General features: G+C 39.5%; 7 protein-coding genes and 3 pseudogenes across 12 annotated transcripts; 4 read left to right on the top strand and 6 right to left on the bottom strand.

The window, feature by feature from the left end:
* Positions 1 to 43,551: 43,551 nt before the first annotated feature.
* Positions 43,552 to 64,354, top strand: VSIG1 (V-set and immunoglobulin domain containing 1). Its single transcript, XM_081115355.1, has 6 exons — positions 43,552 to 43,579; positions 49,089 to 49,287; positions 57,738 to 57,893; positions 58,252 to 58,371; positions 62,816 to 62,963; positions 63,789 to 64,354. The coding sequence occupies exons 2-6, from the start codon at positions 49,191 to 49,193 to the stop codon at positions 64,054 to 64,056; spliced, it is 789 nt and encodes a 262-aa protein (XP_080971481.1). The 5' UTR covers positions 43,552 to 43,579; positions 49,089 to 49,190; the 3' UTR covers positions 64,057 to 64,354.
* A 7,045-nt stretch (positions 64,355 to 71,399) lies between these two features.
* Positions 71,400 to 80,681, bottom strand: PSMD10 (proteasome 26S subunit, non-ATPase 10). 2 transcript variants are annotated; one of them, XM_081115358.1, is made up of 5 exons: positions 80,508 to 80,681; positions 77,708 to 77,806; positions 74,787 to 74,933; positions 74,605 to 74,692; positions 71,400 to 72,343 (listed from the first exon to the last, which is right to left on the bottom strand). In XM_081115358.1, the coding sequence occupies exons 1-5, from the start codon at positions 80,619 to 80,621 to the stop codon at positions 72,336 to 72,338; spliced, it is 456 nt and encodes a 151-aa protein (XP_080971484.1). In that variant the 5' UTR covers positions 80,622 to 80,681; the 3' UTR covers positions 71,400 to 72,335. The 2 variants fall into 2 exon arrangements, with proteins under 2 accessions (XP_080971484.1, XP_080971483.1); XM_081115357.1 differs by having other exon boundaries at positions 74,526 to 74,692.
* Positions 80,641 to 143,856, top strand: ATG4A (autophagy related 4A cysteine peptidase). The gene is made up of 13 exons (XM_081115356.1): positions 80,641 to 80,922; positions 111,511 to 111,621; positions 114,275 to 114,346; positions 116,818 to 116,916; positions 119,853 to 119,954; positions 120,128 to 120,200; positions 132,748 to 132,827; positions 133,626 to 133,813; positions 133,935 to 134,013; positions 139,113 to 139,258; positions 140,491 to 140,547; positions 142,217 to 142,325; positions 142,837 to 143,856. Exons 1-13 carry the CDS (start codon positions 80,913 to 80,915, stop codon positions 142,905 to 142,907), a joined length of 1,197 nt encoding a protein of 398 aa, XP_080971482.1. The 5' UTR covers positions 80,641 to 80,912; the 3' UTR covers positions 142,908 to 143,856.
* A 2,239-nt stretch (positions 143,857 to 146,095) lies between these two features.
* Positions 146,096 to 541,341, bottom strand: COL4A6 (collagen type IV alpha 6 chain; the record flags this gene model as incomplete). Its single annotated transcript, XM_081081672.1, has 46 exons — positions 146,096 to 146,356; positions 148,560 to 148,846; positions 149,548 to 149,739; positions 151,165 to 151,281; positions 151,979 to 152,125; positions 153,628 to 153,726; positions 153,918 to 154,079; positions 154,399 to 154,515; positions 158,347 to 158,472; positions 158,792 to 158,863; positions 159,648 to 159,755; positions 159,849 to 159,956; positions 160,460 to 160,534; positions 161,137 to 161,200; positions 163,041 to 163,222; positions 163,697 to 163,822; positions 164,269 to 164,412; positions 165,132 to 165,302; positions 166,918 to 167,079; positions 167,477 to 167,698; positions 169,192 to 169,299; positions 169,615 to 169,686; positions 172,399 to 172,452; positions 175,107 to 175,290; positions 175,816 to 175,995; positions 176,737 to 176,897; positions 186,295 to 186,393; positions 187,291 to 187,440; positions 188,579 to 188,686; positions 189,743 to 189,812; positions 191,020 to 191,073; positions 192,441 to 192,485; positions 193,830 to 193,889; positions 204,122 to 204,175; positions 205,248 to 205,340; positions 206,350 to 206,391; positions 206,576 to 206,611; positions 207,593 to 207,655; positions 211,179 to 211,214; positions 212,873 to 212,941; positions 247,616 to 247,732; positions 253,093 to 253,137; positions 254,358 to 254,492; positions 364,563 to 364,646; positions 541,080 to 541,131; positions 541,331 to 541,341. 46 exons carry the CDS (start codon positions 541,339 to 541,341, stop codon positions 146,096 to 146,098), a joined length of 5,124 nt encoding a protein of 1,707 aa, XP_080937798.1.
* On the bottom strand, positions 328,716 to 329,746 carry LOC308510973 (sorting nexin-15-like; annotated as a pseudogene). Its single transcript has one exon. The product of its transcript is annotated as a sorting nexin-15-like (transcript).
* A 2,001-nt stretch (positions 541,342 to 543,342) lies between the features above and the next one.
* Positions 543,343 to 874,669, top strand: COL4A5 (collagen type IV alpha 5 chain; the record flags this gene model as incomplete). 2 transcript variants are annotated; one of them, XM_081115359.1, is made up of 51 exons in its annotated part: positions 543,343 to 543,423; positions 688,741 to 688,800; positions 706,872 to 706,961; positions 721,108 to 721,152; positions 726,154 to 726,198; positions 727,322 to 727,384; positions 729,286 to 729,339; positions 729,819 to 729,845; positions 733,702 to 733,782; positions 736,167 to 736,229; positions 741,407 to 741,442; positions 741,530 to 741,571; positions 741,727 to 741,819; positions 742,329 to 742,382; positions 742,479 to 742,535; positions 742,824 to 742,868; positions 745,659 to 745,712; positions 747,727 to 747,768; positions 750,363 to 750,495; positions 771,917 to 772,090; positions 772,425 to 772,508; positions 775,293 to 775,385; positions 777,032 to 777,102; positions 778,587 to 778,778; positions 779,566 to 779,734; positions 782,505 to 782,597; positions 782,692 to 782,796; positions 783,788 to 783,885; positions 786,196 to 786,346; positions 796,064 to 796,177; positions 802,133 to 802,300; positions 803,198 to 803,287; positions 803,748 to 803,897; positions 805,689 to 805,787; positions 807,128 to 807,217; positions 807,626 to 807,765; positions 820,813 to 820,939; positions 824,498 to 824,578; positions 825,384 to 825,482; positions 825,978 to 826,028; positions 827,257 to 827,446; positions 836,734 to 836,881; positions 840,242 to 840,314; positions 840,450 to 840,521; positions 841,351 to 841,479; positions 860,985 to 861,083; positions 862,543 to 862,755; positions 869,817 to 869,994; positions 872,608 to 872,722; positions 873,063 to 873,235; positions 874,588 to 874,669. In XM_081115359.1, the coding sequence occupies 51 exons, from the start codon at positions 543,343 to 543,345 to the stop codon at positions 874,667 to 874,669; spliced, it is 5,076 nt and encodes a 1,691-aa protein (XP_080971485.1). The 2 variants fall into 2 exon arrangements, with proteins under 2 accessions (XP_080971485.1, XP_080971486.1); XM_081115360.1 differs by having other exon boundaries at positions 827,257 to 827,442; positions 836,748 to 836,881.
* Positions 874,670 to 906,581: 31,912 nt separating this feature from the next.
* Positions 906,582 to 907,260, top strand: LOC308512151 (eukaryotic translation initiation factor 3 subunit K-like; the record flags this gene model as incomplete). Its single annotated transcript, XM_081081973.1, has 1 exon — positions 906,582 to 907,260. The coding sequence occupies one exon, from the start codon at positions 906,582 to 906,584 to the stop codon at positions 907,236 to 907,238; it is 657 nt and encodes a 218-aa protein (XP_080938099.1). The 3' UTR covers positions 907,239 to 907,260.
* Positions 907,261 to 917,352: 10,092 nt separating this feature from the next.
* On the bottom strand, positions 917,353 to 921,120 carry IRS4 (insulin receptor substrate 4; the record flags this gene model as incomplete). Its single annotated transcript, XM_081114987.1, has 1 exon — positions 917,353 to 921,120. The coding sequence occupies one exon, from the start codon at positions 921,118 to 921,120 to the stop codon at positions 917,353 to 917,355; it is 3,768 nt and encodes a 1,255-aa protein (XP_080971113.1).
* A 50,905-nt stretch (positions 921,121 to 972,025) lies between these two features.
* LOC308511773 (mitotic spindle assembly checkpoint protein MAD2A-like) lies at positions 972,026 to 972,972 on the bottom strand (annotated as a pseudogene). The gene is made up of 2 exons: positions 972,355 to 972,972; positions 972,026 to 972,212 (listed from the first exon to the last, which is right to left on the bottom strand). The product of its transcript is annotated as a mitotic spindle assembly checkpoint protein MAD2A-like (transcript).
* A 144,215-nt stretch (positions 972,973 to 1,117,187) lies between these two features.
* LOC308535970 (KATNB1-like protein 1) lies at positions 1,117,188 to 1,118,300 on the bottom strand (annotated as a pseudogene). The gene is made up of 2 exons: positions 1,118,100 to 1,118,300; positions 1,117,188 to 1,117,878 (listed from the first exon to the last, which is right to left on the bottom strand). The product of its transcript is annotated as a KATNB1-like protein 1 (transcript).
* Between the last annotated feature and the right edge of the window lie 35,133 nt (positions 1,118,301 to 1,153,433).

The following is a 1,153,433-nucleotide window of genomic DNA, read 5'->3' on the forward strand; positions in this document are numbered from 1 at the left end:
GGCCACCAGGTTTCAGTTAACATCAAGGAATGAAGAGTCTAAGGATATAGGAGAATTTGCTGAGTATGGTAAGGCAGTTACATAATTACAGAGGAAAATTTCTCTACTTACACAAATTTCTGTAAGAAGACGAGTGGAATAGTCAACAGCCAATATGTAGGAAAGAGTGGAATGCTGAATCAGGGTAAGGAAGTGCATAACATTATGGGGATGGTGGTAGAATAGATACCAGGGGAGGAGTAATGATGAAAACCAGGATGAGAGCCTTGTGGGTTTAGTCTCAACAAATATTAGAGGAAAGTAGAAACTAGGCCTAATAGCCAGAGTTCCTTCAGCCTTGCATCTACAGGGTGGGGCAAAAGTAGGTTTGCAGTTGTTCGTATGGAAAATAATAATATAAGAATAAACTCTCTTTCACATAATCACAACTGTAAACCTGCTTTTGCCGCACCCTGTTTAGTATGTGCCTATATGGATTAACATAGTGACAAACTCAGAGGTTATAGTTTCTTTACTGGCATGGCATGGACTGGCATTGGTCCAGAAGGGCTGGCTTCAGTCTCAATCCTTGTGCCTGGAGTTGTGACATCCCTGGTGGCTAGAGTTCCACTTCTCTTACTAAAACCTTGTGTCTCTCTCTAGTCTTTGTCTGTATTGTTATTACAGTTATTTTTCTAATTCATTTAATCCTCTATTTATTTATTCCCTCTATTATTTCCCATGTAATCGAGCAGCTATCCTTCATTTCCACCGCAGACAACTTTCTCACTAATATTTTCAAACTGCCTTGCAGCTGGCCCATCCATTGTACTTGCATAGTAGCAGAACCCCACACCTAGACCAACCTTAAATGTGTTCCTCCTATGCCTGGGCATTGGCTTCAGTCTCAACATGGTTTTGCACGCTGCCATGTATCCTTTGTGTACTCTTTCTCAATATTCTCTCTCATTCACCTAAGAAGCCAGTTCAGCTCTTCACCAATTTTCTTAAGCCCCCTTCCCCCTGTGTCTCAGCACATATCCAAGACTCTCACTTTATCATAAATACAGAAGCCAGAAATAGCCTCTTCTTCCTGCCATTCAACCTGATATACCCCTCACAGATTTATAGGCGCCTGTCTGAGATTAATCATGGTATCCTCTCTCTTTCCTAGAACCTTGATTCATTGACATCACTCCTTCTAGTTCCCCAGTATCTTCAACCATTCCCTCTCCACTAGTCTTCTCTCTCTCTCTCTCTCTCTCTCTCTCTCTCTCTCTCTCTCTCTCTGTCTCTCACAGCTAGGTATAAAAATGCTCAAGTATCATTCAGCTTAAAATAAATTCCATTTTTAAACAAGTATTTCTCTGATATTTTATTCAATGTTAAGTCTATTTTGACTGAATTAATTATACTTCTACTACACAATAGATTGTGGGGGGTGGGAGAGGAAAGATAATGGGAGATAATGGAAGAGAAGGGAAGGGTAGGGGAGAGGAAAGGAGAAGAGAGAGAAGAGAGAAGAGAAGAGAAAGGGGAGGAGAGGAGAGGAGAGGAGAGGAGAGGAGAGGAGAGGAGAGGAGAGGAGAGGAGAAGAAGATGGATGCTGACAGTGAAAGAAATTGTTTCAATATGGCCTGTAGGAATATCAGAAGCTATTGAAATGATGCTTCATTGCACATTTATTATCATGGCAAAGTGTTAGCAATGTATTTCAATTGAAAAACAAGTAATAAAATAATATAAATGGCTTGATACATTTTTGGTAAAAAATGCATGCATGTGTGTATAGAACAGTGATGGGCCAGAAAGACAAATGCCAAAATGTTACACTTGATTAATTCTGGTTTGTGGTATAACTTTTGATTCACCAATATCTTATAAATCTTCTACATTAAATACAACTTTTGTAATAAGAAAAAACACACAACTTCTCCAGAAACCAGATTATCCCCTTCCTGTTATTACCACTTTATCCATCTTCTTTCCTTTAACTCAGTGGTTCTCAACCTCTGGCCCTTTAAATACAGTTCCTCATGTTGTGACCCAACCATAAAATTATTTTCGTTGCTACTTCATAACTGTAATGTTGCTACTGTTATGAATCGTAATGTAAATATATGATATTCAGGATGGTCTTAGGCGACCCCTGTGAAAGGGTTGTTTGACCGCCAAAGGGGTCGCAACCCACAGGCTGAGAACCACTGCTTTAACTCAAACTTCTGAATAGTCTCCATTCACTGTTTATACTTTTTCTCCCCCAGTCCCTCCTCAATTGTCTGCATTCTGGCCTGAGTTCCCACCACCTACTAAAACCATTCTCACCAAGGTCGCCCATGACATCCTTGTTGCTAATCTACTGGACATTTTCTGTACTTATCTGGCCTGCCCTAGTTGTTGAACTGGATTTGATACTATATTATGGATCATTCTGTTCCTTCTTATACTCCTTTGTTTCTTGGGTCCCATGACCACACTCTTTCCTATGATTGCTAGCAGCAAGGGGATAACTGAAAAGGCAGGCAACTATGGGTTTGAATCCTAGCTCTCCCACTAACTACCAGCATAAACTTGGGCAGTCTACCTTAATGTCTCTGAGCCTCAATTGCCTTCTCAGGAAAATGGGAATGATAATGATTACTTCATAAAGTTTTGTTCAGGATGAAATGAGATGATGCTCGTGAAGCACTTAGCACAGGCATTGGCACATGGCAAGTGGTAGTAAATGATAGTAGTATCATTAGTAGAATTATTATTTCTACTTCTCTGAATTGTCTTCTTAGGTACCCCTTTAAATGCCAGTGATCTCTAGGATTCTGTCCTGAGACTTGCTCTCTTTTGATTCTATATGCCCTGTCCCTGGGTGATCTCATCCACGCTCATGGTGTCCAGTGGCTTCTGTACTTTAGTGATCTGGAAACCTTGCCCTGAAAACCAGTCCTGGCCCTGAGGCAGTGGCAGCCCTACTCATTCCCACCCTGTGCTCTGATGGGTGCTGTAGTCTCCCTGGGACCTGACTGCAGTTGCAGCTAACTTACTCTTGGCCTACCCTGGCCAGGCTGCCAAGGATGTGGCTGTTTTGGGTGGTGAGCTTGGTGGGGAAAGAAGAAGGGTGGCAGGCCAAATGCTAGGAGGTCCTTGAAGAGGCTTAAGGGCCTGAACTGGGCCACTTTAGTTTCAGAACATGGACCCACGCGGGTCTGGGGATCTGGTGTGACCACTGTTTCCAAGGTGGATGAGATGCTTACCGAGCCCTGGAAATACTGGACAAAGGCCTTGAAAGACCAGGTGCATTGATAGAATCCTGAAAGAATATAAGTGGAGGAGTCAACAGCCAATTGGTGGTCTTCATTCTACCAGACCTTGATAATGGAAGAAGAAAGGGTAAACTAACATGCCGCATTTGGTCAATTGGAAGTGTACCTTACATTTTCAGAAGATTTTCTGTCCCTTTTGAGAAGTCTGTATATAATTGAAAAGTTGCTCTTAACTTTCCCCACAATATTTTAAATGAAAACTTATTTTGTTACATCTACATATGCCTTTTAGGTGTAAAGACTCGTAAATGCCTCATTTTTTATTTATAAAATTAGATTATTTTTTGATATAAATTTCACTATTTCAGCCATTTTAAAGTAGACAAATCAGTGGTTTTTAGAATATTCACAATATTGTGCAAACACCACCACAATCTAATTCCAAACATTTTTATTACCCCAAAGATAAATGCCATATCCATTAAACGGGTGCTCCCAACTCCCATCAGCAATCACTAATCTGCTGTCTGTCTCTATGGATTTGCCTATTCTAGCCATTTCATATAAATGAAACCATATAATATGTGTTCTTTTGTGTCTGCTTCTTTAATTTAGCATATGGTTTTCAAGGGCCAGCTATATTGTAGCTGCACTTAATTTCTTTATATGGCTGGTTAATATTCCATCATAGATATACCACTTTTATGTATCCAATTATCAGTTTATAGATAGTTGGCTAGTATCCACTTTTTGAAAAATGACTAGTTATTATGAATAATTCTTATATAAAAATTTGTGCATAGATTATTTGAGCATAGGTTTTTAATTCTCTTAAGTATATATATTGGAGTGGAATTCCTGGGTCCTATGTTAACTCTATGTTTAACTCTTTGAGTAACTGCTAAACTAAAGGTAGTATAAGCATACAATGGAATATTATGTAGCAATAAAAGTAATGAAATACTGATGCATGCTACAACATGAATGACTTTAAAACATACTAAGTGAAAGAAACCAGACACAAAAGGCAACATATTGTATTATTCTATTGACATAAAAGTCCAGAACATGCAAACCTATAGAAATAAAAGGTATATTAAGGTTTGACCATGGCTGGAAGAGGGAAGAGGGACTCGGAGGTGACTGCTAATGGGTGCAGCTTTGCTTTTTGGGATGTTGAAAATCTTTGGGAATTAGATAGTAGTTGCACAGTTCTGTGAATGTATTAAAAACCACTGAATTGTACACTATAAAAGCATAAATTTTATGGGGAATTATATCTCAGTTAAAAAAAAAGAGTGTGATTCCTGTAGATGGTAATATGAGCTGGGGAGAGAAACAGCATTTTATAGGGAATAAGTTTTAATGCAAAGAAATGTTGGGTGCAATCATATGGTACTTACCTTTTTCTGACTGGCTTATTTCACTTAGAATAATACTCTCCAGGTCCATCCATGCTATAGCAGAAAGTAAAATTTCCTTCTTTTTTATGGTTGAGTAGTATTCCATTGTGTAAATGTACCAGAGCTTCTTTATCCACTCATCTACTATAGACACAGACAACAGTATGGTGATTACCAGAGGGAAGGGGGGTGGGGAGGGATAATGGCAGATGCAAGGAGACTTGACTTGGGGTGGTAAACACACAATACAATATATAGATTATGTATTGTAGAATTGTATACCTGAAACCTATATAATTTTATTAACCAATGTCATCCCAATAAATTAAAAATAAAAAAGTGTTTGTAAGCAAAGAAAAAGAAAGAAATGTTGGGTGCTTTTGTTGAAAAAGTTTTAATTGTATGAAGTACCATTAGGTCAGTGGTTCTCAACCTTGGCTGCACATTAGAATCACCAGGGAATGTTTTTAAAATCCTGATTTCTGGGTCTCGTCCTCCGGAAATTGTTTCTTTCTTATGGAATGGGGCCACAACATTAGTAACAAAGAAACAGAATTTCCGGAGGATGAGGCCCAGAAATCAGGAATTTAAAAAGATTCCCAGGTGATTCTAATGTGCAGCCAAGGTTGAGAACCACTGCATTAGGTGGAAAGGTGACCCCTACATTAAATGCAGCTGTAGCTACTCCTCTTATACAAGAGGGATATGTTTAGCTACTTGGTAGAGAGAGTGATTGTAATACCCAATGAGTCTCTGATTTCCATTATGTTTATGAGATAAAACTCCAAGAACTTGACCATTCCCTTTTATGTATAAACAGGGAGAAAAAGCTTAGTATAATTTGGAGGTGACCCAGAATGGTAGGGCTGTGGATAATAACCTTGAGTTGGTCAAAGGCTAACTCTGTAGTGACCTCTGAAGGCAAAGGTTCAGGAATGCCATTTTTAGATATATCATAAAAGGTGACAGCAGAAAAGGTGTGAATCCGCCCTCTCAATCCACTAAGTTATCTTTGGTAATAGGTAAAAGACAATTTTGAATAACTATTTCTATCTGCTTAGGGGGTTTTGCCGTCTTAGGATACATTATAGCTTAGATTGTAAACCTGAGTCTAACAAATTATAATTTACTAGAGGCCCGGTGCATGAATTTGTGCATGGGTGAGGTCTGGGCAGCCTGCCCCGATGGGGGCCAATCAGGCCATGCCGGCTGGGGTGAGGGGCTGCAGATGGTTGGCCGGCTGGCCCCACCCACGATACAGCCAGGGCAGGCCACGGGGAGGTGTTGCCCCTCAATTGGGCCTGTTAGCTGGCCACAGTGTGCTTCATAGCAACTGGTCATTCTGGTTGTTCCGGTTGCTTGGCCTTTAGTAGTATATACTATATAGATCTTTATAAACTGCTTGTATTTTATAGCTAAAGTTCCTAAGAGATAAATAAAGCCTTCTTGAGAAGAGGTTAAATCAGGTAAATATAAGAGAAACTTACCTGCATAATAGGTCAAGATAGAGGAAAAAAGAAATTTTAAGTCTTGGAGTTTATGACTGAAAATCTGAGGTAAGTATGAAGGGGCGTGCGTGAGGCCTTGTTGCATCCCAGTCCAGGGGTACTGTTTATTTTCCCATGTTGAAGTAAAAAGGTGTTGGAAATGAAGATGTAAGGAAATATTAAAGAAGGTTGTACAGCAAACATGTCAAACTCGCGGCCCATGGGCCGCATGTGGCCCACAACTAATATTTTTGTGGCCCAGCCAATATAACAGTATGTAAGAAACATTTTAATAAAAATTTCATAACTTAATTTTTACAATAAACTGTTATACATAACTAGAGACCTGATGCACGAAATTCATGCAAAGGGCTCGGCCTTCGCAGCTCTGGCTTCGTCTGCAAGGTCATCCGGAAGGACATCCAGAAGGTTGTTTGGCTGTCCGGTCTAATTAGCATATTATGCCTTTATTATTATAGATTATTCATAATGAACTACAATGTTCTCTAATGACTGATTACTATAATTGTGTTGCATTCATTTCCCTTATGTGCTATACGCGTAGGTGCACCATTTCTCTCCACTAATACTTGCAGTGAATATTTTAGCAGCTGATTGCCATGTCATTAGTCTTGGACTGACTTGTTTGGTGTGCGCAACAGGAAATATTTTGCTTTTAGAGAACAAGAAAAATAGGTTTATTTGCATTACGCTTATTTGTGCAGTTATTCAGTGTCTGGTAAGTTGATGTTCTAGAAAAATATTAACTTTTATTAAAATGTTCTATTATTTTATGTTAACGATTACTCATTTATTTCAGCCCTTTGTATTCAGCATGTCTCTATCAAAATAAACCTACATTTCTCTGAAAATTAAAGCTTTTGTTTTTTTGCAGCCCACATAAACTTAAACCTTGTTTATTTGGCCCGTGTTAGCCTTTGAGTTTGACATACTTGCTGTACACATATCTACTACTGTGAAGTGAGTTAAATGTGGAGGTATAGAAACCAGGATAATGTTTGGGTAGAGGACCACAGGAAATGTGAGTATACTATATGATTTTATAACCCTTATATCTTATAAAAGTAGTACCTATGCCCATTAGGATGTTTTTGCTGAATAGATAGGAGTGTTGCAGGCACTAGCACAAGGAATGATTAAGCCTTTAACTATGAAATGTGCTTCAGGTTTTAGGGAATACTGACCAATTTAGGCAGAGTAATTGGCGGGGGGGAGGGGGTCAATATTGACTTGTAAAGGGTTCTATGTCTTTTATTTTTCCCATGCCTGTAGATGAGGAGGCCCAGAGAACATTGGGTACTGAAGAAATTAAGTCAGAAAAATAAGGGAATTTTAAGGGGGAAGTGACTGGACGACTCAGGAGTATTTCTAAGGGGTATTACTCAAGTAGTTAAAGGAAATCACCATAATATGGCATACTGGGTTATCAGAGTCTAAAAGATCAAGAAAAAGTCATTTGGGTATACATCTAATAGTAGTTTCCCATTGCGCTGAAAGGTCCCATCTGAATAGGTTAGGGAGCGTGGAAGGACTGAAGAGAAAGATATGTTGAGAAGTTTAAGGATCCACAAAGTATTAGAAGAAAAGGAGAGGATGTGTTTATTCACTTGCTAAGTTCCACCAATGTGATTTTTTTTAGATTCCTGAGGGAGGGTGGTAGGAAACTAGAAGGAATTAATGGTAGATAGTGTGACTCTGGTGTCTACTAAAAATGAGATTAGATGAGCACTTATGAATAAACTAGAGGCCCAGTGCAGGAATTTATGCACCTTTGGGGGTGTGGCCTGCGGGGATTGGCCTGCTGTGGGAATGCCGCTCATCCTGGTCAGCCGAGCGGCACTCCCACTGTGGAAGCGCACTGACCATGCGAGGGAAGCTCCTGTGTTGAGCATCTGCCCCCTGGTGGTCAGAGTGCATCATAGTGACTGGTTGACCAGTCGTTCTGATTGTTCCACCATTTGGTCACTGGGTATATATATATATATATATATATATATATATATATATATATTTCTCTCCTTGTTGATCCAAAGATAATTGGGAATATTGTAGGATGCATTTTTTTGGAAGAAGGGAATAATTTTGTTTCTGATTGAGCAACTTGTTTAGCATTGTCAGATAAAAATACAGGAAGTTCAGTTACATGTCAATGTTAAATAAGCAATGAATGATATTTCAATGTGTGACCCACATATTTTATGAACTATACTATGCCTTGGCCTTACTTGTTGTTTATCTAAATTCAAAATTTTTATTTTTACAAAATTTATATTTTAAAATATGTTTTTATTTGCTAAATCTGGCAACCTTAGTTGAGTGTTGTTGCCTGGCCAAAGCAGGACAGTTGCAGACTCAATATCATGTTCTCTGCAGTAGCTGCCAGTATCCATATCTTTTTGTGTTGTATTTGTGGAGGGTCTCATATTTCCTTCAAGCTGTTTAAATTGTAACAACAAATGTGTGGTGTATGCTTTTCTCTTGTTTACTATGCTCTCCACAAAATGCTAGACTAAAAAGTCTTGACTCCAAATGTTGTAACTCATGAAAGGATATGATCTGCCAACCTATTTTATCCTTCAGAATAGCACCTGATGTTTCAGGCTAAGGCCATTAACAAAAAATATACAGATTGTTTTGGGGGTATAAACATTAATGGCCAACACTGAGTACTACTTTAAAGTGGTTTCTAATCAGTCCCTAAATTTAGAGACAGGTTCATCATGCTCTTGTTAACAGGTTTGGATTATTCCTCAGTCAGTGGAAGAGGAAAAACCCTTCAGGGATTCCTTTGAAGAGACTTTCTCCTATCTCTATGGCTGTGCATCCAGAGACAGATGAAGGTAGGAATCTAAAGCTGAGAGGGAACTAAGAAAGGGGAAAATAAGGAGAAAGAGGACATAGCAGAGGACAGAGAACAGGAGAGGAAGAAGGCCAGGACTGAATCTAATGGTAAGGGGCAGACACAGTTAGAAAGGATGAGGTTGTTTTAAGAGAGGACTCAATAGATTGAAATCTTTTTGAAATCTTTCTTTTCTCAGCTTCTCCATACCAGTTAAAGTTGTCCACTGTTAGGTAGCCATCTTATTTCCTTTTTGTTCTAAGGCATATGTCTTGACATGTCCCAAGAGTCTCAAATGGACCACTGCAATTCAAAATTGTCTTCCTCAAATGATTTGGAGAACCAAGATAACGGCGTAGGTAAATGCAGTATTCACTGCCTCCCACAATCACATCAAAATTACAACTAAAATACAGAACAACCATCATTCAGAACACCTGAAATGTGCCTGAAAGTAAGTCCTACACCTAAAGAAGTAAAGAACAAAGTACATTGAGACTGGTAGGAGGGGTGGACGCACTGAACAGGCTTGTCTGACATCCACGTATGTCACTTTTTTTAAATTGGGAGGGATAGCTCCACTGCAGAGGCTCACTGAGAAGCAAGGCATCTGAGCCACACAACAGACTCCTTAACCTGCTGGGGTCCAACCCCAGCAGGTCCAGGGGTCCCAAAGGTGTGGACGGAGTCGGCGAAGACTATCCACCCTCTTCCTACAGTGGAGTCCTATCCGTCCCGAGTGCGGGGCGCTTACCTAGGGGTCCCTGTTCGGGTGCCAGATGCTGGGGTCCAGCCCCAGCAGGTCCAGGGGTCCCGAAAGGTGTGGACGGAGTCGGCGAAGAAGGAATGACATGGAGACAGCGTTCAGTTGATCAACAGCCTAGCCAGGATCTCTAGCCAAGTTCTGGTCAGGATCTCCAGCGAAGTTCTGGTTAGGATCTCCAGCCAGGTTCTGTGTCCATGTTCTCTTGCTAGGTTCTCCAGCCAGGTTCTCCAGGTTCTCCAGCCAGGTTCTGTAGCCATGTTCCCTTGCTAGGTTCTGTCCAGGTTCTCCAGCCAGGTTCAGTCATCAGGTTCTAGTCAGGTTCTCTTGCCATGTTCTATCCAGGTTCTGTAGCCAGGTTCTGTCTCTAGGTTCTTCAGCCAGGTTCTCTCGCTAGGTTCTGTGTCCTGTTGTCTTGTTACATCTGTATTTATACCAGTTGATTACAATCCTATCAATCTCTATTCCAAAGGTTAGGGCATTTCTTATCTCCATTCCAGGGAGTAAAGATTATGTAGCTTAAGTGTGATTGTTCGTAGTTAAAGTGATTAACTACCTGCCTGGCAGTTAGTTAAGGGGTTTTATTCCCTCCCTAACTTCAGGGGAAAATCCCTACCTGGGGAAACAACCTTTCTCAGAGAGGTGACCTTGGTTAAAACACATAGCGCCAAGAAGGTGAGCAAACATATTAAGAACAGTATGCAATATATGCCAGGTCCCTTGAAACATATGCTGTGCAGATGTTCCTTCCCTGCAGCGACTGTGTCAAGCAGCAAGGGTGGACCGGCTCCCAGCATTGACCCAGGGTTCCAGTGTTGGGAAAAGAAGTCCCTGTATCTTTGGGCTATAAAAACCAGTGGGGATTGTGGCTGAGTGACACTGAGGCTGCTGGAGTTGCAGTCAGTTACTCTTAAAGTACTGATGCATGAACTTACACGGGCTCACTCCCTCTGAGCTCCAACACTGGGCAGCAGCATTGGATATACAGGGAGGAACTGATTGTCTGGCATTTGGGCAGGAACACAGGGGCAGCTTTCTCCAAGATGGGGATACTCTCAGGGGTCATGGTTCCTGTGCTGGGACCTCCCCTATTGCAGAGCTGATTGGCAGCCACATCTGAGTTTCTATTAGCCTGGCTCCCACGGTTCGCTCCACCCTGGTGATTCCCTGAGAGCCTGCCCCATCCAATTTGCAGACCCACCCAAGCTGTTTGCATCAGTTTGCCCATATGAATGGCCTGTCCTGGTTTAGGCTTCAGACTTTCCTAAAATCTTTCAAACAAGCAGCAGCTGGCATCAGTGTGCCCCACACCTATCATTAAGAGGCCCAAGACCTGTCACTAGCACCAGCTGGTCCTCACACCCAATTGACCTGGAGGTCAACTCCTCCCATTGACACCAACAGCAATCAAGGCTCAACTACAATACTGTGCACACAGCCCACACAGGGGCACATCTAGAGTGCCGAGTTCAGGTGACAGGGGAAATAGGGGGAATAAAAGGGGACATCTGTAATACACTCCACAGTAAAGATTTTTTAAAAAGCAAAATTGCCTTCCTCGAAATCACTCTGCTTAGCCCATAATAGCCCATAATATAAGAAATCCAGCATAGAGGAAGGGAGACAGGACTCCATTTACCTTAGAATTATCATCTCATTCTCTGCTCTCAGAGAACCTGAAAGGTCAGAGAACCCCAAAAGACAAAAAGGAAATAGAGGCAATGATTTCAATCTGACAAAAGATTTAACCCTTTTAAAGAAGCAAAGCCTGCAACTTGTGTGCTTCAACAAAGAGCTGGAGCACATTCAGAGTTACTACTTGATCAAATAGGAGCCTCCAAGAAGGGAGGAAGTGGCTTCTGGACTTGCTCTGTCCTTATCTGAAACCTTAGTAAGCTAGAGGGCTTCTCCAGACCCAGTCTGAGTCATAGTGCCAGATTGTCAAAGACAGAAACAGTTAAAGTAATTCAAATAGAGGTTACAGGCTTTATTCAGGTGACGTGCATCTGGGAGCACATCAATATGCAACTCCCTGAGCCGAAGCAGAACTGGGTCTTTTATAAAACAAAGAAGAGAGGGGTACAGGACTATGGCCTTGTCTCAATTGCAGTTTTCTTAATTTGTAAATGCTGCACAACTTGCAGTCAGAATTGTTTCAGCTTATCACAACTCTCTCAGGATTGTTGCTGCAATCTCATTTTGGCTGCTCTCAGAATAGCTCTTCTGAAAGCTATCTCTATAAGCCTGTGGGTTGTCTGTTAACTGTTTAATGCCAGTTAAGGTAGAGGGGATAGAGCTGGAAAAGGAGGAAAACAATAAGAGGAAATAAAAAGAAGACAATATTCCAACCAAGGAAAAACTGGTGTCTACTTAATTATTTTACAGTTGTTCTCAGCTTCTACCATTTAAGCACTCTTCATTCAGGTACACAAATTCTCAAGTTCAAATCTTGGAGTTTTCCCTCTACCTGCAGCCCATTTCTAATTATTCTAGTGCTTCCCCCAATGCTCCTCTGCACCCCAATTTTGTTGCCTTCATATCTGTGGGAAGCTGATATAGGGTTAAGCCTCAGACCTGTGGGCAAAGTCACAAACAATTCCCAGCTTAGAGGGCACAGTCCTCTTAGCATAATTAGGCTTGACCTTATAACACTCCCTAGATCTTATCTGGGAAGCTAAGGGGCTGAGGAAGTGCAGGAAGTGTAACCATGGTGTAAACAAGTGAAACTCACAAGAACAAAAACAAGTGAAACTCACAAGAACAAAAACAAGTGAAACTCACAAGAACCGTGTAAACAAGTGAAACTCACAAAAACAGTGTAACTTTGGTAACCACTACCTTGTTTACCGCTCACTATAAAAAGCTTGGTGAGGCCTGAGCACAGTGGAAGTCCTTCCTCTTGAGTTGGACTTGCTGCCTGGTCCCCCAATATTCCCAAATTATCTCGTGTCTTTTCTTGTTCATTTGTTGTGCAGCTCCTCTCCCAGACTCGAACCCTGAACCACGCAGGACGTGGAGGGAAACACGACACATATCCTTCGCCCCATAGCCACAGGAGAGATCATATCTGTTGGATGCAGAGCATAAAACCAGAGAAGGCTTCATGGAGGAGGCTGTATCTGAGCTAGGCCTTGATAAATTGGACAGGATCTGCCTGGGCAGAAAAAGAAGGAAAGACCTTCGAGTAGGAGACAATAGTATTGAATTTGTTCATTTTTCAAATAAAGTGTTATGAAGGGCCTTATTTGTGCCAAACATTGTCAGGCACTGACTGGATAAGAGTGTGGGTTTTGAGAACAAAGACTCAAACTCCAAGCCTTGCCACTTCCTGGCCATACTTGGGGGTGGGGATCAGACATAACATAATCAATGAAACAGTCAGAGTGGAGACTAATGGATTGGAGAGCAAAAGCCCTGTTTAAGGGAAACAACTCGTGCTCAGATACTGGTAGTCATAGCCTTGTGGGCTAGTCAGGTGTGATATTCTGATGTTTCAAGAAAAGCTAAAATTCTGGATTTTATGTGAAGTGTTTTAATTTTTAAAATATTATCCACTACATTTCAAAGAATAAGTTTATAGGTCAAATTATACACATCTGGTGGCTGGTTCTCTCTGCACTTGACATGTTTGTCCCCTCTGGCTTACTGTCTTAACTCTGTACTTATTACAGTAGTCAAGGCCCTCCAGCTAGCACCTTTGCTTCATCACCAGCCTTATTTCTCCCTATGTCTCTCCTTCCCTGCCACTTTTTGGCCCAACACTATAAAATTGTTGCCCAGATGAGCCTTTATGTTTGTAAACATGTTATTCAAGTGCACATCCTCAATTCAATTATCTTCTCCTGACTAGCATCTCCTATTCTTTAAGAGCCATCTCTTTTGAGAAGCCTTCACTAAATTCTTCTCTGTGCTTCCAAACCCCTGGGTAATACTATACTGTATTGTCATTCCTTGTCTACTTTTCCACTAGTTGGAATATGCTATGCCTGGGACATAAGGGCATGTAAAAAAGATTTGTTTGGTAAATGAATAAACAGAATGAATATATGTTTACACTGTCATTTGCTATATTGAAATATGCACCAATAAAAACATAGAAGTCCCCTTCTCTATCCACTCATCCATTTATCCAGCAAATATTTGTTCAGCACCTATTATGTATCAGGAGCTCTTCTGAGTGATGGAGATAAAAGAATAAACATGCCAGACAAAGTTCTTGTCTTCAAGTATCTCATATTTTAGTATAAGAAGACCATAAAGATATGTAATATAATGTAGGATGGTGACAAATGCTATGAGGAGAAAATAAAAGTAGGGTAGGGGCTTATAGAATGACAAGTGTATTTTCAGAGTATATTTGGGGAAGGTGACATTTGAGCAAAGATTTGTGGAAAGGAGAAAGCAAACAATACAGATACCCGGAGAAGAGCATAGCAGGAACAGTAATTGTAAAGGTCCTTGGGGGGAGCATAATGGGCATGTTTGAAGAATAGCAGGGAGGCCAGAATAGTTACAGAGGAATGAGCAAAGGGAAAGTGGTGAGAGATGAGATCAGAGAAATAATGGAGGGTTAGACCATGTTATCATCACCCCCCTCAACCACCCATTGAATGCAAAGCCTAGTTGAATAATGGAGTAAGAAATTTCAGCCCTACTAAGATGTGTGATGGCAGTGCCAGGAAGATATGTATAGGTCAAAACAGCTTTCCCCACATATATATGCTTCTTTTAGTGCTCTCTCTATCCAGAGTTGTTACCACAATGCTCTCAGATGCAGGTCCTACTGGAGAACAGGCACTGTTTGCCTTGGGAGGGTCATGAACTGGTGGAGATTGGCCAAACTTATTTCCTGCTGGTTGGGGCTGGGACCAGGCTGCATACCTCCACCCAGTTGCAAAGAACTCTGGAGCTGTTATTCATCAGATACACTGCTATTTAGAACTAGTCTTGAGTTGACTACCTCTACACCTTTTCCTGTCCTAGTAAGTCATACCAAAAGAGGCAGGTGAACTGTGCTCTACTCTCTAAAATGAGTTGTGAGACCCAGGACAAATTCGGTGCTCTGAAAATGAAGAATTTGGACTTGATGTTTTAGCGCTGTCATACCATGCCTGTCTTGACTTTTTCTGTGTGATGAACCTCCTGCTTTCTAAATGTGAAGTGGGACTTTTATGGCTCTCTTCACATAGCTGCACCCAGGTGTGAGTATAACTATGAATATGTATGGTGGTTATTCAGAACAGTGACCAGGGTAGGTTTTGACTGGAACCCCATGGTCTCTTCTCCCAATGTCTCCACCCCCCACAGCTTCTCCTTTACCTGCTATTCCATTAATCACTCCTCACAAGCAAAGGTGAAAGGCTGTCACCAAGGGTGACATCTAGGAGCCAGCAGGCCCACACACCCACCGCACCCAAGCAGGACTTCATCGTCCACCTGGAAAATAGAAAGAATATCTCCTCTGAGAGACATACAAACAGGTTCTGAGACTGTCAGAAAACTGCCAGGGGAGATTCAGGCAGGCTCACTACTGAGTGGCCCTGAGCAGCTCCAGAGCACAAAGACCCAGGGGCAATTAGGAAGCTCAGTGCCTGGGAATGTTGTAATGGATGGTGGCTCTTAAGAGAAACTTAGTCATTCTCACAGCTTGGTTTTGGGCTAACTGCTGTGCAAATTCTCCCTCAGCTGTGGAGTTTTTAGATCTCAAGGCATTGTTTAATCTTCTAAATGCGCAGGAAGAGGAGGACACAATTTTCAAGGCCTGAAAACTCAGGGAAAGCCTGCACATTCCTGTTTTGCTGATCTCAGTTCTGTGCTTCCCCCAGAGCTATTGCTGCAGAGGTTTATGGGAGCCCTAAGGCCTCTTTCCCATCAGAAGTAGTGAACTGGACAGGACGACTTGAGGGAGTGGAGGATGCTTTGGGGATAATGAGTCTAGGTGCAGCCCAGTGACCCAGCACCTAGAACCAAAGAGGGACTCCGAGTGAGGGAAGTGGACAAATACTTGCCTTAGACTCTAAAGCTTAGTGCATGCTGTGACCTCAGTCAGGTCTGGCTTCCAAGCCCAAATTGCTTTTTTATGAGTTTTCTTTGTAAATATAAGGGCATGTTAGGAACCAGGAGGTACTTTTCACTTTAAACTAGTAGTCACAAGATTAAGTTAAATGAGCCAGTAGTAAGCAGCAAGGGGTGGTGGGGACTGTGGCAGCAAGAAGGTACACACCCCATTTGAAGGCAACAGCCCCTCCTCAGCTCTCCTCAATTCCTGCCATGCTGCAATCTGCCTGGATGGCCCCATCCACCAGTTGGTTTTGTTTGTTTGTTTTTTTTAAACCTTACCTGATGGTATTTTTCCATTGATTTTTAGAGAGAGTGAAAGAGAGTGGGACATGCAGAGAGAAATATCGATTGGTTGCCTCCTGCACAAGCCAGGGCTAGGGCCTGGCTGGGAAGGAGCCTGCAACTGCAGTACATGCCCTTGACCAGAATTGAACCCGGGACCCTTTGGTCTGCAGGCCAATGCACTATCCACTGAGCCAAACTGGCTAGGGCACCACCAGTTATTTTTTAAGAGAAAGATCTTTACACAATGATTTTAGAAATTTCCCATGTTTTAATGTTGATGATGAATTACATTTCTATTTATACAACAAGCACATGTATTGTGCTTACTAAATGAAGGCACTACTCTGAGCACTTTGCTGCTGGGGTCCAACCCCAGCAGGTCCAGGGGTCCCCAAAGGTGTGGACGGAGTCGGCGAAGAAGGAATGATATGGAGACAGCATTCAGATGATCATCATAGCGAGGTTCTCTAGGCAGGTTCTAGCCAGGTTCTCCAGCCAGGTTCTGTGTCTGGGTTCTTCAGTCAGGTTCTGCAGGTTCTTCAGCCAGGTTCGGTCGCCAGATTCTGTAGCCAGGTTCTTCAGTCAGGTTCTGTCTAGGTTCTCCAGCCAAGTTCTGTAGCCAGGTTCTGTCCAGGATCTTTTGCCATGTTCTCTCGCTAGGTTCTGTCTCTAGGTTCTGTGTTCTGTTGTCTTGTTACATCTGTATTTATACCAGTTGATTCCAATCCTATCAATCTGTATTCCAAAGGTTAGGGCGTTTCTTATCTCCATTCCAGGGAGTAAAGATTATGTAGCTTAAGTGTGATTGTTCGTAGTTAAAGTGATTAACTACCCGCCTGGCACTTAGTTAAGGGGTTTTATCCCCTCCCTAACTTCGGGGGAAAATCCCTACCTGGGGAAACAACCTTTCTCAGAGAGGTGACCTTGGTTAAAACACATAGCGCTAAGGCAGGGGTGGGCAAACTTTTTGACTCCAGGGCCACAATGGGTTCTTAAACTGGACCGGAGGGCCGGAACAAAAGCATGAATGGAGTGTTTGTGTGAACTAATATAAATTCAAAGTAAACAACATTACATAAAAGGGTACGGCCTTTTTTTGTTTGTTTGTTTGTTTTCATTTCAAACGTGCCGGATCCGGCCCGCGGGCCATAGTTTGCCCACGGCTGTGCTAAGGGGAGCAAACATATTAAGAACAGTATGCTATATACGCCAGGTCCCTTGAAACATATGCTGTGCAGATGTTTCTTTCCTGCAGCGACTGTGTCAAGCAGCAAGGATGGACCCGGCTTCCAGCACTTTGCAAATAATTAACTTACCTAATTCTTTTAAAAATATATTTTTATTGATTTCAGACAGGAAGGGATAGGGAGAGAGAGATAGAAACATCAATGATGAGAGAGAATCACTGATTGGCTGCCTCCAGCACACTCCCCGCTGGGGATCAAGCGGGCAACCTGGTCATGTGCCCTGACCCGCAATCTAACCATGACCTCCTGGTTTATAGAGCCAGGCTTACCGATTGTAGTCAATGATCTTTGTCAGTATGCTGTGCTGCTTCATTAAAACTAGTTAATGAGCTCAGCCAGCATGGCTCAGTGGTTGAGTGTTGACCCATGCACCAAGAGGAAGGCTGGTTTGATTCCTGGTCAGGGCACATGCTGGGGTTGAAGGCTGATCCCCAGTAGGGGTCGTGCAGGAGGCAGCAGATCAATGTTTCTCTTTCATCAATGTTTCTATCTCTCTCTCCCTCTTCCTTCCTTCTCTCTAAAATACTTTTAAAAAAAACCTAGTTAATGAGCAAACAAAAAACAGCAAAAGCAAAGCACACATAAAACCAAGCACTGGACAAAAACCAAGCAGACAAGTAAACATAAAACAGGTCTTTTGCATGCTTCCCCTGTTTTAAACCAAAATTCAACAGGATTTTCCACCTTTGACATTTTCTCCTGATTTGTTGGGGACAAACTCCTTCAAACCTGGCCCCCATTTTAACAATGCTCTTTTGTAGATATTCCCAACACTGATTTCCTTCCAGCGCTTCTATAAAGCAACCTGGATGCTTTGCCTTGTGTCATTCTTGCCCTCTGAAATACTACCTCTCTCTTTTCATTGTCCATTCTAGAGTTTTACCTTAAAAAAATTCTGTCCCAATCCTCCCAGAACCCCTCTCTTCTGCCATTTGGAACCCATGAAAGAAACTCATTCTGCAATGAGGATTTGGGGGCTCATAGCCATGCCTTGCAATGGCCCACATTCCCCTTTATGTATATGTATTTGTTTTCTGTGTTGCATAAGGCAGCCTTTTATAATCACATATTTCTTAATATTAATCCCTGATTTGTGTGTATTTGTCTTGTCTTCACAGCAAGAGTGTCAGCCAGGAAAGCTGGGGCTGTGTTGACTATGCATTCTACTGTCCTTTGTTCAGTGCCAATCTGCAAGGGCATGGGCTTTGAAGCAGTCACATTTGGGCCCAAGCCCTGCCTCCACCACTTACAAACTGTGTGACCAATAAAAACTAATTTTAATTCTTTGAAATTCATTTTCTTCATATGTAAAATGAGGAATATAACTAATACCTCCTTAATGGGATTATTATGAGACATAATGCATATAAAATGCTTAACCTCGGGCCTGTCATTTAGTGAACCTTCAGCATTTGGCAGCTTTTATTACTATGTCACAGGTACCATCAATCAGCTCAATAGCTGAGAAACTCTTCAATCTCTTGGATCCAAAAGGATCTCTGGTTTTTATGGTTAATTTCACTCAGGAGGCAGCAGATCAATTTTAGACATGTCAAATAGGACTGGCTAAAAAAAAAAAAATGCAGAGCCTTGCAAGTATACAATTAGAATGTGATTGTTCCCCCTTCAAATCAAGCTTGGCTTCTCCCTATTAGAAGAAATTAGAGGGTCTAGAACAGGGGTGGGCAAACTTTTTGACTCGAGGGCCACAGTGGGTTCTTAAACTGGACCGGAGGGCCAGAACAAAAGCATGGATGGAGTGTTTGTGTGAACTAATATAAATTCAAAGTAAACATCATTACATAAAAGGGTACGGTCTTTTTTTTCAATAGTTTTATTCATTTCAAACGGGCCGTAGTTTGCCCAAGGCTGGTCTAGAACCTCTTCAGGTGAAACAGGTATGTACGTGTGTGTGTGTGCATGTGGGCATGCACATGTACATATGCACATGCTTGTGCCTTCACATATGTGTTTTTTCAAAGCAGAATCTATGACATGTGTTTATACAGTGTGTCAACACAAATTGCCTAGGGGTAGGCTTCCTCAAACATTTTAATGTACACAGTAGGTTGAGTCACACTATCAGTTAACATAGAGTTCCTGGTACTAACCCTTTCCAGTCTCCCTACTATCGCTAGGTAAGCAATCCCAGGCTACTTAACACAAGCTGACTCATACTTAATGTTAAAACACGACTTCTCAAAAGAGACTTTCTGCATGATTCTTCCTTCTAGGACAGGAAACAAACATTTCCGAAATTCAAGAGGACAGAAACCTCCATGACTCTATCCAAATATACTTCTGAAGTGTCTTTGCTTCACAGCCTTACTGGAGGCCACTTCCGGCAGTTCTCTGGAAGATTCTGGAGGAATACCAGTAAGGTGTCCAGCACATTTAGGGACTTTGTGTTCACACCACGTTAGTGGCCAGGAAAAATTCCAGCTCTTACACATGGGGATGAGAGGGAGAAGGGGGAGTTTTTCACTGCACAAGCCTATCACAAAGTTCAGTTGAGAGTTTCCTATTCTAGAATCCCTAGTCTGGAAGTCCTGGCCTTTTGGCTTGCAGTGATGGCGAACCTATGACATGCGTGTCAGAGGTGACACGCAAACTCATTTTTTTGGTTGATTTTTCTTTGTTAAGTGGCATTTAAATATATAAAATAAATATCAAAAATATACATCTTTGTTTTACTATGGTTGCAAATATCAAAAAATTTCTATATGTGATACGGCACCAGAGTTAAGTTAGGGTTTTTCAAAATGCTGACACGCTGAGCTCAAAAGGTTCGCCATCACTGGCTTAGAGAATTGTAGAATTATGTGCCACTTTTTTTCTTAAAATATATTTTTATTGATTTCAGAGAGGAAGGTAGATGGAGAGAGAGAGATAGAAACATCAATGATGAGAGAGAATCATTGATTGGCTGCCTCCTGCATGCTGTGCCCCCAACCCGGGCATGTGCCCTGACCTGGAACTGAACCATGACCTCCTGGTTCATAGGTTGATGCACAACTACTGAGCAACACCAGCCAGGCTGTGCCACTTCTTTTTATTACTTCCAAGGCAACTCAGGTATAACCAGGTATAAGGAAATTTATTGTTGATGATGATAATGCTATTGTAGGTTTGTTTTTCAATAGATATACCAGGTAATGCATATTCAAATAAGAGATATCCTTTCAAATAGTCACTTTGCTATACCATGAACTTGAAAAAGTGAATTCACCAACCATTACTAGGCTGTGTCCTTAAAGTCACAGTATACCATAAATTAAGTGCACGTGTCCTGGTTACCAGCTGACTTGGGCTGAGGTCCTGTTTCTGCCATTTATGTGATCTTCCAAAAAAGTCTCTCTGAGCCTAATTTTTAGCCATAAGGTGGTTACCAGGGACTGAGGCTTTGATCAGCAAGAGCCTTACTTGTGAAAAAGATCACTGGCAGGCATTTCACAATAAGAAAATGGTAAAGCAAAATAAAAATGGCTGCTCACTAAATGTGGCAATCAAGGACAGGGACAGGGAGCTGGAGCCAACAGGTACTGCCCACTAAAGAAAACTGAAAACTACCTAATTGTGCATGTGAAATAGGATGTGGTTTATACAACAGAAATATTTGAAGTTAGCTGTGAGAGGTGAGAATATGAGTCCTGAGTCTACTATTGCTATATATGAGATTTATGCAAATTGCTTACTTTCCCTGTGCTTCTATTTCTTCACCTATAAAATGGGAATAATAATACTACCTACCTCATCAGGCTGTGAAGAGGATTAAGTCAGTCTCTCTCTCTCTCTCTCTCTCTCTCTCTCTCTCTCTCTCTCTCTCTCAAATCACCTAAACATAGTGCTTATTCTCCTTAAGAGCTTGCATTCTTTGAGGCATGAAGAGGACAAGTATATGAATAGGTATGTTATCCTTTAAATGCTGTGAAAAAGGTGTCTGTAACTGAAGCTGTAAAGGTGAAATCATATCATGTGAGAATTAGGAGATAATATATGAAGGATTTAGTTTTGTGACAAGGCTCCCACAATGAGTAGATTTTGAACAATTAGACTTGGTGGGGTTGGCAATCTAGGAGGGGATAGCCTTGTAAAAGCACAGGGGTGAAAAGGTGAGGCATATGTTCAGGGAACAGGGAATATTCAGTTTTGTTTTGCTGACCACTTGTAAAACTTCAGCCAGCTCTGGCATTCTTTGGTGTTACAAATAGCAAAAAATAGACAGGAAAGGTAGGTTGGTTGCTTATTGACTGCCAGATAAAAATGCTTATGTGTAAGCCAAAAGTGATGGAGTCATTGAAGCATTTTGAGTATGAGAATGACACAATTAAATTGAACTTTAGGAAAATGTATATGGCAGGATTCTAAACAGACTGAGGGAGAGGGCTATTGAGGCCAGGAGGGAGACTAGGATGCTGCTGAAACCATCTAAATAGGGACTGAAGAGAAGCTTTCAGTGGGATTTTATGCTAGTGGCATGGCAGGGTGAATAAAAGCGGGAGTCAAGAATACCCCAGTGAAGAATTATGACAGGGACATGAGCAACAGAGGTTGGAAGCACAGGTTTAGAGAAGGAGATATAAGTGAATATGTCAGGCAGGCAGTTGGGAAAAGCAATGAACCTCGAATGGTTCTGTGATTGTACAGGGAACTTTTGAAATGCCTTCTTTGGAACCATTCCAACAGAAATTAATTAAAATCTTTAGGCTCTAAGTACTGACTAGATTTCACCTTTCTATATGTAATTCAAAAATTTAAAGATCATACAAATATGTATAAAGAATTCTAATAAATTCTGATTTTCCATGAGGGCTACTTCAGTGATCAAAAACTGCATATGAAAAGCTTTACTCCCAGATCTCTGTGTCTGTCTTTATCTCTGTCTGTCTTTCTGTCTCTCTCTCTCTGATTCTGTTGCCATAAGAATAGCCTTGGCCTGTCTCTTGGAAACCCAAGACTGCCTTCTCAACCAGCTCCCAAGCCACACAAAGGCAGCAGGCTCATTACTTTATAATTATGCCTCATTTATTTCTTGACCACAAAAGAACATTAGTTAACTTAATCACCCACCTTCTTCATTAGAATGAGCCATGAATGACCTAGTTATTTCCAAAGAGCATATTCCCTCAATGGGTAATAATTTGCTCCTATTTAGGACATTAGAACATTAAAAAACACTTCACCTTATCTCATACAATACAAAAAATAAATTCCAACTAAATCAATTCCAGATTCATAAGTTGATTCACTTAACAACTATTTATTAAGCACCTGCTATGTGAAAGGCACTATTTTATGCCCTTAGAATGAACTGAGAACAAAACAAACAAATATCTGCCCCCTGAAACTTCATTCTAGTGAAAAACTAAACAGTGAGTAAACTGTATATGTTATAAGGTAATACGTGCTATGGAAAATGAAAAAGGTAGGGCTGGAGTAAGGAAAGCTGTTTTAAAATGTGTGAACAAGGGAGGTGTTGTTGAAAACTAACATTTAAGCAAAGACTTGAGGAAGATGAGGGAGTTGGCCCTATTGATATCTGGGGTTAAAGTGTCACAAACAGAGGCAACTGACAGAGCAAATGCACTAAAAAGTGGGAGCATGCCTGGTTAGTTCAAGGATCAACAAGAATAGTGTGGCTGTAGCAGAGTGAGAAGGGGAAGAATGGTAGGAAGTGAGGATGGAGAGGTGGTGGAGTGGGTGAGGCAGATTATTTTCAGGTCTTCTAAGATATTTTAAATACTTTGTGGCTTTTACTCTGAGAGGAATTGGGAACTATTGGAGGATCTTGAGCAAAAGTGAGTTGTGATCTAACTTACATATAAAAGGATCATTCTGGCTGCTGTAATAATAGACTGTAAGGGAAGATGGAGGAAGCACAGAGGTCAGTTAGGAAGCTATTTCAGTGATCTAGGCAACTGATGCTGGTGGCTCAAACCAGGGTGGCAGCAGTGAAGTGAGAAAGTAGTCAGAGTCTGGATATATTTTGAACACAAACCCCAAAAGAATTTGCTGATAAATTAATTAGATGTGGTACATGAGAGAAGGAGAAGAGTCAAGGATAACACAAAGACTTTTGGCCTGAGCAATGGAAGGACAAAGTTGCCATAACTGAAAGTCAGGGCAAAATTATAGAAGCATTAGAAAGAATATAATGATATGATAATATATAATGGTACTTCTATAGCCTTGGATTGGGAAAGGCTTTCTTAGGCAAGATATGAAACTCCGAAGCTACAAAATAAAAAAAAAGTTGCTAGATTTAATTACAACAAATGCAAAATTCTTTATGGTAAAAACATACTTTTTAAATTTATTTTTATTGAATTTATTGGGGTGATATTGATTAATGAAATTATATAGGTTTAAGATGTACTATAGTATGTCATCTATATATTGTATTGTGTGTTCATTACCCCAAGTCATGTCTCTTTACATCATTATTTAACCCCCCTTTACCCTCTTCTACCTCTCCCTACCCCCATTTCCCTCTGGTAAGGAGATAATTTTTTTAAAGTGATGGAATGAAAGAAAGTATTTATGCTGTATATACCAAATTCATATTAAGATTCATAAACTATAAACGTCTACAATATTAAAAGATAACTCAATGGAAAAATGCTCTAAGGCCACAAACAGGCAATTCACAGGTAAACGAACACCAATTAGGCCAGTATACCTATGAAAAAAGGTTGACTTCATTAGAGAGATACAGATTAAAACAACAGTTTTCACCTATGATACTAATAACAATAAAACACTGATAATTTTTATTGTTGACAAGGCAGTGAAGAAACAGGTATGCTTATATACTCTTAATGGAAGTGTAGATTTGTAAATAATTTCTGGTGGACAATTTTTCATAATCTACCAAAAATTAAAATGTTCACACCCTTTGATCCAGCAATTTTATTTCTATATACCTAATGTACAGAAATAATCATACAAAGTGGGCAGAGATATAGGCAAAAGGATGTTCACTTCACCAATGTTTATAATGGTGAAAAACGAAATGACCTACGAATTTATCAATAGGAGAATGGTTAAATAAGTTGTGGTACATTCATACTATGAAATACCATGCAACCTTAAAATGAATAAGGTAGATCTATAGATGTAGTTGTACGTGGTGATGTAAAAGAGATAATAAAAATGCTTTTCCAAGGTTAAAAAGCAAATTATAGAACAATATGTGTATTATGATTACCTTTATGTGAAAAAAACCACCATGTGTGTATGTGTCTGTGTGTGTGTGTCTGTGTAAATTTATAGAAGTCTGAGAAAAATATGGAACTCCCATCGCTTGTGAGCATGGCATGACGTTACACATATTGTTGAGAGAATGCAGATGTTCTCTTTATTCTCTGTTTACTTCTTTGTTCTTTTTAATTTTTTTTATTTTTCAAGGACAGTTTACATACATTATTCTGTATTAGTTTCAGGTGTGCAGCACAGTGGTTAGACAATCATATGCTTACAAAGTGTTCCTTCTGATGTTTCCAGTGCTCACCTGGCACCATAGCTATGTACATAGCTATTACTATACTATTTTCCCTATGCTGTACTTTACATCCCCATGACTACTTCTTTGTTCTTTAAAATCTCTTTAGAATAAAAATATTACTTTTGTAATTTTTAAGTTAAAAAATGAGGGACAAGTCAGATACAGCAAATTTCTGAACGTTCCCAAAGAAGAAATGTGGAGGCAGTAGAACATTTGTTACATTACATTTACACTGTGCCACTGTGCTGTGTGATGGGAGGGACAGCATCTATTGCGTACTATGTGGCCTTGGGAGAGACACAACGTTTCTGAACCTCCATTTTCTCATATAAAGAATGTAGATAATACCTGACCTATTTATTTCATTGTCAGTTGTGAGGATAAAATGGAAAAACAGTTTAAAAATTATAAATCCCTGTAAAAATGTGAGAGATTTAATATTTCATATGCCAATTAGTGACCCACTTCTTTTGAGCAATAGTGTAAAACATCAAAATTCAGTCTGAAGCAGAAAATCTAAATTGTCTCTGAGAGTTTATTTTAACAGAATTCTACCTGTCTGAGTTAGGTCCCACATAATACAAGTGTTGGCATTTTACCTAAATATTCTAGAGCAGTGGTTCTCAACCTCTGGGTCGTGACCCCTTTGGCAGGCAAACAACCCTTTCACAGGGGTCGCCTAAGACCATCCTGCATATCAGATATTCACATTACAATTCATAACAGTAGCAAAATTACAGTTATGAAGTAGCAACAAAAATAATTTTATGGTTGGGGCCACAACATGAGGAACTGTATTTAAAGGGTCAGAAGGTTGAGAACCACTGTTCTATAGTGTCTGAGACATTCTGGTACAGGTGTATTTTGGCAATAGCCTTGAATCATATCCTCTACCCTAGCTATCCCAGGGCCAACTGTAGGATATTAGCTCTATGTACAATGTGAATTTATCCAAGGGGAAGCCCTGAGAGGGGTATTATGAAATTTTCACATAGGACAGTGTGACTGATCTGTACTAAGAATATGTTTAGATAGTAATAGGAAGGAGAAAATTCTAAGTAATAATGGAAGTTACCTGGAGCCAAGGTTTGGCATCAAATATGAGCATGACCAAGGAAGGCTGTGAGAATAAATCAGGCCTGATGGAAGCAAAATGGCTTTCTGAGAAGCAGTAGGAAATTGACTTGGCTAATGTGAAATTGGGGGGGGGGTAAAACATCTCCCATAAATTATAGTTCATAAATCATATCTCTGAAACTTGTACATATTTCATGTGACTGAATACTTTGAGGTAATAAATCTTGACAGCATTTTTCAGGTGGATAATTTGACGTGTCTAAAGTTTAGAAGAGGTGAGGACCAGATTTGGGAAGTCTGGGAATCCAGATTAAGGACTTTGGACTTGATAAAATAGTCCATAATATTGTCATTGAAGGTGTTTTATCAAGGTTGGAACATTAGCATGTAGTTGGTACACAGGATGAAGGAGGAAGAAATCAGGGATACACTTAGGAAGCTGCTATAATAGGCCAGGGATTGAGGATCTGGACTTGGACCATGATGAAAACTGCAGATTAGAGAAAGGAGAGATCTGAGAGCCACTGTAAAGATGGAAACAGCAAGACTTTGAGACCTCAGGGGAAGAGCCAGCAGAGGTGCTTATGTATCTGAGGGTAACTTAAGCACAAGAGGAACTCTGTTAGAAGCTCATGTTCATATGAAGTCTTCTCACCTGTGCAGCCTGCCATTCCCTCTTAGTGAACCCCCTTTCCAAGGAAGCCCTGTAGCACCTATTCAGTTACCTATTTCCGCAAACATTCAGACTCATCCAATGGAAGTCTTAAAGCATTTATTCACTCATCCAATTTTGCAAATTTAGGTGAGTGAATAAATGCTGTAAGGTTTCTATCCCGGAAGACAAGCATGGAATTCATTTTACTGCCAGTTTTGATGGAGGGTAATGAGAACTGCCAACGCTTCAAAAAAGTGTGACATATCCAGAGTTAGTTCACATGGAAATTAATGCTTCATAACCCCTGTGCCCTTCTTGTGAACTCCATCTCTTGAGTAAATCTTAGAGCACCAATTTATGGTCCTAATTTGTAGAGGGATGTTAGTGAATCAATGCTTTTAGACCTTTATGGAAATATTTGAAATTAATTAGCCTTGCCAACTTTTATTTGCATAGGCTCTCTTCCAACTATATCCCCTCCTCAAGTATAACTTTTATTAAGATTGGTTTTAAACAATAAAACTGAGAGAATCTGTGTACAAAGAACTTGAAGAATTTAAATACGTGGGTTTATTATTAACACAGTAGCAAATATATCAAGGAAACACGCCCCATGAAAAGTGTTTCAAAGAAACAGAAATCTGCTCTGTGAAAGGTCTGTACCCAACAAGTCAGCCCGAAAAAGCTTGTTTGTTCGGTGATGCCTGCAGATAAGACTGCCAAACCTCGTTGTGATTGAATAAGCCAGTTTGAGACTCAGCCTAGCCCAGGCAAGCTGCTGGTCCCCAGCTGCGCTCCACGAGCTTCGACACCATGGTGTTCGCATTTTGGAAGGTCTTTCTGATCCTGAACTGCCTTGTAGGTAAGGAAAGAGTCTCCAAACCACTAAAGAAAATTAGGAATGGAGTTTTTCATTTTGAACTGAAATTGTACATTTTTACATAGAATGTTCCCCTCTTGTACTGGAAAGGACATACGATTAGTATGCTGAGTAAAATAAATTTTAGAAATCTTGCTTAGCAAATACGTGCCATGCTGATTTGGGAGGGAAGCCTGTAAAAAGAATTGTTTTATGTAGCTTCTGAATTCAAAACATTTTAAAAGAAAAATCAGTTTCTTCTCTCTCTCTCTCTCTCTCTCTCTCTCTCTCTCTCTCTCTCTCTCTTTCTTTCTTTTTGCATATATATATATATATATATATATATATATATATATATATATATTTTACTTTGGAAGTTGAACAGATGAACTTAGAAGCTCAAGCCTGTGCTAAAGATATTTTTTCTATTTTACTTGAGTTTTATTTCCTTTAAGCTCCCTGTGAGGGACCTGATTTGCTACAGCAGGCAGAGACTGGCTGGGAGGGCCTGCCATGCTTTACTAACTAACATTTCTTATGAACTTGTACTTTTCTGAGGCTAAGCCTGTATTTTGGAAAATATGTGAGTGATTTATTGTTGTGCACAATATGGGTATTTTCAGGGACTTGAGCAGAACAAAATAATTTTTAGAGTAAAAAATCCTGATGTTGGTTAGATACATAAGAGATCAATAAGTCAGAAAAATCCTTGGCTAGTTTTTTTCAAATACCAGATATATTTTGCATCTGTTCTTATGATAATTTAGGTCCATGGTAGATACAATAATATTCCTTCTCCCAAAATGGTATCTTTAAGCCATCAGTAATATTAGGCAGTCATTTGAATGGGTTTATCAAGTACATTTAATGATATAAGAAAATGCTCAGAAAAAATATTAAGTGAAAAAGCAGGATACAGACACATGCCTAGAATAAATTTCCAGAAGGTTATATACTAAACTGCTGCTCATAGTGATTAACTCTGGGTGATGAAGTCGTAGATTATTTTAATTTTATTCCCCAATTTTTCCATATTTTCCAGGGTTTCTAAAAAAATATACTATTTTTATAACCAGAATAAATGTATTACTTTTTAAAACGATATGCTTTTTAGTAATAGTTATTTAAATGTCCATTATGAAATGCTTAAACCAACATGTTCTATGGAGTCACCAGAAGGGAATACTGCATTTATCCAGTGATCTAACAAGGACTTGGAGCTGGAAAAAGCCACCTTCTCAATTTCCATCTTGCAGAAAACAGATGTTATTATTTTTCCTTTCCCTCAGGAATATTCATTTTAAACCTTAACTTTACACAGTGAAAGTCTTTGTTTCTTTTAAAGAGCTTGTAGTCATTAGCTAGTTGGGTCGCTGCTGGGCCTCTGGCACTAGCTCTCTAAAATCACACCTGTAGTCAACATCTATTTTTCTATGTGAGGCCTTCATATGGCCTATAATAGACAGCAGTTTTGGAACAGTTGTAAGAGTGTGTTGCTTTTTTTTTTTTTTTTTACTGTAACTAATATATATATATATATATATATATATATATATATATAATGTTTATAACTGATTATAAATGTAATGTGTGGTCATTGTAGAAAATTTGGAAAATATAGAAGTATATAAATAAGAAAATAAAAATCACCAGCAATTGTTACCACAAATTTAGGTAAATTTCTTTTTTTTCCCTTTGCAAGTGTATATATTACATTAAAAAATTGGGTTTATAACTTGCATATTGTGTATACTGTGTATCTATACATACACAGCCTAGCTGGCCCCAACCAAAATATGGTAGTGACAATCTAGCAGATGGAATGGAAATGTGGTATAATACAGTATATTGTTAATTGCCATGCTTACCTATATATAGAAGTCAGAGAAAGATTTCAATAGTCTACACCTTACATTAGTAGTGTCCATCAGTTGGTCCAGATATGGCTGTGAGGCAACTGGCAATGTTTCCATAGATGTGTAATTTGATGGGCTAGTTGAACTTGTTTCCTAGTCAGGAAAAATGTCATGTTTTTGGTATCAAGCTTGGTTCCAGGCACATAGTGGGCACAAAGGAAATATTTATTGAAAGAATGAATTACCTTCCGAAATCCTGCCATTTGTAATATAGATGGACCCTGAAAGCATTATGCTAAATGAAATGTCAGATAAAGACAATACTGTATGATTGAACTTATATGTGGAATCTAAAAAACCTGAATTCATAAAAACAGAGAGTAGAGTGATGGTTATCAGGGTGGGTGGGTGGGGAAAACAAGGAGATGTTGGGCAAAGGGTACCAACTTCCACTTATAAGATAAATATGTTCTGGGGATATAATGTAAAACATGGTGACTATAGTTAACAATTCTATATTACATACCTAAAAGTTGCTAAGAGAGTCGATTTTTTTTTCAAACCCAAAAAAATCAATTATAATTATGTGATGTGATGGAAGTGTTAATTAACCCTATGGTGGTAATCATTTTGCAATATATATGTGTCTCAAATCAACATTTTGTACATGTTAAATTTATGCAATGTTATATGTCAATGAAGCTGGAAAATGAATTACTTTCCCAAACTCTAAACAATCAGAAATGATTTTATTATTTTTTTTGCAAGGCAAATATCTTTATTCCTGCAGGAGGGTGCGCATGCACATGGTCTGGAAGCACGAGCACGCAGATGGTCCACTCGGCTTTTTAATTCTTATGCTTGTGACCTGTCCCTTACTCTTGATTGGAGCTCAGGCTCCCAGTCCTTTGTGATTGGCTAATTCAAAGGAAGGGGTTGACCTTTGCCATTTCAAGATGGCAGCCCCCAGGGGAGCTGCAAGTCATGCAGGCCAAAATGGTGGCTGCCAAATTACACAGTCCAAAATGGCGGCTGCCTAAACGGTTCTTTGACAGAAAAATTACTTGTTTATTCTCACAATTTTCCCTTCTTTTTTCTTTAAAGTCTTTTCTTCAAACTCGTCTAACATTCATTGACTTTCATGCTCTACAGCAGTGGTTCTCAACCTTCCTAATGCCGCGACCCTTTAGTACAGTTCCTCATGTTGTGGTGACCACCAATTTCATTGTTACAAATTGAACATAATTAAAGCATAGTGGTTAATCACAAAAACAATATGTAATTGTATATGTGTTTTCCGATGGTTTTAGGCGACCCCTGTGAAAGGGCTGTTGGACCCCCAAAGGGGTCACGACTCACAGGTTGAGAACCGCTGCTCTACAGTGTCTAGGAGAAGATTAGTTTGCTATTTAGTCAATGCAATTTCAATTAACCTTTGGATAATACAAGGGATGATGTAACATCCCATCACTGTAATTTCTAATCAAAGAGGTGAATATGGATACCATCACTCCCTTCCACTTTCCAAACCATTGCTCTAGTGAATCAGAGAAAGGATCCTCAATCCCAGGGTTCTTGCTAACTCATGAGCTAAAGATGTCAATCCCTGTAGGGCCTTTGTGATGGTTCTAGAAATGATTTTCACAACATATTTAAAAACAATTTTCTGTACAACTAAGCAAGGCAGATTTCATTTTAATCAAAATCTTTCTGATGACTCCTTAGGAAGTCTTAGGCTAAATTCTATTTTAGAAAAATAATTTCAATCAAAGATGTCTGGCAAAAAGTTTGTGCATATCATGTTAGGTGCTTGTAATATATATTAGTGACCTGTTGGAAATGTATGTTGATGTTTTATCCAGTAATATATTTGAACTTTAGTTTTGTAGTCAAGTCAAAAAAGTGAGTGATCATTTGGTTATCTTCTAATTAAAAAATGATGCCATTATACATGAAGTTGCTGGAAATTAAATCACTTTAAATGTGTCAGGTTAACTATGGCTATTTAGGGGATATTTTTGTTGTGGTATAATAGGAGAATAACCCCCCATAAGCAAAGTGCCTGCCACAATGCAGGGGTTAAATAAATAAATGAACAATCACTACCAAAACACAAATATTTAAAATCTTTTTAGAATGTTAATTAGTGTATGCACCTTGGATTATTTTCCTTTAATAATAGGCACGGTTTTTTTAAAAGCAGTCACACATATTTTAACTATATGCATTTTTTGATATTTTGTGTAATTCAATCAGGTCAGGAGTGAAATTGAAATCCTAAATTTTGTTTAAATCAGATACTAATCTTTTTAATTAAAAAAATGTAATGTTAACATAATTTCAGGTGTAACCCTTTTCCCTGCCCTTTGCCCACCTCCACCTCCCTCCCCCTCCCCCTCCCTTGGCCTTCACCAAACTATTGTCCATGGGGTATATATATATGTTCTTTAACTAACACCTACATCTTCTTTATCCAGTCACCCCACCTCCCTCTCCTCAGGTACTTATCTTTATTTTGCTATTTATTCACAGTTTTGTTAATGTAGAAAATTTTCTGCCTTTTTTCAATTTTTAAACCATTTCTCAATTTAGAGAAAATTAATCCAAAGGAAGGAGAATTTTTTCCCTTGACACTCACAGAATCACCTCTAATTTAAGATTAAATTTGTACTGTTCACTATCTACATGTGGCTAAGTTTAATAAATTCAAATTAAATAAAATTTAAAAATTCAATTCCTCAGTCACACAACCTCATTTCAGGTGCTCCATAACTACATATGGGCAATGGCTACTGAATTGGACAGTGCAGAGATATAATATTTCCATCATCAAAAACTTATATGCACAGTGCTGGGTTAGAGGATGAACTCAGAGGTTTAGTTGAATGATGTAACATTTTTTTAAAGTTCATCTGGAAAAATATAGCTCTTAGCTCTGAATTATACTGTCACTATTTTAGGGATGGGCAATTTCTGAAAACCATCTTTTCTTCAGAATTTAAGAATTGATTATGGTCCTGAGTTTTGGGAATCTGGGCATTAAAATTGTCTGGGCATATTGTCTTGACAATTGTTGCTTATTTATAGGACAAAGCACATATTCTTAAAAATATATTGTCTTGCAGTAGATTTGAAGGTTACCATCTTTATTCTAAGGTGATATTGTTGGGCTTTTACAGATCTCAAATTATTTATTTAATTATATGTTGTCAATTTTAAAATGTTGAAAATGTTTAAATCAGATTTATAGTTCCCAAATCCTTCATTTTCAAGTGCCTCCATTCTGTTCTGTGTTATAAATGGCTTCCTACTGCATTGAAATGGCAGGCAGAGATTGTGTCTGTCTTGTTTGTGGCAGAAAAAGGTGCTCAACAGGTATTTGTTGATAAGCACCACGGCCTCTTCCATGGCTTGCCTTATGTGAGAACTGTGCTTACTCTGCCTTCAGACTCGTTGAGAACAGCCTTTAAAGGTTTTTTGTTTTGTTTTGTTTTTTGTTTGTTTTTGGCCTTACCTGGTCCTAAGTTCCCACCATTACTCAATTCCATAGCAGATATTGGGACCCAAACTAGAGAACAAAAATGATGGCCAAATAGTATCTTCAAAATCTCTATTTTTAGGGGAAAGTTTCTGGGAACTTTAATGGCCATCAAATTCCCATTTTATCTATTTTATTTTGAACATTTTGAAGACATTTTGAAGTAATCATTTAGGCATAGCCAGAGATGAATATGGCAAACTTCCAAGAGAAATGAGATGGGCTTTTTGAGGGCAGTAGAGTGCCACTTAGCTTTCTCAAATTAGTTTCCACCAGAAAAAGTAGCTGCTTTCTGCAGACCAATTTTGTTTTTTGAGGAGCCATTATTGGAACCACGAAAACATGGAAAGGAGAACATTGGGAAGAGAGAAACTTCATGGAATTAGAAGGTGTTGCATTGGCATGTGCCCTAAAGTACTTCTCTCAATTCATCAAGATATGGGTTGCCATGTAAGCAGCCAACTCTGGCAGAGAAGCAGCTGGACCAGTGGCCTGGCTGTGAAAGAGAACACAGCTATTGCATCCAGGAAACAAGGGTAATCAGTACAATGGTTTGCTTTTTTAAAAAATGTTTCAAAGTGTTTGTCACTTCCCTGAGTTCCTTTTGCCTAATTGCTGCCATTAAGGAAAACTAAATTAAAAAACTCTTTGGGTGTGCAAAATTGGGAAGGGTGCCAGGAATTTGTCTTTCTGTATGATTTTCTCTGATCTTCCTACAATCTCTGAATCCTTATCCCACCCCTACATCTCATTCCAGTCCCCCTGTAGCATAGAGAACATCTCTTAAACTTGACTTTTTCTTCTAACACCTACCTGACAATCTTATGTTCCATCCTGGAGAACTTCTGTACTCTCTGATTTTGCAATAGATAATAACCAATTATTTGGGCTAGCTAAAGCCTCTATAGTGTTACCCAAATCATCCCCTATAATAGGCCTTTTGGAAAATAGAACTGCGTATATAGTACAGAAAATTTCAAGTACAGTGGTAGGCTGCATTTGGGGGTAGGGAGCGCTTCAGTATTTGTCAGAATCATATAAGCAGCTCACCCTTTTGTAAGACCACCAGTTCTCAAATTTGTGGTTTCAGGCCCAATGCACGAATTTGTGTACCAGTGGGGTCCATCAGCCTGGCCTGTGGGATCGGGCTGAAACTGGCTCTCTTGACATCCCCCAAGGGGTCCTGGATTGCGAGAGGGCACAGGCCAGGCTGAGGGGCCCCACCAGTACACAATCAGGGCTGGGGAGGGATGTGGGAGGTTGGTCAGCCAGGGAGGGACCACAGGAGGGCTCCAGGGCATGTCCTGTCTGTCTCACTCCTGTCCCGATCAGCTGGACCCCAGCAGCAAGCTAACCTACCGGTTAGAGCATCTGCCCCCTGGTGGTCAGTGCATGTCATAATGAGCGGTTGAGTGGCCTTAGCATATCATTAGCATATTGTGCTTTGATTGGTTGAACAGATGACTGCACGACTGGACACTTAGCATATTAGGCTTTTATTATATAGGTTTATTTTCACTGTCCTAAAAATCCTCTGTCCCCACCACTGTCATCCTCTCTCTATCACCTTACAACCACTGTCTCCATAGTTTTGCCTCTTCCAGAAAGTCATAGAAGTGGAATCACATGTCTGTAGACTCTGAATTGGCTTTTTCCACTTAAGAATATTCATTTAATGTTCCTCCATACCTTTATAGCTCATTTATTTTTAGCACTGAATAATATTCCATTGTCTGGACATACCATGGTTAATTAATTCATTCAACTACAGAAGGACATCTTGGTTGCCCAAATTTGGATAATTATGAATAAAGCTGCTCTAAACATCTGTGCAAATTTTTGTGTGGACATAAATTTTCAATTTCTTTGGGTAAATATCAAGAAGTGCTATTGCTGGATAGTATGGTAAGATTATGTTTAATTTTGTAAGAAATCACTAAACTGTCTTCTGAAGTCATTTTGCATTCCAACCAGCAATGAATGAAAGTTTCTGTTGCTCCACATATTTGCCAGTATTCAGTGTTGTCATTGTTTTTTATTTTGGCCATTCTAATGGGTGTGTAGTGGTATCTTATTGTTATTTTAATTTGCATTCCATTGATGACATATGATGTGGAGTATATTTTTATATGCTTATTTGCCATACATCTATCATCTTTGGTGAGATGTCTGTTAAGGCCCTTGGTCCATTTTTTAATCTGGTTGCTTGTTTACCTCTTATTGAGCTTTAAGAGTTTTTTGTATATTTTGGATAACAGTTCTTTATTACATATGTCTTTTACAAATAGTTTAACCCAGTCTGTGGCTTATCTTTTCATTCTCTTGGTAATATCTTTCTCAGAGCAGAAGTTTTAAATTTTAATAAAGTTCAGCTTATCAATTATTTTCTTTCATGTATTGTACCTTTGGTTTTGTACCTAAAGTCATCATCAAACCCAAGGTCATCTAGATTTTCTTGTACACTATCTTCTAGCAGTTTTATAGGGTTTTTTTTTACACTTAGATCTGTAACCCATTTTGAGATAATTTATGTGAAAGGTGTAAGATCTGTGTCTAGATTCCGGCCCTCCCCACACACACATTGACATCAAGTTGTTCCAGGAGCATTTGTTGAAAAGATAATCTTTGCTCCATTGTATTGCCTTTGCTCCTTTGTCAAAGATCAGTTGACTATATTTATTTGGTTCTATCTCTGGGCTCTCTGTTATGTTCCATTGATGTATTTGTCTATTTTTCAACAATACTACACAGTCTTTTTTAAAAAAATATATTTTATTGATTTTTTACAGAGAGGAAGGAAGAGAGATAGAGAGTTAGAAACATCGATGAGAGAGAAACATCGATCAGCTGCCTCTTGCACATCTCCTACTGGGGATGTGCCCGCAACCCAAGTACATGCCCTTGACCGGAATCAAACCCGGGACCTTTCAGTCCACAAGCCGACGCTCTATCCAATGAGCCAAACCGGTTTCGGCAATACTACACAGTCTTGATTATCATATCATAGCTTTATAGGAAGTCTTGAAGTTGGATAGTGTCAGTCCTCCAACTTTGTTCTTCTCCTTCAATATTGTGTTGGCTTTCCATAAAAACTTTAGAATAAATTTGTCAATATTCACAAAATAACTTCTGGAATTTTAATTGGGGTTACATTAAGTTTATAGATCAAGTTTGAAAGAACTGTCATCTTGACAATATTGAGTCCTCCAATCTATAAAATCGAATAGCTCTCCATTTACTTAGTTTTTTATTCAATTTCTTTCATCAGAGTGTTTAGTTTTACTCATACAGATATTATACAGATCTTGTTAGATTTATACTTAAGAATTTCATTTTGGAGTGTGATGATGTAAATTGTATTGTGTTTTTAATTTCAAAGTCCACTTGTTCATTGTTGGTATATAGGAAAACAATACTCTTTTGTGTATTAACCTTATATCCTGAAATCTTGCTATAATCACTTATTAGTTCCAGGAGGTTTTTTTTGTTTTGTTATTGATTCTTTTGGCTTTTCTATATAGGCAATTATATTATTAGAAATTTCTTTCACAATCTGTTTATCTTTTCTTTTCTTTTCATGTTTTACTGCAGTAGCTAAGACTTCCACTGTGAGATAGATAAGGAGTGGTGGGGATGACATCCTTGCCTTCTTCCTGATCTTAGTTAAGAAAGCTTCTAGTTTTTCATCATTAAGTACAATGTTGGCTGTAGGTATTTTATAGATGTTCTTTAACAAATTGAGGACGTTTTCCTCTATTTTTATTCATAGTTTGCTGAGAGTTTTTAAAATCAAAAATGGGTGTTAGATTTTTGTCAAATTTTCTGCATCTATTGATATGATCATGTGATTTTTTTAGCCTGTTGTGATGGGTTACATTAATTGATTTTCAAATGTTGAACCAGACTTGCATACCCAGGATAAATTCCACTTAGTAATGGGGTAGAATTATTTTTATACATTGTTGAATTTATTGAGGATTTTTTCATCTATGTTTATGAGATGTATTAGATTTCTTTTTTTGTATTGTCTTTGTCTAGTTGTAGTATTAGGGTGATGTGGCCATAATAGGATGAGTGAGGAAGTATTACTGCTGTTCTATCTTTTGAAAGAGATTGTAGATAACTCATATAATTTCTTCCTTAAATATTTGGTAGATTTCACCAATGAACCCATCTGGGTCTGGTGCTTTCCCTTTTGGAAGGTTATTTATTATTGATTCGATTTCTTTAATAGATATAGGTTAGATATAGGCCTGTTCAAATTGTTTACTTCTTCTTGTGTAAGTTTTGGAATATGATGTCTTTCAGGAAATCAATCATTTCATCTAGATTACTGAATTTGTGGGCATAGAACTGTTCCTGTATTTCTATGCTTTTAATGTCCATAGAATCTGCAGTTATGGTCCTTTTTCATTTCTGATATTAGTAATTTGTGTCCTCTGTACATTTTTTCTTAGTTAGCTTAGCTAGAGTCTTATCAATATTATTGATTTTTGTGATTAACCCATTTTAGTTTTCTCTATTGATTTCTTATTTTTCAATTTCATTGATTTCTGCTCTAGTTTTTATTATTTTCATTATTTCTTTTTTTCCTGCTTACTTTGATTTAATCTTTTTTTTTTTTTAGTGTCCTAAGCTTTATTGATTTTAGATCTTTCTTCTTCTCAATTATATGTATTCAATTATATAAATTTCCCTCTAAGGACTACTTTTGACACATACTATAAATTTTGATAAATGGTGTTTTTATTTTAGTTCAAAATATTTTTAAAATTTCTATTGAGGTTTTTTCTTGACCCATTTTTTTAAATTTAGAAGTATGTTATTTAATCACCATGTATTTTGGGTACTTCCAGTAGTTTCTTTGTTATTGATTTCTCCTGTAATTTCATTGTGGTCTGACAGCAACCTTGTATGACTTCTATTCATTTAAATTCATTAAAGTCTGTTTTATGGCCCATAACTTGGTTTATCTTGGTGAGTATTCATAATGTTTTAAAGTATATCTCTTTTTATAGAACACTTCACTCCATAACAGCAGAATACACTTTCTCCCTCCCCACAAGGACCCACAGAACATTTACCAAGATAGACCATGTAGTTGGCTATAAAATAGACATCAAATTTTTTAAAAAAATTAAAATCCTACAGGGTTTGTCTCTGAGCACAACTATCAAACTAGAAATCAAGAACAGAAATAAGTCTTTAAACACTTAAAAATTATACAACACACTTCTAAAAAATCTATGGATCAAAGGTGCAGTTTCAAAGAAAAATTTAAAAATATACATAAACTGAATAAAAATAAAAATATGTAATATGCAGCTAAAGCATTGCTGAGAGAGAAATTTATAATACTAAACACATTTGAAATGAAGAAATGTCTTAAGTCAGTAATTGAAGTTTCTACACCAAGGATCTAGAAAAAGGACAAAACAATCCCAAAGCAAGCAGAAAGAAGGAAATAATTAAGAGCTGAAGTCAGTGGAATTAAAATAAGAAAACTATAGAGAAATTTAAATGAAATAAAAATTTGGTTCTTTGGAAAAAATCAATAGACAAAAATGACAAACCTCTGTCAAGACTGGTAAAAACAAAAACAGGTAAGATATAAATCACAAATATAAGTAATAAAATATGGGATATCACTATAGATTTTGTAGTCATTAAACATTTTTTAAGAAGACAGAGATCCCATGTACACTTTAGACAATCTCACTCCCATGGTAACATTTTGTAAAACTATAGTATAATATCACAACCAGGACACTGACATTAATACAATCCACCTATCTTATTTATATTTCTCCATTTTTACTTGTACTTGTGTGTATGTATATGCATTTAATTCTATACAATTTTCAACGAAAATTATTGGGGACCCCAAATGCTTTTTCTCTGTGGGTTATTTCAATCTACATTTAATGTATTAGCAAACAAAACAAAAAAGGTAAACACAAAAATACTCAAGCACACATTCCATTAATTACCAGAGCAATGGCATCATTATCTATCATGTAGCTTCTAGAACACTTCAATGTACACTCATGAGAGGGTGAGACTGAAAAATAACATCTTATTATTATTATGAATATAATTTTGATCTTTTAGCCTAACAAAATGGTCTAGGACAACAAACTCATCCTGGTTTTCCTGGGACTTTTCTGGTTTAAGCACTGAACCAGTATTTTTTACTTGGTTTTGAAATGGAAAGTCCCATTTATTTTTCTTACTTGGTTTTGAAATGGAAAGTCCCATATACAAGGGACCCCGCAGATCTGGGAAAACTGGATTGGTTGTTCTCCACACTCAAGGACCTTTGTGGATCCCCAGACAACATTTTAAGAATGTCTGTTCGAGGCCATCCTTACACAGAAAAAATTCCCAGTTCAGAGCTATCACCTCACCATCACATAGGATTTGAGTATCTTCACATAGTAATTTGTTAAAAATTATCCTACCCCATGCCAATTACTTGCTCAGCTTTCCTATATGGTTTCTTCTGCCTTCTCCTCTTCACCTTGGATTCCTCAAATAAGATGTCATTTCAGGTGCTTTGTGATTAATAAGTATCATCAGAATATGAGTGTGTACCATTACCTTTTGATGATTATCTTTTCAGGTCAAGTTAATGTGGTGCAAGTGACCATCCCAAACCGTGTCGTGAATGTGACTATTGGATATAATGTCACTCTCATCTGCACCTACACCAGCACTGTGGCCTCCAGGGACAATCTTTCCATCCAGTGGTCACTCTCCAATAAGAAGGAGTCACGGCCAATTACTGTAAGAACTTTATTCCTAAACTATTCCCCTTTGGTAGTTCTAGCATAAACTGTTGAAGTCAGTGTGTCAAGGAACAGGAAACCAGTAACAACAGTGATAGAACACCAGATACAAAGAATTTGAAATTATCTGTTTAGGGAATACCATCATGTAAGTGGCTTGGCCTTTGTCCCCTCTTCATATTCAGTTATAGCTTGTTATCATGATTCAGTTTAAGTCGACATCGAGTATATCAGGTATTCTAGAGTAGATAGGCATGGCCCTTCTCAGTGGTGAAATAAACAGTTCTGAAAGGGTTTTCTTCCACCCACCAAAATCATCCTCACTGTTACTTCCAGAAGACTCTAGTTCAAATTCACGTCCTAATTGATCTGTAGATCTCTGTCAAACTTAATATCTGGGATCTGCCTGTCAAGTGAGCTAGCTCATCGAGCCAGACTGAGTCCTGGTAGAATGAGAATCCCAGATGGGTGGAAAGGGGCCAAGGTAGTGAAGAACTCTGGTAATCAAAGGCAGCATGACGCTAGAGAATAGGGGTGGTAGGTTAGAGTCTGCGGGAAGAGGTTGCCAGAAGAAGGTGTACTATATGAAAATCAAATGAGAATGATTCTACCAGCAAGCTGCCTATTCCAAGGTTTTCTCCATCTGATCTAAAGGTTAATTGCATGTTTAAATTAACCCAAGTATTAAAATTGTATACTTAAAGTGTGTGCATGTGTGTGTGTGTGTGTGTGCGCGCGCACGCGCGTGCGTGCGCATTAGTGTGCAAGCACTTATGCCGACACATATTCCTTGAGAGACAAGGTCCATAGCTTTCATCAGATTTTTAAAAATAATTTATAATTCGAAACAAGGAATTTAGAGAAGAAATAAACCAATGTGGTTTGGAATAACTGGATGTAGTTGAGTTGGGCCTTGAAGGAAAGGAAGGGTTTTGATTAGTAGAAATATAGAGGGGGCTGAGTGGGCTGCAGGAGGCCCAGGGCAGAGATGAAGAAGAAGCTATACCTGGACCAGAGTTGCTTCAGCCATTACTAGTCTTTTGGAGGTGCTGAATTATCTCTTTACCAGAGGTCCTGAATACTTGTTTAGCAAAAAATATCATTCAAGAGGAGATTTCATCAATTTCATCCTCTAGTCAAAGTTCAACAATTTTGCTCAGTGCTGGTTACCTTAGACATATATCTGAATCACTGTGCCTTGCTGAAAATATGGTAGAATGGTAATAGTTGTCTACAGGTTGCATGAGGAATCAACTGACATAATGTATGTAAAATACTTGAAAATAATATAAATTCTGTAAATTTTCACCCTTGTAAACACTGTTATCAACATTAGCAGCAGCAGCAACAGTAAGTCCACCAGTTTCCATCATCCAAAATGTCCTGACCTAAGACCTCACATGTTGCAGTCAACTAAGAGAGAAGGGTACTCTCTTAATTATAGGTGACAATAATCACACAATGTTTTTTCCTTTTTAAAATTTACATTCCTAACTAGCCTTTTCAGTATATTCTTTCTTTATAGGTATAAAGTCCTTCTCATTTTGCCAATAGGGACTGAATTTAGAGAGGCCTTGCCAATACATTTTGAAATGTCTCTTTTTTTATGTTTGGTCCTCAAATAAAGATGTACTCAATTGTCTGAATGTCAGGCCATACCAGTCTGATTTTAAAAACACAAATTCTCCTGTATGCCTCTTCTGACACTAGAATTTACAAGGTCACCTCTTGGTTAAATTATATGGCTGGTGAGGAGCTTGGAGATGCAGGGTCAAAGGATCTTGTGACCAACAATGAGTTTTTTCTAGACCTAGAAATGCAGACGAAGAAGGTATAGGTATTGAACTGAGTGTGACTTGAGCTTAAGGACATCTCTTAGAGCAGTGGTTCTCAACCTTGGCTGCACATTAGAATCACCTGGGAATCTTTTTAAAATCCTGATTTCTGGGCCTCATCCTCCAGAAATTCTGCTTCTTTGTTACTAATCTTGTGGCCCCACCCCATAACAAAGAAACAGAATTTCCAGAGGATGAGGCCCAGAAATTAGGATTTTAAAAAGATTCCCAGGTGATTCTAATGTGCAGCCAAGGTTGAAAACCACTGTCTTAGAGCAACTTTAGAAAGAAAATCTATTAACAAATAAGTATTTATAAGTAGCTTATTTACTTGCTGTTTACCTCAGTCTTCAAAATGTCTGGTACAGGCAGAGCAAGTAATTTAAATAATCTACTCTTTTAGGATGTCCAAATCAAAGGAATTCTTCTGCACTGAACCACTTGATCAATGAGCATATGCTGCCTGATCATAAAACATTTTAAGTATTTCTTGAAGAGCATGAGACCTGTCCTATTTTTGTGCCTTGGCCACATGGAAGACAGGGTAGAGTAAGGCCAGCTCTTGGCTTGTAGACAGTGAAAATCACCCCCTAAAAGGCAGGTTTTCTTTTCCGCCTCCTCGCCCCAGCAAGAGCCCCTTTATAAATATTCTTAGGTTTCTACATCCAGAGAACTTGAGTTCTTCCCTATTTTCCTCCATACACTGCAGGCATATTCTTCTCTCTGCTTTTCCAGATGAGTAGTTTTGGAGCCCCAGTGGAAACCTCCTAATGGATGTTAGTTCTACTCATTGTTCTACTTACTTGCTGGCTGGATGACCTTAGACAAGTCACTTGACCTTTCAGAGGTTCAGTTTTCCTATCTGTAAAATGAGGTTACTTACCTACCTCATAGGTTTACTGTGAAGATGTTTTTTAATGCTTACGTTTTTATTAAATTTATTGGTGTGACATTGGTTAATAAGATCATGTAGTTTTCAGGTGTAGATTTCTATGATACAAGATCTGTATTTTGCACTGTGTGCCCACCACCCAAAGTCAAATCATTTTCCATCACTATATATTAGGTGCCCTTAACCCCCACACCCCTACCCCCTTCCCTCTGGCAACCACCACACTGCTGTTTATGTCCACCATTTTCAGTTTTATATCCAATATATGAGTGAAATAATATGGTTCTTAGCTTTTTATGACTTATTTCACTTAGCATAATATTCTCATAGTCTATTCATGTTGTAGCAAATGGCAGTATTTAGTCTTTTCTTTTAGTTGAGTAGTACTCCATTGTGCTTATGTACCACATCTTCTTTAGCCATTCCTCTATCACAGGACACTGGTTGTCTCCATGTGCTGGCCACTGTGAATAATGCTGCTGCAAGATTTAATGAGATAATGTTTGTGAAGCACTAGGAAGCTTTCCACATAGTAACCATTAAGTGAATGTAAATTATTATCAAGAGCACTACTCACAAAATGGTGATTTTGCAAAATCCCTATTCCATCCATATCCCTGGGTCATAGGCACTAGAAAACGCAGCCCAACAGATACACTTAGTATAGCTGGACAGCTGGGGCAGAACTCTTGGGGGTATCCTGGCCCAGAATTGGTTTCCAGTTTTGCTGTCTTCCAGGTGCCTGTGGCTAAAGAGAGGGGTTAGGCCCCTTCTCTGCCTGCTCCTTATCCTTGAACAGAGACCTACTCAACAAAGAGGTTGCAGATATCTTCCTTTGAGATGTATTTTTCCAAAATAAAATTTGGTTTCTATTTCCAATGTTTCCTCTTTGAGCACTTCCATGCATTCAGAATTCTGTACAGCATGTTGTATGTTAATATAGGAATGGCTGGTAGGACTTTTGGGGGGGGTGATAAAAGGAGACTGATATGCTATTAGACAATTCTGTGATTTATGAGAGTAAGATGTTGCCAGACTGACCACTGAGTGATTCAATTCAACTCCTGGGTTGATGTACCTATATACCATTCGGCTCTCAGATCCACCCATTTCTGCTCAAACACAGCACAGCCCGTGCCTCAATACTGAGGGTATGGAGGAAAAGGCAGTCAGTCAGTGTCTAAAAATGGCGCATGCAAGAGACGCTCGGGGAAGATGTAGCTGGACCTCTCAGGTAAGAATACCTATTGGTGTACTACTGGACCGCTTCATTGTTTGGAGTCTCCAAAGCAATGGTACTGGCTTTCAGGAGTGAGAAGGGAGGGTCTGAGTTTGGTAACAATCCAGATCAGCACAAACCCCTGGGCAAAACTGAGACAGCCTTGAGTTTGCCTCTCATACCAATGCCTGGAGTTCTTTTCAGCCTCCTCCAAAATGTCAGGGCCTTATTGCTGCCCTATTGAGCATGGCAGTGGCCAACTCTTGCCAAAGGCTCATATTCTCCCACCACCAAGATCATTGTGTTTTAAAGGCCTAGTGTTTCTCAATACCCAGGGGAGGATGTTATCTCTTACTATCTCCTCTAAGGGGTTCCTTTGCTGAATAGGGTCTACAGAAGTATCCCACAAGTCTTCTGACCAGGGAGGCCAGGATATTCATTAGTATGGCCCTCCTCTTAGAAAATCCCTCTTCTTGGAAGACATGGACAGCTTCAGTTGATCACTTCCTCAGTAGGAACTCTTACCCGAAGACTCTAGGTCCTGGTGCAGGCAGACTAACATGGGAATTTCAGGTGGTCTGGTGCCCCTCTAATCACAACAGTGGCCTCCTCTTCCATCCAACCAGTCACTGGTAAATTTCAGAGACCTCAACTGCCTATGAACAGAACAGGCTTTGATCCTACTTAGCATGGGTCTCTCAGACAGTACTTACTTTTCTAAAATATCCATAGTGGAAGAAACCCTTTGCCATCCTCATCTCCCCAACACACATAGAGTGTTGACAATTTCTTTCCAGAACCTAGTGTCTTCATATTCTCTGGCTGCTAGATTCTCCCAACCTACCCTGTCCTCTACAGATAGGATTATATAAAATGTTTTCCAAATATTGGCAGAGTAGAGGTGTCCCACCTCCTCAGGGACATTTTAAAATGAGGGGGAAGGATGTTGGTTTAATTGTTATAAATGAGAGCCAATACTGGCATTTGGTGGTTGGTGGCCAGAGATGCTAAATGTCTTGCAATACATAGAATAGACTCACATGAAAGAGTTGTCTGTCCAAAATGCCAGTATAACACTCATTGAGAAGTGTTCTAAGTTCTTCCCTTCCCACTGCCCTCTCCCATCAAAGGTTACCTATTCTGTGTCCCATACCGTCAGGTGTCTATTCTTGCTAAGTTTGATAAATTAATCGAATGTTAAGGTGTTATGGACTGGTAGCAATTTATTTTGCTATTTTCCAAAGAAAATAATTTAAGCAGTCTCCACTCCCCAAAAGCTATTTAAATACTAGGTATTTCAGGTAAATTGCAGGCTGGGAAGGGAAAGGTGTGGGAAAGAAAGTCTTCCTTTTGGTGTTTCATTTCTTCTATGTGCAATCCCAGTTCCCCTAGTACAGTCCAGAGAAAATTATGGGCTTGAGACCATTGCTACCCAATAGTCACCCCCCGTCTGTGGCTCACCCTTTTATGAACAGTGCACGAAAGCAAGAGGCTGGAAGGGAATGAATCGATGGTTTGCTGTGGACTTCTAATGCTTCCACATTTCCAAAAAGAATCCACAAAATCAGCTCTGGAGGCTAAACACATTTATTAACTGCAGCTTAGACTCAAACAGAAAGTAGACTGAATTCTTTCAACCCTCTTGTTTATATTCCGACCCCTAGTTAGAGAGCAGCATCACAAAGCTGAGAAAAGAATCTCTTTTTTTGGACAAATCTGGCTCCTAGCTGTGTGGCTTCATGTGAATAGGAACTTGGCATAGCAGAAGGGGAAAGGTAGTTATTGCAGCTGGCAGACGTTGAAGGCAATGTGTGGTGAACCTACTGAGCTTGGGAAGAAGCATCATGCCAATAAATAGCGTCAATTGGCAGAAGAAAAGTCAGGTTGGAGTAGGAGATGGAATGGCCCCAAAAGGAGAAGGTTGCCTGTAAATCATCTTCCTGGCCTAAGTCAGGACTTTAAGTTCCATTTCAATACGTTCAGTGAGAATTGGGAGGTCTGAATTCCATGTCTGACTATAAATTGTGTGACCTTGGGAAAATTACTTCCTTGAGGGGTTTCAGTGTCCTTTTCGGTAATATAGGAGAATGAATCAGAGGTTGCAAACTGGAGGACTTGGGGCCTGATTTGGCCAGTGGATGCATATTGGATGGCCAGCCCAGTATTTTGTTTGTTTCCACACTTTGAAAGCATTGTTTGTATTGGATCCCCACTTCACCACAGGCCCCACTATTCTCTCTGATCTTACCACCATCCATCAGCCCCTCCCAGACATTTACCATATTTCTTATATCCATCTGGCTCCTTACAGTTCCTCAACCTTAGAAGCCATGATTAAGAGATCTCTCAGGGGTCATATAAATATGACCAAACAAATATGCTATTATGATTCCACATTCAGCCTCTAGCATCACCAATGGACAGGCAGAGAGGACCCTGAGGGAAAGTAGGAAAGTCTGCCATAAACACAACCACAAAGGGCAAGTGGGCATAAAATTAACAAGCACCACTTAAGGAGCCACCCCTTCCCACCAAGGATGTAGCTTATTGAACATCCATGGCTTTTCCTGGACCTCAATTGCTTTGATCTCTAAATTGACCATATATTTTCTTTGAAAAGTGTATAAGCCTCACAGGGTCATGGCCAGGCCTTGATCATTGTTCAGCTTTGATTTGTAAAAGAATTATTCTTTTGTGGAAAATGGTATGAAGTTTCAGTCCTTCCTGCATAATTAGATAAGCAGGGTTAGGAAAACATTTTATTTTATTTTTCTTTATAAGGACAGTGTGACAGTGTGGACTTCCCCTAACAGAAAGTCCATCTATCTATGTGTCTGGCCACTTGCTAGCCCTGGGCACGTTCCTTTTTTCACAGCATCCCGAGACCAAGTCCTTTCCCTTTTAGGTCTCCATTATTTTCTCTACTTACCCCATCCTGTCCATGACACCCTTTAGTATTATTATTATTTTTTCCTTTAGTATTATTTGTGAGAGGGCAAAAATATAAGCTACAGTGTGAGGAGCTGGGGTAGAAGGGTTGGTGAAAGTCCTTTTCATAGGGAAGTTACAAGTTCAGGGCCTCATGATTAGTTGATCATTTCACATTCACTCATGCCCAACTGTGAGAATTTTACAGTGACTTACTTTCATGTCCTAGTCTTGGCATAAAACACACCCTCTTCGCCCCCTGATCTCTGCAGAAACAAAGCTCTTTCACCTAGATCCTCTGAGACTTACTGTGGGTCACAGGCAAAACTGATGTCATATCTCGTTGTGGTGTCTTCAAACCTCAATATAAAACAGGCTGTCCTACCCACAGTCTTCCTGGGAGCAGGGGAATAGGCCAGATGTTGAAGTTGTAATGGGCTTCCTTGATGGACTGCAGGCTGTGTCCCAGGTAAGAATCCACAGGATCTCAAATTGTTAATTGGAAAGTAAATAAGCCCAATGCTAGCTAGTGAAATGAAAAGCTAGATATATTGGGTGTCAACACAAATGAAGGGAATAGACATTTGAGGAGTTGAACTTCCTCTTGGCCCACTTGAATACCTTAACACTGGCTTTCTGGTTTGTCAGTAAAACAGAACTCCTCTGGGGCAAAAGTTAGTACTTTCAGTAGGTATGAATGGATGAATTGAATTATAAGTGACTCATTTAGGGCAGGAAAAGAAAGCTAGGTGATATTAGAGAACCAGAGGAGAGAGACAAGTTGTTATCTTTTTAAATATGCTTTTTCCTTTGAATTTTTCCTCAAAAGCTACATTTCTGCCTTAGTTTAAAAATATATTGGCTTTCTGCTTGAGGGACAGTGCTTTTGAATTTATCTAGACAAAATCTTTCAGCTCGCTGATCACCTTCCCGCTCTCATTAGCCTATTAAGGTAGGAGCATTGCACAAGAAATTAGAAAAACTGGGTTCTAGAACTGTCGAAACTATAAACTTCTCTGTGCTTCAGTTTCTACTATAAAGCGAGGAGAGTGAATTAAATAAACCATAAAGCTCTTCAAATAGATTTTATGAAAATATTAATTAGTTCCACTGGACTAGGGCAGTATCCATTTATTGAATAATATATATTTCAATTACACACATTTGTATGAAACTAACAAAGAATGTACATAGACTGTGTGTATTATGAAAACCCAGGGATCAGTGATTCCAAAGTTTCAGTCAGTCATGTCTTGTCGTTATGATTTTTGTCATATTTGGGTGCACAAGCAGTATTTAATGTTTTCTATACTAACTTGGTTTCTTAAAATATTAAAAATATCTGTCTTAGATTCATCCCTAAGCAATAATATTCATGAACTCACAGATTTAATGTGCTATATATGTCTCTTTCTAATAAATTTTCATTTATATAATACCTAAAATCAACTTATGTGCCTATACTTGGGGAATACATATCACACTTAGGAGAATATTGCTCTGGTTCCTCATTCAGATGTGGAAACTAAAGGTTGGAAAGATTAAATAATTTTTTTACTTATCACAAAGGAGGTTTCCATGGAGACATGACCAGAGGCCACCTCCCCTGATATTGTCACAGTTAGTCAGAAGCAGAGATGTAGCTAAAATCCAGGCTTCTTTCCACCTCACCATGCTGCTCCACACTTGCCATTATGATCTAAATATCCATGTTCTTAAATAAAGATGGGACTAGAATCCAGATCTTTCTTAAGTATTCTAAATTATAATAATAGAAATCCTGTGGCTTTAGATGAGTTATTTAATTTCTCTGGATTTGAATGTCCTTATTGAAATGATAATTCCAGTTCTGCTTCCTGACACATGGGGAGAAAGGTAGTAGCTCCATTGACTAAGCACTTTCTAGACCCTTTTCTGGGTTACATTGTTCCACCCCCATACCACCATTATGAGGAAATGGGACCAGATGATTTCTCAAAGCCTTTCTCCTCTGAAATGTTATTCTAACATGGTGAACCCAAGTTTGTTTATCCAAAGGAGTGTGTGTGTTTGAAAGGAGCATGAATATTCTAACTTTCAGGGAAACCAGATATTCCAGATAGTCCCACTGAGTAATATAAACTCAATTTTTAAAAACCTTATAAAGTGTGTGTGTATATGAGAGGGGTGTGTGTGTGTATATGCGAGGGGTGTGTGTGCTGGTTTTGGATTTCCCCTGATGCATTTGTGTCCTATAAAATGAGTTTCATCCAAGTAGACTCATCAGATGAGTATCTTGATCTCTTAACTTAAGCTTAAGAGTTGAATCCCATTAGCTCCAGCTGACTACTGTATGTAAGACCATCATACCTTGCTGCTATGATGATATCACAAAGTTGCTTTGAGCACAAATGAAGTAATGGCTTTTGAAAAACTGTGAGGAAGCTGACATATTCCACTGAGTTGAAAAACCTTTGCCATAGGGACCTGTTCCCTGATGGGGGTAAAATGCTGCTGTATATTAAAGAAGATAACCTTGGATAGAAGGAGCTCCCAGGTAGTTTATCCTAGCCCTGGACATTCTTCAGTTCTCATTTTTCTCATTTTTTTGTCCTAGGTTTACTATTATGAAGGTGGACAAGCTGCATCCATCGGGCAATTTAAAGATCGAATTGTTGCGTCCAAGGAGCCAGATAATGCATCCATCACTATTTTGCATATGCAACCAGAAGATAGTGGCATCTACACCTGCGATGTTAACAACCCCCCAGATTTTAGTGGCAGCAATCAAGGCATTCTCACAGTCAATGTGTTAGGTATGGACAAATTTTTATGGGTTTTCTTGGAGAAACTTAGGACTTCAATAAGCCAGGGCATGGATTATAGTGCCAATTAAGTCCCAAGGAGAAATGTCCTCCCTCCTCCTTTGATTATCAGGGAACTAGAGACACATCCCTTAATCCAACCTGTATAGAAACAGTGAGAAATCACTCATAAAACATGTTGAAACAATTTCCAAACCAAAAGGAATGCCAAAATGACAGACAGCAGTAGATGATCCAACCTCCAAGGATTCCTATTTCTGAAGGATAAAATGAGGACAGATGGGACAATGCATAGTCCCACTAAATGATCATTAGCAGCTCTTTAATTGGGGACCTCCAATTATAGCCAGTCCTACCTGGGGGAGACAGCTGCCAATTTATTATCTCTCCTATTAACCAGCCACAATTCCCACCATTAAACCATTCTATATAATAAAAGGCTAATATGCAAACCGACCGAATGGCGGAATGACCGGCAGAACAACTGGTCGCTATGATGCACACTGACCACCAGGAGGCAGATGCTCAATGCAGGAGATGCCCCCAGCCCACAGGCCCCAGGCTGGCCAAGGGAGGTGTCAGTGGGGGCCCCCCCAATCGCCCCACCAGTGGCCCCACAGATTGGCCCTGATCGCTAACCCAGGCCTAGGGACCCTACCTGTGCACCAATTTCATGCACCAGGCCTCTAGTTATCCTACCTAATAAAATAGTAATATGCAAATTAACTTTCACTTTGTGACAAAGATGGCGGCGCCCATAGCCACAAAGATGGTGGCGCCAGCCAGAGCCATGGAGCCGGTGGACACACAAGCCCCCAGGGGGGTCCGGACCCCAGCCCCAACCCCAGCCCTGTGGAGGCTGCGACGCTGGGCTGCTGGGGCTGGAGCCAGTGGACACACCCTGCATCCCTAATTCCCCTCCTCTTATTTCCAGGAAATAAAATGTCCACTGTGCGTCCACCTTTTGGCACAGCCCCTACCTGTTGCAGGTGCCCCCTCCCCCAGCAGGCAGCACTATGCAGCTCCTGGGCACCCGTCTTCCCATACTGTACATGGACAAATGCGTGCAGGCAAAGTCAGGAATTCAGGCCCCTGACGTCAGCTTCCAGCTCTCAGGGAACCGTGTGGGAGACTGAGGGGAGAGGGTGGGGATGGTGGGAAGGAAGGAGGGGGAAAGGCACCAACCAGGAGTTGCTCTAGCCCTGTCAAAGTTTCACTTTTTGTCTGCGGGTTCAATCCCTGGCACTGCACAAGCTTTCCTGGGATAAGTAGCTTTAGCAAGCAGGAGGACAGCTGGGTGCTGCAAGGTAAGGGCTGGTTGCACGGTCCGGGGCACGGGACATGCTGCCGGGCACAAGGCTGGGCCTGTATGGGGCTGGGGACAATGGGAGGGGGAGTGCCTGGGCACCTCCTCCTATGCCTTAGCCTTCGCCTCCAGCTGCTGCCGCCACTGCTGCTGCCCCAGCTGCCTCCTCCCAGAGGTATTGTTGCAAATCCTCCTTCCTTTCTTACCCCCCACCCTCCACCCATAGGTGCCTCGGGAACCCCCAGACTCCCCAGGCATGAGCACCTCTGGGATGGCAGCAGCATGGGCGCAGGGTGTAGAGTGTGTGCCCTGCCTGGGCGGAAGGGCCCATGGTACAGAAGTGCCAGCTGCAGTGCAATCACGGGGTACACTCCATTGAAGGGAGACTGAGTTTTTCAGACTGAGTTTTTCAGGGCTTTAACCCCAACAAGGTCTGGGTGGGGTTAAAGCCCTTCCCTGTGTGACCCCAACCTGGGCCTTTCTGGGTGCCCAGGGGGCAGGCCACACCCAGCTGCTTAGAGCTTTCACAGGATTCCAGTTGTCATTGTGAAAGGGGCCTAGGAATCCAGTTATCCAAGTCCCCATTTTACAGTTGGGGTAACTGAGGTCCAGAGAGAAGGAGGGCCTCCCCAGAAGTCAGTCACTAAAGGCCGAACTGTAATGAAAATAAATGGCTCCCAATTCCTAATTTCTGTTCTCCAGCATTTCTCCAGCACCCATAGGCTGACAGGGGAGGGGCAGTTGGGGGCAATCAGGCTGGCAGTTGGGGGCGATCAGGCTGGCAGGTAGAGTGGTTAGGGGCGATCAGGCAGGCAGGCAGGTGAGCAGTTAGGAGCCAGCAGTCCCAAATTGCGAGAGGGATGTCTGACTGCTGGTGCGGGATCGGGCCTAAACCAGCAGTCTGACATCTCCCGAAGGGCCAGATTGGAGAGGGTGCAGGCCAGGCTGAGGGATGATGCCCTGCCCCCATGCATGAATTTCATGCACCAGGCCACTAGTTTTAAATAAAGGCAGGAGGTTCCCTTTTAAAATATGTTAACACTATTTGGATTGTTTTTCTAGATTCCACATATAAGTGAAATCATATGGTATTTGACTCTCTCTGTCTGACTTATTCCACTTAGCATAGGTCAGTGGTTCTCAGCCTTCTGGCCCTTTAAATACAGTTCCTCATGTTGTGACCCAACCGTAAAATTATTTTCGTTGCTACTTCATAACTGTAATGTTGCTACTGTTATGAATCGTAGTGCAAATATCTGATATGCAGGATGGTCTTGGGCGACCCCTGTGAAAGTGTTGTTTGACCGCCAAAGGGGTCGTGACCCACAGGTTGAGAACCACTGCTCTAGGTCCATCCATGTTGTTGCAAATGGCAAGATTTCATTCTTTTTTATTGCTGAGTAATATTCCACAGTGTATATAAATACCACATCTTCTTTAATTCATCTATTGATGGACCAAAATGAGAATAGACCCATAGGTACAGAGAAACTCTTGTTTGCCAGAGAGGAGGGTGTGTGTGTGAAAAAGGTGAATGGGGAATAAGAGGTACAAAATTCCAGTATTAAAATGAAGAAACCATGGATATGTAGTGTACAGCACAGGGAATATAGTCAATAATCCTATATAATAAAACCATAATATGCAAATCAACCGAAGAGTGGAACGACAGGCAGAACTACAGGTTGCTGTGACCCACACTGTCCACCAGGGGGCAGACACTCAATGCAGGAGCTGCCCCTGGTCAGGAGGTGACCTGTGGCAGCGATTGGGGGACAGGGATGGAAAGTGGGCGGCACCAGGCTGCCAGCCAAAGCGGGTGCCAGCAGGGGCTCCCCGATCACCCCACCTGCCTGTTGCCCCACAGATCGGCCCTGACCACCAGCCAGGCCTAGGGACCCTACCCTATATATTGGGAACAGTCTCTTAGCTTTAAAAATTAAAACCTGGCAAGGCTACTCTAACACTGAAAAAGCAGGATGATGCAGCGATGACATGCATGGGCTCTGGCTTGCACATATTGTGGTCAGCCCTGATTCTGACACTTATAACTGTGTGACAAAGCCAATTACTTAACTTCCCTCTGCTTTAGTTTGTCCACCCATAAGATGGGGAAAATGGTACTACTGCCTCAGAAGGATCATGCTATGTACTACTTTTTATAATGAAGGCAAAAAATGTAGCTGCCCATACAACAGCAAGATGACTTTCACCTGTATGAAAAGTTTGGTCACTGGTGCATGCAGCATCCCGGATTGTGAGAGGGATGTCCGACTGCTGGTTTAGGTCCGATCCGTGTGGAAATCCCCCTAGGGTGCAGGCCAGGCTGAGGGCCCCTTCTCCCCCCATGTATGAATTTCATGCACCAGGCCTCTAGTATTGTAATAACTTGGCATGGTGACAGTTGGTTACAACACTAAGTGTAGTGATCACATCATAAGGTATATACATATCAAATCATTTTTATATACCTGAAACTAATATACTATTCTATGCTAACTATACTTTAACAAAAATTTTAAATGTTAACACCATTTAGAAAAAGAGCCACATGTTAAGCTAGAGTTGAGAATGACTTTATTTATATATACAAATATGCATTATGTGACACTGGACAAGTCATATCCATTCTTCAAATGAATTTGGAGTGATTCATTTATGCAGTATTTATTGAGTGCTTGCTTTGTGCTAGGAGCAATAAGGTTTACAGCATTGGAGGCATGGTTATTGCTTTTGGGAAATTCATAACTTTAGAGATTTCTAGGGCTCCTTTCAACTTCTGTTTGAGAAGACAATGGGAGTTTTGCTCCTGTCTTTCAGCCTAGCAGGTCTTGTGTGCAGACCTTCAGATGTATTGAAGGGAGGGATGAAAGGGCTGTAAACCCTGACCAACTAACAAGTTTAACTAAGGGCTTTCCCACTTCTAAGTAACCCCAATTAGAGCTGATCTAGTTATTGTTCTTTTCAAGCTGAGTACATCCATTACAGGAAAGGAAGAGCTAGATCAAACCAGTGACTTGATAATTGAGTAGCTTGAAAAAGCAGCAATCAGTAACAAGGTGAACACCTAGGGGAAATGTCCAGAATTTTCTGAGCTTGCCATTCAAGTGATGCTAGAAATGCACCATGTACTTACTGTGAGGTTTGCTACTGCATCTACACACCTGGTAATCAAGCACTGATTTTTAAGAGTGGTGTACCTCAATCATGTTTTTATTTTGCTGAGCCCTGTTCTAGGCATTGGGGTACAAGAAAAGACAAGATAAGTATACACAATCCCTTTCCTGGTAAAGTTGATGCTCTAGTTTGGAAGATTAGTCATTTACATGGAAACTAAATGGTCTGATATAGATGATAGCACCTCAGGCTCTGAGTCAGAAGACCTAGGTTCTAGCTCTTACTTGGCTACTCTGTGGCATCAAGCAGGTCAGTCCACCTTGCTCTGGCCATTTTGATATGGAGTTATGACTCCTACCCTGTCTTTACAAGTTTACTATTAGGATTAAATTATATACTGTCCATATTCAATGAATTTGATGGATTAGTCCTCTAATGGGTTTCTGTTGCTCCCTGGCTCTGGGTTGTCCTTCTGACCAAGAACAGACGAAGAAGCCAAACATTTTTATCACTGATCTTGGAAATAGTCCTGAGATAGTTATGCAGAAAGGTTAATATTCTTAAATTTAAAGTTCAGAGAATCCCTAATCAACTTCCATAAGAAGCTGAGGGTCATTTTCTCTCTGAGTTGTTCTTTCCCATGAGTATTTGGGTTAGTTGTTCCTGCAATGACTGTGTCATGACTTTTCCTTAAGCATCTGGGATCCAGAAAACTTAAGAGGCAAAGGGTCTGTGGATTTCTTTGTTTATTTGGGAACTCTCAAAAATTATATTTTTATTAATTGGGCTCAAAACAAAAGCATTCTACAAGTTAATGCTTTTGAAAATTTGAAATTGATAATTTTTTCTAAAAATTGAAGCAGCTCTTTACAGTTCCCAGATTCCATTGTATATGAGTGCCTGTTCTGCTTATCCTGACTGAGGGGCGGGGCATGGTAGGGGCAGTCCAATGGTGGAAAGAAGTGCCAATATTTTCTTAAAGATCAATCTTCCCAGCAATGCATCTTTTAGAGTCATTTTACTACCCAGTGATGGACATTGATTGATCCCATGAATTTACTTGTTCATGCATAAATTCATTCAATAAACCCTGAGCACATGTCCAGTTACTGTGCTAGGCAATGGTGATGGAAAGATGCAAAAGATAGGGTCTGAGCCCTCCAAAAGCTCAGAATCTAGTCAGGGAGGCAGATATATAACTTAAAAACAGTGAAGGTAGGAGAGGAGATCTGGGAGACAGAGGGGAAAGGACTAAAAGCTGTCTGGGGAAATGAAGGTTTCCTGGAGAAGGTGACTTTTGCACTGAATATTGAAGGATGTGTAAGAGTGTGTAAGGTAGAAAAGGGGCTGAGGTAGCAGGACACAGTTTAGGTGAAGAAAACAGCAATGAGCAAAGGCCCAGGTGGTTTGGACACCATTCATTTAGGAGAGCTCCATTAGGTATGATAGCCTTGAAAAATGAATCACTGAAAAATATCCAGCGGAAGTTTGAATAATTATTTTGTATGCATTTAGAATGAGAATCATCTTCCTTATGCAATTTGGCATATAAAAGAAAATGATATATTTAGAGAAGGTTTGAGACATTGCTGAAGCATTTTCTTTTGTTTTCTGAGGTGAGCCTCTTCCTCCCACCCCAATTCTGTTGAAAGCAATAAAGTTAAATGGTAGGTCAATGGCTTTGGCAGTAAACTGTGGGCTTTAACTGATGAAGTGCCAATTCAATAGTGATGCAGTAGTTTTAGAAAATATATAGGTTTGGGACATGGTTCAAAATGATTCACTAAGTGTTTTATTAATAAAAAATTAAAGGAGAACATGTGTCCAGCAAAATATAAATACAATGCCTATCTAGATTTGATTCTGGACTCAAGAAATGAATAAAAGTCATTGAGGTTTTTGTCCATCATTTAATGCAAGGCCTGGTACCTGACTGTGATAAAATACCCCATTTAATTTTCTTTTCAAATTGCTGTATTCTGCTGTAAAGGCTATTAAATCTCCATGTTAAAAAAAAATTCAGTATCTAAATCTAATGATAGTTGCAATGGACTTCTGGTTAAATAGTCTTGTTTAGGGTAGGCATAGCCAATGAATTGTCCCCATCTGAGAAAATCAGTGGAAAGGAAGAGAGAATGGAGAGGTAAAGAGAAAAAAAATACTTCTCTTAGTTAAAAAGACAACTGTTTAAAGATAGGGATGGTGAAGTGTTTCAAAGGGCTACAAGTATATCTATCTGTTTACTTGCTCATGTGTACAGTAGGTTAGAATCTAAGATTGGAAGATTAACTTCAGTAGCAAGCTATAAAGTGCAGCTGCGGGAATTAGTTATGCTCGTGGCCAACAGAAATTCTGTGTGCAAGGCTCTATAAACATGGCTTCATTAATATAAATACAATATATTTGGATTAGCCTGGGCTCAGATAATCACCTGTTCACATTTTGCAGATGAGTCAACTAAGGTTTGGCTATGTTAGGTTACTTGCCTAAACACATCTAGGGTAAAGTTGCAGAGCCAGTATTCTGTGTCGATCCAGAGCTCTGTTCTTAACTGCTACCTATCAAGCAAGAGCAGAAATCTGGGAGGTCTGGAGTATTAAGGTCTGACTAGCCTAAGTTAGAGAACCTACGTCTTTGGAGGACTTTAAATCCAACTTAAGATAAGGAAGATGAGTTGGAAAGTTTCCACATTCAGGCACTTAACTTTCTGTCAGACTAAGGTTAGAAAAAGCTGTGAGCTGTAAGATGAGGAGATTCAGTTTTTCAATTTCCCACAGGACTTCTCCATTGAGGTGTTTTATAAGCAGCTAAAATTCAGTATGTCCCAAACTGACCTCATTCTCACTCCTCCCTCCTTCCCACTCTTTGCCTGAAAACTTGTGCCTCCTCCTGTATTCTTTATCTCAGGGGATGATGGCAAGCTCATGTACCCAGATGTTCAAATCAGAAATCTGGGAGACATCACTGACCCCACCTTCTTCCTCATGCCCCATATCCACTTGGTCACCAAATCCTGTTGACTTGTAGTACCTCTTGAATTTGTCTCCTCCTCTCCCTTGGTTCAGGCACCCAAGAGTAAGAGTGATTCAGGTAAAATTTTAAAATGACCATCATCCCTCCCCTACTTAAATTCCTCCTGTGGTCCTCCTGCTCTCAGTACAGAATACATGAAATACAAAGCCCTCTTTCACTACTCTCCCCACCCCACTTCAGAACTGTGTCAGATGGCCCTCAAGTACAGTGGTGCCTTGACTTACGAGTGTCCCGACTAACGAGTTTTTTGAGATACCAGCTGTCTCTCAGCTGACTTTTTGCATTGAGTTGATAGAGTAATTTGAGGTAACGAGCTCCTTAACGAGCTCGGTCTCAGAACGAATTAAACTCGTAAGTCAAGGCCCCACTGTATTTGCTTGTGGAGTGAAAAATGAATAAAGATTTCAACACTCTGTAGCACCACCACCCCCCAAAATGGGCTTCCCCTACCAATGAGTGACACAGGCAAATTCAAACCCTCCAACCATTTTGTGCACCCCGGAAAAATAAGTTCCAAAAGTAACTCATAAGTAAAAGGAAAAATAAAAATATGGCATTAATATAATAATTTTTAAAAGAAAAATAATAGGTTATCTCAAAGTATTTAAGGGTTATATTTTCCTTTGCAACTGTGCTTCAAGAGTATAAACTATACTCCTAGTTGTTCAGGGTTTGCTTACATTTGGTTGTTTTAATAAAGCCATATTTTTACACACAAAGTGGAAATTCCTGGTTATAGATCTGGGAAAGAGGCAGAGAGAAGATTTGCTATTAGAATCTTAATGGCCTGGTGACTGAAAGGTTCTTGCATCTGAGGTGCTCTACTCCCACCTGGTGGTACAAATAGAAAACTGTCAAAATAAGTTTTAAAGATTAAAAAAAAAAGCAGTGGACATTTCACAAAATGAAAATGAGGAAGTGACTGTAATTGTTATAGACTGTCATTCATTCAACAGGATTTTTACTCTTTGTCATTATTTTACAGTCAAACCTTCTAAGCCCTTTTGCAGCATTCAAGGAATAGCAGAAACCGGCCGACCAATCTCTCTTTCTTGCCATTCGGTGCTTGGAACTCCTTCCCCTGTGTACCACTGGTATAAACTTGAAGGAAAAGACATCATCCCAGTGAAAGAAAGCTTCAGTAAGTATATACCTCAGAAGCCCCTGGCAAGGTATGGTGTGTGTAGTAGCTGATAGCTTGTGTGTGTGGCTGACTGTTCATCTTCCAGATCAATCTTCTATTTTTCTGGGAGGGGTGTGTGAAAAGAGATGATTGTGATCTGGTCTTATCCCCAACTTCTATAAGCCAAACCTGGTTTTGGCTCAGAGGTGGTGGTATGGGGCTACCTTTGGAATAGTCTTAAGGGGTCTAGTTGGACCCTGCACACCTCAAGAAAGGGAAATTAATGTGAGGGCGTGGGTTGGCATTGAATGATCTGCTACATTGCCATCTCTACCCACATAAGAGATTTCAAAAGTCTATTTCCTGGTTTTGACAGACCCAGCCATCGGGACTTTGGTTATTGGAAATCTGACCAATTTTGAACAAGGTCATTACAAGTGCACTGCAATCAACAACCTTGGCAATAGCTCCTGTGAAATCGATCTAACTATTTCACGTGAGTTGATCATACAATAGTTTCTCCTTAAGTCAAGTATCCTGGGGCTGCCAATCAAGTAAATTAATTAGTCCTGGTTAGTCCTTCCTGTTTCTCTGGAGATTTGTTGCTTTAAAGGTTAATATGATGCATTATCATCCTAATATGTATCTATTGTTTACACAATACTTAATATGTGCCACACACTGCCCTAAAATGTTTATAAAAATAAATTTGTTTAACCTTCACAAAATCTCTAGAAAGTAGGAATTACTATTTAATAAATAAAACAACAGTCTCATTGCTGGTACTAGGCTAAATTTTCTTTGTTGCGCTGTTGGTAAATCAAGGTGAAACTGTAGCAATCTATGTCAAACATGGAGCTCACAGACTTTCCAGTTCTTAACTAATTTGTCAAGATATGCCCCTGATAATAATAGTAATAAGAACACTCATACGTACAGTCACAGTAGCTAATATTTGTGGAGCACAAATTATGTGCCAGACACTCAGCCAGGTACTGTGAGCATTACTTCTCTCAGTCTTCCAAATACCCTATCTAGGAGGCAGGATATGTTACTCTCATTTTACTGAAAGAACTGGAGTTCATGTAGGTAAGTTATATGCCCAAGGTAATCCAGTTAGTAACTCGCAGTGTCTGGATGCCTCTAAACCTCAACCTTCCAGTTCAAAAGTGCTTAGTTACTAATCATAGATTTGAGGGCTTGGAATTTTCAAATTGGACCAGTCAATGGCAAGCCTCCATAAAGGATATCTTGCTATACCTCTCAAAGATCACTTAACACTTAGGATCATGTCATCTATTCCTTTTTTCTAACTTACTTTGAATGTATGATTTTAATACATACAATATACAGGTGGCCAGTTTCATTGCTTTCCTATGAAGCTGAGCTTTCTTCCTTTTATTTGCCCTGATCCAAACATTTTTCCAAATCCAGGATACACCTTCATCCTTATATCACTTTCAGCTCTTTTTATTCAAAGTGAAGAAGTTTCATCTGTTTGATCTGTCCTTTCTGTGGTCCCGTTCTACCCCCAGTCCTTTGATCCATTTCTGCTGTTTTTCTCTGGATCTTCCACAATCCCATTTTACCTTTCCAGAGGTACAGTCATACAGCAGATGTAGAGATTCCTAGGATTTATACTTGAACCTCTCTTCCTTTTGAATCCTCTTTCCAGTGATGTTGACACTTGGCTTCCTCTATTCCTTCCTTCCTTCCTTCCTTCCTTCCTTCCTTCCTTCCTTCCTTCCTTCCTTCCTCCCTCCCTCCCTCCCTCCCTCCCTCCCTTCCTTCTGTCCTGCCTCCCTGCCTCTCGATTAATAAGGTATGTGTCTTACAATCAAGGACCTCACAGTTTAGCTAGAGCAGTGGTTCTCAACCTTGGTTGCACATTAGAATCACCTGGGAATCTTTTTAAAATCCTGATTTCTGGGCCTCACCCTCTGGAAATTCTGTTTCTTTGTTATGGGGTGAGGCCACAACATTAGTAACAAAGAAACAGAATTTCCAGAGGATGAGGCCCAGAAATCAGGATTTTAAAAAGATTCCCAGGTGATTCTAATGTGCAACCAAGGTTGAGAACCACTGAGCTAGAGAGATGAACAGACATTAAAATTGTGTGAAATGCTATAATAAAGGTCTGCAAGGGTCTATTAGTATAGGACATTAAAGAAGAAATAATTAATTATGCTTATACAACCAAGGCCAGCTTTACCAATAAAGTGCTATTTGAGCTGTATCATGAAGGAACTTTCTTTATCTATAAAATAGGGATAAAGGTGAAAAGAGGGTGAAGGATGACAATAGAGCAGGAAAATAGTCAGTCCATGCTGAGGGAGGAGGATGGAGGATTCCAGCAAGGATGTCTCTGAAGAAAATAAAACAACAACATAAGAAACCTATAGATTATTCTACGTGTTAGAATCTATTGAAGGAGTTCAATAGTTTTACTGGAAATTTGGGGGATTAGCAATAATACATTTTTTAAAATCACCAAATGAGGCAATTATTAACCTCAGAAAAATTTAAAATGTATAAGAGAGAAACATGCTAATACTATGTTATGCAGCTGTGGAAATATTTACATAGTCATAATATTGCAAACTTGGATTTACCTACAACTTGTGCTATCCTATCTAATAAAAGAGGTAATATGCAAATGGACCATCACACACAAGATGGCTGCCCCCATGTGGACACAGGATGGCGGACACAGGATGGCTGCCACAAGATGGCTGGCAGAGGAGGGCAGTTGTGGGTGATCAGGCCAGTGAAGGGCAGTTGGGAGGGATGAGGCCTGAAAGGGAGGGCAGTTAGGGGCGACTGGGCTGGCAGGAGAGGACAGTTAGGGGCAACCAGGCCTGCAGGGGAGGGCAGTAGGGAGTGAGCAGGCCTGCAGGGGAGGGCAGTTGGGGGTGACCAGGCCTGCAGGTGAGGGCAGTTGGGCGGGACCAGGCCTGCAAGGGAGGACAGTTGGGAGCAATAGGGCTGGCAGGGGAGCAGTTAGGCATCGATCAGGCTGGCAGAGGAGTGGTTAGGAGGTGATCAGGCTGGCAGGCAGAGTGGTTAGGGGCAATCAGGCAGGCAGGCAGGTGAGCAGTTGGGAGCTAGCAGTCCTGGATTGTGAGAGGGATGACCGACTGCCCATTTAGGACTGATCCCACTGGGGTCCCAGATTGGAGAGGGTGCAGGCTGGGCTGAGGGACACCCCCCCACCCCCGTGCATGAATTTCATGCACCGGGCCTCTAGTCTATACTAATAAAAGGGTAATATGCTAATTAGACTGGAAGACCTTCCGGACAAAGCCATGGTGGTGGGGCTGAGGCAGAGGTGTTAGGGGCGATCAGGCCAGGAGGGTAGGGCAGTTAGGGGTGATCAGGCCAGCGGGGGGGGGGGGCAGTTGGGGTGAGCAGGCTGGCAGGGGGGGCAGTTGGGGGCAAGCAGGCTGGCGGAGGGGGGGCAGTTGGGGGTGAGCAAGCCAGCAGGCAGAGTGAGTGGTTAGGGGTGATCAGGCAGGCAGGCAGGTGAGTGGTTAGGAGCCAGTGATCCTGGATTGTGAGAGGGATGTCTGACTACTGGTTTAGGCCCAATCCCCGGGATCGGGCCTAAACTGGCAGTTGGACATCCCCCGAGGTATCCCAGATTGGAGAGGGTGCAGGCCAGGCTGAGGGACACCCGCCCCCCCCCCCCCCCGTGCATGAATTTCATGTACCGGGCCACTAGTAAATATATAAGGAGAATGTGGTAGGGTATGAGGGGAATGGCATAAGAGAGTTAAAACTTCAACTTCCAGAATAGGAAGTCAATAGAAAATAACCAAAATTGGAAAACATAGAGAACATATTAGAACAAGCATAATAGAAACATGGGGGCACATTTTAGAAGATTACAAAGTAGTCAAAAGTGATTGTCTCTAGTGAATGGGACTGAGAGATGGAGAACTGGTGATTTTTGTTTTGGTTTGTTTTTGTTAGATGCCTAGTGGAACTGTTTGACTTTCTAAATTATGCACATGTATTCCTTTAATCATAAAATGTTGAAGGAATAATTCCGCAATTCAACTAGGTTTTAGTTTCAAAATATAAGATGTCCATTCTTATTTGAAGGGAGGTGGATGGGGATGAGCCTTCCTGGAACACATACATGGCCTCTTGGGGACAATAAAGTCTCATGCTCAGCTGAATCATCTCACACAATAAATTTCACTATAGACTGATCTAATAAATCAGTTTATGAAATGGGCATATCCCTTTCCAGTGGCCAGAATATATGAGACACCATAGTGAGCATGGAAACTATGAGAGAGAATGTAGGGACCCACTTGACCTATTCTCTTGGAAAACCTGCTAAAATGTCCATGCCTGTAACAGAGGTCATTTCTCTGGTCACCAGAGTGCAGCTCCATGGTGTTTCTTTCACTCACCAAGCAAATGCACACTGAAGTCTCCTCGAAGCTTAATTTTTTTTAAATATAAAGTTTTTAAAAATATGTTTTTATTGATTTTAGAGAGAGGAAGGGAGAGGGAAAGAGAGAGATTGAAACATTAATGAGAGAAAATTTGATTGGCTGCCTCCTGCATGCCTCCTACTGAGGATTGAGCCTGCAACCAGGGCATATGCTTTGACCAGGAATCAAACTAGCAACCTCTTGGTGCATAGGATGATGCCCCTTTTTGAAAGTGATTCCACCTCCCCCAAGTTGGCATTTTTTTTATTTATGTGTGTAAATGTGAATGAGTAAGCTACATAGTTGACCTAGCCATCATGCTTCCCCCCTGAGTCCAACTGGCAGAGTTCTAGGGGTTTCCATACTCCCAGCCTATGCAATTCCAATATTTTCCACTCTATGAATGCCCCAAATATTTCCCCCTGTCACAAAAGTACATGTATGAGGCAGAGACAATATATTCCACTTTACTAACCAGTTGCTTGTATACTCCAGATCCGGAAGTTGGAATCATTGTTGGGGCCTTGGTGGGTGCCCTAGTAGGTGCTGCCATTATCACCTTTGCGGTGTGCTACGCAAGGAGCAAGGCAAAGGCAAAGGGGAATGAAAGGAAGAGATCTTCTAAAACCACCACAGAACTCGAGTAAGACCTTAATTTGTTGTCTTTACTTGAATATAGTCATTTCTTTGGCATATCTCTTTCAGTCAGCTCTTCCTAAGCACTCCTTTTAGCATAAAATATCAGGGGTATCTTTCTGTTCATTCTCACTACTTTTATAAAAGAATCATGTTGGGTACTGTTTACTGAGTGCTGTGTTTCAGACTGTTCTAAGCACTTTATATCAACTTATTTAACCACAATAACCATTTTAGGTCTAAGAAAATGATTTAGCATATTAGTAAACACTTTCTTTCCACCAACCGGTCATAAAATATAATTTTCAATATTTTTTTTTTTGGAACAAGGTTCCCACAAAGGCAAAAGTGCCTAAGGTCTACAGAAGTCAGAACATGACTGGGCCCACAGCCTATGCTCTTGTTCACTCTGCCATTTCTTCGTGAATGTATATCACACTTGTTCATTTGTTCATCTTGCCATTTCTATGCTTCCACAACTGTGGATTGGGCACCAACCAGATGCCAAGTATTGTGCTAGATGAAGTGTGAGCTAGAGATAACACCCGAGTCATGGATTTGGGCCTCAAAGACCTTACTAGATGAATAGATCCTTTCACCTTGATATGTTTTCCCACATTTGGAACACTGGTTTTTCTCTCTTGAACTCTAATGATATTGTTGAGACACAACTTTTCTGCACCCAAAATAGAGACACGTGGTCTAACAGTGAACCAGAATATCAGAAATCACAGAGGTCTTGAACAGATTGGGACCTATGGTCACTGAAACCTATGGCTCCTCGTGAAATGTCAAACCCTAACTTGGTCTTCTCTGGGCCTTCTTCCTGCAGACCAATGACAAACAGAGTTACAGAGTTCGAGACAATGCCAGCTGAAGATGTTATTCAACTAGAAGCAACACCAACTTCCTTCCATGAGATTGAACCTGATACCATCCTGGGGGCAGATCATGGGCCTATCACCATTTTTGAGTCTTCCCTGGAGCCTGCCCCAGGACCTGAGCCTGCCCCAGTGCCTGAGCTTGAGATCCAGCTGGAGCCCAAGCCAGAGCCCGGGATTGCAATGAAAGCCTTGGGTGATAAGGAAAAACCAGAATAAGTCATAGGCTGGTAGCCTAACTGCAGTGTTTATCACTAAGGAACCCATTACTGGCACTTAGAATTCAGTTGACCTAACCAATCACCCACTACCTCCCTCCATTTTGACCAACCCTCTTTTAACAAGGTGCTCCTACCATCAATCCAAAATAAACAGGTCAAGATAACTACTAAATAAATGCAAGGGTTCCTGCCTTACCAATAAAATGTACTTACAATTTTACTAACACATAAGCATAACTAATTATAAAAGCAAGTGATTTCTAATTCAGTTGAATAAACTGCACCTATTTCAAGTATACAGTTTGATGTGTTATGTTTTGACATCTGTATATACAACTAACACTTGTGTAGTATTTCAGAAAATCTTATTTCTGTATTTTTAGCTACTCTTTGTTACATTCCATATGCACACATGACAAGGTGGCTTTAATTGGATTCAATATTATTTCTATGATTAGTTCAATGCTTCCCATTTTCATATTAACCACTAAGAAAAGAATTCACCATTACCATATCCCAGATTAGAAAAAAATCTTAAAAAATTCCAGAGAAGATTATTTAAAGGGTTCATATTGGTTGGTACATAGCATTTAAAACTAGGTCTTAAAATTAATGCTTCATTTATCATATTAGATTTCCGAAGGAACCACCCTGTTATTCACTATCTGAGCTTAGCAATTTTTTTTAAATAACCCAATTTTTAAATGCAAAGTAATATACAGGCAAACAATTCCTAATACAATGTTCCTTTAGTGAATACAAAATGTTGATATCACGGTTGATGTACCATGTAGCTTTAAATGAGCTATTGTGCTATCACTATGTCTCATACTATCTACTTTGGAAAGGCCAGTTTAGGAAACTGTTCTAAATTGACACTCAAAATCAATTTTAGATAATCTGAACTAATTATTTAAATTGTTTTACTGTTGGGGTATTCCACATTAATAGAGATATCATTCTTGTATGTTAAATAGTAACTAAAATGCATTGATATCACCTCCTCACCAGTTAAAAAGCCCTTCCATTGATTATATTTCACCTACATCCCACCTTGAAGAAATTCACAGGTAGACTTTTTCATTTACATAATGAATCAGATTTTAAAGCTTATTTTAAGGTTCAATAAATAATATTCAATAACATCTTATTTTAATGATCCTAAGGTAAATCTTCTATAAGAAACTACTGAAATTTACTTTATGTAGAATAAACTGCACCTGTTTGATATGTTGATGTGTTTGACATATGTATATACCCAGAAAACCACTACAACCATCTAGACCAGCCGTGGGCAAACTACGGCCCGCGGGCCAGATCTGGCCCGTTTGAAATGAATAAAACTATTGAAAAAAAAGACCGTACCCTTTTATGTAATGATGTTTACTTTGAATTTATATTAGTTCACACAAACACTCCATCCATGCTTTTGTTCTGGCCCTCCGGTCCAGTTTAAGAACCCATTGTGGCCCTCGAGTCAAAAAGTTTGCCCACCCCTGATCTAGAGCATTTCCATCATCCCAAAACATTTCCTATACCCCTTTGTGCAATCCCACCAACATCCTGGACCTAGACTACCAGTAATTTGTTTTCCATCATTTAGAGATTAACTTTGCCTTTTCTTGAACTTCATATAAATGGGATCATTCAGTAAGGAATTTTTTGTGTCTGACTTCCTTCCAAGTTGAGTCCTTTTTTAAAAAAAATAATTATATTTATTGTTGAAAGTATTACAGACATCCCTTCCTCTCCCACCCCTCATTGACCCTCTCCACCCCTTTTCTGCCTTCATCTCACTATTATCTGTGTCCATGTGTTATGGATGTATGCATACAAGTTCATTGGTTGATCTCTTCCTATCCACCCTCCCTGCCTTCCCTTTGAAGGTCAACAGTCTGTTCATGCTTCTGGTTCTCTGGAACTATTTTTGTTTATCAGTTTATTTGATTCATTAGATTCTACATATGAGTGAGATCATGTGATACTTATCTTTCTCTGACTGGCTTATTTCACTTAGCATAATACTCTCCAGGTCCCTCTATGCTGTCTCAAAGGGTAAGAGATCCTTCTCTTTTATAGCTGCATAGAATTCCATTGTGTAAATATACCACATCTTTTTTATCCACTCATCTACTGATGGGCACTTGGGCTGTTTCCAGATCTTAGCTATTGTAAATAACACTTATATGAACATAGAGGTGCATATATTCTTTCTGATTGGTGTTTCAGGCTTCTTAGGATATACTCTTAGAAGTGGGATCAGTGGGTCAAATGGCAGTTCCATTTTTAGTTTTTTTGAGGAAATGCCATACTGTTTTCCATAGTGGCTGCACCAATCTGCATTCTCATCAGCAGTGCATGAGGGTTCCCTTTTGAATCCTTTTTAAGTAAAGTAATGAAGATCTACTAGTCATATCCAGATTTTCATGTAGAGGATTTTCTTAAACTGTGGAGCCCTTTCTATATATATTCTAACTGTACAATAACTGAGACCCTAGGTTTTAAGATAGGTTGGCATTTAATTCACATTATACTTGTTCAGAGCCATGTAGAAAACAGATAGCAAGCTGTAACTTACGTATTTTCTTTGATGTGTGTTAATTTTAGCTAATCACATGGTTTTTTGAAGTAGCTATAATTACATTCAGGCTAAATATATTATGATATATGGCGTCTGATGTGTATAGGAATCAAAATGATGGTCTTAAGAATGACCTTATATTAAGAGATTAAAAACTAAATATCAGCAGTATGAAAATTTCAACAATCAGAATGCCAAAGTAGGTGGAATTCACTTTTCCCTTCCACTTTTATGACAAAGGCAAATCACAAGAGACTGACATGTAATAGTCAACCACTACACCTCAACATTTCTGGTGGATCAGTGCCAAACAAGATGAAAGGCACTCTTGGTGATCTTACAGAACTCTGTCTTAGTAGCACTGTTCTGTTCAAAATATTGAATAGTTGGATCAGTGGTTTTTAACCTTTTTTGAGGTCATGGATCACCTTGAGAACCTGCTAAAAACTCTGGACCCCTCTCTATAGAGAAATTCTTATACACAAAAAAAATGTTATGTACAGTTTTAGATAAATTATAGACAGCCTGAACCCAAGATTAAGAACTAATGACTTCGATAAAAATGTGGAAGGCACGCAATAAATCTATAGATGCTCTGCCCCTAGAGGGAATGACTATGCTGTATGAATCATGACAAAAATGATCTTGATAGTCAGGAAGCTGAGCTAAAAATAGCATAATCAATTGAACAAGACTGGAAGGAGAGGTCTGCATTTAAAAATAGAGTATATGTTGTTCATGCAGAAACCCTACCTGGGCAAGGTTGGAAGTAGGTAATGTTAATCTGAAGTAGTATTTTTGGATCTCTCCTTTCAGTGCCCTTCCTGGCTTTACGGTGTCTTATTTTCCAGGATTCTCATATGTCTTTTAGCTCAGTGACACACTCAGTTCTGCATTCCTCAGACAGGATTCTTTGCTCAGGACCCTTGCCACCCTTTCAAAAGGTAGCCATTTTGTAACCTGTTTTTGTCCAGTGAACATGATCTTTCATCATCCAGTGATGTCATTCAGGTTGATAAGGGCTTAGCTCTCTTAGGTGTATTTACCTTTAAACAGGGAACTCTGGAACACAGACAATTCTTTAATCCAGAGTCTAAACAGTGGTATTTCAAGAATTGGAAAAATCCACAGGGGAGTTATTTTTGGGAAAAGGAGACTTCTCAGTCCCTCCCAAGTCAAGCCACATGGGTTACAATCTACTTTACCATAAGGCCACCCTGGGTCAGTGTGACTTTTATCCCAGTCTCCTTAGCTTTCTGTTAGTATATCCATAATATACATATATTTATGTTTGCAATGAGTCCTGAGACCCTATTATATATATATATATATATATATATATATATATATATATATATATATAAAATGGTAACATTTTCACTAAATCTTAACTTGGAAAGAAAATGGACTCATATGTTAAAAGAGCCTTACAATAAGTGAACATTTTTCTGCTTATCAGTGGCTAAGAAAATAAGTAATGGAATAGGTCATTACTTAAATATTCTGATTAAACTTTAACCAAATTATTTTGGCATCATTCTTATTCAGAAAAGGTACTACCTGATTTATTTCGCCATAGGTAGTTAAAGTTTAAGTGAGCAGTCCCAATCAAATTAAAAACCAGCCTTGGGGTTCTTAATCATTCACTTCTTACCACCCAAAAATATTTCGCCAAACTTCTCACCTCTCTCTGTTTCTGCATTTAGCAAATAGGATATGCTAAAGTCAACAGAAAAGCTTTTAGGCTATAGGTCCCTATTCTCCCTAAATTCATCTTTTTATTTAGTCACCCATGGGATATTTATTGAATGGCTACTATGAACCAGGTATTATGGCTGGTGATGCAATGGTGAGCAAATTCAGAGCTAGCTCTAGTACATATAAGGCTTTGCTATGTTGCCTAGCTGGCATGGCTCAGTGGTTGAGCATCGACCTATGAACCAGAAGGTCAGGATTCAATTCCTGGTCAGGGCATATGCCTGGGGTGTGGACTCAATCCCCAGGGAGGGGGGTGCAGGAGGCAGCTGATGGATGATTCTCTCTTATCATTGATATTTCTATCTCTCTCTCCCTCTCCCTTTCTCTCTGAAATCAATAAAATATATACTTTTTTTTAAAAAGGCTTTGCTATATAACAAGTTCTTGCATATTATCAACAGTGGTGTGTTGACTCTAGGGGAGGAAGGCTGGATTTACACTGCAAATCATAGTGATCTGTAATGAAAAAGGACTAAACCATAGTAATGCTCGGCCTATAGCTAAGAAACAATGTACATGTGTGGGCAAAAGTAGGTTTATAGTTGTGAGTAAATGAAACAGAATATATTCTTGTATCATTATTATTGCATTATTTTCTATATGAACAGCTGTAAACTTACTTTTGCCCACCCCTGTATATTTGATAGCTCCTATGTCCTTTTAGAGTACCAGGTGACCTTTCCTCTCAATATAAGGTGAGAAGTTAAAATTTGCAGTTCTTAAACAGGCCTGTGTGTAACTCAAGTTTGATGAACTTTCAGTAAAAAGAGCTAAATGAGTTGGGAGGGAGATTTGATATAGTACTCAACCGTTTCCAAACCCAGAGCACCTCAGGGTGATAACATACACAATGGCTCACTCCTGAAAATGATGGAGTGGAGGCAGGAGATAATGCAGAATTACATTGTTGGTGGGGGTGACAGGAAGGGGTAAATGTAGTTTTAAAAAGCTAGGTCATGATTATATACACCCAGCCAATCCCCAGAGGAGAATCTCTGAGTGAAGAGAGATAAAATAATCTGCCTGAGATTATGTAAAGTCAAGACTAGACTCCAAATTCTGATTCCCAGTGTACTGTTCTTTCAACTGCACCAAACTACTAATTCCAATAAAACAAACCCAACTTTTAGTAATAAATAGTTGTTTTACAATGTCTATGTGCTGGAAAACAGGTCTTATAAAAGGTTCAAACCAATCAATACTCAAAAATCCCACTTGTCTTTGAGGCTTTGTTTTAAAAACAAAGAATTCAGAGATGATAATGAAGGCAATCTGACCAATATTCAAGGCCATCAATATTATTAGTTTATACATACCAGTGATTTACATATTGTTAACAAGCCAGTTCATTTAAAATGGCAATAGCCTACAAATTGTCTGAGGCTTAGTTCCAGCTGTATTGCTTATTAAAGAACTAGGATGAGTTTTCTTTTTCTGCAGACAATGAACTTAATACAGTGGAACCTCAGTTCTCAAACTTAGTTTGTTCTGGAATGCTGTTCGAGAAGCGATTTGTTTGAAAATCCAAACATTTTTTCTCATTAGAAATAATGTAAATTGAAGTAATCTGTTCCAGACCCCCAAATGACTCTGTTTTTACCTTTCTTATATACAGTACATGTGTAATGCACTGTTTAACCTATAAACATTTTAAAAACAAAAAGGACATGAAATGTAAATGAAAATTTAACAAAAAGGAAATGAAATGTATAGTAAATCACTTTCAGCACTCATTCCAGGGTGTCTTTTAGGTCAGATGCAGCACCTTCACTTTTACACATATCATTGCCTCTGAAATGCTATCACCAGCTAACTGCTTTTCGTTAATCCAAATCAACAGCTTTCTACCTCTTCAATTGCCTGTGATTGTTGTTTTGTGAGCACTTTCACACCCTTAGCAATCAGCACTCTTGATGGCCTCTTTGTTTTAAAATTTTGCTAATTGTGCATTTTGTCATGCCATACTTGGTAGCCAGATCAGACACATGAACATCTCTATTATACTTGGCAATTATTTTTTTTCTAAGCTCTACATTCTCACTTTTTTCACTTTGCTGCTATCATTAACCCATGATGACCTACTGTATGTGTTTAATAATAATAAACAACAAAAGTAAAAACACAAAAATATTTACAGCACAAGTTCCTGAGATGTTAAATGAACAATGTGAGGTTTAGCAATAAATTGATACTCATGCATTCTCTCTTTTGCCGCCTGAGGGATGTGTGACTGTTCATACGGGTATCAGCATGAAAGGGTTGTAGGGTCAATAGCTGAAGTTTTGTTCGACAACTGAGACATTTTTTTCCCTTGAACAAATTAGTCCAGAAACAAATTGTTCAAGATGGGAGACATTTGAGAACCAGGGTTTGACTATATTTATGAAGAGTAACTTCCTTCAGTCCTAACAGGCTGTATTAGGTACAACTTTAATCATGCTAAATAATATTGGAAAGAAATTACTTCCCCTATTATCAATTCTATCCCTGGTATTCAATAAACAAAGTTTACTTCCATTAAGAATATGCTTCTCTGATTAATATTTGTAAAGATCAGCACTCAAAAAACTTATGTAAAAAGGGTTTGCAAATTAACAACAGTTTGTGTTTACAAAAGTCATTTTAGCTACTGGTCATTAAGTCTATGACCCCAAATTAATGGAAGTTTGTGGGCTCACTTACTTTAAGCAATAGTTGAAGCACAAAGTTCAAAATTAAAAAAATAATTTGAAGAGTCACTTGGAGGTCATTAGATTTTATGACTAGTAATCATTTAAGAGCATTTCCCTAAATTGAGATCAAGTTTACACTTAATAATTTCCTTTGGCTCCACATTTAATTAGCAATTCAGAAAATTACTGTTTCTTTAAAGATTTTAAAATGCCTCAGTTCAAGCTTCACTAATTTTATTAACTTTAGAGCTACCAAAAACTGAGAAATGTTTTTATGAAGGACTTTAAGGTTTTAGTGGGTATTTAACTGATTTGAAAGAAAAACTGCGAGACTGTCTCAACATTTTATTTTTTTAGTTTCTGAAATACAAATCAAAGTACATTTTTTTGTAACAAAGCATGTTAACAAGCTTTACATTCTTTTCAATACAGGATGAGTTAATCTAGGTACTTAAAAACTTCCTCGTTAAAAACAGCATATTTTATAGAGGGAAACAGCGTATTAAAGATACATGAGTACAGGCTATCATTTTTTATTATCTTAGTGTTTCTGAATACCAAAGTTGGAATAACAGGCCCTTCAACTGAAAATTTGGTCCTCTAAAATATGTAAGTATTCCTCCCATAACAAAAATAAATTAAATGTACTGCTGGAAAAACAGCAATTTTTGGTATAAGCCTCTGAGTGAGCTTGCAAAACAAGTTAGGATGTGTTTCAACTCGACAGAAGGAACATTCTAGAATCCACCTTAAAACATTTGGCAGAACAACTGGCCTGAGGCTACTGAGGTTGTTTTGCCTCAGAGGGGGACAGAGAGTGCACAGGAGAGTGCTAAAGTCTCACAACAGTCACAGAATCACTTACTCAAAATTAACCAAAATTCTATATAGATTATACAACAACAGTAGAACAATTTCAACAGTTATTACATGCCTGGAAAGCAAATTGTAAACTCAGAACAAATATCTCAGCAGGAACAATATTCAAAATGTTTATAAGACTTTGAAGATGAAAAAAACTTCATCATTCATAGATGATGTCTTATGCACCAAGTACATTTGTTTCCAGGACACTGGGGACAACTACAAAACATACAAAGTAAAAATAAATCCAAGCTGTTTAACCTTCCACCATTCCCTTGAGTATTAAACCCAGACCACCTTTGGCCACTTGCAGGGGTGTCTTTTCTTCTTTATTCTCAATGTAAATACTTGCTCCATGGGACACCAGCAGTTTTGCTTCTTCCACTCTCTCCTCATCACAGGCTAAGTGTCTGAAATTGAGATCACAAAGACTGATAAATCACTACTACTTCTACATAATGCTAGGACTTGCTGATGGGTATTCCATAGCGCATATTATTAGATAGTGTGATATTGGAAATCTATTTAATCAGGAAAGCAAAATCAACTTGCATGGGGAAGAGTGTTTATAAGTTAAAATTTAGTGAAATAGCCTTGCAATACCAGATCATAAATCATAATTCTGGTCCTAAGGCAATAAAAGAAGGGATCTAAATGCTAGCTTAAGAAACAACTTCCTTATTCTACTGAGATTATAAGTAATTTTCACCAAACACATGCAATCACATTCATGGTTGGAATTTAGAAAAGTCCCCATTCATAACCTGCTAAAAAGATTTTATATGGTTTATATTTTGGAAAAGCATTTTGAAAGAGTTTATCTCATTTGATCCTTATAACTACCTTGGTATTACTATTAACATTTTACAGTTGAACTTGTGATAGTAGTTAAAGTCCTTGCTTATGATGACATGACTGAGGAGTAATTGAAATAACTCTGTTGGGCATTTATAGTTTGCCAGGCAGGGTATTAGACACTTTACATGTTACTTTATTTAAACCTCACAACAATCTACTGAGGAAGGAATTATTATCCTCATAGATGAGGAAGTTAAGGCTCAGGAAGGTTAAGCAGCTACTCAAAGTTACTTAATGTAAGTATTTAATATAATTGGTAAGTGGCTGAGTTTGTAAATCCTAGGCTGTTCCCAGACCCTATATTGCCTGACTTCTAGATTTCTCCAGGCCACTGTGCCTTTCCTGTTATGGAGAAAAGAGCTATATGCAAGTCTTTCTAAATGGAATCACTCAGAACTACAGAAAAGATTTTTAAAACTAAGAGTTAAGAAAACATTATTTTTTATAAGTTAGTTTAAAGTCAAATTAGAAAAGGTTGAGTCTCACTTTGGACTAAAAAGAAGACAACATTTCTGGTTCAAAAAAAGTCACCATTCAATAAGGAAGAAGAAAAATGGACAAGAATGCAGAAAAAAATATCAAGGTAGATGATGGCTTCAGGCCATAAACATAAATCAGTTCCAAATGGGTTTGAGTTAAATGAAAAACAGTAACAATAAATCTCAGCTACAAACTATGGTACGATAAAATACAGGTGAATATTTAACTAATTTCAGGGTGAGGAAAGACTCTCTAGTCATGAGGGAAGATTAATAGTTTTGAATACATAGTGACTTCTGTTATTTTAAAAAAATCATGAACAACATGAAAAGAAAAACTGGAAAAATATTTTCAACTAACATGGCAGAAGGCATATTTTTACTATATCAAGTCAAAGGTACTTAAAAAACTCAGTAAATAAAAAAAAATTAATTCCCCAAAAGGAAATAAAAAGGGACACAAAGTTATAATTTATAAAATAAATGACATTAGTTGTAGGCATTAAAAAAATGTTTCTATTCACTGATATTAAAAATGTATTTAATATAACTGGTAAGTGGCTGAATTTGTAAACTATGAAACACCATTTTTCATACAAAAAAGGATATTTTCAGTGTTGGTAAGTGGGTAATGGGCACTTTCAAATTGCTTTTGGGAAGGTACAATGATACTCCTCTGGAAGCAATTTAGCAATATAAAGCAATAATCTTAAAATGTGTGTATTTGTTGACCCAGAAATTCTACTTCTAGGAGTGTATACTAAGGCAATAATCAGCAATATAGCCAAAAACTTTTATATATAGTTGGTCAATGTAGCATTATTTATAATAGTGGAAAACTCAAAAAACTTTAAATATACAGTAATATAGGAATGATTAAGTTATGAACATCCATAAAATTGAACTGTATATAGCCATTCAAACATGTTTTAAAAATACTTAATAACATTAGGTGAAAAGAACAATATATAAAATTACATGCACAGTATGATCTCAATGAAAAAAAAAAGTAAAATATGCAGTTGCATATAGAAGACTGGGTAGAAATACATAAAAATGTTAGTGGTTGATTCTGGGTGGCAAGATGATAGGCATTTTAAAATTTTATCTTTATATTTTTGTGTACTTTCAAATGTTTTTGCCATAACATGCATTACATTTACAAGCACAATAAAAAAAAGGAAACGATATGTAAGAATTAGTGCAAGAGGGCTAATTTCAGGTAGAATACAAATGACTGCTACTTGTCACTTACAGAGGAGTGTTACCCTCAGTGTCTTGGATGTTTGTGGATGCTTTGTAGTACAGAAGGATATGAATCATCTTCAAGTTACCCTTGGCTGCCGCCCGGTGCATTGCTGTAGCCTCATAATGGTCCTTAGCATCTGGATTAGCCCCGCCTTCCAGTAACATGACGGCGATCTGGAAAGAAGGAGAAGAAAACTATGCAGAGATATATTTTTGTCTGCATAGAAGTTTAGAACTCAAAAGAAGTTGCCTAGGAATAAAACCCTACCTCGTGCCTGTTTTTGGAAGCTGCATAATGTAAGGGAGTACAGCCATTTTGATTGACAGCATTCACTTGAGCACCTCTTCCCAGAAGGGCTTTTACAATCTCATCCCGGCCAGCAGAAGCGGCAATATGAAGAGGAGACCAACCAGCCTGTAAAAGAGGTGGGCCATACAAAACCAGGGGAGAAAGGAACAGGGATTAACACTAACATTTAGGCAGGGTTTACAAAGAGCTGTGTGTGAATGGTTTAAAACAGTAACATTCTTCCTTTTCCCCTCATTAAGCACTGTAGAAAATTTGGAAAGCAGATGTACACAAAAGAAAAGAAAAACCACCCATAATCCCATACTATAGAGGTGATTATACTTAAGACTAATTCTAATATATTTTCAAATTGGGATCATAGAATATCAAGTTCTGTGAGTTGCATTTTCTGTAATTTCCACTTATCATTTTGTTGTGAGAATTTTTCTGTCATTCTTTAGAATCATAACTTTATTGGTTACATATTATTTTATCATATAGACATACCTACAGCACCCAACTGTTCCTCTAGTAAATTGTTCTTATTTCTTTGCTAATATAAGTATTACTTCAGTTAGCATCCTTGAAAAGGAATCTCTGCCTACAAAAAAGTTTGCATCCTTATTATTCACAAATCTTATCCTAATACTAGAGGCCTGGTGCACGAATTTGTGCATGGGTGGAATCTGGCCAGTCGACCCCAATTGGGCTGGCTGGCCAGGGGGAGGGGTTGCTGGAGATTGGCTGGCCGGCCTCACCCCAGGGGGGTGGGAGGCGGCAATGGTGGGCGGGGCTGGCCAGGGGGAGGGGCCGAGGGAGGTTGTATGGTTGCAGTGCACATCATAGCGACCAGTCATTCCGGTGTTCCAGTTGTTTGGCTTTTATATATACTAGAGGCCCGGACACAAAAATTTGTGCACTTGGGGGGAAGGGGAGGTCCCTCAGCCCGGCCTGTGCCCTCTCGCAGTCTGGGACCCCTCGGGAGATAACGACCTGCTGGCTTAGGCCTGCTCCTGGGTGGCAGAGGGCAGGCCCAATCCCTAGGTGCAGCCCCTGGTCGGGCTCAGAGCAGGGCTGATTGGGGAGTTGGGGCGCCACCCCCTGTCATGCACAGAGCAGGGCGGATTGGGAGGTTGTGATGCCACCCTCAGTCACGCTCAGGGTAGGGCCGATTGGGGGGTTGGGGCACCGCCCCCTGTCACACTCAAGGCAGGGTTGATGGGGAGGTTGCGGCGCCACCCCCTGTCACGCACAGAGCAGGGCCCATCAGGGGGTTGGGGAGCTCCCCCCTGTCACTCACAGAGTAGGGCTGATATGAGAGTTGGGGCACCGCCCCCTGTCACACACAGAGCAGGGCAGATCAGGGGGTTGGGGCGCCGCACCCTGCCACACTCAGGGCAGGGCTGATGGGGAGGTTATGGATCTACCCCGTCACACACAGCGCAGGGCCCGTGGGGGGCGGTTGGGAAGCCACCCTCTATCACCGACAGAGCAGGGCCGATCAGGGGGTTGGGGCGCCGCCACTGTCACACTCAGGGCAGGGCTGATGGGGAGGTTATGGCTCTACCCCGTCACACACAGAGCAGGGCCCGTGGGGGGGGGGCCGGGTTGGGGCGCCGCACCCTGTCACACACAGAGCCGCAGGGCAATCAGGGGGTTGGGGAGCTCCCCCCTATCAGGCACAGAGCAGGGCTGATCAGGGGGTTGGGGTGCCTTCACCTGTCACGATCAGAGCAGGGCGGATAGGGAGGTTGTGGCCCCGCCCCCTGTCACACACAGAGCTGCAGGGCGATCAGGGGGTTTGGGCGCTGCCCCGTCATGCTGATTCCGGTGCTGGGAGGCCTCGCGGCTCTGCTGATCCCGGTGATGGGAGGCATATTACCCTTTTACTATATAGGATAGAGGCCTGGGTTGGGGCTGGCTGGTTTGCCCTGAAGGGTGTCCCGGATCAGGGTGGGGGTCCCCACTGGGGTGCCTGGCCAGCCTGGATGAGGGGATGATGGCTGTTTGCAGCTGGTCACACACCCTTCAGGGTGGGGGTCCCTACTGGGGTGCCTGGCCAGTCTGGGTGTGGGGCTGAGGGCTGTTTTCAGGCTGGCGGGTGACTGAAGCTCCCAACCGCTCCTTTTTTTCTTTTCTTTTTTTTATTCTGGGCCAGCTTTAGCTCTGAGGCTTGGCTCCAGGTCTGAGGCCTTGGTTGCTGAAAGCAGGTATCTGGTTTGTTTGGGTCCTATAATCTAAACACTGTTTCAACTCCAGCTCTGAGATCCTGGCTGGCTGAAAGCAGGTTTCTGGAGTTTGTTTAGATTCTATATTTATAACAATGTTTCAAACTGCAAGCTCAGAGGCCGGCAGCAGCAAGCGAGGAACCTTGGCTTCCTCCGTCACTGAAGCAAGCAAGCCTCATGTTCGCTTCAAGCTGCCTGGCTGCCGGCCGCCATCTTGGCTGTCAGTTAATTTGCATATCACCCTGATTAGCCAATGGGAAGGGTAGCAGAGGTATGGCTAATAACCATGTTTCTCTTTTATTATATAAGATAGATAACCAAAACCATTACATAAATATCTACATAACAAAAAAGATATCTAGGTCCTCATAATTTAGGCACTATTTACCCCCCAGAAATTTCCAACATAATAAAAATGGTCTGGAGTCTATTAGAGGTCACCGTAATAAGCCTTGATCTGCATGTTTATCTTAAATTACAGGGTATTAGTAGCAAAACTAATAATTTAAAATAATGCAACCACTAGTCCTGTGCTTGGTCAACAGGGCCATACTATAATTTCCTAGTAATAAAGGTTAAAATTTTGTTTGTAAGCTTAACACTCAGGCTTCAGTAAACACAGTCTGGAGACTACAGATAACTGGGAATTTATCAACTCTGTTTAGTACTCACATCATCTTTATCATTCACTGGCACTCCAAGCTGCAGCAAGAATTCAACAATTTCTGTATGTCCCGCTGAGCATGCCCAATGCAATGCAGTTCTGCTATCCTACATGGGAAAGAGAGAAGCAATAAGATCAACATTCTTGAAGAGAAATAGAAGAACTAAGATAAGAAAGCAGAAAAAGGTAAGATTGGGCCCAGCAAATTTGTAGTTTGGAAACAAGAAGTGGAGATCACTGAATCCTCAGGAAGGTAACCTTAAACCATATTATTACTAATAAAAGAGAGACCAAGGTTTTAGTAACATGGGGAGAAACTGATTTGAATGCTTGTGGCAGAAATAGAGCTTTTTTTTTTTTAAATATATTTTATTGATTTTTTACAGAGAGGAAGGGAGAGAGATAGAGAGTTAGAAGCATCGATGAGAGAGAAACATCGATCAGCTGCCTCCTGCACATCTCCTACTGGGGATATGCCCGCAACCCAGGTACATGCCCTTGACCGGAATCGAACTTGGGACCTTTCAGTCCGCAGGCCAACGCTCTATCCACTGAGCCAAACCGGTTTCGGCAGAAATAGAGCTTTAGCTGTTTACTATTTAATTATTTATGTACATTTTCACGTCAGACACTTTGCTAGATGTACATATGTCTCATTTAATCTTCAAGATCCTGTACAGTGGATATTATCCCCATTTTACAGATGAAGAAACTAAGATTCCTCAGGGTAAGCAACTTATCCAAGGTCACACAGATAGTAAATGGTGAAGGTGGGACACAAATTGCTGTCTGTCTGACTCCGAAATTTCTAGATTCTCTAGAAAGAGAAATGTTAGTAATTGAGATTATCTGCATATCCATCTAAAAACACACACCACACACAGAATTGGAGAACATTACTTTTCAAAAAAAAAAATAATAAGCTGGGAGTTAGTCATATTTCTCTAAGAGAATCCCTTTTTGCATTGACTGCTATATTTTTAGCCTTATGTAAAAGAAAATGGTATTTTAAACTTTTAGCAAGAAGTTCCAACACATAAAAATAGAGGGAATATAATAGCAACCCATATGCCTATCACCTAGATTTAATATTTTGCCAATTTGCTTCATCAAATGTTTTCCTTGCTGGTTCTTTTAAAACAAATCCTAAATATCATAACTTTTCATCCCTAAGAACTTCAATATCTAAAAAACAAAGATACTTTCCTACATAGCTCTGAGACCGTTATTATACCTATTAAAATTAGCACTAACTCTAAAAAATTAACACTAACTCCTTTATAACATGTAATACCCAGTCTGTATTCAATTGTCCCCAAAATGTCTTTTTTGGTTGTTGTTGTTAATTCTCACTCGAGGATATTTTTCCATTGATTTTTACAGAAAGTGGAAGAGAGAGGGAAAGACAGAGAAATATCAATGTGAGAGAAACACATCAACTGGTTGCCTCCTGCATGTGCCCTGACCAGGGCCAGGCCAGGGAGGAGCCTGCAACAGAGATATGTACCCTTGACCAGAATCCCAGGACCCTTTGGTCTGCATGCCAATGCTCTTATCTACTGAGCCAAACCGGCTAGGGCTCCCAGATGTCTTTTCAAAGTTGGCTTGTTTCAATCAATCAGGATTCATACAAGGTCCACAAGTTGCATTTGGCTATGTTTCTTATGTCTCTTGATCGTGTATAGCTTCTCCCTTTTTATACCGCTGACTTGAAAATGGTTGGAAGTATTATTTGACCTTAAATTAAGTTTAAGTATTAAATATTGCCAGACCATATGAAGATAAATTAGGCAAAGGTAAAGCCATTTTCATGTTAAGCAATAAAGTAAAGTTCTAGGAAAAAAGGTCTCCTGACTTCTAATTCTCTTCCCAAAGACACAAAAAGGAGATCTCTAAATATGTGACACTGTCTCACTAGTGCTTAGAGTGGTGCCTGTTAAATAGGAGGCAATCTATAAATACTGTTGGCTTACTAAGGGCACTGTGAATCTTGCTTGGAAACTGGGACTTGTAGTTTTGTGCTGCTAGGGGCAGAGTTGATAAGAGCGGCAAAGGCGCTAATGCATGAGGGTTAATGCATGAGGGTTCTTTGAGCAGGAGGGCAGAATGAAACACTTCCCAAAGTCCATTCACTTTTGTTCTGACTCTGCCTAGAATGCCCATTTCATCCTCCAAGGAAATCCCGCTCATCCTGCAAGGCCTCACAACCTTTGCAAAGCCTTTTCAATGCCAACATTCGGCTTTGCTAAGGGAGATTAAAGCAGGTTCTCCCATTACATGTTCTGAAAGTTCTACGTAAACTTCTCTCTCGAGTTTTTAACTTCAATTTGTAATCGGACATTTGATTTGGGAGTACTTTATGCATGTCCGCCTCTTCCACTCCACTGTCTCCCCAACTCCAAGCAAACTGTCTAGCACTGCAGAGGCGTTCAGTTACTCGTGTTTCGTTGAATAAAATCACTTGTAAAGTAAAGGCACCCATATCTTTTTTTTTAAAGCTTTCCTCCTCAGGGACTTCTCAAAAGATTGGGCCTTTCTGAGAAACACAGTAAACGTTCTAGAAATATCCAAAATTCAAGGAGCTTAGGACTGGGCTAAAAATAAAATAAAATAAAATAAATCTGAGCATTGCGGGACTAGTTCCAACCGCCTGATTCTGAGTCCTGAGGTGACCCAGGGTGAGGATGGGGCGACAGGGGCGGGGATCTGGCCCTCAGGAAATCTGCCTCCGCTTGGGCCGCGCCAGGCAGCCACGTTGGTCTCTACGTCATCGCTGCCGCCTGCGAAAAGGCCCCAGCGCTGCTTTACCTGGTCAGTTCTAGTAGCCAGGGATTTATCGGCCAGGATCTCCTCCTTCAACTCCTGCAGCTTTCCGCTGTAGGCCAGATTGCAGACGGTTAGGTTAGACACAAACCCCTCCATTTCGTTTTCCCAGGATCTCAGCGCAGCAGGACCTCACGTAGCCGCTTCCTCGTGCCAATCAAAAGGACTGACAGAGCTCCACCAATCACCGACCTTCCTCGTTCCGTCGCTCCTTTCCCCATCGCAGGGCGCCTCTGGGAGTTGCAGTTTGAACTCAGTTCCAGGCTGGGAGGCGCCTTTGCCGCTCTTATCAACTCTGCCCCTAGCAGCACAAAACTACAAGTCCCAGGGTCCCTCGCGGCCACCGTAGTCAAGTGGCCAGTGGAATTGGCCCAGGATGACAGCTGGAGAATGGAGTCAGGTACTGGGACCCGCTTCGTGGGGAACCGGGGTGGGTGGTCGCTGTGGGGCATTGAATTGGTTGCGCGGAACGGGTGCAGAATCGTGGCAAGAGAGTAATGGGAGCCTAGAGGTCCTGTCGGACGGGGAGCCTGACCTGCAGTGGCAGGCGGAAGGGACAACAGTAGGAGCTGAGTAGTATCTCCTGAGCTCTTACTGGTGGCTTTGGCCACCCTCCCCCTCCCTGCCGCTAGCACAGGACTGGAAAGAAGTTAGGATTAATTATTTTGACACCTCGGCGGAGAGACATCAGGACAGAATTCTGTCACAGCAGTGATAGCATTTGGCACCACAGTAAGGTGATGAGCCAGGGTGATGCCAGAGGCAGGGTGTGATGCCATAGGAGCCCTCAGTGAGTTCATGGCCTGGTAACATCACAATTTGATGAGGGTCATCTTGAAACAGTGGTATGGTGTTGGCCCTTTAATATTGTGGTTATAACGATGACATCGAGGTTTTGCCAGAACTATGCTAATAGTGTTTCTGTTCATGGAAATCCCAAATAATGCCATATCAGAAGAGACACAAGGCTTATCCTTTATAGGGCATATCCAGAAGGGCAGGTATGTCAAAACTAATTAATGATAAGAATACACTCAAGAAAGAGAATGAGCCGTAACCGGTTTGGCTCAGTGGATAGAGCATCGGCCTGCGGACCAAAAGGTCCCAGGTTCGATTCCAGTCAAGGGCATGTACCTTGGTTGCGGGCACATCCCCAGTAGGAGGTGTGCAGGAGGCGGCTGGTCGATGTTTCTCTCTCATGGATGTTTCTAACTCTCTATCTCTCTCCCTTCCACTCTGTAAAAAAAGAAAGAAAGAAAGAAAGAAAGAGAATGATTATATTTATCTTGTTATGGTGTAGAACACGGCTTGGCAAACTTTCTGTAAATAGCCAGATAGTAAATATTTTAGGCTTTGCGGGCCAAAGGCAAAATCCTGGATAATTTGTAGGAACTTATATAACCAGAGAAAACAAATTTTAACAAATTTATATTTAGGAATTTCAAAATATAATAATAACAATAGAGTACTTTTTGTAATACAGGACTACTAGTGTGAATAATGGAGTTGGGGGGGCTAAAATTTGTTTAATCGGGGCTCACAGTGTTCTCTATTATCAAAATTGTTCCAAATGTTCTGTTAATACTGATCGATGATGATATTTTACCCATTTCATTTTGTAAATGTCTTTTCAAATAGATAGGGACTTCCAAATACTGATATCAACCCAGAAACATATTCTTGTTAACTTTTAAATACATTTTTATTTCAGAATAACTTTAGATTTGTAGAAAAGTTGCAAAGATGGTAGAGTTCCTGTGTACCCCTCACCCATTTTTCCCTATTGTTCTTTTCCTATTTTTTGTGATATATTTTACATATCATAAAATTAATCCATTTCAAGTGTATAATTAAATTATTTTTAGTAACTTTACTGAATGGTTCAGCCATCAGTATAATCAGTTTTAGAACATTTTCACTCCTCCAGTAATATCCCTCATGCTCATTTATAGTTAATCCTTATTCCCACTCCCTGCCCCAGGTAACTAGTAATCTTCTTTCTGGCTCTATAAATTTGCCTATTCTGGACATTTCATCTAAATGAAATCATACAATATGGGGTCTTTTTGCTTGACTTCCTTCACTTAGCATAATATTTTTGAGGTTCATCCATATTATAGCATGTATTTGTACTTTATTGCTTTTTATTGCCAAACAGTATTCCATTTTATGGATATAATACATTTTGCCTGTTTAATCACTAGTTGATAGATATGCAGGTTGTTTCCAGTTTTTGGCTATTGTGAATAATGCTGCTAAGTGCATTTGTGTGCAAGTCTTCATGTGGACATATGTTTTCATTTCTCTTTGATATATGCTGGAATGTACATGAATTACATGTACATTCCAGGCTGGAATTACTGGATCATATGGCAAATTTATGCTTAACTTTTCAAGAAACTGCAAAACTGTTTTCCAAAGCAGCACCACTGTTTTGTATTTCCAACAGCAATGTATGAGGGTGTCTATTTCTACACCTCCTCACCAACATTTCTTATCATCTGTCTTTTTATTATAGCCATGTTAAATGTGTGTGAAATGATATCTCAGTGTGGTTTTAACTTGCACTTCTTTAATGACTAATAATAATGAGCATCTTTTTGTGTGCTTATTAGTCATTCATATATCCTCTTCAGTGAAGTATATGTTTATATATTTTTCCATTTTTTAAAAAAATATATTTTATTGATTTTTTACAGAGAGGAAGGGAGAGGGATAGAGAGTTAGAAACATCGATGAGAGAGAAACATCGATCAGCTGCCTCCTGCACACTCCCCACTGGGGATGTGCCCACAACTGAGGTACATGCCCTTGACCGGAATCGAACCTGGGACCCTTGAGTCTGCAGGCCGATGCTCTATCCACTGAGCCAAACCGGTCAGGGCCCATTTTTTAGTTGAGTTGTCTTTATTCTCTTTTTATTGTTGAGTTGTAAGAAGTATTTATGTATTCTGGATATAAGTTCCTGTCAGATATATGAAATGTAGATATTTTCTCCCAGTCTGTTGCTTGTCTTTTTATTTTTTTAATGTTGCCTTTTGAAGCGCAAAAGGTTTGAATTTTGATGGGGTTCAATTTATCATTTTTTCTTTTATGGACCATGCTTCTTGTTATACACTTTTTACAAGTGTGCAATTTAATAACTACTAGTATATTTTAGAGCTGTGTTATCATCACCATAATCTTATTTAAAACATTTCCATCACCCCAGAAGGAAACCTCATGCCCATTTTCAGTCACTTCCTATTTCCACTCTCAGCCCTAGGCAACCACTCATCTATTTTTTCTCTATGGATTTTCATTTTCTTGGCTTCAATATAAATAGAATGATACAATATGTGATCTTTTGTTTCTGGCTTCTTTCACTTAGTGTATTGTTTTTGGAGTTTATCCAAATTTTATTTTTATTTATTTATTCATTTTTATTTCCTTTTATTGATTTTTAGAGAGAGGAGGAGAGAGATAAAGAGAGAAAAAGAAACATCAATTGATTGCCTCCCACATGCACCCTTACCAGGGATTGAACCCGCAACCTGGGTACGTGCCCTGACTGGGAATCGAACCTCCTACCTTTTGGTGTATGGGATGATGCTTCAAGTGAGCCACACAGGCCAGGGCAATTTTATGCAAATTTTACAATGTATCAGTAGTTTGTTCCTTTTTATGGCTGAATACTATTCCATTGTATAGCTATACCATATTTGATTTACCCATTCATCAGTTGATGGGCATTTGGGTGGTTTTTACCTTTTATTTATTATGAACTAGAGGCCCGTTGCACAAAGAGATTCATGCAATAGGCCTTCCCTTTCCCTGGCTGCCAGCACCGGTTTTCCTCTGGCACCGGGGACCCAGGCCTTCACTCCGGACGGAGCCTTCAGTCTTCACAGCTCTGGATGGAGCCTTCAGTCTTTGCTCTGCCGCTTTGCCCCTACATTGGGAAATTAACCGCCATCTTTGTTGGGTTAATTTGCATATTCTCCTGATTGGCTGGTGAGTGTAGTGGAGGGACAGTTAATGTACATGTTTGTCTATTATTAGGTAAGATAATGCTGCTGTAAACATTCATGTACAAGTTTCTGTGCAGACATGTTTTCATTTCTTTTAGTACATATCTAGGAGTAGAATTGCTGGGCCACATGGTAAGTCTATGTTTTACTTTGTGAGGAATTGGCAGATTCCTTACCAAAGTGTACTATTTTCCCCTCCCACTAGCAATGTATGAGGGTTTGAATTTCTCCACATATCTACCAATAATTGTTAATGCAAAAAGCCACATAAACGAATTACATCTGTGCACAGTAAAATGTCAATTGCAAAAGGTCTTTGGGCCAGTTTCTCAAACTTTAGTTGGAGAATATATTCTCCAGTGAAACAAATGTGAGGACACAGGGCATATGGAAATCAATGACCTGTATGACAGTTATAGGAATAGGTTCTGGGTTTTTCAGAATGAAACTTCTCCATTCCCATCACTTCCCCATAGCACAATTTCTCCCCATCTTTTTTTATTATAGCCATTCTAGTGAGTATGAAGTGATATCTCATTGTGACTTTGTTGCTTTGACTTTTGACAACTATAGGAATTGTAGAAAGCATGTTGTAATAATTTGTGATTCAATGTTATTTGTCGAAATTACTTTCCTACAGTATAAGTTTCACATATAAGTGCTGTTTTGCTTTGTAATTCTAGGTTGAATGAATTAGAAAACATTATAAAGTCTGCAGCAAAAGCTACTTATTAGAGGCATTCAGTGTTTGATAATAGTGGTTGAGGGCTCTTCTAACAGTTTAAAAATGTAAAAGTCATTCCTACCTTACTTACCATATGAAAAACACAAAATGGACTTAATTTGACCTGCCAGATGTAGTTTGCTGATGACTGATATAGAACAAAAGTGTCATGTATATAGTAGGTGTTCAATAAATATTTATCCAGTTGATTACAGAGGTACAACAGGCCTATTGTGTGGTATTCACAAAAGATTGGGTATAGTAATATTTCACCATAATAGCACTTCAAGGAATTGGATTTGATAGAAACAGCTGGAAAAACAACTCCAAGTGCCTCACCTACTGAGTGACTTGTTTGGGTAATCTTGTTTTATAGACGGAGTGTTGTGCTTTTATTTTATTTGATATGACACGGTAGTTAACTTTCAATTCTGAGTTCCTTAAGTTCAAGGGTGAAGTACCCCTTGATTTTTAGAAAGCTACAAGACAAAAGGATCTCTAAGGGAGAATTCTGGCCACTTCTTTTTGTCTGTAGCCCCAAGTCTTGGAGGAATAGCAATCCCATATTTTATTTATCTATCGAGAGTCAATACAATTGAGTGTTCCCTGTTGCCTTTTCTATTGGTCAGCTACATTTGAAATGGTAGTTCAAATGAATCCAAGTTCATTTTTGTGGCTTACTGAATAATTCTAAGAATAGTTAACATTTATAGATCACATATTCAGATATTGGGCTTATCTCGTTTAATCCTTCACTACAATCCTGTGAGGTAAGTATTATTATCCTGCAGGCCCAACTTTTTAAAAATGAGAATAAAGGTACAAAGAAGTGAAGGAACATGGCTAAGTTCACACGATTTAGTAAAAGTTAGAGCTAAACTGGAAATGCAGGACTATTCTATCCCAAAGTCCTAGCATTTAACTACTACAATGTACTGCTCAATTTTGCCAAAGACGAAATTATGTATAAATGCAAACCTCAAATAATACAACACTAGTTCCTGTAAGAGCTCTTTGGGCTGTAATTCTGCCTGTGATTGTGGGGAAATGACATGTTTTTCATATTCTAAAACAATGTTGTCCAATAGAACTCTGTGTGATGATGGAAAAGTTCTATATCTATGCTGTTCTAGTATGGTAGCCACTAGTCACACTGTGCACTTGAAATGTGTCTAGGAACTAAAATTCTAGTTGCATTTAATTTCAATTATTTTAAATTTAAATAGCTTAATGTGGTTAGTGGTCATTATTTTGGACAGTGCAGAGAGAGGCAATTTCTCCCCATTTGCTCCTTTCTAATTATTACTAAATATTTTATCCAGTGAAAATATTTCCCCCCACCCCCCAGCACAACTGGAAATGAATATAGTCTCCAGTGAAACAAATGTGAGGACACAGGGCATATGGAAATCAATGACCTGTATGACAGTTATAAGAATAGGTTCTGGTTTTTCCAGAATGAAACTTCTCCATTCCCACTACTTACTAAAGTTTGAGCAACTGGCCCAAAAACCTGTAACAATTGACATTTTATTGTGCACAGATGTAATTCGTTTATGTGGCTTTTTGCCAGCACTCCACAATTGCCAGTTGCCTAGTTTAAGATGAGCTGTTTTAATCAGTGGCTCTAATATTTTAAGCACAGGTTTGATGCTACAAATTAATGTACTTGGTATTGTATGTCACTGGCTTATACAAACCTTCCCTATTTGAAAGCTATCCTACATAATAAAAGGCTAATATGCAAATTGTCCCCACGGGTGGGAGTTCAACTGACCAGGAATTAGATGTGTGCTGACCACCAGAGAGCAGCATGGAACATGGTGAGCATCCGCAATGCAGTGCTGGCAGCAGGTGGGAGTGGAGGCACTGCCAGCCCCGATGGGCCCTGCCTGACGAGAGCAGGACCACAGTGGGATGGTGGAGCAGGTGAGTGGGCGGTACCAGGCCAAGGCAGGTGAGAAGGAAGGCCCGGGCCTGCGCTGCTAGAGACCCTACCCATGCACAAATATGTGCACTGGGCCTCTAGTCCTTTCATAAAAATTCCATATTTTTATAGGCAATTATAATAAAACATTGTATTTACTTCTTGGGTTTTAGTTTCCATGCTCTTATTTCTGAGCCATTTGCTTTATAAGTGTTTTATTTTTTAAAAAATTTTAATCCTCACCTGAGGATTTGTTTCCACTGATTTTAGAGAGAGAGGAAGGGAGAGAGTGAGAGAGAGAGAAAAAAAACATCAAAGTGAAAGAGAAACATCGATCAGTTGCCTCCCACACATGCCCCAACCAGGGATGAAACCCAAAACCTGGGTATGTGCCCTGACCAGGAATTCAACCTGCCACCTTTTGGTGTTCAGAATGGTGCTCCAACCAACTGGGTCATCCGACCAGGGCTCTTTTTAAACTTTTTATTTAGAATAAACTATTTACAAGAAATTGCAAAAATAGTACTGAAAGGCTCCATATACTCTTCATCTGGTTTACCCCAAACATTACATTTCACATAATTATGATATGATATGGGAGCCAGGAAATTGACATTGGAATTATGTGTGTGCACTTCTATGTTATTTTATAAGATATATAGATTTGTGTAATCATCACTGTGGTCAAGATACAGAAATATTTCATCACTAGAAAGCTACCCTTTTATAGCCATGCCACCACTCACTCCACCATCTATAAATACTGATTTGCTCTCTATAATTTTGTAATTTTATATGCATTGAATCATAAAGTATATTACTTTCTCCAATATTTTTCACTTAGCATAATGATCTTGACATCCATCCAACTTGATATGAATATCAATAGTCTGGTCTTTTTTATCACTGAGAAATATTGCATGCTATGGATATACTATGATTTGTTTAACCATTCACCTATTGAGGGACGTTTGGGTTATTTCCAGTTTTGGATTATTACAAATAACACTGTTATGAATATTTGAGTATAGGTATTTTGTATAGCTGTAAATTTTCATTTCTCTGATGTAAATGCCCAGGAGACTGATTGCTAGGTCATATGGTAAGTGTATCTTTAAATTTTATAGAAACTGACAGACTATTTTTCCAGAATAGGTATACCATTTTACATTCCCATCAGCAACGTATGAGAGATCCAGTTTCTCTGCATCCTCACCATCATTGTCATTGTTTTTTTATTTTAGCTGTTCTAATAGGTGCATAGTGATAGCTTATTGTGATTTTGTTTTCATTTCTCTAATGGCTAATGATGGTCAACATCTTTTCATGTATTTACTTGCCATCCCTATATCTTCTTCGGTGATACTTCATGTCTTTCAATGTGTATATTACTCTGATTGATTTTCAAATATCAAACCAGCCTTGCATTCCTGGAATAAACCCACTTGGTCATAGTATATAAATTTGTTTATAGATTACTGAATTGTAATTTTGCAAAGCTATTATGTTGTTATGGATTTCTGTACCTCTAATTGTTAATGATATTGGCTTATTATTTATTTTTGGTACTGTGTTTGTCTGATTTGGGTATCAATGAAATATTGGCCTTATAGTATGAATTGGAAAGTATTATCTTCTCTTTTATTTTCTGGAAGAGATTAATATTGCTGTTGTAATCAAACCTGCAACCTGGGTATGTGCCCTGAATGGGAATAAAACCAACGACCTTTTAGTGCACAGACAATGCTCAACCAACTGAGCCACATCAGCTGTGTAATATTGCTGTTGATTCTCTTTTTTTATTTTTTTATTGCTTAAAGTATTACAAAGGGTATTACATATGATTCTCCTTTAAGTGGCTGAAAAATTTTTCTGTGTAACTGTTTGGGCCTGGAAATTTTTTTTTGGGGGGGGGGCGGAGTTTTAAAAGTACAGAGTCATTCAGTGGGTATTCTTTTCATTTTGTTGATGGCTTCCTTTGCTGTGCAAAAACTTTTTAGTTTGATGTGGACGCATTTGTTTATTTTTTTTCCCTTTGGTTTTCCTTGTCTGAGGAGATATAACAGAAAAAAAATATTGCTATGAGAAATTTCTGAGATTTTACTGCCTATGTTTACTTCTAGGATTTTTATGGTTTCAAGTCTTACATTTAATCAATTTCGAGTTTATTGTAATATATGGTATTAGAAGGTGGTCTAGTTGCATTTTTTGCACATATCTGTACAATTTTCCCAATGCCACTTATTGAATAGACTACCTTTACCCCATTGTATGTTTTTGCCTACTTTGTCAAATATTAATTGACCATAATGGTGTCGATTTATTTCTGGGCTCTCTATTCTGTTCTATTGAGCTACATGTCTTTTTTTATGCCAGTAGCATGCTGTTTTTTTTAATTTTATTTTTCATTTAATTTATTAGGGTGACGTTGTTTAATAAAATTATATACATTTTTAGGTGTACAATTCTATTGTGTTGTGTGTTCACCACTCCAAGTCAAGTCTCCTTGCATCACCATTTATCCCCTTTATAACCTCCTTCATGGCCTTGTAATATACTTTGATATTAAATAGCATGATGCCTCTAACTTTGTTCTTTTTCAAGATTGCTGTGACTATTCTGGGTCTTTTGTAATTCCATATAAACTTTTGGAATATTTGTGCTAGTTCTGTGAAATACATCATTGGTATCTTGATAGGAACTGTGGTGAATCTGTAGACTGCTTTGGATAGTATGGACATCTTAATGATGCTAATTCTTCCTATCCATGAACACAATGTATGCTTACATTTATTTGTATTGTCTTCAATTTCTTTTTTCCATGTCTTATAATTTTCTGAGTGTAGGTCTTTTATATTCTTGGTTAAATTTATTCCTTTGTATTTAATTTTTGAAAAAGCAATTATGAATGAGATTATTTTCTTAGTTTCCCTTTCAGATAGTTCAAATTGATGTATAAAAATGCAACTGAGCCTTGGCTGTTGTGGCTCAGTTGGTTGAGCATTGTCTGTGCACTGAAAGGTGGTCGGTTCGATTCCAGGTCAGGGCACATACCCAAGTTGCAGGTTTGATCCCAATGCCTAAGCAACCACTCCATGTTTCTCCTCTCCACTCCTCTCCGCTCCGCTCTTGCTCTTGCTCTCTCTTCGACCCTTCTTGCCCCTCTTCTTCTCCATTCCTCTCTCTCTCTCTCTCTGAAAAAAAAAAATACATTTTTAAAGATGCCATTGATTTCTGGATATTTACTTTGTATCCTGCTACTTTACTGAATTTATCTGTTCTAGTAGTTTTTTGGTGGAATCTTTAGGGTTCTTTATATACAGTATCATGTCATTTGCAAATGACAGTTTTACTTCTTCCTTTCCAATTTGGTTACTGAAAAGGCATTGAACTTTGTCCAATGCTTTTTCTGCATTTATTGAGATGATTATGTCATTTCCCCCCTTCTTTCTGTTAATGTGGTATGTGGTATATCACATTGTTTGATTTACATATGTTGAGTCATCATTGCTTCCCAGGGATACATCTCACTTGGTCATGGTGTGTGATCTTTTTAATGTTCTGTTGAATTTGGTTTGCTAGTATTTTGTTGAAGATTTTTGCATCTATATTTATAAGGGATATGGGCCTGTCTTTTCCTTTTCTTGTGTTTTTTTTTTCTGGTTTTGTATCAGGGTAGTGTTGGCTTCACAAGATGAGTTTGGAAGTGTTCCCTCCTTTCCAGTTTTTTGTAAGGGTTTGAGAAGGATTGGCTTCTAAACTTTTTCAGAAAGAATAAAGTTAATTTTTTAAAAGAAGTTATTTAAATATTTGATAGAATTCACCAATGAATTTACTTGGCCTTGAGCTTTTCTTTGTTGGTAGATTTTTGATTACTGGTTACATCTCCTTAGTAGGTATAGTTATCTTCAGATTTTCTGTTCCTTCATGATTCAGTCTTGGTAAGTTGTATATTTCTAGCAATTTATCTATTTCTTCTAGATTATCCAATTTTTTGACATATAATCAATTGTTCATGTTTGTCTTTTATAATTCTTTTAATTTCTATGGCATAAGTTATAATATCTCCTCTTTAGTTTCTGATTTTATTTATCTGAGTATTCTCTTCTTTAGCTAATATAGATAGCTAAAGCTTTGTCAATTTTTTTATTAAAAACAAATTAGTATTGTTTAAAACAATTTTTTTATATTCTCTATTTTGTTTATTTCTGCTCTAATCTTAATTATTTCCTTCCTTTGGCTAACTTTGGACTAAGTGTGTTCTTTTTTTCTGGTTCCTTAAGGTATGATGTTATTTATTTGAGAACTTTCTTCTCTTTAAATGTAAGCATTTATCAGTACATGCTTCCCTCTCAGTACTGCTATTGCTGCATTCTATAAGTTTTGAATTGTGGTGCTTTCATTTTCCTTTGTCTTGAGATATTTTCTAATTTCCCTTTTGAATTCATCTGTGACTGGTTGTTCAAGAATATGTTTTTTAATTTCCACATATTTGTGAATTTTCCAGTTTTACTTCTGCCGTTAATTTCTAGTTTCATGCCATCATGGTTGGAAAATATTGCTGGTATGATATCAATCTTTTAAAAATTATTAAGAATTGTTTTGTGACCTAATGTGATCTTTCCTGTAGACTGTTCTGTGTTCACTTGAGATGAATATGTATTCTGTTGCTGTTGGGTGGAATGTTTTATATATGTCTGTTAGGCTCATTTGACCTATAGTGTTGCTCAAGTATTTTCTTTCCATATTGATCTTCTGTCTGAATATTCTATCCATTTTTGAAAGTGAGGTGTTGAAATCCTCTACTATGATTGTGTTGCTGTCTCAGGGGCCACTAGGCATCCAATGTATGCCAGCTCCCCGTCAGCACCCAATTCGTGTGAGACAGATACCAGTCCTTCAGGCAGCCCTCCAAAAAATCAGAACGTTGGATACACATTCTACTCCTCTTCTTCCCTCTTGAGGGGTAAGTTTCAAGTTGTGCTCCTTCTGATTGCACTGAGCCATGTGAGCCCCAGTAAACTGCCCTCTGCTTTTCATTTTCAATGGTTCCCAGGCATCCAAGCTATGTCAGTTCCATTAGTTCTCTGAGGGAGGTGAGACAGATACCATTTCCTTGGGAAGCTCTCTGAAAAGCCAGAATGTTGGAGCCATGCTCCCCTCTTTACTTTCTTCCTGGAGTTGTGGGCTGGGACATTCTCTTCTGGCATTGAGCTGTACCAGCTTGGGGGAGGGCTGATGTGAGTAAAATTAACTTGCTCTTACCTGTTCCAACGCGGCTGTTCTCAGCTTTTTGCTCATCTTGGGTTCTGTAACTTCCTAACTAGATTCTGGAAATCTTATACAAGTGCTTTGGTCCATATATTGTTGTTAAATTGGTATTTCTGTGGTGGGAAATAAGGGCTAAGATATGCTATTCTGTCATCTTACTTGCATGCAGCATATTTTGATATATTGTATTTTTGTTTTCCTTCAGTGCAATGTATTTTTTTTTTTACTTCCTTTGAGACCTCCTCTTTGACCAATGGGTTATTTAGAGCTGTGTTGTTTAATTTCCAAGCCAAACTGTCTTCTTCTCTCTTTCAAAGATATATATATATCAGTGTTTTTAGCTGTACTTATTGGGAAGAATAAAAAAGGTGTATCTATTCTATCTTTTCTTAGAACCAGAAGTTGTATAAGTGGTTCCTTAAGGAAAACATGGGTGATGTGTTAGCTATTGCCTTTCTCCCTGTAAAACTCTAGTTAAGAATGGGTGAAATCAGCCGAAACTGGTTTGGCTCAGTGGATGGAGCGTCGGCCTGCGGACTGAGGGGTCCCGGGTTTGATTCCGGTCAAGGGCGTGTATCTGGGTTGCGGGCACATCCCCAGTGGGGGATGTGCAGGAGGCAGCTGATCGATGTTTCTCTCTCATCGATGTTTCTGACTCTCTGTCTCTCTCCCTTCCTCTCTGTAAAAAATCAATAAAATATATTTAAAAAAAAAAAAGAATGGGTGAAATCAGCCTGGCCGGTGTTGCTCAGTGATTGAGTGTTGACCTATGAACCAGAAGATTACAGTTCCCGGTCAGAGCGTATGCCAGGTTGCAGGTTCACTCTCAACGGGGAATGTGCAGGAGGCAGCCATTGATATCTCTCTCTCTCTCTGTCTCCCCTCTCTTTTCCTCTTTGCAATCAATAAAAATGTATTTAAAAATGGGAATATCACTCTGACCCCCTAAAATATATGCATACTTATATTTTATGCTTTTTAACTGTTTTTGTAAACACATAAAAATATTACCACCCTAACTAATATTAAGTGGCCAGTTCAGTGGTGTCATGAAATAGACCTCCAGAACTTTTTCATCTTGCAAATCTAAAACTCTATGACCGTTAAACAACAACTTACCTATTCCCTAGTCCCTGGTAGCCACCATTCTGCTTTCTGTCTCTGAATTTTTACTAGTTTAGATATCTCATATAAGTAGAATCACATAGCATTTGCCATTCTATGATTGCCTTATTTTACTTAGCATAATGTCCTGAAGTTTCATCCATGTTGTAGCATATAACAGGATTTCCTTCCTTTTTAAGGCTAAATAATATTCCATTATACATATATACCACATTTTGTTTATTAATTCATCCATTGATGGAATTTGGATTGTTTCTACCTTTTAGCTACTGAGTATCATGCTGCTATGAACATGGTTTTCAAGTATCTCTTTGAGACCTTGATTTTAATTATTTTGGATATATACCCAGAAGTGAAATTGCTGGACCATATGATAATTCTTTTAGTTTTTTGAGGTACCGCCATACTGCTTTCCATAGTATTTACACCATTTTACAATTTTAGCAACAGTGCAGAAGGTTTCCAGTTACTCCATAGCCTTAATAACACTTGTTAGTTCCTATAGCCATCCTAATGGATATGAGGTAGTAGCTCATTGAAGTGCCGATATACATTTCCCTGATGATTAGAGATGTAGAGCATCCTATTATATGCTTGCTGGCCATTTGTATATCATCTTTGGAGAACTGTCTATTTAAGTCCTTTGTCAATTTTTAAAAATCAAGTTATTTGATTTTTTGTTTTTGAGTTATAGGAGTTCATTATATATTCTAGATATTAACTCCTTATCATATATTATTTACAAATATTTTCTCCTATTCCATCAGTTGCCTTTTCACTACATTGATTGTGTTATTTAATATAGAAAAATTTTAAAGTTTGATGCTGTCCGTTTGCCTTTTTTTCCTGTTGTTACTTGCCCTTTTGGTATCATATCCAAGAAACATTGCAACGTCCAGTGTCATGAAGTTTTTTCCCTTTGTTTTGTTTCTAGGCATTTTATAGTTTTAGGCTTTATGTTTAGGCCTTTAATCCATTTTTAGTTAATTTTTGTATATGGTCTATGGTAAGGTTCCAACTTCATTCTTTCCCATGTGGATATCCAGTTTTCTAGAACCATTTGTTGAAGAGACTATCCTTTTCCCATTAAGTGGTCTTGGCACCCTTGCAAACAACCATTTGACCATATACACAAGGGTTTATTTCTGAGTTCTTCATTTTATTTAGTTGTTCTATTTATCTGTTTTTACACCAGTACCACAATGGTTTGATAACCATAGCTTTGAAATACATTTTGAAATCAGAAAATATGAGTCCTTCAACTTTGTTCTTCTCTTTCTTTTTTTTTTTTTTTTTTTTTTTGGTGGGGAGAGTATCTAGGGTCCCTTGAGATTCCTTATGAATTTTAGAATGGATTTATCTATTTTTGCAATAAAATGCCATTGGGATTTTGAGGTATGGCATTGAATATGTAGGTCACTTGATAGTGTGGACATTTTAATATTAAGTCTTTCAATACATGAACACAGATGTCTTCCCATTTATTTTGTGTCCTCCAATTTCTTTCAATAATGTTTTGTGACTTCCCATTGGTATACTTCTATATACTACATTAAAAACTGACAATCAAGTAAAAATTCTTTGTTAAACCTTGCTTTTCCAGTAATTTAAGAGTGCAGAGCTATGGATGGGGTACCATTCATTGTTCCTACAAATTTTTTGCTGATTATGACAGTGGTTGCCCATATGAAAGTCTTTGCTTTTTCAGGCATTGAAGCTTTAGCTAGCTCCTTTATGGCTCCTTTATGGGGCTAGGGTCTGCATCCTGTCCTTCCCTTTATTCACTATAATTAAATTTACCTTAAGACTAGTCCTCTTTAGTGATTCTGAACCTGAGGCCCTGGTAGGACTGCTTAAGGGTAGAAGTCAGGAAAGGCAGAACCAGGTTTTGGATGGAGAGAGACACTTCCATGGAAAGCAATCTGGAGCTCTGCCTCTTCCATGATGCCTTCTCTGACCATGCTATCGTCTTTTTCAGAATTCCTATAACACTTTTGTCTACTGTTACATCTCAACATTCAACTTGTCTTACCAAGTAGAATAAACCTCAGTTACCTGACTCTTTTTTAAAATAATGCATTTTTAATAATGAGGGTTTCCAAATGGCTCATGATTTCCTCTATTTAAGCACCATAAGCTTTTAGTATTTTATCCATCCTGAATGGAATTTTTCAAAAAAAATTAAATAAAGAAAAATCTACTCCTCTAACATCTTATATAGCATTTATGGACATAAATTTTTTTTTATTAAGAATCATGATTGCCCTGGCTGGTTTGGGTCAGTGATTAGAGCGTTGGCCCATGGACTGAAGAGTCATGGGTTCAGTTCCAATCAAGGACAGATACCTCAGTTGCAGGCTTGATCTCTGGCCCCTGTCAGGGCACTATGGGAGGCAACCAATTGATGTGTCTCTCTCACATTGATGTTTCTTTCTCTGTCTCTCCCCCTTCCTTCCACTCTCTCTAAAAGTCAATTGGAAAAAATATCCCTGGGTGAGGATTAACAGTAATAAGAAAAAGGATCATGATTATGACTATCTGTTGTTATATTATGGCATAATACAGTGGTAGTCTATTGAAATGTGATTTACTATTTGTCCCTGCACTAAATGGTTCCAGAGCATTTATTCTCTCTTCTCTCTTCTCTCTCTCTCTCTCCTTTCTTATCTCCTACATTAGGTTTTCATGATTTTCTGGTCAGTTGTTCCATCTTTCTGCTGTCAGTCTACTTTTGTAAAATCAAGCCCCATTCCCTGTCTCAGTAGGCTCAACAAATACTTTTTAACTGGGACTTGATGCCTGAATGTAATGTTTCTCAAGGCTCTTGAGTGGTTAAGGATTTATTTTCTCTAGTCTATTTTGTTGGTTTATCTGCAGGCTTGCTCTAATTTGGAGAGTTTCTCTGTGGGAGTAAGAACAAAATATCCAGGAAGAGAAACCACTGGGGCTCTTGAAATCAAATTACTCTAATTTTTCTTTCTGTTAATCTCTTCTTACACTGCATGGCTCTCAGTCAGGGCTTTCCTGTTGTGCCTTCTGGAAAGAATAGTTGGTGACAGGAAGCATTTTGAGGCAACTCTGGCATATACTAGTATCACTTCATCTCATCAGAGAAATGAACTTCAAAAGTTGACACAAGAAAAGGCATCCTCCATTTGGGACTCTCTGATGGAGTATTCAGGGCTCTGAGAAGGAGTTCAGAGTCAGGAGCATTTTAAAATTTTGCTATAGTTGTCATGATAGATGGCAGAGGATAAAAATGGGAGCAGCTTTCAGGGGTAGTTACTGTGAAATTCATAATGGAGAGGGAAAACTATTGTTACTGAAGAGGTCCAAAGTTCTAGAAGTGTGAACTGAATATAATGGAAATTACATAGCTAGAGATATGTCTAAATGTCATAATTGTGAAAAGCAAGGAAGGCAGTTATTAATTATATTTCCCTGTGTACAGCTATTTTGAATATTTACCATATTGGAATTATTTCAACTTCTCAGAAGTCATAGGATTTGAGTGTACTTGTTGATACTGACTCTCTGGTGAAATATAAGATACTAGGGGCCTGGTGCATGAAATTAGTGCACTGGGAGGGGGGGTGGTCCCTCAGCCCAGCCTGCCCCCTCTCACATACTGGGAGTCCTCAGGCGATGTCCTACTGACGGCTTAGGCCTGCTCCCTGCTCTCCTTGTGGAGCGGGCCTAAGCCACAGTCTGGCCTCCCTTTGTGGGAGGCAACCAGGCTGGTCAGGGGAAGGCACCACCCCCCATCACCCTGCTGCTGCAGCCACTGCCAGTCACCGCAGCCACCAAGGTGTTTTCATCAACACGGACTCCAGTCCCTTCACCATGAAAAAATGACAACTTTCTTTAGGCATTTTCAAGATGTGTCTTTCTAGGATATGACATTGCTTTCTTTCTTTTTTTTTTATCCTCACCTGAGGATATGTTTCCATTGATTTTTAGCGAATGTGGAAGAGAAAGGGAAAGACAGGGAGAAATATCAAAGTGAGAGGAACACTTTGATTGGTTGCCTCCTGCATGAGCCCTGACCTGGGCCCTGGCCAGGGAGGAGCCTGCAACCTAGGTACATGCCCTTGGTCAGAATTGAACCCAGACCCTGCAGTGGGCAGGCCAAGGCATTATCCACTGAGCTAAACCAGCTAGGGCAGGATATGACATTTCTTAGCCCTCCAGCAGCAAACCTTCGTTTTTTTCTCCAGGAGTGTGGTGGAAAAACCCTAGGTCACCTTTTTGGATTCTTATTACCCAAGTTACTAAGAATATTACCAGTGGCATACAGGGAGCATAGCCAATTAGCGGTCAGAAAAGGTGTTTCCTCTGTAGTTCACACCGGTCACTGGCTCGGCCCCTGCCCAGGCCTAAAGCCTCTGTCCAAGGCTTTAGGCCTGGGCAGGGGACCCCCAGCTCCCTCAGATCACTGGCTCTGCCCCTGCCCAGGCCAAAAGCCTCAGGGCCTAGGAAGGGCCCCCCCTCCGTCTCCCTCCGATCGCTGGCTTCACCCCTGCCCAGGTCTAAAACCTCTGGCCCAGGCTTTAGGCCTGGGCAAGGGACCCCAGCTCCCTCCGATTGCCGGCTCCACCCCTAACCAGGCCTAAAGCCTCAGGACCTGGGAAGGTGCCCCACATCTCCCTCTGATCGCTGGCTCCACCCCTGGCCAGGCCTAAAGCCTCTGGCCCAGCGTTTAGGCCTGGGCAGGGGACCCCCAGCTCCCTCCAATCACCGGCTCTGCCCCTGCCCAGGCCTAAAGCAAAGGCTTTAGGCCTGGGCAGGGGCCCCCTTGGCTCCGATTGCAGGCTTGGCCCTGCCTGGGAGCCCCCTGGCTCAGGCCCTTCCTGGGCTTTTCAGGGCCTACATGGGGCCTACCTCGGAGTGACCTGGGTGCTGATGATGTTCCTGGGACCCAGGCCACTGGGCGGCTATGTATGCAAATTAACCGCTATCTTTGTTGGGTTAATTTGCATACTCATCTGATTGGTTGGTGGGCGTAGCAGAGTGACACCAATTTGCATGTTTCTCTTTTATTAGTGTAGATAATTGAAACTTTCTAGCCCTGAGTGTAGCCCAGGGCTGGCCAGGGCAGGCGGGAAGCTTGGCTTCCTCCATCGCTGGGGGCAACCCAAGCCTCCTGCTCGCTCCAGCTCCGTGGCTGCTGCCCATCTTATTTGGGTTAATTTGCATACTCCCTCCTTTTTGGCTTGTGGGCATGGCTTGAGCGTAGAGGCGGGATGGTTAATTTGCATGTTTCTCTTATATTATATAGGATGTGAAACTAAAGTACAAGCTTTGAAATTTAAGTATATTTCCTGTTGGCCACACCCAAGCACAAATTCTAATTAAACACTTAGCTTTGGGGTTATTAACACTTCTTTAAAGTTTACAAAGCACGTTCACATCCATTCTCTCATGTGATCTCACTATAGCCCTGTGCGGAAGGTATATATCCATTTTGTGGATAATGAAAGGGAATCTTAGCTTAGTAAAAGACTGGCCCAAGGCGACTTGCTTAGTAAAAGGCAGAACATAAATAGAAGCCAGCTCTTCCATTTCATAAGCCAGTGTTCTCTTCAGCATAGTATGCTTTCTTTCATTATATTAGGGCAGTGGTCAGCAAACTGTGGCTCATGAGCCACATGCAGCTCTTTGGCCCCTTGAGTGTGGCTCTTCCACAAAATACCATGTGCGGGCATGCACATATAGTGTGATTGAAACTTCATGGCCCATGCACAGAAGTCGGTATTTTGTGGAAGAGCCACACTCAAGGGGCCAAAGAGCCACATGTGGCTCATGAGCCGGAGTTTGCCGACCACTGTATTAGGGGAACAAATTCAATATATTTCTCTGATGAAGACCAACTAATGCTATAGTAGTAAAGAAGAATTAATAAATTTGTGAATTTATAATCAAAATGAGCCTATAAAAATAGATAACATTTTAGAATGCTATAAGTTGAAAAATCCAATAAATTGGCATTAAATCCAAGTAATATTTGAATCTACAAACTACTTGCACTGGGATTTGAAGTGTGTGTATTCAGAGAGGTGGAATAAATTCAGAAATATATCTCTCCTCCTGATAACAAAAGAATTTTTGTTGTTAGCATAATTTGACCTGTATTGGCAATCTGTATCAGAAATAAATCCAATATGGAGACTTACCTTTTTTTCTTAAATTGAGGTATTCCTTATAGACATTAAAGTATAGAAACCTTGAATTTACAGCTCAATGAAATTTTATGCATATGTAACCTCTACCCAAATCAAGATATGGAAATATTCCTGGCCACCCAGAAGGTTTCCTCTTGCATCCTCGCAGTCGACACATCCTCCCAAAGGTTACAGCTATTCTGACCACTATCATCATAGATTAGTTTTACCTGATATCAAACTTTATATAAATACAATCATACCTTAATGTAATAATTTGTCTGTCTTCTTTTGGTTAACATATCCATGAGATTAATCCCTGTTTTTTGTATAGTATTAGTTTTTGTTGTTACTATGTATCATCTCATGTATGATTCCCCACAGTTTATTTATCCATTGACCTGTCTTAGTTCAAGTTGCTGTGACAAAATTTCATAGACCATATGGCTTAAACAACAAACATTTATTTCTCACAGTTCTGTAGTCTGGGAGGCTCAAGATCATGGTACTGTGAGATTCAATATCTGGTGAGGTTCCTCTTTCTGATTTTTAGACAGCCACCTTCTTACTGTGTCCTCACATGTTGGAGAAAGTTCATCAATCTTGTGTCTCTTATTAGGGCACTAATCCCATTTATGAGGGCTCTACCCTCATGACCTAATTACCTCCCAAAGGCCCCACCTCCTAATATCATTACATTGGAGATTAGGACTTCAACATAAGAATTTTGGGACGGTACAAACATTCAGTCCATAGCACCTCTGTTCATAGACATTTGAGTTGTTTATAGGTTTGGATATCATGAATAAAGCTGCTATAAACATTCATTTGTTGGACATAAGCACTCATTTTTATTAGATATAAACATAGGAGTGAAATCTTTAGAGTAGGTGGAATAGCAAGACATTTTAAACTGAGAATTACTTTAACTTAGGGTAATTTAACTTAGCATTAATGAAAGAACTGATGGCCAAGTTTCTTATAAGAATACCCACTTTATGAAGAGCCATACTTGGAGATGAATGTGAATCTCAGCTTTGTTTAGCAGGTCAAGATTCTTTGCTTGCCAGATATTAGAGAACATTTTTGCTATGGTTGTTGGGTTGGGTCTTTCATGCTTGTGGGTAGATAGATATATATTTTTCTGGTGTCTGGTACATTGAGTGCTCATCAGGGATGAGGAGCTATTATATTGCAAACTGTATCATTTTTTGGATGGAGTCAATTTGTCTTTTCTTGGACAGTTTGGCTCAAGGGATCATAAAATAACATAGGAAAATGAAGTTCACTTTACAGAAATTTGCCTTAGGATTAACTTGGAATAGATCTTTTGTTTTGAAAGTGAAGATACACATGTAATTTTATGTTATCCCAAAACTTAACTCTAGCAGTATAATTTACGTTACATCAAAGGTAAAGAATTTTTAAACATCATATGTCTGCTGGCAACATTTACTAATGAAGTGTGATATTGAAAGGATATGGGTAAAATTCCTGTGGTCTAGGAGGCGGGTGAGGTGGTTGTAAACAGAGGAGAAAACTGGGAAAGTGCTTCAATGAAGAATAAAGTTTCCGTGAAAGACTCAGAATTTTTCCTGTTCTACTATACTACTGAGTGTGCCAAAATACAGAGACTCACCTTAACCCCTTCCTTGATAAAGATGCTTACTTCAGGTTGTTTTTTAAAATAAAATTTAATTTGATAATGAATATAAAAAATACCCTAGGTTTTCATTACAGGCAATTAATTGTTGCATCACTTCTGTTCTGTAAATAGTGGAATACCTAGCCTTCCTCTTGGTGCTTTTGAAACTCTTTGGGGTCTACATGAAGCCTGGGGTAAGCCCAGAGTCCTTACCAAGGCTTCTAAGACCAGCATCTACTATCTCTTCCTTCCTCTTTAGCCTTAGCCCTTGACAGTCTCCATGTGGCATCACTATTCCGTAGTCTCTCAGCCCTTGGTATTTTGTTACAAGCTTCTACTCTGCCTGGAATGTCCTTCCCTTGCCCAATTTACTTAACTCTCATACTTTAAGGCTAAGCCCTGCCATCATCTTTCTTCCCAAAGCCTTCTCTGTACCCCAGACTGGCTTATATGAATGACCCTCTTCTGTGCTCCCTTATCCCCCTGTACATATAGGTACTGACTATACTATATCAAAAAGCACTTCCTTTCTCCCTCTCTTCCCATTAGACTTGAAATTGCTTAAGATATGTTGCTATCCTCAGGGCCTAGTATAGTGCCGGTCATAGGATAGGCACTCGGTAAAGGATTGTTAAATTGATGTTTGTATGGACATATAAACCAGCTTTTAGACCTTTGTTAGTATGCCTATTCATTTCATAAACATTTGATAGGCATTAAAGGATGATTAATGTTAAGCACTGTGATCAGAGCTGTAAAGGATACAGAGATGAACACTACATGGACTGAGATGGGAGTTTATTGCAAGAGCAGACAGATTACATGCCCCCAAATAATAATAATCTGAAGCGCAAAGTGCCCAATGCCATAAAGGAGATATAAATAAAGGACTATAGTGGCTTAGAAGAAGGAGCAAGTACTAAATTGAGGAAGAAGTGTTCATAGAGAAAGTGGCATTTGAGGTAGGATAGGTGCAAGTAGGACATGAATGAGCAAAGAGCCTCCAGAATATCATGTGATTTATTTTGTCTGAAAAGAGTAGATTTTATGAAGGTATAATGAGCAGTGGGGAACAACTAGGAATGTAGGAAGTGGCCATATTGGAGAGGACCTTAAATGCCAGGCTGATGAGTTTGTATTTGATTCTTATAAGTTGGAGCGATCTCAGAAGCCCATGGAAGTTTTTGACATGGGTGGAGAGATCCTTTAAGAGTCTGATAATGGTGTATTTTAGTATTTTCTTAGTAAATCATTAACTAATTAATTGCTAAGCTTATAATTACTTTTACTATAAACAATGTGGAAAAACTCCAAGGTCTGTGGCTCCTTGACCTTTTTGCACTAGTCTTTTCTCACTGGAAATCTAGATGAGGTAAAAAAAAAAATCATATGACCCATTAGTTCTGCGAAATGAAAATTGAAATTGACAGAGGAAAGAAACATTAGCAAGACATAAATGGCCCATAAAAATGCATAGACATATAAAGTGTTTGCTTAGGAACCGTGTCCAAAATGTTGCCTTCAGCTGTCTGGAAAAATCCGGACACAGTATATGAATTATATTGTTAACATTTATTCCTTTGGGGTAGTTTAGATCACTTCCAGCTAAAAATAACTATACTGTTCTAACCTCAGACTGTCTACTCTTACTCTCCCCTTTAAACAATGGGCACCGCATTGTCAGTTTGTTTTATAGTATGTTATATAACCAGAGCATCTGGTTTCTTGCTGCCTTAGGCCAGGCCTTCACCATTTCATGCCTGGATTTTTACAACTTTTTCATTATTCTCTCTGTCTCCAGTGCCTCAAATCTAGCTATACGACCTTGGGCAAGTCATGTAACCTTTCTGATATTCTGTTCTCTTAACTCTAAAATGCAAGTAATGATTCTTGCCCTCTATCTCAAGGAGCTGTCTTGGGGATCATGTGAAAGCACTTGAAAACTGTCAGTGGCTTTACTAAGACTTGGACTCTACAGATTGGTTTTATACCCTGTACAATCTAGTCCCGAGCCACCTCTCTAATCTCATTTCTCAACATTCTCTAGGATCTACTCCTCCTCTTAGACACACACAAACTTATGGTGTTATCCTCATCTGTAATATTCTCCCTCTTATCTCTGCTCATCCAAATCTAAGCAATAATTTAAGGGCCAGTTCAAATTCTACATCCTCTTTGAAATCTTCCCTGATGACTCCAATGCTCATCGGTTTCCACCTTTGCTGAATTTTGACAACATTTAGTTATTATCAGTGTTTGCTTATTTGTTGCTTTTTATTATAAGCTCTTTATTCACCCAAGGCTCATTTCTTTACCCATGTTATGATTTTATGATGCTTTAGTTTGTTCATTTAACATTTAGTGAATGTTTGAGGATGTTTCCTCTATTCCTCATAGGACCAAGTGTAGAACTTAGAAATAATAGTTGGCTCATTTATTTAGACATTTATATACACACTCTCTTAAGAGAGAGACAAGAGAACCCATCTTCTCTTCCTAGTGCTTGGAGTACCCCTCTTAACAATTTCCACCTCCTACAGAACCATAGGAAGGCCTTTAAGATGGGACTGTCAATAGAAGTTTCTGTGATTATAGATCTCTTTTATAGCTGTGCTATCTAATATACTAGTAGTAGTCATTAGTCACATATGGCGATTCAGTACTTGAAATGTGGCTAGTGCAACTGAGTAACTGAATTTTTATTTAATTTTAATGTAAATAGCTGCCTGTGGCTAGTGACAACTGCATTGGACAGTGTGGGTCTAGATCAGTGGCTTTCCAACTTTTTTGATCTAACAATATAATGAGAAATACATTTTATATTGCAACCCAGTTTATATATACACAAATTTCATGAAATAATACTCATACTATTATGTATTAAATATACTATTATATTTTCTGTTCTATTTAATTTCATTTAAAAATTCTGTTTGCAAACCACTATAGATTTCATAGACCATTGATGAATTATGGTTTTCTCATTGAAAAACATACTGCACATTTTATAAGTGGAGAATCTGAGGCCCAAAGAAGTACAGTAGGTTCTGCAAGGTCACATAGTTTTAGAATGGAACTAAAAATTAGGGTTCATAGGCTAGAGATATTTCTAAGAGGGGTGAAGAGTGATTCTTCCTTCTGTTAGCCATGCCCCCAAATTTTATTTTGATGTTGGACAAAAATCATTTGACACACTCTTTATTTTGACTAAATACTATCATAGTGTCTTGCTTCCTGCATGAATCATGAGCTCTGTATTTGAGTATTGGTGCATTTGGGTTTGAAAAATGCCCAAAATCAAAGTTACAATATAATGGAGGCTTACTTTGGACCCACTACATGACTTGGCAGGGACACTAATATGAAACTACCTCCTGGGGAATAAAACCAGGCTTTCCACTAGCAGGTTGATTCTTAAGGACAACAAAACCTATTGATTAAGAATCAAGGTGATTCTCATCTCTGTACAATAGTTGCCTTGAGTCTTGAATTGTAAAACCAAGCAAGTAATTTTTTCTCCATTTGCCCATTCAATATGCTACCTTATTTGTATGCCTTATAAACAAAGAGAACCTTTACAGAAGTGGTATCTTTTAATTCTTCTGAAAAATGCATTACTCCAAAAAGAGCAGTTACCCTATCCAAAGAAAAAGAGGCAGCAATTTAGAATACAGTGGTCTTCATGTTAGGTGCATTCCTGATCAGTTTGTGAATGGAATCCCTTTTCCTTATGGATATATCCAAATGCATTTCAGTCAGCAGATAGGAGGCAATAACTTGTCCTTAAATGAAAATAACAAAAATATATGCTAAGATCTGGAAACAGCCAAAGTGCCCATCAGTAGATGGATGGATTAAAAAACTCTGTGGTACATTTACACAATGGAATACTATGCAGGTGTAAAAAAGAAGGATCTATTATACTTTGAGACTGCATGGAGGGACCTGGAGATTATTATGCTAAGTGAAATAAGCCAATCATACAAAGACAAATGTCGTATGATCTCACTTATATGTGGAATCTAATGAACATAATAAACTGATTAATAAAATAGAACCAGAGGCATAGAAACATGGAACAGACTGATGAATTTCAGAGGGAAGGGGAGAGGGGGCTGGGAAGAGATTAACCAAAGAACTTATATGCATATATTTAATGCCCATGAACTCAGACAATAGGGTGGTGAAGGCCTGGGGTGGAGCGAGAACCGGGTGTTGGGGATCAAAGGGGAAAAAAGACATCTGTAATACGCTCAACAATAAGTATTTTTTAAAAGGCAATAAACTTTTCAAAAGCATCATTTTAAGGGAAAATTTAAAAAGTCCAATTTTGTATTACATTTGATTCTTACCACCATGGTCAGTAGCATGAATTGACTGAAGTCTCTAAGAAATGTTGTATTTTGTGGTGTCAAGTTGAAAACCAAAGGGCCTTATCACTTACTAATTGTTGCTTGACAAAAGGACTGGTTATCCCTTTGCTGAATTGCCCGGCAATTTGTCAGGTGCATGCAGCCTCCTGTGCTCCACCACCACCAGTACTAGACAGTTAACTAGAATCTCATAAAGTCTAGTTGAAAGCTAACTCTTTGATTAAGACTTTCAGGTAAGTCAGAAAATGATAATGTTCTCTTAGGATATCAGAGTATATACTGGTCTACAGAGAAATCATTCATGTATTTTGCATTATATGACAACTTGGCATTGTTAAAGTGTGACTTGCTAAATACATTCAAGAAAATGTGCAGTTTTGAACATGATAATCCTCCTTGGAAAGCTAAGAATTGTTGTCCCATCTCTCTTTTTTAAGTTCTTGGTTTTCAGAAAAGCATGGCACTGGTAGGAAGAGACATGAAGATGGACAGGGCCTGTGCGCAGGCGAGCAGAGGCTGGGAAGACCAGGACACTAAGTGGACCCAGGAGTAAGGGGGTGAAGTCACATTTTAGGCTGAACTTTGTTCTTCTGGATTCCTCTTGCCTTTTTAGCCTCTACTAATCAACCTACCATCTACCATGCCCCTCTTCACAATCCCTGTGCTGGTTGACTTCTTCACATTTTTTTTAAACCTCTCCTTCCTTTGTTGACCATGTCCAGGAGTCCAACACGTTCTGGGTAGACCTAGCTTATTATCTCCCTACCCCACACTATTTTTCTGCTACCATCTCATCACCCACACTTGAAAACTTCAAGTCATTTTTGACTCTCATTCTCCTTGGCCCCACCCCACACTCAGTTGCTTGCCAAATCTTTTTGGTGTTTCCTCAACCAGGAATTTCCTCCCTTCCCCCTTCCCACCTTTGACTTATTTTCATTAAGGCTCAGCTCTGATGTCACCTTTTCTAGGTTATAGAACAAATGATTCATCCCCAGTTGGAATGAATCATTTGTTGCCTTCTACTAGTATATCTCTTAAAAAAATATTACTTACGTTACCGAATACAAGGGGCTTGTCTCTTGGTGATCATAACCTAATGAATCAAGACCAAGACAGAATATGAGTAAGGAAAATTTATTTGCAACAGGTAAGGAGAGCACTGGGGATGATTCCCAGAGCTGTGTCTCCAAATACACAAGAGTAATTGTTTTTATTGGGACTAGTTATGCTATATTCATTAAAAAGAGACAGGTCATTATATGCAGAGGCTAGGTCATTCTAACATAGGTGCAGTAAGGGAGCATGCTTTATCTTTTATCACATGCATCGAAAATGGTAGGTAAGTTCTGCTTGGGGAGGGGAATTTAGTATTATGATTAAGCAGGATCAGTATTCCTTTTAGGCATCCTTATCTGGTTTCAATAGGAAAAGGGTGTTATTGTTTTGTGGTCAGTCAGGGAACATCCTTTTCCTGCAAGACAGCTCAGCAAAGATTGTTAGTTTCACAATTGAGCAACCCTTTTAACCCCATTCTGCTTACATTTATTTGTTTATTAGAGAAGAATGAAAAATACAAACTATAGTGACCTTCTTGCTGGCGTGAGAGGGGCTGAAGATTAAGAGAAAAATTCTTTGACTACCATTTTGGTCAGAGCATCTCAAAGGAAGCAGCACAGTTCTCACAGGCTTTAAGGGGTAGTATTAATTTGACAAGATGGCTGGGTAGTGAGTCATTGAGACAGGGTTGGTGATAGAGAAATACTTTTATTTTTTCAGCCAGTACTAAAAAAAGACCCAAGGCTTATATGCATAAATGTTGTACATTCATCCAATGCCACCCTTCCTCACTCCAACCAGGGGAATGCCAGAGAGGCTGCCTCTTTCTCACACTCCTCTCAAGCTACTTCTTTTCTGATTTTCTTTCTCTTTCTAAGCTATACTGGGCATTCACTTTAACCTGATTTCTCCTGCCTGTGAAGGGTAGAGAGTAGGGTGGGAAGGTACATAGTGTGATTTTATGCCACCTCAGTCCACCACCTCCTGGGGATGGTCTGACCTGGGTGATCATTTTTAGCCTGGTATTTCTTGGACATGGCCCAGGGGCTAAGGCCAGTGACAGAAAGGCTAAGATAGCACTGGCTCTCTGGCAGATTCAGCAGTGATGAGTTTACACTGGTGAACAAAATGGTTTTCTCATTTCTAACTTCTTCAGGTTTGAAATTCTGCCAAGACTATACCCTTTATAATTAAAACATCTTGAGGAGAAAGGCTGCTTAAATCCCTGAAAAATTGGATTTCTGTAATATGTTTCAAGAAAGGTAGTATCCCTGGGTAGGTGTGTTTCTAAAGTTGTAATTTCAGTTTATACCTTCAACTTGTACAAATTATTTAAAAATGTAACTTCAACATCCAACTAAGTGTTTTGAGCAGGTGAACCTGTTTTCATGACCAGATATGACTCATTTATTTTTGGAACATTTATTTCTATGAAAGCAGTATGCTCCTGCCTTAGAAAACAAAGCCAAACAAAACAAAACAAAACAATTTGTTCTTTCAAGTGAGTTAAGCATATCTGACAATGCCATTTTTACAGGAACCCATTCACATGAGGCTTTTAGGGACTGCTTTGGGAGAGACCCTGCAGCTACTTGTAGCTGCACAGAAGGACCCCCACCTTCTCTGAGCTCCTCTTTCTTAGGGGATGGGGAGACTCCAAGAATTGAGAGGAGAAGGTATGTGCTGGGTGTCTTAGCATTGAAGTTGATGTATTGTTCTCATAGAAATAACCATACACTATAAAATATACTATCAATTTGATTTTTCTGGTTATAGTTTAAAATAGGTTTTTTGGGGGCTGGCTTGGAAACCTATTTACTGTCTGCAATATTATTTCCCTCAGAAAATTTACTTAAAGAGAACTTTTAAAATTCTTTATTGTTTAAATTATTACATGTAGTATTACATATGTCTCCTTTTCCCCCCACTGACCTCTCCCCGGCCACTCCACCCCCCAGGACATGCCTTCATCCCCCTAGTGTCTGAGTCCATTGGTTATGCTTATATGCATGCATACAAGTCCTTTGGTTGATCTCTTACCGCCCCCCAGCCCCCGCTGCCTTCCCTCTGAGGTTTGACAGTCTGTTCGACGTGTCTCTGTCTATGGATCTATTTTTGTTCATCAGTTTATGTTGTTCATTCTATTCCACAAATAAGTGAGATCATGTGATATTTATCTTTCTCTGACTGGCTTATTTCGCTTAGCATAATGTTCTCCATGTCCATTTATGCTGTTGTGAATGGTAAGAGTTCTTTTTTTTATAGCAGCATAGTATTCCATTGTGTAGATGTACAGCCATTTTTTAATCCACTCAGCTGCTGATGGGCACTTAGGCTGTTTCCAGATCTTAGCTATTGTAAATTGTGCTGCTATGAACATAGGGGTGCATTTGTCCTTTCTGATTGGTGTTTCTGGTTTCTTGTGATATATTCCTAGAAGTAAGATTACTGGGTCAAATGGGAATTTCATTTTTAATTTTTTGAGGAAACTCCATACTGTTTTCCACAGTGGCTGCACCAGTCTGCATTCCCACCAGCAGTGCACAAGGGTTCCTTTTTCTCCACAACCTCACCAGCACTTGTTGTTTGTTGATGATAGCCATTCTGACAGTTGTGAGAAGGTACCTCATTGTCATTTTGATTTGCATCTCTCAGATAATTAGTGACTTTGAGCATGTTTTCATATGTCTCTGGGCCTTCTGTATGTCCACTTTCATAAAGTGTCTAAGTCCTTTGCCATTTTTTATTGGATTATTTATCTTCCTTTTGTTAAAATGTATGAGTTCCCTATAAATTTTGGAGATTAGGCACTTATCGGATATAACATTGGCAAATATGTTCTCCCATGCATTGGGCTTTCTTGTTTTGTTGATAATTTTCTTTTGCTGTGCAGAAGCTTTTTATTTTGATGAAGTTGCATTTGTTTATTTTCTCCTTAGTTTCCATTGCTGTAGGAGCTGTATTGGTAAAGATATTGCTACGACATGTGTCTGCTATTTTGGTGCCTACGGCTTCTTCTAAGATTTTTATGGTTTCCCATCTTATGTTTAAGTCCTTTATCCATTTTGTTTCTCTTTCTGTGAGTTCATTATCTATATATAATAGCCCAGCGACCTGAATGGCGGAATGACCAGAATGACCAGAACGACCATTGGCTGTGACATATACTGTGGCAGCCAACCAGCCTGATCTGGGCCCCGATTGGCCACCCTCCCGGCTGGCCTGGCCCCTGATCAGCCCCCAACATCCCAATCGGGGGCAGGGCCAGCTGGCCAACTGCTGGTGGCCCCTCTCCCCTGCCAGCTCAGCCCGATGGACCCCCATCAGGGCGGGCCAGCCAGGCCAAACCCATGCGTGAATTTGTGCACCAGGCCTGTAGTTGGTGTATAAAAAGGCCATAGATTTCTGAGTGTTAATTTTGTATCCTACTACATTGTTGAATTCACTTATTAAATCTAGTAGTTTTTTGATGGAGTCTTTAGGGTTTTCTGTGTCCAAAATCATGTCATCTGCGAATAATGACAGTTTTACTTCTTTCCCAATTTGTATGCTTTTTATTTCTTCTTCTTGTCTGATTGCTATGGCTGGCACTTCCAATACTATGTTGAACAGGAGTGGTGAGAGTGCGCATCCCTGTCTTGTTCCTGTACCTAGGGGAAATGGTTTTAGTTTTTGCCCATTGGGTATGATGCTGGCTGTAGGTTTGTCATATAAGGCTTTTATTATGTTGAGGTATGATCCCTCTATTCCCACTTTGCTGAGAGTTTTTTAAAGAGAACTTTTGAGATAAAACCCCTTTATAGTTCAGTCTTGACTCTTTTGGCAGACACCAATGGTACAAAAGTGAATTTTAACCCCTCCTACATTACATGGTCATAAATTCTGAGATTCTGGCCTATGATCTTACAAGGTTTAATTATATTTTATTCTGTTACTTTATTTTGAGAGAGAACCATAGTCATTTGTGAATTCCAAGAACAAGTTATACAGAATAGGGCAAAAGTAGGTTTGCAGTTGTTCATATTATTTTGTAAAATAATACAAAAATTAATAAATAACAATGCAAGAATAAATTCTATGTTTTGCATACTCACAACTGTAAACTTATTTTTGCCTCACCCTGTATTTATCATCAGCTATGAGATCCTACTTTGCAGAAGTCATATGTGAATAAAATAACAAATCAAAGTACCATTAAAACATTCAGTCTTCCAGCTAAAATATTACATTTTCACAGTTGTATAAACTTTCAGACTTGTCATAGCCCCTTCCAAGTCATTGGCCACTAGAAACCGTACAATATTCCCTGTGATGTGGGTAGGAGTTAGGTATTAAGGTATTATTGTATTATCCTGATAAACTAATTTTAGGAGAAGCTAGATAAGTGACTGTTTACTAAGAAGACCCCATGAAAGAAAAGGTTTTGAGTTAACTGTAGCCAAATAATTATTAAGATGGGGTGCCAAATAGAGCCTTAAAGGGGAAGGTCAAAAAAGGTGGTCAAGAGGAAATCCCTTAACTAAAATATTTTGTGGCCTGTGAGTGTTTCTTTTCCTCAAAGAAAAGGATTTGCTTCTATTACTTTGGAGCCCAACTCATGACCTTTCACCTAGGATAAAGGTAATAATCATTAGACCACAGAAGCAAGCCCCCTTTGTTAAATTTTGCCTGAGTTTCTTCCCTTTAATTTCAGTTTTATCCAAGTATGAGAACCAAATTACTATTTTTGCTGACTACCTAGAAGAATTTCCAGATACAGATGACCTGGTATGGATCTTGGGGAAACAGCATCTCCTTAAAACAGGTAAGGTTTGGTAGCATTTGTCTGTGAGAACCCAAATAAAGTGGGTGCTTGAGGTCAAGGTCCTATACAGTTTTCCTCCTTGGGTTGGCAGAACATGACCTTGATAACTGTTAATCCTACTCTCTAGCTGATTTACCTGGCAGCCATAGAAGTTTAAGCCTCAGGCCCTTCCCTTGCAGAGGCCCCTTCCAAGACCTTAAGAGGCCCTTGCAGCATGTTTATATGGTCGTAAGTGTTTGTACAATTTGAAAAGGTCATATATTCGTATTCTTTCCCCTAAAGGAGAATCCCTGAATTCTATAAGACTCGGGTTTCAAAAAGCATGGACCCACTCCTGGTATCAGTAACCAGTATCAAGTCTTTGATGACTGGGCTACATACTTTTCATTCCTCACATGTCCTTTTCTGTCTAGGTTAAAGCACTGGGGACTTCTAAACAGCCCATGGCTGTCAGAAATAATATCAGATACTGAGAAGTCTTGTAGTTTGAGATATTTTGCTGATTATAGCTCTGTTTTACTTTATTCTGATTGTGTATAGAACATACAGCTAGATAGATGGAAAGGAAGCTTGAATTTGTCTTTTTGTTGTTGTTGTTAACCCTCAGCCAAGGATATTTTTTCTATTGCTTTTGAGGGAGGGAGGGAGGGAGGGAGGGAGGGAGAGAGAGAGAGAGAGAGAGAGAGAGAGAGAGAGAGAGAGAGAGAGAGAGAGAGAGAGAGAGAGACATTGATATAAGGGAGACACATTGATTGGACACTTTGATTGGTTGCCTCCTGCACAGGAACCAACTGTGGCCAGGGATTGAACCTATAACCCAGGTATGTGCCCTTGACTTGGAATCACACCCAAAACCCTCCAGTGCACAGGCCAATCCTCTAACCACTGAGATACACTGGCTAGGGCTGAATTTGTCTTTCTTACTCTTACATTCTCATAGATTAGGAAAGATCTTTAAACCTAAAACTGCTAATGGCCCTGTACACAGAAAATTCCTGAGCTTGGAGTGAGGCAGCTCTGATTTTGTATCTGTCTGAGGAGAGGCCCCAGCATGGAGGGAATAACAGGAAGAAGCTCATCAAAAAGCAGGAAAGGAAGTTAGGCATTTTGTAGCTCCTCCTGAGTCTGGCTTCATAATTTTGATAGGACAAGACTGAACAGTGGAAAACAGCCAGGGCTAGCCATTAGGAGAATTTTTCTATTCAGACTCTTCTACTACCTTAGATAAGTCATTTTCTCTTTTGGAGCTTAACTCCCTTCACTAGCACATAAAATGAGGGGACTGGAGCTCATCTCTTCTAGTTCTGCATTCCTTGACAACAGAAATCACTAGGTTGTCAAATATACCCATATTCAAATGTTAAATTGCAAAATGACTTTCAAAGTGAAATTGTTAAAATGTCCATACAACTTCCCCAGACTTCCTAGCATATAGGGAAGGTGAGAGGTATAGAAAATATCAGAGGAAGGAAGGAGTGACTGGTCTTTACATTTTGAGAGGAGGCATATATAATAGCAGCTAACATTTATGCAGGCTTACTACATACTTTAGCATCTAAGCACTTTCATGTATTATCTTGTGGAATGCTCACAACTCTATGAAGTAGGTGCTCTCCCCATCTTATAGATGATGAGAATGAATCTCAGTGACAGGGCTACACAGTTGGTAAGTAGAATAGTCAGGGTTCAAACCCAGGGAGAGTTTGACTCCAGGAATCTTACTCTTAACCATTATACATCTGCTTCCCAAAATGTGCCAGACACTGTGGACATGAAGGGGAAGGAAAATCCAGACAGTAATTTTCTGATTAGTTAAAAGGAAAGGCAAGGGAGAAAATAGAAACTATAGACTGATACTGAATTTCCTTTTTTTTTTTCCTCGTAAAATGCAATGGCTATAAGTACTATACTATACAGAATACAAACATGAGGATATGTTGTTGAAAAAGGGGAGAGAGAAGACTAAGAAAGATAGAACCACATCTAAATATTGATGGGAACATGGAAGCCGTATTTGTGGCCATCGAAATAAATTTGTCATAAAATACAAAAAAGCATACTTTCAAAATAGACACAAAAACATTTATGATGTTATACATCTATTTAGATTACAAATACCAGTTGCACTAGGTGGTATTAATACATTGCTTACATAATTAATTTGCTTAACAGAGCACTTTCATTTTAGTTAAACATGCCCACATGTGTACACCCCACCACACACACACACCCATACCCAGTTTTAGATAACAGAAAGTGAGTACTGATGACAGATTCAGTCAAATGTCACCAATTAGGCAGGGCTGATTGCCTTGTTAGTTGGTTACCTAGGATCCTTGCTTTTCCTATTCTTTGTCTTATGGCCATGACCCCAGTGTTAGTACCTGCCAAGACCATGGAGCTCAGTGGAAAAGAGACAGGAGCCACCCAGCAGCATTTTACTAGCCAGTGGCTCTTGTCAAAACATAGGTAGGGGGAAATGTTGAAATTATTTGGTTAAAATGAGATTGGGTTTCTTATGAATTTCCCTAGCCCCATAATAATGAAATTATGTGGTTATTTGAAAATTAGTTTGCCGCTGGATTGGAAATCAAAAGCAGATATCTTTAGATGGGATATGGTGATTTAATTTGAATTTCACATTTAATTACAGAAAAATCTAAGCTGTTGTCTGATATAAGTGCTCGTCTATGGTTTACATACAGAAGGAAATTTTCACCAATTGGTAGGTATATGATTTGTTATACTGTGCTTTCTTCCTTGTATATAGCTTGCCTGAAGTTTTCAGCGAGTTCACAGAAATCTCCAAATTAGAAGCTCACTATGATTAAGAATTTGATTTAGGGGAGTATTTAAGTCTTACACTTCATGCAAAAATTTTATTGCCAAGGAACCTCATCATGTATGGCTCCATACTGTTAATGTGTAATACCAAGATACTTTTGAGCCCACCTCCAAGTGTTCAGGCTCTGGATTGTATTATTTATTTTACTTCTGAGAGTAAGGAAAAAGTCAGACTTTTCATTTGGGCAGTATTTATTAAATTATAATCTACTGCTTTGTGTAGATTATAATTTAATCAAGTAGCTACTTGATTATTAAAGACAATTGTACCTGAAGAAAAGAAAGTAATTCTTTTGATTGTTTTCCCCTATGAAATGAGAACACCTTACCACTGGGAGATGAAGATAGATTTCCTTGGACCTAATTCTAGGTTTAGAGTACCAGCTACTGTTTAGGGAAAAAAAAAAAAAAAAAAAAAAAAAAAAAGGCAATTCAATAAGCTAAGTGAACAGGCTCCCTCTAGAGAAAATTTCTAAAATGTTTGCAAGTAGGGTGACCTATTTCTGGTATCATGGCCTTGTGGGAAAAGATTACCAAACCCAATGGTGGAAGCTATTCTCCTAACAGGAAACCTGTCTGACCAATTTTGATACAGGACTGGACCTATTAATTGGCTTCAGATCAAGTTTTCTGATAAAGTGCCAAAAATGAAGTCCACACAGACATTTTTTTCCCTCTGCAGGAAGTACCTGAGTAGTAAAACAAACAAAATAACTATTTTCAGTACCCAGTGATTCTAAACTGTTAACTGTCTCCAGTGAAGAGGTCTTTGCAAAGCTTGAAGACATTTGCAATTCAACTCTGACAATGTTTTGGCATTCGATGCTCTCTTCTTTATGTGAGCTTCACTGAATCTTTTCCATACTAATCTGGCCGGTAATCCCAATATGAGCAAGAGCCCAGGGCTCCTCTTCCAGCTCTCAAGTTGGCTCAACCCTTCTCTTGTTACTGTAGCAACTCTCCTTCAATCCCCACAACAAAAGGAAAGGGGCAGCCACCTTGGCTCACTTGTCTTATAAGGTTAATGGCCCCCTTTAACGTTACTTTTGTGAGATCATGCTCATAGTATACTTGTTCACTTCCATATTGGGATATGAAAGCAATAAAAGCAGAATGTCTCCTCTGCCATCCAAGTTATCTGATTTCATTGGTACCATGAAAAAGGATAGTGAGCTCATCCTGACCACATTTGTGGGATTTTTGTTACATCAAGTGTTCTTAAAATGGAACTCTTTGTCTTATTTCATTTATTAGCTGGTTTTGTGCCTTTTAAAGATATAGTACATTTCTAATTTATTAATAGTATTCTTTTAATATATATATTATATAATGTATTATATATAATATATTTATTGTCAAAACATAGATGGGGGAAATGTTGAAATTATTTGGTTAAAATGAGATTGGGTTTCTTATGAATTTCAGAGAGAGGAAGGGAGAGGGAAAGAGAGATAGAAGCTGCCTCCTGCACGCCCTACACTAGCGGGTGGAGCCTGCAACCTGGGCATGTGCCCTGATCAGGAATTGAACCATGACCTCCTGGTCATAGGTAGATGTTCAACCACTGAACAACACTGGCTGGGCTATTAATAGTATTCTTAATTATGACCTTACTCATAACACCAAATATTTCCATTATCCTGAGTGGGTTGTAGAACACTTTCCCAGATACTCTCTCACTTGATTCTTATAATCCCCACTGATAGTAGCCAGGGTATATGCTATTATCCCCAGTCTACAGATGAGATTTAGATTTAGGTATTTAGAGACTGGTCTTCTGATGCCCAATTTAAGATTCTTTCCTCTATTTCACATTGCCCTTCTTGCTGTTCAGATCTTTATAATGTACATTTAGAACAGTCAAAAGTCTTCCAGGTATCTTTGACCATTTTGATGATTGCCTTTCGTAGCATTTATTTCTTAAGTAAGGTAAGATGGGTTTCTCTGAAAGGTGAGCTGTGCAAAGCCAGGTTTGGTCAAACAGATAATTATATGGCATAGACTAAGTGTTGGTAGTCATACATTGCACTGGTCTACCAAAATTGCATGCATACCTAGAAGTCTCCAAGCAGAAAACATAAGGGACAGGTTCTGTTCATTTGTTTATTTATTTATTTTTTTTGGCCATAGAACCCATTTTGGTTAACTCAGCATTAACTTTGCAAGTTCCACCCTGTAACAAACCCTGTTTGATATCTGGCTATATCTCTTACCTCTTTTCAGTGTGTGTGTGTGTGTGTGTGTGTGTGTGTGTGTGTGTATCTTGTATGATTCCCAGACATGACATGCTGATTGTTTGGGGAAAGGGCAATTTCAGGAACTCATATTTATTGCCATCCATTTTGCCAACAGGAGGAACGGGCCCTTCATCAGATGCTGGCTGGGGATGTATGCTACGCTGTGGACAGATGATGCTGGCTCAAGCCCTTATCTGCAGACACTTGGGAAGGGGTGAGTTAAATTTGTTCTCCAAACTCCCTTAGAGACCTCTTCAGTAGGGCTTACTGCTGGTGGTTTCATATTTGTGGTGAACTTGAGGAGTACTCACTAACTGAGCTACAGGTCCTAAAAGTGCTCCATGTAAGCTCAAGTGGTGTGGTTGACAAGTTGACAAAGTCTCCCATGAGAAGGAAAGAGGTGACATTTCCTTGTGAATCACCAAGCCAGAGGGACAAAATTGAACCTTGAGGCAGGTGTGTCATTTAGTTTCCATCTTCGTCATTGTGTGACTGAGTCCTTAAATGGGTCACATAACAAAGGGAGCAGAAGGAAGGGTGTGGTGGTAGGTCTGTTTCTTGACCTCATTTAAAATATCTGCCTGGCAAAGGATGTAAATGACATAAAGGAAATGCCTAATGAGGGAGCTGGTGCTATTTTGGTTTTGGTTCGCTGAAGATGTCCATTTGATGATTAAGGGATCCTTAAATTACCTTCCTCAAAAAACTACTTTATTAAAATCATTTCAGTAATCATTGTTGGAACTCTTGAGTCTTCCTTTCTTTTTAAAAAAATCTATCTTTATTGATTTCAGAGAGGAAGGGAGAGGGAGAGAGAGATAGAAATATCAATGATGAGAGAGAATCATTGATCGGCTACCTCCTTCACGCCCCCACACTGGGGATTGAGCCCGCAACCCAGGCAAATGCCGTGACCAGGAATCAAACCATGATCTCCTGGTTCATAGGCCAATGCTCAACCACTGAGCCACGCTGGCTGGCAATTCTTGCTTTCTTAAGATGTGTGCTTCCCTGTGAGCATCTGTAGGGTGACCCTGACTGGATGCCAGTTTTGGCAATTGAGTGAAAGTTCAGTTCAACTTGAGGATGAAGGAGTGAAAGGATACCTTAACTGAGATTTTCTGTTGAAATCATTGAGATTCAAAGAATGGAAACATTATTATTCCTTTTCTCCATTGTGCAACCTCACACACCCTGCTGCCATTATCACAAATGATTGTGGAAGGACCTGGGGAGATTTGAGGGCCTGATTCCTTCTTTTTGGGGTTTGTGATATCTTGTGCCTGCTTTCTGTTTATCAGATGAAGAAACTGAGGTTCAGGAAGTAAGGTGACTTTCCCAGGGTCAAACAGCTAGAAAACATAGATTTGGGAATATAATGTAGGACTTCTGACTCCTTGTTCAGAGATGTCTCTATGGTACACTTCTTGGAGAAGATTCATTCTTACTATTTAACTTTTTCTCACTTATAATATGTTTTTATTGATTTCAGAGAGAGGAAGGGAGAGGGAGAGAGAGATAGAAACATCACTGATGAGAGAGAATCATGGATCAGCTGCCTCCTGCACGCCCCACTCTGGGGATTGAGCCCACAACCTAGGCATATGCCCTGACCAGGAATTGAACTGTGACTTCCTGGTTCATAGGTTGATGCTCAACCACTGAGCTTACTGGCTGGATGACTTTTTTTCATTTATAAATGAGAATATGTTTTTTTCTGGGGGCTGGGGAATAAGAGATCAACCAAAGAACATGTATGCATATAAGCATAACCAATGGACATAGACAATGTGGGGGGTGAAGGTCAGGACTGAGGGGTAGGTGCAGGCTGAGAGAGGACAATGGGGGGAACAAGGGACATATGTAATACTTTCAACAATAAAGAATTTTAAAAAAGATGTTTCTTCTGCAAGTGAATTTTGTGAAAAGCAAACGGAAAAAAATCCCAGTAAGCAGTCTCAATTATTTTAATGTAAAAGCAAATAGCAGGAAGGATTTGGGAATAGATCTTATAGCAAAGATGAATTAGAAGATGTAATTTTGTGAAGAAGTGTTCTGTTGTGTTTCCTATTTAGTTATTGAGGTGGATTCACTTATCACCGTCATCAGAAACTATTTAGTGATACTTACTAGTAGCAGCCAGCTAATCAGGATTTCCTCAGACTTGGACAATTTGTTAGCTGATGAAAAACAGTTGGATACAGATAACCCTCTGAAGTCTGTGCTGAATATGAAGTTTAAAACTTTGGTTTCAGAAATACTCAAAGCAAAGAGAATGGAAGACTCTGGAGATAATGGCCTTTGGCTTCAAGTAAAATTAAACTATGAATTCAAACCCTTTCTAAAACCTCAGGAGATAAATTTATGCCTTGGAAGCAAAGCAAGCCTCAGAATTCTGTCCCATTAGACAGAGTTCCTGCAGTGGAGGGATGGGAGCAGTGCATCCTGTCCACAGCAGTGATTATGGCAAGTTTTTGCAGTTGTCGTCAGTAGCATTGGAGGGTTGTGCCTAAGTCATGGATGGGATCCCTACAGATGTAATTATTTTGGTTTTGGTCATAAGGAAACCTTGAATACTGATAGAAAAGGTATTTGATTTTGCAAAGCTCAGTGTGGACTTTTTAAATGTGTAAAATTGGCAGCATGCAATTTTTTAAGGCTTCCTTAACTCTGAATTGTGTATATTCCCCTGTGAAATGTTGTGTGTCAGAATAGTACTACCCCCATGAGACTCTTTTGGTAATACTGCCAAAATATAAGGACAAAGCCGTTGCTGTCTGTGTGGTGATGAGACACTGGATATGTTGCTGGGTTTTGTGTGACCCCTGGTCATTGAGTAGCTGACCAGAAAGGCCTTTATGAGACTGTTTTCATATAATATTTACTCACTTCTAGCCCTGGGGCTAAGTCAATTCCTTGGTCAACTTCTTGTTATGCTTTTACTTTACACCTATCAAGTCTTTGAAAGTAATCAGTTTCCAGATGCCTTTGTCATCAAAATTAAAGATATTTAGGAATGTTCTAAGTTGGTCATTCCTGCCATTAAGATAAAACTTCTTTGTAGTCCTTCTAACCTCATGGTTATAATAAGAGTTCAGAGAAGTAATAAGAAATTATAAAAATAACTTAACTCCTTTTTTTCCCTAAAAGACTGGAACTGGGAGAAACAAAAAGAACAACCCAAAGAATACCAGCGGATCCTACAGTGCTTCTTAGATAGAAAAGACTGTTGCTACTCTATCCATCAAATGGGTAAGGTCACATCAGTGGTTTAAAAACAATGCCTGTACCTGCTCTTCTTGTCCTCTACCTTGTATGTGGCTCCACTAAGTTGTCCACCTGTTTATTTATGCAGAAAGTTGGGATTTTGTGGCATGCTGGAAGACCTTTTGCTAACATGTTTATTTTTTTCCACATAAAAACAGCGCAAATGGGTGTAGGAGAAGGAAAGTCAATTGGCGAATGGTTTGGACCAAATACAGTTGCACAGGTGTTAAAGTAAGTAAGAGTCTGGCATTCACTTTATTATACTATCTCTTATGCCTTCCTCCCCCGCCAATTCAATGTGCCATCAACCTAACTATTCTTGCCATTCCACTAAGAAAGCCATTCCACTAAACCAGCAAACATCTGTACCATTTTTCTCAGACAGTTTTTTGAAATGTGTAACTGGGCATAGCTGTCTTGGTATATCAGAGGTATAGTCATTGGTACCAGTATATGTAGAGGTACCTCAGGACTCATTTGGTATCCCCACAGATTGGTGCTCACGTGCCATCAGCATGAGGGTCACTTTGAAGCCAAAGTATTCATACTAAGTGGGGGAGACTGAGCCAGCCTAGGCAAGACATGGACTCCCACCCTATATAGTATTATAAAAAACCCACTTATTCATTTATTTATTCATTCAAAATTTACTGGGTGTCTTTACTGTGCTAAGTGCATGGTATACAGAAATTAACTAGACACACTCCTTGCCTCAAGGAACTCATGACTTATTGGAGGAGGCAAACCCAAAGGAGTCTTGGAATCTGTCTGTGATCTCTTAGCAGACTTCACATGCCCAGCTTAGTAATTTTGCACTTGTTCTGTTAAATTCCAAAATTCACCTCCCATAGTAAGAGGCAAGGTGGAGAAGCTTGGACCAGTGTTTAGGAAGTGAATGAACTGAGTGGCATCAGGACCTACACCTGCAGGTCACCTTGCCTGTTATCACTCTCCTTCCTGACAACATATCACCAAATGAAAACTCCATGAGGGCAAAGCTTGTATTTGTATTTGCTCACTGCTGGAACACTAGCACATAATACTGCCTGGCACACTTAAGTGCTCAATACATTTTTGATGAATGAATGAAAATGGTAGCCAGAATCTGGGTTTGGATTTAGCATCAGAGGACTGAAATCATTGGGCCTTCTTAGATGTAGCCTGTTTCAATTCTGGGTTCTCTGGAGCATGATGGAGGTACCTGATCCATGCAAAGTACAGATGGGGTACTGATTTAATAATTAGTCAGTCTTCAATGAACTAGAACACATTGTAAATGTGCTTGTGATGGGAGTAGTCTGGATTTCCTGGGGACCCAAGTGAAACCTATATCTTGGTTTTACTTTTCGCTAACAGTGTAGTATGTCTGAGACTACTTTCTTACCTTAGTCTGTAGTGCCTTTTGGAGCATCATTGACTCTGCAGAGTGATGTTTTGGCAGTATTTCAGGAGCCACTGTAGGAACCCAGAGTAGAAAGTGTAGAAGATTAGAATGGCTATGCTGAGTCCAAAACCCAGCTTGAAATGGTTGGTTTTTAAGTGATATCCCTCAGAATTTGCTTCTTTATTCTCAAGTATAGGCATGGTGCATGAATTCGTGCATGGGTGGGGTCCCTCGTCCTGGCCAGAGATCAGGGCTGATTAGGGCCATCTTGCCCAGTCTGGGGGAGGGACTGCGGGAGGTTGGCCGGCCAGGGAGAAGGACCATGGGAGGTTGACTGTGGGAGCTCACTGACAACCAAGGAGCAGCTCCTGTGTTGAGTGTCTGCCCCCTGGCGGTCAGTGTGCGTCATAGCGACCAGTTGTTCAGTCGACTGGTTGCTTAGGCTTATATATATATAGACTAGAGGCCTGGTGCACAAAAATTTGTGCACTCGGGGGGAAGGGGGGGGTCCCTCAGCCTGGCCTGTGCCCGCTCGCAGTCTGGGACCCCTTGGGAGATAACGCCCTGCTGGCTTAGGCCTGCTCCTGGGTGGCAGAGGGCAGGCCCAATCCCTAGGTGCAGCCCCTGGAGGGCTCAGAGCAGGGCCGATTGGGGTGTTGGGGCGCCGCCCCCTGTCATGCACAGAGCAGGGCGGATCGGGAGGTTGTGATGCCACCCCAGTCACGCTCAGGGTAGGGCCAATTGGGGGGTTGGGGCACCGCCCCCTGTCACACTCAAGGCAGGGTCGATGGAGAGGTTGCGGCGCCACCCCCTGTAACACACAGAGCAGGGCCCATCAGGGGGTTGGGGAGCTCCCCCCTGTCACGCACAGAGCAGGGCCCATCAGGGAGTTGAGGAGCTCCCCCCTGTCACTCAGAGAGTAGGGCCGATAGGGGAGTTGGGGCGCCGCCCCCTGTCACACACAGAGCAGGGCGGATCATGGGGTTGGGACCCCGCCACTGTCACATTCAGGTCAGGGCCGATGGGGAGGTTATGGCTCTACCCCATCACACACAGAGCAGGGCCCGTGGGGGGGGGGTTGTGGCGGCACCCTCTATCACCCACAGAGCAGGGCCGATCAGGGGGTTGGGGCGCCGCCACTCTCACACTCAGGGCAGGGCCTATGGGGAGGTTATGGCTCTACCCTGTCACACACAGAGCAGGGCCCGTGGGGGGTTGGGCGGGTTGGGGCGCCGCACCCTGTCACACACAGAGCCGCAGGGCGATCAGAGGTTGGGGAGCTCCCCCGTATCAGGCACAGAGCAGGGCTGATCAGGAGGTTGGGGCGCCTTCCCCTGTCACAAACAGAGCAGGGTGGATAGGGAGATTGTGGCCCCGCCCCCTGTCACACACAGCTGCAGGGCGATCAGGGGGTTTGGGCGCTGCCCCCTGTCATGCTGATCCCGGTTCCGGGAGGCCTCTCGGCTCCACTGATCCCGGTGCTGGGAGGCATATTACCCTTTTACTATATAGGGTAGAGGCCTGGTGCATGGGTGGGGCTGGCTGGTTTGCCCTGAAGGGTGTCCTGGATCAGGGTAGGGGTCCCCACTGGGGTGCCTGGCCAGCCTGGGTGAGGGGCTGAGGGCTGTTTGCAGCTGGTCACACACCTTTCAGGGTTGGGGTCCCCACTGGGGTGCCTGGCCAGTCTGGGTGAGGGGCTGAGGGCTGTTTTCAGGCTAGCGCGTGACAGAATCTCCCAATCACTCCTTTTTTTCTTTTTAATTCTGGGCCAGCTTTAGCTCTGAGGCTCCAGCTCTTAGGCCTCCGCTGCTGAAAGTGGGTATCTGGTTTGTTTCGGTTTGAAACAATGTATAACTCCAGCTCTGACTCCAGCTCTGAGATCCCAGCTCGCTGAAAGCTGGTTTCTGGTTTTTTTTTTAGCTTCTATATTTGTTAAAATGTTTCAAACTGCAGGCTCAGGGGCCTGCAAGGCAGGCGGGGAACGTTGGTTTCCTCCATCACTGAAGCAAGCAAGCCTCATGTTAGTTTCAAGCTGCCTGGCTGCCGGCCGCCATCTTGGCTGACAGTTAAATTGCATATCGCCCTGATTAGCCAATGGGAAGGGTAGTGGTCGTAGGCCAATTACCATGTTTCTCTTTTATTAGATAGGATTTTGAAGTTCCCAACAACAAATGGAAACAAATTTTTAGAAATATTTAACTAGGTTCAGATACATGATTGTTATCATTAACAGCAGTGTATAGTATCATTATTATTATTTTTTAAAAATTCTTTATTGTTTAAAATATTACATACCAATAGAGTATTACATGTTTCCTTTTCCCTCCATTGACCACTCCCAGGCCACCCCCATCCCCCAGCACATGCCCTCACCTCCTCCTAGTGTCTGTGTCTATTGGTTATGCTTGTATGCATGCATTCCAGTTTTTTGGTTGATCTCTTACCCCCCTCCCCTGCCTTCCCTCTGAAGTTTGATGGTCTGTTTGATGCTTCTCTGTCCATGCATCTATTTTTGTTTGTCAGTTTATGTTTTTCATTATATTCCACAAATGAGTGAGATGTGATATTTATCTTTCTCTGACTGGCCTATTTTGCTTAGCATAATGGTCTTCATGTCCATACATGCTGTTGCGAATGGTAAGAGTTCTTTCTTTTTTATAGCAGTGTAGTATTCCATTGCCGTTTTTTAATCCACTCATCTGCTGATGGGCACTTAGGCTGTTTCCAGATCTTATCTATTGTAAATTGTGCTGCTATGAACATAGGGGTGCATTTGTCTTTTCTGATCGGTGTTTCTGGTTTCTTGTGATGTATTCCTAGAAGTAGGATTACTGGGTCAAATGGGAGCTCCATTTATAATTTTTTGAGGAAATGCCATACTGTTTTCCACAGTGGCTGCACCATTCTGCATTCCAGCCAGCAGTGCAAAAGGGTTCCTTTTTTCTCTACATCCATGCCAACGCTTGTTTGTTGATTTGTTGATGCTAGCCATTCTGACAAGTGTGAGATAGTATCTCATTGTTGTTTGGATTTGCATCTCTTGAATGCTTAGTGACATTGAGCATGTTGTCATCTGTCTCTTGGCCTTATATATGTCCACTTTCAAAAAGTGTCTATTTAAGTCCTTTGCCCATTTTTTGATTAGATTGTTTATCTTCTTTTTGGTAGGATGTATGAGTTTCCTATAAATTTTGGATATTAGACCGTTTTCGGATATAACATTGGCAAATATGTTCTCCCATGCAGTGGGCTTTCTTGTTGTTTTGTTGATAGTTTCTTTTGCTGTGCAGAAGATTTTATTTTGATGTAGTCCCATTTGTTTATTTTCTCCTTAATTTCCATTGCCCTAGGAGCTACTAATATATCGATAAAGATATTGCTATGACATATGTCTGTTATTTTGCTGCCTTGGATTCTTCTAAAATTTTTATGGTTTCCCATCTTACGTTTAAGTCCTTTATCCATTTTGAATTTATTTCTGTGTATGGTGTAAGTTGGCGGTCTAGTTTCATTTTTTTTCATGTATCTGTCCAATTTTCCCAACACCATTTATTGAAGAGACTATCTTGACTCTATTGTATGCTCTTGAGTATACAATTTGTATGCTCTTGAGTATACATTAATTGAGTATAATGGCTTGGGTCAATTTCTGGGTTCTCTGTTCTGTTCCAGTGGTCTGTATGCCTGTTCTTGTGCCAGTACCAGGTAGTTTTAAGAACAGTGGCTTTGTAATATAGCTTGATATCTGATATTGTGATCCCTCTAACTTTGTTCTTCTTTCTCAAGATTGCTGGGGCTATTTGGGGTAATTTTTTATTCCAGATGAATTTTTAGAGTGTTTGTTCTAGGTCTGTTAAATATGCTGTTGATATTTTAATGGGGATTGCATTAAATCTATAGATTGCTTTGGGTAGTATGGACATTTTAATGACATTGATTCTACCACTCCATGAACATGGTATATTCTTCCATTTGTTTATGTCTTCATCTATCTCTTTTTTTCAATGTGCTATTGTTTTCTGATTGCAGGTATTTTACCTCTTTAGTTAAGTTTATTTCTAGGTATCTTAATTTTTTTTGGTGCAATGGTAAGTGGGATTTTTTGTTTGCTTGTATGTCTTTCTGTGAGTTCATTAATGGTGTATAGAAAAGCCATAAATTTTGGGGTATTAATTTTGTATCCTGCTATGTTGCTGAATTTATTTATTAAATATACTTGTTTTTTTGATGGAGTCTTTAGGGTTTTCTATGTACAATACCATGTTATCTGTGAATAATGACAGTTTTACTTCTTTTCCCATTTGGATACCTTTTATTTTTTCTTCTTGTCTGATGACTATGGCTAGCACTTTCAGTACTGTGTCAAACAGAAGTGGTGAAAGTGGGCATCCTTATCTTGTTCCTGTTCTTAGGGGAAATGGTTTTAGATTTTGCCCATTGGGTATGACATTGACTGTAGGTTTGTCATATAAAGCTTTTATTATGTTGAGGTATGATCCCTCTATTCCCACTTTGCTGAGAGTTTTTATTAAGAAAGGGTGTTGGATTTTGTCAAATGCTTTTTCTGCATCAGTTGGTATGATTATGTGATTTTTGTCTCTGAATTTGTTTATGTGATGTATTACATTTATTGATTTGGGGATATTGTACCATCCTTACATCCTCGGAATAAATCCCACCTGGTCATGGTGTATGATCTTTCTAATGTAATGCTGGATCTGATTTGCTAGGATTTTGTTGAGGATTTTAGCGTCTATGTTCATCAGGGATATTGGCCTATAATTCTCTTTTTTTCGTGGTGTCTTCATCTGGTTTTGGGATTAGGGTAATGCTGGCTTCATAGAAAGAGCTTGGAAGTGTACCTTCCTCTTGAATTTTTTGTAATAGTCTGGAATTTTTTGGAATAGGTTTTAGTTCTTCTTTGAATGTTTGGTAGAACTCCCCTGTGAAGCCTTCTGGCCCAGGGCTTTTGTCTGCTGGAAGGTGTTTGATTACTGCTTCAATTTCCTCCATAGTTATCAGTGTATTCAGATTATTTTATTCTTCCTGATTTTTTCAAGGTCTTATTTTTGTAGAAATATGTCCATTTATTCTAGGCTGACAGGAATAGAGTTCATATTATTTTTTTACAATCCTTTGGAATAGAGTTCATATTATTTTTTACAATCCTTTGTATTTCTGTGGGGTCTGTTGTTATTTCATCTCTTTCATTTCTGATTTTGTTTATTTTGTTCCTTTCTCTTTCCTTCATGAGGAACCTGGCTGGAGGTTCATCAATCTTGTTTATCTTTTCAAAGAACCAGCTCCTGGTTTCATTGATCGTTTGTATTTTTTTTTTTTTGTCTCTATGTCATTTATTTCCACTCTGATTTTTATTGTGTCCTTCCTTCTGCTCACTCTGGCCTTTTCTTGTTGCTTTCTTTCTAATTACTTAAGTTTTAGAGTTAGATAATTTATTAATTTATTACCAGTTTATCTTTTTTTTTTTTTTTTTTTGAGGTAGTCCTGTAATGCTATGAACATCCCTCTCAGGACTGCTTTCACTGTGTCCCATAGATTTCAGATTGTTGTGTTTTCTTGTCCTTTGTTTCCAGGATGTTTTTTATTTCTTCTTTGATCACGTTGGTAACTCAATCATCCTATATAATCAAAGGCTAATATGCAAATCAACTGAATGGCGGAATGACCGGCTGCTGTGATGTGCACTGACCACCAAGGGGCAGACACTCAACGCAAGAGCTGTCCCTCAGTGGTCAGTGAGCTCCTATAGGTGGAGCGCTGCTCAGCCAGAAGCCAGGCTCACGGCTGGTGAGCACAGTGGTGGTGGCAGGTGCCACTCCCACCTCAGCAGTAGCACTAAGGATGTCCGACTGACATCTCCTAGATTGTGAGAGGGCACAGGCTGGGCTGAGGGACCCCCCCCCCCCCAGTGCACGGATTTTGTGCACTAGGCCTCTAGTTGTTTAATAACATGCTATTTAGCGTCCAAGTGTTTGAAATTTTTTTGTTTATATTGTAGTTGATTTCTAATATGCATTGTGATCTGAGAAGATGCTTGAATTGATTTCAATCTTTTTGAATTTGAAGAGTGTTTGCCTGTGTCCCAGTATGTGGTCTATCTTTGAAAATGTCTCATGTGCATTTGTGAAGAACGTATATTCTGTACCTTCGAGGTGAAATATTCTGAAGGTGTCAATTAAGTCCTGATCTAGTGAGTCATTTACAATTGCTGTTTCTATGCTGATTTTTTGCCTATGATTTATCCAGTGATGTCAATGGGGTATTAAAATCCCCTACTATGATTGTATTGCTGCCGATCTCTCCCTTGATATCTTTCAGAAATTTTATTTTATTTTATTTTTGTATTTGGGTGGCCCTGCATTGGGTGCATATGTGTTTACCGGAGTTATATCCTCTTGTTGTAGTCAACCCCTTTAGTATTATGAATTGGCCTTCCTTATCTCTTGTTAACTTAGAGGTCTATTTTGTCAGATATAAGTATTGCTACTCCAGCTTTTTTTTTTCATTTCCATTTGCGTGAATAATATTTTTCCATGTCTTCACTTTCAGTCTGTGTGAATCCCTTGTTCTGAGGTGGGTCTCTTGTAGACAGCATATATATGGGTCATGTTTTCTTATCCATTCAGCCACTCAATGTCTTTTGATTGGAGCATTTATTCTATTTATGTTTAAGGTTATTATTGATAGGTACTTGTTTGTAGCCATTTTTATTCTTTATGCCTGTGTTTCTTCTTCCCTTTCTATTTCTTGTTTTTACAACAGTCCCTTTAGCATTTCTTGCATTTCTGGCTTGGTAGTTATAACCCCCCTTATCCTTTTTTTTTTTGTTTGCGAAGCTCCTGATTTCCCCTTCAATTTTGAATGATAGCCTTGCTGCATAGAGTATTCTTAGATTAAGTCCCTTGCTTTGCATTACTTTGTATACTTCATTGCATTCTCTCTGGTCTGATGTGTTTCTGTTGAGAAATCATTTGATAATATAGTGAGAGATACCTTGTAGGTAACTCTCTGTCTCTATCTTGTAGCCTTTAAGATTCTCTCTTTGTCATTAACATTTGCCATTGTAATTATGACATTTCTCAGTGTGGGTCTTTTTGGGTTCATCTTGTTTTGGACTCTCTGTGATTCTTTTCTTTCTCAAATCAGGGAAGTTTTCTGTCATTTCTTCAAATAGGTTTTGTAAGCCTTACTCCTCTTCTTGTACCTCTGACACCCCTATTATATGGACGTTACTTCTTTACATGTTCCTCAAAGCTCCCTTAGGCTCTCATTCGAGGCTTTGTAATATTTTTCTCCAATTGCTGTTCAGATTGTGTGGGTTTTTTTTTTCTGCCCTGCCTTCTAACTCACTAATTCAGTCCTCTACTTCTAGTCTACTGTTGAAACCTTACATTGTGTTTTTTGTTTTAGCTATAATATTTTTATTTCCTCTTGATTCTTACATAAGCTGTTGATTTTCTCATCTGTTCCAGTTTATGAACTGTATAACCTTTACTGTAAATTCTTTTTCTGAAATACTGCATGTCTCCATTTCATTTAGTTCCTTTTCTCGTGATTCAGCCTTTTCTTTCCTTGGGGGGTTCTTTGTCTCCCCATTTTTTGCTGTCTCTTTCTGGCCCTGGGTACCCTGCTTAGAGTTTGAGAGGTTGAAGACCCTATCAGGGCAATGGTCCTGAAATCTTTAGCTCAGAGGCTGGGTCTGCCTTGAGTCTCATACCTTTATTGTGTAGGCTCTGAGTTGTATCCCCTTCTCCCTCAGATCTGGACCCTCAGTTGTCTGCTTCAGATGTTTGGGATGGTGGGAGCACGTGCACAGTTTCTCTGGTGTGTGATTCCCAGTGAGGACCCAGAGCCCTCTGACATGCAATTCACTGTGTGGCCCTGGAACTCATGGCAGGGTGGCACTGTAGGTCCCTCTGGCAGCGCTCTTGCAGCATGGTCCTCTGGCGCCTGGCTGGGCACACCAGCTTGCTCTGGGTCACCCCGGCAGCACTGTTCTGTAGTCTGGAGTGAGGCGTGTGCTGGGTTCCTCCAGATATCCCCTACAGGACTGTCCCAGGGGCCGGGAGAAAGTGGGTGTGGGTTGCTCTGGGTCCCACAATCAGAGCTCCCCTGTGGACCTAAGTGAGGCATGCACTGGGTTGCTGTGGGTCACCCCTCCTAAGCTGAGGTGAAGCAGGCATGCATTGCTCTGGGTCACCTCATCAGGGCTGTCCAGGGAGCTGGGATAATGCCAGCAGTGGTTGCTCTTGGTCACACATGTTGCTCTGGGTTACATAGTCCCCACTCTCCTGTGGTCTGGAGTGGGGTATGCTCTGGGTTGGTCTGGGTTGCACCAGCAGCAGGTCCTGGGGCTTGGGGTTGAGCAGGTGCTGGGTACCTCTGGGTCAGGCTAACAGCATGGATTTGGTGTCCGGGGCACGGGTGGGGCACAGGGATCCCCTGGCTTGCACTTACTGTGAAGTCTTGGAGCTGGATCTTAGGATGCTGGGACCCTGCAGGCTGGTGAGGAGGCTTGGTGTGTGAGCTCACTCTGGCAGTGCGCTCTCCCTGCGGACCTCTGGCAGCCTGCTAGTAGGTACTGCACCACTCACTGCCAGGGCACAGTGGTGGTTCCACACAGATTATGGCTGGTAGGTGGCGTTCTCTAGGCATCTCTGTCCTTCCTTATTGAAAATTGTCCCCTCAGCTATATCTAATTTGTTAACTCAGGGTGGATGTTCTCTGATGTAGTTCCTTTTCCAGCCTGGCCCTACAGTGGTTCTCAACCTGTGGGTCGTGAACAATGAAAATACATCCTGCATATCAGATATTTACATTATGATTTATAACAGTAGCAAAATTACAGTTATAAAGTAGCGACGAAAATAATTTTATGGTTGGGGGTCACCACAACATGAGGAACTGTATTAAAGGGTCGCAGCATTAGGAAGATTGAGAACCACTGCAAGGAGGAGGTGGACAACACTGCTGCCTATTCGGCCACCATTTTCTATTCTCCTCATTATTATTTTTGAGAAAGATAATATGTTAGAACTAGTAAAATAAAAGTATAATAGTAATTAACCTCTTTCTGATAGCTACCATGGTTTGGGAGAGAATGTTTTTTCTTTTGTCGAGTGAGACTGGACTTTACCCAGGAATCTGAGTAGCCAGGTTAAACTTGTTTTCTTTCAAACTGGCAGGAAGAGAAGATAAAGGAGGAATAATCATGGTACTTTGCTTAGACTTCAGATATGCTCTCAAAGGGGTTTTCTTCCTAATCTCTGGGGTCATGCAACTCAACATGTTCTCTTTCTTCAGCTAAGCACCCAAAGCCAAAGCCATTTGCAGCACAAATGTTCTTAAACAGCATTCTTACAGCACCTGGGGATGGATATGAGCAACCTGTTTCTCTGTCTCTCTCTGTCTCTCTTTCTCTCTGTCTCTCTTTCTCTCTGTCTCTCTGGATTTTCCTGGGTTGTATTCTCTGTATTATCTATCCTCCCAAAGAATATATATATATATATATATATATATATATATATATATATATATATATTATATATATATATAATATATATATATATTCTATCTATCTATCTATCTATCTATCTATCTCTATATATGTTCTATCTATCTATCTATCTATATATTCTATATATATATATCCTATCTAATAAAACAGAAACATGGTAATTGGCGTACAACTGCTACCCTTCCCATTGGCTAATCAGCGAGATATGCAAATTAACTGACAGCCAAGATGGCGGCCGGCAGCCAGGCAGTTGGAAACTAACATGAGGCTTGCTTGCTTTAGTGATGGAGGAAGCCAAAGCTTCCCCGCATGCCTTGCCGGCCTCTCAGCTGCACTCTAAGCAACTATGTTGCAAAAATAGAAGCTAAACAAAACCCCGGGCTTCAGCCAGCAGGACCGCAACATTGTTTCAAATACAGAAGGGTAAACAAAGGCCAGAAACCTGCTTTCAGCAGTTGAAGTCTCATAGCTGGAGCCGAGCCTCAGAGCTAAAGCTGGCCCAGAATGAAAAAAAAAGGAAAAAAGGACAGGTTGGGAGCTTCAGTCACCCGTCAGCCTGAAAACGGCCCTCAGCCCCTCACCCAGGCTGGCCAAGCACCCCAGTGGGGACCCCCACCCTGAAGGGTGTGTGACCAGCTGCAAACAGCCATCATCCCCTCACCCAGGCTAGCCAGGCACCCCAGTGGGGACCCCCACCCTGATCCAGGACACCCTTCAGGGCAAACCAGCCGGCCCCCACCCGTGCACCAGGCTTCTATCCTATATAGTAAAAGGGTAATATGCCTCCCAGCACTGGGATCAGCGGAGCTGTGAGGCTCCCAGCACCGGGATCAGCGGTGCAGCGAGGCCTCCTGGCACCAGGATCAGCGTGACAGGGGGCAGCCACCAAACCCCCCTGATCGGCCCTGCTCTGTGTGTGACAAGGTGCGGCGCCCCAACCCCCCCTACCCCCCCACGGACCCTGCTCTGTGTGTGACGGGGTAGAGCCATAACCTCCCCATCAGCCCTGCCCTGAGTGTGACAGTGGCAGTGCCCCAACCCCCTGATCTGCCCTGCTCTGTGTGTGACAGGGGGCGGTGCCCCAACTCCCCTATCGGCCCTACTCTCTGAGTGACGGGGGGAGCTCCTCAACCCCCTGATCAGCCTTGCTCTGTGCGTGACAGGGGGGAGCTCCCCAACCCACTGATCGACCCTGCTCTGTGCGTGATAGGGGGCGGCGCCCCAACTCCCCAATCGGCCCTGCTCTGAGCCCGACCAGGGGCTGCACCTAGGGATTGGGCCTGCCCTCTGACACCCGGGAGCGGGCCTAAGCCAGCAGGGCGTTATCTCCCGAGGGGTCCCAGACTGCGAGAGGGCACAGGCCGGGCTGAGGGACCCCCCTCCCCCCCCCAGTGCACAAATTTTTGTGCACCGGGCCTCTAGTATATATATATATAATGCTTCAGCTCAAACCAAACTGATGTATATGACAGTTTCCATTTACCAAATAAAGCAATAAATCAGAATATCTTTTATTTAAGGAAAGGAAACAAAACAAAACTTATTGGGAACAGTTGCATTGGTAACTCTTCTCTTTCACCCAAGAGGAGTAAGATCATCTTGTGAGGTAGACTTTTCCATTTTGTAAAGAAGGGCCTCCTTTTCAAGGTTCAGAAACTGTGACTTTGTGGCATACTCAAGGTTCCTAAACATGGAATGTTCCAGTGCTCACTTGAAGGAGCTAGAGCTAACCTGAACCCCAATCTCTCTGAGGCTCAGTGTTCAGTGACTTCAGGAACACTGGGCACGGATTGTATTGTTTCCTGCTGATATTTTCATCTTCCACAATTGTGACTTCCTTGTATGTTGCTTTGCAGAAAACTTGCTTTATTTGACGAATGGAATTCCTTGGCTGTTTATGTTTCAATGGATAACACAGTGGTCATTGAAGATATCAGTGAGTCCACAGTCTGTTTACCTTTCTGGGTTGTGGGTGTGAGGTCCTTCCTCACCATTCAGAAATCAGGAGTGAGGGATAGATATATAGATAGATATACAGGCAGAGAGAGGCATAGACAGAGGCAGATAGACAGACAGACAGACAGACATGGCTGGATCTTAGGATGCTGGGTCCCCTGCAGACTGGGACACACACACACACACACACACACACACACACACGTACATTGGCTCTGACCTGCCCCATCAGGGCAATGGAGCTTAGGGGATCACAGAACCCTGGTTAATCATCCCCTGCATCCCTTTTTTCTCTTTCCTTTCGGTTTTATGAAAGGAAGAAAACAATAGGAGGATTTTTCTGTTCCTCGGTGCATTACCAGACCTTTTCCCTGCAGGACACCCAAGTGTGGATAATCAGTTAAACCACCAACATGTCTTCTGTGGAGACTGTCCCCTAGTCTAGCCCTGTGCTCCCCACCATGGGGTTAGAGAAACCAAAAGACACGGTCCCTCTCCCAAAGACCCTTGCAGACTAGTTGAGAAATGAGATTCTCTCAATGAGCCCATGATATCTGACAGGAGGTAAGGGAGTGCTCAATTGCAAGAAGGAAGAGAAGTAAGGGCTGGAAGAGTGGCCTGGGCTTCCTGTGGGAAGTGGGACGAGCTAGGTTCTGGTGGCAGAGACAATGGCCTTCTAGGCAGGGGGTGTCATGTGAGGTCTCCCTTAGTTTTGACTTTGGCATATCTGTCAGGGCTGGATACCTAATTTACCAGCTTTCTTGTCTTCTGTTTCTAGAAAAAATGTGCCGTGTCCTTCCCTTGAGTACTGATACAGACGGTGAGAGTCCCCCTGATTCTCTGAATGCTTCGAACCACAGTAAGGCCACCTCTGCCTGCTGCCCAGCCTGGAAATCCCTGCTGCTCATTGTGCCCCTCCGCCTGGGCATAAACCAAATCAATCCTGTCTATGTTGATGCATTCAAAGTAAGTCACTCCTTTTTCCGAGCCCATTGTTGCCTGCCCATCACATCGCCATGTGAGCACAGAGATCCGTGAGCAGCAGTCCACAAGTGAATTGAGAATCTTACATTCTCTTTCCCTCTAGGAGTGTTTTAAGATGCCACAGTCTTTAGGGGCATTAGGAGGAAAACCAAATAACGCCTATTATTTCATAGGATTCTTAGGTAAGAAAAGAGGAATCACAAGTAAGTCATTATGGGCTAAGGGAGGGCGGGCAGAAAGTTTGCATGGGAGACCAGGCAATTCCAATTAACGGGCCTAGTCCAGCCTGGAGATGCTGTGGTCTCTGGTCAGCTCCTTCTGTCTCTGGCCTGATCTGTGGAGAGTAATACTTCTGTGTGCCTGACATAGAGCAGATCCCCCTTGAATGTCTCCACTTCCTTGACTCTTTATAAGATGATTTCACACTGCTTTCCTACAGGACCACCTCAAGGTCACAGCATTGCTTCAGCTCATCTCTCTTTTTCCTGTGGAGCCCAGGGTGGTAGAGTGTCACTCTTTTGGCCTTGTTGATCTCTGTCTTACTGGGGCTCAGGCATTTAGTCCAGGGGCCATCCTCTTCCTTCCCAGCTCCATGCAGCTGGGCCTGCAGGCTCATTGTTCAGAGCCATGACTCAGTGGGAATTAGAAGAGGCAAAGACAGATATCCCTTTTCTGATAAAACCACTAATCTAATATGGACCCTAACAAGTAGCCTGACATTCCCTGCCTAGTTTGACACCTCTGGAAACCCAACCACCTTATCCACTAGCTGTGACCAGAGACACTTAAGGCACTTGGCACACAAGGTGAGCTAGTCCAGTGATTCTCAAATTTTAATATGCACAAGAATCACCTTGAGAGTTTTTTAAAATACATGTTTGGTAGGTCTTGGGTAGTCCCTGAGATTCTGAATTTCTAGCTAGGTAGTGCTGGTGCTGCTGGTACACACACTATACTTTGAGTACCAAGGACCTAGACACCTGGTTAGTGCTGAAGAGCACCAGGAAAGGAATGATGTTGTTAGGGAAATTTGGTACAGGACACCTCTCACAAGAGTGGAGTGGTCAGATACTGGACCTTGAAGAAGATTGCAAGGGACAGCCTTATATTATCAAGGGAGAACCAGAGCAGGTATGGGGGATGATATGAGGGATATACAGAGGACAGGGTGAGGCATCTGACAGGAGGTAAGGGAGTGCTCCTTATCTCCTCCACCATCTCCTTGGAGATTCAGGGAGGTGATGTGGAGTGAAAACAAACATACTTGGTGGTGTATGCTAGTCTCCCAGTTGCTAGCTGTGTGACCACCAGAAAAGAACAACTCTCAATCTCAGGTTCCTCTTAATGGAAAATGGGGCTAACACCTCACTCACCATGTTGTCACATCAGAGTAGAGCATTCAGTAAAGAGTTAGGCATGTAGTATATACTCAATAAAAGGTGGCTCCACCCTGCCTGACCTCAACATCTCTTTCCTTTTTCTCTCTTTAAGCCTGGTGTTTCTGTACAGTTGCCTCAGCTCTCTCTAATGCTGCCATCTATTGGCCAAGCCTAAGAACTACAGCTTGATGGAAAATTGGGGGGCTAATATTTTTCTAAGTACAAAAACATAGTTATATAAATTTCAATATCTTCTGTTTCTAAGTTTTTGGGTTACTGTCAAATAAATGTTGCAAAAATCTATTTCTTATTATTTGTGTTTGAGGACAATGTTGACACAGATTGGAAAATAATTTTGGAAGGATCTCAGTGAATAGGGTATGCCACTCCTGGGCTTCCTGGCCTCCCTTATCCCAACTTCTCCAGAAAGAATTTTCCAAGATCAAGAAGCTCTTCTGTTTCCTGAGGCCACTGGGGTGATTTTGTGTAGTTTGACTATTCATTAAAGAGGTGTGGACAATCCTCAGTGCCAAAGATAGAGGTTTACATAGTGCCCACTAACTCTCAAAAATCTTTTTGTTTAACCTTCACTCCACAGTCCCCTCAGCTTCCCTTTTCTGGCTTACCTCCTAGTGTATTAGGTTGGGGGGTTCATATTGGTAGAATGTCTGAAGGGAGGGAATGGATGAGAACTGCCATTTTCTAAACAGCTGTTTTATGCCAGAGACTCTGCAAAGTGTTCTCTCTCTCTCTGTCTCTCTCTCTCTCTGTCTCTCTCTCTCTCTCTCTCTCTCTCTCTCTCTCTCTCTCTCTCTCATCTCTATCTCTATCTCTTTCAGTAGATAGATATGGATATAGATATGGATATAGACATAGACATAGACATAGACATAGACGTAGATATAGATAGTTATATATAATGTATAAAAATAGGTAGATAATTATATATAGACCAGAGGCCCTGTGCACGAAATTCATGCACTGGGGACGTGTCCCTCAGCCCAGCCTGCACCCTCTCCAATCTGGGACCCCTTCGGGGGATGTCCGACTGCTGGTTTAGGCCCTGCGGGATTGGGCCTAAACCAGCAGTTGGACAGTCCTCTCACATTCCGGGACTGCTGGCTCCTAACCACTTGCCTGCCTGCCTTCCTGATTGCCCCTAACCACTTCTGCCTGCCAGCCTGATCACCCCCTAACCGCTCCCCTGCCAGCCTGATTGACGCCTAACTGCTCCCCTGCCAGCCTGATCACCTCCAACTGCCCTCCCCTGCAGGCCTGGTTGCCCCCAACTGCCCTCCCCTGCTGGCCTGGTCACCCACAACTGCCCTCCCCTGCCAGCCATCTTGTGGTGGCCATCTTGTGATGATGTGGGGGCGGCCATCTTGTGACAACATAGTTATAGTTAGCATAATACCCCTGTAAGATAAAGATTTTTATTTCCATTTATACCTGAAGAAACTAATAGAGGGGATGTGTTCTTAAGAACACCCAACTTGAAAGTAGTGAAGCTGGGATTTGATCCCAGTTTGGTCATCCTTGTCTACCATACCACATTGCTTCCCTGATACTCTCTTTCCTGAAGGGAAGCTGGGAGAAGCTCTTGCTGTGAGAAACTCTGGCCAAGGTGAGACTCTGACTGTCAGATTTGTCCTGCATAGAGGGGAGATATTTGTCTCCTGTGCTTTAGTAGGGGTTGCCACCTGGAGATCTATAGTGTGAACCCTGTGTTTGCAGTTGGTTGAATAGCCTGCCTCTTCTGTTCAGGCCTTGTGAGAGACTTTAGTTTAGTTCCCACATCGTTTCTAGGACTTTTTAGATTTTCTTTTCTTTATTTATTTTTTAATCCTCACCTGAGGAAATTTTTCCATTGATTTTTAGAGAGAGTAAAGAGAAAATATCCATGTGAGAAAAACACATTGATTGGTTGCCTCTTGCAGTGCCCTAATCAGGGCCATGGCCGGGGAGGAGCCTGCAGCTGAGATATGTGCCCTGGACTGGAATGGAACCCGAGACCCTTGGGTCTGCAGGCCAATGCTCTTTCCACTGAGCAAAACTGGCTAGGGCTAGATTTTTTCTCTCTCTCTCTCTCCCTCTCTCTCTCTCTCTTAAAAATAGTCTTTAAATTTTTTTTTAATTTCAGAGAGGAAAGGAGATGGAGAGAGAGACAGAGACATCAATGATGAGAGAGAATCATTGATCAGCTGCTTCCTGCATACCCCCCAACTGGGGATTGAGCCTGCAACCCGGGCATGTGCCCTTGACTGGAATTAAACCCAGGACTCTTCAATCCGCAGGCCGACACTCTATCCACTGAGCCAAACCAGCTAGGGCTACTATATCTCTTTTAAGCACTCTTGGAAACAGGGTACACAGGCAGATAGGATGCTGCTATTATTCCCAGCACCTTAATTAGAAACATTCTGGAAGAACGATGCTTAATTATAACCCTGCTTTGGATTCGTATTTTCTTGTGCACAACTTCCTTCTCCTCTTGCCTCTTAGGCTTCCCTCTAAACATCCTGGTTATTACTCTTCATTGTAACTTGAAGCCTTTTTGATATAACTGATGTCACCCACCTGTGGTCTGGGGGAATATGTACCTTGACTTTCATAAAATAAATTATATGGAAGCATTGAGTTTCATATACTCTCCAACATTAATTTGTAGAGAAATACTTTTGGATCTAAGCAAGATTCTTCTATGACTTACTTGTATTTGTATTGTGTTTTAGGCATTTTACAGAGGTGAATTCTTCTTGTTCTTATAATACCCTATGAGGTAACTGGAACAGGTCCAATGACACCAGTTTACAAACAGAAAAATTAAGACAATGATTTAATAGGCTTGTCCTAGGTCTGTGATAGAGACAAGTTGAGTTTTCATCAGACATAAACATATTCTTTTCCAACAGAAGCACTTATATGTGCCCAATACACTCCTGGATGCCATTCCAGGAAAGGTCTTTAGGGCATCCCTTCCCAGCCCATCCTCCTGCTACAGGTAGGTATTTCTTTGGTTGTCTAACTCAGTCTAAAACACAGAAGCCTAGATGGCCCTCAGGCCTGGATAATGAGGTTAGGGTGTTCCCTTAGACACTTTTGCCTACTCAGTATGCCGCTGGTGAGCATTAGGGAAACTCTCAGCCCTTTGAAAAGTAGAGATTTTATTATCCTAAACCCCTCCCAGGTAATTATTGGGCTAGACTTTTTCAATTTAATGAAGCATGGTTTTTCTTTTATTTGTAAACATTGATAATCTCAAAGTGAGTTTTCTGAGCAAGGTATATCTGTAAAGAAGTTAATGTGACCAAGGCAGTGCTTTCCAACAGGGATTACTAACTTGCTAACAAGGACTAACTTGCTAGCTAATCAATACCAGAAGTCAGCTTCCTGGTATCTCATCCATAGCAAATCCAGCATTCCCATTTCTTTTGGAGGCCAAGGCCTTTCTCCTTACCTGATGTACTCTCTGACAGTAGCTCTGAGAACCAATGTTCTGGAACTAGATGCTTTCCAATGTTGAAAGAGGCAGGAAACCCCCATTGGCACCTGAACTCATGGCCTGGTGATACTACCTACCACCTCTTTGCTACTGCTGCTCACAGAGCTTGCCATGTCATCTGTAATCTCTCATCCCCACCTTTTCCCAAACCTGCTGCTTTCCATTTTTGGAGTTGGACTTCGAGGAGATGTGAATGCTAGGGCAAGTCTTCTCATTGAATGTTTAGATTTGAGTGTGGGTGGCTTCCTTAGGTATGCTCACCTTAACTTGGGCTTTCTATCATCTCATTTTCATTGTCACCAAGGGAGGGGTTAGGGAAACCAGAGCGCCTCCTCCCAAGGACAACAGTGGAGCCAGGGCAGGTGGTTTTTTGAAGGTTAAACATGCCTCATTCCAACAGGTGATGAGCTCATTTTCCTGGACCCTCACACAACCCAGACCTTTGTTGACACTGAAGAGGATGGAACCGTTGATGATCAGACTTTCCATTGTCTGCAGTCGCCACAACGAATGAATATTCTGAACTTGGATCCTTCCGTGGCATTGGTGGGTGTCTGAAGATTGGGTGGGCCGTGAGATACACTGCCGCCCTATTACAGATTTGTTTCCTGGGTATTTTCCAAGTATATAGGTAGGGTGGCCAGATTATATTAACTTACCACCCCCATCAGAGGTAGTGTAGAATAGTGGGGAATGAGTGGACCCTGAAACCAAATTGCTCAAGTTGGAATTCAGGCCCTGCCACTTACTAGTAATGGACTTAGGGGGAGTCCCTTTACCTTTCTGAGTCCTTTGTAGAGGAGGTATGCTGTACATTGTGAATATTCTATAAATGTTAGTTATTATTAGCATTATCATCTTTCACACTTTTTCTTCTCACCCTCTAATTATTGCCACACAGGCCAAGGGAATAATGTAGGGTATCAGTAGGGAGGGAGAAGGGGGCAAGATCCACTGGGTAGGCAGTGCCAATTCTCTGGGCACACAATCCAGGAAGTTTCAGCCCCTCCTGCCCCCAAGTAATATGGCTGCTGTCTACACACATTGAAGGTGCAGCTGCTGTGAAGTAGCCAGTGGTTCTGAGGCCTGTCTGCATCCTTTCTTCTAATTCAAGGCACCAGTATCCAAAGAATCCTTTTTCCTTAGACCATTCTTTTACTACTGGATGATAGCTCTGAGGATGGAGAACAAGGCTGATGGTTCTTTTTATTCTAATAATTTCATCAAAGTAAAACCACCGTATTAAATATTGCCTCTAGCTAAAAGTACTATTTGGATTTTGTCTACTAGTTTAATTGACTCTTCTTTATAGATGTGTATATTTTTACACTAAATGTAATGGAATTAACCCCACACTGGAGATTGGGCTTTAAGTTACTATATCTCACAATATGAGGGGAGAGTATATCTCACAGTATGAGGGGAGAGGGATATGGAGGAAAAGGGACAAGGAGAAAATGAAAGGGTCAGAATAAGAGAGAGAAGCATAGATACAGGAGAAACAGTGGGAGGGGGAGATGGAGAGACCGAAGGAGAGAGAAACAGAAAGAGGGATGGGAGAGAGAGAATGAGGGGGAAGGAAGAATGAACGAGCAAATGCTTGTGTCCAACTGAGGCAATGTCTAGAACATTTCCCAATGTTCCTCCTAATTGTTGGGAAATCACATCCAAGGAGAGTGGCCCACATCCCACATAGTGGCTGCATCTTATAGTACAGGGAGGGCCTTCCTTGCTGCCCCTGACCAGTTCTAAGTTATGTTCTTTTGCTTTCCCCCAAGGGATTTTTCTGCAAAGAAGAAAAAGACTTTGATAACTGGTGTAGCCTTGTTCAAAAGGTAAAGGTATACGTTTTTCTTAATCTTAAAAACAAAAGTTATTCAGCGTGATACATTTTCAAGACTTTTTCATAGTAACATAAACCTAGCCTGACATGACTCTACTGCAAGAGAAAGAAACTAAGATGTGGTAAATTGCATATAACTTTGGGGAACCAAAGAAAATCTTTTGTTAGAAATATGCTTAGTAAGTCAAGTAAGCGATATTTTTAGCTTCTTAAAGTTTTATCTCATTAAGCCTACAAGTCATGAAATATTTAACTAATATTCTACCATTTAACCTAAAAATGCCAATTTCATATAGCTCAGCCTAAGTTTTTTTAATCTGTTCAGAACACTGAGATGATTGAAGAAACTGATTTACTTTGCTATTTTTTTTAGGTTAATGTACTGTATTCCATTTACAGTTTAATGTACTGTATTATTATGGTTTAGGGGACTTGCCTTTCTATTCACTGTCTTATTTATATAAAATATAGGCATGCTGCTACTTAAAGGAAAGCCAATTTGGAGAAATCTGTGTAAATACTAAAACAAGCTATTATTTTTTTATATTTTGTGTAAAAGAGTAGTTATTGTTTTGCTGGATCACCAATCTTTGTATGTGTCTCCCTCATTCTGAGCTTCTAACACATGCCAAATATGTGAAAGACATTGATAAAAGCTTATTGAAAAAAATGAAGGGAGATCATAGGCCAGTGATGGTGAACCTATGACACGCGTGTCAGAGGTGACATGCGAACTCATTTTTTTGGTTGATTTTTCTTTCTTAAATGGCATTTAAGTATATAAAATAAATATCAAGAATATAAGTCTTTGTTTTACTATGGTTGCAAATATCAAAACATTTCTATATGTGACACAGCACCAGAGTTAAGTTAGGGTTTTTCAAAATGCTGACACGCGGAGCTCAAAAGGTTCACTATCACTGTCATAGGGAGTAGTTTAAAGGGCCCTGGATGGGATAGCAGGAGACACAATGTTCTCCTATTTGCAAAACAAAGAGATTGGAGCCCAGAGTCTCTTGTAGGTGTAAGGGGGGAAGATTTTTCTTCACAAGTAAACAATTAATACAAATGTCCCTAGCTGAATCTAAAACCCCAGTTAATAGTTAGTTGAAACATAATGGATACTTATTGTCTAAAAGCAATACTTATATTTCAGGATGCAGCAAAACTATATTTATATCAAATTTAAAATTAGAAGAAAAATTTTCTGATAAGACTGTGCCATTTAAATTAGGACATACACTGTAAGTGTTGGACTATATGGAAACCATGCCAATATGTACCAGTATTTCTCTTGGGGCAGATTTTATTTGATTAACCAACATTTCTTTGGAGCCAACACTTCAGGAACATCTCGCCCCTAATTTGAGTTGAGTCCATGCAACTGGCATATGACCTGAACCTCATGATGGAGTTTGGGCAGTGAGTACTGGCCTTCTATCAGATACTCCCTCCATTGGCCTTCCCTCCTGGCCAACAGTTTTAGAATTGAAGAGGGCTGGGTCTTTAGATGGGTCAAATAGAGGATGGGAATATTTGCTAGGACTTTGCTTTCACCTTTCAACAATCAGGCTACTCTCTTGGGGCTTGGGGTCATAGACTGCCAATTGGACAGAAATATAGTGACTTCAGTGTTTATAACTGCTTCTATGTCTCCTCAGGAAATTCTAAAGGAAAACTTAAGGATGTTTGAATTAGTTCAGAAACATCCATCGCACTGGCCTCCCTTTGTACCTCCAGCCAAACCAGAGGTAACAACCACTGGGGCAGGTAAGTGGTTGTTCAGGGGCCCTTCAGCCAGCAGACCCACGTGTAGCAATTGGTTTATGAGATAAAAGCAATCATCTGGACCAATCAAGGAATAGTGCTTCTGATTATTAAAATCCTCTGATGAACTGATACTGATGTCAAAGAATGATAATAGCAGAAAATGAGCTTAGTGCAAAAGTTCCATATAAAATCAAAATGACTAGACATTTTTTTTTTCATAGTCTGGTTCAGAATAACAAATCATAGGCCATGGGTGAGTCAAAAGATGCCTCCAAGTTCTTACAGAACTTCCTCATCACGTGACTAGTACTATGTAATAAGTCTGGTTATTTTTATTCTTTAGAGAGAATTTCTAATAGTTGGCAGTGGTCCTATCTGTAAGTCTCCTCCACAAAAGCTTTTCTTTAGAAAAACAATTTAAAAATGCATAGTCTTCTCTACTGAGTAATGTATTGACTGTTTTAACTAAAGCATCAAGCTTTTCTTCTTTCTCATTTTTGTATTCTCACAGAATTCATTGACTCTACTGAACAACTAGAGGAGTTTGACTTGGAGGAAGATTTCGAGATTCTGAGTGTATAAAATAGTAGGAACGCAACCTTAAGATTTGTCTTCCATCTGGCACCAGAAGAACATGAACTCATTACATAAAACTTTTGTAGTCAGCAAGTGCCTGTTATGCCAACAGCATACAAACTTGATAGCAATCAATCATGACTGAGCCAATCATCGCTTCTCAGAAAAAACGTTTAACAATCCTCTCCCAGAAAGAACTAAAACAATCATGGGATATAGGAGCAGAAAGATTAGGAGCCATTCTTTGCTTCTCAGCTTGTCTTACTTGGCCATAGTGACTCTGCCACTACTGAAATGAGGAGGTGGACTTCTGGAAGATAGACAGTAACTCCCACCTTGCTTCAAGCACCAGCAGATGAGAAATGGTTACCCGTGCTTCCGCACCCTTTTAGGTGTGACCTCTTTTGGGCTAAATACTAAGAAGCAGTCTGTTCTTTTGCTCTAATAATAAAGTGATTACACCAGGGAGAAAAAGCTCTTGTTAAATTATTTGAATATGTATTTTAATTAATTATAATTAATATCAAAAAGTTTGTCTAAGAAATTATGTCAGATGTGGACTTATTGATCTCCTGACTCTTTGGGGGAACATTACTAGTTAATGGGTCACTGTTCCCTTCTTTACTGATACTTTTGTCAGATATCACCCTGTCCTTAAATGAAATCATGATCACTTAGGTCAAGGGTCAGCAAACTTTTTCTGTAAAGGCCAGATAGTAAATGTTCCAGGCTTTGTAGGCCATGTCGCCTCTGTCTCAGCTACTTACTAGTAACTGTGCTGTTGGAAGTACAAAAGTAGCCATAGACAATCTGAGCCTGGCTGTAAACCAATAAAACTATATTTAGAAAAATAGGTGGATGGCAAATTTAACCTACAGTCTGTAGTTTGCCAATCACTGACTTAAAATGTTGATTTTTGTTTGGGAAATTAAAAATCGTGTTTGAATTAGACTCCATTTTGTTTGACAGCCTTATTAGAAAGAATTATTCATGTGGTCACCTTTAATCTGTGTATCATATACAATTCCAAACCTTTTAAGGACTAGCAACATACTAAATTTTAAAGCACATTTTCCTATTGTCTTTGCCACCAACTCTCCTTTGTGGTTGCACCTCAAGTCCCAGCGGTGTCTTCCCCGTTTCTTCTTGCCTTCTTAACCTGTATGCATTTCACTTGCATCTCAACCAAGTTGTGAGGAAGGCCAGAAACTGGGGTTTGAAAGCTAGCATCAAGCCAAGGTGTGTTTCTTGTATATTTAGAAATATTATAACACTTGTTTCCTTAGATTCCAAATTTTCCTCTTTTTCTTTCCCCAGTAGGTAATATATTCCAGTGGTTCAAAATTCAAAATATTCAAAATGGTATTCAGTGAAATGTCTCTTCTTCCCAAGTATTAGTTCCGTTCCCTGATGCTCCTGTTGTTATTAATTTTTATCTTTCCAATGGATATATTTTATACTATACAAACATATGCATATATATCTTAGATTTGATTTTAACAACTTTAGCATTTCTCTACTGTTGATTTATTTGAAAATGATCCTGAGGTGCCAGAAGTATGTGAACTCCTTTCTTGAACTCTAGCATGGGACTAAAAGCAGTTATAGGCTTATTTGAAACAGGTTTTGGGTTTATTGCCTGTTAGAGGACTCTTTCTGTTCTTTGACTTTAATTGTATTTTTTTCCTGTCTCAATGTTTTGTTATAAAGCTCAATTTGTAGTAACAGGAGCCCCCATGGCTCCAAGGGAGACTCATTAATTGTAGTGAGATGGATTTAGAAAAGTTTTCATCAGAGAACATCAAGAGTCAATTGTTTATGCTAAATTCCTTTTATTTGCGATGTACAGAGCTGACAACCATGTTTTTTACTCAGAGAGGAGGTGAAGATAACAATAATTCAGATTATACCGATTATGTTTTATTTAAGTTGGCACAGTTTACATAATATTTAAGGAAACAGAATCATCTGGAAGGAATTGCCTCATGTCAACATATCTAAGTGTTCTGGGAAACTGATAAAATGGTTAAAACAAATCCCCCAAACAGAACACAATACACTTTATAGTTGACTCAGGCTTGCTTTAGGTCTGCTAACTGCTAAAGAGAGGGGTGTGTTAGATTTTTATGAGGTTTTAAAAATATTAAAATAGCTTAACAGGCTACCTGTAAAAAGAGTAATTGGAAGGGCATTTTAATGGAAAGTCTCTTACAGTCTCAAAATGCAAAGGAATCAATAAACAGCAGCTTCAGTTTGCCACATTACACACATCTGGATAGCATTTGGATGAAACCGGGACTTCTGAGAAATTGGGACAAGGGATTTACCTTTTTGCTCCTGGAGTCAAAAGTAAAATTCACACCTCCTTACCCACCCACACTTCTACCCATGGCCTGGGAGAAAGGGCTGTCTGTGGTTCTCATTTCCCTTTATGGACCTGGCCACATTTGGTGCATCCTCCACTCTACTCTGGACCCGGCCAAGTAATACTGGTAGGTCTCTGCCTAGAGAGGGAGTTGGCAAGAAGGATGTGATTTGTCTAGGACTATATGAAGTTGATGAGCCCTTCTTGGCTTCTGGCCTTCAAACCTCCCTAAGCAATATGGGGTCCAGTCGTGCTTACTCTAGAAGGAGTCAAAGCTCATCCTAGACTACTGGCTGGCACCTCATTCCATCTCTGCTGCCTGCCTAGACACAGTGGGTTTTCTTGAAGGGTGAAGGCTTGCTCTATGCAGGCCTGAGTCATCCATGAATACTTAGCCAGGTATATATTTTTTTTCATGTGGAAACACTCGGTTCTGGTTTAAGCCAAATAATGTGTGGTGACCTCTGGACATAAAGAAATGACTTATCAGTTATTATAGAACCACTTTGTGATCAAAATGTTGAGGAAAGCTAGCAACTTTCTAAGAAACTGGAAGCCCAGCAGGTCTTTCTGAGGTCACACAAATATCCAAATCAAACAGTAGTGCCAGGTTGAAATGGGACAGCAGATCTCAGCAGGGTGGGCTCACCCATTAGGCCTGAGGGTTGGGGTGACCAGTATCCAGTAGTCCAGCCCAAATGAGACTCCAATGTAGAACTTTTCAGATAGGAAAATGGGCTTAGGCCTTTCTTCTTCAGATGGTTTGGGTTTGTGAGGTGACTGTTCTGTGGAGGAAGGGACAGCAAGGGGCAGAATGGCAGGAGCCACCCTACAGGCTTTTCATACACACCTGGCAGCGGCTGACTCGTGTGTGGAGCTGCCCAGCTTTCAATGTTTCTGGTACAGGTTCCTCCCCAAACTGCTGCTTCTCCTCCACTGTTGTCAGCCAGAAACTGTACTTGTTGGCAAAGTAGTGGCAGGTACCCCGGGCACCACTGCACTCAATGAAAGGAGTGGCTCGAAAATCCTCTAAGCAGGAGCCAGGTGAGACCAGGGACTGGCCTCCACCCTCGGCGCCAGCGGCAGTGTGCTGAAACAGACAGGGGTGAAGTGTGAGCTGGGCCCATGGGAGATGATGGACACTCTGCTGCTCCAGGAGGAACATGTGCTTCCTTCTTAAACTCAGGCCCCTTGGCTCATCCCTAATGTCTAGCCAGCAGACCAAAGGCTGTATTTCTGGACCTAGGCTGTTTGTCCTCCTCTGTAGTAGTCTCAGGGCGAGTAGATCCTTCCAAGATTCCTGGTGCCCACCCAACCCGCTGCGCATGGGCTGCGGCCACATCTCAGCCAGTTTCCCAAACTGCTGCTGCCCCACAGAGTTCTGAGGTGTGCTCAGTGTGTCCCCCCTCCCCCAATTCCATGAGCAAATAAGTGTTAGGCTGAATTAAGAAAAAAATCAATAGGTTTTAGAATGCAGTTCTTCTCAGAGCCCGTCTACTTCAAGCCCCAGGTGGTGTACACCAAGAAGGATAAAAGCATGCAATACTTCACAAAGTGTTTAAACCATTGGTCCCTCCCCCAACATATCTATTAATAGCTCTGAATTTACCTTCATTAGAACTTACATTTTCAAACTGTACCATAACCTTTAGAGCGAGATATTGTGTTTGTTACCTGCTATGTACATGTAGGCCTTAGATTAACCTAATATCCTGGCCCTCACTTCAGGAAGCTCCTGCAGCACCCAGTTCCAGGATTTCCTCATCAGTGTTACTCATGAGGCAATAATCTTTGGTCACAATATCCATAGACAAAAGACCCTCTCTCTGTCACTTTAGCTGGGTTATTATCTGGACCACATGAGGTGGGGAGGCCTCACACACACCCAGGTCAGGAAATGGCCAATGGGACAGATGCCCAGGTTGGACACACAGTTGCACCTTACTTTGCAGAACTTTGGGGAAGTGTGTCTCCATAAAAATGACCTTTCCTAATAAATGAAGTATCAAAGTGTTCCTCATTTTGATCATCAGGTAAGGCTTTCTAGCATGAATGACACATTACCCTGCCTTACTGAACAGAAGACACTGTATTTTACATTTTACAGATGACCCAGGCTTGTTGCTATGAATGTTAGTTTTTGCTTTGGAGGATAATGCAGGGACCCTGTACCAAGAGACGCAAATTGTAGACTTTTTGGGTGGCCTTTGAATTGTTTTCTCCCTCTTTTTTCCCTTTTAGTAGGCATGTCTCATTGCTTCCAGATGCCTTAATAGGCAGTCCAAATCCCCATCCTTACATGTTTTCAGAAAAATATAATATTCTAGTATGTTAGAATTATGTTTACAGTAAGAGTAAAGAGATTCTGAATAAGGGCTTAAGAGCACCTCCATGAGCAAAGCACATGATACTTCATACATAACTTTTCTACCATTCCTTGTGGAAGCTCAGTGGACAGGACTAAGATTGATAGGTAAGTAATTCTGTATTACACTGGGACAAACTGCCCAATTCACAAAGACTGCAGTTTGGTAATTCTTTGAAGATACTCTCTCACCACCTCACCCCTGGTGATTTAGCAAAGAAGCTCTGGTGAAGCAGGTACTTCAGGGGATTCACACTGATTTGCTCTGGGAGTTTTCCTGTCCCTAAACCTGACCTATAACTCATTTAATGTGCCAACTTATTCATGGAATGTCATGTGAAGGACTTGATGTTGTCTTGGACTTACAGATGTTCTCAGCTCTTTCTTACCAAGATTCAGCGTGGCTGGCCATTGCCTTCCCATCAAAATGGCAAGGCAGCAGAAATCCCAGCAAGGACATGGAAATACAACATGGCCTCATCTGAGCTTTTTTGGAGGAGGTGGCTAGAGGGAGTGTGGGCACAAGAATGGGAGTGGCATGCCTACACTGACCAGTGAGAATGTGTCCCAGCCCTAAGTAGGGACAGCCTATCCCTCACTGTCCATCCAAATTGTGTGGTTCCTCCTCCTTCCCTTGCTTATGGCATAACTGAAGCAGGCATAAAGATGTCAGGGCTTGTGCTGGTGATTCATAGGCATTCTCACCCTGAACCACTGGGTGCAAACTGTTCCTTTATGCTCACACCTGTAATTACCTGTCATTCATGCAAAAGTGGGCTCTCTAGTCTTTAGCCAAACCCAGGTCAAGCATTTCCCTTCCTTTCAAACTCTGTGGTTTCTACTCTGTCCCTTAAAACTGGAAATCAGTCTGAGGGACTCTCCCAGAGATCCCTGCCCTCTGCTTCTACAACAGAGACAGAGGCCTTACCATGAGAAAGGAGTACCCCATCCAGAGGCTGTGCCAGCCAAGGGGGCACTGCGGGATGGTGATATCCTGGCTGTGCACAGCAATGGCTTGCGAGGGTGCCTCACACACAGAGCAGCGGCTGATATACTGGAGGATCTTAGTCTGGCCGATGGGCATCATGGGGATGGGGGCAGTGGTTGAGAGCCAGTAGGACTTATCATTGCGCCTGGCATAGTGACACACTTCATTGATGTTGCAGTAAATGAAAGGCATGGTGCTGAAGCGGGGCAGACAAGAGCCAGCAAACCCTGGAAGGAGAGAAGGTGGACAGGAGCAAGGCTAGGATTATGTCCAGGGCTACTAGGACTTGGCTAGATGGTGGTTTGGGTTTACATCCAACTGCTTGTGCCAGAACAGGGACACCTCTCCTTACCATCCTGGAACACTGTACACACACTAAAATCTGTTGATCAAATCCTATTTTCAATGCACCAGGGAAGTTTAATAATGAAAATAATATTTTTATAAACTGAATAATTATTCCCTAATTAATCTGCTTTATAAAACCAGCATTAATAGAGTAAGTCTACTTTTCAGAGTTAGCATACCTGTAGACAATACAAGTAATTCTTGGGTAATCATCCTTGCCCCACAGGTCATCTTATTATTACTACTATTAATCACTAACATTTCTGAATATTTACTATGCACCAAGCATTGTTCTAAACATTTTACATTGGGTGATTCATGTAATCCTTACACCACCTTATGAGATAGGTACTAGAATGAGCCTTGTTCCATTCAGGAGGGAACAGAAGCTTACAGAGGTTGAATAACTTGTCCCCGGGTACATAGCTAGTGTTAGAACCCAGACCTGCCTGAATCCAGAGCTGGTGCTTGTAACCCACTACCCAACAGTGGCCTATCAAGGGCTGGGGGTAGTGAGGAGCATGGCTCTTGGTTTTTGTGGGGCAGATGGCCAGGTCTGGCTGTCAGAGTCAGTACCTACCCAAGTCCTGGTTGTGGGCTTTCTCCTGCCCCTCCACAAATAGCAAGCTGTAACCCACCCACAGCTGGGTCATCTTAGCAGGGCACAGGGGCACCTGCTTCGACTGGCTGTGTTTCACCAAGGTGTAACCCACTCTCGCGTTCTGTCCAGGCAATCCAGCCCTTCCAAAGGGGCCCTGTTTTCCTGGAGGACCTGAGAGACAAAGAGTGGAAAAGAGTGAGCCAGGTGCAGCCAATAATAACAGCAGCTAGTCACTTTGTGCTGAATGTTGAGCAGGGCACAATTTCATCACCTCAATTTGTAGATGAGTAAATTGAGGCTCAGAAGTCTTACAACTAACAAGTGGTGGAGCTAGAACATCAACTCAGATGTACAGTAGTCCCCCCTTATCTGGGATTTTGCTTTCTGCAGTTTCAGTTACCCATGGTCAGCCACAGTCCGAAAATATTAAATGGAAAATTTGAGAAATAAGCACTTCATAAGTTTTAAGTGGCTGTGCACCATTATGAGTAGTAGCATGATAAGGTCTTGTACCATCCAGCTCTGTCATGCCCAAGATATGAAGCATCCCTGTGTACAGCATCTCCACACTGTATATTCCTTGCCCATATTCACTTAGTCCTCTCAGTTATCTGGTCAACTATCAAGGTATTGCAATGTCTGTGTTCAAGTAACCTCTATTTTGCTTAATCATGACCCCAAAGCCATTCACATAACTTTTATTACAGTATATTGTTATAATTGTTCTATTTTATTATTAATGTTGTTAATCTCTTACTGTGTCTAATTTATAAGTTCAACTTTGTTCGTTGGCATGCATATAGAAAAAACCCCAGTATATGTAGAATTCAGTACTCTCTGCAGTTTCAGGCATCCACCGGGGGTCTCAGAATGTATTACCCACAGATAACGGGGGACTACTGTATCCAGTTACAGAATCCCCATTTTAAAAAGCATACTGTCCAGCTTCCCTCCCATAGTCACCTGGCTTTGGTTCTCTAAGAGGGGGCAAGGGAAGATACTTCTTGGGCCAGCCTTGTAGACTCTCATAGTAGGTAACTAAGTGCCTTTACCTGATGAATCAGAGGCAGCAAAAGCAGACTTGGGATTGGGGGAGGGGGGTGCAAATTGCACCCTCTTCTCCTGCCTGAGGCAAATGATGATACCACTTTCCCACTGAGCCTCAGAACTGTTCTCTACTCAGGACAACTGATTTGCTATCTCTGATATAAAGATGGGAAGTAAGCAGCAAAACAACCATACCTGGTCTCAAATTTTCTTATCTCTTATTCCACCCCCCTCCCATCCACATCACAATCCTTAGGTAGAAAAGGGGAGATGCGGGACAGGAAGCCATGCTGTACAATAGAGTCAGGAGTCTTAAGAGCTGGAAGACAATCCAGAAAAGTATTTGGAACATACCTTTCTCTTTAGGAATATAGGGCTTTAATCCTTCACAGGCTCAGAGGGAATGCATTAGAGCCAAGTTTTCCAGTCTCTGGGTAGTGTCAAGCTTTACCACCAAGTTTCCTAGTTCTCATATTTGAGATTTCAACTCACCACCAAGCCTTAAACCCTCACAAAAGCCCTCTGTCCCTAGTTCTGACATTGCCAGACCTTCAAATCCTGGAGGTCCTTGCAGTCCAGGGAGACCGGGATCACCAAGAGCCCCAGGTGGGCCAGGGAGCCCACTCAGGCCATCTTTGCCAGGGATGCCAGGTAAACCTTTGGAGCCTACAAAGAGAGAAGGCCCACAGAGGGTTACTCAATATGGAGGGTCTGGAAGAGGGGACTCATATGTCATGCCCAGGACTCACCAGGAAAGAGTGCGCCGTCCATTAGGTTGGCGCTCACATTGAGCTCAGGGCTGAACTTCCCGGGCTAGTCCTTAGTTCATGTTGGGGCATCTAGGCGCTGGGACTGCACTCTAAACTTAGCCCTTCTGAGCTGCTTTGCCTCTATTTCCTCCTTCCTTCCTCTTATACTCCCAACAGTGCTGGGAAGAATGCAGGGCCATTGCTGGCATCCCATGCCAGAAATGAGGACATTGAGGCCCAGAGAGACTGCTAACTTACTCCAGTCAAGGGGAAAACTGGGATTAGAAGTCAGGTTTCCTGTCCCCCAGCCCTGGACTTTCTCCATTGCTTTTCATGCCCCTGCAGACTCCCTCCTCTCAGCAGCACGTTAGTAAGGGGCAAGCTCTCTGGAGTAGCTGTTATGCTCTGCCCACACAGTCTCTAAAACCAAGTACAACTCCTGGTTCTGCTGGTCTTTCCTCCTGGCAAGAAGTTTGGCAACTCTTTGACGAGCAGAGGAAATGCTTGAGGAAGGTGCCCCCTTGGAGCTGGGCTTTTCAGCCAATTTGTTCAGCCTCTCAGCCAAGACTGTCTCAGCTACCAGAGAAGTCATCTTTCTCTTGAACTGTCCTTACCTTGTAGGCCTATAGGGCCTTGAACGCCAGGATCCCCTGTGAGACCAGGGATGCCATTGATGCCCGGGAGACCCATGGGTCCAGGAGGAGCCTGGATGGCTTCTGCAATTGGCGTTTGGCCTGGAGCACCTTGGGGGCCGGAAAAGCCTATGGGCAGGTGGGAGGAATGGAAATGTCAGGTGAAGGCTGAGGAGACAGCCTTCCTTCTGCCTCAAAATCACCAGCTTTCTGCCCTTCCTCTTTGTCCCCACAATCTCTACTGAATGCCACCAGAATGGCTCTCACCACACTTTACATAATGTCCTATTTACCCATCGACCTTCCCAGTGGATTGGTAGCTCCTTGATGACAGGGGCTAAATTGTATTTATCTTGCCTTCTCAGGGCTCAGCACAGGGCCTGGTACATGTTGTAAATATGGTAGTCTGAGGCTTGGCTTGGGACTGGGGTAGTTAGTTCACTCACTCACTGGTCAGAACACAGTGCCAAGGAGGCTGAGGGGATGCCTCTAATTCCCAAAGTTCAGTTGGCATCACAGCCTAGGGCCCCAAATGCAGGCAGCTGGCTTACTATTAAAGCCAAACAAGCCAATTTGCTTACTAATTGATTGAACAAGTATTTCTTGAGTGCCTACTGAGTAAATCAGGGAATAGAGTGGTGAATAAGACAGATGTTTATGGAGGTTATGGTCTGGTGACAAAGATGAAAATTATATAACCTGACAAATGCCATTAATCTTACTGCAAATTGTGAGAAGTGCTACAAAGGAAAGGAACAGTGCAGTGACAATGGGAGGGAGGGAGGGGGCTATTAAGTAGAGAACCTGATTTAGAGAGAGTGATGTGTCATCTAATAAGCATTGACATTTAAACTGAGACCACTGAAGCATTAGAAAGAGCTGTGTTGGGGGGCAAAAGTATTCCAGGAAGTAGAAATAGCATGTACAAAGGCCAGGTATTTTTGGATAACTGAGAGGCTAGTGTGGCCAGAGCACAGTGAGCTGCAAAGGGAAAGGGCTGGTGATGAGAATAAGGAGGGAGGCATCACATAAGGCTTTGTGGTCATAGCTAATTTATTTATATGCCATAGAAGTCAGTGGATGATTTGTTTTTATAAGATCTCTCACCAGTGTGTGGAGAAATGATCACTAGTGGAGGTGCACAGTGGAAATAGGGGGACCAATGAACAGGTCACTGCAGTGATTCATGTGGGAAATGTTGATGGCTTGGACCTGGGTGGTAGGGATGGAGGTGATAAGAGGTGAGTGGATGCAAGGCACATTTAGGTGACACAATCTTCGGGGCTTGCTATGTGTATGAGTGACAGAGGTGGTGGTAAAGGATGGGAAAGAGGTTCTTCATTTCTGGATTGAGCAAATGGGTGGGTGGTAATGTGAATACAAACCCAATACCCACTAATGTAGAATGAGGAGACCAGTGGCAGGATCTATGGTGGCAGAGCAGCAGTGACTTTTAGTCCTGGCAGCTGATGGAGGCAAAAATATTGCCAACCTGCCCACTGGAGGAGCTTGATCCAGCTGTTTCAAGCATCCAGGCTTTCTTGGCGTGGTGTGTAGTGACTCCTGAAGGAATAATACCCCAGACCCCTCCCTTCAGCTTATGATCAGCCTAGCACATACTCTCAACTCACCTCTTCGGCCTGCCTTTCCCTTCATTCCGGGAAATCCTGGGTCTCCAGGTGGCCCAACCTTGCCTGGCATCCCCATGAAGCCAGGCTCACCTCTCATGCCTGGCAAAGTCCAAAGGAAAGCAAGTCAGAGCTTGGCATGATGGTGCTGGTTGCGGGGAGTAGGGACTAGGCAGAGATGAGGGTGGTAAGAGCATTATCAGCTGGCTTCTCTTTACAGGGCTATAGGAAGGAGCCACATCTGACTTTAGAGTGGAAAAGGGCCCAACAACCAGCCAAGCAAGCAATCATACCTTTCTGTCCTAGCTCTCCAGGGAGGCCAGAGAAACCTGGAATTCCTTCGTCTCCCTTTGGCCCTTTAGGACCAGGAATTCCAGGGAAGCCAGGGTCTCCAGGGTCACCTTGATTTGAAGATGGCCCAGGGAGACCTGGGGGGCCTGGGAGGCCTGGGTGGCCTAAAAATGAGACGGGAAGAGGGACAAGTAAGGGCAGGTGAGCAGGAAGTGACCATTGCTGAAAACCTTGGAACTGATATGAAGTCAAAGCCTATCCCCAGGGCAGAGAATGTTCTCTGGCGTCTGTGGGGTCCCAGTGCCCAGACCTTCCCAAACCCTTTTAGCAAAAAGTAGCCTGTTGCAGTCCTTGATCTTCCTGCTAAGGGAGGGCAGTGAGGCTGAGCAGCCCATGCATGTCCAGCCATAGAGATGGGGCTGGATTGTATATGGGACCACCCCAAACTCCAGACAAGCCCTCTTTTGGGCTTCCTGTCTTTACCTCGTTCTCCATCTAGGCCTGGTTGCCCAGGGTCTCCAGGCTGTCCTGCTATGACTGATGGCAAGGAGAGGCCTGGGGCACCAGGGGGACCAGCAGGGCCTTGAGGACCTGGGAAACCTGCAAAGAACAAATAAAAGGAGCTGCATGGACTTTGTGTGCCCAGGAGAGGGCCAGGCCCTCTCAGAGAAAATGGATATTTGCACAGAAATTGGGAGACCTTAGGTAGTTGCCAGACGAACAGATGCCAGCAGAGGGCTCTTCTCCCTTCATTTTACTTTGGCAGTCAGCAGATGAAGTAGCTGACAGGGCTCAGAGACTCCCCTCTCCCCTTCCAGAGCTTTGGAAATTTCTAGCTCCCCAACCTCACTGGTAATGGAAATATTTTAGATTTCCCCCAAATCAGGGAATAAAATGCATGACTGCAACACATGGAATTGATGTTTCCCAAAGTGTTTTTGAATCTACTCTTTCTGTAGCACATTTCATTAAGTTAGTCAGTTATGTCTGATGTTGTTCAGAAAAGCCTATAGATGGAGGCACAGTCCCCAGCCAGTCAGAATAGACACCTGCTGGGTCAGAATGGAGGCGCCCAGGTGCTGTGCTTCCTGATGTCTTCTAGAGCTAACTTCTAGAGCTTCTAGGCAAATGGAAAAACACTTTTATAGGTAATTCATATTAACTGAATACTTGCTTAATTGAGCTTAGAGAACAAATTTCTCTACTAAATCCCTTTTTCCTTTTTTGGCCAAAGAGAATAGTTATTTATTAGAGTAAATACAGAATACTTGTTTGCTAAATTTTAATACTGCCTTACAAGTTTTGTTTGTGGAATGATCTCTATTATAATATGTTCAAAATGAAAAAGTTTAACTGATGACAGATTTATTTAATATGAACACATTGAATATTTAGATGGTACTCTTGATGGAAAAACACATCAAAGTCATACATACAAATGTCGAAGTTCACATACTTTTAGCATAAAGAAATGTGCTTATTACTTTGGTGTATTCTAGAAGGTATTCAAATGAAGAGAAGTAGATTTAAACTGGTTGATAAGCTATCCTTGTGGTTGAGATTATTTTTTGCTTATGACAAGAAAATTCAAAAATATTAGTTGCATTTTAATTTTTGACAAGCTGACTATATTTATTAATGCTGAATTTCTCTTATTTAGGTAAGGAATAGTAAAAGTACACCCATAAAAACTTGTAAAGAAATATAGCAGGCTGGTTAATTCAGGTGTTTTTAATAAGTTCATTAATTAATTGAATGCTGAGGAAATATAGAGAAAGAAAAATAAATTTCAAGAAAAGTCTCCAATTATTATAGGTCTGAAAAAGAAACAAAATAAAAATACAAAGAACAACTAGTTGCATAGCCACATGGTACTACTTTTAATATTGTCAACTGTTTCTTGATAAACATTTGAAGTTATTTTCATTTTCACAAAAGTAAACATCTGAAAAGGAAGAAATATTGTTTTTTTTCCTGAAAAAATTGCTGAAATTGTGCAAAACTAGTAAATGAGACAACATATATAGTAGACTAAGTGTGGGCAGCACACTGATTATAAAAATTCCCATTTCAGTTTTTGAAGCCATCTCCTCTTTTTACCTGTTTCTTTATTTTATAATTATATTAATTTACCATTAAATCTGAAATAAAATACTATTGACCTCAAGGAGTAGAAAAAACAACCACTTAAATGAGCATATGAAAACACAAGATGGCATATTTTCCCAAGTCGTTCCAGTGTCAGAGCATTAAAAAAAAAACCCTAAATATACAAATTCAACTTCTAAACATTTAATACAAATATAAAAATGAATGATGTAATTTTAAGTTATTTATATTATTATAGGGTCCAGGGTTGCTTTAACAAGTTTCCTTAGGGGTAAACCCTCGTTTTACATGGATTTCTATGATTAAATCAGAGATAAGTTCCTATGGATGAGGGAATTATAATATTTGCTTTTAAAACAAATTGTTTTAATTAGATATTGAGAAAAGCAGAAGAAAATTTAGAAATAATATGTAAAAAGTAATCCAGATACAATGAACATCTGTTCCACCCCCCCCCTCAATTATTTAAGAAAAAGAAGATAGCATTACTTTTCCTTCAAAGATCCCACCAACTTCCCTCCCAATCAGAGGCACCCACTCCTGAATTTTGTGTTCATTGTTCCTTTTTCATCACTGTTGGACCATTCTTATTTGTATCCTAAACAATATTTTGGTTGGTTTTGCTTAGTTATGAACATTTAGCAATGGAATTATACCAAGTGCTTTCCTCTGGTACTTTCTCCCCCCCACCCCAACATTATGTTCCTGAAATGTATCCATCTTGTCATGTGCTGTTTACTGTATTTGTAATTGTGATTTTATTGCCTCAGATAGCTAAAGGAAATTAATAAATTAATGACCAGGCATTCATAATCCAGATTTGAAAACTGAAAAGGCAATACCCCTGTGCTTCTATTCAGGTTCCCACTTCTCTATCTCCTGGGAAAGAAGTCAGACGATCTCCTTATAGGCTCAGACCATGTTTGAGCCCTCATTTTGGAGAACCTGCTGGCTTTTAGAAAAGAACAGGTTGGTCTAGACCTGTGGTCAGCAAACTGCGGCTCACGAGCCACATGCGGCTCTTTGGCCCCTTGAGTGCGGCTCTTCCTAAGTCTTAGGAGTACCCTAATTAAGTTAATAACAATGTACCTACCTATATAGTTTAAGTTTAAAAAATGTGGCTCTCAAAAGAAATTTCAATCATTGTACTGTTGATATTTGGCTCTGTTGACTAATGAGTTTGCCGACCACTGGTCTAGACCAAAGAAAGAATAAATAGGAACAGCAAATGCACCAATATAAAATACAACAGGAAATGAATTAATGTATGAATGAATATAGATCCTGGAAAACATATACACATTATACAAACATGCACATAAGTAAGTAAAATATGGGACCTCAGATCCCAGAACTATGAAGAACAGAACATTTTGCAAATATTTTCCCCCCAGTTAACATGTAATGATATAATAGCCAACATTTCTTGAGCAACTACTATGTGCCTGACGCTGTGCTAAGTGCTTTTGTATACATTGCCTTACTCCTCATTGATTCCTCATCAAACCTCTGATGTAGATTCTCTTATTATGTTCATTTTATAGACAAGGAAAACTGGGGGTCCATTTGGAACCAAGGGGCAAGTAACTTCCTTGTTCAAGTTTATATAGCTAGTAAGAGGTAAGCTGGAATTTTAATTCATCGTTGTGACATCAGAGCCAATACTCTTAGCCATTTCTGTTTTCTACTGAGTGGGATATATATGGGTCTTCAGAACATTCCTAAAGAGAGTACAATAATTAAAATTCACTCTCACTATTTAAGAGGTGAGGAAAGGGAGGCTCAGAATGGAACTTCAGACAGTGTGTGAGTCAGGGGCTGAGATTAGGGCAAAATCTGCTTTTTAGTAAACCCAACAAATCCTAATTGTGTGCCTGTTGTGTGCTTGTCATAGGGAGACATTTATCCTCTTAGTCTTGGACTCCTTCCAGCAGCCAAACAGTCTTCCTAGGGCCCTGGGATTGCCACCCACACTGGACACAGGAATTTCTGGCAAACCACTAAGTGGACAACTCTGTCCCTCAGGACCATTAAATCCAGGCCCTGGGCCAAGTGTGCAAGAGAGGCCCTTAGTTTAAATAAGGGAGGTATCTGGAGGCTAGAGAGCACACTATCAACTCCTTCCTCAAACCACTTCCCAGGAAAGCCCTAGGCATGCCTACCTTGTTTTCCTCAGCAGTCTGTTCTACTGGGTTCTGAGATTCGCAGAGATGTGAAGACATGCACAGGTCAACCCCGTGAGCTGCATGGCCCTGACAAAGCCCAACCCTAGCTCCCCAACCAGGCCTTAGCTTTTACAAGGCCTGATTTGGGGTCACTTACCTTGGCCACCTTTTTGTCCTTTCATGCCTGGCTTGCCTGAGGCTCCAGTGCCAATTCCTGGAGAACCTTTTTCTCCTTTGGGACCAGGCAAGCCAGCTGGACCTGGCACACCAGTTATACTAGGTCCTAGGAGGAGAGGAGAACAGAACTCAGTGTGTGTGTGTGTGTGTGTGTGTGTGTGTGTGTGTGTGTGTATGAGGCCCTCATGCATAGCTCAATTATTAGAGGCCTGTCTGAAATAAGAGGAAGGAGAGCTCATTCAAGTAGAGGGACAAACCCTATCCTCTTTCCTTCACATATCAAAGTAGTCCAAATTGGGGACTAGCAAAAAGATCTAGGAGTCCAAGCATATGGGATACACCACAGTCAAGAACTCATGGCCAGCCCCTATCAGGCTTCTATTAGAGCTGATGCTCTCTTTCTTGCCGTTGAAGGTCTTCCTTACCTGGAGTTCCATGAGTACCCTTGGTTCCTGGAAGCCCATTTAGTCCATGTAAACCAAGAATTCCAGGATAACCTAAGGGGAAAGAATATCAGAAATGGCTTTAGCAACTCTAAATCATGAAGGGCCAGCAAAAGGTCTTGTCCCCATGGGCATTGCAAAGTCCTCATTTTAAAAATAAGTGTGAGAGGGAAAGAGACAGAAAGATGGATGAGAGAGAAACATTGATTGGCTGCCTTCTGTACAACTCCTTCTGGGGGTCAAGCCTGCAACCCGGGCATGTGCCCTGACCAGGAATCAAACCTGCGACCTCCTGGTGCATGGGACAACACTTAACCAACTCAGCCACACCAGCCAGGCTGCAAAGTCCTCATTTTAAAGGTCATGTTCTTTCTTGAGGCATTACTTAATGCCCTAAGTGAGACTAGACTGCTCTTAATCTATACACTCCACCCTAAGTTTTCCTGACTCTTATTAAACACCTGTATAGCTTTAAGAATAGGATGATAATTAGGTTTCTTAAAGAAAAATTCAGAGTAGCAATGCCAATACCTTGAATTGCCAACTCCCAGAGACTCACTGCCCAATCTCTAAGTCAGGGAAAGACTTTTATATGCCATGGCATTGACCTTCCTGATAATTCTTCTCTCCATGAATTCTATGTTCTTATGTTACCATTTATACTTGTCCTTTTTTTTTTCCTCTTCATCTTCCTTTCCTATTATCCCTCACGTGGCTCAGTAAATGGCTCTCCTGAACATGGCTTAACCTGAGCTAGTGTCTCCTAATAAAAAGTAGTTGCTGTCCTTTTTTGAGGGAAAGACCCCTTATACCACTGGCTTCTCCAAAATACTCATACCTTTAGTTCCTATTAGGCCAGGTGGTCCCAGGGGCCCAGGTGAACCTGGGTGACCTGGAGAACCTGGAAGCCCTGGATCTCCTTTTATGCCTGCAATCCCAGGGATCCCTAAAAGTGAAACCAAGGCAGAAGTTCAGAATGGGTCATGCCTTGAAGGTAATCCTATTTTTTTCATAATAAAGTTGTCATGTGGCATGGTACCTGGGGAGCCAGGAAGGCCAACATCTCCAGGAATACCAACTTTCCCAACTTCACCTTTAATTCCAGGAACACCCAAGTCACCAACTAGCCCAGATTTTCCTTTCATACCTACAAATCAAGAAAAACACTGAGTGATCAGGTCAAATTTTATGCAGTGCATTCCTCCTTTACAGAGGGAGAGTAGGAAGTTGAAGCCACTTGAACTGTCAAGGTTGCTAGATCCAAAGAAGGAACTCTGAAAAGGATCATAGCAGCTGTTTTCACATTTGAAAAGTGCGGCCCAATTGAAAAGTAAGTAAACTTGTTCTGAATGCCCCCAGAAGTAAGATCAATGGGTGGAAATGTTTGAGAAGCAGTTTAGATAACTATAAACTAAAGGGGCGATACCATTATTCCACAGATCTTAACCCATATAAGGCTACAAATCTTGAAAAAAAAGAGTAGGCTGGTTTGCTTGGGGAAAACTGTGTGCTGCCTGTGAGTGGACATATGACAGATAGGAATTTTTCTGCGCTGGATAGAAGTTGTAGAACTTGGGGTTGACCTCCAAAATTCCTTTCAATCCTCAGTTTTTAGGAGTCACAAGTGAGACAAAAGTACAGGAACCTTACCTTTCAAGCCGGGTTCCCCAGGTTCTCCCTTAGGTCCTGGGCTACCAGGAAGTCCAAGTGTCTGGCCTTGATCTCCTGGGGATATCAAAACATTGTTCAAATGTTCAGGAGAAGCTATAGCTCATTTTGCCAAAAGGAGAACTTTTTAAGGCAAAAATCTTTCCAGATTCAGTATAGCCAGAAGAGCTCCTTAACAAAATTACCCATTGGGTTAAAAGTGACCAATCATCAACAAAGGGCTGAAGTGCTACCAGGCTATTGGCATGAAATGATGCTACAGACAGCATATCTCCATTGGAAAAATACATCACCCAGTTTGGGCAGAGAAGGTAATGGAAAGGGCCCTAAAACATCACCAAAATGGAACAGTGATGACAGAAAGAATGGGAATTTTTCCTGCTCGGTGAATTGGGTTAAGTAGGGGAAGAGACACTTTATAGCCTAGGTTCCCCTCTGCTGCTGAGTCTGGAAGGCAGGAGGGTTGAATGCACTATTTTTCACATGTCTTTGAGGAACAAAGACTGCAAAGGGGTGTTGGCCAAAGGGAGAATGTAAATCAACTCACTTTCTCCTAAATACAGAATCTTAACCTGCCCCCAACCAGGAGAGCCCTAGGCCTATTAGAAATTCACCTTGATCTGGAATAAAAACACATTAAAAGAGAAAGTACTCCTTACCTTTTGAACCTGGGAGGCCAGATGCTCCTGGGAGCCCAGGAGCTCCTCTGAGACCCTGCAAACCCTTCAAAGCAATATGGGGATCATTATTTCTGCCCATAACTCAGGGCCTTCCATTCTTACACCCCCTCCCCTCCCTGAGCCACTGCCAGAGGTGTCTATCATGTACTCTGTGGCAGTAGTGGACTGGTGGAAGAGGGGTGTGACATCCTGCAGAGGGGAAGATGATGAGCAATCAATGGAAGTGCATCCTTGGGGTATTTTTTTAGGGGAGGGATTTGATCTGTGATTAATCCTGGTCTTGTCATTCATAACTTCCTAATGCCTATTAAAGTTGGAATCTTGGCAATTTGAGGTGTTCCAGTAAGTCTCTTAGAAAATACAGAACGTGACAGTCAGGCCAGGCACTAGGTGTGCTATGCAGACAGTTGGCTACCACTGCCCATGACAAACCTCTGGAGCCATTATGCCAAGAAAAAGTATTGCTTCACTATGCGAGGCTAGCCATCTGTCACAGGTTCAGCAGGGGACACAATGTCTTTCTGTCACCAAGTAACAGACTGTATGTGTGCAGGTTCATAGGAAAAACTGCTTCATTAGCTAATGTCCAACACACTCTCTGAATCTGGGAAGTGGTCATGTCAGCTGCCACCAATACAATCCTTCTCCTGGTATCTGGCATAGTTTTGATTCATTTTGAGATGTACCCAGTAAAGACATGTGCTACCTAGTGCCTTGGGTGGAGTCTGAGTTCTGTACTGGGTCACTGTGGTCACCAAACTACTGCTTAGGACATCCCCTCCATTTGCTTGGCTTTTTCCTGCACATTGCATGTCTACTAATTCTAGCCTTCACTTACACTCTGACTCCTTCCAGAATGCTTTCCACTTTGATTTCATCCCTCCCAGTGTGTGAGTAGTCGGGACCACCTAGTTGAGAACTATTTGTTTCAAAATTGCTGTGTGTGTGTGTGTGTGTGTGTGTGTGTGTGTGTGTGTGTGTTCTCTATACCAGATGGACTGACACTTTCAAAGGACAATAACTTTGCCTGCATGGAGCATGGGTGTTCTGTGATTCAGTTCATTTAGTCCCTTCAATACCACTCTTATTATTGCTACTATTTATTTAGAGTCTGCCATGCAACAGATGCAATACTAAGTGCTTTACGTGTACCATCTCACTTGATCGTCATTTCTGTCTGCAGGAGGTATGATTATTCCCATTTCTTACAGATGAGAAAAGTGAGGCTTGGGCAAGTTAAGCAATATGCAAAAAATCACAGAGCTAATGAATGACGGAACTAAGATTTAAACCCAAGTCTCATTGTTAAGCCTACTCTACCACTCTGCCTTTTAAGAACCCCAAGAAACTGGATTTGGTTATTTGCCAGTTGTTGTCTCCTGTGGAGGCAACAAAGACCTTTCTGAAATCAAAACATCATGAAGTCTGTACCAAATTCTTATGATGTGCCAAACTCAATGGATGAGGGCAGTGAGGTACAGACTAAAAAGCACGTGAGGCAGTTCTTGTTCTCAAGTCCCAACAATCTCAGATAAAATCAGACCCACACAGGACCAATAAGTAATGAGAAGGATAGCGGGCCAGCATGGTGGAAGCCCAGGGACTTCTGGAGGAGTGGACACCTGGGATGGGGCCTGAAGGATGGGCAGGTATTAGGCAATTGCAGAGGAGGAAGTCGGCCATGTGGGGGTGATAGCATGAACAAAGGCCCAAAGGAGGGGGTGTTCAGGAAAGGATGGAAAGACCTATGAGACTCAAAGAGAGGGCTTTGTCTAGGGTGACCTGGGAAAGGGGTCAGGATCAAAATGGTAGGCAAAACGGACATATCATCTTGCTATAGAGGGCCTTTCCTGGTGGGGAGACAAAAATCTGTACACACATACACTTTCTCCTGGCATTCCTGGGAAGCCCGAGATTCCAGGTGAGCCCTTCTGGCCGGGCAATCCCCGCAGTCCTGTGGATCCAGGGGAGCCTGGTCTCCCAATAAGTCCTTTGATGGTATTGGGGAATCCAGGAGCTCCAGGAAAGCCTGGTGGCCCATGGAGACCAGCCTTTCCTTTCTCACCTGGGAAAGAAGCAAATGGCTTGGAATGAGACTCTGGGCAAGAGAAAGCTGCTCCCCAAGGTGCAGGTGCCCTGGGTTGCAGACAGACAAAGTACAGTTTGGGGACAGTTCGAATGGAGGTAGAGGTGGGGGTGGGGTGGTGTCTTCAGCTTTATGAAGCACCAGTAAGGTCCAGCCCTGCTCCAGTACTGGGAAAGCTGTTCAGTGCCCATTCCCTACCATCTGCCAGGCTCCTCCAGGGGTACAACAGTCTGTGGTTCAAAAACTCAGTTAAACATTGACAGTGAAAACTGGCAGTCTCAAAATCCAGGTGCTTCTCTGTCTCATGGGAAGGTATCCTCTTAGAATCCCCTGCCACCACCCACACTGACACTCTGGGGTCTTGTAGTGCAGGGCCTTTTCTCAGGAAGGGATTTGAGTTTGGTTCTAAAACCTTCCTGGGGCATTTCTCCTGCCCAATCCCTGCCCCAGCACCTCTGGGTCCAGAAAATCCATCCAATCCAGCTGAGCCCTGAGAGCCTTTGTCTCCTTTGAATTGAAGGTTCAGCATTGGAGGTCTTAGACTGGGAATTCCAACTGGCCCCGGATCGCCTCTGTCTCCTGCAGGGATGGAGATCATGAGATCCTCATGAGAGGAAGCTGAGACATGGGGTTAGGCAAGAGTTGACCTTTCATATCAGCTCTCCCCCCCCACCACACCCAGGCACCCTTTCTGGGCCCTTACAGCTTCTTTTGTGCCCCTGTTTTCCCAACTTTGCATTTATGTGCATGCTCTATCCTTCAATAAGCCCAAACTCCACAAACAACTTTAGACTGTACTCAAAACCATCCTCTATTGAGCATCAGGGAATGTATGACAAGGCCTCTAACATGCAGTGGTAACAGAAGAAATTAGGTCTTTTAGTTTAAAAGGATTTCATTCAGAAGCCTTAAATCTTATTATCTAAGACAGGATTGGTAAAAGCCACACGGATGACAAAGTTGACAAAAAAAATGTACCTTCGGAAGCATGAATGGAAATTCCAGAATTCAATTCCCCAGCTCACCTTTTTCACCAGGGCTACCAGCTCTTCCAGATGGTCCCATTTTTCCAGCCAACCCAGGAATTCCCTTTAATCCATTTGCACCAGAAATACCGGGGAGACCTGGCATCCCTGGAAAACCTATCAGTCCAACAGACCCCTTCTCACCTGTTAAGAAACAAGAACTTCTATTATTATCCCTGTTTTACATACAAGGAAATGGAATCTCAGAGAGGTTAACTTACCTAAAGTCACACAGCTAGGAAGTTGCAGAAAAGAGATTCAAACCCAGGTTTCTTTAACTTCAAAGCCCCAACTCTTAGTCATTACACATTATACAATTTCCCTGTACAGGGACATGACACTAAGCAACAAAATGGAAAGATGAGGTGGACACTTGTTTTATGATTTGTCAAAATAAAGCTCATGTGTGGCACATACACAAAAAAGCCCAGGGCCAGGAGGCAGGGAGATTAGTTCTAGTCTGGCACTGTTTACTAACCAGTTGTGTGACATTAGACCACTCACTTCCCCCTGTATAAAATGGACACCCAACCTCTGATGTCTCGCAGGATATGAGAACAGAAAATGAAAACTACCAGGCTTTGCAGTAAGGGTGAACCTACCACAGATGAGTAAGCAATGGGTAAACCCAATGGGGCTGTGACTGTCTTGGGCTTTGCTGACTATGCTATTCAGCCCAGTGCTCCACCCAGCAGGCAGTGAGTGTGACTCTTAGCACTAGCCTTGTCCAACTATCTTGTCACTAAAAGCCCTGCCCACCTCCCTCCTCATCCCCCTTTCCTAGGCAGAGGGGAAGGGCAACCTGGGCAGCATGGATGCTCCTTTGTGGCACCGACGAGTGCCTTTCTGATCACTTCACTTACCCTTTGGACCTGGCAGGCCTGGCAATCCAGTGTCCCCTGGCAACCCTGAGTTCCCCAGGAAGCCAATTAACCCTGGGGATCCAGGAAGGCCTTTCAGCCCAGGCAGACCTCTCTTTCCAGTTGATGCAGGGGGACCTGTTTCACCTTTTGGACCTTTCTTTCCAGGATGTCCTGAATCACACAGGAGAGAACACAGGACAGCTGTGAAGTAAGACTCTGTTCAGATCTGGATCACTGCCTATTCTCATGGCTTCTGATTGTTTTTAGTAAATGACCCTTTAACAATGGCTTATGTAGGTTGCTAACAGGCAGAGGTCTCAGTTGGCTGAAGCATTAGCACCTACCACCCAGAGTGTCACACCAATGGCTATTAGTTCCAGCATGGCACTGTAGCTGGCAGGGCACACAGACCCCTTTTGATTATAACTTCTTCACCTTTATGAATGAGGTTTAAACTTTAGCCTCTGAATGGAGCTCTCTAAAGCCAGGGTGTCAAATGGACTCTAATTTCCTGGAACTTCCTGTCTGAACCACTCCACAATGGCTGTTTCCTGAGCCAATTGGTGAAGTAGAGGTTAAAGCTGAGCCATTGTTTTAGCTTCCCAGGGAGCCATGGATCCAGGGATGCCCTTTTAATCCCTCATGCAAGCAGTTAAATCAACCAGTTACTTGGCATTAAAGTTGAAAGACCTCCTAGTGCCAAGTACTGTAGAAATCCCCAAGGCCCATTTGGTCTCCTAGGTATTCTGAGACTTCTTTCACCATGCATTACGTTGGCCAATGGGATTAACCTCCTGAGCCTTTGCCAAAGTGGAGTGTTCAGGTACAAAGCAAGGAAATTAAAAAACCAAAGGATTAAATCAGTGTCGACAGAGGTATTTGGACCTCTGAGGACCTAAATGAATGGCTGACTTGGCTTTCTATGGATTGAAAAGCATCAAGTTGCTGAAAGCCCCAAGATTCTAATGGGAGGCTGTGAAGCAGATTCCACAACAAGAGAAGGAAATTCAATGGGGTCCAATCCCACAGCATGAATTTAGGGACCCCTGGCTTTGCCAGGTTATAATGTATACTAAGATAATTCCTTGAGTGCAAAGCAAAGTCGGTGGGGATGAGCTTAAGTGTCATTTTCTCACCTGGACAGCCTATGTGAAGACACCAGAAACCAGAAGTAAAAGGGGATAAAAAGCATATTAGTGGTGCTGTAATTCAACTTCATTCACTTGGCCAGGAGTAAGGAGAGATGATATAGTCACTGAGGCAGGGTGTGGAGGGTGGTGCAAGAAGAAGACAAGCTGCAAACACTAGGCTGGAAACAGCGGTATCAGGTCCTACTGCCCAGTGAAAGACACTGTGGCCATGGACCTCAGAGACATTCTCCCCTGAGAGGGAGGCCGCCGTGCAGTCACACTCTGCTTGAGCTTCTCCCTCAACCCAAAGACTTCCTAGGGCCCCAGTAAAGGCAATGGAGATGGCTAGACACCCCTCCACAGCAAGGGTGGCTTCCCTAAGGGAAGGCAGGAGGGAGGCTGAAGCATGATTAGGGGGTGGGAGGTCATGTGGGAGGGCCAGGGTGGGATTTGTGGCAATATTTTGGAACCTAAACTGCAGAAATCTGTTCTGCTTGGCATTTGAGGGCAACTTGAGATTTGAAACTTGAGAGGTTAGGAAAGTGGTCTCCTTCTCAGCTCTGTCCATGTCACACTGCTGCTATTGACCATCAGAGCACCAGGGCCCAGGGCCTAGCTTGTCTGGCAAGCTGGGTTTTCATCTCCAAAGGACCTACCTGAAGTGCCTGGAAAGCCTGGTGCTCCTGGTAGCCCAGATTTGCCCTTGACGCTGGGTAAACCAACAGTCCCTGGGACACCTGGTTGTCCCACGTGGCCTGGTGTTCCAGAGCTGCCCTGCTCACCTTTGGGACCTAGCAATCCTGACTTTCCAGGCAAACCTAATGAAAGGAAGGGATAGATGAGCATAGCCTGTTTCAATGATGGCAGGGCCACATTACCAAACCAACTGCCACTGGAAAAGCTGGTCCCAGATGTATCCCAGGTGCCACTGTAGTCTCAATTCCAGCATTGTTGCTATTCCCAGCAGTTAATAAGAGGCTTTTCAAGAGACCTGACTATTTATTATGGTTACTTCTGGAATTACTAAGACAGGAGAATAAATTCAGTCAATTTAATAAAAAATATTCTCCAAAGAGAGGGACAGAATAAAGTGACTTTTCATTTTAATCCCCTTATTAACCCATCGCCCCAGATTCATGCAAATGTTCATGCAAGTATACTGGTTACAGAAAGGCTTTCTGTTAATTGTTAAATAAGTGAGGCAATAAGAGTCACCCTTGGGTCCTGGAAGGCCAGAGTCTCCAGGAAATCCTCTGTCCCCTGGCAATCCCTGTAGGCCTTGCTCCCCCGGAGCACCAATTTCAGCACCAAAGATGTCACCAGGGACTCCCTTTGAACCTGGTAAACCTGGATTGCCAACTTTGCCAGGCAAGCCATCTTTTCCAGGGAGCCCAGGAAACCCAGGCAAGCCCTTATCCCCACGAGGTCCAGTAAATCCTAAATGTAAAGAGGCAAAAATAAAAGGCCATGTAGATTTAGAAGCCATATATCTGGGTAGAGGTATCTGAAACAGATTTTTTTCTATTATGAAAGTGAAAATATCAATAATGTGTGTCATGATTCTAAAAAAACAAAACCAACAAATAAATCAAGTTAAAACAAACAAGAAGCCCCAAGCTTATAGATACAGAGATCAGATTGGTGGTTGCCAGAAATACGGGGTAAGGGATATGGGAAATGGGTGAAGGGGGTCAAAAGGTACAAACTTTCAGTTATAAAATAAGGCATGGGGGTGTAATGGATAGCATGGTGACAATAGTTAATAATACTGTATTGCATGTTTGAAAGTTGTTTAGAGTAAATATTAAAGGTTTCATCAAAACAAAAAAATTATGTAAGTAGGTATGGTGAAGGATAGTAATTAGTCTTATTATGGTGATCATTTCATAACATATATAAATACTGAATTATTATGTTATACACTTGAAATTAATATAATGCTATATGTCAATTATACCTTAATAATAAAAAAGAAACATATTTAAAAATAATAATAGTGTGTCACATATTTCTCTTGAATATCAGGAGTCTCTGGTCCTGGGAGGACTTGCCTAGAGGCAGGGACTGCATCATATGACCTGGAGGAGGTTCTAACTCATTGAGGCCAGGCCTTGGGCCGAACCCAGCAACTCTGGAGCTCCTACAGTAGCTGAAGAGATGAATTACACCCATGACCTCATATAAAAGGCCCAGTCTCTACTGGAGTTGTCAAACTCCTGCTGTCATGCTTCCCTCTTTCTGGGTCATGGAAAGAACTGAGGCACCAATAAACCCCAGGCCACATAGCCCAAGATGATCTCTGTGCTGTAGAACAGAAGTGGGTCTTAAACTAAGTCCCCTGGGGCATGGTTACTTGGTAAAACTCAGATTGCTGGGCCCATCCCAGAGCTTCTGATCAGTAGCTCTGCCAAGAGGCCAAGAATCTGCATTACTAACAAGTTTCCAGGTAATGCTGGCTGCTGCTGGCCCAGGTTTGAGAACCACTGGTGCAGTATAGAACAATGACACTCAGGTTGAAATATCAGCGTGTGAGTGAAGGGATAGAAATGGAAAACTTCTCTGTGACTCATCTGAATTTCTCTGACCTTTAAGGAGTTGATCCAGGAAACTGCCATAGGTCTGGTAGCCAGACAAACTGATGGAGTCCTAGCTCTGTCACTAATGGCTTTGTAATCACAGGCAATTCACTTTTCACTTGCTCCCCAATGTCCTCATCTGAAAGTGAAGAGGTTGTCCTAGCTGATCTCAAATGGCCCTTATTGCCCTCATATGCTGTCATGTTGTAGCTCTAACCTAACTCCCTGCAACTGGTAGATGGCTACCACACCAGAGTACAAACCTAACTTCCTGCAACTGGTATATGGCTACTACAATCCAAATGCACACACTCACACAAAAGGACAAGCACGGAGGAGAGCTTATTTACTTACCTGGCAATTCAGGGAGGTGAAGTGATCCTGGATTTCCAGGCTCTCCTTTATTTCCCTGCGATCCAGGCTGGCCTGGAGTCCCAGGGAGGCCACGGGCCCCTTTAGGGCCTGAAAACCCAAATGGTGAGGGAAAAGGTGAGTTAGTGTGGATAGGTAGGATTTGTGGTGTTCAGTCAAGAATCCTAGTGTCTTGGAGGGCTTCTCTTTTTATATATTTTTAAATTGAATTTTAGAGAGAGAAGAAGGGAGAGGGATAGAAACATTGATGAGAGACTCTCCAGCAGCCATTCTATTTTCTCAATCTTCAAGGCTGCCCTTTCAGGAGAAATGTGTACCCCCAAATGCTACTGGGCTACACTCTGCTTCCTTTGGCTCATGACCCTGGCAAGTATGCTCATGGCTTTCTCTAGTCTCATTCCATACCTGGGAATCCGGGAGCTCCTGGGAATCCTGACGGACCATATGGCCCAGGAATAATACAAGGCGAGGTGATACCTGTAAATGGTAACAGGTAAACATCTGGTGATCCCACTGAGTCAGGAATCATTTCCCCCCCAGCATGCTCTTTTACTTCCATTCCATCAAATGGGACAACCAAGTTTTTCCCACCCAGAAGCTGGAGGCCATGCAGAAGAATCCTGACATCAGAAGCTCTTGGGAGTTAACCCTAATGCAATTGCTTTCAGATAAGAATGCCCCTAGTGTCCAGGTACCAGGATGTCACTTCCAAAACCATCAGTGTCCAGTGCCAGGCAGTCATCTCTGTAGCAGATGTTACCTATGAAGATTTCCTAGCAGTGACCTGTACAGGAACAGCAACAAATGGCAATGGCCTGCTCACCCTGCCCTCAGATGGAGCCTCTCCCTAGGATAGAAGCTTGGGGTTAATCCTAAGGGTCCATTATGCCCACATTACAAGGGTTTGAAGCCAAGACCCTCAAGTTCACATGTCTTCCCAATTTTTGGAGTGAGTTCTTTCGACACACCTCATTTGGAATCTATTGAAGTCTATTGACTGTTCTTGGTCAGATATACCTATAAATTTGTACCAGCCAAACACTGAAGGCCATTCTCTTGTCCACAACAGACAAACATTGACCCTTCCCTCAGCTCCACGTTTACTAAAACTGCCAACTCTGCCACAGAAGGAGAAGGGGCAGTCAATATTAATATTCAAGACATTAAAATTGGCATGCATAGCCCTTCTTCTAGCAAATTCTTCATTGGTCATTCATAATGCAAATATAAAGAGTCTATAAGATCATGGAGGGGAGGTTTAATAAAATATTGGTGAACAAATTAAGTGTTGGTTCCCTCAAGTTCCATTTACAAACAATTGCTATGCTAATTAAAATTAGTCTTGCTTATTCATTAAAAAAAATCCCTCAAGGTCTGCTTTAAGCCATGGAGCTAACAGTTCCAATAAACTTCTACATCTTTTTCCTGTACTTAAAATCAGTCTTAAACTTCATTTCTTAAAAGATATGTATACAACCTATGATTCAGACTGCTTACTCAACTGGATGACATTTCTCCTCCAATCCCACTTCTATTTTCTACTATGAAGATTTGATGGCATTTTTAGCCTACTTGTTCTATTACTAAATCAAAATTGAAAATTGAACAATATAATGTATTGGCTTAAGATGTGGGCTCTGAAGCCGGACAGACCTGTTTGTATCCTAGTTGCGCTACTAACTAGTTGTATGGGCAAGATACTTAACCTCTCTAAGCATCCTGTAAATGAGAGCTACTTGTCTCATATGGTGTTTGTGAGGATTATATGCAAAATGCTAACAGTGCCTAGAATCCTGGTATGTGCCTAATGAATAATAGTTTTTTATTATCCTACTTAAGAAAAAGTACTTAGAACAACTCCTGCAAGGTCATCCCTGGTTTCTACCCTCAGTCAGGTTAGTGACACTACTTTCTAGCCTGGGCAGCAACTTTCTGTCTTCTAGACCTCAGGTTCCTATAGTCATATTTCCATAGGTGGAGAGATGGCCATAGGCCTGATCTTCCTCCATAGGTGGCCACACTCATCGTGATCCTGCCAGACACTGAGATGATGGACCTATTTCTGAGGGTTATTTCCACTATGGAAATACGCTCCATGGGCAAGCACCTCAGGATGACATGCCAATCCTATTCTTTCCTCCAGCCCAAGTCCTTTGGACTAGACTGAAAAACTGCCTCCTAGATGGTATCATGAGAGGGATCCTGCAGAAGACTTTCTTGCCCCAATAATTTCAATAGGCTTCAATGTGTCAAACACTGCAATTTTGTTGCTTTATGTCTTAAGAAACAAACTGGGTAAAATACAGTTATCTCTGGATTGACTCCAAACATAAATCCATTCATCCTTAATTTATCAGATCAGTTGCATAGATTTTTTCCACGTGTGACAGCCAGGTAAAGACAAAACCTTTAGAGGATGGGGCAGAGGACAGACATCTGAATAGGAAAAATAATGATAAAAGGGAAGATAAATAGAAACCAGAAGAAATTAAGGACATGCTTCACTTTTTCCTCAGGCCAGTCCTGTACACCACACACCATATGTATTAAAGCAGAGGGTCAACATCATGAGAACGTAAGGACTTTAAGTCATACTGGTACCTGGTTCTTTTACTTTATGTCCCTGTCTTCTACTTTACATTCCTGATTTCAGAGCCTTCTCTCCAACAAAGCAAAACTTGGTTTTACCCATATGCTGTTTTATAAATGTAACAAATGACCTAATTATTCAGACTTTTCCCAATTAATGCCAAAATTCTCAGAATAAAAAGCACCTCTGGTTTCTAACATCTTAATTTACTCTGGGCCCAATGAATAAATTTCAGACATACATGGGTCCTTTGAGGTACCTCTCAAGGCAAGTTATAGCCCCAGCTAAGTTCAGAAAATGAAGGTGCTCAAGGTAGAGAACAGCAAGCCATCAGCATGCATGGTGAAGGAAATCAGCCCCTCTAGAGACTGCATGCCTGCTTAACCCTGTACTCCCTCCCAGAAGGTATGTGCCAAGGAGCCTCTGAAGCAATTTCATGTTAGCCTTTGCACCCCAGCCTTAGGATCACCCTTCCCCAACCAGGGGCTGCTCAGTGTAGTGCCCAAGCCATTGTGAGTGTGTGAGGTAAAGGTGAACAAAAATGAATTTTTCCCCCTAACATTGGTGTTTGAGAACCTCCTGACCTAGCTAGCTCTCACCTCCCTCAGTGTCTAAGTCTCCTTTACCATCCTTCCCTCTGCAGCAGCAGTCACCTAGACCAATCAAGTAAAGAAGAAAATTAAATCAGGACAGAAGTTCCTTGAGGCCCAAGGGAAGTCTTATCTGCAGCCCAGGTATACCCACCAATCAAATTCCCTATCTGGATTGAATGGAGAGAGCTGGCACCCTTACAGAATCAAGGGCACTGCTTCAGTAATAATGAAGGTGATGTATTAGTATGAGCATCTGGATCAGAACTTCTTTGGAAACAGCCCATTTTTTTGTTAGGTTTTGTAATAATTCACACTACAAAGTTGAAAGGCTTCTGGTGACTACATCCCCTTTCCTGGCAAGGCAGTTGTCCTAGCCTGGGCCACCACTGGTTGAAGTGAGTAGATTTAGGAACAATATATTCATTTTTTCATGGCAATAGCTACAATGCAAATGTCTGGGGTCTACAGGTTATATGTTGGTAAAATAGTGTGGAAAGAAAGCTAATGCTCTCAATTGAAGTAATTTGGTAGCGGGGGGGGGGGAGGGGGAGGGAGGGGAGGAGGGGAGTCTTGGTACTGCAACAAGAACATTTTCTGTATAAGGTATCTCATAGACTATAATTACTATATCACTATATTCCTAAGAACTTTCTGTGTCCAGTGACTAGTGAAGTTTGGGATAGAAATGGTCCCATGGGCTTCCTTCTGTTGACTCAGTTAGAATGTTGAGAATATCTAAATTTGGGTGTGTGTAATTTTATAACTAGACCAATCAACTAAAGAAGAAAATTAAACCAGGACAGAACAGAAGTTCCTTGAGACCCAAGGAAAGTCTTATCTGCAGCCCGGGATACCCACATGTTATTATAATTCAGTTTAAAACTTAGTTGCCTGCAAAATGTGTTGACTTAGAATCAAGATCCAATTGTTGGAGGGGTAGTGAAATGACTATGAATAATGTCCCTGAGAACAGAGTTGGAAGCAAAGCTATAGATAACACCAAAATGTCCAAAGGGAAGAATGATTTATAAAAGTTCTCACAGCTTTCATAGGAATGTGTGAACTAAAATAACGATTTGATTTTTAATCATCTTGAATCATCAATTTTTAACCTGTACTATTATTGTTATACAAATTCACAAAATTAGATTTTAAAACAAATAAAATTTTTCCAGACCTGGTGCCTTTCTCCCTTTTTAGGTATTTCTTCAATGTGACAAGGTGGAAAGAGGAGAAACAGGTCTAAGAAATAACCCTTTGGTTATTGAGAAGGCCCTTTCTTTTGCAAATATATATTAGTCTCCTATAGAACAATTTTACTATAAGAGGGAGGTTGAAAAATGCTAAAAAGTATTACTCACCTTCCCTAGTATCCAGAGACTTATAATTCAGTTGGAAAAAGTGAAAGTATTAATGGAAATAATTATATAATTTAAGTGGCAATGACATCTGTGGGGGTCAAGGGAAGGCTTAGTAGAAGAAGTAGGGCTTATATTGAACCCTGGTAAATGGGTAGGATATGACCATGTAGAGAAAAGAGGAAGGGTATTCCAGAAAAAGGCAACATGGACAAAATCTTGGAGTTAGAATTGAACATGTGTTTAGGGATAGTGAAAAATACTGTTGTTCTAAGTGGTGTTTTATTTTAAATCATGAAGACTGTGAGATAAGGTAAGGCTACAAAGGAATTCAGACATTATTAAGTAGGGATCACTTGTGGCTTTGAACTAGGGGGTAAAATGATATCAGTACTTTATAGATATTAAATTGGCAGCAGTGTTCATAGTAGTATTGAGTGGGAAAAGTCTGGATGTAGGAGATAAGAAACTACTTAGCAAGTTGTCATGAGTCTCCTAACTATCCACCCACTTGTTCATCCATCCATCCTTCCACCTGTCCTTTCAACCATATATTTATTCCAACAAGCATATAGGTGTTTAATAAGTGAGGCATGAAATAATGACATTGTAATAGCAAGAAGAGGAAGGGAAGAATATAAAAACATTCCAAATGAATAAGAGATAAATGTTAATTTTTCAAACTTCAGATGACTATAAGGAGTGTGATACCGCTAATGCAAACACAAAGATTGTGGAAACATAAAAGTTGGGACAAAGCTGTTCTGGCTGTATGGAAGATGGCACGATATTAACATAGCACCTTTAAAATCCATAAGCAGGACTGTCACTCATTATATTTCCTGAAATTCTAGTAGAAAAATAACTTACATAAATGGAGGAATTTAAGATATAAAATGGAGATTACATGAGATACAACTATGTTTTGTTCTCAATCTGAGATCTCATGAATCAAGGAAAGATTTTTCCCTGCTGATGATATTACCACACAATGTATAGGACACCTTGTCTAGTATCCCACTCATTACTACAATGACATTCATAATAAATGGTCATTCAGCTTCTGCTTGAAAATTTTCAGGGATTATGAGGTCATAACTTCCCAAGGCAGCTCTGTTACATTTTTAGACTGCTCTGTTAGGAAGTTTTTCAGTAAGTAGAGCTGAAATCCATATTGTTCTGCGTAAGCATACCACAATACAATTACAATACTTTTTCCACATGAAAACACTTAGAGGACTAAAAGTATTGATTATAACCAAGTCTCTTCTGACACATTTCATGCAGCTGGGTTATTTGTATACTTCACAAAGGGTTAGTTTCCCAAGTCCAAAGCTATCCAATTCCCTGACTCACCTGGAGGCCCAGGGAGGCCCGTTTTCCCTGGTAATCCATCTATTCCTTGATCTCCAGAAAGTCCACGAGGTCCAGGAGATCCTGGTAGCCCAATTCCTGGGGGTCCAGGAGAACCACTATGACCTTTTTCTCCAGGAAGCCCTGGGAATCCCTTTTCACCTGGGAATCCCTGTCCAGCATCACCCTAGAATAAAAGCCCAATTTAGAGACCTATCTGGAGAGTCTTCTAACAATAAGAAAGAGGTAACTAGTGTGACTAATACTTTTTGGGGGGTTAAAGTTCTCTATCACTCTATCAAGTCCTCTGAGTTTAGGTAGTGGGGATGATGAAGCTTGTCAATCCTGGGTGATCTGATAATGCAAAATTATCTAGGTCAGTGGGGTCAGGGGCAGAAAACAAGAGCAGGATAACAATCCATAGGGTCACAAAAAGCAGCTAGATTACTTGCAATGGAAAGCTACTGAGAAGCTGAAGCTTTTTAAGCGATATGGTCAATTGTTACTGGCATTTATCAAATGAAACAATGACCAATACTTAGAAAAAAAGATTTCCATGTTAAAGGAAAGAAAAACACAGAGCAAAAATTGTCCGTGGCAGAGGAAGAGATGTTTTACCCTGTCTCATGGTCTAGTGTCAATCAGAATCACCCTTTCCCCAAGTCAGGTGTGAGGATTTATAGAGCTAATCACCCAGAAACAATCAACTTACCGGAAAGCCTGGCAGACCTAGTAAACCTGGTAATCCATCCTTGCCTGGTATTCCTGTCTCTCCAGGGAGCCCCTGAGGGCCAGGATCACCCTGCTCCCCTGGCTTCCCTGATCTTGTACTGAGGGTTGATTCTCCTTTCTCTCCTTTGGGACCTGTAGGACCTTGAGGCCCAAATAAGCCCTGACAAAGAGACAAAAGGGAATTATCAAGAGACAAAAGGGAATGAGCATGCTTCATAGAATTCTGGCTCCTAACATTAGTCTTACCTAAAGCAGGTCCTTAGGTACATTTTTTTTAATATATATATTTTATTGATTTTTTACAGAGAGGAAGGGAGAGAGATAGAGAGTTAGAAACATCGATGAGAGAGAAACATCGATCAGCTGCCTCCTGCACATCTCCCACCGGGGATGTGCCCGCAACCCAGATACATGCCCTTGACTGGAATCAAACCCGGGATCCTTCAGTCCGCAGGCCGACGCTCTATCCACTGAGCCAAACTGGTTTCGGCCTTAGGTACATTTTAATACTGTTCTGGGCACTTGGTTATGTTGTTATTTTGTATTATAATTGACTTTATTTTCTATCCTTTCTAAATTTTGAAATCTTTGAGGATGGTAACCTTGTCTTAATTCCATTTTTATCTTCCGGGCCCAGCACAGTGCTAGGCAAATGCAAATGATTTTGTGGAAGGAAGGGAGCTAATTAAGAGAGGGAGGAAGGGAAGGAATATAGGTAGGTTAAAGCAGAAAGGAATTTTAGAGATCATCTACCCAAATATTTCACACTATAGATAAAAAACCTGCAGCTTTGTTATATCCCCATTTTTTTTAATGTGTTTTAGAAAAGTGATTGGTGAGGAGTGAGGGGCACTTGAGAGCTCTCATTATGCCCTTGGGGCCAAAGTTTGGCCAGACTTACTGGAGACCCTGATGGGCCTTGTGTGCCTTTAGAGCCTGGATCTCCTCTGGCTCCTTTAAGGCCTGGAAGGCCTATATGACCTGGTGGCCCAGGTGGGCCTGGCTCTCCGGGTGGTCCACTGTCGGAGATAGCACCATCACAAGCACAAAATCCCAAGTCCCCTGGGAGAAAATAAAAGACAATATTAAACAAGTGAGCTTTCTTTCCAAAAAAAGAGAGGAAGACCTGACCGTGGTAATTTGTGATTTAAGTCCATAGAGACAATAAAAAGGCCTGTGAACAGATTTAAATAAACTAAGTTTCCTCTTTATCAAAGTACATCTGTGCTAGTGATTTGGATTTAATTAGTCTGGAACTAATTAAACATCAGTGTGTCTAATGTGTAGCAGAGTTGGGAACCACTGACCCACACTAACCAGCTAACAGTCTGGAATCCAGGCCACTTAAAGATTCTCTTTAGAAAAATGTCTTTCCCCCCTGTCTTTTGTACACAGAGACAAATGTCAAATAAATTAACAATAGAGATGGCAGCAAAGCACCTTTGAAGAGGTACCAAGAAGTCACTAACCCTACAGCCTAACCACCTATACTTTCCATGCTTAAAGTCAGGAAAATAAGAATCTGGGACAACATGGGTAACTTTTGAGTTCCTTTAAGTTCCTAAAGGGTCAAAGACATAGGGTAGCTGAGTGGATAAGAAAACATGACCCATATATCTTCTGTTTATAGTAGACCCACCTCAGAACAAAGGACTCACACAGACTGATGGTGAAGGGATGGAAAAAGGTTTTTTAGGCAAATGGAAATGAAAAAAAAAAAGCTGGTGCTTGAGGCTAAGTACAGTAGTTAGCATAATAAAATCGAGAACTTCATCAGAAGGATGATGGACACCTTCAGCAGGATTGAACATCTGCATATTATTGCCTACTGCCAGACAGCTGAGGGCAGTTCCCCCAACCTGATGGTCCTTTATTGTTTACCAAACCTTACATTTGATGTGTATATCTGCTTTGCTAAAGGGCAAAATATGTTAATAAAGCCCTGGGTCCAGAGATTTGGGGAGCCACTTCACTAGAGAGCTGGTTTCCTCCTGGTTTCCCATGTCTCCCAAATGTATATTTCTTGTCTAGTCTCTCAATCCATTTATGAACAGACCTTCTCAAGATTCCTGAACCCTAGCTGTGGAAAAGACTGCAGTAAGCTGGGGTAGCAATACTTATATCTGACAAATTAGACCTCAAAGTGAAAGCCATAACAAGAGATAAGGAAGGCCACTTCATAATAATAAAGGGAGCAATTCAAAAACAAGATATAACTCTGGTAAACATATATGCACCCAATAGAGGAGCAGGCAAATACATTAAAAAAAACCCCCAAACTTCTGGAGGATATCAAGGGAGAGATTGACAGCAATACAGCCATAGTAGGCGACTTTAATACCCAATAACATCACTGGAAAATTTTTCTAAACAAAAAATCAGCAAAGAAACATCAATCCTAAATGACTCACTAGATCAGATGGAATTAATTGACATCTTCAGAACATTTCACCCCAAAGCCACAGAACATACATTCTTCTCTAGTGCATGTGGGTCATTTTCAAAGAATGACCACATATTAGGACACAGGCAAAGTCTCTTCAAATTCAAGAAGATAGAATTCATATCAAGCATCTTCTCATATCACAATGGCATAAAATTAGAAATCAGCTACAATAAAAACAGTAAAAAAATCAAACACCTGGAGGCGAAATAGTATGTTATTAAACAATGATTGAGTTACCAAAGAGATCAAAGAAGAAATAAAAAGCATCATGGCAACAAATGACAATGAAAACACAACAATCCAAAATCTATGGGGCACAGTGAAAACAGTCTTGAGAGGGAAGTTCATAACTCTACACACCTGTTTTTCAAAAAACAGAAAAAAAGGTAATAAATTATCTAACCCTACATCTCAAATAGTTAGAAAGAGAACAACAAGAAAAGCCCAGTATAAGCAGAAGGAAGGAAATAATAAAGATCAGAGTGGAAATAAATGACATAGAGACCAAAAACAAACAAACAAACAAAGCAAAGCAAACAATACAAAAGATCAGCAAAACCAAGAGCTGGTTCTTTGAAAGGATAAACAAGATTGATGAACCTCTAGCCAGTCTCACCAAGAAGCAAAGAGAGAGGACCCAAATAAACAAAATCAGAAATGAAAGAAGCGAAATAACAACAGACCCCACAGAAATATGAAGAATCACAACTCTGGTATTCAAACAAACTTGTCAACCTTGAAGAAATGAACATATTCCTAGAAAAATATCACCTTCCAAAACTTAACCAAGAAGAATAAAAAAATGTGAATAGGCTGACAAGTATGGAAGAAATTAAAGCAGTGATCAAAAAACTTCCAACAAACAAAATCCCTGGACCAGATGGCTTCACAGGGGCGTTCTACCAAGCATTCAAAGAAGAACTAAAACCTATCCTACTCGGACTATTCCAAAAATTTCAACAGGAAGGCACACTTCCAAGCTCATTGTATGAAACCAGCATTATCCTAATCCCAAAACCAGATAAAGACACCACGAAAAAAGAGAACTATAGGCCAATATTCTTGATGAACATAGATGCTAAAATCCTCAACAAAATTCTAGCAAATCGCGTTCAGCATTACATTAGAAAGATCACACACCATTGACCAAGTGGGATTTATTTCGGGGATGCAAGGATGATACAATATCCACAAATAAATAAATATGATACATCACATAAACAATCTGAGAGTCAAAAATCACATAATCATATCAATCAATGCAGAAAAAGCATTTGACAAAATCCAACACCGTTTCTTGATAAAAACTCTCAGCAAAGTGGGAATAGAGGGATCATACCTCAACATAATAAAAGCCTTATATGACAAACAAATACCTAACATCATACTCAATGGGCAACAACTAAACTCATTTTCCCTAAGAACAGGAATAAGACAGGGATGCCCACTTTCAACCCTCCTGTTTGACATACTACTGGAAGTGCTAGCCATAGCGATCAGACAAGAAGAAGAAATAAAAGGCATCCAAATTAGAAAATAAGTAAATCTGTCCTTATTCTTAGATGACGTGATAGTATACATAGAAAACCCCAAAGACTCCATCAAAAAACTACTAGACCTAATAAATGAACTTGGCAATGTAGCAGGATACAAAATTAACACCCAGAAATCTATGGTCTTTCTATACACCCATCATGAACTCACAGAAAGAGAAATGAAAAAAATAATCCCAATTACTATGGCACAAAAAACCCCCACTAAGATACGTAGGAATAAACTAAGGACATAAAAAGGCCTGTACTCGGAAAACTACAGAACATTGAAAAAAGAGTGATAGAGGAAGACATAAACAAATGGAAGAACATACCATGTTCATGGATTGGTAAAATGAACATCATTAAAATGTCCATACTACCCAAAGGAATCTACAGATTCAATGCAATCCCCATTAAAATACCAAGGACATACCTCAAAGACCTAGAACAAACTATCCAAAAATTCATCTGGAATGAAAAAAGACCCCACATAGCCACAGCAATCTTGAGAAAGAAGAACAAAGTTGGAGGGATCACAATACCAGATATCAAGCTATATTACCAAGCTATGGTTCTCAAAACTGCATGATACTGGCATAAGAACAGACCTATAGACCAATAGAACAGAAGAGAGAACCCAGAAATTGACCCAAGCTATTATGCTCAATTAATATTTGGCAAAGGAGGCAAGGGCATACAATGGAGTCAAGACAGTCTCTCCCATAAATGGTTCTGGGAAATTTGGTCAGATACATGCAAAATAAATAAAACTAGATCACGAACTTATACCATACAAAAAACAAACTCAAAATGACTAAAGGACATAAATGTAAGACGGGAAACCATAAAAATCCTACAAGAGTTCATAGGCAGCAAAATAGCAGACATGTCGTAGCAATATTTTTAAGACACAGCTCCTAGGGGAATGGAGACTAAGAAGAAAATAAACAAATGGGACTATATCAAAATAAAAAGCTTCTGCACAGCAAAAGAAACTATCAACAAAACAACAAGAAAGCCCACTGCATGGGAGAACATATTTACCAATGATATTTCTGATAGGGTTTAATCTCCAAAATTTACAGAGAAATCATACAACTTAACAAAAGGAAGATATATGATCCAATCATCCAATCAAAAAATGAGGAAAGGACCTAAATAGACACTTTTCAAAAGAGGACATACAGAAGGCCAAGAGACATATGAAAACATGCTCAAAGTCACTAATAATCTTAGAGATGCAAATCAAAACAACAATGAGACACCATCTCACACCTGTCAGAATGGCTATCATCAACAAATCAACAAATGACAAATACTGGAGGGGATGTGGAGAAAAAGGAACCCTCGTGCACTGCTGGTGGGAATGCAGACTGGTGCAGCCACTGTAGAAGACAGTATGGAGTTTCCTCAAAAAGTTAAAAATGGAACTCCCACTTGACTCAGTAATCCCACTTCTAGGGCTATATCCCAAGAAACCAGAAACATCAATCAGAAAGGATATAAGCACCCCTATGTTCATAGCAGCACAATTTACCATAGCTAAGATTTGGTAACAGCCTAAGTGCCCACCAGCAGGTGAATGGATTAAAAACCTTTGGTACATCTACACAATGGAATACTATGCTGCTATAAAAAGAAGGAACTTTTATTATTTGCAACAGCATGGGTGGAACTAGAGAGCATTATGCTAAGTGAAATAATCCAGTTGGAGAAAGATAAATATCACATGTTCTCACTCATATGTGGGATATAATGATAAACATAATTTGATGAACAAGAATATATCCAGAGACAAATGGTAGGGGAGGGGGCAGTTAGAGAGCAACCAAAGGATTTCTATGCATGCATATTAGCATAACAAATGGACACAGACACTGGTGTGGTAGGGACTTGACCAGGATGAGAATGGCTCAAGGTGAGGGTGGTCAATTGGGGAAAAAGGAGACATATGTAAAGCTTTATAAAATAAAGTTTCTAATACAGTTTAGAAAAAAAAAAGTATATATATATATATATATATATATATATATATATATATACTATCTAATAATAGAGAAACATGGTAATTAGCCATACATCCGCTACCCTTCCCATTGGCTAATCAGGGCGATATGCAAATTAACTGCCAGCCAAGATGGTGGCCGGCAGCCAGGCCACTGAAAGCGAACAGGAGGCTTGCTTGCTTCAGTGATGGAGGACTCCAACGTTCCCCGCCTGCCGCTGCCAGCCTCTGAGCTTGCAGTTTAAAACATTGTTACAAATATAGAAGCTAAAGAAAACCCCAGAAACCTGCTTTCAGCCAGCCGGGCTTCAGCCAGCAGGACCGCAACATTGTTTCAATTATAGAACAAACGCAGATCCCTGCTTTCAGCCAGCCAGGATCTCAGAGCTGGAGTGAGCAGGACCGCAACAGTGTTACAATTATAGAACACAAAAAAACTGATACCTGCTTTCAGCAGCCCAAGCCTCAGAGCTGGAGCCAAGCCTCAGAGCTAAAGCTGGCCCAGAATTAAAAAAAAAGAAATAAAGGACAGGTTGGGAGCTTCCGTCACCCGCCAGCCTGAAAACAGCCCTCAGCCCCTTACCCAGACTGGCCACGCACCCCAGTGGGGACCACCCCCCCAAAGGGTGTGTGACCAGCTGCAAACAGCCATCATCCTCTCATACAGGCTGGCCAGGCACCCCAGTGGGGACCCCCACCCCGATCCAGGACACCCTTCAGGGCAAACCAGCCGGCCCCCACCCATGCACCAGGCCTCTATCCTATATAGTAAAAGGGTAATATGCCTCCCAGCACCAGGATCAGCAGAGCCGTGAGGCCTCCAGGCACCTGGATCAGCGTGACAGGGGGAAGCGCCCAAACCCCCTGATCGCCCTGCGGCTCTGTGTGTGACAGCAGGCAGGGCAACAACCTCCCTATCTGCCCTGTTCTGTTCATGACAGGGGAAGGCGCCCCAACCCCCTGATCAGCCCTGCTCTGTGCTTGATAGGGGGGAGCTCCCCAACCCCCTGATTGCCCTGTGGCTCTGTGTGTGACAGGGTGTGGCGCCCCAACAACCCCCCGACGGGCCCTGCTCTGTGTGTGACGGTGTATAGCCATATCCTCCCCATCAGCCCTGCCCTGAGTGTGACAGTGGCAGAGCCCCAACTCCCTGATTCGCCTTTCTCTGTGTGTGACAGGGGATGGTGCCCCAACTCCCCTATCTGCCCTACTCTGTGAGTGACAGCAGGGAGCTCTCCAACCCCCTGGTGAGCCCTGCTCTGTGCATGATTGGGGGGTTCTCAACTAGCTGATGGGCCCCGCTGTGTGCGTGACAGGCAGCAGTGCCCCAACCCCCTGATCGGCCCTGCTCTGTGCGTGACAGCGGGTGGCGACACAACCTCCCTATCGACCCTGCCTTGAGTGTGACAGGGGGAGGTGACCCAACCCCCAATCAGCCCTACCCTGTGACTAGGGGTGGCATTGCAACCTCCCGATCCACCCTGCTCGGTGCATGACAGGGGGCAGTGCCCCAACTCCCCAATCGGCCCTGCTCTGAGCCCGACCAGGGGCTGCACCTAGGGATTGGGCCTGCCCTCTGCCACCCGGGAGCAGGCCTAAGCCAGCAGGTCATTATCGCCCGAGGGGTCCCAGACTGTGGGAGGGCACAGGCCGGGCTGAGGGACGCCCTCTCCCCGCCGAGTGCACAAATTTTTGTGCACCGGGCCTCCAGTCTTATATAATAAAAGAGAAACATGGTAATTAGCTGTACATCCACTACCCTTCCCATTGGTTAATCAGGGCGATATGCAAATTAACTGCCAGCCAAGATGGTGGCCAGCAGCCAGGCAGCTGAAAACGAACATGAGGCTTGCTTGCTTCAATGATGGAGGACTCCAACATTCCCCGCCTGCCACTGCCGGCCTCTGAACTTGCAGTTTGAAACATTGTTACAAATATAGAAGCTAAACAAAACCCCAGAAACCTGCTTTCAGCCAGCCAGGATCTCAGAGCTGGAGTTGAAACAGTGTTTCAATTATAGAACCCAAACAAACCAGATACCTGCTTTCAGCAGCTGAGGCCTAAGAGCTGGAGCTAAGCCTCAGAGCTAAGGCTGGCCCAAAATGAAAAAAAGGAAATAAAAAAAGGAGCATTGGGAGCTTCAGTCACCTGCCATCCTGAAAACAGCCTTCAGCCCCTCACCCAGACTGGCCACGCACCCCAGTGGGGACCCCCACCCTGAAGGGTGTGTGACCAGCTGCAAACAGCCATCATCCCCTCATACAGGCTGGCCAGGCACCCCAGTGGGGACCCCCATCCTGATCCAGGACACCCTTCAGGACAAACCAGCCAGTCCCCACCCATGCAGCAGGCCTCTATCCTATATAGTAAAAGGGTAATATGCCTCCCAGCACTGGGATCAGTGGAGCCGCGAGGCCTCCCGGCACCGGGATCAGTGTGACAGGGGGCAGCGCCCAAACCCCCTGATCGCCCTGCGGCTCTGTGTGTGACAGGGGCCGGGGACACAACCTCCCTATCCACTCTGCTCTGTTCGTGACAGGGGAAGGCATCCTAACCCCCTGATCAGCCCTGCTCTGTGCCTGATAAGTTGGAGCTCCCCAACCCCCTGATTGCACGGTGGCTCTGTGCATGACAGGGTGCGGCGCCCCAACCCCCTGATCAGCCCTGCTCTGTGTGTGACAGGGTGCAGCGCCCCAACTCCCCCCCCCCCACAGGCCCTGCTTTGTGTGTGATGGGGTAGAGCCATAACCTCCCCATCGGCCCTGCCCTGAGTGTGACAGGGTGTGGTGCCCCAACCCCCTGATCTGCCCTGCTCTGTTTGTGACAGGGGGCAGCGCCCCAACCCCCTGATTGGCCCTGCTGTGTGCATGACAGGGTACAGAGCCCCAACCCCCCTGAAGGGCTCTGGTCTGTGAGTGACAGGGGTGGCACCGCAACCTCCCCATTGACCCTGCCTTGAGTGTGACAGGGGACGGTGCCCCAACCCCCCAATCGGCCCTACCCTGAGCGTGACTGAGGGTGGCATCACAACCTCCCAATCTGCCCTGCTCTGTGCATGACAGGGGGCGGCGCCCCCACTCCCCAATCAGCCCTGCTCTGAGTCCAACCAGGGGCTGTACCTAGGGATTGGGCCTGCCCTCTGCCACAGGTGAGCAGGCCTAAGCCAGCAGGTCATTATATCCGGAGGGGTCCCATACTGTGAGAGGGCACAGGTGGGGCTGAGGGACCCCCCTCCCCCCCGAGTGGACAAATTTTTGTGCACCGGGCCTCTAATATATATATATATATATTTTTTTTTTTTTAAAAAAAGATCCTAAAGGGTCTTTTCTTACATTTAGAAAAGTGATAATTCCTGAAACTCTGAGAGAACAAACTTCTCCAAATTTACATTTTTCAAGTATGATTTATGGACTTTCTGCCTGAGCCACCTGTGATTTTTGTTTATAAGGCAATTTGCTGGGCCTCACCCTATATCTAGTTAACCAGACCCTCAGGTAGTCCGACAAAGAATGTAATTTTTAGTAATTTCCCCTAGGTGATTTTCATGTACAATGAAGGTTGAGACTCACTATCACTGTTAGAGAAATCCTTCTGAACCCATGGGAATATAGAAAGGGAAGCATTAGAGTTGTCCCTCTTTTAGGAGGGAGAATGGTATCAAGAAGTACACTGGCTCTATAGTGAGTTAGGGTAGGGCCAAAGTTAATATCCTAAATCAAGTCTTGCAATTTAATATCCTTGTTCCCAAATAACAGGGCAATAAGAAAAGAGAGGAGTAAACTGGAACCTCTCTGAGCTTGAGGAAAGCTGTGAATTACTTGAGAGGAGAAGAACCATTTTAGATACCTGAAACCAGTAGGCCATCCCCAAACCTCTCTTGAGCCAGTTGTTTCACCTCTTCCTCCATCTCTTCCTCTACCTTGGCCTGGACTGGAACTATAATGAATTGATTCAATTAAGCTTTAGCATCTCCCCTCAGAGTATGAAACAAAGGAATAACCCAAACGCATCAAGAAGATGAAGAGAGGCGTGCAGCTGAATCAATCAGTCCTTCAATATCAGTGGAGGCTGAAGTTGTTTTTATGGAGCCTGTTGGCTTTTTCAGAGTGACAGGTCTTGACCTGTTCAGAGTTTTTTCATTCAGGCTGAAGGTAATACATTACTTCTAGCTTTGGCCTTGCAAACTGAGAAAGGTTGCATCATGTGCTAGTTAACACCCTGGGCTCCTAGCATAGTTTCTGCAGGTGGACGGGTAGGAGTAGCCTCTGAACCACTTTTTCTTGTGTGATCTCAATTGCCAACCTCAGTCTTATAAGCCCAAATATAGCACTCCTAATAATCTTATACTCAAATCCCCAATCAAGATCCAAAATTGCTTCTGTTCAGATATTTAAGGCTGTAGGTTTGCTCATTCCCTGGAAAGCCTTTTCCAGGTAGTTTGAGGAACAAATAAACCCAAGGGGACAGAATCACCTTTTACTCCTTTGAGACCTTGGTTTCCTTTTGGACCTCGTTCTCCCCGGAGACCAGGAAATCCCGGCTCTGTGCTTTGTAGGGTTCCAGGCTCAAATGCTGGACCTTCAGAAAAAAAAAAGAAACATAAAATATTGGCACCTTACATGAGCCTGGGCTCATTTGACTCATCACAACAGCTCAGTCACCAATGCTTGGGTTCTCAAGACTCAAAAAATGAGATTAAAAAAAAATCCAAGACAGGGACCTAAAGTCTACAGTAAGTCCATCTTCTGTTGGCTTGATTAACTCTACTACTAATTATAAAATGTCTACCAAGTTCTAGGCACTGGACCACATGCTAGGAATACGAAATTGTACAAGGCAGTTTCAGTAACTCAGCAGTCCCAATGTCTATTCCAGAGAGGGCTCTTAGGACAAAAGAGGAAATGGGTGCAAGCTGCAGTGGTCATGGGCTTTAGGTCTCAAAGAAACATGCTGGGCATATTTCCATCCTTTCTCTTAGAATCTAGAATCCCATACTCAAGTATAAGACCTACAGAGAATAAGCCCTATGGAGGCTTTTAGCAGCCTCCTTGAGATTCAAGCTTGGCTTCCCCTATCTCAGGCCCTCAGTCCACCCTTGAGGACAAGGAAAATTTTGAAAGCGCCAATGTTTCTTCTTTGGGAGCTGGAAGATCAGAGGCCTAGGGACTGAGAACAGTGAAGAGTAAATGAGTACAAAAGTCGGAAGGCATTAGGTAGTGTTTTATCATCAAGATGGCCCAAGTTTGCTTGTTCCTTGATGAACATTGTGACTGCTGTGGTTGCTAACTTGTAGAAGCAAGGCTCTGACTCAGAAAGAATGGGGCCTTCGTCACTGCTGCTCTGTAGTTACCATGTGTCCTGGCTTAGCTACTATACCTGTGCAATGCTCCCTCCCTCAAATGTCATGACTGTTTTGCAGTCTGGATCACACCTGAGTCTCAAGACCAAAGAGAGAAATGAACAACTTACCAGGTAAGCCTGGTAGGCCTGGTAGACCTGGTGGGCCTGGCAAACCATCTTTGCCAGGAAGGCCAGCTGCCCCAACTGTGGTTTGGCCTGGGTTTCCTTTGTTCCCTTTCAGGCCTGGAACTCCCTGCGGCCCTGGGTCACCTGACACACCTGGAAAAATAAGCCCACACAAAAATACTAATCACATCACCCCACTTACTCTTCGGGGGTATTCTACTCAGTGGCATACATTGGAAACTAAACTACAAGGGAAGAATTTGGGAAAGCATTTGCCCTTCTCTTACATCAAAGTTAGAAAGGTCCTTGGGAATCTCCTAACCTAACCTCTTGAGAAATTAAGGCCCAATGACATGAGAAAAATTGGTCAGGGTGCAGAGCTTCTTAGTGGCAAACCTCAGAGGGAAACTTGGGTCTCTAGCTTCTCATTTCTTGATTTTTTTTCCAATTTGGTGCTGCAGTCAGCTGTACTTCTTCCAAGTGGTTGCTTTAAAAGCACAGGAATCTTTACAGAAGCTCATTCCAAGGAATTTAGAAACTGGTACCTTTAAAATAATGTCTGAGCCCCAGCCGGGTGGCTTGGTTACTTGGAGAATTGTCCTGTACACCAAAAAGATTGAGGGTTGGATTCCTGGTCAGGGTACATACCTAGGTTACAGGTTTGATCACTGGTCGGGGCTCTCACATCGAAGTTTCTCTCTCTCTCTCTCAACAATAAATATATTCTTGGGTGAGGATTTAAGATAAAATAAATACAAGTAATGTCTGAGTATTTATATTTGGGACATCACTGCCTCCCAGGCTCTGGCATGCCCTTTCTATTTTTGTTACTATAGAATGCCATAGGGGTATGCCCCTCAAGTGATTGCTTTATGGGTACTTTCCATAGGATGCTGGGGCTAATTATGCACAGTGCGAGGGTCTGGATACCAACTTTCCTCTGAGCTTTTGTTAGGGCCTTCTGTTAAGCATCAACTGGATGGCACATCCTCAGAAGAATGACAGGGTTCCAGCAGTCCAACCCAGGTTTCTTTGGCTGCTGCAAACCTCAATGACAGTATGGATTGCCTATTTAGCTATAGCACATTACTGAGGCCAAAGGAAAGTTGTCCACCCAGGCTTACTCCTCATATACATTAGCCTTGGGCTGGCAGTGAGAACCTAACTGACTAGTCAACCTTTCCTTTGTCTTTGGCTAGATATGTACTAGACCAGAGATATAGAAGGGGATACTGGACACCAGAGTAGAGAGATAACTGATCTGTGTAGGAGGTGGGTTAGTTTGTTTCACCTGGTAAAGCTGGTAATCCGGGGATGCCAGAAGAGCCAGGCAGGCCCTGGATGCCTTCATCACCTTTAAGTCCTGGGAGGCCTGGAATACCAGGGTCTCCAGGATAACCTGGCATTACAATCAAATAAAAAAATAAGTAAGCAAACCCAGAAGACACTCACAAATGCCACAAAATGCCTAAGAAAAGATGCAAGGAGATGTCTTCAGGTAGAGGTGCCTTTCTTGTCCTTCATAAGTCTCTCCCAGATGCTAATGGCCTCATGTGATAGTGAGTCTACTTGAACTAAGACTCCACTAGTGTTCAGAAATGCTCTGGCCAGAGTTTGCCTCCCATGGTAAGATCTGGCAAGTACTATGAAGTTCCTGCAGCTACTAGTAATCTGCTATAATGCCTCAAATATCTACCATTTGGGTTAAGGGGTTGAAGTCTACTGGTATTATTCATATTATACACATAGGTTTTTTGGGAGAAGAACAGAGGAAGACACTGTCAACTGTTAATGTCTCAGCTTCAATGGGTTTACCAGACAGAGCTTGAGCTTGAGAGGATGAGGGGAGAAAGATAAGTTAGGAGACCCAGATTGAAGAGACACAATAGTAGAAGCCTTTGATCAAGCAAGAAGTAGCTGGAGAGAGTGGGCATCTGGATCTTTGGAGAAGGAAAAGGGAAGAGTTAGGCACACACAGTAACTAGAAAAAAGAGAGATGAAGACAAACTTTCAAAGCATCATTCTGTTAACAAGTTGCTTCCCCAAGGATACATTTTTATTTCCAATGAAATTGTCAAGCTCAAGCATGCATGGGATCATGTAGCTGAGACCCTGAGTGTCCCATAGTATCAGGCTGAAGTCAGTCTAGCTGGGGAGGATAACAATCCTTCCCTAAGCATCACTAGAATAACCATTTTTCTAAAATCCAGGCCCAGGCTAACTCAAACCCTAGTCTTGGTAGACCCAACACAAAAATGCAGTAGGGTTTGGCCTGTTTCCCCAAGACATTGGAGTTAACTTCACTCCCCAAGTTCAGGACCCAGGAGGAGCCCTTGGAAGTGTTGGGTTTAGCAGCAATCCAATGGCTGACAAAAGATTCTTTAAATAATTATAAGGGATATAGAATTTAACTCCCTGTCTTTTCTTCTATGCTCAAATCAATGAAAAATTGCACCTGAGATCACAGCACCATCTGTATCGATGTAAACATCTGGGCCTGGCAGGCCAACACCACCCTTTTCTCCCTGCAAGGATTAAATACATTAAACACAAATATTTATGTGACCTCATCACCTAAGACCTATGTGCCCTCAAATCCATTCCCCAGAAAAGTTTCTCCTTCTGCAACCCCTGATTTCCAGGGTCAACTAGTCCGTAGGTTAATTTCAAAGTCCTATCAATTTATGTTGAAGGCAACACAAGTCAGGTCAGAAGTCTGATACTCAATTGCAACCCTGTCAAGAAAAGGGATCCCAATTTCATTTTGTAACCTGACTCTAGGAAAACCTGCTCTGGGCCTGGACAATATATCAGAAATAGATAACATGGCTACACCCAAGAGATGCCAAGGGGGGAGCAGTGTTTCAACATTTTCCTCACTCTCAGCAGGCCTGGGACTTTGCTATTGTCACTGCTCTTGTTAGTGAATGTCAGGCAGAAGAAGTCAAAGGAGTCTTAATTGTCCCCCAAAAGGGACTCAGATACCATAATCAGATACAGTGGCATATTTAGAGTGGGGTGGTGGGAATTCTCTCTCCTAGGTGCAGGCAATAAGGGAATGCATTGTCAGTAGAGAATTTAAGAACAATAATAAAACTGAAAAGTTGGCAATTCTAAGCAATGTCAATAAAAAAATATTCCTCCTTGAAGGGATGGATTTGCTACCACGTTCCCCTCCCCATTTAGTCTACCATTTATCAAGTAGTTTTAAATAATTCTCATCAGCTTTGTGTATCAAATTAGGATGTATGCATTTCATGTGAAAAGGATGACATCTAAAATGTTAAAATACTTTAAAAATACTTTATTTCATATGTAGGCTTTTGCTATGGTCTGAATGATTGTGTCCCCCCTCCCAAATTAATGTTGAAAACCTAATGCCCAAGGTGATTGTAACTGGAGGTAGGTCATGAGGGCAGAGCTGCCCCAGTTGGGATCAGTGACATTATATAAAAGGCCCAATAGAGTTATCTCACTCTTTCCATCATATGAGTACACAGGAAAATATAGGTAGCAAGCTGGAAGGGGGCCTTCACTGGAATTCAACCATACTGGCACCCTGATCCCAGACTTCTAGTCTCCAGAACTACGAGCAATAAATTTCTGCTGTCTAAAAGCTACCCAATCTGTGATATTTTGTTATAGTAGCCTGAATGGACTAAACAGCATTTTTGGTAATTCTTCACTCTTCCTTCTCCCCAATCCTGGATTTTTACTTCCCAAGAACATTACCTTAATTCCTGGCAATCCATTAAGCCCGAGGAAACCTGAGGACCCCTTCTTGCCCTGTGACAGAACATAGTTACAGCTAAGTTGAATGTCTACATAATGGTGTTTGGATTAGGCCAGTGCAAATGGCACAGGGACATTGGCTGGCATTCAGGATATGTATGGATCCTACCTGACTCTGTAATCTGTTACATAAGGCCATATGGCACACTAGGTAGCCAACTTGCATGCTTGGAGGTACAAGGGCCAAAAGGCTAGAGGTGAATATAAGCAGGCTGGCCTTGCTAAGCACTGATAACATGCTAAAGAAGTATGACCACATCATATAGTGCCGGGAGCCGGTCCATGCTTGCTGTTTCAAGGGACCTGGCATATATGGCATACTGTTCTTAATATGTTTGCTCACCTTCTTGGCACTATGTGTTTTAACCAAGGTCTCTGAGAAAGGTTGTTTCCCCAGGTAGGGATTTTCCCCTGAAGTTAGGGAGGGAATAAAACCTCTTAACTAAGTGCCAGGTGGGAAATTAATCACTTTAACTACGAATAATCATGCTTAAGCTACATAATCTTTACTCCCTGGAATGGAGATAAGAAACGCCCTAACCTTTGGAATAGAGATTGATAGGATTGGAATCAACTGGTATAAATACAGTTGAAACAAGACAACAGCAGACAGAACTTAGGAGAGACAGAACTAAGAGAGACAGAACCTAGGCACAGAACCTATACAGAACATTCTCTAGAGACAGAAGAACTTCGCTGGAGAGAACATGGCAAAAGATCCTGGACAGAAACCGGCCTCAGAACCTAGAGACAGAACCTAGCGAGAGAACATGGCAAAAGATCCTGGACTGAACCTGACTACAGAGATTGGCAAGAGAACCTGACTAGAACCTGGTGACTGAACCTGGCTGGAGAACCTGGACAGAACCTGGCTGGAGAACCTAGCGAGGGAACATGGCTACAGAACCTGGCTGGAGAACCTGGAGAACCTGGCTGGAGAACCTAGCAGGAGACCATGGACACAGAACCTGGCTGGAGATCCTAAACAGAACTTCGCTGGAGATCCAGACCAGAACTTGGCTGGAGATCCTGGCTAGGCTGCTGATCAACTGAATGCTGTCTCCGTGTCATTCCTTCTTCACCGACTCCATCCACACCTTTGGGGACCCCTGGACCTGCTGGGGTTGGACCCCGGCAATATAGCATGACATGGCATGGCACCAAACTTGACACTGGATACTCATCTTCTTGGTTTCAAACAAAAGAAGAGAGTGGTTGAGTTTATACCAATTAAAGGGAGGTGGAAAATTTGCATTATAAGCAATGTCTCCCTTTGGATTGATGGTCATGTTAAGAAAAGTGATGGGACCTTTTGCTTCAGATTTTATACACCAAGGCTTTAATAATATTAACCAAAATACCTGACTCCCTGGAGGTCCTTGGACTCCTTCTAAACCCATGGGACCCTGTAAAGAGAAAAAAAGGCACCTGAGAAAGATTAATAGCTCACACTAGAAAAAGCCACTAGATTTACATAACAAGGCTATCCAACTGAGTTCAGGGTTTAGCAGCTCCTAAAATCAGGTAAGAGAGTGTTCCTAGACCTGGCTTAATGACTTCTTTCTAACTACTAATCCATCAGGTTGAATAGCCACCACGCAGAGCATTTTTAAAGAGCTAAATAAATGGAAACATTTTAAGCACTAAGTGGAATTTGGTAAAAGGGCTGGGTGGTATTATACTTAGTCTGCATTAGTTCCAAGTCATGAGATTTTTAAATATATTGTGGGAGGGCCGCTTGTCTTTCACTCCAAATGCATAATTTGTTGGTGATTGTGCCTTTTCCAGACAAGGGAGTAGGGAAAAGTAGAGAAAGAGAAAGAAATGGCAGGGTAATGGATGAACATTGCTGAAAATTCAAAAGACTCTTTAACAAGCTTCATGATGAAGCTAAACACAATTCTCTAAAGTGTTACTTCTTTAAGGCTAAGGTTGACCATTTGCTTACAGTGTAAGACCCAAGTGTGTGAAGTTATTTTTCCTCTTGAAGTGAAATTATTATTGGAAACTGTTGACTCAAAACATCACCACAATCTAGAACTTCTCAGGCTTGTTTCTGTTCTATAAAAATTGCACTTGGCCCTCTTTCTTCCATTTCTGCATCCCCCAACTCTCACCCTTGCCCATATTCCCACATGATAGAATGGAATGAAAGCAAGACAACAGTCACATAATTCTTTAGCCCAGAAGGTAGTTATACCTGGGAGCAAGGGGAGTAAATAGTCTGAGTAGTCACCTGTATAGGGGGTACATCATTCTTTATTCAAAGGAGCCATTACTTCCAGGGGATGGGTAAAAGTGGAGAGAAGGTAATCTTAGGGGCCTGCCAGAAGGCTGAGGAAGAGAAAGAAAAGCTTAAGTGGCCCTAGCTGGTTTGGCTCAGTGTACTGAAGGGTCCTGGGTTCAATTCTGGTCAAGGCATGTACCTCGGTTGCAGTCTTGATCCCCGACCCTGGTTGGAACACATGTGGAAGGCAATGAGTCGATGTATTTGTCTCACATCAATGTTTCTCTCTCTCTGTCTCTTCCCCTCCCTTCCACTCTCTCTAAAAATCTATGGAAAAATATCCTCGGGTGAGTATTAACAAAAAAAAAGTGTCTAAAACAAAAACTAATAAAAATAATTATTAAAAAAGAAAAGCTTAAGTGGCCATAAGTTACATAACATAAATTTGAAAACAGAAAATAAAATGGACCAGGTGACTTAACAGACCGAGGCAAGCAACATTCCAGGTTCCTACCCTACCTACCCTAGGTCCTGGCAAACCAGGGATGCCTTTTTCTCCTTTTTCTCCTGCAGTCCCAAATCCCTAAAGGGAAAAAGAAACCATAAGTTATAACATTCATTTCCTCATAGGTCTTCTGGTTCCATCCAAAGCACAGTGGTAATTTCAAACCATCTCCATTGTTCCACTGGGGAGGCTCACAATGCTGAGTCTCCTGTCACTTTTTGAGAAGCACATAGGACCTGAATATAATTTGAACCATTCATTCAAGGTTACATTTTGGTTCTAGAAGTAATGTCTTCTCCCTCAAACAATATTGCATATATTTATAGTAACATGGACTAACAGCATAGAAATGATAAAATATCTAACCCCATTGATTTTTCAGATGGGGAGAATAACACTCAGAAGCGCTAAGCATCTTGTATTGGTTACAGAATCAGAAAGCCGGGTTGTCAGACTTCCATTCCAGGACCCTTTCCATGAGAATAGGCTTTCTTCCACCATCCAGGAATTTGGTTTTTTTTGACCCTCAAATGTTAATTCTTGGTGGTCAATACTAGAGGAGATATGATGATTACAATATCCTTCTCAGTGGGATATTCTATCTTGGTGTGGTCTAGAATCCTGCAGACCCTAGGACAGTGATGGTGAAACTATGACACGTGTGTCAGAGGTGACACGCGAACTCATTTTTTTGGTTGATTTTTCTATGTTAAATGGCATTTAAATATCTAAAATAAATATCAAAAATATAAATCTTTGTTTTAATATGGTTGCAAATATCAAAAAATTTCTATATGTGATACGGCACCAGAGTTAAGTTAGGGTTTTTCAAAATGCTGACACGCTGAGCTCAAAAGGTTCGCCATCATTGCCCTAGGAGCACTCCAAATGGGGACTGTGACATGGTTTCCAATCCCTCTTGCACTGCTCACAAGAGATGAGGGCTTACAGCCATGGGCATGACTGAAGGATTCTCTATGAAGAGGCAGAAATCCAAAAAAAGCAGAGTGAGTGAGAAAGAGCTTCCTCTGCTCTGAGTCTAAGCAGTGGTTCTCAACCTTCCTAATGCCGCGACCCTTTAATACAGTTCCTCATGTTGTGGTGACCCCCAACCATAAAATTATTTTCGTTGCTACTTCATAACTCTAATTTTGCTACTGTTATGAATTGTAATGTAAATATCTGATATGCTGGATGTATTTTCAGGAGTCGCGACCCACGGCTTGAGAACCGCTGGGAGGCAAGCATATTCTGGACCCCAAGATACAGAAGAGTTCATTACATAAGTGGATAAAGACTTTCCCAGCAAACTGAATCAAAGCCATTTGTTACTGCTTAAAATTGGATGTTCTGGAAAATAGATTTTGGCAAACAACTTTTAAGCCTATTATGAGAGTAAAGGAGGCGGTGAAACTTTCTTACATGTAAGCTTGTAAAAGACACTAAGTGTTGTGGCATGTTACCTGCTGTCCTCCTGTTGTGACCTGGCTCAACTGGTTGAGAAGGCACTGTACAAATCCTGTTTGTAGTTTTCTTCCTCTTATGTAGTGAGAGTATTCCCATGGGTACTGACAACTAGCTGAATAGCCCTTAGCTTTCTAGGCCCAAGGTTTTTTTGTTGTTTTATTTTTTAATGTGGATTGTTTTGTTGTGTTTTTATTGGGGGAGAGTGTGCATCTGAGAATGGTCTGATTCAAAGCAGGCTTTGGTTTCTATTTGCCTTTCTCTTCATCTGTAGTTGTGTGCCAAATAGCTCAGACTGCATGCTGAATAGGATTTCTATTCAGAAGGCTTGCAGGTCAAACTGAATGCACACTTATTTGAAATCTCAGTTCTGGATTTCAAATTGGAAACCAATTCATGTTGCCACCTGGTGGAATGTGTGTATTGGCTTCTGAAGTGAAGTACTTCATGCAATGTTCTTTGTCCTGTCCATGGAAGCTATGGCAGCTCAGGCTGCCCCAAACTCTAAAAGCGCTAAGATGGGTTTTATAGTTGACAAGCAGAAGAATGATATCACACTCACTTCTGTCTCCTCCAAGGACATTACTGCAGGCTGAATGCATACAAGGCCCCATACATACTTGTTGAATTAAATGGAATAATTTCCCAGAGGACAAAACTATTTCAAAGGGTGAAGGAATGTCTAGGAACTGTCTTATGCCCCCCCCCATACATATCTTGCCACAGTTGTAAAGACAAGGGGACCTTGTCTTCCTTCTTGCTGTGGTCTACAAATCTGTTTCTCAGAGAGAAGGTCTGAGAATTTGCACAACACGTGAAAAAAATAAATACATAAGTTTAAAAAGGAAAAAAATAGTAATCTGTGAGTGTGTGTTAAAGCCAATACAAAATAGATGACTTGGCAAGATATTGGGCTGTAGGCTCAGCTTGTCTCCAGCACAGGGGGCACCATACAGGGCCCTGCTGAACAAGCTGTTCTAGCAAAATGTCATAGGACCATCTAGTCCTTACAGGTATGCTCTCCAGGGCCCTGATATACTGGTATTTTTGGTTTAAGGATATTAGTCAATTTTAGTCACTTGGCCAGAAATAAGAGGGAATGACATAGTCACTGGGTCAGGGTGGGGAGGACGGTGAAAAAAAAAGGCAAGCTGACTTACAAAATTAGTCACAGTGATATAAAGTACAACACAGGAAATATAGTCAATAATAAAAATATGCATGGTGACAGATGGTTCCTAGACTTATGGTGGTGATCACTTTTCTAAGGTATACACACATCTAACCACTGTTGTACACCTGTAACTAATGTAATATTGTATGTGAACTTAATTTAAAATTAGATATAAAAATAAAAGTTAAAAATGGGTACAGTAAAAAGAAAACAAAGAAAAGAAACAAGCAAGGTACAAACACTAGGCTGGAACCAAGAGGTGTCAGACCCTACTGCCCAGTGAGAGACACTGTGGCCATGGACCTCAGAGACATGGTCCCCTGAGAGGGAGGCCACCATGCAGTCACACTCTGCTCGAGCTTCTCCCTCAACCCAATGACTTCCTAGGGCCCCAGTAAAGGCAATGGAGATGGCTAGACACCCCTCCACAGCAAGGGTGGCTTCCCTAAGGGAAGGCAGGAGGGAGGCTGAAGCATGATTAGGGGGTGGGAGGTCATGTGGGAGGGCCAGGGTGGGATTTGTGGCAATATTTTGGAACCTAAACTGCAGAAATCTGTTCTGCTTGGCATTTGAGGGCAACTTGAGATTTGAAACTTGAGAGGTTAGGAAAGTGGTCTCCTCAACTCTGTCCATGTCACACTGCTGCTATTGACCATCAGGGCACCAGGACCCAGGGCCTAGCTTAAGTCTGGCAAGCTGGGTCTTCATCTTCAAAGGTCCTACTTGAAGTGCCTGGAAAATGTGGTGCACAATTAAAGGAGAACACCACCTGCCCAGTAGCTGTCTCAGGTCCACTCAATAGGTACCTCAGGATTTGCCAGTTTCTTCTCTCTCTCCTCATCTTTTCTATTTTGCCCTACCCTGTGTTTGCCAGTTCCTTGGACAGACAACACACAGGTGCATGATTACAACAATCTTCATGGGAGTATCTGTGGTCTACAAGTCTGAGTATTCTCCTGGAGACAATGGGGTGAAATGTGTGAAGCTGGGACTGAGCCATAAATCAGGGATATTTGGTCACTGCAAAGGGTGCAAGAGACAGAAGACGAGGCATACATAATATCAGGCTGGCTACTTGTCAGCAATTGCTGCAAATATTTAGGCTTATATGAAAGGGAAACAAATTGTTAAAGAGAACAATTTGGATTCCCTAAAGATTCCATTCTCAGCTCTGCCTTGTGTGGATAATTGAAAGTTTATGTAAGGGGTTTGGATTTCAGAAGTGTGTTTCCTCTGAAAAGCCCAAAGTATCTTAAACATGTTACCACCTTTCTTCTCACAAATTTTCTGTCATAAGACACAGAAGGTACCTATGAATGTTCTCATTAAGCAGGTAGAGATGTTAGGAGTGAAGAAATTACATGATTTGGCAAGTTTTCATATCAAATCTATTCTGAAGTGAGCTGAAAACTCTGGCTTCTTGATTTCCAACATCTGAAAATATGCTGTGTTATATAAAGAGAGGCGTTTTTCAGCTTGGGATGTGTTTACAATCAACTGGAGTTTCTATTTTTCAGCTCACATTGTAAAACACTGGAAATGCTGAGCTTCAAACGGTATTGCAATCTATCACCCTGCATTGTTGTCAGCCAGTCTCTTTTTATTTTACAGGACAAAAGGGAACAGGGTGAAAATGCAGCAGGGGGAATTATTTGAGGTAGACCCTGGAAGAGAATGAGAGGGAGGGAGGGAGAGTGAGCCAGTAAATCCAGTAACACCAAAGTTCCACCACCATAATGACAAGAATGAACTGGACTGTAGGGGGCAGTGTGGTATGGGGAAAAAGTTCTGAGTTGGTTAGAAGTAAAGAAAGCTGAATTTCTGCTTCAGTTCTGCTAATAATTTGCTGTGTGACTCTGGACAATCAATCCTTTCATCCGTTCAGGCCATGGTGTCCTCATCAACACAAGGAGATAAGCCCAGCCCACCTTGCATACCTCACAGGCATCACTAGAGGTGACTAAAATCTATGTGAAATGCTCACAAAAGAAGGTGCAAACCTTTTTCCCTAGCACACTTGCAAAGCACTTTATATCTGTGCTGCCAAATTGAAATATAATGTGAGCTACTGTTATTTTAAATTTTCCAGTAGTCACCTTAAGAATGTAAAATAAATAGGGGATATTAATTTAATAACATTTTATTTAACAAAATATATGGTAAATATTGTCATTTCAACACTGAAGTAAAAATTGTTAATGGGACATCTTAGATTTTTTCTCATACCCAGTTTTTAAAATCTAGTGTGCATTTCACACTTATGGCACATCTCATTTCAGGCTAACCACATTTCAAGATCTCAGTAGCCATATGTGGCTAGTGGTATCATTTTGGACAGCACAGTTTCATACTTTGCAAATAAACTCTACGTACATTGAGAGTTGGGCCTCATTGAGAGTATGTCCATTGCTATATTACAGATATACAGAGAACTTCCGAGACTTGAAAAAGTCCCCAAACTGTAGCTGAGTCTTAAGCCCAGGTGTCTTGTCTCCAACAGTAGGGTTATCTTCAATTCTGATTAATTAGATGCTGAGCTGATTATAATCAAGGACACTGAACACATGATTTTCTGCTTTCCTGTGTTTCTACAGAGTAACAGGATCATCATGGAAACAACCTGTGCAACCGGCCCTACTGGCTCTGTTTTCTGGCCATCCAGAGAGACACAGTGTTTCAAAAAACTGTAGAGAAGCACTACAGTCATTCATCCCCACTTTGCCAGCAAGCAGTCATATTCATTCATCTTTGATTCATCCATTTCCCTCCCTACCCCTTCATCTAACCCATGAAAACCTTGTCAGATTCTCCTTCAAAATACATCTTATGATTTAAGAGCCATATCAACCAGATATAATATGTGGGCCTCATTTGCATTCTAATTTCAGTGAGGCAATTATAAATAATACTAGAGGCCCGGTGCACAAAAATTTGTGCACTCGGGGTGGGGGGTCCCTCAGCCTGGCCTGCGCCCATTCACAGTCCAGGACCCCTTGGGGGATGTCCACCTGTTGACTTAAGCCCACTCCCTGGGGGATCAGGCCTAAGCTTGCAGTCAGACATCCTTCTGACAGCCAGGGAGCCCTTGGGGGATGTCCGGACTAAAGGCTTAGGCCCCCAAGGGATAGGGTCTAAACTGTTAGTTGGACATTCTTAGTGCTGCCACGGAGGTGGGAGAGGCTCCTGCCACCACCACTGTGCTGGCCAGCCATGAACCAGCTTCTGGCTGAGTGGCACTCCCCATATGGAAGTTCACTGACCACCAGAGGGCAGCTCCTGCATTGAGCATCTGCCCTCTGGTGGCCAGTGCACATCATAGCAACCGGTCATTCTGCTGTTCAGTCAGTGTGCATATAAGCCTTTTATTATTATTATATAGGATGTCCCTATTTCCCTCCTTTTGCCCCCTCTACCCAGCTCTTGCCCCCCACCTCTCTCTGGCCATCACCATACTGTTTTCTGTGTCCATGGGTTGTGCATATATCTTCTTTGGCTAATCCCTTCTTTAAATTCACTTCTTTAAATTTTTATTTTCAGATAAGTGCTTATAACTGCACTATTATATGTTTTCTATTATATCATTTAGAATTAAGATATTTTTTAATTGAACCCTTGTAAATTTTAGCACAATTTAATAAATTATGCTAGAAGCAATTAGGAGATTTTTCATGTAATGCATACACATTTCAATTAATATTTTATTAATTTTTAATTTTTTAATATTTTAATTTGAAATAATCTCATACATGTAAAAAAAACACTATAAAATACTACAGCATATTATATGTATCCTTCACCCAATTTCTTAGGTTTTAATAATTTAAACATAACCATTATACAACTAACAAAATTTGGAATATATTTTTCTTATAATCTCTTTAATGTTACTTAATCCATTTACTTTGTTTTTGTTAATCTTCACCCAAGGATATTTTTTCCATTGAATTTTAGAGAGAGTGAAGGGAAAGGGAGAGAAACATTGATTGGTTGCCTCCTGCACATGCTCTGATAGGGACTGGGGATCAAGCCAGCAACTGAGGTATATGCCCTTGACTGGAATTGAACCTGGGACCCTTCAGTCCACAGGCTAATGCTCTATCCACTTAAGTGGATTTTGTTTTTGATTCACCCTCATAATCTGTCTTTTAATTGGTGCATTTATGCCACTGACTTTCAGAGTGCTTACTGATAGAGTTACTACCATATCAGGTGGCATCTGGGGCTTCTGGGGCCTGCCTGCCTTGCCACCCGGGACTTGCCGATCGGGTCCCTGGCGGCAAGGCAGGCCAGCTTCTGGGGCTTCTGGGGCCGGCCTGCCCTAGATGGCAGTGCGCTGGTGGCTCGCACTGTCCCGCCCTGCCTGTAGTATGCAAATTAGCCGCCATCTTTGTTGGCAGTTGATTTGCATATTGTGCTGATTAGCCAATGGCAGGCATAGCAAAGGTACAGTCAATTACCATGTTTGTCTATTATTAGATAGGATATTTATGAGACAATCACAAATCTGAATTCTTTCTTATTAACTGATATTAAGCAATTATTAATAATTAATATCTGATGATTATATTGTCATTATGCTTTTAAAAAGCCCTTATCTCTTAGAAATGCTGAGGTATTTATGATGAAATAATATGTATGTTATTTGCTTCAGATTGACTATGAGTTGGCAATTATTGACATTTATACCATTATGCCATTCTCTCTACTCTGTATATGTTTAAAATGTTCTATAATAAAATGTTTAGCCCTAGCTGGTTTGGCTCAGTGGATAGGGTGACAGCCTGTGGACTGAAGATTTCCGTGTTTGATTCTGGTCAAGGGCACATGCCTGCCTGGGTTGTAGGCTCCATCCTCAGTAGGGGGCATGCAGGAGGCAGCAGATCAATTATTCTCTGTCATCAGTAATGTTTCTATCTCTTTCTCCCTTCCTCTCTGAAGCCAATCTATACTAGTAATAGAGGAATATGCAAATTTTCTGGGATTCTGTCACAGTAACAGTAAGGACCAAACAGCAGGCTGCATGGGGAGACAAGGCCGGCAGGGGGGTTAGTGAGGGACGACCAAACGACTGAACAGCAGGCTGCATGGGATGACCAGGTCATCTTTGGGGGGCAGTTGGGGGGTGACCAGGCTGGTGGGGGAGCAGTTGGGGGTGACCAGGTTGGCAGGGGCAGTAGTAAGGGGAGATCAGGCTAGCAGAAGGGGCAGTAAGGGGCGACCAGGCCAGCAAGGGGGAAGTTGGGGGCGACCAGGCTGGCAAGTGGGAGAGTTGGGGGTGACCAGGCCATCGGGAGGGCAGTTACAGGTGATCAGGCAGGCAGGCAGGCAGGTGAACAGTTAGGAGTCAGCGGTACCAGATTGTGAGAGGGATGTCCGACTGACAGTTTAGGCCCAATCCTTGGACATCTCCCAAGGGGTCCAGGTTGGAGAGTGTGCAAACTGGGCTGAGGAGGCTCCACATCCCCCCTCCGCCACGTACATGAATTTCATGTACCAGGCCTCTAGTAAAAATATATTTTTAAAAAGTGTAAACTTTTTACATTTTGAATGCATGCACTTTCCATTTTCATTATCACCCTAGTCCAAGCCACTGGATTGCTGTAATAGCCTCTGTTTGCTGCCTTACTCTCCCCATTTTCTCCACTCCCCCATATCCTCCAACCAGAGTGATCTTAAAAATACAAGTCAAAGCCTCCTAATAGATTCCTGCTACATTTAACATAAAAGCCATATTTGACTGGTAAAAGTCTTCATGATCTAGATCAACGGTTCTCAACCTGTGGGCCGCGACCCCTCTGGGTGTCTAATGACCCTTTCACAGGGGTCGCCTAAGACCAATGGAAAACACATATATAATTACATATGGTTTTTGTGATTAATCACTATGCTTTAATTATGTTCAATTTGTAACAAAGAAAATACATCCTGCATATCAGATATTTACATTACAATTCATAACAGTAGCAACATTACAGTTATGAAGTAGCAACGAAAATAATTTTATGGTTGGGGGTCGCCACAACATGAGGAACTGTATTAAAGGGTCGCGGCATTGGGAAGGTTGAGAACCACTGATCTAGATCCTTCCTCTCTGCATTCTAATGCCTGGTTCTTGGCCTTGCTCACTCTGGTTCTTGGCCTTGCTCACTCTGCTTCCATCCACTCAACTTGTTGTTCCTCAAAAGCTCTGAGCTTTTTCCAAACTTAGGGTCTTCATAATTATGGTTCCCTCAACCAGAAACAATCTTCCTGATCTTCACATGACTTGTTCCCTTATAATATGCATTTTCTTGACCATTGTCCAAAGTAGCCCAACCCATTCCCAATCCACATTCCATCACTTTACTTTTTTTAAATCTTCTATGTATCCCTTACCATTTGTTTTCTTGTTTATTGTCTGTCTCCTTCCTCATTTTCCCACTAGAATGTACTTTCCTCAAGGACAAGGACTTTTAATTATTGAACTGTTATTACTCTTATAAGCCTCAGAGTCCAGCAGAATGCCTAGCACATAGGGGCTCTCAAAAGGTTTTTTGAGTGAAAGATACAAAGGCAGATAGGAAAGTGAAGATAGGATTACTAAATTTAACTCCCATTTACTGAATAATTGATAAATGTCAGACATGTGCTAAGTCCTTTTCATTAAGTTAAAAATTTGTCAAACCCTAGCCAGTTTTTCTCAGTGGATAGACTCGCAGGGGTCCTCAAACTACGGCCCGCGGGCCACATGCAAATACAAATATTGTATTTGTTCCCATTTTGTTTTTTTACTTCAAAATAAGATATGTGCAGTGTGCATAGGAATTTGTTCATAGTTTTTTTTTTAAACTATAGTCCGGCCCTCCAATGGTCTGAGGGACAGTGAACTGGCCCCCTGTTTAAAAAGTTTGAGGACCCCTGGGATAGAGCATTGGCTTGTGGACCAAAGGGTCCCGGGTTTGTCTCTGGTCAAGGGCACGTACCTAGTTGCAGGCTCCTCTCTGTCCTGGGCCCTGGTCGGAGCTCATGCAGGAGGGAACCAATCAATGTGTTTCTCTCACATTGACATTTCTCTCTGTCTCTCCCCCTCTCTTCTACTCTCTTTAAAAATCAATGGAAAAATATCCTTAGACAAAGATTAAAAAAAAAAGAAAGAAAGAAAAAGAGAAAAAGAAACTTGTCCAACATCACATAGCTAGAATGTGGTGAAACCACAAGTCAAGCCTAAGTATGTTTTAACTCTAGAACTTGAGCTAATAAACTCTAAGGTATATAGTCTCATGAAGAGTCATTATAATGTTCCCATGGGTTTAAGAAACAAGGACATTTCAAATGGCCTGACTGGAGTTGCTTAGTGATTGAGCATCGACTTATGAACCCAAGAGGTCATGGTTCGATTCCCTGTCAGGGCACATGCCTGGGTTGTGGGCTTGATCCCCAGTGTGAGAATGCAGGAGGCAGCTGATCAGTGATTCTCTCTCATCATTGATGTTCCTATCTCTTTCTCCCTTCCTCTCTAAAATCAACAATAAAAGTATATTTTTAAAAAAGAACATTTCAAATGCCTTCTAATAATGAAGATGGTGGAACTCTCTACAATAACCATAGGAAGAAGTCTTCCTGTTAGCCTTTATTGCTATAGCTTTTGTCCAATCAAACACTATGTAGATATTGACCAACTAAAGAGACTTACTGGAAATCCTGGAGGGCCACTTGTTCCTGGAGAACCCTGAAGCCCTGGTTCCCCCTGGAAAAATAAGCAAAGCTTAGTGAGTGGCAGCAGGAAGCAGTGAACTTAAAGGAGATGGCTCTCTTGAGCTACTTGGGCTGGGCTGTGGGAAACCAAAGGGGTATCAGGATTGGGGCATCAAAGGGTGGTGCAAATTACAGACTGCAAAAAATCAATGGTTTGGGGGAAAGAGTAACAATTACATGCTAATTTTCCTATATGTGCCCTGGAAGGACTCTCTAAAGTTTGGGAATGATCGTGAATGCAAGTAATCTTTCACATGTTTATAAACTGTTTCTAATCAATGGATACTTCCTATAAACCTGGAGGGAACCTGGAGCTATTGTTTGCACAAAGACAAACTTAAAGAAATGGGACTAAACACCTTCTCCTGGCTGGATGCATTGACCAGAGGCACAGAATCATAAAACTTATGAAAACCCCAGGAAAGAAGGGAATGCAGATTACTGAAAAATACCTGGACAGTTTAACAGCATACAACCATTCAAACACTAGTACACCCATATGCACACTCACTCATATCAAAATACAGAGTATAACACATATTGGCTAAACAGGTCTACAGCTTCAGCCTTGATAATTCCGATCAGGTAAATTAGGGCATCTGCTGCCACATGTTGACAATATATCCTTTTTGGCATGATCAAGTTTTAAGGGCAAATAACTTAAAAAAAAGATACTGCAACTCAAAGAGCAACAATTTATATCGTATGTGGTCTGTCACAGTCTTCGGGAAAACATAAGTATTGAGAAAGTTGGTAGTTAGGAGGAAAAACCCAACTCTTCAATATTTAAGTTATTTAGCATCTTGATAATTGGATCTGCACAAGTGAAACACAGAAAATAATCACTTAAATGAATACTCAGAAAACCAAGAACACTCATATCCACATACCAAAAGACAACCTTTCATGAGGGACAAAACAAAGAAGGCTTTAACTTCACTTTCAAACAAAAATCCATTGCCCAGGATCCACTGCCCTTCTAGTGTGGTCGGGTTATTTGAATTGAACTTTGGTATTAATAGGAAAAAGCTTATTAACTTTTTCTGTTTTTAAATATTCACTACCTTAGATCCTTTCTTCCCTTTGGGAAACCCCATGAATTCCAGTTCTCCAGTAGATGGTGGGGGTCCTGCAGGACCAGGGAGACCAACATCCCCCTGTAAGATCAAAAGGAACTTTAAGCAAAACAGAACCACACAGACCATTTCTCTAGAGGGTGAGTTTGTCCTCTGTAGGTAACTCACAAATAAACTGTCCATTACTTTGGCCTCTTTACCCTCACCATTGTATCAATGAGGAAACAAAACTATCAGTGCCAAGGAGTGAGAAGAATTATAAGTCTGTCCAAATGCATTTTGTACCAGCAGTGCAGAAGAAGGAAGCAAAATAAAGGAAAGTGCAGGTTCATGCTTGCTTGGTCATGCATAAGGGTGTTTAGAGGAGAGCAAAAAAGGGGTTTGAGCAAGGTGAATGGACACTTCTCTGCAACTGTGATCAGACTGTTATTGGTCTAATCCTTGTCAAAAGCACAAGCAGAGGCCATGAAGCCCATGTTAGAACATTGGTGGCTGAATTTGCTCATTGGAGGCAGTGCAATCTACAAGAGGCACTCATGAAGGGGGAGAAAAACAAGCTTGTAGTCTCTCTTGAGGCTCCTAAATCATTATAGAGGTAAATAGGAGAATGAAGAAGGGGAGATTCAAGAGAATGGTGAAAGCATGGCTAAGGAGGCAAGAGAGAGGAGATGAAGAGAGAGGAAGAGAAGAGGAAGCAAGAGGAGGAGGAGGGAAGAAGAAAAGAAGGAAGACAAGGAAGGAGATAAGAAGCCAAGAAAAGAAAAGAGTAGGTGGCACAGTACACAAATACCCTGGTTGAAGGAAGAGGTAATATATTTCAAGAGAGTATATTTGTAAGACATCCACACTTCACAGGTAGGAAGCAAGAAGACTACAATATTTTAAAGGAGAAAGACCACAATATCCTATTTGTGGCATGTGCACATGAAGTCCTCAAGAGACCTCATCAGAAGATCCATGTGGGTGGAAAATGATCATTTCCCGAGGCAAAGATTCAAATCCCCTTACACAAGCAGGCACAAGGTTGTAGCCAGAGACATGTTTTTGGAGCACATGAAATACAAATTGTATTTTGCGAAAATCTATTTACCTTGTCTCCTTTCTCTCCTTGGAAACCTAACCCCATATTCCCCTGGGGCAGGAGGCATAGGGAGGAAAAACAAAATCAATTACTAAACAAGTTCTGGGAACTTCAGTAGGAATGCAGTCTCTTTTTTTTCCACCAGAAAGTGCATTTAATCAAACCAGAATATCTCTGGGGAAACATGATTACTTAATGGAAGGAGGCCAAATGTCTTAAGACACAGTATACTCACATCAAGACCAGGGAGACCAGGGGGACCTGGAGGACCCTATATTAAAGATGAAAAGAAACAGCACTTTTTAGTTTCAGACAAGAAGAATGTGGGCATGTTGAGAGTACTCCACCCATCTTGGTATAGCCTGCCATTGGTGAAGCAAACTCTAGCTCCCTCTCTCAAGGTTTCTATCGCCCAAATTGACCCAATAATCACATTCATGTTAAGATAGTGAAAGTTTCATGTGTCATTCTTCCCAATAGGCCAATTACTTTGATGAAGGTAAACCAAAGTAATCAGTGGTAGGATTTTATGCACTGGAGAAAGAAAAATCTGGGCAGGGCTTTCCCGGAACCACACAGATGACTCGCTATGCTTTTCCTATGCCAGCTATGGTAAACAGGATTGGTATAAAAAAGAGAGAGGTAGGTAGAGCTTTCCAAGTTGCAGTGTTGAAAAGGATTTTGAAAATCCTTCTGTGCTCAGGGTAGGTGATGCTGGTGGTAGTATGATTAATTAGCAGCACCAAGGGAGTGGATGGTAACAATAGATATGCCAGGTATCTGCCATCCCTGGGCTATACTTTAGGTTGATCCAGACTAGGTGACTTTGGAAGCACAGAGTGAATAGTCATATTGATGCTAATAAATAAAGACAATACATAACGCCTTATACGAGCATACTTCCTTTTAATTCTCCAAGAATGGAGTTACCTTCTCTACTAGGAGAACCTACATTTACACAGGTGCACATTAAATCCATGGCCTAGTGCAGTGGTTCTCAACCATCTAGCCCTTTAAATACAGTGACCCAACCATAAAATTATTTTCATTGCTACTTCATAACTGTAATGTTGCTACTGTTATAAATCATAATGTAAATATCTGATATGCAGGATGGTCTTAGGCGACCCCTGTGAAAGGGTCGTTTGACCGTCAAAGGGGTTGTAACCCACAGGTTGAGAACCGCTGGCCTAGTGGCTAAAGCATTCATGTGAATGAATTCTATGATAACATGGTAGATTTAGTTACTTACTTGAAATCCTGGTGATCCTATAAGTCCTTCAGGTCCTGGATAGCCGGGTGTTCCTCGTGGGCCCTAGAGAGACAAGTTTTTACTAAGGTCATAAAAGCAACACAGTTTCTCAATGAAAATGAAAACATTTGCCCACAAAAACTGCACAAGAATGTGCATATCAACTTTATTCATAATACTAAAATAATGGGAATGTCCTAGCCCAAGGTTGGCAAACTGCAGCTTGTGAGCCACATGTGGCTCTTTGGCCCCTTGAGTGTAGCTCTTCCTAAGCCTTAGGAGTACCCTAATTAAGTTAATAACAATGTACCTACCTATATAGTTTAATATTAAAAAATTTGGCTCGCAAAAGAAATTTCAATAGTTGTACTATTGATATTTGGCTCTGTTGACTAATGAGTTTGCTGACCACTGTCTAGGTGTCCACTGATACAAGAATTGATAAGTGAACTGCAATACATACAGTAAGATAAATAATAGTAAAATGTAACAAACTACTGATATATGAATCAATGTAAATGAATCTCAAAAACACTGTGCTAAGTGAAAAAAGTCTGACCCTAAAGGCTACATATTTTATTATTCTCTTTATATAATGCCCTAGAATAGAAAAAAAACTGATTTAGGATGGAAAAAAAACCTCAGCCTTTGGGCTGAGGTGGGGCAGGTATTGACTACAAAGGGACAGGAAAGAACTTTTGAAGGTGATGGGAATGTTTTATACCTTAAGAGGGTTTTGGGTTACACAAGGATATACATTTGTCAAAACTCATTATATGTACACTTAAGATTTGTGTATTTATTATATGTAAATTTTACATAGAAAAAAAACTGTAAACAAATTTTTAAGTCCAGCTAATGATAGGCATGCAATTTACTTTAAAATGAGTAAATATGAGATAGATTGATGGATGGATAGAGATGGGTAGATAGATAGAAATGGGATAAAACAAGTATAGTAACATATTAATGGTTAGGATGTTCACTGCAAAATTCATCAAATTTGCTGTATATTTGAAATTTTTCATATTAAAGTGATGTAAAAAAAAGGAAAATTTTAAAACAGATTTAAAACAATTACATTAATATCAGGTAAACTAGAATTCAAGGCAAATAATATTACCAGAGATAAGAGGGGACATTTCATAATGATAAATAGGTCAATTCATCAAGAAGATATAATAATCTTATATGTGCATGCATTTAATGGCAGAGCTTCAAAATATATGAAGCAAAACCTGACAAAAATAGACAAATCCACATTATAGTTGAAGATTTTAATATCTTCCCTCAGTAATTAATATTAGTTAGACAAAAATTATCAGTAAGAATATAGAAGATACAAAATATATTACCTTGACCTAATGTGTTTTTTTTTAGATCACTATACTCTAAATCAGCTGAATACATAATCTCTTCAAGTGCATATGAAAAGATATTTCCATATTCCAGGCCATAAAACAAACCCCAACAAATTTAAAAAATATTGAAGTCATACAGAATGTGCACTCTAACTGCAATGAAATCAACTGGAAATCAATAACAGGAAGATATCTCAAAAATTGCCAGATGTTTGGAAGTTAAACAACACATATTTGAAAGGAAAAATCACAAGGGAAACTAGAAGATATTTTGACCTGAATGATAATAGTGATGAAATTAAAAATAAGACAATGAAATCTGAAGAGAAAGATGGTATGGGGAAATGTATGGCCTAATTAAAACTAGGAGCAGTAATAAGGTGATATGTGCTTAGGTAAGGGATCGAGAGGCCAAGTGAAATCAAGACTTAAATAGTTGGAAGAGAAACTAGGGGTTTGAAGTTTCCCCAGGGATGTATGATAGTAGAATATTTCCTTGACAATCCTATATAATAAAGAGGTAATATGCAAATTGACCATCACTCCAACACACAAGATGGCCGCCCCCATGTGGTCAAAGATGGCCACCACAAGATGGCCAGCAGGGGAAGACAGTTGTGGGCGATCAGGCCAGCAGGGGAGGGCAGTTAGGGGTGACTGGACCAGCAGGGGAGGGCAGTTGGGGGAGACCAGGCTGGAAAGGGAGGGAAGTTAGGGGTGACCAGGCCTGCAGGGGAGGGCAGTTAGAGGTGACCAGGCTGGCAGGGGAGGGCAGTTAGGGGTGACCAGGCTAGAAAGGGAGGGCAGTTAGGGGTAACCAGGTCTGCAGGGGAGGGCAGTTAGGGGTGACCAGGCTGGCAGGGGAGGGCAGTTGGGGGCAATCAGGCTGGTAGGGGAGCAGTTAGGCATTGATCAGACTGGCAGGGGAGTGGTTAGGGGGTGATCAGGCAGGCAGGCAGGCGAGCGGTTGGGAGCCAGCACTTCTGGATTGTGAGAGGGATGTCTGACTGCCCATTTAGGCCCACCAGGATCAGGCCTAAACGGGCAGTAGGACATCCCTCTAGGGGTCTCAGATTGGAGAGGGTGCAAGCTGGGCTGAGGGACACACTACCCCCCATGCATGAATTTCGTTCACTGGGCCTCTACTCAGCCACCAAACTTCCCTCTTCAAATCTACATGGTTTATTTATCATGCCTGTGTATGTACATAAACATTGTACCTCTGCAGGTAGGGAAATGATTTCTAAGAGAAGCTATGCAGCAAATATAGTTATTCTACAAATTTAGTTAACACACCACCTAAACCAGTTGTTTAGCTGTAGGGGACTGGATGTCCTTGGTCCTTACTCGTTCATCTCTATTTGTGTGTGTGCTTGCATACATACTATTTATTGCCTATCTTTTCTCACACTGCTCTCTGTTTAGAAAGCTTCCTCCTATTGCCAGCCAGTCTAAACATCATCCATACTTCTCAGAGGCTACCTTCTCTATCTTAAATATAAAATCTTTCATGATGTATCCTTAGTTGGACAGCATCTCTTCCTTAAAACTTTTGTGGAATTCTTATGCCACATTCCTAATAGTGTTTCACATCCTGGGTCAGGGAGGGGGCAGAGACCATATCTGCATTGCCTCAGGGATCACTTGTAGAATATTTTTGAGAGTAGGTGCTTAGTATCTGTTCTGGAATAAAGCAGAAAGGAAGGAACCCTGATATAGGCAATAAGGAAGAAAGGAGGGGCTTTTCTTAAGCCATTTCAAAGGAAAATGATGACAATGTAGGAACTCAAGGAAAACAGAAAGCTCTTATTAATACAACTCACAGCTTTTAATGGACTCACTATTATTTAGAGTACCTTAAAATTTGTTTTATAAAGAACACTTTTTAAAGAAGAGTGTTGTACTTTTGTTCTATTGACGACACTCCAACACACAGGAAACACTTAGTAAATGCTTGCTGAATGAAATGCAAAATTCTGTACCAGGGAGTATGCAGTTTCCTGGTCTAAAGGTTTAAAAGCTTTCCTGCTGTGTAACTTTGAGATGGACAGTCTATCCCATCAGTACTTTCTCATCTGGAAAAAAGACAATAGTGTGACCCATTTTCTATGGATTTTTCTTGAGAAGGTCTACAAGACCTTCAAACACTGAAGGGAAGAATGAAAAGGAACAATCAGTAACTGTTGACTAAACATTGAGAGCTCAACACATAAGTAACAACTTACAGTGATTCCGTCTAGTCCAGGCAGCCCAGGATCCCCCTGAGAAACAGAAAAAGGCAGAAGAGTGAAGAGATTAATAAACCAAGTCTGTGGTATTTCATAGGTAACTGACCTAAAATGCTTGGGCATAAAAACACTTTGCTGAAGCTTAGTCCTCTTCTGTCAAGGTTCTGTGTTTTAAATAATGTATGAATTGGACATATTCAACCATTTACTTTTTTCCTAAGAAAAATCTAGACTCTAAAAGGCAAATATTATAGCCTTGGTTGAACAGGATTTCATATTTTACTTGAATTAATTAATTTTTACTTTTTCTAGGAACTTATTAGAAACTGTTTTTGTGGGCTGGTGATTTTCTTTCTCTTTTTGGAGGAAAGCAAGCTACGTTCCCATGTGCCCTCATCCCCAGAGAATCTATGCCCATATATATACACAATGCAAATAAGACATTTCAAGGGAGAATCAACAGAGCATATAGTCTCTGATTACATTTTAATTACTTTGCACCACCTTAAGTCACTGTATAAATCTATAATATAACCATCTTGTGGAAATTGCTGTGTTCTACTGGGTCCAAGGTCTCTTTTATTTTTGGCCAAACTATCTAATCAATGTTTGCTGTGACAATGGCCATATTTTGATACCTGCTAGTCTTACTGCACTTGGCTTATGGTAAAAAATCAGCTCTCTGCAGAATGGAAAGAACACTAACTGGCTGTGTGACTTTGAGCAAGTCACATAGCCTCAGTATATCTCAGCTTTTCTATCTGTAAAATGAGCAACATGAATCTAACAATCATGAGGTCTTTCCCAACTCTTACATTCTATCTTCTGCTGTGGCATCTATGGACAAGAGCGCAAATACTGTGCCTTTGTCAGTTCTCATCCAGCCACCATCATCACTCCATTCCAAAGTGACTTCCCATGTTCCAATGTTCGGGGCTCTGTGTGTGGATGGAAGGCAGAAAGGTGCCATCCTCAGCTGAATGTGCTTGGATGCACCTTCCTCTCATGTTGGACACATAGATTTTGATTTTCTAGCAAGGAAATGATGGGCTCCCTTACCACTCTTTAAGGGAAATAGGGTCAATCATTTGTCAACAGAGTTTATTGAGGGTCCATAGGATACCAGGCAGTATAAACCAAGAATTCAGTCACAAGAATACAGAAGGTTTTTATCAATGAAGAAATGAAAGTTTCTAAGCAGCTTCAGAGTTGATGGGCAATTTTTGCAGACAGCCAGGGTCCCAGCTAAGGGTGATGGGCTTGGGTTCAGGGACAGAAAAGGGCAGGGCCAGGATCCTGGGCTGGTGGCCATGCTGAGATGGGCAGAGACATACATGGATTCAAACCAAGGTATGCAGATATTAAGGATTCTAGAGCAAACAAAAGATATCTGCCTCTAGGAAATGTCTCAGCTTGTCAAAGAAAATGATATGCATGCAAACTGTTTGCTGATCTGTCTCTTATTTTTGGTCTAGATACTATAAAGCAAGTATCTTTGACAGTATGGTTACAAACATTTCTGTCAGTGTTTGTACCACAAAATGCTCAGGGTCCCTTTTAAATACAGCTTGGTCTGCTTCTTAAATAGAGACACAGATGCTAGTTCTGGAAATGTTTTTATTGGATCTGGGGCCCAGTCTGTGGGAGCTCAGCTTATAGCCTACTCAGCTGTCTGTTTCAGAGGCTCTTACCTTCATTCCTTTGAAACTACCTTGGGTATGGACAGGTTCACCTTTAGATCCTTTCTGACCGGGAAGCCCCTGAGTAAAATCAGAAAAAAAACTTGTGAAAATATACACACACAGAGTTTTGTTAATAGTATGAACTGATCAGATAGAGGATGAAACAATAAGAGGCTGAAATTGTATGGATTATTGTATGGCAGAATTGGCTATGCTAAGGGCAAAAGTACACCCCCAGAACAGCTTCTGTGTCTCAAAATCATATGCCCACTGCCCCCATTCCAAAAATCTCTAAAGGGATTAGAAAGGAGGAGACTTTGAATCTATTCAGAGCAATCAACTTTTTCTGTAAAGAGGTAGATAGTAAATAATTTAGGCTTTGCAGGCCATATCTGGGCTCTGTCCCATATAGTTTATCTTTATTTTTACAATCTTTTAAAAATGTAAAAAGAAGCCACAGGTCAAGGGTCACTTTAGCCAGTTTGCTGACCCCTGGTCTAAGAGAAATATACAAAACTATCTCCATTTTGTGCTGCTACACACAACTTCAACTTCAATACCTGTCCAAGAAGCCAGTGTGTCTCACTAACACAGAAAACAATTCAAAGTATGCCCAACCCATCTATCAACCAGAAATTTACTGTCTAATTGGCAGATGCCACCTAACATCGGCTAGATGTTGTCCTGTTGGGGAAAGTCAATGTCCCCATACCTAATGGGAAGTCAGGATTAGTATTGGGGGTAAGGTTAAATTTTGGGTACTGAAGCATTGATTGAATGATGATTTTTTTGAGCTCAAAACTACAGTTATATTAAAAGAACAATGTGGTCCCAAAAGCACAAACAAGTTTCTTTCCTGACACTTCCTGTTTCCTCTTATACTTGTGGCCACTACTTTCATCAAAGAAATGTCAAATAATACCCACTCAGGATTCATCACGGTTATTAAGGTTCTGTTTAGTAAAATACACATCCAAGTTCCTATTTAGGCTTAAAGGGAGGTTTGGGGACAGGATTAGGTTTTACCTTTTTCCTTTGACTCTCAGATGTTCATTACCTCAAGATTTCTTCTCCTACTGTTGGGGGTAGCTCTTCCTTTATTTCCTGAATATTCACTTTCCTAATACATATGTGAATTGCTCTCTTCTCCTGTTGCCATGGCAGTGTTTGAAGAACTTTTGACATAAACAGCTCATCCTATGTTGGTAATACACTCCCCGCTGCATATTGGTTTGATCCTTAGATGTCTAGGTTCTTTATGACAATCTGGGGCTTGTACTTTGTATGTATGTCTCACTTTCATATTTTATTATTTTACTTTATTAATTTTATTTTTCCCATCACTATTTATTTCCCCTATAATCTCTTCCACCTGCCCACACTCCTTCCCTCCATACTAGGTGTATCGGTTAATAATGTGGATTTTGTAATCAAAGAAAACACAATAACTTCAAGAGAAACATCAAAAGTGCTTTATTCAAAATAATGTCCATCGCTAGCTACACATTTCTCCCATCTTTCAGGTAATTTGTGGATACCGTCCCAAAAGAACTTTTCTTGTTTCGAGGCAAAACATTCAGAGATCCAATTTTCCACTTCTTCATATGTTTTGCAGTGCTGCTCAGAAAGCGCGTGTGCCATCGATCGAAACATGAAACAAGTGGTAATCTGAAGGAGCAAGGTCTGGTGAATACAGCAGGTGGGTTAATACTTCCCAGGCAAGATTATTTAACGTGCCTTTAACTGATTTTGAAGTGTATGATGGTGCGTCATCATGAAGCAAAATTACTTTGCCATGTCTTCTGGCCTATCCTGATTGTTTCACAATCAAAGCATGGTTCAAATTATTTGTTGTCGGTAGCGATCAGTATTAACGGTTTCACCTGGTTTTAGAAGCTCATAATACACCACACCTTCCTGATCCCACCAAATGCAGAGCATTGTCTTCTTTCTGAAGCGATTTGGCCTTATAGTCGATGTTGGTGGTTGACCTGGATCAACCCATTATTTTGTGCGTTTGGGATTCTCAAAATAAATCCACTTTTCATCGCCAGTCAAAATTCGATGCCAAAAAGAATTTCATAAACTGATGAACAAAAATAGATACAGAGGCAGAGCAGCATCGAACAGACTGTCAAACTACAGTGGGAAGGCCAGGGAGGGTTGGTGGGGGGGGCGGTAAGAGATCAACTGAAGGACTTGTATGCATGCATATAAGCATAACCAATGGACACAAGACACTGGGGACTAGGGGAGGCTGGGGGAAGGTCAAGGGGGAAAAAAGGAGACATATGTAATACTCTTTGTAATACTTTAAGCAATAAAACAAAATTAAAAAAAGACTTTCTTTCGTGCTGCTGAAGCAACATTTTACTGATGACTTTTCGGTTTTCCATTTGTCTTTCGTTCAGTTGATGTGGCACCCATGTTCCTTCCTTTAAAACCTTTCCCATTGCTTGTAAATGATCAGAAATTGTTTGCTGAGCAATGTTGAATCTTTCTGCAAGTTGTTTTTGAGTTTGACACGCATCTTCATCCAATAATGCTTGTAATTGTTGGTCTTAAAACTTTTTCGGTTGACCTGGACGTTCTTTGTCTTTCACATCGAAACCATCACTTTTAAAGCATTTAAACCAGCGTTCACAAGTATCTTGAGATGGAGCATGTTCACCATAAGCTTCCCAAAGTATTCAGCAGCACTTTTCTTCAAAATAAAGTAATGAATTAAAACTTTCTGCAAATGCTCTTTTTTTGTTTTTGTTTTTGGCATGAAATTCAACATTTTTAAGCATAAAAATATCTATGATGTTAACACCTTCAACAAATTTGACATGGGAAGTTTTGGAGCTTCCTGTCAATACAACAAAATAGCATACATATCAAATCACATATATATCAACATTTATATAACTCCATCTAGTGAAAAAAATCCTCATTATTAACCACTACACCTAGTAATCACCACACTGTTGTTCCTGTCTATGAGTTCTTCCTCTTTTTCTTTTTTTACTCAATCCCTCCCACAACACTCTCCCCCACCAGAGCTGTTTGCTCTCTATCTCTAAATCTGTCTCTATTTTGCTTTTTAGTTCAGTTTGTTCATTAAATTCCACATATGAGTGAAATTGCATGGTACTTATCGTTCTCCGACTAACTTATTTCACTTAGCATAATGTTCTCCAGGTCCATCCATGCTATCACAAAGGGAAATACTTCTTTCCTTTTTATAGTCGAGTAGTGTTTTATTGTGTAAATGTACCATAGATGTTTTATTTACTCATACTGTTGGACACTTGGGCTACTTTAAAATCTTGGTTATTGTAAATAATGCTGCAATGAACATAGGGGTGCATATATTCTTTCAAATTAGTGTTTCAAGCTTTTTCAGATATATTACCAAAAGTGGAATTTCGGGTCAGAAGGCAGTTCCATTTTTAATTATTTGAGGTAACTCCATACTGCTTTCCACAGTGGCTCCATCAATCTGCAGACCTACCAACAGTACATAAGAGTTCCCTTTTCTCCACATCCTCGCCAACACTTGTTGGTTTATTGATGATAGCCATTCTGACAGGTATGAGGTGATATCTCATTGTGGTTTTAATTTGCATCTCTCTGATGATTAGTGGTGTTGAGCACCTTTTCATATGTCTATTGGTCATCTGTACGTCCCCTTTGGAGAAGTGTCTATTTCGGTCCTTTGCCCATTTTTTAACTGGATTTTTTTTTGTGGGTTTTTTTTGGTGTTCAGTTTTATAAGTTCTTTATAAATTTTGGATATTAACCCTTATCAGATGTATTGGTGGATATATTGTCCCCTTTAGTGGGTTGTCTTTTCATTTTGTTGATGATTTCCTTTGCTGTGCAAAAACATTTTAGTTTGATGCAGTACCATTTGTTTATTTTTTCTTTTGTTGTCCTCACCCAAGGAGATCTATCCGAACAAATATTGCTAAGAGAAATGTCTGAGATTTTACTGCCTATGTTTTTAAAAATATTTTATTGATTTTTTACAGAGAGGAAGGGAGAGGGACAGAGAGTTAGAAACATCGATGAGGAAGACCGATCAGCTGCCTCCTGCACACCTCTTACTGGGGATGTGCCTGCAACCAAGGTACATGCCCTTGACCGGAATCGAACCTGGGACCTTTCAGTCCACAGGCCAATGCTCTATCCACTGAGCCAAACCAGTTAGGGCATTTACTGCCTATGTTTTCTTCTAGGATTTTTATGGTTTCAAGTCTAAGTCTTTAACTCAAGCCTTTAATCCATATTGAGTTTATTCTTGTGTCTGGTATAAGAAGTGATATAGTTTATTTTTTTTCTTTTGCATGTATCTCCAATTTTCCCAACACCATTTATTAAATAGACTATCTTTAGCCCATTATATGTTTTTTCCTCCTTTGTCAAATATTAAGTGACTATAAAGGAGTGGGCTTATTTGGGGGCTCTCTATTCTGTTCCATTCATCTATATATCTGTCTTTATGCCACTACCATACTATTATTATTATTATTATTATTATTATTATATTATTATTATAGTGTGATTCCTCCCACTTTGTTTTTCTTACTCAAAATCACTGTTGCTATTCAGGATCTTTTGTGGTTCCATATATATTCTTGGAATATTTGTTCTAGTTCGTGAAATACTTGATTGGTATCTTGATAGGAATTGCATTGAATCTGTAGACTACTTTGGGCAGTATGGACATTTTAATGATTTTAATACTATCTATCAATGAACACCGTATATGTTTCCACTTATTTGTATCTTCTTCAATTTATTTCTTCAGTGCCTTAAATTTTCTGAGTAAAGGTCCTTTACTTTCTTTATTTCTAGGTATTTTATTCTTTTTAAAGCAGTTGTGAATCAGATTGTCTTCTTAATTTCCCTTTCTGATAGTTAATTATTAATTCATGAAAATGCAACAGATTTCTGGATATTTATTTTGTATCCTGCTACTTTACTGAATTCATTTATAGTTTTTGGTGAAATCTTTAGAGTTCAGTATCAAGTCATCGGGAAATAATAACAGTTTTACTTCTTCCTTTTCAATTTGGATGCCTTTTATTTCTTGTTATTGTCTAAATGCTGTGGCTAGAACTTCCAGTGCTATGTTGAATAAGAGTGGTAAAAGTGAACATCTTTGTCTTGTTCCTGATCTTATAAGGGAATGCTTGTAATTTTTCCCCATTGAGTATGATGTTGGCTGTGGGGTTGCCATATATGGTCTTCATAAAGTTGAGGTATGTTCCCTCTATTTCAAATTTTCTGAGACTTTTTATCATAAATGGGTACAGGATCTTATATAATTCTTTTTCTGCCTCTATTGGTATGAGCATGTGGTTTTTATTCTTCATTTTGTTTCTGTGGTGTATCACATTTATTGTTTTGCGAATATTGTACCAACCTCGCATCCCCAGAATAAATCTCACTTGATCATGGTATATGATCTTTTCAATGTATTGCTGGATTAGGTTTGCTAATATTTTGTTGAGGATTTTAGCCTCTGTGTTCATCAGGGATATTGGCGTATAATTTTCTTTCTTTGTCATGTCTTTATCTGATTTTGGAATTAGGATAATGTTGTCTTCATAAAATGAGCTTGGGAGTCTTACGTCCTCTTGAATTCTTCGGAATAGTTTGAGAGCGATAAGTGTTAGTTTTCTTTGAATGTTTGGTAAAATTCACCTGTAAGCCATCCAGTCCAGGGCTTTAGTTTGTTGGGAGTTTTCTGATTACTGCTTTAATTTCACTAGTTGCAATCTGTTTACTAGTATTCAGAGCCTCCGATTCTTCTTCGTTTAGTTTTGGAAAATTGTATGTTTCTAGGAATTTATCCATTTTTTGCAGATTGTCCAATTTGTTGGTAGATAGTTGTTCACAATATTTTCTTACAATCCTTTGTATTTCTTTGGTGTCAGTTGTTACTTCTCTTTGGTTTCTGATGTTATTTATTTGGGTCCACCCTCCTTTTCTCTAGATGAGTCTGGTTAAAGGTTTGTCAATCTTGCTTACATTCTCAAAGAATCAGCTCCTGGTTTCATTGATTTTGGGGGGATATTTTTAAGACTCTCATTTATTTCTGTGCTGATCTTTATTATTTCCACCCTTCTACTCAGTCTGGGTTTTGTTTGCTGCTCTTTCTCAAGTTCCTTTAAGTGTAAAGTTAGAATGTTTATTTGAACTTTTTCTTGTTTCTTGAAATAGGCCTGTAATGCCATGACTTTACCTCTCAGGACTGATTTCTTTGAGTCCTATGGACTTTGGGTAGCTATTTTATTAATTTTCATTTGTTTCCAGGTATTTTTATTTCTTTGTTAACGCATTTATTATTTACTAACATCTTATTTAGCCTCCATGTCTTTGTGTGTTTTTCAGTTTTCTTCTTGGGATTGTGTTCAAGGCTGTTTGTGTTCATGAGTTTCAGTTTTATATCCCATATATGAGTGAAATCATATGGTTCTTAGCTTTTTCTAACTAATTTATTTCACTTAGCATAATGTTCTGAAGGTCCATCGATGTTGTTGCAAATGGCACTATTACATACTTACTTATGGCTGAGTAGTATTCTGTTGTGTATATGTAGCACATCTTCTTTATCCAGTCCTCTGTAGCAGGACATGTTGGTTGTTTCCATGTCTTGACCACTGTGAATAATGCTGCAGTGAACATAGGGTTGCATATATCTTTGTGATACATGCTTTCGAGTTTTTTGGGTATATACCCAGGACAAGGATTGCTGGGTCATAGGTAGCTCTATTCTTAATTTTTTTTTTATTGCTTAAAGTATTACAAAGGGTATTACATATGTGTCCATTTTATCCCCCCGCCCTAGACAGTCCCCTAGCCCTATTCTTAATTTTTTGAGGAACTTCAGACTGATTTCCAGACTGGTTATACCAGTCTACATTCCCACTCACAGTGAATGAAGGTTGCCTTTATTCCACAACCTCTCCAACACTTCTTATTGTGTGTCTTGTTGATAATAGCCATTCTAACAGGTGTGGCGTGGTATCTCATTGTAGTTTTGATTTCTCTAATTGCTAGTGAGATTGAACATCTTTTCATATGTCTATTGACTGTTCATATGTCTTTTGGGAAGAGGTGTATTTTCAGGTCCTCTACCCACTTTCTGATTGGGTTGTTTGTTTGGTATTGAGTTTTATGAGTTCTTTATATATTTTGGGAATTAAACCTTTGTCAGAACTACTATTTGCAAATATCATCTCCAATCTCGTTGGTTGCCTCTTTGTTTTGTTCTCAGTTTCTTTTGCTGTGGAGAAGCTTTTTAGTTTTATATAATCTCATTCATTTATTTTTGCTTATTACTTTCCTTACCTTTGGGGTCAAATTCACAAAATGTTCTCTATGACAAAGTTTCATAAATTTGGTACCTATATTTTCTTCTATGTAACTTACAGTATTGGGTCTTATATTTAGGTCTTTGATCCATTTTGAATTAGTTTTTGTACATGAAGATAAACTACAATGCAGTTTCATTCTTTTGCATATGGTTTTCCAGTTTTCCCACCACCATTTATTGGAGATACTATCTATACTCCCTTATATGTTTATGGCTCCTTTGGCAAAAATTATGGGTCCACATTAATATGGTTTTATAGCTGGGCTCTATATTCTGTTTCATTGATCTGTGTGTCTGTTTCTCTGTGAATAGCATATTCTTTTGATTATCATAACTCTGTAGTATAATTTGAAGTCAGGTAGTGTGATACCTCCAGCTTCATTCTTTATTTTTTATGATGACTTTTTTGTGCTATTTCTTTAAAAAATGAATTGAGATTTTGATGGGGATTGCATTAAATATGTATATTGCTTTGGGTAAAATGGCCATTTTAACTATGTTGATTTTTCTAATCCATGAGCATGGGATATTTTTCCATTTTGTTGTCTTTTTCAATCTCTTTAAATAATGCTTTGTAATTCTCAGTATATAGGTCTTTCATGTTCTTTGTTAAGTTTGTTCCTAGGTATTTTATTCTTTTGGTTGCAATTGAAAAATAAATTGTTGTGTTTTTTTCATTTCTTTTTATGAAGTTTTGTTGTTAGTGTGCAGGAAGGCAATAGATTTTTGTACCTTGATTTTGTATCCTGCAACTTGACTGTATTTAAGTATTGTTTCTAATAGTTTTGTGGTGGATCTTTAGGGTCTTCTATGTATATAATCATGTCATCCATAAAAAGTGACAGTTTTACTTCTTCCTTTCCAATTAGGATGCCTTTTATTTCTTTTTCTTGCCTTATTGCTCTGGCTAGGACTTCTAGCACTATGTTGAATATGAGTGGTGAGAGTGGACATCCTTGTCTTGTTCTTGATCTTAGAGGAAAAGCTTTCAATTTTTCACCTTCAATTATGATATTAGATGAGGATTTATCATATTTGGCCTTTATTATGTTGAGGTACATTCCTTCTATTCCTATTTTTTATTGAGTGTTTTAATCATAAGCAGATGTTGTATCCTATGAAATCCTTTTTCTGCATCTATTTTTAAGATTATATGTTTTTTATTCTTCTTTTAATGTGGTGTATTACATTGATTTATTTGTGTATGTTAAACCATCTTTGTGCCATGGAATGAACCCCACTTAATTGGAATATATATTTTTTAATGTATTATTATATTCCACTTGCTAGTATTTTGTTTAGGATTTTTGCATCTGTAGTCATCAGATATATTTCTCTGTAGTTTCCATTTTTTTGTGTTATCCTTCCCAAGTTTTGGTAAATGGGTTATATTGGCTTCATAAAATGTGTTAGGAAGTATTACCTCTTCTTCATTTTTTTTTGGAAAAAAATTGAGAAATAGGTTTTAAATCTTCTATAAATGTTTGGTAGAATTCACTAGCAAAGTCATCGGTCCTGGATGTTTTTTTGGGGGAGGTTTTTGATGGTTGTTTCAATTTACTCAATGCTGATTGGTCTATTTAGATTTTCCAATTCTTCATGACTTAATCTACAAATGTTATATATTTTGAGGAACTTATCCATTCCTTCTAGGTTGAATTTGGTGGCATATAATCTTTCATAATATACTAGTATGATCCTTTGTATATCTGTAATATCTGTGGTGACTTCTCCAATCTCATTTATGATTTTGTTTATATGGGTCTTTTCCACTTTTTCCTTAGTGAGTTTAGCCATGGGTTTGTCAATTTTATTAATCTTTTCAAAGAACCAGCTCTTTGTTTTATTAATTTTTGTATAGTCTTTTGTTCTCTATTTCATTCAATTCTGCTCTATTTTTTATTATTTCCCTTCTTCTGCTGACTTTGGTTTGCTTTTGCTATTCTTTTTCTAGTTTATTAAAGATGTGAGGTTAGGTTGTTTACTTGGGATTTTTCTTTCTTGAGATAGGCCTGTAATGATATAAACTTCCCTATTATTAATGCTTTTGTTGCATCCCAGAAATTTTGACATGTTGTACTGTCATTATCATTTGTCTCTAAATATCTTTTGATCTCATCTTTTATTTCTTCTTTGATCCAGTCATTTTTTTTAAACCTGTCTTCTTTCCAGGGTTTTTTATTTTTATTTTTTTATTTTATTGGTTTTTTACAGAGAGGAAGGGAGAGGGATAGAGAGTTAGAAACATCGATGAGAGAGAAACATCGATCAGCTGCCTCCTGCACACTCCCCACTGGGGATGTGCCCGCAACCAAGGTACATGCCCTTGACCGGAATTGAACCTGGGACCCTTGAGTCCGCAGGCCGACACTCTATCCACTGAGCCAAACCGGTTAGGGTATGATCCAGTCATTTTTAGTAGTATGTTGTTTAATCTCCACATATGTGTGAGTTTCTTTACTTTCATTTTGCAGTTGATTTCTAATTTCAAGGCATCATAGTCAGAGAATATTCTTGGTATAATTTTAATTTTCTTGAATTTGTTTATGCTAGTTTTGTGACCCAACATATGGTCTATCCTTGAGAATGTTTCATGTGCATGGAGAAGAATGTACAATATGATATTTTGGGATGAAAAGTTCTTTAAGTGTCAATTATGTTCATTTGGTCTAGTGCATTATTTACGGCTGATATATTTTTTTATTGATTTACTGTTTGGTGGTTCCAGTAGAGATGTCAATGGAGTATTAAGGTTCCCAACCATGATTGTGATTTGATATGTTTCACCCTTTAGTTCTGTGAGTAGTCGTTTTATATATTTTGGTGCTTCCTGGTTGGGTGGATATATATTAATAAGTGTTATGTTGTGTGTGTGAGTTTGTTTTTTTAATGTACTGTCCCCTTTATAATTATAAAATGTCCATTTTTGTCTCTTGTTAACTTTATTTGTCAGATATAACTATGGCTACACCTGCTTTTCTGTGGATGTTATTTGCTTGGAGAGTCATTTTCCACCCTTTTATTTGGAATCTACCTTTGTCTTTGAAGTTTAGATGTGTCTTTTGTAGGCAGCATATGGTTGGGTTTTGTTTTCTTGATCCACTCTGTTACTCTATGCCTCTTTATTGGTGAATTTAGACCATTTACATTAAGGGTAGTTATTGATGTATGAGGATTTCCTATAGCCATTTTATCTTTTGTTTTCTGGTAGCTCTATGCCTCCATTGGTTATTTTCCTTTGTGTTTTTGTCTGTTGTTTTTATTTGGTACTATTCCATACCTCTCTCCTCTGTTTCCTCTTTCTTTAAGCTATCTGTGCTGGTTTGGGGATTTTTGTGTGTGGTTACCATTAGGTTTTTAAAAAATAAACTTGCATATATACAGTATTTTTTTTTCTTTTGAGTGCATCTGATCCTCATCCTCCTTTGCCAGTTCAGAAATTTTTATGGTTTTGTCGTTACAAATCCCTTTTTACACTGTAAGCTTTTTGGTGATATTAATCATAGTGTTATGACCTTATGTTCTTTGTTTCAGGAAGAATGACTCCATTGAGTATTTCCTGCAATGGAGGTTTTCTGTTGATAAAATGGAGGATTTCTGATAAATCCCTCAGCTTCTGTATGTCTGGGAACGTCTTTATTTCACCTTCATTTTTAAAGGATAATTTTGCTGGATATTTTATTTGTGCCTGGTAATCTCTCTCTTTCAGATGTCTGAATATTTGCTTCCATTGTCTTCTGGATTTCAGAGTTTCTGCTGAGAAGTTGGACGAAATTCCGATAGGTTTTCCTTTGTATATCACTTCCTCCTTTTCTGGCCTGCTTTGAGAATTTTTTCTTTGTCATTAATTTTTAATCGTTTTAATACGAAGTGCCTTGGAGAGGGTTTCTTTGTATTTAGGTAACAAGGTGTTCTGTTTTCTTCTTAGATTTGAGGATCTAGTTTTTTCCATAGGTTTGGGAAGTTCTCATCCACTTTTTGTTTCAATAGACCCCCTGTTCCGTTCTCTCTCTCTTCCTCTTCTGTCATGACTATTATTCTAATATTGCTTTCTCTCATGGAATCATATAGTTCTCATAGACCTCTTTCATTTTTCTCTATGCTCAGGTCTCTCTCTTCTTGTCTAAGTCATTTGTATATTCCTATCATAAATATCTCTAATTCTTTCCTCTATCTGGCTGGCTCTGTTTCCTATGCTCAGAAGTTTACTCTTTTTTATGATCTAATTACCTTTTTTAATGTTTAAAATTTTATGTATGTCTCCTTTTCCCCCAGTTGACAACCCCCAGTCATTCCTGCCACTGGAAAGCCCCCATTGCCCCAGTGTCTCTGTCCATTGGTTATGCTAATATGCATGCATACAAGTCCTTTGGTTTCTCTCTAACCTCCTCCCTTCCCTACCATTTGTCTCTGTATCTATTCTTGTTCAACAAATTATGTTGATCATTATATCCCACATATGAGTGAGATCATGTGATATTTATCTTTCTCTGACTGGCTTATTTTACTAACAATGCTCTCCAGTTCCATCCATGCCATTGCAAATGGTAAAAGTTCCTTCTTTTTTATAGCAGCACTAGAGGCCTGATGCACAAAAATTTGTGCACTGGGGGGGGGGGGTCCCCTCAGTCTGGCCTATGCCCTCTTGCAGTCTGGGACCCTAAAGTGGATGTCCCCCTGCTGGCTTAGGCCCTCTCCCTGGGGGATTGGGCCTAAGCTGGCAGTCAGACATCCCTCTGGCAACCCAGTAGCCCTCGGGGAATGTCCACTTACCAGCAGGGAGCAGACCTAAGCTGCAGTCGGACATCCTTAGTGCTGCTGAGGAGGCGGGAGAGGATCCCGCCTCCACTGCTGTGCTGGCAGCCATCAGCCTGGATTGGGGCTGAGCAGAGCTCCTGCTGTGTGAGCACACTGACCACCAGAGGACAGCTCCTGCATTGAGCATCTGCCCCCTGGTGGTCAGTGTGTGTCATAGTGACCAGTCATTCCCAGTCATTCTGCTGTTAGGGTCAATTTGCATATTACCCTTTTATTATATAGGATAGAGGCCTGGTGCATTGGTGGGGGCTGGCTGGTTTGCCCTGAAGGGTGTCCCAGATCAGGGTGGGGGTCCCACTGGGGTGCCTGGCCAGCCTGGGTGAGGGGCTGATGGCTGTTTGATGGCTGGTCAAGCCCCCCTCCAGTGGGGACCCTCACCCCATGGAGGTTTGGCCAGCCTGGGGGAGGAGCTGATGGCTGTTTTCAGGCTGGCCACACCCCTTTTAGGGTGTGGGGTCCCCACTGGGGTGCCTGGCCAGTCTGGATGAGGGGCTGAGGGCCATTTTCAGGCTGGCCAAGCCCCCCGGCGATGGAAGCTCCTAGCCTCTCCTTTTTATCATTTTTTTTTTAATTCTGGGATTTATTTACCTTCTATAATTGAAACTTTGTAGCCTTGAGTGGAGCTCAGAGCCAGCCAGGGCGGGGGAAGCTTGGCTTCTTCCATCGCCAGGGGCAACACAAGCCTCCTGCTCGCTCCAGCTCTGTGGTCACAGGCGGCTGAAAGCAGGTATCTGGGGTTTAGTTGTCTTCTATAATTGAAACTTTGTTGCCTTGAGTGGAGCTCAGAGCCAGCCGCAGCAGGTGGGAAGCTTGGCTTCCTCCATCACTGGGAAACCAAGCCTCCTGTGTGCTCCAGCTCCATGGCTGCTGGCCGCCATCTTGGTTGGGTTAATTTGCACATAGTCGCTCTGATTGGCTGGTGGGCGTGGCTTAAGGTGAAGCGAAGGTACAGTCAATTTGCATGTCTGTATTTTATTAGTGTAGATAGTATTCCATTGTGTAGATGTAGCACAGTTTTTTAATCCACTCATCTGCTGGTGGGCACTTAGGCTGTTTCCAAGTCTTAGCTATTGTAAATTGTGCTGCTATGAATATAGGGGTGCATATATCCTTTCTGATTAGTGTTTTTCGTTTCTTGGGATATAGTTCTAGAAGTGGGATTACTGGGTGAAATGGAAGTTCCATTTTTAACTATATGAGGAAACTCCATACTCTCTTCCACAGTGGCTGCACCAGTCTGCATTCCCACCAGCAGTGCACGAGAGTCCCTTTTTCTCCACATCCTTACCAGCACTTGTTGTTTGCTGATGATAGCCATTCTGATAGGTGTGAGATGGTAGCTCATTGTTGTTTGGATTTGCATCTCTCAGATTAGAGACTTTGAGCATGTTTTCATATGTCTGTGGGCCTTCTGTATGTCCTCTTACAAAAAGTGTCTATTTAGGTCCTTTGCCCATTTTTTGATTGAATCATTTATCTTCTTTTTGTTAAGTTGCATGAGTTCTCTGTAAGTTTTGGAGATTAAACCCTTATGGGAAATAACATTGGCTAATATGTTCTCCCATGCAGTGGGCTTTCTTGTTGTTTTGTTGATAGTTTCTTTTGCTGTGCAGAGCTTTTTATTTTGATGTAGTCCCATTTGTTTATTTTCTCCTTAGTTTCCATTGCCTTAGGACAGTGATGGCGAACCTATGACACGCGTGTCAGAGGTGACAAGTGAACTCATTTTTTAGGTTGATTTTTATTTGTTAAATGGCATTTAAATATATAAAATAAATATCAAAAATATAAATCTTTGTTTTACTATGGTTGCAAATATCAAAAAATTTCTATATATGACACGGCACCAGAGTTAAGTTAGGGTTTTTCAAAATGCTGACATGCCGAGCTCAAAAGGTTCACCATCACTGCCCTAGGAGCTGTGTCTGTAAAGATATTGCTACAACATATGCCTGCTATTTTGCTGCCTATGGAGTCTTGTAGGATTTTTATGGTTTCCCATCTTACATTTATTTCCTTTAGCCATTTTGAGTTTGTTTTTGTGTATGGTTTAAGTTGGTGATCTAGTTCCATTTGTTTTTTGCATGTATATGACCAAATTTCCCAGCACCATTTATTGAAGAGACTGTCTTGACTCCATTGTATGCTCCTGGCTCCTTTGTCAAATATTAATTGAGCATAATGGCTTGGGTCAATTTATGGGTTCTCTGTTCTGTTCCATTGGTCTATATGTTTGTTCTTATGCCAGTACCATGCAGTTTTGAGAGCTGTAGCTTGTAATATAGCTTGATATCTGGTATTGTGATCCCTCCAACTTTGTTCTTCTTTCTCAGGATTGCTGTGGCTATTTGGGGTCTTTATTTATTCCAGGTGATTTTTTGGAGAATTTGTTCTAGATCTTTGAAATATGCCATTGGTATTTTAATGGGGATTTCATTAAATCTGTAGATTCCTTTGGGTAGTATGGACATTTTAATGATGTTGATTCTACCAATACATAAATATGGTATGTTCTTCCGTTTGTTTATGTCTTCCTCTATCTCTTTTTTTTCAATGTCCTATAGTTTCCAAGTATGGGTCTTTTATGTCCTTAGTTAGGTTTATTCTTAGGTATCTTAATTTTTTTGGTGCAATGGAAAATGGGATTGTTTTTAAGCTTCACATTCTGTGAGTTCATGATGGGTGTATAAAAAGGCCATAGATTTCTGGATGTTAATTTTGTATCCTGCTACATTGCCAGATTCGTTTATTAGGTCTAGTAGTTCTTTGATGGAGTGTTTGGGGTTTTCTATATATAGTATCATGTCATTTGTGAATAAGGACAGTTCAACTTCTTCTTTTCCAATTTGGGTCGCTTTTATTTCTTCATCTTGTCTGACCGCTATATCTAGAACTTCCAGTACTATATAGAACAGGATTAGTAAAAGTGGGCATCCCTGTCTTGTTCCTGATCTTAGGAGAAATGAGTTTAGTTTTTTCCCATTGAGTATGATGTTGGCTGTAGGTTTGTTATATAAGGCTTTTACTATGTTGAGGTATGATCCCTCAATTCCCACTTTTCTAAGATTTTTTATCAAGAAAGGGTGTTGGATTTTGTCAAATGCTTTTTCTGCATTGATTGATATGATTATGTGATTCTTGTCTCTCACTTTGTTTATGTGATGTATCACATTTTTTGATTTGCAGATATTGTACCATCCTTGCATCCCCGGAATAAATCCCACTTGGTCATGATGTATGATCTCTCTAATGTAATGCTGAATCTGATTTGCTAGAATTTTGTTGAGGATTTTAGCATCTATGTTCGTCAAGCACATTGGCCTGTAGTTCTCTTTCTTTGTGGTGTCTTTATCTGGTTTTGGGATTAGGGTAATGCTGACTTCATAGAAAGAGATTGGAAGTGTGCCTTCCTCTTGAATTTTTTGGCATAGTCTGAGTAGGATAGGTTTTAGTCCTTCTTTGAATGCTTGGTAGAATTCCCCTGTAAAGCTATCCAGACCAGTGCTTTTGTTTGCTGGAAGGTTTTTTATCGCTTTCTCAATTTATTTGATAATTATTGGCCTATTCAGGTTTTTTTATTCTTCCTGATTGAGTTTTGGGAACTTGTATTTTTCTAAGAAAATGTCCATTTCGTCCAGGTTGTCCATTTTGTTGGAATAGAGTTGTTCATAGTATTTTTTCATTATCGTTTGTATTTCTGAGAGATCGGTTGTTACTTCAACTCTTTCATTTCTGATTTTCTTTATTTGGGTTCTCTCTCTTTACTTCTTGTTGAGCCTGGCTAGAGGATCATCAATCTTGTTTATCCTTTCAAAGAACCAGCTCTTGGTTTTGTTGATATTTGTATTGTTTTTTGGTCTTTATGTCATTTATCTCTGCTCTGAGCTTTATTATTTCCTTCCTTCTGGCTACGCTAGTCTTTTCTTTTTTCTCTCTTTCTACCTCTTTGAGTTGTAAGGTTAGAAATGTTATTACCATTGTTTCTTGTTTTTTTTTTTGAGAAAGGCCTGTAGACCTATGTACTTCCCTCTCAAGACTGCTTTCACTGTGTCCCATACATTTTGGATTGTCTTGTTTTCATTGTCATTTGTTGCCACGATACTTTTTATTTCTTCTTTGATCTCATTGGTAACCCAATCATTGTTTAATAGCATGCTATTTAGCCTCCAGGTGTTTGATTTTTTTCATTGTTTTTATTGTAATTGATTTCTTATATTATGCCATTGTGATCTGAGAAGATGCTTGATATGATTTGTATCTTCTTGAATTTGAAGAGACTTTTTCTGTGTCCCAATATGTGGTCTATCTTTGAAAATGACCCATGAACACTTGAGAAGAATGTATATTCTGTGGCTTTGGGGTGAAATTTTCTTAAGATGTTGCTTAATTCCATCTGATCTATTCAGTCATTTAGGATTTATGTTTCTTTGCTGATTTTTTCTTTAGATGATTTATCCAGTGGTGTTAGTGGGGTATGAAAGTCTCCTACTATGACTGTATTGCTGTCGATCTGTCCCTTGATATCCTCCAGAATTTTTTAAATGTATTTTAGTACTCCTGTATTGGGTTCATATATGTTTAACAGAGTTATATCTTCTTGCTGAATTGATTCCTTTAGTATTATGAAGTGACCTTCCTTATCTCTTATTATGGCCTTCACTTTGAGGTCTAATTTGTCAGATATAAGTATTGATACCTCACCTTTTTTTCATTTCCATTCACCTGGAAAACCTTTTTCCATCCCTTCCCCATCAGTCTGTGTGAGTTCTTTGTTCTAAGGTGGGTTTCCCATAGACAGCAGATATATGGGTCATGTTTTCTTATCCACTCAGCTACCCTATGTCTTTTGATTGGGGCATTTAATCCATTTACATTTAAAGTTATTATTGATAGATACTTGTTTGTCACCATTTTTATTCTTTATGCATGTGTTCCTTCTTTGTTTCCTATTTCTTCTTTTTACAGCAGACCCTTTAGCATTTCTTGCATTTCTGGTTTGGTGGTAATAAACTCCCTTAGTACTTTTTTGTCTGTGAAGCTCCTGATTTTACCCTCAGTATTGATTGATAGCCTTGCTGGATACAGTATTCTTGGATTCAGACCTTTCCTTTGCATGACTTTGTATATTTCATTTCATTCCCTTCTGGCCTGATGTGTTTCTTTTGAGATATCCATCACTAGTCTGATAGGGGATCCTTTGTAGGTAACTTTCTGTCTCTCCCTTAGGCTCTCGTCCTGTTTTTTTTTTTTTTTTCCTTTCTTTTTTCTAGATGCTGCTTTGCTTGGGTATTCTTTCCTACCTTGTCTTCTAGCTTACTGATGCGGTCTTCCACTTCTTCCAGTCTACTGTTGATGCTTTCTATTGAGTTCTTTATAGCAGCACTGCCATTTTTTCATTTCTTCTTGGTTCTTATACATATTGTTGAATTTCTCTTCCATCCTTTTCAGTGACCTTATGACCATTACTCTGAATTCTTTGTCTTTCATATTGCTTGCCTCCATTCATTTATTTCCTTTTCTCATGATTCCTCCTTTTCTTTCTTATAATGACTATTTCGTTGTCTCCCCGTGATCGCTGCTCCCTAGGTGTCTGGTTATGTAGCTCTCTCTCTCTCCTGCATTGACTTAAAGGCACAAAATACAACACAAGAAGACACAACACACAGGGCACCAAACATAAATGTATTCATGATACTAATAACCCCAAATAAAGGTGACCACCAGAGAAAAGAGACTTAGTGGATACAAAAGAGTGCAAACATGATATTGAGAAAAGGAAAAAAATGTAAGAGAGAAAAGAAAGAGAAGAAAAAAGAAGGGGTAAAATACATCTATATGGGGAGAAAACTCCCATAAAACAACAACTAATCCAAAAAATGCAAACTACAAACGACAACTAATCCAAAATAAGTAAACTACAAACACCCAAACAGCAAACACCCAGATAAATTTGAGGAAGCAGAGCTTTTTTCTAGAAGGTAAGGTCAAAGAATTGAATGAATGGGGAAATAAGCACAATTCAGAATAGAGGAGGTAGAAAGAGAATGTATGTATAAGAAGAAAAGTAAAACAAAATTTAAAAAAGAAAAATATATATTTATTAAAAGTATATATAAAAGAATGTATATATATATATATATACATATATATATATATATATATGTATATATATATATATATATTTTCCCCTTCTGTAACCTTTCTACCTATGTATTCATTTATTATTAGGAAAGGAGAATAGATAGCCCTGAGTTGGTGATTGGAATTAGTTATTAGTATAAGAAGAGAACTAGCAAGGAGAGGAAAAAAGAAGCAAAAAAAAGAATCAAAACAAAACAAACAAAAAACTAAACTAATCAATAATAAACAAACAACAACAAGACAGAAAGAAAGAGAAAGTCAAAAAAAGGAAGAAAAAGAAAATTGGATAGTGATGAAAGAGAAGAGAGAAGTGTGCATAGACTTAGAGCAGGGAGAGGGAATTAGATATATGACTAAGATAAATTTTAAAAGGGAGTAAATAGAAAGGATATAGAAAAACTAAAGCAGGAACAGGGTATAAGAAGCAGGACAGAAAAAGGGGGACATGAGTGTTGGCATAAAGGAAAAATTGAGATAGAGTAAAATAATGCTAAAGGAAAAATAAAAATACAATGTAGAACACTAATCCCAAAATTAAATACAATAAAGAAAAAATAAAACTTTAAAACAGGTAAAATAATAGTAGTAATAATAAAAATTAAAAATAAAAATATAATAAAAAGGTAAAATCAAGTGAAAAAAAATAGTTTCTTAAGTAAAAGATTACAAATAAAAATGTGGAGTAGTGAAGGTCATTTACTTCCTCTACTGTTCTGCTTGGCACATCTGTTTCCTTTCAGGTAGTCTTCACAGTATTGACGTTTCCTGAGATCCACCACTCCTCTATGTCATAAGCCACAACCCTGTTTTCAAGCAGGTGTGATCTCTTTGTTTCTCAGCCTGCCTTTAGTTGTATTTACCCAAGAGTGAATTTCTGATACAACGCCTGGGTGGCAGTGTTTCTGTGGCTAAAAGGCCCCTCTCCCCAGTGTTTAGATTGCTTTCCCTGCAGCATTTAATACTGGGTTGGAGGGATGGACTGCCCCAGAGCTGGTTTTCCGTTCATCTCCTCTCACCACTCTGATCCCCAGGTTCCATAAAAACAACTTTCCCCTGCAGTCTCGGTGACTGTTTTTAATTGGAAGATTTTATGTACTGGACTTATAAATCAAAAGCAAGGATTTAAAAATATTTTTTAAAAAGCAGGAGGATGTGCACAGACTCAAGTCTTTTCCCCCTCGCACTGCACAGCTGGTACACTGGTAGAACTCTAGTGTACCTGCTGTCTTTCTGGGTCCAGCCCTGCTGTGAGTTAATTCCTAGAGTCCCCTTCTGCCTGCAGCCCCCTTCCACATTCAAGAGCTACACTGACACCAACAGCCACGAATTTTGTGGGACACTGTTTTCCTCTGAGACTCTAGTTCAGCCGTGGGCAAACTACGGCCCGCGGGCCGGATCTGGCCTGTTTGAAATGAATAAAACTAAAAAAAAAAAAAAAAAAAAAGACCATACCCTTTTATGTAATGATGTTTACTTTGAATTTATATTAGTTCACACAAACACTCCATCCATGCTTTTATTCCGGCCCTCCTGTCCAGTTTAAGAACCTATTGTGGCCCTCGAGTCAAAAAGTTTGCCCACCCCTGTGTTTCGTGAATTTTGTGGGTGTTTCTCCCGCTAGCCTGGATCCCAGGTCTCATCTTTCTCTAGGCCAGTGGTTCTCAACCTTGGCTGCACATTAGAATCACCTGGGAATCTTTTTAAAATTCTGATTTCTGGGCCTCATCCTCCGGAAATTCTGTTTCTTTGTTACTAATGTTGTGGCCCCACCCCACAACAAAGAAACAGAATTTCCTGAGGATGAGGACCAGAAATCAGAATTTTAAAAAGATTCCCAGGTGATTCTAATGTGCAGCCAAGGTTGAGAACCACTACTCTAGGCAATATCTGACCTTTCCATCCATGGATTGCCTCACCAGATGTGTTTAATTTGCCAATTCTGGGTGGATGTTATTCAATTCAGCTGTTTCTTCTATCTGCTCTGTGAGATGGTGCAGGGCTCATCTGCATATTCACGCTGCTTTGTATCCAGACAGACTTTTTAGGTGCCTGTGGTCTGGGAGGCTGGAGAGTCCTGGTGTTCCTGGGTTCACAGCTGAGACCGCAGGTCCCTGGGCATTGTGGTTTTAGGGTCCCAGGAGGTATCCAAGGTCTCCCCAATTGAAGGTAAGGCTGGGCTTCAGATCAAAGCCACTCTCTCCTTCAAGAAGGCATGATCTCTGTGGCAGAGCTGGCTGGTCTGGGAGAGATTTCAGCAGCAATAGAGGCTGTCAGGCCAGGGGAGCCTGGTCTGCCAGTCCCCAATTTCCCTTGGAATATAGTTGTCCTTCACTAACAAATACAGACACTCCCCGCATGTCCACACATTCTCCATTCGTTCTCTCACTCACACACTACCTTTCAACCTGTTGTCCTGTTGGCAGCCATCTTGTATTTCCTCAGTAGTTTACTCTTAATCTCCTTAATTGCATGCTTCATTTCCAGGATTTTTCATTGGTTCTTTTTTAAAGTTTTAATCTTTATGGTAAAGTACTCATTTTGTTCGATTTGTTTTCTGATGCTTTGAATTACCTGTCTATATTTTCTTGCATCTCATTGAGTATTTTCAGAACTGCAATCTTGAGATCTCTGTCATTTATATCACATATTTCCATTTGTTCCAGCTTGCTTTCTGCAGATTTATTTTCTTTCTGATCATCCACGTTACTGTGATTATTTATGGTATTTGCTGTTCTCCTTTGTCTAGTCATGTATATCTGCCTATATTAATGGCTTATAACAGCTTTCTCTGAAGAGGTCATTCTACTATTTTCAAGTAGATGGAGTTGAATCACACTATTTTTTCTTTACCTCTGTGAGCTTCCAGATTACCTCCATGGCTTCTGTAAGATAGTACAGCCATGTTGCTTGAGGTTGGTTGTTTTTCCCTCACCATATTGGTGACCCTGGACCTCCTGGGGTCCTGCCACAAGCACCCCACCTAGGGATCTGTCACAGTGGAAAACAGTGGTTCTCCTGCAATAGTTCTTCATTTAAAGATAATATGCTTCTGAACCTGACACCAAGGACAACAGAAGGTGAGTTTGGGGAGTCCAAGTGGCAGATGGCAGGGCTCTGTGGTTCTGTTTCATTTTCTTATATACCACTGCCCAGCCTTACATGTGGAGAGCCACATGGCATAACCTTATGCTTTGTGAGGCCTCTGCTGGCTCAGTCACTGTTTTCTCTACTCACCCTGCTGGACTGCCCCCTAAAGCTTTCTGTTCCTCCAGGTGTGAGCTCTTCCCTTTCCTCCTTTCTTTTCTCCCCATTTTTTCATGGTTGCCCAACTTTAGATGTTTCAATGTGCAGGTCTCTCATGTATGCCTCTGTACCAAGTAAGAAATTATTTGAATTATAGTTGGTTAACGTGTTAAAATATCAGTGGGAGAAGCTAAGGGGTTCTTCTCATGCTGGCATTACTCTGATGTCACTTTATCTTTAACTTTTGTCATTTTAATGATGATGTGTCTTGGTGTGGGGCTCTTTGGGTCCATTTTGCTTGGGAATGTGCTTCCTGAACTTGTATGTCTTTTTCCTTCACCAGAGTAGGGAAGTTTTCAGTAATTATTTCTTCAAATATTTCTTCATCCTTTGCTCTCTCTCTTCTCCTTCTGGCTCCCCTATGATGTGGATGTTGTTATGGTTCATGTTGTCCCAAAGTTCCCTTAAATTATCCTATTTTTTTAATTCATTTTTATTTTTGCTGCTCTGATTGGCTGTTTATGTTTACTTTGTCTTCCAAATCGCTGATGTGATCCTCTATGCCAATTCATTGTGCCTACTGTTTTTTCCTTCCAATGTATTCTTTATTTTAGCTATGGAATTCTTCATTTATGAGTGGTCCTTTTTATGGTTTCTATGTCCTTTTCAAAGCTGTTGAACATCTTTATAATCATTACTCTTCACCCTATATCTGATAAATTGCTTAACTCCATTTCATTTATCTTTTCTTCTTGAGAATTCTCTTGTTCTTTCATTTGGGTCCTGTTTTTTTGTATCCCCATTTTGGATGTCTCTTTGTCTTTGTTTATATGTATCAGGTAGATCTGCTATGACTCTCAGTCTTGGTAGGGTGGCCTGATGTAGTAGGTGACCTGTGGGACCCAGTGGTTCAGTCTCCCTTATCACCTGAGCTGGGTGCTCTAAAAGTGTCCCTTGTGCCTGTTATGTGGGTCCTCCTATTATAATTGAGTCTTGATTGCTATTGGCCTATTCATACATGTTATTGACTCTTAGGCTGGTTGACAGTGAGGCTCAATCCCCAACACATTGTACCAGATACTATGCAGATGCTGATCACATGAAGAGGAATCTATCTCAGCGAGGTTTGATTCCTGCTTAGATTTTCCTGGATATGCTACTTGTGAAGCCTACTGGATCTTGCTCTGTTATTGTCTGAATATGGCCACTGGGTGTATTGGTTCTGGGCCTCTTCAGAGGGACTTTGGTGCAGGCCAATGTCAGAAGCTTTTTTAAATTGTCCTTGGGCAACATGTTTGGAGCTACAAGCGATTCATAGCTCGTGGCTCACTCTGATGGGCCTGGGTGCATGTGGAAAGGAGTAAGATGCATACCAGTGTATGCTTTTATTAGCACTGGGTCCAGAGGCAGGTTGGCAAAAGTCTCAAAGCACTCAGAGATCTGCTTCTAACTGTAGGCTGTCTGGCTCAGTCACTAAAAGAGATTCTGACTGTATTCCTCAGCAGGGTGCATGCTCCACAGGGTGGGGTGAGAAGCATTCCAGCTGGTGGTGCTATTATTTCCTCCCAGTGTGATGTTGCATGTAGGGGAATGCTCTGCCCAAGAAATATGGCTTCTGCAGTATAGGAATGACTCAGCACAGGGATCCTGGTGGGTGACCTCTTAGCTCTCTTCCCAGAGCCACCAAACCCAGACTTTCCTCACACAACTCCAGTCCACTCTTCCCTCTCTCCACTGGAGTCCAGGGAGAGTATCATTTCTAGCTGTCTTTCTCTGTTAGAGAGAAACTCCACTGCTTTTCTCAGCCAGATGTTATGTGGGCACCTGTTTTGGTGCTTTGGCCTGGGGAGCCCAACTTGAAGTTTAGACCCCACACTTCTCAGGACCTCCTGCAGCTGATATATCCCTTCATAACTTCAACTGCTGCCCATGAGGCCCAGCCAGCCCCCTCATTCCTCCACACCTCCTACCAGTCTCAATGTGGTCTCCTCTATAAGTCTTTGGTTATAAAGCTTCTCTCCAGCTAGTCTTTAGTTCATTATTCAGGATGATTTTTCTATAGTTGTAATTCTAGTTTGGTCCTGGGAGGAGGTGAGTGTAGCTTTCACCAACTCCTCTGCCATCTTGGATATCTCTGTATGTGTCATTTTTTGAAATATATATCCACACACATAACATGGTCACTAAAGATGATGGTACTGATCTTTCAGTAATATGCCAATCAATTAATGCAGCCTTGGTTATGTCTAATAGTATGATTCATAGCTTAATATACTATATCTGTACACTTATTAGCTTAGATGATTTTAAGTGAAGTTGAGAATGGCTTAGAAATGTGTTATGTTTCTCTTTCCAGCCACCTATAAAAGCAGCCTTACAAGGACACAGTATTTATTAGAAATATTAGAATCCCTTAGAGTCTATTATTTGATCCCTATCTGAATAAATGGAATTAAATAAAAGTGACACAAGTATCCAACAAATACTTTATCAATCTCAGAACCAAGGGTTGTGATGTGCAGTGGGAAGGGGGAGGGGAGAAACTATGTAATAGAGTAGGATTTTTCCACTATTTCTCACTGTCAATACCTTGAGACAGATCATTCCTTGATGTTGGGGAGAGGATTGTCCTGTGCCAGTAGCACACATTAAGTTTTTTATAACCACAGTGTCAACAACTGTCAAATGCTTCCTGAATGGATAATATCACCCCTGGTTAAGAATCACTGGTATATACAAAGCTTGCCAAGCATTTTGGGACGTTGTTAGTACTTCTATGAGCCTATGTAAGCCTTCCAAATACTGCATTTCCCAAATTTGCCTTATAAGGGAACATATCAAGTAACCCAAGTGTGTACTTTGTTCTGAACTTTACTAGTCTTAACAATCTTGCCAACTCTAAAAATATTGTTAAAAAATAACCCTAAGGCTGGGAGCCTATTGCACTACTGACACTGGTGAAAACATGCAAAGCTATGCCGAGGAAACATGTTTATGGGAGATCAAAGATGGCTGTCAATGGTATGGTAGACTGCAAGATTTTGTGTGAGAGAATGAAAGGAGAATGTGTGGACTTATGGGGAGTGTCTGTATTTGTGAGTGAGGGGCAGCTATATTCCAAGTGACTGTTGGGGACTTGCAGATCGCCCCCCCCCCTCCGCCCCATGGGGTAGCCTCTCCTGTGGCTGAAATCTCTCCTGGAGTGGCCAGCTCTGCCACAGAGGCTGCACCATTTTGAAGGGGAGATGACTGTGATCAGAGACTGACTGTGATCGGAACCCCAGCCTTACCTTCAACTGGGGAGACCTTGGATACCTCCTGGGACCTTACAACCACAACACCCAGGGACCAGCTACCTCAGCTGCAAACCCACGAACTCCAGGAATCCAGCCTCCCTGTCCACGGGTGCCTGGGAAGTCTTCTCAGGGGAAGACAAAGCAGTGCAGAAAATGCGGATGAGCCCTGCACCTTCTCACAGAGCAGATAGAAAAAAAAACTGAATAAAAAAGCACCCATCTGGAACGGGAAAATTAAACACAGCTGGTGAGGCAATCCATGGATGGAAAGGTCAGATATCGCCCTAGAGAAAGGTGAGATCTGGGATCCAGGCTGGAGGGAGAAAACATGCATGAAACATGTACAGTGGGAACTAGAGTCTCCGAGGAAGACTGTGCCCCACAAGATCTGTGGCTGTTGGGGTCAGTGTAGCCCTCAAATGTGGACGGGGTCCCACAGGGCTGCTGGCAGATGGGGACTCTATAAATTAACCCACAGCAGGGTTGGGCCCAGAAAAGCAGCCTGAAGTTCTACTAGTATACCAGCTGCACAGAGCCAGGGGAAAAAGGGACACGCATAAAGATGTGCTCAGAGCCAGGGGAAGTCACGCTCAGTGCCAGGTGAAAAAGACGTGAGACTGTGTGCCTCCTCTGGCTTTTTTTTTTTTCTTTTTAAATCCTTACTTTTGCTGGCTAAGTCCAGTACATAAAATCTTCCAATTAAAAACAGTCACCGAGACTGCAGGGGAAAGTTGTTTTTATGGAACCTGGGGATCAGAGTGGTGAGAGGAGATGAACGGAAAACCAGCTCTGGGGCAGTCCATCCCTCCAACCCAGTATTAACTGCTGCAGGAAGGGCAAAATCTGAATACTGGGTAGAGAGGCCTTTTAGCCCCCAATATTGAGAAAGAAACACTGCCTCCCAGGGGTTTATCAGAAATTCAGTCTTGGTTAAATACAACAAAAGGCACACTGTGAACCGAAGAGAGCAGAGAGATCCCACCTGCTTGAAAACAGGGTTGTGGCTTATGACACCAAGGAGTGGTGGATCACATGAAACATCAATACTGTGCTGCCTACCTGAAAGGAAACAGATGTGCCAAGCAGAACAGTAGAGGAAGTGAATGACCTCCAATACTTCAAAATTTAATTTTTTATCTTTTACTTAAGAAACTAAATTTTTGTTCTCTTACTTGATTTTACCTTGTTTATTATTATATCTTTATTTTTAACTATTATTATTACTACTATTATTTTACCCTTTTTAAGTGTTATTTTATTTTTCCTTTGTCTTATTTTTGGGATTAGTGTTCTATATTCTATTTTTATTTTCCCTTTAGCATTATTTTACTGTATCACAATTTTTCCTTTATGCCAACATTCTCTTCCTCACTTTTCCCGTTTTTGTTTTGTTTCTCTTAACCTGTTCCTGCTTTTGTTTTTCTGTATCCTTTCTTTTTACTCCCTGTTAAAAAATCGATCTTACTCATATATCTAATTTCCTCTCCCCTGCTTCAAGCCCATACATACTTCTCTCTTCACTATCATTTTTTTTTGCCTTTTTCTTAATTTCTGTCTTGTTGTTATTTGTTTGATTGTTGGTTAGGTTTTTTTGGTTTGTTTTTTGTTGGTGTGTGTGGTTTTGTTTTTTTTTGCGTCTGTTTTTCCTCTCCTTGCTGGTTGTCTTCTTCTACTAATAGCTTAACTAATTCCAATCACTAACTAAGGCCTATCCACTCTCTATTCTCCTTTCCCGATAATAAATGAATACATAGATAGATAGATTAAAGAAGGGGGAAAACTCTCTCTATATAAATTTTCTTTTATATATATATATGTATATATATATATATATAAATTTTCTTTCATATATATATATATATATATATATATGAATTTTCTTTTTTACTTTTCTTCTTATACACTCAATTCTTTTTCTACCTCCTCTATACTGAATTGTGGCTATTTCACCATTCATTAAATTCCTTGACCTTACATTCTGGAAATAAGCTCTGCCTCCTCAGATTCATCTGGGTGTTTGTTGTTTGGAGGTTTGTTGTTTGCATTTTTTGGATTTGTTGTTGTTTGTAGTTTTCATTCATCTCTGGGTGTTTTTTGTTTGCTTTTTTGGATTAGTTGTTGTTTTATGGAGTTTTATCCCCACATACATATATTTTACCCCTGCTTTTTTCTTCTCTTTCTTTTCTCTCTTACATTTATTACTTTTCTCAATATAATATTTTTGCACTCTTTTCTATGCCCTAATTCTCTTTTCCCTGGTGGTCATTTTTATTTGGAGTTATTAGTATCATCATTATATTTGTGTTTGGTGCCCTGTGTGTTGTGTCATGTTGTATTGCATTTTGTGCCTTTAAGGTAATGCAGGAGAGAGACAACTCCATGACCAGAAACCCTGATAGGAGTGATCAAATGGAGACAAAGAAACAGCCAGCATACAAAATAAAAGGAGGAATCACCAGAAAAGGAAGTAAATGAAACAGAGGCAAGCAATATGACAGAGAAAGAATTCAGAATAATGGTCATAAGGTTGCTGAAAAGGATGGAAGAGAAATTCAACAATATGTATAAGTACCAAGAGGAAATGAAGAAGAACCAAGAAGATATGAAAAATGACATTGCTGCAATAAAGAACTCAACAGGAATATCAACAGTAGACTCAAAGAAGCAGGGTACTGCATCAGATAGCTAGAAGGCAAGGTAGGAAAAATACCCAAGCAGAGCAGCATTTAGAAAAAAAAAAACTTAAGAAACAGGGGGAGAACCTAAGGTAACTTTGGGAAAACACGAAACAACGTCTGCATAATAGGGGTGCCAGAAGGAGAGTGAACTGAGCAAGGAATATCAAACCTGTTCAAAGAAATAATGACAGAAAACTTCCCTGATATTGGCAAGAAAAAACTCACAGAAGTCCAAGAAGCTCATAGAGTCCCAAACAAGATGAACCCCAAAGATTGACACCAAGACACATTATAATTAAATTGGCAAACACCAACGACAAAGTAAGAATCTTAAAGGCTGCTGGAGAGAGACAGAAAGTTACCTAAATAGGATCTCCCGTCAGTCTATTGACTTATTTCTCAACAGAAACACATCAGGCCCGAAGGGAATGGAATGAAATATACAAAGCCACGTGAAGGAAAGTTCTGAATTCAAGAATACTGTACGCAGCAAAGCTACCAATCAAAATTGAGAGTGAAATCAGGAGCTTCACTGACAAATAAGGACTAAGGGAGTTTATTACCACCAAAAAAGCAATTCAAGAAATGCTAAAGGGTCTGCTGTATAAAGAAGATATAGGAAGGGAAGAGGGAACACAGGCATAAAGAATAAAATAGCGACAAACAAGTACCTATCAATAATAACTTTAAATGTAAATGGATTAAATGCCCCAATCAAAAGACATATGGTAGCTGAATGAATAAGAAAACATGACCCATATATCTGCTGTCTACAGGAAACCCACCTCAGAACAAAGGATTCACACAGACTGATGGTGAAGGGATGAAAAAAGGTTTTCTAGGCAAATGAAAGTGAAAAAAAAGTTGGGGTAGCAATATTGATATCTGACAAATTAAACCTCAAAATAAAGGACATAGCAAGAGATAAGGAAGGATACTACATAATACTAAAGGGAGCAATTCAACAAGAAGATATAACTCTGGTAAACATATATGCACCCAATACAGGAGCACTCATATACATAAAAAAAAAAACTTCTGGAAGATATCAAGGGAGAGATTGATAGCAATACATTCATAGTAGGAAACTTTAATACCCCACTGACACCACTGGATAAATCCTCTAAACAAAAAATCAGCAAAGAAACAACAATCTTAAATGACTCACTGGATCAGATGGACTTAATAGACATCTTAAGAATATTTCACCCCAAAAGTGCAGAATATATATTCTTCTTCAGTGCACACAGGACATTTTCAAATAGACCACATATTAGGACACAGGCAAAGTATCTTCAAATTAAAGAGGATATAAATCTTAACAAGCATATGACAAGCATTCTCAGATCACAATGGCATAAAACTAGAAATCAACTACAATAAAAACAATGAAAAAAATCAAACATCTGGAGGCTAAATAGCATGCTATTAAACAATGATTGGGTTACCAAAGAGACCAAAGAAGAAATAAACAGCATCCTGGAAACAAATGAAAATGAAAACACAATAATCCAAAATGTATGGGACGCAATGAAAGCAGTCCTGAGAGGGAAGTTCAGAGCTTCACAGGCCTACCTCAAAAAGACAAGAAAAACTGGTAATAAATTATCTAACCTTGCAAATTAAAGAATTAGAAATGGAGAAACAAGAAAAGCCCACAGTATCCATAAGGAAGGAAATAATAAAGATCAGAGCAGAAATAAATGACATAGAGACAAAAAACAAACAAACAAAAAAAAAAAAACAACCCCACAAACAATACAAAAGATCAATGAAACCAAGAGCTGGTTCTTTGAAAGGATAAACAGGATTGATGAACCCCTCGCCAGGCTCACCAAGAAATAAAGAGAGAGGACTCAAATAAACAAAATCAGAAATGAAAGAGGTGAAGTAACAACTGACCCTACTGAAATACAAAGGATTGTAAAAAATACTACAAACAATTCTACTCCAAAAAACTGGACAACCTCGATGAAATGGACACATTCTTAGAAAAATACAATCTTCCAAAACTCAATCAGGAAGAATAAAAAAAATAAGAATAGGCCAATAACTACTGATGAAATTGAAACAGTAATCAAAAAGCTTCCAGCAAACAAAAGCCCTGGACCAGATGGTTTCACAGGGGAGTTTTACCAAACATTCAAAGAAGAACTAAAACCAATTTTTCTCATACTATTCCAAAAAATTCAAGAGGTAGGCACACTTCCAAGCTAATTCTATGACGTCAGCATCATCCTAATCCAAAAACCAGATAAAGACACCACAAAGAAAGAGAATTACAGGCCAATATCCCCGATGGACATAGATGCTAAAATCCTCAACAAAATTCTAGCAAACCGGATCCAGCATTACATTAGAAAAATTATACATCATGACCAAGTGGGATTTATTCCAGGGATGCAAGGCTGGTATAATATCAGCAAATCAATAAACGTGATACATCACATAAACAAATTGAGAGACAAAAATCACATAATCATATTGATTGATGCAGAAAAGGCATTTGACAAAGTCCAGCATCCTTTTCTGATAAAAATGCTCAGCAAAGTGGGAATAGAAGGATCATACCTCAACATAATAAAAGCCTTAAATGACAAACCTACAGCCAACATCATACTCAATGGGCAAAAACTAAAACCATTTCCCTTAAGAACAAGAACAAGACAGGGATGCCCACATTCACCATTCCTGTTCAACATAGTACTAGAAGTACTAGTCATAGCGATCAGACAGGAAGAAGTAATAAAAGGCATCCAAATTGGAAAAGAAAAGGTAAAATTGTCATTATTAGCAGATGACATGATATTGAACATAGAAAAGCCTAAAGACTCCATCAAAAATTTATTAGACTTAATAAACGAATTTGGCAATATAGCAGGATACAAAATTAATGCCAAGAAATCTATGGCATTTTTATACACCAATAGTGAACTTCAGAAAGAGGAATTACAAAAACAGTCCCATTTAACATTGCACAAAAAAATTAAGATACCTAGGAATAAACTTTACTGAGGAGGTAAAAGATCTGTACTCAGAAAATGACAAGATGTTGAAAAAAGGGATAGAGGACGACATAAACAGATGTAAGAACATTGCCAAATTCATTTATTAAGTCTAATAAATTTTTGATGGAGTCTTTAGGCTTTTCTATGTACAATATCATGTCATCTGCTAATAATGACAATTTTACCTTTTCTTTTCCAATACTGTGCTCATGGATTGGTAGAATCAACATCATTAAAATGTCCATCCTACCCAAAGAAATCTATAAATTCAATGCACTCTCCATTAAAATACCAATGGCATATTTCACAGATCTAGAAAGAACTATCCAAAAATTCATCTGGAACAATAATAATAATAATAATAATAATAATAATAATAATAAAACCCGAATAGCTGCAGTGATCCTGAGAAAGAAGAACAAAGTAGGAGATACCAGATATCAAGATGTATTACAAAGCCACTGTTCTCTAAACTGCCTGGTACTGGCAGAAGAACAGACATATAGACCAAGGGAATAGAATAGAGAACGCAGAAATCGACCCAAGCTACTATGCTCAATATTTGACAAAGGAGGCAGGAACATACAATGGAGTCTCTACAATAAATGGTTCTGGGAAACTTGGTCAGACACATGCAAAAAAATGAAACTAGACCACCAACTTACACCATTCACAAAATAAACTCAAAATGGATAAAGGACTTAAACGTAAGATAGAAAACCATAAAAATAATAGAGGAATCCTCAGGCAGCAAGATCTCAGATATATGCCAAAGCAATATCTTCATCGACAGCTCCTAGGTCAATGGAAACTAAAGGAAAAATAAACAAATAGGACTACATCAAAATTAAAAGCTTCTTCACAGCAAAAGAAACCATCAACAAAACAACAAGAAAGCCCACTGCATGGGAGAATATATTGCCAACGATATCTCTGATAAGAGTTCAATCTCCAACATTTACAGGGAGCTCATGCAACTTAACAAAAGGAAGACAAATAACCCAATCAAAAAATTGACAATTGATCTAAATAGATACTTTTCGAAAGAAGACATAAGGAAGGCCAAGAGACATATGAAAACATGCTCAAAGTCACTAATCATCCAAGAGATGAAAATCAAAATCACAAAGTGATACCATCTCATACCTGTCAGAATGGCTATCATCAACAAATCAACAAATGACAAATGCTGGTGAGGATGCAGAGAAAAATGAACACTTGTGCACTGCTGGTGGGAATGCAGACTGGTGCAGCCACTGTGGAGAACAGTATGGAGTTTCCTCAAAAAACTAAAAATGGAACTCCCATTTGACCCAGTGATCCCACTTCTAGGAATATATCCCAAAAAACCAGAAACACCAATCAGAAAGGATATATGCACCCCTATGTTCATAGCAGCACAATTTATAATAGCTAAGATTTGGAATTAGCCTAAGTGCCTATCAGCAGATGAGTGGATTAAAAAATTTGGCACATATATGCAATGGAATACTATGCCGCACTAAAAAGGAAGTAACTCCTACCATTTGCAACAGCATGGATGGAGTAGAGAGCATTATGCTATGTGAAATAAGTCAGTCAGAGAAATATAAATATCACATGATCTCACTCATTTGTGGAATATAAAGAACAACATAAACTGGTGAACAAAAACAGATCTAGAGACAGAGAAGCATCGATCAGATGCTCAAACCTCAGAGGGAAGGTAGGCTAAGGTAGGGGTAAGGGGGAGAGATCAACCAAAGGACTTGTATGCATGCATATAAGCATAAGCGATGCATGCAGACAAAGGGGGTGAGGGTGAGGGCAAGACTGGGGGTTTGAGGGGACAATGGGGGGATTAAAACACATTTGTAATAACTTAATAAAAAATTTTAAAAAATAATTGAAAAGTGTTGCTTTTAACATGAATGTGTATAGAATGAATTTAGTACTTCCAGTTATTTTGAATGTGGCTGTGGCTAAAGGTCTTAGGGTGCTAAAATGACCATATAAAGTGATATTTAGAAGGGGTCATTTGTATCTTTGTCTTTAACTTAACTATGGGAGGGTGGAGTAACAACTTCAGAGGTTTCTTTTTGCATTTTGTATATGCTTGGCACTTTTTTTTATTAAGTGTGTTGGAAAAAAGTTAATATACTTTGCAACATATGCTATCATTAATTATATTTCACATGTTACCATAGCTCAAATCTCATTAAAATGAATTCCAAAGAACTATTAAAAATGTAAAATCTTATTCACTTTTTAAAATTTTGCTAATTAAAAAACCCCAAAACAAAATAAAAACAAAAATATGGCGGTACATCTATGCAATGTAATACTATGCTGCTATAAAAAAGGAACTTTTACCATTTCCAACAGCATGGATGGAACTGGAGAGCATTAAATTAAGTGAAATAAGCCAGCCGGAGAAAGATAAATATCACACAATCTCACTGAGATGTGGGAAATAATGATCAACATAATTTGATGAACAAGAATGGATCCAGAGATATATGGTAGGGGATGATAGGGGATGAGATCCAGCAAAGTACTTGTATGCATGCATATTAGCATAACCAATGGACATAGGCACTGGGGTCGTGGGGGCTTACCCAGAGTGGAAATGGCTGGGGGGGGGGGGTCAATTGGGGAAAAAGGAGACATATGTAAAACTTTAGGTAATCCTATCTAATAATAGACAAAGATGCAAATTGACCATACCTTTGCTACACCCACCATGGGCTTAATCAGAGTGATATGCACTCTGATTAACCGCCAACAAAGATGGCGGCTAGTTTGCATATACCATCTGGGAGTGAAGACTGAAGACATCATAGAAGGAAGCCAAGCAATGGAGCTGAGGTAGCAGAAAAAGGTGGGAGAGAAGCTGCACAGACGGGCGGGAGATAAGCGGCAGAGACGGGTGGGAGAGAAGCGGCAGAGAAGGGCGGGGTAGGAACAGCAGAGATGGGAGCGAAGCTCTATTCTTGCAGGAATCTTCCTGCAACGGGCCTCTAGTCTAATATAATAAAAGAGAAACATGCAAATTGACCTCCGCTTTGCCCAAGCCATGCCCACCAGCCAATCAGAGCAACTATATGCGAATTAACCCAACCAAGATGGCGGCCGGAAGCCACAGAGCTGGAGCAAGCAGGAGGCTTGGTTGTCCTGGCAATGGAGGAAGCCGTGCTTCCCGCCTGCCCTGGCCAGCTGAGGCTTCCACTCAAGGCAACAAAGTTTCAATTACAGAAAATAAATAAATCCCAGATACCTGCTTTCAGCCAGCCTCCACTGGGAGCTTGGGTGGCTTGGGGCTGTGGCCAGCCTGCAAACAGCCATCAGCCCCTCACCCAGGCTGGCCAGGCACCCCAGTGGGACCCCCACCCTGATCCGGGACACCCTTCAGGGCAAACCAGCTGGCCCCCACCCATGCACCAGGCACCTATCCTATGTAATAAAAGGGTAATATGCAAATTGACCCTAACAGCAGAACAACTGGGAATGACTGGTCACTATGACACACACTGACCTCCAGGGGGCAGACGCTCAATGCAGGAGCTACCCCCTGGTGATCAGTGTGCTCCCACAGGGGGAGCTCTGCTCAGCCACAAGCCAGGCTGATGGCTTCCAGTACAGCGGTGGTGGTGGGAGCCTCTCCCACCTCCTCAGCAGTGCTAAGGATGTCCGACTTCAGCTTAGGCCTGCTCCCCACTGGTAAGTAGACATTCCTCAAGGGCTCCTGGGCTGCCAGAGGGATGTCTGACTGTCAGCTTAGGCTCAATATCCCGGGGAGTGGGCCTAAGCCAACAGGTGGTCATCCCCCAAGGGGTCCTAGACTGCGAGAGGGCACAGGCTGGGCTGAGGGACCCCGCCCCCCCCCGCCCCCAAGTGCACAAATTTTTGTTCACTGGGCCTCTAGTAGTAATAATAATAATAATAATAATAATAATAATAATAAATACTAATAATAAAAGAAAACCAAAAAACAAAACAAAACAAAACCCTAAGAAGTGTAGCATGTGTCACCTTTCTGCAACTGGTATTATTCTTTAGACTTTTAATGTTGTAGTGCTGCCAGCACAGACTTCTGAATTAGACAAGGGGCTGCAGTGGTTGCCCCATAGATGCTTAATGTGATCCAGATTGGAGAAAAATGGCACACTTTGAGGAAAGCAAAGCCATTTGAAATAATATACAAACATCTGGAAGCATACAGGTGGTCCAAGAAGTCCAGGATAGCCATCAGGGCCTGGAAATCCAACAGCTCCTTGAGTTCCATTACAGCCATCCAGGCCAGGTGGGCCTCTGGGCCCTGGTTGTCCAGGGTGGCCCTGTTTAAAGAGACAAGAAGGGGTCAAGTCAGGCACAGGACTCTCAGCTACTCTCTGATAAACTCAACAGTGAGAGGATCCAAGCATGCTGCCAATCTCTGGCCCTTGTTCATTCTTAGCCCCATCACTGATGCTCTCATAGCTTTCCTTTCTACTCAGGTGTATGTTGCTGATAACAGTTCAGTGTTACCATCAATGTTTTGATGGTATCAATGTTTTATATGATTCAAACTGAAACCAAAGAGATCAAGAATGAAGAGATGGGACACACAGCGCATTGCAACCTCACCTTCCCTGGGTACAAAAATAATATACAAACATCTGGAAACATACAGGTGGTCCAAGAAGTCCAGGATAGCCATCAGGGCCTGGAAATCTAACAGCTCTTTGAGTTCAAAAATATACTAAGTTGGGTACAAAAATATACTAAGTTGGGACTTAGCTGTCTGGAAGCTGAACTGCTACCAACATGGAATCATGGTAGTCCTTAGGACTCCTCAGAACAGATTGGAGCCTGGGAAACCTGGGGTGGCTTTCTGTATTAAAAGATTTGCATAAGAAATGATGCTGAATTTTGGTCAACTGAGCAGAAGCAATTTTCACAGCAGCACCTCTCCTGAAAGCAGTTTGGTAAAAAAATAAGCCAGTTCTGGAAAAATTACACTTTCAATCCTATTTTATCATCACATATCATGCTATTGCTTCAGTTAGGAATGCTATCTTCCCCTCTTCTCCATACTCACCAATGAGGCAGTTGATTTGTTGGGCTATTAGTAATCATTTATATACAGTTGGTATTAATATAATAATTTTCCAGAGTTGGTCTTTCTTGGTGAATATACCTTTTTTTTGTAGGGAATATCTCTTTTTTAATCTATCAAAAGCAGGTTGGGTATTGGGTAAGCAGCAAAGAGATGACTTGAAAGACCAGAAATCTAGATAGGTCAATAAAAGGTAGACTCCTACCCTCTCACACACACTTTTGGAATCCAAGTATATATACAATGAATTGAGGGAAATATGTCATGAATTCAAAAGTAAACTTCTCAAATTATTAGAGGAGACAAACTTTTATCAAATTCTTATTGAGAAAATGCTCCATAGAATTGTTTCATCTTCATTGTTATTAAGTTGTAGAAGATAGACAGTCTACAAAGATGTAGAAGCATACAAAGATCTGGTAGCATACAGATGGTCAAAATCAGACAAAAGTATGATTCTATACTGCTAGACTCATAGAATACTAAGTCTAGAAAAGTGGTCAATAAGCTTATCCTTTCAATAAACTTGCTGCAATCTGTGCTTTCCAGACTCATATGATGATTTTTACTTGCACTGGGGAAACTGAGACAGCTTATTAAGTCATCATTTTATTAGTAACTGAGATGGCTATTCTTATTTTCCCTCTGAAGATCTACATCCTACCTTCCCCAAATCTGTGCCTTGGGAGGATGACCTTTATGGGCAGCACTGTGTAAGCTCCATTTCCCTTTGATTCCTAGTTGTATTTGGCACTAGAGCAGGAGGAGAAAGAGCACATGCTATTTATTTCCCTTTTGCCTTTCATCCTTGGCTATATCTCTGGCAATGGCCACATTTCTCTATGATCTTAGATCCTGTTGGAAAACCATTATTCCATGGCTCCAGGTCACACAGAGTTCCAGTATTATCATTGCTTCTTTCCCCTTTGGTCACAGGGGTGATAACAGCTTTTCGTTAGTTGCTTCACCATCCATTGTTGTTTCCATTAAACCTGACCTTTAAATCCTTTAAATATACCCTTTACTCAACTCTCCTGTTAACTTTTTCAAGTGTAGTACATATTTCTTCCTAGGATCCTGACTACCACTTTAAAATGTCCCAGCTAAGCTTGCTAGAAGCAATCTCTCAGTTGAGTAACAGGGATGATTTAAGGTAAGACAACAGGCTGGCTCAGTATTAGGGGGCTTACCACTAGGGCTTTAGTTCTGTTTGACACCAAAACCTTTGCTTGAAATCTTGCCCATTGGTACCCACATTTTTTTCTTGTCCCCAATTCTTCTGTAGTTTTCTTGCCTGAACTCCTGATATCTCCTATCTGCAGGATTCCAGGGACACCTGTTCACTACTACCTTAGCAAAATTCTCTGGGATTAACCTCTGACCTCTGATAGACCTGTCAACCCTTTCTTATTCAGCTGACACCATGGGATGGTGGATAAAGTATGTTTGAGTCAGTCAGACTTATACTACAATCCTAGCTTTGTCACTCCTCAACTTAAGCCTCAGTTTCCTCATCTGTAAAATGGAGATGAATAATGCTATCTCATATGGTTGTTGTTAACATTAAAATAAAATTTAAAATTTATGGTTAAAATTCCATGAGACTGTTTACTACACAGGAGCTCAATAAATGGTAAGTCTTCTTCTCTCAAGCAAGTCAGCAAGGATAAGCCACCAGGCTGAGTTCTGTCTCCTCTCAGCTCTCAATACCAAAACATTTCTGGCACATTGACCTTTCTGGTTATTGCTAATGATTTTCCATATGTGTGTGCCAGCCCTTCAGGAGAATGTAGCTTTAGCTTTTTTTTAGGGAGAAAACAATGGTTATATATAACCACAAATTTCTGAACACATAGAATAGGAGGATCTGCTGTATTTCAGAAAAAGCAATGCTCTTTAGAACCCATATTTCAAAGGAATAGTTTCCATTTGGTGAGCAGCATGTGTTCACTTTGAAGATATAAATCTGGTGTGTTCATTTATGCATCTTTAGGCAGAAAACTGTTCAAGATTGACTCCATGGGAAAAAGCTAAACATAAATTGCAAAGGATGACTTGAAAACTTCTTCTCTCAAATTATCTGAACTAAAAACACTCAAAAAGCATACATTTCTTGAAGGTCCCAGCAGCCCCAAATCACAGCTATGATATCATTAAAAGCCACAGCTCTACTATCCCTTGTCTATTGTTTTAATGTTGAATATGTTGATGAATGCTTGTCCACTCTCTCAATAGGTTGCTGTGCCCCTTAGTGCACAGAATTGGATGATCATGAAGTGACTACTTGCTCATTCATGTTGAAATTGTCTACATGAGAGCAAAAATGGAGTTTTGGGAGTGAAACCAGTGGCATATATGTTAGTGATCAGCCATTATTAAGATGAAAATCAGGTATTTGCGGTGATCCAGTTTAGTAAGATGTGTTTGGGAAGCTGTTGATTTTAGCCAAATTGCTTAATAAGTGCCACTGAAAGTTGAGAAAAATAATGTCTGAGTAGGCCAAAGGTGTCTGTTGTATTCCTCTGTCGGAGGGAGACCTGTCAGTCTGAGAACTGTTGCTTTTATAGGTTCTGGAGGTTGGAATCCATTCCCCAAATAATTTTAGAGTTCCTAGTATATGCTGAATTCAGCCCTGGGGTCTATGAGGTCCCAGAGAGGAGGAGAAAACATATTTGTGTTTTCAAGGAGCTAACAAATACTATTACACAAGACAATCAATCAATACCATTGGCCATATGTAATAAGGAGTTAGAGGGTGTGGGGCAGGCATCAAGGATTCCTGGAAAATTGCAGATGGAAGGAAGAGGTAAGCAGTAAAAATAAGGTGCTTAATAAATTTATCATGAATAGCTAGAAAAGAGAGGATGAATAAGAGAGAATGATTTCACTGAGTAAGTGAGGCTTGGAGCCTCTTGTTAAAGCAATCAAAAGTCAAAAGTAAAGATATACAACCTTTGGTCAAGGGAAGGGCCAGTGAAGGTAAAAGGGAGTGTAGACTTCTACTGGGAGCAGCATGCTTATTTGGAGGAATCTGGACACCTGCAACTCATTCTCCCAAGCAGTAAAGTCCCAAAGAGAAGTGATAAATTCCTGCAAGCCCTAGTGCTCTCCAAGTTATGAGTTGAGGGCAGAAATGTCCAGCTGGACTCGGGCAGGTTCCAGCTCAGAATTGGAATCAGCCTTTGCATCACAGGATTCACGTCCTTCCAGCTCCCATTTAAAAGAGACTATGACTGAAATCCCTACCCCCCCACCCCACTCATCTCTGGTAAAGCCAGCTCCACAGGATGAATGGAAGAGGCAGCCTCCAGTTTGTTAGTTTCCCTTACCCATTGGCTTCTTGAAGACACACATTCTGAGTGGAGACTCTGCATAAAATGGCTATAGGAACACAGACATGAGACAATGCCAGGGGGCATCACAAAAGAAAGATCAACCCAATACACTTATTTCCCCACTGGCCTATTTCTGTGCATTTTGCAGGGTCTGCACTTAAATAAAATGCAGAAATCTGATTTGTTGATAAATGTAACAAACACAAGGTAAGTGAGTCTTCTATTCTCAAAATCCACAAATGTATACTAGATCTGGAGAGGAAATGGATTAGATGAGTATATCTTTATGGGTAGAGCTATATATTTTTTCTGTATCCTCTTAGTAGAGTGTTAGTATATATAGCAGGTGCTCATGAAATACCTATAGACTGGCACAAAGAGATTTGAACATCCTTCCCTAATACTAGATGATTATGTAGTGTCACATAAGAAGCTGTTTTGTCTAGGGCTTCCACACAAGATTTGGTTCTTCTCTTAAAAAAGGTTGAAGGCCATTGCTATAGACAAACAGCCCAGGCTAAAGTTTAAATATATAGAGAAGTGCCAAAGGACATAACTAAAAAGTGATAGCAGCAAGTACAAACACTGTATTTTAAAGGCTGGCAAAATGTTTCCATGTGATCTCCAGTGGTGAGATAAGTAGGGATATGAGGTGAAAATGAAGAAACTATGCAACTGGGTTGGATGAAATGGGAGAAGAAGATGTCTGCAGGCACCAAACTCCCCACTTATCTCCAGCAAAGCCAGTTGTTCAGGATGGATGAAAGAGGCTTATCTTTGGAGTAGTCATTTTGTACAAACTAAAGGAAAATTCACTCTGAAATGAGAGGAGCCTGAAGAGAATAAATTATAGGAACAAAATGTATCAAGATATTTTTCTACCCAATTTCATGCACTTTCCTAAATTTCGTATAATGAGTATGTTCATGTTCTAATTGGCACTGACTCTACACTTCAGAGCCAGTCTCTCATTCCCAATTAAAGCTCCCCTCAACTCACAATGCCTACCTCATTTTGCTAAGATATTGATGGCTTCTTATATTTGCACATGTCTCTGCACCCCCAGCCGTGTCATTTGGTGATGCCTATAACAGAATCCCAGGGAAACTGTGCAACCACTGCCCTTCAGACCTTAACACACACATCTCAACACTTGACCCTGAGCATGTTTGCATAAGATGGGATGTTGCTAAGGCCAAAGTGCTTAAGTTATGAGGCAGAACTTAGAGGTGATATTTTAAAATGCCTTTGTGGATGCACTCACCGGAATCCCATCAATGCCAAGAAAGCCAGGAACTCCCATGGGGCCCTAAAAATAAGAGTAGGGAGAGGAAAGTTAAAGATAATCCAATTGACCTCCATTTGATTTAGTGCATTTTTCATGTAATTCATGACCTAAGTTGTTAAGAAGCCTTTTGTACCTCCTCTTCCACATTGCTCCCTACTCCAGTTTGAAGTGATCACTTGCCTCTACCTGAAGTCTCAGACCCATGTGTATTATGAGATCAGTTCTTGTCTTAGGCAATGTAGTGTAAGATCCAAAAGTATATCCTGCCCTGATATCCTGCAAACCAGGAGGGCCTCAAGTGTTCTATCCACTAGTCCCCCCCACCCTGCTCCTGTAGATAAGGTCTCCTAGGCAAATGACCATTCTAATCAAATAGACCAGATTCAGTTCCTGCTTATCCCTGAACAGTGGGTTTTAGTTCCTTGCTTGCCCATTGAATTAGCCAAACAAGCCAATCACATTCTCTCTCAGAAACCAAGGGATACCTCACCTTTCTGACACTACAAAATCTGCCTCACATAGCCACTTCTGGTTTATTCTGATCCCAAGGGCAACCCTTGTGTGGCCCTCCATAGTAGGCAGTGTACTCCTCCCCTGTGCTGGGAGTATATGCAACTAATAAATCTTTGTCCATCCCTCTGTTCAATGTCAGGTGTCATATTTTTGGCCATCCCCAGAGCCATAGGGTGGAAGCCCCTCCCTCACCAATGGGGTGAAGAGGAGGTGACAAGGACACATATGTAATACCTTAATCAATAAAGAAAGAAAAAAACCAACAGGGAACATAAACTGAACACTAATCTCAGTCAGTCACCATGACATGATCAATCTTCTTACTTGCATATATTTTCCTATATTTGTGGCCCAGATTGCTTCTAAGTATTTGAGCCCTTGCTTCCAAATAGCCTTGCCTTGAATTCCTGACCTCTACTGCCCAGATGATTAGACTTTTGACTCACACCCAGTTGAAACCAACATGACTTCACACCACAGTGAGCCCACTTGTCTATCAAATAGCTAATACATGCACTTTATGGTTTGCTTCTCATGAGAGTCTCTCTAGAATTGGGCTGATCCATTAGTAGTACACCACTCAGCCTGTCTCTTATTAAAACATGTAGCCCAGCATCACAGTATTCAGGATTAATGTTATTTCCACAACAGAATTGAGATTTAGAACCTTTTACCTTCATACTTGTGACCCCATAAGTCAAAGAAAAATCAAGCTTTGATGCTCCTACCTTATCTCCTTTTGGTCCATATGTTCCCAGAGGGCCTGGGGAGCCCCTTTCTCCTTTGAACCCTGATAAACCACTAGGGCCAGCAAATCCTTGAGGACCTGTTTGACCTTGAATTCCAATGGGTCCTGGTTGCCCCTAAGATGGACAGAAGGAGTATAATTAGTAACCAGAGGGCTTAACATTAACACTTCTCGTTTTCCCATGCACAAAACCCACTGTCATCACGTCATTAAATAATTTTGGCTTAGAGATCTGTGAAGTATGCCAAAGTTCCAGACACAGATCAGAAAAGGCTATTTTAGGGGCTGCTAAAATTATTTGGATAGAACATATTTTATAAGCACATTTAATAAGATTCATGTGCACCAATATCCTTCAACTTTGTACTTCTTAGGAGATTAGTTATTCAAGCTGGGTAATATTGTCTGCTTCATAGTTAATGCCAGGTCATCCATCAGATTGTCAAAATGGCAAAAGAACAGAATGCTGGAGAGTATCATGACATTTTATAACTCACATCCAAATGGCCAACCACATGCTTGCTATGAAGTCCATAAACGGCTGTGCTTTAAAGAATACTGTCTCCAGGGTCAGAGAGGGGAGAACCCAGAAACCCATGGGCTGACCAATATGTCAGAGCTCATCTTTGTTGGCAGACTTTAGGACCCCATCAGTGCAACTGGAAACAGATGCTCACAGGGAACACACACACACACACACACACACACACACACACACACACACACGCTGTTTATTTTCTTCCTCCCTATCTCTCTTCCTTCCCTTTACTCCTGCCAACTGCACATTGTAGAAGTGTAATATTCAAGGAGCTTGGGAATATACATCAAGTATCAATTATGATAGCAAGAAGAAGCAGCCTGAAGATTTTGAATGCCCTGGTTATAAAGTGTCTGTAACAATGAAGTCTGAGAGTTCAGGCTGACATTTTAAAGCTGACTGAGACAGAGAATTAACTCCAGTGGGTGCCACACAAGTGGACTAGTCTATCATTTAGAACAAACGCCAGCAGGGACTGAATTTTCTTGGCAGAAAAATGAAAACCATTAGTAATGTTCATTACCTTTCAGAGAACACAACGCCATATCAGTTAGAAAGCCTATTTTCATAAATGTTTTCCATCTCCACCTCTCTGCCCCTTTACTGACTGCCTGCAATTTCTTACATATCTGTGAAAAGCTCTGAGAAAAACCCATTAAACATGCCCTTTAATATTCACCTTCAAAATTTACTTTTTGAAAGCCTAAAAACAGGACATATGGTTTATGTGGTGGCTAGAGTCATGTACTGGAGATGCAAGTGAACACTAGCTGTATATGGCTTTTAGAGTACAATTTCCAGTGTCAATTAGGTCCATGAAGACCTAGGACTCTTGTAAAAAAGTAAAAGATGCTATTCCCAAAAGATGCAATTACCCAACACCCAACATACACACAGCCTACAAATGATGCTAGGGTTCAGACTTTTTAATGAGCTTATCTCTGGGAATGATGGGGTGGGAGTTGAGATTTCACTTTTTATGCTCTTTCTCTCTGTTGTTGAAATTTTATTTACAATGATTCTATTATTTATTACTTTTGTGAATATATATATATATATATATATATATCAATACTTTAAATAAAAAAAAGTAGTGTGGGGATGCTGTTGAGAATTAACAAAGAAGTCTAAAATGTAGGCTTAAACTTTCAAGACTAATGTACTCATCAAAACCACAACAAACAGTACATGTCCAGAACCTAGCATAAATGGTATAACAACACAAGGAAAGTGTTGGCCATGAAGTTGGTAATGCTTACATTCTGTCCATGACTCAGATGGGGTGTGGGGGCGTGTTGAGAGGGAGTCATGGGTCACACTGGAAAGGCTGAGTGGCCCCAACTGGAGTGGGCCTGAAAAGCAAGGCAGGAAAGTTAACAAATTGATTTGGTGGGAAGTAGGGAACCCTTAGAAGGTTGGGGTCAGGGAAGGATGGCAGGAAGGCTTTGTGTTTCAGGGCTGAAACTCATCAAGGAGCATTCAGGAGAACATGTGTGTGTCAGCATGAGGCCAGGGCAGCCTGCCTGAGGCTGGAACAAAGGAAACAGATAAGAAGCAGCTGTTGGGGGAGGAGGGGACTATTTGGTGGGAGGATTGGGGGGTGGGGCAGGACAGGCTTGTCGAAACCATGTTATTACTAGCAGAGAGGTTGCAGTCAGGGCACAGAATGCTCAAAACTTTCCTAGATCAAGGAGGGGAGGTGGAGCGCATGATAAACCATTGAACAGCTACTAAGAGAGCAGATTGTGGTGTCACCCAATTCTCTTCTTGCTCACATCACTACAGCCTGAGCAGTGCCTGGCATGGGCACATGGGCTGGCACACTCCAGCTCTGGTCTCTTGCCCTTGTGAGTGCATAATCAGCAAGAGTAAGCAATGAGACTTAGGAGTGAGGCAATTACAGAGCTGGACTTAACAGTAAATCTGATTCCATCCAGAAAAGGCAGGGTTCCATGGCTCATTTCCTTTCTCTTTGCTGGATGTGCATGCTGAATTTGCCACAGTTGCACAGCTGACTCCTCAGTTCCAGCCAGAGAATTTAAAGTGAGTCTCTTAAAGAACTAATGGGTACTTTGGATTCTAATTCTTTTTCCAAAAAGGTATTTGAAATGGCACTCCTCAAAGGAAGGTGTACTTCTGGTCTGTCACCAGCTAGAAACCTCTCAGACTGACCAAAGGGCCAGAAGCAGGGACTGTGGGATATCTTGAGGCCTCTGGGGCACTGCTCAGAACTGCCTTCTCAGAGTGGTTTCAGGCCCTTCTAGAGCCTATAGTCATAAGATATGAGACAAGAAGCCTTCCCACCTACTGAGGTCCTTTCATTCAGTGGTACAGAGCACCACAAACAATGAAAGATGGCAAAGAAAAAAATAAGAGACATTTCTTTTGAGTGTTGCTTTGTCAACCTTTTCTAGATATGCATACTCTGTGCTTATAGCTATATGATCTGTTTTCCATATCTCCAACGCATAGGGTTTCTGTTGCAGTGCCCAGTGTACTGCTGAAGCTTAATACTGTACTAAATTGGTAATGAACTACTTTGGGGGGGGGGGCGGGGGGAGGGTGTTTCCTCCAAAAAGCTATCAGTGTCACTTTTCATATTGGCCAGCAGAGGTCAGTGTGAAAATATAGTGGCTACAGATAATGAGGTGGGTGGGTGGGCCTCGCTACAGAGAAAAATAAATCAAACCTGTGTCACAGAAGTCACAGAATATTCAAGCAGGAAGGGCCCTTAAGGACCATTCCATCCAGCCTCTATTTTATACATTTCGAAAAAAAGAAGCCAAGAGAAATAACTTGTTTAGGTCACATAGCTACTGAGGAACAGTGTGGGTCTCTAACCACATTGCCCCTGCCAGTGTGTGGCTCTTTCCTTGTTTGCCAGTGGCAGATGTCCTAGGGGGTCCTTGAGTCTCGCTTCCTAACCCCAGGCCTGCCCCTGGGACCTTCCCCATCAGTAGGCTGCATCAGCCAGATGCTCACACATCATTTCTCTCTTCCTAACACTGATCATTTCACAAAACAATCTGAAACACAATCACTGTTTGGGCTGCAAGCAGAATTTCAATGGGCTTGGACCAATGCCCTACCCTGATACATGTCATTTATTTGGGCAAATAGACCCAGAGGGCAGAAGGGACACCTCCAAGTCTTTCCAACAAGCTCTTCTGACTCCATCTGCTCAGGATTTTTCATATACACATAGGGTCTAATTCTCCAGAGAATGAGCTGGGACTTGTGCCTAAGGCCAGAAACTGCAGGTTCACAACTGCAGCCCAGGCTGGCTGCCTTCTGATGACTACAGTGGGTTGGGGTCAGTATATATATATATATATATATATATATATATATATATATATATATATATAATCAGACCACATACCCAATAGCCCCAGTCCCAGCCCCAGATAACTGTAGTAACAGACCCAGAAATAGGTCTGCATGTAAAGTAGTACACATATGCAGAAATAGCATCTAAGAATCTGAAAAGCACATGCTTCAAATTAGGTAGGATTGTGAAACTGATAGGGAGCTGACTTTTCATTATGAGGGCCTTTCCTGCCTTTTTATCCCTCCCCCAATTTTCCAGTGTCCTCCTATGAAATTAAAATTTGTTCCTAAGGAAGAATTTGAAACTCATTCCCACTGAGGCATAAATGACTGACAACAACTTAGAGCTTTACTTCTCAGGGGGATTTGCATTTTAATGGAGAGTGAAGCATTAAACTAGGGGATGCAAATGATATTTATGAAGCATAACAGAGACAAGGGGTGGGCACAGGCTTTCCTAAAGATCCAGTTATATTACAGGAGATGGTGCAGTGCTGTTAGGTGGTGTCATGGAGCAGGCTCTGGAGTCAGACAGACCTGGATTCAAATGTCCTTGCTGCCATTTGAAAACTATGTGACCTTCGTGAAAGGAGTTAAAGCAGAATTAGGTAGACAGGGTAAGGGGTGGAAGAAGAAGGAATCATGGAGCTAGCTGAAACCACAAAATATTTTGCAGAAAAACAGGGTTTTTTGAGACAAGGATGTTTTTCTTGCAAGTGCAAAATAAAATGTTGCAAAAAAGGCCAGGAACCAATCAGAGAGTGGTACAAATAGACAAAGAGCAGGCCTTTAGCAGGCATAAGGGGAAGAGCAGAATACTTCTATGTCAATCCATGTGGATCCCCTCCCTTCCCGAGCGGGGAGCCTGTGTTTGCTTGCAATAAATTCCTGCCTTGTTTGAACTCCTCTGATCAGCGGCTTCATTCATTTTTTTAAATGTTTTTATTGATTTCAGACAAGAATGGAGTGAGAAAGATAGACACATCAATGATGACAGAGAATCATTGACTGGCTGCCTCCTGCATGCCCCCCACTGGAGATCGAGCCCACAACCAGGTATGTGTTCTTTTTTTTTTCCCCTTCAGGTATGTGTTCTTGACCAGAATCAAACCCGAGATCCTTCAGTCCACAGGCTGATGCTCTATCCACTTAGCCACACTGGCCAGGGCAGTGGTTTCATTCTTTGATTCCGTAAGACATGACCCTGGGAAGAAATCCTGCTCACTGGTTCTGGTATCATTAGGCAAGTGACTTAACTACTCTAAGTTTCTAGAGCTTTGAGCAATAATAGCTCTGGTGTAGGGTTATTGTGAACATTTGAGTTAATGAATTTAAAACACCTGGTAGATGGCATAAAGTATCTGTTCAATTTCCTCTTTAGGTATCATTTATGATAAAATAGAGAAATTATAATTGGGTACTTAATGCTCCTTCTCTTAAGCAGAAGATGCACAGACATTATTGAGAAACCCTCTTTGGGACAGAGATGTGTGCCTAGGAATGAGAAGTATCTGTGAGAGCATTTTTCCTCTTAGGCCTGGTGTTTTTGCTCTATAGGCACTTGGCTCTTTAGCATCTGCTCATTCTCCTAACAGGACCTCATCTACATGTTAATGACTCCCAAACTGAACCTCTAAACAAGATTTCTCTTCTCAGCATACCTGGTAATACAGACAATGGCTTATCAGATCTTTCCTACTGGATATTCCAAATCAAACCCAAAATGACCAAAGCTGAACTCATAATCTTCTTCCCCACCCCCATCCCCCAAACCAGCTCCTTCCTTTTGAGTTAATGGAATAAACTCAGTAAATGTCAGTCCATCCATAAAGTTGATTAAGCTAGAAATCCACAAAGTTGACCAAGCCAGAAACTCAAGTGTCCTCCATGACCTCATCTTTTCCTCATCTTCCACATCCAATGTACCAGCAAGAACTATCAATTCTACCTCCAAAATGTAACTCAAACCTGTCAATTTCTCTCTGTCCCTATGGCCTTAGTTCATGGTCTTCCTCACCTCTACTCTAGGGGGTTCCCATAGCCTCCCAATTGGTCTGCCATCTTCTAGTCTTGCTTTATTCTCTCCTGGCATCCTGACCCAGAGCCTGTGTACATGCATGCCTCTGCTCTCCTGGATAGCTCCTGTTTGTAATTCAGGCTCCAATCAAAATACCAGCTACTCCAGGGAGTTTCCCATAATTACTCCCACCCACAATATGTGCTGGGTTGCCTGTTTGTATCCATACCCCTGAACAGATTGAGCTTCTTGAGGACAAGACCCATGTCTTACTCCCCACTGAATCACCTGTACTACATACAATGCTTAGTACACAATGAGTACTCAGTAAATGTTTTCTGAATGAATGGAAAAATGAAGCTGTGAATATACACACTGAGAAGCCAGTGACCCAGGGATAGCAATATCTTCTTTGGAAGTCTAGATAGTTGTACAGGAGTGCAATAAAGAACATTCTGATCACAGAACCACAGAAAAGAGAGATGCACATGACAGGAAATCATCGAGTTCAGGATGCAGAAGTTGAACCCTAAAAAGGGAAAGAGACTTACCCATGTTCATGTAGTATTTTTTTTAAATCTTTAAATTCTTTATTAGTTAAGGAATTACAAATGTGTCCTCATTCCCTCCCATTGACCCCCACCTCCCCCCCTCATGCTTTCATCCCCCTGTTGTCCAAGTCCATTGGTTTGGCTTATATGCATGCATACAAGTCCTTTGGTTGATCTCTTCCCCTTTCCCCCTCCCTCCCCTACTTTCCTTCTGAGGTTTGAAAGTATTACATATTAGAGGCCTGGTGCATGAGATTCATGCACTTGGGGGGGGTGTCCCTCAGCCCAGTCTGCACCCTCTCACAGTCCAGGACCCCTAGGGGGATGTCCGTCTGCCTGCTTGGGACTCTCTGTACTTAAGTAACTTTTTTCTTCCCCATATCTGGGAAGTTTTCTGTCATTATTTCTTCAAATAGATTTTCTAATCCTTGCTTCTCTTCTTGTCCTTCTTGCAGCCCTATTATGCATATGTTACTTTGTTTCATGTTGTCCCAAAGCTCCCTTAGGCTCTCCTCCTGCTTTTTAATTTTTTTCTCCAGTTGCTGTTCAGATTGAGCTTGTTTCTCTGCTTTATCTTCTAATTCACTAATTCGGTCCTCTGCTTCTTCTAGTCTGCTGTTGAAACTTTCCATGGTGTTTTTGATTGTAGCTATATCACTTTTCATTTCTTCCTGATTCTTGCATAGGTTGTTGATTTTCTCATCCATCTGGTGAATGAATTGTACAACCATTATTCTGAATTCTTTTTCTGTCATGTTGCATGCTTCAACTTCATTAATTTCCTTTTTTGGCGACTCCTCATTGTCTTTCTTCTGGGTGTTGTGTCTTCTCTTCATTCTGATTATCTCCTGATGGTTCAAATGTCGAGTTGCATGGGCCTGGGCCATGAGTAGTGGGAGCCTCACACCACCCTAGTGTCACTGAAGAGTTCTGACACTAAGATGTGTTGTTGTTGTGGGTTGGTGGGAACCAGGCTCGCTCAGAGTCAGTGTTGCCAGCGGTCAATTGTATAATTGGTCCTTACTTTCCAACTAGAATTCCAATCTGAGCTATGGGGCCAGGGTGGAGGGGATACAATAACTTAACAGATACTGGCCTAAAGAGTTGTGGTCTCTCTCCTAGACATGAAATATATTGTAAGAAAGAAATTAATGATAACACTTTTTAAGGGCAGAGTACTTAAGAAATTTCAAAACACTTTTCCTTTTGACTTCCTTTAGAACATCACAATATACTTGTGGGCACCAAACTGAAAAGTGGTTTAGTCATAGGGCTTGGAAATGTCATACAGTTGGTCAGTGGTAGAGTTGGAGTCAGGGCCTCCCAATCAACTCTCTGTTCCATCTGCTGGAACAAATAGAGACAGCCATTAATAGAACCCTACAATCCACTCCCCTAGCAACAGCACTAATGAGCTATAATTGTCTGCAGAAGTAAATAAGGAAGAAAGAACACTAGTAGGTGAAGAATATGTCTAGAATATGTCAGATAAAGACTCATATCATGCAGATATACAGACTCATTTCGTGACCCAGGAGGACTGGTTCAGCTTGATAATGTTAGCATCATCTGCAATTTGACTTTTCTTATCTATCAATAAAAAAGTGATCAGTGTTTATCAAAGAGTGAACCCCCTAAACTCTTAGTGTCTACCATAGCTAAGAAGCTGTATAAAAACTTGCTCTCAACATCCAAGTGAAACCACATTTATTTTCCGTTTTTTTTATTTAAATTCTTTATTGTTTAAAGTATTATATAGGTCACCTTTTTCCCCCCTTGACCTCTCCCCAGCCACTCCCACCCCATGCCTCACCCCCCTAATGTCTGTGTCCATTGGTTATGCTTATATGCATGCATACAAGTCTGGTTGTTAAGTGATAATCAGTGTTTGAAGGAGCCAACCCAGGCATGAAGACATGCATCTACATGTTTTGTTTGCAAACACACACACACACACACACACACACACACACACACACACACATTCCACTGGCTACTGACAGCATGTTGAAATTTTTGGAAAGACACCTTCCAGAGTGATGAAGTTAACTCTTGCTAGGCAGCACTCTACATCCCTCCCTTCTATCTGTTTATTCACATTTCTCTCTAAAACATAATAGTGACCTTTTTTTAACCAAGCACTTACTAAGTGCTATATATTTTAATCCATCTCCTTTAATCCTCTAACAGCCCCCAAAAGGTGGGTATTAGTCTCGTTTTAAAAATAATGAAACTGAAATACAGAGAGGGTAAAGAACATGCCTGGGGTCACACAGTAAGCAATTGGTGAAGCTAATTTTGGTGATACCAAAGCCTCTGTTTCTTCCACCAAGCTACATTGCCTCTCTGTGTTGAATAATGTTCAGAATATAGAAAAACAAACCCAGTTGATGAGGGGCAGCAAGAGGTATTCTGGGCATAAAATATTATTTTTATTGATAACAGAACAATTTATCTCAAGTTTCCAAATCTTTTCATTGGAACAGGTACAATAAACAGAAATTCAATTAATGGAATTAATAAATTAAGTCATAAAAGGCACTTCAAGGAATGGCACTACCTAGAACTTAAAATGATGATAAATTTCTTTTTGTTCCACAGTCAAAGTAGCCTCCTTAATTGGCCTGTGGACAATGGATAGTTTACTAGGCCTTTGTAGACAAATTCTGGTGTGTGATGAGTTCCCCAATGCTAGCATAGTAAATTAGGTGCAGAAAAGGGTATACAAGCACAGTGTACTAATTTGATGATCATTGTGCTGAGAAGAAATGGGAGAATTTTTTCTTTAAACATGTTATAGTTTCCCATACCCCCGGGAATGCCAATAATTGTTAAAAATAGGATGAAGCAGTGATGTCTGCTAGATAGAGCCACAGCAGATGATGAAGAATTTTTAGGTCTTCTTTTGCTCTATGACATGTTCATAAAAGCACATCAGAAACCAGAACAAATATACCTTTTGTGAAAACATTATAATTGGGAATTAAAAGAAACAAAAATCAAATCAAAATGTAAACATGACTAATAGTTGGCCATAAAAATAAAACGAACACCCAAACACCTCTGTAATCATTAAAAATGTTTCAATGAGCCCCCCATATTCCTTCAAATGTGCATGCAGTCTACACAGAATGCCAATGTACTACAAAGTGTGCACTGAGTTTTCAGAATGAGAAAATAAATATAGCTCTACTTGAAATGAATTTAACCTAAAACTAATACATGAGTTGAAAAATTTGCAATACTTAATTTGCCATAATTTTGTTTCCCTTTTTAGAATTTAAAAGGGCAATAAGCATGTGATTTGATGGGACAGGCCTTTTTTAGTAAACTTGGATCGATGTTGCCTTATTTTGTTTAGCATAATTTTCTTAGCATAATTCTCCTGTTTAATGAAGAATCATAAGATTTAGGTCTCATTTCTTGCTCTTACTTTCTAACTGTATGATCTTGAGAAAGTCAGTTAATCTCTGGACCTGGAATATTACTTGCCACCTTATTTTCTGGATTGCTTTGAGCATCAGTTGAGACAATGTATGTGAAAAGGGGCTGAGGCATCATTCTGTTTACAAAGATTTGCTTTTGGAGAAAAAAATCTACTAAATAAACCCCTAATTTTCAAAATACTTTCCACAAAACCCATTTTTGGGGGGCTCAAAGGCAGTAAGCCCTTAAATGAGGAGGAGGTCTCAGTAGAAAAAAAATTGAATGAAAAGAGGAGCAGAATTTTTAAAATTTCATTTACTTTTATTATTGACAGTATTACAGATATCCCCCAACTTCCCCCTCTTTTTACCTCCCTCCTTCCAGCCCTGCAGCACCCTAGGCCTTCACCACACTATTGTCTGTGTCCATTGGTTATGCATACATGTATATGAGTTATTTGGTTAATATCTTTCCATACCCCCCTTCCCTCTAAGCAGCGGTTCTCAACCTGTGGGTCGCAACTCCTTTGGCGTTCGAACGACCCTTTCACAGGGGTCGCCTAAGACCATCCTGTATATCAGATATTTACATTACGATTCATAACAGTAGCAACATTACAGTTATGAAGTAGCAACGAAAATAATTTTATGGTTGGGTCACATGAGGAACTGTATTTAAAGGGCCAGAAGGTTAAGAACCACTGCACAGTCTGTTCCATGTCTCCATGTCTAGGGACCTATTTTGTTCATCAAGTTATTGTGTTCATTAAATTCCACATATAAGTGAGATCATGTGAAACTTGTCTTTCTCTGACTGTCTTATTTTGCTTAGCATAATACTCTCCAGGTCCATCCATGCTGTTGCAAAGGGTAAGAAATCCTTCTTTTATACAGATACATAGCATTCCATTGTATAAATGTACCACAGCTGGGTTTTTTTTGTTTTGTTTTGTTTTGTTTTTTTCCATTAATCTACTGAGGAGCAGAATTTAAAGCTGTGGAAGGTGGGGGCACATTGTCTAGCACAGGAATCTCATTATAGTTTAAAAATGATTGGCCCTACATTATTATCCTATTATTGTAGTTTTTAAAATATGTGGTTTATTTTACTTAGTTAAAAACATTCACTGATTGTTTGATTTTAGAGGGAGAGGAAAGGAAAGAGAGAGGTAGAGAGAAATATCAACTAGTCTTTCCACCCATTTATGCATTCATTACTTGACTCCAGCATGCACCCTCATGGGGGACTGAACCTATAATCCTGGCACATTAGGACGATGCTCTAACCCAGTGGTCGGCAAACTCATTAGTCAACAGAGCCAAATATCAACAGTACGATTGAAATTTCTTTTGAGAGCCAAATTTTTTAAACTTAAACTCTATAGGTAGGTACATTGTTATTAACTTAATTAGGTACTCCTAAGCTGGCCTTTGCTAAAAATGTCCTCAATCTGATTGAGGTACGTTTGCTGAGGTCGACCCCTTCCAACTCTCCCATCCACACTCGTATACTTGTTTCGTCTATCTCCTTTCGTTCATCCTCTCTATATGTCCAAACCATCTCAACATACCTTTCTCAATCCTCGACACTATATCTTCTTTCACTCTACAATGTTCCCTAAATTAACTTAATAAACTTTACTTAAAGTTTTAAGTCTTAGTTAAACTATAGGTACATTGAATAAAACTTGATATCATACTCAGTTACGATATTATTTATTGATAAAATTAAATATCTGTAGGATTTTCAGCTGGTTGGAAAAATACAGGTAACTTTATGCTTCGAGTAGGTACTTTTGTCACCCGCGTGCGATTTGCTGACGCGACTAGCACTAACCACTGCATATGAGACTGCTGACTGACTGGATCCCATGGCCCGCCTGCGCCGTGTCTCCCATCGCCTGACCAACCGACACCCCCACTTCTTCTAACGCCACTTCAAAATAGACTCGCTCAGGCCGAAAACCGACTTCTGCGCATGGGCCACGAAGTTTCAATTGCACTGTATGTGCGCACCCGCACGTGGTATTTTGTGGAAGAGCCACACTCAAGGGGCCAAAGAGCCACATGTGGCTTGCGAGCCGCAGTTTGCCGACCACTGCTCTAACCAACTGAGCTACTTGGTCAGGGCCTTCAGCTTATTTTAAAATACATGGTTTAATTACCACCTGGAGCCAATCTTTTCCTTTGTCTAGCAAAACATAGCCATGGTCTCATAATAAAAATCAAAATGAAACAGGAATTGCCAGAAATTCACTTCACAACAATTTTTGCTATAGTGTATATATTCCATTAGACAAGGAATACTTGTAGCATTTTTCTCTGACATAATAAATTACCCACCATTGATATACTGAACAACCTTTTGTCTAATACTGAGCTGGTATGAACTGATTGCTTCTGGATCAATGTTGGATCCCTGAGTCTCTGGTGAGAAGCCATCAAGTTTTGGGAATGGAAGGTAGCAGGGAGTAACCAACTACTGCTCCTTAAGCAGAACTAGAAAAAGAAGTATAAAATCAAAGAACTTCCCTCTCAGGACTCCCTTGCCAAAGAAGTCAGAAAGCTCTGAAAGGGGAGGGGAGAGAAGTACAGGGAGGAGAAGAATTCACTAGTACATAGTCTCAGTGCTGTTCTCGTGAAAACCCACACCCCTGTATTCATTTAGAACCAGAGGAGTATGCATATACACACACCCATGCAGATAAAGAGATACACATTCCAACCCAAATAAATGTGCCCACAGGCACAGGAGTCGGCCAAAATGGTAAGATTTGCTGGTATTCTGGCATAGCCCACCATACACCTCCCAGCCAGCCATGAATTTGAATTCAAGAAGTTGAGATAATTTACAGCTTCTCCCATCAAATATATGCAATGATCCCTATGGATAAGCAAAGTCATCTACACAGATAGATTCAGGCCAAAAAGGACATGAACAGAGAGATCTGGAGGGCGAGGACTGAGGTGATATCAATCTCTGGGTACAAAAGGAAAGATGGGCTATGGTAGTGGGGGCAGCTGTGGTATAGATGAAAAAAGCTCCATAGCTATTAGTGGCATCAATAAGAGCTGCAAGCTTGCTTTGGAGAAGTGCTTTAGATTTTAAAGTATTTGCATATCTATGACTCCATTAAATGTTCATAATAACCCTATCCACAATGTACTAGAGCAAGTAATTAAGGCCCAGAGATTAATTAACTTGTCCATGACCACACAGTTTATGACCAGCAGAGCCAGATTTTCTTATTCTATCTAGTACTCTTTCCACTACTACCCTTTTAAAGTAACAGGTCAATTCTAGATCAAATGTTTCCACAAAATGTAATAAAACTCCAACAAAAACCCTAGGTCTGGAGTTTACTGAATGCTCTTGATCCTTCCCATCCTGCTCCTTGCTACCCAGTGGCACTCAAAAAAAATCTAGGTTTGGTATCATGGGCTTTTAGCCCAAATGAAGCCATTTTGGGCCTGTGGTTCTTTCTTATTTATTTATTTCTTTGTTTGTTTATTTATTTATTTATTTATTTATTTCTCTTAATCCTCACCGGAGGATATTTTTCCATTGATTCTTGTTATTAGAGAGAGTGGATGGTAGGGAGGGAGGGGGAGAGAGAGAAAGAAACATCGATGTGAGAGACACACATTGATTGGTTGCCTCCTGCATGCTCCCCCAATTGGGGCTGGGGATCAAACCTGCAACCCAGGTACATGCCCTTGACTGGGAATCATGACCCTTTGGTGAACAGGCCGATGCTCTAACCACTTATCCACACCAGGAAGGGCCAAGTGGCACTTTTATTAACCAATTAAGTAGATGTACAAAGGACAAAGAACTCAAATCAATCCACTTGGTCCCTTCATAAGTCATCAATTCAGTAAACATTGTACCAGACATGGTGCTACATGTTGTGAGCACAGAGATGAATGTAACATGGGCCTTGACTTCCCAATCTGAGTTAGAAAGATGAATTATATACACATAAGGCAGAGGATGGTGGGAGGGATATGATTCTGAACCCAAGGAATGTTCATAGGTTTGTCTTAGAGAGACAGAGGACGATGCTTTATTCCTCCAAACTAGAGAATGAAGGAGAGTGAGTAAAGAACAAAACCCAAGACAAGTTTTGGTAAGTCTGAAGCATTGTAGAAAGTGAATTTCAAATTTACCTCAATTTTCTCAATAAATGTAGAAAGTCAGGTCACAGATAGAGAGTGAAAGTAGTTGAGGTAGAGAATGACTGGAACTGGCCAGGAGGAGATGCTGTGGAGAACATGGCAGGATGTCAATTATTAGAAAAGTGTGAAAGGCTGCCAAGCAGCCCTGAGAGCTCTGCTGACACTAGAGAACATGTGGGGGAAACTTCCTCAAACAATACTTGGCAGCCCAGGAGCAGGAGCAGGAGCAGGAGCAGGCAAAGCAGGTGGGGTTTTCCAGAGTTAGGCACTGGTACATACGTTAGAAGTACTGGGGTTGAAGTAAAGGCATAATTCCAATAGGAGAACATGAGAGCATAATCTAGGGGTCCAGGCCAGAGAGTGAGCTGGAGAGGAGCTAGAAATTCCTGATAAATAATTTATTAGAAAATTTGGCATTGTTCAAAGTGAGAAGTCTGAACTAGTTATAGATATGAATTAGTACAGCATTTAGTAATTGAGTCAACTCTGTCAAGACAAATCTGCAGCCAGAGATAGTAACCTGGGAATCCACACATAGAAAAAAATCCAGCAGACTGTTAACAACGTCAGGCCACGTCTCCCCCAGATTGAGGACCTTGTAGCTGGGCCTAGTATCCAACTCAAAGGGAGATGCAGAGATAATGGTGCCAACTCCCAGGACAGAGTCAATGGCATGTGTAGGAGGGGAGCAGGTAGCTCACATGTTCACAGCTCACTAAAGACTCCTGTTTTGTCAGTTTTTGTTTCTCTTTACCTTCCCCAATTCCATAGTGTCATTTACATTTTTTGTTATATCTCACTCTGCCCAACTGTTCCCTTAGAGATAGTAGCAGGTAAAGCACTTTAAACAACTTAAAACAATTGTCTGGAGCCCAGAGAAAGCAGAACTAGGGATAAATCAGGAAACTATTCTGAGAGGAATCCAGGTGAAAAGTTGGGGAGGAAGGGAGCGGCAGCTGGCAAAGGAAGCTAAATGAGCCAAACCCTAGGACCTGGGGGAGAAAGAGATGAAAAGGGAGCTGACCTTTTGAGGGATCTGGTTTGGAAGGTTAACTAAGCAGGAGGCTCCACGAACTTATCTTTCCATCCATCACGTTTTTTTTTTCATTCTCTGGTCTTATGGGGATTTTAGAAGCTTCTAGATCTGGTTCTGGCAATCTTTCAGAAAAAGTTAACAGAATTCTATAGAAATAAAGTCCCCAACGAAGCCTGCCATAGCCAAGAGTAGCACCAATTGTCTTCTAAAGCCAAGTGGTAAACAAATCTTCAAGTATTTTCTCTTTCAAAGCTTTGAGTGCTTCAGGTCCTTTGGCCTGAGAACCTAGCAGCTAATTGCTTCTCTTGACTTGCTGAATGACAAAGAGGTTTCTTTGTTAGTCCAGTTTCACCCAGTCTCTGGAACCCAGAAGAAAAAGTGAGGGAGTGTAATGTGGGGAGGGAAATTCTAGTAAGCAGATTTTGGAGTGGGAAGATCTCCCAAAGGCAAAGCAAATGAGCACGATTAGGGGAAAGGTGTGAATCAAGGCACAGCAAGGCTAGCTTTCAATGACAGGTAGGCTGCTCCAGGGCTTAGAGGAGCCCTCCTAACCACTGGGACCCTACTCCGGTAACTCTCCTCCCTCTTACTTACATCTTCTGGACTGGTTGCTTTTCATTGGTCTTTAAAATGTGCTCTGTTCTGCCAGACACTAAAAATTAAAATAGCCCTGACCGGTTGCTCAGTGGATAGAGTGTTAGCCTGGGCGCCAAATGGTGGTGGGTTCAATTCCTGGTCAAGGGCAGGTACCTCGGTTGCATGTATGATCCCCAGGCCCTGACGGAGCATGTGCAGGAGGCAACCAATCGATGTGTCTCTCTCAGATCCATATTTCTCTCTCCTCTCTCTTCTCTCTCTCTCCCTCCACATCCCTCCCTTCCTCTCTCTAAAAAATCACTTGACTACTATTCCCCACAGGTGATCACCCCATCTCTTTACCACCATCCCAGAACAAACATCTTGATAGACTAGCCAACACTCACTGCCTCCACTTTCTTCTAACACTCTCCCCAACATCTGGCATTCTGTGCCTACATATTCCTTTCGCTTGAAAGTACTCTCTGAAATAACCAGTGACCTCTGCTAAATTCTAATCCCATAGACATTCTTTACCGCATTTGTGATTGCTAAACACTCTTTTTCCTTCTAAAACCCCCTCCTTGGCTTTCATTCCACTATACTACAGGTTCTTCAGTATTTTATTATCTCACAATCCTCTTCACTTGCTCCTTCCATTCTGCCCAAAGGGTATTGCTTCTCTCTTCTAATTTCACCCACCTTCTACAGCTTCTAATACATCCTCTATAAAGACCACACACCACTGTAATTTATTTCTCAGGTCCTGTCAATTTCCCAAGTCCATGTCCACATCACTCTTATTGGTCCCCTTAGGGACCAATAACTAGAGATTAGTTCAGTCCCTCATTAGTTGTCACTTGCATAGTGACAATAGCCTCTGGAAGTTATCTATGTGTCCAGTTAAACGTTGCTGCAATCTATCTAACACTCTGTACAGTAATCTTCCTATATCTGATCCTATTGCTTCTCTGTGCAAAACTGTAAATCATTTCCTACTACTTTTGAAATAAAACCTATACTCCTTACCCAGGCATTGAAAGTCTTTCACTATTCAACATCCACCTGTTTTTGCAGGCTTATTTTTCACTAAACACCCTTAGCTGCCCTACCAGCCATAATACTCTCCTTGTTGTTATTTAAATTGGTTCTACATTCTTTCACCAGCTGGCTTCCAACCAAATGGTTTATTTGCCAAAATTAACCTTTCTTCCAGAATGCTCTATCAAGGCTCTGTCCATCCTTCAAAGTTGAGTTCAAATCTAACTTCTTCCAAAAAGACTTCTCGTATTTCCCTGGTTGAAATTAATGTATCCCTTCTAATAAGACAGATTTTCCTTTGGAATTCAGCTGTAAGAGAGTTGAGTCAATTATACCCCTAATTTTAGAGCAAAATATCATCATTAGTCCATATAAGACCTCTCCTTTTATTATTTTCCTTCATCCAAATCTCCCCCTCTCACTCCTGTCCGATCACAGGAACCTTCTGAAATGTATTTGATGTAAGCATATAAGTTCAGGATATATCTACACTAATAACAGACAAAGATGCTAATTGAATGTACCTTTGCTACGCCTAAGCCATGCCCACCAGCCAATCAGAGCAACTATATGCGAATTCACCCAACCAAGATAGCGGCTGGCAGCCACGGAGCTGGAGCAAGCCAGAGGCTTGGTTGCCCTGGCGATGGAGGAAGCCAAGCTTCCCACCTGCCCTGGCTGACTGGGGCCTCCACAAAAGTCAACAAAGTTTTAATTATAGATGACAAATAAATCCCAGATACCTGCTTCCAGCCAGCCTCCACTGGGAGTTTGGGTGACTGGGGGCTGTGGCCAGCCTGCAAATAGCCATCAGCTCCTCACCCAGGATGGCCACACCCTCATGGAGTGAGGGTCCCTGCTGGAAGGCTTAGCCAGCCTGAAAACGGCCCTCAGCCCCTCACCCAGGCTGGCCAGGCACCCCAGTGGGACCCCGACCCTGATCCGGGACACCCTTCAGGGCAAACCAGTTGGGCCCCACCCATGCACCAGGCCTCTATCCTATATAATAAAAGGGTGATATGCAAATTGACCCTAACAGCAGAGCGACTGGAATAACTGGTCACTATGACACACACTGACCACCAGGGCGGAGACGGTCAATGCAAGAGCTGCCCCCTGCTGGTCAGTGTGCTCCCACAGGGGGAGCTCTGCTCAGCCACAAGCCAGGCTGATGACTTCCAGTACAGCGGTGGTGGTGGGAGCCTCTCCTGCCTCCTCAGCAGTGCTAAGGATGTCCAACTGCAGCTAGGCCTGCTCCCTGCTGGCAAGTGGACATCCCCTGAGGGCTCCCGGCCTGCCAGAGGTATGTCTGACTGCCAGTTTAGGCTCAATCCCCCAGGGAGCAGGCCTAAGCCAGCAGGTGGACATCCCCTGAGGGGTCCCATACTGAGAGAGGGCACAGGCCGGGCTGAGGGACCCTCCTGAGTGCACAAATTTTACATACATACATACACTGAGTGGCCAGATTATTATGACTGGCCAGATTATTATGACCACCCCATCAGTACTTCGTTGGGCCACCTTTTGCCTTCAATACTGTGGCGATTCTTCTTGGCATTGACTCCATGAGATGTTGAAATGTGATGTGAAGAACCTGACACCGTGACTGATGAATAGCACTGTCCAGTTCTGTGAGATTTGATGGTTGTGGAACCAGCTGCCTGATGGCTCTTTTAACTTTGTCCCACAAATGCTCAATTGGATTGAGATCTGGTGATTGTGGGGGCCACCTAAGCAAGGTAAAGTCTCCCTCATGTTCTTTAAACCACTCCTGCACAATGTGAGCACGGTGGCATGGCGCATTGTCTTGTTGGAAGAAGCCATCTCCATTGGGATATGCCATCAACCTGATAGGATGAACTTGATCAGCAACAATACTTAGATATGTTGTGCTATTCAGACGTTTATAATTGTCTAGCCCTCTAGCAACTTCAGCATGAGATTATAGCTAATTTGCCTACAAACGTCAGGAGGTCATAATAATCACACACACACACACACACACACACACACACACACACACACACACATATATATATTAGAGGCCCAGTGAATGACATTCATGCACTGGGGGTTGTGGGGGTCCCTCAGCCCAACCTGCACCCTCTCCAATCTGGGAGCCCTCAGGGGAGCCCGCTCCAATCCGGGAGTTTCTGTCTGTCTTTGCAATCATATGAGTGAATTGTCTGAGACCCCAACTCAGTTTGGTTTGTTGCTCACAGTATAATAGAGGCTATTTTTTTTCTTTGCTTCATTGATGGAAATTTCCTGGAAGTTTTAGGATATCTTCCCTTTAATTTTTCCTAGACGCTCTGATTTTACTTGTCTCTCACCTTTGCTTTCCCTCCATCCCCCACCGCAACAGTAACTTGCTCCAGGCTCACTTTGCTCTAGTGTCTAGGACAGTGGTTCTCAACCTGTGGGTTGCGACCCCTTTAGGGGTCGAACAACCCTTTCACAGGGGTCGCCTAAATACATCCTGCATATCAGATATTTACATTACGATTCATAACAGTAGCAACATTAGAGTTATGAAGTAGCAACAAAAATAATTTTATGGTTGGGGGTCACCACAACATGAGGAACTGTATTAAAGGGTCATGGCATTAGGAAGGTTGAGAACCACTGGTCTAGGAGATACATCTGTCACCAGAATTATGATTCCCAGCATATTTGGTGCCTCCGGCACTCTGGGCTTCTGCTTCCAGTCCTGGGGCTGCCACCAGAACTAATATTCCCAGAATTCCTGGTGCTCCCCATGCTCTTGGTTTTCCCTTCCTGCTCTGTCTCTGTCCCATGGCCTCCCACTGTGCCAAATCCTCCAAGCTGCCAGCTCTCCTTCTCTACTCTCTGTCTGGTGGCTTGGGAGCCAAGTTCCCCAAGCCGTTCCACTCTCTGCCAGATCTCCCACTCTGTTCTCTGCCCGGCACCTGTGTATGCAAATGAACTCGCCATCTTTGTTGAGTTAATTTGCATACTCACTCCTGATTGGCTGGTGAGCATAGTGGAGGGATGGTCAATTTACATCTTTCTCTTTTATTATATAGGATGTGTGCTTGCATGCATTTAAATTGATGCAAATTTTATTGAAATATTTTTATTCTATTTCTTATTTTTTCAAGAGAATATCTTTAAAGGTCTATATTGCTATTTTCACAGCTACTTTAATGCTTCTAATTCTTGTTAGTATGCATAATATGCATTCACCATACTTTAAATGTATATTCCCTCACTGGTCGACAATGTAGATTGCCACCAATCCCTTACACAAATGATTCTTTCATAAATATCCTCACAAGCAGCCCATTTTAGAACCATGAAGAAGTTCTCCAGGATACATAGTCAGGAATGAGATTGTTGGGTTGAAGAAATATATACATAGTTACTGTCAATAAGTGCCATCATGTTGCTCTTCAAAAAGCTATCCCAGTTGATACACCCGCCAATAATACACAGGATTTTATTTTTCCCCACATGTTCACAAACACTGATATTATTTGACTTTTTAATTTGTGTCAACTTGATGAATATAACTGAGTATCTCACTGTTACTTTAATTTTTATTTCTCTGAACACTAGTAAGGTTGCTCATCTCTTCGTATGCTTGTAAGCCAAGCCAATTACCCCTTCTGTGAGTCTTCCATTCTGTGAATATACTTTGCCCACGTTTTCTTTGTATTCTCTGTCTTTTTTTGTTTGTTAATTTACCAGATATCAGTGCCTTGTTAGTTTCACACATCACAACTATCTTCTAATCTATCATCTGTCTATTAACTTTGTCTATGGTGTCCTTCATTGAATTGAATGTCTTAAGTTTGATGTAGTAAACTTCATGACTTTTTTACCTTACGTATTGCATTTTGGGGTCTGATTTATAATGGCATACAACATTTCAAATTATAAAGAAATTCTTCTACATTGATTGTTTTATCTTTCACATTTAGGCTTTTAATCTACCTGGAGGTCATCTTTGTATATGATATGTGGCAGCAATCCAACTTTATTTTCTCCATATAGCAGTGCTTCTCAATCTTTTCCAGGTCATGACATAGAGATTATATGATAGTATGTTCTCAGAATCATGTGGTAAACTGATGGGGCTGCTTAGGGCCAGAGGTAGAGACCACCAGCTCAGAACTTTGGCTACTTTAGGTCTCTCTTGACCATCCTAAGAGTTGAGGGGATCAAGAGCTCCACACTCCATAATCCATTTATGACTTGCAGTGTGACAGACTGATTGGGAAGCTCTGTCACATTGTGATCCACTCTTTCAAATACCAAAAAATCTTCCCATCCTTTTCTGTGAGATTGCATTGATCTTATCATCTGTTTTTGAGCTCTAAATTCCATTTCTTCGGTTTATTTGCCTTTTAATGTGCTGGTCCTAGAGATGATAATGATGATGGTGGTTGTGATGATAATGATGATATCTTTGCAGCATATCTCACACTATAGAAGGGCAAATCTCTTATCTGTTCTTTTCCAAAACTGATTTAGATATTCATAGACAATTATTCTTTTTATAAATTTTAGAATAAATTTTAAAGTTCCTTAAAATACCCTGGCTGGTATTTTTATTGGAATGACTTTGAATTGATAGACTTGGGAAAAATTGACATCTTTAAAATGATAAGTCTGCAAACATGGTGTATCCCACTACTTATTTAGAACTTTATGTCTTTAGTAAAAATTAAAATTTTTATTTGTAAAATGTTTGTTTAGGTGAATTACTAACAAAAAATATATGTTATAGGTTTTCTTTGTTGTTGCTGTTACTGTGAATGGCGATTTTACATACAGAATTTGGTACTTCTGTTATTATATTTAGAGTGTGCATTGAAGTAGAATTCTAGGTCTAAGGAAATGGTTCCCTAATTGGGCTTGAGCCCTAAAGACAGGTCTTTGGTCCACCTTTCTTTCTACTACTGTGCTTTTCGCCTTAGTATGTGCTCACTTAATATTGGTTGGACTGAATTAAGGGAACTGAATGCTTCAGAAATTACCATCCATGTAATTTTCTGGCAAAAGTGACATGTTATTCTTATTTTAAAATAAACTACATGTTACTTCAAATTAGATATTAGAGGAAAGACATTATTAATGTACAGTTTTGACTTCTGAACAACATTAATGTTTTATATACCCCCCAAATTATATTCAATTATGAATAGAGGAAGAAGGGTCTCTGAAACTGAATAGAAACAAAAACAAAAGGAGTTAATTGTGGTAGGCAATACCTGGGAGGGGGCATATGGGAGACTTCTGAAGTGATGATAATGTTCTATATTTTGATATAATTGTTGATTACATGGATGTGTTAACTTTGTAAAAATTATTTGTGCTGTATACTTATGAATTTGGGAGATTGTATATGTAATATATAATTTAAAGTTGTAAAAATAAAAATGAGACTTATTACAGAGGTTCACAAGTAACTTAAATGTATAAAAACATCCTATCTAATAATAGACAAACATGGTAATTAACTGTACCTCTGACATGCTCCCCATTGGCTAATTAGGGAGATATTCAAATTAACTGTCAACCAAGATGGCAGCCGTCAGCCAGGCAGCTGAAGCGAATAGGAGGCTTGCTTGCTCCAGTGATGGAGGAAGTCAAGGTTCCCTGCCTGCCGCTGCCGGCCTCTGAGCTGCACTCTAAGAAACAATGGTGCAATTATAGAAGCTAAACAAACCCAGAAACCTGCTTTCAGCCAGCTGGGCCTCAGAGCTGGAGCTGCAACAGTGTTTCAATTATAGAAGCCAAACAAACCCAGATACCTGCTTTCAGCAGCCGAAGTCGCAGAGCTGGAGCCGAGCCTCAGAGCTAAAGCCGGCTCTCAGTTCCAGTGACAGCCATAGAAGGTAAATAAATCCCAGAATAAAAAAAAAAAAAAAAGGAGAGGTTGGGAGCTTCAGTCACCTGCCAGCCTGAAAACAGCCCTCAGCCCCTCACCCAGACTGGCCAGGCACCCCAGTGGGGACCCCCACCCTGAAGGGGGTGTGACCAGCTGCAAACAGCCATCATCCATTCATCCAGGCTGGCCAGGCACCCAAGCAGGATCCTCACCCTGATCCGGGACACCCTTCAGGGCAAGCCAGCCGGCCCCCACCCTTGCACCAGGCCTCTATCCTAAATAGTAAAAGGGTAATATGCAAACTGACCCTAACAGCAGAAGGACTGGGAATGACTGGTCACTATGACACACACTGACCATCAGGGGGCAGACGCTCAATGCAGGAGCTGCCCTCTGGTGGTCAGGGTGCACTCATAGTGGGGAGCTCTGCTCAGCCACAAGCCAGGCTGATGGCTTCCAGTACAGCGGTGGTGGTGGGAGCCTCTCCTGCCTCCTCAGCAGCGCTAAGGATGTCCGACTGCAGTTTAGGCCTGCTCTCCGCTGGCAAGTGGACAACCCCTGAGGGCTGCCGGGCCGCCAGAGGGATGTCTGACTGCCATCTTAGGCCCAATCCCCCGGGAAGCGGGCCTAAACCAGCAGGTGGTCATCCCCTGAGGGGTCCCAGACTGCGAGAGGGCACAGGCCGGGCTGAGGTACCCCCCCCCCCCTCCCCGAGTGCACAAATTTTTGTGCACCGGGCCTCTAGTTTATTATAATGCCTGTGCATAATAACGTCTAGAGTTTATTGTATGTCAAATCTGTGCTAAGCATCTCACAAGCATGGTAAAATTTAATGCTCAGAAAACTCTTATGAAGGAGGCACATTATCATTCACACTTTATATATAAAGGAAATGAGACAAAGATAAGTTAAATTACTACTTATAGTTATTCACTTGGAAAATGTGTATCACAATGAATATATAACAACTTAAAACCCTGAAAGAAAAGCACCCTCTGAACAACTCATTTTCAAAGTATCATAATCATGGTGAGGGGGTGCTCTATTGCACCTTAGCTACCATCATTTCTAAAGGGCTCAATCTAGGAGCTCTAAAGAAGAAAGGGGTTCTAGCTCTTACTGTCTTCAGTCAAACTGTTCAGTACTTCCAACCTCCTTTCTAAAAGGCTGGGTCATGAGAGAATCAATATGTCCTTTTTTAGTAAACCTTTTATTTTTGGAATAAACTTAGATTTCCCATATACACCATACCTCCATAACCTGGTTTTCCCTAATGTTAACATCTTACATAACTATGTACATTTATCAAAACTAACAAATTAAATTTGCTATGATAGTATTAACAAAACACATTTTATTCAGATTTCATCAGGTTTTATATTAATGCCCTTGTCGGTTACAAACCAGTATACCTCATCACATTTAGTAAAATGCACTACATTTGTGGTAAGATTAAAAATGGCGGCAGAGTGAGTGGATGCTGCACCCAGGAACAAACTGTAATTACAACTAAAATACAGAAAAACTTCCTGTATAATCAAAGGAAAACTCCCAGGAGAGAACCCTGATACTCAAGTACCAAAAGTGGAGACCACATAGAGACTGGTAGGAGAGGTGGAGGTGTAAAAAGCCTGGCCGGGTGTCCACAGACAGCAACTGAAGTCCTGGAGAGATATCTCAGCTGTGGGGGTTGCCACTTAGAACTCTGATATCCAATCCCCAAGCTGGGTCCCCCAGCAGAGAACACCAAAACTGAGAAGGGTACCCACATACCATCTGGCTGTGAAAAGCAGCCAGATGCTGTCTGCCAGGGAGTGACAGTTGAAAATTCAGGCACCCTCTTAAAGGGCCAATGCACAAAATTCCCTGTGGAGCCACATACCTTGTGCTCTGGCAGAGGAAGGGTGAAGTGGACTGGAGCTGTGAGATCAGAAGCTAAGACTGGGGACTCAGGGGGATAGAGCTCAGAAGGCAGATACCGCGTTTCCTGGGCTGAGTCATTCCCTCATGCAGCAGAGAACATCTTTCCCACATAGACATTTGCCTTGCCTGGGGGGAAGACAGTTGATACACCCTATTGGAAAACACCTTGCCCTGAGGCCACTTAAGAGATTAAAAATAACAATTAGCCTCTAGGCAGAAGCAACTGCTCCACCATGTTGAAAAAACTCTCACCACAGCTGAGGACAATTTCCTGGGGGGCAACTCAAGTCAGAATCCTATCAGTCTGTAGGCAGAGGCAGTCTCTGGAGGCTTTGAGTCTTTGCCTGAATTAATTAGTCAGAGACAGCCTTAAACAAGGTCCTTCACTAAAAATTGAGAGGTGTAGAGGATCTACCTAATACATAGTCACAAACTGAAACAGCCAGCCAAAATGAGGAGACAAAGAAACAACCCCCAAATGAAACAACTAGAGAATCCTTCAGAAGAAGAGATAAATGAAGCAGAGATGAGAAATTTATCTGGAACAGAGTTCAGAGTAATGATGGTAAAGGTGCTCAACAGCATGAAAAAAGATATAGTAACTATGAAAAAAGAACAGTCTGAGATAAAGAATGATATAACACAAATAAAGGACACATTAGAAGGAATACACAGCAGATTAGGGGAAGCTGAGGATTGAATCAATGATTTAGAAGACAGAGTTGAAAATATTACTTAATCAGAGAACCAAAAAGAAAAAAAAACAAACAAAAGAAAACAGGACGACAGCTTAAGAGAGCTGTGGGACAATGTGAAACGTAACAATATTAGAATAGCAGATGTGTCAGAAGAAGCAGAAAGGAAGAAAAGAATAGAGAACGTGTTTGAAGAAATAATGGCAGAAAACTTCCCTAACCTGGTAAAAGAAAAAGTCAAACAAGTTCAGGAGGCACAGAGAACCCCAAAGAAGAAGAGCTCAAACAAGTCCATGCCCAAACATATCATCATAATTAAAATGCCAAAAATAAAAGTCAAAGAGAATCTTAAAGGAAGCAGGAGAAAAGAACACTGTTACCTATAAAGGAGTTCCCATAAGGCTGACACCTGATTTCTCATCAGAAACTCTACAGGCCAGAAGGGAATGGCATGAAGTACTCAAGGTAATGGAAAGTAAGGAGGATCTGAGACCAAGGTTACTATATCCAGCAAGGCTATCATTCAAAATTGACGGTCAAATAATGAATGTCCAAGACTAAAAAAGACTAAAGGAGTATATCACCACCAAGTCAGCATTACAAGAAATGCTAAAGTGACTGCTGTAATGAGAAAAAGAAACAGAGAGAGAAACCTAGCCATACAGAATTAAAATAGCAATAAGTAAGTACCTATTATTAATAATAACCCTACATGTAAATGAACTAAATGCTCCAATCAAAAGGTGTAGAGTAGCTCAATGGATACAAAAACATAACCCAATTATATGCTGCCTACAAGAGACCCACCTCAGGACAAAAGACTCACACATGATGAGAGGGAAGGAATGGAAAAAATTTTTCCATGCAAATGGAAAAGAAAAGAAAGATGATGAGTAGCAATACTCATCTGACAAAATAGACTTCAAAATGAAGGCCATCACAAGAAACAACAAAGGTCATTACATAATACTAAAGGATTGATCCAATAAGAGTGTATGTCCCTGGTAAACATATATGCACACAATATAGGAGCACCTAAATTTATAAAAAAACTTCTAGAGGACTTTAACGGAGAGATCAACTGCAATAATACTGTCATAGTAGGGGTCTTTAACACCCCTCTGACTTCACTGGATAGATCTTCCAGACAAAAACTTAACAAGGAAACAGAGACTCTAAAGGACACACTGGATCAGATGGATGTAATTGACATTCATAGGACATATCACCCCAATGCAGCAGAATATACAATCTTCTCAAATGCACATGGATCATTCACAAAGACAGACCACATGTTAGGACACAAAACAAGTGTCTAAAAGTTCAAGAAGATTAAAATTATATCAATCATCTTCTCAGATCACAGTGGAATGAAATTAGAAATCAACTACAGTAAAAACACCCCAAAACATTCAAACACATGGAGGTAAATAGCATGTAATTAAGCAATGAATGGGTTACCAACAATATCAAGAAATAAATAAAAAACTTTCTGGAAACAAATGAAAATGAACACACAATGACCCCAAATTGCGGAGACACAGCAAAAGCAGTCCTGAGAGTGAAATTCATAGCACTACAGGCATACCTCAAAAAACAAGAAAAATCAGCAATAAATTATTTAACCCTACAACTTAAAGAACTAGAAAGAGAACAACAAGAAAAGTCCAGAATAAGTAGAAGCAAGGAAATAATAAAGACTAGAGCACAAATAAATAACAGAGAGGCTAAAAACAAACAAACAAACAAACAAACAAACAAACAAACAAACACCAAGTACAAAAAATCAATGAAACCAAGGGCTGGTTCTTTGAAAGGCTAAACAAAATTGATAAACGGTTAGCCAGACTTATCAAGAGACAAAGAGAGAGGACACAGATAAATAAAATCAGAAATGAAAGTGGAGAAGTAACTACTGACACCATAGAAATACAAAGGATTGTAAGTAAATACTATGAACAACTATATGCCAACAAGCTGAATAATGTGGATGAAATAGAAAAATTCCTAGAAAAATATAATCTCCCAAAACTAAATCAGGAGGAATCAGAAAACCTGAATAGGCCAATAACAACCAATGAAATAGAAGCGGTAATAAAAAACAAACTCTCACCTAACAAAAGCCCAGGTCTGGACAGCTTCACAGGGGTGTTTTACCAAACATTCAAAGAAGAAATAACAGCTCTACTCTGCAAACTATTTCAGAAAATCCAAGAGGAAGGAAAACTTCCAAACTCTATGAGGTCAGCATTATCCTAACTCCAAAACCAGGTAAAGACACTACAAAGAAAGAGAATTACAGGCCAATATTCCTGATGAACATAGATGCTAAAATCCTCAACAAAATTTTAGCAAATCGGATCCAGCATTACATTAGGAAGATCATACACCATGACCAGGTGGGATTTATTCCAGGGATGCAAGGCTGGTACAATATTCACAAATCAATAAATGTAATACATCACATAAACAAATTGAAAGACAAAAATCACATGATCATATCAATCGATGCAGAGAAAGCATTTGACAAAATCCAATACTCTTTTTGATAAAAAAAAAAAAAAACTCTCTGCAAAGTGGGAATAGATGGAGCATATATCTATATGATAAAGGCCATATATGACAAACCTATAGCCAACATTATACTCAATGGGCAAAAACTAAAACCATTTTCCCTAAGAACAGGAACAATACAGGGATGCCCACTTTCACCACTCCTGTTTGACAGACATAGTACTGGAAGTGCTAGCCATAGCAATCACAGAAGAAGAAATAAAAGGCATCCAAATGGGAAAAGAAGTAAAACTGCCATTATTCACAGATGATATGATATTGTACATAGGAAACCCTAAAGACTCCATAAAACAAACAAACAAACTACCGGACTTAATACATGAATTCGGCAATGTAACAGGATACAAAATGAATACCCAGAAATATATGGGTTTTTTATACACCAATAATGAACTCACAGAAAGAGAAACAAACAAACAAATAAAAAATCCCACTTACCATTGCACCAAAAAAATTAAGATAACTAGAAATAAACTTAACTAAAGAGGTAAAATACCTGCAATCAGAAAACAATAGGACATTGAAAAAAGAGATAGATGAAGACATAAACAAATGGAAGAATATACCATGTTCATGGATTGATAGAATTAACATCATTAAAATGTCCATACTACCCAAAGCAATCTATGGATTCAATGCAATCTCCATTAAGAAACAGCATATTTCACAGACCTAGAACAAACTCTACAAAAATTCATCTGGAAAAAAAAAGACCCTGAATTGCAGCAGAAATCCTGAGAAAGAAGAATCAAGTTGGAGGGATCACAATACCAGATATCAAGCTATATTACAAAGCCACTGTTCTCAAAACTGCCTGGTACTGGCACAAGAACAGACAAATAGACCAATAGAACTGAACAGAGAACACAGAAATCAAACCAAGCCATTATGCTCAATTAATATTTGACAAAGGAGGCAAGAGCATACAATGGAGTCAAGACAATCTCTTCAACAAATGGCACTGGTAAATTTGAACAGATACATGCAAAAAAAATGAACCTAGACCACCAACTTATACCATTTACAAAAATAAACTCAAAATGGATAAAGGACTTAAATGTAAGATGGGAAACCATAAAATCCTTAGAAGAATAATATGCAACAAAATAGCATACATATGTCATAGCAATATATTTATGATACAGCTCCTAGGACAATGGAAACTAAGGAGAAAATAAATGGGACTACATCAAAATAAAATGCTTCTGCACAGAAAAAGAAACCATCAACAAAATAAGAAAGCCCACTGCATGTGAGAACATATTTGCCAATGTTATCTCTGATAAGGGTTTAGTCTCCAAAATTTACAGGGAACTCATAAACTTAACAAAAGGAAGATAAACAATCTAATCAAAAAATAGGCAAAGGATCTAAATAGACATTTTTCCAAAGAGGATATACAGAAAGCCAAGAGACATATGAAAACATGCTCAAAGTTACTAATCATCCAAGAGATGAAAATCAAAACGACAATGAGGTACCATCTCACACCTGTCAGAATGGCTATCATCAACAAATCAACAAACGACAAGTGCTGGAGAGGATGTGGAGAAAAAGGAACACTTGTGCACTGCTGGTGGGAATGCAGACTGGTGCAGCCACTGTGGAAACAGTATGGAGTTTCCTCAACAAATTAAAAATGGAACTCCCATTTGACCAAGTAATCCCACTTCTAGGAATATATCCCAAGAAATCAGAAACACCAGTCAGAAAGGATATATGCACCCCTATTATGGGAACCATGCCAGGTCCCCGGATAGTCAAGGCTGGTAGGCGCACAGAGGCCTTGTTATCAATCCACCAGAATGCTGAAAGGCCACTCTGGGAATGTGCCTAAACACGGTTCAAGGACTCTGAGCCTGGGAATCTTAATCAGGCCAAGATACCATGAGCAGGTGCAAGGACACACAGTACACTGTGCCCTTCAGTAGCCAATATGATTGATGTAACTATTGGCACAAAGCCTCCTTTGTCCAAGTGGTATAAAAGTAGTTTACTGACCAGTCTAGTCGGCTAAGGTGGGAGTGAGAAGTCTGATGAAGTATGGAGAGAGAGCAGCTGGGCAGGAGAGACAGGAGAAGCTGCTGAGCCAGAGAGCTTAGAAATGACTATGATGTGAGGTGGTAAGCCTAGGAGGCAGCGTGTGGCTGCTCAGATAATAGCTGTGGATACAGAGACTGATGCTGCTTTATGGGAAAGATATATGTTCACCAGCTGGTGTCTGGCTGCCTGCCTGTATAAACTTTGCTGTGAGGACTGTTCTTGTCTGATGGCTATATGGCCATGGGCTTCAGCAATAAAGACTCATTCTTACTAGTATATACCCACAACCTCTCATGGCTTCTCCATCTAAGATCCGGTGTCCTAGGACGTCCAGCCCCAGGCAGAGGGGCTTGGATCCAACACCTGTTACCAGTGAGCAGAGGATACTGGTAAAGGAGGAACTTGGACTAAGTTCCCCAACAGTTAGTACAGTGGGCAGGGTTACAGAAGAACCAGCCCTGGTGTAGTCGGATAGGAGAATGTAGAACAATACATGAACTCAGAACAACTCAGAGGTACTCAGAGCACCAGAGCTTGTGCAGGGCTCCTTCTGCGTGCTCTGACACCTATGTTCATAGCAGCACAATTTACAATAGCTAAGATTTGGAAACAGTCTAAGTGCCCATCAGCAGATGAGTGGATTATAAACCATGGTACATCTACATCCAGCATGTCAAAGTTGCAGCCTGGGCTGCATGTGGCCCACAACCAATATTTTTGTGGCCCAGCCAATATAACAGTATGTAAGAAACGTTTTAATAAAAATTTTGTAACTTAATTTTTACAATATCCTGTTATACATAATTATTAATAATGAACTACAACGTTCGCTAATAACATTACTATAATCGTGTTGTATTCATTTCCCTTACGCACCTTACCCACAGGTGCACCATTTCTCTCCACTAATACTAGCAGTGAATATTTTAGCAGCCAATTGCCACATCATTAGTTTTGGACTGACTTGTTTGGTGTGTGCAACAGGAAATATTTCGCTTTCGGAGAACAAGAAAAATAGGTTTATTTGCATTAACTTATTAATTTGTGCAGTTATTCAGTGTCTGGTAAATGAATGTTCAATAAAAAATACTAATTTATTAAAATGTTCTATTATTTTATGCTAACAATTACTCATTTATTTCAGCCCTTTGTATTCAGCATGTCTCTATGGAAATAAACCTACTTTTCTATGAAAATTGAAGCTTTTGTTTTTTTGCAGCCCACATAAACTTAAAACTTGTTTATTTGGCCCATGTTAGCCTTTGAGTTTGACATGCTTGATCTACACAATGGAATACTATGCAGCTGTAAAAAAGAAAGAACTCTTACCATTTGCAACAGCATGGATGGATCTGGAGAACATTATGCTAAGCGAAATAAGCCAGTCAAAGAAAGATAAATATCACATGATCTCACTCATTTGTGGAATATAATGAACAACATAAACTGATGAACAAAAATAGAGCCAGAAAACAATATTTTAGAATATAATAGAAGTAATCCTGTTTTTTGCAGATTTTTAATATTGCCTACAACTTTTGTGATATTATACTATGTTAGTACAGTTTTGGTAATATTGTTATATTTAAAATATTTTTTATTGAAATATTGATGTTTGTTGTATGTAACATTGCCATATTTAAAATCGTTTTTCTTGAAAAAAAAAGCCTAAAAATATATATTTTTTGGTAAAACTACATAACAAAATTTACTAGTTCAACTAATTTTCAAGTGTATAGTTCTTGTGGTTGTCTAACCACTATGCTGTATACCGAAAATAATAAAAATAATATTAATGTAAAATGTAATTGAAAAATAAAATTAAAAAAGAAAACTGTACAGTTCTGTGGCATTAACTAATTTACATTGTTATGCAACCATCATGAACATCCATCTCCAAAACATTTTCATCTTCCCCAATTGAAACTAATATAAGACATTTTTACAATAGCAAAGAACACCTTTGTCCAGAGTAGTTGGAGCCAAAGAGAAACATTTTCCACCATGCAATTATCAACAACCCTGTAACAAGACAAAGAGTTTGTTATATATGGAAACCATGGAAATAGCTAAGCATGAACAGTATGAGTAATAATTATAGGAAACATCTAGATTGAGTTAGTAGTAAACTCTCTTCATAAACAAAAACTTTGGCAATAAAAAGCTAAGTAACCCATTTCAGTGGAATACATAGCTTGACCAAGAAGCTGCAAATGGTTTTGAGAGAAAATAATTCTGTGAAACCAATACAAAAGCAAATCAATCACCAGAAAGAAAAGGGACTATCTATACCAGTTTTCAGAAGAGAATCTGTAGATATCCAGCAATGTGCATGGGAACTGAGAAAGTGATTAGACTCCAGTTCACTACCTCATGTACTCTGTATCATCAAGCAATTGTCAGAAGATCTAATAATCAAGCACCTGGTAGTGGAGATAGTCCTATAGTATGTAAAGAGCTCACAGAACTATTGTTGCAATGCTTGACTCTGTAAGGAAGAAGATTCTCTAGAGTAGAAACATGTTAGATGCTCTTAATCAGCGCTTCTCAAACTGTAATGTGCATATGAATCACCTGGGGATCCTATTACAATGCAGACTGATTCAGCAGGTCATGGATGAGACCCAAGAGTGCATTTCTCATGAGCTCCAAGGTGATATTGATGCTGCTGATCTATGGGCTGTAATTTTAGTAGCAGAGTTCTAAATTAGTAGTTCCCAACTTGGCTGCATATTGGAACCACCTGAGGATCTTTCGAAACACCTGAGGATCTTTAAAAACTGCTGTCAGGGTCCTCTTTTCAGAGGCTCTGATTTAATTAATTAGTTTAGGGCAGTGGTCGGCAAACTCATTAGTCAACAGAGCCAAATATCAACAGTACAACGATTGAAATTTCTTTTGAGAGCCAAATTTTTTAAGCTTAAACTATATAGGTGGGTACATTGTTATTAACTTAATTAGGGTACTCCTAAGGCTTAGGAAGAGCCACAATCCAGGGGCCAAAGAGCCGCATGTGGCTCGCAAGCTGCAGTTTGCCGACCACGGGTTTAAGGTATCCAATGGACTGAATTGTGTTCCCCTAAAATTAATATGTTGAAGCCATCACCTCTACTACGTAACTGTACTGGAGAAAGGGTCTTTGAGGAGGTGATTAGGGTTAAATGAGGTCACAAGGATGGAGCCCTGATTAGAAAAACTGGTGCCCTAATAAGAATATGAGGAGTTATCACTGTTTTCTCTCCATCATGTGAGAACACAGCAACACAGAAGGTGTCCATTTGCAAGCCACAAACGACCTCTCACCAGAACCAGACCATGCTGGGATCCTGATCTTGGATTTCCAGCTTTCAAAATTGTAAGAAAATAAATTTCTGTTGGTTAAGCCACCAAGTCCATGATATTTTGTTCTGATAGCCCAAGCTAAAACAGGGTGAGGCATGGGTACTGAGAGTTTAAAGAGCTCCCCAGTTGATTCTAATGTTCAGTCAAGGCTGAGAACCTGTGCTCTAAGTCATAGTTGAAGTGAATGCAACATCAAAGTTGCATCACCCTCTCACTCATGTGAACACAAAAGCTACTCCATGTGCTTGGAGAAGCATCAAAACACACATCGCTGATTCATTACAGAATAGGCGGGAGCCCTCTACTGCTCAAACAATTTAGTCATATTCATCAAAGACATGAATGTCCAACCCAAAAGTTGGGGCAGCTTTCATGACATTTAATAAAATGACAGCTGTCATATTTTTTCTTATAGTTTTCTTCAGGAGAAAGGACAATATAATGATTTGTATTTTTCTGTTTGTGGGCTTAACTAAGACATATGGTAGTCCTCTTACTTGAATGGGCATATGGTAAGTCCTGTGAAGAATGAGCTCTTCAGATATGTCATCAACATTTTTTGCTTCCTTCATAGGAGACTGAAAGGAGAGCTATCAAACACTGTCCTTTGATGACACCAAGCAAGGCTGCACTGCTATAATGTGTTATTTAGTGTTTGCTTTTAAGCATTTTTAGAGTTAGAGTGCTTGGAGTCAACATTGCGTTTGTTCAGAAAATAATAGACCTGAAAGACTTTTACAGCAATATCAAAGAATTGAGAGAGATGAATTGAAGTATTTTGTTGGTTATCTACTGTGCATTGGGGACCACCAATCATAAAAAAACACATACAACTGTGAGGTCAGTTTGCTTAGGCTCTGTTTATATTTGGCTGAACCAGTAATGCTCCAATTCCATAAACCTCAGGGAACCTGGAAACACACCTAAGCATTTGACCTGCTGACTAGCATGGCTGTTGACAAACTGATCTATAGGGCAGTCCCTAATCATTGGAACTTCCACTGGATTCTTTGGAGGGTTAAATGAGAAATCTTCAATAGGAAACTGCTCTGAGAAAGGATTCAGTACTAGGTGAATATGATCACAGCATGGTGATTAAGTTGTGGGAATATTTGATTGCGCTGACATGGTTGGGATGAGTAAACTTTAGGCTGGTTCAACAGTCCTAACCATCACTCCTTTCCCACATACAGATAATAAAGAAATATTAATGAAAGTTCCTGATGGTGTCCCTGGGTTTACTCCTTTGCTAGTTAGCTCCAGACACTCAACCAAAAAAGAGCCAGCTTGAATGGCTACAAAGCTGAGTTTGACCCATAGCAAAGAAATGTCTGTTTTCAGATACCATTCAGGTGTTCCTTGGCCACAGCAGCAGAGAGTAAAAAGAAGACCTTCCTGGGGCACCAGTCACATGCTACAAAATGCAAGGCCCTACAGAAATTCTCTTCCAACCAACAACTTGGCAGAAGTAGGGTTTTCTTCTTTAACTGAGAAATAGGCTGGGGGTAAAATCACAGAGGAAAACTCCATCTGTACATGTGACCAGAAAATAAAGCAACTCTGTCGTAAACTTTCCCAACTATCTTAAAAGAAGTAGACTATTTTTTAAAAATTGATTTCAGAGAGGAATGGAGAGGGATAAAGATATAGAAACATCAATTATGAGAGAGAATCATTGATTGGCTACCTCCTTCACACCCCCCACCAGGGATCAAACCCACAACCCAGGCATGTGCCCTTGCCTGGAATCAAACCCAGGACCCTTCAGTCCTCAGGCTGACCCTCTATCCATTGAGCCAAATCAGCGAGGGCAGAAGTAGACTATTTTAACAGAAGGGTGTTATATCCATCTCAAAAAAGGAAGGCACAGACTACATATTTGTATACGTAGGTGGAATTAGTGAGCAAAAAGGTTTGCTCACAAGAACAGGTCAGTCCAATGATACTCCAAACTAGAGGCCTGATGCATGAAGATCCGTGCAAGAATAGGCCTTCCTTCCTCTGGCTGCCGGCACCGCCTTCCCTCTGTCCTGGAGCCACCTTTCCGCCTTTGCGTGCTGCCCAGAGGCCCAGAACAGCCAGGGTAGGGTGATGACGCAGGCATCCCGGCCTGGCCATGGCCAGCTTTGTCGTGTCAATTTGCATATTCCCTCCTTATTGGCTGTGGGCACCACCATCTTTGTCTAGAAGTGACAATTTGCATAATCCACCTTTATTAGATAGGCTGTTTTGTCCAAGAAGCCTCCTTCAGCTGTCTGCATTTTGATTCTCTCTGTCTTCAGACTCTTTCAACAGAAGGCTCACCTTGTGAGGTGTTTACTTGCCATTAATTAGCTCAATTAACTGGTTCACTGAGTAGAGAGAAGATCATGTTATTATAAGCATTCACAGGAGTCCCACTGAAGGAACTCTGGGCTGAAGCTGTATATGCCCAAATGTTATTTTACCCAACCCCAGAAAATCTTGGCCATTGTCTTCTGCACTTAGCAAAACAGAAGTTCCAGACTGCTGAGCTCAGTGTGAAAGTCATCATTTGTCCTAGCCACAAGATGGGGAAGTTGCCTGTGAAATAAGCTTTTGTGATCATCTGCAGGTGATCCATCTCAAAAAAGGAAGGCACAGACTACATATTTGTATATGTAGGTGGAATTAGTGAGCAAACCTTACACTCTGTCCTCAAAAAGCAAACATTTTAGCACAGGAAACAATGTGGTACTTTGGTTACTGTTGCCTGGATCCAGCTTAGGTCCCAGTGACCTGAATAGAGAATTCAAACTCCACAGTCTAGTATAGTTCTGGGCTACATGGTAAATGTATTCTAGATTTCTTAAGCAATCAAATGCCTGGCAGAGGATCTAAGAATTGAGAGGTCAGTGTAACCTTTCAACAGAGTCTCAAACAAACATTTTAATAGACTGCACAGAAGCATCCAAGAGGGAGATAAACATGTCAAACCCAAGCTGCTGCTGTCTCTATTCCTTTTTCCTATCTGTTTCCATGGTACTAATCACTTTAGTGCTTCTAAACAAGTGAGGGAAATATTTTTTCCCTTGTTATATCAAAAGAATTCTGGGACCACTAACTGTCCCATCTCCATTTTCTTAATTTCTTTCAAGTATAAAAGAGTCAGATAGATCTGGGTTGAAATTTCAGCTGTGTCACTAGCACCTACTATCTTTATAATCTTGGGGCAGATAACCTATATCCATCTCCATTTTATCTTCAGTTCAAAGTTAACAATATCACCTACGTATTTGTATGAGTTCTTGTAAGGATTGGATGAGATCCATTTGTATCTGTTAAAGTTCTGAGCTACAAGCAACAAAACTTAGTTCTGCATATGATCTAGAAATCAGGTGTCAAATGGTAAAAAGACTAAGCAAAAAAAAAAAAATCCTGTCCAGTCACCCAGAAATATTTGCACTTCCAGTCCATTTCCCCAGGGTTCCCACTTTTCTGTTGAGGTTAATTTGATAAATGTATTTGAAGGGTAATGTATTAATGACTGGTAATGTATTTAATGCCTGACCCCATTCCTACATATTAATGGCTGAAATAGAGACCTTCAATGGAGTGATGAATGATTGTCAGTGTAGGCACTAACAGGTTTGGCTGGGGAAATCTGGGTTTGGGATTTCCTCATGTCCTTCATATCACAACCCAAAAATGAATAGGAAGAAAAGGAAAAACGAGGCATCAGAGTTTTTCACCATACAATGAGGTCAAGTGACCTCGAACAGAATAGTCACTAGAGCCCTGTTCTCTGCATTCCTCTGCAGTGCTATTTGTCTTCCATGACACTCTACCTCCTCCTTTTTTGGAGCCTGCAGTGTATATGTAATATATAATCCATGATTAAAATGCCTTTCATAGCAGTTACATGTTGGTTGCAGTGACATAAAAGACAGGGAGCTTAAAATACTTCAAAATTCTAATAACTCTGAATTTGAGGATATATTTGTAGCAACAGGTCAACCTCCCTCAGGCTGTGAAACTTCAAATGAAACTCCAGGAACACAGAATGGCATTCCATTCCAATCTCTGTTCAGCAGGAAGTCTGGAGGATCAGTGAGAAAGCCAGCTGGCTAAGCCAGGAAACCATAAATTTCCAAACAATTTCTATAGAGCTCTGCCTTTTACTTAGTCTTTTAGGTAGTGGTAAAGGAGCTCTGACAGCTGGAGGTAAAAATTAAGACCCCCCAAAAAACTCCCTGAGAATGGATCAAATGAAAACAACAACAACAACAAAGTCCTAGAACTCTCAGTGTTTAAAACTTCCCTCCATAACAAAGTGATGGATAAACATTGGGCAAACATCCTGAGATGCACTCATTACCTATCTCAATTCCTATAGGCTAAAGTCTATGAAATAATTCATTCCATCCCCCTTGTCATCAATTACATGATGTAGAGAAGCTCATGTGCACTAATGACAAGGCTGTCAACCTCTTCCTAAATCTCCATTCCTTTGTGTCCATAGGCTACGGACTCCCCTTCCAGCCTGCTTAATCTCTGGAGGACAATACAATCAGGGCTTAAGTGGTTCCCAAGGCCTGTAGAACCCCTTACAATGCCCCATGTTTCCTGCCCTGAGAGCCCATAATTCATGACCATGCAGATAAATGAATTATACACTTGGCCAGAGATTAAGCCTGGTCTTTTGTACAACAACCTCTGAGGTCTGGGGAAGATTTGACTTGTCAGGATCTGTGTTCATTCTGCCTTGATGAGAGGCAGAGCAAAGTGGTTCTGCCTGTACAATCCCACACCTCAGGGTATGATAATCAGCAAATTGCAGACAAGGAATTGGCTATTGGCCGATTCTCATTGTCTGGGGCCCAGGCTGAACTGTTCAGTGGCTGGCAGGCTGTTTTTCTGGCTCCAGATGGCAAACCATCTCTTGCCAGGCAAGCCAAGGAAGAAGAGCATCTTGAGCTGTGTTGCCAGCTGCAAAGGGGTCAAGAAGGAATTTTTAAGAGGCCAAATGCACAGAGCTAAGTCTACCCAGGATCCCACATGGGGAGTGAGGAGAGAAGGATATAAACTCTGTTTCCTTGGATTTAAAATCAAATATTTAGGTAGAGCTGGAAGACTGAGATGATCTTTTAAACAAGAAAAAACAAAACCCAAATAGCCACTTCAAACCCATTCCTTAACACGTCAATTGAGTAGCCTACACATGTGAATCACTTAAAAACCACACATCTTTAGATTTCCAAGGGCTTTTGTATGCACAATGTGAGCTGTCTATTGTCTGAAGGACAATACTTTTATCTTGGTTAGCCACTGATGTCTCTGCTCAGATATCTTTTCCTCAGAGAGACCTATACTGATGCCATGACCTACATTAGATCCCCATGTTATTATTTTAACTATATGTATTATTTTTCTTTCATGGCACTTATAGTAATTTTTAATTATATTTGCTTTGTTCAACTGTTCAACAAACATTTATTACACCTTTACTGGCTTGGTTCTAGATTCTGCAGATACACAGTGAACAAAATAGACAAAAGTCCCTGCTCTCATACTCTCTAATAAAAGAGTAATATGCAAATTAACCATCACACCCTCACTCCCTCACTACATCAGTCTGTCACAAAGATGGCGGCAGCCACAGAGCAGGAGTGAGCAGGAGGCTTAGGTTGCCCCTGGCGATGGAGGAAGCCAAGCTTCCCTCTTGCCCTGGCTGGCCCTGAGCTCTGATCAAGGCTACAACATTTCAATTATAGAAGATAAATAAATCCCAGATACCTGCTTCCAGCTCGCCTGGCCTCCACTCAAGGAGGGGCTGAGAACATGGGTTGCCAAGGGCAACCCAGGCTTTGAACACGACCAAGGCTACAAAGTTTCAATTATAGAAGTTAAATAAATCCCAGATACCTGTTTCCAGCCCGCGGTCGTGGCCAGCCTGAAAACGGCCCTCAGGCCCTCACCTGAGCTGGCCAGGCACCCCAGTAGGGCCCCCCACCATGAAGGGGCTGTGGCCAGCCTAAAATCAACCCTCAGCCCCTCACCCAGGCTGGCCACACTCCCATGCGGGGTGAGGGTCTCCACTGTGGGGCTTAACCAGCCTGCAAATAGCCATCACCCCTCACCCAGGCTGGGCAGGCACCCCAGTAGGTACCCCCACCCTGAAGGGGGTGTAAGCCAGCCTAAAAACGGCCCTCAACCCCTCACCCAGGCTGGCAAAGCACCCTAGTAGGGACCCCCCACCCTAAAGAAGGTGTGGCAAGCCTGAAAACAGCCCCTCACCCAGGCTGGCTAGGCACCCCAGCAGAACCCCCACACTGATCCGGGACACCCTTCAGGGCAAACCAGCCAGCCCCCACCTGTGCACCAGGCTTCTATCCTACATAATAAAAGGGTAACATGCAAATTGACCCTAACAGCAGAATGACTGGGAATGACTGGTCACTATGACATACACTGACCACCAGGGGGAAGACGGTCAATGCAGGAGATGTCCCCTGGTGGTCAGTGCACTCCCACAGCAGGAGCTCTGCTCAGAAACAAGCCAGGCTGATGGCTGCCAGCACAGCGGTGGTGGCGAGAGCCTCTCCCGCCTCCTCAGCAGCACTAAGGATGTCCGACTGCAGCTTAGGCCTGGTCCCCGCTGGCAAGTGGACATCCCCCGAGGACTCCCAGACTGCAAGAGGGATGTCTGACTGCCAGCTTAGGCCTGATCCCCAGGGGAGTGGGCTTAAGCCAACATGTGGACATCCCTCGAGGGGTCCCAGACTGTGAGAGGGCACAGGCCGGGCTGAGGGACCTCCTGGGTGCACAAATTTTTGTGCACTGGACCTCTAGTATAGCTTATAATATATTAGGAGAGATAGATATACAAAATAAATGTTATGTTATATAGTAAATAAAGGCTCCAAAGTGAATTCTCATGCCAAAAAAAAAAATTTTTGCAAGAACTTTTATGCTGGTTAGTGTAGATACCTATAATGCACAGTAATGAGCTAATTATCTTTCTCATTTTTTTCTAGTACAGATAAATCTGATCTTAACCCATAATAACAAAGTGGTCATCAGCAAAGACAATAATCATCTTTAAAGTTATTTCACTCTGTAAAATAAGAAAAGTGCTCAGAATGCATTATGTTTATACCTCTATAATAACATTTACCTCTCTGAATTGTGATTGTTAATATCTTGGTTTCCATCTGTCACTGGGTATTCATGTGCTTAAGGACAGAGATTATGTCTTACTCATCTTTGTATCCCAAAAACCTAGCCAGATAGTCAAGAAATATATGTAGAAATGAGAATCTGGACCTTATCATAGGCACTGAGACCACCGAATGATTTGTGTGGAAAAGCACAGGAGCTGCCCTAGCCGGTTTGGCTTAGTAGATAGAATGTTGGCCTGCAGGAGGGCCCTAGGTTCCATTCCAGTCAAGGGCACATACCTTGGTTGCAGGCTTGATCCCCGACTGGGAAGCAACCAATCAACGTGTCTCTCTCACATCAATGTTTCAATGTTTCTCTCTGTGTGTCTCTCCCTCTCCCTTCCACTCTTAAAAAAACCCCAAAAACAGTGTAAAATATCCTTGGGTAAGAGAGAGAGAGAGAGAGAGAGAGAGAGAGAGAGAGAGAGAGAGAGAGAGAGAGATATGCAGGAACCAAGTAAGAGTAGAGGATGCATCCAGCTCTGTGGAGTCCAGGCCAGGCTGGAGTAGAACTAGAACCACCACTCTTTCACAAGATGGAGAAGGTGCTATTTGATTCACAAGCCCTGCCTCAGTGCATGGGAATTTTGTCCTAAGACTTGTGGGCTCCTATGGGCCTGGTCTTTCAGGGAACACATTAATTTATTAAAGCATTTACTAGAGAATATAGCATATCTTTTATGTAATGGGACCTCTTGGAATATGGACTGTACAAGTTTACAGAACTGCATGGTTCATTGAGGCCTAAGGGTAAAAACCTTTTTCTTTTATATATACTTTTTATTATAGAGCAAAACATCCACATGTAGACAATTTAAAAATTTAATACATTTTCAAGATAATGTTATAGTGATGCAAAACTTTCTAAATTGTCAGAGGCAAATATCCTACCTCACAAGACAGGGTCATGTGGAGATGACAGAAAATCTTTCTTTGGACTAGATGGGCCACTGAGTTATTTTCCAGTAGATAATTTTCCATTTCCTGAGACTGTAGTTGTTGGAGATGTAGAACATTGACCAAATTAGTAGGGATCCCAGAATGCTACCTAGAGGCCTCCCCCCCTCCCTCCTGGGCTACATCCCTTACTTCTCAGATAATTTTCCTGTCATATATGATTCTTCTTAACAAAAGAAAAGTCACAAATATCCAAGGTAGCAAAGGTTCTGGCCTATCAAGATTTTACTGAGCATTTTAGTGTAATACCTGTAATCCTATGGGCACACTTAATTTAAGGGAAATGATTTTCACTCTACAGTCTACTTCCCTAAGGTTCTGGCCTATCAAGATTTTACTGAGCATTTTAGTGTAATACCTGTAATCCTATGGGCACACTTAATTTAAGGGAAATGATTTTCACTCTACAGTCTACTTCCCTAAGGTGACTGCAATAAGATTTCAACAAAAGCACTCCCAGACATCAGGGGACTCTTATAGTTTGATTTAAGTTAACACACTCCAAGTCCCAAAGAATGTGACACATTGATATGCTAACATGCAAGGCGAAAAATTGGTTCCTGTCTAGGAAAGTAAAAAGGAAAAGCAACCAATTGTACATGATAAATGCACATTGATTTGAGGCTGTAATGGCCACTTTATACAACTCACAAACTTCTCTAAATCTTGTTTCAATAGTTGTGGTAACACCAGTGGGCACTCTTAATATACCTGCATCTATTAGTTTTGCTTATCTTGGGACACTGTGCAGAATGGAAGAGGAGTCACAGGGTGGTATATGACAGAATCATAGAGACTGGGGAGGAAATACTGGAGGGCATGGGGAAGTTAAGCTTGAAAAACCACCAGTAAGGTAAAGCGTTTTGTTTACTTTATCTTATCTGGGCAAATCCTGAACTTCTTAACTCCAGAGATTAAAAAGCAACAATGGAAAATGGTGCTTCAGGGAAAAAGCAAACCCTAACCAAGTTTTGTATAAACTCTTCCCTAGATCTGCCAGGAAAGCTTTCCAAAAGTAGAAAGCCTTAAGAAGGCTCTATCCCTCTTGAGAGCACATTTACAAAAAAACCCTAGTGTTGGTTTTACCGATTGCTCAAGCCTTTCTGAGTCTCACAGGGAAAAATAAAAAGGAAGGGCTCCCAGGAATGGAGGGGGAGGGCTACTTCCTGAAGACAGTTGTTTGCAAAGTTCTGCTCTGATGGCCTGCTGTTTGAATTGGACCAAAGAGAGGGTCTATGTTACCTAGAAGAGTCTGTGTTAGTACTCTACACTTGGGTAATGCAAAAATTTAGAGCAGCATTTCTCAAAATGAGGGCCAGGATGCCCTTGGGCTTCAATGGAACTTTATAAAAGGACTGTTGGTTCAATAAAGAGACTTGGTAACAAAATATACTTTTTTTTTTTTGCTTGACCACAGCCTACCACAAACAATACAGCATTCAGAGGCTCTTTTATTTTCCCTGCATTTCTCCCTTCTTTCCCTTAACTTTATTAAGATCAAAGTTTTGTATGTACTGGAATCTGTTTTTCAGTTCTTCCTTGTCACACTACTCTGCCAACCTCACCCTGCTAACAAGCCCTGACTCTTTTTCTTGCCCACATTAATTTTTTTTTTACATTTTCTCCTAATTATCTGGCAGCTAGTACATTCAGCCTCTCTTCCAATTCTAAGCTGTTCGGACAACAATGAATCATGGCCCGAACCCCAATAACATACTGACAGTGGCCATAACAAAAACCTATAAAATTAGGTTAAATGACAAAGCCTTCATAGGAAATTAAGTGTCTTCAGTATTAGAGATAAAGTTGCTATAACGTCATCATAAGGCAGGAAGAAGGGGGTAGTGGGATATTTCTTCCAAGAAGCAGAAAATAAAGTGTCCTAACCAGTGAGGTAGAAGACTTACTCTCAGTTCTACCATCAACTTTCTGTGACCATAAGTGAGTACCTCCATTTGTTTGTATCTCAGTTTGCTTATTTGAAAAAGAAGGCTTATTAGTGAAGTCAGCCCTCTTTCAAGGAGGGATACCGAAACCCTGGTTTGAGGTGATGCATGGATAATTTTTTTTTATTATAATAGTTTTATATACATTCTATCTTACATTTGGAAAATACTGATTTTCCATTTCCAGTTTCATTTAAAAATAAATTTAGCTTGGTAAAATCACGAACCAACTAAAGAAAAGCATTTAGTAAATAATGAGTACTACATATAGCAATAGTGAAGGTGTTTTGTGAATTTTCACTTGGATTTGGTGAAGAATGGGCTAAATTACTCCTACTGACTCTAGTACTCTGGGTCAATTAAACAATATCATCTAACACTTTACAACATTTATTATGTGCCAGCCATGTGCCAGTGTTCTAAGAACTATATATATTAAATCATGTAATCTTCACTACAACCTTATGAAGTAGACACTATTATATCTGTATTTTACAGATGAGGAAACTGAGATATATAGGGACTAAAAACTTGCCAAATGTCACACAATTTAAGAGTCAGAGCCAAATATTAATTGAGCATATTGGTTCGGGCCGATTTCTGGGCTCTCTATTCTATTCCATTGATCTATATGCCTGTTCTTGTGCCAGTACCAGGCAGTTTTGAGAACAGTGGCTTTGTAATACATCTTGATATCTGGTATTGAGATCCCACCTACTTCGGTCTTTTTCAGGATTGCTGCAGCTATTCGGTGTCTTTTTTTATTCCAGATGAATTTTTGGAGAGTTCGTTCTAGATCTGTGAAGTATGCCGTTGGTATTTTAATGGGAAGTGCATTGAATTTATAGATTGCTTTGGGTAGAATGGACATTTTAATGATGTTGATTCTACCAATCCATGAACACGGTATGTTCTTCCATCTGTTTATGTCTTCCTCTATATCTTTTTTCAACGTCCTGTAGTTTTCTGAGTAGAGGTCTTTTACCTCTTTAGTTAAATTTATTCCTAGGTAGCTTAGTTTTTTGGTGAGATGGTAAAAGGAGGCAAGAACATACAATGGAGCCAAGATAGTCTCTTCAATAAATGGTGTTGGGAAAATTGGACAGATATATGCAAGAAAATGAAACTAGTCCACCAACTTACACCATACACAAAAATAAACTCAAAATGGATAAAGGACTTAAATGTACGACAGGAAACCATAAAAATTCTAGAAGAATCCAAAGGCAACAAAATCTCAGACATATGCCGAAGCAATTTCTTCACTGATACAGCTCCTAGGGCACTTGAAACTAAAGAGAAAATGAACAAATGGGACTACATCAAAATAAAGAGCTTCTGCACAGCAAAAGAAACCATCAACAAAACAACGAGAAAACCCACTGTGTGGGAAAACATATTTGCCAATGTCATATCTGATAAGGGCCTAATCTCCAAAATTTATAGGGAACTCATACAACTTAACAAAAGGAAGATAAACAATCCAATCAAAAAATGGGCAAAGGACCTAAATAGACACCTTTCAAAAGAGGACATTCAGAAAGCCACGAGACATAAGAAAACATGCTCAAAGTCACTAATCATCCGAGAGATACAAATCAAAACAACAATGAGGTACCATCTCACACCTGTCAGACTGGCTAACATCAACAAATCAACAAACGACAAGTGCTGGAGAGGAAGTGGAGAAAAAGGAACACTTGTGCACTGCTGGTGGGAATGCAGACTGGTGCAGCCACTATGGAAGACAGTATGGAGCTTCCTCAAAAAACTAAAAATGGAACTCCCATTTGACCCTGTGATCCCACTTCTAAGAATATATCCCAAAAAACCAGAAACACCAATCAGAAAGGATATATGCACCCCTATGTTCATACCATCACAAGTCACCATAGTTAAGATCTGGAAACAGCCTAAGTGCCCATCAGTAGATGAATGGATTAGAAAACTGTGGTACATCTACACGATGGAATACTATGATGCTGTAAAAAGGAAGGAACTCTTACCATTTGCAATGGCATGGATGGAACTGGAGAGCATTATGCTAAGTGAAATAAGCCAGTCAATGAAGGAAAAATACCACATGATCTCACTCATTCATGGATAATAGAGATCATTATAAACTTTTGAACAATAATAGATACAGAGGCAGAGCTGCCTCAAACAGATTGCCAAACTGCAGGGGGAAGGCCCGGGAGGATTGGGGGGCAGGAGGGAGGGGGGTAAGAGATCAACCAAAGAACTTGTATGCATGCATATAAGCATAACCAATAGACATAAGACACTGGGGGATAGGGGAGGCTAGGGGATTGTCAAGGGCGGGGGGAAAAAAAGGAGACATATGTAATACCCTTTGTAATACTTTAAGCAATAAAAAAAAAAAGAATCAGAGCCAGAATTTGAACTTGAGCAGATTTGATCCAGAAACTACACTGTTTAATTGCTACAACTAGTGTTTCAAAAAGTGTGGATCCTGAATGAGCAACATCAATATTATTTGGGAGCTTGTTCTAAACTCAAATTATCAAGTCCCTACCCCAGATCTACTGAATTAGAAAATCAAGGGAGAGGAGCCCAATAATATGTTTTAATAAGCCCTATATGTGATTCTGACACACACACATTTGAGTGTGCACTAAACTGCAATGCACTAGATTGAGACAATGCAACAAGTGTGGAATGATGGAAAAGTGATTTGGGGGGAAATTTGAGGTAGAATGAAGGTTTATACAAGACAGAAGAGAAAAAGGAGCCAGATTAATGAAAGATTATGGGAACAGAAAGTAAGAGGAAGAAAGCAGAGTATCTTGGGGTCACAAAGAACAATGAGCATAGCTATCTCTCAGAGGGCTGGAAGAAAAAGAGATGGACCCAGGCAAGAAGAAGATGATACCTTGAACTTTCCCCCATATAATAAAAATTTGATTAATAGCTTTTAGTGATGGTAGAGAGGAACTTACCAGGTTTTGAAGAAAGAGGTGATTGATTCACACTGCTGTGAGCCACACCATTGACATGAGTAAAATATTTACTTAAAGTGCTTAGGTCAGAGTAGCATCTGGGGATGAAGATTTTCCAATGAACCAAGCCCAGTGATTATTAGGATATTGTGGCAACCATGGAAATGTGCAACTCATATATGCATAGCCAATGGACAAACATTAGTGCAGGGAAGGCCTGGGGAGGGGGCAGGAATGGGGTGGAGGGAGTCAATGAGGGGGGATGGGGGACATTTGCAATACTTTGAACAATAATGTTAAAAAAGAAAGAAATGTGCAACTCAGATCTTTTGCTTTGGGGAGCATAATTGTGAGCCATAGCTGCCGACCCTCCAAACCCATCACAGCATTTGAGCTGAGGCCACACTTCCAAAGAGAAGTTCCCAGCTAGTGACTGAGTGTGGCCCATTTCTGAGACAAGGGTCTTCTCTGATGGGTGACTTTAACTTGAGGACTTCTTACTTGGCTTGGCCAAAATTTTCTTAGAACTGTGCTGCAATCTGAGACTCTATTTGTCTAACCCTCTTTCCTTCCCTCTCTTCTTCACAAGAGTTGAACCTGCACTGTGATCTGACAGCCCCCTTTTCCTTTGGCTCCCTTCCCTTTTTTCCTCACAGGCACATAATTCAATAAATCTCTTACTTATAATGCTGTCTTGGAGTCTGCTTTATAGAGGTCCCAAACTAATAAAGGGTTCTTCCCAATCATGATTTGCTGTATGAGTGAAGATGTGGATTCTGAAAGTATCTCAGGGTTGGATGATTTGAGGTTAAGAGTAATATGTGTGGAAGGAGGTGCATGAGAGTAGACATGGAGATTCTGATAGTGTTAACCCTGGACCTTTATAACAGGAGACCTGCTTTATTCAGATTTCCTCAGAAGTGCAAAGACAAATGTCAGGCATTAATGAATTAGCATTTGTAAGCCCCATCTTTATACTGGTTTTGTTCTTTTATGTGGATTCCACAGGAAAGAATAAATTATATGAATGAAATGGTGGATCCTAGCGTTGGATGAGATATCTTTACTCTTAAATGATTAGGAGGTTTCTGATTTCATGGGAAAATAAGTATGGCTGAGACAGCAAGATTGAGAAAGAAAAATGATTTGTCAGAAGTTGAAGGGGCCAATGTTGGCAGCCAGATTTTCCTTTTTAAAGAGTATACACATACTACATAAACTCTTTGGAGGAGGTAAATATCCCTTAGAGAAGTAATATCTTGGGAGCCAGCATCTTATAGGAGATGATCTATAAAACAGTTGAAATAGATCTCATTGGGGATGAACTGTGGGGTCTCACTGAAAAAGGAATTGAGATTACATGAAAAATAGCCAAACTGTTACAACTTTAGCTTTTATACCTTTGCCTTCTGGGAGGACATTCACACCCCCTTCTCTGTCAAAGCCCCTGGGTGTCTGGCCCACTTTTACTAAGATCCCAGGGTATAGCAGGATCCAAGCCAATCTTGTAAATATATGTCACTAACTGAAGGTGCGTCTTCCTATGGAAATTGGGATTTCAGGCCCCTCTTACTCATGCCTTCAGAAGAGCTGAGCATCTTCAGACACAATGATATTTAATTTACCTAAAATATTATAAGGAATCAATTGTAAAAAAGGGATCTTTGAGACTAAACAAAATTTTAAAAAAAGAAGGAGGTTAAACTACTCTAATACAACCTGCTGCTTAGTGGGAATTTTCAACATCAGGAGGAAACTTCAGTATATAAACACATTTCTAAATAAAGGCACTGAATATTTATTCAGAAATAGATGCAACTGGCAGTCAAATGATAATACCATTAACCAGAATCATACCTTTCTCCTGATTGTTCATTTAAAGTAATTATACTATTTAATAAATAATAATAATGGTTATCATTTTGCAAATCATTTATTTGCCAACCTGAAGAATCATTTAGATCATAAAGACAATTTCAAGACCTGGTAACCAAGACTCCAATGTTCCTGCTGTTGCTTCTGATTAGAATAATAGGCTTCTCTCCTCTCTACTGAAACAGTGGGGACTCAAGTCTTAGACACTTTCTGGCAATAATATCAATGTTATTAGACTTAGTAAATGAAGTTTTGGCATAGGAACAACCTCTATTGAAGGCACAGACCATAAATAAGAAGAGCAAATTATTAGGTGAAGAGCAATACATTAACAAAAGCAATTTGCTAGTGGTAGCAATAAAGATCATATTTGTTAATCAGTACTACCCCACATTCTAGCAGGTCCTGCTAAGGTAGGATTGGTTATTTCAATTATTGGGCTGTTATTTCTTCCTTCCAATCAGGTGGGGCTGGACACAGATATCTGGAAAAGATGCAAGCCCAATTCATTGGAAAATATACCAAATAACCTGTTTGGATATGACCATCCGACACACCAATAGATTAGCCCTGTTTAATAGCCAGGCCCATGCAGGCAAATAAAAATCATTTCCAGTAAACTCAAGAGTGATGATAATCCTGCACCGAATATCCATGGTACAGTTAGCACATGGTGGGCTGGAGGCAGTGTCTTGCTGAGTCAGGAGCCTGGAATTGAGTCCCATTTTTGCCACCAACTGACTTTGTAACCTTGTACAACTCCCTCCCCCACCTTTTTAAGCTTCAGTATTTTAATCTATAAAATAAAATTGAGTGCTCTTTAGGGTTCCTTTCAGCTCTAGAGATATATGTATTTATTGTGTTTTTGTTTCTTACAAATTGATCATGGCCATATGGCAAAAATTAGAGAGGGAGAATAAGTTTCATCTTAAACATTTTCAGTTAGTTGCCTTAATTGTTTGATACTGGCTGCCTAGAACACTGTGTTGAGAATTCTGAGGCTAGGTCCAAGCTCAGCAGAAAAGAAAGCCAAAGACAAAGGAACAGGTATAGGGGGGATAGATTTCATGCCATGGATTTACCATCCCAGACATAGATAATGTCATTTAGGCAACTGGATCATATTAGTTAGAAGCCTCCCATTGTAACCGTGGAACTGGATATAGCCAGTACCATTGTTAATAATCTAGCATTTTACTGTCCTATATGGTAGCCACTAATCACATGTGGCTGTTACATGTAAGTTAATAAAATAAATTTAAAATTCAATTTCTCAGGCACATGAGCCACACACATGTCAAGTGCTCATAGTTACATGTGGCTAGAGGCCACATTATCGACACCACACATATAGAGCATTTCCATCATTATAGAAAGTTATATTGGATACTTCTCCAGAGAGTTTAAATATTACAACTGGAGTGGGTAGGAGTTTTAAAATGGCATAGAGAATGCTTTCATGAAAATTCAGAGTTGGAAGAAGTTTTAAAAATTTGAATTCATATCCATTATCTTATAGCTAAGGAAACTGAGGCCCAGAGAAGGTCACACAGCTAATTTGTAGCAGAGTTGGGGATAGGACCCAGGTTTCTTGATTCTGAGTCCCCTGCTCATTCCATGATCCTGGTAACATACCTAGAGTATTTCCTAATTACTCTACTAGCTCAGGGTAAACTCCCACCAATATTAGTAACTCGAGAACAGTAGCCAGATGTTCCCATCATCTCCCCTCTGCCACTTATATTTCAGAGAGGAAACATCAGGAGAACCCTGAATGGGGTTGGAGGTGGGGAGGAGTATGCAATTATGCAAGTAAATACCTAGCTCCAGAATTAAGAGTAAACATTCCAACTGTTGTATAAATATTTAACCCAAGTCATACATCTGGGTCCCAAAGAAGGTTTATTCTTGGCATTTACAATTAAGATGGATACATCCCCTGACAAAATGTTAATACTAACCTTTCTTGAGTATAAACACATCCAAAGATACTCCACACTGAGTGTAAATGTATAGGAAGAGATTATACACTGGATATCCAGATCTTGGCGAAACTATTCTCAGAGCACGTGGATGGAGACATTGCAACAGCAAAGGGTTTGTTGGGTCCTGTTTTCCAAGGGTGTGGGAAAGGAAATAGTCTTGTTTACAAGGATAATTAGGCTGTCCTCCAGAGAATTTGCTATTGGGATGCATTTGGATGGGTCCAAGGTTGGATACAAAACCTACAAATGGCAGTTCTAGGATGGTATATTTTCATTGGCTACCATTCCCTTGATTACCCCAAACCAGGTGCTGGAGCTACAGAGATGGCTAGGCACCAGTTCACTACTCAAAGGACTCACATTGCTCTTCAAAGCAGGTTACCTTTACAAGGAAGTCCTGTAAAGGAGCTGCAAGGAAAAGCCAACTTGTATTAAGGAGGGGTGTTAGTCCTCTAAGCCTCAGACTCTCTTTGTGATATCATATTTAACTCTCTCCTTTGGTTTAATTTCTCCACCAAGACAGTCATGGCCCTTCCTTCCTGAGAATATTGGAGGTATCAGTTCTGTAAGGTCTGTTTATATCCCAAAAGGGAATTTTGAAATTAAATACATTAATCATTAATGATGGAAATTTGAGGTTCAGTGAGGAAATAGATGTTATTTTTGAAAAAGCATTTTGAAGATGAAGAGGAGTTCTGTTGGACTCTGATAATCTCACCATTTCTGGTGTGACTGAACTGCAAGACTGACTCTGTAGTTGTCTGTTTGTCTTACACAACTAATGTAAGGCAGAGAGACATAAAGGCAAAGTTTCTAAAGAAAAGGAATCATATATCTTCCATTTGCTTCAAAAGGGACCAACAAGTTGATGGGTTTCAGGACATGCTACCCCAAAATATGGCACCTTGACATATTCAATATTTTAAGATGAAGGAATTTGAGAATACAACAGAAGCAGGAAGGTCACTCTGACTTTCTCCCATTCTTCTCTCATAAAACAGGTCAAAAACCCTCCTGTGAGAGGTACCCTCCCTGTACCCAAGGAAAGGAACATCCTTGTCTCTGAAGACTAAGGGGGACCAAGAAGAATTGGAACAAAAGGGCCTTGTTAAATTTTCCCCAGTCTACTACACTTACCTCATTCTTAGCCTATCCTATTCCTCCATAACTGCCCATTTTTTATCAAACCTAGTATTAAAATACACAAGTCTTATCATATCTTCATGTCTTCGTTTCATTATGAAGGCTCCCTTGTCATGTAAAACATATTAAATACATTTGTATGCTTTACCCCTGTTAATCTGTCTGATAGTTTAATTTGCAGACCCAGCCAGGGACCCTAAGAGGGTCAAGAAAAACTACTTCCTCCCACACAAGAGCCAATCATGGGCAGGCAGTTAAATTGTCTATTTGTTCCTACTTATTCACAGTGAGGGGCCTTACAGACCCACAGCTTTAAATACACCTTTATCTTTATAACAACTCTGTCTCTTAAAGGCATCAATCACTGGATTGATTGGAATCTACATTTTATAAACACTGTGATGCATTCAGTAGCTACTTGTTTGAAAAAAAAAAGTGAATGATTACAGCCAATGTTTACTAAGTCCAAGAAGACCCATAAGAAAAGCACAACCATCATAAATGATAGATTCTGGTAGGTAAACAAGATTTGGGAAACAGAAGCAGTTCCACTGCCTAACATCAAGCAAAAGTGCTAGACAAAATCAGGAACTAAATCCATAGGAAATCCACAAGAAAAAATGAAATCCACTGGATGAAGTTCTCAAATGAGATTTCTGCATCACACTTCAGAGAGCAGCAATTCTTAGTTTTAATTGCACATTAAAATCATCCATGTTCCACCCTAGAGAGTCTGACTTAATAGATCTGGAGTTGTCCCCAGGCACTGTCTTTTATTTTTATTTTATAAAAATCCAAACCCAAGGATATTTTTCCGTTGATTTTTTTTAGAGATAGTGGGGAGATAGAAGAGGAGGAGGAGGAGGAGGAGGAGGAGGAGGAGGAGGAGGAGGAAGAGGAGGAGGAGGAGGAGGAGGAGGGTGAGAGAGAGAGAGAGAGAGAGAGAGAGCGAGAGAGAGAGAAACATTGATGTGAGAGAGACACATCGATTGGTTGCCTCCCATAAGGTCTCTGACTGGGGCAGGAGATCAAGCCTCCAACTGAGGCACATGCCCTTGATCTGAAATTGAATCCATGACCCTTCAGTCCATGGACCCTTCAGTTTACCTCAGTGGCTCTAACCACTGAGACAAACTGGCCAGGGTAGCACTGGTGTTTTTATTTATATTTTAAAATATATTTTTATTGATTTCAGAGAGGAAAGGAAAGGGAGGGAGAGAGAGATAGAAACATCAGTAATGAGAGAATCATTGATTGGCTGCCTGCTGTGTGACCCTTACTGGGAATCAAGCCCACAACCCAAGCATGTGCCCTGACTGGGAATCAAACCATGACCTCCTGGTTCATAGATCAAAGCTCAACCACTGAGTCACACAGGCTGGGTGACACTGCTGTTTTTAAAATACTTCACAGGAAATGATGATGTGCAGTCAGGGTTGAAAATCACTGTTCTAGACTACAATGTTATACTCAACGTTTTCATTAATTTGAGGCATCTAGTTTAGGGTAGTGATTTCTGTGAATTAATATAAATATATATTAGTATATTGGGACCTATCCCCATATTTCCAAATTAAAATTTTTAAGAGTTGATCCCAGGAATCCACAATTTTATAAGCTTCCCCAGATCATTCTTATGCAGCCAGCCTGGCAGGACTTTGTGGAGGAAGTTCACTTAAGAACTACTGAGTTAAGTTATTTGCGTGTCTGTGATGGTACAAAGCAGTGGTTCTCAACCCTGGATGATCAGATGCCTGAATCTCACCTCTGGAAAATATAATTTAATTCATCTGGGAGGACCTCTGGACCAGTATTTTTTCAAAGCTCCTGGTAATTTGTATGCAATCAGGTTAAGGAACCAGTAGCTTGGAGCAAGAGTGGCAAAAAAAATAAAAGGTAGCCCTTGGACATGTAATTTCATGTCAATGGCAGGCATCATTAATCTATTTTGGCACTCTTTCTTGCAATGTCTATATGTGGCCTCATAATTCTTCTCACTATATTATCCTAGGCAGCCACTTCAATGCATAGTGTGGGCAGGCAACTACTGTTTGCCATCTTTATCTTAGATCCTGCCTGGCAGAAATCTAATAACCTGTGGAGAGCCTTTACTGGCTTTTGTTTCTAGGCATGGTACTTAAGTGTCTAAGTTGTTTGCCAGGGCACTGTTTTGAAGCAGGAGGAGTGGAAGCCAGAGGTAGGTACAATAGAGATTATCATCTAGCTACTGTACTACCCAGTGAAGCATTTGTAATCCCATCTTCTGCTACAAGTAGAAAACTTTGTGCAGAGTAATTTATCTATTCATGTTAGGTTAATGGAGGACCTCTGTATGACCTTATAATATTAAGAGCATAGGAAACACTAAGCATAAAGGGAGTTCACTCAATATTCACAGTCAAGATGAGAATTCTTGTTTGTACATTCTAATCTACTTTCTATAAACATTCTACCTATTGATGGTTGTCTTATCACAGGGCTCATACCCAGCCTGCTGAACCTTTGTTCCACGTTATGGTATGTGGGAAGAGCATTTGAGCTTCAGAATGAAACTGCTCTTGCTATGCCGCTTCTTGCTTTGGAGAAGACAGTCCAAGTGGGCCTGAGGTTTCAGCAGTTTCTTCTGCAGCTGATAATTAATGTGGTATGTAAGGAGGACAGAAATAACATATTTTTTCATCTAAGAAAGGGCCTCTTTCCCTGGGGCCTTTTGTTTCAACAAGGCAGAACAAAGAACAGCAGGAATACAGAGCTTTCCCCCTGGATAACCTACAATAAAGAACCTTTAAAAGCAATATATCATAATTCTGATTAGGACTGGAGAGATAAAGTGCACAGTGAGCATGCCAAAGATCCAGAGTCTATAAATGAGGAAATCTCTGCGAGAGGCAAGTAGCCTGGAATTTAAGGGAAAGAGGAGGGGCTTTGGAGTCAGAATATGTTCAGTGCCTCAACCACTTAATAGCTGTGTGACTATAAAATGGGGGACTAAAAAAAAAAGGGGGACTATAATAATATCTTCCCCAAAACCTAGTGGAAAGATTAAATTAGATAGGAATAGCTTTCTAGAAAGCCTCTTAGAACAGATCAGTTATTGACACACAGTAGCACTCAATTAATAGTAGCTAGAATTATTATTTGATCAGGCCACCAAACTGCTTAGACACACAATTCAAAATCCATATTAACTTTTCTTAAGGGATTATTCCTAGACAATCAGCATCAGAATGACACGGGGGAGCTCATTAAAATGCAGATTCCTAGGTGACATTCTGGGTCTAAAGAATCAGAATTGGACTTGGAAATAAGCCATTTTATAGCAAATGCTTTGAGTGATTCTGCACATTTAAGTTTAAGAACCACTGATCTGTATAAAAGGACCAATTATATCTGACTTGTTTATCTCACAAAAATTACAACTAATTCATATTGGGAAAATTGTGTATAAATGCTTCAGACAAACAACATTATAAACTTTCAAAGTGGTATTAACGAACATCGTTTAGATGACAGGAAAAGAAATGAAGTGAATTTTAGGATTCCAGATTCAGGGGAAATACTAAAACACAAGGAACTTTCTCTCTGCCTTCATTATTTCCCTCTTTATCTAAAGTATGTTTTGACTGGATTCCACAAATATTGTGTTTAATAGTGTTGTTTAATAAATATACTATAAGCTAGGCACTGGTGACATTTTGGCAGTCAATAAGAGAAGGCTTCTGCCTTCATTAAACTTACATTTTAGTTGGAGGATACAGATAGTAAACAATTTAAAAAGTTGTGACTAAAAGATCATGCATTTATTAATTTATTCACTCTCTTTTTCAATAAACATGGAATTTATATCTAGAGGAAGACAAAAATTTCAAGTAATTATAAGTACATAATATATGGAACTACAAAGAAATGCATGGTGCTAAGGGATTTTGTGTCTAAGGGAAGATAATATCAAGAAAGGCCTAATACAAAGGTGATTTTTATAAAGAGTGATATTTGAGTTGTCAACTGGAGGATGAATAAGATGTGGGAGAAGAAACAGTAGATGATAAGCATTTCAGGAAGATGCAGTGTGCTGAAAACCCAGAAGTTGAAGAGAACATGATACATTTGAAGATATTGAAATGGCTTCTGAGAATAGTGTTATAGACTGAATGTCTGTGTGCCTTCCAAATTAATATGTTAAAACCTACTTCTCCAATGTTATGGTATTTTGGGTGGGACTTTTGGGAGGTAATTAGCTCATAATAGTGGAACTTTTATGGATGGGATTAGCCCCCGTATAAAAGAGATGCCAGAGAGCAAACTCACCCTTTTCACCATGTGAGGACATAACAAGAAGATAGTCAGCAAATGTGCTTTCACCACACACCAAGTCTGCTGGTGCCTTGATCTTGGACTACCCAGATTCCAGAACTATGAGTAATAAATTTCTGTTGTTTATAATCCATCAAGTCTATGGTATTTTTGTTATAACAACCCAAATGGACTAAAACAGATTGGAGGGGAGGAAGAATGTCACTAGAATATGGAGAGGAAGACAGGGTCATCAGCTCATGGTGGCCCACAGTGCTATGATGAAGAGTCCAGATGTTATTCTTAGGGCAGTGGAAAACCACTGAAGGTGTTTGGAAGGGGTTTCTAATCAGGAGAGTAATAAAACCCATATGCCACATTAATAGGCAGAATGATACTTCCCTCAACCCAAAGGTGTCCACATCTCAACCTCCAGAAAATGAGAAAACAAAATGGAATAAATAATAAGGGCACTTCTAAGGCATGGCTCAGAACTATACTAGTATGTACTATAGTGGCAAAGGTAAACTGCTATGGCTAAAGAAGAGATTGTTGAAGGCAGACATGAACTGGACCTGATGAATGGGAGAGATTTGGAGTTAATGATGTCATTCATTTTGGATGGAGGAAAACACCTGTGTGGGGTGGAAAGTATAAAATGAACATGGCCAGGTAAGAAAATGGATCATGAGCAACCTACACTTCTCTTTACTCAGTGGAAATATCTGTTTTGTTGCTGGTATTTTGATGTTGGAAAGCCATAATAACAAGCTACTGTTGGAAAACCACTTTGTGGGATGGGTGAATGGATGAAAGAGGAGATATAACAGTCACAAATCAAAGGCAATCTGAGGAAAAAGGTTAGAGGAAGAATGAAGGTAGTAATGGCTTAAATATTCTGTATTACAAATGAGCAAAGAGCTAGGTGTTCCTCAGTCCAGAAACAGGAATATGTTGAGGAGCCCCTGCACATAAAGTACAGCTTTTGAAATGGAAAGAGATAATAGAAATAGCCCGAGAGCTCTATGAAGATACCCTATATCTGTGCTGTTGATCAGTGTGGCCTTAGTTTAGCATTTAGTATACTGCCGGGGAAATGGTAGCAACATAAATATGATGCTTCTCAGACTAGTCCCAGATATTAAGTGCAAATCTTAAGTCTAGGGTACTTGAAAGTATAAAGGGCCTAGATTTCCTATAAGCACAATTGCAGGTAGGTGGTGGTTAGGGGGTAGGATTTGTTGTTTGTAATAAACTTTGTTCAAACCTATTAGTTTCCTATTACTGCTGTAACAAATTACTTCACACCTAGTAGCTTGACAACACACATTTATTATCTTACTCTTCTGTAGGTAACCAAGTCTGAAATGAGTCTCCCTGGTCTAAAGTCAAAGTATAGGCAGAATAGCATTCCTTTCCAGAGACTTCAGGGGATAATCCATTCCTTTGCCTTTCTAGCTTCTGGAGGTTGCCCCTACTCCTTGGTTCATGGCCCCTTCCTTCATCTTCAAAGCTATCAATATCGGCCAAGTCTTTCTCACCTTAGGTCATTCTGAAACTTTCTCTTCAGCCTCTCTTCCACTTGCCTTTGTGATTACGTGATTACATGATTACATTGGGCCAACCCAGATAATTTAGATAATCTTCCCATTTCAAGGTAAACTGATTAGCAACATTAATTCCATCTGCAAATTTAATTCCTCCCTGCCATATAGCCTTACATGTTCACATTTTCTGGAAGTTGAGATGTAGACACCTTTGGGATGGGGTAGGCATTATTCTGCCTATACAAGTTTCCATCCATAAAACTGTTAAATATACTCTACTGGACAATGCTCCCTTCTTGTAAGCCCACAACATATAAAGTACTTAACAGAATACATTCACCACATAGTAAAAACTCTGTTGTATAACACTATCAGGACAAGTAATAGAATAGTTAAAATGAAGAATCATCATATAAAATAATATATATGGTCCTTAAGCATTTTATTTCAGCCTAAAACATATAAATGTACATCCATTCACAAACCTGGTGATGTGATGTCAGGCCAAGCCCCCCTTTTTGTTTGTGGATCCTCTGATTGGAATTTCAATCTCTTTCTTCCATAAGTTACATCCCTAATGCATCCTATTTGACTTCCAGCTTTAAGTTTCCTTTTTTTTTTCTGCTATAGGGAAGTTTTTAAAAGCAACTTTATTATTTTTCCCAAAGCATTGCACTTAGTTTTCATAGAAGCAGTAGCTTCCATTTTATACTCATACTAGAGGCCCAGTGCATGAAATTTGTGCATGGGGGTGGAGTATGTGTCCCTCAGCCCAGCCTGAACCGTCTCCAATCTGGGACCCCTCGAGGGATGTCCGACTGCCCATTTAGGCCTGATTGAGGACTGCTGGCTCCCAACTGCTCACCTGCCTGCCTGCCTGATTGCCCCTAACCACTCCCCTGCCAACCTGATCAATGCCTAAATGCTCCCCTGCCGGCCTGATTGCCCCTAATTGCCCTCCCCTGCTGTTCTGATCGCCCCCAACTGTACTCCTTATCAGGCCTGGTCCCTCCCAACTGCCCTCCCCTGCTGGCCTGATCGCCCACAACTGCTCTCCCCTACCAGCCATCTTATGGTGGCCATCTTGTTTCCACATGGGGGCGGCCATCTTGTGTGTCAGAGTGATGGCCAATTTGCATATTACTATTTTATTAGATAGGATTTAATAAATTTACATTGAGTTACTTAATTATATTAGCAAGTAAAACTGGCATAAATGGGTTTGGCAACAAAACAACTAATTTTTGGTAAGTACCAACTTGACACATTGGAGCAGAAATGTAAAGGTCAACCAGAGGGTAGCTTATTACACATGAGTGTTTCTTGTGCCATAAGCATTGTCAGTATATATTTCAGTATGGAAAAAAAAGCATCAACTTAATCCAAGTCAGGTAAGTGAAGGTCAGTGAAGGGAGCTTTTACTATATTTAAAAGATTTTACAAGAAAAGGACAATCAATAGATACCATGTAGTCTCAATTACTCTTATACTCAATTTCTTTCTGAAAGTCCTCCCCAAATGTGCATCAGCTAATATTAAAAGTAGTTGATATTTATTTAGTGCTTATTATGTGCTTAGCATTATGCCAAGTACTTCATTAAACATTTATTTAATACAACAACCATATGAGGTGGGATTGTGCCCATTTTATAGATGAAATAATTAAATTTTAGAGTTGAGAAACTTGCCAAATGTCATACATCAAAAAACATTGAAGTCCAGAATTCCAGCTTTAGAACTCAGATTTATTACTATTATACTATGTTGCCAACTATCAGATGAGCAAGTCAGGAGTTATAGCATGTGGTGCCATACTGTCAGCTGCCTCCTTGCTTCCTCTTCATAGTCCAGTGGTGGATCATTCAAAAACAGGAGGCAAAACAAGTATGGCAATGCCCCTAGGCAAACTTCTTTGTTTCCTTAGCTCCTCAGACATGGTAGTTGTATAGCTCTCTTTTCCTGGTGATGACTCAAAAAGATACTCAAAAACCAGAAGCAGACACTAAATTTATTGAAACTCTTTATCATCAACAGCTATTTTTTTTCAGCAGCACCTTTTTTTTTCCTTCAAAGTTTTCCTTATTTACTTTCCCTCTCGATTCAGCAAGGGCAACCATCATTCTATCTTGGGTTCTACCACTATAGAGTGCCACTCATTTACCTTCTGCCTCCAGAAATCATTCCATGGGTCTTTGGAGAAAGAGATCAGAACTCAATCTCCTTGTTCTGGCTAAGCAACATTAGCCCTTAGAAATCAAAGAGATTAGGCAAAGCCTCCGTGAATGTTAGAGCTGGACAGCCATGTCAGTGAGCTTCTGGAAGTTATGCTGCCAGGGGGAAAATACCAGGAAAAAGAACTTTGCTAAGGAAAAAGAGGGTGTGTGTGCGCTTTTCGAGAATGGGGTCATTAGACCTCTGTCTGGAAGGTTCATGTGAAGCAAACACACTGTCAGTGCATGTTGGCCAGAAACCCAGAGGAAGGGAATTTAAAGTCAAATAGTATACTTTCTACCTCTAGGATGCCAAATTCACAAGTGTATCAAAAGCCAGAGGCCTAGGTTTGCCATGGAGACTCACAACTGAAAAAATGTTGCAGGCTATATCAGCGATACTAGCTCAAATTTCTTCAGGCTACGTTTGAGCAGCTTGGACTAAAATTATACCCAGACCAGACCGGACAGGATGGAGAAGTTTAATGACTTGTCATGATTTGAGGGCCACTAAAAGAACTTTCTACAGAGGCAGACAGGAAAGGGCTAAAAGAAAACTAGCCTAGACCTATTAACATCTAAGTGAAGCTCAGAATCAGCTATAAGCATGTTGTGATTATAATACTACCACTCTTTAAAAAAAATCATAGTATGTTGGGGTTTGAGGTCACTCTGGTCCAAATACAATGTGACCTTTGAATTTAAAAAAAAGATCTATTTTTATTAGAAGTGGCGAGTTGTTATGTCTGTGTCAGGGATAGGAGGATTTGTGTCTGTGTTTAGGTAGGTGGAACTTCATCCATCTTCCAGCCCCAGCCAGGTCCAGGTGGAAGAGTAGATGGTGATGACTCTGACGACATTGGCCAAATCCCAATGTCATAAGGGAGAACAAAAGTACAGGCTATGCAGATTCATCCTTGAAGAGAAATGAGCCATAGACCTTCGACTAGCTGACAGAGCACATGCTATAGAATCATGGAATTCGGTATGGCAAAAAAGCAGAGAGCATTAGAATTCATGGGAATTGGGTTTGCATTCCAGCACTACCCAAATTTTCTGTTGACTTTGGGCATATCATTTCATTTATCTGGGTCTCAGGTTTCTCATCTGTAAAATGAGAACAGTCATAACTGCCCTACCTCCTTTGGAAGATTGCATTATTGACCCAATTCTTTGCTCCTTCCACTATCTGTGCCAGCTGACTCATTTCTTCCATAAAATAAGTGGAGCATAACTCCCATTCATTGACTCCAGGTTCAGTGACGTAATTTGCTTTGAAAAATTGGATGTGGAAGTAACAGTGAGCCAGTTCTGCTTACTCTTGCATCTCTGCTTTAACCATGAAAATAACATGCTCAGGCTAGCCCATGGTTCTAGAAGGAGAATGAAAAACACACGAAGCACAGCTACTTTCAGCCTAGACCAAGCAACCCCCAGCTTGCCACAGACTCATGAATGGCCAATACCCAGCAAACCTACAGACTGGCAAGAAATAAGTGTTGTTTTAAGTCACTGAGTTTTGGGGTCCTTGCTATAAGAAAACTAGGAGAGCTAAGTCTCAAGGTTTCACTCCAGTTAACTTATCCTGAGGCCATGGTGCCTCCTGAGTTCCTGTTCAGGCACTTGCAGAAGAACAAAGCATAGAGTAAAAGTAGATAAAAAGGATGATTTAATGAGAAGTCTTGCAGAACTCTTCAGACAGCAGAACAGTATACCAACAGCTCTTCACTCTGCCTCTTCAAATACTTGTTCTGTTCACTGAATCAGCCATAAAATTAATCAGTGTTGATGGAGTCTTGTGGGCTGTGGCCAACTGTCTTGCTGGGCAATAATTATGTCAGCTCTCTATTCCAAGCAACTGTCTCTAAGAGTTCCAAAAGCTAAACACAGGAAAACCACACCAGCCACAGGCTTCATTAACTAATAAACCTTGATGGAAAGCAGGATCTCATACAGATGTTTCTGGTACAGAACTCCCCCAAGGAAGAGGGGACAGTTGTACTTAAAAATCCCATTGGGCTGACTAAAGGTGCTCCTATCCTTCACAATATACTTCAGAGTTTGGGTCAGACCAGTATTTGTACCAATAAAATAAATAGCAGAAATGATATTTAGAAGATCTTGGCAAGAAAAGTATAAGTAAATACAAGAGCATAGGCAGTAATATTTTGAGAAGTAATATTAACTGTGCTCAGTAGAATAGAAAGTAAATTATTTACACTCCTAAGGATTCAGGGCAGATTTAGCCATTTAAGGGAGGGAGGAACGACCATCTGCTGTTCTAGCTACAAATGATTAGCTTACGTGTCACATACCAAGGCTTAAACCACAGCCAAAAATATGAAACAGATACAGCCCCAGAAAGTTCCACTTTGGGGGTCTATAAAGGGGAAAGAAATTGTGTGCTCTCTATATTGGCAGCTGGGATTGGTAATTCTCATATCATGCAAATTTTCAAAGGGAATTCTTTCCTTAATAAAGAGTGAGAAACAAGCAAAAAACTTTATTTCCACCATGTTTCTCTTGTGAAACTCATCCTTCATCCATTTACCATGGGCAAAGGAAAGTCTACAGTGGATGAATTCCCTAATTATTCAGCTGCCTTCAGGGATACCCCAAAACACCTAAAATCTAATTAACCAGTTTACCCTTCCTCTCATCACAATGCCAAAATAGAATCCTTTTGATCAAATTCCTTACTACCATTCTACCATACCCAAAGCTTGAAACCCTTCCCAACTTTTACTCCCACATCTGGTAAGCCCTCCAAATTTGCCTTTTCCTCAGGCACATCTCTTGATTTGTCCTGCTCCACTGCTCTGCCCTATGAGAGGCTGTATTTTCTCATGCTTTGGTAACTGCAACAACCTCTAAACTCTGTCTTCTAGACTTTCTCTAACTTTTCTTCATGTTGCACTCAGGTCATCTTCCCCATCTATCATTTTGAAAAATTAGTTCATCCTCTGTCTTCAAGGAATGGGAATGACTCCTGGTTTCTTATGGCATCAAAACACATATGTAATACCTTGATCAATACAGAAAAATATTTAAAAATGTAAACACATTATTGACAATTTAAAGTAAAAATAATAACACTGTATCACGGTGCTTATAAACTATGCAGTAATGCTTTTTTAAATAATGATAACACAAAAGATGAGTAAATAAAAATATATTATTATAAAAAAAACCCTGTGCAGCAGCCCTGTTACTCAGTTTCATTTACTGTATCAACCATCAACTTCAGGCTGGTACCTGAAATACTAATTTCCAGTTTTGAAACTGCTCAAGCTATTTCTTTCACTTGGAATGCTCCTTGAGACCTTCTCAATACTCCTAGCACCCCATGTATGCAGACCCAGCCTCAAGTTTGTATCTCCTATGGAATACTCTAATAATACTAACAAGATAACTGGAAATTTAATTAAAAACCAATGAAAAAAACAAACAAACAGCAACAAAAACAAGATGAGCAGGAGGATTCCCATGTTTACTGGTAGTCTTCTTATTGGTGGTTTCTTCAGCAATGCCTTTTTCACACATCCTTCCGTTTCTATTTAAATATGACCACTTTTATTCAAGATGGCACTCTCTACCTCTATCTGCCAGAAGTTCTCAACCTTGGCTGTATATTAAAATCATTCTGGGGAGATTTTTTTAAAAAGTTTTGTTTTATTGCTTAAAGTATTACAAAGAGTAGTACATATGTCTCCTTTTTTTCCCCATTGATCTTCCCCAGGCCTCCCCAACCCCCCAGTATCTTGCGTCTATTGGTTATGCTTATATGCATGCATACAAGTCCTTTGGTTGATTTCTCCCCCCCCCACAACCCTCCCTAGCCTTCCTGCTGTAGTTTGACAGTCTGTTCCATGATGCTCTGCCTCTGTATCTATTTTTGTTCCTCAGCTTATAATGTTATTTATTATCCATAAACGAGTGAGATCATGTGGTATTTTTCTTTCATTGACTGGCTTATTTCACATAGCATAATGCTCTCCAGTTCCATCCATGCTGTTGCAAATGGTAAGAATTCCTTTTTTTTCACAGCAGCGTAGTATTCCATTGTGTAGATGTACCACAGTTTTCTAATCCATTCATCTGCTGATGGGCATTTAAGCTGTTTCCAGATCTTAGCTATTGTAAATTGTGCTGCTATGAACATAGGAATGCATATATCCTCTCTAATTGGTGTTTCTTATTTGTTGGGATATATTCATAGAAGTGGTATTACTGGGTTAAATGGCAGTTCCATTATTAATTTTTTGAGGAAACTCCATACTGTTTTTTCACAGTGGCTGCACCAGTCATTCCCACCAGCAGTGCATGAGGGTTCCTTTTTCCTCCCCATCCACTCCAGCACTTGTCATTTGTTGATTTGTTGATGATAGCCATTCTGACAGGTTTGAGATGGTACCTTATTGTTGTTTTGATTTGCATCTCTTGAATGATTAGTGACTTTGAGCATGTTTTCATATGTCCTTGGCTTTCTGAATGTCCTCTTTTGAAAAGTGTCTATTTAGGTCCTTTGCATATTTTCTGATTGGATTTTTTATCTTCCTTTTGTTAAGTTGTATGAGGTACCTGTAAATGTTGGAGATTAAACCCTTATTGGAGATAACACTGGCAAATATGTTCTCCCATGCAGTCGGCTTTCTTGTTGTTTTGATGATGGTTTCTTTTGCTGTGCAGAAGCTTTTTATTTTGATGTAGTCCCATTTGTTTATTTTGTCTTTAGATTCCATTGCCCTAGGAGCTGTATTAGTAAAGATATTGCCAAGACATATGTCTGCTATTTTGCTGCATATAGCTTCTTCTAAGATTTTTATGGGTTTCCATCTTACATTTAAGTCCTTTATCCACTTTGAGTTTATTTTTGTGTATGGTGTAAGTTGGTGGTCTAGTTTCATTTTTTTTTTGCAAGTATCTGTCCAGTTTTCCCAACACCATTTATTGAGGAGACTGTCTTGTCTCCATTGTATGCTCTTGCCTCCTTTGCCAAATATTGATTGAGCATACTGGCTTGTGTTGATTTCTGGGTTCTCTGTTCTGTTCCACTGGTCTGTAAGTCTGTTCTGGTACCAATACCAGGCAATTTTGAGAACAGTGGCTTTGTAGTATAGCTTGATATCCGGTATTGTGATCCCTCCTACATTGTTCTTCTTACTCAAGATTGCTGCAGTTATTCGGGGTCTTTTTTTTATTCCGGATGAAGTTTTGCAGAATTTGGTCTCGGTCTTTGAAGTATGCCATTGGTATTTTAATGGGGATTGCATTGAATTGATAGATTGCTTTGGGTAGTATGGACATTTTAATGATGTTGAATGTACCAAACCATGAATATGGTATATTCTTCCGTTTGTTCATGTCTTCCTCTATCTTTTTTTTCAATGTCCTGTATTTTTCTGAGTACAGGTCTTTTACATCCCTAGTTAAGATTATTCCTAGGTATCTTAATATTTTTGGTGCAATGGTAAATGGGATTGATTTTTTTTGCTTCTCGTTCTGTGAGTTCATTAACCTAATATATAAAAACCCTGGGTTGTAAGGACCAGTAATGACCGACCAAGGCTTGACCAACAAGAAGTCAGTCTTGCATTTAGCGTTGGGTTGCTGAATGCTGAGGGGGCTGCTAATCAGGGCCAGAGAGAGGCCTGAAGAGAGAAGCAGGGACTGATCCATTACCTCTGTGGCAGCTTTTGATCTATACTTGCCTCTCTCTTTCTTTCCCAGGCTGGCCAGCAGCCGCACCTCCATTTCTCTCTAGACCAGGGGTCCTCAAACTACGGCCCACAGGCCACATGCAAATACTAATATTGTATTTGTTCCTGTTTTGTTTTTTTACTTCAAAATAAGATATGTGCAGTGTGCATAGCAATTTGTTCATAGTTTTTTTTTTAAAACTATAGTCAGGCCCTCCAATGGTCTGAGGGACAGTGAACTGGCACCCTGTTTAAAAAGCTTGAGGACCCCTGCTCTAGACCTTCACCGGGGCTGCTAATCAGCCCTGCCTTTCTGATCAGACCTCGTTGATAGTCCCAGAGGTGCTGACTGGCATAGAAACTGACCAATCAGAACCAAATGTGGGTCAACTGTGAGAAGCCAATTGCTGCCTAGGAGACAGAGCTTTTGACGCTGACTGGCATAGAAACTGACCAGTCAGAACCAAATCTGGGTCCACTGTGAGGAGCCAATGACTGCCTAGGAGGTGAAGCTTTTGACACTGACTGGCATAGATACTGACCAATCAGAACTAAATTTGGGTCAACTGTGAGGAGCCAATGGCTGTCTAGGGGACAGAGTTTTTGACACTGACTGGCATAGAAACCGACCAATCAGAACCAAATTGACTGGCAGGGGAGGGCCGTTGGGGAAAGATCAAGCCTTCAGGGGAAGGCAGTTGGGGGCAAGATCCACCTGGCAGGGGAGGGCCTGTTGGGGGTAAGATCAGGCAGGCAGAGGCAGTTAGGGGCAATCAGGCAGACAGACAGAGGGGTTAGGGACAATCAGGCAGGCATGCAGAAGCAGTTAGAGGCGATCAGGAAAGCAGGCAGGTGAGTGGTTAGCAGCCAGTGGTCCCAGCTTTTGAGAGATGTCTGACTGCTGGTTCCAGGTGGGTGCTCTTTGATTCAGCTGTTCCTTCTGCTCTGTGAGAAGGCGCAGGGCCTGTCCGCAAATTCCGCCCTTTGTCTTTCCCTGAGCAGACCTCCCAGGCACGCATGATCAGGGAGGTTGGAGTTCTGGCATTCCTGGATTCTCAGCTGAGGTAACTGGTCCCTGGGCATTGTGGTTGTAAGGTCCTGGGAGGTATCTGAGATCTTCCCAGTTGAAGGTAAGGCTAGGGTTCTGATCACAGTCAGTCTCTGATCACAGCCGTCCCCCCTTCAAGATGATGTGGCCTCTGTGGCAGAGCTGAGTGCTCTGGGAGAGATTTCAGCCACAGTAGAGGCTGCCTGGTCAGGGGAGTTGGTCAGCCAGTCCCCAACAGTCCCTTGGAGTATAGCTGCCCCTCACTCACAAATACTGACACTCCCTGCAAGTCCACATGCTCTCCTTTCGTTCTCTCACGCTCACACTATCTAGCAGCCTGCAGTCCCATCAGCAGCCATCTTGAATTACTCTGGGGAGCTTTTAAAACACTAGATACCCATGTTGTACCCCAGATAATTAAATCACAGTCTGTGGGGTTGGTGAATCTCAGGTATCAGTATTTTAAAAATTGTTCCAGGTAATTCTAAGGTTCAGAACCACCAGTCCAGAAAACCACTATATTCTCTTGCCAGGTTTCCCCCACCTTTTGTTTCTCTCAACTGTACCATATTTTACTACTGTTTAAATTCTCAGCTCTGTTTTATTCTCCTATTCAAGATCTTTCAATGATTTAGCTCTCTCTTTCTCTCACTCTCTCCCCCCCCGCTCTGTCTCTATCATCTCTATCTCTATCTCTATCTCTATCTCTATCTCTATCTCTATCTCTATCTCTATCTCTCTATCTCTATCTTTCTAGCTGTTTCTCTATCTCCAAACCATCTATATAATCTATATTTATACCTCTATCCATTTTATTTATATCTATATATCTAAATATACATGAATATGTATGCTGTGTTAAATGAAAAACGTAGGATAGAGAAGAATATATGGTATGTTTAATTGTAAGTTTTACATGTGTATTATTTTTCTTTTGCTATATAACAAATTTTCACAAAGTTAGCTGTTTAAACTTAGCTTAAAACGACACTAATTTATTGTCATAATTTTTAGGAGTCCAAGCATGATTTAACTGCTGCTAAGGGTCTCTCACTGTTTTAAGATGTAGGTTTTATGATCAATCAGGTATGGTGAAGTCAACAAATAGAGGATGACAATCATTGAAAAGATAATTTGTTACTACAAGATCCAAGAGGAGGGCCACAGCATGCAACATGGGAAAGCAACAGGATCTGTCAAGAGGCAGAAGAAGTGAGGAGAAAAACATGGGCAAGAATCTTTATTGTAGTTACCATGGGAAATGCAAGGCAAAGCAGAATAAGCAAGTTTAGAACTGGCCAGTTTAAACAATTTCAGAGGGCTCTGGGTTATAGGAGCTGTCACTAGTTGTCTGGTACCTGATCCTGGGATGATTAAGGCAGAGGAATATTGCCTCTTGGAGTGGAAGATTCAGATAGATAGGGTGGTTCAGGTATGGGGTCTGGATTGGTTGGTTTGCATATGAAAGGCACCCTTCTGAGCAAGTTATTTGCTCTCTCTAAGGACTGACTAGCACTGAGAAAGGGAGTCTTTTTCCCAGACAGCAAACCCCAAATATCAAAACATCAAGAATATAGAAAGTAAGAATATATAGTTAATACATTCACTGGATTGAAATCTCAGTATCAAACAAGGCTATGACCCAAGCTCACTACTTATTGGCAGAATTCAGTTCCTTATCATTTTAGGACGGAGGTCCCTGATATCTTGCTAGCTGACTGCTAGTCAGCTTCCAGAGACTGCTCTCAGACCCTAGCTACATGGTCTTCTCACAAGACAAAGATTCTTAAGACAAATACCATATGATCTCACTTATATGTGAAATCTAATGAACAACATAAATTCATGAACAAAATAGAAACAGAGGCATAGATACAATGGACAGACTGACAGCTGTCAGATGGGAGGGAGAAGGGGGAGACTGGATGAAAGAAGGTGAAGGATCAGCCAAAGAACATATATGCATAACGCACAGACACAGACAGCAGTGTAATGATGGCCAGAGGGAAGAGGGACGAGGGCTGGGTAGAGGTGGGCAAAGGGAGAGAAAGTGAGGAGCATCTGTAATAGTGTCAACAATAAAAAAACAGTTAGAAATTCTTATATAATGTAACTTAAGTATCTCATCACCTTTACCATATTACATAACTTAATCAAGAGTGACAGAACATATTTACAGGTCTGCAAAACTCAAGGGAAGAAGATTATATAGGACATACAGGCAGGGAAAAGGAGTCTTAGAATTCTGCCTTCCACAATTTGGAATTATTTATATGTATATATTTGCATTGCAGAAAAGTTTGGAAAATGTTCACGAATCATCTCTTTTGATGGGCTTTCAGATGGTATTATTTTTAGACATTAATTTTTATTCAACATAGCACATATTATTTAGGAGACAAGGAAGAAAATTGTAAAGGAAGAATGGAAGGAAGGAAAGTAGGGAGGAAGGAAGGAAAGAAAGAAAGAAAAGAGGAAGAAGGAAGAAAGCAAGAACCTTCAGCTGCTTACTGAATTAAGTATAAATTCATTGTAAAAAATGGTTTTCCATAACATGATGCCAACTCTGTAAAAGGAGTCATTTTCTATTACCCCTTCAAATGATCCCTTATTCAAGATAAACTAAGTACCCTGGCCCTCATTTTACCCTGTCCTTTTTTCTATATATGGCACACTCATATTATTCTACTGTTTTCATTTCTGTCAAAATCCTACCCATCCCTCAAAGCCAATTGCTATCTTCTCTGCAAAATCATTCGTGATCCCACTAGCATGAGGTGATCCTTCTTGCTTTTGAAATTCCTGAGCAGTAGATTATAGGGGTTAAGCTCCCAAATTCTAAGGTCATAGATAGCTTATGTTCTACTCCTGGCTCTTGGTACTTTCTAGCTGGGAAATCTGAGGTAAATTGCTTAACCTAGTAAGTCAGGACCATTGCTCAGACGAGCTAAAGCAATTGGGAAAAGCGCTTTAAGCCAAGGGGAATTAGCAGAGTTGGAACACTGGGATGGAAGTATCTAAGTCAGAAATCCAAAGGAAACAATATATGCCTTTAGAAGGAAATCAGCTGTGTGGGACTGAGGTTGGGATGAGGATGCAAATGAGTGGAGCTTTGAAATTCAAACCCAAAATGTAACCTTTGCCTTGGAAAATTACCCAGCCAAAGTCACAGACACTAAATATAAAGCAAATGTTTCATGAAACCAGGCAACGCCATCAGTAATGCGTTCCAGACTATTTCTACAAAACAGAGGGTTCTTCCTATTTAGGTGTCTTTGTAGTAATGTATGAGAATGCTAATTCCAGGTAAAGAAATTTCATTTGTGTGTTTTGTTTTTTTTTGAGAGTTGAATTTATCCAAGAAAAACAACCGTCTCTTTTGACAATTTTTTCCTCCAAGTATGCCAGTCAGATTATGAAAGGCAAAGCAAAGAACAGTTTTTTCCAACCATGTACATAAAAGAAATCTAGTACCAACCCCCCTGTTCTGGTACAGTGGGGCATATTGCAAAACATTGCCAGGCTGCCTGGGAAGTGAAGGTTGTGCCTTGGCTCCACCATATGATATATGAAATTGGCATTAATCTGGTAAACCAGGTCAATACACCCTGGACCTGGATTCTGATTAACAAATTCTCATTTTCTTTGCCTATATAATAATTGGGAGTCACATCATTAAAATATACCACTTTATTAAGATGTACCCTTTAATTAGCACCTACTATTTTCCAGATACTTTACACACATGATCTCAATTAATCCTTACAAGTATACCAGCTAGGTATTCTTATCCCCTTGTTGAAGGATGAGGACCCATTTGTGGGTAGCAAAATGCAAGGCTGAACAGTATCCCCCATTGATCTTTCCTTTCTCTGGCCCCCCTGCAGTAACTCAGGATACCCCAAAGCAACTTCCTTCTGCTCCAAAGACAAGTGGCTCTTCCAAAGACAGCAGGCCACTGTGGCATTTTAGAAGTGTCTGCTGATAGTTTGATTAGCAGTATGGAGAAGTGGGTCACTAGAATCAGAAAACAGGGTTTGCAACTTCTAATTGTCTGTGGAGCCTCAACCAAGTTCCCTTCCTTTTCTGGGGCCCTGCTTCCTCATCTGTAACATGATAGGATAGGACTAGATTTATGGATTGAAAATGTTTGAAAACTATGGAACCTTTGTTACATAAACAAAATCTTATATAGTCAAATCAGTAACACTGGTTAAAAGGGATGGAGGCAAGAAGAGCAGAGAGGCAGCCTTTGTAGCACTCTGCTGTATATCAGGGCTTGAGGGTTGACTGTTTGAAAACACAGTTGTACTAGGTTGTAACTAAAGGTCATTTCCAACATTTGATGGTTCATATGGTGGACAGTTTATTCTTAGATTTTGCAGTGCATTTTCCCTTCTCTAAGCTGAAAATAGAATATCATCCAAGATGGGGACCATGACATGCTCATCTTATATTAATAATCCAGTAGAAAATTTTATTAATGCCCTTCACTTCTGAGATTATTCTACACCTCTGGTGACAGGGAGAGCTGACTTAAAAGCTACAGGTGTGGTTATCAGGTAGAGACAGTTGCCAAAGTCTTATGCTTTGGTACCTAGCTCAGTGTTGTACACTTAATAGGTGTTTGGTAAATACTTGCTATGTACTTGTTTTCTCAAAGGTAATGTTAGCCCTGGGGTATCAGTACCTTAAAATGAACATCCCCGTTTGGCCATAGGTCCTCTAAAATTCTGAGAGGAAAGCAAATCTCAAATACTATCATTTTATTCTCATCAATATCTACAGCTGACCACTCTGGAATCTTACATTCTGATTACAGGGAACAGCAGAACACAGTGCTTTATAGCTGGTGTCCTTTAAAAAACACATTAAAATCTACAATGACAATATCATACAAAGTAACAAGAATGTATTAGACACAGGTTTCCAAGAAAAAGAGGCCTTGAGAGGAAGATAAAGCTTCTTTATTATTTCTCTTTAAACAATATGTTTTAAAAATGTTATTGATGAGAAAGGAGAGGGAAGAAGGGAGGGAGGGAGGGAGGGAGAGAGAGGGAGAGAGAGAGAGACAGAGAGAGACAGAGAGAGAGACAGAGAGAGAGACAGACAGACAGAGAGAGAGAGAGAGAGAGAGAGAGAGTTATTGTTCCACTTATTTATGCATTCATTGGTTGATTCTTGTATGTGCCCTGACTGGGGATCGAACCTGTGACCTTGGTGTATCGGGACAGCATTCTAACCCACTGAGATACCCAACCAGGGCTGATAGAGCCTCTTTAATAGAGATAGCTGGGCAAGGAAGATTGTTAGATACTAATTTTCTCTTTGAAAAGATATTTGGGTTATACAAGACAACATCTGAAGGAGAGCTGCACTTGAGAAATGTGAGTGACATGAAGAAGTCCAAAATGCAGAACCAAAAAGAGTTGTAACATATTCAATAGGTTTAGTGTTATATTTATTGATTTGCTAATAATGCTCTATTGCCCTGCTTGACTAGTAGAGGACAAGTAGCTCTTGTGCTTTAGGTTTAATCCACTAAAAAGAAAGATACAAAGACATAAAGCTGAATTGTCCTTTTGAATATTACTGGGTGAAATTCCCAAGAAATTTTTTCTTAAAGACCACACAAAAACTCTTTGATTTGCCTCATTTGGGGTAAATAATGATTTGGGGCCAAACACTTTACAGATCTGGAGCCAATCAGTTCAAATGATGTTATGTTTTCAAAATAATTAAAAGAGTGGTCAGAAAGACAGGCACTCAGGTAGCAAAAGTTTGCAATTTACAGTCATTTATGGTTCATGTGTTCACTCTGATCTTTTGATAGTCATGGTCAGTGAGGGGTTAGTTAAAATAAATGGAACAAAGTTCTAGTTTTCAGAGCTCATAAAGCATGAAGACCCAAACAAGTCTCCACATCTAACAAAGGTTTACTTCTCGCCTTCACCTGGAAAACAACTAAACCTCTTCATATCCATTTCAAATTGGGTGAGAACACCAACCCAAGCCCATGAATTACCTTTCCTTTACATCAAGGCTTCACCCCTACCCTCCATTGTATCCAAAGAGCAAGATCTTACTGAAAACAAAATGGTACCTGAAAATTTTTTTTCAAAATATATTTTATTGATTTTCTACAGAGAAGAAGGGAGAGGGATAGAGAGTTAGAAACATCAATGAGAGAAATCGATCAGCTGCCTCCTGCACACCCCCCACGGGGGATGTGCCCGAAACCAAGGTACATGCCCTTGACCGGAATCGAACCCGGGACCCTTCAGTCCGCAGGCCGACACTCTATCCACTGAGCCAAACCGGTTCGGCAAAAATTTTGTCAAGTCCAAATCATCTGCTCTTTCCCAAGTGGCCCAGATGCCATATACTCTGGGTCTACTGAATGCCTAATAAGAAGTCAAATTAGGCAGGACCCAGTAGTAAGTGACTGTGTTTACTGAATCTACTCAATCATAGCTTTTATGGACAGATTCATATTAGCACAACCCAAAGGGAAAGAGTCTTTGCTTGAGGTCACAATCTGTCCAAATCAGCATTGTAAGTTGCATCCCAACCTCTTCCACCAAAGTAATTATCTAGGTTGTTAGTTTGCTGTACAAAACCCCTATGAATGTTTTTTTAAAAATCTTTATTGTTGAAAGTATTACATATGTCTCCCTTTTTCTCCCATTGATCCCTTATAGCCTGCCCCTACCCCTAAAAAACCCCTATAAATGGTATACTTTAAAAATCACTATTATTTGATGTAAAGAATACTGATGGTGGTGATACTAATATTAGAGAATAGTGTGAATACAGGAGGAGAGAGCTTATATGGCGGGGAAGTTGGGGAAGCAGACATGTAATACTGCAGTGTCTGAGCAAAGTTTCTTAAAGCAGCCAAAGCCATTAGCAACTGAAAAATGCTTAGCCCTGAATTCCTACAGATTTTTTGGTCTGATTTGCTCAAGACAGTATACAGAGATAGTGAGATAGTGCAAATGCTCTGTAGGAATATTCAGTGAGCCAGCCATACACTTGGTTGGTACCTTGAAAAACAAAATGCCACTTTTCAACAATACTTTCTTGTCTGACAAAAACAAATCAATTGTGTGTCCACCTACAATCTTTTGGGAATTGTGGCATCCACTTTGGCATTATGAGCGCAACCTTACCCCTAGAAATACTGTTTAAATTGATCAACAAGTCTAATAACCAGAGTATTTGATATTTAGGAACTGTTGAATGGCCAATCAAAAGAAAATCTGGGTAGGAGTTACATTGTCTGCAGAAAAGATTGTATCTACCATGTGCCAATTCTTTTTCTCCACCATGGAGAAGGGATTAGGATTCCAGAGCATGTGATATGGATGTCCTCATAAAAGTTGGTTTCAGCTGCAGGTGTTGTAACTTTATTAGGAAAGAAAGTTAGCTGTTTCAGGACTAGGATATAAACACATTGAATGACCCTGGTTTTTTGGCCTGGATAAACATAGGCATAAGTTAAACAAAATGTTAAACTCCAACTCTAGTTTGGTGTCATTGATTGGGGAAATGGGGCAACTCTGGCAGGTTGAGATAAACTCAAAAGTATATGGAGGATACAGAGGCAGAGCAACATCGAACAGACTGTCAAACTACAGCGGGAAGGCCGGGGAGGGTTGGGGGTGGGTGGGTAAGAGATCAACCGAAGGACTTGTATGCATGCATATAAGCATACCCAATGGACACAAGACACTGGGGGGTATGGGAGGCTAGGGGAAGGTCAAGGGGAGAAAAAAAGGAGACATATGTACTACTCTTTGTAATACTTTAAGCAATAAAAAAATTTAAAAAAAGAGCAAAAAGAAAAAGCAAAAAGTCAAACAACACCAAAACAAATTAAACAGATTTTTAATTTTTGACAATCAAAAACACTGAGGTGCAGTCTCATTATTTTTGTGTGTGTTCCAATAACATTGTATTTTTAGATACTTAAGTTTCATATCATTTTCACCTGCCACAGAACATCATTCTTTTGCATTCTTTTGATTTTTTTCAACTATTAAAAAATGGCAAAACCATTGCAGCTCATGGACCTTACAATTAAAGGTAGTGGGCCAGATTTTCCTGCAGGCCACAGTTTGAAGACCCCTGTTCTAGATGGAAAAACAGAGAATTTAGTGACCAGACCTATTACTCACACATCAAGATAGAGACAGGCAGGGACAGAAGTCTGAGTCCCTGATTCCACAGGAGTGGTCAGGGAACTGAGAAGTCATTATTTTTCTCATTCTTAGGCCATTTACATACAGAAATGTCCTCCAGAATTACAAGACCTAGAGATAGGGCCAGGTCCCAGGGAAAGAAATAGGTGGCTGATAGTGCTGGAGCTCATGTCCTGGGGAAGTGTCCACTCCCTCCCAGGATGGGACTTTGGATAAGGTGCATGTGCAGGATTTCCTCTGCCCACTCTAGGTACTTGGCTGCTTTCTTTACACCTTCTCAGTGAGCAGATGATTGGTTACCAGGAACTCCCCGAAGCAGGATGTACACACCTCCTGTTTACCCTGCAGTGCTGCAGGGTAGTCACCTACATTCTGGTCCTGCAGGGCCTGAGTGATGAGCACTGTGGCTTGGCTCAGATAGGCAGGCTTGGCTCTTCTTCTTCATCATCTTCCTCCTCCTGGCTCCCAGGGTTCCTGGTCCAGACTCTCAGACTCTGCCTCCATTGTTGCCAGGTAACCTATGTGGATAGGATTGGGGTCTTTAACCCCTTCCTTGGAGAAAGGGTCAAAGAAGGCAAGCTCTTCTCAGTGAGGCAGGGGAACTAGACACTTCCTTGGTGCTCCCACAGTTAAAGAAAAGACTGAGGGTGTCCTGAGAAGGACTGGATGGCAGGGGGTCTGCTGACACCTCCAACTTATCAAGGCCCCTTTTCTTTGCAGAGAGTGTGGGCAACCAGTAAGCATCAGGTGGCATCTGGGGCTCCTCAGGGGGCAGAGTGGGGATCAGAGGGGGGTGGCAGAATGTACAGATCTCTGGATACCTTGGAGGGCCATATCACATCCCCACCTCAGAAGAACTCCTTGAGTTGAGGGCTGTTGTTGAGTGAAGAGATATGCATGGTGAAGTGAAGCAAGTTCTCTTCCCCCTTTCACAGCTCCTCAATCAGAGGCTTCGAATCTGCCAAACACCTGGGGCCTGGGGGAACTCCTCCAGGTGGTGGTTTCAATGTGTAGGCCAGGTCTCTGTGCAGCTTGCAGAAGTCACTGTACTACTTCCAGACCACCACCTTTTTGACACCCTCTGGGTCCCTCTTTGAGATGGACTGTGTGGTTGGTCATTTTGCACTCAGTGTAGCCCTTGGGATGGGCCCAAGGATCAGAGACTGTGTAGTGCCGCAAGAAGTCGTTCTTTGCCATGGCAACCCAGCCAGGGTGGAGCTAACCGCTGGCCAGTCTCGTTATTTTTAAGCTGGAAGCCATAATGTTATTCAAACTGGATCAGAACCTCTCCTGCATTGATATGAGTTTCAACTTGAAAAGTGATGGCTACTTGTTCCCCTATTTTAATTCTTCAATCCTTTACTAAGTGATAACTCTGACATTTTAGCTGGGCACCTAACCACATCGAATAAAAACTACAATTCTTATTCTCAAGTTCAGATAAGTATGACCCTGAAACTAAATTCTGGCCAGTGGAATATGAGGGAAAGTGATGTCATGTGATTTCTAAGTGTCTTTAAATGGAGGGGCATACTGTTTTCGCCTAGTCTCCAATCCTGGTTGGAATAAAGATATGATGGCTGAAGCTAGAGCAGCCATTTTGCACCATTAAATTGGAAATTATATGTAGAGAATGATAGAGCAACAAGACCTAAGGAACCTTGTTATCACAGAGCTTCCATACAAGTCTCAATTGCCTACATGGACTTTTACTACTATATCATCTCAAGCATTGAGTTTTTCATTTCTAGAAGTTCTATTTGGGAATTTTTAATGTCTTTCATGTCTTACTTAACATGTTCAATCTTTCCTCTAGTTTCTTAAACATTTGTAAACAGTTAAATAATGTTTGAAAGTCTTTGTCCACTAATCCTATAATCTGTATTATTTCTGAATTGGTTTTGATTGATTTTTTCCTTATTATTTCTTTCCTTCTTCTTTTGAATGCCTGGTAGTTTTCAATTGGATGTCCTATGTGAATTTTATCTTATTGGATGATGGATATTTTGTATTTCTATAAATAGTCTTGGGCTTTATTCTGGAACACAGTTAAATTACTTGCAAACAGTGTGATCTTTTCAAGGCTTTTAAAAAAATATTTATTGTTGAAAGTGTTACATATGTCCATATTTTCCCCCCATTGACTTATTCTAGTCTGCTCCTGCCCCCTGCCTCAGGCCTTTACCACCCTATTGTCTGTGTCTATGGGTCATGAATATATGCATACAAGTTCTTTGGTTAATCTCTTCCCACTCACCCACTCTCCCCTGCATTCCCTCTGAGGTTCCACAGTCTGTTCAATGCTTCTAAGTCTCTGGATCTATTTTATTCATCAGTTTATTTTGTTCATTAGATTCCACAAATGAGTGAGATCCTTTCTCTGACTGGCTTATTTCATTTAACAGGTTCATCCATGCTATTGGAAATGGTAAGAGTTCTTTCTTTTTTCACAGATGCATAGTATTCCATTGTGTAAATGTACTACAGCTTTTTTATTCACTCATCTGTGGATGGGCACTTGGGCTGTTTCCAGATATTAGCTATTGTAAATTGCGCTGTTATGAACACAGGGGTGCATACATTATTTCTGACTGGTGTTTCTGATTTCTTAGGATATATTCCTAGAAGTGGGATCACTGGGTCAAATAGGAGTTCCATTTTTAATTTTTTGAGGAAATTCCATGCTGTTTTCGATAGTGGCTGCAACAGTCTGCTTTCCCACCAGCAGTGTACTAGGGTTCCCTTTTCTCCACATCCTTGCCAACACATGTCACTTGTTGATTTGTTGACGATAGCCATTCTGACAGGTGTGAGGTGATACCACATTGTCATTTTGATTTATATCTCTCAGATGATTAGTGATTTTGAGAATTTTTTTCATATGTCTCTTGGCCATCTGTATGTCCACTTTGGAGAAGTATCTAATTTTTTTGCCCATTTTTAAATTAGATTGTATGTCTTCCTTTTGTTAAGTTGTATGAGTTCCCTATATATTTTGGAAATTAACCCCTTATCAGATGTATCATTGGCAAATATGTTCTTCCATACAGTGGGTTCTTTTTTCATTTTGTTGATAGTTTCTTTTGCTGTGCAGAAGCTTTTTAATTAGATGTGGTCCCATTTGTTTATTTTCTCCTTAGTTCCCTTTGCCCTAGGACCGTGGTTGGCAAACTGTGGCTCGCGAGCCACATGCTGCTCTTTGGCCCCTTGAGTATGGCTCTTCCTAAGCCTTAGGAGTACCCTAATTAAGTTAATAACAATGTACCTACCTATATAGTTTAAGTTTAAAAAATTTGGCTCTCAAAATAAATTTCAATCATTGTACTGTTGATATTTGGCTCTGTTGACTAATAAGTTTGCCGACCACTGCCCTAGGAGAGATGTCTTGAGATTTTGCTGCCTATGGTTTCTTCTAAGCTTTTTATGATTTCATCACTTACATTTAAGTCTTTTATCCATTTTGAGTTTATCTTTGTGTATGGTGTAAGTTGGTGGTCTAGTTTCATTTTTTTACATGTATCTGTCCAATTTTCCCAACAGCACTTGACTCCACTGTATGCTCTTGCCTCCTTTGTCAAATATTAATTGAGCATAATGGCTTGGGTCGATTTCTGGGTTCTCTGTTCTATTCCATTGATCTATATGCCTGTTCTTGTGCCAGTACCAGGCTTTTTTGAGTCCAGTGGCTTTGTAGTATAACTTGATATCTGGTATTGTATCCATTCAACTTTGTTCTTCTTTCTCAAGATTGCTGTGGCTATTCAGGGTGGTTTTTTTGGTTTTGTTCCATATACATTTTTGGAGAGTTTGTTCTAGATCTTTGAAATATGCCGTTCGTATTTTAATAGGGATTGCATTGACTCTATAGATTGCTTTGGGTGGTATGGATGTTTTAATGATGTTGATTCTACCAATTCAAGGCTTGTTTTTAAATTCATTAGGCAAATTTAGAGCAGCTTTGAATGTAGAACTATTGAAGCAACACCTTTTAGAGTACTCTGATGATCTGTGAATTGAGATTTTCAATTCTGGCTAGTGGGAACCAGCTATTCCTAGTCTTATGTGATCTCTGAGGATTTTTCTTCCAGCTCATTTTGAGTGGTACTTTTCCTGGTCTTATATACTAGTACATGTGTTGATTAAAATTCAGCAGAAGATTCAAGGAGGATTCTGAATATCTCCAGAGTTCTCTTTCTGTTGCACCTCTTTGCCCCCGTACTCTGTCCTGCAAATTCTAGCTGCCTTGGTTTTCCTACCTTCTGGCTCCTTCTCCTAATCCACCTGGCCCTACCTACCTAGGTTTCTGTTCCCTGAATCACTGCCTAGGACCTCTCTCCAGGCAGTAAACTGGGACAATCCTAGGGCTCACCTTGTTTCTTTCCTGCCTCTCAGAGATCACTTTTTTTGTTGCCTGGTATACAATGTCTGAAGACTATTGTTTTCATTTTGTCTGTTTTTTGTTGTTTTTTTTTTTTTCACTTGCTTCAGGCAGAAGGGTAAATCCAGTCCCTGTTACTCCATCTTGGCCAGAACAATGGACTTTTACATCAGAGAGAAATAAATGGCTATATTGTCTAACCCACTCTTATTTTGCATTTTCTGTCATTGGCAACCAGCCTAATCCTAACAAATATAGAGCTGATCCTTGATTTATTCAGAGAAGTTTCTGACTTTAATATAGAGAAGCTAATATTTTTAGAATAACAAGAGACTTGATTAGCATCCAAGTAAACTCAAATACCTGGATGAAAATGGAGAGGTCTGTCATTTCCTAAGAAAAGAGTGGTGCTTAAGCAGCCAAATCAATTCCAGCTGGTGCCAGTTGACAAAATAAAGTAATTTTTTTTCTTAGTGAGGTTATTTTTTCATTCATTCAGACAGAACAATTGGAGAGAGACTTACTCAATAAACTTTCCTTGAACACCTACTATAGTCTAAGCACTAGGCTATATTCTAGGGCTATAAATATGTATAGGCTGGGACAGAAGTCTTTACCAGCAGTTCACAAGTTAGATAATAAACCCCTTATTTAGTTAAGATCTATGGTCATGAGAATAGTTCATAAACTTGGCTAAGAGGCTTAGTGCCAACTTTTTTTTTAATTTTTATTTTTAATTTATTTTTTATTGCTTAAAGTATTACAAAGGGTATTACATATGTGTCCTTTTTTTCCCCCGCCCTTGACAATCCCCTGGCCTCCCCTACCCCCCAGTGTCTTATGTCTATTGGTTATGCTTATGTGCATGCATACAAGTCCTTTGGTTGATCTCTTGCCCCCCTCCCTCCTGCCCCCCAACCCTCCCCGGCCTTCCTGCTGCAGTTTGAAAATCTGTTTGAGGCAGCTCTGCCTCTGTATCTATTATTGTTCAAAAGTTTATAATGGTCTCTATTATCCATGAATGAGTGAGATCATGTGGTATTTTTCCTTCATTGACTGGATTATTTCACTTAGCATAATGCTCTCCAGTTCCATCCATGCCGTTGCAAATGGTAAGAGTTCCTTCCTTTTTACAGCAGCATAGTATTCCATTGTGTAGATGTACCACAGTTTTCTAATCCATTCATCTACTGATGGGCACTTAGGCTGTTTCCAGATCTTAGCTATGGTGACTTGTGATGCTATGAACATAGGGGTGCATATATCCTTTCTGATTGGTGTTTCTGGTTTCTTGGGATATATTCCTAGAAGTGGGATCACAGGGTCAAATGGGAGTTCCATTTTTAGTTTTTTGAGGAAACTCCATACTGTCTTCCATAGTGGCTGCACCAGTCTGCATTCCCACCAGCAGTGCACGAGTGTTCCTTTTTCTCCACATCCTCTCCAGCACTTGTCGTTTTGCGTGGGAAAACATATTTGCCAATGTCATATCTGATAAGGGCCTAATCTCCAAAATTTATAGGGAACTCATACAACTTAACAAAAGGAAGATAAACAATCCAATCAAAAAATTGGCAAAGGACCTAAATTGACACCTTTCAAAAGAGGACATTCAGAAAGCCAAGAGACATATGAAAACATGCTCAAAGTCACTAATCATCCGAGAGATGCAAATCAAAACAACAATGAGGTACCATCTCACACCTGTCAGACTGGCTATCATCAACAACTCTTTTTTTAATATATAAATCTCATCTTCTATTTTTTTTTCTTTTATTTAGGGAAAATGCCTTTTCAACCCACGGTTTCTCAGTGAACCATATAATTTATACTTTCAGTAATAAAATAATTTATACTTTCAGAATAAAGTAGTTTTTCCTAGAATAGGATATTCACACAAACTGAAAGCTTTACCAGTATCAATGTAGTGGAGAAATAAGTTGGACACCACTCTAACCACATGATTAAGGTGAACATTACCAATAATGGAAAAAATGACATCATGTTCCTACTTTTGGGAGGCACTGGGAAGGACATAGCATTGTAGGGGAAAAAATGGTTTAAACCTTAATGTGTTAAGGAGAAATAATCAGACAAATCCAATTGAGATACATTCTGCAAAACAACTGGCCTGAACTCTTAAAAAATGTTGGTCATAAAGAAAAACAGAAGAAAATATGGGATCTAGGGTTCTATATTAAAGGAATCCAAAGAGACTGATAACTAAATGCAATTCATAATATTTTATTAAATCCTGCATTAAAAATACCCAAAGCTATCAGGACATTTTTGAAACATTTGGCAAGTTTGAATGCAGACATTATATCTATACACTAAAGGCCCAGTGCATGAATTTGTGTATGAATAAGGTCTCTTGGAGTGGCCTTCGGAGATCGGGCCCTAGCACATACCCCAAGCCTTGCATCCCTGAAGCCTTGCCTGGCACCCCACCTTGACCTGGTGCTTCCCCCTCACCTGCTCCACCATCCCACCTTCAGGGCAATTGTTTGGGGCCGGGCCCTCCGCCTGGCTCTCTCAGTACTTGGGAGCCGGGTGGCAGCCCTGTGGCCACCACTGGTCATCATCTGTGGGGCAATTGGAAGGGCAATCGGGACCCCACTAGCACCTGCCTTTCCCTGGCACCACCCGGTCACATACTCTACTACTCCGCTATGATCCTGCTCTCATTAGGGCCCATCGGGGCCAGCAGTGCCTACACTGCCACTGCTGCCAGTGCCATGACACCAATGCCCACCATGTTCCGCGTCACCCCCTGGTGGTCAGTGCACATCATACTCCCTGAATAATGCTCATACTTTAATTATCACTGAATTTATATAAACTCAGGAAAACAACTGAGTCAAAGTTAGTATTCTGCTTATGGTAGTGTGTTGGAACTGGCTTGTACTGGCTAGCACTGGTTTATAGTAACCCATCATATTGGTAGTTTGAAATCAGCCCTAGCAGAAGTATTTATAATATGGATACCTGTGCATGTTATAGGATCCCTCTCTCCCCTCTCACAGAGCCCATGGTTAAACATTTACCAGAACACTACTAAGTTTAATTCTTAACCTGTGAGAGGTGTCATTCAGACCTTATAATTGTTTTAAAGCCTTTCCAAAGGATCCTGAGTTATCTCAGAATTGCTAACCAAACATCTATAATAAAAGTGTAATATGCTAATTAGACCGAACAGACAAACGAACTTCTGGACGACCTTCCAGATGACACTGGAGCTGTGAGCGCTGAGCCCCTTACACAAATTTTATGCATCATGCCTCCAGTCTAGTCCCATACAATGTTCCTTGGTAGCTGCTATTTAGTCCAAGAGTAGGCTTTGACTATACTGAATATGTAGGTAGGAAAAAGGTAATCTACAGTAAAAAGAAAGAATAAAAGCTGGCTATACCCTTATCAAAAAGGCTTTTTACTGGGTGGCAACTTAATGAAGTGGAAAAGAGTGCTGGACCAAGAGACAAACAGCCCTATCACTGCGTGACTAAATTTAACCAAAGAAATTAACCTCTCTGAGCCACAATTTTCTCATCTGTAAAATGGGAGCATTAATAGAAATACTTATCTCATAGAGTTGCTATTAGGTGGTGTGGTATTTTGTAATTGAGACAAGTAATCAATCACATATAACCATCAGTGCTAATGTTTAACGAGTATTTACTAATTTATTTAGACATATAATCTTACCTAGACTTTATCACAATTCTATAAATTTGGACTTATTAATACTCCCTTGATCTTAGAACTGTGCCCAAAGTAATGTAGTATGCACCCAATAAAAGATTATTTTTACTGTAATCCCTTGTATTTGTGAATAATTTAATTTAGTCTGCATAACAACATGGTGAACAAGCAAGGTAAGTGTATGTAGCCTTAACTAAGCCTTAAATTATCTTAATAAACAGCAGAGCAGGGAGTATAATTATGCCCTTTGAACTCCCAGTTTAGTGCTCTGCTTCCTGTGTTACTTTGGTTATGACACTACCAATTTCCCAGTGTCCATTTTCTTGAGTCAGGTGTGACCAACTCATACCAGTATGCACAAGAATTTCTGTTTTAATCGTGTCTTGGGAAACTCCTTAGTACTAGGTAAATCAGGATGATTGATCACCTAACTTGAGTCTGCTTTCTCATACACAAAACAGACTCAGAAGTCTTCCTAAGAAAATGTATCTGGCTCTGCCACCCAACTGTCACCTTATTCCTTCAGCTCTCATTAACAGCTTTTTTTCATTGATGAGAGAGAGAGAGAGAGGGAGGGAGGGAGAGAGAGAGAGAGAGAGAGAGAGAGAGAGAGAGAGAGAGAGAGAGAGGTATCAATGTGAGAGAGAAAAACATTGGTCAGTGACAACCTACAATTTGGGCATGTGCTATGACCAGGAATCCAACCCATGATGTTTTGGCACACGGGATGATGCTCCAACCAATGGAGCCACAACAGCCAGGGCAAGAATGTTTTCTCATTTTTGTAGGCTCCTTTTCTTTTGCCTGTCCAACATTTCCCCCATAATTTTACAATTTGGTGATAGCCACTGGTAACTATTTAGTGTATGTTCTTTCAGCAGGGGAGGGCAGTTAGGGGCAATCAGGCAGGCAGGCAGATTTGTGGTTAGGAGCCAGTGGTCGCAGATTGCAAGAGGGATGTCTCCCAAAGAGTCCCCAATTGGAAAAGGTGTGGGCTGGGCTGAGGGGAACCCCCGCTACCCTGGTGCATCATGCACCAGGCCACTAGTATCCTATATAATAAAAGCCTAATATGTGAAGTGTCTGATTGTTCGATCAGCCTTTCAACAAATCAAAGCATAATATGCTAATGATATGCTAAAGCTACTCAACCACTTGCTATGACGTGCACTGACCACCAAGGGCAGACGCTCTGACCGGTAGATTAGCTTGCTGCTGGGGTCCTGCCAATCCGGACTGAGTGAGATGGGCTGGACATGCCTTGGAGCCCTCCTGTAGTCCCTCTCCAGCTGGCCAATCTCCTGCATCCCTCCCTGGCCCTGATCGTGCACCAGTGGGGTCCCTCAGCCTGGCCTGTGCCCTCTCACAATCCAGGACCCCTCAGGAGATGTCAGAGAGCTGGTTTCAGCCCAATGGTGGAACGACCAGTCACTATGATGCACACTGACCACCAGGGGGCAGACGCTCAATGCAGGAGCTGCCCCCTCGTGGTCAGTGCACTCCCACGGGGGAGCACCACTCAGCCAGAAGCCAGGCTCATGGCTGGCGAGCGCAGCAGCGGTGGCAGGAGCCTCTCCTGCCTCCGCAGTAGTGCTAAGAATGTCTGACTGCTGGCTTAGGCCTGCTTGAAGCAGGCCTAAGCCATCAGCTGGACATCCCCTGAGGGCTCCCAGACTGTGAGAGGGTGCAGGCTGGGCTGAGGGACTTGCCCCCCCCCCCGAGTGCACAAATTTTGTGCACTGGGCCCCTAGTATGATAATAACACTGCAAGGGATTCAGTGATGAGAGAGAATCATTTATTGACTGCCTCCTGCATGCCCCTACTGGGAATTGAGGCTGCAACCCAGGCATGTGCCCTGACTGGGAATCAAACGATGATCTTTTGGTTCATAGGTTGATTCTCAACCACTGACTGACTCATAACGACTGGGCCATATATTGTTTTACTTAACCATTCCCCTATTATATGACATTTAGGCATTTCCCTTTTTTTAATATTATAAATAGGGCTCTGATGAATACTTTAATTCATTAATATTTCTATACTGGTTTGATTATTTCTTTCAATTAAATTTATGAGAGTGAAATTACTTGTTCAAAGGATCTGAACATTTTTTTGTTGTTGTTAATCCTCATCCAAGGATATTTCCCCCCATTGATTTTTTAGAGAGACAGGAAGGGAGGGGGAGAGACACAGAGAGAGCAACATCAATGTGAGAGAGACATGTCGATTGGTTGGCTTCTGTACCAACTGAGGTATAGGTGCCCTTGACTGGAATCAAACCTGCTACCCTTCAGTCCACAGGCCAATGGTCTAACTACTGAAAAAATCAGCTAGGACAGATCTGAACATTTTTAAGACGATTGATACATACTGTCAAAATGCAAAGAGGATTGACTGGGAAAGAAAATTGCCAGTGTTAGATTTGGAGACACATTTGGAAATGGTTTGAAAATATGTGGTTGATTGTGTCCCTTCATTTTATAACTGGCTCTGTGGAGAGAACTTAGATTACTTTGGAAAGCACTTTAAGGTTACAATGTAAGAAGGTGAAAATCTATAAGAGCCTAAGCGACTGGCTGACTGGCTGCCCAGCCGACCAGCTAAATGTCTAGTAGCTATGACGCACACTGACCACCAGGGGACATATGCTCAATGCAGGAGCAGAAACCACAGGCATGGAAACATGGGACAGACTGATGATTCTCAGAGGGAAAGGGGGAGAGGGGTAGGCAGGAAGAGATTATCCAAAGATCTTATATGCATACTAGAGGCCCGGTGCTGCACCGGTGGGGTCCGTTGGCCTGACCTGCGGGGATTGGGCCAAAACCGGCTCTCTGACATCCCCCGAGGGGTCCTGGATTGCGAGAGGGCACAGGCCAGGCCGAGTGACCCCACCAGTGCACAAATCTGTGCACTAGGCCTCTAGTATGTTAATAAAATGTTTAGTCAATGTGTCATATATTGTTTGTTTTTGATGGCATTTCATCTTTAGAGGAAAAAGATGATACAGCAGAGGTCCTTTTTATAATAATTATATAGAGTACTAGAGGCCTGGTGCACAAAAATTTGTGCACTTGGAGGGGAGAGGGGGTCCCTCAGCCCAGCCTGTGCCCTCTCACAGTCTGGGACCCCTCGGGAGATAACGACCTGCTGGCTTAGGCCTGCTCCAAGGTGGCAGAGGGGAGGCCCAATCCCTAGGTGCAGCCCCTAGTCGGGCTCAGAGCAGGGCCGATTGGGGAGTTGGGGCACCGGCCCCTGTCATGCACAGAGCAGGGCGGATTGGGAGGTTGTGATGCCACCCTCAGTCACGCTCAGGGTAGGGCCGATTGGGGGGTTGGGGCACTGCCCCCTGTCACACTCAAGGCAGGGTTGATGGGGAGGTTGCGGCGCCACCCCCTGTCACGCACAGAGCAGGGCCAATCAGGGGGTTGGGGAGCTACCCCCTATCAGGTACAGAGCAGGGCCGATCAGGGGGTTGGGGCACCTCCCCCTGTTACGAACAGAGCAGGGCAGATAGGGAGGTTGTTGCCCTGCCCCCTGTCACACACAGAGCCGCAGGGTGATCAGGGGGTTTGGGCACTGCCCCCTGTCATGCTGATCCCAGTGCCGGGAGGCCTCCCGGCTCCGCTGATCCTGGTGCTGGGAGGCATATTACCCTTTTACTATATAGGATAGAGGCCTGGTGCAAGGGTGGGTGCCGGCTGGTTTGCCCTGAAGGGTGTCCTGGATCAGGGTGGGGGTCCCCACTGGGGTGCCTGGCCAGCCTGGGTGAGGGGCTGAGGGCTGTTTTCAGGCTGGCGGGTGACTGAAGCTCCCAACGGCTCCTTTTTTTCTTTTTCTTTTTGTTTGTTCTGGGCCAGCTTTAGCTTTGAGGCTTGGCTCCAGCTCTTAGGCCTCCGCTGCTGAAAGCAGGTTTCTGGCCTTTGTTTACCTTCTGTATTTGAAACAATGTTGTGATCCTGCTGGCTGAAGCTCGGCGACTAAAGCAGGTTTCTGGGGTTTTGTTTAGCTTCTATATTTGTAACATAGTTGCTTAGAGTTGCAGCTCAGAGGCCTGCAGCGGCAGGTGGGGAACGTTTGAGTCCTCCGTCACTGAAGCAAGCAAGCCTCATGTTAGCTTCAAGCTGCCTGGCTGCCGACCGCCATCTTGGCTGGCAGTTAATTTACATATTGCCCTGATTAGCCAATGGGAAGGGTAGCGGTCGTACACTAATTACCATGTTTCTCTTTTATTAGATAGGATATCTATGTCCATTATAAGGTGTATGCCTTAATTTTATTATTTAGAATTATTATAGTCCTACTGTAATTGTATTTTTGCTAATATGACAAATTGTTTATCATATTTTAATTTATTTTATACAGTGTCTTTGGTCTGAAATATAGCTGCAAATATTACACTGTTCTTAAGGAAGCAATCTTCTTTGGATTGCTTAGGCTTTTATATATATAGATTTTCACCTTCTTACATCCCTTCCCGCGACAAAAACCTTAACCTTAAAGTGCTTTTAGGATTGCATTTACAGTCAAAAGTGGTCACCACTTATACCACCATTCTTTCCTCCTCCCAGTAATCACTAGAGGGTAGAAAACATTCAGAGGTAGCTCAGAGCATCTTTCCATCCTCCAAAAGGATCAAGAAAGTTTCTAACAGAGGTCACCCATTTAACACTGTCACACTCTTCACTATTTCCTGCTTAGGCTAAATCTGTAGCATCCAGACTCCATCCTCACAAAATGGGGCCAACTCTTTGAAGTACTAGTAATTTACCAGTACTAGTAGTACTAGTAATTTACCAGAAAGTTACAGAGGACTTTAAGAAATAAAGAGGCATCTCCTTCTGCTTGTTGCATTTTCTTTATAGATCAAGGGAAGCAGATAAGAAATTAAAAGGTAGGAGCTATTATTATATTTGTGACCACTGAAAATTAGACTATGTAAGGTAATCAAGACAGAATTTCCAGGACTCCCCTATCTATAGGACAAAGTAAACTTGTGCAACAGCAAGAGAAATAAAAACCAGGGGAAATCATTGCAGTAACTTTCTTCAGTCTAACCCAGAATCTCTCATAGCCCCTCCTTGATAGTGTCAGTCCTGCCTCAGACCCTTAGTGTACTCCTGGCATCACACAGTAGAAAAATCTATGCACCTTGCTTCAATAATTCTCTGACTAAGCAGCAAGTCAGCTTTATGGCTGGGATCACTTTATCCTTCTCTCCAAGTCTCCAAGTGTGTGGCCTGTAGTTATCAGCAGCACTCTAGTGTAGTGGTTGAGGGTATGTATATTGGAACCAAATAGATCTGAGATTTAATCCCAGCTCACCACTGTCCAGCTTTGCTACCCTTGGTTTACTTAATTTTTAAAATGGGGAGGATAATAATAATTCACCCTTATAACATTGTTGTAAGAATTAGATTAGGTAATTAATGCATAATAAAGCCCTTAGCAAAGTGTCTGGTATACAGCAAATACTACTAATTAATGGCAACTATTAGTATTAGTCAAGTTCAGTTCTCTGGTACTTGCTCTTAGATTGTGTAGTGGCAACCTGCTGTTTGGACCTTTGCAGACTGGTCACCCTGCCCGTGTTTGGATTGGGTGTTGGAATTGATTTAAATTCTAAACTGATAACCTGGCCTGAAATTTATATTCCAGATTCTCATCCCAATCTGCTAAGTTTAAAATAAGCCATCATACTCTCAAATATATTTATTTGGGCGTATGGCCTCTGGCCAACCACACAGGTCTGCCAGGACTACTTGATCTTATCAGGCAGGCCAGACCCAACCTGACACTGGACAGCTCCTGGGCATGCTCAATATCCCATAGGCCAAGTGAACTTTTGCTTTTTTGATGAAAATGGGGAATCACTGTAATTTCTTAAAGAGGGAAATTCTGTGACTTCTGTGAGAAAAGCAGTCAGAGATTTAATGCCAAAACTGACCTTTATGCTTTTAGTTAATTAAACTTGCAAGAATTTGCAGCAACTATTTAACTTGATTGGTATACTAGCTGGCACACTATCATTCACTTCCTTGCATAATAAACAGTTTTTATCAAAGTTTGCCTTGTGGGCAGGCAGCCTAGGGAGATTCTAGGCCAGGTATGGGCAACCCCTGGCACGCGTGCCAAACATGGCACGCCAGTAACTTTTGCTGGCACGTGAAACCCTCTCTTATACTCTTCCATTTACAATTTTTGTGAACATTTGAATGACTTAAATGTTAAACTACAAGGAAGTGGCAAGACACTGATGTTATGTTTGGTTACATAAAGGCTTTTGAAAAGAAACTGAAAGTCTTTAAGAGGGATGTGGGTGGTGAGAGATTTAGATATTTCCCAAACCTCAAGAGGCACATCAAAGACCTCCCAAAAGATGACAGAACAGACTGTCAAAGCCTTCAAAAGCTGTTTTTAAACACCATCGAGTCAACTATTGAGCAGTTCTTCTCAAGATTTGCGAAATTCAGAGAACTGGAAGAGACAGCAAAATTCATGAGGTTTCCAGACAGCATGAAATTGGAGGAACTAAACTTACAAATGTTTTCATGGATAGACATGGCTGACTTTGAAATGCAGTTGATTGAATTTCAGAGTAGCTCAATTTGGAAGCAGAAATTTATTGACCTTAGAGTTGACTTGGAAAACTTTGAAAAAAAGCGATTAGGGACAGGAGTACCAGAGAGAAGTGTCGAAAACGAACTATTAAGGACTTGGAATGCCATTCCAGAATTTTTTTTTCTGTTTAAAAAACTTTGCAACAGCGTTACTCTCCATGTTTTCATCCACATACGCTTGTGAATCTTTGTTCTCAATGATGAATTTTGTTAAGTCTTGTAACAGAAGTAGCCTGAGGGATGAAAGTAGTAGCTCGTGCACACCTCTGAAGGTCACGAAATATAAACCTGATGTAAAATCTCTGTCATCAGTGATGCAGCAGCAAAAGTCCCATTGATAATATCAAACAGAGTCATAAAGTTTTCTGTCAGACTATCAGTGTACATGTATACATTAAAAAATAAATGTATTTTTCATCATCATATACTGTGTTTTTGTCGCTCGGATGAATTTCTCTTCCTACCTTTTTACTGATGTCACCAGAATAACTACCACCAATTACTGAGCATGTACTCTCTTTCAAGGTATTGCATTATGTCTTTAGCATACATATTTAATTTAGCCTTTGTAGTAGTCCTATGATTTATATACTATTATTATTTCTATTTTATAACTAAAGAAACTGAGACTCAGATGGGTTAACTGCCCAAATTTAGCTTTAGGAAACCAAATCAGAACTTAAAATCTAATAAGCTTGCTGCCAAAGTTTTGTTCATATAACTATGCTAAATAATAAATAAGTCTTACTGTTAAAAAAAAAAAGACAAATATCACATGATCTCACTTATATGTGGAATCTAATAAACAAAATTAACTGGTGAATAAAATAGAACCAGAGGCATGGAAACATGGAACAGACTGATGAATCTCAGAGGGAAGGGGACACGGGGGTGCACTCGGGGTGGTCCCTCCTCCTGGCCTGTGCCCTTTCACAGTCTGGGACCCCTCAGGGGATGTTCACCTGCTGGCTTAGGCCCACTCCCCAGGGGATCAGGCCTAAGATGGTAGTCAAACATCCCTCTGGCACCCGGGGAGCCCTCGGGGGATGTCCACTTGCCAGCAGGGAGCAGACCTAAGCTGCAGTAAGACATCCTTAGAGCTACTGAGGAGGCGGGAGAGGCTCCCGCCACCACCACTGTGCTGGCTGCTATCAGCCTGGCTTGTGGCTGAGCAGAGCTCCCCCTGTGGGAGTGCACTGACCACCAGGGGGCAGCTCCTGCATTGAGCATCTGCCCCCTGGTGGTCAGTGTGTGTCATAGTGACCAGTCATTCCCAGTTGTTCTGCTGTTAGGGTCAATTTGCATATTACCCTTTCATTATATAGGATAGATGCCTGGTGCACCGGCGGGGGGGGGGGGGGGGGTCGCTGGCTGGTTTGCCCAGAAGGGTGTCCCGGATCAGGGTGGGGGTCCCGCTGGGGTGCCTGGCCAACCTGGGTGAGGGGATGAGGGCTGTTTTCAGGCTGGCCACGCCCCCCAGTGACCCAAGCTCTCAGCCTCTCCTTTTTTTTTCCTGGGATTTATTTATCTTCTATAGTTGAAACTTTGTAGCCTTGAGTGGAGCCCAGGGCTGGCCAGGGCAGGTGGGAAGCTTGACTTCCTCCATCACCAGGGGCAACCCAAGCCTCCTGCTCACTCCAGCTCCATAGCCACTGCCATTTTAGTTGGGTTAATTTGCATACTCGATCCTGATTGGCTGGTGGGTATGGCTTGTGGGTGTAGTGGATTGGCAGAGTGATGGAGTGATGGTTAATTTGCATCTTTCTCTTTTAGTAGTGTAGATATGTATTGCCCATGGACACAGACAATAGGGTGGTGAAGGGTGGGGTGGAAACTGGGTAGAGGAGGTCAATGAGGAAAACGGGGGCAACATCATAATACTCTAAACAATAAAGATAATTTTTTTTTTTAAAGTAGGCCTAAAAGGAAGTAAGAAATTAAGGTTTTATAAGTCTTTTAGACCTTCAATGCAAGTTAATGTCATAGCTGAGAGCAGATTTTTCCTGGGAACTGTGTGCTGTGTATTAGTGTCTGTAGGAAGGAGGTATAGGCAGGAGGAGTGTGGTTGCACCAAAGTCATCAATCCCTTTAAGGACAAAGAATAGGAAGGCAGGAAGAGAAAAACAAGAAAGTTACAATTTTTCCCATGGGTGTCCCTAGTAATGAAAATAATAATGAACCATGGTATGAGTAAAAGACCATCAGGGATCAAGAAAGAGATGTATGGGATTGAAGGCAAGAGAGATCTCCTTTGATTCTTAGCTCCACCACTTACGTGCTGTGGGAACTTAGCAAATCACTTAATCTCTCTAAATCTTGGTTTACTCGTTTGTAAAATGGGATTTACAATAAATACCTACTCTCCAAGGCTACTGTGAAAATTAAATTAGATAGGGTGATGAAATATAATAGAAATAGATAGTTGTTATAGTTGGACAACCTAGTGAATATACTAAAAACCACTAAATTGTCAACTTACAAAGGGCAAAATTTGTGGTGTAATATTTATATCTCACTAAAAATATTAAATAAGACAGCATATCTAAAATACAATGCCTGGCACTGAGTAAGTACTATATAAATGGTACAACTATTATTCTCTCATTGGTTTATATTATCCTTATAATTTTTGTGATGATGATGATGATGATGAAAAAGATGACAATCATTATGTCTGAGAGCTCTGAAAGCAATACCTAGAAAAATAATACATCTCTGTGAGCAAATTAGTCAAGAGGAGGAGATGAGCGGGTGGTTTCTGGATACATGTAGATCACAGATGGGATTAACTAGGCTAGGAGCTCATTTGACATCTGTAGGAGGCCCAGGGGACCCAGGCAGCAGAGCCACCATTCCAAAATGAATAACAACTCCCCCCTTGGGCTCTATCAACACTTCTTTCAGGATCCTTGGCTATATGTGGATCCAGATGGATATTGGAGAATCTTTGACAAATCATAGAACTTCCAAAAGCCATAAACAGCATAGCCAGTTGGAAAATCACGATGGCCTTTATGTCACTTCTGTGTTTATTAAGCACCTACTGGAAGGCTTAAAAAAAGGCTGTTGTTAAAAATACATTTACAAAATTTGGAAACAAAGTTAATTTTTAAAAGAACTTTGAGTTGATGGCAAGTTCAAACTCAAAGAAAATAAATGCTGAATTTAAAATAAAGTTGTATTAACATAATTCCTTTTGAACTCAATTATTTGGGTTTTGTGCATTTAAAATATTATTTGGTTATTTATGTTAGCTAGATGGAAATTGTTCTCTGCACTTGGGCAGGTCCCATCTGGCAATTTACTGATAGGCTGACCTATCTGCAACGTATGTTGGTTATTGCATATGGGCTGCAATGCAAGTAAGCAGGAGTGTAGGTTTTGGATGCTCAGGGATTTTTATTTAATAACATTTCTTAGTCTGGGTACAAGCTGCAGACATTTTGTTTGGAGTAGGTGGTGAAGAAGAGAAAGGAAAATCTAGCCATCATTTAATGCCCCAGTTGGCAGTACTTAGTGGCATGAATATTACAAATACTAGACATTCTATTTTTAATGGAAACAATTTGGTTCAAATAGCCTGGATGGTTATTACCTCATTTTCATTGAAAATCCTACCTCATTATGTTATTAGAATGATCAGTGACAATGGATGTTTTGAATGTTCACACGTTTTCTAATAAGACTTAAGTTGTTTGCTTTTTCTAATGGCTATCCCTAAGGGACTAAATCCTCAGGCTAATATAAATGCCACTTGCAAATTCGTAAAGTTGGTGGTAGAAACCGTTTTCTGTACAAAGTTGCTCAAAGTTCAAGATGACTAAAAATGAAGTTCAACCAGTAGTTTGAGTAAAGTGAATTTATGTTGCTCACTCTGTCAAACCTAACAGATAAGCTCTGTTGATGCTAATGTTTGGCCACAGTCCCACTTCTCTCCCATACCTGGGAAAGGAGGAATCGGAATGATTAATGGGTGATTACTGCTACTCCCTACCTTTCATAGTCCCTTCATTTATGAATAGAGGAGTGAAAATGCCTAGGACTCCTTTCTGGATACCTATTCCCATGAGCCTCTAGTCACCACCCCCTACCCCCAATCAAGCTCTTCTAGACCTATTGTTCCTCTAAGATCCCGCTCTAGTCTTATGCTCTCATCAACTACTCTTGTTTGTAGCAAACTATTTTCTTTATATTATCTGGACTTGGATATAAAACTGTATACAAGGGAAGACCAAGATAAGCTAAACATTATTTCCACACTCAAGGGGCTCATACTAGTATATATCTCTATCATCTATCATCTCTTTCTTCTCTCTCTCTCTCTCTCTCTCTCTCTCTCTCTCTCTCTCTCACACACACACACACACACACACACACACACACACACACACGGCCTTTATAATCCAGAAAGGGGGTTAAAAAAAACACAACTTCATAGAGTTACATCTATAGCTCACTCTGGACTCCCAAGATGAAATGGTAAAACTGGATGATTCCTGAGGTTCCACTGGTTCTGTCATCCTGGAGTCTAATACCCTCACTTTTTCCCTAAGTAAACACTCATTTTGGGGTGGAGCAAAAGACATTTGAGGACTTTCAGTTTGGAAGGTGGCCCTAAGTTCCCCGGCTGTGTTTGTTTTTGTGTTGTGTTTGCTTCCTCCCAACTGCTTTCTCCCATCACTAAGGGCCAGTGACCACTCTGGTTTGGGCCATGAACATGGAAGGGTGGCGGATCAGTGGTTCGTGACTGCCCTGAGCCACTCCATGAAAGGTGGCCACCTCCCCCTTGGGCTGCAGAAGAAATTCTGTCACCCCTGTTGGAGCCACCATCTCCTGCCTGACCAGGCAGGGTCCCCTTCTCTCAGTGGCAGCCTTGGGAAGTGACCCTGAGAGGGCCACTCTGAGAATCCCACCAGCCAGGTGCTTTGGGGCTGGTTGGGGTGGGAGTAGTCACTGTGCTTGTGGTTACTGAGGATGAGGTGAAGAGCCCCTGAGGTGACATGACCGTCCCTGGGATGGATCAAGTTCCCCTGAGGAATCTGGGACTGATGGAGGACCTGCGGGGGCTGGTCAAACTATGGGCCTGGGGGCAGTTTGCTAGTAGGCTATAAATGAGCCTGGGGGAAAAGAGGGGATAGGGGCTGTGGGGGCTCTGTGACACTCCACTGTTTGGTTTTCCCTAGGGACCTTGGAGGACTTCAAACCAGGCTCCTCATTTCATGAGGGAGGGTGGAGACAGGCTTCTATCCTGCTCTCATAGCTCGAGCTGGGTTTGGACTAGAGTTGGAAGATAAGAACTTTTTCTTACTCTGGGACCAATCATTTGGAGCCATGGACCCCCACTTCCAATAATGAATTTTTCAGGAGACTAAGCTGAAAACCATGCCTCAAAACCCAGCCTATGTTAGGCATCATGAAACTCCAGGTGTTTTTATGCTGGTGAGCCTCTATGAATCTCTATGTTCTATCTGTGTAAGGGTGGGCACCTTTGGGGTTTGTGGGGATCAATATTAGTATCTGTTTGGATATATAGGTTTAGGTATATTTCTGAGTTTATGGAGTGGCTGAATGAGTTTTAAGAATAATACATGTTGCTCTAAATGGACATGTGTGGCTGTTCTCTTTATGTATGCTCAGTTAATAATTCTTCAACTAATTTGCAAAGGCTATGTTAAACCCCTGGCACCCTTCCCTCCCAGAGCTTTGTGAAGTTTAAGGCTCTGTTCTTATAGCAAAGGGGCCCTGTCTAGGGAGCCTGTTCAGACCTGTTTCTTCCTTTTGTTTGCTTTCTTTTTGTCTCTCTCTGGGGAAACCTGGCTCCTGAACCCTGGTTACCCCTCATTCCATTCTGGGCCCCACAGCATGTTTCTCCACAGCTCTCTCCTTTGCACATAGCTTTACTGGCATTCCCCAGCAACATGTGAAAGGGGTAGAAATCACTGACTGGTGTCAGCTCCAAGCAGGAACCCAACTAAAACAGTGGAATGCCAAGTCACTACAATTACTTGAACTAGCAAAGACATGTACAGGGACAAACACCATGGTTTCTTTGATATGGATGATAACCAAATATATATCCCTGGGGGTCTAAAGAAATGAGCATTTTTCTTTGTTTTTCAAAAGTTAAATGTAAAACTAAGCTTGTAAAGCTGAGGATGCAAAGTGTAAAAGCTGTCACGGCAAAGCCAAGTGCACAGTAAGAGTCTGCTAGGGTCACAGTGTGTAATTCAGGATAAGGGCACAATTCTAAGGTACTCTATCGATTTCTCCACTGACCACGTTTAAAAATCTGTCTTATGTGAAACAATGTCTTCCTTCTTTCATAATTTCCCAAACCTTCCTTTTCACTTATAACTTCCAAAACAAAATGTGACAAGTAGGAAACATGCTCTTTCAGAACCCATTGACTTCGTCTTCTCACTGGGCACTATAGTATCTACAGGAGCTTTTAACATCACATAGACAGAAGCATCTCACAGTTCTTTCTGTAATCAAGACAGGGTCACCTCAATGCTGCTGATTCCACTTGGGTTTGGGTTGAATTTTCCTCAGTTGGGATCAGTAGGGACTACCCAAAGAAGATAGTGGTTTCCAAGGAGCTACAGGAATGTGAAGGAAAAGAACTAGCACAATCTTGCAGTTAATTAAAAAATAGAAAGCTGACACATCCGTCTAAAATGAAGACAAGCCCTGATCATCAAATCACTATATTAGGTAAATGTGGATGTGTGAATGTGCGTCTGTGTATGTGCTCAAGATCGGAAAGAATCATTTAAAAAAAGATATGAGCTGAGCAGCAGAAAATGCAAACTTTTCATTTTGTTGTGCTAGGAAATTTTGGACATAGCAAGCTCTAAAAATAAGGAGTGTTCTATTTGCCTGTCATGTCTATTACTCCTATCCACTCTGCTCAACCCCCACCAAGTTAATTTTCTTAAGAAACAATTTTGCAATAATATTTTTTAAAAGAGTTTCTTAATCACTCTAGTCCATACCAGTCTCTCCTTTTGAGGACTTGTTCTTTACCATTCAGACATTCAGTCCAGATGCAGTGCTGTATAGCACACTGCTCTGTGTGCATGTGTGTGTGTGTGTGTGTGTGTGTGTGTGTGTGTGTGTGTGTGTGTGGTCTTCATAAATTGAGGACTAGGATCTAGTGGTTATAACGTTTGAATTGCCCACAGTGCCTGCACCAATATGTAGCCCCCAGAATGCTTTTTTTGTTGTTAATTCTCACCCGAGTATATTTTTCTACTGATTTTTAGAGATAGTGGAAAAACGAGGGGGAGGGAGAGAGAGAGAGGAGAGAAACATTGATGTGGGAGAGACACATTGATTGGTTGCTTCCTGCGTGTACCCAAAACCAGGACCAGGGATCAAACTTGCAACCCAGGTTTGTGCCCTTGACCAGGAATCAAACCTGAGACCCTTTGGTGCACCGGCTGATGCTCTACCACTGAGCCACACATGCCAGGGGTCAGAATGCTTTTTTAAATGTTTGTCTAGTGGGCTTGAAAGTCACACAACACAGTAAGAAAAATAAAATATAGAGCATAGTCTAGGACCTGTATCTCTAAGAGTAAAGGTGATCATTAAATAATTGTTAAAATAAAAGCTTTTAACAATTGTTAAATTGTTAAAATAAAAGCTTTTATTCTATTAAAATGTGCCTCACTTGTTAAAATAAAAGCTTTTTTGAAAAGATGACAGTGAAGCAAATTTCTGCAAAGCAATGCACATTTTTCCCCACTGACTCATATTATAGCTTAAGAGGAACACCATGCAATTAATTTTATTAAACATTCTTGGAAGACTTGCATTAATAGAAGTCTTCTCAGAATAGACACCAAATTACTTTCCTGACATACACTTGGTAAGTTCATGTACACACATTCTTAACTCCATTGCAGTATAGTTCATACAGTGAGTGGCCCACATACAGGAACAGACACAAATCAGAACTGTAAAAGGCTGATATGACTTCTAACAAAACTTAAATCACAGATGAAAACTGGCCTTTCCATATGCATGGATTTAATTTCTTTAACTCTTAAAAGGCACTGATATTAGGAAAACATTTTAACAATGATATAAACATATGTTACACATACACCCTAAGTTATTAGTACTTCTCACTGGGGCAGGGATAGGATGATTAATTTGTTGATATCTGGCCCACATCTTCTTAGCAGATTTTATTCACTACAAGTATTGCTCCATTCACAACAATCCAACCACAATGAGTTTAGCTGATTATGATAGCGGGATTTAAAGCCCATTCCACATGGTATAAAGAACAATGAGTAGGAGAATGGAATATTTGGTTCAAATCTCAGCTATGAGACTTACATGGGACCTTGGGAAAGTGTCTTAAACTCACTGGAATTGAGTCTTCTAAGTATTTTCATATTTAAAGCAAGGGAAAGGGCATTCACAAGCATGCTGGGAAAGCCTTGTATAAACCATACTAGAGGCCCAACGTAGGAAATCCGTGCAAGGGGCTCGGCCCTTGCAGCTCTGGCTGCCTTGGCCAGCCCTTGCAGCCCCTCACAGCCCTGGCTTTGTCCAGAAGGTTTTCTGGACAGTTGTTCTGCTGTTCAGTCTAATTAGCATATTAGCTCCTTTTTATATAGGATATGCTGCTTGGGGCTTGGATCCAACCTCCCAAGCTTGTGATTTTATGGTTTTTAAATTTCTTTGCTGTCTCACTTATCCCAACTTCTGAGATCACCATTGCTTGATTTTATATAAAGTTGTCAAGGTGAAACTCCCAAGTTGGTGGCATGACTGTTCTATAGGGAAAGAGCAGAAGTTTATAAATATTTATTTTATTTTATTTTTTAGAATAGCTATGCTTTATTTTTTTTAATTCTTTATTGTTGAAAGTTTTACATATCTCTCCTTCCCCCCGCCCCATTGACCTCTTCCTGCCTGCTTCCATCCCCCAGCACATGTCCCCAGTAGAAATATTTTTCTTTTTTTCAGTGTTGTTTTGCCTCTGTTTAAGGATCCCCATCTACTTAAATGTGGTCTAGGCCAGTGGTCTCCAAATATTTCTGATTGAACACACTTTTCTTGTTAATCATGATGGCTTTATTATATTATTAGCTAGTATTTCAAGGCATAATATACACTTAAGGCAAGATATTTCACATTTAGAATGGTTGTAAATCCATATCTCATACAGTCTAATTGACTATTCTTGCATTCCCTTTTTGCCAATTTCTTGTCAGGTATAATTGGATTGTTGTGGGTTTTGCTTCATAATGAAGCCGAGGAAAAACTATAGGAGTAGGAAAAGTGTGAACACTGACATTTCCATATACTTACATTATCAGTATTATCTTCAATACATGGTTTATTTGCATGAATCTTCTTAAGTCACTTGTCCATTTTGTGAGGGTTAATGCAGTTAGATAATATAATATACTAGAGGCCCGGTGCATGAAATTCATGCACGGAAGGGGGGTGTCCCTCAGCCCGGCCTGCACCCTCTCCAAACTGGGACCCTTTGGGGATGTCCGACTGCCAGCTTACTGCCCTCCCCTGCCACGACCTGCCTTCTCTGCCGGGCCTTGCCTCCACTGTGCACATGGCCATCTTGTGACGGCCATCTTGTGATGGCCATTTTGTGATGACATTAAGGCGTGATACATGAGGGCGTGATGACTACCTAGGCCAGTGGTCGGTAAACTGCGGCTCACAAGCCACATGTGGCTCTTTGGCCCCTTGAGTGTGGCTCTTCCACAAAATACCATGTGCGGGCGTGCACATACAGTGCGATTGAAACTTTGTGGCCCATGCGCAGAAGTCAGTATTTTGTGGAAGAGCCACACTCAAGGGGCCAAAGAGCCACATGTGGCTCACGAGCCACAGTTTGCTGACCACTGACCTAGGCTATTATTACTATAGATGAGTCTACTTAACTGGGATGAAGGGAAATAGCAACATCTCTGGTACACATACAGAAAAAAGTTGAAGTCCTCATGGTCACCCCTTCTATTTTGTGGGCTCCCACTTTTTCCTCAGAATATCTTACAAATTATATGTAACAGGAAAGCCAAGAACAGACCCACCAGAGAGGATGTGAGTGGCAATATATATTATATATTTTAAAGGCTTAATAATAGTAATTAGTAATAATTAATTAGTAATAATAATTTTTACATAGTGCTTAGTGTACTACACTGTTTGAACTACTTTACATAAGTTAAATAATTTAATCCAAATTTTAATTTATTTCTATATTTTATAAATTTAAATGGAAATAGAAGTTGTAATAGTTTCTTTCGTTATCCATATAGATTGACTCATATGGTAGCACATATTACAACTTCTATTTGAACACACTTTTTAGTTAAAAAAAATTTGAGCATGCCATTTTGGAGACCACTAATCCAGGTTCTGATATTTAGAATCTTTGGATAAGTGGGATGCTTCTATAAAGTACAGCACAGCAATTCTTTCCAATATCCTGCTGCTGTGGTTTCATACCTGCTGACAAATGGCAAAAAAAAATAGGAATTAGTGACACAGGTTACAAGTCTAGTCAACTGGAAGCAAAAGGGAGAAACTGGGTGAGGAGGCACTGATGGGGAAATGGAAATGAGGGATGGAGAACTAGAAGTGCTTGAGAAAGAGGGAAGAAAGCCTGGAAGGAGAAAGGAGGAAGTTAGACACAGGAGGAAAGAGAAAATAAGGAGAGGAAGGAGTAAATAGCTGGAGAAAACAAGGAGAGGAAAGGATATATCGCACATTACCATGCAAGATGTTTGGTGACCCATATCTTGATAGCTAATGTCTCTGACATATGGATAAGCAGGACCAATACAAAGAAAACAGATTTCCCTAAGGATCTATGCACACAATTTCCCCCCAGGTATGCAGAGTGAACCTGCCTCTTCTCATCAGACAGGCACATGCAAATTATTCATTCAATGCACGGATAAGACAATGCTAAACCTAAATAATGGGTCTCTAGAACTGTAGAGAGAATAATTCCTAGGCAGGGAAGATATTTTGGGAGTATGGACGATGAGAAGATATCCTTATGATTCTTTTCAAATCACATCAGCCATAACCAAGGACAAAGAGCACTCCACATTCCTGAAGGATTGTAGGACCTGTTAGGACTTTAGCTATTAGGAACTTCCAGTGTCAGCAGTAAAAAAGCCATAGCAAACAATTTACATCTGAGGCAGCTGCCAAGACACCACTCCAGAGGGTAGAACACTTTCAAACATTGCCCTCCACATATCAATGAAACACTAAAAGCATGATAAGACACTCTAGGGGTAAGGAACTGTCACGATACAGTAACATGGAGTCTGATTTAAATAATAAGAACTGGTGTGTTCTTCAAGATCATCCAGCCCAAACCCCACATTTTACTAATGGGCAAATTGACACCCTGAGAAGAGGAAGAACCAGGCCAATGTCATCCAGTTGTCAGAGGTCAGATATGGCACTTATGTTTCCAGATATAAAGAAGTATTCTTGACTCTATACCTGTGTATTTATCTCCTCCCTCAGATGCTTGGCTCCTCTATAACTGAAGCTTCCCTCACCAGCACAGATAACATATCCTCCAAATCCCAAACTGTCCCATTATTATCAAAGGAGGGATTAAGATAACCATGAACATCTGTTGGGCTACAATTGCATCTTGAGTCAGTGTTGAGACACTAAGTTCTAACATTATTATCAATTCTTGACAAATTAAATAACTATATTTAAACACACAGGAACCCTTGGTTTTTTACCTCCCTCCCCTACTGCCACCCAATGGCTATTTCCATGCACAAACATTATTCTTCTCTCCCCACAAGGAAGAGGAATAAGAAAAACTTAAGACCATTAACGTTGCATAAGGTTAAGAGGTTTTTAACAAAGGTTTGGTGGAGAGAAGGGTGAAATTAATGTCAAAAGAGAATTTTGTGTTTATCTTTGACTCACAAGTATTCATAAATGTTCTCATCTTAGAGGAAGAACAAATTGCTGGAAGTCAAACAAAAAACATTTTTGCCAACTCCCTCCATGGGTAGGCACAGAGTAAGAAGCAACCCGACAAAAAAGGAAATCAGATTCATAAACTCAGGGAAGTTAGGCAGAGCAGATTCACAAAGTAATCTGTTGGAACCAGAGTGTGGGAAAGAGCTACAACCTTTACAGCTAACAGGGTCTTAAGAAATATAAGAAAATAGCTGCCATGGCTTTTTGACTTCTTTTGGCAAAAAGGAATCTTCCCTAGACAGGAGACTCACATTTGCTCCACAGTGACCTAACAGCTAATCCAGGATGTGGAGAGTATGACTGGAACTATAACCATCCAAATTAGCGTTTTGGTTCCTCAGTCCTTCATGAAACAGTTTGTAGTGCTTAGTGTTTCGGCACCTAAGAATACCTAGTTTCTGCCCTTTAGTTCCTAAGGTTGTGGAGCACAAACAAGTCAGTACACTGCTGTAGTTTAGCATTAGAGAAATAAGAAAAAGTATAGATAACCTGAGCCTTGCAGGTAGTGGAAAGCTTCATGAGGAGGTGAAATCTGTGTTCAATTTTAAAGAATGGGTAAATAGAAGCAAGTCAGAAGAGAAAGAGTAAAGTGAGTGATGAAGAGTACATGGAAAGGGAGTAGCAGGTGTAAAACCTGGAACATATTAAGACAACATAGAAGATTTGGTGAACTGTAAATAGTTCACTTCATGTGTATGGTTTTGTTTTGTTTTCTGAAGGAGGAGGATCTTAGTGATGACAGATAATGTTGGAGAGGTGGTAGAGGGCCAGGCCACAGAGGACTTTATAAGTGCACTAGAGTTAATATTTTATCATGAGATTTATGGGAAGCCATTGAAGGATTTTAAGCAAGAGTTTCATGATTACATTTGTGTTTTAGCAAGATTATTATAGCGAGGTGGCAAGTGGATGGGAAAGAGTGAGACTGTAGATTAAGGGACCAGTCTCAAGGCTATTATGATAGTTCATGCAAGAAACTATACAGGCCTGGATTGGAGTAATAAGTATGGGATAAAGTGGATGGATTTGAGCTCTATTTATGAAAATGAAAGGACAGAATTTGATGAGTTAGAGATGATTGCAGGAAAAGGAAAGAGAAGACAAGAATGACTCCCAGGTTTCTGGCTTGACCAATGGCATTCATGATGATTCCATTTGCTAATATGGGGAAGAGGTAAGTAGGATGTGGTAAGGAACACATCTGGTGGGTGTTGATGGTTGAATTCTGTATGAGACATGTTTATGGTGCCAGTGAAAATCCAAGCAGAGATGTCCAGAAAGAAATTTACAATCCTGACTGGAAGCTAAGGAGAAAGGTCTATGTTAGAGATAAAGATTTAATATTTGTCATTGTATGTGTGGTAGCTTAAATCCCTGGAATGTATGAAACCCCACTGCAAGAGACCTACAGTGAGAAGTGGGATGAGGCCAGAACCCTGGGAAGTCCCATCAAATTAGAAAAACAACTAAGAGAGAATAGCATCATGACACCCATAATTAAGAAATCCAGCACTGCAAACTGTTTCATGAAGGACTGAGCAACCAAAAAGCTAATTTGGATGGTTGTGGTTCCAGTTGTACTCTCCACATCCTGGATTAGTTCCTAGGTCACTGTGAAGCAAATGCGAGTCTCCTATCTAGGAAGGATTCCTTTCTGCCAAAAGAAGGCAAAGAGCATGGCATCTATTTTCCAATATTTCTTTAGACCCTATTATCTGTAAAAGTCCTATGTCTCTCTCACACTCTGGTTCTAACAGATTACTTTATGAATCTGCTCTGCCTAACTTCTCTGAGTTTCTGAACCTGACTTCCGCTTTTGTCTGATTGCTTCTTACGCTGTACCTACCCATGCAAGGAAGTGGGAAAAATGCTTTTGTTTTACTCCCAGCAATTTGTTCTTCCTCCAAGATGAGAACATCCTAATAAAAGCTTAATATGCTAAGTGTCTAACTGTTTGTTTGACCTTTCAATGTGTCACTATGATGCGTGCTGACCACCAGGAGGCAGATGCTCCAACAGGTAGGTTAGCTTGCTGCTGGGGTCTGGTTGATCGGGACTGGGCCAGATGGACTGGACACACCCTGGAGCCCTTTCGTGGTCCCTCCCTGGCCCCAATCGTGCACTGGTGGGGTCCCTCGGCCTGGCCTTTGTCCTCTCACAATCTGGGACCCCCTTAGGGGATGTCGGAGAGCTGGTTTCAGCCCAATGCCCACAGACCAGGCCGAGGGACCCCACCAGCACACATATTCTAGTTTATGAATAATTGTGAGTCAAAGATAATCAAAAACTTTCTCTTTTAACATTGATTTCAGGAACAGATAGAATCAGGAAATAAGGAGGTATCTCATGCTGCAGAGAAGTCAAGGAAGATACAAATGAAAAATTTCTATTACATTTGGCAACAAGCAAGTTAATGGTGACCAGTGTTAACAATGAGGTCAGCTCATAGAGGGCTGAAGAGTGAGAAGGCAATGAAGGGAAAAAGTTTTGTGCAGCAGCTGGAGCAAGGCCTGGCCACCCAAAGAGGTCATCTATACTAATAAAAGGGTAATATGCAAATGGTCAGGATGCCCTCATGTGTAATAACCAAACAGCAGGCTGCTTGTGCAGCAGGCATGTGTGGGTGGGGACTTGCAGCATCGGGGACTTGCATCACACCATCACAATCCATCACCAAAAGACCTGAGGCCTGGTGGAGTCCTCCGTGCACCTCTGCCGGGGGTCCAGAGGCCTCTGTGTGGCCTGGCCCAGGGTGGGGCCGGTGGAGGCCTCTGCATGGCCTGGAGGCAGGGCTCGGTGGAGGCCTCTGTGTGGTGAGGCCTGGGGGGTCCCCTGGCTCCATGCGTGAGGCCTAGGGTTCCTGTGGCTCCACACAGCATGGAGGCAGGCCCCCGGCTCCAGCCTACCTCTTTGGGGCAATCCATCGAGGAGCCCCGGATGGGTGGGTGGGACCTACCTCTTTGGGGTGATGGCTTGTGGGGCTCCCACACTGTGACAGGGCACAGGCCAGGCAGGGTGACCCCCCAAGTGGACAAATTTCATGCACCAGGCCACTAGTGTACAATATAGTCTTTCAATTTGAAGCAGTAGAGGATAAGGACATTGGTGTGTGTGGTAGTGGTTTGGCAGGACAGGTGTTTGGGGATACAGAGGGAGGATGGAAAGATGTACACAGGAATTGCTTAATTCAGAAAGAAATGGAAAAACCTTTTGGTAGCCATGGCAGCAGTTAGTTGACACAGGGAATGCCAGCTGTTTGCAGGAAGAGAGTAAATTGAAGGCCTAGTGTTGTCTTTTTATTTATTTTTTGTCTTTTTTCTTTATTGATTAAGGTATTATATATGTGTCCTTATCCCCACATTTGCACCCCCCCTAGCTCATGCTCTCACCCCGCCCCCAGTGTCTGTGTCCATTGGTTATGATTATATGCATGCATACAAGTCCTTTGGTTGATCTCTTCCCTTTCCCTCTGAGGTTTGGTAGTCTGATCAATGCTTCTCTGTCTCTGAATCTGTTTTCGTTCATCAGTTTATGTTGCTCATTATATTCCACAAACGAGTGATATCACGTGATACATATCCCTCTCCAACTGACCCACCTGGCCTAGCACAATGCTCTCCAGGTCCATCCATGCTGTTGTAAAAGGAGTTCCTTCCTTTTTACAGCAGCATAGTATGCCGTTGTGTAGATATACCACAGTTTTTTAATCCACTCATCTGCTGATGGGCACTTAGGCTGTTTCTAAATCTTAGCTATTGCAAATTGTGCTGCTATGAACATAGGGGTGCATATATCCTTTCTGATTTGTGTTTCTAATTTGTTGGGATATATTCCTAGAAGCAGGATCACTGGGTCAAATGGGAGTTCCATTTTTAGCTTTTTGAGGAAACTCTATACTGTTCTACACAGTGGCTGCACCAGTCTGCATTCCCACCAGCAATGCATGAGGGTTCCTTTTTCTCCGCATCCTCACCAGCACTTGTTGTTTGTTTATTTGTTGAAGATAGCCATTCTGACAGGTGTGAGATGGTACCTCATTGTCATTTTGATTTGCATCTCTTGGATGATTAGTGACTTTGAGCATGTTTCATATGTCTCTTGGCCTTCTGTATGTCTTCTTTTGAAAATTATCTATTTAGGTGTGTTGCCCATTTTTTTTAAAAATATATATATATATATTATTGATTTTTTACAGAGAAGAAGGGAGAGAGAGAGAGAGAGAGAGAGAGAGAGAGAGAGAGAGAGAGAGAGAGTTAGAAACATCGATGAGAGAGAAACATCGATCAGCTGCTTCCTGCACACCCCCTACAGAGGATGTGCCTGCAACCAAGGTACATGCCCTTGTCCGGAATTGAACCTGGGACCCTTGAGTCCGCAGGCTGATGCTCTACCCACAAGCCAAACCGGTTAGGGCATGTTGCCCATTTTTTTATTGGGTTGTTTATCTTCCTTTTGTTAAGTTGTGTGAGTTCCTTGTAAATATTGGAGATTAAACCCTTATTGGAGATAACATTGGCAAATATGTCCTCCCATGCAGTGGGCTTTCTTGTTGTTTTGTTGATGGTTTCTTTTGCTGTGTAGAAGCTTTTTATTTTGATGTAGTCCCATTTGTTTATTTTCTCTTTAGTTTCCATTGCCCTAGGAGCTGTATCGGTGAAGATATTGCTTTGGCATATGTGTGAGATTTTGCTGCCTGTCGATTCCTCTAAGATTTTTATCATTTCCCATCTTACATTTAAGTCCTTTATCCATCCTAAGGTTTTGTGTGTGCGTGTGTATGGTGTAAGTTGGTGGTCTAGTTTCATTTTTTTTTGCATGTATCTGTCCAATTTTCCCAACACCATTTATTGAAGAGATTGTCTTGATTACATTGTATGCTCTTGCCTCCTTTGTCAAATATTAATTGAGCATAGTGGTTTGGGTCAATTTCTGGGTTCTCTATTCTTTTCCATTGGTCTACCAGTATATGTCTGTTCTTGTGCCAGTACCAGGCAGTTTTGAGAACACTGTGAAGGCCTATTGTTTAATGCACCTGGGCTCTGGAATTCAGGAGAAATACATTTTGTGACAAGGAAGTGGAAAAATACAGGTAGGAGATAAAGAATTAAGAAACTTAGACTCTTTCACATTAAACTTAGTCTTGTCTTATAAACTCTCCAGCTAGTACATAGTTTCCCAAGCTATAAATCAGGGGTAAATGGTCCTTATCTAAGGGACAATCCAAACATTCCTTGCGGTTTGGTGTTATCTATAATAATGGTCCTTTACATGGCATTGATAACTAAGAGTTCACCATGCTATATATTAACACCAGAACACTGTTAAAATAGGGAAAAATCTAAAATAGTATTAAGGAATAGTAAGCTCATAACCAAACATTCCTGCCTGTTCCCAACTCAGACAAACATGCACCGATGGAACATTAATGTTTTCAAATCCAGTAGGGAAAAAGGGAAGGGATAGAAATGTCAACCTAACATTACCAGGTATGCCATTTTTTAAAGTCGACATTTTCCTAATGTATGTTAATAAGGTTGAGTTGTTAACAGGCTAGTGATCTTGGGCAAATCACTTATCAGATTATTTGTAGCATACAGATAATAATACAGAACTTGGGAGGAGAAGATGCTTTGGAAAGTACAAATCAGTGTACCAACACTAGGAAAGGGCTTTTAAAGGTAAAGCATAGCTTTGAGAAACCAGTTCAAGATAGCTTAAGCCAAAAAAGATTGGATTGCAGGTGTTCAGGAGTGCTAGGTGTTGTGTAAATGTCATAGTCAGTTCAAAAGGACTTTGGCAAAAGAAAAGTACACACTGCCCAGCACGCTATGCACTTGATGTTTCTCCAAGGCAGAAGGCAGGCCTGCCAAAAGCTGTAGTATATAGCAGGGATGACCCAACATTCAGTTCCCCTCCCAGCTCTCAGAGCTCAAGAGGAACAGCTTGAAATCCAAATGGGGGCTCTCTTCTCACCTAAGGAAAACAGTCTCAAATCTTTCTGACATCTGCACAAAAGTGGTTCTGAGGGGCTGCCCTGCAGGGTCAACAGTGCTTGGGCCAGTTAAAACAATCCTGCTTGGCCCTGAGAATGTAAGAGTGTATGGAGGATGACAAAAAGGACCTAGTGTTGCGGGTGGCTTCAAGCATCTGTGTTCACAGGATCTGCCCCATGAGCACTGGCTTCCTGATGTACTTGGGAAATAGGACATCCCTGCACTTGACTCATGAAATACAGTTTGGTCTGGTTCAATAACCTTGACCCAGAAACTTCAGAATTCACAAATAAGCTTTTGGAAAACATGTTTAACTGTGTGGACTCTGAGTCTTTTAAATATTGAAAAAAAAATGTGTGGTGATATGTTATTTTCTCCATGCCACGCTCCTTCAACCACTCATGTTTTCAAAGGAGAAGCCAGACTTGGGATCCAGATGTTTGGAACCCAAACAAGGGCTCCTTGCAGAGGAAATCCATTGACTTCCATCTTCAAAGACCAAAATCTCAGCGAGGAGTTAAACCATGAGGTCATTATAGGCATGTTTACTTGGTGTAGGACTAACCTCCATTTAGCAATATATTAACATTTTCTTTTAAAGGCTCCTAAACCCAGCAAACAGTCCAGAGCTGCTTCTCATTTTCCTGGCTGTGGGGTCTGACCAAATACTTCCTGCCCCACAATCAATCAGGAAATCCCCTATTACTTCAAATCTCATGTGTTTCCACTCGGGCCATTTTTATTTAGCCATATCTTTCAGAATTAACGTAAGTCAATAAGAATCACCCTTAGTAAAGTGGACAAAGAATAAGTTTAGGAAATTCACAGAAGAAATACAAAAGTGCAATGAATATGTGAAAAGATGCTTAACTTCACATGTAGTCTGAATTGGGATGATTTTAGCCCACATTAGCAAAAATATCAAGTGCTGACAAGGGTATAGAAACATGGGCACTCTTCTACAATGCTGATTTGAGTGTAAATTATAATAGCTACTTGGTGGGGTAATTGAGCATTAGCTTTGAAAATTTAAATGCGTATTGCACTTATATATGGTAATTCTGATCCTTAGTATCTATGCTTGAGATGCATACAAGGTGGCCTGTTCAAGGACTTCCACTGTAGCACTACCATTTTTTTTTTAAAATAGCAAAAACTTTATAACAACCTAAGTGTTCATCAAAAGGGGAATGGCTGGAATAATCTAAGGGGTAGAGAAGAAGATTTTAAGGACATATTAAGTGGAAAGCAACAATAACAAAAACACACACAAAGGCACAGAAGGTACACATATGATTATATTTTGAGGAAAAACAGAAAATGAAACTTTTAAATACATATTTGTACATATCTCTGATTATGCACAGAAAAAGCCCAGAAAGACAATAGTGGGACCGAGAGAGCATCAAGGGAGACTTTTGTGTTGTCTTCATTGCTTGCTGTGGAAGATGATTTGACTTTGAGTGGTGGGGACACAATGCAATATTCAAGGATTGGCAAAAGTTTACAATTGTAATACAAATAAGTAATACAAGAATAAACTGTTTCATGTAATCATAACTGTAAACTTACTATTGCCCTTCCCTATACAGATCATGTATCATAGAAATGTACACTTGAAACCTATATAATCTATTAAACAATGTCACTCCAATACATTTAATAAAAAGAAAAAAAGAATGTATTCAATATTTATTGCAGAATTATTTTTTCTTTTCTATTTTTAAATTATAGAAAGATGTTTTCTCCCCCCCCCCCCCCCAATATGTTCCTATTGATTTCAGAGAGAAAGGAAGGGAGAAGAAGAGAAATAGAAACATCGATGAGAGAGAAACATCTATTGGCTGCCTCCTGCATGCACTCTACTGGGGATCGACCCTGCAACCCTGCAATCTGGGCATGTGCCATAACTGGGAATTGAACCAGGGACCTCTTGCTTCATGGGTGGATGCTCAGCCACTGAGCCACACCTGCCAGGCTAGAATTACTTTTTTAAAGTATTTCCTGGTTGCAGAGCAGAGACAAGGGCATGGATCTTGGTGGCTACAGTGAACATAACTTTTAAAGGCTCCTAAACCCAGCAAACAGTAGTGGATAAAGTAAATAGGGGAGAAATCAAAGGACCCAGGATTACAAATAGTCCAAATTTGTAATCAATTTGCTGTATGACCCTAGGAAGTCATTTTCCTTTTCAGAGTCTCTGTACAATCAGTGGATAAGTTGAGAAGCTCACTAAGTTACCTTCCTTTTCTGATATTTTATGATTTTCTAGGTCTATGCCTTCAATGTAAAATGGGTCTGGTTATTTTTGATGACAAGATGGCTTTTTTATTTTCTTCTCCAAATTCTGGCACAGTTTGACATTTCACTTTACTGCAAATGGAAGATGATTAAAGAGAAGGTGGAATGGTCACTCTGTTCCCCATTTGGCTGTTTTTGAAGGTTTTGTTGACCTGTTTGTGTTACCTCCCTTTGACTGAGTAAGCTCTTAGGCTTCTTGAGTGTTATTTAAGTGCAAATACAAGGCTGAAAGTTTGAAAGTTGAAAGATCTGAATTCTATAGTGTAGCCATAAATTCTGGAAACATTTATTTATTTTTTTTACAGATTGAACCTCCCCTTGAATACTTTCCTGAGTTACATTATAGATGCAGATTTATTCTGTAAAAATCAGAAATGCAAATAAGCACATATGTATATACAAGTATTGATGGAAATGCTGCATCCATGCTCTGTGTTTATTGCATTTGCACATCAATTTGAACTGTGCATTGCTAATAGGGGACACTACATTGAATATATTACATAATATTTTAAACATTCTGTTTTAATATAATGTCTATAAGTCACTCTTTTTCTATACTTACCTATATTTTTGGACTTTATGGCTACCGTGCATTCTGGATATTGGATTAGTCATAATCCTACTCTGTAGATAACAATTGGACCACTTAGACCCCAGAGTGATAAGAAAGAACCACATGGATATAAATGAGCTATAACAATTTACACATATCTACAAACATATCATAATCCGGTTCTGTACAACCTTTTGAAAATACTCCAGATGAAACCTTGGCATTGAGTCAATAAAGGAAACCTCTTTCTGGTCCCTCAGAGACTTTGACCAATTTAAATTCTGCCTATCATTAGTTAGCAAAGCTTCTTCCAGCTGGTCATCATCGCTTTACTTGTTCCACAGGGTCATAAGAGGAAATTCTAAGCAGCTTAATTCTAAAGAAAACACACACACTTCATATAACAGCTTCTGTGACTGTCTTTCAACAATGAAAGAAACAACTTACTCTCACTCCTTTCTCGGGAAAGCATTTGCAGCCCCAACTGCAGTCTTGGCCTCCACATGACTTTCCATAGGATTTCTTCTCTCCCTATTAAAAAAAGAAAAAAAAAGAAAAAGAAAGAAAGAAAGTTAGTAAACCATGTGAAACAAGAATCAATGTTGCCCCAAGGAACTTAACCCTTGGCCATATTTCTCCTAACCAAGTAAATTTATTTGATGGTGTCATGAGTCACATGAAATAAAAAGTCATCTTAAGTCCGCACCCTTTTAAGTCAGGTTTATACCTCACTCAATAGCTAGTTTGGTAGCTGGTTTGTGGCTCAGATACCCCCTCATTGGTAGAAATTCTAGTCACAAAATACAAGAGAATTTCTTTACATGTGGCTTAAAATAAACCCTGACATAGCCTGGTGCCTCACTGGACTTATGTATTTTCAATTATTATTGAGAAAACAGTGGCTGTAAGAGAGAATTTTTTAAAAAAACTCAAGTGCTAGAAATGCACTGATAGATAAAAACGGACACTCTGTATTCTGCTCTTAGAATTCTTCTCCTCAGGCTCCACTTTTACCACACAATTCAAATTTTACAATGACACCCTATGCCCAGTTAGTCAGATCCAAACTCCTCAGGTGATATTGTACCTTCAAATTCTATAACTTCCTTTTTTCTTCTGTGTTAATATGTTGTTGTTGTTGTTGTTGTTGTTATCATTATTATTGTTATTAGCTGAATTTCTATAAGACCCCCTGCATGCTCCTGACATGTGCTGACCATCTCCAACCCTGGCTTACTCCACTTCAATTCACTGGTATTCATTCTCTTTAAAAACTTAAGTCTGTTTCTGCCTCAGGGCCTTTGCCCTAGTGGTTACTTCTGCCTGGAATGTTCTTCCTTAGATGTTTTTTTTTTTATTGCTGGCCTCTTTTCATCATGTTGGTCTCAGTTCAATCCTGACCACTCAACCTAAGGTAGCCCCCAGTTACTTGCAATCATATCACTTATCTTTCTCACATTAAACATTCTGTCTGCCCCCACTAGAATGTAAGCTCTGTGTTAGTAGGGACCTTATCTATTTTGTCAAACATTGCATCCCCAATGTCCAAAACAGTGGATTGCACATAAGGAATGTTTGATGACCACATGAATAGAGCTGGAATTTGAACCAAGGTGTAACTCCAAGGTCTTGACCTTAGCCCTTATAACTTAGTGTTTTCTAAGTTCTTTGTCTAGCAGTCACTTAATGTGAAAATTCAAAAATGAAGAAACTGCCATTCTGACCCTAGGAACTTTGAAAAAAAGCAAAACATAAATTCTAACTATTGCCTGTAATAAGAACTTATCGCTGGGATGGATTTAGTAACATCTAACTTTTTGTTTAATGTTGGCTGTTTATTTTATTAAAAAGAAGGGAATATTTATGAGTTAGCCTCACACTTGCCTCTTTATTGTGAGCCTTTTCCTAATTTCCAAGGAGAATTATGAATTTCTCAGATGGTCTCTTATATCTTTAGATATTCCCACAGCACTTTATTTCCACAATACCTTAGTAATAAGGTAGTGATGGCAGAGCTAAAATATTGCTATTTTAGATTCCAAACATCTTTCTGATAACAGAGAACTTGAAAAACAACTTTTATATGCCTTTGATATGTGACATGATAAGTGCTATTGTACACTTTGCACTTTGCCCTCCATTTTATGGTATATAGGATAGGCAAGTTTTCATAAGGGTGAGATCAAGAGGTACTGTAGGAGTAGGAAAATGGAGGCTGGCAGAGAAAAGAGAACAGAAAGAGTAGCATTCAATTTAACCTTTATCTATGTTGTCATTTTGTCTAATATTGAGTACTACATTTATTCAGATAATGGATAATTTGTATTTGCTTTTACAAATATTTCTGTATTTTCCAAATAGTCGTCAATGAGCATATATCATTAGTAAGAAGAAAAAACACTATGTTACTAAATGATAAAAGTCATCCACTTGAAACAAAGAGGACTCAACAGGCATTGCCAAAGTTGAAGTGGTATCTGTTTGGAACTTTGGCCAACTTCCAAACAATGGCTTTTGGGTGTCCCATAAAATCTGTCTGCAATGAATCAAAAGTTTCCTGATCTCTAGCATGCAGCTAACAGACAGGAAATCATCACTGTCCTCTGTCACTGAGGAAAGTAACCAGAGAAACCTCACAGGCCACAAACAATTTCCTGTAATGCCAGCTTTGGCAGTTCCCCCAGGAGTCTTTAGTTACAGTGAGGGGGAGAGGCATAAAAGGAGTGGCTTCCAGGGAACATGACAGGACGAGGCTCTGGGGACGTCTCTGCCCTAACTTGGTTTGTCTGGGTTCACTCCAACCCCTGTTTAACCAGGCCATGTTACTGGTGTCATTCCCATGATGCAATGCTCTGTCCCTTCCTCTCAAAATCCAACCCCTCCTTATACCCTCAGATGCTAGTACTTGTTCTTAATTGCTCCTGACTGTGTTTATGTTCCTCTTAACAAGAATTACATATATTGGGCAACCCAATAGCATGTAAAATAGAACAGAACAGGACTATTTGGTGAGCATTATCTTTGCCACCACTGCTATGTAAATAAACCTACAAAACTAGATGGCATCACCAAGGAAGTGAATGTGGACAAACGGAAAATAAGACATTCTAGAATTGAGCACTGTGGCAGTTCAATGTTATGAGAATGGCAGGAGGTACCAGAGAAGGAGTAGCCCCTGTGGTAGAGAGAGAAGCAACATAGAAGGGGGAACTAGGCAAAAAGAGTGATAAACTGCTAAATTATTGATAAGCCAAGTAGGATGAGGTATAAGAACACTCCAATAGATTTAGCAATATGCTGACCTGGACCTGAGCAATTTAGGAAAAAAAAACTAGAGAAATTCGATAGGATTTCAAGAAAACTCCAAGGGTCCACTTGAGGGTAGTGAATTTAAAGGAACATCAGTTATAAACATTGCGAGGTTTCCTTTAGCTTCTTCAGCCATGTGGGTACAGATGCACATTAGCAAAGGGTTGGATTTAACCAGGGTTGAGTTCTGCTAGGTGAGAATGATAAAGGAAGAAAGGGGCAATGGATTCAAAGGTATATGGAAACAAAGTAATTATAATGATAGACCATGGAATTTAGGTTTCCTAAAGAGGGAACTGAGCACAGGCAGTGGATCAGAGGCAGTAAAAAAAGGTAGTCGATCTTTTGCCTATTTTTTTTAATTAGATTGTTTTCTTGGTGTTGAGCTGTACAAGTGCTTTATTTTGGATATTAACACCTTCTCAGATGCATCATTGGTGAATATCTTCTCCCATTCATGGTTTGCCTTCCATTTTGATTTTCTTTGTTGTGCAAAAACTTTTTAGTTTGATATAGTCCTATTTGTTTTTCTTTTGTTTCCTTTTCCTGAGGAGATTTATCAGAAAAAATATTAAGAGAAATATCTGAAATTTTTCTTCTAGGGTTTTTATGGTATCTAGTCTTACATTTAAGTCTTTAATCCATTTTGAGTTTATTCTTACATATGATGTAAAAGGTTGTCTACTTTCATTTTTTGCATGTCTATCCAATCTTCCCCCAAATATTTTATGAATAGACTGCCTTTACTATAAAAATTTCTCTCTTTTCTGTGTCCAGCGTGGCTAGAGAGTGGTCCAATTCCTGAGTAGGGGCTGCTGGAGATTGAGAAAATGAAAGAAAGAGATAGACACAGAGATAGAAGGAAAAAGCTGGGGCCAGGTGGGACAGCTGTCCTCTGATGGAGAGACAGTGACCCAGAACCAACCCAGTGCATTTATTTTATACAGCAAAAACCAGGAAGTTTTACCAAAGGTCAAGACAAAGGAGATTATGTGCATTCTTGGGCAGGCCCGAGTCCTATTCATTCCTGGTGCTTGGCTGGATTTAGATAACGAAACCCACCGGCTGGTGCCTGGGTTGAAGGTCAAGCAGACAACACTCCTGCCTCTGGCAAGGTGTGTTTCCAGGACATAGGTCTGCCAACACCACTGGATTCAGCTGACAATAATGAAATAAATGTCCATGTGCCTTCCCAGGCACTCTCTTCACTTTACCCCAGTGTATGTCCTTGCTTCTTTTTCAAATATTAATTGACCACATAGATGTGGGTTTATTTTTGGGCTCTACTCTGTTCCATTGACATATATGTCTGTGTTTTTGTTGTTTTTTTTTTTTTTTTTTCTTTTTGGCAACACTATGCTGTTTTGATTACTATGGCATTGTACTATAGTTTTAGGTAATGTGAGTCCTCCAATATTGTTCTTTCTCAAGATTACTGTGGCTATTTAAAAATAACATCCAACATAGGAAATATAGTTAATGACATTGTAATAAGTATGTACTGTGCCAGTTAGCTACTGGAAATATCAGCAGGAAAACTTTTTAAAGTATATGATTGTCTAACCACTATACTGTCCACCTAAAACTAAAACAAAATAATATTGAATGTAAACTGTAATTGAAATAAATTTAAAAATTTTTTAAAAAGGTAGTACAATCAATGGATGATTTATTCTGGTGAGGTTGAAGAAATATATGGGTTTTAGAATTGTGACCAGGTCTAGGTCTCAGAAGAAAGAAGACGGGGTGCTGTAAAGAGGCAAGGGCCTATTAATACTCTACCTAGTGCAAAACAAGACAGTCCTCAGAATATAAGACCTTCTTGAATTAGCTCAATCAATGGCTGTTGAAATGGACACTCCTAACAATTTTCATACAACATAAAATTATGCCCTTTCAGTAACATCAGGTTTCTTTAAGATACCTTTCACACCAAATCTCATTTGATTTTCTACCACAAAATTGAACTAGGTATTTTAGATATATGGGTATGTGTAGAGACATTCACAATACCACAATGATTTCATTATGCCTTCACCTACCCTCCTAGACAGTGAATTCCTCTGAGGAGACTTTGGTTTATTCACCATAAGGAAAATCTAAGCCTCAATTTCCTTAACTATAAAATAGGGATAAGACTATTTTAACTCCCAGGGTTTGGTTGGGTTAGAGATAATGCCTCTAGCAAAATGATTGGCAAATATAGTATGCTCAATGAATGTTACCTGGTATTATTTATAATTATAGCACCTATAGTACTGTGCCTGCAAGTGTCTAATAGATGCTTACCCAATGACTGATTCATATTTTAAACTTGAGGAAATGGAGTTCAAGCTATTGATTACTTCCTAAATATAAGAAGTTAAATATTAGAGTTGTGTTAAGAAACCAGGTATCCTTATTCTCTGCTTCTTGGGTTTTCTTCCCCACTGTATCTACTGCCACTAGTTTCAGGAATTAGCCTAAAATTAAGAAGTCAGGAAAAGAAGAATCTCAAGAAAGTGCCTTTTTTTCTTTTTCTTTTTAAAAAAATCAACATTACTTTACTGACTTTACAATATTATTTATACTGTTTGTACACTTCCTGAACAACCGTCATAGATGATTTCATAACTGTTTTAGAAACTGACAAAGGAAGGGGAGAACCAAGATGGTGGCATAGATAAATACCTATATTTGCTGCCTCTCACAACCACATCAATATTACAACTAAAAGGCAGAACAACTACCACCCAGAACTGCGGGAAAGCTGGCTGAGTGGAAGTTCCACAACTAGAGAGGTGAAGAAAGCGCATTGAGATTGGTAAGAGGTATGGAGGTGCAGAAAGTGCTGGTACTTGGATGTGCTGCTCTTTTAATTGGGAGGGAGATACAAGCTCCCGCTTGCTCTGAACTCCAGTTCCAGGTGGACTCTGGGGGACCCAGACACATATGGGGAGAAACTGGACTGTCTGTCATGGGGACAGGAATTCGAGGGCAGCTTTCTCTCAGAGGTGCTCACAGCGATCATTGTTCCTGCACTGGGGCTCAGGAAGCAGAGACCCGGGGACCTCTCCAGTGCAGAGCTGACTGGCAGCCATTGCTGTTTGCTCTGCCCTGGTGATTCCCTGAGGCCCCACCCCACCCAATTTACAATCCCACCCAAGCTGTGTGCATCAGCTTTTGCATATGAATGGCCTGTCCTTTCTCCGCATAACACCCATCAAACTGCAGCTGGGTCAGAGAGCTCCAGAGCTTCCAAAAGAAGATCCAAGGCCCGCCTGCCTTGCTTCATAGCTGGGCCTCATCTGGGCACTTCCAAACCCCATACAAAGAGGAGAAATCTGCAGATGTCTCTGCAGTTCCTGCTGGGCGGCCTCAGACAGTGGCTGACCTTGCACCTCCTTGGAGATCCAAGAGCCAGTGTACCCAGTGGTCAGAGTGAGACCATACTGGATTACAACTCTTCACATCCATAAGAGACACACTCAAGGGGCAGACTCAGTGAGCACCAAAGCCCCACTGAAACAAGTCCTGCCCCATAAGGTTGTATCCTGCACAACAGATCTTCCAGAGTAGACACAGCTGGTCATCACAGCTAATTGGTGTGGAGGTCAATTCCTCCCAGTGATACCAACTACAATCAAGGCTTAACTACAGCAAGACTGTGCAATTAGCTCACAAAGGTGTGCACCAAGAGTGTCCACCTTAGTTGATTGGGGAGGCTGAGCCACTGGGCCCTATAGAACACCTACCACACAAGGCCACTCTATCAACTCAAGGAGACTTAGCAGCTGCCCAATACATAGAAACAAATGCAGGGAAGCAGCCAAAATGCTGAGACAAAGAAACACATCACAAATGAAAGAAATGGATGAAAACAAAATACTGTATATAGAGTTCAAAACCATGGTTATAAAGTTACTCAAGAATCTTCTAGAAACCTCCAAGAAATTTGGTGAGACCCTCAAGGATATGAAAAGGACCAATCAGAAATTAAGCATACACTGACTGAAATAAAAATAATATACAGAGATTCAACAGCAGACTAGAGGATCCCAAGAATCAAGTCAAAGATTTGAAATACAAAGAAGCAAAAAATACCCAACCGGAAAAAACAAAAAGAAAAAAGAATCCAAAAATATGAAGATAGTGAAAGGAGCCTCTGGGACAGCTTCAAGTGTATCAACATCCTAATATGGGGGTGCCAGAAGAAGAGTGATAGCAAGATATTGAAAACCTATTTGAAGAAATAATGACAGAAAACTTCCCCTACCTGGTGAAAGAAATAGACTTACAAGTCCAAGAATCACAGAGAACCCCAAATAAGAGGAATCCAAAGAGGACCACACCAAGACACATCATAATTAAAATGCCAAGGGAAAAGACAAAGAGAGAATCTTAAAAGCAACAAGAGAAAAACAGTTACCAACAAGGGAGTACCCATACGACTGTCAGCTGATTTCTCAACAGAAACTATGCAGGCCAGAAGGGAGTGGCAAGAAATACAAAGTGATGAATAGCAAGAACCTACAACCAAGATTACTCTACCCAGAAAAACTGTCATTTAGAATTGAAGGTCAGATAAAGATCTTCACAGACAAGAAAAAACTAAAGGAGTTCATCACCAGCAAACCAGCATTACGTGAAATGCTAAAGGGTATTCTCTAAGAAGAGGAAGAAGAAAAAGGTAAAGATAAAAAATTATGAACAACAAAGTGATAACAAATACATATCTACCAACAAGTGAACCTAAAAATCAAATGAATAAAAAACCTGATGAACAGAACAGACTGGTGAATGTAATAGAATCAGGGGCATGGAAAGGGAGCAGGCTGACAATTCTCAGGGGTAAGGGTTGTGGGGGTGTGGGAAGAGATTGGACAAAGTGCTTATACCTATGGATGAGGTCAGTGTGTGGGGGAGAAGGGGGAAGGCCTGGAGTGGGGTGGGAACTGGCTGGAGGGGAGTTATGGGGGAAGGGAGGAGAAACATCTGTAATAATCCGAACAATAAGATTAAAAAAAAACTGACAGAGGAATAATTTTTATGTCTATTTCCCAGATTTAAAAAGAAAACTTGAGTCTTAGAGAATTGGTGTCACTTGCTATTTAAGTTACAAAACAAGGACAATTATTCTCTTTACAGTGCACAGCTAAACTTCAAAACCAATACAAAATACTAAGGTGCCCTTTAATAACTTTTATTCCCCTCCACTGGTCTCAGGATCCAGAAACCCAGAGAGGCCTCTAGCCAAAGAGGCCTCTAGTTCATGAGGCCACATTCAAAATAATGGCTACCACTTATCAAGCATCTGCTATGTGCCAGGTTAAGTACTTCACTTTTGTTACCTCCCAGAACTGACCCAACTACATTGTGAGGCAGGCACTATTACAACCATCATTTCACAGGTAAGGAAATTGAAGTTTACAAGGGTTAAATAGTTTGCCTACCTAAGGTCAGATAACAAATGAGTGGCATGAATTCAAACCCAATTTTTTTAAAAAATATATTTTATTGATTTTTTCCAGAGAGGAAGGGAGAGGGACAGAGAGTTAGAAACATTGATGAGAGAGAAACATCGATCAGCTGCCTCCTGCACACTCCCCACTGGGGATGTGCCCGCAACCAAGGTACATGCCCTTGACCAGAATCGAACCTGGGACCTTTGAGTCCACAGGCCAATGCTCTATCCACTGAGCCAAATCGGCCAAGGTTCAAACCCAGTTTTGACAGAACATCTTAGTGATCCAAAATGGCAGTGAAGTAAGTGGAAGCTACAACGACACTCTCCCAGGAGCAAACTGGAATTACAATTAAATAATAAAAAAAAAACACACAAAAATAACCATGAAATATCAACTGAATATTAGCTGAAAAGAACCCTAATAACCAAGGATGAAAAGTGGAGACTGCATAGAGACTGGTAGGAAGTGTGGAGATGCAAAAGGGCTGGCTGTGTTCACACATACAGCAGCTGAGGTTCCATAGGGACATCTCAATTGTGGAAGGTTCCCACTGAGAACTCTGGGTATAAACCAGAAGTGGGTTTCCCAGCCCAGACCACCAGAACTGAGAAAGGTGCCCACATAATATCTGGCTATGAAAAGGAGCAGGGCTGCTATCTGCCATCAAGAGATGACTGGAAATGCAGGCAACCTCTTAAAGGGCCAACACAAAATTTTGTGTTCAGCCAATCACCTTGGGCTATGGAAGAGGGAAGGAAGAGTGGACTAGGGTGATGTGACCAGAATCCAGGGTTGGGGACTCTGGGGTTAGAGCATGGAACACATCCACCCAAGTTTCCTGTGCTGTGTCATTCCCTCATATTTCAGAATATGACCCAATTACATACTGTCTACAAAAGAACCACCTTAGTACAAAAGACTCACACAGGATGAGAGTGAAGGGATAAAAAAAATTCACATGCTTACAAAAAGGATAAAAAAACTGTTGTAGCAGTGTTCATATCTGAAAAAATAGATTTCAAATGAAGGTTATCACAAGAGACAATAAAGGTAAGTACATAATACTAAAGAAATTGATCCAACAAGAGGATATAACCCTGGTAAACATATAAGCATACAATATAGGAGCACCTAATTATGTAAAACAAAAACAAAACCAAAAACTTCTAGAGGCCTTTAAGGGAGAGATTGACAGCAATACATAGCAAGGGACTTTAAAACTCACATGATTTCACTGGATAGATCTTTCAGACAAAAACTTAACAAGGAAACAGAGACTCTAAATGACACACTGGAACAGATGGTTTTAATTGAAGTTTACAGAGCATTTCACAATGTTCACAAATGAATAAATGTGATACATCACAGAAATAAATTGAAAGACAAAAAAATCACATGATCATATCAATTGATATAGAAAAAACATTCAACAAAATCCAACACCTGTTTTTTTATTTTAAAAAATCTCAGCAAAGTGGGACTAGAGGGATCATATCTCAACATAATAAAGACCATATATGGCAAACGTACAACAAACATCACATTCAATGAACAAAGACTAAAACCATTTATCCTAAGAACAGGAACAAGACAGGGATGTCTGATTTCACCACTCTTATTCTACATAGTATTGGAAGTCCTAGCACAGTAATCAGACAAGAAGAAGAAATGAAAAGCATCCAAATTGGCAAAGAGGAGCTAAAGCTTGTTATTCATAGATGACATGATATGTACATAGAAAACCCTAAAGACTCCACCAAAAAACTGCTAGAGTTAATAAATGAATTTGGCAAAGTAGCAGGATACAAAATTAACACCCAGAAATCGATGGCATTTTTATACACCAATAATGAATTGTCAGAAATATAAACTAAACAAACAATCCCATTTACCATTGCAAAAAATTTATGATACCTAGGAATAAACTTAATTAAGGAGGTAAAAGAGTTGTACTCAGAAATCAATAGGATGTTGATAAAAGTGATAGAAGAAGATATAAACAAGTGAAAAAATATGCAGTGTTCATAGATTGGTAGAATTTACATAATTAAAATGTTCATACTACTCAAAGCAATATATAGATTCAATGCAATCCCTATTAAAATACTAAGAGCACATTTCACTTATCTAGAACCAATACTTCAAAAATTTATATGGAACCAAAAAAGACCCTGAATAGCTGCAGAAATCTTGAGAAAGAAGAACAAAGTTGGAGGAATCACAGTACCAGATTTCAAGTTATACTACAAAGCCACTGTAATCAAAAGAGTTTGGTACTGGCACAATAATAGGCATGTAGATCCATGGGACAGAATAGAGAACCCAGAAATTGGTCCAAACCATTATGTTCAATTAATATTTGACAAAGGAGGCAAGAGCATACAATGGAGTCAAGAGTCTCTTCAATAAATGGTTCTGGGAAAATTGGACAGATACATGCAAAAAAAAATGAAACTAGACCACCAACTTAACACCATACACAAGAATAAATTCAAAATGGATAAAGACTTAAACATAAAATGGGAAACCATAAAAATCTTAGAAGTCATAGGCAGCTAAAGACATCTCTTGTAGTATTATGCTTGTGATACATCTCCCAGAGCAAGGGAAACTAAGGAGAAAATAAACAAATGGGACTACATCAAAATAAAAGATTTCTGCACAGCAAAAGAAACCATCAAAAAAAGAAAAAAAAGAAAAGGGAGCCCAGTGTATGGGAGAACATATTTGGCAATGATACATCTGATAAAGTGTTAATATCCAAAATATATAAGGGAATGCACACAACATAATAAAATGAAGATAAACAATCCAATTAAAAAATGGGCAAAGGATTGAAATAGACATTTCTCCAAAGTGGACATACAGATGACCAAGAGACATAAAATATGCTTATAGTCACTGATCATCAGAGAGATGTAAATTAAAACAACAATGAGGTATCACCTTACACCTGTCAGAACAGCTACCATGAACAAATCAACAAATGACAAGTGCTGGCGAAGATGTGTAGTAAAGGGAACCCTAGTACTCTCCTGGTGGGAATGCAGACTGGTGTAATTATTATGGAAAACAGATGGCATTTCCTCAAAAAAATTAAATATGGAACTTCCATTTGACCCAGTGATCCCACTTCTAGGAATATATCCCAGGAAAACCGAAGCACCAATCAGAAAGAATGCATGTACCCCTATGTTCATATCAGCACAATTTACAATAGCTGAGATCCAAAAAACAGCCCAAATGTCCACCAGTAGATGAGTGGATGAAAAAGCTGTGGTAAATTTACACAACAGAATACCATGCAGCTGTAAAAGGAAGAAAAGGAAGTGTCTCTTACCATTTGAGACAGCATTGAGGGGCATGGAGATTATTATGCTAAGCACAATAAGTCAGAAGAATACCAGTATCACATGGTCTCACTTTTACATGGAATCTAATGAACAAAATAAACTAATGAACAGAATAGATCCAGAGACATAGAAGTGTGGAACAGACTGTGAAATATCAGAGGGAAGGTGGGTTGGTTGGGTGGGTGGAAAGAGATCAATGAAAGAACTTGTATGCATATATGCATAACCCATGGACACATATAATAGGGTGGTGAAGGCCTTGGATAGGGGTGGAGGTGGGCTAGAAGGGGTCAGTGGGGGGGAAAATGAGGACACATTTCAACAGTAAAGATTTAAAAAAATCTTAGTGCTCTTCCAGGATCCCATTAACATCATCCTAGGTTTCTGAACTTGGTGGTAATAATACAGAAAATATAATTTCACTTTGAGCAAATTCTACAACAAAAACCTTTTTATTGAATTTTAAACACATGCACATAGTTACTGTGCACTTAGCTTTCAAGAACAGCTCCCTATGAGTTTATGAATCAAAGGCTCCTGGTAGAGAAGGAAGTGAATGATCTGTGAGAGCTGGCTCCCTACCAGGTGGAACTTGTACTCACACTTTATTTTAAGGTTGAAACTGACACCAGACATTGCTCAATAGTTCAAGAAGGCATTTCCCTCCAACGACTATCTGACTGTGTTCACACACATACACAAATACAACTGACAGGGTCAGCGGTTGGGGAGAAGAACAGGTATGCCATATTTCACTTGGTAAAGCCCTTCCAGCCAGAATGAACCAGGGACAAACCACTGTTCAATTAGACCTTAAAGTGAATTTCCCAAGCAAATGCTTAACACACAAATAGACAAACTAAATGTTGCCTATAATGTTCTTAAAATAGATGCTTCCCTTTCCTTTGCCAGCTAGTACCTAATAAACAAGTATGAAAGAACAGCAATTTCTAAGGTCAGTTAATTGGGAGCAAGAGCAGAATCTTTACACTTTAAGGCTAGAAGGGGCCTAAGGCCCAGAGGCCCAGTTCACACTTAGGGTGAATAGATTTAGTAAATAAAAATTCAGCATGCCAAGTTGAATTTTCATTTTAGAGAAACAACAAAGAAAATTTTAGTATAATTATGTCCCAATTTAGCATGCAATGTTTGGGATATACCTACACTAAAAATCCACTTTAGTTGTGTATCTGAGATTCAAATTTATCTTGGCATTCTATATTTTCTCTGTAAATCTTACAGTAGTACCATGACACACATGTGACAAGTTTAGTTGTTAGGTATTTCAAAAGTAATTGTTAGCAAAAATATTCAAAGTACAAATTCTGCAACTTTTTAGAAAATCAAGAGGGTATTTAAGTTTCTTTCTGTAATTTAGTCAATCTTACTCATTTTCATTCTAATATGCTTTCCAAAGCAGGATGGGGAGGTAGAGTTATAACTAACATTGCAAGGATTAGATCCATTCATTTTTGTCAACAAATATTTATTGAGTGATTGCTCTGTGTGCCAGGCACTGTGCTAGGTGTTGCAGATATGAGTATAAAAAAATGAATACAACTTGTACATGAATGCTCATAGCAACTTTATTCATAATAAACCCAAAGTGAAAAGAGCTTAAATTTCCATCTATAGGTGAATGGATAAACAAGTTGTGACATATTTGTACAATGGGACACTATTAAGGAATTAAAAAAAAAACAAACTATTGAGGCATGTAACTGTATGAATGAATCTCACAGATGTGTTTTTGAGTGAAACATTCCAGATACATAAGAGTATATTTAGTATTAATCCACTTATATATGTTCTAGAATAGGTAAAGTGAATACATGATGATAGAAATCAGAATAGTGGTTACTCCAGGGGTGGGGGTGAGGTTCACTGGGGATATAAGGGGTTTTCTGGGATGATGGACATTTTCACATCTTATTTAGGACAATGTTTATGAGTATATACATTTATCAAAACTTATGAAACTATAAAATTATAATCAGTATATTTATTGTTTGTAAACTATAATTCAATAAAAAATAACTATAAGCCATCATGGAGCTTACATTTTCATGTGGATACAGATAAATACAGAAATATTTAAAGAATAGTAATTGTGAAAAGTGTGATGGAGAAAAATAGGATGCTATGAAAGTTCATAATATTTAAATCATTAAGATGTAAGGATTATTCCTTCATTCATTAAATATTTAATGAGTGCCTACTCTATGCCAGGCACTGGATTACACCCTGGGGTTTACTGTTAAGTAAAGTAGACTAGATTCCCTGCTATATATTCTTGTAAAGGAGACAGGCATTAAGCAAATAATTTTTTTATTTATAATTTTATCTAATAAAAGAGAAACATGGTAATTGGCATATGACCGCTACTCTTCCCATTGGCTAATCAGGGTGATATGCAAATTAACTGCCAGCCAAGATGGCGGCCAGCAGCCAGGCAGCTTGAAACTAACATGAGGCTTGCTTGCTTCAGTGACGGAGGAATCCAACGTTCCCCGCCTGCCACTGCAGGCCTCTGAGCTGCAACTCTAAGCAACTATGTAACAAATATAGAAGCTAAACAAAACCCCAGAAACCAGCTTTAGAACGCAGGGCTTCAGCCAGCAGGATCGTAACATTGTAAGCAAAGGCCAGAAACCTACTTTCAGCAGTGGAGGCCTAAGAGCTGGAGCCAAGCCTCAAAGCTAAAGCTGGCCCAGAATAAAAAAAAAAAAAAGGAAAAAAGGAGCGGTAGGGAGCTTCAGTCACCCCCAGCCTGAAAACAGCCCTCAGCCTCTCACCCAGACTGGCCAGGCACCCCAGTGGGGACCCCCACCCTGAAGGGTGTGTGACCAGCTGCAAACAGCCATCATCCCCTCACCCAGGCTGGCCAGGCACCCCAGTGGGGACCCCCACCCTGATCCAAGACACCCTTCAGGGCAAACCAGCCGGCCTCAGAGTAATGACGGTAAAGATGCTCAACAGTATGAGAAAAGACATAGTATCTATGAAAAAAGAACAGTTGGAAATAAATAATGACATAACACAAATAAAGAAAACATTGGACAGAATACACAGCAGATTAGGGAAAACTGAGGATCAGATTAGTGAATTAGAAAACAGTGTTGAAAAAATCACTCATTCAGAGAATCAAAACTAAAAATAAAAAAAACAATTAAAAAAACAGGAGGATAGTTTAAAAGAACTGTGGGCCAACATGAAATGTAACAATATTAGAATAGCAGGTGTTCCAGAAGAGGCAGAAAGAGAGAAAGGGATAGAGAATGTGTTTGAAGAAATAATGGCAGAAAACTTCCCTAACCTGGTAAAGAAAAATGTCACACAAGTTCAGGAGGCACAGAGAACCCCAAACAAGAAGAACCCAAACTGGTCCACCCCCAAACACATCATAATTAAAAGGCCAAAAATAAAAGACAAAGAGAGAATCTTAAAGGCAGCAAGAGAAAAGAAAACTGTTACCTACAAAGGAGTTCCCATAAGACTGACACCTGATTTCTCATCAGAGTTCAGAGTAATGATGGTAACAATGCTCAACAGCATGAAAAGAATATAGTAACTATGAAAAAAGAATAGTCTGAGATAAGGAATGACAAAACACAAATATGCCATGTTCATAGATTAGTAGAATCAACATCATTAAAATGTCCATACTATCCAAGTCAATTTACAGATTCAATGCAATCCCCATTAAAATACCAATGGCATATTTCACAGAGCTAGAACAAATACTCCAAAAATTTGCATGGAATCAAAAAAGACCCCGAATAGCTGCAGCAATTTTGTGAAAGAAAAACAAAGTTGGAGGAATCACAATACCAGATTTCAAGTTATACTACAAAGTGACCATAATCAAAACAGCCTGGTACTGGCACAAAAATAAGCATATAGATCAATGGAACAGAACAGAGAACCAAAGAAATTCACCCAAGCCATTATGCTCAATTAGTATTTGACAAAGGAGGCAACAGTATACAATGGAATCAAGACAGTCTCTTCAATAAATGGTGTTGGGAAAATTGGACAGATACATGCACAAAAATGAAACTAGACCACCAACTTACACCATACACAGGAAAAAACTCAAAATGGATAAAAGACTTAAGTGTAAGTGGTGAAATCATAAAAAGCTTAGAAGAAACCATAGGCAGCAAAATTTCAGACATCTCTCATAGCAGTATGTTTACCAATACATCTCCTAGGGCCGTGGTTGGCAAACTGCGGCTCGTGAGCCACATGCGGCTCTTTTGCTCCTTGAGTGTGGCTCTTCCTAAGCCTTAGGAGTACCCTAAATAAATTAATAGCAATGTACCTACCTATATAGTTTAAGTTTTAAAAAAGTTGGCTCTCAAAAGAAATTTCAATCGTTGTACTGTTGGTATTTGGCTCTGTTGACTAATGAGTTTGCCGACCACTGTCCTAGGGCAAAGGAAACTAAGGAGAAAATAAACAAATGGGACTACATGAAAATAAAAAGCTTCTGCACAGCAAGAGAAACCATCAACAAAATGAAAAGGTAGCCCAGTGTACGGGAGAACATATTTGGCAATGATACATCTGATAAAAGGTTAATATCCGAAATGTATAAGTAACTCATACAACTTAACAAAAGGAAGACAAACAATCCAATTAAAAAATGGGCAAAGGACCTTAAGAGACAATTCTCCAAAGAGGACATACAGATGGCCAAGAGATATATGAAGAAATTCCCAAAGTCACTAATCATCTGAGAAATGCAAAACAAAAAGAAAATGAGTTAGCATCTCACATCTATGAGAATGGCTACCATCAACAAACAACAAATGACAAGTACTGGTGAGGATGTGGAGAAAAAGGAACCCTAGTACATTGCTGGTGGGAATGCACACTGGTGAAACCATGATGGAAAACAGTATGGAGTTTCCTCAAAAAATTAAATATGGAACTACCATTTGACCCAGTGATCCCACTCTTGGAATATATCCTAAGAAACCTGAAGCACCAATCAGAAAGAATGTGTGCACCCTCTATGTTCATAGCAGCACAATTCACAATAGCTAAGATCTGGAAACAGCCCAAGTGCCCATCAGTAGATGAGTGAATAAACCATCTGTGGTACATTTATACCAAGGAATACTATACAGCAGTAAAAAAGAAGAATCTCTTACCCTTTTTAGACAGCATGGAAGTACCTAGAGAGCATCATGCTAAGTGAAATAAGTCAGTCAGAGAAAGACAAATGTCACATGATCGCACTCATATATGAAATCTAATTAACAAAATAATCTGATGAAGGAAGTGGATCCAGAGACTTGGTAACATGCAACAAAGTGTGGAATCTCAGAGGGAAGGCAGAGGAGGGTGGGTGGGTGGGAGGTAATCAACCAAAGACCTTGTATGCATATATGCATAAACCATGGACACAGACAATAGGGTGAAGGCCTGTGGTGGGTGCAGGGGAGGATAAAGGAGTGTCTGGAGGGTGTCAATAGGGGAAAAAGGGAACATATGTAATACTTTCAACAATAAAGACTCATTTTAAAAAAATGAGAAAGCAAGCAGATTAAGAAATGAGAGTGAGGTATAGAATCTTCCTTGCAAAGGAAACAATATATACACATGCCCTGTGGTAAGAGAGAGTATGGCAAATAGGAGAAACTAAAAGAAAGCTAAAGTGACTAAAAAAAAGAAAGTAAAGGGTAAAGTTATAGGAGATGGTACTGTACATAGGCAGGCAAAGGCCTACTCATGCAGAATCTAGAATGCCATGTTAGGAAGGTTGGTTTTTATCCTCAGGGCAACACGATTAGAATAATTTTAAGAAAGGATCAGAAAGATCATACACCATGACCAAGTAGGATTTATCCCGGGAATACAAGGATAAACGTGATACACCTGCAAATCAATAAACTTGATACAGCACATAAATAACCTGAGAGATAAAAATCACATAGTCATATCAATTGATGCAGAAAAAGCATTTCACAAAATCCAACACCCTTTCTTGATAAAAACCCTTAGCAAAATGGGAATAGAGGGATCATACCTCAACATAATAAAAGCCTTATATGACAAACCTACAGCCAACATCATACTCAATGGGAAAAATCTAAAACCATTTCCCCTAAGAACACGAACAAGACAGGGATGCCCACTTTTACCACTCTTGTTCAACATACTTCTGGAAGTACTAGCCAAAGCAGTTAGACAAGAAGAAGAAATAAAAGGTATCCAAATTGGAAAACAAGATGTAAAACTGTCATGATTCGCAGATGACATGATACTATACATAGAAAACCCTAAAGACTCCATCACAAAATTATTAGACTTAATAAATGAATTTGGCAATGTTGCAGGATACAAAATTAACTCCAAGAAATCTACGGCATTTCTATACACCAATAGTGAACTTACAGAAAGAGAGACTAAAAAAACAATCCCATTAACCATCACACCAAAAAAAATTAAGATACCTAAAAATAAATTTAACTAAGGCAGTAAAAGACCTGTACTTGGAAAACTATAGGAGACTGAAAAAGAGATAGAGCAGATGGAAGAACATACCGTGTTCATGGATTGGTAGAATCAACATCATTAAAATGTCCATACTACCAAAGCAATCTATAGATTCAATGCACTCCCCATTAAAATACCAATGGCATATTTCACAGATCTAGAAAGAACTCTCCGAAAATTCATCTGGAATAAAAAAAGACCCCGAATAGCTGCAGTGATCCCAAGAAAGAACAAAGTAGGTGGGATCTCAATACCAGATATCAAGATGTATTACAAAGCCACTGTTCTCAAAACTGCATAGTACTGGCACAAGAACAGACATATAGACCAATGGAATATAATAGAGAACCCAGAAATTGACTCAAACCACTATGGTCAATTAATATTTGACAAAAGATGCAAGGACATACAATGGAGTCAAGATAGTCTCTTCAATAAATGGTGCTGGGAAATTTGGTCAGACACATGCAAAAAAAAATGACACTAGTTCACCAACTTACACCATACACAAAAATAAACTCAAAATGGATAAAGGACTTAAACATAAGACAGGAAACCATAAAAATATTAGAAGAATCCACAGGCAGAAAAATCTCAGACATGTGCCAAAGCAATATCTTCACTGACACAGCTCCTAGGGCAATGGAAACTAAAGAGAAAATAAACAAATAGGACTACATCAAAATTAAAAGCTTTTGCACAGCAAAGGAAACTGTCAACAAAACCAGAAAGCCCACTGCATGGGAGAACATATTTGCAAATGTTATCACTGATAAGGGTTTAATCTCCAACATTTACAGTGAACTCATACAACTTAACAAAAGGAAAATAAATGATCCAATCAAAAAATGGGCAATGGACCTAAATAGATACTTTTTGAAAGAAGACATAAGGAAGGCCAAGAAACATGAAAATATGCTCAAAGTCACTAATCATCTGAGAGATGCAAATCAAAATGACAATGAGGTACCATCTCACACCTGCCAGAATGGCTATTATCAACAAACTAGAGGCCCGGTGCACAAAAATTTGTGCACTCGGGGGGAAGGGGGGGTTCCTCAGCCTGGCCTGTGCCCTCTCGCAGTCTGCGACCCCTCGGGAGATAACTACCTGCTGGCTTAGGCCTGCTCCCGAGTGGCAGAGGGCAGGCCCAATCCCTAGGTGCAGCCTCTGGTTGCGCTCAGAGCAGGGCCGATTGGGGAGTTGGGGCGCCGCCCCCTGTCATGCACAGAGCAGGGCGGATTGGGAGGTTGAGATGCCACCCCCAGTCACACTCAGGGTAGGACTGATTGGGGGGTTGAGGCACCGCCCCCTGTCACACTCAAGGCAGGGTCGATGCGGAGGTTGCGGCGCCACCCTCTGTCATGCACAGAGCAGGACCAATCCGGGGGTTGGGGCGCTGCCCCCTGTCATGCACAGAGCAGGGTCCATCAGGGGGTTGAGGAGCTTCCCCCTGTCACTCAGAGAGTAGGGCCGATAGGGGACTTGGGGCACCGCCCCCTGTCACACACAGAGCAGGGTGGATCAGGGGCTTGGGGCACCACCACTCTCACACTCAGGGCAGGGCCAATGGGGAGGTTATGGCTCTACCCTGTCACACACAGAGCAGGGCCCGTGGGGGGGTGGGCAGGTTGGGGCGCCGCCCCCTGTCACACACAGAGCCGCAGGGCAATCAGGGGGTTGGGGAGCTCCACCTTATCAGGCACAGAGCAGGGCTGATCAGGGGGTTGGGGCTCCTTCCCCTGTCACGAACAGAGCAGGGCGGATAGGGAAGTTGTGGCCCCACCCCCTGTCACACACAGAGCCGCAGGGCAATCAAGGGGTTTGGGCACTTCCCCCTGTCATGCTGATCCCAGTGCCGGGAGGCCTCTTGGCTCCGCTGATCCCGGTGCTGGGAGGCATATTACCCTTTTACTATATAGGATAGAGGACTGGTATACGGGTGGGTGCCGGCTGGTTTGCCCTGAAGGGTGTCCTGGATCAGTGTGGGGATCCCCACTGGGGTGCCTGGCCAGCCTGGGTGAGGGGATGATGGCTGTTTGCAGCTGGTCACACACCCTTCAGGGTGGGGGTCCCCACTGGGGTGCCTGGCCAGTCTGGGTGAGGGGCTGAGGGCTGTTTTCAGGCTGGCGAGTGACGGAAGCTCCCAACCGCTCCTTTTTTCTTTTTTTTTTTTTTTTTAATTCTGGGCCAGCTTTAGCTCTGAGGCTCCAGCTCTTAGGCCTCCACTGCTGAAAGTAGGTAATCGAAACAATGTATAACTCCAGCTCTGACTCCTGCTCTGAGATCCCGGGCTCTCTGAAAGCTGGTTTCTGGGGTTTTGTTTACCTTCTATATTCGTTACAATGTTTTTTAAACTGCAGGCTCAGAGGCCTGCAGCGGCAGGCGGGGAAGGTTGTTTTCCTCCGTCACTGAAGCAAGCAAGCCTCATGTTAGTTTCAAGCTGCCTGGCTGCCAGCGGCCATCTTGGCTGACAGTTAATTTGCATATCTCCCTGATTAGCCAATGGGAAGGGTAGCAGTCGTACACCAATTACCATGTTTCTCTTTTATTAGATTAGATGACAAATGCTGGCGAGGATGTTCAGAAAAAGGAACACTCATCCAGTGCTGATGGGAATGCAGACTGGTGCAGCCACTGTGGAGAACAGTATGGAATTTCCTCAAAAAGCTAAAAATGGAACTCCCATTTGACTCAGTGATCCCACTTTTAGGAATATATCCCAAGAAATCAGAAACACCAATCAGAAAGGATATATGCACCCCTATGTTCATAGTGGCACAATTCGCCATAGCTAAGATTTGGAATCAGCCTAAGTGTCCATCAGCAGATGAGTGGATTAAAAAACTTTGGTACATCTACACAATGGACTACTAAACTGTGGTAAAAAAGAAGGAATTCTTACCATTTGCAACAGCATGGATGGAACTGGAGAGCATTATGCTCAGTAACATAAGCCAGTAAGAGAAAGATAAATATCACATGATCTCACTCATTTATGAAATATAATGAACAACATAAACTGATGAACAAAAACATATTCAGAGACAGAGAAGCATCAATCAGACCTTCAAACTTCAGAGGGAAGGTAGGGGAGGGTGGGGGTAAGAGGAAGAGATCAACCAAAGGACTTGTATGCATGCATATAAGCCTAACCAATGGACACAGACAACAGGGGGGTGAGGGCATGAGTGGGGGTGTTGGGGGATTATGGGAGGAGATAAGGACACATATGTAATACCTTAATCAATAAAGAAAATTTTTTTTAAAAGATCCACTTATTGCCTCCAATATTCTACTTACAGAGATCTATCTTTCAGCTATTCCCTTTTGCTAGTTTGTCTTTCATGGCTCATCCATTTCTCTGGAAACCCTAGCCACATCCTTTCTTTTTCTTTTTTTCATATATGATACCTTCACCCATCCTTTATTAAATGGTTCCTTTCCTCTTCCAATAATATAATTGTTTATGTTTCATTTTAGTATTCATTGTCATTGTCCACTATAACATCCTCCCTTTTAATTACTTCAGAAAAATTGTGATGATAGTTTTATAATAAAAATATATGTTTTTCTGAGTGATTAGGCTGAGTGTCAGTTTCCTCAGCTGCGCAATGCATGGTGGGGCTGTATGTCATTCTATGTGCTGTGTGTCTACTCTTGCTACTACTAGACTTTAGGTGTATATAGTTTCATGGGCTTTAGAGGCTTGACCCAAAGCCTTTTCACTCATTTTCAATGTGATGCCTTCAGGAAAACCATCACAAGTTGAAAACAAAATTCTTTAGGGTTTATATTTGGGAGCCGAAGTTAGAATGAAAGACTTGATAAGCTTTCTACAAATTGAACCTATAGGAATAGGAAGGATTAGGATTCCAGGATGGCTTCAGCTTGCTGAAAACTTCCTGACAGACTGTTTCATCTATTATTGAGTCCGGATAATCAAGGACACTGCTCTTTCTGTCTTTTGTACTAGGGGGAGGAAACCTAACAAATGCTCAGTTGAGGTGTACAGTGAGTCCATGTAGAGTTCACCAATAGTAGCAACTGTAAGAAGAAGATGGGATAAGAGACAAATTCAGGTTGTTTCCATAAGGATAATATTTAGCTAGATATATAGCTCATGATATGGATAGTCTCTAAGGCCTACTGATGTAGATGAGGCTAAAGATGTTTTGCCTTGATCAGAGATGAGGAAAGATAACATGGGATGGAGCTTCTAAACTGGAAAAATAGAATGGCTCATATCAAATCCATCCCTCATGACTAGAAGAAAAATGATAGGAACCCTCCCCCCCAGTACAAAACCCAGTAAATAGCAGACTAAGATCTCTTTCTTCATTTGCCAAGAACAGCATGATACTTTTCCCTAATTTTATGGCAGCAATTTTAAGCTCTAAATCCCTTCAAAAGTTAATTTTAATTTTGCTCACAGGGTGAGCAAGACAAACCAACTTGTCACATATGCCTGCATTTCTATAGTTAGGAGAAAAAAACCCTAATCCCTTTTTATATGCAAAAAAAATAGAAACTAGTCAAGTAGTCTACTTGGTTGGTGGGAACACGCTTTTAAAAGTATCATGCTAAAAATAAAACACTAAAGCATTATATATCATAAGCAAATTTCAAGCTTCAGTCTAGACATTTTGTCCTTAGCCAAAGTCCGCAAGCAATAGAGTGGTCCAGTACTTCTGTCTCTGCCATGTTTCATGGCATTGACACTCATGTACTTTCTAGGCTAAATGACATACAAAACTGATTTCAGAAAGCCAATTTGTAGCAAGGCCTAAGCTATATCTTTGGTAATTTATTTGTAATATACAAACTAGCAAAGTTCACTGAAGAAGAAATAGATAATCTGAATAGTCCTATATTGATTTTAAAAAACAGAATTTATAATTAAGCACTCCCCACAAAAAGCAAAACAAAACAAAACAAAACAAAAACCCTAAACCAGATAGTCTCTCTGGTGATTTCTACCAAGCAATTAAGGAATAAATAATACCTTGTACACAAACTCTTCCAGAAAATTGAATATGAGAGATTGCCTCCTAACTCATTCTATGCGTTAAGTATTGCCATTACAGATTAATATAATTCAGGAATACAGACACAAAAATTCTTAATAAAATTTAGAAAATTGATTCCAATAATATATTAAAATGATGGTATTTTATGACCAAGTGTAGTTTATTCCAGGAATGGTAGGTTGGCTTAACTTTGAAAAATTCATATATTAGCAGGCCAAAAAGGAAAAAAAAATAACTATCTCAACATTTATTCCTGACAAAAACTCAAAGCAAAGTAGGAACAGAAGAAAACTTCTTCAATCTCCTAAAGGGCATCTATGAAATCTCTTAAAATTATACCTAATTGTGAAAGTCTGAATGCTTTCTACATTAAGACTTGGAACGAGGAAAGATGGTCACATTTATACTTCTAGTCAACATTGTGCTGGAGGGTCTAACAAGTGTGATAAAGCATAAGAAAAAACAGGACTTGATAGAAAAATATAGGTTTATCTTTTTTAAAAATCATCTGTATTATTGGAAGTATTACAGATATTTGCCCCTCTCAGGCCTTCACCACACGATTGTCTGTGTCCATAGGCTATAAATATATGAATATAAGTTCCCCAGTTAATCTCTCCCTACCCCGCCTTCCCTCTGAAATTTGTCAGTCTGTTCCATGCTTCTATGTCTCTGGATTTATTTTGTTCATCAGTTTATTTTGTTCATTAGATTCCACATATGAGTGAGGTCATGTGATACTTATCTTTCTCTGACTGGTTTATTTATATCTAATTTAATTCACAGATGACAATATAAAAACTTCTGTAACAACTACCAATAAAGCTGTTAGAACAAATAAAGTGAGTTATGCTTGATGATGCAATATTAAAAATCAATTGTATTTCTATATATTAACCAGAAAAAATAGTGAATTCAAATTGAATATTGATAGTAGCACCAAATATAGGAAACACTAGAGATAAATCTGACAAAATATGTGCAAACCCTGCACACTGAAAATTTAATAACTAAGAAAATTGAAGGTAAATAGAAAGCTATTGTTAAGATAAATTGATCATCATAGATTCAATGCAATTTAAAAATGTATATGGAAATGCAAAAGAATTAGAAGAGCCAAAACAACTTTGAAAAAGAAAACAAAAACCTTGGAGACTTATAGGACTTAATTTTAAAGATGTATTATGAAGCTACACCAAACAAGACTGTATTATTGACATAAAAATAGACAAATATATTAATGAAACAGGATAGAGAGTTCAGAAATAGACCCACACATACATGGTGAATTGATTTTTTGACAAAATTGCAAAGGCAATTCAGCAGAGAAAGGATAGCCTTCAACAAATGGTGCTGGAATAATTGGACATGCATATGCTAAACAAACAAACAAGCAAACAAATATATAAATTTGATCTATGCCTCACACCACCTACAAAAGTTAACTGAAAATTGATTGTAGATCTAAATGTAAGCCCCCAAATCTAAAATTTTCAGTAGAACAATTAGGAGAAAATCTTTGTGCCCTTAGATTAGGCAGATATTTCTTAGATACACCACCAAAAACTTGAGGTAAAAAGGGAAAAGATGAGAAATTGAATTTCATTCAAATTAAAAACTTTTACTATTTGAAAGATATTCTTAAAAAAATGTGGACAAACTCTGGACTAAGATAAATATTTTCAAATTATATATCTCATATGGGAATATTAATATAGGCAATATCATGAATAAATATCAAAATTATAATGCTAAGTAAAAGAAGCCAGTAAAGAAAAGCATATATATTTTATATTTCCATTCCCATAGCATTCTGGGAAATGTAAATTAATCTATAGTGATGGAATGTAGATTGGCTATTGCCCAGGGATGTGGGTGGTGAAGTGTGAGTGGAAGGATTACAAAGGAGCATGAGGAAATCTTTAGGGGTGGTGGATGTGTTCGTTATCTTGATTGTGGTGATGGTTTTATGGTTGTACACCTATTAAATTGAACACTTATAGGACTTAATTTTAAAGATATATTATGTTGCAGCAACCAAAACTGTAATTTAGTGTATGTCAATTATACCTTAGTAAAGCTTTTTTTAAAAACTAATAAGTTATTTGAGGAAACTCCATACTGTTCTCCACAGGACATGAGTGGGGGGTGGGGCGGCAATGGGGAGGTAAGAACACATATGTAATTCCTTAATTAATAAAGAGAGAGAGAGAGAGAGAGAGAGAGAGAGAGAGAGAGAGAGAGAAAACAACGAATAAGTTAGCCCGGCTGGCATGGCTCGGTGGTTGACTGTCTACCTATGAACCAGGCGATCACAGTTCAATTCCTGGTCAGGGCACATGCCAGGGTTGAGGGGCTCCATCCCCAGTGTGGGATGTGCAGGAGGCAGCTGATCAATGATTCTCTCTCATCATTGATGTTTCTGCTTCTCTTTCCCTCTCCCTTCCTCTCTGAAATCAATAAAAATATATTAAAACAAACAAACAAACAAAACAAAACAAAACAAAAATACTAATAAGTTACTCAAAAGGACCCAAAAGATAATCTGAATAGGCTTTCACTGGCAAAAATTAAGTGGTGATTTAGCATCAATAATGATAACTGCAATGAATTAAATGCTTAAAATATTTAGAACTCCATGAGTCCATAATGGTACTTTCCCCAAAACCTACTAAATAAAAACCCTTCACTGGTCACCTTTGGAGGATTCTAGGAAAATAACTAATTGTTTTTAAAAATAGTTAAAATAAAAGGAAGTGATGGTGGAATCAAGCATTTAACCTGCCTTTCCTAAATGAATTTAGGGTAACTATACAATTTAATGAAAGAATATTTCTACTAAAAGAAAAGGCAGATTTATAGAAACAACACTTGTAAGTCCCTATGAAGTAATGACATGAGGTAAGAATATTATTAACATGTGCTAACATCATGGAAAGAGAAATAAGCAGACATTGCAGACATTCTATGTCTCATGATGAAAGAATAAAACATCATCTGATAAAATAATCTTGGAGAGAGAGAAATAGAATACGATCAAGTCTCTAGATCTAACTACCAATACTGTAAAATAGTATTATAGTAAATGTACAGGAACAGCAACCAACAACCAAAACTGTGGGAAACTCTTACAGCACAAATGATAAAAAGTTCCTTCAAAAAAGGATTGCAGGGAGAAAAACAGATTACGTGGAAACCAATCATTATAGTGGTTTAAGAGATTTACCATTCAATTGCAATGTAGGGATTTATTTGGCTAGTCAAGTATAAGAAAACAAAACCATTCATAAAACAATGAGGAAATAGGAACACTCACTAAATGTTTGGTTACATTATGGAATGATTGTTAATTTAGTTTTGTCGTGTGTGTGAGTGTGTGTGTGTGTGTGTGTGTGTGTGTGTGTGTGATAATGGAATTTTGGATGTTTTCATAATTTATTTTTAAGCGATAGATAATGAAATGCAGATGAAATGAAATGATATTTGGGATTTGTTTCAAAATAATTGAGATGGAGAGAAGTGAGGATGCATAAAACAAGATTGTATGAATTGGTAAATTTGGAGCTGAAAAATTGGTATGTGGGAGGAGTTTCATTTGCTATTCTATTTTGTATATGTTTGAAATATTCTATTAAAAAGCATTTCAGAAAAAAGATTTAAGTTTTTGAGTTGGTGAATGGATGGATGAAGATGAATGATTAGATTTGGGAGGTGAAAGAGAAATAGGAGTCAACAGAGAGTAACAAGGAGGATGGTAATGTTATTTGCTGAGAAGGGGAAGCATGGAATAGGACCAATTTGTGTGTGTGTGTGTGTGTGTGTATGTGTGTGTAGAGAATGAGTTTAGTTCTGGACACAATGAGTTTGAGGTATCTTTGAATAGCCAGGGAAACATGTTTAAGCAATTAGATATATATGGAATTGGAGCTTAGAAGAGACAGTTGGGCTGAAGCATAGAATTTTATAAATGGATGACATTGTGCACAGAGAGAATAGGTCCTAGGACAAAGGCTTGAGGACCACCCACATTAAAGACCTGAGTAGAAAATGTAGGGCCCAAATTGTATGAATACAATGCACAATGGGACAAAGACTCTGCTCACACTTTAGCTAGGGATATACATTTAGGTAAGTTCTATAGGCTTGGTACTAGCCCACATACAATATTTTTTAAATAGTCATATGCTTTTCACTTCCCTCTAATACCCCTCTCTTTTGGTGACCACCAATTTATTCTCTGTATCTATGTTTGTTTCTGCTTTATTCATTTATTTTGTTTTTTAGAATTCACATATAAGTAAAATCATATGGTATTTGTCTTTACCTGACTTATTTCACTTAGCATAATACCCTCTAGATCAGTGGTTCTCAACCTTCTTAATGCCATGACCCTTTAATACAGTTCCTCATGTTGGGGTGACCCCCCCAATTTCATTGTTACAAATTGAACATAATTAAAGCATAGCGATTAATCACAAAAAATATATAATTATATATGTGTTTTCTGATGGTCTTAGGCGACCCCTATGAAAGGGTCGTTTGACCCCCAAAGGGGTTGTGACCCACAGGTTGAGAACCGCTGCTCTAGATCCATTTATGTTGTCATAAATGGAAAGATTTTATTCTTTATATGGCTGAGCAATATGCCCTTGTATATAAGGTGAATGGCATTAAGAAGTACAATTTACCAGTTATGAAAATAGCCATAAGCTGTAAAGTACAGCAAAGGAAATAGTCAATAATCTATCCTATCTAATAAAAGAGAAACATGGTAATTAGCCATAACTTCGCTACCCTTCCCATTGGCTAATCAGCACAATATGCAAATTAACTGCCAACCAAGATGGCTGCCGGCAGCCAGGCAGCTGAAGAGAACAGGAGGCTTGCTTGCTCCAGTGACGGAGGAAGCCAGGTTCCCTGCCTGCCGCTGCCGGCCTCTCAGCTGCTCTCTAAGAAACATTGTTACAAATATAGAAGCTAAACAAAACCCCAGAAACCTGCTTTCAGTCAGCCAGGATCTCAGAGCTGGAGTCACAACAAAGTTTCAAATACAGAAGGTAAACAAAGCACAGAAACCTGCTTTCAGCAGCCGAGGTCTGAGCTAAAGCCGGCTTTCAGCTCCAGTGACAGCCATAGAAGTAACTAAATCCCAGAATAAAAAAAAAAAAGGAAAAAAGGAGAGGCTGGGAGCTTCAGTCACCCGCCAGCCTGAAAAGGGCCCTCCACCCCTCATCCAGACTGGCCAGGCACCCCAGTGGGGACCCCCACCCTGAAGGGGGTGTGACCAGCTGCAAACAGCCATCATCCCCTCACCCAGGCTGGCCAGGAACCCAAGCGGGACCCCCACCCTGATCCAAGACACCCTTCAGGGCAAACCTGCAGCTCTCACCCGTGCACCAGGCCTCTATCCTATATAGTAAAAGGGTAATATGCCTCCCAGCACCGGGATCAGCAGAGCCACAAGGCCTCCCGAACCTGGGATCAGCGGAGCCACTAGGCCTCCCGGCATCGGGATCAGCGGAGCCGCAAGGCCTCACTGCCCCTGTGTCAAGTGGAGCCGTGAGGCCTCCCAGCACCGGGATCAGTGGAGCAGTGAGGCCTCCCAGTACCGGGATCAGCGGAGCCACAAGGCCTCCCAAACCCAGGATCAGCGGAGCAGTGAGGCCTCCTGGCACCAGGATCAGTGGAACTGCGAGGCCTCCCAGCCTGGGATCAGTGGAGCCACGAGGCCTCCCAAACCCGGGATCAGCGGAGCTGTGAGGCCTCCTGGCACCAGAATCAGCGGAGCTGCGAGGCCTCACTGCCCCTGTGTCAAGTGGAGCCATGAGGTCTCCCAGCACCGGAATCAGCAGAGCCGTGAGGCCTCCTGGCCCCTGGAGCAGTGTGACAGGGCCAGCGCCCAAACCCCCTGATCGTCCTGCGGCTCTGTGTGTGACAGAGGGCGGGGTCACAACCTCCCTATCTGTCCTGCTCTGTTCCTGACAGGGGAAGGCGCCCCAACCCCCTGATCAGCCCTGCTCTGTGTGGACGAGGTGGAGCCACAACCTCCCCATCGGCCCTGCTTTGAGTGTGACAGGGGGTGGCACTCCAACCCCCCAATCCGCCCTACCCTGAGCGTGACTTAGGGTGGCATCACAACTTCCTGATCCGCTCTGCTCTGTGCATGGCACGGGGGATCTCCCCAACCCCCTGATCGGCCCTGCTCTGTGGGTGACAAGGGGGAGTTCCCCAACCCCTTGATCGACCCTGCTCTGTATGTGACAATGTACGGAGCCCCAACCCCCCCTGAGGGGCCCTGCTCTCTGCGTGACAGGGGGCAGCACCCCAACCCCCTGATCGGCCGGCTCTATATGTGACAGGGGTGGCGCCACAACTCCCTGATCTGCCCTGCTCTGTGCGTGACAGGGGGTGGTGCCGCAACCTCCCCATGGACCCTGCCTTGAATGTGACAGGGGGCAGCACCCCAACCCCCCAATCGGCCCTATCCTGAGAGTGACTGAGGGTGGCATCGCAACCTCCTGATCCACCTTGCTCTGTGCATGACAGCGGGTGGCACCCCAACTCCCCAGTCGGCCCTGCTCTGAGCCCAACCAGGGACTGCGGGGCAGGCACCTAGGGATTGGGCCTGCCCTCTGCCACCCAGGAGCGGGCCTAAGCCAGCAGGTCATTATCTCCTGAGGGATCCCAGACTGTGAGAGGGCACAAGTGGGGCTGAGGGATACCCACCCACCCGCCAGTGCACAAATTTTTATGCACCGGGCCTCTAGTGTATATTTAAAAGACTAAGCGACTGTTCGACTGGTTGCTAAGATGTGCACTGACTACCAGGGGGCAGATGCTCTGACTGGTAGGTTAGCTTGCTGCTGGGGTCTGGTCAATTGGGACTGGGTGAGATGAGCCAGACATGCCTTGGAGCTCTCCTGCTGTCCATCCCTTGCCTGCCTTGATTGGCCCCGATCAAGACTGAGCAAGACAGGCCTGACATGCTCTGGATAAATGCATGCACCGGCAGGTTTTGGCCCAATCCCAGTTATCTAGGCCAAGGAACTCCACCAGTGCACGAATCCATGCAGCAGACTTCTAGTATTAAAGGAACTATGTATGTTGTCAGGTGGGTGCTAGATTATTGGTGTGATAACTTCATAAAGTATATAAAGGTCTAAGCACTATGTTGTACACACAAATCAAATGTAATATTGTATGTCAACTATGATTGAAAAGTAAACTAATGTAAAATGAAAAATAAAAATTTAAAAAAATAAAATAAAATAGTCATATGCTCCTTTGTGTGGCTCTCCAAGTATTCTATGGGCATTAAATAGTCTTCTTTATGCCAAGATTATAAATTACTCCAGTGCAGGGAGTCAGAAGAGAACTTGCATCTTTAGGAATATGTGGAATTCACATTTTCAGCCTTCCCCAAAATACTTCCCAGGGTAAGCCTTTTTGAAGAGTGGTACATGCAAACTACACATTCATAGAGCCTGAACAATGAGGAGGCAATTCTGGAATCCAGGAGGTAGAAAGCTGGGGGCAAGTTACTGCCACAGCTGATAAGTACATTGTCTAATTGAACCCCAAATAGTTGTCAAAGTGAAAATTGGGATGACCAGAGGCTTTCATGTGCCTAGTTTTCACTCCACAGCTACATCAAACGACTTCTCCATCCCTAGACATTAGGCCAATAATGAGAGGCCCTGGTAATCTTGCGGTTTCTCACACCATCACCACTTTGTCATTCATTACACACTATGCACAAGGCCAAGATTCAATAAATGTTTGTTGGATTAATACATTCAATAAATAGATTTAAACAATCAGGGTAGTCTAAAGAGAGGAGGTTAATCTATTTTTTCCGAGTGCCAAGGTTTCCCCTTCAGAATTAAGTAAATTTTCCATTTAAAGACAAACTTTGAGGTCAGTATGTTGGTAAGTGTAAAGGGCATAGATGCTTTCCTTTTTTTATCTTTCAATTATTGTTTATATTCAATATTATTCTGTATTAGTTTCAGGTATGCAGCATAATGGTCACACAATCATATTACAAGTACCTACCTGGCCCCATACACAGTTATTGTAATATTATTGAATCTATACCCTATGCTTTAGTTCACATTACAACTGGGTGATTTTCTTGTGGCTTTGTTTTCCCATTTTGTCCAATCTTTTCCAATGTACTTTGTCATATTTTGCCACATTGTACAAATATCTTTAACAAGAGATCTCTTCTCTATATTTCCAGAGCCAGGGTTCTCCAGGAAAACAGAACTAAAAGGGTGTGTGTGTGTGTGTGTGTGTGTGTGTGTGTGTGTGTGTTAGAGAGGCAGAGAGAGATTGCTTATTTAACTTCCTACTTATTTACTAAGAATAATTGGCTCACAAAATGCGGGAGCTGGCAAGTCTGAATACTTCATGCATGGTTGGGCAGAATGGAGACCCAGGGAAGAGTTGATGGTACAGTCTCAAGTCCAAAGACAGGCTGGAGGCAGACTTTCTTCTTCCTCGGGGAACCTCAATCTTTTTCTCTTAAGGCCTTCAATTGATTGGGTGAGGCCCACCAACATTATGGAGGGTAATCTGCTTTACTCAAACTCTACTGATTTAGAAGTTAATCATATCTAAAAAATATATTCACAGCAACATTTATACTGGTGTTTGACCAAACATTTGGACACCATAGCGTAGCCAAGTTGACTCATTGCGTATTTACTTCTGAACAGCAAGTAGAAAATACAGAGGGCAAACAAACATCAGGGAACACCAAGGCACTGCTTCCTTTCTAACTAGACAAAACAGATTTTCAGCAAAGTGAAATATGAAATGGATGTAATGGTGTTACAGAGGCAAAATGGATAAAAGATTTGAATGTAAGTTGTGAAACCATAAAAATTCTAGAAGAAACCATAGGCATTAAAATCTCAGACATCTGTAGTATGAGCAATACGTTTATTGATACATCTCCTAGGCCCGCCGTGGTCGGCAAACTGTGGCTCTCGAGCCACATGCGGCTCTTTGGCCCCTTGAGTGTGGCTCTTCCTAAGCCCTAGGAGTACCCTAATTAAGTTAATAACAATGTACCTACCTATATAGTTTAAGTTGAAAAAATTTGGCTCTCAAAAGAAATTTCAATTGTTGTACTGTTGATATTTGGCTCTGTTGACTAATGAGTTTGCCGACCACTGTCCTAGGGCAAGGGAAACTAAGGAGAAAATAAATAAATGGGACTCCATCAAAATAAAAAGCTTCTGCATGGCAAAAGAAACCATCAACAAAATGAAAAGGTAGCCCAGTGTATGGGAGAACATATTTGGCAATGATACATCTGATAAAGGGTTATTATCCAAAATATATAATAAACTCATACAATTTAACAAAAGGAAGACAAACAATCCAATTTGAAAATGGGCAAAGGACCTAAATAGATATTTCTCCAAAGCATACGTACAGATGGCCAAGAGATATATGAAAAAATGCTCAAAGTCACGATCATCAGAGAGATTCAAATTAAAATGACAATGAGATTTCCCCTCACACCTGCCAGAATAGCTACCATCAGCAAATAACAAGGGCTAATGAGGGTGTAGACAAAAGGGAACCCTAGTACACTGCTGGCGGAAATGCAGACTGGTGCAGCCATTATGGAAAACAGCATGGAGTTTTCTCAAAAAAGTACCTATTGAACTGACATTTAACACAGCAATTCCATTTCTAGGAATATATCTTAAGAGAACCAAAACACCAGTCAGCAAGAATGTATGCACTCCTATGTTTATAGCAGCACAATTTATAATAACTAAGATATAGAAACAGTCCAAGTGCCCATAAGTAGATGAGTAGATAAAAAAAAACAACAACACTGTGGTATATTTACATCATGGAATACTATGCAACAGTAAAAGGAAGGATCTTTTACCTTTTGAGACAGCATTGAGGGGCCTGGAGAATATTATGCTAAGTGAAATAAACCAGTAAGAGAAAGGCATATATCACATGATCTCACTTATATGTGGAATCTAACTGACAAATAAACTGATGCATAAAATATATCCAGAGACATAGAAGCATGGAACAGACTCTGAAATCTCAGAGGCAATATAGGGGAGGGTGTATGGGTGGGAAGGGATCAACCAAGGAACTTTTATTCATATATGCATAACCCATGGACACAGACAATAGCGTGATGAAGGCCTGGAGGAGAGTTAGAAGAGGTTAGTGGGGGTAAAAGGGGGCCATATGTAATACTTTCCACAATAAAGATTTTTTAAAAAAGAAAAATGTCTCTTTTATAAAAAACATACAGGGTTTTGCATTTTAAGGAAATTGGTCACTAGAATAATTAATGAGTATATGTATGTGTGTATGTGTACATATACACATATATACATGCAATTTGAATAATTAAAAAATCAAGGGTTTAAGGAATCGGAGAAGCTCATTTGTTTTTCTGGAAATTCGGGTCAGTTCCTGAGTTCTATAAGGAGGAGAGTCAAGGGTAATTAGTAAAGTCAATGAAAGGGCTGTACTTCTACTATCAGTGATGTTGACTGTACATTACATTTAACATGAGACTTATACAGGTTATTCCTAGTAGCTTCCGTTTATCTAGTGCTGGCTATGTGCCAAGCACTGTGATAAGTGCTTTATGGTGTTTATGTCATGTAATCTCCCAAACAACCCTTTTCCGCAGGTGAGAAAACTGAAGCTCACAATCAGGATTATACAAATAATAACCAGCAAAGGCAGGATTCAATTCAAACTTCAAAGCCCTTGTTTGTAACCACTATGCTGGATTTTTATGAAAACATGTCATTTTCAATAAATATAACATATAATTACTATATGACATAGGAATTCCATTGCTAGTTGTGTATCCAGAAGAACTGATACAAAATCTTACACACCAATATTCATAGAAGTTCTAGTCACAATAGCCAAAATGCAAAAACTACCCAGATGTCTATCAACAGATGAATGAATAAACCAAATATGGTATATATCCATACAATGGAATATTATCGAGCCATAAAAAGGAATGAAATTTTGATATAGACTAAAACATGGATAAATCTTAAAAATAAGCTAAGTGAAATGGGCCAGACACACAAGGCCACACATTGTATAATTCCATTTCTATGAAATATTAATAATAGGCAAATTTGTAGATACAAACAGAGATTAGTGGTTCCATGGCCTGAGGAGATAGGGAAATGGGGAATGAATGCTTAATGGGTATGAGGTTCCCATTTGGTGTGGTGAAAAAGTTCTGAAACTAGATAGTTGTGATAGTTGCACAACATTGTGAATGTACTTAGTAAATGCTACAGAATTGTACACTTAAAAATGGCTAAAATGGTAAATGTTATATGAATTTTACCACAGTAAAAAGCAATCAGTCAAATAGTTTAATGGCCACTGATTTCCCCTGTGCCTAAATTTGTGGGTTTTGCTCTTTAAAGCATTTACGTGTGTCTTCTCTCTGCTGACCCATAAACACGTCTAGGCTCATCTCCCCCTCTCTACTGTAACTCCTACTGTCCTTTCCCTATTCCTATCGGACCTGGAGTCTCTTTCCTCCTTCCTACCAAAATAAATTTAGCCATCCTTCACAATCCAGCTCTATCCATGAACTTTCCTGATTATTTATTCTCTTCCTCTTCTAATCAGGAAACCCAGAATGACCCACTTTATTTTTAAATTAACTTTAAATGTTAACATTACACAACTGTTTCTAAAACAACGCCTTTTGACTCTCAGGCTAATGTCCTATTAACACCACACTGTCTCTATAGCACTTAGAGTTGTCAAAGTTGTCATATATATTTTGGGGAGGGTTCCTGGAAATTAGCCTTATTTCTCTGGTAAAACTGTCACTTCATGATGGGATAATACCCATTTCTTATACATCTTTGAATCACCCAACATGTTTTGGCACATAATAGATGCCCAACACATTATCATGATGAATGATCTACAAATTTTTACAACCTTCCTCAAACCTGTTGTTGACATTAAAATAGGACAGCATAAACCATCACTTCATCAGAAAGGAAACATCTGTTTATCCTACTGTGTTTTACTTTCTAACAAATTAAAATCACATGAGCTCTTACTAGTAAAGCAAGGACTAGACAGACACTTTCAAAAAGAGCCAATTTGATGTAGTAATTAAGAGCATATGGTCTGAATTAGAACAGATACTAAAATAAATTTCGTGCTCACTATCTTTGAAATCTTGGACAAATTACCTTACTTCTCTCAGCCTCAGTTTCCTCATCGGTAAACATGAGATATTTATAATAGTATCTGCCCTTGTTTTTTTGTTGTGAATATCAAACAAGATAAGGAAGGATAGGGCAAGACACATATGTTAGTATTTATGATTATCAATTGTTTTCCCCAAACCTCTTCTTAAGGAAACAGTTTATTCATTGACCTAGTGTTCAGGGAAGCATTCAGCATAGTCATCTATAGTATGGTAGATTCAACAATTGGGCTGTAAACGGTGGCATCAGGGCCCAAATATATACATTAGGAAAGTTCAATAATCAAATCCAGGAAAATGTAGGCTGATGCTTTGATACTCTAATTACAATCTATTAAGTCCAAATAACTGTGCCAGATTCCTTTTGGAATAACTACAGTGATCCTAAGCCTGAGAACAAAAGTGGGACTTGAATGAAGGGCTAGTTTGCATCCTGGAAGATGAACAAGTGTTCTGCTTGTGGCTTACCAAGTGATAATAGAGAAATCAGTGTATGGGAATGAGATGGTATTCTCAGTGTTTAACAATAAGAATAAACCTTTTAAAAACCTAAACTCTATGGGTCTCCTGGACACATGGTTGTTCATCAATTTTCTTCAAACATCTGATTGCCCATGCATGCCAAGACAACTGCCCATGTTTCAGTAGACTGGCTCATGCCTAGGCACAGGAATTTGAGGTTGAAGAGTGAAGTTACATGAGGTGGAAAGAAGTAGGGGATTCAGAACAAGAAACGGACTGGGTAATTGAAAAACTGTTACCTTTGTGAAGAATTAGCAATGGACACACACCCCTCTTTTAGACTGGTCTTGCTCAGGAATCCAAACCTGTGTCAGCATTGCTAGAGGGTATAGAAAGCCATTGGGAATAATTTGGGATTGTAAACCCACTGTCGGTAGACAGTTGGATGCTCTCATAATGTATTATCTTAATTGAAGGATTACTTTCCTAAGGTCAGATAGGTTTGTTTGCCCCTTTGGATGAACTCTCTCTAGTCCTTCTGTGATAGGCTGTGATTCTCAAAAGTCATGATTAGGAATGAGTTTGCCCTATTGTAAGCAAGCAAATAAGAAGAACTTTGTTTGTTCTGGTCCTAGAATTGGTTATACCTTTATTTAGAAAGTATACACTAATCTGATTATTGAGTTTTGAAACTAACAGAAATATCAACTGAATTTGTACTATTAATAGTATGCAAAAGGACAAAGGATGGGCAGGAGAGATAGGATTTTTACTGTTAAGCTAAGACTAACAAGAGTGATAGAGAACATCTTGTTTGACTCATGCACAAATAGATGTCTCTGATTTTCCACTCATACTGAACTTACCCTGTGGCCATGTATCTGTTCCCTCCCTTCCCAAAATGTTGGGAACCAGAATTCATTAATCACTACCTCTGATATGTGGAAGGTAGTGTAGTTGATGTGAAGAGCTAGAGAATCTTTCAGGAAAACCAGGAGTGGATGACAGAGCACCTCAGAGAGTTTGGCAGAAGCCTGAGTCTAGAACTGTACTTTCTGTCTAAATTAGACCCATGGCTTTTGAATTCCACACATCATTCCTGCTATGTTGTTTTCATTTATAAAAATAACTAGAGGCCCGGTGCACAAAAATTTGTGCAATCGGGGGGTAGGGGGGGGGTCCATCAGCCAAGCCTGTGCCCTCTCGCAGTCTGGGACCCCTCGGGAGATAACGACCTGCTGGCTTAGGCCTGCTCCCGGGTGGCAGAGAGCAGGCCCAATCCCTAGGTGCAGCCCCTGGTCGGGCTCGGAGCAGGGCCGATTGGGGAGTTGGGGCGCTGCCCCCTGTCATACACAGAGCAGGGCTGATCGGGAGGTTGTGATGCCAGCCTCAGTCACACTTAGGGTAGGGCCAATTGGGGGGTTGGGGCACTGCCCCCTGTCACACTCAAGGCAGGGTCTATGGGGAGGTTGCGGCACCACCCCCTGTCAAGCACAGAGCAGGGCCAATCAGGGGGTTGAGGATCTCCCCCCTATCACTCACAGAGCAGGGCCCATCAGGACGTTGGGGGCATTTCCCCCTGTCACTCACAGAGCAGGGCCCATCAGTGGGATTGGGGCTCTGTACCCTGTCACACACAGAGCAGGGCCAATCAGGGGGTTGGGGCGTCACCCTCTATCACCCACAGAGCAGGGACGATCAGGGGGTTGGGGTGCCACCACTCTCACACACAGAGCAGGGCCGATCAAGGGCTTGGGGCGCTGCACCCTGTCACACACAGAGCCGCAGAGCGATCAGGGGGTTTGGGCGCTGCCCCCTGTCACGCTGATCCTGGTGCCGGGAGGCCTCGTAGCTCCACTGATCCCGGTGCTGGGAGACATATTACCCTTTTACTATATAGGGTAGAGGCCTGGTGCACGGGTGGGTGCCAGCTGGTTTGCCCTGACGGGTGTCCTGGATCAGGGTGGGGGTCCCCACTGGGGTGCCTGGCTAGCCTGGGTGAGGGGATGATGGCTGTTTGCAGCTGGTCACACACCCTTCAGGGTGGGGGTCCCCCCTGGGGTGCCTGGCCAGTCTGGGTGAGGAGCTGAGGGCTGTTTTCAGGCTGGGGGTGACTGAAGCTCCCAACTGCTCGTTTTTTTCTTTTTTATTCTGGGCCAGCTTTAGCTTTGAGGCTTGGCTCCAGCTCTTAGGCCTCTGAAAGTAGGTTTCTGGCCTTTGCTTACAATGTTGCGATCCTGCTGGCGGAAGCCCGGCAGGTTTCTGGGGTTTTGTTTAGCTTCTATGTTTGTTACATAGTTGCTTGCAGCTCAGAGGCCTGCAGCAGCAGGCGGGGAAGGTTGGTTTCCTCCGTCACTGAAGCAAGCAAGCCTCATGTTAGTTTCAAGCTGCCTGGCTGCCAGACGCCATCTTGGCTGACAGTTAATTCGCATATCTCCCTGATTAGCCAATGGGAAGGGTAGCAGTCGTACGCCAATTACCATGTTTCTCTTTATTAGATAGGATTCTACAATTAAGTAAAAACTAAAATTAAGACCTGTATAATGTCACTTATTGTACTGTCTCCACCTGACCCTTGCCCTTTTCATCACCCTTTCCTTTTCTTAAAAAAAATAATAATAATAATAATTTTTATTTATTTCAGAGAGAAAGGGAGAGGGAGATAGAAATATTAATGATGAGAGAGAATCATTGATTGGCTGGCTCCTGCATCAAGCTGCAATCCGGCATGTGACCAGAATTGAACCTTGACCTCCTGGTTCCTAGGTCAATGCTCAACCACTGAGCCACGCTGGCCGGGCTTCATCACCCTTTCCTTTTTGATCTGTTCTGATACCACACTTGCTCCCTTCCTATTCTCTTACTCTTCCCAGAGTAATTACTCTCTCTGAAATGCAGTTCTTAGCAGCCTTGTCCAGGTCCCACTCTCCCTCACCCTTCCAAATGTACGCAGCTATTTGCAGTGGGAGCCAAAATCCTAATCTTTATCCACATTCTTACAGATAACCTTCTCCTAACCATAGCTTTCACTAAAAGTAAACAGTCTTCTTGTGGGTGATGGCAATCTGCTTAGGAAATGAACAGATTTTTATCTCAAAGCCGGGAGAACAGGCTCCAGAGACCTTCATATTTTTCATAGCCTCTGTCCTGAACTGCTCTCTTAGACTTACCTTGCACTCCACGTCTTGGCCTCCTTTTAATCTTTTTGGCTTCTGACCTCATGACTCATTTTCCCCACTCAGTCCTGCTTGGATCTGATTCTTGCTAAAGCTTCTCTGTTTTTAAGCTATCTGATTTCTTCCATAATAATGATTCCAACTCCTTCTCCTGCTACGTTGCAGTTGACTGCCCTGGATAAACATCTTATTCAATTATCCTCCAAACTTATGCACAGGGTCCTGAAACTCTGTTCAAATCTTAGTTATTTGGCTACTATTCCTGGACCTCCTTTAACACTTACCATATATAGCTTTGTGATGCAATATTTTGATATTAATTTATTTCATAGATATTAAGTGCTTTTCACATTATGGTTTACTAGGAATGTACAAATAAAGTTATTCTCCAAGGGAAAATTAGATAATTCAATAGAACTTCCTGCAATGCTGGAAATGCTCTACGTCTGTGCTGTTTGATTCAGTAACCACTAGCTGTATGTGGCTATTAAGCACCTGAAAAGTGGCTTGTTCAACTGAGGAACTAATATTTGAATTTTATTTAATTTTAATTCATTAAAACTTATATAGATACATGTGGTTAACGGCTACCATGCTAAACAGTGTCAATATCATGTATATATTAGGAATGGATTCCTTGGGTTGAAGAGTGTGTGCATTTAAGTTGTACTAGAAATTGCCAAATGTTTTCCAAAATGGTTGTCCCCCCAAAATGGAAAAATAACAAATATTCAACAAGAAACAAAAAGATAAACACATTATTATTATACTAGTGGCCTGGTGCACGGGATTGGGGCATTCCATCAGCCCAGCCTGCACCCTCTCCAATTGGGGACCCCTTGGGGGATGTCCGACTGACCTAAACTGGCAGTCTGACATCTCTCTCGCAATCTGGGACCGCTGGCTCCTAACCACTCACCTGCCTGCCTGCCTGATTGCCCCTAACTGCCCTCACCTGCTGGCCTGATCTCACCCCCAACTGCCTCTGCCTGCCTGATCACCCCTAACTGCCCCCCTGTGCTAGCCTGATCTCGCCCCCAACTGACCTCCCCTGCTGACCTGATCTTGCTCCCAACTGCCTGCCCTCCCCTGCCAGCCTGATCTTGCCCCCAATGGCCCTCCCCTGCCGGCTTGATCTTACCCCTAACTGCTCTCTCTGCCTTGGCCCCAACCACCACGGCTTTATCTGGAAGGAAGTCAGACATCTGGAAGATGGCCGGTCGACCCAGTCTAATTAGCATATTGCCCTTTTATTAGTATAGATAAATTATATAGGATAGGATTGCTTAAATTGGTGGGCGGGGGGAGCCTTTTTCAATAGGAGGAGATGCTCTTGGCAGACAAAAATACATAATCCCTATATCTGGACTGATAGCCAGCCACATGCACAATACTGCCAAACCAGTCATTAAAAAATTGAACTGCTTTCTTAAACTTTACACCAAACAGTTGCCCTTAAAACCCCTTCTCAGCCCCTATCTTAGGTTCTGCCTTCATAGTTCTCCCAGATTAGGTTCTGATTAGTCAGTTTCTATGCCAGTCAGCGTCAAAAGCTCCACCTCCTAGGCAGCCATTGGCTCCCTGCACTTCACCTACATTTGGTTCTGATTGGTCAGTTTCTATGCCAGTCTGTATCAAAAACTCTGCCTCCTAGGCAGCCATTGGCTCCTCACACTTCACCCAGATTTGGTTATGATTGGTCGGTTTCTATGCCAGTCAGCATCTCTGGGCCTGATCAGAGAGACAAGGTTGATCAGCAGCCCCCTGGAGTCCCAGAGAGAAACAGAGGCATGGCTGCTGACAAAGCCTAGAGAGAGAGGCAAGTGTTGAGCAACAGCTGCCACAAAGGCTGTGGATCAGACCCTACCTCTCTCTGCGGGCCTCTCTCTGGGCCGGATCCGCAGCCCCCTCAGCAGTCAGTGCTGCGTCGCCGCAGCAACCCAACACTGACTGCAGGACTTACTTCCAGTTGGTCGAGCTTTCGGTCATTACAGACCCTGGGTTTTTATATATTAGGTTGCATACAATGGAATACTATATAACAGTTAAAATGAAAGAAACAGAACTATAACATAGATGAATCTTCAGCCATAATGTTGAATGAAAACAGAAGGTTGTAGAATGTTGTGTCTAATATGTTACATTAAATTTATGAACATGTAAAACAATACTCTATGTTTTTGAGGAATGTAGTAAAAGTATAACAAAAATCATCAGAATGACAAATATCTGAAGTAGTTCATTAAAAATAAAGTTCCTTCTCTTCCAGGAGCTTACAACTTACTAGTAGGGAGGAAGGACAGGAAGGTGATATTTGTAAATTTTCACAAATGACCATACTTTATACAGGTCATGAGAGGAGAAAACTATTCAGAAGCTTATCGGGAAAGGATTCCCATATTTGTCTTTGCATACTTAGAACAGATTTTGACAGTTCAAGGGTCAAGGCTTTCAGACAGAAATGTCAATAGTTGCTAAGTCACAGGGTTTGTGAGGCTGATTGAGAGCCATGGGATAGGAGATATAACAGAGTTCTCTACTCTTAGATCCATTCAAACTCTCAGTGGGTTGTGTTTTATGTACCCTAATACACAGCAGTGTCTAAAAGGTATGCAATAACATTTATACAAATTGTTCTCTCTTCTTGGAACTTATAATATTCTTCACACCACCCTTAAAATATCTAATTGGAGATTTAGCTCTAATGTCACTTCTGAAAAGCCTTTCTACATGACCCAGACAAAATTAATCACTCTTACCACCGAACAACCCTTCTGAAAAAAATGGCACTGACTTGGGGTCAGAAATGCATTTTGCTCTTCCATTTGAGAGTTGTACTAGGTTATACAAAAAAATCCAAAGAAGACCCAGGAATGCACCCCCGCAGACTTTAAAAATATAAAAAATTGAAGCACATTAGATAAGACCAATGATATTCAAAGTCACCTTAAAAGAGACAGCAGAGTCTCTAGGCTAAGAGCCAGTTCAGATGGTAACCCAATCAATGTTATTATCATATCTTTAAAAAGACGGTCTATTGGGAAGAAAAAGGTCAGTTGAAATTATTGAGAATCAGAATTTTCTAAAGAATTATTTAAAAAGGGAGGGGAAAAAATAAAGTGTACCTTGAACATTTTCTTATGACAAAAAAAGAAAATCATGATTTTCAAACAGAAATCCTTAACAATGCAGCACTGCCAAGACCAGAAAGAATTCTACTTTCCAATCATTGAGGTCAGCACAACCTCATCCTGAAGATGAGTGGATCAGTCCATTAGATATGGTAGTCAGAAAATATTAGTAATATACAACCTACTCCCCTTGCTGCAGTTCCATACACACCAAGCAACCTTCCTGTTATCTTTTGTCTTCCCACATAGATTTTCCCACAGGCAGAAGACTCATTCATGTGACCATCTGGTTCTTCCCAGTAGTTATTTTTTCTTATTCTAAATGAATAAATTAATTTTCTAGTTTAGGTGTGCACCTCTTATGAACTTGGCTAGTCTGGGTATATCCAAAGAAAATTATGTAGTCCCCATGGACTGACAACATTAAGTTCTCAAGAGGGAAAATCTTAGGGCCAGGTTTAGAAATGTGGGGAAGTAAAGTGCCACCCAAAGGTCCTTGCAACCTTTCCCTAAGAAAACTACTAAGCTGAAATGTTAGACTCAAAATCATAAAAATCCTAGAAGAAAACAAACAGTAAAACCTTGGACAGTTCTCATAACAATATTTTTTTCTGATATATCTTCCTGGTCAAGGGAAACAAAAGAAGAAATTAACATATGGTACTACATCAAACTAAAAAGTTTTTGCACAGCAAAGGAAACAAACCATCAATAAAATTGAAAAGACAACCCACTGAATGGAAGAACATATTTGCCAATACATCTAATAAGAGGTTAATATCCAAAATTTATTTTAAAATTTATAAAACTCAACACCAAAAAATCAAAACAATCCAATTAAAAATGTGCAAAGGATCTGAATAGACACTTCTCCAAAGAGGACACACAGATGGCCAATGGACACATGAAAAATGCTCAACATCACTAATCATCAGAGAAATGCAAATTAAAACCATAATGAGATATCACCTCACATTTGGCAGAATGGCTATCATTAATAAATCAACAAACAAGTGTAAGCCAGGATGTGGAGAAAAGGGAACCCTCATGCACTGCTGGTGGAAATGCAGATTGGTGCAGCCACTGTGGAAAGCAGTATGGAGTTACCTCAAAAAATAAAAAATACTGTCCAGCTGGAATGGCTCAGTTGGTTGAGTGTCAACACAAGCACCAAAAGGTTGCTAGTTCGATTCCTGGTCAGGGCACATGCTTGGGTTTCCAGTTTGTTCCCCAGTCGGGGAGCTTAAGGAAGGCAACTGATGGATGTTTCTCACATCGATGTTCTCTCTCTCTCTCTCTCTCTCTCTCTCTCTCTCTCTCTCTCTCTCCCTTCTTCTCTCTATGCATGTCCTTGGATAAGGGTTTTTTTAAAAATAGCACTGCCTTATGACCCAGCATTTCCACCTCTGGGAATTTATCTGAAGAAACCTGAAATGCTAACTTGAAAGAATCTATGCACCCCTATGTTCATTGCAGCACTATTAACAATAGCCAAGATTTTGAAGCAACCCAACTGTCCATCCGTAGATAAATGAATAAAAAAATCTGTGATATATTTACACAGTGGAATACTACTCAGCCATAGAGAAGAAGGAGCTATTACCTTTGCAACAGCATGGATGGACCTGGAGAGCATTACACTAAATGAAATAAGCCAGTCAGAGAAAGACAAATACCATATGATTTCACTTATATGTGGAATCTAATGAACAAATGAAATAGCAAGCAAAATAGGGACAGACTCATAGCTAGAAAGCAGGCTGACAGCTGTCATGGGGGTGGTGGGGTTGCTCGGTGCCAGGAGTGGAGGGATTGAGCAAAATGAAAAAAGAAAAAAGAAAAAAATGCATGGACGTGGACAACAGTGTGGTGATTACCAGGGGGAAGGGCATGGTGGAGAGAGAGAAGAGGGCATATAGGGGGAATAAATGGTGATTGATGGAGACTTGAATTGGGGTGATGAACACACAATAGTGTGCAGATGATATGTTATAGAATTGTTCACATGAAACCTATATAATATTGTTAATCAGTGTCACCCCAATAAATTCAATAAAAAGGAAAAAAGAACACTGCTAAGCTATCACCCCCTTTGAACCTAAAGTACACTACATTCTGTGAGTGGGAACAGCAATGGCACATTCTATGGATGGTTTAATCCAGAGATTTTGGGGAAGGCATCTTCTGCTAAATTCTTTGGGCCTATAGTAGTGCAAAGCATAGCACTTGGCTAGGTAAGTACCCAATGGATACTTATTGAATGAAACTGACTCTATGTTCCCTCTAAATGGTGGAATTAGAGAGTTGTATGAAGTTGGTTTAAGAGGATGAAAAATGGATTTTTTCATTTATTCAAATAAATATTTAAGCGTGCCTAATGTATGCTAAATGCTGTATTATGTGCTGAGGATACTGTGGGAAACAAGATGGACGTGGCTCTTGTCTTTGTGGAATTCACATGACTCACAGAGCTATTTCATGTGACCAGCTTATAGAAAAGTATTACACAGTATTTTTTTATGTATGTAGATATGCATACTAGGTGTCTATCAATCTACAAATTTCAAAATTGTAATACACTATGAAGAAAAGAAGGATTAATGTAAAAGCTAAATTAGATGAGTATTCAGAATGGTCAGTCTCCCTGCTTAATGTTATTTAAACTAGGCCTGAATTAGTAGATGGCCATAGAAAAAATGGGAGAAAGAGCATTCCAGGAAAGGGGAATAAGCAATATTTAGGTTTTAAGTTGGGAAATAGTTTAGTGTAGTTGAGGACATGAAACTCTAGCTAGAATGTAATAAGCAAGAAAAAGATGGGCTGAGTTGAGCTTAGAGATAGAAGTAGAGAAAGTCTATACAGAACTTTGTGGACCATCCTGATATTTGTGGGAAGCAAGAAAATTTTAACCAGTGGCACTGACTTAAGCAGATCTGTATTTTGAAAAAAAATATTCTAACTGTTCTGTAAAAGATATACTAGAAAAGGACAGTGGGTAGGGGAGACCATTAAGAGGTTGCTGTAGAAATTAAAGCTAATGATGATGGTTACATAAAATAATGAGTAGAGGTAGAGAGACAAGGACAGATTAGATAAATGTAATATGAGATACAAGTCAATAAGATTTGGTAAGGATGTGATATGGGGAATGGAGAGGAAGAAATCAAGGATGATATTCAGGTTTCTCCTTGGGCAAATAGGTGGATGATAATACCATTCACTGTGATAAATGAATAATGGAAGAGGTCCAGGTTGGGTTTATGGGGGAGGGGAAAGGAGAATGTCTTTTGTTGATTTGAGATATCGTTTAGATATCCAAAATGAGCTATTAAGTAGGTAATCTCTCTATATAAAAGGCTAATATGCTATGTGTCCGTACAACCATTAGCCATGATATGCACTGACCACCAGGAGGCAGCCGCTCAAAGCAGGAGCTGCTGAGCTGCAGTGACTTGGCAGCAGAGGTTCTGGGGTGATGTACCCCAAAACCAGAGAGAAGGGAGCCCGATTCCTCATGGGGCTGTGCAATTTCACTTTCGGCTGTGGGTTATATTGTTGCTGGGGCACTGTTGGCCCCGAATCTGGTTTACTGCACACTTGCATTTTCATTCCACACCCTGAATGACAGCAACTTTGCAGAGTGCCCTCTTGCACTCCGGGATCCCTAGGGAGATATTGGAGAGTTGGTGTCGGCCGATTCCCACAGGCCAGGCCAAGGGACCCCACCTGCCAGAGGGAACCCACTCACTCAGCAGATGCTGGGGAGGGACCATGGGAGGTTGGCTCCAGGGCGTGTCTAGCCCAAATTGCCCAGTCCTGCCCCGCTGGCCACCTTCTAATTAATTTCCTTTCAATGTACACAAATCCATGCACTGGGTCACTAGTTCAATATATAATCTTCTAACTGCTCTTCCTCCTCTGTTTTGGCCCCTCCCGGCAGCGAGTCATCCTGTGTAAAACATAAGTAAATAATGTTTGTCCTCTGCTTAAAATTCTCCAAAGCTTCCTCATTTTATTCAGAGTAAAGGCCAAAGTCCTTACAACGGCCTACAAGATCCTACATGATCTGCTCACTTCCTTTTAAAACTCTAACCTTATCTACAACTGTACCTTCCATTAATTTTATTCTAGCCATATTGGCCACCTTGCCAAACTCTCACTGTTGGACCTTTGCATTGGTTGCTCTAGGGACACTTTTCTTCTATATATCCACAAGGCTAGTTTTCTCATTTTCTTCAAGTGTTGGCTCAAATCTCACCTGCTCAAAGAAGCCTATCCTGCCCACACTATTTAGTATTGCTACTTCCTTCCCAGCACTTTCAACCCCTCTTACCTTGTTTTAACTTTCCTTTTTACTATATATAGCACTTACAACCTTCTGGCATACTATATAATTTACTAATTATATGTATTGTATTTTTCTCCAACCAATGTAAGTGAAATAAATGCTATTGTCTGTTTTGTTTAATGATAAAACCAAATTGCCTAGAACAGTGTCTGGCACACAGCAGGCACTTGATAAATGTGCTTAAGGAATGAATGCAAAAGTGGATCTGGAATGCAGAGCAAAGTTCTGGATTAGAGATATAACTTTGGAAGCCATTAGCATACATGAGATTACTAAACCCATGGGGATGATTAAGATGGACTATGATATAAAGAAAAGAGAAGGCAGTTTAGGACCAAGCCCTGAGAAACTACACCATTTAAATATCAGAGGAAGCGAGGTTACTAAAGTAGAATAAGAAGGAACTTCCAGAGGGGAAGGAAGAAGATAGACAACTTTGTGGAGTGTTGATGAAGGGTCCAATAATAATAGGGACAGCAGTTGCCATTGTACTTAGGAACAGTTTATTCAGTGTTAGTGCAGGCTCCTAATTTCTTGTCTAGATTTTTGCAGTTGCTTTGCAATAAAACCCTGCCCTTTTATTCTCCCTTTTCCTTTATATCCAATATATCAAAATCAGAGTAGTAGTCCTACAAACAAATTGATCAATATTTACTGAAAGTGTGGAAAGAACAAAAGAATTATAATCAGAATAATTATCGACTAATAGAAGTATGTTCTGGTGCAAGCCATATTAATCTCATTGTTACTCTGTTTATCCAACTGGAAAGTAGGGATAAGAATGAATAACTGCTGTTTCATGGGATTAGCATGAAGAGCCAATGAAATGATGAATACATAACATCTGTATTGCATCCATGCAAATTGACAATATTTTCATGGAATGTGGACAGATTGGTCTAGGCCTGCCATCCTTTACCAGCATTCCTAGGGATATCTGAAATACAAACACTGTTTATCCCACAAAATTGTATTTAGAGGCATAATTAAAACGTTACACAGTGCACACAAATGACAGGCGAGGGAACTGCATCAGGACCATGAAAATCCCCATGTAGTATTATCCTTTACAGCATACTCCACCCACCATCCTTTTACTATCTACCAATTACCATGTTTCTCCCTTGTGCTAACCTGCAAGACTGTGAGGTGGTGGGAACATCTCTGCTGGAATTTCTTGGTTGGAACTGACCTGAAGGAGCTGACTTTGGTTTCTTCTAAGACCTTCAAATAAGATTGAAGTTTTTTCTTTCCCCAGCTCCCCCTGCAGCACCAAATCTTGAAGGCAGACAGGAAATATTTATCTTCTTTCCACAGCCATAGGCTCAGTTGCTCAAGGATGAGAGCGGTCTGAGTGGAGTGAGATTATGGAAATTCAGGCTGAGATCAGATTCTCTCTGCTTTCATAGGCCATACAGTGATTTGCAGATCCCCTTAGCCTTGCACAAGCCTCCTGGTTTAGTCTACAGCTAAGGCTTAGAAGTTGCTAACCCTCACTAATTTCTCCAGAGGGAAGGAAGATCATTCTCTTTCCTTGACAGTTGTTCTGTTTCTTTTTTCCCTCATTCAGAGTGTCACAGCTTCTTCTGGGGACTACCTCTCTCCATCTCTTATAAATTTTGGCCTTGGGTTTTAAATTTATGTTAATACTAGAGTTAACATTCAGAGTATTGCTTTGGTAAATATAAAGCTCCATTTAAAGGCATTATTATTGGCCACTTATTAGGAGCATGACACTATGCTAGATGGTGTCTTCGATGACCAAGATTCACTTACCCACAAGAAGTGTATGTGTCAAGGGAGCAAAAATTACACATATTTATTCAGCAATTATTTATTTAACACCTACTGCATGTCGGGCATTGTCTAGGCATTGGGGATATATCAATGAACAAAGCAGACACAGATTCCTACCCTCAGAGAGTTTACATTAAGTTGAAAAGAGAATTAACTTTAATATACATATCAGAATACAGAATAAGTAAGGTACAAAGAATTCTGTATTCAGATGTAGCAATAACTGAAGAAATAGCAACACCATGTGAGGGGATAAGCATAAGTTTTAGGGTCAACCTGGATCTAAGTTCCCCTTAAGCTAGTTTATTACCTGTATGCCTTGGGGAAGTGACTTAACTTCGTTGAGCCTACTCTTTATGCACCCCTATGTTCACAGCAGTGCTACCAGTATTTATAGGAGCTAAGATCTGGAAACAGCCCAAATGCCCATCAGTAGATGAGTAGATAAAAAAGCTGTGGTACATTTACACAATGGAGTACTATGCAGCTGTTAAAAAGAAGGATCTCTTACCCTTTGAGACAGCATGGAAGGCCCAGGAGAGTACTATGCTAAGCAAAATAAACCGGTCAGAAAAAGGCGAGTTTCACATGATCTCACTTATATGTGGAATAAATACTTTAACAGCAAATACTTAATATAGCTGAATCTCAGTTTATAATGAACAAAATAAAGCGATGAACAAAATAGATTCAGAGACATGGAAACATGCAGCAGACTGACAAATCTCAGATGGAACTTATATGCATATATGCATATATGCATAACCGATGAACACAGGCAATAGTAAGGTGAAGGCCTGGAGAGGGAGCAGGAGTAAGGTGGAGGGAGTCAAGAGGGGGGGAAAAAGGAGACACCTGTAATGCTTTCAACAATAAACACAAAATTTTTTAAAAAAGAATCTAGATCAACCAAAGGACTTGTATGCATGCATATAAGCCTAACCAATGGACACAGACACCAGGGGGGTGAGGGCATGAGTGGGGGGTGAAGGGGAAATGTGGGGATAAGGACACATATGTAATACCTTAATCAGTAAAGAAAAAAAGAAAAAAGAAAAAAGAATCTAGTCTTTAAATTGAAGACAAATATACAATTCTTACACGGTTTTAGTGAGAATATATGATAAATTATGCAGAACAGGCTAAGAACATTTAGTTCCTTTCTTATTCTAGATCAAGGTTGGGGAACCTTTATTCTGCCAAGGGCCATTGGGGTATTTGTAAGATCATTCTTGGGCCATAAAAAAATTATCAACTTAAAAATTACCCTGCTATATTTGGTCAAACATTTAATTAACTCACCTCTAATGCCTTGGCAGAGCCAGACCAAATGATTTCACAAGCCTTATACAGCCTGTGGGCCGTACTTTCCCTACCCCCATTCTAGACACTAATTCTGCCCATATTTCATGCCTATGGATCTTTAGATGTTTGAACTGAAAAATAAACAAAATACTTAATATATCTGAATCTCAGTTTCTTTATCTGTAAACTGTGGATTAGAATAATTATTTCCTAGGGTTATTTGAAAGTTAAATGAAATATAAAAAGCCTCTAGTATAGTACCTGGCTCATAACAAGTCATCAATAAATGGTCACTGGCTACATAGACTCATATCTAGTGTCTAAAAGTGACTTAAAAAACTCAACTATCAAGTATTTATTGATAAAATCTACTTGGCAGAATATTGTGAGTATCAAAGAAGGCAACTCATGTGTCTGGCCCAATATCCACACACACAAAAAGCTCATATTACTTATTCCCAAGAAGTCTAACTGAAAAAAGTATACAAGCTCAAGACCCCACAATGGGTGATTCAAAAGGGTTGGTCATACTCTACCAAAAACCACATGCTCTCTTTTTTTGTGAAAGCAAAAGAGCAGAGTAGAAGAAGCTAAATAAAGGTGAACTAGGAAAGTGGCAAGAATTATTCAGAATATAGAAGTTGGAAGCTTTGTGTAATAGTCAAGAACATATAACTTTTAAAATATATGGCTGTTAAATTTTGTAGTTGTGATAATTGTATTGTAGTTATTCTAAAAGACTCCTTATCTGTTAGAGCTAATACTGAAATATTTATGTATTAAATTTTTAAATGTTATCAGACTTTTATTTAAATTGCATTAAACTTTTAAATTTAGGATTATAAATACTTTAACAGTAACCTGGTTTTCTAGCAAAGGTATATCGCACAATTGATACATCATAAACACATACATTTATTTACAAGTTATATTTTAACCAAGGTTATTCTTCTATTCCTACCCTGTTACAATTCAAACAAACACTATCAACTCAATTAACTAAGATTTATATAGTACCTACTATATATGAGTAAAACTGGGGGTTGACAATCCTATCTAATAAAAGGGAAACATGGTAATTAGTGTATGACCGCTACCCTTCCCATTGGATAATCAGGGCGATATGCAAATTAACTACCAGCCAAGATGGTGGCCAGCAGCCAGGCAGCTGGAAGCGAACATGAGGCTTGCTTGCTTCAGTGACGGAGGACTCCAACATTCCCCGCCCGCTTTGCCAGCCTCTGAGCTTGCAGTTTGAAACATTGTAACAAATATAGAAGCTAAACAAAATCCCAGAACCTGCTTTCAGCCCGCTGGGATCTCAGAGCTGGAGTTGATACAGTGTTTCCATTATAGAATCCAAACAAACCAGATACCTGCTTTCAGCAGCCGAGACCTCAGAGCTAGAGCCAGAGCTAAAGCTGGCCCAGAATAAAAAAAGAAAAAGAAAAAAAAGAGCGGTTGGGAGCTTCAGTCACCCGCCAGCCGGAAAACAGCCCTCAGCCCCTCACCCAGACTGGCCAGGCACCCCAGTGGGGACCCCCACCCTGAAGGGTGTGTGACCAACTGCAAACAGCCATTATCCCATCATCCAGGCTGGCCAGGCACCCAAGCAGGACCCCAACCCTGATCCAGGACACCTTTCAGGGCAAACCAGCCGGCCCCCACCCATGCACCAGGCCTCTATCCTATATAGTAAAAGGGTAATATGCCTCCCGGCACCGGGATCAGCGTGACAAAGGGCAGCCCCCAAACCCCCTGATCGCCCTGCGGCTCTGTGTGTGACAGGGGGCAGGGCCACAACCTCCCTATCCGCCCTGCTCTGTTCCTGACAGGGGGAGGCGCCCCAACCACCTGATCAGCCCTGCTCTGTGCCTGATAGGGGGAGCTCCCCAACCCCCTGATAGGCCCTGCTCTGTGTGTGACAGGGTGAGGCGCCCCAATGCCCCCCCCCCACGGACCCTGCTCTGTCTGTGATGGGGTAGAGCCATAACCTCCCCATCAGCCCTGCCCTGAGAGTGACAGTGGCTGCACCCCAACCCCCTGATCGGACCTGCTCTGTGGGTGATAGAGGGTGGCGCCCCAACCCCCTGATCCACCCTGCTCTGTGTGTGACAGGGGGCGATGCCCCAACTCCCCTATCGGCCCTACTCTGTGAGTGACAGGGGGGAGCTCCTCAACCCCCTGATTGGCCCTGCTCTGTGCTTGACAGGGGGTGGTGCCGCAACCTCCCCATCGACCCTGCCTTGAGTGTGACAGGGGTCAGTGCCCCAACCCCCCAATTGGCCCTACCCTGAGCATGACTGAGGGTGGCATTGCAACCTCCCAATCCGCCCTGCTCTGTGCATGACAGGTGGCAGCGCCCCAACTCCCCAATCGGCCCTGCTCTGAGCCTGACCAGGGGCTGCACCTAGGGATTGGGCCTGCTCTCTGCCACCCGGGAGCTGGCCTAAGCCAGCAGGGCGTTATCTCCTGAGGGGTCCCAGATGGCAAGAGGGCACAGGCTTGGCTGATGGACCCCCCCCTTACCCCCGAGTGCACAAATGCACAAATTTTTGTGCACTGGGCCTCTAGTCTATACATATAAAAATCTAATATGCAAATGGACTGAACAGGGGACAATGGAACAATTGAACAACTGAACAACCAGCCACTATGACGTGCACTAACCACCAGGACATGCACATGAAACATGGGGGGCATTGGCAGCAGGCAGCAGAGCATGGAATGTGTCAGGATGGTGGAGCAGGTGAGCAGGGGTGCCAGACCAAGGTAGGGCGCCAGTTGCTGTCACTGGGGTGAGCCTCTGGTGGTTACTGAAAATTCGTTGCTCCTGCACACCGAGGTCCCACCTGGCACTCACACTGCTGCTGGTGCTAGAGTCGCCATTTGCACCCACTGCTGGCACCCAGCACTGGTCCAGATTGCTTGGTGCCATCAGAGGTTTTGAGCAGCAGCTGCTGGCCCCGATCATCCCTCAGGGCTTCTCCACCTCCCCCTGCTCCTGAGGGGCGATTGGGGACAGCAGCTGCCGCTTGCATCTGCTGCAGGTGACAGCCAAGCTCACACCCACAGCTGGTGCCAGAGCCACCACTCACACCTGCAGCCGGCACCTGGCACCAGTCCAGATCGCTCGGTGCTGTCAGCAGGTGCAAGTGGCGGCTGCCAGCCCTGATCACCCCTGAGGGCTTCTCCACCTCCCTCTGCTCGTGATCAGGGATGCAGCCACTGCTCACACCTGCTGCCAGCACCAGCCACAATTGCTTTGCACCATCAGTGGTGCCAGCAGGGCCAGTGCCATCAGTGCATGGGAGTGGCAGCAGTGGAAGTGGGGTTGCTGGCAGACAGGGGACGAGGGGCCGTGGCAGGAGGGGCTGGGCAGGGGCACAGAGGATGGGCCGAGACCCGCCTCTGTGCCCACTGCAGCCTCATGGCCCACAGTTCCTTTCAAGGTGCATGAATTCGTGCACTGGGCCCCTAGTATATGCATAAAAAAGTAGACTCAATTCAATTTAACAAACATCTGTTATGTGTAAGTCGCTAAAATTTGGCTCCTGCCTTCATGCCATATAAACCAAGGGGACAGTAGCATGGTGAGATTGGAAGTGTGTAGATAAAAATTTAGGGCAGTAAAAAATTGGTTGAGTTTCTCAAAGTTCATTTTTGTTTCTGTGGGATGTCTAATTACAGAATGAAAGTTACTGCTGTTAATACAGCTGCTTTCTCTCAAGAAAACAAACAAGCAAACATTACCTAAGAATAATAAATACTCTTATCCATGGTGGCATATAGGTTTGGGATCAGAGATGAATAGAATTTGGGGATTGGAAGGACCTTAAATTTGAGATTTGGTTCCATGGATTAATTAACTCTTAATTGAAATAGAAAACAGTACATTCATTATCCAGACACTCAATAAATGTTCAGAGTGACTGAATGAAATGTCTGAGGCACCAAACAGATATAGTAAACTTTGGGTTTTTTTCTTATATTCCAAATTAGGATGAAAATGAACATAACTTACTGTATGTAGAGCTCGGGAAGTATGTCTCAGCGCTGCGGCTGATGCAATGGTGTGAGCACACTCCACCATGACATGCTTCCTCGGCACACCAGGAAGTAGCAACGCGCACCTGAACGAACTCCTAGAGCCACGTGCAAAGGACCCCAGCATTTCAGCCATTGGTCGCCTGTAGCAACGTGTCTCCCTCTGATTGGTCCCCTCATGCTATATATACCCCTGTAGTTCCACAATAAAATGGATCTGCGTCACTGAATCTGGTCTCCGGAGTTGTGCATGCAGACGCCCTAGCGCATTGGGGCTCCATCGTCCTCACCCCTGAGGGACCCCCTGAAATAACTTACCAGTTATTTTTGGCTGCAAAAGCAAAAAACTAAAAAAGGCAGAGTTGGGTGAGGTAGGGAGGACAGGGAAGAGTTAAGTTGCCTACCATCCTATCTAATAATAGACAAACATGGTAATTGATCGTACCTTTGCTACAAAGATGGTGGCTAATTTGCATACTGCAGGCAGGGCGGGACAGTGCCATCCTGCCTGCCCTGCTGCCATCCGGGCCTGCTATTTGCAACCCAGGGTGGCTGGCGTCTGTGTGCGACCCGACCCGGGGTGGCCGGGCGGGGCAGCAGCGATCGTCCCTGCCATGTGCGTGACCCGGGGCGGCACCCAACCACCGGTTTGGCCCTGCTGTGTGCGCAACCCAGGGAGGCGGGGCAGGCACCGAGGGATCAGGCAGCCATCTGTCACCCTGGAAGCGGGCCTAAGACAGCAGGTGGTTATCTCCTGAGTGGTCCCAGACTGTGAGAGGGCACAAGTGGGGCTGAGGGACACCTCCCCCACCCCTCCCCCGCCAGTGCACAAATTTTGTGCACCGGGCCTCTAGTTTAAACATATCTAGCCATTAACCCAAGATGGCCCAATCAATCAGTATGAAAGAGCAACAAACAAAACAAAACCAAGTATCCTCCCATCTGCTGTCTTGATTCTACTTGACAGAATCTCAGCGTTGGAGATTTTGGAATATAAAAGATTTGTGAGGCTAAGCACTAAGGATACTTTAAACCTTTCTTCAGCAATTTAAGTCACACATTTAAAACTATATTATTGATAATTCATTTCCAGTTAATCTTTATGAGAAAAGAATGCTTTAAATTAAAACAGTATTGTATGATCAACCATGATTTGTTTCTGATTCAATATCTTTTGATTTCAAATTGACAAATTTATTTGCAAATGGACTTTCTGGGGTTCAGAGAGTTACTTCATAAATCATGTCCCTGTGTAAAGACCATGTCCATTTTCTTCCATCAAGAGCACTGAAACTTTTACAGGAAAGAATCCAGGCATAAACACACATGTGGGTGGGCATGATTTATATTTCCATTTTACATATAAATTAACTGAAAACTGGGGGTTACTTAGTTGAATACTAACCATGGGGAATAAGGGAGGGGATTATTGTGTCACATTTATTAATATTAATATTCGTAATAGGCCCCACCCTGGATCAAGTGTCTACACTAAGCTAGAATATATCATATAGATAGGGTGGAGATCTGTTCCTAACTGCTGCCCACTCAAGGTAGGATTTTATTGCTTGGCTTTGAGCCCTCCAAGCAATCAAAAATTGTCCTACTTGTTTTTAATCCACACTTAACCAAAACTTCAAGTATCATGATGCTTCCCCTATCTCTCCCATCCCACAAGACTTCATTAACCAAACAAATCTGTGTTCAGATAATTTTTAAGGTGTAATAATAAAGAGTGGATTTTACCACTTATTATCCACGAATGGGTTAAAATTACCAAAACAGTTGAAAGTCAGCATAATTACTATTTATCTAGATAAAACACATGTAGTCATCTTCTGGAGCTGACAGAAGGGCATGAGTTATAGCACAATCTGGAATTGTGGACAAGGCAGTTATATGTTGAAGCCTAAATTAATAAAAGCTGAGCAATAGCTACCAGCTCAAACATAGAAGATCAGCATTAATAAGATTACCTCTTAGACTGCTGTTGTACATTTACTCAACTTGATTACAAGTTGACGTGTGTACTTTTTATCCCCCTTTATGCATATGGAACACATTAAATAGAGAGGGGTAACATCTGGTAAATACAGGTGGGGCCAATACAAATTGCATGGATTAGCGATTATTGCCCTGTGTCAAGAGATTTGGGAGGAATCCATGATCAAGACTGTGATGGCAGTAATAGATAGCTGCTTGCTATCTTTAATGGCAGGAGGTCAATTTTCATCATCTTTATCACAGATGTGCAGCATCTGTCTAAAATAAAATGGTTCTCAACTCTTGATGAACATTAGAATCTCTTGGGAAGCTTTGAAAAATCCCATTGCCTAGGTGCCATCTCAGAGGAATTAAATCAGAATCTCTGGAGTTGGGGCTCAGGTATCCATATTTTTTAAAGCTCCCCAGGTAATGCCAATGTGCATCCAAAGTTGACAGCCACAAAGTCTAAATGTGATTCAAAGGACTAAAGCAACACAATAAGGGAAACCAGGGACACCCTTGCCTTGGCATTGACATTTAACTGGAAGGTTTGCTGTCTCCCTGCCTTGGAATCACTACCTTACAACTGGAATCATAAGGACACTGCATGCCCCTTGGTGAAAATAGCCAACATTTAATGGGCATTGACTTTGTGTCAGGCACTGTGTGTGAAGCACTTCATGTGCTCTTTCTTATTTAAACCTTAGGACATCCCTATGAGGGATATATTATTGTTATTGCCTTTTTACTGAGAAAGAAACCGAGGCACAGACAGTGGAAGTGATTTTCCTAAGGTCACACAGCTAGTACTCTCAAATCCTCTGAAACTAAAAAAATAAATCTGTTGTCTGTCACAAACTGTCCAGAGGCCTGAGTTCTCCTTTGTCACATTGTTTTCCAAACTAAAAAGATAACTTCTTTCTGGAGGGAGCCTGTCTACCCTTACCAATAACGATGTGCCATAAAAAATGTCAGCATAAATCAAATATTCCCTATTTATATACATGAAATTTACTGCAACTTTAAGCAACTCCTAATTAAGAGGTACATTTCCCAAAACATTTTGTGTTTATTAATCTTTCAATTTTGGCCTTCAAGTAGGGCATCAAACTCAGAAAAAATGGCAGAAAATCTGTCAAGAAAATCTATAGTTGAGACTAAGAGCCAAAAGCAAATACTCTAGAAAGGTCAGCTACTTTACCTCACCTCTTGGCAACTTCTACTGGCTACTCTTCCCAAACTTAATAATGAGCATCTATTTCAAAAAGAATCATGAATTTCCCAGTGATCTAGCATTTTTATTGACTGTTAAATTTTTCTAGGGCATTGTTTCACTAGAATCAAGACTGAATAGAGGGAATGAACAAATTCCATTTCTAACAGTGCCCCACTGGGCTGGACATGTGTGAAGGATGGATAGCCCCAGGATACCAGAACAGACTGTTGTATGGTGAGCTGCAGTGAGGCAACCCCAAGCAGGGAGGGCAGAAGAAAACCCATTAAAACTGCTCTGAAGCCCCACTTCAAACAATGGGTCCGAGCTTCAGGCAGCAGGAAACAAGCAGCAGGCAGGCCAGGCTGGCTAGAGCAATAAGGAAGTATAGGAGGGGGTTGTTTTCTGAGCTCCAGGTTGACCTCAGGTCTCAGAGGCAGAGTCCCAGTCAACCACCATATCAGCACAGCTGCAATTGTATCTCAAAAACAGTCTTTGTGTATACAGTGGTCTATGAACTGGAAAGGGCTGAGACTATCACTCTGGTCTTTTTAGCCCCATATGTACTCACAGATGAAAATCCCTATGTGTAGCATTATCTTCAAATATGTGTATAACATCAGCATAAATATAGCCAGCATACCATTTCCCTGAATATAAATAGAATAGCAGGACCTGTATATAGAAGATAATAATTTGTGATATCTTTTTATTTTTTAAATCAATTTTCTTTACAGTAGAGCCATTTTTGTTAAAAATCTATCTGCATAAAAGAAGAGAAAATCTTAGAATTATATGTACTTAAATGTTAGCCATGTTTATTATCTCTTGATCTTGGAATAACGGATGAATTTTTAAAAACCTATTTTGTTTTATTTGCTTGTATTTTTTAATTTTCCTAAAATAGACATGTTTTAAAATAAATTTTATAAGGGTTTTGTTGTACAATTTAAAAAATGAAAACAAACAACTTCTAGTTAATGCTTTAATTTATCCTCAGTTTTCAAAGATATTATTTGAGAAAAAGAATTTGCATTTCTAAATATAGAATATAACAATATGTTTATGTACCCTTTTGGGGAAAAGAGTCAATAAATAAGTCACAAGAGACCCTTGGCAAGGGCTCTCTCTGTAATAGAGCCAATGCTAAACTCTAAAAGAAAAGTTGGCCAGAATATCAATTATACTAAATTTCAGAATCCTGGCATATAAGAAAGGCTCATTTTTCCCTTGACTATTGGCATCTTACTTTGGAACAATACTCTTACTTTGGTTCTTCATTCTCTTCAAAGATGGAGGCAGTGCTAGAGCCAGCTAACATCAGTTCAAAACTATGGATTGTGCACATTTCTTCCCAACTTTGCATTCAGTGACATCACATTGATGCCTTGAAATCAGCCTTAGTGGGAGTATTTATACTGTGGAAATTGGCAAATGCTACAAATTATGAATTTTTCCTCTTCCCATAGAGAGTTAGTTGTTAAGCATGGGAATATTTAATTTCCTCCTAATTTAGCAGAGCCATTCTTTGTCCAATGCTTGAAATGGAGAGTTAAAACTTTTATTTGTATAAAAAGAAATCTTTATTACTGTAAAAAATGCAGAGGTTGGATTCAATCACTTGGCTCTGTCATTAGTAAGCTGGGGTATTTCACTCTACCTCCTGGGCCTCAGTTATTTCATCTCTACAATGGGAGGGTTAGACTATGATATCTAAGGTCCCTTCTAGACATGGAGAGCTTATGATTCAGAGCTGGAAAGGCAGTGGTTAGAGGTTCAGACTTGCAAAAAAGGGCAGCTCTTAGTTTAAATCTTGGCTCTGCATTTACTAGCATCTCTGTGACCTCAGGTGAGTTACCTAACTTCTCCAAGCATCTATGTCCTCATTTGTAAAATAATAATGATAATAATAATAATACCTTCATTATAGGGCTGTCCTTAGGATTAGATGGGATTATTCTCAGCATTCATAGTAGTAGGCATCAGTATATGCTAACTATTAGTATTAAGCCGGTTTTTACTTGTCTTGAACAAAAAATGCTTTAGAGCTATAGAGAAAACCTGATTTACTAAGACATCTGTGAGATGTTGCCTAAACTCCATTAGATATTTATAAACCAGTACAGATTAATTGGCACTGAAAATAGTGGTAGAGCATCACCTGCAACATAAATATTGATAATAAAAGAGGGATGGGGGCCTAATATTTATTGTTCTCTCTGCTAAGCATTTAATATACTCTTTATCTTATTTAATGCTCATACTCCCTGGGTTAGACAGGTATTTTATGTTTGTCGTTGTTGTTGTTTTTGTCCTTTTTACAGAAATGGACACTAATGGTCAGAGATGTTAGATCACTTGCTCAAGGATCTACAACTAACAATTATTGCAAAGCCAGAAAGCCTCTCCAAAAGAGACCAGCCTAGATACCACCTGAAAGTATTAGAAGACTACATTTTGTTTTCAGAAACATGAGCATCAGAGCAATTCTGTTTATTAGACAGTACAAGGGTAGATAAAAAGGAACTCTGGAACAAAAGTGCTCTCATAGATTTTATACATATATATATATAAATATATATATATATCAATAGATATGGAGTGATGGTGGCTAAATCCAATAATTTTCTATAGAAATTAGCCTAAATCAAGAATAATATTTTAGAAAATATACTTTATCTTCTTCCTAAATATTTCTGGATAGGACCAATCCTATACATTCTTGTAGAGCAGCGGCTCTCAAAATCTGGTTCCCAAACCAGCAGCGTCAACATCACAAAGGAACTTGTAAAAAATACAAATTTTAGGCCGCTATCCCAAACCTATGGAGTCAGAAAATTGGCAGCAACCCCTTCTCCCAAGCCCTAAACGTGCTTGAGAACCAGTTTGAGAACTAGTTGTAGAGATAGGTGGAAACAATGAAAAAAATGATTTCATTTCAGGTGTCTAAATATATAAATATATTGCCCTGACATGTTTATGGGTGGAGACAATATAAGCGAATATTTTAAATGCTACAGTTTAAAAAAAGATTTAAATCATCCATCTTTCTATAAGCAACAACTACATCTTATAAAACACTAAGCTTCATTACTTCCTGCCACACATCCAACCCTCTCCCCAAACACTGAAAAATAAATGATGCTCAAAGGACCTTAGTACTTAGTATTGACTTTGTTTCTGGTTTGGAAACAGTGAGGGTTTGGATAGTTGACTGGTTTGGATAGCTGACTCCCAGAATCTAGCCCATTCCTGTCAAGAGCCAGGACTCATGGTTTTAGCCAACAATGAACAGGGAAAGCTTATATTACAGAGCCTCAGCAAGGATAGTCAGTCCTGCAGAATGAAGTCTGTTCTAGTGTATAATTGTATGTTTTCTCCACAATTAATTCTTGTGCAGCCAAGAGGAGCCTCAGAGGGTCCCAATCAACTCTCAGGGGCACATCCTAGTTCTCTGGCTTTGCTTCATTTCAAGACACATTACTGTCATTCAAAAAAGAATTGTGTCTTATTGACAAGTTACTTTTAATTACTAAGGTAAAAATTAAGTGAATTTGTGTTCTAGAAAGATATAATAGCCACTGTTATAAATGTTAGCACTAGTTCTTTTGGGGGTTGGGATAGGATGTTTTCTTTATATCTACACTTTTATTTAAAAATAAATTATTTTGCAAAGAGTATGATTAACATTTTTAAGTACCATATGATTTTACTTATATGTGGCACCTAATGAACAAAATAAACTAACAAAATAGGAACAAACTCATTGATACAGAAACTGACAGCTCTCAGTTTGGGGGCTGGGTGAAAAAAGTGAAGGGATTAGGTGAAGAAAAAGAACTTCACAGACACAGACAACAATATGGTGATTACCAGGGGAATGGGAGATAGGGGGGCATAGAATAGGGTATAGGGGGGATAAATGGTGATGGAAGGAGACTGACTTGGGGTGGTGAACACGCAATACAATATACAGTTGATGTATTATAGAATTGTGCCCCTGAAATCCACATAATTTTATCAACCAATGTCACAATAAATTTAATAAAAAAATTTAAAAATGAAAAAAATGTTTTAAACTGTGTGTGTGTGTGTGTGTGTGTGTATCTGTGAATGTGCTAGAAGCATGAGTGGGGATAACCTCACATCCACACCTTGAGCAAATAAAACCTGTGGTTGTGATCTACTGCTAAAACACATGGCTGCATTGCCTCTGTGACAGATCCCAGATAGTAAAACCCTTACAAGCTGTACCTTGATTTCAAGTCAGATATTTTAAGATACTAAAGGAAGCTTTGCTTATTGTGGGACAGAAAGAACGGGGCGGGGGGGGGGGGACAAGAACAACAAAATAAAGTTATTTCCAACTGGGACAAATAGAGAGGTTATATCTAAGGCAAATATTTTAAGCTGTAGTCCTTCAGGCAGCAAGAAACAAATTAAACACACACACACACACACACACACACACACACTCACACACATACACACTGGCAAGATAGTGAAACAAGCTGTCTATATATTCACTGCATGAGGCTTGTAATCAAAGATCATTTCTGACTGAGAGCATACTGGCAGGTAAAATACCCTTTGCAAATTGCCTGGGTAATTACCATCATATTACAAAACCTCTTCTTCCCCGGTCAACGTGGCAAGGTCTTTGGTACATAGGAATCTTAGAACACTTTTAGTCTGCAGTCCTAGCTTTCGAATTAGGTGAAAACAGGCAATAGGAGGAGTATTTGTGAAACTGTCATGAAGTGTGTGTGTGTGTGTGTGTGTGTGTGTGTGTGTGTGTGTATGAGCGTGCATGCTAGGGAACTTGTACACATGTTCTTACCTGGTTGTTCCCTCCAGTTTCTTTCCTCTATCTCCAGATAGAAATGGAGAGACACAACTAACCCATAAGATGCTAATTCTAAAAATTGGTTTAATGTGAATACAACTCGACATTTTACTCTCAAAGGTGTAAATAGCAAAGGGCTCCTCTCAAAAGTGGGCTTTTAATTTGCCAAAAGCAAGGAATCAACATGCTTTGTATACATGCTTCACAGAATCCTCTTGACAAACATTTAAGATATTAATCTCTTAATGAACAAACACTGTACTCTGAGAGTTATTAATCATAAATAAGTCCTATATATTGAACACTTATTATGAGTCTAGCACTGGGTTACATTCTTTCTGTGTATTATCTCATTTAACCCTCACTACATGCAAATAGGGTTGAGAATACTTCTGAAATATTTAGTGGTGTGGTAGGTTGTACTTGAAAGCTACAGCATATACCTGACACTCATTTTGGGAGCATCAACTTTAACTTAAAACAGTGTTTTTGAAAAAATATATTTTTATTGATTTCAGAGAGGAAGGGAGAGGGAGAGAGAAACATCAATGATGAGATAGAATCATTCATAGGCTGCTTCCTGCATGCCCCACACTGGGGACTGAGCCCCAAACCTGGGCATGTTCCCTGACCTGGAATTGAGCCATGACTTTCTGGTTCATAAATTTATGCTCAACCACTGAGCCACACCAGCCAGACTAAAAGAGATCAACCAAAGGACTTGTATGCATGCATATAAGCATAACCAATAGACACCAGACAGTAAGGGGGTGAGGGCATGTGTTGGGGGGTGGGAGTGGCCAGGGAGAAGTCAATGGGGAGAAAAGGAGACATGTAATATTTTAAACAATAAATAATTTAAATTAATAAAAATAAAATAAAAATAAAAGTATTTTAAATATTCAAACACAATTACACTATGTGTTGCAATGACGTAATTATTTCTTAAGAGTAAGCATGAGAATAGAACTTACGGTAAGTCCTTTGGGCCACCATGCTAAGATCACTAAGGAGTAGGTGCTTACTGCTCTCTCACTGGCATCATGCTATGTTATACTGCCTCTAAAGAAGGTAGCAGGCAATTCTTATCTATCATCTTGTGATATTTATTAGAACTTGAGACTCCTTGTGAGAATATCTTAATTAAGGGAACATGCATTTGTTTTTTTTCCTCTTATCAATTCCCCATTTGTGTAATTTCATTATATAGTTTCCTTGGCTTTAGGGTAATAGGCCACTGGTTCAAAGAGGGGATGGTGAGGGCACTGAGTTTTCTGACAGGGTGGCTGACCTACACAGAGTAGTGGTGCCAAGAAATAAGAAAGGACAGACAAGTCCACAGTCTTCAGTGTTTTGTATCTTCTTTTTATCATGACAGAACACACGAGAAAACAGGCTTCATTATACGGAATACCCCTTGACCAGCCTTGCCAGACACATCTGTCCTTTCTGCCTCTATGGCTTTGTGATATATGTGAATCAACCTATAGTTCATTTGTGATTCTACAACTATTTTAATACCTACATGGAAGCTTTGTGTGAAGCCTCAAAAAGATGAAAAGATTAGGAGAAAAGGCTAAAGGAATTCACAACTCCAAAAGATCACTTCCCACTGAGGTGGCATTTAAATTGGCTTTTAAAGATGGGAAGAATTTCATTAGTTTAAGATTATGGAGTGAGGCAAACGCATTCCAGAGGGAAGCAATGGCATAAGCAAACATTTAGGGGGGCAATGGGTGGTGGAAAAGATTGAATCAAAAAGGCACACAGATTATCTAGGAAATACAAGATTAAGCACTGCAGGATATCTGAGATTAGGGTACATTATGGAAGTGGTGGGAATGTAAACTAGAAAGAGATCTTGAAAGGGTTTTGATGTCAGGCTAAAGGGCATGACTTTATTGAACTCACAGGAAAGTACCATTAAATGTTTTGATAGAAAGTGATGCTATAAGACAAGTGATTTAGGAAGATTAAAACAAGGGAGCTGGAAAATGAAACCTTACAGATAAGATAGATTAAGGTATTAGGCAGGATGCAAAAGTAATGTTAAGTTAAGGTCTCTTCCCTCAAAAAATATATATAACCATTCCAGCAGAATGACCAGAATGACCGGTTGCTATGACATGCACTGAGCAGGCAGGCAAGCAGTTAGGGGAGAGCAGGCAGGAAGACAGGAAGGCGAGCAGTTAGGAGAAAGTGGGCATGCAGGCAAGTGGTTAGGGGTGAATCAGCAGTTGGACATCCCCCGAGGGGTCCCAGATTGTGAGAGGGCACAGGCTGGGCTGAGAGGCCCCCCCCCCCATGCACAAATTTCATGCACTGAGCCTCTAGTATATTTATAAAAACTACCACCAACAAATACATGAAACAATTCTGGGCTGCTCAGGGCAGTTCTATAAGTATTTTATACTAGAGGCCCAGTGCACAGATTCATGCACCAGTGGGGTCCCTCAGCCTGGCCTGTGCCCTCTCGCAATCCAGAACCCTTCAGGGGATGTTGGGGAGATGATTTTGGCCTGATACCCACAGGCCAGGCCAAGGGACCCCACTGGTGCACGATTCCATGCACCAGGCCTCTAATATCCATATAAAATCTTTGGTTAATCCCTTCCTGCTCTCCCCCCTCCTTCCTTCCCCCTTTCATCTGAGATTCATCAGTCTGTTCCATGTCTCCATGCCTGTGCATTGAGCGTCTGCCTCCTGGTGGCTATTGCTCATTATAGCTACTGGTTGAACGGTCAAAATGATCGCTTAGGTTTTTATATATACAGATAACAATGACAACTGACTAATAAGTTTTGAAAATTTGTATTTTTTTCACAAATGATACTTTTTATGACAACTACTCTTACAGACATATTACAGCCCTGAATTTTCAACCCAGTGACCTGGACTTCCCTTCTTTCCTCATATTAACACATCCTCATTCACCTGAGGGTAAAAGAAAAGGCTTTCCAATGATAGCCTTTTTCTTAGGATAGTCTTTACATTCTCTTTCCTCACTTCATTTAACAAACTGATCTTTATAGGGTATCAAGGCCTTGAAGCTGCCATAGCCACCCCTCCCTGCTTCCAAATCACCTGTGCTAATTTGCTGAACAGACTACTGAGATTACAAGCAAATATCATTTAGGAAGAAAAACACACAATCTCTATGGAAACCTTAAGGTCTGAGAGGGAGCCCACCTTGAAATCACCAAACAATGGTCTCTTTGAGAAGTTTTTAGAGCCTAGCATAGAGGTTGGCTGTTGTTAGCATATCCACTTCTCAAATCCACAAATATAAACCTTAAATCTTAAGATTCCTATGCAAGTGGTCTCTTTTCTTTCTACACCTCATTGACATATAAAGTTGTGAGACTGAAAATAAATAAGTTTATTCATATAGGGGACAAGTATTGGGTACCTGTTGTGTGAAAATTACTTCAAAATGCTCTAGGGATCCTATATAATAACAGGCTAATATGCAAATTGTCCCCATGGGAGTTCAACTGACTAGGAGTTTGACCACTTGCTATGATGTGTGCTGACCACCAGGGGGCTGCGTGGAAGGAAGGAAGGCCCTGGCCCTGGACCCTGGCCAGCAGCCAGAGGAAGGAAGGCCCCAATTGGCCCTTATCGCCAGCCAGGCCTAGGGACCCTACCCGTGTACGAATTTTGTGCACTGGGCCTCTAGTTCTATAATAAACATGGCAACATGTTTTGAGATATCAACATCTATCCAGGGACAACCTTGGGAACAGAGAAGAGAGTGACCAGCATTATCAGGTACCCATTTTGCAATGACCACTGTAGGAGTCACTAGCATTGGATTTTTCAAGCAAGTGCTAATGACATTATCTGTCCTATCATACCTAAACCATTAAAAATGTGCAAATTTATTTTTCACATTCATAAAATATTGGCAATGTATTTTTTAGGTCCAAAGATCAACACATATTAATTGAACACTGCCATTGATTATGCACAACAGTATGGATACATTGATGAACAGGGCAGAGAAAGTCCCTTGTCTCGTGGAACTTATGTTCTAGTGAGAATACTCAGACAATATATTAAAAAGCCAAATAATTTTAGAGAGTGGAAATAAACAATGGATGAAATTACAGGTGATATGATAGACCATGGCAGGAAAAACTTACTTTAGATTGGGTGACCAAAAAAAGATTCACTGAAGGAATGACATTTGAGTGAACATCTTCATGATAGTAAATATCTAGCAAGGAAAATCTCTTAGGGAAGAAAGTTATGAATAGAGGAAATAGCAAATATGGAGTTTCAGAGGCAAATAATAATATTAACTATGTGACCAGCACTGTTCAAATGCTTTACAGATTAAGATCATTTAATTCTCACCACAACCTTAGAAAATATATATTAATAATTCCAATTTTCAGAGGATGAAACTGAGAGAAAGAGAGGTTGCAAGGTTAGTCTAAAGTCAATAGATAGTAAATGGCAGGTGTAGGATTGAAACCTAGGCAGTCTTACTGGAAAGTCCTTATCTTAACCATAATGTAGAGAGGAGTTAATGAAATACAATAATCTTTCCTTAAGGGCAGGAATTGTCACAGAACATACTGAAAAATCTTAGAAAACAACCTAGGAAATTTTGGGGCTAATTTATTAGATGGGCTGCTAGGAAACAGGTAATTATGAGGAGTGAATGAACTCACTTCATATTGACTTAGATTTAAAGCATGGAATTTTGATCTTGGGGTTGTCCCTGAGTCCCCAGACTTTTAACTTTTCTAAAACATTCAAAATTATCAGAAAATACCAGAGTGTAATAATACTAATCTTCTTCATAAATAACCACCATAAATCCAAGTTTCCATCACCTACCTAAAGAGCTCTCCAAGTAAAACAGTTTGATTAAAATGAGATAAGTGTGAAGAAGCTAGCAGCATGTCATCAATACAGACAGTCAGTCCAGGGGTGTAATCATCATTCTTCATTTCTCTGGAATTTTTCATCGGTAATACTAGCTATCCTATATAATAAAAGAGAAACATGCAAATTAACCATCCCTCCACTATGCTCAGGCCACATCCACAAGCCACGCCCACCAACCAATCAGGAGCGGGTATGAAAATTAATCCAACTAAGATGGCGGCAGCCACAGAGCTGGAGCAAGCAGGAGGTTTGGGTTGTCCCCGGCTATGGAGGAAGCCAAGTTTCCCGCCTGCCCTGGCTAGCTCAGCTCCACTCAAGGCTACAAAGTTTCAATTATAGAAGATAAATAAATCCCAGATACCTGCTTCTACCTGGACTTGGGCTTTGCTAAAGGCTACAAAGTTTCAATTATAGACAATAAATAAATTCCAGAAAAAAAATGAAAAAAGGAGAGGCGGGGAGCTTGGGTTCCGGGAGGCATGGCCAGCCTGAAAATGGCCCTCAGCCCCTCACCCAGGCTGGCCAGGCACCCCAGCGGGACCCCCACCCTGATCTGGGACACCCTTAAAGGCAAACCAGTCAGCCCCCACCCGTGCACCAGGTCTCAATCCTATATAATAAAAGGGTGATATGCAAATTGACCCTAACAGCAGAACAACTGGGAATGACTGGTCATTATGACACACACTGACCACCAGAGAATCAGATGCTCAATGCAGGGCCAGCAGGGGCCCCCTGATTTCCCCAACAGTTGCCCCACAGATCAGCCCTAAGCACTGTACAGGCCTAGAGAGCCTACCCATGCACAAATTTTGTGCACTGGGCCTCTAGTACTTAATAATGTCACAAAGCAAGAGTAGTGTTGCTGGCAATTAGGATATCAAAGAGTAGCTTCCTTTAAGTGGAAAAGGAAATTTTTGACAATAATATAATATTAAATCCGTATGTTGAGGTGGCTAAGATCTATGGTAAGAATGAATCTTTTATCCATTAAATTGTGAAGAAGGAGAAAAAAACACATTTGTGTTTTTTTAGTTGTATCTCAAACTGCAAAAGTTATTAACACAGTGTGTGATAAGTGTTTAGTGCAAATGGAAAAGGCATTAAATTTTTGGGTGTAAGACATGAACAGAAAGTGTGTTCCAACTGATGGCAGCATGTTGTACCAGAGAGCATTGAACTTATACAAAGACATAAGCAAAGGATCCCCTGAAATTAGTGAAACCAAGCCATTTACTGCAAGTAAAGGATGGTTACATAGACTGAGGAATAGGTTTGGCCTGAAAAATATAACACTTACTGGAGAGACTGTCTGCTGATGATTCAGCTGCTGCCACATTTCTGACAGTTGAAGAAGTTGAATAAGGAGAAAGGCATGCATATATAAGGAAAACTAATAGTATATATAGGCTTGGTACTCTCTGCAGTTTCAGTCATCCACTGGGTATCTTGAAATTTGTCCCCCACATTTAAGTGGAGACTACTGTACTACAACATGCTGCCCTAATCTAAATGAGAATATACTAGTAAATAGGCATATAGGATTTCAGAAAAGGGAACAGAGATAAGTGTTTTGGGGTAAGCAAAGTGAGGGCAGTTTAATGAAGGTGTTGTCACCTGAACTCTTTTTAAAAATATATATTTTTTATTGATTTCAGAAAGGAAGGGAGAGAGAGAGAGAGAGAGAGAGAGAGAGAGAGAGAGAGAGAGAGAGAAACATCAATAATGAGAGAGAATCATTAATCGGCTGCTTCCTGCATGCCCCCGCCACTAGGGATCGAGCTGCAACTCAGGCATGTGCCCTGACGGGGAATCGAACTGTGACCTACTGCTTCATTGGTTGATGCTTAACCACTGGTCCATGCCTTGCTGGGCTCACCCAAATTCTTGAAGGACAAATGGGTTATGATTTAAGAAGGTGGGGGTGGGAGTTTATAAGCAATAACAGATGAAAATGATTCATTGGAAAGAGGAATTAATTAGTTTGGAAAACTTGTCTTGGGCCAAATCAGGGAGGTTGTGTTCTCAGTACATAGTCTAACTGTCATCCTATACAAACCTAAAAGCCAGATCTATCATGATGATAGTCTACATGATATCAAAAGCATTGATTTACCTTTCAAATGAATGTTGTTGTTTTTTATTGATTTTGGAGAGAGAGAGGAAGGGAGAAAGAGAAAGAAACATCAATTGGCTGCCTCCTGTGCCTTGACTGTGAATTGAACCAGTGACCTCTTGGTGCTTGGGACAACACTCAATCCACTGAGCTACAGCAGCTTTGCTGAATTACCATTTTTAATTCTGTGGAAACCATTCCCCATGACCTCTCCATGTTAATATTTAATTATTTTTCTGCTATGACTTTTAATTCTGTTTTCAATTATATTTTCCCCTCTGGTTGATTAAAAATATATTTATGTTAAGAACCCTCAGTTTCAACGCCTTTATCCCTTAGCAGTCACAACCTGAAAAGATACTAGTGCCAATCACATTGCACTCAGCTTAAGTGCACAAATAGATTATTTCTCTAACACAAAAATTATCTGGAGAGATAATGAAAAGGGTAGGGAAGGAAATTATGAGAAATAGATGCCAAAAGACAAACTTATATCACTAAGGAAGCTATACTGGTTATCATAATAATAACAGATATTTATAGAGGGCTTTCATCCTGAAGATTCCCAGAGCCCCAAAACAATGAACACTTAGGGTAGATAGATTACAATAACTACACAGACATCCAAGAGAGGAAGCTCTCTCTCCAAAGCCCAGTGCATTAAGTCATTCCTGAGATAGCATTCAATTTTAGCAAAGCGATTTTAAAAGAAGCTGGATGAAACGTCCAAGTCATAAATCTGGACAGCATGCATAAAGAACATCCCCAAATCTTTTCACAGGAGAGAGCCTGGGAACAACAGGTTGCCCATAGTCATCTTAAGTCTCATGCATTAAGATCACAGCAACTTTGGAAGGCAGTGAAACCTCACTGATTTGAGATAAAAGAAGTTCAAAATACCATCAGATATTGTTTTATATCTTGAAACCATAGATTTACCTTACTAACACATACTTCTAAATAAATTTATTCAATAAATATTTAGTCAGAGTACATAAGAAGAGAAGGGTTTAGAATCTCTTCAGAATTTCAAGCCAATCCATTAATAATGAAGTATGTTTTACCAGTTCTATTCCTGGATCTAACATTAGGCAGCTCTATGATTTTGGACAAGAAATTTGGCATCTCTGGATTCAATCTCATCAAACTTCTGAGAGAGAGAGAGAGAGAGAGAGAGAGAGAGAGAGAGAGAGAGAGAGTTAGAGTTGTATGTAACAACTCTTTAGTAACCCTTTGCCTGTGTGGAATAGCCACAGGTAATTTGGCTAAAGGCCCTATTTGGTTATGAAACCTGAGAAATACAATCTACTAGACAGAATGAAGCTCCCCACTTACAACAAGTTTAAGGAAAAAATTAAAAATGGAGCAGATTCCAAGAGTTCAGAACTTGTACAAATGGGTAAACTTCTAAAGAAATACTGATGTATATTCATAGAAGTGAACTAGACCTTACAGATCATCTAGTCTAGTTTTCAAATGATTCCTTGGATCATCAAAATTTCTTGAGCACATATCACGCAAAAACATTCAACCTATGCTGGTATAATTACAGTTACTGGGAACTCTCTCTCTAGGTGGCCTATTGCACCTTTGGAGAGCTCAGACTATTAGATGGCTTTCCTTCATATTCAGATGAAATTTATTTTCTATAGATTCAACGTATTTATCTTAGCTCAAGTCCTTGTGGCAATATAGATTAAGGTTACTCACTTTTCCAAATGACAGTATTGCAAATATTTAAAGATAGCTAAATATCTGTCCCAGATAGTCTCCTCTTCTCCAGTCTCAACAGCCACAGTTCGTTCATCTGTGCTTTCACTCCCCAAGCCAGTCTCTTATGAAGACAAGTCATTACCTTACATATGTGTTAAATCTCATGGCCCAGAACTACTTGTAAACTTTGAGGTACCATCTAACCAGTGCAGAATAATGCAGAGCAATCATATCTCGTGGTCTGGAGGCTAGACTGTGTTTACTTCTATTGATGCAATGTGATAGTACCATAGTTCAAAACAAAGATGAACCTCCTCAAACTCAGAGTGGCTCAAGAGACTTGCAGTAGCACACAAGAGAGTAAACTATAGCTAGAGGCAACATGGACCTATTGGAAGAATGTGAACACAAAGTGGGCTTGGTATTGTAGGCATATTGTAGAGGAGTTTTGGTGGGGCAGCAATATTTACCCATTTCTTCTGAGTTTTGAAAGTCTGTAACTCCATGAACCAAATAAAATCCTACAGTATTTCATAAATATTTGCATCTGGGATTATCAAAACCTCTTTAGAGGTTCCTCAAAAGTTGAGTCAACAAAGCAAGTTCCTGCAAGGAATCTAGTGCCCTAGTGCTTTCATACAGGAAGATTTTTCCCAAGTAGGGAAGCAGGTGAGAAAAATAAAATGTAGCAGGGCCTATTTTCAGCTCTCAGACATTGGCATAACTTGTAGAAGAACAAAGTTTGGGATCTGGGTATCCAGATACCAAACCACAAGTCTTATCTTCACAGGTGCAAACTTATCGCAATACCAAGCACACATACTTGAACCTTTACTTTCCAGACACCTGTATGACTGCTACCTGTGAAAGGGGCCTTCAAGGGTTCTTCACTCATATGAAACATTCTGTCTGGGTATAAATAACACAGATCAATTGGTTCAGAGCCTTTAAAGTTGTGTTTTGATTTTGCCATTCTGAGAGGGAGGTGTGGGGTGGAAGGAGTCAATGGGGAAAAAGGGGACCTCTGTAATACTTTCAACAATAAAGATAAAATTTAAAAAACCTCTTCCAAGAAGTTTGGACTTTCTGTTGTAAATTCTTCCTTTTTTAAAAAAAAATTCTTTATTGTACAAAGCATTACCTAACCATTGTTATTTTTAAGCAAGAACTTCATGTATCATCTTCACACTTTATATTGTTATAAATATGTTCTGTTTATAAAACTGATTTTTTTAATGCTTAATTATTGTCTGATCTTCAAAACAATCTGAGAGTTAGGTCAAGTGTTTTGTTTTCATTCCCATTTTACAGGATGAGGAAACTGAGGCTCACAGAAGTGAAGTTACTTTCCCAAGGTTTATCCAAACTTGAATTAAAGACAGAATCCAAACGAAGGTTTATGACTCACACTCCAAAGTAATTGTTCATCACATCATGCTGCAGATTGCCACTTTAAACCAGAGGGTCTTATAAAGGGGCACTTGTGAAATTATCTTCACATTATTCCAATCTCTTTAACTTCAGCTCATTATCTGGCTCAGGAAAATATGCCTTTAGAATTATAATTATCTGACCCAAAGGGCTATTAATTTTCTTCTAGTCATTGAAGGATTTTTTCCTGCCCTCTCCATTTCCAGGTTAAAGAAGAATAAAATTATTTGAGTAGGAATATGGGGAGGCACATACTAATCTATTTTGTTTGAGAAAATGAAATGGAACCAGTTTGAGTCTCTTAAAGACAGCTTCAGCCTCCTCCCAGAGGCCTTGCTACTGTAGTTTCACTTGTGATGCATCTTTATTTCTATCTCTTAGTCTGGAGAATTGATCACTCTGTTATTGCCTATTGTGATCTTACAGGAGTCTATTGTTCCCCAAATTTCCATTATTTAGAGATTCCTTTTTGGAGGGAATTTTCAGGGTTAGGAGACTGATAGTATGACACTGTGTCACACTTTCTGATGCCTTCTCTGTAGTTGCAAAGAACACATTATGCCATCTTGGAATTAAGTGGGTTCAACTTCTATCTAAGCAGGTCAGGAATTAGGAAATACTTTTTTTCTAGAAAGGAGAAGAGAGGTGGACTCAACTGTAAGGTCTACAGAACTTGTATCATCAAACAGCTCAGAGAAACCTAGCAGATTCTCACCAGCATTTCACATCTGATTCATTTCTAACATATCTTTTGAATGATTAGACAGTACCAAATTGAGTTTGTGTTTATCTTGTTAGAAATTATTTAGGAAATTAAAGTTCACTGAATATGTGACCTTGGGATAGTCCCTTAACCTCTCTTAGCCTCAAATATCATTATTTGAAAAGGGGATAATGAATTATATCTATCTTGTAGAACTGTTCTCAGGAGTAAATGGGTTAATTTACACAAGGCATGTTGAACATTGTCTAGCACCAGAGTAGGCAGTCAGTAAATGCTGTTTAGTACTCTCCCACTCATTCTCATGCTTTCTCTGAAAAGAACATGAAAGGAAACTTAGGAAAATCTGAAAAACTCATTCCTCTGCCTTTATAGAAAGGAAACTAGAGAACATAGGTGTTATCTGATAAATTGCAATTACAAAGAACCAAAGTAGATCATTTGTATCAGTGAGTCTCACTTTCTGGACTGAGACTCACAGTAAAAAGTACATTATAAGTAACATCACAAAACATGTATTTCCAGTAATGCAGTTGGAAATTTTCATTTTAGTTCGTGTCTTATTCCATTACTAGAGGCGCAGTGCACAAAAATGTGTGCACTTGGGGGGGAGGAGGGCCCCTCAGCCTGGCCTGTGCCCTCTCACAGTCTGGGACCCCTTGGGAGATAATGACCTGCTGGCTTAGGCCTGCTCCCAGGTGGCAGAGGGCAGGCCCAATCCCTAGGTGCAGCCCCTGGTCGGGCTCAGAGCAGGGCCAATTGGGGAGTTGGGGTGCCACCCCCTGTCATGCACAGAGCAGGGCGGATCAGGAGGTTGTGATGCCACCCTCAGTCACACTCAGGGTAGGGCCGATTGGGGGGTTGGGGCACCGTCCCCTGTCACACTCAAGGCAGGGTCGATGGGGAGGTTGCGGCACCACCCCCTGTCACGCACAGAGCAGGGCCAATCAGGGGGTTGGGGCGCTGCCCCCTGTCACTCACAGAGCAGGGCCCATCAGGGGGGTTGGGGCTCCGTTACCCTGTCATGCACAGAGCAGGGTTGATCAGGGGGTTGGGGAGCTCCCACAGTCACTCACAGAGTAGGGCCAATAGGGGAGTTGGGGCATTGCCCCCTGTCACACACAGAGCAGGGAGGATCAGGGGGTTGCGGGTGTCGCACCCTGTCACATTCAGGGCAGGGCCCATGGGGAGGTTATGGCTCTACCCCGTCACACACAAAGCAGGGCCCGTGCGGGGGGAGGGGGGGGTTGGGCCGCCGCACCCCGTCACACACAGAGCAGGGCCGATCAGGGGATTGGGGCACCACAGTCTGTCACACACAGAGCCACAGGGCAATCAGGGGGTTGGGGAGCTCCCCCCTATCAGGCACAGAGCAGGGCTGAACAGGGGGTTGGGGCGCCTTCCCCTGTCACAAACAGAGCAGGGCGGATAGGGAGGTTGTGGCCCCGCCCCCTGTCACACACAGAGCAGCAGGGCGATCAGGGGGTTTGGGCGCTGCCTCCTGTCACACTGATCCCGGTGCCGGGAGGCCTCTTGGCTCCGCTGATCCCAGTGCTGGGAGGCATATTACCCTTTTACTATATAGGATAGAGGCCTGGTGCACGGGTTGGGGCCAGCTGGTTTGCCCTGAAGGGTGTCCTGGAGCAGGGTGGGGGTCCCCACTGGGGTGCCTGGCCAGCCTGGATGAGGGGATGATGGCTGTTTGCAGCTAGTCACACACCCTTCAGGGTGGGGGTCCCCACTGGAGTGCCTGGCCAGTCTGGGTGAGGGGCTGAGGGCTGTTTTCAGGCTAGTGGGTGACTGAAGCTCCCAACTGCTCCTTTTTTTTTCTTTTTTTATTCTGGGCCACCTTTAGTTCTGAGGCTTGGCTCCAGCTCTTAGGCCTCGGCTACTAAAAGCAGGTATCTGGTTTATTTGGGTTCTATAATTGAAACACTGTTTCAACTCCAGCTCTGAGATCCCGGCTGGCTGAAAGCAGGTTTCTGGGATTTTGTTTAGCTTCTATATTTGTAACAATGTTTCAAACTGCAAGCTCAGAGGCCAGCAGCGGCAGGCGGGGAACATTGGTTTCCTCCGTCACTGAAGCAAGCAAGCCTCATGTTTGCTTCAAGCTGCCTGGCTGCCGGCTGCCATCTTGGTTGGCAGTTAATTTGCATATTGTCCTGATTAGCCAATGGGAAGGGTAGCGGATGTATGGCTAATTACCATGTTTCTCTTTTATTAGATAGGATATTGTATTATGAGGAAAATGCTGGTCAGGATCCATATAATTAATTTTAAAAAATAGAAATGGGTTTCATTCAATCTACAGTTTGAAAAATACTGATTTAGATGCCCCCAAACTCCATTTTCATCAACCAAGGAAATAGTTCTTGCTCATACTATTTAGATTATTGGTCTTAATTGTCCTTCAAAATGTAGCCTAAATGCTTCCTCAGAAATCATTCTCTGATCATTCTGGTCAATACCATGTTCCTTTCTTGTATGCTGCCCTATGAAAGCTTTCTTTCTTTCAAAAGACTTATTACAATTGCTAAGTATATATTTATATGTGATTTTTTCAATTAATATGTCTCCCTCAATAGAATGTAGGCCCATGAGGACAGTAACCTTGTCCATATTTTTCATTAGTATATTTTATCATCTCTCCCAGCCCAGTACTTTGTTCATAGTAAGAACTCTATGACTATATGATGAATGAATGAATGACCAAACTAATAAATGAATAAGGTACTCACAAACCTATATGTAAACCTGGTAAGTCATCAACCTACTATGAAATAATTAGTTGGCTTTGTTTTTTAAATTGGAATATGTGGTGAAGTTTTGTTAAAAACCATTTCTTCCAGTCTCGCCAGTGTGGCTCATTTGGTTGAGTGTTGTCTCATGCACTAAGAGGTCACTGGTTCGATTCCTGATCAGGGCACATGCCCGGGCTGCCAGCTTGATCCCATGCAGAAGGCAGCTGATCTATATTTCTCTCTCATCAATGTTTCTCTCCTTCTTCCCTTCTTCCTTCCTTTCTCTCTAAATAATCAATACAAACATATTTTAAAAAACTGTTTCTTCCAGTAGACTAAGCTGCATAAGCGCTAGGATCACATCTGGTTTTACTTCTCATTGCACTCCAGAACCAGTATGTGTGTATAATATAGATATCGATATCGATAGATATAGATATAGATATAGATATAGATATAGATATAGATATAGACATAGACAGACATAGACATAGACTAGACATAGACATAGACATAGACATAGACATAGATATAGATATAGATATAGATATAGATATAGATATAGATATAGATATAGATATAAATATAGATATAGATATATTGGACTTCTGGAACTCTTCCAAATTTCATGAAGTGTTTCCAAAGTGAACCTAATGATTGTAAATGGCCTCATGCATCAAGCCTTTAGCAGCAAAGATATTACAGAATATCAGAGGTGGATGAAACCTTATGCATCAGTCATTGGTCAGCAAACGTCCTCTGCAAAGGGACAAATAATAAGTTTTTTCAGCTTTTTATACCATATGGTCTCTGTCACAACTACTCAACTCTGCTGTTGTAGTTCAAAATCAATCATAGACAATACTTACACCACCAGTAAGCATAGCTGTATTCAAACGAATCTTTATTTACAACAGCAGATGGCAGACTGAATTTGGCTGAAATTTTTCTGACCCTCTCTAACTCTAATCCAACCCTGACTCAACTCGCATATTTTATAGCTGAGAACAGAAAATGACTATTAAAGGAAATGGCCTGTTCAAGGTCACACTACTAATAAATGACAAAGCAGGGCCTTTCAACTTCTAACTTCAATTCTCATGACACCAAATAGCAGCTGTGTTTTAGGGTCTGCCTGTTTCAGTCCTGGTGTTGGCACTATGCTGCCTTGTTTTTTGAAACTAAGGAATTTTACCTTAAATGTGATTTTCATTGGTGGTTTTTCATTTTTACTTTTTATTCTATCATCCATGTAATGTAAAAGCTTTGAGAGGACCAGTTTCACAGGGAGATTATTCAAGTCCTATTTTGTTCAGGTTCCTGGAATTCTGCCTCCTCATATATACAGAAAGGGTATGTGCTAGGTTCTCTTAGGCAAAATGTTCTGGCTTCTGGGATATAAGGGCTGGATGGAAAAATAGGAAGTGAAAGCTCCATTATAACATCTTCTCCCATACATCTTACCCAGCTCTCTCATAATTAATTTAGTAGCAGGGAGTCACTGAGTTCCTACTGTATAAGCAACACAAAACTAGGTTTGGGAGGGGAGGAATAATATAGATGAGAATATTAATAGCAGGTAACTTTTATGGGTTCTGATTATATGCCAAGAACATCATATATAGCTTTTTTAAAACCTCATCAACACTTTAAGGAAGGATCAGATAGACTAAATTGCTTGTATTGGAATCCAATTTTGTCCATGTCAAAACCCTGGGCGGTCTTTGCAACTATTACTGTTCTTAAGTCCATAGATTCCTGAAAACACTTCTAAGAATTGAAGGTAAAATATTGAAAGTACCTAGCCCAGTGTCAAGCACATAGTATGCACTCATCTGTTCTTATTACCCACCACTCTCTCACTTGCTCACCCACAGACCCATACAAATATGTCTCTGATCAGCACTCCCAGAACAAGTGAAGCCCTTTCACACCTCTGTGCCTTTGCATACACTTTCTATTTTTCCTGGAATGCCTCCCACCACATGTACTCTGCTCTATGAAGCCTCAGCTCAAGTGTCATCTCCTCCAAGATAGTTTCCTGATGCCTTTGGAGACACTGAATCAGTTTTCCCTCATAATTTCCCCACCCATCACTTTGTTCAACTCTCTATTATTGGACCTAATAAAGCACCTGTTCTCTGGTTTATCACACTATGAAGTACACTCAGACAGGACCTGTGTTATTGATTTCATTTAAAAAATAACATCTACTGTGTGTTTTTAATACAGAAAAGTAAAAAAGGGGAAAAGGACCATAATTCATCTCACAGAAGCCTCTGTTGGTCTTTAAGAAAATAAAGCAATACATGAACACGATAGGAAAATTCAAAGTGTACAAAAAAGGTACAAAATAAAAAGTAAAAGTCTCTCACAAGCCACCCTTGTCCCAGAAGAAATGTTTGTTAACAGTTGCTTGCATGGCCTACCAGAAAAACATCTGTGTGTATATACATATACTATTTTGCATTAAAGTGACTTTTCTGAACACAGTATTTTGTACTTTATTTTTTCCATTAATTATATATCTCAGACATTTTACTCAGATCATCACATATAGATCAACTTCATTCTTTTAAGTAACTGCATAGAATATTATTTGGGATGAATGTAAATTAGTTAATCAATCTCCTATCTGTGGACATTTATGCTTTTCTATATCTTACTATTATAAGTGACACTGCAATAAAAATGTATATAGTAATTTGTCAAGTGGGAAAGTACTATATTTCATTGAATTAATGATGCATCCCAATTTCAGAGATATTAAAACGCATATAAATGTACATTTATAAAATAAATGTGCATCTTAGAATTGATGAAATATGGTATATTTGTGGGATAATCTCCAAGAAGTGGAATTGATGCATCAAAGAGTATGTGAATTTAAATTTTTGACATGTTGCAAAATTGCCCAACAAAAAGGCTACATCAATTTCTACTCTCACAAGAAAGGTATGAGAGCAACCATTTCCCAAACTCTTGCCAATGGCAATAGCCAATGTGTCATTTTTTCTTTTTTTATTGAATTTATTGGGGTGATACTGGTTAACAAAATTATAATGATTTCAGGTGCACAATTGTACAACATATCATCTGTACACCAATGTTTTAATTGTCAAAAGAAAATGATTGTCCCTATTTTACATTCATAAAGTACAGTTTGAAATACTGCACTAAATATCCTCTCAAACTTGCAACCTTGAGATACTCTTATTCCCTGTGAAATTTCAACATCTAATTGGTTCCAGCAAATTAGAAGTTTTTAAATAATGTCAATTCAGAGAGAAAGTTTTCCATTCAAAGCAGCATCTCTGAGCCAAAGCACAGCAAGACAGACAATAAGGCCAGATGCATTGTTGGGGGTTTTATACAAAAACACTCCCTTCTTCCGCAGGAGCAGCTGAAATCACTCAGAGATGAAGCAAGAGTTCAGCTCTCTTTGCCCTCTCTCCTAACCTTACTTAGATGATTGCCTTCTTAGATTTTTGAACTATTGTTTCAGGCCGCCCCCAAATATGACCCAAATGATGCATCTTTTGAGAAAAGATCTATCTTCTCTAGGAAAATGTTGCCTCATTTTATCCATCGATCTGGACATCTGGACAACAAAAACCTGTGCATAAAAGCAATGCACATTTAGCTGACTTAATAGCTTTGAGTTGTTGTTGTTGTCTCCTTGGTCTTGAGATGGGTAATTCCTCACCTTCATATAGATCCAATTGTTGCCAAGAGTGAGAAGACTGATGCAGTTCCTCACTTGTGAGAAGTGAGTTTATTGGCATCTTTAGCAGAGTGTTCACTTAATCAAATGTCCCAAGAAGAGCATAGACAAAAGCTCATTAATTTATATAACAAATATTTATTGAGCAACTACCACGTGTCAGGCACTATCCTAAGTGTCAGCGATACAGCAGTGAGCATCCCAAACCCCTATATCTGTAGAGCCCACATTATTTGTGTGTGTGTGTGGGCGGGGTGAGTGGGAGTGGAAAGACACAAACAATAAATTAACTACATAAAATTTATAGCAGGACAGGCATTGACTAGCATTGTGAAGAAAAATAAAGCAGGGGCAGAGGATAAGGGGTTGGTTTAACTATCATTTATTGAGCATCTATTATATGTTAGATTCAATGCCAAATATGTTCTATACAGGATGAAAAGAAAGAGTAGGGGTAGGAGAATGGGACTGGGGAGGAAGATGGCAGCTTCACTTAGCTTAAGCTTGTCTTTGGAATCAGATGGAAGGCTGACACTGCCCAGCCTCATTACAGAGTCGTGGACAGCCAATAATGGAGAAGATACAGTGAGCCACTTTTCAGATTTTCATATTTTTAGGTCTTTTTCCTAGCAGCTATTCCAAATTTATTTGTGTGGCTGTTTCAAGATCAGACATACTCCTGCTCTGATATTAAGTACAATACAGAACCTGAAGGTTAACCTATACCAGTGGTTCTCAACTTGGCTGCACATTACAATCACCTGGGAATCTTTTTAAAATCCTGATTTCTGGGCCTCATCCTCTGGAAATTCTGTTTCATTGTTACTAATGTTGTGGCCTCACCCTATACTGACCTATACTCTTTGGAATGACCTATAGAATCCCTCTTTTTCCAATTACACAAGTAACTAAGTGTACAGAGAAGAATAGCTTTATTGCAAGGAGTGTGTATACAGCGATAGAGGTTGCATGTGCTAAAAAAAAAGAAAAAAAGGTGAATGCTGGGGGGATATATGAGTTAGATCAATGTAGACCATGACAGAAGCACTAGGTGGAAAAAAATCTAGCATGGGAGGCAGAGAATAAGAGTGTGTGACTAAGTGTAAAAGATGGAAAAAAGAGGAAGAACAAAAGCAGGGAGAAAAAGTCAGTTGAACTGCCTCTGAGATCGTGGGAAACAAGTAAAAAAAGAAAATCTGCACTTAGTTTTCACTGCATAGATTTTAAGTAAGCATTATTCAAGCTAACAAGTTGGTTAAAGTGCTTTTTAAAAAAATAATCATTATTGTTGAGATTATTACAGATGTCCCTCTCTTTTCCCCCCATAGCTCCCCTCCACCTGGTTCCCACCCCACTGCGGGCCCTCGCCACCCTATTGTTTGTGTCCATAGGTAATTCATACATGCATATAAGATCTTTGTCTAATCTCTTCTCCTGATTCTATTCCATTCAACAGTCTATTCTGTTCATCAGATTTTTTATTCATTTGATCTTTAGATTCACTTGTTGGTAGATATGTATTTGTTGTCACTTTGTTGTTCATAATTTTTTTTTATCTTTACCTTTTTCTTCTTCCTCTTCTTAAAGAATACCCTCCGCATTTCATATAGTATCAGTTTGGTGGTGATGAACTCCTTCAGCTTTTTCTTGTCTGTGAAGCTCATTATCTGACCTTCAATTCTAAATGATAGCTTTGCTGGGTAGTGTAATCTTGGTTGTAGGTTCTTGCTATTCATCACTTTGAATATTTCTTGCCACTCCCTTCTGGCCTGCATAGTTGCTATTGAGAAATCAGCTGACAGTCGTATGGGCACGCCCTTGTAGGTAACTAGCTGTTTTTCTCTTGCTGCTCTTAAGATTCTCTCTTTGTCTTTTGCCCTTGGCGTTTTAATTATGATGTGTCTTGGTGTGGTCCTCTTTGGATTCCTCTTGTTTGGGGTTCTCTGTGCTTCTTGGACTTGTAAGTCTATTTCTTTCACCAGGTAGGGAAAGTTTTCTGTCATTATTTCTTCGAATAGGTTTTCAATATCTTGCTCTCTCTCTTCTTCTGGCACCCCCGTAATTTGATTGTTGGTATGCTTGAAGTTGTACCAGAGGCTCCTTACACTATCTTCATATTTTTGGGTTGTTTTTTCTTTTTGCTCTGCTGGTTCAGTGTTTTATGCTTCCTTGTATTTCAAATCATTGATTTGATTCTTGGTATCCTCTAGTCTACTGTTGAATCCCTGTATATTATTCTTTATTTCAATCAGTGTATGCTTAATTTCTGACTGGTCCTTTTCCATTTTTTGGCATTATCACTAAGATCCTTGAAAGTCTCACTAAGTTTCTTGGAGGTTTCTAGATTCTTGAGTAACCTTATAACTGTGGTTTTGAACTCTATATCCAGTAGTTTTCTTTCTTCCATTTCTTCATTTGTGACATGTTTCTTTGTCTCCGCATTTTGGCTCCTTCCCTATGTTTCTTTCTATGTATTGTGTAGATGCCACGTGTCCTTAAGTTGATAGAGTGGCCTCGTATAGTAGGTGTCCTATAGGGCCAGGTGTCTCAGCCTCCCCAATCAATTGAGATGGACACTCTTGGTGCACCCCTTTGTGGGCTGTGTATACAGTTTTGTTGTAGTTGAGCCTTGATTGCTGTTGGTGACACTGGGAGGAATTGACCTCCAGGCCAATTGGCTGTGGGGACCAGCTGTGGATACAGTGGGAGAGTTGCTGTGCAGGAGACACCCTTATGGAACAGGACTTGCTTCAGTGGGGTTTTGGTGCTCACTGAGTCTTTCCCTTGAGTGTGTCACTTATGGATGTGAAGAGTTGTAATCTGGTATGGTCTCACACTGACCACTGGGTACATTGGCTCTTGGGTCTCTAAGGAGGTTTAAAGTCAGCCACTGCCTGGGGCCACCCAGCAGGAGCTACAGAGAGACCTGCAGATTCCTCCTCTTTGTATCAGATTTGGAACTGCCCAGATGAGGCCCAGCTGTGAAGCAAGGCAGGCTGGTGCTGGTGCTTGTGCCAGTTCTTGGGCCTTTTATTGATAGCTTTTGGGCTCCCTAACCCAGCTGCAGCTTGTTTGACAGGTTTTAAGCTGAGAAAGGACAGTCCATTCATATGCAAAAGCTGCTCCCAACAGCTTGAGTGGCCTTGTAAATTTGGTGGGGTGGGGTCTCAGGGAATCACCAGGGCAGAGCAAACAGAAATGGCTGCCAGTCAACCCTGCACCAGGGAGGTCCCAGCATGGGAACAATGACTGCTGGGAGCACCTCCATCTGGAAGAAAGGTGCCCCCGAGTTCCTGCCCTGATGCCATTCAGTCCAGTTTCTCCCCATATGTGTCTGAGTCCCCCAGAGCCTCACCTGGCACTGGAGCTCAGAGGAAGTGGGTGCTGGCCTTTTAAGAGGGGCAGCTAAGTCTCCAGCAGTCGGTGTGTCACTCAGCCCCAATATGCACTGCTTTTTACAGTCCGTAGTTCTTACTGCCCATAGGAACTTATTTTCCGAGGCCTGGGACCCTGGGCTGGGAGTCTGGTATGGGGCTGGAATCCCTTGCTCTTCCAGGCAGCCTCCACAGAGGCGATCTCCCTTCTGATTAAAAACACGACACACCTGGGTGCTGGACCAGCCCATTCCATGCTTCCAAACCTCCTATCAGTCTCAATGTGCTTTCTTCTTTACCTCTCTAGTTGAAGAACTTCTACTCAGCCAGCTTTCCACGGTTCTGGATGATAGTTGTTCTGTATTTCAGTTGTAATTTTGATGTGGTTGTGGGAGGCATTGAGTACAGGCATTTACCTATGCCACCATCTTGGTTCTCTAAAGTGCTTTTTAAGTGCTTTGCAAAATCAAGAAAACTAATAGTCATTTTTCACATTGAGAAAGGAAGGGCCTCTCAACATCAAAGAATGGCCTCTCTTTTGAATGAAGCAGCTTCCCACAGCAGTATCTGGCTCCCTAAATCTCAGTAACTACAATATATGCACAAGCCCTCTTTTGTGTGGAACTCCTATCTAATCAAAACGAATCACCAAAGAGATCTTTGCCTAACATATCTGAGTAACAGAGCTGAAGTCTTTACTCTAGCAGAGGCCCCCAGTAAGCCCGTGTGAATGAGAAGAAGGGTGGTCAGCATTGCTGGCTATGAGAAATGACTTCCTCAGTATTCTGTTAAAACTCTTTACATTGACAGGAATTAAATCAGATACACCCACAGGCATTTGGAGAGCAAGGATAGAATCCAATCTCTACATCTAGATTGATTGGGACCAGGCAGATCCAAATACTGACAAATTGAAAAGAGCTGAGATGCCTCAGAACTTATTTTCTGTGAGGGGAACTGAGGTCTGCAATGGGAGCTGAGGAAGTCGAATAGTATGGGGGAGGGGCTGTTGTGTAAGCTGACATGGTAGTCCTCAATTTAAAGATGATGAAAGCTCATTCTCTAAGGAGGAACTAAAGAGGCTGCTTGTGTAATCTAACTTGTCTAGCAAAATAGTCAAGACAAGCCAGGGTTCCAGTAATTAGGACCTATAAATGGCTACCATTTATTGAGTGTTTATGGCAAGCCAGGTGGGTGCAACATGTTTTGCTCAGATTCACTCATTTAGTTTTCAAAACAAGCCTATTAAATACATTATTCCAATTTAAATTGTTTAAAAATTCTGGCTCAGAGAGGTTATGGAACTTGTCTGAAATCACAAGTAATTGGATAAATTGGGATTCATACCTTGGCCAGGTCTATTCAACTCCAAAGTCTGTGTTCTTTCTACTAAATGATATCACCTCCCAAGGAATTTATCTAATGCACTTGATACAATATTTTCTCTCTCATGTAATTTTTTCTCCACCCACAGATTTTCTTTACTCTGTTCTTGGGCTTTAATGTTGAAGCGTAATAAAGTTTATTCTTCTCCCCTATAATCTTCTCTCTTTCTTTAGCCAAGAGACCTATTGACTACTTGAGAACCTGACTGAATATAAAATTTAAAACTCACTTCTGAGGAAGCTTTCAAATCCTAGAATGCCTTGGTTGGAAATCCCTTATGTAGTCCCAGCTTCGGCATTGTGGAGAGGGTAACCTAAATTTCTAAGATGGGAAGTGACAAGCCAAAGGTCAAAAAGCTAAAGAATGGTGAAGTTTGCATCAGGACTAAACCCAGATCTCCTGAATCTCAGTACAGCACTCTCTTTCCTACAATTTTCCTCTCCCTGTGTTCCCACCCTCCTCTTTGATTAAGCTCTCCTTCCCTGATTAAGCCTATTATATCTCCTCCAGAGCCTGCAAGTCCATCCAATACACTTCATCTTGTTCATTATTACCCAAAGAAGACCCTCTACATCAGTTAAGGCTGTCACCTTAAAGCCACTTCAATTCTCATTTAATTGAGAGTCCCTTCACACATATGCATAATGTTTGCAGCTCACAGTTTTTTATAACTAGCTTAACATCCTCAGATCTATCAGCTCCTTTAAAAGTGTTTCTTTTATATTCTTTTGTATCCCCCATAGACTTTAAAGGTGCTTATTAGACATTGGTTAAATTAACAAATAGTATCTACTTAAAAAAAAAAACAAATGCTGTTAAAATAATATATTCTCCCCCAAGAGAAAATAAATCCAGGTAAAAAGACTCCTTATCAGTTACCTGTAGAATTTGAAAAAGTATAAACTAGTTAATTAACCATTGGAAAAGTCTTAGATAAAAATTTGTGGATGTTAATTAACACCAAGCCTCACACAGACCAAAGGCAAAGTGGTAGGAAAATATTTTAAGCAAATTTTGTTTTCAAGAGAGTATGATTAAGTGAAAACCAAATATGCCATATTTATAACATTACATTTATCTGCTGAAACTAGTCAGACTAGAAGCAAAGAGATCATGAAAATATGGCAGCTAATTTTCAAAGCAGCTCTCTGACTGCTTAATTCTCAAAACAGTTCTTTGAGGTAAGAAAATGTAATTATCTCACTTATACAATGGGGAAACTGAGACAGTCAGGCTAAGTGACTTGTGGGGGCCTAAAGTTATCCAAGATATATATATATATATATATATATATATATATATATATATATATACCTGGAATAGATATTCTACACATATGTTTGCTGTATATAATTCACTAATAAGACTGTTCCTAAAATACAGGTATGCCTGTCATTTTAGTCTTTGAAGTTAATTTAAAAAAGCGTATAAATCAAATCATGTTTTCAGTACAAATATAAAGTTCCCACCAGTGAGTGAATTCTACAGTAAAGTGAAAAACAACCTCCTCATCTATTCATTTAGAAAATAACCTTCTGTCTTTTTAATCACAAAGTCCCTGGACAAGCAGTCTGACCAGAAAAAAGAAGAGGAAGGAAAAAAAAGAAAGAAAGAAAGAAAAGTACTACACTCTCCCAGTATAATTCAAAAAGGAGTAGCAATTTTAGGTTGTTTTTTTTAAGTTAATAATACTTCATTCATTATACTGATTAGAACTTCACACTTTCTATAAGGGTGACAGTAAGGGCTGACCATCCATGACACAGAAGGACTGTTATTATCAGCACTTGGCAGAATTTCATCCAGCTATTTGAAATCAGGAGAGAACTATGTGATCCATTTTAAAAATGCCTGTAGCCTCTTTTAATAAAATTTACAAAAGCATTTTCAAAGCGTCACATAAGTATACTGGAAAGAAAGTGCAATGAAGGTGTCTTTTCTGAGATGTCTGTCCCCTGGAAACCATTCCCATCCAAGTTGGATCAAGGACTTAGTATCATTTTAAGTAATCAAAGGGAAATCTCTAGGTTTTCTCATCTAATTGCCATCTCCAGGGAGGTGCCTTCTTCACTCAGCTAGGTCGAAGGGGAAGAGAATCTCTGGGAATTTAAGAAGTGGGTGATTTGCACTATACTAGTAGATTTTTCAATCATTTTGATGGTGCTTGTCTCAGGAATTAGGTGTCTTTTTTTTTCTTTTCAAATTTGGTATTTAGTGAAAGAAGCCTGTCTGTGTGGGTATGTATAACAATCTACCTCTTTGGTGAATACCACTAATCTGTGATGCCTGGTAGGCTTCTCCTTAACAGTTCAAGGGTTACAAATCACTGACCTCAGAATCTGGACAAATTTCACTGGAAGATGAAAGAAAACAGTATTATCCTAAAATATTTTTTTTTCTGCTTGAGGAAGAGACATTTTATAATCAGAATTGGTGTGAGGTTAGAAATTTAATATGATATCAGAGATTCTTAGAAAAGGGTACCGACATCTTGCTTTTAACACCCTTCTTTGTATTCTGGAATAGAATAGGTGTCCTATTCTAGCACTATTTTTTCTTCAAGTATCTTAATATATCAGTCAGGCTCCTACACGGTTTGCAGCTTTTGTAGTTCTCAAATTTGAGGCCATTTGCTTCCTACCTGCAGCCTCAATCATGCTCTAACCTACAGGAAAAATCTAAACAATTGTTTAGAGGAGAGGAGCAATTAAAGAATTATGAGTGTTTGGAAGAGACCTAATCACCAACTTACATGCTTCTTAATAATGGAATCTTGATCCCTCCATCCTTTACTGAATTGTTCACTTTGCTTGAGTTTCATAGTACCCTTAGCCCAGTACCCTAGTATTTGTAGGATTAGAGTCATGCCCGCCCTGTGGGATGGATATATATATATATATGTATATTTCCTTAGAAATTTCTGTGTTATGCATGCAATTTTTCATCTGATGTCATGACTTATAGCGGAAAAAAGTTTGAACTGTTTATAAACCTAAGCAATAAACATTTATTTTCTTTTACAGTTTCTGTGAGTCAGGTCTTTGGAAGCAGCCTATCTTGGAGGTTTAGGTCCTAGGTCTCACATTAGACTATAATCAAGATGTCAGCTGGGGCCACAGGCATTTGAAGACTTGCCTAGGGATGGAGAAACCACTATTCTGGGCTGTCTGTGAGGTTGTTTCTGGATGAGAGTAATGTCTGAGTCACAGACTGAGTACAGTAGGTTGTCCTCCCCGATGTGGCTGAGCCTCAGCACATCTATGGAGGAAGAGGAGGGAGAATTCATTCTCTTGGCCTGACTGTTAAGCTGGGACACTGGTCTTTTGGCTGGACTGGACCTCAGACTCAGGCTGGAGCTTACACCATCATTTCTCCCAGGTCTCCAGCTTGCCAACTGCAGACTGTGGGCTTCTCAGTCTCCATAACCATGTGAGCCAATCCCTTACAATAAACCCTTCTATATAAAAAAAAGTGCCTCACTTGCTCTGGCTGGTGTGGGTCAGTTGGTTGATCATTGTTCTGTGCACTGAAGGGTCGACTGGTTTGATTTCCAGTCAGGGCACATGCCCAGGTTATGGGGTAGATTCCCCAGTCAACTGTTGGGATATTTGCAGGAGATAGCCAATTGATGTTTCTCTATCACACTGTTTCTCTCTCTTTCTCTCCCCTTCTACCTTCCTCTTTCTCTAAAATCAATAAAAGCATATCCTATATAATAAAGAGGTAATATGCAAATTGACCATCACACCCTCACACAAGATGGCCACCCCCATGTGGTCACAAAATGGCTGCCACAAGATGGCCAGCAGGGGAGGGCAGTTGTGGGCAGTTGCGGGTGACCAGGCCTGCAGGGGAGGGAAGTTGGGGGCAATCAGGCCAGCAGGGGAACAATTAGGCATCAATGAGGCTGGCAGGGGAGTGGTTAGGGGCAATCAGGCAGGCAGGCAGGTGAGCAGTTGGGAGCCAGCAGTCCCGAATTGTGAGGGGGATCGGGCCTAAACTGGTAGTTGGACATCCCCCAAGGGGTCCCAGATTGGAGAGGGTGCAGGCTGGGCTGAGGGACAACACCCCCCCCCCAGTGCACGAATTTCATGCACTGGGCCTCTAGTTAAAAAATAAAAGTGGCTTACTCACATGATTGACCAGTCATCTAAGAGGCCAAAATGGAAGCTGCAATGTCTTTTATAACTAGACAGTGTCACTTCTACCATATTCTGTTGGTAACACAGACAGGATTTGAGTCAATGTTGGAGATGACCACACAAGGATTTGAATAACAGGAGTTGATAATTATTGGGTGTCATTTGGAGACTGGCTACCACAGGTACAGAACAAAGCAAAGAAGGATGGAAAATGAATTGGGTGTAGTTGGTAGATAGTGGAAATCAGATAAAAACCAGCACCCTTCATTGACCACCTTATTTAAAATATTTGTATGCATTCCTGCCATTCTGTATCCCATTACTCTGTTTTATTTTTCTTTGCAGGTGTTAATGCTACCTGATAATTTATATATTTATTTTTTTAACTATTTTACTTTCTGATTCCTCCATCAGAATACAAATTCCATGAAATAAGGGACTTAGTCTATATTGTTCCCTGTTGCTACATAACAACCTTCAATTAAGTATTTGTGTATTTGAAGGTATAACATTTGAATCTTTCTTTTTTTTAATTTATCTTGTTGAAAGTCTTACAGATGTCTTCTTTTTCCCATTGATGCCTTCCACCCCACACCCACTCCTCCCAGGCCTTCACCACACTATTGTCTGTGTTCATGGGATATTGTCTGTGTTCATAACTGTTCCAAAGTTAACCACTTCCCCCCAACGCCCATCCCAGCCTTCCTTCTGAGATTTGTCAGTCTGTTCCATGCTTCTATGCCTCTGGAACTATTTTGTTCATCAGTTTATTTTGTTCATTAGATTCCACATATGAGTGAGACCATGTGTTACTTATCTTTTTCTGACTGGCTTATTTGACATAGTATAATATTCTCCAGGTGCCTCCATGTTGTCTCAAATGGTAAGAAATCCTTCTTTTTTACAGCTGCACAGTATTCCCTGGTGTAAAGGTACCACAGCTTTTTAATCTACTCATCTACTGATGGTCACTTGGGCTGTTTCTAGATCTTAGCTAATGTAAATTGCACTGCTATGAATATAGAGGTGCATATATTCTTTTTGATTGGTGTTTCAGGTTTCTTAGGATATATTCCTAGAAATGGGATCATTGGGTCAAATGGCAGTAACATTTTTAATTTCTTGAGGAACCTCCATACTGTTTTCCACAGTGGCTGCACCAGTTTGCATTACCACCAACAGTATACTAGGATTCCCTTTTCTCCACATCCTCACCAGAACTTCTCATTTGTTGATTTGTTGATGATAGCCATTTTGATAGGTCTGAGGTGATACCTCATTGCTGTTGTTTCCTAAAATATATATTTTTATTGATTCCCAAGAGGAAGGGAAAGGGAACAAGAGGTAGAAACATCAATGATGAGAGAGAATCATTGATCAGCTGCCTCCTGCATGCCACACACTGGGGATCAAGCCCACTACCCAGGCATGTGCCCTGATGGGAAATTGAACCATGACCTCCTAGTTCATAGGTTGATGTTCAACCACTGAGCCACACCAGCCTGGCAAGTCATTTTAGTTTGCATCTCTCTCATGATTGGTGACTTTGAGCATTTTTTCATATGTTTCTTGGCTTTCTGTATGTCCACTTTCGAGAAGTGTCTATTTAGGTCCTTTGCCCAATTTTTAATTAGATTGTTTTTCTTCCTTTAGTTAAGTTGTATGAGTTCCTGATATATTTTGGAAATTAACCTTTTACTGAATGTATCATTGGTAAATATGCTCTCCCAACAAGTGAAAGACTATACCATGTCCATGGATTGGTAGAATTAACATCATTAAAATGTCCATACTACCCAAGCAATCTATACATTCAATGCAACCCCTATTAAAATACTAATGGCATATTTCACATATTTAGAATAAACAATCCAAAAATTTATATGGAACTAAAAAAGACCCTGAATAGCTGCAGCAATCTTGAGAAAGAAGAACAAAATTGGAGGTATCATAATACAACATATCAATTTATACTATAAAGCCACTGTACTCAAAACAGTCTGGTGCTGGCACAAGACCAGGCACATAGATCAATGGAACAGAACAGAGAACCCAGAAATCAACCCAAGCCATTATACTCAATTAATATTTGACAAAGGAGGCAAGATCATACACTGGAGTAAAGATAGTCTCTTCAATAAACGGTGTTGGGAAAGTTGGACAGGTATGTGAAAAAAAATGAAACTAGACCACCATCTTATACCATACACAAGAATAAACTAAAAATGTATAAAAGACTTAAATGTAAGTCATGAAACCATAAAATCTTAGAAGAAACCATATGCAGCAAAATCTCAGACATCTCTCATAGCAATATGTTTACCTTACTCCTAAGGTAAGGTAAACTAAGGAAAAAAATAAACAAATGAGACTACATAAAAATAAAAAGCTTCTGCACAGCAAAAGAAATCATCAACAAAATGAACACTTGAGTTTTTCAAAGTTCCAGATTTCCTATCCTATCCTTAGAATTCTAATTCTAGAAATCTGGAAATCTATATTGTTCTAAAATACCCCAAGTGCTTTTCATAAGCATCCAGGTTTGTAAGTCAGTGATCTAAACAATATGGAAGTTGTCTTTGATAACCTAAATGGCCTGTCTTAAGTAGAGGGTGTCTGGAAGTAGAATTGACTATTGGAATGGAGAGAGAAAGAGAGAGAGAGAAAGAGAGAGAGAGAGAGAGAGAGAGAGAGAGAGAGAGAGAGAGAGAATATAGTGGGCTTAAGAGGGAATTTAGTTGACCAGGCAGTACAATACTTCATTTATACAAGATATATTGAGCATCTATTATGTATAAAGCAGTATTGTAGGCATTGGAGATACCACAGTGATGGAAGAAACAGAAAAAAGTCTTTGGAATCATATAATTTATACTAGAGGCCCAGTGTACAAAATTTGTGCATGGGGGGGGGGTCCCTCAGCGCAGTCTGCACCCTCTCCAATCTGGGACCCCTTGGAGGATGTCCAGTGGGATCAGGCCTAAACCAGCAGTCAGACATCCCTCTCACAATCTGGGACTGCAGGCTACCAACCGCTCACCTGCTTGCCTGCCTGATTGCCTCTAACTGCTTCTGCCTGCCAGCCTGATCGCCCCTAACCACTCCCCTGCCAGCCTGATTGACTCTTAACTGCTCCCCTACCGGCCCGATTGCCCCCAACTGCCCTCCCCTACAGGCCTGGTCACCCCAAACTGCCCTCCCCTGCCGGCCTGGTCGCCCCTAACTGCCCTCCCCTGCCAGCCATCTTGTGGCAGCCATCTTGTGACTACATGGGGGTGGCCATCTTGTGCAAGGGTGTGATGGGCAATTTGCATATTACCTCTTTATTATATAAGATTCCATTGGGAGAGCTGATGGTGAAGATGGTATGAGGAACAGCATGCCAGAGGTATGAAGCAGAGCATAGCAATAGGCATACAAACAGAAATTGAAGTAAGGTAATTGCTATAGGTCAGTGGTCAGCAAACTGCGGCTCAAGAAACGGCAGCTCGCGAGCCACATGCAGCTCTTTGACCCCTTGAGTGTGGCTCTTCCACAAAATACCAGCTCTTCCACAAAATACCGACTTCTGCTCATGGGCCATGAAGTTTCAATTGCACTATACGTGCGCGCCCACACGTGGTATTTTGTGGAAGAGTCACACTCAAGGGGCCAAAAAGCCGCATGTGGCTTGCGAGCCGCGGTTTGCCGACCATGGGTATAGGTAGTAGTGAAGGATTAGAAGCAATGGTACTTTTAGTTTTTAGTTATATTAATGCACTAGTTTTACAATTAATTTTTTTAAATATATTTTATTGATTCTTTTACAGAGAGAAAGGGAGAGAGATAGAGAGTTAGAAACATGGATGAAAGAGAAACATCGATCAGCTGCCTCCTGCACACCTCCCACTGGGGATGTGCCCGCAACCAAGGTACATGCCCTTGACCAGAATCGAACCTGGGACCCTTCAGTCCACTGAGCCAAACCAGTTACGGCTACAATTAATTTTTTTAAAAAGCTTTCATGCACAAGGAATTACCACGAGCATATCCGGGTTTGCAAATAATACCTCTAACATTACCTGTAGCCTTACTCCCTTCAGTGCACACTCAGAACTCAAATAAGCACCAGTGAATTTATTATAAAACAGCATTTACTAATGTTTAAAAAATATATACCCTGAAGACATTACAGAATCTTGGTTATGTTAATATGCATTGTAAATATCAATGCATATGGAAAATCTACTGAACTTATTTCCCAGTCTTATATGATCTCAGACCCATTTTTTTTCTAAGAAAGTCTTCAGTGTATGTATTGCATATATGGAACACCCTTTGGGAAATCATGGTTTAGAGCAAAGTTGGAAGTAATAATAAGATTGGCTAAATGTTTACCAAGTTTGTTTCCTTTTTTTTACTGAGAACATAGATCAATTACATTCTCCAACCTCACTTGAAGTTAGGTATAGCCACATGACTGAGTTCTAGTAAAAAGAATGTGGGTAGAATTTTTATGTGCCGCTTCTGGGTGTGATCTATAAAAACAACTCACATTGTCCAGCAGGTGTACCCCCAGGGTTGAGAGTCAACCTATGAATCAGGAGGTCACGGTTTGATTCCCAGTCAAAGCACATGTCCAGATTGTAGGTTCAATTTCCCCATAAGGGGTGAGCAGAAGGAAGCTGAATAATTATTCTCTCTCATCATTGATGTTTCTATCTTTCTTTCCCTCTCCCTTCCTTTCTGAAATCAATAAAAATATATTAAAAACAAACAAACAAAACAACTCACACAATACTCCACATACTTTATCTCCTCTTATTTGCCCTCAAATGTAGAGGACTCTAAGGAAGACTGTGATGTCTTGGACCAGGTATAGCAAACTATGGTCCCAGGGTCAAATCCAGCTGCCACTTATTTTTGTAAGTAAAAATTTTTTGGAACCCAGACATACTCTTCTTATTTTTATTTTTTAATATTATATATGGCTGCCTTCATGCTACAAGAGCATAGATGGGTAGTTGTGACAGAGACTGTATAGCCTACAAAGCCTAAAGTATTTACTACCTGGCCCTTTACAGAAAAATTTGCTGACCTCTGCCTTAGGCAAGGCACAAACTTGATGGAAGGAACTTGGTCTCTGAGTGACTGCATGGAATAAAGTTCCTCCATGAACTCACATTGGACCTTTATTTTGTTAATCCCCTGAAATTTGTGGTTTGTTTGTTACTGCAATTGACCTAACACATTGTAAAAGGATGTGCTGTACATTCTGCTTGCTCCTCCAGATTGACTTTCCACTATTTTCTACTGTGTTATGTGCCCAAGGAGAATGCCCACACGTTTGTGAATTGTCACTTCATTAAATTCCCTTTAGTCTTTTGAGTGTGTCAACTGCATTTTACTGAGATTCTGACTAAAGATTACCTTGAGTCTGCTTTATTTATATTTGAAAATCCATAAATTTTAATATGTTATTATTATGTTATTTGCAGTATACCCCATAGCTGATAAGGACATACTAGTAGTAAGTATTATAGCATATCCAGGTGAAAAATACCAGATTTGTCCTCATACCACATCTAAAATAATGTTTTTAAAAGGCTGTCAAGGCTGAATGGTACAGAAAGAAAAACATCTCCGAAGGAGTTGAAGATTCAGAGTTTTATATTTTCTGTGCCCTCTGACTCCCTTTCCAAAGACCAGAGCTCTTCAGAAAACTTAACCTTGTGGTCCTTCTTATAAATCCTTCTGCTACTAATATTTGGTAACGATACCAAGAATCCACTCACTAACCCAACACATTAAGGATTCAGCATGGAATCTCCTGGATTTATTATCAAGTTTTCCTTAGCAGGGGAGTTTCTGCTGTCAGTCCACTATTTTAAGAAGACAATCTAATGGAAATCTTAATATATTTCATCAACATAGATTAAATTTAAGAAGGTGATTTCTTCTGTGAATTAAAAATGTTGTTGATATTCTTTCTTATATAAAGTGCTCTCTACAGCTTAAGAGGGTTATCTCAGTAAACTAGTTCATAAATAGCAGAATTGCCAGTGAAGAAAAAAAGTTTAACTGACTCTCTTTTTGAAAACTAGATTTTTTCAGGGCTGAAGACATAGATCATGCACTGGCCAGAGTGAATAGTGAGGTCTCCACTGGCCCACAGGTTATTTACTGAGCTTTATAATGGACAGAGGATTGGATACACATTGGAGCTAGGAGTTTTTCCACAAGGCAACAACATCAATTTCAATCCAGAACAATCTGTAGTATTGATTAACTTTTAGAATCTTTTTTACTGCTACCAATCTGTCTCATATTTTATTCAACAGCTCCCTGAAAGAAATTTAGAGGCAACTCTGGAACACCTAGGGCAAATCCAGCTTGAAAATTATCTGCCACACTGTTATCTCTTCAGTTTACAAACTGTCCTTAGAAAATGGGAAAACTGTTCAGATTTTCAACTGTTCTTGAAGTTACATTATAAAGAACACTAAACCAGAAATCAGGAGCTCAGGATTCTTGAGTCACTAAATAGCTCTGTGTCCTTGAACAAATTACCAAATTGGTAGGGACATCAATTTCCTCATCTGTAAAAAGAGGATAATAGCTCTTGCTGGTGTGGCTCAGTTGGTTGGCACCAAAATGTTGCCAGTTAGATTCCAGATCAGGGAACATGCTCAGGTTGTGGGCTCATCCCTGGTAGGGGATGTGCAAGAGGGAGTTGATCAATGTCTCACTCTAATATCAATGCTTCTATCTCCCCCTCCTTCCTCTCTTTCTAAAAATCAATTTTTAAAAAAGAGGATGATAATAACCTACTTCATAAGTTTGTTGAAAGTATTCAAGGAGATATATGCATGTAAAGCATTACAATGCCCTGTACATAGTGAGTACATTTTTAAGTGGCAATACTCCCCAAATTGACATAGAATCAATGAAGTTCCATCAGAATCCCAGATGTTTTCTTTGTAGAAACTGAGAAGCTGATTCTTAAATCCAAAGCAAATAGAGATAGACTCAGAGAACAGGCTGACAGTTGTGTGTGTTGGGGGAGGGCAGGGGCTGGGGTTGGTGGATGTTGGAAAGAAAAAAAGAGAAAAAACCCTAGACATAGACAACAGTGTGGTGATTTCCAGGGGAATGTGGGGTGGGGGGAGGTGAAGAAGAGTATAGCGAGGATAAATGGTGATTGACAGAGACTTGACTTGGGGTGGTGTATATACAATATAATGTAAAGATGATGTGTTGTGGAATTGTGCACATGAAACTTGTATACTTTTGTTAACTAGTGTCACTCCAGTAAATTAAGTAAAAAAGAAAAAAATTAAAAAATTTATGTGGAATTGCAAGTATCCCCAAATAGGCAAAACACTTTTGAAAAATAAGATCAAAGTTGGAGTATTCATGCTTCCTGATTTCAAAACTTACTACAAAGCAATAGTAATCAAGAAGTATAGTAGTGGTGTAAGATATGCAAATAAATGAAATATAATTGAGACTCCAGAAATAAACCTATACATCTTGATCAATTATTTTGACAAGGGTGCTAATATCATTTAAGGGGGAAGGAAGTCTTTTGATGCTGGGATGACTGGATATCCACATTCAAAAGAATGAAGTCAGATCCTTACCTCATACCATATAATACAAAAATTAATTCAAAATGATCAAAGTCCTAGATATAAGATACAAAACTCTTAGAAGAAAAAGGGGATAAATCTTCCCTTTCTTATATATGTCTCCAACAATGAGCAAAAAAGAAGAAATATATATAGACTCTATCAAAATTAGAAATGTTTGTCCCAAGGACATTGTGAATAAATTAAAAATACAATTCAGGGAATGAGAGAAAATCATATATCTGATAAGGAGATTGTATCTAGAGTATGTAATGAATTTTGCAACTCAGTAATAAAAAGACAACTCAATTAAAATGAACAAATGACCTGAATAGACATTTCTCCAATGAAAATTTATAAATGTCCATTAAGCACATGAGAAGATGCTCAATATCATAGCTATTAGGGAAATGCAAATCAAAACCACAATGAGATTCTACCTCACACCTACTAAGATGGCTATAATAAAAAAAGTCATATAATAACAAGTGCTGACAATGATAAGAACAATTGGAACCTTCATAAACTGCTGGTGGAAATGTAAAATGGTACAGTCACTTTGGAAAACAGTCTGGTAGTTCCTTAAAAATTTTATAGAGTTATCATTTGACCCATCAATTCTACTCCTGGGTATATACTCAAGAGAAATGAAAACATGTCTATATAAAAACTAGTACACAAATGTTCATAGCAATAGTATTTATAATATTTAAAAAGTGGAAAATTCCAAATGCCCTTAAACTGATGAATAGATAAGCAAAATGTGATATATCCATATAAAGAAATATAACTCCACCATAAAAAATGGATTAAGTACTGATACATTCTACAAATTTATGAACCTTGAAAATATTATGCTAGCTAAGTGAAACAAGTCAGTTGTAAAACACCACATATAGTTATATGAAATGTCCAGAATAGGCAAATTTTTGGAGACAGAATATAGATTAGTTGTTGCTTTAGATTTGGGTAGGTGTTATAGAGGGGTAACTATTAATGGGTATGGGGTTCTTTATGATATGGTAAAAATGCTCTAAAATTAACTGTGGTGATTGTTGCACATATCTGTGAATGTACTAAATATCATTGAATTGTACTCTTTAGGTGAATTGAATTATATATTATGAAAAAATTATATCTCAATGAAGCTGTTACCAAATAATTATAAAGAAATAGCTAGGTTGAATGTAAAATAATGGGAAAAGTACTCCTTGAAAACATGGATCACAAGAAAGAGGTGTACTTATATTATTACTCTTAACCAATAGCTATATTATTATTTTAAAGCTGTTTAGTTCCTTGAAGGCAGGGACTACATATAACTGGACTATGGACTCCTAATCTAGCATAACACCTGGCATATAAGAGCATTTATTATCTACTTGTAGAATCTCTGAATTGTTAACTGATCAATTTGCATTAAAATTCATTGTAAATGCTATTTGCAACAACATGAATGAGTATCACAAACCTGATGAGACAAAAAGCTAGAAATAAACGAATACATCCTGTATAATTCCATTTTTTTTGAAGCCCAAGGACAGTCAAAACTAATCAATGGTGATAGAAGTTATATAGAAATGAGTGTGGTGCAATTCTGGAAATGTTCTATATCTTTATTTAGATGACTCTTTTATATATTGAACTGAATAGTTATGGTTTGTATACTTTATTTAATGTGTATTATTACTCAGTAAAATTGATACTAAAATTACCCATATATAAATATAGATTCTGGGGTTCTATGTTGCCATACATTACTTTATTTAGAAAGTTATATTTATGTAGATTATTGAGGAAAGCTTATTTTTATGTTAATAGCATCACCATCCCACCCCAGCCTTGGTCAATTTACACTGCTTGCTTTCATCTCTTAATGCACTGCAGAAAAAAGAAGAATATTCCTTCCTAGCAAAGACTAACATGTTACTGTATGACTTTCCACATGCTACTCTGAATATCAGATTCTCACAGTTTAAAGTGGGAAGAACTTATCAGTTTGGGGATTGAGGAAGAATATTCTCCACAACAGCAGATCCTGTGTGCACTATGAAATGTGTTCCATCATCTGAAAGAATCATTCTTTAGGTAAGGCGCAAAATCCCCCAACAGCATTCATCAATCTCAACTAAAAAGAACTATAGAGGGGGAAAATCACAATGAGTGAATACTATAACAGTAGGTACCTTATATTTGTTTTTAACCCAGTAACTAGAGTACGTTACATCTGCTAAAATAGAAATGACTTCGGTTTACCCTGTCACTCTGTTTAAGTACTTTTCACATTTCCTTCACCTCTTTATGTGGCCTGAATTATATTTTATATTTGCCTTTACAGTTTGCATGACAACTGGAACAAGTGTACTATGCTTGTGAGAGCAGATGTTTTACATTTTCTGAACTTAACTTCTGTCCCAAAACTCCCTCACCAAAGCAGTCCAAGATACATTGAACTAGCTTTTCCAAAGGATTTCATAATAAGAGGAACTGACCTCATTTCCTCTCCAGGATAACCAGCTTGTAGTTTGTTTGTTTTTTAATATATTTTTATTGATTTTTTACAGAGAGGAAGGGAGAAGGATAGAGAGTTAGAAACATCCATGAGAGAGAGACATCGATTAGCTGCCTCCTGCACACCCCCCACTGGGGATGTGCCTGCAACCGCAACCAAAGTACATGCCCTTGACCGGAATCAAACCCAGGACCCCTCAGTCCGCAGGCCGACGCTCTCTCCACTGAGCCAAACCAGTTAGGGCACCAGCTTGTAGTTTTATGCTAAATCAGAACAAACACTATTCGTGTGCCTCATATTTCTCATTGAAACATGGTTGATCCAAGAAAGTTTTAACCAGCATTAAACTATTCACGTTGTCTTTCTGGACATTCTAATATAAGCATTTTAAAATGTTATTTCCCTCTACTCCTTTTACATGATACTCCTTTATCATTTCCAAAAGTCTGGGGAAGTGGCAGAAAAATATTAATTATTCAGAGCAAACTGTCAATTTTTTGTGGAGTAAGGGAAATTGGAGAAAAACTGCTTTCTCCAGGTATGTGAGGGCACTAACCTGTACCTGTGCCTCTAGCTGTTCACACATTCCTCTGTTGTGGAATTCCAGTCAGAAACTCTGTCCCCCACTTCCTCTCCTCCTACTCTTTCCACCCTCGCTTCTCAGTGCTTCCCAAGAATGAATTCACAACCTTGGAATGGAGAAGGTGAATGGAGCTCTTTCTTTACTCATTTTAACTTCTGTGCACTGGCTTGAGTTTTCTGAAATTGAGTGAATTCATCAAATGTGTCTGGACAGAGGTGCTCTCACTCATTAAGTGCACCCCAGCACAAAGGCATTTCTCTTATCGAAAGTCTGTAAAATCTGTGGCCCAGTGGCTGAACTCCTGGCAGTAAGATACCTATAGAAATTCTGTTAACTCTTTCCAGACAGAAAGGCCTGATCTAGCACTATCACTCCATGCAAAATAACCCTTCAACAGACTGGTTGGGGAAATAAAGCTTACAATTCAAAAACAATTTAAGGCACAATTCACTTAAGAATCATTAAATTATGTCATTCAGAAGGTGGGTCACAGGAAGACAGTTCAATTATGACTGGGAAGTCAGGGTAGCCAATCAGCGCAATTCTACCAGGCACTCTCTTTTTTTCATGTCTCTTTCAAGGCTTAGCTCAAGGTTCACCTGATCCAGGAAGCTTTCCCTGACCATTAAGGTAAATTCCGAGTTCTCTCTTTCTTCTAATCAGTTATTGCTTGAACTTGACACTTACTTTTAAATTATTTCTGCGTGTAATGACTTTCTATGCATGTATATCATGCTTCTCCATATAGGTTGCAACTTTCTTGAGAATAGGAAATGTGTCTTACACATCATATCTTCCACAAAGGCACTTATACACACAGTAGATTCTGAATCTTCAACCAAGAAGACAGTCTCTCCTTTACTAAGCCAGACTCCATTATTTTTCAAGATCCACCATAAATAAACATGCAATACACATAAGAATAATGAATTTTCTAATGTAAATGCAGCTTCAAGACAAGTCCTTTAGCCCTCTCTTCTAATCAGATTGCCAGACCCTATGGCTCTCATGTATGGAAATTCTAATCAGCTAAAATGGTGATGATTTGTTCTCTTTTTTAAAAAAATATATTTTTACCAATTTTGGAGAGGTAGGGAGAAGGAGAGAGAGATAGAAACATCAATGATGATGGAGAATCATCAATGCTGCCTCCTGCAAGTCCCACACTGGGGATCGTGAACAACTCAGGCATGTGCCCCAACTAGGAATTGAAGCATGACCTCCTAGTTCATAGGTCGATGCTCTACCACTGAGCCATGCGGGTGGCTGGGCCTGATCTGTTTTTAAAGGCCTTGTCCAACCTCAACAAAGGCAGGTTACTCACTTAATGTTCAATAATTTTTATTGTCTTTACCATTTATTGTGGTTGCTTAAATATAGTCAGCATTGCACCTTTCTTTAGTTCTTTTTGTTACATATTGTTTCTCATATTATTAAATTACTAGAAGCCTGTCACACAAAGATTTGCTCAATAGGCCTTCCTTCCTCTGGCTGCCGGCACCGGTTTTCTTCTAGCACCCGGGACCCAGGCCTTTGGTCCGGTCGCAGTGGAGAAGCCAACCCTCTTCAGTCTTCAGTCTTCACTCTGGCCAGAGCCTTCAGTCTTCGCTCCATGCCTGCATATGCAAATTAACTGCCATCTTTGCTGGGTTAATTTGCATACTCATCCTGATTGGCTGGTGGGCATAGTGGAGTGACACCAATTTGCATGTTTCTCTTTTATTATTGTAGATTGGATGATTGGGATCAGCATATTCTATTTCTGTTTAATTTGCCACAACCCTTGAATGTAGTGCTGGGTGCATAGTAAACACTCAAAATGACATTAAATTAATAGAAGATATTCAGAACAACAAAAATGCTAGGCAAAAGGAACACAATTAGGTAGATCAGTCTCTGCCTATACTTGGAGGTCCATTTAATGTTGTTCAACTTTAAGTGCAAACATATCTCCCTAAAAATGACACCAAACAAATAAATTCCATTGGAGTTTGTTTAAACACAGCCAATTAGAGATGATGTACCTTTCTGAAAGAATTAATTAGCTGACATTTCATTTCAGGATGATCAATTGAAGCACAAAATGAACAATCATATATTTAGTGAGTCTTTTCCATGCAAGACCCTGTATTAGGGATGTGAGAGTTTAATCCACAAAATGGGTGACTTATCCTTAAAATTATTTTGAAAGAGAAAAGCACAAAGCCCTGAGGAATATATAATAAAATAGTTAGCCCTAACTGGTTTGACTCAGTGGATAGAGCATCAGCCTGTGGACTGAAAGGTCCCAGGTTCGATTCTGGTCACGGGCATGCACCTTGGTTGCAGGCACATTTCCAGTAGGAGGTGTGCAGGAGGCAGCTGATCGATGTTTCTCTCTCATCGATGTTTCTAACTCTCTATCCCTCTCCCGTCCTCTCTGTAAAAAAAAATCAATAAAATATATATATTTTAAAATAGTTAAATAAAGCTTATTTTTCTCAGTCAAAAAGTACTCTCCCCACCCTGCCCTTGCAGCAAGAACAGACTAATGATGAATCAATCTTTGCAAACCTTTGGCATTGCACATCTATTTCAAGCATTATCAGATTCTGAGTCATACTTTTGCAATTAGTTCTGCAATTTCCCCCTCATTTTATGTGAAGAATCAGACTCTTAGAAATCCTACAGTTGGTAATGCATCAGAGGTTGTCCAGGGATTCTGCTTCTTTGTGTGTGTGTGTGTGTGTGTGTGTGTGTGTATGCACATGTGTGCGCACACCATGAACTCTTTGGCAGTCTGGTGAAGGCTTTGGACACCTTCTCAGAATAATCTTTTTAAAAGCATAAATTAAAATGCATAACAGTGATTCTTATTTTTTAAAGTTCAAAAACATGCAACACTAATCTATGTTGTCCCAAGTCAGGACAAGTATTATCCTTGGGGGTTCTCATTGGAAGAGAGCAGAAGGGGCCATTCTGGAGTGGTGGTAATACTCTTGTTTCTTGTTCTGATGCTAAATACATATTTACTAGAGGCCTGGTGCATGGATTTTTTGTGCACCGGCAGGGTTGCTCAGCCTGGCCTGTGCCCTCTAGCAATTTGGAACCCCTTGGGGGATGTCAGACTGTTGGTTTTGTCCCGATCCCCTAGCCTGTGGGGATTGGGCTGAAACTGGCAGTCTGACATCCCCTGAGGGATGTAGTAGTGCAAGAAGTGGCAGGCAGCTGGGGAGGAGCCCCAAGTCCAAGCCTGGTGCCAGACCACTCCCGCTCATATCAGCCCCACTCTGCCTGCTGCTGCCACCACTTAGTAGCACTGCCACGGAGGTGGGAGAGGCTCCTGCTGCTGCAGCTGCTCTTGTCAGCCATGAGCCTTGTGTCTGGTGCCCATCAGTCAGCTGAGTGGTGCTGTTGCTGTGGGAGCGCACTGACCACCAGGGGGCAGCTCCTGCATTGAGCGTCTGCCCCTGGTGGTCAGTGAGCATCATAGTGACCAGTCAACCGGTTGTTCGGTCGTTCGCTCATTCAATCCCTTAGGCTTTTATATATAGAGATGGTCACATTGTAAAATTTCATTGAGCTATACACTTATGATTTGGTACTTTCCTGGATTCATTTTCAACTTCCATGAAAAATTTAAAAATAAATGACATATAGGATTAAAAAGAAATCTGTTATATTGAAATACAGTTCTATCCACAGACTCTTAATGGGTCTTCTCCCTAGGTAAGAACCCAGAAAAAAGAGATAGAGAAAACACAAAGATATGAAACAGGAGCTCCTTACATCTAGGAGTTTATAATCTGATTGAGGAAAAAACACTGACAAACCTGCAATTTGAAGAAACCAATAAGTTTACTTGATAAGAGCCAATGAGAAGGAAAGCCAAAAGAGAAAAGTGAGAATAAATACTTTGATGCTATAGTTTCAGAGCAGAAAAAGTAGAGAATGTGGAATCCATGCTGTCAATGGAAGGGTGGGAAGAGTTTGAGTAAGTTGAAGGGTTGAAAGGGGAGCATTATTCTTGCAGTGTGGGGAGTCAAGGTCTTGGGAGGTTTTGTATCTATTTGGCCATAGTGAAGTAGGCATGTTAGTAGGTAGTATGAAATAAAGCTGATGACTACTGCTGGGTACAGAATGGGAAGATAATTTTGAACCTGGAGTTACTAAGAGGAAACCATTGAGGAATTTTTAGCAAGGCAGTAACAGAATGTTGTTTTATGACATCACTCAGTTCAAGTTAACAAACATTTCCAGCCCTGGCTGGGTAGCTCAGCTGTTTGGAGTTCATCGAGATATGCCAAGGTTGTGGGTTTGATCCCCAATCAGGTTACATACAAGAATTAACTAATAAATGCATAATAAGTGGAACAACAAATTGATATCATATCTCTCTCTCTCATCAATAAAAATTGTTTTAAAAATTTTCCTCAATGCTTGCTAGGTTTGATGTCCACTAGACTCTTCCCTGGTTAATGGCTTTAAATATACCCTAAGAGTGTCTGTTTTTTTCCTTTCATAAGTACTAGAATTGTCTAACATTGCCAATTTACATTTACATACCAAGTTGGTATAAATTAGACTGCTATTTATTCAAACTGACTTTTTAGATATAACAAATCAAGCAAATCTGTGGCAAAAAGACAATAGGATATGTTCCTATTTGGGTCAGGAATATGCCTCAAAGTTTTTAGTTGGATTATTTCCAAGCATACTGTTTGTCCAAGTGTTTCTCTTTCAGGCAATGTTCTTTTCAACACACAAAATGCTAGGGCTATATAGAAGATGAGGCACTCAAAATAGGCAGCAGATTTTAATAACTACTGAATAAGTCTAATGATTCACCCTAATGTCATTTATTAATAACAACTTGAAAACTTGATAATGAAAAAGGACCATGGAAAAGTCCTTCCAAGTATATGAACCCAGATAATGAAGGAGTTTCCAAACTTCCCAGCCTACTTTGTTTTCCTATTGTTTAACATGAAGGTCACCCTGAGTTTTAAGTTAGGAATAGTCTATTTCACTGTGGAAGATAGTGGAGATGGCTAAATTTAGGGAGTTTACTGTGTTTCTTTCAGTGCCTGAAAGCTATTCTATCTTTGTCATCATGACTACCAGTCAAGGCATGCTTTATAATTTCTATAAGACTACCCAGACTACATGGCTGCCAATAAAACATGTTTTTTCTGAACACCAACACTAAGTCCCCTTTATTATGAGGTGATGGTTAGCAAGGAATAGTATTTGGTAGGAAAGTATGTCTAAGTCAACTCTAAAGAAATGGTTTCTTTGCGGCATTTACTGCTGGGCTAATATTTTGCTGTTACTACATTTAGGAAATAGAAGTCTCTAGAGTCATAATTTAACTCTGCTCGTTCTCTCTCCTCTCCCCACCTCTCCTCTCTTCTTCCCTGCTCTGCTCCCCTCTCCTCTCTTTTCTTCCCCTCTCCTTCTTTACTCTCTTCTCTCCTCAGAGTGTTTTAAAGTGTAAGACTTCTTTATTGTAATGTATAAAGACTGTCCATACATATCACTTACAGGTGGTACTGTTTCCTTACTAATTTTATCTTGGGATAGTATAATTTATCAGCACTTTAATAGTCACTCTCAGATTTTCATAGCCCATTTATTTTTGCCCTTAGCTCAAGACTAGAGCTACATCTCAGAGCACTGGTGAAAGGAATATGCTTTCCATCTCTGCTCCAAGTATAGCAGAGTGAAACTGCTAGGCCTCATGTCACATGAACCACAGTGTAAAAAACTTTTTATAATTTCTATGTGTCTCAGAAAATCTATTTTAGAACTCTTAGAAGGCCAAAAGAGAAAGCTTTGACTCATTTCTTGAAAAAGATCCAAGTAACTACGTGAATGTGTTTATATTTATACACACACACACACAGACACACACACACAAACCATAGATAGCCTTTAGCTCTTTATATATTAACTAGAGGCCTGGTGCACAAAATTTGTGGACAGGTAGGGTCCCTAGGCCTGGTCAGTGATCAGGGCTGATCTGTGGAGCGACTGGCAGGGTGATCAGGGGAACTGCTTGCATCCACCTTGGCCTGGAGCTGCCCACTCACAGCCCCCCCCACAACTGCCACCACCAGTTTCCATCTGTGGGGTGATTAGAGGGTGATCAGGGCCCTCGCTTGCACTCACGTTGGCCTGGTGCTGCCTGCTCTCCTGCTCCACCATCCTGACATGGTCCTGCACTCCTTGGGACCCATCAGGTCCGGCAGTGCCTCCACTGCTGCCAACGCCAGCCATATTACATGCTGCCCCCTAGTGGTCAGTGCATGTCTAACTCCCGGGCAATCGAACTCCTGCCGATGGGAACAATTTGCATATTAGCCTTTTATTATGTAGGATGAATTAAGCTTTTGCACATATTGTAAATGTGTTCCCAAATGTTGCATTTGCCTAATAATATTTTTCAAAATATATTTTAAAAGTTTAGAAAGTAGTCCAATGTATCAATATATTCTTTTTAACTTTCATATTTTCATAACAGTAGTCACTCCCTACTTCACACTTATAGGAATATTTCTCTGGATACTCTTCTGGGATTTTTCAGGTTTTATCTCTTACATTTAAAACTTTACTGTACCTGGCATATATTCTAGTGCATTCCATGCAATACAAATTGGATTTTTCAAAATTATTAGTCAAATATCTCCAAAAACTGATTTGAGGTGCTACCTCTACTATATCTTAAGTTAAAAATATGTACTTTTAGCTTGGCTGGCATGGCTCAGCATCTACCTATGATTGAGCACCTATCAATGAACCAGGAGGTCACGGTATATGTGGGCTCAATCCCCAGTGTAGGGTGGGCAGGAGGCAGCAAATCACTGATTCTCTCTCATCATTGATGTTTCTATCTCTCTCTCCCTCTCCCTTCAACTCTAAAATCAATTAAAAAATTTTAAATATGTACTTTTATATGTTTGAAATTGGAAATTTATTGTCTTTAGAAATGCACATGTCCTTTGACTTAGCAATTTCATTTCTAGTTATATATACTAAGGAAAATCATAGATATAAAAGTATAAAGCCTCAGCTATAAGAATGTTAATCATAGCATCCTATATAATAAAAGCGTAATGTGCTAAGTATCCAGTCATCTGGTTGGCCGTTTAACCAATCAAAGTGTAATATGCTAATGATATGTTAAGGCTGCTCAACTGCTCACTATGACATGAACTTACCACTAGGGGGAAACTAGTTGACCAGTCGACCAGTCACTATGATGTGCACTGACCATCAGGGGGAAGACACTCCAACCAGTAGGTGAGCTTGCTGCTAAGGTCTGGCCAATTGGGACTGAGTGAGATGGGCCAGAAACACCCTGGAGTCCTCCCATGGTCCTTCCCTGGCTGGCCAACTTCCTGCATCCCTCTTCGGCCCCAATCATGCACTGGTGGGGTCCCTCAGCCTGGCCTGCACCCTTTCACAATCTGGGACCCCTCAGGGGATGTTGGAGAGCCGGTTTCAGCCCAATCCCACAGGTCAGGCCAAGGGACTCCACTGGTGCACGAATTCTTGCACTGAGCCTCTAGTTATTTATAAAAACTTACATTTCAAACAACCTAAACTGTCTAACAATAGGGGAGTAACAGAGTAAATTATGATAGAGCCAGTTGATGTGATTCAGTATAGTCAGTACATGATGATGTATAAAGCTGTTAGAGATATGAAAAATATTTATGATATTGATAAATGAAAATATAAAGTTACAACAAAGTAGTATGCACAGTATGATCATATGTAAATTATAAATATGCAATCATACATAAAAACTATTGGGAGGATATGCCTCCCAAAATGTTAGGGATTGTGGAATTATGGATAATTTTACTATACTTTGTGCTTTTCTGTATTTTCCTACTTTTTACAATAAAGATATATTATGCTCTAATCAGGAAATTATGTTTTATTTTTAAATTAAATAAAATTCACAATATTTCCATTTTAATAGGGAGTAATCAAACTGAAATCTGAGATATAGAATTTATTGCTTATCGCTTTAAACATGTTTCAACCATTATAAAGTGAAAATCTCTTTACAGAAAGGAGCATATATATTTTTCTCCTCCTTGACTCTATCACTATGGTCTTTTACATATATATGTCCTATTATTAAAATTAATGCTTTATTCCTGGGATAAATGCAATATGCCATGATGAATATTTCTTTTTTTTTATATCGGGGGTAGGGTGGAAGGAGATATTCCCAGTTTTTCTATTTTCTGGAAGAATTTGTGTAAAGGTTGAGATAACTTCTTTCATGAAGTTTTGGCAAAACTTTACCTACACAATTCATTTCTTTAATAATTATTCTTCTAATAACTTATCCACTTTATTTGGATCAAAACGGAATGGCATAGAAAAATGATGGCAGCTGGCAGGACAGAGGTGAGGGATAGGAAGAGAGTGAGTGAGGGAATGGAAGGAGAGTGTGTGGATGAGTGTGTGGTGTGTGAGGGACAGTTAAATCCCGCAGGAGCAGCAGAGGTTGGCAGACCAGGCTCTCTGGTACAGGGAGAGACTACCACCATGGCAGGCACTCCCCTGACTGTGGGACTCAGGCAGGGAGCCCATGCCATCTTGAAAGGGAGAGCGGCCTCTTCTAGGAATTCATCAGCACCACCACCCAGACAGGCCTGGGATACTGCCCACGACCCAGCAGCCACTCTGGCCAAAATCCTGTTGCCCACTCGCAGACTCACAGACCCTGGGATCTCCACCTCCAAAGGAGCACCACACCTGCAGCAGTAAGTGCAGCCTCCCCCTCCCCAGCAGCACAGACCTCTGACATCGCATTTTCGCATCTCCAGTGCACAGGTCTCCTAGGCACACCATTCCATACACTTCTCTTAGGAGTCACTGTAAGCCCAAGCTGGATGTGATTTTGTACAGACACAGGCGCACTGTCCCCAGTAGAAATTCTGAATTCTCTCTGCCTGAATAACTACCCACACACACTCAGCTGCGCAACTTAAGCACCAGGGCCCTTCAGTGCCAGGGTCCCTCAGAGTGCATCAGAGCTCAGTTGCAGCGAACTGCACTGCTACAGTTGCTCATTCCCCCTGAGCCCATCTATCCACAGGGCACTTTGGGAAGCCGCAGTGAGCCTCCATTGGGTTTGATCTTGGACAAATAGGGACGCATTCCCCTGGGCAGTAGAAATTCTGAATTCACCCATCCTGGATACCTGCCCAAAGACACCTCGATTAAGCATGCCAGGGCCCTTGAGAGTGCTTCAGTGCGCCTGCACTAGCAAACTCCCTGCCGGTGCTCCAGTGTGCCACCACTGGGAACTCGCGTCTATCCACCACAGGTGCATCAGCAAAATCTGAGTTTCCCCACCCCACAGCTGCAGAACTCTAGACACTACAGTTGCATGCTTTTCCAGCGTGCAGGTCTCCCAAGACCACTGTTCCACAGGCAGCCCTGGGGCCCCGATGTGAGCCCCGCTGGACATGCACTTAAACAAACAGGGGTGCATTGCTGGGCTTTAGAAACATTGAATTCCCTCTCCTGGGATAACTGCCCACAGACACTGCAATCCTGTGGCTTCAGTGCCAGGGCCCTGCAGAGTGTGTCAGTACACCCTGCTGGCAAACACACCACAAGTGCCCCTGATAACTACCCCTGGGATCGCGTGTATCCAACCACAGAGGCAGCAGCAAAAGCTGAGTCTGCCCACCCCACAACTACAGAACTCTGGACACCACAGTCACGCCTTTCCAGAACGCAGGCCTCCTGAGCCCCACCACCACAACAGATGGTTCCTGGGTGCCACTGTGAGTCCCCACTGGGCACGCGTGATTTCATCCAAGGGCAGAAGACAGCAAAAACTGGGACACCCCATCCATGGCTGCTGACTTTTAGACACCTCAGTTACGCCTTTCCAGCTCACAGGCCTACATCAAGAGGACCCAAATAGCTCAAGTAGGGAGCTACACTAGACTACCAAGCCCAGGAGACCTGAGAGGTCACACCAATAGCACCACACCCTAAAGAAACTGGGTAGCAAAACGATCAGAACTGCAATGAAAACATTACAGCAAAACATGGGAACACAAAAAAGCAATCCACAAAGGAAAGAAAAAGAGAAATCACCAGAAAGGCAGTTAAATGAAATTGAGGCTACTAACTTATCAGAGAAAGAATTCAGAGTAATGCTTATAAGGATGCTCAAATAGCTGGATGACAAATACACACAACTCAATGAGAATTATAAGGAGCTGAATGAGAATGTCACCAACATGAAAAGGTACCAAAAGGAAATGAAGAATGACATAGCTCCAATAAAGAACACAGTGGAAGGCTTAAACAACAGACTAGAAGAGTCTGAGGACCGCATCAGAGAATTAGAAGACAAGGTAGGAAAAAACACACAAACACAGGAGCAACTGAAAAAAAAAAAAAAAAAAACTTAAAAAGCAAGAGGAGAGCCTAAGGGAGCTTTGGGACAATGCAAAAATGAAAAAAACATTCACTTAATAGGGGTACCAGAAGGAGAGGAGGAGAAGCAAGGAATAGAAAACCTGTTTGAGAAATAATGATAGAAAACTTCCCTGATACTGGCAAGAAAAAAACTACACAAGTCCAAGAAGCACATAGAGTGTCAAACAAGATGAACCCCAAAAGACCAACACCAAGACACATCATAATTAAATTGGCAAACACCAACAACAAAGTAAGAATCTTAAAGGCTGCCAGAGAGAGACAGAAATTTACCTACAAGGGATCGCCTATTAGAATATCAGCTGACTTCTCAACAGAAACACACCAGGCAAGAAGGGAATGGAATGAAATATACAAAGTGATGCAAAGCAAGGGAATGAATCCAAGAATACTATACCCAGCAAGGCTATCATTCAAAATTGAAGGTGGAATCAGGAGCTTCACAGACAAAAAAGGACTAAGAGAGTTTATTACCACCAAGCCAGCAATGCAAAAAATTCTAAAGGGACAGCTGTAAAAGGAAGACACAGAAAGACAAGAAGAAACACAAACATTAAGAATAAAAATTACCACAAACAAGTACTTTTCAATAATAACATTAAATGTAAATGGATTAAATGCTCCAATCAAAAGACACAGGGTAGAGGAGAAACCAAGATGGTGGCATAGGTAAACAGCGGAAATTGCTGCCTCGCACAAACACTTCAAAAATACAACTAAAAGACAAAACGGACATCATCCAGAACCACAGGAAGGCTGGCTGAGTGGAAATTCTACAACTAGAAGGAAAGAGAAAAGCACACTGAGACTCAGAAGAGGTGTGGTGTGGAAGTAAAGTGCAGAGGTACAGAGGAGCATGCGGAAAGGGCTGGCAGCTGAGGACGCGGCACACGTGGAAAGGGCTGGCAGCTGAGGACACAGTGCATGTGGAAAGGGCTGGAAACTAAGGACATGGTTGTCTTTTTCAATAGGGAGGGAGTCTCAAGCTCCTGACTGCTCTGAACTCCAGTTCCGGGCGAGTCTCTGGGGACCCAGACTCATATAGGAGAAACTGGACTGTCTGGCATTGGTGGGAACTTGAGGGTGCCTTTCTCTCAGAGGTACTTGCAGCGATTACCAGGACACTGAGAAGCGGGGCCTCTTAGGTAGGACTGAGGAGCAGCAATAGCTGCTTGCTCCACCCTGTTGATCCCCAGAGACACCGCCCCACCCAAGCTGTGCGCAGAGGCTTTTGCATATGAAAGGCCTGGCCCTTTGCAATCTGAAAATTATCTAACAAACTGCAGCAGGGTCAGTGAAACCCAAAACTTCCAAAAGAAGGCACAAGACCCCACAGGAGCTTGCATTAATTCACAGCTGGGCTCCTGCTGGATAGCCTCAGGCAGAGACTAAATTAGCACATCCTTAGAGATCCAAGAGCCAGTGTACCCAGTGGTCAGAGTGGGACAATCCAGATGACAATTCCTCAGATCCATAAGGGACACAATCAGGGGGCAGACTCAGTGAGCACCAAAGCCCCACTGAAGCAAGTCTTGCCTCAGAAGGGTGTCTCCAGCACAGTAGTTCTCCCACTGCAGACACAGCTGATTCTCACAGTCAATTGGCCTGGAGGTCAATTCCTCCAAGTGATACCTACAACAATCAAGGCTTAACTACAACAAGACTGTGCACAAAGCCCACAAAGGGGTGCACCAAGAGTGTCCACCTCAGGTAATTGGGGATGCTGAACCACTGGGCCCTATAGGACAGCTAACATAGAAAGCCACTCTATCAACACAGGGAAGCATAAAAAATGCGGAGACAAAGAAACAGGTCACAAATGACAGAAATGGAGGAAAGCAAACTACTGGATATAGAGTTCAAAACCACACTTTTAAGGTTGTTCAAGAATTCTCTAAAAATTGCCAATAAACTTAATGAGACCCTCAAGAAATCTATTGAGACCCTCGAGGTTATGAAAAAGGACCAGTTAGAAATTAAGCATACACTGACTGAAATAAAAAAATATTATACAGAGTTCCAACAGCAGACTAAAAGATCACTAGAATCAAGTCAAAGATTTGAAATACGAAGAAGCAAAAATCACCCTACCCGAAAAAAAAAAAAAGATAAAAGAATCAAAAAATACGAAGATAGTGTAACGAGCCTCTGGGACAACTTCAAACGTACCAACACCCGAATTTTGGGAGTGCCAGAAGAAGAGAGAGAGTAAGATATTGAAAACCTATTTGAAGAAATAATGACAGAAAACTTCCCCTACCTGGTGAAAGAAATAGACTTACAAGTCCAGGAAGCACAGAGAATCCCAAACAAAAGGAATCCAAAGAGGACCACATGAAAACACATCATAATTAAAATGCCAAGAGCAAAAGACAAAGAGAGAATCTTAAAAGCAGCAAGAGAAAAACAATCAGTTACCTACAAGGGAGTACCCATACGACTGTCAGCTGATTTCTCAACAGCAACTATGCAGGCCAGAAGTGAGTGGCAAGAAATATTCAAAGTGATGAACAGTAAGAACCTACAACCAAGATTACTTTATCCAGCAAAGCTATCATTCAGAATTGAAGGTCAGATAAAGAGCTTCACAGACAAAAAAAAGCTGAAGGAGTTCATCACCACCAAACCAGTATTATATGAAATGCTGAAAGGTATCCTTTAAGAAGAGGAAGAGGAAGAAAAAGATAAAGATACAAATTATGAACAACAAATACACATCTATCAGCAAGTGATTCTAAAAATCAAGTGAATAAATAATCTGATGAGCAGAATAAACTGGTGAATACAATAGAATCAGGGGCATATAAAGGGAGTGGACTGACTAATCTTGGGGGGAAAGAGTGTGGGGGTGCGGGAAGAGACTGGTCAAAAATCGTACACCTATGGATGAGGACAGTGAGGGGGGATAAGGGCAGAGGGTGGGGTGGGAACTGGGTGGAGGGGAGCTATGGGGGGAAAAAAGAGGAACAATTGTAATTATCTGAACAATAAAGATTTAATTAAAAAATTAAAATGTAAAAAAAAAAGATACAGGGTAGCTGAATGTCTTTGGAGGTTAAATAGCGTGCTATTAAACAATGGCTGGGTTACCAGAGAGATCAAGAAGAAATAAAAAGCACCCTGGAAACAAATGACAATGAAAACACAATAAACCAAAATCTATGGGACACAATGAAAGCGGTCCTGAGAAGGAAGTGCATAGCTCTACAGGCCTAGCTCAAAAAACAAGAAAAAATGGTAATAAATGATCTAACCCTACAACTCAAAGAGTTAGAAAGAGAGGAACAAGAAAAGCCCACAGTATCCAGAAGGAAGGAAATAATAAAGATCAGAGCAGAAATAAATGGCATAGAGACCAAAAAATAACACAAACAAACAAACAAAAAAAAAAACATTAAAAAAGATCAATGAAACGAAGAGCTGGTTCTTTGAAAGGATTTACAAGATTGATGAACCTCTCGCCAGGCTCACCAAGAAACAAAGAGAAAGGACCCAAATAAAAAAATCAGAAATGGAAGAGGTGAAGTAACAACAGATCCTACCGATATACAAAGGATTATCAAAAAATACTACAAACAACTCTACTCCAACAAACTGGACAACCTCGATGAAATGGAAAAATTCCTAGAAAAATACAAGCCTCCAAAACTCAATCAGGAAGAATCAAAAAACCCGAATAGGCCAATAACTACTGATGAAATTGAAACAGTAATCAAAAAGCTTCCAGCAAACAAAAACCCTTGACCAGATGGCTTCACAGGGGAGTTTTACCAAACATTCAAAGAAGAACTAAAGCCAATCCTTCTCAGGCTGTTCCAAAAAATTCAAGAGGAAGGCACACTTTCAAACTCTTTCTATGAAGCCAGCATTACCTTAATTCCAAAACCAGATAAAGACACAACAAAGAAAGAGAATTAAAGGCCAATATCCCTGATGAACATAGATGCTAAAATCCTCAACAAAATTCTAGCAAACAGGATCCAGCATTACATTAGAAAGATCATACATGACCAAGTGGGATTTATTCCAGGAATGCAAGGCTGGTACAATATTCGCAAATCAATAAATGTGATACATCACATAAGCAAGATGAGACACAAAAATCACATAATCATATATATTGATGCAGAAAAGGCATTTGACAAAGTCCAACACCCTTTCTTGATAAAAACTCTCAGCAAAGTGGGAGTAGAGGGATCATACCTCAACATAATAAAAGTCTTATATGAGAAACCTACAGCCAACATGATACTCAATGGGCCAAAACGAAAACCATTTCCCTTAAGAACAGAATCAAGACAGGGATGCCCACTTTCACCACTCCTGTTCGACATAGTACTGGAAGTGCTAGCAATAGTGATTAGACAAGAAGAAGAAATAAAAGGCATCCAAATTGGAAAAGAAGAAGTAAAATTGTCATTATTTGAAGATGACATGATACTGTACTTAGAACAACCTAAAGACTCCAACAAAAAATTATTAGACCTAATCAATGAATTTGGCAATGTAGCAGGATACAAAATTAATGCCAAGAAATGTATGGCATTTTTATATGCAATTAGTTAACTTACAGAAAGAGAAATTAAAAAAAACAATCCCATTTACCATTGCACCAAAAAAATTAAGATACCTAGAAATAATCTTAACTAAGGAGGTAAAAGACCTCTACCCAGAAAACTACAGGACATTGAAAAAAGAGATAGAGGAAGACATAAACAGATGGAAGAATATACCGTGTTCATGGTTTGGAAGAATCAACATCATCAAAATGTCCATACTACCCAAAGCAATCTATAGATTCAATGCACACCCCATTAACTTTTTTGTGGATCATCTATTTCTTAATACTTAAAAACAAAACAAACCAAGAACAACAGCTTTGTGCATAGAAATGTGTTCATCATCCTTTTATTTTTGTGTCAATTGGGGGATTCGAATGAGGGAAGGAGGTCCCAGTTCTATGTGTCATAATAACTAGGGCTCTATAGTCGGTTCATATCTCTTAGCTCATGACATTATCATCCATGGAAATTAAAGGCAGGTTAATAAAAGCTCTAAGTAGCAAAAAAGAAAAAAAAATAGCAACAGCATATTTCATAGATCTAGAAAGAACTCTCCAAAAATTCATCTGGAATAAAAAACAAAAACAAAACAAAAAAAAACACACAAAAAAACCAAAGCTGCTGCGATTCTGAGAAAGAACAAAGTAGGAGGGACCTCAATACCAGATATCAAGCTGTATTACAAAGCTATTGTTCTCAAAACTCCCTGGTACTGGCACAAGAACAGACATATAGACCAATGGAATAGAATAGAGAACCCAGAAATTGACCCAAACCACTATGCTCAATTAATATTTGACAAAGGAGGCAAGAACATACAATGGAGTCAAGACAGTCTCTTCAATAGATGGTGCTGGGAAATTTGGTCAGACACATGCAAAAAAAATGAAACTAGACCACCAACTTACACCATACACAAAAATAAACTCAAAATAGATAAAGGACTTAAACGTAAGAGGGGGAACCATAAAAATATTAGAGGAATTCACAGGTAGCAAAATCTCAGATATATGCCAAAGGAATTTCTTCACTGACACATCTCCTAGGGCAATGGAAACTAAAGTGAAAATAAATAACTGGGATTATATCAAAATAAAAAGCTTCTGCACAGCAAAAGAAACCATCAACAAAACAATAAGAAAGCCCACTGCATGGGAGAACATATTTGCCAATGATATTTCTGCTAAAGGTTTAATCTCCAACATTTGCAGGGAACTCATACAACTTAACAAAAGGAAGATAAACAACCCAATCAAAAAATGGGCAATGGACCTAAATAGACACTTTTTGAAAGAGGACATATATAAGGCTGAGAGACATGAAAACATGCTCAAAGTCCCTAATCATCTGAGAGATGCAAATCAAAACAACAACGAGGTACCATCTCACACCTGTCAGAATGGCTATTATCAACAAATTAACAAATGACAAGTGCTGGAGAGGATGCGGAGAAAAAGGAACCCTCGTTCACTGCTGGTAGGAATGCAAACTGGTACAGCCACTGTGGAGAACAGTATGGAGTTTCCTCAAAAGACTAAAAATGGAACTTTCATTTGACCAAGTGATCCCATTTCTAGGAATATATCCCAAGAAACCAGAAACACCAATCAGAAAGGATATATGCATCCTATGTTCATAGCAGCACAATTTACAATAGCTAAGATTTGGAATCAGCTTAAGTGGCCATCAGCAGATGAATGGATTAAAAAACTGTGGTACATCTACACAATAACATACTACACTGCTGTAAAAAGAAGGAACTCTGACCATTTGCAAGAGCATGGATGGAGCTGGAGAGCATTATGCTAAGTGAAATAAGTCAGTCAGAGGAAGATAAATATCACATGCTCTCACTCATTTGTGGATTATAATGAACAACGTAAACCGATGAACAAAAACAGATGTAGAGACAGAGAAGCATTGATCAGATGCTCAAAACTCAGAGGGAAGGTAGTGGAGGGTGGGGGTGAGGGGGAGAGATCACCCAAAGGACTTGTATGCATGCATATAAGGATAAGCGATGGATGTGGACAACAGGGGATGAGGGTGAAAGTAGGATTGGGGGGATGAGAGGACATTCGGGAGATAAGGACACATTTGAAATATCAATCAATTAAGGGAAAATAATTTTAAAAAAACTTAATGGCATATAAGTTGTTCATAATATCCTCATTTATTTTTAATATCTAGTGTACCTTGTACTTATGTACTGTTTTTTAATTACTCATATTGATTATTTGTGACCTTTTTCTTGGAAGAGGTTTTTCAGTTTTATTATTCTTTTCAAAGAAACAACTTTTGATTTTAATGATGTTCTCCACTGCACATTTATCTATTTCATTAAGTTCATGTACTTTTATTTTCTTCAGTCTTGTACATTTATTCATTTTTTCTAACTTCTTAAGCTAAATGCCGTAAGCTAAATGATTAATTTTTAGTCTTTTTTATTATTAGCACTGAATACTATATATATTTTTTCTATATAGATCTTTTACAGCATCTCACAGTTTTTGTTGGAATTTTATGGTCATTCAGTTCTAATTTTTAATGTACATTATGATTTCTTTTTTAAATGTGTGTTTTTAATATCTAAATGTCTGAGAACTTAGAAAATGTTATTTTTCTTATTGACTTCTAACTTAATTTCAGTATTGTTACAGAATATGTTGTGTAGATATACATATACTTGAATTTTGTTGTAATTTGCTTTAGAGCACAATACATAGTCAATTTTTATGTATGTTCCATGTGTGCTTGTAAAGAATGATTATTCTCTAATTGTTGGGTATGGTGTTCTATAAATATTAATTTTATCAAACTTGTCAATTAGGTTATTTAAATGTTCTATAACTTTGCTAGTTTTTTTTATCTGCTTTAAGTATCAATAATTGAAAGACACATTTTCAAATATGCTTCTAAGATGGTAGATCCCCACCCCCCCAATGGGCTGAATGTGTAGTATTTTATGTTATTTTTTAAATCTTTATTTTTGTGAGTATTATAGATGCTCCTCTTTTTCTCCCTCATTGCCCCCCTCCACCTGGTTCCCACCCTGCCCCAGGCTTTCATCACCCTATTATCTGGTCCATAGGTAATGCATATCCTATCTAATAATAGACAAACATGGTAATTGACTGTAACTTCGCTATGCCTCCCATTGGCTAATCAGCACAATATGCAAATTAACCGCCAACAAATATGGCGGCTAATTTGCATACTGCAGGCAAGGTGGGACAGTGCAGCTGCCAATGCAAGAGCCACCATCCAGGCCCCAATGTGCGACCCCAGAAGCCACCTGCCTGCTGCCCGTGATCGGATCCAATCCTGGGCCGAAGGCCAGCCCCAGAAGCCCCAGAAGCCGCCCAGAAGCCACCCAGAAGCCAGTGATCAGGGGGAGATTGGGATCCCCTGCCCAGGCCTGACAGAGGTGTCAGGCCTGGGCAAGGGGCTGATCGGGCAATTGGAGGGTGATGGAGGTCAACACCTATGGCCAAGGTGCCAGGCCTGGCTGGGGGGCAGAGCCAGTGATTGGTGGGAGATGGGGGTCCCCTGCCCAGGCCTGATGCCTGGGCCAGAGGCGTCAGGCCTGGGCAGGGGGCAGAGGCGGCAATCAGAGGGGTCTGGGGGTCCCCTGCCCAGGCCTGAAGCCTGGGTTAGAAGTGTCAGGCCTGGGTGGGGGGAGCCAAGCTGGTGATCAGAGGGAAATAGGGGTCCTCTACCCAGGCCTGACACCTGGGCCAGAGGCATCAGGCCTGGGCGAGGGCAGAGCCAGTGATCGGAGGGAGATGGGGGTCCCCTGCCCAGGCCTGAAGCCTGGGCCAGAGGTGTCAGGCCTGGGTGGGGGGGATGAGCCGGCAATCAGAGGGAGATGGGGATCCCCTGCCCAGGCCTGAAGCCTGGGCCAGAGGCACCAGGCCTGGGCAAGGGGCCGATCCGGTGATCAAAGGGTGATGGGGGTCGATGCCTGTAGCCGAGGCGTCAGGCCTGGGAAAGGGTGGAGCCGGCGATCAGGGGGAGATGGGGGTCCCCTGCCCAGGCCTGAAGCCTGGGCCAGAGGCATCTGGCCTGGGCCGCGGGGGGGAGGGGGGGTCAAGCTGGCCATTGTTGTGAACTACAGAGGAAACACCTTTTCTGACCGGTCATTGGCTAAGCTCCCCGTATGCCACTGGTCATAATCTTAGTAACTTGGGTAATAAGAATCCAAAAAGGTGATCTAGGTTTTTTCACCACACTCCTGGCGAAAAAAACAAAGGTCCACTGCTGGAGGGCTAAGAAATGTCATATCCTGCCCTAGCCGGTTTGGCTCAGTGGATAATGCCTTGGCCTGCCGATGGCAGGGTCTGGGTTCAATTCTGACCAAGGGCATGTACCTAGGTTGTAGGCTCCTCCCTGGCCAGGGCCCAGGTCAGGGCTCATGCAGGAGGCAACCAATCAAAGTGTTCCTCTCACTTTGATGTTTCTCTGTGTCTTTCCCTTTCTCTTCCACATTCTCTAAAAATCAATGGAAACATATCCTCAGGTGAGGATAAAAAAAAATAAAGAAATTATTATTATATGAAAGACACATCTTGAAAATGCCTAAAGAAAGTTGTCATTTTTTCATGGTGAAGGGACTGGAGACCTTGTTGATGAAAAAACCTTGCTGGCTGCGGTGACTGGCAAGGGCTGCAGCAGGGGGGTGATGGGGCTGGTGCCTTCCCCTGATCAGCCCGGTCGCCTCCCACAAAGGGAGGCCAGACTGCAGCTTAGGCCTGCTCCCTAAGGGGAGCAGGGAGCAAGACTAAGCCATCACTAGGACATCCTCTGAGGGCTTCCAGTATGTGAGAGAGGGCAGGCTGGGCTGAGGGACACTGCCCCCCCTCCCCCATGCACGAATTTCATGCACTGGGCCCCTAGTCTATTTGATAAAAGCTTAAGCAACCATTACAGCAGAATGATCAGAACGACTGGTGGCTATGATGCACACTGACCACCAGGGGGCAGATGCTCAATGCAGGAGCTTCCCCCAGTGGTCAGTGCATTCCCTCATGGGGAGTTCCACTCAGCCAGAAGCTGGACTCATGGCTGGCGAGCACAGTGTTGGTGATGGAAGCCTCTCCCACCTCCGGAGCAGCACTAAGGAGCAGTGAGCCGAGTGGTAAGGAGCAGCAAGCAGGCAAGTGGTAAGGAACGAGGGATCCCCAACTGCAAAAGGGATGTCCAACTGCAGGGAGTGGGCCTAAGCCTACATTCGTACATCCCCCGAGGGGTCCCAGTCTATGAGAGGGCGCAGGCTGGGCTGAAGGACACCCCCCCCCAGTGCACCAATTTCATGCACCAGGCCTCTAGTCTCTCTCTCTATATATATATAAGCCTAAGTGACTGGCCAACTGGCTGACCAGCCAGTAGCTATGACATACAATGACAACCAGAGGACATGGAAAGATGAAACAGACTAATGAATCTCAGAAGGAAGGGGGAGAGGGGGAGAGCAGAAAGAGATTAACCAAAAATCGTATATGCATACTAGAGGCCCAGTGCATGGATTCATGCACCGGTGGGGTCCCTCAGCCTGGCCTGTGGGGATTGGGCCGAAACTGGCTTTCCAACATCCCCCCAAAGGGTCCCAGATTGCAACAGGGTGCAGGCCATACTGAGGGATCCCACTGGTTCACAAATATGCGCATCAGGCCTCTAGTCTATATATATAAGAGCCTCATGTGCTAAGTATCCGACTGGTCATTATGACACACACTGACCACCAGAGGGCAGATGCTCAAAGCAGGAGCTGCTGAGCTTCAGTGACTTGGCAGCAGAGATTCTCAGGTGATGCACCCCAAAACCGGAAAGGAGTGAGCCCAGTTCATTACAGGGCCGCACAATTCCACCTTTGGCCATGGATTATGTTGTTGCTGGGCACTGTTGGCCCCAAATCTGGTTTACTGCACACTTGCATTTGCATTCCACACCCTGTACGACAGCAACTTTGCAGAGTGGCCTCTCACACTGTGGGACCCCTCAAGGGATGTCAGAGAGCCAGTTTTGGCCTGATCCCCTCAAGCCAGGCCAAGGGACTCTGCCTGCTGGAGGGACCTCGCTCACTTGCAGATGCCCAGGAGGGACCACAGGAGGTTGGCTCCAGGGCATGTCCAGCCTATCTCACCCAGTCTCACTCCACTGGTCACCTTCTAATTAATTTCCATTCAATGTGCACAAATCCATGCACCGGGTCACTAGTATGCATATAAGATCTTTGGTTAATCTCTTCCTGCCCCCACAACACCCTTCCCACTGAGATCCCTCATTCTGTTCCATGTCTCCATGCCTCTGATACTATCTTATTCATTAGTTTATTTTGTTCATTAGATTTCTTGTTCATTTATTTTGATTTTTACATTCAATTGTTGATAGATATTATTTGTTGCCATTCTATTGTACATATTTTAAATTCTTTCTTCTCCTTTTCCTCTTCTTCATCCTCCTCCTCCTCCTTCTCCCTCTTCCTCTTCCTCTTGCACTCCTTTTCTTAACGAACACCTTTCAGTATTTCATGTAGTACTGGTTTGGTGGTGATGAACTCCTTTAGATTTTTCTTGTCTGGGAAGCTCTTTAAGTGATCATCAATTCTAAAAGGTAGGTTTTCTGGGTAGAATAATCTTCGTTATAAGTCCTTGCTTTTCAACACTTTGAATATTTCTTGTCACTCCCTTCTGCCCTGCAAAGTTTTTGTTGAGAAATCAGCTGATAGTCATATGGGCACTCCCTTGTAGGTAGCTAACTATTTTTATCTTGCTGCTTTTAAGATTCTCTCTTTGTCTTGAATTATTGGCATTTTAATTATGATGTGTCTTGGTGTGGGCCTCTTTGGTTTCCTCTTGTTTGGGACTCTCTGTGCTTCCTGGACTTGTAAGTCTATTTCTTTCACCAAGTAGGAAGTTTTCTGTCATTATTTCTTCTAATAGGTTTTCAATATCTTGCTCGCTCGCTCTCTTCTATTTCTAGCACTCACATAATATGAATGTTGGTACACATAAAGTTGCCCAGGCCCTAACATGTTTGGCTCAGTGGATAGAGCATCAGCCTGCAGACTGGGGGGTCTGGGGTTCAATTCCAGTCAAGGGCATGTACCTTTGTTGTAGGCACATACCCAGTGGGAGGTGTGCGGGAGGCAGCTGATCAATGTTTCTCTCTCATTGATGTTTCTAACTCTCTATCCCTCTCCCTTCCTCTCTGTAAAAAATTAATAAAATATATTTTTAAAAAATAAAACAAAATAAAGTTGTCTCAGAGGCTCCTTAGACTATCTTCATATTTTTGTGTTCATTTTTCTTCTTGCTCTTCTTATTCTGTGTTTTTTGCTTCCTCATATTCCAAATTATTGTTTTGATTCTCAGAATTCTCTACTCTACTGTTTAATCCCTGTATATTATTATTTATTTCAGTTAGTGTATGCTTAATTTCTGACTGGTCTTTTTTATGTCTTTAATATCCTCACTAAGATCCTTAAAAGTCTCACTAAGTCCCCTGAAGCCCTCACTGAGTATCTTAAAGCTCTCATTAAAATTTTTGAGTAACATTATAACCATGTGTTTTGAACTCTATATCCAGTAGTTTGTTTGCTTCTATTTCTTTCATTTGTAACATGTTTTTTTTAATCTCCACAGTTTGGCTGTTTCCCAGTGTTTTTTCTATGTATTAGTTAGAATCTTATGTCTCCTGGATTTGTTAGAGTGGCCTTGTGCAGTAGGTGTCCTGTAGGATCTAGTGGCTCAGCCTCCCCAGTCACCTGATCTGGGCACTCTAGGTGTTTCCCTTTGTGCGCTGTGTGCACAGTGTTATTAGAATTGAGCATTGATTGCTGTTGGCATCAATTCGAGGAAATGATCTCCAGGCCAATTAGCTGTGAGGACCAGATGTGTCTACAATGGAAGAGCTACTGTGCAGGAGATACCCCTATGGAGCAGGGGTATCTCCTGCTTCAATGGGGCTTTGGTACTCCCATCAGTATTAAATTTTGTATTTTGAGTGTGTTGCTTTGTGGATGTGTAGAGTTGTAATCTGGAATGGTATGAAGCTGTTCACTGGATGCACTGTCTCTGGGACCTCCCAGTTGGTGCAAAGCCAGCCACTACATGGGGCCACCTGGCAAGAGCTACAGAGATCTGCAGATGGCTGCTATTTGTGTTGGGCTAGATAGTGCCCAGGCAAGGTCCAGCTGTAAAGGAAGGCAGGTTGTTCCTAGTGTAAGGTCTTGGGCCTTTTATTGATAGATTTGGGGCATGCTGACTCCAGCTGCTGCTTGTTTAAGAGATTTTTATCAAAATCTGAAGCCTGAGCCAGGACAGGCCATTCATATGGAAAAGTAGATGCAAACAACTTGGGTGGGGCTGAAAATTGAATGTTGAGGGTTCTCAGGGAATCACTAGGGTGGAGTGAACAATGTTGGTCACACTGATGGAAACTCAGATATGGCTGCCAGTCAGCTCTGTGATGGGGGAGGTCCCAGCCCAGGAACAATGATCCCATGTGATCACCCTCTCTGGGTGAAAGCCACCCCTGAGTTCCTGCTCTGATGCCAGACAGTCCAGTTACAGTGGGGCCTTGACTTACGAGTTTAATTAGTTCCGTGACAGAGCTCATAACTCAAATTACTCGTATGTCAAATCAATTGTGAACGAGTGAGACACGTGATACTGGGCTGACGTTGTGGCGTTCACTGTGAGGTTTGCTGCGCCAACTAGTGGTGGGGTATCTGAAGCTGGCTCATAACCTGAATTTTAGCTCACAACTCAAAGCAAAAAATCGGCTGAGAGACTGCTCATATCTCGAAAAACTCATTAGTCGGGACACTCGTAAGTCAAGGCCCCACTGTATTCCCTGTATGTCCCTGGATTCCCCCAAAGCTACCATCTGGCACTAGAGCTCAAAGGAAGTGGGACCATGTAAGTTCATGCATGGGCCCTTTAAGAGGAACACCTGAAACTCCAGCAGCCTCCACATCATTCAGCCACAATCCCTACTAGTTTTTACAGCCAGAAGTTACAGGGACTTGTCTTCCCAGCTCTGGAACCCTGGACTGGGGGCCTGTTGTGGAGCTGGTACCACCTGCTTCTCACGGGAGGCCTTGGAGATATTCCTACTGATTATAAAGCACCACATATGGGTGTCTGACCAGACTGTTCCATGTGTCCACCCCTCCTACCAGTCTCAATGTACTTTCTTCTTTACTTCTCTAGTTGTAGGACTTCCATTCAGACAGATTTCAGTCAGTTCTGAATGATGGTTGTTCTGGATTTGAGTTGTAATTTTGATGTGGTTGTGGGAGGTGGTGAGTACTGGTGTTTGCCTATGCCACCATCTAGGTTCTCTCCTAAGATGTTAGATTTTAATTTATTCTCCCATCAGTATTAAATTTTGTATTCCATTGTGATTGGTAACTGATCTGCTATCAGTCTAACTGTAGTTCCTTTATAAGGATAGCTCTATCTTTCTGCTTTTAATATCTTCTTTTATGTCAATAATGTACTGAAGTTTCTATATATGTCTAGGCTAGGATTCTCTCTCACCATCCGTATCTATCTATTTCCATTTCTATTTCTATTTCTCTATTTTCTCCATCTGTTTAGAATATATTGTGCTTCCTGAATTTGAGTAGTTATGTCTTTCATTGGTTCTGAAAACTTTTCAGTGAATATGTCTGCAAATAATGCCTCTCCTCAACTTCCTCTTCTCTATCCTTTTGGATAGATATAAATTAAGTGCTTGCATTTTGTTCTCCATCTCTTTTTTTTTTCCCACTCCAGCTTCTTTTATTTATCTCTCCATTGTAGATAATTCTTCTAGGTGTTTCTTCTATCTTTCCCATTTTCCCTTCAGCTGTGGTTTGAGTTATTTTGACCTTTCAATGAATACTTATTTAAATAAATATATAGTGCTCATTTCTAATAATTCAGTTTCACGTAATTATTTATCAAATTTTCCAGGTAAGTCCTAATTGTCTTTTGTTGCTTGCTAATATTTGTGAAATATATTTAACTTTTAAAAATATTTCATACATAAGTATTCTGAATATCTGAAGTCTTCAGGGATATAAATCTGTTCATTACTGTTTCTGTGGACTCTCACCTATGATGTATTTTTTTAGGTTCTTGGTGATTTTTTTATTACTGTGAACTCACATCTGCTTGTCCATGATCTGTTATAAAATTACAGGCCTAAATTGGAAGTTTTTCAAAGAATATATGTATTTGCTTCTCATAGAGAGGAAGGACGCTACTAACCTGGTACCACCATAATCCCTTCATGTGTCCTGGTTTAATTTGGGAGTCTCAGGTTCAGACTTCCCTTCCCTGTGATCCCCATCTTGCTGCTCTTTCAAGTATTAGTGAACTGAAAGCAAAACTACGATATTATTGGTATTTCTACTCAGAAATCTAGCTTTCTTGGAATCCTCCCTCTACTTTCTGTGATCCCAGCGATGTACAAAAGCTATATTTTATCCAGGATCTTGCTGTTTTTCACTTAGTATTTCCAGTATGTCTATTACATCATATGGCTGGAAACAGAAGTGTATGGGCAATGCCAAGTTTTATGTCCAACCATTATATTAAATGGCTTGACTCTTTGGGCTCAAATAGACTACTACAAACTGCTATTTATGGCACCCCTAATCATTTTCTAAAATGCATAACTTAGCTTACATTAAAATAGTGTAAATTATTAAACTTAAAGAATTGACAACAAATGCAGTCTGTCTTACCTGGATATTTGACTTGGCAGAGATAGTCATATAAGAATTGTTGTAAGCTTATCAAATCTAAGCAAATAAAAGTTTTCTCTCTTTTCTAGCTTCTGGAGGAGGATCTTCACCCCAACCAACTTCCTATGGCCCCATTCAAGTTCCCCCTCCACTCTTGTTACAATGTTTAATCTATGGAATTCCACTTCACAATCAAATGTACTAGAATAAAGATTTTTCACAAATGGAGAGAAACCTGTAAGCTTTTATGATATTTATACAATAAATATTTTTTCAATGAATCAATTGTACCTTATTTTAATAAAAATGATAACTTGGCAATAACTACTTCATTTTTCATTTTTAAATATGCAAACTTTATTATTTAAAATTTTAATTACATTTACTAGGGTGATATTGGTTAAGAAGATTATATAGTTTTCAGGTGTGCATTTCTTTGTTTTAGGGTATGTTGATTGATTTTAGAGAGAGGAAGAGAGAGAAAGAGAAAGAGAAACATCAATGTGAGAAACTTCAATTGGTTGCCTCACATACAGGTCCTGACCAGGGATCGAATCCTCAACATTGTTGGTATACCAAACAATGCTCTAACCAACTGACCCAGGGTGCATGCCAGACTTTAAATACTTTGAGGGCAAGGACTAATGGCAGTGGTGGTAATAGTGATGGCTACACAAAGTTTTTGGAAGGAAGGCATGAAAAAAAGAAGGAGGGGAGGCAGGAAGACAGTAGCTCTCTAATTGTTTAAGCAATGGCAATATGAATTTGCCTACTGTATTGTAAGAACAGGTTGTATTTGCATACAACTATCAGGGTTTTATGATATCTGTGATTTCACTATTAGAAACCTCAGTTCTGGGAGCGAATTACATGTAATCAAATGACTTCACCATGACTGCTAATGACTTTTAGATGGCTGCTAAAAGCAACTTTTAGATGGCTGCTAAAGCAATTTTTATAGACTTTACAGAAACTGTAAAGTCTAAAATAAAATATATTTTTTTTTGCTTTTCCCATGAGCGATTAATGCTAAACGCAAACACACATCAGTGACCCCTTAGTGACTATTGAGCAGTAGTAATTTTCTGTTTTTTAAAAAAATACTTTATTGATTCCTTACAGAGAGGAAGGGAGATGGAATAGAGAGTTAGAAACATCGATGAGAAAGAAACATCGATCCGCTGCCTCTTGCACACCTCCTACTGGGGATGTGTCCGCAACCAGGGTACATGCCCTTGGCCAGAATCGAACCTGTGACCCTTCAGGCCACAGGCTGACACTCTATCCACTGAGCCAAACCGGTTAGGGCTGCTTTTTTTAAAAAAGGGAATATTAAGGTTTTCAAAATCTGGAGGTACCAGATGTGAAACTGAGAAACTCTTTCTTACTTACAAAAAGGTTGTGACCACTAAAAAAAATTATAGCAATGCTGGTGATAATGGAGAGAAACACCAACAAGAAAATTTAATTATACCTGGGAAGGTGACTAAGAGTGATGAGAATTTTTTTTTAATACAGAAAAATAAACTTGAATTTAATTCAAGAAATAGTTTATGAACATCTGTTCCACTAGGCAATATGAGGAATATACAAATAAACAAAATATAGTCCCTACTCTCAAAGAGTTCATAATCTGCTAGAAGACTTTGGAGAAATCTAGTCAGACATATACACCAATGGTTTCCAAAGTGTGTGGTATAGAAACTACAGTTAGTATCTGATAGAGCTGAACATAAAAATTTAAGCATTTTACAATGTTGTAAGATACATTTGAAAAAGTGTTTCCCACCAAACAGTGAAGATATAAGGAGCTAAAGAATCTGTTAGTCAAATCAATTGCTATATGATTTAAGGAATGCAAACTGATGTAGCTGCTGCTGCTGGTACTCATGATAGTGCCAGCTAGTCTTTACTAAATGCTTATTATGTACCAGGCATTCTGAAAAGCCTGCACTATTTTGAGGAAACTTTAACCCTCATAACACTTTGAGATAGGTACTATTATACAAATAGGGAAACCAGGGCTCAGGGTAATTATTTAACTTCTACAAGTCCACATAAATTTTTCTATTAATATTTTTAAGCCTCTAGATTAGTTATTAAACAAACTGCAACTATGTGCAATTACTGTATCTATGTAAATTTTACTTTTTAAAAACTGTGTAGAAAATATTTTGCCTTGGCTGGGCATGATCAATCCTTCTGTATATCTTAAGCAGCTTATTCTAAACCTGCCCCTTGAAATCTTCTCCAAGTTGCTCCTTCTATAACCCAGGAGAAAGATCCTTGTGGAAGGTGACAATTGAAAATAAAGAGTTTTTTAAGTGGCTGTTGAGGGTCTGAGGGTGTTTGGGAAGTGATCTCAAAGGCAGTGACCCAAAGTTCTGGAACTAAACATTGCCTAGTAGGCCTAACAGTGGAGAAGACAGAGGAAAATACTATTGTATGGTAGCTAAGTCATTGTGCTTTATATCACTTCTTATGAGTTTTGTACCTCTCTGTAGTTTAAATTCCCTGATTAACCACATTTATTAACCAACTACTCTGAACAAAAGCACTTGGTGGGTATCTAAGATAGGATATACTCAAACTGTTCAGGCACACAAAGACGTTTTCATTTCAAACGGGGAAGGAGACATATAAAAAGTAATATGCCAAATATCTGGACAGTTGGCCTTTACTAGGGTTTTCCGGAAGATATTGTTATATAACTTTCTCAAGTAAATAAGCACATAACATCTGCTAGTCAGTAGTAGCAGTTTCTGAATAAAACATGAAAAAAATTGAAATATATCAAAGTTGGAAGATAACTTAAAGGCTACAATTTCTTTAGTAAAGGAACTGGGTATTATAGCTAAAAATAACTAACCCCATCCCCTAATATGTTAGCCATAAATACATAATTAATATAATTGATTAATAAATATATCTTCAACAACTGATTACCACCATTTTAGGGTAAACAAAATCCTGCTTTGCACTCCCCGCCCCCCACCCCCGCCGCCCAGAAAGACTCCAGCCATTTATGTCTCTTCAACACCTCAAATTTCTATTTTCTCAAGTGACATTTGTATCAAGAACTCAGCTTCCATCTCAAATGCATAACAAATGAGGTGTGTGTTTTTAAAGCTTCCACAGAGAATGTTTACTCCTAAGCAAACCCTACACCAGCCCACCTAGGACAACAATCATTTCCCAAACTTTTAATAACTGTTTCTGTCTAGACATCAACTCATACTAAAAATGACAGAAGAAGCTGTCAAAAGGTAAAAAAGTCAGCATCTGAAAAGATGAAGAATTTGAGCACAGCAAAGGTAGATGGAAAATAAATTGTATGCAAGAAAGATAAGCCCAGAGATAGGCCAAAGCAGACACTAGTATATATCTTCTCTTAAAAATCTAACCAGTAAATGATAATTAATATCAGGATAATAATGTCTTTTTGAGGAAGTATATTTTACTTGGCAAGTGGACAGTGCCTTAAAAATATAACACAACTACAAGAATGATTGATGAATATGATGTTTACCTTTTAATTTCTTCTAGCTGCTGATTGTCGTTAAGTGGAAGGCAATTTTGTCTCCTCTGTGATAGGAAAGGGAGGTGTCTGAAATAATATAACTTTAAAGTTCTTTGTGGCCTTGTGTACACATTCACTGTTATGTGGAAACTTGGCTACAAATTTGTGAGGTGTGCAGGGCAGATACTGTTATCACCATTTTAAAAAGAAGAAACTCAGGAAGAGGTGAATTGCCTAAGGTCACAGTGGTAGGGCCGGAGATCCTTCATTTGGTTCTCAGGAAGTTTTCATAACTCCCTCCCCTTGAAAGAAAGTGTTAGATAAGGGTACTAGGTCATCTATGAATTTAATATACTTAGGGTACTCTAATCCAATAGCAGGCAAAACAGAAAGTGAGAAATACTTTAACTGCCTTAGAACTATAACTATCTGTAAATCCAGGGTGTCTGTGCATACCAAAGTTCATACTAAGAACATTGAGTTTTATTTTAAAACCTGCAGGCATTTCAAGTGCTTGTTTTTAGCTTCATGTTTTTCCCTCTGCTACTATATTTGGAGGGAGAGGGAGCTAAATGATGAGGATAAGAGTGGGATCAGAGGGAAGAAGAGATTTATGGAGTCCATGCAAGAGAGGACATAAGGGTGCCTATTTCTTTTGAAGAGGGGTGCATTTCACATGCTAAAATAGGCATTTTCACAAAATCATGCCTAGATATTAATGAAGAGGAGCAAGAGATAAGTCTTATCAGGGAAAAAGAAAAGACCAGCAAGAATAACATTAGTGTTTGTTTTAATTGAAAAGCAGGAAATGTGTTTTGGAACTCATCCAAAATGTTTGCCCAGTTAAAGAAGTGAGAGATGGTGTTAGTAGATCTGTGAACTTATCTAGTTTTCCTGAAACAAGTACTGTATGTAAATACTGGCTTATTACTACTCTCTCTATATTAGAGGATCTGGCACAACACTGGACAAACAAAGATTTATGTTCTCTCAGAAATATGTGATGCAGTGCAGCCCACTGGATAGAGTTTCTATGTCCTTCTCACTGGAAATTTGAAAAGAGATAGTTTCTTACTGCTTAACATGCCTTAAGCCTATTGTGTGAAGGAGCACTCTATTAAATCCAGGACTGCCATAAATTTAGAAAGAAAGAAGTAGAGGTGAAACATAAGGGTGCTTCATCAGCGTGATGTGCTATTTGAGGAGCCATTTTCATTTTGTAGAACTGTGGAAAGATCACTTCACCCCACCTCTGCCCCCCCTCCATAAGTTGACAAAAGCACTAAATGTTTTTGGCTCTCCTGTGGTCTTCTGGCACCCAACCACATCAGGCACCAACTCCACTGAATGAAAAGGGGACCCAGATGACATTGAAAAGCTTCTAGAATTCTGATAGCCAGTATGTATAATGACCGAGTGGGTACACACTTGTTATCCAACCAACCACTGCATAATAAAAGCATTTCTCTAGTCCAGAAAACAACACACTGAATTTCACATTACAGCTAATTCAAAAAAATTCTGGTTCAGTTAAAAACTTAGCACAGCTGGGAGTCCCATGAAATTGATTTGGTATATGTGTGCCAAATAATCAAAACAAAGGAAGTAACTTTCTTTTGAAAGGTCTTGTTAGTCATTGCTTAGCAGTCTATATCATTTGACCCTTTTGCTATTCTTTGGGGAAAGCTGAAAGTTTGTAATAACTTATTGTGGAATTTGGAAGAGTAGGCCACATATATAAATATCTGAATATTTAGTAGTCTTAATGGCACACAAAAGGATTGCTATAGTCATTAAAGTAATACAAAATATAGAGGCTTTATTTGGTGACTTCATGTTAGAATTAGCACCACAATCCCACAAAAATTAGTTTGTAAAAATATGAATCTTCAAATGAAAGTACTAAAGTTAAAATTCAGGTGTAAGATGATAGGCTTAATCTCAACACATTTAAAAAGAGAGGAAATAATCTATTTATTGGAGTTGAGTCTATGTATTGTCTGGCTTACAAAGTTAATCATAACACTGGGGGATAGGGTCAGTTCAGGCCATCTGAGCTGATTCAACATGCTCTGCAGGACAGCAAAAGAAAGAGATAACTTGACCTGCCATGGTTCTACCTGCATTCAGGCAGTTTCCACTGCTTTGCCAGAAATAAGATGTACTGACCTTATCTGGCTTCTAGACAGTCCAGTCAGAACTGGTTTCCTAACTGAGGTTCATGGCACTCTAGAGACAAATACTGAAGGCACTATAGGAGTTAAAAATCTATTACTACTGATTTTCTGGGACATGTGGATAATATCTAGTGGTTCTCATCTATAAAAAGCTGTTCAAAACCATCACATCTTCAAGAGACAATAATTAAAGATTTCATGCTCTCCCAACTTTACCAAGTGCATGTGTTGAGGAAATAAATATACGGCCACCAAACAGTGCAAAGGGAAACTCATAGAAACATAGAAAATGCAGCAAATGATCATTTTTTAATGGAATGCTCTAATGAAACCACTCAGAGATATGCTCAGTAGTCAGTGACTAATAAGTTGAGGAGTAAAAGATTACAGTCAATCTGTCTGTTAGCTACAAGACTTTAATCAATCTCAGGGGAAAATGCTTTGAGGCATAAAGAAATATAATAGGGCAGTGATCTAATCTTTCAGAAAGCTTGGCACCATTTTCTATTTTCTCTCCAATTGGGAAGGCGATAATGTTGACACCATTCCTAAATGTATTCTACATCATTGCTGAGGAAGAAGAGGGTCATCTTGCTCAATGATCCACATATGTCCTTAACTATGAACTGTTGAAACCTGAATCTCTCAGTATAATTGTATTTCATCACACCAGAGCATCTGGAGGTCCTTTTTTTTGGGGGGGAGGGGTGGTTTGTGATAAGCCAGTAGGATCAAAGTTCTGCCCTACTCTCCAACAAAGCCAATAAAATCCTACCTCTAGCAAAGAGTAGCACTGGTGAAAACAAAACATGTCTTTGAACCAGATTTGGACCATGGGTCACCATTTTCTAACCTTCCTTCTAGATAGACTATAATTATTAGAGGATTTAAGAGAAAAGGAGATTAATGGAGGCCAGATCAGTCATAGCATGCTTTGTTAAGAAAATGTAATTTGAATCGACCTTGGCAGATGAGTAGGATTTCTCTTGTCCCCAACTACCTAATCTCATGTACATATACTTTTGAAAGGTCTACAAACATCACTCCTCACACATGCACATCTATCTATCTATCTATCTATCTATCTATCTATCTATCTATCTATCTAATCATCTATCTATCCCCCCAGTCAATTTAGAATCACTAAACATACCTCTTTCCACATACAGAATTTTTCAAAGAAGGAAGGATAATTCAAGTTGTGGCTCTGTAAATGGCTTTCCTACTTATCAGCCAGGCGACCACTTAAAATCAGTAAATCACAGCCCATTTCATCTAGAAAATGGGTATAATAACCCTTTACCTATCTCATGTAACTGGAGAATAGTTCAACTCAGATAACACATGAAAGCCATAAACATAAGTATAAACGTAATGTCATCATTATCATTCATCATTCCAGCCTGTGAGAATGGGCTGTTTAAAGTTCATTCTTGAAAAAGTATCAATCTTTACATTTCCTAGTTGCAAAAATTAACTCCCACTGTGTATTATCAATCACTCCTAGTAGCCTTGCATGATGATAATTTATAATTAACACATTTGAGATGCACATTGGCGATAGGTCTTTTATAAAAGAGATCTGACTATATTGTTTAGGCTCCACTTGAGAAACCAACAATGAAGACCAAAATGGGTAACCAAATAAGCATAAGGAAATGCAAAGTAGCCAGCAATGCTGAACAGAAGGGAGATAATTATTTAGGGGAAGCCAGGCCAAAATACCTGTCATAGAACTTGAGTCAACAGATTTTCAGTCTCCATTGTGACTTAAGTAAATGTTTAATTTCGGTTATCTTCCTAACAACAATTTATACATTCTTTCAATTCTTCTTCACTGCCTCTCCTTACTCCCACTGATTAAGTTATTCAGGGTAATGGTTAAGAATGGGAGATTTTGATTAGTCAGACTTTGTTGTAAATCCCAGTTCTGCCTTGTGACCCCTTGTTGGATAAAACTCAAATTTTTGTTTTAGCACTAGTAGAGTGCTATTTCTCATCCTTCAGAGCTCTAGGAACTCTAGAATAGATTCATGGGTCTATTATAGAAACATTGACATAAGACAGTTAAATCTTATTTTATGAAAATGCTTTCTGAAATGCATTGTTATTTTAAAAGACAAATACTGGTAAAAAAAATTTAAAATGAGTACAAGAAAAAACAATCAGAAGGATTATTATCAATTTGATATTAGAAGAATTTTCTTAAACTTAAGAACTTGTAGATCTCCAAGAATACATTTGCTGACACCCAAAGGTTGGTGGACAACAATATGAGAAACTTGATTTGATATAATGGGTAAATCCTAATAAAAGGATGCTGGTTTGCTTGCATCTAAGGATTTCTTAGGAAACTGGTTGATAACATCTGTGGTTGAGCTATTCTAGTGAAATGAATATTTTGGATACTGTTTTCTAGTGGTGTAAATAAATTGCCTTTCTTTATGTAAAAGCCTAATATTTATACTTAAAGTTGCCATAAAAAGGCATTAAAAATATTTTACAGTGATGAAATGTAAATTATTATAATAATAATCCTTATGTTGTCTCATAGTAGATTGGCCATGAATTGATAACTGTTGAAGCTGGGTGATAGGAACATTGAATCATATTGTATCATTCTCTCTGCTTTATTCATGTATAAAATATACCACAAGGAAAATATTGACTTGATAGCTAAATGACTAGAGCCGTGGTCGGCAAACTGCGGCTCTTTGGCCCCTTGAGTGTGGCTCTTCCTAAGCCTTTGAAGTACCCTAATTAAGTTAATAACAATATACCTACCTATATAGTTTAAATTTGAAAAATTTGGCTCTCAAAAGAAATTTCAATCATTGTACTGTTGATATTTGGCTCTGTTGACTAATGAGTTTGCCAACCACTGGTAGAGCAAAGGACTCTGTGAGAAAATATTATGGAAAATATTCTATCACCACATATATATCACAGGTTGATATTGGCTTTGACTTGCACTAATAACCAGTGTCCTCATATATCTACCTAGCCATGTGCTTTTATATATGACTAGAGGCCCGGTGCACAAAAATTTGTGCACTCGGGGGGGAAGGGGAGGTCCCTCAGCCTGGCCTGTGCCCTCTCGCAGTCTGCGACCCCTCGGGAGATAATGACCTGCTGGCTTAGGCCTGCTTCTGGGTGGCAGAGGGCAGGCCCAATCCCTAGGTGCAGCCCCTGGTCGGGCTCAGAGCAGGGCCGATTGGGGAGTTGGGGCGCCACACCCTGTCATGCACAGAGCAGGGCGGATCAGGAGGTTGCGATGCCACCCTCAGTCATGCTCAGGTTAGGGCCGATTGGGGGGTTGGGGCACAGCCCCCTATCATACTCAAAGCAGGGTCAATGGAGAGGTTGCGGCGCCACCCCCTATCACGCACAGAGCAGGGCCCATCAGGGGGTTGGGGCGCTGCCCCCTGTCACGCACAGAGCAGGGCCCATCAGGGGGGTCAGGGCTCCATACCCTGTCACACACAGAGCAGGGCCGATCAGGGGGTTGGGGCACCACCACTCTTACACTCAGGGCAGGGCCGATGCGGAAGTTATGGCTCTACTCCGTCACATACAGAGCAGGGCCCGTGGTGGGGGGAGGGGTTGGGGCACCACACCCAGTCACATACAGAGCCGCAGGGCGATCAGGGGGTTGGGGAGCTCCCCCCATCAGGCACAGAGCAGGGATGATCAGGGGGTTGAGGCGCCTTCCCCTGTCACAAACAGAGCAGGGCAGATAGGGAGGTTGTGGCCCCGCCTCTTGTCAAACACAGAGCTGCAGGGCGATCAGGGGGTTTGGGCGCTGCCCCCTGTCACACTGATCCCGGTGCCGGGAGGCCTCTCAGCTCCGCTGATCCAGGTGCTGGGAGGCACCATGGCTCCGCTGATCCCGGTGCTGGGAGGCATATTACCCTTTTACTATATAGGATAGAGGCCTGGTGCATGGGTGGGGGCCAGCTGGTTTGCCCTGAAGGGTGTCCTGGATCAGGGTGGGGGTCCCAACTGAGGTACCTGGCCAGGCTGGGTGAGGGGATGATGGCTGTTTGCGGCTGGTCACACACCCTTCAGGGTGACGGTTCCCATTGGGTTGCTTGGCCAGTCTGGGTGAGGGGCTGAGGGCTGTTTTCAGGCTGGCGGGTGACTGAAGCTCCCAACTGCTCCTTTTGTTCTTTTTTTTATTCTGGGCCAGCTTTAGCTCTGGCTCCAGCTCTGAGGCCCCTGCTGCTGAAAGTTGGTATCTGGTTTGTTTGGGTTCTATAATCGAAACACTGTATCAACTCCAGCTCTGAGATCCCAGCGGGCTGAAAGCAGGTTTCTTGGGTTTTGTTTAGCTTCTATATTTGTAACAATGTTTCAAACTGCAAGCTCAGAGGCCAGCAAGGCAGGCGGGGAACATTGATTTCCTCCGTCACTGAAGCAAGAGCAAGCCTCATGTTAGCTTCAAGCTGCCTGGCTGCTGGCCGCCATTTTGGCTGGCAGTTAATTTGCATATCTCACTGATTAGCCAGTGGGAACGATAGCGGACTTACTCTAATTACCATGTTTCTCTTTTATTAGATAGGATAATAATTCAGGTTTTGCCATCAGAAGAGTACTCAACATACCAGAAAACAAATTGGAAAAGTGCAGAGCATCATTCTAATGGGCTTTGTGTGGTATTATTTGAAAAGTTTCTTTTTTTCCTAACCTATGATTCATGCAGCGGTCCCTCCTTATTCATGGGGGATACTTTCTGAGAAGCCCAGTGGATGCCTAAAACCATGGATAGTATAAATAGGGTGAGGAAAATGTAGGTTTACAGTTGTGGGTATGCAAAAAACAGAGCTAATTCTTATATTATTAGTACTAGGTGCCTGGTGCATGAAATTTCTTCACTGGGCGGGGTGGGGGGTCCCTTCAGCCGAGCCTGTGCCCTCTCACAGTCTGGGATCCCTCTCACAGTCCAGGACCCCTCTCTCCTTACTCCCTGCCTGCTTGCTGCTGCTTAGGGCTGCCACGGAGGTGGGAGAGGCTCCCACCACTGCACTCACCAGCGTGAATCCAGCTTCTGGCTGAGTGGCGCTTCCCCTGTGGGAGCACACTGACCACCAGGGGACAGCTCCTGCATTGAGCGTCTGCCCCCTGGTTGTCAGTGCGCATCATAGCGACTGGTCATTCTGCTGGTCATTCCAGCATTCAGTCAATTTGCATATTAGGGTTTTATTATATAGGATTTATTAATCATTATTTTGCATATATGTATATGTTTCATATATAGAACAACTATAGACCTACTTTGGCTCCACCCTGTATTATGTCTTATCCTATACATACATACCTATGATAAAGTTTAACTTAGGAATTAGTCACAATAAGAAATTAATAGAAATAATAAAATAGAACAATTATAAAAAGATATTATAATAAATCTGATGTGAATGTGGTCTCTTCCTGAAAATATCTTATTGTACTGTACTTACTCTTTTTTTTTTTTTATTAACCCTCACCTGAGGATATTTTTTCCATTGCTTTTCAGAGAAAGTGGAAGGGAGAAATGGAAGGGGAGAGAGAGAGAGAAAGAGAGAGGTAAACATTAATGTGAGAGACACATCAATTGGTTGCCTCCCACATGCACCTAAACTGGAGGTGGGGAGTGAACCACAACCCAGGTACATGCACTTGACCTGGGATCAAACTTGTGACCCTTTGGTGCTTGGGGCAACACTCTAACCACTGAGCAACACTGGCCAGGGCTGTACTAACCCTTCTTGTAATGATGTGAGATGATAAAATGCTTATGAGGTGAGGTGAAAAACATAGGCATTGTGACTTAGCATTGATGAGAGAGAAACATCGATCAGCTGCCTCCTGCACATCTCCTACTGGGGTTTTCCCCGCAACCCAGGTACATGCCCTTGATCGGAACTGAACCTGGGACCTTTCAGTCCGCAGGCCGACGCTCTATCCACTGAGCCAAACCGGTTTCGGCTTGGTTGATATCTTGACAAGAACTTTGTGCATGTGTGTGAACATGTCTTTATATTAAGGGTGTCTCCTTTATTACCTATGATTTTTACTGGTAGTCACCTTGACTTAGACCTTCTCCTAAGCCAGTGATGGCGAACCTTTTGAACTCGGCGTGTTAGCATTTTGAAAAACCCTAACTTAACTCTGGTGCCGTGTCACATATAGAAATTTTTTGAAATTTGCAACCATAGTAAAACAAAGGCTTATTTTTTTGATATTTATTTTATATATTTAAATGCCATTTAACAAAGAAAAATCAACCAAAAAATGAGTTCGTGTGTCACCTCACACACTCGTGTCATAGGTTTGCCATCACAGTCCTAAGCCATTATCAACAGTAAATTTGGTTAAGACAAGAAGCATCATTGAAGAGCTTTATAGTAAACTATACATGAGAAGAATCCACAGCAGTTCACACAAAAAAACAAACTTCAAATTGACAGAAGTTGACACACATATTCATTAATGCTCTCACCAGCCTATTCACGCTATTTGTTAAATTAAATCCTTTGTCTCACATTCTAAGTAATAGTAAGAAATAAACCTGGACTTGAAAAAATGGCAGCTGAGTGGGCAGACATGTTGTGCACCTCGTCCCCAGGCTAGACTGGAAATACAACTAAATTGGAGAACATTCACCCGGAATTACGAACTGAGGTCCAGCTGAGAAGGTGACTTACAGCAAAGAAAGTCAGAAAACTCCTGATACCAGTAGGAAAGGAGAGTTCAAGAGAGGAGCAGGCCCAACTGCCAGGAGTGGCAGGAAGAGCTGAGAGAGAGGAAGGAGTGCTGGGTTATGGGAGACCCTGTTCCCTCTGAAAATAGAAGCCTAGAATCAAGAATGGGCTCCACAGCTGGGAGCAGCAGAGCCATGACCTGCAGTTGCACATGTAACATCCAACTGAAAAAGGAAAAAGTGTCAGGGCTGCTGACAGCTGGAGAATCTGGAGTTGAGACCCCAGCTACAAAAGACAGCACTATGAAAGGGAAATGCGGCATGACAGCTGGCCTAGGTGAAGTCTGGAGCCAGTGGAAGAGAAAGCCACAGTTTTGTTGTTGCCTTTTGTTTTCTTTCTTCTTCTTTTTTTTTTTTATTATATACTAGAGGCCTGTTGCACGAAAAGATTCATGCAATAGGCCTTCCCTTCCCCTTGCTGCTTGCACCAGTTTTCCTCCTGCACCGGGGACCCAGACCTTCGCTCTGGCCAGAGCTGCCTTCAAAGCCTTTGCTGCTCCAGCCGGAGCCACTTTGATTGCAGCTCTGGCCGGAGCCACCTTCAAATTCTTCGCTGCTCCGCCTGGAGCCGCATTCAGTCTTCGTTCTGCCGCTTCAAGCCTACATATGCAAATTAACCACCATCTTTGTTGGTGGTTAATTTGCATATCTCACTGATTAGCCAATGGGAAGTGTAGCAAAGGTATGGTCAATTACCCTGTTTGTCTATTATTAGCTAGGATATTCATTTTATTCTTCAAACAATACTATGGGGTGGGTACTCTTATCCCCATTTTATTTTTTTAAATTTTGTTTTATTGCTTAAAGTATTACAAAGAGTATTATATATGTTTCCTTTTTTTCCCCTTCTTGACATTCCCCCATTGTTGCCTTTTCTCTAAACCCAGAGAGTAGGAGTTTTCAGTTGCAACTACTTACCCAAGGCTTTGCTGTAGGGAGGGAGGCATGGACTTGAGGTGTCTGAGGAGAGGCAGGGGAGGGAAATAGGGCAGGGAGACGTGGGAAATCAGTAGCCAGGTATCCTGCATTGGGTCATTCATATGCTTCCAAACCAAAATGGCCATTTTTCCTGAGAGGAACTAGCTGCTCCCAATAGCCAGAGGGCAGACAAAGAAAAAAAACACCCTAAGTGATACAGCCTGCTGCACCATGCATTTTGAGCTTTATAGAGGAAACAAAGGAAAATACCAAACTTATGGGTTTGAACACTCTCTAGAAGCCCTCAGTGACTGGATTAGAGATGTGGCCATCTGCCCCACTATTCTGGGAACTAGACTGACAAAAATTCCAGGGTCCCAGCTGACCCCATTGGTCTCCATATAAGGATTTCTGTCCAGACAAGGGCAGAGTAATATTTTGGGGCACTTGCAGAGGAGTAGCTCTGGGGCAGGAAAATACACCCACCATATTCCCTGAAAGTAAACAGCAACTCCCCCACATAAAGCCCTGTCAGAAACAGACTTTTGAGTGACTGAGATTGATAACTGGCTAACAAGCAAAGGTGGGCAGAGGCAAAGCCCAGGGAACCAGGGGAACTTTGCTGAACCAGCCCTGTGCCCCATGTGGCTAACAAACCTACTTTAGGGGTCAGATTGATCCCTCCTGCTTGCAGCCAAGTCCTGTGGAGACAGACACAAAGGTTGGGTTGGTAGATTACCTGAAGCTTCAAGCAGGTTGCTAAAAGACAGTGCTGAATAATGGTTAGCACCTAAGTATCTAACAGGAAGCCCAGAATTGGCATACAGACCAGAAGAGTGGATCCTTAGTGAACTCCCATTGGGAATTAAACTCAGATGAAGCTAAAGCCACTTCACATTTTTTCTTTTCTCTTTTCTCTTTTTCCTTCCCATTTTTCTTCTCTTTTCTCCCTTTTAAAAGTTTTTCGTTCCTTTTTTTGGTTTTTAAAAATTATCTTCTTTATATATCTGCTTTATTGATTAGTTATTATTCTAGTCTCTGTGGTTTCCTTCATATATCTAATTTTCCTCTTCTGTTCCCCTACTCAATTTTCTTCTTTTTTTACTACCTAATTTTCCCCCCTTTCTTTTCTTTCTCTTTTCTTTTTCTCCTGATTTCTTTCTTTTTTCTGTTTCTTAATTTAGGTCGATCTGGCTTCTCCTCTATTTTCTTTTTCAAAATAGTTTTCTTGTCTTTTTTTAAAAGTTTTTTAAAAATATATATTTTATTGATTTTTTACAGAGAGCAATGGAGAGGGATAGAGAGTTAGAAACATCTGTGAGAGAGAAACATCGATAAGCTGCCTCCTACACACTCCCCACTGGGTATGCACCCACAACCAAGGTACATGCCCTTGACTGTAATTGAACCTGGGACCCTTGAGTCCACAGGCCAATGCTCTATCCACTGAGCCAAACCAGTTAGGGCGTTTTCTTGTCTTTATATTTCTATTCTCCCTCCTTTATTGTAAACTGTTTTCCTTCCCCTATCCCTCTAACTCTTTATTCTTATGTTCTCTATTTAAGCTCTGTATCTATATGTTCAGTCCCAATTTTTATTGTTGTTTTTTGTTTGTGCTTTTTTGTTTGTTTGTTTGTTTGTTTTATTGTGTTTTCTCCCTGTATTTTGACTTTCTTTTCTTATTCTATTATTCTTGCTCTCTTTTCTCTTTCCTAATTCTGTCTTCTCTGGAGGTCACATTTATTGGTATTATAAGGGTCTTGTATACATTCTTGTTTTGTTTCTACTGTCATGTTTTGTCTTGTATTCTTTTCTGTTCAGCCAGCACCTCCACAACAGCTTGCATGACAAGGTCAGGGGTGATCCACATAGTCAGACAACCTGAGAGGAGACTCAATCCACGAATGGAACAATACCATTCAAGTCTCATTCCCTCTCTTGTCAGTAGTCAGTGGAGCATAAGGAGGCTGCCTCCCAGAGGGAGAGGTGAGGTGAAATTCTACAACAGGAAGCAGCCTTGATGGAGAAAATGGCCACCAGCAGGAAGGTAGGGAGGGAGAGAGTGTGAGAGCGCTAGGAAGTGATAGAGGAGTGTGTGGACGTGTGTGGTGTGTGTGTATGAGCTAGGGACAGTTAGATTCTGCAGGTCTTCTAAGGGACTGCTAAACCGGGCAGTCTTAGGCGGCAGAGTCCCACTCCCTTCACGGACACTCCTGGGCGGCCAGCACAGGCACAGCGACCATGCCATCTTGCGAAACAGAGCTGCTTGAGACTAGGATCCTGGCCTCAGCACCACCCAGTCTGATCTCAGATGCATACCAGGACCCTGCAGCCATTGGGGACAGAGACCTGTGACCACAGCTACAGACCTGCAGACACCAAAAGTTCAGAAATCCCCTTGGCAGATCCGTGAGTAACAGAGCCCATCCCCCCTTCCTGCAGGCTTGCAGGCAGCACCAGAGTAACTAACTGATAGACCCACCCCTTGCCAAGGCCTCAGCACTCCAAGAATTTTAGCCTGGAAGTGCGCAAGCACCTTGGAACTGATCCCTCCGGGTTCAGGAGTCCTGGGCTGGGAGCAATCCTGCGAACACCAGGAACTGGTCCTGCTTGCACTGCCTGCTCCAGGAGCCCTGGGCTGGGAGCAAACGCATGAATCCCAGGAACTGATCCTATGTGCACTGCTGGCTTCAAAGCCCTGGGCTGGGAGCAATCGCGCAAACACCAGGAATTTGTCCCGCGTATGAAAGGCCCAGGGACCCCGATTCTCTGGGCAGAAGGCAGCACCAAGCACCAGTGACTTGACTGTGTTTCTAATCACCTGCACCTGAGATCCTGATTCCCTGTGCATTCATACTAAGAGTCAGTGACACCAATTCCTGGTGCAAGGGCACACAGGGACCCTGATTCTCAAGGCAAGGTCGCGCAAAGCAACAGAGACCCTAATACTGGATTCTTGGGGAATTCTGACTCCTGGCGCACGCTAGGGGGCTCTGGTTTTCAACACGTTTCAGGGGGTCTCTGTTTCAGCACTGTGCAGGCAGGGTTCCTGATTCTAAGGGCGCGTACGAGGCCACATTGAGCGCTGACAACACTGACTCTGAGTGAGCCTGGTTCCCACCAACCCACAACAACCACACATCTTAGTGTCAGAGATCTTCAGTGACACGAGGGTGGTGGGAGACTCCCACTGCACAAGGCCCAGGCCCACGCAACTCGACGTTTGAACCATCAGGAGATAATCAGAATGAAGAGACAAAACAACACCCAGAGGAAAGACAATGAGGAGTCGCCAAGAAAGGAAATTAATGAAGTTGAAGCATGCAACATGACAGAAAAAGAATTCAGAATAATAGTTGTACAATTCATTCACTGAATGGATGAGAAAATCAACAACCCATGCAAGAATCAGGAAGAAATGAAAAGTGATATAGCTACAATCAAAAACACCATGGAAAGTTTCAACAGCAGACTAGAAGAAGCAGAGGACCGAATTAGTGAATTAGAAGATAAAGCAGAGAAACAAGCTCAATCTGAACAGCAACTGGAGAAAAAAATTAAAAAGCAGGAGGAGAGCCTAAGGGAGCTTCGGGACAACATGAAACAAAGTAACATATGCATAATAGGGCTGCAAGAAGGACAAGAAGAGCAGGAAGGATTAGAAAATCTATTTGAAGAAATAATATCAGAAAACTTCCCAGATATGGGGAAGAAAAAAGTTACACAAGTACAGAGAGTCCCAGGCAAGATGAACCCCAAAAGACCCACACCAAGACACGCCATAATAATGATGGCAAATGTACAAGGCAAAGAGAGAAACTTAAAGGCTGCAAGAGGGAAACAGAGAGTTACCTACAAAGGATCCACCATCAGATTATCTGCCGGAAGCCGGTCCATCCCTGCTGCTTGACACAGTCGCTGCAGGATAGAAACATCTGCACAGCATATGTTTCAAGAGACTTGGCGTATATAGCATACTGTTCTTAATATGTTTGCTCCCCTTAGCGCTGTGTGTTTTAGCCAAGGTCACCTCTCTGAGAAAGGTTGTTTCCCCAGGTAGGGATTTTTCCCTGAAGTTAGGGAGGGGATGAAACTCCTTAACTAAGTGCCAGGCGGGTAGTTAATCACTTTAACTACAAACAATCATGCTTTAGCTACATAATCTTTACTCCCTGGAATGGAGATAAGAAACGCCCTAACCTTTGGAATAGAGATTGATAGGACTGGAATGAACTGGTATAAATACAGATGTAAGAAGACAACAGGACACAGAACCTAGACACACACCCTAGACACAGGACCTACACACAGAACTTAGAACACAGAACTTAGAAGACAGACCAAGAAGACAGAACCTACACAGAACCTAGAGACAGAAGAACTTCACTGGAGAGAACATGGCGAAAGATCCTGGACAGAAACTGGCAACAGAACCTAGAGAGAGAACCTAGCGAGAGAACCTGGCTGAAGAACCTAGAGACAGAACCTGGCCACAGAACCTGGATAGAACATGGCAAGAGAACCTGACTAGAACCTGGTGACTGAACCTGGCTGGAGAACCTGGACAGAACCTGGCTGGAGAACCTAGTGAGGGAACATGGCTACAGAACCTGGCTGGAGAACCTAGCAAGAGAACATGGACACAGAACCTGGCTGGAGATCCTAAGCAGAACTTCGCTGGAGATCCAGGCCAGAACTTGGCTGGAGATCCTGGCTAGAGATCATGGCTAGGCTGCTGATCAACTGAACGCTGTCTCCATGTCACTCCTTCTTCACCGAATCCGTCCACACCTTTGGGGACCCCTGGACCTGCTGGGGCTGGACCCCAGCATCTGGTGCCCGAACATGGATAGAACATGGCAAGAGAACCTGACTAGAACCTGGTGACTGAACCTGGCTGGAGAACCTGGACAGAACCTCGCTGGAGAACCTGGAGAACCTGGTTGGAGAACCTAGCAAGAGAACATGGACACAGAACCTGGCTGGAGATCCTGACCAGAACTTCGCTGGAGATCCTGGCTAGGCTGCTGATCAACTGAATGCTATCTCTGTGTCATTCCTTCTTCACCGACTACATCCACACCTTTGGGGACCCCTGGACCCGCTGGGGCTGGACCCCAGCATATGGCACCCGAACAGGGACCCCTAGGAAAGCGCCCCGCACTCGGGACGGATAGGACTCCACCGTAGGAAGAGGGTGGATAGTCTTTGCCGACTCCGTCCACACCTTTGGGGACCCCTGGACTTGCTGGGGTTGGACCCCAGCAATTATCAAATGATTTCTCAACAGAAACACATCAGGCCAGAAAAGAATGGACAGAAATTTACAAAGTGATGCAAAGCAAGGACTGAATCCAAGAATACTCTATCCAGCAAGGCTATCATTCAAAATTGAAGGGGAAACAAGAAGCTTCACAGACAAAAAAAAGCTAAGGGAGTTTATCACCACCAAGCCAGCAATGCAAGAAATGCTAAAGGGACTGGTGTAAAAATAAGAACTAAAAAGCCCAGAAAGAAAACAGCCACAAAAAAATAGAAGTGGCTACAAACAAGTACCTTTCAATAATAACTTTAAACATAAATGGACTAAATGGTCCAACCAAAAGACATCGAGTGGCTGAATGGATAAAAAAACATGACCCATATATTTGCTGTCTACAAGAGACCCACCTCATTAGAAGGGACTCACACAGACTGAAAGTGAAGGGATGGAAAAATATCTTTCAGGCAACTGGAAATGAAAAAAAAGCTGGGGTAACAATACTTATATCGGACAAAATAGACCTCAAGGTGAAGGCCATAACAAGAGATAAGGAAGGCCACTTCATAATACTAAAGGGATCAATACAACAAGAGGATATAACCCTGATAAACATATATGGACCCAATGCAGGAGCACCCACATACATAAGAAAACTCCTGGAAGATATCAGGGGAGAGATCGACAACAATACAATCATAGTAGGGGACTTTAAAACACGACTGACATCACTGGATAAATCCGCTAGAAAAAAACTCAGCAAAGAAATAGCAATCCTAAATGACTCACTAGATCAGATGGACTTAATTGACATCTTCAGAACACTTCACCCAAAGCCACAAAATATACGTTCTTCTCAAGTGCTCATGGGACATATTCAAAAATAGACCACATAGGTCTATTTTTAGACCAAATAGGTCACAAACAAACTCTCCCCAAATTCAAGAAGATTGAAATCATACCAAGCATCTTCTCAGACCACAAGGCCATAATATTAGAAATAAACTACAATAAAAACAACTCAAAATACTCAAACACTTGGAAGCTGAATAGCACATTATTACATATTGATTGGGTTACCAATGAAATCAAAGAAGAAATTAAAAACATCTTGGAAACTAATGACAATGAAAACACAACAATCCAAAACCTTTGGGACACAATGAAAGCAGTCCTGGAGGGAAGTTTATAGCTCTACAGGCCTATCTCAAAAAAACAAGAAAAAATGGTAGTAAATCATCTAAATCTACAACTCAAAGAATTAGAAAGAGAGCATCGGGAGAAACTAAGATGGCGGCATAGATAAACACCGGGAAATTTCCGCCTCCCACAACAATTGAAAAATACCGCAAAGGACAGAGCAGACATCATCCAGAACAACAGGAAGGCTGGCTGAGTGTAAATTCTACAACTAGAAGGAAAGAAAAGCACGCTGAGAGCCAGAGGAGCTGCGGAGGTGAAGTGCAGAGGTACGGTGGCTCGCGCGCGCGGAAAGGGGGTGGCACCTGAGGACGCGGCTGTCTTTTTGAATCACAAGCTCCCGACTGCTCTGAACTCCGGTTCCAGCAAGTCTCTGGAGACCCAGGACTCATACGGGGAGAAGCTGGTCTGTCGGGCAGCGGGCGAACTTGAGGAGGGCTTTCCCTCAGAGGTGATTGCAGCCGTTACCAGGACACTGAGACGCGTGACTCCGGGCGGAGAATCAGCCATAGCTGCTTTCTCTGCCTTTTGATTTCCTGAGACCCTGCCCCACCCAGGCTGCGTCAGAGGCTTTTGCATGTGAATGTACCTAACTGCAGCCGAGCCAGGCAGACCCGGAACTTCCAAGAGAAGGCCGAAGGCCCCACAGCGGCTTGCATTGCTTCACAGCTGAGCCTCTTCGTGGATCCTGCTGTGTGGCCTCAGGCAGAGGCTGAATTAGCACCTCCTTAGATCCAGGAGCCACTGTACCCATTGGTCAGAGGGGGACCATCCAGATTGCAACTCCTCAGATCCATAAGGGACACACTCAGGGAGCAGACTCGTGAGAAGCAAGACTTGCCCCAGAAGGGTGTCTTCAGCACAGAAGTTCTCCCACTTGAGACACAGCTGATTCTCACAGCAAATTGGCCTGGAGGTCAATTCCTCCCAGTGATCCTACAACAACCAAGGCACCAAGAGTGCACCAAGAGTGTCCACCTCAGGTAACTGGGGAGGCTGAGCCACTGGGCCCTACAGGACACCTGGCACGCAGGGCCACTATATCAACACAGGGAAGCAGCCAAAATGCGGAGACAAAGAAACAGGTCACAAATGGCAGAAATGGAGGAAAGCAAACGACTGGATATAGAGTTCAAGGCCACGTTTACAAGGTTTTTCAAGAATTTTATGGAAACCGCCGATAAATTTAATGAATCCCTCAATAAGTATAGTGAGACCATGGAGGACATGAAAAAGGACCAACTAGAAATTAAGCATACACTGACTGAAATAAAGAATAATTTACAGAGATCCAACAGCAGACAAGAGGATCCCAAGAATCAAGTCAAAGATTTGAAATACAAAGAAACAAAAAATACCCAACCGAAAAAGAAAAAAAGAAAAGAGATTCAAAAAATATGAAGATAGTGTAAGGAACCTCTGGGACAACTTCAAGCGTACCAACATCAGAATTATAGGGGTACCAGAAGGAGAGAGAGGGCAAGATATTGAAAACTTTTTGAAGAAATAATGACAGAAAACTTCCCCTACCTGGTGAAAGAAATGGACTTACAAGTCCAGGAAGAACAGAGAACCCCAAACAAAAGGAATCCAAAGAGGACCACACCAAGACACATCATAATTAAAATGCCAAGAGCAAAAGATAAAGAGAGAATCTTAAAAGCAGCAAGAGAAAGACAGTCAGTTACCTACAAGGGAGTACCCATATGACTGTCAGCTGATTTCTCAACAGAAACCATGCAGGCCAGAAGAGAGTGGCAAGAAATATTCAAAGTGATGAATAGCAAGAACCTGCAACCAAGATTACTTTATCCAGCAAAGCTATCATTCAGAATAGAAGGTCAGATAAAGAGCTTCACGGATAAGAAAAAGCTAAAGGAGTTCATCACCACCAAACCAGCATTATATGAAATGCTGAAAGATATTCTTTAAGAAGAGGAAGAAGAAAAAGGAACTCTTACCATTTGCCACAGCATGGATGGAACTGGAGCGCGGATAAATACCACAGGATCTCACTCATTTGTGGAATATAATGAACAACATAAACTGATGAACAAGGACTGATCCAGAGATGGAGAGGCATTGATTGGACTGTCGGGCCTTGGAGGGAAGGTAGGGGAGGGTGGGGGTAAGAGGGAAAGATCAACCAAAGGACTTATATGCAAGCATATAGGCCTGACCAATGGGCACGGACAACGGGGGGGTGAGGGCATGAGCGGGGGGGGGGGGTTAGAGGGTAACGTGGGGACAAGGACACATATGTAATATCTTAATCAATAAACAATATATTAAAAAATAAAAAAATAAAAAAAGAAAGAGAGCATCAAGAAAAGCCCAGAGTGAGCAGAAGGAAGGGGATAATAAAGATTAGAGCAGAAATAAATGATATAGAGACCAAAAATGCAATACAGAAAATCAATGAAACCAAGAGGTGGTTCTTTGAAAGGATAAACAAGATTGACAAACCTCTAGCCAGGCTCACCAAGAAGCAAAGAGAAAAGACCCAAATCAACAAAATCAGAAATGATAGAGGCGAAATAACAACAGATCCCACAGAAATACAAATGATTGTTAAAAAATACTATGTACAACTCTACTCCAACAAACTAGACAACCTGGAGGAAATGGACATATTCCTAGAAAAATACAACATTCCAAAACTTAATCAGGAAGAATCTAAAAATCTCAATAGGCCAATAACTATGGAAGAAATTGAAGCAGTCATCAAAAAGCTTCCAGCAAACAAAAGCCCAGGACCAGACGGCTTCACAGGGGAGTTTTACCAAACATTCAAGGAAGAACTAAAACCTATCCTCCTCAGACTACTTCAAAAAATCGAAGAGGAAGGAACACTTCCAAGCACATTCTATGAAGCCCGTATCACCCTAATACCAAAACCAGGGAAAGACAACACAATGAAAGAGAATTACAGGCCAATATCCCTCATGAACATAGATGCCAAAATCCTCAACAAAATCTTAGCAAATCTGATCCAGCAGTACATCAGAAAGATCATACACCACGACCAAGTAGGATTTATCACAGGGATGGAAGGATGGTACAATATCCGCAAATCAATAAATGTGATACATCACCTAAACAAATTGAAAGAAAAAAATCACATGGTCATATCAATTGATGCAGAAAAAAATTTTTACAAAATCCAATACCCATTTTTGATAAAAAAAAAAACTCTCAGCAAGGTGGGAGTAGAAGTATCATACCTCAACATAATAAAAGCCATATGTGACAGGCCCACAGCCAACATCATACTCAATGGACAAAAACTAACATCATTTCCCCTAAGAACAGGAACAAGACAAGGATGCCCACTCTCACCACTCCTGTTCAACATAGTCCCGGAAGTATTAGCCATTGCAATTAGATAAGAAGAAATAAAAGGCATCTAAATTGGAAAAGAAGAAGTAAAACTGTCCTTATTTGCAGATGACATGATATTATACTTAGAAAACCCCAAAGACTCCATCAATAAACTATTAGACTTAATAAAAGAATTCGGCAATGTCGCAGGATACAAAATTAACACCAAGAAACCTATGGCATTTCTATACACCAATAGTGAATGTGCAGAAAGAGAGGCTAAAAAAGCAATCCCATTTAACATCACACCAAAAAAATTAAGATACCTAGGAATAAACTTAACTAAAGAGGTAAAAGGCCTCTACTCAGAAAACTACAGGACGGTGAAAAAAGAGATAGAGGAAGACATAAAGAGATGGAAGAACATACCATGTTCTTGGATTGGTAGAATCAACATCATTAAAATGTCCATACTTCCCAAAGCAATCTATAAATTCAACGCACTTCCCATTAAAATACCAATGGCATATTTCACAGATCTAGAACAAACTCTCCAAAAATTCATCTGGAATAAAAAACGACCCCGAATAGCTGCAGCGATCCTGAGAAAGAACAAAGTAGTTTGGATCTCAATACCAGATATTAAGCTGTATTACAAAGCCACTGTTCTCAAAACTGCCTGGTACTGGCACAAGAACAGGCATATAGATCAATGGAATAGAATAGAGAGCCCAGAAATCAGGCCCAACCAATACGCTCAATTAATATTTGACAAAGGAGGCAAGAACATACAATGGAGCCAAGATAGTCTCTTCAATAAATGGTGTTGGGAAAATTGGACAGATACATGCAAGAAAATGAAACTAGACCACCAACTTACACCATACACAAAAATAAACTCAAAACGGATAAAGGACTTAAATGTACGACAGGAAACCATAAAAATACTAGAAGAATCCAAAGGCAACAAAATCTCTGACATATGCTGAAGCAACTTCTTCACCGATACAGCTCCTAAGGCATTGGAAACTAAAGAGAATAAACAAATGGGACTACATCAAAATAAAAAGCTTCTGCACAGCAAAAGAAACCATCAACAAAGCAACGAGAAAACCCACTGCGTGGGAAAACATATTTGCCAATGTCATATCTGATAAGGGCCTAATCTCCAAAATTTATAGGGAACTCATACAACTTAACAAAAGGAAGATAAACAATCCAATAAAAAAATGGGCAAAGGATTTAAATAGACACCTTTCAAAAGAGGACATTCAGAAAGCCAAGGGACATATGAAAACATGCTCAAATTCGCTAATCATCCGAGAGATACAAATCAAAACAACAATGAGGTGCCATCTCACACCTGTCAGGCTGGCTATCATCAACAAATCAACAAACGACAAGTGCTGGAGAGGATGTGGAGAAAAAGGAACACTTGTGCCCTGCTGGTGGGAATGCAGACTGGTGCAGCCACTATGGAAAACAGTATGGAGTTTCCTCAAAAAACTAAAAATGGAACTCCCATTTGACCCTGTGATCACACTTCTAGGAATATATTTCAAGAAACCAGAAACACCAGTCAGAAAGGATATATGCACCCCTATATTCATAGCAGCACAATTTACAATAGCTAAGTTCTGGAAACAGCCTAAGTGCCCATCTGTAGATGAATGGATTAGAAAACTGTGGTACATTTACACGATTGAATACTATGCTGCTGTAAAAAAGAAGGAACTCTTACCATTTGCAACGTCATGGATGGAGCTGGAGAGCATTATGCTAAGTGAAATAAGCCAGTCAATGAAGGAAAAATACCACATGATCTCACTCATTTTTGGATAATAAAGACCATTATAAACTTATGAACAAAAATAGATTCAGAGGCAGAGCTGCCTCAAACAGACTGTCAAACTACAGCAGGAAGGCCGGGGAGGGTGGGAGGGCAGGAGGAGGGTGGGTAAGAGATCAACCGAAGGACTTGTATGCACGCATATAAGCAATAACCAATGGACATAAGACACTGTGGGGTAGGGGAGCCCAGGGGATTGTCAAGGGCGGGGGGGGGGGGGAAGGAGACATTGAATACTCTTTGTAATACTTTAAGCAATCAAAAAAATAAAATAAAATAAAAATTTAAAAAAACCAAAAAGAAAACAATACCATTCAAGACCCAATTATAACAGGAGTACCCAAATAAATCAAGTAGGGGGCTTTACCACAACACCCAGCTCAGGAGATATGAGAGACTGCACCACTGGGTCCCACAAAACACCAACTACATAATACCTCCCCAAAAATCTGGGTGGCATAGCAGTTTTATCTAATGCATAGAAACAGATAAGAGACAGCAAAAATGGGGAGACAAAGAAACAGTCCTTAAATGAAAGAAAAGGGAGGAATCACCAGAAAAGAAACTGAATGAAATGGAGGCAAATAATCTGTCAGATAAAGAATTCAAAGTAATGGTTATAAGGATGCTCAAACATCTGACTGAGAATTAGAAGCAACTCAATGAGAATTATAAGGAGCTGAATGAGAAATACACCAACATGAATAATAATCAAGAGGAAATGAAGAATGACATGGCTGAAATAAAGAACACCCTGGAAGGATTCAAGAAGCTAACTATAAGAAACCTACAAGAAGCTGAGGACTGATTCAGCAAGTTAGAAGACAAGGTAGAAAAAAAATGAAACAAAACACCCAAGAAGAGCAGCAATTGGAAAAAAATTAAAAAGCAGGAGGAGAGTTTAAGGGAGTTTTGTGACACATGAAATGAAGCAATATACACATAACAAGGGTGCCAGAAGGAGAAGAAGCTGAGCAAGGAATAGAAAATCTATTTGAAGAAATAGTGACAGAAAACATCCTTGACTTGGGGAAGAAAATAGTCATGCAAGTCAAGGAAGCATAGAGAGTTCCAGTCAGGGTGAACCAAAAAGACCCACACCAAGACACATCATAATTAAAATGACAAACATTACAGACAAAGAATCTAGAATGCTGCAAGAGAGAGACAGAAATTTACCTACAAGGGACCTCAAGTTAGACTATCAGCTGATTTCTCAATATAAAAGCATCAGCCCAAAAGGGAGTAGCATGAAATATACAAAATAGTAAAAATGAAGGGACTGAATCCAAGAATACTCTATCCAGCAAGGCTATCATTTCAAATTGAAGGTGAAATCAGGAGCTTTGCAGACATTAATAGGTTAACAGAGTGTATTGCCACCAAACTAGAAATGCCAGAAATCCTAAAGTGACTATTGTAAGAAGATGAAATAGAGAGGGAGGAACACAGGCATAAAGAATAAAAATGGCAACAAACAAGTACCTATCAATAATAACCTTAAATGTAAATGATTTAAATGCTCCAATGAAAAGATATAGGGTTACTGAATGGAAGTGAAAACATGACCCATATATATGCTGTCTACAAGAGACCCACCTCAGAAGAAAGGACTCACATAGACTGAAAGTGAAGGGATGGAAAAAATTTTCAGGCAAATGGAAATGAAAAAAAAAAAAAAAGCTGGGGTAACAATACTTATATCTGACAAAAATGACCAAAAGTGAAGGCCAAAACAAGAGATGATGAAGGCAAGTCCATAATACTAAAGGGTTCTATACAAGATGATATAACTCTGGTAAACATATATGCACCCAATATAGGAACTTCCAAATACATAAAACATCTTCTGGAGGACATCAAGGAAGATATCAACAACAATCCTATATAATAAAAGTGTACTATGCAAATTGTCCCCTTGACTGGAGTTCTTTTGGGAGTTCAACCAGGGCACGGGCCGGCCAGGGGAAGGGAGGAAGGCCCCGGCCGGCAGTGCTAGCAGGCGGCTTGGGGAAGGAAGGGAGGCCCTGGCCAGTGGCAGCAGCAGTTAGCCAGTAGAAGGGAGAGAGGCCCCGGTGCTGGCAGGTGGCCGGGGAAGGGAGGGAGGCCCTGGCCAGTGGCAGCAGCAGGTAGACGGGGGAAGGGAGGGATTACCTGACCAGCAGCCGGCAGCCTCTAGGGATCCTACCAGTGCATGAATTTCATGCACTGAACCTCTAGTACAATCACAATAGGGGACTTTAATACCACACTGACTAGATAAATCTTCTAGACAAAAAATCAACAAGGAAACAGCAATCTTAAACAACTCACTAGATCAGATGGAACTAATTGACATCTTCAGAACATTTCACCCCAATACAATGGAATATATGGAATATATATTCTTCTCAAGTACACATGGGAAATTTTCAAAGATAGACCACATGTTAGGACACAGGCTAAGTCTCTACAAATTGAAGAAGATTGAAATCAAATCAAGCATCTTCTCAGATGACAATGGCATGAAATTAGAAATCAACTACAATAAAAACAATCAAATACATGGAGGCTAAATAGCATACTATTAAACAATGAAAGGGTTACCAAAGAGATCAAAGAAGAAATAAAAAAAACATATTGGAAACAGTGAAAGCAATCCTGAAAGGGAATTTCATAGTATTACAGGCCTATCTAAAAAACAAGAAAAATCAAGAACAACTATTTAACTCTACAATTAAAGAATTAGAAATAGAGCAACAAGAAAATACCAGAAATGTAGTGTGAAGAGCGACTACAGTGTTTGGAGAGGTTCAAGCCTCGGACTAATGAGAGGGCACAGTCCTCCCATGGCAAAGCCACATGCAGGTCTCAGCTTGGAGGGCAAAGGCCTACCAGCACAATTATAGCCAAAGTATATGGTTATAAGCTTGACCTTATGGTCTGAACCTGTAGTTCTAGGTAACTAAGGGATGTGGCTGTGGCAGGTGCAGTAAGTAAAGCTTGATAAAGTTCCCAGGTGCACATAATTAAGTAGATTCAAAACTTGCAAGAACATCTACACTAATAAAAGAGAAAAATGGTAATTGGCGTACGGCGATACCTTTTTCATTGGCTAATCAGGGCTATATGCAAATTAACTGCCAACTAAGATTGGCAGTTAACTGCCAACAAGATGGAGGCTAATTTGCATATGTAGGCACAATGCAGGGAGGCGAAAGGGAAAGCAGGAAGAAGCCCCCTGCCACTGACAGTGAGGAAACCCAGGGGGGAGCTAAGAGCTGGGGGGCAGGGTAAAGGCGGCCCTGGGGCCGCCTTTGCCCTGCCCCCCAGCCATGATCAGAGAATCAGGTGCCTTTGCCACCCTGGCCAGTGATAGCAGGAAGTAGGGGTGGAGCCAGCGATGGGAGCTGGGCACGGTCGAAGCTGGCAGTCCCAGGAGCTAGGGGTCCCTTGCCTGGGCCTAAAGCGAAGCCCACGATCGCGGCGCCCCCCGCTGCCACTGCAGGTCCCCGCTGCCTGGGCCGGATGCCTAGGCCAGAGGCGTTAGGCCTGGGCAGGGGCGGAGCCTGCAACCGCGGGGAGCTGGGGGTCCCCTGCCCAGGCCTGACACCTCTGCTGGAGGCCTCAGGCCTGGTCAAGGGGCCGATCCGGTGATTGGTGATCGGAGGGTGATGAGGGTCAACTCCTCTGGCTGAGGCATCAGGCCTGGGTGGGGGGCGGAGCCGGGGATTGGGGGGATATGATGCTCCCCTTGCCCAGGCCTGAAGCCTGGGTCAGAGGTGTCAGGCTTGGGCGGGGGTTGGAGCAAGCGATCAGAGGGAGATGGGGGTCCCCTGCCCAGGCATGATTCCTGGGCCAGAGGCCTCAGGCCTGGGCAGGGGCCAGAGCCAGTGATCGGGGGGAGATGGGGGTCCCCTGTCCAAGCCTGACACCTCTGGCGGAGGCGTCAGGCCTGGGCAAGGGGCCGATCAGGCAATCGGAGGGTGATGGGGGTCAACGCCTGAGGGCTCCCAGTATGTGAGAGGGGGCAGGCTGGGCTGAGGGACACTCTCCCCCCCCCCCCCACACCCAGTGCACAAATTTCGTGCACCGGGCCCCTAGTCTATATTAATAATAGCCTAGGTCAGTGATGGCGAACCTATGACACGCGAACTCATTTTTTTGGTTGATTTTTGTTAAATGGCATTTAAATATATAAAATAATATAAATCTTTGTTCTACTATGGCTGCAAATATCAAAAAATTTCTATATGTGACACGGCACCAGAGTTAAGTTAGGGTTTTTCAAAATGCTGACACGCCGAGCTCTAAAGGTTCACCATCACTGGCCTAGGTGGTCATCACACCCTCACGCATCACCCCCTAATGTCATCACAAGATGGTCATCACAAGATGGCCATCACAAGATGGCCATCACAAGATGGGCACATGCACAGCTAAGGTGGGGCCTGGTGGAGGAGGCAGGTTGTGGCAGTGGAGGGCAGTTGTGGGCAATCAGCTCATCAGGGAGGGCAGTTGTGGGTGATCAGGCCACAGGGGAGCAGTTAGGGGCAACCAGGCAGGCAGGCAGGTGAGCAGTTAGGCACCAGCAGTCCCGGATTGTGAGAGGGATGTCCAACTGCTGGTTTAGGACTGATCCCACCAGCCACACATTCCCTACTGGGTCCCAGATTGGAGAGGGTACAGGCCGGGCGGAGGGACACCCCCCTGTGCATAAATTTCATGCACCAGGCCTCTAGTTGTAAACATTTTGACCATGCCCTTGCTTTGCCTCATGGGCTCTGACTATAAACTAAAGACTTAGGTTACAGGCTGTGGCACTGTCTCTCCATCCGAGGACAGTGTCCCACCTGGTCCCCACTGTATTCTCTTGTTTGTCTTCTTTAATCCTTCATCACCCCTCCTCAGGTTCACCACTGGCCATGCTGAGCGTGGTTCAAAGTAGAAGGAAGGAAATAATAAAGATCTTAGTGGAAATAAATGACATAGATGAGAAGAGAAAATCAATAAAAAGATCAATAAAAACAAAGACTGGTTCTTGATTTTGAAAGGATAAACTGATGAACCTCTATCTAGACTCACCAAGAAACAAAGAAAGAGGGCCCAAATAAAAAAAAATCAGAAACGAAAGAGGTGAAGTAACAACTGACCACACGGAAATACAAAGGATAATAGAAAATAAAAGAAAAGGAAAAAAAAAAAAAAAACTATGAACAACTCTATTCCAACAAACTGGACAACCGGGATGAAATGGACATATTCCTAGAAAAATACAATCTTCCAAAACTCAATCAGGAAGAATCAGGAAACCTGAATAGGCTGATAACTACTGATGAAATTGAAGCAGTAATAAAACAACTTCTAGCAAATAAAAGACCTGGTCCAGACAGCTTAACAGGAGAGTTTTACCAAACATCCAAAAAAGAACTAACACCTATCCTCCTCAAACTATTCCAAAAATTCAAGAGGAAGGAACACTTCCAAGCTCTTTCTAAGAGGACAGAATTACCCTAATCCCAAAACCAGATGAAGATACTACAAAGAAAGAGAATTTCAGGCCAATATCCCTAATGAAGAAAAATGCAAAAACTCTCAACAAAATTTTAGCAAATAGGATCTAGCAATACATTAAAAAGATCATACACCATGACAAAGTGGGATTCATTCGGGGATGCAAGGCTGGTACAATATCTGTAAATCAATAAATGTGATACATACATTAACAGATTGCAAGAAAAAAATACATGATCATATCAACGGATGTAGAAAAAGCATTTGACAAATTCCAACACCATTTCTTGATTAAAAAAACTCTCAGCAAAGTGGGAACAGAGGGATCATATCTCAAAATAATAAAAGCCTTATATGACAAACCTACAGCTAAAATCATACTCAAAGGGCAAAAACTAAAACCATTTCCCCTAAGAACAGGAACAAGACAGGGATACCCACTCTCACCACTCCTGTTTGACATAGTACTGGAAGTGCTAGCCATAGCAATCATGCAAGAAGAAGAAATAAAAGGCATCCAAATGGGAAAGGAGGAAGTAAAACTGTCATTCTTCACAGATGGCATGATATTATACATAGAAAACTCTAAAGACTCCATAAAAAATGTTAGATTTAATAAATGAATTCAGCAATGTATCAGGATACAAAAGTAACACCAAGAAATCTATGGCATTTTTATACACCAATAATGAACTCTCAGAAAGAGAAATCTAAAAAAACCTTATTTACCATTCCAACAAAAAATTAAGATACTCAGGAATAAACATAACCAAGGAGGCACAATACCTGTACTCTGGCAACTACAGGATATTGAAAGATGAGATAGAGGAAGATATAAACAAGTGAAAGTATATACTATATTTATGAATTGATAGATTCAACATCATTAAAATATTCATACTACGCAAAGTAATCTATAGATTTAATGCAATCCCTATTAAAATATCAACAGCAGCCCTAACCGGTTTGTCTCAGTGGATAGAGCGTTGGCCTGCGGACTCAAGAGTCCCAGGTTTGATTCCGGTCAAGGGCATGTACTTTGGCTGCGGGCACATCCCCAGCAGGGGGCGTGCAGGAGGCAGCTGATCGATGTTCCTCACTCATCGATGTTTCTAACTCTCTATCCCTCTCCCTTCCTCTCTGTAAAAAATCAATAAAATATAATTAAAATAAAATAAAATAAAATATCAACAGCATATTTCAACAACCTAGAACAAACTCTCCAAAAATGTGTATGGAATCAAAAAAAGATTCTGAATAGCCACAGCCATCTTGAGAAAGAAGAACAAAATTGGAGAAATCACAATACCAGATATCAAGCTGCACTACAAAGCCACTGTAATAAAAACATCCTGGAACTGGCATAAGAACAGGCATATAGTTCAGTGGAACAGAACAGAGAACCATAAAATCATCCCCAGCTATTATGTTCAATTGATATTTGACAAAGGGGGAAAACACATACAGTGGAGTCAAGACAGTCACTTCAATAAATGCTGTTGGGAAAATTGTACAGATATATGCAAAAAAATTGAAACTAGATAACCAACTTACACCACACATAAGAATAAACTCAAAATGGATAAAAGACTTAAATGTAAGATATGAAATCATAAAATTCTTGGAAGAAACCATAGGCTGCAAAATCTCAGACTACTCTTGTAGCAATATGTTTACTGATACAGCTCCTAGGGCAATAGAAACTAAGGAGAAAATAGACAAATGGGACTACATCAAAATAAAAACCTTCTTCACAACAAAAGAAATCATTAACGAAATAACAAGAGAGCCCACTGCATGGGAGAACATATTTGCCTATGATACATCCGATAAAGGGTTAATCTCCAAAATGTATAGAGTACTCATACAACTTAACAAAAGGAAGACAAACAATCCAATTTAAAAATAGGCAAAGGAGTTAAATAGACACGTCTCCAAAGTGGACATACAGAAGGCCAAAAGGCATAAAAAAATGCTCAAAGTCACTAATCTTCTGAGAGATGCAAATCAAAACAACAATGAGTTACCACCTCACACTTGTCAGAATGGCTATCATCAACAAATCAACAAATGAAAAGTATTGATGAGGATGTGGAGTAAAGGGAACCCTAGTACATTGCTGGTTGAAATGCAGACTGGTGCAGCCTCTGTTGAAACTTTTCCCCAGAAAATTAAAAAGGGAAATAGCATTTGACCCAGTGATTCCACTGCAAGGAATATATCTTAAGAAATCAGAAACACCAATCAGAAAGAATATATGCACCCCTACGTTCATAGCAGCACAATTTACAATAGCTATGATTTGGAAACAGCCTAAGTGTCCATCAGCAGATGAGTGGATTAACAAACTGTATTACAATTACTCAATAAAATACTACGCAGCTGTTAAAAAAAAAATAAAAGAACTCTTACCACTTGTAAAAGCATGATTGGACCTGAAGAGCATTATGCTAAGCAAAATAAGCCAGTTAGAGAAAGGAAAGTATCACATGATCTCACTAATATGTGGAATCTAATGAACAATATAAACTGATGAACAAAAATAGATCCAGAGACACAGAAGCATCGAACAGACTGTTGAACCTCAGAAGGAAGGCAGGGGAGGATGGGTGGGTGGAAGAAATCAACCAATGAATTTGTATGCATAAATGCACAACCCCTGGACACAGACAATAGGGTGGTGAAGGCCTGGTATGGGGGGCAAGGGTGGGTTGGAAGAGGTAAATGGGGGTAAGAAGGGGACATATGTAATACTTTCTACAATAAAGATGTAAAAAAGAAAGAAATATGTAATATCACAGTGCATACAATACCTTATTCTAGATTGAGATGCAGCAGGGGGTGGTGAAAGTCCTTTGAGTCTTATAGATAGGATCATGTCATTGATTTATTTAGAGCCAGTTATTTATTTCAAGAAAGAATGCAAACTTACCAGCATAGGAATCCCAGAAATCTGATTTTATGACATGGAATTCATCAAAATACTCACAAGGAGACATTTAAATGGAAAATTCCTTCTGTTCAAGATTAAAGACCAGAGTCTGTTGTTACCAGTCATCTCTGGGAGTATTACACAGCCACCAGTTATACAACTTTCTTTATAATAGGGCCTGGTGTAAGTAATAAAAAGAACACAGATTATGAGTCATAAAACCTGAGTTCTAGTTAGGTTCTTTTAATACCAACTAACTACATAACCTTGGGCAAGTCATTTAATCAGGTTTTTATGGTCAGAGAATTACAGAATTATAACTTTTCTGTTACTATAACAGTAAAAACAGGAGGTGAGGAAGAGTCCAAAAGACAACATTTTATGGAAACAAAACCAGTCTAAGCTAATATCTCTTTATATCGCTGCAGCAAATAATTGCAAAAACCACCAAAGAGGCAGAAGAAATTCAAATTAGGGGGAGGGGAACCTTGTATTAAGCAGCCCAGCCTACAGTATGCACAATAATTACCAAACTGATAAGTAGTTTGATTTCTGCAAAAGCAAGGAAACACGAAGGAATGAAATTGAAAGGAAGTGACTTAGCAAGATGTCCCAAGGAAAGAGAATGTGCTAGGCTAGGTGATATCTTTCTACAGGGCACTTTAAGTAATAGTGTGACTGAATATTTCTAGCTTTTCACCTTCAGAGTAAATATTTGGATTGTACTTCCTGGCCTCCACTGGTGCCTGATCAAGTCTGACCCATGGTATATCAGAAAAGTGACGTGTGTCACATGCAGAAATAAGATTTAATTGGTAGTGCAATGTGAGACCTCCGGAGCTCTCTTTCCCTCTGACAAGACAGTCAGCAATGTTCCAGATGATGGCTGCTTTATCTGCTCCTAGTCTTAGGCCCACATACTATTTCCCAGGTGATACATGATAGGCATGCAGTGTAAACAATAAATAAACTTTTGTTATTTTGAGACACTGAGGTATTGGGAGTCTTCTGCTACAGCAACAAAACCTACCCTAGCCTGACTGAAGGGATGGCAATTCTGAAGTCAAGTACTCTACCTAACAGAGAGCAAAGATAATTTGACTGTTTTGCTCTTGACAGATGAGCCTCAATAAGGGCTTTGGTGCATCTCAGAGGCCTTGCCCTCAAATATTGTAAGGTTATATTATGAATATGAACAAAAGTATGTCACTGTTACTGGCAGCAAATAGTGGATGTGAAAATAAAGAGGACAGCTTAGGGCAGGGCAGGCTCAGGGGACTCGTAACTTGATATAAATTCTTCCTGTCATTCTGTTTCAAGTAAATAGAGACAGAAAGTCATATGGCTCTTCAATGGCCTATCCAGAATAACTGGCTCTCAGCCAGTTTGAAGCCAGCAGGTGTCCTTCGTAATAGAGTTGGCACCTTCATTTTTCAATCTCTTTAGTAGCAGAGTGGGCAAAAGCTGAACAAACAAGGAAGGGAGAACTACATTTTTACCATCAGAGCCCTTAAAAATGACCAGGCTGAAAATAGTGTTACAAACTTTGGGGGATGACATTTTAAAATATATATCTCTGTGCAATTTAAAACTAACCAGTAAATTACTTTCTCTTGAAGACTCTAAGGATCATTGATCCTGTGCTAATCTGAACTACTTATAGGTATACAGCTACTAAGATAATGCACAACACAGCAGGAAACTGAGGCAGTAATTACAGGGTGTCTTCTTGGCATGACTTCTGTCCATTAGTAACACCTTAAATAGGGTGTTTGGATATGAAGAGACACACCACAGTGGTATGAGAACTGTCAATATTAGCTACAATTTACTAAACACATACATCAACCAGGTAATTTATAAGAACCTTATAACTCTATTCCTCACAACTATATGAGGCAGATATTATATTTTTCAAATGAGCAGATAAAAGAATGTAAAAAGGAAGCGGAAGTGAAGGAGAAATTATAGAAGGAGAAGTGAGTCCAAGAGTAAGATGCTATTGGTAGTGCAATGAAGATAAGGACTGAGAAGTAATTGAATTTTGTGATTATAAAGTGACCTTTAAGAAATCAATTTCAGTAAATTGGTTGGGGAGAAAGCCAGAATACAAAGAACTAAACAATAAAGGAGTTGCAGGAAAGGATATGCACTAACTGTAGGCTATTTTTCCCATGAAATCTGGTACTTTACACACTTACCTTTATCCATATAAATCTCATCAAAGTGATGAACTGATTGACCTTCCCCAGAAAAATGCACATACATATCTAATTTTGTATACAATTTCAGGGCATTTAAAAAACTACCTAAAACCCACTTAGGGACCCCAGCTCAGGAATGAATGCTATATACCAAATTCAGGATGGTGGATATGGGGCTGTGGGAGTGGTACACAGTTGCTTTTAACTACATTGGTAATATTTTATTTCTTAGGTTGAGTTATGGTCCTATGTTCATTATATTATTTTCATTACATTATTACATATGTTCATTATATTATCTACACTAATAAAAGAGAAAAATGGTAATTGGCGTACGGCGATACCTTTTTCATTGGCTAATCAGGGCTATATGCAAATTAACTGCCAACTAAGATTGGCAGTTAACTGCCAACTAAGATTGGCAGTTAACTGCCAACAAGATGGAGGCTAATTTGCATATGTAGGCACAATGCAGGGAGGCGAAAGGGAAAGCAGGAAGAAGCCCCCTGCCACTGACAGTGAGGAAACCCAGGGGGGAGCTAAGAGCTGGGGGGCAGGGTAAAGGCGGCCCTGGGGCCGCCTTTGCCCTGCCCCCCAGCCATGATCAGAGAATCAGGTGCCTTTGCCACCCTGGCCAGTGATAGCAGGAAGTAGGGGTGGAGCCAGCGATGGGAGCTGGGCACGGTCGAAGCTGGCAGTCCCAGGAGCTAGGGGTCCCTTGCCTGGGCCTAAAGCGAAGCCCACGATCGCGGCGCCCCCCGCTGCCACTGCAGGTCCCCGCTGCCTGGGCCGGATGCCTAGGCCAGAGGCGTTAGGCCTGGGCAGGGGCGGAGCCTGCAACCGCGGGGAGCTGGGGGTCCCCTGCCCAGGCCTGACACCTCTGCTGGAGGCCTCAGGCCTGGTCAAGGGGCCGATCCGGCGATTGGTGATAGGAGGGTGATGAGGGTCAACTCCTCTGGCTGAGGCATCAGGCCTGGGTGGGGGGTGGAGCCAGGGATTGGGGGGATATGATGGTCCCCTTGCCCAGGCCTGAAGCCTGGGTCAGAGGCGTCAGGCTTGGGCGGGGGGTGGAGCAAGCGATCAGAGGGAGATGGGGGTCTCCTGCCCAGGCATGATTCCTGGGCCAGAGGCCTCAGGCCTGGGCGGGGGCCAGAGCCAGTGATCGGGGGGAGATGGGGGTCCCCTGTCCAAGCCTGACACCTCTGGCGGAGGCGTCAGGCCTGGGCAAGGGGCCGATCAGGCGATCGGAGGGTGATGGGGGTCAACGCCTGAGGGCTCCCAGTATGTGAGAGGGGGCAGGCTGGGCTGAGGGACACTCTCCCCCACACACACACCCAGTGCACGAATTTCGTGCACGGGGCCCCTAGTTTTATATAATACTAGAGGCCCGGTGCATGAATTTCCTGCATGGGGGGGTCCCCCTCAGCCCAGCCTGCACCCGCTCCAATCCGGGACCACTGGTTCTTAACTGCTCACCTGCCTGCCTACCTGGTCACCCCTAACTGTCCCCCATGCCAGCTTGGTTGCCCCTTACTGCCCCCCTCTGCCAACCTGGTTGCCCCTCACTGCCCTGCCCCCCCCCCCGCTGGCCTGATCACCCCCAACTGCCCCCCATGCAGGCCTGGTCGCCCCATGAAACCTGCTGTTCGGTCATTTGGTTGCCCCTCACTAACCCCCATGCCTGCCTGGTCACCCCATGCAGCCTGCTGCTTAGTCATTTGGTTGTCCCTCACTAACCACCCTGCTGGCTAGTCATCCCATGCAGCCTGTTCAGTCGTCCGTTTGGTTTCTTAGGCTTATATTATTATAGATTCATATGTATTATAACTTTTTTTGTTGACTAAAATGTTTCATAAACTTTTTAAATAGAAAAAAATGATTATACAACACAATATCTTTGTTTGTAGGAAATACACACACTAAACTATTTCAGTCATGTGACATCACATTGGCAACATACTCTCAAATAAAGAAAAACATTTTGTACTATACTTTGAAATGTTGCTGTAATTTTCAGATCGTTTCAGAATGGGAAAAGACAGGTAACACTAAACAGAAAACAAACTTACAAATAAAAAACCTTAACTAAGTACATACTCTCAGTGGTATACAGGAGAGAATAACCAATACGTACATTTACAGAGAAATGTACACATAGAAATGCACAGAGTGATCCTTCAAAGTAGAGAAATGGACTGCTGTTAATTTGACCCTAAAGTACACTGTTTTGTGTCAGAATGCTCTTTTCCCCACTGGCTTAAGTTCTGACTGAGACAGTATAAACTGGTTATCACAGACATTAGGGAGAATGGGAGTTTCCATCTCCTCCCATGGCTTCAAGACTGAAGGGCTCAGACTGAGGGCTCAAAACAGTTGCTGGACATCAAACCAGAGAAAGCTCTTTCAACTTGACTAGTATGTCTTCAATTATTCTGGCAGCCCATTAGGGAGAGGTTTGGGAGGTGGGGGAGAAATATAATGTTTTAATTGAGTAGGCATCTCAATGATGTAACAACTTCTTGACCAAGGGATGTGTAAAAGTGGTGATTTAGGAAGATCGTATATAGAGGGGAACAAACTAAAGGCAAAGACTGTGATTAGAATGTCAGCCTTTATAATACAGCCTTTATAATATAAATATTAAAAATTGGGCTGCATAGTATTCCTTCCTTTTTAGAGCTATGCTGCTCTAAAAAGGAAGGAACTCTTACCATTTGCAACGTCATGGATGGAACTGGAGAGCATTATCCTAAGTGAAATAAGCCAGTCAATGAAGGAAAAATACCACATGATCTCACTCATTCATGGATAATAGAGACCATTATAAACTTTTGAACAATAATAGATACAGAGGCAGAGCTGCCTCAAACAGATTGTCAAACTGCAGCGGGAAGGCCGGGGAGGGTTGGGGGGCAGGAGGTAGGGGGGTAAGAGATCAACTAAAGGACTTGTATGCATGCATATAAGCATAACCAATGGACATAAGACACTGGGGGATAGGGGAGGCTAGGGGACTGTCTAGGGCGGGGGGATAAAATGGACACATATGTAATAAATACTTTAAGCAATAAATAAAAAAAAACACATATTAAAAAAAAATTGGGCTGGCTTTAGCTCAGCGGTTCCTTCGCATATAATATAAATATGAAAAATGAATAAACAATAAAATAATATGTGTATTTATATTTGGTATGAGCATTTATGCCAGATATATATGATACAAGTAGTTATATGTTCAGGTAATTGTCTGTCATAAGAATGGGCAAAAGACTCATTGATCATGTCAGTATTTCCTGAAAATAGTATACGTGGGAGGTAACAGGTTGATCTCTCTCTCTCTCTCTCTCTCTCTCTCTCTCTCTCTCTCTCTCCCCCTCTCTCTCTCCTCTCTTTCTCCTTCCCCCTTCCTCTCTCTAAAATCAATTTAAAATAAAAAACAAACCTCTTTTTAAAAAATAAAAAAGTCACTCAAAGCTTTACAGAGCAAGGAAAAACACCACTTAATTTTTGCTCCCTCCCCCATAGAAAATATGTCTCCCAAAGTATTATTAGTAATTCAGTCTTTTGGCCAGAGGTCCCAGACATTTGTGAGAAAGCATGGTCTCTCCGAGGTGAATGCTGTAGAGATTTTATGGCCAAGGAAATTTCCTCTGAGGAGCACCAATTCCCCTTCAGTGCAAGGAGACCAGATTGAAAGATAATGGCAAATGTTGCCCTATTGTTATTAGACAAAGGGAAAGTGGGACTTCAAAGATGCCTGTGGAGGTATCTTCAGACATAGTCATTAGTTAGTTTTCCACAGGAGGTTACAAAGGTAGAGCAGCATAGGTAAAGTGGCTTTGGAGAAAGTAGAACAATTATGACAATTCTCCTTTTTCTCCCCTAGGAAGCTTGAAATACAAATTCAACACATAATTAGCAATTTTCTCTAAAGTGCCCCCCAAATGGCTTACAACCCATTTCTAGTAAAGAAGCCATCACAGTGAGTGGTGAGAGAATAACAACAATAGTCATAATGTTAGAGTTAATATATTTAGTGATTTTTCTAAGGCTATAGTTAGTGTTGGAATCTGTATTTGAACCTAGGAACATTTGGTTCAAGGTTCCAAGATTTTATTTTTTAACCACACTAAAATCCATAAAGGGAAAATATCCGGAAATAGACCTCTAACATTAAACATAGAACCCAAAAAAAGCTGAGTAATGACACATACCTCATGTTTTGCCTACATTTTATAAACCTGGATGGGACAGATGTGTGCCACATGAGTGTTCCCTTTGTGTATAAAGGGCTTGTCAGTGCTGCACACAGAGTCAGTGGCCAGTAATTACCATAATGCCTATCATACCTCACCTAGAGAAATACACCTTAGCACAGGCATTAGGCAAATGCTCTGAGAAGTCAGGGAGCAAAATAAGAGTGCAGGGAAGTTTGGGCCCTTTCCTATTCCTCCAGCTTCATAACATGCAGTGCTCTGCTTACCTCCCTCCACTTTACCTTTCACCTGCTCCAGCCACACTGGCTTAGTGTATGCCATTGTCTTTCAAGCAACAGGGATGATCACAGTGTTTGGCACATAGTAGGCACTAAATAAGTATTCACTGAAGAAAAGAAAGAGAAAAAACAAAGGAAGAGAGGATAGAAAGAAGGGAAGACAAGGCAACATATGTAATACTTTCAACAATAATTTTTTTAAAAAGGAATAAGGGGAGACTTCAGGAAAGTATTCACTAAAGTGGACCTTTATGGAAATATAATATGTTCACCTATAGAGACAGGAGGAAGGCAAAGAATGAGAAAAGTACAGTGTTTCAAACAGAAGAAAAAACATGGTATGTTGATCCACCATCAAAGTATAAGTGTGATCTAAACATCAGTACCTTATATAATAAAAGGGTAATATGCAAATTGAGTGAATGGCAGAATGACCGGTCACTATGATGAGCACTGACCACCAGGGGGAAGACACTCAATGCAGGAGCTACCCGTGGTGGTCAGTGTGCTCCCACAGGGGGAGTGCTGCTCAGCCAGAAGCCCTGAGCTGGGCTCATGGCTGGCGAGCACAGCGGCAGTGGCGGGAGCCTCTCCCACCTCCACAGCAGTGCTAAGGATGTCTAACTGATGGCTTAGGCCCCCTCGCGAAGAGTGCTGCACACAGCACTAAGCCATCAGTCAGACATCCCCCAAGGGCTCCTGGACTGCGAGAGGGTACGGGCCAGGCTGAGGGACCCCCCAAGTACACAAATTTCGTGCACTGGGCCTCTAGTAATAACAATAACAGGAGATGGGGACAGATGGTTAGGCAGAGCCAGATGATAACAGGTATAGGGAGTTTTTACAAATGTTGGAATGGCATAATTATATTTGTATTTTAGAATAGACCCTTTGCTTGCAGAGAAAAGATGTATTAAAAAAGTGGATGAGAGGTAGGGGATGGCTGAAATCAGAACAATCATATTTGTTGTGGGAATCATGAGAAGAGATAACAAAAAGTCTGTTTGAGAGAGACAGCACAACATAATGAGTTTTAACCCAAATTCTACTCTTTGCTCAATTTGTGATTTTGGATAAATCAGTTAATCTCTCTGGGTTGAGAATATTTTCCCTATATATTTCATAGGGTAGTCTTGTGCAAGTAATGACATAATATTGAATGAGTGCTTTGTAAACTTAAAGCACAGGAAATAATATGTCATTATTAAGGTGGTGGGATAGGGGGGAAAAGAGGAGGGGGAAATTAAGAAACATGACCATTCTTATAGACATACCACCTACAAAAGAGAGTCTTGTCTAACAGCTCCCTTTTCCTCATCTTGTCATATATCAGTTGTCAAAATTGGGAAATGCTTTTTAACATGGTTATTATTTTTCCATCAAAGCAATTGGTATTAGAGTTAGCATAAGTAATTCCTAGATACACAGGGAAAAGGCACTTGTTACAGACCATTAGGAGTAGATCTGTTTAATCATTTGATATTCATTATTGATCACCTAATATATAATTGGCATTATCCTCTACATTGTTAATACAAGGATGTAGAGGGTAATATAGCCATATAAGCACAGGAATTTCACAATTATAGTACATAGTAGGTGCTACCAAAGGGGCTCAAAGAACCTTAGAAGCACAAGGGATAGAAGAATGATTATTTCTGGAGAGGTCTGTTTCATAGAGGACATGACATTTTATCTGGGTAAAGAATGAGTAAACGTTCACTAGGTAGAGGAGAAGGTGTAAAAGATGGAGAAAGTCATTCCAGGTACAGAGGCAGCTTATGCAAAAGTAAAAAGATGTAACAGAACATAAAGTGGTTTGGGAATGGAGAGAAGTTCAATCTGAATAAAGCGTAATGAGAACTATCAATTTGAAAAGGATGGATGTCAGGAAAAAACAGAGACATAAGGCTGGAAAAGTAGCTGGGTCCAGATAATAAAGAGCCTCAAGTATGCTAAGCCAAGGAGTGTGTATTTTAATCCTGGAAGAAATAAGAAACCCAAAAAGGTTTTAAAACAAGAGATAATACAATTGGATTTGCTGTTAGTGAAATAACTCTGGTGGTAGAATAGAGATTAGAATGGAGTCAGTAGGTAAAACACACACACACACACACACACACACACATACACACACACAAAACAACAAAATCCTAGTTAAGAAGCTACTTATGTATGCTGATGAGGATGGAAACCAACATAATATAAATGGAAAAGCTGGATTCTACCAGGTTTTGGTGAAACTAACAGAAGTTAGTGAGAAGGATGGAGATAATGAGAGTTAGTGGCTGATCCTATAGTTTCTTGCTTTAAACTAGGTGGATGGTGATGCCATGTATCAAAGATAAAAAAAAAATGATAGTATCAGTTTGGAGTGTCTAGAAGGACTAGAAAATAGTTTTATTTTTTGTATACACTGTGTTTGGGGCAATACAAAATAAAAATAGCTGACATTGGTTGAGTGCTTATACTAGCCTCTAGTTTTAAGTACTTTGTATATATCAATTTATCTATATACAGGAACAAGAGCTTAGTAGGTTTGGAACTTAAAAGAGATGTCTAGATTCATAATATAAATTTGGAAGTAATCAATATATAGAAGGCATAGTTAATACTACTGAGGCAAGAAGAAGGCAAAGGTTAAAATGCTGAGGAAACCGACCATTTTGGGACCAGGGAGTGATGGAAATTGTAAGCTTAACGTTGGCAAAGGCCATGCCTTACTTGTTCACTACTATGTCACCAGAGCCTGGCATACTATTTAGAATACAGTGGTTGCTCAACCAATAAATGTTGAATGAGTAATATAAAAATATCAGGGAAGTATAAGGAGAAAAAATAAAGCAGAGTGTCTTGGAAGCCAAAGGAAGAAAAGTAATGTAAAATGCCAAACACTATAGAAGAGACGTCAGATGGAATGAGGACTACAAAGAAACCATTGGGCTTGTCATTAGTAACTTTAAAGACAGTCATTTTGGTGTAGTAGAATCAGTCTAAATTGTAAGAGGTTTAAGGTTAAATGGTTGTTGAAGAAGAGTAGACAATGACCAGGAATTTGGTAATAATATGATTGAGGTGGTTAGAGTTACAGAGAAAAAAATGAAGTCATGCTATTTAAATACTCTAAACAATAAAGAATTTAAATGAAAAAATTCTAATTTAAAATTCTATATAAATTAAACTCAAGCCTTTTCTGACAAGGTTCTTTATCAGAATGTTATATAGGCCAGAAAGGATAGAAGTTAAGATCAATTCTTACTATCAAAGTGAAATAATTTTTTCCCGAACTTAAGGGACTATGGTTCCTCAAAGCAAAACAAAAAAACTCTAAAACAAACAAAAATGTCATATTGATCCAAATCAGAAAAGTAAATTTTATTAGAAAATAGATATACTTAAAAATCACAAATTCTTTGTTCCCATCTATATGTTTGTGTTTAGAAATACTCACCCATTTGCAAATATTCCTTAACTACGTAAATTGTAGTAGTCAGGAACATTGACTCCAGAACCCAGTTACCAGGGTTTTACATGCTCCTTCTTCTGCTTACTAACTGTGTGATCCTGGGCACGTTAATAAACTGTTCTGTTTCAGTTCTTTGCCTGTAAAATGGAGATAACTTGCCACAATGGTTGTATCCCTCCCAAAAGACTCTCTTAGATCCTGTTTTCCACACTCCATTCTCCCAATCTCCATGCCCTAAGAATACATTTTATTTTACAAATTAAAAAAACAAAACAACAATGAAAACAAACAAAAACCATGTTTTTATAATAAGAAGACTTCAGTATCATTTGTAGGAAAAAAAATATACACACACACACACACACACGAGGCTTAGTGCACAAAAATTTGTGCACTCAGGGGGGTCCCTCATCCCGGCCTGTGCCCTCTAGCAGTCTAGGACCCCTTGGGGGATGTCCACCTGCTGGCTTAGGCCTGTTACCCAGGGGATTGGGCCTAAGTTGGCAGTCAGACATCCCTCTGGCAGCCCAGGAGTCCTCGGGGGATGTCCATTGCCAGTGGGGAGCAGGCCTAAGATGCAGCTGGACATCCTTAGTGCTGCTGAGGAGGCGGGAGAGGCTCCCACCACCACGGCTGTACTGGTAGCCGTCAGCCTGGCTTGTGGCTGAGCAGAGCTCCCCCTGTGGGAGCACACTGATCACCAGAGGGCAGCTCCTGCATTGAGTGTCTGCCCCCTGGTGGTCAGTGTGTGTCATAGTGACCAGTCATTCTGCTGTTTCGGTCAATTTGCATATTACCCTTTTATTATATAGGCTAGAGGCCTGGTGCATGGGTGGTGGCTGGCTGGTTTGCCCTGAAGGGTGTCCCGGATCAGGGTGGGGGTCCCGCTTGGGTGCCTGGCCAGCCTGGGTGAGGGGCTGATGGCTGTTTGTAGGTTGGCCACAGCCCCTTCAGGGTGGGGGTCCCTGCTGGGTTGCCTGGCCAGCCTGGGTGAGGGGCTGATGGCTGTTTGCAGGCTGACCACAACCCCTTCAGGGTAGGGGTCCCCACTGGGGTGCCTGGCCAGCCTGGGTGAGGGGCTGATGGCTGTTTGCAGGCTCCCACAGCCCCTTCAGAGTGGGGGTCCCCACTGGGGTGCCTGGCCAGCCTGGGTGAGTGGCTGATGGCTGTTTTCAGGCTGCACAAGCCCCACAGATGGGACCCTCACCCCATGAGGGTGTGGCCATCCTGATTGAGGGGCTGATAGCTGTTTGCAGGCTGGCCATGGCCCCCAGCCACCCAAGCTCCCAGTGGAGCCTGGATGGAAGCAAGTATCTGGGATGTATTTATCTTCTATAATTGAAACTTTGTTGCCTTGAGCAGAGGCCACAGCCGGCCAGGGCAGGCAGGAAGCTTGGCTTCCTCCATCGCCGGGGCAACCAAGCCTCCTGCTTGCTCCAGCTCCATGGCTGCCAGCCGCCATCTTGGTTGGGTTAATTCGTATATAGTTGCTCTCATTGGCTGGTGGGCATGGCTTGGGGTAGCAGAGGTGTGGTCAATTTGCATGTTTCTCTTTTATTAGATTAATACTAGTTGCTTCCTTATGTTTTCTATATGTTTATGTCCTTCCACCTATATAGCCTAGGACAAGTTCATAGTATAAGCATGGGTGGTGAAATTATTGAGTTATCAATATAACACCTGCAAGAAAAAAATAATATGTATTTGATATTTGAAAATTTATTTGTTTCATTCTTATATTAATGAAATAATTAGGGGAATAGCATATTTTGCTCCTATGATATGTCTTGGCTATAGTTTATAGAATATGGGAGTATATTTACTGAAGACTTAATGATATGCTTAACATCTAAAAGATTGTTGGCATTTGTAGTCATTACAAATGCCCTGCCATGCTTGAACAAGCCTCATAAAGTGACACTTTGTTGTAAAAACCAATTGCATAAACTAAGGGTTCTTTATTAATGTCATGTATTACTTTAGCAATCTAGTGAAGCCTATGGATTACTTTTTAAAGTAATCCTATATAATAAAAGGGTAATATGCAAATTGACCAAATGGTGGAATGACTGGTCACTGTGACAAGCAATGACCACCAGGGGGCAAATGCTCAATGCAGGAGCTGCCCCCTGGTGGTCAGTATACTCCCACAGCGGGGAGCTCCACTCAGCCAAAAGCTGGTCTCATGGCTGGCAAGCGTAGTGGCAGTGGGGTGGCGGGAGCCCCTCCTGCCACCGCGGCAGCACTAAGGATGTCTGACTGACAGCTTAGGCCCCAGGGCTCCTGGACTGTGAGAGGGCACAGGCTGGGCTGAGGGCCACCCTCTCCCGACTACATGAATTTTGTGCACCGGGTTGCTAATATATATATAATTTTATTTTTTTAAAATATACTTTTAATTGTTGATAGTATTACAGATATCTCCCTTCCACCCTTTACCCCTATCCTCCAAGCCCCTACCCAGCCACCCCATGTCTTCACTACCCTATTGCTTGTATCCATAGGCTACATTTATACATATATAAGTTCCTTGGTGTGTGTATATATAATCCTCACACAAGAAGTGAGGATATTTTTCCCATTGATTTTTAAAGAGAGCTGAAGGGAGGTGTGGGGAGGAAGGAAGAGAGAGAAACATTGATGTGGGAGAGACACATCAATTGGTTAATTGGTTGGCTCCCACAAACACCCTGACCAGGACTGGGGATTATCAGACAAGAAGAAGAAATAAAAGACATCCAAATTGGAAAAGAAGAAGTAAAGCTGTCCTTATTTGCAGATGACATAATATTATACATAAAAAACCCTAAAGACTCCATCAAAAAAAATTAGACTTAATAAATGAATTTGGCAATGTAGCAGGATACAAAATTAATGCCAAGAAATCTATGGAATTTCTATACACCAATAGTGAACTTACAGAAAGAGAGACTAAAAAAGCAATCCCATTTACCATCGCACCAAAAAATTAAGATACCTAGGAATAAACTTAACTAAAGAGGTAAAAGACCTCTACTTAGAAAACTACACGACATTGAAAAAAGGTAGAGGAAGACATAAAGAGATGGAAGAACATACCATGTTCTTGGATTGGTAGAATCAACATCATTAAAATGTCCATACTACCCAAAGCTATCTATAGATTCAACGCACTTCCCATTAAAATACCATCGGCATATTTCACAGATCTAGAACAAACTCTCCAAAAATTCATCTGGAATAAAAAAAGACCCCGAATAGCTGCAGCAATCCTGAGAAAGAAGAACAAAATAAGTAGGATCTCAATACCAGATATCAAGCTGTATTACAAAGCCACTGTTCTCAAAACTGCCTGGTACTGGCACAAGAACAGACATATAGATCAATGGAATAGAATAGAGAGCCCAGACGGGAAACCATAAAAATACTAGAGGAATCCAAAGGCAACAAAATCTCAGACATATGCCAAAGCAATTTCTTCACTGATACAGCTCCTAGGGCATTGGAAACTGAAGAGAAAATAAACAAATGGGACTACATCAAAATAAAAAGCTTCTGCACAGCAAAAGAAACCATCAACAAAACAACAAGAAAGCCCACTGCATGGGAGAACATATTTGCCAATGTTATCACTGATAAGGATTTAATCTCCAACATTTATAGGGAACTCATACAACTTATCAAAAGGAAGATAAACAATCCAATCAAAAAAATGAACAAAGGACCTAAATAGACACTTTTCAAAAGAGGACATTGAGGAAGCCAAGAGACGTATGAAAATATGCTCAAAGCCACTAATCATCTGAGAAATGCAAATCAAAACAACAATGAGGTACCATCTCACACCTGTCAGAATGGCTACCATCATAAAAATCAACAAACGACAAGTGCTGGAGAGGATGTGGAGAAAAAGGAACACTTGTGCACTGCTGGTGGGAATGCAGACTGGTGCAGCCACTATGGAAGACAGTATGGAGTTTCCTCAAAAAACTAAAAATGGAACTCCCATTTGACCCAGTGATCCCACTTCAAGGAATATATCCCAAGAAATCAGAAACACGAATCAGAAAAGATATATGCACCCCTATGTTCATAGCAGCACAATTCACCATAACTAAGATCTGGAAACAGCCTAAGTGCCCATCAGCAGATGAATGGATTAGAAAACTGTGGTACATCTATACGATGGAATACTGTGCTGCTGTAAAACAGAGGGAATTCTTACCATTTGCGACAGCATGGATGGAACTGGAGAGCATTATGCTAATTGAAATAAGCCAGTCAATGAAAGAAAAATACCACATGATCTCACTCATTTATGGATAATTAAGACCATTATAAACTGATGAGCAAAAATAGATACAGAGGCAGAGCAACATCGAACAGACTGTCAAACTACTGCAGGAAGGCTGGGGAGGGTTGAAGGGTGGGGGATGGGGTAAGAGATCAACCGAAGGACTTGTATGCATGAACACGAGCATAACAAATGGACAGAAGACACTGGGAGGCATGAGAGGCTAGGGAAGTTTCAAGGGGAGAAAAAAAAAAGGAGACATATATAATACTCTTTGTAATACTTTAAGCAATAAAACAATTAAAAAAGAGAAGTAATATATGTGTCCATACCAAAATTTATAGATTAATTTTCATAGCAGCATTATCCATAATAGCCCAAAATGCAAAGTGCCCAAATGTCTATTAACTGGTGAATGCATAAATAAAATGTGGTATAGCCATAACAAAATGCCTACTAAAAAAGAGTAAAATACTGGTACGTGCTGCAATATGAATGAACTTCAAGAGCATTATGCTAAGTGAAAGATGCCAAACACAAAACATTACATATTATACGATTCTATTTAAATAAAATGTCCAGAGAAGACAAACGTACACAGATAGAAAAGTAGATTCATGTTTGCCTTACATTATTTGTGGGAATGGTGATTAACTGTAAATGAATATGAAGGATCTCACTGGGGTGATAACAATATTCTAAAACTGGATATCATTATAGGTGCACACCTAGGTAAATGTACTAAAATAATTGAATTGTAGAGATAAAATGGATGAATTTATGGTATGTAAATTATATTTCCATAAAGTTTTTAAAAGAAAAAGTGTGTAGAGACACAGCCCCCAGCAAGGCAAATACTCTTAATCCTAATAGTAGGATTTATCCATATCTGAATCACAGTGGAAAGAATCAATCTATGCAAGTTAAAATTTTAAGACAAAAAAGGTATTTCAATCTGAACTTTATCTGAATGTGGCTAAAGGCATTTTACCTATGTTCTTTGCAGAAGGGACAACTGATACTTGTATTCTCCTATTTGCCCGTTCTCCACCCAAATAACTCACCCAGTAGGCTTTGACTTTTATGACTTATAAGTACCGCGTGCTAACCGATTGCGCCACTGGAGCTCCGCGGCTTTGACTTTTAAATGTGTTTGGTTGTATTAGAGCCTTTCCTGAAAGCAGATTTGGGAAGAAAATTGGAAACAAAACATAAGGACCCTAGCTACTTTGGGACACATTTTAACTCCTAGACATGTTGGCCTTTGGTGAGATACAGATCCTTCTAGTCTTTTCTCTAACACAATGTATGCACTTGCAGATAATTACTGATTGTTAAGTATCCTATTTTTTAAGGAACTCAAGGACTACCATTGTCTGAGAAAGTAAACTTCTAGAGAGTTAGAGAGACTATGTTTAGATAAACTTGTGTGTGCTGTGCCTTAGGCATTTAACAGCCAAAAACATTTATGAATATTTGGAAATCCTAAGCTCTATCATATTCAAATAAATTGTGCAATATTTCAACTGAATAAAGATCATCACTCCTTTAAAAGATATTTAATGAAAATTCATTTATAAATCCTGGATTTTAACATTTAGCTTTACATCCCTTTAATAAAGAGAACTGCTTTATGAACTCTGACAAAGAAGGAACTCAAAAGCACCTAAATCAGTGGTTCTCAACCTTCTTAATACCGCGACCCTTTAATACAGTTCCTCATGTTGTGGTGACCCCCAACCATAAAATTATTTTCGTTGCTACTTCATAACTGTAATTTTGCTACTGTTATGAATCGTAATGTAAATATCTGATATGCAGGGTGTATTTTCATTGTTACATATTGAACATAATTAAAGCATAGTAATTAATCACAAAACAATATGTAATTATATATATGTTTTCCGATAGTCTTAAGCGACCCGTGAAAGGGTCGTTCGACCCCCAAAGGGGTCGCGACCCACAGGTTGAGAACCGCTGACCTAAATGAATCTATCTTAAATGCTCACCAATATTCCATTATTGGTAACTTAACTCTCACAGTGAAGACACTTTCTCATAATGAAGCACAACATAGTTCCTGTCAATCTATTCACAATAGTTATTTTTTAATATCAGTCAAAGGAGGTAAGGGAAATAAAATGTTTAAAACCATCTGAAAGGTAAAAAAATATTACAAACCCAGAGAATAAACTGCATTTGAGAGTAGAAGATGAGAAACAGGCAATATAGATGAGAATCCAATACAAGGAGTACAATGAAAAAACAAAACAAAACAAAAAAAACTTCCCTTCAGAAAAGTCACCTTCTGAGAACTTACTCTGTGTATCTCCTCTTTCTCTTCCATTTTTTCAAATAATTAAAGGAAGCAGCTCTGGACTTAAGGGAAGAAAGTACTGTCAGGGAACCTCAAGGTTTATTTTAGTCTTACCAAAGAAGATCACACTGACAGCAGGTGACTTTGTAGAACAATGAATAAAAAGCTTACCTTAGCAGTGTTTGATTTTGGAGACACACTTCATGTTCTAATAATTGAAGGGATCATCCTCTGCTGACTTATAAGGATATCAAGGGACAGGGTGCAGTGTGTGGGAAGTCTTCAGCTATTCAGAATAATTTGTTAGTGTTTTTCCCAAAAGTACAATGAATATGATCAGCCAGAGTCTGAAAATAAAGGTTTCACTGGAGGGTATTCTGCTCAAGTGTGACATTTTCACAAGTGCAAGGTTCCTGGACAAATTGTTAACTAATCAAAACCTGGCATTTTCAATATATGTAGTATTAAACCTCAAGGCAACACATAACTAAACTTGTATACTGGAGGAATCAGATGGGGAAGTGTGCAGAACCCTAGATCAATACATCTATTTACAAAGTCTAGAATTTATTTACATAAGAGCTGACATTCTGAGTTAAGAGGCCACAAAATGTTAAAAATCAAGATTCCTGGCATCATCCATCCTCTTTTATGAAGGGAAACTATTTCACATCATTCTGATATTTTCTTGAAGACATATACCAGGACAATGTAATCATTTTTTTTCCATAAAGGTACTATGTAATTTTAATTGGTTGAATTGTGTTGCTTTATAAATAGGATTTTAAAATATGTAAATTAGAGCCAATCAGTTAAAATTGTCAAAACCCACAAGGTAAATATCTTATTCATTTGTTATCTATATAGTGTATGGCTGGCTATTATTAAGAGGTGTGTTGTTTTTTTAAAATAGAGAAGTGAAACAGTAGTCAATAGTGGAACAACTTCATATTTGAACTCCACAGTTAACTTTATTTCTGTGAACATAAGTAACTAGTGAGACTGGAAAACTGCAGCATCTCTGATTATTCAGAGCACACTACCTTTGGTAAATTATCCTAGTAATTCCATTAGAGATCTCTCTAATTTCTGGGGTCCATTAGACTTTTCTTGAGCAAATGTCTACAGAAATTCCTTTGCCTGAAATCACTAGTTGATTTTATGTAAGATATCTAAACAGTCAAAGGAGGAGGGAAAGGGTCGGGAGAAGAGACTCATCGCTATGGCCTATTATTAAATGTTAACTTTAAACTTTTTTGTCTATTCTAAACCACTTTAATTTTATACATAAAATAAAACACAAAGAAAACCAATAAAACAAAACATCAGGCAGAAATTGAACATTACCTAGTGTTATCAGTTCAGTTCAGGTAGACAAATCCAGATGTTGTCACTGTGTACTGCCAAAGGACTCACAAACAAATACTTAAGCTCAACTCCTATAACATTTGCGACACTTTCAAGTCCCACTCCTTATCCTCCCTTCAACTCTCAAATTTTTGTGCCAAATTCATGTTCTTGTAGACCAGGGAAAATTACATTTCTTCTGCCTCGGAGACTGATGCAGAGAAAGGCATCAGATGTCAGTCATCTCAAATCTTCTGGTAAGGTTCCTGTGTCTCTTGTGTCTTCTACTTTTATTTTCCCAACCCATTACAAAGTTTTGGGACAGAAATATGTCTGATTCCCAAAGGCCCAAAGGCATTTCTGACACTCTGCTATTCCTCTCTAAGAAGGAGGAATACAAATGAGAGTGATGTGATCTACGTTTTGTGAGGCAGCCCTCTGTAATCCCCCTAACACAAACACCAGAGGTGGGGGTCAAAGGAGGAGGAGGGAAAGGGTCGTTAGAAGAGACTCACCGCTCTGGCAAGTTTCTCGATCAGGCAGAATGTAATCAGGAGTAGCCACAACCTGAAACAGGAGGGAGTGTGAGTAACATGGGCTCTCTAGGCTTCAGAGTCCTGCGTCTGTCCACAGACACCCCCACCCTCTTTTGCTGCCTGACCCCACTTTCTCTGCAATGACAGAACTACAAGTATGTATAGTCTCGGTATGGCAAAATAGTCCAAAGTAGGAAAGAGGAAAGGAGGTCGGGGCAGCAACAGCTCACCCACGGTGCATGCTTTCAGATCCTCCAGAGCAGCGTCCCAGGAGACTGCTAAGTGGCTCCGAAGCCCAGGCTCATCTGGGCTCCGCTGATGCTTGCAGGCTGCTTCCTTATTCAGAAGGACCGGGTAGGGGAGAGAAGTAGCTCAGTTCGGTAGAAACTAAATTCAGCTCCTAGATAAGAAGTGCCCTAAAGGGAAACATGCTCAGCAGTGCCCGCTACAACTTGCCGCACTCAAAAGATAGTTCCCAGCACCAAGAGAGGAAGGAATGGAAGGGAAGGGGGCGGGGTTGTCTGCTGTCAATCATCCACCCTACCTTGGGCAGCGGGTAGTCTTTCTCATTTTGGGGAACCTCTACTACAACATTCCCACGCATCTCCACAGCTTCATGCAGGGCTCATAGAGACCTATACTCTAAGGTGTAAGCAATTATGCATCACACATTCCCATGAGACACTTTTAACTGTTACAACATAACTCACATATAGATTAGGCACGAGACTTTTATGTAGACAAGTGGGCCCCAACATGTCCTTTCAGGTTTGCCCAAATGCATACAACACTCATTCCAACCGATTTTATGCTAAGCTCCTGTGAGGTAGGGGTGGTGGTGGTGGTGCTGCTGCTGCTGGTAGTTCTTGGAGTTGTAAATCTACCCTAAACTGAGTAGAACATAAGGGTGAGTGGGACCCCATGAAATAGTTCTAAAACCTTGAAAGACTCTAAAGTTATAAATTCTAGGATCCGAGATAACAGAAATGTTCTGAATAATTCTTCAGTAAATCCCTGTAAGACCCTCCAAGGAGTCCACATCCAAGTATTTTCTGGACGTGTTGGTACTTGAAAAATCTATATACCAAAATTAAAAAAAGTAATGCCCATGTCTTTTTGGGATACGTCTATACAACTGCCATCAACTCAATATAAATATTTCTAGTTAGGTGTTTGTGTTTTTTTTAAGGAAAATTGCCTGACAGCTATTTAATTCTCTGTCCTAAGTCCCTCTGAAACACAACTATAATGAGAGTGAATAACTTTCATGCTAATTCAATATAAGAGGTAAATATTATGACATTCAATGTAGCTGAATAAAAATATATGAGTGTATTTCAATAACATTCAACCATACAATAATTACTAATATTTACTGAATGCTCCCAAATCTCATATATATATAGCTCCCAATAAAGTATTCACACAAATATAGGTATGCTCATTTTCTTAATTCTTTTATTATAAGCATATATTTACTTATACAAATATATTTATATATTTCTAATATTTTCACATATTCTGTTGTATGTAGAAACTCTTCCCTGCCAACAGGTTGAAGAGAAAGAACACCAGCAGCTCAAGGAGCAGCGACCAAAATTTTTCTAATCATTAACAGTAAAAAGATCCGTACTCCATGAGATCCATCCGCTAAAAAAAATAGTCCCAACTCAGGTCTATTTCTAATTGGCTTGGGTGCTCACACCAATGAGAGTTGAACTGGGCAGGGAAGAGTAGTATCCACGGAAAGTGCAAGTGAACGAATAGAAAAGCTTCTCGGTTACACTCACAGTGGTCAGTCATCTGGTCTGGGAGTTTCCCTCCCCCAAATAACTGAGCGTCACTCCCTTGCAGGTTGCTGCTGAAGGCTGTGGCGGAGTGATCCTCAAATTCCCCAGAGCTGATGGGGAGGGGGCGGTGCGGGGGAAGACAGGCAGGAAAGTAGATCTGTGGGATTTGCGTGAGGAAAAAGTTTGCAAGTCTGGACAGAAGGGAAAAGTACTCCCAAGAGACCGGCTTTGAGGAGGGGAGGGGGAGGGAAGAATAGCTTCTTCTTTTCCCCCCCTCCACTCTATAAAAGCTTCTTTCTCCTCACCTAAGCCGACCTGCACAATTGGGGCACCCTCGCTCTCCCTCTCAGGCTCTAGCTCTCGCCCAATAAACCCTCAAGATTATGTCAATTGGTCAGAGCCAGCCAGGGATTTCGTGTGGGTGCTGAAGGAGCTGCAGGAGCCGGAGAAGAATGAAACTTCGTGGAGTCAGCCTGGCAGCCGGCTTGTTCTTACTGGCCCTGAGTCTGTGGGGGCAGCCTGCAGAGGCTGCGGTAAGTCCTTCCTTCTCCCCGCAACCCCCCACCCTTCCTCATCACCTCACTCTCATGCTGTAATCACTTTTTGTTCCCTTCCTTTCTTTTATATTTGGCCTTGGCTAGGGAATTCAAATTTGTCTTCACTTGTTTAAGAAGAAACATTATTTAAATTTAACGCTGGTAACTCAAGCTTTCTGAAATTCAAGGGAGAGGTGTAAGTGTTTAAAAATAGGGCTGCTGGCTTTCCTGCAGCTAGCTGCTCTGGGGACTAGAGCAGAGCCTGGGGCAGAGAACGAAGGCTAATAGATTACTAGGCTCTGGTAGGTATTTAAAACTTGTCCTCCCCACCATCAGTCAGCCCTGGGGTGTTTCCCAGCCTGCCTGCTGGCTAACCTTTTCATTAGCTATACCCAACCCATGCACTCTAAACTTTGTCTATAGTTTGATATTTTGGCTTTTCTAATTTCGAGCTTCCATCAAAGTGTTAAGGGCGCCCATTAAGTTTTTCCCTTTTCCCCTTTCCTTAAGCAACTTGAACCTACCCTAACCTTTGGTCAGTAGAGCCTCTGTAGAGACTGTGTTCCCCATTTGGCATCCTTTTTGCAAATGCTCAGGTAACATACCAGGAAAAATGAAGTAAAGAGGATGGCCTCAGGCTTCCAGTCTTCTGAGATTTTTGTTTGTTTTTTTTTAAGTTCTGGGGTTTCGATTGTTGTTTACTTTTTTTTTTTTTTTAACTTACTAAGGCACCTGAACAAATTGAGAAGTTTTGCCCATCACCTATTTAAAGGAAAAGTTATATTTTTTCAAAGGAGAATGAGTGTTCTGATTAAAAGAGAGCAGAGGAGAATGCACATGTGAAATGACAGAGCAAAAAGTTCCACTCTGTTTTAGGAATATAGAGTTAAAACCTCTATAAATCTCCTAAAAGGGTATCTGGCTAGTCCCACCCACCATCCTTCTGGGTATGAGAGGCAGATGTAAGGAATGAATGGCTTTGGCAGAGAAAATGTTCTTCAGCCTAAAGCCCATCATCCCTAGTTTCACTCAACCTCTAAAGAGTTTAGAAAGTAAAATATCCCTGTAAGAATATTCAAGAAACTAACAAAAACAATTGCCTTGTGGGGAAAGTGGATGGTTTAGGAATAAAAGGTTGAAGAAAAAAAGAATTAAGTATGCATCGAATTATTTAAAAGTTATATTTAAGTGATCATAATAAGTGGTTTTAAAAACACTTCAGTATGAGATCATGGCTTAGGCCTTCACATGGTTGAGTGACTATCAATTCTTTATATGTTATTGTTTATCTGGGTCCACTTTTAAGTTAGCTGTCTAGCTTCTCTGTATACTCAGTATGACACAGATAACATTGCCCTTCTTCTATCTTCCAGAAAGTGTGTAGATAGGAAGGCTATCTTTCATGTTATTATAAGTACATCATGTAATTATGATCGCACATCTGTTGAAAAGCTATGTGTATAAAATATTTTAAATTATATTTGCCATAATTTATTCTCCATCAAAGTAGATAAATGACTTAAAATTGCTTTTTTGATTTAGAGCATTTTAGTGGAGTAAGGTTTAGTCACTTAATAGTGTTACAGACTCTTGGATAAAAGTACAATTATTTTGTTGAAAAGAGTTATTTTTAAAAACATCTTCTAGGTACATGCTTACTGCTTATGGCATTTGGCCCAGGGCAAAGATTTTATAGATATTTCATTAAATATTTCATTTTTTTCTTTTGACATTGCTATTAATAAATGTGCACCAGATACCAATCATACAGGTATGTACAGAAATACTATACATCAATTTATATTAAATCCAATTGTATTAAAAATGCGATTTTTTTTTTTTGGTTGACAACACTTGGCAGCAAGCCTATTTTCTTGGAACTTTTTAAGATTAAGTGTTCATGAAGAAATTACAGAAGACACCATGGAAGGGTTTTTTGTTTTGTTTTGTTTTGTTCTCCTTTTTTCCTACGGTATAATTTTTTTAAATATATTTTTATTGATTTCAGAGAGGAAGGGATAGGAATAGAAACATTAATGATGAGAGAGAATCATTGATCAGCTGCCTCCTGCACATCCCCTACTAGGGATTGAGCCTGAACCCCTGGCATGTGCCCTGATCAGGAATCTAACGATGATCTCCTGGTTCATAGGTCAACACTCAACCACTGAGCAACACTGGCCAGGCTCCTTCTATATAGTTTTTAAATAACATTTTATATTACATTTCTCTATCATTAGGGTATTGTGCCTTTAATAAAACCAGGGGTTTGTTTTTTCTGCTTCATGCATCAATATCATAGTTAGATGAATGTTTTAATCATCACAAAGTTATGAATGGTATCTGCTCTCCATACTAATGACGGGGATATTGGTGACCTTATCCAGAGTAAACTGGTTGGTTGTGGGGCTGGTTGTTGATTGAAGTAGTCTAGTATTAGGACTTTTATAACAGGAAGAGCAGTGCCACTCAAATTGCTTTGTTTTTCAGTTAAGTGATTTCTTTATCTTTGAAGTCATGCCAAATGGGGATGTCACAAATATGTGGAACATTTTTTTAGGTAGAGTATATATTAGGTGGAATAAAGTAATAACTCTTATGCTGAAAGGTTAGCAGTAAATGAAAAAAGCAGCTTTAGGTTGGAAAAGTAATTTCTAGTGATGGAGATAACGTATTTTTATGTAAAAGTAATTATACCTGTACTGACTCACTGTCAGTAGGATATGCACTCCTTCTTTATGTATATGGTGTATAAGATTGCACTACCCTTACTGTACAAATGTTAGTAAGTTTTATGTGTATGTGTGTTCCGTAGATAGTTCTCTCTAATTTAAATGTACTATCTCCCTTGTGATCAGAGGCAACAGCTCATTAAAGATTGTAGTGTGGTTCAGGGCCACGGAACAGTTTTTCCTCTATGAAGTATACTGCTCAATAGAAAGAATTTGTCAGTATTGTTATCATAACTTACATTTTTGAGTGTTTACTATGTGCCAGGCACTGTGCTAATATGCTGATATACATGGCCATCTTTAATTTTCACCAAAGACCTATGAGATATATACCATTGATGTCCCCACTTTACAGATCAAGAAGCTATAGGTCATAGAGGTTAATTTGCTGAAAATCACTTAGGTAATAAACTGTAGAGCTGGGAATTTGAATCAAGGCAGTCTGATTCCAATTTCTTTACCCTTAACAACTTTCCTATACTGCCTCCTTTGTATGTATGTACTCTATAGATATTTATTTGCTGTTCAGAGTATTTGGATCTCTGCTACTTTTTTTTTTTTTAGTGAGGAAGGGAGAGACACTGGAATGAAATGGAAATGAAAAAATGGGGATTACATCTCTTCCTGCTGATGATAGGAGAAGTGGCATGGTATAATGCAAATAGATTCGGGATTCGAATAAAATGATCAGAGTTTGATTTCTATATGCATGTGTATATAGACAGAGGTAATTTAAAAGCAAACTAGAGCAATTGCTTATTGCAGGTTATACGATTGTATAAAATCTCATATATAAAAGGTTAGATTTATAAAACAAATTTAATTAGTCATAGATGGTTATTTTGAGGAATGATTTGCCTTATTGTTTTTTTAATTAGTCCGTTTTCATAATAAATTTAATTATACTGAACTTTTCAGGTGTATTTTTATTATGACGAAATAGGGTATATTTACTTAAGATGCCCAGTTTATTGTTGTTGTTTTTACAAATTTACCTACATCATATCCAACTCTATGCACTCAACTATATGTATTTTTGTGCATATGTTTATATATGTAACTGTTCTGTGACTGTGCAAGAGTGTGTACATAATTTCTAATGTGTTTTTATTTGGCTTTTGATGTCTGTATATGCAACACATTAGACTCTTTACCTTAAGTTAACTATGATAACTTGGTTAAAGTTGTGTCTGCCAGGTTTATCCACTGTAAAGACACTATTCTTTCCCTTTGTAGTTACAAAGTGAGCAAATCTTATGAGTATGTGGTGTGATACTGTGAGACAATGTAAATATCCTTCTCATCAAACTTTTGCCCACTAATTTTAACATATAATTGAGGATTCTAGCCTAAATGATTATTACTGTGATATTTGCCAAATAGTAATTTTCAGTTTTTAACATTTTTTTGAATTTAAAATTTAATGTTAAATGTAACAAATAACTTTACCTTCTCTGCTATTTATTTAGTTGTTTATTTATAGCAGCATTAATTTATGGATATTTGTTTTATTCTAAGTGTTATAATGACTTATGCTATTTTTACTTTTTTTTCTGCTGAAGATATCCCAGATTTGGCCAATAGGAGCCCTTTACAGTTGGCTCCTGTCTCCAAGGAGCTATAGTTTTTTAAATTGGGTAATTGTATTTAGAGATTAGAATCTCCAGGTTTGGAATGCTCATTGCTGCTGGGGTGTCATTACTTCTAGGCCGCTTCAGCAGACAAAACTAGGAAATATATGTATATATACATGGACATATACACACATCTATTTTTTAAACATCTCTCTCTATATGTGTATACATATACATATTTATATGTATACATATATACACATATATTTATATATATTTGTGTTTGTGTTAAAAACATGAATTTGTACTGATACTTCTGATTCCAGTGCAAGATCATGGAATAAACATACAATTTTGATATCATGCGATCTCACTGCTTTCTGGTATCCTCAGACATGTTTTGTGGATTTTGTGGAGGTCTCATAAAGAGTCTTTAAGAGCTTGGCCTTTGGAGTTAGACCTGCAATTTGAAGATGTATGACCTTCAGCCAAGTAGTACCTTCTGAGCCTTAATTTCCTCATTGGCAAAAGAGGACCAGTTGTATGTACCTAACAGATTCTTTTGAGGATAAAATGAGAGAAGTTATGTAAAGAATTTAGAATGGTACTTGGCACATAGTAAATGCTCAATAAATTTTAGATTTCATTATTGCCATTACAACTATATATTGACTCACCATTTGTTATTTTATTAACTCAACTTATCTGTCTGATTTTCAAGGACAATCATGATCTTTCCCTTCATGTAACCTTATTTGTCATTACCTTTTACAGTATACTCCCTCCATTGTAGCCTAGATGAGCTTTCCTACAATCTCTTGAGCACTATATACATATTTTGGCTCTTTATTAGAAAACTATGGATGCAAATATTTGCTCAATTTCAGTATAATGTTTACATTAATTCAGCAGGTATTTATTCAGCAACATATAAGTACTTAAGAATTGTATTTATGTTATTCATGGACCTGTACTGTCCACAAAATCATTTTGTGTTAGACACAATGGATAAAACTAAATAAGATAGACAGGGTCCCTGCTTTCATGCTAGTGAGAAAAAATAAACAGCCCTTCTGTTAAAGTTTTTTTTTTTTACTATTATATCAATTGCTCCTTTTATCCTTCTTTGAACACGTGTGATATTTAGCCTCTTTCTCTCTAGTATCTAAATGCATTTTGTCCTAAAAGCATTTTGTTTCATGATAATTTATCTGTTCTCTCTATTAATTATAGCATCTGTGAAGGCAAGACCTGTATATTTATTCATTCATTCAATCAATTTACATGTTGAGTTGGTCTGATAACAAAAGTAATACATGATAAGTGTTGGAAACTTTGAATATAATATAGAACATTACAAAGAAAATTATCTGTCTACAATTCTATCAACAGCACAGAAATACCTCTATTACTGGTTTGCTGATTTTCCTTCTTATATATCTAACTAAATGCCCGGTGCACAAAAATGTGTGCAGTCGGGGGGGGTAGGGGGGGTCCCGCAGCCTGGCCTGTGCCCTCTCACAGTCTGGGACCCCTTGGGAGATAACGACCTGCTGGCTTAGGCCTACTCTCGGGTGGCAGAGGGCAGACCCAATCCCTAGGTTCAGCCCCTGGTCGGTCTCAGAGCAGGGCCGATTGGGGAGTTGGGGCGCCGCCCCCTGTCATGCACAGAGCAGGGCGGATCAGGAGGTTGCGATGCCACCCTCAGTCACGCTCAGGGTAGGGCCAATTGGGGGGTTGGGGCACCGCCCCCTGTCACACTCAAGGCAGGGTCGATGGGGAGGTTGCGGCGCCACCCCCTGTCACGCACAGAGCAGGGCCAATCAGGAGTTTGGGGCGCTGCCCCCTGTCACTCACAGAGCAGGGCCCATCAGGGGGGTTGGGGCTCCGTACCCTGTCATGCACAGACCAGGGTCGAGCAGGGGGTTGGGGAGCTCCCCCCTGTCATGCACAGAGCAGGGCTGATCAGGGGATTGAGGAGCTCCCCCCTGTCACTCACAGAGTAGGGTCGATAGCGGAGTTGGGGCACTGCCCCTGTCACACACAGAGCAGGGCAGATCAGGGGGTTGGGGCACCACACCCTGTCACACTCAGGGCAGGGCCGATGGGGAGCTTATGGCTCTACCCCGTCACACACAGAGCAGAGCCTGTGGGGGTGGTTGGGGGGCCTCACCCTTTCACACACAGAACAGGGCCGATCAGGGGGTTGGGGCACCACAGCCTGTCACACACAGAGCCGCAGGGCGATCAGGGGGTTTGGGCACTGCCCCCTGTCACACTGATTCTGGTGCCGGGAGGCCTCGTGGCTCCGCTGATCCCGGTGCTGGGAGGCATATTACCCTTTTACTATATAGGATAGAGGCCTGGTGCAGGGGTGGGGGCCGACTGCTTTGCTCTGAAGGGTGTCTTGGATCAGGGTGGGGGTCCCGCTTGGGTGCCTGGCCAACCTGGGTGAGGGGCTGATGGCTGTTTGCAGCTGGTCACACCCCCTTCAGGGTGGGGATCCCCACTGGGGTGCCTGGCTAGTCTGGATGAGGGGCTGATGGCTGTTTTCAGGCTGGCGGGTGACTGAAGCTCTCATCCGCTCCTTTTTTTCATTTTTTTTTATTCTGGGCCAGCTTTAGCTCTGAGGCATGGCTCCAGCTCTGAAGCCTCCGCTGCTGAAAGCAGGTATCTGGTTTGTTTGGGTTCTATCATCGAAACACTGTTTCAACTCCAGCTCTGATATCCCGGCTGGCTGAAAGCAGGTTTCTGGAGTTTGTTTAGATTCTATATTTGTAACAATGTTTCAAACTGCAAGTTCAGAGGCCGGCAGCGGCAGGCGGGGAATGTTGTCTTCCTCCGTCACTGAAGCAAGCAAGCCTCATGTTCGCTTCAAGCTGCCTGGCTGCCAGCCGCCATCTTGGCTGGCAGTTAATTTGCATATCTCCCTGATTAGCCAATGGGAAGGGTAGCGGAGGTACAGCTAATTACCATGTTTCTCTTTTATTAGATAGGTTCTCTTCTTTAAAAAATAAATTGGTGACGTTACTTGTAATGTTAACCTTGGTCATTCGGTTAAGGTGGTGTCTGCAAGTTTTCCCCCCAGTAAAATTACTATTTTTCCCATTCAATAGTAGAGTCATCCTTATATATTCTTTAGTGAGGTGTATATTAGAATCTCTTGCCCATTTAAAAAAATCAGGTTGTCACCCAGCCGGCATGGCTCAGTGGTTGAGCATCGACCTATAAACCAGGAGTCAAAGTTAGATTCCCAGTCTGGGCACATACTCAGGTTGCAGGCTTGATCCCCAGTAGGGGGCGTGCAGGAGGCAGACGATCAATGATTCATCATTGATGTTTCTATCTCTCTCTCCCTCTCCCTTCCTCTCTGAAATATATATATATATATATATATATATTATATATATTTTTTAAAAAATCAGGTTGTCTTCTTATTACTACTCAGTTTAAAGAGTTGTTTATGTATTCTCTATAAAAGACCTTTATCAGATAAGTGATTTGAATATATTTTTCAATGACTATGACTTAGCTTTTCATCCTCTTAAAATTTTTTTCAGACCAAATTGATAAATTCCAATTTACCATTTTTTTTTCTTTTATGGACATGCTTTGGGTGTCATACTTTGTCAAAATCAGTTGAGGCAAATTTTCTCCTATGTGTACTTCTAGAAGTTTTATAGTTTCAAGTTTTACATTTAGGTCCACAGTTCATTTCGTCTTAAACTTTGTATAAGGTAAGAGACATGTATCTAAGTTAATTTTATTTTTGCATATGGACATCTGATTCTTCCAATGCCATTTGTTGAAAAGCATCCTTTCTACATTAAATTTCCTTTGCAACTTTATAACAAATGCATTGATTTTATTTGTGTGAATCTATTTCTGGACTCTCTTATGTTGTATTGATCTATGCTCTATCTTTTTGCCAATACCATCCTGTCTTGATAACTGTCATTTTATATTAAGTGTTAAAATCAGGTACTAGAGTTTTCCAACATTTTAAAAAAATTCTCAAAATTGCTTTGTCTATTCTAGTTCCTTTTCATACAAATTTCAGAATCAGCTTAAGATCAGCAAAGAGGCACACAGTTGTGTAGCTTTTTATCTAATCTGAACACTCTTTTAATTCATGTTTAGACCATTCACATGTAAAATACATTAAAATTTACCTTCTTACTTAAACAATTAAAATAAAAAGTAAATTAGTTAAAATAAAAAATTAGGATTAGTCTACATACAGTTTTATATATTAATGTTTTTCACTTATGAATCATTTTTTCGTGTTAGTAAAATTATTAGTTTTAAAATATTTAAATGATTGCATTATATTTATACACACCACAATTTACCTGTTCACTTTTATAGAATAATATATTTTTAAATTTCAAATTTTGAAAGCCATTGTAAGAAATACTGCCATGAACACATTTTTATTCCCTATTTTATATTATCTTATTAGTACTTCCTCCATCATTGGGGAATTAGTGGGTTAAAGGCCATCCGTACCTTTAAAGTCTTTGGTATGTGCAATAAACCCTGACATTTAGAAAGGCTATATCAGCAGATGAGTTGTGATAGCTACTTTTTTTTATCAATTACCATGTTATATCCTGCTAGGTCAGCTGTTCTCAACCTGTGGGTCGCGACCCCTTTGGGGGTCAAACAACCCTTTCATAGGGGTCGCCTAAGACCATCGGAAAACACATATATAATTACATATTGTTTTTGTGATTAATTACTATGCTTTAATTATGTTCAGTTTGTAACAATGAAAATACATCCTGCATATCAGATATTTACATTACTATTCATAACAGTAGCAAAACTACAGTTATGAAGTAGCAACGAAAATAATTTTATGGTTGGGGGTCACCACAACATGAGGAACTGTATTAAAGGGTCATGGCATTAGGAAGGTTGAGAACCACTGTGCTAGATAATACTATTCCAATTTTTATGTACAAGGAATTTGAGACCCAGAGATTAGTTAAAAAACTTGTTGAAGGTCACACAGTTAATAAATGATTGCTCTAGAACAGGATGGCGAACCTATGACACGTGTGTCAGAGGTGACACGCGAACTCATTTTTTTTTGGTTTATTTTTCTTTGTTAAATGGCATTTAAATATATAAAATAAATATCAAAAATATAAGTCTTTGTTTTACTATGGTTGCAAATATCAAAAAATTTCTATATGTGACATGGCACCAGAATTAAGTTAGGGTTTTTCAAAATGCTGACAGGCTGAGCTCAAAAGATTCGCCATCACTGGGCTAGGGGCATGTTTATTGTTAACAAATACCGCTCAGGTGGGTGCTCCTTAGCGCTGCCACCGCCTCTGAGCTGGCCAGCCTTGAGCCCTGCTTCTGGCTGAGTGGTGCTCCCCTTGTGGGAGCCACTGACCACCAGGGGTCAGCTCCTGTGTTGAGCATGTGCCCCTTGGCAGTCAGTGTGTGTCATAGTGAGCAGTCATTCTGCCAGTCATTCAGCTGTTCAGTTGATTTGCATATTGGGCTTTTATTATATAGGATTCATTGGTTGATTGTTTTATGTGCCCTGACTGGGGATCAAACCCACAACCTGGCATATTGGGACAACTGTGCAACCTGGCCAGGGACTGCATTCATTTTTGTACCACTCTCACTTTACCTTCTCTTTCTGTTTCCTAGCTAGCTAAGTGACTTTATTGCCTTATGCCAGCATTGCAGTTTGTGCAATTCAAATTCATTCCTCTGCAAAATCACAAATTATTATGCATTATGGCTTTTCTAGGTGGCATTTGAATAGCTGAACTTTAAGCTTTTACCTGGTAAATGATAGGGCTCTGTCCTTGCCAAATTACTTTTCAGAATGGTTTTACCAAGTATACTCCTATCAGTAGTGTTTATGAGTACCTATGAGACAGTAATTTTTTTTCAATCTAGTACAGTGACTACGGAATTGATGCTCAATAGATTGCTAGTTGGTCAGCCTATTTAGTCTTATCCTCTAATGATTTTTCTTTTTAAAATGTAATCATTCCATTATTTCATCCACTCTGACAACAGCAACCATGGGGCAGAACTAATTTTTGAGATATTCTCTCTAATTAACATTATAAATGAACCACCCAGCCACGTAACTAAAACTTCATTACAAAGATTCATTTTTAATAGCAGTAATTCTTGAGGATTTTGGACAGGTATATTTAGTATAATCTCTAATACATAGGCTTCTCTCAGTTTAACATATCAGACTCTCATTGTATGCATCAATGCTTGAGTTAATTTACCTTTATAATCTCTCCAGGTCCAACTGTCCTTTATTACTTTAGCAGCTTCTGCTGGCCTTTATCTAAAAGTGTAGTCTGTGATGGTACCTGCTACATTATTGAAATTGGAACCCTAAATCCCTTGCTTTCTGCAGCAACAAAAGGCAACCAAAGGCAAATGATAGAAAATAAACAGACTTTTTGCTAAATTCAATTTTTAACTTATTTTTTATCTTACTGAATCTGATTGTAAACATTAGATTTACTTATTAACTTGTAGAGAGACTTAAGCACCATTTATGAGTAAGTACTAGTCAGGTTAATGACATTGGTTTTATGACAGTAAATTCTAAAATAGGACTTTTAGAAATTCTGTTGGCATTTGTATATCTTATAATCAAGGAAAATAATAATCTTTCTAGATATTATAAGAACTGGATGATTTGCTTCCAAAATTTCTTATAGTATGCATGACATTAATCAAATATTGGAGGAAATATTGGAACTTTGGGTAGTGGGGGAGGAATTGTGTTAAGAGTGGGATGCTAGTGAAAAATTGTTTAGTGTATTCTATATTTTGAATCCTACAGGACTTTGGTCAAGGGGGTGAGGTCCTTCTCTTTCCATAATCTCATTATCTAATTGATGTGGTAAAACATTTCTGAGTGTGAAAGACAGGCATAATGGTGCCTTTTCATATCACATAGGTTGTTTTCTGTTGTAAGTGGTAGAAAACAGAAATTCAACTGTCTTACAGTAAGGAAAATTTTTAGCTCGCATAACAAGAAGTTTGGAGGTAGAGTATATCCAAGGTTGACTAATTCCTCCAAATGATGACCCAGTTTCTTTCCACTTTCTCCTTTGTCACACTCTGCCTATCAGCTCACTTTCTCAGATTAGTGTCCCTCATGCAAGATGGATGCTGCAGTTCCAGGGATCACATGCAAATACCACAACGTCCAGTACAAGAAGAGTATGAACTGTTCATTTGTGTCCCTTATTATCAGCCATGAAAACTTACCAGGAGTCTTGCATCTCCACCTTGAAAATACCCCTTATATCTCATTGGTTAGAATTGTGTTATATGTATATGATTACAACAACCAGTATATTGGCAAATGGAATCAGACCATAAAGGCAGAGTTATACCAGTGACTTACCTAACCTCCTTCCTGCCCCCAACAAAACACATTGCTGCTTGGAAAAGTTGGACGATGGGAAATCTGAATAAAATCAAAGTTCTTTTAGGAAGAAAATAGTTCTTGCTTCATGACCTCATCACTTTGTCCTCACGATCAGTTGAATAAAAGATTTGTAAGACATTGATATATTTGTTAAATGTAAGATGTTTCACTTAATAGGGAAATGAATGTTTTGTAGAGTTGTAAAATTGAAAGATGTTGACATTTTACATAATTATAGACATTTTAGAGCTGGAGAGACATTAAGGATCCTTTAGGTGAATAGTCCTCAAAGTGCTGTGTGTGGGCCCCTGGGATTCCTGCGTTCCTATCAGGAGGGACATAGCTATTTTAACAAAAATATGAAGGCCATTTTGCGTTTCTCAATGTGTTGACATTTTCACTGGTGGTGGGTAAAACCGAAGGACTTGTATGCATGCATATAAGCATAACCAATAGACACAAGACACTGGGAGGGAGGTGAGAGCATGTGTTGGGGGGTAGGGGAGACTGGGGGGAGGTTAATGGGGGGAAAGGGAGACATATATACTACTATTTGTAATACTTTAAACAAAAAATATTAAAAAACAAAATTATGAAGAAAAAAAACCCTGCTAGAGCAGTGTACCAAATTGTCCTAGTATAGGCATACCTCATTTTGTTGCAGTTTGCCTTATTGTACTTCAAAGATGTTGTATTTTTTATAAACTGATAGCAAGGCCCTCTGTCAGAAAAAAATTATGACTCACTTGATTGCGGTGTTCTGGCACCAAACCCGCAATACCCCTGCAGTTGTATCTTTCATACTCTCAGGGAATAAAAAGCCATTCTTACCTAAGAACACCCTCATTGTAGCATTAATTTTATTAAATTTTGTCTCATTCCATCACCATTTATTCCTGATTTACCCTCTTCTACCTCCCCCCACCCCATTTCTCTCTGGTAATCACCATACTGTTGTCTATGCCATGAGGTTTTTGTTTGTTTGTTTGTTTTTCTTAATCCCTCCACCACTTCTTTTTAACACCCTATATGGCAAAATGAGGAGTATACACAAATCAATTCTGTATGTTGATGTAAGATTGTTGTTTCTAGGAAAAGCATGTGTACAATTGTTTGAGTTGTGGTCTGCACTAGCTGATTTTTGCATGGAACACATTTTTACTTGAAAGTTAAATTGAGGCAAATTATGGTTATTTAATCTTGGATATTTGGCAGGCATTTTCTTGAAAATGAGCACAGCAAGTCTATCACTTCAAGGAAAACTACAAGCAATATTTGTTGCCAATCAAAAACTTTGAGATTTTCAAGTAAGAATTCAAACTTTAGAAAACTTACATCTGTCACTGTGAACTTTACAGCTTCCCAAAACTTAGCCTTTTCTAATGAGATTGATAATTATATTAATATGTATGATTTTTGATATTGTTTAATAAAATGTGTTAACATTTAAAAGTTCTGCAAATCTCAGTGAACAAATATTTTCCAAATGACTAATGCATGATGTTATAAAATTACACATAGGTAAAAGATCCATTCAAAGGTAAGATAGATCAATGAGTTTTAATGTAATCAATTATATAAAGTTAATTAATACGGTTTCATATTCTGTGTTACTATTAAACAAAGAGTCTGCCACTTGTAGAGCTTGGGTATAGTATCAAAGAATAGCCACAATTATCTTAAAAGACTATGAAATACTCTGTTTTCCAAGTATATAACTGCATTAAGCCAGATTTTCTTCATATTTTTCATCCACAATATATTGTAAGAGTGAATGCAAAAGCTATTATAAAGATCTAGCTGAGTTATATCAAGGCAGACATTAAAGAGATTTACCAAAAAAGTAAAACAATTTCTTTTCTCATTTTGTTTTGTTTTGAAAACTATATTTATAAAAGTACATGATATATGTTAATATGCAATGACTAAATTATTGTCAGTTTTAAATGAATGAATAAATAATTATTTAAATTACTACTCAATTTTATTTTATATGGCACATATTGATAGATATAATTCACATAAACAAAATTTCTTGGTGTCCTTACTGACTTTTAAGAGAATGAAAATGTCTTGAGACCAAAATTTTTGAAAACCACTACTTTATAAAGAACAACTCCATTTTATAGGAAATTGTCCTGATTGATGAATGAGGCAGTTAATTTGTTGCAGAGGCAGAGATGGAATCTTATTCTAGTAATCTTGCCAGTATACTAAATTAGTTTAAGGATTGGTGAGCTAATAATATAATTTTGTAATTGTATTCATCCTAGTAGATGAATAAATGGAGATACTAGACTCATATGTTTCCTACCATCTTCAGTCTAATTGCCAAATAAGAAAAAAATCTCAATATATAAATCACAAAAGAGGACACACTAATGAAGACATACAATGAGCTTAGATTATAGTTTTTTAAAAAAATTCTATTGAATTTATTGGGTTCAACATTGGTTAATAAAATTATATAGATTTTAGGTGTACAATCCTATACCGTCTGTATATTGTATTATGTGTTCACCACCCCAAGTCAAGTTTCCTTCCATCACCATTTATCCCTCCCTTACCCTTTTCTACCTCCCCCACACCTTTTCCGATTTGTAATCACCCAAAAATAAAATAAAATTAGTAATTTTTAGATACTAATTTGGAAAATCCATGAAACCAGGGTTTTTGTCTTGATTTCTTTGTATTCACCACACTGTATATAGTTGGTTCTCAGTAGCTAGTTGTTGAATCAATTTTGAATTTAGGCAAAGGGTAGATTTATTTGGATACCACCAAGAGGCAAGACATGGAATTAGTGGGTTAAGTTACAGGAACTGTTCATGTCAATAATTTTCTATTGAGCTATTTAGAAATGGCATTGCCTGATTTAGGAAAGGAATACCAAGTTCTACTCCCATCCCCTATCTTCAAATAATCACTGAGCTGCATTTTGTACCTTATTTTTATTTTCAAGATTTATATGTAAATGAAGTCATATGGTATGTCCACTTTCTTTGTTCTGGCTTCTTTCTCTCTGCATTTGAGATTCATCCAGGCTGTGGTGAATATACACAATTCATTATTATTATTATTTTAATTATTTAATTATTTTATTGATTGATTTTACACAGAGAGGGAAAAAGAGAGGAAGGGAAGGAGAGAGAGAGAGAGAGAGAGAGAGAGAGAGAGAGAGAGAGAGGTTGATTTGTTGTTCCACTTATTTATGCTTTCATTGGTTGGTTCTTGTATGTGCTCTGAATGGGGGGAAGGGGTGGGGCAAGAATCAAACCCACAGTCTTAGTGCATTGGGAGGATGCTACATTGGGAGGGCTATAGTTCATTATTTTCTTGCTGAGTAGTATTCCACTGTATGGATATAGTAGTTTGTTTTGCTATTCACCTGTTAACAGACATGTGTGTTGCTTCCAGTTCATTGCTATTACTGGTAAAGCTGCTGTGAACATTTTATTTTTTAAAAAATATTTTAATTGCAGGTAACATTATATATATATAATCTTCAGGTGTATGGTATAGTGGTGAACAGCTCAATTATTTTTTAACAATTGTAAATCAAGATATAGAACATTTCTATTACCCCAAACTCCATCATGCCCCTTCCTTTTCAGTGTGTTTTGTGTCTTCTATAAAAAATCTTAGAACTCCAAGGTTCCAAAGATATCATATGTTTTCTTCTAGAATCTTTATAGTTTTAGAATTTATCTTTAGGCCCATTTTTTTCCAATGTAACCAGTTTTTCCAGTACCATATATTGAAAAAATCCCTTTTTAATTGAGTTGCTTTAATGACTTAATTGAAAATCAACCGAATGTATATGTATAGGCTTAGGTAGGGACTCACTAGTCTGTTCTGTTTATGTTTGTCTATTCTTGTGCTAATATCACACTTGCTTAATTTTTTGGCATTATAATAACTCCTTAAATCTTATAGTATAAGTCCTTTAAATTTATTATTCTTCAAGATTGCCTTGACTATTTAGTCCATATAAATTTTGGATTCAGAGGTGAACCAAGATGGCAGCATAGGTAAATGCCTGTATTTGCTGCCTCCCAGAACCACATCAAAATTATGACTAAAACACAGAACAACTATCATCCAGAACCACAGTAAAGCTGACTGAGTGGAAGTACTACAAATAGAGAGGTAAAGAAGAAAGCACACTGAGACTGGTAGGGGATGTGGAGCTGCAGAACAGACAGTTCTGGCACCAGTGTGTGCCACTTTTTTAATCTGGAGGGAGATCACCTCTGCGGAGGCCACTGGAGGAACAAGGAGTCCCAGCCCCACACCGAACCCCCAGCCCAGGGTCCCAGAGCTGGAGAAAGAAGTCCCTATGGGCTGTAAGAACTACGGACTGTGAAAAGCATTGCGGATTGAGGCTGAGTGACACACAGGCTGCTGGTGACCCAGCTGTTCCTCTTAAAAGGCCAGCATCACAAACTGAATTTATATGCTCCCACTTCCTCTGAGCTCCATTGCAGGATGAAGCTCTGGGGGACCCAGACACAAATGGGGAGAAACTGGACTGTCTGGCATCGAGGCAGGAACTTGGGGGTGGCTTTCTTCCAGACGGAGGTGCTTGCAGAGGTCATTGTTCCCATGCTGTGATCTCCCTGGTACAGGGCTGACTGGCAGCCATTTCTGTTTCCTCTGTCCTGGTGATTTCCTGAGACCCTGGCCCACCCAATTTACAACCCCACCCAAGCTGTGGACAGCAGCTTTTGCATATGAATGGTCTGTCCTTTCTCAGCCTAAAACCTGTCAAACAAGCTGCAGCTGGGAGCCCCAAAGCTATCAATAGAAGACCCAGGAACTAGCACCAGCACCAGCCTGCCTTGCTTCACAGGTGGGCCTTGCATGGACACTTCCAAACCCGATACAAAGAGGAGTAATTTGCAGATCTCTCTGTAGCTCCTGCTGGATGGTGCCCGGCAGTGGCTGACTTTGCACCTCCCTGGAGACCGAAGATCCAGTGTACCCAGTGGCCAGTGTGAGGCCATACCAGATTACAACTCTTCACATCCATAAGAGACACACTCAAGGAGCAGACTCAGTGTGAGCACCAAAGCCCCACTGAAGCAAGTCCTGGTCCATAAGGGTATCTCCTGCACAGCAGCTCTCCCACTGTATCCACAGCTGGTTCCCACAACCAATTGACCTGGAGGTCAATTCCTCACAGTGACATCAATAGCAATCAATGTCAACTACAACAAGAGTGTGCATACAGCCCAAAAAGGGGTGCACCAAGAATGTCCACCTCAGGTGACTGTGGAGGCTGAGGCACTGGGCTCTATAGGACACCTACCACACAAGGCCACTCTATCAACTCAGTGAGACCTAGCAACTACCCAATACATAAAAACAAGCACAGGGAAGCAGCCAAAATGTGGAGACAAAGAAACATGTCACAAATGAAAGAAATGGAAGAAAGAAAACTACTGGATATAGAGTTCAAAACCACAGTTATAAGGTTACTCAAGAGTCTTCTAGAAACCTCTGAGGAACTTAGTGAGACCTTCAAGGATCTTAGTGAGAATGCCAAAAAAATGGAAAAGGACCAGTTAGAAATTAAGCATACACTGACTGAAATAAAGAATAATATACAGGGATTCAACAGTAGACTAGAGCCGTGGTCAGCAAACTCATTAGTCAGCAGAGCCAAATATCAACAGTACAACGATTGAAATTTCTTTTGAGAGCCAAATCTTTTAAACTTAAACTATATAGGTAGGTACGTTATTATTAACTTAATTAGGGTACACCTAAGGTTTAGGAAGAGCCACACTCAAGGGGCCAAAGAGCTGCATATGGCTCGCAAGCTGCAGTTTGCCGACCACGGGACTAGAAGATCCCAAGAATCAAGGCAATGATTTGAAATATGAGGAAGCAAAAAACACCCAACCAGAAGAGCAAAAAGAAAAAAAGAATCCAAAAATATGAAGATAGTGTAAGGAGCCTCTGGGACAACTTCAAGTGTACCAACATCTGAATTATGGGGGTGCCAGAAGAGGGAGAGAGCAAGGTATTAAAAACCTATTTGAAGAAACAATGACAGAAAACTTCCCCTACCTGGTGAAAGAAGTAGACTTACAAGTCCAGGAAGCACAAAGAACCCCAAACAAGAGGAATCCAAAGAGGACCACACCAAGACACATCATAATTAAAATGCCACGGGCAAAAGACAAAGAGAGAATCTTAAAAGCAGCAAGAGAAAAACACTCAGTTACCTACAAGGGTGTGCCCATATGACTGTCAGCTGATTTCTCAACAGCAACTATGCAGGCCAGAAGGGAGTGGCAAAGAAATATTCAAAGTGATGAATAGCAAGAACCTACAACCAAGATTACTCTACCCAGCAAAGCTATCATTTAGAATTGAAGGTCAGATAAAGAGCTTCACAGATAAGAAAAAGTTAAAAGAGTTCATCACCACCAAACCAGTGTTATATGAAATGCTGAAGGGTATTCTTTAAGAAGAAGAATAAGAAGAAAAAGGTAAAGATTAAAAAAAAAATATGAACAACAAAGTGACAACAAATACATCTCTATCAACAAGTGAATCTAAAAATCAAATGAATAAAAAATCTTATGAACAGAATAAACTGATGAATGGAATAGAATCAGTGGCATGGAAATGGAACAGACTGATGATTCTGAGAGGGAGGGGTGTGTGAGGGGGTGTGGGAAGAGAGTAGACAAAGATCTTATATGTATGTATGCATTACCTATGGACACAGAGAATAGGGTGGTGAAGGCCTGGGGTGGGATGGGAACTGGGTGGAAGGGAGCTATGGGGGGAAAAAAGAAGGACATCTGTAATAATCTCAACAATAAAGATTAAAAAAAATTTGGATTCATCTTGTAAATTTATAATAAGAAATCTTTTAAGATTTTTATAGGGATGGCAACAATTGTATGTATCAATTTAGGGATAATTGAAATCTTAAAATTATTGGTTTTTTTCCAATACATGAACACAGTTCATGAACACAATACATTAACACAGAGACGGTTTCTGGGTTCCTGTCAATAGAGTACATCTCCCCATTAATTCAGATATTCTTTAATTACCTTCTTCATAGAGTCATGCGCAGCATTTGTTCAACTTCTTCCTATGCATATGCTTGCTTCTATGTTAAAGGATATAATCTTTAAAATTTTATTTTCAGTTGCTATTGCTAATATATAGATGTGTAATTCATTTTGTATTGATATTCTTATCCTGAGATATTACTATTTTTTCTTTTTTAGGGTATGATGTACTTATTGTAAAATTCACCCAATATATGCACAGTTCCCTGAGTTTTGAGAGTTTCATCCAATAGTATAAGTGCAGTCTATAATCAAGATATAGAACAGCATTGCTGAATTATTTGTTATATCTAGTAGTTATTTTATATTTTCCATGTACATAATCATATCATCTGCAAATAAAGAGAATTATAGTTCTTCCTTTGAAATCTGTATGCCTTATTGCACTGCTTAGGACCTCCTGTACAAGTTTTATAAAAGTGATAAGACTTCCATTTTTGCAGGGAGGATATTAAATATTTCATGCTTGTGCTAGCTTTACGTTTTCCATAGTTATAGATTGAAGAGGTCCTTCTCCATTCATTCTTATTTGCTGAGACTTAAAAAAAGAGTTAAAATTTTGTCAAGAAATAATTTGTACCTATTTAAACAGTCATGTTTTCAAGAGTTCAGCTGACCTGCTAGGTGTCTGAGTAGCCAATTAAAACAATCCAAAATGAAAGTAACAGACAAGCTTATAATTGCTTCCTGTGATTGTATAAGAAAGAGGCTAAACTAGGGTAAGTGCCAATTCCCACTCCCATTTACATTTTTTCTCCATGCAGTGGCTCTAGATCAGTGGATGAGTACAGATTTGAGGGGTCAAGTTGTGTCACTGAACGTGTCTCAAACAAAAAGTTCCGTCAGTTTTATGGACCTAGGGGCCTAGGGGAGGAAGGGAAGAAAGGTTAAGAGTGGAAATATACTGAGTACTGAGAGTGGAGAAAAGTGTATTCAAAATTTTCCCTTACTTCCTCTGCTATGAACATGAACAAGTTTTTGTGTGGACATATGCTTTCATTTTTCTTGGGTAAATATCAAGAAATTGAACTGCCGGGTTATATCAAAATTTATTTTTAACTTTACAAGAAACTGTGAAATTGTTTGCCAGAGTGGTTTTACTGTTGTACATTCCACCAGTGTTTATAAGTTCTAGTTGTTCCTCAAATGCTATCAGTACTCTTAATTTTAGCCATTTTGCTATCTAATTATTGCTATCTCCTTGGAGTTTTGTTATAGCTAACTTTTTATTTATATCCCAACATTTACTATCTTTGGTGTATTGTTCTGTGAATTTTTGATAAAAGCATACAATCTTGTAACCACTGCCATAATCAAGATTCAGAACAGTTCCATCACTTAATATTTCCTAATGCTGCCCTTTATAAATAACTCCTCCACTTAACCACAATTCCTAGTAATCATGCATCTATTTTTTGTTCCTATAATTTTACCTTTTTTATAATGTCATATATATCAGATCATCCAGTATGTCGCCTTTCTTTTAAATTTTATTATTTTTTTCAATTACAGTTTACTTTTAGTATTATTTTGTATTAGTTTCAAGTGTACAGCATAGTGGTTAGGTAATCATATACTTTACAAAGTGCTCCACCTTAGAATTTCCAGTACCCATCTGGCACCATACATAGTTATTATGATATTATTGACTATATTTTCTATGCTATAACCTTTTAAGTCTAGCTTTTTTTTCTTGTAAGGTAATAAATTTGAAAATTATCCATGTTCTGTACATCAATAGGCCATTTCTTTTTTAATTTTTTTAAATAATTAAGTGGTAACAGCTCTATATATTCTGGATATAGCATCTTTGATACGTGCATGTTTTGTAGTTATGATCTCTTATTTGGTGACTTTTCATTTTGTTAACTGGCATTTTCAGAGAATAAAAGTTTAATATTTTTTCTTTTGTATTAAACATTTTTTGTTGACATTATTGCAGGTGTATCCCCTTTTTCCCCCTTTGCCCAACTCCACTCACCCCCCTCCCCTTCCCTTGGCCTTCAACAAACTATTGTGGGTGTCCATGGCATCATCCCCATGGACCTTCATTAACAACTCAAGATCCTTAACCTCCACTCCATGAGGAAGCTCCTGGAGGCCCGAGGCAGGCCGGGTGGGTGGATTTTGGTAGGCATCTGGCAGATAAAGGGTGTCGCTCCTTTCTTCTATGGCCCTTGGTTCTGACATAGTGTACAGTCATGGAGCAGACCCGAGCCTGTTTTCCTTTCTGGGTTCCTATCATCCTCTCTGATATTCTTGGGAATCAGAATCCTCCTCTAGGCCCCTAGCTCCATAAAAGTGAAGGAACTTTTTCTATTCCCCTTACTTGTTAGGGTCTTTCAATAAAAGGCTGTCAAAATTTTAAAAAAAAAGTTTAATTTTTACACAGTCTAGTTTATCACTTCTTTCTGGTTATGACTTTGTTTCCTTTATAAGAAATCTTTTACCACTCCAAAGTCACTAAAATTTCCTTCCAGGTTTGCTTATCAAAGTTTTTCTTTTTTTATTGGGTTAGCTTTCAACCCATTTAGTTATTTTGTGGTGTTTGATAAGGGTGTTGGTTCAGTTCCTCCCTCCCCCATGTGTTTAGTTCCAGCACCATTGATTGAAAAAACGATCCCTTCCCCCATTGAATTGCCTTGGTACGTTTCTTGAAAATGAATTAACCATGTATGTGTGGGTTTATGTTTGGAATCTAAACTGCTCTATTCATCTATATTTTTATCCTTATGCTAATACTACACTGTCTTCATTACTGCACTTTTATAATAAGGCTTGAAATCAGGTGGTGCTAATTCTCCAAATGTGTTCTTTTTTCAATATTTAGATCCTCTTCCTTCTTCATTCTATTCCTCTTTTTCCTCCTCCTATTTCTGTTTCTATTCCTATTCCTATCCATCCTCTTCTGATCCTTCTTCTCCTTCCACTCTTTCCTTGTATTTCTATATAAATTTTACAATCAGGTTGTCAAATCTTACAAATAAAACTCCTGGATTGTGTTTAATCTGCAAATGATTTTGGGGAAATTTATGTCTTAACAATACTCAGCATTCAGATAAATTAACATGGTATACCTTTCTGTTTATTAAAGTCTTTTTAACATTTTCTCATTAATGTTTTAAACTTTCAGTGTGTAGGTCTTCTACATACTTTGCTAAGTTTATCCCTAAATATAAATGTGTTTGAATAGAATTATTAATTGAATTATATTTTATTTTCTATTTTTAATTATGTGTTGTTAGCATATAGAAATATAATTGATTTTTTCTATTGGTCTGTATACTGCAATCTGATTAAATGAATTTGTTATTTTTGGTAGCTCTTTTATGGTTAACTTAGAACTATTTACATACATGATTATGTATTCTCTGAATTAAGAACGGTTTACTTCTTCCTTTCTTGTCTGCATACTCCTTTACCTGCCACCCACCCCCTTACTGTTAAGATCTTTAGGAGAATGTTTGATATAAGTTTGAGACCACAGTCTTTGGTAACTTTTTTCAATGTCTGAAAACATTTGTTTCACATATTTTGTAGTTTTTTGGTTGTTTATGACAAGAGGGCAAGTCCAGTAGCAATTGTTCCAACATAGCCTGCTTTTGTTTATCTGCTTTCATTTCACTTTAGTGAACATTTTTGAACGAAATTGTTTGCATTTCAGATTATTTCCTTTGAGCAGACTTCTAAAACTAGATATTGTCATCTATATACATATATCTCTATCATCTATCTATCATCTATCTATCATCTATCTATTATCTATCTATCTATCTATCTATCTATCTATCTATCTATCTATCTATCATCTATCATCTATCTTTACCTGCCTATCTCCCTACTTACTGATTCATCCATCTGTCTATACCTATAGTGTAGAAATTACCTCAGGAGCAGTGATCATATTTTCTACTTCTTTTAATACTTTATGTCATCTAACCTTTCATTTAATTAATGGAAAGTAAAGTTTTTGTGATCAATTTTCTCATACACAAAATATCCCTTTAATCACAGGGTAGAGATATTTCTGGTCTTCCCTATGAAGTTTAAGGGAAGAGAGGACTAGGATTATAACCATAGTTTTTATTTTTCTATTACCTTATTTTACTTCATTTAACTGTCTTATTTCTTTTTGTTAATGCTGCAGGAAGCAAATAAATAAAATATTTTAGAAAATATACAGTATATTTTATTTAAACATATTTCCTTTTTATTGAAATTATTGGGGTGACACAAGTTAACAAAATTCTGCAAGTTTCAGGTGCATAATTCTACAGTACATCATCTGTACACTGTACTGTGTGTTCACCGTCCATCACCGTTTATCCCCCTTACATCCTCCTTCACTCCCCCATCCCAGCAATCAGCACACTATTGTCTGTGTCCATGAATTTTTATTTTGATAGGAGGAAGGTTTTATTCCTAAATTTCCTTCATTTTGACTTAATTTTATAGGAGAGATGTTTGAACAATGACCCAGTAGGAAATGGCCTTATCCATTTTGAATTAATTTAGTTTCAGGAAGCCCTGTGAAATATGAAGCATTTACAGTAGTCCTCTTTTTATTTGTGGTTTTGCTTTCCATGGTTTCAGTTACCTTTGTTCTGAAAAATATTAAATTTCCCCATTTATTGACATTGTCTACTCCTGACATCCAACCGTGGACATCGTCATGGCTAAGCGATTCAGGATGCAGATGACCCTCCTTCTATTATCATCAGGTTAATAGTAGCCTAAGGCTACATCACAATGCCCACATCATTCATTTCTCTTCATCTCAACAAGTAGGTACTCTGTTATCTCACATCATTACAAGAAGGGTGAATACAGTACAATAAGATATTTTGAGAGACCACATTCACATAATTTTTATTACAATATATTGTTGTAATTGTTCTATTTTATTATTGTTGTTGTTAAGCTCTTCCTTTATAAACTAAAGTTTATTACAGGTATGTGTGTATAAGAAAACGTAGAGTATATATAGGGTGCAATGCTATCCATGGATTCAGGCATCCACTTGGCACATACCCCTTCAGATAAGGGGTACTGCTGAACTTAAACTTTAGCATTCCTAGCTGCCTACAAATGAGCCAATTTGTTCTAGTTTTAAGGTCATGGTAATGTTCATAGGTTTGTTTCAAAATGAAGGACTTGGCTCCTTTTATGCTGTGATTCTTAAAATGGAGGTATGTAAAGGACAGGGAAATGGGGACTGAAAGAGACTTTGCTTAGGACAGTGGGCACACAATGCAGTGTACAGATGATGTTTTGTTGAATTGTGCACTTGAAACTTGAATGTTTTTGTGAACCAATGTCATCCCACGAATTTCAATAAAAAATAAGCTATACTAGTACATTTTCTTCAGATTGAGGGTATATTGAAAGTTTTTCCTGTCTGGCAAAATTTATCTCCCTAGGTTGTGTATTCCCCCATCGCCCATTCCTTTTACTTTTGTCTTGCAGTTCTTATGGCCAATTGAATTCTTGGGTTTTTAAAATCATTTTTACTTGGGTGAGTATACTCAATTTATAGTAATTTGGTTAATAGTGAATAAATGCATTCTTAGCTTTTACCTCTCCCAATTCTATTTGCTTGCTTATCTTTTGCAGCCTATGTAGGCATTCCATTTTTCTCTACAGTTGCAGAAAAACTTCTTTTTGTTATAGCACAAGTTTATTAGACCTTATCACAGCCTTCATGCTTTCGTCATTTGTGCATACTGTGTAATGGAAAAAACCACAGACTAATGTAAAATAACAAGTGAGGTTAAACTGAGAAAGGTCACCTTTCTTAGAGGCTGAAAAAGAGGGTCATCTTCAGGGATTTGCATTTGTTCCTCTGACTAATTTGACTGATATGTTTGAATTTTCAGATTGACAACCCTTATATTAAAAACTTGGATTTATAAACTGATCTATATCCTGGAAGAGTTTTACACTCATATCCTTATTTTTTTTCTGTACACTGTGATACCCAGATAGGGAAAAGGAAGTATCTTTTTCTTCAGATGGTTAAATCATTATGATTTGAAATTGATAATACACTATAAAACAAAGGTGAGTTCAAAATCAGGTCTTCATGATTTTCATGAGGCAGTGTACACAATATATTATCCAGGCTTTATTTTAAAATCAAGTCCTGATTTAATTATAAAAAATGAAAGTATTCAGAGGTAAGAGCGATTAAGATATTTCAGATTATAATCTTTTTCTTAGTTTTGCTTATGTGTCTACTTATCCATCTTTATTTTTACTTCCTGGTACTTAAAAATTCTGTAAATATTTTTATTGAGTTCAAATATTTATGAAATTATAAATTATTATAGAAGACAAGAGTATAGAATTAGATTCCCATTAAATCACAATGAATATAAATGTGTACTCAAAGGAACAATAACGTGGTTTGTTTTGAGCAGAATACTCAAGGGCTTAAAGTTTCATCTTTCCCTATCATTGTCCTAAAAAATGCAGCATCAGCCTAAATATGATTTTTTTTGTATTAAAGTAGGACTTCTCTATGACAAATATTTATTCAAAATTAAATGGAGAAAAAGAATTTAGGAGATGATAGTGAAATTATAGGTCCTTTTTAATTTTTATTTATCTGTATTTTCTCAGTAATCTATAGTACATGCTTATTACTTTTGCAATGAAAATGTTTTAAAAGTATTTATTTTTAATTATTTATTGTTAAAAATATTACAGGTGTCCCTCTTTTCCCCCCATTAGCCACCTCCACCCCACACCTGCCCCCCAAGGCCTTCATGGCACTATTGTCTGTGTCTATGGGTTATGCATATATACATAAAAATTATTTGGTTAATTTCTTCCTGTCCTCACTCCCCCCTTCCCTCTGAGATTCCTCAGTCATTTCCATGCTTCCGTGTCTCTGGATCTAGTTTGTTCATCAGTTTATTTTGTTCATAGTTTATGGCTCTATATTTCAACATTTTTCGGATTTAAAAAATTTAACAACATATTTTACTCAACTAATTTTTATGCCATCATTCTTATTAAAGGAAAAGAAGGCTAGGTGAATTAATGAGAACTAAAACATGATTTTAGTATTTTACTAATCATTTCAGGTCAATTTTAGAGTGTTTCTTTAGCTGCCTTTCTTAAAGTAGAAATTCAGTGGGGTTTTTTTTTTTAAAGTAAAAATTTCCAGATGTTGCCAGTAATAATAACACAATGCCAATAATTTTGTCATTGAGTACAATGAAGAGAAATCATCTTTCATTTGTATCCATTCTCCCATATAAAGGGTAACATGTATTTTCCTTTCCTTTTCCCCACTGAGTGATAAACATCTTTCTACTTTTCATGTTATCAACCCAAAAAACAGTGATTTTGAATGCTGGAGACAACTATTTTCACTTATATTTGGAGCAAAATGTGTAATGTATGTATGAAATCTGTGATTTTATTTTAAGGCCTTGTGAATGTATCTAAAATCTTTATATAAATTGGCACAAATGTTGCTATAAAATACAAATACCTTTCTGGTAAAAAAAAAAAAAGGAAGAATTTTAAACATGTATAATTTAGTTAAGTGTTTTCTGATTGAATTGGGAATATTCAAGATTTATAAAGTATTATAGTATATAGTAAGTCTCTAATAAACATTTGTAAGCTCTATAATTTATTCCAAAACCTTGATAAAAATATTTTAACTAATATATGTTGTTTCCAAATACTGATTGAAAATATTGGATCATATTATCTGTTCCTGCCCCAATCCCCACCCCATCTTACAATTGTCCTGAAGAAGAAAATTGTGTGAACCTCAGTGAGGGTTTGAGTTGCCACCATTGCCAGGCTTCAAGAGAGGGCGTGGCAAAAGTGAGATAGTCTTTTTTTCTGAGTTAAAAATCTTTATTTATTTATTTATTTATTATCTAAAGTTTTACATATGTCTCCTTTTCCCCCGGTTGACCCCCTCACCCCCCCCCCCGCCATTCCCACCCCGTTTTTTGTTTTTGTTTTTTTCTGAGAGGATGATGATTTTTCTGATTCTGTCTAAAAAATGGCAAAGATGATAGCAGCTGGGAAAAAATGTGAGTGGCATCTCACTAGGTATGATGTAACTATCCTCTTTTAGAATTCTGCACATTCTTAGTCATTCCTTTGTCAGGTAGTCCAGGTGTAGTGTGGGAGGTACATTTAGCTTCTCCACATTGTTGTAGTAATTTATCACAGCAAATTATTGAAAAGAGCATGGTTTGAAAGTTAGGTTAGACTTTAGAAATGGGTATAGAGGGAAGATGCTCAGAGAATTTATCCTGGCCATGGAAGGTTTAGGAATTAGAATGAGCTTTAGCATGTTGGTGTTTTGCAGTAGTAGGACAAATTCTTCCTTTTTAATGGCAGTAACCCCCACCCCCACCCCACAATAGCTAGTTCTAAAGTTACTATTGTCGTATAGTGTAATGTTTTAGTTTAGAGCATGGACGTTGACATCAGGCTTGGTTTAAGTTATGACTCTTCCAGTTAAGGTAATATTATTATCCTAAAGTGTCTTAATGCATAACACATTAAGTGTTCAATAAATGAGAGCTGTGATTTTACACACAATCTTTATTCTCTTCCATTATAGTTTAGTGAAATCTATGTGCCTTTTCTTAGGCACAGTAATTTGTTTCCCCTTTTTGATCAGCTTTCTTCAGCTCTGGTCTTTACTATAAAGTAGAAAGATGACTTAAAAACACTTTTTTTGTTTGTCTGTTTCTATAGGCATTGGCTAGACATTATATCAGTTAAGTATTCATACACTAATACTTGATATATTAAAAAACAGATATAATTCCTTAAATAGTGTTGTCTGACTAGAGATAAAATGGCCCAAAAGAGATAGGAAAATTGGGGAGTGGGAGTTGTAGAGAAAATTAAAACTAATGTCTAAACAAGAAAGATGGTTTATCCTTAGACATAGGGAAAAACTGTTAAAACTCTGTCCACTTTGCTTTTCTAGAAACTTCTTAAGGTTTTAAAATAGTAAATTTTTTATTTTGTTGAAATTAAATATTTAGATAATTGCAGTATAGATATATATGTCTGTATGTATATATTACATATATGTAACTTTGTTATTCCTAAACAAATTTTGTGGTTCCTTCACACCCAAAAGAAATTTAAATAAATACTTTGAATATTTCAGGAAATACAGCATGCCGTTTAGTAAATTTAAGTGAACAAGTGAATAACTTAGCTATTCCAACAATGTTTTGCCTCCGCATTCCTTGGCACAAACTGGGACCTCAGTGAAGTGTTCCTCATGGGAGTTGCCTGTGAAATCTTACTGAAGAGGATCAAATCCTAATTCAGGCTCCCCTCCCTTCTGTTTTATTAAAATTAACTTTATTACAGTGTAATTTGCATACATTAAACTTAATCCATTTTACTTATATAGTTTAATGAATTTTGACAAATGTATATACCCACAAGATATTAGTTTTATCATCCCCAAAATTTCACTTGTGTCCCTTTCCCTGTCCCTGTATCCTGGAAACCATTGATCTGCTATCTTTGCTATGAACATTTGTGTAAAAGTCATTTTGTACACATAATAGTCATTTCTCTTGGGTGAGTGCAAAGGAATGGAGTGTATAATATATTTAACTTCATAAGAAACAAACCAAAATATTCAAAGTGATAGAACTATTTTACATTCCTACAGCAGTGTAATGGATCTTTTCAATTATAGCTATACTAGAGGCCTGGTGCACGAACTTTGTGCATGAACTTTGTGCACGGGTAGGGTCCCTAGGCCTGGCTGGCGACCAGGGCCAATTAGGGCCTTCTGGCTGCTGGCCAGAGCTTTCCTTCCCCCAGCTGCTGGGGCCTTCCTTCATTCCACGCTACCCCCTGGTGGTCAGTGCACATCATAGCAAGCAATTGAACTCCTGGTCTCCCAGTCCAACTCCTGAAGGGGCAATTTGCATATTAGGCATATATATATATATCAAGTGGTATCTTGTTTTATTTGCATTTTCCTGATGCTTACCATATATATGCTCATGTAGTCATTGACCATTCATATATCTTATTTTGTGTATGTCCCCTCTAATCTTTCTGTATTTTTTATAAATTTCATTGCTTATATTCTTAAACTAGAGGCCTGATGCACGAATTTGGGCACAGGTGGGGTCCCTCTGGGTGGTCTTCAGAGAATTGGCCTCACCTTGCACCCCCAGCCTCGCAGCCCCATAGCCCCACTTGATACCCTGTGTTGGCCTGGTGCCTCCCCCTCACCTGCTCCACCATCCCTCCTGTGGGGCACCATCCCTCCTGTGGGACACCATTCCTCCCATGCGGCGATCGATCAGGGCTGGGCCCCCCGCCCGGCTCCTTCAATGCTGCTTGGGAGCTGGGCGATGGCCTCACCTGCCACCGCTGCTGCTGGTTGCAGGGCTATCGGCAGGGTGATCGGGGCCCCCCCGTCACCTGTCTTGGCCTGGAACCGCCTGCTCACCTGCTCCACCATCCCACAGTGGCCCCACTCTTGTTGGGGCCTTTGGTGCTGACAGTGCCTCCACTACCGCCTGCTGCCAGCACCACATTGCTGTCACCTGCCATGTTCCACACTGCCCCTGGTGGTCAGCTCACGTCATAGAGAGCAGTTGAACTCCCAGTCTTCAGGTCGAACGACTGCCCGAGGGGACAATTTGCATATTAGGCTTTTATTATATAGGATTGAAAGAGTTCTTTTTATATTCTGAATGCAAACTACTTTATTTGTTTTACACACACATACACACACCTTTTGGTCGGTTGCATTTTATTTTCCTTAACTGTATATTTTAATTAGCAGTGTTTTAAATTTTTGATAAAGTCCAGTTTATCATTTTTTATTATTATTGCTTTTTGTGTCATGTGTAAGAAACCTTTACACTAAAATGTTAAATTTTGCCTATTTTCTCCTATATGTTTGGTGCTTTTAGCTTTTGAACCCTTTAGGGTTATTTATGTGTGCAGTGTAAGTTAAGGATTCTGCTTCAACTCTTAAAAGATTTATTACATGAAATTAACATAATATAAATTTAATCATTTAACATGAGTAGTTCAGTGACATTTAGTCCATATACCTTGTGTGCAACCACCACCTTTATCTAGTATCAAATATTTTTATTACTCCAAAATGAGACTTCATACCCAATGAACAGTTTCTGCTATTTCTACCCTACCAGCAGCTCCTGGAAACCACCAATTTGCCTTCTGCCTCTATGGACTTACCTATTCTGATAAATATATTCCTATAGTATGTGATCTTCCTAGTCTGGTTTCTTTCATTTAGTGTAATGTTTTTGAGGTTCATATAACATTATATGATGTATCAGTACTTAACTTTTTATAGTGGAATCATATTGCGTTGTATAAATATACCATATTTTGTTTATCCATTCATTCATTGATGGGCATTTCAGCTGTTTACCTTTTGGCAATTGTAAATAATGCTGCTATGACCATGTGTGTACATGTATGTAGAGTTACTGGCCGTATGGTAATTCTATCTTTAAGTTTTTGAGGAGCTGAGAAGCTTTTTCACAGTGTCTGAACTATTTTACAGTACCCCCAGCAATGCACAACCATTCTAATTTGTCCACATCCTTCCAATTCTTGTAATTTCCTGTATAATTATTTTTATCATCCTGGTTGGTTAAAGAAGTGATTTTTTTTTGAGCTCTATAAGCTTGAATTCTTTTTTTATAATTGTTTTATTGTTTAAAGTATTACAAAGGCTATTACATATGTGTCCTTTTTTTCCCCCCGCCCTTGACAATCCCCTGGACTCCCCTAACCCCCAGTGTGTTATGTCCATTGGTTATGCTTATATGCATGCATACAAGTCCTTCAGTTGATTGTGGTTTTTATTTGAAATTTCTTAATGATTAATGATTTGTTCATCTATTTTTAAATTTTTAAAATTATAGTTAACATTCAATAATATTTTGTATTAGTGTACAGCATAGTGGTTAGACAACCATATACTTTACAAAGGGTTTCCCAACTGACAAAATACGTAGTTATTACCATATTATCAACTATATTTTCTATGTTGTACCTCATATCCCCATAACTATTTTGTAACTACCAATCTGTACTTCTCAATCTCTTCACCTTTTCCTCCCAATCCCCCAAAACCCCTCCCCTCTGGCAATTATCACTCTGTTCTCTGTATCTATGATTCTGTTTCTGTTTTGTTTGTTAATTTTATTGTTCTTTAGATTCCACATATGAGGGAAATTATATGGTATTTGTCTTTATAAGACATATTTATTTTGCTTAGCATAATACCTTCTAGATACATCCATGCTGTCTCAAATGTCAAGCTTTCTTGTTTTTACAGTTGAGTAATATTCCATTGAGTATATGTATCACAACTTTTCTATCCACTCGACTATTGATAGGCATTTGATTTGCTTCCATTGCTTGGCTATTGTAAATAATGCTGCAATAAATATTGGGGTGTATATAATCTTTCTAATATGTACCCAGAAGTGGAATTGCTGGTTCATAAGGCAGTTCTATTTTTAATTTTTAAAGAAACCTCCACATTGTTTTCCATAGTGGCTGCACCAGTCAGCATTCCCACCAATAGTTCACGGAGGTTTCCCTTTTTCCACATCCTTGCCAACATTTGTTGTTTGTTGATTTATTGATGATAGCCATTCTGACAGGGGTGAGTGGCTATCATTGTGGTTTTAATATGCATTTCTCTGATGATTGGTAACATTGAACATCTTTTCATGTCTGTTGGCCACCTGTATATCCTCTTTGGATAAGTGTCTATTTAGGTCCTTTGCCAATTATTTAATTGGATAGTTTGGGGGCTTTTTGTGTGTTGAGTTGTATGAGTTCTTTATTAATTTTAGATATTAATCCTTTATCAGATGTATCATTGCTGAATATGTTCACCCATTAAGTAGGTTGTCTTTTCATTTTGTTGATGGTTTCCTTTGCTGTGCAAAAACTTTTTAGTTTGATGTAGTCCCATCTGTTTATTTTTTTTCTTTTGTTTCCCTTGCCCGAGGAGATATATCAGAAAAAAATATTACTAAGAGAAATGATCTTACTACTTATGTTTTCTTCTGGGATTTTTATGGTATCATCTTTTATTTAAGTATTTAATTCGTTTTAAGTTTATTCTTGGGTATGGCATAAGAATGTGGTCTAGTTTCATTTTTTTGCACACATATCTCCTTTTTTTCCAGCACTGCTTATTGAATTGACTATCTTTATCCCATTGTATGTTCTTGCTTCCTTTGTCAAATATTAATTGAGCATATACACATGGGTTTATTTCTGGGCTCTCTATTCTGTTCCATTTATTTATATGTCTACTTTTATGCCAGCACCATGTTTTTTTATTACTATGGCCTTATAGTATGGTTTGATATCAGGTGGTGTGTTTTCTCCAACTTTGTTCTTCTTTCTCAAGATTGCTGTGACTATTCATGGTCTTTTGTGGTTTCATATACATTTTTAAATTATTCTAGTTCTGTGAAATATACCACTGATTGGTAATTTGATAGGAATTGTGGTGAATCTATCGATTGCTTCAGGTACTATTCATATTTTAATAATATACTTCTTCCCTTCCATGAGCATGGCACATACTTCCATTTATTTGTATGTTTCCAATTTCTTTCTTAAATGTCTTATAGTTTTCTGAGTACAAATTTTTTATATCTTGGTTAAATTTACTTCTAGATAATTGTATTTTTATGCAATTATGAATGGGGTTGTTTTCTTAGTTACCTTTTCTAATAGTTCATTACTATATAAAAATGCAACTGATTTCTGTAGATTTATTTTGTATTCTGCTACATTACTGAATTGATTTATCAGTTCCAGTAGTTTTTTGGTGGATTTTTTAAGGTTCTCTAAATATAGTATGATTGCATATGCAAATAATGACAGTTTTACTTTTTCCTTTCAATTTGGATGCCTTTTACTTCTTCTTTTTGTCTGATTCCTGTAGTTAGTACTTCCAGTACTATGTTGAATAAGAATAGTGAAAGTGGACATCTCTATTGCTCCTGGTTTTAAGGGAAATGCCTTTAGTTTTTCCCCATTGGTTATGATGCTAGCTGTTTGTATGTCATGTATGGACTTTATTATGTTGAGATATTTTCTCTCTGTTCCCACTTCACTGAGAGCTTTTATTATAAACTAGAGGCCTGGTGCACAAAAATTTGTGCACTCGGGAGGTCCCTCAGCCCAGCCTGTGCCCTCTTGCAGCCTGGGACCCCTTGGGGGATGACCACCTGCTGGCTTAGGCCCGCTCCCTGGGGGATTGGGCCTAAGCTGGCAGTCAGATATCCCTCTGGCAGCCCAGGAGCCCTCAGGGGATGTCCACTTGCCAGCGGGGAGCAGGCCTAAGCTGCAGTTGGACATCCTTAGGGCTGCTGAGGAGGCAGGAGAGGCTTCCTCCACCACCACTGTACTGGCAGCAGTCAGCCTGGCTTGTGGCTGAGCAGAGCTCCCCCTGTGGGAGCACACGGACCACCTGGGGGCAGCTCCTGCATTGAGCATCTGCCCCCTGGTAGTCAGTGTGCATCATAGTGACCAGTCATTCCCAGTCGTTCTGTGGTTAGGGTCAATTTGCATATTACCCTTTTATTATATAGGAGTGTCTGGCCAGCCTGGGTGAGGGGCTGATGGCTGTTTTCAGGCTGGCCACAGCCCCTTCAGGGTGGGAGTCCCCTCTGGGGTGCCTGACCAGTCTGGATGAGGGGCTGATGGCTGTTTGCAGGCTGGCCACAGCCACCAGCCACCCAAGCTTCCAGTGGAGGCTGGCTGGAAGCAGGTATCTGGGATTTATTTGTCTTCTATAACTGAAACTTTATTGCCATGAGCTGAAGCCACAGCCGGCTCAGGGTGTGCGGGAAGCTTGGCTTCCTCCATCATACGGGCAGCCAAGCCTCCTGCTTGCTCCAGCTCTGTGGCTGCCAGCCACCATCTTGGTTAGGTTAATTTGCATACAGTTACTCTGATTGGCTGGTGGGCATGGCTTGGGGTGTAGTGAAGGTATGGTCAATTAGCAACTTTGTCTTTTATTAGTGTAGATAAACACTGGATTTTATCATAGTTTTTTTCTGTATGCATTGATATAATATATGTTTCCTATCCTTCATTTTGTTTATGTAGTGTTTCACTTTTATTGAATTTGTGAATATTGTACCAACATGCATCCCCAGAATAAATCCCACTTAACCTGGTGTATGATCTTTTTAATGTATTGCTAAATTTAATTTGCTAATATTTCGTTGAGGATTTTAGCATCCATGTTTGTTAGGGATAGAGGCTTCAGTTTCCTTTCTTTGTAATGTCTTTATCAGGTTTTGGAATGAGGATTATGCTGGCCTCATAAAGTGAGCTTGGGAAGGAAAAGTGTTAGTTCTTCTTTGCATATTTGGTAAAATTCCCTGTGAAGCCATCCAGTCCAATACTTTGTTTTATGGGACTTTTTAAAAATTACAGCATCAAATTAATTAGTTGTAATCAATCTATTCCAATTTTCTCTTTTTTCCTAATTCAGATTTACAAGATCCTATGTTTGTAGGAAATTATCCATTTTGGTCAGATTGTTTGATTTGTTGCTATATAGTTGTTCATAATATTTTCTTATAATCTTTTGCATTTCTGTGGTGTCAGTTTTTACTTTGCTTTCATTTCTGCATTTGTTTATTTTGATCCTCTCTCTTTGTTGTATGACTCTAGAAATAAAGTTATCAATTTTGTTTATCTTTTCAAGGAACCCAATTTAGGCTTCTTTGTTTTTTATTCTTTGTTAGACTCTATTTGGTTTAATTCTTCTCTGATCTTTATTATTTTCTTTTTTCTATTCTGAGTTTTGTTTGTTTTTCTTTTTCTAGTTCCTTTAAGAGTAAGGTTAGATTGATAGTTTTCATGTTTCTTGAGGTAGACCTGTAAGGCTATGAATTTTCCTCTTAGGACTGCTTTAGATATGTCACAATGATTTTGGGTTGTTGTCTTCTCATTGTCATTTGTTTCAAGGTGTGTTTTGATTTCTTCCTTGATCTTACTGTTAACCCATTCACTGTTTAGTAACATGTTATTTATCCTCCATGTGTCTGTATGATTTTCAGTTTTTTTCATGTGATTTATTTCCAGTTTCAGACCATGATAGTAAGAGAAGTTACTTGATATGATTAAATCTTCTTCATTATTGATGCTTATTTTGTGCCCTAACGTGTATCCTAGAGAATGTTCCAATGGCACTTGAAAGGAATATATATTTTGCTGCTTTGTGGTGAATTGCTCTGATGATATAAATCAAATCCATCATATTTAGTGTGTCATTTAATTGTTAATTATCTGTCTGAACGATCTATTCATTGATGTCAGTGGGGTGTTAAAATTCCCTACTATAGCCAAAACTGGTTTGGCTCAGTGTCTAGAGCATCAACCTGCAGACTGAAAGGTCCCAGGTTCGATTCCGGTCAAGGGCATGTACCTGGGTTGCGGGCACATCCCCAGTGGGGAGTGTGCAGGAGGCAGCTGGTCAATGTTTCTCTCCCATCGATGTTTCTAACTCTCTATCTCTCTCCTTTCCTCTCTGTAAAAACTCAATAAAATATATTTTAAAAAAAATTCCCTACTATGACTGTATTATTGTCAATCTCTCCCTTTATGTTCATCAAGATTTGTTTTATAAACAGGGTGTCCACAAAAGTATATACACACTTTAAAAGCTGATTTCTATTATATTTTGAAAAGAAAATGTATTTTAATAAACACTGCCTTTATAATTATTCAAAGTGTGTATATGTTTTTTGGGATACCCTGTATCTAGGTGCCCTTATGTTGGTGAATAAATGTTTGTAAGGTTTATATCATCTTGTTGGATTGATTCCTTTATCATTATGCAGTTTTCTTATTTGTCCTTTATTTTAGCCTTTGTTTTAAAGTCTATTTTGTTTGATAGAAGTATTGCTACCCCAGAATTTGTTTCATTTCCATTTGCATGAAATATATTTTTCCATTTCTTTACTTTTATTCTGTGTATACCTTTCATTCTGAGATGAGTCTCTTGTAGACAGCATATATATGGATCTTGTTTTCTTACCCAGTCAGCTACCCTGTGTCCTTTTATTGGAGCATTTAAGCCATTTACACTTAAAGTGATTATTAGTAGATATGTATTTGTTGCCTTTTTATAACTATGTTTCTCTTTCTCCTCCTCCCCCTCTTCCTCCTCCTCCTCTTCCTTTTTCTTTTTCAAGAAGACCCTTTAAGATTTCTTGTAATACTGGTTTGGTGGTAATGAACTATGTTAGCCTTTTCTCATCTGGGAAGCTCTTATATATCTCCTTTAGTTTTAATTTATAGTGTTGCTGAGTGATGTAGCCTTGGTTGTATATCTTTTCTTTTTATCACTGAATATTTCATTCTGGCCTGAAATGTTTCTGTTGAGAAATCAGCTGGCAGTCTTAAGGAAGCTCCTTTTTAGATCACTGTCTTCCTCTTGCTGCTTTTAAGATTCTTTTTTTCTCTTGAAACTTTGCCATTTTAATTCTGATGTGTCTTATTGTGGCCCTCTTTGGGTTCATCTTGTTTGGGACTCTCTATGCTTCCTGGACTTGTATGTCTCTTTTTCTTCACCAGGTTAAGGAAGTTTTCAGTTATTATTTCTTCAAATAGGTTCCAATCACTTGTTTTCTCACTCCTCCTTCTTGTACCACTATTATGTGGTTATTGTTATGCTTCACATTGCCCAAATGTCCCTTAAATTATCCTTATTTTTTAAATTTTTTTTTAATGCTGCTCTGATTGTATATTTTCACCTAGCTCATCTTCCAAATCACTGTTTTGATACTGTTTCATCTAACTTACTGTTTATTCCTTCTACCGTATTCTTCACTTCAGATATTGTATTCATTTCTGAGTGGTCTTTATTTATAGTTTACATTTTCTTTTTCATGGTTTTGAAGTTCTCACTAAGTTCCTTGAGCATTCATATAACCATTTTTTAACCCTGTATCTGGCAGATTGCTTGCCTCCATTTCATTTAGCTCTTTCTCTGAAGATTTCTCCTGTTTCATTTGGGGAATGTTTTTTCTCTCCTTATTTTGGCTGCCTCTTTTTGTTTGTTCCTGTGTAATAGGTAGATCTGCAATGTATCTCACTCAGGGAATGGTGTCCTTATGTAGTAGGTGACCTGTGAAACCCTGTAGCACAGTCTTTTTGAACACCTGTGTTGGGTGCTCCAGGAATGTCCCTTGTGTGGTTTATCTGAGACTTCCTGTTGCAGTTGAGGCTAGATTGCTATTAGCTTGTTTTTGAGTGGGGTTAATTCTCAGGATGAATGACTCTGTGGATAGACCTTGGCCATAGTATTAAAACACTGTGCTGGTGATGACCATATAAGGTGGAATTAGTTTTATCAGGCTTTAGAGCCTGTCAAGATATGCCTTTGGATATGCCACTTGTGAAGCTAATTGGATCCTGCTTTGATGTTATATAAAATTTTGTATTGAGTGTGTTGGTTCTTGGGCCCCTTGGGAGGGACTCTGGTGTAGATCAATGTCTGACATTGCTTGTGACTGGCTGTGAGGAGCCTGTTTGGAGCTACAACCCAATCCACACTTTGTGGTTACCTCTGCTGTGCCTAGGTATGTGTGGAAAAGATCAGGCTGTGTAACAAGGCTTCCTTTTTCCAGCACCAAGCCCAGGGAAAGGTCATCAAAAGACCAAACATACTCCAAGTTCTGCTTCTGCCTGCCAGCTTCCTGTTAGGCTCAGTCACTTAAAGAGCCTCTAGCAGTACTGAAGTTACAAAAGATAGGTTCTCAGTAAGTCACCAAGTAGTGCCAAGTAGTGTTCAACAAATTGATAGAGGTTCAAACTTGATGCCAGTGCTCAGTCTCAGGCCACTCAACAGAAGTCACAGGGTATACCAATTCTAGTTGCCATCAGTTTTGTGGTCATAGACCAGGGGTGGGCAAACTTTTTGACTTGAGGGCCACAATGGGTTCTTAAACTGGACCGGAGGGCCGGAACAAAAGCATGGATGGAGTGTTTGTGTGAACTAATATAAATTCAAAGTAAACATCATTACATAAAAGGGTACGGTCTTTTTTTTTTTTTTAGATTTATTCATTTCAAATGGGCCGGATCCGGCCCGCCGGCTGTAGTTTGCCCACGGCTGTCATAGACCTTTGCAGTATGGCGGGATCTCAGGGACTTGTCAGGATAAGGTTAGCAGAGTATATCAGATCCAAAGAGACCAAGATTTGGCTGAGTGAAAGGAGGGCTCTGCCATTCAAGGGAAAAAATGGCCCCTGTTCTAGAACCATACAAGTCTGTCCTGGATTCTGCCTGGAGATCCTAAGCTTGGCAGGATGGGGCTCCTGGGAATCTGTAGTGTTGGGCTTATGGCTCTTCCATGAGGCAAAGGAGTTGGTCAGGCTCATGGGAATTTGTAGGGAATGGCCTCCACCCCACAGCCACACAACTCAGTCTTATCCATATTCCTCCCTGACCTCCTGGAGAGCCTGAGCTCAGCAGGGCAGGCCCACCAGGAGTTTAGAGGGTGAGGCTAGTGGATCTCCTCTGAGGGGAAGGCACTTATCAGGCTCATGGGATGGTGGGGGGGAATGACCCCTTTCCAGAGCCACAAATCTCATTCACTAGCACTCCCTGGGTCAGCCCAGACTTCTATAACCCAGGTCCAGGCAACAGACTCCTCCTCAGGGTATGGACTCTACAAGGTGGGGGGACAGGGATTCTGGAGGATGGGCCATTGCATTTCCCCAGGCAGTTGTATGTAGGGGAGTGCTATATGCAAGAAAGTTGGCATATATGGTGTGGAAGAGGGACTCAGCACAGGGCCCTGGATGTTGTCTCTTCAGCTCTCTCCCAGGAACCACAAACTTTAGTTACCCCTCACCTGGCTCTAGTCCATTTTCCCTCCCTCTGCCTGATCCCAGCGTGAGTGGCTTTGATGATATATTGTGCACTGGCCCTTTAAGAGGTTGCCTGGATTTCTGACAGACTCCTCTCTCTTAGGAGGACAAAATCCTTTCTGATTTTCACAGCTGTATGTTAGGTGGTCCCCTTTTCCAAGCTCTGGTACTCTTGGCTGTGGAGCCTGGGGTTGGGTTGAGACTCTTACTCCTAGAGGGAAACTTTTGCAGCTGAGATAGCTCAGTCTCCACTTGTGGGATCTGGGTCAGCCCTTTACACATCTTCATACTTCTTACCAGTTTTAATGTGGCTTCTTCTGTAAAATCTTGACTGTAAGACTTCTGTTCAGCTAGTCTTCAGTTGCTTATTCAGGTTGGTTATTCTATATTTTAGTTGTAATTCCAGTTTAATCCTAGGATGAGGTGAATGTAACTTCCACCTACTCCAGTGTCATCATGGATTTACATTAATTTTTCCATATGTTTGTTCACCATTTGTGCATTTTGGGAAAAATATCTATTCAAAGCCTTTACCTATTTTTTTTTCTGGGACTTTGTCTTTTTGTTCTTTAGTTTGATGTGCTATATATATATCTAGATACCAGATAGGTAGATGATTTATATACATTTTCTCCCATTCTGTAAACTATCTTCACTTTCTTGATAATATCCTACTTTTTATATTTTTATTAAATTTTATTGGGGTGACATTGGTCAACATGAACATATAGGTTTCATGTGTGGATTTCTAAGTTACAAAATCTGTATATAGCACCATGTGTCCACCACCCAAAGTCAACTTTTCTTCTGTCACCTCATATTAGGACCCCCTGCTCCCTACACCCTCCACCCCCAACAACCACCACACCGCTGTTTGTGTTCATAGCTTTCAGTGTTATAGCTTACATATGGGTGAAATCATATGGTTCTTAGCTTTTTCTGTCTGACTTATTTCACTTAGAATAATGTTCTAAAGGCCCATCCAAGTTGTTGCAAATGGCACTATTTCATCATTTCTTATGGCTGAGTAGTATTCCATTGTGTATATGTATCCATATCTTCTTTATCCAGTCCTTTATCACAGGGCACTTTGGCTGTTTCCATGTCTTGGCCACCATGAATAATGCTGCAATGAACATAAGGGTGCATATATCTTTGCGTATAAATGATTTTGAGTTTTTCGGGTATATACCCAGGAGTGGGATTGTTAGGTCATATGGTAGCTCTATTCTTAATTTTTTGAGGAATCACCAGACTGCTTTCCATAGTGGTTGTACCAGTTGACATTCCCACCAGCAGTGAATGAGAGTTCCCTTTTCTCCACAACCTCTCCAACACTTGTTATTGTTTGCCTTATTGATAATGGTCACGCTAACACGTGTAGGGTGTAATCTCATTGTACTTTTAATTTGCATTTCTCTAATTTTCAGTGATGTTGAACATCTTTTCTTATATCTATTGGATATTTGTATGTCTTCTCAGGAGAGGCGTATTTTCAGGTCTTCTGCCCACTTTTAGTTTGGATTATTTGATAATATCCTTCTATGTGCAAAAAAATTTAATTTTCATGAAGTCAAATTACCTTTTTTGTTTTGTTTTGTTGCTGATACTTTTGGTGTCATATCTAACACTACATTGCCAAATTCAAGGTCATGAAGATTTACTCCTATGCTTTTTTATGAGTTTTATGGTTTTAGATTTTATATTTAGGTAATTGATCCAATTTGAATTAGTTTTTTTGTAAATCACATGAGGTAGTGGTCCAACTTCATTCTTTTGCATATGGATATCCAGTTGTCCCAGGACTGTTTTTTTTTTAAATATATTTTATTGAGTTTTCACAGAGAGGAAGAGAGAGGGATAGAGAGTTAGAAACATCGATGAGAGAGAAACATCGATCAGCTGCCTCTTGCACACCTCCTACTGGGGATGTGCCCACAACCAAGGTACATGCCCTTGGCCGGAATCGAACCTGGGATCTTTCAGTCTGCAGGCCGATGTTCTATCCACTGAGCCAAACCGGTCAGGGCAGGACTGTTTTTTGAAGAGTCTATTCTTTCCCAATTTAGTAGTCTAGGCACCCATGTCAAATATCAGTTCACCATAGATGTATGGATTTATTTCTGGACTCTCAATTTTGTTCCATTGACTATTTGTTTAGCCTTAGGCCAGTACCACAGTTTTGATAACTGTAGCTTTATAGTAAGTTTTCAAATTGGGAAGTATGAGTACTATAAATTTTTTTGTTTTGTTTTTAGGTTATTTTGGCTATTTGGGAACCCTTGCAATTCCATATGATTCTGGGGATCAGCTTTTCCATTTTGCTCTAAAAGCTGTTTGAATCAATTAATCATTCATTTTAAAAAATTAAGTATATTTGTATACAATATTATATTAGTTTCAGGTGTACAATATAGTGATTTGACATTTATATACCTTACAATGTGATCACCACACTAATTCTAGTAATCATCTGTCACTGTGCAAACTTATCACAACATTATTGACTATATTCTACTTCACCATTTTCACCAACCCTGCATACCCTCCTGTCTTCTGACCATGGTCCCAATTTTGATAAGGTTTTCATTGAATATATAGATTTATTTGGGTGGGATTGGCATTTGAATATTGTTGAGTCTTACAATACAGGAACACAAGATGTCTTTTCATTTATTTAGATGTTCTTAAATTTATTGAATCATTTTTTCTAGTTTTTTTTGTATGCATGTCTTTCACTTATTTGTTTAAACTTATTCTCAAGTACTTTATTCTTTTGGGTGATATTGTAAATGAAATTGTTTTATTAGTTTTCTTTTTAGATTGGTCTTTGTGATTGTATAGAAACAAAATTTACTTTTCCATGTTGATCTTATACACTAAGATATTGTTGAACTTGTTTATTAGCTTTAGGATTTTATTTGTGGATTCTTTAAGACTTTCTATATATAGAGGATCATGTCATTTGAAACAGATATAATTTTACTTTTTTCTCTTTTAAAATTTGGATTCTTTTTTATTTATTTTCCTTACCTAATTACTCTGCCTAAGACTGCCAGTGCTCTGTTGAATGGAAGTGGTGATAGTGAGCATCATCCCTGTTTTGTTCTTGATATTGAAGGAAAAATTTTCAGTCTTTCACCTGTGAGTACTGAGTTAGCAGTGGGTTTTTCATAAATACTTATTATGTTAAAAATCCTTTCTATTTCTAATTTTTGAATATTTTTATCATGAAGGAGTGATGGATTTTGCCAAATCTTTTCCTGTATCAATTATGAGGATCACATGTTTATTTTCCCTTGTTCTATTAATGCAGCACTTTACATCGATTGGTTTTCTTATGTCAAACCACTCTTGCATTTCAGGAATAAATTTAACTGGACCACAGTGTATAATCCTTTCAGTAGGCTATTGGATCTGTTTTTTTTTTCTCTCTCTTTTTTTAATTATTATTAGTTAAGGTATTACAAATGTGTCCTTATCCCCCCCATTAACCCCCAACCTCCCCCCCACACACAAACTCATGGTTTGATAGCATTTTATTGAGATTTTTTTGCATCTGTTTTTTAAAAATATGTTTATATTGATTTCAGAGAGTAGAAGAGGGGAATAGAAACATCCTTGATGAGAGAGAATCATTGATCAACTACCTCCTGCATGACCCCTACTGGGGATCAAGCCTGCAACTCAGGCATGTGCCCTGAGCAGGAACTGAACTGTGACCTCCTGGTTCACAGGTCAACGCTCAACCATTGAGACACACCGGCTGGACTGCATCCATTTTTATACAGGACTAGGGGCCCAGTGCGCAAATTCGTGCACCTTGAAAGGAACTGTGGGCTGTGGGCTGTGAGGCTGTGGTGGGCACAGGGGCAGGTTTCAGCCCATCCTCCGCGCCCCCATGGCCCCTCCCACTGTGGCCCCTGGTCCCCTTCCTACCAGCCAAGCTCCCGCCACTGCTGCTCCCATGCGCTAACGCCCCGCTCATTTGCTCCCACTGACAGCATGGAGTGATTGGGGCTGGCTCCAGCAGTGGACATGAGAGGGGCCAGCACCGTCAGTGGGTGCCAGTGGCAGCTGCTGCCCCAATCACCCCTCAGGAGCAGAGGGAGGTGGAGAAGCTCTCAGGGGTGATCAGGGCCGGCAGCTAGCTTTGCATTTAGTTTGCTCTTCTTTTTCTAGTTTTCCGACTGTGCAAAGTTAGGTTATTGATTTGAAATCTTTTCCCATTGTTAATGTAGGCATTTACTGCTATAAATTTCCCTATGACCATTCCCTTTTCTGCATCCCATAAATTTTGGTATGTTGTGTTTTCATCTTAATCCTTGTGTAAGCACTTTCTAATTTTCTTTGTGATTTGTTCTTTGACCTATAGATTGTTTAGGAGTGTATTATTTAATTTCCACATATTTGTGATTTTCAGGTTTTTCTTTTTTTATTGATTTCTAGCTTTATTCCATTGTGATTAAGGAAGATACTTTGTATGATTTCTGTCTTTTTATATTTATTGAGACTGTTTTTTGCTGACTAACCTATGTTATGTCTTGTAGAATGTTCAATGTGCACTTGAGAAGTATGTATATTCTGCTTGTGAATGGAGTGTTCTATTTATGTCTTTAAGGTTTATGTTGTTGTTCAAGACATGTATTTCTTTATTAATCTTTGCTATAGATCAGCGATTCTCAATCTTTGGGTTGCGACCCCTTTGGGGGTCGAATGACCCTTTCACAGGGGTCGCCTAAATACATCCTGCATATCAGATATTTACATTACGATTCATAACAGTAGCAAAATTACAGTTATGAAGTAGCAATAAAAATAATTTTATGGTTGGGGGTCACCACAACATGAAGAACTATATTAAAGGGTCGCATCATTAGGAAGGTTGAGAACCACTGCTCTAGATGTTCAATCTGTATTGAAAGTTGGTTATTAAATTCTCTAACTGTTGTACAACTGTTTATCTCATCAATTCTGCCAATACTTTCTTCACATATTTGGGGATTTATTGTTTGGCATGTATGTTTATAATTGTAAATTACTAGTATTCATGAATTTATCCTTTTATACATCCCTTCTTTGTCCCTTATAATAGCTTTTGCCTTAAAGTGTAGTTTGTCAAATATTATTACAAACACCTACCGCAGCACTCTTTTGGTCATTATTTGCATGGAATATCTTTTCTCTTTATGTACCTTTCAACCTATTTATATCTTTGGATTAAAGTGAATCTCTTGCAGAGAGCATATAATTGGATTCATGATGTCTTATCTTTTCTGCTAATCTCTGCTTTTGATTAGAGTATTTAATCTATTTGCATTTAAAATAATTACTTATAAAAATGAATTCTGCCATTTAGCTCTTTAAGAATTTTATTTTACATTTTTCCCTTTATTTCTCTATTAATCTCTCCTTTTTTTTCTTTAATTGATTTTTTTGTATTGTACCATATTAATTCCATTTTCATGTATTTCTTTTAGGTATATTTCCTTAGTGGTTACCATGGGGATTAAAATTGATGTTTGTAAAATTTAGAAAATGTATAATAATATGATTTAAATTAATATATTGTTCTCACAAGTTACATATTTATACATTGTGTGCTCTTTAAGATATATTTATAATTATGTTTTTATGAATTTGTCTTTTAAATTATGTAGGAAATGACGTGTAACAATATAAAAGTACAATATACTGGAGGTTATATGTACATATATAACTATCTTTATCAGAGGTGTTTATTTCTTCATAAGGCTCTGAGTTATTGTCCAGTGTCCTTTCCTTCCTGTCTGAAGAAATATAATTACTATTTCTTGTAAAGCAGGTCTACTGGTAATGAGTACTCTCAGATTTTGTTCATCTAAGCCTATTTTAATTTTCCCTTCATATTTGAAGGATGGTTTTTGCCAGGTGCAGAATTCTTGGTTTCCAGGTTTTTTTGTGTGTGTTTTTTATTTATTTTAATTTTCAGTACCTAAACTTGTAATCCCACTGCCTCCTGGCCTCCATGGTTTCTGATGAGACATTGGCTGTTTATTTAAAATCCATTCTTTATGTTCAATTGCTTTTTTCTTGAAGTTTTACAGATTCTCTCTCTGTCTTTGACCAGGAATTAAACCTAGCCTCCTGGTTCACAGCTCGATGCTCAATCCCTGAGCCACACCAGCTGGGCTGCATCTATTTTTATAGAGGACTAGAGGCCTGGTGCACAAATTCGTGCACCAGTGGGGTCCCTCAGTCTGGCCTGCAAGATCGGGTTGAAGGCAGCTCTCTGAAATCCCCCAAGGTGTCCTGGATTGCAAGAGGGTGCAGGCCAGGCTGAGGGACCCCACAGGTGCATGATTGGGGCCAGGGAGGGACACGGGAGGTTGGCCAGCTGGGGAAAGACCATGGGAGGGCTCCAGGGCATGTCTGGCCCATCTCACCAAGTCCCAGTTGGCTCACCTACCAGTTGGAGCGTTTGCCCCCTGGTGGTCAGTGCACATCATAGTGACTAGTCGACCAGTCGACTATCTGCCCTCTGGAGGTCAGTGCACATAATAGCGAGTGGTTGAGTGACCTTAGCATATCATTAGCATACTACACTTTGATTGGTTGAACGGCCAACCAGACAACTGGATACTTAGCATATTAGGCTTTTATTATATAGGATTCCTACAGTACAGTCATAAAATTTATTTTTCCACTTATTTATTTACATTAATTAATTAACTTTGAAATTGATTTTTGCATGTTATTTATGCTATGAGCTTGGTGAACTCACGTATTAGTTCTAGGAGATATTTTATAGATTCTTTGGGATTTTTTTATATAAAAATTATGAGATCTGTGAATTAAGACCTTTTTATTTCTTTTTTTTCCATATGTATAGTTTATATTTCCTTTTCTTTTCTAAGTACTCTTAAGGAAGAAAATTTCAATCAAGAACATGCATGAAACATCAAGGGATCAGTAGAAGGGTGTAAATCAATAGACATTGGTCTGCCCATGACAAAGATCTAATTGATTTGATTGCATGATTCATGAATCATGCAGCATCCCATCTAGCATGATGAGAGCTATACAATATGGAAAATTTTTACAGGCAGAAGCAGGGTGGCCAAGAAAATTATTAGCAAAATAAAAAATATTGTCTTAGGCAAGGTTACCTTCCTTTAGGTAATTCAGGGGTCTGATTAGGCAGATCACCTCAGCTTTCTTTTGGAAGAATGGAGAGTGCCCATGTGACATATTACCTCATTGGTGGTTACCAGAAAATTCCAGACTGACTGATTAAGATTGTACTAGTATTCCTGAAGAAGGTTGAAGCTGCAATTAGGCTGGATATTAAGTTTAAGTTTAGTGTTATGGGCTATAGCACAAGTGACTCCATTTTGGACTTGTGGTTTTATCTTTAATAATTCCCCCCTTTTTATCACATTCTCTCATTGAGAGATATGATTAAAATTTAAGGCGTTGGCACTTCTGTCAGCTACCACTCTGTAGTTCTCGCAGCTTTCATTGGCCCTCCTTTTGATATTCACAGGTCAAGATGCTCTTGCTTAATCCCAGTGATACTATCAGATCACAGCTTCAGTTAAACAATCTTTAAATGGGTCAATCCCTTCATTACCCTTCTGTCATTCCAATATAAGTGAGATTATTTGCTTGGTGGTTAGTGGCTGTGAACACACATTAAAGCTTTTGAGAATATAATGAGCCAGGGAGATTATTTATAACTATAAACAGCATAATTCCCAATGTTTGGAATGTACTTCAGAACCATAATCCCTAAGACCAAAACTAATCAAAGAAAGACCCTGTTAAAGGAGTCACCCTTTAAAACCAAGTGGTTTGCTCAATAATGTTATGTAACTGAGTTTCAACTTCAGAAGTGTTAATCCAGGTACAGCAGGTGGTGTTGGCCACAGCACATACACCTTAGCTAAAAGATAATCAAGGACTATTCTATTGCCGAAACCGGTTTGGCTCAGTGGATAGAGCGTCGGCCTGCGGACTGAAGGGTCCCGGGTTCGATTCCAGTCAAGGGCATGTACCTGGGTTGCGGGCACATCCCCAGTAGGAGATGTGCAGGAGGCAGCTGATCGATGTTTCTCTCTCATCGATGTTTCTAACTCTCTATTTCTCTCCCTTCCTCTCTGTAAAAAAAATCAATAAAATATATTTTTTTTTTAAAAAAAAAGGACTATTCTATTGTCAGGAACAACTTTGGCTAGAGAGCCTAAGGATTTTGATTGAGTAGGTATTGTATTAACAGAGGATTCTACAATATTTTAAAGAGTTTAGGAGAGGTTCCTGATGATCGCCTTATTTGTATTTACTTCTAACCGGGTAAGAATCTATGTGCTAAGGAAGCAAATTCTAAATCATGAAAAATCTTCTGGTCCTTTTTAACTTGAAAATGTAAATTCAGGGGAGTCAACCAATGAAATACCTGCACTTTCTTTGTGAACAGTTAGTACAGTTGGATAACCAAGAGGTTTTTTCTGGTTATGCACCATACAAATAGGCATTCATAGGCCCAAGAATGATAATCATCACAGGCAAAGGTAAATTCTTTTGGGCATAAACTACTTCTGTTAAGGTGGCACTGTTAATGGACAGATGGGATTTTTAAAATAGGTTTTTATTGATTTCAGAGAGAGGAAGAGGTGAGAGGGAGAGATAGAGAGAGAGAGATGTTAATATCTCTGCAGGCCCCCTACTGGGGATCGAGCCCCAAACCAGGGCATGTGCCCTGACCTGGAATGGAACCATGACCTCCTGATTTATAGGTTGATGCTCAACCACTGAGCCACACTGGCCAGGCCAGGTGGGAGTTTTTGATTACAAATCCTTAGTCTGAAAGTTTACCCCCTCCCCTTAGCAATGGCCTGGGAGATACAGATGATGGCTTTATTTTTCTAGGTCAATGCCAGCAAAAAGAAAGAAAAGAAGGAAGGTTTTTATGTTTAGATAAAGTATGAAATCTTGATGCATCATCTTAGGTGGAAGCAGTACACATCAAAGTCAGCTACTACTCTTCCTCATCAATCTGATTTATAGATCTCCATGGGACCAGATCTCAGGCAAAGCCTTCTTTAACTTTGAGCACTGTATCCAAGGCTCAATGCTTTCTAGTTTTGTAGCAGTGTCAGTGATCAGGAGTACTTGATAAGGTCTTTTCCAATGGGCCTTAAGTACTGTCTTTCCCTGATGATGCTTCCAGAATACCCAGTCAGCACGCTCTTGGTTGTGACCAACAGGATCCTTTGAATTGGGATCTAGAAAAGCTTCTTTATCTTGAGTATAAGAAATTAAAGACTTAAGGTAGCTGGCCATTCTAGCATGAGCAAACAAGGGATTAACAGAAGGCTGCATACCAATAAACATTGCTTTATCTGTAACAATCTTGTGTGAGGTGAGTTTGTTTTCCAAAGGGGGTACTGTGAACAGAATATAAATAATACCTTATGCCAGGCAGAGTCAGTAGTTTTAGAAACTTTAGAGATTCAAGATTGAGGATCCCATTAATTCTCCCACCTTTGCCTGATGATTGAAGATCATTAAGACAATGATGATTCCAAAAAGTTTGCAAGGTTTCTATTAAAGCTCATGTGATTTTTCCAGTGAAGTGGTTGCCTTGATCACTGGAGATTGTGGAAAGTATACCCTGAGTGGGAAACTTATTTTCTAACAATTTCTTTGCCTCTGTGAGGGCATCAGCGTTGCGGCAGGGGAAGGCTTCAACCCATGTGGAACACATACATACAATAACAAGAGCATATTGATAACCCATACTAAGGGGCAGTTGAATGAAGTCCAGCCACAGGTGTTCAAAAGGTCCAGATGTATGAGACCTGAGGCCTTCGGGAACAAAAATAGTTTTTTCAGGATTATGTACCTGACAGGTCAGACATTGCTGGTAGACTGTTTTTGTAATTTTATAGAAGTCTCCCCACCAATATCAATTCATCATTTGAGTCATCTTGAATGAACTACAGTGGGTGAAGGAATGCAAAAACAAAAAATGGGCTTTGCCAGGAGCTTGAGAGAATGAAGCAACCATGTTAGGTTTCCCATAGACTCAACTGTTCATTTAATTTACAGCCATTGTGTACCCATCTTAATTTCTCTGATTCAGAAATTAACACACTGTCATGCTAAAAGGACATCAGGAAGGCAAAGTCTGGCAATGAGGAATCTTTTTTTTTTTTTCAGAAGCAGGATTAAGCTCACTCACATGTCCTACAATTGTTACAGATTCTGTTGCTGCTGCCTTTGCATGAAAGTCAGCTAGAACATTTCCCTCATAATCAAATTTAGTTCTTTTAGTGGGAGCTTCAGTTTTGATGACAGCAATTTCAGAAGGTAAAATAATCGAAGTAAGAAGATTGTTTACATGTTGCCCATTTTTGATTGAGGTCCCAGAGGACTTAAGAAACCAACTTCTCCCCATAATATTCCAGAATCATGGACCACCCCAAATATACAACTGCTATCAGTATCAATATTTAGTTTGTTCTTTGGATAACTGGCATGCTATTGTAAGAGAGTGAAGCTTTGCTTGCTGAGCTGATTTAGCTTGTTGAAGTTTTCTTCTTTAAGTATGTAAGTCATATTGGGTATTAATAGCAAAACCAGCTTGTAAATTCCCTATTCCATTTCTACAGTATGACCCATCAACAAGCAAGATTAAATCAGACTTAGTTGAAAGGGTGTCTTGTAAATCAGGATGTAGTGTTCCAAAATGGGACATTATAACCTCAGTCATGGTGCTAGCCTTTGGGTAGAGGTAGTAATGTAGCAGGATTAAGGATATCAGCATTTAAGAAGGATCTCATAGGAAGTTAGTCTACTTGCAGAGAGATGTTGACTAAATTCAGAGTTAAGATGACTTTGGGCAGATTGTGGAGTTTGCGCATTTCCCAGGGTTAAATTGGCTGAGGTGTCCACTAACTTTGCAGCTGCCCTTATAGCCTTAAAACACCTGGGATAGGCACAACCAAACGAATCAAGTTGTATGCTACCATAGGTAACAACCATGTTTATTACCATGGTTGTTCTTCTATGAGCATTCCCAGGGCATGGATATTCCCTTCCTGCACAAATGGAGTAAAAGGTTTTGAATAATTAGGTAGCCCTAAGATGGGTGGTTCTTGCAGTGATTGTTTTATTTTTTATTCTTTAAAGTATTACAAATAGTAGTATATATGTCTCCTTTTTTCCCCCCATTGACCTCCCCCCGGCCTCCCCTACCCCCCAGCACATGCCTTCACCACCCCAAGTGTCTGTGTCCATTGGTTATCCTTATATGCATGCATACAAGTCCTTCAGTTGATCTCTTACACCTCCAACCCTCCCCTGCCTTCCCACTGTAGTTTGACAGTCTGTTAGATGCTTCTTTGTCTCTCTATCTATTTTTGTTCATCAGTTTATGATGTTTATTATATTTCACAAATGAGTGAGATCATCTGATATTTATCTTTCTCTGACTGGCTTATTTTGCTTAGAATAATGCTCTTCAGTTCCATTCATGCTGTTGCAAATGGTAAGAATTCCTTCTTTTCTACCACAGCGTAGTATTCCATTGTGTAGATGTACCACAGTTTTCTAATCCACTCATCTATTGATGGGCATTTAGGCTGTTTCCAAATCTTAGCTATTGTAAATTGTGCTGCTATGAACATAGGGGTGCATATATCCTTCCTTATTGGTGTTTCTGGTTTCTTGGGATATATTCCTAGAAGTGGGATTACTGGGTCAAATGGCAGTTCCATTTTTAATTTTTTTAGGAAATGCCATACTGTTTTCCACAGTGGCTGCATCAGCCTGCAATCCCACCAACAGTGCAAGAGGGATCCTTTTTCTCTGCATCCTCTCCAGCACTTGTCGTTTGTTGATGTGTTGATGATAGCCATTCTGACAGGTGTGAGATGGTACCTCATTGTTGTTTTAATTTGCATCTCTAGGATGATTAGTGACTTTGAGCATGTTTTCATATGGATCTTGACCTTCTGTATGTCCTCTTTCAAAAAGGGTCTATTTAGGTCCGTTGCCCATTTTTAAAAAAATATATATTTTTATTGATTTCAGAGAGGAAGAGAGAGAGAGAGAGAGAGAGAGAGAGAGCGAGAGAGAGAGAAACATTAATGATGAGACAGAATCATTGACTGGCTGCCTCCTACACACCCCCCACTGGGGATCGAGCCTGCCACCCAGGCATGTGCCCTTGACCAGAATCGAACCCAGGACCCTTCAGTCTACAGGTGGACGCTCTATCCACTGAACCAAACCAGCTAGGGCCCTTTTTCCATTTTTTGATTGGATTGCTTATCTTCCTTTTCTTAAGTTGTATGAGTTCCCTGTAAATGTTGGAGATTAAACCCTTATTGGAGATAACATTGGCAAATATATTCTCCCATACTGTGGACTTTCTTGTTGTTTTGTTGATGGTTTCTTTTGCTGTGCAGAAGCTTTTTACTTTGATACTAGTCGCCCAGTGCACGAAATTCGTGCACATTAAAAGGGAATTAATTAGTGGAGATATTTTAATATTGCTATTTGCCCTTTCTCTATAATAGAAGTGTGAGAGATGAAAGGAAATTAGTAAAATGTATATGAAAATAATATATAAATTTATTAATAAATAAACAGTAACAAAAAGATATAACAACAGAGGCATGATATAAAAACGACAAAAACATGATATGAAATCTACAAAAACATGCTATGAAAACAACAAAAACGTTATAAAAAGAACAGTGATGCAAACAATGACTGATAAAGTGATTAAATTTATTCTAATATATCCCTGTACACCACATTAAGAGTGAAAACACTTTCAGAGTGCTTGACTAATTTCCCTTGTGATGAAGTATTTAGAACTTTAACTGTAAGTCACATGCTCTTCAAACTCAAGAGAAAGCAACATGTAACTGACCTTGTGTGAAAATGGGTTCAGGTAGGAATATGCCTACTCTGTCTAGAGTTTATCCTTGTGATTTATTAATAGTCATCACAAATGCTGGCATCATGGGAAACCATCATTGAATCAATTTAAATGGGAGGCCAGTGTCAGATGGGGACAAATTAATTCTTGGAATCAGAATAACCTCTCCCTCTGCAGATCCTGTTAATACTTCAGCTTCGATAATGTTAGGTCTCAATCTTTCGATAATAAATCTGGTACCATTACAAAGACCCCATTTATTATTGAGATTTCTCAATAGCATGATGATGGCACCCACTTTCAAGTTTAATTTATGACACGGCATTCCCGAAGGAGTAATACTATTAAGAAATTTGATGGGAAAATTTTCTCTTTCAGCATCATCTGTGGAATCAATGGAATCATCACTCAAACATGTGTGAACATCTCCATCGAGTATATCCAAAATTTCTTCATTTAATTTTTGAACATGCCCATTTTTTGGACAAAGAAGTGCACGTTTACATATATTTTTAATATTATCTATAGATATAGTATTTCCAAAGGTAGCTTCAATAATAGATCCATTACAAATCATTTCACAGGGGATTTCAATAATATCCATTCCTAAATGAAAACTGCTATCAAGTTTGCCATCTCCAACTTTTACTAACCATCCACTATAAGCAGAATCCTCTGATCTCATATTTTTTGTAAGAGACAACATTCTGAAACATCCCCTAACATTGCAGTACTTTAAACTCGTTTGTACTATGGCTGATCACATAGCATGTGGTACAATACTGAGACATTGTCGAAAATCCCCTCCAAGAAGAACTTTCTTACGAAATACAACATTCAGACTCATAATTTCTCTTAGTAATCTGTCTATGGCGTTTATAGCATGACTGGATTCCATGGTGCATTCATCAATAATGAGAAGTTGGGCCTTTTTAATAGTTTTAGCAACTTCACTCTTTATATTGAGTCTAGAAATTGAAGTGTCATTTATTGGAGTCGGTAATTTATATTGGGAATGAAAGGTGCTTCCACCGAGAAGTAAATGTGCAGCAATTCCTGTAGACACTGTGGGTAAAACAGTACCACCATGACCTCTAATATAATGTATTAAAACTTTATACAGATATGCAGGTGAATAGGATTCCTAGCTGGCTGGCCCCTGAGAGCTGGCAACCTGTCGATTCCATGAGGAATGGGGCTCCCTCCTCCCTCCTGTCAGGGTCCGGGGTGCAGGTGAATGGGATTCCTGGCTGGCAGGCCTCTGACAGCAAGCTATCCAACAGCAGATTCTGTGAGGAATGGGGCTGCCTCCTCCCTACTGTCAGGGTCTTGTTTGAAGGCCAGCCATGCCCCCTGTTGGGCCAGACCCAGAGTTCTACCATGCTGTGGCCTCTGCCTCAGCAACCCAGGACTGACTGCTGCTGGGTGCTCTTGGCACTCTGAGGGTGGGTTCTTCCCTCAGGCATCGCAGGAAACAGTTTGGGGAGGGTGCAGCCCTTAGCAAGGCAACCCAGAACTCAGTACTTCCATGCTCCACTCCGAGGGCGGGTTCCTGCCTGAAACCTCTCCCTGAGGGAAGGTTCCTGCCTGAAACTTCGCCCTCCAGGAAACATCTGGGGGAGGGTGCAGCCGTTTCCAAGATGACCCCTGCAGGACTGACTTCCTTCCAGTTGGTCAAGCTTTGGGATGTGATGCTACACCAGGGTTTTTGTATAAGTAGATAGTCCCATTTGTTTATTTTCTCCTTAGTTTCCATTGCCCTAGGAGTTGTATCAGTAAAGATATTGCTACGACAAATGTCTGCTATTTTGCTGCATATGGCTTCTTCTAAGATTTTTATGATTTCCTATCTTACATTTAAGTCCTTTATCCAGTGTGAGTTTATTTTTGTGTATGGTGTAAGTTGGTGATCTAGTTTCATTTTTTTTTGCATGTATCTGTCCAATTTTCCCAGCACCATTTATTAAAGAGACTGTCTTGACTCCATTGTATGCTCTTGCCTCCTTTGTCAAATATTAATTGAGCATAATGGCTTGGGGTCAATTTCTTGGTTCTCTGTTCTATTCCACTGGGCTATATGTCTATTCTTGTGCCAGTACCATGCAGTTTTGAGAATAGTGGCTTTGTAGTATAGCTTGATATCAGATATTGTGATCCCTCAAACTTTGTTCTTCTTTCTCAAGATTGCTGAAGCTATTTGGGGTCTTTTTTTATTCCAGATGAATATTTGGAGAGTTTGTTCTAGGTCTTTGAAGTATGCTGTTGGTATTCTAGTGGGGTTTTCATTGAATTTATAGATTGCTTTGGGTAGTATGGACATTTTAATGATGTTGATTCTACCAATCTATGAACATGGTATATTTTTCCATTTGTTTATGTCTTCCTCTACCTCTTTTTTCAGCATCCTGTAATTTGCTGAGTACAGGTCCTTTACCTACTTTGTTAAACTTATTCCTAGGTATCTTAATTCTTTTGTTGCAATGATAAATGGAATTGTTTTTTGTTTGTTTCTCTTTCTGTGAGAAACAAAGTTCATTATTGATGTATAAAAAAGCCATAGATTTCTGGGTGTTAATTTTGTTACATTGGGTCCTCTCTCTTTGCTTCTTGGTGAGCCTGGGTGTTAATCCTGCTACATTGCTGAATTCGTTTATTAAAACTAATAGTTTTTTGACGGAGTCTTTAGGGTTTTCTATGTACAATATCGTGTCATCTGTTAGTAATGACAATTTTATTTCTTTTCCAATTTGGATGCCTTTTATTTCTTCTTCTTGTCTGATTGTTGTGGCTAATACCTCCAGTACTATGTTGAACATAAGTGGTGAGAGTGGACATCCCTGTCTTTTTCCTATTCTTAGGGGAAATGGCTTTATGTTTTGCCCATTGAGTATGATGTTGGCTGAAGTTTTGTCATATATAGTTTTTATTACGTTGAGGTATGATCCCTCTATTCCCTGCTTGCTGATAGTTTTTATCAAGAAAGAGTGCTGGATTTTGTCAAGTGCTTTTTCTGTATCCATGGACAGGTTATATGTTTTTATCTCTCAATATGTTTATGTGATGTATCATATTTATTGACTTGTGGATATTATACCATCCTTGTATCCCCGGAATAAATCCCACTTGGTCATGGTGTATGATCTTTCTAATGTAATGCTAGGTTCGATTTGCTAGAATTTTATTGAGAATTTTGGCGTTTATGTTCATGAAGGATATTGGCCTGTAATTCTCTTTCTTTTTATTGTCTTTATCTGATATTCAGAATAGGGTAATGATGGCTTCGTAGAAAGAGCTTGGAAGTGTTCCTTCCTCTTGAATTTTTTGGTATAGTCTGAGGAAGATAGGTTTTAGTTCTTCTTTGAATGTTTGAAAAAACTCCCCTGTGAAGCCATCTGGTCCAGGATTTTTGTATGTTGGAAGTTTTTTGATTACTGCTTCAATTTCCTCCATAGTTACCGGCTTATTTAGATTTTTTGATCCTTCCTGGTTGAGTTTTGGAAGGTCATATTTTTCTAGGAATTTGTCCATTTCTTCGAGGTTGACAAGTTTGTTGGAATACTAGAGTTGCTCATAGTATTTTTTTTATGATTCTTCATATTTCTGTGGGGTCTATTATTATTTTGCCTCTTTCATTTCTGATTTTGTTTATTTGGGTCCTATATCTTGGCTTCTTGGTGAGCCTGGCTAGAGGTTCATCAATCTTGTTTGTCCTTTCAAAGAACCAGCTCTTGGTTTCATTGATCTTTTGTATTGTTTTTTGGTCTCTATGTCATTTATTTCCACTCTGATCTTTATTATTTCCTTCTGCTCACTCTGGGATTTTCTTGCTCTCTTTCTAATTCTTCAAGTTGCAGAGATAGATGGTTTATTAACAGTTTTTCTTGTTGGTTTTTTTTTTTTTTTTGAGGTCAGTGTGTAATGCTATGAACTTCCCTCTCAGGACTGCTTTCACTGTGTCCCATAGATTTTGGATTGTTGTGTTTTCATTGTCTTTTGTTTCCAGGATGTGTTTTATTTCTTATTTGATCTCCTTGGTAACCCAATCATTGTTTAATAGTTTGCTATTCAGCCTCCAAGTGTTAGAATTTTTAAAAAATATTTTTATTGCTTTCAGAAAGGGAGAGGGAGAGAGAGATAGAAGCTTCAATGATGAGAGAGAATCATTGATTGGCTGCCTTCTGCACACTCCAAGGATCTAGCCTGCAACCTGGGCATGTACCCTTGACCAGAATTAAACCTGGGACCCTGCAGTCCCCAGGTTGATGTTCTATCCACTGAGCCAAACTGGCTCAGGCTAAGTGTTTAAATTTTTGTGATTTTTTTATTGTAGTTGATTTCTAATCTTATGCCATTGTGATCTGAAAAGATGCTCGATATGATTTCAATCTTCTTAAATTTGGAGAGATTTTGCCTGTGTCCTGATATGTAGTCTATCTTTGAAAATGTCCCATGTGCGCTTGAGAAGAATGTATATTCTGTAGCTTTGGGGTGGAATGTTCTGAAAAAGTCGATTAAGTCCATCTGATCTAGTGAGTCGTTTAGGATTGCTGTTTCTTTGCTGATTTTCTAGAGCATTTATCCAGTGATGTTAATGGTGTATTAAAGTCTCCTACTATGATTGGATTGCTGTCAATCTCTCCCTTGATATCTTCCAGAAGTTTTGTTTGTTTGTTTGTTTTTTTATGTATTTTGTTGCTCCTGCATTGGGTGCATATATGTTTACCAGAGTTATATCCTCTTGTTGTATTGATCCCTTTAGAATTCTGAAGTGGCCTTTCTTGTCTCTTGTTATGGTCTTCACCTTGAGGTCTATTTTGTCAGATATTAAGTATTGCTACCCCAGCTTTTTTTTCATTTCCATTTTCCTGAAAGATATTTTTCCATCCCTTCACTTTCAGTGTGTGAGAGCCCCTTGTTCTGAGGTGGGTCTCTTGTAGACAGCATATATATGGGTCATGTTTTCTTATCCATTCAGTCACTCGATGTCTTTTGATTGGAGCATTTAAACCATTTGCATTTAATGTTATTATCGATAGGTACTTGTTTGTAGCCATTTCTATTCTTTTTTTAAATTAAATCTTTATTGTTCAGATTATTACATTTGTTCCTCTTTTCCCCCCCCCATAACTCCCCTCCTCCCAGTTCCCACCCCACCCTCCACCCTCACTCCCCACCCACTGTCCTCATCCATAGGTGCACGATTTTTGTCCAGTCTCTTCCCGCATCTCCCACACCCCTTTCCCCCCCAAGAATAGTCAGTCCATTCCCTTTCTATGTCCCTGATTCTATTATAATCAACAGTTCATTCTGTTCATCAGATTATTTATTCACTTGATTCTTAGATTCACTTGTTGATAGATGCATATTTGTTGTTCATAATTTGTATCTTTACCTTTTTCTTCCTCTTACTCTTCTTAAAGGATACCTTTCAGCATTTCATATAATCCTGGTTTGGTGGTGATGAACTCCTTTAGCTTTTCCTTATCTGTGAAGCACTTTATCTGACCTTCAATTCTGAATGATAGCTTTGCTGGATAAAGTACTCTTGGTTGTAGGTTCTTGGTATTCATCACTTTGAATATTTCTTGCCACTCCCTTCTGGCCTGCAAAGTTTCTGTTGGGAAATCAGCTGACAGTCGTATGGGTATTCCCTTGTAGGTAACTGAGTTTCTTTCTCTTGCTGTTTTTAAGATTCTCTCTTTGTCTTTTGCTCTTGGCATTTTAATTATGATGTGTCTTGGTGTGGTCCTCTTTGGATTCCTTTTGTTTGGGGTTCTCCGCGCTTCTTGGACCTGTAAGTCCATTTCTTTCACCAGGTGGGGGAAGTTTTCTGTCATTATTTCTTCAAATAGGTTTTCAATATCTTGCTCTCTCTCATCTTCTGGCACCCCTATAATTCTGATGTTGGTACGCTTGAAGCTGTCCCAGAGGCTCCTTATACTATCCTCGCATTTTTGGATTCTTTTTTCATTTTGCTTTTCCGGTTGGGTGTTTTTTGCTTCCTCGCATTTCAAATCATTGACTTGATTCTTGCGCTCCTCTGGTCTGCTGTCGGGAGTCTGTATAATAGTCTTTATTTCAGTCCGTGTATGCTTAATTTCTAGGTGGTTCCCCAATATAACATCGAGGGTCTCATTAGTTTTCTTGTAGATCTCATTAAGTTTATCGGTGGCTTCTAAACAGTTCTTGAGAGACCTTAAAAGTGTGGTTCTGAACTCTATATCTTCCATTGACAATTTTGTCCTGTTTCTTTGTCTCCGCATTTTGTTATGCTTCCTTGGTGCACCCCCTAGTGGTCTTTGTGCGCAGTCTTATAGTTGAACCTTGATTGTTGTACCTAACACCAGGGAGGGTTTGACCTCCAGGCCAAGTGGCTATGAGAATCAGCTGTGTCTGCAGTGAGAGAACTTCTGTCCTCTAGGGAGGTGCTAATCTAGCCTTTGCCTGAGGCTATCCGGCAAATGCCTCTGTGCAGGGCTTGGGCGGGGCGGGTCGCACAGGATCAACAGGGTGGGCCAGAGAGAGCAGTTATGGCAGCTCTCAGTCCTGTCCCCAGGGGCTCTGCCTCTCTGAGTCCCAGCACCTGCTGCAAAGCTCCGAGAGAAAGCTGCACTCCCTCTGACCGAAGCCAGACAGTCCCGCTTCTCCCGTTTGAGTCTGGGTCCCTAAAGACTTGCCTGTATCTGGAGCTCAGAGTCTGCAACTCCCTCCCGATTGAAAACGCCAACCGCGCCCTCCGCCACCAGCCCGCTCCGCGCACTCTGCACCTCAGAATTTGACTTCAGCACTGCGCCTCCTCTGAGTGACCGTATGCGTTTCTCTTTCCTCCTAGTTGTAGGACTTCCACTCAGCCAGCATTCCTGTGGTTCTTGGTGATGTCCGTTCTGTCTTTTAGTTTCACTTTTGAAGTAGTTGTTCAAGGCAGCAAGCTCCGGCGTTAACCTATGCCACCATCTTGGTTCCCCCCCCATTTCTATTCTTTATGCTTGTGTTCCTTCCTCCCTTTCCATTCTTTTTACAGCATTCCCTTTAGCATATATTGTATTGCTGGCTTGGTAGTGATAAACTCCCTTAGTCTTTTTTTTGTCTGCGAAGCTCCTGATTTCCGCTTCAATTTTTATTGATAGCCTATTACTGAATTTCAAATTAAAGAATAAAAGGAGCTCTTTTAGCAAATACTAGAGGGATAATATAAGAACAAGTAACTGAGAATTCTCAAATTAAGAAGCCTTTCTGATGACACTTATGTAAACTGGCAGCCTGAGATTTGCTCATTGGGTCTATAAGGAAGACTCAAATATCTCAGCACACCCCAAATGCTTATCAGATTGGTGTTTACTAATAACACCCATCAGTGATTACATGAAGTTTTCAGACAAGAACTAAGAAAAAGCCGAAACCAGTTTGGCTCAGTGGATAGAGTGTCGGCTTGCGGACTGAAAGGTCCCAGGTTCGATTCCGGTCAAGGGCATGTACCTGGGTTGCTGGCACCTCCCCAGTAGGAGATGTGCAGGAGGCAGCTGATCGATGTTTCTCTCTCATCGATGTTTCTAACTCTCTATCTCTCTCCCTTCCTCTCTGTAAAAAAATCAATAAAATATATTTTTTAAAAAAAAGAACTAAGAAAAGAGTCATAACCCAAATGCCTGTCACAAATGTACAACATGGGGAAATCCTAAACAAAGTCAGTAACACTGCTGCTTTGCTGGGACTCTCATATACAGTAATTTTCAAACATTGTGGCAAGACACCAATGCTCATTTAGCTAATTAGACAACACAAAAACATTTATTTCAAATTTAAAGGAGTAAAAAATGTTAAGATATGGATGTTTTATGCATGCTCAGGGCCACCTTAAAAATACTCCATTCAATATACTGTAGTTACTCTTCTTCTTGTGATGATTTGAGATGATAAAATGACTTGTTAAGTCAAGAACTAGCACCTTTTCACTTAAAGGAAGCACAGTAAGACATTTCTTTGGCATATCCGAATTCCCAGAATCATTACTCTTGCACTTTGGGAACATTATTAAATAAAATAAGGGTTACTTGATTACTTGAACACAAGCACTGCTATACCTTGACAGTCAATCTGATAACCATGACATCCAATAAGTGATTAATGGACAAGTAGCTGTATAGAGCATGGATATGCTGGCCAAAGAGATGATTTACATCTTGGACTGGACAGAGGGGAATGGCATGAGATTTCATCACTCTACTCAGAATGGCATGTAATTTAAAAATTGTGAGTTGTTTATTTCTTGAATTTCCCATTTAAAATTGTCCAACTGCAGTTGACCTCAGGTAACTGAAACCATGGAAAGCAAAACTGCAGACAAGGGAAGGAATACTGCATTATATTTTCTTGTAATTTATTTGTCTAGTTTTTTATCAATCTAATAGAGGCCTTCTAAATGAATGATTTTCTTCCTACATTGTCTAAAAGTATTTATAGCATTGGTATTATTTTGTTTTCACTTAAAAAAGTTTAATATTTTCACTTGAAAGTAAATGATTGCCAATTTAATTATGATGTTCTTTCTTATTAGACATGTCTGTGTGTATGAGTATTTATAAATAATCCTATATAATAAAAGGGTAATCTGCAAATAGACTGAACGGCAGAACAATTGAACAACCGATCACTATGATGTGCGTTGACCACCAGGGGGGCATGCGTGGAACATGGCAGGTGTAAGCAGCAGGTGACAGAGAGTGGAACATGGTGGGCAACGGCCATGGTGGGATGGTGGAGGAGGTGAGCAGGGGCACCAGACCAAGGTAGGGTGCCAGTTGCTGTCATCAGTAACCAGCCTCTGATGGTTACTGAAAATTCTTTGCTCCCACAGGCCACAGTCCCACCCGGTGCTCACACCTGCTGCCAGCACTGGCCCCACTTGCACCTGCTGCTTGTGCTGGAGTCACCACTCACACCTGCTGCTGGCACCCAACGCTGGCCCTGATCACTCAGCACTGTCAGTGGGTGCAAGCAGCAGCTGCCGGCCCTGATCGACCCTCAGGACTTCTCCACCTCCCCCTGCTCCTGAGGGGCCATTGGGGATGGCAGCTGCCTCATGTACCCACTGCCAGCAATGACCCAGCTCACAGCCACTGCTGGTACCAGAGCCACTGCTTGCACTCACTGCCAGCACTGGCCCCGCTCATACCTGAAGCCAATGTCAGAGCTGCTGCTCACATCCACTGCCAGCGTCCAGCACCAGTCCTGATTGCTTGGCACCATCAGCGGGTACAAGCAGCAGCTGCCAGCCCCGATTGCCCCTCAGGGCTTCTCCACCTCCTTTTGCTCTTGAGAGGCAATCAGGGCAGCAGCTTTTCTTCGCACCCAATGTTGGCACTGGCCCCAATTGCTCTGAGCCATCAGCGGTGCAAGCAGGGCCAATGCCATCAACCCATGGGAGTGGCAGTGGTGGGAGTAAGGCTGCTGGCAGACAGGGTTACAGGGGGCTGCAGCAGGAGGGGACAGGTGGGGGCACAGAGGATGGGCCAAGACCTGCCCCTGTGCCCACCACAGTTTTGCAGCCCACAGTTCCTTTCAAGGTGCACGAATTTGTGCACTGGGCCACTAGTATTATATAATATACTTGTAGCCTGGTGCACGAAATTCGTGCCCATTGAAAGGGAATTAATTACAGGAACATAATTTGGACTCACTATCTAATATCAATAATATGTGAGTGTGAGGCAGTCCACATTTCTGAAATTCAATGACATGAATTTTAGCTATTACTTTGCCAAATAAATGGACTTTACAGATATCATTTAAAAGAGCATTCAGCTTAAAAACTTTGGCTACCAAGTCAGGTCTGTTTGCAACTTTTTGCCAGTGTTGTAAATTGTTTGCAATATTTGCCAATTTGGGGTTGCATGTCATGGTTATGAATAAATAGGGCTTGCCATACTTCGTTACAATTGCCATAGCATCCTGATATCACTGCTGCATATTTCTTGGACTACCCTCAGAAGATGATGGAAGTATTATCATTTTACCAATTGGTACATTGTCATTTTCAGATCTAGATTTGAGATAACCCATCAAAACACTATATTTTTCAACTTTCAACTTAGATTGGTTTGCTTTGATGAAATTTATCCAATTGGCCTCCATTTTTGAATATGAATCCAAGATAAACTGTTGAGTTAATTTTCCTGCATTTAAAATAGGATTGAACGTGTCCCGCACAGAGAGATGAAATCCATAATACTGCATTTGTGTGACTCGTGTCCTTACATTTTGTCTAGTATTATTGTCGATTACACTGTTGTCTCTGAGTCTTAATGCAATATCTGTCCTCCAGCCTTTTTCACCATGTGGAAAAAGAATAGGATATGTCATTGCATCTAATGTAAAAAGCAGGATATTGATTTGTTTCATTTTAGTGGCATTTGGATTATTGGGATCTGGTTTATAATGAATGAGCAAGTCCCTTTCAAAAGGAGGTTCTCCATCTTCATTTCTGAATATGACAGCAACCTCGGTTACACGGGGAGAATTATATCTACCTGGGTCACTGTTATGCTCATATTTAATCACCATTGTTACTTCTGTGGGAGCAATACCTTTTGCTGCTGCTTCAGATTGGGCTTCCTTTTCTACCTCATGTAGCATCTTGTACGATTTTGTTATTTCGTTTATTTCATGCATGAGGTTGTTGATGTTGATCATGAGTCTGAGCAGCCCTGGTTTTCTGGCATTGCTAATCTTTTACTTGTAGTTTCGGCTGTATCCAAAATATAGAGTTGAGCAAACTTCCGAGAAACCCCATCCGAAGGCTGTAAAGTTCCAGTACGGTGATAAACTTGTCCGTGTATTCTAAAACAGTATGGTCTATATCCTGATGGAGATGCAATATTTGCACCCATGGAAGGAAAAGCAAAAGAACTATTTATGGAACGAATAGTTTCCATGAAATTTTTACTGTCAGAATCTTCGTTTGTTATTAATCTTTTTAAATATGCCGGGTAATCTGGAAAATGTATATCATTTGGACAGACCTTCCCTTTGCTACAACATTGAGTAAATTTCCCATTGGATGGTTTTTCATACGAGAAATTTAGTGATAGGCAAAATGCACATTGAACAGTCATTCCACCACAACTATGTTCGAGGATTGCATCCTCATGTACTCTATTTTCGCTGAGAAGGCAGTTCCTACCGGTATTGGTAGTACTTGTTGATAACTGTTCTCTAGACATATTCTGTTGTCACCACCAGCTTCTTTCAACTTCAAAGGCACGTTGGTCTTTAGACATTTGTTGTCGATAACGCTGGTGTTTTTTTTTGGCATCAGAGTGACATTTTTCCAGTAGCTGGTGTTCAGATACATCCTGTCGCAGGCGACACCTTCTTTCAAGATCAGACGCACTCTGCTCTGCAGACACTTTGTGTCGATAACGCCGGCATTTTTCGGCTGCAGAGCTATGTTGTATCAACAGTTGTTCTTTAGACATAGTCCCACCTCTCTACTGTCCCCTTCTGAGATGCAGGTGAATGAGAGTCCTGGCTGTCAGGCCACTGAGAGCTGACCAATGGCTGATTTTGGCTGATTCTGTGGGGGTGGGACTTCCTCCTCCCTGCTGTCAGTTTCCACAGCTGTGATGAGGAAGCTGGAGTAAGAGAGGGAGCCTCGTCCTCCAAGCCACCCTCTCTCTTGCTCTCTCTATGACCAGCAGTCTCCTGCTCTGCCAAGTCCTCCAAACCTCCCACTCTCCACTGGCAAGATCCCAAGAGCCCTTGTGCTTGGCTACGGCCTCGCCTCCCTGGGCCAGTGAAAGTCCTGGCAGCCCACGGGCGTGGCTTGGCGTGCCTCCTGGGGCTGGTGATGGTCCCGGGAGCCCGTGACTGCCATTGCCTCCTGGGGCACTTGACACCTTCATATGCAAATTAACTGCCATCTTCGTTGGATAATTTGCATAGTCACTTGGATTGGCTGATGGGCATGGCTTAAGCGTAGTGGGGGGACAGTTAATTTGCATGTTTCTCTCTTATTCTATAGAACTAGAGGCCTGGTGCACAAAAGTTTGTGCACTCGTGGGGGGGGGGGTCCCTCAGCCCGGCCTGTGCCCTCTCGCAGTCTGGGACCCCTTGGGAGATAATGACCTGCTGGCTTAGGCCTGCTCCCGGTGGCAGAGGGCAGGCCCAATCCCTAGGTGCAGCCCCTGGTCGGGCTCAGAGCAGGGCCGATTGGGGAGTTGGGGCGCCGCCCCCTGTCATGCACAGAGCAGGGCAGATCGGGAGGTTGCGATGCCACCCTCAGTCACACTCAGGGTAGGGCCGATTGGGGCGTTGGGGTACCACCCCTGTCACACTCAAGGCAGGGTCGATGGGGAGGTTGCGGCGCCACCCCCTGTCACGCACAGAGCAGGGCCCATCAGGGGGGTTGGGGCGCTGCCCCCTGCCACGCATAGTTCAGGGCCCATCAGGGGGTTGGGGAGCTCCCCCCTGTCATGCACAGAGCAGGGCAGATCAGGGGGTTGGGGCACTGCCCTCTATCACCCACAGAGCAGGGCCGGTCAGGAGGTTGGGGCACCACCACTGTCACACTCAGGGCAGGGCCGATGGGGAGGTTATGGCTCTACGCCGTCACACACAGAGCAGGGCCAGTGGGGGGGGGTGGCGCCGCACCCTGTCACACACAGAGCCGCAGGGTGATCAGGGGGGTTGGGCGCTGCCCCCTGTCATGCTGATCCCGGTGCTGGGAGGCCTCGTGGCTCTGCTGATGCCGGGAGGCATATTACCCTTTTACTATATAGGATAGAGGCCTGGTGCATGGGTGGGTGCCGGCTGGTTTGCCCTGAAGGGTGTCCTGGATCAGGGTGGGGGTCCCCACTGGGGTACCTGGCCAGCCTGGGTGAGGGGATGATGGCTGTTTGCAGTTGGTCACACATCCTTCAGGGTGAGGGTCCCCACTGAGGTGCCTGACCAGTCTGTGTGAGGGGCTGAGGGCTGTTTTCAGGCTGGGGGTGACTGAAGCTCCCAACCGCTCCTTTTTTTCTTTTCTTTTTTTTAATTCTGGGCCAGATTTAGCTTTGAGGCTTGGCTCCAGCTCTTAGGCCTCTGCTGCTGAAAGTAGGTTTCTGGCCTTTGCTTACAATGTTTCGATCCTGCTGGCTAAGCCCTGCGGACTAAAGCAGGTTTCTGGGGTTTTGTTTAGCTTCTATATTTGTTACATAGTTGCTTCGAGTTGCAGCTCAGAGGCCGGCAGCAGCAGGCAGGGAACGTTAGAGTCCTCCGTCACTGAAGCAAGCAAGCCTCATGTTAGTTTCAAGCTGCCTGGCTGCCGGCCACCATCTTGGCTGGCAGTTAATTTGCATATTGCCCTGATTAGCCAATGGGAAGGGTAGCGGTCGTATGCTAATTACCTTGTTTCTCTATTATTAGATAGGATGATATATACTAAATGTACTAAATACACTATTATATTATGTTACTAGAAGCCCAACTCATGAAATTGTGTAGCCCTGCCCACCCCTCCCCGAGCTGCTGCCACTCTGGTTTATTTTGTTGTGCAGCTGCTGCCAGCCTTGCCAGCTCATTTGTGCCTGGAGGTTCCCATTCCTCTCTCCCCAGTGTTGAGTGTCTGAGCTGTTGGCTGCTCTGAACTGTTTGGTTCTTTCCCTTAGTAACAGCTTTTATTTTCTGCCTCAATTCCTCTCCCAGCTCGCACCCTTCTTCCACAGGCCGCCTCCCCCCTGCCGCAGGCTGCATGTGCCCCTGCCCCTCCCCCCATGGCAGGAGCACCTCCACTAACCACCTGGGGACCCGCACCGTGCTCCCCACCCCCGCTTGCCCAGTACCCATCCCCTGCGCCCTCTTTATTGCGTGGCCCCTGGAGAGCTGGCACTGTGGGTCTCCCTTGAGTCCTGGTTTCCCACCCCATGGGGCCGGTGCCACAGGACTCCCCCAATACAACTCCTGGTCAAGTCCCTGTCAGTACCCACCCACCCGCGTGTGCCTCACAGTGCACACAGCCTCGCCTTCCCGCACACCCCCCCCCTCCACCCACTGCGAGAGCTGCTGCTTATTTGGTTGTGATGCTGTTATGGCATCATGACCTCAGGCCTTTTATGATATATATAAAATTATATAATAAACCATATTATATACATTAGATACATATATAATAAATATATGGGTGCATGTAAATATATATATATATATATACACACACACAGATACACACATAAATGCACATTCACACTGAGAGGGACAGACAGATTGACAGACTCTGGTATTAGGTACATTAATACATTAATGCAGTCCAATTTTAACTGTTTAACAAATGTTGGGAATTTGGGAATATTTTTGTTTTTTTAATAGTTTTTGGTATTTTTTATATATTTTTTCTAGACTGAGATTGTCACTTTATAATTAAAAATAAAAGAAAAAACCTGAACTGTTTTTGTTCTTGGGAATGAAAAAAAAAGGATTCCTTAAGCTATAACAGGCACATTTGAGAAATCACTATAATACTATATGGTAATTAAAATTCTAGAGATGGTCACATGTGAGATTCCCACACCCCAACACCAAACCATTAAATGATTTCTGAGTAGGTGTAGCATTCCAAGTTCCTATGGAAATTGCCAAATGATTAAGGAGGTGTTTATGCTCTTTGGAAATAAGTCCAAGTTGTAGTTTTTTTCTTTGTCTTTCAAAGGCTTAAAGAAATTGAAAATCTTCACAGCATAATGCATTATTTTTGTTCCCTTTGATTTAGAGCATGGAAGGCTACCCAATGTCAGGAGACACTGGAAGAATTTGGCTTGATTTTCTAAAGTTGGTTGGGAGCAGTAAGGGAAATGAGAGAACTACTTAAAAGAATCAGCTAAATCTGGTTAATGTAGCCAATGATAGGATAAAGTAAAAATTTTAGAGCATGTAATCTATTGTGATTGCGCCAGTTTTCCAGGCCAATTAAGAAATAATCTTTATTGCTCAAAGTCTCAAGATATACTTGGAGAAATGCATGGGTACTTCATCAGATACCTTTAAAAATAAGTGGATGACAGTTTAGAGTTGCTATCTAAACTGTTTAACTACTTATTTGACCTTAACAAAGATATAAGACAGCTTATAAGCTTTAGAAGTAACATTGAGAGAACAAAAAGTACAGGAATTTTAAAAAGGTGCATATAGCCCTGGCCCGTGTGGTTCAGTTGGTTGGAGCATCATCCTTGTGCACCGGAAGGTTGTGAGTTCAATTCCCAGTCAGGGCACATACCTAGGTTGCCATTTGATCCCCAGTCGGGACTCATAGATGTTGGTAGATCTCTCTCTCTCTCTCTCTCTCTCTCTCTCTCTCTCTCTCTCTCTCTCTTTCTCTCCTTCCTCCCTCTCCTAAAAATGAAAATGAAAAATAAAAGATGCATGTGTATAGACAGAGATCTAGTATTAGCCCTTTCTTCCAATAAAATTGTGGAAAGAAAGCTATATAATCCTTAGAAGTCTATTTATTTAGGCTTTTTTTTTGGGGGGGGGGCTTTTTTATTTTTATTTATTTATTTATTTATTTATTTATTTATTTATTTATTGCTTAAAGTATTACAAAGAGTATTACATATGTCTCCTCCCCCCCCCCCGCCCTTGACAATCTCCTGGCCTCCCCTACCCCCCAGTGTCTTATGTCCATTTGTTATGCTTATATGCATGCATACAAGTCCTTCAGTTGCTTCTTATCAACTGTGAGGGGTGAGTATAGTAAGAGGAGTGGGACCAGAGGATTAAGGAAGGATGACAGGTTGTTGGGAGAAAAACTGGAAAAGAAATTATTAGAGAAAAATTCTTAGGGTATTGGGCATAGAGTGAGGACATGGTATGTTTTGTTTTTTTGTAACTTCCAAATTTGGATGATTTTAGGATGTTCCTATAAGCATCTGTACCTAACATATCTTATTGTCGTCTAGCCAGCATGGCTCAGTAGTTGAGCATCAACCTATGATCCAGGAGGTCATGATTCGATTCCCAGTCAGGGCACATGCCTGGGTTGCAGGAGGTTCATGCAGGAGGCAGCTGATCAATGATTCTCATTGTTGGTGTTTCTATTTCTCTTTCCCCTCCTCTCTGAAATCAATAAAAATATATTAAGGAATAAAAAATCTTATTGTCAGATAAGTTTAGGATTAAATGAGGCTTGGAACAGTGAGGCCATGAGAATATGAAGAAAGAATGAAGGAAAGGAGTAACATTTTATTTGCCCAATTTCTCCAGCTCAGTATTTCATAATGTGTAGTTGGAAGAGTACCCACAGTTGTGTCACTTGAGATACTTACTAAATATAGTCCTGAACTCCACTTCAAACATAATGAAATTCTGAGCCTTTGAACCTGGGATCAGCATTTTTAACAAGTTTCACAGATGACTCATAGCAAAGGAAATTTTGAGAACTGCTGCTATCTATAGTAATAAAAGGGTAATATGGGGCCTGAGGGAAGTCAGCCCGGGTTCCGTGTGCCTGTGGGCAGCTGGAGGAGGGAAGCCTGGGTCCTGGGTGTCAGAGGGAAGCTGGTGCTGGCAGCCCGGGTCCCAGGTGCTGGAGGGAAGCCAGTGCCAGCAGCCGGGGGAAAGAAGGTCTACTCTTGCATGAATTTTTGTGCATTGGGCCTCTAGTCTAGTATGGTATATAAGGCTAATTTGTTCCCATTGTTTCTAATCCATCACTCTCTTCCTTTTTCACCCATCATCAGCACCTCTTAAATACACATGTGAATAGTTTCTTTCACCTGGAATAGATGTCACTTATTTAAAAATTGTTTTGCCTTATCACTCATTTTTTCAGTGTATTGCTTATAGCTGTTTGATGTTATGCCAAGGCACCAAATTGAATAATGCATATTTAGGTAAGAAAGCAGTACAGGGCAAGTCACTTAGTTTGTGAATGAACTTAGGCAACTACCTTTCGGACAGCTGTATCACTTTGTGGCTTTATTTCCTCTGCTCATTATTGGGTACACTCTAATTGTTGTGAAGTTATACATAAAATTTATTTTTAGTCAGAATGATCCTAACCAGAAAGCTATCTGCTGTGATTGTTATGGAACTGAAGTAGTATGAGAAAGTTACCTTTAGCCATGACATAGTTTTGCAAATGAACTTTCAGTTACATATTACTACAATCTGTTTGAGACATTACATATCTTAGTGCTTTTTGTAAATAGGTATTTGGTACTTTGAAAATTTATAGAAAGAATTCTATTGTCTTCTTTTCCCATATTAGGCAATCATAAACATCTTGTTGGATTATTTGTGTTTTCTTCTTTTCCGTTGATTATTTGAGAGGTAGGAAACCAAGGAAGCAGGAACTGGAGTTCCTACAGTGGTGAAAATTGAAGTATCACCTTTGCGTTTTTTTGCAGCTAGATCACTGATAAATATGGACAGGACCTAGAAAGTATAGACTAAAACCAATATATGGGGCAGGTTTCAGAAGTATATGGTTTGTTAATCCAGATATCCATGTAGTAAGCATGGTTGCAAGTGTGGTAGGTATTATTCACAGGTGAACTGAGTACAAGAGCAAGGGTAGCTGGTAGTAGGCAATATGGATAAATCCAAGTAAACATTAGTTCTGGTGGTAGAATTGGAGCAATGTTGAAAAAGTTTTACAGTAACCACTGCCTAGATTTTACTATTAAATTTTGCTATATTTTATCTATGTGTCAACTTATCAATTCCATTATCTATCCATTATTGCATATTATTTTTTATTTATTTAAAAGAAAATTTTGGACAGACATCCCATCATGCATCAGAAGAATTAATAATGTTAAGATGACAATACTCCCCTCATTAATTTAAGGATTCAATGCAATATCCATAAAACTCACTGTGGGCTTCTTTGATGAAATTGAGAAGCTGACCTAAAATTCATATGGAAATTCAAGCAACCCAGAATATCCAAAGCAATTATAAAAGAGAAGAGCTTGAGGACTCACACTTTCCAATTTCAAACTTACTATTAAGTTAACAGTAATCAAGCCTGCGTAATACTGACATAAGGAATGACATATAGATCAATGGAATAAAATTGAGAGTTCAGAAATAAATCCTCATTTATATAACCAATTGATTTTTGACATAGGTGCCAAGACAATTAGATGGAAAAAGAATAGGCTTTTCAACAAATGGTATTGTGTCTGCATTCAAAATAATAACGTTGGATCTCTACTTTCACCATATACAAAATTTATTTTAAAATGAATCTTTTATATGAAATATACTGAATAAGCAAATCTATAGAGACAGAAAGTATATTAGTGGTTCCTCGGGGCTGGGAGGATATTGGAAGAAAATAGGGAGTGACAAATGTGAACAAGTTTTCTTTTTGAGATGATGAAAATATTCTAAGATCAATTGAGATGATGGTTGCAAAATTCTGTGCGTATATACTAAAAACCATTTAACTATACAGAAATCATGGCCTGATAAGCTGTTAAAGAAAAACAAGTAAATTGCAGAAATCAGTTCATTTCCCCCAAATTCTTCTACACATATTATAGGATGCATTTAATATTTGTTTCCATATTTTTCTTTTGATATAAAAATTATATAAATTAAAATGCATATATCTGAAATGTGCATTCACTGAGTTTTGAGAAATTCATATACACTTGTGTAACCCATTTCCTTAATATATTATATAGATCACTAGAGGCCTGATACATGAAGATTCGTGCAAGAATGGGCCTTCTTTCCCCTGGCTGCCGGCACCTCCTTCTCTCTGGCCGGCGCCGCCTTTCTGCCTTCCCATGCTTCCCAGAGGCCTGGAGTGGCTGGGGCACTGTGGAATGCCTGCGTATGCAAATCAACCCACCATCTTTGTTGGGTTAATTTGCGTACTCACTCCTGATAGGCTGGTGGGTGTCATGAAGCTACAACCAATTTGCATCTTTCTCTTTTATTAGTGTAGATTAACCTCACCTTCAGAAAATTCCCTCTTGTCAACTTCACAGTTAATTTTCACACATATCCTACTAGAGGCATTCTTTGATCTTGCTCTGATTTCTTCCACCACAGAATCATTTTGCCTGGTTTAGTATTTTGTATAAGTAGTACCATAAATAGTTTTTTGTAAGACTTTCACTCAGTATTCTATTTCTGAGTTTAATTGTTTAATTCCATTAATGACTGAGTCATATTCCATTGTATGAATTTATCAAAGATAATGATACAAAGCTATACTCTTTAGATTATCTGGATATCATGCATAAAACTGCAATGAACATTTCATTACAAGCTATTTTGTAGACCTATGTTTTCATTTCTCTAGGATGAATATGTAAGAGTAGAATTGTTGGGTCATAGGGATAGTATATGCTTAACTGCATTAAAAAAAAAAAGTCCTGCCACAGTTTTCCCAAAATTGTTGTGCCATTTTACATTATCAACTATGTATGATAATTCCAATTGTTCCACAGTCTCTACAATATTTTATGTTGTTGGTCTTTTTATCTTTTTATTTAGCTGAGTATATAGTACTATCTCTCATTTTGCTTTTAATTTGCATTTGGCTGATAACTAATGATGTTGATCAATTTTTCTTATCCTTTTTGCCATTTATATATTTTCTTTTGTGAACTGTCTGTTCAAATTAGGTGCCTGTATTTCCATTCGGTTGTTTTTATCTTTATTGTTGAGTTGTAATAATGTCTTTTATGTCCTAAATATCTGTTGTGTCAGGTATATGTATTGTGAATAAGTTGTTCCATTCTCTAGCCTGCACAATCATATGCATAATGATGTCTTTTGGTAAGTAGACATTTTAAATTTTGATGAAATTTTATTTATCAATTTTTTCTTTTGTGATTTTTTCTTTTTTTGTCCTGTCTAAATAACATTTGCCTGACTTCAAATCATAACAATGTTATGCTATATACTTCTCTACCAACTAACTGTGTGGCTTTTAACTTTAATGTTTTTATCAATGATCTATTTCAAATAATTTTGTATGAGATAGGGATTGAGGCTAAGTTTCTCCCATAAGGATATCCAGTTATCCCAGAACCATTTTTTTGAGTATATATGCTTTCCCTATTTGGTTGCTTTGGCAACATTATTGAAAAATTCAGTAAACGATATTGTGTACAATTGATTTATTTCCTAATTCTAATGATGATACCATAGTCTTTTTAAATTGAATTATTTTGGGTGATATTCGTTAATACAGTTATATAGGTTTCAGGTACACAGTTCTGTAAGACATCATCTGTATATTATACTGTGTGTTTACTACCCCAAGTCCAGTCTCCTTCCATCACCATTTATGCCCCATTTACCCTTTTCTAACTCCCCAAGCACCTTCCGCTGGTAATCTCATATTGTTCCTTGTGTCCATGAGAATTTCTTTTTATTCTTTGCTTAATCCCTTCACCCTTCTCACCTACCTCCATCCCTTTTCCTCTGACAGCTGTCAGTCTGTTCTCTATATCCATGAGTATGTCTCCAATTTGTTTGTTAGTTTATTTTGTTCGTTAGATTACACATATAAGTGGAATCATATGGTACTTGTTTTTCTCTGACTGGCTTATTTCACTTAACATAATGTTCTCCAAGTCCATCCATGTGGTCACAAAAGGTAATATTTGCTTCTTTTTTTAAATCCTCACCCAAGGAGTTAGGATAATTTTTCCATTGAGTTTTAGAGAGAGTAGAAGGTGGAGGGAAAGGTATGGAGAGAGAGAAAAGAGAGAGAAACATTGATGTGAGAGAGAAACACATTGATTGGTTGCCTCCCACACGTTCCCCGACTGGGCGAGGAATCGAACCTGCAACCCAGGTAAGAACTCTTGACTGTGAATCCAACCCACAACCCTTCAATGCACAGGCCGATTCTCTAACCTCTGAGAAATGCTGGCCAGGGAAGATTTCCTTTTTTTTTTTAAGACAGAATAGTACTTCATTGTGTAAATGTACCACAGCTTTTTTCCCAGGCATCTACTGATGGGGCACTCGGGCTGCTTCCAAATCTTGGCTGTTGTAAATAATGCTGCAATGAACATAGAGGTGCATATATTCTTTTGAATTAGTGTTTCTGGTTTATTTGGATATATTCCCAGAAGTGGAATTGCTGAGTAATAAGGCAGTTTCATTTTTATTTTTTGAGGTAACCCCATACTATTTTACACAGTGGCTGCACCAATTTGCATTCCCACCAACAGTGAATGAGAGTTTGCTTTTCTCCACACCTTGCCAACAGAAGTTGTTGATTTTTTAATGACAGTCATTCTGATGGGTATAAGGTGATATCTCATTGTGGTTTTAATTTGCATTTTTCTGCTGATTAGTGACATTGAGAATCCTTTTATATGTCTACTAAAGGCCCGGTGCACAGATTCTTGCACTAGTGGGGTCCCTAAGCCTGGCCTGTGCCCTCTCACAATGCGGTATCCCTCAGGGGATGTCAGTCTTGTCTGGGGGATTGGGCAGAACTGGCAATCTGACATCCCCTGAGGGATGTAGAAGTGTGCGAAACAGCAGGCATCCAGGGAGGAGCCCAAGCCCTGGCCAGGTGCTGCACTGCTCTGGCTCATCCCGGCCCAGCTGTGCCTGCTGCCCCCACTCAGTAGCAGTAGTGCTGCTGCAGAGGCAGGAGGCAGGAGAGGCTTAATCACCAGCTGTTGAGTCAGGTGTCTAGCGCCCATCAGCTGGGTGGAGCTCCCACTGTGGGAGTGCACTGACCACCAGGAGGCAGCTCCTGCACTGAGTGCCCCTGGTTGTCAGTGCGTGTCATAACTACCAGCTGAACCATCAATAGGTCGCTTAGGGTTTTATATATATAGATTAGCCATTTGTGTGTCTTTAGAGAAGTGTCTATAGGTGTTCCCAAAAATGTATACACATTTTAACAGCTGATAACTCAATTAATTTTGAAAATGAACTGTATGTTAATAAACACTGACTTTATAATCATTCAAGGTGTGTATACATTTTTGAGGACACCCTGTATTTAGGTACTTTGCCCATTTTTGAATTGGATTATTTGATTTTCTGATGTTGAGATTTATGAGTTCTTGATAGATTTTGGATATTAATGCCTCATCTGTTACATCATTGGCGAATGTGTTCTCCCATTCAGTAGGCTGCTTTCCATTCATTTGGTTGATGGTTTCCTTTGCTTTGCAAAAACTTTTTAGTTCAATGTAGTCCCATTTGTTTATTTTTCTTTTGTTTCCCTTGCCCAAGGCGATATATAAGGAAAAATATTGGTACAAGAAAAGTCTGAGATTTTACTGACTATGTTTTCTTCCAGGATTTTTATGGTTTCAAATCAAGCATTTAAATCTTCAATCATTTTTTTGTATATTCTTGTATGTGGTGTAAGAAGGTGGTCTAACTTCATTTTTTTGTATGTACAATTTTCCCCACACCATTTATTGAATAATCTTTCCCCATTGTATGTTCTTGTCTCCTTTATCAAATATTAATTGACCATAAAACTTGGGTTTATTTATGGGCTCTCTATTCTGTGCCATTGATCTCTTCATTTGTTCTCATGCCCTTATCATGCTACTTGGATTATTATGGCATTGTAATATAGTTTAATATCAGGTAGTGTGATTACTCCAACTTTATACTTCTTTTTCAAGAATGCTGTGACTATTTTAAGTCTTTTGTGGTTCCATATAAATTTTTGAAATATTTGTTCTAGTTCTATGAAATATGCCATTCATATAATGACAGGAATTGCATTGAGTCTATAGATTGCTTTGGGTAGTAAGGTCATTTTAATGATGCTAATTCTTCCTATCCATGAACATGGTATATGTTTCAACTTATTTGTATCTGCTTCAATTTTTTTCAGTGCCTTTCTGAGTATAGGTGTTTTACAACCTTGGTCAAACTTATTCCTAGGTATTTTTTGTAACAATTGTGAATGTATTGTTTTTTCAGATTCCCCTTCTGATAGGTAATTACTGGTTTATAAAAATGCAACTGAATTCTGGAGATTATTTTGTATTCTGCTATTTTACTGAATGCATTTATCAGTTCTAGTTATTTTTTGGTGGAACCTTTAGGGTTCTCTATATACAGTATCATGTCATCTGCAAATACTGACAGTGTTCCTTCTTCCTTTTCAATTTGAATGCCTTTTATTTTATTTTTAAAAATAAGTTTTTATTGATTTTAGAGAGAGAAGAAGGGAGAGGGATAGAGAGATAGGAATTTCAATGAGAGAGAAACATAATCAATTGGCTGTTTCCTGCATGCTTCCACTGGGGATTGAGCCCAAAATCTGGGCATGTACCCTGAGCAGTAATTGAACCTGGCAACCTCTTGGTTAGTGGATCGATGCTCAACCACTGAGCCACACTGGCACAGCAGAATGCCTTTTTTTTTCTTGTTGTTTGATTGCTGTGGCTAGGACTTCAAGTACTATGTTGAATAAGAGTCGTAAAAGCAGACATCTCTGTCTTGTTCTCAGTCTTAAGGGAAACACAGTTTTTGCCCATTAAATATGATACTGGCTCTGGGTTTCTCATCTATGGCATTTATTATGCCATATTTTCTTTTAATTCCCACTTTGACCAGAGTTTTTAATGTTAAATGGGTGCTTGATTTTTGTTTATTTACTTATTTAATTGTTTTGTGAGTGCTTGATGTTATCAAATGCTTTTTCTGCATCTATCTGATCATGTGGTTTTAATCCTTTATTTTGTTTATGTGATGTATCATGTTTATTGATTTGCAGATATTGTACCAACTTTGAATTCCCAGAATAAATTCCACTTGATCATGGTAAATTATGACATTTTTAATGTATTGCTGGATCCAGTTTGCTAATATTTTTTGAGGATTTTAGCATTTATGTTCATCAGGGATATTGGCCTATTATTTTCTTTCTTTGTAGTATCTATCTGGTTTTATAATTAGGATAATGCTGGAATCGTAAAGAAGAGTTTGGAAGTTTTCACTACTCTTGAAATGGTTAGAATAGTTTGAGGAGGATAGGTATTAATTCTTCTTTGAATAATTAGATAAAATTTGCCTGTGAACTCATCTTGTTCAGGACTTTTGTTTGTTGGAGTGTTTTTTTGTTTTGTTTTGTTTTTTCTATTACTGCTTCAGTTTCACTGGTTGTAATCTGTCTGTTCAGATTCTGATTTTTCCTGATTCAGTTTTGGTAGATTGTTTGTTTCTAGGGATTTATTTATTTATTACAGATTGTCAAATTAGTTGGCATACAGTTATTTGTAATATTTTCTTACAATCCTTTGTATTTCTTTTTTATCAGTTGTTACTTCTAATTTTTCATTTTTATTTTGTTTATTTGGCTCCTTTCTTTTTTCTTGATGAGTTTAATTAAAGGTTCTTCAATCTTGTTTATATTTTCAAAGAACCAACTCTTGGTTGCATTGATCTTTTGTATTTTTTTTTCTTTTTTAATCTTTACCCCAGTATATGTCTTTTCATTGATTTTAGAATGGAAGGCAGAGAAAGAGAAAGAGAGAAAGAAATTGATATAGGAGAGAAACAGATCAGTTGCCACCATTATGTGTCCAAACTAGGGATCAAATCCGAAGCATGGGAATGTGCCCCGACCAGGAATTAAACCCACTACCTGTCAGTGTACAGGACGACACTACAACCAACTGAACCATACATACCAGGGTTGTATTTCTTTTTACTCTATTTCATTGATTTCTACTCTGATATTTATTTTTTTCCATCCTTCTACTCACTTTGGGCTTTCTTTGTTGATCTTTACCCAGTTCCTTTAATTGTAAAGTTCAATTGTTTATTTCAGATTTTTTTCTTGATTCTTCAGGTAGGCCTTTGATTGTATGAATTTCCCTCTTGGGATTGCTTTTGCTGTGTCTAGGAGATTTTGAGTTGTTTTCTCATTTTCATTCATTTCAAGGTATCTTTTGATTTTTTTTCCCCCTTGATCTCATTGTTAACCCATTTATTGTTTAGTAACATGTTATTTAGCCTCTATGTCTTTGTGAGTTTTTTCATGTTTTGTTTTGTTTTTTCTTGCAATAGATTTTTAGTTTTATACCATTATGGTCAGAGATGTTTGATATGATTTTGATGTTTTTAAATTTATTGACTTGTTTTGTGGCCTAATATGTGGTCTATCCTGGAAAATGTTCCATGTGCACTTGAAAATATTGCATGTTCTGCTGCTTTGGGGTAAAATGTTCTGAATATATAAACTGAATCCATCTGATCTACTGTGTCACTTAAGGCCACCGTTTTTTGTTGTTGTTGTTGTTGTTGATTTTCTGCCTGGAAGATCTATCTATTGATGTCAATGTGGTCTTAAAATCCCCCACTATAGGGGTGGGCAACCTTATTGTGAGTGCGTACCAAAACCAGCAAAATCTCTGACTCAAAATTCTTCTGCATACCAACCCTAATTTTTTGAGAACATGTTACGCCTACTTGATATCTCTTAAGGTGTATGTATGTGAAGAACCTTGAAAAAATAATAAAATTCATTTGAGCGACAAAAACACAGTATATGATGATGAAAAATACATTTATTTTTTAATGTATACATGTACACTGATAGTCCAACAGAAAACTTTATGACTCCGTTTGATATTATCAATGGGACTTTTGCTGCTGCATCACTGATGACAGAGATTTTACATCAGGTTTATATTTCGTGACCTTCAGAGATATGCACGAGCTACTACTTTCATCCATCAGGCTACTCCTATTACGAGACTTAACAAAATTCATCACTGAGAACAAAAATTCACAAGCGTATGTGGATGAAACCAAAACACTGGTCGGATCTAAGAAGGCAGGAAGAGTTAAGGCAGAGGCATAGAAATTGCTCTTCCCCTCTCTCGTCAATCCATGTCTATGGTCTTTAAGATAACTTGTTATGTAAAATTATTTATTTATCTAAGATGCACCTACACTGAATTTATCTGAAAAATAAAAACGTCGATATTAAGAAAAAAATTGTAAATGGAAGATTATAAGAGAGGGTTTCGCGTGCCAGCAAAAGTTACTGGCGTGACATGTTTGGCATGTGTGCCAGGGGTTGCCCACCCCTGCCCTACTATGACTCTATTTTTGTAAATCTCTCCCTTTATGCCCATCAAGATTTGCTTTCCATATTTAGGAGCTCTTAAGTTTGATGCATAAATGTTTATAAATGTTATAGTCTCTTGTTGGGTTTCTCCCTTTATCATTATGTTCTGTCCTTCTTTGTCTTTTACTATAGTCTTTGTTTTAAAGTCTATTTTGTCAAATATAAGTTTTGCTCCCCCAGGTTTTGTTCCTTTTTATTTGCATGAAATATCTTTCTCCACCTCTTTAATTTTAGTCTGTATGCATCTTTCATTCTGAGGTAGGTTTCTTGTAGACAGCATATATATGGGTCTAAATTTTTATATATTCAGCTATGTTTTATCTTTTGATTGGAGCACTTAAGACATTTACATTTAAAGTGATTATTGATAGTTAACATATTTATTGCCATTTTATTCTTTTAGCTATGTTCCTCTGTCTCCTCCTCCTCTTCCTCCTCCTCCTCTTTCTCTTCCTGCTCTTCTTCTTCTTCATCTTCGTCTCTGTCTTCATCTTCGTCTCTGTCTCTGTCTCCATCTTCTTCTTCTTTAACAATTTTTTTAACACTGGCTTGGTGGTAAAAACAACTCCTTTAGCTTTTTGCTTGTCTTGGAACCTCTTTATTTCTCCTTCAATTTTATATGATAGCCTTTCTGGGTAAAGTAGTCTTGGTTGTATCCTTGCTTTTCATCACTTTGAATATTTCATTCTAGTCTCTTCTGGCCTGAAATTTTTCTGTTGAGAATCACCTGACAGTCTTATGGGAGCTCCCTTGTATGTAACTATTTTTCTCTTACATCTTTTAAAATTCTCTTTTTGTCTTTGCCATTTTAATTAGGATGTGCCTTCGCATGGACCTCTTTGGGTTTATCTTGGTTGGCACTCTCTGTGCTTCCTGAACTTGTATATCTTTTTCCTTTACCAGGTTAGGGAAGTTTTTGGTCATTATTTTTTCAAATAGGTTCCTGATCCCTAGCTCTCTCTCTTTTCCTTCTGGTATTCTTGTGATGCACATGCTGTTATGCCTCATGTTGTACCAAAGGTCCTTTAAATTATCCTCATTCTGTTTAATTATTATTATTATTATTTTTTTTGGTGCTCTGATTTGGTGTTTTTTTCTATCTTGTCTTCCAAATCTCTGATTTGACTTTCTGCTTCATTTAACCTATTGTGTTTTTTCCCCAGTGTATTCTTGAAGTCAGATATTGTATTCTTTATTTCTGACTGGTCTTTTTTTGTTTTCCTCTTTTAAATCTTCACCCAAGGCCATGCTTTATTTTTTAATTTTAGAGAGAGAAGAAGGGATAGGGAGGGAGAGAGAGAAAGAAACATCTATGTGAAAGAGAAACATCGATTGGTTACCTCCTACACATGCCCCTTCAGGGGATCAAATCTGCAACCTAGGCGTGTGCCCTGACTGGGAATCAAAACCACAACCTTTTTGTGTATATGATGATGCTCCAACCAACTAAGCCACCTGGCCAGGATCCTTTTGCTATGTTTTTTATATCCTTTTTTAATGCCGTTTTAGTTCTAACTAAGGTCCTTGAGCATATATATATATTACTTTGAACTCTATATCTGATGCATTGGTTGCCACCATTTTATTTAGCTCTTTTTCTGGAAAGTTGTTCTGTTCTTTTATTTGGGCCTGTCTTTGTGTCTTCCCATGTTTGATGCCTCTTTGTGTTTTCCTGTGTTTTAGATAGATCTCCTATGACTCCCAGTCTTTGTGGTTTGGTCTTACATACTAGGTGTCCTGTGGGACCCAGTGGTGCAGTCTCCTTGATCACCTTAACTGGGTGCTCCAGGAATGTCCCTTGTGTGTATTATGTGGACCCTACTGTTGTAATCAAGTATTGATTGCTATTGGCCCATTCATGCATGGGATCAACTCGTAGGCTGGCTGACTGTGAGTCTCAACCCTGACCACAATGTGAGAGCTGTTGTGAAGGTCTGACCACACAAAGCTGAATTCACCTTGGCACAATTTGGTGTCTGCCTAAATCTCCCCTTGGATATGCTGCTTGTGAAGATAATTGGATCTTGTCCTAATGTTGTCTGAAGCTGGACACTGGGTGTGTTGTTTCTGGGGCTCTTGGGAGACACTCTGGTGTAGGCCAATTTCAAACACTGTCTGTACCTGGTCCTGGGCAACCTGTTTGGAGCTATCTCAATGTTGCTTCTTCTGTAAATCTTTGGTAATAAGACTTTTCTTCAGATAGTCTTCACTTGGTTACTCAGCAAGATTGTTCTTTAAATTAATTGTAATTCCTATTTGGTCTTGGGAGGAGGTGAGTGTAGACGGTATGATATCAATTATATGTAATTTGCACTATAAAGGAATTAGAAACATATTAACATGTTACCAACAACTGTCTTTAGATACCACGCCGTCTTAATTACTGTATCTTAATAATTAGTCTTAAAGTCAAGTTTGTGGCTACTCCCCACAAGATAAAGCAAACTAGCCTGGCTGGTGTGGCTCAGTGGTTGAGCATCAACCTATGAACTAGGACCTAAATTGACACTTTTCAGAAGAGGACATTCAGAAAACCAACAGACATATGAAAACATGCTCAAAGTCACTAATCATCCGAGAAATGCAAATCAAAACAACAATGAGGTATCACCTCATACCTGTCAGAATGGCTATCATCAACAAATCAACAAACAACAAGTGCTGGAGAGGATGCGGAGAAAAAGGAACCCTCCTTCACTGCTGGTGCGAATGCAGACTGGTGCAGCCATTGTGGAAGACAGTATGGAGTTTCCTCAAAAAGTTAAAAATGGAACTCCCATTTGACCCAGTGATCCCACTTCTAGGAATATATCCCAAGAAAACAGAAACACCAATCAGAAAGGATATATGCACCCCTATGTTCATAGCAGCACAATTCACCATAGCTAAGATTTGGAAACAACCTAAGTGCCCATCAGCAGATGAATGGATTAGAAAACTGTGGTACATCTACACAATGGAATACTATGCTGCTGTAAAAAAGAAGACATTCTTACCATATGCAACAGCATGGATGGAACTGGAGAGCATTATGCTAAGTGAAATAAGCCAGTCAATGAAAGAGAAATACCACATGATCTCAGTCATTTATGGATAATAAAGACCATTATAAACTGATGAACAAAAATGGACACAGAGGCAGAGCAGCATCGAACAGACTGTCAAACTACAGCGGGAAGGCTGGGGAGGTTTGGGGGGTGTGGTAAGAGATCAACTGAAGGACTTGTATGCATGCATATAAGCATAACCAATGGACACAAGACACTGGGGGGTAGGGGAGGCCAGGGGAAGGTCAAGGGGGAAAATAAAGGAGACTTATGTAATACTCTTTGTAATACTTTAAGCAATAAAACAAAATTAAGACAAAGGAGGTTATGGTTTGATTCCCAGTCAAGGCACATGCCTGGGTTACCAGCTCGATCCCCAGTAGGGGGTGAGCTGGAGGCAGCTGATCAATGATTCTTTCTCATCATTGATGTTTCTATCTCTCTCTCTCCCACTTCCTTCCTCTCTGTAAACAATAAAAAAGAGATTAAGCAAAAAATTTAAAAAAAGGAAAGCAAGCTTTTATTTAATTTATTATAAATGACTTCCTCTTCCTAAAATGAATAATGGTTGAATTTTAGTATTTTTAGCTTGGCTAAATGAAACATAATTTTCAGGAAGTCATTAACATTTACTGAGACACTATTCTAATACATCTATAAATTTGTGCATAATCCTTAGGAATATTTGAACATCACATTAGATAACCTCTCCTGAAACTCTTAGTAAGACTCAGGCATCCAGGATCACTGCACTTGCTTTGTACTTTTCAACTCCAGGGGGTGCCATTCACATTGGCATAGTTAAAACAACAGTGTGGTGATTGTGGTGGGGAAAGGGGGTGGGTGGAGGTGAAAGAGGGCATTGAGGGGCTAAATAGTGATGGAGAAAATAAATAAATAAATACACAAATAAATAAACAAACTTAAAAAACTAAAAAGAGATTAGAAGAGATGAAAAATGAAGAAAGATATATGAGAGATATATGCGGTGTAAATGGTAGCTCATCACATGTCTGATATCCTTTACATAAGCTAGAAGAGTTGGTTTCAAATATTTATTGCAAATGTATCAATAAAATAAAGCAGTTAAAATTGGAGATTCTCTGGCTAAAGGATATGTGTGTAAGATCACCAGAGCTCATTCCATTCACATCTGTGCTTCTCCTATCCACAGTCCCCAAAGTTAGAATCTAGCATATTAAGCTATTATGTTTCATCTTGAAGTTTGAACTTTTAGAAGTTATGTGGCAAGAAAAAAAAATACTGTGCTATGTGCCAAAGTGGAAATATATCCTATATAATAAAAGCCTAGGTAATGCCCTCGTGTGACACCGCCACAAGATGGCCACCACAAGATGACCGAGCACACAGTAGAGGCAGGGCCCAGTGGTCACTCTACTTGGTGAGGCCTGGGTTGTCCTGCGGCTCTGCGCAGTGTGGAGGAGGCTGGTCCCAGCGTCTCCGCCACCTCGCACAGAGGAGGCAGGTCCTGGCTGAGGAGGTGTGTTGCAGCAGGGGAGAGCAGTTGTGGGTGATCAGGCCAGCAGGGGAGGGCAGTTGAGGGCGACTAGGTCGGCAGTGGAGGGCAGTTGAGGGCAATCAGGCCTGCAGGGGAGCAGTTAGGGAGTGATCAAGCTGGCAGGCAGAAGCAGTTAGGAGCCAGTGGTCTTGAATTGTCCCTAAACCTGCAGTCGGACATCCCCCAAGGGGTCCCAGATTGGAGAGGGTGCAGGCCAGGTTGAGGGACACTCCTCTGTGCATGAATTTTGTGCACTGGGCCTCTAGTAGTAATACAATAAAACAATAGGAAATGAAAATGCTATAATGGAACTATAAACAAAGAGTTACAAGAGAAAATATAAAGGATTAATCTAATTAGGAAGAAATTATGCCAAAATAAATATCATCACACTAGAGCAAGCATGTCAAACTCATGGCCTGCAGGCCGCATGCAGCCCACAACAAATATTTTTGCTGCCTAGCCAATATAACGGTTTGTAAGAATCATTTTAATAAAAATTTCATAACTTAATTTTTACAATATCCTGTTATACATAATTATTAATAATGAACTACAACGTTCACTGATGACTGATTACTATAATCATGTTGCATTCATTTCCCTTATGTGCCTTATGTGCAGGCACATCATTTATCTCCACTAATACTAGCAGTAAATATTTTAGCAGCCGATTGCCATGCCATTAGTCTTGGACTGACTTGTTTGGTGTGCACAACAGGAAATATTTCGCTTTTGGAGAAGAAGAAAAATAGGTTTATTTGCTTTATGCTTATGAATTTGTCACCCCCAACTGCCCCTCACCCCACTGGCCTGGTCGCCCCCAACTGCCCTCCCCTGCTGGCCAGATTGCCCTTAACACCCTGCAGGCCTGATCACCTATAACTGCCTCTGCCTCAGCCCCCACCACCATGGCTTTGTCCGGAAGGAAGTTGGACGTCCAGAAGATGGTCAGTCGAACCGGTCTAATTAGCATATTACCCATTTATTAGTATAGATAGATTATGTAGGATAGGATTGCTTAAATGGTGGAGAGGGAGGCGTTTTTCCAGCAGGAGGAGATGCTCTTGGCAGACAAAATACATAATCCCTATATCTGGACTGATAGCCAGCCATATGCACTATATTGCCAAACCGGTCATTGAAAAATTGAACTGCTTTCTTACACCTTACATTAAAAAGCTGTTGCCCTTAAAACCCCTTCTCAGTCCCTACCTTAGGTTCTGCCTTCGCAGTTCACCCAGGTTAGGTTCTGATTGGTTAGTTTCTATGCCAGTCAACATCAAAAGCTCTGCCTCCTAGGCAGCCATTAGCTCCTCGCAGTTCACCCAGATTTGGTTCTGATTGGTCAGTTTCTATGCCAGTCAGTGACAAAAGCTCTGCCTCCTAGGCAGCCATTGGCTCTTCTGGGAAATCCATAATGGCCCTGCTGACAGCTGTCTCTCTCTCAGTGCCTATCTCCAGGCCTGATCCACAGCCTCCATAGCAGCTGTGGATAACGCCCTGCCTCGCTCCCTCTCCGGGCCTCACCAGCAGCCACAGTGGCTGCTGATCAGGCCCTGCCTCTCTCTTTTTCCAGGCTTCACCAACAGCCAAGGCAGCTGCTGATCAGACCCTGCCTCTGTCTTTCTCTAGGTCTCTCCAACAGCTGCGGTGGCTGCTGATCAGGACCTGCCTCTCTCTCCCGGCCTCTCTCTGGGCCTAATCTGTAGCTGCCATGGCAGCAGCAAGGTCGCTAGCCTTGCCCCTCCCACCCCCACCACCCCACCAGCCCGTCTGCCACCAGCCTTGTGGGCCACCGAGGAGGGACTGAGAGGTGCTCCATGAACTTCCTGGTGACCAGTCGTACATCAGGTCATTTAGGTCGTGATGGCCCTAGGCTAATATTAATATAGATAGTAACTGATTTGCCAGTGTATTTCTCCAACTAAATGGCCAGGTAGCTGAAGGCAGGTTCTGTGTACTATATTCATCATCCCAAGTACTTCTCATTGCTTTTTGAGATAGTTAAGCATGCAGTGAATGTTTATGAACTTGAATTATATATAACCCATCTCTTGATGTATCTACATATTACAGAGTTTAAGACTATGGTCAATATTCTCTCAGAGAACAGAGAAATTCCATTTTTACCAACCTAGCCATAAGTGAAGAATGTTCGTTTTGTTCTGATTTTGCTTACTCATATATGTTTACCTCTTGTTCTACCAGATATGCCTTTTGAATTGCTTTTATGATTTTCTGGTATGCAGTATTTATTTCATTGTTTTTTTCCAATTCAGTGTTGCATTGAATTCTGTTTGTAGATGACTAGCCAGTAGACTTTAATTTCTAAAATTGTTTCGCTAGTTTATGTATGGTTCGTAAATCACATCACCTGGCACTCTGGTATTCATTCATTAGAAATGGATTGGTGATAGAAATCAGGTACAGACCCTTGCTGAGATATCTCAGTTGGTTAGAACATCATTCTCATACACCAAGGTTGCAGGTTCTATCCCTGGTCAGGGCACATATAAGAGTAAACCATTTAATGCATAAATAAATGGACAACAAAAATCAATGTTTCTCTCTCTCACTTGCTTTCTCTTTCAAATCAATAAAAACATTTAAAAAACCAATCATGTACTATGCCGTGTTAACAAACTTTATTAAATAGCAAATTTCCAGGTTTTTGCTGTTTTTATTAAAAATAAAAGTTCCCCTATTCCCAAAGTATATAAGATATACTGTGACTCTTTCTGCCTGAAAAGATTTTCCATCTTCATCTCCCAGATCTGTTTTTTAAATCAACTCTTTCTCACCTATACTTCCACCGGTTTCTCTAAGATGGAGTTAAATAAAGGACAGACTTTTGTCATGACAAGAACATAAAGTGATACTAAATTTTGAGTAGTATATAAAGTGAAGCTGCTTTGGAAATAATGTTCTATTTGAGTGACAAATATTGAAAAAGTACTGTAAGCTTTAATATTAGAGGAAGTTTTAAGTTTTCTAAATATTGACTTGACAATTACCATCCTATTGTATGGAGCTGGATTTCTTGTGATTTGGGAGGGGCTGTGGTAGTAGGTGGTATACAATTTCCCAACTTTGATATGTGATTTTATGTAATAAGTGCCTTATAATCAAGCACATTAAGAAGGCATTGTTTTTATTTCCTGTTGATTATAAGTGAAACAGTCAGAACTGAAGCACTCCTGCTTTTTGTGATTGTACTAAACTAAGGTTTTCCTCATTTCTGTCCATGATGGAAAATACCATAGAGGCTTTCATGCAGAATACTTGCCTTACTCAAAGTGGTAGGAAGGTTTCCTGCTTTGCTGCCTGTGAAATCAAGATCATAGTAGGTCCTCCTACCATGAATACAGCTGCTGAGATGATAAGCAAGTAATTCTGTCAGAAATGCACAAGAAATGTTGGTCTACTCAGTGTAGGGGAAAAAAAATATTTTTACCTTGCTGCCAGTAGGCAACAGGAAGTCCTAGGGCATGTTAGTACATTTTTATACTGGCAGAGAGCCCTGAAGTTGGACTCACTGAGTTTTGCATGCATTTAGAACACAGGTTTTGATGGCTTCATTGGAGGAATTCCAGACATATTTATACTCAGCACATTTCTGAAGTTTTTATTCTTATTATCTTGGTACTGTGGTCTTTCTTTTTTGTTTCTTTTATCTGTGATGTTAGTACTTTTCCAAGGCCAAGTTAAAACAAAAACTACAGATAAGTTCAACTTGTGCTAATCCCTTTACATTTATGGAACTACATTACTTCAATCCTGAGAAAGGTGTTGCAACTCAGGATATGTCTCTACAGGCCTGGGAGAACAGAAGGCTGCAGTACTGTCAATAGCCAGCCCTTGAAAATCTCATTGTGCCATGCCTGGTGTGGCTCAGTTGGTTGGAGCTTTGTCCCGTGCACTGAAGACTCTCAGGTTTGATTCCTGGTCAGGGCACATACCCAGGTTGTGGGTTTGATCCATGATTGGGACACATATGGAAGGCAACCAATTTATATTTTTTTCTTTCACATGCATGTTTCTCTCTCTCTCCCTCTCCTTCTCCCCTCCTCTCTCTCTAGAATCAAAACATCCTCTGGTGTGGATTCTTAAAAAATCTCATTGCCACAGAATCAATATTTATCTTCTCAATTTTCTTTTCTCAGTGCAGTCATAGCTTTGGTTAGCTCATTTAGGTGAAAGTCAATCACTTTAGATGATGTTGAAAGTTTTTGTAATATCCTATATAATAAGAGAAACATGCAAATTAACTGTCCTTCCGCTACGCTCAAGCCATACCCACCAGCCACACCCACCAGCCAATCAGGAGCGAGTATGCAAATTAACCCAACTAAGATGGCGGCGCCCATGGAGCTGGAGCGAGCAGGAGGCTTGGGTTGCCCCCGGCGATGGAGGAAGCCAAGCTTCCCACCTGCCCTGGCCGGCCCTCAGCTCCGCTCAAGGCTACAAAGTTTCAATTATAGAAGATAAAAAAAATCCCAGATACCTGCTTCCAGCCAGCAGTAGCCATGTAGCTGGAGTGAGCAGGAGGCTTGGGTTGCTCCCGGCGATGGAGGAAGCCAAGCTTCCCACCTTCCCTGGCCAGACCTGGGCTCCACTCAAGGCTACAAAGTTTCAAATATAGAAGATAAATAAATCCCAGAAAAAAAGAAAAATAAAAAGAAAAATAGGAGAGGCTCTGAGCTTGGGTTCCTGGGGGGCATGGCTAGCTGGAAAATGGCCATCAGCCCCTCATCCAGGCTGGCCAGGCACCCCCTCTCCCTGAAGGGGGCTGTGGGCAGCCTGTAAATGGCCCTCAGCCCCACACCCAGGCTGGCCAAACCCCCATGGGGTGAGGGTCCCCACTGGGGGGGGATTGACCAGTCTGCAAACAGCCATCATCCCCTCACCCAGGCTGGCCAGGCAACCCAGCAGGGACCCCCACCCTGAAGGGGCTGTGGCCAGCCTTAAAACAGCCCTCAGCCCCTCACCCAGGCTGGCCAGGCACCCAAGCGGGACCCCCACCCTTATCCAGGACACCCTTCAGGGCAAAGCAGCTGGCCCCCACCCATGCACCAGGCCTCTATCCTATATGATAAAAGGGTAATATGCAAATTGACCCTAACAGCAGAACGACTAGGAATGATTGGTCACTGTGACACACACTGACCACCAGGGGGCAGAAACTTAATGCAGGAGCTGCCCCCTGGTGGTCAGTGTGCTCCCACACGGGGAGCTCTGCTCAGCCACAAGCCAGGCTGATGGCTGCCAGCACAGCAGTGGTGGCAGGAGCCTCTCCCGCCTCCTCAGCAGCGCAAAGGATGTCCAACTGCAGCTTAGGCCTGCTCCCCACTGGCAAGTGGACATCCCCCGAGGGCTCCCAGACTGCCAGAGGGATGTCTGACTGCCAGCTTAGGCCTGATCCCCCTGGGAGCACGCCTAAGCCAGCAGCTGGACCTCCCCTGAGGGGTCCCAGACTGCGAGAGGGCACAGGCCGGGTTGAGGGGACCCCCCTTCCCCCGAGTGCACAAATTTTTGTGCACTGGGCCTCTAGTTCAGAAATAAGTTAAAACAAAAAATCCAATGATTTTATTGTGCTACACATGTTTATCATCCCATCATTCTGGACCACTATATTTAGTTGGGAAGTTTTGGATACTTTCTTCCAGAGTTAGTTGCTGAAGGAACATGGCATTTGAGGTAAAAGGCAAAAATCTAAGTTCAATTAGTAGTTTACCATGTTATCCTAAATCAAGTAATTTAAGTTCTTCAAACCTCAATTTCTATATCTGAATAAATAGAAAAGTATACCTGCATACATCACAGCATCATTACTGAGAAGACCAAATATGATATATGTGATAGCATTTGTAAGTTGTAAAGAGCTGTACAAATGTTGGTTATCAGTTTGTTTGTTTTTTGCCACCCTTTCACCTCCCCCCCCCAAGCCTAAATAAATCTATTCCATGCATATTATCCCTTAGTGGCATGTTATATGTGATAGTATCACTTGAAGATGTAAGTTTCATTTTATTGCTGATCATAAGATTTTCGTACCAAAGTTTCATATTGAAAATAAATAATAATCATTACAGCAGAAAGAATTTATTTATAAACACCACTCATCTCCCCCTATTCCCAAAGTAAAATAACTTCTTTCAGTTTGAACAGAGAAAAACCAGTGTTTCTTCTGATGCTTATATTATAGCTTTTAAGAAACAATTTTAAGTAATTCATTGGATTGATCTCATTTTAAGATGCTTTTAATCTGTCAATGCTAAAGTTCCCATTGTTGAATTTTCTTTGTAAGGGATGTAAGCACAGAGTCTACTCTTAACAAATGTCATTCTGATTTAGGATAATTTTCTAATGTAATAATTTCACTTACACAAATGTCATTAAAAACACCTAGTAAAACCTCCACATTTCACGTATTTTCAATGGTATCCAAAAGTATTTGAAAATAAAAAAAATTACCCAAATAGGCATCGTTTTCCCATTCTAAATGTAAAATCACTAGGGCAATTCTGAGTAATTTATCTGTGATTTTTAAAGTTAAAATACTTATGGTAATGAAGTATTTGGTAATTTGTCCGGATTAGATGTCGGAATAGCTCCATTGTCTGAACACTGGCATCTTTAAATCTTTAGATCAATTTGATCAACATTAGTTTATGAGCATCCTTAAAGTCTGCAATACTTTTTTTTTCTCTTTTTTATTATTGCTTAAAGTATTACAAAAAGTATTACATATGTCTCCTTTTTTTTCCCCCCGCCCTTGACAATCCCCTGGCCTCCCCTACCCCCCAGTCTTATGTCCATTGGTTATGCTTATATGCATGCATACAAGTCCTTTGCTTGATCTCTCACCCACCCCCCTCCTGCCCTCCCACCCTCCCCGGCCTTCCTGCTGTAGTTTGACAGTCTGTTCCAGGCAGCTCTGCCTCTGTATCTATTTTTGTTCATAAGTTTATAATGGTCTTTATTATCCAGAAATGAGTGACATCATGTGGTATTTTTCCTTCATTGACTGGCTTATTTCACTTAGCATAATGCTCTCCAGTTCCATCCATGACGTTGCAAATGGTAAGAGTTCCTTCTTTTTTATAGCAGCATAGTATTCCACCGTGTAGATGTACCACAGTTTTCTAATCCATTCATCTACTGATGGGCACTTAGGTTGTTTCCAGATCTTAGCTATGGTGAATTGTGCTGCTATGAACATAGGGGTGCATATATCCTTTCTGATTGGTGTTTCTGGTTTCCTGGGATATATTCCTAGAAGTGGGATCACAGGGTCAAATGGGAGTTCCATTTGAAGTTTTTTGAGGAAACTCCATACTGTCTTCCATAGTGGCTGCACCAGTCTGCATTCCCACCAGCAGTGCACAAGTATTCCTTTTTCTCCACATCCTCTCCAGCACTTGTCGTTTGTTGATTTGTTGATGATAGCCAGTCTGACAGGTGTGAGATGGTACCTCATTGTTGTTTTGATTTGCATCTCTCGGATGATTAGTGACTTTGAGCATGTTTTCATATGTCTCGTGGCTTTTTGAATGTCCTCCTTTGAAAGGTGTCTATTTAGATCCTTTGCCCATTTTTTGATTGGATTGTTTATCTTCCTTTTGTTGAGTTGTATGAGTTCCCTATAAATTTTGGAGATTAGGCCCTTATCAGATATGACATTGGCAAATATGTTTTCCCACACAGTGGGTTTTCTTGTTGTTTCGTTGATGGTTTTTTTTTTTTGCTGTGCAGAAGCTTTTTATTTTGATGTAGTCCCATTTGTTTATTTTTTCTTTAGTTTCCAATGCCCTAGGAGCTGTATAGGTGAAGAAATTGCTTCGGCATATGTCTGAGATTTTGTTGCCTTTGGATTCTTCTAGAATTTTTATGGTTTCCTGTTGTACATTTAAGTCCTTTATCCATTTTGAGTTTATTTTTGTGTATGGTGTAAGTTGGTGGTCTAGTTTCATTTTCTTGCATGTATCTGTCCAATTTTCCCAACACCCTTTATTGAAGAGACTATCTTGACTCCATTGTATGCTCTTGCCTCCTTTGTCAAATATTAATTGAGCGTATTGGTTCGGGCTGATATCTGGGCTCTCTATTCTATTCCATTGATCTATATGTCTGTTCTTCTGCCAGTACCAGGCAGTTTTGAGAACAGTGGCTTTGTAATACAGCTTGATATCTGGTATTGAGATCCCACCTACTTTGTTCTTTCTCAGGATCGCTGCAGCTATTCGGGGTCGTTTTTTATTCCACATGAATTTTTGGAGAGTACGTTCTAGGTCTGTGAAATATGCCATTGGTATTTTAATGGGAAGTGCGTTGAATTTATAGATTGCTTTGGGCAGTATGGACATTTTAATGATGTTGATTCTACCAATCCAAGAACATGGTATGTTCTTCTATCTCTTTATGTCTTCCTCTATCTCTTTTTTCACCGTCCTGTAGTTTTCTGAGAAGTGGTCTTTTACCACTTTAGTTAAGTTTATTCCTAGGTATCTTAATTTTTTTGGTATGATGTTAAATGGGATTGCTTTTTTAGTCTCTCTTTCTGCATATTCACTATTGGTGTATAGAAATGCCATAGATTTCTTGGCGTTAATTTTGTATCCTGCTACATTGCTGAATTCTTTTATTAAGTCTAATAGTTTATTGATGGAGTCTTTGGGGTTTTCTAAGTATAATATCATGTCATCTGCAAATAAGGACAGTTTTACTTCTTCTTTTCCAATTTGGATGCCTTTTATTTCTTCTTCTTGTCTAATTGCAATGGCTAATACTTCCAGTACCATGTTGAACAGGAGTGGTGAGAGTGGGCATCCCTGTCTTGTTCCTGTTCTTAGCGGAAATGGTGTTAGTTTTTGTCCATTGAGTATGATGTTGGCTGTGGGTTTGTCATATATGGATTTTATTATGTTGAGGTATGATCCTTCAATTCCCACCTTGCTGAGAGTTTTTATCAAAAATTGATATTGGATTTTGTAAAATGCTTTTTCTGCATCAATTTATATGACCATGTGTTTTTTTCTTTCAATTTGTTTATGTGATGTATCAGGTTTATTGATTTGCGGATATTGTACCATCCTTGCATCCCTGGGATAAATCCTACTTAGTCATGGTGTATGATCTTTCTGATGTACTGCTGGATCTGATTTGCTAAGATTTTGTTGAGGATTTTGGCATCTATGTTCATAAGGGATATTGGCCAGTAATTCTCTTTCATTGTGTTTTCTTTACCTGGTTTTGGTATTAGGGTGATGCTGGCTTCATAGAATGAGCTCGGAAGTGTTCCTTCCTCTTGGATTTTTTGTAGTAGTCTGAGGAGGATAGGTTTTAGTTCTTCCTTGAATGTTTGGTAAAACTCCCCTGTGAAGCCGTCTGGTCCTGGGTTTTTGTTTGCTGGAAGCTTTTTGATGACTGCTTCAATTTCTTCCATAGTTATTGGCCTATTGCAATTCTTAGATTCTTCCTGATCAAGTTTTGTAATGTTGTATTTTTCTAGGAATATGTCCATTTCCTCCAGGTTGTCTAGTTTGTTGGAGTAGAGTTTTACATAGTATTTTTTAACAATCATTTGTATTTCTGTGGGATCTGTTGTTATTTCGCCTCTATCATTTCTGATTTTGTTGATTTGGTCCTTTCTCTTTGCTTCTTGGTGAGCCTGGCTAGAGGTTTGTCAATCTTGTTTATCCTTTCAAAGAACCAGCTCTTTGTTTCATTGATTTTCTGTATTGTTTTTTTTTTGGTCTCTATATCATTTATTTCTGCTCTAATCTTTATTTTCTCCTTCCTTCTGCTCACTCTGGGCTTTTCTTGATGCTCTCTTTCTAATTCTTTGAGCTGTAGATTTAGATGATTTACTACCATTTTTTCTTGTTTGTTGAGATAGGCCTGTAGAGCTATAAACTTGCCTCTCAGGACTGCTTTCATTGCCTCCCAAAGGTTTTGGATTGTTGTGTTTTCATTGTCATTAGTTTCCAGGATGTTTTTAATTTCTTCTTTGATCTCATTGGTAACCCAATCAATATTTAATAACGTGCTATTCTGCTTCCAAGTTTTTGAGTATTTTGAGTTGTTTTTGTAGTAGTTTATTTCTAATATTATGCCCTTGTGGTCTGAGAAGATGCTTGGTATGATTTCAATCTTCTTGAATTTGGGGAGACTTTGTTTGTGACCCAATATGTGGTCTATTTTTGAAGATGTCCCATGAGCACTTGAGAAGAACGTATATTTTGTGGCTTTGGGGTGAGTGTTCTGAAGATGTCAATTAAGTCTATCTGATCTAGTGAGTCATTTAGGATTGCTGTTTCTTTGCTGAGTTTTTGTCTAGCGGATTTATCCAGTGATGTCAGTGGTGTATTAAAGTCCCCTACTATGATTGTATTGTTGTCGATCTCTCCCCTGATATCTTCCAGGAGTTTTCTTATGTATGTGGGTACTCCTGCATTGGGTGCATATATGTTTATCAGGGTTATATCCTCTTGTTGCATTGATCCCTTTAGTATTATGAAGTGGCCTTTCTTATCTCTTGTTATGGCCTTCACTTTGAGGTCTATTTTGTCTGATATAAGTATTGCTACCCCAGCTTTTTTTTTCATTTCCATTTGCCTGAAAGATATTTTTCCATCCCTTCACTTTCAGTCTGTGTGAGTCCCTTATAATGAGGTGGGTCTCTTGTAGACAGCAAATATATGGGTCATGTTTATTTATCCATTCAGCCACTCGATGTCTTTTGATTGGACCATTTAGTCCATTTACGTTTAAAGTTATTATTGAAAGGTACTTGTTTGTAGCCATTTCAATTTTTTTGTGTGGCTGTTTTCTTTCTGGGCTTTTTAGTTCTTTTTACACCAGTCCCTTTAGCATTTCTTGCATTGCTGGCTTGGTGGTGATAAACTCCCTTAGCCTTTTTTTGTCGGTGAAGCTTCTTATTTCCCTTTCAATTTTGAATGATAGCCTTGCTGGATAGAGTATTCTTGGATTCAGTCCTTTGCTTTGCATCACTTTGTAAATTTCTGTCCATTCTTTTCTGACCTGATGTGTTTCTGTTGAGAAATCATTTGATAATCTGATGGGGGATCCTTTGTAGGTAACTCTCTGTTTCTCTCTTGCAGCCTTTAAGATTCTGTCTTTGTCTTGTACTTTTGCCATCGTTATTATGACATGTCTTGGTGTGGGTCTTTTGGGGTTCATCTTGCCTGGGACTCTCTGTACTTGTGTAACTTTTTTCTTCCCCATATCTGGGAAGTTTTCTGACATTATTTCTTCAAATAGATTTTCTAATCCCTGCTGCTCTTCTTGTCCTTCTTGCAGCCCTTTTATGCGTATGTTACTTCGTTTCATGTTGTCCCAAAGCTCCCTTAGGCTCTCCTCCTGCTTTTTAATTTTTTTCTCCAGTTGCTGTTCAGATTGAGCTTATTTCTCTGCCTTATCTTCTAATTCACTAATTCGGTCCTCTGCTTCTTCTAGTCTGCTGTTGAAACTTTCCATGGTGTTTTTGATTGTAGCTATATCACTTTTCATTTCTTCCTGATTCTTGCATGGGTTATTGATTTTCTCATCCATCCGATGAATGAATTGTACAACCATTATTCTGAATTCTTTTTCTGTCATGTTGCATGCTTCAACTTCATTAATGTCCTTTCTTGGTGACTCCTCGTTGTCTTTCCTCTGGGTGTTTTTTTGTCTCTTTATTCTGATTATCTCCTGATGGTTCAAACGTTGAGTTGCTTGGGCCTGGGCCGTGTGCAGTGGGAGCCTCCCACCACCCTAGTGTCACTGAAGAGCTCTGACACTAAGATGTGTGGTTGTTGTGGGTTGGTGGGAACCAGGCTCACTCAGAGTCAGTGTTGTCAGCGCTCAATGTGGCCTCGTATGCGCCCTTAGAATCAGGGCCCCTGCCTGCACTGTGCTGAAACAGAGACCCCCCTGAAGCGTGTTGAAACCCAGAGCCCCCTAGCGTGCGCCAGGAGTCAGAGTTCCCCAGAATCCAGTATCAGAGTCTCTGTTGCTTCGTGCAACCTTGCCTTGAGAATCAGGGTCCCTGTGTGCCCTTGCACTAGGAATTGGAGTACTGGCTCATAGTATGAATGCACAGGAAATCAGGATCTCAGACGCAGGTGAAAAGAAACACAGTCAAGTCACTGGTGCTTGGTGCTGCCACCTGCCCAGAGAATCGGGGTCCCTGGGCCTGTGATATGTGGGACAAATTCCCGGTGTTCGCGCATTTGCTCCCACCCCAGGGCTCAGAAGCCAGCAGTGTGCCTAGGCTCAGTTCCTGGGGTTCATGCGTTTGCTTCCAGCCCAGGGCTCAGAAGCTGGCAGGATCAGTTCCTAAGTGCTCGCACACTTCCAGGCTAAAGTTCCTGGAGTGCTGAGGCCCGGGCAAGGGGTTGTTCTATCAGTTAGTTACTCTGGCGCTGCCAGCAAGCCTGCGGGAAGGGGGGATGGTCTCTGTTACTCATGGATCTGCCAAGGGGATTTCTGAACTTTTGGTGTCTGCAGGTCTGTAGCTGTGGTCACAGGTCTCTGTCCCCAATGGCTGCAGGGTCCTGGTATGCTTCTGAGATCAGACTGGGTGGTGCTGAGGCCAGGATCCTAGTCTCAAGCAGCTCTGTTTTCCAAGATGGCGTGGTCGCTGTGCCTGTGCTGGCCGCCCAGGAGTGTCTGCGCAGGGAGCGGGACTCCAGCGCCTAAGACTGCCAGGTTTAGCAGCCCCTTAGAAGACCTGCAGAATCTAACTGTCCCTAGCTCATACACACACACCACACGCGTCCACACACTCCTCTATCACTTCCTTGCGCTCTCACACTCTCTCCCTCCCTACCTTCCTGCTGGTCGCCAGTTTGGAAGTCTCCAAAGGCTGGCATACTTTTGCATGGTAACCTTTCTTAGGCTTCCCACATCCTTTCTCCATCCTTCTTCCATCCCTATTGGGGAAAAAAATGAAGATATTTAAAACTAAATGAGTGTACCTTTATTCTTTAGTTATCTTAAAAATTGTCACATTTTTAATAAAAAAAACAATTAACTATGTTAGTATTGTGAATTACATGTCACAGTCATATTTTTAGGAGTCTCATATTTTTAGTTCTAGGTTTGTAGAAGGTGGCAGGTGCTGCCTTGGTTAAAAACCTTCAAATTTATTAATGTGTTAATCTATAATTTGATTTTTAAATAAATAGTTTTTTATGATAGTGAGGATAATATGTTTCCTCTTCATAGAAAATCTGGCAAAATACCTTGGCTTCTGCTCACAATTTGAAAGTACATGGGAATCAGTTTGAAAATTGGAAAAGTCATTATACTGATTCTAGTTCTGGCTCTGTCATTGAATAGCCCTCCATTTCTTCATGATTAAAATGAGTGTGGATTAGGTAATTTCATGACCTCTTTCAATTCTGCTAACACTCTTTTTATTTATAGCATTTATTAGGAAGAAGTAGCAAGATTTGCTTATAAATTGCAAGACAATATCAAATAATAAAAGTTACATAAAATGTTTAGCTCTGGACTGTTAAATAATTGTGAATCCATCTCACCCACCACCCCCAGTGGAGGTTTGTGGTCTAGAATAGCCAGGTCAAAGATGACTTCTGTTTTGAAATCTCAAATTTAAATTAATATAGTTTAGAGTTTATTAGAATCACGGGAGTAGCCATTGCATGATATTGTGGCACAGTTTTATATTATGTGTATATGGTTTTAAAATACAACTAATAGTAAAAATAATCAATTTCTCTCCTCATCCCTTTTGACTTTCTCCATCAGTTCCTTAAGAACAAAAATTTGTAAATAATTTTTGCTTTATTGACACATTACCTACTTACTTTATGTTGTGACAAATGAGATGCTCTTTCTGCTACCACCCTTCTCTCTTCTTCCATCTTTTCCCAATATGTCACGCTGTTTTCAGTTAAATCAATAAGCAATGTCTACATTATTTTGAATATGTATTATAAATATAATATGTTGCTTATTTCAGAGCCAGGTAAAAGTTTATTATAATATTTCTTTTATGTGTGGCTCTTTTCAAAAAAGTCTCTAATTCTACTTCTTACATTCTTAAATGCATTTGTTATACTCTTTTTTTTTTTTCAAAAGTTCCAAATATCTAGTTCCCTCACTTTTTCCCTGGGAGAATACACTGGGGACACCATTGTAAGTGGTCTTTTTTATATTTTCTGATTTTGTTGATGGTATTTAAAAATAGAATTTATTTTAATATACAGAATTTATTCCCAGCAACTTTGATAAACTTTACTAATTCTAATTACTTTGTATATTCTCTTTTATTTTCCAACTATGCAATCATATTATCTGTGAATGATGTTTATGTTTCTTCCTTTTCAAATATTTTCATTCAACAATGGCTAGGGCCTAGGTTAAATCCAACTTTGTCATATTTTATTTAGGACTTTTGTATCTATGTTCATTGTTAAGGTTGACCTCTGATATTCTTTTCACACTCAGTCCTGTTTAGATTTGGTATCAATGTTTTGCTTCTTTTATTCCTCCTCTTCTGTTTTCTGGAAGAACTTGGTTAGAATTAAATGACTTGTTCTACCTTAATTGCATTGTGGTCAGAGATCATGCTCTGAATTCTGTTCTTTGAGATTTGCTTAAACCAGTGATGGCGAACCTATGACACGTCAGAGGTGACACGCGAACTCATTTTTTTTTGGTTGATTTTTCTTTGTTAAATGGCATTTAAATACATAAAATAAATATCAAAAATATAAATCTTTGTTTTACTATGGTTGCAAATATCAAAAAATTTCTATATGTGACACGGCACCAGAGTTAAGTTAGGGTTTTTCAAAATGCTGACACACCAAGCACAAAAGGTTCGCCATCACTGGCTTAGACTAATCTTAAATCCCATTGTATGGTCAGTTTTTATAAATAACCAAGGTGTGCCTGATAGTAATGTGTGCTCTTAATTTGACTAGTACAGTGTTTTGCGTATGTGTACCAGAAGTTTGTAATGGTCTTGAAATCTTTCTACTTTTTTTTTTTTTAGAAAATTAAATCTTTATTGTTGAAAGTATTACATATGTCCCATTTTCCCCCAAAGACCCCTTTTTGCCCAACCCCTGACCCCAGGCCTTCACCACCCTATTATCTGTGCCCATGGGTTATGCATATATGCATACAAGTTTTTTGGTTGATCTCTTCCCACCCTCCCCCACCTTCTCTCTGAGATTCCGCAGTCTATTCTATGTTTCTATGTCTCTAGACCTATTTTATTCATTAGTTTATTTGGTTGATTAGATTCCACATATAAGTGAGAGATAATTTCATGTGTTCTTCTAATAATCAGAAATCTGTTCAAATATTGAAATTCTGATCATGGATTTGTCTCTTTCTCCTTGTAGATCTGGTTCTTTTAACTATTTTAGGATTTTTTTTAGTATATACAAATCTACCAAACCTTTTATCATTCTGAAGTGACCCTCTAGTCTATTACTTTTCATAATGCTTTTTGCCTTAAAGTCTATTTTGTCTGAAGTTAACATAGCTAAACCAATTTTCTTCATTTATTATTGGTATGATAGAAGTTTTTCATATTTTATTTGAACCTTTCCATGTAACCATATGTTTTAGACGTCTCTGATTAAGTGTGTACATATTTCAATTCACCTTCTTTTTGCTGTCTGAGGATATTTGTCTTTTACTTTTTTTATCAATATATTTGTCTACCTAACTTTTTAATAACTATCTTAAATAAATTGAAAGATATAATGAATAGCGGTGTATTTTTCCCTCTAGATTCAACAGTTGTTAGCATTTTGCCACATTTGCTTTATATTTTTATGTCTCTAACTCCCCAGTGTCTGTGTGTGTCCATGTGTTTAATGATTCTGTAAGTATATTGTAAGTATTTATGGTGTGTACACTTTTTTGCTGTGTTATTTAGAAGTAATTTTCAGATATCATCACACATTACATGCCTAAATACCTCAGCATGCATCATGCCTCATCAAAAAAAAACATTATACTGTGTAAATATGCTGTTAATCTACTTAAAAACTAACAATGATTTTAAAGTATAATCTAATATACAAATCATATTCAGATGTCCTTAATAGTCCCCAAAAGCCTTTAATAGCTGTTCAGGTACTATATTTGTATATTTTCTTAAATTTTTAAAACTCTGAAATGTGTTGGAAGAAAATTTTATATGGATCTCTTTTGTCTCTTGACATCTTGAGAGAAGAATAATTGTCTCTTAGTTCTGGACTATTTTTTTAGGGATATTTGTATAGGGAGCAACTTGGAAACCAGAGATAGTATCTCCTTTTGGAGGAAAAGCCAGGTTTGTTTACTGTCCAGGATGATAAAGATAAAGCATCAGAACAAAGGTCAAGAAAGCTTACTGTCCATTATACAATACTAAAAGTCTGTTGCACAAAGATTCGTGCAATAGGTCTTCCCCTGGCTGCTGGCACCGGTTTTCCTCTGGCACCTGGGACCCAGGCCTTTGGTCTGGCCGCAGCAGAGAAGCCAAGCCTCTTCAGTCTTCAGTCCTCAGTCTTCACTTCAGCCAGAGCCTTCAGTCTTCACTCCATGCCCACATATGCAAATTAAGAGCCATCTTTGTTGGGTTGATTTGCATACACATCCTGATTGGCTGGTGGAGTAGCAGAGTGACAGCAATTTGCATGTTCCTCTTTTATTAGTGTAGATGTGGATTCCTCCAAACACTCAGTTTCTCTCCTGTAACAATACTGTGTATATGAAGGCATTACTTTGTCCTCTTCTTGTCACCCTGTGTGAACTGGAGCCCAAGGAAGCCTGGGCTATTGATAAAATAAATTGTCTGTCATCTCTGATTTAAGTCTTGACTTTTCTGCCAGCATCCATAAACTATGGCAGGGTAACTTGTTAGGTTCCAAGTAGAGAAAAATCTCAGGCCCTTTACAATTCTCGAGTAGTACTCCCAAATTTTATTTTATGACACTGACTTTTAACAGCTTCATTGAGATATAATTAACATAAATTTCACCCACTTAAAGCTCACAATTCAGTCATTTTTAGAATGTACAGAGTTGTGCCACCACCACCAAAATCAATTTTTGAACATTTTTATTATCCCCCAAAGGACACACATCCCTTAGGTGTCATTTCACATGCCCTCCTCCCAAACTCCCCAGCCCTAGGCAAACACCAATCTAGTTTCAGCCAAGGTTGTCTATTCTGGATATTTCAGATAAAATAATGCAGCATATGGAATTTTGTGTCCGGCTTTTTTCACTTAACCATAATGTTTTCAAGGTTTAGTCATATGGAAATGTGAATCCATATTTTATTAATCTTTATTGCTGATAATATTTCATTTTTATGCATACCCTTCATTTTGCTTTCAAATCCATCAGTTCTGTATACATTTTATTCTATTCTGGACAGTACTATGAACATTCATGTACATATTTTATGTAGATATATGTATCTATTTGGATTAGGAATGTATCTCTGTGTGGAATTGTTGGGTCATATGTTTGCTTGAGACATTATCAATTGTTTTTTTAAACATTTTCACCATTTTTCACCCCCACTAGCAGTATATGAAGTTTCCAATTTCTTTGGAATCCTTGCTAACACTTGCTATTGTCTGTTTTAGAGTTACAGCTATCCTACTGTATGTGAAGTGGTATGTCACTGTAGTTTTGATATGCATTTTGCTGATTGTTAAAGACATTGAACACATTTTTGTGTGCTTAATGGACATTTGAATATCTTTTTTGAGAAATGCCTATTCATATCATTTGCCTATTTTTTTTAAAAAATCTTTATTGTTTAAAGTAATACATATAGTATTACATATGTCTCCTTTTCCCCCCATTGACCTCTCTCTCGCCACCCCCACCCCCAGCACATGCCCTCAAACCCCTAGTGTCTGTGTCCATTGGTTATGCTTATATGCATACATACAAGTCCTTTGGCTGATCTCTTTACCACCCCCACCCCCACCTGCCTTCCCTCTGAAGTTTGACAGTCTGTTCAACGCTTCTCTGTCTCTGGATCTATTTTTGTTCATCAGTTTATAGTCATTATATTCCACAAATGAGTGAGATCATGTGATGTTTATCTGTCTATGACTGGCTTATTTCACTTAGCATAATGCTTTCCATGTCCATCCATGCTGTTGTGAATGGTAAGAGTTCCTTTTCTTTTACAGCAGCATAGTATTCCATTGTGTAGATGTGACACAGGTTTTTAATACTCTCATCTGATGATGGACACTTAGGATGCTTCCAAATGTTAGATATTGTAAATTGTGCTGCTATGAAAATAGAGGTGCATATGTCTTTTCTGATTGGTGTTTCTGATTTCTTGGTATATATTCCTAGAAGGGGGATTACTGGGTCAATTGGGAGTTCAATTTTTAAGTTTTTGAGGAAACTCCATACTGTTTTTCACAGTGGCTGCACCAGTCTGCATTCCCACAAGCAGTGCAAGAGAGTTCCTTTTATTTCACATTCTTGCCAGCACTTGCCTTGCTGATTTGTTGATGATAGCCATTCTGACAGGTGTGAGATAGTATCTCACTGTCATTTTGATTTGCATCTCTCAGATGATCAGTGACTTTGAGCATGGTTTCATATGTCTCTTCGTCTTCTGTAGGTCCACTTTCAAAAAGTGTCTAGTTAAGTCCTTTGACCATCTTTTTGATTGGATTGTTTACCTTCCTTTTGTTAAGATATATGAGTTCCTTATAAATTTTGGAGATTGACCCCTTATCAGATAAAACATTGGCAAATATATTATCCCATGCAGTGGGCTTTCTTGTTGTTTTGTCAGTGGTTTCTTTTACTGTGCAGAAACTTTTTATTTTGATGTAGTCCCATTTGTTTATTTTCTCCTTAGTTTCCATTGCCATAGTAGCTATATTGGAAAATACATTGCTATGATAAATGTCTGATATTTTGCTGCCTATAGATTCTTCTATGATTTTTATGGTCTCCTGTATTATGTTTAAGTCCTTTATCTATTTTGAGTTTATATTTGTGTATGGTGTAGGTTGGTGGTTTAGTTTCATTTTTTTTTTTTTTGGCATGTATCTGTTTTTCCAACACCATTTATTGAAGAGACTGTCTTGACTCCATTGTATGCTCTTGTCTCCTTTGTCAAATATTAATAGAGCATAATGGCTTGGGTCAATTTCTGGGTTCTCTGTTCTGTTCCACTGGTCTATATGTCTGTTCTTGTGCCTAGTACCAGGCAGTTTTGAGAACAGTGGCTTTGTAGTATAGCTTGATATCTGGTATTGTGATCACTCCTACTTTGTTCTTCTTTCTCAATATTGCTGTGGATATTCGAGGTCGCTTTTTATTCCATATGAATTTTTTTAAATTTATTGCTTAAAGTATTACAAAGGGTATTACATATGTGTCCATTTTATCCCCCCGCCCTAGACAGTCCCCTAGCCTCCCCTACCCCCCAATGTCTTATGTCCACTGGTGATGCTTATATGCATGCATACAAGTCCTTTAGTTGATCTCTTACCCCCCTACCTCCTGCCCCCCAACCCTCCCCGGCCTTCCCGCTGCAGTTTGACAATCTGTTTGAGGCAGCTCTGCCTCTGTATCTATTATTGTTCAAAAGTTTATAATGGTCTCTATTATCCATGAATGAGTGAGATCATGTGGTATTTTTCCTTCATTGACTGGCTTATTTCACTTAGGATAATGCTCTCCAGTTCCATCCATGACGTTGCAAATGGTAAGAGTTCCTTCCTTTTTAGAGCAGCATAGTATTCCATCGTGTAGATGTACCACAGTTTTCTAATCCATTCATCTACTGATGGGCACTTAGGCTGTTCCCAGATCTTAGCTATGGTGAACTGTGCTGCTATGAACATAGGGGTGCATATATCCGTTCTGAACGGTGTTTCTGGGTTCCTGGGATATATTCCTAGAAGTGGGATCACAGGGTCAAATGGGAGTTCCATTTGTAGTTTTTTGAGGAAACTCCATACTGTCTTCCATAGTGGCTGCACCAGTCTGCATTCCCACCAGCAGTGCACAAGTGTTCCTTTTTCTCCACATCCTCTCCAGCACTTGTCGTTTGTTGATTTGTTGATGATAGCCAGTCTGACAGGTGTAAGATGGTACCTCATTGTTGTTTTGATTTGCATCTCTCGGATGATTAGTGACTTTGAGCATGTTTTCATATGTCTCTTGGCTTTCTGAATGTCCTCTTTTGAGAGGTGTCTATTTAGGTCCTTTGCCCATTTTTTGATTGGATTGTTTATCTTCCTTTTGTTGAGTTGTATGAGTTCCCTATAAATTTTGGAGATTAGGCCCTTATCAGATATGACATTGGCAAATATGTTTTCCCAAACAGTGGGTTTTCTCGTTGTTTTGTTGATGGTTTCTTTTGCTGTGCAGAAGCTTTTTATTTTGATGTAGTCCCATTTGTTCATTTTCTCTTTAGTTTCAAGTGCCCTAGGAGCTGTATCAGTGAAGAAATTGCTTCGGCATATGTCTGAGATTTTGTTGCCTTTGAATTCTTCTAGAATTTTTATGATTTCCTGTCATACATTTAAGTCCTTTATCCATTTTGAGTTTATTTTTGTGTATGGTGTAAGTTGGTGGTCTAGTTTCATTTTCTTGCATATATCTGTCCAATTTTCCCAACACCATTTATTGAAGAGACTATCTTGGCTCCATTGTATGTTCTTGCCTCCTTTGTCAAATATTAATTGAGCATATTGGTTCGGGCCGATTTCTGGGCTCTCTATTCTATTCCATTGATCTATATGCCTATTCTTGTGCCAGTACCAGGCAGTTTTGAGAACAGTGGCTTTGTAATACAACTTGATATCTGGTATTGAGATCCCACCTACTTTGGTCTTTTTCAGGATTGCTGTAGCTATTCGGGGTCTTTTTTTATTCCAGATGAATTTTTGGAGAGTTCGTTCTAGATCTCTGAAGTATGCCGTTGGTATTTTAATGGGAAGTGCGTTGAATTTATAGATTGCTTTGGGTAGTATGGACATTTTAATGATGTTGATTCTACCAATCCATGAACACGGTATGTTCTTCCATCTGTTTATGTCTTCTTCTATCTCTTTTTTCAACGTCCTGTAGTTTTCTGAGTAGAGGTCTTTTACCTCTTTAGTTAAGTTTATTCCTAGGTAGCTTAATTTTTTTGGTGCGATGGTAAACGGGATTGTTTTTATAATCTCTCTTTCTGAAAGTTCACTATTGGTGTATAGAAATGCCTCAGATTTCTTGGGGTTAATTTTGTATCCTGCTACATTGCCAAATTCATGTATTAAGTCTAGTAGCTTTTTGATGGAGTCTCTAGGGTTTTGTATGTATAATATCATGTCGTCTGCAAATAAGGACAGTTTTACTTCCTCTTTTCCAATTTGGATGCCTTCTATTTCTTCTTCTTGCCGAATTGCAATGGCTAACACTTCCAGTACTATGTTGAACAGGAGTGGTGAGAGGGGGCATCCCTGTCTTGTTCCTGTTCTTAGGGGAAATGGTATTAGTTTTAGTCCATTGAGTATGATGTTGGCTGTGGGCCTGTCATATATGGCTTTTATTATGTTGAGGTATGATCCTTCTACTCCCACCTTGCTGAGAGCTTTTATCAAAAATGGGTGTTGAATTTTGTCAAATGCTTTTTCTGCATCAATTGATATGACCATGTGGTTTTTTTCTTTCAGTTTGTTTATGTGATGTATCACGTTTATTGATTTGCGGATATTGTACCATCCTTGCATCCCTGGGATAAATCCTACTTGGTCATGGTGTATGATCTTTCTGATGTACTGCTGGATCCGATTTGCTAAGATTTTGTTGAGGATTTTGGCATCTATGTTCATGAGGGATATTGGCCTGTAATTCTCTTTCATTGTGTTGTCTTTACCTGGTTTTGGTATTAGGGTGATGCTGGCTTCATAGAATGAGCTTGGAAGTGTTCCTTCCTCTTGAATTTTTTGTAGTAGTCTGAGGAGGATAGGTTTTAGTTCTTCCTTGAATGTTTGGTAAAACTCCCCTGTGAAGCCGTCTGGTCCTGGGCTTTTGTTTGCTGGAAGCTTTTTGATGACTGCTTCAATTTCTTCCATAGTTATTGGCCTGTTGAGATTTTTAGATTCTTTCTGATTGAGTTTTGGAATGTTGTATTTTTCTAGGAATTTGTCCATTTCCTCCAGGTTGTCTAGTTTGTTGGAGTAGAGCTGTCCATAGTATTTTTTAACAATCATTTGTATTTCTGTGGGGTCTGTTGTTATTTCTCCTCTATCATTTCTGATTTTGTTTATTTGGGTCCTCTCTCTTTGCTTCTTGGTGAGTCTGGCTAGAGGTTTGTCAATCTTGTTTATCCTTTCAAAGAACCAGCTCTTGGTTTCATTGATTTTCTGTATTGTTTTTTTGGTCTCTATGTCATTTATTTCTGCTCTAATCTTTATTATCTCCTTCCTTCTGCTCATTCTGGGCTTTTCTTGTTGCTCTCGTTCTAATTCTTTGAGTTGTAGAGTTAGCTGATTTACTACCATTTTTTCTTGTTTTTTTGAGATAGGCCTGTAGAGCTATAAACTTCCCTCTCAGGACTGCTTTCATTGTGTCCCATAGGTTTTGGATTGTTGTGTTTTCATTGTCATTCGTTTCCAGGATGTTTCGAATTTCTTCTTTGATTTCATTGGTAACCCAATCAATATTTAATAGCATGCTATTCAGCTTCCAGGTGTTTGAGTATTTGGTGTTGTTTTTATTGTAGTTTATTTCTAATATTATGCCATCATGGTCTGCGAAGACGCTTTTTATGATTTCAATCTTCTTGAATTTGTGGATACTTTGCTTGTGACCCAATATATGGTCTATTTTTGAATATGTCTTATGAGCATTTGTGTAGAATGTATATTCCCTGGCTTTGGGGTGAAGTGTTCTGAAGATGTCTGTTAAGTCCATCTGATCTAGTGAGTCATTTAGGATTGCTGTATCTTTACTGATTGTTTGTCTAGAGGATTTATCCAGTGTTGTCAGTGGTGTATTAAAGTCCCCTACTATGATTGTATTGTTGTCGATCTCTCCTTTGATATCTTCCAGGAGTTTTTTTATGAATTTGGGTGCTCCTGCATTGTGTGCTTATATGTTTACCAGAGTTATATCTTCTTGTTGTATTGATCCCTTTAGTATTATGAAGTGGCCTTCCTTATCTCTTGTTATGGCCTTCACTTTGAGGTCAATTTTGTCCGATATAAGTATTGCTACCCCAGCTTTCTTTTCCTTTCCATTTACCTGAAAGATATTTTTCCATCCTTTCACTTTCAGTCCGTGTGAGTCCCTTCTAATGAGGTGGGTTTCTTGTAGACAGCAGATGTATGGGTCATGTTTTTTTATCCATTCAGCCACTCGATGTCTTTTGGTTGGAGCATTTAGTCTGTTTACGTTTAAAGTTATTATTGAAAGGTACTTGTTTGTAGCCATTTCTGTTTTTGTGTGGCTGTTTTCTTTCTGAGCTTTTTATTTCTTATTTTTATACCAGTCCTTTTAGCATTCCTTGCATTGCTGGCTTGGTGGTGATAAACTCCCTTAGCCTTTTTTTTTGTCTGTGAAGCTTCTTATTTCCCCTTCAAGTTTGAATGATAGCCTTGCTGGATAGAGTATTCTTGGATTCAGTCCTTTGCTTTGCATCACTTTGTAAATTTCTGTCCATTCTTTTCTGGCCTGATGTGTTTCTGTTGAGAAATCATTTGACAATCTATTGGGAGATCCCTTGTATGTAACTTTCCGTCTCTCTCTTGCAGCCTGTAAGATTCTCTCTTTGTCCTGAACATTTGCCATGGTAATTATGATGTGTCTTGGTGTGGGTCTTTTCGGGTTCACCTTGTTTGGGACTCTCTGGGCTTGTGTGACTTTTTTCTTCCCCACCTCAGGGAAGTTTTCTGATATTATTTCTTCTAATAGGTTTTCTAATCCTTGTTCATCCTTCTGTTTTTCTGGTACCCCTATTATTCGTATGTTGTTTCGTTTCATGTTGTCCCAAAGCTCCCTTAGGCTCTCCTCCTGTCTTTTAATTTTTTTCTCCAATTGCAGTTCAGTTTGGGTGTGTTTTGCTTCCTTGTCTTCTAATTCACTAATTCGGTCCTCCGCTTCTCCTAGTCTACTGTTGATACTTTCAATGGAGTTTTTCATTGCAGCTATATCACTCTTCATTTCTTCTTGGGTCTTACTTAAGTTGTTGATTTTTTCATCTGTTTCTTCTAGCTTCTTGCAGAGGTTGTCGATTTTTTCCTCCATCCGGTTTATGCACTCTAGGACCCTTATTCTGAATTCTTTTTCTGTCATGTTGCATGCCTCTGTATTACTTAGCTGTTTTTCTGGAGAGTCCTCCTTCTCTTTCCTTTGGGGGTTTCTTTGTCTACCCATGTTTGATCTCACTGACATATCTAGACGTTGAGTCGTTCAGTGGTTGCTCCCTTGGTGGCAGTGACTCCTTGGTCTGTGGCTGCTCTTCGGGCGGTTGCGGTAGCAGCTGCTCTTCAGTTGGCAGCAGCTCCTCTGGTGTGTGCTGTTCACAGCTGTGGTGGCTCTTCTGGCTGGTGGGGCGAGGTTTCACGTACAGCTGCTGTTCCTCAGCAGAGGGTGTTGGTGCTCAGGAGGTTGCTGTTGCTTGGATCTGCTTTCCAGGGGAGTTCTGCTCTTCCCGGCTGCAAACCGTCTCACCAGCTGAGCAATTTCGCCAATTCGGGGTGGATGTTACTAGTTTCAGCTGCTCACTCCATTTGCTCCAGGACAGGACCTGGAACGCGTCTGCCTATACCGCCGCCATCTTGCTCCTCCCCCCATATGAATTTTTGGAGAGTTTGTTCTAGGTCTGTGAAATATACTGTTGGTATTCTAATGGGGATTACATTAAATCTGCAGCATGCTTTGGGTAGTATGGACATTTTAATGATGTTAATTCTACCAATCCATGAACAAGGTATATTCTTCCATTTGTTTATGTTTTCCTCTATCTCTTATTTCAGTGTCCTGCAGTTTTCTGAGTAAAGGTCTTTTACCTCCTTAGTTAAGTTTATTCCTAAGTTTCTTAATTTTTTTGGTGCAATGATAAATGGGATTGGTTGTGCTTTTTTGTTTGTTTGTTTGTTTGTTTGTTTGTTTCTTTCCCTTTCAGTGATTTCATTATTGGTGTACAAATAACCCATAGATTCCTGGTGTTAATTTTGTGTCCTGCTACATTGCCAAATTCATTTATTAAAAATAGTTTTTTGATGGAATCTTTAGGGTTTTCTATGTACAGTATCATGTCATTTGCAAATACTGACAGTTTTACTTCTTTTCCAATTTGGATGCCTTTTATTCTTTCTTCTTGTCTGATGGCTATGGCTAGCACTTCCAGTACTATGTCAAACAGGAGTGGTGAAAGTGGGCATCCCTGTCTTGTTTCTGTTCTTAGGGGAAATAGTTTTAGTTTTTGCCCATTGTGTATGATGTTGGCTGTAGGTTTGTCATATAAGACTTTTATTATGTTGAGGTATGATCCCTCTATTCCCACTTTTCTGAGAGTTTTTATCAAGAAAGGGATGCCGAAACCGGTTTGGCTCAGTGGATAGAGCGTCAGCCTGCGGACTGAAAGGTCCCAGGTTCGATTCCGGTCAAGGGCATGTACCTGGGTTGTGGGCATATCCCCAGTAGGAGATGTGCAGGAGGCAGCTGATCGATGTTTCTCTCTCATTGATGTTTCTAACTCTCTATCTCTCTCCCTTCCTCTCTGTAAAAAATCAATAAAATATATTTTTTAAAAAAAGAAAGGGTATTGGATTTTGTCAAATGCATTTTCTGCATGAATTGATATGATTTTGTGATTTTTATCTCTCAGTGTGTTTATATGATCTATCAAGTTTATTAATTTGTGGATATTGTACCAGCCTTGCATCCCCAGAATAAATCCCACTTGGTCATGATGTATGAAATTTCTAATGTACTGCTGGGTCTCACTTGCTAGGATTTTGTTGAGGATTTTAGCACCTATGTTCATCAGGGATATTGGCCTCTAATTCTCTTTCTTTGTGGTGTCTTTATCTGGTTTTGTAATTAGGGTAATGCTGACTTCATAGAAAGAGTTTGGAAGTGTGCCTTCCTCTTGAATTTTTTGGAATAGTCTGAGAAGGTTTGGCTTTAGTCCTTCTTTGAATGTTAGGTAAACCTCCCCTGTGAAGCCATCTGTCCAAGGGCTTTTGTTTGCTGGAAGGATTTATTTATTTATTTATTTATTTACTTTTTATTTTTTTTTATTACTGCTTCATTTCCTTCATATTTATCGGCCTATTCAGATTTTTTATACTTCCTGATTGACTTTTGGAAGGTCATATTTTTTTAAGAATATGTCCATTTCTTCTAGGTTGACCAGTTTGTTGGAATAGAGTTGTTCATAGTAATTCTTTAAAATTCCTTTGTATTTATGTGGGGTTTCTTGTTATTTTGCTTCTTTAATTTCTGATTTTGTTTATCTGAGTCCTCTCTCTTTGCTTCTTGGTGAGCCTAGCTTGTGGTTCATTAATCTTGCTTATCTTTTCAAAGAACCAGCTCTTAGTGTCATTGATCTTTTGTATTGGTTTTTTTTTTTTTTTGGTCTCTATGTTATTTATTTCTGCTCTAATATTAATTATTTCCTTTATTCTGCTCACTCTGGGCTTTTCTTGTTGCTCTCTTTCTAATACTTTAAGTTGTATAGTTAGATAATATATTGCCAGTTTTTCTGGGGTTTTTTGTTTTTGTTTTTGTTTTTTGTTTGTTTGTTTGTTTGTTGAGGTAGGCCTATAATGCTATGAACTTCCCTCTCAGGACTGCTTTCATTGTGTCCCATAGATTTTGAATTGTTCTATTTTCATTGTCATTTGTTTACAGGATGTTTTTTATTTCTTCTTTTTTCTCTTAAGCAACCCAGTCATTGTGTAATAATGTGCTATTTAGCCTCCAAATGTTTGAATTTTTTATTGTTTTTATTGTAGTTTATTTCTAATATTATGCCATTGTGATCTGAGAATATGCTTGATATGAATTCAATCTTCTTGAATTTGAAGAGCTTTGCCTGTGACCCGATATGTGGTCTGTCTTTGAAAATGTCCCATGTACATTTGAGAAGAATGTATATTCTGTAGCTTTGGGGTGAAATGTTCTGAAGATGTCAATTATGTCCTTCTAATCTAGTGAGTCGTTTGGGATTGCTGTTTCTTTGATGTTTTCTTTTTGTCTGGAGGATTTATCCAGTGATGTCAATGGGGTATTAAAATACCCTACTATGAAATTTACAGTAACAGGGAGAAAAGAATGGCAGAGGTTTAGACGGACGTGATGGTGCCTTGTCTGGGAGCAGATAAGAACGAGCAGCTGAAACGGGTAACATACAGCCCGAATAAGCTGAGGAGATTCAGCTGAGAGACAGTCTGCAGCCAGGAAAGACAGAGAACTCCTAGAAAAAGGGATCGGTTAGAGATTGAGGCTGAAACCTCTCCCGGTGCACCAGCTCAGCCACGGACACCGCGCCATCTTGAGTGGCTGTTACCGGCATCCAGAGATGAGCTACTAACCCAGAAGCAACGGCTCTCAAGCAGCGCGACTACGTGAACTCAGAGGAGCCCTGCTTCTCCCCACAGAAAGATTTTCCCTATTCTTTTTACCCCCTGTCAAAATTTCACCGTACTTATATATCCTATTTCCAATCCCCTGCTCTAAATATTTATACACCTCTCCCTTATCTTTCTTCACTCTCCAAATTTGTTTGTCTTTTTTCTTCTTTTCTCTACCTATTGTTTTGTTGTTGTTTGCTTGATTGTTGAGTATATTGGGTTTTTTTTTAGTATTGTTTGTGAGGTTGTTCTGCTTTTTATTTTTATTTTTCTGTTTCTCACCCCCCCACCCCCCAGTTATTTTTGTGCTTTTGTTTTCCCTTGCCCCGCTTGACATTATTGGTTGTTTGTAGTTTGTATTCATCTCCAGGGATCCGTTGCTGGAATTTGTTGGGATTAGTGGTGGTTCTATCGGAGTTTTCTCCTCATATAAATAGTCTCCTCCCCTCTTCTACTTCATTCTCTTTGCTCTCTTTTTTTTCGGTTTTCTCTTCTATCTTTTTCTCTTCTTTCTTCCTTATCCCCCAACTCTCTTAGCTCAGGTGGCCACCTTTATTTGGGGTTATTAATACCCTAAATACATTTGTGTTCAGTGCCTGGTACGTTGTGCCTTGTTGTGTTGTATTTTGTGCCTTTAAATCAATGCAGCAGATCCAAGCAACAGCAGCCTCCTGATCCCCACATGCTCTGTCTGAGGAACAGTTGCTGTGTGTGAAGCCTCCCTCCACCAGCCAGAAGAGCCATCACAGCTGTGAACAGCACCTACCAGAGGACCTTCTACCAATGGAGGAGCAGCTGCTCCACAACCGCCCAAGGAGCAACCACAGCCCGAGGAGCCTCTGCCACCCAGGGAGCAGCCACTGAACGACTCAACATCTATATATGTTGGTGAGATCAAACATGGGTAGACAAAGAAACCTCCAAAGGAAAGAAAAGGAGGACTCGCCAGAAAAGCAGGTCAGTGATACAGAGGCATGCAACATGACAGAAAAAGAATTCAGAATAAGGGTCCTAGAGTGCATAAACCGAATGGAGGAAAAAATCAACAACCTTTGCAAGAAGCAGGAAGAAACAGATGAAAAAATCAACTACTTATGCAAGAAGCAAGAAGAAACAGATGAAAAAAATGAATAAATTATGTAAGACCCAAGAAGAAATGAAGATCAATATAGCTGCAATAAAAAACACCATTGAAAGTATCAACAGTAGACTAGGAGAAGCGGAAGACCGAATTAGTGCATTAGAAGACAAGGAAGCAAAACACACCCAAATTGTACTTCAATTGGAGAAAAAAATTAAAAGACAGGAGGAAGTCTAAGGGAGCTTTGGGACAACATGAAACGAAACAACATACGAATAATAGGGGTGCCAGAACAACAGAAAGAGGAACAAGAATTAGAAAACCTATTCGAAGAAATAATATCAGAAAACTTCCCTGAGGGGGGGAAGAAAAAAGACACCCAAACCCAGAGAGTCCCAAACAAGGAGAACCTGAAAAGACCCACACTAAGACACATCATAATTACCATGGCAAATGTTCAGGACAAAGAGAGAATCTTACAGGCTGCAAGAGAGAGATGGGAAATTACATGCAAGGGATCTCCCATTAGATTAACAACTGATTTCTCAACAGAAACACATCAGGCCAAAAAGAATGGACAGAAATTTACAAAGTGATGCAAAGTAAAGGACTGAATCCAAGAATACTCTATCCAGCCAGGCTATCATTCAAAATTGAAGGGGAAATAAGAAGCTTCACAGACAAAAAAAGGCTAAGGGAATTTATCACCACCAAGCCAGCAATGCAAGAAATGCTAAAGGGACTGGTATAAAAATAAGAAATAAAAAGCTCAGAAAGAAAACAGCCACACAAAAACAGAAATGGCTACAAACAAGTACCTTTCAATAATAACTTCAAATGTAAACGGACTAAATGCTCCAACCAAAAGACATTGAGTGGCTGAATGGATAAAAAAACATGACCCATACATTTGCTGTCTACAAGAGACCCACCTCATTAGAAGGGACGCACATGGACTGAAAGTGAAGGGATGGAAAAATATCTTTCAGGCAAATGGAAATGAAAAGAAAGCCGGGGTAGCAATACTTATATCAGACAAAATTGACCTCAAAGTGAAGGCCATAACAAGAGATAAGGAAGGCCACTTAATAATACTAAAGGGATCAATACAACAAGAAGATATAACCCTGATAAACATATATGCACACAATGCAGGAGCACCCACATACATAAAAAAACTCCTGGAAGATATCAAAGGAGAGAACAACAACTATACAATCATAGTAGGGGACTTTAATACATGACTGACATCACAGGATAAATCCTCTAGACAAACAATCACCAAAGAAACAGCAATCCTAAATGACTCACTAGATCAGATGGACTTAACAGATTCTTCAGAACACTTCACCCCAAAGCCATGGAATATACATTCCACTCAGATGCTCATGGAACATATTCAAAAACAGACCACATATTGGGCCACAAGCAAAGTCTCCCCAAATTCAAGAAGATTGAAATCATACCAAGCATCTTCTCAGACCACAAGGGCATAATATTAGAAATAACCTACAATAAAAACAACTCAAAATACTCAAACACTTGGAAGCTGAATAGCATGTTATTAACTATTGATTGGGTTAACAATGAGATCAAAGAAGAAATTAAAAACATTCTGGAAACTAATGACAATGAAAACACAACAATCCAAAACCTATGGGACACAATGAAGGCAGTCCTGAGAGGGAAGTTTATAGCTCTACAGGCCTACCTCAAAAAACAAGAAAAAATGGTAGTAAATCATCTAACTCTACAACTCAAAGAATTAGAACGAGAGCAACAAGAAAAGCCCAGAATGAGCAGAAGGAAGGAGATAATAAAGATTAGAACAGAAATAAATGACATAGAGACCAAAAAAACGATACAGAAAATCAATGAAACAAAGAGCTTGATCTTTGAAGGGTTAAACAAGATTGACAAACCTCTAGCCAGGTTCACCAAAAAGCAAAGAGAGAGGACCCAAATAAACAAAATCAGAAATGATAGAGGCGAAATAACAACAGACTCCACAAAAATACAAATAATTGTTAAAAAATAATATGGACAACTCTACTCCAACAAACTAGACAATCTGGAGGAAATGGACATATTCCTAGAAAAATACAACATTCCAAGACTTAATCAGGAAGAATCTAATAATCTCATTAGGCCAATACCTATGGAAGAAATTGAAGCAGTCATCAAAAAGCTTCCAGCAAACAAAAGCCCAGGACAAGACAGCTTCACAGGGGAGTTTTACCAAACATTCAAGGAAGAACTAAAACCTATCCTCCTCAGACTACTACAAAAAATCCAGAGGATGGAACACTTCCGAGCTCATTCTATGAAGCCAGCATCACCCTAATACCAAAACCAGGTAAAGACAACACAATGAAAGAGAATTACTGGCCAATATCCCTCATGAACATAGATGCCAAAATCCTCAACAAGATCTTAGCAAATAGGATCCAGCAGTACATCAGAAAGATCATACACCATGACTAAGTAGGATTTATCCCAAGGATGCAAGGATGGTACAATATCCGCAAATCAATAAACGTGATACATCACATAAACAAATTGAAAGAAAAAAAATCACATGGTCATATAAATTGATGCAGAAAAAGCATTTTACAAAATCCAATATCAATTTTTGATAAAAACTCTCAGCAAGGTGGGAATTGAAGGATCATACCTCAACATAATAAAACCCATATGTGACAGGCCCACAGCCAACATCATACTCAATGAACAAAAACTAACATCATTTCTGCTAAGAACAGGAACAAGACAGGGATGCCCACTCTCACCACTCCTGTTCAACATAGTCCTGGAAGTATTAGCCATTGCAATTAGACAAGAAGAAGAAAAAAAAGGCATCCAAATTGGAAAAGAGGAAGTAAAACTGTCCTTACTTGTTGACGACATGATATTATACAAAGAAAACCCTAGAGACTCCATCAAAAAGCTACTAGACTTAATACATGAATTTGGCAATGTAGCAGTATACAAAATTAACCCCAAGAAATCTGAGGCATTTCTATACACCAATAGTGAACTTTCAGAAAGAGAAATTATAAAAACAATCCCATTTACCATCGCAGCAAAAAAAATTAAGCTACCTAGGAATAAACTTAACTAAAGAGGTAAAAGACCTCTACTCAGAAAACTACAGGAAGTTGAAAAAAGAGATAGAGGAAGACATAAACAGATGGAAGAACATACCGTGTTCATGGATTGGTAGAATCAACATCATTAAAATGGCCATACTACCCAAAGCAATCTATAAATTCAATGCACTTCCCATTAAAATACCAATGGCATACTTCACAGATCTAGAATGAACTCTCCAAAAATTCATCTGGAATAAAAAAAGGCCCCGAATAGCTGCAGAGATCCTGAGAAAGACCAAAGTAGATGGGATCTCAATACCAGATATCAAGGTCTTTTACAAAGCTACTGTTCTCAAAACTGCCTGGTACTAGCACAAGAACAGACATATAGATCAATGGAATAGAATAGAGAGCCCAGAAATCAGCCCGAACCAATATGCTCAATTAATATTTGACAACAGAGTCAAGAACATACAATGGAGCCAAGATATTCTCTTTAATAAATGGTGTTGGGAAAATTGGACAGATATATGCAAAAAATGAAACTAGACCATCAACTTACACCATAAAAAGAAGAAACTCAAAATGGATAAAGGACTTAAATGTAGGACGGGAAACCATAAAAATTCTAGAAGAATCCAAAGGCAACAAAATCTCAGACATATGCCGAAGCAATTTCTTCACTGATACAGCACCTAGGGCATTTGAAACTAAAGAGAAAATGAACAAATGGGACTACATCAAAATAAAAAGCTTCTGCACAGCAAAAGTAACCATCAACAAAACAACAAGAAAGCCCACTGCCTGGGAAAACATATTTGCCAACGTCATTTCTGGTAAAGGCCTAATCTCCAAAATTTATAGGGAACTCATACAACTTGACAAAAAGAAGATAAACAATCTAATAAAAAAAAAATGGGCAAAGGATCTAAATAGACACCTCTCAAAAGAGGACATTCAGAAAGCCAAGAGACATATGAAAACATGCTCAAAGTCACTAATCATCTGAGAAATGCAAATCAAAACAACAATGAGGTACCATCTCACACCTGTCAGAATGGCTATCATCAACAAATCAACAAAGGACAAGTGCTGGAGAGGATGTGGAAAAAAAGGAACACTCGTGCACTGCTGGTGGGAATGCAGACTGGTGCAGCCACTATGGAAGACAGTATGGAGTTTCCTCAAAAAACTACAAATGGAACTCCCATTTGACCCTGTGATCCCACTTCTAGGAATATATCCCAGGAACCCAGAAACACCGTTCAGAACGGATATGTACACCCATATGTTCATAGCAGCATAGTTCACCATAGCTAAGATCTGGGAACAGCCTAAGTGCCCATCAGTAGATGAATGGATTAGAAAACTGTGGTACATCTACACGATGGAATACTATGCTGCTGTAAAAAAGAAGGAACTCTTACCATTTGCAATAGCATGGATGGAACTGGAGAGCATTATGCTAAGTGAAATAAACCTGTCAAAGAAGGAAAAATACGACAGGATCTCACTCATTCATGGATAATAGAGACCATTATAAACTTATGAACAATAATAGATACAGAGACAGAGCTGCCTCAAACTGATTGTCAAACTGCAGCGGGAAGGCCGGAGAGGGTTGGGGGGCAGGAGGGAGGAGGGTAAGAGATCAAGCAAAGGACTTGTATGCATGCATATAAGCATAACCAATGGACATAAGACACTGGGGGGTAGGGGAGGTCAGGGGATTGTCAAGGGCGGAGAAAAAAAAGGACACATATGTAATACCCTTTGTAATACTTTAAGCAATAAAACAATAAAAAATACAGTAAAAATAAAAATTAAAAATAAAATCTCCTACTATGATTGTATTGCTGTCGATCTCTCCCTTGCTATCTTCCAGAAGTTTTTTTGTTGTTGTTTGTTTTTTAATATATATGGTTGTCCCTGCATTGGGTGCATATATGTTTAAAAGAATTATATCCTCTTGTTGTATTGCTCCCTTTAGTATTTTGAAGTGTCCTTCCTTATCTCTTGTTATGGCCTCCACTTTGAAGTCTATTTTGTCAAGTATAAGTATTGCTACCCTACCTTTTTTTTCATTTCCATTACCTGTAAAATAGAAATTCCCATCCATTTATTTTCAGTCTGTGTGAGTCCCTTGTTCTGTGTTTTTGTTTGTTTGTTTGTTTTTGTTTTAGTTTTTGTTTTTGTTTTTGTTTTTTGTTTTTGGTAGACAGCATATATATATGGGTCATGTTTTCTTATTCATTCAGCCACTGGATGTCTTTTGATTGGAACATTTAGTCCATATACCTTTAAGGTTTTTATTGATAGGTACTTGTTTGTAGCTATTTTTATTCTTTGTGTCAATGTTTCTTCTTGTCTTTCTATTTCTTCTTTTTACAACAGTCCTTTTAGAATTTCTTGCATTTCTGGCTTGGTAGTGATAAACTCCCTTAGCCATTTTTTTGTCTTAGAAGCTCTTGATTTCCCCTTCAATTTTGAATTATAGCCTTGTTGGATAGAGTATTCTTGGATTCAGTTCTTTGCTTTCCATCACTTTTTATACTTCATTCTAATCCCTTCTGGCCTGATGTGTTTCTGTTTAGAAATCATTTGATAATTTAATGGGAGGTCCTTTGTAGGTAACTCTGCCTCTCTCTTGCAGCCTTTGAGAGTGTCTCTTTGTTGTTAACATTTGCCATTGTAATTATGATGTGTCTTGGTGTGGGTCTTCTGGGGTTCATCTTTTCTGGGACTCTCTGTGCTTGTGTTACTTTTTTCTTCCCCAAATCGTGGAAGTTTTCTGTCAGTTTTTTCTTCAAATAAGTTTTCTAATCCTTGCTCCTCTTCTTGTCCTTCTGGCACCTCTACTATACATATGTTATTTTGTTTCATGTTGTCCCAACACTCCCTTAGCCTTTCCTCCTGCATTTTATTTTTTTTCTCCAATAGCTGTTCAGATTGGGTGTATTTCTCTACCATATCTTCTAACTCACTAATTCTGTCCTCCACTTTTTCTAGTCTACTGTTGGAACCTTCCATTTTTTTAGTGTAGCTATATCGTTTTTTATTTCCTCTTGATTCTTACACAAGTTCTTGATTTTCTCATCCATCTGGTTTATGGACTGTAGGACCCTTACTCCGAATTCTTTTTCTGACATTTGCACGCATCCATTTCATTTAGTTCATTTTCTGGTGATTCCTCCTTTCTTTTCATTGGTGGTTGTTCTTTGTCTCCCCATTTTTGCTCTATGTTTCTGGCCCTGGGCACTCTGCTTGGGGTTTGAGAGGTTGAAGACCCTATAAGGGCAATAGTCTGGAAATAATTATCCCAGAGGCTGGTTCTCTCTTGAGTCTCATGCCTTTATTGTCTCTGCTCTGAGTTGTATCCCCTTCTCCCATGGATGTGTTCCCCCATTTGCCTGCTTCAGATGCTTGGGGTGGAGGGAGCATGTGCACTGTTCCTTTGTTTTATGAATCCCTGTGAGGATCCAGAGTCCTCTGGCATTCTATTTGCTGTGTGTCCTCAGCACCCATGGCAGGGTGGCATTCTAGGTCCCTCTGGCAGTGCACTTGTGGCATGGTCCTGTGGACCCAGGCTAGGCACACAGCTTGCTCCCAGTCACCAAGGCAGCACTGTCCTGTTGTCTGGAGTCAGGCATGCGCTGGGTGCTCCAGATAGCCCCTGCAGGCCTGTCCTAGGGGCTGGCAAGATATGGGTGTGGTTTGCTCTGGATTGCATAGTCATAGCTCCCCATGGCCTGAGTGGAGCATGTGCAGCAAGACTGTGGGCTCAGGGTGGAGTGGGCACAGTTTGCTCTGGGTTCACAGTCCTAGTTTTCTTGTAGCCCAGAGTGAGACATGTGCTGGCTTGCTCCAGTTCTCCCCTCCTCAGTGTGGAGAGGTGGCAAGTTGCCTTGGGTCACTCAATCACAACTCTCCTGTTACCCAGAGTGAGGTGTGAGTTGGGTTGCTCCGCATGGCCCCAGCAGGACTGCCCTGGGGCCTACGATGGAGCAGGTGCTGGTGGCTCTGAGTCACACAGTCAGAGCTTCCCTGTGGCCCTGAGTGAGGCATGATCTGGGTTGCTTCAGGTCACCCCATCAGGGCTGTCAGGTGGCCAAGGTGGAGTGGGCACTGGTTGCTCTGCGTCTCACAGGTTTCTCTGAGTTGCAGTCCCTGTTCTCTTGTGGCCCAGAATGGGACTTCTTGGGTTGCTCCAGGTTGCCCTGGCAGCAGGTCCTGAGGCTTGGGGTGGAGTGGGTGCCGGGTGGCTCCCGGTCAGGCTAGCAGCACAGTTCTGGGGTCCGGAGCAAGGGTGGGACACAGGGTTACCCCTGTCCTGCGCTCACTGTGGGGTCTTGGAGCAGGGTCCTAGGATGCTGTGTCCCAGCTGGCTGGTGAGGAGGCCTGGTCTAGGAACTTACTCTGGTGGCACGTGCTCCCTGCAAACATCTAGGAGCCTGCCAAGAGGTACTGTGCCACTCACTGCCCGGGCATGGTGGCGGGTCCACATAGGTTATGGCTGGCAGGCAGGTTTCTCTAGGTATCCTCTGCCCTTCCTTATTGAAAATTGTCTCCTCAGCTGTGTCTAATTTGTTAATTCAGGGTGGATGTTCTCCGATTTAGTTGCTTTTCTGGCCTAGCCCTAGGAGGAGGTGCATGACACTGCTGCCTATTTGACCACCATTTTCTATATCCCTTTGCATATTTTTAATTGGCTCATCTGCCAGTAAATTAATGAGTTCTTTATAACTTAACATTGGAGGTTCAGTGGTTGAGCATTGACCTATGAACCAGGAGGTCATGGTTCAATTCCCAGTCAGGGTACATGCCCGGATTGTGAGTTCTATCCCCAGTGGCGGCATTCAGGAGGCAGCCGATCTATGATTCTCTCTCATTGATGTTTCTAGCTTGCTAATCCTCTCCTTTCCTCTCTCTGAAATCAATAAAACATTTTTTAAGAAGAGTTCTTTATACGTTTTGGTGGAAGTCCCTTATTATAAACACTAGAGGCCCGGTGCATGAAATTCGTGCACTGGGGGGGGTGTCCCTCAGCCCAGCCTGCCCCCTCTCACATACTGGGAGCCCTCAAGGGATGTCCTATTGATGGCTTAGGCCCTCTCTCTGCTCCCCTTGGGGAGCAGGCCTAAGCCGCAGTCTGGCCTCCCTTTGTGGGAGGTGACCGGGCTGATCAGGGGAAGGAACCAGCCCCATAACCCCGCTGCTGCAGCTACTGCCAGTCACCACAGCCAGCAAGGTTTTTTCATCAACACGGACTCCAGTCCCGTCACCATGAAAAAATGACAACTTTTTTAGGCATTTTCAAGATGTGTCTTTCATATAATAATAATTTCTTTATTATTTTTTTATCCTCACCTGAGGATATGTTTCCATTGATTTTTAGAGAATGTGAAAGAGAAAGGGAAAGACAGAGAGAAACATCAAAATGAGAGGAACACTTTGATTGGTTGCCACCTGCATGAGCCCTGACCTGGGCCCTGGCCAGGGAGGAGCCTGCAACCTAGGTACATGCCCTTGCTCAGAATTGAACCCAGACCCTGCCATCGGCAGGCCAAGGCATTATCCACTGAGCCAAAGTGGCTAGGGCAGGATATGACATTTCTTAGCCCTCCAGCAGCGGACCTTCGTTTTTTTCACCAGGAGTGTGGTGAAAAACCCTAGATCACTGTTTTGGATTCTTATTACCCAAGTTACTAAGAATATTACCAGTGGCATACAGGGTGCTTAACCAATGAGAGGTCAGAAAAGGTGCTTCCTCTGTAGTTCACACCAATCGGCAGCTTGGCACCCCACCCACTCCCGCCCCAGGCTTGACGCCTCTGGCCCAGGCTTCAGGCCTGAACAGGGGACCCGCACACCCCTCCAATTGACAGCTCCACCCCCCGCCCAAGCCTGACGCCTCGGCCAAAAGCGTTGACCCCTATCACCCTCTGATCACCTGATCAGCCCCTTGCCCAGGCCTGACGCCTCTGCCAGAGATGTCAGGCTTGGACAGGGGACCCCCATCTCCCCCTTATCACTGGCTCTGACCCCCGCCCAGGCCTGATGCCTCTGGCCTAGGCATCAGACCTGGGCAGGGGACCCCCATCTCCCTCTGATCGCTTGCTCCACACCCCCGCCCACGCCTGATGCCTCTGACCCAGGCTTCAGGCCTGGGAAGGAGACCCTCATATCCCCCCAATCACCGGCTCTGCCCCCCGCCCAGGCCTGATGCCTTGGCCAGAGGAGTTGACCCTCATCACCCTCCGATCACCGGATTGGCCCCTTGCCCAGGCCTGGGCAGGGGACCCCCAGCTCCCCGCAATCTCCGCTCTGCCCCTGCCTAGACCTAATGCCTCTGACCAGGCCTTAGGCCTGGGCAGGGGACCCCCAGCTTCCCAGGATCCCTGACTCCGCCCCTGCTCCCTGCGTTGGCTGGTTCTGCCCCTGCCCAGGCCTAAGGCCTCTGGCCAAGGCGTTAGGTCTGTGCAGGGGACCCCCAGCTCCCAGCAATTGCAGGCTCCACCCCTGCCCAGGCCTACCGTCTTTGGCCAAGGCTTTAGGCCTGGGCAAGGGACCCCTAGCTCCCCAGACTGCCAGCTCCTCCCCTGCCTAGCTCCCATTGCCGGCTCCACCCCTGCTTCCTGCTATCACTGGCCGAGGTGGAAAAGGCAGCCGGTTCTCTGATCATGGCTGGGGGGCAGGGCAAAGGCGGCCCCCAGGGCCACCTTTGCCCTGCCCCCGGCTCTTAGCTCCCCCCTTGGTTTCCGATCACCGTCAGTGGCAAGGGGCTTCTTCCGTCCTTTCCCTTTCGCCTCCCAGCATTGTGCCTACATATGCAAATTAACCGCCATCTTTGTTGGCGGTTAACCACCATCTTAGTTGGCAGTTAATTTGCATATTGCCCTGATTAGCCAATGGGAAGGGTAGCGGATGTATCACATGTTTCTCTATTATTACGTAGGATGATTTGATAATATGTTTTCCCATTCTATGTGTTGTCTCTTTATTTTCTTGATCATGTCATTTAATGCACAAAATTTTAAAATTTTGATGAAAAATTTAAAGAAAAATGTATGAAATTAACGAATATATATCTATTTTTTTCTTTTATTATTTGTGCTTTGGTGTCTTTTATAAGAAGTCTTTGACTAACTAAAGGTCAGAAAGTTTTTCTCCTATGTTTTCTTTGAAGAGTTTTATAGTTTTATATCTTGCATTTAATTGGCAATCCAGTCTGAGTTAATTTTTATGTATGGTGTAAGGAAGTGGTTTAAGTTCATTTTAGTTCATATCTATAAATAGTCCTAGCACTATTTTAGAAAAACCAATTCCTTGAGTGAATGTTCTGGAAACCCTATCAAAAATGAATTCACCACAGACATATAGGTTTATTTTCTTCTATTGATGTATATTTCTAGCCTGATGCCAGTAGTAACACTGGTTTAATTATTGTAGCTTTATAGTAAGTTTTGAAAATAGGAGGGGTGAGTCCTCCAACTTTGTTCTTTTATAAGAATGTTTTGAATTTTTTAATTTGGTCATTAAGCAATTAGGTCCATATTTGAATTTTGAGGTTCCTTGTAATTCCATATAAATTCAATGGTAATTTTAGGGTCAGGATGTTCATTTTTGCAAAAACAGACATATAAATTTGTTAAGGGTTGCCTTGAATCTGCAGAAAAATTTGGGAGCATTTTCATATTAGCAACGTTGAGTCTTCTAATCCATGAATATGGGTTATTTTCCATTTATTTAGGTCATATCTGAATTCTTACAACAATGTTTTATAGTTTGAATGTAAGTGTTATATTTTTAGTTAAATTCATTCCCAAGTGTTTTATTTTTCTTTACACTATTGTAAATTGACTTTTACTTAATTTCATGCTAGTATGTACAAATACAACTAAGTTTTTGTATATTGATTTTATACCTTGAAACCTTGGGAATTTATTAGCTTTAAAAGGATTTTCTTTATATAAGACTATGTCATGTGAATAGAGATAGCTTTACTACTTCCTTTTTAATATGGGTGGCTTTTTTTTTTTTTTGTCTAAATGCTCTGGTTAGAACCTCAAGGAAGATGTTGGAAAGAAGTGACAGAGTAGCCTGGCCTGTTTTACTCAGTGGTTAGAGCAGTGGCCCACAGACAGAAGGGTCGTGGGTTAGATTACTGATCAAGGACACATGCCTTAGGTACAGGCTCTAATCCCTGGCCCCAGTCTGGGCGTGTGCAGAAGGCAACCAATGTGTCTTTCTCATATAGATGTTTCTCTCTCTCTCTCTCTCTCTCTCTCTCTCTCTCTCTCTCTCTCTCTCTCTCTCTTCCCCTCCTCCATCTCCTACACTCTCTCTAAAAAAATCAATGGAAAAAATATCCTTGGGTGAGGATTAAAAAAAAAAGAGGCAGCAGAGTAGAGATCCTTGTCTTGTTTCTGATCTTGTAGGGAAAGAAGTCAGTCTTTAACCTAATGGTTGTGATGTTAATTAAGGGTTTTGTGTTGTTGTTTTTTAATAAGGCTGAGGAAGTTCACAACTATTCTTACATTGGTAGTAATCTGTTAATTTTAGTCTTTCATCCAAACAGTATTTCAATCACAACTGGGTCACTTTAGTCTCTCTCTTGATGGTTTGTCAATTTTGTTGATCTCTTTTCAAGAACCACCTTTTGGTTTATTTGATTATGTATTTTTCTATTCTCTATTTCATTAATTTCTACTCAAATCTCTATTATTTCTTTCCTTTGTTAGTTTGTGCTCTTTTCTAATATCTAAAAATGGAAGGCTAGTTTACTGGTCTAACATATTTTAATATAGGTATTTAATACTATATATTTCCTTATAAGCACTACTTTAAATGCATCCCATATGTTTTGTACTTTTCATTTATCTCAGAATTTTTAGTATACCTTGTGATTTCTTTGAACCAAAATTAGGAATAAATTATTTATTTTCCACATGTGAATATCCCAAATTCCTTCCTGTTATTGATTTCTAACTTCATTCCACTGTCATAAGAACATATACTTGTGTGATTTCACTAATTCTCAGTTTATTAAGGGTTATTTTATATCCTAGCATATGATCTACCCTAGAAACTATTATATGAATTCTTCAGAAGAATGTATCTATGCTGTTGTTAAATAGAATGTTGTATAAATGTTCTTGGGGCCTAGATTATTTATATTGTTCAAGTCTTCTATTTCTTTGTTGATCTTCCTTGCTGTTCTACCCATTATTGAAAGTGGGGTGTTAAAGTCACTGTCTATGTTTATTGAGTTGTCTATTTCTCACTTGAGTCAGTTTTTATTTCATTAATTTTGGGACTATTTTGTTAAGTGCATCTAAATTTGTACTTATATCTTCCTGGTGAATTGAATGTTTTATCATTATAAAATGTCCTTCTTTATCTATGGTAATATTTTTTGTTTTCTAATATATTTTATCTGTTATCAATATATTCACTTCAGCTTTCTTATGATTGTTGTGTTAGTCAGTATTTACTGCTTTCATGAAGTACACCAAACTGCCAAAACTGGGTGGTTTGTAAACAACAGAAAATTATTTCTCACAGTTCTGGAGGATTAAATTTCTATATTAGGCTTCCAGTATGATTAGGTTCTGCTGAAAGTCCTTTTCTGGTTTCAGACTTCTGACTTTCCCTTATATCCTCACAAGGCACAACAAGGGCTAGGTAGCTCTTTGCCCTCTTCTTATAAGGGCATTAATCCTACTCATGAAGCAGTTACCCTCATTATCCAATTACCTCCCAAATTCCCTATTTCAAAATATCATAACAGTGGAATTAGGATCTCAACATATTAATTTGGAAGGGGGTAGGGAACATTCAGTCCATTGCTGTCGCTGTTTTCATGACTGTTTTATTTCCATCCTTTTACCTTTAACCTTTTTGTATGTTTTAATCTGTGTTCTCCTGTAGACATCTTTAGATATTGCTTTTTAAAAATATCATCTGGCAATCTTTGACTTTTGATTGCCTTATTTAACCTAGTCACATTCAATCCTATATAATAAAAGACTAATATGCAAATTGAACTGTGAAATGACCAGTCACTATGACACGCACTGACCACCAGGGGGCAGATGCTCAATGCAGGAGCTTCCCCGGTCAGTGGACTCTCACAGGGAGAGCACCACTCAGCTAGAAGCCAGGCTCACGGCTGGTGAGTGCTGTGGTATTGGCGGGACCCTCTCCCAAGGAGCAGGCCTAAGCCAGAAATCAGACATCCCCTGAGGGCTCCCAGACTACAAGAGGGCACAGGCTTGGCTGAGGGACCCCCCAAGTGCATGTATTTCATGCACTGGGCCTCTAGTATTATTTGTATAATACAATTTTTATCTGCAATTTTACTTTTCTTTCTGCATTTCTCGTGTGTTTTTGTTCATCTCTTCCTTTAAAGCCTTCATTTTTTATTAAGCAAACATTTTCTATTTAAATATTATAATTCCTATAATGATTTTCTTAACTGTGTTTTGAGGGGTATTTTTTAGTGGTTGCTCTACAGCTTACTATGGGCATCATAACATATCATAATATACCTAAGATTGATAGCAAATTAATTGCATTGAGATATACAATATTACTAGTATGAAGCTCTATTTCATTTTCCTCTTTCCTGTGCTATTATTCTTATACATACTACATCTATATATGCTACAAACAAAAATACATTGTTACAATTAGAATGCTATATAATTATGCTTTTAAAGATGCTAAAGAAAACAATGAAAGCAAATATCTAGATATATAAAGCCTTATTATGCAAATAGACCGAATGGTGGAACAACCGAGTAACCGAATAACTGGTTGCTACAACATGCACTGACCACCAGGGGAGCTCATGCAGAACATGGAAGGCATTGGCAGCAGGCAGAAGTGTGGAACATAACGGGCATTGGCCTTAGTGGGATGGTGGAACAGGTGAGCGGGAGCGCCAGACCAAGGCGGGGTGCCGGTCGCTGTCATCCAGACAAGCCTCTGGTGGTTACTGAAAATTCTTTGCTCCCGTGCACCATGGTCCCGGCGGCGTTCGCACGCATTGCTGGCACTGGCCCCACTCGCACCTGCTGCCGGCACCAGAGCTACTGCCCACACCAGCTGCTTGCGCCCAGTGCCAGCCCTGATCACTCGGTGTCGTCAGCTGGTGAGAGCAATGGCCACTGGTCCCGATCGCCCCTCAGGACTTCTCCACCTCCCCCGGCTCCTGAGGGGTGATTGGGCCATCAGCCACCACTTGCACCTGCTGACAGTGCCGGTCCCACTCACACCCACTGCTGGCGCCAGCCCCAATCGCTCTGTGCCATCAGCGGGTGTGAGTGGGGCCAGCACCATCAGTGTGTGGGAGCAGCAGTGGTGGGAGTGGGGCTGCCAGCAGAGAGAAGGCTGTGGTAGGAGGGGTGGGCGGGGCACAGAGGATGGGCCGAGACCCGCCCCTGTGCCCACTGCAGCCTCGCGACCCGCTTCCATTTCAAGGTGCATGAATTCGTGCACTGGGCCCCTAGTACATTTTTAATTAGTTATGTTGAACTTATTTAACATAACTTGACCTTATTTCTTATTTTCATTTGTTCCTGTTAATTCGAGTTATTATCTGTTATTATTTTCTTTTTTCAATACAGCTTTGCTGTCACCAAACTCCTTTGTTATGTTATTGTGAAATATATAACATTTCTACATGTTACAGGCCCAATAGTACCATTATACACAAATGTTTTATATAATCACTTTTTAAGTCACTGAAAAGAAGATACAGAAATAGGCATGTGTAATATCTTTTACAATTGCACATTTTTGTTTACCAGTACTCGTGTGTGTGTGTGTGTGTGTCTGTGTGTGTGTGTGTGTGTGTGAGAGAGAGAATAGTTTCCTGTAATATTTTTTGTAAAGCAGATAAGTCTGACAGCAATGAAATCACTTTGTGTTTGTTTACTTCAGAATGTCTTTGTTTCACAATATTTCATATGGAAATAAGACTCTGGGGAATTTCCAAGATGGCTGCAGAGTAGCTAGAAGCTGTTCCCACTTGCTCTGGCATCAAACCACATTTTCAGAGCAATCAACCATAAAACCAATTTAAGGCTAGCTGTTCAGAAATATTATAACCAAGGAATATAGAAGTAGCCACCTAGAGACTGGTAAGGAGGGCAGAGAAGTGGAAAGGAAAAGCCACATCATACAGGTGCAGTGGTGGCTGAGAAACTGAAGAGATACCATGGCTGCAGAACTCCTGCCCCCTAAGAGCGTGGGGTCTCAACCCCACATGGGGATCTCCAACTCAGAGCAACAGAGACAGGAAAAGAAGCCTGCAGGGTGTCTGGCAGTGGGAGTCAGTTGGATTTGGTCAGCCCTCACCCTCCCAGGGGAATGCACCAGCTTGGGGAGTGCACTCTGTACTCTTGACTGCTAGAGAGGCCATGCTGCCTTACTCAGGTCCTGCGGATAGGTCTGCTGGCTACACCCAGAAATGTCTTTAAAAGGCCCCATCCACCCACATGCACCTCGAAATTGCACAAGACCCAGACCCAGCCGGCCCCACCCCCATTAGGCTAGATCCAGACCCAGCCGGTCCCACCTTTGTCAAGTCCCGCTGGGTGGGGTCACAGCCTCAGGTCCTTTGGCCCAGTGCCTGGCGGGGGGTGCAGACTGAGGTCACCCATCAAGCCCCACCAGGCGGGGAATGCGGCCTGAGTTCCCCTGACCAGGTGCCGGGGCGGGGAGCATGGCCTGAGGTCCCCCGGCCTGGTGCTGGGGCAGGGGGCATGGCCTGAGGTCCCCCATCAAGCCTCGCTAGGTTGGGGACGTGGCCTGAGGTCCCTAGTCATGCCCCATGGGGGGGGGCACAGCCTCCAGTCCCTGCTGATTGCTCGTTAAGGCTTGTTACTGGAACTTGGCTTCCACTGTGGGTGTAGCCACCTTGTGTGACGGAAACCCCATCTTCGCTGTGGGAGCAGCCATGTTGTATTACGGAAACCCCCACCTCCACTGTAGGTGCCACCATCTTTGTGACTGAGTGACCGTCAATTTGTATATTCCCTCTTTATTATATAGGATTTCTTTTATTTGTCTTGCCTTTTCTATGATTGCACTTTCTGTGTCTATCTCTTTCTTGCTTTTGTCTTCTTTGGATTTATTGAGTATTATCCCTCTCCATTAGTTTGGATTAGCACCTCACTTATCTTTTTTTAATGTTTCCCTTATAAATTAGATTTCCTAGGTTGTATGCTTATCCTGTCAAAGTTCTAAATAGTTTCAAGGACCTTAGAATACTTTAACTTTGCTCACCCTCCCCTGACTTATATTGTACTATCACTATGTTTTTCTTTTATTTTTTTAAAATTTTGTTTTATTGCTTAAAACAGTGGTTCTCAGCCTTCTTAATGCCGCAATACTTTAATACAGTTCCTCATGTTGTGGTGACCCCCAATTTTATTGTTACAAATTGAACATAATTAAAGCATAGTGATTAATCACAAAAACAATATGTAATTATATATGTGTTTTCCTATGGTCTTAGGCGACCCCTGTGAAAGGGTCAATCGACCTCCAAAGGGGTCGCGACTACAGGTTGAGAACTCCAGGCTTAAAATATTACAAAGAGTATTACATATGTCTCCTTTTTTCCCCCTTGACCTTCCTCCGGGCTCCCCTACCCCCAGTGTCTTGTGTCCATTGGTTATGCTTATATGCATGCATACAAGTTCTTCAGTTGATCTCTTACTCCTCCCCCCCCCCCACCTCCCTGGCCTTCCTGCTGTAGTTTGACAGTCTGTTCGATGCTGCTCTGCCTCTGTATCTATTTTTGTTCATCAGCTTATAATGGTTTTTATTATCCATAAACTAGAGGCCCGGTGCACAAAAATTTGTGCACTTTCCTTCAGCCCGGCCTGTGCCCTCTCGCAGTGTGGGACCCCTTGGGAGATAATGACCTGCTGGCTTAGGCCTGCTCCAGGTGGCAGAGGGCAGGCCCAATCCCTAGGTGCAGCCCCTGGTCAGGCTCAGAGGAGGGCCGATTGAGGAGTTGGGGCGCCTTCCCCTGTCATGCACAGAGCAGGGCAGATTGGGAGGTTGTGATGCTACCCTCAGTCACGCTCAGGGTAGGGCCGATTGGGGGGTTGGGGCACCGCCCCCTGTCACACTCAAGGCAGGGTCGATGGGGAGGTTGCTGCGCCACCCCCTGTCACGCACAGAGCAGGGCCCATCAGGGGGGTTGGGGCTCCATACCCTGTCATGCACAGAGCAGGGTCAATCAGGGGATTGGGGAGCTCCCCCCTGTCACTCATAGAGCAGGGCCGATCAGGGGGTTGGAGTGCTGCCCTCTATCACCCACAGAGCAGGGCCGATCAGGGGATTGGGGCGCCACCACTGTCACACTCAGGGCAGGGCAGATGGGAAGGTTATGGCTCTACCCCATCACACACAGAGCAGGGCCCGTGGGGGTGTGTTGGGGCGCCGCCCTCTATCACCCACAGAGCAGGGCTGATCAGGGGGTTGGGGCGCCGCCACTGTCACACTCAGGGCAGGGCCAATGGGGAGGTTATGGCTCTACCCCATCACACAAAGAGCAGGGCCCGTGGGGGGGTGTGCACCACCCTCTAACACCCACAGAGCAGGGCTGATCAGGTGGTTGGGGCGCTGCCACTCTCATACTCAGGGCAGGGCCAATGGGGAGGTTATGGCTCTACCCCATCACACACAGAGCAGGACCCATGGGGAGCGGGGGGATTGGGGCCCCGCCCCCTGTCACACACAGAGCTGCAGGGCGATCAGGGGGTTTGGGCGCTGCCCCCTGTCATGCTGATCCCGGTGCCAGGAGGCCTCACGGCTCCGCTGATCCCGGTGCTGGGAGGCATATTACCCTTTTACTATATAGAATAGAGGCCTGGTGCACGGGTGTGAGCCGGTTGGTTTACCCTGAAGGGTGTCCTGGATCAGGGTGGGGGTCCCCACTGGGGTGCCTGGCCAGTCTGGGTGAGGGGATGAGGGCTGTTTGCAGCTGTTTTTAGGCTGGGACTGAAGCTCCCAACTGCTCCTATTTTTCTTTTTTTTATTCTGGGCCAGCTTTAGCTCTGAGGCCTTGGCTGCTGAAAACAGGTTTCTGGCCTTTGTTTACTGTCTGTATTTGATACAATGTTGCGGTCCGGCTTGCTGAAGCTCTGCTGAGTAAAGCAGGTTTCTGGGGGTTTTTTAGCTTCTTTATTCTCAACATAGTTGCTTAAAGTTGCACCTGAGAGGCCGGCAAGTCAGGCGGGGAACCGTTGGAGTCCTCCGTCACTGAAGCAAGCAAGCCTCCCTGTTCGCATCAGCTGCCAGGCTGCCGGCCGCCATCTTAGCTGCCAGTTAATTTGCATATCTCGGCCCTACTCTGTGAGTGACAGGGGGATTAGCCAATGGGAAGGGTACTGGTCGTATGCCAATTACCATGTTTCTCTTTTATTAGTGTAGATGAGTGAGATCATGTGGTATTTTTGTTTCATTGACTGGCTTATTTCATTTAGCATAATGCTCTCCAGTTCCATCCATGACGTTGCATATGGTAAGAATGCCTTCTTTTTTACAGCAGCAGAGTATTCCATTGTGTAGATGTACCACAGTTTTCTAATCCATTCATCTATTGATGAGCACTTAGGTTGTTTCCAAATCTTAGCTATGGTAAATTGTGCTGCTATGAACATAGGGGCGCATATATCCTTTCTGATTGGTGTTTCTGTTTTCTTGGTATATATTCCAAGAAGTGGTATCACTGGGTCAAATAGGAATTTCATTTTTAACTTTTTGAGGAAACTCCATACTGTCTTCCATAGTGGCTGCACCAGTCTGCATTCCCACCAGCAGTGAAGGAGGGTTCCTTTTTCCCCACATCCTCTCCAGCACTTGTCCTTTATTGATTTGTTGATGATAGCCATTCTGACAGGTGTGAGATGGTACCTCATTGTTGTTTTGATTTGCATCTCTCAGATGATAAGTGACTTTGAGCATGTTTTTATATGCCTCTTGGCTTTCTGAATGTCCTCTTTTGAAAGGTGTCTATTTAGATCCTTTGCCCATTTTTTTATTGGATTGTTTATCTTCCTTTTGTTAAGTTGTATGAGTTCCTTATAAATGTTGGAGATTAAACCCTTATCGGTGATAACATTGGCAAATATGGTCTCCCATGCAGTGGGCTACCTTGTTGTTTTGTTCATGGTTTCTTTTGCTGTACAAAAGCTTTTTATTTTGATATGGTCCCATTTGTTTATTTTCTATTTAGTTTCCAATGCCCTAGGAGCTCTTGTGGCAAAGAAAGTGCTTTGGCATATGTCTGAGATTTTGTTGCCTTTGGATTCCTCTAGTATTTTTATGGTTTCCCATCTTACATTCAAGTCCTTTATTTATTTTGAGTTTATTTTTGTGTATGGTGTAAGTTGGTGGTCTAGTTTCATTTTTTTGCAGGTATCTGTCCAATTTTCCCAACACTATTTATTGAAGAGACTGTCTTGACGCCATTGTATGTTCTTGCCTCCTTTGTCAAATATTAATTGAGCTTATTTGTTTGGGTTGATTTCTGGCTTCTCTATTCTATTCCATTGATCTATATGTCTGTTCTTGTGCCAGTACCAGGCAGTTTTGAGAACAGTAGCTTTGTAATACAGCTTGATATCTGGTATTGAGATCCCACCTACTTTGTTCTTCTTTCTCTAGATTGCTGCAGCTATTCAGGGTATTTTTTATTTCAGATGAATTTTTGGATAGTTCATTCTAGGTCTTTGAAATATGCCGTTGGTATTTTAATGGGTAGTGCGTTGAATATTTAGATTGCTTTGGGTAGTATGGATATTTTCATGATGTTGATTCTACCAATCCATGAACATGGTATGTTCTTTCATCTATTTATGTCTTCTTCTCTTTTTCAGCATCCTGTAGTTTTCTGAGTAGAGGTATTTTACCTCCTTAGTTAAATTTATTCCTAGGTATCTTAATCTTTTTGGTGCGATGGTAAATGGGTTTGTTTTTTAAATCTCTCTTTCTGTTAGTTCACTGTTGGTATATAAAAATGCCATCGATTTCTTGGTATTCATTTTGTATCCTGCTACGTTGCCAAATTCATTTGTTAATCCTAATAATTTTTAGGTCGGCTTTTTAGGGTTTTCCATGTACAGTATCATGTCATCTGCGAATAAGGACAATTTTAGTTCTTCTTTTCCAATTTGGATACCTTTTATTTCTTCTTCTTGTTTGATAGCTATTGCTAGCACTTCCAGTACTATTTTGAACAGGAGTGGTTTAAGCGGCATCCCTGTCTTGATCCTATTCTTAAGGAAAATGGGTTTAGTTTTTGCCCATTGAGTATGATGTTGGCTGTAGGTTTTTCATATAAGGCGTGTATTATGATCCCTCTATTCCCACTTTGCTGAGCGTTTTCATCAGAAAAGGGTGTTGGACTTTGTCAAATGCCTTTTCTGCATCAATTGATGTGATTATGTGATTTTTGTGTCTCAATTTCTTTACATGGTGTATCAGGTTTATTGATTTGTGGATATTGTACCAGCCTTGGGTGCCTGGAATAAATACCACTTGGTCATGGTGAATGATCTTTCTAATGTTGCTGGATCCGGTTTGCTAGAATTTTGTTGAGGATTTTTGCCTCTATGTTCATCAGGGATATTGGCCTGTGATTCTCTTCTTTTATGGTATCTTTATCTGGTTTTGGAATTAGGGTAATGCTGGATTAATAGAAAGAGCTTGGAAGTGTTTGTTCTCTTGAATTTTCTGGAATAGTCTGAGAAGGATTGGTTTTAGGTCTTTGAATGTTCAGTAAAACTCCCCTGTGAAGGCATCTGGTCCAGGGCTTTTGTTTGCTGGAAGAATTTTGATTACTGTTTCAATTTCATCAGTAGTTATTGGCCTATTCAGGTGTTTTGATTCTTCCTGATTGTATTTTGGAAGCTTTTATTTTTGTAAGAATGTGTCCATTTCATCGAGGATGTCCAGTTTGTTGGAGTAGAGGTGTTCTTAGTATTTTTTTTACAATCCTTTGTATATCAGTGGGATCAGTTTTCACTTCACCTCTTTCATTTCTAATTTTATTTATGTCCTCTTTGTTTCTTGGTGAGCCTGGCTAGAGGTTCATCAATCTTGTTTATCCTTTCAAACAACCAGCTCTTGGTTGCATTGATCTTTTGTATTGTTTTAATGGTCTCTATGTCATTTATTTCTGCTCTGATCTTTATTATCTCCTTCCTTCTGGATACTGTGGTATTTTCTTGTTGCTCTCTTTCTAATTCTTTAAGTTTCAGGATTAGGTAATTTATTATCATTTTTTTCTTGTTGTTTGATGTAGGCTTGTAGAGCTATGAACTTCCCTCTCAGGACTGCTTTCATTGTGTCTCATAGATTTTGGATTGTTGTGTTTTCATTGTCATTTGTTTCCAGGATGCTTTTTATTTCTTCTTTGATCTCTTTGGTAACCCAATCATTGTTTAATAGCATGCTATTTATCCTGCAAGTGTTTGATTTTTTCCATTGTTTTTATTGCCGTTGATATCTAGTTTTATGCCACTGTGATCTGAGAAGATGCTTGTTATGATTTCTATCCTATTGAATTTGAAGAGACTTTGCCTGTGACCCAATATATGGTCTATCTTTGGAAATGTCCCATGTGCACTGGAGAAGAATGTATATTCTGTTGCTTTTGAGTGAAATATTCTGAAGATGTCAATTAAGTCCATCTGATCTAGTGAGTCATTTAGGATTTCTGTTTCCTTGCTGATTTTTTGTTTAGAGGATTTATCCAGTGATGTCAGTGGGGTATTAATATCCCCTAATATGACTGTATTGCTATTGATCACTCCCTTGATATCTTCCTGAAGTTGTTTTATGTATTTGGGTGCTCCTGTATTGGGTGCATATATGTTTACCAGAGTTATATCTTCTTGTTGGATTGCTCCCTTTAGTATTATGTAGTGGCCTTCCTTATCTCTTGTTATGGCCTTTACTTTAAGGTCTATTTTGTCATATATAAGTATTGCAACCTCAGCTTTTTTCTCATTTCCATTTGCCTGACATTTTTTTCCCATCCCTTCACTATCAGTCTGTGTGAATCCTTTGTTCTGGGGTGGGTCTCTTGTAGACAGCAATTATATGGGTGGTGTTTTCTTATCCATTCAGCTACCCTATGTCTTTTGATTGGGGCATTTAATCCATTTATTTTTAATGTTATTATTGATAAGTACTTGTTTGTCATCATTTTTATTCTTAATATTTGTGTTTCTTCTTGCCTTTCTGTTTCTTCTTTTTAGAGAAGTCCCTTTAGCATTTCTTGCATTTCTGGCTTGGTGGTAATAAACTCTCTTTGTCCTTTTTTGTCTGTGAAGCTCCTGATTCCACCTTCAATTTTGAATGATAGCCTTACTGGGTATAGTATTCTGGGATTCAGTCCCTTTGTTTGCATCACTTTGTATATTTCTTTCCATTCCCTTCTATCCTGGTGTGTTTCTGTTGAGAAATCCGTCGATTTTCTAATGGAAGATCCCTTGTATGTAACTTTCTGTCTCTCTCTGGCAGCTTTTAAGATTTGTATTGTTATTGATGTTTGCCAGTTATGATGTGTCTTGGTGTTGGTCTTTTTGGGTTCATCTTGTGTGGTACACTATGTGCTTCTTGGATTTGCATATTTTTTTTCTTGCCAAGATCGGGGAAGTTTTCTGTCATTATTTCTTCAAACAGGTTTTCTATTCCTTGCTTCTCTTCCTCTCTCTGGCACCCTTATTATGCGAATGTGGTTTCGTTTTGTGTTGTCCCAATGCTCCCTTAGGCTCTCCTCTTGCTTTTCAAACTTTCTTTCTAGCTGCTGCTATGTTTGTGTGTCTTTTCCTACCTTGCCTTCTAGTTCACTGATGTGGTCGTCAGCCTCTTCTAGTCTACTATTTAAGCCTTCCATTGTGTTCTTTATTTCAGCTATGTTGTTCTTCATTTCCTCTTGGTTCATTTTCATATTGGTGACATTCTCATTCAGCTCCTTATAATTCTCATTGAGTTGTGTGCATTTGTCATTGAGTTGCGTGTATTTTTCATCCAGCCATTTGAGCAGTCTTATAACCATGACTCTGAATTCTTTCTCTGAGAAGTTATTTGCCTTGGTTTCATTCTACTCTTTCTCTGGTGATTCCTCTTTTTCTTTCCTTTGGGGATTGCCTTTTGGCTCCCCCATGTTTTGCTCTAAGTTTTATTTGTTTCTGTGTCCTAGATCTGACTGTTTTTCTACCCAGGTTCTTTTGAAGATGGTGGTGCTGGTGTGATCTCTCGGGTCTCCTGAGCTTGGTAATTTAGTGTAACACCCTACTTGAGCTATTTGGATTTTCTTGATGTAGGCCTGTGAGCTTGAAAGGTGCAACTGTGGTGTCCAGATGTCAGCATCTGGGGAGGGGAATGTCCCAATTTTTGCTGCCTTGCATTCTTTGTTGAAATTGCACGTGCCCAGCAGGGGCTTACAAAGGTACCCAGGATCTGTCTGTCAGGGTGGTGGGGCTCAGGAGGCATTCATAATGGAAAGGCATGACTGTGGTGTCCAGAGTGCTGTAGCTGTAGGGTGGGAAGACTCAGTTTTTGCTTCTGGGCCTGTGGTTGGATACACGTGCTCCCGGTGGCAGCTCACAGGGGCACCTGTGGTGTTCTTGCCAGCGTGGCACCCTGGCGCACTCTGAAGGGGCCTGGTTGAAGCCAAGCGATCGAGTCATCTGTGGGCAGGTATCCAGGATGAACGTATTCAGAATTTCTACTGCTGGGGCAGTGCACTCTTGTTTGGATAAGAACACACCTGTGGTTCAGTGGGCTCAGGAGGCCTGAGCGCTGGAATAGCATGACTGTAGTGTCTAGAGTTCTGCAGCTGTGAAGTGGGAAGACTCAGTTTTTGCTGGTGTGCCTGTGGAAGGGTACATATGCTCCCAGTGGCAGCTCACAGGGGTACCCATGGTGCATTTGCGGTGTGGAGCTCCGAGGTACTCTGAGGGGCCCTGGCGCTGAAGTTGTGTGACAGTGTCTGTGGGCAGTTATTCAGGAGGAGTCAATCCAGAATTTCTGCTGTTGGACAGTGCACTCCCATTTGCACAATATCACACCCAGGAAGGCTCACAGTGGCTCCAAAGATCTGCCTGTGGGCTCCTGATGCCTGTCTGCTGGAAACGCACGTCTGTGGTGGCATGTTTGCGGCACAGAGCTCTGACGCACCCTGAGGGGCCCTGGGGCTGAAGTTGTGTGACAGTGTCTATTGGCAGTTATTCAGGAGAGTGAATTCAGAATTTCTGCTGCGGGGCAGTGCATCTCTGTTTGCAAAATATCGCACACAGCGAGGCTCACAGTGGCTCCCAAGATTTGCCTGTGGGGTGGTAGGCTCCGGATGACTGCCTGCTGAAAACTGTGTTTTTCTTTTAATTCTATATTTTTGAACACGGCAATTGTTTTATAAGTGTGTTTTATAGTTAACATTTATTTATATTCACCCACAAATTTGCAACTATTTTCCTTTTCATTCTTTTTGATGTTTTAGACCTTCCATTTCATTTCATGTAAAGTACCAGATATTCAAAAGCTTTGAATTTTCTGAGACCCCTCTAGGGAAAGACTTTCTTGTTTTCTTGATGTTTAAAGATCTTGTCTTTGGCTTTATGATCTGAGGTTACACTATTTTGCGTCTGTTTTGGGGTTTTAGTTTTTGTTTTGTTTTTTCATTTGATCTGTTGGACATTTTGAATCATAAATATCTTTATTTCTTGAAGACTCTCTGCCATTATCTCTAACCCTTGTCTTCCCCCCTTTCACTCTCACACCTCTTTTTTTTCTAAATCTAATTACCTGTATGCTATAGTTCCTCACACTTTCTTCCATATCTCTTAACTCTTATTTCACATTTTTCAAACATTTTGTCTGTATGCTACATTGTAGATGTTATAGATGTGTTCTTTACTTTTGCCACGTGTTTTAACTCTAATAAGTTTCTCTTCTGCTGTTTCTAGTCTACTGTCATACCCATCTATTGAGTTTTGAATTACAAAGTTTTTACTTCTAAAATTTATATTTTATTTTAATTCAGCTATGTTACTTTCTTATTATTTCTGATCTCTTTATTATTTTCAAGTTCTTAAAATTATCTTTAATAATCCTATGTAATAAAAGTCTAATGTGCAAATCCATCGAATGACCAGTCAGTGTGGGGTGGGACTGGTGAGTGGGCAGTGCCAGGACAGCCAAGGCAGGTGCCAGCAGGCGATTGGGTGGAGCGGTGACTGGGGGGCAGGGCCAGAGCTGCACCCTGGTGGTCAGTGTGCTCCCACAGGGAGAGTGCTGCTCAGCCACAAGCCAGGTTGAAGGTTCCCGGAATGCGTGAAGGCCCAGGCTGGGTGAGCCCCCCACCCCCCATGCACGAGTTTTCATGCACTGGGCCTCTAGTCTTAAAATAGTTATTATTCATTATACGTCTACTAATTCTAAATATCTTAAATCTTTGCTTAGTAGTTTCTGCTGTCAACTCTTCCTTCTGGTTTCTGATTATGGTATGTTACTTCCTTGTATACTTAATGAATTTTGAGTGGGATATCTTATTTTACTTTCAAATAGGATTTAAAATTTTTTTTTGATATTTACTATGAAGGTATGTTCTTCTACATAGGACTTTTATGTATTTCATCCCAGCTTATAAAATGCCAAAGCAGTCTTAGTCCACTCTAAATTTTCAGTTTGAGGTTAGTGGTCTACCCAGCTAAATGATAATTTGGATTACAAATCACTATGAGATCCAGAATTTGGTTATAGTTTCTTAAGGATTTCTCACTTCCTCTCATCCTTCTCTGATGAAAGCCAAGATATATTTTTCTTAAAATTCTCTAGGGATAAGATTATGGGTACTTTTATATATGGTACACCCTTACATTGAAGAAATTATGGAACAAGTATCTCAAATTCTCCAAGTTTGCTAAATGGCCTCAGTGCAAAAATAGTTTCATTAGTCAGTTTATTGGGCTTTTCTTCTCCAATATTTTGGCGTGTTAAATCCTATATTGAAAAGAACTGAGATGGAGGTGTACATAAACGCAGGTACTTGGCACTTCCCACAACCACATCAAAATTATAACTAGAATAAAGAACAACCATCATCCAGAACTGCCTGAAATCTGACTGAATGGAAGTCTTACAACTCTAGAGAAGTAAAGAAGAAAGTACATCAAGACTGGTAGGAGGGGCGGAGGCACAGAAGAGGCTGGTCCTAAACCCATGAGTGGCATTTTTTTAATGGGGAGGGATAACTCCAAGGCCTCCTGTGAGAAGCAGGGGGTTCCAGCCCCACATCAGACCCCCAACCCAGGGTTCCAGAGCTGAGAAGAGAAGTTCCTATAACTTTGGGCTGTAATAACCATCATGGATTGTGGCTGAGTGATGTGGAGGCTGCTGGAGTCCAAGGTGTTCCTATTAAAGGGCCTGTGCATAAACTTACACAGTCCCACTTCCTCTGAGCTTCAGTGCCCAGTGGCAGCTTTGGGGCAATTCAGGGACAACAGGGAGGAACTGGACTGTCTGGCATTGGGGCAAGAACTTTGGGGCAGCTTTCTTCCAGACAAGGGTGCTCACAGTGGTCATTGTTCCTGTGCTGGGACCTACCCCATCACAGAACTGACTGGCAGCTACATCTGAGTTTCCATAAGGATGGCCCACACTGTTTGCTCTGGTGATTCCCTGAGACTCCATCCCATCCAATTTTCAGCCAAACCCAAGCTGTTTGAAGCTGCTTTTCCATATGAATGTCCTATCCTGGCTCAGGCTTCAGAGTTTGCTAAAATCTCTTAAACAATTAGCAACTGAAGTCAGTATGCCCCAATCCTATCAATAAAAAGACCAAGACTCGCCCCTAGCACCAGCCTTTCTTGCTTCACAGCTAGTCCTCGCCTGAGCATTTCCTAACCCAAGTTGCAGCCATCTAGAGATATCTCTGTAGCTCCTTTTAGGTGGCCCCAGTGGCTGATTTTGCCACTACATTGCCGGGAGGCCCCAGAGCCAGTGCACCCAGTGGACAGCTTTAGACCCTACCAGATTACAACTCTACATATCCATGAGCGAGACACTCAATGGGAAGACTCAGCACCAAAGGCTCACTGAAGCAAGTCTTGCTCCATAGGGGTGTCTCCTTTACAGCAGTTCTTTCATTATAGATGCTGCTGATCCTCACAGCCAATTGGCCCGGAGGTCAGTTCCCCCCAGTGATACCAACAGCAATCAAGGCTCAACTACAACAAGACTGTGCACACAGCCCATAAAAGGGAGCACCTAGAGTGCCCAGCTCAGGTGACTGGGGAGGCTGAGCCACTGGGCCCTACTGGATACCTACTACACAAGGCCACTCTACCAATTCCAGGAGATGTAGAAGCTCTACCTAATACATAGAAACAAACACGAGGAAGCTGCCAAAATGTGGAGAGGGAAAGAAATATCTTACAAATGAAAACAAACAAGCTACTGGATACAGAGTTCAAAACAATGGTTATAAGGTTACTCAAGGATCTAAATGAGAGCTTCAAAGGACTTAATGAGAGCTTCAGGGAACTTAGTGAAATGTTCAAGGATCTTAGTGAGAATATCAAAGACCTGAAAAAGGACCAGTCATAAATTAAGCACACATTAACTGAAATAAAGAATAATTTACAGGGATTCAACAGTAGATCGGAGGATTCTGAGAATGAAATCAACAATTTGTAATATGAGAAGCAAAAAACACCCAATCAGAGAGTAAAAAGTAAAAAAAAATTCAACAACATGAAAATAGTGTAAGGAACCTCCAGGACAACTTCAAGCATACTAACATTTGCATTATGGGGGTGCCAGAAGGAGAAGAGAGAGAGTAATATATTGAAAACCTATTTGAAGAAATAATGACAGAAAACTTCCCTTACTTGATGAACAAAATAGATTTACAAGTCCAAGAAGCGCAAAGAATCCCAAACAAAAGAAACCCAAAGAGACCCACACCAAGACACATCATAATTAAAATGTGAAGGTTAAAGACAAAGAAAGAATCTGAAAAGCAGCAAGAGAAAAGCAGTTAGTTACCTGCAAGGGAGTTCCCATACAGCTGTCAGCTAATTTCTCAACAGAAACTTTGCAGAAAAGCTATCATTTATCATTACTCTACCCAGCAAAGCTATTATGTAGAATTGAAGGTTAGATAAACAGCGTCAAAGACAAGAAAAAGCTAAAGGAGTTCATCACCACCAAACCAGTATTGCATGAAAGGTTGAAGGGTATTCTTTAAAAAGAGGAAGAAGAAGAAGAGGAAAGAAAAATTCAAAAGTTCAAAATGTCTATCATCAACAAATTAACAAATGACAAGTGCTGACAAGGATGCGGAGAAAAAGGAACCCTCGTACACTGCTGGTGGAAATGTAGATTGGTGCAGCCACTGTGGAGAAAAGTATGGAGTTTCCTAAAAATAAACAACAACAACCAACAAAACAAAACAAACAAACAAACAAACAAACAAAGAAACAACAACTAAAAATGGATCTCCCATTTGACCCAATGATCCCACTTCTAGGAATATATGCCAAGAAACTAGAAACACCGATCAGAAAGGATATGCACCCCTATGTTCATAGCAGCACAATTTACAATAGCTAAGATTTGGAAACAGTCTAAGTGCCCATCAGCAGGTGAGTGGATTAAAAACCTGTGGTATATTTATACATTGGAATACTACACTGCTGTAAAAAAGAAGGAATTCTTACCATTTGCAGCAGCATGGATGGAATGGAGAGCATTACAATAAGTGAAATAAGCCAGAAAGAGAAAGACAAATATCACATGATCTCACTCATTTATGGAATATAATGAACATAAACTGATGAACTGAAACAGATTTAGAGACAGAGAAGCATTGATCAGACCATCAAACCTCAAAGGAAAGGGAGGAGAAGGTGGGGGTAAGGGAGAGAGATCAACTGAGGAACTTGTATGCATGCATATATGCCTAACCAATGGACACAGACACCAGGGGGGTGAGGGCATGATTGGGAGTGTCAGGGAGCAATGCGGGGATAAGGACACATATGTAATACCTTAATCAATAAAGGGGAAAAGGGGGATCCAGAAAACAAAGAAAAATTCAAAAGTATGAAAAATAAAATGGCAATATATGCATATCTATCAACAATTGAATCTAAAAATCAAAATATAGGAAGAAGGAGTTTAATGAACAAAATAAACTGATAAATAAAATAGAATCAGAGGCATGGAAACATGGAATAGACTGACGAATCTCAGAAGGAAGGGGTGGCAGGAAGAGATTAACCAAAGATCTTATATGCATTTATGCATTACCTATGGACACAGATAACAGAGTGGTGAAGGCCTGTGGCAGGGTGGGAACCAGGTGGAGAGGGGCAATGGAGAATATCTGTAATACACTCAACAATAAAGATTTTTTTAAAAATTAAAAAATCCTATATTGCTCTTTTTTGATGTTTTTAAGATATTTTTACATTTCCAAGCATCTTTAGGTAGTTTTTTTTTAAAAAAAAACACAAAACAAAAACAAACAAACAAGCATATGGGTTTGGATACCTAACAACTACTTTATTGAGGTATTTCTTATTGTTCCATGACATCAATTGGGAGTATATATCTTGTAACACCTGAAACAGAATCATTCAGAGATGTTTATTCAAATTTTAGAATCTGTTAGTCAACCTCACGCTTACAGAAACAGAACCTTTAGGATGGTATCCTAGTTTCTGAGTTTTGGGGAGGTTTTTTAAGTATTCCTAATGTGTACAGAAGTTTGATTTATTTGTACTTTAAAGTCTTATATTTGGTATTTTTTATTGTAAGAGTCTGAGATCTGAATATATTGTTTTGTATACTTGTTCTAGCACCATATGTTGAACAATCCATTATTTTCATATCTATTTGATACTCTAACTTTTATTATATTTCAGGTGTGTGTGTGTGTGTGTGTGTGTGTGTGTATCTGTTTCTGATCTTTCTATTTTGGTCTATTGAGCTGCCTACTCTTTGAGCAATACCATGCTATTTTAATTAGTGTTGACTTAACATGTGTTTTACTATGTGATTAAAATATCTTCCTTAGTTTTTATTTTATGATTTTCTACCACACTTAAATATTTAAACATTACTATAATTGCATCATTTTCTTGCTTTAACCGTCTTCGGTAACTTTGTAGAATTAAATAAGTTTTTCTACATTTTTTGAAAAAGTTCTTTAATTAGCTGTATCTTCTAGTGTACTTTTCCACATTGACTTAAGAAATACTTTAGATTGGGGTACTTAATGTTTGTTTTACCTGACTCATTGCCCACAAAATGTTTGTTTTTATCTTAGTGCTAAGCATGCCCATATTTCCTCTAGATGTCTTTCTGCCCATCGTTCAGAATTGAAGTCGAGTTATTTACCTTCTCTACAGAGATCTCATGAATATTCCCAGACTCAAGGAAACCCTCTTAACTTTTATAGCAAGTATTTACTATACCACTTATTTTTATTCCTACTGAATCACAGACTGTAAAGGCTGAAAGCTACCTAAAAAGATCATTCTGTCTATCTCTGTCTTCTTACCAAAGTGAAAACTGAGCCTGAGTATATGGGAATGATCATAGTCTTCTAATGACTCAATTGCTGAGGTAAACTTACGATATATTCCTTGTATTTTAGAGTTCTTTCTATTACCATTGTTTGCTTTATCATTAATCTGTTGTATTTTATTTTTATTTGTTTGGACCTAGAATTCTTCTTTAACTAGATTGGAAGCTCCTTAAAGGCAGGACTCATGTCTACACACTTTTTACAACTCATAGCCCTAATATTAAGTCTTTATTTATTAGGCACCTAATTGATATTAATAGATATTAGTAGAAAGCTAACCAGATGTCAAATTGGGGCTACTTCCTCATGGGCATCACTACTATAATTGCATGGAAAGCGACATCTAGTGGTTGGTGTGTGTGTTACAATTGCCTTTTTTTTTTTTTACACAGTAATGGTTACTTTATTTAAAAAATTTTTAATTTTCAATTACAACTTACATTCAGTATTATTTTTATTAGTTTCTGATGTACATATTAATGTTTAGACAATAATATATTTTATAAAGTATTATCCTTGATATTTCCAGTACCCACCTGGCACTATACATAGTTATTACAATATTATTAACTATATATTCCCTATGATGTACTTTACACCACCATGACTATTTTTTAACTACCAATTTTTATTTCTTAACCTCTTCACCTTTTCACCAAGTCCTCCAAACTCTGAATACTAGAGTTTTTATAACCTAAATTGAATAAATAGAATATAAATTAAATTTTTAAGTTGAATTCAATAAAATTGTAATTACTAAATGTTTTAAGTAGTGGCAGCTATTGTGAATCAGTATGTCCCAAAATTTAAAAGTTTGGACTTTGAAATCTAGAATTCATTTCTACACAAAGTAATATTATATATTTTAAATTCACTCTTTTCCTGAAACACTCTAATGTAATTTTTGTGTATGGAATTATCCTTCCCATTGGAGAGCAATGATATACTAGTACTACTGTCTTTGTATCGCTACCAGCACCTAAGATAACATAGTGATAGTCACATAACAGGTAGATCAAATAAGTATGTGTTGAATTAGTTATATATGTTGGAAGGACCTGTGTTTTATTCATCTTTATTGCCTAACAAGTTTTCTGGACTCTAATAATACTCAATTCATGTTTGATGAGTAAGTCTAAATAAGTCTATTTAACCTGTAATGTAGTTGATGTATAATACTAAAACATGAGTTCAAAACCTCATCATCTATGTATAATAAATAATGGCTGCATAACAGACTTTAGATTGTAAATGTGGCAAACAGGGCATAGCTCACTTGGTTAGAGCGAGATCCTGATATGCCAAGGTTGTGGGTTCAATCTCCAGTCAGGGAACATACAAGACACAATCAATGAATGCATAAATAAGTGGAACAACAAATTTATTCTCTCTCTCTCTCTCTCTCTCTCTCTCTCTCTCTCTCTCTCTCTCTCCATTCCCCTTCCTCTCCCTGTCTCAAAGAGAAATACAGAACAACAAAAACCACAAGAAATGTCACAAACATATTTTTAATATATTTTTATTGATTTTAGAGAGGAAGGGAAAGGGAGATAGAGATAGAAACATCAATGATGGGAGAGAATCATTGATCGGCTGTTTCCTGCAAGCCCCCCCGCTGGGGATTGATCCCGCAACCGGGGCATGTGCCATAACCAGGAATTGAACTGTGACCTCCTGGTTCACAGGTCGATGCTCAACTATTGAGACATGCTGGCCAGGCACAAACATATTTTTCTCGAACAGCTTCTTGGAATGTAAGTGAAAAATTCCCCCAACATCAGGCCATTGTTGTTTGTTCTTATATTGGTAATTAGTAAAAGGAATTTCAGCATGTTAGGGGTTCTAACTAAAAGAATGATTTCAGTACTTCAATAAGCATTGGGCTTCCCCAATAATCTGGTCATGACTGGAGTAAAGGAAAGCATGGAATGTTGGGAAGGACCCTAAGTTACTTTTTAAGTTATAGGCTCCCAAGGCTGAGCATTGATAAACATTATTTGGTGTATACATTACATAAGTTTCTCTTATTTGATGAGAAGCATGCTATCTTACTGTACATAAATACTGAGGTATCTGCCTATGTTAAATTAATTACTATTTATTTTTCTAAGCCATTAAGCTTCATGCCAGAGTAAAGTATAGTTCTGGAAGGCAGAAGTCATCTGTTTTCTTGTTTAATAAATCTTTATTTTAAAAGAAGACATTTTTCTGGCTTCAGGAACTCAATTATTAATATAAGTGAATGTAATTGTTAGTAGTAGCTATTATAATCAGTTAGGTTGTGGGAATAGCATTTTCAGTAAATCTTGAAGCTGATAATACTGTGCTACTAGAGATGAGAGAGTGGGGGAAAAGAAAAAAAATTGTGGTTAAAGATAGTATTATGTATTTTATGCCCCATGATTGCTCAAGAATGCAGAGAAAAAACAACTTCTTGGCTAGTTTCCAAGGTTACTGCTAATATGGATTAATAGGTAATTTCTTACAAGAGATGATAGGAGGAAAAAAGAGTTCCTAGGAGCTTGTACAGTGGCAAATCATATTACAGAGAAGTTTTATGAATTTCTTTTTCATTTTTAAAATATATATTTTTGCTTTAAAATTATAAAAAAAAATTGTTATACAGTGGGGCCTTGACTTACAAGTTTAATTTGTTCCGTGACAGAGCTTGTAACTCAAATTACTCGTATGTCAAATTAAAAAGTGAACGAGTGAGACACGTGATGCTGGGCTGATGTTGTGGCGTTCACTGTGACATTCGCTGCGCCAACTAGTGGTAGGGTATCTGAAGCTGGCTCGTAACCCGAATTTTAGCTCGCAACTCAAAGCAAAAAATTGGCCAAGAGACGGCTCGTATCTCGAAAAACTTGTTAATCGGGACACTCATAAGTCAAAACCCCACTGTATTACATGTGTTGGCAAGGATATGGTCAAAAGGGAACCCTTGTGCACTGTTGGTGTGACTTCAAATTGGTGCAGCCACTATGGAAAATAGTATGGAGATCTCTTGAAAAACTAAAAATATATACCATATGACCTAGCAATTCTACTCCTGGATATTTATCTGAAGAAAAGGAAAACCTTAATCTGCAAAGATATATGTACCCCTATGTTTATTGCAGCATTATTTGCAATATCCAAGATATGGAAACAACTGAGGTGTCCATTGATAAATGAGTGGATGAATGATATATTTACCTACACAATGCAATGTTCCACAGCAATAAAAAAGAATGAAATCTTGCCATTTTTGACAATGTGGGGGTTCTAGAGGGCATTATACTAAGTAAAGTAAGTCAGGTTGAGAGAGACAAATACCATATAATTTCACTTATATGTGGAATCTAAACAAACAAAACAACACAAAAATAGACTAATAGAAACGGAAACCAAAGTAATGGTTACTAGAAGGGAAGGGGTGAAAAAGGTGAAGGGGGATATCGTCAACAATGTTTTTCCAGTATTTGTTTATAAATTTGAATTGTTGAATTCAGTTGAGATGTTAGTCAGTCTGGTTTTCAGGTTTATATTTAATGATTTTTCTCCTCATTTCTCCTTCTTTATAGGCTTGCTATGGGTGTTCTCCAGGATCAAAGTGTGACTGTAGTGCTATAAAAGGAGAAAAGGTAAGATCTGAGATGGGCCTTTGAAAATATAGGAAAAACAGAAAAATAATGTTTTTAATATTGTTTTTTAAAAAACAGCGTTTCTACCTCAGCACCTAAGTAAGTAAAATGAATTCTATTCTAGTGCTTATTGTAGATAGTTGTAAGGATTAGACTAATTGTTGCAGGGATCAAAACATATTTTCTGTAAAAGGCCATAAAATAGATGTTTTAGGTTTTGTGACCCAGTAACATCTCTGTCACATATTTCTCTCTTTGAAATATTTTTTTTAAAGTGTAAAAAATATTTTTAGCTCTTGGACTAGATAAAACAAACTTCTGACTGTATTTTACTTGAGATCTATAGTCTATCAACCTGTGATCAATCTTGTTGAAAGCACTTAATAACCAAAAGAAGAGAAAAAACACTTAAGAAGGAACCAAACATTTATCAGGCTACTAATCCGTGCTGGATACCATGCTAGACAACTTTGTGTATACTTATGTAGTCTATGTAAGTTAATGATTGGTGAATCTCTATTTTTATCTCACTGTTCCACAACAACACCCCTGTTGTATACATATGATGATTACAAAGTATTGGTGAGGATTAAATAGCATAAACCTAGCCACTTTGAGTCAGTGACTCACATTAAAATTGGAAGATTAAAAAGAGATAGTCAATTGTGGCCCTATGAGAATTTTAAGGAGAAAGGGGATTGATTATACTCTAGCTTCCACTCTTTGGGCTCAATAAATATTTTTGAATAAACAAGTGAATGCTACTAATTACATATGAAAAAGTTTGGGACACTATCTCAAGACCATATTCCATTTAGAAATGTAAAGGTTCACTGGCATATTAATGCCTTTAAAAGTTCTGGAGTAAAGAAACCTCTTTGTTTTGCAATGCTATATTTCCAAGCTCCATTTGATCATGTAACCCACTTTTCTCTTAATAGACCACCTATTACAGTAGTCCCCCTTTATTCATGGTTTTATTCTCCATTGTTTTATTTACCCACAGTCTTCTGAGGTTAAAAAATATTAAATAAAAAATTCCAGAAATAAGAAATTCATAAGTTTTAAATTGCATGCCATTCTAGGTAGAGTGATGAAATCTTACACCATTATGCTCCATCCTGTCCAAGATATTAACCAGTCCTCTGTCCAGTGTATCCATGCTGTATACAGTATCTGTCCATTAGTCACTTACTAACCATATCACCAGAAGGTCAATAGTTGCCTAACACTATATCAAAAGGCTTATGTCAATCACCTTACTTCATTTAGGAATATCATATTATAACAAAAAAGGGTGACTACAGGATCCTAAGATATTTTGAGTGAGAGAGACCATATTCGTATAACTTTTATTACAGTATCCTATATAATAAAGAGCTTATATGCAAATGGTCATCACGCCCTCATGCCCTTGCACCGGGGCCGGGGACCTGAGGCTGCGCCACCCCCCTGGTGGGGTTTGACGAGGGACCTGAGGCTGCACCCCTCGCCCTGCAGGGCCTGACAGGGGTGTGGTCAGCCAGGTCTGGGTCTTGCGCTATTTCGAGGCACACATGGGCTGGTGGGGACTTGACTCTGGGTCCTGCAGCATGCCCAGACTCTGACAGGAGGAGGGAGATTTTCATATACATTTTACTAATTTTCTTTCATCTCTGACACTTCTATTATAGAGAAAGGGCAAATAGCAATATTAAAATATTTCCGCTAATTAATTCCCTTTTAATGTGCACGAATTTCATGCACCAGGCCACTAATATTGTTATAATTGTTCAATCTTATTATTAGTTATTATTGGTAATCTTCTACTGTGCCTAATTTATGAATTAGCCTTTATTATAAGTATGTATGTATGTATGAGCAAAAACTATGTATAAGGTTCAGTATTATATGTGTTTACAGGCATCAACTGAAGGTCTTGGAATGTACCCCCATGGATAAAGTGATACTACTATATATTAATCAAATAGTGTTATGCTGAATATCTATTTGAATAACATAGTTTGAGGGGAGTAGTTTTATAGTAATGGTGCTATCTGTAATGGTAAATAAAATAAGAGTGATTAATTTCTTATATTGTTACAGTGACTTTTATCAGATTAAGTCTTCTTGGGATAAGAAGTATACACTCTGGACAAAACATAATAGCTATTTAATGGCACAGGAGAGTGACCAAAAATTTTTTTAAAAAAAAAAAAAAAGGAGAAAGGATTCTACCCTTGAAAGAAAGGAACTACACTGGGCAAGTTTGCATTTATGTTGCTTTTCTCCTGAGTGCACTGTTCAATCTGCATGGCATAGGATGGTCAGAAACCAGACACTATGCCACAGTCTTACTGGCTTGAGAAGTCAGAGGACAGAAGTGAGGATGCCAGAATGGTTTTGAAGTGATGGGGGTTATGCTGGAATGAAGGGAGCCACAAAGGGGATAGCCAAAAAATTCTGCTTCTTAACTCCACACAAACTCTTGTTTGAATCCTGAAACTTACATGTAAAGGAGGATTCATACAACCCAGCAAAAAGGAATGGCTAGAAGAATGAAATAACTAAACATAAAATTTAATTACTGTCCAGTGAAGGGAAAACAGAGTTTTAAGATTTAGTTCAGCTGAGTTAACTATTTCCTGAAATAAAATTTCAATACTTTCCAGAGGCAGAAAAGGAATCCATGATGTCTACATATTAACTACTATGTCCAGTATGCAATTAAAACGTACTAGACATAAGAGATAGCAGGTAAAAGTGACCCATAGCCAGAAAAAGTTCAGTCAATGATAACTAACTTGAAATAACACAGATGTTAGAAATTCTAAACAGTAATTTAAAGCTAATAGGTTAAATATATTTATTATTTTAAAGAGAAATCAGCTCAGAATGAATGAACAGAGAATCATAACAGAGCTCTGGAAAATGACAGAAAGAGGAAAATCTACATTTAAAAAGCAAAATATAAGAAAGAGCAATTTACCAGATGGGCTTTTAACAGCAGGATGGAGATGACTGAAGAAGGGATCAGTGAAGTTAAAAATACATTAGAAGAAAGATCCAATCTGAAGAACAAAGAGAAAGAAAAGCATAGGTCCTCAGTGACCTGTGAGACAGTATTAAATGACTTAATACAAATATAAATGGAATCCTATAAGAACAGGAGGAAAAAAACAGGGGAGTAATAATAGTAATAATTAATGAGGCAGTAGTAATGGCAAGAATTTTGCTCACTTGGTGAAAAATATAAATTTACAAAATAACATAAATTTAAGAAGTCCAGCACAACCCACACAGGATAAAAACAAAGAAAACTACACCCAGGCACATCATAATGAATCTACTGAGAAAAAAAATAAATCTGTGATTTAAAAAAATCGGGAAGAAGCTAAAGAAAAAATACACATTATATACTGGGGCACAATAACATCATTGAGTTTTACAAATTCTTCATATATTTTGGAAATTAAAACTTTTTCAGAACTGCTGTTTGCAAACATTATCTCCCATCTGGCTGGCTGCCTGTTTGTTTTGTTGTCAGTTTCTTTTGCTGTGCAGAAGCTCTTCAGTTTGATATAGTCTCATTCATTTATTTTTGCCTTTACCTCCTTTCCTTTGGGGTCAAGTCCATAAAATGTTCTCTACCATCAAGGTCCATACCAAACAAATAAATAATCCAATCAAAAAGTGGGCAGAGGACCTGAAAATACACCTCTCCCAAGAAGACATACAAACAGCCAATAGATATATGAAAAGATGTTCAACCTCACTGGCAATCAGGGAAATGCAAATTAAAACTACAATGAGATACCACCTTATACCAGTTAGAGTGGCCAATATCAATAAGACAAGCAACAACAAGTGTTGGAGAGGTTGTGAAAAAAGGGAACCCTCATTGACTGCTGGTTGGAACGTAGACTGGTACAACCACTATAGAAGGCAGTCTAGCGATTCCTCAAAAAATTAAAAATAGAGCTACCATATGATCCAACAATCCCACTCCTGGGTATATACTCAAAAAACTCTAAATCATTTATATGCAAAGATATATGCACCCCTATGTTCACTGCAGCATTATTCACAGTGGCCAAGAGTTTGAAACAGCCAAAGTGCCCTACAATAGAGGACTGGATAGAGAAGATGTGGTATAGATACACAATCGAGTACTATGTGGCCATAAGAAAGGATGGAATAGCCTCATTTACAACAACATGGATGGACCTTGAGAACATTATGCGAAGTGAAATAAGTCAGACAGAAAAAGCAAGAACTACATTATTTAACTCATATGTGGAATATAAAACTGAAACTTATGAACAAACTGCAGTGTGGTGGTTTCCAGAGGAAGGGGAGTAGAGGGAGAAAGCGGTTCTAATATGAGGTGACAGGAGAAGATTTGACTTTGGGTGGTGGGCACATGTTCCTATATACAGATTATGTAAATTAGTAATCCACACATGAAAACTATATGTTCATGTTGACTAATGTCACCCTACCAAAATTTAATTTAAAAAATCATCATTGAAAATATCTGCATATACAGTGAAAATACACATAAAAACAAAAGCAAATTTAAGACATTTTCTGGTCATAAAACATGAGAAAATTTTTCATCAGCATATTTGCACTAAAATAAATTTCTTCAGGCTAAAAGACTGTTTAAGCCATAACAACAAAGCTTCAAAAGCATAACAACAGCCCTGGCAGGGTGGTTCAGTTGGTTGGAGTTTCATCTGAAAAGATTCATCATAACCAAAAGATTATGGGTTTGATTACTGGTCAGGGCACATACCTAGGCTGTGGATTCAATTCCCGATTGGAGTGCATATGGGAGGCAACCAAACATCAATGCTTCTCTCTCTCTCTGAAATCAATAAAAACAATAACAACAACAGCATATCCTCAGGTGAGAATTTAAACAAAACAAAACAAAAAAAAAGAAAAGAAAAGCATAACAACAGAAGCCCAAACTGACAGAATTAAAGAGAGAAATAGACAAATCCACAATCATAGTTATAGATGCTAATACTCCTATTTGTCATTGGCACAATAACTATGAAAAAAAATTTGTAAAGGTATAGGTGGTTAGAATTACACTGCTAACAATCTAGGCCTAACTGACATATATAGAGTCCTATATCCAATAACTACAGAATGTAAATTTTTTCAAAGGTATATGAAATTTTCTCCATGATAGACTATATAATGGGCAATAAAATGAGACCCTATCAATATCAAAATATTGAAAACATCAGTGTATATTATCTTACCACATGTAATGAATAAGAAATCAGTAACAATAAGATATGTCAAAAATCCCTAATTATTTAGAAATTAGAAAGCACCATTCTAAATTACTGATAGAGCAAGGAAGAAATCACAAGGAAAAATAGAAAATACTTTAAGTTGCATAATGACTGAAAAGCAATATACTGAGAATTGTGGTATTGAATTAAAGCAGGGTTTAGTGAAAAATAGCTTTAAATGCCTATTTTTTTTTTAAAAAAAGAGGGGCAAGGCCAGGAAGGCCCCCCAACAGCCAGACAAGGCACTGAGACCCCTCCTGGTGCCAGCGGGCCCCATGGGAAGTTCAAGATTAAAGACAAGAAGGACAGCCCAGATGCCAAGGCCCATAGGAAAACCAAAACTGGGACTCGGAGCTCAAAAACCACAGTCCCCAAGAGTGAAAATGGTGTGACGTCTCCAGCCAAAAAAGAAGACAGGGAACAAGGTCCTTAAAGAGGCCACTGCCCAGGGGCCCGGAAAGGATCGAAAGCCAAAGCTGCTGCTGCTCCTAAGGACAGCAAGTCCAAGATGGTACCTGAACCACTGACCAGGAAGATAGAGGTCCCCAGGGGCCCAAGAAGGCCTGGCATGTCCACCACGGCCTCATCATCCAAAGAGACCAGGGTGAAGGCAGAAGCCAAGAGCTAGAGGCGGGGTGGAGAGGCACTAAGACTCAGAGTTTTTATTCCCCAAAAAACACATCACTTTATTTTACTGTAACCTATTTATCAATAAAGAATTTTTTCTCCCTCACAAAAAAACAAAATAAGTAAATAAATAAATAAATAAGAAATAAGAAGAGAGATTTCAAATCAGTGATTTAAGTTTCCCAGTTAAGAAACTATAAAAGGGCAAGCAATTTCAATTTAAAATAAGAAATAATAAGGACAAAAGGAGAAATAAAAATATATGGACTAGAAAATAAAAGGAAAACATTATACAGCCAAAATTTGTTAATTGCTTGTTAGCATGACTGATAAGAAAATAGAAAACACAAGTAACCAATTTTAGGAATAATAATACAAATATGAAAAAATAAAGGAATATTATAAACAACTTTACAATTTTATAACAATAAATTCAACAACTTAGGAGAGATGGAAAAATAATTTGAGAAACAACATGACCTAAAACTAACTTACAAACTAACTCAAATAAATATGAGTAGCCCTACATTTACTAAGGAAATTAAACTCTCAAACACTTCCCACACACAAAAGATTCCAGACCAAAATTTTCACTGGTGAATTAAATGAAACATTTGTATAAGAAACAATATCAATTTTTCATAAACTCTTTCAGAAAATAGACTGATGCCCAACTAATTTTATGAACTAATATGTCCTATTACCCAAACTAGACAAAGACAAAATTACAAAATCATAAAACTACAACTAATTTTTCTCATTTTAATGTAGATGCAGAAATCTTTAACAAAATTTTAAGAAGTCAGATCCAATCTACAGTAATAAAAGAGAAACATGCAAATTGGTGTCACTCCACTATGCACACCAGCCAGAGTAACTATGCAAATTAACACAACAAAGATGGCGGTTAATTTGCATACACAGGCACAATGCGAAGACTGAGGACTCCAGCCAGGGTGAAGACTGAAGACTGAAGACTGAAGAGGCTTGGCTTCTCCACTGCGGCCGGACCAAAGGCCTGGGTCCTGGTTTCCGGAGGAAAACCAGTGCCATCAGCCAGGGGAAGGAAGGCCTATTGCACGAATCTTCGTGCAATGGGCTTCTAGTAGAATATAAAGTGAATAATATATTATTACTAAGTGGGGCTTATGCCAGGAATCCTTAGTTGGTTTACCATTTGAAAATCAAAAATTGTAATCCACCATATTAAAAAAGAATAAAAAATTAAAACTTAGTATAAGTCCACCATATAATTATCTCAATAGATGCAGAGAAAACATTTAACAAAACTCATTATCTGTCTCTGATTAAGAAACAAACAAACAAACAAAAAAACCTCTCAGCAAATTAAGAATAGAAGGGGTTTTCTTGACCTTAAGTGACATCTACCAAACCCCTTCAGCTTAAATTATGCTCAATGGAGAAAGATGGAATTCCTTTCTCCTAAGATCAGAAATATGTCTGTTCTCACTACTTCTATTTAAATCTGCCAGTGAAGTAGGATGAGACTACTGGAAAGGAAGAAGAAAAACTGTCTTTTTTTTGTAGATGGCATGATTTGTCAATGTAGAAAAATTAATGGGCAATATTAAAATACTCTTAAAATTTGTGAGTTTAAAAAGATCACAGAATAAATAAAACTAATAAAACAAGATCAATAAACCAAAATCAGTTATATTTCTATGTTCTAACAATGAAAAAATAGGAAATTGGAATTATAAAATCATCTTTCATATTAGCATAAAATTTTCAAATACATAGGAATAAATCAGACAAAATGTGCAATTCCTGTACACTAAAATCTAAAAAAAAAATATTGCTGGCAGTAATAAAAGAAGATCTGAATTAATGGAAATATATATCATGTTCATGGATTAGAAGAGTCAATATCATTAATGGGCCAATTCTCTCCAAATTTGTCTACAGATGAAAAGCAATTCCAAGTAACTATAAAACTACAGTAAACATGATAGGAGAAGGAAAGCCATACAGATGAATAGAACAGAATAAAGAGTCCACGGTTGTATGAGGAACTGATTTTTTTGACGAAAGTGCAAAGGCAATTCAGTGTAGAAAAATAATCTTTTCAACAAATATTACTGAAAGAATTGAATATGCACATTGAACAAAAATGTACTTTAACTCCTTGTTTGAACTCTATATAAAAATTAACTCAAAATGTATCATAATTCTAAATTTAAACATAAGTCTATAAATCCTTCAGAATAAATCATAGAAAAAAATCCTTTTGACCTTTAGGCAGATATTTCTTAGATTTTACACCAAAAACATGATCCATAAAAGAAAAGACAGATAGATTCTATTTCATCAAAATTAAGAATTTATTCTTTTCCAAAGACATTGTTAAAAGAATGAAAAGACAATTCACAGTCTAAGAAGAAAATGTTTGCAAATCACATATCAAATATAAGTCTTGCATCCAACATATAAAAAGAAATCTGAAAAAAGATGAAGAGATTAAGGGAGAAAACCTCATAGACACAGATAACAGTATGGTGATTATCAGAGGGAAAGGGGAATGAAGGTAGGTAGAAGAGGATATAGGGGGGATAAATGGTTATGGAAGGAAACTTGACTTAGGGTAGTGAACACACAATACAATATGCAGATGATGTATTAAGAATTGTACACCTGAAACCTACATAATTTTATTAACCAATTTCACCCCAATAAATGTAATAAGAGCAGAAATCTCAAAACTTAATTAAAAATCCCCAAATAATATTAAATTAGAAACAAATGGGCCAAAGATTTTAAGAAACTTCACCAAAGAATATTTATAAATGGCAGATAAACATATGAAAAGTTATTCAACATTATTAATTAGGGAAATGCATAATAAAACCATAATGAGGTAGTTCTATAAACCCATTAGAATGTCTAAATATTAAATCAGAAACATACCAAGTATAGGAAAGGATGTGGAGCAACTAGAGCTATCATAGATTGATGGTGTGAATCTAAAATGCTGCAGACACTTTGGAAAACATTTTGACAGCTTCTTAAAAAGTTAAACATAAAAGTATAATATGACCCCATCTTCCTAGGCCTTTACCAATGAGAAATGAAAGTATATGTCTACATAAAAAACTTGTATATGAGTTCATGGTAGCTTCATTTGCAATAACCAAAAACAGGAAACAACTCAACTGCCCATTACCAGATGGATGAATTAAAAAAATTTAGTATATTTATACAATGGAATCTTATTCAACAATAAAAAGGATCGACCTATTGAGACACACCACAATAGGTCTGAATCTCAAAATAAATATGCTGAGTGAAAAGTTAGACAAAGTGAGTGCATTCTGTATAATTCCATTTATATATAATTCTAGAAAATGAAAACTTCTATGCTGACAGAAAGAAAATCAATCTTTGCCTGGGGTGGGGATAGGTAAATAGAGGTATGAGGAAGATATTTAAAAGTGGGGAAAAGAAAAAAATTAATATTTATAATGTTCATTTTAATATTTTTGATTAAAGACTTTCTATTTTAGAGCTGTTTTAATTTCAGAGCAAAACTTAAAGAAAGATACAGATACTTCCCAGAGATCCCTCTGCCCCCACACTTACATACTTATACATAGTTTCTCAAACCCTCACATCCCCCCCCACAGTAGTACACATGTAGCAATTGATGAATCTACATTGATGCATCATTATTACCCACGGCCCATAGTTTACCTTAGAGTAAACTCTTGGTATTATTCATTCTGTGGGTTTGGACAAATGTATAATGATATGTATCCATCATTATATTATCATACAGAGTATTTTCACTGCCCTAAAAATCCCCTGTGCTCTACCGATTTATCTACCCTCACACCCACTTCTGGCAACCAACGGTCACTTCACTATTTCAATAGCTTTGCCTTTCCAGAATGTCATATAGCTAGAATCATACAATATGTAGCCTTTGTACATTGGCATCTTCACTTAGCAACACACATTTAACGTTCCTCTATGCCTTTTTATGGTTTAGATTTTTTTTTTTTTTTTTAGTGCTGAATAATATACCATTGTCTGGATGTACCACAGTATTTTTATCCATTCACTTGTTGAAGGATATCTGGGTTGCTTCCAAGTTTTGACAAACATGAATAAAGCTGTTATAAACACTTGTGTGCAGGTGTTTGTGTGGACATAAGTTTTACACTCCTTTGGGTAAATACCAAGGAGTGTTTTTGCTGGATCATATTTAGTTATTTTTTTCATCTCTTTTTTTTCTTTATTGATTAAGATATTACACATGTGTCCTTATCCCCCCATTGCCCCCTCACCCCATTCCCGTTCATGCCCTCACCCCCCTGTTGTCTGTGTCCATTCATACAAGTCCTTTGGTTGATCTCTCCCCCTTATCCCCACCCTCCCCTACCTTCCCTCTGAAGTTTGAGCATCTGATCAATGCCTCTTTGTCTCTGGATCTGTTTTTGTTCATCAGTTTGTGTTGTTCATTATAATCCACAAATGAGTGAGAGCATGTGATATTTATCTTTCTCTGACTGACATATTTTGCTTAACATAATGCTCTCCAGCTCCATCCGTGCTGTTGCAAATGGTAAGAGTTCCTTCCTTTTTACAGCAGCATAGTATTCTATTGACCATTACACCAAAAAAATTAAGATACCTAGGAATAAACTTAACTAAGACCTGTACTCAGAAAACTACAGGACACTGAAAAAAAAAATAGAGGAAGACATAAACAGATAGAAGAACATACCGTGTTCATGGATTGGTAGAATCAACATCATTAAAATGTCCATACTACCCAAAGCAATCTGTAGTTTCAATGCACTCCCCAGTAAAATACCAATGGCATATTTCACAGACCTAGAACAAACTCTCCAAAAATTCATCTGGAATAAAAAAATAAAAAAAGACCCTGGGTAGCTGCAGCAATCCTGAAAAAGAAGAACAAAGTAGGAGGGATCTCAATACGAGATATCAAGCTGTATTACAAAACCACTGTTCTCAAAACTGCCTGGTACTGGCACAAGAACAGACATATAGATCAATAAAATAGAATAGAGAACCCAGAAATCGACCCGAACAAATTAGCTCAATTAATATTTGACAAAGGAGGCAAGAGCATACAATGGAGTCAAGACAGTCTCTTCAGTAAATGGTGTTGGGAAAATTGGACAGATACATACAAAGAAAATTAAACTAGGCCACCAACCTGTACCATACATACACAAATGTAAACTCAAAATGGATAAAGGACTTAAACATAAGATGGGAAACCATAAAAATATTAGAGAACGTATTTAATTTTGTAAGACACCTCCAACTGTCTTCCAAAGTGGCTGCATTTTATATAATCCATTAAGAAAGTTCATTCATTGAATGAATACTTATTGAATAGTTTTTTATGTTGGGCATTAGCAATACAATAATGAAGAGAGCATGATTGATTAGATGAAGAGGTAATAAAGATGGTGGAGTCAAGATTTTAACAAATTTCTGCCTGAGGTAGTGGGGTTGCTTTATTTCCTGGAATAGGGAATAAGGTAGAAAGTTAACGAATTTAATTGTTTGTTTATATTAAGCTTGCTTTGGGGGAAATTATACAACTTCTCTTTGTGCTAACTCTTCTTGTGTAAAATGGAAGTAATAATATTTATGTCATATTGTCATTGAGAGGGTTAAATAGGATAAAAATATGGAAAGAATTTAGAATAAACTCTGACATGTTGAAAATAAGCAATACATTTTGGCTGCTATTATTTCTGCTAAGTTGTAGTTGCCTGCGTGATATTCAAGTGTAGATATTTAAGACAGTTGGCCCTGTGAGCTAAGCTTTTAGGAAAAAATGTGGTGATATTTGAGATTTCTCAGAGAAAGAAAGAGAAAGGATCAGAAAAGGAATTCAGAGTAATACCAATATTTAAGGGATAGGCAGAGAGAGAGAAGTTTATTTCACAAAGAAATACAAACATAATTTTTACCCAAATATGGGCAGGCAGCAAAAACGAGGTGTGTTGTTTTGTTTGTTTTTTTTTTTCAAGTTTGACCCTCATATATAGACACAGTATGCCATTTTCTGTTTGTGTTAGCAAATTACTGTAAAATTTAGATTAAATTATTTCCTGACAGCTGGTAGCAAAGGGTAGGCATACAACAAATGTCTGCTACCTAACATCTATATTAGGAATTAGGTAAAAGACCTCCCTCACACTCTCCTCATGGAAGTCTCTATAGTTTATACTGCAGGAAACTTTCTACATTTCTAAGGTTAGGGATTGGTCCTGCAATTCTTTTGGCTACTCTCCAGGAGCTTCCCTTCTATCTTTCTTGGTTATATTACTCAGTCAGCTACATAGGACCACATTATCTACACTAATAAAAGAGAAACATGGTAATTGGCGTACGACCGCTACCCTTCCCATTGGCTAATCCCCATGTCACTCACAGAGTAGGGCCGAGATATGCAAATTAACTGGAAGCCAAGATGGTGGCCGGCAGCCAGGCAGCTGATGCGAACAGGGAGCCTTGCTTGCTTCAGTGACAGAGAACTCCAACGTTCCCCGCCTGACTTGCCGGCCTCTCAGCTGCAACTCTAAGCAACTATGTTGTGAATAAAGAAGCTAAAAAAAACCCAGAAACCTGCTTTACTCAGCAGAGCTTCAGCCAGCCGGACCGCAACATTGTATGAAATACAGATGGTAAACAAAGGCCAGAAACCTGTTTTCAGCAGCCAAGGCCTCAGAGCTAAAGCTGGCCCAGAATAAAAAAAAAAGAAACAAAGGAGCGCTTGGGAGCTTCAGTCACCCATCAGCCTGAAAACGGCCCTCAGCCCCTCAGCCAGACTGGCCAGGCACCCTAGTGGGGACCCCCACCCTGAAGGGTATGTGACCAGCTACAAACGGCCATCATCCCCTCACCCAGGCTGGCCAGGCACCCCAGTGGGGACCCCCACCCTGAATGGGGTGTGACCAGCTGCAAACAGCCATCATCCCCTCACCCAGACTGGCCTGGCACCACAGTGGGGACTCCCACCCTGATCCAGGACACCCTTCAGGGCAAACCAGCCAGCCCCACCCATACACCAGGCCTCTATTCTATATAGTAAAAGGGTAATATGCCTCCCGGCACCGGGATCAGCGTGACAGGGGGCAGCGCCCAAACCCCCTGATTGCCCTGCAGCTCTGTGTGTGACAGGGGGCGGCGCCCTAAGCACCTCCCCCCCACGGGCCCTGCTCTGTGTGTGACGGGGTAGAGCCATAACCTCCCCATCGGCCCTGCCCTGAGTGTGACAGTGGCAGCGCCCCAACCCCCTGATCGGCCCTGCTCTGTGGGTGATAGAGGGCAGCGCCCCAACTCCCCTATTGGCCCTACTCTGTGAGTGACAGGGGGGAGCTCCCCAACCTCCTGATCGGCCCTGCTCTGTGCATGATGGGGGGGAGCTCCCCAACCTCCTGATCGGCCCTGCTCTGTGCATGATGGGGGGGAGCTCCCCAACCCCCTGATTGACCCTGCTCTGTGCATGACAGGGTAAGGAGCCCCAACCCCCTGATTGGCCCTGCTCTGTGTGTGACAGGGGGTGGCGCTGCAACCTCCCCATCGACCCTGCCTTGAGTGTGACAGGGGGCGGTGCCCCAAACCCCCAATCGGCCCTACCCTGAGCGTGACTCAGGGTGGCATCGCAACCTCCCAATCTGCCCTGCTCTGTGCATGACAGGGGAAGGCGCCCCAATTCCACAATCGGCCCTGCTCTGAGCCCGACCATGGGCTGCACCTAGGGATTGGACCTGCCCTCTACCACCCGGGAGCAGGCCTAAGCCATCAGGTTGTTATCTCCCGAGGGGTCCCAGACTGCAAGAGGGCACAGGCCGGTCTGAGGGACCCCCCCTTCCCCCGAGTGCACAAATTTTTGTGCACCGGGCCTCTAGTCTATATATATAAAAGGTTAATATGCAAAGTGTCCCCTCGGGAGTTCAATCATGAGACCAAGAGTTTGATTGCTCACTATGATGTGCATGACCACCAGGGGGCGGTGCGGAACATGGCAGGTGACCAGTGGTGGTGGGGCAGCAGCAGGTGCTGAGGAATCGAGGGAAGGAGGAGGCAGGGAGGTGGGGAGGTGGGGGAACTGCATGGTGGCAGTGCGCAGGTGGCAAGGGAAGGAGGAGGAGGAGGGGAGGCGAGAAAGCTGATTGGCCCTGATCACCGGCTAGGCCTAGGGACCTGACCCATGCACAAATTTCATGCACCAGTCCTCTAGTTTGACTATAGTGTGATGAGATTTCACAATATATAATTTATTGGTATATGATTTCATTGATACCAACACAATTAAAATTTTTAGCATCCTCTAATTTCAATTTCTAGTTTATTCCTTTCTCATCTATAACCCAGATAGCAATTATCAGAAAATATACCTCTCTTTAAGCACTATCCTCAAGTTTTGGCTGAGATAGGCTCTAAATACTAGCAAAGATCCCACATAGGGAAATCTACTAGAACTAGGTGTTTTTTTTTCCTTCTAACTTCCTTTCTGACTGGCACATGTGATCAGATTTCTACTGCCAGTTCTATCAGGAATGGGCTATGTAATAATTTGAGGTAATTCAAAACTAAAACTTTTAAATCTTTTTTTTCTCTTCCCTCCCTCTATTTCCTTCAAAATAATTAAGTTGATGTTGATGAAAACTAAGTTATCATAATTATATGACTAATTAAAATTAAAAGAGATTTTTTTATTGTTTTTATTTATTTATTTATTTATTTATTGTCTTTTTTTAAATTTATTGCTTAAAGTATTACAAAGGGTATTACATATGTGTCCATTTTATCCCCCCACCCTAGACAGTCCCCTAGCCTCCCCTACCCCCCAGTGTCTTATGTCCATTAAAAGAGATATTTTTATAGAAACATGTAGTAATATGTCAATAATAATTGTCAAAACTACAGGAATCTTTAGTCCTACCATTAATTGACTAACATTTGCTTTAGTGGTTTTGAAGTAGTAAGGTGAAACTGACCAGAGTAGATTTTTCAAAATATATATATATATATATATATATATATATATATATATATATTAGAGTCTTGGTACACAAATTTGTGCATGGTGGGTCCAGCTGACCCACCCCAATAGGGGCCAATCAAGGCCAGGCTGATGTGGGGGAGGGGCCGCAGGAGGTTGGCCACCAGCCCTGCCCCCGATCGGGGCCTGATTGGGGCCAGGCCAGCCAGGGTGGGGTGCTGTGGGAGGTCAGCCATCGGGGGTAGGGGGTGCTAATCAGGGGTAGACTGGCTGAGGGGAGGGGCCATGGGAGGTTGGGGGGATCAATTGGGGCCCGATCGGATCAGTTGGCCACCATAGTACACATCATAGCATCTGGTCGTTTTGGTTGTTCTGGTTGTTCCGTTGTTCTGGTCATTTGGCTTTTATATATATAGATTATAGTATGATTCAATATAATAAGGAATTTATTCTGTACAAAATTATCCAAGATATCTAGACAAAACTTAGTGTTTACCACACACATGTGTACACACACACTCACATATACACACTGGAGATATGAATAAAAGTCTACTGTATTATAACCTCTAGGACAGTGGTTGGCAAACTGCAGCTCGCGAGCCACATGCGGCTCTTCGGCCCCTTGAGTGTGGCTCTTCCTAAGCCTTAGCAGTACACTAATGAAGTTAATAACAGTGTACCTACCTATATAGTTTAAGTTTAAAAAATTTGCCTCTCAAAAGAAATTTCAGTCGTTGTACTGTTGATATTTGGCTCTGTTGACTAATGAGTTTGCCGACCACTGCTCTACGGGAATGCTTCCAATGGCCCATTAGTTAATTGTCTTGTAGATATGGATGCTTTGTCTTTTTTAGGTGCTTCCTAGGTTGTCACTATGGATAGAATCTAGTGAGAGAGATCACAAATGAGGTCCAGAATCTCTGGGCATAGACTCAGCCTTTAAGCCTTAGGAAAGTAGAGGAACTGCTTGCCCTGCAGTTGGGTACCTGTATTATGAGGCTATGAGTCCTTGGGGTTTTTAAACTTAGTAGTGGTGAATTTTTTCTGTTGGTGTTTACACTCTCACTATGATTGGCTGTAAGCAATCTAACTAACCCTAATGTGTTGATTGAATTATATATATTAGTACATATGGAGGGCCTGCTACCCCCATCTAGCTGGCTATACAGATATGCACATCAGACAGCCTTAGATGCTGATAAGATACTGATGAGTAGACACTTAATGGTTGGTAGGCAGCTGATAGATGTATAGATACTGCTAAGATACTGATGAGTGGAGCCCTAGCCAGTTTGGCATAGTAGATAGAGCATTGACCTGCAGACTGATGGGTACCACGTTTGAGTCCAGTCAAGGGTACATGCCCAGGTTGCAGGCTCAATCCCTATAGGGATGTGCAGGAGGCAGCCAATCGATGATTTTCTCATCATTTATGTTTGTATCTCTCTCTCCCTCTCCCTCTCCCTCTCCCTCTCTGAAATTTATATATATGTATACACACACGCACACACACGCGCGCGTGCACGTGCACGCGCGCACACATACTAGTGACCCAGTGCACAAAATCTGTGCACATTAAAAGAGAATTAATTATAGGAAATATTTTAATATTGCTATTTTCCCTTTCTCTGTAATAGAAGTGTCATAGATGAAACAAAATTAGTAAAATGTATATAAAAATCTTCCTCCTGTCAGAGTCTGGGGCACTCCATGGGAAACAGAGTCAAGTCCCCGCCCACCCACATGCACCTCGAAATCACAAGAGACCCAGACCCAGCAGGCCCCACTCCCATTGGGCTAGATCCAGACCCCCAGCCCACCCCAGTCAAGCCCCTCCAGGTGGGGGGGCATGACATCAGGTCCCCTGGCCTGGCCCCAGGGCAGGAGGTGTGCCCTGAGGTCCCCCATCAAGCCCCACTGGGCAGGGGCACTGCCTCAGGTCCCACGGCCCGGCACCAGGGTGTGGGTGTGCAGCCTCAGGTCCCCTGGCCCAGTGCCTGGGTGGGCAGCGCAACCTGAGGTCCCCTGTCAAACCCTGCTGGGTGAGGAGCACAACTTGAGGTCCCCCAACCTGGCACTGGAGCAAGGGGTGAAGCCTGAGGTCCCCCATCAAGCTCCACTGGGCGGAGGATGTGGCATGAGGTCCCCCGTCAAGCCCTGCCAGGTGGGGGGTACAGCCTGAGGTCACTTGGCCTGGGCTGTGCCTGGGGGCATGTCCTCAGGTCTCCCGTCAAGCCCCACCAGGCGGGGAGCGCAGCCTCAGGTCCCTGTTGATTCTTCATTAAGGCTCATTACAAAAACTCAGCCTCCACTGTGGGCACAGCCATCTTGTGTTATGCAATCCCTGCCTCTGCTGTGGGCGCAGCCATCTTGACTGTTACAGTATGATGGTCAATTTTCATATTCCCTTTTTATTATATATATATATATATTTTTTTTTTTTAAATACTGATGAGTGGACCCTCAATGGTAGGGAGGCAGCCCTCCTTTGCTGGTGTTAGTAAGTGCTATGGTCAGAAGAACTGGAACTTGAGTCACAATTCAAAAGGTAATTCTGAGTAGAGGAATTATTAGTGATTTTCTCTTTATTTTTTGTTTTCTAGAATAAATGTATTCCTTTTTTGTATTAATTTTATAATCAGAAAAAAATAAAATTTTCATGATCTAGATAAGGTCTTTTTCTGGCTTATTTATCTCTAATCGGCTAATGAATTTCCATTCTGGATAAACTCTTCTGCTCTATAACAAATCTGAAAGCTTCTCTGATTTTTTAAATTTTTTTTTATCCCTGCACCATACTTATTTCATTTAACCTCTGCACCCCCTTTTTCCTGGGTTAATGACCATCTTTCTTATTAAAGTTTTGATGTCTGTATGGTTAAATCTCACTTCATCACTGATATGTTTTTTACTTTTACAAGAAAACATGAGATTACATAACCATATGTAATATAAATTCAGAATGATTTGTGTTTTATTACTCATATCTTAAAGATTTCCCACATTAGTGGATACTGTATATTTTGTATTATTAAATTATTCTTCTCTAGATAGTTGTTTGATCCTTCTGAATCTCAATCATTACTGTGCTTGAAAATTCATAAATGACCTTACCTTTCATTCTTTTTTAACTGCAGGGGGAGAGAGGATTTCCAGGTTTGGAAGGCCATCCAGGTTTGCCTGGATTTCCAGGTCCAGAAGGGCCTCCAGGGCCTCAAGGACAGAAGGTATGTGCCTAGTTGCCAACCGGTAATACCAGAGGAAGTTGAAGGCTATGCTGTTATTCAACACTTCTTGGGCAAGAAGTTGAGGCCAGCTTTTTGTGCTTCCAAAGCTGAAGTAGTGTAATTAATGACTTCAGTAGAGGTTAAGGACAGGGTACAAACTATATTTTCTAATTGAATGACCCTGACATAGAGAAAAGTAGCCTGGAGCATACACATGGGGAGATAGTAATATCACATGACAAATCTCGAAAGTAACTAGAGTCTACCTGGTTTTGGAGTTCCCTTTTTATTCTACTTAGTGTGATATGCTCAATGGGAGGGACTGGGCGCAAAGACACCCTGAAATTTTACCAGTAAACTGGCTGCTTAGTGCCAGGGGGAAAAAACACATAGTGACAGAGGGTAAAACTTGTGAGTTCGCACACTTACTCTGGCTTTTTTTTTTCTTTTTAAATCCTTGCTTTTGATTACTAAGCCCAATACATAGGATCACCCAATTGGGGACACCCTAAGAGACTGCAGGAGAAAGTTGTTTCTGTGGAACCTGGGGGTCAGAGCTGGGAGAACCAGCTCTGGGGCAGTCCATTCTCCTAAACCGATATTAAGTGCGACAGGGAAAGCAAAAACTAAATACTGGCTGGAGAGGATTTATAGCCTTGGACGTCAATCCAGAAAATCTACCACCTAGGGGCTGAATCACAAATTAACCCTTGTGTAAACACAAATAAAGGAGTCTAAGAAACAAAAAAATACTGCCTGCTTGAAAATCAGGACTGTGGCTTACAATACAGAGGAGCAGTGGAATGCAGAGAACTTCAATACTGTCCTGGACTACCTACAGGAAACAGGTGTGACAAACAGAAGAGTAGAGGAAGTGAATGACTTTCACTACTGCGCATTTTTATTTTTTCAACTTTTACTTAAGAAACTATTTTTTTTCTTTTTTCCTCAATTGATTTTACCTTTATAATTATTATATTTTTATTTTGATCAGTGTTATTACTACTACTGTTTTACCTTTTTTTTTAAAAAAAAAGTATCATTTTATTTTCTCTTTATTTTATTTTGGAATTAGTGGTCTACATTCTATTTTCATTTTTCCTTTAGCATCATTTTACTCTATCTCAACTTCACCTTTATGCCAGCACTCTTCCTCACTTTTCCCATTTGGTTGTTCTGTTTCTCTTACCCTATTCCTGCTTTAGATTTTACTTATCCCTTCTTTTTACCCCCTGTTAAAAAAAATCATCGTACTTATGTATCCAATTTCTGATCTTCTGCTTTAAATCCATATGCACCTCTCTCTTTTCTTTCTTCACTATCTAAATTTTTTCTCTTTTTTTCTCTCTTCCCTTTTTTTGATTTTGTTATTGTGTTTCTGTATTGTTTTGTTTTGTTATAGGTTTTCCTGTTTTAATTTGTGTTTTTTTTTTTTGCTTGCTTTCTCTTTGTCCTATTGTTTTTTGCTAGATTGTTAACTAGATTGTTTTTTTTTTGTGCTTGTTTGTAAGATTGTTTATCTTTGTTGTTTCTGTTTATTTTTTGCTTCTGTTTTTCCTCTCCTTGCTTGTTATTAGTTGTTGTTTGTCATTTGCATTCATCTCTGGGTGTTTGTTGTTTGCATTTTTTTGGATTAGTGGTTGTTCTTTTGGAGTATCCTCCCCATATAAATAGTTTCCCTCCTTTCATTTTCCTCTCTTTCTTTTCTCTCTTATTTTTTTCCTTTTCTCAATATATTTTTTACACTCTATTTTTTTCTTCTCCCCTAATTCTCTTTTCTCTGGTGGTCACCTTTATTTGGGGTTATTAGTATCGTGAATACATTTGTGTTCTGTGCCTTGTGCATTGTGCCTTGTTGTGTTGTATTTTATACCTTTAAATCAGTGCAGGAGAGAGAGAGCTACAAAACCAGACACCCGGAGAAGAGAGATCATGGGGAGACAGAGAAACAGCCCACATATGAAAGAAAAGGAGGCATCACCAGAAAAGGAATTAAACGAAATGGAGGCAAGCAGTATGTCAGAGAAAGAATTCGGAGAAATGGTCATAAGGTCACTGAAAAGAATGGAAGACAAATTCAACAATGTGTGTAAAAACCAAGAGGAAATGAGGAAGAACCAAGAGGAAATGAAAAATAACATCGCTGCTATAAAGAACATAATAGAAAGCATCAACAGTAGACTAGAAGAAGCAGAGGACTGCATCAGTGAGCTAGAATACAAGGTAGGAAAAAATACCCAAGCAGAGCAGCTTCTAGAAAAAAAAAATTAAAAAGCTGGAGGAGAGCCTAAGAGAACTGTGGGACAACATGAAACGCAATGACATCTGCATAAGAGGGGTGCCAGAAGGAGAGAAAACTGAGCAAGAAATAGAAAACCTATTTAAAGAAATAATGACAAAAAACTTCCCTGATATAGGGAAGAAAAAAACACACAAAAATCCAAGAAGCTCACAGAGTCCCAAACAAAATGAACCCCAAAAGACCAACACCAAGGCACATTAAAATTAAACTAGAAGCCAGTTGCACGAAGATTTTCACAATAGGCCTTCCTACCCCGGTTTTCCTCCAGCACCCAGGTCCAAGGCCTTTGGTCTGGCCACAGCAGAGATGGCAAGCCTCTTCAGTCTTCAGTCTTCAGTCTTCAGTCTTTAGTCTTCACTCTGGCCAGAGCCTTCAGTCTTTGCTCTGTGCTTGCATATGCAAATAAACCGCCATCTTTGTTGGGTTAATTTGCATACTCATCCTGATTGGCTGGTGGGCGTAACTGAGTGACACCAATTTGCATGTTTCTCTCTTATTAGTGTAAATTGGCAAACACCAATGACAAAGTAAGAATCTTAAAAGTGGCCAACGAGAGACAGAAAGTTCCCAAAAGTGATCCCCCATCAGACAGGCTACTGATTTCTCAGCAGAAACACATCAGGCAAGAAGGGAATGGAATGAAATGTACAAAGTCATGCAAAGGAAGGGTCTGATACAAGAATACTGTACCCAGCAAAGCTATCAATCAAAATTGAGGGTGAAATCAGGACCAAAAAAGACTAAGGGAGTTTATTACCACCAAACCAACAATGCAAGAAATGCTAAAGGGTTTGCTGTAAAAGAAATAGGAAGTGAAGAAGGAACACAGGCATAAAGAATGAAAATGGAGACAAACAAGTACCTATCAATAATAACTTTAAATGTAAATAGATTAAATGCCCCAATCAAAAGACATAGGGTAGCTGGGTAGATAAGAAAACATGACCTACATATCTGCTGTCTACAGGAAACCCACCTCAGAAAAAAGGACTCACACAGACTGATGGTGAAGGGATGGAAAAAGGTTTTTCAGGCGAATGGAACTGAAAAAAGAGCTTGGGTAGCAATACTTATATCTGGAAAATTAGACCTCAAAACGAAGGACATAGCAAGACATAAGGAAGGCCATTTCATGATAATAAAGGGAGCAATTCAACAGGAAGAAATAACGATGGTAAACATATATTCACCCAATACAGGAGCACCCAAATACATAAAAAAAACTTCTGGAGAATATCAAGGGAGAGATTGACAGCAATACAGTCATAGTAGAGGACTTTAATACCCCACTATCAGAAATGGAAAAATCCTCTAAACAAAAAATGAGGAAAGAAACATCAATCCTAAATGACTCACTAGATCAGATGGAATTAATTGATATCTTCAGAATATTTCACCCCAAAGCCACAGAATATACATTCTTCTCAAGTGCACATGGGTCATTTTTAAAGATAGACCATATATTGGGTCACAGGGAAAGTCTCTTCAAATTCAAGAAGATAGAAATTATACCAAACATCTTCTCAGATCACAATAGCATAAAAATAGAAATCAACAACAATAAAAACAATAAAAAAATCAAACATCTGGATGCTAAATAGCATGCTATTAAACAATGACTGGGTTACCAAAGAGATCAAAGAAGAAATAAAAAGCATCATGGCAACAAATGACAATGAAAACCCAACAATCCGAAATCAATGGGACACAGTGAAAGCAGTCTTGAGGGGGAAGTTCATAGCTCTACAAGCCTACCAGAAAAAACAAGCAACAATGGTAATAAATTACCTAACCCTACAACTCAAAGATTTAGAAAGAGAGCAACTAGAAAAGCCCAGCATAAACAGAAGGAAGGAAATAATAAAGATCAGAGTGGAGATGAATGAAATAGAGACCAAAAAAAAAAAAAATCAACAAAACCAAGATCTGGCTCTTTGCAAGGATAAACAAGATTGATGAACCTCTAGCCAGGCTCACCAAGAAGCAAAGAGGGAGGACCCAAATAAACAAAATCAGAAATGAAAGAGGTGAAATAACAACCAATCCCACAGAAATACAAACTATTATAATAAAAATACTATGAACAACTCTATTCCAACAAAAACGACAAACTAGACAAAATGGACATATTCTTAGAAAAATACAAGCTCCCAAAACTCAACCAAGAAGAATAAAAAAACCTGAACAGGCCAATAACTACCAAAGAAATTGAAGCAGCGGTCAAAAATCTTCCAGCAAGCAAAAGCCCTGGTCCGGACGGCTTTACAGGGGAGTTCTACCAAGCATTTAAAGAAGAACTAAAACCTATCCTACACAGACTATTCCAAAAAATTCAAGAGGAAGGCATACTTCCAAGCTCTTTCTATGAAGCCAGCATTACCCTAATTCCAAAACCAGATAAAGACACCACAAAAAAAGAGAACTACAGGCCACAATATCCTTGATGAACATGGATGCTAAAATCCCCAATATAATTCTAGCAAATCGGATTCAGCAATACATTAGAAAGATCATACACCATGACCAAGTGGGATTTATTCCAGGGATGCAAGTATGGTACAATATCCATAAATCAATAAATGTCACACATCACAGAAACAAACTAAGAGACAAAAATCACATAATTATAGCAATTGATGCAGAAAAAGCATTTGACAAAATTCAACACCCTTTCTTGATAAAAACTCTCAGCAAAGTGGGAATAGAGGTATCATACCTCAACATAATAAAAGCCCTATATGACAAACCTACTGCCAACATCATACTCAGTGGGCAAAAACTAAAACCATTTCCCCTCAGAACAGGCACAAGGCAAGGATGCCCACTTTCACCACTCCTGTTTGACATAGTACTAGAAGTACTAGCCATAGCAATCAGACATGAAAAAGAAATAAAAGCCATCCAAATTGGAAAAGAAGAAGTAAAACTATCCTTATTTGCAGATGACATGATACTATACATAGAAAACCCCAAAGACTCCATAAAAAAACTACTAGACCTAATAAATGAATTTGGCAATGTAGCAGGATAAAAAATTAATGCCCAGAAATCTATGATCTATGGCCTTTTTGTACACCAATAATGAACTCACAGAAAGAGAAATGAAAAAAAAAATCACATTTACCATTGCACCAAAAAAAATAAAATACTTAGGAATAAACTTAAGAAAGAACATAAGAGATCTGTATTCAGAAATCTACAGGACATTGAAAAAAGAGATAGAGGAAGGCTTAAACAAATGGAAAAACATCCCATGTTCATGGATTGGTCGAATCATCATCATTAAAATGTTCATACTACATAAGCAATCCATAGATTCAATGCAATGCCTATTAAAATACAAATGGCATATTTCAAAGATCTAGAACAAACTCTCCAAAAATTCATCTGGAATAAAAAAAGATCCTGAATAACCACAGCAATCATTAGAAAGAAGAACAATGTTGGACGGATCACAATACCAGACATCAAACTATATTACCAAGCCATGGTTCTCAAAACTGCCTGGTACTGGCACAAGAACAGACATATAGACCAATGGAACAGCAGAGAGTATCCAGAAATTGACCCAAGCCATTATAATCAATTAATATTTGACAAAGGAGGCAAGAGCATACAATGGAGTCAAAACAACCTTTTTAATAAATGGTGCTGGGAAATTTGGTCAGATACATGCAAAAAAATGAAACTAGATCACCAACTTACACCATACAGAAAAGCAAACTCAAAATGGTTACAGGACTTGAATGACGGGAAACCATAAAAACCCTACAAAACTCCATAGGCAGCAAAATTTCAGACATATGTCATAACAATATCTTTATAAACATGGATCCTAGAGCAAGAGAGATTAAGGAGAAAATAAACAAATGGGACTACATCAAATTAAAAAGTTTCTGCAGAGCAAAAGAAACCATCAACAAAACAAGAAAGCCCACTGCATGGGAGAACATATTTGCCAATGTTATCTCAGATAAGGGTTTAATCTCCAATATTTGCAGGGAACTCATACAACTTAACAAAAGGAAGACAAACAACCCAATCAAAAAATGGGCAAAGGACCTAAATAGACACCTTTCGAAAGAAGACATTCAGAAAGCCAAGAGACACATGAAAACATGCTCAATGTCACTAATCATCCAAGAGATGCAAATCAAAACAATTATGAGGTACCACTTCACACCTGTCAGGATGGATATCATCAACAAATCAACAAATGACAAGTGCTGGCAAGGATGTGGAGAAAAAGGAACCCTCGTGTACTCCTGGTGGGAATGCAGACTGGTGCAGCCATTGTGGAAAACAGTATTGCGTTTCCTCAAAAATTTAAAAATGGAACTGCCATTTGACCCAGTAATACCACTTCTAGGAATATATCCCAAGAAAACAGAAACACAAATTAGAAAGTATATATGCATCCCTATGTTCATAGCAGCACAATTTACAATAGCTAAGATTTGGAAACAGCCTAAATGCCCATCAACAGATGAATAGATAAGAAAACGATGGTACATCTACACAATGGAATACTACGCTGCTATAAAAAAGAAGGAATTCTTACCACAACATGGATGGAACTGGAGAGCATTATGTTAAGTGAAATAAGCCAGTCAATGAAGGATAAATACCACATGATCTCACTCATTTATGGATAATAAAGAACATTATAACCTAATGAACAAAAAGATAGATAAAGGCAGAGAAGCATCGAACAGACTGTCAATTTATAGCGGGAAGGAAGGGGATTGTTGGGGGTGTAAAAAATCAATCAAAGGACTTATTTGCATGCATATAAGCATAACCAATGAACACAACACACTGGGTGGGTGGGGTAAGGGCATGTGCCAGGGGAAGGGAGTCCGGGGGAAGTTCAATGGGAAAAAAAGGAGATATATGTACTATTATTTGTTATAATTTAAACAAGAAAAAAATACATAAAAATTAGACAGAAGGAGAAGAAGAAGAAGAAGAAGAAGAAGAAGAAGAAGAAGAAGAAGAAGAAGAAGAAGAGGAGGAGGAAGAGAAGGAGGAGGAAGAGAAGGAGGAGGAGGAAAAAGAAGACAATGTTACATTGGTAGGAATATCGGAGGCCTTACTTTTAGAAAAGAAATAATACCTCCAGGGGGGCACACACAGTGATGGGAGTTTGAAAGTCATTAATTACCACTGGACAATCAGAAGACTTTCCTGGTGGGTAGTGTCCGTGAGTGGGATTGTAAAATTTGTGTAAGGTGGGAGTAAGTATAGGAAAGGAGAAGCCCACCTCTATGGAGGTCAAAATAGCCCTAATGGCAGATCCCATCTCTGTTCCCAGAAACTTCAGAAAATTTCATCTCAGAAAGGAATGAAATCTGAGGAGGCATTTTGTTTCTGTAGTGTCAGATTCCAACTGTGGCAGTGCAATCAGATCCAGTGTAATAACTTTGGGGTATCTGAGGTACTAAAAATTTCCATATTTAGAAAAATGTCCATTTATTTTTTTTAAATATATTTTATTGATGTTTTACAGAGAGGAAGGGAGAGAGATAGAGAGTTAGAAACATCAATGAGAGAGAAACATCGATCAGCTGCCTCCTGCACATCTCCTACTGAGGATGTGCCTGCAACCAAGGTACATGCCCTTGACCGGAATCGAACCTGGGACCTTTCAGTCCACAGGCCGACGCTCTATCCACTGAGCCAAACCGGTTTCAGCAAAATGTCCATTTATTGCATTTAGTGGCACAGAAGTCAGACATTAATCTGCCAGGTTGGGTTGTAGGTGACATATATAGCAATTTGTTAAATTTAGAGCAGTGACAACCACCTGGGACAAGAGTTTCAATGAATTTGGCGAAGTGGAAGTCTCACAGGTTATTCTATGGGAGAGAAAGAAGAGATAATAGATCCATATAGCCTCTCCTTCAATTCCCAGGCTCATGATCCTTAAGGTGCTATCATCCTATCAGTTGGGAAGACTTTTCCCCATTGATTGCAATGTGGGCAGTCTCTTCTATACCATGAGCAAAGATGACATCTTATATGCATGTTAATATGGGGAATTGTAAGATTGGTAGAAATATATGTTTTATAAAAAATGTCTCTTTTGGTTCATTGCCCTTTACCATGTGTATTAGGTAGACTGGTGAACTGATATATGAGAGGGCATCTTCAGTTCATTTTCCTGGGAAAGAAAGTTGTTTTAAAACTCTTAGATTTTTTTCCCCATGTAATCGTGGCACATCATGTCATTAGAGTATGAGGGGATTAAAATGCTTACTCATTAGGTAGTCATCCCAATAAAGAGGAAAATTAATGTAAATGCATGAATAAGTTTTAACACTTACATATACCAGAGCATAGACTGTAGGGGTTTGGTTGAGTATAATATCTGAGGAGGTGGCATTACATCAAGGTAGTTTTGTTAGATTTAAAAGTGTTAGGCTTGATCGAGCAATTGAATCAATACCCCTTCCCCAGGAACTGAGTTCCAGGCCATTTTGAAATGGACATTCCCTTTTGCTGAGACCACATTCCACTTGCTAAGACCATTATCTCTCCCCTCCAGACGTTCACAGAGAATTCTCCGCCTAGACAAAGCCCATCAAAGTGCTTTAAAAACCTCTGACTCCTGTCACGGGGGGCTGGCACCACTTTGGGACTCAGCCACCTGGTGTGCGGATTATCGAATAAATTTGGAATCCCTCACCATTTGGCCTGGTGCATTCTTCCTTCGGTGACCCTAACATTTGGTGCCGATACCTGAGAGGGTTCCATGGGCCATCGTCCAGGCTTTGATCACTCTGAGTTTGCTACTCAGAGAGCAATAGGCAGTGGCAGCTCATCCTGGGCTTACCTCCAAATCCTACTCAAGTGACTCAACTGCCTGCCTTGATTAGGCCTCCCTCCCTTATAGATACTCCTAAACCAGCCAACGAGGAAGCCAGATTGGGAATCTCTCCTTCTCCATTGCTGATAATCCCTTACCACTGTAGCCTCATGCATTCCTCCTTCAGCGACCCTAACAAAGAGCAGAAGAGACCTGTGTTAAACTTCCTGAATAGAACTTTACATGAAGGAAAAGGCACGATTCTAAATGACTGCATAGACTTTAAGTAGATGAAACACTCTAGAGCAGCTGTTCTCAACCTGTGGGTTGCGACCCCTTTGGGGGTTGAACGACCCTTTCACAGGGGTCGCCTAAGACCATCGGAAAACACATATATAATTACATATTGTTTTTGTGATTAACCACTATGCTTTAATTATGTTCAATTTGTAAGAATGAAATTGGGGGTCACCACAACATGAGGAACTGTATTAAAGGGTGGTGGCATTAGGAAGGTTGAGAACCACTGCTCTAGAGAATTCCCTATGTCCAACGAAGTGCAAAAACAGCAGAATGTTTTCTGTGCATCCTGGAATGGCACACAAGTAGCAGAAAGAAGTGAAAGAGTCACGTGGATGGAACTGAACACAACTCACTGGCAATCCATGCAAACTGTTGGCATGAGACATCTCAATGAATTCCAGCTTGGACTAGACTGTCTCACCCTTCATCACCATGGAACTCCTTAAGCTCCCCATAATTCAGGCAGTCTTGTGAAAATGAGATGGGAACTCCAATTGACTGAGAGAAAATTTCAGCTGTGTTAGTGAAATGAATGCTTTGAAACAGAAATTAAGACTCCAAATTTGCCAACACATTAGGTCCCTCATAATAAGAAACCATAGAAAAATAAATTTTTATTTCTTGCATCTGAGTTTACCTCGGATTAAGGGCTGAATCCCATGTACACCATGCTAAGAGGTAATAATTTTAATACAATTGTGTCAGATTTAAAAAGTTAACTATATCAGAATTCATTTGGAATAATTTAGCATTAACTGGGAGTATTCTACAGTAGTATGATAATTTTTAAAGGTGTGGTTGTATTCAGTTTAAACTTAAAAAGCATTCCTGTCTTTTGCTGTGATTCCATTTCAATATGCATAAAATTAGAAGGTTAGACTGCTTTCCAAATTTTTGGGATTCTGAATTTGAAGCACTTTTGTGCTTTTGTCTCCACTATAACTTCATGCTTTCCAACATAGCCAAATTTATACTTGTTATGTGATTGGGAATTATGGTACATGTGTATATGTATCATATATACTAAATCTGCATACTCTTATATATGAAAATTAAATGTATAAAACAAATATATGTGTGTGTGTTTCCAAAGCATTTATCTATTATTAAAAATAAAGTTTCATTGCTAGTATTGTAAGAGCTATACAGTTTTTCTAAATATATAACTATAACTGCAACAGTTCATCTATTTTAAAAAATTAGAATTCTATTCATTTTTTATTCTTAAGACCACCTCAAATGTAAAGGCTACCTTATTGTATGTTGAAAGTATATTATAACAGTGTGGTAGTTAATAAAACACTATTTTTTCTTTTGAAAAATAAATAAATTTAATTAATTTTTGGTAGATATACATTGACTTTATTCAAAGTAAATTAACATAAGAAGGTATACTTTGAAAAAAAATCTTCTTTCCACCTGTATCCATTAGCCACTGAGTTCTCCATATCCCTACTAGATACCCATTTATGTTATTTCCTTGCAGATATAACACAGATACACTTTTAATTACTTTTATTTATAAAATGGTAGTATATTTAACACATTATTTTACCTTTGTTTTTCACTTAGTATACTTGTAGATATCCCATATCAGTATACACAAAACCTCATTATGTTTATAACTGCTTTTTATTTCATTTGTGTATAAACCATAATTAAGCCATCCCTATTTATGATAATTTAAGTCGTTTTCAAATTTTTGTTATTAAAAACAATGTTACCAAGATACACATTTTTCGATTTTTCAATTATAGTTTACTTTCAATATTATTTTGTATTGGTTTCAGGTGTACAGCATAGTGGTTAGACAATCATATACTTTACACAGTGATCCCCTGATATTTCCAGTACCTGCCTGGCGCCATACATAGTTATACAACATTATCGACTATATTCCTTATGCTGTGCTTTACACCCCCATGACTATTTTGTAACTGTCAATTTGTACTTCTTAAACTCTTCACCTCTTTCACCCAGTAAGATATACAATGTTAATAGTTTTATTTTCCCCAATAAAGTATTATATCAGTAAGATTATTTGAAGTGGTATTGCTGAATCAGATGGTACACGTATTTATATATTTTTATGAATATTGTCAAATTTCTCTACAAGAAGTAATATGGTTAATTCTTTTTATTTTTCAATTACAATTTACTTTTAATATTATTTGTATTGGTTTCAGGTATACAGCATAATGGTTAGACAATCATATTATATGATTTATTCTTTTTTAAGATTTTTAAAAATTGATTTTTATAGAGAGAGGGAGAGAGAAACATTGATGTGAGATGTTTTATTTCCACCTTTAGTGGTAAAACACAAAATATTCATTGTGCAAATGGTGGTCTAGTTGTTTAAAAATAGAATTAAGTTTTATTCCATCTCATTAGAAGTACATCTATTGTGGAAACAGTGGAATATTAAGCTTTTGTAAAAGCAAGGTATGGTAGGCAGAATAATACCCACCCCCTAAAGATGTCCATGATGTAATCCTCAGAACAACTGAAATTAAGTTTGAAGTTGGAATTAAAGTTGGTAATCAGCTGGTCTTAAACAAGGGAGTTTATTCTAGATTGTCTGTGTGGCCCTAGGGCCTAGGCCAGCCGTGGGCAAACTACTGCCCACGGGCCGGATCCGGCCCGTTTGAAATGAATAAAACTAAAAAAAAAAAAAGAAAAAGAAAGACTGTACCCTTTTATGTAATGATGTTTACTTTGAATTTATATTAGTTCACACAAACACTCCATCCATGCTTTTGTTACGGCCCTCCGGTTCAGTTTAAGAACCCATTGTGGCCCTCCAGTCAAAAAGTTTGCCCACCCCTGGCCCTAGGCAGTGGTTCTCAACCTTCCTAATGCTGCGACCTTTTAATACAGTTCCTCATGTTGTGGTGACCCCCAACCATAAAATCATTTCAAATCGTTGCTACTCCATAACTGCAATTTTGCTACTGTTATGAATCGTAATGTAAATATCTGATATGCAGGATATATTTTCAGGGGTTGCGACCCACAGGTTGAGAACCACTGCCTAGTGTAATCACAAGGGTCCTTTAAATGTAGAAGAAGAAGGCAGAAGAAGCAGCGTCAGAATGACTCAAGTTATAAAGAATCATTCAGCCATTACTGGATTTGAAGATTTAAGAAGGCCATGAGCTGAGGAATGCTGGTCGCTCTAGAACAGGTGTGGGGAACCTTTTTTTCGGCCAAGGGCCATTTGGAGAATATATATATAAATTCGAGGACCATACAAAATGATCAACTTAAAAATTAGCCTGTTATAATTTTTTTAAAATATATTTTATTGATTTTTTACAGAGAGGAAGGGAGAGGGATAGAGAGTTAGAAACATCGATGAGAGAGAAACATCAATCAGTTGCCTCCTGCACACTCCCTACTGCGTATGTGCCCGCAACCAAGGTACATGCCCTTGACCGGAATCAAACCTGGGACCCTTGAGTCTGCAGGCCGATGCTCTACCCACTGAGCCAAACCGGTTAGGGCATAGCCTGTTATAATTTCATCAAACATTTAATTAACTCATCACTAATGCTTTGGCAGAGCCAGACCAAATTATTTCGTGGGTCCTATGTAGACCTCAGGCTGGACATTCCCCACCTCTGCAGAAGTTGGAAAAAAAGATAGGAAATGGATTCTTCCCCTAAAGACTTCAGAAAGTAACACAGCTCTGCCACTGGAACACCTGTCATACTTCTGATTTCCAGAAATGTAAGGTTGTGCTGTTTTAGCTACAGTGTTTATAGTAATTTGTAACAGCAGCATAGGAAACAAATATGCAAGGTAACCTTTTCTCAAAATGAAACTTTTCACAGAAGCCCCACATAAAACAGATAAAAACAGAGCTGCACTAATTGAAGGAGGGCTGTGTCATAGTGATGGAGGACCTCCAGTGGAACCTCTAGGGGTGTGAGTTGAGTAGTTTAGAAATTACTTTTGTAAAATAACATGTCCCAATTTAATAAAAGCTACCTAAAGCCACAGGCAGCGACCTACTAGCTATATATTCCTCTGAAATTCCTGCCTTTGTAGCAGAATAAGGTTTTCTTTATTTAATTTTTGAAGGAAATAATTTTAAAAATGTAGACAAGACTTTATATTTTACGCAATGCAATTGTAACTAGAAATGGGTAAATAGATTAATACACATGGGCAGCCTCTTTTGCATGGAGTCTATAGCCAAAGCTAGGAAGGAAAGTCCATGGTTCTTTCTTATTCCTTCTTAAGCTCTGCCAGTAGAAAGTGTCTATAAAACAAAGCAGAGGTTTAAAACAGCAAACTGAAGAATAGTACCTATTTGGACTAAGAGATGACAATACTTATTACAAGCATGGCAATCAGATTAACATGATATAGACACTGCCTATATTTTCAGAACTTATTGCTTAAGCCTAAATGATTCGGGAAATATCTACACCAATATTTCATTTTTGTTTTTTTGAATGATTTATAATTCGCTTTACAGGTGTAAAGTTTCTTCTATAAGTTAGTAGTTTCCTTATCCGTAAATAAAGGCCTTTCTTATTTTTATCATATAATAACTTACCTCAGTACTTTCCATTTAAATAATAAATACTTTTTCCTTGGGTATATAAATTTCTCAGTAATCTTCACTAAGGTTCACAAACATTTAATTATCTAATTTTATAATAAAAAATTGGTTATTTGAGGGCTATTTGAAAGGGAAAATCTAAGTATGTTGTATTTTTCAGGGTGATGATGGAAATCCAGGGCTACCAGGACCAAAAGGGATCAGAGTAAGTGATATGTGCTTATATGTCAAATGTGTTGCTGGTAAAAACAGAGAAAAAGCAAATGAAGTGTTATGAGACAACAGAAGAAAAGACTCACGTTGAAATGCAAAAATATTCAGCCTTTAAAAGTTAAAAGAGTTGGTATCTGTCTACAGTTAGCTCTTAGTATTTTGATAGTTATATTTACATATACAGATGTCTATACATACTAATGTAAGAAGATTTTAAAGTAGCTTATGGTTAAAAATTGCAAAGTGATTCATTCTAACAAATTGCCAATTCACTTAAAATATATATCATATAAGTGGTTTAAACCAGAAATTCCCAATCATTGTGATCATCTCAGTCCTCTGGGCCCTCAGACTGTGTACCCTCCCAGTGTTATCATATATAATAATTTTATGTGTCTTGAAGAGTATACATGGGAATCAATGGTTTTAACCACTGTATTAAAGAATAACTATTTTTTAAAATAATACAACATTACTTCAATATACTTAAAAACTCATTCCATATTCAGATTTCTTCAATTGTCTCACAGATGTCTTTTTATAATGGACTAGAGGCCTGGTGGACAAAATTCGTGCGGGGTGGGGGGTGTCCCTCAGCCTGGCCTGCACCCTCTCCAATCTGGGACCCCTTGAGGGATTGTCTGACTGCCTGTTTAGGCCCAATCGCCCCCACAGGGATCGGGCCTAAACTGGCAGTCTGACATTCCTCTCACAATCCGGAACTGCTGGCTCCTAACCATTCGCCTGCCTACCTACCTGATTGCCCCTAACCGCTTCTGCCTACCAACCTGATAGCTCCCTCACTGCTCCCCTGCCAGCCTGATTGATGCCTAACTGCTCCCCTGATGGCCTGACTGCCTGCAAATGCCCTCCCCTGCCAGCCTGATTGCCCACAACTGCCCTGCCCTGCCCTGCCAGCCATCTTGTGGTGGCCTTCTTGTGGTGGCCATCTCTGGTAGCCATATTGTGGTGGTCATCTTGTGACGATGTGAGGGCAGCCATGTTATGGTGGCCGCCTTGTGATGACATTGCATGAGGGTATGATGCCACCTAGGCTTTTATTATATGGGATTTGTTCTAACCAGAATCGGAGCAAATTACATATGTTGCATTTGGTTGGTGTATTTCTTAAGCCTATTTATCACATCATTGGAGAAACTGGGTCATTTGTATTGCACTGTGTTCCATATTCTGAAAGTAGCTGATTGTTTATTCATGATGTCATTTAAATTGTTTCTCTTTTCCCCCATATTTTCTGCAAATTGGAGGTTGCCTTGGAAGGGGCACTAGAGAACTTTCTGGGGATACAGAAAGAGCTGTACACTTGAGATTTGTGAATTTTACTGTATGTAAATTATACTGCAAAAAATAAAAGAAATAGAAACATGTACCAATAAGAAAGATCTTGATGTGTTTGTAACCATCAAGTGTATGGTTTAAAACATTTCTCAGAAGAATTATATATATTGATCACTTCAATAAAGTTTTGTGACTAGTGAAAAAAAATAACACTTTATAGGTCATGCTATGTACTTACTACTCAACTACTTCTTATGGCCCAAATATCTGTCTAACCCCTCTTTTTATGCTAGGTTTAATCAGTGGTCTCAGGATTATGAACCTGATTCTGCTAACAAAAATGTCCACATCAACTTTCACTTAGTGGTTTAGCATCCATCTATGATCATTGTTGATCCATTTTTTTATTTTGTTCAGCGTTACAAAGTGATGATTCTAAAAATTATATTAATCCTTCATATACTAACTAGAATTCTACTTTATCAGCTGGAATTCTAATAGGGTAATGAGTTGCTATACCAGCAACTTCAAGTGATGATGAAGGAAGGTTTTTTTAAAATATAGTAGCCTTATAAACACATGGACTTTATTAGTCTCAAACAATTGTGCTCATTATTCTTTTTTATATATATACTAGAGGCCCGGTGCATGAAATTCATGCACGGGGGCAGGGGGTCCCTCAGCCCGGCCTTCACCCTCTCCAATCCAGGGCCACTGGCTCCTAACCACTCACCTGCCTGCCTGCTTGATTGCCCCTAACCACTCTGCCTGCCTGCCTGATGCCCCTAACTGCTCTCCTGCGTGCCTGATCACCCCTAGCCACCTCTGCCTGCTAGCCTGATTGCCCTTAACTTCTCCCCTGCCGGTCTGATCACCCCTAACTGCTCCACTGCCTGCATGATCACCCCTCACCACTTCTGCCTGCTGGCCTGATCACCCCTAACTGCCTCTGCCTGTTGGCCTTGTCGCCCTTATCTGCCCTCCCCTGCCAGCCTGGTTGCCCCTAACTGCCCTCCCCTGCTGACCTGGTCTCCCCTAACTGCTCTCCCCTGCCAGCTTGATCGCCCCTAACTGCCTCTTCCTTGGCCCCCAACACTGTAGCTTTGTCCAGAAGGATATCCGGATGGATGTCCAGAAGATGCCCAGTCTAATTAGCATATTACCCTTTTATTAATATAGATTTATTTTTTTGTTTAAAGTATTTCATATGTCTCCTTTTTCCCCCATTAACTCCCTTCTGTCCACTCCCACCCCCGAGAGCAAGCCCCCACTGCCCCAGTGTCCGTGTCCATTGGTTATGCTAATATGCATGCATACAAGTCCAAATTATCCCATCTTTGGTCTGTGGATGCCCTTTCAAGTTGGTCCCTGTCCTGTTCCCTTTTTTTAAATATATATATATATATATATATATATATATATATATATATATATATTTGATATTTTGTAGAGAAGAAGGGAGAGGGATAGAGAGTTAGAAACATCAATGAGAGAGAAACATCGATGAGAGAGAAACATTGATCAGCTGTCTCCTGCACACTCCCCACTGGGGATGTGCCTGCAACCAAGGTATATGCCCTTGACTGGAATCGAACCTGGGACCCTTGAGTCCACAGGCCGATGCTCTATCCACTGAGCCAAACTGGTTAGGGCTTTATCCTGTTCCCTTTTGACAAAACTCTATTGATCTTTGATAACTTCCTTGCTTTCTGATACAAGACCCTTCAGGCTTATTTTGTACATTTTCTCTCCAGATCTATAATTGCCCATGCCTCTGATTCCAGGTTCTTTTTAGTGAAAAATGTGATTTAGATATCGCAGTCTGAATGGTAGGGGTTTTCATTGCTATTAGATTTGTCATTGTTTTGATGTCTTTTCAGTGGACAGAAGTAGAAAATAAACATTTTTAAGAGAAAAATATCCTGCATTCATATTATTCCAATCGAAATTTAAAATAAAAAGATTTTTGTATACTTATTCTCTCCCTGCCAGCTCTCTCTCCTTAAGGTGAAAATTTTGATTCTAAATGACATATTACCCTACAATATACCTATGCTCCTATTTAGTTTCAAATAGTAATTTACAAATTAACAAAATAACAATTTCAATTTTAATGGTGAGAGTAGAATTCTTAAATGCCATTATTTTTCTTTTATTTTCCCCCTTTGAATTGGCTAATTTCACAGAAGAATTAGTCAAAATATCATGTTTTTAAAGCAGTTGAAGTCATTATTTTCTTTATATTGTTATGCCAACAACTTGATATACGTTACGTTCATTGGTTCCAGTTTGTTTGCAATTTTTAATGATTTCCTTTTACCTCATTTTTTTTTATCTTTTAATACTTTAAACATTTACATTGTTCTATAAGGTAAGGCATAGTTAGGGATGTTCCTCATATAGCCTTGTCACCCCCCCCATTCTGTTCCTTCTTTCTAGATATAATCATTTTTATTATTTTTGTACATCTTTTCATTGTTTAGTATCACTACCCTTCTTATACAATGGTAGCATATTATATATACTATTTACACTTTGTTTCTTAATATTATATCCTGGAGACCACTGTACAGAAATCTTCCTCATTCTTTTTAACAACTGTATGGTTTTACATTGTGTAAATTTACCACAAATTCTTTAGGCATGTTCTTATTGTTTCCAATCTTTAGCTATAATTATGGTTATATATTAATTTCTAAAGTTAAGCTATAATAATGCTTCATTGAATAAACTTGAATTTCATATTTTGTTTCATAATTTCTAGTATAACTTTGGAGTAAACCCTTAGAAATGTGTTGCTTCAAAAGGTAAATACTTGAATAATTTTGCTAGATACTTCCAAATTTCTCCCCATGGCATTTGGATCCCATTAGGGGTGTATGAGAATACCTTTTTCCCATACCCTCACTTACAGAGAATATTGTCAAATTTGTATTTTTTATAATCTTCACAGGGAAATTGAAGAATTTTTGGGATGATCACATTGATTATCTCTGGTGCAGATATATTTGCCACTTACCCATCCTGCTGAATTCAATATTTATCACAAACCTTAGAGAACCACTTTATCTTTTATAAAAGATTTCTTCTTCTTCTTCTTCTTCTTCTTCTTCTTCTTCTTCTTCTTCTTCTTCTTCTTCTTCTTCTTCTTCTTCTTTTGTTGTTGTTAATCCTCACCCAAGGATATTTTTCTATTGATTTTTAGAGAGAGTGGAAGGTAGAGGGAGAGACAGAGAGGGAGAAACATCTATGTGACAGAGACACAACAATTGGTTGCCTCCTGCGTGTGCTCTGACAGAGGCTGGGGATTGAGCCTGCCACCGAGGTACGTGCCCTTGACCAGAATCGAACCCAGACCCTTCAGTCCTTGGGCTGATGCTCCATCCACTGAGCAAATCCAGCTAGAGCTAGAAAAGACATTTCATCCATTAATTTGCTGCCTCTTACTAAGTACAATGCAGACAGTGTTCCTTCTAATAGGAGTTTCTTCTGTAGTTTTCTATAGAGACTTTTAACATGTATAGGAGTTTTGTATTTTTTAATGATGTGTAAAAGAACAGCAAGTGGCAATAATCAATGAGACACAGTTTATCCATTGCATTTCTAAATGTAATTTTCACAATTCCCTTAGGTAGGATATTATCTCATTTTTACTAATTGTTATTTGGTTCAAGAAATTTATTTTTTCTTATAGGGTCCTCCTGGACTTCCTGGATTTCCAGGTACACCAGGTCTTCCAGTAAGTAGGATTTGGATCTTATTTTTAAATCCCTTAAAAATAATTATAAGATTTCTTTATTTTATGGCTGAATAACATTCCATTGTGTAAATGTACCACAGCATTTTTGTATCTATTCATCTACTGATGGGCACTTGGGCTACTTCCAAATCTTGGCTATTGTAAATAGCACTACAGTGAACATAGGGGTGCATGTATTTTTTTCTGATTGATGTTTTGGCTTTCTTTGGATATATTTCCAGAAGTGGGGTCATTGGGTCATAAGGCAGTTCCATTTTTAATTTCTTGAGGAAACTCTATACTATTTTCCACAGTTGCTGCACCAATCTGCATTCCCACCAACAGTGTATGAGCGTTCCGTTTTCTCCAAGTTCTTGCCAAGTCAGAGAAAGACAGATACCACATGATTTCAGTTATGTGTGGAATCCAATAAATAAAATTTAAAAAATAGAAACAGATTCATAGACATAGAGAACATACTGACAGCTGTCAGAGGGGAAGGCATTGGGGAACTGGGTGAAATAGGTGAAGAGATTAATCAAAAAACAACAATATAAAAAATGTCATAAATGCTGATGACAGTATGATGATTTGGTGACTACCAGAAAGAAAGAAGGTGGGGGGGGGGGAGATAGAAGAGGATAAAGGAGGGATAAATGGTAATACAGTGGGGCCTTGATTTACGAGTTTAATTCGTTCCGTGATGGAGCTCGAACTCAAATTACTCCTATGTCAAATCTTAAAGTGAACGAGTGAGACATGTGATGCTGGGCTGATGTTGTGGTGTTCACTGTGACGTTTGCTGCGCCAACTAGTGGTGGGGTATCTGAAGCTGGCTCGTAACCCGAATTTTAGCTCGCAACTCAAAGCAAAAAATCGGCCGAGAGACGGCTCGTATCTCGAAAAACTCGTTAGTCGGGACACTCATAAGTCAAGGCCCCACTGTAGAAGGAGACTGGATTTTGGATGATGAATGCACCATACCATATACAGATAATGTATTATAGGATTGTTTACCTGAAACCTATATAATTTTATTAATCAATGTAACTCTAATAAATCCAATAAAATACGTTAAAATAATCTAAGAAATATTATATATCTATTATATCACTTTTCATAGGGAATGCCAGGCCATGATGGGGCCCCAGGACCTCAAGGTGTCCCTGGATGCAATGGAACCAAGGTGAGATCTAAACTAAAGTTTAGGCAATATGATTGATAATAATAGATTTAAAAATCTAAATAAATCAATATTAAGAATGTTGAAGAAGAGATATAATATAGCTTCATGTCTGGGACATACATAGCTGTGTGTTCTGAGTTAACATTTTCAATAATTTGAAACATCAGTAATGCTTTCAGTTTGTGTAAGTAGCTGGGATATTGCATTGAATTGAAGATTATTACAAAAACCTTTCCTGACTTTAGTGTAAAGTAAGATAAAAGTTAAAAAGGAATATATATATATATTCTAGAGGCTCAGTGCATGAAATTCGTGCTTGGGTAGGGTCCCTAGTGGCTGCCTACTGGGGCACTTCCCTTCCCCTAGCTGCCTGCCATCTCTGCCACTGGCCCTGCCCCCTGGTCAAACTCCTGGTCAAACTCTTAGTCAAGGGGACAATTTGCATATTAGGTTTTTATTATAGAGGATGTTTTCAATATTATATCAGTTGTTAAAATTAATACATATGAATGAGTGTCATTCATTAGCTTTGCTTTTTAAAAAACTAGGTACAACTTAAGTTTTCAAATAGTTCATGTTTTTAAACTGTTTTCTGCCTTACTTAATAACTTCCTTAAGAAAAAATTATAAAAATCTTTATGTAATAGAACACATTAATTTTTACTATAAACTATTAGTATGAAACTCTTTTCTGTTAGTGAAAATGATGAGTTTAACAATTTAAAAAGAAAAATGAAACATTACATACGATAAACATGTTTTTTTACTGACCCACTTTTCTTGGTTTTAGTCATAACTTGAGCAACAAACAGACCACTGGCCCAAGTTTTAAATTTGAAGACAAAATAGTATTTATAATGAGAATACTATCTTATATGATTAAAGGAATAGTTTTCTTTCTTTTTGAAAAGCAGCAATTTAGCAGATTTCATAATTAGTTTGTATTTGAGGCCTCTAATTACATGAACAACAAAATTTTTAAAATGGATTTGTTATGCATACTTTTAGGTAAAATGGTTTCTTATTTTTCTTACTGTACAACTAATAGAATGAACCCCAGACCTAGAACCAGAATATATCTTTTCTTTTGTTTTCTGTCTTCTAAACTTAATGTTCAGGCCACTTCCTTTCTCTCTGAGCCTACCTTTTCCATGTGCAAAAAGTGGTGAAGAGAGGGTATTGGACAATAAATAAAGGCACACAGATCAAATAATTTACTCTTTTAAACCTCTGAGAAGGATGTTTCTAGGATTACTGTGGCATAAAGGTATTTGAAAGGAGGGTGCATTGGGGTTCTTCTACAACAACTTCAGCTTTTGTTTTCTAAACCAAATGTTCATAGAAGCACATTACAAGAGAGAGTGAGAACAAAATTGGTGCCTAGGAAACATAATGACCTGCAATTGCTAGAACTATTGCCATCATTGTCCTCTTGGTGATATTAATGGCATTATTACCATATTTTCCTCTTAGCAAAAAAAAAGTTAATAGTTTGCAATAAAAGAAAATACAATAAGACAGTTAAAATAAGAATCTATAGAATACATGGGCAGAAAATTGGGGCAAATCATTAATTATTAAATGTGATTATGGCCAGGAATCTGGTGTGATTGTCTCAAAGTGGATTTGTCAGAATAAAATGACTGAGGTAGAAGATCTTCTGTCTTTATTTTTTATTGGGATTGATAAATAGGGATAAAAATATCTTAGAAGTTTGACATAATCTGGATAGTTGATAGTGAAATAATTGGAAAGTGAAGGCTAATGAATTTTTGGCAACCTGGCATGTTTCAAAATGGCTTTTAAAGAAATCTTCAATAAATGATTTCAATAAATCATTGTTTGCTGGTATAGTTATGCTTTCTTTCTTGTTCCCCATGCTCTTTCTTTTTAACTTCTAGGGAGAACGTGGATTCCCAGGCAGTCCTGGTTTTCCTGGTTTACAGGGTCCTCCAGTAAGTTATAAAATTTTGGATTGTAATGAACACAGGAATTGACAGAAGAAGCAGAAGTGTAGAGAGTGAGCTCTGTGCATTCATGTGGAACAACGATAAATTTTAAAGTAGTAAACTAGAAAAGGTTTTTAAAAACCAAAGTTTGTAGTATAGCTCTGTGCTGTGTAAAAGCAAGAATTCTGTTGTTTAATACAGGGTGGGGTAAAATTAGGTTTATAGTTGTGAGTATGTGAAACACAGAGTTAATTCTTGTTTTATTATTTTAATTATTGTATTATTTTCCATACGAACAGCTGTAAACCTACTTTTGCCCACCCTATACAAATGTCACCTCTAAGTATCCTAAGATGCATTGTACTCAGAATGACCCTATAGTCATCTATTCACTTTGGGCTTTATTTGAAAAACATTGCATATATATATATATATATATATATATATATATATATATTAATAATATATTTTCTTTTTAATAATAGGGACCTCCTGGGATTCCAGGTATGAAGGTAAGCATCTCATGCTGGAACGGAAAATATTTTGAATAAAATATTTGGAAAGCCTGTAACTTCAATCAGATAACGTCACTGACTTCTGTCTTAAAAATGGACGCTTCTAGAGCTTGTTGCACACTTACAAGCTCTCCTGTAGCAGTCTCCTTTGGATTTAAGTACCTCCCTTGTACTGATGCACTTGTAAATATGTATATCAGACTCAAATTTCTTTTCTGAGACCTTTAGTCCTCATTACATTTTTATACAATTGACCACCTGCTCTCTCAAGAAACTCTTTTCCCCTGTATTCTGTGACACTACCCTTCCCTGATTCTTATTCTGCATCTCTGTACATTCAACAGTGTTGTATGCAAGCTCATACTATCCTGCCCAGCAGCTATTAAGGCACAGTCTGACTCTCTCTTCTCTTCTATGCCTAGCAATATTATTAATGCTCATTGTATTGTTACTATTTAGTTACTGAATACCTTCATTTATATCACTAAAACAGACTTTTCTTATGACCTAGATGCCTCCCTGATATCTCTACTCAAATATTTCTCAGACATTAAAATTAAAATGTTCAAAGTTAACACAAACCCCAAAATAAACCTGTTCTTTTCTCTGGCTTCTCCATTTCTAAAATTTGCATCACTATATATTATGTACACTATTACATAAGCCCCCAAACTTCCATTTTTTATGTCTTCGCATACCTCTACCCCTTCATTCCATTATATCACTAAATACTGTGTGTTTTGCCTATAAAATACATCTTAAATTTATCCACTTTTCTCCTTCCCCACTACCACTAAACTATTTATAATGTCTCATATAAACTATTGTAATAGCCCCTTACCTAGTGTCTCTCTCTCTCTCTCTCTCTCTCTCTCTCTCTCTCTCTCTCTCTCTCTCTCTCTTTCCCTTTCTCTCTCTCTTTTTTTGCTATGCCCCCCAGACTTTCAAAACAGATTTAATCTCTAAAAAACAGCCAAGAATGATCTTTTGAAAATGTAAATCAATAGTTTTATCTTCCTGCTTATAAACATTCAAGAGCTTCCCACTGCATCTAATCAAGTGCATCTAACATTCTTTTCCTGTAAGACCTGCATGTTCCGGTCCCTGCCTATATTTTCAGCTTTATCTTTAAGCCACTTTTCCCTTAGGTCACTGATCACACCACACTCTTCATTAAGTTATTTGAATGTCCCAAACTCTTCCCTTTCAGGGTTCTTTCCCTATCTAACACTCATCCCCGATCTTCACCTGGATGATGCCTTATTATCCTTTAGCTCCCAGCCTAAATGGTACCTTCAGAGATTCTCCTTCTGTGACTTCTCACACTAAATTAATTTCCTTAACTATGTTTAATTGAAATATATTAATGTTTCACATAGAACATTGTATAAATTTAAGGTGTACATGTTAATTTGATACATTTATATATAATAACTATCATTTTAACAATAACTAGAGGCCAGGTGTGGATTAGTGCACAGGTGGGGTCCCTCGGCCTGGCCTGTGGGGATAGGGCTGAAACCAGCTCTCTAACATCCCCTGAGGGGTCCTGGATTGAGAGAGGACACAGGCCAGACTGAGGGACCCCACCAGTGCACAATCAGGGCCAAGGAGGGACCACAAGAGAGCTCCAGGGCATGTCCGGCCTGTCTTGCCCAGTCCTGATTGGCTGGATCCCAGCAGCAAGCTAACCTACCAGCTGGAGCATCTACCCCCGGATGGTCAGTGTGCATCATAGTGACTGTTCAAATGGTCAAACAGTGGGACACTTAGCATATTAGGCTTTTATTATATAGGACTAGAGGCCTGGAAACAAAAAATTGAGCACTCGGGGGTGTCCCTCAGCCCGGCCTGTGCTCTCTCGCAGTCTGGAACACCTCGGGGGATGACCACCTGCTGGCTTAGGCCCGCTCTCCGGGTGGCTGGTCCTAAGCTGGCAGTCATACATCCCTCTGACAGCCCAGGAGCCCTTGGGGGATGTCCACTTGCCAGCGGGGAGCAGGCCTAAGCTGCAGTCGGACATCCTTAGCGCTGCTGAGGAGACAGGAGAGGCTCCCACCACCACCCCTGTACTGGCAGCCATCAGCCTGGCTTGTGGCTGAGCAGAGCTCCCCCTGTGGGAGCGCACTGACCTCCAGGGGGCAGCTCCTGCATGAGCATCTGCCCCCTGGTGGTCAGTGTGTGTCATAGTGACCAGTCATTCCCAGTCATTCTGCTGTTAGGGTCAATTTGCATATTACCCTTTTATTACATAGGAGTGCCTGGCCAGCCTGGGTGAGAGGCTGATGGCTGTTTGCAGGCTGGCCAAAGCCCCTTCAGTGTGTGGGTTCCCACTGGGGTGCCTGGCCAGCCTGGGTGAGGGGCTGAGGGCCATTTTCAGGCTGGCCACACCTCCTTCAGGGTGGGGGGGTCCTGCTGAGGTGCCTGGCCAACCTGGGTGAGTGGCTGATGGCTGTTTGCAGGCTGGCCAAAGCCCCTTCAGGGTGGGGATCCCTGCTGGGGTGCCTTGCCAGCCTGGGTGAGGGGCTGATGGCTGTTTGCAGTCTGGCCAAGTCCCCCAGCAGGCACCCTCACCCCATGAGTGTGTGGCCAGCCTGGGTGAGTGGCTGATGGTTGTTTGCAAGCTGGCCACAGCCCCTTCAGGGTGGGGGGTCATCCTGGGCTTCCTGGCCAGTATGGGTGAGGGGCTGAGGGCCATTTTCAGGCTGGCTAAACCCCCCAGTGAGGACCCTCACCCCATGAGGGTGTGGCCATTCTGGGTGAGGGGCTGATGGCTGTTTGCAGGCTGGCCACAACCCCCAGCCACCCAAGCTCCCAGTGGAGGCTGCCTGGAAGCAGGTATCTGGGATTTATTCATCTTCTATAATTGAAACTTTGTTGCCATGAGTGGAGGCCACAGCCGGCTCAAGGCAGGCAGAAAGCTTGGCTTCCTCCATCACCCGGGAAACCAAGCCTCCTGCTTGCTCCAGCTCTGTGGCTGCTGGAAGCCATCTTGGTTGGGTTAATTTGCATATAGTCACTCTTATTGGCTGGTGGGCATGACTTCGGGCATAGCAAAGGTATGGTCAGTTAGCATCTTTGTCTTTTATTAGTGTAGATTAACACCTCTATCATTTCATATAATTATCATTTCGTTTGTTTGCCAATACTTACCTGAGAATATGCTCCCATTGATTTTAGAGAGGGAGGAAGGGAGAGAGAGAGAGACAGGAACAGACACAGAGAGAAAAAGAGAGATGTGAGAGAGAAACATGGATCAGTTGCCTCCCACAAGTACCTTGACTGGGGATCAAACTGCAACCTAGGTATGTGCCTAAGTGGGAATCAAACCTGCAACCTTTTAGCATACAAGACGATACTATAACCAACAGAGCCACCTGGCCAGGGCAATTATAATTTCTTTTTAATCCTCCGCTATTTCTTTATCATGTATTATTTTGTTTTCCTTCATTGCCCTTAGCAGAACATTTGGTCATCTTATTTGTTTTCATGTTATGCTCTTTATTCCCCCAGTATATTATTAGCACCATGAGAACAGAGGTCTTGTTAACCTTTTTCACTAATGAGTACTCAGAGCCTAACACAGTTCTTGGCAAATATTAATATTCAATAATTTTTAATGAATGAGTAACTGAAAGTATCACAGTCTCTTTCAAATAATTTTACTTCAGTATACTCTGGCTACTTCCTCACTTCCCATTAAAAAGCAGATTTATTCATGTTAATTATTGAGCTTGCCTAATCTGTCAGGACATTCATGTGACAAATTGAATTATCAGATCATTTTTCATGCTTTGCCAGTTTTCATGTATCATAACTGTTATTTATAACTTTCATTGGTGGTTTCTTTCAGGGTGAACCAGGTAGTATAATTATGTCATCACTGCCAGGACCAAAGGGTAATCCAGGATATCCAGGTCCTCCTGGAGTACAAGTAAGCAACCAGTTATTTTCTTCTTCGCAATATTGATTTAATCAAATCACAGCATCACTTCTTTTTTCTTTTTAGCTTTTAGTTATAGAAATTATCACCTGAAGTTTGATAGACATTGCAAGTACTTCTATCTGAAGATGAAAGCAATCTGGACCAGGAAGAATTTTAAGAAGCACTGCTGCTTCTTTTTTTTTTTTTTTTTTTTTTTTTTTTACTTTTCTATATAATTTCCATGGAGATACTTGTTTTATTATTTGGAAGCAGAAATAGGCTTCTATATTTTTATTTTTGTGCTATGGGGATCAGTAGGGTTAGTCTTAATAATTATAAATGGTCTGATTAAAAAGAAAATTGACCTAGATCTTCCATTTAAGGCATTAGAAGATGTTATTTGTAACACTATCAGTTATACATATTTTAGGTTGAATGAATACAATTGATGGATCAACTACAATCTTAAAAAAAAGTTATATTAGCCTACAAATAACAAATATGCATAGAGACAGTAATAACTGGAGTATTTGTAGATTAGGAAGTCAATTTCTTGAGGTTTATATTTATGAGGATTAATCCCTTTGCCAAAAACAAAAATCAATACTTTCTAATATTTGATCACTAACATAAAATGTCAAGGACTTTTTAAAACTACCTTCTCATATCATACTTATCACCCATCCATATGCTCTTAAGTACTTTCAACTTTATCCATTATCTTTTATAAATTTGTATTATGTAATATTAGATGCCTGGTGCATGAAGATTCGTGCACAGGTAGGGTCCCTAGGACTGGCCAGTGATCAGGGCTGATCTGTGGGATGACAGGCGGGGAGATTGGAAGGCTGCCACTGGCACCTGCCTTGGCTGGCCTGACGCCTCCCACTCGCTGGCCCCACCTCCAACCTCCAGTTGCCTCCCTCTGTGAGGTGACCAGCGGGGTGATCAGGGGGGCTCCCGCTGACACCCGCCTTGGGTGGCCTGGGGCCTGTGGGCTGGGGCAGCTTCTGCATTGAGCGTCTGACCCCTAGTGATCAATGCATGTCATAGTGACCGGTCATTCCACTGGTTGTTCTGCCGTTTAGTTGATTTGCATATTAGGCGTTTATTATATAGGATTTGAAAATATAGCAGAATGCATGCAAAATATATGCATGCTATGAAGCATAAATACCCAATGAACACCTGTCACCCCAACACAACATGTAAGAACTAGACTATTACAAATAATTTTGGATAAACCTGTGGTTTCTGCCTTTTCTCAAGTCATAACTATCATCACAAGTATTCCATTGCTTCTTTTTTTTATTGTGTTACATATGTCTCCTTTTTCCCTGATTGACATCCCCCACTACACCTGCCTCCCAAGACATTGTTTCTTAAAAATAGTTTTGCTATATATATTTTTACATATAAACAATAGAATACTTAGTAGTTTTGCTTTTAAAATAATATAATACATATGTGTCTTTCTACAAAATTTTCTATTTGATATGTAAAGACTCATCTATATGATTATATGTGTCTCCAGTTCATTCAGTTTCATTTCTACAAAATATTTCATTGTGTAGCTAAACTACAATTTGTTTCTCCAATCTCCTATTGTTGAATATTTGGGTTGTGTCAGGATTTTTTAAAATTAAAAACAATTCAGGATTTATAACTAGATATAAAATTGCTAGATTTGAAGGGAGTCAATTTTTCAAGTGTTTAAGATGATAAATTGTGTTCCACAACAATTGCATCATTTTCTTATTTTTTCCAGTTAGTCTTACTTCCTTTGTCATCTTTAATCTTATTTCATTGATTCTAAACAATTGAATCTAAACATCAAAATAAACAAGCGAGCAGAACAGAAACAGACTCATAGATACAGAGAAAATATTGACAGTTGCTAGATGGGATAGGGATTAGGGGAGATGGGTGAAAAGATGAAGGTTTTACCAAATACAAATTGGTTGTTACAGCATAGTTGTGGGGATGTAAAGTACACCATAGGGAATAAATAATTAGAATAACATTCTAATAACTATGCATGGTGTCAGATAGGTATGAGATTTATCAGGATGATCACTTAGTAATATAATGTCTAACCATTGAGGTTTACACCTGGAATTAATATAATAATGTATGTCGACTGTAATTGAAAAATAAAAAATGATTTAAAAATAAAAAGTATAAAAGCTACCTTGAAACTAATAGCGTTCCCTTCCCAGTTCTAGCATAAGAGCACCACTCGATGTCCATCTTTATCACTTTATTTTCTAAAACTTCCTTATGATGTGTTTGTTCCACATTTGTTATCTACCACTGTAAAACGTAAGTTTTCTAAAAGTTTCATCCATCTGTTTAGTTGATATTTTTAATCCTTTTTGCTTCCTTTATAACAGGGCCCAGCTGGTCCCATTGGTTTACCAGGGCCAATTGGTTCTCCAGGACCACCAGGTTTGATGGTAAGCTTGCTTGTGTAATTTTATTTCTCCTTCTTTTATTTTTATTTCCTTCTTTGAAAGTGTAATGCATTTTCAATCTTTACAATCTAGAATAATCTTACTAATGAGAGATTTAACAATGTCATCATGAACAATATATGCTAAGTAATAGCTCCATTGTATAGATGGGAAAAATTAGGGTCACAAAATGAAAGACTTAAAAAAGTATTTTGCTGTTACCTCTTGATATGTCAGTGTTGAAGTCGATTCTGGCCATTTCATGAAGTCTTCCACAACGGTTCTCTAGTAAATAAAACATGTTTCATCAAAATGAAGTTTTCTTTTTAAAATTTTTATTGATTTTTTACAGAGAGGAAGGGAGAGGGATAGAGAGTTATAAACATCAATGAGAGAAAAACATCGATCAGCTGCCTCCTGCACACCCCCTACTGGGGATGTGCCCACAACTAAGGCACATGCCCTTGACCGGAATCGAACCTGGGACCCTTTAGTCTGTATGCCGATGTTCTATCCACTGAGTTAAACCAGTTAGGGCTAAAGTTTTCTTTTTAAGAGGAACAAAAAAAACGGTATTTACACAGAAAATCATCTCTGATTTCTTAGGGTCCTGTGACAGAATTGTAGGCCTGTTGAGATTAGTAAACACTCTGCAGTGGGATAAGAATGTGTGTACCTCAGGGAAAAAGCAAAAACTTCTAAAGACTGAATGTGTGGGCAGACTATTAATTTACTATCTCTATGGATACTCATCTTTTTTACTATAATAAATTCTTAGTATTTTCACTCCAGAAATACTCAGGTTTAATTCAACTCATGTTTTGGACTTACAGCTTTGCTGTTGCCCTCTTAAAAAGGCAAGAAAATTGTACTTCAGTCAAAGTAATTTCTGAGGTGCTACTCTATCATCTTCCATGTATTTAAGTGACAGTTTTCATTATACCGTTATAGATGCTACATTTTTGCCTATGACAATTGTTCCTCTATTGTTAAATAACAGAAGAATCTATCAGAAAAGATTGTGATTACTGATTTCCTGGAAATATTTTTAAAGATGATTAGAAACATCCTTTATTTAGTTTGTTTTAGTTGTAGACATGCTGCAAAATATGAGACAGGGCTATGAAACTTTTTCTTAATTCTGTTGTTATAACATTGGTATACACTAAGTGTGTTGTTATACCTTGCATTTCCCTAACTTTTGTGGCACATAACTTATTCATTCTGCACTTCTAAATGTCCTTTCAATTAACCTTGATTCAATGGGTGAAGCCAAGACTTAGAAATGCCACCAAAGTACAATATGTAAATAAATAGGTCCCTTGATATCAAGAGGTGACACACTTGGGCAAACAAATGTCTATTTAACTTTTAAAACCTTGTAACATTCTCAAATATACAAAATCAGATCACATAAAAATAAAACTGTACTAAAATATTTAACACTAAAGGCCCAGTGCATGGATTTGTGCACTCATGGGGTCCCTCAGCCTGGCCTGTGCCCTCTTGAAATCCAGGAAACTTTGGGGGATATTGGCCAGGTCTGTAGGGACCTGACCAAAAGTGGCAATCCAACATCCCCTGAGAGATGTAGGAAGTGGAAGGCAGCCAGGGAGGAACCCAAGCCAGGGCTGGACATCATGCTGCTCCCACTCATCCTGGCCACACTGCGCCTGCTGCCACTGCTGCTTGGTAGTGCTACTGCAACGGCAGGAGAGGCTTGTGCCACTGAAGTGGCATTCGCCAACCATGAGCCCAGCTTCTGACTGAGCATTGCTCCCACTGTGGGAGTGCACTGACCACCAGGGGGCAGTTCCTGCATTGAGTATCTGCCCCTGGTGGTCAGTGTACATCATAGCGACCCATCAATCAGTTGTTTGGTCACTTAGGCTTTTATATATAGACTAGAGACCCGATGCATGAAAATTCATGCACTGGATGGGGGTCCCTCAGCCCAGCCTGCCCCCTCTCAGTCGAGGAGCCTCAGGAAAAGGAGGCGACCAGGCGATCAGGGGAAGGTGACTCGCCATCACACCTCTGCTGCTGCCACTGCCAGCTGTGTAAGCCTCGGCCGGCCCTGTCACCTGAGCCTTGGGTGGCCCTGGGCACCTGGGCAGCCACCATTTGAGGCTTGCTTGTGCCTCGGGCTGGCCCCGAGCAGCTGGGCAGCCAACATCCGAGGCTTGCCTGCCCCTCAGACGTTGGCTGGGCTGCTGCTATCCAAGGCTTGCCTGTGCCTTGGGCTGGCCCTGGGTGGCTGGGGGACTGAGGGGACTGGGGTATTCCAGAGGCATACACGTGGAAAGGCCGGGCCTGCCTGGGGGCAGGCCCGACCTTGCCATGCTCCTGCCACCACAACAGGGCTGAGGGGACTGGGCGCTGCCATCTTGTGGCTGTGGGCACCACCATCTTTGAGTGTGTAGCAATCAATTAGCATATTCCCTCCTTGTTGGCTGTGGGTGCCGCCATCTTTGCGATAGCGTGAGGGTCAATTAGCATATTCCCTCTTTATTAGATAGGATGTTATTTATTTATTTATTTTTATTTTCTCTTACTCTCCACCTTTTTTATTATTCAAAAATCAAATATATTATATTTAAATCATCCACCCTCAGTTTTTATTAATGTACCATCATTTTCCCAAGATATGAAGTTTCAGAATTTCTTTGGAATACTTTTTCATGGTTCTAGGTTTAACAAAACTGTTGAAAACTTAAATTCCACTCTAGCTCCCTGAATTCTCAAGACAGTTGCTAATGTAAATATATATAGATAGATAGATAGATAGATAGATAGATATAGATATAGACATAGACATAGACATAGACATAGACATAGACATAGACATAGACATAGACATAGATATATAAAAGCCTAATATGCCAAGTGTCCCCTTGGGAGTCTGACCAGGAGACCAGGAGTTCGATCACTCGCTATAACATGAACTGACCACCAGGGGACAGCATGGAATGAAGGAAGGCCCTGGCCAGCAGCCAGCAGCTGGGGAAGAAAGGCCCCGGCTGGCAGCCAGAAGTCAGGGAAGGAAGGCCCTAGCTGGCAGCCAGAAGGCCCTGATCGGCCCTGATTGCTGGCCAGGTCTAGGGACCCTACTTGTGAATGAATTTTGCTCACTGGGCCTCTAGTTTTAATAGAAAATACATAGTCAAAATTTTATATTGCTTTTGTATGCACATAGTTTAAAGATTGCTTTTGAAACCTAGAAATAGACCCAAGCCATTATGCTCAATTAATATTTTACAGAGGCAAGAGCATAAAATGGAGTCATGACAGTCTCTTCAATAAATGGTGCTGGGAAATTTGGTCACATTCATGTAAAAAATGAAACTAGATCACCAACTTACACCATACACAAAAACAAACTCAAAATGGTTAAAGGACTTAAATGTAAGAAGAGAAACCATAAAAATCTTAGACTCCATAGGCAGCGAAATATCAGACATATGTTGTAGCAATATCTTTACTGATGCAGCACCTGGGGCAATGGAAACTAAGGAGAAAATAAACAGATGGGACTACATCAAAATAAAAAGCTTCTGCACAGCAAAATAAACCATCAACAAAACAACAAGAAAGCCCACTGCATGGGAGAACATATTTACCAATATTATCTCTGATAAGGGTTAATCTCCAAAATTTACAGGGAACTCATACAACTTAACAAAAGGAAGAGAAATAATCCGATCAAAAATGGGCAAGGGACCTAGACACTTTTCAAAAGAGGACATACAGAAGGCAGAGAGGCATATGAAAACATGCTCAAAATCACTAATCATCTGAGAGATGCAAATCAAAACAACAATAAGGTGGAATCTCACACCTGTCAGAATGGCTATCATCAACAATTCAACAAATGACAAGTGCTGGCAAGGAGGTGGAGAAAAAGGAACCCTCGTGTACTGCTGGTGGGAATGCAGAATAGTGCAACCACTGTGGAAACCGGTATGGAGTTTCCTAAAAAAATTAAAAATGGAACTGCCATTTGACCCAGAAATCCCACTTGTAGGATTATATCCCAAGAAACCAGAAATACCAATCAGAAAGGATATATGCACCCCTATGTTCATAGCAGCACAATTTACAATAGCTAAGATTTGGAAACAGCCTGAGTGCTTATCAGCAGATGAGAGGATTAGAAAACTGTGATATCTACACAATGGAATACTATGCTGCTAGAAAAAAGAAGGAACTTTTACCATTTCCAACAGCATAGATGGAACTGGAGAGCATTATGCTAAGCAAAATAAGCCAGTCGGAGAAAGATAAATATCACATGATCTCGCTCATATGTGGGATATAATGATCAACATAAACTGATGAGCAAAATAGATCCAGAGACAAAGGATTGTGAGAGGGAGGTTAGAAAGCAACCAAAGGACTTGTATGCATGCATATTAGCATAACCAATGGACACAGACACTGTAGCAGTGAGGGCTTGCCCTCGGGGGTGGGAATGGCCTGCGGGTGTCAATTGGGGAAAAAGGAGGCATATGTAATATTTTAAACAAAAAAAGAAAATGAAAAAAAGATTGCTTTTGTCAATAAAACTATACCATCTTTCACAATATTCTAAACAAATTAAGAACTGTGATATAGAACAAAAATTATACCTGATAAAACAGGAACCAGCACAGTAGGTAATATTATATCAAAAAAAAAGTTTTAATGGTCTCAGATATATACTCAACAACTAAGCATACACTCAGGGAAACAAAAAATCAAAAGCAAATGAAACAAAAATTATGACACAAATGACCGTATCTATAATTCCACTCAATCTTTAATTATGGACAAGTCCTGTAAACACATCTTTTTAGAATTAGAGAGTTAATTGCCTTATGTTACCTAAATTGACCTATAATTCTGACATGAGAAATTTGATGTTTGTTGACATTAACTTTTTTACTTATTTTGGCACTGGTGTCTATATCCATCCTTGAATGTCTTCCCCTGCCCACTCGTATCCTGACATGAGAATTCTCCACATTGATCTACTTTGTTTAAATTATTTAAAATGTGTGTCTGACTAGAAAGCAATGAGGAAAAATAGAAAATATTATTTTGAAGGGCGTCCTCAGTCCTCATTTTTTTATGCAACAAAATAATTTTTAAATAAACATTAATATAACACTTGTTTTCTTTTCTGTGTCTTCAATTCTTAGGGCCCTCCTGGTCCACCAGGACTTCCAGGACTAAAGGTATTTTCTTTTTCTTTACATCTTTTATTTGGTGTGGATTTTTTTGTTATTGTCAATGAGATTTTAAACTGAATCCTATTTCTTCAGGGTAATATGGGCTTAAATTTTCAAGGACCCAAGGGAGAAAAGGTGAGTAAAGATAAAAGGGGATTATTCATCCCCAAGTTTGTTCCTTTCATAGTTATTTGAACTTGTCATTTTGCCCCTTGTCACTTTGCTTACATGTTATATTATTTTCTGTGTAAATTATGAAATATCACATTCTTATTTTATCTTGCAAATAGGGTGAGCAAGGTCTTCAGGGCCCTCCTGGGCCACCAGGGCAGATCAGTGAACAGAAAAGACCAATTGATGTAGAATTTCAGAAAGGAGATCAGGTGAGTGTGTGGAGAGAAAATCAATTAGCAACTGCTATAAAAGTGGTATTCCATTAAAATGCATTATAAGCTCTAAATGATTACATTATTCTAAAAATAACAAGGATTTGAGATAATTAAATGTTTAAAGAACTTTACTGATGTATAATATACTACATACTTTATAATCCATCCACTTAAAATGTAAGATTACATTTTCTAGTATATTTACAGGGGGGTATCTGTAATACTTTCAACAAAAAAGATAAATTTTTAAAAATCATTAATACTCTCATTTTAAGTATTATCTTGTTATTTATCTCAAAATTTGACTTGACCATACACTAAAAATTAAATTAAGTGAAAAAAGATGGTCCATTTGCCTAGCAGATTTCGATTTTGAATTAAAAACATCCTGTTATCTTTGATTATACTACATGAGTCTATAGTTCAGCTTCATAAAAGCATTTCAAGCTAGTTGTAGTATTAACAGTATTAATAGTGCTTTCCTTTCCTCTACTACTACATAGGGACTTCCTGGTGAACGAGGGCCTCCCGGACCTCCAGGGATGCGTGGTCCTCCAGTAAGTAACCTAATTTTTTTTAGCATCATTTAATGTAAATCGGTATTAATATATAGCATTCCATGAACCAATGTAAAACTATTTTTGTGTGTCCAGGGCCCTCCAGGTGGTGTGAAAGGTGAGAAGGGTGAACAAGGAGAACCTGGCAAAAGAGTAAGTGTTATAATTACTAATACTCTGAAAATTTTTTTTAAATATTTGAGTATAATTTCATTCTTTCCCTTTAAATCCTATTTTTATTGCTTCAAAATGTCACAAATGAATACATAAAATATTATTTTATTTGAATGTTATAATATTGAAGTCTATTTATTTATTATAATATTGAAGTCCAAAACATCTACCTAATATAGTCCAAGTCAGGAATAAAGGTTGTTATGTTCTTTAATCTCATACTTCTTAAACAGCAAGTTTATATTCTTGCATTTCTTTGAATCCTAGGGTAAACCGGGCAAAGATGGAGAGAATGGCCAGCCAGGAATTCCAGTGAGTAAAGTACATTACCCCAGGGGAAAAAAAAGGCAAGGTCAGGAAGCAGGATAGCAGAGAGGCTTATATTTGGAATAGTTTAAATGAGTGGAAATTACTCTTTTTCTTTTGAACATGAATTTGAAATTCCTGTTTTTGTGTCAGATTTTTTTGAAACCAAAATCTGATTCTGTATTTTATTTTTTAATTAAATTGATTGCAGTAACCTTGATTAATAAAGTTATATAGGTTTTAAGTGTATAATTCTATAATACATCATTTATATATTGCATTGTGTATTTATCACTCAAAGTCAAATTTCTCTTCATCACCATATATTTGACCCCCTTTACCCTTTGCTACCTCCCCCAAGCCTCCTTCCCTCTGTTAATCATCATACTATTGTCTGTGTCTATGAGTTGTTTTTTGTTTGTCTTCATTGTTCATTATTTCTTTTTGTTTTATATTCCACTTATGAATGAAATCATATGGATCTTGACTTTTTCTGTTTGACTTATTTCACTTAGCGTAATATTCTCAAGATCAATCCATGTTGTCACAAATGGCAGTATTTCATCTTTCCTTATTGAGTAGATTCCATTGTATGTATGTGTATACACACACACACACACACACACGTATGTTTTAGCCAGATTTTTAAACCAGGTTTATTGAGATATAATGTTCGTACTGTAAAATGAATCATTATTAACATACAGCTATGTGTGTATTGACAAATGCATATATCTGTGTTACCAACTCCATAATCAAAAACAATTCCATCATCCTCAAAAGTTTCATCACACTCCTTTTTTTCATAGTCATCCCATCCCTTCCATCCCAAGTTAAGTCTCTGGCAAAAATTGATCTGTTCTTGCTCTAACTGGTTTGGCTCAGTGGATAGAGCATTGGCCTGCGGACTGAAGGGTCCCAGGTTCGATTCTGGTCAAGGGCATATACCTTGGTTGCGGGAGTGTGCAGGAGGCAGCTGATCGATGTTTCTCTCTATCCCTCTCCCTTCTTCTCTGTAAAAAATCAATAAAATATGTTTTTTTTAAATTGATCTGTTATTTATCCCTACAATATTACCTATTCCATAGTATCATACAAATGAAATCATATTGTATATAGACTTTCAAGTTTATTTTTCAGTTTCACAGTTTACATTCAATATTATTTTGTATTAATTTCAAGTGTACAGCATTGCAGTTAGACAATCATATAGTTTACAAAGTGGTCTCCCCAATACTTTAAGTACCCACCAGCACCATACATAGTTATCACTCTGTTCTCTGTATCTATGAGTCTTTCTCTTTGTTTATTCATTTGTTTTGCTTTTTAGACTCCACATATGGACCTAGAGCAGTGATGGTGAACCTTTTGAGCTCAGCGTGTCAGCATTTTGAAAAACCCTAACTTAACTCTGGTGCCGTGTCACATATAGAAATTTTTTGATATTTGCAACCATAGTAAAACAAAGATTTATATTTTTGACATTTATTTTATATATTTAAATGCCATTTAACAAAGAAAAATCAACCAAAAAAATGAGTTTGCTTGTCACCTCTGACACGCGTGTCATAGGCCCGCCATCACTGAACTAGAGGGTATTATACTAAATGAAATGAGTCAGACAGAAAAAGACAAATACAACATGATTTCACTTCTATGTACATAGCCTTTTAAATTAGTATTCATTTACATAGCATAATGCATTGTACTGTGTATCAATAGTTCAATCACTTTTATTGATGAATAGTATTTGTTTGTATGGGTGTAGCAAGACAGACTTATTCAATTGCCCATTGAAGGGTATTTTGATTGTTTCTGGTTTTGGCCATTATGAATAAAATTGCTAAAATCATTCACATACAAATTTTTTGTATGAACATAAGTTTTTTAAGTAAAAGTTTTGACAGATAATTCAAATTACTAAGAAATGGAGAAACATTTAAAACATGTCAGTCCAGGAACATTATTTCAAGCAACCTTAGTATTAAGAGTATCCACAGTAGATATTAAAAGAAGTTTTCAAGGACAGATAGGAAATTTGATGACATTTGGAGAGAATTTCAAAGGAAAAGGATTATTCTTAACAAGACTGGAAGTTGGAAACAATAAAATCACATAAATTTACTTAGATGTAATTCTGCTGAACAGGCAGTCCACAACTTATAAACTACAGATTCACAAATGGCTTAAACATATAAAATGGTATAAGAGGAGGAAAATTCAGGGCCTCAGTTCCTGTTTTTCTGTTTTGTTTTGTTTTGTTTTGTTTTGTTGTTGTTTTTTGAACATTTTTTCTTTGTTTAATGATTAGCAGCCATGATATTCAACAATTTGCCTGATGGTTTTCTATAGCTATACCCAGGGAAAAGGCTGTTCTCGGCGGTATTGGGAGAACTCAAATTAGGTCAAACAAAGGTAGTCTTGCCAGTGGAGTCTTTTGGGTAACCATTGTACAAGTGAAATAATGACACTTCTGTGGGAAAGGGTCTTTGAAGAAGCTCCAACCAAGTTTTTTTTTTTTTTTTTCTCTTCCAGTTGTTGCCAGGCTACTGTTTTTAACCTTAAGTATTATTGGTTTTCGAAGCTACTGAGAAGCTAAGGAGGGGTGATGGGAATAGATAGAGCAAATTAAAAGGTCACTTGTTTTCAATAAATGCTTCCTGGATGGCTGCAAGTCTGGTTAATTTCTAGAGTTCTAAAAGGTTTGACTCCAGCTACTTTTTTTTTTTATGGAGGAGAGGATTTGGAGATGTCCTTCATTTTTGCTGATGCCATACTGTCCTCTGTGTTTTAAAGGGTTTGCCTGGTGATCCTGGTTACCCTGGTGAACCTGGAAGGATTGGAGAAAAGGTAAGACTTTTAATACTTCGAAGTGACTGATTTTATCCTAGTTATAATAATAATTCATTTCTCTCCCAAGACTGAGTTATAATTGAAAAGTTCTAAATAACTAGCTTTTGTATTCAAGACATACATTCTTTATCCATCTTTTGGTGTTGCCCTCTTTTTTCAAATACCACTTCCTCTGAATTTTTGTCTATTGTTCTAAATCACAGTCCATGAGGAATTGTTTAATTTCAGCATTTCCATTGTGAAAAGTTGATGCCTTTACTTTAAATATGTATCTGCAAAACTTTTGTTCTCCGGAAAGAAGATTCACCACTATTTTAGTGAGGTCCTCCTACTAAAAAGGCTTATAGTTGTGACTTTAGAATGTCTTCATGAAACATTTCCATTCTGTATGCAGTTATTGTCTAGGAGTCTGTGACTAATTCTTTGTTGTTTTTTTTCTTTCATTTGACTATGTAGCCTGACTGTAGACATTTATTTAGTTGCCTATTTTAAAAGTGACATTGAAAGAATGTATGAAGCACACAATTCATATATATATATATATATATATATATATATATATATATATATATATATATATCAGATCACAAAATATCCAGTTTTCCAATCTCTATGGTCTCTAGTTGCTTTGTATAAAAGCTCAAACTGAAAAGCTTTGTTTTGCAGGCAAGGTGTTACAAACTTAAGTATTCTGAGGCCACTATTTAAATGGTGGTTTATCTCAAAATTAGATCTGAGTTTTATCTTCAAATAAGAGGCACAAGTAGAATAAAGGAAATTGCATATATTCAGAGAATACGGTTGTTTTTCAAGTATTAAGTAAAAAGTTATAGGACAGAGTAACTTTTTCCATTGATTTAAAAGAGAAACGTAGATTGATTGTCTCCCATAAGTGATCAGACCTGTAGCCTGTGTATGTGCCTTAGCTGATAATCGAACCTACTACCTTTTGGTGTATAGCCGATGCTCCAACCAACTGAGGAACACCAGCCAGAGCTAGGACAGAACAACTTTTTAAAGTAAAAAGAGCTTATAGGTAGGTTTCTATTAAGTCTAGAACAAGAGTAGAGTTGTGGGAGAGAAATCTATTCTTGGGTATTGGCCAGTAGAGTAACAATTGAATACTGTGTTCTTCATGCTGTTTTAGCTAGTGGTTAAGGGTAATAGTTTTGTTTGAATTTGTTTTTCATTAACTTCTAAGAGCAAAGTCACAAAGTAACTATGATTTATTAGCTATTCCTGATTATACTTAAGTCCATTAGCTAGAATATATCTGTCAATAATGGAAATTACACTAAATTTTTGCCTTTGACAAGGTTTATGAAAAGGAACATGGCTAAATATATAAATACGTAATGGCTTAAACTAATTATATTGGTACCAATTTTTTTTATTCAGTATCATCTTCATAAAATATTTACAGTTTCTTAGAAAACAGGAATTTTAAAATTAAAGGATGTTAGAGCTAGAAATATCTTAGAATCCTGCCCTATAGATAAGACAGAGAAATTAATTTACAGTGGGGCCTTGACTTACGAGTTTAATTCATTCCATGATGGAACTCATAACTCAAATTACTCGTATGTCAAATAAAAAAGTGAACGAGTGAGACACGTGATGCTGGGCTGATGTTGTGGTGCTCACTGTGAAGTTCGCTGCGCCAACTAGCGGTGTGGTATCTGAAACTGGCTCATAACCTGAATTTTAGTTCGCAACTCAAAGCAAAAAATTGGCCAAGAGATGGCTCGCATCTTGAAAACTCATTAGTTGGGACACTCCTAAGTCAAGGCCCCACTGTATTTGGTCAAGATTGTATAGCTAGTAAATCTGAAATAGCATCACAGATCTTCTCAGGCTTATCGCAAAACTGTTTTATGTATCTCATGATATAGTTTTTGATATATTTTATTTTGGATTTCTGGGACTTTGTGAATGTTATCTGTTATGCTTTTGAAGAAATGAATGTTTCAATGTGATTTTCACTAACCTATTTTAAAATTGTATTAAACAGGGCCAAAAAGGTGACATTGGCCCACCTGGCCCTCCTGGACTTGTAAGTTTTTTTAGTCTTCATTTATCAAATGTATTAATGAATTTTCATTTTTGTGCCTTAATTATATACTATGTACCCTATTTCTAGTGGAACACAAAATTCCTAGTCATTATCAACTTCTACTGTCTTAAAAATTTTTACATCTAAAAATGTTATTGATGTTGACCTCAAAGTCTATGTATTGTTCTGTCTGTATATTACATCTCCACAGTAAAGCTCCAAAATTATGAGTTTGGGTTGTTATGCATCATGATTACCAAATAATTTCTCAAGTAACCAGCAGGTGGTGCAAGTGTTGCTTACAAAGTTTCAATAAAAGAAACTTGGGGAACTAGGAATTGGTCCTTTCCCCTGCAGAGCTCAAGATAAAGAAGAATTTAGTCTAAGGAGGTTTTCTCAATTTTTAATTGTCTGAGTCACACCTCTTTTTCCCCCTGAGTGTGTGCTTCTAGGGACCTTTAATAGCAAATGTAGCAAACTGCTTCATGAAATACTAATTGGGGGATTTAGAGATTTTTTGTCATGTTTGCATCCACCGTGAAATTTAAATAAAATATACTTTCATTTCATTAAGAATAAAATATCATGTTGCAATTTGACAGATTGGTTTTTATTTGGCTAAAATTTGGTAAGACTCTTGATTTTAAACTGTATTAAATCTGCTATGTGCAAGTGCCATGAAACCTATGTACTCAGATAAAATTATATTATTTTTCCCATAGTGAGCTTCAGATATTGATACTTAGTACCTTATTAAATCTAACAAGGATATACTTTTAAAAATATTATATAATTTTATTCACTTTAATTTTAAAATCAGTTTTAGTACTCTAATAAATCATTTCTTTATCAAATAAGATGATTAAAATTTTGATGAATATCAGAAGACATGAAAATTTTGAGAATCAGTTCTTTCCAGCATCTCACTTTCCCCTTTGAATTGCTATCCCAATTCTAGGTCCCACAACTTTCAGTGTTCTTTTTTCTGAATGTTTCTTATGTCCAGTGAAATATCACACTTTGCCAGTAGGTGTTGATTTGTACATTGGACAGATACTTTCTTAAATCTAAAGCTTACTAACCTTTCTAGCTTTATGAGCTTAATTTCTTTGTGTTTAGATTTTTTAGTATGAAATTTTTTTTTCTAATTTTTTATTGATTAAGTTATTACGTATGTGTCTTTATCCCCACATTATCCCACATAACCCCCACTCATCCCCTCACCCCCCTGTTGTCTGTGTCCATTGGTTGGGCCTATATACTTGCATATAAGTCCTTTGGTTGATCTCTCCCCCTTACCCTCACCCTCCCCTACCTTCCCTCTGAGGTTTGATGGTCTGATCGATGCTTCTCTGTCTCTGAATCTGTTTTTGTTCATCAGTTTATGTTGTTTATTATATCCCATAAATGAGTGAGATCATGTGAAATTCTTTAGATGCTGAGGTTCTAAGAAGACAGAGAGAAAAATAATAATCAGTTCATTGGTTTTAATCAATAAAGTCTTCCTGGAAGAGATGAGTTTTCTTTATCTTTTTTTTTAAGAGAAAGAAAAAAATGGGTTGATAAAGGGAAAGGTTGGAAGAAGGCATTATTGATATTTTAAATTGCATATCCTATCAGATGGAATATGCAAATTAACCATCACTTCATGACAAAGATGGTGGCACCCACAGCCAATAAGGAGGGAATATGCAAATTAACATGACAAAGATGGTGGCGGCCAGACCAGGACACTTGCATCGCTATGGTAACGATGCATGCACTCTGCCGTGCCCGCCTCCAGGCCTCTGGGCAGTGTGCGAAGGCAGAAGGCAACTCTGGGCTGGAGCGAAGGTGGTACTGACAGCCAGGGGAAGGAAGGCCTATTTTTGCACAAATCTTCATGCATCAGGCCTCTAGTTAAAAAATTAAAAATAAAATGGCATATTCAAAACAAAGACAAGGATGTGCAAGTTGCATGAAGTGGTTATAATCAGATAGACCTCACTCTACTAAAAATTTATCAGTAGTAATAGCAGGAGATAAAAAAGGGAAGAAAGGTATGGGAAAAGTGACTTGACAGAGTACAGGGTTAAAAGTAGCATCAGATATAGTAAGAAGTAGTGAAAAATTTTTGAGTCTTTAACCACAGAAAAATTAGGTTTTGAGGAAGCATATCCTAGCAATAGATTTGGATTCAAGAGGAAAAGTTCAAAAGTGCTTCTGTTAGTCCAAGTGTGAGGTAAGGATAGTAACTGTGGCAAAGTAAAGAAGAGGGAACACTAGAGAGACATTTACAGTAAAGACTGATCAGGCTTAGGTTAAGTGATTGCAATGAACTGAATGTGAATTACAAGGCAAGATACACTAAAATAATGATAGCTCTATATTCCTGGAGCTCAGGAGAGTGGTAATATTATAACTGGTTTTGGACAATTTCTAATCAGTTGAAGGAGTGATATAGAATGTGACTCAATCTTTGTAATGGTCAATGATTTTGCATCTCAGCACTTTGTGAAAATGATGACATTATAATCATACATAGCTGCTAGGTTATCTTCTGGAGAATGAGATTCTGCTTTTTATGAGTTCATTTTCTTTCTTTTATAATAAAGGTAATTCCTAGGCCTGGGACTGGTGTAACTGTAGGAGAAAAAGGAAACATGGGATTACCTGGCTTGCCTGGAGAAAAAGGAGAGCAAGGATTTCCTGGAATACAGGGTCCACCTGGCCTTCCTGGACCTCCAGGTAAAAGGGACTATACTAATGCTCTTGTGTTTGTGTTATGGAATTGGCACAAAAAGGTAACAGTCAAGCACTCAGAGGTTTCAGGAGAGACCTTTAATCAAGCAGCACTGCTGGCTCAGGGGATACAAAGATCCAAAGCTTGAAGAAGTGATACAATGAGATTGCCATATCCTAGCTAATAAAGAGTAATATGCAAATTGACCATCACTCCAACACACAAGATGGCCGCCCCCATGTGGTCACAAGATGGCCACCACAGGATGGCCAGCAAGGGAGGGTAGTTGTGGGTGACCAGGCCAGCAGTGGAAGGCAGTTGGGGGGGACCAGGCCTGCAGGGGAGGGCAGTTGGGGGCAATCGGGCTGGCAGGGGCACAGTTAGGTGTCAATCAGGCTGGCAGGAGAGGAGTTAGGGGATGATGAGGCTGGCAGGAAGAAGTGGTTAGTGGCAATCAGGCAGGCAAGCAAGCGAGTGGTTGGGAGCCAGCAGTCCTGAATTGTGAGAGGGATGTCTGGCTGCCCGTTCAGGCCTGATCCCACTGGACATCCCTCAAGAGACCCCAAGATTGGACAGGGTATAGGCTGGGCTGTGGGACACACACACACACACACACACACACACACCCCGTGCACAAATTTTGTGCACCAGGCCTCTAGTGTGTGTGTGTGTGTGTGTGTATCCTATCTAATAAAAGAGAAACATGGTAATTAGCGTATGACCACTACCCTTCCCATTGGCTAATCAGGGCGATATGCAAATTAACTGTCAGCCAAGATGGCGGCCGGCAGCCAGGCAGCTGGAAGTGAACATGAGGCTTGCTTGCTTCAGTGACAGAGGACTCCAACGTTCCCCACCTGCCGCTGCCGGCCTCTGAGCTGCAACTCTAAGCAACTATGTTACAAATATAGAAGCTAAACAAAAGCCAAGAAACCTGCTTTAGTCCACCAGGCTTCAGCCAGCAGGATGGCAACATTGTTTCAAATACAGAAGGTAAAAAAAGGCCAGAAACCTGCTTTCAGCAGCAGAGGCCTAAGAGCTGGAGCCAAGCCTCAGAGCTAAAGCTGGCCCAGAATAAAAAGAAAAAAGAAAAAAAGGAGCGGTTGGGAGCTTCAGTCACCTGCCAGCCGGAAAACAGCCCTCAGCCCCTCACCCAGACTGGCCAGGCACCCCAGTGGGGACCCCCACCCTGAAGGGTGTGTGATCAGCTGCAAACAGCCATCATCCCCTCATCCAGGTTGGCCAGGCACCCCAGTGGGGAGCCCCACCCTGATCCAGGACACCCTTCAGGGCAAACCAGCCGGCCCCCACCCCTACACCAGGCCTCTATTCTATATAGTAAAAGGGTAATATTCCTCCCAGCACCGGGATCAGCGGAGCCGCAAGGCCTCCAAGCACCAGGATCAGCGTGACAGGGGGCAGTGCCCAAACCCCCTGATCGCCCTGTGGCTCTGTGTGTGACAGGGGGTGGGACCACAACCTCCCTATCGGCCCTGCTCTGTTCATGACAGGGGAAGGCGCCCCAACCCCCTGATCAGCCCTGCTCTGTGCCTGATAGCGGGGAGCTCCCCATCCCCCTGATTGCCCTGCAGCTCTGTGTGTGACAGGCTGCAGTGCCCCAACCCCCTGATCGGCCCTGCTCTGTGTGTGACAGGGTGCGGCGCCCCAACCCCCCCCTCCCACAGGCCCTGCTCTGTGTGTGACGGGGTAGAGCCATAACCTCCCCATCAGCCCTGCCCTGAGTGTGACAGGGTGCGGCGCCCCAACCCCCTGATCCACCCTGCTCAGTATGTGACAGAGGGTGGTGCCCCAACTCCCCTATTGGCCCTACTCTGTGAGTGACAGGGGGGAGCTCCCCAACCCCCTGAGGGGCCCTGCTCTGTGAGTGACAGGGGGGAGCTCCCCAACCCCCTGATGGGCCCTGCTCTGTGAGTGACAGGGGGTGGCGCCACAACCTCCCCATCAACCCTGCCTTGAGTGTGACAGGGGGCGGTGCCCCAACCCCCCAATCGGCCCTACCCTGAGCGTGACTCAGGGTGGCATCGCAACCTCCCGATCCACCCTGCTCTGTGCATGACAGGGGCAGCGGCCCAACTCCCCAATCAGCCCTGCTCTGAGCCCGACCAGGGGCTGTACCTAGGGATTGGGCCTGCCCTCTGCCACCCGGGAGCAGGCCTAAGCCAGCAGGTCGTTATCTCCCAAGGGGTCCCAGACTGCGAGAGGTCTTAGGCAGGCTGAGGGACCCCCCCACCCCGAGTGCACAAATTTTTGTGCACTAGAGGCCGGGTGCACAAAAATTTGTGCACTGGTGGGGGGTTGGGTGAGGGGGGTGGGGGGTGTCCCTCAGCCCCACTTGTGCCCTCTCACAGTCTGGGACCCCTTGGGAGATAACCCTCTGCTAGCTTAGGCCTGCTCCCCGGGTGGCAGATGGCAGGCCGATCCCTAGGTTTCAGGGGGTTGGGATGCTGCCGCCGGTCCCACACAGGGCAAGGCAGATTAGGGGGTTGGGGCGCAGCCCCCAGTCCCGTACAGGGCAGGGCTGATTAGGGGGTTGGGGCGCTGTCCCTGGTCGCGTACTTGGCAGGGCTGATCAGAGTGTTGGGGTGCCACACCTGGTCGTGTGCACACACACACACACACACACACACGTGTGGCCTGGTGCACGAAATTCATGCATAGGAGGCTATGTCCCTCAGCCCATCCAGCACCCTAAACCAGCAGTCAGACATCCCTCTTGCAATCCGGGACCACTGGCCTCTAACTGCTCACCTGCCTGCCAGCCTGATCACCCCCAAATGCCCCCCCACCAGACTGCTCAGCTCCAACTGCCACCCCCTGCCGGCCTGCTCCCCCCCTCCCAACTGCCCTCCCCCGCCATCCTGATTGCCTCCAACTGCCCTTCCCTGCTGACCTGATAGCCCCTAACCACCTCTGCCTTGGCCCCGCCACCATGGCTTTGTCTGGAAGGACGTCTGGAAGGTCTCCCAGAAGGTCTGCCAGTCTAATTAGCACATTACCCTTTTATTAGTATAGATATTTCTAGGTTTCTTTGTATTCTATGTGTTTCCTAACTACCAGGCTTTTGTGGTGGCCTTCACAGCCCCTCCTGAGTCAGTTAGAAAGGGGAAGTTAGATTGTATCTAAATGCCTGTTCTGGGTAATGCCTCTAGCTATGCTGTTACATTCTTTTGTTTATGGCCCATTGTAAATTGGGAGTAATTAGGAAAATAGGTCTTGCAAGACCAGATTGTTAAGAAAGGGCTGTGACTTAATCATAGGCTACCAAGAATGTACTGATTAACAGATTCAGGCTTCTAGCCTTTCTATATCCTTTCTCATTTGTACCTTCTTTACTAATCCACATATACAATATTATCACACTAGTTCCAAGTTGAACATGGCAGTAGAAGACATGAGTATTTTTTAATTGACAGAAACTTCACTTTTACTATAGGCTTTCTCAACAAAACAAACGACAAGTGTTGGCAAGGCTGTGGAGAAAAGGGAACCCTAGTACATTGCAGGTGGAAATGCAGACTGGGGCAGCCACTGTGGAAAACAGTATGGAATTTCCTCAAAAAATTAAAAATGGAACTCCCATTTGGCCCAGTGATTCTGCTTCTAGTAATATATCCTAAGAAACCTGAAACACTAAACACAAAGGATATATGCATCCATATATTCATAACAGCACAATTTTTAATAGCTAGGACTTGTAAACAGCCTGAGTGCCCATCAGATTAGTGGATAAAAACACACACACACACACACTTTAGTACATTTATACAATGGAATACTACATGGCAATAAAAAAAAGAAAGACCTCTTACCATTTGCAACAGCATGGATGGACCTGGAGAGTATTATGCTGAGGAAAATAAGCCAGTCAGAGAAAGATACATATCACATGATCTCACTCATATGTGGAATCTGTTATGCCCAGATTTCAAGACCCCCAAGAGCCCACCAGGGACCCAGCTGAGTCCAATGCAAAAGCAAAGAATCTTTATTTGAGCTAGCTCGAGCTCCCCATCCACCACACTCACTGACGCAACGGCAAGCCAAGTGGCAGAGAGGTCAAACTCTGTGTGGAGAGAGGTTTTATAGAGGGGGTTGGAGTAAGGGGAGCAGAAAGGACTGTGGGCCCTGCCAATTGGCCAGGCACAAGTCGGAGTCTTGTTACACAGGATGTGGTCATATCTATGGTGACTTCCCTTGATTGTCATTGGTTGTCATTGGTTAGTTTAAAGAAGTCCTGGGTGTGGTTAGCAGAGGCTTGGGCTTCCGGGAAGAAGCCTTGCCAAGCACATGGCCAAGGTAAGTTGGAGGGCGTAGCCCTTACCCTGGGGCAAGATGGAGGGCATAGTCCTCGCCCTTTCATTCCCCCCTCTGTCTTGGAACTTCTGGCTCAATCATGAGACGGACTGCATTTCTATTCCACTGTTGCTAGAGGGGCACACAGAACTATCAACTGAACTATCCCTATATGCTTAACAAATGGTCCGGTGGAAGGGAAAGAAATCATTTTAGCTTTAACAACTTCTATTGAAATAGGATTTTTCTTCTTAAAATTCCTCCATAGCTATCAAAAATACAAGTCAAGATTAATTTATCTACTGTATTCAATTTGGCCTGATATTTGCATAAACACAGCAAGAATGGTAACCAACCACCTTTGCTGGAATGGAATCTTAATGTGCCCCGTAGGGCCAGGAAGCCAAGCCATCCAGCTACCATCAGGCCTGCCTGCAGTATCTGCTGAGTTAGGTGAATCCCTCACCTGTAGCAACTCCACCTGAGCCCACGCTTCAGGCTTTAAGGCCCATCTCAGTAGCCCTCCTACTCGTTGCGGCCCAGAGTGTGTGGGGGTTCCGCAGGGATGCAGGGGCATCCTTATTGCTCCCCTTCTACTCTGACCAACCGCCAGTGATGGTAGGGCACGGGCCTGACGCTCCAGCGCCAGCCATCTTCAGGGCTCCCAAGCAGGATACCAGGCTTTCTTTGTGGCATTTTTACTGGCTTTAAGTCTTTAGAACTCAGACAGGGCTCTTTAAAACATGATACTCCAGTCAAAGTTTTCCGTTAATAAAACCACTATTAGGAACCAGTCTTACTTAATCTATGCAAAGAAACGTACTTATTTAGCATTGCCAGATTTCGGAGGAATTACATAAGGAGAAAAATATACTGATCTGCCTTGCTAATTCCTTTTCATGGATTTATAATAAAACAGTAACTGTTGGCATTAAACCTTCTTTCTATGCACAACTATGCCTCAGACCTTCTATTCCAAACAGGCCTTTCCCAGCTTTACTACCCCTGACATGGGCATGGTTACGCAGGCTTGCAAGACAGTATACAGGCTGCCAACCATTAACTGTCTCTCAACAGAGGCCAAAACCTGATGGGCACCCTTCCCTGCCCAGTTGGGCACCTGCCCTCTTGGCAGCTAGACCCCTTTTACTTTTGGGGTTCACCCCACACATTCCCCTTTCAGGATAACCAACATACATTCAAACCTGCAAGAGAATCAAAGGTCAATATAACACATCAATACAATGAAACATAATATTGGCATCATGGCCGCTTCAGGCAGCCAAATCTTCTGCTACTAAACATGTGATCCTATAAATTGTCCTTGTCTCTTTGGGGCCATGTCCGTGAAGATGCAGGCATTATCTAAGTCTATTACACAGTATTGTGGGGGCTCCTGGTGGCAGGAGTGATCACGAGCAATATTACCAGCATCAGGCAGGTCGAGCACGCCGTAGCTTGAGCTTGAGCGGGTTGCGTTGATCTCGATTGACGCTCCATTTGGTGACGAAGTCTTCCTGGATCATGGATGGGTCTGCTGACCGGACGTGATTGTGATGGAACCAGGTCGCGACGCCGTCTACCTTGAGAGCGGTGGGGGTCGTCAGCACCACAGTGTAGGGACCCTTCCAAAGTGGCTCAAAGGTCTCCCGGCAGTGCCTTCTGACGTAGACCCAATCTCCTGGTCTGTGCTGATGAGGAGTTGGGGTTGGGCCAGTCTCGTAGATGGTGCGGAGGCGTGGCCAAATGTCCTCGTGCGCCCTCTGGAGCCCTCTCAAGGAAAGAGATAGTTCTTGATTTTCAAATTCAGCAAGAAAGTCAACTTTAAGGTTAGGAATAATAGGGGGTGGCCTGCCAAACATGATTTCATAGGGAGTAAAGCCCAGGGTGTATGGGGAGTTCCTTACCCAGTAAAGGGCATACGTTAGGAGAGCCACCCAGTCCCCGCCAGTCTCCATGGTTAATTTGGTAAGGGTCTCTTTTAGAGTTCTGTTCATCCTTTCTACCTGACCTGAACTCTGGGGCCTATAAGCACAATGTAATTTCCAATTTTCCCCAATAGTCCTGGTTACTACCTGTATTACCTGTGAAATAAAGGCTGGTCCGTTGTCGGACCCTATCATAGCAGGAAAACCATACCTGTGTAAGATGTCTTCCAGCAGCTTCTTGGCCACCGTCTGAGCTGTTTCATGCTTGGTTGGGTATGCCTCTACCCAGCCAGAGAAGGTGTCTATAAATACTAAAAGATATTTATAACCATACTTCCCTGGTTTGATTTCAGTGAAGTCGACCTCCCATTGTGCTCCCAGTTTGGTGCCTCTGAGCCTGGTCCCTTTTTCATTTGATCTGACCCTCACGTTCGTAAGTTGACAGGTCTTGCAGGCAGACACAACCTGATATATCTTGGTACTCTGCTGGTGAATCTTGATCCCGGCATGTCGGATTAAGTCCTTCATTTTCCAGGTTCCCAGGTGAGTGGATCGGTGCATGTGTTCTAATACCATGTCCCCGAGCTGGTCCGGCAGTATAAGTTTCTTGTCTGAGGTGTACCACCATCCCCTCACCTGCTGGGTGAGGGGAAGCTTCCTGATCCACTGCAGCTCTTCCTGAGAGTACCTGGTCTGGTCTGGTAGAACTGGGTCCCCGGGGTCTGGTAGTTGTAAGGCCATAGCAGGGACCGAGGTGAAGGCTGCTGCCTTGGCTGCCTGATCAGCCTTTTTGTTACCTCTTGCCACTGGGTCATCTGCCTTCTGGTGCCCTTGGCAGTGGATGATGGCTAGCTTAGCAGGAAGTCATAAGGCCGCAAGCAGGTCGAGGATTTCCTGCTTATTTTTTATTGTCCGTCCCTCTGCTGTCAATAGCCCTCTCTCTTGGTAGATCGCCCTGTGAACATGAGCTGTAGCAAATGCATAACGGCTGTCTGTGTTAAGCCATTTCCCAGCCCCCAGTTTCAGTGCCTTGGTGAGTGCAATGAGTTCTGCTCGCTGAGCTGATGTCCCAGGGGGCAGAGCCTCCGCCCACACGGTGTTCGTGTCGGTGACCACCGCTGCACCTGCGTACCTGCACCCATCCCGCACGAAGCTGCTTCTGTCTGTGAACCAGGTGGCCTCTGCATCCGGGAGGGGCTGATCGGTCAAGTCCTTCCGAAGTCCATGTACCTGCTCTAGGATTTCTGCACAGTCATGTAGTGGGGCATTTGGTCAGGGTTAGGTAGCAGGGTAGCAGGGTTGAGGGCCGCACTGGGATGGAACCATACTTTAGGGGGGTTGAACAGCAAGCTTTGATAGTGGGTCATGCGAGCATTGCTCATCCACCTATCAGGAGGCTGCTTTAGGACGTCCTCAATGGCATGTAGGGTCGTGATCCAGATCTCCTGTCCCAGGGTCAGTTTGTCGGCATCCTTGACTAAGAGCGTGGTTGCCGCAATGATTCTTAGGCACGGTGGCCAGCCGGCGGCTATCCAGCTTTTTAGACAAATACGCTACTGGGCGACTCCAGGGGCCTAAAGCCTGGGTTAAAACCCCTTTTGCTACTCCTTTGCACTCGTCTACAAAGAGGCGAAAGGGTTTCGTAATGTCTGGTAGGCCCAAGGCTGGAGCAGCCAAAAGAGCTTTCTTTATCTGATTAAAGGCAATTTCTTCTGTCTCAGTCCATTCAAAGGCCTTCCCCTCCTTGGTGGCTTCATATAGGGGCCTGGGGATCTCAGCAAAACTTGGTATCCTGAGGCAGCAATAGCCAGCCAATCCTAGGAATTCCCTCACCTCCCTCCAGGAGGTGGGAGTAGGGATTTTCAAGACTGTCTCTTTCCTAGCATCTGACAACCGCCGCTGTCTGCCCTCCAATGTGTATCCCAAGTAACTCACCCTCTCTTGGCATATCGGAGCCTTCTTCGCAGAAGTCCGGTACCCTAAGGTCCCTAGGGTGGCCAGCAGATCTTTGGTCCCTTGCTCACAATCTTTGACGGTATCGGCAGCAATCAGGATGTCATCTGCGTACTGAAGGAGGGTGAGACTGGGGTGCTCTCTCCTGTACTCACTGAGGTCTTCATGCAGCGCCTCGTCGAAGATGGTGGGCTAATTCTGGAACCCTTGGGGCAATCGCGTCCAGGTTAATTGTCCACTGTAGCCTTCCTCTGGGTCGTGCCATTCAAAGGCAAACAGGGGTTGGCTTTGAGGCGCTAGCAGCAGGCTGAAAAAGGCATCCTTCAAGTCTAATACAGTATACCAGACTCTAGAGGGTGCCAGAGAACTTAGAAGAGTGTATGGGTTAGGAACGGTTGGGTGTATATCCAGAACTCTTTTATTTACTTCCTGGAGGTCCTGGACTGGTTGATAGTCATTCGTGTGGGGCTTTCTGACTGGCAGGAGGGGGGTGTTCCAGGCAGATTGGCATGGAACCAGTATCCCTAGGCTTCGCAGTCTCCAGATGTGAGGCTGGATTCCCTTCTGGGCCTCCTGGGACATAGGGTACTGTTTGACTCTTATCGGACCTTCTCCTGGTTTTAGCTCTACCAGGATTAGGGCTCTGTGAGTGGCCAGTCCTACTCCCCCCATCTCTGCCCAGGCTGTGGGGAATTCTTGCAGCCATCTGTCCATATTGTTCTCTACTGGGGGCGCCCCCTGGTGTAGGCGACATTCATCCTCCAGTCTCAGACAGAACCTGGATGGGGTGGCCTTTGCCATCGGTGACCTGAGGCTCCCCTTGTCTAAAAGTTATTTGGGCTCCAATCTTGGTTAGCAAGTCCCGTCCTAATAAGGGGTAGGGGCATTCTGGTATTACCATGAAGGAATGGGATACCCGGCCCGTTCCTAGATCTACTGTTCTTCGGGTAGTCCATGAATACTGTCTCATGCCAGTTGCCCCTTGCACCCAGGACTTATTAGCTAGCTTCCCCTGAGGTGTGTGGAGGACCGAATGTTGTGCTCCAGTGTCGACAAGGAAGTCAACAGGGGTCCCCTCCACTCTAAGAGTTACCCTGGGCTCGGGGAGGAGGTCCGAACCCTGACTCCCCTAATCACTCAGTCCTTCCAGCTCCAAGACGTCCACCCGGTCCGTCTTGTTTTCCTTTTTACTGGCCTTCTTTGGGCATTCTCGGACCCAGTGCCCTATCTCTTTGCAGTAAACACACTGGTTCCATTGCAGCTTCTTTTTCCCCCCTTGGGCGGTCCCCTTACCTCTTTCTTTGCCATCGGTAAGCTGGCGAAGGCGGCGGGTCCGCTCCTCAGAGGACTCCGTGGTGGTGGCTAGCAGAATCTTGGCCAGGTTTTGGGTCTGCTTGTCACTGGCAGCCACCATGGCATGGGCTTGCCTATCCTCAGGGGGCTCTCGGTTATTATACACCTTCTCAGCCACTTCCAACAAGTCCCAAAAACTCTCTTCTCCTAACCTATCTATTCTCTGCAGTTTCTTTCTAATGTCCATGGCTGACTGGTTGATAAAACTCATGATTACAGCTGCCTTATTCTCAGGGGCTTCTGGATCCATGGGGGTAGAGGTGCGATATGCCTCCATGATCCGCTCTAGAAAGGCAGTTGGAGACTCATCTCTTTCCTGCTGTACATTCTCTACCTTGGTCAAATTGGTAGGCTTCCTAGCAGCCATGCGGAGACGCCCCATTAGAGTCTGGCGGTAGACTCTGAGCCTCTCTTTACCTTCTACCGTGTTGAAGTCCCAGTCAGGCCTAGTGAAGGGGAAAGAGACATCCATCTGGGCCTGGTTGGTGGTTGGGTTTCTGTCTACACTTGGAACCACCTTCTGGGCCTCATTGAGGATCCTTTCTCTCTCTTCCGTCATAAACAGAACCTGTAAAAGCTGCTGACAGTCGTCCCATGTGGGCTGATGGGTGAAAAGAACAGAATCTAGTATGTCAATAAGTCTCCCCGGCTTCTCGGAGAACTTAGGGTTTTGTGCCTTCCAGTCATAAAGGTCACTGGTTGTGAAAGGCCAATAGTGATGGGGCTCGTTGCCGTCCGCATCCGGGGGTCCAGCGGCCAGTAAGGGCAGGGTCTTGATAGTGGAGTCGGGTGCTGTGACAGACAGCTTCCGCTGAGCTCTCTGCCGGGTGAGAGGTGGGCCTCATACCAGAACCACGGCCACTCCCGGAACTCTGCCCCCAGCCACTCCTGGAACCCCGCCCCCAGCCACTCCCGGAACTCCACCCCCGCCACTCCAAGAACTCCTGGCGTGGGAGGATCGCCCCCCTGTGGGCTATATGTGGGAGGAAAGATTAGTTCTTCTTCAGTCCCCCCCTGCAGGACAGGGTAGGGGGGAGCTGATGGCTGGGTGAGATTCTTCTTTTTCTCCTCCTTTTCTGTTTCCTGCAAAGCTAGAATGGGCTGCGGCCCAGGAGGGTGTGGAGGTAGAAAGGGCCTAAGCCAAGATGGTGGGTTTTCCACGAGGTCCTGCCAAGTAACAATGTAAGAGAGTTGATCAGGATGTCCCCCCCCCCCCCAAGTTGGGAGATGACGTCCCTGACCCGGCAGATGGTGGGGAGGTCAAAGGTCCCCTCCGGTGGCCACCCGACGTTAAAAGTCGGCCACTCCCTGGAACAAAATGTCTGCCACCGGCCTTTCTGGACCTCCACACTGAGGCTGCTGGCTCTTCCCTTTACCTCTTTAAAATGATTGACCATAATGCTTAAAGGAGTAGTTTCAGTCTGTCCCATAATGTCCGTCCAATAAGTCCACAGAATAAAACAAAACAAACACAAACACATTCAGCTAAAGGGCCCACCAGTACAGTCTTCCAACTCCATGGAAGCAAAACCAAAATAATCTCGCATCTCCATGGAAGCAAAAACCGAAAGCTAGATGATGGCCGTGCGCCAACCAGCGGGAGCGACCCACCTCATCTCAGATTGAGGGGTTTCTACAGACCTTCTGACTCCGTGGAAGCAAAACTACACCCCTGCAGATGGAGGAGCGGAGCGTCCCCCGACTCCTCCTGCCAATGATCGCCCAGTGCGTCCACCAAGACCTTTCAGGCACTTACAGATTTCAGAAACGAGCTCGCACAGAACAGAACACACAATGACACAGACACCTACTGCAGTCAGTCAGACTCCCTGGATCGGGGGTCTTGGTATTCTGGACGAGCCCCCAAATGTTATGCCCAGATTTCAAGATCCCCAAGAGCCCACCAGGGAGTCAGCCGAGTCCAATGCAAAAGCAAAGAATCTTTATTTGAGCTAGCTCGAGCTCCCCATCCACCACACTCACTGACGCAACGGCAAGCCAAGTGGCAGAGAGGTCAAACTCTGTGTGGAGAGAGGTTTTATAGGAGGGGTTGGTGTAAGGGGAGGAGAAAGGATTGTGGGCCCTGCCAATTGGCCAGGCACAAGTCGGAGTCTTGTTACACAGGATGTGGTCATATCTATGGCGACTTGCCTTGATTTTCATTGGTTAGTTTAAAGAAGTCCTGGGTGTGGTTAGCAGAGGCTTGGGCTTCCGAGAAGAAGCCTTGCCAAGCACATGGCCAAGGTAAGATGGAGGGTGTAGCCCTTACCCTGGGGCAAGATGGAGGGCGTAGTCCTCGCCCTTTCAGAATCTAATGAAACAAATAAACTGATGATCAAAAATAGACCCAGAGACATAGAAGCATGAAGAGACAGTTGAACCTCAGAGGGAAGGCAGGGAAGGGTGTGTGGGCAGGGATCAACAATGAACTTGTATGCATGTATACATAACCCATGGACACAGACAATGGTGTGGTGAGGGCCTGGGCAAGACAGGAGTGGACTGGAAGAGGTTAATGGGGGTGGGGGGCGAAATCCATATAATACTCTCAACAATAAAGATTTAAAAATAAATGAATAAACAAACAAACAAATAAAAAATTAAACAGAACAGAAAACATGACTGTAAAAAAAATCCAAGTAAATGAAATAGTATAGTTTATTTTAAAAATCCCATTTCAACTTTTTATTAATAAATTATAGCGAAATTTTCTGTGGTTCAAAAAGTAATCATTATGCTTTCCATGCTCTTGTGAAAGGGAATGCTGTTGTTATAATGCCTAATTTTGTAAGATTTCCTGTATAAAAATAGAAAACCGCACTATTCATTTAGAATGATAGATAAATCTACCTAGAAATCTCTACGGTTATTTTGCTGTGCAAAACAATTTTGGGACTCATACTGAGTTTTATGTAATTCCCTTGTTAAAGGTACACAGTATTGTAGAATATATATAATTTAACCATCAATTGAGCACTACCCTGGTCTAGAATGTTAATTTGAATGGTCTCTGATATGAAGTGATAGTACTGATTTATGTAAAATTTGAAAAAGCATCTGATATAGTACTTGGCACACATATATGTTCAATAATTTATTATTCCTTTTCTTCCAAAAATATTTGGCTAATGAAAAATTAACATAATGAAATGAGAGGCACTCAGTGATCCTCCTCAAAAGAGAAGTGTGGGTCTTATTTTGGTTTAACTAATTATCTGGTTTCAAGATAGTGGACTAAATACATACTGTGTCTGGAAAATTAAGATAAGGAATTCTTTCAGGATGAAGCAAAAAATTAGATAGTATGAAGGAAAAGTTAAGAGACATAAAGGATAAACCTAGAAGTTTCAAAATCCACCATGGAGTTCAGGGAGGAAAAAATTGGACAAGAGGAAATATTTGATTATTAATAACTAAGAACTTTTATATATTAAAAAAAACATGAGTCCCTGTGAAAAGACTTAAGTTATTAAACAAGACTAAAATAATAATCTATCTATCTATATCTATATCTATATCTATATCTGTATCTGTATCTATCTATCTATCTATATCTATATCTATATATCTATATATCTATATCTATATCTATATCTATATCTATATCTATATCTATCTATCTATCTATCTATCTATCTATCTATCTATCTATCTATCTATATATATATATATAAATCCAGTGACTAGAATGCCGTAACAACCAGAATGACCGGTCGCTATGATGACCACTGCAGCCAGCAAACTGGCAGGATCTGGGGGTGGGGCCGGCTGGCCAACCCACTGCAGGCCCTCCCCCTGGCCGACCCTACCCCCAATGGTCCCCCCACCAGCCAAATTTGTCCACAGCCCCTCCCCTGGCCAGACATTCTCCTGAAGCCCCTCCCCACAGCTGGTTCCACCCTAGATGGGCCCCCCACCACCCTGATCATCCCACAGCCCCTCCCCCTGGCCAGCCCCACTTCTGATCCCCCCACCCCAATAAGGGGCAGGGCCAACTGGCCAAACTCCTGCAGCCCCTTCCCCCATGTGGCCCCACCCCAGATCCCCCCCCAACCCCAATCAGGGGCAGGTCAAGCCAGCCAACCACCTGCAGCCCCTCCCCTCAAGCTGGCCCTACCCCCAATGGGCCCCCACCACCCTGATTGGCCCTCAACCCCACCCCCAGCCAGCTCTGCCTCTGATCAGCTCCCCCACTCCAATCAGGGACAGGGCTGGCCAGTCAACCACCCATGACCCCTTCACCAGGTGGCTGACCCCCAATTGGCCCCCTGTACTGCATTCAGGGGTGGGACTGTCTGGCCCACCTCCCACAACCCCTCCTCATGGCTGACCCCACCCCCGTCCAGTCATACCCCGCCATTCCGATTGCCCTTGGCCACTCCCCTCAACCAACTCCGCCCCTGATCGCTCCCCCACACCAATCAGTAGTGGGGCCTGCCAGCCAACCTCCTGCTGTCTCCTTCTCCCAACAGGCCCATTTCTGATTCTCCCCAATTGGGGCCAGGCTAGCTGGACCCCACCCATGCATGAATTCATGCACTGGTCCTCTAGTAATACATAAATATATAACTAGACACATTGTGTGGATATTTTAGAATTTAGGGATAAGAAGAAACTCTTAAAAACTGAGAAAAATGACAAATTACATATCAATGAGAGTCAGAGGAAGATAATGTAGCACATTTTCAAAGTGATAAAGAAAATAACTATGAATTTGAGATTCTATGTTATACTAGAGGCCTGGTGCATGAAATTTGTGCCCAGGAGGGAACCTCAACACAGCCTGCACACTCTCTAATCTGGGGACCCTTGGGGAATGTCCAACTGCCAGGGCCTAAACCGGCAGTCAGACATCCCTTTCACAATCCAGGACCACTGGCTCCTAACTGCTCACCTGCCTGCCTGCCTGATTGCCCCTAACTGGGACCCCTGCCAGCCTGATCACCCCTAACCGCCTCTGCTTGGTGACCTGATAGCCCCTAACTGCCCCCCCCCGGGGGGCCAGCTGGTCACCCCACATAGCCTGCTGTTCAGTCATTTGGTCGTCCTTCATAAACCCCTGCTAGCTTGGTTCCCCCATGCAGTCTGCTGTTCAGTTGATTGGTTGTCCCTCACTATCCCTTCTGCCAGCCTGGTTGCCCCATGAAGCCTGTTGTTCAGTTGTTTGATTGCCCTCACTAACCCCCCTGCTGGCCTGCTCATCCCATGCAGACTGCTGCTCAGTCATATCATCACCCCTCATGGCCCCCCCGCCAGCCTGATTGCCCCATGCAGCCTGGTGTTCAGTCATTTGGTCATCCCTCACTAACCCCCCTGCTGGCCTGGTTGCCCAACTCAGCCTGTTTGGCTGTCTGTTTGGTTGTTTCGGATGTGACGGCCCCTGGCTCTTTATATATATAGATTAAACTATCTTCCTACTATGAAGATTGAATTCTTGGATAGTCCATCACCTCCAGAACTTCTCTGGAGGTTTTATTCTAGGCAAGGATATAAATTCAAGATGAAATTTGGGGTGGGGGTGGGTATGATGTAAGAATCAATAATTAGAAAAGATATTATTAAAGTATATTAAGTCTAAGTGACTATTGATCATAAAAATCAGGTGTTTTAAAGTTGTTTTTTTAAATATATTTTATTGATTTTTTTACAGAGGGAGGAAGGGAGGAAGTGAGAAGGATAGAGAGAAACATCAATAAGAGAGAAATATCGATCAGCTGCCTCCTGCACACTCCCCACTGGGGATGTGCCTGCAACCAAGGTATATGCCCTTCACTGGAATCAAACCTGGGACCCTTAAGTCCTCAGGCTGATGCTCTATCCACTGAGCCAAACAGGTTAGGGCTAAAGATTTTTTTAAAAAAAAAATTTTTATTGAATTTAATGAGGTGATGTTGATTAGTAAAATTATATAGGTTTCAGGTGTATAATTCTATAATACATCATCTGTATATTGTATTGTGTGTTTACCACCCCAAGTCAAGGCACTTCCATCACCATTTATCACCCCTTTACTCTCTTCTACCTCGCCCCAAACCCTTTTTCTTCTGGTAATCACCAGACTGTTGTCTTTTTCTGAGATTTTTACTTAATTCCTTCATCTTTTTCACACAACCAAAAAAAAAAAAAAACCCTCCCCTATTATTAACTCTTTAGGTTTTTCAAAAAACATAGGTTTAAAACTTTAATGGTAACTGCTAGAGAAGAATAGAAATAAATTGCATGACTTACATACTAGTTACTGGAAAAAACATGACCCAAATTTTTAATCTACATAATACAAGTTAGGATTGGGACAAAATAGATACATATAAATGAAAAAATGAATAAGGATATAAGTGGCAGTTGGGGTTTCCTAATCGGAGGGGGGACTGAAACAGGAATTTTAGGGGAACATAGGCAATTTTAGGGAATTTTTAGAATTGTGGTCCATGGGGAAAAAAATAGGGCTACAGACAGGAGAAGGTACATTTCCATAACACAAGGAAGCCAGGTGCAGTTACATTTCAATAAGACAAGGGATCAGCAACAGTTGCATTCACATAAGACACAGAAGCAGCAACAGGTATCTATATCCTACCTAATAAAAGAGAAACATGGTAATTAGCCATACCTACACTACCCTTCCCATTGGCTAATTAGGGTGATGTGCAAATTAACTGCCAGCCAAGATGGCGGCCGGCAGCCAGGCAGCTTGAAGTGAACATGAGGCTTGCTTGCTTCAGTGACAGAGGAAGCCAACGTTCCCCACCTGCTGCTGCCGGCCTCTGAGCTTGCAGTTTGAAACACTGTTACAAATATAGAAGCTAAACGAAACTCCAGAAACCTGCTTTCAGCCAGCCGGGATCTCAGAGCTGGAGCCAAGCCTCAGAGCTAAAGCTGGCCCAGAATAAAAAAAAAAAAGAAAAAAAGGAGCCGTTGGGAGCTTCAGTCACCCACCAGCCTGGAAACAGCCCTCAGCCCCTCACCAAGACTGGCCAGGCACCCCAGTGGGGACCCCCACCCTGAAGGGGGTGTGACCAGCTGCAAACAGCCATCAGCCCCTCACCCAGGCTGGCCAGGCACCCAAGCGAGACCCCCACCCTGATCCAGGACATCCTTCAGGGCAAACCAGCCAGCCCCCACCCATGCACCAGGCCTCTATCCTATATAGTAAAAGGGTAATATGCCTCCCAGCACCAGGATCAGCGGAGCCGTGAGGCCTCCCGGCACCGGGATCAGCATGAGAGGGGACAGTGCCCAAACCCCCTGATCGCCCTGTGGCTCTGTGTGTGACTGGGGGCGGGGCCACAACCTCCCTATCCGCCCTGCTCTGTTCATGACAGGGGAAGGCGCCCCAACCCCCTGATCATCTCTGCTCTGTGCTTGACAGGGGGGAGCTCCCCAACCCCCTGATTGCCCTGCGGCTCTGTGTGTGACAGGGTGCTGCGCCCCAACCTCCTGATCCGCCCTGCTCTGTGTGTGACAGGGAGCGGTGCCCCAACTCCCCTATCGGCCCTACTCTGTGAGTGACAGGGGGGAGCTCCTCAACCCCCTGATGGGCCCTACTCTGTGCGTGACAGGAGGGAGCTCCCCAAACCCGCTGATGGGCCCTGCTCTGTGCGTGACAGGGGGCAGTGCCCCAACCCCCTGATCGGCCCTGCTCTATCCGTGACGGGGTGGCATCGCAACCTCCCCATCGACCCTGCCTTGAGTGTGACAGGGGGCAGTGCCCCAACCCCCAATCGGCCCTATCCTGAGCGTGACTGAGGGTGGCATTGCAACTTCCCGATCCGCCCTGCTCTGTGCATGACAGGGGGCGGCGCCCCAATTCCCCAATCGGCCCTGCTCTGAGCCCGACCAGGGGCTGCACCTAGGGATTGGGCCTGCCCTCTGCCACCCAGGAGCAGGCCTAAGCCAGCAGGTCGTTATCTCCCGAGGGGTCCCAGACTGCGAGAGGGCACAGGCCGGGCTGAGGGACCCCCTCTCCCCCCTGAGTGCACAAATTTCTGTGCACCGGGCCTCTAGTGTATATATAAAGAACTAGGGGCTGTCACATTCAAAACAACTGAACAGACCACCAAACAGGCTGAGTGGGGTACCAAGGCTCTCAGGGAGGTTAATGAGGGATGACCAAATGACTGAACACCAGGCTGCATGGGGTGACCAGTGCAGCAGGGGGGTTACTGAGGGACTATCAAACAACTGAGCATCAGGCTGCATGGGGCAACCAGGCCAGCAGGGGGCAGTGAGGGGCGACCAAATGACTGAAAAGCAGGCTGCATGGGGTGACCAGGCTGGTGGGGGGGGGGGGGGGTCAGTGAGGGGCAACCAGGCTGGCAGAGGGGAGCAGTGAGTGGCAACCAGGCTAGCAGGGGGGGAAGTTAGGGGCAACCCAGCTGGTGGGGGGAGGGCATGAGGGGCAACCAAGACACCAGGGTGGGACAGTTGGGGGCAAATATGCTGGTGGGGGGGCATTTAGCAGTGACCAGGCTGGGGGGCAGTTAGGAGAGACCAGGCCAGCAGGGGGTTCAATTAGGGGCAATCAGATCAGCAGACAAAGGTGGTTAGGGGTGATCAGGCTGGCAGGGGGCCCAGTTAGGGGTGATCAGGCAGGCAGGCAGATGAGCATTTAGGAGCCAGCTATTCCAGACATCCCCCGAGCGGTCCTGGATTGGAGAGGGTGCAGGCTGGACTGAGGGGACCCCCTTCCCCATGCACGAATTTCATACACCGGGCCTCTAGTATTTCCATAAGACAAGGGAACTGGAAGTAGCCAAAAAAGTCTATATTTACAAAATAAAGAAGAAGAAAGAAAGCCCAGAAGGAATAGGAGGACAATGAGGGAGGAGGGCCTCAGGAGTCACTGTAGTAAGCAATTTGAAAGGGAATATTGACCAATCAGAAGGGATATCAGGACACAGGAACTGCAGCCTTTATGAACCATGGAAACAGGAAGTCAATGCGACCCTTTCCCCCTTGCCAAGTGGAAGTCCATTCTGTGGGACTCTTTCCCTCTCCCCACATGGGAATCTGTACTTGTTCTTCAATAAATCTCCACCTTTGCTATAAAAAATTATTTGAGCAACACAATCAAGCTGTGCATATTAGGGAGGAAGAAAAACTGTATGAAACAGAGAGTGTACATTCTTTTCAAACACACATGAAGCATTTATAGAAATTGACTCTATTAGACAAGTAAAAAAAAAAAACTTAAAATTTTATGCAAGCCACATTCTGTGACCAAATAAATTTATAAATGAACAACAGAAAGCATCAAATGTCATTATAGTTACAAATACACATTTGTAAATAATTCTAAAGTAAAAAGGAAAAGAAATGAAAACGATAAACTATTGAATGCTAAATTACATCAATCAAAACTCATTAAAATATACATGGTGATACTTTTAATTTATCACAAAATTAGGGATACTAAAAATAAATGAGCTAAGTTGAAAAGTAAAAAGGAATGCAAGGACAAACAAAATAAAGGGAAAAATTTGATAAAGGTAAAAACAAAATGAACAATATAAAGGCAAGAGGAGGCACAAATAAAATCAGTAAAGAAAAATGATTATTGCCATAAATATAATTAAATTTTTATTATAAGATTAATATAAAGCTATATCAATTTATTTGAAATTCTAGATGAAATATACATTCCTTAACAAGTAGAAAACATAAATTAGCAAAATTGTCCTGAGAAAGTATATTTCTAAATCTAAGTACAGATAAATTATCATAGAAGATTTTGAAATGTTAAAGATCTTTATTGAAAAGTATTGGTTTTATGGTTGGTTTTATAGATTTTTTTCAATGAATTCTACCAACCTGTTGAGCATATAATTCTCATATTTTAAAAAGTATTTCAGAACATTTTTAAATAAAGAAAACTCAAGTGGATAGTATTGATACCAAAGAACCAAGGAGATGACACTAGAAATAACTATAAGTCAGTCTCACTAATGAACACAGAAAAAATAATCCTAAATAAAATATTATCAAATTAATCCAACCTAAGATTGCAAGGATGGTTCAACATTGCTGTAGTTGACTACACTGACAGATTAAAAGAAAATAGGCCAATAGATACAGAGAAATCATTCAATAAAATTTAATATCCATTGTTTGTTAAAAGGAAAAAAAAAGTCTTAAAAGGTAACTACTTTAACTTGAAACCATGTACTTCATACAGGAAGTACAGGACTGTTCATGACATGTCATAGTTTGTGGTGAAACATCAGGAACATCCTCATCAAGCAAAAAAAAAATAAGATAAAAATATTCATAACCCCTAATACTGTTTGTTCTTATACTGGTGATCATAGCCAATGCACTAAGTCTGGAAGAAAAAAAGAGGTGTAAGGATGGAACAGGAAAAGCACATCAAATGTTGGTTATCCACAAACCCAGAGTGTCTGAAATAATCAAATGACAAATTACCAGGACTTAGAATGTTTGCAAGGTGGACAGAAGTGAGTTGCATACTTAAATAATTTGCCTTTTCTATACCAGCAATAAAAAATTAAACATATAACAGAAAAATTCTAGTTAAAAATAGTAATAGCAGTAAAATTCACAATAGTAACTAATTCATGAATAAACCCAACAAAAGATATGTAATTATTCTGCAGAATTTTTTTAATATTTTATTGATTTTTTTTACAGAGAGGAAGGGAGAGGAATAGAGAGTTGGAAACATTGATGAGAGAGAGAGAGACATTGATCAGCTGCCTCCTGCACAGCCCCTACTGGGTATGTGCCCGCAACCAAGGTACATGCCCTTGACCGGAATCAAACCTGGGACCCTTGAGTCCACAGGCTGACGCTGTATCCACTGAGCCAAACCGGTTAGGGCCAGAATTTTTTAAAAGTATATTTTTATTGATGTCAGAGAGGGAGGGAGAAGTAGAAACATCAATGATGAGAGAATCATTGATTGGCTGCCTCCTGCACTCCCCCTACTGGGGATCAAGGCTGCAACCTGGGCATGTGCCCTTGACCAGAATTGAAACTGGGACCCTTCAGTCTATAGCCCTAAGCTCTATCCATTGAGTCAAACAGGCTAGGGCATCTCTGCAGAATTTTGTGAAATATTATTAAATAATGTAAAATTAATAAATGAATGGAGAGATATACTTTATTATTATTTAATGTGAGAACTCTATATTATAAACAGGCGATTCTACCAAAATTTAATCTTTAAATTCAAATTAATCTAATTCAAAATCCCGATGCTTTTTTACAATGAAACTAACAAGCTGATTGTAAAATTTATTTAGAAAAGTAAATTTGTAAGTGTAATGAAGAATGTTTTTAAAAAGAACAAAAATGTGTATATCTTTCTTACCAGTTCTGAAATCATTGTAAAGCTGTACTAATGAAAAAGTGTGTCAGTGGTGTAGGAATAGGTAATAGAACAGAAGAATGTCCAGAAACAGACATATGGAAACTTTGAGATGCTTATTTTTCTCTTGCTAAAGGCTTTCTAGTAATTCTGAATTAAACGATCACAGTATCAAAGAATAGTGGGTAGAAAGTTATTAGTATATTTCCAAATGTAATAAAGCTACTTTAAATTATTCTTTCTTACACACAAAATAGTACTTATGGTATTTGAAACTTTTCATCCTTTCTCCAGATATTCTCATAGAAAATAGTAAGAACATAACAGGCATTACACATTAAAGGATATCTTATTATTATTTAATGTCTCATTGAGAACTAAACTAATATCCTTAAAATAAGATAATTTTGATCATTTAAATGTTTTTTTCATCCACCTCCCCCGATAATGTCTCACAAAACAACAGAATATACCTCTGAAGACAGGAGGCAAAATAATACTAACTGTGAATTGTTTCTTCTCCTGCAACTCTAATTTTTTTTTTAATCTTAGGGACTGCAGTTATGGGTCCTCCTGGTCTCCCTGGTTTTCCTGGAGAAAGGGGACAGAAAGGTGATGAAGGTCCACCTGGAATTTCCATTCCCGGACCTCCTGGACTTGATGGACAGCCTGGGGCTCCTGGCCTTCCAGGGCCTCCTGGCCCTCCAGGTCCTCACATCCCTCCTAGTAAGCTATTCTTTTCTCCTAAGCGCTATTGTTGTATTTTGTTTTCATTTACAAGTAAATCTGGCTGAAATTCGGCATCATTCTTTGTGTTTCTGTTATCTATGTGATTCTACATCAACTTCTACTTTTGATTTTTAGTGATTCTTTGATGTTTAAATTTGCTCTTCAAATTCTCACCAATATAATATCTTCCCTTTGCTTATAGGTAGTGGTATTACTGCAGAGAGTAACTAAAAAGAAATCTTTTTCTCTAGCCTGTCAGGCTTCATTTTTGTTTAATCTTCTGGATATTTCACAACAATTAATTTGCCGTCCTTTCTTTATTTTATCTCAGGTGGTGAGATGTGTGAAGCAGGCCCCCCAGGGCCCCCAGGATCTCCAGGTGATAGAGGACTCCAAGGAGAACAAGGAGTGAAAGGTTTGATCCCCATAATTATTCCTCCATTCTTTCAAATCATCAGCAAAATCCCCTATATCCTCCACCCTACCTCAGCCATTCACTCCCATGGACATACCTAAGACCATTTTATTTCCAATAGTACACACTTCCATAACATTGATTTCATTAGTTCCATTTTCTGACCACTGTCTCTATCTTTTTAGCTTACTAACTAATAAAGTGACTTCAACATTACTTTAACCTCAATGAGACCAACTTTGACTATCAACGTTTTGGTGTTTTTTCTTCCTTTTTAACCTACCTTACATTCCATGATCAATTCATTGTAATAAATTCCATATATAAACCCTTGCCTCCTTTATCCTTCACTCACTTTGTTGTACTTGGGACAAAAACAGCCCTGGTGAGTCCAAATTACCACCTCTTATAAGTCTGCATCTTCTCTTCATACTCTTCCATTCTCATCTTAAGATTCTGACTTTGCTCCATCCTTCACTGACCATTTGAAGCAATAACAATAGAACTTGCTCAGATTGCTATGACATTTACCCACCTACTTGTGTCTGTGCCCATATATTCTGCCTTCCTGCCTATTATTGTTAATACTCTTATTCAAAGCCACAATTATCTTCTCCCTATATTCTGTGCCTTGCTTTTTACTTGTATCTTTTCTTGAACAGAAGTTATTAATTAAAAGAATTCCTATTGTTAATATCATTTTTCATTGTTAGTACTGTTTATGTCCTGTTTATAATATTTGTTAACCCAAAGGACCTGATAATTTTTTTCTATATTTTTTTCCTAGAATTCTTACCAGCTTACCTTTGTGTTTTGAGTTTTGATCTTTGGTCTATCTTCAATTTATTTTATGGGGAGGGAAGGGAGAAAGGGAGAGGAAGAGAGAGAGGAGAGAGAGAGAGAGAGAGAGAGAGAGAGAGAGAGAGAGAGAGAGAGAGAGAAAGAAAGAAATATGTTGATATAAAAGTGAAAAGTGAAACATTGATTAGCTGCCTTCTTTACACCTCCTACTGGGGCTTGAGCCCACAACCCTGGCAGGTGCCCAGACCAGGAATCGAATTTGTGACCTGTTGCCGCTTGGAATGATGTTCAACCAACTGAGTCACACCAGCCAAGGCTGTCTTAAATTAAATGTTGTGTATAGTTTGAAGCAGGGAATCAAAGTTCATTTTTTCTCATATGTATATTTAATTTATTCAATACCATTGTACAAAATAGCATCATTTTCCTGCATTAGCAATTTTGTTGTAAATCTTACGACTATTTATGTATGAGTCTGTTTCTGACCTCTTTATTTTGTACCATTGTTCTACTTTTTCTCCTTACACCAATTCCAAACTAAATTATTATAGCTTTATCTTGGCTTACTTTGCATTTTCATATGCATTTTAGAATTATCTACCCAACTTTTTAATTTTGGAATATTCCAGAATTCAGGCCCTGTTCCTCTTCTCTTCTAAGCTTATTCATTAAGTCTCAAGATGTTTTTAAAAATACATTTTATTGATTTTTTACAGAGAGGAAGGGAGAGAGATAGAGAGTTAGAAACATCAATCAGCTGCCTCCTGCACACCCCCCACCTGGGATGTGCCCGCGACCGGAATCAAACCTGGAACCCTTCAGTCTGCAGGCCAATGTTCTATCCACTGAGCCAAACTGGTTAGGGTTAAGTCTCAAGATTTTATATACTATCTACTTGCCAATGTCTTCTACATTTATGTTTTCTGTCCAGATACAAGTCTTTTCCTCTAGATTAGTATATCCAACTGTCTACTTAACATTTTAAACTTCACATCCTGATTAAATTGAAGTCTTACCTCTACCACTTCCCCATAATTTTGCCAGTAATCTATTTCTCTTCTTATTAAAAGCAGGTCACTCTAGCTTGGGCTAAAAACCTTGACATCACCCTTGATTCCCCTCTCCTTTTGGATTCTGTATGTGATACATTATAAAATCGCATTGGTTTTACTGTAAAATCTGTTCAGAATCAAACCAATTCTCATCATCTTCATTTCTGTCACTCTGGGATGAGTTGCCATTTCTCCTAGATCACTGCAGCAGTAGCCACTTAAACGGTTACCCGGTTTCTACCCCGGCCAAAATCCTTCATTTAAACCTTAAGGTATATCATGCTGCTTTTCTGTTTAAATTCTTCTACTAGATTCTCATTTCACTCATTTATGGTGCTTGTGTGATGTTTTATGATATGCTACCCATTATAAACTGTTAACCTTCTGACCCGGTTCTCCTATCTCACTCTACTCCAGAAATCTGGTCTCATTAATTTTTCCTAGAATACTCTATAGTTATTGTGCATGTACCACATCCTTTAACTTTTTTATTATGTATCATCTTCTCACTAAGGTCTATCCTGACCACCCTATGTAAAATTGAATCCTGAGAACCATCCTTAGATGTCCAATCCCATTTATCCAGCTCTACATTTTTCTATAAACATAACATATATATATATATACATACATATATATATAATTTAATAATTTGTCACCTTCATTATTTATTATCCCTTTCCATTAGTAGATTGTGAGCAGCTTGGAGACATGGATTTTTCTCCGATCTGTTTACCAATGTATCACAAACACCAACAGTGCTCAGCACACACTAGACACTCAGTAAATATGTATCAAATAAATCTATTTTATATATAGGCTTCTCTAACTACACTGTTAGGTAGCAATATTATTCCTTAGTGCTAACTTCTTTAGAACCTATCTAAAGAAGGTAGATGAATAATATATTTTTTATGATGATTTTCTCTAGGTGACAAAGGTGACACCTGCTTCAACTGCATTGGAACTGGTATTTCAGGGCCTCCAGGTCAACCTGGTTTGCCAGGTCTTCCAGGTCCTCCAGGTAAAACATCCTGCCTCTGGGAATCATTTAAAAATATTTATTGGTTAGGTTTTTGTGTGCTTGTAGCTTTAGAATAATGCCAGTTTTTCATTTTATAGCTAGTCACTCATATCCTATATAATAAAAGGCCTAATAGGCAAATTGAGCAAACAATGGAATGACTGGTCACTATGATGCACACTGACCACCAGGGGGAAGATGCTCAATGCAGGAGCTGCCCCCTGGTGGTCAGTGTGCTCCCACAGGGAGAGTGCGGCTCAGCCAGAAGCCAGGCTCATGGCTGGTGAGAGCAGTGGTGGTAACGGGAGCCTCTCCCACCTCTGTGGCAGCGCTAAGGCTCCCTCCCCCCACCCCAGTGCATGAATAGTTCATAAATATGAAGTGCCTCTATATGCTATGAAATAAGTTATGCTCTTGTTTCTAATATCTGAAGCTACCAGCAGTTTTTATTAAAACATTTTGACAATATTAACCCAGGAAAAATATCTTCCCTATTTTCTATATGGTGAGAAAAATTACTTATACAGCATCAGACTTTTTTCTTCCAGAAAATTGGGGGAATACCTGGCCCCTGAGTATATTTTCCAGTGGTAGAGTTTAGTCATTGGGGATGTATCACATGTTGTCATGAAGGAATAGGACTTCTACAGGAGTTTGGTAACCAATAGCCAATATTCCTCTTTTTATATGTAATTTCTTCTTTCATGTTTCTAATCAAAACCATATTTAATATCCATTGACCCACAAGTCTTTTATTCAACTACCTCTTGGGATATCTCAATATTATATTATCTTGAAATAAAACTTAATGTCTATGTCAGGTCTTAAACTAGACACCAGATCTCTTACCTTTCTGTCTAGTCTAGTGTATCTGCCAAGGACACCAATTCATTTGGCACTTGGAAAGTCTTATAATTGCCACTAGAAGTTAATACTCTAGCCTTGTGCCATCAGTATAATGGCTCTCAAACTTGAGAGTGCATCAGAATTACCTGGAGGGCTTGCTAAAACCCAGATTGCTGGGTCCCACCCCCAAATTTTCTGATTCAGTAGATCTGGAGTGAAAGTCCAATCATTAGTAATTCTAACCAGTACTCAGGTGATGCTGATGCCACTGATTCAGGGACCCATTTAGGGAATGCCTACTTTAGTAATATTTCCTCTAGTCATAAAGTACCAAAAATTTCTCATAAACCAAATTTTAGGGAGTGGCAAACCAAATAAAGAACTGAAAAGGATCTAGGAAAATAGTTTAAGTCAGAACAAAGAAAGATATGCAGACTTTGCCTTTATCTCCTCACCTTGGCAGTGTGGATAGTTAAAGGAGCCTCTGTGCATAGTACTTGCTAGCTGTGTACTCTTGAGAGGATTTAGAGTTGGAAGTACTTGCGAACACAATATTGTATGTACCATGAAATGTTAGATTTAGTTAAAAGGAAGGATGATTTCTTCATATTTAGAGCATAAAATCAGAAAACAAAATTGTGACCTGTTAAATGGGATTGAATGGGGTTTTTGTTTTAAAACTTGACTTCCTGATTTAATGATTTTTATATGCTTTGTCAGTGGTTCAACTTTAAAGCTCACATTATTGCATTATTGTGTGTGTGTGTGTGTGTGTGTGTGTGTTTGTGTGTGTATGTTAGGATCTCTTGGTTTTCCTGGACACAAGGGTGAAAAAGGACATGCTGGTGAAATCGGTCCCAAAGGATTAACAGTAAGTTTTGAGTATATTATACTACAAAATAAGTTTAAAAAATCCATTTACACTTTGATTTCCACTTGTGGATATATATTAAAGAAGTTTAGTTTTTCTATTAAATTGTGATTTATTTGATTCCTTGATTCTCCCTGACTCACAGGACTCTCTTGATTAATAGATTTGTACACTAATTGTTACTGGGTGGGTTAATGGGATAAACTGACCATCAGGGGGCATATGCTCAATGCAGGAGCTACCATGATATGCACTGGCCATTTACAGAGAAATGGCACTGTAGACCTGGTGCCTACAAAGCAACACTTGGCTTCCCCCAAGTGGGCTGCCACCACCCTGGAGCAGCAGCCCACCAAATCAAAAAATATGGGCCACATCCCAGCCCAGGCCAGAAACGGTCACTGTGGGTGCCGGGTAATGATGTCACATAGCAACGCCTGGCTTCCTCTCCCTAGAGACTAGCCTCCATGAAGTTTCTTCAGACCAGGACCATGGCTTGCTTTATAGCCAGGTGGAAACATTTTACACTTTAACCAAATGTTTGTGAAGCATTTTCTTGTGCTGCATATTATTTGATCTTCACAGAGTCCTGGAGTAGGTAGATAGGAGACTCAGTGGAATCCTATCTTCTTTACATTAGCCAGAAAATTGAGATTTTTAAAAAATATATTTTTATTGATTTTTCAGAGAAGAAGAGAGAGAGGGAGAGAGAGATAGAAACATCAATGATGATAAAGAATCATTGATTGGCTGCCACCTGCACGTCCCCCACTGGGGATCAAGCCTGAAACCCAGACATGTGCCCTTGACTAGAATTGAACCCAGGACCCTTCAGTCCTCAAGCCTACACTCTATCCACTGAGCCAAACCGACTAGGGCGAAAATGGAGATTTAGAAAGCTTAGAAACTTAACCCGACTGAAAAGAAGTAAGAAATGGTGGACCTTGAAAATGATTTCAGATTTTTTCACTGTTCAGAATATGGTCAAACACTGCTGCAGTTAAATATTTTACTCTTTGTTCTCTCTGTGTGATCTACAATAATAATCTGCTTCATGTTGATATTTACTGCAGTGTTTCTGACAATTACCTGAAAGAGAAGTTGGGGTGCTTCACTGGGCTTGAAAAAGTTTAGCTAAATCAGAAAGCAGGTCTAATTAAGCAAGTTTATTCTATATGTATAAAAGGCTAAATTGACTCACACATGCGTGATACATATAAAGCTCTCAGTGGCACCAATCACATGCTTGTGTTTCGATCTGTCATTGTCAATCGTGAATTTGGTTGACACTTTTATTTAGAGAAAGGGTGAATAGCGATATTAAAATATTTCTTCTAATTAATTTCCTTTCAATGTGCACAAATTCATGTACTGGACCACTACTAATATATACGTGTGTGTGTGTGTGTGTGTGTGTGTACATAAAAAGAAAGTGATTTTCTCTTTCATTTTCCCCCCTTTCTTTATTTTATTTATCTGTTCAGGGCATACCAGGAGCTCCTGGTGCTCCAGGCTTTCCTGGACCTAAAGGTGAACCTGGTGACATCCTCACTTTTCCAGGAATGAAGGGTGAAAAAGGGGAGTTGGGTTTCCCTGGATCTCCAGGTCTCCCTGGTTTACCTGGCACCCCTGGACAGGATGGATTGCCAGGGCTACCTGGCCCCAAAGGAGAACCCGTGAGTTGGTTTAATATTCTTGGTTTTCTAAGGTCAAATTGTTATTTAGGGATATTTCCTAGGATACGCTTGTTGCTGACATGAACACCTAATCAATGTTTAAAAGAAAATGATATATAGAAATGATACTGTGTAGGGTTTCTTTACCACTCTTTTCTCTCAGTTGTTTTATCCATTTCTTATTTTTAACCCAGTTTTTACTAAGTAATATTAGCTATGAATAGGTGGGCAGAAGGTTAAGATGCTTGTGGGTCAATGTGAGGTTCCCCTTCTATTACCTCACATGTCCTTGTCTGGGTTTATTTAGACCTAATGGCGGCAAAAGTCTAATTTGCCTTTTATATATAGTAAGCTTAGAGGTTAGTGTGATTAGACAGCTATGTTAAATGTGCTATGGAACCTAAATGTTGAACATAAATGAACAGACTTATTTTGTGTGCAACATATAGCCCAGAATATTTAGGTAGAAAGTGTTATTTATATCAAATATTAGATAGACTGTAAACTTGACATACTAGACTATAAACTTCATTAGGGCGAAGTGTTTTGTTTATTGTTATTCTTTATCTGTATCACCAGCACCTGGCACATAGCAGGAGCTCAAGAATATTTGTTGAAGTAATAAATAAGTGAAGTGGTCACACATACCATTCCATAACACACATAAGGCTTATACAGCTTGTAAGAACTCTTTATGGCTGTATCATTTCTCTAGTTGTATTCAGTAATACCAACCTACAGAGAGTTGTTATGTCTATATTTCTGTATTAAACTTTTCCCTTTTCAGGGTGGAATTGCTTTTAAGGGTGAAAGAGGTCCCCCTGGGAATCCAGGTTTGCCAGGTCTCCCAGGAAATAGAGGGCCTATGGGCCCTCTTGGTATTGGCCCTCCAGGCCCAATGGGTGAAAAAGGCATACAAGGTGTGGCAGGAAATCCAGGCCAGCCAGGACTACCAGGTGAGTATGATTGCTTTGTTTTTAATTTGGTTCTTAAAAGCAGAAGTGTGTTATCTTTGGCCACTCTTAACTTCCTTTCATAAGAGATATTTAGGCTTTTCAGAACTCCTTAGCAAGGGAATACAATATGTGTGCTTTTATTATGGGTGAGTTCCTCTTTAAATGTTTTTCTGAATATCTTCATTTTTAGTGTTTCTGTTGTTTTTCTTTAAACATAATACACACACACACACACACATATATATGTATATATATACATATATATATATGTATATATATATAATTTTTTATTGATTTCAGAGAGGAAGTGGGAGAGATATATAGAAACATCAATGATGAGAGAGAATCATTGATCAGCTGTCACCTGCATGCCTCCTACTGGGGATGGAGTCCACAACCCGGGCATGTTCCCTGACTGGGAATCGAACTGTGACCTCCTGGTTCAAAGGTCGATGCTCAACCACTGAGCAACTCTGGCCAGGCTGTTTTTGTTTTTTCTAAGTACAAGATACCTAATGCAAAGTTTAGCAAATAATTATATTGGAGACACACATGTAACTACCACACACATCAAGAAACAGCACATTGTCAGCATCCTAGAAACCCCCATTTTCCTCTTTGTCCTTTCCTGATCATATCCCCTTCCATTTCTCCAAAAGAAACCCACTGTCTTAACTTTTGCACAGTTTCCTTCCATTTAAACCCTAGTGTCATCACCTAAATATGAATTCCCAAAGTATTTTAAGCTTCTCTTTGAACTTTATATTAATGGAATTGTAAGATAAGTATTATTCATGTTAACTCTGTGTATAGTTACAGTATATTTATTTTCATTGCTGTTTAGTATCCTGTTGTGTTTGTGTGTGTGTGTGTGTGTATGTGTGTATCACAGTTGATGTACCCATTTTATCATTAATGGACAATTGGCTATTTTATAATTCAAACCTATTATAAATAATGCTTCTGGGTACACTCTGGTATACATACCCTGGTGTACATGTGCACACACTTTTCTGGAGGCAAGCATCAGCAAATTATAGCCCATGGATTAAAACTGACCAGACATTTTTTGTCATGAATGAAAGTGTTATTTGAACACAACCATTCACTACTGACTATGGTTGCTTTTGCACTACAACTGCAGTGTTGGGCAGTTATGATAGAAACCATGTGGTCCACAAAACATACAGTATTTACTGTCTGGTCCTTTACAGAAAAACTTTGCTAGTACCTGGATTAGGGTGTCTATTTAAGATTAGCATTTTCAAGGCATAGAATAAATGCATCTTAAGTTTTACTGGATAATTCTAAACTATATCCAAAGCAATTGTACCAATTTATATTTCTATCAGAAGTATTGGAGATTGTTTATTGCTCTACATCCTCATAAACATTTTGTATTGTCACACTTTTATATTTTTGCCAATTTTTTGAAATGTGATATATCTCATGGCAATTTTTGTATCTCTATGGTTACATTAAAGTCTAGCACCTTTTTATATATTTACTAAACTTTTTCATTTCCTTTTATGAATGTCGATTCAAGTGTTTTCTCCAAAAAAATTTATACACAATTTGAATGATTATAAGGTCATTGTTTATTAACATAAAGTTCAATTTTAAAATTTAAAAGAATCTACAGAAGTGAATAATTTATTTGTCAGTGCCTGTTTTCAAACTGATGATGTTCTGGTCCAGGCACTGCTGATGACACAAAGCAATGGAATTGCAAAGACCAATAATCATTTGATTTGTTTACTATTTGAGCTTCTTCAATTAATTGACGATTGCTGGTTTTGTACTGTAAAAACTTTGTCATTTATGTATCCCCTTAAAAAACAGTCTAGTGGCCCTTTAGTATATATTTTATTTGTTTAAAGCTTAGTTGGGCTTCACCCATTATTTCAAATCAGTTAAACCTGAAAAGGAGTGAAAATTAGGTGAATTATCAACTGTTAAAGTGTGTATACATTTTTGGACCATATATTTATTTATACACATACATATAGGTGTTTCTTTGGAAAATAATATAATAATTAATAAATAATAATACAAGAATAAACTGTTTCATATACTCACAACTGTATACCTACTTTTGCACCACCCTATATATTTTATGTATTAGTTCTCTTCTGTTAGCTATTCATTTTGCAAAATTTTTACTCACTATAGCTTGTCATTTTTACTCTCTGTATGGCATCTTTAATGGACAGAAATAAATTAAAATGTAGTCAAATTTATCAGTCTTTTCTATCATGGTTAGTGCTTTTAATTTTATGTTTAAGAAATTTTTACTGGACCTGAGCCTATTTTAAGTCCTTATTTCAATTAATAAGAAGTAGGTGTACTTGAACTTTGCACACATAAAATCTTAAGGAACCATTAGTTTACTTCAATTTGATTCTTTAAGGCCCTTTTTACCTATATTTAAAAATATCTTATAGATTCCATCTTTAATCATGGAAGCTTTTTAAAATTTATTTTATTGGAGTGACATTGGTTAATAGGATCATAAGTTTCAGGTATAGATTTCTATGATATAAGGTCTATATACTGCACGATGAAAGCTGTCATCTACTTTTTTATTTTTGAAATTTCATTCTTCTGTGTTTGGTATCTTTCTTGAATATATAATATGTGATTGTTTTTCTTATATATTTTTGTTAGATTGCGTTTTCAAAAGACTATATTTTCTCTTTTGTGTTTTTAATTAGAAGATATCTTTAGTTAAGAGAACACTTATTCACTATTGATTCCCATTTGTCCTTAGGTCCTAAAGGTGATCCAGGTCAGACTATAACCCAGCCAGGGAAGCCTGGCCTGCCTGGTATCCCAGGCAGAGATGGTGAAGTAGGTCTTCCAGGTAGGTGAAGAATGTATTTGACCAGGTCTTCAATACTTATTGGCTTCTTTATATGAAGCTTTCCCTTTTAAAAAACTGTTGCTTCTTTCCTTAGGTGATCCTGGACTCCCAGGCCAACCAGGCTTGCCAGGAATACCAGGTAGCAAAGGAGAGCCAGGTATCCCTGGAATTGGGCTTCCTGGACCACCTGGTCCCAAAGGTATGTAGGAATGGGTAGCAGGCAGGATAGGTTAGCTGGTTAGTATGACATTATTCTTTGACATAGTTTAGTCAACAATAAAATATATAAATTGTACCTTTTTTCTATGTACTGTAAAGAATATAAATGAAAAGTCACAGCATGCATGAACTATACTTTCGTTTTTCTTTATTTAAAATAGTCCAGACAAGAAAATATCTAAATCACAGATTTTTAAAAATTATACATAAGCTTTAAAAATCACAGTAATTATTATCTTTTGTGTTCACCATTGCATTTTCAGGGCTTAGAACAGTGCCTAGAACATAGTATGCACTCAATAGCTGTTTGTTAAATGAATGGATTGCATTAAACAGAAAACATATTCATTGCACACATGTTACCAAGTAATGTTTTATTCTAAATCATATTCTCTTGACTTCCTGAAATTTTAAAAATCTGTTGCTTCAGTTCTGTTTTATTCCTCACAAAATTTATTCTCGTGAAAGGCAAGAGTGTGAATTCTTCTGAGAATAGTGCTAAACATATCCTTACTCACTTACACTAAAGGACTTAGAGTCAGATTTGACTTTTTGTGTTTTTATGTAATATCTTCAATTGTTTTAGCTCATTTCCAGAATTATGTGGTAGACATTTTGTATACTGTATTTAGATGTAAGCAGAAGAAAATATTTTCTGCATTTTTGTGTGAGATGCATTCCTTATGTTCAGTTTTGCCTCATAATAGCCTTCATTCCACTTTAGAAGAGCATATCTTCCACACATATTAACTTTTTATGAAAAGGTTAGGACCATAAGGTGATTGAGATGGAATACCAATATCTGTAAGCTTGATCTTAAGTGGTCATTTTAAAATGTCATTGTGGTTTTAACATTTTATTGTAGTCACTAAGCATGATTGGATAGGGTAAACATTGTTCGTTTGAGAGTTTAGGTATCTTTCCTATAGTGTCTTCTATTTGGAGATTTAAAATGACTTATCATTTTACAGGTTTTCCTGGAATTCCAGGCCCTCCAGGAGCACCTGGGACACCTGGAAGAATGGGTCTAGAAGGCCCTTCTGGGCCACCAGGCTCTCCAGGACCAAAGGTCTGAGACATTTGTTCTTTTCCCCTTTTTTATTTCCCCCACCTTCTTTAGCTTTAGCTTTCTATTTTGACTTACGCATCATCCCAAGTCTTCACTAGATAAATAAACTTAACTGATTATATTTTCATTAAAAATATTTAACCCAAAACAGTCTTTAATAGTCCAAGAGGTCATATTTAAAGCAAAAAAATTTTTTTGAACCTGTTTTATAGTGACCAATTATTTAATGAGATAGGAGATTATAGATGAAAGAATACAATCATCAACTCCCCCTGTGCTTCTCTGTAGTATCACCCACCCATTTTATGTTTGTCCATGCCTCTCTGTGATGACTGGTTGAAATGCTGTTGAATATCATGTCAAGAACTGTCCCTCTGTCCCAGTTCTTTCCCAAATACATGCTGCAAATCACTGCAATCAAGTTTTAATGATTGTGATGATGATAAATGTGCCTGAATTACTTTCCATTCCTTTTATTATGTCTTAGCCAATTTAAAATTTTGTTTAGTCAACCTTCAGCAAACTGCTATGGTATGTATTTATCCTAACTCTCTCTCTATTTTCTGTGCTTAATTAATTTAAACTTGCTGTGTTTTCATCATTACAATTTTTTTTTCCCAATGGGAAGAACAATTGACCATGATACCAGCTCTCATGAGAAGCAACTTCTCTAGTGATTAATTATTTTTATTTTATTATAAAACTTTTCAAATGAACAAAAAATTAAAAGAATAATACAATTAACTTTCATATATCCATCACTCAGATTTCTTTTTTTTTTCATTCTTAAACCTAATTTATATTTATTTATTTTTATTTATTTATTTATTTTTAATTTATTGCTTAAAGTATTACAAAGGGTATTACATATGTGTCCATTTTATCCCCTTGCCCTAGACAGTCCCCTAGCCTCCCCTATCCCCCAATGTCTTATGTCCACTGGTTATGCTTATATGCATGCATACAAGTCCTTTAGTTGATCTCTTACTCCCCTACCTCCTGCCCCCCAACCCTCCCCGGCCTTCCCGCTGCAGTTTGACAATCTGTTTGAGGCAGCTCTGCCTCTGTATCTATTATTGTTCAAAAGTTTATAATGGTCTCTATTATCCATGAATGAGTGAGATCATGCGGTATGTTTCCTTCATTGACTGGCTTATTTCACTTAGCATAATGCTCTCCAGTTCCATCCATGACGTTGCAAATGGTAAGAGTTCCTTCCTTTTTAGAGCAGCATAGTATTCCATCATGTAGATGTACCACAGTTTTCTAATCCATTCATCTACTGATGGGCACTTAGGCTGTTTCCAGATCTTAGCTATGGTGAATTGTGCTGCTATGAACATAGGGGTGCATATATCCTTCCTAATTGGTGTTTCTGGTTTCTTGGGATATATTCCTAGAAGTGGGATCACAGGGTCAAATGGGAGTTCTATTTTCAGTTTTTTAAGGAAACTCCATACTGTCTTCCATAGTGGCTGCACCAGTCTGCATTCCCACCAGCAGTGCACAAGTGTTCCTTTTTCTCCACATCCTCTCCAGCACTTGTCGTTTGTTGATTTGTTGATGATAGCCAGTCTGACAGGTGTGAGATGGTACCTCATTGTTGTTTTGATTTGCATCTCTCGGATGATTAGTGACTTTGAGCATGTTTTCATATGTCTCTTGGCTTTCTGAATGTCCTCTTTTGAAAGGTGGAAGAACATACCGTGTTCATGAATTGGTAGAATCAACATCATTAAAATGTCCATACTACCCAAAGCAATCTATAAATTCAACGCACTTCCCATTAAAATACCAACGGCATACTTCAGATTTGAAATTATCAAGACTTTATCCTATTTGCTTCATCTATTCCCTCTTTCTTTGCTGAAATATTTTAACATAAATCTCAAAATCATGTCATTTTACCTATAATACTTCACTATTTATCTCTAAGTAAGTGGACATTTTATACAAAAAACACAATGTCATTACCATACTTAGACAAATTAAAAATAATCATCTAATACTCAGTCTATTATCACATTTCCTCACTTGGGTTTAGTCTCATTCTCTCTCAGTTATCTTTTTCTTGTCCTGAAACCAGCCCAAATCATTTAATTTGTTTTACTAAGCCTCATTTCCCATTCTTCCAGATGTTCTCTCCAACATGCAAATTACTTTTCACTTAGTTACTCTATTCTATCACCCATAGGTGTGTGCAGGGGAAGTATTACCTTGCATTTTATGCTCTAAATTCTCTCTTGTAAACAATCAATACTGAGAACGTCATAGGAGTTTCTGTTGTGTTTTGTTATGTGTATGCTCTAGGGAGAACCAGGATTTGGGCTACCTGGGCCACCTGGGCATCCAGGACTGCCAGGGATCAAAGGAACACTTGGTCCAAAGGGTGATCGTGGTTTCCCAGGACCTCCAGGTCCTACCGGACACACTGGATTGGATGGGCTACCTGGACCAAAAGGTATGGAACGTATTGCTACTTTCAATTTGCTTTTAATTTTTGTAGATATTGAAACTATTGGGAAAGTTTATGGGTGATAAGTCCAATTAAGTAAAGTCTATGCTGCCACTCTGCCCACTCCTTTTTTTTCCATCCTTCATTGATATTGTTGTGTTAATTTTATTGTATAGATAATATAATCATATATGTGCAAAAGTAACACTGAGGAATCTTCCTTTTACCCCATCTCCATCCACTCTGTTCCTCCTCATTCCATATATAGCTGTTTTTAATTATTTATTTAATTAGTTCTAGTGAGTGTTCCTTCAAACAAATATAAACCAATAAAATATACTTTTATTTCCTTTATCAAAAGATAGTGTACTACTTTTTGACTTTTTGAACTTTACTTGTTTTGTTAAATTATATACTAGATATCACTCCATGTCAGTATATAGAGATCTTTATTTTTTACAAATAGCTTGAATTGCTTGGTTATACCATAGTTCATTCTAACAGTTACTGGTTTCTAGATTGTTTTGTTTTTTGACAAGTTTTTTTTTCTTATTAGAATTAACACAATAGTAAATAACTTTGTATATGTGTTCTTTCATATGGGTACAGGTGTGATAGCAGAATAGAGTAAATAAAAATGGATTTTCTGAATTGAAGGGTAAATGAACCCCTAGATATTATTATATTCTTCTTAATTTGCACCATTTTACACTCCTAGCAGCAATGTATGCGTATTCTTGTTTTCCCACAGCCTTGATAAGTATGTTGACAAACTCTTGGATTTTTGCCAACCTGATGGAATAAGTAGGTATCTCAGTATAGTCTTGTAAACATTGTATTGAGAAAATTTTAAGCAGAAAAAGAATAAACTGTACAATGAAAACTTATATGTCCACCACCTAGATTCTACAACTAACATTTATCTCTTCGACATTTTATTTTTTAAATTTCTATATATAATGTAGGAAGTATTTTACAGTGACTACTGTATAGCCATCATTGATATTATATTGTCAACATTTTACTATACATGACTTATCACATATCTATCCATTGCTTTCTCTATTCATTGACTTATTTTTTTATGCATTTCTGTTTTTTTTGGGGGGGGGCTTTCTTTTTTTTTCCCTTTATTGATTAAGGTATTACATATGTGTCCTTATCCCTCCATTGCCCCCTGACACGCCCCCCCCCTCACTCATGCCCTCACCACCCTGGTGTCTGTGTCCTTTGGTTAGGCTTATATGCATGCATACAAGTCTTTTGGTTGATCTCTCCCCGCTACCTCCACCCTCCCCAACCTTCCCTCTGAGGTTTGATGGTCTGATCGGTGCTTCTCTGACTCTGGATCTGTTTTTGTTCATCAGTTTATGTTGTTCATTATATTCCACAAATGAGTGAGATCATGTGATATTCATCTGCCTCTGACTGGCTGATTTCACTTAGCATAATGATCTCCAGTTCTATCCATGCTGTTGCAAATGGTTAGAATTCCTTCTTTTTTACAGCAGTGTAGTATTCCATTGTGTAGATGTACCACAGGTTTTTAATCCACTCATCTGCTGATGGGCACTTAGGCTGTTTCCAAATCTTAGCTATGGTAAATTGTGCTGCTATGAACATAGTGGTGCATATATCCTTTCGGATTGGTGTTTCTAGTTTGTTGGGATAGGTGCAGGCACTATGGAGAACAGTATGGAGTTCCCTCAAAAAACTAAAAATGGAATTTCCATTTGATGCATTTCAATATAAATTAAAACAGCCATATACTTCTTCCTAATTACATTAACATGCATATCATAACTACAATTGTATGGTTGTTCTTTTTTAATATAAATTTCATATTAAATGAGATGCACAAATCCTAAGGGTACATTTGCTTGATTTTGACAAACACTTGTGTAACCAAATTTTTATAATCCCATAAATTTCCCTTATGTCCTTTTCTAGGTCCCCACCCCTACATCGACACTGACAACTATATTATAATGACTTTTATCATATAAATTAACTCTACCTCTTGAACTCCATATGGAGTTCTACTGTAGAACTCCATATGGAGTCATACAGTATGTATTTTCTTTGCAAGGATTTTTTTTTTTCACACAGAATATTGTTTTTGAGATCCATTCATGTTATTGTGTTTATCAGTAGTTCTTTATTTTTATTATTATGTCTTTTATTTATAAATATACTGATGTTTATTCATTCTATGTTGATGGCCACAGGACTGTGTTGTTTTTTTACTATTATGAGTAAAGCTGTTAAGTCTAATCTTTTAAAAGAATTTTTATGGATATGTGCTTTCATTTTGCTTGGGCAAATTTCTGAGAGTAGAATTATTGAATCATAAGATAGGTGTATGTTAGTTGTATAAGAAACTACCGGAGTTTTTTTTCAAAATGTACCATTTTAAACTCACACCAATATTGTATGCAAGTTTCAATTGTTCCACATTCTCTCCAACATTTGGTGTTATAATTCTTTTCATTTTTGAATTTTGGTGGGTGTGTTGGTAATATATTTTGGTTTAGCTTGCTTTTCCCTAATGACTAAAGATGTTGAGCTCTTTTAAATATACTGATTGATAATATGCAGATTCAAATATATTTCCCTTTTTAAAATATGAGTTGTTTTCTTTGTATTAAGCTGTAAGTTATTTTTATATATCTTGCATACTGGTCTTTTGTCATACTAGTTTATGAGTGTTTTATCCCTATCTGGCTTGCCTATTCATTTTCTTTTTTGGAAAAATTTTAAAAGAGTTTATTGAGCCAATCTGATGATATACGCCAGAGAATAAGCTCTCAAATGTTCCTGCCTATTCATTTTCCTACTAGTATACTAGAAGCCCGTTCCACGAAGATTCCCACAATAGGCCTTCCTTCCCCTGGCTGCTGCCACTGGTTTTCCTCCAGCACCCGGGACCCAGGCCTTTGGTCTGGCTTGGCTTCTCCCCTCCAGCCTCAGCGAGGCTTTGCTTCTTGGCCACAGCGAGGCTTGCAAGCCTCTTCAGTCTTCAGTCTTTAGTCTTCAATCGGGTTGGAGCCTTCAGTCTTTGCTCCGCACCTGCGTATGCAAATTAACCGCCATCTTTGTTGGGTTAATTTGCATAGTGACTCTGATTGGCTGGTGAGCGTAGCAGAATGACACCACTTTGCATGTTTCTCTTTTATTAGTGTAGATTTTGATAATCAAAATAATTATTTTACTGATGTTTCATTTATCAGTTTTTTCTTATATGATAATTATTTACTATGTATTATCTAAGAAAACTTTCCCTGTCTCAAAGTTGCAAGGATATTATATATTTTAGTTTGTAAGTTTTATAGTTTTAACTTTATGTTTTGATTATCAACCATCTCAAATAATTTTTATTCAGTATCATTTGCTTAAAAGAACTCCCTCCCAATTAGAGTACTTTGGTATCAATGTCAAAGATCAAATGACTATATATGAGTTGGGTCTATTTCTGTGCTGTCAATTCTACTTAACTATTTTATTTTCCTTAAGTCAATATCAACATTTATATTACAATGGCTTTACAGTAAGACTGAATGCCAGGTAATGCAAGTCCTCCATTTGGTTCTTCTTTTTTTAAAATTTCTTTGGATATACTAGGTCCTTTGCTTTTAATCTTAGGATAGTTTAATTTTTTATTTCCATTTTATGTGTAAAATTGACCATCTTTTCATGTGTTTAAAGGACATATTTTTTTTCTGATAAGCTGCTCATGTCCTTTGCTCATTTCTCTATTGGTTTCTTATACCCTCTTGATTTTGATCCACCTAATTATGTATAGGAATAGAATTGGCCTAGCTGTTGTGGCAATTGTTTATTCCTTTCTGGTTTACAAGGAATTGGACTCTACTGGCTAATATTTTGGCTCCCAGAGAATAATCTGTACAGCTTAATGCTTCTGAAACATTTTGGATTGATTCCCATTAAAACAATAAGACAACATCACCCAACTTAACCATGGTAGATTCTGCCCTCCAAAGCCTCAAACTACCTCAGTACAAATTATCCTTAGATAAGAGCTCTGTCTGCTAGCAAACAATTCAGGTTAGCTATAAATGATAAGATTCAAAGTTACAGGTAATGTTTCCCACCAATTACTTCCCCTCAGCTTAGACCTGTGACCATAAAAATTATAAATTGAGACATTCCAATCAATAAGCTATGTAGCAAGCAGTCTCTATGAAAATTACTCATTCACTGTATTTTGTTAATAAAAATGTCCTTGAGACAGGGGTTGGGAAGAAATAGGTTGAGGCCTATTTTAAACAACTTCTTAACAGCATTTGACTGATCTTGGAAAAGAAGTATAGGACCCTCATATCCTAATAGGAACCATTCTCAAATATTAAACCCCAGTATAATTCCTAAGGTTCTAGAAGAAAAAAGAATTTGGCATTTTCTGCCTTCATCCTCAAACATTTATTATATTCCTATTCTGTGCCAGGTACTACTTGAATCACTAGAAACACAAAGGCATAGACTCTGCTCTCAAATCTCAGAGACTGCTTTCTATTGTAATAAAATTGAAATGGCATTACTATGAGAGTGGTTATTTCAATAATAACTTTTATGAATATGTATCACTAATGTTTTAGATCAATATACAACAGCCAAACCTCATCAAGCAGATAATAATAAAAGTTCACCTACCAGGCACATGTTATACCAGTGGCTGGCTATTAGAACTTAGTAACTAAATTATAGGAGAGATTTAGGCACGGCTTTTAAAGTGACATAGTGATCAATAATTAATTAATTAGACTAATCCCCATAAAGAAAGAACTACATGAGAAAGACAATGTGCTTAAGATGAAACATTAGAATCAGATTAAACAAAAAAGAACAAATATGACTTTGGAAGAATTCCGTTTGTTTTATTTTAAATTAAATTTATTGGGGTGACATTGGTTGACATGATCATATATGTTTCAGGTATGGATTTCTATATCACACCATGTGCCCACAACCCAAATTCAAATATTCTCCTATCACCATATATTAAGACTCTCTTCTCCCCCTACCCACTTCCCTCTAGAAACCACCACACTGCTGTTTGTGTTCACAAGTTTCAGTTTTATATCCCACATGTGAGTGAAATCACATGGTTCTTAGCTTTTTCAGATGGACTTATTTCACTTAGCATAATATTCTCAAGGTCCATGCATGTTGTTGCAAATGGCAGTATTTCATTCTTTTTATGGCTGAGTAGTACTCCATTGTGTATATGTACACATCTTCTTTATCTGGTCCTCTATCACAGGACACTGGTTGTTTCGATGTGTTGGCCTCCATGATTAATGCTGCAATGAACATATGGGGTGCATATATCTTTGCAAATACATAATGTTGAGGGTTTTTATTTGTATACTAGGGGGCTGGTGCACAAAATTTGTGCAGGGGAGGGTGTCCCTCAGCCCAGCCTGAACCCTCTCCAACCTGGGGTCCAGTGGGATCCAGCCTAAATGGGAAGTTGGACATCCCTCTCACAATCCAGGACTGCTGGCTACCAACCACTTGCCTGCCTGCCTGCCGGATCACCCCCTGACTATTCCCCTGCCAGCCTGATCAATGCCTAACTGCTCCCCTGCTGGCCCAATTGCCCCTAACTGCCCTCCTCTGCCAGCCTGGTCACTCCTAACAACCCTCCCCTGCTGGCTTGGTCACCCACAACTGCCATCCCCTGCTGGCCATCATGTGTTGACATGGGGGTGGCCTTCTTTAACCACATGGGGGCAGCCATCTTGTGTGTTGGAGTGATGGTCAATTTGCATATTACCTCTTTATTATATAGGCTACCCAGGAGAGAGATTGCAGGGTCATAAGGTAGCTCTAGTCTTAATTTTTTGAGGATTCACCAGACTGCTTTCCATAGTGGTTTTACCAGTCTACAGTTTGGTTTATAAATTACTTTTGTTCAGGTCCTCATCTAAGGTGCCTCAGTAGGCTTCATTAAGGAAGTGAAATTTGAACTGAATCTTTAATGAAGGATGTTCCAAGTAGCCGGAATAATGTACAAAAGTATCATTGTGAAAAATAGAATGATATGTTTGGAAATATTGAAAGAAATAAAATATACCTTGAAAAATCTATAACATATCTAGAAATCAATAAAAATGTGCCTAATGTATTTGAGGAAATAAATAAAACTCTATAAGAAACATGAAAAAGGGTAAAATTAATTCAATGATAAATTATATATATGGAGAAAAAGACTCAATGATGTCAACTCTGCCCAAGTTTGTCCATAAATATAATGTATTTTCAATGAAAATTAAAGTAGGAATGTTTTGGAAGCACTTGGCATATCAGATTCTAAAACTTAATGATTATCAAACATATAATAAAACATTTTACAAAATCATTGTAATTATAACATTGTGAACCAGTGCTTGAACAGACAACTAGTAAATCAGTATATAATAGAGTTCAGAAACATACTCATGTATACACAGAAACTTGGTCTTTAACAGAAATTGCATTATTATTCAATGGGTAAGGAGTAGATTTTTTAAAAGTTGGTAATTGATTAAGTGGTCTCTACTAATTAAATCCCAATGCACAATATATAAATAGAAATTAAAGTAGTAAATATTAAAAGCATTTTTTATGTTATGAGAAACTGGAATATCAGGAGAGATAGATTTTTGTGGCACCTTAAGATTATACAATTTTGGCAGCTCTCTTTTTAGAAATATGTTTTTATTGCCTTTATTTTTTAAATGTATTTTATTGATTTTTTACAGAGAGGAAGGGAGAGGGATAGAGAGTTAGAAACATCTATGAGAGAGAAACATTGATCAGCTGCCTTCTGCAAACTCCTTACTGGGGATGTGACCACAACCAAGGTACATGCCCTTGACTGGAATCGAACCTGGGACTCTTGAGTCTGCAGGCTTACGCTCTATCCACTGAGCCAAACTGGTCAGGGTTTTATTGACTTTAGAAAGACATGAAGGGAAAGAGAGAGAAACATCAATGTGGGAGAGAAAAGTTAATCAGTTGCTTCCAGTACACACCCTGAGTGGGGACTGAACCTGCAACTTGGGCATGTGCCCTGACCAGGAATCTAACCTGCGACTTTTTGGTGCATAGGGCAATGCTCAACCAACCCAACCAAGACAACGCCAGCCATGGCTCGCATCTCGCTTTAGTAAAGGGGATATAAAATTACAGATAGAAAATTGAGATACTGTAATGCCCAATATCAGGTGGCCTTCAATCCAAATAGACTTTTTGTGCTCATTCAACTACCATGAGCCATACTTGGCATTGCCTTCATGTAGAAGGATACAAGGACAGGATCTACAGTGTTGTAGCAGGGCAATGAAAGGAGTTTCTCTTCAGCATAACTCCTCAACATTAACATTTATAGAACATTCCATCCAACAAGAGCAGAAAACACATTCTTTTTTAATGCACACAGAAAATTCACCATGATAGACCATAATCTGGGCCATTAAACAAACCTTGGCAAATTAAAAGTATTGAAATCATAGAGTAGATTCTCTTACCATTAACAGATTTAGCAAGAAATCAGTAATAGAAAGCTATCTGTAAAAATCTTGACATATTTAGAAAATAATAAAAATAATTTTAAATAATTCATTGATCAGAAGGAAAGTATTTTGAATTGAATTAAAATGAAAAAAATATCAAAATTTGTAGAATGCAGATCAAGAAGTGATTAAAAGAAAATTCATATGTGAAAAAATTATTAGAGAAAAGAATAATCTCAAAAAAGTATCTAACTTTTTCCCTTAAGAAATTAGAAAAGAAAAACAAAATAAAGAAGACAAGCAGAAGATCGAGCAAAAAAACTATAAGTACAGATATCAGTGGAATTAAAAACTGAAAAACAATAGAAAAATTATATGAGACCAAATGAAGTTCTTTGAGAAGATCAATAAGATGGATACACCTCTATCCAGGCCAATCAAGAAAAAGAGAAGAGACATATTACTAATCTTATCTAGTAAAAGAGAAATATAGTAACTAGCCGTACCTCCACTACCTTTCCCATTGGCTAATCAGGGTGATATGCAAATTTACTGCCATCCAAGATGGCGGCCGGCAGCCAGGCAGCTTGAAGCAAACATGAGGCTTGCTTGCTTCAGTGACCGAGGACTCCAACATTCCCCGCCTGCCTTGCCAGCCTCTGAGCTTGCAGTTTGAAACATTGTTACAAATATAGAAGCTAAACAAAACCCCAGAAACCTGCTTTCAGCCAGCCAGGATCTCAGAGCTGGAGTTGAAACAGTGTTTCAATTATAGAACCCAAACAAACAAGATACCTGCTTTCAGCAGCGGAGGCCTAAGAGCTGGAGCCAAGCCTCAGAGCTAAAGCTGGCCCAGAATAAAAAAAAAGAAAAAAAGGAGCAGTTGGGAGCTTCAGTCACCCGCCAGCCTGAAAACAGCCCTCAGCCCCTCACCCAGACTGGCCAGGCATCCCAGTGGGGACCCCCACCCTGATCCAGGACATCCTTCAGGGCAAACCAGTCGGCCCCCACCCTTGCACCAGGCCTCTATCCTATATAGTAAAAGGGTAATATACCTCCCAGCACCGGCATCAGCGGAGCGTGAGGCCTCCCGGCACCAGGATCAGCATGACAGGGGCAGCACCCAAACCCCCTGATCGCCCTGTGGCTCTGTGTGTGACAGGGGGTGGGGCCACAACCGCCCTATCTGCCCTGCTCTGTGTGTGACAGGGTGCGGCGCCCCAACCCCCTGATCAGCCCTGCTCTGTGTGTGATAGGGGGTGGCACCACAACCACCCCATCGACCCTGCCTTGAGTGTGACAGGGGGTGGTGCCCCAACCCCCCAATCGGCCCTACCCTGAGCGTGACTGAGGGTGGCATCGCAACCTCCCAATCCGCCCTGCTCTGTGCATGACAGGGGCGGCGGCCCAACTCCCCAATCAGCCCTGCTCTGAGCCCGACCAGGGGCTGCACCTAGGGATTGGGCCTGCCCTCTGCCACCCGAGAGCAGGCCTAAGCCAGCAGGGTGTTATCTCTCAAGGGGTCCCAGACTGCGAGAGGGCACAGGCCAGGCTGAGGGACCCCTCCTCCCCCCGAGTACGCAAATTTTTGTGCACCGGGCCTCTAGTATTAGGAATGAAAGACAGAACATTATTACAGACCTTACAGAAATTAAAGCAGTAACAAGGCAGTATGACAAAACAACTGCACACCCATAAATTTGACAACTTAGATAAAGTGGATGAATTTCTTGAAAAGTACAAATTACTGAAGCTCACTGAAGAATAAATAAGAATTCAGATATTTATTAAAGAAATTGAATTTGTAGTTAAAATTACCCCAACAAAGAAAACTGCAGGTTCACTTGGCATCACTGATAATATTCTAGCAAACATTTAAAGAAGCAATAAAACCAGTTACACACTATTTCTTTCCCAAAATAGAAGTGAATGAGTTGCTTCCCAATCATTGTATGAGGCCAGCATTACCCTAATATCAAAACCAGGCAAAGGGAAAAAACGCTATAGGCCAATGTCCCACATGAACAAAGATGTAAAAATCCTCAAGAAAATATTAGCAAAGAAAATCCAACAATATACTTTCACAATTTTATTTTTTACAAAGTTGCAAAGTCAATTTTAATAGAAAAATAAGTATTTTCAATAAAGGGCACTAAATTAGTTGGGCAACTAATATGCAAAATAAAATTATATTTATTTCTTAAAGGTGACGTTGGACCAAACGGACAACCTGGGCCAATGGGACCTCCTGGGCTACCAGGAATAGGTGTTCAGGGACCACCAGGGCCACCAGGGATTCCTGGACCAATAGGCCAACCTGGTAAGATTGAAGTAAATGTATATTTTGTAGGAGCACTGATTGTATAGATGTTTAGCTCTTCAAAATGTGTAACCTATGTAACAGTCTTTCTGAAAGAGATTCGAGAGGTAACATGTCTACTTATATAATTAATTAATCCATGATATTTTCCTCCCTGTTTATTTAAATTTGATCTATTAACTATAATGCTATTTTATAATTGCATATATTGTCACAGCATATAATTGTTGGGCTAGTTGGAGTCTTGGAATCACACACCTAAGGACGTCTAGTGCTGATTTTTCAGACCTGAGTAGCTAGATGTACCATATTAATAGACCTTGTTCTGTGGAACCTCTTTAACATTTCTTAACACATGACCAGAGTTAACATTCTGCTAATTTTTTTTTTGGCATTCTCATTCTTTTTTAATAAAATAAGTTGAATTTTCCTGTCTTGTGCCCATAAATGATCAATCACTTTACAAGTGATAAGCACTCTAAACTATTTTTTAAAAATCCTCAACTGAGGATATGTTTTTATTGATTTTTAGAGAGTGAGGAAGAGAGAGAGATAAATACCAATGTAAGAGAAAAACATCAATAGGCTGCCTCCCATATACGTCCTGGAGGGGGATTGAACCTGCAACCTAGGTATGTGCCCTGACTGAGAATCAAACCCACACACTTTTTGGTGTATGGACAATGCTCCAACCAACTGAGCCACCCATCCAGGGCTGAACTCTTTTTATATAGATATGCAAAAATGATTTTGTCAGCTTGTAACTTACTGGAGAAACATTTGTGTGAGAATTTACAATGCATAAGCACTCTAAACTTACTTGAATTTGTGGATTCTGAGCTATCTGGTGATGTGAATTCTTTTTATCTTAATCTACGTAGGCACAGTCTTGGTTACTCTTGAGCCAAAATTATGTTATTGTAAAATACTGTAATAATTCATAAAATTAAAACAAATATGGAACATTTAATCATTACTTAATTCGTTTAAACACTTCAGATAACAAACACACAGTTCAGATGTACAGATATTGACTTTGAACAAAGGAAATATATTTTCTGACCTTAAATGGCAGTAGTTATTTTGTTAGCTATCATGCTAAAAAATCTAGAAATACCAATAACAATATAAAAATCCTGGAAAGTAAAGATTACTTTTGTTTATGTCCAGTTTAAAAATTTTATGGCCCATTGTACCTTTCATATGGCCCCTAACATGTCACTACTCCAACCCCAGCACCAAGGCGGGGCTTGGGTGGCTGGGTGCTGGCCCCCCTGTGGGCTGTGTATCTGCTACTCTGACCCCAGCAGCCCCAGCGCCTCCGGGGCCATGGGGCTTGTGGTTGCTGGTGCCAGGCCCCCTGCAGGCTGTGTCTCTATACCTCCGGCCCAGAGGCCCCAGCACCCCCACAGCTGTGGGGCTTGGAGCTGCTGGGTACTAGGCCTCCTTGAAGGCTTGTGTCTCTGCTACTCCAATCCCAGCGCCAAGGCAGGGCTTGGGGCTGTTGGGTGCTGGCCCTGCTGCGGGCTGTGTCTCTGCTTCTCCATCCCGGTGGCAGTGCTGACCAAGCAGGCCCAGAGGCCCTCCACCAGCAGGTTGGGGAAGAATGCCTACATGGTCACCAGGCTTCGCTCTGCCACTTGGAGCTTATGTATGCAAATTAACCGCCATCTTTGTTAGGTTAATTTGCATACTTTCCTGATTGGCTGGTTAGTGTAGTGAAGGTAGGGTCAATTTACATGTTTGTCTATTATTAGGTAAGATGCTTACGTTTTCATCTTCTAATAGAAAACTTAATGGAAAGTGTTTTGCATTGTCATCTCTCCAGAGTAAAATGTTCCCATGATGCTTTTCAGACTTTTATTTTTACTTGTTTTCTGAGATTATTTAATTTTTACTATTTGTCATTCTCTTTTTCAAGGCAAGCTCTACAGTTTAATATGTGTTTATAAATAAAGGACCTGTTGAATATCAGTTCCTCATTTGACAGCAGTTAAATGAAGAAAAAAATGCCAAGGGACAAAAAACAAAGTGCTTTTTCATTCCATGCAGAAATAGACGTTGTGGATTCTTATTACTTGAGTTGGCCATTAGCTAGGAGATTACTGCTTTAATGAATCTTTCTAGAGGTCACTTAAATATACTCAGTTCCAAGTCCACAATTTGCTATAATGCTTGTCTAGTCTTGGGGAAAAATTACGTAGCTTAATGGCTCAAGTTCATCATGACTAATGTGAATCAAATAAATAAAGATTAATGTCATTTTCATAGATGAAGGAGAGTACATTACAGTTTTTAAATGCTAGTGGCTATAAAACCCCTGGGTTTTGTGGGGTGTGTGTGTGTGTGTGTGTGTGTGTGTGTGTGTGTGTAAACTTCTCACAGATAATTCATGTTTTTGAAATTTTCCTTTTTTTTCCATTAACTGGTTCCATTTACCTACCACTAAATTTAGAGTACTTATACAGCTCTAATGTACTTGACCTCCATAGATATATCCATATAATTCCAATTATTGTATAAGGAGATTCAGCAGAGCTTTTGAATTTATCTGACTTTCTTCATCCTGATTATACTAGAACTACTATTCATGGCCGTATTCATAGGACAAATCAATGTTGTTAAAAGTACAGCATAGTATTTTTAATACAATAAATAATAACAATAAATAAAGAAACCTTGCCTTGTACATGTAGTCATCCACTAATAATTATTGAGTTCTCTGTCCCTAACCTGTTAAGGTATAAAATCAAATTAATTTTTAAATTCTAACTCACCTTAAATTCCAAAATGATTATTCAAAGCAATAAAAGATCAAAGATAAGCAAAAGTGTAAAGCTGATCAACTTCAAAGAGTATTTATTATTTTTTGTGAATGTAAATATTTTATTGTGTCTCTTGGCAAATACCTTTGATTTATAGAATATGCTATATGAATATCTGACCTAATATCTAAAATAAATTTCTTTACCCATTGCTAATATATGATAATAGAAAATCACTATCTAATAACATATTTGTAAACATTTTTATTCTAATCTTTATATGATTAGCTTTGTTTCCTAACTCAATGAATCTTTTGCAACTTGCTTCTTCTTTGGTTGCTCATCTTCTTTGGTTTCTACTGAACTGTAACACTCTACCTCTTGAACTTCAGGTCTACTGGATACTGTAGTTTTTTCTCAAAAGCCCTACCTTAAAACAAAAGCTTTAAACATAAATATCAAACAAGATTTCTCCAGATTTAAGTCTTTGGTTTCTTATAATTATTTTGTAGAAATGTTCTCTTGGAACATATTTCAAAGGGCAAATAGATATCTTGAAAACTCAGCTATTAAAATTTTCGGGGGTTATCATATAACAACAAACAATGATCCATATAGTGCTATAATGGTGCTTATTATTAGGTATCTCATCATACTTCACAAATATAATAATATAAAATATCTCTCCCTGTTATAGTATTATACTATAAAATGGCAGCATTAGAACCATCACCAATGTGCAAATTAAAAGGAATTCTCTGATCTTCAAATTGAATTTTATTAGTTTAAGGACATACTGGTATATGACATTAAACAGATCTTAAAATTTCAGCATCTTGATCTCTTGTAAAAATAATTATATATGAATCTCCAACAATAAAATTATATCATACTGTTAAAGGGACACTTGGAATGGTCACCTGCTCAGCCCTTAGCTTCCAGTCAGTTATGGCATATCCCCATTTAACAGACAAGGACCAACATTGTCAAATGACTAAGTCACATAGCTGATAGGTATTGGAGTGGGAACCCACACCATATTTGTAGTGTAATATTTTTCCTTTAACATATTCTTTTTAACTACGTTGGTGTTTTATTGTTGTTGTTGTTGTTTTTTGGTGTGTTTTTTTTGTTTGTTTGTTTTTGGGTTTTTTTGTAGCTCCATCTTCCAGAAAGTTACTAAGGCTATATATTTTTTAGTTTCATATATTTTTTTGTAAAATTCTAGCTGGAATACTGAGAAACAAAACAACAACAAAATATAAAAATAATTATTAAAACAGCATATACAAAGCCAAAATAAAGTCAAAGGGTGTGTGTAACTGACTTACTCAGTAATCACTTTTATGGATTATAGAAATACTAGTGGCCCAGTGCACGAAACTTGTGCACATTGAAAGGGGATTGATTAGAGGAAATATTTTAATATTGCTATTTGCCCTTTTTCTATAATAGAAATGTCAGAGATAAAAGAAAATTAGTAAAATGTATATGAAAATCTTCCTCCTGTCAGAGTCTGGAGTGCACCACAGGACCCAGAGTCAACTCCCGCCCACCCACGTGCACCTCAAAATCACGCAAGACCCAGACCCAGCCGGCCCCACCCCCATTGGGCTAGATCCAGACCTGGTCGGTCCCACCCTTGTCAAGCCCTGCCAGGCGAGGTCACAGCCTCAGGTCCCTGGGCCTGGCACCCGGTGGGGGACGCAGCTTGAGGTCCCCTATCAAGCCCCACCAGGTAGGGGGCATGGCCTGAGGTCCCCTGGCCCGGCACCAGGGTGAGGGGCTTGGCCTGAGGTCCCCTGGTCTGGTGCTGGGGCAGGGGGTGCAGTCTGAGGTCCTCCGTTGAGCCCCACTGGGCAAGGTGCATGGTCTGAGGTCCCTGTCAAGCCCTGCCAGGCAGGGGTGTGGCCTCAGGTCTCCCGGCCTGGCACCAGGGCAGGGAATTTGGCCTCAGGTCCCCTGGCCTGGTGTCATGGTGGGGGGCATGGCCTGAGGTCCCCCTTCAAGCCCTACCAGGCGGGTGGTGCACCTTGAGATCCCCTGTCAAGCCCTGCTGGGTTGATGGAGCAGCCTCAGGTCCCCTGACCTGGTGCTGGGGCAGGGGGCGTGTTCTGAGGTCCCCCATCAAGCCCTGCTGGGTGGGGGGCACAGCCTGAGGTCCTCCAGCGTGGCACCAGGGCAGCGGAGTAGTCTGAGATCCCCTGTCAAACCCTATGGGGGTTTTGGGGTGGCACAGCCTCAAGTCCCTGCTGATTGCTCCTTAAGGCTCGTTACGGGAACTCAGCCTCCACTGTGGGTGCAGCCATCTTTGTGGCAGAGTGATGGTCAATTTGCATATTTCATCTTTATTATATAGGATATCCCAATAATTTATAATACCTTAGAGCAGTGGTTCTCAACCTTCCTAATGCTGCGACCCTTTAATACAGTTCCTCATATTGTAGTGACCCCCAACCATAAAATTATTTTTGTTGCTACTTCATAATTGTAATTTTGCTACCGTTATGAATCATAATGTAAATATCTGATATGCAGGGTATATTTTCATTGTTACAAATTGAACATAATTAAAGCATAGTGATTAATCACAAAAACAATATGTAATTATATATGTGTTTTCCAATGGTCTTAGGCGACCCCTGTGAAAGGGTCGTTCGACCCCCAAAGGGGTTGCGACCCACAGGTTGAGAACTGCTGACTTAGAGCAATGCAAATCCAAATGCCACTGTTGAACAACAAAGTATTTGTTACAGCCTACATTGGAATTAGTATTAGAAGAAATTAAAAGTAAGCATTTAGAAACTTACATTGCAATTTGACAGTGTAATTCTCTTTATTAAATATAATAACCAAAAGTTAAGCTTGTATTTTGATGTCTTTTTATTTTATTTTTTAGCAATTTTTTGTATTTTATAAAAAATGTTAGTCCATGATGGACTAAGAATTAAGAAAAGACTGATCTTTCACCATAAATAATTTGAGAAGTACCTTCTTAGAGAAATATACTTGAAAGTCCTAAAGTTCAATTGTTAGGTCATTTTATATATATGATGTCAAAAATATCTTTTTAACTCACTGCTAGGTTTGTTATACATCAGATTCTATCACTTGTTTGCTAGCAAAATAACTAGATACCTCTCTTAAAATTGCTTTAATAACTTGTTAACATTGGTGTTGTCTTAACTAGGCTTGCATGGAATACCAGGAGAGAAGGGGGATCCAGGGCCTCCTGGGTTTGATGTTCCAGGACCCCCTGGTGAGAGAGGCAGTCCAGGGATCCCTGGACCACCTGGTCCTGTGGGACCCCCAGGATCACCAGGTCTTCCAGGAAAAGCAGGCACCCCTGGATTTCCAGGTAATTTGTTTAAAGTTTTCTCTGGTTTGGGATTCAGGCAATTAACTGATATGACTGTAGTATATTATTCTCTTATACTTTTCTGGATTGACACTTCTCCTTAAGGAAAATGTATTTGATTTCAGGAAACTGACTTTGCTATTTGTATTATATTTTCTCTGTGAGAATTCCAGGTATATATTTCTATGTAACAAATGATACCCAAGATTTAATGGTTTAAATCAACCACTTTATTTTGCTCAAGATTTTGTAGGTTAGGAATTATGGGATGCCTTAATGAAGTCATTTAACTCTGCCCCACATGGGACCAGCTGAAGTAGTTGAGGGTGAAGGATTTACTTCCAAGATGGCAATTCTTTGGTATCTGAGTATTCCTTAGCCTCTTTACATGGTATCTCATTATCCATAGTGTCTCCTCACATGGCCTGGGCTCCTCACATTATGGTAATGTCAGGGTAGTTACCTTCTTTTCAGGGCTGCTGGTTTTCAAAGAGAATTTGAAGAGAATTCCTCAAACCAAAAGTGAGTGTTCAAGAGCCCCAGGTGGAAGCTTCAAGACTTCTTATGATCTCACTTTGGGAGTCATACAATGTCACCTAATTAAGGTCACGTCACAGAGTCAGCCAAAATTCAAGGAGAGAAGGCTACACAATGATGTGTATACTGGGATATGTTTTTTTATTTGTGGCTTATCTTTGGAGTTTAGCTACCACATTGAGTCTTTTTATTCATTGCTTTCAACAATAGTGGTCACTAAGGTTACAATAGTTGAAAAGGGGTAAAACTTAGTACTTTCCCTCCAAATCTCAATAGTTTTCCAGTTAATAGCTTACAACATATCTTTAATCTTTCTAAGATCAAGGAAAGGTAAAAGTTACTTATTGATATTCTTCGAAGGTACCAAAGGTGAAATGGGTATCATGGGACCTCCAGGCCCACCAGGACCTTTGGGAATTCCTGGCAGGAATGGTGTTCCTGGTCTCAAAGGTAATATTCAGAGCTTGCTGGCATATGCATATAAGAGAGAAGATTAAACATTGCTTTATTTCATTATAGAATATTTTTATTTGACTATTTAAAATGAGCTATAGTTACTTATATTTTGTTTCTATGTGATATGGCATTTAAATAGGTCCTATTTTCAATTTGGTGGAATACTTAGTTTGGATATCATGAATCATGGTAAATAATGACATACAAGAATTAAATTTTCATTTTATTTACAGTCTCTATAGTTATTAGAGAATCTCAGAAGAAAGAGGGATTGTCATTTGAGTGTAAAAATGTGTGTGAGCTCAAGTTATTCAAAGACAATAAATAAGGTGCTTAATTGTTTGGGTGGCTGGTGGCCTACCCAACTATGAAACGTATGAAGAATATTTGTACACATTACTCCTCGATGTATAAATCTGATATGTTGTATCTTCCCCATACATGTTGATTTTAGGTGATGATGGTTTGCAAGGTCAGCCAGGGCTTCCTGGTCCTATAGGAGAAAAGGGTGGTAAAGGAGAGCCTGGCCTTCCTGGTCCTCCTGGGCCAATGGATCCAGATCTGCTGGGCTCAAAAGGCGAGAAGGGGGAGCCTGGTCTACCAGGTAAATGCATGTATTATTCATTAACACATTTTCAGGTATACCTGAAGTTCAATTTTTGATATCATAAAAAGTGACTTGTAATCCTGGATTCACCAACAAAAGGTGCATCAATTTTTGTAATGAAAATTAATTTTCACTTATTTTTTACTATTTCATTGATCTACTTTTGTTTGAGTATTTTATTTTCAGTTTATCTGTCACAAACTGGAAGGTTTTAAAATAAACTTAGGCAGTCACCTTCAGGTCTTCCAGAATGTATTGTAGGGTGTAGTTGAGAGAAAAAGATAGTGAGCATCATTTGGAAAACAGATTGCAGTGTTTAAGAAATTTCCTGGTCCTTTAATTTTTCTCCCCTGAAACCAGATGGGGAAGAGCGGTACACTGTTGTCCTGCAGTATTTTGATATCCACATCATGCTTTGTTTTTAAATACAGTTCATTGTTACTTTATCTTGGCAGAATTAACAAGTACTGAACTATGAACAGTCAAACTCTGGCTGGGAGGGGAGGGGGCTGTCACTGAATGTAGATCTAGAGAACAACTGTGTTTATATCGTCACTTTATTAGAACTAATTAAAGTATAAAGTACTATAACATTTATTTTTAAATAAAAATTCTTTTTATAAAAGTATAACATTCATAGCAATGTGTCAGAAAATATGGATACACACAAATTAATAAAATGCTTATAATCCAATCTATATAGAATAGCCTTTCAAACAACATGTAACTTTAAAACAGGCCTGGTTTATTTGCAGCTTATAGTAAAGTCTGTGGCTCTTTTAGTGTTATAACCATTAATATTGTCAGTCCAGGTGTGCATGTGAGGGTGTGTATGGGTATATGTGTATACAGATGCTATAAATTCCTTATGAGAAAGACTTGGTGGGGGTTTTTCCCTCAAAAATGTATTTAAAGCATTACTGTAATTCTGTGTATAGTCACAGAAGATGCAGGACCACCTAATTTTTTTATTATTATTTCTAAAACTAGAGGCCTGGTGCACAGATTTGTGCACCAGTGGAGTCCCTTGGCCTGGCCTGTGGAAATCAGGCTGAAACTGGCAGTCTGACATCCCCCAAGGGGTCCCAGATTGCGAGAGGGCACAGGCCAGGCTGAGGGACCCCACCAGTGCACGAATCCATGCACCAGGCCTCTAGTATGCATGTAAGATCTTTGGTTAATCTCTTCCCTCCCTCCCCCCCTTCCCTCTGAGATTCATCAGTCTGTTCCATGTTTCTTTGCCTGTGCATTGAGTGTCTGCCCCCTGGTTGTCAGTGTGTGTCATGGCTACTGGTCAAACGGTTGAACAGTCTAACAGTCACTTAGGCATATATATATATATATATATATATATATATATATATATATATATATATGGTATATCTTTCTTGAATTATTCTTTACAATACTTCTCTTTCATTTTATGCTTTCTGTAAAATAGAGTTAGTAAAGACTCTATACTTGCCTCTAATATAAGGTTATTAAAGATAGTTGGAGAATATAAGGAATAGCCTAGAGATAATCTGCCCCAAATCCTTCCTTTTACAATGTAAAATAATTAAACACAAAGAGAAAAGTGGCTTAATTGAATGCTTTGAATTCATAATGATAACTAAGTAAAAAGGAGAAGCTATTAGTGTGAGTTCAGTGCTGTTGGTTTATACTGTTTGATTATCACTAGTTCCTGTATTTCTCACAGTTCAGAATCTGAGTAGCTTGCTTTGCCAAATTAATTTAATGAATAATGATATCAGCCTGACTTGTCTCTCTTATTCTCGTCTTTGGAAGGTATTCCTGGAGTTTCAGGGCCAAAAGGTTATCAGGGTTTGCCTGGAGACCCAGGGCAACCTGGACTGACTGGAAAACCTGGATTACCAGGATCACCAGGTAGGAATAATAGACCACCTTTAGAAATTGGATAGCTGATCCTGAACCCTGAAACATTAATTATGTATTTGTCATGTGTGATGATATTTTGGATATGGTCATGGCAATATCCTTTAATAGCTACTGAGACATGGTGTTCTCCTTTAGCAATAATGTTGCCATTTGGCCCAAGTATCAACAGTCAAGACTTTGTAGGTTGTTTTGCTTTGGTATTTCTTTTTGTGGTAGTAGTAGAGTTACACAGAATCAGAAGTATATCAAAGTATGGTGCTGGGTTTTATTTACATAAATTGCAGCATAAGTAAATAAAACAATGATCTAGTAGGAGCCTTCAGACAGGGTCAATAATTACGCCATGTTAAACACACAATTTCAAAAAATAGATGCTGATTTTTTTTTTGTTAAGTTTCAAGGGATGAAAATTTTACAACCTACCTTGGTAGTCTGTTACAGTATTAATCACCCTCTTGCAGTCAACATAGATTTTTTCTTGTCTCTAATAAAATTCTTTCTTGCTGCTTTTTAAGCCATTTTCTTTTACTTGGTCCCCCAATGAATAAAGAGGATCTGGTCCCGTCTTCATAAGAACCCTTGAGGTTCATTATTCTGCTTTAGACTCTGCACGACATTGCCTTGATATAGTTGGAAAAGGAAATTATTTCCTTTATATCCTTCACTTCTTCTGCATTCTCATCCCCAAGTTGGAAGCAATTGTGAAAGAAAAAAAAATCAATGGAAAATTGATTAAGGCAACATTGGGGTCCTTAGAGCTCAAGCACCTAAGCTCTAGGAAGAATGTGTAAGCAGAGCAGCCATGACTGTTGGAGGGGACAGTTCAGAACCTCTCCATCAACACTTATCTATCCTTGGCCTAATGTACTGTGGTTATATCATGACAGATTACCACTTTCCTCTTTTTGCTCTCACATAATCAGAATCTACATGGGAAAGCTACTTCTGAATATTTTAAAAACAGACTCATTATGCTATATTCATCTGTGGTAAATAAATACAGTAAAGGGTAGTTATACACATACAACAAATAGGACTTTAGGGTTTTGTAATAGTTTTTGGCAAGAAACAAGGTATCCTGATAAAAGTTTTGCATTTTTAAAATAAATTTGTATTAGGAGACCTCTATTACTGAGATTATATTATAATATGATCTGAAGGAGATTTCTTGCCTGTTTTATGCTGAGTTAAGTCTTTGGAACTTGATCATGAATTAAGATTTGATCCATCCAATTCCATACTTGAATTTTAATTATGACCCATTCCAGGAAACCAGGAAGCCTCAATATTGATGACTTGTCTTAATTTTACCAATTTGACATTTCTAGGTCCCAAGGGTAACCCTGGTCTCCCTGGGGAGCCAGGACTTACAGGACCACCTGGACTTAAAGGAACCATAGGTGATATGGGATTTCCAGGTGAGTAATAAAATCTCCCAAGTATTTAGATCCACTAATGGAAGACAGCTCACTATCTTTGTCATCAGAAAAGAGATTGGTGTGTATAGAATCAGACTGAGACAATATCTAAGTTAATTAGTGGAAAAACCTGTCTCATTATACAAATATTTGAACTAGGAATTAAGGGACAGAGCTTTAGAAACCTTAAAAGTAAAATTTTCCAAACTTGCACGTTTTTTTTTTCAGCTGTACCCCTTTCACTTAAACTTCCTATAGAATAGACTTTTATATAATCCTGATTATAAAGCTCATTGTTCTATAGCAGAATTTGCAGAGTTCTTTTAAAAAATCTTTTGTTTGGTTATATGCATGACAGATATGCCACAAATAAAAGGTATTTTGTAAATTATTGCATGTTTTCAACAGGCCCTCAGGGTATAAAAGGGTCCCCTGGTATTCCTGGAGTTCCTGGACAACCTGGCTCCCCAGGATTACCTGGGCAGAAAGGAGAAAAAGGTGATCCTGGTGTTTCAGGCATTGGTATTCCAGGTCTTCCTGGCACAAAGGTAATCCTACTCTAGACATATGCCTGAGCAGATGTGATTTTTCTATAATACTGTGCTCATTCCTAATTCTTCATTAAATAAACTTTAGACTGGCATAGGCAAGAATTCATTCCTTCTCTTTTTTCTTATTTTATAAGGAGATATGTTTTAGGCTTTGCAGCCAGTCCAAAAAAGGGAGAACACTTCTGATTAATCTTAATTTCTTTGCATGTTTCAGTAATCCTAAGGCATTTTTCTGCCTGCTTGTTTTTATTTACTTTTTTAGTGATATGGCTGTTGGTCTTTGTCCAATTATTATTATTAACAATGTGATGAGACTTAAAAACAAAGTAACTTCTGCTTTTTTGTAACTTAGGCAATTAATAAAAGTGCAGTAGTATTCTTAACTGCATATCTGAGGTACTCCTTCAAAAGCAGTTTGCCATGTCCCTCTATTCCCCTAGTCCATGAGAAAATGTGGTGATGTTTCAGAAGTAATCAGATTTAGAACTTGTTTTGGAATCATGGACTCAATGAATATTTAATAACTGCTTAATTCTATGTAAAAAGATAATAACCCTTACTAATTTATAGGAGTACCTTATGCCTAGCAAAGTTGCATCCAATTTCTATAATATATATTGCAAATATTTGCTCCCAGTCAGTTGTTTGTCTTATAATATTGTTTAATCATTCAGTCAGACCAAAAAGCTAGAGAGTTTTTGAAGATAAATTGTGTCACTCAACTTTCACAGAATTAGTGAAAATTCCCACTGAGATAAGAATTTATTGAATGACACTTTAAAAATCATTTCTTTTTTAATAGTATACAAAGACTATAATTTACAATATATATGTGTGTGTGTGTGTTATAGATAGCTTATCATTTTTCAGACTCAATTTTACATTTAAAAATCTCTGATATTGAGAAGTATCTTACAATGGAAAGCACCTCTATAATTAGAAGCATTTTTATAATGTTATCGATACATAAAATGATGTTGCATCTTCCAAATGTATGTATCTTTTATTTACAAATACGAACTCTGGATTTAGCTTTCATAACTAAGTAAATCTTACCTAACTTTCCTTATTAGCCCATAAATATATTCCACATTGTCTTTCACTATTATATAGTATTTTGTGTGAGTCAACCATACATAATTTAATATTATAAGTACTGAAATTGTTCCCACACTTTCATGATTATAAACATATGTTGCATGTGATATGATTCTTATCCATATCTTACATACATATCATAATGTTGTTTGGTAAATATTGTCACAGAATAAATTCTGAGTAGGATTGCTGGAACCTAGCATTTAAATGCATTTTTAATATTGATAGTTACTGACAAATTTTTCTGTCATATAGCTTTATAGCTTGATCAATATAATAAATTTTCTATTTCCTCCTCATGTTATAAATATTGAGTTTTATCAGTCTTTAATATTATCAACCTAATGGGTGAAAACTAGTGCATCATTGTTTAAATTTGACTTTTCCTCATTACAAGTGTGATTTCTTATGCTTATATCATCTCTGCAAATTGTCTGTTCATACTCTGCCTCATTTTTGAGGAAGGGATTTGGTTATATATTTCCTAATGATTTGTAGAAGTACTTCATAAATAGCAAAAATGCACCCATTATCTATTATATGTGTTCCAAATAGTTTCTCTCAGTAAGTTATTGTATTATAGTTTACTATGTATTTCATCGTGTAGAAGTTTAAATTTTTACATAGGTAAATTTTATACTCATTAATTATTGAAACAATATCTATTGAGTATGTACAATGTGCCAGGTTTTAGGTGCTGTTTTAGGTGCTGGAGATAGAGCATGAATGAAATGAACTCACTGCCTGCGTGGAACTTACATCTAGTCAATAAACAAAATAAGTAAGTTTATAGTATGTTAGAAGGTATGGCAAAAGTAAAGTGAGGTTTGGGAATAAGAATTGCTGAGAATTGTTACATTTTGAAATAGGGCTTAAGGGAAAGCTTCTTTAATAACAGTTAATCAAGTGACCTCATGCAGTGAAGGAATCATTCAAATACGCTGAGGCAGGAATACAGCTGACATGTTTGAAGAACTTAAGTGAGGCTAGTGTGGATTAAGAAGAGTAAGTGAGAGTGGGAGATCAGGTTGGGAACGAGGAGGTAGATTATCTAGGTTCTTGTAGATTATAGCAAGGGCTTTGACTGCTGAGTGAAATGGAAAGTGAGTGGAAGTAATAACATAACTATAATTTAATTTTTAAAAAATCATAGCTCCTGTTATGGAAATAGATCATAGAGGAATATGGATGAAAACAGTGAGACCAGTTATGGCACTATTTAAAATATACAAAGTAGAAAGGTTGATGGCTTGGATCAGGGTGGTGGTAGTGGAAATAAGAAATGGTCAGAATCTGAATATATTTTTTAGGTCAAGCCAGCATTATTTGCTTATAGAATATGAGAAAAAGAGAGATATCAAGGATGAATCTAAAATTTTTATCTTGAGCAACTTAAAGAATAGAGTTGCTACATAGTGAGATAGAAAAGATTTTGAGATAAGCAGACTTGGTAGGGAAGATCAGGAGCATCGTTTTCTGGTGTTATGAAGACTTTTATATGATAAGATTATAAAATTGACCTATATAATTTTTTCAGTACTTTCCTGATTTTTTTTATATTGACATCTTTAATCTATCTGACATTTTATGTATGTTGTGTGAGGTGAAATTTCATTCTTTAATCATTGATTTGAAATGCCACTTAAAACATTTATAAATTTGTTCATACATATTTTTTCTTGACTGGGTGAATTTTAAAATTTATGTAATGGAACCCACATAATAACTCACCTCTGAAATTATACTGGATGGCAGCAGAAAATGCTTCAATTGGCAAATGTCCTCAATCTATTCAACTCTTCAAATAAGATGCTAGCTTTTGGATTTTCTATGCATACTGCAAGTATACCTTAATAAGTAAATTCTACACTAACTTTGAATATTTGAAAAGCTGATAAAACAAGGAAATTATGTATTTGAAGTAGACTATTGTTTCTTTCAAATGGTAGTATTTTATCTTAGAATGGTAACACATTGAAAATATAACATTTCATATCTCAGTTACACTAGGCACAGGGAATCCTTGCTTTGCACATTCTGATATGCACAGATTTGTTACCACACTTCAGTTAAATAATATCAGTCCACAATAATATGATTCAAATTTTAGTTACCATGGTATATTAACTCTTCAATTCATAAGTCACTATGTAAATAACAGCTATGCATCATTATCAGTGAACAATCACTTCACTTCTTCCAAATTCTTTCAGTGATAGTCACAAAAATCTGTTACTCCCTTCATGCACTAACAGCAAAGTATGTAATCATGTTGCCTCTTTGTCTCTAAATACACATGAAATTTAACAAAAATGGATAATAAAAGGGGAAATTGATCAATAAATATAAAAATGCAGCAAAACAACAAAAAGTGATAACATTGGAAGGGAACTTTAAATCTAATGTAAATGCAGTTATACATGAAATAGCCAACAGTAAGAATGTTGACACTGCCACCATTTGAGAGACCAAATGTGGAGCCAAAGAAGTTAATAAAGCCAAACGTACCAACAACATATACTTTTTTCAATATAGTTATAACTGAAATCCAGAGGGATTTTAATGTATTGCAGAAACCCTTTAAAGGTCGTGGATCAAGCATATTTTCTCACTGATTATTAATATCTTTTTATATGCTGTCAACTTGCATTTTCTTATTTGTGCAAAACAAGAAGTGATATATGATAAATTATCTACTTATATAAAAACCATGGGTGCCGAAACCGGTTTGGCTCAGTGGATAGAGCGTCGGCCTGCGGACTGAAAGGTCCCAGGTTCGATTCTGGTCAAGGGCATGTACCTGGGTTGCGGGCATATCCCCAGTGGGAGATGTGCAGGAGGCAGCTGATCGATGTTTCTCTCTCATCGATGTTTCTAACTCTCTATCTCTCTCCCTTCCTCTCTGTAAAAAATCAATAAAATATATTTTTAAAAAAACAAAACAAAAAAAAACACAACATGGGTGATGTTCATCACAACCACAACCGCTGCGACCAAGCGGAAGGAAGTCAGTCCTTCAGGGGTTGTCTTGGCAACGGCTGCGCTCTCCTCCAAGCTGTTTCCCCAAGCTGTTTCCTGTAAGGGTGGGGTTTGAGTTAGGAACCCACCCTGGGAGCATGGAGGCATATCTTTCTAAAGTGTGCTGCGCCAGCACAGCCAGGGGTGAACCTGAGTGGGGGCAACTGAAAGGCTTAGAAAAGAAAAACAAGAGAATGAAAGCTGGGTCTCGGTGGGACACTGCTTCTCTGAGAGACAGCAACCATGCCCACAGACATGCCTTTATTTTATAGCAGATGCTACGAGGCAAAGTAAGGGCATGACCAAAATGTTTGGTCATTCTCCTGGGTTTCAATCCTACTCAACTACATGCACCTGAACTTCATCAAGCCTACATCACTTAGGCATGTGGAGCCACGTGTTCAGACCATAGGTTCAAGCTTACAACTACAGCTGTTGGCTATAATTGTGCTGGGAGGGCCCTGCCCTCCAAGCTGGGACTTGCATGTGGCAATGAGAGGACTGTGTCCTCTCATCAGTCCAAGGCTTGAACCTGTCCAAAACACTGTAGCGACTCCCCACAATAAAGTTTTAATTCTGTTTCTTTGTTACTGATGTTGTGGCCCCACCCCATAACAAAGAAACAATTTCCGGAGGATGAGGCCCAGGAATCAGGATTTTAAAAATATTCCCAGGTGATTCTAATGTGCAGCCAAGGTTGAGAACCACTGCTATAGATAATATTAAAAATATATCTAAACATGCAATTCTTTGTCCAAAAAATGAGCATGTTTAAAAATTAAATGAAGAAAATTTGCGTATACTCGATGGAGATTTTCACACATATTTGAGTGATGATTCCATTGATTCCACAGTTGATGCTGAAAAGGAAAATTTTCCCATCGAATTTCTTAATAGTATTACTCCTTCGGGAATGCCGTGTCATAAATTAAAATAAATTGAAAGTGGGTGCAATCATCATGCTATTAAGAAATCTCAATAGTAAATGGGGTCTTTGTAATGGTACCAGATTTATTATCAAAAGATTATGACCTAAAATTATTGAAGCTGAAGTATTAACAGGATCTGCAGAGGGAGAGGCTGTTCTGATTCCAAGAATTAATTTGTCCCCATCTGACACTGGCCTCCCATTCAAATTGATTCGACAGTGATTTCCGTGATGCCAACATTTGTGATGACTGTTAATAAATCACAAGGACAAACTCTAGACAAAGTAGGCATATTCCTACTTGAACCCGTTTTTGCACATGGTCAGTTATATGTTGCTTTCTCTCAAGTTTGAAGAGCATGTGATGTTACAGTTAAAGTTCTAAGTACTTCATTACAAGGGAAATTAGTCAAGCACTCTGAAAGTGTTTTCACTCTTAATGTGGTGTACAGGGAGATATTAGAATAAGTTTAATCACTTTATCAGTCATTGTTTGCATCACTGTTGTTTTTATATCATGTTTTTGTTGTTTTCATATCATGTTTTTGTTGTTTTCATATCATGTGTTTGTTGTTTTTATATCATGCCTCTGTTGTTGTTATATCCTTTTGTTACTGTTTATTTATTAATAAATTTATATATTATTTTCATATACATTTTACTAATTTCCTTTCATCTCTCATACTTCTATTATAGAGAAAGGGCAAATAGCAATATTAAAATATCTCTGCTAATTAATTCCCTTTTAAAAAAATATTTTTTATTGATTTTTTTACAGAGAGGAAGGGAGAGTGATAGAGAGTTAGAAACATCAATGAGAGAGAAACATTGATCAGCTGCCTCCTGCGCACTCCTTACTGGGGATGTGCCCGCAACCAAGGTACATGCCCTTGACTGGAATCAAACCCGGGACCCTTGAGTCCACAGGCCAATGTTCTATCCACTGAGCCAAACCGGGTAGGCCAATTAATTCCTTTTTAATGTGCACAAATTTTGTGCCCCAGGCTACTAGTGTATAATAAAGAAGGAGTAGAATAAAATTTTCAGGAAACATAATAGTATGATTGGGAGATGGCAAGCACACAAAAAAACTATAATTATTGAGTTGTTAAGAAATCAGAAGGTATAGAGGGGATAAATGGTGATGGAAAAAATAAAATAAAAAACAAATAAGGTTAGTGGTAAAAGGTCAGATGAGGACTTTATTTTAAATATGTCATAGTTATGAGAGTATTTTCCTATTAGTCAAATGGTATAATTAATGCAGTACAGTAAAAAAAAAAAGTTGATAAGAAATCAGTATTCAGAAATTTGAGTCTTGAGTCTGTTTATATAACCTTGTAAGTCATTACTTATTTTGTATCTCCATTATTTTGTCAGTAAAATCTATTTGAAAATAGAAATAGAAAAATTATTTTACCTTTTTTACAGAGTTATTGTGGGGCTTCAATTAGATTTAAAAAAATTTAAAATTATAACACACAATTACTTAGTATTTATCTGTGAAATGAGAGGGCTAGCCCAGGCTGTATGGCTCAGTTGGTTGGAGCATTGTCCCATACACCAAAAGGTTGAAGGTTTGATTCCCCATCAGGGCACATACATAGGTTTTAGGTTCCATCCCTGGTCAGGGGGAGGATGGGAAGCAACCAAATTGATGTTCCTGTATCACATTAATGTCTCTCTCTCTTTTTGTTTCTCTCTTTCTCCTTTCCTCTCCCTAAAATCAATAACCATCTCCTCTGGTGAGGATTTAAAATCAAACAAACACTCACCAAACTAGTAACAGTAGGAGACTACCTGAACATAATTAAAGCCATAGCTATGAAAATCCCACAGCTAATATCATAGTCAATGGCAAAAGACTTAAAGCTTTTACTATAAGATCAGGGGGAAAACAAAAACAAAAACAAGGGTAGGTGCACATTCTAATCACTCCTATTAAACACTAGAGACCTGTTGCAGGAAGATTCCTGCAAGAATAGAGCTTCCTGAGACCAGAGCAAAGCAGAGAAGGGAGCGTAGCCCACCAAGGCAGGCTTCGCTCCCTTCTCCGCTGCCTCGCTCTCTCCCTTTGCCACTTCACCCTTGGCTCCCTCCTATCTCTACTGCCTCAGCTCCCTCCCTTCTCTGCTGCCTTGGCTCTCCCCCTTCTCCATTGCTTCTTTTCCTCCCTTTTTCACTGCCTCAGTTCCCTCCATTCTCCACTGCCTTGGCTCCCTCCCTTTTCTGCTGCCTCACTCCCTTCCTTCTCCGCTGCCTTGCTCCCTTCCTTTTCCACTGCCTTGCTTCCTCCTGTGTCCACTACCTCAGCTCCTTCCTGTCTCTACCACCTCGGCTCCCTCCCTTCCCTGCCACCTCGGCTCCCTCTCTTCCCCGCTGCCTTGGCTCCCTCCCATGTCCTCTGCTTTACTTCCCTCCTGTGTCTGCCACCTTGGCTCCCTCCCTTCTCTGCCACTTCGCTCCCTCCCATGTCCACTGCCTCAGCTCCGCTCCCCTCTCTGCTACCTGCGATCCATTCCCTTCTCTGCTGCTTGGCTCCCTTCTGCAGTGCTTGGCTTCCTTCTACACTGTCTTCAGTCTTCCCTGGGCGCCTGTGTATGCAAATTAACGGCCTTCTTTGTTGGGTTAATTTGCATACTCCTCTGATTAGCTGGTGGGCGTAGAGAAGGTATGGTCAATTAGCATCTTGGTCTTTTATTAGTGCAGATAGTACTGGAAGTCTTAGCCAGAACAATTATGCAAGAAAAGTAAATTTCTCACTGAAATTTTTTCCTATTCAAAAACATCTGTGGAGACCTTTGTACCATGGTTAATATAAATCCAAGTCTCCTGTAAGGTTTGAAACCAGACCCATCTACCTGACCCCATGTTTTTTTTATCACTTAGGCTACTGAGGAAAAAAGGGTTATAATTGGAAATACAGCCAGAGCATAATTATTGGACCAATTAAACATTATAGTATTTTTATGTATTAATTCTGTAAACCCAAAGTGGAAAGAAATGTGGGCTATTTGAACCCAGGGACATTTTCCAAGTGTGAACAGTTTGGACAGGACCAAATTTTATGAACTTTTTTTCATACACGAAAGGACTCCATGGATGTCTTGGACAGATATGAATATCTACTGACCCTGTGGAAAAGAGTATGGACAGCCCTGAAAAAATTAAAAATAGAACTACCATATGATTCTGCAATATCACTTCTGAGTACTTATAAGAAAAAAAAAAAAGCTAACTTGAAAAGATAAACGCACTCCCATGTTCAATGCAGCATTATTTACAATAGTCAAGTTATGAAAGCAAACTAAATGTCTATTGATGGATGAATGGATAAAGAAAATGATATACATATATAAATTATATATCACATTATTGAGCCATAAAAAAGAGAGAAATCTTGCCATTTGAGAAAATATAGATGGACATTGAAGGCATTTTCTAAGTTAAATAAGTCAGACAGAGAAAGACAAATACCATATGATCTCACTTATACATTGAATCTAAAAGAATAAATAAATAAAAGGAAAACAACAAGAATAAATAAGCTGATGGGTATACCAAAAGATTAGTAATTGCCAAAAGTGGGAGGGTGCAGAGGGGGATGGGCAAAATGGGTGAAGGGGATTAAAAAGTAAAAGTAGACTCCTAGATACAGAGAACAGTGATGGTTTTCAAAAGAGAGGGGCTTTAGGGGACTGGGTGAAAATGAGGAAGGGGCTCAAAAGTACAAATTTTGTAGTTACAAATGATTATATAAAGTAAAGCATAAAAATATAGTCAATAATATTGTAATAAATATGTATGGTGCCTGGTGGGTACTTGAAGTATCAGGGTAATTACTTTGTAAAATATACACTTCTCTAACCTTTGTGCTGTACACCTAAAACTTAAAACAAAATGATACTGAAAATAAACTGTAATTGAAGAATACATTTTTTAAATCCTCATTTGAGGATATTTTTCATTGATTTTTAGAGAGAATGGATGAGAGAGGGAAAGACAGAGAGAAATATCAATGTGAGAGAAACACATCCATTGGTTACCTCCTGCATGCGCCCTGACCAGGGCCCGGGAGAGGGAGGAGCCAGCAACTGCGGTATGTGCCCTTGACCAGAATGGAGCCTGGGACCCTTAGGTCCACAGGCCAACATTCAATCCACTGAGCCAAACCAGCTAGGGCAAAAATAAAATTTTAAATTTATAATCTTGTAGCTTTAAAATAAATACCATGGGATGTAATGTACAGCCTGGTGACCATAATTAATAATACTCTTTTGTATATTGAAAGTTGATAGAGCTAATCTTAAATGTTTTCATCACAAGAACAAAAAATTTCGTAACTATGTAAGGTGATAGATGTTAACTGGATAGATGGTAATCATTTTTCAAATGTATACAAATAACTAATCATTATGTTGTACTTCTGAACTAATATAATATTATATGTCTATTATAAAAGCCTGGCCAAAGCCAGTTTGGCTCAGCGGATAGAGCGTCGGCCTGCGGACTGAAAGGTCCCAGGTTCGATTCCGGTCAAGGGCATGTACCTGGGTTGCAGGCACCTCCCCAGTGGGGGATGTGCAGGAAGCAGCTGATCGATGTTTCTCTCTCATCGATGTTTCTAACTCTCTATCTCTCTCCCTTCCTCTCTGTAAAAAATCAATAAAATATATTTAAAAAATAAAATAAAATAAAAGCCTGAAGAACAAATGTACATAATTATGGTTTAAGTGTATTCAAGTAATGTCTGGCCTTTGCTGGAAATGTAAATAAACCATAATTTCCCCTTTTCAGAGTGATTTACATGATTCCTGGCCAGTTTGTTGATTCTCCGAGTGCTCTGTTTTATCTGTTCTTGCTTATCTTTTTTGAAGCTCATTGTTTTCTCTGAAAGCATATATAAATAATAAAAGTTTAGATAAAATTTAAACTAGCAAATTGAGTCCTTTTCAGAAACCCTGGTAAAATATTTACTTTTTTTTTTTTACAGTTTACTTGGTTTGAAGTATTAAGGCCATGGGGTAGTGATAAGAACTGTATTGGGTAACATGTGCTGGTTGAAATTATAGATTGGGTTATTTGTAGAACTTAACATATAGTACTTTACTATATAGTACTTTGCCTCTCAAGTTTACCATTAGCAGAATATATGAATTTTCTTCTTGTATTTTATTTTGGCATATAAATGTCATTGGTTCATAAGTAACAAGAATAATGATATTTTATTCAAAGCTTTTCTGTGTGTAAATACCTAAGATGGAACCAATCCAATACAAAATTTAATTGTATACCTATTATGTGTGTAAATCTGTGTTGACATTTGATTTATAAAGGTTTATACAAACGTATATATATTTATATCCCAAGACTCTTAATTATTTTTAAATTGGTTGTAAAAGGCATTAGTTGAAAAGGCTTTTACTATAATGCAAAAACAATTTTGTCACAAATAAATGATCTTATTTGCCTAGACAAGCATAAGTGCTAAATTAAGAAGGAAGTATTCAGCAGATGATGTTGCACACTAACATTTTGTTGGATAGGTCACAATCCTCATGAGCAGAGCAGTGAACACTGTGATAGTTGTAAATATAAAGTTATGAAATATGTTCTCATTGTTATTTGGAAAATTTTATCTTAATTTGTGAAAGTGGGTATGAATTTTTCTAAGGCTCCATTAAGACAAACTTAATGCAAATGTTCATTGAACAATAGTGGCTATACACAAATTGTCTCTGACCCCAAAGACATTTTCAATGTAATTGAAGAGTGAAGACATGTATATAAAAACCATTATAGGTATGACAAAATAAAAACCTGAACTAAATTCTTAGGGTAAGCTCTCTTTGTCTTGGTAGGTTTCATGGAGAAAATGGGATTTGAGATGTCCACTAAAGAATTGATAGACCTCTGAATGTTAAAATGAAATTAAACTTTTGCAGTAGAATCTACTGTATCTTTGTTTGACATGCTTATTCTAAACAATTAATTTTATTGTAGCATACTAGGGATGATTATCACAAGTTCTGAAATAAGACTTTTTTTTATCCAAATCCAAATTCCACCACTTACCAGCTGAATCACTATAAAATGGGGCTAACAACAGTATACCAAGTGTACCGGTTAATAATAGCAGATTTTGTAATCAAAGAAAACACAATAATTTCAAGAGAAACATCAAAAGTGCTTTATTCAAAGTAATGTCCATCGCTAGCTACACATTCCCCCATCTTTCAGGTAATTTGTGGATGCCGTCCCAATAGAACTTTTCTTGTTTTGAGGCAAACCATTCAGAGACCCAATTTTCCACTTCTTTGTATGTTTTGAAGTGCTGCTCAGAAAGTGTGTGTGCCATCGATCGAAACAAGTGGTAATCTGAAGAAGCAAGGTCTGGTGAATATGGTGGGTGGGTTAATAATTCCCAGGCAAGATCTTTTAACGTGTCTTTAACTGGTTTTGAAGTGTGTGATGGTGCGTCATCATGAAGCAAAATTACTTTGCCCTGTCTTCTGGAATTTTCTGGTCATTTCATGGTTCAAATTGATTATTTGTTGTCAATAGTGATCAGTATTAACAGTTTCACCTGGTTTTAGAAGCTCATAATACACCACACCTTCCTGATCCCACCAAATGCAGAGCATTTTCTTCTTTCCGAAGCGATTTGGCCTTGCAGTAGATGTTGATGGTTGACCTGGATCAACCCATGATTTTGTGCGTTTGGGATTCTCAAAATAAATCTACTTGTCATTGCCAGTCACAATTTGATGCAAAAAAGACTTTCTTTCCTGCCATTAAAGCAACATTTTCCTGATGACTTTTCAATTTTCCATTTGTCTTATGTTTAGTTGATGTGGCACCCATTTTCCTTCCTTTAAAATCTTTCCCATTGCTTGTAAACAATTGGAGATTGTTTGCTGAGCAATGTTGAATCTTTCTGCAAGTTGATTTTGAGTTTGACACGCATCTTCATCCAATAATCCTTGTAGTGGTCTTCAAACTTTTTTGGTTGACCTGGACGTTCTTTGTCTTTCACATCAAAACCATCACTTTCAAAGCATTTAAACCAGCGTTCACAAGTATCTTGAGATGGAGCATGTTCACCATAAGCTTCCCGAAGTATTCAGCAGCACTTTTCTTCAAAATAAAGTAAAGAATTAAAACTTCCGACAAATGCTCTTTTTTTGGCACAAAATTCGACATATTTAAGTGTAAAAATATCTATGATGTTAACACCTTCTGCAAATTTGACATATGAAGTTTTGAAGCTTGTTGTCAATATAACAAAATAGCATATACATATCAAATCACATATATATCAACATATGTGTAACTCCATCTATTGAAAAAAATCTGCATTATTAACCGGTAACCTAGTATTTCTTATAGTGTTGTTAAGGATTAATGAAAATAATGCACTTACTAGCAACATTAAGCACTTGACATCTCCAAGATTCACTTTTCTTATTTAAAAAAGGACTAGAGGCCCAGTGCACGAAATTCGTGCTTGGATAGGGTCCCTAGGCCTGGCTGGCAATCAGGGCTGATCTGTGGGGCAACCAGCAGAGCGATCATGGGCCCCCACCTTGGCTGGCCTGGCCCTGCCCACTCGCCAACCCTGCCCCCTGCTACTACAGCTGGAGGAGACCAGCGGGGTAATCGGGGGGAACCCACTGGCACTCGCCTTGGCTGGTCTGGGGCCTGCAGGCTCGGGGCAGCTCCTACATTGAGCATCTCTCCCCTGGTGGTCAGTGCGTGTCAAAGCAATCGGTCATTCCACAGGTCATTCTGCTGTTTGGTTGATTTGCATATTAGGCTTTTATTATATAAGATATGATAAAGTCTAACTCAAAGGGCTGTTAAAATGATTAAATTAAGCAATTTATGTAAATCACTCAGTAATTCGCCTGACATATAGTAAAAGGTCTATAAATGTTATGTCATTATATAATCTAAGTACTGTGGAGACTTTAGTTTTATCTTTTTATTCAAATTTCTAGGGTGAACCTGGTCTGCCTGGATACCCAGGGAATCCTGGTATCAAAGGTTCTATGGGAGATACTGGTTTGCCTGGATTACCAGGGACTCCTGGAGCAAAAGGACAACCAGGCCTTCCTGGATTCCCTGGTAATATTCTTCTTCTTAAATGCTTCATTCTCTCTTTCTTTATCTACTCTAACTTATATCACAGAGCAACTTATTTGGCAGGCTTTTATTCTATTTTCCAATCAGATACTGACTAGCAACATAATTTTGAACTAGCTCTTTAACTTTTCTTTGACCAAATTTCTTTCTGTATAAAATGAGAATTACCAACTCAGCAGAACAATATCCTGTGGACATAGGACAATTTGATGGATCATTTTCCAATCTTCGATTGTTGGCCACAAATCAATTAAGAGGCCTTACAATGTTTGTAATTGATAATGTATGTTGCCGAACCTTAGTATGCTGCTGATTCTCTTAGACTGTACTCAGGTACACAGTGGGTAGCTATTGGTAGAATAAACAATCATACCATTCATTCAAATGACAAGGACTGTGTTGTGCAAGCAAAAGGACTTAGCATTATAGACAAGAAGGTAGCATGAACTAGATTGTTATAGTACCTTTACTTTGGGTTAACAGTGGCATAGGTGAAACTGGCCTTTAGTTATCTTTTCCTTAACCTTTTTATTGAAATACTAGAGACCTGGTGCATGAAATTTGTGCACTTCTGGAGGTCCCTCAGCCTGGCCTGCACCCTCTTGCAGTCCAAGAGCCCTCGGGGGATGTCCAACTGACATCCTTAGTGCTACCGTGGAGGCGAAGGCAGGAAAGGCTCTCGCCACCGCTGCTGTGCTCACCAGCTCCTGGCTGGGCGGTGCTCTCCCTGTGGGAGCACACTGACCACCAGAGGGCTGCTCCTGCATTGTACGTCTTCCCCCTGGTGGTCAGTACATGTCATAGCAACCGGACATTCTGCTTTTTGGTTGATTTGCATATTATCCTTTTATTATATAGGATAACATAAATACAGTATAGTGTACAAGAATATAAATGAATTTTTACCCATGTATATATCCTTGTATCCACCATATATATCAAGTTATGAAATTGTTCCTTCATACCATAAAGTTTACACATTCTTCACAGTGAACCCACTCCCCCAAGTAACCACTACTATGACTTCTATCACCATCAATTAATTTTGCCGGTTTTTGAAATTCATATAAATGGAATCACACAGTATATATACTTATTTCTGGCTTCTTTCACTCAACATTATGTCCATAAGATTCATTTATCTTATTGCATGCTTCAGTAGGTGTTTTTTTTGTTTTTGTTTTTAACAATGCTCTGTAATATCTATCCCATTGAAGAATATACTGTAATCAATGACCCATTCTCCTGTTGATGGATTTTTGTGTTGTTTTCATTTTGGGAGTTGAAGGGTTTCAGAACATGTCTCCCCAAGATTTGCCACTTGGCATGGATTATTTTGAGCTGGAGGCCACTGAGACCCTGTGGGCCCACAAGAAACTTTTACTTCTCTCTTAAAGAATTTAAATTGGGGACCTTGCCCATAATAAGGATTATTACCAGAAATTACTTTTTATGGCCTAATTATGGGTCAGAAGAAATATGTAATTGCTGAGCATCTGCTCTTATTATCATCCTGCAAATTACCCTCCTCCCTTCTAAAGTCTCAGTTGCCTTACCTCCTTCCTTAGCTCAGGATGCCACATATGCCTCATTTTATCTTTCAGTCTCTAAACCTCTCATGTATGTGGGGTTCCCATACACATGTATGTAACTAAATTTGGTTATTTTCTCTTTTTAATCTATCTCATATTGGAACAGATTATTAGACCAGTTGAAAGAATATAGAAGAGTAGAGGGAAATTTCTTCAAAAGATATTATTAACATTCTTTGACATGTTTTTGGTGGATATACAATATGTCCTCATTTCTCTTAGATAAAAACTTAGTAATAGAATTACTGAATTATAGGGTCTGTAGATATTTAAATTTATTAGATGGTGTCAGTTTTCCAAAGTGGTTTTATAAATTACAGCCACACTTGCAATGTATGAATGTCCATGGATGGCTCCTGGTGCTTGCCATGATCATATAGTAGTTATTATTTGTGAAATGTCCAGTTGGCCATAGCCTTGCCTGACTTGGTATTGTCAGTCTTTTTAATTTTCAATGTTCTAGTGGTTATATAGAGGTATCTCATTGAAGTTTTAATTTATATTTTCCTAATGAATGATAATATTTAACATCTTTGGATATACTTATTGCTCATTTGGGTAGCATCATTTTGAAGTGATTCCTGCTCCAAGTCTTTTTCCTCATATTTCATTGGGTGGTTTGCCTTTTATCTTATAGATTCAAGGCAGTTCTTTACATATTTTAAATGTGAGTCTTGTGTCGGATATATTTGTTACAAATATGTTCTTGCTAAAAAAAACACCAAATACATTCTTGCTGTCTCAGATTTACCTTTCATTCTCTTAATGCTATTGTGTGGTTAAAAAAAATTATTAAATTTAATAAAGTCCAATTTATCTATCAATCTTCTTTCATGTTTAGTGCTTTTGTGTTCTATTCAAGAAATATTTATATACTCAAGTTTATGGAAATATTCTTCTAACTTTTTTACAAAGTTTAATGTTTAAGATTTTATATTTCAATTTATGGTTTATCTCAAATAAAAATATTTTTATGGGGTGAAGTAGGGGGCCAGGTTTGTTATTTCCATACAGGTATCCAATTGCACCACTCTGTTTTTTTTCTTCTCAAGAACCTAAGTTCTTTTGTTCTTTTCATCAAAAGACACCATAAAAAATGAACAAGGAAGCCAGCACAGAAGAAAATACTTGCAAAATATATATCTGACAAATGACTGATTTCTGGGATATTTAAAGAGTTTCTACAACTCAATACTAACACGATGTACAGTTCAATATTTTTTAAATGGGGGAAACTTTAAACAGACATTTTATAAAAGAAGATATGTGGATGGCTACTCAGCACATGAAAAGTTGATCAATATCATTAACCATCAGAGAAATGTAAATGTAAATTAAAACCACAATGAATTAGCACTACATTCCTACCAGAATGCCTATTATTAAAGCAACTGATATCACCATATGTTGTACAAGGATTTGGAGCAACTGGAATTCCCAAATGTTGTTGTGAATGGAAAATGGTTTGGCAGGGAGATATATATATATCTCCTATCTAGGTATTTACCCAAGATAAATAATGGCATATGCCTTCAAAAATACCAATGCAGAAATATCCATAACAGCATAATTCAAAATAGCCCAAAACTGGAAGTTGTCCATGTTTCCATAAGTAGAATAGAAAGCCATAATAGCTAAAATGTGACCAAATGTTCAACAATAGATGAATGGATTAAATTTTTTGATATAGCTATACAATGGACTCCTGCCAGTTCTACTAGTTAAATATGGTGGTATTTTTATTATGAATATATAATAATTAAAGCCTCTGGATAAATAAATTTAAATTGTAAATTTATTAAAAGAACCATCAAACACCAGCATCTTTGGGGGTTTTCTTTCTATTCCTCACTGTTTCTATGATAATACTATAAATTGTAAATTTGAGTTGTAGCTTTCAAAGAAATGTAGTTTTTCTTTTTTTATTAAACCGAACTCTTTACTTTAGGAACCCCCGGCCTTCCTGGATCAAAAGGTATTATAGGTCCTCCTGGGAACCCTGGACTTCCAGGAGAACCTGGTCCTATAGGTAAGCATAAAAAGGGGGTTTGATATTCTGTAAAACTAAGCCTCATGTTCATTTTGGGAAAGTCAAATCATTTCAGGGAGCTGTGAACATTTTCCAGACAAGGAAATGGTGATCATTCACTTAGCAATGTTTGTTAGGTACAAAGTGAACAACTCAATAAAAATTACATTAAATTGCCCAGCCAGTGTTGCTCAGTGGTTGAGCATCGACCCATGTACCAAGAGGTCACTGGTTTGATTCCAGGCATGCAGGCAGCAGCCTATTGATGTTCTATTTTTCTCTCCCTCTCTCTTCTTTTCTCTCTAAATCAACTATAAATATTTTTTAGATTACATAAAATTGTTGTCATGGGACATTATTTTTCAGGCTCACTTTTTCCAGGGAGAGTTATTTCAAGTATTCTATAACAGATAGAAAATCTGATTTGTTTTTACAGTAGCAAGGAGTAATGCTTTTATTTGTTTACTAAATTATAAAGCAAATCACTTTCCTTGGCCCAATATAAGACCTATAATGTGTATTAGCCCCACACCTTATTTTCTTGGATAGTCTAAAACTAGATTAAAATGAGAAACTGAAACATTTTGGGTAGTGAATAAATGATAAAACTATTTCTTATTCATATTACTTACCCTTTATTTTTTAGGCTTCTTTTTCATAATATTTTATAAATTTAAAGGAGTATTTCAGAGGTTCTTTTGTTTTTTGGATAGAATTATTTAAAGTTAGTATGGAAAATAATTGGGAATATGGAAGAAAAGGGGAATTGGGAAAATAGATGTAACCTTCCCAGTATGTTATTTAGGTGGTGGAGGTCGTCCTGGGCCACCAGGGCCTCCAGGTGAAAAAGGCAAACCAGGTCAAGATGGTATTCCTGGACCAGCTGGACAGAAGGGTGAACCAGGTACTGTATTTTTTCATTGTTTTTAATTTTCTAATTTCCCCCTTTTGTTTACCTTAACTTTTGCCTTTGTTTTTTTACCCACAATGAAATTATATCTTCTTTCTTACCCTCTAAGCTACCACAAGTTCCCATTCTAATTATATTCCATTCTATCCTGAGAATGTGACCTCACATTTATCCATCAACTTGTTTCTCTCTTATGAAAAACATAACTTTTCTTGCCCCATTTTTTGTGTCAAGAAGCTACCCAACTTTTAACAAGTTCTTTGAATGAGTTCATTTTATTATGCAATCTGTGATATATATATATATATATATATATATATATATATATATATATATATTCACAAATAGAATATATGTATATATAAACTTCTGCATGGTTTATATAATATACATTGTAGCAGTTAATAAAAACCTAAATAATTAGAAGATAATCTGTCTTGTTTCAGTTATTATTATCTCTTTGAGAGTTGTTGGTTTATCCTCTGACAGGCCAACCAGGCGTTGGAATCCCAGGACCCCCAGGACTCCCAGGACTTTCTGGTAAACTTTAATAAAACATGCTAAATGAGTCCATAAATAGAGAATATTCTATAGTACATTTATTTTTCCATCTCTACAATTTATTTTTATAAAATGTGCAAAAACCCCAGAAAACTCAAAGCTAGAGTTACATCTTAAAGCAGTTCTTAACAATTTAGTATGAGAATTTGTACTATAGAAAAATGTGTTCTTAAGGAAATTTACATGTAGATATCTTTTCATTAACTTCATAAATAAATGCTGAGGAAATGATAAAGAAAGAAAGCAAAATTGTAGGAAGAGGTATGTTTCACTAAATTTTTAAAAGAGTTTTAAACACTCTCTTAGCCCCATTGAAACAAAACCAAGTTAATATAAGGAAACTGTAGAAATACATTCTAATAATAAAAATGTCACTGGAAAACTCCATGTTAATATACATTTTGCATTTTGTATGAGTATGTGTGCATACACATCTACCTTCACTCACATGTTTTTACTCTCATTGTAAGCACCAAGTAGTTAACTGAGTGATTGAATGTGTGTATATATATATATATATATATATATATATATATATATATATTCTCAAATGACAATTTCCTATTTTTATGGAGACATTTTTAAAACCACAGACATCTCCTAGAAATTCCAAGATCCTTCCAATGATCTCAACATAAAAGTTATGACTTTAATGTGCCACTGATATGTTGCTCTCTGTCATGTTGGTGGTATAGAAAAAATGTTGAGCACAGTTTGTCTATATTGTGATTTTTAAATATTGGATAGATTGGTCTTTGAGGGCACATAGATACCATTGAAGATCTGTATCTTCCTAGAGTCTCAAACTTAGTCTCAAAACATTTGTTTTAGAAATTCCTCCAGCCATCTCTAACCTATTCTTGCAGATACTTTATACTTTTCTATTTATTTCTATTTTTTTTCCTCACAGCTACTGGTCATATGATCATTGCTTTATGTCCTAATTCAAAGGGTATCTTTAAGGATGCAAGCTATTATTGTTTTTCTATTGCTATGCGTACTCTAGTAAACACTTCTGATAATAGATAAGTATATTTAATAGGGTGAATGGGATTTTTTAGATGTGTTGGGGATTTGGGGAGAGATAGAAATAACCCTAGTATATTCTATTACTTGTTCTAATAAATGCGAATAGCTTTAGCCTTATAGGCAAGCCTAATATTCAATATCATTTAATGTGTTCTTTAATGTCATTTTACTTTCGTAGGTCAAAAGGGTGATGGAGGATTACCTGGCATTCCAGGAAACCCTGGCCTTCCAGGTCCAAAGGGTGAACCAGGCTATCCAGGTTTCCCTGGTGTGCAGGGTCCCCCAGGCCCTCCTGGTTCTCCAGGTCCAGCTCTACAGGGCCCTAAAGGCAACCCTGGGCTCCAAGGTCCACCTGGGAGACCAGGTATGTACATGAGTAGTAGGGGAATGGTCTATTTATTAGTCCATTTATTTCATTTTGCTGGCAAGTTATTCAGTCTTTAGGACATTAGAATCTATAATTGAAGAACTTCTTATAAGTAAATAGTTTGGTTTATACTTTGCTATATCCATTTTTGTGGCATATAATATTTTTTTCAGTAATGCCTTTCATAATTTTCTTAAAGTTGAACTAAAACAAACCCATGTAGAGGAAAAAGGAAATAGTGATTTTTTAGTATTTTTATTAAATGTAAAGCTATACTGATAACCTGCCAGCAAAATGCCATCTGCATTTTTAATGTGAGCTTCTCAGCATGTCATCACAGAAATCATCTTAGTGATCACTCAGTAGATGCTTGTGGTCCATACCAAAGTGTTGCTATGGTTCTGTCATATGATCAGCAAATGTCACCAAACACAATAAAAAAATTTTATCTTCTCTATGAACTAGGCAATTCAATTTTTCTTCAACATCACAGCATGATTAAATTGAATAGTGATCTCTTCATACCAGCTTCATGTCTATACTTCATTTATCATCTGTTAACTGCTCTAGTAGTCTCAATTTTGCATCAAATGTTCACTTTTCATTTTGTGTCTGTGCTGTGTCATTTCATTTTACTAAGTTTGGAAATGCTCATTTTCATCCTGAATTAATGTTGCTGAGCCAAATCACTGGTGATAGATTATTAACAGATATTTGAGACTTGATATGCAATTTTTATATTTCTGGTAATAAAAAACTTGGCTTTCATTGATTTAAAAGATATGAGAAATCTAAGGAAAAATTTTGTCTTTTTTTTCTCTTAAAGTCTTGACTCCTTTTGACTATATTTAAAAGTGATAATTTTCATTTAAGTTACCATAAACTCTGAAGTAATTGGAGTTACCTTAAATAAAATATGCTCTAAAAATATAAATTTATTAGGATCATATACTTTGTTCAGAGGATACTTTTATTTTTTATTTTTTATCCCAGATTTATTGAAATACAATTGACATACAACATTATGTAACTTTAAGGTGTTCAATGTAATAAATCCATATGTGTATATAACTCAAAATGATTACCATAAGTTATTTAACACATCCATCACCTCACAAAAAAAATTGTAATTATGTGAAGATCATTTTCAAAACCAGTTTTTATCTGATTTGATTTGGATGTTTGTAGAGGGTGTTATTTAAAGCTTTACCTTAATTTTCTATTGAAGAAAACCAGTGACACTCCCTCAGCCATGTTAACTCTCTTGCATGTAACGTAAAGTATTGACACAACACCTTGGTGGTTATGCATGCAATAATTCAATAAACCAAGCTATTTCCTGTTTTATATTTTAATCAGCACTGTGGTTATTGTTCTTACTAGTAATGGAGCTCACTGTTGAGCATTACTTTGAAATATATTAACATAAAGACATTAGTCACAAAAGCTTTTTTAAAAAAATACTATTTCTAAAGAAATAATAATGAGAGTAGTTGAATGAAGCACACCAGATGAGTGTTTGTGACTTTTTGAATTCTTATAAACTACAAACTAATATTGAGCTTTAAACCCAAATTTTCTCAGAATTGATTATTTTTGTCTGAGCTTATAGTAATGATTATTTAAAAAATGTTTTTTGGCCTTTCAAAATATGTCACATGTGCTGTTTTCATTTATTGGTGATAATTTGGTTTATTTACAGATGCATGAAAATGAACTTTCAGAGTATTTTTTATTTGAATTAAAATTTAACTTGAAAGAAGTTAGTATAATGCTTTAGTTTCTTGATATCTCTAACAATGTTGATATTTTTCCTTTCATAATGATGATCTTGGGCCTTGGTGAACTTTGATCCCTATCCAGGTCCTACAGGTTAGCTCCTTAACTCTAAAGTAGTAACTGCATGAAGTTTGAAACTTTTAAAATATTTATGTATATACTTATATACATATCTATATCTTTATCTTTATCTTTATCTGTATCTAAATCTATATCTATATCTATATCTATATCTATATCTATATCTATACATATCTGCAAATAATGTCTTCAAGTGTCTAAATATATTTTAAGAGTGTATATGCCAATTCAGTTCTTACATGTTTATCTATCTCTGAAAGGAGTCAGGAAAGTGCAGTTGTTTATGTCTATTGGCAGAACCCAAACTTACTTTATTAAATAACTAATTTAACATTTTAAAATGCATATAATTGTTTCATTTTAGTTGAAAATGTGTAGTACACAAAAGTATATTTTATAATATTTTACATTTAACCTTTAGAATAGAGTGTATTTCTAACTTTTGCCTTATATCTGTTAATGCAAATGAAATTGAACTCTCCTTCAAAAAGGCATTCTTTTTAAAACAATAATATGCATCAGAGATCCTGCAAATATGCAGTTCTTGGTTTGCCATACCTCTTGTAATTTTTCAAATGATCCCATCTTCATTTTTGAGGTTGTCAGAAAGTTCTAAATTCTACTATTATGAAAATGAATTACTAGGCACAGAGTAAAAATTAAATCAATTCAACCTGCACAGATTAGAAGCCTCTTAATCTTATTTTCATCATACACATACACATATACACAATACACATCAAAGAACAGTTACCAAGTGTTGTCCAATGAACCATTGCTGATTCATAGTGAAGGACGCTCTCCTAATCAGGAATAAAAAGCACACAAAAAAATATTGGAGTGTGGTCATTACTTTCATGATAAGTAATCCTTTAAAAAGTTTCTAAGAGGGAACTAAAAGGAGAAAAAGTGTCCTACCAAGCTCTGTTTATTGGGGATGGTAGGAAATTCTGGCTTCTTATTAATTTAAAATTCATAAATGTTAAAGTTGTTTTTTAGGAAGCCAACTATCTCTATTTGAATTGATTCTCTAGTTTAGTATTCTGCCCCTAAAATTTTTATTTTTATAGAACCATATAATATTCTATCTGGAAGGGACCTAACTTTTACATTTGTCAAAAAGATATTATTCACCAGTCACTTGTTAGTGATGGGAAGACATATTTTATTCAAAACTATTGCAACAGGGGAGAGAGACTGTTAAAACTTACCTCAGCAGCCCTAGCTGGTTTGGCTCGGTGAATAGAGCATTGGCCTGCAGACCGAGGGGTCCCAAGTTTGATTCTAGTCAAGGGCACATGCCCAGGTTGTGGCTGGATCCCCAGTAGGGGGCATGCAGGAAGCAACCAATTAATCATTCTTTCTCATCATTGATGTTTATATTTCTCCCTCTCCCTCTCTGAAAATCAAGAAATATATATTTAAAACACACACACACACACACACACACACACACACACACACACACACACGCGCGCGCGCGCGCGCGCGCCTCAACAGGCCAAGGACAGGGGCAAGGATGAGGCCTAGTTGAGAAGAGGGCTCATAGAAGTTTAGTCAATCAAGTGGTCTTTGTTATATATGAGAAAACAGAGGTCCAAAGAGGTTAAGAAGCTTGCTTAAGGTCATAGCTGGGAATCTGACTTAGGGCTCCCAAGTGCTCAGTTTAGTCTCCATTCTACTAATAACACATATCATCCTTCCACAAAGGTAGTTGTATGGCATGATGCTTATGACCTGGTCTCTTTTTCTAGTTATAAACATAAGTGGTGGAGCAAAACTGCTCAGTCATTTTAGGAGACTTTGACATAGCAGACTGAACCCTGCCTCTACTTTCTTGTTTACTATTACTTCATGATCCCCATCAACCCCTACCAATTGGTTTGTTATTCCCAAATGGATGTCACCAAAATATTAAGGCAGGTGCCTGCTATTTAAATATCACCAAGATAAAGAGAAGACTAGGGTATACTTTGAAATAATTTTGAGTACTTCTCTGTCGACTTGCATAAAAATCTGCTGCCTTGATCACTTCCAAGCTTTACTATCAGCTAGAAGAAAATTGCTTTCTTGTGAAGCATTAGAATATTTTCAAAGAAAAAAAAGCAGCCTCATTACTTTAAAACTTATTTACCTAATGTACTATAAATTACATAGTTATTGTAACCTGGTATCTGCAATGTTCTGTTTGCAACAGTTGAATAATGCAACTTTAAATGGAGGCTGGATTTAAAATTTACCAATCAATTCACCAGTTTATCTTACTTATTATGAATTATTACAGTACTTCATTTTTTTTTTAAATTTGCTTTGTTTTTCAGTTAAGCTTTGTTAGGTCATTGATAAATAATGGATTGAGAGCCTCATGTAGAAAATTGATTTGGCATACAACTCATTAAAATGTTACCTTTTATGTATTAACATCTTAGAAGTTTTGCTATGATATGATCTGAAGTTTCCCTTGATATTTACTCAGACCAAAATACTATATATTTCAATGATATATTTTTCTAAGAGTTTTTGTTAATGGTTCTTCTATACCAAGCACATGTATAAAATGCCTTTACTCAAACTTTGAATTATCTTAGGCAGGTATTCTAACTTATTTAACTAATCGTTTAGCCAGACTTTGCTCAAAACATTGTCTTTCTGTGTATGGTGTATAAACCATTTAAACAAAATCTGGTTTTTAGCCTTCTGAATTTCAAATTATAAAGTGTTTTAAAAGTTTTATTTTTAAGCAGCAATGGTAACATGTTATATTTATATGTTATATTTATATAACATGTTACCATTTATATCGCATAATGTACTTTTACTATAAGCTCCTAGAGGGCAGAGTTTGGGTCTGGCTACTCTTTGTGTTCCCTGTAGCACCTTGCATATGGCAGATACCAGGTCGATATGTTAAAAATAGAATCTTTAAAACAACTCTGCAAGGGAGGTTAGGGCAGATATTACTATTTCCATGATGTGGATGAGAAGACAACTTAGAGAAATTAAATTGCCCCAAATCCCATCATTTAAGTGGCAGAGCCAAGAATAAATTACATGTCTTCTAATTCCTAGGATTCAGTGCTTTAGCACAATTTATTTTCCCTGCTTACCTCAGTGTCTATAAATCATAGCAGGACTTGTAAGAAAAGTAAATTGTTTATAGTCAATTAACATTAACCAAGAATGGTCCTATCTGTTGCCTTTTTTATCTTTTTATTTAATGATTCTTCTTTTAATAGTTAATAGCTTGATTTAATATGTCCATTGAATAATAATAAAGGAAATGTGGTATTTTCTATAGTTTTGAGTGGGATATTGCATGACAATATATTTAAAAGTATCTATTCACTGATGATCTTCACATATTTTAAAAATTTGACTCTTTATTTTCAAGTTCAATGGTGAGCAAATATATATTGGCTTTTTCTCTTAGAGTAACTTATAACAAATAATAATGCAAAGAAGAAAGCCTCTTGGTGAATTATGAAAAAAGATCAGAATGTGGCTCATCGAATGATTTTCAAAAAAGATAAACACAAGCATAGCTGGTAATGGCCATTGTATACAAGTGTTTTAATCTGTATATTTAGTTGCCTATGATCTTTGTATTTTAGTCTGATGAGGCCTTTAAATTAATTCTATCTCCTTGGGCCAATCTGAATATATCAAGAAATTTGCACCTTGTGTTTTACTAAAATTGCTGAAACCAAGATAAACATTTATCCAAAAGTATCCTTTTGTGAAAGGAGTGAAAAGTTATCAGTGAAATGGTACTATTTTGCTAACTTTAATGTTTTGAAATGCTAACTTTTAGAAATCCACAGTAGCAGTGTTAACATTATGTTTTCAGTAGAATTTTCTATTTTGGGGATTAATAAAAACTAGCATCTTATTTCCTTGAATAATCTCTATTTGAAAATGTCTGGATCTCTATACTCCAGTATGGTTCTGTTTGTATACTGAATACACTGTGGAAATAATAACTGCTGGCAAAGAGGAGTATTGTTTGACTTGTGCTATAATGTGAACCACTTCTAACTCAATCTTATTTTGTACTGTGTGATGTCTGATACTGCTAACATCGATCTTTGGGCTTTGGTGAACTCTCATCTTCCCAGGTTTTCAAGGTTAGACTCTTCACTGGCCAATGCTTTTTTTTTAATGCTTTGCATGTATGATAAGAAAAATTCACTTTTTTTTGCTGTAATTCAAAAGTCATTGAAGATTGCTATTATGCTCTAACACTACCTGCTATGGTATTTAACATTTTGATGAAGGTAATGTGACTTGTTTATAGTCAAGTTTCAAATGACTTTAGGTCTTTGTGGTTTCAAGTATTTATATTTATAAAAGGCAATCTGTACATAAAACATGTTTAATTTTAAATGGAAATACACTTATTTTTATCTTTAAGACTACATTAAGATATTTAGGGAAGCAGCCCATTTGTAATCTCTGTACATTGATTTTATTTTCTTAATTTTTTGTTGCCTGAGATTGACCCGTGTTTTCATTACTATTTACAGTAAGAGGAGAGGGAAACTGTTGATTGCTGTTAAAAATAAAATGTATATGCCCCTTGTGTCATTAGCAAATCATTAAATTAAATTAAATTTGAGGGACTCTAGAGCAACAGGTCTGAATTAGTAGCAAATAAATTTCCCAACATTTAGTTTTAATTGCAAAAAGAGCATTGCCCATAATAAGTATAGTCCTTTTCAAATGATAACAATGTTCTGATTACTTTTCAGACTGGAGAAGAAGGTCATAAAAGACTCATTTTTCCCTATCTTAATCTTACCTTGTCGTTGTTAGACTGATTCGCAAATTGTTTATTTTTATCTTAATAAAAACTAATTTTATACCTGATTTCTAGACCAAACTATATATTATAGATGAAAACAATTTTGCTTAGAAAGTCCTATGTAGGGAGTTTAGACTCAATGGTTGTTTATGTTTGTTTGTTTAAGTGTAAAGCACTCTAACCCTTTCTTTATGTTTGGAAAGGGAATTTCTGAGTGTGTCTGTCTGGTTGCCTAGCTAGGGTGACTATATGATTTAAAATGTTAAAAGATAAAACAATTATTGTATTGTTGTGGACCTTTTTCCTATCTCATGTACCAGATAGTGTTATAGTGTGAAAACACATAGAAATAGCTGAATGATTTAAAATGAGTTCATATTTTAAAGATATAATTATAGTAATAATAATAATAATTTTAAAAATTCTTACATAATTCTTACTCTGTGCCAGGCACTGTGTTAAGTAATTTATATGTATTATCTTATTTAATCCTTGGAACATCATGATAAAGTATGCTGTTCCTACTATAAAATAAGAATTTCCATTTTTTTTAATTAAATTTATTGGGGTGACGTTGGTTAATAAGAATATATAGGTTTCAACTATACATTTCTATGCTACATGGTCTCCATATAACATTGTGTGCTCACCACCCAAAGTCAAATCATCTTCTGTAACCATATATTTGGCCCCCTTTACCCTTTACACCCTCCACTCCCTTCCCTCTGGTAATCAGCATAGTGTTGTCTGTGTCTATGAGTTTCAGTTTTGTATCTCACATATGAGTGAAATCATATGGTTCTTAAATTTTTCTGACTAACTTACTTTGCTTAGCTTAATATTTTCAAGGTTCATCCATAAAGAAGATTTGATACATATATATAAAATAATTTCCATTTTAAATAAAATTATGGCCAAGGAGATTAATAAACTCGTTAAGATCAAACAGCTAACGATTAATGGAGCTGGGATTCAAACCCAGCAATCTAGCTTCAAAGTCCAGCATTTTTAATCTAGATGCCATGCTGCCTTGTTAGCATGTAGCCATTGATTCTGGGTCTTAAGAGTATAGGAAAGAGAAGTAAGGTCCAAATTTTATTTCCAATAAAAAAATGACCCGTTTTAAAAGATGACAACTAGATTTATGTGGTTTATCACTTAGTAGTGTATACATATGTTGAATTACAATGTTGTACACCTGAAGCTTATGTAATATTGTATGCCAATTTTACCTCAATCAAAAGGATAACACTTTGTCCAAATGTAAGCATGTACATGATACTTCCTACATATCTTCATTTTTTTTGTTGAAACTAATGAAAAACTAAAATTACTAGAGGAGAGAGAAGGTAAAAGTGCTAACTACTGGCTGTTTATTATTTAGGACTTTATAATTATTTTCTTAATGCAGGACTACTTAATCTCAGCCACTGCTTAGCACTCTGCAAGCAAGTAACAGCTATTTCCCACTCTGTGATGAAAAATGTTTCTATTGATAACATCTCCTTGGTTGCTTTATTTAGAAAGGGAAGTTAAAACATAAAGAAAAGAGCTTAGCAAAATTCCATTTTTAATTATTTTATTTATTCACAAGAAATATGCAGCATTCTCATTTTTCTTCAGAAACATTTAAAATGTAAAGAATATGAAAACATTGTTAAAATAAATTGAAAGGTACTATGTTGATAATTAATTTCTGACACTTTAAAATATTCCCGTGTATTAAGCTTGTCACTAAAATGAAATTAAAAAGTTTGCTTAAATAACTATCTTAATTGCATAGTAATAAAAGTTGAATACAAGTAATTGCCTATGAGTAAAGCAATTTGATTTTAACCACATTGAGACAGGTAACTTGAATCCCTAATTGCCTTATGGCAGTGATTCTGAAAGAGTGGTTCAGAAGAACCAACAACTATAGCTATAGGGCACTTGTTTTTGTACAGGGAACTTGCTAGAATGCAAATTCTTGGACTCTTGCTAGAATCCAAAACTTTTGGGATGATCCCAGGAATCTGTTTTAACAATCCTTCCTAGAGATTCTGATGCATGTTTCAATTTGTGAACAGTGCCCCATGTGGTGTCTGTTTCCTTTGACTTAAATCAAGCAAGAATTACAGAAGTAATTTTATTATAATGTTCTGAGTTCTTTCTTTAGATATGAGTGTACCGTATTTAATGTATAATAAAATGCAAATTAAAACTGTCTGCAAACCAGTGTTAATAATAAAAATAGCCTGGCCCAATTTACATTAGAGAGTCAGCATAAGCCTATATATTTTAATACTAGAGGCCCAGCATGAACAAAATCCTGTGCTAGTAGCTCGCTTCAGCTTGCCTCAACTGGCTGCCCTGCCCATTGCCACTAGTGGCTCGCGGCCCCGCCTTCCGCTGCTCATAGCTCTCTTCCACTCTTGGTCCTCCACCACTTGTAGCTCTCCGCCGCTAGTAGCTCACACCCCGCCCTACCCGCCGCAAGAGCCTCTGCTGGTTTTGTCGTTATGGTGTTATGGCCATGGGCCTTTTTTAATATAGATAGTCTGGATTTTATCTGCAAACTAATACGATTTAGATGGCTGATGTTTTAAAAGCCTAACTTTTATACTATGCTGACATGTGATCATTGTTGTGAATTATCAAGGTCTACCAGGTCCAGAAGGTCCCCCTGGTCTCCCTGGAAATGGGGGTATTAAAGGAGAGAGAGGAAACCCAGGTCAACCTGGGCAACCTGGTTTACCTGGTTTGAAAGGAGATCAAGGACCACCAGGGCTCCAGGTAAGAAATAAGAGTAGATATTTGATGAGAAAGGGATGTGAGTGGTTGCAATGATAATTCCAAGGTGCATTATTTTAATTAGCATTTACTGGTCAAGCCTCTATGCATGGTTCAGTGGTGAATTACAAAGAAAGAAAAAGGCATGTTGTTTTTTACTTTTATTTTTTATTTTTTTATTGCTTAAAGTATTACAAAGGATATTACATATGTGTCCTTTCCACCCCCCCCCCCCGCCCTTGACAATCCGCTGGCCTCCCCTACCCCCCAGTGTCTTATGTCCATTGGTTATGCTTATATGCATGCATACCAGTCCTTCGATTGATCTCTTGCCTCTCTCCCTCCTGCCCCCCAACCCTCCCCGGCCTTCCCGCTGCAGTTTGACAATCTGTTTGAGGCAGCTCTGCCTCTGTATCTATTATTGTTCAAAAGTTTATAATGGTCTCTATTATCCATGAAGGAGTGAGATCACGTGGTATTTTTCCTTCATTGACTGGCTTATATCTTCTTCCAACTAAAGGGACTTTGCCACCTAATAGATAAAGTGTTCTTCAAAAGATTCTTTACCTGGAGTCTTTGGTGTGTATAGTACTTACAAGTAGATTTAGGAAACCTGCATTTCAGTGAAAGCAAATTTATAAAAGGAGACATATATATTGGAGCATTGAATGTAGAGGATTACACTCAGAACAGTGAAAGCAAATTTATAAAAGGAGACATATATATTGGAGCATTGCATGTAGAAGATTACACTCATAGAGAAGTAATTATGGTGAGTTGGGGTATTTTAGACTATGAAATTAGGTGGTTTTAGGGTCAAATTTTCACTCCACTGCATACTTCTGCATGGTGTATATGGGAAAGGCAGATATATACTTTGAGTTTCTCTCCTTATCTGCAAAAAGAAGAGAGTAATAGCATATTCCCACATCCGTACTCATGTTTTCCACCTTGGTTTAAGTCAGTGGTTCTCAACCTTCCTAATGCTGCGACTCTTTAATACAGTTCCTCATGTTGTGGTGACCCCCAACCATAAAATTATTTTCGTTGCTACTTCATAACTGTAATTTTGCTACTGTTATGAATCATAATGTAAATATCTAATATGCAGGATGTATTTTCATTGTTACAAATTGAACATAATTAAAGCATAGTGATTAATCACAAAAACAATATGTAATTATATATGTGTTTTCTGATGGTCTTAGGCGACCCCTGTGAAAGGGTCGTTCGACCCCCAAAGGGGTCGTGACCCACAGGTTGGCGACCCACAGGTTGAGAACCACTGGTTTAAGTGATCCAAAAAGTCACTTGCTTTTTTATGGATCCTCAAAGTTTCAATTCATTCTGGAGGATTGTTGTCAGATTTGGCAGCCAACACAGTCTGGATTCTGTCTTTTAATTATGGAGCTGCTTTATATAGCAGGGGGAAAAAACATCTGTAGAAGTGACTTTTAAAGCTTTCCAATAACTAACCTATTTTTCTGATGGCATCACTATTTTCCTGTACACCTAGACTTAAAATTTTAGTTATCCCAATATTCATTCTCTATTCACTCTCTATTCACTTCTTACCGCATTCATTTACCATGTATTTCCAGTTCACATGTCATTATGCCTGATTCAAGACTGCCTCATACCAATATTTTATAAAGCTAGTATTGTCAAGTTCTATTCATTTTCTTTTGTGAAAATTAGTTCTTGCATTTGTACTTTTCTTAAGTTTTTATTTGGAAATAATGTGAAACATATAAAATGCAAGAATGGTAAAAACCTCCCATGAACCAACTGTTAATGTTTTTCCCCATTTACTTTCTGTATGTATGTTATATGTTGAGAATAAGTTGTATCTATCATGACCCTTTACCACTAAATACTTCAGGGCATACCATTTCTAAGATTAAAGAATTTTAATATAACCTCACTATAGTTATCAACTTTAGGAAATTAAATATCCATACAATGCTTATATTTCTACATTACATATTCCAATTGTGTCAAGTGATGAAGTAATGTCCTTTATAGCATTTTACCCTCCAATATAGGATCCAGACCAAATCATGCATTGCATTTAACTCTCATATCTCTTAATTATCCCTTAATCTCAAACAATTTCTGAACCTATTTTTTTCTTTCCTGATCTTGACATTTTTGGAGAAATATAGCCCCTTCTTATGTTTTTAAAAATAGAATTTTCCTTCTTTTGTTTGCTGTTTCTTCAAGTTTTGCATCCCCAGCTGGAATACTACATGAGTGGTTTTGTGTATTTCTCAGATATGGAGACTAAAGATGTTCATTTGATCCTCTTTGGTGATCTTAATTTTGATCACCTCATCAAGTTGTTATCTGGTTTCCCCAGTATATTGTTACAATTTTCTCCATTATGACTAATAAGCAAAATGACAGGAAGGCACACATTACGATCATGCAAGTACACTGCTCCTCTTCAAATCTCCCTGAGTTTTAATATCTATTTATGCTTTCCCCCTTAACCATCAAAAATGTGACAGTGGCAAATTATGATTTTCCAACCCTTAGCACTACACATATACTAGTCAGCCCTACTGTAAGGGAGACTTTGATTTCTTCAATTTGTCTATTTATTAGCAGTATGGGTTCATAAATTCTATTTTTTGAATGATTTACAATTTTTAAACTAATATTTCTTATTATGATGCTCAAATTCTCTTAGGTTTGGTAACCCCTGCAATCTGGATCTTATGGCTTTCTGACATACATGTCCCTCCTTTTTTTAACCATTTTCTTACATTTTAGCATAGTACAATGTTCCAGGCTTGCCTCTTTTTTATTTCTACTAATAATGGCTTTATTATCTCTTACTTATTTTTCCTTTAGGTTCATTCTAGTGTTATTTTCAACTCTTCTCCTCCCCATAGTTTTATTGGCCCTCAAAACCAATTAATTAATAGGCCCTACTATATTTTTTGCTAAGTCTTTCAAATGTCATCATTTTTGCACATGTGATTCTAATCTAAGCACTTATCACCTCAAGGCTACACTAAAGAAAGTAGCGTCTTTGCTAATGATAATAAAATAATAACTATCATTTATTAAGCACATACCACATGCCAGGCAGTTTTCTAAGTACTTAATAGTAACTATCACCTTTAATCCTTACAGAAACCTCATAAAGTAGATATTTTTCTTTATAAGTGAGAAAACTATGAATTGAAAATGTTAAATAGTCCACTCAAGGTCACACAAGCTAAAAAGAGGCAAAATTGTGATTTGTATTCTGGAAGTTTGACTCTACAGCAAGTACTATAAATCATTCTGCAATACCACCTATATCCTCGCTAGCTCCCCATAGTTTCCCTACAATTAATTATTCTATTTATTCAGGGTAATCCTGGCCGGCCAGGTCTCAATGGAATGAAAGGAGATCCGGGTCTCCCTGGTGTTCCAGGATTTCCAGGTACTTGAAGGGATGTTTTAAGGTTCCCCCTTTACATTAAACACATATGGGACAAGATACCCATTTTATAACTTGGCTGGGTAAAGACTGTGGTCCTGGTGCTTTGTTGTGCAATTGTATGTACCTTCCTTGCAGGTATGAAAGGACCCAGTGGAGTACCTGGTTCAGCTGGCCCTGAGGGGGATCCAGGACTTATTGGCCCCCCAGGTAAGACTTATTCTTATAACTAGTTATAGCTGGGACTTAAATACATTGAAGGATTTGAAAGTTTGCATTCCTTCTTTCAAGCAAACTTTCAGAGTCTCAGACCCCAAGAACTGAGATGAAATAGACAGGACATCCCTCTAGTTACACTATACTCTCAAGCTCTCTATTTTATTGATATAATATTGAGAGCAGACTTTTTTATGTTTGAAATAGATGCAGGAACAGCAAGAATGCTTCACTTAGATTTTTTATTGCCTATTACACAAAATTTATCATATTCAATTGAACAGACCACAAAAGCAAGTCACATAGGTATGTTTTAATATGGAAATTGGATGTGTGTTTTTTTGTTTTGTTTTGTTTTGTTTTGCTGAGAGACTTATAGAGGATTCCTGTAAACTGTGAAATAGGGTACCTACTAAATTCTTTTATTGGTTCAGTGGGTCTCTTGAAAGTACAACAAATACGAATGGCAAATGATGTTATAATTAGAATGGACTTGTCAGGAAAGAGAATTGTGTTCCCCTAACACCAATGTTCACAAATTTGAAATGAATTAAACTTTTTAGTAATTGAGTCTCACTTCAAAGCTTGAAAATAGAGACAATGTGCCTAATTTTTTCATTGACTCTAATAAAATTATGTTTTTCCAGTATTGGCATATAGTGATAGTTTTCCCAAATATATTTCTGTTAAACATGGCAATATTCCCATATATGTAACTTGCTTCTTTCACACCAGTTATTATTTTGACCTTAGATCACATTGGCATCTATTCCATCTGACCTTTCTTTTTCCTACCTTTAAAGTTGTGTGTTTTGACTTTTAGGTCCCCCTGGATTACCTGGTCCTTCAGGACAGAGCATTATAATCAAAGGAGATGTTGGTCCACCAGGGGTCCCAGGCCCGCCTGGATTTAAAGGTCTATCAGGATTACCAGGACCTCAAGGATTACCAGGTACCTTTGAAGATCATCTTTTTAAGCCTTATCTATTTGAGAATATTTCCCTAATTCTTTCACTTGTCAGAGTTTGTTTCTGACTATAGGAATCTCAGAAACTGGTAGAATACTAGGCCACCACAGGTGCCATTTCCTTTTTATTAAAAAAATCAATTTCTCATGTGCTAACTTCTTTTATCCCCAGTTGAATTTCTTGTAGCTCCTTCAGTGGTCGGCAAACTCATTAGTCAACAGAGCCAAATATCAACAGTACAACGATTGAAATTTCTTTTGAGAGCCAAATTTTTTAAACTTAAACTATATAGGTAGGTATATTGTTATTAACTTAATTAGGGTACTCCTAAGGCTTAGGAAGAGCCACACTCAAGGGGCCAAAGAGCCGCATGTGGCTCGCGAGCCACAGTTTGCCAACCACAGCCTAGGTAATCTAATTTGAATGATTAGTTTAGTGTTGTTTAAAACACTGTAATGAAATTTGTTAGGGTCGCCGAAGGAGGAACACACGAGGCCAAAAGGGATAAAGAATTATGAATTTATTAGGTCACCTGGAAACACAGATGGCCTGAACCCAAAAATGGTGCCAGCTCCCGAAGACGGGGGGAATCAGAGGTATTTAAAGGACTCTAGGTAGGCTTTTTCTGGGCAGAGAATTCTCTGTGCAGGTCTGTAGTCTAAGAAAGTCCGGAGGGTAGAACTAATGGTCTTAGCAAGTGGGATGTGGTCTAAGCAAGTGGAATGCCCATTGTGAAGAGGCCTAAAGGTCAGTTCCCAGGGGAAGGGATATCTATTCAATTATTTTATCAGACCTAACATTCCAGCCTTTTTGCTTTATGGAATAGGGATGAAGGCCATATCTTCTGTATTTACCTCCTGCTGAGGGGGGATGTCAAGATCACAGGGGAATGGACTTTGATAGTAGTCGGCTGGACGAGGGGTCACAGCAGCATGATTTCCCCAAGAGACTGGTTGGTGAAGGCTTGAAAACTGTCCTGTTGAGTGACTTGGGAGTTAAAAGCTGGTCCTGAGGCTGCCACAGCGTCACTTGTCTGGTTTTGCTGCTTTTCTGGACTTGGAGCTAAAATACTGGGGCCTACATGTTATCTTTAGGGAGGAAAAGATGGAGGTCTGTTACCTGACTAGTGATATGAAAGGGGAGGATAGGTTATCCTGGGGGTGAGGTTCTTATTTTTGCCAGTTTTGCCCCTTGCTAGGCATCCAGAGCTTTCTTGTAGGTCCTTAGACAGGATTTCAAAATAGGATAGAGCAATGGTTAGGCCCCCATGCCAGTTCCAGCACCTGCTGAGATACCAGAGGTTATGAGGAGAGGGATTATCTGGACTGCCTTTTTGTGCCAGATATGATGGGTTATGGAAACAGGTAAAGATTGATTATTGAGGGCTACATCTACATTGGGTGAGAGATGACAGTACAGGTTTCCGTCCAGTTAGTGGGGAGACAGATGTATGTGTTCTCCCCACAGAGGAAGAAAAATCCCTGATGGAGACAAGCTGAAAGGTATAAAGAGAAGAGGTGGACTAAAGGGTATGAGGTTCCTTTTCTCTGTTCCACGCTCAAAGCTGAGAGCGTAGTTGCCATGGCGCTACCAATAAGGGGTGACAGATGAGTGGTTGAGATTCTATTGCAGTGAAAGTGGGAGGAAACGCTAGAATGGGCTGTTATCCAAGGGGAAAGTAAAAGGGAAAGAAAGGAACAGTTGAATCCTGGACCTGGATGGTTGGATAAGAAGTTAAACAGACCAGCTGTAGGAAATAACCATTGGCTTCCAGGGAGACCTGTTGTCAACCTATTAGGAACTATGGCTGTTTGGTAGTTCTAGGTCAAGCATGTCAAACTCAAAGGCTAACACAGGCCAAATAAACAAGGTTTAAGTTTATGTGGGCCTCAAAAAAACAAAAACTTCAATTTTCATAGAAATGTAGGTTTATGTCCATAGAGACATGTTAACTACAAAGGGCTGAAATAAATGTTAACATAAAATAATAGAACAATTTAATAAAAAATTAATATTTTTTTCTTGAACATTAACTTAACAGACACTGAATAACTGCACATATTAATAAGCATAACACAAATAAACCTATTTTTCTTGTTCTCCAAAAGCGAAATATTTCCTGTTGCACACACCAAACAAGTCAGTCCAAGACTAATGATGTGGCAATCGGCTGCTAAAATATTCACTGCTAGTATTAGTGGAGAGAAATGATGCACCTGCGTGTAAGGGAAATTAATGCAACATGATTATAGTAATCAGTCATTAGCGAACGTTGTAGTTCGTTATTAATAATTATGTATAACAGGATATTGTAAAAATTAAGTTACAAATTTTTTATTAAAATGCTTCTTACATACCGTTATATTGGTTGGGCCCCAAAAATATTCATTGTGGGCCACATGCGGTCCATGGGCCACAAGTTTGACATGCTTGTTCAGGTTGACTGTGGTGTTGCAAGCTGATGAGGGGAGATGGCCTATTGTTATATTGCCCTGTGACCTTGTAAAGCATAAAGGGGCTTGGGTAACTAGTGGGGTATGTAGAGTGATAGGACCTGTGACCAGGAGGGAGGAAGAAGCTACCTTAGTAAGAGATAGAGCATAAGTATGGAAAAAAAGGGAGACTTGATTTGTCTGGACTGTAGGTCTGCCTTTTTGAGAAATATAGTTCCCTTTTCCTTTTATAAGCCAGAGTGATTTTTGCCTGATTCCATATCTTGATTTAGATAGGGATGGTGGTATATGCTGAAGAGGAGAGGGAAAGGCAGAGTCAGCAATCCCTGGCAAAGGTTGGATTGGTCTGGTTTAGGCGGGAATGGGTAAAATTAAGTGTTTGTTGGAGATGAGTGGAGGTGAGAAAGTTCCTTATGGGTGTAGGAGAGAAAGGTTGGAATAGGATGATGAGAAGGAGAGCTAATCCCCACTTCCAGGGTCAGGATTATCCCAAGGGGGGAAAGGGTATGTTCAGGATCTAGAAAGGAGGAAATCTCACCCCATGGGTAAGCGAAGTCCCTTTGGAGAAGGGAGTCCCATAAAAAGGTGAGAATCCTGATGCAAAGGGAAGGGGGGTAGTAGTTAAGACCTGGAGGATTTATATTGGGAGAGGAGTTGAGTTTTCAGAAAAGTCAGGGTTGGTAGGGTCAGTACATAGGGGGCATGTGAGTGAAGTCAATTTGCCTGTCTTGTCCAGGGATTTGGCCCCTGGACTGATGAGTGGGGAATAAAGGAGGTCTAATCTAACTTGTCCTTGGGGAGATACTGAGTAACAAGTAGAACAGGTTTTGGTGATATCTTTCAGTAGGGAGGCTAGGTTAGAACATGTGATGAGGGGTTTTAGGAGTTGTAAATGTATCCTATATGTAGGGAATTGTGAATAGCCTGTAAGATATCGCGGACCTGTCCCTGGGGAAGATATATTTTCCCCGAAATTTTAACCATGGATCTTCCTGAGGGGCCTCAAGTGCTAATAGGGACTGAAGTTCCTCTGGAGTATATTTGGGTGTTATACAAGGTATACCTAAGAGTTGGGGAGATGGTGGCTTCCTCTGAGCCATTGCCTTGGCCTCCTGGTCTGCTTTGTTATTTCCCTATATTACATGATCATTCTGGACAGCTTCAGTCTTTGGTGGCCAGTCCCAGGAGTTCTGGGAGCTCCAAACCAGATCCAGAGGGCAGCCTTACTGAACTGGCTGAGGTCCGACCTGGAGGGGTCAGACTACAGTCTGATTTCCAGTGGCCTTCCATTCTGCACTGTGGGCAGGGCCCAGGAGGGGGTCTCGGCTTTGAGCAGGACTTGGTCCAGTGTCCTTCCTTGTTGCATTTGAAGCATGGGTCCAGAGGAGGCTTAGCTCCTGACTTACCCTTGGTTGGAGGACCAGCACCTTCATTAGGGTTTATGAGAGCAGTGGCTAGGAGCTGGAAGGCCTCCTTCTGGGCCTCAGCCTTGGCCTGATCTTTCCTTTGTTTTTTTTTTTTGTTTTTTGTATTTGGGTCTCCTCATCTCTTTTATTAAAGACCTTAAAGGCCAGATTAATGAGGTCTTTTTGAGGGATTTGTGGACCTGTGTCTATTTTTCAAAGTTTGTGGCATATGTCAGGGGTTGATCCTAATATATAAAGAGCCAGGGTCTGTCACAACCTAAATATCCAGACGGATGACCTAACACCAAGCTAGGGTCCCGGCTGGTGTGGTAGAAGTCAGTCCTGGGTCCCGGCGGCATGGCAGGTGTCAGTCCTGGGTCCCGGCCACCCATGGTGCAGCTGTGGGAGGGAGCTGTGGGCCCCAGCTGTACGCAGTGCGGCAGCGGGAGGGAGCTGTGGAAATGGAGCCATGCTGCCATTGGACTGGCCTCTGTGTCCCTCCCCCCACCCGCAGGCTCTGGGGAACCAGAACCATGCTACCATCTGACTGGCCTCTTGGACCCTACCCCCAGCCCACAGGCCTGGGGAACCACAGCCAGGCTGTGATGGGACTGGACCCTACCCAAGGGGTCCCGGATTATGAGAGTGTGCAGGCTGGGCTGAGAGGACCCCCCCCCCCCACCTGAATGCACAAATTTTCGTGCACTGGGACTCTAGTTGGGATTTAAAATGGGTGTTCAGAAGAAGGGTTCCCTCTGGAGGTGGGGTCTAAGGTGGTAAATTTCTGTAAGGCCTCCATTATGTGGGAGAGGAAGATAGCTGGTTTTCATCAGTGCCCGGAATGATTTCATTGTTTGTCATAGGTGATCACCTTATGGGCAGCCTTTCTGAGTCCGGTAATGAGAAAGGTGATTATATGGCTACAGAGCCAGTGCCCTGGGGAAGTAATCTGATAGTCCCATCTCAGGTCAGTTCTAGGGACTGCATCAGTGCCAACAGGGTTTGCTGCCACATCCTATCTATGGAGGGCATTGGCATGGTCCTGAGCTGCTAGCCAAATGTACTCCTTCTCCTTTGGGGTGAGAGAGGAGGGCAGGATGACTTAGATGTCCTGCCAAATCAGGTCATAGGACTGGGTAATGTACTCAGTTCTTTAGTAAAGGTGGTCGGGTCCATGGGAAAAGGCCTGAGATGCCTCTTAATCTGTGTGAGGTTGGACATGGAAAATGGAATGTGTACCCAGGCAACACCCTCAGTTCCTGCTGCCTCCCTCGGGGGTAGAATGGGGAGGGAACAGAAGTGACTGTTGAGGAAAGCAGTCTTTGGGTGGCTATTTTTGTTTCTTGTTGTTTCTTTGTATTACCCCCTTTTTTATGTCTTCTCTTTTTTCTTGCATATCTCTAATTTCTTTCCTTTGATTCTATTCTTTTTGTGTCTCTTTTTATTGTTATTATTTTTTATCATTTTATTTTATTTTTATTTTTTCTCGTTTTACCTCTCCTATTTATATCTTAACTAGAGGCCCAGTGCACAACATTCGTGCACTGGAGGAGGGACCACAGCCTGGCCTGTACCCTCTCCTAGTCCCGGACCCCTTGGGGGGGGGTCCTTAGCACTGCCTCGGAATCTGGAGAGGCTCCCGCCACTATCACTGTGCACTCCAGCCATTAGACCCGGTTTCTGGCTGAGTGGTGCTCCCCCTGTAGGAGTGCACTGACCACCAGGGGGCAGCTCCTGCATTGAGCATCTGCCCCCTGGTGGTCAGTGCACATCATAGCAATTCTTGGTTCCACCGTTTGATCGATTTGTATATTACAGTTTTATTATATAGGACTAGGGGCCCAGTGCATGAATTCATGCACCTTGAAAGGAACTGTGGGCCGTGAGGCTGCAGTGGGCAAGTAGCATCTCTGGCACCTGCAGCAGGTGCAAGCGGGGTGGGCACGAGCAGCAGATGTGAGCACCAGGCCAGACCACGATGCACGGGAACAAAAAATGTTCAGTAACCACCAGAGGCTCGCCCTGATGACAGCAACCAGTGCCCCACCTTGGTCCGGTGCCCCTGATCACCTGCTCCACCATCCCACTACAACTGCTGCCCACCATGTTCCATGCTCTGCCACCTGCTGCCAATGCCCACCATGTTCCGCACGTGCCCCCTCGTGGTCAGTGCACATCATAGCGACCAGTTGTTTGGTTGTTCTCCTGTTCAGTCTATTTACATATTAGGGTTTTATATATATAGAGAGATATACCCATTATTACTATGTTTCAAATTCATTAACATTATTTCATTTATTTCTTGTTTCCTTTTCTTTTTTTTCTTTTTTTTGTTTTTGTTTAAAATATTACATATGTCTCCTTTTTTCCCAATTGACACCACCCCCGCAAGCCGCTCTCAACTCCAAGAGGAAGCCCCCCACTGCCCCAGTGTCTGTGTCCATTGGTTATGCTAATATGCATGCATAAAAGTCCTTTGGTAGATCTCTAACCCCCCATCCCATGCCCCTTGTCTCTGGATCTATTTTTATTCATCAGTTTATGTTGATCATTATATCCCACATATGAGAGAGACCATGTGATATTTATCTTTCTCTGGCAGGCTTATTTTGCTTAGCATAATGCTCTCCAGTTCCATCCATGCTGTTGCAAATGGTAAAAGTTCCTTCTTTTTTATAGCAGCATAATATTCCATTGTGAAGATGTACCACAGTTTTTTAATATACTCATCTGTTGATGGACATTTAGGCTGTTTCCAAATCTTAGCTATTATAAATTGTGCTGCTATGAACAAAGGGGTGCATATATCCTTTCTGATTGGTGTTTCCATTTTTTTGGGATATAGTCCTAGAAGTGGGGTTACTGGGACAAATGGGAGTTCCATTTTTAACTTTTTGAGGAAATTCTATACTGTTCTTCACAGTGGCTGAACCAGTCTGCATTCCCACAAGCGGTGCATGAAGGTTCCTTTTTCTTCACATCCTCACCAGCACTTCGTTATTTGTTGATTTGTTGATGATAGCCTTTCTGACAGGTGTGAGATGGTACTGCATTGTCATTTTGAATAGTGACTTTGAGCATGTTTTCATATGTCTCTCTGCCTTGTGTATGTCCTCTTTCAAAAAGTGTCTATTTAGGTCCATTTTTTTTATTGGATTCTTTATCTTCTATTTGTCAAGTTGCATGAGTTCCCTGTAAATATTGGAGATTAAACCCTTATTGATGATAACACTGGCAAATATGTTCTCCCATGCAGTGGGCTTTCTTGTTTTGTTGATGGTTTCTTTTGTTGTGCAGAAGCTTTTTATTTTGATGTAGTCCCATTTGTTTATTTTATCCTTAGTTTCTTTTGCTATAGGAGCTGTATCAGTAAAGATATTGCTACGAGATATATTGGATATTTTGCTGCCTATGGAGTCTTCTAAGGTTTTATGGTTTCCTGTCTTACTTTTAAGTCCTTTAGCCATTTTGAGTTTGTTTGTGTATATGGTGTAAGTTGGTGATCCAGTTTCATTTTTTTGCATGTATCTGACCAAATTTCTCAGCACCATTTATTGAAGAGACTGTCATGACTCCATTTTATGTGCTTGCCTCCTTTGCAAAATATTAATTGAGCATAATGCCTTGGGTGTATTTCTGGGTCTCTGTTCTGATCAATTGGTTTATATGTATGTTCTTGTGCCAGAACCAGGCAATTTTGAGAACAGTGGCTTTGTAATATAGCTTGATATCTCGTATTGTGATTCCTTTAACTTTGGTCTTCTTTCTCTGGATTGCAGTGGGTATTTGGGGTCTTTTTTTATTCCAGATGAATTTTTGGAGAGTTTGTTATAGGTCTGTGAAATATGCCATTGGTATTTTATGGGGAGTGCATTGTATCTATACATTGCTTTGGGTAGTATGGACATTTTAATGATGTTGATTCTATGAATCCATGAACACAGTATATTCTTCCATTTGTTTATGTCTTCTTCTATCTCTTATTTCAATGTCTTGTAGTTTTCAGATAACATCTCTCTTCCCTCCTTAGTTAAGTTTATTCCTTGGTATCTTAATTTTTTTGTTGCAATGGTAAATTGGATTTTTTTAGTTTTCTTTCTGTGAGTTCATTATTGGTGTATAAAAAAGCCATAGATTTTTGGGTGTTAAGTTTGTATCCTGCTACATTGCCAAATTCATTTATTAAGTCTAGCAGTTTTCCAATGGAGTCTTTGGAGTTTTCTATGTACAGTATCATGTCATCTGTGAATAAGGACAGTTATACTTCTTTTCCAATTTGGATGCCTGTTATTTCTTCTTCTTGTATGATCACTTTGGCTTACACTTCCAATACTATGTCAGACAGGATTAGTGAAAGTGGACATCCCTGTCTTGTTCCTGTTCTTAGGGGAAATGGTCTTAGTTTTTGCCCATTGAGTATGATGTTGGCTGTACGTTTGTCATATAAGGCTTTTATTATGTTGAGGTATGATCCCTCTATTCCCACTTTGCTGAGCGTTTTTATCAAGAAAGGTTGCTGGATTTTGTGAAATGTTTTTTTCTGCATCAATTGATATGATTATGTGATTTTTGTGTCTCAATTTGTTTATGTGATTTTTCACATTTATTGATTTGTGGATATGGTACCATCCTTGCATCCCCATAATAAATCCCACTTGGTCATGGTGTATGATCGTTCTAATGTAATGCTGGATCTGATTTGCTGGAATTTCGTTGAGAATTTTAGCATCAATATTCAGAGCCTCTGAAATAAATAAGCAAACGTGCAGGCCCAGCCAATGATGAAACGGATGGGCTGGCCTTTGTAGCCCCTGACTGCATACCTTGGAGTTTTTCCAGCCACTGGGTTGGATTGCTGTATTGGACTAAGCAACCGAAAGCAGGTTTGCTTTGAAGAACGAGGCTCTCAAAGAGTCCATGACTCTCTAAGAATGGACATTCACAGTCACGTTTGGCAGAAAGAGCTTTTCCCAAGTTTCACAGAGAGATAAAGTGACTGCTTGGCCATGTGAAGCACACACACAGAAACCCTGCTTTGCCAAGATGAGCTCTTTTCCACAGAGTTGGAACAGGATCCCGAGTCAGAGAACATTTTATATTTAATTCAAGATACACGCCAACCCTGGTGTCACTTTCACACCAACATTTTGAAACTAAACAGTTTATGTGAATGTACCTTAACACTCACAGTTTGATATTTTAATCTAGAGGTTCATTAATCTTGTTTATCCATTCAAAGAACCAGCTCTTGGTTTTATTGATATTTTGTATTGTTGTTTTGTTGTTGTTGTTTTTGTTTTGTTTTTTGGTCTCTGTGTCACTTATTTCCTCTCTGATCTTTATTATTTCTTCCTTCTGCTTACTCTGGGATTTTCTTGTTGGTCTCTTTCTAATTCTTTGAGATGGAGGGTTAGATAATTTAGAACTATTTTTTTTTTTTTTTAGGTAGGCCTGTAGAGCTATGAACTTCCCTCTAAAGACTGTTTTCACTGTGTCCCATAGGTTTTGGATTGTTTTCTTTTCATTGTCATTGGTTTCCAGGATAGTTTTTATTTCTTCTTTGATCTCTTTGGTAACCCACTTATTGTTTAATAGCATGCTATTTAGCCTCCAGGTGTTTTTTTTTTTTTCATTGTATTTATTGTAGTTGATTTCTAATTTTATGACATTGTGGTCTGAGAAGATGCTTGATAATATTTCTAATTGTTTGAATTTGGAGAGATTTTCCTCTGTCTTAGTATGTGGTCTATCTTTGAAAATGGCCCATGTGCACTTGAGAAGAATGTATATTCTGTAGCTTTGGGGTGAAATGTTCTGAAGATGTCAATTAAGTCCATCTGATGTAGTGAGTCATTTAGTATTGATGTTTCTTTGCTGATTTTTGTTTAGAAGATTTATCCAGTGGTGTCAATGGGGTATTAAAATCTCCTACTATGACTGTGTTGCTTTTTATCTCTCCCTTGATATCTTCCAGAAGTTTTTTTGTTTTTATGTATTTGGGTGCTCCTGTATTGGGTGTCTATATGTTTACCAGAGTTATATCCTCATATTGAATTGCTCCCTTTAGTATTGTAAGGTGGCCTTCCTTATAGATTCTTTTTTCTTCCTATACTAGTTATTTTAGCTTCCTTCTTGCTTCCATATTGACATTTTTTCCTGTTTTTCTTTCTCCCTTCTTCTTTAAAACCCCTCTAAATCTTTGATCTCATGTCTTTTAGTATTCTTTTCATTCTTTGCTTTATTTTTCTTTTTTATGCTTTCCTGTTTTTATTGCTTTACATAGCTTGATTTTTATGGTGTTTTTGTTTTGTTCCTGTTGTGTCTTGTTCTGTTCTGTCAGCACCTGCATAATACTGGCATGATAAGGTTATGGGTTAAGCCTCACTGTCAGTGAGTCAAAGGGGAGATCCCTCCTATGAAAGAGACATTAGCAATCAAGCCCCTATTACAACAGGAGAGCCCAAATAATGCATCCAAGGGACATTCCTAGAGCATCCAGCTCAGAATATCAAAGAAACTGCACCACTGGACCCCTTAACATATTTTCAACATAAGGCCATCTCACAAAGGCTAGGAGTCATAACAATTCTATCTAATACATGGAAACAAAAACAAAACGGGAGCTAAAATAGGGAGACAAAGAAAAACCCCCAAATGAAAGAAAGGGGGAACTCTCCAGACAAAGAACTAAATGAAATTTAGGCAAGCAACTTATAAGACATAGAGTTCAAAGTAATGGTTATAAATATGCTTAAGAAACTTAGTGCAAATTACAATGTACTTAGTGGGAACTACAGCAGCATGAAAAGGGAAATAGAAACCTAGAACCATACAAAAATGAAGAATAACATATCTGACATCAAGAATGAGAAGGAATTAAAATTAGATTGGATAAAGCAGATGATCCAATCAGCGATTTGAAGACAAGGTATAAAGCAATACCCAATTAGAGCAATAAAATAGAAAAATAATTAAAAAGCAGAAAGATGGCTTAAGGGAGCTCTGGGACAACTTGAAACATAACATCTGCCTCATAGGAATAACAGAAGGGGAAGAATGTGAGCAAGGAACAGAGAACATTTTTAAAGAAATAATGATATAAAACTTCCCCAACTTAGTGAAGGAAAAAGTCATACCAGTACAGGAGGCACAGAAAGTCCAATCAAAATGAACCCAAAAAGAACCACACCTGTCTAGACACATCATAATAAAAATGGCAAACGTTAGAGAAAAAGAAAGTATCTTAAAGGCAGCAAGAGACATAAAATTACCTGCAAAGGCGTTCCCACTAAAATGTCAGCTGACTTCTCAATAGAAACACTTCAGGTCAGAAAGCAGTGGCATAAAGTATTGAAAGTAATGAAAAACAAGGCCCTAAATCCAAGACTATTGTATCCATTCAGACTATCATTGAAAATTGAAGGCGAAATAAAAACCTTTCCAGACAAAAAAAGGTTAAAGTAGTACATTACCGCCAAAAAAGCAATGCAAGAAATCTTAAACACATTGCGGATGGGTCACGAGAATTCTCACTTCATATTACACAGTGTTTTACAAAGTATCATACTTTAAAAAGATATTAGCTTGTAATAACATGTAATACATAACTTCAAAATGCAATGGGTATTTAATTCTAAAGCGTGCCTTTAACATTTATGTAAAACATTTTTTGTACTCGTTCAATAGAAACTTATCTGGCCACTGGGTAAAGCTAGCAATAAAACTCCTGATCCACAATGTGTTAAAGGAATTTGATTTAAGAAGAGGAAGAAGAAGAGAGAAAGAGAAATCATAGGTATAATGAACATAAAAATGGCAATAAATAAATACCTATCAATAATAACCTTAAGTGTAAGTAGATTAAATGCTCCAGCCAAAAGACTAAAGGTGGCAGAATGGATAAGAAAATGTGACCCATATATAAGGTGTCTACAAAAGATACACCTCAGAGCAAAAAATGCACAGAGACTGAGAGAAAAGCGTTGGCAAAATATTCCATTCAAATAATAAAGAAAAAAAGCTGGAGTTGCAATACTTATATCTGACAAAATAGACTTCAAAATAAAGGCCATAACAAGAGACAAAGAAGGCAACTACATAACACTAAAGGAAATGATTCAATAAGAAAACATAACCCTTGTAAACATATATGCACCCAATATAGGAACATCAAAATATACATTTTTAAAAAAATTCTTGATAGACTTTAAGGGAGAGATCAACAGTAGGACTTATCCCGGGGATACAGTCATGGTAGGGGATATTAACATCCCACTGACATCACTGGATAGATCTTCCAGACCAAAAATCAACAAGGAAACAGAGGCCTTAAATGATACACTAAATCAGATGGATTCTAGCTGATATTTCCAAAATATTTCACCTCAAATCAACAGAATATACATAATTCTCAAGTGCACATGGAACATTCTCAAAGATAGACCAGATGTTAGGACACAAAATAAGTCTATACAAATTTGAGAAGATTGAAATCTTACCAACCTTCTTCTCAGATCACAGTTAGAAATTCATGAAATTATAAATTAACTACAATAAAAAACTCAAAATCACTCAAATATATGAAGGCTAAATAGCATGTTATTAAACAATGAATGGGTTACCAATGAGATCAAGCAAGAAATTAGGAACTGTCCTCACTTCGGCAGCACATATACTAAAATTGAAATAATAGAGAGATGATTAGCATGGCCCCTGCGCAAGGATGACATGCAACTTTGTGAAGTGTTTCATTTTTTTTTTTCTGGAGGAAATTGAAGTAGTCATCAAAAAGCTTCCAACAAACAAAAGCCTGGGGCCAGACAGCATCACAGGGGAGTTTTACTAAACATTCAAGGAAGAACTAAAACTTATCCTCCTCAGACTATTCCAAAAACTGCAAGAGGAAGGAACACTTCCGAGCTCATTTTTTGAAGCCAGCATTACCCTAATACTAAAGCCAGATAAAGACAACACAATGAAAGAGAATTACAGGCCAATATCCCTCATAAACATAGATGCCAAAATCCTCAACAAAATTCCAGCAAATCAGATCCAGCATTACATCAAAAAGATCATACACCATGAGCAAGTAGGACTTATCCTGGGGATGCAAGGATGGTACAATATCCGCAAATCAATAAATGTGATACATCAAATAAACAAATTGAGAGATAAAAATCACATAGTCATATCAATTGATGCAGAAAAAGCACTTCACAAAATCCAACACTATTTCTTGATAAAAACCCTCAGCAAAATGGGAAAAGAGGGATCATATCTCAACATAATAAAGCAGTAATACAAACCTACAGCCAACATCATACTCAATGGGTAAAAACTAAAACCATTTCACTTAAAAACAGGAATAAGACAAGAATGCGTACTTTCACCACTCCTGTTCTACATAGTACTGGAAGTGCTAGGCATAGCAATTAGAAAAGAAGAAGTTAGAGGTAATCCAAATTGGAAAAGAAAATTAAAACTGTCATTATTCACAGATGACGTGATACTATACATAGAAAACCCTAAAAGCTCCATCAGAAAATTATTAGGCTTAATAAATGAATTTGGCAATGTAGCAGGATACAAAATTAATGGCAAGAAATCTATGGCATTTTTATACACCAATAGTGAATTTACAGAAAGAGATTTAAAAAAAAAATCCATTTATCTTCACACCAAAAAAAAAATTAGATAAATAGGAATAAACTTAACTAAGGAGGTAAAAGAACCGTACTCAGAAAACTACAGGACAATGAAAAAAAGAGATAAAGGAAGACATACATGGATGGAAGAATAGACCATGTTCATGGATTGGTAGAATCAACATCATTAAAATGCCCATACTACCCAAAGCAATCTATAGATTCAATGCACTCCCCATTAAAATACCAATGGCATATTTCACAGACCTAGAATGAACTCTCCAAAAATTCATCTGAAATGAAAAAAAAAAGACCAGCATTACCTGGTCACTTAAAAACCATTTCACTTAAAAACTGTAGTTATAAATAGCTGCAGCAATCCTGAGAAAGAAGAATAAAGTAGTAGGGATCTGAATACCAGATATCAAGCTGTGTTACAAAGCCACTGTTGTCAAAACTGCCTGGTACCGTCACAAGAACAGACATATAGATCAGTGGAATAAAACAGAGAACCCAGAAATCGACCCAAACAACTATGCTCAATTAATATTTGACAAAGGAGGCAAAACATACAATGGAGACAAGATGGTCTATTCAATATATGGTATTGGGAAAATTGGACAGATACATGCAAAAAAAATGAAAATAGACCAGCAACTTACACCATACATAAAAATAAACTTAAAATGGATAAAGGACTTAAACATAATATAGGAAACCATAAAAATATTAGAGGCATCCACAGGCAGCAAAATCTCAGACATATGCCAAAGCAATATGCTCACCAGCACAGCTCCTAGGGCAATGGAAACTAAAGAGAAAATAAACAAATGGGACTACATCAAAATAAAAAGCTTCTGTACAGCAAGAGAAACCATCAAAAAACAACAAGAAAGCCCAGCGCATGGGAGAACATGTTTGCCAATGTTATCACCGATAAGGGTTTAATCTCCAACATTTACAGGGAACTCATACAACTTAACAGAAGGAAGATAAACAATCCAATAAAAAAGGCAACTAATATAAATAGATACTTTTAGAAAAAGGACATATGGAAGGCCAAGAGACATATAAAAACATGCTCAAAGTCACTAATCATCCAAGAGATACAAATAAAAATGACAATGCGGTACCATCTCACACCTGTCAGAATGGCTATCATCAACAAATCAACAAATGAAAAGTTCTGGTGAGAATGTGGAAAAAAGAGAACCCTCGTGCACTACTGTGGGAATGCAGAGTGGTGCAGCCACTGTGGAGAACAGTATGGAATTTCCTCAAAAAACTAAAAATGGAACTTCCATTTTACCAAGTGATCTCACTTCTAGAAATATATCCCAAGAAACTAGAAATGCCAATCAAAAAGGATATATGCACCCCTATGTTCATAGCAGCACAGTTCACCATAGCTAAGATTGGGAAACAGCCTAAGTTCCCATCAGCAGATGAGTAGATTAAAAATCAGTGGTACATCTACACAATGGAATACTATGCTGCTGTGAAAAGGAAGGAATTCTTATCATTTGCAACAGCATGGATGGAATTGGAGAACATTATGGTAAGTGAAATAAGCCAATAAGAGAAAGATAAATATCACATGATTTTACTCATTTGTGGAATATAATGAACAACATAAACTGATGAACAAAAACAGATCCAGAGACAGAGAAGCATCGATCAGACCATCAAACCTCAGAGGGAAGGGGAGGGTGGGGTAAGAGGGAGAGATCAACCAAAGGACTTGTATGTATGCATATAAGCCTAACAAATGGACACAGACACCAGGGTGGTGAGGGCATGATTGGGGGGTTCTGGGGTCAATGGGGGAATAAGGACACATCTAATTCCTTAATCAATAAAAAAAAAGAAATTAAAAACTTCTTGGAAATCAACACACAACTACCAAAAACCGATGGGAGACAGTAAAAGCAGTCCTGAGAGGGAAGTTCAAAGCCTTACAAGGCCTACTTAAGAAACAATAAAAGGCACTAACAAACTCTCTAACGCTATAACTAAATGAATTAGAAAGAGAATAGCAAGAAAAGCCCAGAGGAAGCAGAAGAAGGGAAATTATAAAGATCACAGAAGAAATCAATGACATAGAGTCTAAAAGAAAGTGCACTATGAAATATTAATGAATCCAAGAGGCACTATAACAATGGACACCACAGAAATGCAAGGACTATAAGCAAATATTATGAACAACTTTATACCCACAAATTGGACAACCTGGGCGAAATGGACAAATTCCTAGAAACATGTAATCTTCCAAAACTCAGTCGGGAAGAATCAGAAAACCTGAGTAGGCCAATAACAACTGATGAAATTAAAGCAATAATTAAAAAACTACCAGCAAGCAAAGGACCTAAATAGACACCTTTCAAAAGAGGACATTCAGAAAGCCAAGAGACATATGAAAACATGCTCAAAGTCACTAATCATCTGAGAGATGCAAATCAAAACAACAATGAGGTACCATCTCACACCTGTCAGACTGGCTATCATCAACAAATCAACAAACGACAAGTGCTGGAGAGGATGTGGAGAAAAAGGAACACTTGTGCACTGCTGGTGGGAGTGCAGACTGGTGCAGCCACTATGGAAGACAGTATGGAGTTTCCTCAAAAAACTTCAAATGGAACTCCCATTTGACCCTGTGATCCCACTTCTAGGAATATATCCCAAGAAACCAGAAACACCAATCAGAAAGGGTATATGCACCCCTATGTTCATAGCAGCACAATTCACCATAGCTAAGATCTGGAAACAGCCTAAGTGCCCATCAGTAGATGAATGGATTAGAAAACTGTGGTACATCTACACAATGGAATACTATGCTGCTCTAAAAAGGAAGGAACTCTTACCATTTGCAACGTCATGGATGGAACTGGAGAGCATTATGCTAAGTGAAATAAGCCAGTCAATGAAGGAAAAATACCACATGATCTCACTCATTCATGGATACTAGAGACCATTATAAACTTTTGAACAATAATAGATACAGAGGCAGAGCTGCCTCAAACAGATTGTCAAACTGCAGCGGGAAGGCCGGGGGGGGGTTGGGGGGCAGGAGGTAGGGGGGTAAGAGATCAACTAAAGGACTTGCATGCATGCATATAAGCATAACCAGTGGACATAAGACATTGGGGGATAGGGGAGGCTAGGGGACTGTCTAGGGCGGGGGGATAAAATGGACACATATGTAATACCCTTTGTAATACTTTAAGCAATAAATAAAAATAAAAAAAAATAAAAAAACTACCAGCAAACAAAAGTACTGGACTGTATGGATTTACAAAAGCATTTACCAAATATTCAAAGAAGAACTAAAACATATCTCTTCAAACTATTCCAAAAGATTCAAGAGAAGGAACACTTACAAGCTCTTTTTACAAAGCCAGTATTATCCTAATTCCAGAACCAGATAAAGATACTATAAAAAAAGAAAATTACAGACTAATACCCCTGATGAACACATAAGCTATAATCCTCAACAAAATGTTAGCAAATCACATCCAACAATATATTAAATATATCATACACCATGATTTAGTGAGATTTATTCTGGGGATGCAAAACTAATACAATATTTGCAAATCAATAAATGTGATGCATCACATAAACAAAATAAAAGATTAAAATCACATGATCAATAGATGCAATAAAGCATTAGACAAAACCCAGCACCCATGTTTTTTTATAACAACTCTCAGTAGTAAAGTGGAAATAGAGGGATTATACCTCAACATCATAAAGGCCATATATGACAAACCACAGCCAACATCATACTAAATGGGAAAAAACTAAAACCATTTCCCCTAAGAACAGGAACAAGACAGGGATGTCTGCTTTCACCACTCTCATTCAACATACTACTGGAAGTCCTAGGTACAGCAATCAAACAAGAAGAAGAGATAGAAAGCTTCCAAATTGGAAAGGAGGAAATAAAACTTATTATTCACAGATGACATGATAAAGTACATAGAAAATCCTAAAACTATTAGGCCTAATAAATGAATTCAGCAAGATAGCAGGATACAAAAGCAACATCCACAAATTGATGGCATTTTTATATACCAATAATGAACTCTCAGAAAGAGAAACTAAAAAAAAATCCCATTTACCATTTCAGCAAAAATAAAAATATATCTAGGAATCAACTTAACCAAGGAGGTAAAAGACTTGTACTTGAAAAACTATAGGTCATTGTAAAAGAAATAGAGGAAAATACAAATAAATGGAAGCCTATACCATGTTCATGGATTGGAAGAATTAGCATCATTAAAATTTCCATACTACCCCAAGCAATCTATAAATTCAATGTAATCCCTATTAAAATACCAAAGGCATACTTCACAGAACAAGAACAAATACTAAAACATTTATATGGAAACATAAAAGACCCTGAATAGCTGCAGCAATTTTGAGAAGAAAAAATTTGGAGAGATCACAATACCAGACATCAAAATATACTACAGAGATAATCAAAATAACCTGTATTGGCACAGGAACAGGCATATACTAGTAGAACAATGAAACAAAACAGAGACCCCAGACATTGACCCACACCATTAATATTTGACAAAGGAGACAAGAACATACAATGGAGTAAAGACAGTCTCTTCAACAAATGGTATTAGAAAAATTGGACAGACATGCAAAAATATGAAACTAGACCACCAACTTACAGCATACAGAAAAACAAACTCAAAACGGTTAAAGGACTTAAATTTAAGACAGGAAATAATAAAAATATTAGAAGACTTGATAGGCAGCAAAATAACCGATATATCTCATAGCAATGTCTTTACTGATACAGCACCTAGGGCAAAGGAAACTAAGGAGAAAATAAACAGATGGGACTACGTCAAAATAAAAAGCTTCTGAACAGCAAAAGAAACCATCAGCAAAATGAAAAGGGGTCCCACTGTATGGGAGAACATACTTGGCAATTATACATCTGACAAAGGGTTAATATCCAAAATATAAGGAATTCATACAACTTAATAAAAAGAAGACAAACAATCCAATAAAAAATGGGCAAAGGACCTAAATAGACACTCTGCAAGGTGTGCATACAGAAGGCTAAGAGACATATGAAAAAATCCTCAGTCACTGAGCATCAGAGGGATGCAAATTAAAACGACAATGAGGTATCACCTCACACCTCTCAGAATGGCTATCATCAATAAATCAACAAACAACAAGTGCTGATGAGGATGTGGAGAAAAGGCAACACTAGTTCACTGATGGTGGGAATGCAGATTGGTGCAGCCACTATGAAAAACTGTATAGTTTCATCAAAAAATTAAAAATAGAACTGCCTTTTGACCCAGTGATCCCACTTCTGGGAATATATCCTAAAATCCCCAAAATACCAATCAGCAAGAATATATGCACCCCTGTGTTCAGCAGCATTATTTATAATAGCTAAGATTTGGAAACAGCCCAAGTGCTCATCAGTACATTTACACAATGGAATACTATGCAGCTATAAAAAAGAGGGATCTCTTACCCTTTGAGGCAGCATGGATGGACCTGGAAAATATTATGCTAAGTGATATAAACAAATCTGAGAAAGTCAAATATTACACGATCTCCCTTATTTGTGGAATCTAATGCACAAAATGAATTGACCAACAAAATAAGACCTGAAACATGGAGGCATGGAAAAGACTGACATACCTCGATGTGGGGGTGGAAGGATGAGAGAAACCAAGGAACTAATATAGTTATATGCATAGTCCGTAGACATGGGTAATAGGGTGGTGAAGACCTTGGGGGTGGGTAGTGGCTGCGCAGAGGTGAGTAAACAGGGAGAAAATGATAGATATCTATAATATACTGTCAAATATAAAAATGTAGTTTAAAAAAAAAAAACAGATTACAAATTCAGTGACACCCAAGGACTTTAAGTCTCCTAGATCTGTCTGGATATTGAATTATTGTACTTATATTTTGAAAACTTATTTCTTTTTTCCTGTAGGTCCAATTGGCCCTCCAGGAGATCCTGGGCGAAATGGACTCCCTGGCTTTGATGGTGCAGGAGGGCGCAAAGGGGACCCAGGTCTGCCAGGTCAACCAGGTGTGACAAGTAAAATGCTGATGATGATACTACTAGTATTCTTTACATCTGGGAGATGTCTGGACACATGGCCTCCAATTGTAGCTGTGATAGCCTCCTCTTGAGAGAGTGCAGTTAGCTGGTATATCCTTTGCTGGGGAACAGATACAAGGATATTTGCCATTATAAGAGAAGCATAGAAAGTTTATTTTTATTTATGTGTTTAGAGCACTGGAAAACCCATCTCTTTTCAACATGGTGATTAGCTGCTCTGATCATTTTCAGTATGTGTCTTGTGACCATCTTGAATCTATTGTGAATCCACATTTAAAAATATCACAATAGAGTACAGTTTCCATTATAGAATTCAGTAAGTATAATTGCAAAGATTAAGTGATCCCCATAGAGCTTTGAGAGTCATAGTGTCTTCTCATACTGAGATGACAAATTGATATGCATATTTTTGAGGTTACTCATTATTAGGTACTCCTCATAATATTGTATTGGTATCTACTAGATTTCCAAACTGTACTCAGCTTACTTCCAAAAAATAATTTTATTCACTTTGCAGTAAAAATACACTAAAATAGAAATAAAATATTATAAACTGAAAAATCTTAATATGTGTTGGCAACTCTAGATAATATCAATATAACTCTAAATATTATAAACATAAAATATTTGTATTGATAAAAATATATTGTGGCAATCAGGCAGAGTGATGAAACTTATGGCCTTCCTAGAACTAACACCCTGCCATTTCATTAACTGTATATCTAAGGACGAAATAAGTCAGTTGCCATCTTCATCACGTGGACATTGCTATTACGTTTCCCCCAAATGAAAATCTATGCACACAGTGGCCAAAGACCTCTATATAAAGAGTTTGTTCAAAGAACCTCAAATCAAGAGGCTAAATGAAGAAAGGGAACCAGAAGTAGGTTGAAAATAGACATTTTTAAAAGCCTTCTTTAGAGTGTCCTGCTTATTCTCTAAACAAAAGGTATGCCTGAGAATAATTCCCCAGACAGATTCAAAGGAAAATGTTTTTAGCACTGAAGCTGGGAGACTGGTGACAACCACACCCTTCCGTTCTTGGTAATGAACAAAACAGCAGGCTGAAATTTTGTCATGGAGTTTAGACTCCTTTAGTACAGCAAGAGACTAGTTATCTTGCTGTACTAAACATAAAGACTTCCCAACTAAGCACCACTTCTTCCCATATAATATAGTATATATACATAGATAGATGATAGATAGATTGATAGATAGATAGATATAGACATATGCATATTTAAATCTCTTTGAGGTCAGGGACCATATTTAATTTATCTCTAAACAAGTGATATTTGACAGTACTTTTATAGAAACTATAAATATTGACTAAATTAAACAAATGAGGTCATAATGTTTTGTGAATAGACACAATAGTGGAACAGAGCTTACTTTATCTTGTATACTGATGATTCCATGGAAATAGGTACCCGTGGTTTGGATGGTCCCCCTGGGCCAGATGGATTGCAAGGTCCCCCAGGTCCTCCTGGAACTTCCTCTATTGCCCATGGATTCCTCATCACACGTCACAGCCAGACAACAGAAGCACCACAGTGCCCACAGGGAACTGTCCATATTTATGAAGGCTTTTCTCTCCTGTATGTACAAGGAAATAAAAGAGCTCACGGTCAAGACTTGGGTAAGATAATTGGCATCTTATTTCTTACTATGTATTTTGTTTTTGTTTTGAAAATCCTGTTGTGTTCTAGAGTAGCCTTGACCAAAATATATCTCTCTGTTCTTCTGGGACTTCTAAATTGAAGACCATGTCAAGGGCAGCTGAATATATTCAGTACGGGTTTAAAAAATAATATTCAATTTTAAACTTAAAGCATTAATTAGCCTAGTGTGAGATACAATTCTTGGCCTAAAGCAAGGCATTTTGGAAAGGGCCACATTTACTTTTATTAGCTTAGTAGTTAAGGAAACAGATTCCCTGTGTTCTTTACAGTATAGCAGCTACTTGAGTGGGCAGTGTTTATAACTAATGAGAGATAGTTTCCCCTTCTCTGACACTGGTCTTCAACAAGTTGAAAGTTAAGTTCTGAAGAGAATATTGATTTTAGGTCAAAGAAAAAAGTAGCCATTGCTTAATCATCCTAGTTTATAGTTCCTAAAATAAGTGCCTTATCTGTATAAAGTATTATCAGAGTAGTTTAAAGCTATATAAAGCACCCTATTGACATATAAAATCCACTTCATTTAATGTGTCCACATGCATCTTCTCTGTACTAGGGTGGACACTTTGGTTGATAGGATGCAGCTGGACTGGATGATTCTCAAGACCTCTAACAATTCCCAAGATTTCTTTTTGTGGAATTTTAACTTTAGATTTCAAGGTCCCATTTTTTTTTTACCAGGGGCTACCTATTTTAGGGATCACTATCCCCTTTGCATCTATAAAAAACATTTAAGAAGATATTTTGGATACCTAGTTTCTGGAGTCTCTGTGGTAAGAGGCCTACTGGGGTCTCTTTACCTATGCCATTCTGTGTAAACAGTTCGGTGGCAAGGGACCTCTGGGGGTCTGCTCTGATTACTCTGCTTCCAGGGCATATGGCCATACCTGCCAGCCAATTCTGGCCTACCAGAGTAAGCACATCTACTTAGTACATGGAAGATGATAGTCACAGGTCATATTTTTTTTAATCCAAATAAAGTAGGAATTTTCCCAACAACTTTCTTCTCCCACTTGTACTTCCCTTTTTTCTTCTCCTTTTCATCTTTCATCTGTTACTTTTCCTTCCCTCTTTTGTTTTCTTTATGTAACATCTTCTTTTTATCATTTTACAATAAACAAATATTTGTTGTGAAAGTGCTCTTATATTTATATAATTCTCTATTTTCTTTTTTCCATAAAATTATTTTCCTTTTAATTCATTCTCTTTTCACTGCCAGAGTCTAACTTATACCCTAATCAATCTTGTATACTTCAAATCGTTAACCTATCAAGTCAATAGGAGCCATTAGAAATGTTTGAGCATTATGAAATTCAGAAATATTAGATAAATACAAAAATATGGGACTTGCTATCCAGTGTGTCATATAACTTGTCAAAATACATACATTTGGTTAAACAAGGGCTATCACAATATTTATTCAGACTTGGAGGTTACAAACTGGCCCTGACTTGGAAGTGCCTCATACATAGGAAAGCTCTGATAAGACCCAGTATCCCTAAGGTGATCCTGATTGCAGAGTCTCTGCTAGAGCTCACAGAATTATAAAATTAGAGTTATCTGGCTAAGCAAAGAATAGAGGAAGTTATAGCTTTGATGTTAAAGAAATAATCAGTTGGTCAAATAAATGCATAGTCTCTGTTGGATTATTGAAAGGATACTTCCAAGGCAATGATGTTACTTTTATTTTCAATTACTTTCTATTTTAAAAGCACTTTTTAAATCAAATGTGATCTTCACAAGTATGATCAAGAGAGATATAGGACAAGTTGTTTTTTTCTTTTTATACACAAAACTAATGGCCTGGTACATAAATTCATGCACATTTAAAGGAAATTAAATAGAAGAAATATTTTAATATTGCTATTTACCATTTCTCTATAATAGAAGTGTCAGAGATGAAAGAAAATTAGTAACATGTATATGAAAATAATATTTAAATTGATTAATAAACAATAACATGATATAACAACAAAGACATGATATAAAAACAACATTGATAAAAACAATGACTGATAAATTGATTAAACTTATTCTAATATCGCCCTGTATACCACATTAAGAGTAAAAACACTTTCAGAGTGCTTGACTTATTTACCTTGTGATGAAGTATTTACAACTTTAACATCACACGCTCTTTGAACTCTAGAGAAAGTAACATATAACTGATCATATCCGAAAACCAGTTCAGGTAGGAATATTCCTACTCTGTCTAGAGTTTATCCTTGTGATTTATTAATAGTCATTGTAAATGCTGGCATCACGGGAAACTGTATTTGAATTAATTTAAATGGGAGGGCAGTGTCAGATGGGAACAAATCAATTATTAGAATCAGAACAACCTCTCCTTCCACAGATCCTGTTAATACTTCAGCTTGATTATGTTAGGTTGCAATCTTGTGATAATAAATCTAGTACCATTACAAAGACCTCATTTACTATTAAGATTTCTCAATAGCATGATGATTGCACCTACTTTCAATTTTAATTTATGACAAGGCATTCCTGAAGGAGGAATACTATTAAGAAATTCGATGGGAAAAATTTCCTTTTTGGCATCATTCATTGAATCAATGGAATCATCACTCAAATAGGTGCAAAAATCTCCATCGAATATATCCAAAATTTCTTCAGATTGAAACACACCCATGTGGTTGGTGCCAGCGAGAGAGCTTTATATGTATTGCACATGTGCAAGTCAAGGTTTATTTTTAAATTGCCAGTGCACATATGTACCAGCCAGTCGGTCGGTTGGATGGACAGTTGGGCACTTAGCCTTTTATATACATAGATGGCTAAGAGGTTGTGACTTACTCAAAGCTATATACTCGGAAACTGATGGAGATAAGAACTTGAGCACAATAGCTACCAATTCTAAATCCATTCATTTTTTAATCATCCCAATTTGTCATTCACTTTCACATGACTTTAAGTCAGTCACCTCTCTCTGAGCCAGATTTTTTTTTCTGAAAAATTGGAAATTCAGACTAAATCAATGATTTTCAACCTGAGGAACTTTTAAAGATTCTAGATCCAATCCAAACTTATTGTAAAACAATTCCCAATGATTCTGACAATCTACAAGATTTAAGAATTATTGGTGTTTTATTAGTCATCTTTAGTTTGAAATAAGCATACTCCTTTGGATAGATGAAGAATAACCAAGGCATAATTTTAAAGGAATCCATTTTCAAATCCTCCACTTCCATGTTTTTGTCTCCAAAAGTTGAACTGCCTGTGTATGTTCTTTGGATATGCACTATTCCCTCTCACTATCACCCATTTCCCATTATATGGAAAAAAAATCACACTGTGACACATTGCCTTGAAATGTGAAAGCTTCTGGGAGACAAATTCAAAGGGACAATTCAAAATAAAAATGTTGTTAAAGGCTCTATTACCTAAGGTTCTACTATTCACTTCTAATTAATATCATTAAGAAATGCATTTCTACCATGGCCAGTGTTGTTCAATTGTTTCAATGGTTGGAGTGTCAGCCCATGCAAAGAAAGGTCCCTGGTTCAATTCCTGGTCAAGGACGTACCTGGGTTGCAGCATCAATCCCCAGCCCCAGTCGGGGAACGTGCAACCAGTCAGTGTGTCTCTTTTTTTTAAATTTATTCATTGATTAAGGTACTCCATATGTGTCCTTATCTCCCCATTACCCCCTTGACCCCCCGCTCATGCACTCACCCCCCTGTTGTCTGTGTCCATTGGTTAGGCTTATATGCATGCATACAAGTCCCTTGGTTGATCTTTCTCCCTTACCTCCATTCTCTCCTTCCTTCCCTCTGAGGTTTGATGGTCTGATCGATGCTTCTCTGCCTCTGGATCTGTTTTTGTTCCATCAATTTATGTTGTTCATTATATTCCATAAATGAGTGAGATCATGTGATATTTATCTTTCTCTGACTGGCTTATTTCACTTAGCATAATGCTCTACAGTTCCACCCATGCAGTGTGTCTGTTTTACATTGTTGTCTCTCTCTCTCTCTCTCCCTCTCTCTCTCTCTCTCTCTCTGTCTCTCTCTTTCTCTTTCTCTCTCCCCTCTCACTTCCATTCTCTCTAAAAATCAGTGGGCGGGGGAGGATGGGGGTTTAATGGAGGGGATGAGGACACATTTGTAATACCTTAACTAATAAAGAATTTAAAAAAAATAAAAATCAGTGGGGAAAAATATCCTCAGGTGAGGATTAACAACAACAACAACAACAAAGAAATTAATTTCCAATAAAAGGTTACTCTATATATTTAGTAATTATCAAAATTTATAATATGTATATTTTATCTCTTGTGAATTAACAATAACTGTAATGATGAAAATTCAAAATAAAATATTTGACATGTAAAGCCTTATAGTTGCAGAAAGTTAACTGCCATTTGACCCAGAAATCCCACTTCTAGGAATGTATCCTAAGAATCCAGAAATACCAATCATAAAGAATATATGCAACCCTGTGTTCATAGCAGCATTATTTACAATAACTAAGATTTGGAAACAGCCCAAGTTCCCATCAGTAGATGAATGGATAAAAAAGCTGTGGGAAATTTATACAATGGAATACTATGCAGCAGTAAAAAAAGAGGATCTCTTACCCTTTGAGACAGCATGGATGGACCTGGAGATTATTATGCTAAATGAAATAAGCCAAACTGAGAAAGACAAATATCACATGATCTCACTTATTTGTGGAATCTAATGAATAAAATAAATTGATCAACAAAAATGGTCCAGAGGTATGGAGGCATGGAACAGACTGACATACCTCGGAGGTGGGGGCAGGGGTGAATGGGAAGAGATTAACTAAAGAATTTATAGATATATATGCATAGCCCATGGACACAGACAATAGTGTGGTGAAGGCCTGGGGTGGGATAGGGGCTAGGTGGAGGGGGACAAAAGAGTTGGAAATGGAGGACATCTGTAATGCTATAAACAATAAAAATATATATTTATAAAAATATTTTTAAGTTATGTAATTTTTTCAGAGGAATATGATAGGATGATCAATAAAAAACTTTCAAAAGTAAAAAATACATTAGTATAAAACTAAGTGAGAGGTGTAATCCTCCTATCTAATAAAAGAGTAATATGCAAATTGACCATCACTCCAACACACAAGATGGCCACCCCCATGTGGTCAAAGATGGCCGCTCCCATGTGGACACAAGATGGCCACCACAAGACGGCCTGCAGGGGAGGGCACTTGGGGGGAACCAGGCCTGCAGGAGAGGGCAGTTAGGGGGGACCAGGCTGGCAGGGGAGGGCAGTTGTGGGAGATCAGGCCTGCAAGGGAGGGCAGTTGGGAGGGACAAGGCCTGCAGGGGAAGGCAGTTTGGAGGGACCAGGCCTGCAGGGGAGGACAGTTGGGGGGGACAAGTCCTTCAGGGGAGAGCAATTGGGGGTGACCAGGCCTGCAGGGGAGGGCAGTTGGGGGGACCAGGCTGGCAGGGGAGGGCAGTTGGGGGGACCCAGGCCTGCCAGGGAGGGAAGTTGGGGGGAACCAGGCAAGTATGGAAGGGAAGTTGGGCGCAATCAGGCTGGCAGGGGAGCAGTTAGGTGTCGATAAGGCTTGGAGGGGAGTGGTTAGGGGGCTGTCAGGCTGGCAGGCAGGCGAGCAGTTGGGAGCCAGCAGTCCTGGATTGTGAGAGGGATGTCCAACTGCCACCTGGATCGGGTCTAAACGGGCAGTTGGACATCCCTCAAGGGGTCCCAAATTGGAGAGGGAGCAGGCTGGGCTGAGGAACACACACACACACACACACACACACACACACACCAGTGCATGAATTTCATACGCCGGGCCTCTAGTGGAAGTATAATTTCTAAATGCAACAGGAACATTAAATAAATTCCAATTTCTAAAAACCAATTTATATACTTTTTAAAATATTTGTTGTTAGATTTCAATTATTATACTGTATACTTTTAAAAGTGATATAAGGCTTTCGTTTTTTAAATATAAATATTCACAAAACACTAGAAAGGATAACTGGCAATTTTGAAATGTGGTTTGCAAAGCCCCATCGTCCAGTATTACAAAGTATAGAAGGATGGGGCTGGAACCCAGAGACAATAACCAATACCTTAATTACTAGAACAGTATCAACTTAAACTTCTGATGAAAATTTTAGATATCAACTTAAAAATGTGTTAGGGTACATCATTTTTCATGATTCTTTTTGTGAGTAAATGAGAAAAGAAAGGCCTGATCACTAGTACAGATAACCTCTATTGCCCCTACCAGCCCCCCAAAAATCAAAAGCTCTATTTCTTTTCTCTTGCACTCACACACTCCCTTTATCTTTATCTCTTATTTATTTTTTTCTGTTTTATTATTCACCTGAAAACCTGTCTGTGGTTGTTGTGTATAGTGGTCAGCACTATAATTGTCCTTAGCCTTAACGTGATTACAAAGCCACACAAGATACATTCTCTGGATGGCTTGTAAGAAGAGAGGGAAGCCTAGAGAGGAAATACTGATATGATATTATAAGGACTCAGTTTGTGCTCTTCACTTGTCCAGAATAAATCACCCAATATTATTCATAAAACAACACCCGTTTAAAAACAGTGTTAGGTAATATATAATGACCTACCACAATAAATGTCTACATAAATTTTAAGATATAACCTGATTCTAAAAATGTTAAAATGTGTGTTTCATAATTGAAGAATTAAAGTACAGGGGTGGGCAAAAGTAGGTTTGCAGTTGTTTATATGGAAAATAATACAATAATTAATAAATAATAATACCAAAATAAACTACTGTTTCATTTACTAACAACTGTTAATCTACTATTGCCCACCCCTGCACATTTATTATCTAAGAATTGCGATCAATGATTCTCTCTCATCATTGATGTTTCCATCTCTCTCTTTCCTCTCTCAAATCATTAAAATATATTAAAAAATAAATGTGGGCAAGTTTTTTCTTTGAAAGTTTATTACTGTTTTAGAAGAAACTAAAGTATCATCCTGATGAAGTTCTTCATCTTTTACTCCCCAATTCTTTCTAGGGACAGCCGGCAGCTGCCTTCGTCGCTTCAGTACCATGCCTTTCATGTTCTGCAACATCAACAATGTTTGTAACTTTGCTTCAAGAAATGATTATTCTTACTGGCTCTCCACTCCAGAGCCCATGCCAATGAACATGGAGCCCCTGAAGGGCCAGAGCATCCAGCCATTCATTAGTCGGTAAGACATTGATATAGCTTTGACTTGTTCTAATCTTCAATTGGTTTAGCTAGTCAGAAATGAGTCCAAAACTAATAATCTGATCAGACTTCTCCCAGATTAGGTAGAATAGAGGTATCTTTATAATATTTAATTCAGCATTTAGTTTGATTTGTATTTATTGGTTATGTGTTTTGACCAAGCCTCCTGATAGACATAGTGCAGTATACAAAGAGCTTACAGTCTAGTAATGAGGCAAATATATATATATATATATATATATATATATATATATATATATATATCTTGAGCTAAGTGCTGCAATAGATTCAATAAAAGTGTTCTGAGAGCATAGATAAAGGGATGCATAATTATAACTGGAGAAATTAGAGTGACTATATGGAAAAAATGTGTTGGAACTGGTAAGTCGTTGAAGGATGGGATAGAATTGAGACACAAGCAACTATAAGAAATAACGACATACAAGGCAGAGAATATGGAAATGGGTAGTAGATTGATGTATTTAGAATGTAGATTGTAAAGGTTGCATAGTGAGAAGGGAAGTTGATTGGGTAGTTAGCTTGGACCCAGATGGTAGCAGACATTCACTGTGTAATTTAATTTGGAATTTATTTAGTATACTAGAGGTCGAGTGCACGAAATTCATGCATGGGGGGGGTCCCCTCAGCCCAGCCTTCACCCTCTCCAATCTGGGACCCCTAGGGGGATGTCCAACTGCCGGTTTAAGCCCAATCCCAGAGATCAGGCATAAACCGGCAGTCGGACATCCCTCTCACAATCCTGGACTGCTGGCTCCTAATCGCTCACCTGCCTGCCTGCCTGGTCACCCCTAACTATGCCTCCCTGCCAGCCTGGTCACCCCTAACTGCCCCCTGCTGCCGGCCAGGTCACCCCCAACTGCCCCATCCATGCCGGGCTGGTAGCTCCTAACTACCCCCCTGCTGGCCTGGTCACCCCTTACTGCCTCCCCACTAGCCTAATCACCCCTAACTGCCCCCCACCAGCCTGGTTGCCTCTTACTGCCCCTCCCTGCTGGCCTGGTCGCCCCCAGCTGCCCCCCTCTGCCAGCCTGGTCACCCCTAACTGCCATTCCCCTTCCAGCCTTGGTCACCCCCAACTGCCACCCCTGCCAGCCTGGTCACCCCTCATGACCCCCCCGCCACTGGCCTGGTCACCCCACGCAGCCTGCTGTTAAATTGTTTGGTCATCCCTCACTAACCCCCCTATCAGCCTGGTCGCCCCATGCAGCCTGCTTGTTCAGTCATTTTGTCATTCCTCACTAACCCCCATGCTGGCCTGGTCATAGGCAGCCACCTTGTGAGGGCATGAGGGTTAATTTGCATATTACCTCTTTATTATATAGGATAATGGGGATCCCTGAAAAGTTTTTTACCTTCATTTTAGGGAAGAATACAGAATCATTGGTATGTAACATGGATTACAGAGGTGATAGTCCTGAGGTTGAGATATCATTAGATTGAAGATAATGTAATAATCCTGGCAGGAGTGGATGGAACGTTCAGTGGGGTACATGTATCACTTTAATAGAATAAGATAGGATTTGACAGTTGATTAGCTATGGGAAGGAGGAAGTGATACATGAAGTTTGGAGGTTTTTCAGGTTTGAACCCTAGTTTAACTTGATCTCCTAGGCATATTAGATATTGCCATTTTCATTCTGATCATTTACCTAGGAATCCAGCAACCATAAAAGATGAATCATTGGAATGTCTAGTTTTTTCTCCCTTGAATATAAAGGTGAAACCTAGTCCAGCCCCTCTTAATAGCATATTTAGGATGCCCTTTTTAAATACATTTGCCCAAATCATTTTTGTTGAGTACCCTTGGTGTATATACTATGAGAACTCATTTTTTGTGATTTTTGTCTGTCCCAATTGTTGGGAGTAGAAGGTTCCCTAAAGATATTCCCTCTTTTGTAGATAAACTGTGCCCATTGGTTCAATGTTTCAAAAGTCCACTCATGTTCTTTATTATGGACTTGGTAGACTAAGCTGTATTTACTTTGTTGCTATTTTACTTGATTTTATAGATTTAAGCCACATCTACAAGTGCCTGGGTAACTGCCCAGCATTCTGGATATGTAGTACTTCTCCAGGTAGACCAAATGGTTAACAAATATCTTTGAACCAAAAATAATGGGTGGGAGTTGCAAAATCGTCTGTTTATTATCTTTTTCTAGTTTACCAGACATTGTTCTTACCACAGTTTCAGCATTACTAAATGTCTACCTTTCATTTGAGCACTCTAACAGCAAGTAGTATGTGCAATACACTAAACCAACCTCTTATTGCAATTATGGCATTGACTATAATAAGTATGAATTTAGGGCAGAATGGAAAATGAAAATGCTACAGTAGTGATTCTTTAGTTTCTTGAAAAAAAACTTGCAGTTTTTATTTATAACTTTGTTATATATATTAGGAGACAAGGCTTATGCAAAAGCAATTCTCAAAGTGCATTTTCTCTTCCTTTTCTGAGCATTGAAGACAACTTAATCGGCTTCTATACCAGGATGGCAGCTAAAGAAGAGGGAATGCTATTTCCCACATATTGACTCTGTAGATTGTATTCCCTCTTACCTTCCCTTACTAGATGTGCAGTGTGTGAAGCTCCAGCTGTGGTGATTGCTGTTCACAGTCAGACCATCCAGATTCCTCGTTGTCCTCAGGGATGGGATTCTCTTTGGATTGGTTATTCCTTCATGATGGTATGAAACATGCTTTCTTGTATTTGTTATCATAGCTAACTGTCCATCATATCAACATTTCTTCCCAATATGAATATTCCTGTCATTTGCATAATAAGAAGCTTGATCTCAAATAGCTGCTGTCCAAGCACTTTGTTCCCCCTCACACATTTTATAGAACATATTTTTATAATCTGCCTGTTGCTTTTGTTGAGTATTCTTGGTGTAGATACTATTCTCTTACCTGTGGCCCTAGTTCCTTCACTAGATTTGATTTTTTGGCGAGTTTAGCACATATCTTTGAGTATCCACTAAGGTATGCACATGAGTGCATTGGCACATTTTTCTTTTTCTTTTCTAGCATACAAGTGCTGGGGCAGAGGGCTCAGGTCAAGCCCTGGCCTCTCCTGGTTCATGCTTAGAAGAGTTTCGTTCAGCTCCTTTCATTGAATGCCATGGGCGGGGTACCTGCAACTACTATGCCAATTCCTACAGCTTTTGGCTGGCAACTGTAGATGTGTCAGACATGTTCAGGTAAGGTGCTTATAATTTTAGTTTAATTTAGGTCCTTAGCTTCCTTCAGAGATGCTAGAGAAAAGAGAGACAATTTATGAATGGTTTATACCTAACAAATGTTAAAAAATTTAGTGGAATGTGTCCTTCATTCTTGCTTGTTCTCCTCATATACCTGACTCATATGAGACAAACAAAGTTAGCTAATAGTAGGTATGTGTGCTTTGAGATGGCTTAGTAGTAATTCTTCAGTAGCAAAACAAGCAAAGCCAGGAAAGGTCATGTGACCTGCTCAATAACAAGTGAGCAGCTATTTAACTAGATGGAGGCCATCCCAGGAATTAAAGCTTTAATCTGTGTTCCCTCTGCCAGTCCAATGAACTCTTTTCCAAGGATGTTTTCAAGCCACTCATTCAAGTGTTTTTATTGGGGAGAACACTTATAACGCATGTACCTCAGGATACTTCAATCTATTGGATTTTATTCAGTTTAAATGTATTTTATATGTTGCTTCTTTTGAGTGTTTTCTTATGTGTTATCTTTATGCATTTCTTATGTATTATATATTATCATTTATTCATCATCAGTTGCCCAGATCCTCTTGATTATAGGACTATTAGAAAAATGTATAAGAGGGAGATACAAATAGACAAAGATAATAGTGGTGCAGAGAAAAGTCACAAAAATTACCTACCAGTAATCATTCTTAGGTTATACTAGTCACTGCACTTGATCATATTGCTCAAAAGTTAACCATTAGTCATCAGGAGAGCTTCTTTAATACAGAAATAATATTTGCAGATGTGAGGGTGATCTGGCTGTGACATGTGTCACTCCATTGATGGCCAGGATTGATTCAGCTGATCTGGCTGGCTAGGCGGGTGTCACCCTCCTCTCACCCATCCATGTGTGTCTCTCAAGAAGCTGCAGCTGTGTGCTCCATCAGAAGAGGATGGCCTTCCCCCACAGAGGAGAGGACTGGTCTTTGGTCAAGGCTATACGAGTAGCTGCAGTCCCCTGCTAGAACCTCCAAACAAGCTCTCAAAAATAATGTTTGTGCCCTGACCGGTTTGGCTCAGTGGATAGAGCGTCAGCCTGCGGACTCAAGGGTCCCAGGTTCGATTTCGGTCAAGGGCATGTGCCTTGGTTGTGGGCACATCACCAGGGGGAGGTGTGCAGGAGGCGACTGATCGGTGTTTCTCTCTCATCGATGTTTCTGACTCTCTATCTCTCTCCCTTCCTCTCTATAAAAAATCAATAAAATATATTTAAAAATTTTTTTTAAAAATAGTGTTTGTATGTGAATTTGAACCAATAATATAATATAAATACGAGAAAAGGCTAACCCGATTGTCTTGTTTCTTATTTCCCAGCAAACCTCAGTCAGAAACGCTGAAGACAGGAGACTTGAGGACACGTATTAGCCGATGTCAAGTGTGCATGAAAAGGACATAATATTTTGAAAAATTCCGTGTGTGCTTTAAAATGTGATATATATATATACATATATATATATATATATATATATATATATATATATATATATGAAATTCCCAGGATGCAATGTCTCACTCTCCCCAACTTTACCACTGCTGCCCAACAATGGTGCTACTATATATGACCAAGAAAGCATGCTGACTAGTAACCATGAAGATTCAGATGTACCTCAGCAATGTGCTAGAACAAAGTCGCTATTATTTTTCTACATAAGAAATAAGGATATGAATTCACTTTTGGGGTCCAGAATGACTTTCTGTAAGGATTATAAAATGAAGATTATATATATTTTGACCAGTAACAAAAATGGTGCATTAAAAATTCAATTAAGGGAAGAATCTCACTGAGTAAAATAAAAGACTGCAGTTTGGGGGAAGAATTATTTTTCATGGTGCTACTAATCCTACTCTTTCCATGGTTTTTAATATAAAAGTGTTAAGTTTATTTTGCTCTGTAAGTAAAGAATGTGTATAGTGTGTAAACAGCCTTTTAGCTCACAATGTTGAGTCATTTAGATGTGACCTGACATGAGTCAATCTTCACAAAATATAGGAAACACTAGAGTACAGAGAGCAGGATTTTATATTCATGTTTATCAAAGTAAGAAAATTTATATTGCATGAAGTTGCTACTGAGACTAAATTTATTTTGAATTTTATCCCCTAAGTTCTTATTTGACTTTTTAAAATATAGGTTATTTTAGTCATTTTAATCATAATTTTAAATTTTTTTGTTACATACCAAATTATAATATCTAATGGAGCAATTTCTTTTTTGCTATATTCTCCAACACACTCAACACCAGTTGTCTCCCATTTTAATGTTTCTTACATTTTGTTTTGTTCACCTTCACTAGGCAAAGTTCTCCTAAATAATTTTGAGAAACAAAAATATACAAAAAATGATCATTCTTTTCTGTGTACTTCTTATGCAAGAATTATTAGTTTATGGTCTACGCTTGTACAAGAACTGGGAAGACAATATTTGGTTAGTCTTCTCTTTTAAATTATAAAGCCAATTGATGTTTCTTACTCTTTTTTATTCTAAACATTTTATTATAGTCATAGAATAACTAATTTCCCTAGCTGTCACCTTCTCAATGTTTTTTTTTTTTTAACTCACCAATTTCATTAAAGATACCATATGTTGGAAGGATGGTTTGTTGTGTATGTCTTCAGTCTGTGTGTAAAAGTCTGCACATTTACAGCTGGACTACATGTCTGCACATCAATAAGTAGTCCTTTCTAGGAGTTGTATTTCATTTACATTACTATACATAAGCACAAGGAGAAGGAACTTGAGTTTACTAACTATAACCTCCATTAGCCATATTGCACATGCAGTAACTTTCCTTATTTGGCTCCTGTCAGAAAAAAATTTAGTCTGTGAATCAGATGAACAAATATCAAGCTAGCTGGGCCAAGGAGTATGTGGTTACTTATCAGTTTAGAGAGGCTGGAAAGGTTAAAGACTAGGTAAAAAACATTTAAGCTAAAACAGAACTCTGCTTAGCTTATAGTAATCAGTATAGTAAGAAGCCAGGCTTTGAGATAACTTGGTTTAAATATAACCTTTAATAGATTATGTACTTTCAGATATGGGAATGGTTCTCCACTCTAAGGCCAGCAGCAGCACAGAAAACTCCCCTATGGAGTGGAAAGAGATAACAGCCTAAAGTCATTTTCACAAATACATCATTCTCCTGCTCTGAGAAACCAATATGGGTGCTAAGGTTTTTCTCATTGCAGTTCTATCAGTTTTTGCTTCATCAATTTTGAATATCTGTTATTAGGTGCATAAACATTTTAAGACTCTTGATAAAATGATCTCATTATAATAATAGTAACATGGTAGAGAAAATATTAATAGTCTTTGCTCTGAAATCTACGTAGATAGCAATATAGCCATCCAGCTTTCTTTGTGTTAGGTATATTTTTTTCTCATCATTTTGCTTTTAATCTATTTCTGCCTTTATATTTAAAGTGTATTTCTTGTAGTCAGCATATAGTTGGATCTCACTTTCTTATTCAATCTAACAATTTTTGCCTTTTAGTAGACTGTATTTAATGTGGTTATTGATGTGATTTGGTTTAAATCTATCATCTTGCTGTTTGTTTTCTATTTGTGCCATTGGTAATTTGTTCACTTTTTAATGACTTATTTTGGATTGAGTATTTTTCTGATTTTATTTTATCTTCTTTGTGGCATATTAACTATAACATTTTGTTTCATTAATGACTGCTTTCAGGTTTAGGTATACATATTTAACTCATCACTATTTACATTCAAAGTTATATAATATCACTTCATGTATGCTTAAAATGTTACAATAGTATACTTTCAATTCTCCCCTCCTGATCATTGTGCTATTATTTTCATACTAGGGCCCAGTGCACGAATTTGTGCACCTTGAAAGGAACTGTGGGCTGCGAGGCTGCAGTGGGCACAGGGGAGGGTCTTGGCCCATCCTCTGCAGCCCCCAGCCCCTCCCATGTCTGCTAGCAGCCCTGCTTCCACTGCCACTCAGTGGGTGTTAGAAGCTGCTGCCTTGATCACCCCTCAGGAACAGGGGGAGGTGGAGAAGCCCTCAGGGGTGATCGGGCCAGTAGCTGCCACTCGCACCCACTGCTGGCGCCGAGCCATCTGGGCCAGTGCCAGGCACTGACAGCGGGTGCAAGCAGCGGCTGCAGTACCAGCAGCAGGTGCAAGCACCGGGCAGGACCGCAGCGTGCAGGAGCAAAGAATTTTCAGTAACCGCCAGAGGCTTGCCCTGATGACAGTGACTGGCACCCCGCCTTGGTCTGGCACCTCCGCTCACCTGCTCCACCAACCCGCAATGGCCAATGCCCGCCATGTTCCACGTGCACCCCCTGGTGGTCAGTGACCTGTTGTTTGGTTGTTCTGCTGTTCAGCCTATTTGCATATTAGGGTGATGATACATAGATAGATAGATAGATAGATAGATAGATAGATAGATAGATACTGTAACTTTAATGTTGTAAACATCATTCTACATCCTTATTATTTTTGTTTAAACAGTGCATTCACTTTTTATTCTTTATATCTTATATACCATAAATTCACCCTCTCAATCTTTATAATTCTATGATTTTTAGTATATTCACAAAGTTACACAAGCATCATCACTATTAAATTCCAGAACATTTTCATCACCCCAGAAAGAAAACTTCATATCCATTAGCAATGACTCACTATCCTCCCATTTATCCCTTCCCCCAGCCTTTGACAACTAATTTTTTCTCTAAAGAATAGCATACCTGGACATTTTGTACAAATAGTTCATACAATATATGACCTTTTGTGCCTCTTTTTTTTCACTTAATGTAATATTTTCAAGGCTTATTCACATTGTAGCATTGTCAATACTTCATGCCTTTATTTTTTTCATTAAGATGAAATTCACATAATGTTAAACTATTTTAAAGTGAACAAATCAAGTGGCATTTAGTACATTCACAATGTGTGCAACCACTACCTCTGTCTAGTTCTAAAACATTTTCATCATCCCAAAAGAAAACTTCTTACTCATTACGCATTTACTCCCCACTCCCTGAAGTCCTTGGCTGCCACTAATCTGCTTTCTGTTTCTATGGATTTGCCTATTCTGGATGTTTTGTAAAAATTGAATAATTCAATATATGACCATTTTGTCTGGTTTATTCCATTTAGCATAATGTTTTCAAGGTTGATCCATATTATGTGTGAGTACTTCAGTATTTTTTAAGTTTAATAATAATCTATTGTATAGATATACCAAATTTTGTTTATTCGTTCATCCATTGACGTTTGGGGTTGTTTCCACCTTTTGATGGTTGTGTATCATGCTGTAATGAATATTTATGTACAAGTATTTTTTAATATTTTTTTCAGTTTTGGGGGTATATACCTAGGAGTAGATTTGCTTGATCCTGTAATTCTATGTTTAACTTCTTCAGAAAACTGCCAAAGAGTTTTCCACAGCACTGCATAAGTGTTTCATTTTTTCTACATGCTTACCAAAACTTATTTTTCCACTTTTTAAATTATAATCATCTCAGTGGGTATGAAGTGGTATCTTACTGTGGTTTTGATTTGCATTTTCCTAAGAACTAATGATGCTGGACATCTTTTTGTGTGCTTGTTAGTCTTTTGCATATATTCTTTAGAGAAATGTCTAAGTGCTTTTCCCATTTTTTAATTGGGTTATTTTTCTTTTTTCTTGAGCTGTAAGAATACTTTATATATTCTGAATACTAGTCTCTTATCAGATATATGATTTCCAAATATTATCTCCCATTCTGAAGGTTGTTTTGTTACTTTCTGTTGTTGTTATTCCTGACCTGGGGATATTTTTTCCATTGGTTTTGAGAAAGAGTGGAAGGGAGGGGGAGAGACAGACAGAGAGAAACATGGATGTGAGAGAGACACATCTATTGGTTGCCTCCTGCATGCACCCAACAGGCGCTGGGGATCAAGCTTGCCCTTGACCAGGAATCAAACCCATGACCCTTCAGTCCATAGGCTGATACTCTAATCACTGAGCAAACCAGCTAGGGCACCGTGTTACTTTCTTGAAGGTGTCCTTTGAAGTACAAAATATTTTAATATTAATGAAATCCTGTTTGTTTTTCATTTTGTTGCTTTTCCTGTTACTGTCATATCAAGGAAACCATTGCCTAATCCAAGGTCATGAAGATTTGCCCTTATGTTTTCTGCTCCTAAGAGTTTTATAGTTTTAGCTCTTACATTTAAATATTTGATTCATTTTGAATTAATTTTATACATGATGTGAGGTAAGGGTCCACCTTCATTCTTTTGCATTCAGTTATCCAGTTGTTCCATCACCATTTCTTGAAAAGACTATTCTTTCCCCCATTAAATTGTTTTGGCACCCTTTGAAAAATTAATTGACCATAAGTGTATGGGTTTATTTCTGTACTCTTAATTTCATTCCATTGATCTATATGTTTATCCTTATGGCAGTACCATAGAGTCGTGATTACTGTAACTTTTTAGTAAGTTTTCAAATTGTGAATTTTCCAACTTTTTTCTTTTTTAGAATGGTTTTGGCTCTTCAGGCTCCCTTGTGATTCTATATGAATTTTAGGATTAGCTTGTCACCTTAAAAAAAAAAAAAGCCAGCTGGCATTTTGATAGATTGCTTTGAATCTGTTTATCACTTTGGGGTATATTGTATTTTAACAATAGTATATCTTCCATTGTACAAACACAGGATGTCTTTATATAGGTCTTTAATTTCTTTCAATTCTGTTTTGTATTTTCTGGTATACGTGTCTTAACTACTTTTTAAATTTATTTCTAAATATTTTATTCTATTATATGCTACTGTAAATGAAATTGTTGCCTTAATTCTGTTTTTAAACTGTTCATTGCTAGTGTATAGAAATATAATTATTGTTTTTATAGATCTTGTATCCTGCAACTATGCTGAATGCATGTGTTAGCTCTATTATGTTTTCAGTGAGTTTTTTTTAGCATTTTCTATATATAAGGTCACATCATCTGCAAATAGAAATGATTTTATTGCTTCCTCTCTAATGTTTTGCATTTTATTTATTTGCTTTGCCTAATTGATAAGACTAGAAACTACAGTACAATATTAAATAGAAATAATGAGAGTGGACATCTTTTTCTTCTTAATCCAAGGAGGAAAACTTTCTGTCTTTCACCATTAAGTATGATGTTAGCTGTCATTTTTCATAGATGCCATTTATCACATTGAGGAAGTTCCCTTCTATTCCTAGCTGTTAAGTGTTTTTATCATGAAGGGTTCTTGGATATTGTAAACTGATTTTTATGTATCAATTGAGGTAAGCATGCATTTTTTTTCTTTATTCTATTAATTAGGTGTATTACATTGATAGATTTTAATATGTTGACTAAACCTTGCATTCTGGCATAAATCCCACTTAATCATGGTGTATAATCCTTTTAATGTGCTCTTAAATTTATTTTCCTAGTATTTGTTGAGAATTTTTTCTGCATCAATATTTATATGAGATGTAGATCTGGAGTTTTCTTATAATGTATTTGTCTGGCTTTTATATCAGCATATTTTATATCAGCATATTAGTGGCATCATAGAATGACTTGGAAGGTATTTGTGTCTCTTTAATTTTTGGAAGAGTTTGAGCATGATTGGTATTAATTCTTCTTTAAAGGTTTGGTCAGATATGCCAGTGAAACCAGATCTTGTCCTCTGCTTTTTATATGTTGCTTAATTAGATTTGCTAGGCTTCTTATGTGTTTTCTTTTTTTCATTTGTTTGTTTTTTGTTTTTGTTTTTTAATTTTTGAGAGTTTATTTGAGCCAAACTGTCAACATATAGCAGAACCTAAATGAATTGAGATAATGCTCCGGAGAATGGCGGGTTCCATCTGTATTTATACATTGCAATCAAAGGGAAGGGACATAGGTGGGTTACATGAAATCCATTGGTGATAGATTAAAAAGGTGGGATAAAGCAAAGCGGGGAAACCTCTGGGATATGGTAAAAAGTAAAATGATGGACATATGCTTCTTTTACATAGATGAATACAGGACAGTTTTACATAATTAACAATTGATAATTAACTTGATAACAATAACAATGAGAGAATGTCCTGGTGCCATTTGTTGTGCCTGGAGGGGTCTGGAAGATATCTCGCAGATATGTTATCTTAGAGGCAAAAAAGCAAATGGGCTCAGTAAAGATCTAAGTTGATCTTTGTCAGGGAAAATACTAGCCTAGGACATGACTACCCAGTATAACCTGTTTGTAGTTAAATATTTAATTTTCAGACCATCTTTTGTGGTTACTTTAGGTCTCTGAGGTTGCAAGGCTGCCATGCAGGCCTCCCCTGAGCTTGTCAGGTTAGCATGTGGCCCCTTTCGTCCACACATCCCCCTTTTGGTCATAAATCAATCCAAAGGATGCATTGATGACCAACATTTGGTTGGATAATGGAGTACCATGGTGCTAGGAAGGCTCATGTTTAGGATGTCTCAGTGTCAGCATGTCTTGCTGAACAGGTGGACCACTGGGGATGGGGCAAGACCATAAAGGGTTTTTCCATTGTCTGGGATGCTTGTTCCCCTCAGACTTTTCCTTGTCTAGTATTAGACATTTTCTCTTCCTAATCTATGTTATTGGTTTAGTAGTGTTACTTTTGTTCATGATATGTAAATGTTATATTAGATTCCGAAAAGCAAAACTTAAGACAAACAGCAAAAAAACATGGATCGTGGTGACTCAAAAATTAGAAATGATCCAGAATACTTTTAACAAGGACATATAGGATCTGACTGCCTCCCATTTACCTGCCCATTTTGAATAATAATAATTCGACCTTAAATGCCATCTAAGGCTTCTTATGGTTTTTAAGATCTATGTGATTTTGGCCTTGAATGAGTTAAGGAGTTTTGACTCCTCTTCCAATTTTTGTGGAATGTTTTATGAATGTTTAGAGTTATTAAAAAAAAAACACCATTTGATAGAATTCACTAGTTAAGTTATTTGGTCCAAGGCTTTTATTTGTGAGATTTTTTAAAAAATTAATTTTTCCATCCGTTTATTTGTTCTATCTATTCATTTTTTTTCTATTTCTTCTTATAAGTTTTGCTAGCTTGTGTCCCATAAATCTGTCTATTCCTTGTAGTGTGTCTAATTTACCTGCATACAATTATTCATAGTATTCTTATATAGTCAATTTTATTTCTGAAATTTCAGTAGTAATGTTCCCTCTTATATTCCTGATCTTAATAATTTGCATCTTCTCTCTGGTCATGGTCTGTCTAGCTAAAAATTTGTCAATTTTGTTATTAATTTTGAAGAACCAACTTTTGATTTTGTTAGTTTTCCATTTTATTGATTTCCACTCTAATCTTTGTTATTTCCTTCGTTCTGATTGCTTTGGATTGAATTTGTTCTTCTTTGTGTAGTTTTCTTTAAAATATTAGGTTAGGTGGTTGATTTCGAGGTCTTTCATTTTTTTTTTAATATACACATTTACAACTACAAATTTCCCTCTAAACACTGCTTTAGCCATATCCTATAAGTTTTTTTTTTTAAACTGATAGTCAATTTATTAAAAAGGTTGATTTAAGCATCTGCAATGGTGACTTCAACTTTGACTTCTGGCTCAATACTGGTGAAAGTAATCTGCTTAACAGTCTCAGGACTGTGCAAATCAATAAAAGGCTTGTGGATCCTCATCTGAAGCCTAGCCTTAAGTCTTAGAACCCTCCCCACAGCGAGCTTTTCTTGTAGTGATTCTCAGAGTCTTCACAAGCATCTGAACTGGTCCTTTCATTTTGAGATTCTTTTTCTTTGCCCCACTGATCAAGTCAGCACACACCTACACAGATTTTACTTCGTGGCTGGTTAGAGTAATTCTAATTCGGTGAATCATCACTTCTGGTTCCACCAATGTCTTTCAGGTATCTTTAAAAGCCATGGCTGCAGGGCAGCTCTCTGACCAACTTGTTCTGTGGTAAGAGTGAACAGTGGTGAATGCAAGCAGCAGTGAGTCAGTAGGAGGAGTGGGCAGGATGGAGCTCTGCTGATAAGTTGAATATGTTGTGGTTTTGCTTCCATTAATTTTTAAGTATTTTCTCTCTCTCTCTCTCTTTTTTTTTTACTGGGATGCAAGAAGTATTTTATAATTTACCTTATTTATTCACATACCCATTGGTTATTTAGGGTTGTGTTATTTAATTCACATTGCTATTTGTGAATATATTATTTGAGAATATCTCAATATTCCTGCCACTGATTTCATTCTGATGTGGTCAGAGAACAGACTTAGTATGATTTTAGTCTTTTAAAATTTATCAAGAATTTTTTTCCTTATCACCATTTATCCCCTCAATTCCCTCTTCTACCTCCACTCACCTTCCTCCCCACAACCACCCCTGCAATCACCACACTGTTGTCCATCTCTGTGAGTTCTCTCTCTCTTTTCTTTTTTGCTCCCTCTCTCCACCCTGTAATCTTGTTCCACGTGCTCTTTAGAACAATGTGTATTTTGTGTTGGGCAAAGCGTTCTATAGAAGTCTATTGGGTCTAGTTGATTTATAGTGTTGTTCAAGTCTTCAGTTTTCTTCCTTTTTATTTATTGATTTGAGGAGAGAGAGAGAGAGAGAGAGAGAGAGAGAGAGAGAGAGAGAGAGAGAAAGAGAGAGAGAGAGAGAGAGAGAGAGAGAGAGAGAGAGAGAGAGAAATTTGTTTTTCTACTTATTTATTCATTGATTATTTCTTGTATGTACCCTGATCGGGTATCAAACCCCCAAACTTGGCATATGGTGATGAAGCTCCAACCAACTGAGCTATCTGGCCAGGTTCAAGATTTTCATTTTCTTGTTAATATTTTGCCTATTTGTACTATTCCTATTGAAAATAGGATATTCAAGTCTCCAACTGTCATTACTGAATTGCTTATTCATCAAATCATTTCTGTTATATTTTGCTTCATGTATTTTGCGACTCTAATGTTTTATATAAATAGATTATAGGTGCACACATATAGGTAATTGTTTTATCTTTGCATAGTTCCACCCTTTTATCTTGATGAAATGTCCTTCTGTGTCTATAGTAACAAATTTTGTCTTAAAAGTCTATTTTGTTTGATATCAGTACAGCCACTCCATCTCTCTGTTTGTTGCTAAATGTTTGCATGGAAAATTTTTTCCATCTCTTTACATTAAATCTATTTATGTATTTAAATCTAAAGTCTGTCTCTTACAGACAGCATATAGGTGGATCATAATTTTATATCCATTCTGCCAACCTCTTCCTTTTGGTTGTATTGTTTAATGTAAATACTGAAATGTAAGATTTGTGACTTCCATGTTATTATTTGTTTTCTATATATTTTATGACTTTTCTGTTCCTCTGTTCCTCCATCACTTCTATCTTTTGTGTTAAATAGCATGTTTTTTCCTTTGTCACTTTTTACTCTATTTTATGGAATTATTTTCTTATTGTTTTCCCTGTGGATTACAATTAATATCTTAAATTATAACCATCTAGTTAAGATAACGGGCAACTCAATTTCGAAAGTATACAAAAAGTTTGCTCTATATAGATCCATTATCATCTGAAATACATCTTTATACATTATATACTCATCAACACATATTTATAACTATTGCTTTAGGCAAGTGTTTTTTAAATTAAGAGAAAAAAGTTACAAACAAAAAAATACATTTATAATGTATTTTCTATTTTCCTTTACAGTTACCTGTAGTTCTTTTGTTTATTCATGTGGATTTGAATTAACATCCAGTGTCTTTTCATTTCAGCCTGATGGACTCCTTTTAGTATTTTTAGTGTGATATTTTGCTTATGATGAATTATCTCAGTGATTGTTTATCTGGTGATATCTTTATTTCTCATTTATCTTTGAAAGATAGTTCTGTCAAAATAGAATACTTGTTTAATAGTGTTTTTGTTGTTGTTGTTCTAGTCTCTTGTTTTTGATGGGTAATCGGCAAGTAATATTATGGAGGATCCTCTGTTCATGGTGAATTGCTTCTATATTGCTGCTTTGAATAGTCTCTTTGTCTTTAACTTTTGACAGTTTGATTCTAATATATATTGGTGAGATCCTCTTTGAATTATTTCTATTTGGAATTCATTGTGCTCTTTGAATGTGAAGATTAATTTTATAAAATTTTGGTAGGTTTTAGCCATTATTTCTTCGAATACTTTTTTCTGCCCTTTTGTCTCTCCATTTACCTTCTGGGACTTTTATTATTATGTGTGTTGGTTCATTTGATGGGGTCCCATATTTCTCACAGGCTATTCTTTTTCTTCATTCTCTTTTTCTTGCTATTTCTCAGTTTAAATTCATTTGAACAATCTTCCACTTTGCTGATTCTTTCAGACAACTCAGATGTGTTATTGAGCCCTTCTAGTGAATGTGTCATTTCAGTTTTTGTAATTTTGAACTCCAGAATTTGTATATGGGCTTTTTTTATATATAATTTCTATCTCTGAATTGACATTCACTAGTGAAGCATACATCTCATATTTTCCTGTACATTTTTAGACTTTGTTACATTTAGTTCTTTGAACACCAAAATTGATGATTTAAAGTCTTTATCTAGTAAGTCCAAAGTCAAGGCTTCCTCAGGGACAGTTACTGTTCAGTACTTATTTTCCTGTGTATGGTCTTACTTTCTTACTATTTTCGTACCTCATATTTTTTTCTGAAAATTGGACATTTAAAATAATAATGGATATCAGAAGTCCCTCAAATGGGTCTGTTGTAACCATTTGTTATTCTTGCTTATTTTTAATTAATGATGTTTCTGTATTAATTTTGTAAAAATATATACTTTTTGTCATGTGTCACCACTAAAGTCTCTGCTCAGCTAGGTTAGTGTTCAGATAATTACTTTATACAGATTTATTTAAATACCAGCAGCCAATAAATCTGTCATTGCTGAGTGACTCTATGGGTTCATTGGGGCAAACCTTTAACACTCATCCAGGAAGTTAACAACTCTTTTTTAACCTTTACTTTCTACTTGCATATGAGACTATAGGTTAAGCAATGGTGAGACATTCGGGTCCTCTCAGGTGTCTCATGAGCATGTGCACAGTCCAGAGCTCACTCATATCACTACACCTGTTCTTTTTCTTCAAGGTGCACAAAAATATTTTAGAGCTTCTCAAAACCTCCTATGGACATATCATCCTCCCAGATTTTTCTTTTAAGATTTGTAGTATAGCCACTATGGAGAAGAGCATGGAGTTTCCTCAGAAAATTAAAATGGAACTCCCATTTGACCCAGTGATCCCACTTCTAGGAATATATCCCAAGAAACTAGAAACACCAATCAGAAAGGATATATGCATCCCTATGTTTATAGCAGCACAATTCACCATAGCTAAGATTTGGAAACAGCCTAAGTGCCTATCAGCAGATGAGTGAATTAAAAAACTGTGGTACATCTACACAATGGAATACTTTGCTGTGGTAAAAAAAAGAAGGAATTCTTACCATTTGCAAAAGCATGGATGGAACTGGAAAGCATTATACTAAGTGAAATTAGCCAGTAAGAGAAAGAGAAATATCACATGATCTCACTCATTTATTCAATATAGTGAACAACATAAACTGATGAACAAAAACAGATCCAGAGACAGAGGAGCATCGATCAGACCATCAAACCTCAGAGGGAAGGTAGGGGAGGGTGGAGATAAGGGGGAGAGATCAACCAAAGGACTTGTATGCATGCATATAAGCCTAACCAATGGACACAGACTCCAGGGGGGTGAGTCGGGGTGGGGGGTTGGGGGAGTAATGGGGGGATAAAGACACATATGTAATACCTTAATGATAAAGAAATTTAAAAAAAGACTTGTAGTAAACCTTTGTTTACCCCAACTGTTACCTATAGCCTTAGGCAATTGCAATATTAAGCAACTAATAAGGATTAGTTTTGACAAATGTTCCCTGGGAAAGGTTTGTTGTAATGGCTAAACTCTGTATTAGGTTGAATAAAGACAAGTCTTGTGAGTAGGTTAATCTTGGCAACCACCAAACAGGTCAATAATGGCAGCTGTTTGGAAATGGGGCTTTGAAGGAGCTCCTAGCTTGTTTTGCCCCTTCATTGACTGCCCAATGATTGGTTTTCTTTTTTTAAATAACAAAAATTTATTTTCTCACAATTCTAGAGGCTAGAACCCAAAGAACAAGGTATCAACAGCATTGGTTTCTTCTGAGGCTTCTCTCCATGGCTTGTAGCGGACCATCTTATTTCTGTGTCTTCACATGGTCTTCCTTTTGTACAAATCTGTGTTCAAATTTCCTAATTTTATATGGACACCAGTCATAGTGGATTGGTGTCCACTCTAATGACCTCATTTTGAAATTAATTATGTTTTTAAAGACCCTATCTACAAACAGTCACATTCTTTTTTTTTTTCATGTATTTTTATTGATTTCAGAGAGGAAGGGAGGAGAGAGAAATAGAAACATCAATGATGTGAGCGAATGATTGATCAGCTGCCTCCTGCACACCCCACAGTGGGGATCAAGCACACAACCCAGGCATGTGCCCTTGACTGTAATCAAACCTGGGACCCCTCAGTCTGCAGGCTGATGCTCTATGCACTGAGTAAACCAGCCAGTGCTACAGTCACATTCTGAGGCATGGGAATTAGGAGTCAAAAAATAGACTTAAAAATGGACATTTCACTAAGCCATTCTACAGTTAGGAAGCCACACCAAAGCTGTAAATATAATTCCTCAAATTATAGTATCATACATTACTTTCTTTTTTTAAAAAAAATATATTTTATTGATTTTTTACAGAGAGGAAGGGAGAGAGATAGAGAGTTAGAAACATCGATGAGAGAGAAACATCGATCAGCTGCCTCCTGCACATCTCCTACTGGGGATGTGCCCGCAACCCAAGTACATGCCCTTGACCGGAATCGAACCTGGGACCTTTCAGTCCGCAGGCTGACACTCTATCCACTGAGCCAAACCGGTTCCGGCACATTACTTTCTTATAATCTGCTTTTTTTATTTGTTATATATTTTGAACATTTTTATCTATGTATTTAAACACCTACAGAATCAGTTTTATTTACTATCTAGTAGACTATCATGCAAAAACATCATAATTTAATAATATTCCTATTTTAATGTAATTTCTTGAATAAGACATATACTGTACAGTTCAAAAATCAAAAGTTTATAAAGGTAAACCCAGAAGTCTTGCTGCTATCCTACTCCTTTCCTCATCAGTAACCCCTTTTATTAGTATGCTTTCAGTGTTTTCTAATACAAATACAAGCTAATGCAAATATACATTCTTTTCTTTTTTAATTTTAATTTTTTTAAAATTATGGGAGAACCAAGATGGCGGCATAGGTTAACGCCGGAGTTTGCTGCTTTGAACAACTACTTCAAAAGTGAAACCAAAAAACGGAAGGGACATCACCCAGAACCACAGGAACGCTGGCTGAGTGGAAGTCCTACAACTAGGAGGAAAGAGAAATGCATACGGACACTCAGAGGAGGCGCAGTGCTGAAGTCAAATTCTGAGGTGCGGAGTGCGCGGAGCGGGCTGGCGGCGGAGGGCGCGGTTGGCGTTTTCAATCGGGAGGGAGTCGCAGACTCTGAGCTCCAGATCCAGGCGAGTCTTTAGGGACCCAGACTCAAACGGGAGAAGCGGGTCTGCCTGGCTTCGGTCAGAGCGAGTGCAGCTTTCTCTCTGAGCTTTGCAGCCATTGCTGGGACTCAGAGAGGCAGAGCCCCTGGGGACAGGACTGAGAGCGGCCATAACTGCTCTCTCTGGCCCACCCTGTTGATCCTGTGCGACCCGCCCTGCCCAAGCCCTGCACAGAGGCATTTGCCGGATAGCCTCAGGCAAAGGCTAGATTAGCACCTCCCTAGAGGACAGAAGTTCTCTCACTGCAGAAACAGCTGATTCTCATAGCCACTTGGCCTGGAGGTCAAACCCTCCCTGGTATTAGCTACAACAATCAAGGTTTATAAGACTGCGCACAAAGACCACTAGGGGGTGCACCAAGGAAGCATAACAAAATGCGGAGACAAAGAAACAGGACAAAATTGTCCATGGAAGATATAGAGTTCAGAACCAAACTTTTAAGGTCTCTCAAGAACTGTTTAGAAGCCGCCGATAAACTTAATGAGATCTACAAGAAAACTAATGAGACCCTCGATCGTATATTGGGGAACCACCTAGAAATTAAGCATACACGGACTGAAATAACAATTATACAGACTCCCGACAGCAGACCAGAGGAGCGCAAGAATCAAGTCAATGATTTGAAATGCGAGGAAGCAAAAAACACCCAACCGGGAAAGCAAAATGAAAAAAGAATCCAAAAATGCGAGGATAGTGTAAGGAGCCTCTGGGACAGCTTCAAGCGTACCAACATCAGAATTATAGGGGTGCCAGAAGATGAGAGAGAGCAAGATATTGAAAACCTATTTGAAGAAATAATGACAGAAAACTTCCCCCACCTGGTGAAAGAAATGGACTTACAGGTCCAAGAAGCGCGGAGAACCCCAAACAAAAGGAATCCAAAGAGGACCACACCAAGACACATCATAATTAAAATGCCAAGAGCAAAAGACAAAGAGAGACTCTTAAAAGCAGCAAGAGAAAGAAACTCAGTTACCTACAAGGGAGTACCCATACGACTGTCAGCTGATTTCTCAACAGAAACTTTGCAGGCCAGAAGGGAGTGGCAAGAAATATTCAAAGTGATGAATACCAAGAACCTACAACCAAGATTACTTTATCCAGCAAAGCTATCATTCAGAATTGAAGGTCAGATAAAGAGCTTCACAGATAAGGAAAAGCTAAAGGAGTTCATCACCACCAAACCAGGATTATATGAAATGCTGAAAGGTATCCTTTAAGAAGAGGAAGAGGAAGAAAAAGGTAAAGATACAAATTATGAACAACAAATATGCATCTATCAACAAGTGAACCTAAGAATCAAGTGAATAAATAATCTGATGAACAGAATGAACTGTTGATTATAATAGAATCAGGGACATAGAAAGGGAATGGACTGACTATTCTTGGGGGGGAAAGGGGTGTGGGAGACGCGGGAAGAGACTGGACAAAAATCGTGCACCTATGGATGAGGACAGTGGGTGGGGAGTGAGGGCGGAGGGTGGGGTGGGAACTGGGAGGAGGGGAGTTATGGGGGGGAAAAAATAGGAACAAATGTAATAATCTGAACAATAAAGATTTAATTAAAAGAAAAAAAAATAAAATAAAATTATGGAATATATATATATTATATTATATTATATTATGGAATATATATATACACTAGAGGCCCGGTGCATGAAAATTTATGCACTGGAGGGGGGTTCCTCAGCCCAGCCTGCCCCCTCTCACAGTCCGGAGTCCTCAGGGGCCGGAGGTGACCCAGCCATCAGGGGAAGGTGATGTCCCATCACACCTCTGCTGCTGCCACTGCCGGCAGTGCATGCCTCAGCCGGCCCTGGTTACCTTAGCCTCAGGTGGCCCTGGGTGGTTGGGCAGCTGCCATCTGAGGCTTGCCTGCACCTCGGGCCAGCCCTGGGCGGCTGGAGGGCTGAGGGGACTGGTGGACTCTGGAGCTCCTGCCTCATGCACACACTCAGCCTTACCATGCACCTGCCACCCCAGCAGGGCTGACGGGACTGGGTGCCGCCATCTTGTGGCTGTGGGCACCACCATTTTTGAGGGTATGACAGTCAATTAGCATATTCAATCCTTATTGGCTGTGGGCACCTCTATCTTTGCAGCCTACTGCTCAGTCGTTTGGTCATCCCTCACTAACCCCCCTGCCAGCCTGGTCACCCCACGCAGCCTGTTTGGTCATCTGTTCGGTTGTTTCTGTTGCGACAGTCACTTAGGCTTTTATATATATAGATAGATAGATTTTGTTTTCTTTATTAATCAAGGTATTACATATGTGTCCTTATCCCCACATTGCCCCCCTACACTCATGCCCTCGCCCCCCCCCCCCCCCGGTGTCTGTGTCCATGGTTAGGCTTATATGCATGCGTACAAGTCCTTTGGTTGATCTTTCCCCCTTACCCACTCCCTCCCCTACCTTCCCTCTGAGGTTTGATGGCCTGATCAATGCTTCTCTGTCTCTGGATCTGTTTTTGTTCACAGTTTATGTTGATCATTATATTCCATAAATGAGTGAGATCATGTGGTATTTATCTTTCTCTGACTGGCTTATTTCGCTTAGCATAATGCTTTCCAGTTCCATCCATGATGTTGCAAATGGTAAGAACTCCTTCTTTTTTACCACAGCGTAGTATTCCATTGTGTAGATGTACCACAGTTTTGTTTTTTTTTTTACACTCATCTGCTGATAGGCACTTAGGCTGTTTCCCAATCTTAGCTCTGGTAAATCGTGCTGCTATGAACATAGGGGTGCATATATCCTTTCTGATTGGTGTTTCTGGTTTCTTGGGATATATTCCTAGAAGTGGGATCACTGGGTCAAATTGGAGTTCCATTTTTAGTTTTTTGAGGAAACTCCATACTGTTCTTCACAGTGGCTGCACCAGTCTGCATTCCCACAAGCAGTGCAGGAGGGTTCCTTTTTTCTCCACATCCTCGCCAGCACTTGTCATTTGTTGATTTGTTGATGATAGCCATTCTGACAGCTGTGAGATGGTACCTCCTTGTCGATTTGATTTGCATCTCTCACATGATTAGTGACTTTGAGCATGTTTTCATATGTGTCTTGGCCTTCCTTATGTCCTCTTTCTAAAAGTATCTATTTAGGTCCATTGCCAATTTTTTTATTGGGTTGTTTATCTTCCTTTTGTTAAGTTGTATGAGTTCCCTGTAAATATTGGAGACTAAACCCTTATCAGTGATAACATTGACAAATATGTTCTCCCATGCATTGTGCTTTCTTATTGTTTTGTTGATGTCTTTTGTTTTGTTTTGTTTTGTTTTTTTGTTTTTTGGGTTTTTGGGTTTTTGTGTTTTGTGTTTTGTTTTTTTTTTTTTGCTGTACAGAAGCTTTTTATTTTGATGTAGTCCCATTTGTTTATTTTCTCTTTAGTTTCCATTGCCCTAGGAGCAGTGCTGGTGAACATATTGCTTTGGCATATGTCTGAGATTTTGCTGCCTGTGGATGCCTCTAATATTTTTATGGTTTCCCATCTTATATTTAATTCCTTTATCCATTTTGAGTTTATTTTTGTGTATGATGTAAGTTGGTGGTCTAGTTTCATTTTTTTGCATGTATCTGTCCAATTTTCCCAACACCATTTATTGAAGAGACTGTCTGGACTCCATTTGATGAACCTGCTTCCTTTGTCAAATATTAATTGGGCATAGTTGTATCAGTTGATTTCTGGGTTCTCTATTTTATTCCATTTGTCTATATGTCTATGGTTGGTTTTCACAGTGATTGAGCACTATTAGTTTTCTAGGCTGCCACAAATCTGGGAATATGGCGATGAAAATAGGGCCAGTGAAAACACCATGAAGGTCACTATTATTACTGATATTCGTTCATTCATTCATTCATTCATTCATTCATTCATTTTGGTTAATCCTCACCCGAGGATATTTCCCATTGACTTTTAGAGAGAGTGGAAAGGAGGGGAGAGACAGAGAGAAAAACATCCATATGAGAGACACATCGATTTGCTGCTTCCCACACACACCCCAACCAGTGTCAGGGATCATGCCTCTAACCGAGTTATGTGCCCTTTAACTGGAATCAAACCTGGGAACCTTTAGTCCACAAGCCGACTTTATCCACTGAGCCAAACTGGCTAGGGCTCAATTATTTTTCTTGAGTAAACACTCCCCGGATTGCTTCAAGCCTTTTGTTAACTTCCAGAGTTCTGAAAAATTTGATTCTAACAATTTTTGTCAGTATTCTTCTTGTATTTTCAGAGGCCCTTATATCTCCACTGATGTCCTCAAGTATATTTTAAAGAAATTTAAATAATATGAAAAATAGTTTATAAATTTACTTATATTGTTTCCAGTTTCAGTGTACTTTATTGTGTTGTGTAGATATATATTTCCATCATGTTTCGTTTTCCATGCATGAGAAACTTCCTTTCTTAAGGAACAGCCTGCTGGTGAGGAATTCCTTCATCTGTTATATGTCTGAAAAATCTTTATTTCATCTTCAATTATGAAAGTTCTTTTTACTGGATACAGAATCTAGGTAGACTCTTTTTTATCCTATCAGTAATTTAAAGGTGTTGTTCCATTGTCTTCTCAGTTACATAATTTCTAATGAGAAAGCTGCTATCATCTTTATCTTTGTTCCTCTGTACATAATGTGATCATAAAGTGTTTGTAGTTTCTTCACGTTTCTTGATTTGGTTATTTATTAAATCTCTTGAACCTGTGGATTTATAGTTTTCATTAAATTTGGAAAATTTTTGTCCATTATTTCTTTTTGCAAAATATATTTTTATTGAGTTCAGAGAGGAAAGGAGAGGGAAGAGAGATAGAAACATCAACTATGAGAGAATCATTGATAGTCTGCCTCCTGCACACCCCCTACTGGAGGATCAAGCCCGCAACCGGGGCATGTGCCCTTGACAGGAATCACATTCAGGACCCTTCAGTCCACAGGCCGATGCTCTATCCACTGAGCCAAACCAGTTAGGGCTTTCCATTATTTCTTTTTTTTTTCCGTTATTTCTTAATAGATTTTTGCAGCTCACCATCACTTGCATGGCCTCAACTTATATATTTTGAATGAAGTTGTCCCACAACTCACTAATGCTCTTAATTTTTTGTAACTTCTTTTTGTGTTCCATGTTGAATTGAATTTGTTGCCATGACTTCAAGTTGAACAATTGTTTCTTCTGCAATGCCTTATATCATTCAGTATTTTTTATCTCTACAATTACAGTTTTCATCTCTAGCAGTTCTGTTTGTGTCATTTACATCTTTCCTTTCTTTATTTTACTCTTTATATATGTTATAATATAGTTATAATAACTTTTTAATGACCTTGTCTACTAATTCTATCACCTGTGTCATTTTGGATAAATTTCTATTGGTTTTCTTTTCATTATGGATCATATTTTTGTTTCTTTACACATCTAGTAATTTTTAATTTGATACCAGGCATTTTCCTTTTACCTTGTTGGGTGTTAGATATTTTGTAACCCTATAAATATTCTTTGATTTTGGAAGTTGTTCCTTTCAAATCTTGCTTCTATTGTTTTTTAGGTAAGTCTGGTACACTGCTTAGCTTAGGACTCATTTTTCCCAATACTGAGGCAAGACACTTACAAATACTCTATCCAAATTCCCATTAATATTGATGTTTTTCTTTCTGGTTGGTAGGAACATGTCCAATATCTGAGTCTTGGTGAGTGCCAAATACTGTTACATCTAATTCTTTCAGGTAGTTCTTTCTGTGGTCTCATATAATTTCCTCATATGCTAGGGTAGTTAGTATTCAGCTGAACACTCAAGAGGGACCCTCTACAGATCTCTGGAGTTCTATATATGTGAAGCTCCCTCCTCTATGGTACTCTTTCTCATGAATTCTGACCACTTTGTCTTTCCCTGGTCTCAGAGTAACATCTTTTAATTCCAGAAGTTAACTTGGATTCCCCAACCCTGCACCATGGCCTGAAGTTGCTCTCAATACAGTAAGCAAGACAATTATAGGGCTTACCAGGTGATTGTGTCATCTCTTAGGTATCACTGTTCTTTATTATTTTATGTCTTTTGTGTTGAGAATCCCTGTTTCATATATTGAGGGCTTTCTTTGATGTGCAGGTGGGAGGGTAAATCTGATCTATCTTGGCTAGAATTGTAAGTCTTATATTTTATCACTTAAAATCACTTGATACCAGCACAGATTACATATCCATTATAACAGTAGATCGAAATCATTCTAGAGGACTTTAATTACCATGCAGCACATGCATGGCTTATAATGTAGGCTCATCTGGTGTGTCTATAGTAATATGAATATGTGTATTTGGATAGCCTAATGATTTATTTCAGTTGTGATTTAGCAATTGGATTTTCAGATAAAATGTTTTTCATTAATTTTAGCAAGACACAGTTTTACTGTATCATAAGTGGAGAAAGTAGAAAAAATGATTTTAGACTCTGAATTCACAAAAAGAAATATTTTGAGCACCATTGGTGTAATGAAGACATTTATTGGTGATGGTGGTGAAGGAGAGTATCAAAACAGAAAGGGAGAAAAGAAAATCCTTTCAAATCTTATATGGAAAATCTCATTTTTCATGGGGTATCATGGGTCATAAAACTCTAGAATAAGAAAAAAATATTTCCAGTTATTTCATCCTATTCTTTATATATATAATGGTTTAAGAGAGGAAGGGAGAGGGAAAGAGAGAGAGAAACATCAATGATGAGAGGTAATCATTGATTGGCTGCCTCTTGCACACCCCCTACTGGGGATCGAGCCCACAACCTAGGCATGTGCCCTTGACTGGAATCGAACCTGGGACCCTTCAATCTACAGGCCAACGCTCTATCCACTGAGCCAAATCAGTTAGGGCTCATCCTATTCTTTTATTGACCTTTTATCAGGACATTAATAGCTAGGGAAATAATTAAATAACCTCTACAAAGAAGAGAAGTGTATTGATACAGAAGTAGTTGGAAAGGTGATAGGGCCTGGTGTATACCCTAAGATTCCTCATAGTTCTAAACCCAATTCTATAATATCAACTCTACATGAACCAAGAGTCAACTATAGTTTTCTAAGGTGTTAAGAAATAAAACTAGAACTCTTGAGAAGTAAAATGTTGACCCAGTGTCATTGTCACGCCCCCACAGAAAGACAGTGTAGTCTTGCAAAAAAATGTTTTTTGCATTTTCTATATCTTCTGTGGGTTATATCTACTGTGTAATTAATATGACATATTTAGCTATAATGCTAAACACTGTTTAAGCACCACCACCATTACAGCCTGTCTTCCTGGAATGAGCATAATCTTAATTTAAATATGAAAAAAATAACAATATAAAAAAGCAAGATCAAACACATGGTACCTTAAATGCTGTAGAAACTTCAAGAATGTAGAAAACCTTCTTGGAAGTACAAGTGTAAAAATACATAATGCACTGTAAGCTTCACCTTTTTTCTGCAGACACATAATCAACTTTCCATTTCAGTATTTCCTTGCTCTTTTTATTGAAATGCTAATTCAGATTACTGCCAGTGAAATATAAGACCTTATCGTGGAAATTCTGAAATTGGAAAGTCAAGGAGAGGATTGCTTCTAGTTCACTTCTATGGACCCAAATGTTTAATATTAAGTTAAACAAGTGGTCTCCTCCTACTCAGGACTTCATTCTAAATAAGTTTCCCCCATTTATGTAGCATAGCAATGATGTTACTGACACATTTCAATGTAGCATGCAACAGTGGTTCCTAATTGGCTTAGCATTTATCATGCACAAGAGACAGGAGGAAAGTTGCCTTATTTTTTACAGCTTAGTTGCATTTCTTATCTCTAAAGTACACTTAAGCAACAAACTGAAACTCAAGGTTGCTGTCTAAAAATCAGCATCCAAGAACATGCCTGTCTTAGAAAATTAATTAGTTTTTCTAAAACAGAATATAATTCAACCTTTTGTGTATTAATTTTGCATGATTTCTCTTTTGCATATTTTATAAATTAGGAGCCCTGATCAACTTACCTACATAAATTTTCATACTCATATTTTTCAGGTTCTGCCTTTGGGCAGTTTTGTTTTAAAAACATTTTTTTAAAAAGCATTTTGGTGCATTTCCAAGACACCCTTGGGGGTCAATCAGCACCTAGTAATATTTTTATAAGCAGTCACTGGAGGTGCTTAACTGGTGTATGCTTAGGCATGTTTTACCTGACAAGTCTTCTGTGTAGGTTTTATGTTTTAAAGAAGTAGTATTCCTCAACATTCTATAGTGAGCATATGGTTGCTATGTATGAGACTAGTAGAGAATCTGAATTTTTTTTTCTTTATTGATTAAGGTATTACATATGTATCCCATTGCCCCCCTAAACCCCCCTTATGCCCTCACCCCCTGATGTCTGTGTCCTTTGGTTAAGCTTATATGCATGCATACAAGTCCTTTGGTTGATCTCTCCCCTTACCCCTGCCCTCCCCTACCTTCCCTCTGAGATTTGACAGTTTGATCGATTCTGTTCATGCACACTTCGATGTAGATCTTTCCAGCTAGTGAGTTCTGCTGAATGTTGAAGCAGCCACATTAACTACCCTTGCTGTTCCAAGCATTCAAATCCTATTAAGATAAGACTCACCAAATGAGTATAAAAAGATCATATAAACTGATAATGACAGATGTGCCTATCTGTCTTTGAGGGGCTGATTGGGGTGAATAAAATATATTTGGACTATACCCTGACAAATAAAGATTGCTTCCCTTGAAGTAGGATAAGTTATATACATATAATCAGTTGACCACTCAGCAGCATGGGTTTGAACTGGGTGAGTCCATGTATCCAAAAATACATAAACTTTTCAATAAATACTATACATATATTTCTCTTCCTTATGCTTTTTTAATGATATTATTTTTCTCTTGCTTTATTGTAAGAATGCAATATATAATACATATACCTTGACAAAGAAGGCAAGAGCACACAATGGAGTAGTAAAGACAGTGTCTTCAATAAATGGTGTTGGGGAAATTGGACAGGTACATGAGAAAAAATGAAACTAGACCACCAACTTATACCATACACAAGAATAAACTCGAAATGGATGTAAGACTTAAATGTAAATTGTGAAAACATAAAAATCCTAGAAGAAACCATAGGCACCAAAATCTCAGACATCTGTTACAGCTTTTTGTTTACCAATGTATCTCCTAGGACAAAGGAAACTAAGGAAAAAATAAACAAATATGATTACATCAAAATAAAGAACTGCTGCGCAGCAAAAGAAACCATCAACAAAATGAAAAGAGAGCCCACTGCATGGGAGAACATATTTGCCAATGATGCATCTGATAAGGAGTTAATTTCCAAAATACATAAATAACTCATACAACTTAAAAAAAAGGAAGACAAACAATCCAATTTTAAAAAAATGGGAAAAGGACCTAAGCAGACACCTCTCAAAACTGGACATACATACATAAGGCCAAGAGACATATGAAAAATTGTCACTAATCATCAGAGAGATGCAAATTAAAATGACAATGAGGTATCGCCTCACACTTGTCAGAATGGGTATCATCAAAAAAATCAACAAATGCGTTGGTGAGGATGTGGAGAAAAGGGAACCCTCATAAACTACTGGTGGGAATGCAGACTGGTGCAGCCACTGTGGAAAACAGTATGGAGTTTCCTCAAAAAATTAAAAGTGGAACTCCCATTTGACCCAGTCATCCCACTTCTAGGAATATATCCTAAGAAACCTAAAATACTCATCAGAAAGAATATATGCACCCCTATGTTCATAGCAGCACAATTTACAATAGCTAAGACTTGGAAACAGCCTAAGTGCCCATCAGCAGATGAGTGGGAAAAAACTATGGTACAGTTATACAATGGAATACTATGCTGCTATAAAAAAAGAAAGAACTCTTACCATTTGCAACAGCATTGATATACCTGGAGAGCATTATGCTAAGCAAAATAAGTCAATCAGAGAAAGATAAGTATCACATGATCTCACTCATATGTGAAATCTAATGAACCAAATAAACTGATGAACAAAATAGATCCAGAGACATAGAAGCATGGAACAGACTGATGAACTTCAGAGATAAGGCAACACTAGGGGTGGGGTGGGAAGTGATTAACCAGGGAACTTATATGTGCATAGCCCATGGACATAGACAATATGGTAGTGAAGGCCTGGGAGGAGTGGGTGCAGAGTGAAGGGGGTCAATGGGAAAACAAACAAATAAAGGGGACATCTGTAATAGTTTCAAAACTAAAGATAAAATTATAAAAATATATATAATACATATACCATACAAAAGGTATATTAATCAATGGTTTGTTATTGGTAAGGCTTCCAGTCAACAGTACTTAAGTTTTAGAGGAGTATACATGCATTTTCAACTTCATGGGCATTGGTGCCCCTAACCCATGTTGCTGATGGGTCAACTGTGTGTGTGTGTGTGTGTGTGTGTGTGTAAATACATATACATATATATCTATACTAATAATAACCTAGGAGCCTTCACGACCAGGAAGGACGACCTAACAGTGGGCCCCTGGCTGCCGAGGTACACAGGCGGGAAGGGTCTGTGGGCTCTGGGCCTCTGGGGTATGGCAGGTGGGAGAGATCTGTGGGCCCTGGGCTACCGAGGCATGCAGGCAGGAAGGGTCTGTGAGCCCTGGGCATCCAAGGTGGTGGCAGCAGTGAAAACGGTCTTTAACTCCAGGCCACCAAGGCATGCAGGTGGAAAGGGTCAGTGGGCTCTGGGCCTCTGGGGTGTGGTGGTGGGAGAGATCTGTGGGCCCCAGGAGCAATCTGTGGACCCCAAGAGCGATCTGTGGGCCCCGGGCCACAAAGGCATGCAGGTGGGAAGGGTATGTGGGCTCTAGGCCTCTGGGGCATGGTGGTGGGAGCAATCTGTGGGCCCGGGGAGCTATCTGTGGGCCCGGGGAGTGATCTGTGGGCCCCGGGAATGATCTGTGGGCCTGGACTGCTGATGTGTGGCAGTAAGAAGGGTCTATGGCAGGGGTGGGCAAACTTTTTGACTCAAGGGCCATAATGGGTTCTTAAACTGGACCGGAGGGCCGGAACAAAAGCATGGATGGAGTGTTTGTGTGAACTAATATAAATTCAAAGTAAACATCATTACATAAAAGGGTACGGTCTTTTTTTTTTTTAGTTTTATTCATTTCAAATGGGCCGGATCCGGTCCGCGGGCCGTAGTTTGCCCACGGCTGGCTATGGGCTCTGGGCCACTGGGGTGTGGCAGTGAGAAGGGTCTGTGAGCCCCAGGCTGCCGGAGCATGGCAACAAGAGCAATCTGTGGGCCTGGGCTGCTGGGTCGTGGTGGCTGGAGCAATCTGTGGACCCCGGGAGTGATCTGTGGGCTCTGGCTGCTGCGATGTGATGGCAGGAGGGATCTGTGGGCCCAGGTCACCAAGGCGCGGTGGCAAGAAGGGTCCATGGGCTCTGGGCCACTGGAGCATGGCAGCAAGAAGGGTCTGTGGTGGCCAGCAGAGGAGAGCAGTTGTGGGTGATCAGGCCAGCAGCAGAGGGCAGTTAGGAGCAACCAGGCCAGCAGGGGAGGGCAGTTGGGGCGACCAGGCTGGCAGGGGAGGGAGAGCAGTTGGGGGGACCAGGCCTTCAGGGGAGGGAGGGCAGTTTAGGGGGACCAGGTCAGCAGGGGAGGGCAGTTGGGAGCGACTGGGCCGGCAAGGGAGGGCAGTTGGGGGTGATCAGGCCAGCAGGGGAGGGCAGTTCAGGGCAATCAGGCTGGCAGGGGAGTAGTTAGGCATCAATCAGGCTGGTAGGGGAGTGGTTAGGGGGCAATCAGGCTGGCAGGCAAAAGCGGTTAGGGGCCATCAGGCAGGCAGGCAGGCAGGCGAGTGGTTGGGAGCCAGCAGTCCCGGATTGTGAGAGGGATGTCTGACTGCCTAAACCAGCATTCGGACATCCCCCTAGGGGTCCCAGATTAGAGAGGGTGCAGGCTGGGCTGAGGGACCCACCCCCCAGTGCACCAATTTTTTGCACGGGGCCTCTAGTATATATCTATCTATATATATCTATATCTATATCTATCTACACTAATAAAAGAGAAAAATGGTAATTGGCGTACGGCGATACCGTTTTCATTGGCTAATCAGGGCTATATGCAAATTTACTGCCAACTAAGATTGGCAGTTAACTGCCAACAAGATGGAGGCTAATTTGCATATGTAGGCACAATGCAGGGAGGCAAAAGGGAAAGTAGGAAGAAGCCCCCTGCCACTGACAGTGATCGGAAACCCAGGGGGGAGCTAAGAGCTGGGGGGCAGGGCAAAGGCGGCCCTGGGGCCGCCTTTGCCCTGCCCCCCAGCCATGATCAGAGAATCAGGTGCCTTTGCCGCCCTGGCCAGTGATAGCAGGAAGCAGGGGTGGAGCCAGCGATGGGAGCTGGGCATGGTCGAAGCTGGCAGTCCCAGGAGCTAGGGGTCCCTTGCCTGGGCCTAAAGCGAAGCCCACAATCGCAGCGCCCCCCTGCTGCCACTGCAGGTCCCCGCTGCCCGGGCCAGACGCCTAGGCCAGAGGCGTTAGGCCTGGGTAGGGGCAGAGCCTGCAACCGCGGGGAGCTGGGGGTCCCCTGCCCAGGCCTGACACCTCTGCTGGAGGCCTCAGGCCTGGTCAAGGGGCCGATCCGGTGATTGGTGATCGGAGGGTGATGAAGGTCAACTCCTCTGGCCGAGGCATCAGGCCTGGGCGGGGGGCGGAGCCAGGGATTGGGGGGATATGATGGTCCCCTTGCCCAGGCCTGAAGCCTGGGTCAGAGGCGTCAGGCTTGGGCGGGGTGTGGAGCAAGCGATCAGAGGGAGATGGGGGTCCCCTGCCCAGGCATGATTCCTTGGCCAGAGGCCTCAGGCCTGGGCGGGGGCCAGAGCCAGTGATCAGGGGGAGATGGGGGTCCCCTGTCCAAGCCTGACACCTTTGGTAGAGGCGTCAGGCCTGGGCAAGGGGCCAATCAGGCGATTGGAGGGTGATTGGGGTCAACGCCTGAGGGCTCCCAGTATGTGAGAGGGGGCAGGCTGGGCTGAGGGACTCTCTCCCCCCCACACACACACCCAGTGCAACGAATTTCGTGCACCGGGCCCCTAGTATATAGATATAGATAGATATATAGAGAGAGATATATAGATATATAGATATAGATATACACATATACATAAATATATAAATTCTAAATTATCTCTGCGGTTGTGGAGTTTTCATGTTAAAGTCAGTTTAATTACACCTTCCCATTGTGATATTATTTTACACACAACTTCTTGTGTTCATCAAATAAGGTCAAACTACACAATAAACTCAATTATCTGCAAATAGGTACTCCATGTAGCTTGTGGATTATGCACATGATATAGTTACTGCCTCCCTACCCTGTGGCCCTTCTCACTCCACAGATCCCTTCCCATCACCCACTGACCATAGAGCAAGCACTGATAACAAAGTTATATTTGCTTTCATTGCCTTTCTGCATGGCAAGAGTGATAAAGAAAGAATCATGGAAGCAATTATTTTTCTAGCATTTCCTTTAAACCTTAGTTGTTGTTTTTTATAAGGCTGACAATATAATTTGCTAATATATTCTTGATATCCAATTCATCCATCCTTCTGTATTCTATTAATGCCAAAACGTTTTGTCTGTTCATTGGTATATTTTCCATGTACTCATATTTGCCTTCTCTTTGGTAAAAATAAGTACATTAAAAAGGAGTTATGTAAAGAGCAATAGTAATTGGCAAGGAAAGGAGACAAAAGAAAATTGTAAATGATTGCCTTAACCTCATAGAGTAATCACTTCAAAACAGGATTCATACATTATCATCAATGACAAAAAAAAAAAATTCAGGTAAGTTCTACTGGTATCACCTCCACATTTGGAGTATCAAGAGTTGATGTCAACTCTATTTAAAAGCCTCATTTCTAGACATAATGTTTTTAACCCAAACCCTAAATTATTCAAAGTGCTTTATTCTGAAAAAATTCAGTCAATTCCATCAAAGAGCAGAAACCTATATTTATAAGGAAGTGGAGACAACACTACTAAGAAAAAATAATAAGTCTACACACAAATAACTTTCATGAACACATTTATTTTGAGAAGCTCTATGGAAAGGCAAGTCTGATATATATAAACACTATACAGAGTTGCAATGCTGTCTCCCAAAACTGCAAACAGGATGTTTACAAAGAACATATAAGAGTATTTACAAAGGAAGACAAAGCCAAAGCAACTCAAAGCAGGTCTGTAAAGCAGAAATAGCAAATGAAATTATTGGAACTGTAAAGTTTTAGGTTTTACTGACCAAGTGACTATGTCTGATACTAAATTAAATGTAGAGGTCGCACAAAAAATCGTTCCATCATTGATATTTCCTAACAGCAGCATAAACTTGTAGCTGGAAGGTAAGTGATATGTTGGTACAGGTATTCTGAAAAGATTCTTCCAGCTCAATACTGAATAAATTAGCTGTGTCTGTAAACTAAGAAGTAGTGTTCAAAAGATTGCATATTTGTTATGCTGTACCTGTGACTATTTGTACCTGTTTCTATTTGTATGTTCTGTTGTGTATGAGGTTTTCCATTCATTTATTCAGCAAGTGTTACATTTGTGCAGCACCCTATCTTCTGGCAGTCCCTGGGCCTAATATGCAAATAAAGATATATAGCATTTTCTCCAAATAACCTTTCTTTCCACAATTCTGAATGATTAGGACTTAACTTACTTGAAAATAAAATGGTGGCAGAAGGCTTGAAAAACAGCTGCCTAAAAGACTGCATTATTATCATAATGAACAAAAGCCACACTGCATTATTTGAATAGGTTGGAAAAAGAGCAGAGTCAAAAGGAGTTGAGGAAATCGATGCCTTAGCAGTGACCAGTAACTGGAGTAGTGATTGGTACAGCAGCCACATTTTCTCCTCAGTGCCATTCACAAGGGAAATAAAAGAGTCCCTCCCCCTCCATCCCTTTGGTTGGTAGGCAAGGAAAGATAATAGAAGCACATATTAAAAGACATCAAAACCAAGTGGCAAAAATCTTTAAGAAAACATTACACTACTTCAAAGTTGCACATTAAATGCAAAGCAATTACTTTAATTGAGTTACAAACAACAGGTGCATCTATAGTCACATGTACACGGGTACACAAGGGCATGTATACACACAAATATGTGTGCGCGCGCGCACACGCACACACACACACACACACACAACTAGCACTCCTACACTTCTAGAGAAACTCATACCCACCTGTGGAATGATGAGGTTTGCCAGTGATGGTACGTCATGAATTGCATGCCACCACCTAACAAAGCTCTAAGAAAGCTTCAAGACCTTTGTACCTATCCTCTGTGATCACCACCTGTTAGTGTCCTGTTCTCAAAGGTCCAGGTTCCTAAAATCTTAATTCAGTTTCCATCAGAGGCAAGCAAAAATGGAAAGAGGTAGCTTGCCCTGATTGTTTTAATTTGATACATCTTACATAGGCTAATTGTCCAAAGAGAAACAAGGCCTTGTAAGAGGTTCTTTTTGCTTAAGTTTAAGTCAGAATATTGTTTGATACATCTGGACTAATTTCGTGAATATGGGAAACTGATCTATTTATAGGAGCCCTGGGCATAGGAGGGAGTGTGTGTGTCAAGGAGAGAGTCAGAAAGGGGGGGGGGGGAGAATGGAGGGTGAAAAGTGGGGACGCCCAGAGAGGTAGAGAGGGGCTTTGTCAGTTTTTGAAGAACTTTGCTTTAGGGGGAAAGTATATGTTTCAAAATAGAAAAAAATATATGGTTTTGGAAATGCTCAATTAATTTGCAAGTAGAACATCACAGTAGTATTGTAAGTGAGCAAGAGATCATCTGTTCATCAGTCCTGCCTTTACAATGTTGGAAATCCTAAACCAGGATATTAGTTTAGTTGATATTAAATGTGGATAGAATGTTGCACTTTTGCTAATGGGCAAAATCTGAGATAATCTGCCCTTCGATACTGCCTTTAAAATATTGGAAATATTCCATCAAGACAACACTTTAGTTGACATTTAATTATTTAATCAAAAAATGTTTTTTCCCTATGTACTATGCAGAAAAAAATCCAGATCATACCTACCTTCTAATGAACATAACTTTTCTTTATCTGCTCTTGTTTTAAAAATGTTCAATTTCAAAACTAAATCTAAGTATTGTACATCAGTAAAATTGAAATTGGCCACATTTACACACATGTAAATTACATTTTTGTAGAGAGGGGAAAGAGTTATAAGATGCTCACTTTTACAGTATTCACTTCCTTTCAAAGAGACAGATTGGGGAAAGAAACCAGAAAACAAAACAAAATACAGTGTAAATATCTTAATTCAAAATTCACTGGATCCATACAGCAGCAGTATGAATGATCTGTGTTATGACCATTCAACTGCCAGCATCCACTTGTAGGTGTTTAGAAATTCTGGTTGCTTTCTATTCAGAAGCCTCTGAATTTTCTTTCTTTTAGGCAGATCTGGAGTAGGCAAAGATGAAACTCCATAAACATCACTTTTCTTCTAAAATATGTTTTTGTGGCGATGTTATCACTCTAGGAAAAAAGATGACAAAACAAAAGGTAGTTGCAGAATTAAAATACGAAGTGTTCTCACCCCACCCCGTTTCAAAACAAAACAAAACAAAATAAAAATTGAACTAGTACTTTTTTAAAATACATTTTAATTGATTTTCAGAGAGGAAGGGAGAGGGAGAGAAAGAAACATCAATGCAACCCAGGCATGTGCTCTTGACCAGAATCAAACCTAGGGCCCTTCAGTCAATAGGCTGATGCTCTATCCACTGAGCCAAACTGGCTAGGGCTGACCTAGTAGTTTTTGAGAGCCATACTGAAGAGACTGCCTTGGCATGGACTTGCTTTACTCTGCTGCCTGCCTATGACAAATACCAACACAAGCCCAACAAAGACACAGGGGCAATTATTACTTTTGTCCCCAGGCTGCCACTCTGATATTCCTGGTACGTAGCAGCTTTGTACATGCATGCATGCACTGTTCTATTTCTTTTCTGCTGGGCTATCAAGTGAGCTAGGCATTAGGCAAAGATTTTTTTTTTCTTATCCTACATCAAGCATGTCAAACTCAAAGGCTAACACGGGCCAAATAAACAAGGATTAAGTTTATGTGAGTCGCAAAAAAACAAAAGCTTTCATTTTATTTCAAATACAAAGGGCTGAAATAAATGAGTGATCGTTAACATAAAATAATAGAACAGTTTAATAAAAAATAATATTTTTCTTGAACATTAACTTACCAGATACTGAATAACTGCACAAATTAATAAGCGTAATGCAAATAAACCTATTTTTCTTGTTCTCTGATAGGGAAATACTTCCTGTTCCGCACACAAACAGGTCAGTACAAGACTAATGACGTGGCAATCAGTTGCTAAAATATTCGCTGCTAGTATTAGTGGAGAGAAATGGTGCGCCTGTGTTTAAGGCGCATAAGGGAAATGAATGCAACACGATGATAGTACCCAGTCCTTAGCAAGTATTGTAGTTTGTTATTAATAATTATGTATAACAGGATATTGTAAAAATTAAGTTATGAAATTTTTATTAAAATGTTTCTTACATACCATTATATTGGCTGGGCTGCAAAAATATTCATTGTGGGGGTGGGAAGCGACCGCAGGCATGGCCATGTTTGAACAGATGAGAGCGAACGTGGGCAAGTTGCTCAAGGGCATCGACAGATACAGTCCTGAGAATCTGGCCACCCTGGAGCGCTACGTGGAGACACAGGCCAAGGAGAATGCCTATGATCTGGAAGCCAACCTGGCTGTCCTGAAGCTGTACCAGTTCAACCCATCCTTCTTTCATACTACGGTCACTGCTCAGATCCTGCTAAAGGCCCTCACCAACCTGCCCCACACTGACTTCACCCTTTGCAAGTGCATGATTGACCGGGCCCATCAAGAAGAACGGCCTATCCGACAGATTTTGTACCTTGGAAACCTGCTAGAGACCTGCCACTTCCAGGCCTTCTGGCAAGCCCTGGATGAAAACGTGGACCTTTTGGGAGGTATAACTGGTTTTGAAGATTCTGTCCGAAAATTTATCTGCCATGTCGTGGGTATCACTTATCAGCACAATGATCGCTGGCTGCTGGCCAAGGTGCTCGGGGACCTGACCGACAGCCAGCTAAAGGTGTGGATGAGCAAGTACAGCTGGAGCGCTGATGAGTCGGGCCAGATCTTCATCTGTAGCCAGGAAGAGAGCATTAAGCCCAAAAACAGTGTGAAGAAGATCGACTTTGACAGTGTGTCCAGCATCATGGCCTCCTCCCAGTAACTTTGCAGGTGCTTAATAAAGATTTATTTCCTTAGCAATATATATATATATATATATATATATATATATATATATATATATATATATATATTCGTTGTGGGCCACATGCAGCACGCGGGCCGCGAGTTTGACATGCTTGTCCTACATGCTTGATAATGTCTTCACCAGATTGTGTGGCACATGTCAAAGAATTTAAGCACAGCCCTGGTGATCGTATCTAGACTCAATCACTGAATTTCTTCTGAAAGAGCAAAGTCACACCTGCAAAAGAGATTTTCTAGAAATCTAGATCTGTCTAATAAAAAGAAGTTCTGGTATTACTCTCTTGGACTTCTGCTTCTTGAGAGGGTGCATAATTGAGAGTGGCATAGAGGAAGGGGATTTGGTATACTGAAGAAAGTGCTGAACTGAAGAAAATGGGGATAAATGGTCAGCAAATTTATTATGGGATGCTAGTATTACTTTAAGATCAGATCACATCAAAGTACCAAGTATTCTATTTCATTACAGCCAACCTAACAGAATCCACAGAAAGCATCCTCCAGAGTGGGCTTTGAGTACAAGATCTTGTATTAAACCAACAGTATACATTTTAACTATTCATTTTTTTTTATCCAAGGTCTTAAACATGTAACAGACTTGCAGCTGAATGTAGCATCAAAGGTCTCAATTTCCCTCCCACTTACTTGTGGCTATTAGTCATAATTCATTATAAAGAGCCATTCCTCCACATTAAAATGTTAAAAAAAAATAAATGCCCGATATTAGTAAAGATATTAAGCTTTCCTGTCAGCAGTAGGCTTAGGAAACTGTAGACTCTATGTATCAATCAAGTTTACACAAGATGAAAGGTGTCTGTGATAGCTATAGATGATTCTAGACTAGTATCACAGAATTTTGCAGATCCTATAAGGCATCTCACCTAATTTTGTTTGCTAATTGTTTTATTATAAAAGATAAAAGATACATTCACATATATAGCACACTGTATGTGCTTTAAAGGGGATTTCTCACTAACTAATATAATACACTATATTTCATATATGTTTTCTCCAGAAATATACAAATTAAGCTCTATATAACTACCCCATCAACATTATACTAATTCTGAAATTAAGGACATTTGTTGTTATCAGAGTTGTTTTTCTTCTTTACTTTTTTCTTTTTTTAATGACAGAGGCTCTACTAAAAATTTGATTCATATTTCAATTGCTTTCCAATAACAACTAAACCAGAGTTGAGTGAATACGTGGTAACATACTAAAATCTATCAAATAATGTGTGGTTTCAAGTATACTTTACAAAATATACTCGTCAACTCTTGATAAACCATGCTAGTAGAAAAGAAGAATGCTATCCAAAACTAGATAATCCAAATGTAATTTAATTTGCTTTTTGAAAAGCATTATGAAATGCTTTTGAGCCACAGGTTTACATTTATAATCCTGTTTTACTTAGACCAATATTAAAATAAGTTTACATTCCCCGTGCACATTGCAAAGAACAGAATAGGGAAGTAACTCAGAAGCTTGCTAGGTGGCAAAGGTAAGCAATTCAGGAACAGTCTGCAAAATGAGTATGAAAGCGCTGACAAGCACATCTTAGTTCTGCCTTCTGTTCATTTTGATATCATTTCACCACTTGATAGATAGGTAAATGGTGGTGCTTAATAATCTGGCCTGGTTTTCATTATTATTACCACTTGATATTGACAGATTATAAATAATGACCTTATTGGTATTCTTACTTTTTTATTAACCAAAGATCTTTTTAATGACCAGTTAATTGCATCCCTTTTAATTGAATGTATCCTCTTCAAGTAATTCTCTTTAGGAGAGAAAACCTCAATGGACAATTTTCCTACTTCTGCCCCCCAAACCTGGCAGGTATCATTATCTTCTCAAAAACAAATGAAGTAAACTTTTATGTTTCAATTTGTATAATAATATAAACCTGAACATTACTCTTTAATATACTAATAAAGCACACACAACTTCAATATTCCTGGAAATTTATAAAGTGAGCCAAAAAGGCAGTTTTCCAGGGCACTCCAGACCTCTTTATATGAATCATAAACATGCCTCCTTTAGTTTGAAGTTCAAAACAGCAATGGTTCCCCTGCCCATAGAAAGCTATTGCTTACCTATTGCCCAAAGGTAAGCAATTCAGGAACAGTTATATTGCTAAAACTGTAACAATATATCCTCTTTCCACTCTTTCCAATATAGTTGCCTTAGTTATCTTTTCAACTCAAATTTTCCTAGACCTCAAACAATATTTTTCAAGTTCTTCTGAAATTCCTCACTGTTTATTAATCTACATGCTATCATTGCAAACACTTATGACCACACAAACAGGGACTATCAAATAAAGTGTCTGAAGGCAAATAAATGTAAGGGAATGAAGAGAAATTGAAGCATATACCCAAAGATGAATGTATAATAATGTAATTATATTATTAGTTCAGCGTTGCCTCTGGCCTATATATAGTTTATTTTTTCCAAATAAAAACAGATCATCACACTTTTCTGTGCCTTGTAAATAAATGTATAGGAGGATGATTCCCTAAGACTTGATAAAAACTTAAGTGCTGCCTTTCTTTTTTTAAAAAATATATATTTTATTGATTCTTTACAGAGAGGAAGGGAGAGGGGTAGAGAGTTAGAAACATCGATCAGCTGCTTCCTTTCCTGCACACCCCCTACTGGGGATGTGCCCGCAACCAAGGCACATGCCCTTGACCAGAATCGAACCTGGGACCTTTCAGTCCACAAGCCGACGCTCTATCCACTGAGCCAAACCGGTTAGGGCTTAAGTGCTGCCTTTCAAGAGTGAATACTAGCAATAGTTGTTGCTAATCTTTCTAATGCCAATCATACCAGCCTATTATCTCCTTCACAGATCAGAGCATCAGCTATGCTTCTCCCCATGGTTGCAACAGTATGATGACAGATTTGTCAAAAGAATCTATAAGGGAAATGGATGATGCTTGTAAAATTCTATCTCCTCAAAGGTCATCTCAATTGTTTCACACGTGCCTTGGACCATATATTCATGTTCATTCCAGTCTTGATTATCTGGATACAAACTAGTTGGGGATCAGCTACAGGATTTTCATCCCAAGTCAGATTTTCTACTACCTCCCAACACACCATTTTGCTATTTCACTCTGCTGCCTAGTTACTGCAGACTTAAAGAATGCAAGTAACTAGAATTCTAATATAGGCCATCTCTTATTTATAAAAGAGACATATTCCAAGCCTCGTTGTTTAGTTGAAACTCAGAATATATTATCCCACAGAAACAATGTTATAAATAAATGGTGTATAGGTTCATAGGTTCATCTACACATGCCTATATTAAACCTATGCAGTTCCTGAACTAATGAGAGAAACTATTTTGACTATGCCCAACCAGTATTTCTAACATAATTTCTGTGGAAAGAATATTTGAAGTTTCTTTCTTTAAAATATATTTTTATTCATTTCAGAGATAAAGGGAGAGGGAGAGACAGATAAAAACATCAATTATGAGAGAGAATCATGACTGAGAATCAAACCGTGACCTCCTGGTTCAAAGTTCGATGCTCAACCATTGAGCCATGCCAGTTGAGCTCAATTTTGGGACTCCATGAATATATATCTTCTGGCTATGACAATAGGAAGAGTATCCCCAAAACTCAAGCTGATGAAATAATTTGGGCAAGGTGGCAAACTTGGAAAGGAAGCTATGGTAAGAACTTCAGCCACAATAAAGATTCCTTCGTGGGGGCAAGGCTGGGTCTCTGAGTGGGAGGGCAGTGTCGGTATGCCTTCAAGGCTGGCGGCACTACTATTAAAAAGCAGGAATTAAAAATCACACTCACTGGTCATTCTCTCAAGCACATGTGAATAATTTTCAAGGTGAATTTAGAAACAGACACTTCATTGCTATTCTATGTTTCAAGTCTACAAAGTAGAAAATTAGTAATCATACAGAAGCAAGTTATATAAATTGTGAAAACTAGCTAAAGTGACTACAATGTATGAGGAATTAAGTATTCAGTAAAACCAGAAGTCTGGCTAGCATCAAACATATTGTGGTCAATCCAACCATGAAAATATCTTTAAACACTAGCCCCACCAGCCTCGGTGCCAGCAAGTGGGAGCAGAGCAGGCAGCACGGCCTTAGACCGGCAGAACAAGGAGCCCTGCAAAGAAGGTTGTTCATACAAGCTAAGCCTAAGCAGGCTGTGGACTAGAAGCAAGCAATATCTGGGGGAACAAGTCTTCTATGGGCCCCTGTGGGACTCTCAGATTGCTCATCGTGCTTTCAACCAGAGAGTACTAGGAAGGGACATGTTATCCTGAAATTAGGGACACAAGGTCAGCAAAGGGCACATGAGGTTAAGATGTAATATAACCAATGCAACCCTAACCAATAAGAAAGGGGTGTCAGGAAGTTAGGGAAAAATAGCACTTTCTCACTTTACTAAGTAACTACCTAAATACATATTTTCCATTAATTCTAAAAGGTATTAAGTCTTTAGCCAGAAATTATAAGGTACTCTTAAAAAAAAAGACAAATCTAAAATAGGATATATGTCTACATTTAAAAAAAAAAAAACTTTAAAAATACCTGTTTCTCAGGTTCAGCCTACATTGCCAAAAGGAGATGTAAATGTAAAACCTGCAACTGCATAACCTATAACCAATGCAGAATTGCTAAATAATATATTTTAAGTTCATACGGCTAGCACATTATCTTGGCAACTTTATCAATAGCTTTAAAATTAGCAATCTAATAGTGTGATAAAAACTGTGTGTGTTGTAATATATTAATTTCATTATTATACAAGGTGACCTTTTAAATCTCTCATTTCTCACTCAGGGCCTCGCATTGTTTTCCAGTAAATGATCCTCACCATCTAAGGGCCTGGTAGCACCTCTTAACCAAAACATACTGTACGCTTTAATCAAGCATTTTACAAAAGCTACTTTCCAATACTGCCGATAAAATGTCTGGGCTATTTTTACAGAGTCTTAAAGCATTAAAAGGGTGCTAAACAAAATGAATTTAATATTAAACAAGGATTTCTCTGCCCCAAGAAGAGGATTTGATTTTCAAGGCTTTTAAAATCTACTTGCTTAGCTGTCAAAAGCAAATTTACTTTTTAAACAAATAAAGAACATTTATTTCTACAGTGCTTTTTATTCTGCCTTCTCACTTTATCTTGTTTTGTCTACTATGATGGTTTTTATTAGAATATCAGATTTTATACATATGGAAAAAAATGAAATTAAGAGGCTTTTGTTATAACTGGCAATGCCAATAAATTGTTAGGAAACCAAAGGTACCCAACTTCAGTTAAAGAAATTATTATTAATGGAAATTTACTGAATGCATCCTCATTTCACTTTTCTTCCTTTCAATGTTTCCATAGGATCCAGATATATACACACACTATTTGTGTTTTAGAGGTACAAATTAGCAAACTCCTATTCAGATTAGATTTAAAACATTGAATGTCAGCATAGATCACATTATTTTATTCTAAGATCCATGGCCAACAACAGTTTAATATAATGAAAATTACCCAAGCTCTGGCAGATGGTTCATGGTTATAACGCTCTGAATGAATTACCAAAATACTGCAACTTCCAAATTCAAGGAGATAGGAAAAGAACATATTTAACATCTGATTGAATGGCAGTGTGGTGTGCTGTGTGGACCAATGGGCTTGAAATTAGATGTATGGGTTTGATTTTAAGCTCTGCCACTTACCTCTTTGATCATGGGAAAATTCTTAACACCAGCTTCAGTTCCAGTACCCACTTTACCCCAGTAGAATAATGAATGTGAATGCACTTTGCAAATTATAAGGCTATATGCAACTGTAAAGCAATCCCTCAATCAAAAGTTGACAATTTAACAACAGTCCCTTTTAAATCACATACAGTATTCCATATTTCTCCCAATACTGGTTATCCTCATCTATTCCAACACAAAAAATTGAAGGTTACTCTGAGAAGCCTGAGCTTGTCCCTATAAGAGCTCCTTATCAATGACTCAAGTATTTTAGTTCATTTTTGGCAATTAAAGAAATGAAAAGAAAGCAAGAGGTCTTGTTTGAGTTTTTATGCATGTTTGATATTCTGCGGTGCTCAATTAAAGTCTTAGTCCTTGTTTAAAGAAGATGTTTTGTTAATAGCCCACATTTTTGCCTTGGAAGTATCACTCTTAGAATGAACACAAATGAATAATGGTTGCCAATAACCTTACTTAACTTTAGTTGAATGAATTCCTCTTTAATTGTTATAGGTCAAATACCTCTACAACAAATGACTGTCCAATTCTTTTTTTTTGGGGGGGGGGGAGGTGAATGTTGCCTAAAGTAAGTGACCCATCAATGGTGACTGAGAAATCTCTGCTATCTGGAGAATTTACTCTAGTAATCAATAATAAGTCCAATACAACAAAAACAATGTGCTGCCTGGCTGGCGTGGCTCAGTGGTTGAGTGCTGACCTATGAACCAGGAGATCACGATTAGATTCCCAGTCAGGGCACACATGCCTGGGTTGTGGGCTGGATCCCTAGTGTGGGGCGTGCAGGAGGCAAGCTGGTCAGTGATTCTCTCTCATCATTGATGTTTCTATCTCTCTTTCCCTCTCTCTTCCTCTCTGAAATCAATAAAAATATGTTTTAAAAAACACACACAATGTGCTCTCAGCACCTCTAATTTATGACAAGAGAATTTGGCAGTAGAACACGGAAAAGAAGCTTACACTTCTGTCATGTTAATAACAGTGTCTAAAATGTCAAAAGGTAATTAATACATTCTTTTTTCTTGCTTTTGAATACCAAGTGCTATAATAACATTGCTACTTTGGCTGACCAAATCTCTTCATTCCTCCTACAACTGCCCTTATCCACCTATCTCTAGAATGAAAAAAATTCAGTACATTTTTCACCTTAAGTCATTTCAAATTCTATACCAGATGCAGCAATAAAAAGACAAAAATGCACATGTGGGTCAAGAGTTAGACTAAACCATATAAGAAACTATATTCTCTTCCTAAATGCTAATGCTTTTAACCCGTGCTTATAAAATGTGAACACTTCACACTTTTAAAGTTATTTCATTTATAAATGGTCAAGTCCAGGGTATATTTCTGGGTGTTTCTTTCTAATTGTCTTGAACAAATGGCTTTTAAGTACTTACATATATACTATGTGAGTGTGGGAAATGAGATATATTTTAATTTTATGTGACATGAACTAAGCAGTCTCACTGACTTATATAGTCTCACTTCATCTAACTTACATTCTAAACAGATTCCAGCTATAAAGCATCCAACTCTGAGCAACCATATAAACGACTTTAAATGAAAGTAAAGACTAAAATGAAAAGTAGGTTTTGAGAACAGAGAACTTTAATTCAGCTTTGTGTTTCTAAAGTTAATAACAGTAACAACAATGATAATAGTTGTATAATAATTCATGTACAACACTTACTCTGTGCCAGGCACTATTTTAAGCACTTTCCATAAAATAAAATCACCTTTTGAGAGACATAACTGCTAATAAACACTGTGCCTTTATTCCTTTGTCAGAGAATGTATTTTTATTTCTACCATGAAATATAGTTTTAATGTTTGATAGGAAGGTGAAGAGAGAGCAAAAACGGGTGAAAATTACTCTATAGCCTTAGTCAAAATGAATCAGAATTAACCAGCCGTCTTAACACTTCACACTCTACCATACAATTTACATTAAAATGGTAGCAAATCAATTCCTGCAGTGAATTCTTTCTTTATATCCTTCCTTTTATATAGCTCAGCTAATTACGCCTTTGAATTATCCTCAGGACCAACCATTTCTGCAAGAAACTAAATCATTAGTTTAAATTGTTGAAAGTTCACTTCAGTGTTAATCCAACAACAAAATAAAATATATTGGCGAAGTGCTTTACCAATATATGTGCTTCCACATACATTCTCTTGTTTCAATCTAAGCCCTGCCCTCCCTGTAAAATACAGCCTCCTTGCCGTAGTCACTCAATACAGTTAGGAATTTCCTCAATGAAAAATACATATAGAGAACATTAAATTGTTAAGATAACTACAAAATCGATTGAAGTTATTTATAAATCAGTAACTTATGCTAAAATAATGATAATTGAATCTGGATAATCCTTGGAAAGTGAGGGTTTATTTAAGGGACAAGATTTCACTAATTTTAATCATTGCTGAAATAAAAAGTGTTGGAAAGTATAGACAAACCTCTGTGAAAACTTGTCCTTTCCAAGATACCACAGGGAGACGGGTAGCTTTAAATATGTACATCAATATCACTAAGGGTGTCTTCAGCAGTTAGGCTCAAACAATATCTTGAGACCAATTTTTGGGTGTACCTTTAAAACAGATCTGTTCCTGAAAAGCTGATTATGAATTAAATTATTGGAAATATAATTATATATTTTAAATGCATGGTTTGAGTAGTAGTGATAATCATGTGTGCATTTGTGTTGGGGGAAGGGCTCACAATTTAAAGGAGATCTGAATGGAATCCTTTGGCACGATAAAGCATCCTTTTGTCCTTTTGATGATCACTCTTTAATGTGTCCATGCCAAAAATGAGTTTTTGTATGGCAAGTTCTCTAAAGCGGGAGGAGAGAAGGGCGGGGGGGGGGGGGCAGGGGCAACACCTGCACTAAATAGGAAGCTTGTTAGGTGACTGTTGTGATCAGTCCCCAACTTGTTCTGCCTGATCAAGCACAGTGGGCAGAGTTCCAATCACAAAAGCATTCCAGAAAGCAAGCAAAGCAAAAATCTTCACTAAACTGACTACTGGAATGAAAACTGTTGGGGTCCATCCCTTCCTTTCCTTGGGAAAGAAGCGCATTCTACTAAAGAGGGAAGGCACTTGAGACTATGGAAACATCAATCACCTTCTAAAATCATTTCTTGAGAATATCTCCAGACACACTGATAACGACACTGGACAATGTACACAGTAGATTTACTCAAAGTCTTATTTTCAACTCTGGCAGCTCCTCCTCTTGCTTATTTCTTCCTTTGGTAAAGGAATCCTTTAAAATTCTTCCATTGTTGCAGGGTAGACTGCCCCTAAGGTCAGGTCTTCCTCTAGCCTTATTATCTTTCTTTCCTGGATTTCCCAGAAGTCACACCAATGAAGATGTTCTAAATGCTATTTAAACCTTAGAAACAATATTCATACCCATTATCACGTTGTCACCATACCCTCTTTGGGGAGAGTTACATGAAGAAAATGAGGCACAGGGAAGGTGACTTGCCTGTCACTTAGTGACAGAGAAAAAGAACACTCAGTTTCTGGCAATTTGTCCTGTGTATAAAAACAAAACAAATCAACAGAAAAACACATTCCATAGCCAAATACTCTCTTCTTTTAGTCACCTGTTGTGTTGGATTATTTATGCTTTGTTCCTTTCAGATATTCATGGTAACAACTGAGATTTAACCTTCTTGGTAAATTACAGCAAACTAACATAAGGATGATTGCTTTTTAAAAAGCAACGTTCAGAGAAGAAAGTCATCCACTTCCAAATGCTAACAGTTGATTATTACTGCTTGATATTCTGTGCTCTTATTAAAATTCCTGCAATTAACAATGGGTAGTTATAGAAAAACACCCTTTACTTGTTGATTTGAAAATGAGTTCTTGGGATTCAGTCCAAGGTGTCTTATTTGCATAAATCATTGTGTTAGGGAAGGATATCTAAAAACACCCTCATGCTACATATCCTTAAGTGATAATCGGTTCTTTCCGGATAAAGAAATGATAATTGGATTAAAACTTACATTTTTGCAAAGATCACAAGTATTTCATACATAATTAAAATTAAATTCTATTTCCCATGCTAAATAGGCAGCAGCTACTGAAATATTAACTCACTTTGGAACTTTAAATCACTTTACAAATATATTTTTATTTTGTCGTTGTATTAACACTGAATGAAGTTTCAACAATTTAAACTAATGATGTAGTTTCCCTAACACCTTAGATGTAGTAGTGCATCAATTTATTAAGCACTAACCATGAACTTTAGGGAAATTAATTCTAAAATTACCAACCTCTTTGGGGAGAGTCGAACTATTTGTCCTCAGGTCCGGCGAAGTCCATTCTCACGTATGTGTCTTCCTCGTCAGAATCTTCTCGCTCGGGGAGCCTAGGCAACCAGTGGCGAGGCGGTGGCGGGGGAGCAGCAGCTGCAGCAGCAGCCTCATTAGCCCCGTTCTCACCTCTGGCAAGGTCTGCAGGTGGGTTTTGGGCGCTAGGGTTGGAGCCATCGACAACTTGGGAACCCCTTACTGCTTCGGCACCAGCAGCGGCACCAGCAGCGTTAGCAACAGGTTGGAACCAGCAGGCAGAGGCAGAGTTCAATTCAGAGGCAGCCTCGAAGCCCGCGGCGGCTGCTCCCATACCGGGGACCGCGGCGAGGGCGGAGGCGGCGGCTAGAGCCCGGCCTACAGCTAGGGTTGGCTCAGCGCCCACAGCGGAGGTCGAGCCTCTGGAGGTGTAGAGGTCTCTCTCCAGGCTGTCGGTAGGGAAAGCCGAGACAGCAGCTCTGGTGGATGCAAAGATACTTTGCGAACGGCTTTGTGGGCTTCTCTCTACCTCTTCTTCCTGCAGCAGCCTAGCTACAGGTGGTGGTTCTGAGCAGCGGCTAGGGGAGAGAGAAATGTCCATACAGCACTCAGAAAATGGGTCAACCACATAGATTCGACCTGTTTCAGCATCATAGCGAATGGCACGGTCACCAAAAGGCAAGGCTGGTGCCATTGCTGGGTTGAAAGTCACTTCAATGTACTCACACTCTTCCTCATTAGCATTGCTACCTGTAGCACTGGTAAGAAGAGGCAGAAGTGGCCTAGTACTGTCCAGAAAGAAGCGGTTGGCACCTGGAATCGCTCTTAAAAGATTTGAGAGGACGTTTGTTGCATTTCGAAATGGCACTCTGAACTCAATATTCATGTAATGAGAAAAGGCTGACTGTCTGGGGTTAGCAATTATGCCCCACGAACGTGGCAGTCCTTGAGTAACGGGGGCTGGCGGATTGCTACTTCTTTTAGTGAAGTCAGCATTGACGTAGTCACTAGAGCTGTCAGCCTCTCTCTGCTCACGTGTGGGCTTTTGTGTTTTGGGCTCGATTTTATTTCCTTTTGTAATAAAAGAAAGTTGGTTAGGTCTCTTAGCCTGGTCCTTGGGGGGCCCATCATCTGAAGGCTTTGGAGGTGAACTCCCATCTCCAGGCTTTGAGACTGACTGGAGGGTAGCTTTGAAGCCCTCAACTGAAGGCTTTGAAGCTGCATATTTGGGGCCCCTGATTGAGGAGGCTTCTTTGTCTAGGCCCTTCCCCAGGAGTTTTCCAGATAACATCGGTACATACTCACTGTGGTCACTCTGTCCCAATGGGGAGCTCCGAAAAGTTTTTGGCAGAGAGAAGTAGGAGCTCCAACTTTTGGAGGAAGAGCCTCCCTGAGGATTTTGGGGTTTTTTTGGAATTGCACCGGCTCCAGGAGCCATAAACATGTAATCACTGTCACTGTCATTGTCCTTAGAGTCATCCTTTTTATCAGGATTAGATGCTTTTGGAGGAATTGGGGCAGGTGGTGGGCTCACTCTGGGAAACATCATCATGTACCCTCTTGAATCTTCAAAAGAGGCTCGGGAGTGATACTTTACTGAAGCAGAAACATTTTGAGGAGCCATTGGCATATAATCACTGGAGCTTTCCAGAGGGGCAGCCACCCCTGGCCTCATTGGCACGTATGGGTCGTCCTCGTCCTCATTAAAAGCTCTGGCTCTGTGAGGACCCCGAGCTGCACCTTCCAGAGTCTCTGCATCTTTGACTTCTTTGCGTTCTTTTGTGGCTGCTCTGTCAGCACAAAAATAAAGTCGGAACCTTCCCCCAGACTTCCCTTTTCCACCAGTTGCTCCTGCTGGCGGAGGGGGAGGCGAAGGTGGTGGAGGTGGTGGCATTTGCTGTTGCTTGCTTTGAATTAACTTGCCAAAGTAGGATCTTTTCTTCAGAGATTTTGCCCACTCACCATTGTCATCGGAATCTTTCCCACTTCCTGAGCCTTTGCCCCCTCCAGAGTTCTTGCCACCACCTGAATTATGGCCATCTCCTGGTCCCTGGCGACTACCTGAGCCGTGCCCACCACTGGCTCCCTGGCTACTGCTGGAACCGTGCCCACCTGCGGGGCTCTGGCCATTTCCTGAGCATTGGTTTCCTCCTGCACCTTGGCCCCCTGAGCCCTGACCACCACTACATCCCTGGCCACCTCCGGAGCCCTGCCCGCGGCCTGAGCACTGGTTTCCTCCTGAGCTCTGGCTACTGGAGCCTTGGCCACTTGAGCCCTGGCCACCTCCTGAGCCCCAATTGTTCATGGGCATGTAGTCACCTGTGTTTCCTTCCTGACCCGCTTGGCCTTGCGGATTGCCTTCTTCCCCAGAGTTGCCAGAACCGGAACTAGACGCTTCAGAAAACAGGCAAACTCTGTCGCTGGGAGGTTCTGCAGTCTGCCGAGCACGCACCGAGCAGGGTGCTAGGCGTCGAAAAAAGCTGGCTGGCACAGAAATCGTTCTCCTGGACCTGCGCGCTCTGGGCAGGTGCAGTCTTCCTCGCCTGGAGTGGGGCACAGGCTCGCTGGGTGTTGCAGAGTGCCTGGTGAGGAGCATCTCGTTTTTTCCATCACCGATGGCCCGGAGGTGGCAAAATTGTTCAAAGCGGGACCTTCTTAGCCAGCCACCGGGCTCCTGCGGCACCATGTCCAGGTGCCTCCTAGTGGACAGCAGGGTTAACAGGTGGGCCCCGATGCTGATGCTGTAGCTGCGGCAGCGGGCTCGGTATTCGTCTGCACACAAGGCTTTCATCTTCTCCAAAAAGAGCTCATGCATATTTTGGGCCACCACACAGTCATCGACCTGCATCCAGAGCTCCCCTGGACCGATGACGGTGGACCTGCCGACTTCCAAGAAGAAATACTGCTCAGAGTGTCCGCAGCGACGGATGCTCAGGAGCTGGACCACCACGCTGGCCACCTCGGTATTCAGCCTCACAAACACAACCTCCTCGTCGGTAAGACAGAGCCGGAACACGCCGCTCAGCTCTTTTCTATGCCCCAGCCCCCTGGGTTTGACTATTACCTGCCACACATCTTTGTAGAACGGTGGCTCCGCCACCGCTGGGGCCGCCAGCGCGACCGGCTCTCCATCCAGCTGCGCGCAGGGCGTGCCGCAGCGGCGGCGTTTGCTCTCGAGGATGAGGCGGCTGAGCAGCAAGTACCAGCTCTCTTGCTCCGACTCGTTTTCGGCCACCAAAGCCAAGTACTCGTCCTGGGTGAAAAGGGCGATGAGATGTCGGTACCTTGCGTCGGCTCGCTGGCTCACGGAGAAGCACTGGTACAGGGTGATCACGCGCCGCGGCGGGATGAGCGCCGGGGCCGAGGCGCCGGAGGCGGCGGCGGCTGCTGCAGCGGCCGCGGCGCGGACACTGTGCCGGAACTTCCTGGCATTTTCGTAGTATTCCAGCCGGGCTGGGGCGTCGGCGGTCTCGAGTTTGAGCACGAAGTAGCGCTTGTGCCCATGCTTCTGCTTCCGCAGGTAGCCGCGTTTGCAGACTTCCTCACCGACGGGGAGGTCCTCCTCATCAGACTCGGAGTGTGGCCGGGAGCCCGTGGCTGAGGAAAGCCACATGGCTCCCGGACAAGAAGACCCGGTCCCAATGAGTGCGGTGAGGGTTCCCGAGGAAAGAAGTGGGGTGGTCGCCACTGCAGCCAGAGCTGCCGCTGTAGCCGCTGCTGCAGCTCTCAGTCTCCTTGTCGCTCGGTCGTGAGCGAAAGAGCAACTCGCCATGGTGATGCGCGATGTTTTAAGGTGAGCGAGGGGGAGGGGAGCTCCGGGAAGGGAGGGCTGGGGAAAGAGGCCGTCTACCCCTGTCCACCCGCCCCAGCCCCCTCCCGCCTCGGCCCGCGCCCCCGCCTACTTCACTCCGAGCGCACAGCGACGGGCAAAACAACACGTGACCGCAGCCTCACGCGGCAGCCGCCTCAGCTCCAGCTACCAGCGCGGTGGAGGGGCGCCGCGAACAGCAGCCTGAAAGAGGTGTGCAAGGGTGGGGGCTGCCATCCCGAGAGGCGGGGCCACCTCCAACCCTACCTAGACCCTCTAGGTCAATCTTCGGACCTGGGGACCACCTGGGGACCAATGGGAGGAGACGGGGCCCTCTGGCCACCCTGGTTCTAAGGAGGAATCCACGAATGCACAGAGGGGCAGGAGAAGGCCTGGAGGGGCGGCGAAGAAAGTGGTCAGTGAGCCCATCCAGGCGGGGGCGCCACAGCCCAGGCTCTATTCGCTGGAGGGTGCAAGAGGTGACTGGAGGGAACGCAGCACAATCACTTGGGGAGACGCCAAGGAGGGAAGCTGGCACTGCCTTGGGAAGGTTTGTTTGTTTATTTGGGAAATGGGAGCCAGGTGAAACTGTTACAAGGTTCTCATTGGATATGATGGGAGCCAATGGGAGTGTCTGGGAGGAAGGGGACCCTGAATTAATTAGTTTGGGCAGGAGGGGAACTGAGGGGCTAAGGGGCGTGGCTTGGGTCACGGAGTGGGCTCCGCTGTCTGGGTTGTCACGCACTCAAGCGGTAAACAACCCTCTCCAAGTAGTTGTTAATAGTGGTGATAAACTCATGTAAATCCCTGAGCCACGGTGACCTGGGGACCGGACCCAGCCTAGCGCCCTCTTTTGCTCCCTGCCCCTCACATAAATTCTCTACTCCTATCACAGTCTGGTCCACTAGCTCCCGCTGCGCACCGCACCGTGAGCAGAGTGTCTTGGGAGAAAGTGTGGGTATCCCCCTGGAAACGTGTTAAGGACCAGGGCTCTCAGACCTGCCGCCCACCACCCTGCAGGCAATTCCTGAGCTCTCTCAAGCCCTGACAAAAGCCCGTGGCTCTAAGGCACACTAGTAACAGCGATGCCTTCCAAGTGAACATTATCTTTAACCAGAGCGCATTTCTAGCCCCAGGAAACGGAGGTTGGCTAAAGACGATGTTTCTGACTATTTGATTAATGGTGACTGAAAGCACAAATTTGGGGGCCTGCAAAGTATACAACCATGTGGGGGGAGGGGGGGGATCAGACTCGAGTTTCACTGAAAAACGCCAGTGTTGAGTTGTCGTGATATTTTCCCGTGGGAGATGCTTTGAAAGGCGCCTTTAAGAACATGTCCAAATAAAATTAATTTCCCCTTTTCTTGAGTGAAACCGGAAAACTTTAGGAAAAGGAAAGCTCATACCTAACTAGAACAAAGGATCTTACAGAATACATATCCTACAATGTATTTCGCATCCCTCGCGTCAAGAAAAGATTTTTGTCGAATTTCAGTCTACAATTTGACACCACATAAATAAGAACTACTGCCTCCCTCATTTCTGGAAAAACTGCTGGAGAGTAAGTGCAACCTCCTGAAATGTTTCTCATTCTCTCAATCACTCCCCTTCTCCCTTCTCTCCCTTCTCTTCTCTCCCTTCTCTCCCTTCTCTCCCCTCTCCCCAGGATTTTAGGAAATGGGTCCATATTACACTACAATGCCAAAAGAGTGACTACAGTTGCAAAGACAGAATTGGGCTGAAGTTAAGGGAGAGGAAATATTGGTTCACCTTTGGCTTAGGGTAGATGCTTTGAAGGATATTATTTATAAAATATAACATGTATGCATTGTATAACTAAACAATGTATGCATCATAAAAATAAACCCAATGTCTGCCCTCTTAAGAATTTGTTCTCTGTTGGAAACAATAAACATATTTTAATGAAGGGCTCCTTTTTGATGCTCTCATTTGGTGAAAAAATAACTTGGTTTTGGTCATCCCCCAAATATTAGAAACAATCATAACATTCTCTCTGCTGCCACAGGTTTATAAGGGCAGTCTATTCACAGGTGCCAGGAGCAGCCATGATTTCTGAAAGGAGCTAGAGGCAGAATGAGTGTGGATGCTGAGAAAGCCCTGGAGCTGCCACCTATATGTTTCAGCTGCTTATTCACATATGTAGAAGATTCCCTATACTTATAACCTAAATGATAATGTATAAAATAATTTGAGGTATTTATAATAGATATGATATTTCACAAGTCTTTCCAGGCACAGGGTTTTGCTTTAGATCGAAATGTTTTGAAAACAATGCAATGCATTTGCAAGTGCTTCAAATAAAAACATGACATTTTACGTGTATAGAAAATGTTAAAGTGCATGTTAAATAAAAATATGGAAAATACTGAAAATAATGTATTTTAAATCCTAATTTATCTGAAGAATTTTTTTTTTTCATATTATAGAGAGGTAGCCTTAAAATGTATGTAATGTTGTATCTTGTTCTTTTCACTTAACATTCATTATATGATAACATGTCCTCATATTATTACTGATGAGCCTAAACATAATTTAAAATGCAGTAAAATATTCCAGACAGTTGTATATTAATGCATTTAATCATCCTTATGCTTTGAGGTATTTAGTTCATTTTCATTTTTTTCAATATTATAAGTAAAGTTGCAGTGAACATCTTATACCTATAGCTTTTTTAAATGCTTATAATTACTTCTTTGGGGTGGAAACCCAAGGAGTTGAATTACTGAGTTTAAAGGTATGATGTGTGTTTTTTAGTTGCGTAATTTTGCCCTGTCACCACACCGATTGCCAGAATTGGACATTCTTATTTTTTAAAACATCACCGGAAAGGTGGATCAAATGGCATTCCACTGTTATTTCATTCGAATTTTTGTTTACTAGTGAGTTAAAAAATTATATGTGTGTGTGTATATATATATATATATATATATATATATATATATATAGCTGACAATAGATTTCTTGTGTTTTATGTTCTCTACCTTATCTATTAAATTCTTAGTGTTTTTTTCTTATGTGTGACTTGTTTACATAATAAAGATATTACAACTTTGTCATATTTGTTGCAAGTTTTTTCCCAGTCTATTGATGAAAAACATCACATTTAAAATCGATTTTCTTCTATTTTGAAAAGTGTGCAAATTAGGCAAAATGAGGTTTGTAGTGCAGTTTAGAAGGGAGCTAGTGACAACCACAAATGTCACTGATCACTTCCAACTTTCTTTTAAACCATCATACATCTAAACTTATATGCTATTGTAAAGAGAGAAGTAACTTTGTTCTCATATCAGCAAACTATAAGTGCATCTACACTTGTAAATTTTATGTAGCGCACTTAATGCTTTGTCTGACATTCTCTATAATGAAACCATTAGGACTAGTAAACATGTTAAAAATAGAAGTGTGAAAATACGTTTAAATAATTACAGTGAAAAATTAACAATGCTGATCATTTGTACCAAAAGTGTATTATTTTGCTGCAATAAAATTGAATTAGAGATATAGTGTGATGTTTCATAGAGGGATTTCACTTTGTATGTCCCTACAATAGAAGAGAATTAGGCAAATATTAGTATTGTAAACAGGGAGAATGTGTGGGTAGAATAACATTATTTTCTTTACATAGGTTAACCAAAGCTCAGTTCTAAAATTTGTCCAACACTAAAGCTCTCTGGAAGAAACTATCATTACTGAATTGCACCAGATGCTACAGATTGTCTGACATATATTTAAACTTTCATCTTCCTAGACAACTTAATGGCATAGAATAGTTGTTTAGTTTAGGTCAGGTTTCCTTGGGCAAAATAAAGTGGAGGGGTGGTACAGACATCTAGATGGTTTAGGTAAAAAGTAAAGACTTTGTATCTGGCCTGAACTCACCAGATGGTTGCTTTAATGTTCTACAATTCTTTGGGTATAGACTACTGTCTCTTAATTTTTTTGTTTTTATATTTAGGAAAAGTTTCCCCAGGAAGCTAAATTTCTTTTCCATATCTAGTTATAATTTCTGTAAAGTTTGGACTCTGAACCAAGAATCTCAAACACAGATTTTTAAAACAACAGATTAAAGGTAATAAAACCTGAAATATTTCTTATTTGTTTTCCAGTTTGGCTGAGGGGGGAAACAGCATTCCAGCTGGTATGTTACACCTAGAAACTAAGGTAAATGGATAAACACAGCCACAGTACTTTTAAACCAGTTTCTATCTAATGAAGAAATATGCCCTTAAAAGGGGTTTGCCTTTAAAAGGAGTTTCCTAGGAATGCTGTTTTAAGAAAGTAGTTGCTTAACTGAATTAAGTAGTCAGTAGTAATAAAAACTCATCTTTTCCCCTCACATACATAATCATCAGTAGTCTAAGCTCCAATTTACTAAAATAAAAATAGATAATAAAATTATAGATTTATTTAGCTTGAAAATTAAACTGTTGCATTAAATATGGACATTATTCAAGAGAATAAGCCCTAAGAGGAAAAAGTAACCAGTATAAAAGCACTATTATTCTTGCCCAATATATAAATTGTCCTTTAATAACTCTATTGTTTTTGTGAGCTAGCATCCAATTATGTTGATGAAAATGTGCTATCTTTGATATTCAAGAATGATACTAGTGGTGGTGATTGCTTTCACTGCATTTGGACATAAATAAAATCATAGACTATGAATGATGTTTTCTATGCTATGCAGAAATAAGGGCAGTCCTGTGATTTGTGGCTGCAGCCACTGCTTGCTTCTTTCCTTCTGTGCTACTCAAAACCTCTACTGGAGAAAACTACCATCAGCTGCTGCACACAGAACAGATCTGTTTGCTGCTTTTGTTTCCGTGCAGTCTACAGCTAAATTAATTAGAGCAAATGCATGGTTTAATTAGGCTCCTAAAGCTTCCCTGTTATCTTAGGAGTCAACTGAAAATTAACTCAGTAAAAAATCAAGCATTTCTCCCCACCTCCAAAAGATAAAACTTTCCTTTTGAAATGACTTTTAGTAAGTAAACTAAATATCAGAACAATGAAATCTAGCATAGTTCACACAACTTTCCATGACTTTGCGCCATATACATTTTCTATGCTAATATAAATGAACAATAAAAAAATTAGCTTTATGCTGTTCCTTGTTGGTATACAGCAGCTTTGTTCTTAGTGTTGAAAAGATTATCAGTTCACACAGCCTTGTCTTCAAAAATGAGAATCTTTATTTTGTAAATTAAATAGGATCATTACATGGTTAAATTTGGTACTTTAAAGGAATTAGTATTAAAGACGTGACGTTTAGTTTCCTTTGGATGTTGAGGAAACCAGCTATCAGATTTTGTATATAATATGTATTATGATTATCATCATTCCTTTTTCTCCACTCTTCACATGGCCCTGCAATATCTGTCAGTTTGAACTCTTTCCTTCAATTTCCAGTCACTATACTGGTTTGGTCCTTAATCAACTTGACCAGGATTGCTGAAATAGCCTTTTAAACTGGCCTTACCCTTATTTGGTCTCCATAGTGGGTAGAATATTTTCCCTTATATTTCACTTGCATCATACCATTCTTCCTTTAAGGTTGTATAAAGAAAGTGTCCTCCTTGTTTTTCTGCTCTGTCAGAACTAAACTCCTAATCCTAGCATGTAAGTTTCCCTCCTCCCAATTGACATCACAACCAACACTCTTTCTCACTCCTTTGCTGCTCACAACCCACGTTTCTATTTTTCCAAATTTGCTCCTCATTCTATTATAATACATTCTCACTGCCTACACTTCAGTTGGTTGGTCTCTTTAGGGCAGTGGTTCTCAACCTTCCTAATGCCGCGACCCTTTAATACAGTTCCTCATGTTGTGGTGACCCCCAATTTCATTGTTACAAATTGAACATAATTAAAGCATAGTGATTAATCACAAAACAATATGTAATTATATATGTGTTTTCCGATGGTCTTAGGCGACCCCTGTGAAAGGGTCATTCGACCCCCAAAGGGGTCGCGACCCACAGGTTGAGAACCGCTGCTTTAGGGTATTCTGCATACAATTTCATTTTCACTGTTACTTAGGCCATTTCTCATGTCTGAATATCCTCGCCTCCCAATCACTGATTAATGTCAATCATCTTCCTCAATACTAAGCTTCCCTCACTCACAACCACTAATTTTCATAATCCTTGCATGTATGTAGAGCTAAGGATTTCATTGTCATTCATTGATAAGGTCATATTATTGTTAAATGACAATCATTGTCAAAATGACTACCACTTGGTAAATAGCTAGTGCCCTGAACTTTCCATCCACACCCTCCCCACAACCCCCACCAAAATGCTCTTACTCAATCTAATTATCCTAGCTACTTTAGCCCTTCTTTCAGGACCTCCACCTCTCCATTGTCCAGCCACTATAAGCTTAACTACAGGCACAGTAGTAGATTTCCAGGACCCTACTCTACAGTTTTGGCATACATTCTTTTTTTTTTCCAAAAAAAATTTATTTAAAAAAATTTCTCTTTTTATTGAATATATTGGGGTGACACTGACTAACGTTATACAGGTTTCAGGTGCAAAATTCTACAATACACCATCTGCAAAATGTATTGTGTTCACCACCCCAAGTCAAATCCCCAACCATCACCATTTATCCCACCTATACCATCTTCTACCTCCTCCACCTCCACCTTCACTCCCCACCCCTGCAATTACCATACTGTTGTCCATGTCCATGAGTTTTCGTTCTGATTGGTAGGCTTGTACTACACAAGTTGTTAAGTAGTTAAAAGTACTACCCCTGGAGATTAAAAAATCTGTGAGTTGGGAACACTGTTCTAGACTATAAACACTTTTGAGGACCAAGATTGGGAACTGTATCATATTCATCTTTGTATCCCTAATGCTTGGGACAGTGCCTGAAAATCACCAGTACATGTTTGTTTGAAGCAAGAAAGAAAAGAAGAGAAGGGAATGGGAAGGGAGAGAAGGGAAAGGAGGGTTTCGGGAGGGGAGGGAAGGGGGATAGGAGGGGAAAGGGAGGGAAGAGAAGGGAGAGTGAGGAGAGAGGAGGAGAGGGGAGGGGAGGAAGCAGGGTGGAAGGGACTGAGGAAAGTAGGGAAGCAGGAGAAAAGAAATATTCAAGACAGGTTTAAATGGCCACTGAAGACTATTTCCTCCTCCAAATTACATGTAATCATCCCCAAGCTCTCCATGACTGATGGCAAGACTTGATGACTTCTGCCTGATACTGCTTTCTCCTCAAAGGAATCATGACCATTTTATTCTCTCATTCACCATGGCTAAACTAATCTTTTCCCATACATTTCCCTTTCCCATCTTGCAGTTTTCAGAAGCCTCGGGAAATGTCTGTATCCTATTTTCCCCTACCTTTTTAGTTCCTTTATTTGGGAACAAAGACACATTTCAACCTTGATAATTAAAGTGACAAATATAAAATTAATGCTGGCTATAAACAGACAGAGTAATGGTGATGATAAACTTTTATCAAGGAAGAACAAATCACTTCTTGACACCATTTTATACCCCCCCAAGAATGTAAACTCCATGTGTTCTGATGTGTTCTTCAATGCCTGACATGTAGTAGAGATCCTCGATACTTATTGAATGAGTTAATGAAAATGAAAAATGTGTCTTTCAAAGTTAAATTAGATACCTCATGGATCACAAGTACTCTCCATAGGATCCCTTTCAGAATCTTCACAGAAATCTTCATCTACGTGCTTTAATTAAACATGCTCTTAAGCATCAACATTCATAATATGTCTAGATATATTTACAAACCTATTTCATAATCATTGTTATTTTCCAATTTTTGTCTAATTGTTAATATTACAACACTTTTGCTTTCTATACTTTAGCAGATATACAGACAGTTTTCATATACTAAGAATTACATGATTTTCTTTTGGCAAATCTTTAAGTTAACATTTATTTAGAATGTTTTTGTTGGTAAAATGTGTTCTAAGTTCAAAACAACTGTCTTACAAACTACTTTTGAAATTTAACCATTTTGATTTTCAAGGCTTTCTATATTCAGTCTGTATTTTACTATCAGGCAATTGTTTATGTAATTTAAGTACTTTTCAGTTGCCTCATTAGTGGGTGCTTTATCTTCCTCATTGTTTTGTAAGCCCCCCTGAAGGCAGGGATTATGTTTTTCTATTTTTTTCACCCCTTCATGGTGCCTAATACTGCATTGAACTCAGTAACTCCTTGTTGAATGAAGGATTTTACCAAAATGCAAAGTACTACATAAGGTGATGAGCCCAGAAGACAATGCATTTTTTAAAAAACAATGAAACACAATTTAATCCCTTTCTTCAGCATTTAGGGCCACTGCACTTGAGATCATGTTGGAGATTACATTTGGTTTAGATTTGTTAAACATTCACTCCTCCCTTGTGAAACTTTTTCAGATGTTAATTGAAAATAACAACAATACAGGATAAATCCTAATTATGAAAACATCGCAGCATAATAAGCTTAAAATGTTTCACTCTTCATTAATTGTATGTTCCCTTTTCCCCTAAAATACATCATTGGTTTATTACAAACTATTATGTAAAAAAATTAATTTGGGTTCAGGAGTTAGGAAGTGAGATGTTTGTGCTTATTTACTTCAGGACCTTTTCCAAAGTTGGGACTAAAGAATCAATAGAGAAATAAGGAGGGAAAACTTTCACTTTTTGATCAAGGAACAATAGGAAAATTTAGACACTATCTCATAGTAAACTGCTCCCTTCCTTCAGTGACAATGCATTAAAAATACCTGGGATCTTATTTCTCAATCGGAGTGATGGTTATATGGACATTCAGTATGTGGTTATTATTTGAACCGTACATTGCTTTTTATATACTCTTCTGTATGTATGATGTATTTCACAATCAAAGAAAAGATACCTTAAAGAAAAATCTTGTCCAAAACTGGGAACATCAATATTTCACATTAATTCAAAATCTGGAACCAAGTATAAAACATTCCTTCATTTTGTTAATTAGATTCAGAAAGGAATAATGTTAACATGTGAATAGAGTGTTTAAGAAATAGTTACATTTGCATCTGAAAAGAGGTGTCCCTTGGAAAGTGAAATTGGTGCTTTTAGAATTAAAAAACAAAAACCAAGCTGAACAAAACGTTTTGTCTACTGAAAAGGATTTCTTTAAAGATAGCTTCAAGGTCCACCTGAAGACTTTTGTCAGAAGGTTCAACACTCCTCTGGAATCTTTGAGGTGTTAAAAAAATCAAAGCTGAGAGCACTCCAAAAAGTGAACCATGTAAATTGAGAAACCCTAATTCACAGTACCTAATAGTTCAAGATGATAAGTATCAGGGAAGACTTACTCTTCTCTTAAAGTTTATTTGTTTTCTATGACTTTACCTTCTTTATACGTGTGTGTAAATATAATTGTGGCTTGTAATGTAATTTTTTTTCTCATCAACAAGATTGTAAAATTTTTGAGTTCAGGGATAATCAATTGTCTTTCATGCTCCCTGCATGGCCTATCTATGTGTTAATTACTTAATACTTTGACTTGATTTGCAAATGCATATATGTCACATTCTGATAGTTTGTGACTCCTTTGTCTCATCCATTTTAAACCCAAAAGAATGTGCTGGAGAATATAAGGATCACATTCTCCTATTTTGTAATGTACAGTATCTAAAGGCAGTTATAACCACTAATTGTAAGTTTTAGTGTACTTATACAATTAAAAAGATTGAAAAAAGTGAAAGCATTTTGTGATCTGGAAATCTTTTAAACTATTATTAATTCTACAAATCAATTTTGGAAGTTTGCAGACACCGAGGTTAAGTTGAAATTTTGACATTCTGATCCTAAGTTAAAAAATAAAAGCTTACTCAACTTACTAGAACTATAGGTTTATGCCTATAATAAAAGCATGACCCAATATAAGGGGAATATTTCTTTAAACTTCTATTTACTTGAAACTGATTTACTATACAAGTCTTTCTGTGAATTGAAAGTCTTATATGCTAAAAAATAATCATCATCTGTAACATTTTGCAATGTTACAAATTATTTTTGGCACCTGTATTGCAATGCATTTCTAAAAACCAGGTGTCATCATTCAGCATTGACTAAATGTTAATATTTCATGACGACTGTACATGTGCGATTTATCTTTGTTTTAAAATTTTAAATATTCAGACATAGCAGACCATATACTCATGAATCAAACTTCTTTCTTTAATTCATTTGGGCCTCCTCACTAACTAGTAAACCTTCATTTATGATTTTTTATGTCATAATAGGACCAATATTTGATAATGAGCAGAATATTTGATTTTTAGTAGTAAGGTGTGGAAAGTTCCATATTGGAACTTAGGAGAGGTGGGTTTTAGTCTCATTTATGAAACTTACTTTCCATGTGATTATTTAATCCTATTTATCTTTGTTTACTCTTGAAAAGAGGCTAGGAGGAAGTGATTTCTAATATTTCTGAGACAGAGAGAAAGAGGACACACATATGCATTCCAGTTTTTGTATATTCAGGTTGTTCCTTATTTTGAACCATCCACAGAGACAAAGCTTTACTGTGCCCTCAGATCAGGAATCTAGCAATTCAACATTGACTTAAATTATTAAACATAAATTTGTTTTTATCCCTTTTTCCCTTTCACTTATTTAAAAATATTTAACACAAATCAGATATGTTCCAGATAGTGTTTTTGATGTCCTTACTCTCATGGATTTTGCATTCTAGTAGGTGGTAGCCAAATAAATAAATGCCTAAGAAATTATGAGGTAGTGAAAAGTGCTACTTTAAAAATGGAATTGAGTGATATGATAGAGGATGTAACGGTGTTGGGTGATCAGAGAAGCTCTCTCTCAATGGAGAGGAATTTTGTTCTGAGATGCAAATGCCAAAAAGGAGCTAGCCATGCAAAGATCAAAGGAAGAATTCCAGGCAGAGGAACAAAAGTACAAGGCACAAAATCAGGTGTGAGCTTGGAGTGTTGGAGAAACAGAAAGAAGGCAGTGTACTGGAGCATAGTGGGGTCAGAGAGCAAGGGCCCACATCAGGGAGGGGTTTGTAGATCAGGGTAAGGAGTTTGGAGTTTATTCTAGATGTAATGGGTAGCCACTGAAGAGGTTTCAGCTGGAGAGTGACATGAACTGATTTACATTTTAAAAAGGACACTAAGGCTGTCACTTGGATTGATGGTTTCCAAAAGTGGCAGCTGAGAGACCAACTAGGAAAGTATTTCAGTGCTCCAGATAAAGACGGCTTAAACAATAGTGACAGTCATAGAGATAGACAAAAATGGGCAAATTTTGGATATACAAGTATTTGGGAGGTAAAATATGTGGAAGTTTCAGAGGGATTGGATTTAGGGAATGAGGGATAGGGACGAATCAAATATAATTCCTAGGTGTTTGGCATGAACAGATTTAGTGGACATATTAACTTAATTCAGAAAATAGAACCCATTGAACATTAAAGTCTATAGGGGCTTCATTTCTTTTTCCATCATTTAGTGTAGGCTCATGATTTTTGTATAACTGTAATCAGTGAAGCAAAATGCTTGAAAAGTTTGATGTTATTCTTAACATTATTTCACGCAAATAAGTCTATATGCCAACATAATCTGTAATCCTTGTCTTTTTCATCATGACTATATCATTCTTACACATTCCTCTGGTATTATTCTTTTTTTATTTCAAGAAAAACAATTTTAAATATAATGTTACATGCAATAAACCTTAATATTTCAAGAAAAACGATCTTAAACATAATGTTCCATGTGATAAACACCAATTATTCAAGAAAAATGATCTTACATATAATAATATTACATACAATAAACATTAATATTTCAAGAAAAAAAGGATTTTAATTACAATAATATTACCAAAACTCTACTAACATAGTATGAAATCACAAAAGTTGTAGGAAATATTAAAAATCTGCAGATAACAGAATTACTTCTATTCTAAAATATATTTCCCCTCTGGCTCTAATTTTCTTCATCAGTTTATGTTGCTCATTATATTCCACAAATGAGTGAGATCATGTGATATTTATCTTTCTCTGACTGGCTTATTTTACTTAGCATAATGCTCTCCAGGTCCATCCACACTGTTGCAAATGGCAAGAGTTTCATCTTTTTCACAGCAGTATAGTATTCCATTGTGTAGATGTACCACAGTTTTCTAATCCACTCATCTGCTGATGGGCACTTAGACTGTTTCCAAATCTTAGCTATTGTAAATTGTGCTGCTATGAACATAGGGGTGCATATATCCTTTCTGATTGTGTTTCTGATTTCTTGGGATATCTTCCTAGAAGTGGGATTATTGGGTAAAATGGCAGTTCCATTTTTAATATTTTGAGGAAACTCCATACTGTTTTCCACAGTGGTTGCACCAGTCTGCATTCCCACCAGCCGTGCGAGAGAGTTTTCTCTGCATCCTCGCCAGCACTTGCCATTTGTTGATTTGTTGATGATAGCCAGTCTGACAGGTGTGAGATGGTACCTCACTGTTGTTTTGATTTGCATTTCTCAGATGGTTAGTGACTTTGAGCATGTTTTCATATGTCTCTTGGCCTTTTTTTTGTCCTCTGGTATTATTCTTATCACCCCAACTTCAAAATTGTGTTAAAATAAAACAAAACAAAACTCTGTCACTTTAATTTTCAGCCAATTCTACACTACTTTCCCGCGTCTGTTTTTCATCTTTATCAAATACTAGTATAAGCACCTTTACCTACTAGGTACTGACCCCATCATTTTATTATTTTTTTAATATTGTGCAACTTTGGAGGTAATGTTGGAGCAGATTAGGTGCATGGAACACCTGAAAGCATTGAGGAAGTTTTCAAATATGAGATTAGGCCACTTTATAATTAATGTTGTCATACATAATATGAATTAACTAATGGTTCATAGCTATCTTCATGTTTGACTAGAACTTTAGGGCTGTTGTACCAAATGAGTATATGTATGAAGGTAGTTCATAGTTTTATAATAATCGATTTTTTCAGATTATGGTGGTGTTATCCTGGAACCTTTGAAAACATTCAGTCTTTGATAGCTACCCAAATCAAACTTATGTGCCTTCTGCTGCTGTTATTTTTCATCTGAGCATATAATGCTACATTGTTTAAGGTCAATGGTTCTCAACCTTCTGGCCCTTTAAATACAGTTCCTCATGTTGTGACCCAACCATAAAATTATTTTCGTTGCTACTTCATAACTGTAATGTTGCTACTGTTATGAATCGTAATGTAAATATCTGATATGCAGGATGGTCCTAGGCGACCCCTGTGAAAGGGTCATTTGACAGTCAAAGGGGTTGCGACCCACAGGTTAAGAACCACTGGTTTAAGGTGTGTTTGTTTTTATTCAAAAAGTCATTAAACGCTTCTTTTGTTCCCCTTGCTTATTTCCTCTCTAAATATCACTATATCTGCTTTCATCCATCCTTTTTATTTGCTTTGCCAAGATCTATCTTGCCATTTAAAGTTAAGTGGTAGTCATAGAAGACATTAATGAAAAACTCCAAAAAGCTATTGGGCTTTCCATAGTAGCATATGATTGATAGTCATGAAAAAGATAAGATGCCAAATTCCAATGCTTCTGTTTAATCTGGAACTATACTTAAGTTGTAAAGTCCTGGCAGGGTTATATTTATGCTCTTGTTATCACTGCATTCAGGCACATGGCTTAAAAATTAAATACCTCTACAAAGCTTATTCTAAAAACAGCAGTCTTTTTTACCCACTTTCTGCTCTCCAGAGACAGCTATAGTTAGCCTTTGTATTGTTATATTTTGATACTTATCTCATTATATCTGAATAAATATTTATTACCATGTTTTGATTTTTCAATTTTATAGATCTGTTAACACCTCACTATAGCATATGAGGATTTTGCTCTTTTATCAAATACACACTCATACTTACACCATACACATGCACTCTTCCCATCCCTTAATTTTTCTATTGTAAGTATAATAGGCTTTGCCTATGTAAACACAAATCAAAGATGAGACAGTTACTATGTACTTTCAATTTCCTCTACAACTTTACATTTTCTTTGGAATTTATCCTTTTAAAAAAAAAATTTCTTTGGACTATTATCAGTAATTCACCAATTTATTCTTCACCTATTGTGTCTAAATATTTTATTTATTTATTTATTTATTTATTTATTTATTTATTTATTTATTGAATTTATTGGGGTAAAGGGAGCATAAATGGTGATGGAAGGATACTTAACTTGGGGTGGTAAACCCACAATACAATATACAAATGATGTATTATAGAATTGTATACCTGAAACCTATATAATTTTATTAACCAATGTCAGTCCATCTGTTCTTAAAATATGCTTTCAATTCATTTGGATACAGGAAGTCCTTGTATTTTCTTTCATGTCCTATTAGCCATATATTTTACTCTTTGTTCTACTGAGTTTTCCATTTCTGATTTCATTGTTTTTTCATTTTCCAAGCGCTCCGTTTTTCATTCTCAAAAGCTTCCTTTAAAAATAGTATTTCATTATTTTTTTTATATTTGGAATATCTTCTATAATATCACTTGGGCTATGATTATAGTTATAATTATTCTCTCTGCATGTGACAAAGAAAATTTATTGCCTCCTGATATCTTGAAAATGTTTAACAGGTGGCAAGGGCAGATTTTTCAGATAAGGAACTTGGACTTTTGTTAAAAATAAAACAGTTAGGACATCTTGGAAGTCAGACCACATGCTGCTGACGGAGCCTGAAGTGTTACAGAAATGTTTTTTTTTTTTTTTTTTTTTTTTTTTTAATGCAGAATGTCAGTGTATCTTTTGCTTTGTGCTGTTTAGGTACTGAGTTGTCATAATAAGGGACACAATGCAGTCCAGAGATAGCCAAAGAGAGGCTTGTGATTTGCAATCTAATTTTATTAAAATCCCTATAATTTGTAGAACTTTCAGAGTTTGAAAAACAAACAAACAAACAACAACAACTATGTTTAATATTCCAAAATAAAGTAATGGTAGTCAATAAGACAGTATTAGCAGGAGATAAAATGTTGGCCCCATCCACTTAAGAGTTCTCTTCCTGACCATGGGATTCAGCAATAAACAAAGTAAGGGACTTTCTCTCCCACTTAAAACTATTTTTTAGATAATTTCCAGGTGTCCACCTTTGAGTTGAAGTAGAAAGAGTCAGCCAAAACACAGAGGCCAATAAATTTAAAAACAAAACAGGTAAAGGATTAAAAATTTAGCCAGGAAAAGATATTTGTATTGCTTACTCTCCCATGGGGCTGACCAGAAGTAATGATACTTGAAGCCTGGAATTATCTTTATTGTTGTGTGTTTCTTTTCCCGCTTTCTTGAGATATATTTGACTTATCTAACATGTGTAAATTGGACAATGTGTTGCTGTGATACACTGATGAAATAAAGACCTCCTAAAAATGGACAAATGTGTTATGTTCATAAATTGGAAGACTCAATATTCTCAATATATCAATGCTCTCGGTAATGATCCTTAGATTCAATGCAATCCCAGCCAAAATCTTAGCAAGATATTTTGTAGTTGTCAACAAGCTGATTCTAGAATTTATATGAAAAGCAAAAAATAAAAAAAATTAGAATAGCCAAAAAGTTTGAAATAGAATAAAGTAGGAGTACTCATACATTGTGAATTCAGAACTTAGTGTAAAGTTACAGAAATTAAGGCAATGTAGTATTTCTGAAAGGACAGACTTATAAATTAGTGGAACAAAAGACAATACAGAAGCAAAGGTGTAAAGGAGAAAGAGTAATCTTTTTTTATTGTATTCCTTTAAAAAGTGTTTTAATTACTAAACCATATTACCTGGCCAGTTGCAAAACACTGTAAGAACTATGTAAAAAAAATTAGAAACTAAGACAATCTAAATGAAAAAATCTTAAGACAAGTGCTTGTAAATAAATACAGCTTATGAAAGCACAAATAAAATATGCCACAATGTCTCTTGCCTTCTTCCAAGTAAGGTATACAGCTAATGAATATGAAAACAGTATCCAGTATATTAAGATATACTAGGATATTATTAAATGGGACTGATACAAGCATCTAAAAGGAAAAAAAAAAACCACTAAAGCTTAGATGTAACACTGCAGCATCTTAATCAAAATTTAAAATGATTTGATGTTTTAATAAAAAATTTAGAGGTAATTAAATTTTCTCACTCAGAATATAAAATGAAACTCTCATCCATCTTTAAATTAGTGGGCATGTGAATACTAAAATTTTAATATTTTCAAAATCTGATAAATAATACTTTCATTTTCTAACCTTTCAAAAGAGTAATCTTTTCAACAAAATGGATATCCATATGCAAAAAGGTAACCTTGACCCTTGACCCATACCTTGCATTTTATACAAAAATTCAAAGTGGACTGTAAACCTAAAGATAAAACTAAAAATTAATATTTCCAGAAGTAAACATAGAAAAAATATCCATTAACCCTCAGGTGTTTTTTTTAATATGACACTAAACACAAAAAAAAAATCCATAGGAGAAAAATCTGATAAATCTGACTTCATCAAAATTTAATATTCTGCTTTGTGAAAGATGCTAAGGAATGAAATTACAAGACAAAGACTGTGAGACAATATTTGCAAAGAGTACACCTGGTCAAACACCTGGATGTAGAATGTGTAAAGAATTTTTAAAACTCAATAAAAAGAAAACAACACAAATATAAAAGGAGTACACATTTTGGACAGACACATCACCAAAGAAGATATACAAATATTTAAAAATGCATGAAAAAATGCTCAGCATCATAGTCATTAGTGAAATGCAATTTAAATCACAATGGGATACGGATAGATACTTACCAGGTTGGCTAAAATAATAAAAATAATTATTGGCACACAATGTGCTGGTGAAAATGAGGAGCAACTAGAACTCTCATGCATTGCTGGTGAAATGAAAAACGGCAAAAGTCACTTTGGAAATACTAGTAGCTTGTCAGTTTCTTATAATTTAAACATATACTTACCATACAATGCATTAATCTCACTCCTAAGTATTTAGGCACAAGAATAAAAACTTATGTTCCAACAAAAACTTGTATGTGAATGTTCAAAGTAGTTTATTTTTTGTGATCCCCTTGTACTGGAAACAACCCAAATGTCCTTCAATCGGTGAATAAAGAAACAAAAAGTTTCATCTATACAATGGAATACACCTCAGCAACAAAAGAGAATGAAATATTGACACAAGCAACAGCATGGATACATTATGTTAAGTGAAAGAAGCCAGACACAAAGTCTGCATATTATATAATTCCACTTATAAGAATCCTGAAAAAGGCAAAACAATAGGAACAGAGAAAACATCAGTAGTTGCCAGGGGCTGGAGTTTTGGAGAAGGCTTGAATACAAAGGGGCACTATAAGTATAGAATGTGGTGGTGGTTATATAGCTGCATTTATTTTAAAAACAATAAATGTGTTCAATAAAAAGAGTACATTTTCCTGAATGTAAATTATACATCAATTTATATGTATGGGAGAATTAAAACAAAAACAAAAAAAGCCTGTGAATATTTAACCCTTAGCTTCCCTCCTGCACTCCCAAGTTTTCACATATAGGAAATGGGTTATCAAATCTCTCCAGCCTCCAAAGAAGGGCATACTATTCACCTAACTTCCACTTTCCATATATCCATGAAAGAAAATGGGCAAGGAAAAATCATCAAAGTGTAGACCTGGGGAATATGAAAGAAAAGATGAGAGAAACGTTACAATAGAGAAAAATTTGGGACTTTAAGATGAATTTATTTCACTACTAAGAAAAGGAGGGAATCACTACCACATATTCTCATTCTTACCTTGCTTGAACGGAAGCTTTTACTGTATTTTATATTGTTCTTATGCTACCATTTTTATTGGTTGTTTTGAGGGTGGAGTAGGGAGAGAAAGTAACATGTCATTGACATGAAGTTGGCTCTTTAGCATATCTAATATACCGCATGGCCTGTTTATTCCAGTTGATTATTTGTTTTTGTTGCAAACTTTCATAAGAGAAAGCTATCAGGTTAACATTGGCTGTTTGTTCATGTTAAAGATTGAGGAACTAAAATGTTGATTGAGGACTTACCCTTCTGGTAATTATAGATTTGGTAAAGCACACTAATTCTCAAATGAGGACAACACACAAAAAAATACATAATGTGTCTTAAAATCTTCGTTGGATCAGAAAATAAACAAAGCAGTGAAGAAAAAGTGGAATTGGATCAAAGGAGTAAATGGAAATCCAGAAATAAGAGTTGTCCTTTTGGGGTTGCTCTTCCCTTTGGATATTATCAATTCTACAAACATGGATGGCAAAGATACAAAATTTAGACAGGCAAAAGAGTTCAAGGCCTGCTAATAGCTAGGAGGCATGGGTAATCCCGTATGTTTTGTGTTGGGACCCGGAAGGCTTTACCATAGAAGTAAGGGTAACCTTGAACTAGATGATTTTAGTAAAGATTGCAGCCTAGCTTCAAATCATATCAGTTCCTGAAATTATAGTATAGTTATTTTATATTGTTATTTTTCACATGTGTTTGGCTAAAGCAAAAGCTAATTTTCTCTGGAGGAATATAACATTATCCTAAATTCCAAATTACTTCTATAAGCAAATTTTAATTACAGCGTTTAATAGACAATTAAATTACACCAGGAAAGAAAACAATATAAAGAAGAATCAGCAGAGAAAATAGACAATGGCAAAATATCAGCAGGGGATACAGAAATACAAAGTATCACACAAAAATTTAAAAATGACTATGTTTACCATGCTCAAGGGACTACAAAACAAGATTAAGAACTTTGACAGAAAACTAAAATCTATTTTTAAAAAGACATAAATATTTGAAAAATAACAAGATGGATATTTTATAATTGAGGAACTATTGTATATGAGATTAAGAATTTGGTGGATGTGTTTTAACAGCAGGTTAAGCCTCACTGAAGAGTAATTTGGTGAACTGAAAGGTCAGAAAACAATAGCCATATTGAAGCAAGAACAAAAGGTAAAAAACAAAGAAATGAATATAGAACCACAGATAATGCATGGAGAAGATATAATATAGGCTTCACTTCAATTTCAGAATGAGAGGAGAGAGAAAATGAAGCAGCAATACTTGTAGAGATAAGGGCTTTTTAAAATATATATTTTTATGTATTTTAGAGAGAGTAAGGGAGAGGGAGACAGAGGAACATCACCTGGTTGCCTCCCGTATGCACCCTATCCGGGAATCGAACCCACAACCTGGGTATTTGCCCTGACTGGGAATTGAACCAGCAATGTTTCAATGCATAAGACAATGCTCAACCAACTGAAGTACACTGTCCAGGACAATAAGAGCTTTTTGCTTTTCAGTAAATAGTGAAGGAAGAATTGAATAGCAATAAATTTTATTCTTTATACCATATGTAAAAAATTAGTTTCACAAGGAGTGTTTATCTACATCTGAAAGCCAAGAAACTAAAGCTTCTAGAAGATAATATGTTCATGATATTAAGGCAGGGAAATATTTCTTATATATTCTTAAAAAGCACTGATGGGAGAAAAATTGACAAAATTCAGAACTTCTATTAAGAAAAGCATTTGGAAAGGGAAAAGTGAAGCCATATTTGCCTACACATCTATAGAAAAATTGGCATAACACTCACTTCCAAAGAGAAGATATTCAAATGGCCAATAAACATAGAAGTTATGAGGAAAATGTAAAAATCATAATGTGATAATACAATTGATCTAACAAAATGGCTAATGCCAAGTGTTGGCAAGGATGTGGTTTAACCAAAATTCTCAGATAATGCTATGTTTAGAGTAGTGTGGTACAAACATTTTGCAAAACCATAAATATTTTACTAATTTTATCATATCCATACCTATTACCCAGAAAATGTATATTCCTAGTAAATATGTGTGCATTTGGGTATGAAGAAACATGTGTAAGACTATTCATAGCAGCATTATCTCAAAGTGTGGCTCCTGCAGAAGCAGCAGTGTCTGGTAAGTGTTTAGAAACACAAATTCTTGAGCTCTGTCCTGGACTGGTCAGAAACTGGGGGTATGGGCCCATAAATCTGTATTTTAACAAGCCTCCTGGATTATTCGAATACACTCTCAAGTTTGAGAACCACTGTTCTACAATGATGAAAGTGAATGAACTACAGCAATACGCAATGACATAGATGAATCTCACGAATATAAGCTTGAGTATGAGAAGCCATATACAGTATATACTATATGATTTTATTCATATAAGTCTAAAAATCAGGCAAAATTAAACAATAATGTTTGGGGATTCATGCTAAGATAGTATAACAAGAAAGGCAATGCTTACCATAAAAATGAGCATAGTGGTTACTTTTAGGTGAGAAAGGAGTAGGTAGAGATTGAAAGAGACTCTGGTGGGTATTCTGGGGATGGTGGCAAGTTTCCTTCAACTGAATGGTGGTTATTGAAGTGTTGTTTATGATAATTCATTTAGCTATACTTCTTACTTTTCTAATATATTATTCATGATATATCAAATATATATATATATATATATATATATATATATATATATATATATATATAATATTTCACAATGATTTTTAAAAACATTGTTGGAAGTTCTGTGGTATTTTGAGGAGAAACCCCAAAATTTTTTTCTCTAAAACTTATTTTAGGGACTGGTTAGATTTCTAAGAACAATCTTTAAATCTCTTGCCAGAGAAGCTTGAGATTTGCTTCCAGTGTTCTGAGGACAGAGTGGGGAGACAGTGGGCTTCCCGCACAGTTGAGAGTTACCACTTAATCCATCTGTTTACCTGAAATATTGTTACTTTTATCTGCTTTTCAGTCATTTTTTTTGTCTCTGGATTTATGTCTTTACACAATTCTTCTTACAGTTGCTTTAGTGGGGACTCAGGAGGGGAAAAAACTAAATTTATGGAGTCAATTTCCCAGCTTTTTTTGAAAGTCTCTATCATTAGGACTTTAATGGCCTGCTAGAAAACTTCATAAGGAAATACTATCTTTCTTGTATTTATAACAATCATATTGCATAGGCAATACATTCCCATTGAGAAAAACATAAGTGCGAAATTAGTCAACTTTAGTCTTTTTCATATTTTTCTTAATTAATAACATACTGTATCTATTAGTACAGTGGGGCCTTGACTTAGGAGTGTCCCGACTAACGAGTTTTTCGAGATACGAGCAGTCTCTCGGCCGATTTTTTGCTTTGAGTTGCAAGCTAAAATTCAGGTTACGAGCCAGCTTCAGATACCCCACCGCTAGTTGGCACAGTGAATGTCACAGTGAATGCCACAACATCAGCCCAGCATCACGTGTCTCACTCGTTCACTTTTTGATTTGACATACGAGTAATTTGAGTTACGAGCTCCGTCATGGAACGAATTAAACTCGTAAGTCAAGGCCCCATTGTATTTCTATTTTTCATCTAACTTTGCATTAACTGTGTATTTTTTCATGTTATTTAGACAATAAGATTGAAATCAGCAAGATAGTAGAATAAGAAGAGCCCCTTGTTTATATCCCCTCTGCAACAATAATTTGGCATCCATCTACAAAGTTATTTTGTAGGAGCTTTGGAATCCAGGCAGTAAATTGACACCCTGGTGGAGACCAAGACTGAAGAAGACCATTTTGAGAAGGACATCCCATGCCCATGTGGCAGGCTCTGCCACTGTTGCCCTGGCAAGAGACTAGGCAACAGCTCTGTTCCCTGTGGACTCAGAAACAACCCCATTTAGCCTTGGTCCTACCACTAAATGGCACCATCTTCCATAGGACCTGGCAGGAGTCACATCTGCCCTTTCAGGTAACAGGCCCACCAACCATGGTCCTGGTTATGGACCCTGAAACAGTCAGTAACCCAATGCTAGCCTCTCTCAGCTATGATCAGGGAACAGTCCTGCCCACCCAGGGATCAACTGGGAGACACACCCATTTGTACTTCCAGAGGTAGATACAGAGAACTTGGTCCAACTTTGGATCTTAAAGCAGTACTGTAAACTAGCTTCATTCCCTCCCAGCTATGATCCAATAACAGTCCTACCCACTCAGAGGCCCACAAGGATACACATTTGTCAGTGCCCCCAGAAGCAGGCCCACCAACCTGAGTCTGAGTGCATATCCTAAAGCGGCCCAGGAAACCAGATCCTGGTCCAGTTAGGAGAATTTCTTCCTTCCTAGAATAATTTAGGAACCCACTGGATCCCCTTCCATTATGTGAGGACACAATAAGGTTAATTGTCTGCAATCCAGAAGAGGGCCTTCACCAGAATTTCACAATGTGGGCATCCTCAGACTTTCATCTTCTGGAACTGTGAGAAATAAATTTATATTGTTTATAAACCTAGTCTGTACTTTGTTATGACAACCTGAATGAACTAAGAAAGATTCTGTACAACAAATTAAACAATCAACAAAACAAAAAGGCAATCTAGAGAAAATATCTGCAAACCATACACTGATAATGGATTAATATCCAAAATCTATATGGAACTCATATAACTCAATAGCAAATAAAACAAATAATCCTATTTTTTAAATGGGCAGATGATCTGAGTGGACATTCTTCCAAATAATAGCCAACAGGTATATGTAAAAGATGCTCAACACCACTAATCATCAGGGAAAAGCAAACTAAAACCATAATGAGATATTGCCTCATACCTGTTAGAATGACTATTATCAAAAGACAAGAGATAACAAGTGTTTGAGAGGATGTGAAATAAAGAGAACTATTGATCATTGCTGGTGGGAATGTATTGGTACAGCCACTATGGAAAAGAGTATGATGGTTCCTCAAAAATTTAAAAACACAACTGCTTCTGGGTATATATTCAAAGGAAATAAAATTAGCATTTTGAAAAGATATTTGCACTTCCATGTCATTTGCAACATTATTCACAATAGCCAAAATACAGAAACAACCTAAGTGTCTATGAGTGAATGGATAAATAAAGTGGTAGAAGAGGGTATGGGGGGTATAAATGGTGATGGAAGGAGTCTTGATTTGGGCTGATGAACACACAATACAATATACAGATGATGTACTATAGAATTCTACACCTAAAACCTATATAATTTTATTAACCAATGTCACCCAAATAAATTCAATAAAAAAGAAAAAAAGGTTATTACCAGTCTTGCAAGATTTCACAAGGGGAAAAAAAGAAAAAAATATATATGGAGTTTTTCCTACTAAATCCAGAAGCAACATATATATAATTTTTATAACTATATTTCCATTCTTACAAGGAGCTTAATACGCTTTTCCCCAAAGCAGTTAAAAGTGCATATTTATAAATAAAAATATTTACAGAAAGATGTTCTATTGGCATTGGCTTAATGTAAGAGGTCAAAGGCACAGTCTATTTAGTGGTATAAAACTAAATGGTGAGAGTTTTGTTTTGTCCTAAGCTCAAGTGAAAATTTAAAATATTCATTATTTTTCCTAGGGAGAAAAATCATTTATGCAATGGCTTCTCAGTTTTCTCCAGATAAAGTTTATCATAGTACCTAACTTTACACCAAAAGGATATTAATTTTTAGAGTAAGTTGATGCAAAAGAGATGTGAGTAACTGTCACTGTAAGATACTGGATTTTGTTAACTTAAAAATGTATTTAAAATAATAGCACTGACAATTTGGGAGAGAAAAAATGAAAATAAGGTAAATGGCACTACAACCCATTGTGTTAGCTAACACCTCCATCATGTCTGTCACGTAATTTTATTATTTCTTTTTCTGTGGTAAGAACATTTAAGATCCAGTCTCCTAGCAACTTTGAAGTATACAACACAGTTTTGTTAACTATAATCACAATGCTGTGCATTAGAGCTCCAGAACTTATTCATCTTCTAACTGCATAATTTACACTTCTTGCTTAACAACCTGTTGAAGACATCTGTAAACACTGTCCAGTAGAACTTTTCAGGATGATGGAAATGTTGTTTCACACTGTCCAAACAGTAGGCACTTACTGGATTTTACATTATTTTTAATTTTAATTAACTTAAATTTAAACGACCACATAATGATAATGGCTACTGTATTGGACAGCACAACTATAGAATAGCTACATATTTATTTTAATAATTTGCAGAGTACTTTGTTGTATGCATGTGCTGTAAGTTGTTTAGCTAACACCCAACTGGTAGACATAAAATACTTGCAATTTTTGCTATTATAAACAACACTTCAATGAATCTTGCAAAGAAAAAAATGTTGAAAGCATATTGGGCTACTTTACTATTTTGCTGTATTATCATTTCATACTCTTTTGCCAGTACTACATATAATTTATTTGATTACTCTCATAATTCAATCATATAACTAATTTGTTGTACATGGAGAAATGTTCCATTAACTTAACATTCTGAGTATTTCTTTTTGGAATACTTTCTTAATGTGCAGGTACATTTTCTGACAGTAGTTCCCTAGCATAGCTTGATATAATATTTTTATTCCACACCAATTATAAAATACTCTCTCTTTTTGATAATAAGAAATAGATAATTTAGAAAATTATTGAGTCTTAGAATATTAGTGAAATTCTCAGAGAACGAACTTTATGTGATATGCTTAAATTCATTTGTTCTTTTGTAGGGTAGTAATTTTATTTTGTTTGGTATTTTTTTAATTTTGAAAATTAGCATACCTGCAAAAGAATGTACGGAAAAATGTTTCCACAGTTGATTTTTTAAAAAAGTAAAAATCACTAGGATTCCCTCTTCTCCACATTCTTGCCAACACATGTTTGGTGATGTATTGATGATAGCCATTATGACAGGTGTGAACAGATATATCATTGTGGTTTTAGTTTGCATTTCTTTGATGATTAGTGACATTAACATCTTTTAATATGTCCATTGGCCATCTGTTTGTCCTCTTTGAGGAAGTTTCTATTCAGGTCCTTTGCCACTTGTGCACTGTTGGTTGGAATGCAGGTTGGTGCAGCCACTATGGAACACAGTATAGAGGTTCCTCAAAAAATTAAAAATGGAACTGCCTTATGACCCAGCAACTCCACTTCTGTATATATACCCAAAGAAACCCCAAACTCTAATTCAAAAGATGATATGCATCCCTGTTTATTGCAGTGTTATTTGCAATAGCCAATCTATGGAGAAAGAAAACATCAACATCCATGATGTTGAACCTAAATATGTGTCCTTAACAAATACATTTCTTAGTTCTGACTTTTTGAAATTTATATACATAAAATCATAAGTATCTACTTATTTCTGTCTGACTTCTTTCACTTGAATCATGTTTCATTATTGATGATATTGGGGGTTTTTTGGCAATCAATTTTATTTTATTTTCCCCCCATTAACCCCCAAACTCCCCCCCCCCCCACACTCATGCTTACATCCCCCTGTTATCCATGTCTATTGGTTTGGCTTATATGCATGCATACAAATCCTTTGGTTGATCTCTTTCCCTTACCCCCATCCTCCCCTACTTTCCCTCTGGGAATTGATAGTCTGATCGCTGTTTCTCTGTCTTTGGAATGTCCCTGTTCATAAGTCTATGTTGATCTCTATATTCCACAAATGAGTGAGATCATGTGGTATTTATCTTTCTCTGACTGGCTTATTTCACTTAACATAATGCTCTCCAGTTCCATCCATGCTGTTGCAAATGGCAAGAGTTCCTTCTTGTTTTTTACCGCAGTGTAGTATTCCATTATGTAGACGTACCACAGTTTTTTAATCCACTCATCTGTTGATGGGCACTTAGGCTGTTTCCAAATCTTAGCTATGGTGAATTGTGCTGCTATGAACATAGGGGTGCATATATCCTTTCTGATTGGTGTCTCTGATTTCTGGGGATATATTCCTAGAAGTGATATTACTGGGTCAAATGGGAGTTCCACTTTTAGTTTTTTGAGGAAACTCCATACTGTTCTCCACAGTGGCTGCACCAGTCTGCATTCCCACCAGCAGTGCAAAAGGGTTCCTTTTTCTCCACATCCTCTCCAACACTTGTTGTTTGTTGATTTGTTGATGATAGCCATACTGACAGGTGTGAGATGATACCGCATTGTCGTTTTGATTTGCATCTCTCATATAATTAGTGACTTTGAGCATGTTTTCATATGTCTTTCGGCCTTCTGTATGTTCTCTTTCGAAAAGTGTCTATTTAGGTCCGTTGCACATTTTTTGACTGGATTGTTTATCTTCCTTTTGTTAAGTTGCATGAGTTCCCTATAAATGTTGGAGATTAAACCCTTATTTGTTATATCATTGGCAAATATGTTCTCCCATGCAGTGGACTTTCTTGTTGTTTTCTTGAAGGTTTCCTTTGCTGTGCAAAAACTTTTTATTTTGATATAGTCCCATTTGTTTATTTTCTCTTTAGTTTCCATTGCTCTAGGAGCAGTATCAGAGAAGAAATTCCTTCAGCATATGTTTCCGATTTCGCTGCCTGTGGATTCCTCTAGTATCTTTATGGTTTCCCGTCTTACGTTTTAATCCTTTATCCATTTGGAGTTTATTTTTGTGTATGGTGTGAGTTGGTGGTCTAGTTTCATCTTTTTGCATGTATCTGTCCAATTTTCACAACACCATTTATTGAAGAGACTGTCTTGACTCCATTGTATGCTCTTGCCTCCTTTGTAGAATATTAATTGGGCTTAGTGGTTTGGGTCGATTTCTGGGTTCTCTAGTCTATTCCATTGATCTATATGTCTGTTCTTGTGCCAGTACCAAGCTGTTTTAAGAACAGTGGCTTTGTAATACAGCTTGATATCCGGTATTGAGATCCCACCTACTTTGTTCTTCTTTCTCAGGATTGCTGCAGCTATTCGAGGTCTTTTTTTATTCCAGATGAAGTTTGGGGGAGTTTGTTCTAGGTCTGTAAAATACGCCGTTGGTAATTTAATGGGGATTGCATTGAATCTATAGATTGCTTTGGGTAGTATGGACATTTTGATGATGTTGATTCTACCAATCCATGAACACAGTATGTTCTTCCATCTTTTTATGTCTTCCTCTATGTCTTTTTTCAGTGACCTGTATTTTTTCGCATATAAGTCTTTTACCTCCTTAGTTAAGTTTATTCCGAGGTATCTTAATTTTTTTTGGTGCGATGATAAATGAGATTACTTTTTTAGTCTCACTTTCTGTAAGTTCACTATTGGTGTAAAGAAATGCCATAGATTTCTTGGCATTAATTTTGTATCCTGCTACATTGCCAAATTCATTTATTAAGTCTAATAATTTTTTGATGGAGTCTTTAGGGTTTTTCTATGTACAGTATCATGTCATCTGCAAATAAGGACAATTTTACTTCTTCTTTTCCAATTTGGATGCCTTTTATTTCTTCTTCTTGTCTGATTGCAATGGCTAGTGCTTTCAGTACTATGTTGAACAGGAGTGGTGAGAGGGGTCATCCCTGTCTTGTTCCTGTTCTTAGGGGAAATGGTGTTAGTTTTTGCCCATTGATTATGATGTTGGCTGTGGGTTTGTCATATATGGCTTTTATTATGTTGAGGTATGATCCCTCTATTCCTACCTTGCTGAGAGTTTTTATCAAGAAAAGGTGTTATATTTTGTTGAATGCTTTTTCTGCATCAATTGATATGACTATGTGGTGTTTATCTCTCAATTTGTTTATGTGATGTATCACGTTTATTGATTTCTTATATTGTACCATCCTTGAATCTCTGAGATAAATCCTACTTGGTCATGGTGTATGATCTTTGTAATGTAATCTGATTTGCTAGAATTTTGTTGAGGATTTTGGCATCTATGTTCATGAGGGATATTGGCCTATAATTCTCTTTCATTGCGTTGTCTTTACCTGGTTTTGGTATTAGGGTGATGCTGGCTTCATAGAATGAGCTGGGAAGTGTTCCTTCCTCTTGGAATTTTTGCAATAGTCTGAGGAGGATAGATTTTAGTTCTTCCTTGAATGTTTGGTAAAACTCCCCTGTGAAGACTTCTGGCCCCGGGCTTTTGTTTGCTGGGAGCTTTTTCATGACTGCTTCAATTTCTTCTATAGTTATTGGCCTGAGATTTTTAGAATCTTCCGGATTGAGTTTTGGAAGATTATATTTTTCTAGGAATATGTCCATTTCCTCCAGGTTGTCTAGTTTGTTAGAGTAGAGTTGTTCATAGTATTTTTTAACAATTCTTTGAATTTCTTTTGATTGGAGCATTTAGTCCGTTTTAGTTTAAAGTTATTATTGAAAGGTACTTGCTTGTAGCCATTTCTATTTTTGTGCCTGTGTTCTTTCTTACCTTTTTATTTCTTCTTTTTACAGCATTCCCTTTAGCATTTCTTGCATTGCTGGCTTGGTAGTGATAAATTCCCTTAGTTTTTTGTTTGTTTGTTTTGGCTTTTTTTTTTTTTTTTTTTTTTTTTTTTTGTCTGAAAAGCTCCTGATTTCCCCTTCAATTTTGATTGATAGTCTTGCTGGATAGAGTATTCTTGGATTCAGTCCTTTGCTTTGTAGCACTTTGTATACCTCCTTCGATTCCCTTCTAGCTTGATGTGTTTCTGTTGAGAAATCATTTGATAATCTGATGGGGGATCCTTTGTAGGTGACTCTCTGTCTCTCTCTTGCAGCCTTTAAGATTCTCTGTTTGTCGTGTACATTTGCCATCCTTATTATGACGTGTCTTGGTGTGGGTCTTTTGGGGTCTTGCTTGGGACTCTCTGTACTTGTGTAAATTTTTTCTTCCCCATATCTAGGAAGTTTTCTGTCATTATTTCTTCAAATAGATTTTCTAATTCTTGCTGCTCTTCTTGTCCTTCTGGCAGCCCTATTATGCGTATGTTACTTCGTTTCATCTTGTCCCAAAGCTCCCTTAGGCTCTCCTCGTGCTTTTTAATTTTTTTCTCCAGTTGCTTTTCAGATTGGGCTTGTTTCTCTACCTTATCTTCTAACTCACTAATTCAGTCCTCTGCTTATTCTAGTCTACTGTTGAAACCTTCCATGGTGTTTTTGATTGTAGCTATATCACTTTTCATCTCTTCCTGATTCTTGCATAGGTTGTTGATTTTCTCATCCATCCAGTGAATGAATTGTACAACCATTACTCTGAATTCTTTTTCTGTCATGTTGCATCCTTCAATTTCACTAATTTCCTTTCTTGGCGACTCCATTTTCTTTCCTCTGGGGGTTGTGTCGTCTCCCCATTCTGACTATCTCCAGATGGTTCAAACGTCAAATTGCGTGGGCCTGGGCCGTGTGCAGTGGGAGCTTCGCACCACCCTAGTGTCACTGAAGAGCTCTGACACTAAGATGTGTGGTTGTGGTGCGTTGGTGGGAACCAGGCTCACTCAGTGTCAGCATTACCAGCACTCAATATGACCTTGTGTGCGCACTTAGAATCATTGACCCCGCCTGCACTGTGCTGAAACAGAGACCCCCTGGTGTGTGTTGAAAATCAGAGCCCCCTAGCGTGTGCCAGGAGCCAGAGTTCCCCAAGAATCCAGTATCAGAGTCTCTGTTGCTTTGAGTGGCCTCTCATTGAGAATCAGGGTCCCTGTGTGCACATGCACCAAGAATTGGAGTCACTGGCTCTTAGTGTGAATTCACAGGGAATCAGGGATAAGAAACACAGTCAAGTCACTGGTGATTGGTCCTGCCTTCTGCCCAGAGAATCAGGGTCCTGGGGCCCATGTTGCGAGTAACAAGTTCCCAGTGTTCGTGCGTGTTAGCTCCCAGGCTAAGATTCCTGTAGTCCGTGCTACAGGGGACAAGTTCCCAGTGTTCGAGCATTAGCTCCCAGGCTAAGGTTCCTGTAGCCAGTGCTGTGGGGGACAAGTTCCCAGTGTTCATGCGTTATGTCCCAGGCTAAGATTCCTGTAGCCCGTGCTGTGGAGAGCAAGTTCCCAGTGTTCGCGTGCTTCCAGGCTAAGGTTCCTGTAGCAGCACTGAGGCCCCTGCGAGGAGTGGGTCTATCAGTTACTATGGTGCTTCCTGTGAGCCTGTGGGGAGGGGGATGGGCTCTGTTACTCACAGAGATCTGCTGCCGGGATGTCTGGATTCTTGTTGTCTGTGGGTCTGTAGCTGTGGTCGCAGGTCTCTGTCCCCAGTGGCTGCAGGGTCCTGGTTTGCATCTGAGACCAGACTGGGTGGTGCTGAGGCCAGGAACCTAGTCTCAAGCAGCTCTGTTTCTCAAGATGGCATGGTCTCTGTGCCCACGCTGACCGCCCAGGAGTGTCTGCGCTGGGAGCGGGGCTCCGTTGTCTAAGACTGCCCGGTTTAGCATCCCCTTAGAAGACCTACAGAATCTAACTGTCCCTAGATCATACACACACACACACACACACACACACACACACACACACCACACGTCCACACACTCCTCTGTCACTCCCTCACCCTCTCACACTCTCTCCCTCCCTACCTTCCTGCTGGTCGCCATCTTCCCCTTCTTCCAACTAGTGATATTGTTTTATATTGAGGGATAACACACAGTGAAGTGAATAAAGTACACTAATCTTTATTGTATGTCATTGATTTTTAAAAATTAATGTATACACCTATATAGCCATCACCCTGATTAAAATAAGATTTTTCTGTAACCTATAAGATTCCTGTATAAACTTTCCCTGTCTATAGCCCCCTTAGAGTAAACTACTATTCTGATTTCTAGTATAAATGGTTAGTTTTGATGGTTTCAGAAGTTCATTTGAATGTAGTCATACAGGATGTGATCTTTTGGAGTCTGACTTATGTTGCTCTCATTCATGTTGCTGTGATGCCATTAACGTGCATTATTATTATTATTATTATTATTATTATTATTAAGTAGCATTGCATTATATGATAATACCACCATATTTTGAAGATGAATATATAGGTTCCTTTCAGTCCTTTGCTACTATAAAAAAAAAGCTGTTATGAGCAATTTTGTAACATGTCTTTTTGTAGATATATGCATCCATTACATTGGGATTTATGCCCAGGAGTAACATTGCTAGGCCATTAGTCATAGAGTAGGCATATGATTAGCTTTGGTAAATATTTACAAATAGTTTTCCAAAGTGACTATACAGCTTTACATTTCCAGGAGAAATGTATGAGAGTTCCAGTTCTTCCACATCTTTTCCAACTGTTGGTGTTGTCAATATTTTAATTACAGCAATTCTGGTAGGTGGCATATCATTGTGGCATTTCACTGAGGGCTAATGATGATGAGCACCTTTTCATATGCTAATTGGTAATTTATATATAGACTATTTTGTAAAACATCCCTTCAAGTTTGTTGCCATGTTTCTATTATTTTCTTTTTCTTAATTTGTATGTTTTATTTATATATACTTGATCTGAGTCACTTGTCAGCTATATGCATTGCAAATACCTTTGCAATCCTCTAGCTTGCTTTTTTATTTTAATAATGATATAGTTTTAAACAGCCTTACTGAGACATAATTCACAGACCACACAAATTATTCATTTAAAATGTACAATTCAATGCCTTTTAGAGTTGTACAACCATCAAAAACTAAATTTTAGAACATTTTTATCACCCCATAAATAAATTCATTATCCATTAGCAGTCACTCCTCAGTGTCCCTAATACCCCCAACCTCCAGCAAACAATAATCTGCTTTCTGTCTCTGTAGATTTGCATATGCTCAAAATTTCTATAGATGGGTTCATATAATATGTGCTTTTTTGTGACTGGCTTCTTTCATTTAGAATAATGTTTTTAAGGTCTGTTTATGTTATGGCATGTATCAGTACTTCATTCCTTATTATGATTGAATATGGATATTCCTTGTATATACCATATTTTTTAATATATTTTTATTGATTTTTTTACAGATTGGAAGGGAGAGGGATAGAAAGTTAGAAACATTGATCAGCTGTCTCCTGCACACCCGCTACTGGGGATGTGCCTGCAACCAAGGTACATGCCCTTGACCAGAATTGAACCTGGGACCCTTCAGTCTGCAGGCTGACGCTCTATCCACTGAGCCAAACTGGTCAGGGCTATACTATATTTTGTTATCTGTTCATCTGTTGATGGGCATTTGGGTTCTTTCCAGTCTATGGCTATTATGAATAATGTTCTTATGAACATTCATTTACAAGATTTTGTATGGGCATATTTTAATTTCTCTTGGGAATATAGTTAGGAGTTAAATTGCTGGATCATATTTCAACTCTGTTTAACTATTTGAAGAACTTCCAGACCATTTTCTAAAGTGGCTGCACAATTTTAAAATCCCCACTAACAATATATATGAATTTCAACTTCTCTGTATCTTCACTAACACTTATTAGCTTTGTTTTTGGTTATAGCCATCGGCTGTGAAGTACCATCTCATTGTGGTTTTGATTTGTATATCTCTGATGGCTAATGATATCGAGTATCATTACATATGATTATTGAGTATTTGTATGTTTTCATTGGAGAAATGTATATTCAAAACCTTAGCCCATATTTAGTTGACTTTTCTTTTTATGAATGAGTTGTAGGAATTGTTTATACATTTTGGATATAAATACCTTGTAAGATATATGATATGTGACTAATTTCTCTAATCCTGTGAATTGTCTTTGCACTTTCATCTTGGCGCCCTTTATTACACAGAAGTTTTCATTTTTTATTATTTTAATGATGGATTTTGATGAAGAAGATAGGAGTTTTTAATGTCAATAAGTCTATTGTGAAATTTTAAAATTATTGGTCAATTTTGTGTCTAATTAAGAAATCTTCACCTATTTAAATGTCATGAAGCTTTTATTCCTTTATGTGTTCTATTTTTTTGCTTCATTTTATATTTAGAAATATGATCCATTTTGATTTAAGTTTCTCTATGGTATGACATAGTTATCAAGGTAGTCTATTTCTGGAACCATTCTTTCATTGATCTATTTGTCTTTCTGTCAATAGCATAGGGTTTTAACTATTGTAGTTTGAAAATTAGTAGTATATATTCTCCAACTTTGTTCTGTTTCAAGATTTTCTTGGTTATATTAGATCACTTGCATTTATGTAAATATTAAAAGTAGCTTACCAATTTTCACAAAAATTGTTCCTGGGAGTTTGATTTGGATCACAGTGAATCTGTAACTCAGTTTCTAAAAATCTTAACAATGTTTCAAATTCAAATTCATGAACAATGATATAACTCTCAATTCATTTAAGTCTATTCTCAGCAATGTTTTGTAGTTTTCATTAGACAGTTCTTAGATATCATTCATTAAATTGAGTCCAAGCTATTTGATATTTTTGTTTTGTAAATTAAAAATAGCATTTAGAAATCAATTTTCAACTGTTTGCTTTCAGTTTATATTAACACAATTAATTTTTATACATTGTTTTTGTGTTCAGCTACCTTGCTAAACTATCTTATTTATTCTAATGATTTAGCGAGACTTGCTTTCTTATATTCTTAATATACTATATATTTTTAATTAATGTTTTTATTTTATTTTGTTTATTTTTTATTTTCTTTATTGATTAAGGTACTACATATGTGTCCTTATTCCCCCATTGCCCCTCCACCTCTCCACTCATGCATGCCTTCACCCCCACTCCCGGTGTCTGTGTCCATTGGTTATGCTTATATGCATGCATACAAGTCCTTTGGTTGATCTCTCCTCCTTATTCCTTCCCTGCCCTGCCTTACCTCTGAGGTTTGATGGTCTGATATATTATTTGTGAATGACAGCTTTGTCTTTTCCATTCCAATCCTTATGTATTTTATTTATTTTTCTCTGTTTTTAGCCTAGGCTTTTCACTACAATGGTAAATTGAAGTGGTAATAATGGTTAATTTTTATCTTGTTCATGATCTTAAAGGGAATATCTTCATAATTTATAAATTAGTATACTCTTTTCTAAAGAATTTTTGCAGATACCCTTTATCATTTTAAGATCTCATCTATATTTAGTTTTCTAAAAACTTTCTGAATGAATGCTGAATTTTATCAAATCTCCTTCATCTATTGAGATGATCACTTCCTTTAAAAAAAATCCTTAATTTAGTGAATAATATTATTTGATATTAAAATATACAAATTATGTATGCCTCTAATAAATTCATTTTGCCATGATATGCTATTTTATACATTTCTAGATTTGATTTGCTAATTTGTAAATGATTTTTGTATCTTAGTTCATGAATGAGATTGGATTAGGATAGTTTATATGAGATTGAGATTCTTCGTTCTTTGAATGTAATATATTGCTTATGTGCCCTGGACAGGTAGCTCAGTTGGTTAGAGCATCATTCAGATATGACAAGGTTACAGGTTTGATCCCAGGTCAGGACACATAGCAAAAATCCACTAATGAATCCATACATAGGTGAACAATAAATTGATTTTTTTCTCTCTCTCAAATCAATTTAAAAAATTTTAAAGTTATTGCACACTGGTAAACCTTGTGGACCTAGAATTTTCTTTGTAGGTATTTTTTTTTGTTAAAATCTTTATTGCTTAGAGTATTACAAATGTCCCCCCTTTTTCCCCCGTATTACCCCCCTCCACCCAAATCCCACCCTGTTCCAGGCCTTCACCATGCTATTGTCTGTACCCATTTGTACTGTATATATGCATATAAATTCTTTGGTTAATCTCTTCCCCCCCTTCATTTGGAGATTCATCAGATTCATCAGTCTTTTCCAGGTTTCCATGCCTCTGATTCTATTTTATTAATCAGTTTATTTTGTTCATTGTATTCTTTGTTTTTTTATTTTGATTTTTAGATTCAGTTGTTCATAGATATGTATTTATTGCCATTTTATCGTTCATATTTTTATGTTTTTTTTTCCTTTTTATTCTTCTTCTTAAAGAAGACCCTTCAACATTTCATGTAATACTCATTTGGTGGTGATGAAGCTTTTTCTTGTCAGGGAAGCTCTTTATTTGATCGTCAATTCTAAATGATAGCTTTGCTGAGTAGAGTAATCTTGGTAGTAGGTCCTTGCTTTTCATCACTTTGAATATCTCTTGCCACTCCCTCTGATCTGTAAAGTTTCAGTTGATAAATCAGCTGGGAGTCATATGGGTGCTCATTTGTATATAACTAACTGCTTTTCTCTTGCTGCTTTCAAGATACTCTCTTTGTATTTAGACTACAGCAAATTAATTATGATGTGTCTTGGTGTGGGCCTCTTTGGGTTCATCTTGTTTAGAACTGTCTGTACTTCTTGAACTTATAACTCTATTTCTTTCACCAGGTATATGAAGTTTTTCCAGAGGCTCCTGACACTATCTTCATATTTTTGCATTCTTTTTTTTCTCTTTGCTCTTCTGATTGAGTGATTTTGCTTCCTCATATTCCAAATCACTGATTTTATTCTTGGTGTGCTTTATTCTACTGTTGGTTCCCCGTAAATGATTCTTTATTTCAGTCAGTGTATCCTTCAATTCTTTTTAGTCCTTTTTTATGTAATTTATGTTCTTGAAGTTCTCAAAAAATCGGCAAAGGTCCTAAATAGACACTTTTCTAAAGAGGACATACAGAAGGCCAAGAGACAAATGAAAACATGCTCAAAGTCACTAATCATCTGAGAGATGCAAATCAAAACAACAGTGAGGTACTATCTCACACCTATCACAATGGCTATCATCAACACATCAACAAATGACAGGTACTGGTGAGGATGTAGAGAAAAAGAAACCCTCCTGCATTGCTGATGGGAATGCAGACTGGTACAGCCACTGTGAGCTGTATGGAGTTTCCTCAAAAAATTAAAAATGGAACTCCCATTTGACCAATAATCCCACTTTTAGGAATATGTTCCAAGAAATCAGAGACACCAATCAGAAAGGATATATGCACCCCTATGTTCATAGCAGCACAATTTACAATAGGTAAGATTTGGAAACAGCCTAAATGCCCATCAGCAGATGAGTGGATTAAAAAACTGTGGTACATCTACACAATGAAACATTAAGTTGCTATAAAAAGGAAGGAATTCCTACCATTCACAACAGCATGGATGGACCTGGAGAACATTATGCTAAGCGAAATAAGCCAGTTGGAGAAAGATAAATATCATATGATCTCACTCATTTGCAGAATATAACGAACAACATAAACTGATGAACAAAAATAGATCCAGAGATGGAGAAGCATCAAACAGACTGTCAAACCTCAGGGACTGCTGGATCGGGTCGGGGGAGGGGGTAGAGAGCAACCAAGGACTTGTGTGAATGCAGATAAGCATATCCAATGGACAGAGACACAAGAAAGGTGAGGGCATGTGCTGGGGGGTTAATGGAGGGGGAAAGGAGACCTATGTAATACCTTAATCAATAAAGAAAAAAAAGTTTCTCGAGCATACTTATAACCATTGTTTTAAATTCTGTATTTGGTAGTTTGCTTGCTTCCATTTCATTTAGCTGTTTTTCTGGAGATTTCTTCTGTTCTTTCATTTGTGACATGTTTCTTTGTCTCCGCATATTTGTTTCTATGTGTTAGGTAGAACTGGTATGTCTCTTCAAATTGGTAGTGTGACCTTGAGTAACAGGTGTCCTGTAGAGCTCACTGGCTCAACCTCCCCAGTCACCTAAGCTGGGCACTCTAGGTGTGGACTGTGTGCACTCTCCTGATGTAGCTGAGCCTTGCTTGCTGTTGGCATCACTGGGAGAAATCGATCCCCAGGCCAATCAGCTATGAGGACGGCTGTGACTACAGTGGATAAGTTGCTGTGCAGTAGACCCATATGTAGCAGGACTTGCTTCAGTGAAGCTTTGGTGCTCACCAAGTCTACCTTTTGCATGTGTTGTTTGTGGTTGTGGTAGGGTTGTAAACCGATGTGGTCTGAAGCTGACCACTCAGTGCACTGGCTCTGGGGCCTCCCAGGAGGTACAAAGTCAGTTACTGTCTATGACCTGCCTGGGGATACTTGGCATGAGCTACAGAGTAATCTTGTGCTGGTCTTGGAGGTGCCCAGGAGAGGCGAAGCTGTGAACTTTTGCAGGCTGCTGCTAGTGCCTGGCCAGGGACCACTTACTGAGAGGAATGGGGCCTGCTGAGGCCAGTTGCTACTTGTTTACGAGATTTTAGGAAAGTCTGAAGCCTGAGCCAGGATAAGCCATACAAATGGAAAAAGCACAGATTGGCTGGGGTGCAGTGTCAGGGAATCAACAAGGTGGGATGAACAGTGTGGGCCAAGTTAATGGAGACTCAGAAATGGCACCTGCCAGCTGGTTCTGTGGTGGTGAGGTCTCAGCAAAGGAGCAATGTCTTCTGTCAGCACTTTTGTCTGGGAGAAAGCTGCCTCTGAGTTCTTGCCATGATGCCAGACAATTCACTTCCTCCCCATATGTCCCTGAATCCTATGAAGCCCTCTGCCCCAGTGCTGGAACTCAGAAGGAGTGAGTCTGAGTAAGCCCAGGCGCAGGCCTTTTAAGAGGAACGCCTGGGAATCTTAGCAGCCTTCCATCTCCTTCAGTCTCAATCCCTTCTGGTTTTTACACCCTGAAGTTTTGGGGATTTCTCTTTCTGGCACTGGAACCCTGGGCTAAGGAGTCTGGTATGGGGCTGGGACCCTTTGCTCCTCATGGGGGACCTCCACCACCAAGATATCCATCCTGATTAAAAACAGGCCACACATGGGTGTCTAACTAGCCTGTTGTGTGCCTCTGCCCCTCCCAACAGTCTCAATGTGGCTGCTTGCTTTTTTACTTCTCTAGTTGTGGGGCTTCCTCTCAGCCAGATTTCAAGTGGTTCTGTATAATGGTTGTTCTGTATTTTAGTTCTAATGTTGATGTTTACCTATGGTGCATTTACCTATGCTGCCATCTTGACCCTCCTCAGTCTGTAAACAGTTTTAAAATAATTATTCACTCACCTAAGGGTTATAAAACTATAGGTTTTTTAACCTATAGGTTATAAAACTTAGGTTTTTTCCCCAGTTCAATTTTGGAAGGACATATATAATTTGTTTAGTTTATACAGGTTGATAAAATTCGTTGGCATCATTTTGTGTTATACATTTTATATTTGTTTTGTTGTTTGTAGTATCTATAATTAAGTACCCTATTTAATTTTGATGTTGTCAACTTCTGTCTTCTATATTATTTTTCTTTGATCAATCTTGACAGTATTTTTGTTAGTTTTATCAATATTTTCAAAGAATATTATCTGGTCTTTATTCATTCTTTGTTTTTGTCTAATTCATTAATTTATGGTTTTATTCATTACCATTTTCTTCTCTCTATCTTATCTCAGTTTATTTTACTGCTCTTATATTAACTCTTTTTTAGTTTCCATTTTTATTAATGTTGTGTTTTTTAAAGAACATAATGCACTTAAACTTTAATACCATAAATAAAGACTAGCTTTTAAATCTTCTATTTTACTTAATAAAAATGTAAACATGAAAGAAAATAATTCTCAATTCCTTCCACAACAATGACTAAATATATCAAAACAAAAAAAATCATCCTTCAGGTAAGTTCTTCAGGATAAGTAGCACAGTCTTTATTAAAACATGTTATTCCTCCTGGGCTGCAAGGACATGGCATGAATGACTGGAGCTCACTATAAAATGTGTTGGAGGGCCTGTGACTGAAGTTCACCTCCTCCTTCCAGGACTGCTCAAATGACCTCAGAGACAGGCTCTTCTCTTTCTACTCAGTATCCAAGGACATAGACCGTGCTGAAGCATCAAGCACAAGACACTATGAGAAACATGGCATGCAAGCTGTCATACTCTGCAAGCAGTTAGGACGTCTTCATGTAGATCCCTCCAATACTCTCCTGAAAAACATCCTTTTCCCTTACTGATTTCTTAAGGATACTGATTTTTGTTAAGACCAAGTGCACATTCTAAAAATGTTATAAATTATACTTAAAATTAGTTTCAGCCTAATATGTTGGCTTAGAGCAGTGGTTCTCAACCTTCCTAATGTTGCGACCCTTTAATGCAGTTCCTCATGTTGTGGTGACCCCCAATTTCTTTGTTACAAATTGAAAATAATTAAAGCATAGTGATTAATCACAAAAACAATATATAATTATATATGTGTTTTCCAATAGTCTTAGGTGACCCCTGTGAAAAGGTCGTTCGACCCCCAAAGGGGTCGCGACCCACAGGTTGAGAAACACTGGCTTAGAGTTTATCAATATCTGAAGATGAAGCATAAGTGAAGTTTAGGTAGTTTTAGGAAGATACATAAATAAGTATAACTGAGTATTCTATAAAATTTGATATCAATATTCTCTTCAATATTAGAAGACTCACTGGTTGAAACCATCTATAAAATGGGTAGATGCTTTCTCAGAATCTTTCCAGCTCTAATATTCTATGATTAATACTCATCCAGAATTGCTAAGTCACTGCTGGCTCTGAGCCACCTCTTCTTACACTAATTTCTTAAGTGAACTATATATTCTTGGAGCCATTTGGCAGTTCACCAGAGACATGATGACTACTTACCTGTGAATATTTCAATGTGTATTTATTTACATATTTTTCTAACATAACCACACTGCAGTTATCAAAATCAAGAAATTCCATTGTATATATGTACCACATCTTCTTTACTGAATCATCTATTAAAGGACACTTTGGTTGTTTCCATGCCTTGGCCACTGTGAATAATGCTGCAATGAACATAGGGTTGCATATATGTCTGTGAATAAATGTTTTGGAGTATTTTGAGTAGATGCCTAGGAAGGTGTTGTTGGGTCATATGGTAACTCTATTCTTAATTTTTGGAGGAACCGCCATACTGTTTTCCACAGTGGCTGTACCAGTTTTCATTCCCACCAGCAATACATGAAGAATCCTTTTCCTTCACAACCTCTCCAACACATCTTATTACTTTTCTTGTTGAGAATAGTCATTCTAAGAGGTGTGAGGTGGTATCTTATTGATGTCCATTTGCTTAATAGCTAATGAAGTTGATCATTTTTTTATGTATCTGTTGGCCATTTTTATGTCTTCTTGGAAGAGGTGTCTGTTCAGGTCCTCTGCCTATTTTTTTAATTGGAGTCTTTATTTGGTGTTAAATTGTATGAGGTTTTTTATATATTTTAAATATTAACTTCTTGTCTAAGCTGTTGTATGCCAATATCTTCTCCCATTTGGTTGGTTGCCTTTTTGTTTTGTTGCTGGTTTCTTTTGCTGTGCAGGAACCTTTTACTTTGATTAAGTCTCATTCATTTATTTTTGCCCTTACTTGCCTTGCCTTTGGGGTCCAATTAATAAAATATTCTCTGAAAGCAACAGATGAACAAACATGAAAAACAAGCAAGCAAAAACTCATAGATACAAACAGCAGAAGGAAGGGTCGGGGGAATAAAAGATAAAGGGGATCAAATATATGGAGATGAAAGATTTGACAAATGCAATATACAGATAATATATCATAGAATTATATACTTAAAACCTATATAATATTATTAACCAATGTCACCCAAATAAATCTAAGTAAAATGAAAAATACTTGGTTGGAACCACCTTGTTGGTTCCCTCATTAGTGAGTAAATAAATAATTGATACATGAAAAAAAATCAAGAAATTAACATTGATTCATTGCTATTATATAATCTACAAACAGCATTCAGATTGTGCAAATTATGCTAATAATGGCATTTATTTTTTTAAAAAAGACTTCTACTTTCTGGTTCAGGTTTAAATCCAGAATCTCACATGCATTTTTTTTTTTGTGATGTATCTTTAGTTTCCTTAAACTAGAACAGTTCCTCATTCTTTCTTAGTTTTTAATGACCTTTATACTTTTGAAGAGTTTAGGCTAGTTAACTTTGTGGAATGCTTTCATTGTGTTTAAATACAGGCTAAAAATTGTATTAGCAGTACCACAGAAATAATATTGTGTCCTTCTCAGAGAATCATGAAGAAATAATAGTGTTGATTTGTTTCTTTCTGTTAATGTTAACTTGATTAGTTGGTTAAGACAGATTCTATCAGGTTTCTACATTATAAAATTCAACATTTTCAATTTTAAAGTAATGAGTATATTAGGAACAGATATTTTGAAATTATGTAAACATCCCAATAATCCTTAAATTTTCACCCACTTGTTTCGGTATTCATTGGAAACTTTTGCCCAAGTCAATTATTATTATTATGATTTGGCTCCCAAATTTTAATTTTCTAATCCCATCATTTCTTTGACATTTGTTAGTTGGCAACCTATATAATAAAAGCTTAATATGCAAATAGATTGAACAGCAGAATGACTGGTGGAATGACCTGTCACTGTGATGCACACAGACCACCAGGGGGCAGACGCTCAACCCAGGAGCTGTCCCCAGCCCACAGGCCCTAGGCCAGCCAAGGCGGGTGCCAGCAGGGGCCTCCTAATTGTCCCACCAGTCACCCCACAGATTAGCCCTGATCACCAGCCAGGCCTAGGGACCCTACCCATGCAAGAATTTCATGCACTGGGCCTCTAGTTCTAATATAAGATGTGATATTTTGCTATTTTTTAAACTAATGTATGTATTTAATTACTTATAGTAGTATAAATTCATGAATTTTTGTTTTATTTGATAGGTTACTATCCATTACATCAATATTTATTTTGACACTCAAATAGTTCTAGATTTGACCAGTGAAAGCCCTTTCATACAGACACCTGTATTTTTTTTTTTTTTTGGCATGTGCTCATCAATCTTTGAATTTCTTATTTTCTGACTCTACAAGACACTATAGAATCCTTTTATAATTCCTTAGCTCTGGCTCTCAAATGAGCTGTTTCTTCAAGGAGTCCTGTGTACTATGTGTGCTAATTGGTACTACAGTCTCATTGCTTCTAGGCCTTCTATACCTATACAAGCCAATACATACATTATACATATATGCTAGAGGGCCAGTGCATGAAATTCGTGCATGGGGGGGGGCGGGGCAGGTCCCCTCAGCTCAGCCTGCACCTTCTCCAATCCGGGGCCCCTAGGGGGATGTCTGACTGCCAATTTGGCCTGATTACCAGGATCGGACATCCCTCTCACAATCCTGGACCTCTGGCTCCTAATTGCTCACTTGCCTGCCTGCCTGGTTGCCCCTAACTGCCCCCCCCCCTGCCAGCCTGATTGCCCCTCACTGCCTCTGCATGCTGGCCTGATCACTCCTAAGTGTCCTCCCACCTGCCTGGTGACCCCCAACTGCCCCCCTGCCAGTTTGATCTCCCCCAACTGCGCCCCCCCCCCCGCTGGCCTAATTGCCTCTGCATGCCAGTCTGATCACCCCTAACTGCCCCCCCTGCCAGTCTGGTCTCCCCAAACTGCCCCCTGCTGCCAGCCAGGTTACCCCCAACTGCCCCATCCCTGCCAGCCTGGTTGCTCCTAAGTGACCCCATGTGGGCCTGGTCACCCCTTACTGTCCCCTGTGCTGGCCTGGTCACCCTTAACTTCCCCCACTGCCAGCCTGGTCGCCCCTCACTGCCACCCCTGCCAACCTAATAAGCCCCTAACTGCCACCCCCCCAGCCGGGTCACCTCTTATTGCCCCCCCACTGCCAACCTGGTCGCCACTAACTGCCTTTGCATGCCATCCTGATCACCCCTAACTGCCACCCCTGCCAGCCTGATCACCCCCAACTGCCCCCCTCTGCTAACCTGGTCACCCCTAACTTCCCCCCCTGCCGGCCTGGTCACCCACTGCACACCCTGCTGATCTAGTGACCCCTCACTGCCACCCCTGCCAACCTAATCACCCCCTAACTGCCCCCCACTGCCAGCCTGGTCACCTCTTATTGCCCCCCCACCAGCCTGGTTGCCCCTAAATGCTCCCCCTTGCTGGCCCGGTTGCCCCCAACTGCCCCCCCCTGTAGGCCTGGTTGCCCCATGTGGCCTGCTGTTCAGTCATTTGGTTGTCCCTCACTAACCCCCCTGCTGGCCTGGTTGTAGGAAACCATCTTGTGAGGGTGTGAGGGTTAATTTGCATATTACCTCTTTATTATATAGGATATACAGTTTTATATGCTGCTTGTGATTGTAAGCATTTCCCAATGTAATTAAAAATAGAAAGAGGGTTCTCTTACTAGTATAAGTTGAAGGTGGTAGTCTTTGACTAGAGGCAGTTTGAGCATCTCTTACAAAAAGTAACAGGGAGCGCAGAAATGTTGACAGGTAGTGGTGTGACTTAGAACATTTAAAACAAAAATATGCACCAGAGAATTTTACATAAAAATATATTTACTAGCCTAACCCACATGCAGTGCCTATTGTGGCCTCGGTCTTTTGAAAGTTTTGATCTCCACATGTAGCCTGCTTGTTCAGTCATTTGGTCATCCCTCACTAACCCCCCTGCCAGCCTGGTCATAGGTGGCCATCTTGTGAGGTTAATTTGCATATTACCTCTTTATTATATAGGAATGTGTGTGTGTATATATATATACACACACAAAATGCAAATTGTGTAGGTATAAAAACAAAGATTTCACACTGATAACTCTAATTCTAGTCAAATACCACAAGGTTGATTTTAGCTTCCCCCTTTCCATAGTTGCCACTTCCTTTTCCAACAGTTATACATAATATATTTACTCATTTGATCAGTCTTAAAATTCAAAGAGAGCAGTTTCGTGATTGCTAGCCCATTCCACTGTGACTAAGAAAACTATTACTCAAGTTTAATATTTGTTTAGGTGTTTCATTGGTTTGTAGTCTGAGTATACATAGTCAAAATACTGTGTTCAAACATTATTTGGATTTATTCTGCCCCCTCATTCTGTTTGGTTATAAGTTAGATTCATTTGTTTGTTTCCATTTTATTTTATGTTTTTCTATAATTTTCACTTTTAGATTTTTTGAACATGTGAAACATTAACATGGCTCCCAAAGTTATAACTATAGAGAAAGGAATACTCAGAGAAGTCTATTTACCTCCATCTTTTATACCCAGCCCCCATATTTCTACCCTGCTCCCACCCCTCTCTGTTATAGGTACAAATCTCATTATTATTTTTTTCTCTTGTGTTTCCTGTGTGTGTGTGTATGTGTGTGTGTGTGTGTGTGTATACACATATATGCAAAAGTTGATAAATAATAAATGTTACAATTGCTAATAATTAAATGACATAAGAATAAACTGTTTTATGTACTCACAACTGCAAACTTACTTTTGCACATCCCTGTATTTTTCACTTCCCCTTCTTGTTTATACAAAAGATTACTGAAAATATATACTCTTTCACATTTTGCTTTTTCCCTCCATTTAACATTATATCCAGGCACTGATGTTCAGTGATCTTCTTTATTCTTTTAAAAATTATAATTAATGGATTTTTTTTTATTTTTGAGCCTTTATAGGTATACAGAAAATTTCAGCTAAAAGTACAGAAAGCTCCCATATTCCCCTCACTTCTCAACAATATTCTCTATTTATAACATCTTGCATTAGTGTGGTATGTGTTGTTACGAATGATGAGCCAATATTAATGTTATTACAGTCTATAATTTAAATTAAGGTCCACTTTTTATGTTGTACATCCTATAGGTTTTGACAAATGTATAATGACATTACAGTATCATACAGAAAAAATTCACTTCCCTAAAAATATGTGCTCCAGCAGTTCATTCATCCAACCCCCCAAATCTCTGTTAACCACTGATTAATTTTACTATCTCCATAGTTTTGTCTTTTCCACAATGTCATGTAGGTGAAATAATGGAGCATGTAGACTTATCAGGTTACTTTATTTTATTCAGCATGATAGCTCATTCCTTTTTGTTGCTGAATAATATCTCATTTTATGGATGAACCATGGTTTGTTTATCCATTCACCTGTTAAAGGACATCTCGGGGTTTCCAATTTTAGGAATTATAAATGAAGCTGCTATAAGCATTTGTATGCTATTTTTTTCTGTGTGTAGACATAAGTTTTTAACCCATTTGGGTAAAATACAAAAGAGCACATTTGCTGGATCTTATGGTAAGTATATGCTTAGTTTTGAAAGAAATTTTCAAAATGTCTTCCAAAATACCTGTACCATTTTGCATTGCCCCAGCTATGAATAAGAATTCCTACTGTTTCACATATTTGTCAGAATTTGTCATTTTTTTTGTTAATTTTGGCCTTTCTAGTGGCATAATGTTGTTCTCTAATTGACAATTCCATAATGATGTATAATGTTGAGCATCATTTGATATGCTATTGTCATCTATATATCTTCTTTGGTGAGGTGTGTGTTAAGATCTTCTGCCCATTTTTAAATTGTGCTGTTTGCTTTCTTGATGAGTCTGGTTAAAAGTTTGTCATTCTTGTTTATCTTTTCAAAGAACCAGCTCTTGCTTTCATTGACCTTTTGTAGTGTTTTTGTTTGTTTTTTACTCTATTTGATTTATGCTATGATCTTTCTTGTTTTCTTTCATATATTCACTTTGGGCTTTGTTTGTTGTTCTGTTTCCAATTCCTTTAAATTTAAAGTTAGATTGTTTATTTGAGATTGCTCTTGTTTCTTGAGGTAGGGCTGCAATGCTATGAATTTTCCACATAGGACTCCTTTCACTGTCTCCCATAGATTTTGGTGGTTATGTTCTTATTTTCATTTGTTTCAATGTATCTTTTGATTTCTTCCTTGATATAATTGATAACCAATTTATTGTTTAGTAATGTGTTCCTTAGCCTCCATGTGTTTGTGTGATTTTAAGATTTTTCTTGTGATTGATTTCTAGTTTCATAACATTGTGGTCAGAGAAGATGCTTGATATTATTTCAACCTTCATAAATTTATTGAGACTTATTTTGTGTCATAACATGTGGGCTATCCTAGAAAATATTCCATGTGCACTTGAAAATAACGTATATTCTGCTGCTTTGGGGTGAAATGTCTAAAGATATCAATCAAATCCATCTGATCCAGTGTGTCTTTTTAAGACCACCATTTTCTTGTTGATTTTCTATCTGGAAGATCTATCCATTGATGCCAATGGAGGGTTAGAATCCCCTACTATGACTATATTACCATTGATCTCTCCCTTTCCAGTGGTTCTCAACCTTCTGGCCCTTTAAATACAGTTCCTCATGTTGTGACCCAACCATAAAATTATTTTCGTTGCTACTTCATAACTGTAATGTTGCTACTGTTATGAATCGTAATGTAAATATCTGATATGCAGGATGATCTTAGGCAACCCCTGTGAAAGGGTCATTCAACTGCCAAATGAGTCGCTACACACAGTTGAGAACCGCTGCTTTAGGTAGTATAGACATTTTAATGATGTTGATTCTACCAATCCGTGAACATGGTATGTTCATCCATTTGTTTCTGTCTTCCTCTATCTTTTTATTCAATGTCCTGTAGTTTTCTGAGTACAAGTCTTTTACATCCTTAGTTAAGTTTATTCCTAGGTATCTTAATTTTTTGGTGCAATGGTAAATGGGATTTTTTTTAATTTCTCTTTTTGTGAGTTCATTATTGGTGTATAAAAAGGCCATAGATTTCTGAGTGTTAATTTTCTATCCTGCTACATTGCCAAATTCATTTATTTATTTTTTTTAATTTAATTTAATTTATTTATTTTTCCAAATTTATTTATTAGGTGTAGTAGTTTTTTATGGAGTCTTTGGGGTTTTCTATGTATAGTATCATGTCCTCTGCGAATAAGGACAGTTTTACTTCTTCTTTTCCAATTTGGATGCCTTTTATTTCTTCTTCTGTCTAATTGCAATGGCAAGTACTTCCAGTAACATGTCAAATAGGAGTGATGAAAGTGGGCATCCTTGTCTTGTTCCTGTTCTTAGGGAAAACGGTTTTAGGTTTTGCCCATTGAATATGATTTTAGCTGTGGGCTTGTCATATATGGCTTTTATTTCGTTGAGGTATGATCCTTCTATTCCCACCTTGCTGAGAGTTTTTATCAAGAAAGGGTGTTGGATTTTGTCAAATGCTTTTTCTGCGTCAATTGATACGATTATGTGATTTTTGTCTCTCAGTTTGTTTATGTGATGTATCACATTTATTGATTTGCGGATATTGTACCATCCTTGTATCCCTGGAATAAATCCCACTTGGTCATGGTGTATGATCTTCCTAATGTATAGCTGAATCCGATTTGCTAGAAATTTGTTGAGGATTTTGGCATCTATGTTCATCAAGGATATTGGCCTGTAGTTCTCTTTTTTTTGGTGTCTTTATCTGGTTTTATGATTAGGGTAATCCTGGCTTCATAGAAAGAGCTTGGAAGTGTGCCTTCCTCTTGAATGTTTTTGAATAGTCTGAGGAAGATAGGTTTTAGATCTCCTTTGAATGCTTGGTAGAACTCCCCTGTAAAGCTGTCCCGACCAGAGCTTTGGTTTGCTGGAAGATTTTTGATCCCTCTGTCAATTTCTTTGGTAGTTATTGGCCTATTGAGGTCTTTTCATTCTTCTTGGTTGAGTTTTGGGAACTTGTATTTTTCTAAGAATATGTCCATTTCATCTAGGTTGTCCATTTTGTTGGAATAGAGTTGTTCATAGTAATTTTTCATAATCATTTGTATTTCTGTGGGATCGGTTGTTACTTTATCTCTTTCACTTCTGATTTTGTTTATTTGGGTCCTCTCTCTTTGCTTCTTGGTTAGTCTGTCTAGGGGTTCATCAATCTTGTTTATTCTTTCAAAGAACCAGCTCTTGGTTTTGTTGATCTTTTGTATTTTTTTTTGTCTCTATGTCGTTTATCTCTGCTCTGATCTTTATTATTGCCTTCCTTCTGCTTGCGCTAGGCTTTTCTTGTTGCTCTTGTTCTAACTCTTTGAGTTGCAGGTGTTAGATAATTTATTACCATTGTTTCTTGTTTTTTGAGGTAGACTTGTAGAGCTATGAACTTCCCTCTCAAGACTGCTTTCACTGTGTCCCATAGATTTGGGATTCTGTGATTTTCTTGGATGTGTGTGAGTTTTTTCTTCCCTATATCAGGGAAGTGTTGTGGTTGTAGGGTCTTGGGAGGTATCCAATTCTTCCCCATTGAAGGTAAGGCTAGGCTTCCAATCACAGCCACTCTCCCCTTCAAGATGGCACAGTCTCTTTGGCAGAGCCAGTCACTCTGGGAGAGATTTCAGCAGCAGTGGAGGCAGCTCAGTCAGGGGAGCCCAGTCCAGCAGTCTCCAACAGTCCATTGGAATATAGCTGTCCCTCACTCACAAATAGACATACCCCCGTACTTCCACACACTCTCCTTTCATTCTCCCACTCACACACTATCTTGCAGCCTGACTTCCCGTTGGTAGCCATCTTCGATTCCCCTCCTCTTGGTATTTTTTATTGCTTCATTTTGTTAGAGAAAGCCTTTAAAGACATCTTTTTAAATAATGTACTTGAAGATATGTTATCAAAACCTTTAGTATTATTTTTCTTTATAGCTGTGAAAAATTTGAATGAAAACCATATTAAAGCATTTTGAGAATTTCTACAGATTATAGGGTTTTGTCTTTAAAAACGAGTATTTGTTCTGAGTTACAGAAATATGTCACTTCTCTAGGAATCCCCCTGTCTTTGTGATGAGAGGGGAACTACCTTTTTTTGTTAGTAATACTGTGAAAATATAGAATACTTTGTAATTTACACTGTTACCTTGATGGTATAATGATTTTAGTGATATAACAATTTAAAAAGCCCTGAATTTCTGCATCAAAGAATTAGTTGCCATGATCTTATCAAATAGGCCATAATTTGAAATGGAAAAGTTATCTTCCGTTAATCTTCATAATTCCCGAATTTATGAAATTTCTCTGCTTTTGTATTTATACTGAGTTCCCTAAATCTTAGTGAAAACTTCTATTATGTCCTTACACTATAGAAAAAGATTTATGTTCATTTGTAATGTTCATTTCTGCCATTTATGCTACAAATATATAGTTGTTATCTACAGACAGATAACTAATCTTTTTACATTTGTGGCTAGCTATAATACTAACCAGAAATGTATCTTATTACACTCTTTTAAATGCTATTTTAGATATAAAAGAAATAAATTTCAAAAAAATAATTTAATGTTGTGAAAGATCCAAATATCAATGTTCAGATTTCCAAATTTTACACAGATTATTATTATCACTTAATATGTTAATTTATACAATATAAGAGATGAAACACACTTTATATTCCTTTCTGTAAACCTATTTGTACCTATAATGCTTAGGCTTTTAATACTCCTGAAAATCAATAGCACAATACTCAATAATTATGGAATGTGGAAAATATTAAGAATTTGGAAAAAAGGCATATAAAAGTTGATATAATTATTCATAATGTGTAGATTTTGATCTGGTGTTCTAATTCTTCTACCTCTAAGCTACATAATTCTTTTTGAGAGTTTTTAAGAATATGCATGTTTTCAGTAGTGATTATAATTCTAAAAGAAAATTTATGATCTCAGTTATGGCATTGGAACTGAAAAACAGGGTAGTTACAAAGAGTTTTATTTTTGGTGCAACCAAAGTCTAATCTATCACCATTGATGCCTCCAGTTGCAATTCATCAACTACTATCTTCATTGTTTTAATTCCCAGATTATAAACCTTTGCTGTCTCCTCAATATTGAAAGGATAAACTTAAGCTCCTTCCATACATAAAAGACCTTATAAAATTGGACATAGTCTTCTCTCCAGCTTCCTTTTCTATCACTTTCTTTCTGTATCTTCCTCAGTCTCCCATGTTCCAGCTATACACATCTTGCCATTCCCACATCATTTTGTGTCTATATGCATTTGGATGTGCAATTCCTTCTGCCTGGGATGTCCATTTCTTTCATGGACACAAGGACAAGTCATTTATTTTTCAAGTCCCAGCTTATACATTACCTCTTCTATGAATGCTTATTTTACTTCCCCAGGCACAGTTAAGTTATTCCTTCCTTATAGTTATGATATACCAGGTTATAAACCTTTAACAGATAGAGCCCCAAATTGTATCACATTAGCACTATATATATATTTTTTTCTGGTTAACATTTGTGAGGGATTTTTCATGTTTGTGGGATAACTCTCCTCTATGTTGTCATTAAATACCTAAGCTGACAAAGCAGTCCAATCATCAAATTGTGGATCCCTATTATCCTGAATGTCAACATCCTAGTCAGCCAGAAGGGAGAAAGTGCACAGAGGAGCATGAATGGGAGGTTTTAGAATCTAGACCTGGAAATGGGCATATCACTACTGTTCACATTTCATTGGAAATAACTTACTGACTTAGCCACATGTAAATACATTAGATGCTAGATTGTGGTCTAGTTATGTGCCCAAGAAAGGAAAAAAATATTTTCTTAGAGATCTGTAATTTCTGCCATATTTGCCTACAGGGTTCCTCTAACACTACTTATGCATATTTCCATTTTTAATGCAATTATTTTTTGTATGTTTATCTTAATGGCCTGGTCTTAAACTGCATTTCTTGAGAACTGGGACCTTGCCAATATTCATAATTCAGCTTCTCAATAAATGCTTATTAAGTGTTTCTGTGTGCCAGTGTCTCCCATTACCTATTACAGTATTCAGTGCATGCTTATTAAATGAACATATGCATGAATTAGAGAATGAATATTGATATTATCACAATTGGATTGTGGTTGTGTAGCAGCAGCCTCCCCTGTCATTCAAAGAGACAGACGTTTTCTCCGTCTTCACATAGCCTTTCTTCTGTGCATGGATGCAGAGACAGAAAGAGAGTGAGACTGAGCTCTCTGTTATTTCTTCTTTTTTTAACTTTATCATTGTCATTTAAAGCTTGATTTTATAATTCACAAAAAGACATTAAGAGTTCTGTATCAGCAGAATTGAAACAGGAGAAATGGTGACAGATTTGTAAGTGTAAATTATATACATTAAAGTCAAGTAATTGGGGGTTTTCAATATGGAAATTATACAAATGAAATAAATGGCAAAAGGACCTGCTAGGAATACTGTTACTGTGGCTGATCAGTTACTTTAGAACTAAACAAAGGTTTTGATATTCAGACTTCTTTTGCTGTTCCATATTCACCTAGACTCGGAGTCAGGCTACTGGACTGAAAGTTCTGATTTAGGAAGTCAAGTTTCCCATCTCCAGTTTCCACCTTCAAAGGAGTTGACATTCCAGTGTTGACGTGATCTGCTGGTTCCCTTTCGAACACTGTCAACCTTATGGAAATTATGTCAACCCTATGGAAAGTCAAACAGGCACCAACAAATGGACAATACGCACAGTTCAGTGAAGATTGTACAATGCTAAGTTTTTCCCATCTCAAAAGTAATCAATGAAACAAAACAAGAACTACAGTTGATGTGGCCTCAGGACACACACGTGTGGCTCCTTCCGTCATTGACGGGGATCTTGTAGGCCACCATGCTGTTCACCTTGTGGATGGTCGTTGTAAAGGAGCGCAGGCGGACCTGCTCAGAATTGGCAATGAACTGCGGTCCAGAGTCTTCCCACTTCTCAGACACAACCAAGTTTTTGTCTGTATAGATCAGCAGGTCAAATGAAAAGGAATCTTCCAGCAGCAGCAGGAAGATCACCGTAGCGGTGATCTGTCTGATCACCGAGCGGATCTCGTCCTGGATGGCTTTCTGAGACTTTTCTCTGGGTGCACTGTCATCTCTGGCCATCTTGTCACACTCGATGTCAAACTGCCACCTCTCCAGGACCTCCCCGTTTTCAATATTCGAGATGACCACCACCAGCTTCTGCACAGAGCACTTGTACAGCCAGTCTTTCAGCTGCTCCACCACGTTGCTCAGGTACTTCATGAGGGCGGGGTCCGTGGTGACCAGCAAGGTGAGCCCGTACTTCTGCACGCGAGTGAAGGTTTCGGATAGATAAATGCCGCGCTGTTACAAAATGCTGTCGATGCCAAATGAGAAGAACTCAGCCACTGCTGCGCAGGGTGACGCCCTGCTCCCAGGACAGCTGCCACGCCATGCTAGGCCCGCACCAGGCTTCCCTGGAGTCCCAGCAGCTCCCGCCACTCAGTTCAAATGTTGTTATCTCTTCTTTTAAAAAATAATTTTATTTTTAGAGAAAGAGAAAATGAGAGGGAGAGACTAAAACATTGATGTGAGAGTGCAGCATTGATCAACTGCCTCTTGCATGCCCCCTACCATGGATCAAGTTCGCAACCCTGGCATGTGCCCTGCCCAAGAACCAAACCTGCAACCTTTTGGTTCATGGGACCATGCCTAACCAACTGAGCCACACCAGCCAGGGCTGTTATCTCTTTTTATAGTCTCATAAAGACACTAATCCTATCAGTTCAGGGCTGCACTTTTATGACCTCATTTAACCTTAATTATTTCCTTAGAAACCCCATCTTCAAATAAGCCACATCCAAGGTTAGGACTTCAACATATGAAGTTTGAGGGGACACAAACAGCCCATAACAAGCCATATCTAGGATCATAAAACAAATTGAAAAGAATTGAAATAACACAGAGCATTTTAAACATAATGTGATCAAACTAGATTTAGTAACAGAGAACCAATAAGAAAATCTTCAAAAAGTTGAACAACACACTTCTATATAATCCATAGGTGAATAAAGAAGTCTCAAAGGAAAATTTAAAATGCATAGAACTGAATAAACAAAACCACAACACATCAAAATGAGTGGCATGCACGTAAAGCACTATAGAGAAGGAAATTTACAGAAATAAATGTTACAAAATAGACAGGAAAATTCTCAAATCAGTAATACAAGTTTCAGTAAATTAGAAAAAAACAGAAAACTAAACTCAAAGGAAACAGAAGGAAAGAAATAATAAAGAGCAGAAATCAATAAAATTGAAAATAAGAAAAGAATATCAATGAATGCAAAACTGGTTCTTCAAAAATTCAATACAGTTGACACACCTCTAGCAAGAATGACAAAAAATAGAAAGGAGACAGAAATCACCAATATCAGGATTGAAAGGGGTCATTTGGCCATAAAGGATACTAAGAAAATATTTTGAATAACTTTATGCTCATAAATTCAACAACTTAGAAGAAATGCACCAATTCCTTAAATACACAAACTACCAAAACTGAGCCAAGATGAAACAGTTAAACTAAATAGTCCTATAATAATTAAAGAAATTGAACTTGGAATTGAAGAACACCTGAAAAAGGATATTTTCAGGACCAGAAGATTTCACTAAGGAATTTTTCTACACATTCAAAGAATTAACAATTGTATACACTGTTTCTAGAAAACAGTAGAGGAGGGAACACTTTTCAACTTATTTTATGAGGCAATTATTACCTTAACATCAAAATTAGACTAAGAAAATACAGCAAAAAACACAGACTAGTTCTTATGATCAAAGATATAAAGATCTTTAACAAATAATTAGGAAATAGAATGTAACAATGTAAAAATAATTATGCACCATGATCAAGTGAGATTTATTCCATATATGCAAGACTAGACCAACATCCGAAAAATCTATAAACATGACATACTAAGAACAAAAATCATCCTATCTAATAAAAGGGTAATATGCAAATTAGCCATCACTCTGTCACAAAGATGGCGGTGCCCATAGCCAGAAGATGGTGGCGCCCTGTCCTCTCAGCCTCTCCCAGAGTTTCCCAGTCTTGGGGGGCGGCCGCTGAGAGCTGGCAGCATGAGCAGCCTGGCAGAATGCTTGATTCCTTGCCACAGTGACGAGGCAAGCGTTCCACCCCAGTCATGGAGGGCCTCTGGGTAGCGGGCACGGAGAGGCCAGGGAGGGGGAGGGGAATGCATGCATCGTTGCCCCAGTGATGAGGCAAATGTTCCTCAAATGGCCGCAGATGGGCCTCTGGGCTGCAGAGAGCCTCTGGGCAGTGGGTGCAGAGCAGCCAGGCCCTGCAGAGAGCTACTGGCACACGGATTCCTGCGCAGGGCTACTAGTACAATTATATCATCTGCTGCAGAAAAATAAGATGACAAACTCAACACTTACTCATGATTTTAAAACTCTGTAAGTTAAGATCACAGAAAACCTTTCTCATCTTGATAAAGACCATCCACAAAACTTTGTTTCTTAAGGCTTCCCTAAAGTACCACAAACTGGGTGATTTAAAACAATAGTAGTTTGTTATCTCATGGTTCTGGAGGCTAGACATCTCAAATTAAGTGTCAGCATACAAATGTTGATACCAGTTTTATTCCTAATATCCCCAAACTAGAAACAACTCAGATATTCTTCAACAGGTAGATGGTTAAATGAACTATGTTACATCCTTACCATAGAATAGTACTCAGCAATAAAAATTAACTATTGATACATGCTGGATGAAAAAGGCTAATTCACTAAGGTTACATATGATATGATTCCATTTATATAATACTAGAGGCCCAGTGCATGAAATTAGTGCATGGTAGAGGGGGGTCCCTCAGCTTGGCCTGCACCCTCTTGCAATCCAGGACCCCTTGGAGGATGTACAACTTCCAGTTTAGGCCCAATCCCACAGGAACCCCTGTGGGATCGGACATCTCTCTCTCAATCCAGGACTGCTAGCTCCTAACTGCTCACCTGCCTGCCTGCCTGATTGCCCCTAACCACTCTGCCTGCTTGCCTGATCACCCCTAACCACTCTGCCTGCCTGCCTGATTGCCCTAAATTGCTTGCCCACCGGCCTGACTGCCCTTAACCGCCTCTGCTTTGGCCCCCACTGAGGCGGCTTCATCCAGAAGGATGTCCGCAATGACTTCCAGAAGGTGATTCGGCTCTCTGGTCTAATTAGCGCATTATGGTTTTATTATTATAGATGCTTAAAATTATCCCAAAGTTTGATTAAAAAGAAAGGGCTCTGGCTGGATGGCTCAGTTGTTTGGAGTGTCATCCAGTACACCTAAAGGTTGCATGTTTGATTCCCAGTCAAGGCCCATATCTAGGTTTTGGGTTCCCTAGTCAAGGTGTGTAAGGGAGGCAACTGATCCATGTTTCTCTCTCATATCAATGTTTCTCTCTCTCCCATCCTCTCTCTAAAAAAAATCAATAAAAACATATACTTGGGTGAAGATCAAAACAAAAACAAAAGAAAAAGCAAAACAGTGTTATCTTGTAAAGAGTTGTAAACTGGTTAAATCTCTTAGAAATAATTTTAAAAATTTGAAGAACACATATGCATAACCCATGGACATAGAAAACTGTGGTGGTGGCCAGAGGGAAGGGAGGTAGAGGCTGAGTGAAGGAAGGGGCAGAAATGAGGACATCTGTAATAGTGTCAACAATAAAAATAAATAAAAAATTCATAGGAGGGACACCATCTAATAATGCTGCATGTTTTGCAGGCAGAAAAATGAGAAGCAGAATTATGAGAGGTGCTATATGGTTAGTAGCTCTAATGGTCAACTGTGCACTAGAGGGAAAAAATAGAAATGGGGATAGCAACAGGAATAGTATTTTCTTTTTTTGGAAGCAGTGTTGAATTTACTTCCTAAAGTTATAATAAGTAATTTTACTGATATGTTGTTTTTGTATTTATCTGATGAAGTAATACTGCCAGATAAGTAAGCTACCAGAAAGATGTGGATTTCTAAATCGTGAGGGATTTCACAATCTGTGTTGGTACTCTCTGGTTTAGTAGATTATTCTTCTTTGGGGGCTGTGATTCCTGCCCAATTAAAAACCCTTCAGTATGGGGTGGAAATCTTTCCTCTTCAGGGAAATTTTTCAGAAAAACAAATTGCAAAGGCCAAAAAGCTGGCAGCATTTTTCATCTTGATAGAGATTATTTTAATTCTTCAGAATATTTTGCTTTACACAGTGTATCAGAGAGTGTCAGTTCTATTCTGATAGAGGCATCACTGGATTTGGGGCAGGGGTGGAGGAGCCTCCGAAGAAAAGGGGGACATGTTTGACCTCCATAACATCTGAAACATAAATGCTGAATGTTTTTTTCTCTCTCTTCAACATATAATGCTTATTTCAGGACTTTACCTTGTGATATTTATTCTGTCAGGTGGCTAATTATGGAAGTAAATCCCCCAAAGAAAATTGTTTTGTTTCTTTGTTTTGGTGAATGTAGGTCATCTTGAAAATCTTCCAGTTTTGTTTTGGCAACATATTATGCCTTTAAGCTGCTGTTCTATTTTACCCTTGAGTTTCTTCAAAAAGTTGAGTAAATGGCACTTGAATGTATATCATTTACCATCATGTCTTGAATTCTGTCTGCTTGTTTATGATATAATGTCTCTGACTTTGCTATTTCAAGTTTCATTTAGATTCAGGATTCTTCTTTGTGGTTTTCTTGCTAAAGATAAAAAAAAAAACACCTAACTTTGTGACTCTGCTGCCACTCTTTCATGCCTGAGTATGAATTTTGCATGATCATAAAGTGACCCCACTGATTCTCTCATTCATTTCCTGCTTTTGATGTCTTTAAAACACTTTTAATTTAAGAATTCCCTTTAAAGTGATCCTTGAAGTTATTTTAATAATTATTTTTACTTCACCAGCCAGCTACACATTTAGAGATCCCCTGCTTTCTTCATGGTAGGAAGGTGGTTTTGTTTTTTGTTTTTTTTGTTTTCATTTTTGAAAAATATACTTTCCCTTATCCTTACTACCTCCTCAAGTCTCTTTTATTTTGTCATATAGCCATAGAGATCTTAGAATTTTTAATTGCTAAATTATTTTTATGCACTTCAAGTCTTTTTGGTCTTCTGTTTTACTGAAATATAATTGACATGAAACATAGTGTAAGTTTAATATATATAATATATTGATTTGATGCATTAGGATTTCAGTATGATTGCCATTGTAGAGTTAGCTAACACCTCTATCACATCACAAAACTATCATTTCTTCTAGTGATGGGAACAACTGAGATCTATTAGGAACTTTGATGTTTATAATTGTTTTGTTGTTTATAATCACTGAACTGTGTATTAGATCTCCATTACTTGTTCATCTATTAGTTACAAGTATATACTCTGAAACAATAGCTCTCCCATTCCCCTACCCCTAACCCCTGGTTCCCACTATTCCACTCTCTTTTTTTTCCAGTTCATTTTTTAGATATTCAATATAAGTGGGATCATACAGTGTTTTATTTTTCTGTTTGACTTATCTCACTTAGCATAATGGCCTCAAGTTTCATCCACATTGTTGCAAATGACAGGATTTCTTTTTTTCTTATTGTTGAATCATATTTAATTGTATATTTATACAATATTCTTTACGAATTCTTCAAATGATGGACACGTAAGTTATTAACATATCTTGCCTATTGTGAATAATGCTGCAATAAACATGAGAGTACATCTATCCCTTTGATAACCTGTCTTCAATTTCTTTAAATATTTACCCAGAAATGGAATATCTGGACATGCATGGAAGGTCCAATTTTAACTCCTTGAAGAACTTCCATACTGTTCTCCATAGTGAATCAACCAGTATACAATCTCACCAATAGGGCACAATGGTTATCTTTTCTCCACATCCTTGTTAACATTTGTATCATTTATCTTCTTAATGAAGAAGACATTCTTGTAGGTGTAGAGTGATATATGATTGATGTGCATTTTCTTTTTTTCATTTAATCTTTATTGTTGAAAGTATTACATAGGTCCTCCTTTTACCCAATTAACCCCTTCGAGCCCACTCACATCCTCTCCCTAGCCCCCCAGGCCCTCATCACCCCATTGTCTGTGTCCAGGGGTTATGCATATATGCATTCAAGTTCATTGGTTGATCTCTTACCACACAGCCTCCCCTGCCTTCCCTCTGAGGTTCAACAGTCTGTTCATGCTTCTATGACTCTGGATGTATTTTTCATCATCAGTTTATTTGGTTCATTAGATTCCACAGACTACTATGAGTGTGATCATGTGATACTTATCTTTCTCTGTTTGGCTTATTTTGCTTAGCATAATGCTGTCCAGGTCCATCTATGCTGTTGCAAATGGTAAGAGTTCTTTCTTTTTTATTGCCACATAGTATTCCATTTAAATGTACCATGGATTTTTATCCACTCATCTGCTGATGGGCACTTAGGCTGTTTCCAAGTCTTAGCTATTGTAAATTGTGCTGCTATGAGCATAGGGGTGCATATATTATTTCTGGTGAATATTTCAGGTTTCTTAGGATATATTCCTAGAAGTGGAATGACTGGGTCAAATGGGAGTTCCATTTTTATTTTCTTGCAGAAACTCCATACTGTTTTCTAGAGTGGCTGCACCAGTGTGCATTCCCACCAGCAGTGTATTAAGGTTCCCTTTCTCCACAACCTTGCCAACAGTTGTCGTTGGATGATTTGTTGATGATATCTCATCGTCATTTTGATTTGCATCTCTCGGATGATTAGTGACTTTGAGCATTTTTTCATATGTCTTGGCCTTCTGTATGTTCACTTTGGAGAAGTGTCTATTTAGGGCCTTTGCCCATTTTTAAATTGGATTGTTTGTCTTCCTTTTGTTAAGTTGTATGAGTTCCCTATATATTTTGGATATTAACCCCTTATCAGATGTATCATTGGCAAATATGTTCTCTCATTTAGTGGTCTCTCTTATTATTTTGATAATGGTTTCTTCTGTGCAGAAGCTTTTTATTTTCATGTAAATAAAAATATTTGTTTATTTTCACCTTAGTTTCCATTGTCCTAGGAGATGTACTGGTAAACATATTGCTATGAGAGATGTCTGAGATTTTGGTGTCTATGGTTTCTTCTAGTACTTTTATGGTTTCATATCTTACATTAAGGTCTTTTATCCATTTTGAGTTTATTGTTGTTTATGGTGTAAGTTGGTGGTCTAGTTTCATTTTTTCACATGTAGCTGTCCAATTTTCCCAACATCACTTATTGAAGAGACTGTCTCTGCTCAAATGTATGCTCTTGCCTCTTTTGTCAAATATTAATTGAACATAGTGGCTAAAGTCGATTTCTGGGTCCTCTGATCTATTCCATTGATCTATATGCTTGTTCTTGTGCCAGTACCAGGCTTTTGAGTACAGTGGCTTTGTAGTATAAGTTGATATCTGGTATTGTTATTCCTCCAACTTCGTTCTTCTTTCTCAAGATTGCTGCAGCTATTTGGTGTCTCTTTTGATTCCATATACATCTTTGGAGTGTTTGTTCGAGGTCTATGAAATATGCCATTGGTACTTTAAAAGGAATTGCATTGAGTCTATAGATTGCTTTGGGTAGCATGAACACTTTAATGATGTTGATTCTACCAATCCATGAACATAATATATTCTTCCACTTATTTATATCTTCCTCTATCACTTTTCAAATGTCCTGTAGTTGTCTGAATGCAGGTCTTTTATCTCCTTGGTCAAGTTTACTCCTAAGTATCTTAATTTTCTTTTGCAATGGAAAATGGGGTTTTCTCTTAGTTTTTCTTTCTGAGAGTTCACTATTGGTGTGTAAAAGTGCTATGGATTTTTGGCTGTTAATTTTTTGTGTCCTGCTACATTTCCGAATTCATTTATTAGGGTTTTTCTATGTACAGTATCATGTCATCTGTGAATAATGAGAGTTTTACTTCCTTCTTTCCAATTTGGATGCCTTTTATTTAATTTAATTAATTAATTAATTAATTTTAATATATTTTTATTGATTTCAGGGAGGAAGGGAGAGGGAGAGAGCGATGAAAACATCAATGATGAGAGAGAATCATTGACTGGCTGCCTCTTGTATGCCCCCTACTGGGGATCGAGCCTGCAACCCAAGCATGTGCCCTTGACAGGAATCGAACAAGGGACCCTTTAGTCAGCAGGATGATGCTCTATCCAGTGAACAAACCAGTTGGGGCTGGATGCCTTTTAGATCTTCCTCTTGTCTGATCATTATAGCTAGGACTTTCAGAACTATGTTGAAAAAGAGTAGTGAAATGGGGCATCCCTGTCTTGTTCCTGTCCTTAGGGGAAATGGTTTTAGTTTTTGCCCATTGAGTATAATGTTGGTTGTAGGTTTGTCACATATGGCCTTTATTATTGTGAGGTATGTTCCCTTTATTCCCACTTCACTGAGAGTTTTTATCATAAAAGGGTGTTGGATTTTGTCATGCATTTTCTGCATCAATTGATGTGATTTTTGGTTTGCAATCTGTTTATGAGCTGTATCACATTTATTGATTTGCAAATATTGTACCTGCCTTGCATCCCTGGAGCAAATCCCACTTGGTCATGATGTATGATCTTTTTATTGCATTGCTGGATCCAGTTTGCTAAAATGTTGTTGAGGATTTTAGTGTCTGCTCATCAGGGATATTAGCCTGTAGTTCTCTTTCTTTGTCGTGTCTTTATCTGGTTTTGGAACTAGGGTGATGGTGACTTCATAGAGTTTGGAAGTGTTCCTTCCTCTTGAATTTTTTTGGAATAGTTTGAGGAATAGAGATGTTAGTTCTTCTTGGAATATTTGGTAAAACTCCCCTGTTAAATTGTTTGTGCCAAGGCTTTTGTTTGCCGTGAGTTTTTTATATTATCCTTCAATTTCCTCAGTAATTATTGGCCTATTCAGGTTTTCCAATTCTTCCTGATTTAGTTTTGGAAGGCTGTATTTTTGCAAGAATATGTCCTGTCTGACTCAGGTTCGAGGTGCACAACACTTCTGCCTATTCAGCCACCATTTTTCTCTCCTGATTTGCATTTTCTTAATGATTAGTGATGTGGAACACCTTTTCATGTAGCTGTTAGTCATTCGGATGTCTTTTGAGAAAAAAAATGTCTAGTTCCTCTGCCCATTTTAAATCAGATTGTTTGGTATTTTGGTATTGTATTGTATGAGTTCTTTATAAATTTTGGACAACTCCTTTCCTGATACATGGTTTACAAATATTTGTTCCCATTCCGTGAGTTAAATATTTTTACACAAATATTCATGTCCACTTCATTCATAAAATCCAAGCAGAGGAAACAAATATATATCCATTCATTGATTATTATATAAACAAAGTCATATATTCGTGCAATGGAGGAATATTTAGCCATATAAAAGAATGAAATAGTGATATCTTCTATAACATGAATATTGAAAACATTGTGCTACCTAAAAGAAATCAGTCACAAGGTACTATAATTGTATTAGTCCATGTATAGTATGCCTATTGTGAATAATGCTGCTGCACTAAAAATTTTGTAGGAAATGTATGAAATAGTAAAACCCATAGAACTCAAACTGAGATTAGTGGTTGCCAGGGCTGGTGGTGTTGGGGATAATGGTAATTAATACTAATGGGTATTTATTTTTTGGGGGAGGTAATGAAAAGGTTTTGGAACATGTAGTGATGTTACACGGCTACAGAGTTTTAGGAATATACTAAAAATAACAAAATTGTACGTTATAGAAGGTGATATTTATGTTATGTTAATTTTATCTCTAAATGGATAAATAAAGTTGCCAGGATCTTAGTTGGCCCTGTTTCTAAAAGTATCTCTGCCATTTCAACATATCCTATTAACATTTTGTAATTTTATTTTTTCTAAGTATAAATGTTTTCTTGGTTATATTATATATTATATCATTTTAAGTGTATAATAAAGTAATGCAACTTATTTATACCTTAAAAGGTGATCATACCACTAATTCTAGTAATCATCTATCACTGTGTAACCTTACCAGAATATTATTGATTATATTCTTCTATCCCCTTTCCCCCATCCCATGGGTTACATTTTAATTTTGTTGTTTCTTTTGCACCAACATTGAAGATTGATGAAGCCCTATTTATTGATTTTTTACTTTTGTTGTTTGTATTTTTGGCATCATATCAAAAAATCATTGCCAGGACCAATGCTGAGGAGCTTTCTCTCAATAAACATAGAAATAGTATTAGGTCTTATGTTTAAGCCTTTGATCCATTTGTAGTTCATTTTTTGAATGGTGTAAGATAGGGTTCTAACATCATTTTTCTGTGGTTCTTCAGTTTCCCCAGCACCATTTGTTGAAGAAACTATACTATTCTCATTGGATGTTCTTAGTTCCCTAACAAATATTGGTTGACTGTATATACAAGGATTTAATTTTGACTTCTCTCTTCTGTTACATTGGTCTATGTGTCTATTTTTATGCCAGTACCACCCTATTTTAATTACTATAGCTTTGTAATATAGTTTGTAAACAGGAACTGTGATGCCTCCAGTTTTTTTTTCTTTCTCAGGATGGCTTTGGCTATTCAGAATATTTTGTGCTTCATTGCAAACTTTAGGGTTATGTTTTTCTACTGGTGTAAAAAAATGCCATTGGAATTTTTATGGGGATTGCATTGAATCTATAGATTGCTTTGAGTAGCATGGATATTTTAACATTATTGCTCTTCTGATCCATGAACACAGCATTTCCTTTCATTTGCTTTTGTTTTCTTTCATCTTTTAGAACAAAGTTTTCATTAATTTTTTATCTTACAAATTATTTTATAAAAGAATTATTGCAATCTTCTACTTTGTAAAGGTATGTTTTAAAATATAACAATACCGGCAAGATTAAAGATGGTGGCCAGCAGGACTACAGTGAGGGAGAGATTGTGAGTGAGCGAAAGGGGAGTGTGGACATGTGTGGTGTGTGTGTGCGAGTGTGTGTTGTGTGTGTGTGTGTGTGTGTGTGTGTGTGTGTGTGTGACAGTTAGATCCTGGAGGAGTCTTGGGGTTGGCAGACCAGGCTCTACTAGAAGGGGGGGCCCCTGCTGTCATTGCAAGCACTCCCAGGGCCACAGGCTCTGGCACAGAAACCACACCAACTTGAAGGGGAGAGCTGCTGTGACTAGTAGCCCAGCCTTCCCACCACCAAGACTGGCATCAGACACAATCCCGGACCCTACAGCCACTCTGGCAAAAACCTGCTACCTCATCTGCAGACCCATACACGTTGGGACTCCAGCCTCCCTGGCCACTGGCCCCTGTGAGCCCGGAATGCACTCCCTTCACAGCATCCTGCCATTTCAGCCACATGCCCCACGTGCAACTGGACCCTTTGCAACCTCGAAACCTGGGTACTCGGGTGAAGCTCAGAGTGTGCGACCCCTTCCACCAAGTCCACTGCTTCAGCCACAGGCCCCGTGCATGAGTTGGCAACTGGACCCTTCATGCAACTCAGTGCCTAGGCCCCCCAGTGAGGCTTGGACTGACAGACCCCTCACACCAAACCCGCCACTTCAGCCACAGGCCCTGCATGATTCGATGCCTGGACCCTTAGGTGAGAGCAAAAATGGGAGACAAAGAAACAATCCCCAAAAGAAAGAAAAGTAGGATCAGCAGAAAAAGAAGTAAATGAAATGGAGGCATGCAGTCAGAAAAAGAATTCAGAGTAAGGGTTATATAGTTCCTAAACCAGCTGGATGAGAAAAGCAACAGCTTACATAAGAATCAAGAGGAAATCAAGAATGATATAACCAAAATAAAAAACACAAGGGAAGGTTGAAACAGTAGACTAGAAGAAGCAGAGGACTGAATTAGCGATTTAGAAGACAAGGCAGAAATAGACACCCAATCTGAACAGCATTTGGAGAAAAAATTTAGAAAGCAGGAGGAGAGCCTAAGGGAACTTTGAGACAACATGAAGTGAAGCAACATACATATAATAGAGGTACCAGAATGACAAGAAGAGGATGAAGGATTAGAAAACCTATTCAAAGAAAGAATGACAGAAAACTTCCCTGATTTGGGGAAGAAAAAAGTCACACAAGCACGGAGAGTCTCAAACAAGATGAACCCAAAAGACCCATACCAAGACACATTGTAATTACAATAGCAAACATTAGTGACAAAGAAGGAATCTTAACTGCTGCAAGAGAGAAAGAGAAAGTAACCTACAAGGGAACTCCCATTAGACTTCCAACTGATTTCTCAACAGAAACACACCAGGCCAGAGACAATGGAATAAAGTATACAAAGTGATGCAAAGCAAGGGACTGAATCCAAGAATATTCTATCAAGCCAGGTTATCATTCAAAATTGAAGGGGAAATTGGGAGCTCACAGACAAAAAACAAACAAACAATCAAAAAACTAAAGGAGATTATTACTACCAAGCCAATAATGCAAGAAATGGTAAAGGGACTGTTGTAAAAAGAAGAAATAGAAAAGCAAGAAGAAACATTGGCACAAAGAATAAAATGGCTACAAACAAGTACCTATTAATAATAACTTTAAGTGTAAATGGATTAAATGGTCCCATCAAAAGATATCGAGTGGCTAAATGGATAAAAAAATATGACCCATACATATGATGACCTACCTCAGAACAAGAGACTCGCACAGACTGAAAGTTAAGGGATGGAAAAATATTTTTCAGGCAAATGGAAATGAAAAAAAAAAAAGCTAGGGTAGCAATACTTATATCTGAAAAAAAATAGACCTCAAAGTGAGGGCCATAACAACAGATAAGGAAGGTCAATTCATAATACTAAAGTGAAGATAGAGGATATAACTCTGGTAAATATGTATGCACCCAATACAGGAGCACCCAAATACATTAAAAAAAACCCACAAAAAACAAAAAACAAATGTCTGGAAGATATCAAGGGAGAGATCAACAGCAATGCAATCATAGTAGGGGACTTTAATACCCCATTTACATCACTGGATAAATCCTCTAGACAAAAAATAAGCAAAGAAACAGCAATTCTAAATGACTCAATAGATCAGATGGACTTAATCACCATCTTCAGAAAATTTTACCCCAAAGCTACAGAATATACATTCTTCTCAATTGCACATGGGACATAATGGGACATAGGCAAAGTCTCTCCAAAATCAAGAAGATTGAGATCATATCAACCATCATCTCATAAAACAATGGCATAATATTAGAAAAAAACTACAATAAAAAAATCAAGTACCTAAAAGCTAAACAGCATATTATTAAACAATGATTGGGTTGCCAAAGAGATCAAAGAAGAAATAAAAAAAAAAATCCTGGAAATAAATAACAATGAAATCACAACAATCCAAAATCTATGGGATACAGTGAAAGCAATTTTAAGAGGGAAGTTCATAGCATTACAGGCCTACCTCAAAAAAAAAAAAAAAAACAACAAGAAGAAAAACTGGTAATAAATTATATAACTCTACAACTTAAAGAATTAGAAAGAGAGCAACAAGAAAAGCCGAGTGAGCAGAAAGAAGGAAATAATAAAGATCAGAGTGGACATAAATGACATAGACACAAAAAACAATACAAGAGATCAATGAAACCAATATCTAGTTCTTTGAAAGGATAAACAAAATTGATAAACCTCTAGCAAGACTCACCAAGAAGCAAAGAGAGAGGATCCAAATAAACAAAATCAGAAATGAAAGAGGGGAAATAAGAACAGACCCAAAGAAATACAAAGGATTATATTAAAAAAAATTATTAACAAATCTATTCCAACAAACTGGTCAACCTACAAGAAATGGACATATTCCTAGAAAAATATGACCTTCCAAAACTCAATCATGAAAAATAAAAAAATCTGAATAGGCTGTTGATTAAGGAGGAAATTGAAGCAGTAATCAAATAACTTCCAGCAAACAAAAGCCCTAGCCCAGCAGGATACACACGGGAGTTTTTACCAAGCATTCAAAGAAGAATGAAAAGTTATCCTCCTCAGACTATTCCAAAAAATTCAAGAGGAAGGCACACTTCCAAGCTCTTTCTATGAAGCCAGCATTACCCTAATTCCAAAACTAGATAAAGATACTACAAAGAAAGACAAATACAGGCCAGTATCCCTGATGAATATAGATGCTAAAATCCTCAACAAAATTCTAGCAAATCATATTCAGCATTACATTAGAAAGATCATACACATGGCCAAGTGGGATTTATACTGGGGATGCAACGATGGTACAATTTCCGCAAATAAATAAATGTGATACATGACATAAACAAACTGAGAGATAAAAACCACATAATCATATCAATTGATACAGAAAAATCATTTGACACAATCCAAAATCCTTTATTGATAAAAACTCTCAGAAAAGTGGGAATAAAGGGATCATACCTCAACATATTAGAAGCCTTATATAACAAGCCAACTGCCAGTATCATACTCAATGGGTAAAATCTAAAACCATTTCACCTAGAACCAGACCAAGACAGGGATGCCCACTTTTACCACTCCTGTTCAATATAGTATTGGAAGTGCTAGCCATAGCAATCAGACAACAAGAAGAAATAAAAGTCACCCAAATAGCAAAAGAAGAATAAAACTGTTGTTTTTCATAGATAACATGATATTGTACACAGGAAACCCTATAGGCTCCATAAAAAATCTATGATACTTAATAAATGAATTCAGCAATGTAGCAGGATTCAAAATTAACACCCAGAAATCTATGACTTTCTTATACACCAATAATGAATTCACAGAAAGAGAAAGTAAAAAAAAACAACAACAAAACCCCACAAAAACAATTCCATTTACAATTGCAACAAAAAATTAAGATATCTAGGAATAAGCTTAACTAAGGATATAAAAGACCTGTACTTGGAAAACTCTGGGGCATTGAAAAAAGAGATAGAGGAAGACATAAACCATTGGAAGAATATACCTTGTTTATGGATCGGTAGAATCAACACATTAAAATGCCCATACTACCCGAAGCAACCTATGGTTTCAATGTAATCCCCTTTAAATTACCAAAGGCATATTTCACAGACCTAGAATGAACTCTCCAAAAATTCATATGGAATAAAAAAAGAACCTGAATAGTTGAAGCAATCCTGAGAAAGAAGAACAAAGTTGGAGGGATCACACTAGCAGATATCAAGCTATATACAAAGCCACTGTTCTCAAAACTGCCTGGTACTGGCACAAGAACAAACATATAGACCAATGGAGCAGAACAGAGAACCAAGAAATTGACCCAAGCCATTATGTTCAATTACTATTTGACAAAGGAGGCGAGAGCATACAATGGAGTCAAGACTGTCACTTCAATAAATCGTGTTGGGAAAATTGGATGGATACATGCAAAAAAATGAAACTAGACTACCAACTTACACCATACACAAAAATAAACTCAAAATGGATAAAAGATTTAAATGTAATATGAGAAACCATAAAAGTCTTAGAAGAACTCACATACATCAAAATATCAGACATATGTTGTAGCAATATCTTTACCGATATAGCCCCTAGGACAATGGAAATTAAGAAAAAAATAAATAAATGGGACTACATCAAAATAAAAAGCTTCTGCACAGCAAAAGAAACCATTAGGAAACAACAAGAAAGCCCACTGCATGGGAGAACATATTTGCCAATGTTATATCTGATAAGGGACTAATCTCCAAAATTTATAGGGAACTCATACATCTTAACAAAAGGAAGATAAACAATCCAATCCAAAAATGGGCACTTTTTGAAAGAGGACATATGAAAACATACTCAAAATCACTAAGCATCCAAGAGATGCAAATCAAAAGCACAGTGAGGTACCATCTCACACCTGTCAGAATGGCTGTCATCAACAAATCAACCAACGATAAGTGCTGGTGAGGATGTGGAAAAAAAGGACCCCTTGTGTACTGCTGGTGGAAATGAAGACTGTTGCAGCTACTGTGGAAAGCAGTATGAAGTTTCCTCAAAAAATTAAAAATGGAATTCCCATTTGACCTAGTCATCTCACTTCTAGAAATATATCACAAGAAATCAGAAACACCAATCAGAAAGCATATATGCACCCCTAAGTTTATAGCAGCACAATTTACCATAGCTAAGATTTGGAAACAGCCTAAATGCCCATCAGCAGATGAGTGGATTAAAAACCTGTGGTACATCTACAAAGTGGAATACTATGCTGCTATAAAAAAGAAAGAACTCTTACCATTCGCAGCAACATGGATGAACCTGGAGACCATTATGCTAAGCGAAATAAGCCAGTAGGAGAAAGATAAATATCACATGATCTCACTCATATATAGAATATAATGAACAAATAAACTGATGAGCAAAAATAGATCCAGAGACAGAGAAGCTTCAAACAAACCATCAAACCTCAGAGGGAAGGCAGTGGAGTGTATGTGTGGGGTGGGGGGGTAAGAGATCAACCAAAGGACTTGTATGCATGCATATAAGCATAACCAATGGACATAGACAGAGGGGTGTAAGGGCCTGTGCTAGAGAGTGGGACTGCAAGGCAGAGGTCAATGGGGAAAAAAAGGAAACATATGTAATACTTTAAACAATAAAGAAATAAAGAAAAAATAAAATGTAGCAAAACCTATATTTTATTATCACCTCCTCTCCTAAAATTCAATAACAAAGTCATTGCTATTTCTTGCTTTCTTGCTTAAACCTGTAAGCCAAACTTAATTGCTATTCTTCAGAAGTTATTTTAGATATTTCTGTTCTCTTAAAATCATATTCTTTTATTTAGTTTCATATAAATTTTATTATAGGGAGTGCTCATTTGCTTTATGAAAAACTCAATTCTATATTTAATCTCAATGAAATGTTTGATGAATTTATTTGTGGATAACTAAAATCTCCCCAAATTTATAACATTGCCTGATTTCTACCTTGGAGGCAAAATTGTGTTATTTTGATTAAGTCTTCTGTAAATTAGACATTTATTAACACATTTATTTTTAAAAAGTCATTTCTTTGTACTCACAAAGTTTGTATTGACCTTTTCTTGTCCAAATATTCTGTTTATACTATGTATGTTGGCACTTAACAGCAGCATACTTATCTCTCATCCCAGGCTGGGCCTTCCTGTAGTCTATGTGTAATTTACGATTGTAATCATTTCATTTAACTCCTTCTACCAAATTACTGAAAGGCTAGTTATATATCCTTACATGCTAGTTTAAATTGCAATTCAGCTATGACTTTATAAAGTTCCTAGAAAAAGTGTAAGAATATATGTGTGTATATTGTGTTCTTAATGTTAATTACTTTCTATGTGTCTCCATTGAGCATTTAAGAAGTTGGTACTTTTCCAAAGAGGACATACATGTGGCCAATAGATATATAAAAAAAATGATTAACATCAGTAATCATCAGAGAAATGCAAGCTATAACCACCAGAAGATATCACCTCATACCTGTCATAATGGCTATGATTAATAAATCAGCAAAGAATAACTATTGATGAGGATGTGGAGAAAAGGGGATGTTTGTGTACTGCTGGTGAGAATGGAAATTGGTACAGCCACTATGGAAAACATTAGGGAGTTTCTTCAAAAAATTAAAAATGGAACTGCCTTATGACCCAGTGATCCCACTTCTGAGAATATATCTGAAGAGACCCCAAGCACCAATTCAAAAAAATACATGCACCTCTATGTTCATTGCAGTGTTATTTGCATTAGCCAAGATTTGGAAGCTGCCTAAGAGTCCATCAGCAGATGAGTGGGTAAAAAAAGCTGTGGTACATTTACACAATCGATTACCACTTTGCCATAAAAAGAACATACACAAGGAAATCTTACCATTTGGGACAGCGTGGATGCACCTGGAGAGTATTATGCTAAGTGAATTAAGCCAATCAGAGAAAGAAAAGTACCATATGATCATATGATTTCACTCATATGTGGGATATAATGAAAAAAATGAATTAACAAGCAAAATAGAGGCAGACTCATAGATAAAGAGCAGGCTGGCAGCTGTGGAAGGGAGGGGAGTCTTGTGGGGATGTGGAGGAATTGAGAAAAAGAGAAAAACTCATGGACACAGACAACAGTGTGGTAATTGCAGGGGGGAGGAAAGTGGGGAGAGGTAGAAAAGGGTAAAGGGGCATAAATGGTGATGGAGGAAAACTTGACTTGGGTGTGAATACACAATACAATATAGTGTACAAATATGTTGTAAAATTGTGCACCTGAAGGCTGTATAATTTTGTTAAAGAATGCCATTCCAATAAGTTTTATAAAAAGGAAAAAATAAGTTAAAAATGGAACTGCCTTTTTACCCAGAGATCCCACTTCTGGGATATATCTGAAGAAATCCGAAACACTAATTCAAAAAAATACATGCACCCCCATTTTCATTACAGCATTACTTACATCTAGAAGCCCAGTGCACGAATTCATGCACGGGTGGGGTCCGACCGGCCTGCCAATCAGACCCCAGGCCAGCAGGGGGGAGGGGCCACAGGAGGTTGGCCATCTGGCCCTACCCCCACCATGGTGGAGGCGTCAGTAAGGGGGAGGAGCCACAGGAGGTTGGGGGTGCTGATCAGGTTCCTGATCAGCCGGTTGGCCGCCACAGTGCACATCATAGTGACTGCTCTTTACCATCGTTCCCTTGTTCTGCTCGCTTTTATATATACAGATAGTCAAGATCTGAAAGCAATCCAAGTGCCCATCATTAAATGTGTGGATAAAAAACTTTAGCACATTTACATAAGGAAATACTACTTGGTTGTAAAAAGAAAAAGAAGGAAATCCTACCTTTTGCAACAGCATGAATAGACCTGGAGAGTATTATACTAAGTGAAATAAACCAGTCAGAGAAAGATAAATACCATATGGTTTCACTTATATGTGGAAGCTAATGAGCAAAATAAACTGAAGAACAAAACAGAAACAAAGGCATGGATACATGGAACAGACTTACATCTGTCAGCGGGAAGGGCTTTGGGAGACAGGATGAAAGAAGGTGAAGGGATTAGCCAAAGAACACATATGTATAGTCCATAGACACACACAACAGTGTGGTGATAGCTAGAGGGAAAGGGGGTTGGAGTATGTGGAGGTGGGCAAAGGAGGAGAAAATGGGGACAGAAAGAGACTTTCTTTGAACAATGGGTGCATGATGCAGTGTGCAGATGATGTTTTGTTGAGTTGTACATTTGAAACCTGTGTGGTTTTTTTGAACCAGTGTCTCCCCAATAAATTAAAAAGAAAATGAAGTTAGCATCCTAGATTGCCCTCAATTTTCTTTACTACTGTCATTGCCTTGACCCACTTTTCACTCATTTGTTTTGTTTCTTTTACTCTAATGAGATCTACATTGGTCTGCATATTATGATTTTTCTCCTAGCTTGCCTCACAGCCTTTTCTTTTTAATACAGGAGTCCTGGTGACATTTTGTTTAAGGAGAGCCCAGCTTTCCTGTGTAGCTTACAACAAGGAAAATGGTTTTTCTGGATTCTGTAGAAGTTGGAGTGCTCAGTTTTATTTTTCTCTGAGTGGAACTGATGCTTTTTAGAAAGCATAGATATTTTGGCCTTGAATTTCTTGTCTTGGGCTCTAAATTTGGCCTCTAAGACTGTATTTTCTTAAGTCTTCATATTTTAATGTGCAATGACCATTGGCTTTTCCTGCCACCATCACTTGAGATTGCCCTGGCACATGTTACCCATGTGGCTAACATGGTTTCATGCTGTTACAAAACCTTTATTATTATCATAGGCATGGTGGTCTATGCACTCTACAATCTAACCTACCAATACCATTTCTTACTGACCTATCTTGGAGATATACTCTCTGTATATAGGACACAGTATTTTCTAAGGATATTTTCTTATTTAAGCCCAGCTTCTTTAAGGCTTTTTTCTCCTCACCACCACATTAAACAGGGAAATGGGAATATTCCACAATAATCTATAAGCCCTTTGATACTGTTTGTATCTGCTACTTTTCCTGTGTTTGCTGACAGAAAGTGAGCCTGTTCTATGAAGGCCAAGAGTTGTTTAAACTCAGTGTTTATCTACCACAGTTTTCTGGGGTGTTATAGATCCTACACTAATCTTGGAATTTTAAATTGAAGTTAGCTTGCCATAATAAATAGAGTTGTACACTTGAAACCTGTGTGGTTCAGAGTCCAGAGTACTGACTTTGATTCCTAGCTTCAACTATACATCCTTTAAACGATATAGCTATATATAAATGTACTAGTATATCTTAATTTAATAGATTGATACTAAATGTACAACATGTTACTATATAACATATAGTATATGTAATACTATATTTTTATAATTTAGATTTTATAGACTCATAAAATATTAGACATGGATACAGCCCTAGAGATAATGTAATCTAAATACATATATTTAGAGATGACTAGTTGGATTCCCCAAGAAGTTATGAAAATTGCTTGAGTTCAGTATAGCTAATATGGCAGATCTGGAGCTGGGACAGAAGTGCCCTAATACAGTTCTATGTGCTTTTTTTAATTTCCTTTACTCAGTCACCAAGAACTATAAATTCTACCACTGAAAAGTGTTTGAATAATAGCTAACATTTCAAAATATTACTATGTGCCACATGCTCTTCTAAGTATTTTACATGTATTCCCACATTTAATCATAACTGTACCTTAAAATGTGTTATTTTATCTCCATTTTGGAGATTAAAAATTAAGGATCAGAAAAGATTAAGTAATTTAGCAAAAGATGTGTAATATCAAAAGCTAATGAACTAATGTGAATAGTTGAATAAATGCAGTCTACCTTTAAAATGCATGTTATAAACTAATTTCATTATTGACTCTTCTTTATTCTTTTCTCTATATTCCCATCATCATCAAAATAGGCCAGACCTGCAATTCCTCCTAAAGGATTTTCCTGCTTTCTTCTTGCTCTTTTCCTTGCAATCCATTCTTTTCACCTTGATCTGATGAATATTCCTAGGTCACCACTTAATTTACATAATTTTATTTTTTAGGAAAAATTCATGATTCCTAATTGAATATGAATTCAAGTCCCAAATCCTATCCCTATTACTCAAGTTTCTCTAGAATATGGGCACTCTTCATTGTCCAAAATGATTGCCCACTATTCACCAAAATGAATCTTTGCTGTAGTCAGGTGAATGATTGGACAAAACCTTATTGCATTCAAATAAAGGAAATTTACAAGCTCATATAACTGAAAAATCCAGAGATAATTTTGGTTTCAGGCAAGTATTGACATAGTAGCTTAATGATGCTACAAGGATCCAGGTTTACTTTTAATTTCTTCTGTTGTGCTTTCAGTGGTGTCCATATTAATCCTCAAGGTCCATATCATAGATTTTTGGCAACTCCATGGTTCCCCCACAACTCACATGTTATTTGGCTTTAAATGGTTCAGAGCTTTGAATATTCAAAATATGCTAACCAATAGAAGAGAAAATCTATGTCCCGACATTCCCAGAAAATGCACAGAAATGTACTGATAAGATGCTTTCAGTGTCTACTTTAAATTAATTACTGGGCCCAGAAGAATATACGCAGTAAGTCTTGTAGGCTTGGGTTACATGTCTGTTCCTAAGGCAGTTTCTAGTGCCATGAGAATGGAATTATGTTGCACACCTGGAGCTAGAGTCAACTTTGCCTAAAGCACTTGGCTGAGAGTTGTGGATGGAATCGTTTCCCAGACATGAATTAAGTGCTATTGCTAGAAGAAAGATATAGATTTTTGGAGGCACTCATCAAATGTGTGCTATAGTTTCTTCTCTCTCTTTTCCATTTTCAAATAATTTCTCTGATGTTTAACTTAATTTTGCTCACTCCACCTCATACCATATTGTGTACTTTATACCTGGGTTTGTATTGTTTTGATATTTTATATATGTACATCTTTTTAAAAAATATATTTTTATTGATTTCAGAGACAAAGGGAGATGGAGATAGAAACATCAATGATGAGACTCATTGATCGGCTGCCTCCTGCACACCCTGTACTGGGGATTGAGCCTGCAACCTGAGCATATGCCCTTGACTGGAATTGAACCCGGGACCCTTCAGTCCACAGACCAATGCTCTGTCCACTGAGCCAAATCAGCTAGGGCTATATATGTACAATTTTTGTCTCCCCAAAACTATAAGTTAACTTAGGGCACAGACTATGACTTGTAGTTATAGCCCACACAGTATCTAAAACAATTCTGCGTTTGCAGCCAGTGTATACAAGCACGTGCTTGCTTGACTTGTTGACTTTTTGAGTTAGGTACAGTCACTTTATTCATTTTGGTTATCCTCAAGATTGATGCTGATTGCTCTGGTTCACTCATTCATTTGGGTTTCCACATCAGTCATGATGATAACCAAAATAAATTGATTGTCTAGGTTTCAGTTCATTCATTGTACACTGATAGATAGATATAGCCTTGCTGATAAGTAGTACTTATCTGTATGTACTAAAGTCATGCCCCATAGTTCTGTTTATGTTTTTGAAGATGCATCTTTTTGTTTAGCTATAGCTACCATTAAACCATTTCTATGGAAAACATTCTCTAATAATTGGTTTCATCTGCTCTTACTGGCAAGCGCTTTCCATTTTGCAGTGTTTACTTGCATTAAGCATTGTACCCTATTTGGTGTGCATCTACCTTAACCTTTTTCTATTTTGTTTTATTATGTTTTTTATGTCACATAATCAAACTTCTGGAAAACAACATTAATACTGAGTGCAGTTCATCTTGTACAAATAATCCACTGTTAGCCTGATTTCCCCCTGAGTGGAACAGTCAACTATTCCTCCAGATCCATGGGACTTTTACTTTCCTATTAAAAAATTAAATGTATCCCAAAGAGTTGTGCTGCCTTTTCAAGACTAAAATTTTTTTCTATTTATAATTTTTAAAAATTTTTATTGAACTTATGGGGTGACATTAGTTAATAAAATTATATAGGTTTCAGGTGTACAATTCTATAATACATAATCTTGTATAGTGTATTATATGTTCACCACCCCAAGTCAACTCTCTTTCCATCACCATTTATCCCCTCTATATTCCTTTCTACCTCCCTCCAACCTCCTTTCCCTCTGGTAATCGTCATACTGTTGTCTGTGTTTCTTCTCTTCCTCCTCCTCTTCCTCCTCCTCCTCCTCCTCCTCCTCCTTCTCCCCTTTCTTCCTCTCCTTCTTCTTCTTCTTCTTCTTCTTCTTCTTCTTCTTCTTCTTCTTCTTCTTCTTCTCCTTCTCCTTCTCCTTCTCCTTCTCCTTCTCCTTCTCCTTCTCCTTCTCCTTCTCCTTCTCCTTTTTCTCCTTCTCCTCCTCCTCCTCCTCCTCCTCCTCCTCCTCCTCCTCCTCCTCCTCCTCCTCCTCCTCCTCCTCCTTCTTCTTCTTCTTCTTCTTCTTCTTCTTCTTCTTCTTCTTCTTCTTCTTCTTCTTTGTTTTCTTAATCCCATCACATTTTTCACCTAGTCCTACAACCCACAATTCAAGATTAATGTTTCAAAACCTAATGGAAAGATGATGTGGATAGTTGAATACCAGTGATATGATTGGTATCCAAAGTAGGGTAATAGGGACTACCCGGTAAGATTTAGAGTCAGAAGATCTAAACTAGTGTCCTGATTGTGCTCCTTAACTACATAATAATAGTAAATTCACTTATTTTGGAACTTAGGTCCTTCCTAAGTAAAATGGGAAAAGGAACCCACAAAACAAAAATATCTACCTAACAGGATGTGGAAAGATAAAGTGTATGGATAGGTCTTGGAAACTTCCAAATACTCCCACAAAACTTAATGAATACAATTGTAGCAAAGGCAATTTTGGAAAGTGACCTTTTTACTTTTTTTATTTAATTAATTAATTTATTTTGCCCTGTTTTTTTAAAATAAATCTTTATTATTCAGATTATTACAGTTGTTCCTCTTTTTCTCCCCATAGCTCCCCTCCACCCAGTTCCCACCCCACCCCCTGTCCTAACCCCCCGTCCTCGTCCATAGGTGTACGATTTTTGTCCAGTCTCTTCCAGCACCCCACACCCCCTTCCCCCCAAGAAATGTCAGTCCACTCCCTTTCTATGCTCCTGATTCTATTCTATTCACCAGTTTATTCTGTTCATCAGATTTTTTTATTCACTTGATTTTTAGATTCACTTGTTGATATGTATTTGTTGTCACTTTGTTGTTCATAATTTTCATCTTTACCTTTTTCTTATCCTTCCTCTTCTTAAATAATACCCTTCAGCATTTCATATAATACTGGTTTGGCGGTGATGAACTCCTTTAGCTTTTTCTTATCTGTGAAGCTCTTTATTTGACCTTCAATTCTACATGATAGCTTTGCTGGGTAAAGTAACCTTGGTTATAGGTTCTTGCTATTCATCACTTTGAATATTTCTTGTCACTCTCTTCTGGCCTGCATAATTTCTGTTGAGAAATCAGCTGACAGTCCTATGGGTACTCCCTTGTAGGTAACTAACTGTTTTTCTCTTTCTGCTTTTAAGATTCTCTCTTTGTCTTTTGCCCTTGGCATTTTAATTATGATGTGTTTTGGTGTGGTCCTCTTTGGATTCCTTTTGTTTGGGGTTCTCTGCGTTTCCTGGCCTTGTAAGCCTATTTCTTTCATCAAGTAGGGGAAGTTTTCTGTCATTATTTCTTCAAATAGGTTTTCAATATCTTGCTATCTCTCTTCTTCTGGCACCCCTAATTTGGATGTTGGTACACTTGAAGTTGTCCCAGAGGCTCCTTGCACTATCTTCATATTTTTGTATTCTTTTTTCTTTTGCTTTTCTGGTTGGTTTTTTACTTCTTTGTATTTCAAATCTTTGATTTGATTTTTGCAATCCTCTAGTCTGCTGTTGGGTCTCTGTATATTATTCTTTATTTCAGTCAGTGTATGCATAATTTCTAATTGGTCCTTTTTCATATCCTTGAGGGTCTCACTATATTTCTCAGAGGTTTCTAGAAGATTCTTGAGTAACCTTATAACCATGGTTTTGAACTCTATATCCAGTTGTTTGCTTTTCTCCATTTCTTTCATTTGTGACCTGTTTCTTTGTCTCCACATTTTGGCCGCTTCCCTGTGTCGATAGAGTGGTTTTGTGTGCTAGGTGTCCTATACGACCGAGTGGCTCAGCCTCCCTAATTCCCTGAGGTGTACACGCTTGGTGCACCCCTTTGTGGGTTGTGTGCACAGTCTTGTTGTAGTTAAGCCTTGATTGCTGTTGGTATCACTAGGAGGAATTGACTTCCAGACCAATTGGCTGTGAGGACCAGTTGTGTCTACAAAGGGAGAACTTCTGTGCTGGAGATACCCTTATGGGGCAGGACTTGCTTCAATGTGGCTTTGACACTCATTGAATCTGTCCCCTGAGTGTGTCTCTTATGGATCTGAAGAGTTGTAATCTGGATGGTCTCACTCTGACCACTGGGTACACTGGCTCTTAGATCTCCAAGGAGGTGCAAAGTCAGCCACTGCTTAGGCCACCCAGCAGGAGCTACAGATAGATCTGAAGATTCCTCCTCTTTTTGGGGGGTTTGGAGGTGCCTAGATGAGGCTCAGCTGTGAAGCAATGCAGGCTGCTGATGAGCCTTATGCCTTCTTTTGGAAGCTCTGAGGTTCTTTGACCCAGTTGCAGTTTGTTAGGTTTTAGATTGCAAAAGTCCAGGCCATTCCTATGCAAATGTCTCTGTGTACAGTTTGGGTGGGGTTGTAAATTGGGTGGGTCGGGGTCTCAGGGAATCACAAGGTGGTGCAAACAGCAGTGTTTGCCCATCAGCCCTGCCCTGGATAGGTCCCCGGGTCTCTGTGTCCTACGGCCCCATGCAGGAACAATGAACGCTGCGAGTACCTCTGAGAAAAAGCCGCCCTCGTGCTCAGGCCCAATGCCAGAAAATCCAGGTTCTCTCCGTATGAGTCTGGGTCCCCAGAGTATCACCTGGAACTGGAGTTCAGAGCAGTCAGGAGTTTGTGTCAGGGAGCACAATCAGAGGCTCACCTGCAGGACATGCACTTCCCAGGCTGATGCCATGGGCTTAGTGGGTGGGGGGTGCAGTTTGAGATTCAACAGCAGGATGCCCGGGATCGAGGCACTGGGTTGGCAGGAGCGGGGTGCACTCCAGGACCCACTAGATTCTGTGTCCAGTGAGGCTGGAGTCCTGGTATTCATGGGTCTGCACCTGAGGTAGCAGGTCTTTGGCTAGAGTGGCTGTAGTACCAAGGGTGCTGTCTGAGGCCAGTCTGGATGGTGGTGAGGCTGGCCTCCTAGTCACAGCAGCTCTCCCCTTCAAGATGGCATGGTTTCTGTCAGAGCTGGCCACCCCAGGAATGATTTCAGCAGTAGCAAGGGCTTTCCATCTAGGCCAGCCTGGTCTGCCAGTCCCTGAAAGTCCTGAAGGATCTGTCACACACACACACACACACACACACACACACACACACACACACACCACATGTCCACACACTCACCTTTAGCTTCCTCACTCACGCACACTCTCTTCCTCACTGCCATCCTTCCGGTCACCATTTTCTGTCCAATCCAAATGGAAAATATTTTTAATGTTCATGAAAGTAATTCACATTCATTATAAAATACACGCAATGCATAAATGTATAAAGTTAAAAATGGAAGTCTCCAGTATTCCCACCTTTCAAAAAACTTTTGTTAGTTATATGTACTTCCATATATTTCTCTATGCATATATGAACTTGCAATAGCATACATATCTTTCTTTCCCTACAAATTGAGATACTAGTTACATATTACAGCCTGATTTTCTTCCTTTAAAACAGTTTGCATGGCAATACATAGAGTTTTAACTAATTATTTTTCTTAGAGATTAACATATTGTTAACAATTTATTCTTCTTACTATATCATTTGTACACACCTTATATATTTTTTTAATTCATTTTTTTCCTGCACTAATTTAGAATAAGTGGCATTATGGCATTTACTCCCAAAGTGCGTGTTTCTTAAGAATAGGTATATTCTCTCCCATAACAGTACATTTTCCATCTTCAATATAGCATTGAAACAATTTTTTTCCTAATCTCCCATCCATGTTACCTTTGTGTCAATTGACCAAAATGTCCTTTATAACATTTTTTTCTAATAGAGTTTCCAGTGTAGTACTATTTATTGCAGTTATCTCTCATGCTATTTTTATCTTTGATGACATTGACAGTTTTGAAGAATACAGTTTCTTCTTCTCTTTTTAAATAGGTTTATCATTTTTCTCTGACATGTTCTCACAATTAGATTCAGTTTATACAATCCTGGTTAGAATAGTACTTAAGTGATGATGTGTCCTTCTTAGAGTACCATTTCTATAGGCACACCATGCCTATCTGTTCCTCCTTAGTGATGTTACTTGTGATCATCCAGTCAAGGTGTTATCTGATTTCTCCATAGTGTAATTAGTATTTTCCCCTTGAAAATAATAAGAAATCTGTAGGGAGATGCTTTCATAACATGAAAATGTCCTTCTCTTCAAAGATTTTCCCTAGATTTAGCATCCATTGATGATTCTTGCCTGGACCAATCTTTACCATAATGATTACAAAATGATAATTTTCCAACTCCATCACTCCTTTCACATTTACCAGTTGGCACTCAGCATTCTAGATAAGCAAGAGATCCCCTCTGCTCCCCAATTTAGTTATCTACCTATTATCAGTATTAATTCATGACTTGTTATTTTTCAATATTTTATAATAAGTCATGTCCCCCCTGCCAATCTTTATTTTATTCCTGATTTGGCCAATGTTAACCTCTGAAGTTGGCTCCTATGAACTTTTGATATGCTCTCATCATTTGTGTGTGTGTGCTAATTCTCACCATAGGATATTTTTTCCATTGATTTTTAGGGAGAGTGGAAGGGAGCAGGGAGGGAGAGGAGAGGAGAGGAGAGGAGAGGAGAGAGAGAGAGAGAGAGAGAGAGAGAGAGAGAGAGAGAGAGAGGTGAGAGAGACACATTGAACATTGATTGATTGTTTCCTACACGTGCCCCCACTGGGGGCTGAGATAGAACCTGCAACACAGGTATGTGCCCTTTACTGGGAATCATGTGCTTGGCCCAACACTGTAATCACTGAGCAATACTGGCCAGGGCCCATCATTTTTTAAAAAGCATTTCCTTCCTTTCTGGCATAAGATTGTATACCAGGCTCCTTTTGTACCATATCCTCCCCCATCTCTAAAATTAGTAATTTCCTCCCACTTCCTTTTCTTACCACTTTCTTTTCAAAGGTTGTATATTATTCAACTATTTAAATATATTATAATTTATTTAAACTTTCATCTACAATGGACAATTTAGGTTATTTCTAATTTTTTCATTATCATATATGCAGCTGAGTGTTGTATTTGTACCTAAAATGGTTTGGTTAATCTCTTCCCCCTTGTAGTTTGTAGAACCGATGTATGCCACAAACCCTTTGCAGAACCAAATAACTTTGATTGGATCTATTTGCATGAGTTGATGTACTAGTATGTGGGGGTTTAAAGAAGTTATGTTTTGTTACCTGATGAAGGAGCTTTATAGACAAGGGTGGCAAGAGGCAGAAGATAAAGTTAATGAATAGGTGCATCCATGTTGTCACAAGCGTAACTTTTTCTTCATTTGAATGACATAGTAGTATTCCATTGTGTAACTGTACCACAGCTTTTTTATTCATTCATTTACTGATGGACATTTGGGCTGCTTCCAAATCTTGGCTTTTGTAAATCACACTGCAATTAACATAATACATATATTCTTTCTAATTACTGTTTCAGGTTTCTTCAGATAAATTCCCAGAAGTGGAATCTCTGGGTCATAAGACAGTTCCCTTTTTCCCCAACCTCCATATATATATAATTTAACTTTTTGTTGAATGTATTACAGAAATTCTTTTTTCCCCCTCATTAACCCTCTCCTTCCTGATCCTTCCCCCTCCCCAGACCTTCACTGCACTATTGTCTGTGTCTATGGATTATGCATATATGCATATAAATTCTTTGGTTAATCTCTTCCCTCTTATCTCTGAGATTCATCACTGTGTTGCATGCTTCCATGTCCGTGGATCTATTTGGTTCATCAGCTTATTTTGTCCATTAGATTACACATTTAAACAGTTCCATTTTTAATTTTTGAGGTAACTCCATACTGCTTTCCTCAGTGGCTGCACCAATCTGCATCCCACCAATATTGCACAAGGGTTCCCTTTTCTCCACATCCTCCCTGACACTTGCTTGTTGATTTATTGATGATAGTCATTATGATAGATGTGAGGTGATGTCTTCTTGTGGTTTTAACTTGCATTTCTCTCATGATCAGTGATGTTAAGCATCTTTTCATATCTACTGGACATCTGTATGTCTTCTTTGGAGAAGTGTCTATTCAGGTCATTTTCCCATTTTTAATTGGATTCTTTGTTTTTTTTGGTGTTGAGTTTTATGCTCAGTGAAATAAGCCAGTCAGTGAAAGACAAGTACAATATGATTTCACTCATATATGATATTTAATGAACAAACTGAACTATCAAGCAAAATAGAGACAGATTCATAGAGAGCAGGCAGACTGCCCCTGCTGGCATTGGGAGGGTTGGGAAAGGGGCTGGAGGGATTGTTTAAAAATTGTCAAAGTCCCCTACTATGACTGTGTTGATGTTGATCTCTCTTTTAAAGTTCCTAAAAGTTTTTATTTTTTTATTTTATAATTCGGATTCAATTAGTTGGCATTTTTTCTTCTTTTTAAATTTAATTTAATTTTATTTTATTTTTAAATTTTGTTCTATTGCTTAAAATAATACAGAGTGGTACATATGTCTCCTTTTTCTCCCCCCTTGACCTTACCCCAGCCTCCCCTACCCCCCAGAGTCCTGTGTCCGTTGGTTATGCTTATATGCATGCATACAAGTCCTTTGGTTGATCTCTTACCCCTCCGCAACCTTCCCAGGCCTTCCTGCTGTAGTTTGACAGTCTGTTCGATGCTGCTCTGCCACTGTATCTATTTTTGTTCATCAGTTTATAATGATCTTTATTATCCATAAATGAGTGAGATCATGTGGTATTTTTCTTTCATTGACTGGCTTATTTCACTTAGCATAATGCTCTCCAGTTCCATCCATGCTGTTGCAAATGGTAAGAATTCTTTCTTTTTTACAGCAACATAGTATTCCATTGTGTAGATGTACCACAGTTTTCTAATCCATTCATCTACTGATGGGCACTGAGGCTGTTTCCAGATCTTAGCTATGGTGAATTGTGCTGCTATGAACATAGGGATGCATATATCCTTTCTGATTGGTGTTTCTGGTTTATTGGGATATATTCCTAGAAGTGGGAATCACTGCGTCAAGTAGGAGTTCCATTTTTAACTTTTTGAGGAAACTCTATACTGTCTTCCATAGTGGCTGCACCAGTCTGCATTCCCACCAGCAGTGCACGAGTGTTCCTTTTTCTCCACATCCTCTCCAGCACTTGTCATTTGTTGATTTGTTGATGATAGCCATTCTAACAGGTGTGAGATGGTACCTCATTGTTGTTTTGATTTGCATCTCTCAGTTGATTAGTGACTTTGAGCATGTTTTCATATGTCTCTTAGCTTTCTGAATGTCCTCTTTTGAAAAGTGTCTATTTAGGTCCTTTGCCATTTTTTGATTGGATTGGTTATCTTTCTTTTGTTAAATTGTATGAGTTCCTGATAAATGTTAGAGATTAAACCCTTATTGGTGATAACATTGGCAAATACGTACTCCCATGCAGTAGGCTTTCTTGTTTTGTTGATGCTTTCTTTTTCTGTGCAGAAGCTTTTTATTTTGATGTAGTCACATTTATTTATTTTCTCTTTAGTTTCCAATGCCCTAGAACAGGGGTGGGCAAACTTTTTGTGAGTGCGTGCCCAAACCAGCAAAATCTCTGAGTCATAATTCTTCTGTGTGCCAACCTTAATTTTTTGAGAACATGTTACGCCTGCTTGATATCTCTTAAGGTGTACGTATGTAAAGAACCTTGAAGAAATAATAAAATTCATTTGAGTGACAAAGACATAGTATATGATGATGAAAAATACATTTATTTTTTAATGTATACATGTACACTGAAAGTCCGACAGAAAACTTTATGACTCCATTTGATATTATCAGTGGGACTTTTGCTGCTGCATCACTGATGACAGAGATTTTACATCAGGTTTATATTTCGTGACCTTCAGAGATATGCACGAGCTACTACTTTCATCACTCAGGCTACTCCTATTATGAGACTTAACAAAATTTATCACTAAGAACAAAGATTCACAAGCGTATGTGGATGAAACCAAAACACTGGTCGGATCTAAGAAGGCAGGGAGAGTTAAGGCAGAGGCATAGAAATTGCTCTTCCCCTCTCTTGTCAATCCATGTCTATGGTCTTTAAGATAACTTGTTATGTAAAATTATTTATTCATCTAAGATGCATCTACACTAAATTTATCTGAAAAATAAAAAAGCCGATATTAAGAAAAAAATGTAAATAGAAGATTATAAGAGAGGGTTTCCCATGCCAGCAAAAGTGACTGGCATGCCATTTTTGGCAAGCGTGCCAGGGGTTGCCCACCCCTGCCCAAGGAGCTGTATCAGTGAAGAAATTGCTTCAGCATATGTCTGAGATTTCATTGCCTTTGGATTTCTCTAGTATTTTTGTGGATTCCCATCTTACATTTGAGTCCTTTATCCATTTTGAGTTTATTTTTGTGTATGGTGTAAGTTGGTGGTCTAGGTTCATTTTTTTTTTTTTGCATGTATCTGTCCAATTTTCCCAACACCATTTATTGAAGAGACTGTCTTGACTCCATTGTATGTTCTTGCCTCTTTTGTCAAATATTAATTGAGCATATTGGTTTGGGTCGATTTCTGGGTTCTCTATTCTATTCCATTGATCTATATGTCTGTTCTTGTGCCAGTACCAGGCAGTTTTGAGAACTGCAGCTTTGTAATACAGCTTATATCTGGTATTGAGATCCCACCTACTTTGTTCTTCTTTCTCAGGATTGCTGCAGCTATTTGAGGTCTTTTTTTTTTATTCCAGAGAAATTTTTGGAGAGTTTGTTCTAGGTCTGTAAAATATGCCGTTGGTAATTTAATGGGGATTGCATTGAATCTATAGATTGCTTTGGGTAGTATGGACATTTTCATGATGTTGGTTCTACCAATCCATGAACATGGTATGTTCTTCCATCTGTTTATGTCTTCCTCTATCTCCTTTTTAAACATCCTGTAGTTTTCTGAGTAGAGGTCTTTTATCTCTTTAGTTAAGTTTATTCTTAGGTATCTTAATTTTTTTGTGTGATCGTAAATGGGATTTCTTTTTTAGTCTCACTTTCTGTAAGTTCACTACTGGTGTATAGAAATGCCATAGATTTCTTGGTGTTCATTTTGTATCCTGCTACTTGCCGAATTCATTTATTAAGTCTAATAGTTTTTTGATGGAGTCTTTAGGTTTTTTTATGTATAATGTCATGTCATCTGCAAATAACGACAGCTTTACTTCTTCTTTTCCAATTTGGATGCCTTTTATTTCTTCTTCTTGTCTAATTGCAATGGCTAATACTTCCAGTACTATGTCGAAGAGGAGTGCTGACAGTGGGCATCCCTGTCTTGTTCCTGTTCTTATGGGAAATGGTTTTAGTTTTTGGCCATTGAGTATGATGGTGGCTGTGGGTTTGTCATATATGGCTTTTATTATGTTGAGGTATGATACTTCTGTTCCCACCTTGCTGAGGGTTTTTATCAAAAATGGGTGTTAGATTTTGTCAAATGCTTTTTCTGCATCAATTGATATGACTATGTGGTGTTTATCTCTCAATTTGTTTACGTGATGTATCACATTTATTGATTTGCGGATATTGTACCATCCTTGCATCCCTGGGATAAATCCTACTTGGTCATGGTGTATGATCTTTCTGATGTACTGCTGGATCCAATTTGCTAGGATTTTGTTGAGGATTTTGGCATCTATGTTCATGAGGGATATTGACCTGTAATTCTCTTTCATTGTGCTGTCTTTATCTGGCTTTGGTATTAGGGTGATGCTGGCTTCATAGAATGAGCTTGGAAGTGTTCCTTCCTCTTGAATTTTTTGTTTCTTCCTCTTGAATAGCCTAAGGAGAATAGGTTTTAGTTCTTCCTTGAATGTTTGGTAAAACTCCCCTGTGAAGCCGTCTGGCCCTTGGCTTTTGTTTGCTGGTAGCTTTTTGTTTACTACTTCAATTTCTTCCATAGTTATTGGCCTATTCAGGTTTTTAGATTCTTCCTGATTGAGTTTTGGAAGGTTGTATTTTTCTTGTAATATGTGTATTTCCTCCTGGTTGTCCAGCGTGCTGGAATAAAGTTGTTCATAGTATTTTTTTAACAATCATTTGTATTTCTGTGGGGTCTGTTGTTGTTTCTCCTCTTTCATTTCTGATTTTGTTTATTTGTGTCCTCTCTCTTTGCTTCTTGGTGAGTCTGGCTAGAGGTTCACCAATCTTGTTTATCCTTTCAAAGAACCAGCTCTTGGTTTTGTTGATCTTTCATATTGTTTTTTTTTTTTTGGTCTCTATGTCATTTATCTCTGCTCTGATCTTTATTATTTCCTTCTTTCTGCTTACACTGGGCTTTTCTTGTTGTTCTCTTTCTAACTCTTTGAATTGTAGGGTTAGGTAATTTATTATCATTGTTTCTGGCTTTTTGCAATAGGCATGTAGAGCTATGAACTTCCCTCTCAAGACTGCTTTCGCTGTGTCCCATAGGTTTTGGATTGTTGTGTTTTCATTGTAGTTTGTTGCCATGATGTTTTTATGTTTTTTAAATCTTCTTTGACCTCTCTTGTAAGCCAGTCATGGTTTAATAGCATGCTATTTAGTCTCCATGTGTTTGATTTTTTTGGATTGTTTTTATTGTAGTTGATTTCCAGTATTATGGCATTGTTATCTGAGAAGATGTTTGATATGATTTCTATCTTCGTGAACTTGAATAGACTTTGCCTGTGACCCAATATATGGTCTATCTTTGAAAATGACCCATGTGCACTTGAGAAGAATATATATTTTGTGGCTTTGGGGAGAAATTTTCTGACGATGTCAATTAATTCCATCTGATGTAGTGAGTCATTTTGTATTGATGTTTCTTTGCTGATTTTTTTTGTTTAGAGGAATTGTCCAATGGTGATAGTGGGGTATTAAAGTCCCCTGCTATGATAGTGTTGCCATGAATCTTTCCCTTGATATCCTCCAGGAGTTATTTTATGTATTTGGGTGCTCCTGTATTGGGTGCATATATGTTTACCAGAGTTATTTCTTCCTGTTGGATTTCTCCCTTTAGTATTATGAAGTGGCCTTTCTTATCTCTTTTTATGTCCTTCACTTCGAGATCTAATTTGTCAGATACAAGTTTTGCTATCCCAGGGTTTTTCATTTCCATTCTCCTGAAAAACCTTTTTCCATCCCATCACCATTATTCTGTGTGCATCTTTTTTTTTTTTTTTTTTGAGGTGGGTTTCCTGTAGACAGCAGATATTTGGGTCATGTTTTCTTATCCACTCAGTTACCATATGTCTTTTGATTGGGGCTTTTAATCCATTTACATTTAACGTTATTATTGATAGGTACTTGTCACCATTTTTATTCTTTACCCATATGTTCCTTCTTCGCTTCCTATTTTTTTCTTTTTACAAAAGACCCTTTAGCATTTCTTACATTGCTGGTTTGGTGGTAATAAACTCCCTTAGTCCTTTTTTGGTCTGTGAAGCTCCTGATTTCCCCCTCAATTTTGATTGATAGCCTTGCTGGGTACAGTATTCTTGGATTCAGCCCCTTGCTTTGCATGACTTTGTATATTTCATTCCATTCCCTTCTTGCCTGATGTGTTTCTGTTGAGAAATGAATCGCTAGTCTGATGGGGGATCCTTTGTAGGGGACCTTTGTAGGTAACTTTCTGTCTCTCTCTGGCTGCTTTTAAGATTCTTACTTTGTCATTGGTGTTTGCCAATTTAATTATAACTTGCCTTGGCATCAGTCTTTTGGGGTTCATTTTCTTTGGGACTCTGTGAGCTTCTTGTATTTGTATGAGTTTTTTCTTCCCTATATCAGGGAAGTTTTCTGTCATTATTTCTTCAAACAGGTTTTCTATTCCTTGCTCACATTCCTCTCTTTCTGGCACCCCTATGATGCGGATGTTGTTTTATTTCGTGTTGTCCCAATGTTCTCTTAGGCTCTCCTCCTGCCTTTTTTTTTTTTTCTCAAAGCTGCTTTGCTTGGGTATTTTTCCTACCTTGTCTTCTAGCTCACTGATGTGGTCCTCTGCTTCTTCTAGTCTACTGTTGATGCTTTCTATTGAGTTCTTTATAGCAGTGATGTCCTTTTTCATTTCTTCTTGGTCTTTCTTCATTTCCTCTTGGTTCTTTCACATATTGTTGAATTTGTCTTCCATTCTTTTCATCCACCTTATGACCATTTATCTGAATTATTTCTCTGACAGGTTGCTTGCCTCCACTTCGTTTACTTCCTTTTCTGGTGATGCCCGTTTTTCTTTCATATGCGGGCTCTTTCTTTGTCTCCCCATGATTTCTCTTCTCCGGGTGTCTGATTATGTAATTCTCTCTCTCCTGTATTGATTGAAAGGCATAAAATACAACACAACAAGGACAACGCACAAGGCACTGGACACAAATGTATTCACGATACTAACATCCCCAAATAAAGGTGACCACCAGAGAAAAGAGAATTAGGGGATAAGAAAGAAAGAATAAGTGAAAAAGAGAAAAAAGGAGTACAAAAATGAAATTGGGAAAAGGAAAATATAGTAAGGGAGAAAAGAAAGAGAATGAAATAGAAGAGGGTAAGAAACTATTTATATGAGGACAAAACTCCAATAGAGCAGCCACTAATCCCAACAAGTGCCAGCAACAGATACCTATAGATGAATGTAAACTACAAACAACAACTAATATCAAGCGAGGTAAAGGAAAACAGAAGCAAAAGGTAACCAAAAAACAACAACAAAAACAAAAAGAAAAAGTGAAACAATCTCACAAACAAGCATAAAAAACCCGAATATTATAAACAATCAAGAAAACAACAACGAAATGACAGAGAGAGAAAAAAGTTGGTTTATGAAGAAAGAGAAGAGGGGGTGGATATGGACTTAGAGCAGGGGTTCAGAAATTAGATATATAAGTAGGGTGAAATTTTAACAGGGGGTTAAAAGAAGGAATAAGGAAACTCTAAAGCAGGAATAGGGTAAGAGAAACAGGACAACAAAAGGGGAAAAGTGAGGAGGAGAGTTTTGGCATAAAGGTAAAGTTGAGATAGAGTAAAATGATGTTAAAGGAAAGATGAAAATAGAATGTAGAACACTAGTCCCAAAATAAAATAAAGAGAAAATAAAATGACATTTTTTTTTTAAAAAAGGTGAAATAGTAGTAATAATACTGATTTAAAATAAAAATGTAATAATTAAAAAGGTATAATCAGGTGTGGAAAAAGGAAAAAAAATAGTTTCTTAAGTAAAAGGTGAAAAAATAAAAATGCGCAGTAGTGAAGGTCATTCACTTCCTCTATTCTTCTGTTTGGCATGCCTTTGTCCTTTCAGGTATTCAGGAGAGTATTGAAATTCCCTGTGATACACTGCTCCTCCGTGTTGTAAACCACAGTCCTGATTTTAAAGCAGGCAGTGTTTGTTTCCCAGACTCCCTTTACTTGTATTTACAGAAGAGTCAGTTTGTGGTTCAGCCCCTGGGTGGCAGTGTTTCTGGATTTACCTCTGGGGCTATAAGTCCTCTCTAGCTAGTGTTTAGGTTTTGTTTTCCCTAACGCTCTTAATACTGGTTTGGGCGAATTGACTGCCCCAGAGCTGGTTCCTTGATTGTTACTCCCCTCTCTGATTCCCAGGTTCCACAAAAACAACTTTCGCCTGCAGTCTCTGTGAGTGACCCCAATTGGGCGATCCTATGTATTGGGTTTAATAATCAAAAGCAAGGATTTAAAGAGGAAAAAAAAGAGCCAGAGTAAGTGTATGAGCTCCCAACCTCCACTGTCCAGCTCTGCATGCACGCAATTCTCCAAAGGTCTCTTCCACATGTCCTCTCTTCCCTGGCACTAAGCAGCCGGCACACTGGCAAAATCCGAGGCTGCCTTTTTGCACCCAGTCCAGCTGTGGGCTGATTTTTTAGAGTTCCCTTCTGCCAGCAGCTCTGTGGGTCCCCTTCCACACTCACGGATCATGCTGGCCCCAACGGCGGCAGCGGACTTTGTGGGGCGCAGACTTCCCCCAGGTGCGTTCCTCTCTCCAACATGAATTAAAAACCGAACCTTTATCTATGCAAAATCTGACCTTTCCATGAGGAGAAGCAGGGCTCTTATGAGTCCACGTATTCACGCTGCTTGAGATCCGGTGTTCCTGGATTCTTAGCTGGTCCCTGGGTGCTGTGGTTGCAGGGTCTCTGGATGTATATGCTTCCGATAACAGCCACTCAAGATGATGCGGTCTCTGCGGTAGAGCCAGCAGCTCCAGGAGAGATTTCAGCAGCAGTGTAGGCTGCCTGGTTAGGGGAGCCCAATCGGGCAGTCTCCAGCAGTCCCCTGGAGTATAGCTATCGCTCACCCACAAACTTGCACTCTCGGTACGTCCACACACTCTCTTTTTGTTCTCTCACTCTCACACTGCCTTGCAGTCTGCCTTCCCATTGGCAGCCATCTTTCTTCCCCCGCAAAGATTTTTTTTAAAATATATTTTATTGATTTTTTACAGAGTGGAAGGGAGAGGGATAGAGAGCTAGAAACATCAATGAGAGAGGAACATTGATCAGCTGCCTCCTGCACCCCCCCCACTGGGGATGTGCCCTCAACCAAGGTACATGCCCTTGACCGGAATCGAACCTGGGACCCTTCAGTCCACAGGCCAATGCTCTATCCACTGAGCCAAACAAGTTAGGGATGTTCTTAAATTTGTGACATGGTTCTTTGTCTCCACATTTTGGCTGCTTCCCTGTGTTTGTTTCTATGTATTAGGTAGAGCTGCTATGTCTCCTGGAATTGGTAGTGACCTTGTATAGTAGGTGTCCTGTAGGGCCCAGTGGCTCAGCCTCCCCAGTTATCTGAGCTGGGCACTCTAGTGCGGTTCTGTGTGGCTGTATGCATAATCAAGTTGTAGTTGAGACTTGATTGCTGCTGGTATCACTGGGAGGAATTGGCCTCCAGGCCAATTGGCTGTGAGGACCAGCTATGACTACAGTGGGAGAGCTGTTGTGCAGGTGAGGCCCCTATGGCGCAGGACTTGCTTCAATGGGGCTTTGGTGCTCACTGTGTCTGTCCCTTAAGTGTGTCACTCGTGGATGTGTAGAGTTATAATCTGATGTCTTCAGACACTGTTGACTGAGTGCACTGGCTCTGGGGCCTCCTGGGAGGTGCAAAATCAATCACTACCTGGGGCCACCCACCATAAGCTACAGAACAATCTGCATATGGCTACTACTTGTGTTGAGCTTGCAAGTGCCCAGGAGAAGCCAAGCTGTGAAGCAAGACAGGCTGCTGCTAGTGCTGGGTCTTGTGCCTCTTATTGAGGGGTATGGGGCACATGATGCCAGTTGCTGCTTGATTGAGAGATTTTAGGAAAGTCTGAAGCCTGTGCCAGGACAGGCCATTCATATGAAAAAGCTGCTGCAAACAGCTTGGATGGAGCTGCAGATTAGATGGGGCTGGGTCTCAGGGAATCACCAGGACAGAGCGAATAGTTTGAGCCAGGTTAATAGAGACTCAAATACAGTGCCTGCCCATGAGCTCTATGATGGTGGAGGTCTCAGCATAGGAACAATATACCCTGTGAACACCCCTGTCTAGGAGAACGCTACCCCTGAGTTCTTGCCCCAAACCCAGACAATCCAGTTCCTCCAAGAATGTCCCTGGATCCTTCCAAGCTGCTGTCCCAGAGCTGTAGCTCATAAGGAGTGAGTGTGAGTAAATTCATGAGCTGGCCCTTTAATAGTAACTTGGGCAGCCTCTGTGTCACTCAGCCACAATCCCACTGGCTTTTACATTCTGAAGTTATAGGGACTTCTATTCCCAGTGCTGGAATCTTGGGCTGAGGGGTCTGGTGTGGGGCTCGGACCCCAGGCTCCTCATGGGAGGCCTCCTCACTCTAGATATCCCTCCCAACTAAAAAAAATGCCACACATGGGTGTTGGACCAATCTGTGCTGTGCCGCCTCCCTTCCTACCATTCTCAATGTGCCTTCTTATTTACTTTTCCATTTTTACTTTTCTATTTGTAGGGCTTCCGTTCAGCCAACTTTCAGTTGGTTCTGAATGATGGTTGATCTGTATTTTTGTTGTAATTTTGATGTGGTTATGGGAGACAGCGAGTACTGCATTTACCTACTCTGCCATCTTGGTTCTTCTAATATTATTATTGATAAAATATTTATTTTAACTAATTAAAAATGAATAATAATAAATTCATGTTAAAATATATATATTTTAAAACTAAATTTTCAAAAATTACAAAATTGACCAAAATGAGACACTATTTTACCTTTTTGCAGCTCTCTACTGGAAGACAATTGCATCCTCATATCTGCTTCTCATTGAATCTGTTGTGAAAATTCACTCCTATGTAAACTTATAAGAATATGAGAGTGAAAAAGGCAAATAACATTTTAGTACTATTATGAAAAGAGTTTTGACCTCATAACCACTTGAAAAGGTAGTGAAGACCCACAAATGTCCTCTGACTGCACTGTGAGAACAGTAGTTTAATACAATTAGTGTAGAATAAATGACACAATATTTATGAAATACTTAGTATAGCTAGACACTGTGCTTAATGTTTTGCATACATTATTTATTACTATATCCATTTTACAGATGAGGAAACAGAGGTTCAAGAAAATTAAGAAGTTCATATCACACTGGTAGCAAATGGCATATTTAGGATTCAAACCTAGGATTTTTGCCTCTAAAGCACAGGCTTTCTTCACTGTACTGCAACCCCATTTTAACTGATTGTTTAAATATGGCCATAGAACCTGCTTCCATTCAGTAGCTGTAAGAAATAGGATGTTATATTATTGTAGAAAATAGAGGTTTTACATAATTACTATTTTATTTCATGTGTTTCAAATTTATTCCTGTTAAAATTGAGATGATGACTGAGGAAATGCATGCATTAATGCTAGTAGAAGTACATGCTAAACTCTTTAGAAATTCTTTCTTTCCCCGTGTTTTTAAATCTAGAGCACAAGTACCCTCCAACTACCTTTTTATCCCTCAGTATCTCTTGCAGGAAAGGATCAATAAAACTTATTCACACTTAGATTTTAGGGATTTAATGATATTCTTTTGAGAAGTATTTTACTACGTGCGGGTGGAGAATGGCTCTTACTCATCTTTGTAAACCCAGCAATTTGTACACCATCTGAAGCAGTCAGTGTTCAATAAATATTCATTGCCTTTATAGAATAACTAGAGGCCTGATGCACCGGCTTTCCTCTGGCATCTGGGACCTAGGCTTCCCTCTCAGCCCCAGCTTCATACAGAAGGTCATCCGGAAGGTCGTCTGGTCTAATTAGCATATTATGCTTTTATTATTATAGATGGGAAGTAAAAAGCCAAAGAGGGAGTTGTTAAAACCAAAGAAAGAGTTAAATTTCAGCCATCAGTAGAGGAATTATATTTATGTTACCCAACAAATCACAGCACCCTGGAAACTGCAAATCTAACGTCATGGAAAGACAGAAACATTTTCTTTCATGTAAATGTGCTTTACATTCAGTTTTTATTTGTCTATTCTAAAAACTCTAGAAGATAATCTTTTAAAATGTTAAAATTAGCCCAACCAGTGTGGCTCAGTGGTTGAGCATCAATCTATGAACTAGGAGGTCACGATTCAATTCCGGTCAGGGCACATGCCTAGGTTGTGAGCTTGATCCCCAGTGTGGAGCATGCAGGAGGCAGCCGATCAATGGTTGTCTCTCACCATTGATGTTTCTATCTTTTTCTCCCTCTCCCTTACTCTCTTAAATTAATTTTAAAAATAAAAAATGATAATAAAATAAATAAAATCAGCTGTTAATTACCACCATTAAAAATGAATGTTTTATAGATAATCATATACTTTACAAATTGTTCTCCCTGATATTTCCAGTAGCCACCTGGCACCATTTATGGTATTACAATATTATTAACTATATTCCCTATGCTGCACTTTACATCCTCATAACTACCAACTTGCACTTCTTAATCCCTTTATCTTTTTCACTTAGTCTCCCAACCTCCCTCCATCTGAAACTAATATAAAATAATATAGAATATAAACTATAGTAGAAAAACATAATTTTCAAAAGCCACTTTAATTGAACAACATTAAAAATAAGAAAAGAGAAAGAAATAAAATCAGTATTCAAAAACAAACAAAATGGGTAAGGGAGGTTGGAGGTGTAGAAGAAATCAACCAATGACTCATATACATATATGCATAACTCATAGACACAGACAATAGGGTGGTGAAGGCTTGCTGGGAGTAGGGGTGGGAGAGGGCAATATGGGGGAAAAGGGAGATATGTAATACTTTCATATGTAATAAAGATTTACTTTTAAAAAAAGACCCAAAGCTGAATAATATACCACATTTCAAAATCACAAGACCTTATAAGAATATTATAAATGCAAACAAAATGAATATATTTTGAAACTGCTTTTAAGAAAAAAATTACCAAAATAAAATAGAGATAATTGTTTTAGGCATAATGGCATAATTTTTATAAAGATTATTACAAGAAAGACTAAATTCAATTTTTTAGAAAATTTAAGTTTACTGTTTAAAACAGAAAGAATTATATATATTATCTCAAAGGATTTTTTTCTCTTTAGCTTCCAACACATCTAATAAAGTAAGACACTTGTCTTAAAACAAAAAAATGAACAAAAGCAGACAAAATGAATATTTTTGCTATTTTACTTATTTTTATGCTCTTGGAGAAATGAAAAGGTGTATAACTCCATTTCAATTTAGTGATGTTGTTAATTATTTCTCTCTTCAAAAGTTTGTCTTTATTATAACTTCTGTAATAAAACAAAACTCATCATCATCTTTTCCATTCAGAAATTTTATTTAACCTAAGGGGGAAGAGGTCTAGTCATTGTGGAAAGGAATGCAATCAGGGCATGGCACTGAACATGTGTTCTTTTATAAACTAGTTTTTGCCAGATATAAATAACAGTTTTGTCTATAGCCAAATTATGTTGACATTGAATGCCCCATTATACCTGCAGAGGAATAATGCAAATGACAATTTGTGTCGTGCTTAAGGAAAAATGTTTTAATTTAAAATGTGAAAATAGCCATGCTAAAAGTAATGGCTTAAAGCTAGAATCAATTCTGAAAATGCTGATGGAGTTTGGCTTATAATTCAGGCAATATTATTAAATCATTTTTTGTGTATTTGCAATTTTTCTAACTTCCTCTTTTATATTTCTAGCCTAATGCCAAGTTTGTCCATCTATAAATAATGACTGATAGACAACATTATATTTTTAAAAAATTTTCATTAATATGTTTTTTTAAAAATATATTTCTTTATTGATTTCAGAGAGGAAGGGAGTGGAAGAGAGAGATAGAAACATCAATGATGAGAGAAAATCATTGATTGGCTGCCTCCTGCACGCCCCCTATTGGGGATTGAGCCCACAACCCAGGCATGTGCCCTTGACCGAAATCAAACCTGGGACCCTTCAGTCCTCAGGCCAATGCTCTATCCAAGGAGCCAAACCAGCTAGGGCTAGACAACATTATTAAGTTTTGTCTTTTGGTGTGGTTATTATCTAGAATACTAAAAATTATTAATTTCCTATCAACCTCTAGGATAGATGACTATTGTTATAAAATCCAAGGGACAAGGTGCCCTACCAATGTGCTTGTCAGTAAAAGATCAGCCTCAAGATTTCAGCTATTAATTATACAAGTTTCATAGATATTTAGAATCCATTATCACTGGAAGTCACTTTCTATGCATAGTGATGTCTCATTTGCACTCTGGGATTTGGAGTTCTTATCAAGCTGGGCAAAAGGAGTCATCATGGATGTACTATAATTACCCTGGGTAAAGTAGTTTCTATGTCATAAAAATATTTAAATGTGAACAGGCTTTTCTTTTTTACATCACTGTAGTATATAAGTCTGAATTACTGAGCTAATTGGATTCAGATAAGTAATTGTAGGTTAAAGTAATAACATACTGTGGATCTTGCTAAGCATGTTTCTCATGCAGCAAATAAAAACAGTTAAGATATTATGGTTACTTTTCTTAATATTTTTTTCTCCCTAAAAGCCCAGTTTTGAGTAAAAAGGAGGTGAAATTCTTCTATTCCACTTCTGCTGTTTCCTATCAAGTGGTGGTATGGCCATCACTATAATGCACTTGGATTCTTTCCACCCTTTACTACTCTTTGCAATGAGAGATGAAGTGAGATGTTTAATTAAATTTGTATAGCCTCCCTGCTTCTTCCTGAAAATTAGCTATATCCTCTTTTCTTCTTCCTTTGCTCTTATAAGGGAAGAACTCTCTACACACCCCATGGGGAGAGGTCTGAGCCTATAAAGTATTGCCTGTGTTTGGGTGCATTTCTCTGTTAATTCTGGAGTTCAGTATTAGGAAATCTTCTTGACCAATATTATAAGCTATATCTTCCAGATTATCCCTTATCAGTTATAAAGGCTCATTGTTTTGTCTCCTTTTACTATAGATTCAGAATTAAGGTAGGGAAAGGGTGACTTCTCTAAAATGCCAACACCAATTTCTATCATCTAAATACTGAGGCATTCTTTCTAGTGCTACTTATTCCCCCATTTGCCTATCCATTCATCTTCCATTCTCTTACTACATACCTGCATCAAGCCACATACCATCTGAAAGAACTACAGTTATCACTATGTTTACTGGTAAGTGGTGTAACCTTGGAGCTTACCTAGGAAGAAACTCAACACACTAGCAACTAAATTTTAAAAATCAACAATGAAATTGTGACAAGGTTTTCCCTAGGGCACTCTAAACTCAAAATTGGCCAGATCTCCTTGACCAAGGGATAGGTAATGAGGAAGAAAAAGTAATTTCCTTTGTAAGCACTGAAATTATTTGAAACTTTTATAAAACAATATCACAGCCCTAACTGATTTGGCTCAGTGGATAGAGCGTTGGCCTGCAGACTGAAGGGTCCCAGGTTCGATTCCAGTCAAGGGCATGTACCTTGGTTGCAGGCACATCCCCAGTAGGATGTGTGCAGGAGGCAGCTGATTGATGTTTCTCTCTCATCGATGTTTCTAACTCTCTATCCCTCTCCCTTCCTCTCTGTAAAAAATCAATAAAATATGTTTAAAAAACAATATCACAAAATTTTCAGTTATCTTTAATGTAATTGGATTATTTCTCACTTCCAATATATTTTCTTGTGACTTTATTTCCATATTGAATGTTACCTCCAATGTACATTGGAATATTATATTGCTATAATCAGGCTTAGCAATATGAAAAGAGGTTGGTTGGAAAAACATGGTGTGATTTTCTTCATGACTTCCTTGTCTGGATGACTTTGGGTTCATGCCACCCTAAAGAATGCCATGATGGAGGGGTACATACATGCAAATTGTTCAGACCAATAGATATACCTGGCCAAAGTGTCATCACCATGCCATCATGAATTTCAGGAGTGGCAAAGAGCTTTGGATCTGAACACTCAAATAAAACAAACGTTCATTGACATAAGAAATGTTCAGAGTGAGGAAGATGGCTGCTGATGGGAAGGCAGATTGCAAGATAGTGTGTGAGTGAGAGAATGAAAGGAGAGTTTATAGTTGCACGGGGAGTGTATATTTGTGGGTGAGGAACAGCTATATTCCAAGGGACTGTCGGGGATAGCCAGACCGGGTTCCCCTGACCAGGCAGCCTCCACTGCTGCTGAAATCTCTCCCAGAGCAACTGGATCTGACACAGAGACCATGCCATCTTGAAGGGGAGAGTGGCTGTTATCAGAAACCTATATATCCCGGAAATCTACAACAACAACACCCAGGGAATAGCTGCGAACCTAGGAACACCAGATCTCAAGCAGCATGAATACGCAGACTCTGAGGAGCTCTCCACCTTCTTAAGAAAGGTCAGATTTCGCCTAGGAAAAGGTGAGGTCTGTGAACCAGGCTGGAGAGAGAAACACCAACAATGGGAGCTAGAGGTTCCCGGCAAGTCTGTGCCCCACAAAATTTGCGGCAGTTGGGGCTAGTGTGACCTACGAATGTGGAAGGGAATCGCAGGGCTGCTAGCAGAAGGGAACTCTAAAAAGCAACATAGCTGGACTGGGCGCAAGAAAGGCAGCCAGAAATTGTAACAGTGTGCTGGCTGCTTAGTGCCAGGGGGGGAAAAAGACGCACACAGAGACATTCACAGATTTGTGTGCAGTGCCAGAGGGTAAAAGTCGTGAGTTTGCACAGTTACTCTGTGTTTTTTTTTTTTCTTTTTAAATCCTTGCTTTTGATTACTAAGCCCAGTACATAGGATCACCCAATTGGGGACACTCTCAGAGACTGCAGGGGAAAGTTGTTTTTGTGGAACCTTGGGATAAGAGAGGGGAGTAACGATCAGAGAACAGCTCTGGGGCAGTCCATTCTCCCAAACCAGTATTAAGTGCATCAGGGAAAACAAAAGCTAGATACTGACTAGAGAGGACTTACAGCCCCGGAGGTCAATTTAGAAACACTGCCAACCAGGGGTTGAATCACAAATTGACTCTTGTGTAAATACAAATAAAGGAGTCTAAGACACAAAGAAATACGGCCTGCTGGAAAATCAGGACTATGGATAAAACACAGAGGAGAAGTGGAACCCAGGGAGCTTCAGTACTGTCCTGACTACTGGACAGGAAACAGCATGCCAAACAGAACAGTAGAGAAAGTGAATGACCTTCACTACTGCACATTTTTATTTTTTCATCTTTTACTTAAGAAACTAATTTTTTTCCTCACTTGATTTTACCTTTTTAATTATTATATTTTTATTTTTAAACAGTATTATTACTACTACTATTTTACCTTTTTTTAAAAAAGTGTCATTTCATTTTCTCTTTATTTTATTTTGGGATTTGTGTTCTACATTTTATTTTCATTTTTTCCTTTAGCATCATTTTACTCTATCTCAACTTTACCTTTATTCCAACACTCTCTTCCTCACTTTTCCCCTTTGGTTCTGTCTCTCTTACCCTATTCCTGCTTCAGATTTTTCCTTTCCTTCTTTTTACCCCCTGATAAAAATTCACCCTAATTATATATCTAATTTCCAATCTCCTGCTCTAAGTTCATACACACCTCTCTCTTCTCTTTCTTCACTATCCAAATTTTTTCTCTCTGCCCTTTTTTTTTTAATTAAATCTTTATTGTTCAGATTACTACATTTGTTCCTCTTTTTTCCCCCCCATAACTCCCCTCCTCCCAGTTCCCGCCCCACCCTCCGCCCTCACTCCCCACCCACTGTCCTCATCCATAGGTGCACGATTTTTGTCCAGTCTCTTCCCGCATCTCCCACACCCCTTTCCCCCCCAAGAATAGTCAGTCCATTCCCTTTCTATGTCCCTGATTCTATTATAATCAACAGTTCATTCTGTTCATCGGATTATTTATTCACTTGATTCTTAGATTCACTTGTTGATAGATGCATATTTGTTGTTCATAATTTGTATCTTTACCTTTTTCTTCCTCTTCCTCTTCTTAAAGGATACCTTTCAGCATTTCATATAATCCTGGTTTGGTGGTGATGAACTCCTTTAGCTTTTCCTTATCTGTGAAGCTCTTTATCTGACCTTCAATTCTGAATAATAGCTTTGCTGGATAAAGTAATCTTGGTTGTAGGTTCTTGGTGTTCATCACTTTGAATATTTCTTGCCACTCCCTTCTGGCCTGCAAAGTTTCTGTTGAGAAATCAGCTGACAGTCGTATGGGTATTCCCTTGTAGGTAACTGAGTTTCTTTCTCTTGCTGTTTTTAAGATTCTCTCTTTATCTTTTGCTCTTGGCATTTTAATTATGATGTGTCTCGGTGTGGTCCTCTTTGGATTCCTTTTGTTTGGGGTTCTCCGCGCTTCTTGGACCTTTAAGTCCATTTCTTTCACCAGGTGAGGGAAGTTTTCTGTCATTATTTCTTCAAATAGGTTTTCAATATCTTGCTCTCTCTCATCTTCTGGCACCCCTATAATTCTGATGTTGGTACGCTTGAAGCTGTCCCAGAGGCTCCTTACACTATCCTCGCATTTTTGGATTCTTTTTTCATTTTGCTTTTCCGGTTGGGTGTTTTTTGCTTCCTCGCATTTCAAATCATTGACTTGATTCTTGCGCTCCTCTGTTCTGCTGTCGGGAGTCTGTATAATATTCTTTATTTCAGTCAGTGTATGCTTAATTTCTAGTTGGTTCCCCAATATAACATCGAGGGTCTCATTAGTTTTCTTGTAGATCTCATTAAGTTTATCGGCGGCTTCTAAACAGTTCTTGAGAGACCTTAAAAGTGTGGTTCTGAACTCTATATCTTCCATTGACAATTTTGTCCTGTTTCTTTGTCTCCGCATTTTGTTATGCTTCCTTGATGCACCCCCTAGTGGTCTTTGTTCGTGGTCTTATAGTTAAATTTTGATTGTTGTAGCTAATTCCAGGGAGGGTTTGACCTCCAGGCCAAGTGCCTATGAGAATCAGCTGTGTCAGCAGTGAGAGAACTTCTGTCCTCTAGGGAGGTGCTAATCTGGCGTTTGCCTGAGGCTATCTGGCAAATGCCTCTGTGCAGGGCTTGGGCGGGGCGGGTCGCACAGGATCAACAGGGTGGGCTGGAGAGAGCAGTTATGGCATCTCTCAGTCCTGTCCCCAGGGGCTCTGCCTCTCTGAGTCCCAGCAATGGCTGCAAAGCTCGGAGAGAAAGCTGCACTCGCTCTGACCGAAGCCAGGCAGACCCGCTTCTCCCGTTTGAGTCTGGGTCCCTAAAGACTCGCCCGGATCTGGAGCTCAGAATCTGCAACTCCCTCCCGATTGAAAACGCCAACCGCGCCCTCCGCCGCCAGCCCGCTCCGCGCACTCCGCACCTCAGAATTTGACTTCAGCACTGCGCCTCCTCTGAGTGTCCGTGTGTGTTTCTCTTTCCTCCTAGTTGTAGGACTTCCACTCAGCCAGCTTCCAGTGGTTCTGGGTGATGTCCCTCCGTCTTTTAGTTTCACTTTTGAAGTAGTTGTTCAAAGCAGCAAACTCCGGCGTTAACCTATGCCGCCATCTTGGTTCTCTCTCTCTCTGCCCTTTTTTATGTTAGTTTTTTTATTGTTATTGTTTTTGTTTGTTTGTTTTTTGGGATTTTTGCCTTTGTTTTTCTTCTTCTCACTTGTTATTAGTTGCTGTTTGTAGTTTGCATTCATCTCTGGGTGTTTGTTATTAGAAACTTTTGGGGTTAGTGGTTGTTCTATTGGAGTATTCTCCCCATATAGTATCCCCACCCTCTTTTTTATTATCTTTATTTCCTCTCTTCCTTTTCTTCCTTTTCTCAATATCATTTTTGCACTCCTTTTTTTTCTCTTACCCCCTAATTCTCTTTTCTCTAGTGGTCACCTTTATTTAAGGTTATTAGTATTGTGAATTAATTGGTGTTCAGTGCCTTGTGTGTTGTGCCTTGTTGTGTTGTATTTTGTGCCTTTAAATCAATGGAGGAGAGAGAGAGCTACGTAACCAGATATCCAGAGAAGAGAGATGATGGGGAGACAAAGAAACAGCCCACATATGAAAGAAAATGAGGCATCACCAGAAAAGAAAGTAAATGAAATGTAGGCAAGCAATATGTCAGAGAAAAAATTCAGAGAAATGGTCATAAGGTGGATGAAAAGAATGGAAGACAAATTCAACAATATGTGAAAGAACCAAGAGAAAATGAAGAAGGACCAAGAAGAAATCATAAAGGACATTGCTGTGATAAAGAACTCAATAGAAAGCATCAACAGTAGACTAGAAGAATCAGAGGACTGCATCAGTGAGCTAGAAGACAAGGTAGGAAAAATACCCAAGCAAAGCAGCTTCTAGAAAAAAAAAATTAAAAAGCAGGAGTATAGCCTAAGAGAACATTGGGACAATACGAAAAGAAACAACATCCACATAATAGGGGTGCCAGAAGGAGAGGAAAGTGTGCAAGGAATAGAAAACCTGTTTGAAGAAATAATGACAGAAAACTTTCCTGATATAGGGAAGAAAAAGCTCACACACATCCAAGAAGCTCACAGAGTCACAAACAAAATGAACCCCAAAAGACCGATGACAAGGCACGTTATAATTAAATTGGCAAACACCAATGACAAAGTAAGAATCTTAAAGCAGCCAGAGAGAGAAAGATTGTTACCTACAAAGGATCCCCCATCAGACTAGCGACTGATTTCTCAACAGAAACACACCAGGCCAGAAGAGAATGGAATGAAATATATAATACCATGCAAAGGAAGGGTCTGACCCCAATAATACTGTATTCAGAAAGGCTATCAATCAAAATTGAGGGGGAAATCAGGAGCTTCACAGACAAAAAAGGACTAAGGGAGTTTATTACCACCAAACCAGCAATGCAAGAAATGCTAAAGTATCTGCTGTAAAAAGAAAAATAATAAGAAGCAATGAAGGAACATAGGCATAAAGGAAAATAATGGTGACAAACAAGTACCTATCAATAATAACTTTAAATGTAAATGGAATAAATGCCCCAATCAAAAGACATAGGGTAGCTGAGTGGATAAGAAAACATCATCCATATATCTGCTGTCTATAGGAAACCTACCTCAGAACAAAGGACTCACAAAGACAGATGGTGAAGAGATGGAAAAGGTTTTTCTGGCAAATGGAAATGAAAAAAAAAAGCTGGAGTACCAATACTTATATCTGACAAGTTGGATCTCAAAGTGAAGGACATAACAAGATATAAGAAAGGCCACTTCATAATATTAAAGGGAGAAATCCAACAAGAAGAAATAACTCTGGTAAACACATATACACCCAATATTGGAGCACCCAAATACATAAAAAAACTTCTGGAGGATATCAAGGGAGAGGTTGACAGCAATACAGTAATAGTAGGGGACTTTAATAAACAACTATCACCATTGGACAAATCCTCTAAACAAAAAAATCAGCAAAGAAACATCAATACAAAATGACTCACTAGATCAGATGGACTTAATTGACATCTTCAGAACATTTCACGCCAAAGCCACAGAATATACATTCTTCTCAAGTGCACATGGGTCATTTTCAAAGTTATATCACATATTGGGTCACAGGAAAAGTCTCTTCAAATTCAAGAAGATAGAAACCATATCAAGCCTCTTCTCAGACCACAATGGCACAAAAGTAGAAATCAACTACAAAAAAAAAAAAATCAAACACCTGGAGGCTAAATAGCATGCTATTAAACAATGAATGGGTTACCAGAGAGATCAAAGAAGAAATAAAAAGCATCATGGCAACAAACGACAATGAAAACACAACAATACAAAATCTATGGGACACAATGAAAGCAGTCTTGAGGGGGAAGTTCATAGCTCTACAAGCCTATAGCAAAAAAGAAGAAACAATGGTAATAAGTTACCTAACCATACAACTCAGTGTTAGAAAGAGAGCAACAAGAAAGATCCAGCGTAAGCAGATGGAAGGAAGTAATAAATATCAAAGCAGTAATAAGTAAAATAGAGATCAAAAAAACAATACAAAAGATCAACAAAACCAAGAGCTGGTCCTTTGAAAGGATAAACAAGATTGATGAACCTCTAGCCAGGCTCACCAAGAAGCAAAAAGAGAGGACCCAAATAAACGAATTCAGAAATGAAAGAGGTGAAGTAACAACCGATCCCACAGAAATACAAATGATTATGAAAAAAATACTATGAACAACTCTATTCCAACAAAATGGGCAACTTAGAAGAAATGGACATATTCTTAGAAAAATACAAGCTCCCAAAACTCAACCAAGGAGAATAAAAAAAACCTCAATAGGCCAATAACTACCAAAGGAATTGAAATAGCAATCAAAAATTTTCCAGCAAACAAAAGTCCTGGTCTGACCAGCTTTACAGGGGAGTTCTACCAAGCATTCAAAGAAGAACTAAAACCTATCCTCCTCAGACTATTCCAAAAAATTCAAGAGGAAGGCACACTTCCAAGCTCTTTCTATGAAGCCAGCATTACCCTAATACCAAAACCAGATAAAAACACTCCCAAAAAAGAGAGCTACAGGCCAATATCCTTGATGAACATAGATGCTAAAATCCTCAACAAAATTCTAGCAAATCAAATTCAGCATTATACTAGAAAGATCATACACCATGACCAAGTGGGATTTATTCCTGGGATGCAAGTATGATACAATATCTGCAAATCAATAAATGTGATACATCACATAAACAAACTGAGAGACAAAAATCACGTAATCATATCAATTGATGCAGAAAAAGCATTTGACAAAATCCAACACCCTTTCTTGATAAAAACTCTCACCAAAGTGGGAATAGAGGGATCATACCTCAACATAATAAAAGCCCTATACGACAAACTACAACTAACATCATGCTCAATGTGCAAAAACTAAACTCATTTCCCCTAAGAATAGGAACAACTCAAGGATGTCCACTTTCACCACTCCTGTTCGACATAGTATTAGAAGTACTAGCCATAGCGATCAGACAACACGAAGAAATAAAAAGCACCCAAATTGGAAAAGAAGTAAAACTGTCCTTATTCACAGATGACATGATACTATACATAGAAAGCCTCAAAGACTCTATCAAAAAACTCCTAGATGTAATAAATGATTTTGGCAATGTAACAGGATACAAAATTAATGCCCAGAAATCTATGGTCTTTTTATACACCAATAATGAAGTCACAGAAAGAGAAATGACAAAACCAATCCCATTTACCACTGCACCAAAAAAAATTAAGATACCTAAGGAAAAAACTTAACCAAGGATGTAAAAGTCCTGTACTCAGAAAACTACAGGATGTTGAATAAAGGGATAGAGGAAGACATAAACAAATGGAAGAACATACTATGTTCATGGATTGGTAGAATCAACTTCATTAAACTGTCCATACTACCTAAAGTAATCTATAGATTCAATGCAATACCTATTAAAATACCAATGGCATATTTCAAAGATCTAGAACAAACTCTCCAAAAATTCATCTGGAATAAAAAAAAAAAAGACCCCAAATAGCCACAGCTATCCTGAAAAAAAAAAAAAGAGCAAAGTTAGAGGGATCACAATACCAGGCATCAAACTATATTACCAAGCCACTGTTCTCAAAACTGCCTGGCACTGGCACAAGAACAGACATATAGACCAATGGAACAGGATAGAGGACCCAGAAATTGACCCAAGCCATTATACTCAATTAATATTTGACAAAGGAGGCAAGAGCATACAATGGAGTCAAAACAGTCTCCTTAATAAGTGGTACTGGGAAATTTTGTCAGATACATGAAAAAAAAAATGAAACTAGATCACCAACTTACACCATAAACAAAAACAAACTCAAAATGGCTAAAGGACTTGAACGTAAGACCGGAAACCCTAAAAATCCTACAAGACTCTATAGGCAGCAATGTTGCAGACATATGTTGTAGCAATATTTTTACAAACACAGATCCTAGGGCAGTGATGGTGAACCTTTTGAGCTTGGCGTGTCAGCATTTTGAAAAACCCTAACTTAACTCTGGTGCCGTGTCACATATAAAATTTTTTTGATATTTGCAACCATAGTAAAACAAAGACTTGTATTTTTATATTTATTTTATAGGTTTAAATGCCATTTAACAAAGAAAAATCAACCAAAAAATTTGAGTTCGCGTGTCACCTCTGACATGCGTGTCATAGGTTCGCCATCACTGTCCTAGGGCAAGAGAGGCTAAGGAGAAAATAAACAAATGGGATCATATCAAAATAAAAAAGCTTCTGCACAGCAAAAGAAACCATCAACAAAACAAGAAAGCCCACATCATGGGAGAACATATTTGCCAATGTTATATCTGATAAGGATTTAATCTCCAAAATTTATAGGGAACTCATATAACTTAACAAAAGGAAGATAAACAACTCAATCAAAAAATGGGCAAAGGACCTAAATAGGTACTTTTAGAAAGAGGACATTCAAAAAGCCAAGGAACACATGAAAATATGCCCAAAGTCACTAATCATCGGAGAGATGCAAATCAAAACAACAATGAGGTACCACCTCACACCTGCCAGAAATGGCTATCATCAACAAATCAACAAATGGCAAGTGCTGGAGAGGATGTGGAGAAAAAGAAACCCTTCTTCACTGCTGGTGGGAATGCAGATTGGTGCAGCCATTGTGGAAAACAGTATGGCGTTTCCTCAAAAATTTAAAAATGGAACTGCCGTTTGACCCAGTCATACCACTTCTAGGAATATATTCCAAGAAACTATAAACACCATTCAGAAAGGATATATGCACCCCTATGTTCATAGCAGCACAATTTACCATAGCTAAGATTTGGAAACAGCCTAAATGCCCATCAGCAGATGAGTGGATTAGCAAACTGTGGTACATCTACACAATGGAATACTACACTGCTATAAAAAAGAAGGAATTCTTACCATTTGCAGCAGCATGGTTGGAACTGGAGAGCATTATGCTAAGTGAAATAAGCCAGACAGTGAAAGAAAAATACCACATGATCTCACTCATTTATGGATAATAAAGAACATTATAACCCGATGAACAAAAAGATAGATACAGAAGCAGGAAAGCATCGAACAGACTGTCAAATTATAGCGGGAATGCTGGGAAGTGTTGGGAAGGGGGGAAGAGATCAACCGAAGGACTTGTATGCATGCATATAAGCATAACCAATGGAAACAAGACACTGGATGGGGTGATTGCATGTGCTAGGGGATAAGGGGGGCTAGGGGAATGTCAATGGGGAAAAAAGGGAGATATTTGTACTACTATTTGTAATACTTTAAACAATAAAAAAATAAGCATTCATTCTATTTCTAACATTTGCATTTCTCTACTAAATATATTGGATAATATGAAGATGCTACTTACATAAGGGCAGTGTATTCCATAACATAGCCCTGAAAATTTTCTTAAAGCTATTCCAGAGTTCAGAGTGTGCACCAGAGATGCCACAGATGTGAGACATTCATAACATAAGCTGAGGGTCCCCAGTGCTTTGAACTTCAGCTCTAGGTAATATAACATGAGGTATAACCTCTGACAATTAGTTTTTTGAACATGAAATCTTAGATTTAAAGAACTCTTAGAGATTACCTAGACTAGCCTCCAATTCAATGTAAGAATCTTCACTACAATACCTCTTACAGGTAGTTATGTAGTCTCAACTTCAATATCCCTAGTGATAGTAGGCTAACTACCTCAACAAGCAGCATGTTATGTGTTTATAGCACTTTTACATAAAATTGGATGTTGTTTGTGTTTTTATATATGTAATTTATATGTTTATGTTTTTTTCACAAAATATTGAGCTAAGTTCATATTACCAGAGCAACAGGCAATGTGGCATATTATGATTGTTGAACCAGTTGGTTTTACCAATGGCATCCATAAAAGATGAGGATATACATATAGTCTCAACCCTAAAAAGAGGAGAAAATCTTAGGGGCTTCTCTGCTAACTTTCAGCAAGTGTACTTCTTACTGGAAGTAAGCACTGGTTGTGTGGCTACCAAAAGCCATCTAGCTGCCATGCTTTCAGAGTATATGAATGTTATACAAAACATCTTTCTTGACTCTATATTATAAAGGAAGATGAAAAGCATCTACAATAATTGAGACAATGTTATCAAAAGAAAACAAAGACTTTTTTATTCTAATAACATAGAAAGAAGACAAGCTAAGTCAAGACTGCCAGCCTTTTTTGTTTTTTAATCAACTATGGATTTGTATCTAGTGATCCTAAAATAAAGTCCTGCTCATCTTAAATTTTAGTTGAAAGCATCACAGATGAGGAAAAGAAGGAGACATTTAAAAACTCTGACCATTGAGATACATAGCATATCCAACAGGGGTAAGGCCTTTCACCCTGGGGATCAGGCTTGCTTTTTTAAAACAGCAGCAACATTTTGAGATCCATGGGATAAAGATGTCATGGCTAAAGATATCAAAGACAGAGTCATGGGGGGCAGCAGGAGAAATGTTCACAGAAAAGGAAGAAAAAATGTGGTATTACTGTTTCACTGTAATTAAATATAGATATAAATATATAAAACAGATAGTAGTAGATATGTGACTCTAATCACACCAGAGTGAACCAGACCACCTTTAAAGATATAAATTACATGAAGGATCCCAGAACGCTATTTGGAAGAGAATGTACTACAGACTTTCAGGGAAGCTAACTCTGTTACTAGGATTACCCTGTTGAAGATATTGAGGAAGTAAATCAAATATGGTCAACCTGAAAGTGTCCCATCTTTCAGGAGCACTCATCCAGGATGTGCCAAAGACCTGTAAAGACTTTAAAAAGCTCTTGATTACTATCCATTCTTGTTGGTTCTTATGATGCCATCAAAAATTAGGGAGATATCTTTAAAGATTATGAAATTTTGGGCAGTAAATCAAAGAATCTGGGAACCTAGGAACACAAAGTGTTTATTCTTTTCAAAAATTAGGCCTTTAGAGGAAGAGTAAACAGGATCTGGAAGGCAACTGTGCAATTATGCAGATTGTGTCAAATAACAGAGAAACAAATTCCCAGATACACTTCTATATCCAGTTACAATGGAGAATGATAGGTATAATAGAAAGTGAAAAAAATCAAAGTTTAGGAGTTACCTTGTGATTAATACATGAAAGCAGTTGGAGAGTGTGCTAATCACAATACTTGGGTCCACGGGTGTTTGTATGCTAATGCCAAGAAGACAGTATATGTAATAAAGTGAAATTTGTATTAGAACTCAGGATATTAAATGTGAGCTCATCAGTATCACTGAGACCTGATGGAATAGAACTTCTGGCTGGAAATTGTAGTGGATGCTAATAACAAAGACCTACTGTGAGAAACCTTAGAGCAAAATTATATCAATACTATGTACATCTGTATGAAAATTCATTAATTGTAGTATAATAAAGGGGAACATGATAGAATTCTCTGGTCAGTTCCACCAGTCATTCTTAAATTAGATATAGACCTGTGTTTGAGAAGGGTCATATTATGAAGGGACTCAAATGAATGCCTTGTGAACGTCAGATGAGGGAACTAGGAAAAAGACAACAGGCTTTGTTTTGGACTTGGAATTTGAATCCCAACTCCATTACTTGCTGGCTGTGTGACTTGAGCCTCACTTAGTCAGATCAATGGATGCTTATTTTAGCTCCTGCCATGTGTGAGGCATTCTGCTAAGCATTGGGTCTGTAATGGTGACATAAATGAGCAAAGCCTTGATGAGCCTTACAGAGTTTTAGTTTCCTCATCAGTAAATTGGTGTTAATAATAGCACCTACTTTATAAGAATATTGTGAGGATTAAATGAGATGGTGCATGATGCATGAGGATAATTGGGCTTAGTACACAGTACTGGGATTTAGTAGATGTGCCATAAACAGTAATTTTATGTACACGTACAGATGCATAAATGTTTTACTTCAAATATCCAAAAGAATGGCCTATAGAAGATGGGGTAGACTTTTCTGTATGTTAGAACTAAGAGCCTCAGGGATGGTCAAATTACTACTCAGTGGGGGAAGATTTTTGCTCATAGAACTGACCAAAGATAAAATGAGTTACTTCAGAAGCTTAAAAGTTCCCCAGTGTGATAAGTAATAAAGCAGAAGGTAAATAGCTTCCTGGCAAGTATGTGCCCTACTTTAATTCTTAATTGTGTGGCCCCAGTGTTTTGTTAAAGCATCTTTACTTGTGCAAGCTGCATGGTGCAATTAGAGGCAAAGAAGACAATGGCATTTCTTCTGATTTTCCCATTCCAGATGTGGCCAAATGGGCTTTGCTTTTTAAACTGAGAGACAATACCAGGAATAGGATGAGGCAAGAGAGTCACTAAGGGTGCAAAATTTAAGGAGGCACTCATTCTCAGGGGCATGCAAGTATATAGTTGGCAATTGCATGATCCTGAACGTGAATGCCCTCTTAAATTTTGTACCTTAATTGTTTCACTTGCCTCATCCTAGTTCTAGCTGTGTTGATATATTGGGACAATAAGGAATGGGTTTGGTTGAGAATTATTTTCAAACAACAGTAACATAAACTTTCCTGGGTTCAGATATCTTGCTTGCCAGTTGTGGCACGTCCCAAACCTGTTTTCCCCTGGGGATTGATGAGCTAGAGGCATCTCTTACTTCCGAGTGACTCCACCTTGTTCATCTGCTGCTCAGGTGACAGTGCTGACAAGACATGGAGTACACAGCATTCTGCACATGGTGAAAATTTTCAGTACTGAGGAAGTCTCCAGGGGAACACTCCCTGAAATAGATAACTTTTCAAAAAAGACATGTTTATGGCTTTTCTCTCACCCCATAGGTATGTGCACATTTGTCTCTGTCACCAGAGATGCTTCTAATCTAGGGTTTCACAGTTTTCATCTCCTCATCCATCTCTAAGAATCCTTTCTTCCCCACCCCTTTTACTTAACCTGCAGCTGAAGATGTAGTACTGAATTCTTTGGCTCCCTTGTTCAGGTGCCTGGGATCTAGTACAGGGACATCCAGGCTCTGAAAGAGCCCTGCCCAGAATACCTTTGCCAGGACTCAAATAAATTAGAGAGCTTGGTGAGGAACCTCCCAGAGAAGAACTGTCCTGAGAGTGCAGGTATTGGGGTGAGATAGCTGGAAACTTCTATTACATGTAGCTTTACTTCTCTTTACATCTCTGCTATGCCAGAGAGGGAAAGATGCCACCCACACCATCTGAAGTGCTTGGCATAGGGAAGCCTGCTCCAATCTGAAAACCAAGTCTTGGGGTTATTGGGTTGCCTTATTTAGAATATTACTCACTTCCTTATTTTCCCTTGTGTTTGTCTGGAGGATTGGAGGGAACACAAAGAAGAATATAATGAGAGTCTGGGTCGGCAACCGGAATGGGAGATATTCATCTAATACCCCTAGCCCTACTTCCTTCATGACCAACTGCTGTTAGTAGGTCATTGTGTGCTGACTATCAGAACTTTTGGGGGTAAATGGTGAAGAGGATCCCTGAATAGTCAGGCTATAGGATCATACAATTAATATTGCTGATCAAAGAGAAGACAGAAATATCTCTTCTGCTTCCCACCTTCTGGGGAAGAGAACCTTAGTATCAAGAGTGAGAAAAAATTTTACCCAGAGGTGGATGAATATTGAGCACTCCTGGCTCACTGTTTCGCTTTTAGTAAGAGCACTTTTAAGTAAGATATAAAGTGAGTAAGTACATAAAATGTTGTTCACTCCAGCTCCTGACAGTTTATCCAAGGACAGTTGTCTTGCTTGGTTTACTCTACAGTGACCCTAAGGATATGCCAGATTTGCAAGCAGCTCCACTGCTGAAGCCTGACACATGCACGAGCTGCCTATATAGTAGCCACTCATGCTGTGAGGCCAGGATGGGGGTGGGGTGTAATCTCATTGTTTGGAGGATTGAGTGGTTGGAAAGAATTGGGAGGGAAGGTTGAAGGGGGCTTGTGGGAGAAAAATGAAGAGAAAAAAATCAATCAGTGAGGTAGTGTCCAAGTAATCACAGTAATATTGGGAAAGGAAAGTTGAGTATATAGGGCTTATGCAACTATCCTGGGAAGGTTTTAAGTCTGCTCAAAGTAGCAGAGTGATGACAAACCCTCTCAAGAAGAGATGGGCAGTTTGTGTGCTGTGTTTATGTACAGAGTTGATCTTGGACACAATGGTGAGGAAGGCACAATTTATCTTTGGTCTATGACTATTTGAACTGAACCAAATACATTTGAGTAAAGTGTGTTTGTGTGTGTGTGTGTGTGTGTGTGTGTGTGTGTAAAACTGCTAGAGGCACATAGTATTTAGCACGTAGACAGACTTTGAATGACTTTCATTGGTTCCTTCCCAAGCCTCCCCTTCTGCAGCCCTTGTTCATTGCCTCTCATATGGGGCTTGTCCTCACAACCCCCACCTTTTTGGTTCCCTGCTTCCCTCCATTCAGATCCCAAGTACTTTTCTCTCTCAGCTTCTTTCTCACTGCTGCTCTCCATTCTTCTGTCATGCTCTCTGCACTCCCCTTTTATGTACCCTTCTCTCCCATTCTCCTTCCTTTCCTCTTAATCTCCCTCCTGTTTTTCTTCCTTCTGATCCATCTGCCAGATCTCCCAGATTTTGCTCCCCTCTGGGGCCTCAGTGTCTGTTTTTTTTCCCTTACCTCCTTCTAGTACAAGGCAAAAAAGGATAAAACTGTAAGTCTTTACATACACTGAAACCGCCCTAATTCATTCTAACTGTGGAGTGGAATTTGGAGGTGGGATTGGGGGAGGAGTTAAGGTCAGTCTGAATTAATGAAAAATCTAAGTAAAAGAACATTTTGAAAGAAATATACTTGTATTATTTTTTAAGTACATTGAGTGATACTGCTAAGTGGAACAAAATCAAAGGAGCTCACATAAGGGTTTTAACAAAGAGATAAGAATCATGTATAATTAGCATTATTATGCACCTGTTAAGGCTCTCTTAAATAGGACTACATCTCCCTTATTTATACTCTAAATCTGTTAGTAGACCACTTTTCATAGATTCAGGTAAAATCATATTACAAGGGTTCTTTTATAACCCCGATTTCCATGTCACTGTGTAGATGGTCCATTATAACAGTGCATTGTTGATATAGTTACCAAAATTACTGACAATAATAATGTACAATACATGCTTTATTTCTGATCCCTATCTACTTAATAGTTATTCTCTATTAAGGTTGTGAGCTCTTTAAATTGCAAATGGTAAACAGGATATGGGAGTATAGTACAGTTATTTTAGAGCTGAGCTATGTTATGTAGATGTGTGTATCTGTGTAGAGTCATGGCTGACTATTTGTGAGCATATATACATGAGAAGAGAAAGATTGAATGGGATTCTGTATATAGTAGCATATATAAGGGAATCTCGCTGTGTATCTGTATATAAAGGCATTGTAGGTACCTGGATATGTGTTTAGGTCAATAATTGTATGCATTTATTTATTTATTTATTTATTCATCTATTATTTTTTCTTTTTCCTTTATTGATTAAGGTATTACAAATGTGTCCTTACCCCCCATTATCCCCCACACACACTCATGCCCTCACCCTGCTGTTGTCTGCGTCCATTGGTTAGGCTTATATGCATACATACAAGATGATATTCTGTCTCAGTTTTTGATTATCAGTTTATGTTGTTCATTATATTCCATAAATGAGTGAGATCATGTGATATTTATCTGTCTCTGATTGACTTATATCATTTAGCATAATGCTCTCCAGTTCCATCCATGCTGTTGCAAATGGTAAGAACTCCTTTTTTACCACAGAGTAGTATTCCATTGTGTAGATGTACCACAGTTTTCTAATCCATTCATCTACTGATGGACACTTAGGCTGCTTCCAGATCTTAGCTATGGTGAATTGTGCTGCTATGAACATAGGGGTGCATATATCCTTTCTGATTGGTGTTTATAGTTTCTTGGGATATATTCCTAGAAGTGGGATCACTGGGTCAAATAGGAGTTCCATTTTTAGTTTTTTGAGGAAACTCCATACTATTCACCACAGTGGCTGCACCAGTCTGCATTCCCACCAGCAGTGCACGAGGGTTCCTTTTCTCCCCATCCTCATCAGCACTTGTCGTTTGTTGATTTGTTGATGGTAGCCATTCTGACTGGTGTGAGATGGTACTGCATTGTCATTTTGTATTGCATTTTTTGATTGGGTTGTTTATCTTCCTTTTGTTAAGTTGTATGAGTGCCCTGTAAATGTTGGAAATTAAACCCTTATCGGTGATGACATTGGCAAATATGTTCTCTGATGCAGTGGGCTTTCTTGTTGTTTTGTCGATGGTTTCGTTTGCTATGCAGAAGCTTTTTATTTTGATATAGTCTCATTTGTTTATTTTCTCTTTAGTTTCCATTGTCCTAGGAGCAGTATCAGTGAAGAAATTGCTGGGCATGTGTCTGAGATTTTGCTGCCTGTGGATTCCTCTAGTATTTTTATTGTTTCGCATCTTATGTTTAAGTCTTTTATCCATTTTGAGTTTATTTTTGTGTATGGTGTAAGTTGGTGGTCTAGTGTCATTTTTTTGCATGTATCTGTCCAATTTTCCCAACACCATTTATTGAAGATACTGGCTTGATTCATGCCTCCTTTGTCGAATATTAATTGAGCATAGTGGTTTGGGTCAAATTCTGGGTTCTCTATTCTATTCCATTGGTCTATATCAGTGATGGTGAACCTTTTGAGCTCGGCATGTCAGCATTTTGAAAAACCCTAACTTAACTCTGGTGCCATGTCACATATAGAAATTTTTTGATATTTGCAACCATAGTAAAACAAATATGTACATTTTTGATATTTATTTTATATATTTAAATGCCATTTAACCAAGAAAAGTCAACCAAAAAAGTGAGTTCGCGTGTCACTTCTAACATGCGTGTCATAGGTTCGCCATCACTGGTCTATATGTTTGTTCTTGTGTCAGTACCAGACATTTTTGAGAATAGTGGCTTTGTAATATATCTTGGTACATGGTATTGATATCCCTCCTACTTCGTTCTTCTTTCTCAGATTGCTGCAGCTATTTGTTTTTTTGTTTGTTTTTTGTTTTATTCCAGATGAATTTTTGGAGAGTTCTTTCTAGATCTGTGAAATATGCTGTTGGTATTTTAATGGGGAGTGCATTGAATCTATAGATTGCTTTGGTTAGTATGTACATTTTGATGATGTTGATTCTACCAATCCATAAACATGCTATGTTCTTGCATTGGTTTATGTCTTCCACTATTTCTTTTTTCAACCTCCTGTAGTTTTCTGGACAGAGGTCTTTTACCTCCTTAGATAAGTTTATTCCTAGGTATCTTAATTTTTTTGTGCAATGGTAAATGGTATTTTTTTAAATCTCTCTTTCTGTAAGTTCACTATTGGTGTATAAAAATGCCATAGATTTCTTGGCATTAATTTTGTATCCTGCTAGATTGCTGAATTCATTTATTAAGTCTAATATTTTTTTGATGGAGTTTTTAGGGTTTTCTATGTACAGTATCATGTCATCTGCGAATAATGAAATTTTACTTCTTTTCCAATTTGGATGCCTTCTATTTCTTATTCTTGTCTGATCGCTTTGGCTAGGACTTCCAGTACTATGTTGAACAGGAGTGGTGAAAGCAGGCATCCCTGTCTCGTTCCTCTTCTTTAGGGAGATGGTTTTAGTTTTTGCTCATTGAGTATGATGTTGGCTGTAGGTTTGTCATATAAGGCTTTGATTATGTTGTGGTATGATCCTTCTATTCCCCCTATGCTGAGAGTTTTTATCAGAAAAGTGTGTTGGACTTTGTCAAAAGCCTTTTCTGCATCAATTGATATGATTATGTCAATTTTGTCTCTCAATTTTTTTATGTGATGTACCATGTTTATTGATTTGTGATTGTACCAGACTTGCATCCCCGGAATAAATCCCACTTGGTCATGGTGTATGGTCTTTCTAATGTAATGCTGAATTCAGTTTGCTAGAATTTTGTTGAGGATTTTAGCATCTATGTTCATCAGGGATATTGGCCTGTAATTCTCTTTCTTTGTGGTGTCTTTATATGGTTTGGGGATTAAGATAATGCTGACTTCATAGAAAGAGCTTGGAAGTGTTCCTTCCTCTTGAATTTTTTGGAATAGTCTGAGAAGGATTGGTTTTAGTTCTTCTTTGCATGTTCGGTAAAACTCCCCTTTGAAGCCATCTGGTCCAGGGCTTTTGTTTCCTGCAAGCTTTTTGATTACTTTTTCGATTTCATTAATAGTTATCAGCCTATTCATGTTTTTTGACTCTTCATAAATTAGTTTTGGAAGCTTGTATTTTTCTAGGAATGGGTCCATTTCGTTGAGGTTGTCCAGATTGTTGGAGTAGTGGTGTTCGTAGTATTTTTTTTTAACAATCCTATGTATATCAGTGGGGTCAGTTGTTACTTCACCTCTTTTATTTATGATTTTGTTTATTTGGGTCCTCTCTCTTTGTTTCTTGGTGAGCCTGGCTAGAGGTTCATCAATCTTGTTTATCCTTTCAACGAACCAGCTTTCGGTTTCATTGATCTTTTGTATTGTTGTTTTTTTGTTGTTTTGTTTTGTTGTTGTTGTTGTTGTTGTTTTGGTCTCTATGTCTTTATTTCTGCTCTGATCTTTATTATTTCCTTCCTTCTGGATACTTTGGGTTTTTCTTGTTGTTCTCTTTCTAATTATTTAAGTTGTAAGGTTAGATAATTTATTACCAGTTTTTCTTTACTTTTGTTCTTTTTCTTTCTTTCTTTCTTTTTTTTTTTTTTTTTGGTAAGCATGTAGAGCTGAGCTATGAACTTCCCTTTCACAACTGCTTTCATTGTCTTACATAGATCTTGGATTGTTTTGTTTTCATTCTCACTTGTTGCCATGATACTTTTTATTTCTTCTTTGGTCTCTTTGGTAACCCAATCATTGTTTAACAGCATGCTATTTAGCCTCCAAGTGTTTGATTTTTTTTTCATTGTTTTTATTGTAGTTGATGTCTAGTTTTATGCCATTGTGACCTGAGAAGATGCTTGTTATGATTTCTATCCTCTTGAATTTGGAGAGACTTTGCCTGTGTCCTAATGTGTAGTCTATCTTTGAAAATGTCCCATGTGCATTGGAGAAAAAATGTATATTCCATAGCTTTGAAATATTCTGAAGATGTCAATTAAGTCCATCTGATCTAGTGAGTCATTTAGATTGCTGTTTCTTTGCTGATTTTTGTTTAGAGAATTTATCCAGTGATGTCAGTAGTGTATTAAAGTCCCCTACTATAATTTTATTGCTACTGATCTCTCCCTTGATATCTTGTAGAAGTTGTTTCATTTATTTGGGTGCTCCTGTATTGGGTGTATATATGTTTACCAGAGTTATATCTTCTTGTTGAATTGCTCCCTTTAGTATTATGAGGTGGCCTTCCTTATCTGTTGTTTTGGCCTTTACTTTGAGGTCTATTTTGTCAGATATAAGTATTGCAACCCCAGCTTTTTTCTCATTTCCATTTATGTGAAAAAAACTTTCCATCCCTTCACTCTCAGTCTGTGGAAATCCTTTGTTCTGTGGTAGGTCTCTTGCAGACAGCAAATATATGGATCATGTTTTCTTATCCATTCAGCGACCCAATACTTTTGATTGGTGCATTTAATCCATTTACTTTTAATGTTATTATTGATAAGTACTTGTTTGCCATCATTTTTATTCTTAATGTTTGTGTTTCTTCTTGCCTTGCTGTTTCTTCTTTTTACAACAGACACTTTAGCATTTCTTGCATTGCTGGCTTGGTGGAAATAAACTCTCTTAGCCATTTTTTTTTGTCTGTGAAACTCCTGATTCCACCTTCAATTTTGAATGATAGCCTTGCTGGGTATAGTATTCTTGGATTCATTCCCTTGCTTTGCATCACTTTGTATATTTCATTCCATTCCCTTCTTGCCTGGTGTGTTTCTATTGATAAATCAGTTGATATTTTAATAGGAGATCCCTTGTAGGTAACTTTCTGTCTCTCTCTGGAAGCCTTTAAGATTATTACTTTGTCATTAGTGTTTGCCAATTGAATTATGATGTGTTTTAGTGTCAGTCTTTTGAGGTTCATCTTGTTTGGGACCTGTGTGCTTCTTGGACTTGCATAGCTTTTTTCTTTCCAATATCAGGAAGTTTTCTGTCATTATTTCTTCAAACAGGTTTTCTATTCCTTGCTTCTCTTCCTCTCCTTCTGGCACCCTTATTATACAAATGTTGTTTCATTTTGTGTTGTCCCAAAGCTCCCTTAGGCTCTCCTCTTGCTTTTCAAATTTTCTTTCTAGCTGCTGCTGTGTTTGTGTGTTTTTTCCTACCTTGTCTTCTAATTCTCTGATGCTGTCCTCAACCTCTTCTAGTCTACTGTTTAAGCCTTCCATTGTGTTCTTCATTGCAGCTATGTCGTTCTTCATTTCTTCTTGGTTACTTTTCATGTTGGTGACATTCTCATTCTGCTCCTTATAATATTCCTTGAGTTGTGTGTACTTGTCTTTGAGTTGTGTGTATTTGTCATCCATCCATTTGAACATCCTTATAACCATTACTCTGAATTCTTTCTCTGACATGTTACTAGCCTCCATTTCATTTAACTCCCTTTCTGGTGATTTCTCTTTTTCTTTCCTTTAGGGATTGCTTTTTTTTCTTCTCATGTTTTGCTGGAACGTTTTAATTGTAGATCCGATTACTTTGCTACCCAGGTTTTTTTGGAGATGGTGCTACTGGTGTGATCTCTCAGGTCTCCTGGGCTTTGTAATCAAGCATAACTCCCTACTTGAGCTATTTGGGTTCTCTTGATGTCGGCCTGTGAGCTGGAAAAGCACAACTGTGGTGTCTATAAGTCAGCAGCCTTGGAGGAGGTTGTCCCAATTTTTGCTGTTGTGTGCCCTTGATTGAAATTGCACGTGCCCAGTGGGGACTCACAGTGGCACCCAGGAGCCATCTGTTAGGTTGGTGGGGCTCAGAAGGCCTGTGCTCTGGAAAGGCGTGACTGTGTTGTCCAGAGATCTGTGGTTGTGGGGTGGGCAGACTCAGCTTTTGCTGCTGCTTCCGTAGTTGGATACATGCGCCCCCAGTGGCGGCATACAGGGGCACCCACAGTGCGTTTGCTAGCAAGGTGTACTGACGCACTCTGAAGGGCCCTGGTACTGAAGCTATGCAATCGCAGTGTCTGTGGGAAGGTATCCCAGAAGAGGGAATTCATAGTTTCTACAGCCCAGCAGTGTGTCCCTGTTTGTATAAGTGCACACCCAATGGGGGCTCACAGAGGCACCCAAGGGCTGTCTGTGGAGTGGTGGTCTTGGGAGGCCTGCATGTTGGAAGTGCATGTGACTGTAGTGTCCAGAGTTCTGCAGCTGTGGGGTGGGAATACTCAGTTTCTGCTGCTGCGCCTGTGGTGGCGGCTCACAGGGGCACCAGTAGTGTGTTTGCCAGTGTGGCACACTGAAGCACTCTGAAATGCCCTGACACTGAAGCCGTCCAATCAGGTGTCTATGGGCATGTATCCAGGTTGAGTGAATTCAGAATTTCTACTGCCAGAGGAAATAGAAATTGTCCAAGATTGCATCCAGCAGGGACTCACATGGCTTCCAAGAGCACCCTGTGGATCAATGGGCTCAGGGGCCTGATCTCTGGAAATGTGTCACTGTGGCAGCTGTGAGGGGCCCTGGCATTGAAGGTGTGCAGTTGGGGTGTCTGGGCGATTATTCAGGAAGAGGGAAATCAGAATTTCTACTGCGGGGCTATGCACCCTTGTCTGTACAAAATCACACCCAGTGGGGGCTCACAGTGGCTCCCAAGAGCTGCCTATAGAGTGGTGTGCCCAGGAGGCCTGTGTGCTGTAAATGCGCGTCTGTGGTGTCCGGGGTTCTGCGGCTGGGGAGGAGGGAAGTTGCACTTACTGTTGCAGGAGCAGTGCACCTTTGGAGGTGGAGATCCCAGGGTCTGCGGTTCTGTGGGTGGGGCAGCAGAATTTTGGCTGGAGTGGCTGCTAAGTCGCAGACAGTGTCCAAGGCCTGTCTGAGTGGTGGTGCTAATGAGTTCCTAGAAGCGGCCACTCTCCCCCTTCAGGATGGCGTGGGCTCCGTGCCCAAGTCCGACAGTCCGAGAAGTGCCCGCAGCAGGGGTAGTCTCTCCCTGTCCAAGAGATCCTGGTCTGCCAGCCCCTGCTACTCCTGCCAGATTTAACTGCCCCTCACTCACTCACACACACACCACACACATCCATACACTCTCCTTTCATACCCTCACTCACTCACTTCCTCTCCCTCTCCTCTGTCCTGCCAGCTGCCATCTTTTCTGCCCAATAACTGTATATTTATTCGGGTGTGTGTTTCTGAGATCTGAGTCTTTTTATGGATATGAACATATGTGAGACAACTTGTATAACTTGTATATACAATTCTGTGAAGTGTAGAGAGTTTGTTGTTTAATTTCATGAGTGTATAGCTGTGTGTAATTTGTATTTATGTCTGAGAAAAAGAAAGAATATGTGCTCTGTACATTAGTAATTTTTGAAACAGGATTATGAGAGCCTTCTTAGTCCCTGTTCCTCTTCTAATACATATCCTTTGAGGTCTCTCATACCATTTTCCTTTCACTTTTGCCTCTCCCTTCCTTTGGACCTCCTCTTACTATTCCCTATTTTGTGATTTCAAAGTAAAATCTCCTCAAGCCTCAGCCAATTATTCCTATGTTAATTCTTATCTCTGTCATTCATAGACTTGACAGTTTTTCTTTCCAAGGACATTCACCCACAATTAATTCAAAACCACATTCAGAAATGTGTCCAGCACTCTACTAGGTTCTGAAGAGAAGTAGGTAGAGGAAACCTGCAGAAAAACTCTTATAAGGGTGACAGTAAGGAAGAGAGTATTCTCCTTGGTTAATCCAGAAAGTGTAATATATAATATTCCTCAAATAATGCTCACACTGTCTCCCTAATGCCCCTGTAAACAACCTGACACTACAGTGACCGTGGCTACCTTAGTCTCAGTGATGCTCCTCACCATTTCTGCAGCCCTCACAGGAGTTAGGTACTACTTTAGGCTTTATTACTACTCATAGCTCTTTTACTTTCACAATTGCCCTAAATCCTGAATTTTTATTTCTGGTACCATAAACTGTTATTCATTCATTTTTTTCATTTATTTACTCAATAAACATTCAGCGATGGACATTGCTTTAGGCATGTGGAAATTATCTGTGAACAAACTGGACAAAACTCCCTTATCATGATATCATATTCTAATGTGAGGAGACAGATAACCAGCTATGAACATAAAAAAAAACAAAAAACAAGAAAACAAGACACTATGTTAGAAGGTGATACAATAGAATGAAATAACAGAAGTGGGGAGTGTGTATTCCAGTGTGTGTTTGAGGGGGAATGTCACAAATATCAATTTTAAGCTGGGTAGAATGAATTGTCATCACACACAAAAAAATGGTATTTGAGTCAAAACAAGAAGAAGCTGAGAGAGTGAATAATGCTGATTTCTGAGGGAAGAGCTCTGCGCTACAGAGAACAGCTAGTGCAAAAGCCCTGTGGTGGGAGCAAGCCTGACAGGTTTTAAGGCACAAAGAAGATGCACAGTGGCTGGAACAGAGTGAGTCTTGGCAGGAAATCAGAAAAGAAATGATGAAGGGTGGGAGGAGCATTATCCATATGTTTCTTGTCCTCTACTTCCTGTTCTTCACCCCCATCATGATAACTTCCTATATCAAATGCTTAATAAATATGGCTTGGAAGATTTAAAGAGAAAACATGTAAGGAAGTTGGAACATTGCAGACTCCTATGGACTATTTTCCTCAGCCCCTTCCCACTCTATGATTTCTCCTCTCACCAAAAGTCTAGGGAGATTCAGTGAGAACTCCCATAATTTATATAAAAATCTTTAACTTCTTCCGCTCTCTCTGGCTATATTCTATCTCTAAGAAAAATTGTTCAACTCTTCTTGTCAAGGCTAACTCCTCTCCAACTGTGCTTTGCATTCCCATCTCTCCTTCCTCTCCTCTTAACCACTTTCTTGCATGCATGTTCAAACCCTCACTTTCATTTGGCTCCTTTCTTGAGACAAGTATACACAGAACTCTCTTAACGTTACTTTCTTTTAGCCCTCATACATATTCAAGCACAGCTTCATCTCTCTTCCCTATCAACTTTCTTTCTTTTTTTATACCTTTCCACTTTTATTTTCTTTATTCCTCTTCACATACAGAAATTATCCACACGCCACATTTTTTGCAGCTGTAAAGTCACTTCGTGTCTGTCAGGTACCATTTTATCCCTAAAACTTTGCTGGCATCAAAATATGATGGTTAACCAGTGTTACATCTATAAAACATTTACATAGCACAGCACATTAAGCTTTAGCCACTTGGCAATTAAACCTCATAAAAATAGGACAAAAACCCCATGTTCAGAATCAGGTGTTCACAGTCCCCATCTGGCAACTGCACATGGTTCCGAAAGGCAGCAGATTTAACAGGCAGTTACTGCAGAGGACAGTGAACACTGTGATCTGGAAATACATTTGAATGTTATCCCAGTGTCATGTACCACCTATCAAATTTCTTGAATCATGTTATTTTTTCTGTCTCAACCCAAGTGCAATTTGACTTGCACTTTCATTTCTATATAGAAACTGGATTCAGGATGGTTAGTTACTAACATCCTCTTTCTCATCAAATCCAAAAGTATATTTTTAGTCTTTATTCTTGGTTCCTTTACAGTGGACTTTGATGAAAAGAGCACAGACTTTGGATCAAAACTAATGTGGACTTGGATTAAAACCCTGGTGCTGTTACTATGTAAATTTTTTGAGTAGGTGAAGATTGAAGACAATGGATGTAAAGTACTTAGCATGTAGTAGACCCTAAATAAGTGAGTAATATCTAGTTTTGGTGATTGGATTGTAAAATCACTTTTGCTGGGTCTTCCTCCTTTTGCCTCCCAAAAAAGAATCACGTGCCCCAAAATTTTGCCCTGGGGTCTCTTCTCTCATCGTATTGTATTTTCTCAGTATCTTAGTTACTGCCACCTCTTCAACTAATACAAATATTTGGGTAACTTTGACACCCTTTTCTAAGTTCCTCTCCTAAATGCCTGACTTGCACACATCCAACCTAAAGATAACTTTCTGTATGTACTTTCTTTTATTCTTCTTGGTGGATAAATGAAAGCCGAGTTTGAGAGAAGCCGAGGACAGAGAGATAGCTGAGGTAAGGTACTGAATTCTAAGTTAAAGAGTTTAACTTGAGAAAGTCAGCAGACTATAGGGCAGGGGTGGGCAACCCCTGGCACGCGTGCCAAACATGGCACGCCAGTAACTTTTGCTGGCCACGTGAAACCCTCTCTTATAATCTTCCATTTACAATTTTTGTGAACATTTGAATGACTTAAATGTTAAATTACAAGGAACTGGCAAGACACTTGATGTTATGTTTGGTTACATAAAGGCTTTTGAAAAGAAACTGGAAGTCTTTAAGAGGGATGTAGATGGAGAGAGATTTAGATATTTCCCAAACCTCAAGAGGCACATCAAAGACCTCCCAAAAGATGACAGAACAGACTGTCAAAGCCTTCAAAAGCTGTTTTTAAACATCATCGAGTCAACTATTGAGCAGTTCTTCTCAAGATTTGCGAAATTCAGAGGACTGGAAGAGACAGCAAAATTCATGAGGTTTCCAGACAGCATGAAACTGGAGGAACTAAGCTTACAAATGTTTTCCTGGATAGACATGGCTGACTTTGAAATGCAGTTGATTGAATTTCAGAGTAGCTCAATTTGGAAGCAGACATTTATTGACCTTAGAGTTGACTTGGAAAACATTGAAAAAAAGCGATTAGAGACAGGAGTACCAGAGAAAAGTGTCGAAAACGAATTATTGAGGAGTTAGAAGGCCATTCCAGAAATTTTTTTCTGTTTAACTTTACAACTGTGTTACTCTCCATGTCTTCATCCACATACGCTTGTGAATCTTTGTTCTCAGTGATGAATTTTCTTAAGTCTCATAATAGGAGTAGCCTGACGGATGAAAGTAGTAGCTCGTGCATATCTCTGAAGGTCACGAAATATAAACCTGATGTAAAATCTCTGTCATCAGTGATGCAGCAGCAAAAGCCCCACTGATAATATCAAATGGAGTCATAAAGTTTTCTGTCGGACTATCAGTGTACATATATACATTAAAAAATAAATGTATTTTTCATCATCATATACTGTGTTTTTGTCGCTTGAATTAATTTTATTATTTCTTCAAGGTTCTTCACATACGTACACCTTAAGAGATATCAAGTAGGCATAACATGTTCTCAAAAGTTAGGGTTGGCACACAGAAGAATTTTGAGTCAGAGATTTTGCTGGTTTCGGCATGTACTCACAAAAAGGTTGCCCACCCCTGCTATAGGAGTTCTAAAAAGTTGGACAACATGATATGAATTTAGCACTTATGCTGAATATACTAGAGCAAAGAGAAACTAGACCTAGGAATTCATTTAAGAAGATATTATGATAGTCTAGATATTATTTGATGTGCTTTTAGAAAGAAAAAATGAAGGTAAAACCCAAGGAATTTTGCAGGAAAGAATTGGGAAGACTTGACAACATATTTGGATATAGTATAAAGATTTCAGAGGAATAAAAAACATTCCATAGTTTCAAGGATGAGGCACTAGGAAACCATTGATGCCATTGGTGGTAATAGTGGCTAAGAGAATTTCTTGTTTTGAAAAGAGTCAGGAGAGTGAGAAGGAGAATATTTAAATTTTTGACATATTAATTTTCAGTGAGCAGTAAGAAACTCAAGGGAAAATATCTTGTGGGCAATGAACTAGAATACAGAAAAGAAGATAAGAAACTAGATGTAGTCAGTGCTGGTGTTGGACATATTAGATTCATTTGCATACAAGGGGTAGCAAAAATCAGAATAGATGAACTCCCCTAAAGGATTTAGTACAAAGGGGAATGGGTGAGAGATGAGAACTGAATTTTGAGAGGTGGCCAGCGGGCATAAGTGAGAAGGAAAGGGAGAGTTGAAGCCAGAGACAAAGAATTAAAAAAACACAAAAGGAAAAGCAGTGTGAGAGAAATCTACTGACTTTTGCACTAATTCATTGGTCCCTGACTTTTCTGTTATGTATCACTCTCTTACTCCCTCACCTGGTCCTAAGTTTTTTGTTGTTGTTGTTTTGTTTTGTTTCATCCATTGTTTAGCTGGGCCTCCTGGGCCTCAGAGTCTAATTATTATTCATACTGTCTAAATCACTCTCAATTAATGCTTCTCTGCATTCATAAGCTATTAACCCTTCCTTCTTAGGTAGCTAGTACAGCTGGGCATACTCATTTACAAAAAAAAAAAACAAAAAACACATACAGAAGGTCATTTCTTTGCTAATATGGAGATGATGTGAAAAACTAGAACACAATAGTAGAGAGTCTTCATTCCCAATAGTGTGGATGTAGGAACAAATGCATCTGGTCCCGTCTGCATTTATTTGCATAGAAACAATGATCCAAATATCAATCAACACAGTCTTATCAAGACCCTTTTGTATGTTCAGCTGCCCCAAGTCAATGAGAATATTATAAGTAAATTAGTATATAAATAAATAATGAGAGTAACATTTTCCAAAATTATATGCATTTTTCCATTTTGAAAAGCATTCTTTCAGCACCATATATCTTGCCTCTCTATATATCCCCCATTTTCTTCTTTTATACTCAGTTATATCTCTTTCAATGTTCAAATTCACATTGTACATAAAGTAGTTCCCCCATTATCCACAGGGCCTATCTTTCAAGACCCCCAGTGGGTGTCTGAACTTTCAGAGCATACCCAATCCTACATATACTATTTTTCCTATATGTGCATACCTATGATTAAATTTAATACGTAAATTAGACACAGTAAGGAATTAATAAAAATAACTAATAATAAAATAGAACAGTTATAACAATATCTACACTAATAAAAGAGAAAAATGGTAATTGGCGTACGGCGATACCGTTTTCATTGGCTAATCAGGGCTATATGCAAATTTACTGCCAACTAAGATTGGCAGTTAACTGCCAACAAGATGGCGGCTAATTTGCATATGTAGGCACAATACAGGGAGGCGAAAGGGAAAGCAGGAAGAAGCCCCCTGCCACTGACAGTGATCGAAAACCCAGGGGGGAGCTAAGAGCTGGGGGGCAGGGCAAAGGCGGCCCTGGGGCCGCCTTTGCCCTGCCCCCCAGCCATGACCGGAGAATCAGGCGCCTTTTCCGCCCTGGCCAGTGATAGCAGGAAGTAGGGGTGGAGCCAGCGATGGGAGCTGGGCACGGTCGAAGCTGGCAGTCCCAGGAGATAGGGGTCCCTTGCCTGGGCCTAAAGCGAAGCCCACGATCGCGGCGCCCCCCGCTGCCACTGCAGGTCCCCGCTGCCCGGGCCGGAAGCCTAGGCCAGAGGCGTTAGGCCTGGGCAGGGGCGGAGCCTGCAACCCCGGGGAGCTGGGGGTCCCCTGCCCAGGCCTGACACCTCTGCCGGAGGCCTCAGGCCTGGTCAAGGGGCTGATCCGGTGATTGGTGATCGGAGGGTGATGAGGGTCAACTCCTCTGGCTGAGGCATCAGGCCTGGGTGGGGGGCAGAGCCGGGGATTGGGAGGATATGATGGCCCCCTTGCCCAGGCCTGAAGCCTGGGTCAGAGGCATCAGGCTTGGGCGGGGGTGGAGCAAGCGATCAGAGGGAGATGGGGGTCCCCTGCCCAGGCATGATTCCTGGTCCAGAGGCCTCAGGCCTGGGCGGGGGCCAGAGCCAGTGATCGGGGGGGAGATGGGGGTCCCCTGTCCAAGCCTGACACCTCTGGCAGAGGCCTGGTCAGGCCTGGGCAAGGGGCCGATCAGGCGATCGGAGGGTGATGGGGGTCAACGCCTGAGGGCTCCCAGTATGTGAGAGGGGGCAGGCTGGGCTGAAGGACACTCTCCCCCCCCCCCACACACACACACCCAGTGCACGAATTTTGTGCACTGGGCCCCTAGTACTATAATAAAAGTTATGTGATGTGGACACATTCTCATTCTCTCTCCAATAATTTATATTATTTTTCTGTTCAAAACTGTTTCTGAATCTGTGTAACCATCCTTACTTGTAGTAAATGGTTTGGTGTCAGTCATTTCAGGGAGCCCTTGCTGAAATCTTTGTATAGGTTCAATGCTTTCTGGTACAATATGCTCCCATCAATTAGGACATGCTTTCTGTTCATGTCTTCCACCATAAATTTAATGCCTTTTCCATCTTAACTAAGCAGTCATAACTTTTGCAGTTTTAATACTAGCAAAACTAGCATTAATTTACTTTTCATTCTTCACAATTTCACATATAGAAGATTCATTCTTACTGTAGATCACCGTCACTTCAGCATACTTTTTTTCTTCCCTTATTAAGTGAAGAACTTTCAGTTAAAGAAAACATTTTGCGGCTTCTCCTCGACATATTTAAATTGCCAATATCACTACTCTTGTGCTTTGGGATTATTATTAACTAAAATAAGGGTTACTTGAACATGAGCACTACAATATCACAACAGTTCATCTGATGATTAATGCAGCTATTAAGTGACTAATGGGCAGGTACTTTATACAGCATGGATATGCTGGACAAAGGGGTGATTCAAGTCCAAAGCAAGATGGAGTGGGATGGCACAAGATTTCATCATGTTACTCTGAATGACATGCAATTTAAAACTTATGAGTTGTTTATTTCTGGAATTTTTGGACGATGGTGGACCACAAATAAGTGAAATTGCATAACATGAAACCATGGAGAGCGGGGGCTATTTTAGATAAATCAATACTAAGTCCTATGAAATGTTTAAGACTCACAGGAAAGTAGGTAGGAGAAAACAGTGACATGAAAAATAAAGTCCAACCAGAAGACAAAAAATTAAATGAAAGGGTATACAAGATGGCAGTGAGTAGGTGAAAGTTACACTCACCTCCACCCAGAACTGACCTAGAATTACAACTAAAATATAGAACAACATGAATAATCAACTGAAGACTAGCTGAGCAAAAGTCTTATAACTAAGAATTTACAGAAGTAGCCACATCAAGACTGGTAGGAAAGGCAGATATGTGAAAAGGGCTGGCCTTGCTCCCATAGGTGGTGGCTGAGAATTCATAAGCATATCTCAGCTGCAGTTTCCCCCTGAGGAGCGTCATGCCAGGCTCCCTAGCCAAGAGCACCAGAGTTGGGAAGAGAAGCCCATATAACATCTGGCTGTGAAAAACAGGGGGATTTTGTCTGCCTGGGAGAGACGAGAGTCTGCTAGAAATCCAGACACCCCCTTAAAGGGCCTGCACTCTGGGTCCCAGCATATATAAGGCAGAGTGGATTAGACCAAGTGAATAGAGACTAGAGTTTGTCATTCCAGGGAGAGAGCTGAAGAGACAGAGCTTACATCATGCAGAGGAGTCACCTGTCTGGGCCAGGGTATAGAGGTCTGGGTAGACTCGGAGGGTGGGGGGAGTTCAGTGACTGAGTTGTAGCTCTGGAGCAGTGGCCAATCTCCCCACCATCTCTTGGGCTTGACAGGTGCCTCCCCCTCACAGGAGATCCACTATCTCCACCCTCAAAACTCCAGGTGACCCACCCTACTGAAGTCAGATTTTCGAGGATGCCCCAGCAGAATCTGAGACAAACTGAGTAGTATGGCTCTAGGAGAGGGACCATTTTTTCCTCATATGCTTACCTGGTGCAGAACGCTACAATCACACAGCCAAATCTTGGTGTGTTGGGCCTAATAAATTCTACTAGCCTCACCAAAATAACTCCCTGAGACTCTTTCCTGCCACAAATGTCTGAAGGCACCTGGTAGGTGGCAGCTAGCCTTGGTGTACTATGGGACTTTTGCTAAGTGGACTCAGAATCAGCACTGACACCGAGATTGAATCTATATCAATCTGGTTAACACAATTCTCCCTTACCTAGTGACTCACTAAGAACCTACCTCATGCAACTCAGGTACTTCTAGAGCAGCCGTGGGCAAACTACGGCCCGCGGGCCGGATCCGGCCCGTTTGAAATGAATAAAACTATTGAAAAAAAAGACCGTACCCTTTTATGTAGTGATGTTTACTTTGAATTTATATTAGTTCACACAAACACTCCATCCATGCTTTTGTTCCGGCCCTCCGGTCCAGTTTAAGAACCCATTGTGGCCCTCGAGTCAAAAAGTTTGCCCACCCCTGTTCTAGAGGCTTTTTCAGGCACTGAGCTTAACAAATTGGTGGCAGACAGAGGCAGGCAGAGGTGGATATCTGGGTGCCTTGGGACTTTTGCTGGCCTGTCCCCAGGATTGATGCTGGTGGAAGCCAGCCTTGGTGAGCAGCTTGGTTCTTCCCATGCACACCAAGGCCCAGCAAAGTCAGCCACAAAATGTGGATCATTTTGTAGTTCCAAAGAGGTTATCCAGGGCCAGTTACAGGCAGTGTCTGACATTGACCTGCACCAGAGTGCCTTCCAAAAAGCCCCAGACACAATGATGAGATTCAGAAAACATCAGAATAGGATCCTATTAGCTTCATAAGTGGCACATCAAAAAGGAGATCTCAGAAGGCTCCAGACCCTGCTAGGTGAATTCTGCTTCTTGTGGCCAGCACCTATACAGCAGCTTCTACACTGTGGTCAAGGTCGATCCTCACAGTCAGCCAGCCTGAGAATTGGCCCCACACATGAACAAGTCAATAACAATCAAGATAAAATTGTAACAGGAGAACTCACATGACTCACAAAGGACATTCCTGGGGTATGCAGCTGAGGTGATCAAGGAGATAGTGCTACTGGGTTCTACAGGACAACTAGGATATAAGACCATCTTAATAAAAGTGTGAAACATAGCAACTCCACCTAATATGTAGAAATAAACACAAACATGCAACTAAAGTGGGGAGACAAGTGTGTCCCAAATTAAATAACAGGAGAAACCTGCAGAAAAAAAAACAGCTAAATGAAATGAAGGCAAGCAATTTACCAGATATAGAAATTGAAAAAATAAAGATGTTCAAAGAATGGATGAAATCAGAGAAAACATAAGCAGATATGGTAAACATGAAAAATGACATAGAAATAAAAAAGAACCAGGCAGAAATGAAGGATGCAATATCTGAATTGGAAAATACACTAGAAGGAATAAACAGTAGGCTAGAGCAGGCAGAGGATTGAATCACTGATTTGGAAGACAAGGTAGCAGAAAACACAATAAGAATAGCAAAAAGAAAAAAAAAATTAAATGAAGATAGTTTATGGGACTTTTGGGACAACATGAAGCTTAACAGCATCGGCATCATAAAGGTACCAGACACAGAAGAGAGAGAGCAAGGGATCAAGAACCTATTTGAAGAAATAATGCCTGAAAACTACCTTATCCTGTTGAAAGAAAAATATACACAAGTGCAGAAAGCACAGAATCCCAAAAAAACATGAACTCTAAGACGCCCACACCAAGATATATCATAATTAAAATGGCAAAGATTAAAGACAAAGAAAATCTTAAAGCAGCAAGAGAAAGACAATTAGTTACCTAATATAGAGCTCCCATAAGTCTGTCAACTGATTCTCAACAGAAACATTGCAGGCCAGAAGGGATTGGCATGAAATACTCAAAGTGATGAAAAGCAAGGACCTGCAACCAAGACTACTTTACCCAGCAAGGCTATAGTTTAAAATTAAAGGAGAAATAGCAAGCTTCCCAGATAAGAAAAAGCCAAGAGAGTTCATTGCCACCTAACCAGTATTAAAATAATTAGAAGAAGAAGAAAAAAGAGGGCATAGTTCTAAAAAATGTAACGACGATAAGTACGAACCTTTCAATAACCACTTTAAATATAAAGGGCAGAATTGCTCCAATTAAAACACATAGGGTAGCTGAATGAATAAGAAAACAAGATCCAAAACATTCTCTCTACAAGAGACCCATCTCAAAATCAAAGATACAGACAAAAAGTAAAGGGATGGAAAAAGATATTTTATGCAAATGGAAATGAGATAAGGTGGTGTAGCAATATTTATAACAGTGAAATAGACTGTAAAATAAAGGCTATAATGATAAAGGGAGAAAGCCAATAAGAGGATTGTAAACATTTATGTACCCAACATAGGAGCACCTAAGTATATAAAGCAAATTTTGATGGACATAAAGGGAGATATGAATAGTAATACAATCATAGAAGGATACTTTAACATTGTATTGATATCAATGGATAGAACTTCCATACAGAAAATCAACAGGAAAACAGTGACTTTAAATGATGCAGTAGGTTAGATGGATTTAATTGATATCTTCAGAGTATTTCCCACCAAAGCAGTAGAATATACATTTTTTTCAAGTGCACCTGAAACATTTTGGGATAAACCACATGTTAGGACAAAACACCAGACTCAGTAAATTAAAGAAGATTGAAATAATATCAAGCATATTCTCTGACCATAATGGTAAAAAACTAGAAATAAATTACAAGAAAAAAACCCCTGAAAATCACACAAACATAGGGAGGCTAAATAACATGTTACTAAAAAATAATTGGCTAAAAATGATATTAAGGAAGAAATAAAAAGATACCTTAAAATGAGAACACAACAAACCAAAATCTAAGGGACACAACACAAGCAGTCGTAAGAGGGAAATTCATAGCATTCGAGACCTATATCAAGAAACAAGGAAAATCTCAAATAAACAATCTAACCTTACTAGTACACTTATAGGTACTAGGAAAAAATAACAAAGACAACCCAAAGTAAGAGAAAGAAGATAATAAAGATTAGAACATTAATAAATGAAATAGAGTCTAATAAAGCAATATAAGAGGTCATTGATACAAAGAGCTGATTCTCTAAAAGATAAACAAGATTGACAAACCTTTATTCAGACTCATCAAGAAAATATAAGAGGACCCAAATAAATAAAATCAGAAATGAAAAGGGATGGAAAATCATGTCAGGATTAAAAACACATGATCGTATCAATAGATTAAAAAAGAACATTTGATAAATGCAATACCCATTTATGATAAAATGATAAAATGTAACAACGATAAAAACTCTTGGCAAAGTTAGAATCAAGAAAAGATACCTCAACATAATAAATACCATATAAGACATAATCACAGCTAAGATCATACTTCATTGACAAAAAACAAAAGCTTTTCCCTTAAATTCAGGAACATGACAGGGATGTCTGTTTTCAACTCTTAGTCAATGTAGTACGGAAATCCTAGCCACAGCAATCACACAAGAAGTAGTAACAGGAATCATCCAAATTGGAAAGGAAGAAGTAAAACTAACATTATATGAAGATGACATGTTTCTCTATAGAGAGAACCCAAAAGATTCCAAACAAAAAATTACTAGAACTAAGAAATGAATTCAGTAAAGCATTTGGATACAAAATGAATATCCAGAAATCAGTTGCTTTTATATACACTAATAATAAACTATCAGAAATGGGAACTTTACATAACTACAAAAGACTCCGAATAGCCACAGCAATAGTTTTTTAAATGTATCTTTATTGTCGAAAGTATTACTGATTTGTTTGTGTGTTTTTTTCCCATTGATCTCTTCCACCCCATACTTGCCCCTCCAAGGCCTTCAACACTCTATTGTCTGTGTCCATGGGTTACACATATATGCATATAAGTTTCACAGTTAATCACGTCCCTCCCATACCTCCAGCCCCACCTTCCCTCTGAAATTCCACAGTCTGTTCCATGCTTCTTTGTCTCTGGTTCTACTTTATTCACCAGTTTATTTTGATCATTAGATTACACATATTAGTGAGATAATGTGATACTTATCTTTCTCTGACTGGCTTATTTTGCTAAGCATAATACTCTCCAGGTCCATCCATGCTGTTGCAAATGGTAAGAGTTCTTTCCATGTTACTGCTACATAGTATTCCATGGTGTAAAGATACCACAGCATTTTTATCCACTTATCTGCTGATGGGCATTTGGGCTGTTTCCTAACATTAGCTGTTGTAAATTGCACTGCTATGAACATAAGGGTGCATATATTCTTTCTGATTGGTGCTTCTTCTACCTTAGGATATGTTCCTAGAAGTGGGATCACTAGACCAAATAGCAGTTCCATTTTTTTTTTTTTTGAGGAAACTCCATACTTTTTTCCACAGTGGCTACACCAGTGTGCATGCCCACCAGCAGTGTACTACTGTTCCCTTTTCTGCAGCACTTTTCAATTCTTGATTTCTTGATGGTAGCCAATCTGACAGGTGTGAAGTAATACTTCATTGTTATTTTAATTTACATCTCTCTGAAGATCAGTGACTTTGAGCATTTTTCATGTTTCTTGAACATCTGTATGCCCACTTTGGAGAAGTGTCTATTTAGGTAGTTTGTCTAAACTTTAATTTGGTTGTTTGGCATCCTTTTGTTAAATTGTATGAGTGCCAATATATTTTGGAAATTAACCCCTTATCAGATGAATAATTGGTAAATATGTTCTCACATGCAGTGGACTCTCTTTTAATTTTGTTCATGGTTCATTTTCTTGTGAAGAAGCTTTTTATTTTGATACTAGAGGCCCGGTGCATGAATTCATATACCAGTGGGGTCCCTCAGCCTGGCCTGCAGGATTGGGCCGAAACTGGCTCTCCAACATCCCCCGACAGGTCCAGGATGAGGATTCAGGCCTGGCTGTGGGATGCCACTGGTGCACGATCGGGGCCAGGGAGGGACGCAGGAGGTTGGCCAGCCAGGGAGGCACTGTGGGAGGGCTCCAGGAAATGTCCGGCCCATCTCGCTCAGCCCTGATCGGCCGGACCCCAGCAGCAAGCTAACCTACCCATCAGAGCATCTACCCGCTGGTGGTCAGTGCACGTCATAGAGACTGGTCAACCTGTAGACTGTCTGCCCCCTGGCCTTAGCATATCATTAGCATATTACGCTTTGATTGTTTGAGCGGCCGACTGTCGATTGGACACTTAGCATATTAGGTTTTTATTATATAGGAAGGAAGGATAGTACCATTTGTTTATTTTCTCCTTATTTTCTTATGCTCTAGGAGATGTATCAGGAAACATATTGCTATGAAAAATGTCTGAGATTTTGATGCCTGAGGCTTCTTCTAAGATTTTCATGATTTCATGACTTACATTTAAGTCTTTTATCCATTTTATTTTGTTTGTGGTGTGAGTTGGTGGTCTAGTTTCATTTTTTTTTTTGCATGCATCTGTCCAATTTACCCAACACCATTTATTGAAGAGACTTTCTTGACTCCATTGTATGCTCTTGCCTCCTTTGTCAAATATTAATTGAGCATAGTAGTTTTCGTGGATTTCTGGGTTCTCTGGTATGTTCCATTGATCTATATGCCTCTTCTTTTGCTAGTACCAGGCTGTTTTGTGCACAGTGGCTTTGTAGTATAACTTGATATCTGGTATTGTGATCCCTCCAACTTTGTTCTTCTTTCTCAATATCGCTGTGACAATTCGGGGTCTTTTTTGCTTCCATACAAATTTTTGCAGTGTTTATTCTAGGTTTGTGAAATATGCAGTTGGCATTTAATGGGTATTGCATTGAATATTTAGATTGCTTTGGGTATTATGGACTTTTAAACTATGTTGATTCTACTAATCCATGAACATGTTATATTCTTCCACTTGTTTATATCTTCTTCTATCTCTTTTTCAACATCCTGCAGTTTTCAGAGTACAGGTCTTTCGCCCCTTTGGTTAACTTTATTCCTAAGTATTTTAATTTTTTTTTGTTGCAATGGTAAATGGGATTGTCTTTTTAGTTTCTCTTTCTGAGAGTTCACTATTGGTGCATAAAAATGCTATGGATTTTTTGGTGTTAATTTTGTATCCTACTACGTTTCCGAATTCATTTCTTAAATCTAGTAGTTTATTTGATGGAACTTTTTTTTAATATATTTTATTGATTTTTTACGGAGAGGAAGGGAGAGGGATAGAGAGTTAGTAACATCGATGAGAGAGAAGCATCTATCAGCTGCCTCCTGCACACCCCCTATTGGGGATGTGCCTGCAACCAAGGTACGTGCCCTTGACTGGAATCGAACCAGGGACCCTTCAGTCTGCAGGCCGATGCTCTATCCACTGAGCCAAACCAGCTAGGGCATTGATGGAACTTTCAAGGTTTTCTATTTATAGTATCATCTCATCTGTGAATAATGAGAGTTTTGCTTCCTCCATTGCAATTTAGATGCATTTTATTTCTTCTTCTTGTCTGATCCCTATGGCCAGGACTTCCAGTACTATGTTGAATAAGAGTGGTGAAAGAGGGCATCCTTGTATTTTTTCTGTTCTTAGGGAAAATGGTTTCAGTTTTTGCCCATTGAGTATGATGTTGGCTATAGGTTTGTCATATATGGTGCTTACTACTGGTATGTTGAGGTATGACACCTTTATTCCCACTTTGCTGAGGGTTTTTATCAAGAAATGGTGTTGGATTTTGTCAAATGCTTTTTCTGAACATGGAATTTCTGTCTTGCAATTGGTTTATGTGGTATATCACATTTATTGATTTGTGAATATTGTACCAGCCTTGCATCCATGGAATAAATCCCACTTGGTCATGGTGTATAATCTTTCTAATGTATTGCTGGATGCAATTTCCAATAATTTGGTTGAGGATTTTAGCATCTATGTTCATCAGAGATATTGGCTTGTAATTCTCTTTCTTCTAGTGTCGTTATCTGGTTTTGGGATTAGGGAAATTCTGGCTTCATAGAAAGAGCTTGGAAATGTTCCTTCATCTTGAATTTTTTTGGAATAATCTGAGGAGGATTGGTGTTATTTCCTCTTTCAATGTTCTGTAAAACTCCCCCATGAAACCTTCCAAATCAAGGCTTTTGTTTGCTGGAAGGTTTTTGATTACTGCTTAAATTTCATTGATAGTTATAGGCCTATTTAGGTTTTTTTTTATTCTTCCAGATTGAGTTTTGGAAGATTATACTCTTCTAGGAATATGTCCATTTAGTCTAGGTTGTCCAGTTTGTTGGAATAGAGTTGTCTATAGTATTTTTTTACAATCCTTTATATCTCTGTGTGATCAATTTTTACATCACCTCTTTCATTTCTGATTTTGTTTATTTGGTTCCTCTCCTTTTGTTTCTTGGTGAGCCTGGCTAGAGGCTCATTAATCTTGTTCTTCCTTTCAAAGAACCAACTCTAGATTCTGTCTATCTTTTGTAATTTTTTTTTATCTCTATGTCATTTATTTCCAATGTGATGTTTATTATTTCCTTCCTTCTACTTACTCTGGGCTTTTCTTGTTGCTCTCTTTATAGTTCTTTAAGTTGTAGGATTAGATAATTTATTACCAGCTTTTCTTGTTTTTTTTTGATGTAGGCCTGTACTGCTGTGAACTTTTCTCTCAGGAATGCTTTCAGTGTGTTCCATAGATTTTGGATTGTTGTGTTTTTATTTTCATTTGTTTCCAGAATGTTTTTTTTTCTTGTTAGATATCTTTGGTAACCCATTCATTGCTTGATAGCATGCTATTTAGCAGCAATGTGTTTGATAGTTTTTTTTTATTGTTTTTATTGTAGTTGGTTTCTAATTTTATGCCATTGTGGTCTGAGAAGATGCTTGATATTATTCTAATCTTATTGAATTTGTTAAGACTTAGACTGTGTCCTAAAACGTGGTCTATCTTTACAAATGTCCCATGTGCACTTGAGAACAATATATATTCCATAGCTTTAGGGTGAAATCTGAAGATATCAATTAATGCCAATTGATCTAGTGAGTCATTTAGGATTGCTATTTATTTCTGTGTTTTCTTCTAGAGGATTTATCCAGTGATGTCAATGGGGTATTAAAGTCCCCTACTATGATTGTATTGTTGTTGATCTCTCCCTTGATATCTTCCAAAAGTGTTTCTTATGTTTTGTGTGCTCCTGTATTGGGTGCATGAGTTATATCCTCTTGTCGAGTAAATCTATTTAGTATTATAAAGTGGCTTTCCTTATCTCTTGTTATGGCCTTCACTTTGAGTTCAATTTTGTCAGATATAAGTATTGCTACCTCAGCATTTTTTTCATTTATTTGCCTGAAAAATTTTTTTTCATCACTTCACTTTCAGTCACTGTGATTCTTTTGTTATGAGGTGGGTCTGATGTAGACAGCATATACTAGTATATGGGTCATGATTTCTTAACCTTTCAGTAACCCTATCTTGAGGCTAAGGGGAGGGGCTAGCTCTTCAGGGGAGAAGTGGTCTCTTAGGTTTGGAAACTTAAGAATGTCCCAAGGCAGGAGTCCTGACCATGTTTCCCTGCCCTGCTTTCCTCCCCAGCTTCTCCTCAGGCACCTCAAGCCTGTGCCTCTCTCCTGTGCCTAAGCCTCAGGTGAGTTTTTGCAATTGAAAAGTTCTATATTCTGGGATTAGCTAATAAAACCAAAGACAAAACCAAATCAAAACAACCATGAAACTGCAGGCTTCTCTCCTCGCAGCACCATGCTGCTCAGGCTGTCTTTCGGGACACCATTTGGGGCACAGACTTTAGCTACTGTGGTCTTAGGAGGTGCATATTCCCTGGCTGCCAGCAGCCCTGTGGCTTTTCCTTTCCACAGTTGGATGTTATGCCTGTTGCCAAAGGATGTGGCTTTGGTGCAATTCAGCTTCCTCCTCACCCTCTGAGCCTGCTGACCAGCTGTCACTCTCAAGCCCAGATCCCCGTGCCTACCATTCTCCAGGCATCCTTTCCCCTTCCTTGTTGTAAATTGTCTCATCAGCTGTGTCACATTTGTTAATTCTGGGTGGATATTCTCTGATTTAGTTGTAATTCCAGTCTGGCTCCCAAGATGAGGTGTATAAATGTCTGTCTATTCGGCCATTTTATCTTAATCAGTATTTTTAATTTTGATGACATTTAATTTACCTAATTTTTGTTGTTGTTTGTGCTCTTCTTGGTATCACATTTAAGAAATAATTGCCAGAGGAGATCCAAGATGGCGACCAACAGGATGGTAGTGAGGAAAAAAGAGTGTGAGTGAGTGAGAGCAAAAGGGGAGTGTGTGGACATGTGGGGCGTGTGTGTATGTGTGAGTGAGGGACAGTTATAGTCCGCAGGACTGTTGGGGACTGGAGGACCAGGCTCCCCTAGCCAGGTAGCCTCTACTACTGCTGCAATCTCTCCTGGGGTGGCTGGCTCTGCCGCAGAAATCATGCCATCTTGAATGGGAGAGCAGCTGTGGCTGGGACCCCAGCTTCACCTCCACCCGGGGAGACCTTGGACACCACCTGGGACCCTACCGCTACACCGACCAGGGACCAGCTGCCTCGGCTGCAAACCCACGAACACCTAGACTCCAGCTTCCCTGGCCATGGGCTCCTAAAAAGTTTGTCCAGGGGGAGACAAAATGGCAGTCAAAAAGACGTATAGGTCTGGCATCTTCTCACAGAACAGATAAAAGAAATAGCAAAATAGCTGAATTGAATAACATCCACCCAGAATTGGCGAATTAAACACAGCTGAAGAGACAATCTGTGGACAGAAAGGTCAGAGATAGCCGGGAGACCTGTGGGATCGGGGATCTGGGCTGGAGGGAGAAATGAGTGCAGCTGGGACTAGAGTGTCAGAGGGAGACTGCGCTGCACCAAGTCCGCATACATTGGGAACACGTGTAGTGCCTGATTGAGGAAGGAGGTCCACAGGGCTGGTGGCAGCAGGGGACTCCAGATCAAAGCTCACAGCCATGGGAGACTGCATCCAGAAAGACATCCTGAAGTTCTGCACTGGCCCTGCAGTGCTGGGGGGGAAAAGACAAGCAGTGGCGCAGTTGCTCTATCTTTATAATTTTCTTACTTTTACTCACTAAACCCAGTGCATAGGACAGTGATGGCGAACCTTTTGAGCTCGGCGTGTCAGAATTTTGAAAAACCCTAACTTAACTCTGGTTCCGTGTCACATATAGAAATTTTTTGATCTTTGCAACCATAGTAAAACAAAGATTTATATTTTTTATATTTATTTTACATATTTAAATGCCATTTAACAAAGAAAAATCAACCAAAAAAATGAGTTCGCGTGTCACCTCTGACAAGCATGACATAGGTTAGCCATCACTGGCATAGGATCTTTCAATTACAAACACTCACCAAGGCTGTGGTGCAGGGGATGGGGGTTTTGTGGAAGCTGGAGAACAAAATACGGAGAGGGGACCGGGAAGCCAGCTCTGGGGCAGTCTGATCCCTCCAACCCAGAACAGACATTTTTCTCCTAAAGACCAGGCCACTCCCAGCAACACAGCCACACCCAGCCTTGAGCTTGGCAGGGAAACACAGATTCAAAATACCCCCAGGGAGCCCTCTGGGACTGGGTTGAGGGGCCATTTGGTCCCGGAAAGTAATACAGAAACACTGCCACCTAGAGGCCATGTCAGAAATAGGCGCTTGTGTAAATACAATTGAAAGCAGGCAGAAAGGAGGAAGAAAATGGCGGAGGTTTAGACAGATGTGTCGGTGCCTTGTCCCTGAGCAGATAAGGGCGGGCAGCTGAAACGGGTAGCATACAGCCCGAATAAGCAGAGGAGATTCAGCTGAGAGACAGTCTGCAGCCAGGAAAGACAGAGAAATCCTAGATAAAGGGAATGGTTAGAGGCTGAGGCTGAAACCTCTCCAGGTGCGCCTGCAGAGCCGCGGAGACCGTGCCATCTTGGGTGACTGTCACCGGCATCCAGAGACCAGCTACTAACCCGGCAACAACGGCTCTCAAGCAGCGCGACTACGTGAACTCAGAGGAACTCTGCTTCTCCCCACAGAAAGGTTAGACTTTCCCCAAAGGTGCGGTTTGCAGTTTAGGTTGGAGAGTGGAACACGCGCAGGGGGGGTGGGGACTCTGCGCCCCACAAAGACCACGGCCGTTGGAGCCAGCGTGACCCACGAGTGTGGAAGGGCACCCCCAGGGCTGCTGGCAGAAGGGAACGCTATAAATAAGCCCACAGTTGGACAGGCACAAACGGGCAGACTCAGATTACGCCAGTTTGCCGGCTACTCGGTGCCAGGAGCCAGAGCGCGCGCAGAGACTTCGCGCAGATTTGGAAGGTGAAGCGTTGCGAGTTTGCACAACTTCCCAGGCTCTTAAATCTGTGTGTTTGATTGTTGAACCCAGTGCAAGGGACTATCCAGTTGGGGTCAGTCACAGAGCTTGTAAGGGAAGGCTGTTTTGGGGGAGCCTGGGAAACAGAGCGGGGAGTGACTACTGGAAAACCAGCTCTGGGCGGAGGACATTCCAAACCAGCTTCCAGTACAATAGAGAACACCTGGTCAGAGAGGTCCTATACCCTCAGAGGTCAATCCCGACGCACTGCCACCCAGAGGCAGAGCCATGAACTGACTCTTCTGTAAATACAGATAAGGGCTGTCTGGGAAACCAATACAGCCTGCCTTAAAATCAGGACTGTGGCTTACAACACGGAGGAACAGTGTATCAGAGGGAAATTCAACATTCTCCTGAATACCTGATGTGCCAAAAAGAGGAGCAGAAGATCTGAAGCACCTTCATTACAGCCAATTTTCTTTTTAATTATTTTTTTAATTATTGTTTCACCTTTTAACTAAGAAACCATTTATTTTCTTTTTTCATCACCTGATTTTACCCTTTTAATTACTACATTTTTATTTTTAACCAGTATTGTTACTGCTGCCATTTTACCATTTTTTTTAAAGTGTCATTTTATTTTCTCTTTATTTTATTTTGGGACTAAGGTTCTCCATTCTATTTTCATCGTTCCTTTAGCATCATTTTCCCCTACCTCAATTGTGCTGCTGTGCTAAAACTCTCTTCCCCACTTTTCCCCTTTTGCTGTCCTGTTTCTCTTACCCTATTCCTGCTTTAGATTTTCCCTATTCTTCATACCCCCTGTCTAAATTTCACCCTACTTATATATCCCTTTTCCAGTCACCTGCTCTAAATCCTTATCCACCTCTCCCTTATGTTTCTTCACTATCCAAATTTTTTATTCTCTCCTTTTCTCTATTGTTTTGTTGTTGCTTGCTCAATTGTTGAGTATATTGGGTTTTTTTTTTCTTTTCTTTTCTTTAAGGATTGTTTGTGAGGTTGTTCTGCTTTTTCTTTTTCTTTTTCTGTCTCCCACCCCCCCCCCCGGCCAGTTATTTTTGTGCTTCTGTTTTCCCTTGCCTCACTTGATATTATTGGCTGTTTGTAGTTTGTATTCACTCCAGGGATTCTGTTGCTGGAATTTGTTGGGATTAGTGGCGGTTCTATCGGAGTTTTCTCCTCATATGAATCGTCTCCTCCCCTCTTCTACTTCATTCTATTTTTCTTTTCTTTTTTTCTCTTTTTTCTGTTTTCCTCTCTATCTTTTTCTCTTCTTTCTTCCTTACCCCCCAACTCTCTTAGCTCGGGTGGCCATCTTTATTTGGGGTTATTAATACCGTAATTCATTCGTGTTCAGTGCCTGGTACGTTGTGCCTTGTTGTGTTGTATTTTGTGCCTTTAAATCAACGCAGCAGATCCAAGCAACAGCAGCCTCCTGATCTCCACACGCTCTGTCTGAGGAACAGCTGCTGTGTGTGAAGCCTCCCTCCACCAGCCAGAAGAGCCACAACAGCTGTGAACAGCACCCATCAGAAGACCTGATACCAACAGAGGAACAGCTGCTACCACAACAGCCCAAGGAGCAACCACAGCCCGAGGAGCCACTGCCACCTAGGGAGCATCCACTGAACGACTCAATAACTATATACATCAGTGAGATCAAACATGGGTAGACAAAGAAATCCCCAAAGGAAAGAAAAGGAGGACTCACCAGAAAAGCAGCTAAGTGATACAGAGGCATACAACATGACAGAAAAAGAATTCAGAATAAGGGTCCTAGAGTGCATACATCGGATGGAGGAAAAAATCGACAACTTATCGAAGAAGCAAGAAGAAACACATGAAAAAATCAACAACTTAAGTAAGACCCAAGAAGAAATGAAGTGCGATATAGCTGCAATAAAGAACACAATTGAAAGTATCAACAGTAGACTAGGAGAAGCGGAAGACCGAATTAGTGAATTAGAAGACAGGGAAGCAAAACACACTCAAACTGTACTTCAGTTGGAGAAAAAAATTAAAAGACAGGAGGAGAGCCTAAGGGAGCTTTGGGACAACATGAAACGACACAACATACGAATAATAGGGGTGCCAGAACAACAGAAAGAGGAACAAGGATTAGAAAACCTATTGGAAGAAATAATATCAGAAAACTTCCCTGAGGTGGGGAAGAAAAAAGTCACACAAACCCAGAGAGTCCCAAGCAAGGTGAACCCGAAAAGACCCACACCAAGACACATCATAATTACCATGGCAAATATTCAGGACAAAGAGAGAATCTTACAGGCTGCAAGAGAGAGATGGAAAGTTACATACAAGGGATCTCCCATTAGATTATCAAATGATTTCTCAACAGAAACACATCAGGCCAGAAAAGAATGGACGGAAATTTACAAAGTGATGCAAAGCAAAGGACTGAATCCAAGAATACTCTATCCAGCAAGGCTATCATTCAAAATTGAAGGGGAAATAAGAAGCTTCACAGACAAAAAAAGGCTAAGGGAGTTTATCACCACCAAGCCAGCCATGCAAGAAATGCTAAAGGGACTGGTGTAAAAAGAAGAAATAAAAATCCCAGAAAGAAAACAGCCACACACAAAAAAAGAAATGGCTACAAACAAGCACCTTTCAATAATAACTTTAAATGTAAACGGGCTAAATGCTCCAACCAAAAGATATCGAGTGGCTGAATGGATAAAAAATCATGACCCATACATTTGCTGTCTACAAGAGACCCACCTCATTAGAAAGGACTCAAACAGACTGAAAGTGAAGGGATGGAAAAATATCTTTCAGGCTAATGGAAAAGAAAAGAAAGCTGGGGTAGCAATACTTATATCGGACAAAATAGACCTCAAAGTGAAGGCCATTACAAGAGATACAGAAGGCCACTTCATAATACTAAAGGGATCAATACAACAAGAAGATATAACCCTGGTAAACATATATGCACCCAATGCAGGAGCACCCAAATACATAAAAAATCTTCTGGAAGATATCAAAGGAGAGATCGACAACAATACAATCATGGTAGGGGACTTTAATACACCACTGTCATCACTGGATAAGTCCTCTAGACAAACAATGAGCAAAGATCCAGCAATACTAAATGACTCACTAGATCAGATGGACTTAATAGACATCTTCAGAACACTTCAACCCAGTGCCACGGAATATACATTCTACTCAAGTGCTCATGACACATATTCAAAAATAGACCATATATTGGGTCACAAGCAAAGTATCCCCAAATTCAAGAAGATTGAAATCATAAAAAGCGTCTTCGCAGACCACGATGGCATAATATTAGAAATAAACTACAATAAAAACAAGTCAAAATACTCAAACACCTGGAAGCTGAATAGCATGCTATTAAATATTGATTGGGTTACCAATGAAATCAAAGAAGAAATTAAAAACATCCTGGAAACTAATGACAATGAAAACACAACAATCCAAAACCTATGGGACACAATGAAAGCAGTCCTGAGAGGGAAGTTTATAGCTCTACAGGCCTATCTCAACAAACAAGAAAAAATGGTAGTAAATCAGCTAACTCTACAACTCAAAGAATTAGAAAGAGAGCAACAAGAAAACCCCAGAGTGAGCAGAAGGAAGGAGATAATAAAGATTAGAGCAGAAATAAATAACATAGAGACCAAAAAAATAATACAGAAAATCAATGAAACCAAGAGCTGGTTCTTCGAAAGGATAAACAAGATTGACAAACCTCTAGCCAGACTCACCAAGAAGCAAAGAGAGAGGACCCAAATAAACAAAATCAGAAACGATAGAGGCGAAATAACAACAGACCCCACAGAAATACAAATGATCATTAAAAAATACTATGGACTGCTCTACTCCAACAAACTAGACAACCTGGAGGAAATGGACAAATTCCTAGAAAAATACAACATTCCAAAACTCAATCAGGAAGAATCTAAAAATCTCAACAGGCCAATAACTATGGAAGAAATTGAAGCAGTCATCAAAAAGCTTCCAGCAAACAAAAGCCCAGGACCAGACGGCTTCACAGGGGAGTTTTACCAAACATTCAAGGAAGAACTAAAACCTATCCTCCTCAGACTACTACAAAAAATTCAAGAGGAAGGAACACTTCCAAGCTCATTATATGAAGCCAGCATCACCCTAATACCAAAACCAGGTAAAGACAACACAATGAAAGAGAATTACAGGCCAATATCCCTCATGAACATAGATGCCAAAATCCTCAACAAAATCTTAGCAAATCGGATCCAGCAGTACATCAGAAAGATCATACACCATGACCAAGTAGGATTTATCCCAGGGATGCAAGGATGGTACAATATCCGCAAATCAATAAACGTGATACATCACATAAACAAATTGAAAGAAAAAAACCACATGGTCATATCAATTGATGCAGAAAAAGCATTTGACAAAATTCAACACCCATTTTTGATAAAAACTCTCAGCAAGGTGGGAGTAGAAGGATCATACCTCAACATAATAAAAGCCATATATGACAGGCCCACAGCCAACATCATACTCAATGGACAAAAACTTACACCATTTCCCCTAAGAACAGGAACAAGACAGGGATGCCCGCTCTCACCACTCCTGTTCAACATAGTACTGGAAGTGTTAGCCATTGCAATTTGGCAAGAAGAAGAAATAAAAGGCATCCAAATTGGAAAAGAGGAAGTAAAACTGTCCTTATTTGCAGACGACATGATATTATACATACAAAACCCTAGAGACTCCATCAAAAAGCTACTAGACTTAATACATGAATTTGGCAATGTAGCAGGATACAAAATTAACCCCAAGAAATCTGAGGCATTTCTATACACCAATAGTGAACTTTCAGAAAGAGAGATTATAAAAACAATCCCGTTTACCATCGCACCAAAAAAACTAAGCTACCTAGGAATAATCTTAACTAAAGAGGTAAAAGACCTCTACTCAGAAAACTACAGGACGTTGAAAAAAGATATAGAGGAAGACATAAACAGATGGAAGAACATACCGTGTTCATGGATTGGTAGAATCAACATCATTAAAATGTCCATACTACCCAAAGCAATCTATAAATTCAATGCACTTCCCATTAAAATACCAACGGCATACTTCAGAGATCTAGAACGAACTCTCCAAAAATTCATCTGGAATAAAAAAAGACCCCGAATAGCTGCAGCAATCCTGAAAAAGAACAAAGTAGGTGGGATCTCAATACCAGATATCAAGTTGTATTACAAAGCCACTGTTCTCAAAACTGCCTGGTACTGGCACAAGAATAGGCATATAGATCAATGGAATAGAATAGAGAGCCCAGAAATCGGCACGAACCAATATGCTCAATTAATATTTGACAAAGGAGGCAAGAACATACAATGGAGCCAAGATAGTCTCTTCAATAAATGGTGTTGGGAAAATTGGACAGATATATGCAAGAAAATGAAACTAGACCACCAACTTACACCATACACAAAAATAAACTCAAAATGGATAAAGGACTTAAATGTATGACAGGAAACCATAAAAATTCTAGAAGAATCCAAAGGCAACAAAATCTCAGACATATGCCGAAGCAATTAATTCACTGATACAGCTCCTAGGTCACTTGAAACTAAAGAGAAAATGAACAAATGGGACTACATCAAAATAAAAAGCTTCTGCACAGCAAAAGAAACCATCAACAAAACAACGAGAAAACCCACTGTGTGGGAAAACATATTTGCCAATGTCATATCTGATAAGGGCCTAATCTCCAAAATCTATAGGGAACTCATACAACTTAACAAAAGGAAGATAAACAATCCAATCAAAAAATGGGCAAAGGACCTAAATAGACACCTTTCAAAAGAGGACATTCAGAAAGCCAAGAGACATATGAAAACATGCTCAAAGTCACTAATCATCCGAGAGATGCAAATCAAAACAACAATGAGGTACCATCTCACACCTGTCAGACTGGCTATCATCAACAATTCAACAAAAGACAAGTGCTGGAGAGGATGTGGAGAAAAAGGAACACTTGTGCACTGCTGGTGGGAATGCATACTGGTGCAGCCACTATGGAAGACAGTATGGAGTTTCCTTAAAAAACTGAAAATGGCCGAAACCGGTTTGGCTCAGTGGTTAGAGCGCCGGCCTGTGGACTGAAGGGTCCCGGGTTCGATTCTGGTCAAGGGCATGTACCTGGGTTGCGGGCACATCCCCAGTAGGAGATGTGCAGGAGGCAGCTGGTCGATGTTTCTCTCTCATCGATGTTTCTAACTCTCTATCCCTCTACCTTCCTCTCTGTAAAAAAAATCAATAAAATATATTTAAAAAAAAAAAAACTGAAAATGGAACTCCCATTTGACCCTGTGATCCCACTTCTAGGAATATATCCCAAGAAACCAGAAACACCAATCAGAAAAGATATATGCACCCCTATGTTCATAGCAGCACAATTCACCATAGCTAAGATCTGGAAACAGCCTAAGTGTCCATCAGTAGATGAATGGATTAGAAAACTGTGGTACATCTACACGATGGAATACTATGCTGCTCTAAAAAGGAAGGAACTCTTACCATTTGCAACGTCATGGATGGAACTGGAGAGCATTATGCTAAGTGAAAGAAGCCAGTCAATGAAGGAAACATACCACATGATCTCACTCATTCATGCATAATAGAGACCATTATAAACTTTTGAACAATAATAGATACAGAGGCAGAGCTGCCTCAAACAGATTGTCAAACTGCAGCGGGAAGGCCGGGGAGGGTTGGGGGGCAGGAGGTAGGGGGGTAAGAGATCAACTAAAGGACTTGTATGCATGCATATAAGCATAACCAATGGACATAAGACACTGGGGAATAGGGGAGGCTGGGGGACTGTCTAGGGCGGGGGGAAAAAAGGACACATATGTAATACCCTTTGTAATACTTTAACCAATAAAAAAATAAATAAATAAATAAATAAATAAATAAATAAAAATAAATGCTAGCTTTGCTGGCTAGAGTAATCTCAGTTGTAGTTCCTTCCTTTTTCATCACTTTGAATAATTCTTGCCACTTCCTTCTCAATAGTTTCTGTTGAGAAATCATCTGACAGTCATATGGGTGCACCTTTGTAGATAACTAACTGCTTTTCTCTTGCTGCTTTCAAGATACTCTTTTTGTATTTAGCTCTTGGCATTTTTATGATGTGTCTTGGTGTGGGCCTCTTTGCGTTCATCTTATTTGGGACTTTTTGTGCTAGACTTATGAGTCTATTTATTTCACCATGTAAGGGAAATTTTCTGTCATTATTTCTTCAAATGATTTTTTGCTACCTCTCTCCTCCTCCTGGCACCCCCATGAAGTGAATGTTGGTACATTTGAAGTTGTCCCAGAGGCCCTTTACACTATTTTCATATTTTTGGATTTCCTTTTTGCTCTGCTGATTGGGTGTTTTTTGCTTCCTCATATTAAAAATCACTGATTTGATTCTCAGCATCCTCCATTCTACTCTTGGTTCCCTGTAAATTATTCTTCTTTTCAGTTAGTGTATCCTTCATTTCTGACAGGTCCTTTATTATGTTGTTAATGTTATTACTAAGTTTTTTGAGGTTCTCACAAAGTTCCCTCACATTCTCACTAAGACCCTTGAAGCTCTCACTAATTTCCTTGAGCATCCTTATAACCATTGTTTTGAATTCTGATTCTAGTAGTTTGTTTGCTTCCATTTGGTTTAGTTCTTTTTCTGGAGATTTCTGTTCTTTCATTTGTGACATGTTTCTTTGTCTCAAATTTTTGGCTCTTCCCTGTGTTTGTCTCTATGCATTAGGTAGAGCTGCTATGTTTCTTGGAATTGGTAGAGTGGTCTTGTGTAGTAGCGTCCTGTAGGGCCCAGTGGCTCAGCCTTCCCAGTCACCTGAGCTGGCACTGTAGGTGTGCCCCTGTGTGGGCTGCATGCACTGTCCTGTTGTAGTTGAGTCTTGATTGCTGTTGGTGTCACTGGGAGGAATTGACCTCCAAGCCAACTGGCTGTGAGGACCAGCTGTGACTATAGCAGTGGAGTTGCTGTGCAGGAGCCATCCCTATGAAGCAAGACTTGTTTCAGTGGGGTTTTGGTGCACACTGAATCCGCCCCTTGAGTCTGTTGCCCTGGATGTGGAAGAGTTGGAATCTGGCATGGTCTGAAGCTGTCCACTGGGTGTACTGGTTTTTTGCCAGCCCCCCCACCCCCCAGGAGGTTCAAAGTCAACCATTGCCTTTGCCTTGTCTGAGGATAGCCAGCAGGAGCTACAAATCTCTCTGCAGATTGCTGCTACTAGTGTTGGTCTGTGAATCTTGGCAAGCTGCTGTTAGTGCTGGGCCTAAGGTCACTTATCAAGAGGTGTGGGGCACACTGAGTTCAGCTGATACTTATTTGAGAGATTATAGGAAAGTCTAAAGCCTGATCCAGAACAGACCATTCATATGGAAAAGACACTGCCTGCAAGCAGCTTGGGTAGGGCTGCAAGTTGGATGGGGCTGATTCTAAGGGAATCACTAGGGAGGAGTGAATGGTGAGGGCCAGGTTGATGGAGCCTCAGATATGGCACCTGCAAGTCAGCACTCTTTGTGTGGGGAGGGGGGAAGGGAGGTCCCTGAACTTTTTTCCATCAATACGCTGCCCCAGGGTTCCTGCCCTGATTCCAGACAATTTAGTTCCTCCCCATATGTCCCTAGATCCTTTCAAGCTGCTGCCCCAGTGCTGGAGCTCAGAGGGAGTGAGTAAAGGTAAGTCCATGGTCTGGCCTTTTAAGAGGAACTGCCTGGGACTCTAGCAGCCTTCTTGTCATTCAGCCTCAATACCCCCTGGTTTTTACAGCCCAAAGTTACAGGGACATCTCTTTCCAGCACTGGAACCCAAGTTTGAAGGGTCTGGTGTGGGGCTGGGACCACTTCCTCCTCATTGGAGGCCTCTATAGCCAAGATATCCTTCCCAATTAAAAACAAAGACCAAATATGAGTGTTGGACCAGCCTGTTCCACTAAATTGTTCCCTTTAGTATTATGAAGTGGCCTTCCTTATCTCTTGTTATGGCCTTCACTTTGAGGTCTACTTTGTCAGATATAAGTGTTGTTACCCAGCTTTTTTTCTTTCATTTCCATTTGCCTGAATGTATTTTTTTTTCCATTCCTACACTATCAGTCTGTGTGAGTCCTTTGTTCTGAGGTGGGTCTCTTGTAGACAAGAGATATGTTGTAATGTTTGCTTATTCATTCAGCTACCCTATGTCTTATGATTGGAGCATTTATTCCATTTAATTTTAAGGTTATTATTGATAGGTACTTGTTTGTCACCATTTTTATTCTTTATGCCTGTGTCCCTTCTTCTCTTCCTACTTCTTGTTTTTACAGCAGTCCCCTTATCATTTCTTGCATGTTGGTTTGGTGGTAATAAACTCCCTTAGCTCTTTTTTGTTCGTGAACCTCCATCTAAACCTCCGCCATTTTCTTCCTCTTCAAAGCTAGCATTTAAAATTGAAGGTCATATAAAGGGCTCAACGGACAAGAAAAATTTATAGAAGTTCATTACCACCTAACCAGAATTACAAAAATGTTAAAAGGTCTTTTTAAAGAAGAACAAGAAAAAAAAAGGTAAAAAAATATGAAAAATAAAATGGCAACAAATACACATTAATAATTTAATCTAAAAATCAAAATAAACAAAAAAGGGATCTAATGAACAAAATAAACTGATGAATCAAATAGAACCAGAGGCATGAAAACATGGAACAGACTGATGAATCTCAAAGAGAAGGAGAAGGGGAGACCAGAAGAGATTAACCAAAGAACTTATGGGCATATATGCATTCTCCATGGACACGGACAATTGGGTGGTGAAGGCCCAGAGCAGAGTGGTATCTGGATAGAGAAGGGCAATGCGGGGGGAAAGGGGGGGGGTTAGTGAAGGAGAGATAGATAGCTCAACAATAAAGATGTAAATTAAATAAAATATTCTAATTTCTTAGCATAGGTTTCAAAGTCCTTCAGAGTCTAGCTAAGCTGTGGGCAAACTACAGCCCACGGGCTGGATCTGGCCCGTTTGAAATGAATAAAACTAAAAAAAAAAAAAAAAAAGACCATACCCTTTTATGTAATGATGTTTACTTTGAATTTATATTAGTTCACACAAACATTCCATCCATGCTTTTGTTCCAGCCCTCCGGTCCAGTTAAGAACCCATTGTGGCCCTCGAGTCAAAAAGTTTGCCCACCCCTGGTCTAGCTCCTACCCACATTTCCTACTCCATCTTGCACTGCTTCTATTCCTGCCACCTAGAACCCAGGCACACCAAATTTCTCACTCTTCCCTGAACAAATTAAGCTCTTTCATTCCTCCCAAATCTTCCTGTGCACAAGTGCCTTTGCCTGAAATGGTCTTTCTTATATTATACTTAGGAAACTCTTTCAAGACCCAATTATTGCAGTTTTATCAAGACTTCTGATTCTTCAAGAAAAAAAAGGGCAGCAGTTCATTTGTGATTTCACAACATTTTCTTCATCTTATCTAATAAAAGTGAAACATGGTAATTAGCGTACGTCCGCTACCCTTCCCATTGGCTAATCAGGGTGATATGCAAATTAACTGCCAGCCAAGATGGCGGCCGGCAGCCAGGCAGCTTGAAACTAACATGAGGCTTGCTTGCTTCAGTGACGGAGGAAACCAATGTTCCCCGCCTGCCTTGCCGGCCTCTGAGCTTGCAGTTTGAAACATAGTTCCAAATATAGAAGCTAAACAAAACCCCAGAAACCTGCTTTCAGTGAGCTGGGATCTCAGAGCTGGAGTTATACATTGTTTCGATTATAGAACCCAAACAAACCAGATACCTGCTTTTAGCAGCAGAGGCCTCAGAGCTGGAGCCAGAGCTAAAGCTGGCCCAGAATAAAAAAGAAAAGAAAAGAAAGAGCAGTTGGGAGCTTCAGTCACCCGCCAGCCTGAAAACAGCCCTCAGTCCCTCACTCAGACTGGCCAGGCACCCCAGTGGGGACCCCCACCCTGAAGGGTGTGTGACCAGCTGCAAACAGCCATCATCCCCTCATCCAGGCTGGCCAGGCACCCCAGTGGGGACCCCCACCCTGATCCAGGACACCATTCAGGCCAAACCAGCCAGCCCCCACACATGCACCAGGCCTCTAACCTATATAGTAAAAGGGTAATATGCCTCCCAGCACCAGGATCAGCAGAGCCGTGAGGCCTCCTGGCACCAGGATCAGCGTGACAGGGGGCAGCGCCCAAACCCCCTGATTGCCCTGCGGCTCTGTGTGTGACAGGGGACAGGGCTACAACCTCCCTATGCGCCCTGCTCTGTTCATGACAGGGGAAGGCGCCCCAACCCCCTGATCAGCCCTGCTCTGTGCCTGTTAGGGAGGAGCTCCCCAAATCCCTGATTGCCCTACGGCTCTGTGTGTGACAGGGTGCGGCGCCCCAACCCCCCCCCCACGGGCCCTGCTCTGTGTGTGACAGTGGGCGGTGCCCCAGCCCCCTGATTGGCCCTGCTCTATGCCTGATAGGGGGGAGCTCCCCAACCCCCTGATCACCCTGTGGCTCTGTGTGTGAGTGTGCGGCGCCCCAACGCCCTGATCGGCCCTGCTCTGTGGATGACAGGGTAGAGCCATAACCTCCCCATTGGCCCTGCCCTGAGTGTGAGGGTGGCGGCGCCCCAACCCCCTGATCGGCCCTGCTCTGTGGGTGATAGAGGGCAGCGCCCCCCCCCCGCCCCACAGGCCCTGCTCTGTGTGTGATGGGGTAGAGCCATAACCTCCCCATCGGCCCTGCCCTGAGTGTGACATGACGGCGCCCCAACCCCCTGATCGACCCTGCTCTGTGGGTGATAGAGGGCGGCGCCCCAACCCCCTGATCCGCCCTGCTCTGTGCATGACAGGGGGCGGCGCCCCGACTCCCCAATCGGCCCTGCTCTGAGCCCAACCAGGGGCTGCACCTAGGGATTAGGCCTGCGCTCTGCCACCCGGGAGCAGGACTAAGCCAGCTGGTCGTTATCTCCCGAGGGGTCCCAGACTGCAAGAGGCCACAGGCTGGGCTGAGGGACCCCCCTCCCCCCCGAGTGCACAAATTTTTGTGCACTCGGCCTCTAGTACTTCTATAATAGCCCTTTTCACATAGCTTTGTAATTAATTATTCACATCTGTTTCCCACACTAGACTGTGAAATACGTAAGGGCAGGGACCATTGTCTCCTAGCACCTGCTGAATAGTACATAGTGGGTGTTTATGTTTTTTAGAAACATATGCTTTTGAACTGCACAATCTGATATTATTTTGGCTACTCTTTTTATACAGAAGTTTAGTTTTACTAAGATAGTAGTCATATGAAAAAAGATAAATAGCAAAATGAGGAATGTAATCATATATACAGTGGTTCTCAACCTTCCTAATGCCACGACCCTTTAATACAGTTCCTCATGTTGTGGTGACCCTCAATTTCATTGTTACAAATTGAACATAATTAAAGCATAGTGATTAATCACAAAAACAATATGTAATTATATATGTGTTTTCCGATGGTCTTAGGCGACCCCTGTAAAAGGGTCGTTCAACCCCCAAAGGGGTTGCGACCCACAGGTTGAGAACCGCTGATACAGGAAATTTTGTGACATATGGAGTTGGTGTGATCCTGAAAGGCTTGTATAAATTTGATGTTTCAAAAGATAAATAACCCAGAGGAATACTGTGTGTGTGCATACACAAGTACTCATACTTGTAATTCTCTTTTTTCAATTCAGCATGTTTTTTTGTTTGAAATGTAGCCTTGTAAATTAACAGCATTAATACACATTATACTTATAAAAAGGTAATTAATTAAACTTTATAGTACACATATTAATTCTGTGTATTTGTCTAGATAGGCTCTATGCAAGCATATGTAACAAAGATCTGTACCTACATTTCAGATGTGGTCACTTGATGAATTCTGTTTCTGAAGATATTTTTTTATTAAATTTTAAATTTCTAGGTTCAGTCTTGTAATGGAGATTGAGAGATATGGAACATTAATGGAGGAAAGATGAAAGGGAAATTGACAAGGTTTCATAAACACATGGAAAAAAGTGATCCAAAGAAATATTAAAAGAATAGTTATCACTGGATCTTTGTCTACATAAATTTGACCATGTTGGCTAAAGAAAACATTGGAACAACATTTTAGCCAGTAGCCTGAAATGTGAGATTTATCTTTCTAGTCTCTTTTCTCTAGATAGTACTTCTCAGTGTGGTCCTTGCACAGCAGCAGCATTACCCAAAAACGTGTTAGAAACTCAAATTTTCAGGTCCCACCAAAGACCTGATGAATCAGAAACTCTTGGAGTAGGGTTTGGTAATCTGTGTGTTAACCATGTAGGTGATTCTGATATGAGTTCATGTTTGAGAATCATTACTCTAGGTCTGGACTTCATGAGTTCACTAGATAACTACATATCTCCCATCCAATTTTTTGCCTCATGGGGCTGATGATGATATATTGTTTTCAGGTGGTGATGATGATGATGTCCCAGCTACCTTTGTCCCTGTCTTTGTGATGTTTGAATTCCTAGCCCAGGAACCCCAGAAATCCCAGGATGGGTTTTAATTTTTTAATTCATACTTGTCCCTCATTCTTAGAATACAGTAAAGCTATATCTTGCTAGCTCTAGAAACCTAAAAAATACACAGTTAAATATTAGAAACCACACACACACACACACACACACACACACACACACACACACACTGCTTCCTTGAAGTGCAGAATGTGTGTGGGAATAAATTCTGCTTAAAAGTCTTATTAACCAATTTCTGGGACACCTAATGATACAATAAATCAAGCATGAAGAGGAGAACCAAGATGGCGGCATAGGTTAACGCCGGAGTTTGCTGCTTTGAACAACTACTTCAAAAGTGAAACTAAAAGACGGAACGGACATCACCCAGAACCACAGGAACGCTGGCTGAGTGGAAGTCCTACAACTAGGAGGAAAGAGAAACGCATACGGACACTCAGAGGAGGCGCAGTGCTGAAGTCAAATTCTGAGGTGCAGAGTGCGCGGAGTGGGCTGGTGGCAGAGGGCGTGGTTGGCGTTTTCAATCAGGAGGGAGTCGCAGACTCTGAGCTCCAGATACGGGTGAGTCTTTAGGGACCCAGACTCAAACGGGAGAAGCGGGACTGTCTGGCTTCGGTCAGAGCGAGTTCAGCTTTCTCTCTGAGGTTTGCAGCGGTTGCTGGGACTCAGAGAGGCAGAGCCCCTGGGGACAGGATTGAGAGCTGCCATAACTGCTCTCTCCGGCCCACCCTGTTGATCCTGTGCGACCCGCCCCGCCCAAGCCCTGCACAGAGGCATTTGCCAGATAGCCTCAGGCAAAGGCTAGATTAGCACCTCCCTAGAGGACAGAAGTTCTCTCACTGCAGACACAGCTGATTCTCACAGCCACTTGGCCTGGAGGTCAAACCCTCCCTGGTATTAGCTACAACAATCAAGGCTTAACTACAAGACTGCGCACAAAGACCACTAGGGGGTGCACCAAGAAAGCATAACAAAATGCGGAGACAAAGAAACAGGACAAAATTGTCAATGGAAGATATAGAGTCCAGAACCACACTTTTAAGGTCTCTCAAGAACTGTTTAGAAGCCACCGATAAACTTAATGAGATCTACAAGAAAACTAATGAGACCCTCGATGTTATATTGGGGAACCAACTAGAAATTAAGCATACACGGACTGAAATAACGAATATTATACAGACTCCCGACAGCAGACCAGAGGAGCGCAAGAATCAAGTCAATGATTTGAAATGCGAGGAAGCAAAAAACACCCAACCGGAGGGGTGGAATGAAAAAAGAATCCAAAAATGCGAGGATAGTGTAAGGAGCCTCTGGGACAGCTTCAAGCGTACCAACATCAGAATTATAGGGGTGCCAGAAGATGAGAGAGAGCAAGATATTGAAAACCTATTTGAAGAAATAATGACAGAAAACTTCCCCCACCTGGTGAAAGAAATGACTTACAGGTCCAAGAAGCGCGGAGAACCCCAAACAAAAGGTATCCAAAGAGGACCACACCAAGACACATCATAATTAAAATGCCAAGAGCAAAAGACAAAGAGAGAATCTTAAAAGCAGCAAGAGAAAGAAACTCAGTTACCTACAAGGGAATACCCATACGACTGTCAGCTGATTTCTCAACAGAAACTTTGCAGGCCAGAAGGGAGTGGCAAGAAATATTCAAAGTGATGAATACCAAGAACCTACAACCAAGATTACTTTATCCAGCAAAGCTATTATTCAGAATTGAAGGTCAGATAAAGAGCTTCACAGATAAGGTAAAGCTAAAGGAGTTCATCACCACCAAACCAGGATTATATGAAATGCTGAAAGGTATCCTTTAAGAAGAGGAAGAAGAAGAAAAAGGTAAAAATACAAATTATGAACAACAAATATGCATCTATCAGCAAGTGAATCTAAGAATCAAGTGAATAAATAATCTGATGAACAGAATGAACTGGTGATTATAATAGAATCAGGGACATAGAAAGGGAATGGACTGACTATTCTTGGAGGGGAAAGGGGTGTGGGAGATGCGGGAAGAGACTGGACAAAAATCGTGCACCTATGGATGAGGACAGTGGGTGGGGAGTGAGGGCGGAGGGTGGGGGGGAACTGGGAGGAGGGGAGTTATGGGGGGAAAAAAGAGGAACAAATGTAATAATCTGAACAATAAATATTTAATTAAAAAAATCAAGCATGAAGATAAATATCTACATAGTTTTTTATTGTAACATTGTTTCCCATGGGAAAAACTGGACAGCTCAAAATGTTCATCAATAAGGGGATGATTATATAAATTACGTTAAATTCATAGTATTGAATATTATGTATTTGTTAAAAGAATTTAGTAGCTCAGTGTGTATGGAAGGATAACCAAGATATATTGTAAGGTGATAAAAGTAAAACCAAGGAGCAGAATGCTACTGTTTATATATTATTGACAGTATTACAGATGTCCCCCAATTTACCCCCACTTTACCCTTCTCTTCCCAGCCTCTGCTCCTGCCCCACCCCAGGCCTTCGCCACAATATTGTCTATGTACCTTAGCTATAATTTCTTTGGTTAATCACTTCCTGTCTCTTCACTGCCCTCCCCTCTGAGATATGTCAGTCTGTTCCATGCACCCATGCCTCTGGACATATTTTGTCCACCAGTTTATCATGTTCATTAGATTACAAATATAAGTGAGATCATGTGATATTTGTCTTTCTCTGACTGGCTTATTTCACTCAGCATAATATTCTCCAGCAGGTTTGACAGCAGGTCAATCCATGCTGTCACAAAGATTCTTGTGCAAGTACCAGGATGTTTTGATTACAATGGCTTTGTAGTATAGTCTGATATCTGATAGGTGATCCCTCCCACTTTGTTCTTTCTCAATATTTCTGCAACTATTTAGGGTCTTTTTGGTTCCATATATAATTGGATAACTAATAACAAAGCATAAAATATAATGTGAATACAAGATAGATGGTAAAAAAGAAAGATAAACAATTATCCTATATAATAAAAGCCTAATATGCTAAGTGTCTGGTCTTCCAGTGGTCCATTCAACCAATCAAAGCATAATATGCTAATGATATGCAAAGGCCGCTCAACTACTTGTGCATTGATCACCAGGGGGCAGACAGTTGACCAGTCAACCAGTCACTATGATGTGCACTGACCACCAGGGGGCAGACGCTCCAACTGGTAGGTTAGCTTGCTGTTGAAGTTGGGCCGATAGGGACTGAGCAAGATGGGCCAGACATGTCCTGGAGCCCTCTCATGGTCCCTCTCTGGCTGGCCAATCTCCCCTATCCCTCCCTGGCCTTGATCTTGCACCAGTCGGTCCCTCGGCTTGGCCTGCATCCTCTTGCAATCCAGGACTCCTTGGGGGATGTTGGAGAGTCTGTTTCAGCCCAATCCAGCAGGCCAGGCTGAGAGACCCCCCTGGTGCACAAATTCATGCACCAGGCCTCTAGTGGGGATATAAAAAGGTGAGGAATGAGGCTCAAATGCAAAATATAAAGATATCTTGCTGGGGCTGACTGGCAGACCCTGGGCAATGGATGAACAGATTGCTTTAACATACGTTTCTGTGAAAGAGAGGGCTAAGGCACTACTTGGCTACTGCTGCCAAGTAGCCCTGTTCGCCTGCCTCCCTAGTTTTTTATTGTCATAACAGCTTGAACTAAAATTAATTTCTAGATACAATCAGCAAGGTAAGCATCCTTGAGAAAGCACATGCTTCTACAAAGTCGGATCTAAAAGACTAAACATAGAGATTCTAGCAAACCCACGGGATTGGACTTGTTTGGAAAAGTGAAGGTAGGGACTGCTGCCTTCGGCAAGGTCCTCCCAGAGTCCCCCAACATTTCAGAGAATCCTACTTACAGACATTCCAACCAAGTCCCATGCTTCCCCACAATATCTGCCCTTTCTCTTTGTAGAAAGCAACTTTTATTTTTGTTAATTCTCACCAGAGGATGTTTTTTTCTCCCATTGATTTTTAGAAAGAGTGGAAGGGAGCGGGGGAGACAGAGAAAGAAACATTGATGTGAGAGAGACACGTTGATTGGTTGCCTTCTGTATGTGTCCTGACTGGGAGCAGAGATTGAGTCTGTAATCAAGGTATGTGCCCATGACCGGAATCAAACCCTGGGCCCTTCAGTCCATGGACCAACACTCCAACCTCTGAGCAAAACTGGCTGGGGCAGTAGAAAGCAAATTTAACTTTAAGCTTACTAGTTGCCAATTAAAAAGAGAAAAGGAGAGGAAAAAACAGGGCAGTTACACCGTTTAAAAGACTATGGGGTTTATAGTAGGTCGCTATGGTAATAAGGTGTGGACAAAGTGGAAAGGTGAATAAAGAAATTGAAATATCAGTCTCCTGAAATATAAGGAGATGTTTAAGGAATTGGGGCTATTTACTATTTATCTCAAGGAAGTGACTTGATAATTATTTTTAAATATTTCAGAGGACTTTTTGTGAAAAACTCAAAATAATTTTTTTCTGTGCCCATAGAAAACAATAAAAAAAATAAAATTCATTTAACCTAGTTATAATCTGGGGAAAAATTACAACGTACATTAAAAATAAGTGTTCTCATTCATAATATACAAAAAACTTCTACAAATTGGCAACAATATTTAAAAACAATTGAATAGAAAAATAGCCAAGGACTTAAACATGTAGGTTACAGAAGAGGAAATGCAAATGACCACAATACAAATGGAAAAGATGTACAACATCACTACCAATCAGAAAAATATACATTAAACCAGCACCATTTTTTTCTCTCATCAGACAGAAAAACTTAGGAAAAAAAAACAACACGATAATTAGAAGTGTTGGAAAGAATATGGGAAAATATATATGTTCACAGTCTGATACTGGGAATGCAGAATGGTAAAATAACTTTGGAGTATAATTTGGGAGTATATATTAAAATGGGAAATGTATATGCTCTGTACCTGATCAATTTTACTGATTTCTAGAATAATCAGTGTTATTCACTGTTATCAGTGCTCTCCTGGGCACACAGTTGGACAACACTCAGTGGCTGTCTTCAGGTTGTGTCTAGTACTGGTAAATGAATTGTTACTTCTGTAACAAGTGGGAAGTGCTAAAGAGCCTGTCAGTGTTCATAATAGTGACTGCTCTAGCAGCTTGAGTCTCTTAGTCCAATGAACAGAGAGCCCTCTGGCCCGCAATGAAAATGTAGCAAGTGCAAAAAAAATCTTTTTATATCAATCATTTATCTATATAGAGAGAATTCAAAAATGTATTAAGTTTAAAAGCAACCAGAATAGCCACAGAAATCTTAAGAAAGAATAACAAAATTGGAGGAATCACGCTACCTGAAATAAAACTATTCTACAAGGCTATAGTAATTAAACCAGCATGGTACTGGCATAAAAAGCAGACATAAAGTTCAATGGAACAGAATAGAGAGTCCAGAAATAAACCCATGTCTTTATTTGGCAAGGGAAGCAAGAACATACCATGGAGTAAAGACAGTATCTTCAATAAATGATGTTTGTAAAATTGTCCTCCCCCTGCCAAAAAAAAATGAAACTAGACCACCTTCTTACACCATACACAAGAATAAGTTCAAAATGTATTAAAGACTTAAATGTTAGACTCAAAACCATAAAAATCCTAAGAGGAAACATAGATAGTAAAATCTTGGACATTACTTATAGCAATATTTTTTCTGATATATTTCCTTGGGCAAAAACCAAAAAATAATAACTAAAATGTTTTTTGTACAGCACAAGAAACCATCAGTAAAATGAAAAGACAAACCACTGAATGGGAGAATATATTTAACAATGATAAATTTGATAAGGTGTTAATATCCAAAACTTATAAACAGCTCATAAATCTCAACACTAAAAACAAATACTTCAATTAAAAAATGGCAGAGGACCTGAATAGTCATTTTTCAAAAGAGACATACAGATGGCCAATAGACATATGAAAAGGTGCTCAATCATCAGATAAATGTGAATTAAAACCACAATGAGATAGCACCCCATGCTGTCGAATGGCTATCATTAATAAATCAACAAGCAACAAGAGTTGATGAAGATGAGGATAAAAGTGAATACTTGGTGGGAATGCACATCGGTGCTGTCACTGCTGAAAGCAGTATGGAGTTACCTTAAAAAGTAAAAAATGGAACTGCCTTATGACCTGTAATTCCATTTCTGGGAATATATCTGAAGAAGCCTGAAACACTAATTTGAAGGGATATAAGCACCCCTATGCTTATTGCACTGTTATTTACAATAGCCAAGATTTGGAAGCAGCCCAAGTACCCATCAGTAGATGAGTGGATTTAAAAAAACACTGGTACACTTCAACAATAGAATAATACTTGTTTGTGAAAAAGAAAGAAATTTTACCTTTTGTGAAAGCATGGATGGACCTGGAGAATACTATGTTAAGTGAAATAAACCAGTCAGAGAAAGCAAGTACCATATGAATTCACTTATATGTGGAATTTAATCAACAAATAAACTAACAAAATAGAAACCTGAAGCACCAATCAGAAAAAATTCATTCACCTCTATGTTTATGGTGGCACAATTTATAATAGCTAGGATCTGGAACAGCACAAGTGCCATCAGTGTATGAGTGGATAAAAAAAGCTGTGATACATTTACACCATAGCATACTATGTAGCAGTAAAAAGAAGACTCTCTTACCCTTTGAAACAGCATTGAGAGACCTGGAGAGTATTATGCTAAGCGAAATAAGCCAGTCAGCTCATTTGTATGTGGAATCTAAATGAACAAAATAAACTGATTATCAAAATAGATCCAGAAACATAGAAACTTGGAACAGACTAATGAATCTCAGAGGGAAGGCAGGGGTGGTTGGGTGGGTGGAAAGAGATTAACCAAAGAACTTGTATGCATATATGCATAACCCATGGACACAAACAATAGTATTGTGAAGACCTAGGGTGGGAGAGAAAGTGGGCTAGAAGGGGTCAATGGGGAAAAAAGGGTATAACTTTCAACAATAAAGAAAAATTTAAAAAACACAACAAAATGGAAACAGATTCATAGATACAGAGAACAGATGGACAGCTGTCAGAGGGGAAGAGTTGGGTGCTGGGTGAAAAAGGTGAAAGGATTAAGCAAGAAAAAACTCTTCATGGGTAGACAATAGTATGGTGATTACCAGAGGGAAAGTGTGGTGGGGGAGGGAGGAAAAGGTAAAGAGAGGGATAAATGGACATGAAGGAGACTTGACTTTGGGTGGTGAGCACACAATACAATACACAGATGATGTATTATAGAATTGTACACCTGAAACCAACATAATTTTATTAACCAATGTCACCTCAATAAATTCAATTTAAAAAGGACAACATGATAACAATAAAAAAACACTAAATGACATAGATGATATAATATAATTTATGTAAGTAATCTTAAACCACAAAGTAATATTATATATCTTTTATAGCTGTACTTGCGTATTGCCAAGGCTCAGAAAAACATCGAGAGGGCTATGTACATAACATGTCTATTCAAAATGGTGGTTACATAGAGACCTGGACTGATTAACTCAGATTTGGGAATGGTAGTAAAAGGAGATTCAGCCTACTCTAAAATGTTTTAATTTTAAAGGAAGGGTATATTAATTTTAAATAAAAATTTATTTAAAATATTAAAATAATATAAAACACAGATTTTTATTGCCCATAAGGAAATAACTTGTCATTATTCATTTTAAAACATCAATGGAATGCAAACTCAATGGAGATTAAATTCACCCTATATATTCATGCAAAAGTGCCCATATCCTGTGACTCAGCATTCTAGGGCACATATGCATTAATTATGTGTACTAGCATGTCTGTTGCAGCATTGTTTGTAATAACAAAAGATTGAAAAATAAAACCTTACATCTTTCATTAGAAGAATGGTTAAATTAGTTGCTATGCCTTGAAATAATGGAATGCCTCATAGTAGTTTAAAAGAATGAGGTAGATCTATATTACTGACATGGAAAGATGTCCAAGATAGATTATTAAGTGAAATAAACAATGTAGAGAATATTGTGTATAGTATTTTCCATATATAGAAAGAAATACATAAAATGAATATATCTATAGTTCACTCCAAACCAACAAACATAGGGACAGCATGATAACCTCATTGGACAAATTGTTAATCTTGTACAAGACAAGGACATGACAAATGTCTGTAGCATGCCTATGAGCCAGAAAACAGCCTACCCTAGCCAAGAAACATCAAAAAAAGTTTATACTTTATCTTAGAATGTTTGCAAGTATAATGTTAGTTTTGCAAGTTTTTTGAGAATGCCTATGTAGGACCAAACAATCCATGTCTGAGTAAACAATGATAACAGGGGAGACAAGATAAAGTGTTAGTAATGAAGATAACTGGGTAACAGTAAGAGTCTACCTACAGACCATCTGGGGATGCTGGAGGAACCACTGAGGCTGAGTAGGAAGAAGATCCCAAGAGAATAGGTTCTGTACTAGAGAAAACAATACAGGAGAAACTGGACCAGTGTTTCTAAAAGTCTGGTCCTGTGAAGGTGTAACTGGTGTGTATCTAGTGTATACTCCTGAGGTAGAACATCAGACTTCATATTCTTCTATAACTGATGCTTATAAACATCAAGATCTACTCTGACATTCTATCCAGTTCCCTTCTTGTCTTGGATGCCACCACCATCACAATGAGGAAGTGAATACCCAGTTAGACTGTATGCAATATAAAGTCAGATTTGGCTTCTCTGTAAGTGTAAGTGTGCATACTGAGATAAGCATGGACAAGTAACCAGAGTTACTGCTAGTTGAACATAGATGGTTGTTAATCACTAAAAATGTCTCATATAAATGGAAATAAAAATAAGAAGAAGCTTCAATCAGGTTTTCATGTGTCCATTTTGTAAGTTTTGCTTATGCTATTAACATTATTATGCTGTGATTCTTCGTATGCAGTTTCAGCCCTCAGGAAGCTATTTTTTCTTCATCAGGCACTTTGCTCACAATTAGATTACATCGCTATTATATTTAGGCCAGTAGGTGTCTTGATTCATGATTAAATCTACAAGACACATGTTTTGGAGAAACTAAGATGGCGGCATTGGTAAACACCGGAAATTGCTGCCTTGCACAACCACTTCAAAAATACAGATAAAGGACAAAACGGACATCATCCAGAACCACAGGAAGGCTGGCTGAGTGGAAATTCTACAACTAGAAGGAAAGCACACTAAGACTCAGAGGAGGTGCAGAAGTAAAGTGCAGAGGTACGGAGGTGCACGTGGAAAGGGCTGGCAACTGAGGACAACATTGTCTTTTTCAATTGGGAGGGAGTCTCAAGCTCACGATGGCCCTGACTCCAGTTCCAGGTGAGTCTCTGGGGACCCAGATTCATACGGGGAGAAACTGGACTGTCTGGCATAGGTCGGAACTCGAGGGCGTCTTTCTCTCAGAGGTGCTTGCAGCAATTACCAGGACACTGAGACACAGGGCCTCTTAGAGTAGGACTGAGGAGCATCCATAGCTGCTTCCTCCACCCTGTTGATCCCCTGAGACCCCTCCCCACCCAGCTGTGCACAGAGACTTTTGCATATGAAAGGCCTGGCCCTTTGCAATCTGAAAATTACCTAACAAACTGCAGCTGGGTCAGAAAGACCCAGAACTTCCAAAAGAAGGCCCAAGGCTCCATAGCAGCTTGCATTGCTTCACAGCTGGACCTCATCTGGGCACTTCCAAAACCCAAACAAGGAAGAGGAACCTGCAGATCTCTCTGTAGCCCCTGCTGGGTACCCTCAGGCAGAGTCTAAATTAGCACCTCCGTAGAGATCCAAGAGCCAGTGTACCCAGTGGTCAGAGTGGGACCATCCAGATTACAACTCCTCAGATCCATAAGGGACACACTCAGGGGGCAGACTCAGTAAGCACCAAAGCCCCACTGAAGCAAGTCTTGCCCCAGAAGGGTGTCTCAAGCACAGAAGTTCTCCCACTGTAGACACAGCTGATTCTCACAGCCAATTGGCCTGGAGGTCAATTCCTCCCAGAAATACCTACAACAATCAAGGCTTAACTACAACAAGACTGTGCACAAAGCCCACAGAGGGGTGCACCAAGAGTGTCCACCTCAGGTAATTGGGGAGGCTGAGCCACTGGGCCCTATAGGACACCTAACACAGAAAGCCACTCTATCAACACAGGGAAGCATAAAAAATGTGGAGACAAAGAAACAGGTCACAAATGACAGAAATGGAGTAAAGAAAACTACTGGATATAGAGTTCAAAACCACACTGATAAGGTTTTTCAAGAATATTCTAGAAACCAATGATAAATTTAGTGAGACCCTCAAGAAATCTAGTGAGACCCTCAAGGAAATGAAAAAGGACCAACTAGAAATTAAGCATACACTGACTGAAATAAAGAATATTATACAGAGTTCCAACAGCAGACTAGAGGATCACAAGAATCAAGTCAAAGATTTGAAATACGAAGAAGCAAAAAACACCCAACAGGAAAAACGAAAAGAAAAAAGAATCCAAAAATATGAAGATAGTGTAAGGAGCCTCTGGGACAACTTCAAGCATACCAACATCCAAATTAGGGGTGCCAGAAGAAGAGAGACAGCAAGATATTGAAAATCTATTTGAAGAAATAATGACAGAAAACTTCCCCTACCTGGTGAAAGAAATAGACTTTCAAGTCCAGGAAGCACAGAGAACCCCAAACAAAAGCAATCCAAAGAGGACCACACCAAGACACATCATAATTAAAATGCCAAGGGCAAAAGACAAAGAGAGAATCTTAAAAGCAGCAAGAGAAAAACAGTCAGTTACCTACAAGGGTGTACCTATATGACTGTCAGCTGATTTCTCAACAGAAACTATGCAGGCCAGAAGGGAGTGGCAAGAAATATTCAAAGTGATGAATACCAAGAACCTACAACCAAGATTATTTTACCCAGCAAAGTTATCATTCAGAATTGAAGATCAGATAAAGAACTTCACAGATAAGAAAAAGCTAAAGGAGTTCATCACCACCAAACCAGTATTATATGAAATGCTGACAGGTGTCCTTTAAGAAGAGGAAGAAGAAGAAAAAGGTAAAGATACAAATTATGAACAACAAATACACATCTATCAACAAGTGAATCTAAAAATCAAGTGAATAAATAATCTGATGAACAGAATAAACTGGTGAATATAATAGAATCAGGGGCATAGAAAGGGAGTGGACTGACTATTCTTAGGGGGGAAAGGGGTGTGTGAGATGAGGGAAGAGACTGGACAAAAATCGTACACCTATGGATGAGGACAGTGGAGGGGTAAGGGCAGAGGGTGGGGTGGGAACTGGGTAGAGGAAAGCTATGGGGGGAAAAAAGAGGAACAACTGTAATAATCTGAACAATAAAGATTTAATTTAAAAAAAGACACATGTTTTCTCTTCAAGCTGGATCACAATATCCTTTCATGGTAAAAAAAATATAAGCTTTTGCTAAAATAGTTGAATCTAAACATTGATAACAATATAGATAGTTCTCACAAAATAGTATTACAAAAGTGTGATACTTGGACCATCTGCGGCAGAAATAACTGAAAGCTTGTGAAGAACTGCAAATCTCTGGCCCCTACCACAGATCTATCAAATCAATCTCTGTGGAGGTGGGGCCCAGGAATCTGTCTTTTTAATCAGTTTCCCCAGTTGTTTCCAGAACTCTCATATAAGTTTATGAATCATCAGCCTGTGTGATGATGGTAGCAGCAGAATTAGGGAGAATAGTTAGTGAGAAAAATATTTTTTCTCAAAAACTGAAAATTTAAAAATTGATTTAATGTGTGCAGCAAGGGGTGAGATGAGTTGAATATTTCCCTAAGTTGCCTTACTTGCGATATAACAAAAATGATCAAATTTCCCATTTCTGACAAGAAAATTTTGACTGCAGGAAGCTACAAAGAATAAATGTGTGTTCATGCTGATGTTGACACCAATAGACATATGCTAGATAGCTTTTCAGTAAAGTAAATTCATTAAAAGTACAACTAAATGTGATTTAATTTTTGTATCTTTGCAAGTCTTCCTATGAATAATTCACAGATCAGAAAAATATATCAAGATCCTTTGTCAGGACATGCATGTGTGTCCTGATTTTTGGTGCAGAAAATATGGTGCCTTGGTTATACAGGACTGAACCCAGGGATTAAGCTCAATGCAGACAAGTAGATTTATGCATCATCCACAGAAATGATAATTGAATCCAAGAGACAGATGGCATTGACCCTGGTACACTGACCCCACCATATTCAGAACTCTGAAACTTGGTGGCTTCATAATTTCAACAGAAGTGAAAGCTATGGGCAATCAGCATGCAGCGGCTAATCTCTCTTGATAGAACTTTTAGCTGGGTTGAAATAATAATTCAGTCAAGGGAGAGGTATCTCCATCTCTCTTATCAACATCTTTTAGAATAACTGTTTTCTCCTCTTTCCATAGAGAAAAGTTCTATAAATCCCTTTGATTTGGGGGATTTTCAAACAGTTTCTCCAAGAACAGACAGGGCCTTGTTTGTATAGTAATTTTTAAAAATTCAAATGGGAGTCTTAAAGTCAGTGGGAAATGCTTTGATGAGGAAGTATGGAAACAGATACTGTAGAAGAAACCAAAGATATGAAATCCAAACCAGAGGAAGACTAATATTCCTGAGGCCCAGATTGTAGAGTGTTTTTAGGATTATGTAGTGTCAACAGCAGCAGAAAAGTAGAAGTGATAACTAAATACCATCTTTTAATGTGGCACTGAGGTTTTCAGTGATCTTAACAAGCCAAGCTGAGGGTAGTAAAATTCAAAGATTTTTATTATATAGTACTAGCAACTCACTCTGGAAATTTGGTGATGAAAATAATATAAGAGCAGTAAAGTTTATTGATGCCTACTATGTACCTGTCACTTCATATTTGTTATTTCATTTCTCCCTCACTATGGTATAGAAACTATGGCACAGAGGTTAAGTAACTAATGCAAGTTTAAAACAGCTTACAAGTGATATAATCTAGATTTGAACCTGGTTTGTCTTATTCCAAATGGAACATGCATTCCACTACAAGAGGCTGGCCACATGTCATTTAACAGAATTTTGTGACCCATTGGCTTTATATGCTTTATTTAGGTCCCTATTTGGGGAACAAGAGTATCACCAATGTTGAGGTAGCAGTAGTGGGGAATTTGTATGTCATAGTTTGGAGAAGAGGACAGGTGCCTATACTTAATAAGTATTAACTAACTTAAGCCTTACAAAAATCCTATGACATAAGTTCTATTATCATTTTGCAGCTGAGGAAAAATGAAGTATGGGACATTGAAGTAACTTGCTCATGGTCATCCAACTGGTCCACAGCTGTATTCAAACCATGATTGTTTGACTTTAAAGTTCTGTTTGCACTTTCCCATGCACCTCTGGGAAATGAAGAAGTCAAGTGTGCTTTCATACTGAAGAAGAGGAACCAGAAGAGAAGGCTTGGAATTAAAGATCACTTGTTTCCTTTCAAACTGGCATCCCTCCTGTGATCCTGAATTCACTTTATCTCTGTCTACCTCTTGATCTTTACTCTATCCTATCTAATAAAAGAGAAACATGGTAATTAGCGTACGACCGCTACCCTTACAATGGCTAATCAGGGAGATATGCAAATTAACTGCCCGCCAAGATGGCGGCTGGCAGCCAGGCATCTGGAAGCGAACATGAGGCTTGCTTGCTTCAGTGATGGAGGACTCCAACGTTCCCCGCCTGCCTTGCCGACCTCTGAGTTTGCAGTTTGAAACATTGTAACAAATATAGAAGCTAAACAAAACTCCAGAAAACTGCTTTCAGCCAGCTGGGATCTCAGAGCTGGAGTTATAAATTGTTTCGATTATAGAACCCAAACAAACCAGATACCTGCTTTTAGCAGCAGAGGCCTCAGAGCTGGAGCCAGAGCTAAAGCTGGCCCAGAATAAAAAAAGAAAAAGAAAAAAAGGAGCGGTTGGGAGCTTCAGTCATCCGCTAGCCTGAAAACAGCCCTCAGCCCCTCACCCAGACTGGCCAGGCACCCCAGTGGGGACCCCCACCCCTGAAGGGTGTGTGACCAGCTGCAAACAGCCATCATCCCCTCATCCAGGCTGGCCAGGCACCCCAGTGGGGACCCCCACCCTGATCCAGGACACCCTTCAGGGCAAATCAGCCAGCCCCACCCATGCACCATGCCTCTATCCTATATAATAAAAGGGTAATATGCCTCCCAGCACCGGGATCAGTGGAGCCAAGAGGCCTCCCAGCACCAGGATCAGCGTGAGAGGGGGCAGCACCCAAACCCCCTGATTGCCCTGTGGCTCTGTGTGACAGGGGGCGGGGCCACAACCTCCCTGTCCATCCTGCTCTGTTCGTGACAGGGGAAGGCGCCCAACCTCCTGATCAGCCCTGCTCTGTGCCTGATACAGGGGAGCTTGCCAACCCCCTGATTGCTCTGCAGCTCTGCGTGTAACAGGCTGCAGCGCCCCAACCCCCTGATCAGCCCTGCTCTGTGTGTGACAGGGTGCAGCGCCCCAACCCCCTCCCCCCACAGGCCCCGCTCTGTGTGTGATGGGGTAGAGCCATAACCTCCCCATTGGCCCTGCCCTGAATGTGACAGTGGCGGCGCCCCAACCCCCTGATCGGCTCTGCTCTGTGGGTGATAGAGGGCTGCACCCCAACCCCCTGATGGGCCCTGCTCTGTGCTTGACAGGCAGGAGCTCCCCAACCCCCTATTCGGCCCTGCTCTGTGCGTGACAGCTCCCTATCAACCCTGCCTTGAGTGTGACAGGGGGCAGTGCCCCAACCCCCCAATCAGCCCTACGCTGAGCGTGACTGGGGGTGGCATAGCAACCTCCCAATCCGCCCTGCTCTGTGCATGACAGGGGGCGGCGCCCCAACTCTGGAATCGGCCCTGCTCTGAGCCCAACCAGGGGCTGCACCTAGGGATTGGGCCTGCCCTCTGCCACCTGGGAGCAGGCCTAAGCCAGCAGGGTGTTATCTCCCGAGGGTCCCAGACTGCGAGAGGGCACAGGCTGGGCTGAGGGACCCCCCTTCCCCCCCGAGTGTACAAATTTTTGTGCACCGAGCCTCTAGTTATTAAATAAGTCCCTCCTTCATCCTTCTTCTATATGTTATTGTTCCTATTGGAAACTTCTCATGACTGTGTTTCTCACTTTAAACCTAATAATCCCATAGCATTCATTCATTATATCACTAAAGCCATCTTTTGTTCTTATCTTCTCTATTATTCCAATTCATTATGTAGGACAACCTCAAATCCCTCCCAAACCTTAGAACCCATTTTCTCTTGCCTCTGCGGTTCATTTTACCAGAGTGGAATTCTGGATTTCTTCTGCAAACATAGATTTTTCCGTTGACTCTTCATGAAGTTTTTATCAACTCAATGGAAGTTATTTCACCTCAGTGTAATCGAGGAGGTGTGCTAGTGGCACACTCAGAGCTTCACCATAGAACATGTACCATGAAGTATCAAACCTGAATCAGTACCGTAGTTCTCAGCAGTCCAAGCTTCCCCACAGTATATTCTTCCGGGGAAATGGTTTCAGTTTTTGCTCATAAAGTATGATGTTGGCTGTAGGTTTGTCATTTAAGCTTTTACTATGTTGAGATATTATTCCTCTATTATCACTTTGCTGAGGGTTTTTATCAAGAAAGGGTGTTGGATTTTGTCAAATGCTTTTTCTGCATCAATTGATATAATTATGTGATTTTTATCTCTCAATTTGTTTGTTTTTTTTTTGTTTGTTTGGGTTTTTTTTAAATTTATTGCTTACAGTATTACAAAGGGTATTACATATGTGTCCATTTTATCCCCCCGCCCTAGACAGTCCCCTAGCCTCCCCTATCCCCCAATGTCTTATGTCCACTGGTTATGCTTATATGCATGCATACAAGTCCTTTAGTTGATCTCTTACCCCCCTACCTCCTGCCCCCCAACCCTCCCCGGCCTTCCCGCTGCATTTGACAATCTGTTTGAGGCAGCTCTGCCTCTGTATCTATTATTGTTCAAAAGTTTATAATGGTCTCTATTATCCATGAATGAGTGAGGTCATGTGGTATTTTTCCTTCATTGACTGGCTTATTTCACTTAGCATAATGCTCTCCAGTTCCATTCATGCTGTTGCAAATGGTAAGAGTTCCTTCCTTTTTAGAGCAGCATAGTATTCCATCGTGTAGAAGTACCACAGTTTTCTAATCCATTCATCTACTGATGGGCACTTAGGCTGTTTCCAGATCTTAGCTATGGTGAATTGTGCTGCTATGAACATAGGGGTGCATATATGCTTTCTGATTGGTGTTTCTGGTTTCCTGGGATATATTCCTAGAAGAGGGATCACGGGGTCAAATGGGAGTTTCATTTTCAGTTTTTTGAGGAAACTCCATACTGTCTTCCATAGTGGCTGCACCAGTCTGCATTCCCACCAGCAGTGCACAAGTGTTCCTTTTTCTCCACATCCTCTCCAGCACTTGTCGTTTGTTGATTTGTTGATGATAGCCAGTCTGACAGGTGTGAGATGGTACCTCATTGTTGTTTTGATTTGCATCTCTCGGATGATTAGTGACTTTGAGCATGTTTTCATATGTCTATTGGCTTTCTGAATGTCCTCTTTTGAAAGGTGTCTATTTAGGTCCTTTGCCCATTTTTGGATTGGACTGTTTATCTTCCTTTTGTTAAGTTGTATGAGTTCCCTATAGATTTTGGAGATTAGGCCCTTATCAGATATGACATTGGCAAATATGTTTTCCCACACAGTGGGTTTTCTCGTTGTTTTGTTGATGGTTTCTTTTGCTGTGCAGAAGCTTTTTATTTTGATGTAGTCCCATTTGTTCATTTTCTCTTTAGTTTCAAGTGCCCTAGGAGCTGTATCAGTGAAGAAATTGCTTCGGCATATGTCTGAGATTTTGTTGCCTTTGGATTTTTCTAGAATTTTTATGGTTTCCTGTCGTACATTTAAGTCCTTTATCCATTTTGAGTTTATTTTTGTGTATGGTGTAAGTTGGTGGTCTAGTTTCATTTTCTTGCATATATCTGTCCAATTTTCCCAACACCATTTATTGAAGAGACTATCTTGGCTCCATTGTATGTTCTTGCCTCCTTTGTCAAATATTAATTGAGCGTATTGGTTGGGGCTGATTTCTGGGCTCTCTATTCTATTTCATTGATCTATATGTCTGTTCTTGTGCCAGTACCAGGCAGTTTTGAGAACAGTGGCTTTGTAATACAGCTTGATATCTGGTATTGAGATCCCACCTACTTTGTTCTTTCTCAGGATTGCTGCAGCTATTCGGGGTCTTTTTTTATTCCAGATGAATTTTTGGAGAGTTCGTTCTAGATCTGTGAAGTATGCTGTTGGTATTTTAATGGGAAGTGTGTTGAATTTATAGATTGCTTTGGGTAGTATGGACATTTTAATGATGTTGATTCTACCAATCCATGAACACAATATGTTCTTCCATCTGTTTATGTCTTCCTCTCTCTCTTTTTTCAACGTCCTGTAGTTTTCTGAGACGAGGTCTTTTACCTCTTTAGTTAAGTTTATTCCTAGGTAGCTTAATTTCTTTGGTGCGATGGTAAATGGGATTGTTTTTATAATCTCTCTTTCTGAAAGTTCACTATTGGTGTATAGAAATGCCTCAGATTTCTTGGGGTTAATTTTGTATCCTGCTACATTGCCAAATTCATGTATTAAGTCTAGTAGTTTTTTGATGGAGTCTCTAGGGTTTTGTATGTATAATATCAAGTCGTCTGCAAATAAGGACAGTTTTACTTCCTCTTTTCCAATTTGGATGCCTTTTATTTCTTCTTCTTGTCTAATTGCTATAGCTAATACTTCCATTACTATGTTGAACAGGAGTGGTGAGAGTGGGCATCCCTGTCTTGTTCCTGTTCTCAGTAGATGAATGGATTAGAAAACTGTGGTACATCTACACAATGGAATACTATGCTGCTGTAAAAAAGAAGGAACTCTTACCATTTGCAACGGCATGGATGGAACTGGAGAGCATTATGCTAAGTGAAATAAGCCAGTCAATGAAGGAAAAATACCACATGATCTCACTCATTCATGGATAATAGAGACCATTATAAACTTTTTAACAATAATAGATACAGAGGTAGAGCTGCCTCAAACAGATTGTCAAACTGCAGCGGGAAGGCCGGGCAGGGTTGGGGGGCAGGAGGGAGGGGGGAAAGAGATCAACCGAAGGACTTGTATGCATGCATATAAGCATAACCAATGGACATAAGACACTGGGGGTAGGGGAGGCCAGGGGATTGTCAAGGGTGGGGGGGGGGGAAAGGACACATATGTAATACCCTTTGTGATACTTTAAGCAATAAAAAAAAGAAGAAGAAAAAAATGAAAGTGGTTAACATGTTCTGCTTTAATGTTGGCAATTTAATGGAAGAAAATGATATTTAAAAACAAAGGTGCTAAGTGCTATTCTTATCATTGGTCTATGTTCCATGTAGTATATAAATAAAGAAAATATTTGAGTTGTAAAATGTGTGTTAGTTTGGTAGTTCAACCTAGACTAAGGTGTATTGGTTTGAGACAGGCAGATGAAGGGCATGAATAGCAATGAAGAATATGTGAAACTGTTGATAAAACCTCTTACCCCTACTATGAAATACAAGACACATCGATTTTAGGCATTAATATAAAATTTCAATATGCTGTTGCTTAATCATATAAATTAATGACTTAAATAAAGACAGATTATCTTTCCAAAATCAAACAAATGAAAGGCCTTAGTCATAACAATGGAGACAGTTCCTTATTTATGAATATATTAATTGTCTTTCAGTGTTGGTTTGCTACATCAAAATCTTCATCTTTTGTCATTTTTATTAAGGAATGGAGAGTTACCTTTCCTAGCTGTCCCGTTCCCCCCCCCACACACACACCTAAATGTTTCAGCCAAATTGAACCAATCCTTCATTGTTTCCTAAATACATGCTTTAATGTAGGTGGTTCTTTGGAGAATTTTAGAACTTTAGACATCTCAAATAAATAGCCAAGCTATAGTACAACGAGGTAGTTCTCTTCTATGAAAAATTGGCTTTGTCACTCTAAGAGAGGTTCCCTAGACCTACCTAATCATCCAGGTTATCATACCAAATTCCCCGCTTATATAAAATTTCTGAACTTTTCACTGCCTTTAACAATGCTAGTCTCTATGCATACACAAACACCCATCACCCCCATCACTGTTAGACAAATTTCTCTTTCTTTAAGAATCACTGCAAATATAGCTTTCTCAGAAAAGTCTTTTCTGTACCTGGACTCCAGTGGTTTTTCTTTTGTGATCTTACAATTGTTTGCTAAATCTATAGCATTTCTCAATTTATACTCCAAAGATTTACTTACAGGAATGTCCCTCACAATGGATTGTCAGATCCCACATGCAAGAATGATGTGTTTTATATCCTCAATTCCTAATGAATGTATGTAATAGATATTTAGTTTGTTATTTAACACATGAATACAGTATACTATAAATCAGTAATTGCAAAATCTATTAATAAGCTATTAATAAGCATGTCATCCTCAGTATAAATTATTTTTATTAAGTGCCCACTGCACTAACGTTGTATAGAATGTGCTATGAACTAATCAGACATGAAGTATTAATATGATCTAGAGACATTTAAAACCTCATGAATGCTGATTATACTCATTCAGAAATTGAGAAAATCTAGATAGACCAACCTCAAAATTACCTTGGTTAGAAATTCTTTCCTTCATTTTTGCAATATAATGGTAATTATATTCAAGGACCCTAGAACAATTTTTAAGTGTTTTAAATAAAATAATTGATATCCTAATTAACAGTCATTCTTGTCTATTTTCATTAATGCAGATTTCTTTAAGGAGTTCTTTTAGGATACAGTTTTTTGTTAGTCTACATTGAATTACAATAGGTACTTGAGGGTAATGGACACTGGGGGAAAAAACTGAAAGCTGGAAAAGAGTGTAGAATTGAATTTAGAGCACAGCTCACTCAGAAGGGGCATAGACGCAGAACAAGTTTCATTTAGACCAGCGGTTCTCAACCTGTGGGTCGCGACCCTTTGGGGCTCAAACGACCCTTTCACAGGAGTTGCCTAAGACCATCAGAAAACACATATATAATTACATATTGTTTTGTGATTAATCACTATGCTTTAATTATGTTCAATTTGTAACAATGAAATTGGGGGTCACCACAACATGAAGAACTGTATTAAAAGGGTCGTGGCATTAGGAAGGTTGAGAACCACTGATTTAGACCAAAAGATCTGCTGAAATCTTCAATTTAAGCTCGTGTTTCTTAAAGTCTCTAATAAACATGTTACATTCTCTGTCACATTTTCCCTCATCTAAATTTATTCTCAAAAAAGAATCTGAATTTTAAAAAATGTTCCTTATACTGTGGCCCCATATACCCAAATTTAATTTTAATAGCGATAAAAACCATACAGTAGAAAATAAAATTTTGGTTGTATTTTCAAGCAGATGATGTGGAAACACCTGGGTCAGGCGGAATGGGTCTTCCTTGGAGATTTGAAATTACTCCATTGTAATTCTTGCTTTCTAGTTCAAATGTGACTTTTACTAGCCTTGCACTAGATGAAGGGCACAGATATTATCAGGATATTGGGTTCACCTCCTTGAGATGGTATACATTTCTCCCCCTCTGACAAACAGTTCTGTCAAAGTTTAAAGAATTAGTCTTTATTGTGAAGTGGATAAATGTGTCTTGCTGAAACCATATAGGCTTTCAGGGCCTTTCCAGAAACAAAGTAAACCATTCCTTTTTTCTAACATTGATAAATATGAGCAAGAATCTGAAAGCACACTCCCCCACCCCCAGAAGTAGGTCTTCTGAGTATGTCTCTTGCCTCAGCTAACCTTAAAATTATAGTGTGGATATTATATTATTAAATATTAGTTACTGCACTGTTAATGTGTGACGCAACTTTCTGACAGTTTAAAGTTATTATAAATTTGTTTAAATAATGACTGGTTTAATGGTTGTGTACTCTCTCTGGAAACATAGAACAAAGTACAGAGCCAAAAACTGATTTGGTTACAGTTGACACTAAGACTGTTCTTCCTCTGAGAGGAAACCAGATGTTAATTTGGAGTCAAATTGTATGTAGACATGTGGTTGTTGGAGGGGGCAGAAGAGGTGCTGATGAGATTGGAATTTAGAATAGAATTGGGTATTAGGAACACTAACAGTTCAGGTTAATGAGATTCTAGTCTCAGCTTTAATGTCTTAACTTTGTCCACTAATGTCCCTATTTGTAAAATGGAAGAATTTTATTTCCTTGCCTATTTGAAGGGGCTGGCTGAGGATTAATAGATATTAAGAGTGCCTTAAAGGCACTGTTGATTGATATTTAACAATTAACTGTCATTGTAAAGGCAAGCCACAAAATTAGAGAATTATTTACAATTCATATATTCAACAGAGGACACTTTCAGAATATGTAAAGAACACCTACAAATCAATTTTAAACCACAGTTTGCCCAATAGAAAAATTGATAGCAGATTTGACTAGGCACTTCTCCAAAGAGGATATCTAAACAGGCAATAAATATACAAAAGATGTTCAATGTCATTATTCATCAGGGAAATGCAAATTAAAACCAAAATTACATACAATCACAAAACCCAGAATGGCTAAAATGAGATGAGCAAAAATTGTTACAGAGACAGAGAAGCATTAAACAGACTCTCAAACTTCAGAGGGAAGGCAGGGGAGGGCTGGGGGTGGGAGGTAAGAGATCAACCAAAGGACTTGTATGCATGCATTTAGGTATAACCAATGGACACAGGCACCAGGGATGTGAGGGAATGTGGTGGGGGTGGGGGTGGCCAGGAAGAGGTCAAAGGTGAAAAAAGGAGACATATGTAATACTATGTGTAATACTTTAAACAATAAAGAATTTTTTTTAAAACTAAAAAGAAAACTTCCATTTGACCCAGTGATCCCACTTCTAGGAATATATCCCAAGAAACTAGAAACACCAATCAGAAAGGATATATGCACCCCTATGTTCATAGCAGCACAATTCACCATAGTTAAGATTTGGAATCAGCCTAAGTGCCCATCAGTAGATGAGTGGATTAAAAAACTGTTGTACATCTAACTTCCAAGCTCATTCTATGAAGCCAGCATCACCCTAATACCAAAACCCGGTAAAGACAACACAATGAAAGAGAATTACAGGCCAATATCCCTCATGAACATAGATGCCAAAATCCTCAACAAAATCTTAGCAAATCGGATCCAGCAGTACATCAGAAAGATCATACACCATGACCAAGTAGGATTCATCCCAGGGATGCAAGGATGGTACAATATCCGCAAATCAATAAACGTGATACATCACATAAACAAATTGAAAGAAAAAAAACCACATGGTCATATCAATTGATGCAGAAAAAGCATTTGACAAAATCCAACAACCATTTTTGATAAAAACTCTCAGCAAGGTGGGAGTAGAAGGATCATACCTCAACATAATAAAAGCCATATATGACAGGCCACAGCCAACATCATACTCAATGAACAAAAACTAACACCATTTCCCCTAAGAACAGGAACAAGACAGGGATGCCCGCTCTCACCACTCCTGTTCAACATAGTACTGGAAGTGCTAGCCATTGCAATTAGGCAAGAGGAAGAAATAAAAGGCATCCAAATTGGAAAAGAAGAAGTAAAACTGTCCTTATTTGCAGACGAATTGATATTATACATACAAAACCCTAGAGACTCCATCAAAAAACTACTAGACTTAATACATGAATTTGGCAATGTAGCAGGATACAAAATTAACCCCAAGAAATCTGAGGCATTTCTATACACCAATAGTGAACTTTCAGAAAGAGAGATTATAAAAACAATCCCATTTACCATCGCACCAAAGAAATTAAGCTACCTAGGAATAAACTTAACTAAAGAGGTAAAAGACCTCTTCTCAGAAAACTACAGGACGTTGAAAAAAGAGATAGAGGAAGAGTTAAACAAATGGAAGAACATACCGTATTCATGGATTGGTAGAATCAACATCATTAAAATGTCCATACTACCCAAAGCAATCTATAAATTCAACACACTTCCCATTAAAATACCAACAGCATACTTCACAGATCTAGAACAAACTCTCCAAAAATTCATCTGGAATAAAAAAAGACCCCGAATAGCTGCAGCAATCCTGAGAAAGAACAAAGTAGGTGGGATCTCAATACCAGATATCAAGCTGTATTACAAAGCCACTGTTCTCAAAACTGCCTGGTACTGGCACAAGAACAGACATATAGATCAATGGAATAGAATAGAGAGCCCAGAAATTGGCCCGAACCAATATGCTCAGTTAATATTTGACAAAGGAGGCAAGAACATACAATGGAGCCAGGATAGTCTCTTCAATAAATGGTGTTTGGAAAATTGGACAGATACATGCAAGAAAATGAAACTAGACCACCAACTTACACCATACACAAAAATAAACTCAAAATGGATAAAGGACTTAAATGTACGACAGGAAACCATAAAAATTCTAGAAGAATCCAAAGGCAACAAAATCTCAGACATATGCCGAAGCAATTTCTTCACTGATACAGCTCCTAGGGCACTTGAAAGTAAAGAGAAAATGAACAAATGGGACTACTTCAAAATAAAAAGCTTCTGCACAGCAAAAGAAACCATCAACAAAACAACAAGAAAACCCACTGTGTGGGAAAACATATTTGCCAATGTCATATCTGATAAGGGCCTAATCTCCAAAATTTATAGGGAACTCATACAACTTAACAAAAGGAAGATAAACAATCCAATCAAAAAATGGGCAAAGGACCTAAATAGATACCTTTCAAAAGAGGACATTCAGAAAGCCAAGAGACATATGAAAACATGCTCAAAGTCACTAATCATCCGAGAGATGCAAATCAAAACAACAATGAGGTATCATCTCACACCTGTCAGACTGGCTATCATCAACAAATCAACAAACGACAAGTGCTGGAGAGGATGTGGAGGAAAAGGATCACTTGTGCACTGCTGGTGGGAATGCAGACTGGTGCAGCCACTATGGAAGACAGTATGGAGTTTCCTCAAAAAACTGAAAATGAAACTCCCATTTGACCCAGTGATCCCACTTCTAGGAATATATCCCAGGAAACCAGAAACACCAATCAGAAAGGATATATGCACCCCTATGTTCATAGCAGCACAATTCACCATAGCTAAGATCTGGAAACAGCCTAAGTGCCCATCAGTAGATGAATGGATTAGAAAACTGTGGTACATCTATACGATGGAATACTGTGCTGCTCTAAAAAGGAAGGAACTCTTACCATTTGCAAAGGCATGGATGGAACTGGAGAGCATTATGCTAAGTGAAATAAGCCAGTCAATGAAGGAAAAATACCACATGATCTCACTCATTCATGGATAATAGAGACCATTATAAACTTTTTAACAGTAATAGATACAGAGGCAGAGCTGCCTCAAACAGATTGTCAAACTGCAGCGGGAAGGCCGGGGGAAGTTGGGGGGCAGGAGGGAGATGTATAAGAGATCAACCGAAGGACTTGTATGTATGCATATATGCATAACCAATGGACATGGGACGCTGGGGGGTGGGGGAGGCCAGGGGATAGTCAAGGGCGGGGAAAAAAAAAGACACATATGTAATACCCTTTGTAATACTTTAAGCAATTAAAAAAATAAAAAATTATTAAAAAAAAACTGTTGTACATCTATACAATGGAATACTACACTGCGGTAAAAAGGAAGGAACTCCTACCATTTGCAACAGCATGGATGGAACTGGAGAGCATTATGCTAAGTGAAATAAGCCAGTCAGAGAAAGATAAATAACACATGATCTCACTCATTTGTGGAATATAATGAACAACGTAAACTGATAAACAAAAACAGATCCAGAGACAGAGAAGCATTGATCAGACCGCCAAACCTGAGAGGAAAGGTAGGGGCGGGTGGGGGTAAGGGGGAGAGATCAACCAAAGGACTTATATGCAAGCATATAGGCCTAACCAATGGACACAGACAACAGGGGGGTGAGGGCATGAGTGGGGGGGGATGGGGGTAATGTGGGGATAAGGGCACATATGTAATAACCTAATAAAGAAATTTTAAAAAATAAATTTTAAGTGAGAAAGACACCAAATATCAACAGCAATTGGAACTCATACACTCTGGTGAGAGCATAAGTTGAGACAATTATTCTGAAAAACTTTAAAAGTATCTTCTAAAGCTGAACAAGTGTATATGTATAACCCAGCAAGTTCACTCCTAGGTACAAAAGCAACATAAATGTGATTATATGATAAACGTAAGACAGATACAAGAATGCTTATAACAGCACTAGAGCATAATAGATAAATGTTGGATTTAAATTCTCATCAACACTATGGATAAAAGCATTGTATTATGCCAAATGAGGACACAAAAGAGTATATACAGTATGATTCCGTTATGTGAATTTCAAAAATAGGCAAAAAATAATACATGGTGTTATGAGTCAGGATGGCAGTAACCCTTTATGAGGATATGACTACAAGGAGACTAGAGTGTGGCTTCTGAGATCTGCTGGTTTTGTTCTTCGTGTGTGTGTGTGTGTGTGTGTGTGTGCGCGCGCGTGTGTGTTTTGGTTTTTTGGTTTTTGTGTTGTTGTTTTTTTTAAAATCTGGATAATGGTTAACTGCAGGCATTCAATTTGTGAAAATTCATTGAGCTGAAAAGTTAGGCTGTCTCTTCATTTCTCTGTATTTGTGTTATAATACAATAAAACTTTTGAATGAATCACTGCTAAGTTTTATTAGGGTTCTGAGAATCCTAGTTGGTTCTGGTATACTGTGCTCATGTGCTAGCAGGGAAATAATTTAATTTCTGTCTCTATCTTCTTCTCTGAAAATGGGTTAATACATCCTCTACCTTTTAGGAATCTATGAGGTTTAATTGACTAATTAGTTATTTTAAATTCAGTTAATGAAAGGAGTTTATCTGAAGAAATTATTATTTTGAGGTGTTTTAAAAGGCAACCTCTTATCCCATGGTCTCCCCTCTCTCCATTGGAATAGGCATTTAGCCCAGAGGCCTTTCTGACTATTCTCATTATTTTCCATTTGTATTGGCATTCCTTATTGTTTGCAGTAGCTATGTAAAGTTGGCAAAAAACAAAAAACCACCTGTACAATTTATTTTGAATATTGCATCATCAACAATTTTTTCCTGGAAAACATTTTGATTTCTTTCATAAAAGGTTCTACAGCAGTACAAAGTATCACTCTTATTTAAAATTTAGTAAATATGTCTTGCTATACATAGACCAAAAGAGCACCACTACTCTTTAAAAAAAAAAGAAGACTATAGGTGGGTAGAGAGGGAGCATGAAAATTAAGCCAAATAAACATGTAGTGCTTTTCACCTACTCTCAGATAATAATGATTTTGTTTATAAAATGCTGCTTCTGCTGATGTCCTTGGAGGAAAATGGTCAGTAAAGTTTAATAAGGTTTCAATTTTAAAATAATTCATTTTGAATGGCTTTTTAAGAACCTGAACAACAGCTGGTATAATTGTCCTGTATTGTTTCCTTGGGGACTTCATACATCTTATAAGAGGAGAAACTCAAAGTCTTGTTGTCTGTGTCCCTGTATGTGTAGAAGCCCAGTTGAAGCTAAAAGTAATGGACATCTCAGGAATATATATATATATATATATATTATTGACAGTATTGCAGATATCTCTCATTCCCCCCTCCTTCTCCCTCTCCACCCAGCCCCTACCCACCTATCCATCCTATTGTTCATGTCCATGGGCTAGCATATAAGTTATTTGATTTCTCTCTCCTCATACCTCCTCTCCCCCGACATCGAGGTATGTTAGTCTGTTGCATGTCTCCATACTTTGGGTCTTATTTTGTTGATCAACATATTTTGTTCATTAGATTCCAGAAATGAGTGAGATCATATGATATTTGTCTTTCTCAGATTGGCTTATTTCACTTAGCATAACAGTCTCTAAGTCCATCCTTTCCCAAAGGGTAAGAGATCCCTCTTTTTTAGAGCTGCATAGTATTCCATTGTGTAAATGTCCCACAGCTTTTTTATCCATTCACCTACTGATGGGCATTTGGGCTTTAAAGAATGCTGCTATGAGTTAAGATTTGGAAACAGCCTAAGTGCCCATCAGCAGATGAGTGGATTAGAAATCTGTGGTACATCTACACAATGGAATTCTGCTGTAAAAAAAGAAGGAATTCTTACCATTTGCCACAGCATGGATGGAACTGGAGAGTATTATGCTAAGTGAAATAAGCCAGTCAGAGAAGGATAAATAGCACATGATCTCACTCATTTGTGGAATATAATGAACAACATAAACTGATAAACAAAAACAGATCCAGAGACAGAGAGGCATTGATTGGACTGTCAGGCCTTGGAGGGAAGGTAGGGGAGGGTGGGGGTAAGGGGGAGAGATCAACCAAAGGACTTATATGCAAGCATATAGGCCTAACCAATGGACACGGACAACAGGGGGGTGAGGGCATGAGCAGGAAGATAGGGGGTAACATGGGGATAAGGACACATATGTAATATCTTAATATATATAGTGCTTGAAAAAAGAATGCTGCTATGAACATAGGGGTACATTTATTCTTTCTGATTAGTGTTTCATGAGTTTTAGTATGTGTCCCAAGAAGTGGGATCTCTGGGTCAAACAGAAGTTCCATTTTTAATTTTTTGAGGAAACTCCAAACTATTTTCCATAGTGTCTGCACCAATCTGCATTCCTACCAGCAGTGAACTAGTGTTCCCTTTTCTCCACATCCTTGCCAGCACTTGCTGTTTGTTGATTTATTGATGATAGCCATTCTGGCAGGTGTGAGGTGATATCTCATTGTGGTTTTAATTTGCATTTCTCTAATGATTAGTGACTTTGAGCATTTTTTTATATGTCTCTTGGCAATTTGTATGTCCTCTTTGGAGAAGTGTCTATTCAGATCCTCTACCAATTTTTAAATTGCATTGTTTTTCTTCCTTTTGTTGAGTTGTGGGAGTACTTTATATATTTTGGAGATTAACCGCTTATCAGTGGCAAATATGTACTTCCATACAGTGGGTTCCCTTTACATTTTGACAGTGGTTTCTTTGCTGTGGAAGAGCTTTTTTAAAATGTAGTCCCATCTGCCCTAGCCGGTTTGGCTCAGTGGATAGAGCGTTGGCCAGTAGGGGGCATGCAGGAGGCAGCCAATCAATGATTCTCATCATTGATGTTTCTCTCTCTCCCTCTCTTTTCCTCTCTGTAAAAATATATTAAACAAATAAATGCAGTCCCATTTGTGTATTATTTTCCTTTGTTTCTCTTGCCCTAGGACTGTGGTCAGCAAACTGCTGCTCGCGAGCCACATGTGGCTCTTTGGCCCCTTGAGTGTGGCTCTTCCACAAGATACCGCCTGCGGGCGCGCATACAGTGTGATTGAAACTTTGTGGCCCATGCGCAGAAGTCGGTTTTTGGCCTGGGCGAGTCTATTTTGAAGAAGTACTGTTGATATTTGGCTCTGTTGACTAATGCAGTGGTTGGCAAACTCATTATATATACCACGTGCGCGTGGTATTTTGTGGAAGTGCCACACTCAAGGGGCCAAAAAGCTGCATGTGGCTCGCGAGCCGCAGTTTGCCAACCACGGGACTAATGAGTTTGCCGACCACTGCCCTAGGAGATGTAAATATCTAACTGGCATTACCTAGACATAGCTAATGAGATAAGAAACTCTATATCTTTTTAAATCATTCAGAAAATCCTATGAGACACAGAGATACAGATCTTATCAAATTCTACTGTTGCATAGTGAAATAGAATATGATCCTTTTTAATTCTGTTATTAGTTTTTGTTTTTATCTTCATTGTTGAAAGTGTTACAGATGTCCCTTTTTTCCCCTGTTGACCACCTCCATCATGCTTCTGCCCCCTCCACCCCACCTCCATCCCCTCCCCAGACCTTCCCCTCACTATTGTTTGTTCACAGGCTATGTATATATGCATATAAGTTATTTGGTTAATGTCTTCCCGTCCCCACCTCTTCCCTCTGAAATACATCAGTCTGTTGCATGTTTCAATGTCTCTGGGTCTGTTTTGTTCATCAGTTTATTCTGTTCATTAGATTCCACATTTAACTGAGATCATGTGATACTTGTCTTTCTCTGAGTGGCTTATTTTACTTAGCATAATACTCTCCAGGTCCCTCCATGCTGTCTCAAAGAGTAAGAGAGCCTTTTTTTTTTTTTTTTTTTTTTTTTTTTACATTTACACAGTATTTCATTGCGTAAATGTACAACAGTTTTTTAATACATTCATCTATTGATGGGCACTTGGGCTGTTTCCAGATCATACCAGTTGTAAATGATACTGCTATGAACATTGGAGTGCATATATTTTTTTCTGATGGTATTTCAGCCTTCTTAGAACATATTCCTAGCAGTGGGATCCCTGGGTCAAATGGTAATTCTATTTTAATTTTTTTTTTTTAATAAAACTCCACTGTTTTTCAGAGTGGTTGTAGCAGTCTGCATTCCCACCAGCAATGTCCTAGTGTTCCTTTTTCTCCCCATCTTCTCTAGCACTTGCTGTTTGTTGATTTATTTTTTAAAATATATTTTTATAGATTTTTTTTTTAGAGAGAGAGAGGAAGGGAGAGAGATAGAGAGGTAGAAACATCAATGAGAGAGAAACATCGATCAGCTGCCTCTTGCACGCCCCCTACTGGGGATTAAGCCTATAACCCAGGCATGTGCCATGACCAGAATCTCTTGGTTCACAGGTAGGTGCTCAACCACTGAGGGGCACTGGCCCAGCTGTTTGTGATTTATTGATGGTAGTCATTTTGGCAGGTGTGCATTTTAACTCTTTCATAATATCTTAAATAGCTACTTATCTATGCAACAGAGGGGTTTTCCTATATTTAGAGAAATTTTATTTTATTATGGAAGAAACACATGAGATCTACACTCTCAACAAAATTTAGGCAATATTATCATTGATTATAGGTACAATATTGTACAGAAGATCTCTAGAGCATTTTAATTCTGATTGACCAAAAGTTTATGGCCATTGATTGGTAACTCCCCATTTCACCCTCCCACTGACAATCCCATTCTATTCTTTGATTCTATGAATTTGACTATTTTAAATATCTCTCATAAGTGGAATCCTGTACGATTTATTTTTCTGGCTTATTTTTCTTAACATAATATCCTCCAGTTTCATCCATGTTGTCACATATAGCAAAACTTCCTTTTTGTAATGAGTTAAAAATATTCTATTTTATGTATATATGACATTTTATTTACTTACTTACCTGTCAATGAACATGTAGGTTGTTTCCACATCTTGGCTATTGTGAACAGTGCTACAATAAAATTAGGAGTGCTAATATTAAGTCAAGATCCTGATTTTCATTTTTTTTTGGATTAATACCCAGAAATGGGATTGGTGGATCATATAGTAGTTCTAATTTTAATTGTTGAGGAAACTTCATATTGTTTTCCATATAAGCTGTATTATTTTTCATTCCCATCAACAGTGTGCAAGGGTTCCAATTTCTCAGCATATTGAACAATAATTGTTGGCTTTTGTGTTTTTTTTGGTTTTTTTTGGGTAATAACCACCATGACAGTTGTGAGATTATGTCTCACTGTGTTTTTTTCCCTTCACTGATTAAGGTATTACATATGTGTCCTTATTGCCCCATTGCCCTCCCACACCACCACTCATTCCCTCATGCCCCTGTTGTCTGTGTCCATTGGTTAGGCTTATATGCATGCATACAAGTCTCCCTTACTCTCACCCTCCCCTACCTTCCCTCTGAGGTTTGACGGTCTGATTGATGCCTCTCTGTCTCTGGATCTATTTTTGTTCATCAGTTTATGTTGTTTATTATATTCCATAAATAAGTGAGATCATGTAATATTTATCTTTCTCTGACTGGCTTATTTCACTTAGCATAATGCTCTCCAGTTCCACCATGCTCTTGCAAATGATAAGAATTCTTTCTTTTTCACCCTAGCATAGTATTCCATTGTGTAGATGTACCATAGTTTTTTTTAATCCACTCATCTACTGATGGGCACTTAGGCTGTTTCTAAATCTTAGCTATGGTAAATTGTGCTGCTATGAACATAGGGGTGCATATATCCTTTCTGATTGGTGTCTCTGATTTCTTGGGATATATTACTAGAAGGGGGATTACTAGGTCAAATGGGAGTTCCATTTTTAGTTTTTTGAGGAAACTCCATACTGTTTTCCACAGTGGTTGCACCAGTCTGCATTCCCACCAGCAGTGCGTGAGGGTTCCTTTGTCTCCACATCCTCGCCGGCACTTGTCATTTGTTGATTCATTGATGATTGACATTCTGACAGGTGTGAGATGGTACCGCATTGTCAATTTGATTTGCATCTCTTGGATGATTAGTGACTTTGAGCATGTTTTCATATATCTCTTGGCCTTCCTTATGTCTTCTTTTGAAAAGTATCTATTTAGGTCCATTGCCCATTTTTTGATTGCGTTGTTTATCTTTCTTTTGTTAAGTTGTATGAGTGCCCTGTAAATGTTGGAAATTAAACCCTTTGTGATAACATTGGCAAATATGTTTTCCCATGCACTGGGCTTTCTTCTTGTTTTGTTGATGGATTCTTTTGTTGTACAGAGGCTTTTTATTTTGATGCAGTCCCATTTGTTTATTTTCTCTTTAGTTTCCATTGCCGTAGGAGCTGTATCGGTGCAGATATTGCTTCGGCATATGTCTGAGATTCTGCTGCCTGTGGAATCCTCTAGTATTTTTATGGTTTCTCATCTTATGTTTAAGTCCTTTATCCATTTTGAATTTATTTTTGTGTGTGGTGTAAGTTGGTGGTCTAGTTTCATTTTTTTGCATGTATCTGTCCAATTTTCCCAACACCATTTGTTAAAGAGACTGTCTTGACTCCATTGTATGTTCTTGTCTCCTTTGTCAAATATTATTGAGCCTAGTGGTTTGGATCGATTTCTGGGTTCTCTATTCTATTCCATTGATCTATTTGTCTGTTCTTGTGCCAGTACCAGGCACTCTTGAGAACAGTAGTTTTGTAATACAGCTTGATATATGGTATTGAGATCCCTCCTACTTTGTTCTTTTTTCTCAGCATTACTGCAGTTATTTCGGGTCTTTTATTATTACAGATGAATTTTTGGATAGTTCTTTCTATGTCTGTTAAATATGTCATTGGTATTTTAATGGGGATTGCATTGAATCTATAGATTTTTTTGCGCAATATGGACATTTTGATGATGTTGATTCTACCAATCCATGAACACGGTATATTTTTCCATCTGTTTATGTCTTCCTCTATCTCTTTATTCAGTGTCCTGTAGTTTTCCAAGTACAAGCCTTTTACCTCCTAGTTAAATTTATTCCTTGGTATCTTTTTTTTTTTTTGGTGCAATAGTAAATGGGATTTTTTTTGTTGTTGTTTTGTTTTTTAGTCTCTCTTTCTGTAAGTTCACTATTGGTGTATTGAAATGCCATAGATATCTTAGTGTTAATTTTGGATCCTGCTACATTGCCGAATTCATTTATTAAGTCTAATCATATTTTGATGGAGTCTTTAGGGTTTTCTATGTACAGTATCATGTCATCTGCAAATAAGGACAGTTTTACTTCTTTGTTTCCAATTTGGATGCCTTTTATTTCGTCCTCTTGTCTGATCACAATGGCTAGTACCTTCAGTAATATGTAGAAACAGGAGTCGTGAGAGAGGATATCTCTGTCTTGTTCCTGTCCTTAGGGTCAAATGTTTTAATTTTTGTCCATTAAGTATGATATTGGCTGTGGGTTTGTCATATATATCTTTTATCATGTTTAGGTATGATCCTTCTATTCCCACCTTGCTGAGAGTTTTATCAAGAAAGAGAGTTGTATTTTGTCAAATGTTTTTTCTGCATCAATTGATATGACTATGTGATTTTTTTTCAATTTGTTTATGTGATGTATCACCTTTATTGATTTGCGGATATTATACCATCCTTGCATTCCCAGGATAAATCCTACTTGGTCGTGGTGTATGATCTTTGTGATGTAATGCTGGATCTGATTTGCTAGAATTTTGTTGAGGATTTTGGCATCTATGTTCATGAGGGATATTGGCCTGTAATTCTCTTTCATTGTGCTGTCTTTATCTTCTTTTGATATTAGGGTGATGCTGGCTTCATAGAATGGGCTTGGAAGTGTTCCTTCCTCTTGAATTTTTTTGAATAGTCTGAGGAGGATAGGTTTTATTTCTTCCTTGAATGTTTGGTAAAGCTCCCCTGTGAAGCCTTCTGGCCCCAGGGTTTTTGTCTGTTTGTTTATTTGTTTGTTTGTTTGTTTTTGTTTTGTTTTGTTTTGATTTTTTGCTAGAAAATTTTGATTACTGCTTCAATTCATTCCATAGTTATTGGCCTTCTGAGATTTTTAGATCCATCCAGATTTAGTTTTGGAAGGTTTTATTTTTCAAGGAATGTCTCCTTTCCCTCCAGGTTGTCTTGTTTGTTGGAATAGAGTTGTTTATAGTATTTTTTAACAATCCTTTGTATTTCTGTGGGGTCTGTTTTTATTTTACCTCTTTCATTTTTGATTTTGTTTATTTGGTTCCTCTCTCTTTGCTTCTTGGTGAGCCTGGCTAGAGGTTCATCTATCTTGTTTATCTTTTCAAAGAACCAGCTCTTTTTTTCATTGATCTTTTGTATTATTATTATTATTATTATTATTATTATTATTACTATATTTTGTCCTCTCTGTCATTTATTTCTGCTCTGATCTTTATTATCTCCTTCCTTCTGCTTACTCTGGGCTTTTCTTGTTGCGCTCTTTCTAATTCTTTAAGTTGTACAGTTAGATGACTTACTAGCACTGATCTTTCTGGCTGCCTATCCATCATCCTTTGAATAGGTTTTCTAATTTTGGAAAAATCTCAGTGTAATTAGACTCACTCTTTAACAATAGATGCCCAAACTCAAATGTGTAGCCTCTCTTGCAGCTAAGAAGCAGGCATTTGATTTAGCCAAATAGGCACACTCATGTTAAGACATTACATTTGCAAGTGAGAAACATGAGGAAACTGACTCTAAATAAGGAGTCTCGTGGCACATGTGATGTCAGAGGCATCCAACTTTTTTTAAAATATATTTTTATTGATTTCAGAGAAGAAGGAAGAAGGAGAGAAAGATAGAAACATCCATGATGAGAGAGAGAATCATGGATCGGCTGCCTCCTTCAAGTCCCCCACTGGGGATCAAGCCCACAGCCCGGGCATGTGCCCTTGACCAGAATCAAACCTAGTACCTTTTAGTTCCCAGGCTGACGCTCTACCCACTGAGCCAAACCGGCTAGGGCAAGGCATCCAACTTTTAAGAACAGCTATGGTATTGGTATGGGTGGCAGTAACATTTGCAGTAAAGTTGAGTTCCTGGAATTTTAGTATTTGTCAGCACCAAAAACTGCAATTTAGTCCTCATCAGGTCAGTTCTGTGGTGTGATTTGGACATTTTTCCTGGAAACTTAACTTCAAACCTGTTTCTGCAGTCCTCCCAATGACACCATGAACAGACTAATATCTGTTAATAAATGTCTTTATTGCTTTAAATATCTTGAGTGGGTTTTGTTGTTTGCAACTAAGAACTCTGATACACTCTTTGTTCAACATTATTATTATCATTATTACTAGAGGCCCAGTGCATGAAAATTCATGCACTGGAAGGGGGGTCCCTCAGCCTGGCCTGCCCCCATACACAGTCCAGGAGCTGTCAGGGGCAGGATGTGACAGACGATCAGGGGAAGGAGACACCCCATCACACCTCTGCTGCTGCCACTGCCAGCAGCGCAAGCCTCTGCCCGCGCTGGTAACCTGAGCGTCAGGCGGCTCTGGGCAGCTGGGCAGCCAACATCCGAGGCTTGTCTGTGCCTTGGGCTGGCCCTGCGTGGCTGGGGGGCTGAGGGGACTGGGAGACTCCCAAGGTAGGTGTGTGGAGTGGCCAGCCCTTGCTGCATGCCTGCCACCCTGGTGAGGATGAGGGGACTGGGCATCGCCATCTTGTGGCTATGGGTGCTGCCATCTTTGAAGGCAGGGCAGTCAATTAGCATATTCCCACCTTATTGGCTGTGGGCACAGCCATATTTGAGGGTGGGGCAGTCAATTAGCATATTCCCTCCTTACTGGCCATGGGCACCGCCATCTTTGTGACAGTGTGAGGGTCAATTAGCATATCCCTCTTTATTATATAGGATTATTATTATTTACAATTTTTTCTCATGTGTGCTCCCACACCACTTTATTTACTTATGGCTCCATGCTTTTTTCCCCATGCTTCTCTCTTGTTAACATGCATTCCATTCTCCCCACTTTATCAAGCTTAGTTAATTTCTATTAGTTTTCAAAATCTGACATTGAAACCCTCTGAGTGTATACTGCAAGATTCACTTTTACCCTTTTACCTTACTTCAGCATAGAGTTCACAGTCTTCTTTAGCATCACAAATTCAACTGTCTTCCAATGAAGTTTATATTCCTTGAAGACATAGCACCTGGAACATAGAGTTCACCCAATGTTTATCACTTTACAACAGTTTGAGTCATTCTTTTACCAAGAATCTTTTTCTTTAATTAAATTTGTGTTCTTATTACAAGAGTAATACACAAATATCTCTTCACTGTAAAAATTCAAACACAATAAAGCAAAGAAATTATCTATTTATTAACAACTTTAAATCTCAGAGGAATAAAAGTACCTGTGTTATTCCTGCTATCTCCAAGCATATAGCTGATACAAAATAAATAGTTGTTGATTGAAAAGGCGATTCTTCCTCTTTCCACCAAAGAAGAGTAGTTATGATTTAGGTTCAACAAAATGGAAGCTCTCTCTCTTAAGACTTTAATATTTAAGCAAGTGAAAGAAAGCTTTATTGCAGTGCTCCATGAAGCTTCTGTATTATGGCTTGTCCTTGGGTCTTGCCTTCTTGGTTCCAGACAATTTTTCAAGCCTGATCTTCCAGGTAGTCATTGATTCTCTGAGTTCCTGATAATATTCCAATAATTCTTTTTTTAAAGATCATTATAGCCAGTTTTTCTTTCTTGAAATTAAGGACCTTGACCAACACACGTTTCTTTGAAGAGCATGCTAACTTCCCTTATTTTTTTCGCCCCAGAGCTTCATCCTCATGGAGATAACTGCCATATAACTCATATCTAGTGATATTCTGTTTTTTAGTGGTAATTGCTGTTGCATGAGCAAAATTGTAGATTTTTATAACTGGAAAATATCTTAAATATTCTCTTGTTTGATACTCTTATTTCAAAGAAAGGAAAGTGAAACTCAGAAAGATGTTGAATCCAATATCCAGATCTCTAAAATTCAGGTTTCTTAATTGCCAGTGTAGACCATTATGCCACTCTACTTCTGTATAGACTCCTCGATGTCCTAACTAAATAGATCATAAATGCCCTTAAAGTTTAAGAGTAAGATTTATTTACTTACTTTAAATTTTGTCTTATAATAGAAGGTAACTCTCCCCCAGATGAGGCATTTTTTCCTCTGAAATTTGTGATGCACTTGGACATTTGAAAACAATTATCAAAAAAGAATAGAGAGAAATGAACAATTAGTCATATTCTCACGACTCAAAATGAATAACATCATTTTCTGGTATTTACCTTTAGACTTTTCCTTTTTTAAACATATGTTTTTGAAATTAAAATTATGTTTAAGGACCATCAATCATGTCAGTTGCACTCATTTACCTGTTAATGAAAAACTACTATCAGAAATTGGTCTACATCATTCTAATATATTTTCTATGTATTCTTTCTACAACTAATATATAATATTGTTATTAAATGTACCAGAGGCCCAGTGCACAAAATTCGTGCAGGGGGGTCGCCTCAGCCCAGCCTGCAATGACACCAGTGTCCCACACCCTGGCTGGAATCTGGTGAGAGGTCTGCCCCACCCACCTTCCCACCCTTCTTCCCTCCCTTCCTCCACAGGCTGGGGCATGCGGGATGCTGGGGCTCGTGGCTGGGGCGATGCCACCCCAGGGTCCCATGTACCCTGGCTGGCCTCTGGCCAGAGGCCCGCCCTAACTTTCTCCCTCCCTCTCTCCCTTCACGAGCCATGGCACACGGGATACTGGGGCTCATGGCCAGGGCAACACTACCCCAGCGTCCTGCGTGCCCCGGCCAGCCTCTGGCCAGAGGCCCCCCTGCCTGTCCTCCCTCCCTCCCTCCAGTGAGGCTGAGGAGACTGGGCACCTCCACCTTGTGGCTATGGGCACTGCCATCTTTGTGACAGTGATGGTTAATTTGCATTTTACCCTTTTATTAGATAGAAGCAGAGGCCCGGTGCACAACAATTTGTGCACTTGGGGTGGGGGGGTCCCTCAGCCCGGCCTGTGCCCTCTCACAGTCTGGGACCCCTCTGGAGATAATGACCTGCTGACTTAGACCCACTCCTGGGTGGCAGAGGGCAGGCCCAATCCCTAGGTGCAGCCCCTGGTCGGGCTCAGAGCAGAGCCGATTTGGGAGTTGGGGCGCTGCTGCCTGTCATGCACAGAACAGGGTGGATTGGGAGGTTGCAACACCACCCTCAGTCACGCTCAGGGTAGGGCCGATTGGGGGGTTGGAGCACCGCCCCCTGTCACACTCAAGGCAGGGTCGATGGGGAGGTTGCAGCGCCACCCCGTGTCACACACAGAGCATGGCCAATCAGGGGGTGGGGGCGCCACACCCTGTCACACACAGAGCTGCAGGGCGATCAGGGGGTTGGGGAGCTCCCTTGTATCAGGCACAGAGCAGGGCTGATCAGGGGGTTGGGGCGCCTTCCCATGTCACGAACAGAGCAGGGCGGATAGGGAGGTTGTGGACCTGCACCCTGTCACACACAGAGCCCCAGGGCAATCAGGGGGTTTGGGCTCTGCCCCCTGTCACGCTGATCCTGGTGCTGGGAGGCATATTACCCGTTTACTATATAGGATAGAGGCCTGGTGCATGGGTGGGGGCTGGCTGGTTTGTCCTGAAGGGTGTCCTGGATCAGGGTGGGGGTCCCCACTGGGGTGCCTGGCCAGCCTTGGTGAGGGGATGATGGCTGTTTGCAGCTGGTCACACACCCTTCAGGGTGGGGGTCCCCACTGGGGTGCCTGGCCAGTCTGGGTGAGGGGCTGAGGGCTGTTTTCAGGCTGGCGGGTGACTGAAGCTCCCAACTGCTCCTTTTTTTCTTTTCTTTTTTTTATTCTGGGCCAGCTTTAGTTCTGGCTCCAGCTCTGAGGCCTCTGCTGCTGAAAGCATGTATCTGGTTTGTTTGTGTTCTATAATCAAAACATTGTATCAATTCCAGCTCTGAGATCCTGGCTAGCTGAAAGCAGGTTTCTGGAGTTTGTTTAGCTTCTATATTTGTAACAATGTTTCAAACTGCAAGCTCCGAGGCCTGCAAGGCAGGCGGGGAACGTTGGAGTCCTCTGTCACTGAAGCAAGCAAGCCTCATATTAGTTTCAAGCTGCCTGGCTGCCGGCCGCCATCTTGGCTGGCAGTTAATTTACATATCACCCTGATTAGCCAATGGGAAGGGTAGCAGATGTATGCTAATTACCATGTTTCTCTTTTATTAGATAGGATGTTTTAATGATATAAAACCTACTGTTTTATATATTTCTAATTTAACTCATTATTATATATTTGAAAACTATCCATATTGATATAGCTCTAGTTTATTCTTTTTAGTTACTAAATTCTTTCTTACCTAAAGTTCTCTAAAAATAACCTGAGGCAAAGGTTTTGCACTAAGGCTATTAGTAGGTAAAATTCTAAGGCATCAATAGCAAGAAAAGGAAAGAGAAAGAGGGAAGAATAACTTATTTGCTGGCTTTTTTACACATCCTGTCTTATATGGATCTATATTTGTCCCTAAAGGTGTTGAACCCGTCTCCCTATATAAATATTTCTAAGTTTTGCCATCTGGTCTCTCCCAGCCACTACTGGGAAATCCAAATCTTACAACCATTGCATTAAATTTCATGTAAATCTGAAAGTGTGGTAGAAGAAGCCAGAGAATCCATGGATGCAGTTGGATCAGGTTTGGGTATTGAAGATACTTCAGTTCTTGTCTCAGTAGGTGCAATGGAAGTCATGCCATTGCTAAGAGAGGTTCTCCTTTGAGCAAATAGCTAAAAGCCCTTGGTAGATAAATGGGAGGCAAAGACCAAGTGCATCTGATGAAATGCACAATTGGGGCCCTATTATATATTCAAGTCCATCATATGACTAAATGACATTTCATTTACACCTCCTTCTATTGATAGACATTCAGTCTGTTTCCAGTTTTTTACCATTGCAGAAAATGGTGAAGAATCAATATCTCTTTTTTTAATTTTTTTTGAGAATATATAGTAAATTTTCTCAAATGGAGCTTAAAAGACACAGAACAGAAAATATTAGAAATCTATACACAATAGAAAGTGAATATAAATTAGCCAACTCTATGAATATTTCCAGCTAAGCACACATACAAATACATATTCACCTCTTTCTTTTATATAGGAATAACACATACATACATGACATGACTATTCTGGCAAAAAATTTCAGAGATATTAAAAATATTCTCAAGTTTTAAAGATGGTGTGGAATCAGTTTTAACAACATTCCACATGAATGGAAACCCCTGATTTAATTCTATAACTTTCATGCCAGAAGCATGTTGATTTTACTTCTTTTTAAACAGATCTTGGTATCATATACATTGGCTTATTAATAATTAAGGCATTTTGTTTACAGAGTTTCTCAGTGTGGACAAAAATCTTTTAGTATTGATTGTCTGCTATGATGTTTAAAACTTTCAAAGTCTTTCGACATAAGAAAATAGCTGCACACGTTTGAGTGTTTTCTTATAAAACACAATCTTAAAAAAAGTAATGATTGAAATGAAAAAAAAAAGCTGGGGTAGCAATACTTATATTGGACAAATTAGATCTCAAAGTGAAGGACATAACAAGAGATAAGGAAGGCCACTTCATAATACTAAAGGGAACAATCCAACAAGAAAATATAACTCTGGTAAACATATACACACACCCAATACAGGAGCACCCAAATACATAAGAAAAACTTCTGGAGGATATCAAGGGAGAGATTGATAGCAACACAGTTATAGTTGGGTACTTTAATACCCCACTATCACCATTGGACAAATACTCTAAACAAAAAATCAGCAAAGAAACATCAATCCTAAATGATGCACTAGATCAGATGGAATTAATTGACATCTTCAGAACATTTTACCCCAAAGCCACAGAATATACATTCTTCTCAAGTACACATGGGTCATTTTCAAAGATAGACCATATATTGGGTCACAGGCAAAGTCTCCTCAAATTCAAGAACATAGAAATCATATCAAGCATCATCTCAGACCACAGTGGCATAAAACTAGAAATCAAGTACAATAAAAACCATTAAAAAAATCAAACACCTGAAGGCTAAATACCATGCTATTAAACAATGACTGGGTTACCAGAGAGATCAAAGAAGAAATAAAAAGCATCATGGCAACAGACGACAATGAAAATTCAACAATCCAAAATCTATGGGACACAGTGAGAGCAGTCTTGAGAGGGAAGTTCATAGCTCTATAGGCCTACCTCAAAAAAACAAGAAACAATCATAATAAATTATCTAACCCTACAACTCAAAGAGTAGAAAGAGAGCAACAAGAGAAGCCCAGCATAAGCAGAAGGAAGGAAACAATAAAGATCAGAGATAAACAACATAGAGACCAAAAAAATAATACAAAAGATCAACAAAACCAAGAGCTGGTTCTTTGAAAGGATAAACAAGATTAATGAAATGAAAGAGGTGAAATAACAACCGATCCCACAGAAATACAAACAATTATGAAAAAATACTATGAGCAACTCTATTCCAACAACATGGACAACCTAGATGAAATGGACATATTCTTAGAAAAATATAAGCTCCCAAAACTCAACCAAGAAGAGTCAAAAAACCTGAATAGGTCGTTATCTACTGAAGAAATTGAAACAGTGATCAAAAATCTTCCAGCAAACAAAAGCCCTGGTCCGGATAGCTTTACAAGGGAGTTCTACCAAGCATTCAAAGAACTAAAATATATCCTCCAACAGACTATTCCAAAAAATTCAAGAGGAAGGCACACTTCCAAGCTCTTTCTATGAAGCCAACATTACCCTAATACCAAAACCAGATAAAGACTCCACAAAAAAGAGAACTACAGGTCAATATCCTTGATGAATACAGATGCTAAAATCCTCAACAAAATCCTAGCAAATTGGATCCAGCATTACATAAGAATGATCATACACCATGACCAAGTGGGATTTATTCCAGGGACAAACTGAGAGACAAAAATCACATAATGATATCAACCAATGCAGAAAAAGCATTTGACAAAATCCAACATCGTTTCTTGATAAAAACTCTCAGCAAAGTGGGAATAGAGGGATCATACCTTAACATAATAAAAGCCTTATATGACAAACCTACAGCCAACATCAAACTCAATGGGCAAAAACTACATACATTTCTCCTAAGAACAGTACAAGACAAGGATGCCCACTTTCACAACTCCTGTTTGACATAGTACTAGAAGTACTAGCCATAGCGATCAGACAAAAAAAGGCATTCAAATTGGAAAAGAAATAGTAAAACTGTCCTTATTTGCAGACAACATGATATTATACATAGAAAACCCCAAAGACTCTATAAAAAATCTACTAGACCTAATAAATGAATTTGGCAATGTAGCAGAACACAAAATTAACACCCATAAATCTATGGCCTTTTTATACACCAATAATGAACTCACAGAAAGAGAAATGAAAAAACAATCCCATTTACCATTGCATCAAAAAATTAAGATACCTAGGAATAAACTTAACAAAGGACGTAAAAGACCTGTACTCAGAAAATTATAGGACATTGAAAAAAGAGATAGAGGAAGACATAAACAAATGGAAGAACATACCATGTTCATGTTCATGGATTGGTAGAATCAATATTAAAATGTCCATACTACCTAAAGCAATCTATAAATTCAATGCAATACCTATTAAAATACCAAAGATCTAGAACAAACTCTCCTAAAATTCACCTGGATTAAATAAAGACCCCAAATAGCCACAACTATCCTGAGAAAGAAAAGCAAAGTTGGAGGGATCACAATACCAGACATCAAACTATATTACCAAGCCATGGTTCTCAAAACTGCCTGGTACTGGCTCAAGAACAGACATATAGACCAATGGAACAGAATAGAGGACCCAGAAATTGATCCAAGCTATTAGACTCAATTAGTATTTGACAAAGGAGGCAAGAGCATACAATAGAGTCAAAACAGCCTCTTTAATAAATGGTGCTGGGAAATTTGGTCAGATACATGCAAATAAAAATGAAACTAGATCACCAACTTACACCATACACAAAAACAAATTCGAAATGGCTAAAGAAAGGACTTGAATGTAAGATGGGAAACCTACAAGATAAAAATCCTACAAGACTCCATAGGCAGCAAAATTGCAGGTGTATATCATAGCAATATCTTTACAGACACAGATCCTAGGGCAAGAGAGACTAAGGAGAAAATAAACAAATGGGATTACATCAAAATAAAAAGCTTCTGAACAGCAAAAGAAACCATCAACAAATCAACAAGAAAGCCCACTGCATGGGAGAACATATTTGTCAATGTTATCTCCAATAAAGGTTTAATCTCCAACATTTACAGGGAACTCAGACAATTCAACCAAAGGAAAATAAACAATCCAATCAAAAAATGAGCAAAGGACCTAAATAGAATATTTTCAAAAGAGGACACTCAGAAAGCCAAGAGACACATGAAAACATGCTCAAAGTCACTAATCATCTGAGAAATGCAAGTCAAAACAACAATGAGGTACCACCTCATACTTGACAGAATGGCTATCATCAACAAATAAACAAATGACAAGTGCTGGAGAGGATGCAGAGAAAAAGGAACCCTCCTTCACTGGTGGTGGGAATGCAGACTGGTGCAGCCACTGTGGAAAACAGTATGGCGTTTCCTCAAAAATTTAATAATGGAACTGCCATTTGACCCAGTCATACCACTTCTAGGAATATATCCCAAGAAAACAGAAACACCAATTAGAAAGGATATATGCACCCCTCTGTTCATAGCAGCACAATTTACAATAGCCTAGATTTGGAAACAGTCTAAATGCCTATCAACAGATCAGTGGATTAGAAAACTATGGTCCATCTACACAATGGAATACTACACTGCTATACAAAAGAAGGAATGCTTACCATTTGCAGCAGTATGGATGGAACTGGAGAGCATTATGCTAAGTGAAGTATGCCAGGAAGTGAAAGAAAAACATCACGTGGTCTCACTCATTTATGGATAATAAAGACCATTATAAACTGAGGATCCAAAAGATAGATACAGAGGCAGAGAAGCATGGAATAGACTGTCAAATTACATTGGGAAGGCTGGGGGGTGTTGGAGGTGGGGAGGTAAGAAATCAACCGAAGAACTTGTATGCATGCATATAAGCATAACCAATGGACACAACACATTGGTTGTCTTGGGGAAGGGAGGGGGTGATGGCATGTGCCGGGGGTAGGGGAGGCCGGGGAATGTCAATGGGGAAAATAAAAGGAAACATATGTACTACTATCTGTAATACTTTAAACAATAAAATAAAATTTTTAAAAAAGTAATGATTGGTCTTTGCTTTTTCTAGTAATAAGTTTTGTCTTATTTTTTCACATAATATAAAGTATATTCTACGAAGTATTGCATTAAGATCCAGTTGTTCTTGCCAAGTAACCATATAAATCCCAAATGCAGCAAAGGTGAACAATCTTCATAGTGCACTTTCACCTTATAAAAGTTGAAGCTGCTCCTTTCAGATATTTTTCCACTTCAATGTGAAGTAGATTGTTAGGATTTTGTTATTGGTTTCATATGTTGCTTTAAAAGAAAACGGTTTTGATTTCTTTCACAGTTCTCCAATGAGGCATGTTTGGAAATCATATAGTCCAGGGATGTTTTGAATAACCAAATGCTCTTTAGTAGATGAAGTCTTTCAATGCAACTGTAATAAATAAGCACCTACACCCTTAGCTATATTACCAGTGTATCCTGGAACCAAAGTAAGATGGTTTTCTTGTTCCCATAATCTACTTAATTGTTGTTTTAAAATATGAATCTTTCCATCATTTTTAATGTCTGTTTTGGATGATAGTTCTGACCACCACCTTTTAATGATTGCTTGAAGCCAGTTTAAACCAACTATTACATATTCTTCAAATTTGTTTTTAAGTAGTGACTGTACAAGAGGCAACAAGTGAGATGTGAGATGTATTGTTTTTCTTCCTGTAAACTATTGGTAAGCTCAGGAAGGCAATCCACCACCACCCCAAGGTCTTCTATCCTCACCAAATAAGCTACCAGTTCACTTATACTTCTCTTTTTCCAATAAGTTAAAGGTACATTCAATCTCAAATTCCTGCTGAAAAAACTTGTGCCATTGTTTCATGATCCTGAGAAACCTCAGAAAAAAACCCACTGTATTTTGATGATGCGCTTTCTGTCTGTAAAGAACCAAGAATCACTGGAGTTAGGCAAATATGTTTGACTATCATAGTGTAATTTTTCAGGCAGGTGGCCTGCACAAGCAGGCATGTCACAACTCCCACTTCTAGGGGACTGTTTCTTTTTAAAACAAGAATTTGGAAAAGGATAATGAACTTTCTTTCCGTGGTAGATCACCTTATCTGGGTTTTTTAAAAAATATATTTTATTGATTCTTTACAGAGAGGAAGGGAGAGGGATAGAGAGTCAGAAACATTGATGAGAGAGAAACATCGATCAGCTGCCTCCTGCACGCCCCCCACTGGGGATGTGCCAGCAACCAAGGTACATGCCCTTGACCGGAATATAACCCAGGACCCTTCAGTCCGCAGGCCTATGCTCTATCCACTGAGCCAAACCAATCAGGGCTTATCTGGGCTTTTAACAGTGAGTCAAAGTGTTCTATTTATGTAAGCAGCCAACTGTTTTGGAGATTTCTTAACCTCCTTCATGCTCTTATTAGTGAAATTAGAGATCCTTTATCTAGGCTAGGACGATCAATGGAATGATCCTCAATATTATTATAAAAGTTCTGTTTTATAACATTGTGGGTTTCAGATGCCATAATCTCTTAAATACCGGTGCCTCAACGTACCGCTGCACCTCAGTCAAGCCCTGGCACTAACCAACTGCACCTGAAAGCCTAGAGAGTCCCTGGTTCCTGAGCCAAGCCCCACTCAGGGCCATTCAAATGCGGCCGCACCAATTATTATTATTTTTTAAACGTTAAATTCTTTATTATATAAAGTATTAGATATGTCTCCTTTTTCTCCCCTTGACCTCTCCCTGGCCTACCCACCCCTCAAGCACATGCCCTCATCCCCCAACCTCCCACCTGTATCCATTGGTTATGCTCATGTGTATGCATACAAGTTCTTTGGTTGATCTCTTAACCCATTAGCCCCCACCTAACCTCATAGGTTGGACAGTCTGTTCGATGCTTCTATGACTCTGGTTCTATTTTTGATCATCAGTTTATGTTGTTCATTATATTCCACAAATGAGTGAGATCATGTGATATTTATCTTTCTCTGACTGGCTCGTTTCGCTTAGCATAATGCTCTCCAGTTCCACCCGCGCTGTTGCAAATGGTAAGAATTCCTTCTTTTTTTACAGCAGTGTAGAATTTCATTGTGTATATGTGCCACTGCTCTTTAATCCACTCTTCTGCTGATGGGCACTTAGGCTGTTTTAGCTATTATAAATTGTGCTGCTATGAACATAAGGATGCATATATCCTTTCTGATTGGTATTTCTTGGGATATATTCCTAGAAGTGGGATTACTGGGTCAAACGGAAGTTCCATTTTTAATTTTTTGAGGAAACCCCATACTGTTTTCCACAGTGGTAGCACCAGTCTGAATTCCCACTAGCAGTGAAAGAGGGTTCCTTTTTATCCACATCCTCACCAGCACTTGTCATTTGTTGATCTGTTGATGATAGCCATTCTGACAGGTGTGAGATGGTACCTCATTGTCGTTTTGATTTGCATCTCTTGGATGATTAGTGACTTTGAGCATGTTTTCATATGTCTCTTGGTCTTCCTTATGTCTTCTTATGAAAAGTATCTATTTAGGTTCATTGCCCATTTTTTGATTGGGTTGTTTATCTTCCGTATGTTAAGTTGTATGAGCTCCCTATAAATTTTGGAGATTAAACCCTTATCAGAGATAACATTGGCAAATATGTTCTCCCACGCAGTGGGCTTTCTTGTTATTTTGTTGATGGTTTCTTTTGCTGTGCAGAAGTTTTTTATTTTGATGAAGTCCCAGTTGTTTATTTTCTCCTTAGTTTCCATTGCCCTAGGGCAGTGGTCGGCAAACTCATTAGTCAACAGAGCCAAATATCAACAGTACAACGATTGAAATTTCTTTTGAGAGCCAAATTTTTAAAACTTAAACTATATAGGTAGGTACATTGTTATTAACTTAATTAGGGTACTCCTAAGGCTTAGGAAGAGCCACACTCAGGGACCAAAGAGCCGCATGTGCCTCGTGAGCCGCAGTTTGCCAACCTTGGCCCTAGGCAGGGGTGAGCAAACTTTTTGACTCGAGGGCCACAATGGGTTTTTAAACTGGACCAGAGGGCCGGAACAAAAGCATGGATGGAGTGTTTGTGTGAACTAATATAAATTCAAAGTAAACATCATTACATAAAAGGGTACGGTCTTTTTTTTTTTTAGATTTATTCATTTCAAACAGGCCGGATCCAGCCTGCTGGCCGTAGTTTGCCCAGGGCTGGCGTAGGGGCTGTATTGGTAAAGATATTGCTACAACAAATGTTTGCTATTTTGGTGCTTATGGCTTCTTCTAAGAATTTTTTGGTTTCCCATCTTATGTTTAAGTCCTTTATCCATTTTGAGTTTATTTTTGTGTATGGTGTATGTTGTTAGTCTAGTTTCATTTTTTTGCATGTATCTGTCCAATTTTCCCAGCACTATTTATTGAAGAGACTGTCTTGACTCCTTGTATGCTCTTGCCTCCTTTGTCAAATATTAATTGAGCATAATGGCTTGGGTCAATTTCTGGGTTCTCTGTTCTGTTCCATTGGTCTATATGTCTGTTCTTGTGCCAGTACTAGGCAAGTTTTTAGAACAGTGGCTTTGTAGTGTAGTTTGACATATGGCATTGTGTTCCCTCAAATTTAGTTCTTTTCAAGATTGCTGCAGCTAATCAGGGTCTTTTTTTTTATTGCCGTTGAATTTTTGGAGTGTTTGTTCTAGGTCTTTGAAGTATATCATTGTTATTTTCATGGGGATTGCATTGAATCTATAGATTCCTTTAGGTAGTATGGAAATTTTAATGATGTTGATTCTACCAATCATTGAACACGGTATATTCTTCCATTTGTTTATGTCTTCCTCTATCTCTTTTTCGAATATCCTGTAATTTTCTGAATACAGGTTCTTTATCTCCTTGGTTAAATTTATTCCTAGGTATCTTAATTGTTTTGTTGCAATGGCAAATGGGATTGCTTTTTTAGTTTCTCTTTCTGTGAGTTCATTATTGGTGTATTAAAAAAGCCATAGATTTCATGGTGTTAATTTTGTATCCTGCTACATTGCCAAATTCATTTATTAATTCTAGTAGTTTTTTTGATGGAGTATTTAGGGTTTTCTATATACAATATCCTGTCATCTGTGAATAATGACAATTTTACTACTTCTTTTCCAATTTGGATGCCTTTTATTTTATCTTCTTGTCTGATCACTATGGCAAGTACTTCCAGTACTATGTCGAACAGGAGTGGTGAGAGAGGGCATCCCTGTCTTGTTCCTGTTCTTAGGGGAAATGTTTTTAGTTTTTGCCCATTGAGTATGATGTTGGCTGCAAGTTTGTCATGTAAGGCTTTTATTATGGTGAGGTATGATCCCTCAATTCCCACTTTACTGAAAGTTTGTGTGTTTTTTTTAATCAGGAAAGAGTGTAGGATTTTGTCAAATGCCTTTTCTGCATCAATTGATATGGTTATGTGATTTTTGTCTCTTAATTTGTTTGTGTGATGTATTAAGTTTATTGATTTGCATATATTGTACCAGCCTTGCATCATTGGAATATATCCCACTTGGTCATGGTGTATGATCTTTCTAGTGTAATGCTGGATCCAATTTACTAGAAATTTGTTGAGGATTTTAGCATCAAGGATATTGGCCTGTAATTCTCTTTCTTTGTAGTATCCTTATTTAGTTTTGGGATTAGGGAATGCTGGCTTCATAGAAAGAGCTTGGAAGTGTGCCTTCCTCTTGAAATTTTTGTAATAGTCTAAGAAGAATAGGTTTTAATTCTTCTTTGAATTTTTGTTAAAATTCCCCTGTGAAGCCAACTGGCCTTGGGCTTTTGTTTGCTGGAAGGTTTTTGATTACTGCTTCAATTTCCTCCTAAGTTATAGGCCTGTGGAGATTTTTTTATTCTTCTTGGTTGATTTTTGGAAGGTCATATTTTTTCTAGGAATATGTCCATTTCCTCTAGGTTGTTTAGTTTTTTGGAATAGAGTTGTTCATAGTATTTTTTTTACAATCCTTTGTATTTTCTGTGGGGTCTGCTGTTATTTCACCTCTTTCATTTCTGAATTTGTTTATTTGGGTCCTCTCTTTGTTTCTTGGTGAGCTTGGCTAGAGGTTCATCAATATTGTTTGTCCTTTCAAAGAATCAGCTCTTTGTTTCATTGATCTTTTGTATTGTTTTTTTGGGTCTCTATGTCATTTATTTCTGCTTTGATCTTTATTATCTCCTTCTTTCTGCTCACTCTGGGCTTTTGTTGTTGCTCTCTTTCTTTTTCTAAAAAATATATATATGTTATTGATTTTTTACGGAGAGGAAGGGAGAGGGATAGAGAGTTAGAAATATCGATGAAAGAGAAGCATCAATCAGCTGCCTATTGCACACCGCCTACTGGGGATGTGCCTGCAACCAAGGTACATGCCCTTGACTGGAATCAAACCTGGGACCCTTCAGTCCGACGCTCTATCCAGTGAGCCAAACTGGCTAAGGCTTGTTGTTCTCTTTGTAATTTTTTAAGTTGTAGAGTTATATAATTTACTAGAGGCCCGGTGCACGAAATTTGTGCACTGGGGGGTGGGGTTCCCTCAGCTCAGCCTGCCCCTCTCACAGTCCGGGAGCCCTCAGTGGATGTCCTACTGATGGCCACAGTCTGGCAGCAGAGGCTCGGAGCAGTCATCCTGTGTGTGTGTGTGTGTGTGTGTGTGAGTGTGTGTGTCTGCTGGGGGCCTGCCCCCAGCCACACCGTGGAGGCTTGGAGCAGGCACCCCTCTGTGTTGATCTCTCAGGCTCCTGGTTTTCACTGCGTGTTTTTCTCTCCCTTGAGCTGTGGCCAGGGTGGGGTGCTGCCTGCTGGCTGCACTTTCCTGCTCATGGATCACCTGATCACTGCAGAGACTGGGGGCAGGCCCTGCTGGGTGATGCCTGTGGGGAACTTTCCTGCCCTGGGATCGCTATGGCGATCCCAGGAGCAGGCCCACCTGGGGGCCGCCCACCCTCCACACTTGCCTGCTCTGGGATTGCCATGGGGTCCTGGCTGGGGGCGGGGATTAGGCAGCTGGGGCTTAGGCGGCACATGGGGGTCCAAGCTGGGGGCTGGGCTTAGGCAGTGGGGGCTTAGGCGGCACATGGGGGTCCCGGCTGGGGGCGGGGCTTAGGCAGCAGGGGGCTTAGGCAGCACTCGGGGGTCCCGGCTGGGGAGGGGCCTAGGTGACACAATCGCACCGCCTAAGCCCGGCTGCCCAGGGCCGCACACAGGGCTCAGATGGCACCTGGTGCTGGCCAGCCCTGCCTGCAGTATGCAAATTAGCCGCCATCTTTGATGCATATGGTGCTGATTAGCCAATGGGAAGCCTAGCAAAGGTATGGTCGATTACCCTTTTGTCTTTTATTAGATAGGATCACCATTTTTTCTTGTTTTTTTTTTGTAGGTTTGGGTGTGTGTGTGTATTTTTTAGATAGGCCTGTAATGCTATGAACTTCCCTCTCATAACTGTTTTCACTGTGTCCCATAGGATTTGGATTGTTGTGTTTTTATTTTCATTTGTTTCCAGGATGTTTTTAATTTCTTCTTTGATATCTTTGGTAACCCAATCATTGTTTAATAGCATGCTATTCAGTCTCCCAGTGTTTGAATTTTTTCATTGATTTTATTGTAGTTGATTTCTAATGTTATGCCATTGTGGTCTGAGAAGATGCTTTATATGATTGGAGGATTTAGTCCATTTATGTTTAAAGTTATTATTGGTGGATACTTGTTTGTAGCCATTTATATTTTTGGTGCCTATGTTTCTTCTTCCCCCTTTTTTTCTTCTTTTTTTTTCAGCAGTCCCTTCAGCATTTCTTGTATTGCTGGCTTGGTAGTGATAAACTCCCTTAGTCCTTTTCTTTTGTCTGTGAAGCTCCTGATTTCCCCTTCAATTTTGAATGATAGCCTTGTTGAATACAATATTCTTGGATTCAGTCCCTTTTAAATTGCTAAGTGCTAAATTGTATGTTATGTTAATTTTGCTACAATAAAAATAATACGTGCTATAAATTATGTTTTTGGCAAGTGTCTTCTACCAGTCTGTTTCTTATCTTTTAATATTCTTTTACCTTTTACCAGACAGAAATTTGAAATCTTGATCTACTTATATTAACAAATTTTATACCCAGAGGAAATAAAAATACCCTGCAAAGTTTCCCCAGATTTGTTTATTTTGACAAAAAATATTCCCATTTAAAAATATAAAAATAGAATCATATGGTAAGTGTTCATTTTATTTTTTATGCCACTCAAGAATGATTTTGAGGTCTTTTCATAGTAGTACACAAATTTTCAACTTTATCCTTTTACTTGTTCCAAAGTAATTATGAATGTGACTATACTATGGCGTATTTAGTCATTCTGTTGTTAAGGAACATTGAAGTTCTGCCTGTTTTGTTTTGTTTTTTCAGTTATAGACAGCATTACAATGAGCATCCTTATACATGTCTGCTTGTGCCTGTGTATGAGTATCTCTCTATTAAGAAATGGAACTACTATCATTATATATTCACATTTAAAATATTATTTTCTAAATTATGCTTCAAAATAGTGGTTCAATATACTCTCACCTGCAGTGTATGAAAATATTTTTTCCTCATATCTTCCCAACAGTTGTTAATATAAATTAAAAACCTTTGTGCATCTAATGGAAAAATATTATATTATGGACCTTTTCAAAATACCTTTATCAGGATACAATTTACAGACAGTAAAACTACCAGTTTTAAGGATACATTTCTAAGTAGTTTTGACAAATCTATCCAGTTATGGACCACTGTCACAATCAAGATATAGAGTATTTCCATAGCTTCAAAAAGTTACATTGTGCTCCTTTACAATCCATCACCTCCTATGTCATGAAGCCCTAACAATCACTTATACACTTTCTATCACTATATTTTTACTTTTTCTAAAATCGCATAGAAATGAAATCATATAGTAAGTACTTGTCTATATTGGTGTTTTTCATTAAGCCCAATGTTCTTAGATTCACCCATGCTTTTGCATTATCAGTAGATTGATCATTTTTATTAGTGAACCATATTCAATTCTATGAATGTACCACAATTTGTATATCCTTTTTTGTTGATGGAAACTTAGGTTGTTTCTAGTTTGGCTCTATTATGAATAAAGCTGCTATAAACACATACACATGCACGCACACACACACACACACACACACACACATACACACACACACACATATATATATATATATATATATATATATATATATATATATATATATAAAGTTATTTTGAGGACATATATTTTGCTGGATAGGTCATAGAGTAGATATATGTTTAACTTTATAAAAAACATCTGCCATTGCCGGATAGCTCAGTTGGTTAAAGCATTGTCCCAATACACCAAGATTGTGAGTTCAATCCTTAATCACATACAAGAATCAACCAGTAAGTGAAACAACAAATTGATATTTCTCTCTTTATCACATTCCCTCTCAAATCAATAAATTAAAAATTAAATTTAAAAAATTAAAAATTGTCTGAATTCTTTTACAAAGTGGTTGCACAACTTTACACTTCCACAAGCAACCTTTGATAGTTTTAGTTGCTCCACATGTTGAACAGCATTTGGTGAATTTCAGTCATTTTCATTTTAGCTCTTCTAGTGAGTATGAAATGGTAAGTTATTTTGATCTTACCTTTAATTGCCCTGGTTACTAATGATGTTGAGCACCTTTTAATATACTTACTAGCCATTTGTTTATCTTTGTTTGTTAAACATCTATTCAATTATTTTGTCCATTTTCTCAATGGGTTGTTTCTTTTTTTATTATTTATTTGTAGTAGTTGTTTATATATTCTGGATACAAGTCCTTTTATATATATTTAGATTGAGAATATTTTCTCCCAGTATGTGTCTTGCTTTTTCATTTTTTTGTTTTGTTTTGGTTTGGGTTTATTTTGTTGTTGTTGTTGTTGTTTATGTGTATTGATGAGCAGAGTGCTTTAATATTGACAATGTCCAATTTATCATTTTTAAATTTTATAATAATTGCTTTCCATGTCTTCTTCAGGAAATCTTTGCCTACCACAAAATTGTGAATATATTCTCCAATGTTTAGTTTTAGAAGCTTTATAGTTTTGAGTCTTAGGTAGAAACCCTTTTACCTCACTCAACTTGTATAATTTCACTTTTTTAAATTGAATCTCTCTCACCCACTGGAATTTTTTCTTCTCTACCTTGTGAGTTGTGCATCCATTTTTTTTTTCTTTTCCAAATAGTTATCTTGTTGCCCCAACGCTATTTTTTTAAAATGCAGGTCTTTGTCTTTGTGAATTTGAAATGCAACCTTTATCATGGACAAAATTTCCATATGACTTTGCCTATTTCTGAAGTTTTATTCTGTTCCATTGGTCTGTCTTTACATTGCTTTTAAGTAAATTATTGCTGTTATATATGAAAGATTGGTTTTTACATATCAATATTATAGCTACCTCCTTTCTGCATTCTATGTTTAGCTGTATTAGTTTATTAACTTTTATCTCTTGGGATTTTTATATAGATAACTAGAGGCTCAGTGCATGGATTTGTGCACTGGTGGGGGGTGTGGTCCGCTGTGGAAGTGTCACTCATCCTGGTCAGCTGAGTGGTGCTTCCACTGTAGAGCACAGTGACAACCAGATGTTCCTATGTTGAGCATCTTCCCCCTGGTGGTCAGTGTGCATCATAGAAACTGGTCAACTGGTCTTTCTGGTTGTTCCGTCATTTGGTTGTTGGGCTTTTATATATATAGATATTTCTGCCAATGTCATTTTTCCTCATTCTAAAAGTATTTTACAACCATTTTCCAATTCTTTGCCAGACTTTAAAACTTTCATTTTTTTTGCTTTCATTAATTAGCTAAGACTCTAGTAATATGTTAAATAATAGTACTAATGACTAGTGCCCTTGTGTTTTTATTTTAATAGGGAGAGTTTTAATTCACAGTCAAGTATGATGCTTGATCTAAGTCTCTGGCAACTACCTTTTGTGAAATTAAGAACGGTATAATTAATTTTCTATTATTTTTTGAAAGTATGTACCTATGTTGAATTTCATGATGTTGTTTTCTTTCCCTAAAAATTCTATTGATGATTTTATGGCATTTTTCCTTTGCAATCTGTTAATGTGTAAGCATCATTGTTAAATTTTTGAGAATTTATCTACAAACTTTATTGAGATATATTTGACATCTAACATATATGTTTAAGGTATACAACATAATGACATAATTTATGAATATATTGTGTAATGACTACCACAGCAAGGTGAGTTAACACATTCATCACCTTATAAAATTACAATTTTTGGGAGACACTATTCTTTTTAATCATCTGTTCTATCTGTCAATATTTTATTTGGGATTTTCCAATCTAAATTCATAAGTGATATTAACCTATAGCTCTCTTTCCTTGTGCTATCTATTTTCCCAGGTACATAAAATGAGAAAAACTAAGTTGAATAGTGTTTATGTTTTTCAGTATTCTAAAATGGTTCATATTAATTGAAATTATCTCTTCCTTGAATGTTTGCGTATAATACTACCTTTATCTCCTGAGCCTTGTGTATTTTTAGTGGATATATGATTAAATTTCTTCTCTAAGTATTGGTCTGTTCACATTTTCTATTTCTTCTAGGCCTATTTGAGTCATTCTATTTATATTTTTTATTTCATCTATGCTTTCAAATTAACTTATATAAAACAATATATAGTATTACTTGATAATTTTATAATTTTATCTCTATTTAGGTTTTCTCTTTTGGTTTATGGTTTATTTTTAAAAATATTTTTATTGATTATGATATTACATATGTGTCCTTATCCCCACGTTACCCCCTATCCTCACCACTCATGCCCTCACCCCCCTGTTGTCGGTGTCCATTGGTTAGGCCTACATGCTTGCATATAAGTCCTTTGGTTGATCTCTTCCCCTTACTCCCACCCTCCCCTACCTTCCCTCTGAGGTTTGATGGTCTGATTGATGCTTTTCTGTCTCTGGATCTGTTTTTGTTCATCAGTTTATGTTGTTCATTATATTCCACAAATGAGTGAGATCATGTGTTATTTATCTTTCTCTGACTGGCTTATTTCACTTAGCATAATGCTCTCCAGTTCCACCCATGGTTTATATTATTTATGTCTTCTTTTTTTAGTTTTAATCATACTTGTTAAAGATTAATTCATTTCAATTAGAAATTTTGCATCTATACCCTCAAGTGTATAAAAGACTTGCTAAAGGCTTATTAAGATTCTGAAAGAAGCCACTCATGGGGCTCATGGCTCATAAAGAGGCCCAATAAAATGGATAAGCAAACACAATTAGTAATGTACCCCAGAGATAGAGAAGATCATTTAGTATTAGGGGGCTTGCAAAATAAAAATAAAAGAATGAATGAGTCAAGAGTTTAAGAACAAGGCAAATTCTCAAAAGTGTGGAAGATCATTGAGTCATATATCTTAGCGGCAGAGTAGACACAGAGTCACATGCAGGGCAGGTTCTATTTCTCAGGGAGCAGAAGGAAACCCTGAAGAACATTGGCTACATAGAAGGAATTGCCTGAAGAGGCAGGATTTGGATAGTAGGAAGGTAGAAAGCCTGGAGATTTTTAAGTTAATGTATAAACTGGTGTGAGGGGCTAACTTAGAAAGTACATAAAGAAGCAGATAGGCAATAAAGACTATGCCAGTGCTCTCCTGGTGGAAGTTAGTGCTATCATAAGCTTGTTTTATTTTTCCCATAACCATAATGAAATAAAGGATTGGTGGTATGGGAGAATAATAATAAAGGCTTCCACTTAGTGAATAATTAACACTGTTCTAAGTGTTTTACATATATCACTCATTTTGTCCTCATACCAATTCTACAGTGTAGGAAGTATTATCATCTAAAAGTTATAAATGAGTAAGATAAGTCTTAATGAAATTAAGTTATTTACCCTGGGTCAACTGTGTTAGTGAAATGACAAACCTGGGGAATACTACTTGGCCATGAAAAAGATGAAATATTTCCATATATGACCACATAAATGGACCTTGAGGTTATTAGGCTAAATAAAATAAGTCAATCAGAAAAGGACACAAATCATATTATTTCACTCATATGTGGAATATAAAACAATAAGTAAATAAATGAACAAATAAAATGAACAAAAAATCATCGATAGAGACAATAGAATGGTGATTATCATTGGAGGAGGGGGCTGGAAAGAGAGTGAAATGGGTAAAGAGGGTCAATTTATGGTGCTGAATGAAAACTAGACTTTTGATGGTGAGCACACCATATTGCATACAGATGTAGAATTATAATGTTATATACCTGAAACTTATATGATGTTATTAAGCAATGTTACCTCAATTAAAAGAAAGTTGGGATTTGGACCTGTTAGACTCTGTGAGTCTAATTTTCCCTATAGACTATGTGTTAAACACAGGGCTGCTTCTGCTCCTTCTTTTCTTTTTTCTATGAACTCTCTTATGTGCTCAAATTTTCTCCTATAATATGAAAAGAAATGTCTTAGTCATTGTGCTAAGTCCAAAGAATATGAAAGAAGCAGTGACCCATTGACACAGTAACTTAGTTCGGTATGTTTCTAGTATAGTGTCTGCGATCTATGGAGAAGATTCCCAATTTTCCATGTAATTTGTTCTGTCTAGACCTCATAAAGCTCAAATAAATGGGCAGTAAGAATGTGTGCCATTGGGTGGCAAGTGTCAGTGATGAAAAAGGCCAATGGCGTCTATTGTGATTATGACCAATTCCCGATTTCTGATTTCTTTAAAAAAAAATTTATATATATATATATATATATATATATATATATATATATATATATATGTCAGAGAGGAAGGGACAGGAAGAGAGAGATAGACACATCAATGATGAGAGAGAAACATTGATTCAGCTGCCTCCCACATGCCTCCCGCATGCCTCCCACCCAGGGACCAAGCCCACATCCCAGGCATGTGCCCGGATGGAATCAAACAGTGACCTCCTGGTTCATAGGTCAATGATCAACCACTGAGCCCCTCTGGCTGGACTGATTTCTGATTCTTTACTATAGTTTTATAAAGATTATTGTGCAGTGAGTTTGATTTAGAAATCTTGGGTAATGTAGAAATGGGATAAAAATCCTTTTGGAATTAATATCATTTTAATACCTTTAAACAGATTAGGATTCTTGCTCAGGAAATTTCCCATTGCATTATCATTCATCAAAATAGAGAATTTCCATTTCAAGTAGCTGGTAGTGCATATGTAAAAAGGAAGTGTAAACCTGGAAAGTCGGGTCTTTAGTGCTTAACTGTGAGGAAAAGCCCAGTATTATATCAGGATATGGTATCCATGGCAACTTGCCCAGCAACTTTCTAACTTTGCAACTGATCAAAAGATGATTTCTTTAGTTTTTCTTCAATATTATTTTTCTTTTTTTTTCATAGTCATAATCACTCCTGTTCACATGGTATTATTTATCACTACACAACAAAAATGTTGAATGATCATATTAGATAGTATTTTTATCAGAGGTAAATACATAAATCTTCATAATCCTGACTCCTTAATTAACGACCTTGAGTGTTATGATGAGGCAAGCCTGGGCTAAAGCTCTCATATGTACTATCTAAAGAAAAAAAGCTTATTAAACAGATAGAAATGGAGGTGTATTTTTTTAAATTGTGATAATATATATAAACAATTGTTAGGCTCCTTGAAGCAAAGTCTGCTCAGGGAATGAGAGGTTGTAATTGATTGACTTACCTGGTTAACTTTCAGTTTTAAGCAGAAAACCTTTATATTTCAACCTGTGTTCCAATTTCCTCTCAAAGGTGCTATTTTAGTTTCCTGCTTTAGCAAAACAGTGTACTAAAGATAACTGTCTCTTTCTTCGATGCCAGAGGATCCGACAGTCCCCTAGGCACTGAGGCTCATGACATTGGATTTCAGTGATCTTTGTTTGGAATCAGGTATGTAGCTACAGAGAGTGGAGAATGTAAAAGAGAGAGTTTAGTGTGTGCTGATGTCAAAACACACTCTAAAAGTTTCTTTCATTTTGAAAATAAATCCCTGGTATCAGCTTTTTTACCTGAGGCTGAAAGTTGTTTATCTGAGACAGCATAGTACTCTAGGCTCTAGAGTTAGCTTATTTTGGTTCTAATTTATCTGGGCTCTAACTCATCACTAAACTGTATAATTTTGAATCAGGTATTTAATCTCCCTAAATTTCAGTTTCCTCATCAGTAAAATGGGGATAACCATCAAACCTATTTTAAAAGTAATTGTGAAGAATGAATGTGATGACCCATGTAAACTGCTTAGAACACTGTTTGCCTAGTATACAGAAAGCGTTCAATAAACATTAGGTATGGCTGTTTCTCTGAAAGACGGAGTGCCAGATGAAATCTGCTTCATTGAAAAACTCTTATGTCTTACAATCCATTCTGAACTCTGTGGAAAGTGAGTCCTTTACCAGGCAAAATGTTTTAACATAGATGAAATAATTGTTTGCACTTGAAAGTAATAAAAATACATGTCTTTAGAAATATTGTGTATTTCAGAGTTTCCACTACTTCAGTCCAGCCCTGTCTCCAGTGACTCACAATAGTATGATTACGTTGGGCATTGATTTAGCAGTCTGTGTGTGCTTTCATTGTGTGCCAACACTGAAAACAATTCAGAAAGAAAAAAAAAGATACTTTTTAATTCCCTTTGTATTTCCGATTTTCAACAGTTAGAAGATGCTCTCAGTTTATGGGGGATTATTTTTATTTTATTTTATTTATTTATTTATTTATTTATTTATTTATTTATTTATTTTCTTCTTAAATAGCAGTAGTTGATTTTTGATTTTGCATATGCCTTTTTTGCCTTTCTATCACCTGAGACACGTGCTCATTTTCTTAGAAATATATTTTCCACTGATGAATTTCAGAGGAAAGGTGGGGGTAGGAGGGAGAGATTAACTGGGGAACTTATATGCATATGTGCGTAACCATGGACAAGACAATAGTGAGGCAAAGGCTTGGGAGGGGCGGGGCGGGAGGAGGGAGTCAATGGGGGAAAAACAAAGTGGAGATCTGTAATACTTTTAACAATGAAGATTTTTTTTTAAAGGAATGGATTTCCCAAACATGTAATGACATGGATGATGCTCAAAAATGTTACACTGAGTGAAAGAAGCAGAGACAGTAAAGAATACATGTTGTATGGTTTTATTTAATTGAAACTCTATAAAAGACAAAGCTAACCTTTGGTCACAGAAAGCAGATCAGTGTTTGCCTGGGGCTGGTGGGATTGACTGATGGGGCTACTAGGGAACTTTTCATTCTGATGGAAACTTTCTATATTTTTATTATAGCTGGTGGTTACATGAGTGTACAAATTTATCCAAATTCATCAAAATGTACATTTAAAGTGGGTGTATTTTATTGTATGTAAGCTGTACCTCAGTAAAGTTAATTTAAAACAAAAACATATATTTTCTATAGGTCTGAGTTATTTAAAAAAATTATTCTACATATACACTAATATGATCACTTTTGTCCTTGCACATTTATGCTGGGAAGTTGATCTACCACTCAATGTGGAAAAAGTAATTAGACTTTATTTTAGAGTGTGGAATTCAAAGGCTTAACGGAAAATTCTACCTTTGAAACACTAGTATTTAAGGAGATTTGTGTCTAATTCTGTTCTAATCCACCCTTAGGTGAAGTTTCTATGTAATCATACTTACTCATTTACCCTCTCTCTTTCACACTAAACTGCTAATCCAGTCCCTCACCTCCACCTCTGCCTCCCATTTTAAACATATATTTTGATGAATTTTGACAAATACACCCATTTTAAACATGTATTTTGATAAATTTTGACAAATTGGTACACTCATGTAACCACCTATAGCTTCCCTTACTCATTCTCCCATAACTCAGCTCTTTGCCTAATTTTTTGAGGGCTTGAAAAATGTACATTATTCTGGATGTGTACTTTTGTTCTTTTGTTTCTGCTAGCTGCTGAGGTCTGTTTACCATTGTGTATGCATGGATGGGTTACAGTGTGTGTCTCCCATTGAAAAATGGGGGTGTAAAACAAGGCTACCTATACTCTGTAAATGGTCCTTAAACACAAGCATAAGAACATCCTCAATCTCTGTTGCCTTCCTTCTCAGTGGTACCTTAAATTTTCTGGCAGGATTCCACATAAGGAGAGGTCCTGACTATTAGAGGGGTTACAGAGGCTTAGGTTTTCCCACTCTTGTGTTTCTTTCTCTTTTTTTTGTCTGTTTTGAGAGTAGTGGCCCCTGGTAAGGCACCCTTTAACTCCCCTTTTTCCAACCCATTTCCCTCCTATTCTAGGCTGTGCCAAAATCACCCCAGCAACATCTAAAGAAAAAGGGGGTGGTGTGGAGGAAGTGGGGGCCACAACCAGTCATTGGTTTGGGAAACATATACAAGCTAATGAAATGTTGGCTCAACTATTGTTCTTGGATGTGTGGATGAATGTGAGTCCTTTATTGTACAGAAAATGGACAAATTAGCAGTATCAAGCAATAGCATATTGATAAGATACCTTTTTATTAAGAAGCAAAAATTCTACCAAACCTATAACATGCTTTAAACATTTCAGAGCACCAGGTATATTTGACTATCCTGAAATCTCTCCCAGGGTGTGTTGAAACTGAGCAGAACACAGATTCCTCCAACAGGCAGGCTTACCTTTCAGTAACCTGCCATAAATTCTGATCACCCTGTGGAATCACAGAAAATTCTTTCTTCCAACAAAGACCTTTCCCGTAATCATTTGACTGAGAAGATGAAGATCTGGATTCTAATCTCATTTCTGCCATTTGCCTATACAGTGGTTCTCAACCTGTGGGTCGTGACCCCTTTGGGGGTCGAATGACCCTTTCACAGGGGTCACCTAAGACCATCCTGCATATCAGATATTTATATTATGATTCATAACAGTAGCAACATTACAGTTATGAAGTGCAACGAAAATAATTTTGTGGTTGGGTCACAACATGAGGAACTGTATTTAAAGGGCCAGAAGGTTGAGAACTACTGCATAGAGTGACCTGAGACACCTTGCATAGTATCTCTGTGTCAGCTTCTCAATAAAAAAAGTAAAACTCTCTCTGCTTGCTCCTTCCACATATATTCACATAAGTAGGGAATATGGGGAAAAGTATGTAATTCACTTTGCATGGAACATTTTAAACTTTTATGAGGATAACAGCAAATCTGAGACAGTTACCTTCTCAAGTAATTGATAAATCTGAAACAGTTACTCCTCAAATAATTGGCCTCCAGTGGCCTGACATAATGCAGAGGCCTTAAAACTATTAAGAAAAATAATCCCTTTTCATATTTGTATTTGCCATCCATATACCTTCTTTGCTTAAATGTCTGTTTAAATGTTTCACTAACAGAGAAAATCATATTCTTAATCTTTATTTTGGCGTATACTTGACATACAATATACTGCATATGTTTAAAGTGTACAATTTGATAGATTTTGACTTATGTACACACTCATGAACTGATGATCACAATCAAGTTAATTAACATGTCCAACACTCCCAAGTTTCTTCTTGTCTCTTTGTAACCTTCCCCTTATGCCTGTCTCCATTTTTCCTCGTCTTCAGATAAATACTGATCTGCTGTATGCTATGATAGATTAGTTTCTACTTAATATAATTTTAATAAATAAAATCACAAGGTATGTGCTCTTTTTTATTTCTTCTGTTTTTTTTTTAATTTAAATTCTTTATTGTTTAAAGTATTACATGAGTCTCCTTTTTCCCCCATTGACCTCTCCCCAGCTGCTCCCACCCCTCAGCACATGCCCTCACCCCCCTACTGTCTGTGTCCACTGGTTATGCTCATATGCATGCATACAAGTCCTTTGGTTGATCTCTTACCCCCTCAACCCCTGCCTTCCCTCATAGGTTGGACAGTCTTTTAGATGCTTCTATATCTCTGGTTCTATTTTTGTTCATCAGTTATGTTGTTCATTATATTCCACAAATGAGTGAGATCATGTGATATTTGTCTTTTTCTGACTGGCTTGTATGTGCTCTTTTTTGACAGGTCTACTTCATTTTGTATGTTTTCTTCAAGATTTCTTTAATTCGTTCATCAATAGTTTATTCCTTTTAATTTTTTATTGAATTTATTGGGGTGACATTGGCTAATAAAATTATATGTTTCAGGTGTGCATTTCTATAATACATGATCTGTGTATTGTATTGTGTGTACACCACCCAAAGTCCTTCTTTTTTTTTTTTTTATATATTTTATTGATTCCTTACAGAGAGGAAGGGAGAGAGATAGAGAGTTAGAAACATCGATGAGAGAGAATCATCGATCAGCTGCCTCCTGCACATCTCCCACTGGGGATGTGCCCGCAACCCAGGTACATGCCCTTGACCAGAATCGAACCCGGGACCTCTCAGTCCGCAGGCCGACGCTCTATCCACTGAGCCAAACCGGTTTCGGCCCAAAGTCCTTCTGAGGTTTGTCGGTCTGTTTGAAGCTTCTATGTCTCTGTATCTATTTTTGTTCATTAGTTTATATTGTTCCTTAGATTTCACATATGAGTGAGATCATGTGATATCTTTCTCTGACTGGCTTATTTTGCTTAGCATAATGCTCCCCAGTTCCATCCATGCTGTTGCAAATCATAGGAGTTCTTTCTTTTTTACAGCAGTGTAGTATTCTACTGTGTAGATGTACCACTGTTTTTTAATCCACTCATCTGCTGATGGGCACTTACGCTGTTTCCAAATCTTAGTTATTGAAAATTGTGCTGCTATGAACATAGTGGTGTACATATTCTTTCTGATTGGTATTCCTGATTTCTTGGGATATATTCCTAGAAGTAGGAATGGGTCAAATGGGAGTTCCATTTTTAATTTTTTTGAGAAACTCCATACTGTTTTCCACAGTGACTGCACCAGTATGCATTCCCACCAGCAGTATAAGTATATGAGGGTTCCTTTTTCTCCACATTCTCACTGGTACTTATCATTTGTTGATTTGTTGATGATAGCCATACTGACAGGTGTGAGATGGTACCTCACTGTCTTTTTGATTTGCATCTCTTGGATGATTAGTGACTTTGAGCACATTTTCATATATGTCTTGGCCTTCAGTATGTCCACTTCGGAGAAGTTTCTATTGAAGTCCTTTGACAATTTTTTGATTGGATTGTTTGTTTTCTTTATTTTTAAGTTGTATGAGTTCCCTGTAAATGTTGGAGATTAAACCCTTATCAGATGTAACATTAGCAAATATGTTCTCCTATGCAGTGAGCACTCTTGATTTTTTTAAAAATATATTTTATTGATTTTTTTACAGAGAGAAAGGGAGAGGTATAGAGAGTCAGAAACACCGATGAGAGAGAAACATCGATCAGCTGCCTCTTGTACGCCCCCTACTGGGGATGTGCCCGCAACCAAGGTACATGCCCTTGACCGGACTCGAACCTGGGACCCTTGAGTCCACAGGCTGACGCTCTATCCACTGAGCCAAACTGGTTAGGGCGGCACTCTTGATATTTTATTGACTAGAGGATTGGTGCATGAAATTCATGCATGGGTGTGGTCCCTAGGCCTGGCCAGCGATTGATGTGAGAGCATCTGGCATGGCAGGGCAAGTCCCAGCTGACCTCTGGGCCCTGGGCAACACCTGGCCCTCAGGCTCCAATGCGACCACTTCTGCCTGAGTCATCAGGCCCCTGCCCAGTTCCTTCAGTGCCTGGGAGCCAGGTGCTGGCCCTGCCGCTCCCCCCCCCCCCCGCCACTGGTTGTCCTCTTTAGGGTGATTGGTGGGACGATAGGGCCCCACTCACACTCATCTTGTCCTGGCACCCTCCACTCACCTGTTCTACCATCCCACCATGGTCCCACTCTTGTCAGGGCCCATTGGGGTCAGCAGTGCCCCCACTGTCACCCACTGCCAGTGCCATGTCCCCAACGCCCACCAAGTTCTGTACTACCACCTGGTGTTCAGTGCATGTCAGAGCGAATGATCGAACTCTTGGTCAATGGGACAATTTACATATTAGGCTTTGATTATATAGGACTAGAGGCCAGATACATGAAGATTCGCACAAGAATAGGCCTTCCTTCCCCTAGCTGCCAGCACCAGTTTCCCTCCAGCACCCAGGACCTGGGCCTTCACTCTGGCCACTGCCACCTGCCTTCACTCTGGGCCAGGCACCGCCTCCTGCATTTGCTCCAGGGCCTGTTGCTACCATCTTTGTTCTGTTAATTTCCATATTCCCTCCTTATTGGCTTTAGGCACTGCCATCTTTGTTGCAAAGTGGTGGGCAATTTGCATATTCCCTCTTTATTAGATAGGATGGTTTCTTTTTTCTTTTCTTTTCTTTTTTTTTACTTTCAACTTGACAAACTTTTATTTTAGCCTTTACATCCCCCTCCAGGCTACCTGATGTCTCTCCCCCAACCCAACTCTAGAAGCAGCCAGAACCTGTCACGTGCTTTCCTTCTTAGATTTTTTTTTCTTTGTTGATTAACGTATTACAAATGTGTCCTTATCCCCCCATTTTCCCCCATCCCCCCATTCATGCCGTCACTTTCCGGTGTCTGTATCCATTGGTTATGCTTACGTGCATGCATACAATTCCTTGGATTCGTCTCTCACCCTTAGCCCTCTCCTCACCTGCCTTTCCTCTGAGGTTTGAGCATCTGATCGATACTTCTGTGTCTTTAGATCTATTTTTGTTCATCGGTTTATGTTGTTCATTATAATCCACAAATGAGTGAGATCATGTGATATTTATCTTTCTCTGACTGACTTATTTCACTTAGCATAATGCTCTCCAGCTCCATCCATGCTGTTGCAAATGGTAGGAGTTCCTTCCTTTTTACAGAATCATAGTGTTCCATTTTGTAGATGTGCCAAAATTTTTTAATCCACTCATCTGCTGATGGGCACTTAGACTGATTCCAAATATTAGCTATTGTCAATTGTGTTGCTATGAACATAGGGGTGCATATATCTTCTCTGATTGGTGTTTCTGGTTTCTTGGGATATATTCCTAGAAGTGGGATCACTGGGTCAAATGGAAGTTCCATTTTTAGTTTTTTGAGGAAACTCCATACTGTTCTCCACAGTGGCTGCACCAGTCTGCAATCCCACTAGCAGGGCAAGAGGGTTCCTTTTTTTCTGCATCCTCTCCAGCATTTGTCATTTGTTGATGATAGCCATTCTGACAGGAGTGAGATGGTACCTCATTGTCATTTTGATTTGCATCTCTCAGATGATAAGTGATTTTGAGCATGTTTTCATATATCTCTTGGCCTTCCTTATGTCTTCTTTTGAAAAGTATCTATTGAGGTCCTTTGCCCATTTTTTATTGGGTTGGTTGTCTTCCTTTTGTTAAGTTGTATGAGTGCCCTGTAAATGTTGGAGATTAAACCCTTATTGGTGATAATGTTGGCAAATACGTTCGCCCATGCAGTGGGCATTCTTGTTGTTTTGTTGATGGTTTCTTTTGCTGTACAGAAGCTTTTTATTTTGATGTAGTCCCATTTGTTTATTTTCTCTTTAGTTTCCAGTACTCTAGGAGTGGTATTGGTGAAGAAATTGCTTCGGCATATGTCTTCAGATTTTGCTGCCTGTGGATTCCTCTAATATTTTTATGGTTTCCCATCTTAAGTTTAATTCCTTTATCCATTTTGAGTTTATTTTTGAGTATGGTGTAAGTTGGTGGTCTAGTTTCATTTTTTTGCATGTGTCTGACCAAATTTCCCAGTTCCATTTATTGAAGAGACTGTCTTGACTCCATTGTATGTTCTTGACTCCATTGTCAAATATTAATTGAGCATAGTGGTTTGGGTTGATTTCTGGGTTCTCTATTCTACTCCACTGATTTATATGTCTGTTCTTGTGCCAGAACCAGGCAGTTTGGAGAACAGTGGCTTTGTAATATATCTTGATATCTGGTATTGAGATCCCTCCCACTTTGTTCTTCTTTCTCAGGATCACTGCAGCTATTTGGGGGTTTTTATTATTCCAGATGAATTTTTGGAGAGTTATTTCTAGATTTATGAAATATGCTGTTGGTATTTTAGTGGGGATTGCATTAAAACTATAGATTGCTTTGGGTAATATGGACATTTTAATGATGTTGGTTCTACCAATCCATGAACACGGTATGTTCTTCCATCTGTTTATGTCTTCCTCTATCTCTTTTTTCAAAGGCCTGTAGTTTTCTGCATACAGGTCTTTTACCTCAGTTAAGTTTATTCCTAAGTATGTTAATTTTTTTGGTGCAATGGTAAATGGTATTGCTTTTTTAGCCTCTCTTTCTGTAAGTTCACTATCGGTGTATAGAAATGCCATCAATTTCATGGTGTTAATGTTATTTCCTGCCACATTCCCGTATTCATTTATTAAGTCTAATAATTTTTGATGGAGTCTTTAGTGTTTTCTATGTACAGTATCATGTCCTCTGCGAATAAGAACAGTTTTACTTCTTTTTTTCCAATTTGGATGCCTTTTATTTCTTCTTCTTGTCTGATTGCAATGGCTAGTACCTCCAGTACTATATCGAATAGGAGTGGTGAGAGTGGGCATCCCCGTCTTGTTCCTGGTCTTAGGGGAAATTGTTTTTGGTTTTTGCCCATTGAGTGTGATGTTTGCTGTGGTTTGTCATATATGGCCTTTATTATGTTGAGGTATGATCTTTCTATTCCTACCTTGCTGAGAGTTTTTTTCAAGAAAGGGTGCTGGATTTTGTCAAATGCTTTTTCCACATCGATTGATATGTCTACATGATCTTTATCTCTCAATATTTTTATGTGATGTATTGATTTGCAGATATTGTACCATCCTTGCATCCCTGGGATAAAACCCACTTTCTGATGTACTGCTGGATCTGATTTGCTAGAATTTTGTTGAAGATTTTGGCATCTATGTTCATGAGGGATATTGGCCTGTAATTCTCTTTCATTACATTGTCTTTATCTGCTTTTTGTATTAGGATGATGCTGGCATCATAGAAGGAGCTTGGAAGTGTTCCTTCCTCTTGAATTTTTTGTAGTAGTCTGAGGAGGATAGGTTTTAGTTCTTCCTTGAATGTTTGGTAAAACTCCCCTGTGAAGCCGTCTGGTCCTGGGATTTTGTTTGCTGGAAGCTTTTTGATGACTGCTTCAATTTCTTCCATGGTTATTGGCCTATTCAGGTTTTTTGATTCTTCCTGATTGAGTTTTGGAAGGTTATATTTTTCTAGGAATATTTCCATTTCCTCCAGGTTGTCTAGTTTGTTGGAATAGAGTTGTTCATAGTATTTTTTAAAACAATCCTTTGTATTTCTGTGTGGTCTGTTGTTCCTTTACCTCTTTTATTTCTAATTTTCTTTATTTGGTTCCTCTCTCTTTGTTTCTTATTGATCCTGGCTAGAGGCTCATCAATCTTGTTTATCCTTTCAAAGAACCAACTCTTGGTTCTATTAACCTTTAGTATTGTTTTTGTGTGTGTGTGCATGTGTGTGTGTGTGTGTGTGTGTGTGTGTTCTATATCATTTACTTCTGTTCTGATGTTTATTATTTCCTTCCTCCTACTAACTTTGGCTTTCTTGTTGCTCTGTCTCTCTAGTGCATTAAGTTGTAAGGTTAGATAACTTACCTGGTATTACCAGTTTTGTTGTTTATTGAGGTACTCCTGTAATGCTATAAACTTCCTTCTCAGGACTGCTTTAATTGTTTCCCATATATTTTAGATTGAGTGTTTTCATTTTTGTTTTTTTCCAGAATGTTTTTTTTTAATTTATTGTTTGATCTCTTTAGTAACCCATTCATTGTTTAGTAGCATGCTATTTAGCCTCCATGTGTTTGATTGTTTTGATTTTTTAAATTGTAGTTGATTTCTAATTTTATGCCATTGTGATACAATTCAACCCAAAAGTGCAAACCAAAAACACCCAGAAAAAGGGGGAGCAGAATCTGTAGAGGCAGAGCTTAAATACAGAAAATAAGGTTAAGGAATTGGATAAATGGGGGAAGGACCATTTTTTAGTATAGAGGTGGGTGAAAAAGAATGAGTGGATAAGAAGAAAAAATTAAAAGAAAGAAAGAAAGAGACAAAGAGAGAATAGAAAGTAAAAATTTATTTAGTTATTTATTTATTGAAAAGGATAATAGAGGAGAGAGCAGATAGGCCTGAATTTAGGAAGTGGAACTAATTAAAAAATTATGAGAATAAAAGAGCAAGACAAGAGAGGGGGAAAAATTGAGTTGAAAAGAAACAGAAAAGAGACGGGGAAATGGAGTAGGAGCAGGGAAGAGGAAATTTTATGTATGAACTAGAGGCCTGATGCACGAAATTTGTGCGAGGTGCTCGGCCCTTGCAGCCCTGGCTGTCTCACTGCCCCCTGACCCCACCCACTAGTTGTTCTGGAAGGTTGTTTAGAAGGTCGTTCCAGAAGGTCATTCCACCATCTGGTCTAATTAGCATATTAGCTCTTTTTTATATGGAATAAGACAACATAGACTACAATAATAATAGCATATTGATAAAGAAGGTAAAGATCAGTTTTTTAACAAGGGAAGAGAAAAGCTGAAGTGGGAAAAAGGAGAATAAAAAGAGGATGGAAAATGGAGAAGCAAGGAAAAGGTGAAAAAAAGAAAAAAAACTCAGAAAATAAAATTAAAAAGTAGAATTACAAAATAATAATAAGAAGAAAATTTTTAAAAAATTAAAAAGTGAAGTGTCATTTGCTTCAGCCTCATTTTAGTGCCCCATAAAGGGCTGATTCAGGACCCCTGTCTTCTCTTCTGTCTGCCATTGTGGGCTTCCTGTTAGGTAGTTAGGTGTTGACCACTGTCAGGCACTGTCTTTGGTGTTTAGCACCCCATTGAAGCTCCAGGCGATCCCTTGTTCCTCTGCTTGTGTCTGTCTCCACAGGCCTTGGTTGCAAGCAGACTGGACCAATCTGCCTTCTTTGATTGTCTGCCAGCTGTCAACGTTAATCTCTCAAGTGTCTGTTTCTGACAGGGTTTTAGGTGGGGGTGTTGCTGATTTGTTTTCCAGGAAGTCAGATTGATGATTTTTCCCTGACTGAGAGCTGCTCCTCTCCAAGCTATTACTCTGGCCTTGGTTGGTCAGATATCCTTGTATGGAAACCAGTTGGGTTAGATGGCAACCTGGAGTTTTTACCAGTCTAGTTCCCAGAATAGTGGGGCGGGCTAACCCCTCTTCCAACCCAGTTACTGAGGGCTCTTTCGGGCTATTCAGAGACTTTGTTTTCCTTGTATAGCTCAAAATGCAGGCAAGATGTGGGAGGCTGTGTTACCTGCCTTGAGGCTTCTGGGAGGGCCTAGCTCTTCAGAAGAGAAATGGCTGTTTAGGTTTGGAAGGTTATGAATGTCCCAATATATCTTTTCATTTTGTTGATGATTTCCTTTGCTTTGCAAAAACTTTTTAGTTTGATGTGGTTCATTTATTTATTTTTCTTTTCATTCCTTTGCTTAATGAGATATATCAGAAAAAAATATATTGGCACAAGAAATGTCTGAGATTTTACCAACTATGTTTTCTTCTAGGATATTTATGGTTTCATGTCTAATATTTAAGTCTTTAATCTATTTAGAATTTATTCTTATGTATGGTGTAAGTTGGTGGTCTAGTTTCAATTTTTTGCATGTATCTCTTCGGTTTTCCCAACACCATTTATTGAATAGACAATCTTTGCCCCATTGTATTTTCCTGCCTCCTTTGTCAAATATTTATTGACCATAAAAGTGTAAGTTAATTTCTGGGCTCTATGTTTTGTTCCATTAATTTCTGTGCATGTTTTTTATGCCAATACCATGCTGTTTTGATTACTATAGCTTTGTAATATAGTTTGACATTAGGTAGCTTGATTCCTCCAACATTGTTCTTCTTTTCAGATTGCTGTGTTTATTCAGGGTCTTTTGTGGTTCCATATAAATTTTTGGAATAGTTGTTCTAGTTCTGTGAAATACACCTTTGGTATCTTGATAGGAATTGCATTGAATCTACAGATTGCTTTGGTTAGTATGGAGATTTTAATGATGTTAATTTTTCTTACCCATGAAGACAATATATGCTTCCACTTATTTGTATCTATTCAAGTATGATATTATACCATAACTAGAGGCCCGGTGCATGAAATTCATGCATGAAAGGGGGTCCCTCTCACAACCTGGGACCTCTGGCTCCTAACCGCTCACCTGCCTGCCTGCCCTAACCACTATGCCTGCCTGATCCCCCTAACTGCTCTCCCCCCTGCCAGCCTGATCCTCCTAACTGCTCTCCCCTGCCGGCCTGGTTGCCCCTATTAACTTTTTTTTTTATTATTTTATTTATCTTATCCCCTTCAAACACAGTTGTATTTGATTTCCTCATTGGCTTTTCCCTCTCACACAATTTTCCTCTCTATTTTATGTAACACTTTTTCCTATGACTCATCATTTATAAACTTTTCTTTCCTCCTTATTTCCTACTTCTGTTCCATCATCCTTCTTCCCTTCTTTCTCCTACACTTTTTACCTCCCCACATTCCTTCTTTCCTTTGTCTTTACCCCTGCCCTCCCTTCCCTTTTCCTTCCTTCCCACCTTAATTTTTTACTTCACTTCCTCATTCGGACCTGCTTTGCTCCCTCTCCCATTTCTTCCTTCCTCCCATTCTCCTTTTAAGCTCTACCGGCTTCCCTTTTCTTCCCTCCCTCTTTCTCTCTCATCCTACCTTTCCCATACATTCTTCTCTACTTACTTCCACTGTTTTATCTATCTATCGACCTGACTAAATTATTCACTATCATTTATCTTTTTTCTTTTCTGACTCCTACTTTTAAAATCTGTACCCAGTATACAACTCTACTTGATTTTCATTATAGCTCCTACAGTTCACTCATATAGCCTCTTTCCTTCTTTAACTCTGTTGTCTACTGACTCCTTTATAAAGTTCTTCCCATCCTCCTTCCCTTCTTCCCCATCTTCCCCCTTCTCCCTCACTCTTTTACTCTTTTTATAGGCTAATTAAAAATTCTATGTTTTTCGTCCTGTCTTAGTACTGACTTCTTTCCTCTCTGGGACCTGTAGCAACCTCTCTTTGGGCACTCGGGCCCCTCTTGCACCGGCTTTGAGGGGTCGAACAATGATGCAGCTGTGTCTTGCCTACTTTGGCCTGCGTCTCCCCCCTCCGAGTTGGGGGAGGGTCCTGCCGGGCTGGGGCCAGCATCCATCGTGGGGACCTCTATGTTACGTGCATGCACATGTGCATTCATGCATGCGTGAGGCTTTTCTCCCATTGCGTGCTGAAGGGGGGGGGGGACACAGAGGCTTTTCCTGTCCCCCTGCATGCCTGCTCCCATGCCTCGAGTGGCTCTCCATCTGCTCCCATTCCGAATTCACAGGTAACAGGTGTGCTTGCGCAGGCACGGTCAGGTCCCAGCTTGTCCTGGGGGGCATTCAACCCAGGATGTGAGCCCCTGTCTGGGTCGAACCAGGCAGATGAATGGATGGATGGCTGGAGAAAGCCACGGCAGCTTCCCTGTGGTGTGAGGGTTGCCTATGGTCTCCACGGTGGCGGGGCCAGGTCCGTGAGGTGGGAGGAGGGTTTGAGGTTGTGCACTTGGATTGACTGGCATCTTGGGCATCACAGGACCGCCCTGTGTGTCTGTGGTGGTGGGATACCCACATTGTTTACCCGGTGGCCCATCTAGGTCTGGTGTCTTACCTCAACATCCAGTCTCTATCGTCGTACCTGAGCCCTTCCTTCGTATTGGGTCCACACCTTCTCGATTTGCATGCACAACCCCTCCCAGGGGTCACTACCAATGCTCACACCCCCCAGTTGGTGTCTGCCAACCGCTCCTTGAGAAGTGGCCTTCTGCCATGCGGGTGTCGCCCCTTGGCTCCCCCCACCTCAGGGAAAGGGTTGGTGGCATCCCAGGGCAGAGTGCTCTCCGACAGGGTGCGGTGTCACAGGGTGTTTGCTGGGCATATGCACCCGGGAGAAAAAGAGGACTCTAGTGCTGTGCAGGGAACACAGCCTCACTTCCCCTCCTGTTGTGTGCGCAGCCTGTTGAATGGTCATTACTGTGATGCCGTAATGACCAATTTGCATATTACCTCTTTATTATATAGATTTGTTTATCCATTCATTTGTTGACTGGGCATTTGTATTTTTTTCAGTTTTGGGCTATTACAAATAATGCTTCTATGAGCATTCATGTAGAAGTCTTTGTATGGACATATACTTTTATTTCTCTTCTGTGGATACCTGGGACTGGCCTGGCTGATTCACATGGTAGGTATAAGTTTATCTTTATAAGAAGCTGCCAAACTGTTTTCCAAAGTGGTTGTACCATTTTACATTCCCACAACCAATGTAGGAGAATTACGGTTGTTCCATGTGTTTACCAGCACTTGGTAAAGTCTATATTTTTAATTTTAGCCAATCTAGTATATGCATAATGGTATTTCATTACAGCTTTGATTTATCTCACTAATGACTTGAGCATTTTTCATGGGCTTATTTGCCATCCATGTATCTTTTTTGGTGAAGTGTCTATTTAAACCTTTAGTTGATTTTTATTTACTTGGTTATTTCTTTTCTAATTATTGAGTTTTAAGGATTTTTTATATTTTTATATATAAGTCCTTTTATCAGATATATTATGACTTAAAAATACATTCTTTAGGTCTGTGACTTATCTTTTTACTTTCCTAAAAGCATCTTTGAAGAAAAGAAGTTCTTAATTTAGATAAAATCCATTATTTTGTCTTTTCTTCTGTGGATTATGCTTTTGGTGTTGTATCTAAAATATTTTTGTTACCCTTACCCTAGAATCCTTGATTTGAAAAAAATTTCCTAAAGATCATCAAGTGTGTTACTTGTCCTAGCAAATGTTCATAACCTGGAGCCCATAGACACATTAGTGTGCTATAAAACATTTAACAGATGGCTCTGCAGGTTAAAAAGCTCTGGTTTGTAGCATTTTCTGGTTTTCATGGTTGATTTCAACTTCCCAACCTGATATCACTGAACATTGAGTTACAAAAAGATAGCATGGTAGCATGCCATTTCATAATATTTTATCCATACATATACAATAAATGACTTAAAGAACATAGATAGTAATTGAATGCAGTGAAACTTGGAAGTGATGAGTTTTGACTGTTTATTAACTACTAGAGGCCCAGTGCACAAAAATTTGTGCACTTGGGGGGAAAGGGGGGTCCCTCAGCCCGGCCTGTGCCCTCTCCCAGTCTGGGACCCCTCGGGAGATAATGACCTGCTGGCTTAGGCCTGCTCCCGGGTGGCAGAGGGCAGGCCCAATACCTAGGTGCAGCCCCTGGTCAGGCTCAGAGCAGGGCTGATTGAGGAGTTGCAATGCCACCCTCAGTTATGCTCAGGGTAGGGCCAATTGGGGGGGTGGGGCACTGCCCCCTGTCACACTCAAGACAGGGTCAATGGGGAGGTTGCGGCACTACCCCCTGTCATGCACAAAGCAGGGCCAATCAGGGGGTTGGGGCGTTGCCCCCTGTCACTCACAGAGCAGGGCCCATCAGGGGAATTGGGGCTCTGTACCCTATCACGCACAGAGCAGGGTCGATCAGGAGGTTGGGGAGCTCCCCCCTGTCATGCACAGAGTAGGGCTGATAGGGGAATTGGGGCACCGCCCCCTGTCACACACAGAGCAGGGCCAATCAGGGGTTTGGGGCGCCACACCCTGTCACACTCAGGTCAGGGCCAATGGGGAGGTTATGGCTCTACCCCGTCACACACAGAGCAGGGCCTGTGGAGGGGAGGCGGGTTGGGGCACCACACCTTGTCACACACAGAGCCGCAGGGCGATCAGGGGGTTTGGGCGCTGCCCCCTGTCACGCTGATCCCAGTGCTGGGAGGCCTCGTGGCTCCGCTGATCCCAGTGCTGGGAGGCATATTACCCTTTTACTATATAGGATAGAGGCCTGGTGCACAGGTGGGGGTCAGCTGGTTTGCCCTGAAGGGTGTCCTGGATCGGGGTGGGGGTCCCCACTGGGGTGCATGGCCTGCCTGGATGAGGGGATATGGCTGTTTGTAGCTGGTCACACACCCTTCAGGGAGGGGGTCCCTCCTGGGGTGCCTGGCCAGTCTGGGTGAGGGGCTGAGGGCTGTTTTCAGGCTGGCCGGTGACTGAAGCTCCCAACTGCTCCTTTTTTTCTTTTTTTCTTTTTTTCTTGTTTATTCTGGGCCAGCTTTAGCTCTGAGGCTTGGCTCCAGCTCTTAGGCCTCTGCTGCTGAAAGCATGTATCTGGTTTGTTTGGGTTCTATAATCGAAACACTGTTTCAACTCCAGCTCTGAGATCCCGGCTGGCTGAAAGCAGGTTTCTGGGGTTTTGTTTAGCTTCTATATTTGTAACAACGTTTCAACCTGCAAGCTCAGAGGCTGGCAGCAGCAGGCGGGGAACGTTGGAGTCCTCTGTCACTGAAGCAAGCAAGCCTCATGTTCGCTTCAAGCTGCCTTGCTGTCGGCCACCATCTTGGCTGGAAGTTAATTTGCATATCGCCCTGATTAGCCAATGGGAAGGGTAGCAGAGGTATGGATAATTACCATGTTTCTCTTTTATTAGATAGGATGTTTTAATATAATTTATTAACTATTAAATTTATATGATTTACTGATTAACAATAACTGCATTTAGCAACAAGCTTGCAAACTGCCTGAAAATTCAACCATTATCTCTTGTAAGCCACTGTATGTCATTCCCAACAGACCACTATGTAGAACCTTTGTGGAGCACATTAGTGGTCTGTGATTATGATTAAGGTGTGTTGAATTTTTTTACTTATTGTGGTTGCCAGAAGGACAGGGGATGGGGGGGAGACAGAAGAGAGTATGGGGGAAGGAATAAATGGTGACAGAAAGAGGCTTGACTTGGAGTGGTAAGCACACAATTCAATATACAGATGATGTATTGGAGAATTGTATACCTGAAACCTTTATAATTGTATTAACCAATGTCATCCCAATAAATTCAACAAACTAACTTAAAAATTGCATATGCATAAAAAGAAAAGAAAAATTACATATTTATTTTATTAACCTCTATGTGAAATTTAGCATTTCCTTTGATCATTAATGTTCTTTGAAATTATAGATAGACCAACTGCTAGACATTGTATTGAAAACCTCAATAAAATGCACATATATTGTGAGATGGGTGTTTTAAAATTTTTGATAACTGAATTCTGTTTAATAGGTTTTTTGGTAACAGTATGTATTGTATTTTATGCATTTTAAAAAGGTGTTATATATTTTTCTCTACTAAAGTGGTCCATGGCATAAAAAATGTTAGGAACTCTTGCAAGGGGAATGGGTAACATTCTTGTTTAAAATTAGTTTCTAAGATGGACAAGCTACAGTCTCTTTGCTTAGATCACTATCAGAAATGTTTATCTCCTTCTTGTTACTTAATGCCTTATGGTATAAGGAGTTTTGGAGTCATGTAGATGTAAGCCCAAGCCTCAGTTCTATTATTTATTGTTTGCACAACTTTGATAAACTTAATTTGGCTCTCTCTGCTCCATTTTTTTCAACTGTAACACAGAAGTAATGACATTTTCCCTAAAGGGTTTTATGATGAAGCTTATAAAAGTGCTTAGCATGTGTTAGGTACTCAATAAATATTTGCTTCTTTTTGTTACTCAAAGGGAGAGGACAAACTGTAATCCATTTCAGAGTGTCTATTGAATAAATTCATCATATTATAATTATTAAGGCTTTTTTTAATAGAGTTATATCTAAGTCTGAAGAGTAAATGATACTTTTTCCTGTTTCACGTCCAAATAATGGAGTCTAGAGCAGTCAGCTGTATTATTTTCACCTCAGCTCAAGGCTGGGGATCAGGGGGATTTCTAAGGAGAAGGTTCTGGATTCTGGTTATCCATCTTTGATTGTTATGTTGATTTACTTTGCTCCTAACTCTAGGCCTTAACTGACTCTACTCAGAATTCTCAATGTTAGGCATTACCTCACTCAAATACACAGTCACTTCTTTCACTCAGTCCCAGTGACAGGCCACAACTTCCAGGACATTGATGCAGTGCTCTTCATCATTTTAAGTCTGTGGACCTCTTCCAATGGTAAAAGCTCTTCCAGTGGATCACCTGTACCTCCAACTCTCTTTAACCACAGGCAAAAAAACAACAACCCAAACACCTTAAATAATGGATCCAGAGACATGGACTCATGCAACAGACTAGTAATTCTCAGAGAGAAAAGGGGGAGAGATTAACCAAAAAACTTATATACAAACTAGAGGCCCAGTGCACGAAATTCTTGCACTAGGGGGGTGGGGGGGTCCCTCAGCCCGGCCTGTGGCCTCTTGCACTCCAGGAGCCTTTGGGGAGTGGGCCTAAGCCATCAGTCAGACATCCATAGCTCTGCTGTGAAGGCTGGAGAGGCTCCTGCCACTACCACTGTGCTCGCCAGCTGTGAGCCCAGCTTCTGGCTGAGCAGCACTCCTCCTGCAGGAGCACACTGATTACCAGGGGACAGCTCCTTCATTGAGTGTCTGCCCTCTGGTGGTCAGTACGCATCATAGCTACCAGTCGTTCTGCTGTTCGGTTGATTTGCATATTAGCCTTTTATTATATAGGATATGCATAACTGGACACAGACAGTAGTGTCGTGAAGACCTGGGGAGGGGGTGAGAGTGGAGAGGAGGGGGTCAATGGGAAAAGGGAAACATCTGTAATACTTTCAACAATAAAGATAAATTAAACTAATGGGAAACCTGGCAGTACTTTAAATGAGACACCAAAGAGATGATGTCCGGTTTAAGTGTCATAAGTGAATTAATTATTTTTCCATGCCAATAACCAAAGTATAGGCCTTGCCATACAGTAAATGTTAACAACATATAAGAGATTAATCTATGGACCTGCTTAGGATTACCTTTGAAAACCACTAGAAGTCTCATTAGGAGACTCCATTTTGGGAAGTGCTGCTTTCCAAGAATACTTCTTGCCCATTTGATCATACAGTAAATTCACTTATAAATTGTTTTTCTTTCTCTCTTTTTTTGTTAGAGAGACAGCAGGGAATAGTGAAGAGAGCACCGAATTTCATCCAGATCTGAATTTTAACCCTTTCTGTGCTGATAACCAGCTGTGGTTAACTTTACCAAGTTTGCTGAACCTCTCTGAGCTTCTATTATGTCCTCTGTTTAATGGATATATCTATCCCATAGGATAGTTGTAATAGTTAATTATAATAATGTATTTTATGTAGCTAGGACATATATAGGTAATCCTCTATTTCATTTTTTTCTTCCTCTTCATAGACGACAAAACTAAAGTAGAATAAACCAAGAAGAAGCCAATAATATACCAGTGTCATATTTCTAAATTTTAGAAGAATTTGTCCAATATTGGGATCTCTGGGATCTTTTACCATATTATTCCTTTTGTTCTTGAGCCTGGACCTAATGATGTTCTGAAACTACTGTCTCATTTAACTATTTTCAAGTCATCCACTTCTTGTTTTTCTGACATAACTACTTTGTTAAACTTCAGTCTTGGATAATCCTGACTATCTCCTTATCTATATATATAAAAGGCTAAGTGACCAACTGTACATCATGCACTGGCAATTTAAAAATAAATGTTGACTCGTGCATGTGCAATGCATATAAAGCTCTCGCTGGTGCCAATCACACGCATGTTTTAATTATATAATACTATATTGACATGTATTTTTTTTTGCAATAATGTAATTACCACATGAATGTTTCTTCTAATTAATTTCCTTTCAATGTGCACAAATCCATGCTCTGGGCCACCAGTCAATAATAATATCTACAACCAATAATATTGAGTCTGCTGAAGAAATCACACAGTTGTGTTAACTGGTGTTGCAGCAAATCTGTGTTCTCCAATCTCAGCTTTATTACACTGTTCATTGCACTTGTTCAAACCCTAGAGTGACAATTCCAAAACTTCCTCTTCCACCATCTCCCCACTCACTTTAGAAGCATTTTTTTAAGTTTAGAACAATTTTTATTCATTGATTCAAATATTAGTTAAATAACTAGTATAATGATTTGTTAAACAATTTATAAAACTCTTTAAGCTATCTACTTCTGTTATATCCTATATTATAAAAGCCTAATATGCAAATCAACTGAAAGGTGGAATGACCAGTTGCTATGACACACACTGACCACCAGGGAACAGATGATCAACACAGGAGCTTCCCCCAGCCTGCAGGCCCCAGGCCAGCCAGGGTGGGTGCCAGTGGGGCCCCCCAATCACCCTTCCAGTTGCCCCACAGATTGGCCCTGATTGCCAGCCAGGCCTACGGACCCTACCCATGCATGAATTTCATGCATCAGGCCTCTAGTTTATTAAATAATAAGGTATGGACCCCTATGTTTATAAGCAGCACAATTTACAATACTTAGTTCATGCAAAGTTTCACATTTATGTGCATAAAATTGAGGTTGGTAAACTAATATATTTGATCTCTCCAATTATTCTCCTTAATTTTTAGTTTCTTGTTTCTTTTGTTTGGATCAGTCTATCTAAAGTTTGATATAATTGGTTGAACTTTTCAACTTTTATTTTTGTTGACCTTCTCTATTGTATCTTTGTTTTCTGTTTTCCTTTCTTTTAAAAAAATCTTTAATTTCTTTATTGGTTAAGGTATTACAAATGTGTCCTCATCCCCCCATTAACCCCCAACCCCCCACACTCATGCTCTCATCCCCCTGTTGTCTATTTTAACTATAATTTTACAGAGAATATTGAGGCTATTATAGATGAACCCTTACAATTTACCACACCTGAAAACTATTTTTATCTTTACTCATTCTCACGTTCTTCCCTCTGGTCCCAGAAGTTTTCCTTTTCCACCTGGCTCTGGTACCTATATCTTAACATTTCTTTAAGAATTTCATTGTGGGGAGAAACCAAGATGGCGGCATAGGTAAAGACTGGGAATTGCTGCCTCCCACAACAACTTCAAAAATACAACAAAAAGACAAAACGGACATCATCCAGAACTACAGGAAGGCTGGCTGAGTGGAAATTCTACAACGAGAAGAAAAGAGAAAAGCACACTGACTCAGAGGAGCTGCGGAAGTAAAGTGCAGCGGTACGGAGGCTCGAGCGAGGATGGAAAGGGGAGGCTCAAGCGAGCGCGGAAAGGGGCTGGTACCTGAGGATGCCGCTGTCTTTTTGAATCGGGAGGGAGTCACAAGCTCCCGACTGCTCTGAACTCTGGTTCCGGGAAGTCTCTGAGGACCCAGGGCTCATATGGGGAAAAACTGGACTGTCTGGCAGCAGGCAGAACTCGGAACTTGAGGGCAGCTTTCCCTCAGAGGTGCTTGCAGCAATAACAGGGACACTGAGACACGCAGCCCCTTAGGGCAGGGCTGAAGAGCCACCATAGCTGCTTGCTACGCCCTTTGATTCCCTGAGACCCTGCCCCACCCAGGCTGCAGCAGAGACTTTTGCATATGAACGTCCTGGCCTTTTGCAACCTGAAAATTACCTAACAAATTGCAGCTGGGCCAGACAGACCCAGAACTTCCAAGAGAAGGCCCAAGGCCCCACAGCAGCTTGCATTGCTTCACAGCTGGGCCTCATCTGGGCACCTCCAAACCACAAAAAAGGAAGGGGAATCTGCAGATCTCTTCGTAGCTCCTGCTGGGTAACCTCAGGAAGAGGCTAAATTAGCACCTCCTTAGAGACAAGAGCCAGTGTACCCAGTGGTCAGAGTGGGACCATCCAGATTACAACTGCTCAGATACATAAGGGACACACTCAGGGGGCAGACTCAGTAAGCACCAAAGCCCCACTGAAGCAAGTCTTGCCCCAGAAGGGTGTCTTCAGCACAGAAGTTCTCCCACTGCAGACACAGCTGATTCTCACTGCCAACTGGCCTGGAGGTCAATTCCTCCCAGTTATACCTACAACAATCAAGGCTTAACTAAAACAAGACTGTGCACAAAACCCACAAGGGGGTGCACCAAGAGTGTCCACCTCAGGTAACTGGGGAGGCTGAGCCACTGGGCCCTATAGGACACCTAGCACACAAAACCACTCTACCAACACAGGGAAGCATAAAAAATGTGGAGACAAAGAAACAGGTCACAAATGACAGAAATGGAGGAAAGAAAGCAACTGGATATAGAGTTCAAAACCACACTTATAAGGTTTTTCAAGAATTTTATGGAAACTGCCAATAAATTTAGTGAGATCCTGGAGGATATGAAAAAAGACCAACTAGAAATTAAGCATACACTGACTGAAATAAAGAATAATATACAGAGATCCAACAGCACACAAAAGGATCCCAAGAATCAAGTCAAAGATTTGAAATACGAAGAAACAAAAAATACTCAACCGAAAAAGAAAAAAGCAAAAAGAATCCAAAAATATGAAGATAGTGTAAGGAGCCTCTGGGACAACTTCAAGCGTACCAACATCAGAATTATAGGGGTGCCAGAAGAAGAGAGAGAGCAAGATATTAAAAACCTCTTTGAAGAAATAATGACAGAAAACTTCCCCTACCTGGTGAAAGAAATAGACTTACAAGTCCAGGAAGCACAGAGAACCCAAAACAAAAGGAATCCCAAGAGGACCACAGCAAGACACATCATAATTAAAATGCCAAGAGCAAA

This window comes from Myotis nattereri (assembly GCF_964212035.1).
Source record: "Myotis nattereri genome assembly, chromosome: X".
Classification (NCBI taxonomy): domain Eukaryota; kingdom Metazoa; phylum Chordata; class Mammalia; order Chiroptera; family Vespertilionidae; genus Myotis; species Myotis nattereri.

Coding starts and splice junctions, on each gene's coding strand:
- PSMD10 (XM_081115357.1), bottom strand. CDS start 80,621: ATGGAGGGGTTTGTGTCTAACCTAACCGTCTGCAATCTGGCCTACAGC. Junction 74,693..74,786: donor CTTCCAAAAACAGGCACGAG/GTAGGGTTTTAT, acceptor CCTTCTTTCCAG/ATCGCCGTCATGTTACTGGA. Junction 72,344..74,525: donor ACTGAGGGTAACACTCCTCT/GTAAGTGACAAG, acceptor TCTCAATTTCAG/ACACTTAGCCTGTGATGAGG.
- VSIG1 (XM_081115355.1), top strand. CDS start 49,191: ATGCAACCAGAAGATAGTGGCATCTACACCTGCGATGTTAACAACCCC. Junction 57,894..58,251: donor CCCAGTGAAAGAAAGCTTCA/GTAAGTATATAC, acceptor TGGTTTTGACAG/ACCCAGCCATCGGGACTTTG. Junction 58,372..62,815: donor AATCGATCTAACTATTTCAC/GTGAGTTGATCA, acceptor TGTATACTCCAG/ATCCGGAAGTTGGAATCATT.
- ATG4A (XM_081115356.1), top strand. Junction 116,917..119,852: donor CTGCAGACACTTGGGAAGGG/GTGAGTTAAATT, acceptor TTTCCCTAAAAG/ACTGGAACTGGGAGAAACAA. Junction 142,326..142,836: donor GGTAACAACCACTGGGGCAG/GTAAGTGGTTGT, acceptor GTATTCTCACAG/AATTCATTGACTCTACTGAA.